The sequence below is a fragment of the Aquarana catesbeiana genome, linkage group LG12 (genome assembly GCF_042186555.1).
Source record: "Aquarana catesbeiana isolate 2022-GZ linkage group LG12, ASM4218655v1, whole genome shotgun sequence".
In the NCBI taxonomy this organism is placed as follows: Eukaryota; Metazoa; Chordata; class Amphibia; order Anura; family Ranidae; genus Aquarana; species Aquarana catesbeiana.
This window is the reverse complement of record NC_133335.1, coordinates 106,190,617-107,274,180: the sequence shown is the minus strand read 5'-3', so window position 1 is coordinate 107,274,180 and position 1,083,564 is coordinate 106,190,617. Positions and strand designations below refer to the sequence as shown.

Sequence of the window (1,083,564 nt, the reverse complement as noted above, 5' to 3'; positions counted from 1 at the left end):
GGCACTCGCTCCCACTTCTGTGTAAGGGCACCGCTGCAACATTTACAGCCCCTCCTCCTTCCCCCTGCTGCCTTCTGGTAGACACACACAGGTCCCAGAAGACAGCAGGGACCATTCAGAAAGTGCAGAGCAACTCGCGAATGCGCAGTAGGAAACAGGCTGTGAAGTAGAGTTGTCACCTCATCCCTCGAAGACATATGAATTACACACGTTCTGAAGGCTAATTTATTGCAGATAAGGCAACAAGTGAGTTTAATTACCACCTTAATCAGCCTCAGAACCTGAGTAATTTATATGTGTTTGGGTTTAAAGGGATGAGGTGGCAACCCTACTGTGAAGCCGCAAGGCTTCACTTCCTGTTTCCCTTAGGATGTCGGCGCCTGCACCTGAAGCCGAGGGACGGGTCGGCTTCAGGTGCCGACATCATGGACTCCCTGGACAGGTAAGTGTCCTTAAATTAAGCCTAGTTTCACATTGGTACGATTTGGAATGCGATTTGTCAAATCGAATGCCAAATTGGTGTCTATTGCTGGCAATGACACGGTCCGAATTGGTGCAGCGCCACACCGATTCCCAAAAGTAGTTCCTGTACTACTTTTGGGGACCTCAGCGGATGGTTTGTATAGACATCTGTGCAGGAACCCGCACAGATGTCTCTGAAGTTGGACTGCATTGCCAGGTTGAAATCGTTTGGGTTCAGCTGAACTCACACAATTTCTAACCCATGGCAAGGTGAACCTAGGCTAAAAGTCAGCAGCTACAGTAATTTGTAGCTGTTGACTTTAAATTTTTTTAATACAGGCTGGAACTCTGCTTTAAAGTGGTTGTAAAGGCACTTTATCATTTTTCTGGTAATCCCCTGTGTTAGACCCCTTTCACACTGAGGCAGTTTTCAGGCATTTTAGCGCTAGAAATAGCCTCTGAAAACTGCCTCCCATTCAATTGCATGAGTGCTTTCACACTCCAGGAGTGCGCTTGCGGGACGTTAGAAAAAGTCCTGCAAGCAGCATCTTTGGGGTGAAATGAATAGGCAGCGCTTCCGAATCGCCTTAAAAGCGATTATAAAGCGCCACAAAACGAGTGTTTTTTGGATTCTTTTAAGGTCACGTCACGTGACCTTAAAAAAAGCACCCGAAAAGCGCAGCTAAAACGCTTCAGTGTGAAGGGGGTCTTAGATAAGGCAATGTCTCCAGTGCCTGTGCTTTATTAAAAAAATGCCCATGTATACCTTATTTCATAGCGCCGTTCATGTGACTGCCCGTCGTGCCCTCTCCCGCTCTAACAGCTACAGCTGAGAATCCCCCGCTGACGTTAGTCGGGAGGAGGAGAGAGGTGGCCGGTCACGTAAGTGGTGCTCAGAAATAAGGTATACGGGGGCATTTTTTTAATGAAGTACAGACACTGGAGAGATTGCATTATCTAACACAGGGGATTGCCAGAAAATTATAAAGTTATGATAGCAGCAGGAGGGGAGGGGCGGGCACTATCACGAGTTGACAGGGAGAGAGGGGGAGAGGACAGTGGAGAGCTGCGGATGACGGAGGCATGTAAACTGACTTTGGTGTCAAGACTCAGCAGCCATGATATACCGTGGTCAGTTTACAGGGGGGAGGGCAGAAACAGGCAGGATCAGTATTTTAGTTGATAAAGGGGGGCAAATTACACAGCACAAGCACTGTGCTGTTATTCATTTAAAGGATCATTTTTTTTTTTTTTTTTTATAGGTAACAAACGATTTAACCACATCCTGAAACAGATCGCAAAACAAAATTAGCAGAATCGCATCCCATGGTTGTGAACACCCATGCGATTCAGGTGTGTGGGTAAAAAAGGGTTTTTGGTGTGGATGCGATTTCAGCCATACAAAATATATGGCTGAAATCGCACCTCACAGACATCTCTTTTGATGTGCACAGGAATGTGGTGCGATTCCTGTGCAAATCACATGCGGTGTCTGCATCGCATAAGTGTGAACCCAGGCTGAAAGCTCCAAAATGTTGGAGGAGAAAAAAATTATTCTCTATGAAGTTGGTTCACATCTCCACTCCAACTCGCCTGAAGCTCCAAAAAGTTCTGGAGCTTTTTTTGTAGCTCAAATTTGGCAGATTTGCGCGTATTTGGTGTGTTTTTATTCCCATAGAAATGAATGGAAATGTGCCATTTGCGTGTTTTTGTGCGCATTAACGTATTTTGTCATGCGTTTTTGCATGATTTTCTGCTCAAATGAAAATATTTTCTTTATTAATCATAATAATATATGAATAAAAAAATGTAAAATAAATACACAAATAATTAAAATTCTTCATAAATATATAAATAAAATAAATTAGATAATAGAAAATGGTGTTACCAGTTCTAGGGACAGCTACTACATCCACATCCTGAACTGTAAAATGTGTGTATTGGGGAAACCCCATAAAATAGGACTTTCAAGGATGTAGAGCTGACACTGAGGTGAGCACATACTATTGGATAAAAATAATTTATTGAATAGAAACTGTAAAATCACATCTCATGATATAATGATTAGCATAGCATGATATACCAATAGTGATACGTGTTCCACATGCTTGAAGACAGTTCATATAAGTAGAATCAGCCAATACGTTTTGTAAAAATATATCCCTGCTTCTTCAGGGAATTTCACATTATATCTAATTATCATTAAAGCAGAGTTCCACCCAAAAATGGAACTTCCACTTTTCGGAATCCTCCCCCCCCTCTGGTGTCACATTTGGCACCTCTCAGGGGGGAGCAAATACCTGTCTAATACAGGTATTTTGATCCCACTGCCGGGCATAGATACCCGAGCCACCCGTGGGTATCTACGCCACTTCCCGCCCCAACCCCCCCCCCCCGCTGTCTTCTGGGAGACACATGGCTCCCAGGAGACAGCAGGGACCAGTGGGAACGCGCAGCACGAGTCGCGCAGACTTCACTTCCTGATTCCCATACCGAAGATGGAGGCGGCAGCACCTGAGAGCTGAGGGACAGATCAGCTTCGGGTGCCGACATGGTGGGTGCCCTAGTCAGGTAAGTGTCCATATTTTAAAAGTCAGCCGCTGCAGTATTTGTAGCTGCTGAATTTAAAAAAAATAAAAACGGCCGAACTCCGCTTTAAATTGAAAGGGATACCATTATTATCACGTTGTGCTAACACAATACATCCATAAAAACATTAATTTATTAATATACTATATTACTCATATTACAAACGTGCTCACCAAAAACATCGATATGCAGAGAACATGTGCTCCCGTAGGCTCAACATACAGAGAGACACCACATACATACTTAGGCAGTAGGAAGTAAGTATGTATGTGGCGTGTTGTGCCTGCAACGCGTCATAGCTGTAAAGTGCAATAGTGATAGAATACACATACTCTTTCTCCTTCACAGTACTTCATACTGGATATCCTTTCCGCCATATCTATCATTACATGATCCAGTATCCGCCTGATAAGGTCCTGATTCATTATCAAGGAGCCTTGGTTGGAGGGCAGTCTCTCTGTATGTTGAGCCTATGGGAGCGCATGTTCTCTGCATATCGATGTTTTTGGTGAGCACGTTTGTAATATGAGTTGTATAGTAAAAATAGTATAGTATAAATGAATGTTTCCCCCCTCACCTTCCAGGACAGCTACTTGAGAGATGATCGGCTCCGCCCTCTACAGGAAACACAAATCAGATAGAATTTAAAAGGACCCTCCCTTTCCTCTGACCCTCAGTTGTTTTGTCTTTCCAGTCCCTCCAGGAGCACCGACACGTTTGTTCTTTTCTTATGGTCTGGTAACTGTGGTTGGTGGACCCCCCTTCTCTGGTTTCATCCAGGACTAGTTGTGGCCAAGTCCTGGATGATGGTCTGTACCAGAAGGGTTTCCTATTTCTAAGGGTTACTTGCCTTTGTAAAATGGTGGCAACTCCCTTCCTTTCCCCAGCGCTGCTGTGTGGAACTGTGTCCTCCTAATTGCTTCATTCCGGTGTACCAAGATGGCGTCAGGAGGACTTCCAGTGATGCAGCAAGATGGCACCGGAACCGGAAGTCACATGACGCACTTCCGGATGCCGAGTTTTTATAAGGAGCATGGTGTGGAGACACTGAGGACATGCTGCAGGGGAATGGCCTGCTAAAAACGCCATTCTAGGCGCAGTTTTTGCAGTACAGCAGCAGTCTTCTCTACGACCATTCTCTGCTTGCTTCATGGAGCCTGAGGACAGGTCTGAGGATGGAACGTCCGCTCGTATTGAACCAGCGGCAGCATCCAGGTCCCATACTGCCACCAAGGTAAGCCCTGGTCTGTAGATAGCTACAGCAAGGAACTTCTTTTGTATGGATCCTTTTTATTCATGGCCCTTGTTTCTGCTGTCTTCTAGGCCAAACCGGTGAAGAAGAAATGTGGGAACTGTAGAGCCAGGCTCTCTGATAGTTATAAAAAGCTATTTTGTGTGGATTGTATCCCACCCAGAGCTAGTTCAGAGTCTTCCTCCTTTAAGGAGTTAATGACGTCTATGAAGGAAGTAGTGGATTCTTTTCAGTCACTGAATGACAGGGTTACTAGTTTAGGCCCTCCCTCTTCCATACCCATAGCTCAAGATCCTTCAACCTCTGCCAAGTGCCTTCCCTTATTAGTATCTGAGATTATTAGTTCACGGAATACCTCTGATGTGGAGGAGGGTGAGAATTCAGTCTCTTCATCTGATGAAAAGTCTGCATCAGAGGAGGATACAGGTAGCTCATCCAAGTATCTCTTTCCAGTTGAGGATATTGATGAACTATTAAAAGCAATTTATACCTCAGAGCAGATTGAGATGCCACAGCATGCTCAATCTGTACAGGATAAAATGTATAGGGGCCTTCAGGGATGGAAATCTAGAACCTTTCCGATACATCAGTCTCTTAGAGACATGATTCTATCTGAATGGAAAGAACCTGAAAAAAGGTTGTTCCAATCCAGAGGACACAAAAGATTTCCTTTTCAGCCTGACTTTGAGGAGGTTTCTTTAAGTGTCCTAGATTAGATGCCCCTATGTCGCAGGTGTCCAAAAGATCAGATCTTTCTTTTTGAGGATTCTGGGGTCCTTAAGGATCAAATGGATAGGAAGGCCAACTCATTGCTGCATAGGGCCTGGGATGCTTCAGCTTTTTCTTTAGGCCCAGCGGTAGCATCTACCTGTGTGGCTAGAAATTTAGACGTATGGGTTCAGCGTCTAGATGATCTTCTGACAATCTGACACCCCCAAGGAAGAGATTAGAGAATCCCTCCCACTCATTGCCAAGTCAGTCGCCTTCTTAGCTGATGCAGCAGCAGGTTCAGTGAAATCCGCAGCTAGGGCTTCTGCTCTCATTAATTCAGCTAGGCGAGCTATCTGGTTTAAATCTTGGGATGGTGACCTTATCTCCAAAAATAAGCTCTGTGGCATTCCTTTCGAAGGCAAACTGTTGTTTGGTTCTTCCTTAGAAGAAGTCTTATCTCGTTCCTCTGAGAAAGGTAGTCGATTCCCTTCTTCCCAAAGGAATAAGCCCCAGAATAAGTGGCCTTTTCGTGGCTTCCAAAACAAGGGTTAAAGCCAACAGGCTAAAAAGAAATGGTCCTTTAACAAAGACAAACTCAAAGGAGGAACTCCCTTTGCTCCTTCAGCCCCTTCCAAGAATACCCAGTGACGCCAGGTTAGGGGTAGGGGGAAGATTGTGCCATTTCATCAAGGAATGGGCAGAGATTTCCACTAATTCCTTCATCCTTCAAACTCTGGTAAAGGGTTACAGATTGGAGTTCAAAAATCTCCCCCCCCAGAGGTTTTTTCTTACCCACCTGCCGAGAGACCAAGAGAGAAAGCAAGCCATGTTAAAATTGATCTCTGTGTGAGAAACAGAGGGAGTTATTCTCCTGTCCCAGAACATCAGAAATTCCGGGGATTTTATTCTCACATCTTTCTGGTCAAGAAAGCTTCCGGCGGCTTTCGTATGGTCATAAATTTAAGCGTCCTGAACCAATACATAGTTTACAGACGTTTCCGTATGGAGAACATTTATTCAGTAAGAAATCTGTTGTTACCAGAGGTCTTCATGGTGACCCTGGACCTTCAGGACACTTATCTTCATGTACCAATCTGCCAGAGCCACCGAAGGTTCCTCAGGTTTGCAGTGCTCGTGGTAAACGAGCCATCTCATTGACAGTTCAATGCCCTTCTTTTTGGTCTCTCGGCAGCACCAAGGATTTTCACAAAAATCATGGCCGAAGTCATGGCTTTTTTCGAACTCAAGGTGTATCAATCGTCCCATATCTAGACGATTTTTTTTTATTTTTTTTTTCTCAGGGCAAGGAGTCCCGTATTCAAGACCTACAGTTGGTTTTGCGGACCTTTCAAAAATTATGGTGGAAGGTCAACCAACAGAAGTCTTGCCTAGTACTCTCACAGAGCATACTTTTTCTGGGTTATCTAATAGAATCTGTTGCCCTAAAGATTTTTCTTCCCAAAGAGAAAATTGTGAAAATTCTTCTCTCTGTACAGACCTTCAAACTGCTCCCTCAGTAATGACTGCAGCCATTCCAGGGGTGCCTTGGGCTCAATTGCATTCCAGACCCCTTCAGGCTTTTCTTTTGCTCCATTGGGATCGCAGGTAAAATTCTCTGGATCAGCTGGTAAAACTACCAGAAGGGAATTTTCTAGATCTCACCTGGTGGGAGCAGTGAGAACATCTGCAGAGGGGGAAGGATTGGGCACAACATTGCCCGATCAAGATTACCACAGATGCCAGTCTGTGGGGTTGGGGTGCTCACTCACAGGGTTGGCAGGCTCAAGGAGCCGGGTTGCCAGAGGAAGCAGGTCGCTCCTCGAATTTCAGAAAACTTCTGGCTGTGAGGAAAGCACTTATGTCTCTGGGAGAGAGGGTCTATTCAAAGGACCTTTTAATATTTTCAGACAATGCCACAACAGTGGCGTACTTGAACAAGCAAGGGGGCACTTGCTCAGAATCACTTCTGTCATTAACGCAGCAAATACTGTCCTGGGCAGAGATCTATGTCTCTTCAGTAAGGACAGTTTACATCAAGGAGTCAGAAAATGTACTGGCGGACTTTCTGAGCAGAGTGAGCATCAGTTCAAGTGGTTGGGAACTACATCAAGGCACGTTCCAGGAGGTGGTGCTAAGATGGGGTCTCCCCGCAGTGGATCTTTTTGCCTCCAGTCTCAACAAGAAACTACCGGCGTTCTTCTCTCTGGAGAGAGAAACAGAGTCCTTGGGGACGGATGCACTGTCCTTCCCTTGGGACTTCAGCCTGGCCTATACCTTCCCTCCTTTTCCCCTTTTGCCCCTAGTGGTTCGGAAAATTATTCAGGACAGAGCAGAAGTCATTCTGATTGCCCCCTGGTGGCCCAGGAGGAGTTGGTTCTCCTCTCTGAAGGCCCTATCTGTGTATCCTCCCTGGCCCCTTCCAGTTCGAGAGGATCTACTCCATCAGGGACCGGTATTGCATCCAAACCCTCAGAACTTCCATTTGACGGCCTGGAGGCTGAGCGGCGCATCCTACAGTTAAATGGATGTTCAGAGAGGGTTATTCATACTGTCCTGGACAGCCGTAAATTGGTCACAAGAAGAATCTATGGGAAAGTTTGGAAAACTTTTATTTCTTGGCAAAGGAAATCTGGTTTAGATTCTTTTTCCACTCCCTGCACTTTAGATTTTCTGCAGGAGGGAGTGAAAAAAGGGCTCTCTGTCAACACCCTTAGGGTTCAGGTTGCTGCCCCATCTTTATTTTCAGAGAGAAGACTAGCGGTAGATCCCTTAGTCAGGAGGTTCCTTTTAGCCAGATCTAGGCATACTCCCAGGATCCTCAAACATGTTCCTCCCTGGGATCTGTCGTTGGTATTAAATGCACTAATAAGGGCTCCTTTTGAGCCTTTGCATGAGGTTTCCCTGGAAATGATTTCTTTGAAATTGTCCTTCCTTTTGGCTATTACATCAGGGCGAAGGATTCCGGATCTAGAGTCTCTTTACTGTAAAGATCCCTTCCTGAGGATTTTAGAGGAGAGGGTGGTGATTAAACCCGATCCACTCTATTTACCCAAGTTTCTTCCAACTTTCATAGGTCCCAGGAGGTAGTTCTCCCTAGTTTCTGCACCTCTCCCAAAAATGCGGAAGAGGAAAGGTTTTTTCTTTTAGCCGTTAAGAGGTGTCTTCTACTTTATCTAGAAAAGACCAGTGGGTTTAGGAGTTTCTCCCAACTGTTAGTTTTGTTCAGTGGCCCCAAGAAGGGGGCCAATGCATCTAAAAGTTCTATTGCTAGGTGGATTAGGGGAGCTATCTGTGAGGCATATAAAGCGTCAGGTCGCACCCCTCCTTCTAGAATTAGGGCCCATTCAACGAGATCCATGGCCACATCATGGGCAGAAAGAGCGGGAGCTTCATGGGAAGATATCTCTAAAGCTGCCGTCTGGTCCTCCTCTCATGCATTTGTCAAGCATTATAGAGTTCAGATGCTTTCCAGCCAGGACCTTTCCTTTGGTAGGAAAGTGCTTCAGGCTGTCGTCCCTCCCTAAGGTATAATATCTTGCTTATCCTCTCAAGTAGCTGTCCTGGAAAGTGAGGGGGGAAAACCCCCGTTAGACTTACCGGTAATGGTATTTCCAGGAACCTTCCAGGACAGCGTCTATATTCCCACCCTATTCTATTTTTTCACTGGTCAACCATGTTTTCCTGATGTTGGTGTGTTTTATGTTTTCTATTTTTTTCCTCTGCTGAGTGCACCTTCGGTGGAGGTTACTTGATCTTCTAAACAACTGAGGGTCAGAGGAAAGGGAGGGTCCTTTTAAATTCTGATTTGTGTTTCCTGTAGAGGGCGAAGCCGATCATCTCTCAAGTAGCTGTCCTGGAAATACCGTTACCGATAAGTCTAACGGGGGTTTTTATGGATGTGTTGTGTAATTAGCATAACGTGATAATAATGGTATCTCTTTCAATTTAATGATAATTAGATATAATGTGAAATTCCCTGAAGAAGTTGAGATATTACTTTGCGAAATGCATTGGCTGATTCTACTTATATGAACTGTCTTCAAGCATGTGGAACACGTATCACTATTTGTATATCATGCTATTCATTATCTCATGAGATATGATAATCTTTGTATGTGATTTTACAATTTCTATTCAATAAATTATTTTTATCCAATATTGTGTGCTCACCTCAGTGTCAGCTCTACATATATATATTTTTTTAAAGATTAGGGGTTAATTATTTTTTTACTATTACATAGTATTCGTTTATTGTATTTTTTTTATGATTTTTTTTTTATTTATTTGCGTGTTTATTTTACATTTTTGTATTCATTTATTATTAATATTATTAGCAGTAGTAGTGGTATTAACACCCTAACCCAAACAAAAATAAATTAATAACCTTAACCCAAACCCCAATCCTAATGCCTAAGCCTATTTCTGACATTTGTTGCTTATGAGTTAAATCTGTAATTTTTGCTAGAAAATTACTTAGAACCCCCAAACATTATATATATTTTTTTTAGCAGAGACCCTAGAGAATAAACTGGTGATCTTTGCAATATTTTATGTCACACAGTATTTGCTCAGCGGTCTTTTAAACTCACTTTTTTTTGGGAAAAAAAGACATTTTCATGAATTAAATAAACTAAACAGCAAAGTTAGCCCAATTATTTTGTAGAATGTTACAGATGATGTTACGCTGAGTAAATAGATACCTAATATGTCATGTTGAAATTGAAACTGCGCACACTCATGGAATGGCGACAAACTACAGTACCTAAAAATCGCCATAGACGATGCTTTAAAAAAATTTAACGGTCACCAGGTTAGACTTACAGAGGAGGTCTTTTGCTAGAATTATTGCTCTCGCTCCCAAGCCCTGTACACATGATCGGACATTCCGACAACAAAATCCTGGATTTATTTCCGATGGATGTTGGCTCAAACTTGTCTTGCATACACACGGTCGCACAAATGTTATCGGAAATTCCAAACATCAAGAACGCGGTGATGTACAACACGTACGACGAGCCAAGAAAAATGAAGTTCAATAGCCAGTGCGGCTCTTCTGCTTGATTCCGAGCATGCATAGAATTTTGTGCGTTGGAATGGTGTACACACGAACGGAATTTCCGACAACAGATTTTGTTGTCGGAAAAATTGAGAACCAGCTCTCAAATTTTTGTTGTCGAAAATTCCGACAACAAATGTCCGATGGAGCTCACATCGCACATTTGTTGTCGGAAATTCCGACCGTGTGTACGCGGCATTACAATCGCGGCAATACCTCACATGTGTGATTTGAACACCGTTTACATTTGCAGGCGTAATTTACGCATGCGTTTTCTTTTCTGCGCAAGCTCACGGGGACGCTTTAAAAAAAAAATTCTTTTTTCTTATTTATTTATTTTTTACATCTTTTTTTTTTAATCAAAACTTTTTTTATTGACAAGAATAATGGGTAATAATATAATGGGTAACTGTGTTACAACAAGAGGGTAAACATATACCTCCACAACTGAATTGTACGCAGATTAAACATACATGTACATATATTGCAGGAATATATCAACTTGTTTTTTGTAGAACTTGGAACAAACAAACAAAAAAAAAACAAGAAAAATAAAATAAAGTAAAATAAAATAATATAATACAAAATAGAAAAAATGAAAAAATACCTTAGGAGTGAAATAAAGAAAGAATTAGAGAAAAGAAAGGGCTCCTTCCTCCAGGCTTGTCCATAGGCCTATTTACCACATGAGTTTTCATCTACACAGCACGTGCCTTGTAGGAGAGCCCTCAAGCTCAGGAGGAAATCCTATCAACAGTATAAGGCCCCTTTCATAAGGGGCTGTCCGTTTTCACTACTCCGCTTGCTCAGCGGGGATCGCGCCGTTGATCCTCGCTGAGCCGGCGGATGACAAGTCCTTAAGCACTCTGTGCAGGGACGGACCTGTCAGAAAGTCCGCTCTCCCTTATCAGGGGATCGGATGATTACAGACAGCCTGTCCGTTTTCATCCGATCCGCCAGACGGATGGAAAATAGGACATCCATCCATCTGAAATTTGCGGAGTGGATCAGATCGGGGCGGATCAGATGTCAGCGGACATGTCACTGCTGACATCCGACGCTCCATAGAGCTGTATGGAGCGACCGTTCAGATCCGCCTGAAAAAACTGACAGGCGGATCTGAATGGTGCGCATGTGTGAAAGGGGCCTAAAGATCTATACCCGTAGCAGTCTATCCATTATTAGCTGAGGGGGAGCAAGGTTGGGCTTATCCAACCAATTCTGCCATATAAGGTTGAATTTTTTGGATGCATTTTGATGTCGGTATGCCAACTGTTCCCTAAGGAGGAGAGAATTCACATATGCAATCCACTGGGCCTTTGTAGGTGCATTGGACGCCAGCCAGTAGCGTGCTATAAGTTTCCTAGCCAGATATAGTAGTCTAGTTACCATTATATAGACGCCTTTTGAGTACATTTGAGAATCAACTGATTCCAGGAGGCACACCAGTGGCGTACATGGTATGGGTGTTTGTGCCACAGCGGATACAGTCTGTGTGACCTCCGTCCAATATCTGGTAAGCTTCGGGCAGTGCCATATCATGTGTATAAAGTCTCCCCTGTGGATGGTATATTTAGGGCATATGGGAGAGTCTCTTCTCCCCCATTCATGTAATTGTATTGGTGTACGATAGGACCTATGTAGTATGAATAATTGTGAGAGTTTATGAGATGCTGAGACTGACACCACCGGAATTGATTCGAGGGCCATATCCCACTGGTCCCCGTCTATGCCTCCCACTTCCGTGTACCAGTGCGTTCTACATTTAAGTAGGGCAGGGTTCTGGATTGTAGATACTAATGTAGAATAAGTTTGTGATATGAGAGCCTTGCGGTTGTTTGCCTGTAGGACCTCCTGTATCAGGAAAGATTTAGTGATATTTAGACTAACAGTCCGTGTCTGGGTTTGTAGCGCATGCCTGAGTTGGAGGTATTGGTAGAATTGTTTCCGTGTTAGAGAGAATTTCCTGCATAAATTTTCAAATGATTTAAGTACATTACCATCATATAATTGTGTGAAGAACCATATCCCTATTCTTGACTACGGATGAGCCAAACACCCGCCGGGTTCGGTTCGCGGCAGAACATGCGAACAGGCAAAAAATTTGTGCGAACACTGTTAAAGTCTATGGGACTCGAACAGGAAAAATCTAAAGTGCTAATTATAAAGGCTAATATGCAAGTTATTGTCATAAAAAGTGTTTGGGGACCCGGGTCCTGCCCCAGGGGACATGTATCAATGCAAAAAAAAGTTTTAAAAACGGCCGTTTTTTTGGGAGCAGTGATTTTAATACTGCTTAAAGTGAAACCATAAAAGTGAAGTATTCCTTTAAATATCATGCCTGGGGGGTGACTATAGTATGCCTGTAAAGTGGGGCATTTTTCCAGTGTTTAGAACAGTCCCTGCACAAAATGACATTTCTAAAGGGATAAAAGTAATTTAAAACTGCTTGCGGCTGTAATGTAATGTTGCCCCCCCCCCAGCCCATTACCAGGCCCTTTGGGTCTGGTATGGATCAGGGGTGGATCCAGGGGGGGCAACGGGGCAATTGCCTCCTCTGAGAAATTAGTGCGATGAACAGGCCAGTCAGGGCCCAGGGACGAGTGTGCGGGCGGGCCTGTCAGCGGGAGTTGGCAGGTGAGTGAGCTCCTAGTGTGGGGGGTGCCGTGGCCCCGGGCGTGACATTTAGGGGGGGGGCGCCAGTATGTGTCACTGGCTGCCTCCTCCTAATTTTATCTTCCTGTGTCCCCGGGCTCCGGCCGCCATGTTCAGTGTCCGGCGCCCTGTGATTGGGCGTGTGGGGGTCACATGAGGCGTAGAGCTGGCCTGTCCGTGATTGCTCCTGAAGTCCCGCCTCCGCACATGACCCCCATACGCCCTATCACAGAGCGCTGCACCGGACACTGAACATGGCAGCTACAGCGCGGGGGAGAGAAGCAATGTGAGCCGCCGCTGTCTTCTTCTCCTCCGGACTGATGCAGGCCAGCCAGACATGAAGGTGAGTGAGACTCCCTTGTGACAGTACTGTTACTGGCCCGGGGGGGGGGGGGGGGGAGAGAGGATCAGTTAGTGTAGTATGGTGGTCTGTCAGTGTAGTATAATGGTCAGTTAAATATAGTATGGTTGTCAGTTAGTGTAGTATGGGGGTCAGTTAGTGTAGTGTATGGTCAGTTAGTGTAGTATGGTGGTCAGTTAGTGTAGTATGGTGGTCAGTGTAGTATAATGGTCAGTTAGTATAGTATAGTGGTCAGTTAGTGTAGTATGGCGGTCAGTTAGTGTAGTATGGCGGTCAGTTAGTGTAGTATGGCGGTCAGTTAGTGTAGCATGGGGGTCAGTTAGTGTAGCATGGTGGTCAGTTAGTGTAGCATGGTGGTCAGTTAGTGTAGCATGGTGGTCAGTTAGTGTAGCATGGGGGTCAGTTAGTGTAGCATGGGGGTCAGTTAGTGTAGCATGGGGGTCAGTTAGTGTAGCATGGGGGTCAGTTAGTGTAGCATGGGGGTCAGTTAGTGTAGCATGGGGGTCAGTTAGTGTAGCATGGTGGTCAGTTAGTGTAGCATGGTGGTCAGTTAGTGTAGCATGGGGGTCAGTTAGCGTAGCATGGGGGTCAGTTAGCGTAGCATGGGGGTCAGTTAGCGTAGCATGGGGGTCAGTTAGCGTAGCATGGGGGTCAGTTAGCGTAGCATGGTGGTCAGTTAGCGTAGCATGTTGGTCAGTTAGCGTAGCATGTTGGTCAGTTAGCGTAGCATGTTGGTCAGTTAGCGTAGCATGGGGGTCAGTTAGCGTAGCATGGGGGTCAGTTAGCGTAGCATGGGGGTCAGTTAGCGTAGCATGGGGGTCAGTTAGCGTAGCATGGGGGTCAGTTAGCGTAGCATGGGGGTCAGTTAGCGTAGCATGGGGGTCAGTTAGCGTAGCATGGGGGTCAGTTAGTGTAGCAGGGGGTCAGTTAGTGTAGTATGGGGGTCAGTTAGTGTATTTTCTGCCAGTGCCCCTCCCGAGACAAGGCTCTGGATCCGCCCCTGGTATGGATATTAAGGGGAACCCTGCACCCAAATTTAAAAAAAAAAGGCATAGGACTCTATATACTCTGAACAGCAGCAGTATACAGGCGGTCCCCGGGTTACAAACAAGACAGGGACTGTAGGTTTGTTCTTAAGTTGAATCTGTTTGTAATTTGGAACAGGTACCTTTTGTAAGTGTAGCTCCAGCCAAAAAATCTATTGGATAACATAGGGAAGAGTTATCATCACCCCTGTAACATTTGTTTTGCTGTCTGTGCCCCTGTTCAGAAGATTTCATCTCACTTTCTGTCACAATGACAATTGGATTTAGAAAATTTGGGGTTATTAGAGAAACAAGGATTGGTGATAAAGCATCAGTGGAGGAGAGAATTTCCCTTCCTAGGGGTAGATTTCCTCTCACTTCCTGTTGTCTCTCTCCGTTTGTAAGTAGGAGCCGTTTGTAAGTCGGATGTTTGAAAATAGGGGACCGCCTGTATATACTATACAGCCTGCCCTATACACTCTGCGGAATATTGGGCCTTGGGTGTTGGTGGTACACTGTAAGCCCTCACAGTTACTCTTGGTGGGCACAGGAATGGGTCCTGCTGTGAAATATTATATCAAGAATTGTAATTAGAAAAATTGGGCCTTAGGCGGTGGTGGTGGTGGTGGCACAACACTGTAAAGCCTCACAGATACTTTTGTTGAGCGCAGAAACAGGCCCTGCTGTGAAATATTAGATCAAAAATTGTAATTACGCGCCTCTGTTAAACAGGGGCATAAAAATTGGGTCTTAGGTGGTCGTGGTGGTGGCACAACACTGTTGAAAGGGGTTTTAAAAAAATTACAATTTGATATGGGGAAGCAAATTAGGCTATGGTAGGACGTTGCCTCTTTTGAAATGTATATAGGCCAGAACCTAATCCCAAGGAGACCAATGATGGGGTTGAAGATTTACAACTGTTGGATGGATGTACCAGTTCTTTAATGCCTGCAAGCAAAAGCTGATGCAAATCATGATCAGAAGACGTAAGGCCAAATCTGCGATTTTGGAGTCCAAGATCGCAGATTTAACCACTTGCCGAGCGCCTAACGCAGATATACTGCGGCAGAATGGCACGGGCAGGCAAAATCATGTACCTGGTACGTGATCTGCCTCCCACGGGCGGGGGGCGCACTGCGCCGGCTTCGTTAGGGGAGAGATCCGAGGTGAGGGGGAGGCCACTCATTCGTGGCCACCCCCTCGTGATCGCTCCCAACGAATGACAATCTTCCTCTGCTGCTGTAATGTAAACAGCGGCAGAGGAAGTGATGTCATCTCTCCTCGAGTTGGTCTTTTCGTTCCGGCGCCGAGGAGAGAAGACATCAATGTGAGTTGCACCAACACTACACTAACAGTAGAACACTCTAGGCACACTTTTCACCCCCCGATCACCCCCTGTACCCCCTGTCACAGTGACACCAATAGCAGTTTTTTTTTTCCTGATTATTGCATTGGTGTCAGTTTGTGACAGTTATAAGTGGTAGAGCAGTTAGTGGTAGCCCCCTTTAGGTCTAGGGTACCCCCCTAACCCCCCCTAATAAAGTTTTAACCCCTTGATCACCCCCGTCGCCAGTGTCACTAAGCGATCGTTTTTCTGATCGCTGTATTAGTGTCACAGGTGACGCTAGTTAGGGAGGTAAGTATATAGGTTCGCCATCAGCGTTTTATAGCGTCAGGGACCCCCATATACTACCTAATAAAGGTTTTAACCCCCTGATTGCCCCCTAGTTAACCCTTTCACCAGTGATCACCGTATAACTGTTACGGGTGACGCTGGTTAGTTAGTTTGTTTTTTATAGTTTCCTGGTATAGTTACCTGGTCAGATAAGGTCTGGGTCACCCCAGGCAGTGCCAGGTTAGCGCCAGTACCTCTAACACCCACGCACGCAGCATACACCTCTCTTAGTGATATAGTATCTGAACGGATCAATATCTGATCAGATCTAAAATAGTGTCCCCAGCAGTTTAGGGTTCCCAAAAACCCAGTGTTAGCGGGATCAGCCCAGATACCTGCTAGCACCTGCGTTTTGCCCCTCGGCCCAGCCCTGCCCAGCCCACCCAAGTGCAGTATCGATCGATCACTGTCACTTACAAAACACAAAACACACATAACTGCAGCGTTCGCAGAGTCAGGCCTGATCCCTGCGATCGCCAACAGTTTTTTTGCTAGCGTTTTGATACAGTCGCTAACAGTCAGGAGCTTTTTTACCTGTGAATCTCACTAGTGTACCACTAAATTTAGAGCCCAAAATGGCAAATCGAAGGTACACTAGTAAAGAGGCCTACACGTTTCTGAGCATGACAGATAGTGAAGAGGAAGTCACTCATCTGTCAGATTCAGGCTCAGAATACGATCCTGTAGACGACAGTGGCTCCATGACAGATAGCTGTGACGACGGAGTTGTGGTCCCTGCCAAGGTCAGGCGTACCAGACCCCAAACTTCTTCTTCTGTCGTTGATGTGCAAGAACCGCAGGTCCCTCATATGGAGCAGAGCAGTACTAGCGCCGCTATTCCTTCTGGTGAACTGGGAAGCACCAGCGGCCTAGTACACCCTGGTCCTATATCCAGCACTGCAGTATCACGTGGTGACGTGGCGAGTTCCATAAGTGTAGTTCAAGCTGGCGAGGTGGCAAGCACAAGTAGTGTCCCGCTGTCACCAAGAAGACGAACACAGGCCCGTCGTGCCCATAGTGCCCTTCCTGCTGCATTCGCCAATCCTAATTGGGAACCCACCACTTCCGCAGCACCCGTACTTCCCCCATTCACTGGCCAACCCGGCATTCAGGTGGAAACAGTTGATTTTACGTCACTTGATTTTTATTCGCTGTTTTTCATCGAAGATCTATTGTGGACCAAAGCAATTTGTACGAAGGTCAACACATCGCCACTATTCCCCAGTCCTCCCTTGCCAGAGATTGGAGACCAATTACGGTCTCCGAATTTAAGCTCTTTCTGGGCCTTTCCCTCAACATGGGCATAACCAAAAAGAGTGAGTTGTGGTCATATTGGTCCACTGACCCAATTTACCATATGCCCTTGTTCTCTGCCTCCATGACCAGGGCACGATACGAGCAGATCTTGCGGTTCATGCACTTCAATGACAATGAACTCTGTTGTCCTCGTGGAGACCCTGGATACGATTGGCTCTACAAAATTCGGGCCCTCGTAAACCTCTTCAACCAACGTTTTGCAGACTTGTTTACTCCCCATCAAGTTGTCTGCGTTGATGAGTCCCTGATTAAGTTTTCTGGCCGCTTGTCATTCAAACAGTACCTTCCCAGCAAGTGTGCCAGATATGGGGTCAAGATGTATAAGCTCTGTGACAGGGCCACAGGCTATACATGTAGTTTTATGGTTTACGAGGGAAAAGATAGCCACGTAGAGCTGACAAACTTCCCTGACTATATAGGAAGCGCTGGCAAGATTGTGTGGGACTTGGTGTCACCCTAATTCGGAAAGGGGTACCACTTGTACGTGGACAATTATTACACGAGCGTGCCACTTTTTAGTCACTTGTTTGATCAGCAGATTGGAGCATGTGGCGCCGTGCGACCTAATCGCCGGGGCTTTCCCCAGCGGCTTGTAGATTGCCGTCTTAGGCTGGGGGAGAGAGCCTGCTTGCAGTGTAATAATTTGCTCGCTATGAAGTGGAGGGATAATAAGAATGTTTTCGTTCTTACCTCCCTTCATGCAGACACGATGGTCCAAATTACTACGGCGACTGGTGTTGTGGAGAAACCCCTCTGTGTCCATGAATATAACCAAAATATGGGAGGGGTGGACCTCAATGACCAGTTGTTGGCGCCGTACCTAGTTGCCCGTAGGGCCAGACGCTGGTACAAAAAAGTGTCTGTTTATTTCAATTGGCTTTGCTGAACGCTTATGTGCTATACAGAGCTTCAGGACAGACTGGATCCTTCCTTAAATTCCAGGAAGAGAGCGTCAGAGCCCTTCTGTTTCCAGACGGTGCTCCACCTCACCTTCCCCAACCAAATGCAGTAATCCGGCTGCATGAGAGGCATTTTCTTTATGTCCTCCCGAGTACCCCTACCCAACGAGCCCCCGAAAAAAGATGTCATGTCTGCAGCAAGCGCGGATATAGGCGTGACACCCGCTATTATTGTCCTCCTGTCCTGACAATCCTGGTCTTTGCATTGGTGAATGTTTTGAACGCTACCATACATTAGTTGAGTATTAGCGTAGGGTACAGCACTGCACAGACTAGGCACACTTTCACAGGGTCTCCCAAGATGCCATCGCATTTTGACAGACCCGAACCTGGAACCGGTTACAGTTACAAAAGTTACAGTTACAAAAAAAAGTGTAAAAAAAAAAAATATATATATATATATATATATATTATCATAAAAAAAAAAAAAATAGTTGTCGTTTTATTGTTCTCTCTCTATTCTCTCTCTATTGTTCTGCTCTTTTTTACTGTATTCTATTCTGCAATGTTTTATTGTTATTATGTTTTATCATGTTTGCTTTATAGGTATGCAATTTTTTTTTATACTTTACTGTTTACTGTGTTTTATTGTTAACCATTTTTTTGTTTTCAGGTACGCCATTCAGCTGCAGAACGGATTTGCTTATCTTGACAGCAACAGCGTTTGCTCCCACGATACATAAAGCCGTGACTCTAGCGTTGTCGGAGGTGATTTCACCACCACAGTTACATACTTCAGCATATATGCTGAAGCATGGGGGCAGCAGGGGCGGAGGAGCGATTTGCTCCTACCTTTTACGGGAGGATGCCCCCATGCTTCGGCATATATAAACGGTGCATGTATATATATATATATATATATATATATATATATATATATATATATATATATATATATTTAGGCACAGGTTGCGTTAAATGTTTTATTTTTTACTATGTTTATTTTGTATTTGCTTTGCAGGTATGGTAAGTATTACTGTTATACTGTAATGTTACTTTGTTTTATTGTTAACCATCATTTGCTTAGCAGGTACGCCATTCAGTTGCAGCGCGGATTTATTTATCTTGACAGCAACAGCATTTGCTCCTACAATACATAAAGCCGTGACTCCAGCGCTGTAGGAGGTGATTTCACCACTACAGTTAAAAAAAGAGCATATATGCCAAAGCATGGGGGCAGCAGGGGCGGAGGAGCGATTTGCTCCTACCTATTGGGGCGGATGCCCCCATGCTTCGGCATATATAAATGGTGCATGCATGCCCATCATTAGAAGTGGGTGGATGAAGGGAGGTATTCTAATGGTGGGCATACCCACCGATCAATCTCTTTTTTTCACGCAGCCCACAGGCTGCGTGAAAAAAAAGTTTACAATATATGCCCAACAAGGACCAGCAACATACTGGTATGTTGCTGGACTTTGAGTGGTTATACCAGAATGATGCCTGCAGGTTTAGGTATCATCTTGGTATCATTCTTTTCAGCCAGCGGTCGTCTTTCATGTAAAAGCAATCCTAGTGGCTAATTAGCCTCTAGACTGCTTTTACAAGCAGTGGGAGGGAATGCCCCCCCACCATCTTCCATGTTTTTCTCTGGCTCTCTTGTCCCAACAGGGAACCTGAGAATGCAGCCGGTGATTCAGCCAGCTGACCATAGAGCTGATCAGAGACCAGAATGGCTCCAAACATCTCTATGGCCTAAGAAACCAGAAGCTACGAGCATTTCATGACTTAGATTTCGCCGGATGTAAACAGCGCCATTGGGAAATTGGGAAAGCATTTTATCACACCGATCTTGGTGTGGTCAGAAGCTTTGAGGGCAGAGGAGAGATCTAGGGTCTAATAGACCCCAATTTTTTCAAAAAAGAGTACCTGTCACTACCTATTGCTATCATAGGGGATATTTACATTCCCTGAGATAACAATAAAAATTATTTAAAAAAAAATGAAAGGAATAGTCTAAAAATAAGATAAAAAAGCAAAAAAAAAAAAAAAAAAAAGCACCCCTGTCCCCCCCTTGCTCTCGCGCAAAGGTGAGCACAAGCGTCGGTCTGGCGTCAAATGTAAACAGCAATTGCACCATGCATGTGAGGTATCACTGCGAAGGTCAGATCGAGGGCAGTAATTTTTGCAGTAGACCTCCTGTAAATCTAAAGTGGTAACCTGTAAAGGCTTTTAAAGGCTTTTAAAAATGTATGTAGTTTGAAGCCACTGCACGTTTGTACGCAATTTTAAAGCATGTCATGTTTGGTATCCATGTACTCGGCCTAAGATCATCTTTTTTATTCCATCAAACATTTTGGCAATATAGTGTGTTGTAGTGCATTAAAAATTAAAAAAAGTGTGTTTTTTCCCAAAAAAATGCGATTGAAAAATCGCTGAGCAAATACTGTGTAAAAAAAAAAAAAAAAATGAAACCCCCACCATTTTAATCTGTAGGGCATTTGCTTTAAAAAATATATAATGTTTGGGGGTTCAAAGTAATTTTCTTGCAAAAAAAAATAATTTTTTCATGTAAACAAAAAGTGTCAGAAAGAGCTTTGTCTTCAAGTGGTTAGAAGAGTGAGTGATGTGTGACATAAGCTTCTAAATGTTACGCATAAAATGCCAGGACAGTTCAAACCCCCCCCAAATGACCCCATTTTGGAAAGTAGACACCCCAAGCTATTTGCTGAGAGGCATGTCGAGTCCATTGAATATTTTATATTGTGACACAAGTTGCGGGAAAAAGACACATTTTTTTTTTTTTTGCACAAAGTTGTCAATATTGCTCAAACATGCCATGGGAATATGTGAAATGACACCCCAAAATACATTCTGTTGCTTCTCCTGAGTACGGGGATACCACATGTGTGAGACTTTTTGGGAGCCTAGCCACGTACGGGCCCCCGAAAACCAAGCACCGCCTTCAGGCTTTCTAAGGGCATAAATTTTTGATTTCACTCTTCACTGCCTATCACAGTTTCGGAGGCCATGGAATGCCCAGGTGGCACAAACCCCCCCAAATTACCCCATTTTGGAAAGTAGACACCCCAAACTATTTGCTGAGAGGTATAGTGAGTATTTTGCAGACCTCACTTTTTGTCACAAAGTTTTGGAAATTGAAAAAAGAAAAAAAAATGTTTTTCTTGTCTTTCTTCATTTTCAAAAACAAATGAGAGCTGCAAAATACTCACCATGCCTCTCAGCAAATAGCTTGGGGTGTCTTGGCATTTTATGGCCTTCGAAACTGTAAAAGGTAGTGAGGAGTGAATCAAAAATTTACGCCCTTAGAAATCCTGAAGGCGGTGATTGGACTTCGGGGCCCCCGTATGCAGCTAGGCTCCCAAAAAGTTCCACACATGTGGTATCCCCGTACTCAGGAGAAGCAGCTAAATGTATTGTGGGGTGAAATTCCGCATATGCCCATGGCCTGTGTGAGCAATATATCATTTAGTGACATCTTTGTGCAAAAAAAAAAAAAAATTTGTCACTTTCCCGCAACTTGTGTGAAAATATTAAATATTCCATGGACTCAACATGCCTCTCAGAAAATAGCTTGGGGTGTCTACTTTCCGAAATGGGGTCATTTGGGGGGGGGGTTTGTGCCATCTTGGCATTTTATGGCTTTCAAAACTGTGATAGGTAGTGAGGAGTGAAATCAAAAACGTATGCCCTTAGAAATCCTGAAGGCGGTGCTTGGTTTTCGGTACCCCCGTATGCAGCTAGGCTCCCAAAAAGTCCCACACATGTGGTATCCCCGTACTCGGGAGAAGCAGCAGAATGTATTTTGGGGTGTAATTCCACATATGCCCATGGCATGTTTGAGCAATATATCATTTAGTGACAACTTTGTGCAGAAAAAAAAAATGTGTCACTTTCCCGCAACTTGTGTCAAAATATAAAACATTCCATGGACTCAACATGCCTCTCAGCAAATATCTTGGGGCGTCTACTTTCCAAAATGGGGTCATTTAGGGGGGTTTTGTGCCATCTGGGCATTTTATGGCCTTCAAAACTGTGATAGGTAGTGAGGAGTGAAATCAAAACTTTACGCCCTTAGAAATCATGAAGGCGGTGCTTGGTTTTCAGGGCCCCGTACGCGGATAGGCTCCCAAAAAGTACCATACATGTGGTATCCCCATACTCAGGAGAATAAGCAAAATGTATTTTGGGGTGCAATTCCACATATGCCCATGGCCTGTGTGAGCAATATATCATTTAGTGACAACTTTGTGCAAAAAAAAAAAGTTTGTCATTTTCCTGCAACTTGTGGCAAAATATAAAATATTCCATGGACTCAACATGCCTCTCAGCAAATATCTTGGGGCATCTACTTTCCAAAATGGGGTCATTTGGGGGGGGGGGGGGGTTGTGTCATCTTGGCATTTCATGGCCTTCAAACTGTGATAGGTAGTGAGGAGTGAAATCAAAAATTTACGCCCTTAGAAATCCTGAAGGCGGTGCTTGGTTTCGGGGCCCCGTACGCAGCTAGGCTCCCAAAAAGTCCCACACATGTGGTATCCCCATACTCAGGAGAAGCAGCTAAATGTATTGTGGGGTGCAATTCCGCATATGCCCATGGCCTGTGTGAGCAATATATCATTTAGTGACATCTTTGTGCAAAAAAAAAAAAAAATTGTCACTTTCCCGCAACTTGTGTCAAAATATTAAATATTCCATGGACTCAACATGCCTCTCAGAAAATAGCTTGGGGTGTCTACTTTCCGAAATGGGGTAATTTGGGGGGGTTGTGCCATCTTGGCATTTTATGGCTTTCAAAACTGTGATAGGTAGTGAGGAGTGAAATTAAAAACTTATGCCCTTAGAAATCCTGAAGGTGGTGCTTGGTTTTCGGGGCCCCGTACGCAGCTTGGCTCCCAAAAAGTCCTACACATGTGGTATCCCCATACTCAGGAGAAGCAGCTAAATGTATTTTGGGGTGCAATTCCACATATGGCCATGGCCTGTGTGAGCAATATATCATTTAGTGACAACTTTTTGTAATTTTTTTTTTTTTGTCATTATTCAGTCACTTGGGACAAAAAGAATTAACATTCAATGGGCTCAACATGCCTCTCAGCAATTTCTTTGGGGTGTCTACTTTCCAAAATGGGGTCATTTGGGGGGGTTTTGTACTGCCCTGCCATTTTAGCACCTCAAGAAATGACATAGGCAGTCATAAACTAAAAGCTGTGTAAATTCCAGAAAATGTACCCTAGTTTGTAGATGCTATAACTTTTGCGCAAACCAATAAATATACGCTTATTGACATTTTTTTTTACCAAAGACATGTGGCCGAATACATTTTGGCCTAAATGTATGACTAAAATTGAGTTTATTGAAATTTTTTTTTCAAACAAAAAGTAGAAAGAAATCTCTATTTGTGGAAAGAAAAGCACACAAATTTCGTTTGGGTACAGCATTGCATGACCGCGCAATTAGCAGTTAAAGCGACGCAGTGCCAAATTGTAAAAAGTGCTCTGGTCAGGAAGGGGGTAAATCCTTCCGGGGCTGAAGTGGTTAAAGGAAAAAAAGGAATCATTCAAAACCAGCAGTGAATTTACAGAGAGAGCAAAAACTTTCCAAACCCATTTATCTAAATGATGGTGAAATTAAAAATTAAACATTAAAAAAATATCAAAGGGACACTAAGGATTTTGAATAAAATAAAGTGTATAAATAACAAGAAACTTTACTTTCCACCTCTTCACCAGAAACATCAGTAGAAAGGGACATTTAAGTCTATAATGTAGTAGCACAAACAGCCAAGACACGAAAAAATTCCAGTACCCCTAAAAAAACTACTAAACCTCCCATGAGCCAAAAAAATCACCCTCCACCTAATCCCTATCCTTATCCACTGCCCTATCCAGTGCACACCTATAATAGGTTTGCACCTTTGGATAATAGATCTCCAGATTACAATTACTATAACCAGAATCGTAATCAGTAGGGATGGGCCGATCACCCCCCTGTTCGGTTCGCATCCAGAACATGCGAACAGGCAAAAAATTTGTTCAAACACGCGAACATCGTTAAAGTCTATGGGACACGAACATGAAAAATCAAAAGTGCTCATTTTAAAGGTTAATATGCAAGTCATTGTCATAAAAAGTGCTTGGGGACCCAGGTCCTGCCCCAGGGGTTATGTATCAATGCAAAAAAAAGTTTTAAAAATGGCTAACAAGAATACAAGGACTAATGCGCAAAACCACAACCTCATATATAAAATAAACAACCTAAGCATTAAAATATGGTACCAGATAAAAAGCTGCCAACATAGATGGGTGCACTCAACACCCCAGTGAATAAGTAATAAACTCAGATAGTATGTGGCGCTGCTCTACCCTCCCGTACCAAACTGCAGAAACCAAGATCACCACTGCTGTATCAATCAGTATAGATACAGTCCTCCTACTAGAAATACAGGTGTGTGTGGCAGTACACCTTACAACCACTCAAAAAAATCCAGGATAAACTCAGGTTTCTATCTCAATAGTATAGAACTTCCTAAATAATAAGTGCACCGTGCTTAAATCTTATAATAATTCCAATAAATACCCTGCATAACAAATATGGACTGGTGAATCTACATAATAAATATGCATAAATAAATAAATAAAGTGGCTTGTGCAAAATGCAATCCCTGATACGATAACCAAACCACTAATGATGAGTGACACTGTGTACCCAATAATCAAAAATGACATAATATGTGACTGTAAATCCAGCCCAAAAAGCTTACTAAAGTGTAAAGAACGAATACAAGTGCAAAAGATTATTCAAATTCTTCGTGCTGTAACATAAGGAATGTATACTTGTTTTCTCTAAAATATAACAATTATAATGACCCAATGTGCAACAAAATTCATAAAATGTAAACTGCAACTCAGGATGCGAAAAAACACCGCAACAACATATAAATACTATTAAGCAAAAAGTGACATTTGTGCAGTAATATTATACACGCATCCCTTCAGTGTGAGATGCAATCAAACACCCAACATCCAAAATAAAATAATATAGACCAAAAAAGTAACAATACTGCAATACAGTCCACACCAAATGCTATTGTCATGCAAAAATGTGTCTTCTGGTGTCCACACAAAAAAGTCTATTAAGAAGTGCACATAGCAGTGACTTGTGCTGTTCTACTTTACTTCTGGTGCACACACCAATTGTTCCCCCAGCCTCTCACCTCCAGTAGCTGCCCCCAATGGGCCGAATCAAGCAGATGGATGATGCTATGGTAGAGGGGATGGGTTTCCTGCAGCAATTCACCTTCCCTGAGGGATGTCCGTGGATATGGCTCTCCGTCTCACCTCCCGCCACTCACAGCAGTCCCAGAGTAGTAATCAGGAAGAAAGGAATAGCTCCCATAGTGTAGTCATTAAAAATCAAATTTATTGTAACAAATGTAGTAACTTACATTAAGGTACAAAACGAGCAGTAAAAACAGTGTTAGGCTTCCGGGTTCGGTCGTCCCCGGGAAGTGTCGGCACCTGGCTCCTCCTACCCTGACGCGTTGCGTCACACCACATGACTTTCTCAAAGGGATGAGGAGTCTGGTGCCCACTAGCCAGTTTAAATAGACGCCGCTGTCATAGCAACGACTTATACAGACATTAAAAACGATCCTCCGTACATAATAAATACGCTTGGTGGAAGGTATAGGCAATTCATTAATACAAACTTCTTCTTACATGATCAGTAAACCTTATTTCCTCTCCGTGAGTAAAACAATAAAAAGCAAAACAAATGAAAATAAATAATCTAATGTCCAATTACCATCTATGTTTCCTGCAACTAATACACCACCTACGCCATCTGGTGGTGGCTGAAATAACTCCCATAATAATATGTTATAAACATAGCCAGGGAGAAAAGCAGGAAAAGGAGGACAAAAAAGGGGGAGGGAAGAAATCTATCTAATCTGGAACAACATTGGTCCACTTCCCAGGACCTAGCGACACTAATGATATGCTCATATGCTCAATCAAGAAACATAAAAATTAAGAACCAAGTTATTCATGTAGACAAGATCTTTCAAAAAAGCTCTCCTCTAAACTACTAAAAGTGGAACTAACTTCACACAATAATAAAATAATAAAATCACAATAATACCTGAACATAAGGTACCATAGTGGGAAATGTTGAAACAAGGCAGAGGGCACAATCTACCTATTAATATCTGGTCTGGGAATTGCAATGTATATGGGATTAGAAGTATTTAAAAAAAAGTTTATTAAAAAATCTGGGTACAAATAAAATATGTATAATATATTACCATTAAAAATTAGAGATAAAACAGTTCAAATCAAATTCCACGTTATGTCCTGAAGGCGATAAAGTTCGTAATTCGTTGATCCATCTGGACTCTGCCTGACTAATTCTAATAATTTTATTATTGCCCCTCCAGTGGGGTTTGTACTTTTCTATTCCACATACTCTCAGTGATGAAGGGTCACTGTTATGGTACTCTGCATAGTGTTTAGATTATGCATAGTGTTTAGACTATGCATATCAAAGCTCTTTTTAATATTACGTACATGCTCTTTTAGGCTCATCCACAATGCCCTCTTGGTTCTGCCGACATATTGGATACGGCAGGGACACTCCAAAAGGTAGACGACTCCTTCACTCCTGCACGAGATAAAGTCCTCTATCTCATAATTTTGTGCCGTGACAGTGGACGTGAAGCTTCATTTTTTCTTCTTGAAACAAAAAAATACTAAATAATTGCGCTTCAAATTCTACAAAATAAGTGACATAAAGCTGCGATGTCCTGGATTGTGACACAAACACAACAAAAGTGAAAGAGAAAAAATATTGACTCGCGCTTAGCAAACTAGTGAATATGTGGCTAAAGAGTGCCACACCAAAGAAAGTACAATATATACATGAATTAAATGTTGTACCAAACTGTACCACGCACAATGTAAGAAAGTATAAGGAAATACATAAGCCCCTCTGGTGAGCAGTGCGGTAATATAACACAAACAGTGCAATCAAACTTCAAAATGAGTCCATGTGTGATGAATGTAAACCAGGGAGTAGGTCATGAAGGTCTATATGGGAGGAAACCCAAAAGACTATAGACAGTCCCAGGTGATTCAGAGTATGTAAGGTCATAAATGTGTGGGTCCACCACCAAAAGAAGGAGCCTGGCCGCTTACCAGAACCTCATGACCCCCCGTTACAGAGGGTCTAGATGGGCATTGAGATCCTGCTAGTCCGGAACTTCCAGGGATGAGGGTAAAGACTGGAAGGACGTCAAGGACTGTGATGGAAATGGATGGATCCCCAAGGAGGCTCAGCTCTTAGCATAGTGTAGTCATCATGGGAAAAAAGAAAGGGAGGGCTCTCGGTTTTGTGGGTGTCGATGGTGTGGAAAAGATCGCTCAGCTCCTCTGCACTTAGGATTCCATCAGCAAAGTAAGCCTTGAATTCTTCAAAGGATAGTTTTCCATCATCATTTTTGTCTGCTCGTTTCAGGATCTGGTCAAAGCCTCAGAGCCCAGAGCACCGCCCTGAGATCCAATCTTTCCCACTATGGAAAGCACAGCCGCGGCTTTTATAGACCCTATACACTGCTTTTACTTTGTGATCACTTTTTATATGTATTGTGGCTTTTTATGAATAAAAACACCCAGAGTTACACTATGTGGAAGCATTCCTTCCTTTTTCCACATATCCTGGAGAACTAAGAAACCACTTTGCTTTTTGGAACCCATTTTGGCTCTGCTTCGGTGGACAAAGAAGGGACGTTCCGGCCCTGTAGAGGCTCTACCCTTGCCTCCAACACTTCACTACTTTGCCCAGGGTGGCATCAAGCTCCATTGATTCTATGCTCATGGCAGTAGAATCCAACCTCTCTGGTAAGCATATTCCATCTATTCGCTAAAGTTGATGATATACAAGTTGATGGTTGGGAAGCAGACAGGATTATTTTTTCTCACTGCGGACTGTTGTTCCTTTTGGATTATATATTTCCTTTTTTTCTTGGGACATTACGTCTACATGCACTTTGAACTTTATTCACTATTAATATATGTGTGTTTTAGCGCTACAATTTATTCTATAACTTTATTTATTTATTTATGCATATTTATTATGTAGATTCACCAGTCCATATTTGTTACGCAGGGTACTTATTGGAATTATTATAAGATTTAAGCACGGTGCACTTATTATTTAGGAAGTTCTATACTATTGAGATAGAAACCTGAGTTTATCCTGGATTTTTTTGAGTGGTTGTAAGGTGTACTGCCACACACCTGTATTTCTAGTAGGAGGACTGCATCTATACTGATTGATACAGCAGTGGTGATCTTGGTTTCTGCAGTTTGGTACGGGAGGGTAGAGCAGCGCCACATACTATCTAAGTTTAAAAACAGCTGTTTTTTCGGGAGCAGTGATTTTAATAATGCTTAAAGTGAAACAATAAAAGTGAAATATTCCTTTAAATTTCGTACCTGGGGGGTGTCTATAGTATGCCTATAAAGTAGCGCATGTTTCCCGTGTTTATAACAGTCCGAGAGCAAAATGACATTTCTAAAGGAAAAAAAAGTTATTTAAAAGTACTAGCGCTAGTGCCGGCTATTAATGAATTGTCGGTCCCGACAATACACATAAAAGTCATTGAAAAATAAAAAAAAGAATGCGTGGGGGTCCCCCAAAATTCCATTACCAGGCCCTTTAGGTCTGGTATGGATATTAAGGGAAATTCCTCGCCAAAAATTTTTTAAAAATGGCGTGGGGTTCCCCCAAAAATCCACACCAGACCCTTATCTGAGCACGCAATCTGGCAGGCCGCAGGAAAAGAGGGGGGGGGGGGGGACGAGAGAGCGCTCCCCCCTCCTGAGGCCCTTGTCCCCATCAACATGGAGACATCCTCCCCATGTTGAGGGCATGTGGCCTGGTAGGGTTCAGGAGGGGGGGGCGTATTGATAATTCCAATGTGCTGGTAAGTGAGGAATGAACTTATTGCGTATAATTATTGGGTTTATACCACCACCTAGAGGCTATTGATGGACATACGTGGTTTTTAAATGTATTTGTATCAGTGATGATTTTTATATAATTCTGAAGTAACAAATTCATTTAATTTTATGTTTTGTGCTGTATGGGATTATATGTTGATATTATGCAGCTGCATGTTGGTTGCCCATCGAACCGGCACTGAGGCTGCGCACAAAAACTACCACTATTAACTAAAATCTAGATTATAAATACTGACCATTAGTGACCAAGTACGCTTCCTGAAGACGTAAATCACGAAACGTACGCCGAGGTGGTACCTGGTCACGTTATTCTACGCTACTTCCGGTCTCTCTGGTTGTCGTTTGGAGCCGGTGGAACGTGTTAGGCGCCCGTCTTCTCCTTGTGGCCTAGGCTCTTGGGGATGTGGCTCAGTGGAGGTCCTCGCCGGCGGTTAATCAAAGACACATACACACATAGGTATGCTGAAAATGATTACAAGTCTTTATTTTTAGATTCGCTTTTTTATGCTGTCTTTACAAGACTCTGCCCACAATTTGGGGGCCAATCAAAATGATAATACATATTAGCATATTCGGTAATTTCCAAACATATCCCAATCTTGTGATTTTCTAAACATTAATAATGTCTACATCTTGTGATATCAAAAAGGGTGACCCCTGTAGTTCAAGTTAATAGGTCAAAACATTCCTCATCCTCTGTCACTTGTCTGCTGGACAACCGCAGCTTCTTTAAAAATTACAGAGACAAAACCACAAGCAGATGTTTCCTCAAATAAACACAGAAAAAGAGGAAAAGACATATATGAGATATTTCAGTAAATCATAAGACAGTCTGATCTTAATCAAAAATATACTAAGATATGTTTCTGATTGTTAAAGCAAAATAAGCAATGTGAAATCATGAACAGAGTGAAATCAACAATTAATCAATTAATCAATAATGTAATGTAATATGGAATCTCCTTACAATCCTCCCTTTGACCATTCGATATCATCGAAATGGTCATTCTACCTATTCGTCACGCCTCAAGGAGTCATATTCCTCGGCTACCTTTTCATCATGCCTTAAGGAGTCGTATTCCTCGGCCTCATTTCCCTGGTTCTCGTACCATACCGTGGGATCTCTGGTAATGGAAGTCAGCTTCATGGTTTCGGAAGGTGCTTTGCTACCCTTTTTGTAGAGGCATTTAAGTAACATGAAGCATGCATACAAGAACAATATAAAAAGCAGTATGGTAAAAATTGTCATTGCAGTGTTCTTTAACCATGAAGTGAGACCTCCCAAACTGAACCCGGTAGAGAAAGGGTCCCATGTTTTCCCAATATCCCTTGCATCCTGTTGTAGCTTGTTTACCTCTTTTCTGTGTTGTGCAATAATGTCATAGTAATCAGGGATCTCGATACTCGTGTTGTGTATCCAAGTGCAGCATTCATAGTCCTCAGTAATCTCACAGAGGCCAGTGAGGGCTGCACTCATGCTTTCTATGGCCAGGTCATGTAACCCTAGTTGTTTTCTGATTGCTCTGGTCTCTAGGTTTAATTTTGAGATGTCATCAGAGTCTTTTTCCAAGATCTCATCAATGATCGAGGTGTAGTTATTTAGTTTCTTCATCAGATCTATTCCCCAACCTGTCCAGGAAGGAAACCAAGCCCAGGTCATATCTTTTTCTAGGAACATTTCTCTCTTTCCAAGATGTTTTAGAGGGTATCGTGGGTGGGTGCTAGCTTTAAGTAGGTGTCCTTGCCCATTATCCCCGACTACTCCCATTACAGGAACTATTTTAGCAAGGTAACACCATCCCTGGGGTTCTTCAGGAATCCATGGGTAACAGAGCTTGCCACAACAGATGTAGGTTGTGTTACCTAGTGCCAAGGGTCGTTGACTAACAACGGTCCTTGCACCCTTTGAATGACCAGATGCCATCAGCAGAGCTAGCAACTGTGCGACCGTGGAGTGGGAACTAGAATTAAAAAGGTCATAGATGGTAGCATTTATCACAGGGTCTGAGGTGCGAAAAAGTGAGTTATTGGTGAGGGAAGCCATGGAGACATTAAGTTTTGACCTTTTGCATACCTCAGCTCCCCTGGAAATGTTTCCCAGTATGAAACACCAATCTGGAGCATGGCTTCTACCCACGATTTGAAAACTGAGGGGCTTGTTGGGACTTTTTCTTATGACATTGGCAAGAACTATGGGGGGAGTTCCATTCAAAAAAGGAGTGATGTTTAAGGGAATGGCCATCAATGGGATTCTGGCTGTACTGGGGTGGAGTTTGCTACATATCCAACATTTCTCAAAACCAGACTTCTGTGCATAACTGTACTTAAACTTCAACAACAACATCTTGTCAGTGAAACCTGAAGGGGGTTCAGTGGGGGATATACTTCTTTTATATTTTATACTAGATGTATTGGCTGTCTGTGCATTTCCACATATCCCTTCTAGTGACCCTAAATCTTCTGGATGGTACACACAATTTGTTATTAACCAAGTAGGTATGAATACTATCAGAATCAGACATGTCCAGAAGCATAATGTTTTTCCTGACACAAAGGTGGAAATCATTTTGTCAGGTACTGTATACAAAGTTCTGTTTCTTGTTTCTTCCTGTTGGTGGGGGATTCGTCTCGTTGGTCCGAGAGATTTGTTTTATGCCTTCTTGAATGTCCTTCAAATCTGGTCGCTGTTCCTGGTCAGAGGAGTCTTGGGGTGCTGGAGGAGGGTCAGGGGTCTGGGGTTGCTGTGGACACTTCTTTAACCGGCTGGCGTGGATCCAGGTGTTTCCCAGATCGGTCAGTACAGCAGTTCTGGAAACCTTCTCTATTCTCCAAGGTCCAGAGAAAATGGGTCCAACCTTCTTTTTGTGTGCCAGTTGTTTCACCAGTACTTTGTCTCCTGGGATGAAGGGATGAGTAGGTTCTGTTGAAAGAGGAGAAAAGGTGACAGAAACTTGTTCGTTCATATCCTGTAGCATACTTACCAGATTTTTCACGTACATTTCCTGTTGAGAATAGATGTTAATGTCAGTGTTTTGATCTAAGAGGGGCAGCTCTATGTTTGCAGGAACTCCCATTAAGATCTCAAAGGGCGAGAGTTTTGTTCTAGCATGTGGTGTTGTTCTGATCTGAAATAGGACAGAAGGAAGGTAATCCAACCATCCTTTCATGGTGCCCCCCGTGGCTTTTTTTAACTTGTCTTTAATGTTCCTATTCATTCTCTCCACTACTCCTGCACTTTGTGGGTGGTAAGGGATGTGCAGTTTCCACTGTAAGCCTAGTAGCTTAGCTAAAGTCTGTGTAACAGAGGAGCTGAAGGCAGGCCCTCTGTCTGACCATATGGCCGTTGGTATTCCGAACCTACAAACCCAATGGTTCAGTATGCATTTGGCAGCAATTTTGGCAGTCTCACCTGTACATGGAATTCCTTCAATCCAGCCTGACCATTTGCATACGATTACGCAAAGGCATTTCAAATTACCTCTTTGTTTGGGCATGTGTGTGAAGTCTATTTGCAAATCTGTTAGGGGACCCAGGGGTGAGGGCAGGTGGCCATGTAATCCATGATTTTTCCCTTGGACATTGTTTTGTGCACAGGTTAGACAACTGCTGGTGAGGAGTTTTGCCTGTTTACTTAAGTTGTTCGTGCAGAAAGACTTTGTGTATATGTTTGTTAGGGCGGTGGTACCTATATGTCCTGGACCATGGAGATAGGAAAGTATGAGAACACTGCTTGATTCTGGTATGCCCAATATCTTCCCCTCTTTTGACCAAAGACCTTCTTGGTCCTTGGTCAAGCCATCCTTGACCCAAAAAGAAACATCCTCTTCTGTAGCTAATCCCTGTATTTGTGCCACAACGGTTTTGAAGTTGGATGATGTAAAATGTTCTTTGAAGAACATTGTTGTGGGAGCTGGCTGACCAATGTATAGGGCAGCGGCTTTTTTCGCTTCTCTGTCTGCCAGAGCGTTTCCTTTGGAAACTCTGCTGTTATCCGATGAATGTGCTTTTACTTTGATGACCGCTATCCTCTTTGGGAGAAGAATCGCTTGCAGGAGTGCTTTAATTTGTGTAGAGTTAGCGATTGGCTTGTTGTCAGCGGTTTTAAATCCTCTATTCGCCCAGATTACGCCATAGTCGTGCGTTACGCCAAAAGCGTACCTACTATCTGTGTAGATGTTTACCTCCTCATCAGAGAAAAGTATGCAAGCTCTTGTGAGCGCCTCCAGTTCTGCTACCTGTGCTGAGGAGGGTGGTAAGGCTTTTGCTTCCAACACCACATCAGGTAGTTGGACAATGGCATACCCTGTCAGGAATGTTGCATCAGAGGGGCGAGTACAACTGCCGTCTATGAAGACGTCCTGTACTCCTGGTAGGGGAATGTCAGTGAGATCTGGGCGAGGGCTGGTTATTGCTGCAACCTGTTCAACACAATTGTGCTTCTGATCAGGGTCTCGCGGTAACCTGAGCAAAGAGTGCAAAAGACGGACAGTGGGATTACTTGGTGGTGCGTGTTTGAGAGTGAGGTTATCAGTATTCAGAAGTGTGATCTCATACCCACTAAGCCTCTGTGCTGTCATATGCTGCGTGTTCATGTTTTGCAGGAGGTGAGTTACTGAATGAGTAGTGTAGAGAGTCAGTTCATGGCCTAATACTGATTTGTTAGCCTCTTGAACTGCCATAGCACAAGCAGCAAGGTTTTGTAGACAAGATGGCATCCCTTGTACTTGGGTAGGCAACTTTTTTGAGAGATAGGAGACTGGTCGGTACCCGGTTCCATGTTGCTGTGTCAAAACCGCAGCAAAAGAATTTCCTGATACCACACAGTATAATTGAAAGGGTTTGCCATATTCTATCAATCCCAGGGCGGGGGCCTGAGTCAGACTTTTTAACAAGGCCTGAAAAGCACAGAGCCTTTCTGTTGTCCAATCTACTGTCTTTGGGGCGGTGGACAAGGTAGCCTCCCTCAGAATGCCATCATAATATGAACAATCTGGGATCCATTGGCGGCAATATACGATTGCGCCCAAGAATGAGAGCAAAGTTGCTTTGTCTCTTGGAGGACTGAGAGCCTGCAGGGCTGCGGCACGTTTGGGGGATACCAGTCTGGTTCCCTCCTTCAGAATGCATCCCAGGTATTCTACCTGACTTTGACACCATTGTATCTTCTTCCGCGATGCTAGGTGGCCAGACCTGGCCAGGTGATGTAACAGAGATGTGGAATCGACCGCACAATCTTCAGCAGATCGACTGCACAGGAGCAAGTCGTCCACATACTGTATTAGTACCGACCCGCGCTCAGCAGTCCATGACTTAATTGTCTCATTAAGGACCATGGAGAAGGCTGCTGGACTGTCCACATACCCCTGAGGTAATCTTGACCAGGTCAACTGCTTTCCCCTCCCCCATGAGAATGAAAACATGGGCAATACCCCTTCATCGATCGGGATGCTAAAAAATGCATTCGCCAGGTCTACTACTGTGTAGCAAAGGGAATCAGCAGGTATTTTCAAAAAGATGAAAGAAATATCTGCCACCAAAGGTGGCAGAGGTATAACCTGCTTGTTCACGGCCCTTAGGTCCTGTACAAGCCTCCACTCCCCATTTGCCTTTTTCACAGGGTAGATTGGTGTATTCCAGGGGCTTATGATGTGTTTCAGAATCCCTTTTGCTATGTAATCATTGATTAATGGTGTGATGCCTTCAATTTTTTCAAGTGGCAGGGGGTATTGCTTGTGATATTGTACTTCAGCGTCTGGACGCATTTGTGGTGTGTAGGGTGTACAGTTGATAAAACCCACACTCCCTTTGTTGTCTGCCCATATAGCATGTGTTTCTAGAGTGGGTGGCAATGATGCAAAGAGTCCCCTGAAAGTGTGTCTCTTTGGAGCATGTAAATCACAGAACGGTGAGCTGGCAGTGAGGGAGCCCCCTCTGTCAAATTTAATGGTGATATTCAGTTTTGAGAGTAGGTCCCTCCCCATTAAAGATACTGGACAATCCACAAGGACAGCAAAACTCTGGGTACACAGTTCCTGCCCTTCTGGAGTAGCCACGGGCAATGGTGGAGTGATGGGGTGGGTAATTGATGTCCCATTTATACCAATAGAGTTTCCCTCAGTGCAGTGCGGTGTGTCATATATGGCATCATTCAAACTACTGAATGTAGCCCCTGAATCCAACAATAGACATATCAGGTGATTGTCTACCCGCAATAGTACCTGCGGAAGACTTTTCCACGATGGATTGTAACACACAAGGCTGAGGGACGGGACATACTCTTGGCATCCCTATTGTGGTGTCCGCCGAGCGGATGGCCACTGCATCGGAATGCGTGGGGGTGGTCTGTTAGGCTGAGGCTGGTATTGGGGTTGTGGTTGGGGTGGTTGGGGTTGTGGTGGGTGAGGATACCTGATATCCTGAAGGCGACGGGGGGTGGTGTTAAGATTCCTACCCCTTCCTCTTTGGGCGTTTGTTCTAATTCTGTAGGGACATTGGGACTTCCAGTGCCCCAGTTCCCCACAGTTAAAGCACCCCTGGTCTGGTGGGTAACCCTGATTTGGGGGATAAGATTGCATTGGTGGATAAGGTTGCATTGTCATTATGTGGGTGGGCGGAGTCCCACCAGTTGGCAGAGTCTGGGTTGGTGTTAGGGAGGGAAAAATGCCACCCTTCTGTTCAAATACCCCTGATGTTTCTCGTGACCTAGCATCTTTCATAAATTCATCTGGGGGTTGTTCTGCCCACTTTGGATTAGTGAATTTAAGCAACTGTGTCACCTTCGTATCTCCACCAGCCATAATGGTGGTGGTGAACAACTGGGGGTTGGCGTTATCTACTGCTTTCCACAGACCATATACCCGGGTACAAAATTCATAGAACTTTTCCTTCGGTCCCTGTTTTGCTAGGACAAGTTCCTGAAGTGCAGATGAACCCTTGTATATAGTAGACCAATGATTCCCCATACCTTTCCAAAAAGATACCCAATCTTTATCTTCTTCTATGTGGGCTGTCCATAAGGCATCTACAGGATGCCCTTCTGGGCTGTCAGGGTCAACTATACTAAGGATCCCTGCTATATCTTCTTTATCCAGGCTTGTCCCTGCACTGTATTTTGCAAGGAAAGCTCCAGCCTCCCTAGGGCTTTTCTTTGGGCTGGGGCATAACTCCTTTATTTTTGACAGTGTGCCTAGGGGTAGGGGAATATGCACTACCGTCTCCCCTATATGCATAAGTGGTGCTTTAAAGGCGGCACCTAGACTTTCCTGTTCCATGTCTATTTCTCTTTCCTCAGTAGAGGATTCACCCTGCTCCCTTTCCTCCTGTGGGGGTTTCTGGCTTATGGCCGGTTTTGTTTGGCTTCTGAGTGTGGTGGATGGCTGTGAAATTATCTTTTCCTTGGCCTCCTTAATCCTTCTTGCTTCTTTCTCTAGTTTCCTCTCATATGCCTCTAAATCTTCCCTTTTCCTTTGTATCCTTTCTTCCTCTTCCTGCTGTCTTTTATTAAATTCTTTCTGTTTCTCCTCCCATTCCTTTTCCTTCGGATCCAACCTCCTAATCCTCTCTTCTTCCCTCCTACGTATACCTTCTACCCGGACTTCCTCTTCCCTGTTTCTACTTTCATTTTCCCATCGTGTAACCTGTGCCTGATCAGCTGCACTATATATCATGGTAGCTAATACTGCTGGATCCAGAGATGGATACAGCTGAAGACATGGACCCAATGTTCCATCCTCCTGTTTAACCATCACATAAGGGGGGGGTGCTTCGGGTGATAGGGCGGGTGAGTTTACAGATTTTGGTGTGGGGGCTTTAGTTACATACTTTGTTTTATATTTGGTCTAGTGGTAAGCAGGATCCATGTCCTGTCAACACTAAGGAACAGTAAACCAAAGGTGCAATGTGGGCAGGCGGGCGCTATCTCACTACAGTCAGGCTCCTGTCTTAGGTCGTTCATTTAGTACATATATGTGTAATACAATATCCTAACAAAAAAATCCTCTAAATTAATACAGTACTTTACATTCAGTTGTCATACACATATATCATCATACACTTATCTCTAATTCTCTAATTCTCTATACACTCTAAATACTTACGGTGTTACCTAAAAGCAAAACAAGCAAGAAAACAAGCAAAATCTTATATATACAGTGGCAAGATAAAGTTACATTATATGAACATGTTATAATAAGTATAATAAGTGCACTTTTCAATATTTTCCCCAAAAATTGGGCGTCCACTTAGCCACTCCTTATACTACGGGCGTATTCTATACTTCCCGAGTTTTAAACACACATATATATACTCAACACAGCAGTCAGACCAACCTAGTCAGACTATAAAAAACCAAAAAACCTCTGCGAGCCCTTTAACCCTCCAAGGGGCTACAGCCCTAGCCCGTTGCGAAGGCACAGTTATGTAAGTGGGTGGATATACAAGGTTATTTGAACAAGGCAAGCATCAACACCAGTTACCTAAAATAGGTAAAAAAGGAGCAGAATGTCTTACCTGTTCAAAACACCCCACTTCTGGTACCAAAACTGTTAGGCGCCCGTCTTCTCCTTGTGGCCTAGGCTCTTGGGGATGTGGCTCAGTGGAGGTCCTCGCCGGCGGTTAATCAAAGACACATACACACATAGGTATGCTGAAAATGATTACAAGTCTTTATTTTTAGATTCGCTTTTTTATGCTGTCTTTACAAGACTCTGCCCACAATTTGGGGGCCAATCAAAATGATAATACATATTAGCATATTCGGTAATTTCCAAACATATCCCAATCTTGTGATTTTCTAAACATTAATAATGTCTACATCTTGTGATATCAAAAAGGGTGACCCCTGTAGTTCAAGTTAATAGGTCAAAACATTCCTCATCCTCTGTCACTTGTCTGCTGGACAACCGCAGCTTCTTTAAAAATTACAGAGACAAAACCACAAGCAGATGTTTCCTCAAATAAACACAGAAAAAGAGGAAAAGACATATATGAGATATTTCAGTAAATCATAAGACAGTCTGATCTTAATCAAAAATATACTAAGATATGTTTCTGATTGTTAAAGCAAAATAAGCAATGTGAAATCATGAACAGAGTGAAATCAACAATTAATCAATTAATCAATAATGTAATGTAATATGGAATCTCCTTACAGAACGCACACCATCCACAGAGGGGGACGCGGGGTTGTTACAACACACCACTCTATATGACAAGCCAGGAGCCCCAGTGAAGGGACAGGCACTTTTAAATGTAAGGAGCCATTTGGCTACATTTTTATAAATTATTCTTAATAAACGTTATTACGCTATGGATGTTCTCCATTCTCTTTGTATATCCTGCATATATCCTTGAGGAGGAAGGTTCTCACATATCTCCAATCCAATTTATGTGAGCAGGCACTATCCTGCATAAGCGTTGTTTGACTATCTTTTTAATTAAAGAAATCAAAATTTTCTGGTAAGCAGATTACATATCCATTCACTTTGGGTGCTGATTTCCTAGGTTGGTGAAGGATCCCTTATTCATTTGTTGGAAGCTATCATCACAGTTGGAAGTATTTCGTTGCTGGACTCACATGATCTTTTATTACTATCTTCAACTTGTTGGGACTCTATTAATAATATTTTAATATATATTTTTTTACAATTGGTGTTGAGATGGACAATTGAATATTTTACTATATATTAATTATTGTCTATTAATTATAATTTTGTAGTGTGAACATTTTAGTTATTTAAACTTATATAATATATATAAATATTATATAAAGTCCCAAATTTTCCCATTTCCCCCTCCCTTATTTTTTTCTCTCAACTAATATGGAATGGAGACCAATGCACGGTATGTCATGGCCTCATATAAAGTTCCAACATTTTTTCTCTTTTTTCTTATATATTAACCTTACACTATAGCGCCCCCTATCTCACTTTATATAACACTGTAAAGCCTCACAGATACTTTTGTTGAGCGCAGGAACAGGCCCTGCTGTGAAATATTAGATTAAAAATTGTAATTACGCGCCCCTGTTAAACAGGGGCATAAAAATTGGGCCTTAGGCAGTGGTGGTGGTGGTGGCACAACACTGTAAAGCCTCACAGATACTTTTGTTGAGTGCAGGAACAGGCCCTGCTGTGAAATATTAGATCAAAAATTGTAATTACACGCCCCTGTTAAACAGGGGCAGAAAAAATGGGCCTTAGGCAGTGGTGGTGGTGTCCTGAACTGAAAATATTCTTAGAAGCTATCATCATTAGGGATGAGCTTCGTGTTCGAATCAAACGCATGTTCGACTCGAACATTGCCTGTTCGGTCGTTCGCCGAATTCAGAACGATATGGGCCGTTCGCACCAAATTCATGTGGCGCGTCACAGCCCATAATTCACTGAGGCATCGCAGTGCATTGCTGGCTGATGATTGGCCAAGCATGCACTATGACCCGCATGTTTGGCCAATCACAGCACCGGCTGTACAGAGAGCCGTAATTGGCCAAAGCCAGGGTGGCTTTGGCCAATTATGGCTCAGCGGTTTTAGTACACGCCCCACACTATATAAGGCCGCCTGCACAGCGGCCCTGTGTAGTGTGTTCCGGCGTTGAGAGAGAGATAGATAGGCAGATAGACAGTGTCATTTGATTTAAGTTAGAGTAGGCAGGAGAGTCAGTTAGCTGCACTTACAGTGTATTGTGTATATACATACATCCTAGGTGTTGTGTGTGTGTGTGTGTGTATATGTATATGTATATATATGTATATGTATATGTGTGTGTATATATATATATATATATATATATATATATATATATATATATATATATATATATACACTGTATTCAGTTTAGCCTGTTATTCTCTTCCTACTACTGACAGGCAGGTGTTTTTACAGTATTTACAGCTACCTGAAGAAAATTGCTGGTGTTCTTATGATCCTATTAGTCCTATTAGCTACAGTATTTACAGTTAGTGTAGTGCGTCCTCTGCACAGTGTGCACCTAAAGCTACCTGAAGAAAATTAGTGTTCTTATGATCCTATTAGTACAGTACCGCAGGCAGCTACAGTATTTACAAGTTACTGTAGTGCGTCCTCTGCACGTTGTGCACCTAAAGCTACCTAAATAAAATTAGTGCTGTTCTTCTGATCCTATTAGTACAGTACCACAGGCAGCTGTATTATTTACAAGTTAGTGTAGTACGTCCTCTGCACATTGTGCACCTAAAGCTACCTGAAGAAAATTAGTGGTGTTCTTCTGATCCTATTAGTACAGTACCACAGTAGTGCGTCCTCTGCACAGTGTGCACCTAAAGCTACCCGAAGAAAATTAGTGTTCTTCTGATCCTATTAGTACAGTACCGCAGGCAGCTACAGTATTTACAAGTTAGTGTAGTGCGTCCTCTGCACGGTGTGCACCTAAAGCTACCTGAAGAAAATGAGTGGTGTTCTTCTGATCCTATTAATACCACAGGCAGGCAGCTACAGTATTTACAGTTAGTGTAGTGCGTCCTCTGCACAGTGTGCACCTAAAACTACCTGGAGACAATTGCTGTTGTTCTGCTCCTATTAATACTACAGGCAGGCAGCTACAGTATTTACAGTTAGTGCACTGTGTCCTCTGCACAGTGTGCACCTAAAGCTACCTGAAGAAAATTAGTGGTGTTCTTCTGATCCTATTAATACCACAGGCAGGCAGCTACAGTATTTACAGTTAGTGTAGTGCGTCCTCTGCACAGTGTGCACCTAAAGCTACCTGGAGACAATTGCTGTTGTTCTGCTCCTATTAATACCACAGGCAGGCAGCTATAGTATTTACAAGTTAGTGTAGTGCATCCTCTGCACAGCGTGCACCTAAAGCTACCTGAAGAAAAATAGTGGTGTTCTTCTGATCCTATTAGTACAGTACCGCAGGCAGCTGCAGTATTTACAATTTAGTGTAGTGCTGTCAAGTTCTCACGTACCTGACTGATGAGCCTGAGTGCAGTGCAGAGGAAGGCCTGGATCAGCAGACAGGTGAGCAGACTGGATGGATCAGCAGGCAGGTGAGCAGACTGGATGGATCAGCAGGCAGGTGAGCAGACTGGATGGATCAGCAGACAGGTGAGCAGACTGGATGGATCAGCAGACAGGTAAGCAGACTGGGACTGAAGCTGGATGGCTGCAGTAGGTAAGTATAGCAGACTGGAGGAGAGTCTTGGAACGTCAGGAAGGCCGGGTCGATAATCAGGCTGGCAACAAAGGTACAAGAGGAGCAGGCAGAAGGAATCGTCAAACAAGACAAGGGTCAGGTGCAGGAGGATAACAGGAACCGTCTCAAAACAAGCCGGGTCAAACAGGAGCAGATATCAGATCTTCAGGAAACACATACACAGAGCTGCAGATCAAAGAGCAAGGACACAGAGCTGCTGAGGTGTTTAAATAAGGCAGCCTGTTGCCAATCACTGAAATCAGCCTGGACTAAGTTAACCCTTAGGTGGCAGATCCATAACATTGCCCCCTCCTAAAGGGCAGCCTCCGGATGCCCAATTGAGCCAACTTCACATCATGGGATCTCTTGAAGGATTGCATTAGTTCTTTAGTGAATATTGCTTTCAGGTTCCCAAGAGTTATTTTCCAGCCCATACCCCTTCCATCTAATTAAGATACTGAACCTGATTGTACCTCCTTCTACAATCCAAGATTGCCTCCACCCCAAACTCAAATTCCTCCTCTCCATTGACTATTACAGGCTCCGGTGGACCAGTACTTCATTCAGGGAAGGGATTCGGAACAACAGGTTTCAAGAGTCACATGGAAGACGGGGGGAACTTTAAGTGAATCGGGTAATTCCAGCTCATAAGCTACGTCATTGATCTTTCTCTTTAGGAAGGGGCCCATAAACTTAGGGCCCAATTTTTTTGAGGGGCAAGCCATTTTCAAGTTCACTGTAGACAACCATATCTGGTTGCCGGGTTCCAGAATTAGTTCTCGTTTTTTCCTGTCAAAGATCTTTTTATTGTACTCTTGTGTTTTGGCCATGGTCTCTTGTAATAGTTTGTTGTTTTTAGAGAAGAAATCTATCGTTTCAGAGACTGCAGGGATTGAGCATGCAGGTATTGTACTAGGCAGGAAGGACGGGTGATAGCCGTAATTAGCAAAAAATGGAGTTTGTTTGATGGCAGAATGGGAAGAGTTATTATAAGCGAACTCGGCAATGGGGAGTAAAGCGACCCAGTCATCTTGTGAGAACGGAGAAAAGTAACGGAGGTACTGCTCCAGGGTCTGATTGGTTCTTTCCGTTTGCCCGTTCGTCTGAGGGTGGTATGCGGAGGAGAAGGCCAATTCGATTTCAAGGGACCCACACAGAGCTTTCCAAAACTTGGTGGTGAACTGGACACCCCGGTCAGACACAATGTTGGCTGGGACTCCATGGAGCCTTACAATTTCTTTGATGAATATTTTTGCAGTTTCCACAGCCGAGGGTGTTCCTTTCATGGGCAAAAAATGGGCCATTTTGGACAGCCTGTCCACCACCACGAAGATGGTAGAAAAAACCTCTGCCGGAGGGAGTTCCACAATGAAGTCCTCTGGAACGGGCAATGGCTTCAGTAAACCCCAGGCTTTTACCTTGCTGTTCTTGCTTCGGGAGCAAGTAGTACAAGACTCCACATATCTCTTACAGTCATCTACCACCTGAGGCCACCAGAATGTGCGTTGTACCAGTTCGGCCGTCTTCAGGGCACCGAAGTGCCCAGCCAGCTTGTGGTCATGACAGAGCTCCAATACTGCCACCCTTAAGTCCTTAGGTACAACAATTTTACCTTCATGCCACAGTAGGCCATCATGTGCCTGTAAGCTGGTTTCAGAAGACGAAGCAACCTCAGCAGAAGCCTGTTTGATTCTGGATAGCAGATTCTCCTGTAGTATGAGAAAGTTTCCTGAGGGAAGGATGGTGTCTGGAAGTGTGGACCTCTCAGAGTCGTTGAACATACGTGAGAGTGCATCTGGTTTTGTATTCTTCGACCCTGGCCTGTACATTATATGGAATGAAAATCTAGAGAAAAAAAGTGCCCACCTTGCCTGCCGTGGTTTTAATCTCTTTGCTGTTCTCAGATATTCTAAATTCTTGTGGACCGTATAGACCAGAATGGGATTTGCTGCACCTTCAAGTAAGTAACGCCATTCTTCTAATGCGGCCTTGATGGCCAAAAGCTCACTGTCTCCCATATCATAATTTCTTTCCGCTGTAGATAATTTGCGGGAAAAGAAAGTAACTGGGTAAAGTAGGGCTTTAGCTCCTTGCTGTTGAGACAGCACAGCCCCTACTGCAACTTCCGAGGCGTCAACTTCAAGAACAAACGGTAAGGCAGGGTCAGGGTGCTTCAAGATGGAGGCTGAAGTGAACAGTTTTTTGAGGGCTTCAAATGCTGATTGCACTTTGGGAGACCAGAGGAATCGGGTTCCTTGTTTAGTTAGTTCGGTAATGGGGGCAATAATAGCAGAGAACCCCCTAATAAACTTCCGGTATAAGTTGGCAAACCCAATGAAGCGCTGAACCCCCTTCTTGTCCACAGGAGCTGGCCAATCTAAGATGGCGGTGACTTTCTGGGGTTCCATCTTGATGCCTTCAACAGAGATTATCAGGCCTAAGAACTGGATACACTGAAGTTCAAATTCGCACTTCTCCGGTTTGGCGTAGAGGCCATGCTGCCGGAGACGGGTTAGAACATTTCGGACATGCCTACGGTGGTCATCTACTGTGGAGGAGAAAATCAGGATGTCATCCAGGTACACAATGACGTACAAGTCCAGATAGTCACGAAAAATGTCATTGACAAAGTGCTGAAAGGTGGCTGGCGCGTTGCATAACCCAAAAGGCATGACTAGGTATTCGAAGTGCCCGAATTGGGTACGAAAAGCCATCTTCCACTCATCTCCTCAAATACGGATTAGGTTGTATGCTCCCCGGAGATCCAGTTTAGTGAAGATGACTGCGGTTCCCAGTCTCTGAAACAGTTCGGGCACAAGAGGCAGTGGGTAACGGTTTTTGACAGTAATCTTGTTTAATTCTCGATAGTCTACGCAGGGGTGTAGTGAATGGTCCTTCTTTTCAACAAAGAAGATGCCTGCGCCAGCCGGAGAAGTAGATGGGCGAATAAATCCTTTCTTAAGGTTGTCATCAATATAGTCCTTCAGCGTGCCCAACTCAAGCTCGGTTAAAGGGAAAATCCTTCCGAAGGGGACCTCAGCCCCTGGTAACAGTTCAATAGGGCAGTCGTAGGATCTATGGGGAGGAAGGGTCTCTGCACCCTTCTTACTGAACATGTTCAGAAAATCGTGGTATGCCACTGGGATTGATTGGCGTAATTCAGGATCTGTGTCAAGGCAGAGTAAGGGTGAAGGGTTGACTGAGGCCTCTTGCAGGCAATGTTGCTGGCAATAACTTGAAGGAAATTTGATTTCTCCAGTGGCCCAGTTGATGTGGGGATTATGGGCCCGCAGCCAGGGCATACCTAAGATGATGGGGAACAGAGGTGATGAAATGGCATCCAGGCGTAAAAACTCTTGGTGATGGGAAGCAATGATAGCCAGCAAAGGGACAGTCTCGTGTGTGACCAGACCAGATTTAATGACAGAGCCATCAGCAAGATGTACGGCTAGTCTCCGGGTCTTTGGTTGAAGTGGAATGAGGTGTTTGGCTGCAAACGTCAAGTCTATGAAACAGCTGCAGGCTCCGGAATCAATTATGACAGGTATCTGGATACTCTTTCCTGGGAGCTGTAACATGATGGGGAGAGCAAAGTAAGAGGCTTGGTTAGGTAAGACAGGAACATGCATTGAAGAGATTGAAAGGCACTTACGCATCTTTGCAGGACAAGACCTCACATAATGCCCGGGTCCCCCACAGTACATACAGAGGTTATTGATTCGCCTGCACTGTCGTTCCTCCGTGGTGAGAGAGGGACAAAGCAAACCCAACTGCATAGGCTCGGAGGAATCCGGAGCCGGAGCAACTGGAGCAGAAGGAGTCTGGCTGGAGAAACGAGGAACTTTAGGTAGCATCCAAGTTGGCCGATATTGACCTATGGATCTTTCGGAGCGACGTTCCCTTATGCCGCGTACACACGAGCAGACTTTACGGCAGACTTTGCTCGGCAGACTTTTCGCCGGACTTTGTCGGCTCCTTGCGCCGGACTTAAAAAGGGACGGACTTGGCCACACACGATCATTGCAAAAGTCCGCTGGTTTTGAACGTGGTGACGTATAGCACGTACGGCGGGACTATAAAAAGGAAGTTCAAGCCCCACTACGGCACCCTTTGGGCTCCTTCTGCTAATCTCGTGTTTATCTCGTGTTAGTAAAAGTTTGGTTAGAGACGATTCACGCTTTTCACAGTTCAGCTTATTTCGATCGTTTTCTGCGGTTCAGTTTGTGCTTGTGAGGTTTGTATCTGCTTTTCAGTGCGTGTTGGTCAGTTCGTAACCTGCCTTGCAGGCCGTTCTGGGCCGCTCATTCCTGATTTTCAGGTCATTCTTCATAGGCCTTGCTGTTCTTCAGTGTGTTTGTTATAAGTTTGTTTGTTTGACCAGCCGACCGTTTTGAAGCCATGTCGCGTGGATGTACTCGTTCTCGAGTTCGTGCTGCGTGGGGACTTGGTGTTGGGGTTAATACTTTGACCCGAGTCCAGTCCATGAACAGGGCGAGGAGGAGTTCATGGATGAAGAATTGGTTTGCACCAGCATGACCAATTCTCTCATATGCCTTTGCTCCGTGAGCTCCATGAGAAAAATCCTGAGGATTTCAGGAATTATTTCCGGATGACGGACCCCGTCTTTGAGCGTCTGCTGGCTATGCTGACCCCCTATATCAGCAGGCAGGATACCTGCATGAGGCAAGCCATCAGTGCGGAGCAGAGGCTAGTTGCCACGTTACGTTACTTGGCGACAGGGAGAAGTCTTCAGGACTTGAAGTTCTCGACAGGCATCCCCCCCCAGGCTGTGGGGATAATAATCCCAGAGACTTGTTCTGCCATCATTCAGGTCCTGCAGAAGGACTATATGAAGGTAAGTTTTATCCTTTAACATTACATGATATGTATTAAATGTTTTTTAAGGTATTCTATAAATGTCCTCCTTACCTAATTGCCATGCTTTCAATATGCTGCGAATGTCCCCTTTATCTTCATGCATGCCTGTTTTTGGACATTAATCATTTATTGCCCTACATGCATATTTACCTTCAATAACCTCCCCACCATGCAATCCTTGGTCCATTTATATCTCTAGCCTATAGTCCCTTGAACAATGTATATTGTCTGCTCCATTGTCTTGTTTGACCCTCCCCCACCCCCCAAATGTTTAAAACAGTCAGGTGTGTTTTTGACCCTAATTAGAACCCCTCCCCCACCCCCCAAATGTTTAAAACAGTCAGGTGTGTTTGTTCACCTAATGAGAACCCCTCCCCACCCCACAAATGTTTAAAACAGCCAGGTGTGTTTTTGACCCTAATTAGAACCCCTCCCTCACCCCCCAAATGTTTAAAACAGTCAGGTGTGTTTTTGTCCCTAATTAGAACCCCTCCCCCCACCCCACAAATGTTTAAAACAGTCAGGTGTGTTTTTGACCCTAATTAGAACCCCTCCCCCCACATTCAAATGGATGAATGGGCCATCAGAGGGGGTGATTAATCTTATAAGTGGGCCTTATGTTTTTTACAATTTAAATTACAAACACACATATTAATAATGTTTGACTGCTGTTGTTCACTAATGTTTTTGTGTAATCTGATATACAAGTTATGTTTAAAAGTCCTTATCTTAATGTTTTTTTTATTTTTTCACTCCACAGTTTCCTTCCGGTACACAGGAATGGCAGACTGTGGTCTCCCAGTTCGCTGACCGTTGGGACTTTCCCAACTGTGTCGGGGCGATTGACGGGAAGCATGTCCGGATTGTGCCACCACCGCATTCGGGGTCTTATTTCTATAACTACAAGGGGTTCCATAGTGTAGTTTTGATGGCGGTGGTCTCGGCACATTTGGACTTTCTGTTTGTGGATGTGGGGAAGAATGGCCAGATGTCTCATGGAGGAGTCTTTGCACAGACCGAGCTGTGCCAGCGTCTCCAGACTGGTGGCCTGGGATTGCCACCTGATGACCAGAATGTTGATGGACTCCCATCAGTTTTTATCGCTGATGAAGCGTTTGCTCTCGGTGAGCACTTGATGAGGCCGTTCCCCCAAAGGACACTCACCCCCGAGAGGAGGGTATTTAATTACCAGCTGGCCAGAGCAAGAAGAGTTGTGGAGAATGCCTTTGGTATTCTGGCCAGCCGCTTCCGTTTGTTCCTTTCAGCAATTAATCTGGCGGACTATAAACTAAATTACGTCATACTTGCTTGCTGCATCCTACATAACTTTTTAAGGAGACATTCAGCTACATATATTTCTTCTGTTGAGCCTGAGGCTGGACTGGAACAAGATACAACAATGACAGGCCTACAAATTGGCCGTATTGGCTTGGCCTCCCAAACCGCACGTCAAGTGCGTGAGCGTTATGTTAATTATTTTAATGGTCGGGGGGCCATTGCTATTCAGCAACAGCTTTAATTTTACCAAAAAATACAATAAAAAAAAATTAACAAAAATATCTTGTTTTTATCCTTGTTTGCATTTAGTTTTGTCTGTCTCCTAGTGCACTTGTAGTAGTGGCAAGTGCATTTACCTTTAGTTAATCAGGCCCTTTGTCACTGTAACCACCCAAAAAAAGATAAAAGTTTCTTTCTGAAATAATCAGCCACAGTAAAAACTTTTTACTGTGTGCTCATCGAAAACTGTATTTTTTTTTTTCTTTTTTTTTTTTCATTTTTTTTTTGGTGTAAAATTTTTTTTTTTAACGTTATTAAAGGCATATTTTTGCAAAAATGGACCTTGATAAAAATATTTACTTTCACAACAGTGTTTTAAAAAACATACCAAAACATTAAAGAACTTACAAAGTTCAACATTTAAAGAATGGTGCATGTGATGTCACCCTTGGAAATCGTTCATTTTGAATATGCTCAAAATTGAGCATTACAAAAGGGTCAAGTCAACATGTGCTATCTCCCATCATGGGTGAGTAATGTACGTGTTTTGTGTGTGCAATCCCTTTTTGTTCCTATCACCACAAAATTATTTGGAGGATGAAGGGGTTGCAAACACAAAACAAGTACATTGATAACCCATGATGGAAGATAGCACATGATGACACACCGTGTGCATCATAATGTAAATTTGGGTAGCACCAAAAAAATTATAAAACATTTTCAAGAGAATACAAACTTCACAAGGAAATGAAGAACATGATTGATGTTTTTAGGAAAAACTTTATTATATTCTGCCCAAAACATCAATCTTGTTCTTCATTTCCTGTTGCATGGAGTCCAGGCAAAGTTGCATGCTGTGAATTTGGTCACGCATTTTATCTATTTGGGCATTCCACAGCATTATCTGGCCAATCAGTCTTTGGGCACTGTCTGTGGTGAATGGCTCTGCCGCTTGGGCTTCCACAATCAGAAACTCACCTAAAATGAGTGAATAAAAACAAGGGTTACAATATGCACGCCAAAAAACATTAACTTAAGCTGGGGTGTCAGTCACTCACTTGGTGGGCTTGAAACCTCGCACACTTCCTCCACCTCTCCTTCCTCCAGGTCGTCGGGTGGGCGTGGTCTTGGGCTTGGGGTATCTTCTGGCTCAGGCTGGTGACTTGGGGGGGTCCTGGGATCCTTGGACTATTGTCTGAGTCTTTTCTCCCCTATGATAATTGAACAAAAGGTATAGTTAAAACACAGTGATATTTCAGATTTTATAAAATACTCTGAAACGTTGGTTAGGAGTTGTGGCCAATTGCCTTTTTTGGTCCTCAAAAATTTAGAAGACAGGATGAACATTCCCTCTGAACAACAATTATAAACAATGCACATTTTCTGGCAAGTTTCACAGATGCAGGCACCTCAATGATCTCCTATGTGTATTACCCCTCTAAAATGTATTTATGGTCACATAGTACACTATAGTGCTTGTGAGTCCAGATGTGTAAACAGCTGCTGTGTCCTGTCCTTACATTACACTGAATCATTTTTGAAGAAGCATTATATTTTCAAACACATCTACAGCACATCAACAAATTGTGGGAATTGGACAAATTATCAAGACATAAATGTATGTTCAACCCTGTCCCATCGTATTTGGCAAAAAAATAACGTTTTTTTCTAAAGTATCATATGTATTTTACAAAGAACGGTCTTTACGAACGATGCCGTATAAAGTCAAAAAATATGGATCAGCATGCAAGTTAAGTATCTCAATAGGAAAACACAAGTAGTACTTACTTTTTTTAATCAGCTTCTTTATTCGCCAATATTGTTCTGGCTCACGACTTTTGATGTCAGACCACCGCTTCCTCAATTGTTCTTTCGACCGTTTAGTGCCAAATTTTGCTTCTAGAGCGGTGACAATTGAGGACATTATTTTGTCCTTATGCATAATCGGGCATGCGTACGGTCCTTTTTTCCCATCGTAGTCCTCCCTTCTCAATATGGACACTATCTCCACCATCTCTTCAAAAGCCATGTTGGTTGCCTTATATCTCCTCCAGAATGTGGATGGTTGTGGCTCCGGGCTTTCCTCCGCGCTACTTCCACTGATTCTCTCCGCCATCTTTAGCTATCTACTCCCACTGTGCAACGAAGAGTGAAGGGGCGGGGACAAATCGTACTAAAGAACGTCAGGGGCGGGCGACGCAGGCGGAGCATGACACATGCGCAGTGTATATAAAGCTATTACGATGGCCTACGTATGTCCGTGCAGACGTAGCGAGCGTCAGAAACGAAGGTAAGATTAAAGTGGGGGTGTGCGTGGTGTGTGTGTGTGTGTGTATGTATGTGTCCCCTAGGTTACAAACCCAAATAATCCTGTGATTTGTGACTGACATTAGTTTTGATCTGGTGTCTTGTCTTTCAGAAACAATGAATCCCTTTAAAGAGGAAGAATTTTTGTCCCAATTTATTGAGCTCTATCAGGAAAAGAAAAACCTGTGGGAGGTCAAACACCCACTATATTATAATAGGGATGTAAGGAAGGCAACACTGGGCACACTTTTAGAATTTGTGAAGACTCAAGTCCCCCAGGCAGACCTCAAGTTTATGGACAAGAAAATTGGTATCTTGCGAAACATGTATAAGCGGGAACACAATAAAATCCAGAAGTCGCTCAGATCCGGTGCAGCAGCTGACCAAGTATATGTACCCAAGTTGTGGTACTACCACAAAATGTGATTCCTGGGTGACCAGACCGAAGCCAGGCAATCACTTTCGACCCTTCCCCCCACCCTTCCCTCCAGCCTTCCCTCCACTCTTCCCTCCAGCCTTCCATCCACCTCCACCCCAGCTGAGGAGTCCCAGGAAGAACTGGGCCTTTTCAGCATTGATGAAGTTGATGCGCCCAGCTTCAGCCAGGTATCCTTTTTTGTGTAATTTGTGATTGTGTAAATGTTATTAATGATGTTAACGTGTTAATTTTTTAAGTGCTTCCTAAAAAATGACTTCAGCACAAATATTAATATGTAGACATATCACTAGACAGTAGTGGCCAAAAATATACTTCTGCATAGGTGTGCGCAGCCTCTTGCATTAGGGTGTGCACCCCAAAGCTAAAATACATATGCATGTGTATATGTACTGATGGTGTCAGTAGGGCAGTGGACAGTGTCATTTTGTTAATTTTCTTTGCCCAAAATTTATGGGCTTGTGTAACATTTTTGGGGGGGGGATGAAATATCAGTGGTCTAAACAGGGGGGAATATGCAGCACACAAGGCAAATAGGGTGTGCGCACACCTATGTACTTCAGATATTGTTGATCACCTGAAATAATGGTGGTGTCAAATAGATAGCCTTTACTATTTGTTGCTAATTATATTTGCAAGTCATGAGCTGAAAATTGTGTGTGATTGCATAACACAAAATTACAACTATGTCCCTTTTTTTGACACAGGATGACCTCAGCCAGGAGGAGGCCTTGCCCAGTGGGAGAGAGGAGGAGGCCTTGACCAGTGGGAGAGAGGAGGAGGCTGTGGCTGGGCCAAATCGAAGCCGCACGGAGTGTCAGGTGCCTCCCCTCCGCATTCTCCACCAAAGGCCCAGGAGAATGACACAAACTGAGCAGGAATCCCTAGCCCTCATACGGGAAGCAAGCCAGATCCTGAGCAAACCACCCAATGCAGAGGAGGCGTATGGCACCTATATAGCCAGCAGATTGCTGGAGTTGGAAAAGGGCCAACGCCTCCTCTGTGAGGGTCTGAATTTTAAGGCATTTCAGAAGGGCTTGAGAGGGGAGCTTACTGCTACCACATATCTGGCAGATGAAGCCTCTCCTCCTCCTCCTCCTCCTGCCCCAAGTACACCACCAGAGGCACAACCTCCGAGGAAGGCTGCAGAGAAGCGCGGAGGGAAGGCTGCAGAGAAGCGTGCAGGGAAGGCTCCACGGAAGACTCGAAAGTGATTGCCTGGTTTCTGTCTGGTCTGACTGTGCTCCCTGTGCTCCCTAGTCGCAAGATACCAATTTTCTTGTCCTCAAACTTGATATGTGTCCTGGGGGACGAAAGGCTTCACAGATTCTAAAAGTGTCTCCAGTGTTGCCTTCCTAATTTTTTTTGGAACACAATAAATGGATTTTTTTGTTACCTTACATTATTGACTATGTGTTTTTATTCAAAAACGCCATTTTGTTTGGGAGTAGGCAGGTACAGGTCAAAAAGACTATGGGGTTGATTTAAGAAAAGCAAATAGACTGTGCACTTTGCAGAGGGCAGTTGCCCTCTGCAAGTGCAATTGCTCCAGAGCTTCAGAAATGAAGTAAGGCTTGACTTTGCAAAGAGGACCCAATCCTGTGCAAGGAAAATTTGCAAAACAGCATTTTTGCTTGCACATGATTGGATGATGGAAGTCAGCAGAGCTTCTGCTCATTTACTAAGCTCTGGAGCAACTGCTCTTGCAGAGGCCAACTGCACTTTGCAAAGTGCACAGTCTTTTTCCCTTTAGTAATTCAACCCCTATGTGTGTTTTTGACAAAAGGCTAAATTATTTATAATATCAAGTCAAAAGTGCTATTGAAAAGTTCACTTTAGAAATTGCACAGCAAGTGCACTTGTTGGAAGTGCAGTCCCTGTAAATCTGAGGGGAAGAGCTGAAATGAAATGAAGCTCTGCTGATTTTAACATACAAACATGTGCAATCAATTTTATTTTTTTTTGGGGGGTTTCCTTGCATGTGCCCCTCGGATCCACACGGATCCACAGCAAAGGCACTTCAAAATGCTCTTTCTGTGCAATTCCAAGTAGAATTTGCACTTGTAGTGAAAAATGAATTTGCCTTTGTAAAATACACCCCCCTATGTCTAATGAACAAGGGACAACAACCTCATTAAGGTTCATTAAAACAACACAAAATATTTTAAGGTTATTGTGGTAACTTGAAAATCCACACACAAAAAAAAAAAAATGTGGGTATAATTTAGCACACATTGTAAAAGAGATAAGTGTTGTAATCAATAAAAAAAATAAAGATGAGTCCAAAATCTAATTTAAAAGTTTTTATTTATGGAGATCTGGCTTTTTACAAATATCATATTAGTCATGGCATGAGGATAAATCATGAAGAAAGTAGTTTGTGAGAACTCTGTGTGAATATAAAGCAGAAAAACAACTTCATTCCTCTCGCATTATATATAAAAAAAAGCGCTGTATTAAAAGATCACAGAAGAGGAATGTGCTAGCTTCAATACGAAGGCTAGTTTTACCAGACTGAGTGCTTCCGTCTTTTAATTGCTTCTGAGCATGCGTCAGTTTGAGTTAACTAGCACACAGACGACCGGTTTGTCCGCTAGAAAGAAGAGTCCGTCGGATAGATTTAAAACTTGTTTTAAATCTAAGTCCGTCCAACTTTTGAGCAAACAAAGTCCGCTGGAGCCCACACACGATTGAATTGTCCGACGAAATCCAGTACGCCGGACAAAGTTTGCCGTAAAGTCCGCTCGTGTGTACGCGGCATTAGACGTCGGTCAATCTGAATTGACAAAATAATAAGTTCGTCCAGAGATTGGGGTATCCCTACTCGTGCCAGTTCATCCTTTGGAGGATCAGATAGTCCCATCCGAAATTGGTAACGAAGGGCCACATCGTTCCAATTGGTATCAGAACTCCAACGCCTGAACTCGGCCACGTAGTCCTCTGCAGCTCTGCGGCCTTGCTGAAGTGCATGTAATGCAGCCTCAGCAGTGGCAGTCTGCTGGGGGTCCTCATAAAGTTGTGACATAGCGACAAAGAATGTGGTGAGGTTGTTTAACGATTCAGCCTTTTGTTCCAGCAGGGGATGTGCCCAGACTTGGGGTTCACTGGTCAACAGGGAGATAACGAAACCCACTTTAGTTGCTTCCAGAGAAAAGGTGCGGGGTTGTACGGCAAAAGTATTATGAAAGGCTCTGTATTTGCTACGTTCACCCGCAAATCTTTCGGGCGTGGGCACCCTTGGTTCTGGTGGTAACATCACTACTGAAGGTGCGGATGAGATACCAGCTGAGGTAGCGCTTTGAGGGTTGGCGGGAGATGACAGAATTTGAACTCGTTCTTCCAGACGAGTATATCCCTCTTGTAGATCTTTAAGAGCTTGTGTCAAACCGCCAGGTGTCGGCACAGTTCTTCCATGGGGGAGGTTCCTCGCTCGGGCTCAGACATGGCTGTTTGATACTGTTAAGTTCTCACGTACCTAACTGATGAGCCCGAGTGCAGTGCAGAGAAAGCCCTCACTTACGTATCTGACTCGCGGCCCCTGGTAGAGCAGACAGGTGGCACGGGAGTGCAGAATGGTATGAGTGCCTGGCAGGATCAACAGCAGATCAGCAGACAGGTGAGCAAACTGGATGGATCAGCAGACAGGTGAGCAGACTGAATGGATCAGCAGGCAGGTGAGCAGACTGGATGGATCAGCAGACAGGTGAGCAGACTGGATAGATCAGCAGACTGGATGGATCAGCAGACAGGTAAGCAGACTGGGACTGAAGCTGGATGGCTGCAGTAGGTAAGTATAGCAGACTGGAGGAGAGTCTTGGAATGTCAGGTAGGCCGGGTCGATAATCAGGCTGGCAACAAAGGTACAAGAGGAGCAGGCAGAAGGAATCTCAAACAAACCAAGGGTCAGGTGCAGGAGGATAACAGGAACAGTCTCAAAACAAGCCGGGTCAAACAGGAGCAGATATCAGATCTTCAGGAAACACATACACAGAGCTGCAGATCAAAAAGCAAGGACACAGAGCTGCTGAGGTATTTAAATAAGGCAGCCTGTTGCCAATCACTGAAATCAGCCTGGACTAAGTTAACCCTTAGGTGGCAGATCCATGACAAGTGCGTCCCCTGCACAGTGTGCACCTAACGCTACCTGAAGAAAATTAGTGGTGTTCTTCTGATTCTATTAATACCACAGGCAGGCCGCTACAATATTTACAGTTAGTGTAGTGCGTCCTCTGCACAGTGAGCACCTAAAGCTACCTGAAGACAATTGCTGTTGTTCTGCTCCTATTAATACCACAGGCAGGCAGCTACAGTATTTACAGTTAGTGTAATGTGTCCTCTGCACAGTGTGCACCTAAAGCTACCTGAAGAAAATTAGTGGTGTTCTTTTGATCCTATTAATACCACAGGCAGGCAACTACAGCATTTACAGTTAGTGTAGTGCGTCCTCTGCACAGTGTGCTCCTAAAGCTACCTGGAGACAATTGCTGTTGTTCAGCTCCTATTAATACCACAGGCAGGCAGCTACAGTATTTACAGTTAGTGTACTGTGTCCTCTGCACAGTGTGCACCTAAAGCTACCTGGAGTCAATTGCTGTTGTTCAGCTCCTATTAATACCACAGCCAGGCAGCTACAGTATTTACAGTTAGTGCACTGTGTCCTCTGCACAGTGTGCACCTAAAGTTACCTAAACAAAATGAGTGGTGTTCTTCTGATCCTATTAGTACAGTACCGCAGGCAGCTGTAGTATTTACAATTTAGTGTAGTGCGTCCCCTGCACAGTGTGCACCTAAAGCTACCTGAAGAAAATGAGTGGTGTTCTTCTGATCCTATTAGTACAGTACCACAGGCAGCTGTAGTATTTACAATTTAGTGTAGTGCGTCCCCTGCACAGTGTGCACCTAAAGCTACCTGAAGAAAATTAGTGGTGTTCTTCTGATCCTATTAATACCACAGGCAGACAGCTACAGTATTTACAGTTAGTGTAGTGCGTCCTCCGCACAGTGTGCACCTAAAGCTACCTGGAGACAATTGCTGTTGTTCTGCTCCTATTAATACCACAGGCAGGCAGCTACAGTATTTACAGTTAGTGTACTGTGTCCTCTGCACAGTGTGCACCTAAAGCTACCTGAAGAAAATGAGTGGTGTTCTTCTGATCCTATTAATACCACAGGCAGGCAGCTACAGCATTTACAGTTAGTGTAGTGCGTCCTCTGCACGGTGTGCACCTAAAGCTACCTGGAGACAATTGCTGTTGTTCTGCTCCTATTAATACCACAGGCAGCTACAGTATTTACAGTTAGTGCACTGTGTCCTCTTCACAGTGTGCAGCTAAAGCTACCTAAACAAAATTAGTGGTGTTCTTCTGATCCTATTAGTACAGTACCGCAGGCAGTTGCAGTATTTACAAGTTAGTATAATGCGTCCTCTGCGCAGTGTGCACCTAAAGCTACCTGAAGAAAATTAGTGGTGTTCTTCTGATCCTATTAGTACAGTACCGCAGGCAGCTGCAGTATTTACAATTCAGTGTAGTGCGTCCCCTGCACAGTGTGCATGTAAAGCTACCTGATAATTAGTGATGTTCTTCTGATCCTATTAATACCACAGGCAGGCAGCTACAGTATTTACAGTTAGTGTAGTGCTTCCTCTGCACAGTGTGCACCTAAAGCTGCCTCGAGACAATTGCTGTTGTTCAGCTCCTATTAATACCACAGGCAGGCAGCTACAGTATTTACAGTTAGTGCACTGTGTCCTCTGCACAGTGTGCACCTAAAGCTACCTGAAGAAGATTAGTGGTGTTCTTCTGATCCTATTAATACCACAGGCAGGCAGCTACAGCATCTACAGTTAGTGTAGTGCATCTTTTACACAGTGTGCACCTAAAGCTACCTGGAGACAATTGCAGTTGTTCTGCTCCTATTAATACCACAGGCAGGCAGCTACAGTATTTACAGTTAGTGCACTGTGTCCTCTGCATAGTGTGCACCTAAAGCTACCTGAAGAAAATTAGTGGTGTTCTTCTGATCCTATTAATACCACAGGTAGGCAGCTACAGTATTTACAGTTAGTGTAGTGTGTCCTCTGCACAGTGTGCACCTAAAGCTACCTGAAGAAAATGAGTGGTGTTCTTTTGATCCTATTAGTACAGTACCGCAGGCAGTTGCAGTATTTACAAGTTAGTGTAGTGCGTCCTCTGCACAGTGTGCACCTAAAGCTACCTGAAGAAAATTAGTGGTGTTCTTCTGATCCTATTAGTACAGTACTGCAGGCAGCTGCAGTATTTACAATTTAGTGTAGTGCATCCCCTACACAGTGTGCACGTAAAGCTACCTGATAATTAGTGGTGTTCTTCTGATCCTATTAATACCACAGGCAGACAGCTACAGTATTTACAGTTAGTGTAGTGCATCCTCTTCACAGTGTCCACCTAAAGCTGTCTGGAGACAATTGCTGTTGTTCAGCTCCTATTAATACCACAGGCAGGCAGCTAAAGTATTTACAGTTAGTGCACTGTGTCCTCTGCACAGCGTGCACCTAAAGCTACCTGAAGAAAATTAATGGTGTTCTTCTGATACTATTAATACCACAGGCAGGCAGCTACAGCAGCTACAGTTAGTGTAGTGCATCCTTTGCACAGTGTGCACCTAAAGCTACCTGGAGACAATTGCAGTTGTTCTGCTCCTATTAATACCACAGGCAGGCAGCTACAGTATTTTCAGTTAGTGTACGGTGTCCTCTGCACAGTGTGCACCTAAAGCTACCTGAAGAAAAATAGTGGTGTTCTTCTGATCCTATTAGTACAGTACCGCAGGCAGCTGTATTATTTACAAGATAGTGTAGTGCGTCCTCTGCACAGTGTGCACCTAAAGCTACCTGGAGACAATTGCTGTTGTTCTGCTCCTATTAATACCACAGGCAGCTTCAGTATTTACAGTTAGTGCACTGTGTCCTCTTCACAGTGTGCAGCTAAAGCTACCTAAACAAAATTAGTGGTGTTCTTCTGATCCTATTAGTACAGTACCGCAGGCAGTTGCAGTATTTTTTTACGAATTGTATTTATTTATTCAAAGGGAGAGGTCCATGGACCCAGAATACATCTACAAACATATGTTCAGCATAAGTCAAATAAAGATAAATGTTGTACCAGTATGTAGCAATCTGTCAGACATCACAGAGGAGTACAATGTCTAGTTAAATAAGCCATATAGACATCCCTTATCATTTATTTTAGTCAAAAAGGACCCCTGTCACTGTGTATACACAGCACAGGGTAGAAAAAGAAGGAACTAGTATAGAAAGAAAGTGGAGAACAAAACACAAACAGTAGAATACATAAGTGGGTAATAGTGGGGAAGAGGGAAGAATTAGGGAGGGGGGGGGGTGGAGGTTGATGTGACATCCCAACCTATCTCTTCTGGCTTACTAATGGGAGTATATATATTATACCTCTGGGGAGGGAGCCTGTACTTCTTTTAGGCTCTTACCTCTCTTAACCTTGATCTACATCTGGGGAGCTGAGTAAGGTCTGGCCTTCATCTGAGTATACAAACGTGTTCCAAAGTGACCACGTCTTAGAGTACTTCTCTTGTTGGTTCCTAGCCGAAAGTATAAGGTCTTCAAACTTATTGATTTCTTTTACCTTTCTAAGCCACATCCCAACCGTCGGAGATTGTGTGGATTTCCACATAAGCAGCATGCAGGATTTGGCGGCGTGAAGGAGATGACGAATAATGGACTTTTTATAGGCTTTCACCGACCTATCTGAAACATGAAGGAGAAAAAAGGCCGGGTCGTCTGATATTTGCTGTTCTGTAAATTTCTGTGTAATGTTTTTGACTCCTAGCCAGAATCGTTTAATTCTCGGGCATGACCAGAACACATGAAGTAATGTACCTCATTCCTCCTGGCATCTCCAGCATCTATCTGATGATGCAGGAAATATTTTGTGTAATTTCTCAGGCGTCCTGTACCACCTGGTCAAGATTTTAAAATTAGTTCCTTGTGTTTTCGTGCAGATAGAGGATTTGTATGTAAATTGAATAATACGTTGTTTCTGTTGTGGACTAAAGGTGTAATTCAGGTCTCGTTCTCAGTCAGCGATGTGTTTTAGTGAGTAGGTGTCTGGGGGAGTAATTAAAAGATTGTACATGCATGAGAGTGTATGAGCCAATGTTCCTTCTGTGGAGCAGATTTCTTCCAAGGTTGTAAGGGGTCGGGCGAATTTGTTCGGTGGAGGGAGGGACCTAAAGAAATGTGTGATTTGCATGGCATTCCAGAATTTTAGTCTAAATGTACCCGTCGGGTTTGTAAGTTCTTGTAATAATGGCCATCTTTCCTGTATAAGAAAATGTGAAGCCTGGATACAGCCCGTAGATATTAGTTGTTTGAATTGATCTTCTTGATATCCTGGAGTGAAACTGGGATTTCCCAAAATTGGGAAGAGTGGCGAGTTTCCGGATGAAATGGACCCTTTTTTGACCAAGAGAGAGCATACCTTCGTCGTATGACCGATGATGGGGTGGGATTTCAAATCTTTAGGTAAGGAGTCATAACACCAAGGTGCTCTAGCCAAAGGCATGGGGCTTAGATTCTGCTCATTCTGAGTCCATAGTTTTAGAGCTCCATTTCTATTCCAGTCCACCAATCTACCAAGATGGACTGCTTGATAGTATTTATGAACGTCTGGGACTGCCAGACCTCCATATTGTTTAGGCAGAGTGAGTTGTGATCTCTTCAAACGGGGGGGTTTGTGAGCCCATATAAATTCAAAAAACGCTTGACGTATGTGTCGAAAATATGTGGAGGGGATATGTATAGGTAGAGCCTGTAAAAGATACATAAATTTGGGCAGTACACTCATTTTCAGTATATTGCAGCGGCCGAACCACGAATGTAAGCCTGATGACCAATTTTTTAGTAATGTCCTCACCCAAGAGAGGAGTGGGGGAAAGTTTAGCTCGTATACCTTAGATATGTGAGTCGGGATAATAGTACCCAGATATGTCAAAGCCGTGTCGTTCCATTTTAGTTTAAAATTTGTCTGCAGTTGCACCTTAAGCGACTGTGAAAGATTAATGCCCATCGCCTCTGATTTTTGGAAGTTGATTTTAAGGTTAGAGAGGGTTCCGTATTTATTGATTTCTTTAAATAGGTTTGGGAGCGATATCACAGGATTGGTAATGGAAAATAACATATCGTCGGCATAAGCCGATATTTTATGTTGAGTATTCCCAATTGTTATGCCAACAATATCTGGGTTCTTGCGCACAGCACAAAGAAAGGGTTCCAATGACAGGGCGAAGAGGAGAGGAGACAACGGGCATCCCTGTCGTGTCCCGTTTGAAATTTGAAAGGGATCTGACAAGACCCCATTTGCTCGGACACGAGCTGAGGGTTTAGAGTCGATCGATGATATCCATTGGATCATATGGTCTCCAACTCCAATGTATCTAAGTACTGCGAGCATAAAGTTCCAATTCACCCTGTCAAAGGCCTTCTCCGCGTCCGTTAGTATAATGCGTCCTCTGCGCAGTGTGCACCTAAAGCTACCTGAAGAAAATTAGTGGTGTTCTTCTGATCCTATTAGTACAGTACCGCAGGCAGCTGCAGTATTTACAATTCAGTGTAGTGCGTCCCCTGCACAGTGTGCACGTAAAGCTACCTGATAATTAGTGGTGTTCTTTTGATCCTATTAATACCACAAGCAGGCAGCTACAGTATTTACAGTTAGTGTAGTGAGTCCTCTGCACAGTGTGCACCTAAAGCTGCCTGGAGACAATTGCTGTTGTTCAGCTCCTATTAATACCACAGGCAGGCAGCTACAGTATTTACAGTTAGTGCACTGTGTCCTCTGCACAGTGTGCACCTAAAGCTACCTGAAGAAGATTAGTGGTGTTCTTCTGATCCTATTAATACCACAGGCAGGCAGCTACAGCATCTACAGTTAGTGTAGTGCATCTTTTACACAGTGTGCACCTAAAGCTACCTGGAGACAATTGCAGTTGTTCTGCTCCTATTAATACCACAGGCAGGCAGCTACAGTATTTACAGTTAGTGCACTGTGTCCTCTGCATAGTGTGCACCTAAAGCTACCTGAAGAAAATTAGTGGTGTTCTTCTGATCCTATTAATACCACAGGCAGGCAGCTACAGTATTTACAGTTAGTGTAGTGTGTCCTGTGCACAGTGCACCTAAAGCTACCTGAAGAAAATGAGTGGTGTTCTTTTGATCCTATTAGTACAGTACCGCAGGCAGCTGTATTATTTACAAGTTAGTGTAGTGCGTCCTCTGCACAGTGTGCAAAATAAAGCTACCTGAAGAAAATTAGCGGTGTTCTTCTGATCCTATTAGTACAGTACCGCAGGCAGCTGCAGTATTTACAATTCAGTGTAGTACATCCCCTGCACAGTGTGCACGTAAAGCTACCTGATAATTAGTGGTGTTCTTCTGATCCTATTAATACCACAGGCAGGCAGCTACAGTATTTACAGTTAGTGTAGTGCGTCCTCTTCACAGTGTCCACCTAAAGCTGTCTGGAGACAATTGCTGTTGTTCAGCTCCTATTAATACCACAGGCAGGCAGCTACAGTATTTACAGTTAGTGCACTGTGTCTTCTACACAGTGTGCACCTAAAGCTACCTGAAGAAAATTAGTGGCGTTCTTCTGATACTATTAATACCACAGGCAGGCAGCTACAGCATCTACAGTTAGTGTAGTGCATCCTTTGCACAGTGTGCACCTAAAGCTACCTGGAGACAATTGCAGTTGTTCTGCTCCTATTAATACCACAGGCAGGCAGCTACAGTATTTACAGTTAGTGTACTGTGTCCTCTGCACAGTGTGCACCTAAAGCTACCTGAAGAAAAATAGTGGTGTTCTTCTGATCCTATTAGTAGAGTACCGCAGGCAGATGTATTATTTACAAGTTAGTGTAGTGCGTCCTCTGCACAGTGTGCACCTAAAGCTACCTGAAGAAAATGAGTGGTGTTCTTCTGATCCTATTAATACCACAGGCAGGCAGCTACAGCATTTACAGTTAGTGTAGTGCGTCCTCTGCACAGTGTGCTCCTAAAGCTACCTGGAGACAATTGCTGTTGTTCTGCTCCTATTAATACCACAGGCAGGCAGCTACAGTATTTACAGTTAGTGCACTGTGTCTTCTGCACAGTGTGCACCTAAAGCTACCTGAAGAAAATTAGTGGTGTTCTTCTGATACTATTAATACCACAGGCAGGCAGCTACAGCATCTACAGTTAGTGTAGTGCATCCTTTGCACAGTGTGCACCTAAAGCTACCTGTTGTTCTGCTCCTATTAATACCACAGGCAGCTACAGTATTTACAGTTAGTGCACTGTGTCCTCTTCACAGTGTGCAGCTAAAGCTACCTAAACAAAATTAGTGGTGTTCTTCTGATCCTATTAGTACAGTACCGCAGGCAGTTGCAGTATTTACAAGTTAGTATAATGCGTCCTCTGCGCAGTGTGCACCTAAAGCTACCTGAAGAAAATTAGTGGTGTTCTTCTGATCCTATTAGTACAGTACCGCAGGCAGCTGCAGTATTTACAATTCAGTGTAGTGCGTCCCCTGCACAGTGTGCACGTAAAGCTACCTGATAATTAGTGGTGTTCTTCTGATCCTATTAATACCACAGGCAGGCAGCTACAGTATTTACAGTTAGTGTAGTGTGTCCTCTGCACCTAAAGCTGCCTGGAGACAATTGCTGTTGTTCAGCTCCTATTAATACCACAGGCAGGCAGCTACCGTATTTACAATTAGTGCACTGCGTCCTCTGCACAGTGTGCACCTAAAGCTACCTGAAGAAAATTAGTGGTGTTCTTCTGATACTATTAATACCACAGGCAGGCAGCTACAGCATCTACAGTTAGTGTAGTGCATCCTTTGCACAGTGTGCACCTAAAGCTACCTGGAGACAATTGCAGTTGTTCTGCTCCTATTAATACCACAGGCAGGCAGCTACCGTATTTACAATTAGTGCACTGCGTCCTCTGCACAGTGTGCACCTAAAGCTACCTGAAGAAAATTAGTGATGTTCTTCTGATCCTATTAATAACACAGGCAGGCAGCTACAGTATTTACAGTTAGTGTAGTGCGTCCTCTGCACAGTGTGCACCTAAAGCTACCTGTTGTTCTGCTCCTATTAATACCACAGGCAGCTACAGTATTTACAGTTAGTGCACTGTGTCCTCTTCACAGTGTGCAGCTAAAGCTACCTAAACAAAATTAGTGGTGTTCTTCTGATCCTATTAGTACAGTACCGCAGGCAGTTGCAGTATTTACAAGTTAGTATAATGCGTCCTCTGCGCAGTGTGCACCTAAAGCTACCTGAAGAAAATTAGTGGTGTTCTTCTGATCCTATTAGTACAGTACCGCAGGCAGCTGCAGTATTTACAATTCAGTGTAGTGCGTCCCCTGCACAGTGTGCACGTAAAGCTACCTGATAATTAGTGGTGTTCTTCTGATCCTATTAATACCACAGGCAGGCAGCTACAGTATTTACAGTTAGTGTAGTGCGTCCTCTGCACAGTGTGCACCTAAAGCTGCCTGGAGACAATTGCTGTTGTTCAGCTCCTATTAATACCACAGGCAGGCAGCTACAGTATTTACAGTTAGTGCACTGTGTCCTCTGCACAGTGTGCACCTAAAGCTACCTGAATAAAATTGGTGGTGTTCTTCTGATCCTATTAATACCACAGGCAGGCAGCTACAGTATTTACAGTTAGTGTAGTGTGTCCTCTGCACAGTGTGCACCTAAAGCTACCTGGAGACAATTGCTGTTGTTCAGCTCCTATTAATACCACAGCCAGGCAGCTACAGTTTTTACAGTTAGTGCACTGTATCCTCTGCACAGTGTGCACCTAAAGCTACCTAAACAAAATTAGTGGTGTTCTTCTGATCCTATTAGTACAGTACCGCAGGCAGCTGCAGTATTTACAAGTTAGTGTAGTGCGTCCTCCGCACAGTGTGCACCTAAAGCTACCTGAAGAAAATGAGTGCTGTTCTTCTGATCCTATTAGTACAGTACCGCAGGCAGCTGTATTATTTACAAGTTAGTGTAGTGCGTCCTCTGCACAGTGTGCGCCTAAAGCTACTTGAAGAAAATTAGTTGTGTTCTTCTGATCCTATTAATACCACAGGCAGGCAGCTACAGTATTTACAGTTAGTGTAGTGCATCCTCTGCACAGTGTGCACCTAAAGCTAGCTAGAGACAATTGCTGTTGTTCTGCTCCTATTAATACCACAGGCAGGCAGCTACAGTATTTACAGTTAGTGCAATGTGTCCTCTGCACAGTGCACACCTAAAGCTACCTGAAGAAAATTAGTGGTGTTCTTCTGATCCTATTAATACCGCAGGCAGGCAGCTACAGTATTTACAGTTAGTGTAGTGCGTCCTCTGCACAGTGTGCACCTAAAGCTACCTGGAGACAATTGCTGTTGTTCTGCTCCTATTAATACCACAGGCAGGCAGCTACAGTATTTACAGTTAGCGTACTGTGTCCTCTGCACAGTGTGCACCTAAAGCTACCTGAATAAAATTGGCGGTGTTCTTCTGATCCTATATTAATACCACAGGCAGGCAGCTACAGTATTTACAGTTAGTGTACTGTGTCCTCAGCACAGTGTGCACCTAAAGCTACCTGAATAAAATTGGTGGTGTTCTATTAATACCACAGGCAGGCAGCTATAGTATTTACAGTTAGTGTACTGTGTCCTCTGCACAGTGTGCACCTAAAGCTACCTGAATAAAATTGGTGGTGTTCTTCTGATCCTATTAGTACAGTACCGCAGCCAGTTGCAGTATTTACAAGTTAGTATAATGCGTCCTCTGCGCAGTGTGCACCTAAAGCTACCTGAAGAAAATTAGTGGTGTTCTTCTGATCCTATTAGTACAGTACCGCAGGCAGCTGCAGTATTTACAATTCAGTGTAGTGCGTCCCCTGCACAGTGTGCACGTAAAGCTATCTGATAATTAGTGGTGTTCTTCTGATCCTATTAATACCACAGGCAGGCAGCTACAGTATTTACAGTTAGTGTAGTGCGTCCTCTGCACCTAAAGCTGCCTGGAGACAATTGCTGTTGTTCAGCTCCTATTAATACCACAGGCAGGCAGCTACCGTATTTACAATTAGTGCACTGCGTCCTCTGCACAGTGTGCACCTAAAGCTACCTGAAGAAAATTAGTGGTGTTCTTCTGATACTATTAATACCACAGGCAGGCAGCTACAGCATCTACAGTTAGTGTAGTGCATCCTTTGCACAGTGTGCACCTAAAGCTACCTGGAGACAATTGCAGTTGTTCTGCTCCTATTAATACCACAGGCAGGCAGCTACCGTATTTACAATTAGTGCACTGCGTCCTCTGCACAGTGTGCACCTAAAGCTACCTGAAGAAAATTAGTGATGTTCTTCTGATCCTATTAATAACACAGGCAGGCAGCTACAGTATTTACAGTTAGTGTAGTGCGTCCTCTGCACAGTGTGCACCTAAAGCTACCTGTTGTTCTGCTCCTATTAATACCACAGGCAGCTACAGTATTTACAGTTAGTGCACTGTGTCCTCTTCACAGTGTGCAGCTAAAGCTACCTAAACAAAATTAGTGGTGTTCTTCTGATCCTATTAGTACAGTACCGCAGCCAGTTGCAGTATTTACAAGTTAGTATAATGCGTCCTCTGCGCAGTGTGCACCTAAAGCTACCTGAAGAAAATTAGTGGTGTTCTTCTGATCCTATTAGTACAGTACCGCAGGCAGCTGCAGTATTTACAATTCAGTGTAGTGCGTCCCCTGCACAGTGTGCACGTAAAGCTACCTGATAATTAGTGGTGTTCTTCTGATCCTATTAATACCACAGGCAGGCAGCTACAGTATTTACAGTTAGTGTAGTGCGTCCTCTGCACAGTGTGCACCTAAAGCTGCCTGGAGACAATTGCTGTTGTTCAGCTCCTATTAATACCACAGGCAGGCAGCTACAGTATTTACAGTTAGTGCACTGTGTCCTCTGCACAGTGTGCACCTAAAGCTACCTGAATAAAATTGGTGGTGTTCTTCTGATCCTATTAATACCACAGGCAGGCAGCTACAGTATTTACAGTTAGTGTAGTGTGTCCTCTGCACAGTGTGCACCTAAAGCTACCTGGAGACAATTGCTGTTGTTCAGCTCCTATTAATACCACAGCCAGGCAGCTACAGTTTTTACAGTTAGTGCACTGTATCCTCTGCACAGTGTGCACCTAAAGCTACCTAAACAAAATTAGTGGTGTTCTTCTGATCCTATTAGTACAGTACCGCAGGCAGCTGCAGTATTTACAAGTTAGTGTAGTGCGTCCTCCGCACAGTGTGCACCTAAAGCTACCTGAAGAAAATGAGTGCTGTTCTTCTGATCCTATTAGTACAGTACCGCAGGCAGCTGTATTATTTACAAGTTAGTGTAGTGCATCCTCTGCACAGTGTGCGCCTAAAGCTACTTGAAGAAAATTAGTTGTGTTCTTCTGATCCTATTAATACCACAGGCAGGCAGCTACAGTATTTACAGTTAGTGTAGTGCATCCTCTGCACAGTGTGCACCTAAAGCTAGCTAGAGACAATTGCTGTTGTTCTGCTCCTATTAATACCACAGGCAGGCAGCTACAGTATTTACAGTTAGTGCAATGTGTCCTCTGCACAGTGCACACCTAAAGCTACCTGAAGAAAATTAGTGGTGTTCTTCTGATCCTATTAATACCGCAGGCAGGCAGCTACAGTATTTACAGTTAGTGTAGTGCGTCCTCTGCACAGTGTGCACCTAAAGCTACCTGGAGACAATTGCTGTTGTTCTGCTCCTATTAATACCACAGGCAGGCAGCTACAGTATTTACAGTTAGCGTACTGTGTCCTCTGCACAGTGTGCACCTAAAGCTACCTGAATAAAATTGGCGGTGTTCTTCTGATCCTATATTAATACCACAGGCAGGCAGCTACAGTATTTACAGTTAGTGTACTGTGTCCTCAGCACAGTGTGCACCTAAAGCTACCTGAATAAAATTGGTGGTGTTCTATTAATACCACAGGCAGGCAGCTATAGTATTTACAGTTAGTGTACTGTGTCCTCTGCACAGTGTGCACCTAAAGCTACCTGAATAAAATTGGTGGTGTTCTTCTGATCCTATTAGTACAGTACCGCAGGCAATTGCAGTATTTACAAGTTAGTATAATGCGTCCTCTGCGCAGTGTGCACCTAAAGCTACCTGAAGAAAATTAGTGGTGTTCTTCTGATCCTATTAGTACAGTACCGCAGGCAGCTGCAGTATTTACAATTCAGTGTAGTGCGTCCCCTGCACAGTGTGCACGTAAAGCTATCTGATAATTAGTGGTGTTCTTCTGATCCTATTAATACCACAGGCAGGCAGCTACAGTATTTACAGTTAGTGTAGTGCGTCCTCTGCACCTAAAGCTGCCTGGAGACAATTGCTGTTGTTCAGCTCCTATTAATACCACAGGCAGGCAGCTACCGTATTTACAATTAGTGCACTGCGTCCTCTGCACAGTGTGCACCTAAAGCTACCTGAATAAAATTGGTGGTGTTCTTCTGATCCTATTAATACCACAGGCAGGCAGCTACAGTATTTACAGTTAGTGTAGTGTGTCCTCTGCACAGTGTGCACCTAAAGCTACCTGGAGACAATTGCTGTTGTTCAGCTCCTATTAATACCACAGCCAGGCAGCTACAGTTTTTACAGTTAGTGCACTGTATCCTCTGCACAGTGTGCACCTAAAGCTACCTAAACAAAATTAGTGGTGTTCTTCTGATCCTATTAGTACAGTACCGCAGGCAGCTGCAGTATTTACAAGTTAGTGTAGTGCGTCCTCCGCACAGTGTGCACCTAAAGCTACCTGAAGAAAATGAGTGCTGTTCTTCTGATCCTATTAGTACAGTACCGCAGGCAGCTGTATTATTTACAAGTTAGTGTAGTGCGTCCTCTGCACAGTGTGCGCCTAAAGCTACTTGAAGAAAATTAGTTGTGTTCTTCTGATCCTATTAATACCACAGGCAGGCAGCTACAGTATTTACAGTTAGTGTAGTGCATCCTCTGCACAGTGTGCACCTAAAGCTAGCTAGAGACAATTGCTGTTGTTCTGCTCCTATTAATACCACAGGCAGGCAGCTACAGTATTTACAGTTAGTGCAATGTGTCCTCTGCACAGTGCACACCTAAAGCTACCTGAAGAAAATTAGTGGTGTTCTTCTGATCCTATTAATACCGCAGGCAGGCAGCTACAGTATTTACAGTTAGTGTAGTGCGTCCTCTGCACAGTGTGCACCTAAAGCTACCTGGAGACAATTGCTGTTGTTCTGCTCCTATTAATACCACAGGCAGGCAGCTACAGTATTTACAGTTAGCGTACTGTGTCCTCTGCACAGTGTGCACCTAAAGCTACCTGAATAAAATTGGCGGTGTTCTTCTGATCCTATATTAATACCACAGGCAGGCAGCTACAGTATTTACAGTTAGTGTACTGTGTCCTCAGCACAGTGTGCACCTAAAGCTACCTGAATAAAATTGGTGGTGTTCTATTAATACCACAGGCAGGCAGCTATAGTATTTACAGTTAGTGTACTGTGTCCTCTGCACAGTGTGCACCTAAAGCTACCTGAATAAAATTGGTGGTGTTCTTCTGATCCTATTAGTACAGTACCGCAGGCAATTGCAGTATTTACAAGTTAGTATAATGCGTCCTCTGCGCAGTGTGCACCTAAAGCTACCTGAAGAAAATTAGTGGTGTTCTTCTGATCCTATTAGTACAGTACCGCAGGCAGCTGCAGTATTTACAATTCAGTGTAGTGCGTCCCCTGCACAGTGTGCACGTAAAGCTATCTGATAATTAGTGGTGTTCTTCTGATCCTATTAATACCACAGGCAGGCAGCTACAGTATTTACAGTTAGTGTAGTGCGTCCTCTGCACCTAAAGCTGCCTGGAGACAATTGCTGTTGTTCAGCTCCTATTAATACCACAGGCAGGCAGCTACCGTATTTACAATTAGTGCACTGCGTCCTCTGCACAGTGTGCACCTAAAGCTACCTGAATAAAATTGGTGGTGTTCTTCTGATCCTATTAATACCACAGGCAGGCAGCTACAGTATTTACAGTTAGTGTAGTGTGTCCTCTGCACAGTGTGCACCTAAAGCTACCTGGAGACAATTGCTGTTGTTCAGCTCCTATTAATACCACAGCCAGGCAGCTACAGTTTTTACAGTTAGTGCACTGTATCCTCTGCACAGTGTGCACCTAAAGCTACCTAAACAAAATTAGTGGTGTTCTTCTGATCCTATTAGTACAGTACCGCAGGCAGCTGCAGTATTTACAAGTTAGTGTAGTGCGTCCTCCGCACAGTGTGCACCTAAAGCTACCTGAAGAAAATGAGTGCTGTTCTTCTGATCCTATTAGTACAGTACCGCAGGCAGCTGTATTATTTACAAGTTAGTGTAGTGCGTCCTCTGCACAGTGTGCGCCTAAAGCTACTTGAAGAAAATTAGTTGTGTTCTTCTGATCCTATTAATACCACAGGCAGGCAGCTACAGTATTTACAGTTAGTGTAGTGCATCCTCTGCACAGTGTGCACCTAAAGCTAGCTAGAGACAATTGCTGTTGTTCTGCTCCTATTAATACCACAGGCAGGCAGCTACAGTATTTACAGTTAGTGCAATGTGTCCTCTGCACAGTGCACACCTAAAGCTACCTGAAGAAAATTAGTGGTGTTCTTCTGATCCTATTAATACCGCAGGCAGGCAGCTACAGTATTTACAGTTAGTGTAGTGCGTCCTCTGCACAGTGTGCACCTAAAGCTACCTGGAGACAATTGCTGTTGTTCTGCTCCTATTAATACCACAGGCAGGCAGCTACAGTATTTACAGTTAGCGTACTGTGTCCTCTGCACAGTGTGCACCTAAAGCTACCTGAATAAAATTGGCGGTGTTCTTCTGATCCTATATTAATACCACAGGCAGGCAGCTACAGTATTTACAGTTAGTGTACTGTGTCCTCAGCACAGTGTGCACCTAAAGCTACCTGAATAAAATTGGTGGTGTTCTATTAATACCACAGGCAGGCAGCTATAGTATTTACAGTTAGTGTACTGTGTCCTCTGCACAGTGTGCACCTAAAGCTACCTGAATAAAATTGGTGGTGTTCTTCTGATCCTATTAGTACAGTACCGCAGGCAGTTGCAGTATTTACAAGTTAGTATAATGCGTCCTCTGCGCAGTGTGCACCTAAAGCTACCTGAAGAAAATTAGTGGTGTTCTTCTGATCCTATTAGTACAGTACCGCAGGCAGCTGCAGTATTTACAATTCAGTGTAGTGCGTCCCCTGCACAGTGTGCACGTAAAGCTATCTGATAATTAGTGGTGTTCTTCTGATCCTATTAATACCACAGGCAGGCAGCTACAGTATTTACAGTTAGTGTAGTGCGTCCTCTGCACCTAAAGCTGCCTGGAGACAATTGCTGTTGTTCAGCTCCTATTAATACCACAGGCAGGCAGCTACCGTATTTACAATTAGTGCACTGCGTCCTCTGCACAGTGTGCACCTAAAGCTACCTGAAGAAAATTAGTGGTGTTCTTCTGATACTATTAATACCACAGGCAGGCAGCTACAGCATCTACAGTTAGTGTAGTGCATCCTTTGCACAGTGTGCACCTAAAGCTACCTGGAGACAATTGCAGTTGTTCTGCTCCTATTAATACCACAGGCAGGCAGCTACCGTATTTACAATTAGTGCACTGCGTCCTCTGCACAGTGTGCACCTAAAGCTACCTGAAGAAAATTAGTGATGTTCTTCTGATCCTATTAATAACACAGGCAGGCAGCTACAGTATTTACAGTTAGTGTAGTGCGTCCTCTGCACAGTGTGCACCTAAAGCTACCTGTTGTTCTGCTCCTATTAATACCACAGGCAGCTACAGTATTTACAGTTAGTGCACTGTGTCCTCTTCACAGTGTGCAGCTAAAGCTACCTAAACAAAATTAGTGGTGTTCTTCTGATCCTATTAGTACAGTACCGCAGGCAGTTGCAGTATTTACAAGTTAGTATAATGCGTCCTCTGCGCAGTGTGCACCTAAAGCTACCTGAAGAAAATTAGTGGTGTTCTTCTGATCCTATTAGTACAGTACCGCAGGCAGCTGCAGTATTTACAATTCAGTGTAGTGCGTCCCCTGCACAGTGTGCACGTAAAGCTACCTGATAATTAGTGGTGTTCTTCTGATCCTATTAATACCACAGGCAGGCAGCTACAGTATTTACAGTTAGTGTAGTGCGTCCTCTGCACAGTGTGCACCTAAAGCTGCCTGGAGACAATTGCTGTTATTCAGCTCCTATTAATACCACAGGCAGGCAGCTACAGTATTTACAGTTAGTGCACTGTGTCCTCTGCACAGTGTGCACCTAAAGCTACCTGAATAAAATTGGTGGTGTTCTTCTGATCCTATTAATACCACAGGCAGGCAGCTACAGTATTTACAGTTAGTGTAGTGTGTCCTCTGCACAGTGTGCACCTAAAGCTACCTGGAGACAATTGCTGTTGTTCAGCTCCTATTAATACCACAGCCAGGCAGCTACAGTTTTTACAGTTAGTGCACTGTATCCTCTGCACAGTGTGCACCTAAAGCTACCTAAACAAAATTAGTGGTGTTCTTCTGATCCTATTAGTACAGTACCGCAGGCAGCTGCAGTATTTACAAGTTAGTGTAGTGCGTCCTCCGCACAGTGTGCACCTAAAGCTACCTGAAGAAAATGAGTGCTGTTCTTCTGATCCTATTAGTACAGTACCGCAGGCAGCTGTATTATTTACAAGTTAGTGTAGTGCGTCCTCTGCACAGTGTGCGCCTAAAGCTACTTGAAGAAAATTAGTTGTGTTCTTCTGATCCTATTAATACCACAGGCAGGCAGCTACAGTATTTACAGTTAGTGTAGTGCATCCTCTGCACAGTGTGCACCTAAAGCTAGCTAGAGACAATTGCTGTTGTTCTGCTCCTATTAATACCACAGGCAGGCAGCTACAGTATTTACAGTTAGTACAATGTGTCCTCTGCACAGTGCACACCTAAAGCTACCTGAAGAAAATTAGTGGTGTTCTTCTGATCCTATTAATACCGCAGGCAGGCAGCTACAGTATTTACAGTTAGTGTAGTGCGTCCTCTGCACAGTGTGCACCTAAAGCTACCTGGAGACAATTGCTGTTGTTCTGCTCCTATTAATACCACAGGCAGGCAGCTACAGTATTTACAGTTAGCGTACTGTGTCCTCTGCACAGTGTGCACCTAAAGCTACCTGAATAAAATTGGCGGTGTTCTTCTGATCCTATATTAATACCACAGGCAGGCAGCTACAGTATTTACAGTTAGTGTACTGTGTCCTCAGCACAGTGTGCACCTAAAGCTACCTGAATAAAATTGGTGGTGTTCTATTAATACCACAGGCAGGCAGCAATAGTATTTACAGTTAGTGTACTGTGTCCTCTGCACAGTGTGCACCTAAAGCTACCTGAATAAAATTGGTGGTGTTCTTCTGATCCTATTAGTACAGTACCGCAGGCAGTTGCAGTATTTACAAGTTAGTATAATGCGTCCTCTGCGCAGTGTGCACCTAAAGCTACCTGAAGAAAATTAGTGGTGTTCTTCTGATCCTATTAGTACAGTACCGCAGGCAGCTGCAGTATTTACAATTCAGTGTAGTGCGTCCCCTGCACAGTGTGCACGTAAAGCTATCTGATAATTAGTGGTGTTCTTCTGATCCTATTAATACCACAGGCAGGCAGCTACAGTATTTACAGTTAGTGTAGTGCGTCCTCTGCACCTAAAGCTGCCTGGAGACAATTGCTGTTGTTCAGCTCCTATTAATACCACAGGCAGGCAGCTACCGTATTTACAATTAGTGCACTGCGTCCTCTGCACAGTGTGCACCTAAAGCTACCTGAAGAAAATTAGTGGTGTTCTTCTGATACTATTAATACCACAGGCAGGCAGCTACAGCATCTACAGTTAGTGTAGTGCATCCTTTGCACAGTGTGCACCTAAAGCTACCTGGAGACAATTGCAGTTGTTCTGCTCCTATTAATACCACAGGCAGGCAGCTACCGTATTTACAATTAGTGCACTACGTCCTCTGCACAGTGTGCACCTAAAGCTACCTGAAGAAAATTAGTGATGTTCTTCTGATCCTATTAATAAAACAGGCAGGCAGCTACAGTATTTACAGTTAGTGTAGTGCGTCCTCTGCACAGTGTACACCTAAAGCTACCTGTTGTTCTGCTCCTATTAATACCACAGGCAGCTACAGTATTTACAGTTAGTGCACTGTGTCCTCTTCACAGTGTGCAGCTAAAGCTACCTAAACAAAATTAGTGGTGTTCTTCTGATCCTATTAGTACAGTACCGCAGGCAGTTGCAGTATTTACAAGTTAGTATAATGCGTCCTCTGCGCAGTGTGCACCTAAAGCTACCTGAAGAAAATTAGTGGTGTTCTTCTGATCCTATTAGTACAGTACCGCAGGCAGCTGCAGTATTTACAATTCAGTGTAGTGCGTCCCCTGCACAGTGTGCACGTAAAGCTACCTGATAATTAGTGGTGTTCTTCTGATCCTATTAATACCACAGGCAGGCAGCTACAGTATTTACAGTTAGTGTAGTGCGTCCTCTGCACAGTGTGCACCTAAAGCTGCCTGGAGACAATTGCTGTTGTTCAGCTCCTATTAATACCACAAGCAGGCAGCTACAGTATTTACAGTTAGTGCACTGTGTCCTCTGCACAGTATGCACCTAAAGCTACCTGAATAAAATTGGTGGTGTTCTTCTGATCCTATTAATACCACAGGCAGGCAGCTACAGTATTTACAGTTAGTGTAGTGCATCCTCTGCACAGTGTGCACCTAAAGCTAGCTAGAGACAATTGCTGTTGTTCTGCTCCTATTAATACCACAGGCAGGCAGCTACAGTTTTTACAGTTAGTACAATGTGTCCTCTGCACAGTGCACACCTAAAGCTACCTGAAGAAAATTAGTGGTGTTCTTCTGATCCTATTAATTCCGCAGGCAGGCAGCTACAGTATTTACAGTTAGTGTAGTGCGTCCTCTGCACAGTGTGCACCTAAAGCTACCTGGAGACAATTGCTGTTGTTCTGCTCCTATTAATACCACAGGCAGGCAGCTACAGTATTTACAGTTAGCGTACTGTGTCCTCTGCACAGTGTGCACCTAAAGCTACCTGAATAAAATTGGCGGTGTTCTTCTGATCCTATATTAATACCACAGGCAGGCAGCTACAGTATTTACAGTTAGTGTACTGTGTCCTCAGCACAGTGTGCACCTAAAGCTACCTGAATAAAATTGGTGGTGTTCTATTAATACCACAGGCAGGCAGCAATAGTATTTACAGTTAGTGTACTGTGTCCTCTGCACAGTGTGCACCTAAAGCTACCTGAATAAAATTGGTGGTGTTCTTCTGATCCTATTAGTACAGTACCGCAGGCAGTTGCAGTATTTACAAGTTAGTATAATGCGTCCTCTGCGCAGTGTGCACCTAAAGCTACCTGAAGAAAATTAGTGGTGTTCTTCTGATCCTATTAGTACAGTACCGCAGGCAGCTGCAGTATTTACAATTCAGTGTAGTGCGTCCCCTGCACAGTGTGCACGTAAAGCTATCTGATAATTAGTGGTGTTCTTCTGATCCTATTAATACCACAGGCAGGCAGCTACAGTATTTACAGTTAGTGTAGTGCGTCCTCTGCACAGTGTGCACCTAAAGCTGCCTGGAGACAATTGCTGTTGTTCAGCTCCTATTAATACCACAGGCAGGCAGTTACAGTATTTACAGTTAGTGCACTGTGTCCTCTGCACAGTGTGCACCTAAAGCTACCTGAATAAAATTGGTGGTGTTCTTCTGATCCTATTAATACCACAGGCAGGCAGCTACAGTATTTACAGTTAGTGTAGTGTGTCCTCTGCACAGTGTGCACCTAAAGCTACCTGGAGACAATTGCTGTTGTTCAGCTCCTATTAATACCACAGCCAGGCAGCTACAGTTTTTACAGTTAGTGCACTGTATCCTCTGCACAGTGTGCACCTAAAGCTACCTAAACAAAATTAGTGGTGTTCTTCTGATCCTATTAGTACAGTACCGCAGGCAGCTGCAGTATTTACAAGTTAGTGTAGTGCGTCCTCCGCACAGTGTGCACCTAAAGCTACCTGAAGAAAATGAGTGCTGTTCTTCTGATCCTATTAGTACAGTACCGCAGGCAGCTGTATTATTTACAAGTTAGTGTAGTGCGTCCTCTGCACAGTGTGCACCTAAAGCTACTTGAAGAAAATTAGTTGTGTTCTTCTGATCCTATTAATACCACAGGCAGGCAGCTACAGTATTTACAGTTAGTGTACTGCATCCTCTGCACAGTGTGCACCTAAAGCTAGCTAGAGACAATTGCTGTTGTTCTGCTCCTATTAATACCACAGGCAGGCAGCTACAGTATTTACAGTTAGTGCAATGTGTCCTCTGCACAGTGCACACCTAAAGCTACCTGAAGAAAATTAGTGGTGTTCTTCTGATCCTATTAATACCACAGGCAGGCAGCTACAGTATTTACAGTTAGTGTAGTGCGTCCTCTGCACAGTGTGCACCTAAAGCTACCTGGAGACAATTGCTGTTGTTCTGCTCCTATTAATACCACAGGCAGGCAGCTACAGTATTTACAGTTAGCGTACTGTGTCCTCTGCACAGTGTGCACCTAAAGCTACCTGAATAAAATTGGCGGTGTTCTTCTGATCCTATATTAATACCACAGGCAGGCAGCTACAGTATTTACAGTTAGTGTACTGTGTCCTCAGCACAATGTGCACCTAAAGTTACCTGAATAAAATTGGTGGTGTTCTATTAATACCACAGGCAGTCAGCTATAGTATTTACAGTTAGTGTACTGTGTCCTCTGCACAGTGTGCACCTAAAGCCACCTGAATAAAATTGGTGGTGTTCTTCTGATCCTAGTAATACCATAAACAGGCAGCTACAGTATTTACGGTTAGTGTACTGCATCCTCTGCACAGTGTGCACCTAAAGCTACCTGAAGAAAATTGATGTTGTTCTGCTCCTATTAATACCACAGGCAAGAAGCTACAGTATTTACAGTTAGTGTACTTTGTCCTCTGCACAGTGTGCACCTAAAGCTACCTGAAGACAATTGGTGGTGTTCTTCTGATCCTATGAATACCACAGGCAGGCAGCTACAGTATTTACAGGTAGTGTACTGCATCCTCTCCACAGTGTGCACCTAAAGCTACCTGAAGACAATTGCTGTTGTTCTACTCCTATTAATACCACAGGCAGGCAGTTACAGTATTTACAGTTAGTGTACTGCGTCCTCTGCACAGTGTGCACCTAAAGCTACCTGAAGACAATTGCTGGTGTTCTCATACTAATAATACTACAGGCAGGCAGTTGATTCTGCTAGCTGCAGTATCAGTATATATATATATATATATATATATATATATATATATATATATATACATCCCAGCTTTGTGCAGCTACATCTCACTGCAGGCCATTAGTATGTCTGGAAGGCCAACAAGGAGAGGCAGACAGTCACAAGCCAATAAAAGAGGGCAATCAGGCTCTGTGTCTAGAGGCAACAAGGCTGGTCGTGGAGATGGTGCATCCTCATCAGCACGTGGCCGTCGGACACGCTTGTCCTTTTTTCGGCAGCTGGCCGTGTTGAGCCGCAACATGCGGAAGACTTGGTAGAGTGGATGACCAAGCCGTCCTCATCCTCCTCATCCTCTCTCACCCAGGCTCAGGGTACTTTGTCTGGCAAAGCAGCTGCCAATGCGGCCTCTTCCCTCGGCTCAGTGGCATCAGTCACTCCTTCCCTAGCCCCACCATGTCCTCCTGAGGAGTCCCCCAAACTGTTTTACCACAGTATTGGGTACATGTTCCAGGAGGATGCCCAGCGTTTTGAAGGCTCCGATGATGGTACCCAGCTAGAGGAAGGCAGTAACATGAGCCCACAGAGAGGGGGTGCCCAAGAAGGACAGCAATCTGGCAGTCATGTTCCCCCAGCTGCAGCATACTGCCAGCTTTGCTCCAGTGATGAGGAGGGAGGGGATGATGAGGTCACTGACTCTACGTGGGTGCCTGATAGGAGAGAGGAGGAGGAGGAGGCACATCACCAAGGAGGCAGGATGCCCTCCAGGGGCCAGCCTAAGGGCAGCACACCGACTGCATCAAACCGCAGAGCTCCACATGTGCAGGACGCTGCTGTCTCTGCACGCTATTCCAAAAGTTCTTTGGTGTGGGCCTTTTTTGAGACGAGTGCATCAGATCCCACCGCTGCTATTTGCAACATATGTCTCAAGCGTATCTCTCATGGCCAAAACATCTCCCGCTTGGGCACCACATGCTTTACCAGACATATGTTGACCTGCCATGCAGTTCATTGGCAAGCGTACCTAAAAGACCCACACCAAAGAACAAAGAGGACCTCTCCTTGCTCCTTATCAGCTGAGATCTCCAACCCCACTATACCTTCAGTCCTCTCTGAGACCTGCACTGAGAGGAATGAAGGTGTAGAATTAGGTGTGTCACAGCCAAGTACTTGGGGGAAATCTGCTATCGGTACACCAACGTCAGATTGTACCAGGCTAATTTCCCCGCCCCAGCTGCTGCACCGCCGAAAGAAGTTCGCTCCCAGCCATCCACATGCCCAGCGGTTGAATGCTAGCTTGGCTAAATTGCTAGCACTTCAACTGCTGCCTTTTCATTTGGTAGACTCTGCCCCCTTCCGTGAGTTTGTGGAATGTGCGGTTCCTCAGTGGCAGGTTCCCAAACACCACTTTTTCTCACAGAAGGCGATTCCGGCTCTCTACCAGTCTATTTGATATTCCAATCGCACACATTCCCGGTCAAACGGCACATAAATAATGGGTGCTGCAGCGATTACCAGTTGGGTTCTGGAAACATCAGACAAGCCTACATCTTCGCCAGCACACCATGGATCAGCAAAAAGTTGTCCAAGAAGGTTTTTTAATGGAAAGAAGTTACATCACAAAAGAGGTGCTTGTCATTTTGCCCTACCAATAGACTGAATCTGTTTGACTTTGAGATTGTAATGTTCAAATTTGAGCGTACATTAAAAATAAAACAATTTTTTCACACACAACCTGGGACACCCGCTATGACCACATCGAAGAAGATCACACCAATCCCGTTCAGATTGAGAAGCAAGTTTATACCACCTGGAAAATTTCACTCTATCGAGAACTACATCAGAATGATTAAATATGATGTGTCCCACAAAGCTACAAACAGAACATACACTAATTTGAACCCAGAGGATTTTGCTGCACTTAGATCACTCAAAGATGATAAGAACATCATCATTAAACCCGCCGACAAAGGCGGGGGCATTGTGATCATGGACTATAGTGAGTACAGGGATGGTATGCTCTCCTTGTTGGCCGACTCTACTAGCTACAGGACACTGAATAGGGATCCATCACAAGGCACCAAGAATATTTTATCTCACTCAATTAATATGGGACGATCGGGGCTTTTGGCTGACCGATGAAGTAGCCAATTTTCTACACAATGACCATCCTCGCATGCCTGTCATCTATGGATTACCTAAAATCTATAAGGGCACTACACCACTTAAGCTCTGACCCATAGTCTCTGGTACAGGTGCTGTCACTCAACCATTGGCCCAGGTTATTGATTTTAATTTACAGCCCCTCGTAAAGGATCTACCTGCCTATACACATGATACGAGTGATTTTCTTGAGAAACTAAGGCCCTTCCAGACACTTCAGAATGACTGGAAATTTGCCACAATGGACATATAATCCTTATACACTTGCATACCAAACTCTGCCGGCCTGCGGGCTGTTGGATCATTTTTGTACTAAACAAGACTTTTCTGGGGTACCTTGTGAGTATATTCTTGAATGTCTTGAGTTTATCCTCACTAACAACCATTTCATGTTTGAGGGAAAGACATACACACAAATACGTGGCACAGCCATGGGGAGCTCAGCAGCACCCTCGTTTGCCAACTTATTTGTTGGCTATCTTGAAGAACAACATATTTACCCATCTGCTTTATTCCATAAGTATGTTGTAAAATGGATGAGGTACATTGATGACATTTTCCTCATTTGGTCAGGTAGCGAGGATGATTTCAGTATGTTTGTTGGCTTTTTGAACAATATTTTTCCAGGAATAGTGTTCAATCCTGAATTCTCTTGTGATCATATTTCATTCCTTGATCTGCTCATCATCAATAACCAGGGCACCATCACAACATCCCTATACACTAAACCCACTGACAGAAACACCTTGCTCCATTTTCAGAGTGCACATCCTGAGCATCTACTCAGAAACCTGCCTATTTCACAATTCGCTAGGGTACTACGCATTTATTCTGATGAAAATGATAAAAAGAAGCAACTAGAAATTATGTACAACAAATTCTTGGAGCACGGGTATCCCACAGAGGTACTTGACCAAGCTCTTGACAAAGCCCAGAATAGACGTACCAGAACCCCCAGCCCTATCACTTGCCCATTGTTTGTACACACGTTCAATCAGGAATCGGGTGCGATTAGACATGCTATTGAACGAAACCGGAATATTTTACTATCTGACAGAACCCTGGGACCCACCACAAGGGCCAGACCCATCATACAAATGGGGGAGGACGCTGCGTGACCATCTAATACAAGCAGATCCTAGACACAAGTACATCAAAACGGTACCCAAAATATCACAGAAAACAGGTTTCTACAGATGCTATAATTGTAACATATGTAGTTCACTTATTTGTGGCAGGCATTTTACACACCCACGCATGGGTAATCGTTACACAATACATGAGTATTTTAATTGCAACACCGATTACTGCGTATACGTGTTGAAATGCCCCTGTACATTGACTCATGTGGGTAAAACCATCGGTCCGTTTAAGAAACGATTCCAAAAACACAGAAGTGACATTAGGGTTGCCCTGGCCAAGACTGAAAAGGGTGAACAGGCTAACCCAACAAACCTGTAGCCATGCACTTTGTAACAGCCAAACACTAGACCCATGAACTTCATGGGATGGTGATTGAGCACATCAAGCCACCCCATAGAGGTGGGGATAATGATCGGTTACTTCTCCGCCGTGAAGCCTACTGGATACATGCCCTAGGCACAGTACACCCTGGGGGGCTCAATACTAATTTATCTTTCACGTGCTTTATTGATGATAGATGATAATTTCCTGTGAATGTTTTCTTTTCCATCTATGGCTTGGTTTTCATTATGATGTATAACATTTTGATTATTGTTTACGCATTATCTGGGTGATGCCTCATCGGATATATATCATATCTTGTACTTATTACTCTTCTTTCCCTCTATGGGCCTTTATTCTCTTCTGTTCTTTTTCCACATTTGGTACCTACCTGTAATACCCACGTAGCGGGCACATTAATTATAACCATATATTTGCACTAATAGTTCTTCGCGTATAAAGACATATCTTTATGTCCTGCTTTCATTTGATGGTTTGTCTTATACAGCCCCTGGGCTTCCGCTGCGGTGTACATGGTATCCCCAGATTTTCCTTTCACCCTTCCTCTCCCCCTCCTCCCCCCTCCTTCCTCCCCTCCTTCCTCCCCTCCTCCTCCCTGCTCTTTAACCCCCCTCTTCTCTATTTCCTTCTCCTGAGTCTTCCACTTTGATTCACTCATACTTTTCCCTTTCAACATTTTACTTATTAACACCTTTTCCTTTTTCTCTCCTCTTTTTCTTTCTGCTGAGACAGATGTTTCTTTAACCTCTGTTCCAGTTTCCCTTCCTTTGTCTATTCTCTATTTATCTCCCCCCTTCTTTTCTCTCTTCTGTTGTTTCTCCTTTTACTCTTTTCTTCTCTTTTCTCTTTTGCACCACGGTTTTCTTCACCCTTTTTCACTTCTCTGTCGCCTTTCATTTCCCTGCTCTCCTTACGCACACACCCCTCCTTGGATACCTGACGTGGCACCGGCCACACGTCACGGGTTGCAGTGATCACGGTGGCCCCATTGCCAGGCGTCCTTCCTGTTTGATGTGCTCCCACGGAGGTGGGCGCATGCGCAACATACGTGGCGCTATGCGATAGGCTCCCAGAACCTCCAGCTGACGAGCAGTCGCTGGGTCCTAGTAAACACTGTGCCCTGAGCGGGCACATTCGGTGTCTAGAGCCGATCGGGTACCATTAGGCATCTACTGAAATGGCGCTCTGCGATTTTTTACATGCCAGTACTCTTAACCATTCATGTTACCTTTACATATAACAGTTTTTAACACTTTACGGCGGGATTTTGACGTCAATCTGTCTCAGAGGGAGGGGGAGTGTGTATTTTTTTCATTCTCTTCATTCTGCGCATGTTTTCCCTAATTGGTGACCACTGTATAAATATATTGTGTCTGACACTATGCACCCCATCACTTGCCTGACGAAGGGGTCCTGCGTGGCCCCGAAACTTTGCGCCTCTTTTGTGATGTAACTTCTTTCCATTAAAAAACCTTCTTGGACAACTTTTTGCTGATCCATGGTGTGCTGGCGAAGATGTATGCTTGTCCGGCTCTCTACCGGCATGTGGAAGGCAATGTTTTGGCCTCGCTGGACAGGGCGGTCAGTGGTAAGGTGCATATTACCGCTGACTCATGGTCCAGCAGGCATGGACAGGGACGTTACCTATTATTCACCGTGCACTGGGTGACTCTTCTGGCAGCTGGGAAGGATGCAGGACAGGGTGCAGTAGTGTTGGAGGTTGTTCTGCCACCACGCCTCCAAAATACTACTAGTGGTGATTCTTTCACACCTCTCTCCTCCACCCCCTCCTCTTCTTCTTCCCCCATGGCCTCTTCCTGTGCTGATTTGACCTCGGAACCAGCGGTGCTCCGTAAGCATTTAAGGGGCTACGCAAGCACACAGGCCAAAAGATGCCATGCAGTGCTTGAGCTGGTGTGCTTGGGGGACAGGAGCCACACTGGGGCAGAGATTCTGTCAGCTCTGCAGGGGCAAGTTCAGAGGTGGTTGACGCCACGCCAGCTTAAGGCAGGTATGGTGGTTTGCAACAATGGCACCAACCTCCTCTCTGCCCTCCGACAGGGACAACTGACCCATGTGCCCTATTTGGCTCATGTCCTTAGCTTGGTGGTGCAGCGGTTCTTGGGCTGGTACCCGGGCTTACAGGATGTCCTGAGGCAGGCCAGGAAAGTCTGTGTGCATTTCCACAGGTCATATAAAGTCAGTGCTCGGCTGGATGACCTCCAAAAGGAATTTAACCTGCCCAAGAACCGCCTAATCTGTGACATGCCCACCAGGTGGAACTCAACGTTGGCCATGCTACAGCAGCTGCACACGCAGCAGAGGGCCATCAATGAGTACCTGTGTGACTATGGCACCAGGACAGGGACAGGGGAGCTTGTTTTTTTTTCCCTACGCCAGTGGACCATGATCAGGGATGCATGCACTGTCCTGTCACCATTTGAGGAGGCCACGAGGATGGTGAGCAGTGACAGTGCATGCATCAGTGACACTGTCCCCCTTGTCCACCTGTTGGAGCACATGCTGCGCGGAATAATGGACAGGGCACTTGAGGTAGAACAGAGGCAGGAAGAGGAGGACTTTCTTAGCTCTCAAGGCCCCCTTTATCCAGACAGTGTTCCTGCGTGCCCGCCGATCACACAGGAAGAGAACAAGGAGGAGGAGGAAGAGGAGGATTGTGTCAGCATGGAGGTGGAGCCTGGCACTCAGCATCAGCAGCAGTCTTTAAGGGATCATTTACAGTCCCAAGAAACCTGTCAGAGAGCTCACCTTGCTGGTCATGGTATTGGCCGCCTTGGGGTGCGCCTGTGAGCGTTGGCGTGCACGTGGGTGCCGTTTGGCGCCAAGCCGGCCTATTTAGGTTTGTCAGGCACTCTGTTCAGTGCTGCCTGATCATCAGCTTCCTGTGCCATAGTTCCTGTTTCCTGTCTTGTCTTCCTGTTTACCTGATCTCCTGACTACCCGGATTGCCCTTGGATTCTCCTGTTTGCTGCCTGTACCTGACCTTGGCCTGTTTGACTCCGCTTCTGGCTGTTCCTATTGTACCTTGCTGCCAGTCTGTTGCCGAACCCTGCTTGTGTCCCAATCTGCCTGTCTTGCTCCTGCTCAGCACCTGTTACCAGTGTTACTACTGACCTGTTGTCTGAAGATCATCTCTCATCCTGTACCTGGATCTCTTCAGCAGGCTCTCATACCATTCCGCACTCTCGTGCCTCCTGCCTGCTCTACCAGGGGCCGTGAGTCAGATAAGTAAGGGAGTCTACCCTCTGCCCAAGCAGACTCATCAGTCTGGTAAGTAAAAGTCTGACAGTATCAGGCAGCCATGACTGAGTCCGGGCAGGGGGCCTCCCCCATGGATGAACTATGTAGACACCTGGCAGGACTTATCCAGGCCGTGAAAAGCCTTCAGGAAGGTTACTCAAGATTGGAGGAACAAGTCCAGGCCTTATTTTCCTCTTCCAACCCCCAGGGGGCATCTTCTGCTGGATTCCAATTTGCACCCTCCATAGTAATGCTTCCTCCAGAGCCCAGAGTACCCACTCCCGAGAAGTTTGCCGGTGAACGCAGCAAGTATTGTGCCTTCCGCAATTCCTGCGAACTCTACTTTGCTCTGCAACCCCGCACGTTTTCACTGGAAGCAACCAAAGTAGGCTTTGTTATTTCTCTGCTGACAGGTGAGCCACAAACCTGGGCTCACTGCCTTCTGGAGCAAAAATCTATCTCCCTAGATAGCCTAGACGATTTCTTCAGGGCCATGTCCCAATTATATGAAGATCCTCAACTGACAGCGACTGCTGAAGCTGCACTGCACTCTCTGCAACAGGGTCGCAGAGCGGCCGAAGATTATGCAGTCGACTTCAGACGTTGGAGCTCCGATACGGACTGGAACGACGCTGCCCTGCGTCATCAGTTCAGAATAGGGCTATCTGACCCACTCAAGGATGAGTTGGCTCGAGTGGGGGTACCTCAGTCTCTGAAAGACCTCATCGATCTCTCCATCCAGATTGACCGTCGCCTAAGAGAGTGTCGGTCAGAAAGGTCTACCAGCCACCTTCGTCCCACCTGGATGTTACCCAAGGTTCCCGGTCTGGTCAGTCAGTTTCCTCCGGCTTCATCTGTCCCGACTCCAGAACCCCCTGAACCCATTCAACTCGGTCTGCTCCGGCCTACGCTTACTCCAGAGGAAAAGATGCGCAGACGAACCCACAACCTGTGCCTATACTGCTGTGAATCCGGGCACTATGTGAGAGCCTGCCCCAACAAGATGCGTAAGTGTCGTTCTGCCTCTTCAATGTGTGCATCTGTGTTACCTAAACTTGGTTCTCATCTCGCCCTTTCCTTCACTCTGCAGCTTCCAGGAGGGAGTATTCCAGTGTCAGTAATTATAGATTCCGGCGCATGCAGCTGTTTCATCGATTTGACCTTTGCTGCCAACCATCGTATTCCGCTTCAACCTAAGGCTCAGGGGCTTGCTGTCCATCTAGCAGATGGATCCATCCTTAGTTCTGGCCCGGTCACTCAAGAGACCGTCCCCTTGCTGGCCACCATGGGTACCCACAATCAGGAGCTTCTGCGTCTGGACGCCATCTCTTCTCCTCTCTTCCCTATTATCCTAGGGATGCCCTGGCTGCAGGCCCACAATCCCAGTATCAACTGGGCCACAGGAGAAGTCAAATTTCTCTCTGAGTATTGCCAACAGCATTGTTTACAGCAATCTTCTGACATGACCTCCCAACTCCTGTGCTTGGACTCAGATGCTGAACTACGTCAGTCCGTCCCTGAAGCTTATCTGGACTTCCTGAATGTATTTAGTAAAAAAGGAGCAGAAACCTTGCCCCCTCATAGGCCGTATGACTGTCCTATAGAACTGTTACCTGGTACTGAAGTTCCATTTGGGAGAATCTTCCCGTTAACTGAGCAGGAGTTAGACACATTTAAAGACTTACATAGATGAAAACTTGGAAAAAGGGTTCATTCGTCTTTCTACCTCCCCAGCTGGTGCCGGCATCTTCTTTGTCGAGAAGAAGGACCACTCGTTACGTCCCTGCATCGATTACCGGGAGTTGAATAAGATCACCATTAAGAATCGTTATCCCTTGCCTTTAGTACCTGAACTTTTTCAAAGATTAGGAACCGCAGTCAAATTCACAAAACTAGATCTCCGCGGAGCTTATAACTTGATCCGTATCAGAAAAGGGGACGAATGGAAGACGGCCTTCCGTACTCGATTCGGGCAATTTGAGTACCTTGTCATGCCATTTGGATTATGCAACGCTCCCGCAACCTTCCAACATTTCGTCAACGATATTTTCCGTGATTACCTGGATCTGTATGTAATAGTATACCTTGACGACATCTTGATCTTCTCCTCTTCACTAACCGATCACCGTAGACATGTCTGCAATGTCCTAACCCGGCTTAGGCAACACGGCCTCTATGCAAAACTCGAGAAATGCAAATTTTTGAACGTCAATGTATTCAGTTCTTGGGCCTAGTCATCTCAGTGGAGGGTATCAAGATGGACCCCCAAAAGGTGTCTGCTATTCTGGATTGGCCCGCTCCGATAGATAAAAAAGGGGTACAACGCTTTATTGGCTTTGCCAATTTTTACTGGAAGTTTATTAAAGGTTTTTCTGCAATCATCGCTCCAATCACCGAATTGACCAAACAGGGAACCCGATTCTCTTGGACTGACAAAGCCCAGTTGGCTTTCGAAAGACTCAAAAAGCTATTTACTTCAGCCACCATTTTGAAACACCCTAACCCTGTCCTACCATTTGTCTTGGAGGTCGACGCTTCAGAGATCACAGTGGGAGCGGTGCTCTCTCAACGTCAGGGCGCCAAGGCCCTCCTCTATTCAGTAGCGTTCTTTTCACGCAAACTTTCAATTTCGGAAAGAAATTATGATGTGGGGGATCGAGAACTTCTGGCCATCAAGGCGGCTCTGGAGGAATGGCGTTACCTATTGGAGGGTGCTGCACATCCTATTCTGGTCTACACCGACCACAAGAATCTGGAATACCTGAGAACAGCCAAAAGATTAAGACCTCGTCAGGCCAGATGGGCAATTTTTTTCTCACGATTCCAGTTTCACATAACTTACAGGCCCGGTTCCAAGAATATAAAGTCAGATGCTCTTTCCCGCATGTTTTACGATTCAGAGAAGACCGTGTCTCCCGATACGATTCTTCCTTCAGGGAACTTCCTGCTCCTCCAAGGGGACCTTGTTTCCCGGATAAGACAGGCCTCGGTGGGAATGTTTCCGTACCCTGAAACCGATTGGAGAGAGGGCCTGTTTTGGCGAAGACACAAGATCGTGGTTCCCGAGAAGCTAAGGGTAACTGTGATGGAACTATGTCATGATCATAAGTTGGCCGGACATTTCGGTGTCCTGAAAACTACTGAGCTGGTACAGCGCACCTTCTGGTGGCCTCAATTAGCCCGTGACTGTAAAAATTTTGGATTCATGCAACACTTGTGCTCGGAGTAAGAACACCAGGACAAAGGCCTGGGGATTATTAAAACCCTTACCTGTTCCAGAGAGGCCATGGAAGATGATATCAATAGACTTCATCGTGGAATTGCCCCCCTCCGAGGGTTTCTCTACTATTTTACTTGTGGTAGACAGGCTATCGAAGATGGCACATTTCCTCCCCATGAAGGGTACACCTTCGGCTATGGATACGGCAAAGATTTTTGTCAAAGAAGTGGTTGGGCTACACGGAGTCCCAGCAAGCATTGTGTCCGATCGGGGTGTTCAATTCACTTCAAGGTTCTGGAAGGCCCTCTGTGGTTCCCTCGAAATTGAATTGGCCTTTTCATCCGCCTATCATCCCCAGACGAACGGGCAAACTGAGAGATCCAACGAGACCTTGGAGCAATACCTCAGGTGCTTCTCTGCCTTCTCTCAGAATGACTGGGTTTCCTTATTACCTGTTGCAGAATTCTCCTATAACAACTCCTTGCACTCTGCCATCAATCAAACACCATTTTTCGCTAATTACAGGTTCCATCCATCTTTTCTACCAATCTCAGTACCTGAATGCTCCGTTCCGGCTGTCTCAGAGACTATGAATTTCTTTTCCACCAACAACAAGATCCTACAAGAGACTATGGCCAAATCCCAGGATTACAATAAAAAAATGTTTGATAAGAAGAGGCGTGGAGAATTGATCTTGGAGCCCAGCAACCAAGTGTGGTTGTCCACAACTAACCTGAAAATGTCTTGTCCCTCTAGGAAATTAGGCCCTAAGTTTATGGGTCCGTTCCCAGTGCAGAGGAAAATAAATGATGTGACCTATGAACTTGATTTGCCAGACTCTCTAAAAGTACACCCGGTCTTCCATGTGATGCTGCTGAAACCTGCTACCTCTAATCCTTTTGATGGTCGCACTGTCGGCCCACCCAAACCTGTCATAATTGACAACGAAGAGGAATTCGAGGTAGAGGCAATCCTTGACTGTAGGAAAAGGAGGAATGGAATCCAGTATCCATATTAAATGGAAGGGGTATGGTCCGGAGGACAATTCCTGGGAACCAGAAAACAATTTACATGCCCCGGAACTTTTACAGACTTTCAGAAATGTTCATGCCTATAAGTTGGCCCGGCTGGGCATCCGGAGGCGGCTTTTAGGGAGGGGGCACTGTCAGAGAGCTCACCTTGCTGGTCATGGTATTGGCCGCCTTGGGGCGCGCCTGTGAGCGTCGGCGTGCGCGTGGGCGCCGTTTGGCGCCAAGCCGGCCTATTTAGGTTTGTCAGGCACTCTGTTCAGTGCTGCCTGATCATCAGCTTCCTGTGCCATAGTTCCTGTTTCCTGTCTTGTCTTCCTGTTTACCTGATCTCCTGACGGATTGCCCTTGGATTCTCCTGTTTGCTGCCTGTACCTGACCTTGGCCTGTTTGACTCCGCTTCTGCCTGCTCCTATTGTACCTTGCTGCCAGTCTGTTGCCGAACCCTGCTTGTGTCCCGATCTGCCTGTCTTGCTCCTGCTCAGCACCTGTTACCAGTGTTACGGACTACTGACCTGTTGTCTGAAGATCATCTCTCATCCTGTACCTGGATCTCTTCAGCAGGCTCTCATACCATTCCGCACTCTCGTGCCTCCTGTCTGCTCTACCAGCGGCCGTGAGTCAGATAAGTAAGGGAGTCTACCCTCTGCCCAAGCAGACTCATCAGTCTGGTAAGTAAAAGTCTGACAAAACCCATGGACTTGTACGTGGCTGGGAGGAGGTGGCTGCGGATCATGTCATCCTTAGTGACACAGAGGACTCCGGACCGAATGCCTCAGCAAACCTACGCTGCATGGCCTCCCTGATCCTGCAAAGCCTGCGGAAGGATCCTCGTATTCGTGGTATCAAGGAGAGGGATCAATACTGGCTGGCAACCCTCCTTGATCCACTTTACATGGGTAAGGTTACAGACCTTATCTTGCCGTCGCAGAGGGAGTAGAGGATGAAACATCTTCGGGAGACCTTGCAGAAAGGTCTGTGCAATGCGTTCCCAGAGACTGGGAGGTTACAAACTCCTGTTCCTGGACAACGTGTTGCTGAGGCTTTGGTCAGTCAAAGAAGCAGCGGTGGAGAAGGTGGCTGTCTGACAGATGCGTTCAGACAATTTTTTAGTCAGCAGCCCCAAGGTATGATCAGTTCCAGCAACCATCGCCAGCGTCTGTTTTACATGGTGCAGGAATACCTAGGGGCAAGATCTGACTTGGACACCTTTCTCACTGAAAATCCTCTGGGTTACTGGGTCTTGAGGATGGATCACTGGCCAGAGCTTGCACAGTATGCAATTGAGCTACTGGCCTGTCCTGCATCCAGCATTCTTTCGGAACGCACATTCAGTGCTGCTGGAGGTTTTGTAACCGATCACAGGGTGCGCCTGTCCACCGACTCGGTCGATCGACTGACCTTCATAAAAATGAATCAGTCTTGGATCACCACCAGCTACCAAGCATCTGATGCTGATGTAACCGGATAATTTTTTTTTAAATGTCAGATCCCTTCAAGACTGTCTATGCTGATGCTGAGTGACTATCCTGTTATGCTGAGTGACTATCCTCTTCCTCCTCAATGATCATGCTGATAGCTTGTAAGAATATTCTTGGTTCTGGGCGCCGCCACCAGTGGCTAAGGCCTAATTTTTCAGCCCCTGTTTGACAGGGGCGTGTAATTACAATTTTTGATGCAATATTTTGCAAGGAGGGTTCGTTGCTGCACTCAACTAGAGTATTTGTGAGGGGTTGCAGTGTTGTGGCACCAGCACCAGTGCCTAAGGCCCAATTTTTCAGCCCCTGTTTAACAGGGGCGTGTAATTACAATTTTTGATGCAATACTTTGCAGCAGGGCTCGTTCCTGCGCTCCAACTAGAGTATCTGTGTGGGGTTGCAGTGTAGTGGCACCAGCACCAGTGCCTAAGGCCCGATTTTTCAGCCCCTGTTTAATAGGGGCGTGTAATTACAATTTTTGATGCAATACTTTGCAGCAGGGCTCGTTCCTGCGCTCCAACTAGAGTATCTGTGTGGGGTTGCAGTGTAGTGGCACCAGCACCAGTGCCTAAGGCCCAATTTTTCAGCCCCTGTTTAATAGGGGTGTGTAATTACAATTTTTGATGCAATATTTTGCAGGAGGGCTCATTCCTGCGCTCCAAATAGAGTATCTGTGAGGGGTTGCAGTGTTGTGGCACCAGTGCCTAAGGCCCAATTTTTCTGCCCCTGTTCAACAGGGACATGTAATTATAATTCTTGATCTAATATTTCACAGCAGGGCCCGTTTCTGCACCCACCAAGAGTAACTGTGAGGACTTACAGTGTTGTGGCACCAGCACCACCACCACCAAAGGCCCAATTTTTCTGCCCCTGTTCAACGGGTGCATGTAATTACAATTCTTGATCTAATATTTCACAGCAGGGCCCGTTTCTGCGCCCACCAAGAGTAACTGTGAGGACTTACAGTGTTGTGGCACCAGCACCACCACCACCAAAGGCCCAATTTTTCTGACCCTGTTCAACAGGGGCATGTAATTACAATTCTTGATCTAATATTTCACAGCAGAGCCCTTTCCTGCGCCCACCAAGAGTTGGTGTTGGCAACACCAACACCTAAGGCCCCAATTTCTGCAGAGTATATAGGGCAGGCCCCTACTTTCAAACATCCAACTTACAAATGACTCCTACTTGCAAACGGAAGGAGACAACAGGAAGTGAGATGAAATCTACCCCTAGGAAGGGAAATTCTCTCCTGTAAGAGTTAATATGGGAAAAACGTGTCTCCTTTCCACTGATGCTTTATCACCAATCCTTGTTTCACTAAAAACCCCAAATTTTCAAAAAACATTTGTCATTGGGACAGAAAGTGAGGTAAAATCTTCTGAAGAGGTGCACAGACAGAAAAACAAATGTCACAGGGGTGATAACCCTTCCCTATGTTTTCCAAAAAGCTTAAAAATAGATTTTTTGACTGGAGCTACACTTTAAAAATGTACCAGTTCAAAATTACAAACAGATTCTACTTAACAACAAACGTACAGTCCCTGTCTTGTTTGCACCGCCTGTATAGTGCTGTTCAGAGGGCCTGGGGCCCCACGCCTTTCCTTTTTTTAATTTGGGTGCGGGGTTCCCCTTAATATCCCCATACAAGACCCAAAGGGCCTGGTAATGGACTGGGGGGGTACCCATGCCGTTTGTCTCACTGATTTTCATCCATATTACCGGGACCGGACATTACATTAAAGCCGTAAACAGTTTTAAATGACTTTTATTACTTTAAAAATGTCATTTTGTGCAGGGACTGTTCTAAGCACTGGAAACATGCGCCACTTTACAGGCATACTATAGACACCCCCCAGGTACGATATTTAAAGGAATATTTAACTTTTTTTTTCCACTTTAAGCATCATTAAAATCACTGCTCCCGGAAAAAGGGCCGTTTTTAAAACTTTTTTTTGCATTGATACATGTCCCCTGGGGCAGGGTCCCCAAACCCTTTTTAGGACAATACCATGCAAATTAGCCTTTAAAATTAGCACTTTTGATTTTGAACGTTTGAGTCCCATAGACTTTAATGGGGTTCTAACGTTCGTGCAAATTTTCAGTCCGTTCGCAGGTTCTGGTGAGAACCGAACCGGGGGGTGTTCGGCTCATCCCTAGTGTAAAGTCAATCTGCAGATGTGTAAAAGGAGTTGTTGGATATGTCAGGTGTTCATGTTTTGCTTTGTGTGGGTTGTTTGGATTGTTCCTGATACATGTGACACATCTGGCTACAAAATCTTTGGTCAACCAAGGGAGTCCTGTAATATAAAAATCTTTTTCCAATAGTTAACATGTGGTTTTCCAACCTCTGTGTCCTATTCCATGATATTGGGAAATAAAAAGTGATGCACTAGCTTCTGGTATACACAGTTTCCCCTCTTTGCAGAGAAGTCCAGTTTTTGGATCTTTCTGCACTCCTACCCTGTCCCAGTCCCTAAGGTCACTTTCCTCAGCAAAACCCTGTAGATCTGAGAGAATTTGGTCGGGGGGGGGGCATTTCTGGGGTCATCATGGGCATTTGGACTAGTGCAGTTTGTGAGGTAGCCGCTTGTTTAGCAGCTGTATCAGCTAGAGCATTGATCCTGGCTATGTCTGTTTGTTGGCCTGTGTGTGCTATTCAGTGTGCTATGGCCAATTTCCTAGGTAATTGAATGGCTTTCAGTAAGGAGCTTACCAGGGAAGAGTGTGAAATATTCTTGCCATCTGTTGCTATGAAGCCCCGCCTACTCCATATGACACCGAAGTCATGTACCACTCCATACCCGTATTTTGAGTCAGTGTAAATATTTACATCTTGACCTTCAAAAAGCTGGCATGCTCTAGTGAGTGCAATCAGTTCTGCAGCTTGTGCTGATTGATATGGAATAGGTTCAGCCTCAAGTATGACATCTGGAAGTTGCACAACTGCATACCCTGCATGGTATGTGTGATCATTTGGTCTGGAGCAGGAACCATCTAAAAAAACATTTTGTGTATCTGGTAAAGCTGTGGAAGATAAATCAGACCTGGTTGATGTGTCTTGGTGTATAAGGTGTACACAATCATGTTGTGGCACAACCTCATCCTGCTCTCCTTTTAATCCTAAAAGGGCGTTTAAAATTGGTGCTGGTCCTGCATTGGGAGAAACATATTTAATCTGTAGTTTTGGGTTTGACAGTAATATTACTTCATAGCCACTCAACCTCTGAGCAGACATACGCTGAGTGTGTATATTTTTTAGCAGGATAGACACATTGTGAGTAGTATGTAGAGTAGTATCATGACCCAGAGTAAATGATGTTGACATTTCCACCACCATTGCACAGGATGCTAGAGCTCTGAGACACGCAGGTATGCCTTGAACCTGCACCCGAACCATCTATGAGAAAAAAGCAATAGGGCGCAGTTTGCCCCCATGCCCCTGAGCGAGGATACCTGCCATCGTTGTACAGTTGTCCCTGGCAAACAAATGAAACATCTTGCCATATTCGGGGAGGCCTAGACCCGGAGCCGTTACCATTGCATTTTTCAAATACACAAAAGCATTGCACATTTCATCTGACCATTTTATGCAGTCTGGCATATCTGTACCCGTCTCAGGAGTAGGGATGAGCTTCGAGTTCGAGTCGAACTCATGTTCGACTCGAACATCGGCTGTTCGCAAGTTCGCCGAACAGTGAACAATTTGGGGTGTTCGTGGCAAATTCGAAAGCCGCGGAACACCCTTTAAAAGTCTATGGGAGAAATCAAAAGTGCTAATTTTAAAGGCTTATATGCATGGTATTGTCTTGGTAAGTGTTTGGGGACCTGGGTCCTGCCCCAGGGGACATTGATCAATACAAAAAAAAGTTTTAAAAACGTCAGTTTTTTCGGGAGCAGTGATTTTAATAATGCTTAAAGTGAAACAATAAAAGTGTAATATTCCTTTAAATTTCATACCTGGGGGGTGTCTATAGTATGCCTGTAAAGGGGCGCATGTTTCCCGTGTTTAGAACAGTCTGACAGCAAAATGACATTTCAAAGGAAAAAAAGTCATTTAAAAGTACTCGCGGCTATATGAATTGTCGGTCCGACAATACACATATAAGTTAATTGATAAAAACAGCATGGGATTTCCCCACAGGGAAACCCTGAACCAAAATTTTAAAAAAAATTGGCGTGGGGGTCCCCCTAAATTCCATACCAGGCCCTTCAGGTCTGCTATGGATATTAAGGGAACCCCGCGCCAAAATTTAAAAAAAAAAAGGCGTGGGGGTCCCTCTCAAAATCCATACTTGAACCTTCAGGTCTGGTATGCATTTTAAAGGGAACCCCGCGCCACAATGTTTTAAAAAAATGGCGTGGGGTCCCCCCAAAAATCCATACCAGACCCTTATCCGAGCACGCAACCTGACAGGCCGCAGGAAAAGAGGGGGGGATGAGCGCCCCCCCTCCTGAACCGTATCAGGCCACATGCCCTCAACATTGGGAGGGTGCTTTGGGGTCCCCCCCAAAGCACCTTGTCCCCATGTTGATGAGGACAAGGGCCTCATCCCCACAACCCTTGCCCGGTGGTTGTGGGGGTCTGCGGGCGGGGGACTTATCGGAATCTGGAAGCCCCCTTTAACAAGGGGACCCCCAGATCCCGGCCCCCCCTGCGTGAAATGGTAAGGGGGTACAAAAGTACCCCTACCATTTCACAAAAAAAGTGTCAAAAATGTTAAAAATAACAAGAGACAGTTTTTGAGAATTCCTTTATTTAAATGCTTCTTCTTTCCATCTTCTTTCTTCTATCTTCTTTCTTCTATCTTCCTTCGGTTTCTTCCTCCATCTTCTTCTTCTTCTGGTTCTTCCTCCGGTGTTCTTGTCCAGCATCTTCCTCCGTGGCATCTTCTTCCCTTCTTTGTTCTCGGGCCGCTCTGCATCCATGATGGGAGGCTCCCACTGTGTGATGCTTCTCGTCTTCTGAGGGTTCTCAAATAGCGGAGGGTGGGGCCACCCGGTGACCCCGCCCCCCTCTGACGCCCCCTCTAACGTCACGGGGAAAGCCTCAGGGAAGTCCCTGTCAAGTCCCTGTGCGTCAGAGGGGGACGGAGTCACCGTTATTTAAGAGAAGCGTCACACAGCGGTAGCCTCCCATCATGGATTGCGGAGCAGCCCGAGAATGAAGAAGGGAAGAAGACGCAGCGAAGGAAGATGCCAGACGAGAACACCGGGGGAAGAACCAGAAGAAGAAGATGGAGGAAGAAACTGAAGGACGATAGAAGAAAGAAGATAGAAGAAAGAACATGGAAAGAAGAAGCATTTAAATAAAGGAATTGTCAAAAACTGTCTCTTGTCATTTTTAACATTTTTTACACTTTTTTTGTGAAATGGTAGGGGTAATTTTATACCCCCTTACCATTTCACACAGGGGGGCGGGATCTGGGGGTCCCCTTGTTAAAGGGGGCTTCCAGATTCCGATAAGCCTCCCGCCCGCAGACCCCCACAACCACCGGGCAAGGGTTGTGGGGATGAGGCCCTTGTCCTCATCAACATGGGGACAAGGTGCTTTGGGGGGGACCCCAAAGCACCCTCCCAATGTTGAGGGCATGTGGCCTGGTACGGTTCAGGAGGGGGGGCGCTCTCTCGTCCCCCCCTCTTTTCCTGAGGCCTGCCAGGTTGCGTGCTCAGATAAGGGTCTGGTATGGATTTTTGGGGGGACCCCACGCCATTTGTTTTGTAATTTTGGCGTGGGATTCCCCTTAAAATCCATACCAGACCTGAAGGGCCTGGTATGGAATTTAGGGGGACCCCCACGCCATTTTTTTTTTTAAATTTTGGTTCAGGGTTCCCCTGTGAGGAAATCCCATGCCGTTTTTATCAATGAACCTATATGTGTATTGTCAGACCGACAATTCATATAGCCGCGAGTACTTTTAAATGACTTTTTTTCCATTGAAATGTCATTTTGCTGTCAGACTGTTCTAAACATGGGAAACATACGCCCCTTTACAGGCATACTATAGACACCCCCCAGGTACGAAATTTAAAGGAATATTACACTTTTATTGTTTCACTTTAAGCATTATTAAAATCACTGCCCCCGAAAAAACGGCCGCTTTTAAAACTTTTTTTTGCATTAATCTATGTCCCCTGGGGCAGGACCCAGGTCCCCAAACACTTTTTATGACAATAACTTGCATATAAGCCTTTAAAATTAGCACTTTTGATTATTCATGTTTGAATCCCATAGACTTTAACGGTGTTCGCGCGTTCAAACTAATTTTTTGCCTGTTCGCATGTTCTGGTGCGAACCGAAAAGGGGGGTGTTTGGCTCATCCCTACTTAGGAGATGATCATAGTAGGAACAGTCAGGTATCCATTGGCAGCAGTAACCAATCATACCAAGAAAGGTGAGCATGTCTTTCTTAGTAAGTGGGTGGAGCAGACCCACAAGAGCAGCAGCTCTTTTGTGACTGACTTTCCTTTCTCCTTTTGAGAGTACAAAACCAAGGTATTCAACTGTTTCCTGACACCATTGCAACTTTTTCTTTGAAACTTTATGACCACTTTCAAAAAGACATTTCAAAAGATCCCTCCCATCCTCCTGGGCAGCCACCCGATTAGAGCTACAGAGGAGGAGATCATCCACATACTGTAGCAGGACTGAACAATGTCTAGGTATCCAAGCTCTGAGAGTAGTTTGGAGAACAATTGAATAGACTGCAGGGGAGTCTATGCAGCCGTGAGGCATTCTACACCATGTTAGTTGGCGATTTTTAAAACAGAAAGCAAAGATTGGCTTTGTCTCTTCTTCCACAGGGACGATAAAAAAATGCGTTACTTAAATCAATAACCGAAAAATATTCTGCATCGGATGGAATGGAGGTGAGAAGTGATGGCACATCAGGCACTATTGGAGCATTTGGTACCACTAGGTTGTTTATGGCCCTGGGATCCTGTACAAATCTATAACTGCCATCTGGCTTTTTTACTGGGTTGATAGGTGTGTTATAAGGAGAGATAATTTCTCTCAGAATCCCCTTATTTAGGAAATCCTCCACTACAGGCTCCAGAGAGAGAGATATCATTTTGCCCCTGTTCAAATCATTAGTAAGACCTCATCTGGAATATGCAGTTCAGTTTTGGACACCAGTTCTCAAAAAGGATATCGGGGAACTGGAGAAAGTGCAGAGAAGGGCAACCAAACTGATAAGAGGCATGGGGGAGCTCAGCTATGAGGAAAGATTAGAGGAACTGAATTTGTTCACTCTTGAGAAGAGGAGAATAAGGGGGGATATGATCAACATGTTTAAATATATAAGGGGTCCATATAGTGAACTTGGTGTTGAGTTATTCACTTTACGGTCAACACAGAGGACAAGGGGGCACTCTTTACGACTGGAGGAAAAGAGATTTCATCTTCAAATACGGAAAGGTTTCTTCACAGTAAGAGCTGTGAAAATGTGGAATAGACTCCCTCCAGAGGTGGTTCTGGCCAGCTCAGTAGATTGCTTTAAGAAAGGCCTGGATACTTTCCTAAATGTACATAATATAACTGGGTACTGACATTTATAGGTAAAGTTGATCCAGGGAAAATCCGATTGCCTCTCTGGGATCAGGAAGGAATTTTTTCCCCTGCTGTAGCAAATTGGAGCATGCTCTGCTGGGGTTTTTTGCCTTCCTCTGGATCAACTGTGGGTATAGTATTGGGTATATTGGATTGTACGTTTTTTTTTTTTTTTTTTTTTTTTTTTTTATGGTTGGACTGGGTGGACTTGTGTCTTTTTTCAACCTGACTAACTATGTAACTATGTAACCCATCGTCTTTTTCTTTGGCTATTGGGTATTGTTTGTGATATACAGGTTGGGCACCTGGTTTTAAGGTGGCTTTGTAAGGTGTACAAGGGATAAATCCCACATCCAGTGAATTTTCTGCCCAAACTGCCTCCTCTACTCCCTCCTCCATCCCACCCTCCTGAGCGAGAATGGAAGGGAAAAGGGTGAGAATGTTTATCTTATCAGATTCCACATGTAATCCTCCTTGCTTTGTGACTTTTATCATAATTCCCAGCTTTTCTAGCAAATCTCTGCCCAAGAGACTCACCGGACAGCCAGGTATTGTTCTGAAACAATGTTGAATCACTGATCCCGCTCCAGTCGGGTCAATAATTGAAAGAGGTGGTGTTTTAAAAGTTTTGGTCAGTATCCCATTTATTCCCATTGAAGGCTCAGCATTTGTGACCTCTCCTCTATAAAAATCTTTGCTAATTGTACTGCATGTGGCTCCACTGTCAAGTACTACCCATGGCTTCTGTCCACCCTGCCAAATTGTCTACCCAAAGGTTAATATACACATAATCAGTCCCACATACACGAGCAAAATAACATTTACAAGTCTCCCCTACTACTGGTGGCGGCACAGGCTTTCCATTAATCTTTCCCACTGCAATACAGTGGACGGTGTTGCCTTACCTTGCAACTCCTGACAAATTGCACACAAACAAATTGTCTTATATCTCTACGCGACAGAAAGATAAGCAAAAGAGATCGGGTTTGTCCGGCACACTTTATCAGACTTCGTATAATTACAGTACTGTATAAATATATCTTAAGGACTTTTCAGAGCCCGGAACTCCCCCAGAGTTCCTCCTTTACTGTTTCTCAGAACAGTTTCATTTATTGTGGTTTAATATAACTATCACACAAATTACTGGTCCCTTAAGGGGATTGGTCTCTAATAGAGGTTGCGGCAAGAGAAAATAAATATATAATTCCCTTACCGAACGTAAATGACCGATACCAGACAAGCCCCCAAAGTTCTGTTAGGGTTCAGGTGGTCTAGGGGTAGGTAGACCCTCAATACATCTGCATAAAGTACCCTTCAAACCCGGCAGGATTCCTGGAGACCACCCTTAAGAAACTTAGACACGCACACAAGGTACAGTTTCTCAGAGTGATCTGACGTTTAATCTTTCTGTGTGACTATATACAGGCACTTCCCAGAATACATGGGGAAAGATAACAGGTCTTAGCAAACTTAGCAAAAATAATGTGTTGCATCATTTACAAGAAATCACATGATTTACAGGAAATCAAAACTAACTAGCAGAATGTAATACGTGTGCATAGCTATTAATGAAATGGATGATAGATATATACAAAGTGGATGCGAGCAAAGCTTAATATTCCTCCACCTGGAGTCCATCTTGTTCTGATGGTTTGAGTCTGGACAGCCTCAGATGACTGGTACTGATGAGTGCTGGAGAAAGGAAGGTGTTGTGCTATGGGAAAAGGCAACAATGCTGACAAGGGGTCGTGTCTAATGGATGCCGGGATAGTGTCCCAACTGGTCCTAAACAAAGTTAAAAATACTTGAGACCTGAGACCAGGGTACTGGTGCTGGTATCATATGTCTAATGATGCACTGTTTTCAGCATCAGGTTAAATTGTTCTCAGCAGGGTACACTACCTCGGGGAAGTGTATTGTACATCTCCTCTTGCCCTTGGCATGGATATAGCAGGAACACCGGGTTGTACCGTGATCACCCCTAAAGAAAGGTTTTATAGCACACCGGCAGGAGCTGGCTGGACATATTGGGATGAGGAGTTCCAGAGGTTCTGGAGTGGTCCTGATGTTGAGCATAGGAGGAGGTAACAAGGGAGCTGGGAATAAGGGTGTCTTAGGAGGAGCGGAGTGGATGATTTGGGTGATCTCAAGGTCAAAAGAGGTTAATCTAAATATCTCAAAGTAAGGTTTCTTAATGGGAAAAGTTCATTCAGGTACAGTCAAGGGCCACAGCTTTAGTAAACTCTACCTTGTTGCTGTCCCGATGTGGGTAACTATTAAGAGACCAAGGTAGAGTATTGTGCGCATTTAAAAGAGGACCCTAGAACTATATTTTTCTTTTTTTGTTGTTTTGGTGAGAAGCCTATAACAATTTGAGTAATAACATGCAGTCAGGTTTACCTAAATTCTAAAAGTTTCAATAATTTTTTTCTCTCTCTTTGTTAATATCTGTGTACCTGACCTGCAAATATACTGCTAATGGGAGAGGGGTTGCCCTTTTTGTTAAAGAAATATATATTTTTTTTGTTTTTGTTTTTTTGTTTTTAGCAGTCAGCAATAGTTTTTAGGGCAACTAATGTATTTTATTTTAATACAGATTTAATGCTCTTTAACAGTCTAAAATAGAATCTAAACTAAAAATCTTGGTTGGAGCAGCATGAAATCTGTATCTTTTTTTGTTTTTTTCATTATTATTTTTACTAGTTTTCTTGTTCATTTTCATTACTCACCTCTCTTCTATTCCTTTTCCTTCTCTAATATTATGCTCTCTAAGTTTTTTTTTGTTTCTATCGTCTATCTCCTCAAAATAATGTAACTAAGACATCAGTCATATAATTTTTGTTTTTGCAAGTTAGGAGGCGTGAGCATTCCTGCCTGCCAGTATCCCTGGACATAGAAAAAATACCGCGCTACCAAATCCCTACCAGCAGCAGTTAAATTGTGAGATATACACAAAAAAAACAACAATAAAACAGGAAAAAACTGCGCTAATGATTGTGTAAAAAACCTTGGTGAAAACAATGTTTGAATGAATAAAAATCAATAAGTGTTTTGGAATGAACAAAAGTCAATGAGTGAATAAAGGTATGTGACCATGAAATCATCCATAGAGACAGAAAAGTCCAAACACAAAAAACACGAATCCCTCAGTTATTTCCAGTGAAGGCTGTGTAGAAAACATGGGATAAAAAACACCACTCGTTGTGATCCACCACCACATAGATTAGGCGCTTACCAGAAGGCAAGCTTCATAAGCCTGTGTGTAAATTGGAGATCCGGACGCCAAACCAATGGTGCTACTTCTCTGTGCTCAACGTGAACTTGGAAGTGCAGCAGATGACGGACCATACATCAACTCTGGCTCAGGATCATGGAGGTAAAAGAAAACTAGCCATAGTGTGAATCCGCTTGACAGGTTTAATAAATAAAAGAAATTGCACTTACAAGAATATGCAGTAAAAACCATTCATTAGAAGGTCGCGATGATGTCAGCGCGTCAACCTCCCGACGTATGTTTCGTCTATAACTGACGTTGTCTGGGGAGCCGTCTTTAGTATGTAATTCTACCTCCCAAATGTAATTCTGTCTACTGCTTTAACCTGAGTCCCGTGAGTAGGTGTAGTGAACCCAGAAACCTGGCAATAGCAGGCAGTGTTGACAATTCTTACCATTGAGGGCCATGGATGATACTGGCTGTTGCTCGGACTCTGTACCCTGTGGGCATCCCACTTTACTCATCCACATTACACCCCTTATAAGCATTTAGTCTTAATGGCCAACCCTCTGCTCCTGTCCGGCATTCCTCCAATACCTGTACACTGACATTCTCCTTTTTTTTTTGTATTCATGCACGACTGTCCAGAGGCCCGCCTGACCACCACCCGAAGAAGCAACGACAACCAAGTCATTTCTTGAGACAAATATGCAACGAATAAGACTCTCCTGAATGTCACTAGCGCTTGTGCAGGGTTGTGCCTGCTCACATGGATGGCCGGGCTGTGGTTGGTATTATAGGCATGGATCATTCCCGTCAAAAAAAGCCTTTCATGTCTCCTACACGCTGGCGTGCGTTCCAGCTTACACAGGGGGGCAGCCAAAGGATCCGGATGTTGTTGGATGATAGGACATGTGACCACGTACCGCTCCGACGTACGTTTCGTAGTGAACGTCTTCCTATCATCCAACAACATCCGGATCCTTTGGCTGCCCCCCCGTGTAAGCTGGAACGCACGCCAGCGTGTAGGAGACATGAAAGGCTTTTTTTGACTGCGAAGTCACCTTGACATGCAAGCAGCCCCAGTGCCGGGTAGGCACCTACCAATGTAAGCGGCCATTTGGCTTTTTAATTTGTTTACTTTTTTAATAAATGGTTTTACGCTATGGAGACTGTTTTTGTTTCCTATGTATCCTTATCCTATCTTGAATGAGCCTGACGGGAATGATCCATGCCTATAATACCAACCACAGCCCGGCCATCCATGTGAGCAGGCACAACCCTGCACAAGCGCTAGTGACTCTCTTTTTAACTAAAGGAGTCATTGGTATCTGGTAAGCAGATATCTACTACTTCGAGGTGTTTTCCTTTTCTTTTGTTTCTTTGGTGATGGAAAACCTTTTGTTTACAGCAACAAGATTGGGATAATATTGAAAGATATCACTTCAACTACTTCAATCACTTTTTTATGTGGACAATCAATCACTATATATGTTTTCACTAATGTGGGCACTTCAATGTGTAATCTAACTATGATTTGTCAATATTATGATTTTCATTTTTTTTGGTAACACAGGAGATATATTTATTTAGAGCACTTGAATAGTATGGTATCTAGCGCCCCCTAGCTTTCTTACATTTCCATTTTTTTGGTAATGCAGGAGATATATATTTTTTTTTGGGCACTTGAATATTATGGTATCTAGCGCCCCCTATCTTTCTTACATTCCTTTTTTTGATTATCTATTTTTTTGATTATTCAAAAATTGGGGAGCAGCTTACACTGATTGTTTATTTATTTCCACAATTTTTTTATTGTTGGGAATGTTTTCTTACTAGATGTACCACCAGTATATGTAATTCATATATATTATCTGCTATCGACACCACTGGCGCGAAGGTTTCTATTATTTTCTACTGATTCTTATATAGACAAACGTTTTTATCACTTATGTTATGTATCGTATAAGCGTATAAGTGAGGTAGGTAAACATCGCCATATCACCTTCTACACACCAAGGCCCCCTGCAAGCCTGCCCTAACCAGGAGAAGATCCCAGGCGCCTTCCCTGGAGCAGTCACGTGAGTCCTGAGCAAGCTGACATTGTGTGTATCTCCCCCTGATCACCCCAACCTTTGTTGCCAACCTGACCAATGGCACACTGCCTGCCAGTTGCAGACATTTGGTGGTGGGGCCACCATCTGGGGACCACCCCCCTCAACATCCCAATCCTGCTCCTGCCCCCAGGTTCACTTTCTCTCCAGGCTTGCAGGGTGATCTAACCCCCCCGGATTGAGGATCCCTCTCTGTACCATACATGGGTGACCACAGCAAGATGACCTGAACACCACTCCCTCTCTTGACTGCCTGCTGACCCTCAGGGGTATACCCACTTCCACTGAAGAAAGATCTATTGAGGGGCTTGGTTCACTAATGTTTCACCCCTGCTATTGATGAAGCGATACTTCCTTCCTTGCATGCTGTAGGGGTCCCGGACTTGCAAGCTCTACCTGCTCCGCAGTACATTGAAGGCTCTCTATGCTGTGCTAGTGCCGCTTTCTGTATGTATAGTATTATGCATATTCTTTTTATGAAGGACTACGTGCCTTAATGTTTGATCTCTCCTGCGGAGTATATAAAATGTACATAGAATGTTGGCAAAGGGAAATTATATGTATAGGAGTCTTGTTATTTTAGTTTTTACGCAGGGCCCTGTCTGCCTGCTCCTGGCCCTTTAGGGGAGAATTGACTTAACCACTTGCCGCCCGCCATATAGCAAAATGACGGGCGGCGGCAAAGTGGTTTCAATATCCTGACTGGCGTGCCCCACCTGGTTTCATCATAAGACTGGGGTATTGGAGAATGGGAAAGCTTCCATATAGTTAGCATGGGGTGGGGTCGTCAAGAATCTTGATGGGCGCAATACCTGTGGATAACATGACTCACCTGTAGCTGAGGTCACCCCTATGTGGGGGTATTCATTTAGTCTTTTCTACATGCAGAAAGATCTGCCTAACTGGGACGGCCCACAATGGGAGAGCAGACCCTTAATAAATGCGAGATGGGCGGGGAACCGCCTTATATATTATCTTGCGGTAGATGTGTCTCTCCCACTGCATGTGAAAGGAGCCCTATGCATACTGCATGGGGCTGGTGCCACCCTCGGGGGGGGGGGGGGTATTCAGAAACTGCTACAGTGGTGCCTTCATTGATCCTCAGGGGGATTCACATTCACATTCACAATCATACTTCATAGTACTTCTCTTTGTTCCTAATTTTTGTTTAGTTCTCACTTCATATTACCACACATTTTGATATAGATATTGATTGAATACTGTTAAGTTGTGATAAATATTGACCATTGCTGGGGTGGGTGGGGCGGTTCGGGGGCTCTCCTCCCGGCTCTGTCTAACCACTCTACTAAATAGGATTACGCTCAATTCCCAGTCGTTTACTGGCAAGTGTCTTAGCAAGGCTTTGCTACAAGTGTTAGTTTAGACGGAGGCTGTTATCTCTTATTGCGGCCTCCCACTTCTTTGATCTACCTGATCTTCTATACTACCCTACTGCTTTTGCTCTTCCTCAGCTCTCCCTCTTTTACTTACCTACCCCCATCTCCCTACACTACCCTTGACCGTCCCTCCCCCCCAGGTGTTTTTCCCTCCCCCCCGTTACACTCCACAATTATGGACATACTCAGAGTAATCTCACTTAATGCGAAAGGACTTAACGTCCCTGAAAAAAGACAGATGTTCTTACAAGACATGCACCGCCTTAAAGCGGACATCGTCTTAGTCCAGGAAACACATTTTAGAGATGACAAACTGCCTATACTCAGGAATAAGTTCTTCCCCACAACATACCACTCTACATACCTGGTGGCAAAAGTTAGGGGAGTCTCCATCCTACTGTCAGCATGGGTGCCCTGGACACACCTTGATATAATGACAGACCCCGAAGGTCGTTTCCTATTCCTAAAAGGCATGATTGGCAGCGTCAAGGTAACATTAGAGAATTTCTATATCCCTAATAGTCAACAGGACCTCTTACTATGTGGGCACCTGGAAAACTTCCTTGAGTTTGCAGAGGGCCAACTAATTATTGGGGGGGATTTTAATATCCCTCTGATCCCCGCAGAAGATACCTCATCTGGGACTTCCTCAGTCCCTCCTGGTACCCGCAAGAGTATTGCAAAATCCCTCTACGATGCACAATTAGTAGATGTTTGGCGTCTTTTTCACCCCGGTGACAAAGACTATATATTTTACTCTCCACCACATAAAGTATATTCACGTATAGACTACTTTCTGATCCCACATACCTAGCTACATGCGGTCCGTGACACCTCTGTAGGATCCATTACATGGTCGGACCACGCTCCTGTGGTCCTGTTCTATGCTCTCTCTGACAATTTCATGGCTCAGAACAGGTCATTGAGGCTGAATGAGAGCCTTCTACAGGACCAGGACATGCTGGCCGATATCATCAAAGAAATAGGACATTATTTCCACACCAACGACACGTTCGACACGGGCATTGTTTGGGAAGCCTACAAAGTGGTAATACGTGGGGTGCTTATTAAACACGGGGCTAGGATCAAAAGGCAAGGTACAATACAATTGACCTCCCTTCTGCGTGATTTGCAGGCCATAGAAGCTCGTCACAAATATACCCTGTCACAACCTTTGGAAAGAGAACTTATAACTATCCGTAAACAAATCACTGATCTGCTGCATTTTAAAGCCTAGGCGGCACTCCAGGTCTGTCGCAAACTGTCGTACGAGTCGGGCAATTAATGTGGTAGTCTATTGGCACAGCCCCTCGGTCGCAGAAACTAGCATCTTACATACCACATATCATGTCCTCCACTGGTCATAAAATCACCCTACCTAATCATATGACACAGGAATTTAAACTTTTCTATAAGTCTCTCTATAATCTATGTGTAGCAACCCCCTTCCAAAGGCAAATATCAGATTACATATCCTCTTCCCAGATGCCTTCCTTACCTGATGATGTAGATAAAGTCCTTGAAAACCCCATTACACTATCTGAACGCCAACTGGCTATAGGGAAAACTAAACCAAGGAAAGCACCAGGATGGCTTCGCGATTCAATATTACAAAACCTTGCTCCCCTCTCTTGGTAACTACATGGTTAAACTATATAATGATCTGGGCATGGGGAAATCTCTCCATGAGTCTACCCTTTAAGACTAAATTTCGGTGATTCCAAAAGAAGGCAAGGATCCCACCCTGAGTTACCGACCCATATTCCTACTGAATACCGACCTCAAAATATTCACCAAAATTATTGCAACTAGTCTACAGCAACACCTACCTGACTTGATTCACCTGGACCACGTAGGCTTTGTCCAATCCAGAGAAGCCAAAGACAATACAACCAAAGTCCTCAACCTACTGCATATAGCCAATACCACTAATACTCCATGTGTTTTCCTGAGGATGGATGCGGAAAAGGCCTTTGATCGTGTGCACTGGCCTTTTATGTTCTCGGTCCTACGAGACGCGGGATTGGGAAGCAACATGCTTAACTGTATTTCTTCCATTTATTCTGGCCCGACAGCTAGGGTCAGGGCTAATGGAGTACTATCTGACCCCTTTTTGATCACTAACAGGACTAGACAGGGATGTCCTCTGTCACCTCTCCATTTTGCCCTGTCCCTGGAACCTTTTCTGTGTCATGTGCGGCTGAATCCTGATGTCACTGCAATTGAGGTTGGAAACTCGCAAAAAAAAAATATCGGTGTATGCAGATGATATGATGTTTTCACTTTTGAAACCCGTTATCTCTCTCCCAAATCTGCTACGCGAATTGAAATCGATGGTGCGCTATCCAATCTAAAAATACATTTTACCAAATCTGAACTGATGGGGGTAGGTATACCGCAGCCCTATTTCTCACATCTCCAAGCGAGCTTTAAATTGAAATGGACGGGGACCACTCTGAAATATTTGGGCACTTTCATCCCCCTAAAGATTTCAAAACTTTTCGACCTGAACTTCCACTTCTGAAAGCAGTCAGGACTCTTCTTAATAAATGGCACAATGGACTCCATTCGTGGTTAGTAATAAACTAAAAATGAGCATTCTCCCTAAATTTTTATACCTCCTTCAGGCTTTATCTATCTATATCACCGCAAGTAATTTCAAACTGGCGCACTCAGTGTTCATAGAATTCATTTGGGCCCACAAACAACCGCGTCTAAGCAGGAAACTACTTACCCTGCCCAAAAAACACAGAGGCTTGGCAATGCCAGATATACGCACATACTACTACTTACCCTGCCCAAAAAACACGGAGGCTTGGCAATGCCAGATATACGCACATACTACATGCAACACATTTGGGTAGGCTTATAGACTGGTGCCGCCACCGTGGCACCAAGCTGTGGCCTTGATTGGAACAAGCCCAAAGTGTCATACCCCTCAACAGGGCACCTTGGTGCTATGCATTGCTGCCCACCAATATTAAACGACACCCCCATTTTGGCCCCACTACGCGCACGTGCGCCCTTCTCTTCACGCAAACTTCTCTTTCATCCTGGAACTCGCCCTTATTCCCCATATTGGGAAACCCACTGTTCACGCCGGGACTCCGTGATGCAGGGACTCCGTAATGCAATCTCTTAGAACTTGATCAGTTAAGGCCATTTACAGGCCTCTCATTTCTGGACCGCATGAAGATGGTTGTCCATGTCAGAGCTCACGGATCCCGTGGGCCCTTTGCGGTTGGATTTATTGAGAGCACTTCAGCTTCTCTATTTCTTAAAGTCCATACCACCTCCCAGGGACCCTGACCATCCTCTTACAGCCTTTGAGGAGTACTGTTCAAACACTGGAGTTCTACCACACACATGCTCTCCCTCATCTACAATAGGGATGGTCCCGATGTTCGAGTCGAACGTAAGCCGAATAGCGAACAATTTGGGGTGTTCGCGGCAAATTCAGAAGCCGCGGAACACCCTTTAAAAGTCTATGGGAGAAATCAAAAGTGCTAATTTTAAAGGCTTATATGCATCGTATTATCATAAAAAGTGTTTGGGGACCTGGGTCCTGCCCCAGGGGATATGTATCAATGCAAAAAAAAGTTTTAAAAACAGAAATTTTTTCGGGAGCAGTGATTTTAATAATGCTTAAAGTGAAACTACTTGACAGAACATCGGAAAACATCCGAAAATTACGTCTTTGTCGTTCTGCCCATGCGCTTCCGACTTACGAACATTTCTGACTTAAGAACAAACCGGCAGTCCCTAACCTGTTCATAACTCGGGGACTGCCTGTACACGCCTTGGGACAAGACCTTTATTAAAAAAATAAAACTGTCCCACGGAGTCTTCTTCTTCTTCTTCTCACGCTCCAACAGACTGAAAAAGAAAAAAAAAAAGCTGCACGCCGTCTACGATCTGCCTCCATGGGAGGCACCCACCGTAATGACCGGCTGCTCTCAGGTGACAGCTCTTTTATAACTGAGGGCGGGACCACACAATGACATCGCCAGGTGACCCCGCCCCCTCTGACGCACAGGGACATCCCTATGGCTTCCCCGTAGTGTCAGAGGGGGCGGGGTCACTCGGTTACATAACCGGGTGGCCCCGCCCCTCTAATGCTACTGGGAAGCCATAGGGATGTCCCCGTGTGTCAGAGGGGGGCGGACCAGGTGGCCCCACCCCCTCTGACACTACGGGAAAGCCATAGGGATGTCCCTGTGCATCTGAGAGGGGCGGAGTCACCCGGCGATGTTATCGTGTGGCCCCGCCCTCAGTTATAAAACAGCTGTCATATGAGAGTGGCCAGTCATGGAGGCAGATCATAGGCGGCGTGCGGCTTTTTTTTTTTTTTCTCTTTTTTGGTCCGTTGGAGCACGAGAAGAAGAAGAAGAAGACTCCGTGGGACAGTTTTATTTTTTATTTTTTTAATAAAGGACTTGTCCCAAGGCGTGTATTGTGTTTTTTTTTTACCATTTTCACACATTTTTTGTGAAATGGTAGGGGCACGTACCCTGTTACCATTTCACACGGGGGGTGGGATCTGGGGGTCCCCTTGTTAAAAGGGGCTTCCAGATTCTGATAAGCCCCCGACCCGCAGACCCCCACAACCACCAGGCAAGGGTTGCGGGGATGAGGCCCTTCTCCCCATGAACATGGGGACAAGGTGCTTTGGGGGGCTACCCCAAAGCACCCTCCCAATGTTGAGGGCATGCGGCCTGGTACGGTTCAGGAGGGGGGGCGGTCTCGTCCCCCCTCTTTTCCTGCAGCCTGCCAAGTTGCGTGCTTGGATAAGGGTCTGGTATGGATTTTTGGGGGGACCCCATGCCATTTTTTTTTAAATTTGGGCGCGGGGTTCCCCTTAAAATCCATACCAGACCTGAAGAGTCTGGTATGGATTTTGAGGGGGACCCCCACGACATTTTTTTTTTAATTTTAGCGCGGAGTTCCCCTTAATATCCATACCAGACCTGAAGGGCCTGATATGGAATTTGGGGGGACCCCTACACATTTTTTTTTTAAAGCTTGGTTCGGGGTTCCCCTGTGGGGGAATCCCATGCCGTTTTTATCAATGAACTTTTATGTGTATTGCCGAGAGTCGGGACTGACTTTCATTATAGCCGCAAGTACTTTTAAATTACTTTTTTTCCTTTAGAAATTTCATTTTGCTTTTGGACTGTTGTAAACACGGGAAACATGCGCCACTTTATAGGCATACTATAGACACCCCCCAGGTACGAAATTGAAAGGAATATTACACTTTTATCGTTTCACTTTAAGCATTATTAAAACCACTGCTCCTGAAAAAACTTCAGTTTTTGAAACTTTTTTTGCATTGATATATGTCCCCTGGGGCAGGTCTCGGGTCCCCAAACACTTTTTAAAACAATACCATGCATATAAGCCTTTAAAATTAGCACTTTTGATTTTTCATGTTCGTGGCCCATAGACTTTAACAGTGTTCGCGTGTTCGAACTAACTTTTTGCCTGTTCACATGTTCTGGTGCGAACTGAACCAGGGGTGTTCGGCCCATCCCTAATCTACAACCTACTGATTGCGCCCCCAGAAGACTACCAACCCCCAGATTTGACCGGGTGGGAACGGGATCTATACCAACAATTCAAACCAACGACGCCATATCCTTTGATTCATACACAAATCCTCCATTTGTACGAAAATACAGGAGACTTTAAAATTATGTCAAGGTGGTATAGAACCCCAACACAATTACATAAATTCTTTCCCTCAACATCTGACCTATGCTGGCGGTGCCAGAGAGATTGGGGAACTTTCCTTCACGTTTTCTGGTCATGCCCTAAAATCGCAGACTTTTGGAAAATGGTCCGTCAAATCATACAGAAATTCACGGAACGCCCTATCACAGACGACCCAGCCTTCTTTCTCCTCCATGCAGTCGTGATTCTGGAGAAAATCTATAAGAAGTCCGTGATCCGCCACCTTCTTGATGCTGCCAAAGCATGTATCCCCCTTCGTTGGAAATCCCCACATCCACCGACCATTGACCTATGGCTTAGAAAAGTTGAGGACATAAACAAAATGGAAGACTTTATGCTCACATCCAGGTGCCGACAGGACCAATACTCCAAAACTTGGACTCTATGGAACTTATTTGTGTTCTCTGATGAGGGCCAGGCCCTCCTGACAAACGACACTGCTGACTAAATCTTTTTTTGCATCTCTACTATGTGACAATTTAACTGAACATGATATCACTTAGTTACTCTGTGGATCCATGTTCACTGACCCCCCTTCCCCCCTCCTTTTCCTTCTTTCGCCACCCCGCTCCATTCCCATCTCGTTCCCAATACCCTCTTCTCTCCACCTCTAATTTTCTCTTTCTCTATTTCTTTTCGCCTACTGCTAGGGCGACCTCTTTCTGTTCTTACTGCTTAAGAAATAAAGAAAACTGTAAGAGACGAGACTCATGAAATAGTGCTTTATTCTAACATCACGTATACAGGCATGCTCTCATAGAGAAGTAGAGTATAGGGTATGTCTAGTAGAATTATAAATCAAGACTGTACAGTGTGACATAGACTCTGGAGATACATGTAATCTCTGTCATCAGTCTCTCTTCTCCTGTAATACTACATACTGTTGTACTGTGTTGTACCATGTTTTTATATAATATGCTTTGATATTTTCCTTGCGTTGGCCCTGCGGGTTTTGTCTTTTTGACTAAATAAAAATCTTTCAAAATAAAAAAATAAAAATTTGTCATAAATTTAGGCCCAAATGTATTCTGCTACATGTCTTTGATGAAAAATCCCAATAAGTGTATATTAATTGGTTTGTGTGAAAGTTATAGCATCTACAAAGTATGGTGTATATACATTTGAAAATTTATCAATTTTGATGTACTGATGACTTATCTTATTTCTTGAGGCTCTAAAATACTTGGACAGTACAAATACCCCCCAAATAACCCCTTTTTGGAAAGAAGACAGTCTTTGATATTTGATATTTTCCTTGCGTTGGCCCTGCGGGTTTTGTCTTTTTGACTAAATAAAAATCTTTCAAAATAAAAAAATAAAAATTTGTCATAAATTTAGGCCCAAATGTATTCTGCTACATGTCTTTGATGAAAAATCCCAATAAGTGTATATTAATTGGTTTGTGTGAAAGTTATAGCATCTACAAAGTATGGTGTATATACATTTGAAAATTTATCAATTTTGATGTACTGATGACTTATCTTATTTCTTGAGGCTCTAAAATACTTGGACAGTACAAATACCCCCCAAATAACCCCTTTTTGGAAAGAAGACAGTCTGAGGCCTTTAGTAAGAGGCATGGTGAGCTTTTTTAAGATGTAATTTTTTTTTGTCACAATTTGACATGTTTTGGTTTTGACAGGTCCTCAGCTTTTACTTCCACTCAGACCTCCTTGGCAACTCCTCCTCTCCCCCAGGCGGTCCTCCCTGCAATCTTCAGGGACACGTCACAGGTCCCAGAAGATTGCACGGCCATTCATGACACGCAAAGCAACTCGCACATGCGCAGTGTGCACCCGGCTGTGAAGCCGCAAGCTGTCACAGTTGGGTGCCCACAGTACTAATGCCGGCGCCACGGACAGGTGGGGGAGAGGAGCGAGGCTTCGAGCGCCCGCATCGCTGGACCGTGGGACAGGTGAGTGTGTGTTTATTAAAAGTCAGCATCTAGACTTTATGTAGCTGCTGACTTTTGATTCAATCATTTTTATTGAACAATTGTAAGGATGAGTTACATTCGGTTTCATAGTCAATAATGCTGTTATGATAAAGATATGATTTAGACTTCAACATCATATAACTACAAAGTATAAGGCACATTCCAATACTTTACTTTAGGACAGTACTCTTTGAAGATAATGAAGCGTTATGGCTAAAGGAGCCATAAAGAGAGGGGGATCTCCCTCCGGGCACCCACATGGGATCAAGCTGTGCCCCAAGAGGGGTAAACTCCCCCTGCCCCGTTGCTCCTACAACACTGATACTGAGCATCATCTTTTAAGAAAACATCATAAAATGAATACCTGTAGTTTGAAACAACATGCAAGAAAGAAAATTATATATATAGATATATATAGATCTATATATAGATCTATATATATATCTATATATAGATATATATATAGATAATTAAGGTGTGGGAGACAGGGTTTTCCAATGAGACCAGTTGGACTCATATTTAGAAGTGTTGCCATCTCTGTGTGCCATTATTCTTTCGAATTCAGCTATTATGTTTATTTTGGCAGTTACATCCCTAATGCTAGGGACATCCTTAGACTTCCATCTGTACATTATTGCAGAGAGTGCTGCTAGCAAGATATGTGTGGCTATAGATCTAACTGCGATTGGGTAAATTGACATATTTATGCTGAGTATGGCCTGTTCAATGTTCGGTTTTGCAAAGGCTCCCATCACCTTCGAAATCAGATTGAAAATTTCTGACCAGAAACTGCGAAGATTGAGGCAGGACCATACCATATGTGTCAGGGTGCCCACCTGCCCGCATCCCCTCCAGCAAAGGTTTGAGTTATCCTTTGAGAACTTAGCGACTATATAAGGAGTAAAGTACCACCTCAACAGAAGTTTTTGAGTAAGTTCTTTGTAGTTTGAATACATAGAGAACTGATGGTTACATTTGATTGCATTTTTCCATTGGAGATCCGAAAATTCTTTTCCCAGTTCTTTTTCCCATTTTAGTGAAAGGATTGTACTTGGTAAATGCATCTTTTGAGTTTAGTGAGTTGTAAATTAGAGTAATGCCTTTCAGTTTGGGGTTACAGGAATGGATATATTTCCATACTTTTTCTATGATCGGTATATGGGTGGCCTTTGTGCTTTGATAAAAGGAGGATATCTGGGTATATGTCAAGAATTCTGTGTTTGGAATTTTGTATTTGTGTTGGATAGCTGTAAAGGGCATTAGTTTGTCCCCATGACAATGTCTGCTAGGTTTAGTATATTGTTCCCTATCCATTTGCTTAACTGTAGGTTGGGGATTAGGGATGAGCTTTGTGTTCGAGTCGAACATCGTCTGTTCACCCGTTCGCCGAATTGCGAACAATATGGGCCGTTCGCGCCAAATTCGCGTGGCGCGTCACGGCCCATAATTCACTGCGTTATCGCAGTGCATTGCTGGCTGATGATTGGCCAAACATGCACTATGACCCGCATGCTTGGCCAATCACAGCGCCGTCAGTAGAGAGAGCTGTAATTGGCCAAAGCCAGGGTGGCTTTGGCCAATTATGGCTCAGGGGGTTTAGAACACACCCCACACTATATAAGGCCACCTGCACGACGGCCCTGTGTAGTGTGTTCCGGTGTGCTTAGAGAGAGAGCGAGAGACAGTGTCATTTCATTTGAGTTAGCTAGATTAGGCAGGACAGTCAATGAGTTAGCTGCACTTACAGTGTATTGTGTATATATATATATATATATATGCATTCCAGGTGTTGTATATATATATATATATATATATATATATATATATATATATATACACACTGTATTCAGTTTAGCTAGATCCGTTCCTGTTATCTTCCTACTGACAGGCAGGCTTGTCTTGTTACAGTATTTACAGCTACCTGAAGAAAATTGCTGGTGTTCTTTTGATCATATTAGTACCACTGTCAGGCAGCTAGACTATTTACAGTTAGTGTAGTGCGTCCTCCTCACAGTGTTCAGTTAAAGCTACAAGTTAGTTTAGTGTGACCTCTGCACAGTGTTCAGCTAAAGCTACAAGTTAGGGTAGTGCGTCCTCCTCACAGAGTTCAGCTAAAGCTACAAGTTAGTTTAGTGTGACCTCTGCACAGTGTTCAGCTAAAGCTACAATTTAGGGTAGTGCGTCCTCCTCACAGTGTTCAGCTAAAGCTACAAGTTAGTGTAGTGCGTCCTCCTCACAGTGTTCAGCTAAAGCTACAAGTTAGTGTAGTGCGACCTCTGCACAGTGTTCAGCTAAAGCTACAAGTTAGTGTAGTACGTCCTCTGAACAGTGTTCAGCTAAAACTACAAGTTAGTGTAGTGCGAGCTCTGCACAGTGTTCAGCTAAAACTACAAGTTAGTGTAGTGCGTCCTCCTCACAGTGTTCAGCTAAAACTACAAGTTAGTGTAGTGCGACCTCTGCACAGTGTTTAGCTAAAGCTACAAATTAGTGTAGTGCGTCCTCCTCACAGTGTTCAGCTAAAGCTACAAGTTAGTTTAGTGTGACCTCTGCACAGTGTTCAGCTTAAGCTACAAGTTAGGGTAGTGCGTCCTCCTCACAGTGTTCAGCTAAAGCTACAAGTTAGTGTGTAGTGCGTCCTCCTCACAGTGTTCAGCTAAAACTACAAGTTAGTGTAGTGCGACATCTGCACAGTGTTCAGCTAAAGCTACAAGTTAGTGTAGTGTGTTCTCTGAACAGTGTTTAGCTAAAACTACAAGTTAGTGTAGTGCGACCTCTGCACAGTGTTCAGCTAAAGCTACAAGTTAGTGTAGTGCGTCCTCTGAACAGTGTTCAGCTAAAACTACAAGTTAGTGTAGTGCGACCTCTGCACAGTGTTCAGCTAAAGGTACAAGTTAGTGTAGTGCGTCCTCCTCACAGTGTTCAGCTAAAGCTACAAGTTAGTTGAGTGTGACCTCTGCACAGTGTTCAGCTAAAGCTACAAGTTAGGGCAGTGCGTCCTCCTCACAGTGTTCAGCTAAAGCTACAAGTTAGTTTAGTGTGACCTCTGCACAGTGTTCAGCTTAAGCTACAAGTTAGGGTAGTGCGTACTCCTCACAGTGTACAGCTAAAGCTACAAGTTAGTGTAGTGCGTCCTCTGAACAGTGTTCAGCTAAAGCTACAAGTTAGTGTAGTGCGACCTCTGCACAGTGTTCAGCTAAAGCTACAAGTTAGTGTAGTACGTCCTCTGAACAGTGTTCAGCTAAAACTACAAATTAGTGTAGTGCGACCTCTGCACAGTGTTCAGCTAAAGCTACAAGTTAGTGTAGTGCGTCCTCTGAATAGTGTTCAGCTAAAACTACAAGTTAGTGTAGTGTGACCTCTGCACAGTGTTCAGCTAAAGCTACAAGTTAGTGTAGTGCGACCTCTGCACAGTGTTCAGCTAAAGCTACAAGTTAGTGTAGTGCGTCCTCCTCACAGTGTTCAGCTAAAACTACAAGTTAGTGTAGTGCGACATCTGCACAGTGTTCAGCTAAAGCTACAAGTTAGTGTAGTGCGTCCTCCTCACAGTGTTCAGCTAAAGCTACAAGTTAGTTTAGTGTGACCTCTGCACAGTGTTCAGCTTAAGCTGCAAGTTAGGGTAGTGCGTCCTCCTCACAGTGTTCAGCTAAAGCTACAAGTTAGTGTAGTGCGGCCTCCTCACAGTGTTCAGCTAAAGCTACAAGTTAGTGTAGTGCGACATCTGCACAGTGTTCAGCTAAAGCTACACGTTAGTGTAGTGCGTTCTCTGAACAGTGTTCAGCTAAAACTACAAGTTAGCGTAGTGCGACCTCTGAACAGTGTTCAGCTAAAGCTACAAGTTAGTGTAGTGCATCCTCTGAACAGTGTTCAGCTAAAACTACAAGTTAGTGTAGTGCGACCTCTGCACAGTGTTCAGCTAAAGGTACAAGTTAGTGTAGTGTGTCCTCCTCACAGTGTTCAGCTAAAGCTACAAGTTAGTTTAGTGTGACCTCTGCACAGTTTTTAGCTAAAGCTACAAGTTAGGGTAGTGCGTCCTCCTCACAGTGTTCAGCTAAAACTACAAGTTAGTTTAGTGTAACCTCTGCACAGTGTTCAGCTAAAGCTACAAGTTAGGGTAGTGCATCCTCCTCACAGTGTTCAGCTAAAGCTACAAGTTAGTTTAGTGTGACCTCTGCACAGTGTTCAGCTAAAGCTACAAGTTAGGGTAGTGCATCCTCCTCACAGTGTTCAGCTAAAGCTACAAGTTAGTGTAGTGCGTCCTCTGAACAGTGTTCAGCTAAAGCTACAAGTTAGTGTAGTGCGACCTCTGCACAGTGTTCAGCTAAAGCTACAAGTTAGTGTAGTACGTCCTCTGAACAGTGTTCAGCTAAAACTACAAATTAGTGTAGTGCGACCTCTGCACAGTGTTCAGCTAAAGCTACAAGTTAGTGTAGTGCGTCCTCTGAACAATGTTCAGCTAAAACTACAAGTTAGTGTAGTGTGACCTCTGCACAGTGTTCAGCTAAAGCTACAAGTTAGTGTAGTGCGACCTCTGCACAATGTTCAGCTAAAGCTACAAGTTAGTGTAGTGCGTCCTCCTCACAGTGTTCAGCTAAAACTACAAGTTAGTGTAGTGCGACCTCTGCACAGTGTTCAGCTAAAGCTACAAGTTAGTGTAGTGCGTCCTCCTCACAGTGTTCAGCTAAAGCTACAAGTTAGTTTAGTGTGACCTCTGCACAGTGTTCAGCTTAAGTTAGGGTAGTGTGTCCTCCTCACAGTGTTCAGCTAAAGCTACAAGTTAGGGTAGTGCGTCCTCCTCACAGTGTTCAGCTAAAACTACAAGTTAGTTTAGTGTGACCTCTGCACAGTGTTCAGCTAAAGCTACAAGTTAGGGTAGTGCGTCCTCCTCACGGTGTTCAGCTAAAACTACAAGTTAGTGTCGTGCGACCTCTGCACAGTGTTCAGCTAAAGCTACAAGTTAGGGTAGTGCGTCCTCCTCACAGTGTTCAGCTAAAGCTACAAGTTAGTTTAGTGTGACCTCTGCACAGTGTTCAGCTAAAGCTACAAGTTAGGGTAGTGCGTCCTCCTCACAGTGTTCAGCTAAAGCTACAAGTTAGTGTAGTGCGTCCTCTGAACAGTGTTCAGCTAAAGCTACAAGTTAGTGTAGTGCGACCTCTGCACAGTGTTCAGCTAAAGCTACAAGTTAGTGTAGTACGTCCTCTGAACAGTGTTCAGCTAAAACTACAAATTAGTGTAGTGCGACCTCTGCACAGTGTTCAGCTAAAGCTACAAGTTAGTGTAGTGCGTCCTCTGAATAGTGTTCAGCTAAAACTACAAGTTAGTGTAGTGTGACCTCTGCACAGTGTTCAGCTAAAGCTACAAGTTAGTGTAGTGCGACCTCTGCACAGTGTTCAGCTAAAGGTACAAGTTAGTGTAGTGCGACCTCTGCACAGTGCTCAGCTTAAGCTAAAAGTTAGTGTAGTACATCCTCTGAACAGTGTTCAGCTAAAACTACAAATTAGTGTAGTGCGACCTCTGCACAGTGTTCAGCTAAAGCTACAAGTTAGTGTAGTGTGACCTCTGCACAGTGTTCAGCTAAAGCTACAAGTTAGTGTAGTGCGACCTCTGCACAGTGTTCAGCTAAAGCTACAAGTTAGTGTAGTGCGTCCTCCTCACAGTGTTCAGCTAAAGCTACAAGTTAGTTTAGTGTGACCTCTGCACTGTGTTCAGCTTAAGCTACAAGTTAGGGTAGTGCGTCCTCCTCACAGTGTTCAGCTAAAGATACAAGTTAGTTTAGTGTGACCTCTGCACAGTGTTCAGCTTAAGCTACAAGTTAGGGTAGTGCGTCCTCCTCACAGTGGTCAGCTAAAGCTACAAGTTAGTGTAGTGCGGCCTCCTCACAGTGTTCAGCTAAAGCTACAAGTTAGTGTAGTGCGACATCTGCACAGTGTTCAGCTAAAGCTATAAAGTTAGTGTAGTGCATTCTCTGAACAGTGTTCAGCTAAAACTACAAGTTAGCGTAGTGCGACCTCTGCACAGTGTTCAGCTAAAGCTACAAGTTAGTGTAGTGCATCCTCTGAACAGTGTTCAGCTAAAACTACAAGTTAGTGTAGTGCGACCTCTGCACAGTGTTCAGCTAAAGGTACAAGTTAGAGTAGTGTGTCCTCCTCACAGTGTTCAGCTAAAGCTACAAGTTAGTTTAATGTGACCTCTGCACAGTTTTTAGCTAAAGCTACAAGTTAGGGTAGTGCGTCCTCCTCACAGTGTTCAGCTAAAACTACAAGTTAGTTTAGTGTGACCTCTGCACAGTGTTCAGCTAAAGCTACAAGTTAGGGTAGTGCGTCCTCCTCACCGTGTTCAGCTAAGGCTACAAGTTAGTGTAGTGCGTCCCCCTCACAGTGTTCAGCTAAAACTACAAGTTAGTGTAGTGCGACCTCTGCACAGTGTTCAGCTAAAGCTACAAGTTAGTGTAGTGCGTCCTCCTCACAGTGTTCAGCTAAAGCTACAAGTTAGTTTAGTGTGACCTCTGCACAGTGTTCAGCTAAAGCTACAAGTTAGTGTAGTGCATTCTCTGAACAGTGTTCAGCTAAAACTACAAGTTAGTGTAGTGCGACCTCTGCACAGTGTTCAGCTAAATCTACAAGTTAGTGTAGTGCGTCCTCTGAACAGTGTTCAGCTAAAACTACAAGTTAGTGTAGTGCGACCTCTGCACAGTGTTCAGCTAAAGGTAAAAGTTAGTGTAGTGCGTCCTCCTCACAGTGTTCAGCTAAAGCTACAAGTTAGTTTAGCGTGACCTCTGCACAGTTTTTAACTAAAGCTACAAGTTCGGGTAGTGCGTCCTCCTCACAGTGTTCAGCTAAAGCTACAAGTTAGTGTAGTGCGTCGTCCTCACAGTGTTCAGCTAAAACTACAAGTTAGTGTAGTGTGTCCTCCTCACAGTGTTCAGCTAAAGCTACAAGTTAGTTTAGTGTGACCTCTGCACAGTTTTTAGCTAAAGCTACAAGTTAGGGTAGTGCGTCCTCCTCACTGTGTTCAGCCAAAACTACAAGTTAGTTTAGTGTGACCTCTGCACAGTGTTCAGCTAAAGCTACAAGTTAGGGTAGTGCGTCCTCCTCACGGTGTTCAGCTAAAACTACAAGTTAGTGTAGTGCGACCTCTGCACAGTGTTCAGCTAAAGCTACAAGTTAGGGAAGTGCGTCCTCCTCACAGTGTTCAGCTAAAGCTACAAGTTAGTTTAGTGTGACCTCTGCACAGTGTTCAGCTAAAGCTACAAGTTAGGGTAGTGCGTCCTCCTCACAGTGTTCAGCTAAAGCTACAAGTTAGTGTAGTGCGTCCTCTGAACAGTGTTCAGCTAAAGCTACAAGTTAGTGTAGTGCGACCTCTGCACAGTGTTCAGCTAAAGCTACAAGTTAGTGTAGTACGTCCTCTGAACAGTGTTCAGCTAAAACTACAAATTAGTGTAGTGCGACCTCTGCACAGTGTTCAGCTAAAGCTACAAGTTAGTGTAGTGCGTCCTCTGAACAATGTTCAGCTAAAACTACAAGTTAGTGTAGTGTGACCTCTGCACAGTGTTCAGCTAAAGCTACAAGTTAGTGTAGTGCGACCTCTGCACAGTGTTCAGCTAAAGCTACAAGTTAGTGTAGTGCGTCCTCCTCACAGTGTTCAGCTAAAACTACAAGTTAGTGTAGTGCGACCTCTGCACAGTGTTCAGCTAAAGCTACAAGTTAGTGTAGTGCGTCCTCCTCACAGTGTTCAGCTAAAGCTACAAGTTAGTTTAGTGTGACCTCTGCACAGTGTTCAGCTTAAGTTAGGGTAGTGTGTCCTCCTCACAGTGTTCAGCTAAAGCTACAAGTTAGGGTAGTGCGTCCTCCTCACAGTGTTCAGCTAAAACTACAAGTTAGTTTAGTGTGACCTCTGCACAGTGTTCAGCTAAAGCTACAAGTTAGGGTAGTGCGTCCTCCTCACGGTGTTCAGCTAAAACTACAAGTTAGTGTCGTGCGACCTCTGCACATTGTTCAGCTAAAGCTACAAGTTAGGGTAGTGCGTCCTCCTCACAGTGTTCAGCTAAAGCTACAAGTTAGTTTAGTGTGACCTCTGCACAGTGTTCAGCTAAAGCTACAAGTTAGGGTAGTGCGTCCTCCTCACAGTGTTCAGCTAAAGCTACAAGTTAGTGTAGTGCGTCCTCTGAACAGTGTTCAGCTAAAGCTACAAGTTAGTGTAGTGCGACCTCTGCACAGTGTTCAGCTAAAGCTACAAGTTAGTGTAGTACGTCCTCTGAACAGTGTTCAGCTAAAACTACAAATTAGTGTAGTGTGACCTCTGCACAGTGTTCAGCTAAAGCTACAAGTTAGTGTAGTGCGTCCTCTGAATAGTGTTCAGCTAAAACTACAAGTTAGTGTAGTTTGACCTCTGCACAGTGTTCAGCTAAAGCTACAAGTTAGTGTAGTGCGACCTCTGCACAGTGTTCAGCTAAAACTACAAGTTAGTGTAGTGTGACCTCTGCACAGTGTTCAGCTAAAGCTACAAGTTAGGGTAGTGCGTCCTCCTCACAGTGTTCAGCTAAAGCTACAAGTTAGTGTAGTGCGTCCTCTGAACAGTGTTCAGCTAAAGCTACAAGTTAGTGTAGTGCGACCTCTGCACAGTGTTCAGCTAAAGCTACAAGTTAGTGTAGTACGTCCTCTGAACAGTGTTCAGCTAAAACTACAAATTAGTGTAGTGCGACCTCTGCACAGTGTTCAGCTAAAGTTACAAGTTAGTGTAGTGCGTCCTCTGAATAGTGTTCAGCTAAAACTACAAGTTAGTGTAGTGTGACCTCTGCACAGTGTTCAGCTAAAGCTACAAGTTAGTGTAGTGCGACCTCTGCACAGTGTTCAGCTAAAGGTACAAGTTAGTGTAGTGCGACCTCTGCACAGTGCTCAGCTTAAGCTAAAAGTTAGTGTAGTACATCCTCTGAACAGTGTTCAGCTAAAACTACAAATTAGTGTAGTGCGACCTCTGCACAGTGTTCAGCTAAAGCTACAAGTTAGTGTAGTGTGACCTCTGCACAGTGTTCAGCTAAAGCTACAAGTTAGTGTAGTGCGACCTCTGCACAGTGTTCAGCTAAAGCTACAAGTTAGTGTAGTGCGTCCTCCTCACAGTGTTCAGCTAAAGCTACAAGTTAGTTTAGTGTGACCTCTGCACTGTGTTCAGCTTAAGCTACAAGTTAGGGTAGTGCGTCCTCCTCACAGTGTTCAGCTAAAACTACAAGTTAGTGTAGTGCGACCTCTGCACAGTGTTCAGCTAAAGCTACAAGTTAGTGTAGTGCGTCCTCCTCACAGTGTTCAGCTAAAGATACAAGTTAGTTTAGTGTGACCTCTGCACAGTGTTCAGCTTAAGCTACAAGTTAGGGTAGTGCGTCCTCCTCACAGTGGTCAGCTAAAGCTACAAGTTAGTGTAGTGCGGCCTCCTCACAGTGTTCAGCTAAAGCTACAAGTTAGTGTAGTGCGACATCTGCACAGTGTTCAGCTAAAGCTATAAAGTTAGTGTAGTGCATTCTCTGAACAGTGTTCAGCTAAAACTACAAGTTAGCGTAGTGCGACCTCTGCACAGTGTTCAGCTAAAGCTACAAGTTAGTGTAGTGCATCCTCTGAACAGTGTTCAGCTAAAACTACAAGTTAGTGTAGTGCGACCTCTGCACAGTGTTCAGCTAAAGGTACAAGTTAGTGTAGTGTGTCCTCCTCACAGTGTTCAGCTAAAGCTACAAGTTAGTTTAATGTGACCTCTGCACAGTTTTTAGCTAAAGCTACAAGTTAGGGTAGTGCGTCCTCCTCACAGTGTTCAGCTAAAACTACAAGTTAGTTTAGTGTGACCTCTGCACAGTGTTCAGCTAAAGCTACAAGTTAGGGTAGTGCGTCCTCCTCACCGTGTTCAGCTAAGGCTACAAGTTAGTGTAGTGCGTCCCCCTCACAGTGTTCAGCTAAAACTACAAGTCAGTGTAGTGCGACCTCTGCACAGTGTTCAGCTAAAGCTACAAGTTAGTGTAGTGCGTCCTCCTCACAGTGTTCAGCTAAAGCTACAAGTTAGTTTAGTGTGACCTCTGCACAGTGTTCAGCTAAAGCTACAAGTTAGTGTAGTGCATTCTCTGAACAGTGTTCAGCTAAAACTACAAGTTAGTGTAGTGCGACCTCTGCACAGTGTTCAGCTAAAGCTACAAGTTAGTGTAGTGCGTCCTCCTCACAGTGTTCAGCTAAAGATACAAGTTAGTTTAGTGTGACCTCTGCACAGTGTTCAGCTTAAGCTACAAGTTAGGGTAGTGCGTCCTCCTCACAGTGGTCAGCTAAAGCTACAAGTTAGTGTAGTGCGGCCTCCTCACAGTGTTCAGCTAAAGCTACAAGTTAGTGTAGTGCGACATCTGCACAGTGTTCAGCTAAAGCTATAAAGTTAGTGTAGTGCATTCTCTGAACAGTGTTCAGCTAAAACTACAAGTTAGCGTAGTGCGACCTCTGCACAGTGTTCAGCTAAAGCTACAAGTTAGTGTAGTGCATCCTCTGAACAGTGTTCAGCTAAAACTACAAGTTAGTGTAGTGCGACCTCTGCACAGTGTTCAGCTAAAGGTACAAGTTAGTGTAGTGTGTCCTCCTCACAGTGTTCAGCTAAAGCTACAAGTTAGTTTAATGTGACCTCTGCACAGTTTTTAGCTAAAGCTACAAGTTAGGGTAGTGCGTCCTCCTCACAGTGTTCAGCTAAAACTACAAGTTAGTTTAGTGTGACCTCTGCACAGTGTTCAGCTAAAGCTACAAGTTAGGGTAGTGCGTCCTCCTCACCGTGTTCAGCTAAGGCTACAAGTTAGTGTAGTGCGTCCCCCTCACAGTGTTCAGCTAAAACTACAAGTTAGTGTAGTGCGACCTCTGCACAGTGTTCAGCTAAAGCTACAAGTTAGTGTAGTGCGTCCTCCTCACAGTGTTCAGCTAAAGCTACAAGTTAGTTTAGTGTGACCTCTGCACAGTGTTCAGCTAAAGCTACAAGTTAGTGTAGTGCATTCTCTGAACAGTGTTCAGCTAAAACTACAAGTTAGTGTAGTGCGACCTCTGCACAGTGTTCAGCTAAATCTACAAGTTAGTGTAGTGCGTCCTCTGAACAGTGTTCAGCTAAAACTACAAGTTAGTGTAGTGCGACCTCTGCACAGTGTTCAGCTAAAGGTAAAAGTTAGTGTAGTGCGTCCTCCTCACAGTGTTCAGCTAAAGCTACAAGTTAGTTTAGCGTGACCTCTGCACAGTTTTTAACTAAAGCTACAAGTTCGGGTAGTGCGTCCTCCTCACAGTGTTCAGCTAAAGCTACAAGTTAGTGTAGTGCGTCGTCCTCACAGTGTTCAGCTAAAACTACAAGTTAGTGTAGTGTGTCCTCCTCACAGTGTTCAGCTAAAGCTACAAGTTAGTTTAGTGTGACCTCTGCACAGTTTTTAGCTAAAGCTACAAGTTAGGGTAGTGCGTCCTCCTCACTGTGTTCAGCCAAAACTACAAGTTAGTTTAGTGTGACCTCTGCACAGTGTTCAGCTAAAGCTACAAGTTAGGGTAGTGCGTCCTCCTCACGGTGTTCAGCTAAAACTACAAGTTAGTGTAGTGCGACCTCTGCACAGTGTTCAGCTAAAGCTACAAGTTAGGGTAGTGCGTCCTCCTCACAGTGTTCAGCTAAAGCTACAAGTTAGTTTAGTGTGACCTCTGCACAGTGTTCAGCTAAAGCTACAAGTTAGGGTAGTGCGTCCTCCTCACAGTGTTCAGCTAAAGCTACAAGTTAGTGTAGTGCGTCCTCTGAACAGTGTTCAGCTAAAGCTACAAGTTAGTGTAGTGCGACCTCTGCACAGTGTTCAGCTAAAGCTACAAGTTAGTGTAGTACGTCCTCTGAACAGTGTTCAGCTAAAACTACAAATTAGTGTAGTGCGACCTCTGCACAGTGTTCAGCTAAAGCTACAAGTTAGTGTAGTGCGTCCTCTGAACAATGTTCAGCTAAAACTACAAGTTAGTGTAGTGTGACCTCTGCACAGTGTTCAGCTAAAGCTACAAGTTAGTGTAGTGCGACCTCTGCACAGTGTTCAGCTAAAGCTACAAGTTAGTGTAGTGCGTCCTCCTCACAGTGTTCAGCTAAAACTACAAGTTAGTGTAGTGCGACCTCTGCACAGTGTTCAGCTAAAGCTACAAGTTAGTGTAGTGCGTCCTCCTCACAGTGTTCAGCTAAAGCTACAAGTTAGTTTAGTGTGACCTCTGCACAGTGTTCAGCTTAAGTTAGGGTAGTGTGTCCTCCTCACAGTGTTCAGCTAAAGCTACAAGTTAGGGTAGTGCGTCCTCCTCACAGTGTTCAGCTAAAACTACAAGTTAGTTTAGTGTGACCTCTGCACAGTGTTCAGCTAAAGCTACAAGTTAGGGTAGTGCGTCCTCCTCACGGTGTTCAGCTAAAACTACAAGTTAGTGTCGTGCGACCTCTGCACAGTGTTCAGCTAAAGCTACAAGTTAGGGTAGTGCGTCCTCCTCACAGTGTTCAGCTAAAGCTACAAGTTAGTTTAGTGTGACCTCTGCACAGTGTTCAGCTAAAGCTACAAGTTAGGGTAGTGCGTCCTCCTCACAGTGTTCAGCTAAAGCTACAAGTTAGTGTAGTGCGTCCTCTGAACAGTGTTCAGCTAAAGCTACAAGTTAGTGTAGTGCGACCTCTGCACAGTGTTCAGCTAAAGCTACAAGTTAGTGTAGTACGTCCTCTGAACAGTGTTCAGCTAAAACTACAAATTAGTGTAGTGCGACCTCTGCACAGTGTTCAGCTAAAGCTACAAGTTAGTGTAGTGCGTCCTCTGAATAGTGTTCAGCTAAAACTACAAGTTAGTGTAGTTTGACCTCTGCACAGTGTTCAGCTAAAGCTACAAGTTAGTGTAGTGCGACCTCTGCACAGTGTTCAGCTAAAGCTACAAGTTAGTGTAGTGCGACCTCTGCACAGTGCTCAGCTTAAGCTAAAAGTTAGTGTAGTACATCCTCTGAACAGTGTTCAGCTAAAAGTACAAATTAGTGTAGTGCGACCTCTGCACAGTGTTCAGCTAAAGCTACAAGTTAGTGTAGTGTGACCTCTGCACAGTGTTCAGCTAAAGCTACAAGTTAGTGTAGTGCGACCTCTGCACAGTGTTCAGCTAAAGCTACAAGTTAGTGTAGTGCGTCCTCCTCACAGTGTTCAGCTAAAGCTACAAGTTAGTTTAGTGTGACCTCTGCACTGTGTTCAGCTTAAGCTACAAGTTAGGGTAGTGCGTCCTCCTCACAGTGTTCAGCTAAAACTACAAGTTAGTGTAGTGCGACCTCTGCACAGTGTTCAGCTAAAGCTACAAGTTAGTGTAGTGCGTCCTCCTCACAGTGTTCAGCTAAAGATACAAGTTAGTTTAGTGTGACCTCTGCACAGTGTTCAGCTTAAGCTACAAGTTAGGGTAGTGCGTCCTCCTCACAGTGGTCAGCTAAAGCTACAAGTTAGTGTAGTGCGGCCTCCTCACAGTGTTCAGCTAAAGCTACAAGTTAGTGTAGTGCGACATCTGCACAGTGTTCAGCTAAAGCTATAAAGTTAGTGTAGTGCATTCTCTGAACAGTGTTCAGCTAAAACTACAAGTTAGCGTAGTGCGACCTCTGCACAGTGTTCAGCTAAAGCTACAAGTTAGTGTAGTGCATCCTCTGAACAGTGTTCAGCTAAAACTACAAGTTAGTGTAGTGCGACCTCTGCACAGTGTTCAGCTAAAGGTACAAGTTAGTGTAGTGTGTCCTCCTCACAGTGTTCAGCTAAAACTACAAGTTAGTGTAGTGCGACCTCTGCACAGTGTTCAGCTAAAGCTACAAGTTAGTGTAGTGCGTCCTCCTCACAGTGTTCAGCTAAAGCTACAAGTTAGTTTAGTGTGACCTCTGCACAGTGTTCAGCTAAAGCTACAAGTTAGTGTAGTGCATTCTCTGAACAGTGTTCAGCTAAAACTACAAGTTAGTGTAGTGCGACCTCTGCACAGTGTTCAGCTAAATCTACAAGTTAGTGTAGTGCGTCCTCTGAACAGTGTTCAGCTAAAACTACAAGTTAGTGTAGTGCGACCTCTGCACAGTGTTCAGCTAAAGGTAAAAGTTAGTGTAGTGCGTCCTCCTCACAGTGTTCAGCTAAAGCTACAAGTTAGTTTAGCGTGACCTCTGCACAGTTTTTAACTAAAGCTACAAGTTCGGGTAGTGCGTCCTCCTCACAGTGTTCAGCTAAAGCTACAAGTTAGTGTAGTGCGTCGTCCTCACAGTGTTCAGCTAAAACTACAAGTTAGTGTAGTGTGTCCTCCTCACAGTGTTCAGCTAAAGCTACAAGTTAGTTTAGTGTGACCTCTGCACAGTTTTTAGCTAAAGCTACAAGTTAGGGTAGTGCGTCCTCCTCACTGTGTTCAGCCAAAACTACAAGTTAGTTTAGTGTGACCTCTGCACAGTGTTCAGCTAAAGCTACAAGTTAGGGTAGTGCGTCCTCCTCACGGTGTTCAGCTAAAACTACAAGTTAGTGTAGTGCGACCTCTGCACAGTGTTCAGCTAAAGCTACAAGTTAGGGTAGTGCGTCCTCCTCACAGTGTTCAGCTAAAGCTACAAGTTAGTTTAGTGTGACCTCTGCACAGTGTTCAGCTAAAGCTACAAGTTAGGGTAGTGCGTCCTCCTCACAGTGTTCAGCTAAAGCTACAAGTTAGTGTAGTGCGTCCTCTGAACAGTGTTCAGCTAAAGCTACAAGTTAGTGTAGTGCGACCTCTGCACAGTGTTCAGCTAAAGCTACAAGTTAGTGTAGTACGTCCTCTGAACAGTGTTCAGCTAAAACTACAAATTAGTGTAGTGCGACCTCTGCACAGTGTTCAGCTAAAGCTACAAGTTAGTGTAGTGCGTCCTCTGAACAATGTTCAGCTAAAACTACAAGTTAGTGTAGTGTGACCTCTGCACAGTGTTCAGCTAAAGCTACAAGTTAGTGTAGTGCGACCTCTGCACAGTGTTCAGCTAAAGCTACAAGTTAGTGTAGTGCGTCCTCCTCACAGTGTTCAGCTAAAACTACAAGTTAGTGTAGTGCGACCTCTGCACAGTGTTCAGCTAAAGCTACAAGTTAGTGTAGTGCGTCCTCCTCACAGTGTTCAGCTAAAGCTACAAGTTAGTTTAGTGTGACCTCTGCACAGTGTTCAGCTTAAGTTAGGGTAGTGTGTCCTCCTCACAGTGTTCAGCTAAAGCTACAAGTTAGGGTAGTGCGTCCTCCTCACAGTGTTCAGCTAAAACTACAAGTTAGTTTAGTGTGACCTCTGCACAGTGTTCAGCTAAAGCTACAAGTTAGGGTAGTGCGTCCTCCTCACGGTGTTCAGCTAAAACTACAAGTTAGTGTCGTGCGACCTCTGCACAGTGTTCAGCTAAAGCTACAAGTTAGGGTAGTGCGTCCTCCTCACAGTGTTCAGCTAAAGCTACAAGTTAGTTTAGTGTGACCTCTGCACAGTGTTCAGCTAAAGCTACAAGTTAGGGTAGTGCGTCCTCCTCACAGTGTTCAGCTAAAGCTACAAGTTAGTGTAGTGCGTCCTCTGAACAGTGTTCAGCTAAAGCTACAAGTTAGTGTAGTGCGACCTCTGCACAGTGTTCAGCTAAAGCTACAAGTTAGTGTAGTACGTCCTCTGAACAGTGTTCAGCTAAAACTACAAATTAGTGTAGTGCGACCTCTGCACAGTGTTCAGCTAAAGCTACAAGTTAGTGTAGTGCGTCCTCTGAATAGTGTTCAGCTAAAACTACAAGTTAGTGTAGTTTGACCTCTGCACAGTGTTCAGCTAAAGCTACAAGTTAGTGTAGTGCGACCTCTGCACAGTGTTCAGCTAAAGCTACAAGTTAGTGTAGTGCGACCTCTGCACAGTGCTCAGCTTAAGCTAAAAGTTAGTGTAGTACATCCTCTGAACAGTGTTCAGCTAAAAGTACAAATTAGTGTAGTGCGACCTCTGCACAGTGTTCAGCTAAAGCTACAAGTTAGTGTAGTGTGACCTCTGCACAGTGTTCAGCTAAAGCTACAAGTTAGTGTAGTGCGACCTCTGCACAGTGTTCAGCTAAAGCTACAAGTTAGTGTAGTGCGTCCTCCTCACAGTGTTCAGCTAAAGCTACAAGTTAGTTTAGTGTGACCTCTGCACTGTGTTCAGCTTAAGCTACAAGTTAGGGTAGTGCGTCCTCCTCACAGTGTTCAGCTAAAACTACAAGTTAGTGTAGTGCGACCTCTGCACAGTGTTCAGCTAAAGCTACAAGTTAGTGTAGTGCGTCCTCCTCACAGTGTTCAGCTAAAGATACAAGTTAGTTTAGTGTGACCTCTGCACAGTGTTCAGCTTAAGCTACAAGTTAGGGTAGTGCGTCCTCCTCACAGTGGTCAGCTAAAGCTACAAGTTAGTGTAGTGCGGCCTCCTCACAGTGTTCAGCTAAAGCTACAAGTTAGTGTAGTGCGACATCTGCACAGTGTTCAGCTAAAGCTATAAAGTTAGTGTAGTGCATTCTCTGAACAGTGTTCAGCTAAAACTACAAGTTAGCGTAGTGCGACCTCTGCACAGTGTTCAGCTAAAGCTACAAGTTAGTGTAGTGCATCCTCTGAACAGTGTTCAGCTAAAACTACAAGTTAGTGTAGTGCGACCTCTGCACAGTGTTCAGCTAAAGGTACAAGTTAGAGTAGTGTGTCCTCCTCACAGTGTTCAGCTAAAGCTACAAGTTAGTTTAATGTGACCTCTGCACAGTTTTTAGCTAAAGCTACAAGTTAGGGTAGTGCGTCCTCCTCACAGTGTTCAGCTAAAACTACAAGTTAGTTTAGTGTGACCTCTGCACAGTGTTCAGCTAAAGCTACAAGTTAGGGTAGTGCGTCCTCCTCACCGTGTTCAGCTAAGGCTACAAGTTAGTGTAGTGCGTCCCCCTCACAGTGTTCAGCTAAAACTACAAGTTAGTGTAGTGCGACCTCTGCACAGTGTTCAGCTAAAGCTACAAGTTAGTGTAGTGCGTCCTCCTCACAGTGTTCAGCTAAAGCTACAAGTTAGTTTAGTGTGACCTCTGCACAGTGTTCAGCTAAAGCTACAAGTTAGTGTAGTGCATTCTCTGAACAGTGTTCAGCTAAAACTACAAGTTAGTGTAGTGCGACCTCTGCACAGTGTTCAGCTAAATCTACAAGTTAGTGTAGTGCGTCCTCTGAACAGTGTTCAGCTAAAACTACAAGTTAGTGTAGTGCGACCTCTGCACAGTGTTCAGCTAAAGGTAAAAGTTAGTGTAGTGCGTCCTCCTCACAGTGTTCAGCTAAAGCTACAAGTTAGTTTAGCGTGACCTCTGCACAGTTTTTAACTAAAGCTACAAGTTCGGGTAGTGCGTCCTCCTCACAGTGTTCAGCTAAAGCTACAAGTTAGTGTAGTGCGTCGTCCTCACAGTGTTCAGCTAAAACTACAAGTTAGTGTAGTGTGTCCTCCTCACAGTGTTCAGCTAAAGCTACAAGTTAGTTTAGTGTGACCTCTGCACAGTTTTTAGCTAAAGCTACAAGTTAGGGTAGTGCGTCCTCCTCACTGTGTTCAGCCAAAACTACAAGTTAGTTTAGTGTGACCTCTGCACAGTGTTCAGCTAAAGCTACAAGTTAGGGTAGTGCGTCCTCCTCACGGTGTTCAGCTAAAACTACAAGTTAGTGTAGTGCGACCTCTGCACAGTGTTCAGCTAAAGCTACAAGTTAGGGAAGTGCGTCCTCCTCACAGTGTTCAGCTAAAGCTACAAGTTAGTTTAGTGTGACCTCTGCACAGTGTTCAGCTAAAGCTACAAGTTAGGGTAGTGCGTCCTCCTTTCAGTGTTCAGCTAAAGCTACAAGTTAGTGTAGTGCGTCCTCTGAACAGTGTTCAGCTAAAGCTACAAGTTAGTGTAGTGCGACCTCTGCACAGTGTTCAGCTAAAGCTACAAGTTAGTGTAGTACGTCCTCTGAACAGTGTTCAGCTAAAACTACAAATTAGTGTAGTGCGACCTCTGCACAGTGTTCAGCTAAAGCTACAAGTTAGTGTAGTGCGTCCTCTGAACAATGTTCAGCTAAAACTACAAGTTAGTGTAGTGTGACCTCTGCACAGTGTTCAGCTAAAGCTACAAGTTAGTGTAGTGCGACCTCTGCACAGTGTTCAGCTAAAGCTACAAGTTAGTGTAGTGCGTCCTCCTCACAGTGTTCAGCTAAAACTACAAGTTAGTGTAGTGCGACCTCTGCACAGTGTTCAGCTAAAGCTACAAGTTAGTGTAGTGCGTCCTCCTCACAGTGTTCAGCTAAAGCTACAAGTTAGTTTAGTGTGACCTCTGCACAGTGTTCAGCTTAAGTTAGGGTAGTGTGTCCTCCTCACAGTGTTCAGCTAAAGCTACAAGTTAGGGTAGTGCGTCCTCCTCACAGTGTTCAGCTAAAACTACAAGTTAGTTTAGTGTGACCTCTGCACAGTGTTCAGCTAAAGCTACAAGTTAGGGTAGTGCGTCCTCCTCACGGTGTTCAGCTAAAACTACAAGTTAGTGTCGTGCGACCTCTGCACATTGTTCAGCTAAAGCTACAAGTTAGGGTAGTGCGTCCTCCTCACAGTGTTCAGCTAAAGCTACAAGTTAGTTTAGTGTGACCTCTGCACAGTGTTCAGCTAAAGCTACAAGTTAGGGTAGTGCGTCCTCCTCACAGTGTTCAGCTAAAGCTACAAGTTAGTGTAGTGCGTCCTCTGAACAGTGTTCAGCTAAAGCTACAAGTTAGTGTAGTGCGACCTCTGCACAGTGTTCAGCTAAAGCTACAAGTTAGTGTAGTACGTCCTCTGAACAGTGTTCAGCTAAAACTACAAATTAGTGTAGTGTGACCTCTGCACAGTGTTCAGCTAAAGCTACAAGTTAGTGTAGTGCGTCCTCTGAATAGTGTTCAGCTAAAACTACAAGTTAGTGTAGTTTGACCTCTGCACAGTGTTCAGCTAAAGCTACAAGTTAGTGTAGTGCGACCTCTGCACAGTGTTCAGCTAAAACTACAAGTTAGTGTAGTGTGACCTCTGCACAGTGTTCAGCTAAAGCTACAAGTTAGGGTAGTGCGTCCTCCTCACAGTGTTCAGCTAAAGCTACAAGTTAGTGTAGTGCGTCCTCTGAACAGTGTTCAGCTAAAGCTACAAGTTAGTGTAGTGCGACCTCTGCACAGTGTTCAGCTAAAGCTACAAGTTAGTGTAGTACGTCCTCTGAACAGTGTTCAGCTAAAACTACAAATTAGTGTAGTGCGACCTCTGCACAGTGTTCAGCTAAAGTTACAAGTTAGTGTAGTGCGTCCTCTGAATAGTGTTCAGCTAAAACTACAAGTTAGTGTAGTGTGACCTCTGCACAGTGTTCAGCTAAAGCTACAAGTTAGTGTAGTGCGACCTCTGCACAGTGTTCAGCTAAAGGTACAAGTTAGTGTAGTGCGACCTCTGCACAGTGCTCAGCTTAAGCTAAAAGTTAGTGTAGTACATCCTCTGAACAGTGTTCAGCTAAAACTACAAATTAGTGTAGTGCGACCTCTGCACAGTGTTCAGCTAAAGCTACAAGTTAGTGTAGTGTGACCTCTGCACAGTGTTCAGCTAAAGCTACAAGTTAGTGTAGTGCGACCTCTGCACAGTGTTCAGCTAAAGCTACAAGTTAGTGTAGTGCGTCCTCCTCACAGTGTTCAGCTAAAGCTACAAGTTAGTTTAGTGTGACCTCTGCACTGTGTTCAGCTTAAGCTACAAGTTAGGGTAGTGCGTCCTCCTCACAGTGTTCAGCTAAAACTACAAGTTAGTGTAGTGCGACCTCTGCACAGTGTTCAGCTAAAGCTACAAGTTAGTGTAGTGCGTCCTCCTCACAGTGTTCAGCTAAAGATACAAGTTAGTTTAGTGTGACCTCTGCACAGTGTTCAGCTTAAGCTACAAGTTAGGGTAGTGCGTCCTCCTCACAGTGGTCAGCTAAAGCTACAAGTTAGTGTAGTGCGGCCTCCTCACAGTGTTCAGCTAAAGCTACAAGTTAGTGTAGTGCGACATCTGCACAGTGTTCAGCTAAAGCTATAAAGTTAGTGTAGTGCATTCTCTGAACAGTGTTCAGCTAAAACTACAAGTTAGCGTAGTGCGACCTCTGCACAGTGTTCAGCTAAAGCTACAAGTTAGTGTAGTGCATCCTCTGAACAGTGTTCAGCTAAAACTACAAGTTAGTGTAGTGCGACCTCTGCACAGTGTTCAGCTAAAGGTACAAGTTAGTGTAGTGTGTCCTCCTCACAGTGTTCAGCTAAAGCTACAAGTTAGTTTAATGTGACCTCTGCACAGTTTTTAGCTAAAGCTACAAGTTAGGGTAGTGCGTCCTCCTCACAGTGTTCAGCTAAAACTACAAGTTAGTTTAGTGTGACCTCTGCACAGTGTTCAGCTAAAGCTACAAGTTAGGGTAGTGCGTCCTCCTCACCGTGTTCAGCTAAGGCTACAAGTTAGTGTAGTGCGTCCCCCTCACAGTGTTCAGCTAAAACTACAAGTCAGTGTAGTGCGACCTCTGCACAGTGTTCAGCTAAAGCTACAAGTTAGTGTAGTGCGTCCTCCTCACAGTGTTCAGCTAAAGCTACAAGTTAGTTTAGTGTGACCTCTGCACAGTGTTCAGCTAAAGCTACAAGTTAGTGTAGTGCATTCTCTGAACAGTGTTCAGCTAAAACTACAAGTTAGTGTAGTGCGACCTCTGCACAGTGTTCAGCTAAAGCTACAAGTTAGTGTAGTGCGTCCTCCTCACAGTGTTCAGCTAAAGATACAAGTTAGTTTAGTGTGACCTCTGCACAGTGTTCAGCTTAAGCTACAAGTTAGGGTAGTGCGTCCTCTTCACAGTGGTCAGCTAAAGCTACAAGTTAGTGTAGTGCGGCCTCCTCACAGTGTTCAGCTAAAGCTACAAGTTAGTGTAGTGCGACATCTGCACAGTGTTCAGCTAAAGCTATAAAGTTAGTGTAGTGCATTCTCTGAACAGTGTTCAGCTAAAACTACAAGTTAGCGTAGTGCGACCTCTGCACAGTGTTCAGCTAAAGCTACAAGTTAGTGTAGTGCATCCTCTGAACAGTGTTCAGCTAAAACTACAAGTTAGTGTAGTGCGACCTCTGCACAGTGTTCAGCTAAAGGTACAAGTTAGTGTAGTGTGTCCTCCTCACAGTGTTCAGCTAAAGCTACAAGTTAGTTTAATGTGACCTCTGCACAGTTTTTAGCTAAAGCTACAAGTTAGGGTAGTGCGTCCTCCTCACAGTGTTCAGCTAAAACTACAAGTTAGTTTAGTGTGACCTCTGCACAGTGTTCAGCTAAAGCTACAAGTTAGGGTAGTGCGTCCTCCTCACCGTGTTCAGCTAAGGCTACAAGTTAGTGTAGTGCGTCCCCCTCACAGTGTTCAGCTAAAACTACAAGTTAGTGTAGTGCGACCTCTGCACAGTGTTCAGCTAAAGCTACAAGTTAGTGTAGTGCGTCCTCCTCACAGTGTTCAGCTAAAGCTACAAGTTAGTTTAGTGTGACCTCTGCACAGTGTTCAGCTAAAGCTACAAGTTAGTGTAGTGCATTCTCTGAACAGTGTTCAGCTAAAACTACAAGTTAGTGTAGTGCGACCTCTGCACAGTGTTCAGCTAAATCTACAAGTTAGTGTAGTGCGTCCTCTGAACAGTGTTCAGCTAAAACTACAAGTTAGTGTAGTGCGACCTCTGCACAGTGTTCAGCTAAAGGTAAAAGTTAGTGTAGTGCGTCCTCCTCACAGTGTTCAGCTAAAGCTACAAGTTAGTTTAGCGTGACCTCTGCACAGTTTTTAACTAAAGCTACAAGTTCGGGTAGTGCGTCCTCCTCACAGTGTTCAGCTAAAGCTACAAGTTAGTGTAGTGCGTCGTCCTCACAGTGTTCAGCTAAAACTACAAGTTAGTGTAGTGTGTCCTCCTCACAGTGTTCAGCTAAAGCTACAAGTTAGTTTAGTGTGACCTCTGCACAGTTTTTAGCTAAAGCTACAAGTTAGGGTAGTGCGTCCTCCTCACTGTGTTCAGCCAAAACTACAAGTTAGTTTAGTGTGACCTCTGCACAGTGTTCAGCTAAAGCTACAAGTTAGGGTAGTGCGTCCTCCTCACGGTGTTCAGCTAAAACTACAAGTTAGTGTAGTGCGACCTCTGCACAGTGTTCAGCTAAAGCTACAAGTTAGGGTAGTGCGTCCTCCTCACAGTGTTCAGCTAAAGCTACAAGTTAGTTTAGTGTGACCTCTGCACAGTGTTCAGCTAAAGCTACAAGTTAGGGTAGTGCGTCCTCCTCACAGTGTTCAGCTAAAGCTACAAGTTAGTGTAGTGCGTCCTCTGAACAGTGTTCAGCTAAAGCTACAAGTTAGTGTAGTGCGACCTCTGCACAGTGTTCAGCTAAAGCTACAAGTTAGTGTAGTACGTCCTCTGAACAGTGTTCAGCTAAAACTACAAATTAGTGTAGTGCGACCTCTGCACAGTGTTCAGCTAAAGCTACAAGTTAGTGTAGTGCGTCCTCTGAACAATGTTCAGCTAAAACTACAAGTTAGTGTAGTGTGACCTCTGCACAGTGTTCAGCTAAAGCTACAAGTTAGTGTAGTGCGACCTCTGCACAGTGTTCAGCTAAAGCTACAAGTTAGTGTAGTGCGTCCTCCTCACAGTGTTCAGCTAAAACTACAAGTTAGTGTAGTGCGACCTCTGCACAGTGTTCAGCTAAAGCTACAAGTTAGTGTAGTGCGTCCTCCTCACAGTGTTCAGCTAAAGCTACAAGTTAGTTTAGTGTGACCTCTGCACAGTGTTCAGCTTAAGTTAGGGTAGTGTGTCCTCCTCACAGTGTTCAGCTAAAGCTACAAGTTAGGGTAGTGCGTCCTCCTCACAGTGTTCAGCTAAAACTACAAGTTAGTTTAGTGTGACCTCTGCACAGTGTTCAGCTAAAGCTACAAGTTAGGGTAGTGCGTCCTCCTCACGGTGTTCAGCTAAAACTACAAGTTAGTGTCGTGCGACCTCTGCACAGTGTTCAGCTAAAGCTACAAGTTAGGGTAGTGCGTCCTCCTCACAGTGTTCAGCTAAAGCTACAAGTTAGTTTAGTGTGACCTCTGCACAGTGTTCAGCTAAAGCTACAAGTTAGGGTAGTGCGTCCTCCTCACAGTGTTCAGCTAAAGCTACAAGTTAGTGTAGTGCGTCCTCTGAACAGTGTTCAGCTAAAGCTACAAGTTAGTGTAGTGCGACCTCTGCACAGTGTTCAGCTAAAGCTACAAGTTAGTGTAGTACGTCCTCTGAACAGTGTTCAGCTAAAACTACAAATTAGTGTAGTGCGACCTCTGCACAGTGTTCAGCTAAAGCTACAAGTTAGTGTAGTGCGTCCTCTGAATAGTGTTCAGCTAAAACTACAAGTTAGTGTAGTTTGACCTCTGCACAGTGTTCAGCTAAAGCTACAAGTTAGTGTAGTGCGACCTCTGCACAGTGTTCAGCTAAAGCTACAAGTTAGTGTAGTGCGACCTCTGCACAGTGCTCAGCTTAAGCTAAAAGTTAGTGTAGTACATCCTCTGAACAGTGTTCAGCTAAAAGTACAAATTAGTGTAGTGCGACCTCTGCACAGTGTTCAGCTAAAGCTACAAGTTAGTGTAGTGTGACCTCTGCACAGTGTTCAGCTAAAGCTACAAGTTAGTGTAGTGCGACCTCTGCACAGTGTTCAGCTAAAGCTACAAGTTAGTGTAGTGCGTCCTCCTCACAGTGTTCAGCTAAAGCTACAAGTTAGTTTAGTGTGACCTCTGCACTGTGTTCAGCTTAAGCTACAAGTTAGGGTAGTGCGTCCTCCTCACAGTGTTCAGCTAAAACTACAAGTTAGTGTAGTGCGACCTCTGCACAGTGTTCAGCTAAAGCTACAAGTTAGTGTAGTGCGTCCTCCTCACAGTGTTCAGCTAAAGATACAAGTTAGTTTAGTGTGACCTCTGCACAGTGTTCAGCTTAAGCTACAAGTTAGGGTAGTGCGTCCTCCTCACAGTGGTCAGCTAAAGCTACAAGTTAGTGTAGTGCGGCCTCCTCACAGTGTTCAGCTAAAGCTACAAGTTAGTGTAGTGCGACATCTGCACAGTGTTCAGCTAAAGCTATAAAGTTAGTGTAGTGCATTCTCTGAACAGTGTTCAGCTAAAACTACAAGTTAGCGTAGTGCGACCTCTGCACAGTGTTCAGCTAAAGCTACAAGTTAGTGTAGTGCATCCTCTGAACAGTGTTCAGCTAAAACTACAAGTTAGTGTAGTGCGACCTCTGCACAGTGTTCAGCTAAAGGTACAAGTTAGTGTAGTGTGTCCTCCTCACAGTGTTCAGCTAAAACTACAAGTTAGTGTAGTGCGACCTCTGCACAGTGTTCAGCTAAAGCTACAAGTTAGTGTAGTGCGTCCTCCTCACAGTGTTCAGCTAAAGCTACAAGTTAGTTTAGTGTGACCTCTGCACAGTGTTCAGCTAAAGCTACAAGTTAGTGTAGTGCATTCTCTGAACAGTGTTCAGCTAAAACTACAAGTTAGTGTAGTGCGACCTCTGCACAGTGTTCAGCTAAATCTACAAGTTAGTGTAGTGCGTCCTCTGAACAGTGTTCAGCTAAAACTACAAGTTAGTGTAGTGCGACCTCTGCACAGTGTTCAGCTAAAGGTAAAAGTTAGTGTAGTGCGTCCTCCTCACAGTGTTCAGCTAAAGCTACAAGTTAGTTTAGCGTGACCTCTGCACAGTTTTTAACTAAAGCTACAAGTTCGGGTAGTGCGTCCTCCTCACAGTGTTCAGCTAAAGCTACAAGTTAGTGTAGTGCGTCGTCCTCACAGTGTTCAGCTAAAACTACAAGTTAGTGTAGTGTGTCCTCCTCACAGTGTTCAGCTAAAGCTACAAGTTAGTTTAGTGTGACCTCTGCACAGTTTTTAGCTAAAGCTACAAGTTAGGGTAGTGCGTCCTCCTCACTGTGTTCAGCCAAAACTACAAGTTAGTTTAGTGTGACCTCTGCACAGTGTTCAGCTAAAGCTACAAGTTAGGGTAGTGCGTCCTCCTCACGGTGTTCAGCTAAAACTACAAGTTAGTGTAGTGCGACCTCTGCACAGTGTTCAGCTAAAGCTACAAGTTAGGGTAGTGCGTCCTCCTCACAGTGTTCAGCTAAAGCTACAAGTTAGTTTAGTGTGACCTCTGCACAGTGTTCAGCTAAAGCTACAAGTTAGGGTAGTGCGTCCTCCTCACAGTGTTCAGCTAAAGCTACAAGTTAGTGTAGTGCGTCCTCTGAACAGTGTTCAGCTAAAGCTACAAGTTAGTGTAGTGCGACCTCTGCACAGTGTTCAGCTAAAGCTACAAGTTAGTGTAGTACGTCCTCTGAACAGTGTTCAGCTAAAACTACAAATTAGTGTAGTGCGACCTCTGCACAGTGTTCAGCTAAAGCTACAAGTTAGTGTAGTGCGTCCTCTGAACAATGTTCAGCTAAAACTACAAGTTAGTGTAGTGTGACCTCTGCACAGTGTTCAGCTAAAGCTACAAGTTAGTGTAGTGCGACCTCTGCACAGTGTTCAGCTAAAGCTACAAGTTAGTGTAGTGCGTCCTCCTCACAGTGTTCAGCTAAAACTACAAGTTAGTGTAGTGCGACCTCTGCACAGTGTTCAGCTAAAGCTACAAGTTAGTGTAGTGCGTCCTCCTCACAGTGTTCAGCTAAAGCTACAAGTTAGTTTAGTGTGACCTCTGCACAGTGTTCAGCTTAAGTTAGGGTAGTGTGTCCTCCTCACAGTGTTCAGCTAAAGCTACAAGTTAGGGTAGTGCGTCCTCCTCACAGTGTTCAGCTAAAACTACAAGTTAGTTTAGTGTGACCTCTGCACAGTGTTCAGCTAAAGCTACAAGTTAGGGTAGTGCGTCCTCCTCACGGTGTTCAGCTAAAACTACAAGTTAGTGTCGTGCGACCTCTGCACAGTGTTCAGCTAAAGCTACAAGTTAGGGTAGTGCGTCCTCCTCACAGTGTTCAGCTAAAGCTACAAGTTAGTTTAGTGTGACCTCTGCACAGTGTTCAGCTAAAGCTACAAGTTAGGGTAGTGCGTCCTCCTCACAGTGTTCAGCTAAAGCTACAAGTTAGTGTAGTGCGTCCTCTGAACAGTGTTCAGCTAAAGCTACAAGTTAGTGTAGTGCGACCTCTGCACAGTGTTCAGCTAAAGCTACAAGTTAGTGTAGTACGTCCTCTGAACAGTGTTCAGCTAAAACTACAAATTAGTGTAGTGCGACCTCTGCACAGTGTTCAGCTAAAGCTACAAGTTAGTGTAGTGCGTCCTCTGAATAGTGTTCAGCTAAAACTACAAGTTAGTGTAGTTTGACCTCTGCACAGTGTTCAGCTAAAGCTACAAGTTAGTGTAGTGCGACCTCTGCACAGTGTTCAGCTAAAGCTACAAGTTAGTGTAGTGCGACCTCTGCACAGTGCTCAGCTTAAGCTAAAAGTTAGTGTAGTACATCCTCTGAACAGTGTTCAGCTAAAAGTACAAATTAGTGTAGTGCGACCTCTGCACAGTGTTCAGCTAAAGCTACAAGTTAGTGTAGTGTGACCTCTGCACAGTGTTCAGCTAAAGCTACAAGTTAGTGTAGTGCGACCTCTGCACAGTGTTCAGCTAAAGCTACAAGTTAGTGTAGTGCGTCCTCCTCACAGTGTTCAGCTAAAGCTACAAGTTAGTTTAGTGTGACCTCTGCACTGTGTTCAGCTTAAGCTACAAGTTAGGGTAGTGCGTCCTCCTCACAGTGTTCAGCTAAAACTACAAGTTAGTTTAGTGTGACCTCTGCACAGTGTTCAGCTAAAGCTACAAATTAGGGTAGTGCGTCCTCCTCACAGTGTTCAGCTAAAGCTACAAGTTAGTGTAGTGCGTCCCCCTCACAGTGTTCAGCTAAAACTACAAGTTAGTGTAGTGCGACCTCTGCACAGTGTTCAGCTAAAGCTACAAGTTAGTGTAGTGCGTCCTCCTCACAGTGTTCAGCTAAAGCTACAAGTTAGTTTAGTGTGACCTCTGCACAGTGTTCAGCTAAAGCTACAAGTTAGTGTAGTGCATTCTCTGAACAGTGTTCAGCTAAAACTACAAGTTAGTGTAGTGCGACCTCTGCACAGTGTTCAGCTAAATCTACAAGTTAGTGTAGTGCGTCCTCTGAACAGTGTTCAGCTAAAACTACAAGCTAGCGTAGTGCAACCTCTGCACAGTGTTCAGCTAAAGCTACAAGTTAGTGTAGTGCATCCTCTGAACAGTGTTCAGCAAAAACTACAAGTTAGTGTAGTGCGACCTCCTCACAGTGTTCAGCTAAAACTACAAGTTAGTTTAGTGTGACCTCTGCACAGTGTTCAGCTAAAGCTACAAGTTAGGGTAGTGCGTCCTCCTCACAGTGTTCAGCTAAAGCTACAAGTTAGTGTAGTGCGTCCTCCTCACAGTGTTCAGCTAAAACTACAAGTTAGTGTAGTGCGACCTCTGCACAGTGTTCAGCTAAAGTTACAAGTTAGTGTAGTACGTCCTCTGAACAGTATTCAGCTAAAACTACAAGTTAGTGTAGTGCGACCTCTGCACAGTGTTCAGCTAAAGCTACAAGTTAATGTAGTGCATCCTCTGAACAGTGTTCAGCTAAAGCTACAAGTTAGTGTAGTGCAACCTCTGCACAGTGTTCAGCTAAGGCTACAAGTTAGTGTAGTGCGTCCGCCTCACAGTGTTCAGCTAAAGCTACAAGTTAGTTTAGTGTGACCTCTGCACAGTGTTCAGCTAAAGCTACAAGTTAGTGTAGTGCATCCTCTGAACAGTGTTCAGCTAAAACTACAAGTTAGTGTAGTGCGACCTCTGCACAGTGTTCAGCTAAAGCTACAAGTTAGTGTAGTGCGACCTCTGCACAGTGTTCAGCTAAAGCTACAAGTTAGTGTAGTGCGTCCTCCTCACAGTGTTCAGCTAAAGCTACAAGTTAGTTTACTGTGACCTCTGCACAGTGTTCAGCTTAAGCTAAAAGTTAGGGTAGTGCGTCCTCCTCACAGTGTTCAGGTAAAGCTACAAGTTAGTGTAGTGCGCCCTCCTCACAGTGTTCAGCTAAAACTACAAGTTAGTGTATTGTGACATCTGCACAGTGTTCAGCTAAAGCTACAAGTTAGTGTAGTGCATTCTCTGAACAGTGTTCAGCTAAAACTACAAGTTAGTGTAGTGCGACCTCTGCACAGTGTTCAGCTAAAGCTACAAGTTAGTGTAGTGCGTCCTCTGAACAGTGTTCAGCTAAAACTGCAAGTTAGCGTAGTGCGACCTCTGCACAGTGTTCAGCTAAAGCTACAAGTTAGTGTAGTGCATCCTCTGAACAGTGTTCAGCAAAAACTACAAGTTAGTGTAGTGCGACCTCTGCACAGTGTTCAGCTAAAGGTACAAGTTAGTGTAGTGCGTCCTCCTCACAGTGTTCAGCTAAAACTACAAGTTAGTTTAGTGTGACCTCTGCACAGTGTTCAGGTAATGCTACAAGTTAGGGTAGTGCGTCCTCCTCACAGTGTTCAGCTAAAACTACAAGTTAGTGTAGTGTGACCTCTGCACAGTGTTCAGCTAAAGCTACAAGTTAGTGTAGTGCGTCCTCTGAACAGTGTTCAGCTAAAGCTACAAGTTAGTTTAGTGTGACCTCTGCACAGTGTTCAGCTTAAGCTAAAAGTTAGGGTAGTGCGTCCTCCTCACAGTGTTCAGCTAAAGCTACAAGTTAGTGTAGTGCACCCTCCTCACAGTGTTCAGCTAAAACTACAAGTTAGTGTAGTGCGACATCTGCACAGTGTTCAGCTAAAGCTACAAGTTAGTGTAGTGCATTCTCTGAACAGTGTTCAGCTAAAACTACAAGTTAGTGTAGTGCGACCTCTGCACAGTGTTCAGCTAAAGCTACAAGTTAGTGTAGTGCATCCTCTGAACAGTGTTCAGCTAAAACTACAAGTTAGTGTAGTGCGACCTCTGCACAGTGTTCAGCTAAAGGTACAAGTTAGTGTAGTGCGTCCTCCTCACAGTGTTCAGCTAAAGCTATAATTAGTTTAGTGTGACCTCTGCACAGTTTTTAACTAAAGCTACAACTTAGGGTAGTGCGTCCTCCTCACAGTGTTCAGCTAAAGCTACAAGTTAGTGTAGTGCGTCGTCCTCACAGTGTTCAGCTAAAACTACAAGTTAGTGTAGTGTGTCCTCCTCACAGTGTTCAGCTAAAGCTAAAAGATAGCTTAGTGTGACCTCTGCACAGTTTTTAGCTAAAGCTACAAGTTAGGGTAGTGCGTCCTCCTCACAGTGTTCAGCTAAAACTACAAGTTAGTTTAGTGTGACCTCTGCACAGTGTTCAGCTAAAGCTACAAGTTAGGGTAGTGCGTCCTCCTCACGGTGTTCAGCTAAAGCTACAAGTTAGTGTAGTGCGGCCTCCTCACAGTGTTCAGCTAAAACTACAAGTTAGTGTAGTGTGTCCTCCTCACAGTGTTCAGCTAAAGCTACAAGTTAGTGTAGTGCATTCTCTGAACAGTGTTCAGCTAAAACTACAAGTTAGCATAGTGCGACCTCTGCACAGTGTTCAGCTAAAGCTACAAGTTAGTGTAGTGCATCCTCTGAACAGTGTTCAGCTAAAACTACAATTTAGTGTAGTGCGACCTCTGCACAGTGTTCAGCTAAAGGAACAAGTTAGTGTAGTGTGTCCTCCTCACAGTGTTCAGCTAAAGCTACAAGTTAGTTTAGTGTGACCTCTGCACAGTTTTTAGCTAAAGCTACAAGTTAGGGTAGTGCGTCCTCCTCACAGTGTTCAGCTAAAGCTACAAGTTAGTTTACTTTGACCTCTGCACAGTGTTCAGCTTAAGCTAAAAGTTAGGGTAGTGCGTCCTCCTCACAGTGTTCAGGTAAAGCTACAAGTTAGTGTAGTGCGCCCTCCTCACAGTGTTCAGCTAAAACTACAAGTTAGTGTATTGTGACATCTGCACAGTGTTCAGCTAAAGCTACAAGTTAGTGTAGTGCATTCTCTGAACAGTGTTCAGCTAAAACTACAAGTTAGTGTAGTGCGACCTCTGCACAGTGTTCAGCTAAATCTACAAGTTAGTGTAGTGCGTCCTCTGAACAGTGTTCAGCTAAAACTACAAGTTAGCGTAGTGCGACCTCTGCACAGTGTTCAGCTAAAGCTACAAGTTAGTGTAGTGCATCCTCTGAACAGTGTTCAGCAAAAACTACAAGTTAGTGTAGTGTGACCTCTGCACAGTGTTCAGCTAAAACTACAAGTTAGCGTAGTGCAACCTCTGCACAGTGTTCAGCTAAAGCTACAAGTTAGTGTAGTGCATCCTCTGAACAGTGTTCAGCAAAAACTACAAGTTAGTGTAGTGTGACCTCTGCACAGTGTTCAGCTAAAACTACAAGTTAGCGTAGTGCAACCTCTGCACAGTGTTCAGCTAAAGCTACAAGTTAGTGTAGTGCATCCTCTGAACAGTGTTCAGCAAAAACTACAAGTTAGTGTAGTGCGACCTCCTCACAGTGTTCAGCTAAAACTACAAGTTAGTTTAGTGTGACCTCTGCACAGTGTTCAGCTAAAGCTACAAGTTAGGGTAGTGCGTCCTCCTCACAGTGTTCAGCTAAAGCTACAAGTTAGTGTAGTGCGTCCTCCTCACAGTGTTCAGCTAAAACTACAAGTTAGTGTAGTGCGACCTCTGCACAGTGTTCAGCTAAAGTTACAAGTTAGTGTAGTACGTCCTCTGAACAGTATTCAGCTAAAACTACAAGTTAGTGTAGTGCGACCTCTGCACAGTGTTCAGCTAAAGCTACAAGTTAATGTAGTGCATCCTCTGAACAGTGTTCAGCTAAAGCTACAAGTTAGTGTAGTGCAACCTCTGCACAGTGTTCAGCTAAGGCTACAAGTTAGTGTAGTGCGTCCGCCTCACAGTGTTCAGCTAAAGCTACAAGTTAGTTTAGTGTGACCTCTGCACAGTGTTCAGCTAAAGCTACAAGTTAGTGTAGTGCATCCTCTGAACAGTGTTCAGCTAAAACTACAAGTTAGTGTAGTGCGACCTCTGCACAGTGTTCAGCTAAAGCTACAAGTTAGTGTAGTGCGACCTCTGCACAGTGTTCAGCTAAAGCTACAAGTTAGTGTAGTGCGTCCTCCTCACAGTGTTCAGCTAAAGCTACAAGTTAGTTTACTGTGACCTCTGCACAGTGTTCAGCTTAAGCTAAAAGTTAGGGTAGTGCGTCCTCCTCACAGTGTTCAGGTAAAGCTACAAGTTAGTGTAGTGCGCCCTCCTCACAGTGTTCAGCTAAAACTACAAGTTAGTGTATTGTGACATCTGCACAGTGTTCAGCTAAAGCTACAAGTTAGTGTAGTGCATTCTCTGAACAGTGTTCAGCTAAAACTACAAGTTAGTGTAGTGCGACCTCTGCACAGTGTTCAGCTAAAGCTACAAGTTAGTGTAGTGCGTCCTCTGAACAGTGTTCAGCTAAAACTGCAAGTTAGCGTAGTGCGACCTCTGCACAGTGTTCAGCTAAAGCTACAAGTTAGTGTAGTGCATCCTCTGAACAGTGTTCAGCAAAAACTACAAGTTAGTGTAGTGCGACCTCTGCACAGTGTTCAGCTAAAGGTACAAGTTAGTGTAGTGCGTCCTCCTCACAGTGTTCAGCTAAAACTACAAGTTAGTTTAGTGTGACCTCTGCACAGTGTTCAGGTAAAGCTACAAGTTAGGGTAGTGCGTCCTCCTCACAGTGTTCAGCTAAAACTACAAGTTATTGTAGTGTGACCTCTGCACAGTGTTCAGCTAAAGCTACAAGTTAGTGTAGTGCGTCCTCTGAACAGTGTTCAGCTAAAGCTACAAGTTATTTTAGTGTGACCTCTGCACAGTGTTCAGCTTAAGCTAAAAGTTAGGGTAGTGCGTCCTCCTCACAGTGTTCAGCTAAAGCTACAAGTTAGTGTAGTGCACCCTCCTCACAGTGTTCAGCTAAAACTACAAGTTAGTGTAGTGCGACATCTGCACAGTGTTCAGCTAAAGCTACAAGTTAGTGTAGTGCATTCTCTGAACAGTGTTCAGCTAAAACTACAAGTTAGTGTAGTGCGACCTCTGCACAGTGTTCAGCTAAAGCTACAAGTTAGTGTAGTGCATCCTCTGAACAGTGTTCAGCTAAAACTACAAGTTAGTGTAGTGCGACCTCTGCACAATGTTCAGCTAAAGGTACAAGTTAGTGTAGTGCGTCCTCCTCACAGTGTTCAGCTAAAGCTACAATTAGTTTAGTGTGACCTCTGCACAGTTTTTAACTAAAGCTACAACTTAGGGTAGTGCGTCCTCCTCACAGTGTTCAGCTAAAGCTACAAGTTAGTGTAGTGCGTCGTCCTCACAGTGTTCAGCTAAAACTACAAGTTAGTGTAGTGTGTCCTCCTCACAGTGTTCAGCTAAAGCTACAAGATAGCTTAGTGTGACCTCTGCACAGTTTTTAGCTAAAGCTACAAGTTAGGGTAGTGCGTCCTCCTCACAGTGTTCAGCTAAAACTACAAGTTAGTTTAGTGTGACCTCTGCACAGTGTTCAGCTAAAGCTACAAGTTAGGGTAGTGCGTCCTCCTCACGGTGTTCAGCTAAAGCTACAAGTTAGTGTAGTGCGGCCTCCTCACAGTGTTCAGCTAAAACTACAAGTTAGTGTAGTGTGTCCTCCTCACAGTGTTCAGCTAAAGCTACAAGTTAGTGTAGTGCATTCTCTGAACAGTGTTCAGCTAAAACTACAAGTTAGCATAGTGCGACCTCTGCACAGTGTTCAGCTAAAGCTACAAGTTAGTGTAGTGCATCCTCTGAACAGTGTTCAGCTAAAACTACAATTTAGTGTAGTGCGACCTCTGCACAGTGTTCAGCTAAAGGAACAAGTTAGTGTAGTGTGTCCTCCTCACAGTGTTCAGCTAAAGCTACAAGTTAGTTTAGTGTGACCTCTGCACAGTTTTTAGCTAAAGCTACAAGTTAGGGTAGTGCGTCCTCCTCACAGTGTTCAGCTAAAGCTACAAGTTAGTTTACTTTGACCTCTGCACAGTGTTCAGCTTAAGCTAAAAGTTAGGGTAGTGCGCCCTCCTCACAGTGTTCAGCTAAAACTACAAGTTAGTGTATTGTGACATCTGCACAGTGTTCAGCTAAAGCTACAAGTTAGTGTAGTGCATTCTCTGAACAGTGTTCAGCTAAAACTACAAGTTAGTGTAGTGCGACCTCTGCACAGTGTTCAGCTAAAGCTACAAGTTAGTGTAGTGCGTCCTCTGAACAGTGTTCAGCTAAAACTACAAGTTAGCGTAGTGCGACCTCTGCACAGTGTTCAGCTAAAGCTACAAGTTAGTGTAGTGCATCCTCTGAACAGTGTTCAGCAAAAACTACAAGTTAGTGTAGTGTGACCTCTGCACAGTGTTCAGCTAAAACTACAAGTTAGCGTAGTGCAACCTCTGCACAGTGTTCAGCTAAAGCTACAAGTTAGTGTAGTGCATCCTCTGAACAGTGTTCAGCAAAAACTACAAGTTAGTGTAGTGTGACCTCTGCACAGTGTTCAGCTAAAACTACAAGTTAGCGTAGTGCAACCTCTGCACAGTGTTCAGCTAAAGCTACAAGTTAGTGTAGTGCATCCTCTGAACAGTGTTCAGCAAAAACTACAAGTTAGTGTAGTGCGACCTCCTCACAGTGTTCAGCTAAAACTACAAGTTAGTTTAGTGTGACCTCTGCACAGTGTTCAGCTAAAGCTACAAGTTAGGGTAGTGCGTCCTCCTCACAGTGTTCAGCTAAAGCTACAAGTTAGTGTAGTGCGTCCTCCTCACAGTGTTCAGCTAAAACTACAAGTTAGTGTAGTGCGACCTCTGCACAGTGTTCAGCTAAAGTTACAAGTTAGTGTAGTACGTCCTCTGAACAGTATTCAGCTAAAACTACAAGTTAGTGTAGTGCGACCTCTGCACAGTGTTCAGCTAAAGCTACAAGTTAATGTAGTGCATCCTCTGAACAGTGTTCAGCTAAAGCTACAAGTTAGTGTAGTGCAACCTCTGCACAGTGTTCAGCTAAGGCTACAAGTTAGTGTAGTGCGTCCGCCTCACAGTGTTCAGCTAAAGCTACAAGTTAGTTTAGTGTGACCTCTGCACAGTGTTCAGCTAAAGCTACAAGTTAGTGTAGTGCATCCTCTGAACAGTGTTCAGCTAAAACTACAAGTTAGTGTAGTGCGACCTCTGCACAGTGTTCAGCTAAAGCTACAAGTTAGTGTAGTGCGACCTCTGCACAGTGTTCAGCTAAAGCTACAAGTTAGTGTAGTGCGTCCTCCTCACAGTGTTCAGCTAAAGCTACAAGTTAGTTTACTGTGACCTCTGCACAGTGTTCAGCTTAAGCTAAAAGTTAGGGTAGTGCGTCCTCCTCACAGTGTTCAGGTAAAGCTACAAGTTAGTGTAGTGCGCCCTCCTCACAGTGTTCAGCTAAAACTACAAGTTAGTGTATTGTGACATCTGCACAGTGTTCAGCTAAAGCTACAAGTTAGTGTAGTGCATTCTCTGAACAGTGTTCAGCTAAAACTACAAGTTAGTGTAGTGCGACCTCTGCACAGTGTTCAGCTAAAGCTACAAGTTAGTGTAGTGCGTCCTCTGAACAGTGTTCAGCTAAAACTGCAAGTTAGCGTAGTGCGACCTCTGCACAGTGTTCAGCTAAAGCTACAAGTTAGTGTAGTGCATCCTCTGAACAGTGTTCAGCAAAAACTACAAGTTAGTGTAGTGCGACCTCTGCACAGTGTTCAGCTAAAGGTACAAGTTAGTGTAGTGCGTCCTCCTCACAGTGTTCAGCTAAAACTACAAGTTAGTTTAGTGTGACCTCTGCACAGTGTTCAGGTAAAGCTACAAGTTAGGGTAGTGCGTCCTCCTCACAGTGTTCAGCTAAAACTACAAGTTAGTGTAGTGTGACCTCTGCACAGTGTTCAGCTAAAGCTACAAGTTAGTGTAGTGCGTCCTCTGAACAGTGTTCAGCTAAAGCTACAAGTTAGTTTAGTGTGACCTCTGCACAGTGTTCAGCTTAAGCTAAAAGTTAGGGTAGTGCGTCCTCCTCACAGTGTTCAGCTAAAGCTACAAGTTAGTGTAGTGCACCCTCCTCACAGTGTTCAGCTAAAACTACAAGTTAGTGTAGTGCGACATCTGCACAGTGTTCAGCTAAAGCTACAAGTTAGTGTAGTGCATTCTCTGAACAGTGTTCAGCTAAAACTACAAGTTAGTGTAGTGCGACCTCTGCACAGTGTTCAGCTAAAGCTACAAGTTAGTGTAGTGCATCCTCTGAACAGTGTTCAGCTAAAACTACAAGTTAGTGTAGTGCGACCTCTGCACAGTGTTCAGCTAAAGGTACAAGTTAGTGTAGTGCGTCCTCCTCACAGTGTTCAGCTAAAGCTACAATTAGTTTAGTGTGACCTCTGCACAGTTTTTAACTAAAGCTACAACTTAGGGTAGTGCGTCCTCCTCACAGTGTTCAGCTAAAGCTACAAGTTAGTGTAGTGCGTCATCCTCACAGTGTTCAGCTAAAACTACAAGTTAGTGTAGTGTGTCCTCCTCACAGTGTTCAGCTAAAGCTACAAGATAGCTTAGTGTGACCTCTGCACAGTTTTTAGCTAAAGCAACAAGTTAGGGTAGTGCGTCCTCCTCACAGTGTTCAGCTAAAACTACAAGTTAGTTTAGTGTGACCTCTGCACAGTGTTCAGCTAAAGCTACAAGTTAGGGTAGTGCGTCCTCCTCACGGTGTTCAGCTAAAGCTACAAGTTAGTGTAGTGCGGCCTCCTCACAGTGTTCAGCTAAAACTACAAGTTAGTGTAGTGTGTCCTCCTCACAGTGTTCAGCTAAAGCTACAAGTTAGTGTAGTGCATTCTCTGAACAGTGTTCAGCTAAAACTACAAGTTAGCATAGTGCGACCTCTGCACAGTGTTCAGCTAAAGCTACAAGTTAGTGTAGTGCATCCTCTGAACAGTGTTCAGCTAAAACTACAATTTAGTGTAGTGCGACCTCTGCACAGTGTTCAGCTAAAGGAACAAGTTAGTGTAGTGTGTCCTCCTCACAGTGTTCAGCTAAAGCTACAAGTTAGTTTAGTGTGACCTCTGCACAGTTTTTAGCTAAAGCTACAAGTTAGGGTAGTGCGTCCTCCTCACAGTGTTCAGCTAAAGCTACAAGTTAGTTTACTTTGACCTCTGCACAGTGTTCAGCTTAAGCTAAAAGTTAGGGTAGTGCGTCCTCCTCACAGTGTTCAGGTAAAGCTACAAGTTAGTGTAGTGCGCCCTCCTCACAGTGTTCAGCTAAAACTACAAGTTAGTGTATTGTGACATCTGCACAGTGTTCAGCTAAAGCTACAAGTTAGTGTAGTGCATTCTCTGAACAGTGTTCAGCTAAAACTACAAGTTAGTGTAGTGCGACCTCTGCACAGTGTTCAGCTAAAGCTACAAGTTAGTGTAGTGCGTCCTCTGAACAGTGTTCAGCTAAAACTACAAGTTAGCGTAGTGCGACCTCTGCACAGTGTTCAGCTAAAGCTACAAGTTAGTGTAGTGCATCCTCTGAACAGTGTTCAGCAAAAACTACAAGTTAGTGTAGTGTGACCTCTGCACAGTGTTCAGCTAAAACTACAAGTTAGCGTAGTGCAACCTCTGCACAGTGTTCAGCTAAAGCTACAAGTTAGTGTAGTGCATCCTCTGAACAGTGTTCAGCAAAAACTACAAGTTAGTGTAGTGTGACCTCTGCACAGTGTTCAGCTAAAACTACAAGTTAGCGTAGTGCAACCTCTGCACAGTGTTCAGCTAAAGCTACAAGTTAGTGTAGTGCATCCTCTGAACAGTGTTCAGCAAAAACTACAAGTTAGTGTAGTGCGACCTCCTCACAGTGTTCAGCTAAAACTACAAGTTAGTTTAGTGTGACCTCTGCACAGTGTTCAGCTAAAGCTACAAGTTAGGGTAGTGCGTCCTCCTCACAGTGTTCAGCTAAAGCTACAAGTTAGTGTAGTGCGTCCTCCTCACAGTGTTCAGCTAAAACTACAAGTTAGTGTAGTGCGACCTCTGCACAGTGTTCAGCTAAAGTTACAAGTTAGTGTAGTACGTCCTCTGAACAGTATTCAGCTAAAACTACAAGTTAGTGTAGTGCGACCTCTGCACAGTGTTCAGCTAAAGCTACAAGTTAATGTAGTGCATCCTCTGAACAGTGTTCAGCTAAAGCTACAAGTTAGTGTAGTGCAACCTCTGCACAGTGTTCAGCTAAGGCTACAAGTTAGTGTAGTGCGTCCGCCTCACAGTGTTCAGCTAAAGCTACAAGTTAGTTTAGTGTGACCTCTGCACAGTGTTCAGCTAAAGCTACAAGTTAGTGTAGTGCATCCTCTGAACAGTGTTCAGCTAAAACTACAAGTTAGTGTAGTGCGACCTCTGCACAGTGTTCAGCTAAAGCTACAAGTTAGTGTAGTGCGACCTCTGCACAGTGTTCAGCTAAAGCTACAAGTTAGTGTAGTGCGTCCTCCTCACAGTGTTCAGCTAAAGCTACAAGTTAGTTTACTGTGACCTCTGCACAGTGTTCAGCTTAAGCTAAAAGTTAGGGTAGTGCGTCCTCCTCACAGTGTTCAGGTAAAGCTACAAGTTAGTGTAGTGCGCCCTCCTCACAGTGTTCAGCTAAAACTACAAGTTAGTGTATTGTGACATCTGCACAGTGTTCAGCTAAAGCTACAAGTTAGTGTAGTGCATTCTCTGAACAGTGTTCAGCTAAAACTACAAGTTAGTGTAGTGCGACCTCTGCACAGTGTTCAGCTAAAGCTACAAGTTAGTGTAGTGCGTCCTCTGAACAGTGTTCAGCTAAAACTGCAAGTTAGCGTAGTGCGACCTCTGCACAGTGTTCAGCTAAAGCTACAAGTTAGTGTAGTGCATCCTCTGAACAGTGTTCAGCAAAAACTACAAGTTAGTGTAGTGCGACCTCTGCACAGTGTTCAGCTAAAGGTACAAGTTAGTGTAGTGCGTCCTCCTCACAGTGTTCAGCTAAAACTACAAGTTAGTTTAGTGTGACCTCTGCACAGTGTTCAGGTAAAGCTACAAGTTAGGGTAGTGCGTCCTCCTCACAGTGTTCAGCTAAAACTAAAAGTTAGTGTAGTGTGACCTCTGCACAGTGTTCAGCTAAAGCTACAAGTTAGTGTAGTGCGTCCTCTGAACAGTGTTCAGCTAAAGCTACAAGTTAGTTTAGTGTGACCTCTGCACAGTGTTCAGCTTAAGCTAAAAGTTAGGGTAGTGCGTCCTCCTCACAGTGTTCAGCTAAAGCTACAAGTTAGTGTAGTGCACCCTCCTCACAGTGTTCAGCTAAAACTACAAGTTAGTTTAGTGTGACCTCTGCACAGTGTTCAGGTAAAGCTACAAGTTAGGGTAGTGCGTCCTCCTCACAGTGTTCAGCTAAAACTACAAGTTAGTTTAGTGTGACCTCTGCACAGTGTTCAGCTAAAGCTACAAGTTAGGGTAGTGCGTCCTCCTCACAGTGTTCAGCTAAAACTACAAGTTAGTGTAGTGCGACCTCTGCACAGTGTTCAGCTAAAGCTACAAGTTAGTGTAGTGCGACCTCTGCACAGTGTTCAGCTAAAGCTACAAGTTAGTGTAGTGCGTCCTCCTCACAGTGTTCAGCTAAAACTACAAGTTAGTGTAGTGCGACCTCTGCACAGTGTTCAGCTAAAGCTACAAGTTAGTGTAGTGCGTCCTCCTCACAGTGTTCAGCTAAAGCTACCAGATAGTTTACTGTGACCTCTGCACAGTGTTCAGCTTAAGCTAAAGGTTAGGGTAGTGCATCCTCCTCACAGTGTTCAGCTAAAGCTACAAGTTAGTGTAGTGCATTCTCTGAACAGTGTTCAGCTAAAACTACAAGTTAGTGTAGTGCGACCTCTGCACAGTGTTCAGCTAAAGCTACAAGTTAGTGTAGTGCGTCCTCTGAACAGTGTTCAGCTAAAACTACAAGTTAGCGTAGTGCAACCTCTGCACAGTGTTCAGCTAAAGCTACAAGTTAGTGTAGTGCATCCTCTGAACAGTGTTCAGCAAAAACTACAAAGTAGTGTAGTGCGACCTCCTCACAGTGTTCAGCTAAAGTTACAAGTTAGTGTAGTACGTCCTCTGAACAGTATTCAGCTAAAACTACAATTAGTGTAGTGCGACTTCTGCACAGTGTTCAGCTAAAGCTACAAGTTAATGTAGTGCATCCTCTGAACAGTGTTCAGCTAAAGCTACAAGTTAGTTTAGTGTGACCTCTGCACAGTGTTCAGCTAAAGCTACAAGTTAGGGTAGTGCGTCCTTCTCACAGTGTTCAGCTAAAGCTACAAGTTAGTGTAGTGCGTCCTCTGAACAGTGTTCAGCTAAAACTAAAGTTAGCGTAGTGCAACCTCTGCACAGTGTTCAGCTAAAGCTACAAGTTAGTGTAGTGCATCCTCTGAACAGTGTTCAGCAAAAACTACAAGTTAGTGTAGTGCGACCTCCTCACAGTGTTCAGCTAAAGTTACAAGTTAGTGTAGTACGTCCTCTGAACAGTATTCAGCTAAAACTACAATTAGTGTAGTGCGACCTCTGCACAGTGTTCAGCTAAAGCTACAAGTTAATGTAGTGCATCCTCTGAACAGTGTTCAGCTAAAGCTACAAGTTAGTTTAGTGTGACCTATGCACAGTGTTCAGCTAAAGCTACAAGTTAGGGTAGTGCGTCCTTTTCACAGTGTTCAGCTAAAGCTACAAGTTAGTGTAGTGCGTCCTCCTCACAGTGTTCAGCTAAAACTACAAGTTAGTGTAGTGCGACCTCTGCACAGTGTTCAGCTAAAGTTACAAGTTAGTGTAGTACGTCCTCTGAACAGTATTCAGCTAAAACTACAAGTTAGTGTAGTGCGACCTCTGCACAGTGTTCAGCTAAAGCTACAAGTTAATGTAGTGCATCCTCTGAACAGTGTTCAGCTAAAGCTACAAGTTAGTGTAGTGCAACCTCTGCACAGTGTTCAGCTAAAGCTACAAGTTAGTGTAGTGCGTCCGCCTCACAGTGTTCAGCTAAAGCTACAAGTTAGTTTAGTGTGACCTCTGCACAGTGTTCAGCTAAAGCTACAAGTTAGTGTAGTGCGTCCTCTGAACAGTGTTCAGCTAAAACTACAAGTTAGTGTAGTGCGACTTCTGCACAGTGTTCAGCTAAAGCTACAAGTTAGTGTAGTGCGACCTCTGCACAGTGTTCAGCTAAAGCTACAAGTTAGTGTAGTGCATCCTCCTCACAGTGTTCAGCTAAAGCTACAAGTTAGTTTACTGTGACCTCTGCACAGTGTTCAGCTTAAGCTAAAAGTTAGGGTAGTGCGTCCTCCTCACAGTGTTCAGGTAAAGCTACAAGTTAGTGTAGTGCGCCCTCCTCACAGTTTTCAGCTAAAACTACAAGTTAGTGTATTGTGACATCTGCACAGTGTTCAGCTAAAGCTACAAGTTAGTGTAGTGCATTCTCTGAACAGTGTTCAGCTAAAACTACAAGTTAGTGTAGTGCGACCTCTGCACAGTGTTCAGCTAAAGCTACAAGTTAGTGTAGTGCCTCCTCTGAACAGTGTTCAGCTAAAACTACAAGTTAGCGTAGTGCGACCTCAGCACAGTGTTCAGCTAAAGCTACAAGTTAGTGTAGTGCATCCTCTGAACAGTGTTCAGCTAAAACTACAAGTTAGCGTAGTGCGACCTCAGCACAGTGTTCAGCTAAAGCTACAAGTTAGTGTAGAGCATCCTCTGAACAGTGTTCAGCAAAAACTACAAGTTAGTGTAGTGCGACCTCTGCACAGTGTTCAGCTAAAGATAGAAGTTAGTGTAGTGCGTCCTCCTCACAGTGTTCAGCTAAAACTACAAGTTAGTTTAGTGTGACCTCTGCACAGTGTTCAGCTAAAGCTACAAGTTAGTGTAGTGCGTCCTCCTCACAGTGTTCAGCTAAAACTACAAGTTAGTGTAGTGCGACCTCTGCACAGTGTTCAGCTAAAGTTACAAGTTAGTGTAGTACGTCCTCTGAACAGTATTCAGCTAAAACTACAAGTTAGTGTAGTGCGACCTCTGCACAGTGTTCAGCTAAAGCTACAAGTTAATGTAGTGCATCCTCTGAACAGTGTTCAGCTAAAGCTACAAGTTAGTTTAGTGTGACCTCTGCACAGTGTTCAGCTAAAGCTACAAGTTAGGGTAGTGCGTCCTCCTCACAGTGTTCAGCTAAAACTACAAGTTAGTGTAGTGCGACCTCTGCACAGTGTTCAGCTAAAGCTACAAGTTAGTGTAGTGCGACCTCTGCACAGTGTTCAGCTAAAGCTACAAGTTAGTGTAGTGCGTCCTCCTCACAGTGTTCAGCTAAAACTACAAGTTAGTGTGGTGCGACCTCTGCACAGTGTTCAGCTAAAGCTACAAGTTAGTGTAGTGCGTCCTCCTCACAGTGTTCAGCTAAAGCTACAAGTTAGTTTACTGTGACCTCTGCACAGTGTTCAGCTTAAGCTAAAGGTTAGGGTAGTGCGTCTTCCTCACAGTGTTCAGCTAAAGCTACAAGTTAGTGTAGTGCGCCCTCCTCACAGTGTTCAGCTAAAAGTACAAGTTAGTGTAGTGTGACATCTGCACAGTGTTCAGCTAAAGCTACAAGTTAGTGTAGTGCATTCTCTGAACAGTGTTCAGCTAAAACTACAAGTTAGTGTAGTGCGACCTCTGCACAGTGTTCAGCTAAAGCTACAAGTTAGTGTAGTGCGTCCTCTGAACAGTGTTCAGCTAAAACTACAAGTTAGCGTAGTGCAACCTCTGCTCAGTGTTCAGCTAAAGCTACAAGTTAGTGTAGTGCATCCTCTGAACAGTGTTCAGCAAAAACTACAAGTTAGTGTAGTGCAACCTCCTCACAGTGTTCAGCTAAAACTACAAGTTAGTTTAGTGTGACCTCTGCACAGTGTTCAGCTAAAGCTACAAGTTAGGGTAGTGCGTCCTCCTCACAGTGTTCAGCTAAAGCTACAAGTTAGTGTAGTGCGTCCTCCTCACAGTGTTCAGCTAAAACTACAAGTTAGTGTAGTGCGACCTCTGCACAGTGTTCAGCTAAAGTTACAAGTTAGTGTAGTACGTCCTCTGAACAGTATTCAGCTAAAACTACAAGTTAGTGTAGTGCGACCTCTGCACAGTGTTCAGCTAAAGCTACAAGTTAATGTAGTGCATCCTCTGAACAGTGTTCAGCTAAAGCTACAAGTTAGTGTAGTGCCTCCTCTGAACAGTGTTCAGCTAAAGCTACAAGTTAGTGTAGTGTGTCCGCCTCACAGTGTTCAGCTAAAGCTACAAGTTAGTTTAGTGTGACCTCTGCACAGTGTTCAGCTAAAGCTACAAGTTAGTGTAGTGCGTCCTCTGAACAGTGTTCAGCTAAAACTACAAGTTAGTGTAGTGCGACCTCTGCACAGTGTTCAGCTAAAGCTACAAGTTAGTGTAGTGCGACCTCTGCACAGTGTTCAGCTAAAGCTACAAGTTAGTGTAGTGCGTCCTCCTCACAGTGTTCAGCTAAAGCTACAAGTTAGTTTACTGTGACCTCTGCACAGTGTTCAGCTTAAGCTAAAAGTTAGGGTAGTGCTTCCTCCTCACAGTGTTCAGGTAAAGCTACAAGTTAGTGTAGTGCGCCCTCCTCAAAGTGTTCAGCTAAAACTACAAGTTAGTGTATTGTGACATCTGCACAGTGTTCAGCTAAAGCTACAAGTTAGTGTAGTGCATTCTCTGAACAGTGTTCAGCTAAAACTACAAGTTAGTGTAGTGCGACCTCTGCACAGTGTTCAGCTAAAGCTACAAGTTAGTGTAGTGCCTCCTCTGAACAGTGTTCAGCTAAAACTACAAGTTAGCGTAGTGCAACCTCTGCACAGTGTTCAGCTAAAGCTACAAGTTAGTGTAGTGCATCCTCTGAACAGTGTTCAGCTAAAACTACAAGTTAGTTTAGTGTGACCTCTGCACAGTGTTCAGGTAAAGCTACAAGTTAGGGTAGTGCATCCTCCTCACAGTGTTCAGCTAAAACTACAAGTTAGTGTAGTGCGTCCTCTGAACAGTGTTCAGCTAAAGCTACAAGTTAGTTTAGTGTGACCTCTGCACAGTGTTCAGCTTAAGCTAAAAGTTAGGGTAGTGCGTCCTCCTCACAGTGTTCAGCTAAAGCTACAAGTTAGTGTAGTGCATTCTCTGAACAGTGTTCAGCTAAAACTACAAGTTAGTTTAGTGCGACCTCTGCACAGTGTTCAGCTAAAGCTACAAGTTAGTGTAGTGCGTCCTCCTCACAGTGTTCAGCTAAAACTACAAGTTAGTGTAGTGCGACCTCTGCACAGTGTTCAGCTAAAGCTACAAGTTAGTGCAGTGCGTCCTCCTCACAGTGTTCAGCTAAAGCTACAAGTTAGTTTACTGTGACCTCTGCACAGTGTTCAGCTTAAGCTAAAGGTTAGGGTAGTGCGTCCTCCTCACAGTGTTCAGCTAAAGCTACAAGTTAGTGTAGTGCGCCCTCCTCACAGTGTTCAGCTAAAAGTACAAGTTAGTGTAGTGTGACATCTGCACAGTGTTCAGCTAAAGCTACAAGTTAGTGTAGTGCATTCTCTGAACAGTGTTCAGCTAAAACTACAAGTTAGTGTAGTGCGACCTCTGCACAGTGTTCAGCTAAAGCTACAAGTTAGTGTAGTGCGTCCTCTGAACAGTGTTCAGCTAAAACTACAAGTTAGCGTAGTGCAACCTCTGCACAGTGTTCAGCTAAAGCTACAAGTTAGTGTAGTGCATCCTCTGAACAGTGTTCAGCAAAAACTACAAGTTAGTGTAGTGCAACCTCCTCACAGTGTTCAGCTAAAACTACAAGTTAGTTTAGTGTGACCTCTGCACAGTGTTCAGCTAAAGCTACAAGTTAGGGTAGTGCGTCCTCCTCACAGTGTTCAGCTAAAGCTACAAGTTAGTGTAGTGCGTCCTCCTCACAGTGTTCAGCTAAAACTACAAGTTAGTGTAGTGCGACCTCTGCACAGTGTTCAGCTAAAGTTACAAGTTAGTGTAGTACATCCTCTGAACAGTATTCAGCTAAAACTACAAGTTAGTGTAGTGCGACCTCTGCACAGTGTTCAGCTAAAGCTACAAGTTAATGTAGTGCATCCTCTGAACAGTGTTCAGCTAAAGCTACAAGTTAGTGTAGTGCAACCTCTGCACAGTGTTCAGCTAAAGCTACAAGTTAGTGTAGTGTGTCCGCCTCACAGTGTTCAGCTAAAGCTACAAGTTAGTTTAGTGTGACCTCTGCACAGTGTTCAGCTAAAGCTACAAGTTAGTGTAGTGCGTCCTCTGAACAGTGTTCAGCTAAAACTACAAGTTAGTGTAGTGCGACCTCTGCACAGTGTTTAGCTAAAGCTACAAGTTAGTGTAGTGCGACCTCTGCACAGTGTTCAGCTAAAGCTACAAGTTAGTGTAGTGCGTCCTCCTCACAGTGTTCAGCTAAAGCTACAAGTTAGTTTACTGTGACCTCTGCACAGTGTTCAGCTTAAGCTAAAAGTTAGGGTAGTGCGTCCTCCTCACAGTGTTCAGGTAAAGCTACAAGTTAGTGTAGTGCGCCCTCCTCACAGTGTTCAGCTAAAACTACAAGTTAGTGTATTGTGACATCTGCACAGTGTTCAGCTAAAGCTACAAGTTAGTGTAGTGCATTCTCTGAACAGTGTTCAGCTAAAACTACAAGTTAGTGTAGTGCGACCTCTGCACAGTGTTCAGCTAAAGCTACAAGTTAGTGTAGTGCCTCCTCTGAACAGTGTTCAGCTAAAACAACAAGTTAGCGTAGTGCAACCTCTGAGCAGTGTTCAGCTAAAGCTACAAGTTAGTGTAGTGCATCCTCTGAACAGTGTTCAGCTAAAACTACAAGTTAGTTTAGTGTGACCTCTGCACAGTGTTCAGGTAAAGCTACAAGTTAGGGTAGTGCATCCTCCTCACAGTGTTCAGCTAAAACTACAAGTTAGTGTAGTGCATCCTCTGAACAGTGTTCAGCTAAAGCTACAAGTTAGTTTAGTGTGACCTCTGCACAGTGTTCAGCTTAAGCTAAAAGTTAGGGTAGTGCGTCCTCCTCACAGTGTTCAGCTAAAGCTACAAGTTAGTGTAGTGCATTCTCTGAACAGTGTTCAGCTAAAACTACAAGTTAGTGTAGTGCGACCTCTGCACAGTGTTCAGCTAAAGCTACAAGTTAGTGTATTGCGTCCTCTGAACAGTGTTCAGCTAAAACTACAAGTTAGTGTAGTGCGACCTCTGCACAGTGTTCAGCTAAAGGTACAAGTTAGTGTAGTGCATTCTCCTCACAGTGTTCAGCTAAAGCTACAAGTTAGTTTAGTGTGACCTCTGCACAGTTTTTAACTAAAGCTACAAGTTAGGGTAGTGCGTCCTCCTCACAGTGTTCAGCTAAAGCTACAAGTTAGTGTAGTGCGTCGTCCTCATAGTGTTCAGCTAAAACTACAAGTTAGGGTAGTGCGTCCTCCTCACAGTGTTCAGCTAAAACTACAAGTTAGTTTAATGTGACCTCTGCACAGTGTTCAGCTAAAGCTACAAGTTAGGGTAGTGCGTCCTCCTCACGGTGTTCAGCTAAAACTACAAGTTAGTGTAGTGCGACCTCTGCACAGTGTACAGCTAAAGCTACAAGTTAGAGTAGTGCGTCCTCCTCAAAGTGTTCAGCTAAAGCTAGAAATTAGTTTAGTGTGACCTCTGCACAGTGTTCAGCTAAAGCTAAAAGTTAGGGTAGTGCGTCCTCCTCACAGTGTTCAGCTAAAGCTACAAGTTAGTGTAGTGCACCCTCTGAACAGTGTTCAGCTAAAGCTACAAGTTAGTGTAGTGCGTCCTCCTCACAGTGTTCAGCTAAAAATACAAGTTAGTGTAGTGCGACCTCTGAACAGTGTTCAGCTAAAGCTACAAGTTAGTGTAGTGCATCCTCTGAACAGTGTTCAGCTAAAACTACAAGTTAGTGTAGTGCGACCTCTGCACAGTGTTCACCTAAAGGTACAAGTTAGTGTAGTGTGTCCTCCTCACAGTATTCAGCTAAAGCTACAAGTTAGTTTAGTGTGACCTCTGCACAGTTTTTAGCTAAAGCTACAAGTTAGGGTAGTGCGTCCTCTGAACAGTGTTCAGCTAAAACTACAAGTTAGTTTAGTGTGACCTCTGCACAGTGTTCAGCTAAAGCTACAAGTTAGGGTAGTGTGTCCTCCTCACGGTGTTCAGCTAAAACTACAAGTTAATGTAGTGCGACCTCTGCACAGTGTGCAGCTAAAGCTACAAGTTAGGGTAGTGCGTCCTCCTCACAGTGTTCAGCTAAAGCTACAAGTTAGTTTAGTGTGACCTCTGCACAGTGTTCAGCTAAAGCTACAAGTTAGGGTAGTGCGTCCTCTGAACAGTGTTCAGCTAAAGCTACAAGTTAGTGTAGTGCGTCCTCTGAACAGTGTTCAGCTAAAGCTACAAGTTAGTGTAGTGCGACCTCTGCACAGTGTTCAGCTAAAGCTACAAGTTAGTGTAGTACGTCCACTGAACAGTGTTCAGCTAAAACAACAAATTAGTGTAGTGCAACCTCTGCACAGTGTTCAGCTAAAGCTACAAGTTAGTGTAGTGCGTCCTCTGAACAGTGTTCAGCTAAAACTACAAGTTAGTGTAGTGCGACCTCTGCACAGTGTTCAGCTAAAGGTACAAGTTAGTGTAGTGCATCCTCCTCACAGTGTTCAGCTAAAGCTACAAGTTAGTTTAGTGTGACCTCTGCACAGTTTTTAACTAAAGCTACAAGTTAGGGTAGTGCGTCCTCCTCACAGTGTTCAGCTAAAGCTACAAGTTAGTGTAGTGCGTCGTCCTCACAGTGTTCAGCTAAAACTACAAGTTAGTGTAGTGTGTCCTCCTCACAGTGTTCAGCTAAAGCTACAAGTTAGTTTAGTGTGACCTCTGCACAGTTTTTAGCTAAAGCTACAAGTTAGGGTAGTGCGTCCTCCTCACAGTGTTCAGCTAAAACTACAAGTTAGTTTAATGTGACCTCTGCACAGTGTTCAGCTAAAGCTACAAGTTAGGGTAGTGCGTCCTCCTCACGGTGTTCAGCTAAAACTACAAGTTAGTGTAGTGCGACCTCTGCACAGTGTACAGCTAAAGCTACAAGTTAGGGTAGTGCGTCCTCCTCACAGTGTTCAGCTAAAGCTAGAAATTAGTTTAGTGTGACCTCTGCACTGTGTTCAGCTAAAGCTAAAATTTAGGGTAGTGCGTCCTCCTCACAGTGTTCAGCTAAAGCTACAAGTTAGTGTAGTGCACCCTCTGAACAGTGTTCAGCTAAAGCTACAAGTTAGTGTAGTGCGACCTCTGCACAGTGTTCAGCTAAAGCTACAAGTTAGTGTAGTACGTCCTCTGAACAGTGTTCAGCTAAAACTACAAATTAGTGTAGTGCGACCTCTGCACAGTGTTCAGCTAGAGCTACAAGTTAGTGTAGTGCGTCCTCTGAACAGTGTTCAGCTAAAACTACAAGTTAGTGTAGTGTGACCTCTGCACAGTTTTCAGCTAAAGCTACATGTTAGTGTAGTGCGACCTCTGCACAGTGTTCAGCTAAAGCTACAAGTTAGTGTAGTGCGTCCTCCTCACAGTGTTCAGCTAAAACTAAAAGTTAGTGTAGTGCGACCTCTGCACAGTGTTCAGCTAAAGCTACAAGTTAGTGTAGTGCGTTCTCCTCACAGTGTTCAGCTAAAGCTACAAGTTAGTTTAGTGTGACCTCTGCACAGTGTTAAGCTTAAGCTACAAGTTAGGGTAGTGCGTCCTCCTCACAGTGTTCAGCTAAAGCTACAAGTTAGTGTAGTGCGGCCTCCTCACAGTGTTCAGCTAAAGCTACAAGTTAGTGTAGTGCGACATCTGCACAGTGTTCAGCTAAAGCTACAAGTTAGTGTAGTGCGTTCTCTGAACAGTGTTCAGCTAAAACTACAAGTTAGCGTACTGCGACCTCTGCACAGTGTTCAGCTAAAGCTACAAGTTAGTGTACTGCATCCTCTGAACAGTGTTCAGCTAAAGCTACAAGTTAGTGTAGTGCAACCTATGCACAGTGTTCAGCTAAAGCTACAAGTTAGTGTAGTGCGTCCTCCTCACAGTGTTCAGCTAAAGCTACAAGTTAGTTTAGTGTGACCTCTGCACAGTGTTCAGCTAAAGCTACAAGTTAGTGTAGTGCGTCCTCTGAACAGTGTTCAGCTAAAACTACAAGTTAGTGTAGTGCGACCTCTGCACAGTGTTCAGCTAAAGCTACAAGTTAGTGTAGTGCGACCTCTGCACAGTGTTCAGCTAAAGCTACAAGTTAGTGTAGTGCGTCCTCCTCACAGTGTTCAGCTAAAACTACAAGTTAGTGTAGTGCGACCTCTGCTGTCAGAGACTATACTCACCGAGGCCGAGATGCCGAGAGCGGCTCGCCCTTACGACCACGCGCACCCGACCCCTGGAGGTGATACAGGGAGTTGGGGGCACGCGGAGGCACGGGCTTCTGGTGGTGGCTGGATTTCTGAAGGAAGTCCGTGTGGCCGCTGGGTACTGGAGAGGCTGCAAAACAAGTGGTTAAATGGACCAGGGTATCAGCTCGGGCAAGTCCGTTATTCAGGCAAGGACCAGGGGTCTCAGACATGCAGAGAGAGAGTAAACGTGGAACAAGCAGGGATCCGGGGTATCAGGCAGGCAAGAATAGTCCGTTATAAACAAGCAGAGGTCTGGGGTATCAGGCAGGCAAAAGAGTAGTCCGTTTATACAAGCAGTGGTCTGGGGTATCAGGCAGGCAAAGGGTAGTCCGTATACAAGCAGAGGTCTGGGTATCAGGCAAGCAAGGAGTAGTCCGTTAATACAGGCAGGGGTCAGTATTGGTAACACTCTGGAAACAGGAAAATGACAGGCACAGGGAACAGGGTACAGCTGACGACAAACCAGCAACCCGACTGGGTGCTGGAGCCGTCAGAAGTAGCCCTGCGGCGAGCGCGTCACCGTGACGCGCCGCCGTGCACCCGCACGGTCACGGCGCGCACACGGGGACCGCCGTGCACCCGCGCGCGCCGCACCATTGGGCCGCGAACGGGTGTACGGCGCAGCGTGAGTCCTCCGCGCATGCGCCGTGGAGCCTGGCGGACGGAGGCGGCTTGTGCCTCCTGACAGTGCCCCCCTCCTAAGGGCGGACACTGGACGCCCAGACTGGACATCACCTCCGGGTGGTCTCGGTGAAAGGCTTGAATTAAGCGTGGTGCATGTAGATTCTTCGCGGGTTCCCAAGAGTTGTCCTCAGGTGGATAACCCTTCCACTGGATCAGATACTGCAGTTGTCTGCCCTTCTTCCTACAGTTAAGGATGGACTCCACCTCAAACTCATTTTCACCATCCACCCTAACTGGTGGCGGAGGAGGCTCCCCTCTTTCCGGGAAAGTGCTGTCCACTACGGGCTTCAGTAAAGACACGTGGAAAACAGGATGGATCTTGTACGTCTTTGGTAGTGCTAGCTCCATGGCCACAGGATTGATAATTCTTTTGATGGGGAAAGGACCTATGAACTTGGGTCCCAATTTCCGCGAAGGCACAGATAGTTTAAGATTGGTAGTGGATAGCCAGACCTCTTCTCCTAGTTTAAAGGTAGGATTTTCTCTCCTGCCCCGATCATACTGTTCCTTGTAATCCATTTGAGCCCTTTGTAACATATCTTGAATCCTCTGGAAATTTGTTTGTAAAGAGGCTATTCTGTCCTGCACTGCAGGGACTGATATCTCAGGAGCATCGTTGGTCAGAAAGGTGGGATGGAATCCACAATTCGCCCAGAAGGGCGTTTGGTTAGTAGCAGCGTGAACAGAATTGTTATACGCGAACTCTGCGTAAGGGAGAAGACTTGCCCAATCATCTTGAGATCCCGAGCAAAAACACCGCAGGTATTGCTCTAGAGTCTGGTTCGTCCTTTCCGTTTGGCCGTTACTCTGGGGGTGATAGGCTGATGAGAGGCAGACTTGGATATTTAAGGCTTTGCAGAGCTCCCTCCAAAATTTGGACGTAAATTGTACACCCCTGTCCGATACGATGTTCTTTGGTACTCCATGGAGCCTGATGATCTCCTTCAAAAAAATATTGGCAGTCTCTAAGGCCGAGGGGGTGCCCTTCATGGGCAAAAAATGGGCCATCTTGGAGAGACGGTCAACCACGACAAAAATAGTGGTAAAACCCCCCGAGGCTGGCAGGTCCACTATAAAATCCATAGAGACGTCAGACCATGGTCGTTCGGGGATAGGTAGAGGTCTTAGTAAGCCCCAAGACTTGGCGTTTCGACCCTTGTTCCTCTGACACAAAGGGCAGGATGCCACGTATTCTTTGCAATCCCGTCTCCACCCAGGCCACCAAAAGGAACGAGAGACTAGTTCGGACGTTTTCCTTATTCCAAAATGCCCTGCGAGCTTATGGTCATGGCACATCTTGAGGGTTAGCGACCGTGTCTCCTGTGGCACAAAGATTCTTCCCCGGACCCAAAAGAAATTACCGTTTCTTTTCAAGGATTGCACCTCTGGTTCCATGCAAGAGTTGGACGCTGTTTTAATGGATGACATCAGATCCACTTGTGTTATCCCAAGGAAGTTTTGGGACGAGAGGATTGTTCCAGGTTCTGAAGCTTGGGACTCTGCTGAGAACATCCGTGAGAGTGCGTCTGCCTTTCCGTTCTTTGAGCCAGGTCTATAGGATATGTGGAAGTTGAAGCGAGAGAAAAAGAGAGCCCAGCGGGCTTGTCTAGGTCTTAGTCGTTTTGCCGTCCGTAAATATTCGAGGTTTTTATGATCTGTAAAGATCATCACCGGATGTAATGCGCCCTCGAGCAGATACCTCCATTCTTCTAAGGCAAACTTTATGGCCAGCAGCTCTCTGTCACCCACGTCGTAGTTTAACTCTGGCGGGCTAAGTTTCCGAGAAGCGAAAGCAACGGGGTGAAGGATGGCTTTGGGCCCTTGTCTCTGAGAGAGAATGGCCCCTGTGGCAATTTCCGAGGCATCCACCTCCAGAACATATGGCTGAGAAGGATCGGGGTGGCGAAGAATTGGAGCCGAACTAAACAGATCCTTTAATTTTAGAAAGGCCTCTTGTGCGGCCTCACTCCACCGGAAAGGGTTGTGTTGACGAGTTAGCTGGGTGATAGGTGCTACAATGGTCGAGAATCCGATAATGAACTTCCGATAAAAATTAGCAAATCCTATGAATCGTTGGACCCCTTTTTTATCAGATGGAGCTGGCCAATCTTGGATAGCTTGTATCTTTTGGGGATCCATTGCGATCCCGCCGGCCGATATGATGAACCCCAGAAATTGGACCACTGACCTCTCGAATTCACACTTCTCCACTTTCAGATAAAGCTTATGTTGTCTTAATATAGAGAGGACTCTTTTGACATGCTCCTTGTGTAGTTCCATCGTGGGAGAAAAAATGAGTATGTCATCTAGGTAGACGACAAGGAAGTCATCCAGGTATTCTCGGAAGATGTCATTAACTAGGTGTTGGAAAGTAGCTGGAGCATTGCATAGCCCGAATGGCATCACCAGGTACTCGAAGTGCCCAAATCTGGACCTGAACGCTGTTTTCCATTCATCTCCAGCTCTGATTCTAATAAGGTTATAGGCACCCCGCAGGTCAAGTTTGGAAAAGACCTTGGCAGATCGGAATCGTTGAAATAACTCCGGAATGAGTGGTAGTGGGTACCTGTTTTTAATAGTAATATTGTTGAGCTGCCGGTAGTCCACACAAAGTCTAAGGGACCCGTCTTTCTTCCCAACAAAGAATATCCCTGCTCCCGCAGGTGAGGACGAAGGACGGATAAACCCCTTTTCCAGGTTCTCATCGATGTATTGTCTGAGCGCCTCCAGTTCGGTCTCGGAGAGAGGGAATATACGACCGAACGGGATCACTGATCCTGGCAACAGGTCGATCGGACAGTCATAAGGCCGATGAGGTGGTAGGCGATCAGCCATTTGTTTATTAAAGACCTCCTGGAACTCCAGATATTCAAAGGGAATCTGCGGCAGTTCGTCGGACGAGGTAGTAACTGTAGCACAAACCTTCGAGGTTAAAGGGAGGCAATGCTCCGAGCAGTATGGAGAGGAGAAGGACACCTCCTTGGTGCTCCATTGGATTTGCGGATCATGAGCTTGTAACCAGGGCAGGCCGAGGATGACTGGGAAGATGGGAGACTGGATGAGGTCGAGCCGTAGTAGTTCTTGATGCCCGGAGTCGGTGGTTACTAGGATGGGCTGGGTCTCTTGGGTGATTGGACCGGACCTCGGAAGAGACCCATCAGCTAGATGCACCTGTAACCCTTGGGTCTTGGTTTGCAAGGGAATACGGAGGCTGTGGGCCAAGGCTGCATCCATGAAGCAGCTACAGGCCCCCGAATCAATGATGGCGGGTAGGCGAGACTCCCCTTCCGGTAGCTGCAAGGAAACAGACAACATCACATAAGACTTTGGAGCATCATTATCCTGGTAATTCATCAATCTAGGCTGAAAGGACTTACTGGGCCTTATTGGACAACCGCGCAGGAAGTGTCCCGCTCCCCCACAGTACAGACACAAATTGGATTGCCGTCTGCGTTGTCTCTCCTCTGATGTTAGCGGGGCCCGAACCAGGCCTAGCTGCATGGGTTCAGCTTCAGGAGGTGTGATGGAGGAGGTTGACGGCATGGATGGGGCTCTGAATGGCGTCCACGAAGGGCGTGGACCCTGAAACCGCTCGGAGCGGCGTTCTCGCAAGCGCCTGTCTAACTGCGTGGCTGCCTGAATGAGTTCTTCCAAAGTCTCTGGGGTCTCCATCCTGGCTAGCTCATCCTTAAGGAGTTCAGACAAGCCTTGACGATACTGGTAGCGAAGAGCCGGCTCGTTCCAGTTCGTGTCGGCTGCCCGTTTACGGAACTCGACCGTGTAATCTTCAATGGGCCTCCTTCCCTGGGACAAGTGGTGTAGAGTGGCTTCAGCGGTAGCCTTCCGTTGGGGGTCATCATAAAGTTTGGACATACCTTCAAAGAAGGTGTCTATGGAATTTAACACAGGACTTCCCTGTTCCATTAAGCCGTGGGCCCAAGCCTGAGGTTCCTCTGACAGCAATGAGATAGCGAACCCCACCTTGACGATCTCTGATGCAAATGTCCGGGGCTGGAGGGCAAAGTAAAGAGAACATGCGTTCTTAAAAGCTCTGAATCTTTTACGGTCCCCCGAAAACCGTTCGGGCGTAGGGACCCTAGGCTCGGGAAGCGCCATGACGACCGTAGGGCTGGCGGAGGCCTGGGGAAGCGGACCTTCATTGCCGGGTGCCGGAGCTGCAGCGGCGGAGGGAAGTATTCCAGCAATCTGTTGGAGGCGATTGTCAACCTGAGCGTACCCCTCTTGTAACTTCTGGACTGAGTCGGCCAAAGTGGAGACCTGTTGACATAGGATCTCCAGAGGAGAGCGCGCTCTGTCGGCCTCGGACATCTGGCTGGTTTGTACTGTCAGAGACTATACTCACCGAGGCCGAGATGCCGAGAGCGGCTCGCCCTTACGACCACGCGCACCCGACCCCTGGAGGTGATACAGGGAGTTGGGGGCACGCGGAGGCACGGGCTTCCGGTGGTGGCTGGATTTCTGAAGGAAGTCCGTGTGGCCGCTGGGTACTGGAGAGGCTGCAAAACAAGTGGTTAAATGGACCAGGGTATCAGCTCGGGCAAGTCCGTTATTCAGGCAAGGACCAGGGGTCTCAGACAGGCAGAGAGAGAGTAAACGTGGAACAAGCAGGGATCCGGGGTATCAGGCAGGCAAGAATAGTCCGTTATAAACAAGCAGAGGTCTGGGGTATCAGGCAGGCAAAAGAGTAGTCCGTTTATACAAGCAGTGGTCTGGGGTATCAGGCAGGCAAAGGGTAGTCCGTATACAAGCAGAGGTCCGGGTATCAGGCAAGCAAGGAGTAGTCCGTTAATACAGGCAGGGGTCAGTATTGGTAACACTCTGGAAACAGGAAAATGACAGGCACAGGGAACAGGGTACAGCTGACGACAAACCAGCAACCCGACTGGGTGCTGGAGCCGTCAGAAGTAGCCCTGCGGCGAGTGCGTCACCGTGACGCGCCGCCGTGCACCCGCACGGTCACGGCGCGCACACGGGGACCGCCGTGCACCCGCGCGCGCCGCACCATTGGGCCGCGAACGGGTGTACGGCGCAGCGTGAGTCCTCCGCGCATGCGCCGTGGAGCCCGGCGGACGGAGGCGGCTTGTGCCTCCTGACATCTGCACAGTGTTCAGCTAAAGCTACAAGTTAGTGTAGTGTGAAATCTGCACAGTGTTCAGGTAAAGCTACAAGTTAGGGTAGTGCGTCCTCCTCACAGTGTTCAGCTAAAGCTACAAGTTAGTGTAGTGCGTCCTCTGAACAGTGTTCAGCTAAAGCTACAAGTTAGTGTAGTGCGACCTCTGCACAGTGTTCAGCTAAAGCTACAAGTTAGTGTAGTACGTCCTCTGAACAGTGTTCAGCTAAAACTACAAATTAGTGTAGTGCGACCTCTGCACAGTGTTCAGCTAAAGCTACAAGTTAGTGTAGTGCGTCCTCTGAACAGTGTTCAGCTAAAACTACAAGTTAGTGTAGTGTGACCTCTGCACAGTGTTCAGCTAAAGCTACAAGTTAGTGTAGTGCGACCTCTGCACAGTGTTCAGCTAAAGCTACAAGTCAATGTAGTGCGTCCTCCTCACAGTGTTCAGCTAAAACTACAAGTTAGTGTAGTGCGACCTCTGCACAGTGTTCAGCTAAAGCTACAAGTTAGTGTAGTGCGTCCTCCTCACAGTGTTCAGCTAAAGCTACAAGTTAGTTTAGTGTGACCTCTGCACAGTGTTCAGCTTAAGCTACAAGTTAGGGTAGTGCGTCCTCCTCACAGTGTTCAGCTAAAACTACAAGTTAGTTTAGTGTGACCTCTGCACAGTGTTCAGCTAAAGCTACAAGTTAGGGTAGTGCGTCCTCCTCACAGTGTTCAGCTAAAACTACAAGTTAGTGTAGTGCGACCTCTGCACAGTGTTCAGCTAAAGCTACAAGTTAGTGTAGTGCGTCCTCCTCACAGTGTTCAGCTAAAACTACAAGTTAGTGTAGTGCGACCTCTGCACAGTGTTCAGCTAAAGCTACAAGTTAGTGTCGTGCGTCCTCCTCACAGTGTTCAGCTAAAACTACAAGTTAGTGTAGTGCGACCTCTGCACAGTGTTCAGCTAAAGCTACAAGTTAGTGTAGTGCGTCCTCCTCACAGTGTTCAGCTAAAGCTACAAGTTAGTTTAGTGTGACCTCTGCACAGTGTTCAGCTTAAGCTACAAGTTAGGGTAGTGCGTCCTCCTCACAGTGTTCAGCTAAAGCTACAAGTTAGTGTAGTGCGGCCTCCTCACAGTGTTCAGCTAAAGCTACAAGTTAGTGTAGTGCGACATCTGCACAGTGTTCAGCTAAAGCTACAAGTTAGTGTAGTGCGTTCTCTGAACAGTGTTCAGCTAAAACTACAAGTTAGCGTAGTGCGACCTCTGAACAGTGTTCAGCTAAAGCTACAAGTTAGTGTAGTGCATCCTCTGAACAGTGTTCAGCTAAAACTACAAGTTAGTGTAGTGCGACCTCTGCACAGTGTTCACCTAAAGGTACAAGTTAGTGTAGTGTGTCCTCCTCACAGTATTCAGCTAAAGCTACAAGTTAGTTTAGTGTGACCTCTGCACAGTTTTTAGCTAAAGCTACAAGTTAGGGTAGTGCGTCCTCCTCACAGTGTTCAGCTAAAACTACAAGTTAGTTTAGTGTGACCTCTGCACAGTGTTCAGCTAAAGCTACAAGTTAGGGTAGTGCGTCCTCCTCACGGTGTTCAGCTAAAACTACAAGTTAGTGTAGTGCGACCTCTGCACAGTGTGCAGCTAAAGCTACAAGTTAGGGTAGTGCGTCCTCCTCACAGTGTTCAGCTAAAGCTACAAGTTAGTTTAGTGTGACCTCTGCACAGTGTTCAGCTAAAGCTACAAGTTAGTGTAGTGCGTCCTCTGAACAGTGTTCAGCTAAAGCTACAAGTTAGGGTAGTGCGTCCTCCTCACAGTGTTCAGCTAAAGCTACAAGTTAGTTTAGTGCGTCCTCTGAACAGTGTTCAGCTAAAGCTACAAGTTAGTGTAGTGCGTCCTCTGAACAGTGTTCAGCTAAAGCTACAAGTTAGTGTAGTGCGACCTCTGCACAGTGTTCAGCTAAAGCTACAAGTTAGTGTAGTACGTCCACTGAACAGTGTTCAGCTAAAACAACAAATTAGTGTAGTGCAACCTCTGCACAGTGTTCAGCTAAAGCTACAAGTTAGTGTAGTGCGTCCTCTGAACAGTGTTCAGCTAAAACTAAAAGTTAGTGTAGTGTGACCTCTGCACAGTGTTCAGCTAAAGCTACAAGTTAGTGTAGTGCGACCTCTGCACAGTGTTCAGCTAAAGCTACAAGTTAGTGTCGTGCGTCCTCCTCACAGTGTTCAGCTAAAACTACAAGTTAGTGTAGTGCGACCTCTGCACAGTGTTCAGCTAAAGCTACAAGTTAGTGTAGTGCGTCCTCCTCACAGTGTTCAGCTAAAGCTACAAGTTAGTTTAGTGTGACCTCTGCACAGTGTTCAGCTTAAGCTACAAGTTAGGGTAGTGCGTCCTCCTCACAGTGTTCAGCTAAAGCTACAAGTTAGTGTAGTGCGACATCTGTACAGTGTTCAGCTAAAGCTACAAGTTAGTGTAGTGCGTTCTCTGAACAGTGTTCAGCTAAAACTACAAGTTAGCGTAGTGCGACCTCTGCACAGTGTTCAGCTAAAGCTACAAGTTAGTGTAGTGCATCCTCTGAACAGAGTTCAGCTAAAACTACAAGTTAGTGTAGTGCGACCTCTGCACAGTGTTCAGCTAAAGGTAACAGTTAGTGTAGGGTGTCCTCCTCACAGTGTTCAGCTAAAGCTACAAGTTAGTTTAGTGTGACCTCTGCACAGTTTTTAGCTAAAGCTACAAGTTAGGGTAGTGCGTCCTCCTCACAGTGTTCAGCTAAAACTACAAGTTAGTTTAGTGTGACCTCTGCACAGTGTTCAGCTAAAGCTACAAGTTAGGGTAGTGCGTCTTCCTCACAGTGTTCAGCTAAAGCTACAAGTTAGTGTAGTGCATCCTCCTCACAGTGTTCAGCTAAAACTACAAGTTAGTGTAGTGCGACCTCCTCACAGTGTTTAGCTAAAACTACAAGTTAGTGTAGTGCGACCTCTGCACAGTGTTCAGCTAAAGCTACAAGTTAGTTTAGTGCGTCCTCCTCACAGTGTTCAGCTAAAGCTACAAGTTAGTTTAGTGTGACCTCTGCACAGTGTTCAGCTTAAGCTACAAGTTAGGGTAGTGCGTCCTCCTCACAGTGTTCAGCTAAAGCTACAAGTTAGTGTAGTGCGGCCTCCTCACAGTGTTCAGCTAAAGCTACAAGTTAGTGTAGTGCGACATCTGCACAGTGTTCAGCTAAAGCTACAAGTTAGTGTAGTGCATTCAATGAACAGTATTCAGCTAAAACTACAAGTTAGCGTAGTGCGACCTCTGCACAGTGTTCAGCTAAAGCTACAAGTTAGTGCAGTGCATCCTCTGAACAGTGTTCAGCTAAAACTACAAGTTAGTGTAGTGCGACCTCTGCACAGTGTTCAGCTAAAGGTACAAGTTAGTGTAGTGTGTCCTCCTCACAGTGTTCAGCTAAAGCTAAAAGTTAGTTTAGTGTGACCTCTGCACAGTTTTTAGCTAAAGCTACAAGTTAGGGTAGTGCGTCCTCCTCACAGTGTTCAGCTAAAACTACAAGTTAGTTTAGTGTGACCTCTGCACAGTGTTCAGCTAAAGCTACAAGTTAGGGTAGTGCGTCCTCCTCACAGTGTTCAGCTAAAGCTACAAGTTAGTGTAGTGGGTCCTCCTCACAGTGTTCAGCTAAAACTACAAGTTAGTGTAGTGCGACCTCTGCACAGTGTTCAGCTAAAGTTACAAGTTAGTGTAGTACGTCCTCTGAACAGTATTCAGCTAAAACTACAAGTTAGTGTAGTGCGACCTCTGCACAGTGTTCAGCTAAAGCTACAAGTTAATGTAGTGCAATCTCTGAACAGTGTTCAGCTAAAGCTACAAGTTAGTGTAGTGCAACCTCTTCACAGTGTTCAGCTAAAGCTACAAGTTAGTGTAGTGCATCCTCCTCACAGTGTTCAGCTAAAGCTACAAGTTAGTTTAGTGTGACCTCTGCACAGTGTTCGGCTAAAGCTACAAGTTAGTGTAGTGCGTCCTCTGAACAGTGTTCAGCTAAAACTACAAGTTAGTGTAGTGCGACCTTTGCACAGTGTTCAGCTACAGCTACAAGTTAGTGTAGTGCGACCTCTGCACAGTGTTCAGCTAAAGCTACAAGTTAGTGTAGTGCGTCCTCCTCACAGTGTTCAGCTAAAACTACAAGTTAGTGTAGTGCGACCTCTGCACAGTGTTCAGCTAAAGCTACAAGTTAGTGTAGTGCGTCCTCCTCACAGTGTTCAGCTAAAGCTACAAGTTAGTTTACTGTGACCTCTGCACAGTGTTCAGCTTAAGCTAAAAGTTAGGGTAGTGCGTCCTCCTCACAGTGTTCAGCTAAAGCTACAAGTTAGTGTAGTGTGCCCTCCTCACAGTGTTCAGCTAAAACTACAAGTTAGTGTAGTGTGACATCTGCACAGTGTTCAGCTAAAGCTACAAGTTAGTGTAGTGCATTCTCTGAACAGTGTTCAGCTAAAACTACAAGTTAGTGTAGTGCGACCTCTGCACAGTGTTCAGCTAAAGCTACAAGTTAGTGTAGTGCGTCCTCTGAACAGTGTTCAGCTAAAACTACAAGTTAGCGTAGTGCAACCTCTGCACAGTGTTCAGCTAAAGCTACAAGTTAGTGTAGTGCATCCTCTAAACAGTGTTCAGCAAAAACTACAAGTTAGTGTAGTGCGACCTCCTCACAGTGTTCAGCTAAAGTTACAAGTTAGTGTAGTACGTCCTCTGAACAGTATTCAGCTAAAACTACAAGTTAGTGTAGTGCGACCTCTGCACAGTGTTCAGCTAAAGCTACAAGTTAATGTAGTGCATGCTCTGAACAGTGTTCAGCTAAAGCTACAAGTTAGTTTAGTGTGACCTCTGCACAGTGTTCAGCTAAAGCTACAAGTTAGTGTCGTGCGTCCTCCTCACAGTGTTCAGCTAAAGCTACAAGTTAGTGTAGTGCGTCCTCCTCACAGTGTTCAGCTAAAACTACAAGTTAGTGTAGTGCGACCTCTGCACAGTGTTCAGCTAAAGTTACAAGTTAGTGTAGTACGTCCTCTGAACAGTATTCAGCTAAAACTACAAGTTAGTGTAGTGCGACCTCTGCACAGTGTTCAGCTAAAGCTACAAGTTAATGTAGTGCATCCTCTGAACAGTGTTCAGCTAAAGCTACAAGTTAGTGTAGTGCAACCTCTGCACAGTGTTCAGCTAAAGCTACAAGTTAGTGTAGTGCGTCCGCCTCACAGTGTTCAGCTAAAGCTACAAGTTAGTTTAGTGTGACCTCTGCACAGTGTTCAGCTAAAGCTACAAGTTAATGTAGTGCAATCTCTGAACAGTGTTCAGCTAAAGCTACAAGTTAGTGTAGTGCAACCTCTTCACAGTGTTCAGCTAAAGCTACAAGTTAGTGTAGTGCATCCTCCTCACAGTGTTCAGCTAAAGCTACAAGTTAGTTTAGTGTGACCTCTGCACAGTGTTCGGCTAAAGCTACAAGTTAGTGTAGTGCGTCCTCTGAACAGTGTTCAGCTAAAACTACAAGTTAGTGTAGTGCGACCTTTGCACAGTGTTCAGCTACAGCTACAAGTTAGTGTAGTGCGACCTCTGCACAGTGTTCAGCTAAAGCTACAAGTTAGTGTAGTGCGTCCTCCTCACAGTGTTCAGCTAAAACTACAAGTTAGTGTAGTGCGACCTCTGCACAGTGTTCAGCTAAAGCTACAAGTTAGTGTAGTGCGTCCTCCTCACAGTGTTCAGCTAAAGCTACAAGTTAGTTTACTGTGACCTCTGCACAGTGTTCAGCTTAAGCTAAAAGTTAGGGTAGTGCGTCCTCCTCACAGTGTTCAGCTAAAGCTACAAGTTAGTGTAGTGCGCCCTCCTCACAGTGTTCAGCTAAAACTACAAGTTAGTGTAGTGTGACATCTGCACAGTGTTCAGCTAAAGCTACAAGTTAGTGTAGTGCATTCTCTGAACAGTGTTCAGCTAAAACTACAAGTTAGTGTAGTGCGACCTCTGCACAGTGTTCAGCTAAAGCTACAAGTTAGTGTAGTGCGTCCTCTGAACAGTGTTCAGCTAAAACTACAAGTTAGCGTAGTGCAACCTCTGCACAGTGTTCAGCTAAAGCTACAAGTTAGTGTAGTGCATCCTCTAAACAGTGTTCAGCAAAAACTACAAGTTAGTGTAGTGCGACCTCCTCACAGTGTTCAGCTAAAGTTACAAGTTAGTGTAGTACGTCCTCTGAACAGTATTCAGCTAAAACTACAAGTTAGTGTAGTGCGACCTCTGCACAGTGTTCAGCTAAAGCTACAAGTTAATGTAGTGCATGCTCTGAACAGTGTTCAGCTAAAGCTACAAGTTAGTTTAGTGTGACCTCTGCACAGTGTTCAGCTAAAGCTACAAGTTAGTGTCGTGCGTCCTCCTCACAGTGTTCAGCTAAAGCTACAAGTTAGTGTAGTGCGTCCTCCTCACAGTGTTCAGCTAAAACTACAAGTTAGTGTAGTGCGACCTCTGCACAGTGTTCAGCTAAAGTTACAAGTTAGTGTAGTACGTCCTCTGAACAGTATTCAGCTAAAACTACAAGTTAGTGTAGTGCGACCTCTGCACAGTGTTCAGCTAAAGCTACAAGTTAATGTAGTGCATCCTCTGAACAGTGTTCAGCTAAAGCTACAAGTTAGTGTAGTGCAACCTCTGCACAGTGTTCAGCTAAAGCTACAAGTTAGTGTAGTGCGTCCGCCTCACAGTGTTCAGCTAAAGCTACAAGTTAGTTTAGTGTGACCTCTGCACAGTGTTCAGCTAAAGCTACAAGTTAGTGTAGTGCGTCCTCTGAACAGTGTTCAGCTAAAACTACAAGTTAGTGTAGTGCGACCTCTGCACAGTGTTCAGCTAAAGCTAAAAGTTAGTGTAGTGCGACCTCTGCACAGTGTTCAGCTAAAGCTACAAGTTAGTGTAGTGCGTCCTCATCTCAGTGTTCAGCTAAAGCTACAAGTTAGTTTACTGTGACCTCTGCACAGTGTTCAGCTTAAGCTAAAAGTTAGGGTAGTGCGTCCTCCTCACAGTGTTCAGGTAAAGCTACAAGTTAGTGTAGTGCGCCCTCCTCACAGTGTTCAGCTAAAACTACAAGTTAGTGTATTGTGACATCTGCACAGTGTTCAGCTAAAGCTACAAGTTAGTGTAGTGCATTCTCTGAACAGTGTTCAGCTAAAACTACAAGTTAGTGTAGTGCGACCTCTGCACAGTGTTCAGCTAAAGCTACAAGTTAGTGTAGTGCGTCCTCTGAACAGTGTTCAGCTAAAACTACAAGTTAGCGTAGTGCGACCTTAGCACAGTGTTCAGCTAAAGCTACAAGTTAGTGTAGTGCATCCTCTGAACAGTGTTCAGCAAAAACTACAAGTTAGTGTAGTGCGACCTCTGCACAGTGTTCAGCTAAAGGTACAAGTTAGTGTAGTGCGTCCTCCTCACAGTGTTCAGCTAAAACTATAAGTTAGTTTAGTGTGACCTCTGCATAGTGTTCAGCTAAAGCTACAAGTTAGGGTAGTGCGTCCTCCTCACAGTGTTCAGCTAAAACTACAAGTTAGTGTAGTGCGACCTCTGCACAGTGTTCAGCTAAAGCTACAAGTTAGTGTAGTGCGACCTCTGCACAGTGTTCAGCTAAAGCTACAAGTTAGTGTAGTGCGTCCTCCTCACAGTGTTCAGCTAAAACTACAAGTTAGTGTAGTGCGACCTCTGCACAGTGTTCAGCTAAAGCTACAAGTTAGTGTCGTGCGTCCTCCTCACAGTGTTCAGCTAAAACTACAAGTTAGTGTAGTGCGACCTCTGCACAGTGTTCAGCTAAAGCTACAAGTTAGTGTAGTGCGTCCTCTGCACAGTGTTCAGCTAAAGCTACAAGTTAGTTTAGTGTGACCTCTGCACAGTGTTCAGCTTAAGCTACAAGTTAGGGTAGTGCGTCCTCCTCACAGTGTTCAGCTAAAGCTACAAGTTAGTGTAGTGCGACATCTGTACAGTGTTCAGCTAAAGCTACAAGTTAGTGTAGTGCGTTCTCTGAACAGTGTTCAGCTAAAACTACAAGTTAGCGTAGTGCGACCTCTGCACAGTGTTCAGCTAAAGCTACAAGTTAGTGTAGTGCATCCTCTGAACAGTGTTCAGCTAAAACTACAAGTTAGTGTAGTGCGACCTCTGCACAGTGTTCAGCTAAAGGTAAAAGTTAGTGTAGGGTGTCCTCCTCACAGTGTTCAGCTAAAGCTACAAGTTAGTTTAGTGTGACCTCTGCACAGTTTTTAGCTAAAGCTACAAGTTAGGGTAGTGCGTCCTCCTCACAGTGTTCAGCTAAAACTACAAGTTAGTTTAGTGTGACCTCTGCACAGTGTTCAGCTAAAGCTACAAGTTAGGGTAGTGCGTCTTCCTCACAGTGTTCAGCTAAAGCTACAAGTTAGTGTAGTGCATCCTCCTCACAGTGTTCAGCTAAAACTACAAGTTAGTGTAGTGCGACCTCCTCACAGTGTTTAGCTAAAACTACAAGTTAGTGTAGTGTGACCTCTGCACAGTGTTCAGCTAAAGCTACAAGTTAGTTTAGTGCGTCCTCCTCACAGTGTTCAGCTAAAGCTACAAGTTAGTTTAGTGTGACCTCTGCACAGTGTTCAGCTTAAGCTACAAGTTAGGGTAGTGCGTCCTCCTCACAGTGTTCAGCTAAAGCTACAAGTTAGTGTAGTGCGGTCTCCTCACAGTGTTCAGCTAAAGCTACAAGTTAGTGTAGTGCGACATCTGCACAGTGTTCAGCTAAAGCTACAAGTTAGTGTAGTGCATTCAATGAACAGTATTCAGCTAAAACTACAAGTTAGCGTAGTGCGACCTCTGCACAGTGTTCAGCTAAAGCTACAAGTTAGTGCAGTGCATCCTCTGAACAGTGTTCAGCTAAAACTACAAGTTAGTGTAGTGCGACCTCTGCACAGTGTTCAACTAAAGGTACAAGTTAGTATAGTGTGTCCTCCTCACAGTGTTCAGCTAAAGCTACAAGTTAGTTTAGTGTGACCTTTGCACAGTTTTTAGCTAAAGCTACAAGTTAGGGTAGTGTGTCCTCCTCACAGTGTTCAGCTAAAACTACAAGTTAGTTTAGTGTGACCTCTGCACAGTGTTCAGCTAAAGCTACAAGTTAGGGTAGTGCGTCCTCCTCACAGTGTTCAGCTAAAGCTACAAGTTAGTGTAGTGGGTCCTCCTCACAGTGTTCAGCTAAAACTACAAGTTAGTGTAGTGCGACCTCTGCACAGTGTTCAGCTAAAGTTACAAGTTAGTGTAGTACGTCCTCTGAACAGTATTCAGCTAAAACTACAAGTTGGTGTAGTGCGACCTCTGCACAGTGTTCAGCTAAAGCTTCAAGTTAATGTAGTGCATCCTCTGAACAGTGTTCAGCTAAAGCTACAAGTTAGTGTAGTGCAACCTCTGCACAGTGTTCAGCTAAAGCTACAAGTTAGTGTAGTGCGTCCTCCTCACAGTGTTCAGCTAAAGCTACAAGTTAGTTTAGTGTGACCTCTGCACAGTGTTCGGCTAAAGCTACAAGTTAGTGTAGTGCGTCCTCTGAACAGTGTTCAGCTAAAACTACAAGTTAGTGTAGTGCGACCTTTGCACAGTGTTCAGCTAAAGCTACAAGTTAGTGTAGTGCGACCTCTGCACAGTGTTCAGCTAAAGCTACAAGTTAGTGTAGTGCGTCCTCCTCACAGTGTTCAGCTAAAACTACAAGTTAGTGTAGTGCGACCTCTGCACAGTGTTCAGCTAAAGCTACAAGTTAGTGTAGTGCGTCCTCCTCACAGTGTTCAGCTAAAGCTACAAGTTAGTTTACTGTGACCTCTGCACAGTGTTCAGCTTAAGCTAAAAGTTAGGGTAGTGCGTCCTCCTCACAGTGTTCAGCTAAAGCTACAAGTTAGTGTAGTGCGCCCTCCTCACAGTGTTCAGCTAAAACTACAAGTTAGTGTAGTGTGACATCTGCACAGTGTTCAGCTAAAGCTACAAGTTAGTGTAGTGCATTCTCTGAACAGTGTTCAGCTAAAACTACAAGTTAGTGTAGTGCGACCTCTGCACAGTGTTCAGCTAAAGCTACAAGTTAGTGTAGTGCGTCCTCTGAACAGTGTTCAGCTAAAACTACAAGTTAGCGTAGTGCAACCTCTGCACAGTGTTCAGCTAAAGCTACAAGTTAGTGTAGTGCATCCTCTGAACAGTGTTCAGCAAAAACTACAAGTTAGTGTAGTGCGACCTCCTCACAGTGTTCAGCTAAAGTTACAAGTTAGTGTAGTACGTCCTCTGAACAGTATTCAGCTAAAACTACAAGTTAGTGTAGTGCGACCTCTGCACAGTGTTCAGCTAAAGCTACAAGTTAATGTAGTGCATCCTCTGAACAGTGTTCAGCTAAAGCTACAAGTTAGTTTAGTGTGACCTCTGCACAGTGTTCAGCTAAAGCTACAAGTTAGTGTCGTGCGTCCTCCTCACAGTGTTCAGCTAAAGCTACAAGTTAGTGTAGTGCGTCCTCCTCACAGTGTTCAGCTAAAACTACAAGTTAGTGTAGTGCGACCTCTGCACAGTGTTCAGCTAAAGTTACAAGTTAGTGTAGTACGTCCTCTGAACAGTATTCAGCTAAAACTACAAGTTAGTGTAGTGCGACCTCTGCACAGTGTTCAGCTAAAGCTACAAGTTAATGTAGTGCATCCTCTGAACAGTGTTCAGCTAAAGCTACAAGTTAGTGTAGTGCAACCTCTGCACAGTGTTCAGCTAAAGCTACAAGTTAGTGTAGTGCGTCCGCCTCACAGTGTTCAGCTAAAGCTACAAGTTAGTTTAGTGTGACCTCTGCACAGTGTTCAGCTAAAGCTACAAGTTAGTGTAGTGCGTCCTCTGAACAGTGTTCAGCTAAAACTACAAGTTAGTGTAGTGCGACCTCTGCACAGTGTTCAGCTAAAGCTACAAGTTAGTGTAGTGCGACCTCTGCACAGTGTTCAGCTAAAGCTACAAGTTAGTGTAGTGCGTCCTCCTCACAGTGTTCAGCTAAAGCTACAAGTTAGTTTACTGTGACCTCTGCACAGTGTTCAGCTTAAGCTAAAAGTTAGGGTAGTGCGTCCTCCTCACAGTGTTCAGGTAAAGCTACAAGTTAGTGTAGTGCGCCCTCCTCACAGTGTTCAGCTAAAACTACAAGTTAGTGTATTGTGACATCTGCACAGTGTTCAGCTAAAGCTACAAGTTAGTGTAGTGCATTCTCTGAACAGTGTTCAGCTAAAACTACAAGTTAGTGTAGTGCGACCTCTGCACAGTGTTCAGTTAAAGCTACAAGTTAGTGTAGTGCGTCCTCTGAACAGTGTTCAGCTAAAACTACAAGTTAGCGTAGTGCGACCTCAGCACAGTGTTCAGCTAAAGCTACAAGTTAGTGTAGTGCATCCTCTGAACAGTGTTCAGAAAAAACTACAAGTTAGTGTAGTGCGACCTCTGCACAGTGTTCAGCTAAAGGTACAAGTTAGTGTAGTGCGTCCTCCTCACAGTGTTCAGCTAAAACTACAAGTTAGTTTAGTGTGACCTCTGCACAGTGTTCAGCTAAAGCTACAAGTTAGGGTAGTGCGTCCTCCTCACAGTGTTCAGCTAAAACTACAAGTTAGTGTAGTGTGACCTCTGCACAGTGTTCAGCTAAAGCTAAAAGTTAGTGTAGTGCGACCTCTGCACAGTGTTCAGCTAAAGCTACAAGTTAGTGTAGTGCGTCCTCCTCACAGTGTTCAGCTAAAACTACAAGTTAGTGTAGTGCGACCTCTGCACAGTGTTCAGCTAAAGCTACAAGTTAGTGTCGTGCGTCCTCCTCACAGTGTTCAGCTAAAACTACAAGTTAGTGTAGTGCGACCTCTGCACAGTGTTCAGCTAAAGCTACAAGTTAGTGTAGTGCGTCCTCCTCACAGTGTTCAGCTAAAGCTACAAGTTAGTTTAGTGTGACCTCTGCACAGTGTTCAGCTTAAGCTACAAGTTAGGGTAGTGCGTCCTCCTCACAGTGTTCAGCTAAAGCTACAAGTTAGTGTAGTGCGACATCTGCACAGTGTTCAGCTAAAGCTACAAGTTAGTGTAGTGCGTTCTCTGAACAGTGTTCAGCTAAAACTACAAGTTAGCGTAGTGCGACCTCTGCACAGTGTTCAGCTAAAGCTACAAGTTAGTGTAGTGCATCCTCTGAACAGTGTTCAGCTAAAACTACAAGTTAGTGTAGTGCGACCTCTGCACAGTGTTCAGCTAAAGGTAAAAGTTAGTGTAGGGTGTCCTCCTCACAGTGTTCAGCTAAAGCTACAAGTTAGTTTAGTGTGACCTCTGCACAGTTTTTAGCTAAAGCTACAAGTTAGGGTAGTGCGTCCTCCTCACAGTGTTCAACTAAAACTACAAGTTAGTTTAGTGTGACCTCTGCACAGTGTTCAGCTAAAGCTACAAGTTAGGGTAGTGCGTCTTCCTCACAGTGTTCAGCTAAAGCTACAAGTTAGTGTAGTGCGTCCTCCTCACAGTGTTCAGCTAAAACTACAAGTTAGTGTAGTGCGACCTCCTCACAGTGTTTAGCTAAAACTACAAGTTAGTGTAGTGCGACCTCTGCACAGTGTTCAGCTAAAGCTACAAGTTAGTTTAGTGCGTCCTCCTCACAGTGTTCAGCTAAAGCTACAAGTTAGTTTAGTGTGACCTCTGCACAGTGTTCAGCTTAAGCTACAAGTTAGGGTAGTGCGTCCTCCTCACAGTGTTCAGCTAAAGCTACAAGTTAGTGTAGTGCGGCCTCCTCACAGTGTTCAGCTAAAGCTACAAGTTAGTGTAGTGCGACATCTGCACAGTGTTCAGCTAAATCTGCAAGTTAGTGTAGTGCATTCAATGAACAGTATTCAGCTAAAACTACAAGTTAGCGTAGTGCGACCTCTGCACAGTGTTCAGCTAAAGCTACAAGTTAGTGCAGTGCATCCTCTGAACAGTGTTCAGCTAAAACTACAAGTTAGTGTAGTGCGACCTCTGCACAGTGTTCAGCTAAAGGTACAAGTTAGTGTAGTGTGTCCTCCTCACAGTGTTCAGCTAAAGCTACAAGTTAGTTTAGTGTGACCTCTGCACAGTTTTTAGCTAAAGCTACAAGTTAGGGTAGTGCGTCCTTCTCACAGTGTTCAGCTAAAACTACAAGTTAGTTTAGTGTGACCTCTGCACAGTGTTCAGCTAAAGCTACAAGTTAGGGTAGTGCGTCCTCCTCACAGTGTTCAGCTAAAGCTACAAGTTAGTGTAGTTGGTCCTCCTCACAGTGTTCAGCTAAAACTACAAGTTAGTGTAGTGCGACCTCTGCACAGTGTTCAGCTAAAGTTACAAGTTAGTGTAGTACGTCCTCTGAACAGTATTCAGCTAAAACTACAAGTTAGTGTAGTGCGACCTCTGCACAGTGTTCAGCTAAAGCTACAAGTTAATGTAGTGCATCCTCTGAACAGTGTTCAGCTAAAGCTACAAGTTAGTGTAGTGCAACCTCTGCACAGTGTTCAGCTAAAGCTACAAGTTAGTGTAGTGCGTCCTCCTCACAGTGTTCAGCTAAAGCTACAAGTTAGTTTAGTGTGACCTCTGCACAGTGTTCGGCTAAAGCTACAAGTTAGTGTAGTGCGTCCTCTGAACAGTGTTCAGCTAAAACTACAAGTTAGTGTAGTGCGACCTTTGCACAGTGTTCAGCTAAAGCTACAAGTTAGTGTAGTGCGACCTCTGCACAGTGTTCAGCTAAAGCTACAAGTTAGTGTAGTGCGTCCTCCTCACAGTGTTCAGCTAAAACTACAAGTTAGTGTAGTGCGACCTCTGCACAGTGTTCAGCTAAAGCTACAAGTTAGTGTAGTGCGTCCTCCTCACAGTGTTCAGCTAAAGCTACAAGTTAGTTTACCTGTGACCTCTGCACAGTGTTCAGCTTAAGCTAAAAGTTAGGGTAGTGCGTCCTCCTCACAGTGTTCAGCTAAAGCTACAAGTTAGTGTAGTGCGCCCTCCTCACAGTGTTCAGCTAAAACTACAAGTTAGTGTAGTGTGACATCTGCACAGTGTTCAGCTAAAGCTACAAGTTAGTGTAGTGCATTCTCTGAACAGTGTTCAGCTAAAACTACAAGTTAGTGTAGTGCGACCTCTGCACAGTGTTCAGCTAAAGCTACAAGTTAGTGTAGTGCGTCCTCTGAACAGTTTTCAGCTAAAACTACAAGTTAGCGTAGTGCAACCTCTGCACAGTGTTCAGCTAAAGCTACAAGTTAGTGTAGTGCATCCTCTGAACAGTGTTCAGCAAAAACTACAAGTTAGTGTAGTGCGACCTCCTCACAGTGTTCAGCTAAAGTTACAAGTTAGTGTAGTACGTCCTCTGAACAGTATTCAGCTAAAACTACAAGTTAGTGTAGTGCGACCTCTGCACAGTGTTCAGCTAAAGCTACAAGTTAATGTAGTGCATCCTCTGAACAGTGTTCAGCTAAAGCTACAAGTTAGTTTAGTGTGACCTCTGCACAGTGTTCAGCTAAAGCTACAAGTTAGTGTCGTGCGTCCTCCTCACAGTGTTCAGCTAAAGCTTCAAGTTAGTGTAGTGCGTCCTCCTCACAGTGTTCAGCTAAAACTACAAGTTAGTGTAGTGCGACCTCTGCACAGTGTTCAGCTAAAGTTACAAGTTAGTGTAGTACGTCCTCTGAACAGTATTCAGCTAAAACTACAAGTTAGTGTAGTGCGACCTCTGCACAGTGTTCAGCTAAAGCTACAAGTTAATGTAGTGCATCCTCTGAACAGTGTTCAGCTAAAGCTACAAGTTAGTGTAGTGCAACCTCTGCACAGTGTTCAGCTAAAGCTACAAGTTAGTGTAGTGCGTCCGCCTCACAGTGTTCAGCTAAAGCTACAAGTTAGTTTAGTGTGACCTCTGCACAGTGTTCAGCTAAAGCTACAAGTTAGTGTAGTGCGTCCTCTGAACAGTGTTCAGCTAAAACTACAAGTTAGTGTAGTGCGACCTCTGCACAGTGTTCAGCTAAAGCTACAAGTTAGTGTAGTGCGACCTCTGCACAGTGTTCAGCTAAAGCTACAAGTTAGTGTAGTGCGTCCTCCTCACAGTGTTCAGCTAAAGCTACAAGTTAGTTTACTGTGACCTCTGCACAGTGTTTAGCTTAAGCTAAAAGTTAGGGTAGTGCGTCCTCCTCACAGTGTTCAGGTAAAGCTACAAGTTAGTGTAGTGCGCCCTCCTCACAGTGTTCAGCTAAAACTACAAGTTAGTGTATTGTGACATCTGCACAGTGTTCAGCTAAAGCTACAAGTTAGTGTAGTGCATTCTCTGAACAGTGTTCAGCTAAAACTACAAGTTAGTGTAGTGCGACCTCTGCACAGTGTTCAGTTAAAGCTACAAGTTAGTGTAGTGCGTCCTCTGAACAGTGTTCAGCTAAAACTACAAGTTAGCGTAGTGCGACCTCAGCACAGTGTTCAGCTAAAGCTACAAGTTAGTGTAGTGCATCCTCTGAACAGTGTTCAGCAAAAACTACAAGTTAGTGTAGTGCGACCTCTGCACAGTATTCAGCTAAAGGTACAAGTTAGTGTAGTGCGTCCTCCTCACAGTGTTCAGCTAAAACTATAAGTTAGTTTAGTGTGACCTCTGCACAGTGTTCAGCTAAAGCTACAAGTTAGGGTAGTGCGTCCTCCTCACAGTGTTCAGCTAAAACTACAAGTTAGTGTAGTGCGACCTCTGCACAGTGTTCAGCTAAAGCTACAAGTTAGTGTAGTGCGACCTCTGCACAGTGTTCAGCTAAAGCTACAAGTTAGTGTAGTGCGTCCTCCTCACAGTGTTCAGCTAAAACTACAAGTTAGTGTAGTGCGACCTCTGCACAGTGTTCAGCTAAAGCTACAAGTTAGTGTCGTGCGTCCTCCTCACAGTGTTCAGCTAAAACTACAAGTTAGTGTAGTGCGACCTCTGCACAGTGTTCAGCTAAAGCTACAAGTTAGTGTAGTGCGTCCTCCTCACAGTGTTCAGCTAAAGCTACAAGTTAGTTTAGTGTGACCTCTGCACAGTGTTCAGCTTAAGCTACAAGTTAGGGTAGTGCGTCCTCCTCACAGTGTTCAGCTAAAGCTACAAGTTAGTGTAGTGCGACATCTGCACAGTGTTCAGCTAAAGCTACAAGTTAGTGTAGTGCGTTCTCTGAACAGTGTTCAGCTAAAACTACAAGTTAGCGTAGTGCGACCTCTGCACAGTGTTCAGCTAAAGCTACAAGTTAGTGTAGTGCGACCTCTGCACAGTGTTCAGCTAAAGCTACAAGTTAGTGTAGTGCGACCTCTGCACAGTGTTCAGCTAAAGGTAAAAGTTAGGGTAGTGCGTCCTCCTCACAGTGTTCAACTAAAACTACAAGTTAGTTTAGTGTGACCTCTGCACAGTGTTCAGCTAAAGCTACAAGTTAGGGTAGTGCGTCTTCCTCACAGTGTTCAGCTAAAGCTACAAGTTAGTGTAGTGCGTCCTCCTCACAGTGTTCAGCTAAAACTACAAGTTAGTGTAGTGCGACCTCCTCACAGTGTTTAGCTAAAACTACAAGTTAGTGTAGTGCGACCTCTGCACAGTGTTCAGCTAAAGCTACAAGTTAGTTTAGTGCGTCCTCCTCACAGTGTTCAGCTAAAGCTACAAGTTAGTTTAGTGTGACCTCTGCACAGTGTTCAGCTTAAGCTACAAGTTAGGGTAGTGCGTCCTCCTCACAGTGTTCAGCTAAAACTACAAGTTAGTGTAGTGCGGCCTCCTCACAGTGTTCAGCTAAAGCTACAAGTTAGTGTAGTGCGACATCTGCACAGTGTTCAGCTAAAGCTACAAGTTAGTGTAGTGCATTCAATGAACAGTATTCAGCTAAAACTACAAGTTAGCGTAGTGCGACCTCTGCACAGTGTTCAGCTAAAGCTACAAGTTAGTGCAGTGCATCCTCTGAACAGTGTTCAGCTAAAACTACAAGTTAGTGTAGTGCGACCTCTGCACAGTGTTCAGCTAAAGGTACAAGTTAGTGTAGTGTGTCCTCCTCACAGTGTTCAGCTAAAGCTACAAGTTAGTTTAGTGTGACCTCTGCACAGTTTTTAGCTAAAGCTACAAGTTAGGGTAGTGCGTCCTCCTCACAGTGTTCAGCTAAAACTACAAGTTAGTTTAGTGTGACCTCTGCACAGTGTTCAGCTAAAGCTACAAGTTAGGGTAGTGCGTCCTCCTCACAGTGTTCAGCTAAAGCTACAAGTTAGTGTAATGGGTCCTCCTCACAGTGTTCAGCTAAAACTACAAGTTAGTGTAGTGCGACCTCTGCACAGTGTTCAGCGAAAGTTACAAGTTAGTGTAGTACGTCCTCTGAACAGTATTCAGCTAAAACTACAAGTTAGTGTAGTGCGACCTCTGCACAGTGTTCAGCTAAAGCTACAAGTTAATGTAGTGCATCCTCTGAACAGTGTTCAGCTAAAGCTACAAGTTACTGTAGTGCAACCTCTTCACAGTGTTCAGCTAAAGCTACAAGTTAGTGTAGTGCGTCCTCCTCACAGTGTTCAGCTAAAGCTACAAGTTAGTTTAGTGTGACCTCTGCACAGTGTTCGGCTAAAGCTACAAGTTAGTGTAGTGCGACCTCTGCACAGTGTTCAGCTAAAGCTACAAGTTAGTGTAGTGCGTCCTCCTCACAGTGTTCAGCTAAAACTACAAGTTAGTGTAGTGCGACCTCTGCACAGTGTTCAGCTAAAGCTACAAGTTAGTGTAGTGCGTCCTCCTCACAGTGTTCAGCTAAAGCTACAAGTTAGTTTACTGTGACCTCTGCACAGTGTTCAGCTTAAGCTAAAAGTTAGGGTAGTGCGTCCTCCTCACAGTGTTCAGCTAAAGCTACAAGTTAGTGTAGTGCCCCCTCCTCACAGTGTTCAGCTAAAACTACAAGTTAACGTAGTGCGACCTCTGCACAGTGTTCAGCTAAAGCTACAAGTTAGTGTAGTGCATCCTCTGAACAGTTTTCAGCAAAAACTACAAGTTAGTGTAGTGCGACCTCTGAACAGTGTTCAGCTAAAGGTACAAGTTAGTGTAGTGCGTCCTCCTCACAGTGTTCAGCTAAAACTACAAGTTAGTTTAGTGTGACCTCTGCACAGTGTTCAGGTAAAGCTACAAGTTAGGGTAGTGCGTCCTCCTCACAGTGTTCAGCTAAAACTACAAGTTAGTGTAGTGCGACCTCTGCACAGTGTTTAGCTAAAGCTACAAGTTAGTGTAGTGCGTCCTCTGAACAGTGTTCAGCTAAAACTACAAGTTAGTTTAGTGTGACCTCTGCACAGTGTTCAGCTTAAGCTAAAAGTTAGGGTAGTGCGTCCTCCTCACAGTGTTCAGGTAAAGCTACAAGTTAGTGTAGTGCGCCCTCCTCACATTGTTCAGCTAAAACTACAAGTTAGTGTATTGTGACATCTGCACAGTGTTCAGCTAAAGCTACAAGTTAGTGTAGTGCATCCTCTGAACAGTTTTCAGCAAAAACTACAAGTTAGTGTAGTGCGACCTCTGCACAGTGTTCAGCTAAAGCTACAAGTTAGGGTAGTGCGTCCTCCTCACAGTGTTCAGCTAAAACTACAAGTTAGTGTAGTGCAACATCTGCACAGTGTTCAGCTAAAGCTTCAAGTTAATGTAGTGCATTCTCTGAACAGTGTTCAGCTAAAACTACAAGTTAGTGTAGTGCGACCTCTGCACAGTGTTCAGCTAAAGCTACAAGTTAGTGTAGTGCGTCCTCTGAACTGTGTTCAGCTAAAACTACAAGTTAGTGTAGTGCGTCCTCCTCACAGTGTTCAGCTAAAGCTACAAGTTAGTTTACTGTGACCTCTGCACAGTGTTCAGCTTAAGCTAAAAGTTAGGGTAGTGCGTCCTCCTCACAGTGTTCAGGTAAAGCTACAAGTTAGTGTAGTGCGCCCTCCTCACAGTGTTCAGCTAAAACTACAAGTTAGTGTATTGTGACATCTGCACAGTGTTCAGCTAAAGCTACAAGTTAGTGTAGTGCATTCTCTGAACAGTGTTCAGCTAAAACTACAAGTTAGTGTAGTGCGACCTCTGCACAGTGTTCAGCTAAAGCTACAAGTTAGTGTAGTGCCTCCTCTGAACAGTGTTCAGCTAAAACTACAAGTTAGCGTAGTGCGACCTCTGCACAGTGTTCAGCTAAAGCTACAAGTTAGTGTAGTGCATCCTCTGAACAGTGTTCAGCAAAAACTACAAGTTAGTGTAGTGCGACCTCTGCACAGTGTTCAGCTAAAGGTACAAGTTAGTGTAGTGCGTCCTCCTCACAGTGTTCAGCTAAAACTACAAGTTAGTGTAGTGCGACCTCTGCACAGTGTTCTGCTAAAGCTACAAGTTAGTGTAGTGCGTCCTCTGAACAGTGTTCAGCTAAAAGTACAAGTTAGTTTAGTGTGACCTCTGCACAGTGTTCAGCTTAAGCTAAAAGTTAGGGTAGTGCGTCCTCCTCACAGTGTTCAGCTAAAGCTATAAGTTAGTGTAGTGCGCCCTCCTCACAGTGTTCAGCTAAAACTACAAGTTAGTGTAGTGCGACATCTGCACAGTGTTCAGCTAAAGCTACATGTTAATGTAGTGCATTCTCTGAACAGTGTTCAGCTAAAACTACAAGTTAGTGTAGTGCGACCTCTGCACAGTGTTCAGCTAAAGCTACAAGTTAGTGTAGAGCGTCCTCTGAACAGTGTTCAGCTAAAACTACAAGTTAGTGTAGTGCGACCTCTGCACAGTGTTCAGCTAAAGGTACAAGTTAGTGTAGTGCATCCTCCTCACAGTGTTCAGCTAAAGCTACAAGTTAGTTTAGTGTGATCTCTGCACAGTTTTTAGCTAAAGCTACAAATTAGGGTAGTGCGTCCTCCTCACAGTGTTCAGCTAAAACTACAAGTTAGTTTAATGTGACCTCTGCACAGTGTTCAGCTAAAGCTACAAGTTAGGGTAGTGCGTCCTCCTCACGGTGTTCAGCTAAAACTACAAGTTAGTGTAGTGCGACCTCTGCACAGTGTACAGCTAAAGCTACAAGTTAGGGTAGTGCGTCCTCCTCACAGTGTTCAGCTAAAGCTAGAAATTAGTTTAGTGTGACCTCTGCACTGTGTTCAGCTAAAGCTAAAATTTGGGGTAGTGCGTCCTCCTCACAGTGTTCAGCTAAAGCTACAAGTTAGTGTAGTGCACCCTCTGAACAGTGTTCAGCTAAAGCTACAAGTTAGTGTAGTGCGACCTCTGCACAGTGTTCAGCTAAAGCTACAAGTTAGTGTAGTACGTCCTCTGAACAGTGTTCAGCTAAAACTACAAATTAGTGTAGTGCGACCTCTGCACAGTGTTCAGCTAGAGCTACAAGTTAGTGTAGTGCGTCCTCTGAACAGTGTTCAGCTAAAACTACAAGTTAGTGTAGTGTGACCTCTGCACAGTTTTCAGCTAAAGCTACATGTTAGTGTAGTGCGACCTCTGCACAGTGTTCAGCTAAAGCTACAAGTTAGTGTAGTGCGTCCTCCTCACAGTGTTCAGCTAAAACTAAAAGGTAGTGTAGTGCGACCTCTGCACAGTTTTCAGCTAAAGCTACAAGTTAGTGTAGTGCGTTCTCCTCACAGTGTTCAGCTAAAGCTACAAGTTAGTTTAGTGTGACCTCTGCACAGTGTTCAGCTTAAGCTACAAGTTAGGGTAGTGCGTCCTCCTCACAGTGTTCAGCTAAAGCTACAAGTTAGTGTAGTGCGGCCTCCTCACTGTGTTCAGCTAAAGCTACAAGTTAGTGTAGTGCGACATCTGCACAGTGTTCAGCTAAAGCTACAAGTTAGTGTAGTGCGTTCTCTGAACAGTGTTCAGCTAAAACTACAAGTTAGCGTAATGCGACCTCTGCACAGTGTTCAGCTAAAGCTACAAGTTAGTGTACTGCATCCTCTGAACAGTATTCAGCTAAAGCTACAAGTTAGTGTAGTGCAACCTCTGCACAGTGTTCAGCTAAAGCTACAAGTTAGTGTAGTGCGTCCTCCTCACAGTGTTCAGCTAAAGCTACAAGTTAGTTTAGTGTGACCTCTGCACAGTGTTCAGCTAAAGCTACAAGTTAGTGTAGTGCGTCCTCTGAACAGTGTTCAGCTAAAACTACAAGTTAGTGTAGTGAGACCTCTGCACAGTGTTCAGCTAAAGCTACAAGTTAGTGTAGTGCGACCTCTGCACAGTGTTCAGCTAAAGCTACAAGTTAGTGTAGTGCGTCCTCCTCACAGTGTTCAGCTAAAACTACAAGTTAGTGTAGTGCGACCTCTGCACAGTGTTCAGCTAAAACTACAAGTTAGCGTAGTGCGACCTCTGCACAGTGTTCAGCTAAAGCTACAAGTTAGTGTAGTGCATCCTCTGAACAGTGTTCAGCAAAAACTACAAGTTAGTGTAGTCCGACCTCTGCACAGTGTTCAGCTAAAGGTACAAGTTAGTGTAGTGCGTCCTCCTCACAGTGTTCAGCTAAAACTACAAGTTAGTTTAGTGTGACCTCTGCACAGTGTTCAGCTAAAGCTACAAGTTAGGGTAGTGCGTCCTCCTCACAGTGTTCAGCTAAAACTACAAGTTAGTTTAGTGTGACCTCTGCACAGTGTTCAGCTAAAGCTACAAGTTAGTGTAGTGCGTCCTCCTCACAGTGTTCAGCTAAAGTTACAAGTTAGTGTAGTACGTCCTCTGAACAGTATTCAGCTAAAACTACAAGTTAGTGTAGTGCGACCTCTGCACAGTGTTCAGCTAAAGCTACAAGTTAATGTAGTGCATCCTCTGAACAGTGTTCAGCTAAAGCTACAGGTTAGTGTAGTGCAACCTCTGCACAATGTTAGCTAAAACTACAAGTTAGTGTAGTGCGTCCTCCTCACAGTGTTCAGCTAAAGCTACAAGTTAGTTTAGTGTGACCTCTGCACAGTGTTCAGCTAAAGCTACAAGTTAGTGTAGTGTGTCCTCCTCACAGTGTTCAGCTAAAACTAAAAGTTAGTGTAGTGCGACCTCTGCACAGTGTTCAGCTAAAGCTACAAGTTAGGGTAGTGCATTCTCCTCTCAGTGTTCAGCTAAAGCTACAAGTTAGTTTAGTGTGACCTCTGCACAGTGTTCAGCTTAAGCTAAAAGTTAGGGTAGTGCGTCCTCCTCACATTCTTCAGCTAAAGCTACAAGTTAGTGTAGTGCGCCCTCCTCACAGTGTTCAGCTAAAACGACAAGTTAGTGTAGTGTGACATCTGCACAGTGTTCAGCTAAAGCTACAAGTTAGTGTAGTGCATTCTCTGAACAGTGTTCAGCTAAAACTACAAGTTAGTGTAGTGCGACCTCTACACAGTGTTCAGCTAAAGCTACAAGTTAGTGTAGTGCGTCCTCTGAACAGTGTTCAGCTAAAACTACAAGTTAGTGTAGTGCGACCTCTGCACAGTGTTCAGCTAAAGGTACAAGTTAGTGTAGTGTGTCCTCCTCACAGTGTTCAGCTAAAGCTACAAGTTAGTTTAGTGTGACCTCTGCACAGTTTTTAACTAAAGCTACAAGTTAGGGTAGTGCGTCCTCCTCACAGTGTTCAGCTAAGGCTAGAAGTTAGTGTAGTGCGTCGTCCTCACAGTGTTCAGCTAAAACTACAACTTAGTGTAGTGTGTCCTCCTCACAGTGTTCAGCTAAAGCTACAAGTTAGTTTAGTGTGACCTCTGCACAGTTTTTAGCTAAAGCTACAAGTTAGGGTAGTGCGTCCTCCTCACAGTGTTCAGCTAAAACTACAAGTTAGTTTAGTGTGACCTCTGCACAGTGTTCAGCTAAAGCTACAAGTTAGGGTAGTGCGTCCTCCTCACGGTGTTCAGCTAAAACTACAAGTTAGTGTAGTGCGATCTCTGCACAGTGTACAGCTAAAGCTACAAGTTAGGGTAGTGCGTCCTCCTCACAGTGTTCAGCTAAAGCTACAAGTTAGTTTAGTGTGACCTCTGCACAGTGTTCAGCTAAAGCTAAAAGTTAGGGTAGTGCGTCCTCCTCACAGTGTTCAGCTAAAGCTACAAGTTAGTGTAGTGCGTCCTCCTCACAGTGTTCAGCTAAAACTACAAGTTAGTGTAGTGCGACCTCTACACAGTGTTCAGCTAAAGCTACAAGTTAGTGTAGTGCGTCCTCCTCACAGTGTTCAGCTAAAGCTAAAAGTTAGTGTAGTGCGGCCTCCTCACAGTGTTCAGCTAAAGCTACAAGTTAGTGTAGTGCGACATCTGCACAGTGTTCAGCTAAAGCTACAAGTTAGTGTAGTGCGTTCTCTGAACAGTGTTCAGCTAAAACTACAAGTTAGCGTAGTGCGACCTCTGCACAGTGTTCAGCTAAAGCTACAAGTTAGTGTAGTGCATCCTCTGAACAGTGTTCAGCTAAAGCTACAAGTTATTGTTGTGCAACCTCTGCACAGTGTTCAGCTAAAGCTACAAGTTAGTGTAGTGCGTCCTCCTCACAGTGTTCAGCTAAAGCTACAAGTTAGTTTAGTGTGACCTCTGCAACGTGTTCAGCTAAAGCTACAAGTTAGTGTAGTGCGTCCTCTAAACAGTGTTCAGCTAAAACTACAAGTTAGTGTAGTGCGACCTCTGCACAGTGTTCAGCTAAAGCTACAAGTTAGTGTAGTGCGACCTCTGCACAATGTTCAGCTAATGCTACAAGTTAGTGTAGTGCGTCCTCCTCACAGTGTTCAGCTAAAACTACAAGTTAGTGTAGTGCGACCTCTGCACAGTGTTCAGCTAAAGCTACAAGTTAGTGTAGTGCGTCCTCCTCACAGTGTTCAGCTAAAGCTACAAGTTAGTTTACTGTGACCTCTGCACAGTGTTCAGCTTAAGCTAAAAGTGAGGGTAGTGCGTCCTCTTTACAATGTTCAGCTAAAGCTACAAGTTAGTGTAGTGCGCCCTCCTCATAGTGTTTAGCTAAAACTACAAGCTAGTGTAGTGTGACACCTGCACAGTGTTCAGCTAAAGCTACAAGTTAGTGTAGTGCATTCTCTGAACAATGTTAAGCTAAAACTACAAGTTAGTGTCGTGCGACCTCTGCACAGTGTTCAGCTAAAGCAACAAGTTGGTGTAGTGCGTCCTCTGAACAGTGTTCAGGTAAAACTACAAGTTAGCGTAGTGCGACCTCTGCACAGTGTTCAGCTAAAGCTACAAGTTAGTGTAGTGCATCCTCTGAACAGTGTTCAGCAAAATCTACAAGTTAGTGTAGTGCGACCTCTGCACAGTGTTCAGCTAAAGGTTCAAGTTAGTGTATTGCGTCCTCCTCACAGTGTTCAGCTAAAACTACAAGTTAGTTTAGTGTGACCTCCTCACAGTGTTCAGCTAAAGCTACAAGTTAGTGTGGTGCGTCCTTCTCACAGTGTTCAGCTAAAATTACAAGTTAGTGTAGTACGACCTCTGCACAGTGTTCAGCTAAAGTTACAAGTTAGTGTAGTACGTCCTCTGAAAAGTATTCAGCTAAAACTACAATTTAGTGTAGTGCGACCTCTGCACAGTGTTCAGCTAAAGCTACACATTAATGTAGTGCATCCTCTGAACAGTGTTCAGCTAAAGCCACAAGTTAGTGTAGTGCAACCTCAGCACAGTGTTCAGCTAAAGCTACAAGTTAGTGTAGTGCGTCCTCCTCACAGTGTTCAGCTAAAGCTACAAGTTAATTTAGTGTGACCTCTGCACAGTGTTCAGCTAAAGCTACAAGTTAGTGTAATGCGTCCTCCTCACAGTGTTCAGCTAAAACTACAAGTTAGTGTAGTGCGACCTCTGCACAGTGTTCAGCTAAAGTTACATGTTAGTGTAGTACGTCCTCTGAACAGTATTCAGCTAAAACTACAAGTTAGTGTAGTGCGACCTCTGCACAGTGTTCAGCTAAAGCTACAAGTTAATGTAGTGCATCCTCTGAACAGTGTTCAGCTAAAGCTACAAGTTAGTGTAGTGCAACCTCTGCACAGTGTTCAGCTAAAGCTACACGTTAGTGTAGTGCGTCCTCCTCACAGTGTTCAGCTAAAGCTACAAGTTAGTTTAGTGTGACCTCGGCACAGTGTTCAGCTAAAGCTACAAGTTAGTTTAGTGCGACCTCTGAACAGTGTTCAGCTAAAACTACAAGTTAGTGTAGTGCGACCTCTGCACAGTGTTCAGCTAAAGCTATAAGTTAGTGTAGTGCGACCTCTGCACAGTGTTCAGCTAAAGCTACAAGTTAGTGTAGTGCGTCCTCCTCACAGTGTTCAGCTAAAACTACAAGTTAGTGTAGTGCGTCCTCCTCACAGTGTTCAGCTAAAGCTACAAGTTAGTTTAGTGTGACCTCTGCACAGTGTTTAGCTTAAGCTACAAGTTAGTGTAGTGCGTCCTCCTCACAGTGTTCAGCTAAAGCTACAAGTTAGTGTAGTGCGCCCTCCTCACAGTGTTCAGCTAAAACTACAAGTTAGTGTACTGCGACATCTGCACAGTGTTCAGCTAAAGCTACAAGTTAGTGTAGTGCATTCTCTGAACAGTGTTCAGCTAAAACTACAAGTTAGTGTAGTGCGACCTCTGCACAGTGTTCAGCTAAAGCTACAAGTTAGTGTAGTGCGTCCTCCTCACAGTGTTCAGCTAAAACTACAAGTTAGTGTAGTGCGACCTCTGCACAGTGTTCAGCTAAAGGTACAAGTTAGTGTAGTGCGTCCTCCTCACAGTGTTCAGCTAAAGCTACAAGTTAGTTTAGTGTGACCTCTGCACAGTTTTTAACTAAAGCTACAAGTTAGGGTAGTGCGTCCTCCTCACAGTGTTCAGCTAAAGCTACAAGTTAGTGTAGTGCGTCGTCCTCACAGTGTTCAGCTAAAACTACCCCCCACCACCCCCTTCCCCCCCCCTCCCCTCCCCCTTCACCTCCCCTCTCCTTTTCTCCCTCCTTCCCCCCTCCCCCCCCTCCCCCCCCTTTTTTTTTTTTTTTTCCCACTCCCCCTTATTCCTCCCCCCCTTCTTTTACCCCCATCGTGGCCCCCTAGGGCCAAGTATCAATGTATTGACCATGTCTGCCTGAGTTTCATTCTCTAAAGCTATGGGTGGCTGACACTCCATTTAACTTCACACAACTTTTGTATTTATATCCATTTTATTTTTTATTTCATTATGCTGTACCATGCTGTTTTACTGTGTTGCTGTACAAGGTCAGGCTCCCTTCCCCGTCATCAGACTCTGTTGGTATGTCTTGCCCCGACCCTCCTCCTGTGCGACGGACACATGCTCGCCCTGGCAGTCTTGTGACTGCTTGTGTCTCCTTGTTTGGGAACTAGATTCCCTTTGTCAGGAGCGCGCGCTTGCGCAGTAGCACTTACAGTGCACCTGCGCAGTGCGGGCGAGCTGACCCGGTGACGTCAGGGACCGCCTTCTTCTTGCCGTCCCTGACTTCCGGGTTGGGGTGCTTTTATAGCGGCCGGACACGGCCGCTGTACAGGCCTACAGTCCTCTGACGTGGCGCTCAACGAGGAGCAGCATCTGGGTAAGTTTTACCTTCTCCCCCCTCCCTCCCTGCTCCCCTTTCCGTCCCTTCCCTGTTATTTCTTTCCTGGTGGCTGACCTCTCTCCTCGGTTTCTCTTCTCACCCATTCTGGACCTGGTGAATCATTGCCTTTCCACACACAGCGGCTGCTCCCAGCACCTATATGTGTCTCCATACTGATATGCTACCATCTTAGTGTTAGTGTAGTGCATCCTCTGAACAGTGTTCAGCTAAAACTACAAGTTAGTGTAGTGTGACCTCTGCACAGTGTTCAGCTAAAGGAACAAGTTAGTGTAGTGCATCCTCCACACAGTGTTCAGCTAAAACTACAAGTTAGTTTAGTGTGACCTCTGCACAGTGTTCAGCTAAAGCTACAAGTTAGGGTAGTGCGTCCTCCTCACAGTGTTCAGCTAAAGCTACAAGTTAGTGTAGTGCGTCCTCCTCACAGTGTTCAGCTAAAACTACAAGTTAGTGTAGTGCGACCTCTGCACAGTGTTCAGCTAAAGTTACAAGTTAGTGTAGTACATCCTCTGAACAGTATTCAGCTAAAACTACCAGTTAGTGTAGTGCGACCTCTGCACAGTGTTCAGCTAAAGCTACAAGTTAATGTAGTGCATCCTCTGAACAGTGTTCAGCTAAAGCTACAAGTTAGTGTAGTGCAACCTCTGCACAGTGTTCAGCTAAAGCTACAAGTTAGTGTAGTGCGTCCTCCTCACAGTGTTCAGCTAAAGCTACAAGTTAGTTTAGTGTGACCTCTGCACAGTGTTCAGCAAAAGCTACAAGTTAGTGTAGTGCATCCTCCTCACAGTGTTCAGCTAAAACTACAAGTTAGTGTAGTGCGTCCTCCTCACAGTGTTCAGCTAAAGCTACAAGTTAGTTTAGTGTGACCTCTGCACAGTGTTCAGCTTAAGCTAAAAGTTAGGGTAGTGCGTCCTCCTCACAGTGTTTAGCTAAAGCTACAAGTTAGTGTAGTGCACCCTCCTCACAGTGTTCAGCTAAAACTACAAGTTAGTGTAGTACGACATCTGCACAGTGTTCAGCTAAAGCTACAAGTTAGTGTAGTGCATTCTCTGAACAGTGTTCAGCTAAAACTACAAGTTAGTGTAGTGCGACCTCTGCACAGTGTTCAGCTAAAGCTACAAGTTAGTGTAGTGCGTCCTCTGAACAGTGTTCAGCTAAAACTACAAGTTAGTGTAGTGCGAACTCTGCACAGTGTTCAGCTAAAGGTACAAGTTAGTGTAGTGCGTCCTCCTCACAGTGTTCAGCTAAAGCTACAAGTTAGTTTAGTGTGACCTCTGCACAGTTTTTAACTAAAGCTACAAGTTAGGGTAGTGCGTCCTCCTCACAGTGTTCAGCTAAAGCTACAAGTTAGGGTAGTGCGTCGTCCTCACAGTGTTCAGTTAAAACAACAAGTTAGTGTAGTGTGTCCTCCTCACAGTGTTCAGCTAAAGCTACAAGTTAGTTTAGTGTGACCTCTGCACAGTTTTTAGCTAAAGCTACAAGTTAGGGTAGTGCGTCCTCCTCACAGTGTTCAGCTAAAACTACAAGTTAGTTTAGTGTGACCTCTGCACAGTGTTCAGCTAAAGCTACAAGTTAGGGTAGTGCGTCCTCCTCACGGTGTTCAGCTAAAACTACAAGTTAGTGTAGTGCGACCTCTGCACAGTGTTCAGCTAAAGCTACAAGTTAGTGTAGTGCTTCCTCCTCACAGTGTTCAGCTAAAGCTACAAGTTAGTTTAGTGTGACCTCTGCACAGTGTTCAGCTTAAGCTAAAAGTTAGGGTAGTGCGTCCTCCTCACAGTGTTTAGCTAAAGCTACAAGTTAGTGTAGTGCACCCTCCTCACAGTGTTCAGCTAAAACTACAAGTTAGTGTAGTACGACATCTGCACAGTGTTCAGCTAAAGCTACAAGTTAGTGTAGTGCATTCTCTGAACAGTGTTCAGCTAAAACTACAAGTTAGTGTAGTGCGACCTCTGCACAGTGTTCAGCTAAAGCTACAAGTTAGTGTAGTGCGTCCTCTGAACAGTGTTCAGCTAAAACTACAAGTTAGTGTAGTGCGAACTCTGCACAGTGTTCAGCTAAAGGTACAAGTTAGTGTAGTGCGTCCTCCTCACAGTGTTCAGCTAAAGCTACAAGTTAGTTTAGTGTGACCTCTGCACAGTTTTTAACTAAAGCTACAAGTTAGGGTAGTGCGTCCTCCTCACAGTGTTCAGCTAAAGCTACAAGTTAGGGTAGTGCGTCGTCCTCACAGTGTTCAGTTAAAACTACAAGTTAGTGTAGTGTGTCCTCCTCACAGTGTTCAGCTAAAGCTACAAGTTAGTTTAGTGTGACCTCTGCACAGTTTTTAGCTAAAGCTACAAGTTAGGGTAGTGCGTCCTCCTCACAGTGTTCAGCTAAAACTACAAGTTAGTTTAGTGTGACCTCTGCACAGTGTTCAGCTAAAGCTACAAGTTAGGGTAGTGCGTCCTCCTCACGGTGTTCAGCTAAAACTACAAGTTAGTGTAGTGCGACCTCTGCACAGTGTTCAGCTAAAGCTACAAGTTAGTGTAGTGCGTCCTCCTCACAGTGTTCAGCTAAAGCTACAAGTTAGTTTAGTGTGACCTCTGCACAGTGTTCAGCTTAAGCTACAAGTTAGGGTAGTGCGTCCTCCTCACAGTGTTCAGCTAAAGCTACAAGTTAGTGTAGTGCGTCCTCCTCACAGTGTTCAGCTAAAACTACAAGTTAGTGTAGTGTGACATCTGCACAGTTTTCAGCTAAAGCTACAAGTTAGTGTAGTGCATTCTCTGAACAGTGTTCAGCTAAAACTACAAGTTAGTGTAGTGCGACCTCTGCACAGTGTTCAGCTAAAGCTACAAGTTAGTGTAGTGCATCCTCTGAACAGTATTCAGCTAAAACTACAAGTTAGCGTAGTGCGACCTCTGCACAGTGTTCAGCTAAAGCTACAAGTTAGTGTAGTGCATCCTCTGAACAGTGTTCAGCAAAAACTACAAGTTAGTGTAGTGCGACCTCTGCACAGTGTTCAGCTAAAGGTACAAGTTAGGGTAGTGCGTCCTCCTCACAGTGTTCAGCAAAAGCTACAAGTTAGTGTAGTGCGTCCTCCTCACAGTGTTCAGCTAAAACTACAAGTTAGTGTAGTGCGACCTCTGCACAGTGTTCAGCTAAAGTTACAAGTTAGTGTAGTACGTCCTCTGAACAGTATTCAGCTAAAACTACAAGTTAGTGTAGTGCGACCTCTGCACAGTGTTCAGCTAAAGATAAAAGTTAATGTAGTGCATCCTCTGAACAGTGTTCAGCTAAAGCTACAAGTTAGTGTAGTGCAACCTCTGCACAGTGTTCAGCTAAAGCTACAAGTTAGTGTAGTGCGTCCTCCTCACAGTGTTCAGCTAAAGCTACAAGTTAGTTTAGTGTGACATTTGCACAGTGTTCAGCTAAAGCTACAAGTTAGTGTAGTGCATCCTCCTCACAGTGTTCAGCTAAAACTACAAGTTAGTGTAGTGCGACCTCTGCACAGTGTTCAGCTAAAGCTACAAGTTAGTGTAGTGCGTCCTCCTCACAGTGTTCAGCTAAAGCTACAAGTTAGCTTAGTGTGACCTCTGCACAGTGTTCAGCTTAAGCTAAAAGTTAGGGTAGTGCGTCCTCCTCACAGTGTTTAGCTAAAGCTACAAGTTAGTGTAGTGCGCCCTCCTCACAGTGTTCAGCTAAAACTACAAGTTAGTGTAGTGCGACATCTGCACAGTGTTCAGCTAAAGCTACAAGTTAGTGTAGTGCATTCTCTGAACAGTGTTCAGCTAAAACTACAAGTTAGTGTAGTGCGACCTCTGCACAGTGTTCAGCTAAAGCTACAAGTTAGTGTAGTGCGTCCTCTGAACAGTGTTCAGCTAAAACTACAAGTTAGTGTAGTGCGAACTCTGCACAGTGTTCAGCTAAAGGTACAAGTTAGTGTAGTGCGTCCTCCTCACAGTGTACAGCTAAAGCTACAAGTTAGTTTAGTGTGACCTCTGCACAGTTTTTAACTAAAGCTACAAGTTAGGGTAGTGCGTCCTCCTCACAGTGTTCAGCAAAAGCTACAAGTTAGGGTAGTGCGTCGTCCTCACAGTGTTCAGTTAAAACTACAAGTTAGTGTAGTGCGCCCTCCTCACAGTGTTCAGCTAAAACTACAAGTTAGTGTAGTGTGACATCTGCACAGTTTTCAGCTAAAGCTACAAGTTAGTGTAGTGCATTCTCTGAACAGTGTTCAGCTAAAACTACAAGTTAGTGTAGTGCGACCTCTGCACAGTGTTCAGCTAAAGCTACAAGTTAGTGTAGTGCGTCCTCCTCACAGTGTTCAGCTAAAGCTACAAGTTAGTTTAGTGTGACCTCTGCACAGTGTTCAGCTTAAGCTAAAAGTTAGGGTAGTGCGTCCTCCTCACAGTGTTTAGCTAAAGCTACAAGTTAGTGTAGTGCGCCCTCCTCACAGTGTTCAGCTAAAACTACAAGTTAGTGTAGTGCGACATCTGCACGGTGTTCAGCTAAAGCTACAAGTTAGTGTAGTGCATTCTCTGAACAGTGTTCAGCTAAAACTACAAGTTAGTGTAGTGCGACCTCTGCACAGTGTTCAGCTAAAGTTACAAGTTAGTGTAATGCGTCCTCTGAACAGTGTTCAGCTAAAACTACAAGTTAGTGTAGTGCGAACTCTGCACAGTGTTCAGCTAAAGGTACAAGTTAGTGTAGTGCGTCCTCCTCACAGTGTTCAGCTAAAGCTACAAGTTAGTTTAGTGTGACCTCTGCACAGTTTTTAACTAAAGCTACAAGTTAGGGTAGTGCGTCCTCCTCACAGTGTTCAGCAAAAGCTACAAGTTAGGGTAGTGCGTCGTCCTCACAGTGTTCAGTTAAAACTACAAGTTAGTGTAGTGCGCCCTCCTCACAGTGTTCAGCTAAAACTACAAGTTAGTGTAGTGTGACATCTGCACAGTTTTCAGCTAAAGCTACAAGTTAGTGTAGTGCATTTTCTGAACAGTGTTCAGCTAAAACTACAAGTTAGTGTAGTGCGACCTCTGCACAGTGTTCAGCTAAAGCTACAAGTTAGTGTAGTGCATCCTCTGAACAGTGTTCAGCTAAAACTACAAGTTAGCGTAGTGCGACCTCTGCACAGTGTTCAGCTAAAGCTACAAGTTAGTGTAGTGCATCCTCTGAACAGTGTTCAGCAAAAACTACAAGTTAGTGTAGTGCGACCTCTGCACAGTGTTCAGCTAAAGGTACAAGTTAGGGTAGTGCGTCCTCCTCACAGTGTTCAGCTAAAGCTACAAGTTAGTGTAGTGCGTCCTCCTCACAGTGTTCAGCTAAAACTACAAGTTAGTGTAGTGCAACCTCTGCACAGTGTTCAGCTAAAGTTACAAGTTAGTGTAGTACGTCCTCTGAACAGTATTCAGCTAAAACTACAAGTTAGTGTAGTGCGACTTCTGCACAGTGTTCAGCTAAAGCTACAAGTTAATGTAGTGCAAATTCTGAACAGTGTTCAGCTAAAGCTACAAGTTAGTGTAGTGCAACCTCTGCACAGTGTTCATCTAAAGCTACAAGTTAGTGTAGTGCGTCCTCCTCACAGTGTTCAGCTAAAGCTACAAGTTAGTTTAGTGTGACCTCTGCACAGTGTTCAGCTAAAGCTACAAGTTAGTGTAGTGCATCCTCCTCACAGTGTTCAGCTAAAACTACAAGTTAGTGTAGTGCGACCTCTGCACAGTGTTCAGCTAAAGCTACAAGTTAGTGTAGTGCGTCCTCCTCACAGTGTTCAGCTAAAGCTACAAGTTAGTTTAGTGTGACCTCTGCACAGTGTTCAGCTTAAGCTAAAAGTTAGGGTAGTGCGTCCTCCTCACAGTGTTTAGCTAAAGCTACAAGTTAGTGTAGTGCGCCCTCCTCACAGTGTTCAGCTAAAACTACAAGTTAGTGTAGTGCGACATCTGCACAGTGTTCAGCTAAAGCTACAAGTTAGTGTAGTGCATTCTCTGAACAGTGTTCAGCTAAAACTACAAGTTAGTGTAGTGCGACCTCTGCACAGTGTTCAGCTAAAGCTACAAGTTAGTGTAGTGCGTCCTCTGAACAGTGTTCAGCTAAAACTACAAGTTAGTGTAGTGCGAACTCTGCACAGTGTTCAGCTAAAGGTACAAGTTAGTGTAGTGCGTCCTCCTCACGGTGTTCAGCTAAAGCTACAAGTTAGTTTAGTGTGACCTCTGCACAGTTTTTAACTAAAGCTACAAGTTAGGGTAGTGCGTCCTCCTCACAGTGTTCAGCTAAAGCTACAAGTTAGGGTAGTGCGTCGTCCTCACAGTGTTCAGTTAAAACTACAAGTTAGTTTAGTGTGACCTCTGCACAGTTTTTAGCTAAAGGTACAAGTTAGGGTAGTGCGTCCTCCTCACAGTGTTCAGCTAAAACTACAAGTTAGTTTAGTGTGACCTCTGCACAGTGTTCAGCTAAAGCTACAATTATGGTAGTGCGTCCTCCTCACGGTGTTCAGCTAAAACTACAAGTTAGTGTAGTGCGACCTCTGCACAGTGTTCAGCTAAAGCTACAAGTTAGTGTAGTGCGTCCTCCTCACAGTGTTCAGCTAAAGCGACAAGTTAGTGTAGTGCGTCCTCCTCACATTTTTCAGCTAAAACTACAAGTTAGTGTAGTACGACCTCTGCACAGTGTTCAGCTAAAGTTACAAGTTAGTGTAGTACGTCCTCTGAACAGTATTCAGCTAAAACTACAAGTTAGTGTAGTGCGACCTCTGCACAGTGTTCAGCTAAAGCTACAAGTTAATGTAGTGCATCCTCCTCACAGTGTTCAGCTAAAGCGACAAGTTAGTGTAGTGCGTCCTCCTCACAGTGTTCAGCTAAAACTACAAGTTATTGTAGTACGACCTCTGCACAGTGTTCAGCTAAAGTTACAAGCTAGTGTAGTACGTCCTCTGAACAGTATTCAGCTAAAACTACAAGTTAGTGTAGTGCGACCTCTGCACAGTGTTCAGCTAAAGCTACAAGTTAATGTAGTGCATCCTCTGAACAGTGTTCAGCTAAAGCTACAAGTTAGTGTAGTGCAACCTCTGCACAGTGTTCAGCTAAAGCTACAAGTTAGTGTAGTGCGTCCTCCTCACAGTGTTCAGCTAAAGCTACAAGTTAGTTTAGTGTGACCTCTGCACAGTGTTCAGCTAAAGCTACAAGTTAGTGTAGTGCATCCTCCTCACAGTGTTCAGCTAAAACTACAAGTTAGTGTAGTGCGACCTCTGCACAGTGTTCAGCTAAAGCTACAAGTTAGTGTAGTGCGTCCTCCTCACAGTGTTCAGCTAAAGCTACAAGTTAGTTTAGTGTGACCTCTGCACAGTGTTCAGCTTAAGCTAAAAGTTAGGGTAGTGCGTCCTCCTCACAGTGTTTAGCTAAAGCTACAAGTTAGTGTAGTGCGCCCTCCTCACAGTGTTCAGCTAAAACTACAAGTTAGTGTAGTGCGACATCTGCACAGTGTTCAGCTAAAGCTACAAGTTAGTGTAGTGCATTCACTGAACAGTGTTCAGCTAAAACTACAAGTTAGTGTAGTGCGACCTCTGCACAGTGTTCAGCTAAAGCTACAAGTTAGTGTAGTGCGTCCTCTGAACAGTGTTCAGCTAAAACTACAAGTTAGTGTAGTGCGACCTCTGCACAGTGTTCAGCTAAAGGTACAAGTTAGTGTAGTGCGTCCTCCTCACAGTGTTCAGCTAAAGCTACAAGTTAGTTTAGTGTGACCTCTGCACAGTTTTTAACTAAAGCTACAAGTTAGGGTAGTGCGTCCTCCTCACAGTGTTCAGCTAAAGCTACAAGTTAGGGTAGTGCGTCGTCCTCACAGTGTTCAGCTAAAACTACAAGTTAGTGTAGTGTGTCCTCCTCACAGTGTTCAGCTAAAGCTACAAGTTAGTTTAGTGTGACCTCTGCACAGTTTTTAGCTAAAGCTACAAGTTAGGGTAGTGCGTCCTCCTCACAGTGTTCAGCTAAAACTACAAGTTAGTTTAGTGTGACCTTTGCACAGTGTTCAGCTAAAGCTACAAGTTAGGGTAGTGCGTCCTCCTCACGGTGTTCAGCTAAAACTACAAGTTAGTGTAGTGCGACCTCTGCACAGTGTTCAGCTAAAGCTACAAGTTAGTGTAGTGCGTCCTCCTCACAGTGTTCAGCTAAAGCTACAAGTTAGTTTAGTGTGACCTCTGCACAGTGTTCAGCTTAAGCTACAAGTTAGGGTAGTGCGTCCTCCTCACAGTGTTCAGCTAAAGCTACAAGTTAGTGTAGTGTGGCCTCCTCACAGTGTTCAGCTAAAGCTACAAGTTAGTGTAGTGCGACATCTACACAGTGTTCAGCTAAAGCTACAAGTTAGTGTAGTGCATTCTCTGAACATTGTTCAGCTAAAACTACAAGTTAGCGTAGTGCAACCTCTGCACAGTGTTCAGCTAAAGCTACAAGTTAGTGTAGTGCATCCTCTGAACAGTGTTCAGCCAAAACTAAAAGTTAGTATAGTGCGACCTCTGCACAGTGTTCAGCTAAAGGAACAAGTTAGTGTAGTGCGTTCTCCTCACAGTGTTTAGCTAAAACTACAAGTTAGTTTAGTGTGACCTCTGCACAGTGTTCAGCTAAAGCTACAAGTTAGGGTAGTGCGTCCTCCTCACAGTGTTCAGCTAAAGCTACAAGTTAGTGTAGTGCGTCCTCCTCACATTGTTCGGCTAAAACTACAAGTTAGTGTAGTGCGACCTCTGCACAGTATTCAGCTAAAGTTACAAGTTAGTGTAGTACGTCCTCTGAACAGTATTCAGCTAAAACTACAAGTTAGTGTAGTGCAACCTCTGCACAGTGTTCAGCTAAAGCTACAAGTTAGTGTAGTGCGTCCTCCTCACAGTGTTCAGCTAAAGCTACAAGTTAGTTTAGTGTGACCTCTGCACAGTGTTCAGCTAAAGCTACAAGTTAGTGTAGTGCGTCCTCCTCACAGTGTTCAGCTAAAACTACAAGTTAGTGTAGTGCGACCTCTACACAGTGTTCAGCTAAAGCTACAAGTTACTGTAGTGCGTCCTCCTCACAGTGTTCAGCTAAAGCTACAAGTTAGTTTAGTGTGACCTCTGCACAGTGTTCAGCTAAAGCTACAAGTTAGTGTAGTGCGTCCTCTGAACAGTGTTCAGCTAAAACTACAAGTTAATGTAGTGCGACCTCTGCACAGTGTTCAGCTAAATCTACAAGTTAGTGTAGTGCGACCTCTGCACAGTGTTCAGCTAAAGCTACAAGTTAGTGTAGTGCGTCCTCCTCACAGTGTTCAGCTAAAACTACAAGTTAGTGTAGTGCGACCTCTGCACAGTGTTCAGCTAAAGCTACAAGTTAGTGTAGTGCGTCCTCCTCACAGTGTTCAGCTAAAGCTACAAGTTAGTTTACTGTGACCTCTGCACAGTGTTCAGCTTAAGCTAAAAGTTAGGGTAGTGCGTCCTCCTCACACTGTTCAGCTAAAGCTACAAGTTAGTGTAGTGCGCCCTCCTCACAGTGTTCAGCTAAAACTACAAGTTAGTGTAGTGTGACATCTGCACAATGTTCAGCTAAAGCTACAAGTTAGTGTAGTGCATTCTCTGAACAGTGTTCAGCTAAAACTACAAGTTAGTGTAGTGCGACCTCTGCACAGTGTTCAGCTAAAGCTACAAGTTAGTGTAGTGCATCCTCTAAACAATGTTCAGCTAAAACTACAAGTTAGCGTAGTGCGACCTCTGCACAGTGTTCAGCTAAAGCTACAAGTTAGTGTAGTGCATCCTCTGAACAGTGTTCAGCTAAAACTACAAGTTAGTGTAGTGCGACCTCTGCACAGTGTTCAGCTAAAGGTACAAGTTAGTGTAGTGCGTCCTCCTCACAGTGTTCAGGTAAAACTACAAGTTAGTTTAGTGTGACCTCTGCACAGTGTTCAGCTAAAGCTACAAGTTAGGGTAGTGCGTCCTCCTCACAGTGTTCAGCTAAAACTACAAGTTAGTGTATTGCGACCTCTGCACAGTGTTCAGCTAAAGCTACAAGTTAGTGTAGTGCGTCCTCCTCACAGTGTTCAGCTAAAGCTACAAGTTAGTTTAGTGTGACCTCTGCACGGTGTTCAGCTTAAGCTACAAGTTAGGGTAGTGCGTCCTCCTCACAGTGTTCAGCTAAAGCTACAAGTTAGTGTAGTACGGCCTCCTCACAGTGTTCAGCTAAAGCTACAAGTTACTGTAGTGCGACATCTGCACAGTGTTTAGCTAAAGCTACAAGTTAATGTAGTGCGCTCTCTGAACAGTGTTCAGCTAAAACTACAAGTTAGCGTAGTGCGACCTCTGCACCGTGTTCAGCTAAAGCTACAAGTTAGTGTAGTGCATCCTCTGAACAGTTTTCAGCTAAAGGTACAAGTTAGTGTAGTGTGTCCTCCTCACAGTGTTCAGCTAAAGCTACAAGTTAGTTTAGTGTGACCTCTGCACAGTTTTTAGCTAAAGCTACAAGTTAGGGTAGTGCGTCCTCCTCACAGTGTTCAGCTAAAACTACAAGTTTGTTTAGTGTGACCTCTGCACAGTGTTCAGCTAAAGCTACAAGTTAGGGTAGTGCGTCCTCCTCACAGTGTTCAGCTAAAGCTACAAGTTAGTGTAGTGCGTCCTCCTCACAGTGTTCAGCTAAAACTACAAGTTAGTGTAGTGCGACTTCTGCACAGTGTTCAGCTAAAGTTACAAGTTAGTGTAGTACGTCCTGTGAACAGTATTCAGCTAAAACTACAAGTTAGTGTAGTGCGACCTCTGCACGGTGTTCCGCTAAAGCTGCAAGTTAATGTAGTTCATCCTCTGAACAGTGTTCAGCTAAAGCTACATGTTAGTGTAGTGCAACCTCTGCACAGTGTTCAGCTAAAGCTACAAGTTAGTGTAGTGCGTCCTCCTCACAGTGTTCAGCTAAAGCTACAAGTTAGTTTAGTGTGACCTCTGCACAGTGTTCAGCTAAAGCTACAAGTTAGTGTAGTGCGTCCTCTGAACAGTGTTCACCTAAAACTACAAGTAAGTGTAGTGCGACCTCTGCACAGTGTTCAGCTAAAGCTACAAGTTAGTGTAGTGCGTCCTCTGAACAGTGTTCAGCTAAAACTACAAGTTAGCGTAGTGCGATCTCTGCACAGTGTTCAGCTTAAGCTAAAAGTTAGGGTAGTGGGTCCTCCTCACAGTGTTCAGCTAAAGCTACAAGTTAGTGTAGTGCATTCTCTGAACAGTGTTCAGCTAAAACTACAAGTTAGTGTAGTGCGACCTCTGCACAGTGTTCAGCTAAAGCTACAAGTTAGTGTAGTGCATCCTCTGAACAGTGTTCAGCTAAAACTACAAGTTAGTGTAGTGCGACCTCTGCACAGTGTTCAGCTAAAGTTACAAGTTAGTGTGGTACGTCCTCTGAACAATATTCAGCTAAAACTACAAGTTAGTGTAGTGCGACCTCTGCACAGTGTTCAGCTAAAGCTACAAGTTAATGTAGTGCATCCTCTGAACAGTGTTCAGCTAAAGCTACAAGTTAGTGTAGTGCAACCTCTGTACAGTGTTCAGCTAAAGCTACAAGTTAGTGTAGTGCGTCCTCCTCACAGTGTTCAGCTAAAGCTACAAGTTAGCTTAGTGTGACCTCTGCACAGTGTTCAGCTAAAGCTACAAGTTAGTGTAGTGCGTCCTCTGAACAGTGTTCAGCTAAAACTACAAGTTAGTGTAGTGCGACCTCTGCACAGTGTTCAGCTAAAGCTACAAGTTGATGTAGTGCGACCTCTGCACAGTGTTCAGCTAAAGCTATAAGTTAGTGTAGTGCGTTCTCCTCACAGTGTTCAGCTAAAACTACAAGTTAGTGTAGTGCGACATCTGCACAGTGTTCAGCTAAAGCTACAAGTTAGTGTAGTGCGACCTCTGCACAGTGTTCAGCTAAAGCTACAAGTTGGTGTAGTGCGACCTCTGCACAGTGTTCAGCTAAAGCTACAAGTTAGTGTAGTGCGTCCTCCTCACAGTGTTCAGCTAAAACTACAAGTTAGTGTAGTGCGACCTCTGCACAGTGTTCAGCTAAAGCTACAAGTTAGTGTAGTGCGTCCTCCTCACAGTGTTCAGCTAAAGCTACAAGTTAGTTTAGTGTGACCTCTGCACAGTGTTCAGCTTAAGCTAAAAGTTAGGGTAGTGCACCCTCCTCACAGTGTTCAGCTAAAACTACAAGTTAGTGTAGTGCGACATCTGCACAGTGTTCAGCTAAAGCTACAAGTTAGTGTAGTGCATTCTCTGAACAGTGTTCAGCTAAAACTACAAGTTAGTGTAGTGCGACCTCTGCACAGTGTTCAGCTAAAGCTACAAGTTAGTGTAGTGCGTCCTCTGAACAGTGTTCAGCTAAAACTACAAGTTAGTGTAGTGCGACCTCTGCACAGTGTTCAGCTAAAGGTACAAGTTAGTGTAGTGCGTCCTCCTCACAGTGTTCAGCTAAAGCTACAAGTTAGTTTAGTGTGACCTCTGCACAGTTTTTAACTAAAGCTACAAGTTAGGGTAGTGCGTCCTCCTCACAGTGTTCAGCTAAAGCTACAAGTTAGTGTAGTGTGTCCTCCTCACAGTGTTCAGCTAAAGCTACAAGTTAGTTTAGTGTGACCTCTGCACAGTTTTTAGCTAAAGCTACAAGTTAGGGTAGTGCGTCCTCCTCACAGTGTTCAGCTAAAACTACAAGTTAGTTTAGTGTGACCTCTGCACAGTGTTCAGCTAAAGCTACAAGTTAGGGTAGTGCGTCCTCCTCACGGTGTTCAGCTAAAACTACCAGTTAGTGTAGTGCGACCTCTGCACAGTGTTCAGCTAAACTACAAGTTAGGGTAGTGCGTCCTCCTCACAGTGTTCAGCTAAAGCTACAAGTTGGTTTAGTGTGACCTCTGCACAGTGTTCAGCTAAATCTACAAGTTAGGGTAGTGCGTCCTCCTCACAGTTTTCAGCTAAAGCTACAAGTTAGTGTAGTGCGTCCTCTAAACAGTGTTCAGCTAAAGCTACAAGTTAGTGTAGTGCGACCTCTGCACAGTGTTCAGCTAAAGCTACAAGTTAGTGTAGTACGTCCTCTGAACAGTGTTCAGCTAAAACTACAAATTAGTGTAGTGCGACCTCTGCACAGTGTTCAGCTAAAGCTACAAGTTAGTGTAGTGTGTCCTCTGAACAGTGTTCAGCTAAAACTACAAGTTAGTGTAGTGTTACCTCTGCACAGTGTTCAGCTAAAGCTACAAGTTAGTGTAGTGCGACCTCTGCACAGTGTTCAGCTAAAGCTACAAGTTAGTGTAGTGCGTCCTCCTCACAGTGTTCAGCTAAAACTACAAGTTAGTGTAGTGCGACCTCTGCACAGTGTTCAGCTAAAGCTACAAGTTAGTGTAGTGCGTCCTCCTCACAGTGTTCAGCTAAAGCTACAAGTTAGTTTAGTGTGACCTCTACACAGTGTTCAGCTTAAGCTAAAAGTTAGGGTAGTGCGTCCTCCTATCAGTGTTCAGCTAAAGCTACAAGTTAGTGTAGTGCACCCTCCTCACTGTGTTCAGCTAAAACTACAAGTTAGTGTAGTGTGACATCTGCACAGTGTTCAGCTAAAGCTACAAGTTAGTGTAGTGCATTCTCTGAACAGTGTTCAGCTAAAACTACAAGTTAGTGTAGTGCGACCTCTGCACATTGTTCAGCTAAAACTACAAGTTAGTGTAGTGCGACCTCTGCACAGTGTTCAGCTAAAGGTACAAGTTAGTGTAGTGCGTCCTCCTCACAGTGTTCAGCTAAAGCTACAAGTTAGTTTAGTGTGACCTCTGCACAGTTTTTAACTAAAGCTACAAGTTAGGGTAGTGCGTCCTCCTCACAGTGTTCAGCTAAAGCTTCAAGTTAGTGTAGTGTGTCCTCCTCACAGTGTTCAGCTAAAGCTACAAGTTAGTTTAGTGTGACCTCTGCACAGTTTTTAGCTAAAGCTACAAGTTAGGGTAGTGCGTCCTCCTCACAGTGTTCAGCTAAAACTACAAGTTAGTTTAGTGTGACCTCTGCACAGTGTTCAGCTAAAGCTACAAGTTAGGGTAGTGCGTCCTCCTCACGGTGTTCAGCTAAAACTACAAGTTAGTGTAGTGCGACCTCTGCACAGTGTTCAGCTAAAGCTACAAGTTAGGGTAGTGCGTCCTCCTCACAGTGTTCAGCTAAAGCTACAAGTTAGTTTAGTGTGACCTCTGCACAGTGTTCAGCTAAAGCTACAAGTTAGGGTAGTGCGTCCTCCTCACAGTTTTCAGCTAAAGCTACAAGTTAGTGTAGTGCGTCCTCTGAACAGTGTTCAGCTAAAGCTACAAGTTAGTGTAGTGCGACCTCTGCACAGTGTTCAGCTAAAGCTACAAGTTAGTGTAGTACGTCTTCTGAACAGTGTTCAGCTAAAACTACAAATTAGTGTAGTGCGACCTCTGCACAGTGTTCAGCTAAAGCTACAAGTTAGTGTAGTGGGTCCTCTGAACAGTGTTCAGCTAAAACTACAAGTTAGTGTAGTGTGACCTCTGCACAGTGTTCAGCTAAAGCTACAAGTTAGTGTAGTGCGACCTCTGCACAGTGTTCAGCTAAAGCTACAAGTTAGTGTAGTGCGTCCTCCTCACAGTGTTCAGCTAAAACAACAGGTTAGTGTAGTGCGACCTCTGCACAGTGTTCAGCTAAAGCTACAAGTTAGTGTAGTGCGTCCTCTTCAAAGTGTTCAGCTAAAGCTACAAGTTAGTTTAGTGTGACCTCTGCACAGTGTTCAGCTTAAGCTACAAGTTAGGGTAGTGCGTCCTCCTCACAGTGTTCAGCTAAAGCTACAAGTTAGTGTAGTGCGGCCTCCTCACAGTGTTCAGCTAAAGCTACAAGTTAGTGTAGTGCGACATCTGCACAGTGTTCAGCTAAAGCTACAAGTTAGTGTAGTGCGTTCTCTGAACAGTGTTCAGCTAAAACTACAAGTTAGCGTAGTGCGACCTCTGCACAGTGTTCAGCTAAAGCTACAAGTTAGTGTATTGCATCCTCTGAACAGTGTTCAGCTAAAGGTACAAGTTAGTGTAGTGTGTCCTCCTCACAGTGTTCAGCTAAATCTACAAGTTAGTTTAGTGTGAACTCTGCACAGTTTTTAGCTAAAGCTACAAGTTAGGGTAGTGCGTCCTCCTCACAGTGTTCAGCTAAAACTACAAGTTAGTTTAGTGTGACCTCTGCACAGTGTTCAGCTAAAGCTACAAGTTAGGGTAGTGCGTCCTCCACACAGTGTTCAGCTAAAGCTACAAGTTAGTGTAGTGCGTCCTCCTCACAGTGTTCAGCTAAAACTACAAGTTAGTGTAGTGCGACCTCTGCACAGTGTTCAGCTAAAGTTACAAGTTAGTGTAGTACGTCCTCTTAACAGTATTCAGCAAAAACTACAAGTTAGTGTAGTGCGACCTCTGTACAGTGTTCAGCTAAAGCTACAAGTTAGTGTAGTGCAACCTCTGCACAGTGTTCAGCTAAAGCTACAAGTTAGTGTAGTGCGTCCTCCTCACAGTGTTCAGCTAAAGCTACAAGTTAGTGTAGTGCGTCCTCTGAACAGTGTTCAGCTAAAGCTACAAGTTAGTGTAGTGCGACCTCTGCACAGTGTTCAGCTAAAGCTACAAGTTAGTGTAGTACGTCCTCTGAACAGTGTTCAGCTAAAACTACAAATTAGTGTAGTGCGACCTCTGCACAGTGTTCAGCTAAAGCTACAAGTTAGTGTAGTGTGTCCTCTGAACAGTGTTCAGCTAAAACTACAAGTTAGTGTAGTGTGACCTCTGCACAGTGTTCAGCTAAAGCAACAAGTTAGTGTAGTGCGACCTCTGCACAGTGTTCAGCTAAAGCTTCAAGTTAGTGTAGTGCGTCCTCCTCACAGTGTTCAGCTAAAACTACAGGTTAGTGTAGTGCGACCTCTGCACAGTGTTCAGCTAAAGCTACAAGTTAGTGTAGTGCGTCCTCTTCACAGTGTTCAGCTAAAGCTACAAGTTAGTTTAGTGTGACCTCTGCACAGTGTTCAGCTTAAGCTAAAAGTTAGGGTAGTGCGTCCTCCTCACAGTGTTCAGCCAAAGCTACAAGTTAGTGTAGTGCGGCCTCCTCACAGTGTTCAGCTAAAGCTACAAGTTAGTGTAGTGCGACATCTGCACAGTGTTCAGCTAAAGCTACAAGTTAGTGTAGTGCGTTCTCTGAACAGTGTTCAGCTAAAACTACAAGTTAGCGTAGTGCGACCTCTGCACAGTGTTCAGCTAAAGCTACAAGTTAGTGTAGTGCATCCTCTGAACAGTGTTCAGCTAAAGGTACAAGTTAGTGTAGTGTGTCCTCCTCACAGTGTTCAGCTAAATCTACAGGTTAGTTTAGTGTGACCTCTGCACAGTTTTTAGCTAAAGCTACAAGTTAGGGTAGTGCGTCCTCCTCACCGTGTTCAGCTAAAACTACAAGTTAGTTTAGTGTGACCTCTGCACAGTGTTCAGCTAAAGCTACAAGTTAGGGTAGTGCGTCCTCCACACAGTGTTCAGCTAAAGCTACAAGTTAGTGTAGTGCGTCCTCCTCACAGTGTTCAGCTAAAACTACAAGTTAGTGTAGTGCGACCTCTGCACAGTGTTCAGCTAAAGTTACAAGTTAGTGTAGTACGTCCTCTGAACAGTATTCAGCAAAAACTACAAGTTAGTGTAGTGCGACCTCTGTACAGTGTCCAGCTAAAGCTACAAGTTAATGTAGTGCATCCTCTGAACAGTGTTCAGCTAAAGCTACAAGTTAGTGTAGTGCAACCTCTGCACAGTGTTCAGCTAAAGCTACAAGTTAGTGTAGTGCGTCCTCCTCACAGTGTTCAGCTAAAGCTACAAGTTAGTTTAATGTGACCTCTGCACAGTGTTCAGCTAAAGCTACAAGTTAGTTTAGTGTGACCTCTGCACAGTGTTCAGCTTAAGCTAAAAGTTAGGGTAGTGCGTCCTCCTCACAGTGTTCAGCTAAAGCTACAAGTTAGTGTAGTGCGCCCTCCTCACAGTGTTCAGCTAAAACTACAAGTTAGTGTAGTGTGACATCTGCACAGTGTTCAGCTAAAGCTACAAGTTAGTGTAGTGCATTCTCTGAACAGTGTTCAGCTAAAACTACAAGTTAGTGTAGTGCGACCTCTGCACAGTGTTCAGCTAAAGCTACAAGTTAGTGTAGTGCGTCCTCTGAACAGTGTTCAGCTAAAACTACAAGTTAGCATAGTGCGACCTCTGCACAGTGTTCAGCTAAAGCTACAAGTTAGTGTAGTGCATCCTCTGAACAGTGTTCAGCTAAAACTACAAGTTAGTGTAGTGCGACCTCTGCAAAGTGTTCAGCTAAAGGTACAAGTTAGTGTAGTGCGTCCTCCTCACAGTGTTCAGCTAAAACTACAAGTTAGTTTAGTGTGACCTCTGCACAGTGTTCAACTAAAGCTACAAGTTAGGGTAGTGCGTCCTCCTCATAGTGTTCAGCTAAAGCTACAAGTTAGTGTAGTGCGTCCTCCTCACAGTGTTCAGCTAAAACTACAAGTTAGTGTAGTGCGACCTCTGCACAGTGTTCTGCTAAAGTTACAAGTTAGTGTAGTACGTCCTCTGAACAGTATTCAGCTAAAACTACAAGTTAGTGTAGTGCGACCTCTGCACAGTGTTCAGCTAAAGCTACAATTTAATGTAGTGCATCCTCTGAACAGTGTTCAGCTAAAGCTACAAGTTAGTGTAGTGCAACCTCTGCACAGTGTTCAGCTAAAGCTACAAGTTAGTGTAGTGCGTCTTCCTCACAGTGTTCAGCTAAAGCTACAAGTTAGTTTAGTGTGACCTCTGCACGGTGTTCAGCTAAAGCTACAAGTTAGTGTAGTGCGTCCTCTGAACAGTGTTCAGCTAAAACTACAAGTTAGTGTAGTGCGACCTCTGCACAGTGTTCAGCTAAAGCTACAAGTTAGTGTAGTGCGACCTCTGCACAGTGTTCAGCTAAAGCTACAGTTAGTGTAGTGCGTCCTCCTCACAGTGTTCAGCTAAAGCTACAAGTTAGTTTAGTGTGACCTCTGCACGGTGTTCAGCTAAAGCTACAAGTTAGTGTAGTGCGTCCTCTGAACAGTGTTCAGCTAAAGCTACAAGTTAGTGTAGTGCGACCTCTGCACAGTGTTCAGCTAAAGCTACAAGTTAGTGTAGTGCGTCCTCCTCACAGTGTTCAGCTAAAACTACAAGTTAGTGTAGTGCGACCTCTGCACAGTGTTCAGCTAAAGCTACAAGTTAGTGTAGTGCGTCCTCCTCACAGTGTTCAGCTAAAGCTACAAGTTAGTTTAGTGTGACCTCTGCACAGTGTTCAGCTTAAGCTAAAAGTTAGGGTAGTGCTCAGCTAAAACTACAAGTTAGTGTAGTGCGACCTCTGCACAGTTTTCAGCTAAAGCTACAAGTTAATGTAGTGCAACCTCTGCACAGTGTTCAGCTAAAGCTACAAGTTAGTGTAGTGCGTCCTCCTCACAGTGTTCAGCTAAAACTAAAAGTTAGTGTAGTGCGTCCTCCTCACAGTGTTCAGCTAAAGCTACAATTTAGTTTAGTGCAACCTCTGCACAGTGTTCAGCTAAAGCTACAAGTTAGTGTAGTGCGTCCTCCTCACAGTGTTCAGCTAAAGCTACAAGTTAGTGTAGTGCGTCCTCCTCACAGTGTTCAGCTAAAACTACAAGTTATTTTTTTGCGAGCTCTGCACAGTGTTCAGCTAAAGCTACCTGTAGATTGTTGGTGGTGTTTTCCTGATCCTGGCACTACCGCAGGCAGCTAAATAAGCTACAAGTTAGTTTTTTGCGAGCTCTGCACAGTGTTCACCTAAAGTTACCTGTCGAAGGTTGGTGGTGTTTTCCTGATCCTATCACTACCGCAGGCAGCTAAATAAGCTACAAGTTATTTTTTTGCGAGCTCTGCACAGTGTTCACCTTAAGCTACCTGTAGAAGATTGGTGGTGTTTTCCTGATCCTATCACTATCGCAAGCAGCTAAATAAGCTACAAGTTAGTTTTTTGCGAGCTCTGCACAGTGTTCACCTAAAGCTACCTGTAGAAGGTTGGTGGTGTTTTCCTGATCCTATCACTACCGCAGGCAGCTAAATAAGCTACAAGTTAGTTTTTTGCGAGCTCTGCACAGTGTTCACCTAAAGCTACCTGTAGAAGGTTGGTGGTGTTTTCCTGATCCTATCACTACCGCAGGCAGCTAAATAAGCTACAAGTTATTTTTTTGCGAGCTCTGCACAGTGTTCACCTAAAGCTACCTGTAGAAGGTTGGTGGTGTTTTCCTTATCCTATCAATACCGCAGACAGCTAAATAAGCTACAAGTTAGTTTTTTGCGAGCTCTGCACAGTGTTCAGCTAAAACTACAAGTTAGTGTTGTGCGAGCTCTGCACAGTGTTCAGCTAAAGCTACCTGTAGAAGGTTGGTGGTGTTTTCCTGATCCTATCACTACCGCAGGCAGCTAAATAAGCTACAAATTAGTTTTTTGCGAGCTCTGCACAGTGTCCAGCTAAAGCTACCTGTAGAAGGTTGGTGGTGTTCTCATACTACAGGTAGGCAGTTGATTTTGCTGGCTGCAGTATCAGTATATAAATATATATACCAGCTTAATGCAGCTACAGGCCATTAGTATGTCTGGAAGGCCAACAAGGAGAGGCAGACAGTCACAAACCAATAAAAGAGGGCAAGCAGGCTCTGTGTCTAGAGGCAACAGTGCTGGTCATGCAGACAGTGCATCCTCATCAGCACGTGGCCATGGGACATGCTTGGCCTTTTTTTCGGCAGCTGGCCGTGTTGAGCCGCAACATGCGGAAGGCTTGGTCATGTGGATGACGAAGCCGTCCTCATCCTCCTCATCCTCTCTCACCCATGCTCAGGGTACTTTGTCTGCCAAAGCAGCTGCCAACGCGGCCTCTTCCCTTGGCTCAATGGCATCAGTCACTCCTTCCCTAGCCCCACCATGTCCTCCTGAGGAGTCCCCCGAACTGTTTGACCACAGTGTTGGGTACATGCTCCAGGAGGATACCCAGTGTTTTGAGGGCTCCGATGATGGTACCCAGCTAGAGGAAGGCAGTAACGTGAGCCCAGAGAGAGGGGGTGCCCAAGAAGGACAGCAATCTGGCAGTCATGTTCCCCCTGTTGCAGCATACTGCCAGGTTTGCTCCAGTGATGAGGAGGGAGGGGATGATGAGGTCACTGACTCAATGTGGGTGCCTGATAGGAGAGAGGAGGAGGAGTAGGCACATCACCAAGGAGGCAGGATGCCCTCCAGGGGCCAGCCTAAGGGCAGCACACTGACTGCATCACACCCCAAAGCTCCGCATGTGCAGGGCGCTGCTGTCTCTGTGCGTTATTCCAAAAGTTCTTTGGTGTGGGCCTTTTTTGAGACGTGTGCATCAGATCGCACCGCTGCTATTTGCAACATATGTCTCAAGCGTATCTCGCATGGCCAAAACATCTCCCACTTGGGCACTACATGCTTGACCAGACATATGTTGACCTGCCATGCAGTTCGTTGGCAAGCGTATCTAAAAGACCCACACCAAAGAACAAAGAGGACCTCTCCTTGCTCCTCATCAGCTGAGATCTCCAACCCCACTATACGTTCAGTCCTCTCTGAGACCTGCACTGAGAGGAATGAAGGTGTAGAATTAGGTGTGTCACAGCCAAGTACTTGTGGGCAATCTGCTTTCGGTACACCGACATCAGATTGTACCAGGCAAATTTCCCTGCCCCAGCTGCTGCACCGCCGAAAGAAGTTCACTCCCAGCCATCCACATGCCCAGTGGTTGAATGCTAGCTTGGCAAAATTGCTAGCACTTCAACTGCTGCCTTTTCGGTTGGTAGACTCTGCCCCCTTCCGTGAATTTGTGGAATGTGCAGTTGCTCAGTGGCAGGTACCCAAACGTCACTTTTTCTCACGGAAGGTGATTCCGGCTCTCTACCGGCATGTGGAAGGCAATGTCCATGCCTCGCTGGACAGGGCTGTCAGCGGTAAGGTGCATATTACCGCTGACTCATGGTCCAGCAGGCATGGACAGGGACGTTAAGTTTCACCACGCATTGGGTGACTCTGTTGGCAGCTGGGAAGGATGCAGGACAAGGTGCAGTAGTGTTGGAGTTTGTTCCACCACTATGCCTCCAAAATGCCACTACTAATGATTGTGACACACCTCTCTCCTCCACCCCCTCCTCTTCTTCTGCCTCCATGGCCTCTTCCTGTGCTTTGTCCTCCGAACCAGCGGTGCTCCGTAGCCATTCAAGGGGCTACGCAAGTATGCAGGCCAAAAGATGCCATGCTGTGCTTGTGCTGGTGTGTTTGGGGGACGGGAGCCACACTGGGGCAGAGGTTCTGTCAGCTCTGCAGGGGCAGGTTCAGAGGTGGTTAAGGCAGGAATGGTGGTTTGCGACAATGGCACCAACTTAAGGCAGGAATGGTGGTTTGCAACAATGGCACCAACCTCCTCTCTGCCCTCCGACAGGGACAAATGACCCATGTGCCCTGTTTGGCTCACGTCCTTAACTTGGCGGTGCAGCGGTTCTTGGGCAGGTACCCGGGCTTACAGGATGTCCTGAGGCAGGTCAGGAAAGTCTGTGTGCATTTCCGTCGGTCATATAATGCCAGTGCTCGGCTGGCAGACCTCCAAAAGGAGTTTAACCTGCCCAAGAATCGCCTAATCTGTGACATGCCCACCAGGTGGAACTCAACGTTGGCCATGCTGCAGCGGCTGCACACGCAGCAGAGGGCCATTTTTTCCCCACGTCATTGGGCCATGATCAGGGATACATGCACTGTCCTGTCACTATTTGAGGAGGCCACGAGGTGGTAAGCAGTGGCAGTGCATACATCAGTGACACTGTCCCCCTTGTCCACCTGTTGGAGCACACGCTGCGTGGAATAATGGACAGGGCACTTGAGGCAGAACAGAGGCAGGAAGAGGAGGACTCCCTTAGCTCTCAAGGCCCCCTTTATCCAGACAGTGTTCCTGCGTGCCCGCCGATCACACAGGAAGAGGATGAGGAGGAGGATTGTGTCAGTATGGAGGTGGAGCCTGGCACTCAGCATCAGCAGCAGTCTTTAAGGGATCAGTCCCAAGAAACACATGGACTTGTACGTGGCTGGGAGGAGGTGGCTGTGGACCATGTCGTCCTTAGTGACCCAGAGGACTCCGGACCGAATGCCTCAGCAAACCTAGACTGCATGGCCTCCCTGATCCTGCAAAGCCTGCGTAAGGATCCTCGTATTCGTGGTATCAAGGAGAAGGACCAATACTGGCTGGCAACCCTCCTTGATCCATGTTACAAGGGTAAGGTTGCGGACCTTATCTTGCCGTCGCACAGGGAGCTGAGGATGAAACATCTTCGGGAGGCCTTGCAGAAAGGTCTGTGTAATGCGTTCCCAGAGACTGGGAGGTTACAAACTCCTGTTTCTGGACAACGTGTTGCTGAGGCTTCGGTCAGTCAAAGAAGGAGTGGTGGAGAAGGTGGCCGTCTGACCGTTGCGTTCAGACAATTTTTTAGTCCGCAGCCCCAAGGTATGATAGGTTCCAGCAACCATCGCCAGCGTCTGTTTTACATGGTGCAGGAATACCTAGGGGCAAGATCTGACTTGGACACCTTTCCCACCGAAAATCCCCTGGGTTACTGGGTCTTGAGGATGGATCACTGGCCAGAGTTACTGGCCTGTCCTGCATCCAGCATTCTTTTGGAACGCACATTCAGTGCTGCTGGAGGCTTTGTAACTGATCACAGGGTGCGTCTGTCCACCGACTCGGTCGATCAACTGACCTTCATAAAAATGAATCAGTCTTGGATCACCACCAGCTACCAAGCACCTGATGCTGAGGTAACCGAATAATTTTTTTTTAAATCTCAGATCCCTTCAAAGACTGCCTATGCTGATGCTGAGTGACTATCCTGAGTAATTATCCTCTTCCTCCTCAATGATCACGCTGATAGCTTGTAAGAACATTTTTGGTTCTGGGCACCGCCACCAGTGCCTAAGGCCCAATTTTTCAGCCCCTGTTTAACAGGGGCTTGTAATTACAATTTTTGATGCAATACTTTGCAGCAGGGCTCGTTCCTGCGTTCCAACTAGAGTATTTGTGAGGGGTTGCAGTGTTGTGGCACCAGCACCAGTGCCTAAGGCCTAATTTTTCAGCCCCTGTTTAACAGGGTCGTGTAATTCCAATTTTTGATGCAATACTTTGCAGCAGGGCTCGTTTATCCGTTCCAACTAGAGTATCTGTGAGGGGTTGCAGTGTTGTGGCACCAGCACCAGTGCCTAAGGCCCAATTTTTCAGCCCCATTTTAACAGGGGCGTGTAATTACAATTTTTGATGCAATACTTTGCAGCAGGGCTTGTTCCTGCGTTCCAGCTAGAGTATCTGTGAGGGGTTGCAGTGTTGTGGCACCAGCACCAGTGCCTAAGGCCTAATTTTTCAGCCCCTGTATAACAGGGGCATGTAATTACAATTTTTGATGCAATACTTTGCAGCAGGGCTCGTTCCTGCATTCCAGCTATAGTATCTGTGAGGGGTTGCAGTGTTGTGGCACCAGCACCAGTGCCTAAGGCCCAATTTTTCAGCCCCTGTCTAACAGGGACGTGTAATTACAATTTTTGATGCAATACTTTGCAGCAGGGCTCGTTCCTGCGTTCCAACTAGAGTATCTGTGAGGGGTTGCAGTGTTGTGGCACCAGCACCAGTGCCTAAGGCCCAATTTTTCAGCCCCTGTTCAACAGGGGCATGTAATTACAATTCTTGATCTAATATTTCACAGCAGGGTCCGTTTCTGCACCCACCAAGAGCGAGTGAGGACTTACAGTGTTGTGGCACCAGCACCACCACCACCACCACCACCAAAGGCCCAATTTTTCTGCCCCTGTTCAACAGGGACATGTAATTACAATTCTTGATCTAATATTTCACAGCAGGGCCCTGTGAGGGCTTACAGTGTTGTGGCCACAACAACACCTAAGGCCCAAATTTCTGCTGAGTATATAGGGCAGGCCCCTACTTTCAAACATCCAACTTACAAATGACTCCTACTTGCAAACGGAAGGAAACAACAGGAAGTGAGATTAAATCTACCCCTAGAAAGGAAAATTCTCTCCTGTAAGAGTTAATATGGGAAAGACATTTCTCCTTTCCACTGATGCTTTATCACCAATCCTTGTTTCACAAAAAACCCCAAATTTTCAAAAAACATTTGTCATTGGGACAAAAAGTGAGGTGAAGTCTTCTGAAGAGGAGCACAGACAGCAAAACAAATGTCACAGGGGTGATAACTCTTCCCTATGTTTTCCAAAAAGCTTAAAATAGATTTTTTGGCTGGAGCTAAACACGTTAAAAATGTACCAATTCAAAATTACAAACAGATTCTACTTAACAACAAACTTACAGTCCCTGTCTTGTTTGCACCACCGGTATACTTCTGTTCAGAGTACAGAGCCTGTATACTGCTGTTTCCTTTTTTAATTTGGGTGTGGGGTTCCCCTTAATATCCATACAAGACCCAAAGGGCCTGGTAATGAACTGGGGGGTACCCATGCCATTTGTCTCACTGATTTTCATCCATATTGCCAGGACCCGACATTACATTAAAGCCGCAAGCAGTTTTAAATGAATTTTTTTCCTTTAAAAATGACATTTTGTGCAGGGACTGTTCTAAGCACGGGAAACACGCGCCACTTTACAGGCATACTATAGACACCCCCCAGGTACAATATTTAAAGGAGTATTTCACTTTTTTTTTTTTTACTTTAAGCATCATTAAAATCACTGCTCCCGAAAAAACAGCCATTTTTAAGTTTTTTTGCATTGATACATGTCCCCTGGGGCAGGACCCGGGTCCCCAAACCCTTTTTAGGACAATACCATGCAAATTACCCTTTAAAATGAACACTTTTGATTCGAACGTTCGAGTCCCATAGATGTCAATGAGGTTCTAACATTCGTGCAAATTTTCGGTCCGTTCGCAGGTTCTGGTGCAAACCGAACCGGGGGGGGGGGTGTTCGGCTCATCCCTATTAGGGATTATCCACTGGAGGGTGTCTAGAGGGATGGGGACATTGGTTGTCGGGTAGAATGCGGGTACCTTCGTGTTTAGCTCAGACCAGGCTGGAATAGTTGCTTGAATTGTAACTGTCTTTAGGTGGATTGGAAGTGATAAGAAGTGAAAGTGGAGGCTTTTTATTTAACCATGCAAGTTCTAATTGACACCAGCTGGGTTTAATGATGGGTTTGGTGAACCAGTTCTTAAGATGGTCTAAAACAGCTGCTGTAAAGTAATCTTTCAACACTGGTAAGCTCCTACCTCCCACAGATTTGTGCCTACTCTGTATGTGAGGAGAACATCTAGCTCTACTCCCCACCCACACAAATTTCGATAGCTGTTTTTGCATAGTTGTGAAAAAGGAGGTGGGTAATGGAATTGGCAATGCTCTGAAGTAGTAAATTAATTTCGGTAGTATTAACATTTTATACGCTGCTAAGCGACCAGACCAGGTTAGGAAGAACTTTTGGATTTTAGAGAGTTGTTATTGCAATGCGCTAGTTAGTAAAGTGTAGTTGATATGGTATAGGTTTGCGAGGGGAGTGGTGAGTTTAATTCTTAAGTACGTGATTGATTCTTTGGTCCAAGGGTATGGGAGAGTTCATTAATGGAATAGTTACAGGTTTTTAGCTATGTGTATTCCCAATATGTTTAATTTGGTGGCATTGACCTTGTAATAGGACACCTTGCTGAACAGTTGCAATTCATCATGGGCAGGAGGTAGTGACATGGCCGGGTTTGATAAAGAAAGAATGATGTCATCCACAAACAGTGATATTGTGTGTTGGTGTTTGTGAGCTGAGATGCCCTGAATACTCGGGTCTGACCTTATTTTCTCCGCTAGGGGTTCCATAATTAAGGCAAAAATTAAAGGGGATTTGGAATGTTTTGGAAAACATTCCTTCTGCATAAACAAATGCTGAGGGAGAGGAGTATAATGCTAATATTGCATTTTGTATTGGGCTGGACATTCCAAATTTCTCCAAAACTTTGCCAAGTTACCCCCAATGTACTCTGCCAAATGCCTTCTCTGAGTCCAAAGTTAGAAGCAGAGAAGGCTCCCATTTTTTCCCATAGCTGCTGACTTTTAATAAATACAGAACTGGGTGGAACTCCGCTTTAACATTGTTTTTTACATTTTTACTATTTTTTTTTTACATACTTTCATCCAAGTAGTTCAGTGTCGCCATAGTAACACTGTAGTACTATCTGGGGTGGTCATGTGTTTTTTTTTTTACACTGTTGTTACAATGAAGATCATTGTAACAGCAACGTTTTCAACTGTCATGAATGGGACGGGTTAACCATTCATGACATCTGTGATCACTAATGATCTGTGATTGGCTACAGCTAATCACATGGTACTGGGTGTTGTGATTGGCCCAGGTACCATGTGATAGCTGTGGGTCAAGCACAGCATAGGCAACACAGCTGTTATGAATTACTTCATTCATAACAGCTTAAATACCGGGATGCAGACACAACGGTCACTCCTAAACCCAGTGCAAGCACGTGATGTACATGTACGTATTTTTGCCTACACGTACCGCCCAGTTGCAGTATATATACTGTAGCAGGTTGGCAAAAGGTTAAAAACCCCTACAGGTCGTTAGTTTAGAGATAAACATAAATAATGGGCCTAGAATTATTGATCTCACTCTAGCATGTTCTACATATAGTTACATAATTACATAGTCAGTAAAAAAAAGACAATAGTCCATCCAATTCAACCTGTGTAGGTGCATGTATCGGTGTCTATGCTGATTTCCTATATCCCTGTATGTTGTGTCCTTTATGTGTTTATATGTATATCTAAGAGTCTTTTAAAGATATCCATACTCCCTGCATCCACCACCAATTGTGGGGAGAGAGTTCCACATCCTTATTGACCTAACAGTGAAGAACCCCCTACGCAGTTTAAGGTTAAACCGCTTCTCCTTCAGTCTCATTGTTTGGCTCCATGTCCTTTTACACTCCCCAGGACTGAATAGTTTATTTCCTATGCTGAATTTCCCATTGAGATATTTGTAGATCGCTAACATGTCCCCTCTCAAGCGTCTTTTCTCCAAAGAGAATAAATTTAGTGTTTGCAGCCGTTCCTCATAATTAAGGTCCTCCAGTCCCCTTATGAGTTTCGTTGCCCTTCTTTGGACTCTCTCTAGCTCCAGCACATACCTATGGAGGACTGGTGACCAGAACTGAACGGAAAACTCCAGATGAGGTCTGACCAGAGCTTTATAGAGTGGCAGAATTATAATTTTGTTCCTGGAGTATATCCCCTTTTTTATACATGCTAATATTCTGCCTGCTTTGGTAGCTGCAGCTTGGCACTGCATGCTGTTGCTCAATCTATCATCTATTGGTATCCCTATATCCTTCTCCATCCTTGATTCTGAGACTGAAGTATTTATCCCATACGCTATATCATTTGTGAATACGTTGAATAGAACTGGTCCCAAGACAGATCCTTGGGGTACCCCACTCACCACTCCAGACCAGTCTGAGTACATGTTATTCGCCACAACCCTTTGGACCCGTCCCTGTAAAATGTTTTTTACCCAAGCACAACCCTGGACCTCAACTTGTAAATTAAGAGTTTATAGGGGACTGTATCAAATGCTTTTGCAAAGTCCAGATACACCACATCCACAGGCCTCCCCATATCTAGATGGCTGCTCACTTCCTCATAAAATGTTAGCAGTTTGGTCTGGCAGGAACGTCCTCTCATAAACCCATACTGATTATCACTAATGATATTCTTCTCCTCAGTAAAGCTTCGGACATAATCCCTTATTATCCCCTCCAATAATTTACCCACTATTGAAGCTGACTGGCCTATAATTCCCAGGAATACATATCTGCCCTTTTTTGAATATTGGTATCACGTTGGCTTTTCTCCAATCAGCTATTACCAATCCAGTCAGTATGCTGTCCACAAAGATTAGGATGGCCTGGCTATAACTTGACTGAGTTCTGAGGACTCGCAGGTGTAAGCCATCTGGTCCTGGTGATTTATTTGTGTTAAGCTTATTGAGTCTTTTGTTAACTCCGGCCTCTGTTAGCCACGTGGTTATGTCACGTGTTATGTCACTAACACTACAGGCGCTGTCAGTAAACCCTCCTTTTTCCTAAAAACTGTAAAAGCTGTAAAACTGTGGAGAAGAAGGCATTTAGTACAGTTGCCTTCTTTGTGTCATCTGTAACTAACCTCATCTTTTAAGTGTGCAATGTGCTCTGATTTTGTCTTTTTACTGTTAATATATCTAAAAAAAATGTTTGGGTTATTTTTACTTTCTTCTATGTGTCTCTTGTAATCTTTTTTAGCTGCCCTGATTGCGATTTTACGTTTCTTATTGCATTCCTCGTAGTGCAGGAATGCTGGTGGTAACCCATACTTTTTTCCTTGATGAGGCTACTCACATTACGGTTTACCCACCCAGGTCTAATTTTCGCTTTACTATATTTATTTTGCAATGGAATGAACTGTTTAATACCTTTTTCTAATAGGTCCCTAAAGTATTCCCATTTCTCTTCTGTGTTCAATGATTCCAGAATTTGGTCCCAATTAATGTCATGTAGCAATGACCGTAGCTCAGGAAAATTGGCTAGTTTGAAATTTAGTGTTTTTGTACTACCCATATGCTTCCTTTTCCTGTGATTTATGGTAAATGCGATCATCCTATGATTGCTAGATCCCAAGTTATCACGTATCTCGACATCTGAGATCAGACTTGGATTGTTTGTAATTAATAGATCTAACAGGGCATTCTTTCAAGTTGGGGAATCCACCATTTGGGACATGAAGTTGTCCTGTAAAACATTCATGAAGTGATGACCTTTAGTGAGTGAGCTGTTCCCTTTGCCCAGTCGATATCGGGATAATTCCCGAAATTCCCCCATTATAATTACATTACCCTGTTTCCCTGCCATTTCAAACTAAGATAGTAATTCCAGCTTCTCTTCCTCCTTCATGCTGGGTGACCTATAGCATACCCCCACTATTAATTTCCCACTCACCTCCTCTCTTTGAAGTTCTACCCATACTGATTCCACCTCCCCCCTGGTCCCATACATAATGTTGCTCCTCTTTACCACCTTTACATCACGTTTGACATATCAGACATCTCAAGTCTCCAGGAAGGTGCGGGAGCCTCCCGCATTTCGGGGGCGGCTCCCGGGCACCGCAAGTACTGCCCGATATCCCGGCTGCGGGGCTGATTCTTGATTGTCCCCTGGTTCACAGTTGGGAATGATCAGTGCAGCAGGAGAGACAGCTGTAAACACCGATCTCCCTGTATAACTGACATCCGCTTCTCCTTCTCTCCCTCCCGCGACTGACGGCTAAAAAGATATACAGGGAGATCGGTGATCACAGGTGTCCCTCCTGCTGCACTGATCATCCCCGACTGTTCCCTGTATCCTCCTCGTCCAGCTCCCCTCCGTGTCCTTCACCCTCCCTCTGTTCTTCTCCGGCTCCCTGTCCTCCTCCTCCGCCCCCCCTTGTCCCCCGAAGCCGGCTTCCCTCCTCTCCTCTCCCGCCAGCTGTGGGGATTTGTCAGGATGGCGAGCAGAGGAAAGGACCAGTCAATTACCGGCCCCTGCCTTTTCTGAATTGGACACAGTAAGCGAGAACGCTCCTGTGTCCTGTGAAAACTGAGCAGAGTAACCTGTGTGTTACTCTGCTCAGTTTATGAATAGACAGAAGCCTCTGTCTCCTGTCCATTCTTCAATGCTGAGAAAGGGACTGGGGAATCTCTGTCATCAGCCTCTTTCTCTGTCTCAAAGGGGAGATGTCAGGGTTCTATTTAGACCGCTGATATCTTACCAAAGCCCCCCCCCCCCAAAACAAATAATGCAAAAAATATAAAAAAATGAAATTGTAAACATAAATTATAAAAAATGAAATGATAAAAAAAATTATAAAATAAAAAACTACTGACACCACCCCCCTGCCTTACCAACACTGTGCACTGCCCCTCCCCCCTCCCACCAAAAAGATTTACAAAAAAGAGAATTAAATTGTAAAAAAAAAAAATATGTAAAAATAAAAACTACCGACATCATCCACTGCCCTACTGACACCTTCACCGCCACATACTCCCCACCCTTTCCCCAGAAGCAATGTGAAAAAAATATTAAAAAAAAAATATTTAAAGAAAATAATAAACAACAAAAATGTAAAAATAATAGAGAAAATAATAACAACAAAAAACTACTGACACACTGCTCTACTGACACTGTCCACTACCCCCACCCCCCAATCACTGTAAAAAACAAGAAATAAAAAAATAAATTGTAAAAAATAAAATTGTAAAAAAAAAAAATAATAATAAAAATGAAGAACTACTGACACTGTCCACTGCCCTACTGACACCATCCTGCACATACTACTCACCGCTGTACACTCCACACTCCTCACATGCACATTATACCCACCTACATACACTCCGCACTCCTCTCCTGCACATACTATCCACCGCCATACACTCTGCACTGTACATTCCCTCTTTAACATTACGACATTCCGCCCTATTTAAGTCATCTCAGACTCTATAAAACCATACCCCATTTAAGCCACGCTCAATATGTATCACGGTTTAAGTCACGCCTACCTCCCTGAAATAAGTTTGCCACCTCCCTGAAATGATTTTTTACAGGTTGGAATGTCTGACATACAGTGGGAAAGGAAAGTATTCAGACCCCCTTAAATTTTTCACTCTTTGTTATATTGCAGCCATTTGCTAAAATCACATAAGTTCATTTTTTTCCTCATTAATGTACACACAGCACCCCATATTGACAGAAAAACACAGAATTGTTGACATTTTTGCAGATTTATTAAAAAAGAAAAACTGAAGGATCACATGGTCCTAAGTATTCAGACCCTTTGCTCAGTATTTAGCAGAAGCACACTTTTGATCTAATACAGCCATGAGTCTTTTTGGGAAAGATGCAACAAGTTTTTCACACCTGGATTTGGGGATCCTCTGCCATTCCTCCTTGCAGATCCTCTCCAGTTCTGTCAGGTTGGATGGTAAACGTTGGTGGACAGCCATTTTTAGGTCTCGCCAGAGATGCCCAATTGGGTTTAAGTCAGGGCTCTGGCTGGGCCATTCAAGAACAGTCACAGAGTTGTTGTGAAGCCACTCCTTAGTTAGTTTAGCTGTGTGCTTAGGGTCATTGTCTTGTTGGAAGGTAAACCTTCGGCCCAATCTGAGGTCCTGAGCACTCTGGAGAAGGTTTTCGTCCAGGATATCCCTGTACTTGGCCGCATTCATCTTTCCCTCGATTGCAACCAGTCGTCCTGTCCCTGCAGCTGAAAAACACCCCCACAGCATGATGCTGCCACCACCATGCTTCACTGTATTGGACAGGTGATGAGCAGTGCCTGGTTTTCTCCACACATACCGCTTAGAATTAAGGCCAAAAAGTTTTATCTTGGTCTCATCAGACCAAAGAATCTTATTTCTCACCATCTTGGAGTCCTCCAGGTGTTTTTTTTTAGGAAATTCCATGCGGGCTTTCATGTGTGTTGCACTGAGAAGAGGCTTCCGTCGGGCCACTCTGCCATAAAGCCCTGACAAAGGGCTGCAGTGATGGTTGACTTTCTACAACTTTCTCCCATCTTCCGACTGCATCTCTGGAGCTCAGCCACGGTGATATTTGGGTTCTTCTTTACCTCTCTCACCAAGGCTCTTTTCCCCTGATAGCTCAGTTTGACTGGACGGCCAGTTCTAGCAAGGGTTTTGGTCATCCCAAACATCTTCCATTTAAGGATTATGGAGGCCACTGTGCTCTTAGGAACCTTAAGTGCAGCAGAAATTGTTTTGTAACCTTGGCCAGATATGTGCCTTGCCACAATTCTGTCTCTGAGCTCTTCAGGCAGTTCCTTTGACCTCATGATTCTCATTTGCTCTGACATGCACTGTGAGCTCTAAGGTCTTATATAGACAGGTGTGTGGCTTTCCTAACCAAGTCCAATCAGTATAATCAAACACAGTTGGACTCAAATAAAGGTGTAGAACCATCTCAAGGATGATCAGAAGAAATGGACAGCACCTGAGTTAAATATATGAGTGTCACAGCAAAGGGTCTGAATACTTAGGACCATGTGATATTTCAGTTTTTCTTTTTTAATAAATCTGCAAAAATGTCAACAATTCTGTGTTTTTCTGTCAATATGGGGTGCTGTGTGTACATTAATGAGGAAAAAAATGAACTTAAATGATCTTAGCAAATGGCTGCAATATAACAAAGAGTGAAAAATTTAAGGGGGTCTGAATCCTTTCCGTCCCCACTGTATAAACACACCCCTCCCCCTCGTCTACCTTCCCTGTCCTTTCATTACAAGGAATACCCCTGTATGTTGGCCAGCCAATCGTGTGAGCTGTCAAACCAAGTCTCGGTTATTCCTTCAAAGTCTAAGTCCTCGTGTAATAGCAACTCCATATCCACTATTTTGTTAGCTAGACTCCTAGCATTTGTGTATACTCCTCTTATTGTTGTATAAGTGTATAAGGTTTTCCCCCTTTGTTTCTCCTGGCATTGTTTTTGAATTTGAATTGCCCTCTCCCTTCCTCTGTGATTAGTTGTTATGGTTGTAATTTCACTGCTATTGATACTGCTGACACTCCTGTCACCCTCTGTCATCTGCTCCCTGTCAGCTATCGCTTTCGCTGGTCCCTCCCCCCCAACACCTAGTTTAAAAGCCCCTCCAGCTTTGTGGCCAGCTTACTTCCCGGTAGAGCTGTACTATCCCCATTAAGGTGCAGCTTATCTTTACTAAAGAGCCGGTAACCGACTGAGAAGTCAACACCGTTCTCCAGGAATCCAAATCCCTCTTTCCTGCACCAGTTCCTCAGCCACTTGTTTAGTTCCCTAAGCTCCTGCTGCCTATTTAACTTGTACAGCAAGCAATCAACATTTTAATGCTTCGGCTACCCTAACATGTGCATTTACATTTGTACTTGGGGGTGGGGGGGCTAACATTTTTTTTTGGGGGGGGGGGTGTAAGTTCATGGGTGTAATTAATTTTTTTTACACTTTAACTTTTTTTTTCTTTACCTAAACTTTTTTTTATCACACAGGGGGCCAAAAGTCCCCTATGTGATGCACTTTTGGTGACAGGTTCTCTTAAATGAGTCATGATGTCTCACTTGTCCTTTAGTGAATCTAACAGAGCGCAGCTCACACGCCATTAGCTTCTACTCCAGCCATACTGGCTGGCAACAGTGCAACCAGGATTCAAGCGTGACATTTTATACATCACTTCTGACTCATTAGCAAGAAGGGGAGATCAGTGAACAGATATTCGCTTATCTTTCTCCCCTCTACCTGGCAGCACCTATCATAGTGGTCCAGGGTCTGCCAATGGGCGTGCAGAGCCCAGATAACATGACAGAGGTGTTTGTGCGGGAAGGGGGTGTTGTATATGTTGTAATATGTTCACCGATTTATGTGGGACATTATATTATTATATGTATGTACACATACAGTCAATATTGACCAGGCCAGAATTCAATTGACAATGGTTGATTTGTCCGAGCCAACTGAATTTTAACATAGCAAGGGGACAACTGAAGACTCTTTGATGTGTTAATCTTATGCAAGTCTATTTGAACAGTTCAAAGGGTGTTCAGGTGGTATCTGTTAATCTAATCTAATTACACATATCTAAGGGGACTTGTTGATGTTGATATGCGGGAGTGCAAATCGGGGCGGTTTATGACTACAGCTGTTCACGGCTGGGGGTTGTTGTCTTTCTGAAAGACTAAAGCAAATCAAAGTCCTGAATTGAAACGGCCAATCAAATTGCTCAGCCATTCAATGTCTAGTGAATATAACATGACGTTTAGTCTATAGTTAATATAGGCTTGTCTGTGTATGAAGGCACAGACCTAGGAACATGGGACTCTGAATGATATACTCTGCTGGATATTTTTGTCATCTGTGAACTTTGGACTTTGTTCTGTGTTGGAAGTCAATAAAGTGCATCTCTCTGGAAGAATTGGGTTGCTGCGGAAGAGTACTTACTAATTAATTATCATACCCACGATACTACTATACTACTACTACATATTATTATATCACTACATTGGGGCCGTGACCCGTTCTTTGAAGGATATATCACTACAGAGGGCAGCTCTTTTAGGGGTGTGTGGAGGCAATCTGGCAGCTGCACAGCCAGTGGATCACTTCCATCTGATAGCTGATGTCAGTTTACACACACTCCCAGCTGCCAGGAGTTAACCACTTCAGCCCCAGAAGATTTTCCCCCTTAACCTGTTCCCGACCAGCCGCCGCAGTTGTACTGAGCAGAATGACACGGGCAGGTGTATCGCCGTTATTTTACGGTGACTGCGACGGTTGGATTAGATCCAGAACCGATCAATCCCCAGGCCCAGGCCAATAAAATCTGGCCTGGACCTGGTGATCGCTCCTGGCGAATTAGATCCTTCCCCTGCATGTGTAAGTTTAAACACAGCAGGGGAAGTGATGTCATCTCTCCTTGTGTCGGTCTTTTCCGTTCCAGACCGAGGAAAGAGAGCATCTGGGAGTAAGTGCACCAACACTACACTGACACCAATTCACCAACACTACACTGACACCAGTTCACGTAGGCACACATTTCACCCCCCGATCACCTCCCCAGTTAACCCCTTCACCCCCTGTCACTGTGTCACCCAGTGCAGCATTCAGATTATTTTTTGATCACTGTATTGGTTTCATTAGTGACACCAGATAGATCTAGGGATCCCACCTATCCCTCCCTAATAAAGGTTTAATCCCTTGATCACCCCCTGTCACCAATGATCACTGTATAAGTGTCACAGGTAATGCAGGTTAGCTAGATTTTTTTTTATAGCATCAGGGCACCCGTCGTATTCTACCCAATAAAGGTTTAACCCCATGATCACCCAGCGAGTGATCAAAGTTAGGTTTTAGCGTCAGTTAGGGTCTGCGTCAATATCTGATCTGATCAGAACTATATTAGCGTCCCCAGCAGTTTAGGGTTCCCAAAAACGCAGTGTTAGCGGGATCAGCCCAGATACCTGCTAGCACCTGCGTTTAGCCCCTCCGCCCAGCCCAGCCCACCCAAGTGCAGTATCAATCGATCACTGTCACTTACAAAAACACAACACACATAACTGCAGCGTTTGCAGAGTCAGGCCCGAACGCTAACAGTTTTTTTGGTAGTGTCTGAATCAGTCGCTGACAGTCAGGTGCTTTTTTTCTTGTGAGTCTTACTACTGTACCAGTAAATTTAGAGACCAAAATGTCAAATCGAAGGTACAGTAGTGAAGAGGCCACTCATCTGTCAGATTCAGGCTCAGAATACAAACCTGTAGACAGCAGTGGCACCCTGACAGATAGCTCTGACGACGGAGTTGTGGTCCCTGCCAAAGTCAGGCGTACCAGACCCCGTTCTTCTGCTGTCGTTGAGGTGCAAGAACCGCAGGTCCCTCGTATGGAGCAGAGAGCCAGTACTAGTGCCGCTCATCCTTCTGGTGAACTGGCAAGCACCAGCGGCCTAGTACAGCCCGGTCATACATCCAGCACTGCAGTATCACGTGGTGACGTGGTGAGTTCCATAAGTGCAGTTCAAGCTGGCGAGGTGGCTAGCACCAGTAGTGTCCCGTTGTCACCAAGAAGAAGACAAAGACAGGCCCGTCGAGCTCATAGTGCCCTTCCTGCTGCATTTGCCAATCCTAATTGGGAGCCCACCACTTCTGCAGCACCACTACTTCTCCCATTCACTGGCCAACCCGGAATTTAGGTGGAAACAGTTGATTTTACGTCACTTGATTTTTATTTTATTATAAGATCTCTATAGATCTATTGTGGACCAAAGCAATTTATATGCTGGTCAATTCATCGCCGCTAATCCCCAGCTGACCCTTGCCAGAGAATGGAAACAAATTACGGTTTCCGAATTTAAGACCTTCCTGGGCCTATCCCTCCTCATGGGCAAAACTAAAAAGAGTGAGTTGCGGTCCTTTTGGTCCACTGATCCAAGTCGCCATATGCCCGTGTTCTCTGCCTCCATGACCAGGACACGATACGAGCAGATCTTGCAGTTCGTGCACTTCAACAATAATGAACTCTGTCGTCCTCGAGGTGACCCTGAATTTGATCGGCTCTACAAAATTCGGCCCCTCGTAAACCACTTCATCCAATGCTTTGCAGCTTTGTTTACTCCCCATCAAGTTGTCTGCATTGATGAGTCTCTGATTAAGTTTTCTGGCCGCTTGTCATTCACTCAGTACCTTCCCAGCAAGAGTGCCAGATATGGGGTCAAGATGTATAAGCTCTGTAACAGGGCCACAGGCTATACATATAGTTTTATGGTTTACGAGGGAAGAGATAGTTACGTAGAGCCAGGAGAACTGCCCAGACTACAGAGCACTGGTAAGATTGTGTGGGACTTGGTGTCACCCTTATTCAGAAAGGGGTACCACTTGTATGTGGACAATTATTACACAAGCGTGCCACTTTTTAGTCACTTGTTTGATCACCAAATTGGTGCATGTGGCACCGTGCGATCTAATCGCCAGGGCTTTCCCCAGCGGCTTGTAGATTCCCATCTTAGGCTGGAGGAGAGAGCCTGCTTGAGATGTAATAATTTGCTCGCTGTGAAGTGGAGGGATAATAAGAATGTTTTTATTCTGTCCTCCCTTCACGCAGACACGATGGTCCAAATTCCTACGGGGACTGGTGTTGTGGAGAAACCTCTCTGTGTCCACGAATATAACCTTGATATGGGAGGGGTGGACCTCAATGACCAGTTGTTGGTGCCATACCTAATTGCTCGTAAGGCCAGACGCTGGTACAAAAAAGTGTCTGTATACTTATTTCAATTGGCTCTGCTGAATGCTTTTGTGCTATACAAAGCTTCAGGATGAACTGGATCCTTCCTTAAATTCCAGGAAGAGATCATCACAGCCCTTCTGTTTCCAGACAGTGCTGTGGCCCAACTTCCCAATCCAAATGCAGTAAGCCGGCTGCATGAGAGGCATTTTCCGCATATCATCTCTGGTACCCCTACTCAAAGAAACGCCCAAAGAAGATGTCCTGTCTGTAGAAAGCTCAGATATAGGCATGACACCCGCTTTTATTGTCCCCCCTGTCCTGACCAACCTGGTCTTTGCATTGGTGACTGTTTCGAACGCTACCACACACTAGTTGAGTATTAGCGTAGGGTACAGCACTACACAGTCCTAGGCACACGTACACAGGGTCTCTAAAGATGTGATGGCCATCACATTTTGAGAGACCCTAATCTGCAACGTTCAGTTTACAGTTTTTTTACAGTTTTCTTACAGTTTTTATAAAAGTGAAAAAAATGAAAAAAATAAAAAAATAAAAACACACACAAAAACACAAAAAAAAAAAAATAAAAAAGCCAAAACTAGTTATGGTTTTATTTTTCTTCTCTCTATTGTTCTCTCTCTTATGTTCGCTCTCTACTGTCCGCTCTACTGTTCGCTCATATTGAGGGCAGTAATTTTAGAAGTAGACCTCCTCTGTGAATCTAAAATAGTAACCTGTAAAGGCTTTTAAAAATGTATCAGTGAAACAAAGTGTAGCGCTATGAAGTGAGTACTGAAGAATATAAAATGAATTAGATGAGTGAAAAAAACATTAATCTTAACGTGTCTATGTTAACAAAAAAAGTCCTTTGTCCCTGTTTTGCTTGTGCACTATCTAGCCGTATTCTGGGATATGTGACCAACCATATGGAGAGGATACTTCTATGAAAACAGTTGAGACTTCCACCACTCCAGGTTGCCAAGATCCCTCCCATTGCCGGTGGGCAATACAAGCCGGTTTGACCCTTACAGTATACGCTGTCTTGGGTTCAAACCCTCCGGTAAGCCTCCTAAACTACTGGTTGTGGGAACTTTACACGTTTTCATAGAGGACACCGAGGTGGATTCTGCTTATTACTGAGAGGAACCCCGAGGACTTCTGTCCCTAATAGATTGATGAACAATCATCACCATACCACTTCCATTTGTGTTATTTTGGAACACAGGACAATTCACAATCCTTTCACTTATTATAGTGACGGCACTTTTCACCTCATGGTTTACGACCATTATGGTCTTATTCACTTAGAGACTATAACTACGGACTTTTTTTGTTAACATAGACACATTAAGATTAATGTTTTTTTCACTCATCTAATTCATTTTATATTCTTCAGTACTCACTTCATAGCGCTACACTTTGTTTCACTGGTTCACTTAACAAATATTCTTTTTGTTGTGTTAGCTGCTCACTCAGAGTAAGTGCAAAATACTTTACTGCTTTTTCTTTTAAAAATGTATGCAGTTTGTCGCTGCTGCACGTTTGTGCGCAATTTTAAAGCATGTCGTGTTTGGTATCCATGTACTCGGCATAAGATCATCTTTTTTATTATACCAAACATTTGGCCAATATAGTGTTTTTTAGTGCATTAAAATTAAAAAAAGTGTGTTTTTTCCAAAAAAATTGCGTTTGAAAAATCGCTGCGCAAATACTGTGTGAAAAAAATTGCAACACCCACCATTTTAATCTGTAGGGCCTTTGCTTTAAAAAAAATTATAATGTTTGGGGGTTCAAAGTAATTTTCTTGCAAAAAGATAATATTTAATATTATTTATTGTAAACAAAAAGTGTCAGAAAGGGCTTTGTCTTCAAGTGGTTAGAAGAGTAGGTGATTTGTGACATAAGCTTCTAAATGTTGTGCATAAAATGCCAGGACAGTTTAAACCCCCCCCCCCAAATGACCCCTTTTTGGAAAATAGACACCCCAAGCTATTTGCTGATAGGCATGTTGAGTTCTTGGAATATTTTATATTTTGCCACAAGTTTCGGTAAAATTAAACTTTTCTTCTTTTTTTTTTGCACAAATGTGTCACTAAATGATATATTGTTCAAACATGGCGTGGTTATATGTGGAAATACACCCCAAAATACATTCTGCTGCTTCTGAGTACGGGGATACCTCATGTGTGAGACTTTTTGGGAGCCTAGCCGTGTACAGGACCCCGAAAACCAATCACCGCCTTTAGGATTTCTAAGGGTATAAATTTTTGATTTTACTCCTCGCTCCCTGGCACAGTTTTGAAGGCCATAAAATGCCAAGATAGCACAAGACCCCCCCCCCCCAAATCACCCCATTTTGGAAAGTAGACACCCCAAGCTATTTGATGAGAGGCATGTTGAGTCCATGGAATATTTTATATTTTGCCACAAGTTGCGGGAAAATGAAACATTTTTTTGAATAAAGTTGTCACTAAATGATCTATTGCTCAAACATGCCATTGGCATGTGAAATTACACCTCAAAATACACTTAGCTGCTTCTCCTGAGTACGGGGATACCACATGTATGAGACTTTTTGGGAGCCTTGCCGCGTACAGGACCCTGAAAACCAATCACCGCCTTCAGGCTTTCTAAGGGCGTAAAATGGTGATTTCACTTCCTCACTACCTATCACAGTTTCAGAGGCCCTGAAATGTCAAGATAGCACAAAACCCCCGCAAATGACCCCTTTTTGGAAAGAAGACACTTCAAGCTTTTTGCTAAGAGGCATGTTGTGTCCATGGAATGTTTAATATTTTGCCACAAGTTTCGGGAAAATTTAAATTTTTTTTTTTACACAAAGTTGTCACTAAATTATATATTGTTCAAACATGGCATGGTTATATGTAGAATTACACCCCAAAATACATTCTGCTGCTTCTCCTGTGTGTGAGGATACCACATGTGTGAGACTTTTTGGCAGCCTACTGCGTACAGGACCCCAAAAACCAAGCATCGCCTTCAGGCTTTCTAATGGCGTAAAATTGTGATTTTACTCCTCACTGCCTATCACAGTTAAGGAGGCCCTGAAATATCCAGGTAGCACAAAACCCACCCAAATGACCCCATTTTGGAAATTAGACACCCCAAGGTATTTGCTAAGAGGCATGGTGAGTATTTTGCATTTATTTTTGAAAATGAAGAAAGAAAATAATTTTTTTTTCTTTTTTCAATTTTAAAAACGTTGTGACAAAAAAGCGAGATCTGCAAAATACTCAACATGCCTCTCATCAAATAGCTTGGGGTGTCTACTTTCCCAAATGCGGTCATTTGGGGGGTTTTTGTGCTATCTGGGCATTTCATGGCCTCCGAAACTGTGATAGGCAGTGAAGAGTGAAATCAAAAATTTACGCCCTTAGAAAGCCTCAAGGCGGTGATTGGTTTTCGGTGTCCTGTACGCGGTTAGACTGCCAAAAAGTCCCACACATGTGGTATCCCCATACTCAGGAGAAGCAGCACAATGTATTTTGTTTGTAATTCCACATATAACCATGCTATGTTTGAACAATATATCATTTAGTGACAACGTTGTGTAAAAAAAAAAAATCGAAATTTTCCTGAAACTTGTGGCAAAATATAAAATATTCCACTCAACATGCCTCTCAGCAAATAGCTTGAAGTGTCTTCTTTCCAAAATGGGGTCATTTGGGGGGAGGTTTGTGCTGCCTTTTATTTCATGGCCTCCGAAACTGTGATAGGTAGTGAGGAAGTGAAATCACCATTTTACGCCCTTAGAAAGCCTGAAGACGCTGCTTGGTTATGGGGGTCCTGTACGTGGCTAGGCTCCCAAAAAGTCTCACACATGAGGTATCCCCGTACTCAGGAGAAGCAGCATAATGTATTTTGGGGTGTAATTTCACATATGTCCATGGCATGTTTGAGCAATAGATCATTTAGTGACAACTTTGTGCAAAAAAAAAAAAAAAATAATTTTTCAGCAACTTGTGGCAAAATATAAAATATTTCATGGACTCAACATGCCTATCAGCAAATAGCTTGGGATGTCTACTTCCCAAAATGGGGTCATTTGGGGGAGGGGGTTGTGCTATCTTGGCATTTTATGGCCTTCATAACTGTGATAGGTAATGAGGAGTGAAATCAAAAATTTACACCCTTAGAAATCCTGAAGGTGGTGCTTGGTTTTCGGAGTCCTGTACGCAGCTAGGCTCCCAAAAAGTGTCACACATGAGGTATCCCCATACTCGTGAGAAGCAGCAGAATGTATTATGGGGTGTAATTCCACATATAACCATGGCATGTGTGAGCAATATATAATTTAGTGACAACTTTGTGTAATTTTTTTTTTGCCATTTTTCAATCACTTGTGACAAAAAAAAAAAAATATTCAATGGGCTCAACATGCCTCTCAGCAAATAGCTTGAAGTGTCTTCTTTCCAAAATGGGGTCATTTGGGGGGAGGTTTGTGCTGCCTTTCATTTCATGGCCTCCGAAACTGTGATAGGTAGTGGGAAAGTGAAATCACCATTTTACGCCCTTAGAAATCCTGAAGGCGGTGCTTGGTTTTCGGAGTCCTGTACGCAGCTAGGCTGCCAAAAAGTGTCACACATGAGGTATCCCCATACTCGTGAGAAGCATCAGAATGTATTTTGGGGTGTAATTCCACATATAACAATGGCATGTGTGAGCAATATATAATTTAGTGACAACTTTGTGTAATTTTTTTTTTGGCATTTTTCAATCACTTCCGACAAAAAAATAAAATATTCAATGGGCTCAACATGCCTCTCAGCAATTTCCTTGGGGTGTCTGCTTTCCAAAATGGGGTCATTGGGGGGGGGGTTGTACTGCCCTGCCATTTTAGCACCCCTAGAAATTAGTCATAAACTAAAAGCTTTGTAAATTCCAGAAAATGTACCCTAGTTTGTAGATGCTATAACTTTTGCGCAAACCAATAAATATACGCTTATTGACATTTTTTTTACCAAATACATGTGGCTGAATACATGTTGGCCTAAATGTATGACTAATATTGAGTTTATTAAATTTTTTTCATAACAAAAACTAGAAAATATTTTTTTTTTCCAAATTTTCGGTCTTTTTCCATTTATATCGCAAAAAATAAAAATCGTAGAGGCAATCAAATACCATCAAAAGAAAGCTCTATTTGTGGAAAAAAAACCCCGCAAATTTTGTGTGGGTACAGCATTGCATGACCGCGCAATTACCAGTTAAAGCAGCGCAGTGCCAAACTGTAAAAAGTGCTCCGGTCATTGAGCAGCCAAAACCTCCGGGGCAGAAGTGATTAATGACTAGGCAATTTTTTGCGATACGGCACTGCGTCAATTTAACTGACAATTGCGCGGTCATGCGATGCTATACCTAAACAAAATTGACGCCCTTTTTTTCTCACAAATAGAGCTTTTTTTGGTGGTATTTGATCACCTTTGCGGTGTTTATTTTTTTGCGCTATAAACAAAAAAAGAGCGACAATTTAGCAACAATTTTTTTTACTGTTTGCTATAATAAATATCCCCCAAAAATTTTTGAAAAAAAACGTTATAGCGTCTACAAAATAGGGGATAAATTTATGTCATTTTTATTTATTTATTCTTTTTACTAGTAATGGAGGCAATCTTAGATTTTTAGCGGGACTGCGACATTGCGGCAGACAGATCGGACACTTTTGATATATTTTGACACATTTTTGGGACCACTGACATTTATACAGCGATCAGTGCTATAAAAATACACTGAATACTGTGTAAATGTCACTGGCAGGGAAGGGTTAACACTAGGGAGTGATCAAGGGGTTAAATGTGTTCCCTCATGTGTGTTTCTAACTGTGGGGGGGATAGGACTGACTAGAGGAGGAGACAGATCTCTGTTTCTAATTACTAGGAACAGACTATCTGTTTCCCCTCTCCTGTCAGTTCTGGCTCTTGTGCCCGCAATCGCGGGTGGCAGGCGGACATTGCGGCCACCGGCCACGTGCATCGAGTTCCCCGCCATGCAGCGGGTGCGTGCCTGCTATGGCTCTTAAGGGAGCCGATGTACAGTTATGGCAATTTGCGGGAATGAGCCGACCTGCTGTCGTATAATGACGGCGGCTGCTCGGCAAGTGGTTAGACACCCCGCAACCACTGATGTACTATATACAGTGCCTTGAAAAAGTCTTCATACCCCTTACAATTTTTCCAATGGCTTTCTTCTTGCTACTCTTCCATAAAGGCCAGATTTGTGGAGTGCATGACTAATAGTTGTCCTGTGGACAGATTCTCCCACCTGAGCTGTGGATCTCTGAGAGTTACAATAAGACTCTTGGCTGCTTCTCTGATTAATGCTCTTCTTGCCCGGCCTGTCAGTTCAGGTGGACGGCCATGTCTTGATAGGTTTGCAGTTGTGCCATACTCTTTCCATTTTTGGATTGATGGATTGAACAGTGCTCCGTGAGATGTTCAAAGCTTGGGAGATTTTTTTATAATTTAACGCTGCTTTAAACTCCCCCACAACTTTATCCATGACCTGTCTGGTGTGTTCCTTGGCCTTGGTGATGCTATTTGTTCACTAAGGTTCTCTAAAAAACCTCTGAGAGCTTCACAGAACATCTGTATTTATCCTGAGATTAAATTACACACTGGTGGATTCTATTTACTAATTAGGTGACTTCTGAAGGCAATTGGTTCCACTAGATTTTAGGTATGGGAATCAGAGTAAAGTGGGCTGAATACAAATGCACGCCACATTTTTCAGATATTTATTTGTAAAATATTTTGAAAACCATTTATCATTTTCCTTCCACTTCACAATTATGTGCCACTTCGTGTTGGTTTATCTACCATATGCAGAGGGCACAATGGAGCGGGAGTCATGGGAGCACAAGTGGCGCCCATATCCGTGATGGGTTTGCCACATTCTTCATAACCACTGGACAGCTTCCATGGCAACTGGAAGACATTGAAAATAGCTAAAATGATAATTTGATATAAATTTGAAAATAAGGACTTCCCATACTGTTTTTCTGTATTGCTGTGCATAATAAAGTTTTTTCAATTGACTTCTGTGTAATGTGCTTTTTTATGTCAGCTAATTTTAGTCAGCTAGCATTATCTATCAGTCTTTTGATTACCAAGCTTGCAGTATGCTAAATTCAAACAGTGGGGTACTAATGCTACCGTGCCTGCGTTTCTGCAAAAAAAAGTGCATGCACCCTTTCAAAAACATAGCCCTGTGGGCTCCGCACCCGCACTGCAAATTTACATGCATGGGGGTGCTATTCAGATTCCGCAGGGCAGTGCATTTTCATTGCGTGTGGGTGCGGGAATTGCTGCAATTCCTGCACCCGCAGCCACACACAGAAGTGTGAACGGAGGGTTAGAAGTTAATGGAGTGTGCAAATTCTGGTGCAGCTCTGCACAGAAACCAATCAGCTTCCAGCTATGATGCTAGGTTCACACCTTATGCCGCGTACACATGATCGGAATTTTCGTCAGAAGAACCTTGGATGGTTTTTCCGACGGAATTCCGCTCAAGCTTGGCTTGCATACACACGGTCACACAAAAGTTCTTTGAACTTTCGACCATCAAGATCGCGGTGACGTACAACACGTACGACGGCACTAGAAAAGGGAAGTTCCATACGAAGCGCGCCACCCTTTTGGCTCCTTCTGCTAATCTCATGTTTATCTCGTGTTAGTAGAAGTTTGGTGAGAGACGATTCGCGCTTTTCAGCCTCGTGCTTTTCAGATCGTTACTACTCTTCAGTTTGTGCTTGTGGGTTCGTATTTGTTTTTCAGTGCGTGTAGTCAGTTTGCATCTGGGTTTCAGTGCGTATTATTATTATTATTATAGTAAATATTTGTTTTACAGTGCTTTCTTGTCTGCTCGTTTCTGATTTTCAGCTCGCTCTTCTCAGGCCTTTCTGTTTTTCAGTGCTTTCTGTTTGTTCTGACTAGCCGACCGTTTTGAAGCCATGTTGCGGTTACATAGTCGTTGTCGAGTTCGTGCTATGTGGGGCTTGGTGTTGGGGTTCTTACTTTGACCCAAGCCCAGTCCATGAACAGGATGGAGAGGAGTTCATGGACCAAGAATTGGTTGCTCCAGCGTGACCAATTCTGTCATATGCCTTTGTTGCGGGAGATCTAGGAGAATAATCCTGAAGATTTCAGGAATTTTCTCCGGATGACGGACCCCGTTTTCCACCGTCTGTTGGCTTTGCTGTCCCCTTATATTACAAAGCAGGACACCTGCATACGGAAAGCCATCACTCCCAAGCAGAGGCTAGTCGCAACGTTGCAGTACTTGGCGACAGGGAGAAGTCTGCAGGACCTCAAGTTCTCAACAGGAATCCCCTCCCCCCCCAGGCTCTGGGGATCATTATTCCAGAGACCTGTTCTACCATTATACAGGTCCTGCAGAAGGACTATATTAGGGTAAGTTTTCTCCTTTAACATCACATTCTGTGTATTTAATGTTTGCTAATGTATTGTATTTCTTTCATCATTCCCTAATTACTATGATTGTAATATGCTGTGAATGTCCCCTTTGTCCTCCTGCATACTGGGAGTTTTTAATGCTCCTTTTTTGTCCTTCATGCATATTATTAACCTTCATTAACCTACCCAGCATGCTATCTTGGGCTCATACACACCTAGCCTAGTCACTTAACAATGTATTTTGTCAGCTTCATAGTAGTGCTTTACCCTAAACACCCCCAAAAATGTGTACAAATGGTATTGTTGTCCTTAAATTGAGGCAGAGTGCCAGAGGCTTTTTTTGGGGTTCCAAACTCATCTAAACCCCCCTAAAATTTTTACAATGGGCCATCAGAGGGGGTGAGGAATCTGATAAGTGTACCTTATCTTTTTGCCTCGAAATACTCCTTAATCAGCTGCCGACCGCCTAACGCAGGTATACTGTGGCAGAATGTCACGGACAGGCAAAATCACGTACCTGGTACGTGATCTGCCTCCCGCGGGCTGGGGGCGCATCGCGCCCCCCCGGTGCCCGAGGCGGTCGGCATCAGTGGGGAAGTGATACAGGCTGAGGGGGAGGCCACTCATTCGTGGCCAGCCCCTCGCGATCGCTCCCCACGAATGAAATTCTTTCTCTGCTGCTGTAATGTAAACAGCGGCAGAGGAAGTGATGTCATCTCTCCTCGAGCCGGTCTTTTCATTCCGGCGCCGAGGAGAGAAGACATCAAGTAAGTCTGCACCAACACTACACTTTCAGTAGAACACACTAGGCACACTTTTCACCCCCCATCACCCTCCGATCACCCCCTGATCACCCCCCTGTACCCCCTGTCACAGTGACACCAATAGCATTTTTTTTTTTTGCATTGGTGTCAGTTTGTGACAGTTATAAGTGGTAGGGCAATTAGGGTTAGCCCCCTTTAGGTCTAGGGTACCCCCCTTTAGGTCTAGGGTACCCCCCTAACCCCCCAATAAAGTTTTAACCCCTTGATCACCCCCCGTCGCCAGTGTCACTAACCGATCATTTTTCTGATCGCTGTATTAGTGACACAGGTGACGCTAGTTAGGGAGGTAAGTATATAGGTTCGCCGTCAGCGTTTTATAGCGATAGGGACCCCCATATACTACCTAATAAAGGTTTTAACCCCCTGATTGCCCCCTAGTTAACCCTTTCACCAGTGATCACCGTATAACTGTTACGGGTGACGCTGGTTAGTTAGTTTGTTTTTTATAGTTTATTATAGTCTCAGGGCACCCGCTGTTTATTACCTTATAAAGGTTTAACCTCCTAATCGCCCGGCGGTGATATAAGTTAAGTTTTTAGGGTCAGATAAGGTCTGCGTCGCCCCAGGCAGCGTCAGGTTAGTGCCAGTACCGCTAACACCCAGGCACGCAGCATACACCTCCCTTAGTGCTATAGTATCTGAACGGATCAATATCTGATCCGATCAGATCTATACTAGCGTCCCCAGCAGTTTAGGGTTCCCAAAAACGCAGTGTTAGCGGGATCAGCCCAGATACCTGCTAGCACCTGCGTTTTGCCCCTCGGCCCAGCCCTGCCCAGCCCACCCAAGTGCAGTATCGAACGATCACTGACACTTACAAAACACTAAGCACACATAACTGCAGCGTTCGCAGAGTCAGGCCTGATCCCTGCGATCGCTAACAGTTTTTTGGTAGCATTTTGATACAGTCGCTGACAGTCAGGAGCTTTTTTGCCTGTGAGTCTCACTAGTGTACCCCTAAATTTAGAGCCCAAAATGGCAAATCGAAGGTACACTAGTGAAGAAGCCTACACGTTTCTGAGCATGATAGATAGTGAAGAGTAAGTCACTCATCTGTCAGATTCAGGCTCAGAATACGATCCTGTAGACGACAGCGGCTCCGTGACAGATAGCTCTGATGACGGAGTTGTGGTCCCTGCCAAGGTCAGGCTACCAGACCCCAATCTTCTTCTTCTGTCCTTGAAGTGCAAGAATCGCAGGTCCCTCATATAGAGCAGAGAAGGACTAGCGCCGCTATTCCTTCTGGTGAACTGGCAAGCAGCAGCGGCCTAGTACACCCTGGTCCTATATCCAGCACTGCAGTAACACTTGGTGACGTGGCGAGTCGCATAAGTGCAGTTCAAGCTGGCGAGGTGGCAAGCACAAGTAGTGTCCCGCCGCCACCAAGAAGAAGACGAACACAGGCCCATCGTGCCCATAGTGCCCTTCCTGCTGCATTCGCCAATCCAAATTGGGAACCCACCACTTCTGCAGCACCCGTTCACTGGCCAACCCGGCATTCAGGTGGAAACAGTTGATTTACGTCACTGGATTTTTATTCACTGTTTTTCACCGAAGATCTATTGTGGACCAAAGCAATTTGTACGCTGGTCAACACATCGCCACTATTCCCCAGTCCTCCCTTGACAGAGATTGGAAACCAATTAAGGTTTCCAAATTTAAGATCTTTCTGGGCCTTTCCCTCAACATGGGCATAAATAAAAAGAGTGAGTTGCGGTCATATTGGTCCACTGACCCAATTTACCATGTGCCTGTGTTCTCTGCCTCCATGGCCAGGGCACGATACGAGCAGATTTTGCGGTTCATGCACTTCAACAACAATGAACTCTGTCGTCCTCGTGGAGACCCTGGATACGATCGGCTCTACAAAATTCGGCCCCTCGTAAACCACTTCAACCAACGTTTTGCAGACATGTTTACTCCCCATCAAGTTGTCTGCGTTGATAAGTCCCTGATTAAGTTTTCTGGCCGCTTGTCATTCAAACAGTACCTTCCCAGCAAGCGTGCCAGATACGGGGTCAAGATGTATAAGCTCTGTGACAGGGCCACAGGCTATACATGTAGTTTTATGGTTTACGAGGGCAAAGATAGTCACGTAGAGCCGACAAACTACCCTGACTACGTAGGAAGTGCTGGCAAGATAGTGTGGGACTTGGTGTCACCCTTATTCGGAAAGGGGTACCATTTGTACGTGGACAATTATTACACGAGCGTGCCACTTTTTAGTCACCTTTTTGATCATCAGATTGGAGCATGTGGCACCGTGCGACCTAATCGCTGGGGCTTTCCCCAGCGGCTTGTAGATTCCCGTCTTAGGCTGGGGGAGAGAGCCTGCTTGCAGTGTAATAATTTGCTTGCTATGAAGTGGAGGGATAATAAGAATGTTTTCGTTCTTATCTCCCTTCATGCAGACACGACGGTCCAAATTACTATGGCGACTGGTGTTGTGGAGAAACCCCTCTGTGTCCACGAATATAACCAAAATATGGGAGGGGTGGACCTCAATGACCAGTTGTTGGCGCCGTACATAGTTGCCTGTAAGGCCAGACACTGGTACAAAAAAGTGTCTGTTTATTTATTTCAATTGGCTTTGCTGAACGCTTATGTGCTATACAGAGCTTCAGGACAGACTGGATCCTTCCTTAAATTCCAGGAAGAGATCGTCAGAGCCCTTCTGTTTCCAGACGGTGCTCCACCTCACCTTTCCCAACCAAATGCAGTAAGCCGGCTGCATGAGAGGCATTTTCTTTATGTCCTCCCGAGTACCCCTACCCAACGAGCCCCCCAAAAAAGATGTTGTGTCTGCAGCAAGCGCGGATACATACCATACACTAGTTGAGTATTAGCGTAGGGTACAGCACTGCACAGACTAGGACACACTTTCACAGGGTCTCCCAAGATGCCATCGCATTTTGAGAGACCCAAACCTGGTACCAGTTACAAAAGTTAAAGTTACAAAAAAAAGTGTAAAAAAACAAAAAAAAAAAAAAAAGTAAAAAAAAAAAAAAAAAAACCTCAAAAAAATATAAAATAATAAAAACCAAAAATAGTTGTCGTTTTATTGTTCTCTCTCTCTATTCCCTCTCTATTGTTCCGCTCTTTTTTACTGTATTCTATTCTGCAATGTTTTATTGTTGTTATGTTTTTTTATCATGTTTGGTAACCATTTTTTTGTTTTCAGGTAAGCCATTCAGCTGCAGAGCGGATTTATTTATCTTGACAGCAACAGCGTTTGCTCCCACGATACATAAAGACGTGACTCCAGCGCTGTCGGAGGTGATTTCACCACCACAGTTACATACTTCAGCATATATTTGCCGAAGCATGGGGGCAGCAGTGGGTGGAGGAGCGTTTTGCTCCTGCCTTTTGCAGGAGCATGCCCCCATGCTTCGGCATATATATATTTTAGGCACAGGTTGCGTTTAAATGTTTTATTTTTTACTATGTTTTTTTTGTATTTGCTTTGCAGGTATGGTAAGTCTTATTGTTATACTGTAATGTTACTTTGTTTTATTGTTAACCATCATTTGCTTAGCAGGTACGCCATTCAGTTGCAGCGCGGATTTATTCATCTTGACAGCAACAGCGTTTGCTCCCACGATACATAAAGCCGTGACTCCAGCGCTGTGGGAGGTGATTTTACCACCACAGTTACATATTTCAGCATATATGCCGAACCGTGGGGGCAGCAGTGGGTGGAGGAGCGATTTGCTCCTACCTTTTGCGGGAGGATGCCCCCATGCTTCGGCATATATAAATGGTGCATGTATGCCCATTATTAGAAGTGGGTGGATGAAGGGAGGTATTCTAATGGTGGGCATACCCACCGATCAATATCTTTTTTTCGTTCAGCCCACAGGCTGCATGAAAAAAAAGTTTACAATATATGCCCAACAAGGACCAGCAACATACTGGTATGTTGCTGGACTTTGAGTGGTTATACCAGAATGATGCCTGCAGGTTTAGGTATCATCATGGTATCATTCTTTTCAGCCAGCGGTTGGCTTTCATGTAAAAGCAATCCTAGCGGCTAATTAGCCTCTAGACTGCTTTTACAAGCAGTGGGAGGGAATGCCCCCCCCCACCATCTTCCATGTTTTTCTCTGGCTCTCCTGTCCCAACAGGGAACCCAAGAATGCAGCCGGTGATTCGGCCATCTGACCATAGAGCTGATCAGAGACCAGAATGACTCCAATCATCTCTATGGCCTAAGAAACCGGAAACTACGAGCATTTTATGACTTAGATTTCGCCATTGGGAAATTGGGAAAGCATTTTATCACACCGGTGTGGTCAGATGCTTTAAAGGCAGAGGAGAGATCTAGGTTCTAATAGACCCCAATTTTTTCAAAAAAGAGTACCTGTCACTACCTATTGCTATCACAGGGGATATTTACATTCCCTGAGATAACAAAAAAAATGATTAAAAAAATGAAAGGAACAGTTTAAAAATAAGCAAAAAAAAAAAAAAGCAGTTTAAAAAAAGCAAAAAAAAAAAAAAGCAAAAAAAAAAAAGCACCCCTGTCCCCCCCTGCTCTCACGCAAAGGCGAACGCAAGCGTCGGTCTGGCGTCAAATGTAAACAGCAATTGCACCATGCATGTGAGATATCACCGCAAAGGTCAGATCGAGGGCAGTAATTTTAGCAGTAGACCTCCTCTGTAAATCTAAAGTGGTAACCTGTAAAGGCTTTAAAAGGCTTTTAAAAATGTATTTAGTTTGTCGCCACTGCACGTTTTCAATTTTAAAGCATGTCATTTTTGGTATTCATGTACTCAGCCTAAGATCATCTTTTTTATTTCATCAAACATTTGGGCAATATAGTGTGTTTTAGTGCATTAAAATTTAAAAAAGCGTGTTTTTCCAAAAAAAATGCGTTTGAAAAATCGCTGCGCAAATACTGTGTGAAAAAGAAAAATTAAACGGTCACCATTTTAATCTGTAGGGCATTTGCTTTAAAAAAATATATAATGTTTGGGGGTTAAAAGTAATTTTCTTGCAAAAAAAATAATTTTTTCATGTAAACAAAAAGTGTCAGAAAGGGCTTTGTCTTCAATTGGTTAGAAGAGTGGGTGATGTGTGACATAAGCTTCTAAATGTTGTGCATAAAATGCCAGGACAGTTCAAACCCCCCCAAATGACCCCATTTTGGAAAGTAGACACCCCAAGCTATTTGCTGAGAGGCATGTTGAGTCCATGGTATATTTTATATTGTGACACAAGTTGCAGGAAAAAGACAAATTTTTTTTTTTTGCACAAAGTTGTCACTAAATGATATATTGCACAAATGTGCCATGGGAATATGTGAAATTACACCCCAAAATACATTCTGTTGCTTCTCCTGAGTACGGGGATACCACATGTGTGAGACTTTTTGGGAGCCTAGCCGCGTACGGGACCCCGAAAACCAAGCACCGCCTTCAGGCTTTCTAAGGGCGTAAATTTTTGATTTCACTCTTCACTGCCTATCACAGTTTCGGAGGCCATGGAATGCCCAGGTGGCACAACCCCCCCCCCCCCCAAATGACCCTATTTTGGAAAGTAGACACCCCAAGCTATTTGCTGAGAGGTATAGTGAGTATTTTGCAGACCTCACTTTTTTTCACAAAGTTTTGAAAATTGAAAAAAGAAAAAAAAAATGTTTTCTTGTCTTTCTTCATTTTCAAAAACAAATGAGAGCTGCATAATACTCACCATGCCTCTCAGAAAATAGCTTGGGGTGTTCACTTTCCAAAATGGGGTCATTTCGAAACTGTGATAGGTAGTGAGGAGTCAAATCAAAACTTTACGCCCTTAGAAATCCTGAAGGCGGTGCTTGGTTTTCGGGGCCCCGTGCACGGCTAGGCTCCCAAAAAGTCCCACACATGTGGTATCCCCGTACTCAGGAGAATAAGCAGAATGCATTTTGGGGTGCAATTCCACATATGCCCATGGCCTGTGTGAGCAATATATCATTTAGTGACAACTTTGTGCAAAAAAAAAAGTTTGTCATTTTCCTGCAACTTGTGGCAAAGTATAAAATATTCCATGGACTCGACATGCCTCCCAGCAAATAGCTTGGGGCGTCTATTTTCCAAAATGGGGTCATTTGGGGGGGTTTTGTGCCATCTTGGCATTTTATGGCCTTCAAAACTGTGATAGGTAGTGAAGAGTGAAATCAAAAATGTATGCCCTTAGAAATCCTGAAGGCAGTGCTTGGTTTTCGGGGCCCCGTACGCGGCTAGGCTCCCAAAAAGTCCCACACATGTGGTATCCCCATACTCAGGAGAAGCAGCTAAATGTATTTTGGGGTGCAATTCCACATATGCCCATGGTCTGTGTGAGCAATATATCATTTAGTGACAACTTTTTGTAATTTTTTTTTTGTCATTATTCAATCACTTGGGACACAAAAAATGAATATTCGATAGGCTCAACATGCATCTCAGCAATTTCCTTGGGGTGTCTACTTTCCAAAATGGGGTCATTTGGGGGGGTTGTACTGCCCTGCCATTTTAGCACCTCAAAAAATGAGATAGGCAGTCATAAACTAAAAGCTGTGTAAATTCCAGAAAATGTACCCTTGTTTGTAGACGCTATAACTTTTGCGCAAACCAATAAATATACGCTTATTGACATTTTTTTTACCAAAGACATGTGGCCGAATACATTTTGACCTAAATGTATGATTAAAATTGAGTTTATTGGATTTTTTTTATAACAAAAAGTAGAAAACATCATTTTTTTTTTCAACATTTTCGGTCTTTTTCCATTTATAACGCAAAAAATAAAAAGGGCAGAGGTGATCAAATACCATCAAAAGAAAGCTCTATTTGTGTGAAGAAAAGGACGCAAATTTCGTTTGGGTACAGCATTGCATGACTGCGCAATTAGCAGTTAAAGCGACGCAGTGCCAAATTGTAAAAAGTGCTCTGGTCAGGAAGGGGGTAAATCCTTCCGGGGCTGAAGTGGTTAAAATAAATGTTATACTGATGTTGGCCAAGAATGTTTGTGTCTAATCTGCTTGCAATGTTATGTGCAAAAGTACTATTTTTTTTTCTGGTTTGACTCCACAGTTTCCTTCAACGCCACAGCAATGGCAGACTGTGGCCTCCCAGTTTGCCAAATGGTGGGACTTTCCCAACTGCGGAGGGGCAATCGATGGGAAACATGTCCACGTCATCCCACCACCCCACTCGGGGTCATACTGTTTTGACTATAGGAGGTTTCATAGTATCATGTTGATGGCGGTGTTGTCGGCGACATATGAGTTTTTATATGTGGACGTGGGGAGGAATGGTTGGATGTCGGATGGTGAAGTCTTTGCCCAGAACGAGTTCTACCGACGTCTCCAGAGTGGTGGCTTGGGATTGCCACCTGCTGAAGAGAAAGTGGAAGGACTCCCATTTGTGTTTGTCGCAGATGAAGCATTTGGTCTGGGTGAACATCTGATGAGGCCATTCCCCCAGAGGACCCTCACCCCGGAGAAGAGGGTTTTAAATTACCGGCTGGCCAGAGCCAGAAGAGTGGTGGAGAATGCGTTTGGTATAATGGCCAGTCGGTTCTGCCTATTCCTTATGGCAATCAACATGGCGGAGTATAAACTGAATCACATAGTGCTAGCATGCTGTATTCTACATAATTATTTAAGGAGAAATGCTCCAAATTATGTGGCCTCAATTCAGGACATAAATACAATGATGGCCCTGGAAGCTGGCCGTCCAGGCTTGCCCCCCCCAAAGCGCCCGTGATGTGCGGCAAAAGTATCTGGACTATTTTACGGGTAAGGGGGCCATTGCTATGCTAGCAAATTTTTGATCCTTTTATAAAATTAAAAATTATTTTGATCTGAAATCATCTTGAATTTGATTTACTGCTTGTGTTTCTTTTAGCTGTCTCCTAGGTTCTCCTAGTGCACTTGTAGTGCCAAATGGATTTTGCTTTATTAAGTAACCCCCAATGTCACTGTAAAAACCAACTTAATACAAAAACTGGTATTGAGCATTGAAAGAGAATGCCAGTATGTTGAGTATAAAAACTTTTACGCCGTGCACATTCACATGTGCGTTATAAAACATTTTTTCACCAAAAATACATCTTTGTTTAATTAAGTTTTACATTTTTAGTTTTATAATTTGCTTTAACAGGCAGGTTTCAAACCATAACATAAGCAACTCTGGAACTTACAAAGTTCAAAGTACAAAAAGTGAAGGCAATATCAGACATTAGTATGTCAAAACTGTGTTGATATTGCCTTCATCAGGTGGGGTGATGTCACTCCTGTAAAAGCCAAATTTTGAAGATGCACAAAAACTGGGATTCAAATGGGGATTTCCCTCCTGATCCTATGCCTAATGTCAACATGTGCTTTGATGGGGGATCAAAGGATGTGTTTTGGGGGTGCAACCCCTTCCTCTCACCTACTTGAGTTGCGAGGAAGAGGTTGCACCCACAAAACACGTACATTGATATCCCATGATGACAGATAGCACATGTTGACACACTGTGTGCATCTTCAAAATTTGGCTTTTAAAATGTATTAAAACTTTACGAAATTTCTCCAAAAAATCATAAAATGGTGTCATTTTGTTGTTATTTTGATTCTCCCTAATACATCAATCATGTTCTTCAGTTTTTGTTCAACATCATTGGTTTTTTGCTTTATGATGTCTAAATCCCGACTACACACCATTGTGTCCTGGATTAGCATTTGTGCACTTTCACTGGTGAAATGAGGAGATTGTTCTTCCACAACATGCACATCACCTAAAATCAAAAAACACCATGTATTATAAATATGCAGGCATACATCTATTACCTGAACTTGTGGTCTCAGACACTCACCTGTTGTGGTCACTATTTCAGCCATGTCATCCACCTCTCCTTCCTCCACATCCTCAGGTTGTAGTGTGCTGAGTTCCCCTTCTTTCGGAGGTGGGGGGTCCTTGGTGTCCTCAGACGTCCCAAGTCTTTTCTCCCTTATGAGAATTAAACAAAAGGTATACTTAGAACACAGATGTTTGAGGCCAGAAATAGGAATATGAAACATTGTTTGGAAGTGTGCTACAATTGTCTGTTTTGGCACAGTTCCAAGCTGAATACATGATTTTTTCCCTTACCAAAGCTGGAATACTTAACTTTTTTGGACAATATTCACACATGGAGACACCCCTAGTATCCCCTGGAGCACCTGTGTGGGACACCCTAAAAAGTTTGTTCTGGTGTCCCACACTATTGCTCCTGCATCCAGATGTTTAAACAGCTGCTGAGTGTCCTCTCCTTACATTACACTGAATCAAGTTTGCATTTCATTCTAGTTACAAACACATCTAGACAACAATGTACTAAAATTATTTTAATACAAATAGGCATGACCAAATGTAGTTAGCCCTGTATCTGCAAAAAACATTGTATTATTAGTGGGCGAACGAACGATGTTTACTATGACTGATTACTGTGCCCACGAGCCTGAAAGGCCTGCGATTTTAAACTGTACAACAGTAAAGGACAATTGAGGAAAGAGGGGGGATTTAGGGACTTTTAGGAAGCCATGATCTGGTGAGATCATGTATTTCCATCCCTAGGGACTTTATATGATATCATGACCTGGTAGGGACATAGATATCCTATGTGACCTATGTTTAGTCTCCCCTGATTCATCTGTTTACTCTTTTAACCATTTCAATTGTCATGATGAATTTTATTTTTTATTTTTCTATCTTTTACTGTTCCAACCGTCTAGCCAGCTCAGTTTTGGTACTGTTGATGGGGGGTGTGCTGGGCCGTCCTGTGGTCTGGTTTCTCTCTCATTCTGGGGGCTGCAACACGCCTTGTGGATGTCCCCCCTCCCCCATCGCCCTTCACGGCCTGGGGGGGCGGATGTGCTGTCAATGCGTGTCGGTGTCACGCTTCCTATGCTGTGCGCGGGGCGCCGCTCTGATGCCGTCGCGCACAGGCTGTGTTCACCACACTCGTGGGCTCTGGGGGAGCTTGCTGCGTGCCGTTGGCCGGAAGCAGCCGCCTGGCGCTCCTCCCCCCGCCCCACGGCGTGACATTGGTGGGCATCCCTGTGGCGGGTGTATTTAGGGGCGCTCCTCAGCTGGTCACGGCACTCGGGGCTCTCCACACACCATCCATCACACGGATTGTCTTTTCACTGGTCATCCTGGTTCCCTTCACTGGGTTCCTCTTTTACACAAGGTAAATTGGCACCTCCCAATGTTTCCTTTCCACTACATTTATCTGGCCTCACTTGTACCTATTCACCCACCCAACATTACCCCCTCCTGCCCATTCACCTCCCTCCCTGTCCCCACATCCTCACCTCTTCCCTTCCCTCCTCCCCCCCCCCCCCCTTTTTTTTTCCCTCTCCCTTCCCCCATTTGCCATGTTTTCCCCCCCTTTTTTCCCTTCTTTCCTTTCTCTGGAGGTCTTCTTTTCTCCCCCTTTCTTTTTGTCCTCCTCCCCCTCCTCCCCTTTTCCCCCTCTTCCCTTGTTTCCTTCATCTTTTTCCCTCCCTGTTTTCCTCCCCTTTTCTCCTTCCTACCCCCCCCCTTTCTCTCTCCCCCCTTTTTGCTTTCCTTTTCCCCCCCTTTCCCCCTCCCCTCTCCTTCCTCCCCCCCCCGTGTCCTTCACAGTTCTGTGTTCACCATTGTCCTTTTACTCCCAGTATGTCCTCGGTTGCCGTGCCTGCCGTGAGTGTCGCCCCTCCCAGATCCGTGGGGCTGCCCACCTCAGCTCCCGGTGTGGGGTTGTTTCCCGGACTGTCTGTGGGGCCTTGCCATTGCACCTTCAACATGCCCAACCTGAGTAAGTTAGTCTTGGTTACGGTGGTTCCATATTTTACCCCTAACCTTGTTCTTGTATTTTTATTGGTTTTTCATTTTTTCATTTTTTCAATCTTATAGAAATTACACGTGCCTGCTCCTGACAAGTGGCTTAAGCCACGAAACGCGTAGAGCTCTTGATGTGCCGTGTCTCCATTAGTGTAAGAAAAACTTCAAGTCATGATGTGCTGTGTACTCTCACAGGCCAATGAGGCCATAGGTCCTGCAGGTTATATCCTTTCCAATCAATAGTATACACCTTTATTCTGTGGTGAACCTGGGAATTTTAAATATTTCTATCAAAAATATTTTTACCATATGATATGATCATTTTATTATCAATTTAGAGTCATTAGTGTGATTCATGCATACTTTCACTGTTACCAGCATATATACTAGGAACTGTGTTCAATAGTCTTATTACCTATGTATGTTAAACTACCTTTGTTACTTTGATTATGTATGTATAATGCAATGTGTAATAAAATTCCTTCATATTCACCCTATCATTCTTTGGGCTATCATATGCTTCACACAAAGTCCCACACCCCTGGTATATGGTTATATACTTTTCTCTTCAAATATAAATGGGATGGATATCTATGTCCCTACCAGGTCATGATATCATATAAAGTCCCTAGGGATGGAAATACATGATCTCACCAGATCATGGCTTCCTAAAAGTCCCTAAATCCCCCCTCTTTCCCCAATTGTCTTTTCTACAAATAGGGATGGAAGCATTTGATGTAGCTCTACCAGTTTAGATATACTAATCTTTCTGCCATCAATGACCTATGTTTAGTCTCCCCTGATTCATCTGTTTACTCTTGTAACCATTTCAATTGTCATGATGAATTTTATTTTTTATTTTTCTATCTTTTACTGTTCCAACCGTCTAGCCAGCTCAGTTTTGGTACTGTTGATGGGGGGTGTGCTGGGCCGTCCTGCGGTCTGGTTTCTCTCTCATTCCGGGAGCTGCAACACGCCTTGCGGACGTCCCCTCTCCCCCATCGCCCTTCACGGCCTGGGGGGGCGGATGTGCTGTCAATGCGTGTCGGTGTCACGCTTCCTATGCTGTGCGCGGGGCGCCGCTCTGACGCTGTCGAGCACAGGCTGTGTTCACCACACTCGTGGGCTCTGGGGGAGCCTGCTGCGTGCCGTTGGCCGGAAGCGGCCGCCTGGCGCCTGGCGCTCCTCCCCCCACCCCACGGCGTGACATTGGTGGGCATCCCCGCGGCGGGTGTATTTAGGGGCGCTCCTCAGCTGGTCACGGCACTCGGGGCTCTCCACACACCATCCATCACACGGATTGTCTTTTCACTGGTCATCCTGTTCCCTTCACTGGGTTCCTCTTTTACACAAAGTAAATTGGCACCTCCCAATGTTTCCTTTCCACTACATTTATCTGGCCTCACTTGTACCTATTCACCCACCCAACATTACCCCCTCCTGCCCATTCACCTCCCTCCCTGTCCCCACATCCTCACCTCTTCCCTTCCCCCCCCCCTTTTTTTTTCCCCTCTCCCTTCCCCCTTTTGCCATGTTTTCCCCTCCTTTTTTCCCTTCTTTCCTTTCTCTGGAGGTCTTCTTTTCTCCCCCTTTCTTTTTGTCCTCCTCCCCCTTCTCCCCTTTTCCCCCTCTTCCCTTGTTTCCTTCATCTTTTTCCCTCCCTGTTTTCCTCCCCTTTTCTCTTTCCTACCCCTCTCCCCTCCCCCCCCTTCTCTCTCCCCCTTTTTGCTTTCCTTCCCCCCCCTTTCCCCCTCCCCTCTCCTTCCTCCCCCCTCAGTGTCCTTCACAGTTCTGTGTTCACCATTTTCCCTTTACTCCCAATATGTCCTCGGTTGCCGTGCCTGCCGTGAATGTTGCCCCTCCCAGATCCGCGGGGCTGCCCACCTCAGCTCCCGGTGTGGGGTTGTTTCCCGGACTGTCTGTGGGGTCTTGCCATTGCACCTTCAACATGCCCAACCTGAGTAAGTTAGTCTTGGTTACGGTGGTTCCATATTTTAGCCCTAACCTTGTTCTTGTATTTTTATTGGTTTTTCATTTTTTCAATCTTATAGAAATTACACGTGCCTGCTCCTGACGAGTGGCTTAAGCCACGAAATGCGTAGAGCTCTTGATGTGCCGTGTCTCCACTAGTGTAAGAAGAACTTCAAGTCATGATGTGCTCTGTACTCTCACAGGCCAATGAGGCCATAGGTCCTGCAGGTTATATCCTTTCCAATCAATAGTATACACCTTTATTCTGTGGTGAACCTGGGAATTTTAAATATTTCTATCAAAAATATTTTTACCATATGATCATTTTATTATCAATTTAGAGTCATTAGTGTGATTCATGCATACTTTCACTGTTACCAGCATATATACTATGAACTGTGTTCAACAGTCTTATTACCTATGTATGTTAAACTACCTTTGTTACTTTGATTATGTATGTATAATGCAATGTGTAATAAAATTCCTTCATATTCACCCTATCATTCTTTGGGCTGTCATATGCTTCACACAAAGTCCCACACCCCTGGTATATGGTTATATACTTTTCTCTTCAAATATAAATGGGATGGATATCTATGTCCCTACCAGGTCATGATATCATATAAAGTCCCTAGGGATGGAAATACATGATCTCACCAGATCATGGCTTCCTAAAAGTCCCTAAATCCCCCCTCTTTCCCCAATTGTCTTTTATACAAATAGGGATGGAAGCATTTGATGTAGCTCTACCAGTTTAGATATACTAATCTTTCTGCCATCAATGACCTATGTTTAGTCTCCCCTGATTCATCTGTTTACTCTTGTAACCATTTCAATTGTCATGATGAATTTTATTTTTTATTTTTCTATCTTTTACTGTTCCAACCGTCTAGCCAGCTCAGTTTTGGTACTGTTGATGGTGGGTGTGCTGGGCCGTCCTGCGGTCTGGTTTCTCTCTCATTCCGGGTGCTGCAACACGCCTTGCGGACGTCCCCCCTCCCCCATCGCCCTTCACGGCCTGGGGGGGCGGATGTGCTGTCAATGCGTGTCGGTGTCACGCTTCCTATGCTGTGGGCGGGGCGCCGCTCTGATGCCGTCGTGCACAGGCTGTGTTCACCACACTCGTGGGCTCTGGGGGAGCTTGCTGCGTGCCGTTGGCCGGAAGCGGCCGCCTGGCGCCTGGCGCTCCTCCCCCCGCCCCACGGCGTGACATTGGTGGGCATCCCCGCGGCGGGTGTATTTAGGGGCGCTCCTCGGCTGGTCACGGCACTCGGGGCTCTCCACACATCATCCATCACACGGATTGTCTTTTCACTGGTCATCCTGGTTCCCTTCACTGGGTTCCTCTTTTACACAAGGTAAATTAGCACCTCCCAATGTTTCCTTTCCACTACATTTATTTGGCCTCACTTGTACCTATTCACCCACCCAACATTACCCCCTCCTGCCCATTCACCTCCCTCCCTGTCCCCACATCCTCACCTCTTCCCTTCCCTCCTCCTCCCCCCCCCTCCCCCCCTTTTTTTTCCCCTCTCCCTTCCCCCATTTGCCATGTTTTCCCCCCTTTTTTCCCTTCTTTCCTTTCTCTGGAGGTCTTCTTTTCTCCCCCTTTCTTTTTGTCCTCCTCCCCCTTCTCCCCTTTTCCTCCTCTTCCCTTGTTTCCTTCATCTTTTTCCCTCCCTATTTTCCTCCCCTTTTCTCCTTCCTACCCCTCCCCCCCTTTTCTCTCTCCTCCCCTTTTTGCTTTCCTTTTCCCCCCCTTTCCCCCTCCCTTCTCCTTCCCCCCCCAGTGTCCTTCACAGTTCTGTGTTCACCATTGTCCCTTTACTCCCAGTATGTCCTTGGTTGCCGTGCCTGCCGTGAGTGTCGCCCCTCCCAGATCCGCGGGGCTGCCCACCTCAGCTCCCGGTGTGGTGTTGTTTCCCGGACTGTCTGTGGGGCCTTGCCATTGCACCTCCAACATGCCCAACCTGAGTAAGTTAGTCTTGGTTACGGTGGTTCCATATTTTACCCCTAACCTTGTTCTTGTATTTTTATTGGTTTTTCATTTTTTCTATCTTATAGAAATTACACGTGCCTGCTCCTGACGAGTGGCTTAAGCCACGAAACGCGTAGAGCTCTTGATGTGCCGTGTCTCCACTAGTGTAAGAAGAACTTCAAGTCATGATGTGCTCTGTACTCTCACAGGCCAATGAGGCCATAGGTCCTGCAGGTTATATCCTCTCCAATCAATAGTATACACCTTTATTCTGTGGTGAACCTGGGAATTTTAAATATTTCTATCAAAAATATTTTTACCATATGATATGATCATTTTATTATCAATTTAGAGTCATTAGTGTGATTCATGCATACTTTCACTGTTACCAGCATATATACTAGGAACTGTGTTCAATAGTCTTATTACCTATGTATGTTAAACTACCTTTGTTACTTTGATTATGTATGTATAATGCAATGTGTAATAAAATTCCTTCATATTCACCCTATAATTCTTTGGGCTGTCATATGCTTCACACAAAGTCCCACACCCCTGGTATATGGTTATATACTTTTCTCTTCAAATATAAATGGGATGGATATCTATGTCCCTACCAGGTCATGATATCATATAAAGTCCCTAGGGATGGAAATACATGATCTCAACAGATCATGGCTTCCTAAAAGTCCCTAAATCCCCCCTCTTTCCCCAATTGTCTTTTATACAAATAGGGATGGAAGCATTTGATGTAGCTCTACCAGTTTAGATATACTAATCTTTCTGCCATCAATGACCTATGTTTAGTCTATCCTGATTCATCTGTTTACTCTTGTAACCATTTCAATTGTCATGATGAATTTTATTTTTTATTTTTCTATCTTTTACTGTTCCAACCGTGTAGCCAGCTAAGTTTTGGTACTGTTGATGGGGGGTGTGCTGGGCCGTCCTGCGGTCTGGTTTCTCTCTCATTCCGGGGGCTGCAACACGCCTTGCGGACGTCCCCCCTCCCCCATCGCCCTTCACGGCCTGGGGGGCTGGATGTGCTGTCAATGCGTGTCGGTGTCACGCTTCCTATGCTGTGGGCGGGGCGCCGCTCTGACGCCGTCGCGCACAGGCTGTGTTCACCACACTTGTGGGTTCGGGGGGAGCTTGCTGCGTGCCGTTGGCCGGAAGCAGGCGCCTGGCGCTTCTCCCCCCGCCCCACGGCGTGACATTTTTGGGCATCCCCGCGGCGGGTGTATTTAGGGGCGCTCCTCGGCTGGTCACGGAACTCGGGGCTCTCCACACACCATCCATCACACGGATTGTCTTTTCACTGGTCATCCTGTTCCCTTCACTGGGTTCCTCTTTTACACAAGATAAATTGGCACCTCCCAATGTTTCCTTTCCACTACATTTATCTGGCCTCACTTGTACCTATTCACCCACCCAACATTACCCCCTCCTGCCCATTCACCTCCCTCCCTGTCCCCACATCCTCACCTCTTCCCTTCCCTCCCCCCCCCTTTTTTTTTTCCCTCTCCCTTCCCCCATTTGCCATGTTTTCCCCCCCTTTTTTCCCTTCTTTCCTTTCTCTGAAGGTCTTCTTTTCTCCCCCTTTCTTTTTGTCCTCCTCCCCCTTCTCCCCTTTTCCTCCTCTTCCCTTGTTTCCTTCATCTTTTTCCCTCCCTGTTTTCCTCCCCTTTTCTCCTTCCTACCCCTCTCCCCTCCCCCCCTTTCTCTCTCCCCCCCTTTTTGCTTTCCTTTCCCCCGCCTTTCCCCCTCCCCTCTCCTTCCTTCCCGCCCCCAGTGTCCTTCACAGTTCTGTGTTCACCATTGTCCCTTTACTCCCAGTATGTCCTCGGTTGCCGTGCCTGCCGTGAGTGTCGCCCCTCCCAGATCCACGGGGCTGCCCACCTCACCTCCCGGTGTGGGGTTGTTTCCCGGACTGTCTGTGGGGCCTTGCCATTGCACCTTCAACATGCCCAACCTGATTAAGTTAGTCTTGGTTACGGTGGTTCCATATTTTACCCCTAACCTTGTTCTTGTATTTTTATTGGTTTTTCATTTTTTCAATCTTATAGAAATTACACGTGCCTGCTCCTGACAAGTGGCTTAAGCCACGAAACGTGTAGAGCTCTTGATGTGCCGTGTCTCCACTAGTGTAAGAAGAACTTCAAGTCATGATGTGCTCTGTACTCTCACAGGCCAATGAGGCCATAGGTCCTGCAGGTTATATCATTTCCAATCAATAGTATACACCTTTATTCTGTGGTGAACCTGGGAATTTTAAATATTTCTATCAAAAATATTTTTACCATATGATATGATCATTTTATTATCAATTTAGAGTCATTAGTGTGATTCATGCATACTTTCCCTGTTACCAGCATATATACTATGAACTGTATTCAATAGTCTTATTACCTATGTATGTTAAACTACCTTTGTTACTTTGATTATGTATGTATAATGCAATGTGTAATAAAATTCCTTCATATTCACCCTATCATTCTTTGGGCTGTCATATGCTTCACACAAAGTCCCACACCCCTGGTATATGGTTATATACTTTTCTCTTCAAATATAAATGGGATGGATATCTATGTCCCTACCAGGTCATGATATCATATAAAGTCCCTAGGGATGGAAATACATGATCTCACCAGATCATGGCTTCCTAAAAGTCCCTAAATCCCCCCTCGTTCCCCAATTGTCTTTTATACAAATAGGGATGGAAGCATTTGATGTAGCTCTACCAGTTTAGATATACTAATCTTTCTGCCATCAATGACCTATGTTTAGTCTCCCCTGATTCATCTGTTTACTCTTGTAACCATTTCAATTGTCATGACGAATTTTATTTTTTATTTTTCTATCTTTTACTGTTCCAACCGTCTAGCCAGCTCAGTTTTGGTACTGTTGATGGGGGGTGTGCTGGGCCGTCCTGCGGTCTGGTTTCTCTCTCATTCCGGGAGCTGCAACACGCCTTGTGGACGTCCCCTCTCCCCCATCGCCCTCCACGGCCTGGGGGGGCGGATGTGCTGTCAATGCGTGTCGGTGTCACGCTTCCAATGCTGTGCGCGGGGCGCCGCTCTGATGCCGTCGCGCACAGGCTGTGTTCACCACACTCGTGGGCTCTGGGGGAGCTTGCTTGCTGCGAAGCGGCCACCTGGCGCTCCTCCCCCCGCCCCACGGCGTGACATTGGTGGGCATCCCCACGGCGGGTGTATTTAGGGGCGCTCCTCGGCTGGTCACGGCACTCGGGGCTCTCCACACACCATCCATCACACGGATTGTCTTTTCACTGGTCATCCTGGTTCCCTTCACTGGGTTCCTCTTTTACACAAGGTAAATTGGCACCTCCCAATGTTTCCTTTCCACTACATTTATCTGGCCTCACTTGTACCTATTCACCCACCCAACATTACCCCCTCCTGCCCATTCACCTCCCTCCTTGTCCCCACATCCTCACCTCTTCCCTTCCCTCCTCCTTCCCCCCCCTCCCCCCCCTTTTTTTTCCCTTCTCCCTTCCCCCATTTGCCATGTTTTCCCCCCTTTTTTCCCTTCTTTCCTTTCTCTGGAGGTCTTCTTTTCTCCCCATTTCTTTTTGTCCTCCTCCCCTTTTCCCCCTCTTCCCTTGTTTCCTTCATCTTTTTCCCTCCCTGTTTTCTTCCCCTTTTCTCCTTCCTACCCCTCTCCCCTTCCCCCCCTTTCTCTCTCCCCCCTTTTTGCTTTCCTTTCCCCCCCTTTCCCCTCCCCTCTCCTTCCTCCCCCCCCAGTGTCCTTCACAGTTCTGTGTTCACCATTGTCCCTTTACTCCCAGTATGTCCTCGGTTGCCATGCCTGCCGTGAGTGTCGCTCCTCCCAGATCCACGGGGCTGCCCACCTCAGCTCCCGGTGTGGGGTTGTTTCCCGGACTGTCTGTGGGGCCTTGCCATTGCACCTTCAACATGCCCAACCTGAGTAAGTTAGCCTTGGTTACGGTGGTTCCATATTTTACCCCTAACCTTGTTCTTGTATTTTTATTGGTTTTTCATTTTTTCATTTTTTCAATCTTATAGAAATTACACGTACCTGCTCCTGACGAGTGGCTTAAGCCACGAAACGTGTAGAGCTCTTGATGTGCCGTGTCTCCACTAGTGTAAGAAGAACTTCAAGTCATGATGTGCTCTGTACTCGCACAGGCCAATGAGGCCATAGGTCCTGCAGGTTATATCCTTTCCATTCAATAGTATACACCTTTATTCTGTGGTGAACCTGGGAATTTTAAATATTTCTATCAAAAATATTTTTACCATATGATATGATCATTCTATTATCAATTTAGAGTCATTAGTGTGATTCATGCATACTTTCACTGTTACCAGCATATATACTATGAACTGTGTTCAATAGTCTTATTACCTATGTATGTTAAACTACCTTTGTTACTTTGATTATGTATGTATAATGCAATGTGTAATAAAATTCCTTCATATTCACCCTATCATTCTTTGGGCTGTCATATGCTTCACACAAAGTCCCACACCCCTGGTATATGGTTATGTACAACAGTAAAGAAAAGCACATGGAGCAGCATACAAGTAATAATAATAAGAACACAGGACAAATACTTGGAAGCAGTTTCTTGATTCTTCTGTACTGATCATGCTCCCTCAATTTCAGGTCTGACCAGCATTTGCTCAATTGCTCCTTGGATCGCTGTACCCCAAAATTCCTGTGCAGACTTCTCACAACTTTAGACACAATCTTGGCCTTTCTCACATTTGGTTTTAGGTAAGGTCCATACTTCCCATCATAGTTGGCCCTCTTCAAGATGTCCACCATCTCTACAAAGACCATATTTACATAAGGTGGAGGCTCCTTAAGAATCAATTTAAAGAACTAGGCTGCAAGTTGAAGGGAAGGACCTCCAAGGTGATATTCTCTGAAATATTGCCTGTGCCATGCGCAACACAGGAAAGGCAGTGGGTGATTAGAGAGCTGAATGCATGGCTCAAGACCTGGTGTAGGGAGGAGGGATTTGGGTTTCTAGAGCACTGGGCTGACTTTTCATTGGGGTGCAACCTATATGCTAAAGACGGTTTGCACTTGAATGGAAGGGGGTCTGCTGTGCTGGGGGAGAGGTTTATAGGAAGGCTGGAGGAGTATTTAAACTAGGATTGAGGGGGGAGGGTGAACTAGAATTACATCAAGAAGACAGGTCAGTTAGGGGTCAGACATTAATGGAGGGTGGAATGGGGACAGATGGGGGGAGGGTTATGGCAGGTGTCAAGAAATTTCCCATGTTGCAAACAGCCATTGGAAACTGTAGTGCCATTTGTACTACTAAAAAATATATGAAAAACACCAGACCAAAATGTAATAATGCATTAAAGTGTTTGTTCACCAATGCCAGAAGTCTGCCAAGCAAAATAGGTGAGTTGGAAGCTCTAGTGCATGAAGTGAACTATGATGTAATCGGTATTGCTGAAACTTGGCTTCAATCCTCACATGACTGGGCTATTAATATTCCTGGCTATGCACTCTTTCGGAGAGACAGGGTAAAAAGGAAAGGTGGCGGGGTCTGTCTCTATGTGAGAAGTGATCTCAAAGCAAGTGTGAAAGAGGACCTGATTGATGGAGAGTGTGATGAGTCTGAAGCATTATGGGTGGAACTGCATATAGATGGGCGTAGTTCAAAGTTAATCATTGGAGTTTGTTATAGACCACCCAATGTTAACGAGGAGGTGGAGACTCAGCTCCTTGCACAGATGGAAAGGGCTGCAAGGGCTGGGACAGTGATAATAATGGGAGATTTTAACTACCCAGAAATTGACTGGAGTAATGGCACTGCTGGGACAGTTAAAGGGCAAAAATTTATAAACCTAGTACAGGACAATTTTATGGTCCAGTTTATTGAGGCCCCAACTAGGAATGAAGCTCTGTCGGACCTGGTAATCTCAAACCATGCAGAGCTTATTACTAATGTGCAGATAAAGGAACACCTGGGTAGCAGTGACCATAACATGATTTCATTTGATGTTAGCTGTAAACAAGAAATACATAAGGGAAAGATAAAAACACTTAACTTCAAGAGAGCAAATTTTCCAAGGATGAGGGCTGCTCTCGAGGACTTAGACTGGGAGGGAATATTGGCAGCGATAAACACAGAACAGAAATGGGAATTCTTCAAAAAGACTGTTTGGGACCTCACTGCAAAGTATATTCCCATGGGCAATAAGTTTAAAAGGCTAAAAAGAAAACCTATGTGGCTCACGGTCAAAGTTAGAAAAGCTATAAACAATAAGAAAAGAGCTTTTAAAAAATATAAAAATGAAGGAACACTAGTGTCATTTAAATGCTACAAAGAATTTAACAGAATATGTAAAAAGGAAATCAAGGGTGCAAAAATTCAAAACGAACGACAGATCGCAAAAAATAGTAGGACAAACCCCAAAAAATTCTTCAAATATATTAATAGTAAAAAGGTCAGGTCTGAGCATGTAGGCCCTTTACAAAATAATCTAGAGTGGGTGACTGGGGACAAGGAGAAGGCTAATTTATTAAATACTTTCTTCAGCTCTGTGTATACAAAAGAGCATGGGGAAGTTCATGTGCATAATGTGGGTGGTATTGACACAGCCCCCAATGATCCACAATGGCTCAAAAGGGATATGGTCCAGAAATATTTAGACAGAATAAAGGTGGATAAAGCACCTGGACCTGATGGCATCCACCCACGGATCCTAAAAGAATTGAGCTCTGTAATTTCAAAGCCATTGTATCTAATTTTTAGGGACTCATTAATGACGGGAATAGTACCGCTGGATTGGCGCAGGGCGAACGTGGTGCCTATATTTAAAAAGGGATCAAAGTCTTTACCAAGTAACTATAGACCTGTTAGTTTAACTTCTATAGTCGGGAAGATACTGGAGCGTTTAATAAAAGACCACATAGACGAGTTCTTGCTGGAAAAAAACATTTTAAGCAACAGACAGCATGGGTTCATGAAAGACAGAAGTTGTCAGACAAACCTGATTTCTTTTTATGAAGAGGTAAGTAAAACCTTGGACAGAGGGGTGGCTGTGGACGTGGTTTATTTGGATTTTGCAAAAGCGTTTGATACAGTTCCGCACACACGGCTCATGTGTAAGTTAAAGTCTACAGGCTTGGAAATATCAGTTTGTAAATGGATAGAAAACTGGCTAAAAGACAGAATTCAGAGAGTAGTGGTTAATGATTCTTACTCTGACTGGTCTAAGGTTATCAGTGGTGTACCCCAAGGTTCAGTGCTGGGATCCTTACTCTTTAATATCTTTATAAATGATATTGGGTCTGGGATCAAAAGTAACATTTCTGTCTTTGCAGATGACACCAAGCTATGCAGTGGAATAACGTCCTTACAGGATGTCTCCAATTTACAAGCCGACCTCAATGCACTGTCTAATTGGGCGACTATGTGGCAGATGAGGTTTAATGTTGAGAAATGTAAAGTTATGCACTTGGGGGCTAAGAATATGCATGCATCATACATGCTAGGGGGAGTACAACTGGGGGAATCTGTAGTGGAGAAGGATCTGGGGGTTTTGGTAGATCATAAGCTCAATAATAGCATGCAATGCCAAGCTGCGGTTTCCAAAGCGAGCAAAGTTCTTTCTTGTATTAAGAGAGGTATGGACTCCAGAGAGAGAGATATCATTTTGCCCCTGTTCAAATCATTAGTAAGACCTCATCTGGAATATGCAGTTCAGTTTTGGACACCAGTTCTCAAAAAGGATATCGGGGAACTGGAGAAAGTGCAGAGAAGGGCAACCAAACTGATAAGAGGCATTGGGGAGCTCAGCTATGAGGAAAGATTAGAGGAACTGAATTTGTTCACTCTTGAGAAGAGGAGAATAAGGGGGGATATGATCAACATGTTTAAATATATAAGGGGTCCATATAGTGAACTTGGTGTTGAGTTATTCACTTTACGGTCAACACAGAGGACAAGGGGGCACTCTTTACGACTGGAGGAAAAGAGATTTCATCTTCAAATACGGAAAGGTTTCTTCACAGTAAGAGCTGTGAAAATGTGGAATAGACTCCCTCCAGAGGTGGTTCTGGCCAGCTCAGTAGATTGCTTTAAGAAAGGCCTGGATACTTTCCTAAATGTACATAATATAACTGGGTACTGACATTTATAGGTAAAGTTGATCCAGGGAAAATCCGATTGCCTCTCTGGGATCAGGAAGGAATTTTTTCCCCTGCTGTAGCAAATTGGAGCATGCTCTGCTGGGGTTTTTTGCCTTCCTCTGGATCAACTGTGGGTATAGTATTGGGTATATTGGATTGTGCGTTTTTTTTTTTTTTTTTTTTATGGTTGGACTGGATGGACTTGTGTCTTTTTTCAACCTGACTAACTATGTAACTATGTAACTAACTATGTAACTATATTTGAGGCCTTATATCTCCTCCCGGATCGGGATGTTTTTGGCTCCGGGCTTTCCTCGTCGTTACTGGAATTATGCACCTGTTGTGTCTCCGCCATGTCCTCTCCCACTGCACCGAAAGAGAAGGGGCGGGGAAAATTCTAGAAAGAACATCAGGGGCAGGCGACGCGGGCAGAGTTTCACACATGCGCAGTGTAAATAAAGCGTAACGCGCGTGCGTCGGACGTACAACCTGTGAGTGGAGGAAGTGCCGATCGTGAGAACGAAGGTAACATTTTAACTTGGGGCATCAGTGGCCTATACTGCTTCTAGATTGAGGCCTATATTGTGATAAGATTATTAGAGTTTAGCCTGACATTAGGGTTTTTCTCTTGTTTTTTTGTCTTGCAGAAATAATGAATCCTTCAAAAAGCCTGAGTTTATGAGCCAGTTTATTGATAGGTACAGGGAGCTGCCCAGTTTGTGGCAAGTCAAACATAATTTATATCATAACAGACCAGCTAGGAAGGCAGCGCTGGAGAAACTGTTGGAATGTGTGCAGACGGAGGTCCCCAACGCAGACAGCGATTTTTTTGGACAGGAACATTGGTAGCTTAAGGAGCACATACAAGAAGAAGCGTAATAAGGTCCTGGCATCCCAGAGGTCAGGAGCAGCAGCAGAGGACCTGTATGTACCCAGTCTGTGGTACTACAACAAAATGCGTTTTCTGGAAGACCAGACTGAAGTGAGGTCATCACTTTCCACACTTCCTTTCCCCCCAGCTGAGGCTTCTGAGGACCAACCTGGGCCTTCCATCCAGGAAGAAGTGGAGGAGCCCAGCTTGAGGCAGGTATAGTATTTTTCTACATATTTCTTGTCCTAAAATTAATGATGTTAACTAGATGTTATTATTGATGAGAAATTAATGATTGAACAAAAAGTGTTTTACATATCAATAGACAGTAGTGGCCAAAAATGCTTGGGACAAGAATGAAAAATGCTGGGGCCAGAATGATAGTCTTTTCTATTTATTAACATTCAATTTGCAACAGTCATGAGCTGAAAATTGTGTGTGATTGATGAAGCAAAAGCTAAAACTATGTCCCTTTTTTATACACAGGAAAGCCTCAGCCAGGATGAGGGTCTGGAATGTGGCAGCCAGGACGTGGCAGGGGGAAGAGGCAGCCAGGAGGTGGCAGGGGGAAGTGGCATCCAGGAGGTGGCTGGGCCCAGTGGACTGACCCAATCCCAGGTCCCTCCCCTCTGCCTTCCACCCAAAAGGCCCAGGAAGGGGAGGAACGTGGATGAGGCAGCACTTGTCCTCATTCGGGATGCTCATGCGACCCTGAGAGACCCCCCCAGCATTCAAGAGGGCTATGGCTGCATAGTAGCAGTGAAAATGCCGGAAATGGAGGAGGGCCAATGCCTCTTATGTGAGAACATCATTTTACAGACCCTAAATAAGGGGTTGAGTGGCCAAATGACAGAAAATACACACCTTTCTGAGTTCGTCCATCCTCCTCCTCCTCCTCATAGACCTCCTCCTGCCACAACTTGACAAACAAAGCCACAGCGTGCAGGGAAGCGTGGAAGGAAGACAAGAGAGTGATGGCCTGGGTTCAGTCTGGTCTGACAGAAGACACAGGCTGTTCTAGTACCACAGCCTGGGAACATATATGTGATCTGCTGCTGTTCCTGATCTCTCAGAGTCCAGGACCAGATTGTGCTCCGTATTGTATGGACTCCTCAGGCTACCAATTTTCTTTTTCAAATAATTGATGTCTGCCCTGGGGTACAAAGTCTTCGCAAATTTATGCAGTTTCTCCAGCGTTGCCTTCCCAGAAGTGTGAACCGAGGGTTATTATCTAAGCTGATTGACTTCCATGCACAGCATCACCAATTTCTGAGTACTGTAGTGAAGTTATCTCCCCCCACATGTCCCACTAGCTGCAGTAGCACTGTGATATGACTGCAGCTGCAGATATTGGGATAACTTTGCAAAAAAAAAAGAAAAAAAAAACAGTACAGTACAGGCAGCATAGCAACAAGAAATACATGTGGGAGATATTGCATGGCTGGCTCAGATGCATGCAACAATTGCAGTTGCAATGATGCAGACATGTGAGCAGACAACAAGGCAAACATGGCTGCATATAACATAGCAAACTTACCTTTCTCGTGCTTCTGGGTTTTATCCAAACTGGAGCACCCTGCAATGACTTTGGCTGTGATTTCCTTCCAGGCTCCGGTCTTCCGGCCACGGTTCTTGTAATGTGGATCCTTTGGATTATATACGCAAGGATGTGTCCGCACCAAAGTTATGAAGCTTTCAGCTTCCAAAAGGAGACTGCTGTCCTCCATCTTGATGAGCATGTGGTTTAACAAGGGGTGTAACAAGAGGTGGAGAGCACCTGTTTGTCTGATAATCACGCAACAAAACACTCATAAAACACTTTTCTGGCATTTCCATTAATTTCTATGGGAACAAAAACACCCGTTTTCTGCCAAAAAGTGTACGTTTTTGAGCAACAGGCGTTTTGCTTCAGGTGACAGAACGCTCATATGTGAACAGGGGCCATTGAAATTAATGGAATTTGGCTTGCTGGGCGTTTTTAGAGCTTCAGCTTCGCTCAGGTGTGAACGGGGCCTTATAGGAGGAGGATTTTACCTAAAAGGCATCAGCACAAGGGACACATCCTACTGAGTGAAATTATGTCCCTTGTTCTAATTTTTCATTTTTTCTTTATTTTGCCTCCACTTTGACTTTAAAATACCCTCATTTGATTAATTCAAGTGCAAAAATACTAAAACAGTAGTAGGGACATATGTTGCCTTTAAATGGGACAGCCTTTTAAAAACCACAGTAATGCAGATTCACCTCATAATTTGAGGACATGAAGCAAAAAGATTAATCTAGAGCTGGAAAAGGTTAAAGTGATTGTAAAGTCTCATTTTTTCTTTAAAAATATCAAACATGTTATAGTTGCCTGCCCTGTGCAGTGGTTTTGCACAGAGCAGCCTCGATCCTCCTCTTCTCGGGTCCCTCTTCAGTGCTCCTGTCCCCTCCCTCCTGTCGAGTGCCCCCACAGCTAGCAGGTTGCTTTGTGGGTACCCGAACTGAGCTGCAGCTCCGTGTGTCCATTCAGACATGGAAGGCCCCGCCCCTCTCTCTCCTGATTGGCTGACTGACTTTAATTGATAGCAGCTGGAGCCAATGGCGCCGCTGCTGTGTCTCGACCAACCATGACGGCTGAGGCGTCCTGCATATTGCTGCATAGAGATGGGGCTCAGGTAAGCATTAGGGGGGCTGAGGGGGGCTGATGCACACTGAAGGTACCTTCTGCCTTTACAATCACTTTAAGAACAAAAAAAAAACCCACATTGATATGTACTATAGTGGGGCACAAATTAATGGATGTTTTCTGGTTCACAATTTCTTCTTTAGTTAAACACTTGTTTGCTTTGCTGTTGGGCAGTAGATATTTTAATAGCACTAGCTGCTTTACAACATAAAAAAAAAGAAAGTGAGTCCACACAGAAATTAGAGACCAGTCTATTTTGGAGATATGCATCGCATACTAGCACATCATGTGACACTTACCTGCAAACAAAGCCCGCACCATCCCCACTGCAGGCCGCATCCATATTTGCACCTCTTCCTTCCAGGGCCACGAACTCCAGTTCTGTGACTGGCCGGAGCTGTGTGACGGAACTTGCTATTGAAGAAACGGCAAAGGTACCCTTTTCTTCAGAGCGCATGCGCATCATCATGACATTTAGCACGTTTAGGAGATATTTACAGTACCTATAGGTAAGCCTTATTCTAGGCTTACCTATAGGTACAAAGTGTAAAGGGAGGTTTAAACCTTTTTAAAGGCAACCCTAAATTTAAGCCTGGATTGATTTTGAGAATTTTTCCAAGACTTTGTTATTAGTTATTTATCTATTTCAAGAAAATACAGTCTGATTTTGCTAACTTGGAAATCTTTTTTATCCATACAAAAGCGGGCATACCTTTTTTCAATTAATTTACATAGGCTGTTTCAAATGCTGGTAGAGTAACTCTTCCTCTTCTTCCTATTCATTGCAGGTAAATAACAGAATTCAAGCAGATGCAATATGCCGCCATAGAGTTCTTGACGAAAAAGGGGTGCAGGCTGTCCGACATCCACAGAAGGCTACAGAATGTTTACAGAGATGACACAATTGACAAGAGTCAACAATGACAAGACAATGAAAGCACATTGCTTCTGCTTGGAATCCATTTTTTACCCGCAATTAAAAATATTACCAAGAGTTACTACAGAGGAAGAAATATTCTACCAACCTGTGAAATGTGAAAGATGTAAGTTAATAAAAATAATCCTGCCCACATTTGCCTTACATTTGGTACAGCCCTTGTATTAATAAGTGTTAAATAAAATTTTGTAAAAAATGCATGCAGTAGTTCGTATTTTTTCCTGTTAGACCAGATTCAAATATTTGCAGTGCGCTACTGCATGATACTTTGCCTGTTAACATAAACATTGGTAAGACAGCTCATTCATTTTGAATAGGCTGCTAACTTACCAGAATGCAAGAAAACAGACATACACATTATCCTTCCAGTGCAGTGCAGTACAACCTACAGATGGTTGACATGGTGAATTCGATGGTGTGGTGTGCTGGCAAGGTACATTTGAGGTGCCATTCAAAAAATGCATGGTAGTGCAATGCACCACGCATTGTGCATCACCATACTTTGTGGTTTAAAGTGTGTTTTATCATTAACCAAAGCTCTAAAGCAGCCTTGAAGATATTTTATGAAAATATATTTAATGTCTATGACTAACAATTGGAAGAATTGCAATGATTCGGGGGCTGCACACCTATGACGCAACCTCTAGATACAACTTTTTTTTAGCCACAAACAGCAAGCAGCTGTTCCCTGTCCAGGAACCACCCCTTCTGATGCATTTCACCTCAGGCGTGGAGGTCTGTACAATTACTGCCCATTGGGGTAAAACATGTTCCAGAGGAAACTTATAACAGCCAATGTACAGTGTATATGTCACAGAGAAGCAACATGAGCACTGTGAAAAGAACCCCTTTGCACTACAGAACAGAAGAAGGAATTCCTGGACACGTGACTGCATGTTTAATTAAAAAATCAAGGCTTTCAGTAGTTATCTTTTTAAAATAATACTATAAAATATTATACAATGTATCTATGTTACTAAAGTGAATCTAAACCCATGAACAAAAATGTAATATATTGTAGCTACCCAGTCCTTAGATCAGGGGTAGGCAACCTTTTGAGTACAGTGTGCCGAAAAATGTTTTCAAAGAAATTGAGCGTGTGCCGATTTTATAACAAAAAAATGTAAAATTCACACTCTCAATCACGAAAAGGCTTTTTTATAAAGTAAATGCTGTAAACTACTTTTGTAGTGAAAAATGAACATCCTGCACTCTCATGTCTCAGATCATGATAAACGAATGAATGCGGCGCTAGCAACTAAATCACACTTGGATAATAAGTGTATATCTGTAGAAGGAAATAAATATATATAGAATGTGATAATATAAACAATCAAAAGAGAAAATTACAACTGCTGCATAAAGTGCTGGACTAGAACATGTGACATAAACAGCGCTATCAACTAGAATGATATAGGAAGACATAGCACCAGTAATAGCACAAAGTGGCCGTGACTATTAAAAAAAAATATATATATATATTAAAGTGACATAAAAGACTCAAATAGATGTATAGATTCCCTAGGAGAAATCCCCACTGGTCAGCGATGGCAGACTTTCAACCTTTCAGCCTATATGGAACACACTCAGTCACCTGGAATGTTGCAGTTTCTACAGGCAAATCGGATGGGAACTGGATCGTTTGCCAATGAGATGGGTACTTGGGGATAAAGGACATCACATTCCACCCAAAAAGTAAAAGGAAGAAAACATGGTGAAGTACCGTAGAGTAAATGGTCAGGCATAGCAGCGCTACTTACAAGACAAAAGCTGCAAACAGGCATTCAGAATACTTCCGCAATCGCCGCTCTGATGGCGTACGTTCCACAGAAGGCAGGAAATAGCGTCACTGGTTAGGTTGTGAGCCGAATATTGCGTTGATGCGTTTCACCCCTCCTCCAGTCCAATAAGTCTATAAATGACAGGAAGTTGTGGAAGAATCCAGCACCATGTCTGGTTCCTCCAATTTGGAACCTGAACATGTTTTGGACACCATTAAAACCCCGGTTCATAAATATGATGGTTCATACAAAGATTTTGAAAGAGGTAACCATCAGGGTAGTGGGCATTATGATCCACCAGCACCCGCATATGGTGTGCCCACCTATAATCGGTTTGAACCTCTAAGTTATGAGCATCCTTATCCATCCAACAGAGGATCTTACAACCAAAGAGGTTATGATCACAGAGGAGGTGGTTATGGTGGACAGTCTTGGCTTTCCAATTACCCCAGTTATCATCCCACACCCAATAGGGGTCGTGGCTGGTACCCCAACAACCAAAGAGGGGATTTTCAGAGAAGAGGCTCAGGGGGACCCCCCATGACGAGGGGGAGAGGACGGGGGAAGGATCAGAATCCACCAGAGGAATGGTGACCAAGGTACCCCACGACATCCCAATTGGGTGGAGATGGAGAAAGAAAAGAAGAACATGAGGCTGCAGAGGAGGGAAGAGGAAAACGAAAAAGAGAAACTTAATGGAAGGAATTTTTAATCTCAGTGATGCCATTTTTTCGCAAGATGAATTAAAGATTTTAGATTTAGGTTTCAAGTTTTCTTTGGATAGGAATTTGAATAAATTTGATGTTTTTATCGATTTCCAGAAATTTATCAGGAAAATTAATATTAAAAAGTTTTATTCTAAAAATAACCCTTCAGCAAATCCTCCTGCAGAGGAGTATCTACATACATCCTTAAAAAGCAATTCCATTTTTAACCCCAAGATTGGCAACAATCATTTTGTTGAGGTTTTTAAATCATTGGTCGAGCAAGATCTGGATAGACTTGCTATACAACCGAAGAGACGCAAGAGAGATTTAGAGAAAGGTTTGGAGTTACTGGAGAAGAATAAGAATGTGGTCATCAGATCAGCTGATAAGGGGGGGGGGGGGTAGTGATACTCAATAAAACTGACTATCTAGAAGAGATGAACAGACTGGTTAGCGACCAGGAGACATATGAAAAACTAAAAGGTAATCCCACCAAGAAATTCAAAGCCAAGTTAAAGTCTAATAAAAACAGCAATGGTTGATGGGATTTTGAAGAAGAAGGAAGCAAGATATCTCATCCCTGACGCACCACAAGTACCCGTGATCTATCAGCTACCAAAAATACATAAAAATCCTTCTAAACCCCCGGGCCGACCTATTGTCAGTGAAATTGAATCTTTGTTCTCTAGGCTTGGAGAATATTTAGATTATTTTCTGCAACCACTCACCAAAAAATGTCCTGCCTATCTCAAAGATAGCAAAGATCTAATTGAATTAATTAGCTCAATGACAGTAGATGATGACTGTATACTACCAAGTACTGATGTTAACTCCTTATATACGAATATCCAGCAGCAGCATGCTCTTCAAGCTGTTAAATGTGCATTGGGGAGTACTAACATGAAATCCAAACAGAAAGAATTCCTTCTGAAGGCTCTTGATTTGGCGATGAGCCATAATTTCTTCTGGCATGAAAAAGAATATTACAGGCAAATAAAAGGTGTTGCTATGGGGGCCAAGTATGCACCATCAGTGGCCAACCTTTTTATGAGTTTTTGGGAGAATGAAGCCATCTATCAAACCAACATACCAGAACTTAGACTCTATAAAAGTTATATAGACAATATTTTGATTATTTGGGCAGGATCACTGGATTCTTTTCTTAGATTTCTAACCAAAATTGGTACCAATCTATTTGGTATCTCTTTTTCTGAGAGTTTCAGCCATCAGGAAATCAATTTCCTGGATCTGACACTATTCAAGGAAGGCGACAAATTGTATGCACGCACCTTTTTTAAAGATGTTGACAGGAATGGTTATATTCCGTTAAAAAGTTGCCACCACCCTAGATGGCTGGGGGGTATCCCTAAAAGCCTAATGCTTAGGATCAGAAGAAATTGCAGCAAAAAAGATGATTACAATTCCCAAGCCAATGTGATCCTGGAACGATTTCATACCAAGGGATACAATCTGGAAGATCTTAAACGGACCAAGGAAATTATCAGTGAGATGGATAGGAGTGATTTGTTCAAACCGAAAGCATCAAAAGAACACAATTATGGTGTAGCATTTATGACTGGCTTTAATCGGCAGTATCGAGATTTTGAGAAAATCATTAAAGAACATTGGCCGTTACTATTGGAACATAGCGATCTGAAGAAGATCCTACCAACTCAGCCTAAATTTATCTATACCAAGCCACCCACGCTTAGGCTCCAACTGGAACATAATGTTGTGAACCCCCCGAAGAAATTATTTACTTTTCTGGATAGAACTGGGTTTTACAGTTGTGGTAGATGTATGATGTGTAGGACCTCCAGATTTCGTAAGAGAAAAATTACACATTTTAGTTCTTTCTCCAAAGGGAGATCTTTCGAGATCAAAACGTTTATTACATGCAGTACATGTCACATACCTTCTATCTTGTCCATGTAATCTGCAGTATGTAGGGAGGACCACTAGACAGCTAGGGGTTAGACTTAGAGGACATGTCAACAGGCTTAGGAAAGGTTATAAACATCATGGTCTTTCCAACTATTTCAGGCTGTTTCATAATAGGGATCCAAGTGTGCTCACGTTCTGCAGAATTGACAGGGTTGAGGAACACTGGCGAGGCTCTCCAAAGAGCCATTTCCCATAACGAGACCCAATGGATCCATAGGCTCCGCACTTTGAGCCCTCATGGCCTCAATATTGAGTTAGATCTCAATTGTTTTTTATCTAATTGGTAACTCATCCATTCTCTTTTACTAATATTCTTTAATTTTATTTTTCTTTACTTTTTATTTATTTTTTTTTCACATTTTTATTTTTATATATTTTTTCCCAATTTGTTATATTTTTATTTATTATTTTTCATTTTTTCCATTTTTTTATTTTATTTTATTTTTGTTTCTCACTATATTGTTTTCTTTGTTCAATTATCGTTTTTTAGAGACCTAATCTAAATCTGTTAAATAAGTTTATATATGTTTTTTATTTTAACTCATATGTTTTTAAATGTTTTATTGTATTTACGACAAGAATGTTGTGTTCTTGTTGTGTTGTTAATAAAGTTTATTGTAGTTGCAACAGGATATGATGAATCAGGAGGAAGTGGGAGACTTACAAACATTGGCCTTAATTGGCCGACACCTTTTTCTCCTTGGGAGGAGTCTATTTGACGTTGCATATAAATTTGATCATCTGTGGGCTGGATGTTATGTCTTTGATGTCTTTGATGATGCCCTGGAGGAGGGGTGAAACGCGTTGATGCAATATCCGGCTCACGACCTAACCAGTGACGCTATTTCCTGCCTTCTGTGGAACGCACGCCATCAGAGCGGCGATTGCGGAAGTATTCTGAATGCCTGTTTGCAGCTTTTGTCTTGTAAGTAGCGCTGCTATGCGCGCCTGACCATTTACTCTATGGTACTTCACCATGTTTTCTTCCTTTTACTTTTTGGGTGGAATGTGATGTCCTTTATCCCCAAGTACCCATTTCATTGGCAAACGATCCAGGTCTCATCCGATTTGCCTGTAGAAACTGCAACATTCCAGTACCCATCTTATTGGCAAACGATCCAGTTTTCATCCGATTTGCCTGTAGAAACTGCAACATTCCAGGTGACTGAGTGTGTTCCATATAGGCTGAAAGGTTGAAAGTCTGCCATCGCTGACCAGTGGGGATTTCTCCTAGGGAATCTATACATCTATTTGTGTCTTTTATGTCACTTTAATATATATATATATATATATATATATATATATATATATATATATATATATATATATATATATATATATTTTTTTTTTTTTTTTAATAGTCACAGTCACTTTGTGCTATCACTGGCGCTATGTCTTCCTAGATCATTCTAGTTGATAGCGCTGTTTATGTCACATGTTCTAGTCCAGCACTTTATGCAGCAGTTGTAATTTTCTCTTTTGATTGTTTATATTATCACATTCTATATATATTTATTTCCTTCTACAGATATACACTTATTATCCAAGTGTGATTTAGTTGCTAGCGCCGCATTCATTCGTTTATCATATGTGAAGTTTTAGCACTTTTCATACAGCAGCTGCAACAGTTTTTCAATTACTACTAATTGTTTATCTGCACCTATTTATATACACATTGATTTTTAGTGTGTTTAGTTGCCAGCGCTGTATTCATCTATTTATTACATGTCTCAGATCAGCCCCAATTCCTGCAACTCCACACCTCAGATGAGCCCCAATTCATGCACTTCACACCTCAGATCACTGTCCCCCTGCAAATCTGTTTCACCACTGTAACCCCCTGCTCATCTGCTCCACCACTGTAATCCCCTGCACATCTGCCCCACCACTGTAACCCCCTGCAAATCTGCCTAACCACTGTAACCCCCTGCACATCTGCCTCACCACTGTACCCCCTGCTCATCTGCCCCACCACTGTACTCTCCTGCTCATGTGCTCCACCACTGTAACCCCTTGCTCATCTGCCCCACCACTGTAACCCCCTGTATATCTGCCCCACCACTGTACCACCCTGCTCACCTGCCCCACCAATGTACCCCCTTTCTCATCTGCCCCACCAATGTACCACACTGTTCATCTGCCCCACCACTGTAACCCCCTGCACATCTGCCCCACCACTGTAACTCCCTGTACATCTGCCCCACCACTGTACTACCCTGTACATCTGTCCCACCTCTGTACCCCTCTGCTCATCTGCCCCACCACTGTAACCCCCTGTACATCTGGACCACCAATGTTCCCCCTTTCTCATCTGCCCCACCACTGTGCCTCCATGCACATCTGCTCCACCACTGAACTATCTTCTCATCTGTCCTAACACTGAACTTATCTGCTCATCTGCCCCACCACTAAAACCCCCTTTCTCATCTGCCCCATGACTGTACCTCCTGCACATCTGTCCCACTTCTGTTCCCTCTGCTCTTCTGCCCCACCACTGTAACCCCCTGCTCATGTGTTCCACCGATGTACCTCCTTTCTCCTCTGCGCCCCTCTGCATGTCTGCCCCACCTCTGTACCCACTGCTCCTATGCCCCACCTGCTCATCTGTTCCACAAATGTACCTCCTTTCTCCTCTGCCCCAACACTGAACCCACTGCTCATCTTTCCCACCACTGTAACCCCCTGCTCATCTGCCCATCACTGTAGCCCCCTGCTTTTGTCCCACTGCTGAACACCCTTCTCATCCCTCCCACCACTGTACCTCCTGCACATCTGCCCCACCACTGTAACCCCTTGCTCTTATGTCCCACCACTTTAACCCCCCTGCACATCTGCCCCATCAATGTACCCTTTTCTCATCTGCCTCACTGAATCGCCTTCTCATCTGTCCTAATATGGAACCCATCTGCTCATCTGCCGCATCACTGTAACCCGTTTTCTCATCTGCCCCACCAATGCACCTCCTGCACATCTGTCTCACCTCTGTACCCCCCTGCTCTTCTGCCTCACCACTGTTCCTTGTGCTCTCCTGCCCCACCATTGTAACCCCCTGCACATCTGTCCCACCAATACACCTCCTTTTACATCTGCCCCACTGCTCTACCCTCCTGCTTTTCTGCCCCAATACTGAACCTACCTGCTCATCTGGCCCAACACTGAACCCCCCTCCTCTTCTGTGCCACTGCTAAACCCCCTTCTCATATCTTCCACCACTGTACCTTCCTGCACATCTGCCCCACTGCTGTACATTCCTGCTCTTCTGTTCCACCTCTGAACCTCTCCTGCTCATTTTCCCCACTGCTGTACCCTCCTGCTCATCTGCTCCACCACTGTACCCTCTTCTCATCTATGATTTGCGTGATATGCAGAGTGGTGAAAGGAAGCAGAGATGAGACACATCTACCTGTCCTGGCACCTCATCCTGCTGATCCACCTCTCGCATCCAGCCCACGTGCTTGTATGTGATGTCACATACAAGCATATGGAATGGATTCGCAATGATGAGCTCAGGTCAGGGGCATTTTCTGAAAGCAGTGGGCTTGGGGGCAGGATTATAAGTTGGGCCCCCGCAGCTGAGAAAAAGTGGTTGGGTGTGATTTTCATGGTGCTGAATACTGGCTAAGCCTTCGGTCCCAGCTGCTGCCTCTTATGGGGAAACGCGTCGGCTGGAGCTTAGAGGAACTGAATCTATTCCCTCTAGAGAAGAGAATTAAAAAAGAACAAACAAGTAAAACGTATTCATTCATTTATTATTCATTGATTCATAACACCGATTTCTTTTTGGCCCACAAATATTTGCAAAATATACAATTTCAATACCCCTGGTCTAAAGTGTTAAAGCAAATATCTCAGTATAAAAATATGAAGGCTGTAATTACTGCCTAGTTCTGTACTACCAAACTTCACAACTTTCTTTTCTTTTATTTATTTATGTATTGCTTCTGATAGCAGATCTGGAATAACCATGTGTCCTAATGAAATCCAGGGCCAGCTTTCAGGCTAGGTCACACGGCCATGGCATTGGTAAAGGTCTGGCCATCCTTTGACACATTGACATAGGGAGCAGTCACTGCTGCTAATCTTACATTTTTGTTGCAACCCACTGGCAGAGCTTTCTTGGTTCCTCTTCCAAGTTTTAGGTCCAGATAAGGAACTGCAGCCATCTGATTACTAAAAACAAAAATCCAGGCACACAGCTTAGAGGCCAAGTGAAAAGTCTAAAAGAAAAATTAAATGTAGCTGTGGCTGCTGCTGTCCAAAACTCATAGACAAATGAGGACAGAAGATATAATCAAAGAGGTGAACAGCGCTGATCAGCAGAGATAAATAGGACCCTCAGAGGCAAAGTAAAAACTTTTTATTATTGTTAAAAAAATAATAAAATGTTCACCAAGGCATACAGCAGTCAATTGATGGTCATGCAGAGACTTGGATTAAAAAAGTACTGTCAGTTTTTTAATCCAAATCTCTGCATGACCATCAATTGACTGCTGTATGCCTTGGTGAACATTTTATTATTTTTTTAACAATAATAAAAAGTTTACTTTGCCTCTGAGGGTCCTATTTATGTCTGCTGATCAGCGCTATTCACCCCTTTGATTATAGCAATCTGATTACAGCTTTTGAGCTTCAGCTGATTTATAAGCATTGAGCTGCAGCAGTTCACAGAACTAAATACTGTGAAAATTGTGACAAATAATTTACCACTGACAGGAGTGCCTTCAATGGGCAGCTTTTATTTATTTATTTAAAAGCTTTATCCAAAAAGATAAGCTTGTAAAGTATTAACTGGAGCTTGTCTTCAATGTGTTAGTATAGCCAAATCTTCTAGTACATCTAACACTCCCCTCCCACCAGACTGACAATCCTGCTGTCCAAAGGTGCTCCCTGTGCTCCTTCATCCAGAGAGGGGGCACTCCAATACAGAATAGAGTAGGTGCGTTACTGGCCAGATCACCGTATAAAAACAGAGGGGGAAAAGCCTAAAAAAAGAAAACAAATGCAGCCACTACATCTAATGATTGCTAAGTTGCGATAGATTATATTTTTGGGACTGGATTTAATACTGCTTTAAGTCCCAACCTGCATCAACTTTACCTGTACACTTCTTGGAAGTGGCACAGCTAGTGAGCTCCTTATTCTTTCTCTGCTCTTGTGGATAAGGAAGGAAGAAGACTAGAGTAGAAACTAAGTCCAGGAAGCAGTAAGTACCCAGTCACGTAGAGGGAAGTTACAAAGCAGGTAGAAGTTTCACCAGTGCCCTGCTTCATTTTAAATCAAATGCCCTTCGGTTCTCCAGGCCAGTGGTTCTCAACCCTGTCCTCAAGTACCCCCAACAGGCCATGTTTTGGGAATTTCTCTTTGATAAAATAACTGTCCAAAATTCCAAGCCATTGATTCTGATTTAAAGCACCTGTGCAAGATAAAGAAAACCTGCAAACATGGCCTGTTCGGGGTACCTGAGGACAGGGTTGAGAACCACTGCTCTAGGCAACCGTGGAATTAATGAGGGTTTGAGAAAGGAGGGGGTGACTGTGTGCAGTAGATGTAAATTACCTTTAGAAGTATCATTATTGATAAAATATTTTAGAAATGATGAAATGAAACCCCTCCAGATTCTACTCTATAGTCTCTAGCAAAATTTTTAGTTTGCATCAGTACAGTACCAATTGTGTTTGCAGACAAGCTTCTGAGTGTAGTGGTAAGGTACTGATTGTGTGTGTAGACATGTTTCTGGTTGTGTCAGTACAGTATGGATTGTGTTGGCGGACATGCTTCTCGTTATGTCAGTACAGTATGAATTGTGTGTGTACACATGTTTCTGGTTGTGTCAGTACGGTTTAGATTGTGTCTGCAGTCCCTGTCCCTCTGTCAGTGAAGCACTGATTGTGTCTCTGGACATGTTTTAGGTCATGTCAGTGTGGTACATCTGGTGTCTGCAGACCTGTTTCTGGTTGTGTCAGTACAGGACTGACTGAGTCTCTGTCGTGTTTTAAGTTATGCCTGTATGGTACTGATTGCATCTGCAGAAAAATATTAAACCTAATGATTAGGTTTTATTTAAAAAAAAAGTTTTTCATTTTTCAGTTAGGTATGTATATGAAACATTGAATATCAATATTCTGTAGTCTTCTTTCCAGCTTTCACTTGGAGCTCTAGACTCTTTTTTACATGGTTCGTTTAAAAAAAAGAATATAAAGGCATCCCTACAAAAAAAAACCCCAAAAAACAAAAACAGTTAATCACTTGACCGGCTGTCGTGCCACTAAACTCCACCACTTGGAAGATCCAAGCTTGATAAAACTCAAAAGCTGTAATCAGTTAACGGTAGTTCCTTTTCTGGTCTTGAACCTGAGAATGAGAGCCAAGAAAGCTCTGCGAGTAAGCTGCAGCAAGAATGTGTTTGGCATTATCAGAAGTAGTGTCCATTCTTCCTAACAATGCTCAAATTCACATGTCAATGATAGCAAGATTTTAAAGTGACCTGGGCAGTCAAGTGCCACCTGTGGCAGCCTTGCCACCTAAAGCCGCAGCCTATATGGCCTATACTGAAATCCAGCCCTGCATTTAGGCCTGTTTTACATGGTCTTCAGCTAGTATAGGAGCAGTGTGAACAGTAAGCTTTTAATAAACTTTTAGCAAGAATTTGCAAGCTTTTGGCAAGCTTCGAGTAGCTGTCTTTAAGCCTTTCAAGCACACTTCAGCTCCTGTTTGGAAACGTTGTACACAAATCTTAATGGAAGTGCTGAATGTCACTTTAGCAGGCTTTCAACAAACTTTAAGTAGTGCTGAGGCCTGCTAGCAGCTTGTTTAAGCTGGTGATCAGCGCTCCAATTAGGATATGTGTTTAATATTTACAAACTAGAGCCAAAGGCTGCTTTAGAAGCTTCAGCAAAGCTTCATGAAAGCTCTGCAAAAGCTTGCTGTTCACACTGCTCTTATACAAGCTGAAGCCCGTGTTAACAAACAAGCTTTACATATTAGTTAGGACACTCATTTGTTCTAGGTTTTGCTGAAGAATTTTCAGCAATTGACACTTACAGGAGTGTCAGATGCTGCCATGCCTGCTGCACTTTGTAGTCTCCTCTGATGGCTACTACAGGTATATCACTTCAGGAAACAGTAGTGATGTAGGGGTAAGAGGAATTAACCACAGATCCCAACTGTGGACTAGCACTCAATGCACATGGAGGTGTGACTTTCCAAAGGGGCCACTCCTTTCATCACATTTCATAACCATATCCAGTGTTTCTGGCTAAGGGGGAGCATGTGACCTCCTCCTATGTGACATTGCCCAGGTCAGCAGTCATTGGCTATGCCCAAGCACTATTACATTACAGAAGGATTAATGTCACTGCTTCCTCTAGCAAACGACACCTGCCAAGATCAGGAGTTTTAGTGCCAGCTGCAACAGAAGAAGTGGCAAGAGAACAATGGCAAGGTGAGTATTGGTGGGTTTAAGCAGCCCCGTTTATAAAGACAATGCCACCATGATATGAATGAGCAAAGGGACAGTGTCTCTTTAAGGAACATTGTGGAATAATTTGTATGGTTTTCTGAGGTGCAAAACAAACAACGATGCAGTTAAAGAATCTTTCTATTATTGCCATGATGATAAATGTTCATGAGATGAGATATTTAGGGTTACTATATTTACTTATCTTTTGATTGCAAGCTAAATATGAATTTTTAAAAATAAAATTAAAAGAACAAAATAAAAAATTGAAATAGTGCTTGATTTCAACCACAGTAACAGTAATCTGTGTACTGAATTCCTATTATTAATCTTATATAATTGGCACTCTGCATTTCCTCATCTTTGCTGATAAACTGGGAATACCCCTACAGAGATTCACAAATGCATAGTTTTTCTTTTAACAATGGGGTTTGTTTTTTTTTTTTTTTAAATAACAAACATATCATACTTACCTCCACTGTGCAGCTTGTTTTGCACAGAGTGGCCCTGAACCTACTTTTCTGGGGTTCCCCGGCGGCTCTCACGGCTACTCCTCACATCAGATAACCCCCTAGGAGAAGCTCTGTCCCGGGGGATTACCTTGCGGGCATGCTCCCGAGCCCAGCTTCTGGCGTCCATAGCCGCCGAATGCTGGACTCGGCCCCACCCCCCAGGTGCCCGCGTCATTGGATTTGATTGACAGCAGTGGGAGCCAATGGATGCACTGCTATTAATCTATCCAATCAAGAGTCCGGACCTCGTGGAGAGAGGGAGAACGCATCACAGCCAACAGAATTACGGGGCTCAGGTAAGTAAAACGGGGGGGGGGGGCTGGGGGGCGTAGGATGCATTAAGGTGCATTACAATGAATAAGGGAGCCTGGTCACATGACTGGTTTTCCTCCAATCACAGTGCTCTCTCTGCTGTGTTAAGCAGAAAAAACTCCATCAAGTTCCAAAGGCTCAATACCAGCAAAAAAGAGGACACGGTATCATACCTCCCAACTTTTTGAAATGGGAATGACAGCAACCTATCAGCAAAAGTATGCAGGCATAGGACACACCCCTTGTCACGCCCCCTTAAAGGAGAATTAAAAAAAAAAAAACAAGTTTGGTTAAACCCTTAAGTGCTTTTTTTACCACTACTATTCCTTTATATTGGCTTTTGAAATTTACAAATGCAGCAATTTAGAAATCAGATGTAAGATTTAGCGCTGGGAAACACTTTGTGATAGATAAAAAGCGTATTTTATATACATCTATATAGATCAGACCAAAATGAGGGACAAATGAGGAGGAATGAGGGACAGAGGGACATTGCTCCAAATTAGGGTCAGTCCCTCCAAATCATGGACAGTTGGGAGCTATGCGGTATTAAAGTCTATTGTGGGGTATAACAGAGAGTAGATATCCACTCTCCAATATACAACCAGATTATGCAATCTCTTTTAGATTTACTAAAACTATGTAGTATGAGAATAATTATAAAGAAAAACTCATTATATTTGTAGCAAATCAGGCAGGCCCTTAAAGTACATAGTTGATGGAAGATCCAAAGTAGATTGTTCAATCAAATTGTATAGTGTATGGTAAGCTTTAGAGTCACAGAATGGGTCATATTTTCATCATAAACTAATTTTTGTTGCAGAGAAAAAACAGTTAATGCAGTTGATATTTGAAGTTCTGCTGCAGCTTTTGTGCAACAGCCACAATACAAGTACAACAAGGGATGGGGGTAGCTGGAAAGGCTGATACTTTAATGGAAATGAGACTTTGAAACATATCACGTGTGCTGGGGGGGGGTCTACCTCCATAAAGTAGCTGTGGAATAGTGCTCACATGAATGACATTTCCTAGGACACTTCCTATATATGTGTGGAAGCAATAGTATTGAATATTGAATATTACAGATTTAATTCATTCATACACAATATGTAAACCATGGGGACAGCATAGAAAGGGAGTACTTTTTTTATCAGATTTGGAATCAAAGTATCTCATTTACCATTGATTTTTGTTTTAATCATGGAAGAGTGAAGTCAATGTGAAGAGAATTTAAAGTAAACTTTAAAAGCCTGCGATAATATATCTTCTTCATTATCAGTCATTAACTTTCACTCCATTTAAACAGTTTGTCTCTTCCACTCAATGTTATTGAAGGTCTCATCGAAAGACTTAAATTTTGCCGGTTTTGACCTGGGTATCTTGCATATCTAGAGGTTCTGTCTGCGCTTCCCATGGGCACAGCTCTGCAAATTTGTTTGAGTTTTCAACCCCCGAGGCCTCCATGTTGTGTCTGTTTGCATTCTGTGTTGGTTCAGTGCTACTTTCCTTTTGGTCCACACACCTCTTGGTTTTCTCAACAAGAGAATGGTGACAACGCCTATTATCATGCTTTATTGTAGGTTCTGAGGTGTACAGACCGCCCTCACTCTTGCTTATGATTTTAGTTAGTGGTCGAGTATCTTCACTTGTCCAGCTGCACAAGGAATCCTGCTTACTTTGTGATTTGTACAACTGCCACCCAGACGAGTTTGCTGGGTTAGATGACTCCAATGTTGTGGTCTCTTCTGCCCCCTTAGTAGGCTCCCAGTTGTGACTCTGAGACTGGCTCATGGTGGCTGGAGTTCCTTCAGAGTCCAAACTCTCCCAAGGACAGATCTCGCCTCTTCGAGATTCCAAATCCAAGCTGTCAGAAGTTTTGGACTGAATATGGCATGTGTCAAATATCTTGCTCTGTGATTGGCTAAGAGTGCCAGGAGAGCCTCCAGACTCCTCACTCTCCCACGGGCACACTGCATCTCTCTGTCTGCCTAGTGCTTCAAGTTTCATAGTTAAGTTACGTCCACTCAGGCCTCTCATTTTCATTTCTTCTACTTCACCTGTTTCCCATGGACAAATCTCTTTTCTTTTATCCACACTTGCCCATACATGATCATTTTCACTCTTCTTTCCATCTGCTGGGGGACTTTGAAAGGATAGGCAACTCCCTGACTGACTTAAGGGACCACCTGGGCCTTCACTGTCTGTGCTTTCCCATGGACATATTTCACTTCTTTTGCTCTCCACACTGTTTGACTTGAAAGGAACATTTTTAATACCCTCCATGCTCTCCCAAGGGCATACTGCCTCCCTTAGGTCACTCATTTTCTCTAATCTGACTGGAGAAGTATGCTTGTAAGTTTTGGAAGTGGACTGTTTATCTTCATTTTCCTTTATGTTAAATGTGTGCTGTTCTAACTGAGATGTAGAAATCGGTGCCATATTATCTGTTAAATTCAGTGAAGTAGGCTTTTGTCTCTTGTCCTCGATCATCTCAGTTTCTACCTCCCAAGGGCAAATTGTTTCAAGCAGCTGTTTTTTGGCATCCTCTGTTTCCTCCACAGTAGATTTTGTTTCCTTGTTTTCTTTCCCCCCAGCTGTTCCTTTAAATGCTCTGACTGCTAGAACCAAACTTTTCAGTGTACTTTTATATGGTGACCTTGTGAATTCTATGGACTCTGGTTTCTTTATTGTTGTACCTGTCATGTCCAAACCTGTCCCGTTCGACACAAAGTTCTCTGTGTTTTGTATAGTTACATGACTACCCGTGAGAGGCGGTGAGCCCCAATTTTCATTCCTTGGTTGCTCTGATCGCTGATGTACCTCATTTTGACTTATGGGCTCATCACTGCTGCCCACACTATGGTGCTTTACTCCTATTTCCCCTTTTCTTCCACATGAACCGTGTTGCTTTCCTGATGCATGAGAACTATCTAGACTACTACATTTTGCAGGTGCATAACTAACATGTTTTTGAGATTGGTTTTCAGATGGTAATGGGAGCTCTTGCAGCTCCCAAGGACATACTACCGCTTTGTCAAAACTTCCTCCTAATAATAGGTTACGACTCCCCTCCCTTGACCTCTCTGTAGTAGTGTCTGTTAGTGGGCCCTTTCCTCTTGAGCTTCCTATCATGCTATGTGACTTCTGTAGCGTTCCAGCAGGTACAGCTAACGGTTTCTTATCTGCTAACAGGTTATGGGCACTAAGAGATTTACAGACCAGGGTGGCCTGACGAAGAGAATCTCCACAAGAGCGTAGTGACACATTCCTGGCAAGATTTCGCCTCATTAGAGAGTCACGCAAGGATGCATCTCGGGATGAGCTCTCCAGACGTGGGGACGTAGCTCCAGTATCCTTGGATTCTTGCATGTGGTCATAAGTGCTGTGTGACTTGCGTAAAGATAGAACTCTCTGTCTTAAAGACTCCTCACGTAGTTTAATGCTTCCACTGTCCTGTAGCCTTCGCCTTTGCCCACTAGCTGAGCCAGGTGATCCCTCATGCTCTTCACGTCCACATTGCTTTGAAACTGAATCTGGGATCTCTGTGATTCTCCTAATAATAGATCGTCCAAGTCCCCGACGTGAACTGCGCTTCTTTTGCAGGTGAGGGTTGTTTAAGGTCATCTTCTTAGTTTTGTGGACTTCCAATTGTGCATAAAGCTTCTTCAGCTCATCCTATAGATAGAAATGCAAAAGTTGTTTAATAAATATAATTATATACTGTGTGTATAGATATATATAACTGAAATATATATATATATTCTAATTTTGGCCCCAACTCACACCACATACCCAGGCTTCTAGGTTGCAGTGCTTGTGTTAGCTGCAGCAGAAGCCTGGGTATGTGGTGTGAGTTGGGGCCACAATTAGAAGGCCATGTCCATTTGCAACACACTCACCTTATGCAGGGACCTCTCTAGATGTGCTGGGATGGCTATTGTGAATGGCACTGATCTACATTTTTAATGTGGATGCTACTGCGCAAATGTAGTAGCGACACAATGTTTTTACCTTCCTGCCACTACAGCACATGTGCAAAGTATTGTTGACATTTTGATATAGCCTAAAGACTTTATGCTACCCAAAGATTCTAAAGACTGGACCTGGCATTTAGTAACAGTACTGCTGATCACTTTTAATTTGCAGCTATCTTTGCAGATACCAGAAATTAGCTCCTAGCACAGGAAGTCTCCTGTCATGACTCACTAATAACTTTTTTGTAACTCCTACATGATCTACAAAAGAGAGCCACAAATAAGGTTTTAGCAGTAGGAGACTACCTGTGCTGGTAGCTGCTGATATGTGTGCAGATTGCTAGAGGTTAGAGAAGACCCATAGCACTGTCACCAAATCCTGGGTCTGGGTCCCGGTTGCATGAGTGCTCAGTAGAACCCAATAGATGTCTATGGTGTCAGGAGACAGTTTAGTCTCATGGCCTCTTAGAAACCAATGAGTGTGCACAACTTTTGGAACGTTCAACAGGAATTGCTCTGCTGAAAGTCCCATAATGAATTGCCAAAGCCATCATTGGGCAAAGTCTTGAATCTGAACTCTGCGCAGATGCAAGACTTTGGCCAATGATGGTATTTACCTAAGCTGCAGCACACACGCCATAAAAGGCTGCTTTCCCAGCAGTCCTTTGTCAGTGTGTTGGTAGTTTAGCAAGAGTGAGGGACACATATTGAGGTGCTGTTTGGTCTGCCAAAGCATCACAGATTACAGTGCACCCACACACCACAGTTTACAGTGCACCTAAGCACCACAGTTTACAGTGCACCTAATACTATTTCCCCTCATTTATATCTTCCAATAGCTTTAAATAAAAGTAGGGAATAAGCCCCACATTATCAGCATCATGTTTGGCAGGCCTACAGGGAGAAGCAGAAGTTCCTGTGCAGTGTGTCGCTGTGTGCAGGGGGTGAGAAGCCTCTGTGTTCACAGGCCAAATCAGTGATCAAGGTGCATCAACTGCAGACAGAGCACATTTGTGTTTTTTTGGGGCACTGTGCTTACTATACAGTTACAGCATACACAGGAGGTGGTTAACTACAGTAAGAATTTACTGTCCTTCAGCTCGGGCACCCAGAGGCAGACTAGCTCACAGTCCATCGCAGCTACCAAAGCACCCTATTCTGCCTCCCCATGCACAGCTGCTCCTGCCATTGCCCCACCAACAGTCATCTAGGTGTCTGCTGAATTATTTGAGCACAGTGGCAAGAGGATATGCAGCAATTAGGTTGTTTTGGGGTTGAGAAGGAGAGTAAAGGGAGCTTAGAGGAAAGGGACACCAGGCAGGGAAAACCAATTGGCAGTGATGTTCCCCCAGCCACAACATACTGCTAAGTTGGCTTTGGTGATGGGGAGAGGGGAGGGTGGTAAAGTCTCTGACCATACCTGAGTGCCCTATACAGCAGATGAAGCTGCTGTAAACAGATGTCATTCAGGGGCAGCTCGCAAAAAAGTGGAAAGAGCAGCAGCTCTGTTCCACTGGAAGGTGCAGAGTAGGGGCAAGCATAGGCTGCAAACTTACTTTTACTCTGTTGACCACACCCTACCAGTTGTAGCATTGAGCTGGCAAGTTTCCCTGCCCCAGCTGCTAAAACAAAAAAAATACACCACCAGTCACTATCATGCCCAATGCCTAAATGCCAGCACGTCCACATTTTTGACTTTACAACTCCACTGCTTTTCCAACTGGTGCCCCTTTTCGGGAATTTGTGGTCTTTGCTGTACCACAGTGGCATGCTCCTGGCCTCCATTTCTTTGTATGTAAACACCATCCCTGCCCTTCACCATCATGTGAAAGGACCACATGTTAAGCATCAAGAGCCATGTGACCACAGACATCTGGTTCAGCAAGTATGGGCAGGGTTTCATAGCCCACTGGGTGACTCTGCTGGCAGTCAAGAAGAATGCAGGACAGGGCACACAGCTTAAAGCTGGTTGTGACAGTGCCAGAGCTGTCCCCTCCATCTCCTCCTAGTCCTCCTCTTCAATATCCTCTGCCCTGAATCATCCTCTGATCCATCAGTCTCATTTAAAGTGGAGTTCCAACCAAAAGTGGAAGTTCCTATTTAAGCACTCCTTACCCCCTTACATGCCACATTTGGCATGTCATTTTGGGGGGGGGAGCAGGTTTTGAGCGGTACCTGCTCCCACTTCTGCTTGGGCCACCTAGGCGGTCGAACGCAAGTTCTCTTCTCCCCCTCCCTCCCTGAAATCTTCTGGGACACGTCACAGGTCCCAGAAGACTGCCCGGCCATTGAGGAGGTGCAGTGCGACTTGCGCATGCGCAGTGCACACCCGGCTGTGAAGCCTCAAGCTGTCACAGCTGGGTGCCCACACTTGCAATGCCGGCACCGGGAGAGACGAGAGAGCGAGCCGGGGGATCAGGCGGTCGCATCGCTGAATCATGGGATACGTTTTGTAGCTGCTGACTTTTAATAAACACAAAAACGACTGGAACTTCGCTTTAAGCATTCACGAGACTTTGCAATGGCTCAGGCAAACAAATGAGTGGCAAATGCAAAGTTTATTTCAGCTCAGTAGGGCAGGCCCAGAGGGGGTTAACCTTGTTCCAGGAATAGTAGCATACGACAATGGTGCCTACATTCCTACATTCTGGTCTTCAGCAGGTAAAGTCAACACATGTGCCTTACCTGGCACATGTCCTCAATCTAGTGGTACAGTAGTGCAGCAGGCCAGAAGAATCTGTAGCTATTTAAGGTTGTCCTACCCTACTAGTGTTTATCTGGGTGAAATTCAGCAGGAATTCCATCTGCCCACAAAATACCTGATCAGTGACCTGTAAACCAAATGGAACTCAACTTTAGCCATGCAACAGTGACTGCACATGCAGCATAGGACCGCCAACAAGTACCTGTGCGGGTATGGCACAATAACAGTCGCACAGGCACGTGATCTGTATTGTCTCCATTTGGGAAGGCAAAAAGAATGGTGAGCAGTGACAATAGATGCATCAGCGACACTGTAACGGCCACCTTCCTGCTGGAGCACACACTGTGTGGCATCATGGAAAAAGCACTTTAGACAGAGCAGCAAGTGGAAAGTGGAGGACTTCCTTGCAAATTCCTTGCATCTCAGAGCTCTCTCTATCAAGACTCCAACCTGGTGAAGTCACAGCAGGCACAGGAGGAGCATTATCATTGCAAATGGAGCATTGAGGCTAAAGAAGGTTGCTCAGGACAATGTTTTTCCCCATTGGCTACAAGAACTTATGTTCCTCCACTAATTAGTGATGCATTGGCTTCCTCATGCTCTAAAGCCTGCAAAAGGACCCAAGGATTCATGGCATTAAAGTGAGAGACCAATACTGGCAGGAAACCCTCCTGAATCCACATTACATTGGGAAAAGTGCAGAGCTCCTCCTGCCCGCTCAGAGGATGAAACGTTACATAGTTACATAGTAGGTGAGGTTGAAAAAAGGCCATCAAGTCCAACCTAAGTGTAGGATATGCTACACAGAAACCTATGTCACTCATTTCCGGAGGCTGGCAAGATAATGCCTCATGAAAAAGTTGTGTTGTGGGGGGGACAAGGTTTGTAGGGCTCCTGTCTGTAACATTTGGAGCAGTGGTGGGAGTAGCTGCATGAGAGAAGCCTTTAACCACTTGCAGACTGCCTCATGCAGGAGTATGGCAGCAGAGCGTCTCTCCTGTGCTGAATCATGTATCTAATACGTGATCAACTCTTTTGGGTAGGGAGTACTCCACGTGCCCATTGCCCCGGCTGTGCTGTGATTAGGCACAGCGCAAGCCGATCAGCAGGTCCTGGCCAATTATTGCCGACCAGGACTCGCTGATCTGCGGAGAGGAAGACATGACAGACAGTGGCAGAATTATAGGGGTCGCTGAGGTTGCCATGGCGACCGGGCCCCTTGCTGCAGGGGCCCTTGAGGGCCCCCTGTATACAGTACTTTGATAGGAGGAGCGGAGACAAGCTCCCCGATCCTAAGCCGAACTGTATTCGGCACTGTGCAGGGAGCTGGTCACATTGAGTACAAAGTGAAAGCACAGTGCTGTGCTCTTTGTCTCCCCCTACAGTGCAGTACCCGGCAGAAAGAGCTAAGGTAAAGGTCTGCCGTTTTTTATCTACTGTATGTGTGTTTATATGTATGTGCATGTATGTATGTGTGTGTGTATGTGAATGTGTGTGTGTATGTGCATGTGTGTGTGTGTGTGAGCATGTATGTATATGTGCATGTGTGTGTGCATGTATGTATATGTGTGTAGGTATGTGTTTATATCAGTGGCGGTGCGTCCATAGGGGCGCATGGGTGCTGCCCCCTCTCTCCAGGCACCCATCTATCAGAAATAGACAGATTCATGCATAGCGTGAATCTATCTATGGCCGCCACTGCCCCCCCTATTCAGACGCCTGGCCCCTTTTTGGACGCCGGCACCTGAATTACACCAGCGGGGGTGTTTTTAAAGCACTAATAGGCTTCAAAATAGGTGAACTGTGAGTGCCATGCTTGGCGCTCACAGTCCACCCAGGTGTGTTAGAAAAGCTAATAAATATTCGCTTTCCTAACACTGAACCGCCTCTCCACCAATCAGGTGTTCGGGTCTGTTACCTGTCACCTGATTGGCTGAAACGACAGGCGCCTCTATTGGATGCCTATCTAGAGGAGAGGATGGGAGGAGACGCATGGAGGACCGCGCTCGTCGACATCACTCGCTGCCCCACCGAGACAGGGTAAGTGCCGGGCAGACTGCGAGCGGGCAGGGGGGTCACAGTGGCAGCATTTAATGACACAGTGGCTGCGTTTCAGGGCACAGTGGCTGTGTTTGATGGGTACAGTGGCTGCGTTTCATAGGCACAGTGGTGGCAATTGATGGGCACAGTGGCTGCGTTTGATGGGCACAGTGACTGCGTTTGAGGGCACAGGGGTGACAATTGGTGGGCACAGTGGCTGCGTTTGATGGGCACAGTGACTGCGTTTGAGGGCACAGAGGTGACAATTGGTGGGCACAGTGGCTGCGTTTGATGGGCACAGTGACTGCGTTTGAGGGCACAGGGGTGGCAATTGATGGGCACAGTAGCTGCGTTTGATGGGCACAGTGACTGCGTTTGAGGTCACAGGGGTGACAATTGGTGGGCACAGTGGCTGCGTTTGATGGGCACAGTGACTGCGTTTGAGGGCACAGGGGTGGCAATTGATGGGCACAGTGGCTGCGTTTGATAGGCACAGTGACTCGGTTTGATGGGCACAGTGACTGCGTTTGATGGGCACAGTGGCTGCATATGATGGGCACAGTGGTGGCAATTGATGTGCCCAGTGGCTGTGTTTGATGAGCACAGTGAGGCTGCAATTGATGCATTTTTTTTAAAAGAATTTTTCAGTTTGCTTGCGCCCCCCAAACAATTTTGAGCACCATCTGCCACTGGTTTATGTGTGTGTGCATTTGTGCATATATATATATATATATATATATATATATATATATACATATACATATATATATATATATATATATATACATATACATATATATATATATATATATATATATATATATACATATATATATATATATATATATATATACACACACACATATATATATATATATATATATATATATATATATACACACACACACATATATATATATATATATATATATATATATGTGTGTGTGTGTGTGTGTGTGTATGTATGTGTGTTTACATGTATATATGCACATTTTATGTATGCGCTTTTAATCCTGACCCCCTATATGTGTCCCATTAGAACCGATTTTTTTTTTTTTTTGCTAGTTCATAGTACCAGCAAAAAATAATGCTGTTCCTCTGAAAAGTGATCCATGCTCAGATCGCTTTTCAGAGGCATTTGACAGCCGGTAAAGAGGGAATATGTTGCCTCCTGACCGCCTGTTTTAACCCCTTAAATGCATCATCACTATGCTGCAACTGCATGCAATGCACACAGTTGCAGGGTGGTTGCAGTGCAGCCACTTCAAAGGTGCCTTGACTGGAAAAAGATTGAGAAACACCGACATAGAGGAACCTATCTCTCCATTTTCCTCCTGCAGCCCCTGAATGCCTGTGGAAGGGAGAGGAGGAGAAGCGGGGGGGGGAGAAATCGATTCCTTTACATGCAGCCACCCACTTGCGACCGGGCCCTGGTGTTCCGCCATCGGGCTCGGAGAAAAGAGCCCTGTCCAGGGGTCAGGGGGGCCCTTCATGGTTTCTTGCATCAGGGCCCTGAAGATTCTAGTTACGCCTCTGAGGACAGAGCTCTGTGAATGTAAACAACAAGGCAGGGAACAAACACAAGCACATGCCTTAGTAAAACCAGCACACAGTGAATGCACCAAGCACTGTTAGGCACAGAGGTAACCCGTTGATTGCCCATAGATGTCAACCTCTTCCCAGCCAGTGTTATTAGTACAGCATCAGTGTATATTATTAGCACTGTTCACTGTTTCCCACAAAGTGTCAAAAGTGTAATTTTGTGTCACAGTCCCGCTTTACGTCCCACTATAAGTTGCTGATCACTGCCATTACTAGTATAAAAATAAATAAATAAAAATTCCAGTATATATCAGTTTGTAGACCCTATAACTTTCACACAAACCAATAAATATACACTTCATGGGATTTTTTTTAACCAAAAATATGTTTATAGGATACATTTTGGCCTAAATTTATGAAGAAATTAGATTTTTTTATTTTATTATATATGTTTTTTTTTCAAAATGTATTTATTTGTTTAAAAAAAAAATTATATACATTTCATTTGGGTACAGCTTTGCATGACTCTGCAATCGCCAGGTAAAGTAGTGCAGTGCCGAATACCAAAAAATAGCCTGGTCATGAAGGGGGTAAAACCTTACAGAGCTGAAGTGGTTAAAAATTCCTATTGGCAGTGGCTGCATCACCAATTTTTTGGGGCAAGTGCGTATGTGAAGACCCTCTGAATGGATGACCCCCTCAACTACTGGGTCACGAGGACTACCCACTGCCCAGAGTTTGTCCAATATAGAACTGAGCTGCTAGGTTTCCCTGACCATGCATTCAGCGCTGCGCAGGGACTTTGTGACAGACAAAAGAGCAAAGACGCTGTTGACTGGCTGATTTGTTCTTGGCAATGGCAATTTTAATTTGAAACCACAAATTTTTAGTAGCTGTTTCACAGTTGCAAATACTGTGAATTAAGTTTTTAAAGGGCCAATCCTGTGCTCTGAAGGATTTTATCTGTGGGGTTATGGTGTTTGGGCAACACCAACACCCAACATTTTTGGAACAGCTGTGTGATAGTTGCAGATACAGTGAATGTATGTTAAAGCAGAGTTCATCCTGTGTTCTATAGTATTTTACCAGTGTGGTTACAGTGTTACAGCGAGCACCACTAACACCTAAAATTAACTTTTAACATTAATTTTTGTGCTGCATGACAGTAGCACAAAATAAACATTTTTTGGCCAAGGTCAATCCTTCTCTGCTATTCTCCTCCATTCGTCTTGGCCTACAGTTTTGAGATACAGTAAATACTGCATTCAGTTTTTTTGGTTGAATTGCACAGCATCATCATTAAAAATGGACAAACTCATTCCTCATGCTGCTCCTCAGTTGTGAAATTTGGAATACACAAACAGTGGCCAAACAGTAATTCCTTACACAATAACCACCCAGTCTCACTCCTTACTTCTGAAATTCTGGCGTATAAAACATGCATTGAAATATGTGCAGATAATTCACTTAAACATTTTTCCCTTTTGTCCCAAAAAGAATAAAATGTAATGTTTGGATTTTCAGATGGAGCACAAGGGGAAAGGCGCCTTTGGGTGTAGATGTGAAAATCAATTTATTAAAATCTTATGTACAAGCAACTCACATTTATGTAGTCATCAATAGGCATGTAGTAAGGTTAAGGTTAAAATGTATTCATCGTGGGAATAATCATAAGATCGGTCAGGATGTCTCTTCCTGCTTGCCGGGCGCATGGGTGTGTATGCTGGACACCGCTGGATGGTAAAGCCAGCCGCGGTGAAGAAACTCAAAGCGAGGCCTGAAGCGCAGATGGAGGGCAGGCGAGGAGAGATTACGTCACTGGCAAGCGATGCGTTTCATAAGTGTACGGGCTGCAATGACGTGGCAGCTGCGCTCCTTCGTCAAGCTACAGATGGATGGTAGTGCTAACATTTAAAGGCTGGGAGAAGGGGAGTGACCGAGGGAAAGGCACTATCATAGGTCAGGCTACATATGAGAGCCTATAAGGCATTAGGGTGAAACAATTGTATATTCTGTGACTTTTAAAAACCAGCAACGATGCATCAAAAGTCATAGCACAAGGCACACAGCTCAACAAGAGAAACAATAAACAATGTGCAAATGACAATGGGGGAACGATGATGAAAAACACATGTAGCTCAGCAATATACAGTGGGGACGGAAAGTATTCAGACCCCCTTAAATTTTTCACTCTTTGTTATATTTTAATTAAAATATAAATTAAACATTTGATAAAATCAGCTGCTTTTTTGAGCTTTTTTTTTCAGCTTAAAAAGGCCTGTCTATGTTAGTCTATGGCTTCATGCCCACCTAGGCGTTTTTGAGCTGCAAATGGCATAGGCGTTTTTAAGCTGTAAAAAGAACCCAGGACCAGTGGGTTCTGAGAGACGTTTTTCAGCTGTAAAAATGCTCTAACGTTGATAAACACTCAAAAACGCTCAAAAACGTCATTCACCAACGTTTGTTAACGTTTTCGATCCATTGAAAAAAAAAAAAAAAACGCTAAAAAATGCTAACGCGGAAAAACGCTCAGAAACGCTCAGAAACTCTTGCAAAAACATTGAAAAATGCTGAAAAAAGTTTAAAAAAATCACTGCAAAGATACTGGCATTTTTATAACGTTATTTTAACAGCCTGTGTGCATGAGGCCTTAGTATTCAGACCCTTTGTTGTGACACTCATATATTTAACTCAGGTGCTGTCCATTTCTTCTGATCATCCTTGAGATGGTTCTACAGCTTCATTTGAGTCCAGCTGTGTTTGATTATACTGATTGGACTTGATTAGGAAAGGCACACACCTGTCTATATAAGATCTTACAGCTCACAGTGCATGTCAGAGCAAATGAGAATCATGAGGTCAAAGAAACTGCCTGAAGAGCTCAGAGACAGAATTGTGGCAAGGCACAGATCTGGCCAAGGTTACAAAAAAATGTCTGCTGCACTTAAGGATCCTAAGAGCACAGTGGCCTCCATAATCCTTAAATGGAAGACAATTGGGATGACCAGAACCCTTCCTAGAGCTCCAGCCAAACTGAGCTATAGGGGAAGAAGAGCCTTGGTGAGAGAGGTAAAGAAGAACCCAGAGATCACTGTGGTTTAGCTCCAGAGATGCAGTTGGGAGATGGGAGAAAGTTGCAGAAAGTCAACCATCACTGCAGCCCTCCACCAGTCAGGGCTTCATGGCAGAGTGGCCCGACGGAAGCCTCTCCTCAGTGCAAGACACATGAAAGCCTGCCTGTAGTTTGCTAAAAAACACCTGAAGGACTCCAAGATGGTGAGAAATAAGATTCTCTGGTCTGATGAGACCAAGATAGAACTTTTTGGCCTTAATTCTAAGTGGTATGTGTGGAGAAAGCCAGGCACTGCTCATCACCTGTCCAATACAGTCTCAACAGTGAAGCATGGTGGTGGCAGCATCATGCTGTGGGAGTGTTTTTCAGCTGCAGGGACAGGACGACTGGTTGCAATCAAGGGAAAGATGAATGCGGCCAAGTACAGGGATATCCTGGGCGAAAACCTACTCCGGAGTGCTCAGGACCTCAGACTGGGCTAAAGGTTTACCTTCCAACAAGACACTGACCCTAAGCACACAGCTAAAATAATGGAGGAGTGGCTTCACAACAACTCCGTGACTGTTCTTGAATGGCCCAGCCAGAGCCCTAACTTAAACCCAATTGAGCATTTCTGGAGAGACCTAAAAATGGCTGTCCACCAACGTTTACCATCCAATCTGACAGAACTGGAGAGGATCTGCAAGGAGGAATGGCAGAGGATCCCCAAATCCAGGTGTGAAAAACTTGTTGCATCTTTCCCAAAAAGACTCATGGTTGTATTAGATCAAAAGGGTGCTTCTACTAAATACTGAGAAAAGGGTCTGAATACTTAGGACCATGTGATATTTCGGTTTTTCTTTTTTAATAAATCTGCAAAAATGTCAACAATTCTGTGTTTTTCTGTCAATATGGGGTGCTGTGTGTACATTAATGAGGAAAAAAATGGACTTAAATGATTTTAGCAAATGGCTGCAATATAACAAAGAGTGAAAAATTTAAGGGGGTCTGAATACTTTCCGTCCCCACTGTAAAAGATACATATATACATACACATCTGCACACATATATAGAAAAATGCATGTGTGCACAAGTACATAAATGCACATGCATGTAAAAACATACATGTACGCATGCTTAATGCATGATAAACGTATCAATGGACATGCGTAAAATATAACATACTAGCAGAATAAATATAAAAGCTATACAGAGCAATATTATGTCTATACTTTTGGGATACTATGAGGGTCTGTGCCCCCCTCAATAAGCCTTCTGTGCTCGCCAAAGCTTTGTCTTAGGGCCCTAATTGTCCGGCCTACATAGATCAGGCCACAGGGACAACTTAGGCCATAGACAACAAAGTCAGACGAGCAATTAAAAAATTCTTTCAACATGTATGTCTTCCCCTTAGTGGTAAAAGATTTTTGTCCATGTTGGACAAATTTACAAGTTTTGCATAAAGCCTTTCGGCATTGATACATACCTACCAAAGGAATCAGTATGGGTACAGGTGGTGGAACTGAGAGGGATTTGAATTTGCTAGTAGCAATTTTATTCTTCAAGTTGGGAGCCCTACGATACGTGACTTTGGGCCGAGCAGGAAGTTGCGTTTTTAAATGAGGATCTTGCTGTAAGATACCCCAATGTTTGTATAATATCCTCTCCATATTTTTGTATCTGTTGTGAAAAGTGGTTATGAACCTACTGGAACAGTGCTGCGGGGGTTGGCTCGTTTTTGGGGGTTTTACATGCAGGTAGTGTTTGTAGGCTTCTTCAACTAAAGTTTCTAGGTACTTTTTTCGAGAAACTTTCTTTTCAGGGTTGTACTGAGTTTGACATAATCAGAGTCTTTGGTACAATTCTGTTGAAGACGACAGAATTGTCCTTTAGGAATATTAGTAATCCAAAGTGGCAACTCTCAAAATGTAAGAATTACCTGCTGTGGGCTTGGTATAGTTTTTTGAGGTGATAGTTTGATCGTCATCTCCCAACTCCAGATCCAAAAAGGCCATAGTGGCTGGGTCAGTGACTGACATAAATGATAGCCCATAGGGGTTATCGTTGCAGTGTTGGACAAAGGGGGTGATCAAATCAATGGCACCATCCCAAATGATGATCAAATCATCAATATACCTCCCAAAAATAATTATATTGGCCGCAAAAGGATTGTTATTGTAGATATAGTTGGTTTCCCATAGGCCCATAGCCAAATTAGCATACGAGGGGGCAAAATTGGCCCCCATTGCTGTGCCCTGTATTTGTTGATAGTATTCATCATTAAAGGTAAAGTAATTATGCGTCAGCCAGAATTCCGTGTCCTCTACAATGAACCTTGCCTGGCGCATATTATTTAGAGGGTCTGTAGAAAGAAATTGTTCCAATGCCATAAGTCCAAAAGTGCGTGGAATGGAGGTATATAACGAGCATACATCAATTGAGAGCCAAACATAAGTGGGCTCCCATCTGTAAGGTGACAATAATTCTAAGAGATGTGTACTATCACGGATATATGACTGCAGTTGGGAGACTATTGGTTGTAGGAACTGATCTATATACAAACTAAAACTAGTAGTGACACTGTCCATCGCTGCTACGATTGGTCTGCCCGGGGATCCTGTAAGCTTTTGTGGATCTTCGGGAAATGATAAAAATAAGGTATTTGATAGAAAGTCTTTCGCAAAAAAGACTTCTTGAAGGGCAGTAAAGATCAGTGCATCAGCCTCTTTGGCATAATCGGCTGTGGGGTTCCTGGTGAGTTTTACATATGTCATTTTATCAGAAAGGAGTCTGTATGACTCTCTTAGATAGGACCCATTTTGGAGTACTATACAGCCTCCTTTATCTGCTGATTTTATCACCAAATCTTCGGCTTGTATAAGGTGATCAAGTGCCTTAATTTCAGAAGGTGATAAATTGTTAGATTTGGAAGCAGAGGTGGAATCACACAGTTTTAGTAGAGCTGCATAAACAACTCTGTAGAAACTTTCTATGAATGGGCCCTTAGACTGTGTGGGAAAAAAGCTTGATTTGGGTTTTAATGTAGGGTGGACACTGTGGAGAATAGGGGGGGATGATGTAAGATGCTGTGTAAGTATTCACAGTGTCACATTGTCACTGTTTGATACATTGAGATCATCAATATCGAAAAAGGACTTTGGGTTCGGGTGAAGCTGTTATGGGATCGGTGGAGGAAATGGCATTGGAATTGCTAGAGGTATTTTTTTCTTTCTCCAGTTTGATATGAAAATGTCTCTTAACAGTAAGATTACGTATATATAGCTGTTGAGGTCTTTGAAAAGAACAAAGGGATTGGGTTTATTGGTGGGAGCAAAATTAAGTCCATGGCTGAGAAGGGACATATCTGCATGGGATAAGGTATGTGAAGACAAATTAAATATTTTTATAGTTTTGGGTGTTTCAACACATTTTTGTTAATTTCTGGCTCATTCTCCTCTGCAACCTCTTCTCTGAGCTTTCTTTTTCAGGAGATCGGTGCCAGAGGAGGACTGAGCACTAATAAAGAGGAAGGAAATGTGGAACAACCTGCTAGGGATGGTATGTTGCTGGGAGAAATGGTCGGTAGTGAAGCACAAAGGGGCAAAGTGATCTGGGCTGAGCGTTCCATAGGTTTAGAGGGTGTAGGCTCACTGGTGGTAGGTTGATCAGCTCGATTAGGATTACTGAAGGGAGCAGTGGCAGTGATGGAGACATTGCTGGAAAGATCTAAAGCTGGAAGGCCTTGAGCTGAAAGAGTAGATCGCACAATTTGTGATGAACTAGATGGTCTGTTGTAAAACTGATGAAGGGCACGGATGAGTTCATCATTTTTACTGCTGGTGAGGGTTTTGTTACTCTTATAATAGTGTCTGGAAGTAGTGGTTTCTCGAGGGGTGTGGGGAAGACAGATGGGGAACATTAGGAATATAATTGTCCTGCTGGTGACTGATAGGGACAATATAGCTATATGGTTGAATGTTCATGAAAGGAACAGGAAGATGAACCGGAGGTGCAGGGTCGCATCTTCTGTAGTAGGGATGGCGAGAAGCTGGGGGTGTGGACAGTGTATGGAGAGAGTATGGAGTATTCTTTTTGTTCCATGAAAAAACTCTATTTAAATTGTAATCATTAAGATCACGTTTAAATTTTCCAATTTTTTTGTTGATGAGGTCATCCTCATCCTTTTTTGTGTTTTTCTTTAATATTTCTAGCCATGATAGTGGAATATGAACTGAAAACCTCGAAATCTCTTCTATGATGGTATTAACCAGCTGGCTAAGTTTATTAAATCTATTCATTCTGTGGGAGATGAGTGTTCCCATCCATTTTGTTGTGCAAAATTCTACAATACTGGCCCAATTTTTTTTACCCTCCTCATCCAAAAAGGGGGGGCAATCTTTCATTAGTTGTAAGCCTCTGGGTGAGACTTTAAGGTCAATATATTGTTGTAGAAAGAATTTGTCCCACCACTGAGAGTTGGTGGCGTGAATCATTCTTTCTAATTGTTTAAATTTGCCACAAAGACTCTGGCGTATTTTACCCTGAAGTTTGGCTTTATCAGAAAAGCAAATAACAGGGGATAGTGTGGCATATAGTTGGTCAAGGGTCATATACCTGTGACTCACTATAGTGGAAAGGATATCCATGGTAAGTAAATTGATGTGGAGGAAACAGCATAACATAGAATAAAGGGAGAGATAATCAGGTCTATACTGAGTAAAAAACATGCTATCTAAAAACAATAAAATGCAAAGGTGTTGGTGGTGTGAATCATTCTTGTGTTTTAACACAAACCAGTATGCAGCACAAATAATTTCAAAAGAATCACAGTATACAAGTGAAGGCGCAAAATCTGGAGAAATATAAAAACACCATAATGTGCAAACAGTATGTATAAACACGTGTATATGTAGATTTAACAACACTGTTTAAGGAAAGGGGGAATTAGTCCATAGTCCATGAAGGTCCATAATTAAAACAGGGGGAAAAGGGATGATGGTAGGAAATCCACACACAGGGTTGCCTTCAAGGAGAACTGAAACCAGGTTCCAAAAAATCAAAGAAAAAGCACAAGGGGAAAGCCGGCCGCGGTGGAGATGAGACTCAAAGCGAAGCCTGAAGCGCAGATGGAGGGCAGGCGAGGAGAGATGATGTCAAGCGACGCGTTTCATGAACCTACGGGCTGCAATGACGTGGCAGCGGTGCTCCTTCGTCAAGCTACAGATGTATGGTGGTGCTAACATTAAAAGGCATTTTAATTGCTCGTCTGACTTTGTTGTCTATGGCCTAAGTTGTCCTTGTGGCCTGATCTATGTAGGCCGGACAATTAGGGCCCTAAGACAAAGGTTTGGCGAGCTCAGAAGGCTTATTGAGGGGGGCACAGACCCTCATAGTATCTCAAAACACTTCGCTATGGCCCACCATAGTTCTACGGTGGGTCTTAGGGTCTGGGTCATCGAACAGATCCCTAAGTCCCTACCTGCGGCTGAGAGATTCAAGAAGCTCTGCGTCCGCGAGACTTATTGGATCTATACCCTGGATGTACTCTCGCCAGGAGGTATTAATGAGAGTATTGAGATTGCCACCATTTTATAAATATATCATCTTGTGTTGTTTTTGTATATAGACCCCTTTCCCCCAGCCTTCGCTCTAATTTAATTTCAACCATTTACATCTGTATCCGCAGGTTGGTTTTCTCTTGATTTCTTTTCTCATGGGGGTGGCAGGCTGTTGTAAGTATAGACATAATATTGCTCTGTATAGCTTTTATATTTATTCTGCTATTTTTATTTTTATTTCTAGCCATATGAAAATAATTTCTTTATTCCAACAATTCTTTTCACCCAATATTTGATATTTGATATTTTATTTATTATTTTTTATTTATCTTATCTTTTCACCCATCTCCCATATACTCTACTATTCTTACATGACAAAGGTATGTTATATTTTACGCATGACCATTGATACGTTTATAATACATTAAGCATGCGTACATGTATGTTTTTACATGCATGTGCGTTTATGTACTTGTGCGCACATGCATTTTTCTATATATGTGTTCAGGTGTGTATGTATATATGTATCTTTTATATTGCTGAGCTACATGTGTTTTTCATCATCGTTCACCCATTGTCATTTGCACATTGTTTATTGTTTCTCTTGCTGAGCTGTGTGCCTCGTGCTATGACTTTTGATGCATCGTTGCTGGTTTTTAAAAGTCACCGAATACACGATTGTTTCACCCTAATGCCTCTTATAGGCTCTCATATGTGGCCTGACCTATGATAGTGCCTTTCCCTTGGCCACTCCCCTTCTCCCAGCCTTTTAATGTTAGCACTACCATCCATCTGTAGCTTGATGAGGGAGCGTGGCTGCCACGTCATTGCAGCCCGTACACTCATAAAACGCGTCGCTTGCCAGTGACGTCATCTTTCCTCGCCTGCCCTCCATCTGCGCTTCGGGCTTCGCTTTGAGTTTCATCTCCACCGCGGCTGGCTTTACCATCCAGCGGTGTCCAACATACACAACCACGCGCCCAGGGCCAAGCAGGAAGTGACATCCTGACCGATCTGATGATTACTCCCACGATGGATACATTTTAACCTTAACCTTACTACATGCCTAGTGATGACTACATAAATGTGAGTTGCTTGTACATAAGATTTTAATAAATTGCTTTTCACATCTACACCCAGAGGCACCTTTCCCCTTGTGCTTTTTCTTAGATTTTTTGGACCCTGGTTTCAGTTCTCCTTGAAGGCAACCCTGTATGTGGATTTCCTACCATCATCCCTTTTCCCCCTGTTTTAATTATGGACCTTCATGGACTATGGACTAATTCCCCCTTTCCTTAAACAGTGTTGTTAAATCTACACATACAAGTGTTTATACATACTGTTTGCACATTATGGTGTTTTTATATTTCTCCAGATTTTGCGCCTTCACTTGTATACTGTGATTCTTTTGAAACTATTTGTGCTGCATACTGGTTTATGTTAAAACACCCTTTGCATTTTATTGTTTTTAGATAGCATGTTTTTTTACTCAGTATAGACCTGATTATCTCTCCCTTTATGCTGTGTTATACTGTTTCCTCCACATTAATTTACTTACCATGGATATCATTTCCACTATAGCGAGTCACAGGTATGTGACCCTTGACCAACTATATGCCACGCTATCCCCTGTTATTTGCTTTTCTGATAAAGCCAAACTTCAGGGTAAAATACGTCAGAGTCTTTGTGGCAAATTTAAACAATTAGAAAGAATGATTCACACCACCAACTCTCAGTGGTGGGACAAATTCTTTCTACAACAATATATTGACCTTAAAGTCTCACCCAGAGGCTTACAAGTAATGAAAGATTGCCACCCCTTTTTGGATGAGGAGGGTAAAAAAGAATGGGCCAGCACTGTAGATATTTGCACAACAAAATGGATGGGAACACTCATCTCCCACAGAATGATTAGATTTAATAAACTTAGCCTGCAAGTTAATACCATCATAGAAGAGATTTCCAGGTTTTCAGTTCATATTCCACTATCATGGCTAGAAATATTAAAGAAAAATACAAAAAAGGATGAGGATGACCTCTTTAACAAAAAATGGGAAAATTTAAATGTGATCTTGATGATTACAATTTAAATAGAGTTTTTTCATGGAACAAAAAGAATACTCCACACTCTCTCCATACACTGTCCACACCCCCAGCTTCTCGCCATCCCTACTACAGAAGATGCGACCCTGCACCTCCTGGTCATCCTCCTGTTCCTCTCATGAATATTCAACCATATAGCAATATTGTCCCTATCAGTCATCAGCAGGACAATTCTATTCCTAATGTTTCCCATCTATCTTCCCCACACCCCTCGAGAAACCATACTACTTCCAGACACTATTATAAGAGTAACAAAACCCCCACCAGCAGTAAAAATGATGAACTTATTCATGCCCTTCATCAGTTTTACAACAGACCATCTAGTTCATCACAAATTATGCGATCTACTCTTTCAGCTCAAGGCCTTCCAGCTTTAGATCTTTCCAGCAATATCTCCATCACTGCCACTGCTCCCTTCAGTAATCCTAATCGAGCTGATCAACCTACCACCAGTGAGCCTATACCCTCTAAACCTATGGAACTCTCAGCCCAGATCACTTTGCCCCTTTGTGCTTCACTACTGACCATTTCTCCCAGCAACATACCATCCCTAGCAGGTTGTTCCACATTTCCTTCCTCTTTTTTAGTGCTCAGTCCTTCTCTGGCCCTGATCCCCCGAAAAAGAAAGCTCACAGAAGAGGTTGCAGAGGAGGATGAGTGTCAAGAAAAGCTTGCTGGGGGCGGTGGTTCTGTGCGCGCACGGCCATTGGCGCCAGAAACGCTATTTAAACCCTGTCATTACAGAGGAATCTTGCTGCCAGATCTACAGCGTTCCCTGAGAGTTTCCTGTGTTCCTGATCAGTTTCTGTGACTACCTGCTTGTCTTGTGACTATCCTTGCCTTTCGCCTGCACCTGACCCTGGCCTGTCTACTATCCTGCCTGATCCTTTGGCTTATCCGTACCAGTTTGTTGCCGACCCGGCTTGCCTAGTGACCTTCCTTCAAGCCTTCTGCATCTGTTCCAGTACTGCTCTCCAGTGTATGACCCGGCCTGCCTGACCCTCCTGTGTTTCTATTCTTGCGACCATCCACCTGAATCCTGTGAGTGCCTGCTCTCCTGCTTCAGCTTCCTGTCTGCTGCATTCCACCTGCTGCACCTGCTGTCCAGCTTCGTCCGGAGCATCAGATCTGCGTTCCAGCTGTTGATCCTGCCAGGCACTCGTGCTGTCCTGTACTCCTGTGCCTCCTGTCAGCTTTATCAGGGGCCTCGAGTCAGGACTGTAAGGGAGGCCTCCCTCTGCATATCGGGCTCAATAACCAGGTATGTGACAATGAGCCAGAAAACAACAAAAATGTGTTGAAACACTCAAAACTATAAAAATATTTAATTTGTCTTCCCATACCTTATCCCATGCAGATATGTCCCTTCTCAGCCATGGACTTAATTTTGCTCCCACCAATAAACCCAATCCCTTTGTTCTTTTCAAAGACCTCAACAGCTACTCTTACTCTTAAGGGGCATTTTCATATCAAACTGGAGAAAGAAAAAAATACCTCTAGCAATTCCAATGCCATTTCCTCCACCGTTCCCATAACAGCTTCACCCGAACCCAATTCTGAGTCCTTTTTCGATATTGATGATCTCGATGTATCAAACAGTGAGGACGTGACACTGCGAATACTTACACAGCATCTCACATCATCCCCCCATTGTCCACACTACATTAAAACCCAAATCAATCTTTTTTCCCACACAGTCTAAGGGCCCATTCATAGAAAGTTTCTACAGAGTTGTTTATGCAGATCTACTAAAACTGTGTGATTCCACCTCTGCTTCCAAATCTAACAATTTATCACCTCTGAAATTAAGACACCTGATCACCTTATACATGCCGAAGATTTGGTAAATAAAATTAGCAGATAAAGGAGTCGGTATAGTACTCCAAAATGTGTCCGACTATCTGAGAGAGTCATACAGACTACTTTCTGATAAAACGACATATGTAGAACTCACCAGGGACCCCACAGCCGATTATGCCAAAGAGGCTGATGCACTGATCTCTACTGCCCTTCAAGAAGGTATCATTACCAAAACAGAGAGTTCTTTTTTGCGAAACACTTTCTATCAAATACCTTATTTTTATCATTTGCTGAAGATACACAAAAGCTTACAGGATCCCCCGGGCAGACCAATCGTAGCGGCTATGGACAGTGTCACTACTGGTTTTAGTTTGTATATAGATCAGTTCCTACAACCAATAGTTTCCCAACTGCAGTCATATATCCGTGATGGTACACATCTCTTAGAATTATTGTCACCTTACAGATGGGAGCCCACTTATGTTTGGCTCTCATTTGATGTGTGCTCATTATATACCTCCATTCCACACACTTTCGGACTTATGGCATTGGAACAATTTCTTTCTACAGACCCTCTGATTAATATGCACCAGGCAAAGTTCATTGTAGAGGCCACGAGATTCTGCCTGACGCATAATTACTTTACCTTTAATGATGAATACTATCAACAAATACAGGGCACAGCAATGGGGGCCAATTTTGCCCCCTCGTATGCTAATTTGGCTATGGGCCTCTGGGAAACCAACTATATCTACAATAACAATCCTTTTCGGGCCAATATAATTTTTTTCGGAGGTATATTGATGATTTGATCATCAGTTGGGATGGTGCCATTGATTTGATCACCCCCTTTGTCCAACACTGCAACGATAACCCCTACGGGCTATCATTTACGTCAGTCACTGACCCAGCCACTATGGCCTTTTTGGATCTGGAGTTGGGACATGACGATCAAACTATCACCTCAAAAAACTATACCAAGCCCACAGCAGGTAATTCTTACTTACATTTTGAGAGTTTCCACTTTCCTAAGTGGATTACTAATATTCCTAAAGGAAAATTCTGTCGTTTTCGACAGAATTGTACCAATGACTCTGATTATGTCGAACTTAGTACAACCCTGAAAAGAAAGTTTCTCAAAAAAAAGTACCCAGAAACTTTAGTTGAAGAAGCCTACAAGCACTACCTTCATGAAAAACCCCCAAAAACGAGCCAACCCCCACAGGACTGTTCCTCTAGGTTCATAACCACTTTTCACAACAGATACAAAAATATGGTAAGGATATTATACAAACATTGGGGTATCTTACAGCAAGATCCTCATTTAAAAACGCAACTTCCTGCTCGGCCCAAAGTCACGTATCGTAGGGCTCCCAAATTGAAAAATAAAATTGCCACTAGCAAATTCAAATCCCTCTCAGTTCCACTACCTGTACCCATACTGATTCCTTTGGTAGGTATGTATCAATGCCGAAAGGCTTTATGCAAAACTTGTAAATTTGTCCAACATGGACAAAAATCTTTTACCACTAAGGGGAAGACATACATGTTGAAAGAATTTTTTAATTGCTCGTCTGACTTTGTTGTCTATGGCCTAAGTTGTCCTTGTGGCCTGATCTATGACAATTAGGGCCCTAAGACAAAGGTTTGGCGAGCACAGAAGGCTTATTGAGGGGGGCATAGACCCTCATAGTGTCCCAAAATACGTTGCTATGGCCCACCATAGTTCTACGGTCTTAGGGTCTGGGTCATCGAACAGATCCCTAAGTCCCTACCTGCGGCTGAGAGATTCAAGAAGCTCTGCGCCTGCGAGACTTATTGGTTCTATACCCTGGATGTACCCTCGCCAGGAGGTATTAATGAGAGTATTGAGATTGCCACCATTTTATAAATATATCATCTTGTGTTGTTTTTGTATATGGACCCCTTTCCCCCAGCCTTCGCTCTAATTTAATTTCAACCATTTACATCTGTATCCGCAGGTTGGATTTCTCTTGATTTCTTTTCTCATGGGGGTGGCTGTTGTAAGTATGTACATATTATTGCTCTGTATAGCTTTTATATGTATTCTGCTATTTTTATTTCTAGCCATATGAAAATAATTTCTTTATTCCAACAATTTTTTTCACCCAATATTTTATATTTTATATTTTATTTATTATTTTTTATTTATCTTATCCTTTCACCCATCTCCCATATACTGTGCTATTCTTACATGACAAAGGAGGTATGTTATATTTTACGCATGACCATTGATACGTTTATCATACATTAAGCATGCGTACATGTATGTTTTTACATGCATGTGCATTTATGTACTTGTGCGCACATGCATTTTTCTATATATGTGTGCAGGTGTGTATGTATATATGTATCTTTTATATTGCTGAGCTACATGTGTTTTTCATCATCGTTCCCCCATTGTCATTTGCACATTGTTTATTGTTTCTCTTGCTGAGCTGTGTGCCTCGTGCTATGACTTTTGATGCATCGTTGCTGGTTTTTAAAAGTCACCGAATACACGATTGTTTCACCCTAATGCCTCTTATAGGCTCTCATATGTGGCCTGACCTATGATAGTGCCTTTCCCATGGCCACTCCCCTTCTCCTAGCCTTTTAATGTTAGCACTACCATCCATCTGTAGCTTGACGAAGGAGCGCGGCTGCCACGTCATTGACCCTATTTATGTTTTGTGTTTAAAAAGATTTCTAGATTGCATCAGAAAAATTGTGTAGTAAAAATTCCACAAGCTATACAGGATTTATAGAACATCTCCACAAATATAATTTAAACATAAGTTGGCCACATATGGTTCGAATCTCGGCTGAGGGACCGGCTGAGATTTAAACCATATATGGGCAGGCTGATTGTACCCAAGTCGATCCATCGATCCACTTGGGTACAACCAGCATGCCATATTTCTACAAGCATATATTGCTAGCGGCTATAGCTGCTAGCAAAAAATCACTGTGTTCTCCTGGCTCCCCATGCCTCCATTCGCCAGGAAAACACAATAGCTTAGTGGGAGGGATTCCCCCATCAACACAGCCAGTATTGATTGGGAAATCCCTCCCATAAAGCTATTTTCCCACAAGCGATTTTCTTTCCTGCAGGAAAGAGAATCATATCATCAATGGCTGACTTTAGTTCTGCCTGCTTTGCAACTCAGAAATAGCAGCCTCTCCAAAACATGTATAAAAACCGTGCTTTCATTTTCCGTCTTCTGTATAGGAAAAAAAATTGTAAGGTGCAATCTCTCTCTCTCTCTCTCTCTCTCTCTCTCTCTCTCTCTCTCTATCTTTTAAATAGTAGACAGTCAGAGAAGGTTTAAGATATTCTGTAAAAATTGTCCTTCCTCAATCTATGAAAAAGGAAGCCCATTGTTTTGAACAAATTACAGTCTGGTTACTCTCTCCCTCATAAATCATGGCCTTGAAAATCAAGGCTTCAAAGTTGTGTTGCAAAGATGTATGCCGTTTCCAACATCAGTGTCCAAACCAAAGACATTGATATGCAATTTCCTTGTGTAAAATGCCTTCCTGCTCTTTCTCCCCAGAACTGCAGTGCACACTGGTTTGTTGTGTTGCTAACCTGTATACATTTTCCATTCTTGGTATAAAAAAAAGCACTGTGTATTCTCTGATGCTAAATGCCTGCTCAGTCGCTCAGGAATTGCAGCCTATCCAAAAAAGCTATCTGGCTTTGGTCCACACCTGTATGCTATTTCCATCTTCAGTGTTCAAAAAAAAAAGAGACTTTTTATTTTAAAGATGCTAAATGCTTGTCTCTCAGAAATTGTGACCTGTTCAAAAAGCCTTTTTAGCTGCGGTGCAATCCTGTGTGCTATTTCATTGTCAAACAAAAAACTTTTTTACATTTGCTAAATGCCTGTTCAGTCCCTCATAAATTGTGGCCTGGCTGTGCAGGTTTATTAACTATGCTGCAAAACTGTCAATCTCTATGCCCTGTACACACGTTCGGAAATTCCGCCAGCAAAAGGTGGATGTGAGCTTTTGGTCAGAAATTCCGACCGTGTGTATGCTCCATCGTACTTTTGCTGGTGAAATTCCCGCCAGCAAAAGATTGAGAGCAGGTTCTCTATTTTCCCGTCAGAAAAAGTTCCTATCGGAAATTCTGTTCATCGCTCAGTGCTCGGTCTGGTAAAACTAGCGTTGATTTATAATCGTCTCCTAAGAAAAACATGGGTAATGGATACAATCCTAAGAAAAAAGACAAGTGTAAACACATAAATGAGTGAAAAAAAGATCAACAGAAAAGTCCACAACAAAACATATATATGAAGAAGCTCCAATCTTCCAAATATAGCAGTGTCTTCCAACAAAGATTTGAAATCCTTCACCAAGCTTTTAGGGAAAATTGGACACCAATAAGTGAATAGATAAGTGATCTGTTTACCAGACCAATTTGACTTCTTTCCTAGGAAAGATAGTGAAACTGCGCTTATGCAGGAGAAGTGCCTGCTCACATATGATGGGATGGATACGATATGGACCTTCCTCCTCAATGGCAAAGGCAGGATATATAGAAAAAGCAAGAAAACATCCATAGCATAATTTAGTTTTTTAATATTAAAATCAAGGTAAAAAAAGTGGCCAAATGGCTCCTTACATTTAAAAGATAAAGAACTGGAAGTACTCAACCAAGGACTTAAATTTGCTCCCAACAAAAATTTGAATAAGTTTGATATTTATTGACATTGAAAAATATACTAGAATGTTAAAAATTAAAAAACACTTTGCCAAATCTACTATCAACCCACAAACGATAAATAACGAGGATGCCTACACACACGCAGTGGTTTGAAAAATAATTCTGTTTTTAATCCCAAAAAAGGGACAAACCACTATGTAGAAGTGTTCAAACACATGGTACAAGATGAGGTTAGGGACATACAAATTAAAAAACACACTTCTAAGGAACTAATCTGGGAAGGAATAAAATCAATAGAAGAAAACAAACAAATAGTGGTGAGACCAGCAGACGGGGGGGGGGGGGGGGGGGCTAGTGGTACTCTCTAGAGAGTACTACTATCAAGAAATTGAAAGGCTACTTAATGATCATACCACGTACCAAAAATTAAAGGGGGATCCTACCGCACGATTAAAAATTGAGTTGACAAATTGGATATCAGAGGGATTGCACAAAAAAATTCTTAAACAAAAAGAAGCAGATTATTTAACCCTACATGCCCCAAAAACTCCAGTAATGTATATAGTGCCCAAAATACATAAGAATAAAGAATTCCCTCCAGGCCGACCCATAATTAGTGGGATTGATTCCCTTTTTTTCTAGGCTTGGAGAATACCTTGATGGAGTTTTCAAGCCCTTAGTACCCCAAAGCCCGTCATACCTAAAAGACAGCAGGGATTTAATTGTGGTAGATACTGTAACAGAATTTCGCGCAATATTCTAGTGAATAGTGAAAAAAGGATTAAATAAAGTGCATCAAAGTGGACACCATCTAATAATATTGGAAAAAATATTGAAAAGATATAAAATAATAATTAATAATAAATAATGATTATAGTGGCATATACAGCCTTCACTGCAAGGACCAATTGTCTGTAAACTACAGTTGTTGCTGCAGCCACTAACACCTGATTAATACTACGTGTGCAAATCGTGCAATGGAAAGAATCATGTGACAAAACCACAATATAGTGAAAGAAATGAACTATAATAAATAATGCACACTTGTGCTAAAAACACGGTGAAAAACTTTCAATGTGATAAAGTCCACTGAGAAAATGTGAAAGGAAAAAATAAAAATAAAGATAAAAATATGAGGAATATGGTAAATAAAGACCCTCTGATCTTCTGATCAATAACTGGCTGATGTTCAATGTAGTGTGATGACCTAGTGACCCTCCTGGTGGTGTCTTCTGTGTGTGGTCTCACAAAACTCTCACCTTCAAGCTGTGGTAAAAAGGCATTAAGGGGTTGTAGATCGGATGTTGTGATTTCTGATAAAAGCACTATCAGTGCGATCCATACATCTTTCCCTTGTGTTCCTCCATCGATATTCCTACAAAACCCCAATCTTGTCACCTCGGTGGTAGGGTAGAACAAGGGGGGGGGGGGGAGAAAAAAGGCTCCACTAGTGTGATAACGTTTAAAAAAGGGGGGGATATTTATTAGGTGTCTAGGTAATGCTCTTACATTGTGAAAGATAAAAATCGGCAAAATAGTAAAAATGACAGTCTGGCATTCTCAGCGCCCTCTCACTTATATTCCTGGTGTGTGTGTGTCGCTCCGGCCAAACCCTACGCGTTATGACACCGTCACGTGTCTTCATCTGGGGAACCGGATTGGCTATTCAATGCTGATTTAAATAATGAGAGACCGGAAAATTCTCGAGCCGCCATCTTACTTGTGGTCAGTGTTTACTTGATGTCGCGGCCATTTTGCCTTAGGCTAAGGGAATTAAAAATTCTCCATTTTGTTGTGGATATGTGTTGTTATTACTCTGTTTTATGTAAATCAATAGGCGCGGCCATTTTTTTGGTGGCACCGTTCTTTATATAACATAGCACTGTTTATCAATAGTCTATTTGTAAATAGGACATTATAAAACCATGATGAATTAAATGAGATAATATATTAACTCTATAAGGCTAATTTAGAAACTTTATTAATAACTTTATTAAAATTCCAATAGTAATTAAAAAATGGGCAATATTTCATAAAATTATGGGCATAGTTAAGTACCGCAATGTTCTAGTATTTAGCGTGGCTATTTAGGAATGGGCATTCTATATGTGTGTTGATATGTACATAAGGAACAGGTATGAGAGTGCACTGACAATCTACTAATATTCAGCTAGTGCATGATACACAGAAAAAATATATAGAAAAAATAGTGGCTGCAGCAACAACTGTAGTTTACAGACATTTGGTCCTTGCAGTGAGGGCTGTAAATGCAACTATAATCATTATTTATTATTAATTATTATTTTATATCTTTTCAATATTTTTTCCAATATTATTAGATGGTGTCCACTTTGATGCACTTTATTTAATCCTTTTTTCACTATTCACTAGAATATTGCACAAAATTCTGTTACAGTATCTACCTTATTAAGTGTTGGTGTGAACACCCTCATTTTGCTGCAATATAATTTGTATATTTATATGTGACTTTTACACTTTTACCATTTAATATTCTTGCGATTTTACACATTTTTACTTTACCATCCGACGAGTGCGAAGGACACTCTTTATCGATTTTTAGTATTCACATATTTTACCTTCGCTGCTAATATGGATGTGTTCACATTCATTGAAAATAGAAAAGTTAATTTAGATGAGGTATTTAACCCACATAATAAAACACGTAACACAGACCTAGAAAGCATGACTAGGAAACTAGGACACCACATGGAGAAAAAAATCAATCTCTGGTGGGACACTAACACCTTTGAAAGATATATTAGAGAAAACATTGTCCCCAGAAGGTTAAGGTGGGAATTACCACCGAATGATGGTTTGACAGACAAGGAATCAATGGAAGAATGGTTCGTATTCTTTAACAATTAGAGTATAGATGGTTTGAAATTTTTACTAGAACGAAAATGAAAGAAAACCAGACTGCTAGAACAACAAATAGAAGAAATTAAACAAAAATTGGAACCATATAAAGAATCCACAGAGTTTAAAAAACTGGCAACACAACTCAATAAAGATTTAATCGCTAAAGACCTATGCCGCGTACACACGGTCGGACTTTCCGGCATACTTGGTCCGGCGGACCAGAGTGTGCCGGACAATCCGCCCGTGTGTAGGCACCGGCGGACTTTTCCGGCGGACTTTTTCCCAAAAGCCCGCCGGACCTAGATTTGAAGAAAGTTCTAAATCTTTCCGCCGGACTCAGTTTCGGGCGGAAAGTCCGCTCGTGTGTGTGCTGGTCCGACGGAAAGCCCGCTCGTGTGTAGGCTGGTCCGACGGACCAGATACAACACGAGGGCAGGGTATTGCATCTCACGCTCGCTGCAATAGGAAAAACACATTTTCCTATTGCGGCGAGCGCGGGGCATACCAGGCCCTTAGGTCTGGTATGGATTATAAAGGGGAACCCCGCTACGCCGAAAAAACGGCGTGGGGTCCCCCTAAAATCCATACCAGACCCCGATCCGAGCACGCAGCCTGGCCGGTCAGGAAAGGGGGTGGGGACGAGCGAGCGCCCCCCCCCCTCCTGAACCGTACCAGGCCGCATGCCCTCAACATGGGGGTGGGTGCTTTGGGGGAGGGGGGCGCCCTGCGCCCCCCCCCCAAAGCACCTTGTCCCCATGTTGATGAGGACAAGGGCCTCTTCCCGACAACCCTGGCCGTTGGTTGTCGGGGTCTGCGGGCGGGGGCTTATCGGAATCTGGGAGCCCCCTTTAATAAGGGGGCCCCCAGATCCCGGCCCCCCACCCTATGTAAATGAGTATGGGGTACATGGTACCCCTACCCATTTACCTAGGAAAAAAGTGTAAGTAATAAAACACACTACACAGGTTTTTAAAATATTTTATTAAACAGCTCCGGGGGGGGGATCTTCCTCCGGCTTCGGGGGTCTTCTTCCGGCTTCGGGGGTCCCTCCGCTTCATCTTCTCCCGGCGTCCGGTTGGTTCTTCTCCGCTCTCTTCTCCCGGTGTTCCTGTTCTTCGGCCGGCTCCTCTGCTGTCTTCAAGTAGCTCTCTTGCCAGCAGAGGTCCGGACTTCTGGGCTTCTGGGCTTCTGGGCTTCTGGGCTTCTCTTCCCCAGATGTTGACACGACGCTCTCTCCTGCTGGACTGCTCTCCGAGGGCTGCGTTGTGACTTATATAGGTGGAGACCCCGCCCCCTTTTGATGTCACAGTCCCTGGGCATGCTGGGACTGTGACGTTTTAGGGGGCGTGGTCAACATCACCCAGTGACCACGCCCCCTAAAACGTCACAGTCCCAGCATGCCCAGGGACTGTGACATCAAAAGGGGGCGGGGTCTCCACCTATATAAGTCACAACGCAGCCCTCGGAGAGCAGTCCAGCAGGAGAGAGCGTCGTGTCAACATCTGGGGAAGAGAAGCCCAGAAGCCCAGAAGCCCAGAAGCCCAGAAGTCCGGACCTCTGCTGGCAAGAGAGCTACTTGAAGACAGCAGAGGAGCCGGCCGAAGAACAGGAACACCGGGAGAAGAGAGCGGAGAAGAACCAACCGGACGCCGGGAGAAGATGAAGCGGAGGGACCCCCGAAGCCGGAAGAAGACCCCCGAAGCCGGAGGAAGATCCCCCCCCCGGAGCTGTTTAATAAAATATTTTAAAAACCTGTGTAGTGTGTTTTATTACTTACACTTTTTTCCTAGGTAAATGGGTAGGGGTACCATGTACCCCATACTCATTTACATAGGGTGGGGGGCCGGGATCTGGGGGCCCCCTTATTAAAGGGGGCTCCCAGATTCCGATAAGCCCCCGCCCGCAGACCCCGACAACCAACGGCCAGGGTTGTCGGGAAGAGGCCCTTGTCCTCATCAACATGGGGACAAGGTGCTTTGGGGGGGGGGCGCAGGGCGCCCCCCTCCCCCAAAGCACCCACCCCCATGTTGAGGGCATGCGGCCTGGTACGGTTCAGGAGGGGGGGGGGGCGCTCGCTCGTCCCCACCCCCTTTCCTGACCGGCCAGGCTGCGTGCTCGGATCGGGGTCTGGTATGGATTTTAGGGGGACCCCACACCGTTTTTTCGGCGTAGCGGGGTTCCCCTTTATAATCCATACCAGACCTAAGGGCCTGGTATGCCCCGCGACGGGGCTAGTAAGGTGTCAATCTCGCCGATAAAAGCGGCAAGATTGACATCCTTTTCTAGTCCCGTCGCACCTGAGTCACGTTCAAAATGAACGGACTTGTCCGTGTGTGGGCAAGTCCGTTCATTCTGAAAGTCCGCCGGAACTCCGGCGAAAGTCCGTCGGAAAGACGGGCGGACTTAGCCCGCCGGAAAGTCCCGGCGTGTGTGGGCAAGTCCGTCCGTTTTAAAGTCCGGCGCACCTGGCGGACAAAGTCCGTCGGAAAGTGTGCCGGACCAAGTAGGATAGAAAGTCCGCTCGTGTGTACGCGGCACTAGAAGTACAAAATTGGAAAAAGAAGACATACCAAAGGGATATTACAGACTATAAGAAGGATCAAGTTTTTAAATGGCAAAATAAAATTGAACAAGCCCCACCTGCATCCACATACTCAACACCGGAAAGGGAAGTTAGGATCCAAGATCCCACAATATCACATGTACATAACCCACCAAGATGGGAGGATAGAGAAAGACAAATGGAAACACCACGTTCGTATGGAGACCGACCAAATCCAAATGGCCATAATCCATTAAGACGAGAAGATAGAGATACATACGTAGGAACACCAAGGACCAATTATGACCAAAGAAATAGTTATGGGTATGGGCAATACACCCCAAAAAAAGTAGGGAAGAAACCCTTCAAGAAACATTTTAAAAATAAAAATTGACAACAAAATGAAAGAAACCCAATGGACAACAGAGCACCACCCTATCAACAAGAATACTATGGAGGATATGGAAGGACTCCCATTCCCACTTACAATAGATTTGATCCTATTAGGGACTATCAAGATCACTATTACGATAATTCACATTATTATGCTACTCAACAAAATTATAACACACAAAGACCTTTTTTAGAGAGAGAGAGGGGAGATTACTCTCCTCGGAGACCACCACAGGATGTACACCATTCACCCAGGAGACGACCTCAAGAAGATCGAACAAGAAATACTCCAGAATGAAGAGAGGACGGAGAGCAGGGAAGAGACTCCAAAAGAAAAAGAGAGTAGTTGGAGAAAATGTGGTGAATCTAAGTGGAAGACCCATCACGACAGAGGAGCTAGCAGTGTTAGACAAAGGTCTCAAACATGCACCTGTAAAAAACCTCAATAAATTCAATACATATATAGGGACACAAAAATACATTAGAAAAATTAACATAGAATAATCCTTGGAAGCCACGAAATACAATGACAGAAACTTCCCAGCCACGAGTACATAGTACACTACGTAATGCTTCCTTATACAACCCGCAAATGTCCAATAACCAAAATGTGGAAGTCTTCAAAAATCTGGTTTTACAAGATCTAGAATCTCTAAAACTCAGAAAAGCCACAGACCCTATACATATCAAAAAAGGCATAAAACTTTTGACGGAGAGGAATGATATCATAATTAGGCCAGCAGATAAGGGAGGTGCAATAGTTTTACAATCGAAAGAACAATATCTTAATGAACTAAACAGACAGCTACATGATGAAACAACTTATACTAAACTACTTGGGAATCCAACTACCAAATACAAGAAAGAATTGGAAGCTTTAGTGAACCTGGGGGTTAGGAATGATATACCTAACCCAAAAGAATCAAAATACTTGGTACCAGAGGCTTGTAAAATCCCGATCATTTACACAGTGCCCAAAATTCATAAAAGTAAAGAAAACCCACCTGGAAGATGGAATCGATTCTCTGACATCACGAATGGGTCAGTACATTGACTATTTTATATAACCAGCAGTCCAACAAACCCAAGCACATTTAAAAGATACCAAACATGTATTACAACTTTTAAATACAGTGACAGTACTGGAAGGAAGGACCCTACTGGCTACTGCGGACGTCACATCACTCTACACAATAGTTCAACACCATGATGCATGCTCAGCCACTAAATGGCTTTTAAGAAAACATAGTACTTTAATATGCAAACAAAGAAAATATCTGATTAAATGCCTCAAATTTTGCCTCAAGTGCAACTATTTCTAGCACAACCAAACCTACTACAAACAGACAGTAGGGATAGCCATGGGTGCTAAATTTGCACCAGGGGTGGCAAATGCATTTATGGCACAGTGGGAGGAGATGGCAGTATATACAGACACCCTTGCCGAGATCTCCCTATACAAAAGATATATAGACTACGTGGTTATAGCCTGGAACCGGGACAGGAGTTCCCTGGAAATGTTCCTCAACAGACTAAATGAAAATAATAAAAACATCAGCTTGGTATGGAAAATAGATGAAAAAGAAATAGACTTCCTAGATTTGAACATCAGTCTAGAGGGACAGAAAATAGTGACAAAAACCTACTTCAAAAATGTAGATGCCAACAGCTATCTTTCAATAGATAGCTGTCACTACAACCCTTGGCTATACAACATTCCAAAAGGACAGCTTACAAGAATTAAAAGAAATTGCACTAAAGAAGATGATTACAGAAACCAAGCAAATGTGATTGGAGAAAGGTTCAAGATGAAGGGATATGATGACCATTGGATAAAAAAACAAATTGAACATGTAAACGAAATGGATAGGACGGCAATGCTTGAAGACCATCCTAAGAAGAGATTCCAACAAGAAGCACCTAGTATAATATTAGATTTTAACATACAACATAAGGATGTAGCAAGGGTTATTCAGAAACATTGGCACATCCTCAAGAACGATAAGGACCTTAAGAAAATTTTACCAGAAAGGCCGAATATAGTCTACAAAAGAGCACCTACCATTAGAGATTTAATTGTGAAATCGGTAGTTAAACCTCCCCCTATACCTACATATCCATTTTTTTTCAGGGACGAATGCATGCCGTCATGCGAAAAAATTCCAGGGAAAAAGTAAAGAATTTATAGCCACCAGTACAGGACAAACCTATAATATCAGGGACTTTATAGGATGTCACACAGAGGGAGTAGTTTACTTTCTACAGTGTAACTGCAACCTCCAATATGTAGGCCATACAAAAAGAGCACTCAAAACAAGAATACAAGAACACGTTCAAAATATCAAATCTGGCTTCCCTAAACATAATGTGTCGAGACATTTTTCACAGGTTCACAATAAAGATCCCACACATCTCCAGTTTTGGGGAATAGAAAAGCATAAAAAACCATGGAGAGGAAGCCATATGATTAGAGATATCAGTCAAAAAGAATCCAAGTGGATCCATAAGTTACGGACTCTTGTACCTGGAGGCCTCAACGTAGAGTTCGATTTGAACAGTTTTTTAAGTAATTTTAAATACATACACTAACCTCTTCTGGAATGACATATGCCTCCCTTAGATTAATACATAGAATTTCCATTATTTATATTTTAAGAAGTTTTTTATTTGTGACTCCTAGCTTATTATATAATAATTTTTTACAATGTACTTTATTATATTTGTACGATTTTATCACATTTTTGTTTTTTATTATTAATATTTTTTTCTATATATTTTTCTGTGTATCATGCACTAGCTGAATATTGGTAGATTGTCAGTGCACTCTCATACCTGTTCCTTATGTGCATATCAACACACATATAGAATGCCCATTCCTAAATAGCCACGCTGAATACTAGATCATTGCGGTACTTAACTATGCCCATAATTTTATGAAATATTGCCCATTTTTTAATTACTATCGGAAATTTTAATAAAGTTATTAATAAAGTTTCTCAATTAGCCTTATACAGTTAATATATTATCTGATTTAATTCATCATGGTTTTATAATGTTTTATAATTTTATAAAGTGTAAATTCTCACTATCCCTACTTTTATTTGCCTTACTTACTTACTTGCCCAATCCATTCGCTCTGATCCTTCAATTAGAGGTCTTGAGTTAGCTGGACAATATCACAAAATTTGTCTCTTTGCAGACATTTAATCTTTATGTCCTCCCCACATATCTCAGCCCTTTATCTTATTTGAAAACTCGATCATTTCGCTCATATTTCTGGTCTAGTCATTAATCCCCAAAAATCTATGGCACTAAATATTTTATATACTTTTCTCTCCTTCAGCTATACAACAGGCACAAGCATCTCTCCCTTTCTCATGGTCTACCACCCATCTTTCATACTTAGGAATCAATCTTACGCCTAATCTCTCAGAACTCTTTGTTAACTCAGTGGTCTTCTCTTCCCATATCTTGGATAGGTAAAATCAACATTATTAAGATGGCTATATTACCTAAAATTCTTTATCTCTTCAGGGTTTTACCCATCTCGGTCCCAACGTACTTTTTAAGAATATTGCAACATAAACTAACAACTTTTGTTTGGGGGTTCTTCAGAACCCCGTTTGCCTAAACATACATTATACCTTCTGAAACTTAAAGTTGGTCTCGGATTTCCTAATTTATCTACTTATTATACTGCGGCTCATTTGGCACAAAAACCTAAATACCATGCAACCAATAAAATCCAACTCTGGGTAGCTCTGGAATCTATAGAGTGTGACCCATTTTCAATATATAAACTCTTATAGTTACAACCCTCTGATCGGAAAAAACTTACAAATCCGATTACTAAACATTCCCTTGTAATTTGGGACAGATCTAAATCGGTATGTGGCCTACATTCTCCCCATATTCCAGTCTTATCGTTTCTTACGAATCCTCTTTTTTACCCCGCTTGGAAATTTCCTAAATTGTTTAAAACATGGACTACCTCTAAATTAACCCAACTACATGATCTTATATCCTCAAATTCCTTTAAAACATTCCCTGATTATGTTAAAGTCATGGACTTCCATAAACTTCCAAACTCAGAAGTTTTCCGATATATGCAGATTAAAAAAAATTCTATGTCCAATATCCACAGAGGACTTGCACTTGATAAATTATCATATTTGGAGAACATATGTAAACATGACCGCCATGCAAAAGGACTTATTTCGAACCTTTACACCCAACTCATTTCTAAACCTTATTCTAGTCCGCCCTCATATGTAGCTAAGTGGGAATCTGATCTTGGATTTTCGTTGGAAACAGCAGTATGGGATACAATTTGGATTACTACAAAATGTTCCTCTCAAAATATAGCTGCTTTAGAAAGCAATTACAAAGTACTTACACGTTGGTACTTAGTCCCTACCAGAATTGCAAAATTTCCCCCAATTGCTCCTCATCTTGCTTTCGAGGCTGTACTGAACCTGGATCACATCTTCATATCTGGTCGACTTGCCCAATTGTTAAAAGATTTTGGAAAGATATATTCCACATGATTTCGACATTATTTGCAGTGTCCATTTTTCCTGATCCTTTGATAGCACTTTTGAATTTAAAACCAACAACTCTGAGGACGTGACGTAGGACGTCTGTGAGGGGGAGGGGCTGATGTTGGCGCCTGTGTGAGGATCTGAGGCGAGCGGCTCCGGGCGGGAGAGAGTTGCGAACGGGGCGAGATACTGCAGCGGTCTCGGTGTAAGTACTCCACCGAGACGTCCTGGCTCCCGTGACGGGCCCCCCCCCCTCCTCGTTCCCCGCTCCCGCGGACGGCGACACCTTCAAGGACACGACCCAGCCGGCCGGCTGGGACGTGACAGATCTAAAAACGAGCAGACAAACAGCTGTTTATCAGCTGGGGAGAAGCCCAGAGAGCGGGTGGAAGAGTAGCGAAGCCGTTTGAACAGCGTGCTGTCTGCGTGAACTTTACCCGACGCACTGGACATCTGACGACCCCCCCCTGGTGTTTCCTCACCCCCCCCTGCTTCTCACCCAGGACCAGGACTGCGACCCTACGTTGAAGGAGGGCTATTGCCGAGTGACAGTGACAGAAGAAAAGGTAGGAATCTTTCCCTACCCTTATGTGAAGTAACTGGAAGGCATAGCGGTATATGGACGGTTAACAACCTGTAGAATCAGTGTCTGAGCAGTGTTTGAGTGCAGGGAATTCTGTGCTTTCCCCTCCTGGACCTGGCTGCGAATTTGTGAACAAACTTTGGGTACTGGGTCTGTGGTCTGGCCACCCTCTCACGCCTGAGAACTGGCTCATATACTCCACAGTCCACCCCCCTGGGTCCTTGCCCTGCTTCTGAGACATAAGGAGGGGGACCGATAAGGTCACTCATTCAGGTCCCGTCATTTGGAAACCTCCCATAATTTAAGGAAATATCCAGCATCAATGTAAGGACTCTTTCCAAGGCGGGTGATAAGGATAGCAACAGGCGAAGAGGGCTAGGAGGGCTCTCCCTGGGACCTTGTGTGCATCGGAACATAATTTTGCCTCTTTTGGTCCTTTTCTCTTTCCCTTTATTTTTCTTTTGTGCATGCGGTGGGGAGGCACCACCAGGAGGGACCGAGTAACACGCCCTGGGGATAGGTTTGACACCCTAAAAGCTGATACCCGGTGGAAGTATGAGAGGGCGGTCCCAAAAAACAGCAGAACCTAAAAATTCAAGAGAGAGCCTTAATAACAGCACCATACAAAAATATCTTACAGAACCAAACCCAAAGAGTCCAGGGCAGGATATGAAACACTCAGGAACAAACGAAAAGAAAAAAGAACAACAGAAGCAGAAGGGGGGACAGGGGGCTAGGCCTAAGGAGGGCTTGGGTCTGGAGGGGGGAGTGCTGAGTGACACCCCGGAAGAACAAAGAAATATGGACCGTGGCATGAATAGAACAGAAATGCTGGAAATGTTCGCTAAACTGGAAGGAGTGATAAAATCGGAAATCATGAATGTACGTTCAGACATGGGCCACTTACTCCATAGGGTGGAAGAAGTCGAAGAGGTATCAGCAAAGCAAGCAAAGACGATCTCTGACCTCCAAGATCAAATCGTCAAGATTCAGAGTGAAAATCGCATGTTGTCCTACAAAATGGAAGAGCAGGAGAACCAGAGCAGGCGACAAAATCTGCGAATCAGATCCATCCCGGAACAACTGAATGAAGATCTGGGGGAGAAAGTGAGAAAAATATTCAACCCCATTCTGGGTAGAAAGGAGGAGGAGGCCCTCAAGATCGACCGGGCCCATAGGGTAAGGAAACCCCCTAATCTCAATCAAGATATTCCCAGGGATGTTATCGTGAAGTTCCACTCGTACGAAGACAAGGAAAAAATATGGAGGAATCTCAGGGGTGCTCCCCCAATCTGCTTCGAAAATAAAAACCTACAGATTTTCGCGGACATATCGGCTGGAACCCTAGCACGAAGAAGACAGATGAGACCCTTATTAGATCAACTTCGAAGGGCCAACTTGAAGTATAGCTGGGGGTTCCCAACATCCCTGTTAGTAGTCAAAGATGGGAGAACACATAGGATGAGGTTTCCAGAAGAGACTCAGGATTTTTGCGCAAGTGTGGGGATCACGATGCCAGAAGAACTGAGATAAGAACCATAATGATCATCCCACTAAGCTCATTTGAGTATGAGGGGGACTCAGATCCCCTTTTTTTTTTTTTTTTTTTTTTTTCTTCCTCGGTGATCTCCCTCTCAATCGGGGGACTGTTGAGTTCAACAAAGTTACGGGACTTGGGACTTTGGGCATTCTATAGTGCAATAAGGTGTTTGCTGGGCTGGGGTGGGGGGTGGGGGGGGGTGCGGGTCCTAGTAGGAGCGCTGGCCTTTTGTCCTCTTAACCTCCCTCCGTGCGGGGGGGGGTGGGGGGGAGAGTTGGGGTTTTTTTTTTTTTTTTTTTTTTTTTTCTTTCCTCTCTCTCCTCCCTACCTTCCCTCGCGTAGCGGGGGGGCGGCACGGGTTGCCGGCATGTCGGCACCACCCCTCGAAGTAGTGCGCGCTGTATGGGATCTAGAACATCCCCTATAAGCGGGCCTTGGGCTGGGTGGCAGCCGGGGGAATGGGGGGAGGGGTTGGGGCGGGGGGAGTTTGGGGGCGGGGTAGAAGGGGGGGTGGGTGTTCCTGCGAGGGGGATCTTAGAAGGGCAGAGAGGAGCGGCCAGGGCCGTGAGCCTAAGTAATGCCTGACCTCAAGTTTCTCTCATACAACGTAAAGGGCCTTAACTCTCCTGTAAAAAGACATAAAATTCTGAAGGAATTGCAATATTATGGGGCTGACATAGTCTTTCTCCAAGAGACTCATCTGGTGCTGGAGTCTAGGATCAGGCTCTTCTCTCCGGGCTTGCCGCAATGGTTCTACAGCGACTCCCCCATCAGAAGAGCAAAGGGGGTGGCAATTGGTTTCTCAAAGTCTTCAAACTTCTCATTAATAGATAGACTGTCAGACCCGGATGGCCGGTACATTTTCTTGAAAGGTAGCATCGGAAATAAAATACTCACTCTGGCGAATATATATTGCCCTAATAAGAAACCAATTGCATTTTTCGGTCAGGTGTTGACAAGGCTGATGAGCTTTAGAGAGGGAGAGGTGGTACTGGCGGGAGATCTTAACTGTTACCTGGACACTGTTCTCGATACTACGTCCCGGGCACGGGGGACGAGCAGGGCCTCTACCTTCGCAATCGGGCGGCGGCTATACAACTGCCGCCTTGTAGACGCTTGGCGGACGCAACACGCCAAGGATAGGGACTTTACCTTCTTCTCCCCTGTGCACGGGACGTATTCGAGACTAGACTACATCTTTGTTGACCATGGCCTCTTGGAGCAAGTAGAAGAAACTAAAATTGAGATTATTTCACTTTCAGACCACGCACCGGTCACTTTAACGATGAGACTCCCTGACAGGGTCGAGAGGACTTATGCGTGGAAACTGAATGAATCTCTGCTCAAAGACCCAAAAGTGCTGGAGAAGATACAGGAAGAGGTGGACTTTTACTTTAAAGCGAATGATACAGGAGAGGTTTCATATTCCACTCTATGGGAAGCGCATAAAGCGTTTACCAGGGGGGTCCTTATCTCCATGGGAGCGGGAATTAAAAAAAAGAGAAGGGAGGAAAGGGAGATGCTGCTCGCTGAAATTTTTACCTTGGAGCAGAAACACAAGGAGAGAAGGGGATTTAGTCAGGAAATCTTCCACCGACTAGTCAATAAAAGGGAGGAGTTGAGGGATATTATAGATCAGGAAACTAAGAGATCCCTTAATAAACTAACAAAAGAAAATTACCTGTGGGCAAATAAGTCGAGCAAGCACCTGGCCAGAATGATCAGAAAGAAAAAAGACAGGAATTTCATAGGCAAAATACAGAACAAAAAAGGAGAGCTTATCAGCACTAGTACAGGTATAGCAGAGGAGTTTAAAAAGTTTTACGGGGCGCTCTACTCCATTGGCCTAAATAGAACGGTCAGCCCTACGCAGGGGAAGAGGGTCGAGGAGTTCCTAAGGGAGGCAGGAGTGTCGGAGCTCACAAAGGAAGAGAGAGAGGCTCTGGATAGACCGATCGGAGAGGAAGAGATCATGGTTGCCCTCAAATCCTCCCCGAAAGGCAAGAGCCCTGGCCCTGACGGCTTCACCACATTATATTTGGAGAAGTTGAAACACATTTTAGTCCCTAGACTGTGCCAATATTGGAACGATCTGGGTAATAACTGTGAGATGGGGAGAGAGGCGTTGTTAGCTTCAATTACTTTAATTTTAAAGGAGGGGAAAAACGATAGGCTATGCTCCAGCTATAGGCCCATCTCGTTGTTGAACGCAGACGTGAAGCTTTTTGCAAAGGTTTTGGCTGGGAGACTGAAGGAGAGAATGGCATCCCTGGTGCATGCAGATCAAGCGGGTTTCATACCCGGGAGACAGAGCAGAGATAACGGCTTAAGAGCAGCGCTCCTTATGGAGTTAGGTAGACGCAAGGGACCCCCAGTTCTATTCCTGTCAGTTGACGCAGAAAAAGCGTTTGACAGGGTAGACTGGGGGTTCATGTGGAAAACGTTGGAAGTCATGGGGGTGGGGCAGAGGTACATCTCCTGGGTGAGGTCCCTCTATAGTCACCCTATGGCTACAGTTAGGGTTAATGGGGTATTATCAGAACCTCTGGAGATGAAAAACGGTACTAGGCAGGGGTGCCCGTTGTCCCCTCTATTGTTTGTTCTGTCCCTTGAGCCTCTCCTCGCTATCATTCGCAACGACCCAGATTGCAACGGGGTGGGAGCGGGAGGGGAGGAGCATAAACTCGCGGCGTTTGCCGACGATATATTGTTTTTTATTACCAACCCTAGAATTACCCTCCCGAACCTGCTCCGAGTAATCAGAGGGTACGGGGAACTATCAAATTTCAAAGTTAATTTGAAGAAGTCGGAGATCCTAAATATTAGCGTGGGCAAGGACGAGGCCTCCCATCTTGCTCAGGTATTCCCATTTCCCTGGAAAGAGGAAATTAAATATCTAGGGGTAAAACTTTCCAACTCCATAAATGGAATGTACCATAAAAATTTCTTACCACTGCTGGATGAGATTAGGCAGGAAACTAGAAGGTTAGCTACGAGACCGCTCTCGTGGCTCGGCCGCGTGAATGCGGTTAAGATGATACTGACCCCTAAGATACTTTTTAAATTCCAGATGCTCCCCATCCCACTTCCTCTGTATTATTTTGGAGCCTTAAAGCGATTGGTGGCGAGGTTTGTCTGGGGGGGAAAAAAACCACGTATCTCTTACGTGGTTTTGAGTAGGGGAAAAAAAAAAGGGGGGGTTGGCCCTACCGGATTTTTATAGATATTACATAGCAATCACAATATCACGGGTTATTGAATGGTCCAAAAAGGATACTGAAAAAAGATGGGTCGGATTAGAACACTACATGAGTAACACTGATTTACGTAGGATTGTATGGAATCCACCAAAATACCGAGCACTGGGCACTAACACAGCGGTTATGACACAAAACACTCTTAAATGTTGGGATTTGGTACACACACAGAATAAGTGGACATTTAACTCACCTTTAATTTACATGAAAGACAATTCTTTTTTTGAGCCAGGGATGAGGGAGGTGGGAGGGAATTGGTTAAAAGACGAGGGTATCCAACTTAAAAACTTCCTTAGTAATAATGGAAGTTTACGCACATTTTCTGAGTTAAAGGCAGACCCGGGGATTGGGGCTTTGGATGTGTGGAGGTACCTTCAGCTCTCGCACTTCATTGAAAAGCTTCCAAAGCCACTTCGGGGGGAAGGGGAATACAGACCACTCGAGCAGCTCTGTGGGAGGGAGCAGCCGAGTGGGACTATCTCACAAATCTATAGGATTTTGGGCATGAGGCTGGAGCTGGAGGTTCCCCCGTACATCCAAAAGTGGGAACGGGAATTAGGATCACAATGTGGGGAAGTCACCCTAGAGAAGATTTTGAAACTGGTACATCTGGCAGCACAGGATTCCAGGAGAATGGAAACTCACTATAAATGCTTGGCAAGATGGTACGCCACCCCAGACAGACTCGCTAAAATGGACAACACCAAATCCAACTTATGTTGGAGGGGTTGTACCTCTATAGGTTCGATGGCCCACATGTGGTGGGAATGCCACGTTATAAAAACTTTTTGGGGAAAAATCATAAGTCTGATCAAGGTAATTACAGGAGAGGTTATCCCGATAGACCCATGGGTGTGCCTATTTCATGGCACGTCTAAGACGGTGAGGAGTTATCGCTCCTCTATGGTATCCATATTGCTGGACGCAGCTAAAAAACAGATAGCAACAAAATGGCTAGACCCGGCTGCACCAAATATTCGGGACTGGCTCCTCAGCGTCAATGAGGTGTACAACGTTGAAATTATGGATAGCAGAGGAATCGATCCTGGGGAGGGGGGGGCAGGAGATGGTAAATGGGAGGGATGGCAACGGTATAAAATGACTTGGAGTTATGCCGAGCAATTTATAGATAGTACTTAGGGGGTCGGCGAAGTGGACATGGATACGAGTCCATAAATTCACTAGCGGCTCCCCTCTAGATCCTCCTGCAGGAACAGGGGTGGGTGGGATCTGGGGTTTTTGGGGGGGTTAGGATGAACTCTGTCAATGAATCTGTATCATTTTCTTTTGTATTGTGATGAGTTCGGTTTTGTATGGAAAAACAGTAAATAAATTATTTAAAAAAAAAAAAAAAAAAAAAAAAAAAAACCAACAACTCTCTCCAGTGATCAGTTCAAACTCTTACTACAGATCACTACAGCCATGAAACAAACAGTCACTAAAGCCTGGAAATCCATTACCCTGGTATTAATTGAAAGAACAAATCATGTAGTCTCTCCAAGCAGAGAAAACATCAACTTTGAATACACCTCTTTTTACAGTTAGGAAAAAGACCATAAAATGGCAACCAATGACATACCATATGGTACATGATTTGAGAGCTCTTAACATAAACATTGCAACAGACAAAACCATTGTACCAAATCCACACATTTTACTGTGAGGAATACTGGCAACTGCTATGTGTTTTACAGTGTTTGATTTGCCTAACGCTTTCTTCTCTGTTCCTCTACATCCAGATTACTGATATTTGCTTTTGTGGCCTCGGTTGCTGCTGTGTTTCCTTCTCTTCTTATTAAAGTGGTAAGCTCAAGGATATTTTGGATCAGTTAGCTCTTCAACATGACCACAAGGTGTTGTTACAAAATGGAAATTAATTATTTCTATGTCCTGACACCAAAGAAGGTTTGTCAAAACCAACAATAGAGCAACTAAAGAAAAATTACAATGTTGTCAGGATAATTTTGCTGAGGATATATTTAAGAACTACCCATCAGGCATTTAGCATCAGGATACAAGCAATCGCTACAGCCTCTGTGCTGACCCTATCAGACTACAGTAAACTCTTTCCTGTTGTCATGAATTTCAAGAACATGTGACATGTGAGCAGTAGCTGCATGCAAGGTGAACCTTGACAAATTTGCAGACATTGTTTTGAACCATAATTTAAAGGAATTGTAAAGTCAGAAGGTTTTTTTATCTTAGTGCATTCTATGCATTAAGATAAAAAGCCTTCTGTGTGCAGCAGCCCCCCTCAGCCCCCCTAATACTTAGCCAAGGTCTCTCTCTGTCCAGCAATATCCACGAGTGTCTCAGTCATCTGAGATTCTCCCTCCTGATTGGCTGAGACACAGCAGTGGTGCCATTGTCTCCCACGGCTGTCAATCAAAGTCAGCTAACCAATCAGGGGAGAGCAGGGCCAGGTCGGTGCTCTGTGTCTGAATGGACACAGGGAGCTGTGACTCAACTCGGGTTCCCCCATAGCAAGCTTCTTGGTGTGGGGGCACTCCACAGGAGGGAGGGGCCAGGAACACAGAAGAGAAACCCAAGAAGAGGAGGATCCGGGCTGCTCTGTGCAAATCCACTTCAACATAACATGTTTGTTATTTTTATAGGAAAAAAAACAAGACTTTGCAATAACTTTAACCTTATTAATTCCACATTCTGTGCAGGAATTACTACAGAGAGCCCAAACAATACATTTGTCTATTGCAAGGCTCACATAATATGAAGTGTCACTGTTATCACCTACAAATCTAACAATAAAAAATAGAGCCATTCTATTATCTGTACTGGAGGAGGGTGAAGGCAAAAGAGAGCCACATGACTATGTCGAATTGTGGATGCAAAAATCAACTGTTATAAGCACTGTGCAAGGGCACTCCTCTGAAAACCTAGATCTTTGTCTATCCACAAGGACAATCTGTATTAAAAGTTGTTAGATCCTTCTGCCTCAGCCCAAGAAGCGGAACTCCACACATTTTAGAAAAATTCTGTGAGTTATCAAAAGGAAAAAGAGTAAACATGTACACAAATAGCAGATATGCTTTTGGGGTGGCATAATTTTGGCCCCATTTGGAAGCAGTGGTGGCTGGTGAAGTTTTAGCATGGGGGGTGCCAGACCCCACCCTTCCTTTTGACCCCTCCAACTTTGCATAAGCCCCACACCTTATAGAATCCACCCACTCCGTCCCCTCTATTCCACTTGCTTCCACCCATAGTGTCAGGAGTATACAGCTCAGCATCACAGGACAGAGTATACAGCTCAGCATCACAGGACTGAGTATATCGCTCAGCCTCACAGATCAGGGTATATAGCTCAGCCTCACAGATCAGGGTATATAGCTCAGCCTCACAGATCAGGGTAGGTAGCTCGGCATGGCAAAGATCAGGGTATATAGCTCAGCCTCACAGATCAGGGTATATAGTTCAGCCCCACAGATCAGGGTAGGTAGCGCGGCATGACAAAGATCAGGGTTTATAGCATTACAGATCAGGGTATACAGCTCAGCCTCACAGATCAGGGTATATAGCATTGCAGATCAGGGTATACAGCTCAGACCTCACAGATCAGGGTATATAGCATTGCAGATCAGGGTATACAGCTCAGCCTCACAGATCAGGGTATATAGCATTAATGATCAGGGTATACAGCTCAGCCTCACAGGGCAGGGTATATAGCCTCACAGATCAGGGTATATAGCATCACAGATCAGGGTAGCTCAGCCACACAGACCGGCATTGTCAGCATCTCCCCTCTGAGTCCTCCTGTATCAGACTCCTACTTACCAGACCGGTGAGTCCGCTTGGGCAGAGAGTAGGCTCCCTTACGCGTCCGACTCGTGGCCCCTGGTAAGGTAACAGGAAGCACAGGAGTGCGGAGTGGTATGAGAGCCTGTGAACTAGAGTCCAGATGCTGGTGGAATAGCAGTCTATGAACAGCAGGTGCAGGCTGGAACACAGGCGATGAGACTGAGCAGGATGGTCAGGAGACAGGCTGGGTTCGGCAACAGACGGGCAACAAGGTACAATAGGAGCAGGCAGAAGCGGAGTCAAACAGGCCAAGGTCGGGTACAGGCAGCAAGAAGGGGAATCCAAGGGCAATCCGGGTCGTCAGGAGATCAGGTAAACAGGAAGACAAGACAGGAAACAGGAACTACGGCACAGGAAGCTGATGATCAGGCAGCACTGAACAGAGTGCCTGACAAACTTAAATAGGCCGGCTTGCTCACAGGCACTCCCTCTGGTGGCCAATCCCATGACCAGCAAGGTGAGCTCTCTGACAGTGCCCCCTCCCCAAGGGCAGCCTCCGGATGCCCAGCCGGGCCAACCTGGAGGCATGAACATTTCTGAAAGTCTGCAAAAGTTCCGGGGCATGCAAATTGTTTTCTGGTTCCCAGGAATTGTCCTCCGGACCATACCCCTTCCATTTGATAAGATACTGTATTTGATTGCGCCTTTTCCTACAGTCCAGGATAGCCTCGATTTCAAACTCCTCCTCGTTATTGATCATAACAGGCTTAGGAGGACTGGTACTACGGTTGGGGAAAGGATCAGGAGCGACCGGTTTCAGTAAGGACACATGGAAAACCGGGTGTATTTTGAAGGAGTCCGGCAGACTGAGCTCGTACGCTACGTTGTTTATTTTTCTTCTCACCGAGAAGGGTCCCATGAATTTAGGCCCTAGTTTCCTAGAAGGGCAAGCCATTTTTAAGTTAGTTGTGGACAGCCATACTTGATTGCCAGGTTCCAGGATAAGCTGCCCGCGCCTCTTCTTGTCGAACGTCTTTTTATAAGAAGCCTGGGATTGGGCCATTGTTTCCTGCAGAAGTTTGTTGTTGGTAGAGAAGAATTCCAATGTCTCAGTCACTGCAGGGAGGGAACATTCAGGTATTGAGCTGGGTAGAAAGGAGGGATGAAATCCATAATTGGCAAAAAATGGCGTCTGGTTGATGGCTGAGTGCAGGGAGTTATTGTATGAAAACTCCGCAACTGGTAGCAGAGAAACCCAGTCATCCTGGGAAAAGGCAGAGAAACAACGGAGGTATTGCTCCAAGGTTTGGTTGGTTCTCTCCGTCTGGCCGTTTGTCTGAGGGTGATAGGCTGAAGAGAACGCTAACTCAATTTCGAGGGAACCACACAATGCCTTCCAGAACCTGGAGGTGAATTGGACACCCCGGTCCGAGACGATATTAGAGGGAACCCCATGTAATCTCACAATTTCTTTAATGAAGATCTTCGCCGTTTCCACGGCTGAGGGTGTGCCTTTCATAGGCAAGAAGTGAGCCATTTTTGACAATCTATCAATTATGACAAAGATGGTAGAGAAGCCTTCGGATGGGGGCAGTTCCACAATGAAATCCATCGCGATCATTTTCCAAGGTCTGTCAGGGATGGGCAAGGGTTTCAGTAAGCCCCAGGCCTTCGTCCGAATATTCTTGCTTTGGGCACATGTGTGGAAGGAACTGACGTAATTCCTACAGTCCTCGGCCAACTGTGGCCACCAAAAGGTGCGCTGCACCAGTTCGGTTGTCTTCTGAGCCCCGAAGTGCCCAGCCAACTTGTGGTCATGGCAAAGCTCTAGTACTGGTACCCTAAGGCTCTCAGGAACCATGATCTTCTCCTTATGCCAGAGTAAACCATCTCTTAGGCTGGTCTCAGTGGGTTGGGGTATAGTTGTGGAAGCTTGCCTTATTCTGGAGATTAAATCCCCCTGAAGTAATAAAAAATTTCCTGCAGGCAGGATAGTGTCCGGAGGGACGGTTTCTTTGGAGTCATGGAACATTCGTGAGAGAGCGTCTGGTTTGATGTTTTTGGAGCCGGGTCTGTAGGTAATATGAAATTGAAAGCGAGAGAAGAAGAGCGCCCATCTGGCTTGTCGCGGTTTTAGTCTCTTGGCAGATCTCAAATATTCCAAGTTCTTGTGGTCCGTGTAGATTAGAATAGGATGTACAGCACCCTCCAAAAGATAGCGCCACTCCTCCAGAGCCGTCTTGATGGCCAGAAGCTCCCGGTCTCCTACATCGTAGTTTCTTTCAGATAATTTGCGAGAAAAAAAAGCTATTGGAAACAGAAGGGCCTTGGGGCCCTGACGTTGGGAGAGTACAGCTCCTACTGCGACCTCTGAGGCGTCAACCTCCAACACGAATGGCAAGGCAGAGTTAGGGTGTTTGAGGATGGAGGCCGACGTGAATAATCCTTTTAATTTTTCAAAGGCCAATTGAGCCCTAGGGGTCCAGCAGAATCGGGTTCCTTGTCTTGTTAATTCAGTAATGGGGGCGATGATCTTGGAAAAGTCTCTGATGAATTTCCTATAGAAATTGGAAAATCCAACGAAGCGTTGGACCCCCTTCTTGTCCGTAGGTGCGGGCCAGTCCAGGATGGCGGACACCTTTTGAGGGTCCATTTTAATACCTTCCACTGAAATGATGAGCCCCAGGAATTGGATGCATTGGAGTTCAAATTCACATTTATCGAGTTTAGCATACAGCCCGTGTTGCCTGAGCCGGGCGAGGACATTCCGGTGCGATGATCAGTCAGTGATGATGAGAAAATGAGAATGTCATCGAGGTAGACGATGACGTAGAGATCCAAAAATTCCCGGAAGATGTCGTTCACAAAATGTTGGAATGTGGCTGGGGCATTGCATAGACCGAAGGGCATAACGCAATACTCGAAATGCCCAAAACGAGTGCGAAAAGCGGTTTTCCACTCGTCCCCCTCCCGGATACGGATTAAATTATAGGCTCCGCGAAGATCCAGTTTTGTGAAGACGGTTGCCGTTCCTAGCCTCTGGAATAATTCAGGCACCAGAGGTAAGGGGTAGCGATTCTTGATCGTTATCCGATTTAATTCCCGGTAGTCGATACATGGCCGAAGGGAATGATCTTTTTTTTCCACAAAGAATATGCCTGCGCCGGCCGGAGATGTGGACGGGCGGATGAACTTTTTCTTTAAATTCTCATCAAGGTATTGTTTTAGTGTATCCAATTCCTGCTCAGTCAATGGAAAGATCCTACCGAAGGGTACTTCGGTTCCAGGTAGCAGCTCTATAGGGCAATCATAGGGCCTGTGTGGCGGTAGAGTCTCAGCACCTTTCTTGCTGAATACATCAGAGAAATCTCGGTAGGGTTCTGGGATGGCTTGGTGTGAGTTGGTTTCAGGGTGTAGGCCGAGGAGTTGAGGTATCTCATAGGCCATTCTTGGCAGGCAATGTTGTTGGCAATAATCAGACAGAAACTCCACTTTCCCAGAAACCCAGTTGATATGGGGGTTATGGCCCAGCAACCACGGCATGCCCAGGATGACAGGGAACAGAGGAGAGGAAATGACATCTAAACGGAGGAATTCCTGGTGTTGAGAGTTTATAGTAGCTATTATAGGGATAGTCTCTTGAATGACAGGACCGGAACGGAGGGCGGAACCGTCTGCAAGATGAACAGCCAGGCTCTGGGTCTTGAGTCGGAGTGGGATATCATGCTGAGCTGCAAAGGCCTGGTCCATGAAGCAGCTGCATGCTCCGGAATCAACGATGACTGGAACTTGGATAGCCTTTCCGGGAAGCTGCAAAGTGACAGAGATGGTAAGGTGAGTACTAGGTTTTGGCATGATAGTAGCACATATACGAGCAGAAGAACGACACTTACGCGTCTTGTTGGGGCAGACGCTGGCGTAGTGCCCAGGTTCCCCACAGTAGAGGCATAGGTTAAGGTTACGTCTTCGTAACTTCTCTTCGGGAGTCAAGGAAGGACGGAGCAGACCAAGCTGCATAGGCTCTGATGTGTCGAAAACTGGAGAGGTTGGAGGAGCCAAAGGCCTACTAGGAGGACTGGGAACCTGTGGAAGCATCCAAGTGGGTCGATAGGCACTGGTAGACCTTTCGGTGCGTCGTTCTCTCAGACGACGGTCAATTTGGATTGAGAGGTTAATTAATTCTTCCAGGGTCTGAGGTATCCCAACCCGTGCTAACTCGTCCTTGAGTGGATCGGACAAACCCATTCTAAAGTGATGACGCAGAGCCGCGTCATTCCATGCCGTATCGGAACTCCAGCGCCTAAATTCAACGGCATAGTCCTCCGCTGCCCTGCGGCCTTGCCGAAGGGAGTGCAGGGAAGCTTCAGCAGAAGCAGTTAGTTGAGGATCCTCATAAAGTTGAGACATCGCCAAGAAGAAGGCGTCCAGACTTTCCAGGGCATCCGACTTTTGTTCCAGAAGGTGATGGGCCCAGGTTTGAGGCTCACCGGACAACAGGGAAATAACAAAGCCCACTTTGGTAGCTTCTAGGGAGAAGGTCCGAGGCTGCAGAGCAAAATAGAGACTACATGCATTCCGGAATGCACGGTATTTACTACGGTCTCCAAAAAATCTCTCCGGTATAGGTACTTTGGGCTCTGGAGGGAGCATGACTACGGAGGGTGCCCCGGTTGCAGACGAAGTCCCCTGAGGATTGGTAGGTGCAGACAGGGCCTGAACATGTTCCTCTAGTCGGGTATAGCCATCCTGTAAACTTTTGACTGCTTGGGTTAATCCTGCCAAGTGTCTGCAAAGTTCGTCCATAGGGGAGGCCCCCTGCCCGGACTCGGTCATGGCTGCCTGATACTATCAGACTCCTACTTACCAGACCGGTGAGTCCGCTTGGGCAGAGAGTAGGAGATCAGGTAAACAGGAAGACAAGACAGGAAACAGGAACTACGGCATTGACGGAACTGACATCCTGACTGTCTCCTTGAAGTCCAGCGTGTGTCTCCTCTGCTCGTGCCTCCTCTTCCTAAGCACCAGGCATCCAATAGGATCACCTGGCGCTTTGGCCAATCGGGAAACAGGTCTGACGACCTGTCTGCTGATTAGCGGGGAGGAAAATGCGAAAAATAGGGAAAATTAATTTCCTATCATCACACAATTGGATGGGATTGGGGCGCACTCTCTGCGCCCAAGCCCACCCTATTTTGAAGCCTATTAGAGCCTCTGGCTCTAATCAAGTGCTTAAAAAAAAACACCCCAGCCATAAGGAATCCATGCGCCTGGCATCCTGAAAGTTTGTTGGTCATCTGTTTCTAGTCTTGCAGCTCTCTGCTGAGGTAGCCATAATGTAAGTTAAATCCCACAATCCAAAGGTCCAGGGAAATTATAAAGCAGACCAAGTTTTAAGAGACATTATTTTGCCCCTGTACAAATCATAAGCAAGACCTCATCTAGAATATGCCATTAAGTTTTGGGCATAATGTGACAAAAATTATATGGGAGAACTATGGGGACAGATTAGCTGAACTGTATTTATTCTCTCTTGAGAAGAGGAAATTAAGAGGGGATATGATCAGCATGTATAAATACATAAGTGGTCCATATGTGAATTTGGTGTAGAGTCATTCACTTTCAAGTCATTACAGAAGACAAGGGGGCACTCTTTATTTCTGGAGGAAAGGAGATTTAACCCACAAATATGGAAGGACTTCTTCACAAGAGCTGTGAAAATGTGGTACAGACTCCTTTAAGAACTAATTCTGGACAGCTCAGTAGATTGCTTTAAAGAAGAGCTGGATGCATTTCTAAATGCACAAAATATATCTGGATACTAATTTTTAGAGGTAAAAATGGCAGGGGTAGTTGATCCAGGGTTTATCCGATTGCCTTCTGGGTAATCAGGAAGGATTTATTTTCCCCCACTGGAGTGAATTGGATCATGCTTTTCTGGGTTTTTTTGCCTTCCTTTTGGTTTAACTAGATGGACTAGTGTCCTTTTTCAACCTGACTAACTATGTAATTATGTAAGTGGCCCAGAATGCTGCAGCCATCCCTAGTTCTGTGCCAGTAGAGCTGTAAACAATAATTCAACTCAGAGAACAAGTACTCCATAAGAAGAACAGGTGGTTCAGGAGCAGGTCCAAATGAAACAGGACTTTAGAAAAATTGTAAACTTTTATGTCTGCCAGACACACTTTTCCCCATGTGGGCCAGCTTGATGCATGATGCATGGACTGTGTTATCAATCAAAAGCAGGTATGGCTGCCTTGTTTAAAAATATACAACTTACCTGTGCCTTTAGTAATTCAGGGATTGTATCCAGATGCCCAAGTCAGGGTCCTATAAGAATATGCTTGTTTGGCTGGCTTGAGTCATGGCCAGTAGTGATGAGCTGAACATAGCTGGGTTCGGTTTGGCAAATATTTGGTGAACATTACCAACATTTGTACCTGGAATCTGAAAACCACTGAGATCAGTGGGAGACAAATGTTTAGATCGAACCACAACCAAAAAGTCTGTTTGAACAGAACACAATTTCTGAGGGACTGAATAATAGCATCCACCATCCACCATGCACCACAGCTAAAATGCCTATTTGGACAGGCTGCAATTTCTGAGCACTTGAGATGGCATTTGGTATTGAAAAAATGCCTTTTTTTGGACACTGAAGATGGAAATAGAATACAGGTTTGCACAATCAGCTAACAAGCTTGTGTGGACAGGCTACAATTTTTGAGCAACGAAAGCAGGCATTTAGAATCAGTAATAAAAAAAATGAGTGTGTATTTTTTGGACACTGACAACAGAAATAGCATACAGATTTGCACCACAGCTAGAAAATCAGTTTGGACAGGCTTCAATTTCTGAGCAACCAAGCAGCCATTTAGCATCAGTTAATAAAATTATTGTCTGTTTCAGACACTGATGATGAAAATAGCATACAGGTTTGTACCACAGCTAGCAAGCCAGTGTGGACAGGCCACAATTTCTGAGAGATTGAGAAGGCATTTGGAATCAGAAAAAATGGATGATGGAAATGGCATACAGTTTAGCACTGCAACTAGAAAGCTAGTTTGAACACGCAGCAATTTATGAGCGACTAAGGAGGCATTTAGCAACCGAAAAAATGTTGTGTCTTTTATGTACATTGATGATGGAAAAGGCAAAATCAATTTAAACCTTGTGGTGGAATAATCATAGAAATGTAAATAATAATTATATCCTAAGAACATCATCCCAAAGAATATAATTAACAATAGCAAACAGTCATATGGGAATCTAATTATATTTCCCAATAATACATAAAAAAGTATGAGCAAAGTTCCATAAAAATGTGCAATTTTATTTTATTTATTTTAGTACAGAGAATTCTTTTTTAAAATTGCTGAAAGAATATACTTGCAGAAAACAGTTAAAATCATCAGGATACTGTAATTGGAATATTGTAACAGCATGCATCCTGACATTAGATTGTGACATTGATCTATGTGTTTCCTTAAATGCACTGTACATAACTTCAATATCAGAAATGTTTACTCCATAAAAATAGTGTCACAGTCAGGGGTCAGGCTCAGGGACCAGTAGAAATAGCATTAGAAAGACTCCCACTGACCAGCAGGATAGATATACAAGTAGGTCACCCTGGTGGTTGACACAGGCTCACTCGAGGTGCGGGGTCCAAATACTAACCAGTATTCACCAGAGATCCTGGATATGGAGATGTGTTTTGCTGCATGTTAATACCAATTCACAATCCTCAAGATTACCCCATCAGGAGTTGAGAAAGCCGGGGGGCCAGTAGCAGATATAGCAGGTAGGAATCAAGCAGAAGTATAGTCATTAAACAAACAAAAGTGGTAACAGGTAGTTGCAGGTTGCAATCAAGCAGTAGCTTAGTCAAGGAACAAAGGTTGGTAATGAGCGGTAGTTAAGATACAGACTGCAGCAGGAGTGACAAGAGCGAGATACTGGTTGGAGAGAGCACAAAAATCTGGCAAACAGGAAGTGCAAAGGCATGGCTTAAGTAGGAAGTTTCATGGGAGGAGCAAAGAGTTCAAGGTTCATGAGAAACAAGGTAAAGGCAAGATTATCTGAGAGATTGGCCAATGAGCTGTCCTTTATCCCAGGTAGCTCAGCATTAAGAGACATCGCCAGACAAAGCAGAGGTTGCAGGTTCAGACCCTGGCGCACTGACAGTACTCCCTTTCTCCCAGGATATCCCCTGACTTAGGGCCAGCTTTGTGAGGGAACCTCTGGTGGAATTCTCTTGTTATTCTAGGGAGATTAATGTTCTCCTCAGTTTCCCAAGAATTTTTCTCTGGTTCATAGCCTTCACATTGAATCGGATATTGTCATTTGTTCTTAAAGATCGTGGAATCAAGAATTCTTTCAACCACAAATTCTTCTTCACTATGTACATCAACCGGTGGAGGAGGTGGAAGAATTCTTCTAGAAAAAGGATTTTCATGAAATGGTTTGAGTAGTGATACATGACAAACAGGGTGAATCTTCATACTGTCAGGAAATTTTGAGCAAAAGGTGACAGCGTTAATTTGAACAGAAATATGGAAAAGTTCCACAAAGTTTTGACCCAATTTAGCAGATGGAACATAAACCTTAACATTTTTGGTAGATAACCAAACTTTGTCACCCACATGAAATGTAAGATAGGACCCATGAAGTCTGTCAGTAGCCTCTTAGTAACATTCCTGTGCCTCCTTCAAAGTATCAATCAATTTCTCCTAAATATCCTGTAATGTAGTTAATCTGTTGGTAACAGCAGGAATTGGAGTTGAGATAGGGAAATCATGAATAAAAACTGTAAAAGTGAAGAGTGATAAAAGTTCTTAGAAACCCCAAAATGTCCAGCAAGTTTGGAATCGTGAACCAACCTGAGGGTTTCAACCTGACTAGATTCAGGTACATAGAGATGATGTACTTGAGTTCAAAAGACATTCTTGTACTCAAGGTTAATGATAATTGAGGAGGAGACTCAAGAATGTCTTGGAACCTGTGGCCCCTAGGGAGTTCTTTTGAGGCAGGATTGTACATTCAGAGTAGCCTTCCTGGAGAGTTTCAGACAACATTCTTGACATCAGCCTTACCATTCCTTGACCCAGGTCAATATGGAATAATAAAACTGAACCCTGAAAAGAATATAAACCAACATTCCTGTCTAGAAGACAATCTCTTGGCAAAACAAATTAATTCCAATTTTTAATAGTGAGAATAGTTACAGGATGAGTAGCCTCCTCTAGCAGAAGCCTCCATTCGGTAGAAGCTTCCTTAATTGCCAGCAAGTCTTTATTTCCAATGTCTTAATTCCTTTTTGGCTGAAGACATTAACTGAGAAAAATAAGCACAAGGATGAAGCTGCATCTTTTCTCCTCGCCGCTGAGAAAGGATAAGCACCCACAACAAGGTCTGAAGTATCCACTTACACGTTAAAAGGTAGTTCAGGATTGGGATGTACCAGTATTGGTACAGAAGTGAAAAGAGTCTTTAGACCACACAAAGAGCATCTGTTTCTTTGTCAGCTGTGTAATTGGTGCTATTACTTTAGAGAAGTTTCTTAGGCATTTTCTGTAGAAGTTGGCAAATCCAACAGATCGTTGTACTTCCTTAACGTTTCTAGGGGCAGGCCAATCCACTACTGCTATGATCTTCTCGGGATCCATGCTCACTCCTTCTGGAGGAATATTATATCCCAAGAACTGGTTCTGGGTTTGCTCAAACTCACATTTCTCCAGTTTGATGTAGGGTCGATTCTTCTTTAATCTTTCAAAGACAGTGCAAACAAGCTTGCAAAACTACTCCAGGTTATCAGAAAAGATGATCCAGATAAGCAATCACAAACTATCCAACAGGTCTTGAAAAACATCACTGATGAAGTGTTGAAAAGTTGCAGAAGCGTTGTAAAAAAGACCAAAAGGCATAACTAAGGACCGGAAATGCCCATATCTGGTTCTAAAGGCGGGTTTCTTTTCAACTCCTTGACAAATGCAGACAAGGTTATATGTCTCATGTAAGTCTAGTTTTGTAAAGACTTTGGCAGAACAGAGTCTTTCCAAAATTTCAAAGATTAAGGGGAGTGGATAATGGTTTGTAATAGTGAGTTTATTCAAATTCTTGTAATCGATGCATGGGCGCAAGGTGAAGTCCTTTTTTCAACAAAGATCGGGGCTGCTTCTGCAGTGACTAAGCTCTTCTCTAAATTCTCCTGTATTGGAAGACAGTTACTGAAGAGCAGGAAGATCAATAAACTCACCAGAGCCCCCACAGTTAATTGAGTACTACAAGCCATCTGCTGCAATGGCAAACTGTAGTTGTAGTTCATTCATTCACAGAACTCTGTGAATGAAAGACATGGCTTTGTGGATGGCTGTTTTTAAATTGTGACAGGGGGTACAGGGAGAAGGACCCCCCACCCTCTGTTATGGGGGAGATGAGGGGGGGCTGCTGGAAAATGTTACAGGTTACACCCTTAATATGAGTGTAACCTGTAACATGTTCCCAAAGGTGAACTTATCGTACAAAAAAACAGTATCTTTTTTTGGACATGGATGATGAAAATAGCATACAGGTTTGCACCACAGCTATAAAGCTTGTATAAACAGGCCACAATTTATGAGAAAATGAGAGGGAATTTGGCATGGGGAAAAAAATTGTGTCTTTTTTTTGTAGACCCTGATGATGAGAGACTGAGCAGGCATTTAACACCCATTAACCACTTGCTGACCAGACGCCATCATTATACGGCGGCAGGTCGGCTCATTCCCACGAATCGCCGTACTGGTCTGTCGGCTCCTTTAAGAGCCATAGCAGGCACACTGCATGGGCTGCATGGCGGGGGACGTGATGCACATTGCCCGCGGCCACAATGTCTGCCTGTCACCCGTGATCATGGGCACGAGAGCCAGAACGGGGATTTGCGTATGTAAGCACATAAATGCCCATTCTGACAGGGGAGGAGAGACAGATCTGCTGTTCCTAGTAATTAGGGACAGCGATCTATCTCCTCCTCCTGTCAGTCACATCCCCCCACAGTTAGAAACACACACGAGGGAACACATTTAACCCCTTGATCGCCCCCTAATGTTAACCCCTTCCCTGCCAGTGACATTTACACAGTAATCCATTTTTATAGCACTGATCGCTGTATAAATTTCAACGGTCCCAAAAAAGTGTCAAAAGTGTCTAATCTGTCCGCCGCAATGTCGCAGTCCCGCTAAATATCGCAGACCGCCGCTATTAAAAGTAAAAAATAATAATAATAGAAGTGCCATAAATCTATCCCCTATTTTGTAGATGCTATAACTTTTGCGTAAACCAATCAATATACACTTATTGCATTTTTTTTACCAAAAATATGTAGAAGAATACATATTGGCCTAAACTGATGAAGAAATGTGTGTTTTTTTTATTTTTTGGGGGATATTTATTATAGCAAAAAGTTAAAAATATTGTTTTTTTTTTCAAAATTTATGCTCTTTATTTCTTTATAGCGCAAAAAATAAAATCCACAGAGGTGATCAAATACCACCAAAAGAAAGCTCTATTTGTGGGAAAAAATGGACGTTGATTTTGTTTGGGTACAGCATCGCACGACCGCGCAATTGTCAGTTAAAGCGACGCAGTGCCGTATCACAAAAAATGGCCTGGTCATTAAGGGGGGAAATCTTCTGGGGCTGAAGTGGTTAAAAAAAAAAGAAAAAATGACCCGAATTAAGTAGGGGAGAAAGCTGGGATAATATGAAGGAGGCAGTGCAGGAGGCGGAAGTGGTTGCTGCAGGCGATATCGTTGAGCATTTATTCGCCGTGGCATCAAATGGGAATTACAGACCAGTTAGCCTAACATCAATAGTATGTAAACTCTTGGAGGGGATGATAAGGGACTATATACAAGATTTTAGTAATAAGAATGATATCATTAGCAGTAATCAGCATGGATTCATGAAGAATCGTTCTTGCCAAACCAATCTATTAACCTTCTATGAGGAGGTGAGTTGCCATCTAGATAAAGGAAGGCCCGTAGACGTGGTGTATCTGGATTTTGCAAAAGCATTTGACACAGTTCCCCATAAACGTTTACTGTACAAAATAAAGTGCGTTGGCATGGACCATAGGGTGAGTACATGGATTGAAAACTGGCTACAAGGGCGTGTTCAGAGGGTGGTGATAAATGGGGAGTACTCAGAATGGTCAGGGTTGGGTAGTGGGGTCCCCCAGGGTTCTGTGCTGGGACCAATCCTATTTAATTTGTTCATAAACAACCTGGAGGATGGGATAAACAGTTCCATCTCTGTATTTGCAGACGATACTAAGCTAAGCAGGGCAATAACTTCTCCGCAGGATGTGGAAATCTTGCAAAAAGACCTGAACAAATTAATGGGGTGGGCGACTACATGGCAAATGAGGTTCAATGTAGAAAAATGTAAAATAATGCATTTGGGTGGCAAAAATATGAATGCAATCTATACACTGGGGGGAGAACCTCTGGGGGAATCTAGGATGGAAAAGGACTTGGGGGTCCTAGTGGATGATAGGCTCAGCAATGGCATGCAATGCCAAGCTGCTGCTAATAAAGCAAACAGAATATTGGCATGCATTAAAAGGGGGATCAACTGCAGAGATAAAACAATAATTCTCCCGCTCTACAAGACTCTGGTCCGGCCGCACCTGGAGTATGCTGTCCAGTTCTGGGCACCAGTCCTCAGGAGGGACGTACTGGAAATGGAGTGAGTACAAAGAAGGGCAACAAAGCTAATAAAGGGTCTGGAGGATCTTAGTTATGAGGAAAGGTTGCGAGCACTGAACTTATTCTCTCTGGAGAAGAGACGCTTGAGAGGGGATATGATTTCAATTTACAAATACTGTACTGGTGACCCCACAATAGGGATAAAACTTTTTCGCAGAAGAGAGTTTAATAAGACTCGTGGCCACTCATTACAATTAGAAGAAAAGAGGTTTAACCTTAAACTACGTAGAGGGTTCTTTACTGGAAGAGCGGCAAGGATGTGGAATTCCCTTCCACAGGCGGTGGTCTCAGCGGGGAGCATTGATAGCTTCAAGAAACTATTAGATAATCACCTGAATGACCGCAATATACAGGGATATGTAATGTAATACTGACACATAATCACACACATAGGTTGGACTTGATGGACTTGTGTCTTTTTTCAACCTCACCTACTATGTAACTATGTAAAATAGCGCACAGGGTTTACAGCACAGCTATAAATCCTGTTTGGACAGTCTGTAATTTCTGAGCAATTGAGCGGGCATTTAGCGTCAGAAAATAAACAGTTATGCCGCTTACACATGTTTTTTTTCTGACGGATGTTGGCTCAAACTTGTCTTGCATACACACGGTCACACAAAGTTGGTCGGAAATTGCGAACATCAAGAACACGGTGACGTACAACACGTACGACGGCACTATAAAAGGGAAGTTTCAAATCAAGTGTGCCACCCTTTGGGCTCCTTCTAATCTAGTGTTAGTAGAAGTTTGGTGAGAGATGATTCGCGCTTTTCAACCTCGTGCTTTTCAGATCGTTACTGCTCTTCAGTTTGTGCTTGTGGGTTCGTATCTGTTCTTCAGTGCGTGTAGTCAGTTCGCATTTGTTTGTCAGTGCGTATTATTATTATAGTACGTATTTGATCCTCAGTGCGTTCTTGTCCGCTCGTTTCTGATTTTCAGCTCGCTCTTCTCAGGCCTTTCTGTTTTTCAATGCTTTCTGTTAGTTCGTTCTGACCAGCTGACCATTTTGAAGCCATGTTGCGGTTACGTAGTCATCGTAGAGTTTGTGCTGTGCGAGGGCTTGATGTTGGCGTTCTTGCTTTGACCCAAGCCCAGTCCATGAACAGGGTGGGGAGGAGTTCATGGATAAAGAATTGGTTGCTCCAGCGTGACCAATTCTCTCATATGCCTTTGTTGCGGGAGATCCGTGAAAATAATCCTGACGATTTCAGGAAATACCTCTGGGTGACGGACCCCGTTTTTCACTGTCTGTTGGCTTTGCTGTCCCCTTATATTAGCAGGCAGGACACCTGCATGTGGCAAGCCATCACTCCGCAACAAAGGCTAGTCGCCACGTTGCAGTACTTGGCAACAGGGAGAAGTCTGCAGGACACCTGCATGTAGCAAGCCATCACTCCGGAACAAAGGCTAGTCACCATGTTGTAGTACTTGGCGACAGGGAGAAGTCTGCAGGACATCAAGTTCTCGGCATCACCCCACAGGCTCTGGGGATCATTATTCCAGAGACCTGTTCTGCCATCATTCAGGTCCTGCAGAAGGACTATATTAAGGTAAGATTTCTTCTTTAACATCACATTATATGTATTTAATGTTTGCTAATGTATTGTATTTCTTTCATCATTCCCTAATTACCATGATTGTAATATGCTGTGAATGTCCCCTTTGTTCTCATGCATGCTTGAAGCTTTAAAACTTCTTTTTTTGTCCTTCATGCATATTTGCCTTCACTAACCTCCCCAGCATGCTATCCTGGGCCCATACACACCTAGTCTAATCACTTAACAATGTATTTTATCAGCTCCATAGTAGTGCTTTACCATAAACACCCCCTTAATGTGTACAAATGTTATTTGTGTCCTTAAATTCATGCAGAGTGAGTGCCAGAGGCTTTTTTTTGGGGTCCCAAGATCATTTTGAACCCTCCCTCCTCCCCTACTGCTAAGTCAACTGTTACCATTCCTCTATCTGCTGACTTTGCAAAACCCATACACACTATACCCACCTCTTTTGTGGTCAGATTTCTGTATGAATTCCCCAAAGCATGTAGTGAAAGGGCCTGCCTGAATACATTCTAATGTTACTGTTTAAAGTTTGGTTCTCCTATTATCTTGATAGGTAATTGCAGAATGTAAAAAATTGCTTCAATTTGTACAGTGTGTATTTATATTTTTGTATTATGACACTTCTTACCTGTCCAGTGGGCTGCCAATAGTGTAAGTAAAGAGGGGCTGGCCAAAGTAACACACATTATGTATGCATTCAGCTCTCAATGAAGTGGAGAAGGTTACCTGTCCAAAACATCTCCCTCCCCTAAAATTTTTACAATGGGCTATCAGAGGGGGTGAGGAATCTAATAAGTGGACCTTCTCTTTTTGTCTTTAAATACTCCTTTAAATAAATGTTAATACTGATTTTGGCCAAGAATGTTTGTGTCTAATCTACTTGCAATGTTTATGTGCAAAATTACTAATTTTTTTTCGTTTGACTCCACAGTTTCCTTCAACACCACAGGAATGGCAGACTGTGGCTTCCCAGTTTACAGACGGCTCCAGAATGGTGGCTTGGGATTGTCACCTGCTGAAGAGAACGTTTGTCTTTGTGGCTGATGAAGCATTTGGTCTGGGTGAACACCTGATGCGGCTGTTCTCGATGAGGACCTTCACCCCGGAGCAAAGGGTTTTTAACTACCGGCTGGCCAGAGCCAGAAGAGTGGTGGAAAATGCCTTTGGAATAATATCCAGCCAGTTCCGCCTATTCCTCACTGCAATAAACACGGCGGAATATAAAATCAATCATATCGATATGGCATGCTGCATATTGCATAACTTTTTAAGAAAAAATGCATCGAACTACATGGCCTCAGTTGGGACTAAGGCCGGCTTATTACCTGACGGCACTTGAATCTGGCCGTCCTGGCTTGCCCCCCCCAAAGCACCCATGAAGTTAATTTTTTTATTTAAATGGAACTAATATTTACTTTGATTTACTGCTTGTGTATCTTTTAGCTGGCTCCTAGGTTATCCAATGGGCTTTTCTTTTTTCCCTTTTTGTTCAATATTGCAAACGTAATTTTTTGGATACATGAGGTGACAATCTCTTCTTCAGTGAACTATTATGTTGTGGGTCTGCTACATACACACCTTGTTTTTGTTGTTAATGTATGTAATGCATTACTGATAAAAATATTCATAATTTTCAGCACCATGACTGAAATTTGTGGAGTCACGATTATGGCCTGATTGTGGCAAATTATAAAGCACTGTGGGAGTTATATACTAAAGGAAATTCCACTCTTCACTCCAAGTGCACTGCAAAAGTGCACTTGAAACTGCACTAAAAGTGCACTTGTAATGCAAAGTAGATTTGCCTTTAGTAAATAACCCCCATTGTCACTGTAAACACCAACTTATTACAAAAACTGCTTTTGAGCATTGAAATAAAAAGCCACACATTGTTGAGTATAAAACATTTTACTCAAAGCACATTCACATGTGCGTTAGAAAAGGGTTTTTGAACAAACCAACATCTTTCTTGTATAACATTTTTTTTGGTCACATTAGAAATAGCCTTTTTTGGTTAAACAGGCATGTTTCAAAATATAACATACACAACTCAGGAACTTACAAAGTTCAACTTTGATAAAGTGAAGGCAATATCAGACATTAGTATGTCCAAACTGAGTTGATCTTGCCATCATCAGATGGGGTGATGTCACCCCTGTAAAAGCCAAATTTTGAAGATGCATTCAAATTGGGATTCAAAGTGTGGATTTCCCTCCTGATCCCATGCCTAATGTCAACATGTGCTAACTCCCATCATGGGGGATCAATGGACGTGTTTTGGGGGTGCAACCCCTTCCTCTCACCTACTTGAGTTGCGAGGAAGGGGTTGCACCCACAAAACGCCTACCTTGATATCCGTGATGGCAGATAGCACATGTTGACACACCATGTGTATCTTCAAAATTTGGCATTTAAAATACTTTAAAACTTGTTTTTAAAAGTAAAAATACACGATAAAATGGTACAATTTTTGTGTGTTTTATATTCTGCCTAAAACATCTATGATGTTCTTCATTTTTTGTTGAACATCATTGATGTTTTCCTTTATATTTTCTAAATCATGATTGCACCCCATTATCTCCCCGATGAGGATCTGGCCACTTTCACTTGTGAAATGAGATTCTTCTTCCACAACATCCACATCACCTAAAAATAAATTAAATAAACACACCATGTATTATAAATATGCAGGCATCCATCTATTACCTGTTGTGGTGACTATTTCACCCACTTCATAAACCTCTCCTTCCTCCTCACCCTCCACTTGTGGTTTTGTGATTTCCCCTTCTTTAGGGGTTGGGGGTCCCTGGTGTCCTCAGATGTCCTGAGTCATTTCTCCCCTATGTGAATAAAAAAGGTAATCTTAGCACACAGATATTTGATGGCAGAAATAAGAATATGAAACATTGCTTGGAAGTGTCGTCCAATTGTCTGTTTTGGCAGACTTCCAAGCTGAAGAAATTTTTAGTTCTTTTCTAAAGCTGGAATACTTCCCTTTTTTTTGTACAAGTTTCACACATGGCGACACCCCTAGTATCCACTGTAGCACCTGTGTGGGACACCCTAAAAAGTTTGTTCTGGTGTCCCACACTAGTGCTCCTGCGTCCAGATGTGTAAACAGCTGCTGAGTGTCCTCTCCTTACACTGAATCAATTTTACATTTCATTCTAGTTACAAACCCATCTAGACAACAAACTTCTTTTAATACAAATAGGCCTGAACAAATGTAGTTTTTTTTTTTTTCCACTTCAGTGTTTACCTTTGAGAGACTTATTTCAACTTAACGTTCAAAACCTGTCCCTTCTCGAGTTCACATCATTGTGGAAACATTATACTTAGGAAAAAAGAAAAAAAAACACAAAGGGAAGGGAAAAACACAAAAACAAAAAGTTCCTTTCTTTTATTTATACAAAAGACTTAAAACATTTTTCCCAATCTACGCCATTCCCTACGACCTTCCCTCTCTAATTTCTACCCCCCCCCCCCCGCCTCACCCTTGAAACTTTTCCTTCCTTTACCAGATGTTATTTCTCCTTAAGATCTTATACCTTCCAACACATTCTGCCAATAGCTGTCCGAGGTTTTATATCTTTCCCACCCGTTCCAGACGGAGATGCATTTATCTAGTTGCCCTTTATCTTTACAACAAAGTAATTCCATTTTATGATAGTGCTCCACTTGATTGAACCATTCTCTTAAATCTGGGCTTTCACTCTTTAACCAATTTTTTGGGATCAGTCCCTTTGCAGCATTTAGTAGTTTTGATGTTACTTTTTTCATGTATTGCTTTTTGGGAAGTTTGGCGTCGTGGAACAGACAAGTCAGTCTATTGTTTTCTATCTTCTCTACCGTAATCTCCTTTACACATGTAATTACTTCCTGCCAGAATACGCTGATTTTTGGGCAATCCCACCATATGTGTATCATCGTGGCTTTTTTTCCACAATTTCTCCAACATAATGGTGATTTTTCTTGGTTAATTCTATGGAGTCTCTCCGGGGTCATATACCACCTAACCAGGAATTTATAGTTCATCTCAATGGTGTTTACATCCCATGCTTGATTGTATCCTCCTGTAATCATTTTCTCGATTTGATGCTCTTCCAAATTTGTTTCTAATTCTTTTTCCCACTTTTCTATGAAGGAAGGCCTTTTTTGACCTTCAAGATCCGATAGGAACTCGTAAAATTTTGAGATCCCTCCCTTCAATGGCATTGGTGTCGTACAGAGCTTTTCCAACCAGTTTAAATCTTCTCCATCTCTAAACGGGTGTGGTGATGTAGTGACTAAGTGGTTTAATTGAAAATATTCCCATTCACGCAATTTCCCACCAAATTTAATCTCCAATTCTTGTGCAGATTCCATTTTCCCTTTCCTAGTGATATCTTTGATTTGTGAATTCTTTATTCTAAGTCTTCGGAATATATCCTCACCCGGTATAAAAAAATGTGTTCCCATAAGGGCAATTAACAGTGAATTGTGTACCCATTTTTGCTTCTGGTATAGTGCATCCCAAGTTCTGAATACATTTTTTGTCAAATCATGTGAGTTAGAGTCTAATGTTCTATATTTATTTGAAATCCAAATATTTTTGTGAAGCGTGGTTTTGCTTAGAGTGTTTTCTATCTCTATCCATTTTTTTTCTTTGTTTTCTTTTGTCCACTCAATCATACATGCTAGGATTACTGCTTTGTAATACCTAAAAATATCAGGTGCTGCTAAACCCCCGTGCTGTCTTTTCCTGGAAATTAATGCAAATTTTAGTCTTGGTTTTTTATTTTGCATGATAAATTTTGTCAATATTTTTTGTATAGTTTTGAAGAAGCTCTGTGGGATCCCTATAGGTAACATTTGGAATTTGTACAATATTTTTGGTAATATTACCATTTTAAGTGTGTTGACTCTTCCAATCCAAGATATTGATTGTATGTTTATCTTCTTAACTTCTGCCCTGATCTCGTTTAATAATGGAATGTAATTTGCAGGATAGATTTTCTCAAGTGATGATGTTAATTTAATCCCAAGATAGGATAGCTCTCCTTTTACCCACGGAAATGGGAATTCTTTTTGAAGGGCCAGGATATCTTTTTTCCTAATCCGAGGTTCAATATTTCTGTCTTTATGGGGTTTATTTTGAAATTTGAAAGTTCACCGTACTTATCCACTTCCGTCAGGATATTTAACAGAGTTTCTCTAGGCTTAGTCACGTACACAAGGATATCGTAGGCGTAGGCCACGATTTTATGTTCTTTTTCCTCTACTCTCACCCCCTCTATCCCAGGGTTGTTTTGCAGGGTCGCCAGGACAATACATATAGAAGAGGCGAGAGCGGGCATCCCTGCCGCGTTCCGTTGAACATTTCGAACTCTGGCGACATCTTACCATTTAACATTTAACCTTACTTTTGCCGTAGGCCCTTTATAAAGATTGTTTATCCACTTCATTATTTTAGGCCCCAATCCAAGCTGATGTAACGTAGTCATCATAAATCCCCAGTCTACCCTGTCAAATGCTTTTTCTGCATCGATTGACAGGAGTAGATCTGGGGAAATGTTGATGTTCTTTCTTCTCAGCATCAAGATTGTTTTTATGCTGTTGTCCCTTCCTTCTCTACCCGGAACGAACCCAGTCTGGTCCGGGTTTATCCAGAGTGGCATCAAACTTTTTATTCTAGTGGCTAATATTTTGGCATAGTGCTTCGTATCCGTATTAAATAAAGCAATGGGCCTATAGCTTGAGCAGTTGACTTTATCTTTTCCTTCTTTAGGTATTATGGTAATGTGTGCCAAGAGTGACTCTTTTCTGATGTCTTCCTCTTCTCCTATTTTGTTTAGATATTCGCACAACTTTGGAATCAATTGATCTTGAAATTTTTTATAGTATCTAATCGTAAATCCGTCTGGCCCGGGACTTTTACCAGTAGAGGTGCCGTCTTGATCTCTTCTTGTGTTATCTCTTTTTCTAGGTCCGTTAAAAGGTCAGGTTTAATTTTTGATAGATTAGCTTTTTCGAAATAGATTTGAATCATCTTCTTCTTTCTTTCTGCTTGTTGGCTTGTTTCTTGCTTTTTTATTGCGTACAAAGAGCTGTAATATTGTGCAAAAGCTTGTGCTATATCCGTAGTTTTGTTTTTTAATTCTCCCTTTTCATTTTTTATCTTCTCTATATAGTTTAAGGTCTTCTTTTTTCTTAGGATGTTCGCGAGATGTTTTCCTGCTTTATTACCCATCCTAAATCTCTCACTTACTACCCTATTAATTTCCTTTCTGTCTTCTTTTTCCAGCAGTTCTTTTAGTTGTTCTCTTTTTAGGATCAGGGACCGATATATTTCCTTTTTAACTTCCTTTTAATGTCTTTGTTCCAGTTTATGGATTTCGTTTTGGAGTTTCAGCAAATTCCTTCCCTTTTCCTTCTTCTTTCTTGTTCCTATAGATATTAATTTTTCCCTAATAACAGATTTATGCGCCTCCCACAGGGTTGCTCTTGACAGGTCAGGGGTGTAGTTTTCCCGAAAATATTTTTCAATCTCGTCTTTTATAATTTTTACAGTATCTCTGTCTACCAATAATTCTTCATTTAATCAACCAATAAGTCTGAAATCATAAACAACGCACCAAGTCTCTGATTTGTTATGCTTATTGAAGCAGCGCTCAGTGTCCGATGTTGTAAAACACTTTATATAGAACAGATGTTGGAGAGACAGGAAAGTTCAAAATAAAGTTCAAAATAAAGCTGTGGTCTGTGGATATGAAGATATATGTAGAGATCCTTCCACCAATAATGATCACCGCGTGAGGGGGTCACCCCCCGTGAGATTGCACTCACCACAATTTCAATAACCACAAGCCTTTGGGTAATGATCTTTGAAAACTCTCCGTCTCCTTAGTTCAACCACCAGGTGGTGCAAAACCCTCTCGGTAAATGTAACATGGGGAGAAAATGAAATGCCATATAGCGTAATATTGCTTGAGAACGTTTATTGAATAATTCAAAACAACACACTCCCCCCGTTTAAAATATGCGTACCAGATAAAAAAGTATAATAGAGCATTGAAAAGTGCACTGTGCATGTATTATTCGTCCTCCGGGAGGAATTCCGGGATGCGCGCTGTATGCAGCTAGTCTTATCGCTTCCTGGTTCCCTTCCGTGGAGCGCACACGTCACTTCCGGTAGATTACGACCCTGACGCGTTTCGTCACTTCCGGACGTCGTCTGAGGGCGTAATCTACCAATCGTGAGGCCGGCTTTAAATAACAGTGAAAGGTTTAAGCAGCGAATGAGGGAGGTGGATCTGCCAGCCACTCCCACTTCATAATCAATGCTCCCAGAGCTGTCAGCAAAGGAAGACTTTGACTCAATACGCTGAAACTGTTTTAAACCCTGCCGACTTCGCTGGGAAAATTGTGACTCATATGTCTTGCTTAAGGATATCTCTTATAAACTTTTTACTTTACATACTTATATCATATATAGCGTTTCTATACATTTTCAACGCATGCATGAGGTACAATAAAGAATATAAAAAATAAATAATAAAAATACCCGACATATGTATATTCTTAATGGTGAGAATAAAATAAGAAAATAAAATAAGAAGCATCCTCCCTTGTATTTACCCTATACCATTACAATCTGCTGTCACCCATCAAGGGTGCGAGCCCTCAACCTGAATATGCATGGATATGAGTAATTTAGAAGAGTAATGATAAATTCAATGCATTGATAGATCCAATTTTAAAATGAATTGAATATGATTACACTATGCATGGAGGATGCGTTAAAATGGCTTTACATTCATTTGTAAGAATCAGACTTAAATCATTACACCTACTATTCAAAGACCGAATAAAATCTAATAAAATTGTAAAAATGTGTATATATATATATATACAAATTTATATATAAAATAATTATGTGGTAATAGATGTCCAAAAAATAGGAATCATTTTTTATCATATTAATTTTTTATCATATAAATTATAAATACCATATCAATAATGAATTTAGAAATTTTAAAATTCCCTAGAACCAATATTATTCCTATTTTTTGGACATCTATTACCACATAATTATTTTATATATAAATTTGTATATATATATATATATATATATATATATATACACATTTTTACAATTTTATTAGATTTTATTCAGTCTTTGAATAGTAGGTGTAATGATTTAAGTCTGATTCTTACAAATGAATGTAAAGCCATTTTAACGCATCCTCCATGCATAGTGTAATCATATTCAATTCATTTTAAAATTGGATCTATCAATGCATTGAATTTATCATTACTCTTCTAAATTACTCATATCCATGCATATTCAGGTTGAGGGCTCGCACCCTTGATGGGTGACAGCAGATTGTAATGGTATAGGGTAAATACAAGGGAGGATGCTTCTTATTTTATTTTCTTATTTTATTCTCACCATTAAGAATATACATATGTCGGGTATTTTTATTATTTATTTTTTATATTCTTTATTGTACCTCATGCATGCATTGAAAATGTATAGAAACGCTATATATGATATAAGTATGTAAAGTAAAAAGTTTATAAGAGATATCCTTAAGCAAGACATATGAGTCACAATTTTCCCAGCGAAGTCGGCAGGGTTTAAAACAGTTTCAGCGTATTGAGTCAAAGTCTTCCTTTGCTGACAGCTCTGGGAGCATTGATTATGAAGTGGGAGTGGCTGGCAGATCCGCCTCCCTCATTCGCTGCTTAAACCTTTCACTGTTATTTAAAGCCGGCCTCACGATTGGTAGATTACGCCCTCAGACGACGTCCGGAAGTGACGAAACGCGTCAGGGTCGTAATCTACCGGAAGTGACGTGTGCGCTCCACGGAAGGGAACCAGGAAGCGATAAGACTAGCTGCATACAGCACGCATCCCGGAATTCCTCCCGGAGGACGAATAATACAGGCACAGTGCACTTTTCAATGCTCTATTATACTTTTTTATCTGGTACGCATATTTTAAACGGGGGGAGTGTGTTGTTTTGAATTATTCAATAAACATTCTCAAGCAATATTACGCTATATGGCATTTCATTTTCTCCCCATGTTACATTTACCGAGAGGGTTTTGCACCACCTGGTGGTTGAACTAAGGAGACGGAGAGTTTTCAAAGATCATTACCCAAAGGCTTGTGGTTATTGAAATTGTGGTGAGTGCAATCTCACGGGGGGTGACCCCCTCACGCGGTGATCATTATTGGTGGAAGGATCTCTACATATATCTTCATATCCACAGACCACAGCTTTATTTTGAACTTTATTTTGAACTTTCCTGTCTCTCCAACATCTGTTCTATATAAAGTGTTTTACAACATCGGACACTGAGCGCTGCTTCAATAAGCATAACAAATCAGAGACTTGGCGTTGTTTATGATTTCAGACTTATTGGTCGATTACATGTTCATTATTTAAAGTAGCTGCTTTAGTCTGCTGCAGCAGATTACAGAGTAATTTCTAGGCGCGGATTAATGTGAGGCAGAGGCGGTTTAAATTGTCCACACATTTTACAATAATTCTTCATTGATTCGCCATGTACCTCTTCCCCTAGACTCTCCCCGAAGGTTTATCTGCATAGAAACTGGGGAGTGGTCTGAGAATACTGAAGTTTCAATTTCTGTCTCAAGTACTTCCTCCAGTAGTCTATGTTCCAACATAATGTAGTCCAGTCTAGTATGGATTTTGTGTACTGTTGAGAAATATGTGTAATCTTTTATACCTGGATGCTGTATTCGCCAAACATCCACTAATTGCAATTCATGTAATTTTTTTTTAATCCTCCTTAGTTGTTTTCTTTCTCTATCTGGTACGGTAGATGTAGAGTCTAGATTGTGATCCATGATGAAATTAAAGTCACCCGCTATTATTAATTTGCCCTGTTTGAATTCACATAGATCTGTCAGTTTCTCTGCTAGAAATTTTTTAGGGTTTTTATTGGGGCAGTAAATATTTGCTAATGCATACTTTGTGTCCTGTATTGTCCCTGTGAGGAAGAGAAAACGTCCTTTTGGGTCAGCTTTCATCTTTTCGATAACAAAGCCTCTATTTTTTCCGAACCCGATTGCGACACCTTTTGATCCTCTGCTTGGTGAATCTCCATAGTACCAGATTGGGATTTTTTTTGAGTATATTTTAACTTTTGAGTCCTGCGTTATATGTGTCTCCTGTAGGAAAATTATATCCGCCTTAAGTCGTTCCAATTCTCGCAGGATTGCACACCTTTTTTGGGGTGAGTTCAGCCCTCGGACATTGTATGTCAGAATTTTGACTTTATTTATTTCTTCCATCTACGGCTCTAGTTACTAGCCATTGCCCCCCCAAAGGAGGGCCCCCTATGCCCCAATAAGGGGCACAGGGGGAGGGCCCTCGTCCAAGGGTCAACACCCGGGCAAGCCCCACCGTCCAAACGGTCGGGCAACACAATTTTCTTGGTGAGACAATCCAAAGCCCTCCCCTATCCTCCCTCCCATCCAGTTTCCCAATTCCTTTCCCCCTATCCACCCCTCCCATTCCCCCCCTCCCCCCCCCCCGAGGCCCCGAACCCTTGCGCATTTGACCGCAAGGTCATGAGTAGGTACCAAGGGTTTCTTTATCCCTACTCCTTTACCTGAGGTGGAAATCTGTTTGGCCCCTTGAACCACCCTCTCCCTACTTGCTAGGATGATATCGGTAAAGAGCGCTCTTTCCTCCAGGTCCCCTCCCCGCACCCCCTGATGCCTCTTTCTTTTATTCTTTTGTTTTAACCTTCCACCTAATCCCCACAGCCCCTCACCCCCTCTTCCTTTACCTCTTAAACTATTTATTGTAAACTAGCTGCCAATGTGCTTCATCCCCAGTCTGCTTATCTAATTTTTTAGCTGTTTCAACCAAGTCTTTTGGTAGGGGAATTTCCAAGGTCTTACAGAAGTCTGGGATTTCTTCCGGGAATCTCAGTTTTGTAGTTCTTCCATTACTTTTAACAATTAAGCATGCTGGGAAGCCCCAGTTATATTGAAGGCCATTTTCTTGCAATGTTTTTAATAACGGTTTAAGTGTCCTCCTTCTTCTCAGAGTATCTTGGGATAGATCCTGAAAAATCTGAATTTCCTTTCCCTCATATAGAATTGGTGGTTTCCCCTTTAAACTTTTCCATACTTGATTCTTTCCTTCCAAGCTACAGAAACAGACTACAATGTCTCTCGGGGTCTCATTCGGGAGACCCAGTGGCCTTCTTGTTCTGTGAGCTCCTTCGATCTTTAATTCATTTATTGCTTCATTAGTGCTTGTTGGGTTGAGAACTTGCCCAATTACTTCTATTAGATTTTCTGTTTGGGGCGATTCTGGGAATCCGCGGATTCTTAGATTTTTCCTCCTCTCCTTATTTTCCTGATCCTCTAATCTATACGCCTGTTCCTGTTGTTCTTGTTTTAAAATTTTAATTTCTCCTTTTAACTCTTTTATTCTTCTTGCATGTGTGTCCGCTTTTTTTTCCATTTCCTCAACTCTAGTGAGCATGTGTCCCATATCTTTATGGAGTTTTGTCATTTCTGATTTTAGTGAATTTTCCAGCACTGCAAACATCCTTTCCATGTCTGTCATTGTTGGTAATTGGACTGTTTTCTGATCACCTGTTGTTCTGGGGAGGGTCTCAGTTTCAGTTTCTTGCTCTGTTCTGTTATCTGGAGTTATACTGTTGTCCATGATTGTTTTTATCTGACTCTTTTTATCTTTTTTTTCCTTAGTTTCCACCAGTCTTCCTTTAATATTTAGCTGCCTTTCCCCAGCAATAGCTGCCCCTTCCTCCTCTCCCCCTGGGTTACATATCTATGCATTGGGCCAGAAGTGGGACTTGTACTGGGGCGTGGGGATTTTGCCACCACCCCTCCACCCCTTCCCACTTTTGCCCCTCATGAGAATGGGGGGAAAAAAGGAAAAACACGCAACCGGGATTTAAGCTTCAGACAATTTTCCCTACCAGTTTCTTTACCCAAAACAGTCCCCTTTAATTCCTTTGTTGTAGAATTTTGTAGGATATAGAAAAGTCTCTATCCAGCTTTCAATACAGTACTTGACTTAAGTGGCAGCTGTTGTTTATTCATTCTTATCTTTATTGGCAATCATATCCTTAAAATTTATCACGTCCAAAACAATGTTCGGAGTCAGTGGTGCCTCTATTTCTTTTCTTATTAGCTGGTATATGTACAATCGAGTGCTATTCACAGCTTATTACTTATTACTTTATCTAGGGGTGGATAGTAATGCATTTCTGTTTTACTTATAAGCGTCCAGGGCTGCAATCAATAAAGGGAGAACACCAGAGTCCCCCTTCACAACATCTAACTCTCACATTGTCCCGTACATATCCATCTAGAAAAAACAAACATTTATCAAGTTAGGATCGTCCTCCTTTTCCTCCTTTTCCAGCGTAGTTTTCTCTTCTTTTTTTTTTTCTTCTATTGTGTTCTTGAGTGATCTCCCAGCTAAATCCCTGGGTCAGATCACACTCTATGCCGGAGACATGCCACTCAGCGGTGCGGCCAGGGGACAGGTGCAGGAGAGGAAAGGAAGAGGGGGACCTCACAGCACTCTCGATGCTCCGATCCGACTTTCACCTCCCTCACCCCGCCTCTCGTCTTACACCTCCCGGCTGGCTCCGAGCGTGCAGTCACAGCTTCCTTTCCCAAGAGTCCGGAGGAGAGTGGGGGAAGGTGAAGCCGCACCGGCCGCTCACGCCACCACCTGGATCCACCACTGAATCTCCGGGTCTCAGCTTCAATCACCCACTCCACTCCCCACCTCTGACACCACAGCAGAGCCTCCTACCTTACCTCCCATGTAAGTCTAGCATGGGGGGGGTCGATGTCGAACTGCTGGGAGGCCGGGCTGGCTGGGCTGGCTGAAAACCTGCATCTGCCCAAAACATCTTATAAGTGGGCGAACAAACAATGTTTCCTACGACCGATTACTGTGCCCATGAACATGAAATTTGCCATTTTAAACAGTAAAGAAAAGCACATGGAGCAGCATGCAAATAATAATAATAATATGAACACACAACAACTACTTACTTTTTCAAAGCAGTTTGTTGATCTTTCTGTACTGATCATGCTCCCTCAGTTTCAGGTCTGACCAGCGTTTCCTTAGTTGATCCTTGGATCGTTGTACCCCAAAATTCCTGTGCAGACTATTCACAACTTTAGTCATGATCTTGGCCTTTCTCACTTTTGGGTTTAGGTAAGGTCCATACTTCCCATCATAGTCGGCCCTCTTCAAGATGTCCACCATCTCTACAAAGGACATATTTGAGGCCTTAAATCTCCTCCGCGATCAGGACGTGGCTGCGGGCTTTCGTCATTGCTCCTCTCCTCTGCATGCACCTGCTGTGTCTCCGCCATGTTCTCTACCCACTGCACCGAAAGAGAAAGGGTGGGGAATATACTAGAAAGAACGTCAGGGGTGGGTGGAGTTTCACGCATGCGCAGTGTATATAAAGCGTAACACGTGCAACGTATGTAAGATTTGTGAGCGGAGGACGGAGTAGCAGAAGCGTCGATCGTTATAACAAAGGTACAATTTTAAGTTGGTGCATCAGTGGCCTATACTGCTTATAGATTGAGGCCTATATTGGGTCAAGATTAGGAGAGTTTCGCCTGACATTAGGGTTTGTCTTGTGTTATGTCTTGCAGAGAAAATGGATGGGTTCAAAGACCACAGTTTCCTCCCAGTTTCATTAATAAATACAGGGAGCTGCCCTGTCTGTGGCAGGTGAAACACCCACATTATATTAACAAAATAAAGAGGCAGGCTGTGATGGAGAAACTGCTGGAGTCGGTGAAACCGCAGGTCCCCACGGCAGACATCCCCTACTAAAAAAAAATAATGGTGGCCTGAGGAGCACATATAATCGTGAGCGTACCGGGGTGGACTTATCATTCGGGCACTGACCGAGGGCCCCATGCCACTAGGGGGCCGCATCAGGGTTGCCAGCCTCAGTAAAACCAGGGACAGATGGTAAAAATCTGAGTATTTTTACATCTGTCCCTGAAATGTCTGACACTGACATCATTTTGATGTAAAATTTCGGAGGATATAGCTGCTCCTCCCCTCCACTACCTCCTCAGCCAATGGGAACACAGTGTACACGCCCCCTGCCCCCGCGCGGCTTCTTTGAATACCAAGCAGGATATGCCAACAGCTGGAGGAGAGGGAGGCGGGGACGCAGCCTGCAGCGTGGGACGGGCTGCAGGCTGATACAAGGTAAGCTGACTAACTTGGCTGAGTTAAATGTCGTTTTATCAGTGCTTTCTCTGGTGAGCAGGAGGAGGAAGCTGTGTTTCTTCTAGCAGAGCTCTTGTCTCTGAGGCTGTTAGGTCATTTTTCTGTGTGTGAAAAGTGCACTTCTCCTGGGGGAAGGATATTCTGAACTTCTCCCCCAATCTCTGCTACATCTCCCTACTGATTACCTGCCCACCAGTACACAGGCACATCATCCTCCTCTCCTGTATTACCACCGAATGTGTCTGTGAGCTGCTAGGGCACTACAAGTTCAGCATGTCAGGAGATGGGGCAGCAGCAGTGTGTTAGGCTGATGTCTAGATGAAAAGTGCTGGTGTGTGTATACTGTGTGTGTGTATGTATATGCTTAATGTGTGTGTGTGTGTATGTAGTCTGTGTGTTTACTGTCTGTGTATATACTGTGTCTGTATATGTGTGTATACTGTGTGTGTGTGTGTATACTGTGTCTGTATACTGTGCGTGTGTCTGTGTGTATACTGTGTGTGTGTCTGTGTGTATACTGTGTCTGTATACTGTGCATGTCTGTGTGTGTATACTGTGTCTGTATACTGTGTGTGTCTGTATACTGTGTGTGTGTCTGTGCGTATACTGTGTCTGTATACTGTGTGTGTGTCTGTATACTGTGTGTGTGTCTGTGTGTACATTGTGTCTGTATACTGTTTGTGTGTCCATATACTTTGTGTGTGTCTGTGTGTATACTGTGTGTATACTGTGTCTGTATACTGTGTGTGTGTGTCTGTGTGTATACTGTGTCTGTATAATGTGTGTGTGTGTGTATACTGTGTCGGTATACTGTGTGTGTGTCTGTTTGTGTATACTGTGTCTGTATACTGTGTGTGTGTGTCTGTGTGTATACTGTGTCTATATACTGTGTGTGTGTCTGTATACTGTGTCTGTATACTGTGTGTGTGTCTGTGTGTATACTGTGTGTGTGTGTCCGTGTCTGTATACTGTGTGTGTCCGTGTTTGTATATTGTGTCTGTATACTGTGTGTGTGTGTGTCTGTGTGTATACTGTGTCTGTATACTGTGTGTGTGTCCGTGTCTGTATGTATAATGTGTGTGTGTCTGTATACTGCATCTGTATTCTGTGTGTATACCGTGTGTGTGTCTGTGTCTGTATGCTGTGTGTATACTGTGTCTGTATACTGTGTGTGTGTCTGTGTGTATACTGTGTGTGTGTGTCTGTATACTGAATCTGTATACTGTGTGTATACTGTGTCTGTATACTGTGTGCATGTCTGTGTGTATACTGTGTGTGTGTCTGTGTGTATACTGTGTCTGTATACTGTGTGCGTTTCTGTGTGTATACTGTGTGTGTGTATACTGTGTCTGTATACTGTGTGCATGTCTGTGTGTATACTGTGTGTGTGTGTCTGTGTGTATACTGTGTCTGTATACTGTATGTGTGTCTGTGTGTATACTGTGTGTGTAAATAAACAGAAAAGGGCGCATCAATAGTGCAATAATAAATAGATTGATATTTATCGTATTGACTCAATCATATATTAAGGTGCAACAGTGCATACACAATAAATTAAATCATGTATTGCAAATAAAGTAAATATAGTACAAAAAAATTCAAATTCTCCTCTTATTAGTATGAAACAAAAACATAATCTTCTTAGTAGATCCAATCACCACATGATAGTAAAATGCAAATGCTATCTTATTCGCGCTTCACCTGAAGTGGTATATCAAAGCGCTCACCAGACAGTAGTGGCCACAGAGTGACCCTCAGGCATGGAAAAGATCGAATAATGCAATTCATCAAAGGTAACTTTCTGGGTATCCTGGCATAAACAAAATCAATGCAGAAGGACTCCAATCACCGGACAACAGGATTCTATATATATATATATATATATATATATATATATATATATATATATATATGTAACTTCTTGTACCTGAGCCTCAGTGCATCAATTCACCAACCAAATCTGTAAAGAGTGGCTCCCCATGAAAGCCATAAAAGCTTGGATAGTGTAAAAACGTCTTTAATCCAGATAAAACTGTACAGCCTGAAGACGCCCGTACAGCGTGAAATATATTGAAAGGGAGGCTTGACACGCAGCGAGTCCTCCGTTCTTGAATCAGCTGGAGTGCACGCTGTGACGCTATCGAGTACCCACAGAATCGTAAGGTACCGCTTGGTCTCTGCTTCTCCTCCTTAGCTGCAGTCCAGTCTGTTTCTCGTCCTGTACCTTGCATACCCGTTTGGCTGTACAGTTTTATCTGGATTAAAGACGTTTTTACACTATCCAAGCTTTTATGGCTTTCATGGGGAGCCACTCTTTACAGATTTGGTTGGTGAATTGATGCACTGAGGCTCAGGTACAAGAAGTTACATATATATATATATATATATATATATATATATATATATATATATAATCCTGTTGTCCGGTGATTGGAGTCCTTCTGCACTGATTTAGTTTATGCCAGGATACCCGAAAAGTTACCTTTGATGAATTGCATTATTCGATCTTTTCCATGTCTGAGGGTCACTCTGTGGCCACTACTGTCTGGTGAGCGCTTTGATATACCATTTCAGGTGAAGCACGAATAAGATAGCATTTGCACTGTACTATCATGTGGTGATTGGATCTATTAAGAAGATTATGTTTTTGTTTCATACTAATAAGAGGAGAATTTGAATTTTTTTTGCACTATATTCACTTTATTTGCAATACATGATTTAATTTATTGTATATGCACTGTTGCACCTTAATATATGATTGCGTCAATACGATAAATATCCATCTATTTATTATTGCACTATTGATGCGCCCTTTTCTGTTTATTCATTATTTATTAGTAATTTACTAGTTTTAGGAGCAGCATCAGTCTGTAAGAGTGCATGTTTATCATCTGGCGCCGTACCCATTATTTTTTACTATACTGTGTGTGATTCTGTGTGTGTGTGTCTGTGTGTATACTGTGTCTGTATACTGTGTGTGTGTCTGTGTGTATACTGTGTGTGTATACTGTATGATCCATGTGTGCCCACTGCTGCTCAACAGAAATCACTCTAATAATCCTGCGCCCATGAAAAATGCACTTGTTGCCATTTGGAGCCATCTGATTGGTGAACTGCTGAGCTCAGCCTCGGATCCGGAGCAGGTCTGGGTACACACCTGTGCAGTGACATCATGGCACACATCAAGCATGGCTTTTATTCACATGCCTCAATGCCCAATCTGTGGCCAACCACAGCAGTTCCCTATTCAGCTGTCTCCACGACTCACTTGCGCAGTTCAGAGCCTGCAACAAGTGGATTTTTTTTTTAAAGCCAGCTGCCTACCCCACCAAGCACTAAGGTGCTAAGGTGTGTGTAAAGGGACATTAATAAAAGGTGACACTCTGGGGGTTCTGCCGTAAGGTACTACTCTGGGGGCTCTGCTGTAAGGTACTACTCTTGGGGCTCTGCCATAGGGTGCCACTGTGGGGGCTCTGTCGTAAGGAGAGATTCTGATGTAAGGGGGGACTGACTCTGTGGACTGTGATGTATAGGGAGAATGTTGGGACTTTGGTGTAAGGGAGGACTCTGATGTGAGCGTGGCGCTCATCCCGACTGCTGTACTCTATACGTTGATTTGTCTGACCCACGCACTCTGTACATTATACTGTACATAGACCTGACCAAGGTGTTTTCTCAACAGTTGCTGGTTTTAATTAAAGGGATTGTAAAGTCTTGTTTTTTTATTTATTTTTAAATAACAAGCATGTCATACTTACCTCCTCTGTGCAGTTGGTTTCACACAGAGCAGCCCAGATCCTTCTCTTCTCGGGTCCCTCTTCGCTGCTCCTGGCCCCTTCCTCTTATGGAGTGCCACCACAGCATGCAGCTTGCTGGGGGGCCCCAAAATCTCCTATTGCCCGGGGGCCCCATGAGTTGTCAGTCTGCCCCTGGCGCATACTAAGGTCCAGAAATCCATGAGATCAGGAGCAGCAGCAGATGACATTTATGTACCCAGGCTGTGGTACTAGGAGAGACTTCATTTTCTGGCAGACCAGACTAAAGTCAGGGAATCCCTATCAACCCTACCTTCCATGCTTCCTTCCACCCCAGCTGAGGCTTCCAACGCCCACCCTGGGCCTTCCAGCCAGGAAGAAGTGGAGGAGCCCAGCTTGAGCCAGGTAAAGCATTGTTCAACATATTTCTTGTCGTAAAATAAATGATGTGAAATAGATGTTATTATTGATCACTAATTGCTGATTTAATAAAGTGTTTTATACTGTATATCAATAGACAGTAGCGGCCAAAAATGTAAGGGACAAGAATGAAAAATGCTGGGGTCAGAATGATAGTCTTTTCTATTTATTAACATTAAATTTGTAACAGTCACGAGCTGAAAATTGTGTGTGATTGATGAACAATAAACTAAAACTATGTCCCTTTTTCAGACACAGGAAAGCCTCAGCCAGGAGGAGGCTGTGGCATGTGGCAGCCAGGAGGAGGCTGGGGAATGTGGCAGCCAGGAGGTGGCGGGGGTAAGTGGCAGCCAGGAGGTGGCCGGGCCCAGGTGGAGCCTCACAGAATCACAGGTCCCTCCCCTCCGCCTTCCAACCAAAAGGGCCAGGAAGGGGAGTAACATGGAGGAGGCATCGCTCAGGCTGATTAGGGAGTCTAATGAGGCCCTCAAAGCCAACCCCACTCTCCAAGAGGCCTTTGCATGTATGACTGCATACAAAATGCAGCAAATGGAGGAGGGCCAATGCCTCTTGTGTGAGGAACTTATGGTGATCACCCAAGATAAGGGGTTGAGGGGCCAACTCACAACAAAAACACACCTGTGAGAGTTGGACCATCTCTCTCTTCCTCCACCTCCTGCCACACCTCCAACACCACAGCCACAGCCTGGAAGGAAGCGTGTAAGGAAGACAAAAAAGTGATGGCCTGGGTTCAGTTTCGTCTTGCAAAAGATGCAGGCTGTGGTATGACCACAGCCTGGGGACATAGATGTCATCTACTGCTGTTCCTGATCTCTTGGAGTCCTGGACCGGATTGTGCTCACTTTTATATGGACTCCTCAGGCCACCAATTTTGGCTGGCAAATAATTGATGTGTGCCCTGGGGTACAAAGGCTTCGCCAATTTCAGCAGTTTCTCCAGAGTTACCTTTCTCTTTATTTTGTTATGACCCAGAATAAATGGCTATTTTATTTTCAGAAATACTTGCCTATGTGTTTTACTTCAAAAAGGACAGTTTGTTTGTGAATAGGCAGGTACATTTCCAAAATACAATGTCAAATTAACAAGGGACACCAACACCAACCTCCTTGAGATTAAAAAATACAAGATCATAATGGTATTATATATTATATATTATTATTATTATATATTATATATATATATATATATATATATATATATATATATATATATATATATATACAAAAATTAGAAACATTATTATGGAGATCTGACGAAAAAAATAAGTAATATTATGCAGGAGATCACGAGAAATCAGTTTGTCAGAACTCTGTGTGAATATGAGCAGCAAAACAACTTCATTGTTCTAGCATTATAAAGAAGAAGAGAATGCACTGCATTAAACTATTTTAAAAATTGCAGCGTGACAAATGTGCTATCTCCATTACGAACGATAGTTTTACCAGACCGAGCGATTCTGTCTCGTAATTTATTCTAAGCATGCGTGGCACTTTGTGCGTCGGAATTGTCTACACACGATCGGAATTTACGAGAATGGATTTTGTAATCCAGATCTCAAATTTTGTGTGTTGGAAATTCCGATGGAAAAAGTCCGATGGAGCCTACATACTAAGGATAGAAAAAGCATACAGCTTAGCAACACAGCTAGCAAGCTGGTGTGCACTTTTGGAGGGATAGTGCAGGCAGGCATTCTACATCAGTAAATTATATATCAGTGCCTTTGGTTTGGACACTGATGATTGAAACTGCATACAATTTTGGAAAACAAGCCTTCATTTTCAAGGCCACAATTTCTGAGGGAGAAAGTATCCAGATTTTTAGGACACACTATATTACAATTTCACAGATTTGATACACATTAAAGTGGTGGTAACTACACACTTGGTAATTCTCAGGCAATCCCCTGTGCTCAATAATACTAAGTGCCCATGTGTATGTGCTTTATTAAAAAAATGCTGTACTATACCTTATTTCAGAGCGCTGCTTGGCACTCATGTGGCCGTCCACTGTTCCCTCTCCCGATCTGACAGCTACAGTGGGAGGGTCTGAGAATCACCCGCTGACATCAGTGGGGAGGAGGAGAGGAGGAGAGAGGCGGGCGGTCACGTGAGCCCGAGCGGCGCTCTGAAATAAGGAATAGAACATCATTTTTTTAAATAAAGCACATACACAGGGGCACATAGCATTATCTAACACTGGGGATTGCCTAAAACTTTCACAGTCGTTTCAGCAGCAGGAGGGGGGGTCGGGCCCTGACACAGCTGACAGGCAGGGAGAGAGGGGGAGAGGAGGACTGAGGAGAGACAGCAGAGAGCTGTGGATGAGGGAGCCATGTAAACTGACCACGGTGTCAGGGCTCAGCAGCCATTATAAACCGTGGTCAGTATACGGGGGAAGGGCTGAACCAGGCAGGATCAACCAATTATTACAGGTGATACAGGTGGTCAAATTACACAGCACAAGCACTGTGCTGTATAACATGCTTTAAAGGTACAGGATCCATTTTTTTTAGGGTAACAAACACTTTATGTTTCTTTTTTTAGAGAAAATTATTTATTACTCAATGCAGATGTTATATTTCATGCAGCAATATTCAATCAGACGTTAGTTTTCTGACACATAATCTAGAAATCCTACAGATTATATGCACAGAATGTAAATACATATTTTCAGATGCATTTTGAAAGAGAGAGTGGGTATTTAGGGTATTTTTATATAAGGAATCACTGTTAGACCACACTACTTAAAAAAAATGTGTATTCCAAATTTCACAAATGAGAAGCAGCATGAGGAAGCAAAAATTGTTGTCCAATTCACGAAAAAAAAAAAAAAATGGCCAATGCAGTAAACAAACAGACACATACAGTGCCTTGAGAAAGTATTCAAACCCCTTCAAACCCCTTGAGAAAATATCTCAAGCTCTGTCAGATTGGATGGAGAGCGTCTGTGAACAGTAATTTTCAAGTCTTGCCACAAATTCTCAATTGGATTTATTTCTGGACTTTAACTGGCCAACTCTAACGCATGATCTAAACCATTCCATTGTAGTTCTGACTGTCTGTTTAGGGTGGAAGGTGAACCTCTGCCTCAGTGGCAAGTCTTTTGCAGAGTCTAACAGGTTTTCTTTCAAGATTGCCCTGTATTTGGCTCCATCCATCTTTCCATCAACTCTGACCAGCTTCCCTGTCCCTGCTGAAGAAAAGCATTCCCAAAACACGATGTTGCCACCACCATGTTTCACAGAGGGAATGGTGTGTTCAGGGAGATGTGCAGTGTTAGTCTTCTGCCACCCACAGCGTTTTGCTTTTAGGCCAAAATGTTAAATTTTGGTCTCATCTGACCAGAGCACCTTCTTCCACATGTTTGCTGTGTCTCCCACATGGCTTCCCACAAACTGCAAACGGGACTTCTTATGGCTTTCTTTCAACAATGACTTTCTTCTTGCCACTCTTCCATAAAGGCCAGATTTGTAGAGTGCAAGACTAATAGTTGTCCTGTGGACAGATTCTCCCACCTAAACTGTGGCTCTCTGCAGCTCCTCCAGAATTACCATGGTCCTCTTGGCTGCTTCTCTGAATAATGCTCTCCTTGCCCGGCCTGGCAGTTTAGGTGGATGGCCATGTCTTGTAGGTTTGCAGTTGTGCCATACTCTTTCCATTTTTGGATGATGGATTGAACAGTGCTCCATGAGATGTTCAAAGCTTGCAATATTTTTTTATAACCTAACCCTACTTTAATCTTCTCCACAACCTTATCCCTGACCTATCTGGTGTGTTCCTTAACGTCCATGATGCTGTTTGTTCACAAAGGTTCACAAAGGTTCTCTAACAAACCTCTGAGGGCTTCACAGAACAACTGTATTTATACTGAGATTAAATTACACACAGGTGGACTATATTTACTAATTAGGTGAATTCTGAAGATTTTACTACTTTTAATCTACTAGATTTTAGTTAGGGGTATCAGAGTAAGGGGGCTGAATATAAATGCACGCCACACTTTTCAGATAATTATTTGTAAAACATTTTGAAAACCATTTATCATTTTCCTTGCACTTCACAATTATGTGCCACTTTGTGTTGGTCTATCATATAAACTCCCAATAAAATACATTTACATTTTTGGTTGTAACATGACAACATGTGGAAAAATTCAGTTGGTATGAATACTTTTTCAAGGCACTGTATACACATACCCGTACACACACGCACACACATACACAAACACAGGATGAACTGGATGGACTAGTGTCTTTATTCAAACTTACCAACTACAGTAGGTAATTATTGAACTATTCACCCAGCTGAAGAAATGTAACAAAATCTGTCCTGCAATCAGCAGCATCTGCAGCAGGGGCTTACTTCTGGTGATCTAGGATTGGTTCATTTTCACAAATGTCGGCAGAAGGCAGGATGAGCTCTGTGACTTTCCTTTTTATAACATGGCTCAAGGAGGGTTGCTAATTAATAATCACTTCTGTCTTTGATGCTACAAATCCTTGGATCCTTTTGTAGGCTCTGAAGCGTGAGAAGTGGAGGAACCAAAGTTCTCAGGGTTGCTGAGAACATCATTGCCCTGAGCCACCACCCCCCAGCCATGTACTACTCTCAGGATTTGGAAGGCGTGATTCCCACCCCAGGATAACTGCCCGATGTCATCTTTAGCCTCAATATCTCAATTACAACCCTACTCCTTCTGCTTCTATATCTCCTGTTGTTCCAATGGCCTCACAGGGATGGTGTCTGAATAAAGCAGCCCCATAGATGCAAGAAAGTCCTCCTCTCCCTCCTGTTGCCGTGCCCTAAATGCTGTGTTCATAATGCCACACACTGTGTGCTCCAGCAGAAACACAACTGGTATGCCCCGTACACACGGTCGGACATTGATCGGACATTCCGACAACAAAATCCTCGGATTTTTTCCTACGGATGTTGGCTCAAACTTGTTTTGCCTACACACGGTCGCACAAAGTTGTCAGAATTTCCGATCGCCAAGAACGCGGTGACGTCAAGCACGTACGACGAGACTAGAAAAGGCCGGTTCAGAACCAAGCGCAGCACCCTTTGGGCTCCTTTTGCTAATCTCGTGTTAGTAAAAGTTTGGTGAGAGACGATTCGCGCTTTTTCAGACTCGTGGCTTTCAGATCGTTTTCTGCCGTTCAGTTTGTGCTTGTGGGTTTGTATCTGCTCTTCAGTGCGTGCAAGCAAGTTCCGCGTGACTTTAGTCACTGTATTCTTGTTCGTTCGTTACTGGTTTTCAGGTCGCTCTTCACAGGCCTTGCTGTTCTTCAGTGCGTTCTGTTACTTCGTTCTAAGCAGCCGACCGTTTTCTAGCCATGTTTCGTATGCGTACTCCTCGTAGAGTTCGTGCTGTGCGGGGGCTTGGTGTTGGGGTCCTGACCTTGACACAAGTCCAGTCCATGAACAGGGTGGGGAGGAGTTCATGGACCAAGAATTGGTTGCTTCAGCGTGACCAGTTCTCTCATATGCCTTTGCTCCGTGAGATCCGTGAGAATAATCCTGATAATTTCAGGAATTTTCTCAGGATGACGGACCCCGTGTTTCACCGTCTGTTGGCTTCGCTGACCCCCTATATCAGCAGGCAGGATACCTGCATGAGGCAAGCCATCACTCCGGAGCAGAGGTTGGTCGCTACCTTGCGGTATTTGGCCACAGGGAGAAGCCTGCAGGACCTCAAGTTCTCGACAGGCATCTCCCCCCAGGCTCTGGGGATTATTATCCCAGAGACCTGTTCTGCCATCATCCAGGTCCTACAGAAGGAGTATATGAAGGTAAGATTTTTATCCTTTTATATCACATTTTATTGTATTGAATGTTTGATAATATATTGTATTTCTTTCCTCATTCCCTAATTACCATGATTGGAATATGCTGTGAATGTCCCCTTTGTCCTCATGCATGCTGGATTTTTATGTAATTATTATTTTATGTCCTTCATACATATTTGCCCTTCAATAACCTCCCCAGCATGGTGTCTCCTGCCCTATATTCACCTCATGTAGTCACTTAACAATGTATTTTATCAGCTCCATAGTAGTGCTTTACCCCAAACACCCCCTACAATGTTTGGAAATGTTATTTTGGATTTAAATTCAGGCAGAGGGCCAGAGGCTTTTTTTTGTGGTGTCCCCAAATTTTTTGTAACCCTCCCTCCCCCAACTGCTAAGTCAGCTGATTCCAAGTCTCTATCCTCAATCATCTATCTGCTGACTTTGCCAAACCCATACACACTATACCCACCCCTTTAGTGCTCAGATTTATGGATGAATTCCTCAAAGCATGTAGTGCAAGGGCCTGCCTGTATACTTTACAATGGTACTGTTTAAAGTTCTTGTATCCTATTATTATCTTGATAGGTAATAGCAGAATGTCCAAATGTGCTCAAATGTGTACAGTGTGTATTTATATCTTTGTATTATGACACTTCTTACCTGTCCAGTGGGCTGCCAATAGTGTAACTAAGGAGGGGCTGTTCCAAGTAATACCCTGTATTTAGGCATTCATCTCTCAATGAAGTGAAGAGGGTTACCTGTCCAAGAGTTCCTCCCCCCTATAATGTTAGAAATGGCCCATGAGAGGGGGGGGGGAATATGATAGGTGTACCTTATACTTTGTTGTTGTTAAATTCCCCTTAATAAATGCTATCTGGAGGTTGACCCATAATGTTTGTGTCTAATCTGCTTGCCAGGTTTCTGTGAAAAAATAGTAATGTTTATTGTTTTTTCCTCAACAGTTTCCTTCAACGCCACAGGAATGGCAGACTGTGGCCTCCCACTTTGCCCAGCGGTGGGACTTTCCTAACTGCGGAGGGGCAATTGATGGGAAACACGTCCACATCGTCCCACCACCCAACTCGGGGTCGTACTATTATAATTACAAGGGGTTTAATAGTATAGTGATGTTGGCGGTGGTGTCGGCTAATTACGACTTCTTGTATGTGGACGTGGGGAAGAATGGCCGGATGTCCGATGGTGGAGTGATCGCCCAGACGGAGTTCTACAGGCGTCTCCAGAATGGCAGCTTGGACTTGCCACCTCCAGAGGACAATGTTGAAGGTCTCCCATTTGTGTTCGTTGCTGATGAAGCATTTGCGCTGGGGGACCACCTGATGCGGCCATTCCCGATGAGGACCCTCACCCCGGAACAGAGGGTTTTTAATTACCGGCTGGCCAGAGCCCGAAGAGTGGTGGAGAACACATTTGGAATCCTGGCCAGCCGGTTCCGACTATTTCTGACACCCATCCATATGGCGGAGTATAAACTGAACCATATTATACTGGCGTGCTGTGTTCTCCATAATTTTTTAAGAAAAAATTCAGCCAACTATGCTGGCTCAGTTGGGCCTGAGGCCGGAATACCAAATACATCAACAATGACGGCACTTGAAAGTGGCCGTCCTGGCTTGCCCTCCCTGAGTGCCCGTGATGTCCAGTTACGATACCTGGAGTTCTTTGCGGGTAGGGGGGCTATCAATATGCCAGACAATCTGTGACACCTTTTTCAAATAAAAAACAACCAAAAGCAATTCTTGGTGGACATTTACTGCTTGTGTTTGTTTGAGCTGACCCTGACAGAAATGTGTTGAGTGCAGAAAATGTCGTGATTGGGTAACCTTATAAAGAATAGTGTTGGCTGGTACTTCCTAAATGCAAAAACACATTTCACTACAAGTGCACTTGCAACTGCACTGAACCTGCACTTGTAGTGCAAAGTGTATTTGCCCTTAGGAAATAACCCCCATTTGTGCATAAAACAGCAATTACATCACCCCAAAAGTGTTGTAGTGTTGAGACAATAATCCACACATTCTTGAGTAAGGCACTTTTTTATACCTGCACAATCACATGTGCATTTACCAAAGGTTTTTTAAAACAAACCAACATGTTTGTTGTATAAAATGTTTGCAGTAGCATTATGAAAAATCAAAATATCCATTTCAGATAAAACAGGCCTGTGTAAAACCAACAAGAAAGCCAAAAAACTAGAACTTACAAAGTTCACATTAGGTAAAACCTGAAGGCTATATCAGACATCAGTATTTAGGAACTGGGTTTGATCTAGCGTTCAGATGGGGGGAAATCACCCCTGGAAAAGCCAAATTTGGAAGATGCACACCAATTTACGAATGGCAACATGTGCTATCTGCCATCAGGGGGGATCAAAGGACGTGTTTTGGGGGAGCAAGCCCTTCCTCAATGCGACTTTATAATTGAGGAAGGGGTTGCCCCCCCAAAACGCGTCCATTGATCTCCCGTGATGGCAGATAGCACATGTTGGCACACTGTGTGCATCCTCCAAATTTGGCTTTTCGAAACATTGTAAAAATTTAATTAACATAAAACAGGTGATTTTGTGGGGTTTAAATTCGCCCCAAACATCAATGATGTTATTATTTTTTTTAATAACATCAGTGATTTGTTGCTGGATGTTTTGCAATTGGAGATTACATCCCATGATCTCCCCTATCAGTATCTGGGCACTTTCTGATGTAAAGCGTTCTGGATCCCGATCACCTAAAAAGATATAAAGAACAAAAAAAACAGGTCTCAAAAATCTGCCACCATCCATCTCTTTTACCTGAGCCTGTGGTCGCAGACACTCACCTGTTGTGGTGCCAATCTCCACCACGTCTTCTTCTTCCTCCTGCTCTTCTTCTTGTGTTTGGGGTATTTCCCCTTCTTCCAGAGGGGGGGGGGCTCTGGTCTCCTGGGATGAGGGGTGTCCGAGTCTTTTCTCCCCTATGTAAAACAAAAATGGTATACTTAGCACACAGATATTTGATGGCAGAACTCTAGAAATAGGAAACATTGCTTGGAAGTGGGGTACAATTTTCTATGTTAGCCGAGTTCAAAGATGTATTTTTTTTATTGCCCTTTGTCAAGCTGCAATACTTTACCTGTTTGGTACAAGCTTCACAGATGGAGACCCCCCCTATAGTATACACTGGAGCACCTGTGTGCCCCCCCTAATAAAAATGGTGTTCTTGTGTCCCACACTAGTGCTCCAGTGTCCAGATGTGAAAACAGCTGCTCAGTGTCCTCTCCTTACACACAATCTAGTTTGCATTTCATTCTAGTAACAAATCCATCTACACAAACAAATATTTGGCATCCAAGTAGGCCCAAAAAAAATGTGTGAAAATGCATATGGCCTAAACAATGGTGTTCTAGAGGCCGAAAGAAAAAATGTTTGATACGAACGAATAATGGGCCCATGAACATTAAAGTTGACCTTTTAAACGTTACAATTACTAAAAGCATATGGAGCAGAACGAACGGAATAAAGACAGAAAGAATATGAACACAGCACAACTACTTACTTTTTTGCAGCACTCTCCGGATCTTTCGGTACTGCTCCGGCTCTCTCAACTTCAGGTCCGACCACCGCTTCCTGAGCTGATCTTTAGACCTTCGTACCCCGAAATTCCTCTCCAGACTCCGGACCACTTTACCAATGATTTTTGCCTTTCGGATGTTGGGGTTGGGGTAAGGCCCATATTTTCCGTCATAGTCGGACTTCTTCATGATGTCGACCATCTCCAACATCTCCCCAAACGACATATTTGTGGCCTTAAAACGTCTCCTTCTGGATCGGGACGTGCCTGGATCCGGGCTTTCCTCCTCCTCCTCGTTGTTCGAATTATCACGCACCTGGTGTAACTCCGCCATCATGCTCTTCCCCCACTGCGCCGAACGAAAAGGGGCGGGGAATAGAATAGAAAGAACGTCAGGGGCGGGCGGAGTTACACACATGCGCAGTGTGTATAAAGCGTAACACGCGTGCGTATTACGTACGATCTGTGAGCGGAGGAAGGAGCATTGGACGCGCCGATCGTAAGAACGAAGGTAAGAGACAAACTTGGGCCTATACTGCTTCTAGATTGAGGCCTATATTGTAACAAGATTAGGAGAGTTTTGTCTGACATTAGGCTTTGTCTTGTGTTGTGTCTTGCAGTGAACATGGATATCTTAATGAGAGATACTGACTTCATGTCACTATTCATTGATATGCTAAGGGAGCTGCCCTGTCTGTGGGAGATTACCCACCCCCATTTCAAGAACCAAGCAAAGAGGAAGGCAGCACTGGAGCAATTGTGTGAAATTGTGAAGCAGGTGATCCCCACGGCAGACATCACCTATTTAAAGATATTAATTGGTTGCCTGAGGAGCACATATCTAAGGGAGCGCAACAAAGTCCTGGATTCACAGAGATCCGGAGCAGCAGATGACATCTATGTCCCCAGGATGTTGTACTATGACAGGCTGCATTTTCTGGCAGGCCAGACTGAACCCAGGCCATCCCTCTCCAGTCTTCCTTCCACGCTTCCTTCCCCCCCGGCTGAGGCTTCTGATGCCCAACCTGGGCCTTCCAGGCCATATGTGGAGGAGCCCAGATTGAGCCAGGTATAGCATTCCTCTAAATATTTCTGCTTGTCCAATCAATGATGTTAACTAGATGTTAGTTTGGAGTACTAATTTAGGATTGTGATTGATGATGCAAAAACTAAAACTATGTCCCTTTTTCATACACAGGGAAGTCTCAGCCAGGAGGTGGCTGATCTGCAGGTCCCTCCACCCCCCCTGAAAACAGAAAGTGGCAGCAGGAGGAGTAGCCTAGAGGAGGCGGCTATCAGATTTTTTTGGAGGGCTACAGAGGTCCTGGGAGCACCACACACCAGGGAAGAGAACATTGCTGCATTCATTGCCTATAAAATGCAGAGGATGGAGGAGGGCCAACAAGCCATGTGTCAGGCCCTCATATCAGAGGCTCTGGCGAAAGGTGTGAGGGGCCAACTTACACCTCACACACAGCTTTGGGATGGTCCTCCTCCTCCTCCTGCAGGTCCTCCTCCTCCACCTCCCTCTCCTCCAGGGCCTCCCAGTCCTCCTCCAGGTCCTCCCAGTCCTCCTCCTCCTCCAGGTCCTACTCCTCCTCCTGCCACATCTCCAACTGCACAGCCACAGCCCGGAAGGAAGTGTGAAAGGAAGACCAGAGAGTGATTGCCCTGGATCCAGTCTGGTCGGCCAAAAGATGCAGCCTCTTGTGGTACCACAGCCTGGGGACACAGATGTCATCTGCTGCTATCCGAGTCTCTGTGAATCCCGGACCAGACTGCCCTCCCTTACATATGGACTCCTCAGGCCACCAATTTTGAGGTTTAAGAATTGATGTCTGCCGTGGGGGTCCCAGGCTTCACTAATTTCTCCTGTTGATCCAGTGTTGCCTTCCTCTTTGTTTGGTTCTGAGCCCTTAATAAAGGATTTTTGTTTTGAATTATACTCTCCTCTATGTGTTTTACTTCAAAAATGACAGTTTGTTTGTGAGGATTCAGGTACATTTCAAATATACAATGTGAAATGAACAAGGGACACCAACAACAAAAAATCTCATGGAGATTAAATAATAAAAGATATCAATGGTGTTGTGGTAACTTGCCACACAAAACACACACAAAAATATTCTGGAGTAAAAATAAAAATAACATTGAACAAAGATCAGCCTTGGAAAAAATCCAAACATTAAAGAAAAAAAAAGGCTTAAAAAGAAAAAAATAAAAACATAAAAAATATAAAACTGTCAGATGTGACAACTAATAACAATATATTGAGGGAATCCCACTAAAAAAACACAAATAAAACTTTGTGAGAAGTGTGTGTGAATATGAGCAGCAAAACGACTTAATTCTTGTCACATTATAAAGAAGAAGAGAGTGCGCTGTATTAAACCATTTTTAACATTGCAGCGTGATGAAAGTGCTGTATCCATTGCAAACGCTAAGTTTACCAGAACGAGCTGTCCCGTGTCGGAATTTCTTCTGAGCATGCGTGGCACTTTGTGCGTCGGAACAGGCCACACACGGTCGGAATTGACGCGATCGGATTTTGTTGTCGGAAAATTTTATCTCCTGCTGTCCAACTTTGTGTGTCGGAAAATCCGATGGAAAATGTCCGATGGAGCCCACACACGGTCGGAATTTCCGACAACACGCTCCGATCGGACATTTTCCATCGGAAAATCCGACCGTGTGTACGGGGCAGTAGAGTTATCACAACTGGTATGCATTGTCACAGCTCACCATTTTCAGCTGTATCAGCAACCACTGGCATGGGAAAATAAAGCATGGCTCCCCTGAGCCTGTCTTTGTGCCATACTCGCAGAGGTACTTGTTGATGGCCCTCTATCACATTTGCTAAAGCATGGCCAAAGCCAAGACATGTCATAGATTAGGTAGTTTGGGGGCAGATGGAATTCCCATTAAATTTGACCCAGCCAAACACTGACTGGATAGGACCACCTGAAATGGCTACAAACACTTCTGACCTGCCTCAATCTTGTAACCCAGGGTACCTTTCCAGGAATCTCTGCATCACCAGGATGAGGATGTGTGCTGTGCAAGACACATGTGTTAACTTTCCCTGCCAGAGGGCAGACAGCAGGTTTGTGCCATTGTTGAATGCCACCATTCCTGGCACAAGTTGTCAAAGGGGTAACAGCCTCAGGACCTGCCCCTGCAGAGCTGAAAAAGTCTCTGCCCTCTTCTGGCAACATCTCCACCAATTGTAGGGACATGGGGGGCTGAAAAAGCTCCAGCAGTGTGTCCTGTCCTGCATCTTTCTGGGCTGCTAGCAGACTCGCTCAGTGGGCCTTGGATCACATGTCTGTTGTGTGACTGATGGCATGGTCCTGTGACGTAGAAACATTGCCTTCCACATGATTCTGTAGGGCAAGAATGTTTTTTGGGGAAAAGAAATGGCAGTCAGGAGCCTATCACCGCAGTACAGCACAGGCTGCAAATTTCTGAAAGGGGGCAGAATCCACCAGCTAGAAAGGCAGAAGTTAGAAGCTAAGCTGGTATTGGGGCACTGGGCCTGGGAGTGGTTTGGGTTGTATTTTTGTTTACACCATAGCAGCTGTAGCAGAAAAATGTGCCTGCTCAGTGCCACAGCTGGAGGAGTGGGGTTGGCACAATAAGAGCAAAGTTACAGTCCATAGCTGCCCCTACTCTGCATGGCCCCATGCAGACCCTCTTCCCCACTGGAGGAGCCATAAGGTAGGCCTGGTCGAATAGGGTGGCTGCTCCCAGATGACATCACTTGTGTTGTGCCTCTCCCTCACTTTCCTTCTCTGCTCTATTAGGTACCCAGGTATGGTCAGAAACCTCATTATCATCATCCTTCCTATTCATTGCTAGGGCATACTTGGCAGTATGTTGCAGCTGAGGAACTGTCACTGCCAATTGGTTCTCCCTGCCTGGTGTTCCATTTCTCTAGGCTCTTATCACTAGGGATGAGCTTTCTGTTCGAGTCGAACATGAGTTTGACTCGAACATCGGCTGTTCGATTGGACGAAGATCGAACATTATGGGGCGTTCGTGCCAAATTCGAGCAGCGTGTCACGCCCCATAATGCACTGCATCATCGCAGTGCATTGCTGGCTGATGATTGGCCAAGCATGCACTATTACCCGCATGCCTGGGCAGGGTGCCTTTGGCCAATTATGGCTCAAGGGGTTAAGTCCACACCCCACACTATATAAGGCCGTCTGCACGTCGGCCCTGTGTAGTGTGTTGCTGGCGTTAGATTGAGCAGGCAGTTAGCTGCAGTGTATTTAATATATATATATACAGTCAGACTGGTATATATATATATATCCACTGTATCCAGTTTAGCTAGATCTCACTGCAGTCCGTTCCTGGTGTACTGTTTCTAATCTACTTCAAGCAGGCAGGTGATTCAGTTAGCTGCAGTGTATTTAATATATATATATATATATATATATATATATATATATATATGTATCCACTGTATCCAGTTTAGCTAGATCTGGTTCCTGGTTCCTGTGTACTGTTTCTAATATACTTCAGGCAGGCAGTTGATTCAGTTAGCTGCAGTGTATTTAGTATATATACATCCCGGCTTTGTATATATATATATATATCCACTGTATCCAGTTTAGCTAGATTTCACTGCAGACCGTTCCTGGTGTACTGTTTCTAATATATATATATATATATATATATATATATATATATATATATATATATATATATATACACTGTATCCCGTGTAGCTAGATCTGACTGCAGGCCATTCCCGATGTACGTATTCAAATACACTTTCAGGCAAGCAGGCCAGGCAGGTTATTCAGTAATCTACAGTGCATAAAATATATATATACACTGTCTCCTACATATATATCCACTGCATTCTAGTCTATCCAAGCCTATATCTGACTGCAGGCCATTGCTGATGTAAGTTTTCAAATACACTTTCAGGCAGGCAAGCAGGCAGGCAGGCAAGTGATTCAGTGACCTGCAGTGCATTAAATATATATACAGTCTCCAACATATATATATCCACTGCATTCTAGTCTAACCACTTCAGCCCCGGAAGAATTTACCCCTTCCTGACCAGAGCACTTTTTGCAATTCGGTACTGCATCGCTTTAACTGACAATTGCGCGGTCGTGCGACGTGGCTTCCAAACAATATTGACGTCCTTTTTTTCCCACAAATAGAGCTTTCTTTTGGTGGTATTTGATCACCTCTGCGTTTTTTTTTTTTTGCGCTATAAACAAAAAAATAGCGACAACTTTGAAAAAATTATTTCTTACTTTTTGCTATAATAAATATCCCCCAAAAATATATAAAAGAACCTTTTTTTTCCTCAGTTTAGGCCGATACGTATTCTTCGACATATTTTTGCTTGAAAAAAATCGCAATAAGCGTTTATTGATTGATTTGTGCAAAAGTTATAGCGTCTGCGAAATAGGGGATAGTTTTATGGCACTTTTATTAATCTTTTTTTTTACTAGTAATGGCGGCGATCAGCGATTTTTATCGTGACTGTGACATTATTGCGGACACATCGGACAATTTTGACACATTTTTGGGACCATTGGCATTAATACAGCGATCAATGCTATAAAATTGCATTGATTACTGTAAAAATGTCACTGGCAGTGAAGGGGTTAACCACTAGGGGGCGGGGAGGGTTTAGGGCAGTGATTGTAACTGTGGGGGGGATGGGCTAGCAGTGACATGACACTGATCGCTGCTCCCGATGACAGGGAGCAGACGATCGGTGTCCTGTCACTAGGCAGAACGGGGAGATGCTGTTTACATCGGCATATCCCCGTTCTATAGCTCCGTGACACGATCGCGGGTATCCCAGCGGTGATCGAGTCTGCGGGTCCCGCGGGCACGGTCACAGAGCTCACGGCAGGCGTGCATGTGTGCACGGCGGGAAATGCAGAGTAACGTACAGGTATGTTACTTTGCACAGCCGTGCCATTCTGCCGACGTATATGTGCTGACAGCGGTCAGCAAGTGGCTAGCCAGGCCTATATCTGACTGCAGGCCATTGCTGGTGTACGTTTTCAAATACACTTTCAGGCAGGCAGGCAAGTGATTCAGTGATCTGCAGTGCATTAAATATACCATATTTATTGGCGTATAACACGCACTTGTTTTCCCTTAAAATCAGGGGAAAATCGTGGGTGCGTGTTACATGCCGATCCCCACTATCTGTGATCTATCGGAGCGATCGACGCGATCGCAGCCGACATTCACATAGCATGTAGTTTTAAATATGGCGCCGCGGAGTTTGGAGGGACTCAGCGGAGCTGAACGAGCGCCGCCGAGATACACAATCAAGTGTTCTCGGCTCTTTCCGGCGCCGCTCACAGTCATGCCCAGTCCAGGCGGGACTGTGAGCGGCGCCGGAAAGAGCCGAGTACACTCGACTATGAGTATCTCGGCGGCGCTCGTTCAGCCCCGCCGAGTCCCTCCGAACTCTGCGGCGCCATATTTAAAACTACATGCTGAGGGGCGTGGCTTAGCAATGGCCGAGTGAGGACGCACTTCTGGCTTTGCCCCTCTCTAACCTGTAATCTGAGGGTAACTACATAGTGGATACAAGGCATGCTATCGACCAAAAGGTACAGGACTCGTTCATCAACCAGCGGATCCAGGTCTTTAACACCCTGGGGTGGCATCAAGCGATATTTCAAAGACTCACAGCAGATTTCTCCAGGCGCCATTGCGACGGCACCTTGTGTGCACCCGAGGACAGAGGCTGACGCGCTGGACTCACTAACTTCTCCATCCACGTCTATAACTCAGGAATCGCTGTCAGCAATACCAACGGCACTCCGAGTAGACATGGCAGGATCGTCCCAACGTCTGAGTGGTATCCCGGACGACCTCCGGAGTATACTACAGGCCCTACCTACTAAGGCCGACATCGAGGCCTTGCCCTCGCGGTCGGACATGGAGTCCCTTATCCTGCGGGTGGAGGAGGCACACACTCGGGACATTCAAGAACTGCGAATGGGGATCCAAGACCTCACAGAAAGAGTGGATAATGGCGATCAGACAATTTCATCACTTACACAGCGGGTCCTAGCCCTGGAACGTTTACAGGAGTCACAGGCCGCACAGACCACCGAGGTGCAGCTACACATGGAGGACCTGGAAGACCGCAGCCGCCGGAATAATTTGCGGCTGCGGGGCATTCCAGAAGCCACAGGGTCGGAGGACTTGGCGGCCTCGGTCACAGCCATTTTCCACAAAGTCCTTGGTACCACTCCACCACAACTGGAGATGGATAGGGTACATAGAACTCTTGGGCCCAGGTCGCAGGACCCAGAAAGGCAGCGGGACATTCTTTGTAGGATACATAGATACACACAGAAAGAGCTCATCCTTCGCAAGGCATGGGAGCAAGGCGAGGTAGAATTTGATGGTGCCATAGTTAAAATATTACCAGATCTATCGAGAGCCACGCTGCAAAGGAGAGCCTTACTAAGACCAGCACTAGAACTGGCAAAACAACAGGGATGTACGTACCGCTGGGGATACCCTTTGGCGGTAACATTCCGAAATGGAACCTCCTCGTTCACCAAGCGCTCTCCTGCGGACTTACCTGCCTTCTTTGAGTTCTTAGACACAGAACCGATTCAAGTACCGGATTGGCTAGCTTTTATTCCCAGGATGTCGACCCGATCAGGATCCAACACTCAAAGGAATCGCCAACTTCCCCGCCAGCAGAGATCCCGCCGGAGAACCCGTACAGTGTCGGCTGAAGATTCAAGGGAAGTGTGACCATGCAGTGTACCAAATGATCAGGCAGTAGTATATGTTTAATTTTCCCTTTTTTACGTTATTCTGGTTGCTTTTTATCCCTGCACTGTTGACTGAGCCCTTCAAGCCAATAATAATAGCTCTGCAATATATAGTTCTCTATAGACTGCATAGAAGTAGTTGGATGGAATGATTTGCGGCACGGGATCTCCCTCTCCCTCTTATGCATTACTACCGCTGAGCGCGCTCTGTCTCACACTGTGGCGAACACAGCGTCCTCAGCCCAAGGACTCTCTCTTCTGGCAAGCTCAACAGATGCTGCAAATTAACAGAAAACTGGAGGTAACGTGACGTGGGATCACAAACGCATATACCCTGGGACGGTACTGCATCTCACCTCACGCTGCGGATCATGACCCCGGCAACAAGGAGACATGAAGATAAAATAGATCACATGCAGCGGTAAAGAACTCTGTCACTAACAATACCAATGACACCAAGGACAGGGGGGACCCTGATACCGAACTATGTCATAAAATACGGGGCCCTGAGACAATAACACTACTCCTGGGAATGGCTATAGGTGGTTACACACCTTCACTTCTGACTCCAAAATGATCCCAAAGCCCGTATTGGAGGGTGTTGGTGAGTTGTGGGGAGCGGGGAGAATACCTCTTGATGGTTTACACTGGACTTAGGCATGGGACAGAGAACGAGCATCGGAGAGGTATAGGTTCATTACCTATAGAGGGTTGGATGGGAGCCATCCATATGTTTTATACAATGTTCAGGTGAGCAGAGAAGGGAGGGCACTAGGACAAATGGGAAAACATAAGACTAGATAGAGACTCTGCAATCCTCCCCGTATATCTCAAGCCCTCATGCAGATCTTCCTTCCTCTATTCTTTTAGTGTACAGATGGTATCTCTGCAGATAACAGAATTAAGTGGGCTCACAGGTTTAAGTTTATACTTAGTAAATGTGCAGGGATAGAAATTTTACGGTTGTTATTATGCTTTTGCCTGACCTTAGGATAAATGTCTAGAGACAATATGCACACAATATCTGTCGTTCTACTTACTATATAGTATATCTTACACTTGAATTTGTACCTTGCGTACATAAAAACTATTTTTTGCCTTATAATACATTGTACCAAACCCGTCATCACAATCACTGAGTTGTATGTAGTCATGAACAGGGATGGAGAGGGGTGACAGGTACACTCCTTACTGGTTATTGCTTTACATAACCCCATTTAGGCCAACGCTCAATTACCAGAACTGTACTGGTGAGCGTCATAGCACTATTGAGCGTACTTATTAGAACAATCATTTGTACTTAGCTAAGTACATCTTAGATTCTATCTTTTTCTTTCTCTCAACTACTCTTTCCTCTTCATACTTTTCCTCACCTATTCCCCCCTTTATCCCCTAATTTTCCTCACCCCCCCCCTTTTTCTCAAACTCAGGGAAACATGGAGGCGGTGACTGTATTTTCCCTAAACACAAATGGCTTAAATGTACCGGAAAAGAGATGAATGCTGCTACAAGATCTAAAACGTAACAGAGCAGACTTGGCCCTACTCCAAGAAACACATTTTAAAAATGGTAACCTCCCTATATTGAAAAATAAATTCTACCCAACGGCTTATCACTCCACCAATGGGTCTACTAAGACCCGTGGAGTGTCCATACTCATCACCAGCAAAGTACCCTGGAGATGTGCAGAAACATTATCAGACCCAGAGGGAAGATATTTGTTCCTCAGAGGTGAAATTGGAGGGGCCCAGGTAACCCTTGCGAACATATACGCACCTAATAGCCACCAAGACCGTTTTATTGTTAAGACCCTAGAGGCCCTGCTGGAGTTCTCTAGAGGCCATCTTATCATTGGAGGCGACTTCAACGTCCCTCTAATCCCCTCTGAGGATACTTCCTCAGGAACCTCTTCTATCACCCCAGTTGCTAGGAAACGAATAGCCAGGGCAATACATAAGACACAATTGATCGACGCATGGCGACTACTCCACTCAACCGAACGAGATTACACCTTTTACTCCAGCGGAATTTACAAACAATACTCCAGGATTGATTATTTTCTACTTCCCCATGCCCAACTACATGCTCTTAGGGACTCCAAAATAGGTTCCATCACGTGGTCAGATCATGCCCCTGTTCTGCTGACCTATGCCCTGACTGACCACCCTACAGATAGACAGAGGACTTGGAGACTGAACGAAAGTCTAATGCACGACGAGGAGGTACTTACAGATGTCAGGAAGGAATTAGATTTTTACTTCCAAACTAACTATACCCCTGACAGTGATCCTGGAATTGTCTGGGAGGCACACAAAGCGGTGATCCGCGGAGTTCTGATAAAGCACGGAGCACGCATTAAACGACTACGATCTGCTCAGATGACAACCCTTCTACATGACTTACATCTAGCAGAGGCAAGACACAAACATGCACAGACAACGGCGGGGGAAATGGAAATTACGCTGCTACGCAACAAAATCACTGACCTAATGCAGTATCGGGCAAAGGCGGCGTTACAAATCTGCAGACGTGTGACGTACGAATCCGGGAATAAGTGCGGTAAGATACTAGCCAAATCACTAAGAGAACAAGTCTTAGCGAATTACATCCCCCAAATTGTGTCGTCTTCTGGTCAGAAAATCACATTACCCAAGGCGATAGCAGTGGAATTTAGGGAATTTTATTCCTCTCTCTATAACTTAAAACAGCAATCAGTATCGCAAACACATATAGATGACTATATAGCTAAATCTAAAATGCCTAAATTACCAGCTGAGTTCAGTGAGTTACTGGAGGAACCTATTACCATGGAGGAGATTCAGAAAGCAGTTGCTTCCATGAAATTAGGGAAAGCACCGGGGCCAGATGGCTTTACGGCTCTATATTACAAAACTTTGCTACCATCCTTAGGAGAACACATGCACAAATTCTTTAACTCACTGGACTCTAGCACTCACTTCCCCAGAGAAACATTAACAGCACACATTGCAGTACTACCCAAGGAAGGGAAGGATGCGACGTTATGTGGGAGTTATAGGCCAATTTCGCTTCTCAATATCGATCTTAAAACCTTTACGAAAATAATATCAACTAGACTCCAAACATACGTTCCGTCCCTAATTCATCTAGACCAAGTCGGATTTGTCCCGTCTAGAGAAGCCAGGGACAATACAATCAAAGCCCTCAACATCTTACATGTGGTTAATCATAATAAGACCCCCTACATATTCCTAAGTACGGACGCGGAAAAGGCCTTTGACAGGGTGAATTGGCGTTTCATGACATCGGTTTTAAGACATGTGGGCTTGGGGACCAGGATGTTAGACTGGATTACCTCAGTCTACACCAACCCCACAGTGCGAATTCGGGCAAATGGGACTCTGTCTACCCCCTTTGAGATCGAGAATGGAACCCGCCAGGGATGCCCGCTATTCCCACTCCTTTTCCCCTGTCACTGGAACCCTTCTTGCGAACAATCCGGGCCCATCCAGATATCTCTGGAGTAACCATAGGAGAGATGCAACAGAAAATTGCCGCTTACGCGGACAACATGTTGTTCACCCTCACAAACCCAATAATTTCTCTTCCCAATTTGCTCCGGGAATTCAAGACATATGGGGATATTTCTAATCTGAAGATAAATTTTAACAAATCGGAAGCCATGGGTATTGGACTCCCCCCACGCCTCCTCACCACATTGCAGGACAGTTTTAAATTTAAATGGACCACCACTGCATTGAAATATCTAGGCACTTATATTCCTCCCAAATTATCCCAAACATTTGCCCTAAACTTTCCCCCATTATTGTCCACGGTCAGAATTCTACTTAAGTAATGGAACACAGGGCTACACTCCTGGTTTGGCAGGTGCAACATCCTCAAGATGTGCATCCTGCCAAAGTTTTTATATCTCATACAAGCCCTACCGATTCAAATACCCGCCCATTACTTTGACCAGACCAACGCCATGTTCCTAGACTTTATATGGGCAAATAAGAGACCTAGGATTAACAGACGACAGCTCACTTTACCCAAATTATATGGAGGACTGGCAGTCCCAGATCTTCGTAAATATCAACAAGCAGCCCACTTGACCAGACTTATAGACTGGAACCGCCATAATACTACTAAGCTATGGACCCAGTTAGAACAAGCCCAATGTAAGAGAGCACCTTGGTGCCATGATTTATTACCTGGAAAGATAAAAAAACATCCTCTGATAGGAATAACCACACGAATCTGCTCATCTCTTTTTGCTAGATTACATCTTACATCCCTTAGCTCCCCCTTACGTCTGATTCTGGGAACCCCAGAATTCAGTCCAGGATGTACGGATCCAGTATTTCGCTCCCTACGGAACGCAGGGTACTCCCAAGCATCCCATTACATCACAAATAGACAGTGGCCCTCCATAGAAGGGCTGATGAGTTCAGAGGGGCTGTTGGATCTAGATTTTTGGAGAGCTCTACAGCTTAGTCATTTCCTCAAGATGTTACCACCTCCTGGAAACCTTGACCGGACCTTGACCACATATGAAACATACTGCTCAAGAGAGGGTGCCCTACCTCACACACTATCAGCCACCTACCAACTGTTGATTACACCACAAGAAAATTACCAAATGCCCACCCTCAGGACATGGGAGAGAGATATGCAGTGTAGCTTCACATCACGGCAAAAACAAAACATACTCTATTTTACATTCAAATCCTCAATATGCACGAAAATGCAGGAAACTAATTATAAATTAGTAACCAGATGGTACAACACTCCAGACAAACTGCGGAAATTCTTCCCATCGTCCTCAGGTATGTGTTGGAGATGTGGGGAGGAACAGGGTACGATACTACATGTCTTTTGGTCCTGTCGGAGATTGGAGCAGTTTTGGAAGTCCATACAGCAGACGATACAAAAATTTACGGAACGCACTATTGTGGCGAACCCTAGCCTTTTCCTACTACATGCTTCTACTATGTCCAAAAAAAATATAAAAAATCACTGACCAGACATCTCCTTGATGCGGCCAAAGCCTGTATCCCTTTGCTATGGAAGACTACCAGACCTCCAACTGTGGGTATGTGACTAAAAAAAGTAGAGGAAATCAGGAAGATGGAGGATCTTATCCTCACAGCCCGTAACCAAACCGAACAATACACTAAAACATGGTCGCAATGGCTTATATACATATTTTCCACTGAGGGACAAAACCTACTAGCAAACTCATGAACTGACACAGATAATGGAAGCCATATGGCAGCAGCTCCATGCATGACATGCCTGTACCAAGCAATGGATGGGCGCCGCCTCCGTGTTCCCCCCCCCTTACCCCGACCCGTGTACCATACCCCTACCCCTTTCACTCTTTGAACCTATCATTACTCTGACTTCTATCTCGTTCTTTTCTCTCTTCTTTCAATTTACTATAACTATTCTTTTGGAAAAAGGAAAATTGGCAGGTGGGATAAGGCCAAACAGATATGCTTGAACTCTAAAGTTGGGTTGAACTTATTGTATAGAGTATAATAACATGTGTATGACCCTGTAATGAGAAACAATACTGTCTTGCCCTAATTATGTGGATGTAAGAGGCTGCGTCCTCAAACCCGGTTTATGTTGTTACGGGGGACCCTTAGCCCCTCCTGCTTTTTTTTTGAATAAACTTATATTAAAACTACATGCTATGTGTATGTTGGCGGCGATCTTTCAAGCGATCTGTGCAAGGCTGCACTGACCACTGGGGCAAGGCTGCACTGACCACTGGGGCAAGGCTGCACTGACCACTGGGGCAAAGCTGCACTGACATGGCTGCACTGACAAGGCTGCACTGGGGCAAAGCTGCACTGACAAGGCTGCAATGGACACTGGGCAAGGCTGCAGATGGACACTGATGAGGCTGCATTGATGGGCATTTTAATGTAAGTTTTTTTTCCTTAAGCTTCCCTCCTAAAAGTTTTTTTCCTTAAAATTCCCTCCTAAACTTGAGGTGCGTGTTATACGTCGGCGCGTATTATACGCCGATAAATACGGTATATATCTATATCTATCTATATATATAGAGATATAGATAGATATAGATATACGGTATATATATCTAGATATATATCTAGATATATAGATAGATATATATATATATATATCTATCTATATATATATATATATATCTATCTATATATATATATATATATATATATATATATATATATCTAGATATATATATATATATAGATAGATATATCTATATATATATATAGATATATCTATCTATATATACAGGCCATTGCTTGTGTATGTTTTCAAATACTCTTTCAGGCAGGCAGGCAGGCAAGTGATTCAGTGATCTGCAGTGCATTAAATAATTAAATATATACACAGGCTCCAACATAAATATATCCACTGCATTCTAGTCTAGCCAAGCCTATATCTGGCTGCAGGCCATTGCTGCTGTACGTTTTCAAATACATTTTCAGGCAGGCAGGCAGGTGATTCAGTGATCTGCAGTGCATAAATATATATATACAGTCTCCTACATATATATCCACTGCATTATAGTCTAGCCAAGCCTATACCTGACTACAGGCCATTCCTGGTGTCATTTTTCTAATAAACGTCAGGCGGTGTTTTCCTAATCCAATTTTACAGCATGTCTGGAAGGCCACCAAGGAAAGGCAGATGCTCTCAGGCCACTAAAAGAGGGCAAGCTGGCTCTGTGTCTACAGCCAACAGTGCTGGTCGTGGACACGGTACATCCTCAGCACGTGGCCGCGGGGCACGCTTGTCCTTTTATTTGACAGCTGGCCATGTTGAGCCACAACATGCAGAAGAGTTGGTAGAGTGGATCACAAAGCCGTCCTCGTCCTCCCCATCCTCTGTCACCCAAGCTAAGAGAAGTCAGCTGCCAAAGCGGCCTATTCCATCGGCTCAATGGCATCAGTCACTCCTTCCCTAGCCCCACCATCATGTCCTGAGGAGTCCCCCGAACTGTTTGACCACAGTGTCGGGTATATGCTGCAGGAGGATGCACAGCATTTTGAAGGCTCCAATGATGGTACCCAGGTTGAGGATGAATGCAGTAACGTGAGCCCAGAGAGAGGGGGTGCCCAAGAAGGACAAGAAACTGGCAGTCATGTTCCCCCAGCTGCAGCATACTGCCAGGTTTGCTCCAGTGGCGAGGAGGGAGGGGATGATGAGGTCACTGACTCTACGTGGGTGGCTGATAGAAGAGAGGAGGAGGAGGCACATCTCCAACGAGGCAGGATGCCCTCCAGGGGCCAGCTTAAGGACAGCCAACTGACTGCATCACACTGCAGAGCTCCGCATGTACAGGGCGCTGCTGACTCCGTGCGTTTTTTCAAAAGTTCTTTGGTGTGGGCCTTTTTTGAGACGTGTGCAGCAGATTGCACTGTTGCTGTTTGCAACATATGTCTGAAGCGTATCAAGCATGGCCAAAACAGTAGCTGCTTGTGTACCACATGCTTAACCAGACAAATGTCGAGCTCCCATGCAGTCCGTTGGCGACAGTACTTAAAAGACCCACACCAAAGAACAAGGTGGACCTCTCCTTGCCCCTTATTAGCTGGGATCTCCAACCCTACTATACCTTCAGTCCTCTCAGAGACTTGCACTGAGAGGAATGAAGGTGTAGAATTAGGTGTCCCAAGCACTTGTGGGCAATCTGCTAGCGTTACACCTAAATCCAATTGTAGCAGCCAAATTTCCCTACCCCAGTTGTTAAGCCGTCAAAAGAAATTCGGTCACAGCCATCCACATGCTCAGTGGCTGAATGCTAGTTTGGCTAAATTGCTAGCACTCCAACTGCTGCCTTTTCAGCTGGTAAACTCTGCCCCCCTTCGAGAATTTGTGGAATGTGCGGTACCTCAGTGGCAGGTTCCCAAGCTCCATTTTTTTTCTTGGAAGGCCATTCCGGCTCTCTACCGGCATGTGGAAGGCAATGTCTTCACCTTGTTGGACAGGGCGGTCAGCGGTAAGGTGCATATTACCGCTGACTCATGGTCCAGCTGGCATAATTACAATTTTTGCTGTAATATTTCGCAGCAGGGCCCGTTCCTGCGCTCAACAAAAGTATCTGTGTTGTGTCACCACCACCACTGCTGTCTAAGGCCCAATTTTTCTGCCCCTGTTTAACAGGGGCGCGTAATTACAATTTTTGATCTAATATTTCACAGCAGGGCTCGTTCCTGCACTCAACAACAGAATCTGTGAGGGGTTACAGTGCTGTGGCACCACCACCACTGCCTAAGACCCAATTTTTCTGCCCCTGTTGAACAGGGGCGTGTAATTATAATTTTTGATCCCATATCTCACAGCAGGGCCCGTTCCTGCTCCCACCAAGAGTAACTGTGAGGGCTTACAGTATTGTGGCAACACCACCACACCACCACCAAAGGCCCAATTTTTCTGCCTCAGTTCAACAGGGGCATGTAATTACAAATCTTGATATAATATTTCACAGCAGGGCCCGTTCCAGCGCCCACCAAGAGTAACTGTGAGGGCTTACAGTATTGTGGCACCACCACCACCAAAGGCCCAATTTTTCTGCCCCTGTTCAACAGGGGCATGTAATTACAATTCTTGATATTATATTTCAGAGCAGAGCCCATTCCAGCGCCCACCGAGAGTAACTGTGAGGGCTCACAGTGTTCTGGTACCACCAACACCTAAGGCCCAAATTTAATATATAAAAGTATATAGGGCAGGCCGTATAGTATATACAGGCGGTCCCCTACTTTCAAACATCCGACTTACAAACAACTCCTACTTACAAATGAAGGGAGACAACAGGAAGGGAGAGGAAATCTACGCCTAGGAAGGGAAATTCTCTCCTGTAAGAGTTAATATGGGAAAAAGGTGTCTCCACTGATGCTTTATCACCAATCCTTGTTTTCCTAAAAACCCCAAATTTTCTAAATCCAATTGTCATTGGGACAGAAAGTGAGGTGAAATCTTCTGAACGGGCACAGACAGCAAAACAAATGTTACAGGGGTGATGATAACCCTTCCCTATGTTATCCAAAAAGCTTAAAAATAGATTTTTTGGCTGGAGCTACACTTAAAAAATGTACCTGTTCCAAATTACAAACAGATTCAACTTAAGAACAAACCTACAGTTTCTATCTTGTTTGTAACCTGGGATCCGCCTGTATATAGTATATAGGGCCTGGGGGCCCTGCGCTTTTTCTTTTTTTAATTTGGGTGCGGGGTTCCCCTTAATATCCATACAAGACCCAAATGGCCTGGTAATGGGCTGGGGGGTTACCCATGCCGTTTTTCTCAATAATTTTCATCCATATTGCCGGGACCCGACATTACATTACAACCGCAAGCAGTTTTAAATGACTTTTATTCCTTTAGAAATGTCATTTTGTGCAGGGACTGTTCTAAACATGGAAACACGTGCCACTTTACAGGCATACTATAGGCAACTACCAGGTATAATATTTAAAGGAATGTTTCACTTTTATTTTTTCACTTTAAGCATCATTAAAATCACTGCTCCCCAAAAAACGTCCGTTTTTAAAACTTTCTTTTGCATTGATACATGTCCCCTGAGGCAGGACCCGGGTCCCCAAACCCTTTCTAGGACAATAACTTGCATATTAGCCTTTAAAATTCGCACTTTTGATTTCTCACGTTCGAGTCCCATAGACTTTAACGGTGTTCAAATGTTTGCGCAGACTTTCGGTCCGTTCACATGTTCTGGATGCGAACCGAACCGGGGGGTGTTCAGCTCATCCCTACTTATCACTATCCTTCTCAACCTCGGAGCCAAAAAATTAACATGAATCCTCTTACAGCCACTTGTGCTGTGCTAAAAAAATTCAACTGACTTCTTAATGACAGTTGGCAAGGCAGAGGCAGGAGTAGTTTTGAATGCAGAGGCAGGGGTGGTATGGCAACTGCAGTGGAGTGTGAACTAGTCTGTGCCTGGGTGACAGAGGAGGAGGGCTATGAAGGCTTGGGTAGGCACTCCGCCACCTCCTCTGCATGCTCTGGTTGTATAGCCTGCCCAGTTTATGTTTATTTGTAGCTATTGGAAAAGCTGTATCGGAAGAAGTGGTGCTAGGGCACACTGTAAGGCTCCATGCACACTGGAGCTGATAAACTGCAGTTTATTGGAGTTTGGGCGTTTTTTTTAAAAGCCCAAAAAATCCAGTCTATGTTATCCTATGTGTCCATGCACACATGGACGTTTTTTAGCTTTAATGAGCAGTGGAGTTTATGGGCTTTTTTCTGAATGGCAGAAATTTGTGTTCAAAGTGTCGTTTTTCACCTCCAAAAAAAGCCAAAAAAAGGCCAAACGCTGAAAAACGCTCATAACTGCTCATTAACGCTCATAAACGCGCGTTAATTAGCGTTCGGCATTCAATTTTTTCAATGCATTTTGGGAGTTTGGAATGCATTGTAGGATTTTTGTAGTTTCCTCTGTGTATTTTTATTAAAAAGTCCCATAAACGCTAACACTAAAAAACGCTCATAAACGCTAGTACAAAACATTGTTAAAAGCACGTTTTCAACCAGAGTTTTCTGCCAGAAATCTGGCATCCAGAAAAAGCTTTTTTGAGCTTTTTTGTGCATGGAGCCTAAAACTGTGGTGATTATGTGATGCACTGTAAACTTTGATACTTTGGTGGAATAAACAGCACCTCAATGATCTGCAGTTCTCCTCTGCAAATAACAGGGCAGCTGACCCCATAAAAACCCCTTTAAATATAATCAAACAAAAGACTGTAACAAAATAAAACTTCAAAAAAATAAAGTTTAAACACAAAAAAAAAGTCAAACAAAGAAATGTAGCTCTTAAGCACCCACTGAAACCATTACATGCACCAGACCTGCCTGGCATGCATGCTTGGATCTGGTATAGATTTTAGGGGGACCCCACTCCATTTAAAAAAAAAAATGGCATGGGGTTCCCCTTAAAATCCATACAAGACCCAAAAGGCCTGGTATGGATTGGAGGGACCACACGCCTTTTCTTTGCCAATGTTTTTATTGCTGGCAATGCTTGTTTTTACATTCAGCTGTCAGTGGGGAAGCCGGCTTCCCAGCCCGCTCCTTAACAACCAGCTATACACAGTGTGTTATGGGTAGAAAAAGACCCCCGCAAAACGCATGTAAAAACGCTTAAAAAACACAGCACTTGCGTTTTTGGTGTGGGTCTATTAAAGTCTATTACACGCAAAACACAATTTGCTGAAGGACAAACACACACCAGCTGAAAATTACCATAGGAAACCATGTTAAATGGACTGTAGTGCGTTTCTGCAAACGGCAAAATGCACTAGAAAATGCATAAGTATGAACCTAGGGATATTGTGTGGGCTGCAACATTGGCCAAAGTTTTACACAAGACTAGAGGTCAGGTGCATGATATTAGTAAATGATGGCTCTAACAATACATTATGGAATCTTCCACACAGTCATTTCCGAAAGCTCAGATGAGATTTGAACTCCCGAACAGAGATTGTTTGGTCTAAACTTACTTTAAGCTCATCCCTAATGGCCATTGGCAAATGTTACTGCAAAGGCCACAGCAAATTATTAGAAGTAGATTGCAGGTAAAAGAAAAAAAGGAAAAGATCTTACAAGAAGCTTTAAAGGAAAACTAAACCCTAATGTAGCACAGGGGCTAAAACAGGGGCTTAACCGTTTGCCCACCAGCCGCCGTCATTATACTGCGGCAGGTCAACACGTTCCCGCGAACCATCGTAGCTGTACGTTAGCCCTTTAAACGGTGCCCACTGCACTGCCATTACTAGTAATAATTAAAAATAATAATAAAAATGCCATAAATCTTTCCCCTATTTTGTAGACGCTATAACTTTTGCGCAAACCAATCAATATATGCTTATTGCGATTTTTATTACCAAAAATATGTAGAAGAATACATATCGGCCTAAACTGAAGAAAAATTAGCTTTTTTTAAAACAAATTGGGGATATTTATTAAAGCAAAAAGTACAAAATACTGTGTTTTTTTTCAAAATTGTCACTCTCTTATTGTTTATAGCGCAAAAAATAAAAACAGCAGAGATGATCAAATACCACCAAAAGAAAGCTCTATTCGTGGGAAAAAAAGAACGTCAATTTTGTTTAGGTACAGTGTCACACAACCGCACAATTGTCAGTTAAAACGACGCAGTGCCGTATTGCAAAAAATGGCCTGGTCATTGAGCAGCCAAATCTTCTGGGACTGAAGTGGTTAAACAGGGGCTAACAGAAAATTTAGCTGGGTTAGGTTGCAGTTAACCTGATTAATTTGTAGTCCTTATGATCATTTGGGTTTTCGCCTAAGCCTGGTGTAGCTGCGGTTCCTCCCTTTTGTCAGTAGGTGGCACTATTACCTCTGGCATTAGTATGATGAGCTACAGTGAAGCTAGGTTATAAATATGCATATTTTACCAATCAGTAGGAGTTTTCTCTGGCTGCTGAGCATGCTGGGAGAGAATACATATTTGAAGGAAGTCCGGCGATCAGGGTCCTCCCACCCAGACCACGGTCTGGTGTGGATGTGTGAGGAACAGCTGCTGCTGGGTAGCCCTGAAGCCTAAGGCCTAGCCATGTGCTCGAGGCTTGGCAAGGGAGAGCCTTCCCACTACCTGGAATCATGAAGGAAAGGATGGAGACCTGAGATGAAGTACCAGAAGTTACTTGGCCAGTGACTGGGGAACTGTGGAGAGCCAGGGAAAACGTCAAGACGGAATCATCCAGAGAATTCCTGCCCCTCTTTGTGAGTTCTTTTTCAGTTGCTATAGGAGACAGTTGTTTCTACAAAAGTACAGATTGCTGGTTGCAGCTTAAAGGCTCTTTTTTTGTACTGCTGTCTACCTTTCTACTTTTTGTCTAAGGAGTCTGCAGGTCTGCTAGTTTGTTGCTTTATTTGACTAAGGGTGTCCTGTGCCTTACCCCTCTCTCCCTGAATTGTTTGCTGTTCTGAGCAATAAACTCCTTTTTGTTCAAGCATATAAGTGACTGGTACCCATCTTTTTTACCTTGTACACCACCCACCAAGCCTAGCAACCTGCACCCTGAGGTGAAATGTCAGCCCTCCCTGTCACTGGGGGGTCGCCACCACGCCTCTGGAGGTACATGTTTGGCGCCCAAGGTGGGGCTCGACTTTATTTTTGCCGTGGTCGACCCTAGTAACTACACAGAAATTTTGTTTGGCTTCATGGGAAAGTGGCAAGTAACATCTTTCGGCCTCAGAGACTGAACCACTTTTGAACCACGTAGGGAAGAACCAGATTGTATTTTTCTTTTTGCAGCGTGTCAGCCCGGTCTTTTGTCACTTTATGCCAGTGCTGATGGAGTTAAAGCAGCTTCCAGAAGAGTTTTGGAGTGCTGCTGGAAGAAAGAAGCGGGCACTGAAGTTTCTAGAGGGCAGCCCGACCAATCCCTTGGCAGAAAGGTGCTGCCACTCTACTGTGGAGAAGAAGGAGTTGCAGCCATGTGTACAGCCATCTTTGATCCACAATCTGCGAGACTGCTACAGAGAGAGAAGCATGGCACATCTCAAAGTTACCACTTCTGACTAGAAAGTCTTTGCTCTGGGCATTATTCCTGGCCCTGTAGGGCTGAGAGAAGTCATCACCGACACCAGAGTGCCCTACATGTCTAAAGGCAACCTGACACTCTTCACGACGGGAGGGTACAAAGCGATCGGACTACTGTGTCCAAAATGTTCAGGACTGGCCACCAACATCCAGCCCTGGATCACCTGCGGGCACTGTGGGGAATCACTACTGGAAGTAGTCTCACCAGCCTTACCACCATGGGTGCTACAAGTGGACTGGGTCAAGTGTGTCACTATCGCTGCTCCAGAACCAGCTTCAGTGATCACTGCCATCGATACTCTGTCTGCTGGTGTAGCAGCTGCTTCAACAACTGTGACTGCTTCAAAGCCAAGTGCATCAGTGACCTCCTGCAGTCGATGTCACCTAGGTTCCTTACTGGTGGAAACCCCTGGGGAGAAGACCACCGAGCTGGGTAAGCCTGATGTGAATAAGGGCATTGTGCCTGTTGGGAAAGTAAAGCCTGTAGCCAATGGGGAAGTAGAGCTAGGAAAGTCTGCTGTTACACTTTCAAAGCCTATCTTGCTCCCAGCTGAAGAATTTTCTATAATCAGATTCTGATATTTTGTCTGACTGAATTTCTGAAATGTTTTCTGACACTGCGTCCTTTGGTGAGAGATGATCTGATAGTGATGCTGAGCAACAGTTTGAGCCCGTAGAGGAGGACGTTCCTTCACCTGCCCATACCTACTGCACTAAGCCTGAGATGTCTGCATCCACATCTCCTGTTCCATGTCCTGCAAAGTCTTTTGAAGACAGAGGAGCGGTGGGGTCACTGCATTAAAACTGCTAGAGCTGCTGTGCAATTGTCATCTCCATCTGCTAGCACTTCTCAAAAGCCAGATAAAATGGCAGGTCATACTGTCAAGTGTGCTCCAGATACTCCAGTGCTACCTGGCTGTGGAAAAACCTAAACTTCTACCAAAATTGTCTAATGCCGCGTACACACGATCGGATTTTCCGCCAGCAAAAGTCCGATGAGAGCTCTTGGTTGGAATATCTGACCGTGTGTATGCTCCATCGGACTTTTGCTGGCAGAGTTCCCACCAGCAAAAGATTGAGAGCAGGTTCTCAATTTTTCAGTCGGAAAAAGTTCCAATCGGAAATTCCGATCGTCTGTACCAATTCCGACGCACAAAATTCCTACTCATGCTCAGAAACAATTCGACGCATGCTCTAAAGCATTGAACTTCATTTGCTCGGCTCGTCGTAGTGTTGCGGTCTTGACGATTGAAAGTTCAGAGAACTTTTGTGTTACCGTGTGTATGCAAGCCAAGCTTGAGCGGAAAATCCGATCATGTGTACGCGGCATTAGTTGTAATAAGTTATTTTGAAAAAGGTGACTGAGGAATATGGATACTTATACTCATATGTGCCAAAGGCTCTGGTGGAAGAAATCCAGTGCAGACAAGTGCAGTGGATGGATGCCGCCATCAGAGATTATCTAAAAATTCCTGCTCACCGTGATGTGAAAAAATTGTCACATAGGCACACAGAAAGGGGGGCTGCTGCACACAGAAAGTTTTTTAACTTATTGTATAGCATGCATTAAGATAAAAAACCTTCTGCCTTTGGAACCACGTTAAGTCTTTAGCCCCTGGGATCAGTGACTAAGGGAAACAAGTTGTTGCACCATTGGAGGTCAGTGTTACGTTACTCCCATTCTATACTATACTGGAACTCTATGTTGTTGAAAGTTGAAAAGCATCTGCTGGACTGGTGTAACAGAGCCAGCAATATCAAGGAACGTACCTGTTGGACTTTGACGTGACAGAGCCAGCAAGAAAAAATTGTGTACTCTAATGCCCTGTACACACGGTCGGATATTGATCAGACATTCCGACAACAAAATCCATGAATTTTTTCCGACGGATGTTGGCTCAAACTTGTCTTGCATACACACAGTCACATAAAGTTGTCGGAAAATCGTTCTGAACGCGGTGACGTAAAACACGTACGTCTGGACTATAAATGGGGCAGTAGCCAATAGCTTTCGTCTCTTAATTTATTCTGAGCATTTGTGGCACTTTGTGCGTCGGATTTGTGTACACACGATCGGAATTTCCGACAACGGATTTTGTTGTCGGAAAATTTTATAGCAAGCTCTCAAACTTTGTGTGTCGGAAATTCCGATGAAAAATGTGTGATGGAGTTCACACACAGTCGGAATTTCTGACAACAAGGTCCTATCACATATTTTCCGTCGGAAAATCCGAACGTGTGTACAGGGCATAAGTCTGTATCTACTGGACGCTGGGGATACAGAGACAGTAAGAAAGTCTTTGCAAGTCAAGCAAATTTCTTTGTTGGTTGGGGTCCAACAAATTTAAGCATGTGCCCATTGAACTCTGGGGTTACAAAGACAATGTGATGTTCTAGTTAGGTAATCAGGTAGGCTGTGCTTTTGGCTCTTGGGGCAAATCTTTCACCTGAAACCTACAGCATACTTTATGGACTAAAAGGTGTCTGCATGCAAATGTTTTTTTTCTCTGTTTTGCTGTCACCAGATGGTATGAGCGTGCCAATCTGAGTGAGCAGTAAGTTCTTTATCTCAATAGTAGTATGTTTAGTAAATTTAATGCTTTATGTTTGTTGATATATACTTTCACTCTTTAGGGAGTGGGGCCTTCTTTCTGGTGTTGTAAAATTTCTATCGTACAGTTATTGTTACAGTATAACAGTAAAATATGCTAATATATATTTACACTATACATTTTGCCTTCGGGTGAGGGTGGACAATGCCTTAAACTTGCGTGATAATATTTTCTATATATTTCTGGCTAGTATAATATTAATCAGATAGGTATTAATGCTGTTATTTGCTGAAATTTTAATTTGATCTTGTGTGGAATGCCGCATGTAATTGTAAATAAAGTTTAATCCTCATCTGTTTTTGTGTGGAATGTCACACATATTTGTAATTAAAAGTTTATCTTTTCCCTTTATCCTTCCTATCCACATTTTGCCAGGACATCTGCTCCCAGGCTTGAGAGCATGTTTTTTTTTGCAGTTCCGAGGACATCCTCTCCTTGGCAAGGGGAGAGTGTAGCACCCTTGTCTTAAACACAGGATACCAGTAAATTTAGCTGGGCTAGGTTGCAGTTAGCCTGGTTAATTTGTAGTGTTTATGATTATTTGGGTTTTCTCCTAAGCTTGGTGTAGCTGTGATTACCTCCCTTTAGTCAGTAGGTAGCACTGTTACCTTTGGCATTAGTAAGTGAATCTAGGTTGTGAATATGCATACTTTTCTCAGCCAATCAGTAGTGATGGGCTGAACACCCCCCCCCCCCCCCCACCCCACCCCGGTTCGGTTCGCACCAGAACTCCCGAACATGGAAAAAGTTTGCACCCGAACTGCAAACTCTATTAAAGTCTATGGGACCCAAACTCGAAAAATCAAAAGTCCTCATTTTGAAGGCTTATATGCAAGTTATTGGTACTGTCCTGGGGGACATGTATCAATGCAAATTAGTTTTTTTAAAAGATCATTTTTACAGAAGCAGTGATTTTAATGATGCTTAAAGTAAAACAATAACAATTAAAAATTCCTTTAAATATAGTACATGGCGGTCCCCTTAGTCTGCCTGTAAAGTGGCGCATCTGTACCATGTATAGAACCTGCTGCAGCAAAACTGATGTAGAGCTGACAATATTTGTTTCTAGTTATATGTAATGCTGTAAGGTTAATAAGTTGGTATATGGCACCATCTAGCGGCCAAATATATATAATTGCAGCACCTTTATATTTCATTACTTGGGGAAGTGATATGGAAGTGTTTTATTGTTTACTTCTGGACATTAACTTGACCTACCCATGATGCCCGTAAACTCCCATAAAACATTGGGAGAACTGAACTGCATCGTGGGAAGACTATAAAAAGGCTGAGAGCGGCCATCTTAGGTCTCTTGTTCCTGGGACGCGTGGCCTGCCAGAGGGCTCTGTGGGTGTGTGTGTGTCCCACAGAGTTGCGGCCCACCCTGTGCAGATCGGAACAGCAGCCAGTGATCCTGCCTTAGATCACAGTGTGCTGGAGCAGCAAAGTGATCGTTCCGGAGACCCGTGAAGGAGTTAACCAAGGACTCCTGGTCGTTAGTGAACGGAACGGCGTAGCAGCGCAGCTGTGACTTCAGATAGACTGAGGACTTGCGGAACAGAGGCATCCATTCGTCTGAATTCAGTGTGGTGAGAGGGCTAACGCCCAGAAGTTTGTGTCACACTACACACATTTATTTTGATTGCAAAGTGTTGCTGGGACTGATAGTCCCACGGAACAAATTCAGTTGCCATTACTACAGTGCATCATTCTTCAGCATCCTATTGGTCACAAGCCTTGTGGATTACAATTATTGGTTTTATAGCTAGCAGAAGACTGAAGATAATAGGACTATTTTTATCAACGCAAGGCCTTGCATTTAGTCGAAAATAGAGTGACTGCACTGTCTAAGCAGGGGGAGCTCCCTAGTGGATTAAAACTGTGGGGTGTTAATCCTCCTGTGTTTTTGTGTTTGCTACAGTGTGCTGGAGGTGGGAAGGTGTCCAGAGTTAAAGTGTTGCCACTTTGAACACTGGTCCCACCTGGGGACACACTAATAAGGGATCTATTCAAGAAAACCATATATATAGATGTATATTTATGTACTAAGATTGTTGTAAATATTCACTGTGCTTTCATGCTACGTTTGTGTGACAGCATAGTTGTTGTAATTACTTTTAGTATCAGTTCAGTAAAAAAAGTAATTCTGGTTAACCACAAATTCTTGTGTGCAGTGTTGTTTTTCTCCTGCAGGTGGAGCAATAAACACCCAGGTAAAGATGTATATAATTGTAGTATATATATTTTGAACTATAATTTGTATCAGTATCATTAAAACACTGCACTACAGCTGTATTAAGGGGATTGAAACAGATTTAGAAGGGGTGTAAAAGATCAGAGAACAGGCTTGATCAATATCAGCAGCTCCTTCGGGGGTCCTTGCTACATGACATATATAAAGAAAAAAAATTATATGTAAATTGATTTTCCCAGCTGCAAGCCATTTCCGGCAATACAAAAATGCTAAAAGATTACGGCGTGGGGGTCCACCCCAATCCATACCAGGCTCTTTGGGTCTGGTATGGATTTTAAGGGGAACCTCACGCCAAAATAAAAAAAAAACAGCATGGGGCCCCCCAAAATCCATACCAGACCCTTATAAGACCTTTCCCCACCTCCTGAAACATACCAGACCACATGCCCTCAACATGGGGAGGGGGGTGCTTTGGGGTGGAGAGGGCTCCAGATCCCAGCCCCCCGCCCTCTATGTGAACGAGTATGGGGAACATAGTACCCCTACCCATTAATCAAAAAAGTGTCAAAAAGAAATAAAAACACACGCACAGTTTGACATTTTCATAAAAAATAAAAATAAAACTATGTGCCCAGGTGTAGATCCATCATCAATCACGACGCCCGCTGTACTGCTGTACCCGAAAAAAGAAAAAAAAGCTCTGCCCGCGACAAAGGCTTAACTCCTTCTGCCTGCTCCACCATCTGACAGTTCTTAAATAGGTAAGGGGCGGAGGCACATGTTGACATCACCTGGTGGCACCACCACTTGTGACATCACCAATCAGTGCATGGTGTGTCAGTGATGTCACCTGGTGGCAGTGCCACCAGGTGACATCGCCAGGTGGCTCTGCCCTTTACCTATTTAGGAAACTGAAGGAGGCAGTCGGAAGTTAGCCTTTGTTGAGGGGCAGAGTTTTTTTTTTCTTTTTTCGGGCTTCGGTTGTGCAGGGGGTGTCGTAATTGATGATGGATCTACACTGCATTTTTTAATAAAGGAAATGACAGATTCCAATAAGCCCCCTGCTCACAGACCCCAACAACCACAGCCCAGGGTTGTGGGGAAGAGGCCCTTGTTCCCATCAACATGGGGACAAGGTGCTTCCCCAAAGCACCCTGCCATGTTGAAGGCATATGACCTGGTATGGTTAAGGGGGGGGGGGGACTCGCTCACCCCCCCCCCCTTTCCTGGTCTGCCAAAATGCATGCTTGGATATAGGGTCTGTTATAGAGTTTGTGAGGGACCCACAACATTAAAAAAAAAATAATTGGTATGGGGTGCCCCTTAAAATACACACCAGACTCAAAGAGCCTGGTATGGCCTTTTTTCACATTTTTCTATTGCTGGCAATGTTGACAGCTGATGACTCATCTGTTGTTAAGGGCGCAGCGGCTTGCTTCCTGGCCCGCTCCTTAACAATCAGCTATTCACTGTGCCCTGAATGAGCAAAGCCTTGCACCTGACCAGCGGTCAGGTGCATTGCTTCAGCTAATCAGAGCATAGAATGCACTGTGCAGTGCACAGTACATTGTGGAGTGCTTGGCAGGTAAACATCCCACCGAGAGCCCCCGAAAATTCGGGTGTTCGGCGATCGGGCCAAACTTATGCTTGATGCGAACTGCTCGTCCAACACTACCAATCAGTAGGAGTTTTCTCTGGCCACTGAGCATGTTGGAAGAGAGTACATATTTAGAGGAAGTGAGGTGATCGGGGGCCTCCCACCCAGACCATGGTCTGGTGTGGATGTGTGAGGAACAGCTGTTGTTCTGGGTAGGCCTGAAGCCTAAGGCCTAGCCATGTGCTCGAGGCTCTGCAAGGAAGAGCCTGCTAACTACCTGTAGTCACGAAGTAAAGGATGGATAGACCTGAGATGAAGTACCAGAAGTTACTCTGCCATGGACTGGGGAAGTATGGAGAGCCTGGGAAAGCGTTAAGACGGAAGAATTACAATCCAGAGAATTCCTGCCCTTCTTTGTGAGTTCTTTTCCAGTTGCTATAGGAGAGAGCTGTTGCTACAATAGTACAGATTGCTGGTTACAGCTTAAAGGAAATGTAAAGGCAGAAGGTTTTTTTATTTTAATGCATTCTATGCATTAAGATAAAGTGCCTTCTGTGTGCAGCAGCCTCCCCAGCACCTCCTAATACTTACCTGAGCCCCATCTCTCTCCAGCAATGTCCACGAGTCCCTCGGCCACCTGAGACTCTCCCTCCTGATTGGCTGAGACACCGCAGCGGTGCCATTGGCTCCCACGGCTGTCAATCAAAGTCAGTTAGCCAATCAGGAGAGGGGGCGGGGCCAAACTTCAGCTCCATGTGGATGGACACATGGAGCTGCAGCTCGGCTCGAGTGCCCCCATAGCAAGCTGCTTGCTGTGGGGGCAATCGACAGGAGGAAGGGGCCAAGAGCAGCAAAGAGGGACCCCAAGAAGAGGAGGATTCAGGCTGCTCTGTGCAAATCCACTGCAACAGAGCAGGTAAGTATAACATGTTTGTAATTAAAAAACAAAACAAAAAAACAAGACTTTCCAATCACTTTAAAGGCTCTTTTTCTGTACTGCCGTCTACCTTTCTAGTTTTTGTCTAAGAGTCTGCTAGTCTGCTGCTTTTTTTGACTAAGGGTGTCCTATGCCCTACACCTCTCTCCCTGAATTGTTTGCTGTTCTGAGCAATAAACTCCTTTTTGTTCAAGCATAAAAGCGACTGGGGCCCATCTTTTCTACCTTGTACACCACTCACCATGCCTAGCAACCTGCACCCCGAGGTGAAATGTCAGCCCTCCCTGTCTCTGGGGGTTGCCACCACACCTCTGGAGGTCAGGGGGATGCTACACAAGAAAAGTTGTTGAAAAGAATGCGCAGAGCGGTAAATCTGAAGAAAGATAACGTGGTCTCTCATTTCCGGAGGATTGTGCAGCGCAGGAAAAGACAAGTGACATTGGACAGATTTTTCACCAAAATTGAGCCTGCGGCCAAGAGACAAAGAACAGAGGAAACCCCAGAAGGAGATCTCCCCAATGTCCTTATGGAGGGGGACTCTCCCTCCGAACAATAACCGCCTCCCACCTGTCTTCCTCCACACCAGAAGTCGTCTCAAGCAAGGTTAGTGTTCTCTCTCGTCATACTATACTGTACTTTGTTTCATATTTTTGTGGTTGTGGTTTGGGTTTAGTATGGATTCAGAGGGAACCCCCCACGCCAAAATTTTTAAAAAATGGTGTGGGGACCCCCCAAAATCCATACTAGACCCTTATCCGAGCATGCAGCCCGGCAGGTCAGGAAAGGGAGGGGACGAGCGAGCGCCCCCCCTGAACCATACCAGGCAGGCCGCATGCCCTCAACATGGGGGGCGCAGAGCCCCCCACCCCAAAGCACCTTGCCGCCCTGTTGATGGGGACAAGGGCCTCTTTCCGACAACCCTTGCCCGGTGGTTGTCGGGGTCTGCAGGCGGGGGGCTTATTGAAACCTGGAAGCCCCCTTTATCAAGGGGGCCCTCAGACCCCAGCCGCCACCCTATGTGAATGAGTATGGGGTAGATTGTACTCCTACCCATTTACCAAAAAAAAGTAGTGTAGTGTGAAAAAATAAAGTAGACAGTTTTTGACAAGTCTTTTATTATTGTGACATCACCGTCCAGGGCATTAATGGTCCGTGACATCACAATGAGGCAGGGCCTCCGGATGACATCATCCGATGGCCACGCTCCCATCGTTATTTAAGAAATGCTTGACATCTGCGCAGACAGATCAGCAGGACGCAGCATCGGAGGAGGGTCGTAGGCGGGAGCTGCAGCAGAGGAAGAAGAACACCGGACAAAGAAGACAGGAGAAAAGAAGAGCGGAAGAAAAAGCGGGAGAAGGAGAAGCCCAGAGGAGGAAGATGTGGGAGATGATGGAGGAAGACCGAAGGAAGAAGAGGGGAAGAAGATATTTTTTATAAAAGACTTGTCAAAAACTGTCTACTGTATTTTTTCACACTACACTACTTTTTTTGTGGTGAATGGGTAGGGGTACAATGTACCCTATACTCATTGACATAGAGAAGGAGGCCGGGATCTGGGGGCCCCCTTGTTAATGGGGGCTTCCAGATTCTGATAAGCCCCCTGACAACCACCGGGTAAGGGTTGTCGGGAAGAGGCCCTTGTCCCCATTAACATGGGGGAAAGGTGCTTTGGGGTGGGGGAAGCAGAGCCCCCCTGCCCCAAAGCACCCACCCCCCATGTTGAGGGCATGTGGCCAGGTATAGTTCAGCAAGGGGGGTGCTCGTTCGTCCCCTCCCTTTCCTGACCTACCAGGCTGCATGCTCGGATAAAGGTCTGGTATGGATTTTATATACAGTTATATACAGTGAATGTACAGCTAAAAAAAAAAACGCAAATCGTGGCAAAATCGCGATAAAACTTGCGTTTTGGATGCGGGTCCATTGAAGTCTATTACATGCAAAATGCTGCATTTTTGCAGGGAAAAAGTCCCCGACCTTTTCCAAAAACACAGAGGCACAAAAAATGCATTGATGTGAACATGTTCCATAGGAACCTAGGTTAAAAAATGTCCCTGCATTTCTGCAAAATGCAAAATGCACTAAAAAAATGCATTAGTGTAAATAGAGCCTAATGGCTGGTTCACACCAGATGCAGTCCAGAGCATTTTTATTCTGCTTCAAAAATGCATGAACAGTGATTAACATTGATTTCAATAGCCTACTTCACAGCATGCAGTGTGTTCTAGTGCAATCAACAAAACCAAAACATGTTGCATTTTTTTTCTGTATAAAACGCATCTGAAATGTGGCAAAATGCATAGAGAACACACTGGAACGCATTAAAAATGCACATGCATTAACACATCCAGAAATTGTAGAGACTTGTAGAGAATCGATACCAGTGCAGGTTTCACCTGTCGACCAGCTGTAGTGAAGGGTTAGTGTGTGGGTGTGGCGCTGTCCTAATTCATAGAAATACTTGGTAAATCGTGTGTAGCAAAATCCCATATGTAAAGTCGCATATAAAGTATAGACCAAAATTGCAAATAAAAAATTCAACGAAAATAAAACCAAACATAAAACGGCAAAGTGACTCCCTTTGGAGTGTGTAGGTGTAACGTTGTCCTAGTTTAAAAAATACTTTGTAAGTCGTGTGTAGCCAAATCCCACATGTAAAGTCGCATATAAATTATAAACAAAATATGAACAAAATCGCATATAGCAAATTTAACGGCTAGGTTCACCCCCTTTGAATTGGGGGAGGGGGGAAAGGGGACAGGGGATGAAATCAAAAAATGACTTTAGCCAAAACTATTCCATCCACATAAAAACCCCATATAGTGATTGATTTAAAAGTCTTTGACAAACATAACATTGGTGAATAATTACATAGGTTAAATCGTGACTAGTGCTCAGTGCAACTTAAGTGAAAAACTTGACATCTTTGTAAAACAAGGCAGGTATTTGTATTAATCTTGGTGACCAGGTGCTCGTGTCTTGTGATCATGCGGACACTCGCCAGCTTCTTTAACCCCTGCGGGGGTAATGTGCAGTCACAGTGTATGCCACTGTGCGGCAATCCACAGGCTGTTTCTGGGTCACGGTGATGTTTTAGGCAGCTTCTTTAACCCCTGCGGGGGTAATGCGCAGTCACAGTGTATGCCACTGTGCGGCTATCCACAGGCTGTTTCTGGGTCACGGTGACATTTTAGGCATAAGAGAAGAAAGAGGAGATTCCATAGCGTAAAACCATAAAACACTCTTTATTGAACGCAGATGACAGAATGGTACTCACATTTAAGCAGTTTATAATAGGCAACCATGTGTCATCAAAACAGAAGAGCGTCAGATATAAGTTGGTGATCCTCTGGGAGATGATGCAAAAGCGTCAAAATAGGCCGCGCCCTACGCGTTTCATCATAGGGACGTCAACTGGAGCGTCTTACTTACCTTCTGTTTTTTCCACCTTGGTGGAAATCACATCTGTGGAGGCAGCAGTCCTTTATGCGATTTCTTCCATTGTTTCCATTTTTTTCCATTTTCTCCACTTTTTTCTCCACTAGGACAACATTACACCTACGCACTCCAAAGGGCGTCACTTTGCTGTTTTATGTTTGGTTTTATTTTCGTTTAATTTTTTATTTGCAATTTTGGTTTACACTTTATATGCGACTTTACATATGGGATTTGGCTACACACGATTTACCAAGTATTTCTATGAATTAGGACAGCGCCACACCCACACATTAACCCTTCACTGACCAGCTGTAGTGTTAACTTTTCTAAAGTATTTAGAAATGGCTTTAAATTTAAGAGTGGAAGCTGCAAGATTTGGCACAGTACTGAAGGAGTAAAACCTGGTGGCTGACTTTTGGCAGAGGCTTTGAAAGACCTAGTACAACTGCTGGGGCATTCAGTCACAGCCAAGAAAACTTCATTGTTGTGTCACTGGAGGGCGGATGGAGATTCCACACAAGCCTTCATTAACATTCCCTATAATGGGGGGGGGGGGTTATTTTTGAAAACGCTGGAGAACGCAATTAGGCAAGTGACAGGAGGAAAAGTCTGGACTGTGGCCACAGTCTAATAAGAGGAAGCAGTTATCTTTTTCTCAAGTCAATTGATCTTCAGAAGGGTTCAGGAAGGCCAAATCTTATAGGCCAAGCTGCTAATTTAACAGATCACAGTGGACAAGGCTCAATTACATGGATTCAAATCCAGAGCAAGTTGCTAAGATTGCTGGAAAGTCTTTTAAAGCTGAGCCCAACTAGTCTCTTCCGGTGGGGGCCAAGATAGCGGTGGGTCCGGAAGACAGTTAGGTGGGAGTACAATGGAGAATTCCAAAGTCATCCACTGAATCATTTAATTCATGACCAACTGGTCAAGAACATCTCAAGAAGTGACACCAGAAGAACAGAGGTTTTTCTCCCCATTTTTGTTTCTAGTACCCAAGGCATCAGGGGACTCCCTGCCAGTCAGGGTTTGAAGAAATTGAATGGGTACATACACATCAATAGGTTCAAGATGGAATCCTAGCAGAGAGTCAGCGGGAAAACTGTTTGACGCATACTTCCATGTACCGATCAATACGGAGCACCAGAGACATCTGAGGTTTGCGATGGCCGGATGTCCATGATGGAGAAACGCGTTGGGTGGAGTAACTGATTCTGACGTCATCACATTTTTCGTTCAGCTACTTGGTTTGATCCTTGGCTGTTTTTTCAGTAGTTTTAACCATTTTTTGTTCCTGGTTTTTTTTTAACGATTGTCATGCTTGCTGTGAAGTTTTAGTGAAATAAACCCTTTTGAAGTTCATCTGCACTATGAAGCCTTCCTTTTTTATCCCCTGTTGAGTGGTAAACCTCTGGGACCATCACTACAGAAAGACCCTGGTTAAGGGTGGTTTATTTTTCTGGATTGTGGTATTCAAGAGAAGAGAGGAGTTACCTCTGATCGTTGGGGCTGACTGAGAGCGCATTCCCTGGACTAAAGGACAGGTGAAGGTTATCGATGCCGGCAGGCTGATGCAACAGGCTCCTATGATCTCTATAATCTGAGGTCCTACTGATCTGGTAAGTGGCATTAATATTATATGATTTTGGCTGCAGGAACATCCTACCTCTCTTAAATATTGAAAACTTCCATATCCATATTATCACTTATATGGACTTTGTTTGTATTATAGCACTATTGGTTATAGAATTTCGAGGATTTCCATACTCACATCATCACTTATATGGACTCTGCATTATAGCACTATTGTTATAGATCCTTTGAAATAGGTTCCACGGTGTATACCACTGTTCATATGGACATTTTTGGTTGAGTTTTTTTAATATGTAGGTTTTTATTCACTGGCATATATTGCTGTTTTTATACAGTTGTATATAGCAACACATGTTATATGTTTTATGGTCATATTTGGTTAAGTTCACTGTTTGATAATTAACTAGTGGATGCGCGCTTGTTTTCCTTTTGGATCACATGTTTTTTGTATTTAGGCTAACACAAGCAGCTGCACCATTTCCATATATAGTTAGCACAGAAATCTCTTTTCTTCTTAGCTGACACAGGTTTGAGACACCTGTTCACACCAGTATGCTGTGTGATTCACGGCTATCACCCTGTTTGCATTATCTGAGATCTCAGCAGGACTTGTCTGTACAGTGAAGTAGAGGAATCACAAGACAGCAATTACAGGATAGTGAGTATATTACAGCCTGCACACTGGTCACATCGGCTTCACCACGTGAGTACCCAGTCAGTTTGGACCCAGTGACAGAACTGGCCAGACCATATGCAATAGGAGAGACTTCTCTGTCATCATTTGTACTGGTGTAGCGCTGACAACTTTTCTTTCTAGTTATATTTGTGTTGTAAAGGTAAAAAGTTGATATAGCACCATCTAGTGGCCAACTATAGCGATACAAGACTTTTATTTTGATCACTTTTGAGAAGTGACATGGAAGTGATTGATTGTTTACTTCTGGACATTAACTATGACCTACCCACAATGCTCATGGACCAGAGGAGAACTGAACTGCATTGTGGGAGGATATAAAAGGGCTGGGAGCGGCCATCTTAAGTCTCTTGTTCCTGGGACGCGTGGCCTGCCAGCAGAACTCTGTGGGTGTGAGTGTCCCACAGGGTTGTGGCCTACCTTGTGAAGGAGCGGAACAGCAGCAAGGATCCTGCCATTGATCACAGTGTGCTGGAGCAGCAGAAGTGATCGTTCCGGAGGCCCGTGGAGGAGGTAACCGAGGACTCCTGGTCGTTAGTAAACGGAACAGTGTGACAGTGTGGTTGTGGCTTCATACAGACTGAGAACTGCTGAAACGGAGACACCCATCTGTCCGGATCCGGTGCGGTGAGAGGGTTAACACCCAGAAAGTTTGTTCAACTCTACACACATTTAGAGCTGTTACAGAGTGTTGCTGGGATTGATAGTCCCACGGAACAATTGAGTTGGAAAGCATTACAATTACACAGACTTCAATATCCAGAGACTGATACTAGATGTCTGTCTCCTTCAAGTAAGAACACTTAATCAATTTGCCTGATGATAATTACTTTTGTGTATCAACTTGCACTGCGCAACACTTCAGAAGAACTCTCTTGTGGATTACAAATGCTAATTTGTAGCTAGCTGAAGATTGAAGACTACAGGACTATCTCTTTTATTGCAGGGCCCTGCATTTAGTCATAAAGTATAGTGACTTTACTGTTTAAAGCAGGGGGAGCTCCCTAGTACCTAAATTGTGGGATATTCACATTCCTGTGTCTTTGCGCTTGCTACAGTGTGCTGGAGGTGGGAAGGTATCCAGAGTTAAGACGATTTCACTTTGAACACTGGTCCCACCTGGAGACTCACTAATAAGGGATTTTTTCAGGAAGGTTCTGTGTGCGTGCGTCACAAGCACCCAGGTAGAGGTATATATATATATATATATATATATATATATATATATATATATATATATATATATATATATATATATATATATATATATATATATATATATATATATATATATAAGTGTTAGATATATATGTATGTATATATTGTGGGCTATAATTGGTATTAGTGTCACTACAACACTGCACTACAGTTGTGTCAAGGGGATTGAACAAATTGAGAGGGGTGAAGAGATCAGAGAACAGGCTCGATCTAAATCAGCAGCTCCACCGTGAGTTATTGCTACATGTGGGTGCTCGTCCAGGATAACTGTTGCTCTGAAGTCAAGCACCCCCTTAAGAACCATAGAATGGATCCCCCCACTGTGGCACAGTGGTGTGAGGTGGAAGGCACCCGCTCAGAAGCGAGCGTGGCCATGGAACTCTGGGGAGATGTCTGGGAGAAAGGACACATTAATAGAGTGGTAAAAACGCTGTTCCCAGAACAAAAAGCCAAGGGGGTCGCAGTCAGACCCAATCATGAGACATTCCGCACTTATGCATTATTAGAATGGAGGAAGGGAGTTCTGGAAAATTTCAAGGGTACAAGTGTTGAACTTGCCGATAAGACCAAATTTTATCTGACCCACCCAGGAGAACAAGGGGAGAATCTTACCAACCTCCCACAGATGAGATCAGCGGAAATCATGGTTCCATCACAGTCAGTCCCGACTGCAATTGAACCAGAACTTCTCACAGACCTGGGCAACTTTGTGTCCCAATGTCAAAAAGGAAACCCAACATACTCAGGGACTGGGTATCGAAAACTGGGCATTTTCTCGGGCCGGCGGCCTGTACCCAAAGAGGAAGACACCTTTGAATAGTGGTTGGACCTGGCCACGCAAGCTTTGGATGAGTGGGACATCCCTGTAACGCAAAAAAAACAGCGGATTACTGAGAGTTTGAAAGGGCCTGCTTCCGTGGCTATCCAAAATTTGAAGCTCAGCAAACAGAACTGTGTAGCCCAAGACTACTTATCCTGCAAGATGTGTTTGGACGTACTGAAAAGGTTTCCGACCTGATTTATCAACTGGAACACACCTATCAAGAAGCAGGGGAGAAACTGTTAGAATATATGAGACGGTTGGACAAGGTCATTCACCAGATCTTGTTGAAGAAGGGGCTAGATCCTCGTGAGGTGGATGAGATTCGAGCCAAACAAGTTTTAAGAGGTGCCCAGCCTTTGGACCCCATCACGCTCCAGTTGAGAACTCGTCAAGATGGAGGCATATTGAAGTAGACCGACCTGATTCCGATTGTACGGGAAGAAGAAGCTATCCTGGAGAGGAAGAAGGAAAAAAATCAAGAACCAAAACACGCTGTTGGAATCAGGACAGTTAGTGTGATGCATGATGATCCTCAGATTGAGCTCCTTAAGACTCAGTTGGCACAGTTAATGGAGATGATGGCTCTGTTGACCGCAAAATCCCCTATTCCACCCGACGGAGGAACAGATAAAACTGAAAAGGTGTCAGACTTCACCCTTAGAAGGAAGTCTGGGCTCTGTTTCAACTGTGGAGGGACTGGACACTATGGGAAAGTGTGCCCAAGCCCAAGGGCAGCAGTACAACGCCAACAGCCGGCAGAAAACTTCCAAAGGCCCCAGTGAAGGAGTCAACTGGGTGCCCTGTAACAGCCGCCAACTCCAACAAAACCCAGACATGGCAAGTTCTGAGGATAAGAGAGAGAACGAAGTTGGGCAAGTGCCCATGGAAACGAGGAATCAAGATACGCACTAGCAAGAACATTAAGCCAAACACCCATGGTGGATTCCCTCCCAAGCTAGTAGGACCCTCTCCGATCATCCCAATTCAGGTGGAAGGAATCTACGCCAAAGCACTGCTGGATACCGGAGCCCAAGTGACTTTATTATACAAGGATTTCTATGAGAAGCATCTCAAACATCTGCCCCTGCAAAAGTTGGAAGAATTAGTGATATGGGGCCTGGGTACCCAGAACTTCCCTTACGAGGGGTATATCCCTATCAAACTCACCTTTGACCCGAGTGTGGCTGGACAGGCAGAGACTTTTGACATCTTGGCAGTAGTGTGTCCTCGCCCCCCTGGGGCTCACAGAAGTTCCCTTATCATTGGGACGAATACTGATCTGGTCAGAAGACTCCTGACACCGCTTGTACAGAAGGAAAGTGCCCCGGCCATGAAGGTACACCCTATGCTAACCCAAGTGTACAAGGATATACTCCACCACAGAAGGCCCCACTAGAAGGGGTGGGAAAAGTTTGGCCTTTAGACCGAGGTGAAGAACTGCTACAACCGGGCGAAGTGATGTGCATGAGGGCCTCTGTCAAGTTGAGTTGGAGACAACCTGGTCCTTTCATTGTCTTGGAGACGGAAACACGCGAGAAGAAGATGTGGGTCTGGAGATAATCCCAAAAGTGTTATCAACCAAGGCACTTAAGAGAAGCAGAGGGAGAGTCTCAGTCAGTGTTCGAAACACGACAGTGTTTCCTGTGAAGATACCAGCAAGGATGCTGCTCGGACAGGCAAATCAAGCGACCCCGGTCTCGCCATGTGAGGTCAAAAGAGGACCAGAGGGGGAGATTCCCATAGAAGACTTCTATCCGAAGAACACCTCCCTGACGCCTGCTTGGACGGAGAGGGCCAAAACCCAGCTCATGAGATGGAGAGAGGTTTTTTCAAGGAATGAGTTTGATGTGGGGTATGCCAAGAGTGCTGAGCACAGGATCCGGCTGGAGGAAGACAAACCTTTTCGAGAAAGGTCTGGAGGATCCCATTGGGAGATCTTGAGGACCTCCAAGAACAGCTGGCTGAGCTGAAAAGGACTGGGATTATCAAGGAGTCCAGGAGTCCATACACCTCCCCGATAGTGGTCGTGAGGAAAAAGAATGGGTCGATACGGCTGTGTATCAATTATAGGACCCTGAACCGACGGACCATTCCCGATCAGTACACTACTCTTTGTATAGAAGATGCCTTGCAGAGCCTGTCAGAGGCGAAGTGGTTTAGTGTATTAGACTTGAAGAGTGGTTACTACCAGATCCCCATGAGTCTGGAAGATAGGGAAAAGACTGCCTTCATCACCCCCATGGGTTTCTATGAATTTAACCAGATGCCACAAGGTCTGTCTAGGGCTCCGGCAACTTTTCAGTGGCTCATGGAAAAGACGGTAGGCGACATGAACTTGAGTGAGGTCCTAGTATACTTAAACGATATCATAGTGTTTGGCCGAACTCTTGAAGAGCATGAAGAGTGACTGGAAAAGGTCCTGAAGAGATTACATGATGAGGGCTTGAAACTTTCAATGGAGAAGTGTCAGTTCTATCAATCTTCGGTGAACTATTTGGGGCACGTGTCTGAAAAAGTGGTAGCAACAGACCCCGAGAAGTTGGAAGCTGTTACCCCTTGGCCCAAGCCCACGAATGTGACTGAGCTCAGGTCATTTCTGGGATTCTGCTCATACTATCGGAGGTTTGTGGAGGGGTTTGAAAAGATAGCTCACCCACTCACGGAACTATTGAAGAATCAAGAAGAGGCTGATGTGGATTCAGAGAAACCTGGGAGGCAGAAAGAAGGGCCCAGAAAGAAGAAGGAGTCTATTCAGGATCAGTGGACTCCGCAATGTGAGGAGACATTCAGACAATTGAAGTGGAGCCTTACTACTGCTCCAGTGTTAGCTTATGCGGATCCTACCAAGCCCTATGAGCTGCACGTGGATGCCAGCCGAGATGGGCTCGGTGGAGTGCTCTACCAAGATCATAATGGATAATTAAGGCCCATTGCCTATGTGAGCCGAAGTCTATCCCCTGCTGAGAAGAACTACCCCACTAATAAACTTGAGTTTCTGGCCTTGAAGTGGGTCGTGGTGGACAAGTTGAGAGATTACCTGTATGGTGCAGAATTTGTGGTCAAAACAGACAACAACCCCCTCACCACCACGAAGTTGGATGCCACAGGCCATAGGTGGTTGGCTGCTCTTTCAACATTTTCCTTCAGCCTGAAATACAGACCAGGAGACCAGGAGTGGGTAACAGAGATGCAGATGCGCTGTCGAGAAGACCCCGCAGTCCCCTGAGCTCCCAGGAGGATTGGACTCAGCTTGCCCCCGAAGGGGTAAGAGCCCTTTGTGAAGGAGCAGAAAAGCAGGAGAAAGCTGGAGCCAGAGCTGAAGAGGTCGGAGTGACCAAAGCAGGGGTGCCCAGGTATTACTGTAATGTCTCTCAGATTGCAGCAGAAGATCTACCTAAGTTATTGAGAAAAGACCTTAGGAGAGACCAACAGGAAGATCCACTCTGTAGCTTGATACTGGAGGCTTTGGAGAGTCAGCACCCCGATTTACTTCTGAAAAGTGCCCTGATGTTGCATAAAGAGTGGAGTCGGTTGCAGTTGCAACAAGGGGTGGTCTACCGAAGGGGCCCCTCTGAAGATATGGAGAAGTGGCAACTGTTTCTGCCAGAGAAACACAGGGAGAAAGTGTTATTCGCCCTGCATGATTGTCATGGCCATCTGGGGTCAGAAAGAACTCTTCAACTGATAAGGGATAGATTCTATTGGCCTTACATGAGGAAAGAAGTGGAGAGTTACTGTCACTCCTGTCATAGTTGTATCCAGAGAAAGACTTTGCCACAACAAGCCGACCCAATGAGTCATTTATCAAGCCAAGGTCCCATGGATTTAGTTTGCATAGATTTCCTGTGCTTAGAATCCGACTTGAGTGGACAGGGAAACATCTTGGTAGTTACTGATCATTTTACCAGGTGTGCTCAAGCTTTCTCCACTAAAGATCAGAAAGCAGTCACAGTGGCGAAGACGATAGTGGAAAAGTTTTTCGCCCATTATGGCTTACCACAGAGGATTCACTCAGATCAGGGGAGGGAATTTGAGAGTACGCTCATCAGGAGATTGTTGGCTCTATTGGGGATCCAGAAGTCTAGAACTACACCTTATCACCCACAAGGAGATCCCCCTTCTTAATATGTTGGGGACATTGACCTCTGAGCAAAAGCCCAATTGGAGTAAGCATGTCACTGCTTTGGTACATGTGTATAACAGCACCAAGAGTGACGTCACAGGATATTCACCTTATCGGTTGATGTTTGGGCGAGAAGCTAGATTACCAGTGGACCTGGCTTTCGGAACTTCTCTGGATCACACCTCAGAGACCTCTCATCAAGGATATACAAATAGGCTGCGGAAGAGTCTAAAAATTGCTTATGAGAAGGCTAGGGCTATGTCAAACAACAGAGGGAGTAGAAATAAGAGAAACTTTGATCTCAAAGTAAGGATACAAGATCTACAACCTGGTGACCGAGTTCTATTAAGAAATTTGGGTATTCCTGGGAAGCACAAGCTGGCTAATCGCTGGAAGTCACAGCCATACATTGTATGTAAACAGCTTCCAGGGCTTCCAGTATTTGAAATTAGACCAGAAGGAAGTGCTGGACCAATTAAGACTTGGCATCGGAATCACCTTTTACCCCTCACTGATGCAGTCAGGATAATCCCAGAGGAGGAGTTATCATCTACATCAGATGTTGCACGTCGGCCTGTAACTAGGTCTCAGTCTGGGTCTTTAACAACTGAAGATAATGAGGAGAGAGACATGGACATCAGCTGGTTGTGGTCATCTGATACACCCGAAGCTGAAAGGAGTGTTTCATTCCCGACAACCAGAGAGGATAGTGAGGCCCTCAGGCCAGAAGCTCCAGAGTTTGTACCACTGTCTGAACAGTCTAAAGAGTGTTCGTCTCCTACTGAATTGGAGGAACCAAGATCTGTAATAGAAGAAAACAGTGTTTAGCCAGAAATAGAGGACACCACAAGAGAACAAAGAGGAAAGAGGAGCATTCGCCCACCCAAAAGACTAACATATGATACACTGGGCGAGTGTTCTGAAGCAGCAAAGGTTACCAGTAAAAGGAATGTCGATGAGCCTAGTTCCTCCTCTGTCAATCTGGAGAAGGAGAAACCTGTTTCACCCCTTGACACATCTGTATCTGATACCAAGGTGACAGTTGTGGGTACACAGAATAGTTTCCTAACACCTGAAAATTGGAGGGAGGCTCCTCTGTCGGTCCTGTGCACTTGTCTAGAGGCCAAAATGAGTAGCAGAAACAAGATCTTGCATCATATCTTTGGGGACCAAAGATTTAAAGCAGGGGGAGTATGTAGCGCTGACAACTTTTGTTTCTAGTTATATGTGTGTTGTAAAGGTAAAAAGTTGATATAGCACCATCTAGTGGCCAACTATAGCGATACAAGACTTTTATTTTTCATCATTTTGAGAAGTGACAAGGAAGTGATTGATTGTTTACTTCTGGACATTAACTATGACCTACCCACAATGCTCATGGACCAGAGGAGAACTGAACTGCATTGTGGGGAGGATATAAAAGGGCTGGGAGCGGCCATCTTAAGTCTCTTGTTCCTGGGACACGTGGCCTGCCAGCAAAACTCTGTGGGTGTGTGTGTCCCACAGGGTTGCGGCCTACCTTGTGAAGGAACGGAGCAGCAGCAAGGATCCTGCCATTGATCACAGTGTGCTGGAGCAGCAGAAGTGATCGTTCTGGAGGCCCGTGGAGGAAGTAACCGAGGACTCCTGGTCGTTAGTAAACGGAACAGCGTGACAGTGTGGTTGTGGCTTCATACAGACTGAGAACTGCTGAAACGGAGACACCCATCTGTCCGGATCCGGTGCGGTGAGAGGGTTAACACCAAGAAAGTTTGTTCAACACTACACAAATTTAGAGCTGTTACAGAGTGTTGCTGGGATATATTTGTGTATGTGTACAAAGACTGTTGTAAATATTTACTGTACTGTCACACTACGTTGGTGTGATAGTATATTCACTGTAATAACTTTTATATAAACATATTTTCTAATTTTCTAGTAAAAGAACTTTGGTTATCACAGAAGTTTATGTGCAGTGTTGTTTTTCTCCTGCAGGTGGAGTCACAAGCACCCAGGTAGATATATATATATATATATATATATATATATATATATATATATATATATATATATATATATGTGTTAGATATATGTATGTATATATTGTGGGCTATAATTGGTATTAGTGTCACTACAACACTGCACTACTACTCAAGGGGATTGAACAAATTAAGGTGAAGAGATCAGAGAACAGGCCCGATCTAAATCAACAGCTCCACCGTGAGTTATTGCTACACTGGTTTTCATAGATCCTGTCTGCGAGTCTTCACCTCACCCTTGCTGTATCTCTTGGACAATTTCCAGTGTGGAGCAAAAAGCAGTACACACAGCCCATGGAGTAGTTTACTCACTTACATGCAGTAGTAGAACAGCAGCTTGATGGACTTTTCCTGCATTTGCTAGCGAGAGCCTCATTTGACAACCATTTTAACCCACGTTCATGGACTGTCATCCACTCACCGCAAGCTCGCTATTACTGACCCAGCTGTTTAGCAGTGTTCTGGATACCAGCCCTCAGGACTCCTGTTTTTTGGTTCCACTGCATTCGCCCATTGTAGCCTTGAGGTGCAGTGTCACCACATTCAGGACTATGTGTTACCAGTATTTCTATTCAAGGACCATGGTCCAATCAGCATGCAGGTGCTGTTGTTATAGGGCAGGGGTCCTCAAACTTTTTAAACAGGGGGCCAGTTCACTGTCCCTCAGACTGTTAGAGGGCCGGTCTATAGTTTAAAAAAAAAAAAAAAACTATGAACAAATTCCTATACACATTGATAGTGTCGACGCAAATTGTATTCTTTGAACACAGACACTATATTCTGGCATATGAGACACACAGCTTTTTCCGTGTACTGCATGAAAAAGTAATCATAAGTCCACTGTTCTTTGTATATCCTACACTCCGAGGTCAATTTGTCAATTTTTCTTTTTCTTGACATTATTGTTTCCAAGGGGATCCAAATTGCTATTAGTAAAATACCAATATATACATATATACACAGCGCTACAAAAACAATATACCAGCAATAACTTTGCCCACACAGAGACATACAGACTGCACTGCTCATCAATGCTCGCCAACGCAGCCCAATCAGTGCCCGCCTCACCATCAGTGCAAGCCCCCCCCCCCCATCATTGCAAGCCCCCCTCACAGCCAAATGCCCTGTACACACGATCGGACATTCCGACAACAAAATCCATGGATTTTTTCCGACGGATGTTGGCTCAAACTTGTCTTGCATACACACGGTCACACAAAGTTGTCGGAAAATCCGATCGTTCTAAACGCGGTGACATAAAACACGTACGTCGGGACTATAAACGGGTCAGTGGCCAATAGCTTTCGTCTCTTTATTTATTCTGAGCATGCGTGGCACTTTGTGCGTTGGATTTGTGTACACACCATCGGAAATTCCGACAACGGATATTGTTGTCAGAAAATTTTATATCCTGCTCTGAAACTTTGTGTGTCGGAAAATCCGATGGAAAATGTGTGATGGAGCCCACACACGGTCGGAATTTCTGACAACAAGGTCCTATCACACATTACTGTGCCAAACAATGTCTCACCAGTCAGTGTGTGTGCACATCGGGCATCTCCTGCTGCTGTGTCACGGCTCACTGTGAAAAGTTCGGGTGCGCTGTGATAAAAGTCCCGCCCTCCTCCTACCTAGACCAGCTCATGTGATAGACAGAACACTGCCTCTATCACACGAGCTGGTCTAGGAGGAGGGCAGGACTTTTATCACAGCGCACCCGAACTTTTAACAGTGAGCTCCGTGACACAGCAGACTCCCGCTGTGTTACAACTGTCCCACCCCGAGGCCTGACCTGTCGGGAATCCGGCCCTGGGTGGGGTGGGCCGGATAAATGTCCTCGGCGGGCCGCATGTGGCCCGCGGGCCGTAGTTTGAGGACCCCTGTTATAGGGGATCTAACTTTTAGGGGGGTTGTGGTCACACTGTCCTAGCTCTCCTGGAGGGCTGCTCTGGGTTTCTTTAGGGGAGTCAGTGTTGGGGAACCATATTTTTAGGGAAGGGTGTGGGTATGTGGGTGGGAAGTGTGTGGGTTTTCTGAGGGGGGGGGGGCGGTGTTTTTGTAGGGTATAGCAACCTCTGTTTTATGCTGTGATCTTTTTCATTCAATAAACATACATTTTTGAGGAGATGGCCTTTGGGTGTTTGTATCAATTTTTTTGTTTTCTGCAATTTTCAAAGTCGGCAGTCTTCCTTATGATTGTTTAACCTACTGAACCTAACTAAGAGACCATTTAAGGGCTCAGGAAACCATTAGAGGTGTTTTGAGTTAATTAGCTCATCAGAGTGCGGGGAGAAAGACGAGAATGAAATTAGTGCGGGGAATGTGCCCCCCCTCCGCGCGAGATGGACAGCCATCCATGGTCACAGCTGGTCGGTCGGCCTTCTCCTCTGGTCCTGCTCTTCTCTCACCTCCTCCTAGGCATCCAATAGGACCGCCTGCCGTTTTGGCCAATCGGGAAATGGGTCTCATGACCCGCTTCTTGATTGGCGGGGAGGCAAATCAGTGTGAAAACAACAAATATTCATTCGCTATTGTCACACAACTGGGTGGGCATGGAGCGCAGTGCTCTGCGTCCTGAGACCACCCTTTTTTGAAGCCTATTAGAGCCTCTGGCCCTAACCACGTGCTTAAACCCCCCCCCCTTGAAATCCATGCATCCGGCGCTCTGTATGTAGATTAGGGGGCCGGACGCATGGATGGGGGGGGGGGCAGCGCCCATGCGCCCCTAATGGATGGGCCGCCGCTGACCATAAGTCTACAATATTGAACTTTTCACAATATTTTAATTTTCTGAGATACTCAATTTGGGGTTTTCACTAGCTGTAAGGCATAATCATCAAAATCAAAAGAAATAAATGCTTGAAATATATCACTCTGTGTGTAATAAAGCTATATAATATATGAGTTTCACTTTGGAATTGAATTACTGAAATAAATTAAACTTTCGATAATATTCAAATTTTTTGAGATGCACCTGTATGTTGAGATTTCTGAGAGTGCAGCACTAATTGATACACAATAACTTTCATCACACACACTGCATGTGCTTGCAGCTAATATAATTATTGTGGCACAAACTAATCTTCACTTAATATTGAAGCTTACAGTCTTTAGATGTGATAGTTACTTTAGTTTTATTCTTTTCAAGCTAAGAACATTTTCACCATCTAGAAAAAATACCTGTTGAACATGTCCCTTCATGTGAGCTGCACAGAAGAATATCGTCTTTCATAGCTATTGTATCTTCTGTAATCCATCAATTGCCTTGCTCCCCATGTAATGGAGGTGAAGAAATGTTTTTAGTCCATATCAGAAGAACAGATTAGGATGACAATCATGGCTCCCTTCATGGATACATTGAAGAAGTGATATGGCCATTCAGAGACAGGAAATGTGCTATTTGCAGGATTACCAGGTATAAATAAAGCAACAGAAGCTTGGGGAAAAAAATAAATGCAGCCCCTACACCAAGGACTATTAGGCTGCAATATATTACATTTTTGGTTTTGGGTTAGCTACACTTTAAGAGTATAAAGAGAATAAAACAGACCTTTCATACCCCCAACCATACACAAAGCTGCAGGAGAGACCTAATATAATTCAGAAAAACAGAGTAGCCAAGCTGATGTCAGAGACTAAAAGAAACATGGCCTGAATATCTTAGCTGTCTATTCAGTCAGAATGGTACCTAAAAGAAATGCTGGACTCTCTCTACATGAGATTTTGTTGGAGTGTACCACACATGGGGTCAATTCACCACTGTGTGCAATAATGCAGTCTTGTTACTCATTTGCATAAATTATTGCATGCGGTAAACTAAGTCCAATTCATAAAACAATAACGATTATGCGGTATTTACTGCAAAAAAAAAAATTTAAAAACTTTTAAGTCCAATTCACAAACGATATTTACCACCAGGGTTTTGCGGGCAGTATCAAATGCGGTATTTGTCAAACCACACCGTGGGGGTCGAAGGGACCCCCACGCAGTTTTTTTGACAAATAGCTGGTTGCTAAGAAGCGGGCTGGGAAGCTGGACGCTGCATGCTTAACAACGGATGACAGATTAGCTGTCAGCTGAAAAAAAACAGAGTTGGGCCCCCCCCATGCATACCAGAACCCCACACAAAAATGTAAAAAGGCCCTTGTCCGAGCATGCAGCCCGGCAGGTCAGTAAAGGGGGGGATAAGCGAGTGCCCCCCCCGAACCATTCCAGGCCACATGCCTTCAACATGTGGGGGTGGGTGCTTTGGGGTGGGGGGCTCAGCCCCCCACCCCAAAGCACCTAGTCCCCACGTTGGTGGGGACAAAGGCCTCATCCCCAGAACCATATCCGGTGCCTGTGGGGGTCTGTGGGAAGGGGGCTTTATCGGAATCTAGAAGCCCCCTTTAGGAAGGGGGCCCCCATATCCTGGCCCCCCCATGTGAATGAGTATGGGATACATAGTACCCTTACCCATTCACCAAAAAGTAAAAAGTCTCAAAAAGTAATAAAAACACAGATACAGTTTTTGACAATTCCTTTATTCAAAAAAAAAAAAACAGTGTCTCCTGATGTAAATCTATCGTCAATCATGCGGCCCAAGCACCGTTGTCCATAAAGGCTGGCCACCTACTGCAGGCTCCAGAGCCACCTGGCTACGTCACCTGGTGGTCCGCCCCCTTGTGATATCACCGACCCAGCATGCACCAGCCTTCATGGACGACAGGAGTGTTTTTTTCCTTTTCTTTTTCGGGTCGGCAGTACGTGGGCGGCATGATTGTTGATGGATTTACATCGGGGGACATCAATTTTTTATTTTTTAACAAAGGAATTGTCAAAAACCCTCTCTTTTTTTTTTCACTTTTTGTTACTTTTTTGGTGAATGGGTAGGGGTACTATGTACCCCATACTCATTCACATGGGGGGGTGGGATCTGGGGAATCTTCCAGATTCCGATAAGCCCCCTGTCCGCTGACCCCCACAACCACCAGCCACGGTTGTTGGGATGAGGCCCTTGTCCACATCGACATGGGGACAAGGTGCTTTGAGGTGGGGGACAGAGTTCCCCAGCCCCAAAGCACCCACCCCCCAATGTTGAAGGCATATGGCCTGGTATGATTCAGGAGGGGAGCGCTCGGTTGCCCCCGCCCATCCTGACCTCCCAGGCTGCATGCTCGAAAAAGGGCCTGGTATGCATTGGAGGGGGGAGTCCACGCCGTTGTTTTTCATAATTTTTATTTGTCTGCATTTTTTTTTACATTCAGCTGTCAGCAGGGAACCCTCTGACAGCTGATGAGTCATCTGTTGTTAAGGACTCGGACACCGCATCTGGTATTTCATCAAAAATTCTTAATGAATTGAACACTTGCACAATTGTTACCACATGCTGTATTTTACAGTATTTTATTAGCCATTGTTTAACTCTTGTGAATTGACCCCACTGACTTTTATTTTCCCCAGCAGCTGCTGACTCTGCATTTAAATCTCACAGTATACTCTACAGAGCTGCCCAAAAAAGGGCTTTTAACTAAAATTAATTTGCGTGTATTCTCTTCATTTCCAGATCCAAATGGTTTATAAGGGTAGGTACTAGGTGGTAACAAGGAAACACATTCACTAGGCTCTTGAACCAAAATTTAACAGACCTTACCCTGTTCAACTGACTACCTCCAGTCATACATGCCAGTCATTGCTAAAAGCTATTGAAATGAAAACTGTATTTCTTTGTGTTGTTGCCCTTTGTTTTACAGGGCATATTAAGTGGAAAGGCAACCCTTTTATTTGAAAACTTAGAGGCTAAGTTCACCTTTTCGGGCAGAATTTCACTTTTCATAATAAATAGTATCCTTTTGTAATATAATTTCTGGCCCAGCAATACCAGTGTTCTTATCTCTCATTTGTTTCATCCACAAAAAGTTTGAAATTTCATGTTTCTGTCTAAGTTTTAAAACATTCTTTCTGCTTGCATCACTTCCTGTAGGTCAGCTCCTATCATTCTCTGTATTTTTGCATCACAGAAAAGGGTGTGATAGGGCGTGTATTACCTGTCTGGACCACACTTCCCTCATTACTATACCACCACTTACTTCTTCCTTTAAGGTGACCATATACATTACAATTTGATTGAACAATCTCTTTTAGATCTACCATCAGCTATGTAGTGCAAGGGCCTGCCTGATTTGATACAAATTAAATGGATTGGTCAGGTGGGCCATCCTATTCCATAGTTCTGGTAAATCTAAAGGAAATTCAAGATTGCATAGCATTTGGGCATCATTATACAAGTACATAGGAGAGAGTGAATGGAGACACTCAGCTGTCAGGCTCCGTTCACATTTTCACATAGTGGGAACTCAATTTTCCATGTACGTTTTTTTTTTTTTTTGGGGGGTGGGTGGGGGGCATTTTGGAGCATTTCCACTCATCATGCATAGGACAGCCCAATCACATGGAGCGTGGTGCACTTTTTACCATGCTTTTGGTGCATTTTTAGCATCTTTCTGAAACACACAGCAAAGCATGCATTTTCTGTGCAGTTTGCAATGCATTTGGAAACACACAGTTGTGAATGGAGCCTTGTCGTTCTTGTGTAAAGTCACCGATTTTACTTTTAAGCCCTATTCACACCTAGAGTAGTGGGAGCGCATGTTTTTTGGCTTCTTTTTCCATTGACACACATAGGGAAGCCCATTTATTTTAATGGGCTGCGCTACATGTGGCAAAGTAGCTCATGGAACATTTTGGCATGGTGCGAGCTGCACGTTTTTTCTCTATTTAGAGATTTTGCACTCTCTAGTTTTAGTAAACCTTCCCCCATGTTTTCAGTTTTGCAGTCAAAATTCAGAAAAGCCCACTATATGTTTGTTATGTGTTCTTATTTACACAGCATACCTAAAAAAAAAAAATTATTGATCAATCAACTTGGGTATAACCAACCTGCCAGATTTTACATTCAATTATTGCTAGCGTTCACAATGGCTTCCCAGAAGAGATCATAATACCATTCACAATAACAAACACATTGGCTTCCCTGAAGGGATCGCCCCATCAACACTGTTTTTTTCACAGCATTTTTCACAGAGAGTACAAATGAATTTGTTTTTGCAAGGGTTATTATTATTATTATACAGAATTTATATAGCGCCAGCAGTTTGCGCAGCACTTTACAACATGAGGGCAGACAGTACACTTACAATACAAATCAATACAGGAGGGATCAGAGGGCCCTGCTCGTTAGCGCTTACAATCTAGAAGGGAGGGTCAAGTGGAAACAAAGGGTAGCAAACTGGGGGGTGAGCTGATGGAGAAAATGAAAAAACAGTTGTTGTTAGGTGTGGGTAGGGTAGACTTTTCTGAAGAGAAGGGTTTTCAGGGATTGTCTAAAAGCTAATAGAGTAGGAGATAAGCAGACAGATTGGGGTAGGGCATTCCATAGGATTGGAGAGGCTTTGGAAAAGTCCTGGAGGCGAGCATGGGAGGAGGTGATGAGGGAGCTAGAGAGCAGAAGGTCTTGAGAGGAATGAAGAGAACGAGTAGGTTGGTATTTAGAGACTAGTGATATAGCTGGGGGCTAAGTTGTGGATAGCTTTGTATGTAGTTGTTAGTATTTTGAATTTAATTCTTTGGCTGAGCGGAAGCCAGTGGAGGGATTGACAGAGAGGAGTAGCAGAGACAGAGCGTTTGGTAAGGTGGATAAGTCTGGCAGCAGCATTCATGATGGATTGAAGAGGTGATAGACTATGTATAGGTAAGCCAATGAGAAGGGAGTTGCAGTAGTCGAGGCGAGAGATGACCAACGAGTGAATTAAGAGCTTTGTTGTGTCATTGGTTAGAAAGGGGTGTATTTTGGAGATGTTGCGGAGGTTGAGGCGGCAGGATTTGGACAGTGATTGAACATGGTGCTTAAAGGAGAGCTCAGAGTCCAGGACTACACCTAGAACCTTGGCATGTGGGGATGGGCTTATAGTTGTGCCATCGATTTTGACAGAGAGATCAGGGGAAGGGGCATACAGGGGAGGAAAAATTATAAGTTCGGATTTGGATAGATTGAGTTTGAGGAAGTGGTGTGACATCCAGACTGGTATATCTGATAGTAAATTAGTGATACGTGAGGAGACAGAGGGAGTGAGCTGAGGGGTAGAGAAATAGTTTTGGGTGTCGTCAGCGTAGAGGTGATATTGGAAGCCATGGGAGGCTATCAGCTGACCCAGGGAGGAGGTATAGATTGAGAATAGGAGAGGTCCAAGAACAAAACCTTGGGGGTTCCCTGAGGCCTGAACATTTTTGTAAAGGGTTCCTCTGCGGTGAAAACATTATAAAAGGCTGCTTTAAATAGCATGCTGATAAAAAAATATTGCCTCTGACTACCGGGGGTGTTCACATTTGAAGTCTAACACTGTAGTCATACCAATGATAGTGGTTCCTCTACCTCTCTCTGATTTTGTCCAAACTCTTGTGTATGGAGGAATGAATGCACCCATGTTAAATAGAAACTGTATGAATTCTTTATTGGTTCATGAACAAGAAGCAACTCCTCAAATATGTAATAACCTTACACCGGTTGTCGTTAGAAAATAGGATAGATCCATGGGTATAGCAAATTGTACAGGATCAACAATAATTATCAGTATAAAATCTGATGTTACCCATAATTACTTAAATCAGGAGGTAAATGACACAGTGACCCGAGCCAACTGAAAAAGCATCCTTATATTAATCAATACTGCAATTTTGAAATATATTTAACTGTTTCAGCACTGGGGAATTTTGATACTATGACCCAGTAGCTTTTTTTAGCGTGGAGTCTGTTTATTTTATATGGTAAAAAGCTTATGCTTGGCTTCTTGCTAATGACACAGGAATATATGTTATATTTAAAGGTTAGCCCTTGCCCTTTCAATTTGTAATGACAGCATACAAGCCAAACACCCCTTGCTCTCCCTTAAGGCTGGGTTCACACCTATGCAAATTCAATGCAGATTTCTCTGCATCCAATTCGCATGACAGAAAATTGTGACTAGCTCTCTATGGAGCCTGTTCACATATCTCCGGTGCGGCTGTGGAGTGGCTTGCACAGGAACGCTGTGCGTCTTTGGCTCCGTTTCAGGGCCGAATTCAGGAAAAAATTTGGCCCTGATTTGTCCCTCAAATGGAGAACAGGGACACACCGGACCCCTGCTGTGACCCGCATCCGTCGGAGGTGTGAACCCAGCCTCAAGTGGCTCTAAACCCTTCAAGGGGTTGCAAAGGTAATACATATGCATTAAGATAAAAAGCCTTCTGTGTGCAGCGGCCATCCTAAAACTTACCTGAGGTCCCTCTCTGTCCAGCGATGTCCACGAGTGTCTAGGCCATCCGATATTCTCCTTCCAGATTGGCTGAGAAACAGCAGCAAATCAGGGGAGAGAGGGGGTGGGGCCAGGCTGGTGATCTGAATGGACACAGGAAGCTGTGACTCCATAGCAAGCTGCTTACTGTGGGGGCACTGAACAGGAAGGAGGGGTCAGGAGCACAGAAGAGGGACCCGAGAAGAGGAGGATTCAGCCTGCTCTGTACAAATCCACTGCAACAGAGCAGGTAAGTATAACATGTTTTTCGTTTTTATAAGAAAAAATAAGATATAAAGCCTTCTGTGCTGCAGCTGCCCCCCCAGACCCACACTTTTCCTTACCTGAGCCTATCCCGATCCAGCTATGTGCATGAGCACAGCGGCTCCCATCGCTGTCTCTAACCTCATTGGACAGATTGATAGCAGTGGGAGCTATTGACTCCCGCTGCTGTCAATTAAATCCGGTGACACGGGAACGGGGGGCGGGGCTGAGTCCCGCTGTCTGTGTCAACTGACGAAGCAGCAGGACTTGGAAGCTAGCACGCATTGGGGGCCCCCAGTGAAAGCCACTCGATGAAGTAGAGGGGCCTGGAGTGCCGGCGAAGGACCACAGAAGAAGACCGGGGCACTGCAAAACCATTGCACAAAGCAGGTAATTATAGGCATGTTTGTTATTTTTATATATAAAAAACAAAGCTTTACCACCACTTTAAGCTTAAAAGGAAATTGTTTAAGCAACGGGATATGGTTTGGGCATTGTTCTCCTGCTAGGCAGGATAGGTATCGAAGCTCTAAAAAGAATAAATAATTATACTAATATTTTGGATGAAATTTTGAACCTCACAACTACTGACATTACTACTGACAGCAGGAGGTTTCAGAAATGTCCTTTTTATATAGGGTCATAGTAACAAAAAGTAGGTGTATATATTGTAATGTTTGTAATAATTACTGATTTATTTAGTTGTGAGAGTATATGTATATGCTATATAAGAAAAGCCATAAAGCAACACTCATGAAAACAATGATAACTTTTTTCAAGCCTCCTAACGGTAAACAAGTCACTCCCAACAATGAAGATTCTAAATTGCTAAGACAACTAGGTGTAAACTTCCTACCTATAGCATTATGTGTTAATCAGGTGCTGATTAGTGATGGGTTGAACACAGTTCAACAAATGGCATGAGAGGCTGGGCACTGCCATGGATAACATGTACCAAGCCAAAAAAAAAGTATATATAAAATAATATGCAAAGTGTTTGGAAGGAAGTTTCAGAATGGCAAAGATATTTTTATTACAAATTATGTGAGCAGACTGCAGTTCCTCTTTAACGTAAAACATTAAAAATGTTTGGGGGATGCCCTGACCCTACAAAACAAAGGCTGTGAAGGCTAGTTATAGGTGGGGGCAGTGGACATTTGATTGTTACGGATGTTATACTGGTGAGGGGACACACTAAACACCTTTGCTGCCATTGTGCTATGTGTCCAGTGTGCCCCTGTGCCTTTAAGGAGGGGTGGGCTACCTCCAGCTCACCTGTCCTTCATCTATCCATTAGAATGCATGTGCTTCCACTGTGAAGACTCTCATAAATTTACAAGAGTTAGGACTGCAGAAATATCGGGGTGCCTTGGAGTGGCTCTGAAAATGTGTGCTAACTAAACCCCTGTTTTTAACGCAAACTGTTTGACAGGATCATGCAGTTGATAGTAGACTGGTTGGCAAGTTGAGCTGGGAACTTTCTCTGGTTTTGTTTTGTATGCGTTGCCCTTCCATGTGCTCCTTGCTGTGAAGGCCAGCTATAGGTGGATGCTCTGACCCTGCCTGTAAAGCAGTGCATTTGTGAGATGTATACAACCTACTACAGCAGCACAGTAAGGCCCGAAGTGAGGGAAATAGAATGAAAAGATAGTGTAGGGCCAGTATGACAGGGTGAGAAGGGGAGCAACTATGGGGTTAAGAATTGTAGGTGGAGAATAGGGGAGAGGTAGGATTGGTTGGAGCAACAGGATGAGGAGGGGTCTTTGGAGTTTATTTAAGGGGGAGGCCAGGTCTTTTGGGCAGCAGTGGAGGGACAGATGACAAGCAGACAGTTTAGTCTACGCTGCTGCTTGTCACAACTGAAACATGGCCAATGTGGATAGGATCCTGGCCCAGCTGCAGGCTGCGGCAGCTTCCAAGGGTCCGAAGTGGCTGCAAAGCCAGGTGTCAGCCCAGCTAGAGGACCAGGCATCCGGATTGGCAGAAGGGGGGGACATCCCACGCGCTCAGCGGTCTCGGCTGCTGGAGAGCTTTATTCCCCGGGTCCCCCACTGAGCTTTGCGCCAGTGCAGAAGCCCCGCCCGGGACCCTTCAGGATCACCGGCTAAGCAACCATCGGCTTCCACGTGTGGTGGGCCTGGATAGAATCCTTGTCGTAGGCGGAGCTCGGTGGGTGGGGCGTCAGGACGAGTGCGTACACCTCCCCCGCCCGCGCAATGTCACTGTCTGGAGCGAGCGGACTCCTCCCCCTCTGAAGCTTTGGGTAGGGGGGAGTCTTGGTGTGGGAGGAGCAATGTTGCGGCTGCTGCGGCCGGTGGCTCCAGTGTGTCGACCCCTGCCAATAGAGAGAGGGGTGGGAAGGGCAACGGAAAGGGGGAGACTGCGGCCGGGGTCCTGGACGTCCTGGCGGTCTGAACAGCACATCGATGGGCGGATCCAGTGCGGGGAGGAGGAGCCAACTATGGCACAGATCCACGGCATCCAGGCCTTCTTCGTCTGGGATGCTTCAAGGAGTGAAACAACAGATCCCAGAAGTGCGGTCTGAGCTTTCCTGCTCTGAAGAAGAGGAATCGCAGGGACATCCGGCATCGGAGGATTCTGGAGCGGCGGCTGTTGGGGGCCCCCATGGTCAGCCTGGTAAGTCTGGTAAGTTACTTAACAGCTCTGTTAGTAATGTATTGGGTAGCTTGTTGGGGGTAGCTGATGGGAGTGTGGTAGTCCCTAATGGTGCCACGTCGATGGTAGTGATGGGCTTTGCACCCGGCCCACAGGTGTCGGGTGTTCCACCTGCCGTGTCTGAGATGGATGTGCAGTAACAAGATTTATTAGGGGGGCTGCGGGATTTGGTGGCGCCGTGGGTCCAGCCAGGTGGTGGAGTAGTTGCGGACGGGATGGGGACAGGGCCCGGTGGGGTCCCCTCCCCCTGGTTAAGGCGGTAGCTCCCTCTCCCACAGGGGCCATTGTATCTCCCCCAGATCAGGTGACTGCAATTGCAGCTGTAGGGGAGAAAGCCGGAACATCGCAGGAGGTCCCGGGAAAGGTGGGCGCTGTGCGGATTGCCGGCGGAGCAAAGTGCATGGTTTATGTGTGCTTTGAGGAGCTCTTAGGGGCACAATTGAAACAGGATGTCCGGGATAAGATTTGCAAGGGTGAGTACATAGAGATCTTCTCCCTGCTACCTCTTGAGAAGTTTAACCTGTATAGGGTTAAGCCCGATGACTCGAAGAAGGAGGAAGAGGAAAGGTGGCGGTACAGACTGATTCCGAGGACTTTCACCAATTGGCTACAGGCGTTTGCCATTATGGTGAGTGTCATAGGGGAGAAGAACCCAGAGCACTGTTCAGAGCTCTTTTGTTATATGGAATCGATCGGCGAGGCCCATAGAGTACACGGGGATCTGCTTGGCTGCGGTGCAATGAACAGGGCCGTCCGTCCTCCCCTTCGGTGGGATCACAAGGACATCAGCCTCTGGATTCGGCTCATGTCCTCAGCGTGGGCTCTGAACCAGTTTTTTCCAGGAGGGGCCGGTGGTGCAGCTTCCCCTGAACAACCGGGCACTAAGAAGTGGGGTTTCTGTTGGCAGTACAATGAGGGCTCTTGCAAGTTTGGGTGCTCCGGGTGTGGAGGTTCACATCCCGTGTCCTGTTGTTTTAAAAAGGCAGGGGCCTTGCCGGAGAGTCTGCAAACAAGAGGGAGGACGCCAGTGAGGGGGGAAAGGATTCAACCTTCCCCCCCTTTCCTATCCGGTTTTAGGATTCCATGTTCCTTGAGTGCGGTTCCACCTATGGCGTGGAATTTGCATTCCGCTTTACAACATCCTGTGGTAGTCTCTGAAAAACTGGGTAAAGAAATAGCACTGGGTCGCATGGACAGGTCATTCGCGGTTAAGGAGTTGCCGGATTTGGTGATTTCGCCACTGGGGGTGGTGCCTAAGAACGAACCGCACAAGTTTCACCTTATCCATCACCTATCCTTTCCAAAAGGAGGTTCGGTCAACGACACCATTTGTTTCGGAGGCATGTACGGTTTCGTACACTTCTTTTGATGCGGCGGTTGGCTGAGTTTGCTGCTACGGTAAAGGGGCTCTGATGGCAAAAGCAGACATTGAATCCGCCTATCCATCCGGACAGTTTCCGCCCGCTGGGGTGCTGTTGGCAGGACAAATTTTACGTGGATCATTGCTTACCTATGGGCTTTTCAGTTTCCTGCGCTCTGTTGGAGATGTTCAGTTCCTTTGTTGAATGGGTGGTCCGTGATGTACCGGGGGTGAATTCCGTCATCCATTATTATTTTCCTTAGCGTGGGTCCTCCTTCTTCTAAGGTGTGTGCGATACTTTTGTCTACATTACAATACATTGCGGGTAGATTCGGTATTCCCTTGGCTGAGGATAAGACGGAGGGCCTAACTACCATGCTCAGTTTTACACTTTTTTTTCACACTTTATCTCACTCGGGAACATCGGGAGGACTTGAGGGTGTGGCACACGTTTCTGGAAGAATATATTGGGAGATCGGTTTGGATGGCTGGGCTGGTGAGCAACTTCGACTTGCAGCTTTTTTTGAACGCAGCAGGGTCGTCAGGTTATGGGGCCTTCTACCAGGGTCATTGGAGTGCGGAACCTCGGCCGCGTTCCTGGTTAGACACGGGTTTTCTCTGTAACATGGTGCTCCTGGAGCTGCCCATGGAAATCTGGTGCGAGTCGTTTCGAAACATGAAAATTTGGTTGAATTGCGACAACATGGGAGTGGTTTAAGTCATTAACCGCATCTCAGCATTGTCACAACCTGTCATACGGCTGTTGCGCTGCATGGTGCTACACTGCCTTCAATTGAACATTTGTTTGTATGCTGTTCACCTCCCGAGGGTAGACAATACTCTAGCTGACTCCTTGTCTCGGTTTCAGTGGGAAAGGTTCTGAGAGCTGACACCGGGTGGCTGTGGGAAATTGCCTTGGAGCCGTCGCTGGATGGATCAGAAGGTAGGTGAGTGTGGCTACGTGGATGGCCTACACCAAGGTATGGTGGGAGTGGTTGGAGATGTTGCGGCTAGCTGGGGTGGATCAGGGTGATTCGGAGGTAAGGCTGATGGTCCTTTACTTTGTCTCTAGGAACATGGAGCAGGGTGCGCCGGTGTCCGCCATACAGAAGAAACTGGCGGGCTTGGCTTTTTTCTTTAAGTTGCAGGGCTGGGTGGATGTTCCAAAAGGTTTTTGGGTTCGACAGGCAGTAAAAGGATATTCGGAAGTCACATAAATGCAAGGATGCGAGGCGGCCTGGGTCCTTTGCTAATTTACAGGCCATTTTTGTGCGGCTGGGATCTTTATGTTCATCCAGCTACGAAGTTGCTTTATTCAAGGCGGCTTTTTCCCTGGCCTTTTTTGGGACATTTCGGATTAGCGAGCTGGTCAGTCCGTCTTGGAAGTTTCCGGGGGAATTTTGGTACAGGATGTGATTTGTAGTAGGGACAGGTTGCGATCTATCTGGTAAGTTCATTACCTTAGGGGATTTCTCACATGCGGTGTGGTGACGGGATTCAGCTGGATTCAAACCCTATATGAACGCTAATGTTATAGCTTCACTGTAGCATACTTTTGAGATTATCTGTTTATATTTATAGTGGCTGCTTATGTTGTTATTTCATGAGTGCTGGGGGGGGGGGGTACCATTCATTTATTCTTGATTATCTCTCATTGATTAGGTTGCAAGTATTGCCAGGTCCAAGACAGACCAGGCGGGCAGGGGTGCATGGGTACAACTGTTCACCTTCCAGGTTCCCTGGTGTCTGGTGAGAGTGGTAAGGGAGTTTTTAGAGGTTTACCCAGTTGTGGAAGGGCCATTTCTGTTGCATTGGGATGTGTCTCCATTGTCCAAGTTTCAGTTTATAGCCATTTTCAGGAAGGGTCTACAGGTGGCAGGTTTGGAGGACAAACAGTATGCCTCACACTGCTTCCGTATTGGGGTGGCCACAGAGGCCGCTGGGTATGGGTTGGATGAGGCAGCTGTCAAGCGGATTGGGAGATGAGGCAGCTGTCAAGCAGATTGGGAGATTCGCCCACATTTATTGGCTGAATAATTGTTGAAAAAAGGTGGGGGGAGACTCATTTCAGGCAGGTGTTTATTGTGTTGCTTTATCATGCTGGGTGAGTATTCATGGTGGTGTGGGTGTTATCCAGTGGTTTTGTTATTTTCTTTAAGATGGAGTGCAGCTACGCCTCGTCTGGATCTTGGGCCACTCATATGTTTTTTGGGGGGTCAGGCGAACTGACGTTAGGCCAGATGGCAGGCAGCTAGGTATTTCCAGGAGGGAGGTGTGTGTCCACTGGTTGGGGGTACCGGGGATGATGTGGAGCAGGGTCGCGCCCCAGGTGCATCATTTTGCACGCCTTGACAGGCCAACGGACATTCTAGTACTCCATGTTGGTAGGAACGGTCTGGGGGTTCGTTCCAGTAGGGAGCCCATTATGGAGGTTAAATTTGATTTCCTGCAGCTCCGTACAGCCTTCCCTGATATGCTGGTCTTGTGGTCTGACATGGTGGCTCAGACAGCTTGGCGTATGGCACGGTCGGTTGCTAGGATCAACAAAACTTGGATAAAAGTCAATAAAGTGATGGGTCGATTTTTTATTTGGAATTGGGGCATGGTCATCTACCATTTAGAATTGGAGTCGGATACCGGGCTGTACCTAAGGGGGATGGGGTTCATTTATCTGCGGTGGGTATAGATTTATGGTCCCTGGGGTTACAGGATGGAGTTGCACAACGTGCATTGTGGTTGTGGAGGGGCCCTCAAGGGTAAGGTGTCACTCTTGTGGGCGATGGCGGTGGTTGGTCTTTCGACGGTGGAAGAAAATACGCTAGAGATGGAAGTGTTGGGGACTCATTGGTAGTATGTGCCCCTCTGGTGTATTCCAGTTAACTAAGGTTAGCTGGAAAATGGTAATGGTTGCACTGCAGGTGTGGGTTGTCTCCGAGCTGGTGTGTCACGGCTGGAGGCCTATTATGGTAAAAGGTCCCGCAGTGTTACAAGTTTAACATTTTTGAATTCTGGGTGCAGTCAAAGACCAACAGGCCGAGGACTGTTAGTTGTGTTTCAGATGTTGATGTAAAAATAATGTTAATTTTTAATAAGTTGTTTTTTGTTAATAAAAGGCTGCTATGGACATTTGTACTGCAGTTCATGTGTGGTCTCCTTAATTCGGGTAATATTAGGGGTAGGGGGAGTACTGATGGTCGGGGCAGACATCAAAGAAGGTAGGACATCTGATCTACACTGGTCATGACATTTACAAAGGAAAAGTGTTTAAATTGCTGGCAAAATGACAGCTCCCAGACACTTAGCTCAGTTTGTAGACATAGTGGCCGGGGATTTCATTCACCTACACCAGACTCTTATCCTAGATGAGGGTCTGCTATACAGTGGGGACGGAAAGTATTCAGACCCCCTTAAATTTTTCACTCTTTGTTATATTGCAGCCATTTGCTAAAATCATTTAAGTTCATTTTTTTTCCTCATTAATGTACACACAGCACCCCATATTGACAAAAAACACAGAATTGTTGACATTTTTGCAGATTTATTAAAAAAGAAAAACTGAAATATCACATGGTCCTAAGTATTCAGACCCTTTGCTGTGACACTCATATATTTAACTCAGGTGCTGTCCATTTCTTCTGATCATCCTTAAGATGGTTCTACACCTTCATTTGAGTCCAGCTGTGTTTGATTATACTGATTGGACTTGATTAGGAAAGCCACACACCTGTCTATATAAAACCTTACAGCACACAGTGCATGTCAGAGCAAATGAGAATCATGAGGTCAAAGGAACTCCCTGAAGAGCTCAGAGACAGAATTGTGGCAAGGCACAGATCTGGCCAAGGTTACAAAAAAATTCTGCTGCACTTAAGGTTCCTAAGAGCACAGTGGCCTCCATAATCCTTAAATGGAAGATGTTTGGGACAACCAGAACCCTTCCTAGAGCTGGCCGTCTGGCCAAACTGAGCTATCGAGGGAGAAGAGCCTTGGTGAGAGAGGTAAAGATGACCCCAAAGATCACTGTGGCTGAGCTCCAGAGATGCAGTTGGGAGATGGGAGAAAGTTGTAGAAAGTCAACCATCACTGCAGCCCTTCACCAGTCAGGGCTTTATGGCAGAGTGGCCTGGCGGAAGCCTCTCCTCAGTGCAAGACACATGAAAGCCAACATGGAGTTTGCTAAAAAACACCTGAAGGACTCCAAGATGGTGAGAAATAAGATTATCTAGTCTGATGAGACCAAGATAGAAGTTTTTGGCCTTAATTCTATGCGGTATGTGTGGAGAAAACCAGGCACTGCTCATCACCTGTCCAACACAGTCCCAACAGTGAAGCATGGTGGTGGCAGCATCATGCTGTGGGGGTTTTTTTCAGCTGCAGGGACAGGACGACTGGTTGCAATCGAGAGAAAGATGAATGAGGCCAAGTACAGGGATATCCTGGACGAAAACCTTCTCCAGAGTGCTCAGGACCTCAGACTGGGCCGAAGGTTTACCTTCCAACAAGACAATGACCCTAAGCACACAGCTAAAATAACGAAGGAGTGGCTTCAAAACAACTCTGTGACTGTTCTTGAATAGCCCAGCCAGAGCCCTGACTTAAACCCAATTGAGCATCTCTAGAGAGACCTAAAAATGGCTGTCCACCAACGTTTACCATCTAACCTGACAGAACTGGAGAGGATCTGCAAGGAGGAATGGCAGAAGATCCCCACATCCAGGTGTGAAAAACTTGTTGCATCTTTCCCAAAAAGACTCATGGCTGTATTAGATCAAAAGTGTGCTTATACTAAATACTGAGCAAAGGGTCTAAATACTTAGGACCATGTGATATTTCAGTTTTTCTTTTTTAATAAATCTGCAAAAATGTCAACAATTCTGTGTTTTTCTGTCAATATGGGGTGCTGTGTATACATTAATGAGGAAAAAAATGAACTCAAATGATTTTAGCAAATGGCTGCAATATAACAAAGAGTGAAAAATTGAAGGGGGTCTGAATACTTTCCATCCCCACTGTAGATGTTAATGCAAAATGACATGAGGTTCACTCCCAATAACACCAGGCTCTTCAAGTCTAGCATGCATTTTAAGGGGAACCTCACAAAAAAAGGTTGGCGCCCCCCTCAGAAATCCATAACCAAACTGTTATCCCTTTACTGTTAATCCAATAAGCCCCCAGGCCAGGGTTGTGGGGAAGCAGTCTTTGTCCTCATCAATATGGGGACAAGGTCCTTAGTCAAGGTGTTCTTGCTCGTCTCCCCCCTTTCCTGGTCTGCCAGGCTGCATACTCAGATATAGGTCTGATATGGATTTTTGGGGGGACCCCACACTTTTTGTATTGCTTTTTCATGGGGTGACATCCTGTGCATGTGTGATAGTGATCATTCTGTATTGCTATTATGTGGCTCATGTGGGATCTTGCTCAAATATTTCTGACATTACAATATGGCCATGAGTGGTAGTACAGACTGGAATTTCAATGCCATATTGATGAGAGACTTGAAATTCCATCCTGTATTTAAACTCTAGACAATGCACATGGTGTCTGGCTAAACAGTAAGGGGACAATATGATGTTGTTACTGTGCATGCATGGCTGCCATATTTCTAGAAATAATACAGGAGTGACCAGGACTTATTGAAAAATGAACTCTGCCGGGGGCAGGAGGCGGAGCCTAGCGGAGCAGACATGCATTGTTAGAGCTCCACACCGCTGAGGAGAGAAGAGAAGGACAAAGTGGAGCCTGCAGGCTCAAAAGGTATCCATTTGAACCTTTTTGCCCCAGGGAACAAACTGTGAAAGTTTGGGCAGGAAATATGGTACTGGGAGGAAACCGTGGCAGAAATAAAAATCACCTCACAAAGAGCTCACAGGCACTCACTGCAGCTGAAGCAGCTCCAGTCACCTCACAAGATACAGCATCAGGGTGCTCTCACAGACAGAAAATGTCACAGCAAGACTCTCCATTTGAGTCAGATACAGAACAAATCCTCTCACAAACTTCTCCACAAGCCTCCTCAGTATCCCCAGTAATATTATTACAATTTGAAAAGATGCTTCATAAGGCTTTAAAACAAACCTCAGACCAAATAACAAAAAGCCTAACCAAAGAAATAAGAGAGCTGGGAAACCGCACCGCAGCCCTAGAAATAAAAATGGATGAAATTGAAATTACAACCCAAGTAAATATAACAGAATTGGAACAATTAAAAGAAGAGAATTTAATACTTCAAACTAAGCTCGAAGATTACGAAAATAGAGCCAGACGTTCAAACTTGCGCATAAGGGGAATACCTGAAACTGTGACAGACCTGCAATCTACTATTACTGCTCTATTACAAGAACTAAAGCCAGATATCCCTATTGAACGTTTAGAACTGGACAGAGTACACAGAGCCCTCACAGCCAAAAAGAAAGATGGACCCCCACGTGATATAATCACAAAATTTCATTATTACAGAACGAAAGAACAAATACTAATTGCTGCAAGAGAAAAAAAGGAACTTAATTTTCAAGGACATAATTATCAAATTTTTGCTGACCTATCCCAACTTACTATTACTAAAAGACGATCCATGAAACCCCAACTAATGGAACTGCAACGCCACAACATTATGTATCAATGGGGCTTCCCCTTTTCAGTCAGATTTAACTACCAAGGTACAATTTACAGAAGCAGATCAGCAGATGAACTACAACAAACCCTTTTAAAATTAAATCTGACAGAACCCACAAGCAGCAACTCTCCCACACGCAGAAGAATGGCATCATCTTCACCTTCAGGCAGCACCCAGAAAATTTCAGAACAAAATGGGAATCATCATTCTCACAAAAGAGGCCGTTATGCCACATCATCCATGGACCAAGAAGATTCAATGGACTGACATCCTAATTCCTAATATCTCTTCATTTATTATACTAAGAGATGGTTCTCTATAAAAAAACCTATATTTATAACTGAATGTAACTGCATTCTGATAGTCACACACTGTGTGGGATCATGTTACATTACATATTTCTTATTACTTCTGATTCATATAGCCTTAGAATATATAAGTGAAATAAGGAAATTCATGTTCAGTTATATATTATCAGGTAATAACAATAGATTTATTACTTTTTAGGACAAATATGTTCAATAATCCAGAAGTAATGGAAGCTTTTTCTTTCTTTTCTTAAAACAAATATATTATTACCTAACTAGTTCCTAGAATTATATTTTTGTCTATTCTAATCTGAAGCAATACAACCTCAATTTTATGAGTTAATATATCTAAACAGTTACATATGAATAAAATATGTAATTGTTTACTCTAAAAGGGTTAAAATCCCAAAATAATTCAAACTATCTTCATCAATACCAAAGTTATTAACAGAACCTTTCTAACTGAATTATTTAGCCTAGGGCAAGACTAACCATATACAACCACCCTGGAATAAATAATTTCAACAAAAACTATATTCTGCACTCCAATTAATGAAACATCATTTTGATGTCTTTTGACATAGCACTTCTCTCCTGTAAGCGGAAGATCCGTGTACCCCCATTAGCCCTCCTCATTCTCCCAACCATTATGTGGGAGTGTGACGAAGGCACTTATTCCCCTGAGAGAGATATTTATTCTCTTTCACGGGTAAATTGTGATTACTTGCAAAAAATAATTTATACAATGTATCATCTAATCTCATATGTTTTTTGTTTACTCTTTACTCCAGAATTCACTGGTTTCTTTTCTATCTATTCATCTCTTCAGTCCACACAGGTTGATCTGCGCAGTCAGCTCTGCATAACAAAAAGTAAGTCAAAACTATTTGATCTATTGCCATGGCACCACTGAATATACTTTCCCTGAATGTTCAGGGAATAAATGTCCCTCAAAAAAGGACCAAAGCCTTCCGTACTTTCCATAACAAGAAGGCTCACATAGTATGCCTCCAAGAAACACACTTCACCATAGATTCTACTCCAAAATATATTTCTCCTTTTTATCAACAAATTTACACGGCTTCTGCCTGTACCAAGCAAAGGGGAACTCTAATTGCATTTCACCGATCCACACCATTCACCTTATCATCAGAAATTAAAGACCCAGAAGGTAGATACCTGATACTCATGGGTTATATAATGGATACAGCAATCACGGTGATTTCCTACTGCGCTCCTAACAAACAACCTACACCATTCCTCTCACATATATTACAAGTGATTAATACACACAAAATAGGAACAGTGATAATGTGTGGGGATTCGAACCAGGTCCTCCTCCCATTTCTAGATAAATCACCTTTTACACCATCCAAAATAACCTCTAGATTACCTTTTTCTCAACTTCTTTCCAAATACAATCTGGTAGATTCATGGAGAGAAAGTAACCCAATGAAAAAGAAATTCACTTAACACCCACTACATCAGATGACCATTGAACATGCTTTAAAGGAATACATATCAATTAATAATACAACAGACATCTCCCCAATAACACTGTGGGAAGCTCATAAGCCTGTCCTGCGTGGTACAATATAAAGACAAATGGCACTATTTAAACGGTAACGCAAAAATCTAGCAAAAAACTAGAACTCAATTTTAATGCAGCCTACATATCATTTCAAGATAATCCATCTCAGAGTACAAAATCTCATCTGGAAAAATCTAGATTGGAATACGATCTATTTCTCACTGAGTCAGTTCATAAATCCCTCAAACGCTCCAAAAACAATTTCTACATGAATACAAACAAACCAGGTACATATTTGGCTCGGGCATTAAATTCAACTAACAAATCTTTCAAACCAATACGTTTGAAATTATCAAAAAATGTTTACACTTGTAATCCAGTTAAAATAGTCCATAAATTTCACTCACATCTCGCAACTTTATACAAGACAAACAATGAATTTAATCCTACAGAGGCTGAATCCTTCTTCTCAAAAATAACCTTACCTGAGTTATCTCAGAATCAAAAAAGCAGTTTGGATGAGCCTATAACTATAGATGAAGTTGCTAACGCCATAAAAGACCTAAAACTTAACAAAAGACCAGGCCCAGACGGCTACTCGGCTTTATACTATAAAACATTCTCAGAAATACTCTCTCCCATTCTCACTGAAACTTTTAACAAACTTCTAGATGGACATTCTTTTCGGCAAGAAACACTAATGGCAATTGTTTGTATGATCCCAAAACCCCTTTCTGATGATACTTCCTGTGTGAATTATCGGCCTATCTCTCTGTTAAACCTCAATATTAAATTATTAGCAAAAATAATAGCAAAACGCCTCAATAGCATTATAGGAAAATTAATACATAGAGATCAAGTAGGCTTCATGCCAAATAGATAGGCAGGCGATAATATACGCAGGGCAGTGTTATTGGCATATATTGCTAAAAAACAGAAAATCCCTTTATGTTTTCTATCTCTCGATATTAAGAGGGCATTTGACACAGTATCCTGGCAATATATGCAGTATTCATTACAAAAATGGGGTTTTGGACCCCACTTTTTAACATGGATCAAAGCATTATATAATAAACCCAAAGCCTATATAAAATATGCTGGATACAAATCTGAAGCCTTTAATATCGAAAGAGGTACCCGACAGGGTTGCCCATTATCTCCCTTATTATTTGCCCTTATACTCGAACCCATGGCCCAATACATCAGAACAAACCAAACTATAACTGGCATTGAAGTAGGAGGTATTACACACAAATTATGTATATTTGCAGACGATATATTACTTTTTCTATCATCACCACAGGTCTCTGGTCCTAACCTAATACCAGCTCTTGATGGATTTGCAGCCCTATCCGGCCTTATGATTAATCCTAAGAAATGCCTAGTGCTTAATATTTCACTCACAAACATGGAATTGATCCCGGCTAGGGCTGCACTCCCATTCACATGGGCAGAAAAATCAATCCCATATCTTGGAATTCATTTAACAGCATCTCATTCTGACTTATTCTCAACCAATTATCCTCCTGTATTAAGACAGATCACAAATCTAATAAAACAATGGTCGCAACTTCCTTTATCCTGGATAGGGAAGATTAATGCAATCAAAATGACTATTCTACCCAAATTGCTTTATCTATTCAGAGTCCTCCCTATTCCAATTCCTTCCTATTTTTTGAGAATAGTACAAAAAAGAGCAACTTCGTTTATATGGGGCTCTTCTAAACCACGTATACCTATACACACACTACATCTTCCCAAAAATAAAGGAGGCCTGGGATACCCTAATTTTACTAACTACTACAGAGCAGCACATTTGGCCAGTCTGTCCAAATACCATGCAAAACAGGAAATCCCATTATGGGTATTTATAGAGGCTTCAGAAAATGACCCTCTATTAATATCAAATTTATTATGGCTTGATCCTAAAGACCGCTTTAAAATTCATAATCCCATAACTAAACACTTCTTATCTCTCTGGGATAAACTAAAAACCAAATATCAGTTACAATCTCCACACAATCCTCTCCTTTCTTGGACAACATCAGGCATTCAGACACTAAATGACTTCATAGCATCTAAATCATTCCTTTCATTCCCATCGCTTAGAGAAAAATATGATCTACCAAACTCTGAGATATTTAGATATCTCCAAATCAAAAATTTCTATACACCATTCCTAAAGGGGGATACACCATTATCCCAATTATCCATTTTTGAATCAATCTGTACAAAAGATCCATTTGCTAAAGGTACAATTTCATCACTTTATAATCAATTATATGGAGTAGCAAATCTTAATAGACCCTCTTACGTTCAGAGGTGGGAGGAGGACCTGGGACGAACTTTAGAAGACACGGACTGGTCTAACATATGGCTCACATCTAAGTCATCTTCACCCAACATCTTAGCACTGGAGACAAATTATAAAGTCCTAACTCGCTGGTACCTTGTACCCGCTAGAGTGGCAAAATATTCACCTAATACCTCAGCTCTTTGTTTTCGAGGATGCCCAGAAATAGGCACATATTTACACATATGGTGGACGTGCCCAGTAATCCAAACCTTCTGGAAGGAAGTCTTCGTGATTGCATCTAAAATATTTAAAAAAATAATACAACCAGATCCATATTTAACTTTACTTAATCTAAAACCGGAATGGTTAACACTCTCTCAATTCAAACTTATGATCCAACTAATAACGGCTGCAAAACAAACAGTGGCCAAGGCATGGAAATCTCCTACATTGGTACTAGCAGAAACAATTCACAGAATGAATAATACAATGTCCCATGCTAAGATGGTAGCCATCGATCAAAATCAAATTCCAAAATTTGAAAAACTTTGGCATCCTTGGATAAAACAACAGTTCCTGTCAAACTTCAATGACTCTGTCCTGTTGCCATGGTAACAGATTAAATGACTTACAGAGACACCCATTCTAAGGCTTCAAAGAGAACTAAAAAGAATAATAAACTGACGAGCGGGACAACCTTGTGGACCATACCTCTACCTTTCAACCCTTTTTCTTCTTTCTCTTTCCTTTTCTCCACCTTACGATTAAAGCTCATTATCAGAATTTATTTGACCTATATACACTCTACTTGTAAACAATATGTATAGTAGGTATAAATCATTTAAATACCTACAAAAGTAACTAAGGAAATGATATATATCTTTAATTTAGGTTTACGTGAACCCAATGTTTAATATTTGAAATTTCATGATATTTACCTATATAAACCCTACTGTAAAACAATGAGCTTACTTTATAGATCCTTGTAAACTTACTTAATGTATCTTTATAACATTGTATACTCAATAAACTTTTTTTGACAAGGAAAAATGAACTCTGCCTGTCTTAGCTCTTCTTAATGACACAACCACCCTTCATTTGAGATGGGATCCTGTTCCAAGTACAATTTTTGAATTGAGCTACACAAATATTATTTACATCTACAAAAATAATCAAATACTTATATTTTGAACCTGATTTTTATTCTTTTTATGCATTCTGTAGGTTTTTATTTGTTAAATAAAGAGTATTCATTACACTCTTTTTGAAAGCATACAGTACTCACTTTACAGCATTTGTCACAAATGCCTATGACTTTTGCAAAGTACTGTGTATATAACTCCAATAATGCATACCCTTTTTCTTTTTCTTGTAAAAATGTTATTGTCCTGTTAACCCACAGCTGATCCTGATAGAACAGTAAATCGGGAGTTAATTCTGGTTAAATTCTGGGATCCAACAAAAAGCTCTGTACTGTTTTTCTTCCCAAACCTAAATATATTTTTAAGTGACTATAGCATTATCCCCACTATCCCCAATAAGCTGGCACACAGGCATGTCAGCTTATTCAGTTGAATGGGCAGCTGGGCCTACATTTTCTGCAGGGAAAAGGTCCCTGAACCGTTTGTAAAACACAGCCACATGCAAATTGTTTTTCAGTGTGTGGGGGTGCCATTAAGAGCTAATGGCACCTCTGTGCGTTTTCTGTTCAGCACCGCGTTTTGTGTGCGGTTGCATGAAGGTTCGAGTATGCATGCAATTTGCACGCATTCCCACACCCGCATATTCGTGAACCTAGCTTTCGAGTACTTGTTTACATGACTAGTGTGGCCGAATGTTTTTGCAAACTTCATTTGGCAATAACTGATAACCATGGTTCAGTGGCCTTTGTAAAACAGTTAGCAGCAGTCAGGAGATGTAATTTGGCACAAATAAGCCACAGTAGCAAATTGTGTCAGTAGGTGGCAAGCCAAAGGATGTGACTGATGACGGAGTACATTGTGGGACTTTCTTGGGTTTTTTTTTTTTATGAAAGTGTGGTGTTATTAATTTACTGTGCACATTTACCATGTAACTCTTACTCCTTCACATGAGGAAGCTAGTATTCGTGGACCCCTTTAAAGGGGACTTTCATATTCTGATAAGCCCCCTGCCCTCAGACCTCCAGGACTTTTAGGCCAGTTTTTTGGGGAAGAGGCAGTGGCGGCCCATCCATAGGGGGCACACGGGCACCGCCGCCCCCCCCCCAAACTTTTGACAAAAAAAAATAAAGTGGTCACTTTAAGAGTGTCCGGGCGCCGGACACACAGCAGTCTATGGGAAGCTCCCCAGCTTACAAGCTGGGAAGCTGATTTGCCCATTTTCAGGGAGTGTTCAGGGCGCAAGCGGTGCACTCGCAAACACTCCCACTCTCCAGTGATTTGTCCGGCCGCACCTAGAGTATGCTGTCCAGTTCTGGGCACCAGTCCTCAGGAAGGATGTACTGGAAATGGAGCGAGTACAAAGAAGGGCAACAAAGCCAATCAATGGTCTGGAGGATATAAGTTACGAGGAAAGGTTGCGAGCACTGAACTTATTCTCTTTGGGGAAGAGAGGCTTGAGAGGGGATATGATTTTGATATACAAATACCAGACTGGCGACCCCACAATAGGGATAAAACTTTTTTGCAGAAGGGAGTTTAACAAGACTCGTGGCCACTCATTAAAATTAGAAGAAAAGAGGTTTAACCCTAAACTACGTAGAGGGTTCTTTACTGTAAGAGCGGCAAGGATGTGGAATTCCCTTCCACAGGCGGTGGTCTCAGCGGAGAGCATCGATAGTTTCAAGAAACTATTAGATAAGCACCTGAACGCCCACAACATACAGGGATATACAAGGTAATAATGACATATAATCACACACATGGGTTGGACTTGATGGACGTGTGTCTTTTTTCAACCTCGCCTACTATGTCTGTGGCTCTTGTCCTTTTTTTTCATTGCCAGGGACCAGAGGGCAACTGGGCTGTGCTTTTTCAGCACCACAGCGTCACTTCCAGTTTCCCTTGAGTTGGAGTGGAGTGCAGAGATTTGACTGTGACCAGGACCCTGTGATGTGAGTTGGGGAGCGAATCACAGATGTGGTGGGTGGGTACAGAGCTGGCAGTGCTGAGCCCGGGCGCAGTGTACCAGAGCCAGAAGGTGAGTGCAGGGATTGGAGGTGATCTCTCTCACTGTGTCACTGTGAATGGCGGAGAGGATTGCAACAGCTAAAAAACAGAGTGTACCTGCTGCAGTTCTCTGTTTTTGCTGTTGGCAATGGCATGTCTCTCTCTCTCTCTCTCTCTCCCGGCAACATGCTTCCCCCTCCTCTGACTCCTCTGCAGGGCGGCTACCTAGTGACTGCTCCACCCGTTGAGTACTGTGTCCTGCCGGGAGCCTGGCTCCCCCTCCCCCACCTCTGATCACTTTTCTCAACTGCTGTAGAGCTTCATGGAGGGGGGAGGGTGGGGCTGCTGAGTGTTGTGGTGCAGGGCAGTGACTGCTAGCTGTGGGGTTACCAAACCCCAAATCCCTCCCCCTCCCTTCCTGCTTTTCCCCTCCCTGCCCCACCACCCTAAATCAAACCCCCCTTCCTGCCACACCACCCTAAAACGACCCCCCTCCCTGCCTCTCCACCCTAAACAAACCCCCCTCCCTTAAAGTTGGGAGGTATGTTCTCTGTCCTGTGATGCTGAGCTGTATACTCTGTCCTGTGGTGCTGGGACTGTATACCCTGTCCTGCAGTGCTGGGACTGTATACTCTGTCCTGCAGTGCTGGGGCTGTATACTCTGTCCTGCAGTGCTGGGGCTGTATACTCTGTCCTGCAGTGCTGGGGCTGTATACTCTGTCCCACGTTGCTGGGGCGGTATACTCTGTCCCACGGTGCTGGGACTGTATACTCTGTCTTGTGGTGCTAGGGCTGTATACTCTGTCCTGCGGTGCTGGGGCTGTATACTCTGTCCTGCGGTGCTGGGGCTGTATACTATGTCCTGCAGTGCTGGGGCTGTATACTCTGCCCTGCGGTGATGGGGCTGTATACTCTGTCCTGTGGTGCTGGAGCTGTACACTCTGTCCTGTGATGCTGAGCTGTATACTCCTGACACTATGGGTGTAAGCTAGTGGAATACAGGGGACGGAGTGGGTGGATTATATAAGGGTTGGGGCTTATGAGACGTGGGAGGGATCAAAAAAGGAAGGGCAGGGTCTGGCCCCCCATTCTAAAACTTCACCAGCCGCCACTGGGAAGAGGCCCTTGTCTTCATCAACATGAGGCAAAATTGCTTTGCAAGGGGTTCCCCCTGTCACGTTGAGGGCATGTGGCCTGGTATGGTCCGGGGCCCATGTTCTATCTTTTTTGTAGAATCTAGGATAAGGCCCTGATAAAGATGAAGGGAATCCCTGACCAATGTGTATACAATCAGAAGTAAATGACCAAAGCTGTCACTTACAGGAAATTAAAAATGCATTTGTTTATTTTGTAAGTTATGCTGTAGTAGGTTATATACAGATACACCAGTTCACAGGCAGGTTAGGAGTATGATATTCAAAGGGATTTAGTATTTTAATGTTTCTCTTAAAGAATAGGTAAAATAGATGCTCCACACTAAACAAAATGTAAAACATTTTTTTTTTGCTTTGCTACAATGTTCCTCAAGGCTATGCCCTACCCTCATGTTATTTGTTTGGCAATCCCTTGCCTAGAAAATTGCCATTATTGTTTTTTAACATTCGACTCCAGTAGGGTGTGGATCCAGCACCCGAACCTCAGAATTGTTTGCAAAGAAAAAGCGAACCAGCTCATTCCTAATTGGCAGTGTATGAACACCTTGTATATGCATAGCATTGCCGTGGTATTATGTTTACAGTTACAATATCATGTGCTTCACATTTCAGTCCTTACTCTGATATCATCAGGGTCCAGACTGTGCTCACTCCAGGCAGAGGTGATACTGCTATTTAGATTGGATCGAGAACGCCTCAGGTCCAGCTCATCTTCATACACTTCAGCTGCAATCTCTTCCTGTAGAGGACCTCCTGCATGCAAAAACTAACAAAGATGTTTACAGTAGAACCTGGTGGGAAAATCTTTCCTACAGAAGTTTATGAACTTATATAAGCATGTATGAATTACCTTGGGCACAAACAGTAAAGTAAGTGTCATTGTGACTGTCCCATGTGTGTGAATGAAGAACAGAAGAAGTGTCCAATCCGGTTGAAGTGATGGAACCATAACAAACCTAAAGTGAAGAACACAGTGTAACATACACTCACAAAGGTGACTTGTGCACAAATTCTGTGCTTGGGGAAGTGGTGCTGTGCTGATGATTGATGCCATGTACAAAGACCAGGGAGTAATGATATTTTCCTTTCTCATCTTTAAGACTCCATTCACACTTGTGCAACTTAAAAATTGTGCAATTTCCATTGCGATTTTACCGTGCGACTTGATGCGACGTTGGTGCGACGTTGATGAAATTTTGATGTTTGTACTCTACAAAGTCACTAGACATATGCATAACATAAAAATTAATTTAGTTTAGTTTGGTTTCTTTATTTTTGAACAAATTCCAAATTTTCAGAACAATTCAAATTCGGATTGGTCGAAAATTGATCAACTGATTAAAATTCTGTGTGAAGAATAGCTGCTTGTCAACAAGTGGACCAGGAAACCAGCTGCCACGTTCTTAACAACCGATGACTCAATAGTTGTCAGGGGGCTTCTTCACTGACAGCCAAATGTAAGCAAAAGAATGCCTGCAATTGAAAAAAAATGAAAAAACAGCGTGCCCCCCCTCCTGATTCACCATACCAGGCCTCATGCCCACAGACGCTTAGGGTCTGGTATGGGTTTTAAGGGGAACTGCAAACCAAAATAAACAAATAAATAGCGTGGGGTCCCCCCCAAAATCCATGCCAGACCCTTACTTAAGCATGCAGCCCGGCAGATCAGTAAAGGAGGAGGGATGAGCGAGCGCACCCCCCCCGAACCATACAAGGCCACATGCCCTCAACATGGGGGGGGTGCTTTGATGAGGACAAGCGCCTCCTGGCCAGTGGTTGTGGGGGTCTGCGGGAACATACCTCTACTCATTTACCAAAAAAGTGTAAATTGTAAATAAAAAAAACAACAATTTTGACAATTCCTTTATTAAGAAATAAAAAAATAAAAAAATGTCCCCTGGTGTAGATCCATTGTCAATCACAGCGCCACCTCTGACCAAAAAAGAGAAAAAACCCTCTGGTTCCGATGTAGACTCCTGCCAGCTCTGCATTAACTAAGGGGTGGGGCTACCCAATGATGTCAGCAGGTGGCCCCACCCCTTAGTTATTTAGAAGCTGGCAGATGGCACAAGTCTTCTTTGGGACTGGAGGTTTTTTTTTCCGGATCGGCAGTGGCAGGAGGCGTGATTGACCATGGATCTACCCCAGGGGGGAGGGGGGTTTAAATAAAGGAATTGTCAAAACTGCCTATTGTCATTTTTTACACTACAGTTTTTTTGGTACCCCATACTCATTCACATGGGGGGCGGGATCTGGGACCCCCTTGTTAAAAGGGGCTTCCATATTCCGATAATCCCCCCTGCCCACAGACCCCCACAACCACCGGCCAGGGTTGTGGGGAAAAGGCCCTTGCCCCCATCAACAGCAAAGCCCCCCTGCCCCAAATACCCCCCCATGTTGAGGGCATCACTCGCCCCCCCCTTTTCGAACCTTTCGGGCTGCATGCTCGGACAAGGGTCTAGTATGAATATTTTGAAAATTTCCATGAAGGGCCTGGTATGGATGGGGGACCCTACGCTGTTTTTTTTCATTTATTTTTCATTGTCGGCATTCTTTTCACAAGTCGCATGTATATCATGCAGGTGCAACTTTCATGCAACTTTTGAGGGTTTACATTGAAGTCTCTGGTGCACAAGTCGCATGAAAGTTGACCCAAAGCAGTACAGGAACTACTTTATGTCACACAGATGTGAATGGTGCTCATCTGGAAAAATGGGGTGTGACTTGTCATGAGACTTTGGGGTTCAAAGTCACATAACAAGTCGCACAAGTGTGAATGGGGCATAAAAGTTTCGGAAATCATTTTGAGTTGTTTTTTTTTAAGAAAGGAAGGAATATTTTCCTTACCTGGTGTATATTCTTGACACAAGCAAGGAGCCTTCAATCTGTAAAAAATTTACAAGGAAAGATATATATGCATGCTGTTGCATTCTGACCTCACCTGAGTATATGGAATGCAGCAGATATAAGGATCTCATTGTGTATTGCCAGTCCCATGTAACGTGGCTCATGGAAAGCAGAGGGCACAGTACGAGCTCCATAACACAGGTAACTGCCCCAGCACAAAAATAAGAGCTCACCTAGGGAGAAGGCACAGAGCATGGTTGAGTCAGACCCATACATATAGTAAGAGATCTATTATTATAAATTATTATACAGGATTTATATAGCAATACAAAATATCAATCGCATCAAGTGTGACTAATCCCAGCGCTGCAAGGATTTAAAGTCGGGCACTATAGCAGCTATTATAAAAATACAGAATATTAAAAGATAGCTAGAAATATTCAGTGCAATAAAATAACATTCAGTGGGCTATACACACCGCACACACAAAAAGTGAGCCACGTCAAAGTCCATGCAAAAGTCCTTAAATCAGTGTACGGTGCCGTATCCCATCAGACATTTAAACAGGAAACATTCCTTTCCTGAATACCATCACCAATCCACCTCGTGAACACCCTTTTGGTGATGCACTCACCGCAATTAAGTATTAGATAAGCCTTATATCTCCCCAAGGGTATTGGAAAAATTGGACACTCTCCCAAGGTTACCAAAGATCCCTCCTGGAACGACTCAGCTGAGCAGGTGCAACATAGAAAAACACAAGGGAATGCTCTGCATAGCGTAATACTGTAATTTATTATGAACACACAACCCCCGCATACATAATGTGCTTACAGGGTGAATCAATAAAAACAACGTGTCAAAGTTTAGCCTGTGCAATACAGCGTAACATCTTCTCACCACCTCCTGGAATTCCTAGAATTACTGGCCGCGATGAGACCCGGGATGACGTACTCTGTGATTGACGAGGGAGCCGCGTGGTCACGCTCTAACGCGTTTCATCATCACGTCTTCATCAGAGGGCGTGACCACGTGGCACGGCTCGTCCATTAAATACCATAAGAGGGCAGGTAATTAACCCTGCAAGCAACGAGGCACATAATTAGCGTCACCACTGCCAGCAATGACCAAAATGGATCACAATGCATATGATATATCGCACACAGCCTGATTACTATAACATAAACACAGGTCATACCTCGTATATCATGCTAAGCCCTAACTTGAAGCAAAAACCATAGGACATAAACAGCTATGTATAATATTATAACTACTACAAATAAAGCAAATGCTATAAGATGGAAAAAGCACCTACTAACATATCATAATATGCACATATAAGACATATCACAATATTAACACTATGTTAACATTAATATCATATCGATACTGTATCAATGTTAATTAATAGCCTATCAATATGTACATAAAACACACAAAAATATAAAAATATATAAATATAAAAATACTGCAATATAAACCCAGAAATGTCTGCAAATGCAACCATCTCAAGGTCATAATGTATAATATACACAAACTGCTATAAGTAAAAACATAAAAAAATATATTTAAATACAGCTAAATCAATTTCAATGTGTTCATGAGTGAATGGGAGGACAAGTGGATTTTTTGGGAATAAGAGGAAGGAACTCATCTTTTACCAGCAGTACATAGATGATTTGTTCTTTATCTGGCAGGAATCTTCATTGATTGAGTTCTCAGATTGGTTGAATACCAACACTAACAATATCCGATTGGAATTTAGCTGGAATAGTGAGCAGATCAATTATTTGGACGTTACTGTTATGAAAAGTGAAAATCTTTTGCTTACCAAGGCTTTCTTTAAAGCAACTGATCGGAACAGCTATATCCCTGTGCATAGTGGTCACCACTGTGGTTACGGAACATTCCAAAGGGTCAGTTCATGCAGATTCGCCGGAACTGCTCTTTGGATGCTGATTATGCCGCTCAAGCACAACAGATAAAGAGTCGGTTTGTAGAAAAGGGATGGCCCCACAGGAATCATGTTTGCTGCCTAGAGAAAGGTATCAGGATGAGAAACATGAATGGGGCTTTATAAGCAACTTCCATGAACAATATAGGAATATTGAATCCATTTTTAGGAGACATTGGGATATTCTCAAAATGGATAAGATTTTAGGTAAAGTTCTTCCAGAAGTCCCTCCCTTCATTTATAGAAGGACAGCTTTTTTCGATGATAAGGTGGTAAAAAAAGGTTCTGGATCCCCCAACCAGGCCCCAAATGTTTTGGGAAAGAGCTGGCTTTTTCGCCTACAGGAAGTGCAAGGCGTGCCAACAAGTCAACACCCACATCAGGGGGTTGTGTAGATTTAGATCTACTGCCAATGGTGTGGAATTTGAAATTAAGGAATTTATTTCCTGTTTATCCATTCATGTTGTGTATGCCTTGGAGTGCCCCTGCAGCCTAATGTACATTGGCAGGACCAAAAGAACATTGGGCAAGAGGGTCTCTGAGCACATATACAACATTTTGATTGGATATAAATATCATAGTGTCTCTTTACATTTTAGACAAAAACATGACAGGAATCCGGCACAACTGAAGTTTTGGGGGATAGATAAGATACACCCCATGTGGAGAGGTGCTAACCCTGTCCATGAGTTGTCCAAACATGAAACTCAATGGATTTTTTTGACTAACACACTCAGCCTGAACGGAATGAATATCGATTTAGATCAAAACTGTTTTTATCAGTAACTACTAGACTTATGTGGTAGGAATGAGAAGGTTGGGGTACAGGCCTGTCTTTAATGATGAGCCCATATCTGCCATTCAGTCTAGGTCTTTCTGTTAGCTGGCTTTGAATCTGAATTTTTGAATTCTATTTTTTAAATTAGAAATTGAGATTAGATTTTGAAATTTAGAGTTTAAATTTTGATGCATGCACCATTTCATAATTTGCCACGTCACGAATGTTAATTCTCCATTACAAATGCTAGTTTACAAGACCGACTGATTCTGCTTCCGAGCATGCGTGTTTGTACTTTGGACTTTTGTCTGATGGACATGTGTACACATGATCAGAAAATCCAACAACACACATTTGTTGGTGGAAAATTTAAAAAACACGCTAGCCAATATTTGTTGGAGGAAAGTCCGACAACAATTGTCCGATGGAGCATACACACGGTCGGATTTTCCGCCAACAGCCTGACAGCCAACATTTCCCGTCGGGAAATCAGATCGTGTGTACGGGGCTTTGGTGAAAACTGAATGTGACTTCTAAAGTGCAACAGTGAAGTACTCAAAATGAAAACAAGATGGCAGGCAAAACTCCAAAGTCCACTGCACACCTTAAAGTGCAATAGTAAAATACACGTCCAGTACAAATAAGTAAAGAAAGCAAGACTATAAAATCACAAAGTGCTTAATGGATACATAAAGTGCAATAGTGATAATCTCTAAATTCAATAGTAGTGAAAACGTGATTGTCCCATTCTTGATAGTGCAAACAACACAGGTGTGGTGGGTATCGCTTCTTTCTATGCAGTGAAACCTCTAGAAGGGGTAGCCTCTTACCTCACAGCTGTAAGGTAACAGCATGGAAGTATAGTGATGGTTTGGTATTCTCAGTGGGTCCTTTCATGGGTGTCTGGTCGATCAAGTAGCCTGGGGGGGGGATTTCCTCCTTGTATAGATCCAACAATCAATAATAGTAGCTGATGTTTCCGCTATACTCCGTTTCCACATACACCCCAAACGAGTCTGGGGGGGAGGGGGAGAAATATGCCCAAATAGTGTAGTATGTTTTTAAAATTTTATTTCATAAAAACTGTAAAAAGTAAAACTCTCATTAAGCAATGGTAAAGAAAGTAAATCTCCACGAGAGCCGAGCTCGTCACCTGCGTCACTTTCTGGTTGTTCCTGTCAGCCAATCCCGACGCGTATCGTCACTGGTCATCTTGATCGACCAGATACCCGGGAAAGGAGGAAAGGACCCGACCCATATTGTCCTGGGTCATCTTGATTGACCAGACACCCAGGAAAGGACCCGACGCATATCGTCCCGGGTCATCTTGATTGACCAGACACCCAGAAAAGGACCCGCAGAGGATACCAGACCATCACTATATTTCCATGCTGTTACCTTACAGCTGTGAGGTAAGAGGCTACCCCTTCTAGAGGTGTCTGCATAGAAAGAAGCGCTACCCACCGCACCTGTGTTATTGCACGATCAAGATTGGGACAATCACGTTTTCACTACTATTGAATTTAGAGATCATTATTATTGCACTTTATGTATCCATCAAGCACTTTGTGATTTTATAGTCTTGCTTACTTTACTTATTTGCACTGGACGTGTATTGCACTATTGCACTTTAACCACTTCAGCCCCGGAAGGGATTTACCCCCTTCCTGACCAGAGCACTTTTTGCGATACGGCACTGCGTCACATTAACTGACAATTGGGCGGTCCTCGACGTTGCACCCAAACTAAATTGATGTCCTTTTTTTCTTTTGGTGGTATTTGATCACCTCTACGGTTTTTATTTTTTGCGCTATAAACAAAAAAAAGAGTGACAATTTTGAAAAAAATCAATATATTTTTTTTTATTCCTTTGCTATAATTAATATCCTAAAAAATATATAAAAAAAAGTTTAGGCCAATATGTATTCTTCTACATATTTTTGGTAAAAAAGAAAAATCACAATAAGCGTATATTGATTGGTTTGCGCAAAAGTTATAGCGTCTACAAAATAGGGGATAGATTTATGGCATTTTTATTATTAATTTTTTTTGTTAGTAACGACGCTGATCTGTGATTTTTATCGTGACTGCGACATTATGGCGGACACATCAGATACTTTTGACACTATTTTAGGACCATTGTCATTTATACAGCGATCAGTGCTATAAAAATGCACTGATTACTGTGTAAATGACGCTGGCGGGGAAGGGGTTAAACACTAGGGGGCGATCAAGGGGTTAAGTGTGTCCTAGGGATTGATTCTAACTCTAGGGGGATTGTCTCACTAGAACATGAGAGAGATCACTGCTCCCGATGACAGGGAGCAGTAGATCTCTCTCATGTTGCTAGGCAGGAAAGGGAAATGCCTTGTCTACATAGGCATCTCCCCATTCTGCTCCTCCATGACACGATCACGGGCCCCCGGTGCACATAGAGTCCACTGGACCCACGGGCACACTCACGGAGTACGCGGGGGGCGCACGCATTCCTGATATGCTGATGATTTAAAGGGGACATACCTGTACACCCATTTGCCCAGCCATGCCATTGTGCCGACGTATATCGTCGTGCGCTGGTCGGCAAGGGGTTAAGGAGTTATATGCAGTGGACCTTGGATTTCTGACTGCCATCTTGTGTTCATTTTGAGTACTTCACTGTTGCACTTTAGAAGTCACATTCACTTTACAACAAGAGTTGGATTTCTATCGTATGTTTGAATTTTTATCATTTTATGTATATTGTGCAGTCTATTTGTAACGGCGCAGCACCATTCATTAGCACTGTATAATTTTTGGTTCCCGAGTCACCTTATCGGTGCTTGCAGCAGTAACACTTCTATCTATATATATTCACCTTCACCTATAGTGATAGCGCGGGAGTACCCCTCTTTTTTCTAATTCCACATTCTTACTGCTCTTACAGTAAAGAACCCTCTACGCAGTTTAAGGTGGTTAAACGGCTTCTCTTCTAATTTTAGTGAATATCCACGTGTCTTTTTAAATTCCCTTTCACGGAAGAGTTTTATCACTATTGTGGGGTCACCAGTACGGTATTTGTACATTGAAATCATATCCCCTCTCAAGCGTCTCTTCTCCAGAGAAAGTAAGTTCGGTGCTTGCAGTCTTTCCCCGTAGCTGAGATCCTCCAGTCCCTTAATTAGCTTTGTTGCCCTTCTCTGGATTCTCTCCAGTTCCAGCACATCCTTCCTGAGGACTGGTGCCCAGAACTGGACGGCATACTCCAGGTGCGGCCGGACCAGAGTCTTGTAGAGTGGGAGAGTTATCGTTTTATCGTTAATCCCCTGCGACGTTGTGCCCAAATTAATTTTTTTCCCACAAATAGAGCCTTCTTTTGGTTGTATTTATTCACCTCTGCAGAGTTTTTTTTTTTGCGCTATAAACAAAAAAAGACCGACAATTTTGAAAAAAACTATATTTTTTACTTTTTGCTATAATAAATATCCCAATTTAAAAAAAATGTATTCTTCTACATATTTTTGGTAAAAAAATAAAAAAAAACTGCAATAAGGGTATACTGATTGGATTGCGCAAAAATTATAGCGCCCACAAAATAGGTAATTGATTTATGGCCTTTATTATTATTATTATTATTTTTTTTTTTTTTACTAGTAATGGCAGCGATCTGCGATTTTTATTGGGAGTGCGACATTGCGGCGGACACATCAGACACTTTTCACACAATTTTGGGACTATTGACAATCATACAGTAATCAGTGCTATAAATATGCACTGATTACTGTATAAATGTCACTGGCAGGGGAGGTGTTAACACTAGGGGGCGATGAAGGGGTTAAATGTGTTACCTAGGAAGTGATTCTAACTGTGGGGGGATGGGACTGACTAGGGAAGGAGACCTATTGCTGCTATATACTAGGAACACACGATCGGTCTCCTCTCCCCTGACAGGACGTGGATCTGTGTGTTTACACACACAGATCCATGTTCCTGCTCTGTGACGAGCAATCGTGGGAGCCCAGTGGACATAGCGGCTGCCGGGCAGGTGCATCGGCTCCTGAGTGACGTGGTGGGCGCGTGCGCCCCCTACAGTGCCGAGTAGCTGAGACCGTCATATGATGCCCACCCAGGATGGGAGAGATACTCTGTGGGCATCATATAACAATAGCTGGGATGGGAAGTGGTTAATGCATGCTAATATTCTGTTAGCTTTGCTTGCAGCAGTTTGGCATTGCATGCCATTGCTGAGCCTGTCATCTACTAGGACCACCAGATCCTTTTGCATCCTAGATTCCCCCAGAGGTTCTCCCCCTAGTGAGTAAATTGCAATTATATTTTTGCCACCCATATGCATTATTTTACATTTTTCTACATTGAACCTCATTTGCCATGTAGTTGCCCACCCAATTAATTTGTTCAGATCTTCTTGCAAGTTTTCCATTCCTGCGGAGAAATTATTGCCCTGCTTAGCTTAGTATCGTCCGCAAATACTGAGATTGAGCTGTTTATCCCATCCTCCAGATCGTTTATGAATAAATTAAATGGGATTAGTCACAGGGCAAAACCCCGGGGGACCCCACTTTCCACACCGGACCAATCTGAGTACTCCCCATTTATCACCACCCTCTGATTTCGCCCCTGTTGCCAGTTTTCAATCCATGTACTCACCCTTTGGTCCATGCTGACAGACCTTAGTTTGTACAGTAAATGTTTATGGGGAACTGTATCAAATGCCTTTGCAAAATTCCAGATACACCACGTCTATGGGCCTTCCTTTATCTAGATGGCAGCTCACCTCCTCATAAAAGGTTAATAGACTGGTTTGGCAAGAACGATTCTTCATGAATCCATGCTGATTACTGCTAGTGATACTGTTTTCAACAGTAAAATCTTGTATATAGTCCATTATCATTCCCTCTAAGAGCTTATTGATCTGGATGGAGAAGTTGGGGGGGGGGCCACGGGCTGGATGAAAGATTGAGTTTGAGGAAGTGGTGTGACATTCATGTTGATATATCAGTTAGTAGTGCAAGAGGAGACTGCAGGAGTAAGGTGTGGAGTAGAGTGATAGATTTGTGTGTCGTCAGCATAGAGGTGGTACTGGAAGCCATGGGAGTTTATTAACAGACCAAGGGAGGAGGTGTAAATGAAGAAGAGAAGGGGTCCGAGGACAGAACCTTGAGGTACCCCTACGGAAAGAGGAAAAGGAGAGGAGGAAACAGAGTTATAGGTCACACTGAAGGAGTGCTGTGATAGGTAGGAGGTGAGCCAGGAGAGAGCAGAGTCTTGAAGGCCAAAAGAGTGGAGTTTTTTGAGGAGGAGGGGATGGTCAACAGTATCAAAGGCTTTGGAGAGATCGAGTTGTATGAGTATGGAGTAGTTGCCATTGGTTTTAGCAGTTAGTAGGTCATTAGTGAATTTCAGTAGGGCAATTTTCAGTGGAGTGTAGCAAGCTAAACCCAGACTATAAGGGGTCAAGAAGGTTGTTGTCAGTGAGGTAGGAGCAAAGATGGTTGTAGACTAAGAGTTCTAAAAGTTTAGATGCAAACGGGAACAAGGAGATGGGTCTTAAGTTGTTCAGGCTTGTTCAGGCTGGTGGGATCCAGTGAGGGCTTTTTAAGTATGGGGGTGAACAGAGCATGTTTTGGGTGGGGGAAGTGCCAGGAGAGAGGGAGAGATTGAAGATGTGATTTAGGGAGCATGAGATAGAAGAAGAGGGACACCGTAGCAGATGTGGGGAAACAGGATCCATGGGACAGGTGGTAAGGCGGCCTTCTGGGAAATCTTTAGAGACCTCTTCGGTAGTAGCAAGGTCAAAAGAGGAGAGTGTTGAGAGTGGATTTTTACAGGGTATGTTAAGTGGGTTAGACGTCTGTGTAGTGGAGATGTCCCCACGCATTTCATCAATCTTGTTTTTGAAGTGATTGGCAATCTCATGAGCAGTGAGCGAGTTACTGGGTGGAGAAAGTAGAGAGCTAAAAGTAGAAAAGAGACGACGAGGACTGGAGGACAGAGTATTAATGAGGGTGACAAAGTAGGTTTGTTTGGCAGCATGGAGGGAGGAATTGTATTTTATATTGGGTGAATGCATGCTGGGAGTTGATTTTATGCCACATTCGCTCCAGTACTATGTCTCTTGAGGTTTCTGTTGTCGGTCTGCCGAGGTTGTAATAGTCAGGGCCTGACATTTTGTGTAGTGAGAGGAGCAAGAGAGTCCAGTGAGGGTGAAAGTGAACTGTTGTAGATAGAGGTGGCTAGATCGGGGTAAGACAGGGGTGAGATTTAACCAAATAGAATAAAATTAACAGCAAGCTAAACTTACCCAAAGCCATCATATAATCCCAGCGGTCATAATCACACATGTAAAACATAAGCCCTTCTTGCGTTTGTGAGTGGACAACCACAGGCACTCCTCTTTGCAAATTCTCCATTGTTCCCACTGTCCATCCCAAAAGGAACCAAAGACACACCATCACCATAACGCCTAACATGCGTATTAGACGCATACTGGTCATGTAGGGAATACGCTGAGCAGTCCTCGAAAGGAAAATTTTCATGACTCTGTCATTAAAAATGTAAAAATTATGTGTTTAGCATTTTCATTTATCAACATTTTAAAGTCTGACATTTTAAAGGCCTACCCTAAATTTAAATAAAAGTTAAAATAAGTATATTTCAAAGTCCTAAAAAAACTTAACAGTTAAGGTCTTTTTTGATATACGGTATGTATCAAGCCTTGACTTTATAAACTAGCTTGTATTCCTAGAAGGGGCATCCTGCCATCCTATCAAATACTAAGTCTTGAATATGGTAGATATGGTAGAGCTGCTACAGATTAATGTCACAATACTGCTTCTAGTAATAAATACGCATGTAATTGTAGTAAGTGAGCAAGCCATATAATGGATTGAATAGAGAATCTAATTTCTATCAATTGTCGAAGACAGACTTACAGTCAGGTACATAAATATTGGGACATCGACACAATTCTAATCTTTTTGGCTCTATACAGCACCACAGTGGATTTGAAATGAAATGAACAAAATGTGCTTTAACTGCAGAATTTCAGCTTTAATTTGAGGGTATTTACATCCAAATCAGGTAAACGGTGTAGGAATTACAACAGTTTGTATAAGTGCCTCCCACTTTTTAAGGCACCAAAAGCAATGGGACAGATTAACAATCATCCATCAAACTTTCACTTTTTAATACTTGGTTGCAAATCCTTTGCAGTCAATTACAGCCTGAAGTCTGGAACGCATAGACATCACCGGACGCTGGGTTTCATCCCTGCTCTGCCAGGCCTCTACTGCAACTGTCTTCAGTTCCTGCTTGTTCTTGGGGCATTTTCCCTTCAGTTTTGTCTTTAGCAAGTGAAATGCATGCTCAATCGGATTCAGGTCAGGTACTTGACTTGGCCATTGCATAACATTCCACTTCTTTCCCTTAAAAAACTCTTTGGTTGCTTTCGCAGTATGCTTCGGGTCATTGTCCATTTGCACTGTAAAGCGCCGTCCAATGAGTTCTAAAGCATTTTGCTGAATATGAGCAGATAATATTGCCCGAAACACTTCAGAATTCATCCTGCTGCTTTTGTCAGCAGTCACATCATCAATAAATACAATTGAACCAGTTCCATTGGCAGCCATACATGCCCACGCCATGGCACTACCACCACCATGCTTCACTGATGAGGTGGTATGCTTTGGATCATGAGCAGGTTTTTCCTTCTCCATACTCTTCTCTTCCCATCACTCTGGTACAAGTTGATCTTGGTCTCATCTGTCCATAGGATGTTGTTCCAGAACTGTGAAGGCTTTTTTAGATGTTGCTTGGCAAACTCTAATCTGGCCTTCCTGTTTTTGAGGCTCACCAATGGTTTACATCTTGTGGTGAACCGTCTGTATTCACTTCGGTGAAGTCTTCTCTTGATTGTTGACTTTGACACACATACACCTACCTCCTGGAGAGTGTTCTTGATCTGGCCAACTGTTGTGAAGGGTGTTTTCACCAGGGAAAGAATTCTTTGGTCATCCACCATAGTTGTTTTCCGTTGTCTTCAGGGTCTTTTGGTGTTGCTGAGCTCACCGATGCATTCTTTCTTTTTCAGGATGTTCCAAACAGTGGATTTGGACACCCCTAATGTTTTTGCTATCTCTCTGATGGATTTGTTTTATTTTTTCAGCCTAATGATGGCTTGCTTCACTGATAGTGACAGCTCTTTGGATCTCATATTGAGAATTGACAGCAACAGATTCCAAATGCAAATAGCACACTTGAAATTAACTCTGGACCTTTTATCTGCATCTCGTAAATGGGATGATGAGGGAATAACACACACCTGACCATGGAACAGCTGAGCAGCCAATTGTCCCATTACTTTTGGTCCCTTAAGAAGTTGGAGGTACATATACAAACTGTTGTAATTCCTACACCGTTCACCTGATTTGGATGTAAATACCCTCAAATTAAAGCTGAAAGTCTGCAGTTAAAGCGCATCTTGTTTGTTTCATTACAAATCCATTGTGGTGGTGTATAGAGCCAAAAAGATTAGAATTGTGTCGATGTCCCAATATTTATGGACCTGAATGTAGTTTCTACACATATTTTAAGAAAGCATTGTGTTTGTTGGACATACTGTATAAACTCATTAGATTCTCTTATTCATTCTTTTATTCATTAACCTATGACATAAATCATTTGATTGGTAATAGTAAGTAGCACAAATAGTTCTTTAGATACTTCTCATCATGCAACCTATGATAATGGACTTGTCTTTGTGAAACTTAAAGTGATTTTAAATGATCACATTATAAAACAATCCATTCAGTTTAAAATATGAATGAAAGGGAAAACATTTTTGTATAAATATAAAAATAACATTATAAATACCTTTTTTCCCTTTATTATAAGTGACCACATTCCCTCTGTTCTCAGCTGCATAGGAGCTGGGGGGAGGAGGAGAAGCAGCAGCACACTGATCTTCACAGTAAATGGCTGTGCAGGAGAGGCGTGTCAGGACAAGTCTGATCACTGGAGATCACAGAGAGTTCACAGCACAGCTAGAGAACTGACCACGGTGTGCTCTCCTGCATAGTGTGGTCAGTTTCTAACCAGAAAGCAGAGGGACTGGCAGGCACACCACAGATTTCACACAAAGGAAGCAATGCAAAGAGAACAGGATACTTTCTCATAAAAGTACATGGTACTGCAACCACATATCAGGAATATGAAGTGTTGGGGTAACAAACGCTTTAAAACTTATCACTTATCACGTACATTCAACATTGCTCACCTGTAAAGTTTAAGAACAATGGTTCCATATACTATGCAGAAGCCAAGAACTCTAACCCAACGAAGGGCGATACAGCGAAAAACACCAGGTTTAAAATACACAATGAATACCTGAAACAAACAAAAATATCTTAGAACACTATTGTGCAACATTTGTACTATACAAGGGAAAACAAATACCTCTGATTTCACTCACTGGAAAGTAGAGCAGCAGTGACCCGAAGAGGATTGTCTCCAGGAGAATAAGACCTGAGGCCCGGATCCTCTAAATAGGAAGAGACAAGTTACAGGTGTTACAGGTGTTACCATTCAACAACAGGCAATCTTTAGCAATCCAGCTGTTGATAAAATTAGGATTAGATATCATGGTGAGTAAATTAAAATGAAGAGACCTTCGGAAAGCATTACGCTCAACATTATCCCTTGGCAGTGGCTCGCTTGAGGTAATCAAGGAATTGACTATTATTCAAATTGCAAACCATGTAACAAATACTACGTGTAAGAAAGCATTTATTAGCCCTTTGACATTATTTAGATTTCTGCATGAATGGTTCTTAAAATGTGACCTGATTTTCACTTAAATAATAAAAAATAATAATAAAAAAACAAACACACATAATAGGGTTACTGAGGGTTGGTAATTCAGTCAGTAAAATGAGAGCAGTGGTTTGAAGGTACTCCATTCCTTAAGGAAGTAAGAGAAAATCCATCTTGCACCCATCCCTCAAGGCTGGTCTACAAGCTGTTCGTCTTTTCTGAACTAACTCCCCTATGGAAAATGCCACTAAATTTATCATTAAGGGAGTGGAAATTGTTTTGCACATCACTTTTTTTTTTCGATTTGATGATACGTTGTCTGTCAGAGGGACTGCTATATGCAGCTCTGCTGCACCCTCTATTGCGAGACTTCTTGAACAAAATTTTATATATAGGAGTCCCTTATTCCTGAAAATATAGAGATATGATTTTAATACTTTATATTCCTGATTGTGAAAAGTAGCATTGAAAAATGTGAAGAAAGTATGTATTTTATTGCTTCAGTTTTTCTTTTCATCCATTTCAGTTCCACCATATCTGTTTCCTATATCGTATTTCTTGATGTGGCCATTGTGGAAGATAAATCTGTAAGATTGTCTAATAAACTGTACTCTTAACACATTTAAGGAGGATCCTGTTCATACAATCCTTTAATCACTTGTCTGAAGGTATTTACAAAATTACTAGAAGACAATGCATGTTTTTGAGTGTGACAGTGTCTTCGAAAAAGGCAGAAGCTTGAGGGATCTTTGGTTTGTGCTGACCCTCACAACAAATACAATAAAAACAGGCAACTTCCTATCAAATAGTTATCATAATTTTCCTTTCCTTATGGACTCCATGGTAGCGTATGTTTGGGTAGCTCCACCCTCGCTCCTACCCCAGAATCCTACTCCCATACATTTTGAGGCTGAGCCAGCAGCTGCGTTCCGTAACTCGCCTACTCATGACACTGGGAGGGGACTCATGCTGTCATGGATTAGAGCTGAGATTGCGAGCCAGCCCTTCTCATCCAACATCAGTGCCTGACCTCTCAAATGCGCTTCTGGAAGAATAGTCAAACATTCCCATCAACACACTCCTAAACCTTGTGGACAGCCTTTCCAGAAGAGTTGAAGCTGTTATAGCTGCAAAGGGTAGGCCAACTCAATATTAAACCCTAGGTCTAGGTCTGCGAGTCCATTAAAGTGTGGACAGGTGTCACAATACTTTTGATAATATTGTGTATATATATATATATATATATATATATATATATATATATATATTATATATACATTATATATTTTTTTTTCTTAACAGATTTTTTATCATATTATTCTCCATAGTCCAATTGTTAAACATATTTATGATAAGTTTAGATATTTTTGTAAATTTTGGGGGGTTTTTCCTACACAAGCAGGTTTCCTTTTGATTTTTTCCTATTGTCCTCTTTCTGCTCTTACTCTCCGACACAGTATGTAACTGTTTTTGTAAGAAATAATTGTTTTTGTAAGAAATTTTTATTTATACTATTAATAATTAATTGTGTACGTAGGATTACTTACTGCAGGGCTTGACAAATTTGCTTAGAATCTAAGAGCCAGCTAACAAAGTTAGGAGCCAGTTTTTTAACCACTTGCTTACTGGGCACTTAAACCCCCCTCCTATCCAGACCAATTTTCAGCTTTCAGCGCTGACGCACTTTGAATGACAATTGCGCGGACATACAACACTGTACCCAAATGAAATTTTTATCATTTGTTTCCCACAAATAGAGCTTTATTTTGGTGGAATTTGATCACCTTTGCGACTTAAATTTTTTGTTAAAAAAAATGTAAAATGACCGAATTTAAAAAATTTTTTTTTTTATATTTTGTTATAAAATTTTAAAAAAGGTAATTTTTCTCCTTCATTGATGTATGCTGATGAGGCGGCACTGATGGGCACCAATTGGTGGCAGTGATGGGTTGCAGTGATGGGCACTGATGGGTGGCAATAATGGGCACTGATCGGTTACACTGATAGGCAGCACTGCTAGGTGGCACTGATTGGCACCACTGGTGGGCATTGATAGGTGGCACTTGTGGGCATTGATAGGTGGCACTTGTAGGCATTGATAGGTGGCACTCATGGGCATTGATAGGTGGCACTGGTGGGCACTGTGGGCACTGTCAGGTGGCAATGACAGGTGGCACTGGCAGGGGGTACTGGTGGCACATATGAGGCAGAATTGTTTTTGTTTTGATCATGTGATCAGCTGTCATTGGCTAACGGCTGATCACATGGTACGGAGCCGCGACCGGCCCCTTACTTGGATCGGTGATCACCCGAGTCTTAGTGCCTCGGTGAGCACAGGGCGCGTGCACAGGTCCGAATGACGGCTACAGCGCGGATATCAAGTGGTTAAATCAGCTGCCCTGTGCTAAGAGCTGCATGTCTGGGGCGTCGGGCAGTAGGAATTGCTCACACCTAGTGCCAAGCGAAAAAAGACTGAAAATTTTAAAAAAATGACTGTTTATGTTTGTTATAAGATTTAGCAAGTAAGTAATTTTTCTCCTTCACTGATGTGCGCTAATGAGGCTGCACTTATGGTCAATGACAGGTTACACTAATGGCCACTGACCAGGCAACACTGATGGGCATTGATGAGGTGGTACTAATTCATTTTATTCTTATTTTTATTTTTGAATTGTCCTAAGAATTTGAGAACAGTGCTGATGTCACAGTCTGCGCCATTTACTTCCTGCTGACTCCTGGGGGTGACCTATGATGCACTTCCTGGGGACAGGACATTATTGGAATTTGAATTACCGTTCTCTAAAACGGTAAGATTTGGCAAGCAGAACTTGTCTATTGTTGCTGGAGCAAAGGATTCCTCCTGGCACAGTCAGAGGCTTTAAGGTGATCGATTGTCCAAACATTAGACATGTGCAATTCGTTTGTCGACGACATTCGACAAATTCGTTAATTCAGAAATATTCAAATTAACCTAAACCCTTTTAGGGGATTTTTCCAAAAATTCATAAATTCAAAAATTTGGAAATTAGTAAATTCGAAAATAAGAATGAAAATCCGAAGATTCAAAAGAACGAAAATCCGAAAATGAGAACAAAAATCCGAAAACTAATAATAATAACTATTGCTAACTATTACATTATAGGTATTGAAATTTCCTTTCAAATTTGGCTGTTTATAAACGTAACCAATACTAATTTATCCAAAGTTACAAATTATCTGAAATAACAAATGCTGCATCTAAATGTATGGGATGTAACAATTTGATAATATTAAATAACAATAATAATAATAAAAACGTATTGTTATTATTTATTGTTATTAAATCATTAGGTTCCATTCATCTAGATGCGGCATTCGTTATTTCGGATAATTCGTAAGTTTGGATAAATTCGTATTCTTTACATTCATAGACAGCCAAATTTGAAAGGAAATTCCAATACCTATAATTTAATAGTTAGTTATTATAAGTTATTATTTAGGATTTTCAAATTTTCGGAATTTCCGAATTTGACTTTTCGGATTTTCGAATTTCCGAATGTATTCATTTTCTAATTTGCGAGTACCGCATCTAAACGAATGGAACATAACAAATTAGAATTTCTCAGAAGTTACAAATTTATTCAAAATAACGAATTTCGATCATTACGAATGACTTGAAAAAAAAGAGAAACGAATGAAACGAAAACAAACACATTTTTCGGCAGTGCACATGTCTACCAAACATGACCTGAAGTGCTTGTCTTGAGGGTCCAAGCGTCTGAGACCAAAACTGTTCCCTTTAATCTGAAGAGGAGAAACCAGGTACCCTTAAGATATGTACAAACTGAAAAAGACCAGTAAGCATTCTCTCTACTGGAAGTAAAAAAAAGAAAAAAAGGCGCCTCTAAGTGCAGAAAACTTTTAATATCCCCAAACAAGATTAAAAACACTTACACTTACAGCATAACATGGATGTATGAAGCAGGTGATCCGGCATCAGGAGGTCCCAGTGTATCACAGCTCTCCAGGGATAACGATATGCAGCAGCAGAAGGTCCCAGGATAACCAGCAGGTGAACACCCTAGGCTCTGGGAACACTGGTGAAGCAATTGCGTCGTCTGAGTCAGCATGGAGCATGAATCCCGGAAATGACATCAGCGGGAGGGGACAACAACCAGCATGGACCGCAAATAGGAAATATGTCATCAAAATGGCGACACTGACTCTGCAAGTGACAATTTCTTGGAAAAGTAGCCACAAGGATGCATAGCGCTCTCAGGAGGTAGGACGTTGAGACAGAAGGGCGCCAACACCAGTCTCAGAAGCATCAACTTCAAGGATAAAAGGTAACGTAGGATCAGGATGTGCCAACACAGGAGCAGAAACAAAGGCAGCCTTAAGACTCTCAAGGGCCTTAATGGACTCTGGAGACCAACTCTGTGGGTTACCGTCCTTTCTGGTCATATCAGTCAGGGGCTTGACCAGAGACGAGAAGTTATGAATAAACTTCCGATAATAGTTGGCAAAGCCCAGGAAATGCTGCAGAGGACGTAAACCCATGGGTCGGGGCCACTGTAGGACTGAGGAAAGTTTCTCTGGGTCCATCGAAAAACCAGCAGTGGAAATAACATAGCCCAGGAATGTAACCTGTTCACGATGGAACTAGCACTTCTCCAGTTTACAATAGAGATTGTTCTCTCTTAGTTTCTGAGGCACACGACAGACATCTGTGTGGTGGCTCTCCAGGGACTTAGAAAATATGAGGATATCATCGAGATAAACCACCACACATAACTGCAACAAATCTCGGAGGACATCGTTAATAAATTCATGGAAAACTGCCGGGGCGTTACAAAGGCCAAAAGGCATTACGAGGTACTTATAATGGCCTGTTCTGGTATTAAATGCAGTTTTCCACTCGTCGCCTCCTTAATCCTCACAAGATTGTATGCCCCTCTTAAATCAAGCTTCATGAAAACCGTTGCTCCCTTGAGGCGGTCAAATAACTCTGTAATCAACGGAATCAGATAGGCATTCTTAATAGTGAAGCGATTGAGACCCCTATAATCAATACAAGGTCTCAGTTCACCGCTCTTCTTCTTCACAAAAAAGAAACCAGCACCAGCTGGAGATGAGGATTTGCGGATGAAACCTCGAGAAAGTGCGTCTGCAACATACTCCTCCATGGCCTTATCCTCCAAGACCGACAAAGGGTAAACACGGCCATGAGGGGGTATGGCACCAGGTTGAAGGTCAAATTGTGCAATCATATGACCAATGTGGAGGCAAATTACCAGCTTGACCTTTGACAAAGACATCGCTAAAATTGCGTACTCCTCCGGCAGGGAGGAGAGTGAAGAGGTGCACAGGACCTTGGCTACCTTCTGGAAGCATGTCTCACTGCATTGTGGTGACTAGGAGATAAACTCAGCACAGAGCCAATCAAAAGGGGGGTTGTGCCTCTGTAACCAAGGATAATCAATAACCAGCGGAAACTTAGGTGAGGAAATAACTTGGAATTGGATTATCTCATGGTGAAGAGCCCCTATGGCCATGGACAATGGAACCGTCTCATGAGTTACATGGGCAGGCTGTAGAGGTCTCCCGTCAAGAGCCTCAATGGAAAATGGAGTGTCACACAGCTGCAGCGGAATTGAGTGCTTCAATACAAAGGCAGCATCAATGAACAGGCCTGCAGCCCCAGAGTCGATTAGAGCCTGGACTACTCAGCCCAAGAAAGAGTAACAGAAACCAGGGGTTGATCCTTCTGGATAACTGACAGGACCTCAAGGACAGGACCCGTGACAGGACCTCAAGGTTCGGGCATTCCCTGGACGGGTAGAACAAGACTTCAAAAAGTGACCTGCCTGGTCACAAAAGGCACAATCTTTCTCTCCTCCTAAAGGTTCTCTCATCCGCAGAGAGACGCATGAAGCCCAAGTGCATGGGTTCATCTTCACTGACCGACTCGGTACCAGGAGGCATGGGAGGTGAGGGAGGCACGGATGGGACTGCAAAGCTCAGAGGCAAACATACAGGAGGCTTCCGCAAGCGCTCCTTAAAAGAGAGTCTGGGTCTGGAGTTAATGAGGATGGCAAATGTGGTCAAGTTCTACAGCTCAGTGGGTATATCTCGGGCTGCTATCTCATCCATGATGGAATCCGAGAGACCATGAAAAAAAGCAGCCACGAGGGCCTCATTGTTCCAAGCAACCTCTGCTGCCAGAGTACGGAATTCAATGGCGTAGTCGGCAACAGTTCTCGTACTCTGATGGATATGAAGTACTTGGCAGCAGAAGCGGAGCATGCGGAAACATCAAATACCCTTTTAAAGGAGACCACAAACTCAGGGTAACTCAAGACAACAAGCTTTTGCATCTCCCATAGAGGGTTTGCCCAGGCCAAGGCTCTCTCAGAAAGCAAAGATATCACGAAACCTACTTTGCTTCTGTCCGTGGGAAACGCCTGGGACAGTATCTCAAAGTATATCTCATCCTGGTTGAGAAACACTCTGCATTGAACTGGATCGCCCCCCAAATCACTGGGGAAGATGAGCAGAACCAGACATACCTCTTATAGAGGTAATACTCGAGGCAGGTGCCTGCACAGAGACTGGAGTAGCAGCAGGGATGGCCTGCAACTCAAGTTGTACTGGAGCAGCCACAGTGGGAGATTCCAGGTGAGATGTGCGACTCAGGAGCGTTTGTAACCCTATGGCAAACTGATCCATTTAGTGATCTTGCTCATCCAATCTGGAAAAAATATTACCAACAAGTGGATTGACAATATCTTCTGAATTCATGGCCTTCGCCTACTGTCAGAAACCATGAAATCAGACCAAAATAGAAGTACAGTTAAATCACACTTGTTTAATAATAAAAGTAAAAAGAACAAACGTAGTCAAAACGTTTCCAAAATTCAGTAACCAGAACGGATAGTCAGCCTAGCAGAAGTCAGGGATAAAAGTAGTGGAACAGCAAGAGGATCTGGAGCCAGAAGGGATGTCAGCAAAGCCAGTCTTTTAACAGCTTGCCGCCCGCCGTCCGTCATATGATGGCCAGGTGGCGCGGCTCTCGTTCTGGGAGGGCGTCATATGATGCCCTGCCCTTTAAAAAGGAATGCGATCGTGTGCACGCATCCCTGTATCCTTGGTGGCGGTGTGTCACGGAGACACCACTCGCCACCGAGGAGGGTAAACAGCCATTGGGCATGGCTGTTTACCACGTGATCGGCCGTGATAAAGTCACGGCCGATGACAGATAGTACCGCCCCCACTGTGCACAGCACATACGCACGTCGGTGGCAGCCTGTTCAGGGGAACACTGCTCGTCACCGATGATGGTAAACAGCCATTGGCTGGTGGCTGTTTACCACGTAATCGGCTGTGATCCTTTCACAGCCAATCACTAAATGTAAACACAGAGTGGTAGCTAGCTGTTACCAGCTCTTCTCTCCTCACACACCGTTTCTAGTGTGAGGAGAGAAGAGCCAGGTGCAGTGAGTTACCGATCTGTGTCTGTATTGTACTGCACCAAGCACAACACTTGTCCCATCGCCCCCCCATTGTCATCTGTCACCCAACAGTCACCCCATAAAGTGCATCTGTCACATAAGACTGCCATCAGTGACCGTCAGCGCTGCACCTGTCAGCCATCACCCGTCACCCATCAGTGACCGTCACCTGTCAGCCATCACCCGTCACCCATCAGTGACCATCAGCCATCACCCGTCACCCATCAGTGATGTCAGCCATTACCCATCACCCATCAGTGACCGTCAGCCATTACAAGTCACCCATCAGTGACTGTCAGCCGTCACCCGTCAGCCATCAGTGACTGTCAGCCGTCACCCGTCAGCCATCACCCGTCACCCATTAGTGACCATCAGCCATCACCCTTCACCCATCATTGACGTCAGCCATTACCCATCACCCATCAGTGACCGTCAGCCATTACCCGTCACCCATCTGTGACGTCAGCCGTCACCCGTTAGCCATCACCAGTCACCCATCAGTGGCCATCAGCCATCACCCGTCACACATCAGTGACGTCAGCGATTACCCGTCACCCATCAGTGACCGTCAGCCATTACCCATCACCCATCAGTGACCGTCAGCAGTGCACCCATCACCCATCAGTGACCGTGGCCTGTCACCCGTCTGTTACCATCACCCGTCAGTGACCATCACCCGTCACCATCCGTGGCCTGTCACCCATCAGTGACCATCGCCTGTCACACCGTCATCACCCATCAGTGACCATCACCCATCAATGTCCATGGCCTGTCACACCGTCATCACCTATCAGTGAACGTCACCTGCCACCCATCTCACAGTCCATCAGTGACCGTCACCTGCCATCTGTCACACAGCCATCAGAGTCATGTCCAAAAGATTATACACCAGTAAGGAGGTGTTCCAGATCCTCTCCATGACTGATGAGAGCAACGGGGAGTTCTCATCAAAATCCAATTGTGATTCCGAATCAAATTCGGCATTTGAACCAAATAGTGAATCGGCAAATGATTCGGAGGAAGAATGGGTCCCTCCTAAAAGGGCTCGGCACTCTGGGAACCAGGATTATATTCCAAGGCCCAGTACCAGCGCTGCCTCCAGCAATAGGCCCCAAGAACAAATTCCCAGGCCCAGTACCAGCGCTGCCGCCATCGATAGGCCCAGGGATCAAATGCCCAGTACCAGCGATGCCTCCAGCAATAGGCCCCAGAAACAAATGCCCAGACCCAGTACCAGTGCTGCCACATCACGCCTGAGTACCAGCACAGGAAATTCAAATCCCCCAACTACTGGAGTGTCACGTCCCCCAAGAGCCAGGGCCTCTACATATATGCCAGATGGTCTTGCCAACCCAACATGGCTGCCATCGGACTCGGGATCACCAATTATTCCCCCTTTCACAGCACAGCCAGGTGTGCAGGCCAACACACAAAATTTCACAGCGATTGATTTTTTTTATCTGTTTTTGCCCGACACTTTGCTGCAATTCATTGTGGACCAGACAAATTTATATGCCCAGCAGTATATTGCCAACAACCCCCAATCATCCTATGCCCGTCTGTTTGAGTGGAGAGATCTGAATTTGGAGGAGTTCAAATTGTTTATGGGCTTCAACCTAAACATGGGGCTTACAAAAAAAAATGAAGGACATGCCTATTAGTCTACCAACCCCATCCACAACATGCCCATTTATTCTGCCGTAATGGCCAGGTCCCGATACAAAATGATAATGCGCTTTCTTCATTTTAGCGACAACACCCAGTGCCCTCCCCGCAATCATCCAAATTGCAACAAATTATATATACTTCGCCCACTGATAAATTTCTTTTCCCAACAATTTGCAGAACGTCCCCGATCACAATATATGTGTCGATGAGTCCCTTGTACCCTTTTCAGGCCGGCTAGGAATAAAGCAATATATTCCTTGCAAAAGGGCCAGATACGGAGTAAAATTATACAAGCTCTGTGAGAGAGCCACAGGATATTTGTTTGCTTTCCACATATATGAAGGAAAAGATTCCCAGCTCCAGCCCCCTGAGTGCCCGGCCTACATGGGCACAACTGGAAAGATTGTATGGGACTTGGCATACCCACCTTGACAATTTCTACACTGGCCTGCCCCTTTTCAAACACCTATACACTGCAAAAACCCTGGCCTGCGGAAACTCCAGAAAAAATAGGAAGGGCTTCCTATAAACTCTAGCAAACAAAAAGCTGTGAAGGGGGGAAAGAGCAGCATTGAGATGCATCGAAGTGCTGGCCTTGAGGTGGAAGGATAAAAGGGATGTGCACATGATGTCCACCATTCATGACGACACTACAATTGAGGTTCAAAGAAGAAGAGGTCCCATTGAAAAGCCAGTATGTGTCCAAGATTATAATCTCTACATGTGGGGGGTGGATTTCAATGATCAAATGATTCAGCCCTATTTGTCGATAAGGAGGTCCCGATTCTGGTACAAGAAGGTAGCAATTTATCTCATCCATTTGGCCGTTTATAATTCCTACGTAGTCTACACCAAATCCACGGAAAGCCCTGCCCCCTTCCTACAATTCATAGAAGAAGTTGTTACGTCCCTCATCTATCACCAAAGACACCCCCCCAGAAGACCTACGCTCTGAGGCTGTTTGCCGACTTCATGAGTGCCACTTCCCCTTCAACATTCCACCATCTGAAGCAGGCCGAAGACGGCAAAAAAAATGTTGCGTGTGCACCAAAAGAGGATCTCGAAAAGATACCAGCTACCATTGTCCCCTGTGTCCCTCCCAACCTGGCCTTTGCATTGGTGAATGCTTCCAACTTTATTATACATCCCTAAAATATTAGCCCATATTTTTAACCATTTCTCCATTTTCATCATCTGTGCTGACCATTTTCCGTGCTTCCCCAAATAACCATGCCATTGCCTTCCACGTTAACTGACCCTGGCCTGTTTTTTGACTATACCTCTGCCTACTGTTTGGACTTCTTCCACCTGAACTGACCCTGGCCTGTTTTTTTACTATGCCTCTGCCTACCATTTGGACTGCTTTCACGTGAACTGACCCTGGCCTGTTTTGTGACTATGCCTCTGCCTACCATTTGGACTGCCTCCACGTGAACTGACCCTGGCCTGTTTTATCAACTACGCTACTGTCCACCGCTTGGACTGCTTGCACGTGAACTGACCCTGGCCTGTTTTATGGACTATGCTATTGCCTACCGCTTGGACTGATCCGTTGCCCTGCTACTGTAGTACACAGGGGTCTCACATATGTGAGGGGCTCCAGAATTGTTTTTCCGGATGGAGAAAACTATTTTTTTCGTTTTCTCTGGGTTTCGGAATTTACGGATTAGGGTCTGGAGTCTGGAGGCTTCATAGAGATTTGGGTGGGTCGAAGCCTCTACCCCTGTGCACAGGTCTTACCTGATTGCGGCCCTCAGCCTGCTGCTGACTTACTGCCATCATGCCTCTGCCTGCTGCATGAACGGACCACACCGCTACCTGGACTATGTAAATAATTAGCTGTAGCAAGAGGCAGTATGTTTATGAAGTGCTGGAGAGTGGTACAATGAGTATCTGCAGGTAACAGTGTACCAGGACCAATATTATGGCTGTGCTGGCTGTCTCTGCCTGGACAATTTCTATGGACTGTGCTGTGCTGACAATATCCCTGTGCTGACTATAGACAATATTCCTGCCTGCTGCCTGGATAATTACTATTGCTGTTGCTAAGCACATCCCTGCCTGCTGCCTGGACCAGTGCTCTCCTCTGTGGATACTACTAAAAGCACCATACTCAGGAGGAGTAGCAGAATGTATTTTGAGGTGTCATCTTTGCTATGTACATACTATGTGTTGAAAATATCGTAGAAATGGTCAACTTTCTGTAAAAAAAAATGGGTTTTAATTTTTTTTCTACATTTTCCAAAAACTTCTGGAAAAAACCGAACCTTTCAAAAGACTCATTATGCCTCATAGATTATACGTTGGGGGGTTTGCTTTCCAAAATGGGGTCATTTGGGGGGCAATTCCATTGTCCTGATGCTCCAGGGCCTTCAAAAGTGTAATAGGTGGTTGAGAAATGAGATGTGTCATTTATGCTCGTAGAATGCCTGAAGATGCTACTTCAGTGTTGGGCCTTTGTATGTGGCCAGGCTGTGTAAAAGTTTCACACATGTGGTATCGCCATACTCGGGAAGAGTAGCAGAATGTATTTTGGGGTGTAATTTGTTGTATGCATATGCTCTGTGAGAGAAATAACCTGTTAATATGACAATTTTGTAAAAAAAAAATAAAAATCTTAATTTTGCAAAGAATTGTGGGAAAAAATTACAACTTAAAAAAACTCACCATGCTACTTACTTAATACCTTGGAATGTCTACTTTCTAAAAAGGGGTCATTTGGGGGGTATTTGTACTTTCCTGACTTGTTAGTGTCTCAAAAAATGGGATAGGCCTTCAGTACATCAGGTGTGATCAGATGTGATCAATTTTCAGTGATTGGCACCATAGTTTGTAGACTCTATAACTTTCACAAAGACCAAATAATTTACACTTATTTGGGTTATTTTTACTGAAGATATTTAACAGTATAAATTTGGGCCAAAATTTATGAAGAAAAATGACTAATTTGCAAAATTTAGATAGAAACAAAGAAAAAGGCATTTTTTTCACAAAATTTACGGACTTTTTTATTTATAGCACAAAAAATAAAAAACCCACTAGTGATTAAATGCCACCAAAAGAAATCTCTATTTGTGTGAAAAAAAGGACGCAAATTTCATATGGGTACAGTGTTGCATGACTGAGTAATTGTCATTCAAAGTGTGAGAGCGCTGAAAGCTGAAAATTGGTCTGGGCAGGAAGGGGGTGTAAGTGCACTGTATTGGGGTGGTTAAACAGGAAAGCAGGAGATAGTTTCTTGTGATGTGACCAAGGCGAAGGCAGAGCTCCTCTGGACGGCTTAAGTAGGCAGGACTGACAAGCAGGATCATCAACAGCTGGGTAACTGTGGAGAAAGATGGGAGCTGGCAATTAGCTGACTGCTGAGCGGCCAGCTCAGAGAAGGAAGGGCTGAGCCCAGCCCTGACACATCGACTAAATTAACACTATTTTAGTTGACTAAAATATGACTAAAATAATTCAGATGACTAAAATACGACTAAAACTAAAATGGCATTTTAGTCATAAGTCTAAAATACGACTAAAACTAAAATGGCATTTTAGTAAAAAGACTAGAACTAAAACTAAATCAAAAATTGACATAAAAATTAACACTACTCAGCTGGCCATTTCTAAATCAGCAACACATTTCCATCCAGAGCCTATAATAATAGCACATTAAAGTTTAAGTATGTATTGCACTACCGCATAAAGATAAGTAAGGGGCAGGGCTGGCCCTACCATGGGACCTGATGGTACCATTGTCCCAGGTGGCACTTTTAGGGGGGCGGCAAATTGCCGAACACCAGCCAGCTCGTTCCGCCCGCTCCACTGCGGATCCCACTGAGAGGGGCCCGGTGTTGTGCCGAGAAAGGTCCCCTGTCGGATAATACCCGCCCTGTACTGCGTAGGCGCAGCGCTTGCGCAGTATGGAGCTCAACGGAGCCGCCGAAAATCTCCGAACATGAATAGCTGTTGATCAGCCGTACACGGCACCTGCGCAATCAAGACACACGCTGCCGCACGCTCCCGATGCTCATGCAACTCTGCAAGGGGCGGATGCATACAAATTGCCTGTGTTCAGTAGTTAAAGGTCCTGCCAACCCACCAATCAACATTGCAAAACCCACCCTACAGTTGTGCGATAGGGGACCTTTCTCATCAGAACACCGGCGCCGAGCTGAAAGGAGTGTGCGGGCAGAACAGGGGAATAGTCGGCAGGTGAGCAGGCTTGCTGGCCAATCAGCGGGCCGGCGGACGGGGGAGCAGAGTGATGACATCATCTCTTACCGCCCGCCCTGCATCACTGCAGTTCCGCCCTCACTGTGCAGCCGCGGGCAGAAGAGAGATTACATCATCTCTCTGCTGCCTGCCTTTGCTCTGGGACACAGCAAGTGCCAATCCGCTACATGTGGCAGGTGACGTCGTGGCAAGTGACAATCTGCAATGTGTGGCAGGTGGCGTCAGCCCCACTGGGATAGTGGAGTTTGGGTGGAAGCTGGAGATGGAGTGTTAGGCTGTCGTGGCCCTTGAGAGTAGCCCCCTAGTCTGGGGGGTGACCTTGGGCCTGGGCTCCGGTGTAGAAGGGATCCTCCTCACAACATACAGAGGTATACTGACTGGAGGCACAGAGCAGAAGGAGGACAGCAGGAGACCACTGCTGGGCAAATCTCCAGGGAGGAAGACAGCCAGGTGGGCTGGTGAGTGATACAGTTGGAGAAGACTGAGAGGCATGCCTGAGAAGACTGGGAGAGAGCATCCTGGAATGGATGCAGAGTCAGTCTGGGAGGACTGTGGAGTCTTAGCTAGGAAGGCTAGAGAAAGGGGCAGCTGCAGCAGGCAGTGCCTGAAGAGGTGGTGCTGGGATCAGTAGCCACAGGAGGAAGACAGCTGGGATCTAGGACTTTGCTACACAAACAGGGGGCCTGCAGTCCCTGCTTGTAAAGGGCATTTGCTACTTGTCTGACTGAGCCTTTGTCAGATCATCCAAACAGTGCTAACTGGTCCTGGGAGTTGCATCCCCTGTAGAAGCCCCTGGTGAATAGGGATCCCCCACCTTGCACAGCCAAGAACATCTAATTTCACAGGCTCGCTTGAGACAGGAAACATTCCAGCAACTTTTTTTTTTTTTTTTTTTAATTTAGAGGTTAATAAACTTGGATGGGGATAGGGGTATTTTTTTAATATATTCTTTATTTTATTTTACAGTAATACAAAAATACATATTTCCCTACAAGGGGAATTCTCAGCACATTACAAACCTTAAAAATAATACACACATTTATCCTTCCCACCTACATCCCTCAATCTCCCTCTCCCTTTCCTAATACGTCAGCTGCCTCTATGTCTCCATCAATAATAGACTCTTCTCCGTTTTCCTAAATTCGAGCCATTTCTGCCATATCTTAAGATATTTCTCCCGTGAACCTTCTATTAGATGTATTGACTCCTCCAAAGATCTCACCCACTCCACCCTTATTATCCAGTCTTTCACACTTGGAGCTTACGAGACTTTCCAGAAGCATGGTATTAGAGCTTTAGCAGCATTCAGAAGAAACGGAACTGATGACCTACTATATTGGGGTACTTTCATATCTGTATCATGAAACAAACACGTCCATGGACTTTTTTTAATCCGCTCTCCCGTAATTTGTATAATTATTCCTATAATTTCTCCCCAAAAGATATAAATTTTGGGGCAGTCCCTCCATACATGCGCAAACGTTTCCAAGACCCCGCATCCCCTCCAACAGGTTGGGAGGTTCTCTGTCCTATATTCATGCGCCCTTTGGGGGGTCACGTACCACCTTGCTATTAATTTATAACTCATTTAGTGCATCTGGGTATCTCTTGCCGATAAGTAAACCATTTTTAATATCTTAAGCCTATGTTCCTCGTCTCTCAGGGGCCCTATTTCTCTTTTCCACTTATACTTATCCAAGTGGGCATCCCATTGTTTGCTTCATCCCTAAGTATTTTGTAGATTTTAGATATACTACCAGTTGTACTCAAGGGGGAGCTTAGAAATTTTTCTATTGCTCTAAGTTGGCCTTTTTCCCTCAGTGGTTGTGGAAGAGAGTGTATAAAGTGCTGTATCTGAGCATACCTCCATTTATCCAGTGGTTTGTTTCCCCATTCCCTCATGATTTCTGTATATGTGTAAAATCTATTACCCCTCATCACATCCTGCAATTGTATTACATCTTTTTTTGCCCACCTTGTAAAGTATAAGTGTTCCTGCTTTCCTGGTTTAAAGTAATTAGTGTTAATAAGTGATATAAGTGGTGAATTGTAATCCCATTGGAATCTCTTACTTAATCTATCTCAAATCCTAAATGTGTTCCTCGTCAAAAAATGAGTGTTGTGTCCTAACTCGTGAAATTGTGGCGGAATCCATATCATTTTTTTCTAAATCTACCCCACTTTGTGCTATTTCTATATTCACCCAACTTTTTTCTATTTTATTGTGCAGCCAATTTACAATTCTAGAAATAGAAATTGCTTCATAGTACTTTTTAAAGTCTGGAGCTCCCAATCCTCCCTGTCTTTTTTCCCTAGTCATAATATCGTACGCTATCCTAGGGCGTTTACATGCCCAAATATACCTCAATACCATAGATTGTAATTTTCTAAAGAAGTCAGGAGGGAGTGCGGTTGGGATCATTGAAAAAGTATAAGTCAGCATTGGCAGGACAAACATTTTAACAGCGTTTATCCTGCCAATCCATGACAAAGATCGATAGTCCATCAAGTTCAATCGATCTATAATCTTAATAAGCAGAGGAATATAATTAGCTTTAAACAAGTCATTCAGGTTTGATGTCAATGTTATGCCCAAATATCTCAACTCCTTCCTGCGCCAAGTAAAGGGGAACTTGGGTTGGATTGCCCTCTGCTCTCCCATCTGGAGTGTTATATTTAAAAGTTCAGATTTAACCATATTTATTTTGAAATCTGTAAGTTCCCCATATCGCTTGAACTCCTTGCACAATGGGGATTGTTGTTCTGGGGCTAGAGATGTAGCAAAGCAGATCATCTGCAAATGCTGCTACCTTATATTCCCTTTCTCCCGCCCAAATTCCCTTAATATCTGGGTTCTTGTGGATCGCTGTCAGTAGGGGTTCTAAAGTTATTATAAATAAGATTGGGGACAGGGGGCAACCCTGTCTTGTCCCGTTAAATAATTCAAGGGGAGAAGACAGGGCTCCATTCACTCTAATTCTGGCTCTTGGATGATAATATAGAGAAGCAATCCACCTCATCATCCTCTCACCAACTCCCAAATATTTCAAACATGAACCCCCAGTCAACTCTATCAAAAGCCTTTTCGGCATCGTAACAGGTGACCCCACCCCCTCTGACGTCACGGGGAATACCACAGGGAAATCCCCGTCAAGTCCCCGTGCATCAGAGGGGGGCGGGGTCACCGGATGGCCCCACCCTCCGTTATTTAAGAACCGAGAAACGAGAACACTGGAGGAAGAACCAGAAGAACCAGAAGAAGAACATGGAGGAAGAAACCGAAGGAAGATAGAAGAAAGAAGATAGAAGAAGCATTTAAATAAAGTAATTGTCAAAAACTGTCTCTTGTCATTTTTAACATTTTTGACACTTTTTTTTGTGAAATGGTAGGGGTACTTTTGTACCCCCTTACCATTTCACACAGGGGGGAGGGCCGGGATCTGGGGGTCCCCTTGTTAAAGGGGGCTTCCAGATTCCGATAAGCCCCCCGCCTGCAGACCCCCACAACCACCGGGCAAGGGTTGTGGGGAAGAGGCCCTTGTCCCCATCAACATGGGGACAAGGTGTTTTGGGGGGCTACCCCAAAGCACCCTCCCAATGTTCAGGTCATGTGGCCTGGTACGGTTCAGGAGGGGGGGTGCTCTCTTGTCCCCCCCTCTTTTCCTGCAGCCTGCCAGGTTGCGCGCTTGGATAAGGGTCTGGTATGGATTTTTGGGGGGACCCCACGCCATTTTTGTTTTAAATTTTGGTGCGGGGTTCCCCTTGAAATCCATACCAGACCTGAAGGGCCTGGTATGGAATTTAGCGGGACCCCCACATCATTTTTTTTTTAATTTTGGTTCGGGGTTCCCCTGTGGGGAAATCCCATGCCGTTTTTATCAATGAACTTGTATGTGTATTGTTGGACCAGCAATTCATTAATAACCGCGAGTAGTTTTAAGTGACTTTTTTTCCTTTGAAATGTCATTTTGCTGTTAGATTGTTCTAAACACAGGAAACATGCGCCCCTTTACAGGCATACAATAGACACCCCCAGGTACGAAATTTAAAGGAATATTATACTTTTACTGTTTCACTTTAAGCATTATTAAAATAACTGCTCCCGAAAAAACGGCCGTTTTTAAAACTTTTTTTTGCATTGATCCATGTCCCCTGGGGCAGGACCTAGGTCCCCAAACACTTTTTATGACAATAACTTGCATATAAGCCTTTAAAATTAGCACTTTTGATTATTCATGTTTGTCTCCCATAGACTTTAACGGTGTTTGCGTGTTCAAACAAATTTTTTTGCCTGTACGCATGTTCTGGTGCGAACCGAACAGGGGGGTGTTCGGCTCATCCCTACCCCTTAGATTATACGTGACCAAATTTACAACTCCCATATATCATTCAAGTAGAAGCGTCCGGCGAATCCAGCTAGACACTCTGAAACATGGAGAGAGAGAGATAAAAAAAAGCAAACCCCCACCTCAAACCCCTCCCCTTCCCTCCCTTACCCCCCTCCCTTACCCACCCAAACCCCCCCTCCCTGTCTCCCCTCTTGTCTGGAACAAATTGCCTGGTGGTCTGGGCAGACCCCTTGTTTGTTCAGTATATGGACCATGGGGGCACCCACCTGGTGTCTCCCCATTGCCATACTCCCTAATGGGCTCACGTCAACCACCCCTCCAAGCACCCCCCATCCCCCCTCGCCCTCCCCTTCCACCCCGCACTTACTAATGCCATCCCCCTGCCTCGAGCACCGACTCATTCCGCTAGCTAGAGCCCCCTCCCCCCTACCTCCCCTGTACCATCTCAGCATCTTTTGGGGGTGTACTGCTCCCTCCTCCTCTCCCCAGCCAGGGAGAGAGGAGGAGGTGAAATATCCAATTTACTTCAAAAGTCCCCTAAATCTTCCGGAAATCTTAATACTGCACTTCGACCATTTTTTCTTCCAATCAGACAAGCCGAGAACCCCCATTGATAGGTTATCCCAGATGACCTCATACGCTCAGTAAGGGGTTTTAGGAGTCTCTGCAGATAGATCTGCATAAACTTGTAATTCTACTCCTTCATAGCGTACTCCTGGGGAATTCTGCAGTTTTTCCATAATTTTTTATTTTTATTCTGCATAATGGAACCGCGCTATAACATCTCTTGGGCTCTCAGATCTGTGTGTAGTATACCGTGCAATCCTGTGGACTCTGTCTAGTTTCAAAGGCTCTAACAGTTCTTTTTCCAAAAGGGGTTTGAATAACTGTTGTAATATTGCCGTCAATTCCTCGTTCCTATACTTCTCAGGGAGCCCTTTAATTCGCAAATTTTACGTCGACTGCGATTCTCATAATCTTCTCATTTATAGAGGAGACCCCTGTTTGCACTTTGAAGGTAATTTAGTTGTTTGCAAATATCCTCTAAACGTTGCTCATGGTCGTCTAATCTGCCCTCCGTCTCTTCCACCCTTCCAAGTATCTGCCCAATGTCCATTCTTACTGCAGCTATGTCTACTTTCAGTGATGCCTCCATTTTGGACAGCATCTCTGCCAGCATCTCTTTGATTTGTATGCCTTCCTCCTGCGTTGTTAGTTGGGGGGGTCTTTTCCCTGTTGGATCATCCTCCCCACCACTTTTTCCTCTGTGTCCCCTCTTGGGTCTTAACGCTAACTTGGGGGTGTCTCCCGTTACTTTTTGGTCTTGTTGTTTTACCTTCTTGCACTTTCCCTGTTTTATTCTCCTCTTCTACCAGTTTTTGTTTGTTTATCCCTGGACGCATTGGGGCTCCCATCCTGAGGCTACTTTGCGCTTCTTCCGAGATGCTAGAGTCTGCAGACATATAGTGTTGTAAACCCCCAGGGCTTAACACTGCCTTGGCCCCTTTATTTGCTTTAGTTGACTCCCCCTTATTTCTCTGACTTATACCTCAACTGATATAGCCTGGGGTCTTGGTACAGTCTTGATTAAAGAGTGGTTTATGCGCAAGTATCTTCTAAAAATGGACTCATATGCCCCAGACGGAAAATGTGCGATCAGAGCGTGTTGTCGGAAATTCCGACCGTGTGTGGGCTCCATCAGACATTTTCCATCTGATTTTCCGCCACACAAAGTTTGAGAGCAGGCTATAAAATTTTCCGACAACAAAATCCAATCGCGTCAATTCCGACCGTGTGTGGACAATTCCGACGCACAAAGTGCCACGCATGCTCAGAAGAAATTCTGAGACGGAACAGCTCGTTCTGGTAAAATTAGCGTTCGGAATGGATAGAGCACTTTCATCACGCTGCAATGTAAAAAATGGTTTAATACAGCGCACTCTCTTCTTCTTTATAATGTGAGAAGAATGAAGTAGTTTTGCTGCTCATATTCACACAGACTTCTCACAAACTTCTTTCTTTATTATTTATTGTGATTCCCTCAATATATTTTGATTTGTCACATCTGACCAAATTTCTTTTTTGTTGTTTTATTTATTTATTTTTTCAAGGCTGTTTTTTGGGTTTGTATTTTTTTCAAGGCTGATCTTTGTTTTATTTTATTTTTAGTTTTACTCCATAATATTTTGGTGTGTGTTTTGTGTGTCAAGTTACCACAACACCATTGATATCTTGTATTATTTAATCTCAAGGAGATTGTTTGGTGTTGGTGTCCCTTGTTAATTTCACATTGTACTTTAGAAATGTACCTGAATCCTCACAAACAAACTGTCCTTTTTGAAGGAAAACACACATAGGTGAGTATAATTGAAACAAAAATTCCTTTATTAAGGGCTCAGAACCAAACAAAGAGGGAGGCAACGCTGGAGAAACCTCATCAATTGGCGAAGCCTTGGACCCCCAGGGCAGACATCAATTCTTTTACTGCAAAATTGGTGGCCTGAGGAGTCCATATCTAAGGGAGTGCAATCTGGTCCAGAAGTCCCAGAGATCATGAAATCAGCAGATGACATCTATGTCCCCAGGCTGTGGTACTACAAGAGGCTGCATCTTTTGCCAGACCAGACTGAACCCAGGGTCATCACTCTCTGGTCTTCTTTCCACGCTTCCTTCCCGGCTGTGGCTCTGGTGTTGGAGATGTGGCAGGAGGAGGAGTAGGACCTGGAGGAGGAGGAGGACTATGTGTGAGGTTACAAATGTGGGTAGCACATGTTATTTGGCCCCTCAACCCCTTATTGAGAGCTTCCAAAATTAAGGACTCACACAGGAGTCATTGGCCCTCCTCCATCTGCATCATTTTGCAGGCAGTTATGCCAGCAAAGTCCTCCTCCACACTGTGGGGGCTTCTCAGGGCCTCTGTAGCCTTCCAAAAGAGGCCTATGGCAGCCTCCTCCAGGTTACTCCTCTTCCTGCCACTTTGTCTTTGAAGGTGTAAGGGAGGGACCTGGGTATCAGGCAGCCTGCTTGGCCCGGCCACCTCCTGGCTGAGACTTCCCTGTGTATGAAAAAGGGACATGGTTTTAGTTTTTGCATCATCAATCACAATCATAAATTAGTACTCAAACTAACATCTAGTTAACATCATTGATTGGACAACCATGAAGATTTAGAGGAATGCTCTACCTGGCTCAAGCTGGGCTCCTCCACATGTTGCTGCCTGGAAGGCCCAGGCTGGGCTTCAGAAGCTTCAGCTGGGGGGGAAGGAAGCGTGGAAGGAAGATTGGATAGTGCTGGCCTGGGTTCAGTTTGACCTGCCAGAAAATGCAGTCTGTCATAGTACCACAGCCTGGGGACATTACATTAGTTACATAGTTACATAATTACATAAACGTCATCTGCAGCTCCTGATCTCTGGGAATCCTGGACCTTTTGTGCTCCCTTAGATAAGTGCTCCTCAGGCCACCAATTAGGATCTTCAAATAGGTGATGTCTGCCGTGGGGATCGCCGTCTTCACAAATTCCAACAAATTATCCAGCGCTGCCTTCCTCTTTGTTTGGTTCTTATATTCAGGGTGGTTTATCTGTCACAGACAGGGCAGCTCCCTGAACATATCAATGAAGATTGGCATAAAGTTCTTATCTTTCAAGATATCAATTTTCACTGCAAGACACAACACAAGACAAACCTTAATGTCAGCCTAAAGTCTTCTAAACTTGTGCCTCAATCTAGAAGCAGTATAGGCCCAATGTTAAATCTTACCTTCGCAATCATGATCGGCGCCTCCGTTACTCCTTCCTCCGCTCACAGATCGTACGTACTACGCACGCATGTTACGCTTTATAGACACTGCGCATGCGTGAAACTCCGCCCGCCCCTGACGTTCTTTCTAGTCTATTCCCCGCCCCTTCTCATCCGTCGCAGTGGGGAAGAGCACATGGCGGAGTCAGAGCAGGTGTCTGATAATTACACCAACGAGGAGGAAGAAAGCCCGGAGCCTGAAACGTCCCGATCTAGAAGGAGACGATTTAAGGCATCAAATATGTCCTTTGGGGAGATGTTGGACATCCTGAAGAAGGACGACTATGATGGGAAGTATGGACCTTACCCCGACCCCAATGTCCGAAAGGCCAAGATCATGGCGAAAGTGGTCAAAAGTCTGCACCGGAATTTCGGGGTACGTCGATCAAAAGATCAGCTCAGGAAGCAGTGGTCGGACCTAAAATTAAGAGAGCACGAGCAGTACAGAAAGATCCGGAGAGTGCTGCAAAAAAGTAAGTAGTTGTGCTGTGTTCCTATTCTTTTTATGTTTATTACGTTCGTGCTGCTCCGTGTGCTTTTCTTAACTGTTATCCAGTTTAAAATGGCAACTTTCATGTTCATGGGCACATTATTCGTTCGTATAAAACATTTTTCTTTCAGTCTATAAAACACCATTGTTTTGGCCATATGCATTTGGCCACATTTTTTAGGGTCTACTTGTGTGAAACTAATTTGGTTGTATAGATGGGTTTGTAACTAGAATGAAATGCAAACTAGATTCTGTGTAAGGAGAGGACACTCAGCAGCTGTTTACACATCTGGACGCTGGAGCACTAGTGTGGGACCCCAGAACACCCTTTTTATTAGGGGGCCCACACAGGTGCTCCAGTGTATACTATAGGGGTGTCTCCATCTGTGAAGCTTGTACAAAACAGGTAAGTATTGAAGCTTCACAAAGGACAAGAAAAATGCAACATCTTGGAACTCTGCCAAAACAGACAATTGTACCCCACTTCCAAGCAATGTTTCATATTTATAGTTCTGCCATCAAATATCTGTGTGCTAAGTAGACCTATTTTTTTTTTACATAGGGGAGAAAAGACTCGGAGGACACCCCTCGTCCGAGGAGACCACAGACCCCCCACCTCTGGAAGATGGGGAAATCCACCCAGAACAAGCAGAGCAGGAGGAGGAAGACGTGGTGGAAATTGGCACCACAACAGGTGAGTGTCTGCAACCACAGGCTCAGGTAAGAGATGGACACCGGCATATTTATAATACATGGTGTTTTTTGGTTTCTATCTTTTTAGGTGATCGTGATGTTGTGGATCCAGATCCTTTCACCTCGGAAAGTGCACAGATCCTGATCGGGGAGATCATGGGGTGTAATAGGGACTTGGAAAACATCAAAAAAAACATCAATGATGTTCTTCAAAAAATGAAGAACATCATTGATGTTTTAGGGAGAGTTTAAAACCCCTCAAAATCCCTTTGTTTTTTTGTGTGCTACAAATTTTTGACATTTTTTTGACAAATTTGAGAAAAGCCAAATTTTGAAGATGCACACAGTGTGTCAACATGTGCTATCTCCCATCACGGGAGATCAATGGACACTTTTGGGGGTGCAACCCTTTCCTCAATAATAAAGTAGCTGTGAGGAAGGGGTTGCACCCCCAAAACACGTCCCTTGATCCCCCGTGATGGCAGGTAGCACATGTTGATAGTCGGAAATTTGTGTGCTTCTTCAAAATTTGTCTTTTCCTGGGGTGACTTCACCCCATCTGAACGCAATATCAAACGCAGTTTGTAAATACTCATGTCTGATATTGCCTTCAAGTTCTACCAAATGTGAACTTTGTAAGTTCAAGATTTGTGTCTTTCTTGTTGGTTTTAAACATGCCTGTTTTATCTTGAATGGACATTTCTATTTTTTCTAATGTGACCCCAAAAATTGTTATACAACAAACATGTTGGTTTGTTTTAAAAAAAAACTTTTCTAAATGCACATGTGATTGTGCTGGTATTAAAAAGATTGATAATCAAGAATGTGTGGATTATTGTTTCAACGCTCCAACACTTTTGTGGTGCTCTAATTGGTGTTTTCTGTGACAATGGGTGCTATATCCTAAGGGCAAATCCACTTTGCACTACAAGTGCAGTTTCAAGTGCACTTGTAGTGCAAAGTGTCTTTGCCTTTAGTAAATAACACCCACCAGTGCTTTGTAAGGTTACACAATCACGCCATTTTCAGGACTCATCACATTTCTGTCAGGGTCAGCTAAAACAAACACAAGCAGTAAATGTCACCAAAGATTTGAGTAGTTATTTGTTTTTTTTATTTGAAAAAGGTTTCAGACATTGTCTGGCATATTGATGGCCCCCCTACCCGCAAAGTATTCAAGGTATCTTAGACGGACATCACGGGCACTCGGGGGGGGGGGCAAGCCAGGACAGCTACTTTCAAGCGCCGTCAGGGTTGTTTCATTTTGAAGTCCAGCCTCAGGCCCAACTGAGCCAGCATAGTTGGCAGAATGTTGCCGTAAAAAGTTGTGTAGAACACAGCACGCCAGGATAATATGATTCAGTTTGTACTCCGCCATGTGTATGGGTGTAAGAAATAGGCGGAACCGGCTGGCCATGATTCCAAACGTGTTCTCCACCACTCTTCTGGCTCTGGCCAGCCGGTAATTAAAAACCCTCTGGCTCGGGGTGAGGGTCCTCATCGGGAATGGCCGCATAAGATGGTCCCCCAGCGCAAACGCTTCATCCTCAACGAAGACAAATGGGAGTCCTTCCACATTGTCTTCTGGAGGTGGCAAGTCCAAGCTGCCATTCTGGAGACGCCTGTAGAACTCCGTCTGGGCGATGACTCCACCATCGGACATCCGGCCATTCTTCCCCACGTCCACATACAGGAACTCATAAGTAGCCGACACCACCGCCAACATCACAATACTATTGAACCCCTTATAATTATAATAGTACGACCCTGAGTTGGGGGGTGGGATGATGTGGATGTGTTTCCCATCAATTGCCCCTCCGCAGTTAGGAAAGTCCCACTGCTGGGCAAAGTGGGAGGCCACAGTCTGTGGCGTGGAAGGAAACTGTGGAGTCAAACAAAAAAAAATTATTTTGCACATAAACAGGGAAAGCTGATTAGACACAAACATTCTTGGCCAACATCAAGATAACATTTATTTGAGGGAGTTTTTAAAGACCAAAGTATAAGGTACACCTATCAGATCCCCTCCCCCTCTCATGGGCCATTTCTAACATTATAGGGGGGGAACTCTTGGACAGGTAACCCTCTCCACTTCATTGAAAGATGAATGCCTAAATAATGTGTATTACTTTGAACAGCCCCTCCTTAGTTACACTATTGACAGCCCACTGGACAGGTAAGAAGTATCATAATACAAAGATATAAATACACATTGTACACATTTGAGCACATTTGGACATTCTGCTATTAGCTATCAAGATAATAATAGTATATAGAAACTTGAAACAGTACCATTTGAAAGTATACAGGCAGGCCTTTGCACTACATGCTTTGGGGAATTCATCCATAAATCTGACCACCAAAGAGATGGGTATAGTGTGTATGGGTTTGACAAAGTCAGCAGATAGATGATTGAGGATAGATAGAGAATTGTTATCAGCTGACTTAGCAGTTGGGGGGAGGGAGGGTTAAAAATTATTTGGGGACCCCCAAAAAAAGTCTCTGGCACTCTGCCTGAATTTAAAGCACAAATTACATTTAAAAACATTTTAGGGGGTGTTTGGGGTAAAGCACTACTATGGAGCTGATAAAATACATTGTTAAGTGACTACATGAAGTGAATATAGGGCCAGGAGAGCATGCTGGGGAGGTTAGTGAAGGCAAATATGTATGGAGGACAAAAAATAAATAAAAATCCAGCATGCATGAGAACAAAGGGGACATTCACAGCATATTGCAATCATGGTAATTAGGGAATGAGGAAAGAAATACAATATATTAGCAAATATTAAATACAATAAAATGTGATATTAAAGGATAAAAATGTTACCTTAATATACTCCTTCTGCAGGACCTGGATGATGGCAGAACAGGTCTCTGGGATAATGATCCCCAGAGCCTGGGGGGAGATGCCTGTCGAGAACTTGAGGTCCTGCAGCTCTGCTCCGGAGTGATGGCTTGCCTCTAATATAAGGGGTCAGCAAAGCCAACAAATGGTAAAATACGGGGTCCGTCATCCGGAGAAAGTTCCTGAAATCATCAGGATTATTCTCACGGATCTCACGGAGGAAAGGCATATGACAGAACTGGTCACACTGAAGCAACCAATTCTTGGTCCATGAACTCCTCCCCACCCTGTTCATGGACTGGACTTGTGTCAAGGTAAGGACCCCAACACCAAGCCCCCGCACAGCACGAACTCTACGAGGAGTACGTATATGCAACATGGCTAGAAAATGGTCGGCTGCTCAGAACGAAGTAACAGAACGCACTGAAGAACAGCAAGGCCTGTGAAGAGCGACCTGAAAAACAGTAACGAACGAACAAGAACACAATGACAAAGTCACGCGTAGCTTGCTGCACGCACTGAAGAGCAGATACAAACCCACAAGCAAAAACTGAACAGCAGTCTGAAAAAGCGCGAATCGTATCTCACCAAACTTTTACTAACACGAGATTAGCAAAAGGAGCCCAAAGGGTGCCGCGCTTGGTTCTGAAATGGCCTTTTCTAGTCTCGTTGTACGTGGTGTACGTCACCGCGTTCTTGGCGATCGGAAATTCCGACAACTTTGTGCGACCGCGTGTACGCAAAACAAGTTTGAGTCAACATCCGTCGGAAAAAATCCATGGATTTTGTTGTCGGAATGTCCGATCAATGTCCAATCGTGTGTACGGGGCAATACAGTTCATAACTTGCAAAACAAAACAAAGAAGGAAGGGGAAAGGGGAACATCCCAAACCCTCCTCTGATCTATTGTAAAAAAAAAAAAAAAAAAATATATATATATATATATATATATATATATATATATATATATATATATGACACACACATATATATATATATATATATATATACACCTCTACCTGGGTGCTTGTGGCTCCACCTGCAGGAGAAAAACAACACTGCACACAAACTTCTGTGATAACCAAAGTGACTTCTTTTACTGAAATTATATGTATATATAAAAGTTATTACAGTGACTACACTATCACACCAACGTAGTGTGACAGTACAGTAAATATTCACAACAGTCTTTGTACACATATACATAGATATATCCACACACACAGAGCTTTCCTGAAAAGTCCCCTTATTGGTGCGTCTCCAGGTGGGACCAGTGTTCAAAGTGAAATCGTCTTAACTCTGGACACTTTCCCACCTCCAGCACACTGTAGCAAGCGCAAAGACACAGGAATGTAAATATCCCACAATATAGATACTAGGGAGCTCCCCCTGCTTTAAACAGTAAAGTCACTATCCTTTATGACTAAATGCTGGGCCCTGCAATAGAAGAGATAGTCCTGTTGTCTTCAGTCTTCGGCTAGCTATAGTTAGTATTTGTAATCTACAAGAGAGTTCTTCTGAAGTATTGCGCAGTGCAAGGTGATGTACAACAGTAATTATAATCAGGCAAATTGATTGAGTGTTCTTACTTGAACGAGACAGACATCTAGTAACAATCCCTGGATATTGAAGTCTGTGTAAATGTAATGCTTTCCAACTAAATTGTTCCGTGGGACTATCAGTCCCAGCAACACTCTGTAACAGCTCTAAATGTGTGTAGTGTTGAATAAACTTCTGGGCGTTAACCCTCTCACTGCACCGGATCCGGACAGATGGATGTCTCGTTGCAGCAGTTCTCAGTCCGTATGGAGCCACAACCACGCTATCACGCTGTTCCGTTTACTAACGACCAGGAGTCCTCGGTTACCTCCTCCACGGGTCTCCGGAACAATCACTTCTGCTGCTCCAGCACACTGTGATCAATGGCAGGATCCTTGCTGCTGTTCCGCTCCTTTACAAGGTAGGCCACAACCCTGTGGGACGCACACATCCACAGAGTTCTGCTGGCAGGCCATGCGTCCCAGAAACAAGAGACTTAAGATGGCGGCTCCCAGCCCTTTTATATCCTCCCCACAATGCAGTTCAGTTCTCTTCTGGTCCATGAGCATTGTGGGTAGGTCATAGTTAATGTCCAGGAGTAAACAATCAATCACTTCCATGTCACTTCTCATAATGATGAAAAATAAAAGTATTGTACCCTTATAGTTGGCCACTAGATGGTGCTATATCAACTTATTACCTTTACAACAACACATATGACTAGAAACAAAAGTCAGCGCTACATACTCCCTCTGCTTTAAATCTTTGGTCCCCAAAGATATACAAGACCCTGTTTCTGCTACACATTTTGGCCTCTAGACGAGTGCACAGGACCGACAGAGGAGCCTCCCACCAATTCTCAGGTCTTGGGAAACTATTCTGTGTACCCACAGCTGTCACCTTGGTATCAGATACAGATGTGTCAAGGGGTGAAACAGGGCTCTCCTTTTCCAGATTGACAGAGGAGGAGCTAGGCTCATCGACATTCCTTTTACTGGTAACCTTAGCTACTTCAGAACACTCGCCCAGTGTATCATATGTTAGCCTTTTGGGTGGGCGAATGCTCTTCTTTCCTCTTTGTTCTCTTGGTGTGTACTCTATTTCTGGGTAAACACTGTTTTCTTCTATTACAGACCCTATTACAGACCTTGGTTCCTCCAAGTCAGTGAGAGATGAACACTCTTCAGACCGTTCAGACAGTGGTACAAACTCTGGAGCTTCTGGCCTTAGGGCCTCACTATCTTCTCTGGTTGTCTGGAATGAAGCACTCCTTTCAGCTTCGGGTGTATCAGACAACCACAACCAGCTGATGTCCATGTCTCTCTCCTCATTATCTTCAGTTGTTAAAGACCCAGACTGAGACCTAGTTACAGGCCGACGTGCAACATCTGATGTAGATGATAACTCCTCCTCAGGGATTATCCTGACTGCATCAGTGAGGGGTAAAAGGTGATTCCGATGCCAAGTCTTGATTGGTCCAGCACTTCCTTCTGGTCTAATTTCAAATACTGGAAGCCCTGGAAGCTGTCTACATACAATGTATGGCTGTGACTTCCAGCGATTAGCCAGCTTGTGTTTCCCAGGAATACCCAAATTTCTTAATAGAACTCGGTCACCAGGTTGTAGATCTTGAATCCTTACTTTGAGATCAAAGTTCCTCTTATTTCTACTCCCTCTGTTGTTTGACATAGCCTGAGCCTTCTCATAAGCAATTTTCAGATTCTTCCGTAGCCTATTTGTATATCCTCGATGAGAGGCCACTGAGGTGTGGTCCAGAGAATTTCCGAAAGCCGGGTCAACTGGTAAGCTAGCCTCTCGCCCAAACATCAACCGATAAGGTTAATATCCTGTGACATCACTCTTGGTGCTATTATACGCATGTACCAAAGCAGTGATATGCTTACTCCAATTGGGCTTTTGCTCAGAGGTCAGTGTCCCCAACATATTAAGAAGGGTTCTATTAAACCTCTCCGGCTGAGCATCTCCTTTTGGGTGATAAGGTGTAGTCCTAGACTGAATTCCCAATAGATCCAACAATCTCCTGATGAGCGTACTTTCAAAGTCCCTCCCCTGATCTGAGTGAATCCTCTGTGGTAAGCCATAATGGACGAAAAACTTTTCCTCTAGCGTCTTCGCCACTGTGACTGCTTTCTGATCTTTACTGGAGAAGGCCTGAGCATACCTGGTAAAATGGTCGGTGACTACCAAGATATTTCCTTGTCCACTCAAGTCGGATTCTAAACACAGGAAATCTATGCAAACTAAATCCATGGGACCTTGGCTTGATAAATGACCCATTGGGGCGGCTCGTTGCGGCAAAGTCTTTCTCTGGATACACCTATGGCAGGAGTGACAGTAACTCTCCACTTCTTTCCTCATGTAAGGCCAATAGAATCTATCCCTTATCAGTTGAAGAGTTCTTTCTGACCCCAGATGGCCATGATAATCATGCAGGGCGATTAACACTTTCTCCCTGTGTTTCTCTGGCAGAAACAGTTGCCACTTCTCCTCCAGATCTTCAGAGGGGCCCCTTCGGTAGACCACCCCTTGTTGCAACTGCAACTGACTCCACTCTTTATGCAACAACTAAGCTTCCCTCCGAGCACTTTTCAGAAGTAAATCGGGGTGCTGACTCTCCAAAGCCTCCAGTATCAAGCTACAGAGTGGATCTTCCTGTTGATCTCTCCTAAGGTCTTTTCTCGATAACTTAGGTAGACCTTCTGCTGCAATCTGAGAGACATTACAGTAATACCTAGGCACCCCTGCTGTAGTCACTCCGACCTCTTCAGCTCTGGCTCCACCTTTCTCCTGTCGCTCTTCTCCTTCACAAAGGGCTCTTACCCCTTCGGGGGCAAGCTGAGTCCAATCCTCTTGGGAGCTCAGGGGACTGTGGGGTCTTCTCGACAGCGCATCTGCATCTCTGTTACCCACTCCTGGTCTGTATTTCAGGCTGAATGAAAATGCTGAGAGAGCAGCCAACCACTTATGGCCTGTGGCATCCAATTTCGCGGTGGTGAGCAAGTATGTGAGGGGGTTGTTGTCTGTTTTGACCACAAATTACGCACCATACAGGTAATCTCTCAACTTGTCCATCACGACCCACTTCAAGGCCAGAAACTCAAGTTTATGAGTGGGGTAGTTCTTCTCAGCAGGGGATAGTCTTCGGCTCACATAGGCAATGGGCCTTAATTGTCCATTATGATCTTGGTAGAGCACTCCACCGAGCCCATCTCAGCTGGCATCCACGTGCAGTTCATAGGGCTTGGTAGGATCCACATAAGCTAACACTGGAGCAGTAGTAAGGCTCCACTTCAACTGCCTGAATGTCTCATCACATTGCGGAGTCCACTGATCCTGAATAGACTCCTTCTTTCTGGGCCCTTCTTTCCGCTGCCCAGGTTTATCTGAATTCACATAAGCCTCTTCTTGATTCTTCATTAGTTCTGTGAGTGGGTGAGCTATCTTTGCAAACCCCTCCACAAACCTCCGATAGTATGAGCAGAATCCCAGAAATGACCTGAGCTTAGTCACATTCGTGGGCTTGGGCCAAGAGGTAACAGCTTCCAACTTTTCGGGGTCTGTTGCTACCCCTTCTTCAGACAAAATGTGCCCCAAATAGTTCACCGAAGGTTGATAGAACTGACCCTTCTCGATTGAAAGTTTCAAGCTCTCATCATGTAATCTCTTCAGGACCTTTTCCAATCGCTCTTCATGCTCTTCGAGAGTTCGGCCAAATACTATGTTATCGTCTAAGTATACTAGGACCTCAATCAATTTCATGTCGCCTACCGTCTTTTCCATGAGCCACTGAAAAGTTGCCAGAGCCCCAGACAGACCTTGTGGCATCTGGTTAAATTCATAGAATCCCACGGGGGTGATGAAGGCAGTCTTTTCCCTATCTAGAGGACTCATGGGGATCTGGTAATAACCACTCTTTAAGTCTAATACACTGAACCACTTTGCCCCTGACAGGCTCTGTAAGGCATCTTCTATACGAGGGGTAGTGTATTGACCGGGAATGGTCCATCAGTTCAGGGTGCTATAGTCGATACACAGCCGTATCGACCCATTCTTTTTCCTCACTACCACTATCGGGAGGCGTATAGACTCCTGGACTCCCTGATAATCCCAGTCCTTTTCAGCTAAGCCAGCTGTTCTCGGAAGTCCTCAAGATCTCCCAATGGGATCCTCCTGACCCTTTCTCAAAAAGGTTTGTCTTCCTCCAGCCGGATCTTGTGCTCAGCACTCTTGGCATACCCCACATCAAACTCACTCCTTGAAAAAGCCTCTCTCCATCTCATGAGCTGGGTTTTGGCCCTCTCCATCTAAAAAGGCGTAAGGGAGGTGTTCTTCGGGTAGAAGTCTTCTATGGGAATCTCCCCCTCTGGTCCTTTTTTGACATCACATGGCGAGACCGGGGTCGCTTGATTTGCCTGTCCAAGCAGCATCCTTGCTGGTATCTTCACAGGCAAAGCTGTCGTGTTTCGAACACTGACTGAGACTCTCCCTCTGCTTCTCTTAAGTGCCTTGGTTGATAACACTTTTGGGATTATCTCCAGACCCACATCTTCTTCTCGAGTGTCCGTCTCCAAGACAATAAAAGGACCAGGTTGTCTCCAACTCAACTTGACAGAGGCCCTCATGCATATCACTTCACCCGGTTGTAGCAGTTCTTCACCCCGATCTAAACACCAAATTTTTCCCACCCCTTCGAGTGGGGCCTTCTATTCGTGTACTATATCCTTGTACACTTGGGTTAGCATGGGGTGTACCTTCATGGCCGGGGCACTTTCCTTTTGTACAAGCGGTGTCAGGAGTCTTCTGACCAGATCAAAATTCGTCCCGATGATAAGTGGACTTCTGTGAGCCCCAGGGGGCCGAGGACACACTACTGCCAAGGTGTCAAAAGTCTCCGCCTTTCCAGCCACACTTGGGTCAAAGGTGAGTTTGATAGGGATACACCCCTCGTAAGGGAAGTTCTGGGTACCCAGGCCCCATATCTCGAATTCTTCCAACTTCTGCAGGGGCAGATGTTTGAGGTGCTTCGCATAGAAATATTTGTATAATAAAGTCACTTGGGCTCTGGTATCCAGCAGTGCTTTGGTGTAGATTCCTTCTACCTGGATTGGGATGATCGGAGAGGGTCCTACTAGCTTGGTAGGGAATCCACGAGTGTTTAGCTTAATTTGCTTGCTAATGCGCATGTTGACTCCTCGTTTCCATGGGCGCTTACTCAACTTCGTTCCCTCTCTTACCCTCAGAACTTTGTGGGCCTGGGTTTTGTTGGAGTTGGCGGCTGTTACAGGGCACCCAGTTGACTCCTTCACTGGGGCCTTTTGAAGTTTTCCGACGGCTTTGGCATTGTACTGCTGCCCTTGGGCTTGGGCACACTTTTCCATAATGTGGAAAAGAGCCCAGACTTTCTTCTAAGGGTGAAGTCCGACACCTTTTCAGTTTTTTTAGTTCTTCTGTCAGGTGGAATAGGGGATTTTGCGGTCAGCAGAGCCATCATCTCCATTAACTGTGCCACCTGAGTCTTAAGGAGCTCAATCTGAGGATCATCATCCATCACACTAACTGTCCTGACTCCAACAGCGTGTTTCAGTTCTTGAATTTTTTCCTTCTTCCTCTCAAGGATAGCTTCTTCTTCACGTTCAATCTGAATCAGGTTGGGATACTTCAATATGCCTCCGTCTTGACGAGTTCTTAACTGGAGCGTGATGGGGTCCAAAGGCTGGGCACCTCTTAAAACTTGTTTGGCTCGAATCTCATCCACCTCACGAGGATCTAGCCCCTTCTTCAACAAGATCTGGTGAATGACCTTGTCCAACCGTCTCATATATTCTGACAGTTTCTCCCCTGCTTCTTGATAGGTGTGTTCCAGTTGATAAATCAGGTCGGAAACCTTTTCAGTACGTCCAAACACATCTTGCAGGATATCTAAGTAGTCTTGGGCTACACAGTTCTGCTTGCTGAGCTTCAAATTTCGGATAGCCTCAGAAGCTGGCCCTTTCAAACTCTCAGTAATGCGCTGTTTTTTGTGCGTTTCAGGGATGTCCCACTCATCCAAAGCTTGCGTGGCCTGTTCCAACCACTCTTCAAAGGTGTCTTCCTCTTTGGGTACAGGCCGTCGGCCCGAGAAAATGCCCAGTTTTCGATACCCAGTCCCTGAGTATGTTGGGTTTCCTTTTTGACATTGGGACATAAAGTTCCCCAGGGCTGTGAAGAGTTCTGGTTCAATTGCAGCCGGAACTGACTGTGAAGGAACCTTGACTTCCGCTGATCTCATCTGTGGGAGGGTGGTAAGATGCTCCCCTTGTTCCCCTGGGTGGGTCAGATAAAATTTGGTCTTATCAGCAAGTTCAACACTTGTACCCTTGAAATTTTCCGGAACTCCCTTCCTCCATTCTAATAATGCGTAAGTGCGGAATGTCTCATGATTGGGTCTGACTGCGACCACCTTAGCTCTTTGTTCTGGGGACAGCGTTTTTACCACTCGATGAATGTGTTCTTTCTCACAGACATCTCCCCAGAGTTCCATTGCCACGCTCGCTTCTGAGCGGGTGCCTTCTGCTTCACAACACTGTGCCACAGTGGGGGGATCCATTCTAGGGTTCTTAAGGGGGTGCTTGACTTCAGAGAGACAGTTAATCCCGGACGAGCCCCTACATGTAGCAATAACTCCTTTAGGAGCTGCTGATTTTGATCGGGCCTGTTCTCTGATATCTTCACCCCTCTTTAACTTGTTCAATCCCCTTGACACAACTGCAGTGCAGTGTTCTATATATATATATGACACTTATATATATACCTCTACCTGGGTGCTTGTGGCTCCACCTGCAGGAGAAAAACAACACTGCACACAAACTTCTGTGATAAGCAAAGTGACTTCTTTTACTGAAATGATATGTATATATAAAAGTTATTACAGTGACTACACTATCACACCAACGTAGTGTGACAGTACAGTAAATATTCACAACAGTCTTTGTACACATACACAGATATACATAGATATATCCACACACACAGAGCATTCCTGAAAAGTCCCCTTATTGGTGCGTCTCCAGGTCGGACCAGTGTTCAAAGTGAAATCGTCTTAACTCTGAACACTTTCCCACCTCCAGCACACTGTAGCAATTATAATTAGGCAAAATTGATTGCGTGTTCTTACTTGAAGGAGACAGACATCTAGTATCAATCCCTGGATATTGAAGTCTGTGTAAATGTAATGCTTTCCAACTAAATTGTTCCGTGGGACTATCAGTCTCAGCAACACTCTGTAACAGCTCTAAACGTGTGTAGTGTTGAATAAACTTCTGGGCGTTAACCCTCTCATCGCACTGGATCCGGACAGATGGATGTCTCCGTTTCAGCAGTTCTCAGTCTGTACGGAGCCACAACCATGCTATCACGCTGTTCCATTTACTAATGACCAGGAGTCCTCCGTTACCTCCTCCACGGGTCTCCGGAACGATCACTTCTGCTGCTCCAGCACACTGTGATCAATGGCAGGATCCTTGCTGCTGTTCTGCTCCTTCACAAGGTAGGCCGCAACCCTGTGGGACACACACACCCACAGAGTTCTGCTGGCAGGCCACGCGTCCCAGGAACAAGAGCCCTAAGATGGCCGCTCCCAGCCCTTTTATATCCTCCCCACAATGCAGTTCAGTTCTCCTATGGGCCATGAGCATTGTGGGTAGGTCATAGTTAATGTAACCAATCAATCACTTCCATGTCACTTCTCAAAATGCTATATCAACGTATTACCTTTACAACGGCTTCAGTGGTGCTTTCTCCAGCTGACGTTATGGCTAGGGTGGGTAGTGGGGTAGTGGTAGGGAGCGGACGTGGTCACCCAATACCAGCAGAGAGATAGTGGCAACTCATCGGGCAAGGACCGGCTCTATCTCTCCTTGCTCTTGGCTTCTCGCCATTCCAGCTACAAACAGAGCGGGTGTGCAGGAGGGCCGAGGATCTGGGACGTGCTCGAGGCGCCCCTACGTGCTGACGCTCTGCCCCATCAGTCCTCAACATCGGGGATAGGGGTATTAAGGGATGCCCAATCAAGTTATTAGAAAATAACTCTTCAGGGACATTTTAACTATATACACTCTCTGTATACATTTCTCTTTCTCTAGCACATCACTTGCTTGCAGAAACAACTTAGACCCAGCTGGAACACTGTTTGGTAAATCTGGCAGGGCACTCAGCCAGATTAAGCAAAAGCCCTTTACAGGCAGGGACCGCGGGCCCCTTTAGTGTATAGAAAAAAAGTTCAGTGTCCAGCTACATTCCTGTGGCTACTGATCCCAGAACCACCTCTTCAGGCACTGCCAGCCCACCTGGCTGCAGCTGCCCCTTTCACTAACCTTCTACTTTCCATAGTCCTCCCAGACTGTCTCACTCACCAGCCACCAGCCTCCTTGGTGACCTCCCTGACGTGCTCGCTGGCTCCTGTTGTCCTCACTCTTGCTCCTGTGTCTCTGGACAGGACTCCTCCATGTGTTTTGAGAGGATCCCTCCAGCACCCGAGCCCCAGGCCCAAGGTCACCCCCCCAGACTAGGGGGCCACCCTTAAGGGCTTCCGACAGCCTCCTTAGCACTCCATCTCCAGCTTCCACCCAATTTCCACACTGCCTATGCTGGCCTGACTGAGTATTTCTGAGGGCCTACCCCCTGCCAGCCCATTTTGCTGAGGATTGGCTGAGGCCCTCCTCAATACTCCAGGAAACTCCTCTTAACCTCCCTCCTATTCTTCTGGAAACTTCTCCAAGGTTCCAGCAAGTAGGGGGAGGTATCAGAGGTTCTGCCTGATGATGTCTATAGTTACCTGCTCTATGCAACCTCAGAAGAAGAGGAACAAGCCTCTTCTTCTAGGGTGCCCCGCCGGTGCTCCAGGCCCCTCCTCTTCATCTGGTGCCCCCACGGGAAGCTGCTTTCCACGGGGGCACCCATGAGGACTCGCTCCCGAGTTCCGATACTGCGTCCATTGACAGAGAGCGGGACTCAGCCCCGCCCCCACGTCACAGCTTTTGATTGACAGCAGTGGGGGCCAATGGCTCCTGCTGCTATCAATCTGTCCAATGAGGAGTGCAACAGCGGCTGGAGCCGGTGTGCTCGTGCACATCACTGGATTACATCGGGCTCAGGTTAAAAGAAAAGGGGGGGGGGGGGCAGGGGGGAAGCTGCAGCACAGAAAGTTTATCATCATAATGCATAGAATGCATTAAGGTTAAAAACCATGAGACTTTACTACCACTTTAAACACAGACTTGGCTGCCAGCCAAGCCTAACAATTTTCCCACTCTATCAAAAACCCATGTGCAACCTATTCTAGCACACTAGAAGGGGCTACATAAACAATAAAGAAAAAAAAAAAAGAAAAAAAAAGATAAGATATTTAAAATATTGAAGAAATAAATGGTGGATAGAAATCAGCCACTCTGGGGCCACCCAGGCAAGAAACCTTCTGCTAGATTATATAGGAGGTGTTTCAGTGCAAAGAGCTTAGAAAAAGTGGCCTTCAGATCTAGTGAAACATTTTTTTAACTCCAGATGGCAGCTAATGCCTGCTGACACTGTGATGTGCCTCTGCTCAGCATGTTGTCACTCTTCCACTTCTGCCTCTCTCTGAGAAATGACCTGCTCTCCTCTTCTTGGCACCCAAGTGCAGTCTGACACATCATTATCATACTGCTCACTAAGACCTAGCTTACAGAAAGCACCAGCTGTTTAAAAGGATGGTGCTATTGCATGGCTGCTGTCCCCTGACATCTTTCCTCAAGGGCAATGACAGGCTATACCCTCACATTTTCTTGCTCCCTGCTCTTCCTTGCAGGTGCTGCACACTGACACAGGGAATGATGTAACCAGATGGGAATAGACTAAGAAAAAGTAAGTATACACATTTTTTTTACACAGATTAAGCAGCTTAGGTAGCATGAGGGGGTGGGAACAGTTTTAAACATAGTAAGTGTTTGGCAGGAATTCCACTTTAAGTTAAAGTGGTGGCCACAAGCGAATGAGAGATGATTTTGTTATATTCCATACATATGTAGTAAAACCTTATCTTTCCCCATGACAAACCCTGCTGTCACTTTGCTGGATGCTGTGCAGCTGTTCTGTCTGGTTCACTGGCATATTTGTTATCTTGTTAAGAACAGAAGATTGCAAATACAGAATAACCTAATTTGAAGTAAACCAGTTTTTATTTCCATCACAAAAAGAGCTAGAGCTTTTTTGGTCAGACTTCGCATTTGGGTTACAGAAGAGCACTTATTTATGCTCTACTGTGATCCAGAATTAGCAGGCAGCTGTGTAAACTCACTCCAGACTCTGGATTGCAACAATAAAATCAGGATCCACCCAGATGCAGTGCCGGATGTATAAGGGGGCAAAAGTAAAAATTGCCCCAGGCCCCCATGCCAGAAGGGGCCCTGGACTTCCTTTATTTAAAAAAAATGTAGTAATTATAAAATTAGTTTAATTATTAAAAAAGTTTAAGTTTGTGTGGCTGTCAGGGCATGGAACAGTTAAGCCTGACTTCAGAGACAAAGAAAGGGATGAGAGCTTCTGGTAGATGTTTTACATTTGAACTTCACATATTATTTTATGAAATGAAATGTTTGTTTTAACATGACTGTGTTGTGGAATGTATTGCCTTGTTTATTAGAGACAAGTGGGTGGGACAAGGGAAAAGTTTGAAAAATGTTGGAAAGTGCAACAGCCCCGACCCAATTGTGTGCAAATGAAGTGAATGACCAGCATCAAATTATCGCAGTAGGAAACATGAAAGAGAAGCTCACTCCTCTGACCTTGATTGGGTCAAGGGGTGAATCTGACACTCCGCAATCTCGAATAGGTTAAAACTTTGTTAGCAACTTTTACCTAAAATTACAAGATTGTTTGAATTTAGGACAGGGGTGGCCCTGGATCAAAATTCAGCCAGAATGATATAGCAGAGTGTCGGACGAAATTGGAAGAGAGTAAAGACCTTCTTCCGTGTCTTGACAAGAACCTAACTTAAATTTTCTTAGAACAAACGTGGTTTATTATTTCAGTTCAATCTTTATTTGTCATAGAATTTAATTTCTATGTTGAGGTGCCTCCCAAACTTGAAGTGCTCCTGGCCCTTCAAGGTCTAAATCCAGCACTGCCTGGATGCCTTACAGGCAGCTAGAACAGCCTCTCAGGATGCTGAGCCAGCCACTCCTGCCCCCTCTCCTGTCCAGTGCTCCAGTCAGCACTGAAGGAGTAGAGCAGAGTTGGTGACTAACAGTTACCTCTCTCTCCGCTTAGTGAAAACTGAGAACTGAGCAATCAGCAGTTATGTGAGCCCACAGTTCTTGAACCTAGAGCTGGCCAGGGACAGTATGCAGCATCGGACCAATTTTTTTAAATTCTCACACTTCTTCTTTGATATACATTCTAGTCACAAAGGATTTTCTTTAAGTATGCAGTTAGAGAATGGCCAATTTAATTATTTTAAGTTGTTTACCACTGTATTTTTGGAGGATTTCTCCATTTCAGTTTAGCTTCTCTAGTTTCTATGTTTTACTTTGTGCACTGTAGGGATTGATCTTCATTGTGCTATTTTTTTAGTCCTCTAACATGTACTCAGTAGCAGCAGAAGGAAGTGGATGTAGTGGACCTATTGATATCTGCAATATAGGGCCAATTGGGGGTCTGGTATGAGTTTAAAGAATGAACGCCAAGCAAAAAAACAAGAAAAAAGTATGGGTTCCCTCCCAAAAACCATACCAAACCCTTATTCGAGCATGCAGCCTGACTAGCCAGGAAAAGGGGGAATGAGCAGGAGTCCTCCACCTGTTTCAAACCAGGCCAAATCACCTCAATGTGGGAAGGGTACCTTGTCAGGGGGACCCCACTGGCAAAGCATCTTGTACCCATGATGATGGGAACAAGGGTCTCTTGCCCGCAACCGTGGCAAGGTGTTATAGGGGTCTGCAGGTGGGGGGTTAATAATAATAATAATAGTAAAAGGTGAACAGAGCAACATAGTCAAATCATAGCCAGAGTTTGGTAATGGGAACGGATAGTCCGACAAGCCAGGACGTCGGGGAGCCAGAGATCAGCATACTTCAGGACAGGCCAGGAAATCAGGAAACCGGAGAATCAGCATAGTGGAACAGCAAGCGGGATCAGGAACCAGAAGGGACGTCAGTCATGCAACTCTTCAACAGGTACACAGGAGAGAGTCTCTGGATGTGTTGACCAAGGCGAAGGCAGAAAGGAACTGAACTGAACAGCTTAAGTAACCAGCAGGACTAACGAACAGGATATCATCATCAGGTGAGTCACTGTGGAAAAGATTGGAGCTGGCAATTAACCGACAGCTGAGCAGCCTGCACTAAGATGGAAGGGCTGAGCCCAGCCCTGACAGTACCCCCTCCACCCGCCCCCTCGGAGGACCACCAGGTTTGAGGGGGAAACATCTATGGAAAGCACGGAGTAGGACAGGGGCATGTACGTCTGAGGATGAGACCCAAGAGCGTTTCTCCAGACTGTAGCCTTTCCAATGCACCACGGAACCTACGGGAGTCAACAATGGACTGTACTTCATGCTCCTCAACCTGTACTGGGTGAGGAAGTGGCAGAAGGTGGTAAAGCGGTTGCAGACCAAAGGCTTTAATAAGGAGACATGGAATACATTTGAGATACACATATTAGAAGGAAGGTCTAAAGTGTAAGCCACTGGGTTAATCCTGCGGAGAATACGGAAAGGCCCAATAAACCCGAGGTGCCAACTTCAGTGAGGGAACATGGAGTCGGAAGTTGCGAGATGACAGCCAGTCCCTGTCCTCAACCTGGTAGGAAGGCACAGACAGGTGTCTGCGGTCAGCATGAAGTCTGTACCTATCATTGGCATGTCGCAGAGCCTCCTGGACTTGTGCCCAAGTGAAACGAAGACCACAGAGATGCTCCTCTAAACGTAAGTATGCTTTGCGGAACAAATGAGTCAGGAAACATGGAAGGTTGGAAACCATAGTTTACCATAAACGGGGACAATCGGGAAGCTGAAATCAAGGCACTATTGTGAGCAAACTTCGCCCAAGGTAAGAGGTCTGACCAGTTGTTATGATGGTCAGAAATATAGCAACGTAGAAACTGCTCCAAGGACTGGTTGGCTTGTTCTATGGCCCCATTAGACTGTTTCTCCTTTCTTTCAGAGGAGAAAGAAAGCTGAATTCCCAACTGTGCACAAAAGGCTCACCAGAACAGGGACACAAACTGACTACCCCTGTCCAAGATGATTACCTTGGGTAGCCCATGTAAGCGAAAGATCTCCCAAGCAAAAATGGAAGCCAATTCCTTAGATGTGGGCAACTTCTTAAGTGGAATACAATGAAATATCTTCGAGAACCAATCAACCACCATAAGGATAACAGTTGCCCTGAAAGTTGGGTAACTCCACAATGAAATCCATAGACAGGTGGGTCCAGGGCATATCAACATTAGATATGGGTTGTAGGAGGCCCACTGGAAAGTGTCATGGTGTCTAGCTCTGAGCACACACAGGAACAAGCAGCTACAAAGGCGGCTACATCAGCACGTACACTGGGCCACCAGAATTGTTGGAAATGGCCCAAAAGAGTTGATTCTATCCAGGGTGGCCAGCAGCCTTGGTAAGTCTGGAGTATGGCAGTATGGAGACTCTCAGGGACAAGCAGCGGTCACAAGGTTTCTCAGGAGGAGCAAGGACCTGAGCAGCAAGAATTTTGTCACCCAAAGGAGAAGCGAGACTGGTGCGATCCATAGCCAGAATACGATCAGGAGGAATCACAGGAACAGGAAACGATTCCATCTTGGAAGTGGAGGAAAATTGTTGCGACAAAGTGTCAGCCCTTACATTCTTAGTACCGGGTAAGAATGAGACAATGTAATTGAAACTTGTAAAGAAAAGAGCCCATCGCGCCCTTCTAGTAGAGAGGCATTTAGCCTCAGACAAGAATGTGAGATTCTTATGATCAGTAAGAATGAGAACCGCCAAGGTGGTACCTTCGAGGAGATGACTCCATTCTTTAGGGGCTAAATTGATCGCTAACAACTCCCTGTCCCCAATTTAGTAATTGCATTCCGCAGCTGACAATTTCTTGGAAAAGTAGCCACAAGGATGCATAGCGCTCTTAGGAGGTAGGACGTTGAGACAGAAAGGCGCCAACTCCAGTCTCAGAAGCATAAACCTCAAGGATAAAGGGTAACGTAGGATGTGCCAGCACAGGAGCAGAAACAAAGGCAGCCTTGAGACTCTCAAAGGCCTTAATGGACTCCGGAGACCAACTCTGTGGGTTACTATCCTTTCTGGTCATATCAGGCAGGGGCTTGACCAGAGACGAGAAGTTACGTATAAACTTTCGATAATAATTGGCAAAGTCAAGAAAACGTTGCAGAGGATGTATACCCATGGGTAGGACTGCTGAAAGTTTCTCTGGGTCCCTCGAAAAACCGGCAGTGGAAATGACATAACCCAGGAATTTAACCTGTAGAACTCGCACTTCTCCAATTCACAATAGAGATTGTTCTCTCTCAGCTTCTGAAGCACACGACAGACATCTGTGGCTTTCTAGGGACTTGGAAAAAATGAGGATCTCGTCGAGATAAACCAACACACATAGCTGCAACAAATCTCGGAGGACATCGTTGATAAATTTCTGGAAAACTGCCAGAGCGTTGCAAAGGCCAAATGGTATTACGAGGTATTCATAATGGACTGTTCTGGTATTAAAGCGGGGTTCCACTATCTCCGAGATTTTTTTTTTTTTTGGCAAAATGACAAAGATTATGATCTATGAATATAGAACTCACTTGTTCCGTTTTTAAGGATCAGTGCTGTCCGTTTTCTCCTAATAAAGAAAGTTATAAATTCTGATACAGATGGTTGTCATCTTGCCTGTGGGCATGTGAAGCCCATAGGCATCCTCTTCTGGGATACAGTGCTGCTGATCGACCAGCATGCACCGCCCGTTCTATTCCCAATCTCGCGCATGCACAGTAGCCTGACATCGGAGCGCCGTCAACAGCTCCGGTTGCCATCACAACGAGCGGTGTCGTAGGAAGTCCCGCCCCTTTGTGATGGCAACGGAGATAAGCTTCCAGGATTGAAATCTCGAGATAACTCGCGGCAGGCCGCCGCACTGACTCCTGGGAACAATGACACAAGCTCCCAGGAGCCAGTGCGGCTAATAGGAAGTGACGATTTAGCCGCAGTAAACACGCCCATATCTGCAGGCTGTACATTCTGGAAGACAAAAAGATAATAACAACAACAAAGGTACAGTGGAAAAAAAAAAAAGTGCCGTTTTGTCATTAGGACATTGCGGTAATCCTCTTCAGCTATTGTTTTAAAATCGGGTGGGGATCCACTTTAAATGCAGTTTTCCATTAGTCGGCCTCCTTGATCCTCATGAGATTGTATGCTCCTCTCAAATCCAGCTTTGTGAAAACCATTGCTCCCTTGAAAAGCTCCATAATCAACGTAATTGGATAAGCATTCTTAATAGTGAAACAATTGAGACCCCTATAACCAATACAAGTTCTCAGTTCACCACTCTTCTTCTTCACAAAGAAGGAACAAGCACCAGCAGGAGACGAGGACTTGCGGATGAATCCTCGACAAAGTGCGTCTGCAACATACTCCTTCATGGCCTTATCCTCTGAGACTGACAAAGGGTAAACCCGGCCACGAGGGGGTATGGCACCAGGCTGAAGGTCAATTGTGCAATCATATGAGCGGTGTGGAGGTAAACTACTGGCTTGACCTTTGTCAAAGGCATCGCTAAAATCACTGTACCCCTCCGGCAGGGAGGAGAGTGAAGAGGTGCATAGGACCTTAGCCACATTCTGGAAACATATCTTGCTGCATTGTGGCGACCAGGAGAAAACCTCAGCACAAAGCCAATCAAAAGAGGGGTTGTGCCTCTGTAACCAAGGATAACCAATAACCAGCGGAAACTTAGGTGAGGAAATAACTTGGAATTGGATTATCTCATGGTGAAGAGCCCCTACGGCCATGGACAATGGAACAGTCTCATGAGTCACATGGGCAGGCTGTAAAGGTCTCTCGTCAAGAGCCTCAATGGCAAGTGGAGTGGCACGAAGCTGCAGCGGAATCAAGTGCTTCGATACAAAGGCAGCATCAATGAACAGGCCTGCAGCCCCAGAGTTGATTAGAACCTGTATCTCGGTGGATGACTCAGACCAAGAAAAGATAACGAGACAGAAGTGCAGTTAAAATCACACTTGTTTAATAATAATAATAATAATAGTAAAAGGTAAACAGAGCATTGTAGTCAAATCATAGCCAGAGTTCGGTAACCGGAACGGATAGTCAGAACAGGATATCATCATCAGGTGAGTCACTGTGGAAAAGATTTGAGCTACCAATTAACCGACAGCTGAGTGGCCTGCTCTGAGAAGTAAATAGCTAATAAAAATGCCAAAAATGTCCTAAAATATAAATCTACCATCAATTATCTTGTCCAGTGATGCAGATCCTCATAAATCATGATGAACAACACCTGCCAAAGGAAAAAACCTGCCGACATATCCAATCATATTGCTCAATCACCGCGAATGACAGCCCTTGGGCCTGCTGCTAAATATAAACAAAGAATTGGGCTTTGCTGGCTGAAGTAATTGGCCAAATATGAACATGACTATATTTTGTCAAGGACATCACAGAGGATGCAGTAAGATGTGTCCTTATGGAAGCTAATTCTTTACAGTAAAAATAGATTTATTTAATTGCTGATGCTATTTTATTTATCATCAAAGTTACTTCTGCGTAGGTAGTGACTTCTTTTTACTTCTAAGGGCATAGCATTGGGAATGAGATTTGTCCTAAACTTCACTAACCTCTACATGGCTTTTATAGGTGGAAGTGAAACAAGTAGAACACTTATCAAGGTAAGAAAGTGAAAATAAAAAGGTCAATGCTGAAGAAAATGGACTGGATTTAGTAATTATAATGAAATATAATGCTCAGGCCCCTGCTAAGAGGAGTATTATTTCCAAATATTGTGATATTCTGAAAAAAAAGATAAAATACTTGCTTCAAAACTTCCACAGAAACCTAAATTCATTTTAAGACAAGCCAAATCATTAGAAATAGAAACAACACCAACTGTTCGAAAAATAAATCACACCAGAGAATTAATCACCCAGAATATTTAAAAGGCTTTAGCAGATGTAATAATCATATATCTCTTATAATTGTGCTGCCCTTTACAATTTTGCAAATAATAATATATCCCCTATAATTGTGTAGAGAAGCCAGGGGAAGAAGGTAATATATGGTTTCAACCTTATAAACATCTGCTATTGTTTATTTAGTTTCTAATGATTGGCTAGCAACTTTTTTTCTGGATTATGTACTGCCACATTCCAGCCTTACCTCAAGTTTACGATCTGATGATTCACAATCATTTGTAAATAACACACCTCTTACCTCCAGACCTTTAAAAAAACTTTCACAATTATTAAACAATCAGAACAGCTATTTTGAGCATAGGATTGTGTGTCTGTGTAAGGCTGGGTTCACACTGCTGCGGTGCGGGAACGCAGCGAATTTACTGCGGGTTCCTGCATCGCACCAACTCTCACGGCAGTTCACACTGCCATATGCGAACTGCTGGGGAGTGTCATACAATGTTAATGACACCCCAAGTTCAGCCCGCATATCGCACTGCAAACTGACAATTCGGACATGTATCGGATCGCATAGGTGTGAACACCCATGCGATCCGATTCTGGTCCGAACAAAAAAAAGGGTCCTGTGCGAGTTTGGACCGAATGCGGTGCGATATCAGCCATACTATCTGTATGGCTGATATCGCACAGCACAGACATCGCATGTGATGTGAACAGCAGTGCGCTGCGAATCACATACGATGTCTGCCACCGCAGCAGTGTGAACCCAGCCTGAATCTGTTCTCTTGCACTTTGGGGTGTATTTAACAAAAAAATCTCAAATCTATTCATACTGTAAAACTGAATGTACATTAGTTATGTGTAGATGCCTGCAAATTCAAAAAGAAAAGAAAAGAGTGAATCAGACAAAACACAGCATGTGGCCACTAGATTGAGATGATGATCATCGAAAATAAATACTTATGATCGCCAGCTCCATCACTAGATAGCCCACTAGACTATAATGCTGTATTTCACGATATTCTTATGAAGGAAGAACATCTACCCTGAAGGGAAAATTAGCATTTAATAATTATATACATGCTGTTTTGCAGAATAAATACCTTTGAAAAAGTTTTTAATAAATATACCCAACTGTGTTTCCAATTTGATTCTAATGGTTAAGGCTATTTAATTCCACAACAGACTGAAGATTATTTTTATATTTTTACTATTTGAATAATGTATTATTGTGACCATACATCTATTGCAAGAAAATATAACAAGAAATAAATAAATAAAATACTTTTAAAACCAAGAATGACAATAATAAGAAATTATTGACGATGCTTTTAACACAAAGAGCCAGCAGGGGGCTTCAGAGTACACATCAATAAATAAACAGTTGAAAGGCTATGTAACAATATTAAATAAAAATGCAAAGCAAAATCTAATATGAACATACATTGGGGGTTATTCATAGTTGCCAACAATCCCGATTTTCCCAGGACAATCCCGATTTTGGGACCCTCGTCCCGATCGGAGGCCATCCCGATTCGGGATTTTGCCTTTTTTGGCCAGGGAAATCGGGAATGTTTGCTTTTGCACTTTTGCAGCAGCTGGCTTCAACAAAATGGATAAACAGGCAGCTCTCAATGGGGGCCAGTAATAAGAGATTGTTATAAGGAGTGTAAACAATCAAGTTAATTTATTGGACGCATATAAAAGTGAAAAGTCTGACATTGTAGACAAACATTGAAATTAAAATCAACCTTGGTTAAAAGTCAATGTACAAAATCAAAATCAAGAATGAAGTACTCTGAAATGGTAGTGACAGCGATCCACCATGACTCCAGTAAGCAAGGGGTTAATGTCAGCAAGTAGTTGTGTGTGCCTCAAACTTCAACAGCAGACTCTGTGGCTATGATGCAAGTGAATGATGGGATAAGAGGGTGACAGTTTGCTGGAATGCAATGGAGGGGGCAGCTAGGACTGCCAGACTCACTGTGACCAGAGGTGTAGTGTGGGCTGCATTGAAAGATGATACTTGTCACGCTGGCTGGCCGAACACGCTGGGACCTGGCTTGTAAACAGCGCTTGAGCTCATATGCTTGTATCCAAGGACCGGGAAAGCCGGAGTAAAGCCGACCAGAGCCGATGATTACCGGAAGGGAGGGGAAACCAATGCTGTATGGAGACGAGTGCTGGGCGGATCGCAAGCTCCGTTAGGTTGCCATAACGACCGTGACTGACATGTTTTGCGCGCCTGCGCTTTGTCAAAGTCCCTTCAATAAAATGGCCGCCGGCGCCGCTGCTAGATCGTTTCCCTTGTGTTCAGTAGAGAGGGGAAGGGGGCTCGATCCGTTCAGCCAATGAATCGACTTCTCTCTTCACAATACTGAAGCCAGGGTTAGCTGCATGGATTGGCCCCTCCCCTCTCCACTAAACACACGGCGCCAGCCACTCAAGTGGAGTTCCTTCTGCTGTTGCACCTCTCTCTTAGTGTATAGCCCAGGCAGCGATGTAACTGTAATGTAATTAACTATATACAGGAGGGAGGGTTAACTATATACAGGAGGGGGGTTAACTATATACAGGAGGGGGGTTAACTATATACAGGAGGGGGGGTAACTGTATACAGGAGAGGGGTTAACTATATACAGGAGGGGGGTTAACTATATACAGGAGAGGGGGTTGACTATATACAGGAGGGGGGTTAACTATATACAGGAGGGGGGTTAACTATATACAGGAGAGGGGGTTAACTATATACAGGAGGGGGGTTAACTATATACAGGAGGGGGGGTTAACTATATACAGGAAAGGGGGTTAACTATATACAGGAGGGGGGTTAACTATATACAGGAGGGGGGTTAACTATATACAGGAGGTGGGGTTTAACTATATAACTATATACAGGAGGGGGGTTAACTATATAAAGGAGGGGGGTTAACTATATACAGGAGGGGGGGTTTAACTGTATACAGAAGGGGGGTTAACTTTATACAGGAGGGGGTTTAACTATATACAGGAGGGGGGTTTAACTATATACAGGAGGGGGGTTAACTATATACAGGAGGGGGGTTAACTATATACAGGGGGGTTAACTATGTACAGGAGGGGGGTTAACTATATACAGGAGGGGGGTAACTATGTACAGGAGGGGGGTTAACTATGTACAGGAGGGGGGTTAACTATGTACAAGAGGGGGTTAACTATGTACAGGAGGGGGGTTAACTATGTACAGGAGGGGGGGTTAACTATGTACAGGGGGTTACTATGCACAGAGGGGGGGTTAACTGTGCACAGGGGGGATACTATGTACGGGAGAGTTACTATGTACAGGGGGGGGTAAATGTACAGGGGGTAACTAGGGGGAGAGGGGTAACTATGTACAGGGGGAAGGGGTAACTATGTACAGGGGGATAACTATGGCTCTGCCTGGTACACTGATGTAAGGACTGAGGCTGGGAACACTGGTGTAAGGATTGACTCTGCTGGGGGCACCTGATGCAAGGAGGGACCCTGCTGGGGGCACCTGATGCAAGGACGGACTCTGCTGGGGACACCTGATGTAAGGACAGACTCTGCTGGGAGCACCTGATGCAAGGACGGACTCTGCTGTGGGCACCTGATGTAAGGACGGACTCTGCTGGGGGCCCCTGATGCAAGGACGAACTCTGCTGGGGATACCTGATGCAAGGATGGACTCTGCTGGGGGCACCTGATGCAAGGACGGACTCTGTTGGGGCACCTGATGCAAGGACAGACTCTGCTGGGGGCACCTGATGCAAGGACGGACTCTGCTGGGGACACCTGATGAAAGGAAGGACTCTGCTGGGGGCACCTGATGCAAGGACGGACTCTGCTGGGGGCACCTGATGTAAGGACGGACTCTGTTGCGGGCACCTGATGCAAGGACGGACTCTGCTGGGGGCACCTGATGCAAGGGCGGACTCTGCTGGGGGCACCTGATGCAAGGACAGACTCTGCTGGGGACACTTGATGCAAGGACGGACTCTGCTGGTGGCACCTGATGCAAGGACAGACTGCTGGTGGCAGGCGACGTGGCAGGTGACATGCTCAGGGATCCCACTGATTCGGCATTATGGCGAATTGAATGATTTCATTTTATATTACAATGTAATAATAGAAATAATGCACTTCAATCATCCTGACACCATAACAACCATGGTGCCGGTATGATTGAAGTGCTAACACCAGGTGTTTGGAGTATCTTTATGTGATGATTGTTAAACTATCTAGAATACACATATTTCTATTGTTGTGTAGGATCTGGGGCTGCTGTCCCTCCATCTCTCTCTCCCCCTTTCCCCCTTTCCCTCTCCATCCCTCATTCATCTCAGACACTAACCACACACCCTTTGAGCCACGCCCATTTAAGCCACGCCTGCTATTTCACGTAAACCATGCCCATTTTTGCAGCGGCACGCTTAGGGCTGCACATTTTTATTTTTCCTATGCCACTCCTACAAACACATGCCCCGCCCCCTAATTATAATATGACTCCGCCTACAGCCAAAAAATTGTCCCGAAATTTATTTTTTACAATGTTGGCAACTATGGTTATTTACTAAAGGCAACTCCACTTTGCACTACAAGTGCACTTGGAAGTGCAGTCGTTGTTGGGGACAAATAAGGAAAATAAAAAACAGCACTTTTGCTTACACACGATTGAATGATAAAATCAGCAGAGCTTCCCCTCATTTCAGAGCTTCCCCTCAGATCTGCAGCGATCTACAGCGACTGCACCTTCAAGTGCAAAGTGGATTTGCCTATAGTAAATAAATCCCATTGTGTTACATAAATTAGAATGATCTCATCTATCACCTCAGATATGAAAATGTACACACAAAATCAGTACAAAGTGTGTGTGTGTTTACTGTGTATGTGTATAGATATACTGTATATACAGTATCTCACAAAAGTGAGTACACCCCTTGCAAAATCCAAGTAAACTATGCCACTCCTCTATCCAAGGTTTTACTTACCTCCTCATAAAAAGAAATCAGGTTTGTTTGACAACTTCTGTCATGAATCCATGCTGTCATCTATGTGGTCTTTAATTAAACTCTCCAGTATTGTCTCGACTATAGAAGTTAAACTAACAGGTCTATAGTTATTTGATAAAGACTTTGATCCCTTTTTAAATATAGGCACCACATTTTAAAAGTTTAGGAAATACATTTTAAAATTTTGTTTAAGTTTATTTGTAAGGGTGCGTGTGTGTGTATGTGTGTATATACAGTATCTCACAAAAGTGAGTACACACCTCACATTTTTGTACATACTTTATTACTGTATATCTTTTCATGTGACAAAACTGAAGAAATGACACTTTGCTACAATGTAAAGTAGTGAGTGTACATCTTGTATAACAGTGTAAATTTGCTGTCCCCTCAAAATAACTCAACACACAGCCATTAATGTCTAAACAGCTGGCAACAAAAATGAGTACACCTCTAAGTGAAAAAATGTCCAAATTGGGCCAAAAGTATCAATATTTTGTGTGGCCACCATTATTTTGTTCACCAGAGCTTCACAGGTTGCTACTGGAGTCCACTTCCACTCCTCCTTGACGACATCACGGAGCTGGTGGATGTTAGAGACCTTGCGCTCCTCCACCTTTTGTTTGAGGATGCCCCACAGATGCTCAATAGGGTTTAGGTCTGGAGACATGCTTGGCCAATCCATCACCTTTACCCTCAGCTTCTTTAGCAAAGCAGTGGTCGTCTTGGAGGTGTGTTTGGGGTCATTATCATGTTGGAATGCCCCGAGGCCCAGTCTCAGAAGGGAGGGAATCATGCTCTGCTTCATTATTGCACAGTACATGTTGGCATTCATGGTTCCCTCAATGAACAGTAGTTCCCCAGTGTCGGCAGCACTCATGCAGTCCCAGACCATGACAATCCTACAACCATGCTTAACTGTAGGCAAGTCACACTTGTCTTTGTACTCCTCACCTGGTTGCTGCCACACATGTGTAGCGCTGGTAGATTTTTCAATCTACCGCTTGTAGGTAAATTTAGTGGGTCATCTGTTCTGTACATAGTTCAGATTTAGTTTATTGTCAGATTTAGCCTCTGTTCCAGTTTGGCTGTGTAGTTTCACACTGTGCCTGTATGTGTCATTGTCACCATGGGTCGGTGTTGTAAAAGCAACAAGCTGAAGTGTATGAGTGCTCTTCTGTCCTGGAGATAACTTGGCGGAGGTGGTCCTCCGTGTTGCATTCTGGGAGAGGATATTTATGGGAGAGACGCCATGTTTTGGGAAGCTTTTCGCCTCCTGGCCCTCCTGGCCTAGAGGCATGTGTTAGTGAGTTCTACTTTGCGGCCCTCCGGCCTGGAGGGTTGCGTTGCGGCAGCCGAGCAGATAGACCCAGAAGCCTGTCTGGGGCCTGCTCTTGCTGGGATGGTCCTGTGCTGTCTGTCCTGCGGGAAGAAGCCAGACAATTGAGAAGATCCAGGGGAGGACCCATCTTGGAAGGGACCATGCAGAAGGCTGGTGTCTTAAGAAGGGCCTGGTGACTCGATCAGAGGACGCATCCTAAACTACCTTACCGCACAAGTACTGCCAGGTCAGCTTAAAGGTTCTGGTACTGTGTTTGCTGTTCATCAAAACGAATACATCCTGTGGCAGAGGATCGTATGGGTTTTACTTCACTCAAGTCTGTGGCAGAGACTTTTTGTTCGTGCTGCGTACCGGCTGCTAGGTTAGTGAGAGAGACCTATCCGGGCGGGCAAAGATTAAATCCTGAGCTGAGGATACATTCATCTCAAAGATTTCAATTCCTTAGTGCTACACCAAGGTATTTGAACTTCCCTGCAACTCTTCTTCTACCTCTTTCCTGCTACTTCTTCCAGTTATCTCCCATTAAACCATTGGAAAAGTACTCAAGTGACTGGTGCCTACATTGTCTGATGATAAGCTCAACGGGACCCTAGACCCGGTACTGGTGAAATTACAGGTAAAAAGGTGACGGTAACAGCCCGCTTTAAATCAGCAGCTCCACCGTGAGTTAGTGCTACACATGCTTGACACCATCTGAACTAAATACGTTTATCTTGGTCTCATCAGACCACAGGACATGGTTCCAGTAATCCATGTCCTTAGTCTGCTTGTCTTCAGCAAACTGTTTGCAGTCTTTCTTGTGCATCATCTGTAGAAGAGGCTTCCTTCTGGGACGACAGCCATGCAGACCAATTTGATGCAGTGTGTGGCGTATGGTCTCAGCACTGACAGGCTGGCCCCCCACCCCTTCAACCACTGCAGTAATGCTGGCAGCACTTATACGTCTATTTCCCAAAGACAACCTCTGGATGTGATGCTGAACACATGCAATTCACTTTTGTGAGATACTGTATGTATAATAATTAAAACAAGGCTTGATATTTGCATATAAGTTATATGCTAAGATTTGATATGCGTAGGTATTCAACTCTTCACTTTGCATCCACTAGAATCTTCCATGAGAAATCTAGTGTAGAGTAGGGCATACAATATGTAGATAGCAGCTGGACTTCTGGATGTGGATGCAGTTCACAAAGCCTAAAGATGACTGGTGATCATATGTAATAAATGTATGTTCAGTGTTCAGCTGTGGATTGTGTGTATTCATTCTGAATTTCCTTAAAGCCTTAAAGCGGAGCTTCAGGTTCCTTCAGAAAAAAAATAAAAGTCAATAGCTACAAATACTGTAGCTGCTGACTTTTAATATTAGGACACTTACCTGTCCACTAATCCATCAGTGTTTTCACTAGAGCTGATTTTTCAATCTGCTCTCGGGTGTTGCAGTCGATATCTCATCTAAGGGAAAGCGGCAGCAAAGCCTTGAGGTTTCAGAGCCTGTTCCCTACTGCACATGGGCAAAGCACCCTGTGCTTTGTGAATGGCCCTGCGGCAGGGTAAGGAGGAGGGGTCCGAACTTCCGGTTGAGTTGGCCACAGCGAGCTCTGACGGAAGTTGGAGCGGGTACCTGTCACCTTTTGGGTGAAGCTCTATTTTAATATGTGATAGTGAAAACATCTGTCATTGCACACCATATGATCAGCAGTACATGGGAGACATGGCAGACAGTATAAAGTATCGCTATCAATAAACTTAAAAAACAGCATCTGCCAAAAGGTGTCTCCAAAAGGTGTGGGTGCACTTGGTAAATACAGGTATTCAAGCATAACCCAGAGGCTACAGATAAAGGAACTGGTATCACCTGTCCAATCATTCTGGTATTCCATTAAACAGTTGTGTAGTATTCCATTCAGAATCAGTCAAACAAGATGGCCACACATGTGGCCCGAAAAGCAGATGGCGAGCTGACAGGCAGGACTCACAACATGGATTGAGATTTTTCAAGTAAGCTTGAAACTATTGTTTTATTACTATTACAATGCTGACGTTATTAAATGAAAGTGTACGCTGTGACTATAGAACTATTTAATTCCAAAAGCCCTCTGCCTATCACTGGCATCCTACCTATGGGGACCTCTAGTGGCTGGTCAGGAGGAAGAGAGGAGAGGATCTTGGGACATGTAGTCCCGAGGACATGCAACCCCACTGTGGGGGTAGACTCCTGCTCCCAGCATGACCGACTAGACAAGGGGGAATTATGTTACCCGGGAGCCTGGGAGAAGGGAGAGCAGGAGAGAGAGTGATGGACAGGAAAGAGGAATTATGAGGCGACAGAAATAGAGGGCCCTGCTTGTCCTAAGCTATACGGGGAGAGTGCCCTCTGAGAGAGAGGACCACAAGACCAGAAAGCAGGAGAAGGAGTGCTTCCCCTTTCCTGCTGAGTGAGACATTGGGGTTTGAGCAAGGTAGTGACCCTTCCAGCAGCCAGCTCCACAGTCGGATGTAGGTCCGCTACCGCAGACTTCACTGTGATGCAGAGCCATTGGGTTGCTGGTCGGGCATCCAGTATCAACAGACCCTTCAAGAGCCTGTTTCAGGATATCCAGTTCCTTTGGGCCTTGGTGTTGCCAGGATTGGTGAGCAGGTGGAAGCCCACCTTGTGCACACAATAAAGGGACACTGCATGCAGACATCTTCATCCCCTCTTCTTACATGAGAGCTTTCAGAGTAAACACTTTGCATAAGTTATCCCTTTCCGGGGATCATTGCACAGAAAATCCTTTGGGCCCTTGTTGAGCCCTTGCTGAAGACGCCAGACATCTACACTGCAAGGATGTCAGGGCTGGGCTCAGCCCTTCCTTCTCAAAGCTGGCTGCTCAGCTGTTGGCTAATTGCCAGCTCCTATCTCTCCACAGTGACTCACCTGTTGATGATATCCTGCTCATCAGTCCTGCTTACTTAAGCTGTCCAGTCCAGATGATCTCTGCCTTCGCCTTGGTCGCATCTCTAGAGACGCTCTCCTGTGTTCCTGTTAAAGATTTGCTTGGCTGACATTCCTTCTGGCTCCAGATCCTGCTTGCTGTTCTACTACGCTCATCTCTGGATCCCTGATGTTTTGGCTTGTCTGACTATCCGTTCAGGTTCCTGAACTCTGGCTATGTTTTGACTACATTTACTGTTTACCTTTTTTTATTATTATTAAACAAGTGTGATTTAACTGTACTTCTGTCTCAGTCTGATTCATGGTTTATGACAAAGAACTCCCTCATCTTTCCCTCACAACTAAAAAATATTAGTACTCATTAAGGGGGAACTCTTACTTAAAAGTATAAGTTGCTTTCTTTGCATATTGTTTACGACATTGTGCCGCTTATGTTCTGAACCTGTAGTCTCAGAATTTTAAGGAAGTAGATTGACATAAAGGAAGTCATTCTTTCTCTTTCATACCTGAGGTCATAGTCTCTCTCTCTCTCTCTCTCTCTCTCTGGGCTTACTGGTCACTACTGGTTGATTCAATTGTGAATTACGTTTTGTGCTTAGTACCAAATATTAGAGTTAAACACAGGTAACCACCTGGCTTAGTCATTACTGTCTTGTTTGTTGCTAAAACTCTTAGTAAACCACTCTCTTGATCTGTTACAGTCTGGTGTCCTTTACATTGTGTCTGCAGTGATTTGTTTAACCAGGTGTGCCAGAGGGTGGAGGTTGTTCTTGGAGTTGAGGCACACAACAGAGAACCCAAAATTACTAAGTGGCTCCTTCAGGGGTGGATACATTTGCAGATAAAATCTCTCTCATCTTTCCCTTTTAAACTACTGCTATTATGAAAAAAGAAGCCTGCAAGCTATAATATCAATGTTTTTCCATTGGTCATGTTTAAACAAGTTGAGCCCTTTAGCTTAAAAGTTATAAGATGTTACTACTTCCAAAGGCCAGTTCATGCTTAATTTAGGTTAATGAAAAAACAATTGTCCCAGCTAAAACTATCTGAAAATACCCCTTTTTTCAAACTTAACTGATCAATTTATGCTGGCAGTGTAAGCTGTTGCTGTGCAAGAAAATTGTACCATTTTGTATTCTGTATCCACAAGTATTTTATTTATAGGATTTGTGTGGTGGCGCTACAGCTTTCCGTTCTGCCTGCAATAGTACACATTGCTGCAGAGAGAAGGAGAGAGCGGTATGGGATGTGCTTTCTCTCTCTCCTTGCAGAGTTGCACTGCATGGGAGTTAACACACACACACAGCCCACACACTGCATGGGAGTTAAGCACAGTTTACATTTGTGCTAGGAGGGGGGATTGGGGGGGGGGATTTGAGAGGATTGTGCTGGGAGAGAGAATGGGGGGGTTAGAGTGGGGTTTGTGCTAGGAGTGGGTATTTGGGAACAGGAGGGTTTGTGCTGGGAAGGGGCTGTGCTAGGAGGGGGGATTTGGGGGAGTTTGTGCTGGGTGAAGGAATAGGGGGGAGGGGGTGTTTGTGCTAGGAGGGGGGATTTGAGGGAGTTTGTGCTAGGTGTGGGGATTTGGGAACAGGAGGGTTTGTGCTGGGAAGGGGAATTGGGGGGGGGGGGTTGCCAGGATGAGGAATTTGGGGGGGTGTTATGTTAGGAGAGGGAATTTGGTGGGGGGGTTGTGCTAGGAGGGGGAATTGGAGTGGGGTTTGTGCTAAGTAGGGATGAGCTTCGAGTTCGAGTTGAACTCATGTTCGACTCGAACATCGGCTGTTTGCAAGTTCGCCGAACAGCGAACAATTTGGGGTGTTCACGGCAAATTCGAATGCCGCGGAACACCCTTTAAAAGTCTATGGGAGAAATCGAAAGTGCTAATTTAAAGGCTTATATTCATGGTATTGTCATAAAAAATGTTTGGGGACCTGGGTCCTACCCCAGGGGACATGGATCAATGCAAAAAAACATTTTAAAAACAGCCGTTTTTTCGGGAGCAGTGTTTTTAATAATGCTTAAAGTGAAACAATAAACGTGTAATATCCCTTTAAATTTTGTACCTGGGGGGTGTCTATAGTATGCCTGTAAAGAGGCGCATGTTTCCCGTGTTTAGAACAGTCTGACAGCAAAATGACATTTCAAAGGAAAAAAAGTCATTTAAAACTACTCGCGGCTATTAATGAATTGCCGGTCCGACAATACACATAAAAGTTCATTGATAAAAACGGCATGGGAATTCCCCACAGGGAACCAAAATTAAAAAAAAAAAATGACATGGGGGGTCCCCCCTAAATTCCATACCAGGCCCTTCAGGTCTGGTATGGATATTAAGGAGAACCCCGGCCAAAATTTAAAAAAAAATGGAGTGGGGTCCCCCTCAAAATCTATACCAGACCCTCCAGGTCTGGTATGGATTTTAAGGGGAACCCCGCGCCAAAATAAAAAAAAACGGCGTGGGGTCCCCCCAAAAATCCATACCAGACCCTTATCCGAGCACGCAACCTGGCAGGCCGCAGGAAAAGAGGGGGGGACAAGAGAGCGCCCCCCTCCTGAACCGTACCAGGCCACATGCCCTCAACATTGGGAGGGTGCTTTGGGGTAGCCCCCCAAAACACCTTGTCCCCATGTTGATGAGGACAAGGGCCTCATCCCCACAACCCTGGCCGGTGTTTGTGGGGGTCTGTGTCAAAAATGTTAAAAATGACAAGAGACAGTTTTTGACAATTCCTTTATTTAAATGCTTCTTCTTTCTTCTATCTTCTATCTTCCTTCGGTTTCTTCCTCCATCTTCTTCTTCTGGTTCTTCTGGTTCTTCTGGTTCTTCCTCCGGTGTTCTCGTCCGGTATCTTCCTCCGCGGTGTCGGTGTCTTCTTCCCTTCTTCTCTGGGCTGCTCCGCATCCATGATGGCATGGAGGGAGGCTCCCGCTGTGTGACGCTTCTCTCTTCATCTTCTCTTCATCTTCTTCTCTTCATCTTCTTCTCTTCATCTTCTTTTCAGGCCGCTCCGCATCCATGATGACATGGAGGGAGGCTCCTGCTGTGTGAGGCTTCTCCTCTTCTGACGGCTCTTAAATAACGGGGGGCGGGGCCACCCAGTGACCCCGCCCCCCTCTGACGCACGGGGACTTGACAGGACTTCCCTGTGGCATTCCCCGTGACGCCACAGGGAAGTCCCGTCAAGTCACCGTGCGTCAGAGGGGGCGGGGTCACCGGGTGGCCCCGCCCCCGTTATTTAAGAACCGTCAGAAGAGGAGAAGCGTCACACAGCGGGAGCCTCCCTCCATGCCATCATGGATGCGGAGTGGCCCGAAAAGAAGATGAAGACAAGAAGATGAAGAGAAGAAGATGAAGAGAAGAAGATGAAGAGAAGAGCGGGAGCCTCCCTCCATGTCATCATGGATGCGGAGTGGCCCGAGGAGAAGAAGGGAAGAAGACGCCGACGCTGCGGAGGAAGATGCCGGACGAGAACACCGGAGGAAGAACCAGAAGAACCAGAAGAAGAAGAAGATGGAGGAAGAAACCGAAGGAAGAAAGAAGAAGCATTTAAATAAAGGAATTGTTAATAACTGTCTCTTGTCATTTTTAACATTTTTGACACTTTTTTAGTGAAATGGTAGGGGTACAAGTACCCCCTTACCATTTCACACAGGGGGGAGGGCCGGGATTTGGGAGTCCCCTTGTTAAAGGGGGCTTCCAGATTCCGATAAGCCCCCCACCCGCAGACCCCCACAACCACCGGCCAGGGTTGTGGGGATGAGGCCCTTGTCCTCATCAACATTGGGACAAGGTGTTTTGGGGGGCTACCCCAAAGCACCCTCCCAATGTTGAGGGCATGTGGCCTGGTACGGTTCAGGAGGGGGGGGCGCTCTCTTGCCCCCCCTCTTTTCCTGCGGCCTGCCAGATTGCGTGCTCGGATAAGGGTCTGGTATGGATTCTTAGTGGGACCCCACGCCATTTTTTTCAAAAATTTTGGCGCGGGGTTCCCCTGTGGGGAATTCCCATGCCATTTTTATCAATGAACTTTTATGTGTATTGTCGGACCGGCAATTCATTAATAGCCACGAGTAGTTTAAATGACTTTTTTTCCTTTGAAATGTAATTTTGCTGTCAGACTGTTCTAAACACGGGAAACATGTGCCCCTTTACAGACACCCCCCAGGTACGAAATTTAAAGGGATATTACACTTTTATTGTTTCACTTTAAGCATTATTAAAATCACTGCTCCCGAAAAAACGGCCGTTTTTAAAACTTTTTTTTGCATTGATCCATGTCCCCTGGGGCAGGACCCAGGTCCACAAACACTTTTTTGATAATAACTTGCATATAAGCCTTTAAAATGAGCACTTTTGATTTTTCATGTTCGTGTCCCATAGACTTTAACAGTGTTCGCGTGTTCAAATGAATTTTTTGCCTGTTTGCAAATTCTGGTGCGAACCGAACAGGGGGGGTGTTCGGCTCATCCCTAGTGCTAAGAGTGGGGATTTGGAAACAGGGGGGTTTGTGCTGGGAGGGGGAATGGGGGGGAAGGATTGTGCTTAGAGGAGAAATTTGTTGGGGGGTTGTGCGACGAGGGGGGATTTGGTGGGGGATTTGTGCTGCCTTTTGCAGGCACCACGACCTAGCAAATGTGTGTATGTTTGCGCCCATTAAAAAATGTGGCGTGCGCGAACACGCAGAAAACACGCATGCTCAGACACACCTTCTGGTGTAAACGAGCCCTTAGAATGGTCTGCCTTGTGCACAGTTCTAAAGGGTGCCTTGTCTAAAAAAAGTGCCCAAAACAGGCAAATAGGAGACTGAGGGATTCAAACTGTTTCTGTAATTGGCCTAAAAAAACTATTTTTGCTCAGGTGCAGTTTGGCAAGCAAAGAAAGAGCTTGTTGGACTTCTTTGTTAAAGCCCAACTACAGACAAAATGAAATGCATTGTGTATCAATTACTGTAGGACTCATGCACACTGGGCATTTGCCCAGCTTTTCTGAATGCCTTTTCCCTGGCAGGAGAAAAGCAGCATTAAAAAGGAGCCTAAATCCACATTTTGTAAATGCGTTTAGGCACATTCAGGGGTGTCAGACATTGGGAATTCAATCATTTCATTGACCAAAATATTAATTTATTCTGGCCATTACATAGTTACATACATAGTAGGTGAGGTTGAAAAAAGACACAAGTCCATCAAGTCCAACCTATGTGTGTGATTATGTGTCAGTATTACATTGTATATCCCTGTATGTTGCGGTCATTCAGGTGATTATCTAATAGTTTCTTGAAGCTACCAATGCTCCCCGCTGAGACCACTGCCTGTGGAAGGGAATTCCACATCCTTGCCGCTCTTACAGTAAAGAACCCTCTACGTAGTTTAAGGTTAAACCTCTTTTCTTCTAATTGTAATGAGTGGCCACGAGTCTTATTAAACTCTCTTCTGCAAAAAAGTTTTATCCCTATTGTGGGGTCACCAGTACAGTATTTGTAAATTGAAATCATATCCCCTCTCAAGCGTCTCTTCTCCAGAGAGAATAAGTTCAGTGCTTGTAACCTTTCCTCATAACTAAGATCCTCCAGACCCTTTATTAGCTTTGTTGCCCTTCTTTGTACTCGCTCCATTTCCAGTATATCCTTCCTGACTACTGGTGTCCAGAACTGGACAGCATACTCCAGGTGCGGCCGGACCAGAGACTTGTAGAGTGGGAGAATTATCGTTTTTTTCTCTTGCGTTGATCCCCCTTTTAATGCATGCCAATATTCTGTTTGCTTTATTAGCAGCAGCTTGGCATTGCATGCCATTGCTGAGCCTATCATCTACTAGGACCCCCAGGTCCTTTTCAATCCTAGATTCCCCCAGAGGTTCTCCCCCCAGTGTATAGATTGCATTCATATTTTTTCCACCCAAATGCATTATTTTACATTTTTCTACATTGAACCTCATTTGCCATGTAGTCGCCCACCCCATTAATTTGTTCAGGTCTTTTTGCAAGGTTTCCACATCCTGCGGAGAAGTTATTGCCCTGCTTAGCTTAGTATCATCTGCAAATACAGAGATTGAACTGTTTATCCCATCCTCCAGGTCGTTTATAAACAAATTAAATAGGATTGGTCCCAGCACACAACCCTGGGGAACCCCACTACCCACCCCTGACCATTCTGAGTACTCCCCATTTATCACCACCCTCTGAACTCGCCCTTGTAGCCAGTTTTCAATCCATGTACTCACCCTATGGTCCATGCCAACGGACCTTATTTTGTACAGTAAACGTTTATGGGGAACTGTGTCAAATGCTTTTGCAAAATCCAGATACACCACGACTACGGGCCTTCCTTTATCTAGATGGCAACTCACCTCCTCATAGAAGGTTAATAGATTGGTTTGGCAAGAACGATTCTTCATGAATCCATGCTGATTACTGCTAATGATATCGTTCTTATTACTAAAATCTTGTATATAGTCCCTTATTATCCCCTCCAAGAGTTTACATACTATTGATGTTAGGCTAACTGGTCTGTAATTCCCAGGGATGTATTTTGGGCCCTTTTTAAATATTGGTGCTACATTGGCTTTTCTCCAATCAGCTGGTACCATTCCAGTCAATAGACTGTCTGTAAAAAATAGGAACAACGATCTGGCAATCACTTGACCGAGTTCCCTAAGTACCCTCGGATGCAAGCCATCTGGTCCCGGTGATTTATTAATGTTAAGTTTCTCAAGTCTAATTTTAATTCTGTCCTCTGTTAACCATGGAGGTGCTTCCTGTGTTGTGTCATGAGGATAAACACTGCAGTTTTGGTTACTGAAGCCCCCGATTCACTCGTGAAGACTGAGGAGAAGAATAAATTCAATACCTTCGCCTTCTCCCCATCCTTTGTAACCAGATGTCCTTCCTCATTCTTTATGGGGCCAATATGGTCTGTCCTCCCTTTTTTACTGTTTACATACTTAAAGAATTTCTTGGGATTTTTTTTTGCTCTCCTCCGCTATGTGTCTTTCATGTTCTATCTTAGCTGTCCTAATTGCACCCTTACATTTCTTGTTGCATTCTTTATAAAGTCTGAATGCGGAGGATGATCCCTCAACCTTGTATTTTTTGAAGGCCTTCTCCTTTGCTTTTATATGCATTTTTACATTGGAGTTAAGCCATCCAGGATTTTTGTTCGCTCTTTTAAATTTATTACCCAATGGGATACATTGGCTAATGCCCTTATTTAATATGCTCTTAAAGCAAACCCATCTCTCTCCGTATTCTTTGTTCCTAATATTTTATCCCAATTTATGCCTTTTAGCAAGGTTTGTAGTTTAGGGAAGTTGGCTCTTTTGAAATTCAGTGTCTTTGTGTTCCCTTCATGTTTCCTATTTGTGTGATTTATACTGAAACTAATTGACCTGTGATCGCTGTTACCTAAATTGCCCCGTATTTCCACATCCGTGATCAGGTCTGTATTGTTGGTAATCAGTAGATCCAGTAATGTTTTATTTCTAGTTGGTGCGTCTACCATCTGACCCATAAAATTGTCCTGCAAGACATTAAGGAACTGGCGAGCCTTAAATGAATGCGCGGTTCCCTCCACCCAGTCTATGTCTGGATAATTAAAATCCCCCATTATGATAACACTTCCCATCCTTGCTACTAATCCAATTTGTGATAAGAGATCCGTCTCCACTTCCTCCCTCAGGTTAGGGGGCCTATAGCATACTCCCAGTATTATTTTCCCCTTAGGTTCATCCCTTTGGAGCTCTACCCATAAGGATTCCACCTCCTCTCTAGCTCCCTCAGTGATGTCATCTCTCACATTCGCTTGTACATTATTCTTGATAGGCATACCCCTCCCCCTTTTTTACCCTCTCTATCCTTGCGGTATAGGGTATACCCTTGAATGTTTGCCAGCCAATCATGAGAGCTGTTGAACCAGGTCTCTGAAATTCCCACAAAATCCAAATCCTCCTTGTACAACAGTATCTCTAGTTCACCCATCTTGTCCGCCATGCTCCTGGCATTGGTGAACATGCCACATAGTTTAGACCGGTCGCATATTGTCCTCGTATTGGGTGTTTCGAGATTGCAACTAGGACTTGCTACTATACTCACCTTGTGTTTTTGTGCTTTGGTTAACCTACCACTAATGCCCCCAATACTACCCTCTGGAATATCTTCCACGCTGGCTATCTCTGTCTCTGGTCCCTCCCCTCCATCGCCTAGTTTAAAAACCCCTCTAACTTTTTGGCCATCTTCATTCCCAGCAGATCTGCACCCTCCTCATTTAGGTGCAGTCCGTCCCTTCTATAGTACCGGTTACCGACTGAGAAGTCGGCCCAGTCCTCCAGGAACCCAAACCCCTCCTTACTACACCAGCTCTTCAGCCACTTGTTTACTTCCCTAATCTCCCTCTGCCTTTCTGGTGTGGCTCGATGTACCGGTAGTATTCCTGAGAATACTACCTTAGAGGTCCTTTTCCTCAATTTAGCTCCTAAGTCCCTAAAATTGTTCTTTAGGTCACTCCATCTGCCTCTGACTTTGTCATTGGTGCCAACGTGCACCATGACAGCCGGGTCTTCCCCAGCCCCTCCCAGTAATCTGTCCACAAGATCCGTGATGTGCCGAACCCGAGCGCCCGGTAGACAACATACTGTTCGGCGCTTCAGGTCTTGGTTACAGATTGCCCTCTCTGTCCTTCTAAGAACTGAGTCCCATACCACCAGAATCTGTCTTTCCTTTCCCTTTGCTGCCCCCCCACCCTCACTGGAGGAGTTCTTCCCCTGGCAGCTAGGAGAGTCCCTGAGCTTCAGCAGTGCTGGTCCCTGACTGGTTTCACCAATGTCACTCAATGGAGCGTACTTATTGGGATGCTCCAGTCCTGGATCGGCCTCCCTGGCACTTTGAATAAACATTCAAGTGCCAAATGCGCCTAGTGATTAAGCACTTTTAGATGCATTTACACATGTTTATGGGTGTTCTGCGTTTTTTCTACCAAAACATGCCTCTACTGAACGTGCTGGCACTGGATTTTTTTTCTGCCTGTAAACACTCCTGTCTTCAAATGCCTGTAAACACCTATGTGTGCAGGGACACACAGGCTAACATTGATGGATGTATAGAGGCAGAAAAAAAACATCAAACACCCTTGAAAGTGGCACAAGACCTTACTCCTTGTCTTAAGTACAAACACTTCTTCCTAAGCCATCCTGCAGTATACTTAAAGGGGTCTAAAGGGAAGGGGGTTGCTAATATCCTGGAATTGGGCTTTAATTTACTGTCAAATTAGGTATTGTCTATGTTGTTTGAGGAAAGTTTTGTCTTTTTTTTAACAAACTGCATTTGTACTGTTTTCAATCTGGAATCCTTGCTAAGGGAACACAACCTGGTTATACTGTTTATATTACACCAATACAGACTCTATCTTCTAGCTTTGGTTGCAACATGGAGAGCTTGAGCTCCTCCACCTCTCCTCCAATTTGCAGATTCCTAGCACATTGGAGGTGGAAGTGTGAAGGTGCCTGGGTGCCAGCGCAGCATGCAAGAAGTAACATTGCTTTTGTTGATTTTTTTCCTGCACAGAGCTTTAATAAACTTTGAGAGTCCAAAAACCATTGTGTTTTCCTTGACTTTCTGTTATAGACTGCTGACAACCCTAATGCCGCATACACACACGCGGAATTTCTGACAGAAAGAGTCCGATGGGAGCTTTTCATCGTATATATTCCGACCTCGTGTATGCCCCATCTGACTTTTTCTGTCGAAAATTCAGATGGACTAAGATAGAGAACATGTTCTATATTTTTCCGACGGAACAAATTACTATCGGAAAAAACGCTCTTCTGTATGCTGTTCCGACGCACCAAAAACGACGCATGCTCTGAAGCAAGTACGAGACGGAAGCTATTGGCTACTGGCTATTGAACTTCCATTTTCTAGTCCCGTCGTACGTGTTGTATGTCACAGATGCAGAAATCTTGTTGCAAGCCATGAAATCATTAAGCGTTCCACCTGGAATCACAAACAGGTGCTCCGATTTCCTAAAGCCAGAAGATGCCTTGATGTAACATTTTAAAGTTTGGCCCACATCCCATGAGCTAACTACTTGGGTACTCCCCAAAAGGGACATAGGAAGAACAACCTCTTGTGTGATATGGACTCTGAAGGTCACTTAGGCATGTTCTCGAGCATCGGCATGGATGTGAGAAAGGGTTCTTTAACCCTAAGGCTGATAATACCGACTCTCTTCTGGTTGATGTAATTGCCCCCAGGAAAGCAGTTACCAGTGAGAGATACCACAGGGGGCAGCTTTGATTGAAGGCATCTGATGCAAAAACATCCAACACCAATGGGAGATCCCATTTCAGGAACAACCATCCCTTAGGGAGGTTTCAACCAAATTGCAGCTTGAAAACCATATAATTAAGTGTTGGATGCCCACTGTATGCTGGTGAAAGCAGAGATAGCGCAAATGTGGGCCTATAGCCAGGGGCGGACTGACAACTCATGGGGCCCCCGGGCAATAGGAGATCCTGGGGCCCCCTGTCCCCGCTCATGTGTTCCCACCCACACTCAAGCCACACCCACACAAATCCCCACCTACATTTTGCACTGCCCACACTACATGCGTTTGTCACAGAATTACATTAAAGAAAGTGCAACAACAGGTACCTTTCCAAAATTAAAGTGATTGTAAAGGCTCGTTTTTTGTTTTTTTAAATAACAAACATATCATACTTACCTTCACTGTGCAGCTCGTTTTGCACAGAGTGGCCCCAAACCTCGACATCTGGGGGTGGCTCTCGCGGCTCCTCCCCACATCAGATAACTCCCTAGGAGAAGCGCTCTCCCGGGGGGGGGTTACCTTGCAGGTGGGCTCCCGTGTCCAGCATTTGCGTCTATAGACACATGTTTACATACATTTGCTCATCCTACATAAAGCTTTTTATATAGAGCATGTGCTGGGATCATGGGGGTGCTTTACATTTTTTTTTTTATTATTTTTATTAACTTTATATAATTTTCACTGATCACCAATGTAAGGAGCATTCTTCTCACTGATCACCAATGTAAGGAACATTCTTCTCACTGACCACCAATGTAAGGAACATTCTACTCACTGACCACCAATGTAAGGAACATTCTTCTCACTGACCACCAATGTAAGGAACATTCTTCTCACTGACCACCAATGTAAGGAACATTCTTCTCACTGACCACCAATGTAAGGAGCATTCTTCTCACTGATCACCAATGTAAGGAACATTCTTCTCACTGACCACCAATGTAAGGAACATTCTTCTCACTGACCACCAATGTAAGGAACATTCTTCCCACTGACCACCAATGTAAGGAACATTCTTCTCACTGATCACCAATGTAAGGAACATTCTTCTCACTGACCACCAATGTAAGGAACATTCTTCCCACTGATTACCAATGTAAGGAACATTCTTCTCACTGACCACCAATGTAAGGAACATTCTTCCCACTGACCACCAATGTAAGGAACATTCTTCCCACTATTTATTGAATCCATATTGAGCACTATATTTGATTGGCTGTTTGCTTCGGCTTAGGCCTGGCACACACGCACAATCACAATCACGCACATGATGATGAAGTCATCATCATGTGCGATTGTGCGTGTTTGCCAGGCCTAAGCAGAAGCAAACAGCCAATCAAATATAGTGCTCAATATGGATTCAATAAATATGCATAGCCATAGATATCATAAATGACTACAGGAAGTAACCAGAGACTGCGAATGCAACTACAGGAGATAACCAGAGACTGGGGATGCAACTACAGGAAATAACCAGACTGCAAATGCGACTACAGGAAATAACCAGAGACTGGGGATGCGACTACAGGAGATAACCAGACTGCAAATGCGACTATAGGAGATAACCAGACTGCAAATGCAACTACAGGAGATAACCAGAGACTGGGGATGCGACTACAGGAGATAACCAGACTGCAAATGCGACTATAGGAGATAACCAGACTGCGAATGCGACTACAGGAGATAACCAGAGGCTGCAAATGCGACTACTGGAAATAACCAGACTGCGAATGCAACTACAGGAAATAACCAGACTGCAAATGCGACTACAGGAGATGACCAGAGACTGGGGATGCGACTACAGGAGATAACCAGACTGCGAATGTGACTACAGGAGATGACCAGACTGGGGATGCAACTACAGGAGATAACCAGAGGCTGCAAATGCGACTACCGGAAATAACCAAACTGCGAATGCGACTACAGGAAATAATCAGAGGCTGCGAATGCGACTACAGGAAATAACCAGAGACTGGGGATGCGACTACAGGAGATAACCAGACTGCAAATGCGACTACAGGAAATAAAAAGACTGCGAATGCGACTACAGGAGATAACCAGAGACTGCGAATGCAACTACAGGAAGTAACCAGAGACTGCGAATGCGACTACAGGAGATGACCAGACTGCGAATGCGACTACAGGAGATGACCAGACTGCGAATGCGACTACAGGAGATGACCAGACTGTGAATGCGACTATAGGAGATGACCAGACTGCGAATGCAACTATAGGAGATAACCAGACTGCGAATGCGACTACAGGAAATAACCAGAGACTGCGAATGCTACTACAGGAAATAATCAGACTGCGAATGCGACTACAGGAGATGACCAGACTGCGAATGCGACTATAGGAGATGACCAGACTGCGAATGCGACTACAGGAGATGACCAGACTGCGAATGCAACTATAGGAGATAACCAGACTGTGAATGCGACTACAGGAGATGACCAGACTGCGAATGCGACTATAGGAGATGACCAGACTGCGAATGCGACTACAGGAGATGACCAGACTGCGAATGCAACTATAGGAGATAACCAGACTGTGAATGCGACTATAGGAGATAACCAGACTGCGAATGCGACTACAGGAAATAGCCAGACTGCGAATGCGACTACAGGAAATAACCAGACTGCGAATGCGACTACAGGAGACGACCAGACTGCGAATGCGACTACAGGAGATGACCAGGTAGTAGCCAGTTTTAAAATGTAAACTTTCAGCAATGCACAGCTATACAGGGGGGTAAACAACATTTCCAGGGATGGTTTAGCAAAAAAAAAAGGGGTCTACAGGCCGTTTATATAATGTAGGCAGAAGGACCTACCTGACCATTCGGGCTCACCTCCCGCTCTCAGAGGTCCGGGGGCGGAGTTTTCGTCGGTAGGGGGTGGAGCTTTCGTCGGTAAGGGGCGGAGCTTTCGTCGGTATGGGGCGGGGCTTTTGTTGATAGGGGCGGAGCTTTCGTCTGTAGGGGCGGGGATTTTTGTGGTCCAGAGCGGAGCTCTCAGAAGTGCAGGAGAGACACTCAGACTCAGACTACATGAGGAGGGGCGGGGCAGGGCAGGGTCAGAGCGTCAGTGGAGCTCCCTGCCCCGCCCCTCCCTGCTGACAGAGCCTCTCTCAGCCTAAGCCGAGGTCTGCTCGGGCAGCGGGCTGGCCGCGGTGCTGGGAGCTGTAAAAATCCGGGAGGACGGGGTTTTCATGCGGTGCGGCGGGCGGCTTTTTTCCGCTGCTGACTGAGCCGCTCATGGGGCCCCTCCTGACGTCGGGCCCTCGGTCGGCGACCGAGTGACCGAATGGTCAGTCCGCCCCTGCCTATAGCATACTTACGCATAGCCTTAAATCAAGCCCTGCCTGCAGAAACTTCAGAGCGTGACAGACTTCTGAAGAGCCCAGTGTAAAACCTTGATCAGCAGTAATCCTGTGAATTTATGTATATTCTACTATAGGCAATGTTAGCGCTGTCCTTTCTTGCTTTTGTAAGAGTATTCACAACCTTTACAGAGCATTCAAGATCTATTAGCCTCTGCCTCTCAAGACCCAAGTCATCAGCTTGAGCCTGTCGGGTGCTGGACGAATGGGCCTTTGGAGAAGATTCGATCTTACTGGCTGTCAGAAACCATTAAATCAGACCAAGACAGAAGTACAGTTAAATCACACCTGTTTAATAATAAAAGTAAAAACAACAAACGAATTCCAAACATAGCCAAAGTTCAGTAACCGGAACAGATCGTCAGCCAAGCCAGGGGACAGGAATCAAAGTAGTGGAACAGCAAGCAGGATCTGTAGCCTGAAGGGATGTCAGCAAAGCCAGTCTTTAAAACAGGAACGCAGGAGAGTTTCTTGTGATGTGACCAAGGCGAAGGCAGAGCTCCTCTGGACTGGACGGCTTAAGTAGGCAGGACTGACGAGCAGGATCAACAACAGCTGGGTAACTGTGGAGAGAGATGGGAGCTGGCAATTAGCCGACAGCTGAGCAGCCAGCTCAGAGAAGGAAGGGCTGAGCCTAGCCCTGACACCGGCATAGGGAATCAATCTTTGACACTCATTAGGAGAAGCAGAGGGTACCAAGGCCCCTTCGGCCAACCTGGGATCATCACCAGAACTGTCACCTTCCCCCGCCACAGGTTCAGTAAGAAGCTGAGAATCAGAGAAAGCAGCAGAAAGGCATAAACTGTCTTGGAGATCCACTTTGTGATCAGCACCTCCACCCCAATTGACTGTGGATTCTGGACCCTGGAACAGAACTTGGGCAACTTGGTGTTGACTAGGGATGTGGACAGGTCTACCTCAGGAAGAAATTACAAAGCTCTGTTAGTTCACGAAAGACTTGCAGCAATCTGGACCATTCCTTGTCATCCAGAAATGTCCAGGACAAATAGTTTGCCTGGAGATTTTTCTGACCAGGCACATAGACCGCAGATAGCTGCAGAAGATTGACTTGGACCGACTCTAGAATTGGAGACACCTCCTTCAGGAGGGAGAGACTGAGTGCCCCCTTGTTTCCAGATGTAGGCCACAGTCGTAGTCCTGTCTAACTTCCCCAGGACAGGTCCACCCCGGATGAGGTGACTGAAGGCTAGGAGAGCCTGAAATGCTGCTCTCAACTCCAGGATGTTGGACATCATCTTGGACCCTTGAAAAAGGTCATTGCCCCTGAGCCTATTGCTCTTGAAGTAGGGCTCCCCAACTACTTTGCTGGTATCTGACGGCATCACCAGCCACCAGGTTGTCAGAAGGGATTGACATTTCAGAAGCTTTTGCTTCTTCTACCACAAGTTTAGGCCACTGGTCCAGAAACCTGACTTGAAAGGCGGCGAGAGTTCAACTGAGCCTACCTGACCTGCTGAAGCGAGGAGATTTCTGCGGCTCAATCTGAGACATTAAGGATGAAAGATATCCAAATATGGCCTGAAATGCTTGCCTTATGGGACCACGTGTCCATCATTAAAGCTGTACCTATGTCCAAAGAAGAGCCACAAAGAAAGCAGAAAGCATCCTGATATGGAGCTTTTTACTGACTTCTTGGATTATGTGCTGGCTTACCAATTTTTCCTGGACTCCCAGCCAGAAATGCACAAGCTAACCTCTCTGGAGTGAGCATGGAAACAGGTGTTCATCTTGGGGCAGGAAGCCAAACTGACCACTGAAAATGTAGGCTTCACCTTCTAAGATCAATAACAATGCAGTGATTGAGTATGTACTTAAAGGCAACAGCATCTTCTGATGGTAAGGTCAAAGTCATGTGCCTGGCCAATCCCTCAAGGGACACACCAATCAAAGGGGTGATTTCCAACCCTGGGCACCTTCCTGTTCAAAAGTCCATAACTTTGACATCCTGCTGTGACAACTTGCTTTAATGTTGTAGAACGAGCACTTGATTCAGTCACCATAAGGGGATTGTCAAGCTGTCCTCTGGAGGCACTTAAAATATGTCCACAGCTTTGCTTCTATTTAAAGGCATTTCCCCAATTGTAGAAAATGAGGAATACAAAATCTGGACAAAGGTCATCCTCCTTTTCCTGTTCAGAAGAGACTGAAGAGGATTGATTGTCTTGAGAAGGTTCTGAGATCAATTTTAATGCCCCTGAAAGGAAGACTGGACATTGCCAGAATAGATGGCCCTTGAAAAAGGTGAATTCAGCTATTCCTTTTAGAGTGCCTTGACCACATGCTTTTTTAATTGTGACAACTTGGTCACCATCATCTTAATCACTGTCTGCTTGAACAAAGTAGGAATCATATAGTCATGTTCATCCACATCTTCTTGAAAAGAATCTGACAAGGGATGATTTGCCTGAGAAGGTTCTGAGACTGCTCATTGGCACAATATATAATCCCTTCATAGCATGTGTGGAAGCAACTCCTTTAGAATATATGGAATATATGGACTACATGCACAATGAATGTGACAACCTGTTAGGTGTCGACATCTTTATCCCTGGCTGCTTGAACCAGCAGGGCTTATACAGTCATGCTCGTCTGTATCTTCTTTTTGGAAGCATCTAAGGAAGATGTTCATCCGCATCGCACTCTGAAAAGGGCTGTTTTGCCTGGTATGGCTAGACGGCGTCTCAATGCCAGAGCAAATAACCCTTTCAAAGGGTGAGCGGAAACCACTCCTTTCAAGTGTATTGACAACATGCTTATTGAATGTGACATCCTGTTAGGTGTCATCATCTCTATCCCTGGCTGCTTGAACCAGCAGGATACATACAGTCATGCTAATCTGCATCTTCCTCTTTATATAGTCTGAAGAAGGCTGTTTTGCCTGGAAAGGCTATGAGACTGCTCATTGCCAGAACATAGTTACATAGTAGGTGAGGTTGAAAAAAGACCCAAGTCCATCAAGTCCAAGCTATGTGTGTGATTATATGTCAGTATTACATTGCATACCCCTGTATGTTGCGGTTGTTCAGGTGCTTATCTAATAATTTTTGAAAACTACTGATGCCCCCTGCTGAGACCACGCCTGTGGAAGGGAATTCCACATCCTTGCCGCTCTTACAGTAAAGAACCCTCTACATAGTTTAAGGTTAAACCTCTTTTCTTCTAATCTTAATTAGTGGCCACGTGTCTTGTTAAACTCCCTTCCGCAAAAAAGTTTTATCCCTATTGTAGGGTCATCAGTATGGTATTTGTAAATTGAAATCATATCTGCTCTCAAGCGTCTCTTCTTCACAAAGTAAGTGTAAATAACTCCTTTTGAGTGTATTGGCCACTTGTTTAATTAATGTGACAATCGGTTAGGTGCCATAACCTTCATCTCTGGTTGCTTGAACAAAGCAAGATTCACAGTCATGTTCATCCACATATTCCCTTTTGGAGAGTCTAAAGGACATGTTTTGCCTAGTAAGGCTATGTGACTGCTCATTGCTAGAACATATAACCTCATCACAGGGTGGGTGGAAACACTCTTTTTGAGTGTATAGGCCACTTGTTTAATGAATAGGCAACCTGTTCGGTATCATCATCCTCATCTCTGGTTGCTTGAATAAAGCAAGATTCATACAGTCATGTTCAACTCCATCTTATTTTTTGAAGATCATGAAGAGGGCTGTTTTGTTTGGGAAAGCTTTGAAACTGCTCATTCCCAGAATAGAGAACCCTTACATACGGTTTTGCAAGCCGCTTAACAAAGCAGCCCACAAAAATAATTCAATGCAGTAGAAAATAGCTTGCTTAGTAACAAACCCTAAAGCGTTAACTACTGCTAAAGGGAGAATGAAGTTTCCATCCACAGCCCTGATTCACCAGGTGGTTAACTGCTTCAGCCCCGGAAGATTTTACCCCCTTCCTGACCAGAGCATATTTTACAATTTGGCACTGCGTCGTTCGACACTGTACCCAAACTAAATTTGCGTCCATTTTTTCCCACAAATAGAGATTTCTTTTGGTGGTATTTGATAACCTCTGCGGTTTTTATTATTTGCACTATAAACAAAAAAAGAACGTCAATTTTGAAAAAAAAAAAAAATTATAATATTTTTTCCTTTTTGCTATAATAAATATCCCCAAAAGTTTTTTGAAAAACAAAATTTCTTCATCAGTTTAGGCCAATATATATTCTTACATATTTTTTGAAAAAAAAAAAAAAATGCAATAAGCATATATTGATTGGTTTGCGCAAAAGTTATAGCGTCTGCAAACTATGGGAAGGATTTATGACATTTTTATGGCATTTTTATGGCATTTTTATGGCATTTTTATTATTTATTTTTTTTTACTAGTAATGGCGGTGATCTGCGATTTGTATACGACCTGTGGGTCGTCAGTCCTATCAAAAAGTTAAGAGAGAATATTGGACAAAATGAGAATAAGAAAGCTAAAGAAGATAGAAGAGAAGGGAAAGAAAAATAATGAGAGGGGAAAAATGGGGGGAAAGGGAAGGGTTAGGGAGGAAGGGGCTGAGGAGGGGGAGGGGGCCCTTCCTCCAGCCACTCCATCGCTTTCTCAGTGTCCATCTCAGATTTCCTAATCACTAGATACTTATGCCATCAGCCTTGCATACTCCTCAGAATAGAAAAATTTGAGCCAATAGAACCACTTCTTGAGGAACTGTTCTCTGAGTCCCCTGTCGGTTGCTACAAGGTCCTCCATTTTATGTATATCAGCTATCCTCCGCAACCACACTGCCACTGGGGGCTCCGTTCGCTTCCAAAACAGGGGGATACAACTTTTCGCTGCCGTGACCAGCAGGGGCAGGATTGATTTCCTGTATGCCTTGCTCGGTATTTCATGGTGGTGTATTAAAAAGAACTTGGGACTTCTGGGCAGCTCTCGGTCTGTGAACTTCTGTGTGATGCGATGGACTTCTCTCAAAAAGGAAGTCAGGAGCCTACAAGACCAGAAGATATGAAGAAGAGTGCCCATCTCCTCTCCATATCTCCAACAGAGGTCTGAACTCCGAGGGAACATCCGGTGCAACCTAACTGGGGTATAGTACCATTGTGACAACACTTTAAACCCTGCCTCCTGCTGGTTGGCACATATCGATGTTTTATACGTGAAGAGAATTATTCTCTCCACCTGTCTCTCGGATAGCAGTATTCCCAGGTCCCGTTCCCACTTGGCTATATAAGGAGGTCTGTACCCCTTGGGGGGTGTGATCAGTAGTTGATATGATAATGAGATGGTATAACGCATTGGCTCTTGCACTGAGCAGAGAAGCTCAAAAGATGTCAAGGCTCTTAAGAGGGCGCCGGAGGGGGCTGCGATCTAATAAAGTGAGCTAATTGTAGCTTTTGCCAAAAGGAGAGGCTCACTAAGAGAGGATCATCCATGATGTTTTCCCTGGGCATCCACTTTCCATTCCTGGTGAAGTGGTGGAGTTGACATCTGTCACTCTCTTTCAGCTCTTGAAATCTGGGATCACTCAATCCCGGGCTAAAATCAGGATTCCCAATTACCGGGGTAAGTGGTGAGGGGGTGGGCACGATCAAGTGTTTGCGAAAGGTTTTTTGGGCCATTCGCCACGTCTCTCCTACTGTGGGGTGGTCTATTACATGGTCTGGTAAGTTCTTCTGACACCAAGGCAGTTCTTCTAAATCCACCCCCGACAGAAGCCGCTCTATTTGGATCCATTGTTTTAGTGTCCCATGGCGACACCAATCAATGATTCTTGTCAAGTGACATGCCGCGTGGTACAGGGTCACATCTGGGAGAGTCATTCCTCCTAGTGGTTTAGGTAAACGTAAAATTGACTGAGCCAGCCACGGGGGTTTCTGAGCCCAGATGAACATGACCAATGCTCGGTTCACTGCTCTAAGAAAAGCACTCGGGATCCTAACGGGGATGGTCTGAAAGTTGTATAATAGTCGGGGCATAATGTTCATTTTTATTATGCTACACCGTCCAAACCAGGAGAACATGCCGTCTGCCACTTCTGTAAGTCTTTTTTGATGTCCGTCAGAAGGGGGGGAAGTTGATCGAAAAGATATCCTCCGCTTTACTAGGCAGGCGAAAGCCCAAATATTTAATGTAGGAACCCGCCCATTTAAAGGGGAAGTCTGCTCATAGCAGGTTGTTCAATGAGGCCGGCATGGATACATTTAAAGCTTCTGATTTCTGGAAATTAACTTTGAAGAAAGACAGTGTTCCGTATTTCTGCAATTCCAACATCAGGTTTGGTATGGAAACCAGGGGGTTAGATAGAAAAAAAGTAAGTCATCAGCAAAAGCTGCTATTTTAGGGGACAGGGAGTCACTTAAATGGATTCCCGTTATGTTAGGGTTGTCTCTCACCGTACGGAGGAAGGGTTCCAGGGACAAGATGAATATCAGTGGGGATAGGGGGCAACCCTGCCTCATCCCGTTGGTGATACCAAAGGGGGAGGAGAGCTGGCCATTTACTTTTACTTGGGCTGTGGGCCTGGAATAGATGGCTTGTATCCAGTTCATCATCCGCTCACCCAAGCCTACATGATGGAGGGTCTCAACAAGAAAGGGCCAGTTCACCCTAACGAACGCCTTTTCAGCGTCGGTCGAGAGAAGCAACATTGGGGTTCCCCGTGTTTTGGCAGCATGGATAAGGTTAATTGTCTTTGTGGTGTTGTCCCTCGCCTCCATCGAGGGCACAAAACCAAACTGGTCTGAATGGACCAGCGATGGAATCCACTCCGACAACCGCATTGAGTGGACCTTGGTAAAGATCTTTAGGTCAACGTTGAGGAGAGATATTGGCCTGTAGTTTTGACAGAGTAAGGGGTCCCTGTCCTCCTTGGGAATCATTGAGATAAAGGCTAGTAGTGAGTCCTCTGGGGGAATTGCCCCCTCTCCAGCGTCGTTATAGGATGCTAGGAAGTGTGGCATCAAAAGATCACCAAAAATCTTGTAATATGCTAACGAGTACCCATCGGGGCTCGGGGCTTTGCCATTTTGCATATGAGCTATGGCTAGCGTCACCTCCTCTCCCTATAACGGCTCTTCCAAAACCTTCAAAGCCTCGTCTGGCAGCCGAGGAAGTCCAGATTTTTGAATATAATCCCGTATAGCTTCCTGTTCTAGGGACTTCTCTCTTCCTGATAATGGAAGCGGAAGATTGTACAATGAGGTATAGTACTTGCGGAACTGGTCCGCAATCTCCTCAGTGGTATGCACCTTTGAGCCACCTTCCCCCATAAGCTCAGGAGTGGGGGGGAGGGTAAAGAGGAGAAGAGGAGGAAAGTGAAAAAAGATGCAGAAAGAAGGTAGAAGGGGAATTCGAGAGAATAGGGTGGAAAATAAGACAGCGGGTCACTGATATGTCAGTAAACCCGTATAGCTAAAACGCCTAAGGCGTTTGAGAGACTTGGTCTCAATACACCCTTAGGACTCCAACACTGAGCCCCAGGGGGGTGTTATCCTATGTGGGGTAGTGGCTAGACACAACGGGGTCAGGAGCTCCCTATCCGGACCCAAGCCTTTAAAATAAAAGCAGAAGCAACCAATACATAAACCAAAACAACAGTAAGGCAAATCAGTAATTGTGTAATAAGAAATTCGGGAAGGACCCACTTCCCCCACCAGACACAACATTCCGCGTACGGATGATCACGACCCAGGGTCCAATGGGAGTCCCCAGTGTCTGTCTAAAAAGTGGGTGTGTAGCAGGGGGAGCAGAATCCCTTTTGAGCGATGGTGGAGCAAAACACTGCAGCAGCAAGCATAACTACGGGCATTTATTTGCATTAGGGACCAGAGAATTAATTCAGCAACAACCTTACCCGCCCTCCAGAACTCCATCTTCTTATAACATTTTTGGGGGGATGATGTCCTGCCGTACAGCCCAGCACTGGCTACCCCCGACGCGCTCCACCTCTCTGGGTGAGTTCCCGCTGGGGGGCCCGTCTACAATATCAGTGGGGACGCGGAGACCACCCCGATTACAGGATGGCCCCCCGAGCCCCATCTACAGTGCTCTGGGAGCCACAGTGACGGGCCACACAGCCATAATATAAGAACACGTGTTAGTCCCATCACCCTCACATGCCCTACCATCCCCCGCTCCCAGCCCACATCCCACCCGCAGCCCCTCCAAGACACAATGTGCTAACAACATGCTGTATATATAGACCTATATTCCCAGACTAGACTAGACCCATCCAAAAGTGCTGGATTGTAGTCCGTGGATGGGTTCCTTGTAGCGTGTATTGTGGAGTCCAGGTCAATTACGAGAGTTCAGTTTTCATGCTAGCTGAAGACAGTTAGACCACTATAGGTGTTAACCATCCAGTCTCTCCTGGGGTCTCCTTACCATGGGGTGGCATAATAGTTAAACACCTGGGGGTACTCCCGTTGACATATCTTGGGACAGAGGGAATTCAACCAAGGCATTGTGTCTTACTCCGGGGGTGGGGGAAGCCCCTTGTGATTTGCGCTCTATACTATCAGACTGCGATGTGGAGGGCAGCGGGGGGAGAGGGAGAAGAACCTCAGGGTTCCGAAAAGGACTCAGAGGAGATCAGGCAGCTGGAGGAGGGGGGGGACATGGTTGACAACTCTGAGCCTTCTGGTGGGCATAAAACAGTCACGATCCCGCAGCGCAGTCAACCCAAGCTGTTCATCACTTACGTGTGTGTGGCTTTAGGTCTCACAGCTCCGGATCTCCCCTTCCCAATGGAGTGGGTTCTCTCTGTCTGCGGCTGGAGGATCAACGAGGAAGACCCAACGGGGCGCTCTGGGGAGCTGAACGAAGATCTCTGATCGGTAGAGGACTCAGCCAGTCCCTCAGCAGAAACGGTTCCATACCCAGGAAGGCAAATAGGTCTGGGAGCTAGGCATGACGCCGTAAAGTCAAGGAGGCACTCCCTTTCCGAATAGTCAGCTGGATAGGAAATCCCCATCGGTATGTTAGATCAGCTCGACAAAGTCTCTCCAGCAAGGGTTTTAGCATTGCTCTCCTCAGAAGGGTCGCTCGGGACACATACTGAAATTTGTGCCCTGTCGAAGTCCACAGGGCCCTTGAGCCGTGCCGCACGCATGATCTGCTTCTTGTGGCTATAATGGTGTAGGCGACAGAGAACATCTTGGGGTCGGTCCACATCTGCATGTTTGGGGCCGAGCGCCCTGTGCACCCTGTTGAACTCCAGAGAAGCAGGAAGGTCTCCATCTAGTATTGTTTGCATAATTGCCCGCACCGTTGCTGGTAAATTCTCCTGACCAGTCGCTTCGGGAATTCCTTGGAACCGTAGATTTTGGCGACGGCTCTGTTTTTCCAAATCCTCGGCGTGCAGTTGCACCTCTGCCAGCCAGGGCCAGATTAAGAATATCATGGGCTTGGTGCTGAGGATTATGGTAGGGCTTTTAATTAAAAAAAATAAAATAAAAATAATTACACATGCAAAAAATTTTTTTTGTTATAACAAACTAAATTAAATAGAGAGAGGAAGGATGAGAGAGAGAGTAAGTGGATGAGAGAGGGGTAAGGGGTAAGGGAGGGAGGATGAGAAAGAGAGGGAGGATGCGAATGAGCATGCGTGGAAGTGACAGCAACACAGCCCGGCCAAGGCAAGTGACCAAAGGCACAGAACCCGGAAGGAAGACAGGGTGAAGATGGAACAAAAGTCGGCCCATTCAATAGCTGGTAACATTGAGGATATTTAATATCATTTTAAAAAACTATTTTTGTGTGTAAGAGGCATAGGGGAGGAATATGGATGGTATAAAATTGGGAAGTATGTGCAGGTGAGGGAGAGGAATGTGGAGGGTATAACACTGGGCACTATGTACAGGAGAGGAGTGTGGAGGGTATGCCAGTGGGCAGTATGTACAGGAGAGGAGTGTGGAGGGTATGATGGGGGCAGTATATACAGGAGAGGATTGTGGAGGGTATGAAAGGGGCAGTATGTACAGGAGAGGAGTGTGGAAGGTATTATAAGGGTGGTATGTACAGGAGAGGAGTGTGAAGAGAAAGATAGTTGGCAGTATGTACAGGAGAGGAGTGTGGAGGGTATGACAGTTGGCAGTATGTACAGGAGAGGAGTGTGGAGGGTATCACAGTGGGCAGTATGTACAGGAGAGGGGTGTGGAGGGTATAATTGTGGGCACTATGTATAGGAGAGGAGTGTGGAGGGTATGACAGTGGGCACTATGTACAGGCGAGAAGGATATAGGAATCTGGGAAAGAAAAATGTAAAGGTTTGTGGAAGGATGTTTAGGGACTGCTTAGTGGTTAAGCGGGCCATACATGAATTGAAATTAAGATAATTAGGCAGAGACCAGCTATAGTCAATCTATGTATGGGCAAGCTGAATCGACTTGAGTACAACCAGCCTGTCACGTTTTTCCCAAAAACAGTCAATGCTGCCAGCTATAGTTAGCAACACTGATCATTGTGTTGTGTGGGTAGGGAAGATTCCCCACTGGCAGAACACAATAACACTGTAGGAGTGATTCCCCCATCCACAGGTCAGCAGGTGAGAAGGTGTGTGGGGACAGGCTGGGGAGAGAGGTTTGTCAGCAGGGGGGTGTGAGGTGGTCATAGAGGGATATCAATCAGTGGGTGGGGGAAGTAACTGGAAGTGATATCTTTTGGAGTAGGGTCTGTCATCTGCAGGTTGGGAAATGGTCACCTGTGATATAAGTTGAAGGGAGATGGCTAACATGGAAAGTGGCTGGGGAGTGACCTGGTAGTTTCTTTCACATTTGCAGTAATGCTTACTGCCCTCTGAAAAGTGATCTGTGGTGTATTGCTTTTCAACAAGTGGTATAGCAGCAGCTGGCGTTCATGAGGTGCTACTGCCTCCTCCTTTTTTTTTTTTTTTTTTTACATTGCTGAATGGCAGTTTTACATTGCTGAACTATGCTGCTACTGCGAGCGAGTTTGACAGGCGGTGCTGCCTGTCAAACTCTGCAGGCTCCAAGCTATCCATTGACCTTAGTGTCTCTGACAAGAAGTGAGGAGAGGCACTGTGAGCTCATCCTCTCAGTCTGCTGCAAACAGAGTGTGCCAGCTTGTATTTAAACTGGCCACTCCGTATGTAGCTTCTGACAGGCTCCGCAAGGAGCCCTGTATCTCCAGGACCATAGGTGATAGGAGCCCCAAATTTTGACCAGTAGTGGGGTAGACCTTCAGCTACCTACCCCCTAAATTTGGGCTCTATGTGACCCCTGGTCGCCGAGCCACGACCCTTGAAGTCAATCTTTTTTGTTGTTGTTTTTTTTTTTTTGTGATAGGCCTATCTTAAGGTAAGGGGCCTGGAGCTGCAGCTCCAATAGCCCCTATGTTAATCTGGTCCTGCTGCCAGCTGGTCCTGATGCCTCTGCTGCGCTCTCTCCAGCTGTGCTACTCGGGTCCCCAGAGCTCCCACTGAGGCCTCCTCTCTGGTCAGCCGCTCATCTATCTCATGGACCTCCAAGCGGATCTCCTGGAGGTCACGGCGGTGCTGCTCCTCCACTCTTAGTACTAGTGCCTCCATGTCCCCCTTGGTGGGGAGAGCTTCCATATCTGCTTTGGTGGGGAGAGCCCTCAGCAATGCTCGTATGTCCGAGTCTTCTCCCGCTGCATGGAGAGACCGGTTCCCGACTGGCTGCATAGTGAGGGGTTTAACAGAGCCGGGATCCTCATCAGAGGTTGCGAGCTCGCATGCTGTGAGGACGCCATACCTCCTGGGGAAGAAGATGATGGCTGGGTCTTGCCACGTGGTGTCTCGGTGCGGGCCTCCGGGCCAGACCTGGGCTTTTCCTTGAGGTATCGGTCGATCTGGGTAGCCAGAGTCGTCTTAGCAGATCCCTAGTATTTGACTCTCTTTCGATAGCTAATGGCCGGATAGCAAGAGGCTGAATAAATAGCATAACAGTCACAATCAGTGGGTCTGGAGTCGAGAGCTAGAGCACCAAGCGACTTCACTCCGCCATGTCCAGGCCACGCCCCCCGTAACTGTTTTTTAAATTGTTAAATGGATGGGTTTACTTCTGCTTCAAGGTCCTGAAAGCATATAGGGCGGGGCCTATACCCAGCTGTGCTGACATGGAGCCATCAGGAAAAAGTGTTGCATTCACATTTAGAAAAATAAAAATGATCACATCAACAAGAGATGAGGGAGCCAGGTGTAGCTGCCTGTTCCTCTGCCTCCAGCAGGTTGTTTTCTCACACAAATGGACAATGGCACTGTGAAGGAAGCCAAGAAAGTCATATGCAGCTAAAGCAGGAGCTCGGCTGGAGTGGATTATGCAGCACTCACTATATGTAAAGCCCTGCTATAGGGTTCACAGGCAAGCTGTGTAGAAACTGAGAACTGGAGGCACTAGTGGCTAACGGCTCCCCGCTCCTGCATGTGGGGAACAGGGGAGTCAGCCGCCACAGGGAAACATCTTTAGCTGCAGTGTTACCATGACAACGTGTTTCAGGGGTGTGCCCCCCTTTATTAAGTCTTCTCTCTGTTAGTTGCTAGTGCAGCCAGTTCTCAGCTTACCTGTGATCCCTTAGCGTGGCTTCATATATAGTGAGCACTGCATAACCCACTGCAGCCAAGCTTCTGATTTAGCTGCATTTGACAGGCATGGGAGCACTCTTGGCTTCCTTCTCAGTGCTATTGTTTATTTGTGTCAGAATGAACCTTCTGGAAACACAGAACATGCAGATACACATGGCTCCATCTCTTGTTGATGTGATTGTTTTTATTCATCTAAATGTGAGTGAAACACTTTGTTTTATTGGAACTGAATTAAAGGCTTTAGGGCCCATTCACGCCAGATGCAGTGGGATGCATTTTTGACTGCACCCAAACTGCATAGACATTTTAAAATACAGGTTATTCTATGGGCATAGTTCACACTATTGCAGTGCAAAAAAGTACAGCCTGCTGCATTTTTCTGCACTGCAAATGCACAGAAATACAGGCAAATGTACTGCAATGCAGTGTATAGCAGTGCACATAAAAGCCCAAAGAAAAAAGAAGACAGAAGTGACCCCAAAATAAAATGCAAGCTTAGGAAAAAATGCACCTAAATGCATGCAAATGCACATAAAAATGTACGTTAAATGTACTTCAGTGCGTATGCAAATATGCACAGTAAACGCAGAGTTTCTAGTGTGAATGGAAACAGCAGGCTGTACTGTGCTATGACCTGTGCTTTTTTATGTTTTTTTAAAATATTCGTAATACCACGGAATTTGTGCTCAGAAGAATTTCATGAACAGTGAAACACGTAAAATAGTCAGTGAAACAATCAATAAATAATCATTTGTCCAAAAGTTTTCAATCCACCAGTGATATTCAATCAAAGTAAGAAACTGATCTTGTTATGTAAAAATCTTCACTTGTATCCCATCACCAAATGAGTGAATTACATACTCATCAGAAGATGAACCTCACAAATAGAGGTGTAATCACTTTGTGAAGTCAATATCTCCACCTCAGCCACTGCAAGAGATCATACACCAGGAACTCCACAGAACTCCACAGAAGACAGCCATTCCAATCCAAGGTCGGAATCTCACCCAGGGACTTGATCCTGCACATATGGAGGGAATGCTCTCTACCAACCTCAAATAAGACAAGGGGAGCCGACTCTTAGGGCTGGTTCACACCACAATTTCTGCATTTGTGTTTTTGATGCATTGCGGCATGTTTTTGATGCTTTCCAGTGCGTTTTTTTTCCCTTTTATATCCTTCATCTCAATTGGGGACAATTGAGAAAATGTGCATTCCAGTGCATTTTTAATGGGTTTTTCTGCGTTCCAGATGTGTTCCATACAGAATAATTGCAACATATTTTACTTTCGTTGACTGCACTTGAACGTACTGCACTGGTGTGAACTAGGGCCTTTGGAATCCATGTTAGGCATGTCCATTCATTTTTGATGCAGAATAAAAACACACCGGACTGCATCTGGTGTGAACCAGCCCTTAGTGAAGTAAAATATATTAAAGAAGAAATTTACATCAAATCAGTTAAAGCGGAGCTCCAGACGTTGTTGTGTTTATTCAAAGTCAGCAGCTACAAAAAGTGTAGCTGCTGTCTTTTAACAAACACACACTCAACTGTCCCACGATCCAGCGATGCGGCCACCCGAATCTTCGCTTCTCTACCTCGCCTCTCCCCGGCACTGGGATTACAAATGTGCACATGTGCGAGTGGCGCTGCGCCTCCTCAATGGTCGGGCAAACTTCTGGGACCAGTGACACATCATAGAAGAAGATTGCAGGGAGGGAGGGGGAGAGGTGAACTTCCACTCGAGTCGCCCAGGCAGCCCGAGTAGAAGTGGGAGCAGGGAGCTGTCAAAACTAGGTACCTGCTCAAACAGGTTAGCTGAGTCAAACAACATGGTAGTAATAAACATTTTTACAGCACTCTTGCAAACACCAATTTACATGGCATAACCAATCTGGTGAAGATTTGGCCAACGTGGACCACATCCTGATCAGCTCCCAGCTTAGTTCAAAGATGAAAGTGCAATGCCAAGACCCAACTGGGAATCTGACCACTACCTCACCCATGCCTACGTACAGCTGAAATTACAATAGGCAAAGCACAAGGCCCCTTTACTAGGCAAATTGAACTGGGCATGTCTAAGGGACCTGAGGCTCAAACAAGAATAACAAACTGCTCAATCAATACAACAATTTTTAGCACTTGATCAATTGAATGATTTTGATTCAAAAGAAAAATAGATATCAGAATGTGCCACCCCTCTGTGTCTACCCATTCTCCATTGGATACAGTCACGGGGGTACAGCCCATATACTAGTAAGAGGCCCGAGCGTCTAGAAGGGCCCGGCTGTCTGGCAGGGATGGGAGAAGGCAGGGGCGGGTGCAGGGGAGCTTTGTGGCTGCACTGGCTTTTGGAATGTGTGTGAGTGTGAGTGTCATTGAGCTCACATCGGGCTCTTTGCTGCCACCTCTGGCAAATTACTGCATGTGCACCCCTTGTGTGTGCTGCACAAGAGCTGGGACCAGGAACACCACCTAACAAGTAAGGGCTGTTCTACAAGTGAGGGGGGAAGTTGTGTGTGTGTCTGTGTACATGTGTGTGTATGTGTGTGTGTGCGCCTGTGTACATGTGTGTGTGTTTGTGCCTGTGTACACATGTGTGTGTATGTGTGCCTGTGTACACATGTGTGTGTATGTGTGCCTGTGTACATATGTGTGTGTGTGTGCCTGTGTACATATGCGTGTTTGTGCCTGTGTACATATATGTATGTATGTATGTGTGTTTGTGCCTGTGTACATATATGTATGTGTGTTTGTGCCTGAGTACATATAAGTATGTGTGTGCCTGTGTACATATGTGTGTGTGCCTATGTACATGTGTGTGTGTGCCTGTGTACATATGTGTGTGTGTTTGTGTACATATGTGTGTGCCTGTTTACATATGTGTGTGTGCCTGTGTACATATGTGTGTGTGAATGTGTGCACAAGATCAATATGTAACAAGAAGCCTACTGGAATAGTGTGGCAACCAACCTTACTGCTAATCACTTTGCATGCTAAATTGTGTTGTTATCATTGTTAATCCATTTTATGCTTGCCCAGTTACCAATCCTTATGGGTGACAATATATTAATGTAGCACCCTCTAGTGTAGAGCGCTAGGTTGTACATAGGTTTTTTTTCTGTACTGTAGGTAAATTGTTTGGGTTGGCTGGCAGCCAAGTCTGTGTTTTGAATCTGGGTCAGGGTGAGTGACTCAGGGAGGCTGGATGACTCATCAGGCAACACCTCTGGTACTTCTCCCTACTTGTGGAACCTTGGAGAAGCTTCCAGAACAACCAGAGGGAGGTTAAAAGGAGCTGCTTGGAGTAGTGAGGAGGGAATCAGCCAAGTGGGCTGGCAGGGAGTAGGCCCCTCTTAAAAACTCAGAGTCAGGCCAGCAGGGGCAATATGGAGTTCGGGTGGAAGCTGGAAATGGAGTGCTGAGGAGGCTGTCGGAGGCCCTTGAGGGTAGCCCCCTAGTCTGAGGGGGTGACTTCGGGCCTGGGGCTCAGGTGCTGGGGGGGATCCTCTCAAAACACATGGATGCATGGGAGCAAAAGTGAGGACAGCAGGAGCCAGCGAGCATGTCCAGGGAGAAGACAGCTGGGTGGCTGGTGAGTGAGGCAGTCTGGGAGGACTGTGGGAAATAGCCAGGAGGGCTAGTGAAAGGGGTAGCTCCAGCCAGGTGGGCTGGCAGTACCTGAAGTGGTGGTGCTGGAATCAGTAGCCACAAGAATGTAGCTGGACACTGGACTTTACACCAAAGGGGCCCATGTAAAGGGCTGTTGCTTGATCTGGCTGAGTGCCTAGCCAGATCCCTTAAACAGTGTTCCAGCTGGGTCTGAGTTGTTTCTGCAAGCAAGTGATGTGCTGGAGAAAAAGGAGTGTACACAGAGAGTATATATTGTTTGAGTGTCCCTGAAGAGACTTTGTTCCAACCAAGTGGGCATCCCATGATACCCCTAACCCCATCCAAGTTTATTATCCCCTAAATAAAAAAACAAAACAAAGTTGCTGGACTGTTTCCTGTCTCAGGTGAGCCCATAGAAATTTGGTGTGCCTGGCAGGGTGCAGGGTGGGGGATCCATTTTTACCCGCGGCTCCTACAGGGGATGCCCTACATTAAGGTTTCTCTTACTCATGGTTTGGTGCCTGTTTTCTATTGGGTACTAAGTATTACTTTTGGTAATTTTCTGTTATATTGTATGCTTGCACACTCAACCTAGTGTGTCAGAGGGGCTGAGGTTCTTCAGAAGGTCAAAGCAAAGAACAGAGGACCCATCCTATCCAGCAGCTCAATATGCACAATCAAATATTTCTTCACTTTATATATTTCTGCCTCAATTTTGAGTTTGACTGGGGTTCCAAAGGTCTTGGGTCATAAAGCACAGTTCTGCTGGGGACAAAAAAATAGTTTCTTTCTAGCATTTACTTACTTTGCTTTCTCGGAAGTTGTAGGAGACCAGCATGCTCAAGAAGACTCCCAGCATCCCAGCTGCTTGCAATGATAACACAGTAACACGAAGGGCCCAGTCCTCTTCCGCCACACAAGGAGAGTCATCCACACAAGTGGTACATCCCTTACTACAGCGCAGGCAGGCAGTGACACCTGGATAGGAATTGTCTAATCCTGCAAGGTGTATAGAGATTAATGTAGAGGCACGCATCATGCGTTAGTGTATTTAAACATGCACATCTACAGCTATACTTATGCATGCACATTCATACACAAAAATATATAACACAATCCAATATTTACATATAGATTATTATATACACATAGTACACAGCTAGGTACATATACACAGATATTTGCGTACAGTGTTACATTACCCTCAGTCTGTGTCCTGTAATAGCCAGGCTGGCACACGCATCTGTACCTGCCCAAGATGGAGCCGTCTCTTTCATCCGATATGCACTATGGAGGGATACGCAGCTCAGAACATGACAACCACATGCTAGTGCCAATACAGGACATGTCTACAAAACATCCTAGTCAATAGATACTTCAAGTAATTTGTCGATTTCTCCTTTCTGAAATGTTTTTGGTAAATGCACGCAGTGTCAAACTGACCACTATGTTAAAATAATTATATAAAGTAGAACTCCAGCCAAAACTTTTTTAGGTTTGGATAGGGAGCTAAAGGGAACCCTTAGCCATGTTTCATTGTTGTTCCTATTAAGGAAATGTATTGCAAAAACATCCTACCCCTTCCTGTCCCGGGGACAAAAATAAAAAACTGGGGAAATCTATTCCCTTTGGAGACAGACAACAGCACAAACCTAACTGGCACTCACATTTTCCTCATTCCCCTAATAAAAGTTCTTTATGGCTGTCTATGTCCTCACACTAATGTTTCTCCTTGCTTCTTGTCCTCATCTGTGTCCTGGCTGGTTTCTTTATCACTTCCTTTTAGACAAATAATAATAATAAATAATAATAATAAATCAAGGAAGTGTTAAAATTTCTAACAGTTATTTTAATGTTTTCATAGCCTCCTACCGCACCATACATTTTTTATAATTATATTAAGTTTCATAAGGACAGGAATTGAAGAAATATTTCCCCACTGGGTTCATAGATAGAAATAAAAGTCATACAGGAATGTTAGTCTCACTTTATCCAAAACTGAAACATTTGGCTGGAGTTAGGCTTAAAGCTAAAAATCTCACAATAAGGGGTGTCCCTGTAAAGAGAAGAAATAATCATTATCTGTCCCACAGCCATACCACCTGATCTTCACTCTCTAAGAAAGAGGTCTCAAACTGGCGGCCCTCCAGCTGTTGCGAAGTCCCATCATGCCTCTGCCTGTGGGAGTCATGCTTGTAACTGTCAGCCTTGCAATGCCTCATGGGACTTGTAGTTTCGTAACAGCGGGACCGCCAGTTTGAGACCTCTGCTCCAAGAGCTACAGTGGGAGCATTTTCAGCATCAAGCACAATTCAGGGTTGGGTACATGCCTGGTCTGCTACTGAACATTGAGGTTTGATTTGTTAGCTCCCTACATGACTTAGGGGCCAGCCAATCAAGACACGCAGCGTAGAGTGGGTGACTAGGCAGAACAGCCCACATAGCTGCTATGGGGCACAGGGGTTTCGATGAGTTTGTCTGATGATTCAGGCCTGGTTCACACTGATGCGGTGTGGGAAGCCCATTAATTCCTGTGTGTTTCTCGCACCACATAGCAACCGCACTCACTGTGTTCGTGTGATCTGCTGAGGGTGTCATTTAAAAGGTAACAACACCCTAAAAGCAGGTTGCAAACCCATACCTCCCAACTTTTTGATATGAGAATGAGGGACACCTACAGTATTAGCAAAAGTATGTATGCATAGGACAGGGCTACGCTTCCTTAAGGGAGAATTGTACAAACAAAAAGATTAGTTAAACCCACAAGTGCTTTTTTTTACCACTACTATTCCTTTATATTGACTTTTGACATTTTCAAATGCAGCAATTTAGAAATTGGATGAAAGATTTAGCACTGGGAAATACTTTTGGAAAGATAAAAAATGCGTTTTATATACAACTATATAGATCAGACCAAAATGAGGGACAAATGAGGAGAAAAGAGGGACAGAGGAACTTTGTTCCAAATCAGTGACAGTCTCTTGAAATCAGGGACAGTTGGGAGCTATGCAAATCCAGTGTATTTGCCTGAACTGGGTCACATGGGTGTAAACACCCATGTGACCCGGTTCCAGTGCGAACAAAAAAAAGCTGGTCGCACCTTTTTTATGTAGATGAAGTGCGATTTGAGCCATCCAAAATGAATGGGCTCAAATTGCACCGCACAGATTCACATGTGATTTGCACAGGAATGCGGCGCGATTCCTGTGCGAATCACATGTGGTGTGAAGTGTGAACCAGAGCTCAATTCTAGGAGAACTGATGTTCAATGCATAGGATCATGCTTTGGAATCATGGTGTTTGCAGATCTCCTTTGCATTCCACCTATTTAATAAGTTTATTGCCCTTAGAGCTTCTGGTCATTCTGGCCAACACTTTAAAAGTAATCCCGTATTATGCCTAAAACAGTATACCTGGGGCTGAAAAATCTCTGAGTTTCTATTCAACTAAAAAGTGATAAGAAATTTGAGGTTTGTAATTCTAAAAAAGTCACAGTTTGCATTATGATTATAGCGTTAATGTACATGGGATCTTTAATAATTGTGTAAAAGTATAGAATTTATATAAATTTCTTGTTTTCCAAATTACTAAACCACAATGTTCAGCACTTTCTGGCTGGGCTGGTACAAGTGGTGTGGGGGCTTTAAGTTTACATCAAACTTTAGTTTATACCTGACAAAGATGAAAAAATACTGGTGATCTATTTAGCAGCTAGCTAAGAGTTCAAGTATACAGTATGTGAACCCTCACCCTGTAAAAAAACAACCCATTCAGTTTAAAATAGAAATGCAAGGCAAAACATTTGTGTGTGTATATACGGTATATATATATATATATATATATATATATATATATATATATATATGGAACTCAGTTCCACCACCTCCAGCTCAGGCCCTCTGCTCCCCACTATCGCTCTGTGGCAGCCAAGCTGTCACTTGTAGACACAGAAGCTGGACTTCTATGTTTACAAGTGATAGTTTGGCTCCCTCAGATCTGATCTCCTGAGTGGCTCCCACTGAGTGCAGGATGGGGAGAAGGGGGATGCAGGTGCCCGGGGTGTGTGCAGGGCATGGTTGAGTTTCTGCACCTATTATCTGAGAAAAAAAGCCATATATATATATATATATATATATATATATATATATATATATATATCGATCATCTAACATTATGACCACTGACAGGTAAAGTAAACATTTATTATCTCATTTCAATGACATCAAAAAGTTGGTGGGATATATAAGGCAGCGAGTAAGCATGTTGTTCCATCTAAAAGTTGATATGTTGAAAGCAGAAAAAAAAATGGGGAAGCATAAAGATTTGAGTGACTTTGACAAGGGCCAAATTGTAATCGCTAGTTGACTGGATCAGAGCAACTCCAAAACTGCAGCTCTTGTGGGACGTTCCTGTTCTGCAGTGATCATGACTTACCAAAAGTGGTCCAAGAAAGGAAAACTGGCAAAGCTACAACAGGGTTATGGACGGCTACGGCTCAAAGATACAATTGGGGGAGTCAGGGGTGCAAGGCTAGCCCATGTAGTCCAATCCAATAGAAGAGCTACTCTAGCTCAAATTACTGAAAAAGTTACTACTGGTTCCAATATAATGGTGTCAGAACACAAAGTGCATTGCAGTACATAGTTTGTTGCATATGGGCCTGTGTAGCTGCAGACCAGTCTGGGTGTCCATGCTGACTATTGTTTACAGCCAAAGTGCCAAAGTTGGACCCATGGAGGTCCCACCTCACGACTTACAGGACTTGAAGAATCTGCGACTGACAGCTTGGTGCCAGATAACCACAGAATGCGTTCAGAGCTCTAGTGGAGTCCATGCCCCAACAGGTTATAGTGGAGGTTATAATGTTATGGTTTACCGGTGTGTAGATATATATATATATGTGTAGATAGATAGATAGATAGATATCAGTATATACAGTATCTCACAAAACTGAGTACACCCCTCACATTTTTGTAAATATTTTATTACATCTTTTCATGTGACAACACTGAAGAACTTACACTTTGCTACAATGTAAAGCAGTGAGTGTACAGCTTGTATAACAGTGTAAATTTGCTGTCCCCTCAAAATAACTCAACACACTGCCATTAATGTCTAAACCGCTGGCAACAAAAGTGAGTACACCCCTAAGTGAAAATGTCCAAATTGGGCCCAATTAGCCATTTTCCCTCCCCGGTGTCACGTGACTCGTTAGTGTTACAAGGTCTCAGGTGTGAATGGGGAACAGGTGTGTTAAATTTGGTGTTATCACTCTCACTCTCTCATACTGGTCATTGGAAGTTTAACATGGCACCTCATGGCAAAGAACTCTCTGAGGATCTGAAAAAAAAAAGAATTGTTGCTCTACATAAAGATGGCCTAGGCTATAAGAAGATGCTAAGACACTAAAACTGAGCTGCAGCATGGTGGCCAAGACCATAGAGTGGTTTAACAGGACAGGCTCCACTCAGAACCAGCCTCTCCATGGTGGCCTAAAGAAGTTGAGTGCACGTGCTCAGCGTCAAATCCAGAGGTTGTATTTGGGAAATAGATGTATGAGTGCTGCCAGCATTGCTGCAGAGGTTTAAGGGGTGGGGGGTCAGACTGTCAGTGCTCAGACCATATGCCACACACTGCATCAAATTGGTCTGCATGGTTGTCGTCCCAGAAGGAAGCCTCTTCTACAGATGATGCACAAGAAAAGTCTGCAAACAGTTTGCTGAAGACAAGCAGACTAAGGACATGGATTACTGGAACTATGTCCTGTGGTCTGATGAGACCAAGATAAACTTATTTGGTGTCAAGACAAGTTGTGTCAAGCATGGTGGTGGGAGTGTCATGGTCTGGGGCTGCATGAGTGCTGTTGGCACTGGGGAGCTACAGTTCATTGAGGGAACCATGAATGCCAACATGTACTGTGACATACTGAAGCAGAGCATGACCGCCTCCTTTCTGAGACTGCTGCAGGGCAGTATTCCAACATGATAGCGATCTCAAACACAACTCCAAGACAACCACTGCCTTGCTAAAGAAGCGGAGGGTAAAGGTGATGGACTGGCCAAGCATGTCTCCAGACCTAAACCCTATTGAGCATCTGTGGGGCATTCTCAAACAGAAGGTAGAGGAGCGCAAGGTCTCTAACATCCACCAGCTCTGTGATGTCATCATGGAGGAGTGGAAGAGGACTCCAGTGGCAACCTGTGAAGCTCTGGTAAACTCCATGCCCAAGAGGGTTAAGGCAGTGCTGGAAAATAATGGTGGCCATACAAAATATTGACACTTTGGAACCAATTTGGACATTTTCAGTTAGGGGTGCACTCACTTTTGTTGCCAGCAGTTTAGATATTAATGGCTGTGTGTTGAGTTATTTTGAGGGGACAGCAAATTTACACTGTTATACAAGCTGTACACTCAATACTTTACATTGTAGCAAAGTGTAATTTCTTCAGTGTTGTCACATGAAAAGATATAAAATATTTACAAACATGTGAGGGGTGTACTCACTTTTGTGAGATACTGTATACAAACCTATAAATACCTTATAAGTGGTCACATGACCCCTGTTCTCTTGGCCATTGGAAGATAGGCATGCTGTGCATCTAACACAGGTATTTCACACAAATTCAAAATAAAGAAAACAGGATGTTATATAAAAAACTGCGCTAGAAATTAGAGTCCATAATGAATGACATCAAGGAAAAAATAAGTCAAGAAAAAAGTGTCCATTAAGAACATGAAACACCACCACCGTGCGCCTATAGATAAATGTGCTCATCCACCGTAGCTGTTGATTCAGCTTACCAGACGGCAAGCTTAAAAAGGCAAGTGGCGAGGGCAGGAGGCGGAGCCTAGCGGAGCAGACATGCATTGTTAGAGCTCCACACCGCTGAGGAGAGAAGAGAAGGACAAAGCGGAGCCTGCAGGCTCAAAAGGTATCCATTTGAACCTTTTTGCCCCAGGGAACAAACTGTGAAAGTTTGGGCAGGAAATATGGTACTGGGAGGAAACCGTGGCAGAAATAAAAATCACCTCAAAAAGAGCTCACAGGCACTCACTGCAGCTGAAGCAGCTCCAGTCACCTCACAATATACAGCATCAGGGCGCTCTCACAGACAGAAAATGTCACAGCAAGACTCTCCATTTGAGTCAGATACAGAACAAATCCTCTCACAAACTTCTCCACAAGCCTCCTCAGCATCCCCAGGAATATTATTACAATTTGAAAAGATGCTTCATAAGGCTTTAAAACAAACCTCAGACCAAATAACAAACAGCCTAACCAAACAAATAAGAGAGCTGGGAAACCGCACCGCAGCCTTAGAAATAAAAAAGGGTTAAATTGAAATTACAACCCAAGAAAATATAACAGAATTGGAACAATTAAAAAAAGAGAATTTAATACTTCAAACTAAGCTCGAAGATTACGAAAATAGAGCCAGACGTTCAAACTTAACGCATAAGGGGAATACCTGAAACTGTGACAGACCTGCAATCTACTATTACTGCTCTATTACAAGAACTAAAGCCAGTAATCCCTATTGAACGTTTAGAACTGGACAGAGTACACAGAGCCCTCACAGCCAAAAAGAAAGATGTACCCCCACGTGATATAATCACAAAATTTCATTATTACAGAACGAAAGAACAAATACTAATTGCTGCAAGAGAAAAAAAGGAACTTAATTTTCAAGGACACAATTATCACATTTTTGCTGACCTATCCCAACTTACTATTACTAAAAGACGATCCATGAAACCCCAACTAATGGAACTGCAACGCCACAACATTATGTATCAATGGGGCTTCCCCTTTTCAGTCAGATTTAACTAGGTACAATTTACAGAAGCAGATCAGCAGATGAACTACAACAAACCCTTTTAAAATTAAATCTGACAGAACCCACAAGCAGCAACACTCCCACACGCAGAAGAATGGCATCATCTTCACCTTCAGGCAGCACCCAGAAAATTTCAGAACAAAATGGGAATCATCATTCTCACAAAAGAGGCCGTTATGCCACATCATCCATGGACCAAGAAGATTCAATGGACTGACATCCTAATTCCTGATATCTCTTCATTTATTATACTAAGAGATGGTTCTCTATAAAAAACCTGTATTTATAACTGAATGTAACTGCATTCTGATAGTCACACACTGTGTGGGATCATGTTACATTCCAGTTATATTTCTTATTACTTCTGATTCATATAGCCTTAGAATATATAAGTGAAATAAGGAAATTCTTGTTCAGTTATATATTATCAGGTAATAACAATAGATTTATTACTTTTTAGGACAAATATGTTCAATAATCCAGAAGTAATGGAAGCTTTTTCTTTCTTTTCTTAAAACAAATATATTATTACCTAATTAGTTCCTAGAATTATGTTTTTGTTTATTCTAATCTGAAGCAATACAACCTCAATTTTATGAGTTAACATATCTAAACGGTTACATATGAATAAAATATGTAATTGTTTACTCTAAAAGGGTTAAAATCCCAAAATAATTCAAACTATCTTCATCAATACCAAAGTTATTAACAGTACCTTTCTAACTGAATTATTTAGCCTAGGGCAAGACTAACCATATACAACCATCCTGGAATAAATAATTTCAACAAAAACTATATTCTGCACTCCAATTAATGAAACATCATTTTGATGTCTTTTGACATAGCACTTCTTTCCTGTGTACCCCCATTAGCCCTCCTCATTCTCCCAACCATATTATGTGGGAGTGTGACGAAGGCACTTATTCCCCTGAGAGAGATATTTATTCTCTTTCACGGGTAAATTGTGATTACTTGCAAAAAATAATTTATACAATGTATCATCTAATCTCATATGTTTTTTGTTTACTCTTTACTCCAGAATTCACTGGTTTCTTTTCTATCTATTCATCTCTTCAGTCCACACAGGTTGATCTGCGCAGTCAGCTCTGCATAACAAAAAGTAAGTCAAAACTATTTGATCTATTGCCATGGCACCACTGAATATACTTTCCCTGAATGTTCAGGGAATAAATGTCCCTCAAAAAAGGACCAAAGCCTTCCGTACTTTCCATAACAAGAAGGCTCACATAGTATGCCTCCAAGAAACACACTTCACCATAGATTCTACTCCAAAATATATTTCTCCTTTTTATCAACAAATTTACACGGCTTCTGCCTGTACCAAGCAAAGGGGAACTCTAATTGCATTTCACCGATCCACACCTTTCACCTTATCATCAGAAATTAAAGACCCAGAAGGTAGATACCTGATACTCATGGGTTATATAATGGATACAGCAATCACGGTGATTTCCTACTACGCTCCTAACAAACAACCTACACCATTCCTCTCACATATATTACAAGTGATTAATACACACAAAATAGGAACAGTGATAATGTGTGGGGATTCGAACCAGGTCCTCCTCCCATTTCTAGATAAATCACCTTTTACACCATCCAAAATAACCTCTAGATTACCTTTTTCTCAACTTCTTTCCAAATACAATCTGGTAGATTCATGGAGAGAAAGTAACCCAATGAAAAAGAAATTCACTTATTTCTCACACCCTCATCAAACCTTCACCAGAATAGATCATATTTTTCTAACAATAGGAATGATACCAGAAATTATTGCATCAGATATAATTCCGATTCCGTGGTCTGACCATAATGCAGTATACACTACTATAGCCTCAGCCATACCAAAAGCGCATGACCCAACGTGGTACTTACTGGACATAATGCTCAAACACCCACTACATCAGATGGCCATTGAACAAGCTTTAAGGGAATACATATCAATTAATAATACAACAGACATCTCCCCAATAACACTGTGGGAAGCTCATAAGCCTGTCTTGCTTGGTACAATACAAAGACAAATGGCACTATTTAAACGGGAACGCAAAAATCTAGCAAAAAAACTAGAACTCAATTTTAATGCAGCCTACATATCATTTCAAGATAATCCATCTCAGAGTACAAAATCTCATCTGGAAAAATCTAGATTGGAATACGATCTATTTCTCACTGAGTCAGTTGATAAATCCCTCAAACGCTCCAAACACAATTTCTACATGAATACAAACAAACCAGGTACATATTTGGCTCGGGCATTAAATTCAACTAACAAATCTTTCAAACCAATACGTTTGAAATTATCAAAAAATGTTTACACTTGTAATCCAGTTAAAATAGTCCATAAATTTCACTCACATCTCGCAACTTTATACAAGACAAACAATGAATTTAATCCTACAGAAGCTGAATCCTTCTTCTCAAAAATAACCTTACCTGAGTTATCTCAGAATCAAAAAAGCAGTTTGGATGAGCCTATAACTATAGATGAAGTTGCTAACGCCATAAAAGACCTAAAACTTAACAAAAGACCAGGCCCAGACGGCTACTCGGCTTTATACTATAAAACATTCTCAGAAATACTCTCTCCCATTCTCACTGAAACTTTTAACAAACTTCTAGATGGACATTCTTTTCGGCAAGAAACACTAATGGCAATTGTTTGTATGATCCCAAAACCCCTTTCTGATGATACTTCCTGTGTGAATTATCGGCCTATCTCTCTGTTAAACCTCGATATTAAATTATTAGCAAAAATAATAGCAAAACGCCTCAATAGCATTATAGGAAAATTAATACATAGAGATCAAGTAGGCTTCATGCCAAATAGACAGGCAGGCGATAATATACGCAGGGCAGTGTTATTGGCACATATTGCTAAAAAACGGAAAATCCCTTTATGTTTTCTATCTCTCGATATTAAGAGGGCATTTGACACAGTATCCTGGCAATATATGCAATATTCATTACAAAAATGGGGTTTTGGACCCCACTTTTTAACATGGATCAAAGCATTATATAATAAACCCAAAGCCTATATAAAATATGCTGGATACAAATCTGAAGCCTTTAATATCGAAAGAGGTACCCGACAGGGTTGCCCATTATCTCCCTTATTATTTGCCCTTATACTCGAACCCATGGCCCAATACATCAGAACAAACCAAACTATAACTGGCATTGAAGTAGGAGGTATTACACACAAATTATGTATATTTGCAGATGATATATTACTTTTTCTATCATCACCACAGGTCTCTGGTCCTAACTTAATACCAGCTCTTGATGGATTTGCAGCCCTATCCGGCCTTATGATTAATCCTAAGAAACGCCTAGTGCTTAATATTTCACTCACAAACATGGAATTGATCCCGGCTAGGGCTGCACTCCCATTCACATGGGCAGAAAAATCAATCCCATATCTTGGAATTCATTTAACAGCATCTCATTCTGACTTATTCTCAACCAATTATCCTCCTGTATTAAGACAGATCACAAATCTAATAAAACAATGGTCGCAACTTCCTTTATCCTGGATAGGGAAGATTAATGCAATCAAAATGACTATTCTACCCAAATTGCTTTATCTATTCAGAGTCCTCCCTATTCCAATTCCTTCCTATTTTTTGAGAATAGTACAAAAAAGAGCAACTTCGTTTATATGGGGCTCTTCTAAACCATGTATACCTATACACACACTACATCTTCCCAAAAATAAAGGAGGCCTGGGATACCCTAATTTTACTAACTACTACAGAGCAGCACATTTGGCCAGTCTGTCCAAATACCATGCAAAACAGGAAATCCCATTATGGGTATTTATAGAGGCTTCAGAAAATGACCCTCTATTAATATCAAATTTATTATGGCTTGATCCTAAAGACCGCTTTAAAATTCATAATCCCATAACTAAACACTTCTTATCTCTCTGGGATAAACTAAAAACCAAATATCAGTTACAATCTCCACACAATCCTCTCCTTTCTTTTATCAGAAATCCGGCCTTTTATCCGGCATGGATCTACCCAAATTCTTTTAAAGCTTGGACAACATCAGGCATTCAGACACTAAATGACTTCATAGCATCTAAATCATTCCTTTCATTCCCATCGCTTAGAGAAAAATATGATCTACCAAACTCTGAGATATTTAGATATCTCCAAATCAAAAATTTCTATACACCATTCCTAAAGGGGGATACACCATTATCCCAATTATCCATTTTTGAATCAATCTGTACAAAAGATCCATTTGCTAAAGGTACAATTTCATCACTTTATAATCAATTATATGGAGTAGCAAATCTTAATAGACCCTCTTACGTTCAGAGGTGGGAGGAGGACCTGGGACGAACTTTAGAAGACACGGACTGGTCTAACATATGGCTCACATCTAAGTCATCTTCACCCAACATCTTAGCACTGGAGACAAATTATAAAGTCCTAACTCGCTGGTACCTTGTACCCGCTAGAGTGGCAAAATATTCACCTAATACCTCAGCTCTTTGTTTTCGAGGATGCCCAGAAATAGGCACATATTTACACATATGGTGGACGTGCCCAGTAATCCAAACCTTCTGGAAGGAAGTCTTCGTGATTGCATCTAAAATATTTAAAAAAATAATACAACCAGATCCATATTTAACTTTACTTAATCTAAAACCGGAATGGTTAACACTCTCTCAATTCAAACTTATGATCCAACTAATAACGGCTGCAAAACAAACAGTGGCCAAGGCATGGAAATCTCCTACATTGGTACTAGCAGAAACAATTCACAGAATGAATAATACAATGTCCCATGCTAAGATGGTAGCCATCGATCAAAATCAAATTCCAAAATTTGAAAAACTTTGGCATCCTTGGATAAAACAACAGTTCCTGTCAACCTTCAATGACTCTGTCCTGTTGCCATGGTAACAGATTAAATGACTTACAGAGCCACCCATTCTAAGACTTCAAAGAGAACTAAAGCTTGCCGTCTGGTAAGCTGTATCAACAGCTACGGTGGATGAGCACATTTATCTATAGGCGCACGGTGGTGGTGTTTCATGTTCTTAATGGACACTTTTTTCTTGAATTATTTTTTCCTTGATGTCATTCATTATGGACTTTAATTTCTAGCGCAGTTTTTTATATAACGTTTTGAATTTTGGTGTGATCGCACTGTATACTGCTGCTTGTTGCTACGTTTTTGTTGTATTCTTGTTGTATTTGCGGTATTCTTACTATTTTATAAAGAAAACAGGATACTTTTTAATACAAGTACATGGAACAACATACACAGGGCCAGATTAACATAGGGGCTATTGGAGCTGCAGCTCCAGGCCCCTTACCTTAAGATAGGCCTATCACAAAAAAAAAAAACAACAACAAAAAAGATTGACTTCAAGGGTCGGCGACCAGGGGTCAAATAGAGCCCAAATTTAGGGGGTAGGTAGCTGAAGGTCTACCCCACTACTGGTCAAAATTTGGGGCTCCTATCACCTATGGTCCTGGAGATACAGGGCTCCTTGCGGAGCCTGTCAGAAGCTACATACGGAGTGGCCAGGTTAAATACAAGCTGGCACACTCTGTTTGCAGCAGACTGAGAAGATGAGCTCACTGTGCCTCTCCTCACTTCTTGTCAGAGACACTGAGGTCAATGGATAGCTTGGAGCCTGCAGAGTTTGACAGGCAGCACCGCCTGTCAAACTCGCTCGCAGTAGCAGCATAGTCCAGCAATGTAAAACTGCCATTCAGCCATGTAAAAAAAAAAAAAGAGGAGGCAGTAGCACCTCATGAACGCCAGCTGCTGCTATACCACTTGTTGAAAAGCAATACATCACAGATCACTTTTCAGAGGGCAGTAAGCATTACTGCAAATGTGAAAGAAACTTGAAACACATCATTCATTTCACACTCACCACCAACCAGGTCACTCCCCAGCCACTTTCCATGTTAGCCATCTCCCTTCAACTTATATCACAGGTGACCATTTCCCAACCTGCAGATGACAGACCCTACTCCAAAAGATATCACTCCCAGTTACTTCCCCCACCCACTGATTGATATCCCTCTATGACCACCTCACACCCCCCTGCTGACAAACCTCTCTCCCCAGCCTGTCCCCACACACCTTCTCACCTGCTGACCTGTGGATGGGGGAATCACTCCTGCAGTGTTATTGTGTTCTGCCAGTGGGGAACCTTCCCTACCCACACAATACAATGATCAGTGTTGCTAACTATAGCTGGCAGCATTGACTGTTTTTGGGAAAAAAGTGACAGGCTGGTTGTACTCAAGTCGATTAATAGATTGACTTGTGTACAACCAGCTTGCCCATACATAGATTGACTATAGCTGGTCTCTGCCTAATTATCTTAATTTCAATTCATGTATGGCCTGCTTAACCACTATGCAGTCCCTAAACATCCTTCCACAAACCTTTACATTTTTCCTTCCCAGATTCCTATATCCTTCTCGCCTGTACATAGTGCCCACTGTCATACCCTCCACACTCCTCTCCTATACATAGTGCCCACAATTATACTCTCCACACTCCTCTCCTGTACATACTGCCCACTGTGATACCCTCCACACTCCTCTCCTGTACATACTGCCAACTGTCATACCCTCCACACTCCTCTCCTGTACATACTGCCACCTATCTTTCTCTTCACACTCCTCTCCTGTACATACCACCCTTATAATACCTTCCACACTCCTCTCCTGTACATACTGCCCCTTTCATACCCTCCACAATCCTCTCCTGTATATACTGCCCCCATCATACCCTCCACACTCCTCTCCTGTACATACTGCCCACTGGCATACCCTCCACACTCCTCTCCTGTACATAGTGCCCAGTGTTATACCCTCCACATTCCTCTCCCTCACCTGCACATACTTCCCACTTTTATACCATTCATACTCCTCCCCTATGCCTCTTACACACAAAAATAGTTTTTTTTAAATTATATTGAATATCCTCAATGTTACCAGCTATTTAATGGGCACACTTTTGTTCCATCTTCACCCTGTCTTCCTTCCGGGTTCTGTGCCTTTGGTCACTTGCCTTGGCCGGGCTGTGTTGCTGTCACTTCCACGCATGCTCATTCGCATCCTCCCTCTCTCTCTCATCCTCCCTCCCTTACCCCTTACCCCTCTCTCATCCACTTACTCTCTCTCTCATCCTCCCTCTCTCTATTTAATTTAATTGTTATAAAAAAAAAATTTGTTATAGAGCTAGTTCATTGCTATTTCCTGCATTCCAACTAGAGCATCTGTGAGGGGTTGCAGTGTTGCGGCACCAGTGCCTAAGGCCAAATTTTTCAGCCCCTGTTCAACAGGGACATGTAATTACTATACTTGATATAATATTTCACAGCAGGGCCCGTTCCAGCGCCCACCAAGAGTAACTGTGAGGACTTACAGTGTTGTGGCACCAGCACCACCACCATCACCAAAGGCACAATTTTTCTGCCCCTGTTCAACAGGGGCATGTAATTACAATTCTTGATCTAATATTTCACAGCAGGGCTCTGTGAGGGCTTACAGTGTTGTGGCAACACCAACACCTAAGGCCACAATTTCTAAAGAGTATATAGGGCAGGCCCCTTCTTTCAAACATCCAACTTACAAACAACTCCTACTTGCAAATAGGGATGAGCCGAACACCCCCCTGTTCGGTTCGCACCAGAACATGCGAACAGGAAAAAAGTTCGCTCGAACACACGAACACCGTTAAAGTCTATGGGACACGAACATGAATAATCAAAAGTGCTAATTTTAAAGGCTTATATGCAAGTTATTGTCATAAAAAGTGTTTGGGGACCTGGGTCCTGCCCCAGGGGACATGGATCAATGCAAAAAAAAGTTTTAAAAACGGCCGTTTTTTCAGGAGCAGTGATTTTAATAATGCTTAAAGTCAAACAATAAAAGTGTAATATCCCTTTAAATTTCGTACCTGGGGGGTGTCTATAGTATGCCTGTAAAGGGGCGCATGTTTCCTGTGTTTAGAACAGTCTGACAGCAAAATGACATTTGGAAGGAAAAAACACATTTAAAACTACTCGCGGCTATTGCATTGCCGACAATACACATAGAAGTTCATTGATAAAAACGGCATGGGAATTCCCCCCAGGGAAACCCCGAACCAAAATTAAAAAAAAAAAAAATGACGTGGGGGGGTCCCCCTAAATTCCATACCAGGCCCTTCAGGTCTGGTATGGATATTAAGGGGAACCCCGGCCAAAATTTAAAAAAAAAATGACGTGGGGTTCCCCCTAAATTCCATACCAGACCCTTCAGGTCTGGTATGGATTTTAAGGGGAACCCCGCGCCAAAAAAAAAAAAAAAACGGCGTGGGGTTCCCCCAAAAATCCATACCAGACCATTATCCGAGCACGCAACCTGGCAGGCTGCAGGAAAAGAGGGGGGGACGAGAGTGCGGCCCCCCCCCCTCCTGAACCGTACCAGGCCACATGCCCTCAACATTGGGAGGGTGCTTTGGGGTAGCCCCCCAAAACACCTTGTCCCCATGTTGATGAGGACAAGGGCCTCATCCCCACAACCGTGGCCGGTGGTTGTGGGGGTCTGCGGGCGGGGGGCTTATCGGAATCTGGAAGCCCCCTTTAACAAGGGGACCCCCAGATCCCGGCCCCCCCCCTGTGTGAAATGGTAAGGGGGTACTTACCCCTACCATTTCACTAAAAAACTGTCAAAATAGTTAAAATGACAAGAGACAGTTTTTGACAATTCCTTTATTTAAATGCTTCTTCTATCTTCCTTCATCTTCTTCTTCTTCTGGTTCTTCTGACTCTTCTGGTTCTTCCTCCGGCGTTCTCGTCCAGCATCTTCTCCGCGGCGTCTTCTATCTTCTTCTCCTCGGGCCGCTCCGCACCCATGGCATGAGGGAAGGCTCCCGCTCTTCTCTTCATCTTCTTCTTCATCCTCTTCTCTTCTTCATCTTCTTCATCTTCATCTTCTCTTCTTTTCTTCTGCGGGCCGCTCCGCATCCATGCATGGAGGGAGGCTCCCGCTGTGTGACGGCGTCTCCTCGTCTGACGGTTCTTAAATAACGGGGGGCGGGGCCACCCGGTGACCCCGCCCCCCTCTGACGCACGGTGACTTGACGGGACTTCCCTGTGACGTCACGGGGAATGCCACAGGGAAGTCCCGTCATGTCCCGTGCGTCAGAGGGGGGCGGGGTCACCGGGTGGCCCCGCCCCCCGTTATTTAAGAACCGTCAGACGAGGAGACGCCGTCACACAGCAGGAGCCTCCCTCCATGCATGGATGCGGAGCGGCCGCAGAAGAAAAGAAGAGAAGATGAAGATGAAGAAGATGAAGAAGAGAAGAAGATGAAGAAGATGAAGAGAAGAGCGGGAGCCTCCCCTCATGCCATGGGTGCGGAGCGGCCCGAGGAGAAGAAGATAGAAGACGCCGCGGAGAAGATGCTGGACGAGAACGCCGGAGGAAGAACCAGAAGAGCCAGAAGAACCAGAAGAACCAGAAGATGAAGGAAGATAGAAGATAGAAGAAGCATTTAAATAAAGGAATTGTCAAAAACTGTCTCTTGTCATTTTTAACTATTTTGACAGTTTTTTAGTGAAATGGTAGGGGTAAGTACCCCCTTACCATTTCACACAGGGGGGGGGGGCCGGGATCTGGGGGTCCCCTTGTTAAAGGGGGCTTCCAGATTCCGATAAGCCCCCCGCCCGCAGACCCCCACAACCACCGGCCACGGTTGTGGGGATGAGGCCCTTGTCCTCATCAACATGGGGACAAGGTGTTTTGGGGGGCTACCCCAAAGCACCCTCCCAATGTTGAGGGCATGTGGCCTGGTACGGTTCAGGAGGGGGGGGGGCGCACTCTCGTCCCCCCCTCTTTTCCTGCGGCCTGCCAGGTTGCGTGCTCGGATAAGGGTCTGGTATGGATTTTTGGGGGAACCCCACGCCGTTTTTTTTTTTTTTTTTTGGCGCGGGGTTCCCCTTAAAATCCATACCAGACCTGAAGGGTCTGGTATGGAATTTAGGGGGAACCCCACGTCATTTTTTTTTTTTAATTTTGGCCGGGGTTCCCCTTAATATCCATACCAGACCTGAAGGGCCTGGTATGGAATTTAGGGGGACCCCCCCACGTCATTTTTTTTTTTTTTTTAATTTTGGTTCGGGGTTTCCCTGGGGGGAATTCCCATGCCGTTTTTATCAATGAACTTCTATGTGTATTGTCGGCAATGCAATAGCCGCGGGTAGTTTTAAATGTGTTTTTTCCTTCCAAATGTCATTTTGCTGTCAGACTGTTCTAAACACGGGAAACATGCGCCCCTTTACAGGCATACTATAGACACCCCCCAGGTACGAAATTTAAAGGGATATTACACTTTTATTGTTTGACTTTAAGCATTATTAAAATCACTGCTCCTGAAAAAACGTCCGTTTTTAAAACTTTTTTTTGCATTGATACATGTCCCCTGGGGCAGGACCCGGGTCCCCAAACACTTTTTATGACAATAACTTGCATATAAGCCTTTAAAATTAGCACTTTTGATTTCTCCCATAGACTTTTAAAGGGTGTTCCGCGGCATTCGAATTTGCCGCGAACACCCCAAATTGTTCGGTGTTCGGCGAACTTGCGAACAGCTAATGTTCGAGTCGAACATGAGTTCGACTCGAACTCGAAGCTCATCCCTACTTGCAAACAGAAGAAGACAACAGGAAGTGAGATGAAATCTACCCCTAGGAAGGGAAATTCTCTCCTGTAATGCCCCGTGCACACGGTCGGACATTGATCGGACATTCCGACAACGAAATCCATGGATTTTTTCCGACGGATGTTGGCTCCAACTTGTCTTGCATACACATGGTCACACAAAGTTGTCGGAAAATCCGATCATTCTGAACGCGGTGATGTAAAACACGTACGTCGGGACTATAAACACACATGGGTTGGACTTGATGGACTTGTGTCTTTTTTCAACCTCACCTACTATGTAACTATGTAAACGGGGCAGTAGCCAATAGCTTTCATCTCTTTATTTATTCTGAGCATGCGTGGCACTTTGTGCGTCGGATTTGTGTACACACGATCGGAAATTTCCGACAATGGATTTTGTTGTTGGAAAATTTTATAGCCTGCTCTCAAACTTTGTGTGTCGGAAAATCCGATGGAAAATGTGTGATGGAGCCTACACACGGTCGGAATTTCCGACAACAAGGTCCTATCACACATTTTCCGTCGGAAAATCCGACCATGTGTACGGGGCATTAGAGTCAATATGGGAAAAACGTTTCTCCTTTCCACTGATGCTTTATCACCAATCCTTGTTTCAGTAAAAACCCCAAATTTTCAAAAAACAGATTTTTTGGCTGGAGCTACACTTTAAAAATGTACCAGTTCAAAATTACAAACAGATTCTACTTAACAACAAACCTACAGTCCCTGTCTTGTTTGCACCGCCTGTATACTGCTGTTCAGAGTATATAGGCCCTGGGGGCCCCACGCCTTTCATTTTTTTAATTTGGGTGCAGGGTTCCCCTTATTACCCAAAGGGCCTGGTAATGGACTGGGTGGGGGAGGTGGGGGGAGGGGGTACCCATGCTGTTTGTCTCACTGATTTTCATCCATTTTGTCGGGACCCGACATTACATTAAAGCCGCAAGCAATTTTAAATGACTTTTATTCCTTTAAAAATGTCATTTTGTGCAGGGACTGTTCTAAGCACGGGAAGCACGCGCCACTTTACAGGCCTACTATAGACACTCCACAGGTATGATATTTAAAGGAATATTTCACTCTTTTTTTCACTTTAAGCATCATTAAAATCACTGCTCCCGAAAAAACGGCCGTTTTTAAAACTTTTTTTTGCATTGATACATGTCCCCTGGGGCAGGACCCGGGTCCCCAAACCCTTTTAAGGACAATACCATGCAAATTAGCCTTTAAAATTAGCACTTTTGATTTCGAACGTTCAAGTCCCATAGACTTCAATGGGGTTCTAACGTTCGTGCAAATTTTCGGTCCGTTCGCAGGTTCTGGTGCAAACCGGGGGATGTTCGGCTCATCCCTACCTGGGACAAAGAACACGAAACCGGACGCCTTGTCCCGTATGTTCAACGACCCCAAAGTACCTATTTCTCCAGATACTATCCTGCCAGCTGAAAACTTTCTCTTATTACATGAAGATCTTTTAGGCCGGATTAAGCAAGCTTCCGTTGGAAGCCCCCCTCCTGCAGAAGCAGGGTTGCTAGCGAAAGACGGTCTGTTTTGGCTCAATGACAAAATCTTCGATTCAGAAAGTCTCCGGGTCACCATACTTGAGCTCTGCCACGATCATGTACTAGCCGAGCACTTCGGCGCATCCAGAACTTCTGATCTTGTGCAAAGCTCATTCTAGTGGCCGCAAGTTGCAAAGGACTGCAAGAGACACGTGGAGTCTTGTACCATTTGTACACGCAACAAGAGTAATAGAACCAGGGCTTGGGGTTGCTCAAACCTTTGCCTGCCCCAGAGAGACCTTGGAAATCAATCTCCATGGACTTTATTGTTGAACTTCCCCCCTTGGAAGGCCATACTTCCATCTTCGTAGTAGTGGATCGGTTGTCCAAGATGGCACATTTCATGCCCTTGAAAGGAACACCCTCGCCACCTAAAACTGCACAAGTCTTTATCAGGGAAATTCTCAGACTTCATGGAGTACCAGCCAAGATCATTTTGGATAGGGGGGTTCAATTTACCTCTCGGTTCTGGAGAGCCCTATGCAGTTCTCTTGGTATCAAGTTATCCTTTTCTTCTGCTTACCACCCTCAGACGAATGGGCAAACAGAGAGGACTAACCAGACTCTCGAGCAGTACCTCCGCTGTTTTCCTCCTTCTCTCAGGACGACTGGTCCTCTCTGTTGCCATTGGCCGAGTTCGCCTATAACAATTCCACCCACTCTACCACTAAGCAGACCCCGTTCTTCGCCAACTATGGTTATCACCCATCATTCCTGCCCAACTCTGTTCCCGAATGTTCTGTACCAGCTGTTACCAAGACTGTGGATTTTTTCAGCACGAATAATAAATTGTTGCAAGAGACTGACCCGAGCACAAAGGCTTAACAAAGAGACTTTTGATAAGAAGAGACGGGGGAATTGATTCTGGAACCGGGAGACCAGGTATGGTTGTCTACAATTAATCTTCGACTTGCTTGCCCTTCAAAGAAATTTTGCCCTAAATTTTTGGGTCCCTTCCCAGTAAAAAGAAAAATCAATGAGGTGGCCTACGAGCTGGAACTGCCAGAATCACTTTGTGTACACCCCATTTTTCATGTTTCTCTCCTAAAGCCTGCTGTTTCCAATCCCTTCCCAGGACGAGCCACAGGTCCCCCCACTCCTATAGTAGTTGATGGTGAGGAAGAGTTTGAAGTAGAGGCAATAATGGATTTCAGGAAGAGAAATAACCATGTTCAGTACCTCATTAAGTGGAAGGGGTAGAGTCCCGAGGAAAACTTGTGGGAGCCTGAAGGTAACATCCATGCCCGGAAACTGATCCTGTCCTTCAACAAGTCCCATCCTGAAAAGATGGCCTGGTTGGGCATCCGGAGGTTGCCCCTTGGGGGGGGGGGCAATGTCAGGAAAGACTGGCTGGGAACAGTGGTCCCTCACCTGCTTGTGCGCACCTGCGGGCGTCTGGGCGCACGCGTGTGCATGGGAGCAGGCTATTTAAACACAGCTCTTCCCTCAGACAAGTGCTGCCTGATCTACAGCGTTCCTGTGCCTTACTTGTTTGACCTGATCTGATCCAGTGTTTACCCAGCTTGACCTGTGACCTTCCCTGCCTGCTGTCTGCCTCTGACCCCCGGCTTGTCTACGACTCTGCTTCTGCCTTATCCTCTGGTCCATCCATGCCTGCCTGTTACCGACCTGGCCTGCCCTGTGACTCCGTCCCTGTCTGCTGCATCTGTACTTGCACCGTCTGTCTGGTTTGACCCGGCTTGCCTGACTCTCCTGTGCACCGCCTCCAGTGCTACTTACCTGCTCCTGGAGTTTCATGGTTCCAGCTGGTTCCTGTCTCCTGCTGCCAAGATCTGCTGAACCAGTTACAGTTCCTTGAAGGCTTCCTGATCCATCCACCGGCTGTTGATCCTGCCAAGCACTCGTGCTCCCTTGACTCCCGTGCTTCCTGTTCCCTTTATCAGGGACCGCGAGTCAGGGATGCAAGAGAGGTCTCCTTCTGCATTCTGGGCTCATCACTAGGTACGTGACAGTTACAGTGTAGCATGACCACGCAATTCAAAGTGTGACAGCGTTGAAAGCTGAAAATAAATAAATATATATATATATATATATACACAGTTCATTCAGTGTAGACTATATATATATATATATATATATATATATATATATATATTGCATTCAGTGTACACTATATATACCGTGCAGGCAGTCTGGTATATATACAGTGCTGTCAGTGTACAGTATATAATACAGTGCATTGAAGTGGTTAAGGGGAACCCTATGACAGAATTAAGAAAAAAACGCCATGGGTGGGGTCCCCCCAAAATCCATACCAGACCCTTTGAGTCTGGTATGGATTTTAAGGGCAACACAACGCCATTTAAAAAAAAAAAACAGTGTGGGGTCCCACCCAAAATCCATACCAGATCCGAAAAAAGCAGCCTGGCAGGTCAGGAAAGGGGTGGATGAGCGAGCACCCCCCCACTCCTGAACCATACCAGACCGTCAACATGAGGAGGGTGCTTTGGGGTCCCCCTCAAAGCACCTTGTACCCATGTTGATGGGGACAAGAGCCTCTTCTTGAAACCCTGGCCATTGGTTGTCGGGGTCTGCGAAGGGGGCCCCCAGATCCTGGCCCCCCTATGTGAATGGGTATCGGGTACATTGAACCCCTACTCATTCACCAAGCTCAGCCTCGATGGGAGGCCTTCCGGCGACTGCTGTCTTTTGGCTGTGACAGCTGTTATATAGGCAAGGGTGGGGCCACCCGGTGATGTAACTGAGTGACCCCGCCCTTTCTGACATCATATGCGTCATGTGATGTCAGAGGGGGCAGGGTCATCTGGTTACGTCAGCAGGTGGCTCCGCCCTTGCTTATATATCAGCTGTCAAAGCCAAAAGACAACAGTCGCCGGGAATCCTCCCACGGATCTGTCGGGCGTCGTGATTGAAGATAGAAGGACATCGCGGGACACTTTTTTTTCTTTTTTAATAAAGGAATTGTCAAAAACTGTCTATTGTGGTTTTCACTTTTTGACACTTTTTTGGTGAACGGGTAGGGGGTACAATGTACCTGATACCCATTCACATGGGGGGAGGCTGGGATCTGGGGGTCCCCTTGTTAAGATTCCACATTCCAATAAGCCCCCCACCCGCAGTCCCCGACAACCAATGGCCAGGCCAAAGCACCCTCCCCATGTTGAGGGCATGTGGCCTAGTATGGTTCAGGGAGGCGAGCCTATCCTGTCCTCCAGGCTGTATGCTCAGATAAGGGTCTGGTATGGATTTTGGGAGGAACCCCATGCCAATTTTTTTTATTTTGGTGTAAAGTTCCCCTAAAATCCATACCAGACCTGAAGGGCCTGGTATGGATTGCGGGGGGAACCCATATCGATTTTTTCCTTGATTTTTATCTATATTGCTGGGAACCGGAAATACATTACAGCCGGGAGCAAGTTTAAATTAAATTTTTTTCCTTTAGAAATTGATGTTCAAGTTGAACATGGGCGTATGTGGGAAATTCGAGTGCCCGCGGAACGCCCCATAATGCACTATGAGATCGCAGTGCATTGCTGTATGATGATTGGCCTAAGCATGCACCTGACCTGCATGCTTTGTGGTGTGGTGTACACAGCACACAATACAGTGCAACCATAGTGCAGTTGCTACTACTTTTCTGGTGGTGTACACAGCACGCCATACAGTGTAACTGTAGTGCAGTTGCTACTACTTTTCTGGTAGTGTACACAGTACACAATACAGTGCAGTGTGGTGTTGCCAAACAAAATATACATCATGTCCGGAAGGCCACCAAGGAGAGGCAGACGCTCATAGGCCACTAAAAGAAGGCAAGCAGGCTCTGTGTTTACAGTCAACAGTGCTGGTCGTGGACATGGTGCATCCTCTACAGGTGGCCATGAGGCACGCTTGTCCTTTTTTTTTTGCTGTTGGCCGAGTTATTGAGCCAGAACATGCAGAAGAGTTGGTGGAGTGGATAACAAAGCCGTCCTCATTCTCCTCATCCTCTGTCACCCAGGCTCAGATTAGTTTTTGTTCCAATGCAGCTGCCAAAGCTGCCTATTCCTCCGACTCCTTGTCTACAGTCACTCCTTCCGTAGCCCCCATCATGCACGGATGAGTCCACTGAACTATTCGACCACAGTGTTGGGTACATGCTGATGGAGGATGCACAGCAATTAGAAGGCTGCAATGTTGATTCCCAGGTTGAGGAAGGGAGAAATGTGAGCCTAGAGAGAGGGGTACCCAAGAAGGACAAGAATTTGGCAGCATACTGCCAAGTTTGCTCCAGTGATGAGGAGGGAGGGGATGATGAGGTCACTGACTTTACTTGGGTGCCTGATAGAAGAGAGAAGGAGGAGGCAAAACTCCAATGAGGCAGGATGTCCTCTAGGGGGCAGCTTAAGGGCAGCCACCCTACTGCATGACACCGCAGAGCTCTGCAGGTGCAGGGCGCTGCTGTATCCCTGCTGATTTTCAAAAGTTCCTTGGTGTGGGCCTTTTTTGACACGTGTGCAGCAGATCACACCATTGTTGTTTGCAACCTATATCTGAAGCAGATTATGAATGGCCAGAACAGCAGCCACTTGGGCACCACATGCTTGACCAGACATATGACGACCTCCCATGCAGTCTGTTGGCAACAGCACTTGAAAGACCCACATAAAAAAAAAGGCGGACTTTTCCTTGCTCCTCATCTGGGATCTCCAACCCCACTATACCTCCAGTCCTCCCAAAAACCTGCACTGAGAGGAATGAAGGTATAGCAATAGGGGTCCCAAGTACTTGCAGCCAATCTGCTATCAGTACACCTCCATTTGATTTTAGCAGGCAAATTTCCGTACCCCAGTTGCTAAACCGTAAAAAGAAATTCGGTCCCAGCCATCCACATGCTCAGCGTCTGATTGCTAGCTTGGCCAAATTGCCAGCACTGCAACTGCTGCCTTTTCAGCTGGTAGACTCTGCCCCCTTTCATAAATTTGTGGAATGTGCTGTATCTCAGTGGCAGGTTCCAAAATGCCATTTCTTTTCACAGAAGGCCATTCCGGCTCTCTACCGGCATGTGGAAGGCAATGTTTTGGCCTCATTGGACAGGGCAGTCAGCAGTAAGGTGCATATTACCGCTGACTCATGGTCTAGCAGGCATGGGCAGGGACGTTACCTTTCCTTCACGGTGCACTGGGTAACTCTGCTGGCAGCTGGGAAGGATGCAGGACAGGGTTCAGTATTGTTGGAGCTTGTTCCGCCACCACGCCTCCAAAATGCTAGTGGTCATTCTGCCACAGCTTTCTCCTCCACCCCCTCCTCTTCTTCTTCCTCTATGGCCTCTTCTTCAGATTTCTCCTCTGAACCAGCAGTGCTCCGTAAGCGGTCAAGGGCCTACGCAAGCACTCAGGCAAGAATATGCCATGTGGTGCTTGAGTTGGTCTGCTTAAGGGACAGGAGCCACACTGGGGCAGAGATTCTGTCAGCTCTGCAGGGGCAGGCTCAGAGGTGGTTGACGCCACACCAGCTTCAGCCAGGAATGGTTGCATGTGACAATGGCACCAACCTTCTCTCCGCCCTTCGACAGGGACACTGGACCCATGTCCCATGTTTGGCACACATCCTGAATTTGGTGGTGCAGCGGTTCTTGAGCAGGTACCCAGGCTTACAGGATCTCCTGAGGCAGGCCAGAATAGTCTGTGGTCATTTCCACCGGTCATACAAGGCCAGTGCTCAGCTGGCTGACATTCAAAGGGAATGCAACCTGCCCACCAACCGCCTCATTTGTGACATGCCCACCAGGTGGAACTCAACATTGGCAATGCTGCAGCTGCTGCACTTGCAGCAGAAGGCCATCAATGAGTACCTGTGTGAGTATGGCACCAGGACAAGGTCAGGGGAGCTTGGCTTTTTTTCGTCACATCAGTGGCTACTGATCAAGGATGCATGCACTTTCCTGTCACCATTTGAAGAGGCCACGAGGATGGTGAGCAGCGACAATGCATGCATCAGTGATACTGTCCCTCTTGTCTTCCTGTTGGAGCACACGCTTTGTGGAATAATGGACAGGGCATTTGAGGCAGAACAGCGGGAGGAAGAGGAGGACTTCCTTGCCTCTCAAGGCCCCCTTTATCCAAATAGCATTCCTGTGGGCCCGCCAAACACACAGGAAGAAGAGGAGGAGGATTGTGTCAGCATGGATGTAGAGGATAACACTCAGCAGCAGTCTTCAAGGGATGGTTTTCAGTACCCAGAACCCAAGGAGTTGTACCTGGTTGGGAGGAGGTAGTTCCTGACAACGTCATCCTCAGTGACCTAGAGGACTCAAAATCAAATGCGTCTGAAAACTTACGTTGCATGGCCTCCCTGATTCTGCAAAGCCCGCGAAAGGACCCTAGGATTCGTGGTATCAAGGAGAGGGATCATTACTGGCTGGCAACCCTTCTTGATCTACGTTACAAGGGTAGGGTTTCAGAATTCATCCTGCCTTCGCAGAGGGAGTAGAGGATAAAATATCTTCAGGAGGCCATGAAGAAAGGTTTGTGCAATGCGTTTCCAGACCCTGGGAGGTTACAATTTCCTGGCGCTGGACAACGTGTTGCTGAGGCTTTGTTCAGTCAGAGAAAGAGCGGTGGAGAAGGTGGCTGGCTGACACAATGCCTTTAGACAATTTTTCAGTCCTCAACGCCAAGGTCGGATCAGTTCAAGCAACCATCGCCAGCGTCTGCATTACATGGTGCAGGAATATCTTGGGGAAAGAGCAGACTTGGAGACCTTTCCAACAGACCATCCACTGGGTTACTGGGTCTTGAGGATAGACCACTGGCCAGAACTTGCTCAATATGCAATTGAGCTACTAGCCTGTCCTGCATCCAGCATTCCTTCTGAATGCACGTTCAGTGCTGCTGGAGGGTTTGTAACGGATCATAGAGTGTGCCTATCAACAGACTCCATTGATAGGCTTACATTCATAAAAATAATCAGTCTTGGATCAGCAGCAGCTATCAAGCACTTGATGCTGATGTAACGGATTGATTTTTCTATAGATGTGGGATCCCTTGAAGACTGCCTATGCTGAGTGACTATCCTATTCCTCCACAATCTTGATAAAGCTAGCTTCCAACAATATTTTTGGTTTAGGGCACCACCACCACTGCCTAAGGCCCAATTTTTCTGCCTCTGTTTAACAGGGGCATGTAATTACAATTTTTGATCAAATATTTCACAGCAGGGCCTGTTCCTGCACCCAACAAGCATAACTGTGAGGGGTTACAGTGTTGTGGCACCACCACCACCACTGCCTAAGGCCCAATTTTTCTGCCCCTGTTTTACAGGGGCATGTAATTACAATTTTTGATCAAATATTTCACAGCAGGGCCCGTTCCTGCGCCCAACAAGAGTATCTGTGAGGGGTTACAGTGTTGTGGCACCACCACCACTGCCTAAGGCCCAATTTTTCTGCCCCTGTTTAACAGGGGCATGCAATTACAATTCTTGATATAATATTTCATAGCAGGGCCTGTTCCTGCGCCCAACAAGCGTAACTGTGAGGGGTTACAGTGTTGTGGCACCACCACCACCACTGCCTAAGGCCCAATTTTTCTGCATGTAATTACAATTTTTGATCAAATATTTCACAGCAGGGCCTGTTCCTGAGCCCAACAAGAGTAACTGTGAGGGGTTACAGTGTAGTGGCACCACCACCACCACTGCCTAAGACCCAATTTTTCTGCCCCTGTTTAACGGGGGCATGTAATTACAATTCTTGATATAATATTCAACAGCAGGGCCTGTTCCTGGCACCACCAACACTTAAGGCCAAATTTTATGCAGAGTATTTAGGGCAGGCCGTATACTATATATATACTTTTGTTCAGAGTATATAGTGCCTGGGGGACCCCACGCCATTTTTTTTTTAATTTTGGGGTTCCCCTTAATATCCATACCAGACCCAAAGAGCCTTGTAATGGGCTGGAGGGAGGGGGATCCATGCCGTTTTTCTTAACGATTTTCGTGTATATTGTGGGGACCCGACAATACATTACAAGCAGTTCTAAATGACTTTTTTTTCCTTTAGAAATGTAATTTTGCTGTGGTATTGTTCTAAACATGGGAAAACAGGCTTACTATAGACACCCCCCAGGCACGATATTTAAAGGAATATTTCATTTTTATTGTTTCACTTTAAGCATTATTAAAATCACTGATCCTGAAAAAACTGTTGTTTTAAAAACTTTTTTTGCATTACCACATGTCCCCTGGGGCAGTACCCGGGTCCCCATGCACTTTTTATGGCAATAACTTGCATATAAGCCTTTAATATTAGCACTTTTGATTTCTCGTGTCCATGTCCAATAGACTTTAACTTTTTGCACGTTCTGATGTGAACTGAACTGGGGGACATTAGGCCCATCCCTAGCTATTAGGCATTAACCTATTTTCAGCATATGCTGCTGATTAAAGTGTGAGCTTTAAGTAGGTGATACCATGTGTGGGATGTGAATCCATGACTTAGAGTCTTTTAAGGCGGGAGTGCAGACCACTAGGCTACTGAGCTGAACATAAGCATGCTTAGAAAATACATTTACAAGTTTGATTCTTTTAATTCTATACAATAATGTTTTGCATTTGAGGAATTAATGTTATGGAAACAACCATACCCATGCTGATGTGGCATTCGCCTATTGCAGGAAAAAGAAAAGTTCTAGCGAAGATGCGAACGCCATTAAAGTCTATGGGACACGAACATGAAAAATCCAAAGTCCTCATTTTAAAGGCTTAAATGCAAGTTATTGCCATAAAAAGTGTACGGGGACCTGGGTACTGCCCTAGGGGACATGTATCAATGCATAAAAATCGTTTTTAAAGGAGCAGTGATTTTAATGATGCTTAAAGTGAAACAAAAAAATGAAATATTGCTTTAACCGGTTCAATACAGGGCATTTTCACCCCCTTCCTTCCCAGACCAGTTTTTAGTTTTCAGCGCTGTCGCACTTTAAACGACAATTGTGCAGTCGTGGGATGCTGTACCGAAACAAAATTGACGTCCTTGTTTCCCCACAAATAGAGCTTTCTTTTGGTGGTATTTGATCACCTCTGCGGTTTTTATTTTTTGCGCTATAAACAAAAGAAGAGCGACAATTTTGAAAAAAACACAATATTTTATACTTTTTACTATAATAAATATCCCCATTTTTTAGGCCGATACATATTCTTCTACATATGTTTGGTAAAAAAAAAAAAAATCGCAATAAGCGTATACTGATTGGTTTGCGCAAAAGTTATAGCGTCTACAAAATACGGGATAGATTTATTGCATTTTTTAAAAAAGTTTTATTTATTTATTTTTTTTACTAGTACGGGCAGCGATCTGCGATTTTTTTCGTGACTGCGACATTATGGCGGACACATCGGACACTTTTGACACATTTTTGGGACCATTCACATTTATACAGCGATCAATGCTATAAAATTGCATTGATTACTGTATAAATGTGACAGGCAGGGAAGGGGTTAACCACTAGGGGGACACGAGGGGTTAAATGTGTTTCCTAAGGGAGTGATTCTAATTGTAGGGGGTGGGGATTCACAAGGGGAGGAGACCGATCGGTGTTCCTCTGTACTGGGAACACAGATCGGTCTCCTCTCAACTGACAGGACGTGGATCTGTGTGTTTAGACACACAGATACACTGTCCTGCTCGGTTAACGGGCAATCGCGGGTGCCCGGCAGACATCTCGGCCGCCGGGCACACGCACCGGGTCCCGAGCAACGTGGCGGCGCGCGCACCCCCTAGACGACCGGGAAGCCCAGGATGTCATATGACGGCCACCCAGGATGGGAGATCCCATCTGCGGCCATCATTTGACAATATGCCGGTATTGAAGTGGTTAAATATTGTGCCTGGGGGGGTCCCCTTAGTCTGCCTGTAAAGTGGCGCATCTGTGCGATGTATAGAACATGCCGCAGCAATAATGACATTTCTAAAGGAAACATTTTAATTTCTCACGGCTTTAATGTATTGCCGGCAATATAGAAGAACATTTTTTTTTTAAAAGGCGTAGGGTCCCCCCCAGTCCATACCAGGCCCATCAGGTCTGGTATGGATTTTAAGGGGAACTCCACGCCAACATTTTTTAAAAATTGGCGTGGGGTCCCCCCAAAATCCATTCCAGACCCTTATCTGAGCATGCAGCCTGGCAGGATAGGGGGGTGAGCGAGCCCCCCTCCTAAACCGTACCAGGTCACATGTCCTCAACTTGGGGGGGTGGGTGCTTTGGGGCAGGGGGGCTCTGCCGGTGTTTTCACCGGATGACCCCGCCCCCCTCTGATGTTACATGACCGCGCATGATGTCAGAAGGGGCAGGGGTCACCCGGTTACATCACTGGGTGGCCCCGCCCTTGCTTATATAACAGCTGTCAAAGCGAAGAGACAGCAGTCGGCGGGAGGCCTCCCATCGAGGCTGAACTTGGTTCGTTTTTTCTATTTTTCAAGGTCCATCGGGCCTGATGGACAGTGGATGTACATCGTGGGACACTTTTTTTCTATTTTAATAAAATAATTGTCAAAAACTGTCTCTTGTGGTTTTTACATTTTGACACTTTTTTGGTGGATGGGTAGGGATACCCATTTACATGGGGGGGCTTCCAGGTTCCACTAAGCCTCCCGCCCGCAGACCCTGACAACCACAGCCCAGGGTTGTCGGGAGAGGCCCTTATCCCCATCAACATGAGGACAAGTTTTTTTTATAGGTTGTTTAATTTTATTTGGCGCTTAGAGAGCATTCACATTTAGTTGACATATTTCATGGTTTACCTAGTCCACAAAAGAATTAATAGAGTCCTGAAATTCAGCATTGGAGCAGGGATTTTTTGGGGTGTTTTTCTTCCCCCTCCCCCATTACACTTTCTACTCAATGACTTGCATGTGTGCACAACCAAATACATTTGCATGCAACTAGATTTAAAGAGGAGTTCCACCCAGGGGGGCCGTCAAAAAAAAAAAAATTAAAAGTCAGCAGCTACAAATACTGCAGCTGCTGACTTTTAATTGGACACTTACCTGTTCCTGGGTCCAGCGATGCGGGGGATCGAAGCCCCGCTCGTCCCCCCCCTCCGCTCGTCGGCGCCGGCATTTCAACTGTGGGCGCCGGGCTGTGGCTTCACAGCCTGGCACCCACTGCGCATGCGCGAGCGGTGCCGAGCGCCGTGATTGGCCGCTCAATCACCTGGGACCTGTAATGGGTCCCACATGATTGACAGGAGGGAGGGAGCAGAGCGGAGCCCTTCCTGTGCCGAGGGGGAAGTGATGTCACCAGCCCAGGCAAAGGAACAGGCAGACTACGAGGGACCACCTAGCAACAGGCATTTAGAGGTAATTAAAAAAAAAAAAATATCCAAATTTTTTTGGGGTTTTTTTTTAGAATTTTTCCAGGTATTTTTGTTTTTTGGGTGGAACCCCACTTTAATACAGATTTGAAGGGGTATGAATAGTTTGCACTTATAAAATATGTATTTATAGTCTGCAAAAGTCAAACATAAAGCAAAAAAGAATAAAAGGCATGAAAATGATGCTCCAGCATTTAACAATATAGTTAGAAGGGCCCTGCTCAAAAGAGCTTGCAAACTTTTTTGGTGGTCAGAACTCCTCGCCCCAAACCCCTTAAAAGATAAATTGCAGGATTTTCATATGCAAAAAACAGACAAAATTAATACAAAATCATCAAACCACAGCCTTAGTGAGTCGGGCATTTTGTACACCCCCCCAAAAAAAAAATGTCCAAGGCTCTGGCCATGATCCGTGATACCAAAAAAATCTAAAAATTAAACTTGTACGTTGTTGGGCAGGTGAAGGGTACAAAACAGGGAATTACAACTTTGTGAGGGCTGCTTCACACAAATTGTTGACAAAGCACATTCTTCATTCATCATCAGTATACAACATTAAAACATCTGGCCCAAAACACACAGTTATAGATTTGGTGCAAACCCACACTTGCTTGATTTATAAAGTCATTTCTTGGGTTTCCATTATGTGAAACCCATCAAAAATGTAATCACTTTAAAACCATAACAAAGGAAGAACATACAAACCTCTAGCTAGGTAGCATCTTATTTGTGATTCAAACAATCTACTCAAGTGCTGCTAAGCAGAAGTTCTAACCAGTTAGCCACTGTACTGCCACATGGATGAAGGCTGCATCTCTGTGGTGTTAAACAGTCCTATACCCTGGGGGTGAAATAATTTAATCAATGCAAATGTACTGTGGAAGGCAGGAGAACCATTGAGGAACCTGTTTCAGGCATATGCCATCTGTTTTGAAGGCTGGGTATGGCTGATTACTGTCAGCATGTTTGCTTGGTAAGTGGCTGCAGTTGGTGCTGGTGGGGAATTCTTAAGGCTCCTTGCCCATGGAAAACATATGGCACGATTTGCAATGGTGGTGGAACCCTCCTACACATAAATACGCAAATACTGCATTTCTTTGAACATATACCTATAGGTGGTGGAATGGCATTAGTCAGGAGTTATGCTTCTTGATTTATTCTGTGATATTTGATGGTTCTTGATGTGTGAGTATAGAATAGTGATATTACCCTTTGAATTTTGGAAATTACATTTTGATTTCTGATGTTGATACACATATCACATTTTTTGGTTTCAAATTATGGTCATTTGGAAATACAACACACAAAATTGTGACTCATTTAAAATTTGCATCAGCAATGGTATTGTTTGTGGTTTGTAAAGACACCTGTGGGAGTTTCGGATTAGATTTTTGTGAGATGGAGACAGAGTAAAATATATTTTACCAAAACTTGAAAACATTACAAAAAAAGATATATGAAGAAGCAACATAAAAACCCAGCAAGGACAATTTATTTTAGAGAAATAAACAGTTCATCTCAAAATTAGAATGTATTTTTTTGTGGAAGTAAAAATTGTACAATTATAAGCAATGGTTGAAACTTGCAATTGGCTATATATAAAACACTCTTTTTCACGATCGCAAACGCTTTTTAGCAATGCACGAATTTACTAAAGGCGTTCTGTAAAAAATGAATGGGAGTTAAATTGTGACTATTTTGCATGTCTGAGCATGCGCACTTGTGCTGGTACATAGTTGTAGAAAGAGGGGGAATTTACCTCTTCTCAGACTTTCAATGATATTTCAGTTTATAAATCAATTTTTTCAGCACTTTAAAAGCAGATTATCTTTAAAAAATATACCACATATTTAAAAACCATTTAGGCTATCCTATCATTCTCTAAACAATATTTCCACATGCGATTCCCATGTTTCGATCATGACTACTGATTTAGGCAGTCTCTGTTTTCTGTAACCTATAGTGAATTTGATTTTGTAGCTATTTTTTCCAGAGCACTACAGTGAATCCATTTTCACGCTAATTTGCTCGGTTTTAGCCATTTTGCAACCATTTATTCACGCATTCGCAAATTTGCGCTATAGTACATAAACCTCTGTCTGGCATCTTCAATACGTGGGGTAATGTATTGGTCAGGGATGGTCCTTCTATTTAGAGTCCGGTAGTCAATACACATCCGCAATGTCCCAGTCTTCGTTTGCACCACCACAATAGGGGTGATGTAGGGGCTTCCAGACTTTCACATGACCCCCGACCTCTTCCGCTCAGCCAGCTGCTCCCTGAAATCTTCTAGGTCACTGAGGGGTACACGCTGAGCCCTTTCTCCAAATGGTTTGTCTTTCTGTAGCCAAATCCAATGCTGGGCACTCTTGGCGCACCCATGTAAAAGTCATTTTGGGAAAAAACCTCTCCCATTTGGACAACTGAAGGTGGCATCTTCTCTGCTATTCAGGAGGCAGCGTTCAAGAGTAGGAGAGAAACTCACTCAACTTGTGGTTGCCTTCCCCTCCAGCTGCTTCAATCAGGGCCAATGCACTCACCCGCCCCATCAGCATGTGGTAACCTAAAGTGATCGGATGATCCCTAATATATTGGACACTGATTAGCACTTTCCCTCCATTCCGGGACAAGGCTTTCACAGAGACTATTTCTAGGACCAATTCCACCCTGGTGGCTCCTACTTGAGCATCTGTCTCCAGCACAACAAAAGGGCACGGTTGGCTCCAGGTCAGCTTGACAGTGGCCTTCATGCTAGGTTGCAACACCTTCTCCTTGGCTCCCAATCTTCACAGCCTTCCCACCCCCTCTGCTTGAACACTCTGCTTCTGCGCTACCCATTTGAAAGCCTGATGCAGCTGAGGGTGTATCCCATTAGGCACTGAGTCTTCTTTCTCTATCAATGGTACTAATAATCTTCTCACCAGGTCGGTGTTAGTTCCAATCAGCATAGAGTTCTATTTAGGACACACTACAGCCCAGGTGTCAAATGTTTCTATCTTCCTAGACACTGCTGGCCTGAATGTGATCTTGATCGGAACGTATCCATTATAGGGAAGCATCTCAGTCCCAATTCCCAAAAACTCAAACTCTTCCAGCTTGCACAGGTGAATGTGTTTCAAGTGTCTATCATTGACGTCCCTATACAGACGTGTGACCTGTGCTCCAGTGTCCAATAATGTCTTAATGTAGACGCCTTCCACTTGCACGGACACAATGGTAGGGGGCCCTACCAGTCTTTCTGGTGGATCATCTGGCTTCTTTGAGTTGGTCAAATTTTGTTTTTGTCTTGTTAGTTGCTGGGAGGACCAAATAACGGCCTTGGGGGGTGGAGAAACATTGACTCTCTGTGCCTGTTTCCCCAACATAGGTGGTGAATTACTCAGCTTGAGTGAGGGTGGGATTACCCGCCTTGAAGCCTTCCTCCGGCGTTTTGACTTAGTCTTCTCACTCTTCCCTTTTTTGGAGCTTTTAAATTCATTGGGGTTCTCAGCTGGCTCCCTCACTGAGACCCCTTGAAGTTTCCTGCCTTCTGGGTTAGGAGAAATTTCTGCAATGCCTTCAGTACTTCAGCCATAATGTCTGGTTCATTCTTCTGTGGGTACAGTGCTTTGAAATGCCCAGGTTCTCCACATTTGAAACACTTCCTGGAGTCAGGATTTGCCAAATGCATTTGATTTTGAGCTTCGTTTAAATGGAAAATGGTGCACTACCATATATGAGTGTAAAAGTAGATTATACCCAATTCACCGCATCCCAATAATACATTGCAACAAATAATCGAAAAAAGGGGGAACCCTGGGATGGTACGGGTGAAGGGGAAGGGAGTAAACAAAGGGTAAATCCGAGTAAAGAGGGAAGAAGTACACTAAATAATGTAAATTGGTATGAGGAATGCCCAGAAATAGTAAAAGAAAAACACTTTATTAGAATATACAAAAATGGTTAAAAAATGGTGAACAATACATACAAGATACCTAAATCTCACAAATGTGCATACTGGCGGGAGGAAGCATACACATGTGTGGTATATAGGAGCCCAACATGTTTCGGATAGGAATAAAAATTCAGTTCCTTCTTCAGGGGTTTCCTGTAAGGATTTTTTGTATGATCTGGGGAGAGTATATTAGTAAAACATACCAATCATTAGTATATGTATATATATACATATAATATGTACATACATATCATGAGTATATCTCATAGGCATAAAGGGTATGAAAAGCAGAGTTTGTTGGAGACAAAGAAGGAACATATATGTGGTAGGAAAAGAAAGATGATAAAGATGTGAGAGGATGGATAGCAATACTAATAGAAGCTCAAAATGTACCAAAAATTCAAAACAGTATATAGCATTACGGGGACTTACTAGTTCAACCAATTAACTGCATACAGAGCAACAGGTTATGGTCTGACAGTCTGCTGACAGGTACTTCAGGTTAACATCACCATGGTTCATTGCAAATTCAGATAAGAGAGGCCATATGTGGATAGTTATATATCGTAGTAAAAAATCGCCTCTTGGATAGAAGCTATAGTCACAAGAGCCTAAAACGAGCCTTTAACAAAGCTAATAGTCGGGACAGACAGGAATTAATACAACCACGCAACAGAGCCAACCGTGATAACAATCCTTATACCAGGATAATTACTACATTTTCCAATGAACATACAGAGATAAGGCAGATTTTTGCTAAATACTGGCATGTACTAACCAATGACCCCTTGGTGGGTCCTTTTGTTTCCCCTAACCCCTTAATTACTTTCAGACGCAACACCTCGGTCGGAGATCGCCTGGTTAAGAGCGAGTTTAAGGGACGTACCCGTGGCGACCCGTGCAATACACTTGGCACCTTTCCATGTGGGTCATGCGGCTACTGCAAGTATATCAATACCACTATAAATCCACGCCTCCCTAATGGGTGGACATTCTTCCCTAGGCATTATGTTAATTGCCAGACCACACTCGTAGTGTATTTAATACAGTGCGAGTGTGGTTGTTTCTATGTTGGCAAAACTATCCAGAAACTTTGCAAGCGCCTATATCGACACATAGCGGCAATGAAATCGAAAGACCCTGATTCTCCACGGGGCCGACACGTAAAGTTACTCCACTCCAAACGCTTCCCCAGAATCTCAGTTATAGCCTTGGACCGTATCCACCAGACGAGTAGAGGGGGAGACCTCAATAAACTGCTTCTCCAACGAGAGATGAGATGGATTGCAAATTTAAATGCCACCTCACCCCCAGGCCTTAATGAAATATTGAGTTTTAAACCATTTTTTACAAGGCTTTATGTCAGGGGGCTATGAGAGGGATCTATAGCCACGGAATCCGATTCTATTAGCAGGCCATTTAGCAAAAGTCTGCCTATCACACCCAATCATACAGTACTTTATATATGTATGTGTAGATTATTTTAAAATTTGATTCATTTTTGTCTTTCTCTGTCATTCATAACGATGTTACACGATGTATGCGTCTCATTTGTTTTATGAGACATAATGCTACATAGATATCTGTAACTTTATCGGTATTCGTATAATATGCCTTTGACAATCTAATGCATGACTGTATATTGTGACTGTTTTACATATTGCATATACATTGTACATGGTATGTAGTTGATTGTATATATTGTTTATACATGATTGTACATTGCGCTTGATCTGACACTCTGCTGCCCCTCCCTTTGGTCTTACAGGATCACCTACCATATATCGTACTAATCTCTCAGATTTTAATGGTCTGCCTTAGTTTAGTTTATTGCCGCAGGATCGGCTGTGACGCGCCTATCACCAGCACTATGTCCCCCGGCACAGGTAGGCTCCACATCCTGTGATAGTGGAGCCTTATCTAGGACTCTCGGCCGCCCATTGGTTCACCGTTTGCGCAAGCGCACGGCGGTTGCCATCCGGGGCGGCCCCATCGAGTCCTCTCATCCTGTGTCGGCGGTGCTGCGATGTCTGACGTCGCCGCGCCCTTCGACACGGTGTACGCCGGACACTCCGGTGCCGGAGGAGCAACTTCCCGGCGCACATCACCTCCTCTGCTGACACTGTTCAGCGGAGGGGTAGTGACGTCGGGTTTTACCTATACCCAGCCTTACTATCCATTATCTTCAGTTGTCATTCACATATACTCTCCGCCCAACACAGGTGTAATCACTCTCTCCTCATCTGATCTCTGCTTTAAATAAACCTCCAAATGCAAACACATTTGTGCTGCATACCCAGGTTGGACTCCTGGGTGGAGGTTCCTATTCCATACACTCTGCAATTTGTAAGTAAGCTTTTTTGTTTCCAACATTTTTGAATACACCAAACTAATCATGTTGTTATCCCTTTGCATATGTCATGATTGCATAGAGTCATGTATATTGGGCATACCTTCATCTAACCTATTTTACTTATATTAAAAGCTTTGACTGAATGCTGCATACTATAGGACATGTCTGTCGGGGGTTAGTGCGCCTACATCTGCCCTAGACACTCACGTTTCCTATATGCTTTTTCAGGCACCACATATTATATCAATATATATATGCAACTTACCATGACCAAAGGGCCCAGATGGTTACAATCATACTAGTTACATCCATTGCACATCTAACACTTATTTTTGTATGGATCGGTATCTTATTTATGGATCCTTGACATCTATACTTTAATATTATTATTTTATTCTTTATATGTAGGGAGGTACATTCCCCTCTTTGCTTTGGTTGTTCCTCGTGGACGCTGGTGGTTTGATTTGCCTCACCGTACCTAATTGGCATCATTGACCTCCCCCTGACATACACCAGAAAGTCTCCATACCACCTTTGAGTTCAGACCTCTACGATATATAACTATCCACATATGGCCTCTCTTATCTGAATTTGCAATGAACCATGATGATGTTAACCTGAAGTACCTGTCAGCAGACTGTCAGACCATAACCTGTTGCTCTGTATGCAGTTAATTGGTTGAACTACTAAGTCCCCGTAATGCTATATACTGTTTTGAATTTTTGGTACATTTTGAGCTTCTATTAGTATTGCTATCCATCCTCTCACATCTTTATCATCTTTCTTTTCCTACCACATATATGTTCCTTCTTTGTCTCCAACAAACTCTGCTTTTCATACCCTTTATGCCTATGAGATATACTCATGATATGTATGTACATATTATATGTATATATATACATATACTAATGATTGGTATGTTTTACTAATATACTCTCCCCAGATCATACAAAAAATCCTTACAGGAAACCCCTGAAGAAGGAACTGAATTTTTATTCCTATCCGAAACATGTTGGGCTCCTATATACCACACATGTGTATGCTTCCTCCCGCCAGTATGCACATTTGTGAGATTTAGGTATCTTGTATGTATTGTTCACCATTTTTTAACCATTTTTGTATATTCTAATGAAGTGTTTTTCTTTTACTATTTCTGGGCATTCCTCATACCAATTTACATTATTTAGTGTACTTCTTCCCTCTTTACTCGGATTTACCCTTTGTTTACTCCCTTCCCCTTCATCCGTACCATCCCAGGGTTCCCCCTTTTTTTGATTATTTGATTTTGAGCTTCCATCACTTGCAGCAAAGTCTGTTGCAACTTGTCTTGAACTTGGACAACCTGTGTGAGCAACTCAGGGGGGGCCGCTTCAGTGACAGACTGTTCAATGGAGGGGCCAATGCTCTCCTCTGATTCTGACTCTTTTTAGCTGTCCTCAAGAGCACTCTTCTCTATTGAGTCACATGAGCTGACACCTTCTCTGCCTAAAGTTTGCTTTCATCGTTTCCCTGGACCCTTGATTCTTCTCGTCCGGCAGAGTTTCTTCCTCTCTTACCATTTTCATCAGTTCAGGGTAAGTAGGGACAACCTGTGTTGCTTTAAGTAGCAAGTGCAACATAGTTGGCTGGTTGGGCCTGGTCCCCTGCAGATTTTTTTCTAGCCTAACTTTATCAGCATCCCGGGGGTCGATCCCTTTCTTTAAAATGATCTGGTGTAAGATCCGATCCACTCTGATGACATTATCAGACAGTCTTTCTCCCTTATAATAGTGAGTGTGTTCAAACTTGTAAGTCTGGAAGTTTCTCCACTCTACCATAGATGGCACACCAGGCTTTAATGTAAGCCATCGCCACAAAATCTGCCTTCCCCCTCCTTAGGCTCCGTATGACATCTGTCACAGGACTTCAGAGACTACCACTTATTCTCTGTCTCTTCACCACTTTGGGGACACCCCACTCTTCCACTGCTTGTATGGCCTGATCCATCCAGCTTTCAAACCCTTTCTCCCCTCCATGGGTGGGGATGCGCCCCGAGAAAAACTGAAGCTTTCTGTACCCTTGATGGACTGAAATGGTACTATTCTTTACCTGACTCTCGACTAGCTTGTCAGCATAGAAAGAGGCAGGCAGATGGGACTTCTTCTGATGCTGGGCTTACTAATCCAAACTGTCAGCAATCTTTATCCATGTCTTCTGCTGACAGTAATGGTATCACTTGAGCATCCGGCCCTTCAGCTAAGCTCACAATATCCTTCCTAAAGCCAACTGATATGTTCACCTTCTATTCCAACAGAGGTTTGTTGCAGTCTAAGTCATAAGTTTTCATATCTGCGAGGTGAGCCCATTGCTCTGATACAGCTCTCCTCACCAACTGGTGCTGTCAGGGAAGAAACCAGAGAAGAACTGGCAGATATGCCAATATCCATTATGGGCGCGCGAGTCCGCGCACGCGCATTAGAAATCGACACGTAACAGCGAATGCATGTTAGCAACGGCTAACGTGCGTATGCAAAAACTTGCTAATTACCAGTCTTTTGCTGGCCTATATAAGGACTCCAGTTTCTCTCATAAATCGCTGGATTATCAGCAGCTCTGTTCCTGTGTGTCAGTACTAGGATCCCTTTAGGACCCAGCACAACTCACCTGACACAGCCTTTACCTGGGAAACAACAATGATTGGCCAGCTCACCTTTAAATAACTTGCATCAGCATTCAATCATTGCTCGTGTTAGAGTTTACCTTGTGTTTGATCCAGTTGATATCTGCTCTGTGTATTTCGTGTATGACCCGGCTCGTTTGACCCTGTTTGCTTGCTTCTGATTCGGTACCGTTTGGACTCTGATCTTCCTGTGTATGACCCAGCTTGCCTAGACTACGTTTTTGCCTGATACCACTAGTACCTTCATCTGCAGCGGTGAACTACAAGCACCAGACATCTATCCTCCACCTGTAGCGGTGAACTACAAACACCAAACACCATCAATCCTCATCTGCAGCGGTGAACTACAAGGTCCAGCAAACATCTACCTACATCTACAGCGGTGAACTACAAGTCCCAGCTAACCTGCTCTGCTCAGACCTGCTCATGGTATGTGCTCTTGTTCTTTGAACTCTTTGCATAATCAGAACACCTGAACTGTTACCTGTTATATGCTCTAGCCTGACATTAACACGAGCCATACATAATAAAGGAAACCTATCATGGATCCTGAGCAGGCTCAGTTGTTTGCACAGGAACTTTGCCGCTTATCCCATCAAGTTCAGGAAATGGCCACAGAGCTCACCAAGGTGCAATCTCCTTCTATTACCACTGCTACAAAAACTCCATCTGAACCAAAAATTCCTTTGCCTGACCGGTTTTCTGGTGACCGTAAAGGGTTTTGCAACTTTAAAAACAGCTGCAAATTATATTTCAAGTTAAGGCCATCCTCGTCTGGCCCTGAAACTCAGAGGGTTCAAATCATTATCTCTCTACTACAGGGTGACCCCCAGGCTTGGGCCTTTAACCTGGAACCAGACCATCCAGCCTTGCTAACAGTAGATGCCTTCTTTGAAGCCCTAGGGTTGCTTTATGATGATCCAGATCGTGCTGCTACTGCAGAATCAACCCTGCGTAACTTAAAGCAAGGAACTACCACAGCTGAAATGTATTGCTCAGAGTTTCGCAGGTGGGCCCTGGCTGGAATGATGCAGCACTCCGCAGCCAGTTTAGAATGGGCCTTTCAGATGCAATTAAGGATGCTCTGGTCAACTTCTCCTACCCAGCCTCACTGGAGGAGGCTATGAGTCTAGCCATTAGAATTGACCGCCGCCAGCGAGAGAGGAGACGAGAACAAACTACAGCTGTGGCAAACTATATACCTCCCTTGCCGCCTGACTATTCCACCTCCAGTGCCAAATCTGAGGAAGAACCCATGCAGTTAGGCTCCACCCGGTTATCTGCCCAGGAACACACGCGCCGGTGTAACATGGGACTCTGCTTGTATTGTGGCCTCAAGGGTCATATGCTCCGTTCGTGCCCTACACGTCCGGGAAACTCCAGGACCTAGGTAATTGCGGGGAGGTTACCTTAGGTCTGCTCTCATCTCCCCAGGGGGACAATCGTATTCTTTTACCCGCTGTCATTCACTTTGGGACAGGGGCTCATGAACTGCTGGCCTTGGTAGATTCTGGAGCCGCTGAGAATTTTATTGATAAGACTCTGATTACCTCTTTGTCCTTGGAAACTCATGCTCTAGATTGCCCAGTCCGCCTGATTTCCGTAGATAATCGTCCTCTCTCACAAGATCTAGTGCTCCAAGCCACCAAGCCTTTCCAGTTACAATTGGGGGGCTTTGCATTGGGAGAAGACTTCATGTCTTGTCATTGACTCTCCATCCACTCCTTTGATCCTAGGCCTTCCTTGGCTTCAGAAGCACAATCCTGTAATTGACTGGCGAACAGGAAATATTCTGGCTTGGTCCAATCAGTGTAAAAAGAACTGCATCCAGCACCCTGTTCGACTGGCTACCTGTCAAGTGGGAATGGAACAGATTCCACTTTGTTATGAGGACTTTTGGGATGTGTTTTCTAAAGGGATTGCTGACACTTTACCACCTCATCGCAGTTATGATTGTCCCATTGACCTCTTGCCTGACACTACACCTCCTCGAGGGAGAGTCTTTCCACTGTCTGAGCCAGAGAATCTTGCCTTGCAAGAATACATCCAGGAAAACCTAGCTAAGGGTTTCATCCGTCCCTCCACTTCTCCCGCAGGAGCAGGATGCTTCTTTGTCCCAAAGAAGGATGGGGGACTGAGACTTTGTGTTGATTACAGAGGTCTAAATAAAATAACTGTTCCCAATCGGTATCCTCTTCCTCTCATCACAGAATTGTTCTCTCAAATCCAGGGAGCCAAAATCTTCTCCAAACTGGACTTAAGGGGAGCCTATAATCTGGTGCGCATACGTGCAGGCGACGAGTGGAAGACAGCCTTTAACACCAAGGATGGTCATTATGAATGTCTTGTCATGCCTTTGGGTCTCAGAAATGCACCAGCTTTCTTTCAGAACTTTATGAATGACATTTTCCGTGACATGTTGGGTCGCTTCATGCTTGTATATTTAGACGACATTTTGATATATTCTCCCAATCTTGAAACACATCAGAAACATGTCTGCTCAGTATTGGCCCGATTAAAGACTCACTCCCTTTTTGTAAAGCCTGAGAAATGTTCATTCCATGTTAAACAAGTACCTTTCCTAGGCTACCTAATTTCTGACACAGGCCTCACCATGGATCCAGCCAAGATTCAAGCCATTTTAGACTGGGCACCACCTTCAGACCTGAAGGCAGTTCAGCGCTTCCTGGGCTTTGCAAATTTCTATCGAAAATTCATTAAGAACTTTGCCACCCTTGCACATCCCATCACCTCTCTCACCAGGAAGACTCCAACTACCTTTAAATGGACTACTGAAGCCCAGGCAGCCTTCACTCAGTTAAAGAAAGCCTTTACCTCTGCACCAATCCTACGCCATCCTGTTCCTGAGCTACCTTTTATTGTGGAGGTAGATGCATCTGAAGTAGGGGTGGGGGCGCTTTTGTCACAAAAGGATCCTGTAAATGCTGCCATCCACCCCTGTGCCTTCTTGTCTCGGAAATATTCCCCAGCAGAGCGCAATTATGATATAGGCAACAGAGAACTTCTAGCCATAAAGCTCGCTTTGGAGGAATGGAGACATTGGCTGGAGGGAGCTCGCTATCCATTCATAGTTCTGACTGACCACAAAAACCTTGAATACATCCGTTCTGCTAAAAGATTGAACTCACGTCAAGCCAGGTGGTCATTGTTCTTCTCCAGATTTGACTTCACAATTTCATATTTACCAGGACCAAGAAACATTAAGGCTGACGCCTTGTCTCGCAGCTTTCTTTCAGAGTCTCCTCCTCCGCTTCCTCCACAACCCATTATCTCTGAGGATAGGATTTTGGCTTTTACCCAGACTGACATCTCTGAGGCCTTGTTACCTGCACAGGCTGAAGCCCCTCCCTCCACTCCCTCCGGTATGCTTTTTGTGCCCCTGGCTCTTCGTTTGCAGGTATTGCAGCAGGTACATGCATCAAAACCTGCAGCACATCCGGGGTTTAGACAAACTTTTGAGATTATCTCTCGCAACCTCTGGTGGCCATCGATTAGGCAGGATGTGTTAGCCTTCGTCCAGGCCTGTGAAGTTTGTGCCAGAAGCAAGAGCAGTACCTCTAAGCCGCCTGGTCTCCTACGTCCTCTACCAATACCTACCTGTCCCTGGACCCATTTATCTATGTACTTTATCACTGACTTGCCTCCGTCCCAGGGATGTTCCACGATCTGGGTGGTGGTAGACAGGTTCAGTAAAATGGCCCACTTTGTTCCGCTTCCGAAACTTCCATCTGCTAAAGAACTGGCATCTTTATTCATTAAACATGTTTTCAGGCTCCATGGGGCACCAATCAACATTGTCTCAGACCGTGGCTCGCAGTTTATAGCCCAGTTTTGGAAGGCCCTTTGCTCTCAGCTGGGGATTAAGTTATCATATTCTTCAGCATATCATCCTGAGACAAACGGCCAAACAGAAAGGACTAATCAGACTCTAGAGAAGATGGTACGTTGTCTGATGGCCAATGATGAGGTGGAGTGGGTCAACGTCCTGCCATGGGCAGAGTTTGCCTTTAATAACTGTGCCAGCACATCTACAGGGACCTCTCCTTTTTTCTGTGTTTACGGGTTGCATCCTCGTGTGTGCTCCTTTGATCTTCCACCCTCTGATGTGCCAGATGCCAACACCACAATAGAAAATTTCTCCAAAATCTGGTCCGATGTTAATCATGCTATTTCTCGCTCTGTGCTGGCTTTTAAGAAAATGGCGGACAAGAGGCGCTCAAAGGCACCAGGATATAAAGTTGGTGACAAAGTGTGGCTATCATCCAGGAATCTGTCCCTGCATGTTCCATCTAAAAAACTTGGCCCAAAATTCATCGGGCCCTATGAAATTTCGGAGATTGTTAATCCTGTATCCTATAGATTAAAACTCCCCCCATCCATGCGCATTCCAAATGTCTTTCATGTTTCATTGTTGAAACCTGTTCATTCCAGCCTCCAAGTAAATGAACCAGAACCTGTGGATGTGTTGGACAGTCAGGAATATGAAGTGGCATTTATTCTTGATTCCAGACGAGTGCGCAATTTCTTACAATATCTCGTTCATTGGAAAGGTTTCGGCCCAGAGGATCGATCTTGGGTCCCAGCTCGTGATCTTTATGCTGACCGACTTAAGAAGAAGTTTCATCTTCGTTATCCAAGTAAGCCTGGGGGTGCAGGAGCAACCCCTCGAGAAAGGGGGGGTACTGTCAGTACTAGGATCCCTTTAGGACCCAGCACAACTCACCTGACACAGCCTTTACCTGGGAAACAACAATAATTGGCCAGCTCACCTTTAAATAACTTGCATCAGCATTCAATCATTGCTCGTGTTAGAGTTTACCTTGTGTTTGATCCAGTTGATATCTGCTCTGTGTATTTCGTGTATGACCCGGCTCATTTGACCCTGTTTGCTTGCTTCTGATTCGGTACCGTGTGGACTCTGATCTTCCTGTGTATGACCCAGCTTGCCTAGACTACGTTTTTGCCTGATACCACTAGTATCTTCATCTGCAGCGGTGAACTACAAGCACCAGACATCTATCCTCCACCTGTAGCGGTGAACTACAAACACCAGACACCATCAATCCTCAGCTGCAGCGGTGAACTACAAGGTCCAGCAAACATCTACCTACATCTACAGCGGTGAACTACAAGTCCCAGCTGACCTGCTCTGCTCAGACCTGCTCATGGTATGTGCTCTTGTTCTTTGAACTCTTTGCATAATCAGAACACCTGAACTGTTACCTGTTATATGCTCTAGCCTGACACTGTGTTCCTGTGTTTCTTGCTTGATTACCTGTTACCGACCCGGCTTACCCTGACCTGCCCTTGCTTCTCTCTGGGCTCTGAACCCGGCTTGTTACATGGACCTGCTTTTGTCTGCTCCAGATTGACTGTGTTCGACCCCGGCTTGATCACAACTACACCTCCTGCCTCTGCTTCTGACTGACTTCCTGTGTTTGACCCTCGGCCTGGCTTCTGGCGACGTCTCTGCTTTTTCTCCTGTTAAGATCCGCCAGTACCTCCAGGGACTCATTGGCTGTGACCACTTCTCTGCTCCTGGGTGTCCGCTCCTGGAACCATCAAACAGCTTCACCGGCAGGCAACCCGTGCATCTCTGGGCATTGCACCCTCTGTCTCTAACTCCAGGGGTACTCTGCACTCAGCCGCAAGGGGAGCCCTCTCGTCACCTCAGCCTCCAGCCTGGTATGTGACAGTTGCACCTCCCTCTCAATCCACTCGACTGAAGGTATTTCCACCATAGCCCCAATTGACTGCCTTGCTCCTGGCCCTAGCTGCAGCTGAGTCCATCCTCTCTTTGGCTCCTGACTCGTCACTTGACTCGCTTGAGCAACTCATGAGGGGTATCCCGGACAAGCCCCCAAACGCAGTGCTACTCCCGTGAGGGCCACTCAATGATACATTAGAAATAGGTTTTTTTCGGAGCACTTGGTGCCCAACTGGGAAAGTCTGGGTGGATGTGTAGTAAAAATCATATATGGGTATATCTGGGCATAATATGCCAAAAACAAATAAAGCCCCAGAGGAGTCTTTAAGAGCAAAAGTGCATGCACTGTAGATACTGGCAGCCAGCTTTCAGTCTGATGAAGGAGTATGCATGCTCCAAACGTGAGCTCAGCCATGCCCTCTGCCTGTCACAGCCGATGCACGAATGATGCCTTAACCACCCGCCCAGCTGATCCTCTCCAGTCTTGGAGCCTCGGATACCACCAGAGCATTTGTAATCAAAATTTTTATTTCATTTATATATAAATACAACAATTATATAACACACTATACCCCTTCGGTCCACCCATAAAAAGACATAGACACAAACTACATTACATCATTCCATAATTACCCCTCCCTGTCCCAGAAAAAAAAAAAAAAGTTTAAGGGAATTTTTCCCTTCTCTCTCCCTCCCTCCCTCTCCCCTCCACCCTCTCCCCTCCACCCCTTCCTCTCCCCCCCCCCCATGATCTCTCTCTCTCCCCTTTCCCTAATCAGTGATCTATCCCTACCTCAGTGCTCACTCTTTCCATAAAGTGATTAATAAAGTTCATAAATGATGAATGCAAAGTGCACAAATACAGTGTCCATCCACAGTGATATCCATCATGCTCATCCAAGAAGTGTAAAAAATATCATGCTCCAGTGCTCTCCGGTGATCCCCAAAGGCATATGCGCTCACCTCAAAGCGTGTGACACAGTAACCAAACTATGTCAAATCACGCTTGGGAGCCACTCCTGGGCTCTAAATGGTATGCAGGTGCTGACCTCCAACTTGCTCAGTTAATAGCGTTCCAATTCATAAATAAAAGAGAGGAAACTCGTGTTCGACACAGGGATCACGTGTCTTCACGTGTCTTCAGGGCAGATACACCTGATGAAGACACGTGATCCCTGTGTCGAACATGCGTAGGGGAGGGGCCAGGACGGAGCTGTCAGCACGGAGGAAGAGACGAGACGAGTACACCATACCTCACGCCATACCAGCGATTTGTTTTCTCTTATGTGAAGCCTTGAATAGGATGGTGCACTCACGCACCCATACAATGTGACTACCCCTAGGAGGGAAGTGTTTGTTTTTAGAATAAATTCCTTTACAATGTTACACTATGGAGTTTCCTCTCTTTTATTTATGAATTGGAACGCTATTAACTGAGCAAGTTGGAGGTCAGCACCTGCATACCATTTAGAGCCCAGGAGTGGCTCCCAAGCGTGATTTGACATAGTTTGGTTACTGTGTCACACGCTTTGAGGTAAGCGCATATGCTTTTGGGGATCACCGGAGAGCACTGGAGCATGAAATTTTTACACTTCTTGGATGAGCATGATGGATATCACTGTTGATGGACACTGTATTTGTGCACTTTGCATTCATCATTTATGAACTTTATTAATCACTTTATGGAAAGAGTGAGCACTTTTTTAAACCTGAGTTTGCACTTGGAATTTTAATATTTTATATGCACGTTGCACTTTGTTTACTTTATCACTAATTAATTTATCACAGATTGATATTTACGAAATATTGTTTTAGATATATTGGGATATCATTTTTATTTTTTCCATACACTGAATTTTACTTTTATTATTATAATTTCTCTAGCGCAAACGCATTTATTTTATTTAAAAAAAAAAAAAGGGAAGACACTTTCCTCTTCCCTTCTTAATTCATAAAACTCGTGAAATAAAATATTGATTAATCAATTATTAAATAGTGCATTTTATTAGCCGATGTCAACCCCCCCCCATTATCTCCTCTCTCATACTTTGGGGGGGGTGTCCCCCCTCACTTATGTATTGCAACCCACCTACCCAGTGCAAAAATAAAGGAATAGGAGAGGGAGAGAAGAAAAAAAAAAAACACCACCCAAACCCTCCCCCCAGCAAAGGTGCACATATTAATTTACCCGCCCACCCTCTTTACACAGATTTAGCATAAGAGAAAACATGTCAGTATATAAACTTTCTTTCCAGGGTCAATCTTTCTTACTATACTTATTCCTAATGACTATACCATATCTTCCTCCCCTATTCATTAGTATTTCTCTCTTCTATTATCTCCTTAGCACACTGCTCCCATTTCGCCCAGGTCTTTTCAAATTTCCCTTTTTGGTTCTTCACTACATGGACCCACCTCTCCGCTTCCTTTATTAAATTGACTTTGTTTCTCCATTCTATTACTGTCGGGCCCCGGGTTTGCCTCCAGTACTTCGGAATTAGTTTTTTCGCTGCATTTAATAGATGCGGGGTTATACTTTCCCTGTAGATTTTGATAGGTCTGGGCTTCCCATGAAATAGGTACTGTATAGGCTTAAACTCCAGGGGATCCACTGTTAGTTTCTCAATCCATGGGGCCACTGATTCCCAAAACAGTTTTACTGTTTTACTGGGCATGTCCACCACAGATGGAGAAAGGTACCCCTCTGTCCACATCCTCTCCAGCACCTATCACTTGTTGTGGGGGAGATTTGTGCTAATTTAACTGGGGTCCTGTACCACCTTGCCAAAAACTTATATGCCATTTCTTGCACCTTTGAACTTATGGATGTGGTAAACGTTAACAAAATCATTTTTTTAATTTGTTTATTTGTCCATACCTGATCCAATTCCTTCTCCCATTCTCTTACAAAGTATGGGGTTGTCTCTTCCTGTCCACTTAGAATCACTCTATACATCTGTGATGATACATGTCTAGATTCTGGCATCTGTACACATTGCTTTTCAAATGCAGTAAGTGAGTTCATGGGTCTTATTAAAGGTTTTATTTTATTGAAGAAACTCTTCACTTGCCACATTTGGTGTCCCCATCTTGACCCCAGGCCCCCAGATACCCCATCTCCACCAGAGCATTTGGAACTGGTGGTCACCTGCGCCTGCCTGCACAGATGGAAGAGATTCACATGGACCCTCTGTACTATATGCCTGTACATCTCCAACCCCATGTGAGTTTATTAAGACATAATAAACTTGTTTTTAACTCTATGCTGCACTTAGATCGGTGCTGCTCTCTCCTTCCTTTCTCAAACATATATTACCCCAATGGTTGCCCTGACTTTGCAAGTCTCTGGGTTCAGACATTTCAGCAGTAATAAACAGGAAATATGGATGTAGACACAGAATAGTTAACAGTAAACCAACTGAATTTTACTTAACATTTTGCAGTAAGTCGAATCAACAGACAACGGATCAAATAAGAGAAACAAGGTTATTGTTTGTCAGAAACCATGAACTAGACCGAGACAGTAAAATCACACTTGTTTATTAATAAAAATAAAAAGGTAAATAGAGTAAGCATAGTCAAAGCATAGCCAGAGTCCAATAACCGGATCAGGTAGTCAGCCAAGCCAGATTTCAGTAACCAGATCGGGTAATCAGCCAAGCCAGAGTTCAGTAACCAGATCGGGTAATCAGCCAGGCCAGAAGTCAGGGATCCAAGTAGAGGAACAGCAAGCAGGATAATGAGCCAAAAGGGATGTCAGCCAAGCCAGTCTTTAAACAGGAACGCAAGAGATGGTTTCTTGTGATTTGACCAAGACAAAGGCAGGAATGAAGTGAGCTGGAGATCTTTAAGTAGGCGGGACTGACGAGCAGATCCACAACAGCTGGTTAACTGTGGAGAGAGATGAGAGCTGGCAATTAGCTGACAGCTGAGCAGCCAGCTCAGAGAAGGAAGGGCTGAGCCAGCCCTGACAGTACCCCCCTCCTCACCTCCCCCTCCCCCTCGGAGGACCACCGTGCTTGAGGGGAAAACATCTATGGAAATCACTGAGGAGGGAAGGAGCATGTACATCTGAGGATGAGACCCAGGAACGTTCCTCTGGACCGTACCCCTTCCAATGCACCAGGTACTGTATTGTACTGTATTCCCCCACAGAACCTACGGGAGTCAACAATGGTTTGTACCTCATATTCCTCATGGTTCTCAACCTGTATAGGGTGAGGACGTGGAACCGAGGTGGTAAAGCGGTTGCAGACCAATGGTTTCAATAAGGAGACATGAAACACATTTGAGATGCGCATACTAGGAGGAAGGTCCAACGCGTAAGCCACTGGGTTAATCCTGCGAAGGATACGGAAAGGCCCAATAAACCGAGGTACGAACTTCAGTGAGGGAACACGAAGTCGGAGGTTGCAAGATGACAGCCAGACCCTGTCTCCAACCTGGTGGGAAGGTGCAGGCAGGCATCTGCGGTCAGCATGGAGTCTGTACCTATCATTAGCATGACGCAAAGCCTCCTGCACTTGTGCCCAAGTGGAACAAAGACCACGGAGATGCTCCTCTAGCGCAGGAATACTCTGCGGAACAAACGAGTCAGGCAACATGGAAGGTTGGAAAACATAATTCGCTATAAATGGAGACAATCGGGAAGCAGAATTCAAAGCACTATTGTGAGCAAACTCTGCCCATGGTAATAGGTCTGACCAGTTGTTGTGATGGTCAGAAATATAGCAATGTAGGAATTGCTCCAAGGACTGATTGGCTCGTTCTGAGGCCCCATTAGACTGCGGGTGATACGCAAAGGAGAAAGCAAGCTGAATTCCCAGCTGTGCACAAAAGTCTCGCCAGAACCGGGACACAAACTGACTACTCCTGTCCGAGACAATCACCTTGGGTAGCTCATGTAAGCGAAAGATCTCCTGAGCAAAAATGGAAGGCAGTTCCTTAGAAGTGGGCAACTTCTTAAGTGGAATACAATGACACATCTTTGAGAACCGTTCAACCACCATAAGCATAACTGTGTTGCCTTGGGAATTGGGCAACTCCACAATGAAATCCATAGACAGGTGGGTCCGGGGCCTCTCTCCATTGGGTATGGGTTGTAGGAGGCCCACTGGAAGGTGTTGTGGAGTCTTACTCTGGGCACACACGGAACAGGCAGCTACGAAGGCAGTTACATCAGCACGTAGACTAGGCCACCAGAATTGTTTGGAAATGGCCCAAGCGAGTTGATTCTTACCAGGGTGGCCAGCTGCCTTGAGAGAATGGTAAGTCTGGAGCACGGCAGTACGGAGACACTCTGGGACAAAGCAGCGGTCACAAGGTTTCTCAGGAGGAGCATCGACCTGAGCAGCAAGAATTTTGTCACCCAAAGGAGAAGTAAGACTGGTGCGAACCGTAGCCAGAATACGATCAGGAGGAATCATAGGAACCAGAACCGACTCCAACTTGGAAGTGGAGGAAAATTGTTGTGACAAGGCGTCAGCCCTTACATTCTTAGTAGGTAAGAATGAGACAATGTAATTGAAACTTGACAAGAAAAGAGCCCATCACGCCCTTCTGGGAGAGAGGCGTTTAGCCTCAGACAAGAATGTGAGATTCTTATGGTCAGTAAGAATGAGAACCGGCACAGTGGCACCTTCGAGGAGATGTCTCCATTCTTTCAGGGCTAAAATGATTGCCAACAGCTCTCTGTCACCAATCTGGTAACTGCACTCGGCAGGTGACAATTTCTTGGAAAAGTAGCCACAAGGATGCATAGCATTCTCAGAGGTAGGACGTTGAGACAGAAGGGCGCCAACACCAGTCTCAGAAGCATCAACCTCAAGGATAAAAGGTAACATAGGATCAGGATGTGCCAACACAGGAGCAGAAACAAAGGCAGCCTTGAGACTTTCAAAGGCCTTAATGGACTCCGGAGACCAACTCTGTGGGTTACCGATCTTTCTGGTCATATCGGTCAGGGGCTTGACCAGAGACGAGAAGTTACAAATAAACTTCTGATAATAGTTGGCAAAACCCAGGAAACGCTGCAGAGGACGTAACCCCACGGGTCCAGGCCACTGTAGGACTGCCGAAAGTTTGTCTGGGTCCATCGAAAAACCAGCAGTGGAAATGACATAGCCCAGGAATTTAACCTGTTCATGATGGAACTCGCACTTCTCCAGTTTACAATAGAGATTGTTCTCTCTTAATTTCTGAAGCACATGACAGACATCTGTGTGATGGCTCTCCAGGGACTTGGAAAATATGAGGATATAATCGAGATAAACCACCACACGTAACTGCAACAAATCTCGGAGGACATCGTTAATAAATTCTTGGAAAACTGCCGGGGCATTACAAAGGACAAAAGGCATTACGAGATACTCATAATGGCCTGTTCTGGTATTAAATGCAGTTTTACACTCGTCACCCTCCTTAATCCTCACGAGATTGTAAGCCCCTCTCAGATCAAGCTTAGTGAAAACCTTTGCTCCCTTGAGGTAGTCAAATAACTCTGTAATCAACAGGATCAGGTAGGCATTCTTAATCGTGAATCGATTGAGACCCCTATAATCAATACAAGGTCTCAGTTCACCGCTCCTCTTCTTCACAAAGAAGAAACCAGCAGGAGACAAGGATTTGCAGATGAAACCCCGAGAAAGTGTGTCTGCAACATACTCCTCCATGGCTTTATCCTTCAAGACCGACAAAGGGTAAACCCGGCCAGGTTGAAGGTCAATTGCGCAATCATACGGCCGGTGTGGAGGCAAACTACCGGCTTGACCTTTGTCAAAGACATCGCTAAAATCACGGTACTCCTCTGGCAGGGAGGAGAGTGAAGAGGTACACAGAACCTTGGCTACCTTCCGGAAGCATGTTTCACTGCATTGTGGTGACCAGGAGAGAATCTCAGCACGGAGCCAATCAAAAGAGGGGTTGTGCCTATGTAACCAAGGATAACCAATAACCAGCGAAAACTTAGGAGAGGAAATCACTTGGAATTGGATTATCTCATGGTGAAGAGCCCCTACGGCCATGGACAACGGAACCGTCTCATGAGTCACGTGGGCAGGCTGTAGAGGTCAGAGTCGATTAGAGCCTGTATCTCGATAGACGACTTAGCCCAAGAAAGGGTGACCAAAACCAGGGGCTTATCCTTCTGAATAACTGGGGATTACACAACACCACCTAAGGTCTGTCTATGACAGGACCTCAAGGTTCAAGTGTTCCCAGGACGGGTAAGACAAGACTTCAAAAAGTGACCTGCCTGGCCACAATAAAGGTACAATCTCTCCCTCCTCCTAAAGGCTCTCTCATCCGCAGAGAGACGCGTGAAGCCCAAGTGCATAGGTTCATCTTCACTGACTGACTCTGTACCAGGAGGCATGGGAGGTGAGGGAGGCATGGGTGGGACTGCAAAGCTCGGAGGCAAAGCGCAAGCACTCCTTAAAAGAAAGTCTTTCTCTGAGTCTGGAGTCAATGAGGATGGCAAACGAGATCAAGCTCTCCAGCTCAGTGGGCTGCTATCTCATCCTTGATGGAATCTGAGACACCATGAGAAAAAGCAGCCACGAGGACCTCATTGTTCCAAGCAACCTCTGCTGCCAGAGTACGGAACTCAATGGCGTAGTCGGCAACAGTTCTTGTACTCTATTTGATGGACATGAGGCAGCAGAAGCAAAGTGTGCGGGAACGTCACTCAAGACAACAGGTTTTTGCGTCTCCCATAGAGGGTTAACCCAGGCCAAAGCAGAAAGCAAAGATATCACGAATCCTATTTTGCTTCTGTCTGTGGGAAACACCTGGAGCAGCATCTCAAAGTATATTTCAACTTGTTTGAGAAACCCTCTGCATTGAACTGGATTGCCCCCAAATCGTTGGGGAAGCGGGGTGGAACCAGACATACCTCTTATAGAGGTAATACTCAAGGCGGGTGCCTGTGGACTGGCACAGCAACAGGGATGGCCTGCAACTCACGTTGTACCGGAGCAGCCACAGTGGGGAATTCCAGGTGAGCCGTGCAGCTCAGGAGCGTTTGTAACGCCATGGCAAACTGATCCATGCGGTGATCTTGCTCATCCAATCTGGAAAAAATATTACCAACAAGTGGATTGACTGTATCTTCTGAATTCATTGCCCTAGCCTACTATCAGAAACCATGAACCAGAACCAGAAACAGAAGTACAGTAAAATCACACTTGTTTATTAATAAAAATAAAAAGGTAAATAGAGTAAGCGTATTCAAATCATAGCCAGAGTCCAGTAACCGGATCAGGTAGTCAGCCAAGCCAGAGTTCGGTAACCAGATCGGGTAATCAGCCAAGCCAGAGTTCAGTAACCAGATCGGGTAATCGGCCAGGCCAGAAGTCAGGGATCCAAGTAGAGGAACAGCAAGCAGGATAAGGAGCCAGAAGGGATGTCAGCCAAGCCAGTCTTTAAACAGGAATGCAAGAGATGGTTTCTTGTGATGTGACCAAGGCGAAGGCAGGAATGAAGTGAGCTGGAGATCTTTAAGTAGGCGGGACTGATGAGCAGATCCACAACAGCTGGTTAACTGTGAAGAGAGACGAGAGCTGGCAATTATCTGGCAGCTGAGCGGCCAGCTCAGAGAAGTAAGGGCTGAGCCAGCCCTGACATTGTTATACTGTTTATATGAACAAGCAAATTAAATGTCAACAGATATCCCCTGGGGAACAATAAATCAGCAAGATTAACCAGTCAAGGTCTATGGCCGCAGGTCAGAAAAGGGTAGAAGAATGACTAGTCTGGATTCACACTACTCCCTTTAACCTCCTGATGCCACAGCCCCCTTTAACACAAATACTTAACACAGCTTGGCAAGTTGTATCTGGAATCTATGACCTTGGTCTCTAAGTAAAAGAGAGTTCCTGGACACCCAATGTTCCTGTCCCTTGTGGAGGGGTGAGGGGTAGATACAATAATCCTATGATGCAGAAGTCTTGTGTCTTCAGCTAGCTCAATTGACTGGGCCCAGTGTGATTTAATGAGTTTAATGAGTATGGCATTCAATCAGTGCAATAGTGAATGTGAGTGTCTCTTGGTAGAACTTTAAAGAAGGGAACAAAGCAATGGTGTCTGCATGCAGTGTCCTTAGTTGTAAGGGGAATGGACATGCGCCCGCTAACCAATCCAAGCGATCCCAAGCTCAGCAGGGATGGTGTGGAGAACCTGCAGCAGGCCTTTGCAGATATTGTGCTCAAGCTGACGGTACTCGACCCCACTCCACAGCCCAGCTGGAACTGTGATGCAGGTGAAGAGGGTGACCTCCTGGGAGTGTGAGTAGGAGGTAGATTATATAGAGCAGAATAATACTGAAGAAATTGGGTCTCTATTTTATTGCTGAGTAGGGATGAGCCCAATGTTCAAGTCAAACATAAGTTCGACTCGAACATCGGGGGGTTCGCCGAATTTAGAACATTATGGGGCGTTTGCATGAAATTCGAGCACCTGCGGAACGCCTCATTATGCACTGCGAAACTGTGATCTCGCAGTGCATTGACAGCTGCTGATTGGCCAAAGCATGCACCTGACCTGGCCAATCAGAGTGCGCTCTGCTGTGAGAGCCATGATTGGCCAAAGGGAGGGTGCCTTTGGCCAATTATGGCTCAGGGGGCTAAGTCCACGCCCCACACTATGTAAGGCTGCTTACATAATGGGCGTACATAGTGTAATGAATGAGAGCAGCAAACATTTCTAAAGGAAAAAAATGTAATCTAAAACTGCTGGTGGCTGTAATGTATTGCCGTATTCCGGCAATATAAATACAACTCATTGAAAAAAAATGGCGTGAGTTCCCCCCAGTCCATTACCAGGCCCTTAGGGTCTGGTATGGATATTAATGGGAACCCTGTGCCAAAATTTAAAAAAATGGCGTGGGGGGCCCCCCAAAATGCATACCAGGCCCTCTTCAATCACAGCGCCGATGGTCCCAAAAAAGAAAGAAAAGAAAAACAGAAAAACTCCACCTCCATTGGAGAGGTCCCGCTGACTACAGCCTTTTCACAGTGACAGCTGTTATATAGCTGAGGGCGGGGCCACCCGGTGTCTCCCCCCGACGTCATGTGATGTCAGAAGGTCGAGTGGCCCCGCCCTTGCCTATACAACAACTGTCAAAGCAAAAACATGGCAGTTGTGGGGACGCGGAGTTTTTCAGTTTTTTGCTTTTTTTCTCGGGACCATCGGACGCTGTGATTGAAGATGAATGGACATCGTGGGACACTTTTTTCTTTAGTAAAGGAATTGTCCAAAACCGTCTCCTGTCATTTTTACTTTTCTGACACTTTTTTTGGTAAATGAGTATGTACAATGTACCCGATACCCATTCAAATGGGGGGCAGGGATCTGGGGGCCTCTTTGTTAAAGAGGGCTTCCAGATTCCGATAAGACCACCACAACCACCGGGCAAGGGTTGTGGGGAAGAGGCCCTTATCAACATGAGGACAAGGTGTTTTTTTCAATGATTTGTATGTATATTGCTGGGATCCGTCAATGCATTACAGCCGCAAGCAGTTTTGAATGACATTTTTTCCTTTAGAAATGTAATTTTGCTGTGGTACTGTTATGAACATGGGAAATATGCGCTATTTTACAGGCAGACTAAGGAGAAACCCCAAGCAAGATATTTAAAGGAATATTTCATTTTTATTGTTTTACTTTAACCATTATTAAAATCACTGCTCCTGAAAAAACGTCAGTTTTTAAAACATTTTTTTGCATTGATACATGTCCCCTGGGGCAGGACTCAGGTCCCCAAACACTTTTTATGGCAATAACTTGCAAATAAGCCTTTAAATTTAGCACTTTTGATTTTTCACGTTCGTGTCCCATAGACTTTAACAGTGTTCGCACAAATTTTTTGCCTGTTTGCATGTTCTGCTGCGAACCGAACCAGGGGTTATTCGGCTCATCCCTATTGCTGAGGCACACAGTCTCTCCTGAGAAGTTTTTAAAGATATGTATATAGGCAGATGCTTTTGCATCATTCACGGGCATTGCAAGAAATGTATTGCTTTTATCTTCATATTTATAGTATAATACAGTACAATTTGATTTGATCTCAAGGACATTTTGGATTTGCTTACATGCTAGGAAAACCGGCCACAGGCGGATCAAAATTCGGCTAGTTCAGTACAACCAGCCTGTTAGGTATTTTTGGTCGATCATTGCCAGCGGCTATAGCCACAAGCAGTGATTATTGTATTCTGATGACTGGGAAACTGTCCGCTGTCAGAATACAGTGGTTCTGTGGAAGAATGGGGGAATCTAACAAATTTCTTTCCTTCAACCTCACTAAAGATGGCAGTGGAAGTCAACCAGTTTTGACAGCTGCTCCCCTGATGACACCTATGGAGGCTATAGAGGAACAAAGCTCCTTGCAACCTTCGTTCCCTCTTTACAGCGGCCAGCTAAACAGCGGCACCTATAGAGGGGAGGATAAAAAGCACCTGCCTACAGGTCCCTTGTAGAAATGTTATTTGTGCTCTAGATTTCTTAACCACTTCATTACCTCGCCATTATCATATGACGTCCGCAGATGGGATCTCCCATCCCCCGGGGGCCGGAGTGTCCTTCGGGACACAGCCGTTCCCTGATGAGGGTAATGAGCAGGTGGTGGAGCCTAGAAAGCAGCGTGACCGGCTGTTTCCAATCACAGCCGGTCACTATGCAGAGCGGTGTGCACGCCGCTTGTGCGCACCCCTGGCGATCGGGGATGAGGCTTTTCCCTCGGACAAAGCCCAGCCCAATCAGGGTAAAGAGCCAATGAAATGGCTCTTTACCAGTGACCGGCTGTGTCCAATCACGGCCGGCCACATATGTAAACAAACCACAGTGTAATGGCTGTTGCTGGGCTCTCCTCCTCTTACACCGAACCAGTGTGAGGAGGAGAGCGAGCTAACAGTGAGTTACAGATTTACTGTGATTTTACTGTGCCCAGATTGCCCCCCCCCCCCCTGAATAAAGAGTACCTGCCACCAGAACCCATCAGAGTACCTGCCATCAGTACCCATCAGAGTACCTGCGATCAGTACCTGTCAGAGTACATGTCATCAGTACCTGTCAGAGTGGCTGCCATTAGTACCCATCAGAGTACCTGCCATCAGTACCCGTCAGAGTACCTGTCATCAGTACCCGTCAGAGTACCTGTCATCAGTACCTGCCATCAGTACCCATCAGAGTACTTGTCATCAGTACCCGTCAGAGTACCTGCCATCAGTACCCATCAGAGTACTTGTCATCAGTACCCGTCCGAGTACCTGCCATCAGTACCTGCCATCAGTACCCATCAGAGTACTTGCCATCAGTACCTGCCATTAGTAGCCGTCAGAGTACCTGCCATCAGTACCTGCCATCAGTACCTGTCAGAGTACCTGTCATCAGTACCAGTCAGAGTAACTGCCATCAGTAGCCGTCAGGGTACCTGTCATCAGTACCCGTCAGAGTACCTGTCATCAGTACCCGTCAGAGTACCTGTCATCAGTACCTGCCATGAGTACCCGTCACAGTAACTGTCATCAGTACCTGTCAGAGTATCTGTCATCAGTGTGTTCGGTCGTTCGCAGAATTACGAACGTTATGGGCCGTTCGCGCCAAATTCGAGTGGTGTGTCATGGCCCATAATTCGGTGTGGCATCGCAGTGCATTGCTGGTTGATGATTGGCCAAGCATGCACTATGACCCGCATGCTTGGCCAATCACAGCACAGTCTACACAGAGAGCTGTAATTGGCCAAAGCTAGGGAGGCTTTGGCCAATTATGGGTCAGGGGGTTTAGTACATGCCCCACACTATATAAGGCCGCCTGCGTGGCGGCCTTGTGTAGTGTGTTGCGGCGGAGAGAGTTAGATAGACAGAGAGACAGTGTCATTTGATTTCAGTTAGATAGAGTAGGCAGGTCAAGTCAGTTAGCTGCACTTACAGTGTATTGTGAATATTTATACATCCCAGGTGTTGTGTGTGTGTGTGTGTGTGTGTATATATATATATATATATATATATATATATATATATATATATATATATATATATATACTGTATTCAGTTTAGCTAGATCCGTTCCTCTTATTCTCTTCCTAATATAATGACAGGCAGGCAGGTGTTTTTACAGTATTTCCAGTTAGTGTACTGTGTAACCCTGCACAGTTGCACCTACAGTATAGCTACCTGAAGCCAAGTGCTTGTGTGCTTCTTCTGATCCTATTAATAGCACAGGCAGGCTCTTGAAGTATTTCCAGTTAGTGTACTGTGTAACCCTGCTCAGTTGCATCTACAGTATAGCTTCCTGAAGCCAAGTGCTTGTGTGCTTCGTCTGATCCTATTAATAGCACAGGCAGGCTCTTGAAATATTTACAGTTAGTGTACTGTGTAACCTTGCACAGTTGCACCTACAGTATAGCTACCTGTAGCCAGGTGCTTGTGTGCTTCTTCTGATCCTATTAATAGCACAGGCAGGCTCTTGAAGTATTTCCAGTTAGTGTACTGTGTATAGTTACATAGTTACATAGTTAGTCAGGTTGAAAAAAGACACAAGTCCATCCAGTCCAACCACAAAAAAAAAAAAAACAAAAAAAAACGTACAATCCAATATACCCAATACTATACCCACAGTTGATCCAGAGGAAGGCAAAAAACCCCAGCAGAGCATGCTCCAATTTGCTACAGCAGGGGAAAAAATTCCTTCCTGATCCCAGAGAGGCAATCGGATTTTCCCTGGATCAACTTTACCTATAAATGTCAGTACCCAGTTATATTATGTACATTTAGGAAAGTATCCAGGCCTTTCTTAAAGCAATCTACTGAGCTGGCCAGAACCACCTCTGGAGGGAGTCTATTCCACATTTTCACAGCTCTTACTGTGAAGAAACCTTTCCGTATTTGGAGATTAAATCTCTTTTCCTCCAGTCGTAAAGAGTGCCCCCTTGTCCTCTGTGTTGACCGTAAAGTGAATAACTCAACACCAAGTTCACTATATGGACCCCTTATATATTTAAACATGTTGATCATATCCCCCCTTATTCTCCTCTTCTCAAGAGTGAACAAATTCAGTTCCTCTAATCTTTCCTCATAGCTGAGCTCCCCCATGCCTCTTATCAGTTTGGTTGCCCTTCTCTGCACTTTCTCCAGTTCCATGATATCCTTTTTGAGAACTGGTGTCCAAAACTGAACTGCATATTCCAGATGAGGTCTTACTAATGATTTGAACAGGGGCAAAATGATATCTCTCTCTCTGGAGTCCATACCTCTCTTAATACAAGAAAGAACTTTGCTCGCTTTGGAAACCGCAGCTTGGCATTGCATGCTATTATTGAGCTTATGATCTACCAAAACCCCCAGATCCTTCTCCACTACAGATTCCCCCAGTTGTACTCCCCCTAGCATGTATGATGCATGCATATTCTTAGCCCCCAAGTGCATAACTTTACATTTCTCAACATTAAACCTCATCTGCCACATAGTCGCCCAATTAGACAGTGCATTGAGGTCGGCTTGTAAATTGGAGACATCCTGTAAGGACGTTATTCCACTGCATAGCTTGGTGTCATCTGCAAAGACAGAAATGTTACTTTTGATCCCAGACCCAATATCATTTATAAAGATATTAAAGAGTAAGGGTCCCAGCACTGAACCTTGGGGTACACCACTGATAACCTTAGACCATTCAGAGTAAGAATCATTAACCACTACTCTCTGAATTCTGTCTTTTAGCCAGTTTTCTATCCATTTACAAACTGATATTTCCAAGCCTGTAGACTTTAACTTACACATGAGCCGTGTGTGCGGAACTGTATCAAACGCTTTTGCAAAATCCAAATAAACCACGTCCACAGCCACCCCTCTGTCCAAGGTTTTACTTACCTCTTCATAAAAAGAAATCAGGTTTGTCTGACAACTTCTGTCTTTCATGAACCCATGCTGTCTGTTGCTTAAAATGTTTTTTTCCAGCAAGAACTCGTCTATGTGGTCTTTTATTAAACGCTCCAGTATCTTCCCGACTATAGAAGTTAAACTAACAGGTCTATAGTTACTTGGTAAAGACTTTGATCCCTTTTTAAATATAGGCACCACGTTCGCCCTGCGCCAATCCAGTGGTACTATTCCCGTCATTAATGAGTCCCTAAAAATTAGATACAATGGCTTTGAAATTACAGAGCTCAATTCTTTTAGGATCCGTGGGTGGATGCCATCAGGTCCAGGTGCTTTATCCACCTTTATTCTGTCTAAATATTTCTGGACCATATCCCTTTTGAGCCATTGTGGATCATTGGGGGCTGTGTCAATACCACCCCCATTATGGACATGAACTTCCCCATGCTCTTTTGTATACACAGAGCTGAAGAAAGTATTTAATAAATTAGCCTTCTCCTTGTCCCCAGTCACCCACTCTAGATTATTTTGTAAAGGGCCTACATGCTCAGATCTGACCTTTTTACTATTAATATATTTGAAGAATTTTTTGGGGTTTGTCCTACTATTTTTTGCGATCTGTCGTTCATTTTGAATTTTTGCACCCTTGATTTCCTTTTTACATATTCTGTTAAATTCTTTGTAGCATTTAAATGACACTAGTGTTCCTTCATTTTTATATTTTTTAAAAGCTCTTTTCTTATTGTTTATAGCTTTTCTAACTTTGACCGTGAGCCACATAGGTTTTCTTTTTAGCCTTTTAAACTTATTGCCCATGGGAATATACTTTGCAGTGAGGTCCCAAACAGTCTTTTTGAAGAATTCCCATTTCTGTTCTGTGTTTATCGCTGCCAATATTCCCTCCCAGTCTAAGTCCTCGAGAGCAGCCCTCATCCTTGGAAAATTTGCTCTTTTGAAGTTAAGTGTTTTTATCTTTCCCTTATGTATTTCTTGTTTACAGCTAACATCAAATGAAATCATGTTATGGTCACTGCTACCCAGGTGTTCCTTTATCTGCACATTAGTAATAAGCTCTGCATGGCTTGAGATTACCAGGTCCAACAGAGCTTCATTCCTAGTTGGGGCCTCAATAAACTGGACCATAAAATTGTCCTGTACTAGGTTTATAAATTTTTGCCCTTTAACTGTCCCAGCAGTGCCATTACTCCAGTCAATTTCTGGGTAGTTAAAATCTCCCATTATTATCACTGTCCCAGCCCTTGCAGCCCTTTCCATCTGTGCAAGGAGCTGAGTCTCCACCTCCTCGTTAACATTGGGTGGTCTATAACAAACTCCAATGATTAACTTTGAACTACGCCCATCTATATGCAGTTCCACCCATAATGCTTCAGACTCATCACACTCTCCATCAATCAGGTCCTCTTTCACACTTGCTTTGAGATCACTTCTCACATAGAGACAGACCCCGCAACCTTTCCTTTTTACCCTGTCTCTCCGAAAGAGTGCATAGCCAGGAATATTAATAGCCCAGTCATGTGAGGATTGAAGCCAAGTTTCAGCAATACCGATTACATCATAGTTCACTTCATGCACCAGAGCTTCCAACTCACCTATTTGCTTGGCAGACTTCTGGCATTGGTGAACAAACACTTTAATGCATTAATACATTTTGGTCTGGTGTTTTTCATATATTTTTTAGTAGTACAAATGGCACTACAGTTTCCAATGGCTGTTTGCAACATGGGAAATTTCTTGACACCTGCCATAACCCTCCCCCCATCTGTCCCCATTCCACCCTCCATTAATGTCTGACCCCTAACTGACCTGTCTTCTTGATGTAATTCTAGTTCACCCTCCCCCCTCAATCCTAGTTTAAATACTCCTCCAGCCTTCCTATAAACCTCTCCCCCAGCACAGCAGACCCCCTTCCATTCAAGTGCAAACCGTCTTTAGCATATAGGTTGCACCCCAATGAAAAGTCAGTCCAGTGCTCTAGAAACCCAAATCCCTCCTCCCTACACCAGGTCTTGAGCCATGCATTCAGCTCTCTAATCACCCACTGCCTTTCCTGTGTACCCTGCACAGTTGCACCTACAGTATAGCTACCTGAAGCCAGGTGCCTGTGTGCTTCTTATAATCCTATTAATAGCACAGTCAGGCTCTTGAAGTATTTACAGTTAGCGTACTGTGTAACCCTGCACAGTTGCACCTACAGTATAGCTACCTGAAGCCAGGTGCTTGTGTGCTTCTTCTGATCCTATTAATAGCACAGGCAGGCTCTTGAAGTATTTCCAGTTAGTGTACTGTGAACCCTGAACAGTTGCACCTACAGTATAGCTACCTGAAGACAGGTGCATGTGTGCTTCTTCTGATCCTATTAATAGCACAGGCAGGCTCTTGAAGTATTTACAGTTAGTGTACTGTGTACCCTGCACAGTTACACCTACAGTATAGCTACCTGAAGCCAGGTGCTTGTGTGCTTCTTCTGATCTTATTAATAGCACAGGCAGGCTCCTGAAGTATTTACAGATAGTGTACTGTGTAACCCTGCAGAGTTGCACCTACAGTATAGCTACCTGAAGCCAAGTGCTTGTGTGCTTCTTCTGATCCTATGAATAGCACATGCAGGCTCTTGAAGTATTTCTAGTTAGTGTACTGTGCACCCTACACAGTTGCACCTACAGTATACCTACCTGAAGACAAGTGCAGATGTTCTCATACTAATAATACTACAGGCAGGCAGTTGATTCTGCTAGCTGCAGTATAATCGGTATATATATATATATATATATACATCCCACTTTTGTGCAGCTACATCTCACTGCAGGCCATTAGTATGTCTGGAAGGCCAACAAGGAGAGGCAGACAGTCACAAGCCAATAAAAGAGGGCAAGCAGGCTCTGTGTCTAGAGGCAACAGTACTGGTCGAGCATCCTCATCAGCACGTGGCCATGGGACACTCTTGGCCTTTTTTTCGGCAGCTGGCCGTGTTGAACCGCAACATGCGGAAGACTTGGTCTAGTGGATAACCAAGCCGTCCTCATACTCCTCATCCTCTCTCACCCAGGCTCAGGGTACTTTTTCTGGCAAAGCAGCTGCCAACACGGCCTCTTCCCTCGGCTTAATGGCATCAATCACTTCTTCCCTAGCCTCACCATGTCCTCCTGAGGAGTTTGACCACAGTGTTGGGTACATGCTCCAGGAGGATGCCCAGCGTTTTGAAGGCTCCATTGATGGTACTCAGCTAGAGGAAGGCAGTAACCTGAGCCCAGACAGAGGGGGTGCCCAAGAAGGACAGCAATCTGGCAGTCATGTTCCCCCTGCTGCAGCATACTGCCAGGTTTGCTCCAGTGATAAGGAGGGAGGGGATGATGAGGTCACTGACTCAACGCGGGTGCCTGATAGGAGACAGGAGGAGGAGGAAGAGGAGGCACATCACCAACGAGACCGGATGCCCTCCAGGGCCAGCTGAAGGGCAGCACACTGACTGCATCACGCTGCAGAGCTCCGCATGTGCAGGGCGCTGCTGTCTCTGTGCGTTATTCCAAAAGTTCTTTGGTGTGGGCCTTTTTTGAGACGAGTGCTTCAGATCGCACCGCTGCTCAAGCGTATCTCGAGTGGCCAAAACATCTCCCGCTTGGGCACCACATGCTTGACCAGACATATGTTGACCTGCCATGCAGTTCGTTGGCAAGTGTACCTAAAAGACCCACACCAAAGAACAAAGAGGACCTCTCCTTGCTCTTCATCAGCTGGGATCTCCAACCCCACTATATCTTCAGTCTTCTCTGAGACCTGCACTGAGAGGAATGAAGGTGTAGAATTAGGTGTGTCATAGCCAAGTACTTGCGGGCAATCTGCTATCGGTACACCGACGTCAAATTGTACCAGGCAAATTTCCCTGCCCTAGCTGCTGCACCGCAGAAAGAAGTTCGCTCCCAGCCATCCACACGCCCAGCGGTTGAATGTTAGCTTGGCAAAATTGCTAGCATTTCAACTGCTACCTTTTCAGTTGGTAGATTCTGCCCCCTTCCGTGAGTTTGTGGAATGTGCAGATTCTCAGTGGCAGGTTCCCAAACGCCACTTTTTCTCACGGAAGGCGATTCCGGCTCTCTACCGGCATGTGGAAGGCAATGTCTTGGCCTTGCTGGACAGGGTGGTCAGCGGTAAGGTGCATATTACCGCTGACTCATGGTCCAGCAGGCATGGACAGGGACATTACCTAAGTTTCATGGTGCATTGGGTGACTCTGCTGGCAGCTGGGAAGGATGCAGGACAAGGTGCAGTAGTGTTGGAGGTTGTTCCGCCACCACGCCTCCAAAAGGCTACTACTGGTGATTCTGACACACCTCTCTCTTCCACCCCCTCCTCTTCTTCTTCCTCCATGGCCTCTTCCTGTGCTTTGTCCTCGGAACCAGTGGTGCTCCGTAGGCGTTCAAGGGGCTACGCAAGTACGCAGGCCAAAAGATGCCATGCGGTGCTTGAGCTGGTGTGCTTGGGGGACAGGAGCCACACTGGGGCAGAGATTCTGTCAGCTCTGCAGGGGCAGGTTCAGAGGTGGTTGATGCCACACCAGCTTAAGCCAGGAATGGTGGTTTGCGACAATGGCACCAACCTCCTCTCCACCCTCCGACAGGAACAACTGACCCATGTGCCCTGTTTGGCTCACATCCTTAACTTGGTGGTGCAGCAGTTCTTGGGCAGGTACCCGGGCTTACAGGATGTCCTGAGGCAGGCCATTAAAGTCTGTGTACATTTCTGCCAGTCGTATAATGCCAGTGCTCAGATGGCTGACCTCCAAAAGGAATTTAACCTGCCCAAGAACCGCCTAATCTGTGACATGCCCACCAGGTGGAACTCAACGTTGGCCATGCTGCAGTGGCTTCACACGCAGCAGAGGGCCATTAATGAGTACCTGTGCGACTATGACACCAGGACAGGGTCAGGGGAGCTTGTTTTTTTTTCCCCACGCCAGTAGGCCATGATCAGGGATGCATGCACTGTCCTGTCACCATTTGAGGAGGCCACGAGGATGGTGTGCAGTGACAGTGCATGCATCAGTGACACTGTCCCCCTTGTCCACCTGTTGGAGCACACGCTACGTGGAATAATGGACAGGGCACTTGAGGCAGAACAGAGGCAGGAAGAGGAGGACTTCCTTAGCTCTCAAGGCCCCCTTTATCCAGACAGTGTTCCTGCGTGCCTGCCGATCACACAGGAAGAGGAGGAGGAGGAGGAGGATTATGTCAGCAGAGAGTGTAATTACAATTTTTGATGCAATACTTTGCAGCAGGGCTCGTTCCTGTGCTCCAACTAGAGTATCTGTGAGGGGTTGCAGTGTTGTGGCACCAGCACCAGTGCCTAAGGCCCAATTTTTCAGCCCCTGTTTAACAGGGGTGTGTAATTACAATTTTTGATGCAATACTTTGCAGCAGGGCTCGTTTCTGCACTCCAACTGGAGTATTTGTGAGGGGTTGCAGTGTTGTGGCACCAGTGCCTAAGGCCCAATTTTTCTGCCCCTGTTCAACAGGGACATGTAATTACAATTTTTGATCTAATGTTTCACAGCAGGGCCCGTTTCTGCGCCCACCAAGAACAACTGTGAGGACTTACAGTGTTGGGGCACCAGCACCACCACCACCAAAGGCCCAATGTTTCTGCCCCTGTTCAAAAGGTGCATGTAATTACAATTCTTGATCTAATATTTCACTGCAGGGCCCGTTCCAGCGCCCACCAAGAGTAACTGTGAGGACTTACAGTGTTGTGGCAACAGTACCACCACCATCACCAGAGTCAGGTGAAATCTTCTGAAGAGGAGCACGGACAGCAAAACAAATGTCACAGGGGTGATAACCCTTCCCTATGTTTTCGAAAAAGCTTAAAATAGATTTTTTGGCTGGAGCTAAACACTTTAAAAATGTACCAGTTCAAAACTACAAACAGATTCTACTGTCCCTGTCTTGTTTGCACCGCCTGTATACTGCTGTTCAGAGGGCCTGGGGCCCCACGCCTTTCCTTTTTTGAATTTGGGTGTGGGGTTCCCCTTAATACCCATACAAGACCCAAAGGGCCTGATAATGGACTGGGGGAGGGGTACTTTTAATTTCGAACATTCGAGTCCCATAGACTTCAATGAGGTTCTAACGTTCGTGCAAAGTTTCGGTCCGTTCGCAGGTTCTAATGCGAACCGAACTGGGGGATGTTCGGCTCATCCCTAGTCATCAGTACCCATCGGAGTACCTGCCATCAGTACCCGTCAGAGTACCTGTCACCAGTACTTGTCTGAGCTCATCAGAGTACCTGTCCATCCATCCCGTCAGAGTACCTGTCATCCCATCAGAGTACCTGTCCCGTGATCCCATCAGAGTACCTGTCCCGTGATCCCATCAGAGTACTTATCCCGTGAGCCCATCAGAGTACTTATCCCGTGAGCCCATCAGAGTACTTATCCCGTGAGCCCATCAGAGTACTTATCCCGTGAGCCCATCAGAGTACTTATCCCGTGAGCCCATCAGAGTGCCTGTCTGCAGCCAATTACTACTAAGGTGCAGCCCATTATTCCCTGACGTTCAGCCCATTAGTCCCTGACGTTCAGCCCATTAGTCCCTGATGTGCAGCCCATCAGTGTCACCCATCATACAGCCACTATGTCCAGAAAGGTATACACATCAGAAGAGGCATACCAAATACTGAGTCTGACCGATGAGAGCAACGGGGAGCTCTCATCGCCCAGTTACAGTTCTGATTCCGATTCTGGTTCAGAATATGAGCCCGTCGAAGGCAGCACAGCAGGATCCGAACCAGAGGAGGAAGTAGTCCATCCAAAAAGAAGATGGTCTGAACACCAGGCAGCTACCAGCGGTGCCAATGGTGCTAGACCCCAGGAGGTGAGACCCAGTACAAGCGCTGCTAGACCCCAGGAGGAAAGGCCCAGTACAAGTGCGGGAATTGCCCACCAAAGAATTAGAGGCCCAAACCCAGCTACCAGATGCCTTGGCAAACCCATTGTGGTTGCCTTCTAGCACAGGGTCAGCCACAATCCCCCCTTTCACAGCACAGCCAAGTGTGGAGGTCCGCACTGAAGGTTTTTCCGAAATTTTTTTTTTTTAATTTATTTTTCCCTGACGAATTAATTCAAAGCATGGACCAAACCAATCTTTTTGCCCAACAATTTATTGAAAACAACCCCAGCTCAAGCTATGCCCGCCCTTTTGAATGGAGACCCCTAACAGTGGCGGAGCTTAAATTGTTTTTAGGCCTAACGCTCAATATGGGGGCTTACAAAAAAAATGAAGTGCATGCGTATTGGTCTATCAACCCTATCCACCACATGCCAATTTTTTCCTCTGTCATGCCCAGGTCCCGATATGAAATTATAATGCGCTTCCTGCATTTCAGTGATAACTCACAATGCCCCCCCCCCCCGAAATCACCCAAACTTTGATAAATTATATAAAATTCGCCCCCTAATTGATTTTTTCTCCAAGAGGTTTGCCGAACTTTATATCTCTGACAAGAACATCTCTGTGGACGTATCCCTGGTCCATTTCACAGGCCAGCTGGGAATCAAGCAATATATCCCCAGTATGAGGGCGAGGTACGGGTTGAAGCCCAACCAAGCTCTATGAAAGCTCCATCGGATATGTGCACTCATTCTGCGTGTACGAAGGCAAAGACTCCCAGCTCCAGCCCCCTGAGTGTCCATCGTACATGGGAACAAGCGCAAAATTTGTCTGGGAGTTGGCATTCCCACTCCTCCAAAAGGGGTATCACATTTACATGGACAACTACCAGTGGTGTATTTAGGTTTTGTGCTGCCCTAGGCCTGACTTAACTCACGCCCCCTCATTTAAATATGACCCACCCCTTTCTGTCAAGGCCACACCCCTTCCTATTTAAGACACGCCCTGTAAACCACACCCCTTCCTCTTTCAATTGATGGTCACAGTGGTTGTGTTTGATGGGCACAGTGGCGGCATTTGATGGGAACAGTGGCGGCATTTGATAGCACATTGGCGGCAATTGATGGGCACAGTGGCTGCGTTTGATGTGCACAGTGGCTGCGTTTGATGTGCACAGTGGCAGCAATTAATGGGCACAGTGGTGGCAATTGATGGGCACAGTGGCTGCGTTTGATGGGCACAGTGGCTGCGTTTGATGGCACAGTGGTGGTAATTGATGGTCACAGTGGCCGCGTTTGATGGCACAGTGGTGACAATTGATGGGCACAGTGGCTGCGTTTGATGGGCACAATGGCTACGTTTGATGTGCACAGTGGTGCATTTGATGGGCACAGTGGCTGCATTTGATGGGCACAGTGGCTGCATTTGATGGCACAGTGGTGGCAATTGATGGGCATAGTGGTGCGTTTGATGTGCACAGTGGCAGCTATTGATGGGCATAGTGGCTGTGTTTGGGGGCACAGTGGCTGCGTTTGGGGGCACAGTAGCTGCATTTGGGGGCACAGTAGCTGCGTTTGGGGGCACAGTGGCTGCGTTTGGGGGCACAGTGGTGACAATTGATGGGCATAGTGGTGTGTTTGATGTGCACAGTGGCAGCTATTGATGGGCACAGTGGCTGTGTTTGGGGGCACAGTGGCTGTGTTTGGGGGCACAGCTGCGTTTGGGGGCACAGTGGTGACAATTGATGGGCATAGTGGTGTGTTTGATGGGCACAGTGGCTGTGTTTGGGGGCACAGTGGCTGTGTTTGGGGGCACAGCTGCGTTTGAGGGCACAGTGGCTGCAATTGGGGGCACAGTGGCAGGGTTTGATGGGCACAGTATCTGCGTTTGGGGGGCACAGTGGCTGCATTTGAGGGCACAGTGGCTGCGTTTGGGGGCACAGTGGCTGCGTTTGGGGGCACAGTGGATGCGTTTGGGGGCACAGTGGATGCGTTTGGGGGCACAGTGGCTGCGTTTGAGGGCACAGTGGTGGCAATTGATGGGCACAGTGCTGCGTTTGATGGCACAGTGGTGGCAATTGATGGGCACAGTGCTGCGTTTGATGGCACAGTGATAGCACAGTGGTGACAATTGATGGGCACAGTGCTGCGTTTGATGGCACAATGGTGGCAATTGATGGGCACAGTGCTGCGTTTGATGGCACAGTGGTGGCAATTGATGGGCACAGTGCTGCGTTTGATGGCACAGTGGTGGCAATTGATAGGCACAGTGGCTGCATTTGATAGCACAGTGGTGGCAATTGATGGGCACAGTGCTGCGTTTGGCACAGTGGTGGCAATTGATGGGCACAGTGCTGCGTTTGATGGCACAGTGGTGGCAATTGATGGGCACAGTGCTGCGTTTGATGGCACAGTGATAGCACAGTGGTGGCAATTGATGGGCACAGTGCTGCGTTTGATGGCACAATGGTGGCAATTGATGGGCACAGTGCTGCATTTGGTGGCAATTGATGGGCACAGTGCTGTGTTTGATGGCACAGTGGTGGTAATTGATGGGCACAGTGCTGCGTTTGATAGCACAGTGGTGGCAATTGATAGGCACACAGTGGCTGCGTTTGATAGCACAGTGGTGGCAATTGATGGGCACAGTGCTGCGTTTGGCACAGTGGTGGCAATTGATGGGCACACAGTGGCTGCGTTTGATGGCACAATGGTGGCAATTGATGGGCACAGTGACTGCCTGCATTACTAAAGCTGACTGGGTATACAAGATAAATTTGACTCCTGACACACACTCAATTCTTTTATATATATCCAGGACCTGGGCCGGGGATAATTCACTCGTCCTTACCTGAGCCGTTCCCGCCACTGTCCTCCTCTCTCTCGCTCCTCCTCCTCTGGGCTCTCTGGCAGTGATTACAGAGAGCCCCATCCGTCTCCCGAGAACGTGTAATGCCGCGCGGAGGTGGGTAGGCGGAGCATTAGGCTCCGCCTCGCCTTCTGTGATTTCAGCTAAAAGTAAGTGGCAGTGCATTGTGCACCACAGGTATTGGCCAGCCAGTGACACTGACGGTCACTCACGGTCCGGTGTATGGGGGCGGCAGTCGCTCCCCCCCCCCCGTCAAGTACACGCCCGGCAAGTGCACAACTGCACATGACATAGCAAGGCAAACTGCGGGACGGGAGGCTGTATATGTGCGGGAGCCGGCTGTGGTAGGCTGTATATGTGCGGGACTTAAGGAGTACGGGTGGGGGGGTTTCGTGCGGGGGGGGCGGCATAAAGCCGCCGCCCCCCCGCAAAGTGCCGCCCTAGGCCTAGGGCTTGTTGGCCTAGGCCAAGACACAGCTCTGACAACTACTATACCAGTTTGCCCCTTTTCTGCCACCTATACCTAAAAAAGCTTTGGCCTGCGGTACAGCAAGGAAAAACAGAAAGGGCTTTCCACAGAGTCTAGTCACCACAAGGCTACAAAGGGGGGAATAGACAAGCTCGAGGAACGAGGAAGTGTTGGCTGTGAAGTGGAGGGATAGGAAAGATGTGTACATCATGTCCACCATCCATGATGACACCTCGGTGGAACTTCGCAGAAGACGCGGTCCCGTTCGAAAGCCTTTCTGTATCCTTGAGTACAAAAAAAATTATGGGGGGGGTGGATTTAAATGATCAAATGTTGCAGCCCTATCTATCAACACGAAAATCCCTCTTCTGGTACAAAAAAGTCGCAATTTACTTTTTTAATCTGGCCATGTTTAATTCTTTCATAATCTACCAAAAATCGACAGAAAAACCCAACACCTTCCTAAAGTTTATTGAAGCCATTGTCACTGCCCTGATCTATCAACAAGTATTCCCCTCAGAAAGCATTCGCTCCGATTGTGTCAGCAGAATACATGAGCGCCATTTTCCTGACCATATTCCGCCATCAGGATCTGGAAGACGACGGCAACCGACCACATTATTGTCTTCCATGTGAACTGACCCTGGCCTGTTTCTCGACTATGCCTCTGCCTGCCATCTGCATTGTTTATCCGCCATGTTTCTGCCTTTCATGCGAACTGACCCTGGACTGTATCGACTATGCCTCTGCCTACTGTCTATTTCTGCCTTTGCCTATTGACCATGTTTTTGCATGCCCCTTGGACTGATCTTTCACCCTGCTACACAGGTATCTCACATACTGTATGTGAGGGGCTCCAGAATAGTATTCTGAGTTGAGAAAACCAGTTTTTGGTTTTCTGTGTTTCCAGAACAGGGTCTGGTTGTCCGGAGGCTTCAAAGCGATTTGGGTGGGAGAAGCCTCTACCCCTGTCCCCATTCTTTCCTGACCAATGCCCTAAGCTTGATGGTCCTGCCTGCTCCCTGGACAAATACTTTGGCTGTACTGACCATATCTCTGCCTGCTGCATGTACTAACTATTGACAGTATTCCTGCCTGCTGCATGGACGATCCTTTTGCTGCTGCTGACCACATCCCTGCCTGCTATCTGGACCAATGCTTTGGCTGTGCTGACAACATCTCTACCTGTACTGACTGATCCTCCCTGCTGCCTGTTTTGCTGTCGCTGTCCACGTTCCTGCCTGCTGCCTGGACCGATGCTCTCCTCTGTGGACCACTGCACTACTAAAACCGCAGGTAATCTTTTCTTTACCCTTTGCTCAGCAGAATGTATTTTAGTTTGTAATTGGTATGTACAGTACATGCTATGTGTTGGAAATATGAAGGGCCTTCAACAATGTGATAGGTTGGCAGGAATTTATGTGTGTAATTTATGCTCCTAGAACGCCTGACGGTGCTACTTCAATGTTGGGCCTCTGTATGTGGCCAGGCCGTGTAAAAGTCTCCCACATGTGGTATCACCATACTCAGGACGAGTAGCAGAATGTATTTTGGGGTGTCATTTTTGCTATGTACATGCTGTGTGTTGGAAACATCTCATAAATGGACAACTTTGTGTAAAAAAATGCGTTTTCATTTTTTTTCCACATTTTCCAAAAACTTCTGGAAAAAAATGAACCGTTCAAAAGACTCATTATGCCTCATAGATTATACGTTGGGGTGTTAGCTTTCAAAAATTGGGTAATTTTGTGGGCATTTCCATTGTCCTGGTGCTCCAGGGTCTTCAAAAGTGTATTAGGTGGTTGAGAAATGAGATGTGTAATTTATGCTTGTAGAACACCTGAAGGTGCTACTTCAATGTTGGGCCTCTGTATGTGGCCAGGCTGTGTAAAAGTCTCACACATGTGGCATCGCCATACTCAGGAGGAATAGCAGAATGTATTTTGGGGTGCCATTTTTGCTATGTACATGTTATGTGTTGGAAATATCTTATAAATTGACAACTTTGTATAAAAAAATGCATTTTCATTTTTCTACATTTTCCAAAAACTTCTGGAAAAAAAAAGAACCGTTCAAAGGACTCATTATGCCTCATAGATTATACATTGGGGTGTTAGCTTTCCAAAATGGGGTCATTTCGTGGGTATTTTCATTGACCTGGTGCTCTAGGGCCTTCAAAAGTGTGATAGGTTGTCATCAAATGAGATGTGCAATTTATGTTCGTAGAACGCCTGGAGGTGCTACTTGCATGTTGGAACTCTGTATGTGGCCATGTTGTGTAAAAGTCTCACACATGTGGTATCGCTATACTCAGGAAGATAGCAGAATGTATTTTGGGGTGTCATTGCAAGTATGCATGTGCTGTGTGAGAGAAATAACTTGTTTTTATGACAATTTTGTGTAAAAAAAAAAAATCTTAATTTTCCCAAGAATTGTGGGAAAAAATTACAACTTCAAAAAACTCACCATGCCTCTTACTAAATACCTTGGAATGTCTTCTTTCCAAAAAAGGGGTCATTTGGGGGGTATTTGAACTTTCCTGGCTTGTTAGGGTCTCAAGAAATGAGATAGGCCGTCAGTACATTGGGTGTGATCAATTTTCAATGATTTGCACCATAGCTTGTAGACTATATAACTTTCACAGAGACCAAACAATATACACTAATTTGGGTTATTTTTACTAAACATATGTAGCAGTATACATTTTGGCCCAAATTTATGAAGAAAAATTACTTATTTGCAAAATGTTTTCCTTTCAAAATGTTCTCTATTTTTTTGTTTATATTGCAAAAGATAAAAAACCCAGCAGTGATTAAATACCACCAAAAGGGGGGCGTGGCCAAGATGGCAACCTAGGAGGACGTGTGTTCCAGAGCTCTGCTGGAAGACTCCATAAGATCCTGTTTCCTGGCTCTTGTTCTGGGAAGAGATTTATCCCAAATAGCCTGAATGCCATACAGAACACGGCAGCGGGCCAAAAAGCTACGTTTCCCGCAGAACCTGGACGCTACAGCCCCGTGTGTGAACCACCGCGTGGCTGATTCTTCCCGGCGGTCATCCAATATGGCGTTGCAGACTGAGGCCGCGGACCCGGCCGAGACACCACAGATTGGTTTCCCGGAGGTAATGGCTGCGATCGCCTCCTGTCAGGCTGCCCTGACCAGCAAGATTGAATCTGTGCAGCTCGATGTTAGCCTAATTCGGCAGGACCAGGACAAGCTCCGATCGAGGGTGACTGAAGTGGAGGAGCGAGTGGGCCTCGCGGAGGATGCGGTTACAGACCATGCTGCATCTATCCGCACATTGCAGACTAAAGTTCGCGCCTTGGAATATAAGGTGGATGACTCCGAGAATCGGAACCGAAGAAACAATCTTCGGATCATAGGCCTGCCAGAGGGGGCTGAGGGAAAGAACCCTACGGTTTTTGTGGAGGAGCTACTGAAAGCCTTGCTCCCTGCAGCGCAGTTCTCCCCCTTCTACACTGTGGAACGCGCGCATCGGATTCCTCCTGTTCCCGGTCCACCTGGCTCGCACCCTCGCACCCTAATCTTCCGAATGCTTAACTTCAGGGACCGGGATGCTGTTCTGAGGGAAGCGCGCAGGGCTGGCGAGGTAAAATTCCAAAATGCTAACCTACTCTTTTTCCCGGATTATTCTGTGGAGACACAGAAACTACGCAGGTCATTCGACCAAGTTAAAGCGTCACTTCGGGCGCGGAATATTAAGTACAGTATACTTTTCCCGGCCAGATTGCGGGTCCAAGATGGGGAGTCAGTGAAGTTCTTTACATCCCCCCGTGAGGCTGCCACTTGGCTGGAGACCTTGCCACAGCTTCGATAAATCCGTAGATTCTTGTATCTCTCTCTGGATCAGCTTGGAGACTGCCTGTCTGTATATATGGTCTCATATTCGCTAAAGCTACCACCTCTTTCTTGCAGCGACATAATAGAGACTTTGGTGCAAGTTCTTGTAGCTATACAACTATAATCTATTGAATGCTCTTGCGGATAAAAACTTTTCCTGTACACCTGGGACAGTGGAGGATCAACCTGCTGGCTCTTCCAAATTGCAGTAGACCCTCTACACTTCACTAACTCACACCTGCTGCTGCTCTGCCAGCTATACTTGATAAGGATTTCCATCGAACGAATGTTCTTTAATGCCAGTCTCCGAGTCAAGGCTTAAAGAACAGAGCTCGTCAGAGCTTTACCTAAGATATATACCCCTGTGATATTCCAGGAGAAATGTTTGCTTTAACTTACTTCTCTAGGCTGGGTATTGAGCTATGAGTGAATGAGCCTAGTGCCTCAGCACTGCAACCATGATATGTGCACCTGCAACACTCCAGGAGAAGTGATTTATTTAACTTATATTATTATTTTTACTAATGTTGGGTTAAAAGTGAGGGAGTCCAGAGCCTCAGTTTGTAACTAAGAAACGTGCCCCTGCAATAGCTCAGGAGAAATGATTATTATAACCTCTTCTATTTTTGATACTGTATGGGTTAAAAATGTGAGAGCATAGAGTCTCAGTTGTTTAACTAAGAAAGGAGCCCCTGTAGCTGCACAGGAGAAAGGATTTCTATAACCTATATTGTTTTTGCTAGCGTTTGGATTAATGGTGAATAAGATTAGAACCTCAGTTTTGTAACTAAGAAATGTGCCCCTGCAATAGCTCAGGAGAAATGATTTTTATAAACCCAGGAGATATTTTTTGTTGGTAACTGGTTAGGAGTGAGGGAGCCCAGTACCTTCATACTGTAACTAAGTCATGTGCCCCTGCAATAGTTCAGGAGAATTGAATTCTATACGTCAAATTGTCTTCCAGCATCTCTGTTGTCTGGCTAGACAACTTCATCGTAGCTAAGTTCACGCCCCTTTCACGGTTGTAATAGTTGGGATTTATGGGGATCTACACATCACCAGTTTCAAGGGGGTGTGGGGGAGGGAGGGGAGTTTTCTGCCGTTGCAGACACAGGGGAATCAGATGTGCTAGTTTACTAGAAAAAGGAGTTGCTTTTGACACAAGTGGGTTTTTATGCTCTTCATCACTATACCAAATGATTGTTGAAATGCAGTTGGATTTACTACTATATGGAGTTCATGATTTCAAGACGCTAGACAGAGCAGAAGTATTGATGTTTAAGCAAACCAGGGGATGGGTGGGACTTGTGGATCCGACACGCTATACTTTTGGGATTGGTTAGATGACTGACATCTCTATTTCGTGGAATGTCAGGGGATTAAACTCAGCCATAAAAAGATCTCTTGTCTTTAAATATATACAAAAGTACGTACCTCACATATGTATACTGCAAGAGACGCATCTAGTGGGCTCCAAAATTCTTGGGGTTAAAAAGGCCTGGGTGGGGACGCATTACCACTCTACTTATTCCGGTTATGCCAGGGGAGTGAGCGTGTTGATCCGCAGATCCCTCCCATCTCAGATCCTTGATGTTAAAACTGACACTGAAGGTAGATATGTGATAATACATATGTCTGTTCACTCCAAACGGATGGTATTGGTGGGTTTGTATCTCCCCCCTCCTGCAAGGGCTCAACTTCTATACGATATTATGCAGCATGTCATGGGATATCATACTCAAGAAGTCTTTATTTTTGGAGATTTTAACTTAGTACCCTCTCAGGAGGCGGATAGACTCAACCCTGGGGCCCGCACCTCATCGGAGCTGCAGAGCTGGGCGACTACCTTTGCTCTGACAGATGCATGGCGACATTTCCATCCCAGGGATCGAGAATTTACTTGCCATTCAGCCTCACACAGAGCTCTATCCCGAATAGATCTAGCGTATCTGTCTGGAGATGCACTCTGCTGGGTGAGAGAGGTCAAACACCTGCCACGGGGTATATCAGACCACGCTCCCCTTAATCTTGTCATCTCCCTGGGTGGTTCATCGGCCCCAGGGCTATGGCGTCTATCCAGATTCTGGGCACTAGATGAAAAGATTCAGGAGGTAATGCCGGAAGCTATTTGTAATTTTTGGTTGAGAAACAGGGAGTCGGCGGGCCCACAGACCCTCTGGGATACTTTCAAGGCATGGGTTAGGGGGGAATACATATCCCATATATCTTCAATGCAGAGGGAGGCTGCTCGGTCCCTTGAGCGGCTGGAGGAGGTGGCGGGGGAGCGAGAAGCAGCTTATGTAAGGTCCCCCACTGAACCAAACTACTACACATGGCAGGGAGCCTTGAGGGAACTCTCCTTATTTAATGTAGAACAAACCAAGAAATCTATGCTACACTCCACACAGAGGATATTTGAATACGGCAATAAAAATGGAAGATTGTTAGCCTGGCTAGCACGTGGACAATTGGGTATTACACATATAGCAGGGGTACGGAGTGATAGTGGGGAATTGCTGACCTTACCGGAGGACATTAATGATAGATTTTCCTGCTACTTCAGGGATCTATACGCTTCTAGAGCTGGTGATAACCCTTTGTCATTGCAGGAGTACTTAAACAGGGTCCCATTTCCTACGCTGTCTGACGAACATAGGGCAATGTTGGATAAAGATATCTCCCTAGAGGAGGTCCAGACTGCTATCGGGGGTCTACAGATAGGAAAGACACCTGGGGCGGATGGACTCCCTACGGAGTTCTACTCACAAAATATGGAGCTCCTTGCACCCAAACTCACATCCCTCTTCGCTGGGCTGGTCGGTGGAGGTGCTCTGCCGGAGTCCATGGAGGAGGCGATCATTGTTTTGATCCATAAACAGGGTAAGGACCCCCAAGAATGCGCGTCATACAGGCCCATCTCATTACTTAATGTGGATATGAAAGTCTTGGCCAAGATCCTTGCCACTTGCCTGTCATCAGTTAAATCGACATTAGTTCATGTTGATCAGACCGGCTTTATGCCGGGTAAGGGGACAGATATTAATATTAGACGCCTCTTCCTCAATTTGTCCATCACTCATAAAAACTGTGGGAGTAGGGTGATCGCCTCCTTGGATGCTGAAAAGGCGTTTGACTCTATGGAGTGGGATTATCTTTGGGAAGTGCTAGGGCGATTTGGTTTTGGCCCTGGCTTTCTCCGTTGGATCCAGTTGCTTTACCGAGCGCCGAGAGCTAGGGTGCGCACCAACAATAGAGTCTCTGATCCCTTCCCACTCCACAGAGGCACTCGCCAGGGGTGCCCGCTGTCGCCTAGTTTATTCGCTCTCGCCTTGGAGCCCTTAGCGATATTAGTGAGAGAATCTTCAGAGGTCAGGGGGCTGCAGATTGGTAGATTGGAAGAGAAAATCTCTCTATATGCGGACGATGCATTGCTCTATTTGAACGATGCGGGACCATCTTTGATGGCTGCCTTGGACATTTTCGACAGATTTGGTGCTGCATCAGGGATTCGAATAAATTGGTCTAAGTCAGTCCTGTTCCCTCTGGATGGCGGGATCCCTGGTGCGACGGGTGGTACGCTCCTACAGTGGGTCTCAGAGTTCAAGTACCTTGGGGTCCGGGTATCCAGGGACATTGCCCAATACTATAATCTAAATATGATGCCTCTGCTCCGTCTCCTTAAAGAAAGATGTCGCGCATGGTCTGAACTGCCACTTAACTTACTAGGACGTATAAATATCCTAAAGATGATGCTTCTACCCAAGTTTACCTATCTTTTTAGGAATAGCCCAATTTGGCTACCAGCATCCTTCTTTCAGGAAATAGACAAACAAATTATCTCCTTTATTTGGAACGGAGCCATTCCAAGATTAGCCAAATCCACCCTACAACTGCCGACCCAGTTGGGGGGACTTGCCCTTCCTAATTTCAAACTGTATTGTTGGGCGGCGATGCTGGTGACGGCGTACTGGTGGTTTGAGGGGAAACGCTCCAACGCCGCGGTCTGTGTGGAGGCGGCACATTTAGGATCTATACAAGATCTGCAAAATCTGGTTTATAGGGGGGTAAAGGCATATGAGATGCTTCCTGCTCCGTCCAGGGCAACACTTCAAGTGTGGAGGATGGCTAGAAGGAGGTTCTCTCTTGTGGGGCGATGGGCGCTTGTCCAGCCTCTCTGGGGAAACCCTCAGTTGCCCCATTTCCGCACAATACCTGATCCTCAGCTCTGGGCGGGATTCGGAATCAAAACCCTCAGAGACATTATGCCCAATGGGGAACTGATGTCTTTTGCCCTTATGTCAAGGACGTATGGATTCCCGGGATGGATGTTTTTCCGATACGCACAGTTACGCCACGCGACTAGGGCACAATTTCCCACTCCTCCTCTCCTACAATTAGACCCGTTGGAGGATCTGCTTTCCAGCAGTGACCTAAAAAAGCCCCTGTCAGTTATATATACTACACTGCTCCCTAGGGAGATACCCAAGATGGACAGGCTATGGGATACCTGGAAATCGGATATTCCCACTTTGGAGAGGGAGGACTGGGAAACTTGTCTGGAACAAGGCCCCAAACTGGTAATATCAGCTGGAGATAAACTCACACAAACTAAATTTTTACACAGGGTCTATTTTACGCCGGCGAGACTATCCAAGATATACCCTGATAGGGATCCACATTGCCCTAGATGTCGAACTCAGATTGGCACGTTTATACACATGTTTTGGGACTGTCCTGCATTGTCAAAGTTTTGGTTGGGAGTGTATGATCATTTGAATGTTAGAATGGATCTATCTGTTCCAAAAACACCTGAGATAGCCCTCTTGGGAATACACGAGGATGAACACAGGTCACATCATAGTAAAATTCTAATATCACGCCTCTTCTATTATGCTAAAAAGGAGATTCTCGTTGGCTGGACCTCGGCTAACCCTCCGACCCTTTCATCCTGGGAAAAGAGAGTAAACACTGCTTTGCCCCTCTACAGGCTGACATATATTAGTCGGGGATGCCCCTGGAAGTTCGACAAGGTCCGGCTGCCATGGATTGGTGGATGACAGTGCCCTTGGTTCTTTCAGTGGATGTCGGGTCACTGGGTTATGGGTGGGAGGGGTTGGATGACCCTGTGGTCATGCTGCTTCAAGGATGTAACTAACCTATTCACGCTTCCTTTTCTGGTTTAGTAGACGCCTCTCATGACTCCTTTATCTATTGATGTAACGACAAGCCTGATAGGCTTACCAAGCATGATAAACAATCCACTACCAAATGTGTGTATATAGCTGCATTGGATACAGTATGTTAACTCTCATGTGAGTAAGAGTCTACCTATAGTCGGTTATACGATCCGTTTTTCCATGTACCTGCCTATACATGTCCTGTTTTATTTACCTTCTTTTTTTCTGTACTGCATTTTATACTTTTCAATAAAGCACTCCTGATTGTTAAAAAAAAAAAAATACCACCAAAAGAAAGCTCTGTTTGTGAGGAAAAAAATGATAAAAATGTTGTTTGGGTACAGTGTAGCATGACTGAGTAATTGTCATTCAAAATGTGAGAGTGCTAAAAGCTAAAAATTGGTCTGGGCAGGAAGGGTGTATAAATGTCCTGTATTGAAGTGGTTAAAAAGCTGTTCCGACCCACCCAAAAAAAATTTAAAGTCAGCAGCTGATGTTTACTATTAGGGTTTTTACCTGTCCAGGCATCCAGCTGTGCCCTCACCCAAGCCGATTCTTGAATGGGCTCTCGGGTGCTGCTGCCGCCATCTTGGCTAAGAGAAACTCCTACTGCGCACTTTCTCAAGGGGCCGGCTCCTGGGGGAGGAGGAGGGGCCGAAATTCTGTCTCACTTCGACATGGCGCAGGTACCTGTCAAAACCAGGTACCCACTTCCCCCTCCCCCATAAAAGGTGCCAAATGTGGCAGCAGAGGGGGGGGAGGAGGCAGACAAGCAGAGCGTCTGTTTTTGTGTGGAGCTTCGCTTTAAGACCTAGTAAAGCAGAGAACCTTTTGAGGGGACATTAAAGGCTGGTACACATGGGCTGAATATCAGCCGGTATTGGCCAGTTCAACAGAAACTGGCTGACATTTGGCAATTGTGTACAGCAGCCTGTTTGACAGAAGCTGGCCTAACATCTGGCTTCTGTCGAATGGGCATACTGGAAAACCAGAAGCCGATTGCCATTCAATCAGCATTCTCAGCCAATGGCTACAAGCACTAACTAGTGTGTTCTGCTGGGGAATAGCTCAGCGGGTAGATCGCAGTACTAACATCTCATAATTAATACAGCGAGCTCCTCCATTTTTTTCGTTCAGCCTACTAGGTTGAACAAAAAAAAAAAAGAAAAAAACTACCTGTGTGTACCAGGCTTAATTCCTTTAGCATTGTGGGAAATAATGATAGGTGTGTGACCACCAATGGTTGGTGGAATTTGGTGGGATATGTATCAAAAAAACTGAATTTAGACGCAAAAGAGAATTTGAAATGTGGAATTTCGTACTCTCTACCCACTTGCTCAGGTAAAAAAGGGGGAAGGGGTATGAAAATGACAAAAAAAGGAGGAGTGTAAGATTGGTGGTAGAGGGGGTAGAAAGAAAGAAGCATAGGAAAGGCACACAGCAGAAAAATCTTGATGTGAAAGGGAAATGCTATACTGGCAGTGCCTGATGTTTTTCATTCTACACACCTTGGTTAAACCCAATTACAACTTTTTCCTTAATAGTTCCCCTTCCCCCTTTTCACATATAGTGACAGTAGGCTTTGTACCCACCTGGCACTAAACTTCTATATCTTTAGGGATTGATACTAAACTATAAGAAGTTTAGATACTGCTGCTAGGGAGCATAGAAAGGTTTATGTAAACGTTGAATTTAGGGGAGTAAGTATAGGAATACATGTCAAATACTCTCCCTTAAGACATAAACTGTAACATTTGTATATGACACAGTAGACTCTGTTCAATCATCTAAATATAATATTTTGAGGCCTCTAGAAGCCCACCTAAATCTCGTCTGGTATAGTTATCTCAATTTTGGGACGGGTATAACAGATCATATTTTCCCATAATGACAATCTAGATGGTTTCAAAGCAATTGTTCTGGGTGAATATCTATCTGTCTCTGGGGCAGGTTTTTTTTTTAATTCTGGTAATGTAACAAAAGGTATGGCTAGGTTAGAACAGGAAGTAAGTAGATAATCGGGTGTTCTTAAAATATGTTGTTTGTCACTATGAGTAACAATTAAAGCAATGGGAAATCTAAATTGTAATTCTGTACCCTTTGGGACATTCAGCAGCAGCTTTAATGCCCTCCCATTGCGTAGGGTAATGGGGGATAGATTCTAAAATAAAAGAATGGTGGAGCCTTTGAAAGGTATACATTAGGTTGATTTTGTCTGGAGCAGGCTAGGGCTTCCTCCTTAAGTGGGAAATTTTGAATGTGACAAATAGTGTCCCTTGGTGGGGATCCCTCTAAACCTCTAGTTCTGACCAACGTGTATACCTGAACAAATTCAGTGGGAAATTCTGCTGGACTCTCCAATAGAATGTTAAATAAGTATAGCAAAGCTAATGTTAGTTGGTTGGGGGGAATAGTTTCAGTAACTCCTCTAATACAAATGTTATGGTGCCTTCCCTGGTTATCAAGGTTTCATTCCATCAAGATTAGATACAGAGGCGGCTGGTGTTTTTTTTTGGGGAGGGTGCGGCAAACAATCCCGGCTTTCCTTATTTTTACTCCCTCTTCCATTGTCGCACCTTGCATCTGTGCGCCTACACCCACTTACCTAATTGTTCATAAAAGAGGAAAATTTGAGCAGGAAAGGTATCTGCATTGACAATGTTTTAAAGATGTCTTCTATAAACTCAAATAGTCTACTAATGTTTGCTTTTCAGAGAGGTACCTACAATTTATCTGTTCTCAGATCATGTCATACTTAAATGATTTGAAACCCAGATGTGTACATTACATTTTATCTTTGTCCTTAATCTAAAAGCGCTACGTAAACTGTTGGCGCTATATAAATCCTGTATAATAATAATAATAATCTATTGTGTAACATGCCCATTTGACGCTATGTGATGTGATATAATTCCTGTCCTTATTATAATCTACCACTGCCGATTGGACTCAGAGGGGCCTTGCTCCAGGCCAGAGGTTTGGGGACTAACAGAGGAAAGTACATTTTTGACTGGAAGTCCACTTTAACCACTTCAGCCTCAGAAGATTTGGCTGCTCAATGACCAGGCCATTTTTTGCGATTCGGCACTTCATCGCTTTAACTGACAATAGCGCGGTCGTGTGACACTGTACCCAAACAAAGTTGACGTCCTTTTTTTCCCAGAAATAGGGCTTTCTTTTGGTGGCATTTGATCACCTCTGCGTTTTTATTATTTGCGCTATAAACAAAAGAAGAGTGTCAGTTTTGGAAAAAAAAACAATATCTTTTACTTTTTGCTATAATAAATATCCCAATTTAAAAAAAAAAAAAAATGTCCTCAGTTTAGGCCGATAAGGGGTTAACTGTGTTCCCTCACTGTGTTCAAACTGTGGGGGGATGGGACTGACTAGGAGAGATGACAGATCGGTGTTCATGATCACTATGAACAGATGTTCAGTCTCTTCTCCCCTGAGAGAACCGGGATCTGTGTGTTTACACACAGATCCCGGTTCTCACTCTGTCACGAATGATCGCGGATGCCCGGCGGTCATCGCGCCCACCGGGCACTCGCATCTGTGGCGAGCCGCGGGCGCCTCCGGCATCGCACTTCTGCTAGTGGCCAAAAGGCGTTTTACCCAGGGGATCCAACCTGCCGCAGTAAAACTGCGGCGGCTGGTCTGGATACGGTTAAAGTATTACTAAAGTCTCGTTTTTTTTTCCTTTAAAAATAACAAACATGTTATACTTACCTGCTCTGTGCAGTGGTTTTGCACAGAGCACCCCAGATCCTCCTCTTCCAGGTCACTCGTTGGCGCTCCTGGCCCCTCACTCCTGTTGAGTGCCCCCACAGCAAGCAGCTTGCTATGGGGGCACCCGAGCCGAGCCGCAGCTCTGTGTGTCCATTCAGACACAGAGCTGTAGTTCAGACCCACCCCCCCCTCTCCTCATTGGCTAACTGACTTTGATTGACAGCAACAGGAGCCAATGGCACTGCTGCTGTGTCTCAGACAATCACGATGGAAAGTCCCGGACGGGCGAGGCACTCGCGCAATATCGTTGGATCAAGATGGGGCTTAGGTAAGTATCAGGGGGGCTGCTGCACACAGAAGGCTTTTATCTTAATGCATAGAATGCATTAAGATAAAAAGCTTCTACCTTTACAACCACTTTAACATTCAGCATATTTAGTAAAGCGAACCAAATGGGGGAGGGGAATTGGGACTTTAAATGAAATGGCGCCGGGTAAGGTCGCACGTTTCCATCCCTATGACTACGATACATGAAACCCACAGGCTGCAGCCCGCTGGAGCTCCTCCCACCTCCGGCCCGGCGTGCGTGACGTTGGCGGGCTTCCCCGCGGCGGCGCCTATTTATGGGCACTCTTGGTCACCTGGGGCGGTGCGATGCTCGAGGCACACTACAGTGTGGCCGGTGGCTCTCTACCCACACCTTCTTCACCTATGTCACACAGGTAATACCCCTTTCACCCCACTCTTATTTTCCTTTCTCTTCCCCCTGATGTGCCTTTCACCAGCGGGTTGTCCCAGCCTCATTCACTTTTCACCTTGTCCTCACTTCACATCCCCACTCCCGGACTATCATACCACCCTCACCTATCTACCTCCCCCACACCCTCCCTTCTTCTTTTTTTACCCCCCATTGTCACCCTTATCTTCTTCTCTTCTCTCTTGCACTCACTCCCCCCTTGCACCTTGACTCATCTGCCACTTTTATCTTTAGGGTGCCTCGTGGCTTCTCATCGCCTCCCGGGGGGGTGCCTGTTTTTGGTCGCCGCGGCGGGGATGCCTGCCTCAGCTCCCGGTTGGCATTAGTTCTGGACGGCTTGCCGTACCTGGCCACTCACCGTCAACCCATGCCTATTGTGAGTACCTCTACTGTTTGGGGGATTATCAGCCCTCATGTATCCACCTTTTGACTCATGATATCACTTTAAATTCCAGAAATATGACATGTCTGCTCCTGATGAGTGGTCGCGAACCACGAAATGCGTCGAGCTACCAGTTCCCCTTCATTGTCTCAACCCATGTTATACAGGCTATTACCTTTTAACAGGAATTCGAGGCCAGGTATCAGGCAGACATTACCTTGTTTTAAGTATCTATTTTTCCTGACACCTGGTGATCCCTGTTTTTATCTAGTAATATGGCTCATACTAATGTTATCACTTCTGTTACCAGTTATACCTTTGATAACAATGCTAATGATCCTTACGTTGATCTGTGGTTATCAATGCTAACATTTTACCAAATGTTTATTTTGACATTGTTTTGATACCATTGTGTGTATGAATATGAAATAAAATTTATTTGATTCACCGTTATGTGTCGGTTTGCAAACCATTGGCTTCATTCAAAGTCCCAAACCCCCCCTTTTTCCTCACTCGCTCGCTGCAGCCTGTGGGTTTCATATATTTAGTAAAGCGTAAAAAAAAAAAGCAGCTGACAATTTGTTACAACTTGTTACCTGCATAGTAAATGCCTGCTGAATCTAGTGGCCTGTAGATTCGTGAAAAACAAGGTCCAGCAATGTATAAACAGAGCTATGGTCTTTGTCACTTTGTTTTAATTCTTCTGTCACCTAATCTCCCATAACATTTTACAGATGGATGGGAAATATGGCACTGTACAGGTCAGAGAAACCCCGATGATAAAATATTATCAGTGTTTACCTTCTTTCTCTGTAGCAATATGCCTGCAATATATGTCATTAAAAAAAAAATAGAAACCAGGAAACGTAAATTTGTCCATGCAAAATCAATAACCCCCAACAGGATCAATAAGCTGATGTATCCGTTCAAACCTGTATCTTCACTGCATCCCTGGCATGTGCTGTTATGAGAAAGGGTCTGAGGCAGGTTAGTTTTTAAATATCTTGTCAATGTGTTCATATACATTAACCACATTTACAGTACATAGTAAATCCTGCTAATTCTGCAAGAATGCTACTCTTCACAGCTCTTTTAATGGTATACCCCCCATTACCTGAGTACTGTTCTTGTTGCATTTGTGAGTGTTAGCAAACCAGACGGAACCCTGGGCACACTGGTCTATTCCCAGACTCAACAAACGCACATCCACATGCAAGGTTCCCCTATAATACAAGAAAAAGAAATATTCAATCAAAATACATTCCAAACAACATCTTTTTTTAGAACTTACAGTTTTCTTATCCTTTGAATATGCATACAAGCTTTTTTCCTAACCTGGACACCCAGAATTATTTCATGTCTTTCCTTTCTCTATTTAATAATACTGGGAGTCAATGGGAGTTACAAAACATAGTTGGTAAAGTTGAATGAAGACATCAGTCCATCCAGTTCAACCTGTTTAGGTGTGTGTCAATGCATTTATGTCTCTAACACTTCCAATATCCCAGTATATTGTTTACGCTAAGATGCCTATTTAGGAGTTTTTTGAAAGTGTTAACATTTCCCGCTGACATCACCAATTGTGGAAGGGAATTCTATATCTGTACTGTTCTAACAGTAGAAAAACTCTTATTCAATTTAAGGCTAAAGCGCTTCCTGTCCAAGTTTATTGAGTAGCCACAGTTTTCACCCTATGCTAGAATCACCATTTAAATATTGCAATCACATCCACTATTAGATAGCAGAACAATTGTCTCCATGGCAAGATTTTCCCTCTATTTCTGTTTCGGTGCAAACCTAAAATTTGGATTTTCCCTCACTTTCTGTACTAATGAAAATTACCACCAGGGCATACAGAGATAGTAAACCTCCCAAATGGGGACATAGACTGCAGTAGTGGTTTAAACTACTCACCACTCAATCCAAAGGGAAGCGAAAAAGGTTTTTGCTTTAGATACACTATAAGATATGTTCAAGAGGATTTTTTGTAAATAGGTGCAGGAAACAGTGGTTTTAGTAAAGCAAAAATATGCTTAAAAGCTAGGTTCACATCTATGCGTTATGCAGTGCGTTTGCAGATTTGCCATTTAGCATTAGTCCTTATGGGTCACGTTCACATCTATGCAGTTCATAGGTGTGAGCAGCCTATTGCATTAGGGTGTGCACCCCAAAGCTCAAACACATATGTGTGTATGTATGTGAATATATACAGTATCTCACAAAAGTGAGGACATCCCTCACATTTTTAAAAATATTTTATTATATCTTTTCATGTTACAACTTTGCCACAGTGTAAAGTAGTGAGTGTACAGCATCTTTAACGGTGTAAATTTGCTGTCCACTCAAAATAACTCAACACACAACCTTTAATGTCTAAACCGCTGACAACAAAAGTAAGTATACCCCTAAGGGAAAATGTCAGAATTGGGCCCAAGGCTTTAAGAAGATTGCCAAGACCCTGAAACTGAGCTGCAGCACGGTGGCTAAGACCATACAGCAGTTTAACAGGACAGGTTCCACTCAGAACAGGCCTCACCATGGTCAACCAAAGAAGTTGAGTGCACGTGCTCATCGTCATATCCAGAGGTTGTCTTTGGGAAATAGATGGATGAGTGCTGCCAGCATTGCTGCAGAGGTTGAAGGGGTGGGGGGTCAGCCTGTCAGTGCTCATACCATACACTGCACACTGCAAAAAAAATGGTCTGCATGGCTGTTGTCCCAGAAGGAAGCCTCTTCTAAAGATGATGCACAAGAAAGCTTGCAAACAGTTTGCTGAAGATAAGCTGGCTAAGGACATGGATTACTGGAACCATGTCCCGTGGTCTGATGAGACCAAGATAAGCTTATTTGGTTCAGATGGTGTCAAGCGTGTGTGGCGGCAACCAGGTGAAGAGTACAAAGACAAGTGTGTCTTGACTACAGTCAAGCATGGTGGTGGGAGTGTCATGGTCTGGGGCTGCATGAGTGCTGCCGACACCAGGGAGCTACAGTTCTTTGAGGGAATAATGAATGCCAACATGTACTGTGACATACTGAAGCAGAGCATGATCCCCTCCCTTCGGAGACTGGGCCGCAGGGCAGTATTCCAACATGATAACAACCCCAAAAACACCTCCAAGACGACCACTGCCTTGCTAAAGAAGCTAAGGGTAAAGATAATGGACTGGCAAAGCATGTCTCCAAACCTAAACCCTATGGAGCATCTGTGGGGCATCCTCAAATGGAAGGTGGAGGAGCGCAAGGTCTCTAACATCCACCAGCTCTGTGATGTTGTCATGGAGGAGTGGAAGATGACTCCAGTGGCAACCTGTGAATCTCTGGTGAACTCCATGCCCAAGAGGCAGTGCTGGAAAATAATGGTGGCCACACAAAATATTTACACTTTGGGCCCAATTTGGACATTTTCACTTAGGGGTGTACTCATTTTGTTGCCAGCGGTTTAGACATTAATGGCTGTGTGTTGAGTTATTTTGAGGGGACAGAAAATTTACACGGTTATACAAGCTGTACACTCGCTACTTTACATTGTAGCAAAGTGACATTTCTTCAGTGTTGTCACATGAAAAGATATAATAAAGGATTTACAAAAATGTGAGGAGTGTACTCACTTTTGTGAGATACTGTATACACACATACACACACACACGCACCCTTATAAATAAACTTAAACAAAATTTTAAAATGCATTTCCTATACTTTTAAAATGTGGTGCCTATATTTAAAAAGGAATCAAAGTCTTTATCAAATAACTATAGACCTGTTAGTTTAATTTCTATAGTCAAGAAGATACTGGAGAGCTTAATTAAAGACCACATATATGAGTTCTTGCTGGGAAAAAATATTTTAAACAACATACAGCATGGATTCATGAAAGGCAGAAGTTGTGTCAAGTGTTTTTATTTTTTGCGCTATAAACAAAAAAGAGCAACAATTTTGAAAAAAAAACACAATATTTTTTACTTTTTGCTATAATAAATATCCGGATTTCTTTTTATGAGGAGGTAAGTAAAACCTTGGACAGAGGGGTGGCTGTGGACATAGTATACTTGGATTTTGCAAAAGCGTTTGACACAGTTCCGCACACACGGCTAATGTGCAAGGTAAAGTCTACAGCAGGGATCCTCAAACTAGGGCCCTCCAGCTGTTTCAGAACTACATGTCCCATGAGGCATTGTAAAACTCTGACATTCACAGACATGACTAGGCATGATGGGAATTGTAGTTCCTGAACAACTGGAGGGCCATAGTTTGAAGACCCCTGGTCTACAGGCTTGGAAAGATCAGTTTGTAAATGGATAGAAAACTGGCTAAAAGATAGAATTCAGAGAGAAGTGGTTAATGATTCTTACTCTGAATAGTCTAAGGTTATTAGTGGTGTACCTCAAGGTTCTGTGTTGAGACCCTTACTGTTTAATATCTTTACAAATGATATAGGGTCTGGGATTAAAAGTCAAATTTCAGTCTTTGCATATGACACCAAGCTATGCAGTGGAACGCCCTTACAAGATGTCTCCAACTTACAAGCCAACCTCAATGCACTGTTTAATTGGGTAACTATGTTGCAAAATAATTTACTCCTTCCTGACTGGACCATTTTGCTTTACTGCATTACCTTAACTGACAATCGTGCGACGTTGTACCCAAACAAAATTGATGTCCTTTTTTCCCACAAATAGAGCTTTCTTTTGGTGGTATTTGATCACCTCTGCGTTTTTTATTTTTTGTGCTATAAACAAAAAAAGAGCATCAATTTTGAAAAAAAACACAATATTTTTTACTTTTTGCTATAATAAATATTGCATTTTTTTTAAAGAATTTTTTCCTCAGTTTAGGCCGAAATGTATTTTTCTGCATATTTTTGTTTAAAAAATCGCAATAAGCGTATATTGATTGGTTTGCGCAAAAGTTATAGGGCCAACAAAATAGGTTATTGATCTATGGCATTTTAATTTTTTTAAATTTTTTACTAGTATGGCGGTGATCTGTGATTTTTATCGGGACTGTGACATTGCAGCGGACAGATTGGACACTTTTTTGAAACCATTGACATTTATACAATGATCAGTGCTATAAATAGCCACTGATTACTGTATAAATGTCATAGGCAGGAAAGGGGTTAACACTAGGGGACGATCAAGGGTTAAATGTGAAAAACAAGATATTTGGGGGGCACACCCTAAAAGATGCATTAAAGATGGTGCAGCCATAAGACCATACAACAGAACAAAATATTACAGCGCACACATGCAAAAAAGACATTTACCTCCAGCAAGGCTTATTAACCACTTCAGCCCCGGAAGGTTTTACCCCCTTCCTGACCAGAGCACTTTTTACAATTCGGCACTGCGTCGCTTTAACTGCTAATTGCGCTGTCATGCAATGCTGTACCCAAACAAAATTTACGTCCTTTTCTTCCCACAAATAGAGCTTTCTTTTGATGGTATTTGATCACCTCTGCCGTTTTTATTTTTTGCGCTATACACGGAAAAAGACCGAAAATTTTGAAAAAAAATGATATTTTCTACTTTTTGTTCTAAAAAAAATCCAATAAACTCAATTTTAGTCATACATTTAGGCCAAAATGTATTCGGCCACATGTCTTTGGTAGAAAAAATGTCAATAAGTGTATATTTATTGGTTTGCGCAAAAGTTATAGCGCCTACAAACTAGGGTACATTTTCTGGAATTTACACAGCCTTTAATTTATGACTGCCTATGTCGTTTCTTGAGGTGCTAAAATGGCAGGGCAGTACAAAACCCCCACAAATGACCCCATTTTGGAAAGTAGACACCCCAAGGAATTTGCTGAGAGGCATGTTGAGCCCATTGAATATTCATTTTTTTTGTCCCAAGTGATTGAATAATGACAAAAAAATAAAAAAATTACAAAAAGTTGTCACTAAATGATATATTGCTCACACAGGCCATGGGCATATGTGGAATTGCACCCCAAAATACATTTAGCTGCTTCTCCTGAGTATGGGGATACCACATGTGTGGGACTTTTTGGGAGCCTAGCCGCGTACGGGGCCCCGAAAACCAATCACTGCCTTCAGGATTTCTAATGGCGTACATTTTTGATTTTACTCCTCACTACCTATCACAGTTTTGAAGGCCATAAAATGCCCAGATGGCATAAAACCCCCCCAAATGACCCCATTTTGGAAAGTAAACACCCCAAGCTATTTGCTTTGAGGCATGTTGAGTCCATGGAATGTTTTATATTTTGACACAAGTTGCGGGAAAGTGACAATTTTTTTTTTTTGCACAAAGTTGTCACTAAATGATATATTGCTCACACAGGCCATGGGCATATGTGGAATTGCACCCCAAAATACATTTAGCTGCTTCTCCTGAGTACGGGGATACCACATGTGTGGGACTTTTTGAGAGCCTAGCCGCGTACGGGGCCCCGAAAACCAATCACTGCCTTCAGGATTTCTAAGGGCGTACATTTTTGATTTTACTCCTCACTACCTATCACAGTTTCGGAGGCCATGGAATGCCCAGGTGGCACAAACCCCCCCCAAATGACCCCATTTTGGAAAGTAGACACCCCAAGCTATTTGCTGAGAGGCACGGTGAGTATTTTGCAGCTCTCATTTGTTTTTGAAAATAAAGACGAGAAAAAAAAAATTTTTTTTTTCTTTTTTCAATTTTCAAAACTTTGTGACAAAAAGTGAGGTCTGCAAAATACTCACTATACCTCTCATCAAATAGCTTGGGGTGTCTACTTTCCGAAATGGGGTCATTTGGGGGGGTTTTTTGCCACCTGGGCATTCCATGGCCTCCGAAACTGTGATAGGCAGTGAAGAGTGAAATCAAAAATTTACGGCCTTAGAAAGCCTGAAGGCGGTGCTTGGTTTTCGGGGTCCCGTGCGCAGCTAGGCTCCCAAAAAGTCTCACACATGTGGTATCCCCGTACTCAGGAGAAGCAACAGAATGTATTTTGGGGTGTAATTTCACATATTCCCATGGCATGTTTGAGCAATATATCATTTAGTGACAACTTTGCGCAAAAAAAAATAAAAAAAATAAAAAATTGTCTCTTTCCCGCAACTTGTGTCACAATATAAAATATTCCATGGACTCGACATGCCTCTCAGCAAATAGCTTGGGGTGTCTACTTTCCAAAATGGGGTCATTTGGGGGGGTTTTGAACTGTCCTGGCATTTTATGCACAACATCTAGAAGCTTATGTCACACATCACCCACTCTTCTAACCACTTGAAGACAAAGCCCTTTCTGACACTTTTTGATTACATAAAAAAATAATTTTTTTTTGCAAGAAAATTACTTTGAACCCCCAAACATTATATATTTTTTTAAAGCAAATGCCCTACAGATTAAAATGGTGGGTGTTTCATTTTTTTTTTTTCACACAGTATTTGCGCAGCGATTTTTCAAACGCATTTTTTGGGGAAAAAACACACTTTTTTAAATTTTAATGCACTAAAACACACTATATTGCCCAAATGTTTGATGAAATAAAAAAGATGATCTTAGGCCGAGTACATGGATACCAAACATGACATGCTTTAAAATTGCGCACAAACGTGCAGTGGCGACAAACTGAATACATTTTTAAAAGCCTTTAAAAGCCTTTACAGGTTACCACTTTAGATTTACAGAGGAGGTCTACTGCTAAAATTACTGCCCTCGATCTGACGTTCGCGGTGATACCTCACATGCATGGTGCAATTGCTGTTTACATTTGACGCCAGACTGACGCTTGCGTTCGCCTTAGCGCGAGAGCAGGGGGGACAGGGGTGCTTTTTTTTTTTTTTTTTTTTTTTTTTCTTTATTATTATTATTTTTTTATCTTATTTTTAAACTGTTCCTTTCATTTTTTTTTTTTTAAATCATTTTTATTGTTATCTCAGGGAATGTAAATATCCCCTATCATAGCAATAGGTAGTGACAGGTACTCTTTTTTGCAAAAATTGGGGTCTACTAGATTTCTCCTCTGCCCTCAAAGCATCTGACCACACCAAGATCGGTGTGATAAAATGCTTTCCCAATTTCCCAATGGCGCTGTTTACATCCGGCGAAATCTAAGTCATAAAATGCTCGTAGCTTCCGGTTTCTTAGGCCATAGAGATGTTTGGAGCCACTCTGGTCTCTGATCAGCTCTATGGTCAGCTGGCTGAATCACCGGCTGCATTCTCAGGTTCCCTGTTGAGACAGGAGAGCCAGAGAAAAACACGGAAGACGTTGGGGGGGGGGGCATTCCCTCCCACTGCTTGTAAAAGCAGTCTAGAGGCTAATTAGCTGCTAGGATTGCTTTTACATGAAAGCCGATCGCTGGCTGAAAAGAATGATACCAAGATGATACCTAAACCTGCAGGCATCATTCTGGTATAACCACTCAAAGTCGTGAATGGCGTACCTGAAGACAAAAAAATGGTTAACAATAAAGCACAGTAAACGGTAAGGTATAAAAAATTGCATACCTGAAAAACAAACATGATAAAACATAATAACAATAAAACATTGCAGAATAGAATACAGTAAAAAAGAGCAGAACAAGAGAGAGAGAATAGAGAGAGAGAGAACAATAAAACGACAACTATTTTTTTTTTATTTTATATTTTTGTATGTGTTTTTTTTTTTTTACACTTTTTTTTGTAACTAACTTTTATAACTGTAACCGGTTCCAGGTTCGGGTCTCTCAAAATGCGATGGCATCTTGGGAGACCCTGTGAAAGTGTGCCTAGTCTGTGCAATGCTGTACCCTACGCTAATACTCAACTAGTGAATGGTAGCGTTCAAAACATTCACCAATGCAAAGACCAGGATTGTCAGGACAGGAGGGACAATAATAGCGGGTGTCACGCCTATATCCGCGCTTGCTGCAGACACGACATCTTTTTTGGGGGTTCGTTGGGTAGGGGTACTCGGGAGGACATAAAGAAAATGCCTCTCATGCAGCCGACTGCATTTGGTTGGGGATGTGAATGGGGGAAGTACGGGCGCTGCAGAAGCGGTGGGTTCCCAATTAGGATTGGCGAATGCAGCAGGAAGGGCACTATGGGCACGACGGGCCTGTGTTTGTCTTTTTGGTGGCAGCGGGACACTACTTGTGCTTGCCACCTCACCAGCTTGAACTGCACTTATGGGACTCGCCACGTCACCAAGTGTTACTGCAGTGCTGGTTTGACTACGACCGGGGTGTACTAGGCCGCTGGTGCTTGCCAGTTCACCAAAACGCTACAAAAAAAACTGTTAGCGATCGCAGGGATCAGGCCTGACTCTGCGAACGCTGCAGTTATGCGTTTAGTGTTTTGTAAGTGTCAGTGATCGATCGATACTGCACTTGGGTGGGCTGGGCTGGGCCGGGCGGAGGGGCAAAACGCAGGTGCTAGCAGGTATCTGGGCTGATCCCGCTAACACTGCGTTTATGGTAACCCTAAACTGCTGGGGACGCTAGTATAGATCTGATCAGATCAGATATTGATCCGATCAGATACTATACCACTAAGGGAGGTGTACGGTGCGTGCGTGGGTGTTAGCGGTACTGGCGCTAACCTGACGCTGCCTGGGGCTGGTGCTTGCCAGTTCACCAAAACGCTACCAAAAAAACTGTTAGCGATCGCAGGGATCAGGCCTGACTCTGCGAACGCTGCAGTTATGCATTTAGTGTTTTGTAAGTGACAGTGATCGATCGATACTGCACTTGGGTGGGCTGGGCCGGGCGGAGGGGCAAAATGCAGGTGCTAGCAGGTATCTGGGCTGATCCCGCTAACACTGCGTGTTTGGGAACCCTAAACTGCTGGGGACGCTAGTATAGATCTGATCGGATCAGATATTGATCCGTTCAGATACTATACCACTAAGGGAGGTGTACGCTGCGTGCGTGGGTGTTAGCGGTACTGGCGCTAACCTGACGCTGCCTGGGGCTGGTGCTTGCCAGTTCACCAAAACGCTACCAAGAAAACTGTTAGTGATCGCAGGGATCAGGCCTGACTCTGTGAACGCTGCAGTTATGCGTTTAGTGTTTTGTAAGTGACAGTGATCGATCGATACTGCACTTGGGTGGGCTGGGCCGGGCAGAGGGGAAAAACGCAGGTGCTAGCGGGTATCTGGGCTGATCCCGCTAACACTGCGTTTTTGGGAACCCTAAACTGCTGGGGATACTAGTATAGATCTGATCGGATCAGATATTGATCCGTACAGATACTATACCACTAAGGGAGGCGTATGCTGCGTGCGTGGGTGTTAGCGGTACTGGCGCTAATCTGACGCTGCCTGGGGCGACGCATATCACCGCCGGGCGATCAGGGGGCTAAACCTTTATTCGGTAATAAACGGCGGGTGCCCTGACACTATAAAAAATAAACGAACTAACCAGCGTCACCCGTAACGGTTATACGGTGATCAGTGGTGAAAGGGTTAACTAGGGGGCAATCAAGGGGTTAAAACATTTATTAGATAGTATATGGGGGTCCCTGTCGCTATAAAACGCTGACGGCGAACCTAAATATTTACCTCCCTAACTAGCGTCACCAGCGACACTAATACAGCGATCAGAAAAATGATCGCTTAGTGACACTGATGACAGGGGGTGATCAAGGGGTTAAAACTTTATTAGGGGGGGTTAGGGGGGTATCCTAGACCTAAAGGGGGGTAATACTCACTGCCCTAACACTGTAACTGTCACAAACTGACACCATGCAGTAATCAGAAAAAAAAAAAAAAAAAAAATACTGCTTGCTGTCAGTTTGTGACAGGGGGGGGTGATTGGGGGGGATCGGGGGGCGATCGGGGGGGGGATCGGGGGTGTAAAGTATGCCTGGCATGTTCTACTGTGTGTGTGTGTTGTGCACTTACATGTCTTCTCTCCTCGGCGCTGGAACGGAAACTGCCGAGCCGAGGAGAGATGACATCACATCCTCTGCCTGTGTGAAACTACACACAGGCAGGGGAGGATTCCGATTGGCTGGGAGCGATCGCGAGGGGGGGGCCACGATCGGATGGTCTCCCCCTTGCCTCCCGACGCTCCCAGTCAAATGCCGACCGCCGCTGGCACCGGGGGGGGTCCGATCGGACCCCCCGCCCGCGGGAGGCAGATCACGTACGGGTACGTGATTCTGCCTGCCCGTGCCATTCTGCCGCCGTATATGTGCGTTAGGCGGTCGGCAAGTGGTTAAAAACACCTAGACACTTTCAAAAAACATTATCAAAAAATATGGGGATTTGGTCACACCATATTGCTATATGGTGTTTAAGCCCATTCAGAGAAGCAGGATCTCCCAATCTTTGGATAGTGTAGGACCCACTAATCATGGGGTACTTTGGGGTGTGCCCCCCAAATATCTTGTTTGTCTATTGTATGGATTCTGACCAAATCCTTTTGGGTGCGGAGCACCCCACACCCTCATTAAGTACCTCTCATTAGTGTCCACTTGTGTCATGGGTGGAGACCTCAAAGTTCTCCCATATAGAAGAGTGTATTGCTCTCATGGTTCAGAGAAGCAGGATCTCCCAATCTATGGATTGTGTAGGACCCACTAATCATGGGGTACTTTGTCGCAGTAAGTGGGCTTAAGCACCATATAGCAATATGGTGTGACCAAATCCCCATATTTTTCGATAATGTTTTTTGAAAGTGTCTAGGTGTTTTTAATAAGCCTTGCTGGAGGTAAATGTCTTTTTTGTATGTGTGCTCTGTAATATTTTGTTCTGTTGTATGGTCTTATGGCTGCACCATCTTTAATGCATCTTTTAGGATGTGCCCCCCAAATATCTTGTTTGTCTATTGTATGGATTCTAACCAAATCCTTTTGGGTGAGGAGCACCCCACTCCTTCATTAAGTACCTCTCTTTAGTGTCCACTTGTGTCATGGGTGGAGGCCTCAAAGTTCTCCCATATAGAAGAGTGTATTGCTCTCATGGTTCAGAGAAGCAAGATCTCCCAATCTATGGATAGTGTAGGACCCACTAATCATGGGGTACTTTGTCGCAGTAAGTGGGCTTAAGCACCATATAGTAATGTGGTGTGACCAAATCCCCATATTTTTGCTGGAGGTAAATGTCTTTTTTGCATGTGTGCGCTGTAATATTTTGTTCAAGGGTTAAATGTATTCCCTCACTGTGTGTTCTAACTGTGGGGGGATGGGACTGACGGGGGGAGGAGACAGATCGGTATTCCTATATACTAGGAACACACGATCTGTCTCCTCTCCCCTGACAGAACATGAATGTGTGTGTTTACACACACACATCCACGTTCCTGCTCTATCAGGGGCGATCGCAGGTGCCCGGTGAACATCGCGGCCACCGGGCATGCGCATTGGCTCCTCAGTGACATGAGGAAGACATTAAGGTATTGGATTTATGGTCAAAGTATGCACCAGACAAAGATCTAGATAAATTCTAGGTCTATATAGACCTGCAATGGTTCATAAGAAAATTAAGTATTAAAAAGTTCTTTGCTTCAAAAAAGGGAGAGCAAAAAGAACAGAACAAATGCAATATAAACACTCAGAATTAAGAAACAACTCTATTTTTAATCCAAAGATGCAAAATAATATAAGTCTAGAAGTTTTTAAAAGGGTGGTAGAGGAAGACATCAAGAAACTAAAGGTGAAAAAACTCACACGAATGAAAATATGGAAAACAATCAATGAAATAGAAAAGAGAAAAGAAGTAATTATCCACCCAGCGGATAAGAGAGGGGGATTGGTCATCCTCACTAAGAGGAATAAGAGGGATTATGAAACAGAAATGAATAAATTACTGAGTGTCGAAGACAAGAGAAAGGAATTCTGACAAAAAAGGAGGCAAGATATTTAACTCCAGATCAGCAAAAACACTGGTAATTCATTATGTACCGAAAATTCATAAAAATCAAGAAAATCCTCCAGGGAGGCCCATAATTATTGGGATAGACTGGACAAATATTTGCAACCTCTAGTAGCAAAAGGAAAATCCTACTTGAAAGATAGCAGGCAATTGATCTTAGAATTGAGGAATTTTAAGGCAGAAGAAGAAGACATCCTTGTCACAATAGATATAAACTCCTTATACACAAATATCATACAAGAAGATAGCGTTAGCAGTGTGGAATGGGCATTGCAGAGCCAAACTGACCTACAACAAGACCAAATAAATCATATATTAGAAGGGCTGAGGATGGCGATGAGCCACGATTATTTTTGGCATAAAGGAGGATACTACACTCAAACAAAGGGAGTGACGATGGGAGCAAAATACGCCCCCAGTGTAGCAAATTTATTTGTAAACAGATGGGAAGAGGAGCAAGTATACAGTGTAAGAAGACCAAACTTGAAACTGTACCGAAGATATAGCTATGGAGGCTGGAGCAAACACAGTATCGAGTATCTGGATTTACAAATTTTTAAGAAAAGTGGGAAGCTAGGTACCAAAACGTTTTTCAAAAAAATGGACAGAAATGGGTACATACCCACTAATGGTTGCCACCATCCAAAATGGATTGGGAACATACCCAAAGGATAACTCATGCATCTATATAGAAACGGTAGCAACCAGAAAGTTTATGAAGACCAATCTAACACACTGATAAGTACATAGTTACATAGTAGGCGAGGTTGAAAAAAGACACAAGTCCATCAAGTCCAACCTGTGTGTGTGCTTTTATGTCAGTATTTCATTGTATAGCCCTGTATCTTGTGGTCGTTCAAGTGCCTATCTAATAGTTTTTTAAATTATCGATGCTCCCTGCTGAAACCACTGCCTGTGGAAGAGAATTCCACATCCTTACCGCTCTTACAGTAACCCTCTGCGCAGTTTAAGGTTAAACCGTTTCTCTTCTAATTTTAGTGAATGGCCGTGTGTATTTTTAAATTCACTTTCACTGAAAAGTTTTATCCCTATTGTGGGGTCACCAGTACGGCATTTGTAAATTGAAATCATATCCCCTCTCAAGCGTCTCTTCACCAGAGAGAATAAGTTCAGTGCTCGTAACCTTTCCTCATAACTAGGGATGAGCCAAACACCCCCCGGTTCGGTTTGCACCAGAACCTGCGAACGGACCGAAAATTTGCACGAACGTTAGAACCCCATTGACATCTAAGGGACTCGAACGTTCAAAATCAAAAGTGCTAATTTTAAAGGCTAATTTGCATGGTATTGTCCTAAAAAGGGTTTGGGGACCCGGGTCCTGCTCCAGGGAACATATATCAATGCAAAAAAAGTTTTGAAAACGGCCGTTTTTTCGGGAGCAGTAATTTTAATGATGCTTAAAGTGAAAAAAAAGTGAAATATTCCTTTAATTATCCTACCTGGGGAGTGTCTATAGTATGCCTGTAAAGTGGCGCGTGTTTCCCGTGCTTAGAACAGTCCCTGCACAAAATGACATTTTTAAAGGAATAAAAGTAATTTAAAACTGCTTGCGGCTTTAATGTAATGTCAGGTCCCGGCAATATGGATGAAAATCAGTGAGAAAAACGGCATGGGTACAAGCCAGTCCATTACCAGGCCCTTTGGGTCTTGTATGGATATTAAGGGGGAACCCCGCACCCAAATTAAAAAAAGGAAAGGTGTGGGACCACCAGGCCCTATATACTCTGAACAGCAGTATACAGGCGGTGCAAACAAGACAGGGACTGTAGGTTTGTTGTTAAGTAGAATCTGTTTGTAATTTTGAACTGGTACATTTTTAACGTGTTTAGCTCCAGCAAAAAAATCTATTTTAAGCTTTTTGAAAACATAGGGAAGAGTTATCACCCCTGTGACATTTGTTTTGCTGTCTGTGCTCCTCTTCAGAAGATTTCACCTCACTTTTTGTCCCAATGACAAATGTTTTTTGAAAATTTGGGGTTTTTAGTGAAACAAGGATTGGTGATAAAGCATCAGTGGAAAGGAGAAACATTTTTCCCATATTAACTCTTACAGGAGAGAATTTCCCTTCCTAGGGGTAGATTTCATCTCACTTCCTGTTGTCTCCTTCCGTTTGCAAGTAGGAGTCATTTGTAAGTTGGATGTTTGAAAGTAGGGGCTTTCCCTATATACTCAGCAGAAATTTGGGTCTTAGATGTTGGTGTTGCCACAACACTGTAAGCCCTCACAGGGCCCTGCTGTGAAATATTAGATCAAGAATGGTAATTACATGCCCCTGTTGAACAGGGTCAGAAAAATTGGGCCTTTGGTGATGGTGGTGGTGGTACTGGTGCCACAACACTGTAAGTCCTCACAGTTACCCTTGGTGGGCGCTGGAACGGGCCCTGCTGTGAAATACTATATCAAGAATTGTAATTACATGCCCCTGTTGATTAGGGGCAGAAAAATTGGGCCTTTGGTGGTGGTGGTGCTGGTGCCACAACACTGTAAGTCCTCACAGTTACTCTTGGTGGGCGCAGAAACGGGCCCTGCTGTGAAATATTAGATCAAGAATTCTAATTACATATCCCTGTTGAACAGGGGCTAAAAAATTGGGCCTTAGGCACTGGTGCTGGTGCCACAACACTGCAACCCCTCACAGATACTCTAGTTGGAGCGCAGGAACTAGCCCTGCTGCAAAGAATTGCATCAAAAATTGTAATTACACGCCCCTGTTAAACAGGGGCTGAAGAATTGGGCCTTAGGCAATGGTGGCGGCGCCCAGAACCAAAAATATTCTTACAAGCTATCAGCATGATCATTGAGGAGGAAGAGGATAATTACTCAGTATAACAGGATAGTCACTCAGCATCAGCATAGGCAGTCTTTGAAGGGATCTGACATTTCAAAAAAAATTATTCAGTTACATTAGCATCAGGTGCTTGGTAGCTGGTGGTGATCCAAGACTGATTAATTTTTATGAAGGTCAGTCGATCGACCGAGTCGGTGGACAGACGCACCCTGTGATCGGTTACAAAGCCTCCAGCAGCACTGAATGTGCGTTCCGAAAGAACGCTGGATGCAGGACAGGCCAGTAGCTCAATTGCATACTGTGCAAGCTCTGGCCAGTGATCCATCCTCAAGACCCAGTAACCCAGAGGATTTTTGGTGGGAAAGGTGTCCAAGTCAGTTCTTGCCCCTAGGTATTCCTGCACCGTGTAGAACAGACGCTGGCGATGGTTGCTGGAACCGCTCATACCTTGGCTGCGGACTAAAAAATTGTCTGAACGCATCGGTCAGACGGCCACCTTCTCCACCGCTCCTTCTTTGACTGACCGAAGCCTCAGCAACAGGTTGTCCAGGAACAGGAGTTTGTAACCTCCCAGTCTCTGGGAACGCATTGCACAGATGTTTCATCCTCTACTCCCTCCTTACCCTTGTAACGTGGATAAAGGAGGGTTGCCAGCCAGAATTGATCCCTCTCCTTGATACCACGAATATGAGGATCCTTCTGCAGGCTTTGCAGGATCAGGGAGGCCATGCAGCATAGGTTTGCTGAGGCATTCGGTCCGGAGTCCTCTGGGTCACTAAGGATGACATGATCCGCAGCCACCTCCTCCCAGCCACATACAAGTTCATGGGTTTCTTGGGACTGTAAATGATCCCTTAAAGGCTGCTGCTGATGCTGAGTGCCAGTCTCCACCTCCATGCTGACACAATCCTCCTCCTCCTCCTCGTCCTCTTCCTGTGTGATCAGTGGGCATGCAGGAACACTGTCTGGATAAAGGGGGCCTTGAGAGCTAAGGAAGTCCTCCTCTTCCTACCTCTGTTCTGCCTCAATTGCCCTGTCCATTATTCCGCGCAGCGTGTGCTCCAACAGGTGGACAAGGGGAACAGTGTCACTGATGCATGCACTGTCACTGCTCACCATCCTCGTGGCCTCCTCAAATGGTGACATGACAGTGCATGCATCCCTGATCATGGCCCACTGGCGTGGGGAAAAAAAACCAAGCTCCCCTGACCCTGTCCTGGTGCCATAGGTACTCATTGATGGCCCTCTGCTGTGTGTGCAGCCGCTGCAGCATGGCCAACGTTGAGTTCCCATGGTGGGCATGTCACAGATTAGGCGGTTCTTGGGCAGGTTAAATTCCTTTTGGAGGTCTGCCAGCCAAGCACTGGCATTATATGACCGGCGGAAATGCACACAGACTTTCCTGGCCTGCCTCAAGACATCCTGTAAGCCCGGGTACCTGCCCAAGAACTGCTGCACCACCAAGTTAAGGATGTGAGCCAAACAGGGCACATGGGTCAGTTGTCTGTCGGAGGGCGGAGAGGAGGTTGGTGCCATTGTCGCAAACCACCATTCCTGGCTTAAGTTGGCGTGGCGTCAACCATCTCTGAACCTGCCCCTGCAGAGCTGACCGAACCTCTGCCCCAGTGTGGCTCCTGTCCCCCAAGCACACCAGCTCAAGCACCGCATGGCAACTTTTGGCCTGCGTACTTGCGTAGCCCCTTGAACGCCTACAGAGCTCCGCTGGTTCCGAGGACAAAGTACAGGCCATGGAGGAAGAAGAAGAGGAGGGGATGGAGGAGAGAGGTGTGTCAGAATCACCAGTAGTGGCATTTTGTAGGCGTGGTGGCGGAACAACCTCCAACACTACTGCACCTTGTCCTGCATCCTTCCCAGCTGCCAGCAGAGTCACCCAATGCGCCGTGAAACTTGGGTAACGTCCCTGTCCATGCCTGCTGGACCATGAGTCAGCGGTAATATACACCTTACCACTGACCGCCCTGTCCAGCGAGGCCAAGACATTGCCTTCCACATGCCAGTAGAGAGCCGGAATCACATTCCGTGAGAAAAAGTGGCGTTTGGGAACCTGCCACTGAGGAACCGCACATTCCACAAACTCACGGAAGGGGGCAGAGTCTACCAACTGAAAAGGTAGCAGTTGAAGTGATAGCAATTTTGCCAAGCTAGCATTCAACTGCTGGGCATGTGGATGGCTATGAGTGAACATCTTTCTGCGGTGCAGCATCTGGGGCAGGGAAATTTGCCTGGAACAATCTGACGTCGGTGTACTGATAGCAGATTGCCCGCAAGTACTTGGCGGTGACACACCTAATTCTACACCTTCTTTCCTCTCACTGCAGGTCTCAGAGAGGACTGAAGGTATAGTGGGGTTGGAGATCCCAGCTGATGAGGAGCAAGGAGAGGTCCTCTTTGTTCTTTGGTGTGGGTCTTTTAGGTACGCTTGCCAACGAACTGCATGGCAGGTCAACATATGTCTGGTCAAGCATGTGGTGCCCAAGCGGGAGATGTTTTGGCCACGCGAGATACGCTTGAGACATATGTTGCAAATAGCAGCGGTGCGATCTGATGCACTCATCTCAAAAAAGGCCCACACCAAAGAACTTTTTGGAATAACGCGCAGAGACAGCAGCGCCCTGCACATGCGAAGCTCTGCGGTGTGATGCAGTCAGTGTGCTGCCCTTTATAAATTTTTAGGACCTCTAAGGGGATTTTTAAGGCAATGAAATGTAGATTGAAAATTAGATTTAAAAAAATCAATTTATTGATATAAGTCAAAATTAAAGAAATACAAAATCATTACTAAATCAAAATTAGAGAAATACAAAATCATTACAGTATAAACACATAAATGAATAATGACAATAAGATTATCAAATTTGCAAATTGTATGTGACAAATAGCAATATATCAAAAGTATGAATAAACGATACTGATATATTTGAATTTAAATTTAATTTTAATTTTAAATTTTTAATTTTTAATTTTTTAAATTTTTAATTTTAAAACCTCCCAGGGTAAAACAATCTCGATCTTTTGCCTAGGTAAGTATAAGGGGTGAATACAGGATTCCCCACGGGGAGAATGAGATGAATCCCGCCCATGGTGTTGCAAGATGGAATAGTGTATCTAACCAAGGGAGTGAAGGGAGTACCTAGTTAGTTTTCCCGGATCCAAAGCCCTCCAAAAAGGGCCTGAAACTCTCTACTTCATTTAAACCAGGGAGGGTGGTGGTCCTAAGACGCCTGATCCAACGCATTTCGCGCTGGAGCAGGATCTTGTTCCAGTCTCCCCCCCTGGTGGGTATATGAAGTCTGTCTAACACCATGAAGTTGACCTTTGGCATTCTATAATTATGTTGTTTGGCTACATGCCTGCCTAATGGTAAATATAAATTGCCAATTCCCATACTATGTATATGTTTTTCCACTCTCTTGGTAAATTCCTGTCGGGTCTTCCCAACATAGAAGGCTCCACATTGGCATTGCATTAAATAGACGACTCCCCGTGTTCTGCGATTTGCAAAGTGTCGAAGCTGAAAGTCTTCACCACTGGGTAAGGTAATTCTGGTTCTCCTGCCTATGACTCCACACTGTGAACATGTTCCACATGGATATGTGCCCCAGGTCTTACAGGGGTCTCCTCTTGTACTGCCTTTATACTCACTTTGCATGAGCATATTCCCTATGGCGCCCGATTTTTTGTAAGTAATTTGGGGTCTAGGGGTAACTAGACTCCCTAAAATCGGATCTTCCGTGAGGATTGACCAGTGTTTGGAGATGATCTTTCTTATTTCTTGATGTTCGTTTGAGTATGATTCTGGTCGTGTTGTCTTCTTTGTTTGCTTTCTTCTTGAAGATTATTTTCTGTCTATCCATGTTTTTTACGCGATTGAACGCTTTTTTGAGGGTTTTTTTGGTGTATCCTCTTTCCATCAGTCTGGCTGTCAGTTCGTTGGATTCCTGTTGGAAGTCCTCGTGCGTACTGCAATTCCTTTTAAGTATTAGAAATTGACTGAAGGGGATGGATTTTTTTAGGGGGTCCGGATGAAAACTGTCTGCATGTAGCAGAGTATTCCCCGCTGTCTCTTTCCTGTAAAGTTTACTCGAGAGTCCTCCAGTCCGATTTTTAAGAATGGTGATATCCAAGAAATTGACCTCCTTAGGGTCATAGGTCATGGTAAAGAAAAGATTAAAGCTGTTTCGGTTCATAACACTCAGGCAGTCTCTGAGTGCATCAGCAGGACCGTCCCAGACAATAAAAACATCGTCTATGTACCTCTGCCACATGCAGATGTGGTCAGAGTACACAGACGATCCCTCTCCCAGTAGGAAGTCCTTCTCCCACTCCCCCAGGTACAGGTTGGCGTATGAGGGTGCGCAGCACGTCCCCATAGCCACACCCTGCACCTGGAGGTAGTGGGAGCCTTTGAACATGAAGGTGTTGTGCTTCAAGATAAATTCCAGCATTTGGAGTATAAAGGCATTGAGCTTCCAGTCAGTGGTTGCTCGTTGCCTCAGCACCCGTTCAACTGCTGCTACTCCTGCATCGTGTGGTATGCTGTTATAAAGAGACTCCACATCGATGGTGACCAACAAAGCGGAGTCGGGGATAACCAGGTTGTCTAAGATCTGCAGTAGATGGATCGTGTCTCTGGTATAGGAAGGCAAATCCATAACGTGGGGTCTAAGATGTAATCTATTATTTGGCTAATGCCTTCCGTGATGGAGCCATTACCAGAGATGATTGGCCTGCCTGGTGGATGATCTAGTCTCTTGTGTACCTTTGGCAGGGCATAAAATGTGGGTGAGCGGGGGTGCTTCGTTCGAATAAATTCCCACATTTCCCTGTCGATGGCACCTTTATTGAGCGATACATCCACCAGGTAAAAAAATTCCTGATTAAATCTCTCCACCACTGCCGGAGAGATTTTTTTGTAACATTTGGTGTTATTCAGAATGTGAAGGCACTTTTTTTCATAATCCTCATTGTCCATGAGGACAATGTTACCCCCTTTGTCTGATGCCTTTATTGTGATACTCATGTCATTCTTAAGGGTGTTGGGAGCATGTCGGAGTTCTGGACTGAGGTTATTTTTAGTTGTTTTCATACCTAGTTTTTCAATTTCTTTGGTTGTCTGCTTTACAAATAGTGCTATTGCTGGATTGAGGTTTAACGGTGGAAATTTATGTGATTTCTTTTTGAATTGTTTTGTGTATGGTTTCGGTGGAGTGTTGTCTTCCTCAAATTCCTCCTCATCGCTTTCCCCACTTCCTAGTTCTTCCTCCCACAGATCCTCACTGATGTTATTCTCCTGTAATAGAAGATTCAAGTCCCTCAAGGCTTTAGAGTCCGCAGTTTTAAGATTCGGTGCTACTTCCGGTTCAGTACTTTTTTGTTTCGTATATAAACTCTTCAGTAGCAATTTTCTAGCAAAGAGGTGGATGTCCTTGGTCATCTCAAAGCCATCCGTACCTCAATTGGGGCAGAAGGAAAGCCCCAGAGATAGTGCTCTTTGTTCATCTTCGGTTAATTGATGTGAGAAAAGATTAATCACGTTTAGTTCTCCTTTTGACTTAGAGGTGTCGTGGGTATCGTTGTCAATTGCGTGGGAGGTAACAGGTTGGGTGACATTATGGTGTTTTTGTCTAAAAAACCGTCAAGTTGTGTTTGTTGGGTCTTTGGATAAGCCCCCTGATCTTTTCGAATTCCTCTTCCTAAGTTTGAAGGGGGATTTTTTGTATTCCCCTGAGTTGTATTTTTGCTCGTATTGGATTTGGTAGTCCGCTGTGGTGCCATTGTTTCATAATCTGTAGTGCGTTTTTTGTTGGTTTGTTTTATTTCTCCCTGTTTCCTGCTGTCTTCCCAGCAGCCCTTTTCTTTTCCCCCGAAATTGGCCGGTGTGTGAGGATGCTGATGAGGAGGAATTAGATGGCGTGTCCGAGGAATAATCGTTTGATCCATTTGCACTCTCATGATGAGGAATTCTTGGATTTCTTTTTTTGGTTTTTCTATTATTATTTATGTTCCATTTGTAGGCTCTGCCTTCCCTGAAGGCATTTTTATCTCTCCAATATTTCTTCTCCTTTTTAATAAGGATGGTTTTGCCAAAGGTCTCCAAGTGATCTTTAAGTTTCTTCTCATAATTCGCATATTTTTCATGTGTCTTTAACGGGGAGAGTCGATCATAGAGCGCTTTGATTTCTGTGTTCATGTTGTCCAATTGCTGTTTGTACTCATTCTGAAGCCTGCTGCCCTTAGGCTGGCCCCTGGTGGGCATTCGGTCTCATTGGTGATGTGCCTCCTCCTCCTCCTCTCTCCTATCAGGCACCCACGTTGAGTCAGTGACCTCATCATCCCCTCCCTCCTCATCACTGGAGCAAACCTGGCAGTATGCTGCAGCAGGGGGAACATGACTGCCAGATTGCTGTCCTTCTTGGGCATCCTCTCTGTCCGTGCTCATGTTACTGCCTTCATCTAGCTCATTAACATCATCAGAGCCTTCAAAACGCTGGGCATCCTCCTGGAGCATGCACCCAACACTGTGGTCAAACAGTTCGAGGGACTCCTCAGGAAGACATGGTGGGGCTAGGGAAGGAGTCACTGATGCCATTGAGCCGAGGGAAGAGGCCGCCTTGGCAGCTGCCTTGCCAGACAAAGTACCCTGAGCCTGGGTGAGAGAGGATGAGGAGGATGAGGACAGCTTGGTCATCCACTCGACCAAGTCTTTCGCATGTTGCGGCTCGACACGGCCAGCTGCCGAAAAAAAAGGCCAAGCGTGTCCCATGGCCACGTGCTGATGAGGATGCACCGTGTCCACGACCAGCACTGTTGCCTCTAGACACAGAGCCTGCTTGCCCTCTTTTATTGGCTTGTGACTGTCTGCCTCTCCTTGTTGGACTTCCAGACATATTATTTGCCTGCAGTGAGCTGCACAAAACTGGGATATATATATATTATACTGCAGCTAGCAGAATCAACTGCCTGCCTATAGTATTATTAGTATGATAACACCTGCACCTCACTTCAGGTAGCTATACTGTAGGTGCAACTGTGCAGGGTACACAGTACAGTAACTGGAAATATGTCAAGAGCCTACACAATCACCTGGCTGTAAAGAGGTATACTGTAGGTGAGACTATGCGGGGTACACAGTACAGTAACTGGAAATACTTCAATAAGCCTACACAAGCACCTGGCTGCAGGTAGCTTTACTGTAGGTGAGACTGTGCAGGGTACACAGTACAGTAGCTGGAAATACTTCAATGAGCCTACACAAGCACCTGGCTGCAGGTAGCTATACTGTAGGTGAGACTGTGCAGGGTACACAGTACAGTAGCTGGAAATACTTCAATGAGCCTACACAAGCACCTGGCTGCAGGTTGCTATATTGTAGGTGAGACTGTGCAGGGTACACAGTACAGTAGCTGGAAATACTTCAATGAGCCTACACAAGCACCTGGCTGCAGGTTGCTATACTGTAGGTGAGACTGTGCAGGGTACACAGTACAGTAGCTGGAAATAAATCAATGAGCCTACACAAGCACCTGGCTGCAGGTTGCTATACTGTAGGTGAGACTATGCAGGGTACACAGTACAGTAGCTGGAAATACTTCAATAAGCCTACACAAGCACCTGCCTACTCTATCGAACTTAAATGAACTGACACTGTCTGTCTCTCTCTCTCTATCTCTCTATCTGAACGCCGGAACACACTACACAGGGCCGCCGTGCAGGTAGCCTTATATAGTGTGGGGCATGTACTAAACCCCCTGAGCCATAATTAGCCAAAGCCTCCTTGGCTTTGGCCAATTACAGCTCTCTGTTCAGACGGCGCTGTGATTGGCCAAGCATGCGGATCATAGTGCATGCTTGGCCAATCATCAACCAGCAATGCACTGCGATGCTGCAGTGAATTATGGGCCGTGACGCGCCACTCGAATTTGGCGCGAACGGCCCATATCGTTCGTAATTCAGCGAACAGCCGAACACACGATGTTCGAGTCGAACATGGGTTTCGACTCAAACACGAAGCTCATCCCTACTCATAACTAAGGTCCTCCAGACCCTTTATTAGCTGTATTGCCCTTCTCTGGACTTTCTCCAGTTCCAGCACATCCTTTCTGAAGACTGCTGTGCAAAACTGGATGGCATACTCTAGGTGCAGCCAGACCAGAGTCTTGTAAATTCGGAGAATTATCGTTTTATCTCTGGAGATAATCCCCTTTTTAATGCATGCCAATATTCTGTTTGCTTTGCTTGCAGCAGCTTGGCATTGCATGCCATTGCTGAGCCTGCCATCTACTAGGACCCCCAGGTCCTTTTCCATACTAGATTCTCCCATAGTTTCTCCCCCTAGTGAGTAGATTGCATTCATATTTTTGCCTCCCAAATGCATTATTTTAAATTTTTCTACATTAAACCTCATTTGCCATGTAGTTGCCCACCACACTAATTTGTTCAGATCTTCTTGCAAGTTTTCCACATCCTGTGGAGAAATTATTGCCCTGCTTAGCTAAGTATCATCCGCAAATACTGAGATTGAGCTGTTTATCCCATCCTCCAGGTCGTTTATGAATAAATTAAATAGGATTGGTCCCAGGACAGAACCCTGGGGGACCCGCTTTCTATACCAGACCATTCCGAGTACTCCCCATTTATTACTACCCTCTGAACCTCGCCCATGTAGCCAGTTTTCAATCCATGTACTCACCCTATGGTCCATGCCAACAGACCATAGTTTGTACAGTAAATGTTTATGGGGAACTGTATCAAATGCCTTCGCAAAATCCAGATAACCCATGTCTATGGACCTTCCTTTATCTAGATGGCAGCTCACCTCCTCATAGAAGGTTAATAGGTTGGTTTGGCTAGAACAATTCTTCATGAATCCATGCTGATTACTGCTAATGATACCGTTTTCATGACTAAAATTCTGTATATAGTTCCTTATCATCCCCTTCAAGAGCTTGCATACTATTGATGTTAGGCTAACTGATCCGTAATTCCCAGGGATGTATCTTGGCCCTTTTTTAGTTATTGGAGCTACATTGGCTTCTCTCCAATCTGCTGGTACCATTCAAGTCAGTAGACTGTTCGAAAAAATTAGGAACAATGGTCTGGCAATTACTTGACTGAGTTCCTTAAGGACCCTCGGGTGCAAGCCATCTGGTCCCGGTGACTTATTAATGTTACGTTTTTTAAAGTCTATTTCTAATTCTATCCTCTGTTAGCCATGAGGGTGCTTCCTGTGATGTGTCATGAGTATAAACATTGCAGTTTTGGTTACTGAAGCCCCCCGTTTCCCTCGTAAAGGCTGAGGAGAAGAATATATTCAATACCTTTGCCATCTCGCCATCTTTAGTAACCAGATTCCCTTCATCATTCTTTATGGGACCAACATGATCTGACCTCCCTTTCTTACTATTTACAGTCAGGTCCATAAATATTGGGACATTGAAACAATTCTCATCTTTTTGGCTCTATACACCACCACAATGGATTTGAAATTAAACGAACAAGATGTGCTTTAACTGCAGACTTTCAGATATAATTTGAGGGTATTTACATCCAAATCAGGTGAATGGTGTAGGAATTACAGCAGTTTGTATATGTGCCTCCCACTTATTAAGGGACCAAAAGTAATGGGACAGATTAACAATCATCCATCAAACTTTAACTTTTTAATACTTGGTTGCAAATCCTTTGCAGTCAATTACAGCCTGAAGTCTGGAATGCATAGACATCACCAGATGCTGAGTTTCATCCCTGGTGATGCTCTGCCAGGCCTCTACTGCAACTGTCTTCAGTTCCTGCTTGTTCTTGGGGCATTTTCCCTTCAGTTTTGTCTTCAGCAAGTGAAATGCATGCTCAATTGGATTCAGGTCAGGTGATTGACTTGGCCATTGCATAACATTCCACTTCTTTGCCTTAAAAAACTCTATGGTTGCTTTCGCAGTATGTTTCGGGTCATTGTCCTACTGCACTGTGAAGCGCTGTCCAATGAGTTCTGAAGCATTTTGCTGAATATGAGCAGATAATATTGCCCAAAACACTTCAGAATTCATCCTGCTGCTTTTGTCAGCAGTCACATCATCAATAAATACAAGAGAACCAGTTCCATTGGCAGCCATACATGCCCACGCCATGGCACTACCACCACCATGCTTCACTGATGAAGTGGTATGCTTTGGATCATGAGCAGTTTCTTTCCTTCTCCATACTCTTCTCTTCTTCACTCTGGTACAAGTAGATCTCGGTCTCATCTGTCCATAGGATGTTGTTTCAGAACTGTGAAGTCTTTTTTAGATGTTGTTTGGCAAACTCTAATCTGGCCTTGCTGTTTTTGAGGCTCACCAATGGTTTAAATCTTGTGGTGAACCCTCTGTATTCACTCTGGTGAAGTCTTCTCTTGATTGTTGACTTTGACACACATACACCTACCTCCTGGAGAGTGTTCTTGATCTGACCAACTGTTGTGAAAGGTGTTTTCTTCACCAGGGAAAGAAATCTTCGGTCATCCACCACAGTTGTTTTCCGTGGTCTTCCAGGTCTTTTGGTGTTGCTGAGCTCATCGGTGCGTTTTTTCTTTTTAAGAATATTCCAAACAGTTGATTTGGCCACACCTAATGTTTTTGCTATCTCTCTGATGGGTTTTTTTTTGTTTTTTCAGCCTAATGATGGCTTGCTTCACTGATAGTGACAGTTCTTTGGATCTCATATTGAGAGTTGACAGCAACAGATTCCAAATGCAAATAGCACACTTGAAATGAACTCTGGACCTTTTATCTGCTCCTTGTAAATGGGATAATGACGGAATAACACACACCTGGCCATGGAACAGCTGAGCAGCCAATTGTCCCATTACTTTTGGTCCCTTAAAAAGTGGGAGGCACATATACAAACTGTTGTAATTCCTACACCGTTTACCTGATTTGGATGTAAATACCCTCAAATTAAAGCTGAAAGTCTGCAATTAAAGCACACCTTGTTAGTTTAATTTCAAATCCATTGTGGTGGTGTATAGAGCCGAAAAGATTACAATTCTGTCGATGTCCCAATATTTATGGACCTGACTGTATATACTTAAATAATTTCTTGGGATTTTTTTTACTCTCCTCCGCTATGTACCTTTCATGTTCTATCTTAGCCACCCTGATTGTACCCTTACATTTCTTGTTGCATTCTTTGTAAAGTTGGAATGCTGGTGATGGTCCCTTAGCCATGTATTTTTTGAAGGCCTCCTCCTTTGCTCTTATATGCATTTTTACGTTGGAGTTAAGCCACTCAGGACTTTTATTAGCTCTTTTAAATTTATTTTCGATATGTATATGCATATGATTGATTAAGTAATTGTAATGAAAGCACCAGTCACTTTATTAATTTACAATTGCACTTATGTCACATTAAGCATATGATTTCTTAATTTGCTAGAGTACTAGCCGTATTCCAAGCATCAGTCACTTTATGTTTTGTAACGAGCCCCTTGCTCGCTCGGTTCCACTCTCCCGACACTCCTCTGCAGCTATAGAATCAGATTGCAGATCTGATTGTTCGTCATCCAATGTTCCGGGATTAGAACTACAGCTATGTGCCGTTCTAACCCAGTTGTGATAGCTCAGAACAAACACCAGGCAGGCTGTATGTAAGTTCAAACAGGAATCTCTATTTATTGACAGGAATACAGTCTTATTTATACAATAAAAGAGGAGGTGCAGACCTCCTGCTCATATTACTCTAACAATACAGCTGTAACCTAATTAACCTAATTAACATGAGCTAATTAACTAATCCCTTTAGACAGCCTAGATGACTCAAACATGACCTTTAGGCCAGACTGGCCGTCTTGTAGTTCAGAAAATCCAATCAACATTATCACAATAGCAGAGTTAATTAAACACAAACAACAATGGGGATCCAACGACTCCTAGATCCCACACTAGAGACCCATCTACAATACACATTCCAGCAGACAACAGACAGGTAGCTGGAATTGATGACATTAGCATTCAACAGCAGGAGTCCCAACGGTATGAATCAGTCACTATTCCAATATGGCAAATCCAGGGTCCCCAGAGTCTGTGTGTCCTGGGGGACCAGGACCCGAATCCACAGTAATACCACCTCAAGGGTCCCCAGGCATACAGCTCACAAAGAGCACCGTTCCCCCAAATGCAAGGGCCCACGATCGATCGGCAAGAGGCTAGCATACAGTCCCCTCCAAAAGTCTCTCTCCCGGCTAGGTCTGTCACATGTTTATATACCTTTTTTGCACTAAGGATTGTTCATTCACTAATCAACAACAGGCTAGAATGCAACATTGGAGCAATCAGACTCCTGGTATCATTCAAGAACAGCGCCACACCTACTGCTTAATTTACCACATATGTATGCGTCATACATACTAGGGGGAAAGACAAGAAAAACAGAAATGGAAGGCATGCACACCTAGTGCATTACCAAAGATAATTCAAAAATAAAAATGTTTTATATAAAAGTACTCACTCACTAGGCCTAGCTCTGAGGAAAGGGGTGCGCCCCCGAAACGCATTAGCTGTACCCCGTGTTCTGTGCATGTCCATGCATTGTTTTTATGGCCTTTTGTCAGTTGCATTTTGTGAGTACCCAATTTTATATAAAATATTTTTATTATTAAATTATCTTTGGTAATGCACTAGGTGTGCGCCTTCCATTTCTGTTTTTCTTGTAGTTCCTTTCAGATTACCCCATCTGAGGAAGGCAGCATCCACTCAGTTTTGGATACCATATATACCATTCACACCACCATTTTATTTGACATCTGTTACTCCCCACCTTGGAAGACCTATTAGCGCTGGAAGTGACTGTCTTCTTTGTATACATACTAGGGGGAGTACAACTGGGGGAATCCATAGTGGAGAAGGATTTGGGGGTTTTGGTAGATCATAAGCTTAATAATGGCATGCAATGCCACGCTGTGGTTTCCAAAGCGAGCAAAGTCCTTTCTTGTATTAAGACTGGTATGGACTTCAGAGATAGAGATGTAATTTTGCCCCTGTATAAATCATTAATGTAGCGCTACCCCCGGAGGAGCCACTTGAGTATTTTTGGTAATGTACTCTGCCTCTCAATCGCAAGAACAGTCCCAGCCACTCTGGCACACCTAAGAATGTTAGTGCGACAACACTGATGAAAGACACACGTTATGATAAAACACAGAAATTGTCTTTACTGTGAAGGAAAAGGAAAAATAGCCTTTTTAACTGTGTTGCAGGTATGGCAGAGAAATCCACCTCAGATGGAAATAAGCCATTGAATAGTTCTGTCCTGGAACTAGAACTGCATGGCAACATGGTGGAGTGCTCTGTGCTGATTACCATTTGGCTTGTCACCAGGTTGTTCTGGACTGTTCAACCAATGTGCATAGTCACGTGAGTAGTCATTGTACATTCAGGAGGATCATATTCAGCAAAAGATAAAGATAGTATTTGGCATGTAACAAACCTTTTGTGCAACCGCTCCGACAGCCTAAAACAAATAAGAACAAGAAAACACACTAGAGCGTGCCAGGGGACTGTGCACCATATTCCAGCAGGGTAGGAGAATAGAGGAGCCACCATCAAAAGGGGGCCACCCAGGTCCATCGTCAGACGGCCATCCAACCGAAGACCCCACAAACGGTGCTAGGGGTAAGAAACAGGTAGAGAATCCCCACATGAACAGGGTGTTCCTTAACCACTTCCATACCCAGCCATTGTCATATGACATCCGCAGATGGGATCTCCGATCCTGGGCGGACGTCATATGACGTCCTCGGCTTTCCACTGTTCCCCAATGAGGGTAATGAGTGGGCGGCGGAGTCTAGAAAGCATCGTGACCGGCTATATCCAATCACAGCCGGTCACTATGCAGAGCGGCGTGCACGCCGCTCATGTGTATGCCTGGGGGCACGCAGCGCGTCAATCGGGCTTGAGTCTTGTCCCTCGGACAAAGCCCAGCCCCGATCAAGGTAAAGAGCCAATGAAATGTAGGGGCGTGGCCTGGACGGGAATGAGATAGGACGTGAGTGACCAGAGCTCCGCTTGTGGCAGATCCTTTACCTGATATCCTGAGACCCCGAGATAGCCATTTCTCCCGCACTCCCGCGAGTCTGAAGCTGGGTACAGTCTGGATCATGTCTCCGCCAAAGAGGAACACAGTCGCCTCCTCGTCCCTGGACAGGTATCGCAGAACGGAACGCGACCATGAATGGCAAGATGGCGCCTCCCCACCAGAGCACGCGGCTCCCCAAGCTGACCAGGGGACTGCTGATACAGCCAAAGTGCTCGAGGCGATATCCCTATGCCAATCCACCCTCACAACGAAGTTGGAAGAGGTTAAAGTGGACATATCTTTAATTAGGCAGGACATGACCAAGCTCAGGGAAAGAGTCACTGAGACAGAGACCAGAATCAGCCGCGCGGAAGACACACTCTACCCCCTGCAACATTCTCAGGAGGATTTAAGGCGCCAAATTCAGCAGCTGGCACAGAAGCATGACGACTTAGAAAATCGCGCCCGTAGATCCAACCTATGCTTTATTGGTCTCCCGGAGGGCTCAGAGGGACCGGATCCAGCTACCTTCCTAGAAAAGCTCCTAATCTCCGCATATGGCAGAGAGGCCTTCTCTGAGACCTTCGTAGTTGAGCGGGCTCACCGTATGCCGGCACGCCGCCCACCTGAAGGGGCCCCGCCGCGCACGTTTATAGCGAAGCTATTAAACTTCAAAGACCGCGATGCTGTACTACGCCTTGCCAGGCTGAAGGGTAACTTCCCATTCCAATCAGGACATGTGTCAGCCTTCCCGGACTTCTCCGCCGAAGTACAGAAACAGAGGGCCCGGTTCATGGAGGTAAAAAGACGCCTTAGGGCCCACCATTTGAAGTACGCTATGCTTTTTCCCGCCCGGCTCCGCGTGGCTGGGGACGATCGTGCCTATTTCTTTGAGGACCCAGTGCAGGCATCGGAGTGGCTGGACCATCGTGATGCTGAGCGGAACCGTCCGGCCCAAGACTGATCTTCAAGCAACGGTATGTAAAGATGGGACTTTGTGATAGTTTCCAGACTACTGCACTCATATGCATTTTCCCTCACCTAAATCTCTGCAATATGTGATGGCTTGGCAATGTCAGACGCTGCAACCTCACCCTTGGAATAACTCTTTGCCCCAAGCTATGTTGGCACTCAGGGAACTACCCGTTACACACTCCAGCGCCTGGATTTACACCCATGTTTCAGCTATGCACAAGCCATAACCGGCCACATCCATCATACAGAACACGGGGCCTAAATTAGAGCTCTGCTGGGCCTTGAACTTTCTCACTTTGAAGATGTGCACCCGCACTGATGAACTACCATCATGTGGCCCTCTCTCACATTCCATAGGAACTCACGCTAACCCATCACCCAAGAAATAAGCAAAGAGAAGATCAAAAGTTACAACACGATGTCCAGGGGATAAGTAGCTCTTAACCCATGCAATATTTCGGGTTGATTATAATTTCTATATGCCACAACCGGAAGAGAGAATGTCTCTCATTCCCGGTTTTAACCCAGTGTTTATTTGCCCTTACTAAAAGATTTAACCCTCTACCAAGAGTGTAGCCGGACAGGCCTGCATTACGGATGTTAGGGTTGTTGTGCACTACCTTGGTTCATACAGTTTGTATTATGTTCATAGGTAGTGGCACTGGTTATGGGTTTGATGTCCCAGCTAAGTTGGGGTGGCTGAGGGCTGGGAGGGGGGTAGGGGTTATGTTTCAGTTATTATTATTTTTAAAGAACATGGACTTTATTTTAATGCAACATAAGAAGCGTGAACACAGAATGCACTTAACACTAATACGATGCCATAACTTAAGACCTATTGTATTGAATGTACATGGACTTGCCCTGGGAGGTGGTCTCGAGCCGATCCCACACAAATGTATGTCTGCTGGAGGATGACTGACATCAAATTCTTGACTTGGAATGTCAGAGGAATCCGAGACAAGGTTAAGCGCACCGCAATTTTCGGATGCCTCAAGTCTTATCGAGCAGACATAACAGTACTGGTTGAAACGCATATCACAGGCCAACTCCAATTGGCAATGAGGCGCCCATGGATAGGTTGGGCGTATCATACCACCCACTCTCCTTACTCCAGAGGAGTATCCATACTTATTGCCAAATCAGTTTTGTTTGGACTTGTGTCGGTGCGGACGGACCCCCAGGGCAGGTTCATTTTTCTGCAGTGTACAATTTGTGGCTCACAATACCTACTCATGGCCTTCTATATTCCTCCACCATATAATTCTAGCCTTATTACTGAGGGCTTATCGTACATGGCACAGTACCCTACAACACCTGCTATTTGGTTGGGTGACTTTAATGAGGTAGTGAACCCCTCTTTGGACAGACTACGCATACAACAAGGCGGCCTAGTCCCGGATACCACTAGATTTGGGCGTCTGCTGCGTGACTTCTCTCTAACTGATGCGTGGCACTGCAGACATCCACATACTCAAGCCTACTCATGCTTTTCGTCGACACATTCCTCTATGTCCCGAATAGACCTAATATTAATCTCAGACACACTTGTACCATCCCTTACGGAATCTGGGTACCACACTAGATCCCTCTCAGACCATGCCCCTTGTTGGGCCACCCTGCGCATTGCTCCCCCCACGGGGCCCCGCAACTGGCGCTTACATCCCTTCTGGCTTTCAGTACTTGACGACCAGGAGGACATTAGCTCGGAATGGCAATTCTATTTCAATACAAATCGGGACACCGCCCCTATAGGTATGATATGGGAATCATTCAAACTACATGTCCGTACAATTATCTCCCATCGTATAAACAGACTGAAAACCGCATCCAAACTCAAATTGACTCAGGCTACCGAACAATTAGACACAGACACCAGAGAATTCAGCTTAGACCCAACACCTGCCAAAGCATCCCTGCTTAAACTACAAACGAGAGTGCTAGACCAACTCCTTTTTGAAAAAGCTAACCAGAAACTTCTCTTTTCTAAACAACGGGTGTTTGAGCAGGGGGAACGGGCGGGCAAGCTCCTGGCATATCTAGCAAGACAGGACATGAGCCCCCCGGTGGTGGTCTCTTTGAAGGACCCTCAGGGCACAATAACATCGGACCCAGAAACGGTAACAAACATTTTCCGTAGATATTATGCTGATCTATACTCTTCCAAGGTGGGGGCTGCTGCACAGGAGACCCAGGCTTTTCTTCAGAACATACCCCTTCCTAAATTATCAGAGTCCCAGATGCAAGAAATGGAGGCCCCAATCTCAACTGACGAGATAGCGGCCGCGATAGCTTCATTGGCCCCAGCTAAGGCCCCTGGGTGAGATGGTATTCCTCTAGATTTCTACGCCACCTATTCCGAAATCTTAGTTCCTGAATTGTTAAAACTATACCAACATATCTTTGAGACTGGGTCTCTTCCACAGTCCCTTAGACAAGCAGTAATTGTAGTGATCCCCAAACCAGGCAAAGACCCCCACTATCCAGAGTCCTACCGCCCAATCTCGCTCCTTCAGGCAGATATCAAGATTTTAGCCAAAATATTAGCTCTCCGCCTTAATCGTAATATCCTATCCATAATCCATCCCAATCAAACAGGGTTCATGCCTGGGAAAAATACAGCTATGAACCTGCGTAGGCTCTATATTAACATACAAGCAATACACGACACCGTTGGGGACAGAGCAGTGGTGGCGCTAGACGCCGCCAAGGCTTTCGACTCCGTGGAGTGGGAGTACCTGTGGGAGTGCCTCAGGGGGTTCGGTTTCGGTCCTAACTTTGTCAAGTGGGTACAATTATTATACTTCTCACCGGAGGCTAGTGTACTTGTGAATGGGAGGACCTCGACACCTTTCCCACTGCAACGGGGAACCAGACAGGGGTGCCCGCTCTCCCCACTCCTTTACGCCCTGGCGGCTGAACCTTTGGCTATATCCCTCAGGGTACACCCAGACATTCAGGGTCTTAGGCTGGGGAACCTGGTGGAGACGGTGAGTCTATATGCAGACGATATGCTGCTATACCTGCAGGATACCGGCCCTTCCCTCCAGGCTGCCCTACAGACTATTGAGGACTTTGGTAGACATTCAGGTTTAAGTATAAACTGGACCAAATCACAGATCATGCCACTGGACCCAACGGCACCCACACACCCCTCCGCATCCCTCCCTCTACAAAGAGTAGCATCTTTTAAATACCTAGGTATACAGATCACCAAGGAGCCTTCAGAATTTCTCCCCAACAATATTGAGCCATTATTTGCATACTTAAAACAGCGTACACAATCGTGGGCAAGACTCCCATTGGGAATAATGGGCAGGATTAATCTATTCAAAATGGTACTTCTCCCAAAATTCTTGTATATAATGTGGAACTCGCCAGTTCTTATCCCTCTTAAAACCTTTAAAGCAATAGATCATATTCTTAACTCATTTATATGGGGAACCAGCCGGCATAAGTTGGCGTGGCACACTTTGAAAAACCCGACCTCTTCAGGAGGCACGGCTCTCCCAGACCTACATGCATATTATATATCGGCACAACTTTCACACTTATATCACCTCCACAAAACTGACACCATTAGATACCAATCCTTGACTTGTAAGAAACCAAACTCAGCGGCCCACTCCCCTCTCCAGGTGATCTTTAGAGGCAGAGGCAGCAGGAGGGGCTGGGCTGTTCAGAACCCCCTGCTGCACCAACACAAGAGCGTCTGGGAGAGTGCACTTAAACTCGTCGGGGCGGATTTTTTCCACTCACACACACCATTATGGCACAATCCACAACTACCAGAACTAAAGCAAATGTCGGGAGCGACTACATGGGCGACAAAGGGTTTAGTGTACCTGTTTCAGGTGATCTCCCCTCTGGGTGTGAGAAGCTTTCAATCACTACAAGACGAGTTGGAATTACCCTTACACATGAAATTTAGATATATCCAATTAAGGCACGCGCTGAGAACCCAATTTGCGACAGGATTTCCCAACATACAAATGCTCCCTATGGTTGATGTAATCATGGGAGAGGACCCTGAGAAATTAATCTCCACCCTATACACCATTATACGCACACGCACAGTAGCGAGGGTTGTTGACACAGCCAAGCTCAGATGGGAGGTGGATATTGGCCCAATAGACGACTCGGATTGGGATGAGATATTGGAAAATGTTAAACAAGCGTCACCTAAACTTTCTGACCGCCTAACCCAACTATACATTGTCCACAGGTCTTACCTTACTCCGGCCAGACTAACAAAATTTCGCCCCGACCAGAGCCCTGACTGCCCAAGGTGTGCAGACAGCCCATGCTCTTTCTTCCACCTGCTCTGGTCCTGCCCACATATCCAGAGTTACTGGGCACAAATCATCAAATTTCTACACGACCAAATGGGCTCTCCAGTACAGGTGGATCCTAAGTTATGCCTTATGGGACTGCTCCCAGATATCACAATCGAAAAATACCAAGCCACATTCTTACAAGAAACTCTTTTCTGTGCCAGAAAAGTAATTGCCAAATACTGGATGCGGCCTCATTCTCCCTCAATCCAAAATTGGATCGCTGAGACCAATAAATCACTGCCCAACAAAAAAATGCTATACAAACATAGGGGATGCCCGAACAAGTACAATAGAGTATGGGATAAATGGCTTGAAGCTAGTGAGACTTGTACGGAATAGCTTGATGTGGTCATGGTATAGGGGTGTAATGCAATTGTGATAAGCTATACAGTTTGTAATACTTTCAGATTCCACTGTACACTATGATAACGAAACAGGATCAATAGAAGAAACTAATGCTTTTATGTTATGATATTGTATGGAATACAAGAGGTTTACAACAAACCCGAGACACAATGTGAACACATTTTTGTTTGATGTGCAATACATTTCACGCCTGTAACTATATGTTGTATACGATATCTATGTATGTCATGAACACGAATAAACATGTTCTTTTCAAAAAAAAAAAAAAAAAGAGCCAATGAAATGTGTCCAATCACAGCCGGTCACAAATGTAAACAAACGCTAACAGTGAGTTACACTTTTACTGTGATTTTACTGTGCCCAGATTGCCCCCCCAATAAAGAGTACCTGCCATCAGTACCCATCAGATTACCTGCCATCAGTACCCATCAGAGTACCTGCCATCAGTACCCATCAGAGTACCTGCCATCAGTACCCATCAGAGTACTTGTCATTAGTACCCATCAGAGTACCTGCCATCAGTACCCATCAGAGTACTTGTCATCAGTACCCATCAGAGTTCCTGCCATCAGTACCCGTCAGAGTACCTGTCATCAGTACCCATCAGAGTACTTGTCATTAGTACCCATCAGAGTACCTGCCCTCAGTACCCATCAGAGTACTTGTCATCAGTACCCATCAGAGTTCCTGCCATCAGTACCCATCAGAGTACCTGTCATCAGTACCTGTCAGAGTACCTGTCATCAGTACCTGCCATCAGTACCCGTCACAATACCTGTCATCAATACCTGCCATCAGTACTCATCAAAGTACCTGCCATCAGTACCTCTCAGAGTACCTGCCATCAGTACCCATCAGAGTACTTGTCATCAGTACCCATCAGAGTACCTGTCATCAGTACCTGCCATCAGTACCCGTCAGAGTACCTGTCATCAGTACCTGTCAGAGTACCTGTCATCAGTACCTGCAATCAGTACCCATCAGAGTACCTGCTATCAGTACCTGTCAGAGTACCTGCCATCAGTACCTGTCAGAGTACCTGTCATCAGTACCTGTCAGAGTACCTGTCATCAGTACCCGTCAGAGTACCTGCCATCAGTACCCGTCAGAGTACCTGTCATCAGTACCCGTCAGAGTACCTGTCATTAGTACCCGTAAGAGTACCTGACATCAGTACCTGTCAGAGTACCTGTCATCAGTACCTGCAATCAGTACCCATCAGAATACCTGCCATCAGTACCTGTCAGAGTACCTGTCATCAGTACCTGTCAGAGTACCTGTCATCAGTACCCGTCAGAGTACCTGTCATCAGTACCCGTCAGAGTACCTGTCATTAGTACCCGTCAGAGTACCTGCCATCAGTACCTGTCATCAGTACCTGCAATCAGTACCCATCAGAGTACCTGCTTCAGTACCCGTCAGAGTACCTGCCATCAGTACCCGTCAGAGTACCTGTCATCAGTACCCATCAGAGTACTTGTCATTAGTACCCATCAGAGTACCTGCCCTCAGTACCCATCAGAGTACTTGTCATCAGTACCCATCAGAGTTCCTGCCATCAGTACCCGTCAGAGTACCTGTCATCAGTACCTGTCAGAGTACCTGTCATCAGTACCTGCCATCAGTACCCGTCACAATACCTGTCATCAATACCTGCCATCAGTACTCATCAAAGTCCCTGCCATCAGTACCTCTCAGAGTACCTGCCATCAGTACCCATCAGAGTACTTGTCATCAGTACCCATCAGAGTACCTGTCATCAGTACCTGCCATCAGTACCCGTCAGAGTACCTGTCAGAGTACCTGTCATCAGTACCTGCAATCAGTACCCATCAGAGTACCTGCTATCAGTACCTGTCAGAGTACCTGCCATCAGTACCTGTCAGAGTACCTGTCATCAGTACCTGTCAGAGTACCTGTCATCAGTACCCGTCAGAGTACCTGTCATCAGTACCCGTCAGAGTACCTGTCATTAGTACCCGTAAGAGTACCTGACATCAGTACCTGTCAGAGTACCTGTCATCAGTACCTGCAATCAGTACCCATCAGAATACCTGCTATCAGTACCTGTCAGAGTACCTGCCATCAGTACCCGTTAGAGTACCTGCCATCAGTACCCGTCAGAGTACCTGTCATTAGTACCCGTCAGAGTACCTGCCATCAGTACCTGTCATCAGTACCTGCAATCAGTACCCATCAGAGTACCTGCTATCAGTACCCGTCAGAGTACCTGCCATCAGTACCCGTCAGAATACCTGTCATCAGTACCCGTCAGAGTACCTGTCATCAGTACCCGTCAGAGTACCTGTCATCAGTACCTGCCATCAGTACCCATCAGAGTACCTGCCATCAGTACCTGTCAGAGTACCTGCAATCAGTACCTGCCATCAGTACCCGTCAGAGTACCTGCCATCAGTACCTGTCTGAGCTCATCAGAGTACCTGTCCATCCATCCCGTCAGAGTACCTGTCATCCCATCTGAGTACTTGTCCTGTGAGCCCATCAGAGTACCTGCCTGCAGCCAATTACTACCAAGGTGCAGCCTATTAGTCCCTGATGTTCAGCCCATTAGTCCCTGACATTCAGCCCATTAGTCCCTGATGTGCATCCCATCAGTGTCACCCGTCATACAGCCATGTCCAGAAAGGTATACACGCCAGAAGAGGCATACCAAATACTGAGTCTGACCGATGAGAGCAACGGGGAGCTCTCACCACCCATTTACATTTCTGATTCCGATTCTGGTTCAGAATATGAATCCGTCGAAAGCAGCACATCAGGATCTGAATCAGAGGAGGAAGCAGTCCGTCCAAAAAGACGACGGTCTGAACACCAGGCAGCTACCAGCAGTGCCAATGGCGCTAGACCCCAGGAGGAGAGGCCCAGTACAAGCGCTGCTAGACCCCAGAATGAAAGTTCCAGAATTGCACGCCAAAGAATTAGGGCCCAAACCCAGCTACCAGATGCCTTGGCAAACCCATTGTGGCTGCCTTCTAGCACAGGGTCAGCAACGATCCCCATTTTCACCGCACCGCCAGGTGTGCAGGTCCACACTGAAGGTTTTTCCCAAATTGATTTTTTACATTTATTTTTCCCTGTCGAATTAGTTCAAGGCATCGTGGACCAAACCAATCTTTTTGCCCAACAATTTATTGAAAACAACCCCAGCTCAAGCTATGCCCACCCTTTGAATGGAGACCCCTAACAGTGGCGGAGCTTAAATTGGTTTTTAGGCCTAACGCTCAATATGGGGCTTACAAAAAAAAATGAATTGCATAAATATTGGTCGACCAACCCTATCCACCACATGCCAATTATTTCCTCTGTTATGTCCAGGTCCCGATATGAAATTATAATGCGCTTCTTGCATTTCAGCGATGACTCACTGTGCCCCCCTCGAAATACCCCAAACTTTGATAAATTATATAAAATGCGCCCGCCCCCTGATTGATTTTTTCTCCAAGAGATTTGCTCTACTTTATATCCCTGACAAGAACATCTCTGTGGACGAATCCCTGGTCCATTTCACAGGCCGGCTGGGAATCAAGCAATATATCCCCAGTAGGAGGGCGAGGTACGGGTTGAAGCTCAACAAGCTCTGTGAAAGCTCCACCGGATACATGCACTCATTCTGCGTGTATGAAGGCAAAGACTCCTAGCTCCAGCCCCCTGAGTGTCCATCGTACATGGGAATAAGCGGGAAAATTGTTTGGGAGTTGGCATTCCCACTCCTCCAAAAGGGGTACCACATATACATGGACAACTACTATACCAGTTTGCCCCTTTTCCGCCAACCTATACCTAAAAAAACTTTGGCCTGCAGTACAGCAAGGGAAAACAGAAAGGGCTTCCTACAGAGTCTAGTCACCCTAGAGCTACAAAGGGAGGAATCGGCAAGCTTGAGGAATGAGGAAGTGTTGGCTGTGAAGTGGAGGGATAGGAAAGATGTGTACATCATGTCCACCATCCATGATGACACCTCGGTGGAACTTCGCAGAAGACGCGGTCCCGTTCGAAAGTCTTCCTGTATCCTTGAGTACAATCAATTTATGGGGGGGGGGTGGATTTAAATGTTGCAGCCCTATCTATCAACCTGAAAATCTTCTTGTACAAAAAAGGTGCAATTTACTTTTTTTCCATTTGGCCATGTATAATTCTTTCATAATCTACCAAAAATCGACGGAAACACCCACCACCTTCATAAAAGTTATTGAAGACATTGTCACTGCCCTGATCTATCAGCAAGTATCCCCCCCAGAAAGCATTTGCTCCGATTGTGTCAGCAGACACCATCAGGATCCGGAAGACGACGCCAAAAAAATTGTCGGGTGTACACCAAAAGAGGAATTAGGAAAGACACCAGTTTCCATTGTCCCCAATCTCCCTCCCAAACTCGCCTTTGCATCTGAGAATGCTTCAAACACTATCTGTCACGTACCTGGTTGGAGGCCGAAATGCCGAGAGGGCTCCCCTTAAGGTTGAGTGCAGTACACTCCTGAAGTTGGGTACAGAGGGTGTAGTGCCAAGAGAAGCACAGGTTACCAGATGGATTCCGGAGAGAAGAGCTGATGGGCACCTGAAGGACACCGGGTAGTACAGGAAACAGCTGGGCTAAAGTCTATAAGAATCCTCGGTAATACTTGGCAAGGTGTGCACATGGAACAGTAGTGAAAGCCAGGCCAGGGGTCAAACACAGTAGATCCGGCAAAAGGAGGAGGCAGGTTGCAGAAACAGGGACAAGCCAAAGGTCTGGTATCAGGAAGCAGGCAGGAACAGGTAACTGTAGCAAAGTCCGTTATACAAGCCGGGATCAGGTACAGGAGAAGACAAGTCAGTAAAGCAAGCCAGGGGGTCAAACCAGGAGAGCAGATCGGACAGGTCAGGAACAAGCCGGGTCACAACAGGAATCCAAACAGTAATTTGCTCAGAGGCTCAGGAACACAGGAAGACTGACAAACCAGCAACTGCAGACACTAGCAGACTTCCTTATATAGGCCCATGCAGGCCCGGACTGGCCATAGGGCACACCGGCATTTGTCCGGTGGATCAACCTCGGGGCCGCAGTCCAATACGTGTTGATGACCGGGCCGCACAGGGGGAGGTAAGCGGTGACCACGGCCTAGAGAGGGTTAACACAGGCCGTGGTCACCACTCACCTCCTGCTGTGTGGCTGTGCCTGTGTCTCCTCTCCAGGCTCTCCTGCCCTGCCGACAATGTCATCTATCAGCAGAGCAGGGGCGGGAGGAGCCGGAGACACTGAACAGCGCGAGTGCAGGGATCCGTGGTTGCTAGGCAGCAGGTCGGATCCAATCAAAACAGCGATTGCTGTCCGCGCGCGCACGCACGCTGCTTCCGGCAATAGCTAGGCAATGGGGACGCTGCCAGGACTGGGGCCGCTGATGTCATGGAAACGTATGATGTCTGGAGACCCCGCCCACCCAGGCAGATTACGTCCATTCAAAAAACCAACAGGAGTGAAGAAGACACTAAACGTGAGAAGTCTAAGTGCATAAAGAGAAGTGAAGCCATCAGATCGGGAGACAAGGAAAGGAGACACAGAAGGAAAACAGTTAAACGAGAAAAGGAGTAATGGAAGACACAGGAAAGTGTAAATAGATAAAGATGAATGGCGGCAAAAAGGAGATAAGAAAGGGGGAAGGAAGGAAGAAGAACAGATAGAAAAAAAGGGGGGATATAGAAAGAGAAAAACAAGGAAAAAAGAAACAGAAAAAGGAGAAAAAGGAGAGGAAAATAAGAGAAAAATACGAGTGAAAAATAAAAAAGGATAAAGACGATAGAGAAAGGAGAATAGGAAAAAAGGAAGAAATGAGTGGGAAAAGGAGACAAATTAAGAGGATAAGGTGCAACTGATAAAAATGAATGAAAAAAAAAAAACAAGTAAAGAAAAATTACCTAAGTAATAAAAAATAAATAAATAAATAAAGAGTGAAAAAATAATAATAAATATAAAACTAATAAAACATAAATATAAAAATAAATATAAATAATAATAAAAAGAAAAGGGAAAAAAAGGAGAAATAAAAAATAATAATAAAGGATAAAAATGAAAGAACACAAAGAGTAATAAACTGGAAAGAGGAAAAAAAGAAAAATGGAAAATGGGAAAACCTAAAATATTATAGGTGAAAAAAGAAGAGAACAAAGCCTGGGTGCAGAAGATGCTACTTCAATGTTGGGCCTCTGTATGTGGCCAGGCTGTGTAAAAGTCTCACACATGTGGTATGGCCATACTCGGCAGGAGTAGCAGAATGTATTTTTGGGTGTCAGTTTTGCTATGTACATGCTATGTGTTGGAAATATCTTATAAATGGGCAACTTTGTATAAAAAAAATGCGTTTTCATTTTTTTCCCACATATTCCAAAAACTTCTGGAAAAAAAAAAATAATTCAAAAGACTCATTATGCCTCATAAATTATACGTTGGGGTGTTATCTTTCCAAAATGGGGTAATTTTGTTGGCGTTTCCATTGTCCTGGTGCTCCAGGGTCTTCAAAAGTGTAATCGGTGGTTGAGAAATGAGATGTGTAATTTATGCTTGTAGAACGCCTGACGGTGCTACTTCAATGTTGGGCCTTTGTATGTGGCCAGGCTGTGTAAAAGTCTCACACATGTGGCATCGCCATACTCGGGAGGAGTAGTTGAATGTATTTTGGGGTGTCAGTTTTGCTATGTACATACTATGTGTAGGAAATATCTTATAAATGGACAACTTTGTATAAAAAAAATGTGTTTTCATTTTTTTTCCACATATTCCAAAAACTTCTGGAAAAAATGAACCTTGCAAAAGACTCATTATGCCTCATAGATTATACGTTGGGGTGTCATCTTTCCAAAATGGGGTCATTTTGTGAGCGTTTCCATTGACCTGGTGCTCCAGGGCCTTCAAAAGTGTGATAGGTTGTAATCAAATGAGATGTGCAAATTATTTTTTTTTTGTTTCAGAAAATTTTTATTGAAGAAGATTAAGTTGTACAAGTGATAAAACAGTACAGAGTGGTATTCATCACAAAAAAACATCTTTAAATTGTAAATTAAGCAATGAAACATATCACTGTTAGGATTAGTACTATCCAAATTTGCACATAGATAAACAATGGAAAAAATGTAAAGTTTATTTGAACCTTAGAAGAATATCTCCTAATGAGCACTTAGAGAGTCTAGCAACCTCCAATTAACCCGAGATATTCTCGATAAAGTAGGAGGCGTTTGATGTGACTGCACGCCATCATGTGATAACCTTCCAAGGGTGTACTCAGTGTTCAGTGCCGCCAGGTGGACCGGGGGAAACCCTCTCCCTGCCCAAGCACCCCTAACAGGAACAAACTGTGTGGGGGGGGAGGTGGTGGTTGCCAGTTGTGAGGTAATGTCGGTGTTGGTCCATCAGGCGGTCCCGAGAACCCTCCAGAATCTTGTTCTATAATTTTTATTTCCATGGCTGTAAGATGTATGGATATTAACTGGGAGGGGGAAAGCTAGAAGTGTAGACGGTTGCAGTCTAAGTCGTGAAGGAATTTCTAATGTTGGGTGGAAGAGGGGCGCAAACCTCATCTGCCTTGTAGGGTGGGAGCTTGAAGAGGAGTAGGACGAGGGATGATATGCACCAAGTGGGGGAGGAAAAAACAAAGTGAGTGGATCTGAATGAACACACGCATGAATAGGGTGGACATGGCAGACACTTGAACTGTATCCTAAGTCAGCTCTTCTATGGGTTGGGACCGTTAGATCCCAGTGGGGGTGTGGGGTGCGGGTCAAGAAAAAGTGTCTGAAACTCCTGAGAGTCTCAAAAGTGTATCCAACAGGCCCATGTTTTGCAAAATTTTGTGGGGTTGTCTTTAGCTTGGTGTATTAAATCTTCCATCCCTGCTATCTTGTCAACACGTTTCAGCCAGTCAGACATTTTGGGCAGGGCCATGTTTCTCCAAAACAGTGGGATACATTGTTTAGCTGCATTGATGAGGTGAAGCATTAGAGATTTCCTGTATGTGGATTGTGGTAGTGACGTGTGGTGTAATAAAAACTGAGCAGCAGTCAGGTCTAGTGTGTAAGTGGTTATGCGGGCTATCATGCTGTGTACCTTTTCCCAGAATGGTTTAATATGAATGCAGTCCCACCGGATATGCAGAATAGAGCCTTCTTCAGAGTTACATCTCCAGCACAATGGTGATATATATGGCTGGAAGATATGAATTCTTTCAGGGGTGCAGTACCATCTTGAGTACAGTTTGTAATTGTTTTCTTGTGCTGAGATATTGATAGAACCTTTGTGGGTATGCTCATATATATTTTCCCATTCTTCTGGGGAGAGGTCTATGTGAAGCTCTCCCTCCCATTTCTGGTTGGTCGGGTTAGATTTGTGGTTGATTTCCCCGAAAAGCATAGACAGTTGAAATTAGATGACTTTGGGGGCTTGTCATGGAGCACAATGATTCAATAAGGTGAAGTTCTCTAAACCATTGAGAGATGGGTTTGATACTACTCAGAAAATGTCTTATTTGTAGGAAGTGGAAAAATGAGATGTTGTTATCCGGGCAGATTGAGGACAGAGCAGCGAATGAGATGATATGACCGTGGTCAAAGAGGTGATGTGCTCTCATTGAGCATTCCGTGTCAGCGTTCGTTACATTGTTTCTCAAGCAACCAGGCAGAAAGTCAGGATTGCCAGTCAGAGGAGTCATTGGTCCCGGTGAGGGTGTTATTTTGAGGGAGTGACATGTGTTTCTGAAGCTATTTAGTGTAGGTCCATGGAACGTGGGATAGAGGGATATTGGTACAAGAGACTTCAAGAGCGATCCAATCTTTAGTGTGAGTATGTATGTGTCAGTCTATTAGTCTGGTGATATGGCATGCCGTATAGTACCTATGGATATCAGGTAAGCCTAGTCCACCTTTAAGTTTCGGTAGGATCATTCTATTCCAGCTGATTCTTGGAGGTTCATGGGCCCAGATAAAGTTTCTGCAGAGTCTTTTATAAGTTTTAAATGTTGGTGGTAGATTGATTGGGACTGTTTGTAAAATGTACAATATACGGGGTAGTATATTCATTTTTAAGATGGCAATTCGCCCAAACCAAGAGAATTGCCCCAAAGACCATTTGTTAAGATCGTTTCTTATAGTTTGGAGCATTGGAGAGTAGTTTTTATCATATAAATTAGATAGCTTGGATGGAATTTGAATGCCTAGGTATGTAAGGGAGTGAGGGGCCCAGCAGAAGGGGAAATTAACTTGGCATTGAGAGACTATCACTGGTGGTAGAGAGATATTGAGTGCTTTGAATTTTGAAACATTTATTTTCAAATTGGACAGTTTGTGAAAAAGGGTAAAGTCCGTCAGTAAGTTAGGTATCGTGATTAAAGGATTGGAGAGAAAAAGGAGAATGTCGTCGGCATAGGCCGCTAGTTTGTATTGTTTGTTTCTGATTTCGATGCCATTTATATTTGGGTTGGTCCTAATTTTGTGTAATAGAGGTTCCAAAGAGAGTACAAAGATGATGGGGGATAGTGGACAGCCCTGCCTAGTGCCATTTGAGATGAAGACGGCGTCCGACAGGTGACCGTTGACTCTAATTCTGGCAGTGGGTGAGGCATATAGTGTTACAATCATTTGGAGGAAATGTGCCGGAAATCCCATAACCTGTATTACTGCAATCATGTAGTCCCAAGCCACCCTGTCAAACGCCTTCTCCGCATCAAGGGATAGGAAGAAGCCTTGTTTGGAGGATGTTGATAGCCAATGGTGAACGTCGATAGCTTTTATAGTGTTATCCCTAGCCTCCCTGCCAGGGATAAACCCGACCTGGTCTAGGGAAATCAGATTGGGAAGGAGCGGGAAAATTCGGTTGGCAAGTATTTTGGCATAAATTTTCATATCGACATTGAGGAGAGAGATAGGTCTGTAGTTGGATACCAATGTCTCATCTTTGCCTGGTTTCGGTATGAGTGTGATGTGTGCTTCTAGTAAGTCTTTATTCACTTGTGAGGAAGAGGATATATAATTGAAAGTCTTGGCAAGGTGAGGGGTCAGTATTTCTTGGAAAGTTTTATAATAACTCACAGTCAGACCGTCTGGACCTGGGCTTTTGCCTGGATTAAGTTGTTTTAGTACTGCTGTGATTTCCTCTGTGCTAATGAGGCAGTCTAGGCGCTCTACGTCTGCTAGAGTAATAGAAGCTGGGCAGTATTGGGATAGAAAATCTCTTATTGCTATCTGTTTTTCTGTATTAGGACCTGTCTCCCTAGAGGAGGGTAGGTTATATAAATCCGAAAAATAACGGACAAATTGGTTGGCAATATCTGCTGGAGCTGCGAAAAGTGCACCTGAGGAATTTCTAATTGTGTGTATGTTATTCGATGCTTTCTTAGATTGTAGTGCTCTAGCCAAAAATTTTCCAGATTTATTTCCGAATTCATAAAACAGTTTTTGTGTTACATAGTTACATAGTAGGTGAGGTTGAAAAAAGACACAAGTCCATCAAGTCCAACCTATGTGTGTGATTATGTGTCAGTATTACATTACATATCCCTGTATATTGCGGTCATTCAGGTGATTATCTAATAGTTTCTTGAAGCTATCAATGCTCCCCGCTGAGACCACCGCCTGTGGAAGGGAATTCCACATCCTTGCCGCTCTTACAGTAAAGAACCCTCTACGTAGTTTAAGGTTAAACCTCTTTTCTTCTAATTGTAATGAGTGGCCACGAGTCTTATTAAACTCTCTTCTGCAAAAAAGTTTTATCCCTATTGTGGGGTCACCAGTACAGTATTTGTAAATTGAAATCATATCCCCTCTCAAGCGTCTCTTCTCCAGAGAGAATAAGTTCAGTGCTCGCAACCTTTCCTCATAACTAAGATCCTCCAGACCCTTTATTAGCTTTGTTGCCCTTCTTTGTACTCGCTCCATTTCCAGTACGTCCCTCCTGAGGACTGGTGCCCAGAACTGGACAGCATACTCCAGGTGCGGCCGGACCAGAGTCTTGTAGAGCGGGAGAATTATCGTTTTATCTCTGCAGTTGATCCCCCTTTTAATGCATGCCAATATTCTGTTTGCTTTATTAGCAGCAGCTTGGCATTGCATGCCATTGCTGAGCCTATCATCCACTAGGACCCCCAGGTCCTTTTCCATCCTAGATTCCCCCAGAGGTTCTCCCCCCAGTGTATAGATTGCATTCATATTTTTGCCACCCAAATGCATTATTTTACATTTTTCTACATTGAACCTCATTTGCCATGTAGTCGCCCACCCCATTAATTTGTTCAGGTCTTTTTGCAAGATTTCCACATCCTGCGGAGAAGTTATTGCCCTGCTTAGCTTAGTATCGTCTGCAAATACAGAGATTGAACTGTTTATCCCATCCTCCAGGTCGTTTATGAACAAATTAAATAGGATTGGTCCCAGCACAGAACCCTGGGGAACCCCACTACCCGCCCCTGACCATTCTGAGTACTCCCCATTTATCACCACCCTCTGAACACGCCCTTGTAGCCAGTTTTCAATCCATGTACTCACCCTATGGTCCATGCCAACGCACCTTATTTTGTACAGTAAACGTTTATGGGGAACTGTGTCAAATGCTTTTGCAAAATCCAGATACACCACGTCTACGGGCCTTCCTTTATCTAGATGGCAACTCACCTCATCATAGAAGGTTAATAGATTGGTTTGGCAAGAACGATTCTTCATGAATCCATGCTGATTACTGCTAATGATATCATTCTTATTACTAAAATCTTGTATATAGTCCCTTATCATCCCCTCCAAGAGTTTACATACTATTGATGTTAGGCTAACTGGTCTGTAATTCCCAGGGATGTTTTTTGGGCCCTTTTTAAATATTGGTGCTACATTGGCTTTTCTCCAATCAGCTGGTACCATTCCAGTCAATAGACTGTCTGTAAAAATTAGGAACAACGGTCTGGCAATCACCTGACTGAGTTCCCTAAGTACCCTCGGATGCAAGCCATCTGGTCCCGGTGATCCGGTGATTTATTAATGTTAAGTTTCTCAAGTCTAATTTTAATTCCGTCCTCTGTTAACCATGTAGGTGCTTCCTGCGTTGTGTCATGAGGATAAACACTGCAGTTTTGGTTACTGAAGCCCCCCGATTCACTCGTGAAGACTGAGGAGAAGAATAAATTCAATACCTTTGCCATCTCCCCATCCTTTGTAACCAGATGTCCTTCCTCATTCTTTATGGGGCCAATATGGTCTGTCCTCCCTTTTTTACTGTTTACATACTTAAAGAATTTCTTGGGATTTTTTTTGCTCTCCCCCGCTATGTGTCTTTCATGTTCTATCTTAGCCATCCTAATTGCACCCTTACATTTCTTATTGCATTCTTTATAAATTCTGAATGCTGTGGATGATCCCTCAACCTTGTATTTTTTGAAGGCCTTCTCCTTTGCTTTTATATGCATTTTTACATTGGAGTTAAGCCATCCAGGATGTTTGTTCTCTCTTTTAAATTTATTACCCAATGGGATACATTGGCTAATGCCCTTATTTAATATGCTCTTAAATCAAACCCATCTCTCCTCCGTATTCTTTGTTCCTAATATTTTATCCCAATTTATGCCTTTTAGCAAGGTTTGTAGTTTAGGGAAGTTGGCTCTTTTGAAATTCAGTGTCTTTGTGTTCCCTTCATGTCTCCTATTTGTGTGATTTATACTGAAACTAATTGACCTGTGATCGCTGTTACCTAAATTGCCCCGTATTTCCACATCTGTTATCAGGTCTGTATTGTTGGTAATCAGTAGATCTAGTAATGTTTTATTTCTAGTTGGTGCGTCTACCATCTGACCCATAAAATTGTCCTGCAAGACACTAAGGAACTGGCGAGCCTTAAATGAATGCGCGGTTCCCTCCGCCCAGTCTATGTCTGGATAATTAAAATCCCCCATTATGATAACACTTCCCATCCTTGCTGCTAATCCAATTTGTGATAGGAGATCCGTCTCCACTTCCTCCCTCAGGTTAGGGGGCCTATAGCATACTCCCAGTATTATTTTCCCCTTAGCTTCATCCCTTTGGAGCTCTACCCATAAAGATTCCACCTCCTCCCTAGCCCCCTCAGTGATGTCATCTCTCACATTCACTTGTACATTATTCTTGATATATAGGCATACCCCTCCCCCTTTTTTACCCTCTCTATCCTTGCGGTATAGGGTATACCCTTGAATGTTTGCCAGCCAATCATGAGAGCTGTTGAACCAGGTCTCTGAAATTCCCACAAAATCCAAATCCTCCTTGTACAACAGTATCTCTAGTTCACCCATCTTGTCCGCCAGGCTCCTGGCATTGGTGAACATGCCACATAGTTTAGACCGGTCGCATATTGTCCTCGTATTGGGTGTTTCAAGATTGCAACTTGGACTTGCTACTATACTCACCTTGTGTTTTTGTGCTTTGGTTAACCTACCACTAATGCCCCCAATACTACCCTCTGGAATATCTTCCGCGCTGGCTATCACTGTCTCTGGACCCTCCCCCCCATCGCCTAGTTTAAAAACCCCTCTAACTTTTTGGCCATCTTCATTCCCAGCAGATCTGCACCCTCCTCTTTTAGGTGCAGTCCGTCCCTTCTATAGTACCGGTTACCGACTGAGAAGTCGGCCCAGTCCTCCAGGAACCCAAACCCCTCCTTACTACACCAGCTCTTCAGCCACTTGTTTACTTCCCTAATCTCCCTCTGCCTTTCTGGTGTGGCTCGATGTACCGGTAGTATTCCTGAGAACACTACCTTGGAGGTCCTTTTCCTCAATTTAGCTCCTAAGTCCCTAAAATCGTTCTTTAGGACACTCCATATTTGCGTTTCAAGGATTTACCTAATTCTTCCAGGAGCTCCTCTCTAGCTTTTATTAAGTCGATTAGTGATTTGGTAGCTAGTGAAAGTTTATGAGCTCTTTCCGGAGTAAGTATCTTTGCATATAGGGCTTTAAAGCGATCCCGTTTGAGTTTGTATTTGTTAGTATTCAGAGAAAAAATTTCTCCACGGATCACGCATTTATGTGCAGCCCATATGCTGGATTGTTTTGATTCCCCAGGGACATTTTCCGCAAAATATTGTGTAAGGCATGTGTTAAGTTTTTGAGTAATTTCAATGTCTGTTAGGGTTGAGTTGTCTAGGCGCCAAATTCTGTTTCTAGTTCGTGCTGTCGGAATGTCTAGGGTAATGGACACTGGGCTATGATCAGAGAAAACCATCGGATCAATGGAGGCCTTTGATAGGAGTGATAGGTCAGTCTGGGATATGAAGAAATTATCAATTCTTGTATATTTGTTGTGCGGTGAGGAGTAGAATGTAAAGTCCCTCTCGTTTGGGTGTAGTGTTCTCCAGGCGTCATGTAAGGTCAGTTCCTGCAGGTGTTTTTTGATGGACTTAAGGGCTCTATAAGGCATGGAGGACGTCCCTGTGGACGAGCCCTGGGAAGGAGAGAGTGCCACGTTGAAACCCCCTCCAACAATGAGCATGCCAGAACAGAATTCGGTTAGTAAATGAAGGGTTTCACGGAAAAATAGAACCTGATTTTTGTTGGGTACGTATACGTTTGCCAAGGTAATGGGTTTGTTATGAAGGGTTCCCTTGAGGAATAGATATCTGCCGCAAGCGTCCCTTTTAACCTCTGATACTTGTAGGGGGCAGTTTTTTGCTATCAAAATCGAGACACCTTTTGTTTTAGCTTCTTTATTGGAAGTATGGTAAACAGTAGGGTAATGATGGTTGGAGGTGCAATTTATGCTTGTAGAACGCCTGACGGTGCTACTTGGATGTTGGACCTCTGTATGTGGCCAGGCTGTGTAAAAGTCTCACACATGTGGTATCACTATACTCAGGAGGAGTAGCAGAATGTATTTTGGGGTGTCATTGCAATTATGCATGTGCTGTGTGAGAGAAATAACTTGTTATTATGACAATTAAAAAATAATAATAATAATATTCCCAAGAATTGTGGGAAAATACAACTTCAAAAAACTCGCCATGCCTCTTACTAAATACCTTGGAATGTCTGCTTTCCAAAAAGGGGTAATTTGGGGGGTATTTGTACTTTACTGGCTTGTTAGGGTCTCAAGAAATGAGATAGGTCTTCAGTACATCAGGTGTGATAATTTTTCAATGGTTTGCACTATAGCTTGTAGACTCTATAACTTTCACAGAGACCAAATAATATCCATTAATTTGGGTTATTTTTACTAAAGATATGTAACAGTATACATTTTGGCCCAAAATTATGAAGAAAAATGACTTATTTGCACAATTTTACAATAGAAACTAAATTTCTCTCTTTTTTCGTTTATATTGCAAAAAATAAAAAACCCAGCAGTGATTAAATACCACCAAAAGAAAGCTCTCTTTATGAGAAAAAAAATGATACAAATTTTGTTTGGGTACAGTGTAGCATGACAGTACAGTGTAGTAATTGTCATTCAAAGTGTGAGAGCGATGAAAGCTAAAAATTGGTCTGGGAAGGAAGGGTGTAAAAAAGTCCTGTATTGAAGTGGTTAAACAGAGCGTCTGCGCTGCAGGCAAAGCCAATCGTTAGGGATAAACCTTCTCACTTAACTTTTTTTTTAAAAATACAGAAGCCAAAGAAATATCTATATAAAACTTTTAAACTAAGGAACAACTTTTACAAATAATTTCCAATACATCAGGAAACTGGACCAGTTCCAGAAGATCTATCTCCACTGACATGAGCATTAGGGCATCAAGCAGTTCTTGTCCCATTGTGGCTCGAAGTCGGTTCTTAATGATTTTCAACTTACTGAATGCTCTCTCACATGATAATTGTGTAAAAGAAAGGGTCAACGGGTACTCATAGGTGATTGAAATATTTTCATAAGCTGTAAAATATAGGTTGTATTTTAGCAACAACCTGTGACAGCAACAAAAAGCACTGCTTGCAAGAACCACACTTTGATTCCTTTTGTACCCCAACTAGCTTGTCGGTAGGGTAAATCCTGTCATCGTCATCATCTTCCTCCTCATCATCATCAAGAATTATTTCCACATTCTGTGTCTCATCTTCAGAAAGATATCCTGTAAAACTAGGAAATAGGTTGGCAAAACTAAAAAATTCAGTTTTGAGAGCACATTCATTTACTCTGGCTGACTTAGAAATTCACTCTAGTGCCCCTCCATCTAGCATTTTGGGATCTGTCCTAATTTTCAGAAAAGTGCGAGGATCCAAGCATTGGGAATCCATGATCAATTGCTTATTTTCTGAAAACCTCTCTGTTATTCATCATGTAAAGATTCTCCAGCCAAGCGTTTTTTTCGTGACACTCTTTGAACTGGAAGCATACTCTCAACTTCCAAGGAGCTGAGAACGTCACTTTCATCCATCAACTCATTTGTTTTTATAGCAAAGTGTTCTGCCTTTTGTTTTAGATAGCTGAAATCAATTTTTTTCAGTTGCTCAACTGCACTTTCGATCATTTGCAATGCTACCATGAAATCAAGGCCACTGGTTTGTAGATATTTTGACACTGGACCTATAACATCAAAAACCTGCAAAAATATGTTTGCTGTTAAGATAGTCCTAAACTGACAAAGATTGTGAAAAAGGGATGAGGCGTCAGAAGTGGTTTTTGAATCAAACAAGTTGCTCTGGGAAATGACATATAAAACTTCAAGGGTGTCTAAATAAAGAGAATGTCTCTCACCAAAAATCCAGTTAAGGGCCTTTTCTTTTGCCCACCATCTTGTCTCTCCAAGTTTTTGTAATTTTAAAAGTTTTTCCTGTCCATGTATTTTATCCAGTTGATTTTTCCAGATATTCATTCTCTTGTGGGAGTCTCCAATAAAGGTTGCCAAGTGATTTAGGGGACCAAAAAAATGTTTTGCTTCCAATACTTGACAGCAATCTGAGACACACAGGTTAAGGATTTGACAATAGCACCAAATATAGACTGAATCTGGCACTACCTTTGCGATCTGTGCACGTAGTCCCACATACTCACTCCTCATATTTGCTGCACCATCAAATGATTCACCAGCAATTTTTTGCAAATATAAACCAAGTACATCAAAACAGGACATTAGAAGTTCATAAAATCCTTTTCCAGTAGCATCTTTAACAGGGAGAATCGCCACATCGCCGTTCTTTAATTTTTTCACCTTTTACATATCTCACAACCACTGTTGCTTGATCTACGATTCCATCATCCTGTGTGGAGTCCACCTGTATACTGAAACGTTTCTCTCCTATTTCAGACACAATTAAGTTTTTCATGCATCAAACTATTGCTGAAAATACTTTTTTTACTGTCTTATGCCCTGTACACATGGGCGGACTTTTCGGCAACAAAGGTCCGACAGTCTTTCCGATGGACTTTCGACAGACTTTTGACGGACTTCCGACGGACTTTCGAACGAACGGACTTGCCTACACACGATCACACCAAAGTCTGACGGATTCATACGTGATGACGTATGACCAGACTAAAATAAGGAAGTTCATAGCCAGTAGCCAATAGTTGCCCTAGCGTCGGTTTTCGTCCGTCAGTCTAGCATACAGACGAGAAGATTTTTCGATAGGAACTGTGTCCGGCGAAGTTAAGATTTGAAACATGTTCCAAATCTAAAGTCCATCATATTTTCGACAGAAACAGTCCGCTGAAGGTCCGATGAAGCCCACACACAATCGGATTATCCACCGGATTTGGTCCATCGGACCAGTCCTGGTGAAAAGTCTGCTCGTGTGTACAGGGCATCCACGTCCAGATGTCTGTTTTCCTGATGTTTTTCTGTCTTTCAATTGCTGTTTTCTTTTTTCACTGTCCTGAAAGCATTTATCAAGGTGATTTTTTAGAGGAACATCATACTGCGATAGAAGTAGGACAATTTTCAGAAAGTTCCCATAGTTTATTTAACTGTTATTAAAATTGTACAGTGATTCATTAGTGCCATGGCCACGAAATGGCAAACCCTGTTTTCCAAGCAGTTTTACTATATCAAACATACGGATTAATACCTCAATATTTTGAAGTATCTCCTTCTTCTTCCTTTTGCAGGCATGAGCCTAAATTATTAATGTGTCAATGCTTCTATTCTTTTTCATGGTGAAATAAGCACTAACAGCATCACAATGGCTTTTAGAAGATTCATGCTTATTTGCTGCCTGATAGCAATGGCGAAAATTATTACAACCACTAGCGAACGAGGAATAGGAATCAGAAAAGGCAATGCATATACTGCAAAAAAATGCTTCTAACTTTCGATTCTTTATGTTACAACTTAGCCATGAACACTTCGTACGATCCCCATTAGGCTTTTTGTGGTAATAAAAGTCCACTTCTTGAAAAGGACGATCTTTGCATTCAATCCTGGTTGGCTGGAAAGGGTGTTTTTCAACAAAATTGATTTTTTTCTCCTATGGAACATGCAGGAGGAAGACTAAAAGGTATTTCTGATGGATCACTTCTGATGGATCACAGTCTCTGATATGTCTTCTTCTGGTGTGATACATTCTAATTCAGGAAGGTCTTCAAAAACATCTGAGTCATTCATATGTGCTTGCTCTCTGCGCTCTGACACCAGCTCCTCCTCATCCACCCGTATTTCTGCTTGTGCGCTCACATCCTCTTCACCAGATACAATTGGCATGCTTGAAGAACTACTTGGTCCGGCAAAAACCTCATCAACAGAAGTTCTTTCATGGATACCACCAGTCTAAAATGAATTTTTTTGTCAACCTACTTTAAACTTCTAAAAAAGTTCTAGATGTAACAAAGAAACTCAATGCATGGTAACACAATAAAAAAAAAAAAAACAAACAAAAAAACAACCATGGAAACAAATGATATAATTCATACTTACCTTATATGTAAGATTTTATGAGATTTATAATAATTAAAAATGTATATTAATGATGGGACTGTGACGTCATAAGGGGCGGGGTCACCGTGTGACATCACCCGATGACCACGCCCCATGCCTATATAAGTCGTTGCGCACCGCGCACACAGCATTACAGTGGCAGAGAGTGTCGTGTCAACATCGGAAGAAGAGAAGAGGGAAGAAGACGATGGAGAAGACCAGGCCAACGCTAGCAAAAGAGCAGCAAAAAAGCAGAAGATAGCGGAGGAGCCCAGCAGAAGAACCGGAGAGCGGGAGAAGAACCGGAGACCGGGAGAAGAGGCCGGTGAGCGGGAGAAGAGGCCGGAGAGAGCGGAGGAGTCAGAAGAGACCCCCGAAGTCGGAAGAAGACCCCCGGTGCTGCCTAATAAATTACTTTAAAAACCTGTCTAGTGTGTTTTTATTGACACTTTTTTCCCCAGGTGAATGGGTAGGGGTACGATATACCCCCATACTCATTCACATAGGGTGGGGGGCTGGAATCTGGGGGCCCCCTTATTAAAGAGGGCTCCTGGATTCCGATAAGCCCCTCTGCCCGCAGACCCTGACTACCAACAGTCTGGGTTGTCGGGAAGAGGCCCTTGTCCTCATCAACATGGGGACAAGGTGCTTTGGGGTGGGGGGGCTGCGGGGCACCCCCCTTCCCCAAAGCACCCACCCCCCATGTTGAGGACATGCGGCCTGGTACGGTACAGGAGGGGGGTCACTCGCTCGTCCCCACCCCCTTTCCTGACCGGCAGGGCTGCGTGCTCGGATAAGGGTCTGGTATGGATTTTGGATTTGGATTTAAGGGGTTCTCCCATACCAGACATAAGGGCCTGGTATGCTCTTGGAAGGGAACCCATGCCGGTTTTTTATTTCAAATTTGGCGTGCAGATTCCCCTCATGATTCATACCAAACACCTGTCAGCAATGCTTGTCGCTCATCAGGAAAGGAAAAAACACATTATTCCTCTCCCAATGAGCGAGCCAGCTCGATGCTGGCTCCCGCGACGGGGCTTGCAGGTTTCAATCTCGCCAATAACAGCGGCGAGATTGACACAATATCGCGGTCACCTACCGTATAAAAAAAACTTTACTGTTTAATTTTTTTTTCTAATTCATCAAAGTGTATTTTTTCCCAAAAAAATCACGTTTAAAAGACTGCTGCGCAAATACAGTGTGACATAAAATATTGTAACAACTACCATTTTATTTTCTAGGGTCTCTGCTAAAAAAATATATATATATATATATATATATATATATATATATATATATATATATATATAATTTTCTAGCAAAATATACTGATTTTAACTTGTAAACAACAAGTGTCAGAAAAAGGTTTAGTCTTTAAGTGGTTAAACTGACCTAATTTACAGACCAAGGTTCATTCCTTTGATCTAATAAACTACATGTTAAAAGGTTTCTTTTTATCTCTGTTGTGATCAACTTGGCAGGCTTCCTGGATTTTCTTTTTTTGGCAGCTGTCAGAAGTGAGCAGAGAACTCTCTGCACTTGTTACATAGAATCAGGAAATGCAGTTTTAAGATCGTGAGGAGAGTTGAATTGCAATTTTGATTCTTTAACGATTAATCATGCAGCTCTGCGAGGGGGGTAGAATTGCGATCTTGATTCTTTAGCGATTAATCGTGCAACTCTAATGCACATACAAACAGACTAGGTATGTTCACTCTTGTTATCAAAGAGTGAATATACATTTCTGTAACCTAAAACGTAAGAACCAGCCTTAACTTTTGAACTTTTCACATACCACCGAAAAAGAGAGTTTCATTTGTTTAGGATCCTTTCCTGCTAACTCAAGTTCTTTGGACTGTTTTTCTTGTACTGAGCACCACACTTCTCTTTAGATTTTGTTGTTTTACTCTCCATATTAATCAATATGAAACTGTAAAATGTATTAAATACCAAAATATGACAATGAGTTACATAAATCCAGCAAACATTACTAATTCTGCATCTCACGAACAAGTACATACATGAAATCCAATACATCACAAGAAAACTAGTCCAACAGAAAAGAAAAATATGTTGTTAATATTATAGGAAAAAAAAAACAAAGCAAAACACATCTAATGTACGACACTTCTGCACACTTTAGAAGCAAACGCATGTGTAGTATGAAGAATCTGCCTGAAACACTAGGCCACAAAATAACAGTAACAGACACATGGCATGTGTCAGCAGATAAGAACCATTCGGCCCATCTAGACTGCCCAATATCTGCCTCATAAAAATTGAATACTTCCATTAGCCCCTGGCCTCATCATATCTAGAATAGCCTTATGCCTATCTTATGCATGCTTAAACTCCTTCACTGTATTACCTTCTACCACTTCTGCAGGAAGACTATTCCATGCATCCACCATCCTCTCACCAACCTAATACTTCCTGATATTGCCTAAACACAACAATATCATAATGAAAATATACTGCTAAATAGTATCCAATACCATGTATTATATTACAGTAACACGAATATGTAAAGTGCTGCTTAATAGTGACTTTTACATAAAAGGAAAAACCACACAAAGAGCAAAGTGGAAGTATAGAGAATTGTATGGATATACATATCAAACAAATGATTAAAGGTATACAGTTATTTGGATATCACCAAAACAACTTTGTTGGCAGAGGTTAAAACCTACAAAGCAGCACCTGTCGGTAAAAGCCAAATTACTCATCTTTATATGGACACAAAAACAAAAATATAATTTTACCTGGGATTTGACCCTTAAAACTCAGGAAGTCTTTACAGTGGAACCTTGGTTTACGAATAACGCGGTTAACGAGCGTTTTGAAAGACGAGCAACCTTTTTTTTAATTCTGACTCGGTTTGCGAGATTTGTCTCCCAAAACGAGCAGAATTCAAGCTAATGGGGTGTGCAGTACCACATTTGGCCAGAGGTGCGGGGGCGCCGGGGACACTCGGAACGGTTCGGAGCCGTTCGGAAATACTTGGAAACACTCAGAAATATTCAGTTCCTGAGTGTTTCCGAGCCTTTCCAAGGCTTTCCAAGTTCAGCCAAGCTGTCCTCGAGTATTTCCGAGGCTCTCCGGCGCCCCCCCCACCTCTGGCCACATGCAGTATTGCATGTAATAGAAGTCAATGCGGAACGAATTATCTTTGTTTCCATTGACTTCTATGGGGAAACTCGCTTTGATATGCGAGTGCTTTGGATTACAAGCATTCTCCTGGAACGGATTATGCTTGTAATCCAAGGTTCCACTGTACCTGCATTAGATCATAAAGTACAAAATAAAGAGGCCTACAGCAATATTAAAGGAGCTGCAGGAATATCGGGTAAGTACTGGCTGTGGGGTACATGTGACAACAATCTCCTGTATTCTTCATGTGCCTGGGCTATGGGGTAGAGTGACAAGATGGAAGCCTTACCAAGAAAAACATCCAACCCTGGCAAAACTTTGCAAAAACACATCAGAAGTCTCCCAAAAGCATGTGAGAAAATGTGTTATGGTCTGATGAAACTAAGGTTGAACTTTTTGGCCATAATTCCAAAAGATATTATTGGCACAAAAAGATCACTGCACATCACCAAAAGAACACCATACCCACCATGAAGCATCGTGGTGGCAACATTGTGCTTTGGGGCTGTTTTTCTTCAGGTGGAACAGGGGCTCTAGTCTAGGCTTCTGCTAGAAAGCTGAACACGACCCAAAGCATGACAACAACCCAAAGCATACATTCGAATTAACAAAGGAATGGCTTCACCAGAAGAAGATTAAAGTTTTGGAATGGCCCAGCCAGAGCCCAGACCTGAATCTGTGGGGTGATCTGAAGAGGGCTGTGCACAGGAGATGACCTCACAATCTGACACATTTGGAGTGTTTTTACAAAGAAGAGTGGGCAAATATGCCAAGTCAAGATGTGCCATGCTGATAGACTCATACCCAAAAAGACTTGTTGTTCAACTGAGTTGTACAGTTTATAGGTCACATAAGGCCTCATGCAAACTGGACGTTGAAATAACGTTCTAAAAACGCCAGTAGCTTTGCAGTCAGTTTTGCAACGTTTTTTAACATTTTTCGCAATAGCATTTTTAGCGTTTCTCTGCTTTAGCGGTTTTTTTTTTTTTTTGTTTTTTTTTCAATGGATCCAAAACGTCAAAAAAATGCTGGTGAGATGTGTTTTTGAGTGTTTATCATCATCTATCAGCATTTTTTGACGTTAGAGCATTTTTACAGCTGAAAAAACTCCTCTCAGAACCCACTAGTTTTGGTTTTTTTTTAAAGCCAAAAAACTCCCCAGCCAAAAACTGCTGATTACAGCCTGTGTGTGCATGAACACATAGGATAACATGATGGGGAGTTTACTGACTGTATAAAAAAAGTCTGAAGCCAAAAACAGCCGCTGTAAAAACGTCCAGTGAGGCCTAAAGGTGGAAAAAGTTCTGAAATTATTTATCTTTGTCTCATTTGTTTACATCACAGAAACCTGATATTTTAACAGGGGTGTGTAGATTTTTTATATCCGCTGTATATTGTATCAGCATCTAAAGTCCATCTAAAGTCCAGGGATCTCCAAACTACGGCTCTCCAGCTGTTGTGGAACTACCCATCCCATGAGGCATTGTAAAACTCTGACATTCACAGACTTTACTAGGCATGATGGGAATTGTAGTTCCTGAACAACTGGAGGGCCAAAGTTTGGAGACCCCTGAAACCACAGAATTCCCATTAACACAAACACTGAACAATAATGCTGTACAGTATGGGCTCGTTCACACTGCTGTGATGTCAGACATCGCATGTGATTCACATCACACTGCTGTGCAGATCACATGCGATGTCTGTGTGATGCGAATTCAGATTTTATGGTTGAATTCGCATTGCATTCGGACCAAACACGTACAGAACCTTTTTTGGTCCGCACCAGAATCGCATTGCATGGGTGAATTGACAGTTCGCACTACGATATGCAAACTGATCTGGGGGTGTCATTAACTTTGTATTGACACTCCCAGCGGATCGCATAGGACAGTGACAGCGAGTCAGGTGCAATGCGGGAAGCCACAGTGGATTCGCAGGGTTCCCGCATCGCACCAATGAGAACCGAGCCTATAGGTGGAAAATATTCTGCTACAACATGCCTACTTCCCAGATACATCACTGGTATACAAGTCTAGCTTCAAAACATACAAGAGCATGCACAGCTCTCAAAACACCCATCAATGCAGCATCATCAGTGCCCATCAGTGCAGCCTGATTAGTGCAGCCTCACCAGTGTAGACAGTGCCCATCAGTGCAGCCTTATCAGTGCCTATCAATGCAGCCTCATGGTCACCAATGTAGACAGTGCCCATCAGGGCAGCCTGATTAGTGCTCATCAGTGCAGCCTCACTAGTGCAGACAGTGCCCATCAGTGCAGCCTGATCAGTGCCCATCAATGCAGCCTTAAGATCACCAGTGTCTATCAGTGCAGTCTGATCAGTGCTCATCAGTGCAGACTCACCAGTGCAGTGCCCATAAGTGCAGCCTGATCAGTGCCCATTAATGCAGCCTCACCAGTGCAGAAAGTGCCCATCAGCGCAGCCTGATCAGTGCCCATGGGATGTGGGGGTCAGTTGGTCACAGTTCTATGTAGTATATATGCAGTAGATAGATTCATGCTCATATATGCAGTGGATAGATTCATGCATAGCATGAATCTATCCACTGCTGCCCCCTATTCATGTGTCCAGCCCCTTTCGGGTCACCGGGCACATGAATTACAGCAACAGGGGGGTTTTCTTGAAGCCCCTGATTAGAGCCATAGGCTCTAATAGGCTTCAAAATAGGGTGGGCTCGAGACGCTGAGGATACGTCCGGAGCCCACCCAGATGTGTTGTGAATGAATATTCGCTGTTGCAGCACTGATCCCCCTCCTGGTCAATCGGGTAGCGGGTCTGGTACCCGTCACTGGATTGACTGATGGTACAGGCGATCCTATTGGACACCTTGCAAGGAAGAGAGAAGAGACGCACGGCGTCGCTATGAGAGGAAACAGAGCAGCTCCTGGGACACATCTTGCTCCAATTCACCCGCTGCCTGACCGCCACCAAGATGGGGTAAGTGCCGGGCATGCAGCGGGCGGGTGTCCTTCTGGATCAGTTCACTCCGCTGACCGGGGGGGGGGTCGGGGTGGCTGTGTGCATCTGTGCTGCTGTCCGGCATGCGAGGGGATTGGTTGGATTAGTCTGCTGGTGGGGGGGAGGGTTGCTGGATGAGTCTGCTGGCGGAGGGAGAGGGTTGCTGGATGAGTCCACTGGCGGGGGGAGGGCTGCTGGATGAGTCCGCTGGCGGGGGGAGGGTTGCTGGATGAGTCCTCTGGTGGGGGGGAGGGTTGCTTGATGAGTCTGCTGGCGGGGGGGTTGCTGGATGAGTCCTCTGGTGGGGGGAGGGTTGCTGGATGAGTCCACTGGCCGGGGGGAGGGTTGCTGAATTAATCCATTGGCAGGGGGAGGGTTGCTGGATGAGTCCGCTAGCGGGGGGGTTTCTGGATGAGTCCGCTGGCAGGGGGAGGGTTGCTGGATGAGTCCGCTGGCGGAGGGGAGGGTTGTTGGATGAGTCTGCTGGCGGGGGGAGGGTTGTTGAATGAGTCCGCTGGCGGGGGGAGGGTGCTAGACGCTGGTGGGGGGGAGGGTGCTAGATGAGGGGTTGTTGAATGAGTCCGCTGGCGGGGGGGAGGGTGCTAGATGAGTCCTCTGGTGGGGGGAGGGTGCTGGATTAGTCCACTGGCGGGGGGTTGATTGCTGCCCGCCCTCCCCCAAAAAAAACCCGAGCCGCCACTGCAAAAATGTAAAATTGTCTTGATGACTATGCTATGCACCATTTCTTAAATTTACTACTGAAGGGGATTTTCTACAATAATTCATTTGGTGAATGTTATCGCAGGAGTCATCAGTCATCACACCTTACTTCAGGCTGGGGAGAGCTGTGTTTCAGAGAGGAGACACTGAGCCAGGTCCTTGCCACTCTTCGGGGTGGGGTGATGATTCTGAAACACGTCTTCTTCTCTGCAGACTGCAGCCACTCAAGTCAGCGCCCGCAAGCTCAGCAATAGGGATGAGCTTCGTGTTCGAGTCAAACCCATGTTCGACTTGAACACCGTCTGTTCGATCGTTCGTCGAATTGTGAACGATATGGGCCAAATTCGTGTGGCGCGTCACGGCCCATAATTCACTGCGGCATTGCAGTGCATTGCTGGCTGATGATTGGCCAAGCATGCACTATGACCCGCATGCTTGGCCAATCACAGAGCCATCAGTAGAGAGAGCTGTATTTGGCCAATTATGGCTCAGGGGGTTTAGAAAATGCCCCACACTATATAAGGCCGCCTGCACAGTGGCCCTGTGTAGTGTGTTCCGGCGTGCTGAGAAAGAGAGAGACAGTGTCATTTCATTTGAGTTAGATATATTAGGCAGGACAGTCAGTCAGTTAGCTGCACTTACAGTGTATTGTGTATATATATGCATCCCAGGTGTTGTATATATATATATATATATACACACACTGTATTCAGTTTAGCTAGATCCGTTCCTGTTATCTTCCCACTGACAGGCAGGCTTGTCTTGTTACATTATTTACAGCTACCTGAAGAAAATTGCTGGTGTTCTTTTGATCCTATTAGTACCACAGTCAGGCAGCTAGACTATTTACAGTTAGTGTAATGCGTCCTCCTCACACTGTTCAGCTAAAGATACAAGTTAGTTTAGTGTGACTTCTGCACAGTGTTCAGCTAAAGCTACAAGTTAGTGTAGTGCGTCCTCCTCACAGTGTTCAGCTAAAGCTTCAGGTTAGTTTAGTGTGACCTCTGCACAGTGTTCATCTAAAGCTACAAGTTAGTGTAGTGTGTCCTCCTCACAGTGTTCAGCTAAAGCTACAAGTTAGTGTAGTGCGTCCTCCTCACAGTGTTCAGCTAAAACTACAAGTTAGTGTAGTGCGTGCTCTGAACAGTGTTCAGCTAAAACTACAAGTTAGTGTAGTGCGACCTCTGCACAGTGTTCAGCTAAAGCTACAAGTTAGTGTAATACGTCCTCTGAACAGTGTTCATCTAAAGCTACAAGTTAGTGTAGTTCGTTCTCCTCACAGTGTTCAGCTAAAGGTACAAGTTAGTGTAGTACGTCCTCCTCACAGTGTTCCGCTAAAGCTACAATTTAGTGTAGTGCGTCCTCTGAACAGTGTTCATCTAAAGCTACAAGTTAGTATAGTGCATCCTCCTCACAGTGTTCAGCTAAAGCTACAAGTTAGTGTAGTGTGTCCTCCTCACAGTGTTCAGCTAAAGCTACAGGTTAGTTTAGTGTGACCTCTGCACAGTGTTCAGCTAAAGCTACAAGTTAGTGTATTGCGTCCTCCTCACAGTGTTCAGCTAAAGCTACAAGTTATTTAAGTGCGACCTCTGCACGGTGTTCAGCTAAAGCTACAAGTCAGTGTAGTGCGTGCTCTGAACAGTGTTCAGCTAAAACTACAAGTTAGTGTAGTGCGACCTCTGCATAGTGTTCAGCTAAAGCTACAAGTTAGTGTAGTGCGTCCTCTGAACAGTGTTCATCTAAAGCTACAAGTTAGTGTAGTGCGTCCTCTGAACAGTGTTCATTTAAAGCTACAAGTTAGTGTAGTGCGTCCTCCTCACAGTGTTCAGCTAAAGCTACAGGTTAGTGTGACCTCTGCACAGTGTTCAGCTAAAGCTACAAGTTAGTGTAGTGCGTCCTCCTCACAGTGTCCAGCTAAAACACAGCTAAAAGTTAGTGTAGTGTTCAGCTAAAACACAGCTAAAAGTTAGTGTAGTGCGACCTCTGCACAGTGTTCAGCTAAAGCTACAAGCTAGTGTAGTGCGTCCTCTGAAGAGTGTTAATCTAAAGCTACAAGTTAGTGTAGTGCGTCCTCCTCACAGTGTTCAGCTAAAGCTACAAGTTAGTGTAGTGCGACCTCTGCACAGTGTTCAGCTAAAGCTACAATTAATGTAGTGCGTCCTCTGAACAGTGTTCAGCTAAAGCTACAAGTTAGTGTAGTGCAACCTTTGCACAGTGTTCAGCTAAAGCTACCTGTAGAAGGTTGGTGGTGATTTCCTGATCCTATCACTACCGCAGGCAGCTAAAGTATTTACATGTTAGTTTAGTGCGACCTCTGCACAGTGTTCAGCTAAAGCTACCTGTAGAAGGTTGGTGGTGTTTTCCTGATCTTATCACTACCGCAGGCAGCTAAATTATTTACATGTTGTACCTGTAGAACATTGGTGGTGTTCTCATACTGTAGGCAGGCAGTTGATTTTGCTAGCTTCAGTATATATATATATATCCCAGCTTAGTGCAGCTACAGGCCATTAGTATGTCTGGAAGGCCAACAAGGAGAGAGAGACAGTCACAAGCCAATAAAAGAGGGCAAGCAGGCTCTGTGTCTAGAGGCAACGGTGCTGGTCGTGGAGACGGTGCATCCTCATCAGCACATGGCCGTGGGACACGCTTGGCCTTTTTTTCGGCAGCTGGCCGTGTTGAGCCGCAACATGTGGAAGACTTGGTCGAGTGGATGACCAAGCCGTCCTCATCTTCCTCATTCTCCCTCACCCATGCTCAGGGTACTTTGTCTGGCAAAGCAGCTGCCAAGTCGGCCTCTTCCCTCGGCTCAATGGCATCAGTGACTCCTTCCCTAGCCCCATCATGTCCTCCTGAGGAGTCCCTTGAACTGTTTGACCACAGTGTTGAGTACATGCTCCAGGAGGATACCCAGCGTTTAGAAGGCTCTGATGATGATACTGAGCTAGATGAAGGCATTAACATGAGCACGGACAGAGGGGGTGCCCAAGAAGGACAGCAATCTGGCAGTCATGCTCCCCCTGCTTCAGCATACTGCCAGGTTTGCTCCAGTGATGAGGAGGGAGGGGATGATGAGGTCACTGACTCAACATGGGTGCCTGATAGGAGAGAGGAAGAGGAGGAGGAGGCACGTCACCAACGAGGCAGGATGCCCTCCAGGGGCCAGCCTAAGCACACTGACTGCATCACACCGCAAAGCTCCGCATGTGCAGGGCGCTGCTGTCTCTGTGCGTTATTCCAAAAGTTCTTTGGTGTGGGCCTTTTTTGAGACGAGTGCATCAGATCGCACCGCTGCTATTTGCAACATATGTCTCAAGCGTATCTCGCGTGGCCAAAACTCCCGCTTGGGCACCACATGCTTGACCAGACATATGTTGACCTGCCATGCAGTTCGTTGGCAAGCATAGCTAAAAGACCCACACCAAAGAACAAAGAGGACCTCTCCTTGCTCCTCATCAGCTGAGATCTCCAACCCCACTATACCTTCAGTCCTCTCTGAGACCTGCACTGAGAGGAATGAAGGTGTAGAATTAGGTGTGTCACAGCCAAGTACTTGTGGGCAATCTGCTTTCGGTACACCAAAGTCAGATTGTACCAGGCAAATTTCCCTGCCCCAGCTGCTGCACCGCTGAAAGAAGTTCGCTCCCAGCCATCCACATGCCCAGCGGTTGAATGCTAGCTTGGCAAAATTGCTAGCACTTCAACTGCTACCTTTTCAGTTGGTAGACTCTGCCCCCTTCCGTGAGTTTGTGGAATGTGCGGTTCCTCAGTGGCATGTACCCAAACGCCACTTTTTTCACGGAAGGCGATTCCGGCTCTCTACCGGCATGTGGAAGGCAATGTCTTGGCCTCGCTGGACAGGGCGGTCAGCGGTAAGGTGCATATTACCGCTGACTCATGGTCCAGCAGGCATGGACAGGGACATTACCTAGGTTTCACGGTGCATTGGGTCACTCTGCTGGCAGCTGGGAAGGATGCAGGACAAGGTGCAGTAGTGTTGGCGGTTCTTCCCCCACCACGCCTGTTCCCCTTGTCCACCTGTTGGAGCACACGCTGCATGGAATAATGGACAGGGCACTTGAGGCAGAACAGAGGCAGGAAGAGGAGGACTTCCTTACCTCTCAAGGCCCCCTTTATCCAAACAGTGTTCCTGCATGCCCATCGATCACACAGGAAGAGGACAAGGAGGAGGAGGTGGAAGAGGAGGAGGATTGTGTCAGTATGGAGGTGGAGCCTGGTTCTCAGCATCAGCAGCAGTCTTTAAGGGATCAGTCCCAAGAAACACATGGACTTGTACGTGGCTGGGAGGAGGTGGCTGCGGACCATGTCGTCCTTAGTGACCCAGAGGACTCCGGACTGAATGCCTCAGCAAACCTACGCTGCATGGCCTCCCTGATCCTGCAAAGCCTGCGTAAGGATCCTCGTATTCGTGGTATCAAGGAGAAGGACCAATACTGTCTGGCAACCCTCTTGATCCACGTTACAAGGGTAAGGTTGCGGACCTTATCTTGCCCTCACAGAGGGAGCAGAGGATGAAACATCTTCGGGAGGCCTTGCAGAAAGGTCTGTGTAACGCGTTCCCAGAGACTGGGAGGTTACAAACTCCTGTTTCTGGACAACGTGTTGCTGAGGCTTCGGTCAGTCAAAGAAGGAGCGGTGGAGAAGGTGGCTGTCTGACCGATGTGTTCAGACAATTTTTTAGTCCGCAGCCCTAAGGTATGATCGGTTCCAGCAACCATCGCCAGCGTCTGTTTTACATGGTGCAGGAATACCTAGGGGCAAGATCTGACTTGGACACCTTTCCCACCGAAAATCCTCTGGGTTACTGGGTCTTGAGGATGATCACTGGCCAGAGCTTGCACAGTATGCAATTGAGCTACTGGCCTGTCCTGCATCCAGCGTTCTTTCGGAATACACATTCAGTGCTGCTGGAGGCTTTGTAACCGATCACAGGGTGCGTCTGTCCACCGACTCGGTCGATCGACTGACCTTCATAAAAATGAATCAGTCTTGGATCACCACCAGCTACCAAGCACCTGATGCTGATGTAACCGAATAATTTTTTTTGAAATGTCAGATCCCTTCAAAGACTACCTATGCTGATGCTGAGTGACTATCCTGTTATACTGAGTAATTATCCTCTTCCTCCTCAATGATCATGCTGATAGCTTGTAAGAACATTTTTGGTTCTGGGCGCTGCTACCAGTGCCTAAGGCCCAATTTTTAAGCCCCTGTTTAACAAGGGCATGTAATTACAATTTTTGATGCAATTCTTTGCAGCAGGGCTAGTTCCTGTGCTCCAACTAGAGTATCTGTGAGGGGTTGCAGTGTTGTGGCACCAGCACCAGTGACTAAAGCCCAATTTTTCAGCCCCTGTTTAACAGGGGCGTGTAATTACAATTTTTGATGCAATACTTTGCAGCAGGGCTTGTTCCTGCGTTCCAACTAGAGTATCTGTGAGGGGTTGCAGTGTTGTGGCACCAGTACCAGTGACTAAGGCCCAATTTTTCAGCCCCTGTTCAACAGGGGCATGTAATTACAATTCTTGATCTAATATTTCACAGCAGGGCCCGTTTCAGCGCCCACTAAGAGTAACTGTGAGGACTTACAGTGTTGTGGCACCAACACCACCATCACCAAAGGCCCAATTTTTCTGGCCCTGTTCAACAGGGGCATGTAATTGTAATTCTTGATCTAATATTTCACAGCAGGGCACTGTGAGGGCTTACAGTGTTGAGGCCACAACAACACCTAAATTTCTGCTGAGTATATAGGGCAGGCCCCTACTTTCAAACATCCAACTTACAAACGACTCCTACTTGCAAACGGAAGGAGACAACAGGAAGTGAGATAAATCTACCCCATAGGAAGGGAAATTCTCTCCCGAGTTAATATGGGAAAAACTTTTCTCCTTTCCACTGATGCTTTATCACCAATCCTTGTTTCACTAAAAACCCCAAATTTTCAAAAAACATTTGTCATTGGGACAAAAAGTGAGGTGAAATCTTCTGAAGAGGAGCACAGACAGCAAAACAAATGTCACAGGGATGATAACCCTTCCCTATGTTTTCCAAAAAGCTTAAAAACAGAGTTTTTGGCTGGAGCTACACTTTAAAAATGTACCAGTTCAAAATTACAAACAGATTCTACTTAACAACAAACCTACAGTCCCTGTCTTGTTTGCACCGCCTGTATACTGCTGTTCAGAGTATAAAGGGCCCCACGCCTTTCCTTTTTTTAATTTGGGTGCAGGGTTCCCCTTAATATCCATACAGGACCCAAAGGGCCTGGTAATGGACTGGAGGGTACCCATGCCGTTTGTCTCACTGATTTTCATCCATATTGCCAGGACCCGACATTACATTAAAGCCGCAAGCAGTTTTAAATGACTTTTTTTCCTTTAAAAATGTCATTTTGTGCAGGGACTGTTCTAAGCACGGGAAACACGCGCCACTTTACAGGCATACCATAGACACCCCCCAGGTATGATATTTAAAGGAATATTTCACTTTTTTTTTTACTTTAAGCATCATTAAAATCACTGCTCCCGAAAAAACGTAAGTTTTTTTTGCATTGATACATGTCCCCTGGGGCAGGACCCGGGTCCCCAAACCCTTTCAGGACAATACCATGCAAATTAGCCTTTAAAATTAGCACTTTTGATTTTGAACGTTCGAGTCCCATAGACGTCAATGGGGTTCTAACGTTCGTGCGAATTTTTGATCCGTTTGCAGGTTCTGGTGCGAACCAAACCGGGGGGTGTTCGGCTCATCCTTACTCAACAAGTCACGTGTGACATGATGTTCGTGATGCCGGGCATCCCCTCCCCTGGCATGCCACCTGACCTGCCTCTAAGACTCCTGGGAGGTGGAAGTTGTAGTTTGCTGTGCTTACACCGCCAGGAACTTTAGCGCGGCCGGACTACAACTCCCACAATGCAGCAAAGGCTGAGCAGCAGCATCGAGCTAGCCAATCGGTGGCCGCCGTAGCCGACTCCTATTAGCACTATGTAACCCAGGCCGCCCGTCACAGCCTGTGAAAAAAAGAAAATTAACAAACAGCCAGCGGCCCTTTTAAAGATAATGTAAGCCTGCCGGGGGGGAAATTTCCACCCTGCAACCCCACCCCAGCCCACCCCTGACTGTACAGTGACCCTGATCAGATGCTTGCTGATTTTTTATTTTTTTTGCAAAATCTTTTTTTATTGAATTTTTCATTAGCATACAAAATTAGCCCACGCAGGGGCCAAACCTTTGCCCACGCAAGGGCGGTTGATGCTTGCTGATTTTAAACAGACAAAGCATAAAGAGGGAGAAGATGTTTTTGTGTTTGTGAGGACTGAGGAGGCTAGAAGTGCTTCTAGGGAAATTGCTCGCTGACAAGGTAATCTCTCCTACAGATGTTGACAAATTAAGGACTAAAATAATAAAATAAAACCAAATAATAAAGGGGCTACTGGCACATCAGCCAACAATGTCACCTTTACTAAAACTATGACTGAAGTAAAGAAATAGGAGTCTGATATCCTTTTTACTACCCCTTTTAAGAGCAAAGCTAAACAGAGTTATTTGGTTGAGCACAGAAATGAGACTGTTGCTAAAAACAACGAAGTGGGTAGACTCCCACAGCCTAGAGCAGGGGTCTTCAAACTACGGCCCTCCGTAGGCCGTAGTTTGAGGATCCCTGGCCTAGAGCTCTATCTGCTGATAAAACCTACAGTGATAAGCCTCTCTTCCACATTAAATGTTTCCACTGTGGACAAGCAGGCCACACAGTTCATCAGTATCCAATCCTGGCTGAAAACAGGGAAAATCAAGAAAACAAAGATTTACCAAGCTACCTGGGATAGGCCGCAGATGTACTTTCAATTTGTTTGTTAATGGTATACCCAGTTTTTGTTATTTGTTTGATACTGGTTCTCAGCTGACTATCATATACAGGCCCTACTATCAGCAACACTTACACCACCTCTCTTTGCAACCTGTGGACGCTATGCCTGTTTATGGTGTGGTAGAAAATCCTGTTATTATGGATGGTTGTCTAGAAGTTGAGCTTCGCATTCCTGGTGTGATAGCTGATAAGGATCCCCCACTTAAAGTCATTCCTTATGTGAGCCCTCCACCTGGGGGTAATGAGTATGCTCCTATGATTGTGGATTCCAATGTTGAAGCTGTTGAGGCTGCAATTCATACGGTATCTTCAGCCCCAGCAGGGAACTCCTCTTCCTTCACTGCCTGTTTCTCCAGTGCTTCAAAATATCTGCCAAACCTTTGCTGGAGGGTGTGTGGGAAATCCATGGGATTCCATAAAGCTTCCAATTGGGGGGGTGAGAGTGTTGTGGGTTTATGTGGAAATTTCACTAAGTGCAAATGGTAGCTTTTTCCTGCTAGAGACTGATACAAAAGAGGCTGCAAAGAATGGTTGGAAGATACAGTGGGGACAGAAAGTATTCAGACCCCCTTAAATGTTTCACTCTTTGTTATATTGCAACCATTTGCCAAAATCATTTCAGTTCATTTTTTTTCCTCATTAATGTACACACAGCACCCCATATTGACAGACAATACACACTGCATTGTTGACATTTTTGCAGATTCATTAAAAAAGAAAAACTGAAATATCACATGGTCCTAAGTATTCAAACCCTTTTCTCAGTATTTAGTAGAAGAACCCTTTTGATCGAATACAGCCATGAGTCTTTTTGGGAAAGATGCAACAAGTTTTTCACACCTGGATTTGGGGATCCTCTGCCATTCCTCCTTGCAGATCCTCTCCTGTTCTGTCTGGTTGGATAGTAAACGTTGGTGGACAGCCATTTTTAGGCCTCTCCAGAGATGCTCAATTGGGTTTAAGTTAGGGCTCTGGCTGGGCCATTCAAGAACAGTCACAGAGTTGTTGTGAAGCCACTCCTTCATTATTTTAGCTGTGTACTTAGGGTCATTGTCTTGTTGGAAGGTAAACCTTCGGCCCAGTCTGAGGTCCTGAGCACTCTGGAGAAGGTTTTCATCCAGGATATCCCTGTACTTGGCCGCATGCATCTTTCCCTCGATTGCAACCAGTCGTCCTGTCTCTGCAGCTGAAAAACACCCCCACAGAATGATGCTGCCACCATGCTTCACTGTTGGGACTGTATTGGACAGGTGATGAGCAGTGCCTGGTTTTCCCCACACATACCGCTTAGAATTAAGGCCAAAAAATTCTATCTGGGTCTCATCAGGCCAAAGAATCTTATTTCTCACCATCTTGGAGTCCTTCAGATGTTTTTTTAGCCAACTCCCTGCGGGCTTTCATGTGTCTTGCACTGAGGAGAGGCTTCCGTCGGGCCACTCTGCCATAAAGCCCCAACTGGTGGAGGGCTGCAGTGATGGTTGACTTTCTAAAACTTTCTCCCATCTCCCGACTGCATCTCTGGAGCTCAGCCACAGTGATCTTTGGGTTCTTCTTTACCTCTCTCTCACTCTTTTCGTCCTCAATGTAGTACCATAAAAGAAGGACTATCGTTTAAAATGTCCAAGAATGGATGTTGTTACTGTTCGGAACATTACTACATACCCAGTTATAATACCAGCCTGGGAAGAGGTAGCCTATTGTTACCCAGTGGAAACCATTAGCTCCTACCCTGCCCAGGTAGAGGAGAAAAAAAACAAATTAGAGTTTCACATGAATGATGCTGATAATCATGCAGAGCACAAGCAAGCACTAGGAGAGCAGCTACTGGAATACGATTATGTTTTCTCTACTGATGATATGGATGTTGGGTGTGCTAAAAGTATTCAGCACAGTATTCGTCTAACAGATAGCACCCCATTTAAAGAAAGAGCCAGGGGCATACTTCTTAAAGATCTGGATGATGTTAGAGTGCTTGCACAAAATAAAAGATCAAAACATCATTGTTGAGTCTAAAAGCCTGTATGCAACCCTAATCGTGGTGGTCAGAAAGAAAAATGGTGGAGTACGAATATGTGTTGATTATAGGATTCTAAATCAGCGAACGGTCCCAGATCAATACACACTACCTCGCATTGAGGAAGCTCTTGATGCCCTGCAAGGCAGCAAATGATTCACAGTAATGGACTTAAAGCGGAGGTTCACACAAAAATGAAACCTCCGCTTTTCAGAACCCACCCCCCCTCCGGTGTCACATTTGGCACCTTTCAGGGGGGAGGGTGGTTCAGATACCCATCTAAGATAGGTATTTGCACCCACTTGCCAGCATAGACTCCCACAGGAGTCTATGCCTCTTCCCGTCCCACCGCGCTGTCTGCTGGGACACACATGGGTCCCAGGAGATAGCGGCGACCAGTTAGGACACGCAGTGCGACTCACGCATGCGCAGTAGGGAATCAGGAAGTGAAGCCACAAAGCTTCACTTCCTGATTCCCACACAGAGAATGGCAGTGGCAGCTGCCGAGGACCGAGGGACGGTTCGCCCTTGAGTGCCAACACTGCTGGATTCGGGGACAGGTGAATGTCCTTATTTTAAAAGTCAGCAGCTGCAGACTTTTAAAAAAAAATTTGCGGGACTCCCTCTTTAAGATCTAGTTATTACCAAGTACCAATGAGTGAGGACAATTGAGAAAAGACAGCTTTTATTTGCCCCCTGGGGTTTCTCCAGTTTGCTCGCATGCCTCATGGCATTAACCTCCCTGGCGGTATTCCCGAGTCTGGCTCGGGTTGGATTTTTTATACCAAAAGCGGTATCCCCGAGCCAGACTCGGGCTTGCATCGCAGGATCCAGGAAGAGCATACTTACCTTGTCCCCTGGATCCTGCGATGTCTCCCCGCTGTGATCGGCGAGCCGCTGTGTCTCGCTCGATTCACAGTGCCGAGCTCCGTTCCCTGCGAGCGTTGCGACGCACGGGGACGGAGTTCGGCGGTAAATTCAAAAGTGAAACACACAGTATAGATACAGCATACTGTAATCTTACAGATTACAGTACTGTATCAAATAATTACACATCCCCTTTGTCCCTAGTGGTCTGCCCAGTGTCCTGCATGCAGTTTTATATATATAAAACTGTTCTTTCTGCCACGAAACTGGAGATTGTCCATAGCAACCAAAACTGTCTCTTTACATCAAAAGTGGTTTTAGAGCAGCTAGAAAACAGCGATAATAAATTAGAATCACTTGCAGAATTGAGCGATAGTGATTTGTGGGGAGATCCGTCATCAAACACTAAAAGTAACGAAAGCTAAAATTCTGCAACTGAGCAAATTTCAGTGTTTTTGTTTTGATTACATTATTATATATTTTTTATTATTATTATATTATTATTTGTTATAATTATTTATAGTTATTTATTATATTATAATTTTTTATTTCGTTTTTCAAACTTTATCATACCCGGGATGTCTACTAGACTCTTGTTTGGACAGATTTAAGTGAACTATTCCTAAGAATTACAGGCCTACAATATAAAACGCCAAATTTCTGTGCAAAATAATTGTACCGCTTTCAGCACCTAAAATCAGAAATAATCATACCGCCAGGGAGGTTAATGGTGATCCAGCGTCTAATGGATCAGACACTGGGAGACCTTTGTCCCTCTCAATGTATTATATACCTAGATGACATAATTGTTTTTGGCTCCACTCTGGAGGAGCACAATCAGAGACTGTTTAAAGTGCTAGATCATTTGAGGAAAGAAGATCTGAAGCACTCCCTGGACAAATGTAAGTTTGCTCGCTCTTCAGTAAATTTTGTGGGTCACATCGTATCTGCAGAAGGGGTAGCAACTGATCCTGCTAAAGTGGAGCCTGCAGTAAACTGGCCCTGTCCCACAAAGCTGACAAAACTGAGGTCCTTCTTGGGGTTTTGTGGATATTATCCCCACTTCATTAGAGGCTATTCCAAGACCGCTTGGCCTCTTAATGACTTGCTCAAAGAAACCCCTGGCATTGACACAACCAGCAAAACTCCTTTCAGTGAGAGGTGGATTTCTGCTTATGAGGATGCTTTTCTACAGCTTAAGAAAAGTTTTACAGAAGCACCAGTGTTGGCTTATGCAGACCCACAAAAGCCATACATTCTGCATGTAGATGCCAGCTATGATGGATTAGGAGGAGTCCTACATCAAGGCCTGTTGCATATATTAGTCGCAGTCTAAGCCCAGCAGAAAAGAATTTCCTGTTCACAAACTGGAATTTCTTGCCCTGAAGTGGGCTATTGTTGAAAGCTGCATGATTACTTGTATGGCGCTCAGTTTGAGGTGAGAACTGACAACAACCCCCTCACTTATGTTTTGACTACAGCTAAGCTGGATGCCAGAGGTCATAGGTGGCTTGCTGCCGTGTCTAATCACCCATTCACTCTCAAGTACAAGCCAGGGCCCAAAAATATTGGGGCTGATGCTCTCTCTAGGCATCCTGGGTTGCCAGTGAACTTAGAAGAAAGTGAATGGGAGGAAATACCTGGGTCTTTTGTGTCTGCCTACTGTGCTACAACTGCTGCACAAAAAGACAATATTATTTTCTCTGACTTACGAGTTATTGACTCCTTCGGAGCTGGTGAAGAGTGTATCCCAAACATGTATTGCTTCCCCACCGCTTTAGGGGTACCAGAAAACATCCAGCTGCAAGAGAAATATATGATCCTTCTACAAAAGAGGGCTCCAGTAATCAGACATGTTAGAGAATCTGTTTCCTGCAAAGATCGTAATTACATGAGAAAAACCTTACCTGAGCAGAGTACCTACTATCTTAAAGAATGGGATAAACTCAAAATAATTGATGGACTTTTATACAGGGTACGTTTGTTCCATAAACATCCTGGAAGGAGACAGCTAGTGCTCCCTCAAGTCTACCGAAAATCTGTTTTGAGAAGTTTGCATGACCAACATGAACATCTAGGAGTTGAAAAAACCTATGGACTAGTCCAAGACCATTTCTTTTGGCCACGAATGAGGGAATCTGATGTGGACTATTGCTGCTGTTGTGTGAGATGTCTGCAATGGAAAACTCTGCCTACTCGAGCTGCTTCTATGGAACATTTGAAAAGTTCTGGTCCAATGGATTTAATGTGTTTGGACTTTTTGTGTTTTGACAATGACAGCAGTGGTGTGGGAAATATTTTGATTGTGACTGATCACTATACTCGGTATGCTCAAGCCTATCCCACCAAAGATCAAAAAGCAGTAACTGTAGCTAAAGTGTTGAGGGAGAAGTTTTTTTTTCCATTATGAATTCCCAAATTGACTTCACTCTGACCAGGGGTGGGACTTTGAAAGTTGCCTACTTAAAAAGAGAGCTGTTAACATCGCCTAACATCGACAAGAGCCGCACCACACCTTATCATCCAGAGGGTGATGCTCTCCCTAAACGTTTCAAGCGCACCTTGTTGAACATGTTGGGTATAGAGTTGCCACGTCATCCCTTTAATCCAGGACACACATTAATTACACAGGTTCTGTGGCTGATTAAGATGGTAATAAACTCTATTGGTGCCTTATCTGCATTAAATCAGCTTCAGAACCTGTGTAATTAATATGTGTCCTGGATTAAAGGGATGGTGTGGCAACCCTAGTTGGGTACCCTCCCTAATGGTTAACAACAAAGTTAACTTTTGCTATGTTTTGTTGTTATTTTATGTGTATATCCTTGCTGGGGTCGGAAGGACTTTCAGTAGGGGGAGAATGTAGTGATGTCATGATTTATTTTCCCTTTTCCAATATGGCTGCTATGCTTTCTCTCTCTGCATTGAGGATGATGTCATCAAGAAGAGCAGAGGCAAGGCAAGGATTTATGGGTAAATTGGGGAAGGAGAGAACACATGTTGTAGAGAGCGCATGTTGGAGAGAGAACAGTGGATTCCTTCTGAGAGAGGACAGACTGTAAGTGCTGCAGTTTCACCTCACTGAGACATACATAGAGACTGTTAATGATTTCATGTTCCTGTTTGGAAAAATACCTTATGTTGGATGGTTCACCGAATGTTATTTCTTTAATACATGGGCTTTCAAATACAATACTGTGTGGAGTACTGTCTATGTGGATGATACATTTACTGACATATAATCACACACATAGGTTGGACTTGATGGACTTGGTGTCTTTTTTCAACCTCGCCTACTATGTAACTCTATGTAACATTTTTTAATTGGGATTTCACTTTCTATTCACATGCCCCAAATGAGTGGAGGCACTAGCGCTTGTTAGAGATCCTGTCCTGATCACACAGATTATAAAGACTTTGCTCCTAAATACTATACAGGTGCTGCCATCATACAGGTATCAAGCTCAGAGGTGGCAGCCCTAAATGTCACTGCTCCTCCTAACAGCTGGGAGAGCAGCCCATCTAGTAGGGGTGGTGAGGGGAGTGCAGGTAGGCCTAGACAGTTGGTGGTAATAGGGGGTTCTATAATCAGAAGGACTGATAGAATAATTTGTTGCCAGGATCGCCTCAAAAGAATGGTTAGCTGTCTCCCTAGTGCCAAGGTTCGGCATGTGGTGGACTGGGTTGATAAATTACTGGGAGGGGCTGGGCATGACCCAGCTGTCTTTGTCCATGTTAGAACCAATGATAGAATATATGGGAGGTCAAGGCTCCTTAAGAACCAATTTAAAGAATAGGGATGGTCCAATGCTCGAGTCAAACGTAAGTTCGACTTGAACAGTGGATGTTGGTTTTTGTTCACAGAACAAACGAACATATGGGGCATTTGTGGCAAATTTGAGCACAGTGGAGCACCTCATAATGCACTGCGAGATCGCAGTGCATTGATGGCTGCTGATTGGCCAAAGCATGCACCTTATCTGCATGCTTTGGCCAATCACAGCACGATGTGCTGGGAGAGCTATGATTGGCCAAAGGCAGGGTACCTTTGGCCAATCATGGCTCAAGGGCTAAGTCCACGCCCCACACTATATAAGGCTGCTTACACGGCGGCTGTATGTAGTGTGCTGTGGAGAACTTGAGATGGATTAGGCAGGTTAGTTAGTGAATAGAGCGTTTAGTCAATGTAGTATTATTTATTTATATATATATATCTATATATATATATATATATATATATATATATATTTATATTGTACAGGCAGGGTACAGTATATATTACAGTGCAGGCAGTGTACAGTATATAATACAGTGCAGACAGTGTACAGTATATAATACAGTGCAGTCGGTGTACAGTATATTACACAGTACAGGCAGTGTACAGTATATAATACAGTGCAGGCTGTTACAGTAAATACAGAGCAGGTGGTTTACACAGTATATCATACAGTGTGTACAGTATATAATACAGTGCAGTTGGTGTACAGTATATTACACAGTACAGGCAGTGTACAGTATATAATACAGCGCAGTCGGTGTACAGTATATAATACAGCGCAGTCGGTGTACAGTATGAAAATACAGTGCGGGCGGTGTACAGTATTGAATACAGTGTAGTTGGTTTACAATATATAATACACTTCAGGCGGTGTACAGTATATAAAACAGTGCAGTCGGTGCACAGTATATAATACAGTGCAGGCGGTGTACACCATATATAATACAGTGTGTATAGTATATAATACAGTGCAGGCGGTGTACAGTATATAATACAGTGCAGGCGGTGTACACAGTATACAATACAATGTGTACAGTATATAATACATTGCAGTCAATGTACAGTATAGAATACAGTGCAGTCAGTGTACAGTATATAATACAGTGCAGTCGGTGTACAGTATATAATACACTTCAGGCGGTGTACAATATATAATGCAGTGCAGGCGCTGTACAGTATATAATACACTTCAGGCGGTGTACACAGTATATAATACAGTGCAGTCGGTGTACAGTATATAACACAGTGCAGGCAGTGTACAGTATATAATACAGTGCAGGCAGTGTACACAGTATATAATACAGTGTGTACAGTATATAATACATTTCAGTGAGTGTACAGTATATAATACAGTGCAGTCGGTGTACAGTATATAATACAGTGCAGGCGGTGTATCCCCACCATGTATGGAAGGCCACCATGGAGAGACAGATGCTCACAGGCCACTAAAAGAGGGCAAGCAGCTTCTGTGTCTACAGTGAAAAGTGGTGGTCGCGGGGCATGCTATAGGCAGGGCATGGTTGTCCCTTTTTTCTGCTGCTGGCCGTGTTATTGAGCCACAACAAAGAGTTGGTGGAATGAATAACTAAGCCATCCTCATTCTCCTCATCCTCTGTCACCCAGACTCATACTAGTTTGCCTTCCAATGCAGCTGCCAAAGCAGACAAAGCAGACCCCAGCTCTTTGTCCACAGTTACTCCTTCCGTAGCCCCACCATCATGCACGGAGGAGTTGCCCGAATCATACGACCATAGTGTTGGTCACATGCTGCTGGAGGATGCGCTGCAATTTGAATGCTCCGATGTTGGTTCCCAGGCTGAGGAAGGGAGCAACGTGAGCCTAGAGAGAGGGGGTGCCACAGAAGGACAAGAAACTAGCAGCCATGTTCCCCCAGCTGCACCATACTGCCAAGTTTGCTCCAGTGACGAGGAGGGAGGGGATGATGAGGTCACTGACTGTACTTGGGTGCCTGAGAGGAGGAAATTGAGGAGGAGGAGACACAACTCCAACGAGGCAGGATGTCCTCCAGGGGCCAGCTTAAGGGCAGCCACCCTATTGCATCACACCAAGGAGCTCCACAGGTGCAGGGCGCTACTGACTCCCCACTGACTTCTGAAAGTTAATTGGTGTGGGCTATTTTCCACACATGTGCATTAGATTGCACCATTGCTGTTTGCAATCTCTGTCTGAAGCGGATCAAGCGTGGCCAGAACACCATCCACTTGGGCACAACATGCTTGACAAGACATATGACGACCTGCCATGCAGTTGTTTGGCAACAGCACCTGAAAGACACGACCCACATTATCAAAAAAAACACATAAAAAAAAGCGGACTTCTCCTTGCTCTTCATCTGGGATCTCAACCCCTACTATACCTCAAGTCCTCGCAAAAACCTGCACTGAGAGGAGTGAAGGTATAGCAATAGGTGCCACAAGTACTTGCAGCCAATCTGCTAGCAGTACACCACCTGTTGATTTCAGCCGGGAAATTTCACTACCCCAGTTGCTGAACTGTAAAAAAATATACTGTCCCAGCCATCCACATGCTCAGTGTCTAAATGCTAGCGTGCCCAAATTGCTAGCAGTACAACTGCTGCCTTTTCATCTGGTAGACTCTGCCCCCTTTCATGAATTTGTGGAATGTGCTGTACCACAGTGGCAGGTTCCAAAAATAAATTTATTTTCAGGTAAGTCCATTCCAGCTCTCTACCGTCATGTGGAAGGCAATGTTTTGGCCTCGTTGGACAGGACGGACAGCAGCAAGGTTCATATTACCACTGACTCATGGTCCAGCAGGCTTGGTCAGATAGGTTACATTTCCTTCACGGTGCACTGGGTAACTCTGCTGGCAGCTGGGAAGGATGCAGGACAGGGTTCAGTGTTGGAGCTTGTTCTGCCACCAAGCCTCCAAAAAGCTGGTGGTGATTCTGCCATATGTGTCTGCTCCACCCAATCTTCTTCTTCTTCCTCTATGGCCTCTACAGCTGAATTGTCCTCTGAACCAGCAGTGCTTCCTAAGCGTTCAAGGGGGCTACGCAAGCAGTCAGGCTAAAAGATGCCATGCGGTGCTTCAGTTGGTCTATCTAGGGGACAGAAGCCACACTGGGGCAGAGAATCTGTCCAGAGAATTCTGCAGGGGCAGGCTCAGAGGTGCTTGACGCCAGGGCAGCTTGAGACAGGAATGGTTGTATGCGACAATGGCGCCAACCTTCTCTCTGCCCTCTGACAGGAACACTTGACACATGTTCCATGCTTGGCACACGTCCTGAATTTAGTGGTGCAGCATTTCTTGAACAGGTACCCAGGCTTGCACGATCTTCTGAGGCGGGCCGGAAAAGCCTGTAGGCATTTCCGGCAGTCATACAATGCCAGTGCTCGGCTGGCTGACATTATACGGGAATTCATCCTGCCCACCAACTGCCTCATTTGTGACATGCCCACCAGGTGGAACTCAACATTGGCAATGCTGCAGCAGCTGCACACACAGCAGAGGACCATCAATAAGTACCTGTGTGAGTATGGCACCAGGACAGGTTCAGGGGAGCTTGGCTTTTTTTCGCCACACTTGGCGACTGATGAAGGGTGCATGCACTGTCCTGTCACCATTTGAGGAGGCCACAAGGATGGTGAGCAGCGACAATCCATGCATCAGTGACACTGTCCCTGTAGTCTTCCTGCTGGAGCACATGCTTCGTGGAATCATGGAGAGGGCACTTGAGGCAAAACAGCAGGAGGAAGAGGAGGACTTCCTTTCCTCTCAAGGCCCCCTTTATGCAAATTCTCTTCCTGCGGGGGCGTCAAACACACAGGAGGAAGAGAAGGAGGATGGTGTCAGCATGGATGTAGAGGATAACATGCAGCAGTCTTCAAGGGATGGTTTTCAGTCCCCAGAAACCCAAGGAGTTGTACATGGCTGGGAGGAGGTAGTTCCTGACAATGTCATCCTTAGTGACTCAGAGGAGCCAGAATCTCATGCCTCTTCAAACTTACGCTGCATGGGCTCCCTGATTCTGCAAAGCCTGCGAAAGGACCTGAAGATTCATGGTATCAAGGAGAGGGATCATTACTTGCTGCCAACCCTTCTTCATCCACGTTACAAGGGTAAAGTTGCAGATCTCATCCTGCCTTCGCAGAGGGAGCAGAGGATGAAACATCTTCAGGACGCCTTGAAGAAAACTTTGTGTAATGCCTTTCCAGACCCTGGGAGGGTACCATTTCCTGGTCCTGGACAACATGTTTATGAGACTTTGTTTAGTCAGAGGAAGAACGGTGGAGAAGGTGGCTGGCTGACTGATGCTTTTAAACTATTCTTTTTTCCTCAGCGCCCAGGGCTGTTAGGTTGAAGCAATCATCGTCAGTGTCTGCATAATATGGTGCAAAATATCTAGGGGCAAGAGCAGACTTGGAGACCTTTCCAACTGAGCATCTTATTAATGACGGGCATAGCACCACTGGATTGGCGCAGGGCGAACGTGGTGCCTATATTTAAAAAGGGATTAAAGTCTTTACCAAATAACTATAGACCTGTTAGTTCAACTTCTATAGTCGGGAAGATACTGGAGCATTTAATAAAAGACCACATAGACGAGTTCTTGCTGGAAAAAAACATTTTAAGCAACAGACACCATGGATTCATGAAAGACAGAAGTTGTCAGACAAACCTAATTTCTTTTTATGAAGAGGTAAGTAAAACCTTGGACAGAGGGGTGGCTGTGGACGTGGCATACTTGGATTTTACAAAAGTGTTCGACACAGTTCCCCACACGCGGCTCATGTGTAAGGTAAAGTCTACAGGCTTGGAAATATCAGTTTGTAAATGGATAGAAAACTGGCTAAAAGACAGAATTCAGAGAGTAGTGGTTAATGATTCCTACTCTGAATGGTCTAAGGTCAACAGTGGTGTACCCCAAGGTTCAGTGCTGGGACCCTTACTTTTTAATATCTTTATAAATGATATTAGGTTTGGGATCGAAAGTAACATTTCTGTCTTTGCAGATGACACCAAGCTATGCAATGGAATAATGTTCTTACAGGATGTCTCTAATTTACAAGCTGACCTCAATGCACTGTCTAATTGGGTGACTATGTGGCAGATGAGGTTTAATGTTGAGAAATGTAAAGTTATGCACTTGGGGGCTAAGAATATGCATGCATCATACATGCTAGGGGGAGTACAACTGGGGGAATCTGTGGTGGAGAAGGATCTGGGGGTTTTGGTAGATCATAAGCTCAATAATAGCATGCAATGCCAAGCTGTGGTTTCCAAAGCAAGCAAAGTCCTTTCTTATATTAAGAGAGGTATGGACTCCAGAGAGAGAGATATAATTTTGCCCCTGTTCAAATCATTAGTAAGACCTCATCTGGAATATGCAGTTCAGTTTTGGGCACCAGTTCTCAAAAAGGATATCGGGGAACTGGAGAAAGTGCAGAGAAGGGCAACCAAACCGATAAGAGGCATGGAGGAACTCAGCTATAGGGAAAGATTAGAGGAACTGAATTTATGCACTCTTGAGAAGAGGAGAATAAGGGGAGATATGACCAACATGTTCCAATATATAAGGGGTCCATATAGTGAACTTGGTGTTGAGTTATTCTCTTTACGGTCAACCCAGAGGACACAGGGGCACTCTTTACGTCTAGAGGAAAAGAGATTTCATCTCCAAATACGCAGTAAGAGCTGTGAAAATGTGGAATAGACTCCCGCCAGAGGTGGTTCTGGCCAGCTCAGTAGATGCTTTAAGAAAGGCCTGGATACTTTCCTAAATGTACATGATATAACTGGGTACTAACATTTATAGGTAAAGTTGATCCAGGGAAAATCCGAGTGCCTCTTGGGGGATCAGGAAGGAATTTTTTTCCCTGCTGTAGCAAATTGGAGCATGCTCTGCTGGGGTTTTTTGCCTTCCTCTGGATCAACTGAGGGTATAAAATTGGGTATATTGGATTGTACAATATTTTTTATCTTATTTATTTATTGTTTTTAAGGTTGAACTGGATGGACTTGTGTCTTTTTTCAACCTGACTAACTATGATTGAATTTTGCTAGGGATCTGGGATCCCTTGAAAACTGCCTATGCTTCCTATCTTATTCCTGAATCTTGATTATTGTACTTCCAACAATATTTTTGGCTTAGGGCACCACCAACACCTAAGGCCCAATTTTTCTGCACCTGTTTAACAGGTGCATGCAATTTCAATTTTTTAAATAATTTTTACCAGCAGGGCCCGTTCCTGCGCCCAACAAGAGTAACTATGTGAGGGGTTACGGTGTTAAGGCACCGCCAACACCCAAGCCCCAATTTTTCTGCACATGTTTGACAGGGGCGTGTAATTTCAATGTTTTCACAAATTTTTAACAGCAGTGCCTGTTCCTGCGGCCAACAAGAGTAAATGTGAGGGGTTACAGTGTTAAAGCACCACCAACACCCAAGGCCCACTTTTTCTGCACCCGTTTAACAGGGGCATGTCATTTCAAATTTTTTAAAAATTTTTAACAGCGTGGCCCGTTCCTGCGCCCAACAAGAGTAACTGTGAGGGGTTACAGTGTTCTTGGTGTGCCTGGGCTCTGGTGCGGAGCGGACCCTTGTACAAACCACAGGGGTGTCCTGGACAGGAGATACAGGAGGAGCAAAAGAGGACAGCAGGAGAGAGCACTGCCAGGCAAGTCTCCAGGGAGAGGAACAACTGGTCGCAGCCAGGAGAGCTGGTGAGCGACATGCACAGACCTGAGAGAACTGGGGAGGCACCCCTGAGAGGGCTGGGAGGATGCAATCTGGGATGTGTGCAGAGCCAGAGGAATGGACTGTGGTGTATGGGCAGTGGGGAAGGGCAGCTGCAGCCAAGAGGGCTGGCAGGGCCTGAAGATGGCTGACTGGGCTCAGTAGCCTCATGTGGGACAGCTAGCACCAGAGACTTTTTATCTTGCTACACTATAGGGGCCCGTGGTCCCTGCCTGTAAAGGGCAATTGTTAAGGCCTGGCTGAGCCAGTGTTAGACCTAACCATGGGGTGCTAGCTGTGCCTGAAGCTCATGCAAGTAGAGTACTGGAAGAGCTGAGGAGTAATAGTCTGTAGTAGGAGTTGTGCTGGAGGAAGAGAGGCCTGTATATACCTGAGAGTATATAAGTTGTCCCAAATGATTGTTCTAAAATTCACCAATTGATTGTTTTAAAATACACTGGGCATCCCATACTTCCAATACCCTAGCCAAGTTCAATCCCCTCAATAAAAATAAAAACAAAGCTAATGGACTGTTCATTGCCTTGGAGTGACTGAGGATTGAATGCTGGGCAGGGTGACAGGTGGGCCACAACACTCAGAAGCCCCTACGGGTATATTATATATATAGTATATATATATATATGCTGGTAGGTTAATTAGATCCTGTCTAAATTGTCCCTAGTATGTATGAATGTGAGTTAGGGACCTTAGATTGTAAGCTCCTTGAGGGTAGGGACTGATGTGAATGTACAATGTATATGTAAAGCGCTGCGTAAATTGACGGCGCTATATAAGTACCTGAAATAAATAAATAAATAATAAATAAATAAATAGTGGTGACGGAAAGTATTCAGACCCCCTTAAAATTTTCACTCTTTGTTATATTGCAGCCATTTGCTAAAATCATTTCAGTTCATTTTTTTCCTCATTAATGTACACACAGCACCCCATATTGAAAGAAAAACACAAAATTGTTGACATTTTTGCAAATTTATTTAAAAAGAAAAACTGAAATATCACATGGTCCTAAGTATTCAGACCCTTTGCTGTGACACTCATATATTTAACTCAGGTGCTGTCCATTTCTTCTGATCATCTTTGAGATGGTTCTACACCTTCATTTGAGTCCAGCTGTGTTTGATTATACTGATTGGACTTGATTAGGAAAGCTACACACCTGTCTATATAAGACCTTACAGCTCACAGTGCATGTCAGAGCAAATGAGAATCATGAGGTCAAAGGAACTGCCTGAAGAGCTCAGAGACAGAATTGTGGCAAGGCACAGAACTGGCCAAGGTTACAAAAAAATTCTACTGCACTTAAGGTTCCTAAGAGCACAGTGGCCTCCATAATCCTTAAATGGAAGATGTTTGGGATGACCAGAACCCTTCCTAGAGCTGGCCGTCCAGCCAAACTGAGCTATCGGGGGAGAAGAACCTTGGTGAGAGAGGTAAAGAAGAACCCAAAGATCACTGTGGCTGAGCTCCAGAGATGCAGTCGGGAGATGGGAGAAAGTTTTAGAAAGTCAACCATCACTGCAGCCCTCCACCAGTCGGGGCTTTATGGCAGAGTGGCCTGATGGAAGCCTCTCCTCAGTGCAAGACACATGAAAGCCCGCATGGAGTTTGCTAAAAAACACCTGAAGCACTCCAAGATGGTGAGAAATAAGATTCTTTGGTCTGATGAGACCAAGATAAAACTTTTGGCCTTAATTCTAAGCGGTATGTGTGGAGAAAACCAGGCACTGCTCATCACCTGTCCAATACAGTCCGAACAGTGAAGCATGGTGGTGGCAGAATCATTCTGTAGGGGTGTTTTTCAGCTGCAGGGACAGCACGACTGGTTGCAATCGAGGGAAAGATTAATGCTACCAAGTACAGGGATATCCTGGACGAAAGCCTTCTCCAGAGTGCTCAGGACCTCAGACTGGGTTGAAGGTTTACCATCCTACAAGACAATGACCCTAAGCACACAGCTAAAATAACAAAGGAGTGGCTTCACAACAACTCCGTGACTGTTCTTGAATGACCTAAAAATGGTTGTCCACCAACGTTTACCATCCAACCTGACAGAACTGGAGAGGATCTGCAAGGAGGAATGACAGAGGATCCCCAAATCCAGGTGTGAAAAACTTGTTGCATCTTTCCAAAAAAGACTCATGGCTGTATAAAAGGGTGCTTCTACTAAATACAGAGCAAAAGGTCTGAATACTTAGGACCATGTGATATTTCAGTTTTTCTTTTTTAATAAATCTGCAAAAATGTCAACAATTCTGTGTTTTTCTGTCAATATGGGTTGCTGTGTGTACATTAATGAGGAAAAAAATGAACTTAAATGATTTTTGCAAATGGCTGCAACATAACAAAGAGTGAAAAATGTAAGGGGGTCTGAATACTTTCTGTCCCCACTGTATATATATATATATATATATATATATATATATATATATATATATATATATATATTACAGTGGAGAGTATATAGTGCCATCAGTATATAGAATACATTGCAGAGTATATAGTGCAGTCAGTCTAGTATATATAATACAGTGCAGGGTATATAGAGCAGTGCAGAGTATATAACACAGTGTATTGAAGTGGTTAAGGGGAACCCTATGACAGAATTAAGAAAAAAAAAACAGCGTGAGGTCCCCCCCAAAATCCATACCAAGCCCTTTGGTTCTGGCATAGATTTTAAGGAGAACTCCATGCCAAAATGTAAAAAAAAAATCGTTGTGGGTCCCCCCCAAAATCCATACCAGTCCCTTATCCAAGCAAGCATCCTGGCAGGCCAGAAAAGGGGGGGGATGAGCGAGCACCCCCCTCCTGACCATACCAGCCTGCTTGCCCTCAACATGGGGAGGGTGCTTCAGGGTGCCCCCCAAAGCACCTAGTTCCTATGTTGATGGGGAGCCTCTTCCCGACAACTCTGACCATTGGTTGTCGGGGTCCGCAGGCGGGGGGCTTATTGAAATCTGGAAGCCCCCTTTAACCACTTTCCGACTGCCTAACGCAGATATACTGCAGCAGAATGGCACGGGCAGGCAAAATCACGTACCTGGTACCTGAGGCGGTCAGTTTCGTTAGGGGAGCGATCCAGGCTGAGGGGGAGGCCACTCATTCGTGGCCACCCCCTCGCGATCACTCCCAACGAATGACAATCTTCCTCTGCTGCTGTAATGTAAACAGCAGCAGAGGAAGTGATGTCATCTCTCCTCGAGTCGGTCTTTTCGTTCCGGCGCCAAGAAGATAAGACATCGATGTGAGTTGCACCAACACTACACTAACAGTAGAACACTCTAGGCACACTTTTCACCCCCCGATCACCCCCCCATCACCCCCCTGTACACCCTGTCACAGTGACACCAATAGCAGTTTTTTTTTTGCATTGGTGTCAGTTTGTGACAGTTATAAGTGGTTAGTGGTAGCCCCCTTTAGGTCTAGGATACCCCCTAACCCCCCCTAATAAAGTTTTAACCCCTTGATCACCCCCCATCGCCAGTGTCACTAAGCGATCGTTTTTCTGATCGCTGTATTAGTGTCACAGGTGACGCTAGTTAGGGAGGTAAGTATATAGGTTCGCCGTCAGTGTTTTATAGCGTCAGGGACCCCCATATACTACCTAATAAAGGTTTTAACCCCCTGATTGCCCCTTAGTTAACCCTTTCACCAGTGATCACTGTATAACTGTTACGGGTGACGCTGGTTAGTTTGTTTGTTTTTTACAGTTTCAGGGCATGCGCCATTTATTACCTAATAAAGGTTTAACCCCCTAATCGCCCGGCGGTGATATAAGTTAAGTTTTATGGTCAGATAAGGTCTGCGTCGCCCCAGGCAGCTTCAGGTTAGCGACAGTACCGCTAACACCCACGCACGCAGCATACACCTCCCTTAGTGGTATAGTATCTGAACGGATCAATATCTGAACCGATCAGATCTATACTAGCGTCCCCAGCAGTTTAGGGTTCCCAAAAATGCAGTGTTAGCAGGATCAGCCCAGATACCTGCTAGCACCTGCGTTTTCCCCCTCGGCCCAGCACCCGTACTTCCCCCATTCACTGGCCAACCCGGCATTCAGGTGGAAACAGTTGATTTTACATCACTTGATTTTTATTCGCTGTTTTTCACCGAAGATCTCTATAGATCTATTGTGGACCAAAGCAATTTGTACGCTGGTCAACACATCGCCACTATTTCCCAGTCCTCCCTTGCCAGAGATTGGAGACCAATTACGGTCTCCGAATTTAAGCTCTTTCTGGGCCTTTCCCTCAACATGGGCATAACCAAAAAGAGTGAGTTGTGGTCATATTGGTCCACCGACCCAATTCACCATATGCCCTTGTTCTCTGCCTCCATGACCAGGGCACGATACGAGCAGATTTTGCGGTTCATGCACTTCAATGACAATGAACTCTGTCGTCCTCATGGAGACCCTGGATACGATCGGCTCTACAAAATTCGGCCCCTCGTAAACCACTTCAACCAATGTTTTGCAGACTTGTTTACTCCCCATCAAGTTGTCTGTGTTGATGAGTCCCTGATTAAGTTTTCTGGCCACTTGTCATTCAAACAGTACCTTCCCAGCAAGCGTGCCAGATACGGGGTCAAGATGTATAAGCTCTGTGACAGGGCTACAGGCTATACATGTAGTTTTATAGTTTACGAGGGAAAAGATAGTCACGTAGAGCCAACAAACTGCCCTGACTACATAGGAAGCGCTGGCAAGATTGTGTGGGACTTGGTGTCACCCTTATTGGGAAAGGGGTACCACTTGTACGTGGACAATTATTACACGAGCGTGCCACTTTTTAGTCACTTGTTTGATCAGCAGATTGGAGCATGTGGCACCGTGCGACCTAATCGCCGGGGCTTTCCCCAGCGGCTTGTAGATTCCCGTCTTAGGCTGGGGGAGAGAGCCTGCTTGCAGTGTAATAATTTGCTCGCTATGAAGTGGATGGATAATAAGAATATTTTCATTCTTACCTCTCTACATGCAGACACGACGGACCAAATTACTACGGCGACTGGTGTTGTGGAGAAACCCCTCTGTGTCCACGAATATAACCAAAATATGGGAGGGGTGGACCTCAGTGACCAGTTGTTGGCGCCGTACCTAGTTGCCCGTAAGGCCAGATGCTGGTACAAAAAAGTGTCTGTTTATTTATTTCAAAAAAATTCCAGGAAGAGATCGTCAGAGCCCTTCTATTTCCAGACGGTGCTCCACCTCACCTTCCTCAACCAAATGCAGTAAGCTGGCTGCAAGAGAGGCATTTTCTTTATGTCCTCCCGAGTACCCCTACCCAACGAGCCCCCCCAAAAAGATCTTGTGTCTGCAGCAAGCACGGATATAGGTGTGACACCCGCTATTATTGTCCCTCCTGTCCTGACAATCCTGGTTTTTGCATTGGTGAATGTTTTGAACGCTACCATACACTAGTTGAGTATTAGCGTAGGGTACAGCACTGCACAGACTAGGACACACTTTCACAGGGTCTCCCAAGATGCTATCGCATTTTGAGAGACCCGAACCTGGAAACGGTTACAGTTACAAAAGTTACAGTTACAAAAAAAAGTGTAAAAAAAAAAAAAAAAAAAAAAAACACACAAAAAATATATAAAATAAAAAAAACAAAAATAGTTGGTGTTTTATTGTTCTCTCTCTATTCTCTCTCTATTGTTCTGCTCTTTTTTACTGTATTCTATTCTGCAATGTTTTATTGTTATTATGTTTTATCATGTTTGCTTTATAGGTATGCAATTTTTTTATACTTTACTGTTTACTGTGTTTTATTATTAACCATTTTTTTGTTTTCAGGTACGCCATTCAGCTGCAGAGCGGATTTATTTATCTTGACAGCAACAGCGTTTGCTCCCACGATACATAAAGCCGTGACTCCAGCGCTGTCGGAGGTGATTTCACCACCACAGTTACATACTTCAGCATATATGCCGAAGCATGGGGGCAGCAGGGGCGGAGGAGCGATTTGCTCCTACCTTTTGCGGGAGGATGCCCCCATGCTTCGGCATATATATATTTTAGGCACAGATTGCGTTAAAGGTTTTATTTTTTACTATGTTATTTTTTTATTTGCTTTGCAGGTATGGCAAGTCTTACTGTTATACTCCAATGTTACTTTGTTTTGTTGTTAACCATCATTTGCTTAGCAGGTACGCCATTCAGTTGCAGCGCGGATTTATGTATCTTGACAGCAACAGCGTTTGCTCCCACGATACATAAAGCCATGACTCCAGCGCTGTAGGAAGTGATTTCACCACCACAGTTAAAAAAAAGAGCATATATAACAAAGCATGGGGGCAGCAGGGGCGGAGGAGCGATTTGCGCCTACCTTTTGGGGTGGATGCCCCCATGCTTCAGCATATATAAACGATGCATGTATGCCCATCATTAGAAGTGGGTGGATGAAGGGAGGTATTCTAATGGTGGGCATACCCACCGATCAATCACTTTTTTTCGTTCAGCCCACAGGCTGCATGAAAAAGTTTACAATATATGCCCAACAAGGACCAGCAACGTACTGGTATGTTGCTGGACTTTGAGTGGTTATACCAGAATGATGCCTGCAGGTTTAGGTATCATCTTGGTATCATTCTTTTCAGCCAGCGGTTGGCTTTCCTGTAAAAGCAATCCTAGTGGCTAATTAGCCTCTAGATTGCTTTTACAAGCAGTGGGAGGGAATGCCCCCCGCCACCGTCTTCCATGTTTTTCTCTGGCTCTCCTGTCCCAACTGGAAACCTGAGAATGCAGCCGGTGATTCAGCCAGCTGACCATAGAGCTGATCAGAGACCAGAATGGCTCCAAACATCTCTATGGCCTAAGAAACCGGAACCTACGAGCATTTCATGACTTTGCCGGATGCAAACAGCGCCATTGGGAAATTGGGAAAGCATTTTATCACACCGATCTTGGTGTGGTCAGATGCTTTAAGGGCAGAGGAGAGATCTAGGGTCTAATAGACCCCATTTTTTTTTAAAAAAGAGTACCTCTCACTACCTATTGCTATGATTAAAAAAAATGTAAACAGCAATTGCACCATGCATGTGAGGTATCACCGCGAAGGTCAGATCAAGGGCAGTAATTTTAGCAGTAGACCTCCTCTGTAAATCTAAAGTGGTAACTTGTAAAGGCTTTTAAAGGCTTTTAAAAATGTATTTAGTTTGTCGCCACTGCACGTTTGTGCGCAATTTTAAAGCATGTCGTGCTTGGTATCCATGTACTCGGCCTAAGATCATCTTTTTTATTTCATCAAACATTTGGGCAATATAGTGTGTTTTAGTGCATTAAAATTTAAAAAAGTGTGTTTTTTCACAAAAAAATGTGTTTGAAAAATCGCTGCACAAATACTGTGTGAAAAAAAAATGAAACACCCACCATTTTAATCTGTAGGGCATTTGCTTTAAAAATATATATAATGTTTGGGGGTTCAAAGTAATTTTCTTGCAAAAAAAAAAAAAAAATTTTCATGTAAACAAAAAGTGTCAGAAAGGGCTTTGTCTTCAAGTGGTTAGAAGAGTGGGAGATGTGTGACATAAGCTTTTAATGTTGTGCATAAAATGCCAGGACAGTTCAACCCCCCCCAAATTACCCCATTTTGGAAAGTAGACACCCCAAGCTATTTGCTGAGAGGAATGTCGAGTCCATGGATTATTTTATAATGTAACACAAGTTGCGGGAAAAAGACAATTTTTTTTTTTTTTTTTGCACAAAGTTGTCACTAAATGATATATTGCTCAAACATGCCATGGGAATATGTGAAATTACACCCCAAAATACATTCGGTTGCTTCTCCTGAGTACGGGGATACCACATGTGTGAGACTTTTTGGGATCATAGCCGAAAACCAAACACCGCCTTCAGACTTTCTAAGGGCGTAAATTTTTGATTTCACGCTTCACTGCCTATCACAGTTTCGGAGGCCATGGAATGCCCAGTTGCGCAAACCCCCCCAATGACCTCATTTTGAAAAGTAGACACCCCAAGCTATTTGCTGAGAGGTATAGTGAGTATTTTGCAGACCTCACTTTTTGTCACAAAGTTTTGAAAATTGAAAAAAGAAAAAAAAAAAATGTTTTTTTCTTGTCTTTCATCATTTTCAAAAACAAATGAGAGCTGCAAAATACTCACCATGCCTCTCAGCAAATAGCTTGGGGTGTCTACTTTCCAAAATGGGGTCATTTGGGGGGGGGGGGGGTGTTGTGCTATCTTGGCATTTTATGGCCTTCGAAACTGTGATAGGTAGTGAGGAGTGAAATCAAAAATTTACGCCCTTAGAAATCCTGAAGGCGGTGATTGGTTTTCGGGGCCTTGTACGCGGCCAGGCTCCCAAAAAGTCCCACACATGTGGTATCCCCATACTCAGGAAAAACAGCTAAATGTATTTTGGGGTGCAATTCCACATATGCCCATGGCCTGTGTGAGCAATATATCATTTAGTGACAACTTTTTGTAATTTTTTTTTTTTTTTGTCATTATTCAATCACTTGGGACAAAAAAAATTAATATTCAATGGGCTCAACATGCCTCTCAGCAATTTCCTTGGGGTGTCTACTTTCCAAAATGGGGTAATTTGGGGGGGGGTTTGTACTGCTCTGCCATTTTAGCACCTCAAGAAATGACATAGGCAGTCATAAACTAAAAGCTGTGTAAATTCTAGAAAATGTACCCTAGTTTGTAGACGCTATAACTTTTGCGCAAACCAATAAATATACGCTTATTGACATTTTTTTTTTACCAAAGACATGTGGCCGAATACATTTTGGCCTAAATGTATGACTAAAATTGAGTTTATTGGATTTTTTTATAACAAAAAGTAGAAGATATCATTTTTTTTCAAAATTTTCGGTCTTTTTCCGTTTATAGCGCAAAAAAATAAAAACCGCAGAGTTGATCAAATACCATCAAAAGAAAGCTCTATTTATGGGAAGAAAAGGACGCAAATTTCATTTGGGTACAGCATTGCATGACCGCGCAATTAGCATTTAAAGCGACGCAGTGCCAAATTGTAAAAAGTGCTCTGGTCAGGAAGGGGGTAAATCCTTCCGGGGCTGAAGTGGTTAACAAGGGGACCCACAGATCCCACCCCCCCTATGTGAATGGGTATCGGGTACATTGTACCTCTACCCATTCACCAAAAAAAGTGTCAAAAAGTAAAACCACAATGGACAGTTTTTGACAATTCCTTTATTAAAAAAATAAGTAAATAAAATTGTCACACGCTTTCCATCCATCTTCAATTACGCTGCCCGATGGATCCGAAAAATAGAAAAAAAAAAGTTCTGCCTCAATAGGAGGTCTTCCGGCGACTGCTGTCTCTTGGCTTTGACAGCTGTTATATAGGCAAGGGCGGGGCCACCTGGTGACGTAACCGAGTGACCCACCCCCTTCTGACTACATGTGATGTCAGAGGGGGTGGGGCCATCTGGTTACATCAGTGGTTGACCCCGCCCTTGCCTATATAAGAGCTGTCAAAGGGAAAAGACAGCAGTCACCGGGAGGCCTCTCATTGAGGCGAAGCTTTTTATTTTTTTATTTTTATTTTTCGGGTCCGTCAGGTGGCGTGATTGAAGAAGGAGTCAAGATAGGGGTATTTGGGACTTTAAATGAGGCACAATGTTTGTGCCTCCATCCCGAGTTCAAGTACATATAAAAAAGGGAAATGTGGGACTTTAAATGAGGCAAATGACTTGTGGAGGTAGAGCATATAGTAATCATTTTTTATTTGTAACAATAGTAAAAAAGTATTTTTATATGTATACATGCACAATGGCATAAACATAATAGATACATATACATTAGCTAGGCAGCACATAAAAGATAGTAAATGTTAAATATAATACAAGGTGTTTCATATTAGCAGGCATTAGTACATCATATGCAAAAGAGCTGCTATAAGATAGGTACACATACACATTGATAATTGCATAGTACTCAATGGATCTTAGATATATAAAAAATATATATGGGTCAGTGAATAAGTAATGAGCCGGACTTGTCTAAGCACCCCATGGAAACTTGACGCGTTTCATGACTATTTGCCATTCATTAGGAGTTGGGTGCAGAAGTAAACTGTAAATATAAATAAATATGTAATATTAGTAAATATGTTCTACCCCTTTAAAGGGAAAAGAGACCTCATGGGGAGAAAGATCTGTACTCACAGGTCGGCTATAGCACTGTGCTTAGCTAGCATCAAGGAGGATGGGACCCCAAATGATTGTCTGTTCCGGAGCTGAGGCAAGGAACCCCACCCCAGCCAAGAAAACCACCACATAGCATGCCCGATTGCTGCAACACATTCCACATGTGTGGGGATGATTAAAAGTGTGGTGTTCTGAAAGAAAATGTATGAAAATGAGAAAAATCTGTGTAAAAACAGTGAAAAAAGTAAAAAAGTGAGAAAATGTGAAAAGTGAAAAAACATGATGAGTGTTTGAAAGAAAAAAAAATTATATGTGTATATTATAATGAGTGTTGTGTATGTATAAAAAAAATACACACATACACCATGGTGAGTGGGTATATTGCATGAATCAAAAGAAAAAAAAGAGAAAAAAAAAGGAAAAAAAAAAAAAAAGGGGAAAGGGCTGAAAAAAGGAGAAAATGTGCATAACTTACAAGTGTCTGTATCCAGTGAATAGGCTGTGTGTGTTACCTCCTTGGTGTCAAACACACAGTGAAATGGTAGGCAATCAAGCTCAACTGCTTAAGTAATCCAGGTGTGGGGCGGGTCCCCGACCAACGTCGTGGACACCATCGAATGAGAGTAGCACTTGCCAGTGAAATCCACCACAGGCACAGGTGCCAAAGTGGTGCCATGCCAAACCCCATCTTCAACGTGAGATGGACCAAGAACGTCCCTGTATTGCTGTGTCAAAAGATGCCACAAACAGGTCGTAACATGATGCTGATGCGCAGGAGGGCCCCCCCACCAATATCTCAAAGGAGACTCAAGAGGGAAGCACTGCTGCGCATCGCAGCTCTGGAATCAAGACAAGAAAAGGAGGCCCCCATCCCCGATCCAAGCCAGCATCAGTGTGAATGGAGTCATATAGAACAACAGAGGACCAGTAGAAAAACATTTTTGTAATTGTAAAAATTGGGCATGGTATTAAGTAATATATCTAATACAGATATTGCATATGTCATGATTTTGTATAAGTTTAATTAATCAAATGCATATATACTTATAGTACAGTGTCAAGTATACCGCCAGGTGCCATAGCATTGTAGATGTCTCGAGTGTGTGGACCCTAAATGAGGTGCACTAACAACCAAGACAGACCTCACACATGGATGGCAGGGGAACACTGCCAATCCAAAGAATCAATTGCCTGCATCCCTATTGCATATAGCCAAGAGGGGGGATTTGGGACTTTAAATGAGGCACAATGTTTGTGCCTCCATCCCGGGTTCAAGTACATATAAAAAAGGGGAATGTAGGACTTTAAATGAGGCAATTGACTTGTGGAGGTAGAGTATATAGTAATAATTTTTTATTTGTAACAATAGTAAAAAAGTATTTTCATATGTATACATGCACAATGGCATAAACATAATAGATACATATACATTATATACATACATTAGATACATCTAAGATCCATTGAGTACTATACAATTATCAATGTGTATGTGTACCTATCTTATAGCAGCTCTTTTGCATATGATGTACTAATGCCTGCTAATATGAAAGCAAATAAAAAATGATTACTATATACTCTACCTCCACAAGTCAATTGCCTCATTTAAAGTCCCACATTCCCCTTTTTTATATGATTGAAATGGATGGGCATCGCGGGACACTTTTTTTCTTTTTTAACCTCCTTGGTTGTATTCCCAAGTGGGGCTTGGGGTAAAATTTCAGTACCATTAGTGGTAACCCCAAGCCACACTCGGGATTGCATCGCTGGATCCTGGAAGAGGCAACTTACCTTGTCCCCACAATCCCGCAATGTACCCCCGCTGTGTCCAGCGGCCGGATCTGCTGCCCGATGCTCTATGTGTCTTGGCTTCCGTTTCCTGCAAGCTTCGCGATGCAGGGGGATGGAACCGGCGCCAATTTCAAAATGTATAAATCACAACACATACATAATACATTGTAATGTTATTGGATTACATTACTGTATCAAATCATTTGACCTCAGTTTGCACCCCAGTGCTTTGTCCAGTGCCCTGCCTGCAGTTTTACAGTTCTTATCACCTGGAAACTGGAGAATGACCATGGCATCCAAAAAGCGTGCCTCTACATTAAAAACGGTTTATGACCTGCTTGAAAACAGAGATAGTGATACAGAATCACTTGCAAAATTGAGTGATAGCGATTCGTGGGGAAATCCGTCATCAGACACAGAAAGTGATTTCAGCGACAATCCTGCGACTGAGCTCAGTAATGTGCGAACTTGGTGCTCTATTGACTGCGGTACAGATCACGCAGCGCCCCCAAGGTTCCCATTTACTGGAGCACCTGGAATGAAAGTGGACGTTGAAGATGACAACCCCTTGGCATACCTACAACTATTTCTGACCGATGAGGTTACTGAAAAAATAATTACGGAGACAAATTGGTACCAAGAGCAACAAGCTAGTTTTCTAGAAGTAGAAAGTGGGAACCAGTGACCAAAGATGACATTTGGAAATTTCTGGGCCTAATAATACTTCAGGGAGTGGTGGGGAAACCCCTGCAGAAGTGGTATTGGACAACGAATAAATTACTTGCCACTCCATTCTTTGGCACAGTCGTGTCAGAGTACAAATTTTCCCTGATAAAGAAGTATTTGCACTTCCAAAACAATGAAGAATTTGATGAAACTACTTATCCAGCACCAAAACTCGAGAAAATTTGGGAAGTATATCAAATGATTCTGAAGAATTTCTAACAGAGCTATGTGCCAGAAAGAGACATTAGCATAGATGAAAGTCTAATGCCCTACAAGGGAAGGCTCAGCTGGATCCAATGCATGGCGTCAAAGAGAGCATGATTTGGCATGAAATCCTTCATGCTATGCGAATTATCAACTGGTTACATTTGGAATTCTGTCCTATACACTAGGAAAGAAACACAATTCAACACAAAATACAGCAACTATAGCATGGCAACATCTTCCATTCTTTCACTGATTGAGACATTGCTAAATCAGGGCTATTGCATAACTATCGACATTCACATAGAGGGAGGGCCGGGATCTGGGGTCCTCCAGATTCCAATAAGCCTCCCACCAGCAGACCCCGACAACCAATGACCATAGTTGTCAGGAAGAGGCTCTTGTCCCCATCAACATGGGGACAAGGTGCTTTGGGGGGCACCCTAAAGCATCCTCCCCATGTTGAGGGTATGTGGCCTGGAACAGTTCAGGAGGGGGGGCACTTGCTGGTCCCCCCCCTCCTGACCTCCAGGCTACATGCTCAGATAAGGTTTGGTATGGCTTTTGGGGGAGGACCCCCACGCCAATTTTTTTTTTAATTTTGGCGTGGCGTTCCCCTTAAAATCCATACCAGACCCAAAGGGCCTGGTATGGACTGGGGGGGGGACCTATGCTGTTTTTTTCCTTAATTTTTCATCGATATTGCCAGGAGTCGGCAATACATAACAGCCACTAACAAGTTTGGATGACATTTTTTCCTTTAGAAATGTAATTTTGCTACAGCACTGTTCTACACATCACACAGATGCACCACTTTACAGGCAGACTAAGGAGACCCCCTCATTTTTATTGTTTCACTTTAAGCATTATCAAGCATTATTAAAATCACTGCTCCTGAAAAAACGCAGTACCCGGGTCCCCATACACTTTGTATGGCAATAACTTGCATATAAGCCTTTAAAATAAACACTTTTGATTTTTTATGTTTGTGTCCCATAGACTTTAATAGGGTTTGCATGTTCGCTAGAACTTTTTGCCTGTTTGCGGTGTTCTGGTGCGAACTGAACCGGCTGTAGGCTGTAAGTTGAAGGGAAGGATCTCCAAGGTGATATTCTCTGAAATATTGCCTGTGCCATGCACAACACAGGAAAGCCAGGAGGGTGATTAGAGAGCTGAATGCATGGCTAAAGACCTGGTGTAAGGAGGAGGGATTTGGATTTTTAGAGCACTGGGCTGACTTTTCATTGGGGTGCAACCTATATGCTAAAGATGGTTTGCACCTAAATGGAAGGGGGTCTACTGTGCTGGAGGAGAGGTTTATGGGGAGGCTGGAGGAGTATTTAAACTAAAATTGTGGGGGGAGAGTAAATTAGATTATAAATGGGCAGACAGGTCAGACAGGGGTCAGCCCCTATTGATGGGTGGAAAGGGGAAAGATAGGCGGAGGCCTATGACAGATGATTTGAAGGTTCCTATGTTACAATCAACCATGGGAAATGGTAATATTTGTACAAAAATAAAAAAATATGCAACATATGTGACAATGAATTAAAGTGTTTGTTCACCAATGCCAGAAGTCTGCCAAGCAAAATAGGTGAGTTGTAAGCTCTGGTGGACACGGAGAACAATGATTTAATTGGTATTGCTAAATCTTGGCTTCATTCTTCTCATGACTGGGCTATTAATATTCCTGGCTATGCTCTCTTTCGGAAAGACAGGGTAAAACGGAGGGGTGGTGGTGTCTGTCTCTATGTGAGAAGTTATCTCAAAGCGAGTGTGAAAGAGGACCTAGTTGATGGGAGAGTGTGATGAGTCTAAAGCATTATGGGTAGAACTGTACATGGGTGTGCGTACTACAAACGTTATCATTGGAGTTTGTTATAAACCTCCCAGTGTTAGTGAGGAGGTGGAGACTCAGCCCCTTGCACAGATGGAAAGGGCTGCAAGGGCTGGGACAGTGATAATAATGGGGGTTTTTAACTATCTGGAAATTGACTGGAGTAATGGCACTGCTGGGACAGTTAAAGGGCAAAAATTTCAAACGTAATACAAGACAATTTTATGGTCCAGTTTATTGAGGCTAGACTAGGAATGACGCACTGCTAGACCTGGTAATCTCAAACCATGCAGAGCTTATTACCAATATTCATATAAAAGAACATCTGGGTAGCAGTCACAATAACATGATTTCATTTAAAGCAGAACACCAGCCAAAAAATGTCTTCCATGTCCTTGTTGCTGATCTCTTACATTCACCCATGTTGCCATCCATGTTCTTCTGAGCTCTATAGTTCCTCTGTAATTTGCTGCTGAACTTGCTGAAAAACTGTTATTGCCTGGGATTTCTTGTTTGTAAGACCGCTGGCTGCTATCCCTCTCTTTAGCTCAGCCAGCTAAAAATGTCCCAAAATGTTATATAACTGAGGGCAGGGCCACCCGGGTGACCCCACCCCCTCTGACACCACGGGGACTTCCCCATGGCTTCCCAGTGGCATCAGAGGGGGCGGGGTCACCAGGTGGCCCCACCCTCAGTTATATAAGAGCTGTCAAAGCGAATATGCATCAGACGGCGGGAGCCGCCCATGGAGGTGGGTCGGTCGCAGCTTTTTTTTTTTCCTTTTTCGGTCTGTCGGGCGGCATGAACTTACTTCGTGGGACATTTTTTTTTTTTTTTTTTAATAAAGGACTTGCCCCAAGCTGTGTCTTGTCTTTTTTACCATTTTGACACTTTTTTTGTGAAATGGTAGGGGTACATTTGTACCCCATTACCAATTGACACAGTGGGAGGCCGGGATCTGGGGGTCCCCTTGTTAAAGGGGGCTTCCAGATTCTTATAAGCCCCCCCGCCCGCAGACATCCACAACCACCGGCAAGGGTTGTGGGGATGAGGCCCTTGGCTACCCCAAAACACCCTCCCTATGTTGAGGGCATGTGGCCTGGTACGGTTCAGGAGGGGGGCTGCTCTCTCGTCCCCCCTCTTTTCCTGTGGCCTGCCAGGTTGCATGCTCGGATAAGGGTCTGGTATGGATTTTGGGGGACCCCTACGCCATTTTATTTTTAATCTTGGTGCAGGGTTCCCCTTAAAATACATACCAGACCTGAAGGGTCTAGTATGTATTTTGGGGGACCCCTACGCCATTTTTTTTTAAATTTGGCGCAGGGTTCCTCTTAATTTCCTTATCAGACCCGAAGGGCCTGGTATGGATTTTAGGGGGACCCCCAAACAATTTTTTTTTTAATTTTGATTCGGGCTACCCCTTAATATTCATACAGGACCAAAAGGGCCTAGTAATGGAGGGGGGGGATCCCATGCTCTTTTTTTCTTATCTGTATCTATATTGCCAAGACCCGACAATTCATTACAGCCGCAATCAGTTTTAAATGACAATTTTTTCTTTAGAAATGTCGTTTTGCTGTGGTACTGTTCTAAACATGGCAAAAATATGCCACTTTACAGGCATACTAAGGACACCCCCCAGGCACGATATTTAAAGGAATATTTCATTTTTATTGTTTCACTTTAAGCATTAAAAAAAAAATCACTGCTCCCGAACAAACGGCCATCTTTAAAAAAGTTTTGCATTGATACATGTCCCCTGGGGCAGGACCCGGGTCCCCAAACACTTTTTATGACAATAACTTGCATATAAGCCTTTAAAATTAGCACTTTCGATTATTCATGTTCGTGTCCCATAGACTTTAACAGTGTTCGTGTGTTCTGCCAAATTTTTTGCCTGTTCACATGTTCTGTTGTGAACCGAACAGGAGAGTGTTCGGCTCATCCCTACCCTTAATATTCATACCAGACCCAAAGGGCCTGGTAATGGACTGGGGGGGGACCCATGCCGTCTTTTTCAATGAGTTTTATCTATATTGCCGAGACCCGACAATTCATTACAGCCGCGATCAGTTTTAAATGACTTTTTTCCTTTAGAAATGTCATTTTGATGTGGTACTGTTCTAAACACGGGAAAACTGCGCCACTTTACAGGCATGCTATAGACACCCCCAGGCACGATAATTAAAGGAATATTTCATTTTTATTGTTTTATTTTAAGCATTATTAAAATCACTACTCCCGAAAAAACTGCCATTTTTAAAACTTTTTTTTGCATTGATACATGTCCCCTGGGGCAGGACCTGAGTACCCAAACACTTTTTATGGCAATACCTTGCATATAAGCTTTAAAAATGAGCACTTTTGATTTTTCATGTTCGTGTCTGTTGGAAGGCAACATGTTTTAGTTCATCATACAAGAGGTGTTTGAAATGTGAACGATGGCAGGCAGGAGGCGGAGCCTAGCAGAGCAGACATGCATTGTTAGAGCTCCACACCGCTGAGGAGAGAAGAGAAGGACAAAGCGGAGCCTGCAGGCTCAAAAGGTATCCATTTGAACCTTTTTGCCTCAGGGAACAAACTGTGAAAGTTTGGGCAGGAAATATGGTACTGGGAGGAAACCGTGGCAGAAATAAAAATCACCTCACAAAGAGCTCACAGGCACTCACTGCAGCTGAAGCAGCTCCAGTCACCTCACAAGATACAGCATCAGGGCGCTCTCACAGACAGAAAATGTCACAGCAAGACTCTCCATTTGAGTCAGATACAGAACAAATCCTCTCACAAACTTCTCCACAAGCCTCCTCAGTATCCCCAGTAATATTATTACAATTTGAAAAGATGCTTCATAAGGCTTTAAAACAAACCTCAGACCAAATAACAAAAAGCCTAACCAAAGAAATAAGAGAGCTTGGAAACCGCACCGCAGCCTTAGAAATAAAAATGGATGAAATTGAAATTACAACCCAAGAAAATATAACAGAATTGGAACAATTAAAAAAAGAGAATTTAATACTTCAAACTAAGCTCGAAGATTACGAAAATAGAGCCAGACGTTCAAACTTGCGCATAAGGGGAATACCTGAAACTGTTACAGACCTGCAATCTACTATTACTGCTCTATTACAAGAACTAAAGCCAGATATCCCTATTGAACGTTTAGAACTGGACAGAGTACACAGAGCCCTCACAGCCAAAAAGAAAGATGGACCCCCACGTGATATAATCACAAAATTTCATTATTACAGAACGAAAGAACAAATACTAATTGCTGCAAGAGAAAAAAAGGAACTTAATTTTCAAGGACACAATTATCAAATTTTTGCTGACCTATCCCAACTTACTATTACTAAAAGACGATCCATGAAACCCCAACTAATGGAACTGCAACGCCACAACATTATGTATCAATGGGGCTTCCCCTTTTCAGTCAGATTTAACTACCAAGGTACAATTTACAGAAGCAGATCAGCAGATGAACTACAACAAACCCTTTTAAAATTAAATCTGACAGAACCCACAAGCAGCAACACTCCAACACGCAGAAGAATGGCGTCATCTTCACCTTCAGGCAGCACCCAGAAAATTTCAGAACAAAATGGGAATCATCATTCTCACAAAAGAGGCCGTTATGCCACATCATCCATGGACCAAGAAGATTCAATGGACTGACATCCTAATTCCTGATATCTCTTCATTTATTATACTAAGAGATGGTTCTCTATAAAAAAAACTATATTTATAACTGAATGTAACTGCATTCTGTGTGGGATCATGTTACATTCCAGTTATATTTCTTATTACTTCTGATTCATATAGCCTTAGAATATATAAGTGAAATAAGGAAATTCTTGTTCAGTTATATATTATCAGGTAATAACAATAGATTTATTACTTTTTAGGACAAATATGTTCAATAATCCAGAAGTAATGGTAAAAGTATATTATTACCTAACTAATTCCTAGAATTATGTTTTTGTTTATTCTAATCTGAAGCAATACAACCTCAATTTTATGAGTTAACATATCTAAACAGTTGCATATGAATAAAATATGTAATTGTTTACTCTAAAAGGGTTAAAATCCCAAAATAATTCAAACTATCTTCATCAATACCAAAGTTATTAACAGTACCTTTCTAACTGAATTATTTAGCCTAGGGCAAGACTAACCATATACAACCACCCTGGAATAAATAATTTCAACAAAAACTATATTCTGCACTCCAATTAATGAAACATCATTTTGATGTCTTTTGACATAGCACTTCTCTCCTGTAAGCGGAAGATCCGTGTACCCCCATTAGCCCTCCTCATTCTCCCAACCATATTATGTGGGAGTGTGACAAAGGCACTTATTCCCCTGAGAGAGATATTTATTCTCTTTCACGGGTAAATTGTGATTACTTGCAAAAAATAATTTATACAATGTATCATCTAATCTCATATGTTTTTTGTTTACTCTTTACTCCAGAATTCACTGGTTTCTTTTCTATATATTCATCTCTTCAGTCCACACAGGTTGATCTGCGCAGTCAGCTCTGCATAACAAAAAGTAAGTCAAAACTATTTGATCTATTGCCATGGCACCACTGAATATACTTTCCCTGAATGTTCAGGGAATAAATGTCCCTCAAAAAAGGACCAAAGCCTTCCGTACTTTCCATAACAAGAAGGCTCACATAGTATGCCTCCAAGAAACACACTTCACCAAAGATTCTACTCCAAAATATATTTCTCCTTTTTATCAACAAATTTACACGGCTTCTGCCTGTACCAAGCAAAGGGGAACTCTAATTGCATTTCACCGATCCACACCATTCACCTTATCATCAGAAATTAAAGACCCAGAAGGTAGATACCTGATATTCATGGGTTATATAATGGATACAGCAATCACGGTGATTTCCTACTACGCTCCTAACAAACAACCTACACCATTCCTCTCACATATATTACAAGTGATTAATACACACAAAATAGGAACAGTGATAATGTGTGGGGATTCGAATCAGGTCCTCCTCCCATTTCTAGATAAATCACCTTTTACACCATCCAAAATAACCTCTAGATTACCTTTTTCTCAACTTCTTTCCAAATACAATCTGGTAGATTCATGGAGAGAAAGTAACCCAATGAAAAAGAAATTCACTTATTTCTCGCACCCTCATCAAACCTTCACCAGAATAGATCATATTTTTCTAACAATAGGAATGATACCAGAAATTATTGCATCAGATATAATTCCGATTCCGTGGTCTGACCATAATGCAGTATACACTACTATAGCCTCAGCCATACCAAAAGCGCATGACCCAACGTGGTACTTACCGGACATAATGCTCAAACACCCACTACATCAGATGGCCATTGAACAAGCTTTAAAGGAATACATATCAATTAATAATACAACAGACATCTCCCCAATAACACTGTGGGAAGCTCATAAGCCTGTCTTGCATGGTACAATACAAAGACAAATGGCACTATTTAAACGGGAACGCAAAAATCTAGCAAAAAAACTAGAACTCAATTTTAATGCAGCCTACATATCATTTCAAGATAATCCATCTCAGAGTACAAAATCTCATCTGGAAAAATCTAGATTGGAATACGATCTATTTCTCACTGAGTCAGTTGATAAATCCCTCAAACGCTCCAAACACAATTTCTACATGAATACAAACAAACCAGGTACATATTTGGCTCGGGCATTAAATTCAACTAACAAATCTTTCAAACCAATACGTTTGAAATTATCAAAAAATGTTTACACTTGTAATCCAGTTAAAATAGTCCATAAATTTCACTCACATCTCGCAACTTTATACAAGACAAACAATGAATTTAATCCTACAGAAGCTGAATCCTTCTTCTCAAAAATAACCTTACCTGAGTTATCTCAGAATCAAAAAAGCAGTTTAGATGAGCCTATAACTTTAGATGAAGTTGCTAACGCCATAAAAGACCTAAAACTTAACAAAAGACCAGGCCCAGACGGCTACTCGGCTTTATACTATAAAACATACTCAGAAATACTCTCTCCCATTCTCACTGAAACTTTTAACAAACTTCTAGATGGACATTCGTTTCGGCAAGAAACACTAATGGCAATTGTTTGTATGATCCCAAAATCCCTTTCTGATGATACTTCCTGTGTGAATTATCGGCCTATCTCTCTGTTAAACCTCGATATTAAATTATTAGCAAAAATAATAGCAAAACGCCTCAATAGCATTATAGGAAAATTAATACATAGAGATCAAGTAGGCTTCATGCCAAATAGACAGGCAGGCGATAATATACGCAGGGCAGTGTTATTGGCACATATTGCTAAAAAACGGAAAATCCCTTTATGTTTTCTATCTCTCGATATTAAGAGGGCATTTGACACAGTATCCTGGCAATATATGCAATATTCATTACAAAAATGGGGTTTTGGACCCCACTTTTTAACATGGATCAAAGCATTATATAATAAACCCAAAGCCTATATAAAATATGCTGGATACAAATCTGAAGCCTTTAATATCGAAAGAGGTACCCGACAGGGTTGCCCATTATCTCCCTTATTATTTGCCCTTATACTCGAACCCATGGCCCAATACATCAGAACAAACCAAACCATAACTGGCATTGAAGTAGGAGGTATTACACACAAATTATGTATATTTGCAGACGATATATTACTTTTTCTATCATCACCACAGGTATCTGGTCCTAACTTAATACCAGCTCTTGATGGATTTGCAGCCCTATCCGGCCTTATGATTAATCCTAAGAAATGCCTAGTGCTTAATATTTCACTCACAAACATGGAATTGATCCCGGCTAGGGCTGCACTCCCATTCACATGGGCAGAAAAATCAATCCCATATCTTGGAATTCATTTAACAGCATCTCATTCTGACTTATTCTCAACCAATTATCCTCCTGTATTAAGACAGATCACAAATCTAATAAAACAATGGTCGCAACTTCCTTTATCCTGGATAGGGAAGATTAATGCAATCAAAATGACTATTCTACCCAAATTGCTTTATCTATTCAGAGTCCTCCCTATTCCAATTCCTTCCTATCTTTTGAGAATAGTACAAAAAAGAGCATCTTCGTTTATATGGGGCTCTTCTAAACCGCGTATACCTATACACACACTACATCTTCCCAAAAATAAAGGAGGCCTGGGATACCCTAATTTTACTAACTACTACAGAGCAGCACATTTGGCCAGTCTGTCCAAATACCATGCAAAACAGGAAATCCCATTATGGGTATTTATAGAGGCTTCAGAAAATGACCCTCTATTAATATCAAATTTATTATGGCTTGATCCAAAAGACCGCTTTAAAATTCATAATCCCATAACTAAACACTTCTTATCTCTCTGGGATAAACTAAAAACCAAATATCAGTTACAATCTCCACACAATCCTCTCCTTTCTTTTATCAGAAATCCGGCCTTTTATCCGGCATGGATCTACCCAAATTCTTTTAAAGCTTGGACAACATCAGGCATTCAGACACTAAATGACTTCATAGCATCTAAATCATTCCTTTCATTCCCATCGCTTAGAGAAAAATATGATCTACCAAACTCTGAGATATTTAGATATCTCCAAATCAAAAATTTCTATACACCATTCCTAAAGGGGGATACACCATTATCCCAATTATCCATTTTTGAATCAATCTGTACAAAAGATCCATTTGCTAAAGGTACAATTTCATCACTTTATAATCAATTATATGGAGTAGCAAATCTTAATAGACCCTCTTACGTTCAGAGGTGGGAGGAGGACCTGGGACGAACTTTAGAAGACACGGACTGGTCTAACATATGGCTCACATCTAAGTCATCTTCACCCGACATCTTAGCACTGGAGACAAATTATAAAGTCCTAACTCGCTGGTACCTTGTACCCGCTAGAGTGGCAAAATATTCACCTAATACCTCAACTCTTTGTTTTCGAGGATGCCCAGAAATAGGCACATATTTACACATATGGTGGACGTGCCCAGTAATCCAAACCTTCTGGAAGGAAGTCTTCGTGATTGCATCTAAAATATTTAAAAAAATAATACAACCAGATCCATATTTAACTTTACTTAATCTAAAACCGGAATGGTTAACACTCTCTCAATTCAAACTTATGATCCAACTAATAACGGCTGCAAAACAAACAGTGGCCAAGGCATGGAAATCTCCTACATTGGTACTAGCAGAAACAATTCACAGAATGAATAATACAATATCCCATGCTAAGATGGTAGCCATCGATCAAAATCAAATTCCAAAATTTGAAAAACTTTGGCATCCTTGGATAAAACAACAGTTCCTGTCAAACTTCAATGACTCTGTCCTGTTGCCATGGTAACAGATTAAATGACTTACAGAGACACCCATTCTAAGGCTTCAAAGAGAACTAAAAAGAATAATAAACTGACGACGGACAACCTTGTGGACCATACCTCTACCTTTCAACCCTTTTTCTTCTTTCTCTTTCCTTTTCTCCACCTTACGATTAAAGCTCATTATCAGAATTTATTTGACCTATATACACTCTACTTGTAAACAATATGTATAGTAGGTATAAATCATTTAAATACCTACAAAAGTAACTAAGGTAATGATATATATCTTTAATTTAGGTTTACGTGAACCCAATGTTTAATATTTGAAATTCCATGATATTTACCTATATAAACCCTACTGTAAAACAATGAGCTTACTTTACAGATCCTTGTAAACTTACTTTATGTATCTTTATAACATTGTATACTCAATAAACTTCTTTTGACAAGGAAATGTGAACGATGGCTATACCAGACCTTCGCATCCTTGGGGGCTGTTTGGAATGTAACATGCTACAAAGCTTTGATGTGCAACTTATCAAACTATTCATCTGAGAGAAGCAAGGCTGAACAAAGCTTGGCTCCTGGCCATCTGATGTGATAACATGGAAATCCTTGATTAGCCCTCTGCAAGCAAGCTTGAAGAGAACCATAGCTGGCAAGATGATTGATGAATGTCCTGCTACAGAAGATCAAACGGCCAGCTAAGATAGAAGATTGACCAGGGATACAGAGACATGATATATGGACAATGCTGCCCCTAGAGGCCAATACAGCAGGACGGACAGAAATATGATATATTAAAAGGATTACCTCTTGGCAATATCTCGTTGGGCAGGAAGCTAGTGGGGGTGGTTACGAATGGGTATGAATGAATGTGTAAAAAGTGCACACAGGAGGGAATTCATCCCTTTTTCCCCTTTTTCACTCTTGGCTCGTGCCTCAGCCTCATGGCTCTCTGTTACCATCATTTTGAGCCCAGCCGAGGAGACAATATCCAGAGGAGAGCCTTTGCGATAAGTATATGTGATGTTCTGTTATATGCTTTGTAATATCTTATTTAGTATTTTCATGTTAGCATTTTACTATTTTCTTGGGAAATAAATAAGACATTGTTTTATTAAGCAGTGTGCTTGTTTTCATAGCTAACCTTGTATTATTGTTATATCAAAGGTCACGTGTGATCAGACTTTTAATAGACTAGCTAACTATAGGAATAGACAAGGTAATAAATATTGTATATGGAATAAATAGAGGAAATCCATACCCACCTTCGGATAATAATATTTAGTTTAAAAGTTCTCAATTCCAACTTATTTCAATTTATTTCAGTGTCCCATAGACTTTAACAGTGTTCGTGTGTTCGTCCAAATTTTTTGCCTGTTCGCAAGTTCTGGTGCGAACCGAACTGGGGGGGGGGGGGTGTTCGGCATATCCTTACCAAATATGATCGGAAGTTTATTCGTAACTTCTTATCTCTGGTCAAGCCCCTGACTGATGACCAGAAAGGGCGGTAACTCACAGTGTTGGTCTCCGGAGTTCATTAAGGCTTTTGAGAGTCTCAAGGCTGCCTTTGTTTCTGCTCCTGTGTTGGCACCTTCTGATCCTAAGTTACCTTTTATCCTTGAGGTTGATGCTTCCGAGACTGGAGTTGGCGTCCTTCTGTCTCAACATCCTACCTCTGAGAGCGCTAGGCATCCTTGTGGCTTCTTTTCCAAGAAATTGTCACCTGCGGAATGCAATTACGAGATTGGTGACAGAGAGCTGTTAGCGATCATTTTAGCCCTGAAAGAATGGAGACATCTCCTCGAAGGTACCACTGTGCCGGTTCTCATTCTTACTGACTATAAGAATCTCACATTCTTGTCTGAGGCTAAACGTCTCTCTCCCAGAAGGGCGCGATGGGCTCTTTTCTTGTCTAGTTTTAATTACATTGTCTCATTCTTATCCGGTACTAAGAATGTAAGGGCTGACGCTTTGTCGCCACAATTTTCCTTCACTTCCAAGATGGAGTCGGTTCCGGTTCCTGTGATTCCTCCTGATCGTATTCTGGCTACGGTTCACACCAGTCTCACCTTGTGACAAAATTCTTGCTGCTCAGGTTCATGCACCTCCTGAGAAACCTTGTGACCACTGCTTTGTCCCAGAGAGTCTCCGTACTGCCGTGCTCCAGACTTATCATTCTCCCAAGGCTGCTGGTCACCCTGGGAAGAATCAACTCTTTTGAGCCATTTCCCCAAAATTTTGGTGGGCTAGTCTACGTGCTGATGTAACTGCCTTCGTAGCTTCCTGTTCCGTGTGTGCTCCACAACACCTTCCAGTGGGCCTCCTACAACCCATACCCAATGGAGAGAGGCCCTGGACCCACCTGTCTAAGGATTTCATTGTGAAGTTACCCAACTCCCAGGGCAATGGTGTTTGACTGGTTCTCGAAAATGTCTCATTGTATTCCACTTAAGAAGTTGCCCACTTCTAAGGAACTGCTTCCATTTTTGCTCAGAGGATCTTTCGCTTACATTGACCACCCAAGGTGATTGTCTCGGACAGGGGTAGTCAGTTTGTGTCCCAGTTCTGGCAAGCCTTTTGTGCACAGTTGGAAATTCAGCTTGCCTTCTCCTCTGCATATCACCCGCAGTCTAATGGGGCCACAGAATGAGCCAATCAGTCCTTGGAGCAATTCCTACGTTGCTATATTTCTGACCATCATAACAACTGGTCAGACCTCTTACCATGGGTGGAGTTTGCTCACAATAGTGCCTTGAATTCTGCTTCCCGATTGTCCCCATTTATGGTGAACTATGGTTTCCAACCTTCCATGTTGCCTGACTCATTTGTTCTGCAGAGAATTCCTGCATTAGAGGAGCATCTCCGTGGTCTTCGTTCCACTTGGGCACAACTCCAGGAGGCTTTGCGACATATTAATGATAGGTACAGACTCCATGCTGATCGCAGACACCTGCCTGCGCCTTCCTACCAGGTTGGGGACAGGGTCTGGCTGTCATCTCGTAACCTCCGACTTTATGTTCCCTCTCTGAAGTTCACACCTCGGTTTAATGGGCCTTTCCATATTCTTTGCAGGATTAACCCAGTGGCTTACACATTAGACTTTCCTTCTAATACTGGGCTAAGTGGTGAGTTAAAAAAACAGAGTTAAAAACAAGAGGTTGTTAAAGGGATCAAGTACCTGTGTAGGGTGAGTGTGTACCTGTGTATTGTAAGTACATGAGTGCTGCGAGTGCAAAGTGGGCTGTATTGAGTATTAGTGTCAGGTAGTACCTGTGCACTGTGAGTACCGGAGTGTTGTCTGAGTAGTGTGTGTGGATCATTAGTACTTGTGTATTGTGTGTGTGTGTGTGTGTGCACATGGGTCTGTGAGTGCACATTGGTCAGCGAGTACCTGTGTATTGTCTTGTTGAGTACCTGTGTATTGTCTTGCAGAGTATCTGTGTATTGTCTTGTTGAGTATTAGTGTCAGGAAGCCAGTTGTTAGGTAATTTGGACAGGGTATAATCCCCAATCCTCATTAAATTAGTAGGTACGATGCCCAGTGGGTGTGGAGATGCGAATCGGTGTACATCTTGCGGCATGTATGCATTCCTTGATCATCCCATCAAGGGCGAATACTGTAGTGCAAAATGTAAGCACATTGTTTCCCTGGAAGCCCAGGTTCTAAATCTGGGGAAGCAGCTGTCAGCACTGAGAAGTCCCTCCATACTAAAGGAGAGCCAGGAACGTACATGGCAGGTGGCGGCAGGGGCCAGCACAGAGGCGGGTGGAGACAAAGAGGTGCAGGCCCTAGGAAAGAATAGATGCGTGACAGTCAGGAAGGGGGAAGTGCCAGGGAGGCCAATCCAGGGCTGGAGCATCCCAATAAGTAAGCTCCATTGATTGACATTGGTGAAACCAATCAGGGACCAGCACTGCTGGAGCTGAAGGACTCTCCTAGCTGCCGGGGGAAGAACTCCTCCAGTGAGAGTGGGGGGGGAGCGAAGAGAAAGGAAAGACAAATTCTGGTGGTATGGGACTCAATTCTTAGAAGGAGACAAAGACTTGAAGCGCCGAACTGTATGTTGTCTACTGGGCGCTCGGGTTCGGCACATCACAGATTTGGTGGAGAGATTACTGGGAGGGGCTGGGGAAGACCCAGCTGTCATGGAGCACGTTGGCACCAATGACAAAGTCAGAGGCAGATGGAATGTCCTAAAGAACGATTTTAGGGACTTGGGAGCTAAATTGAGGAAAAGGACCTCCAAGGTAGTATTCTCAGGAATACCATCGGTACATCGAGCCACACCAGAAAGGCAGAGGGAGATTAGGGAAGTAAACAAGTGGCTGAAGAGCTGGTGTAGTAAGGAGGGGTTTGGGTTCCTGGAGGACTGGGCTGACTTCTCTGTCAATCACCAGTACTATAGAAGGGACAGACTGCACCTAAATGAGGAGGGTGCAGATCAGCTGGGAGTAAAGATGGTCAAAAAGTTAGAGGGGTTTTTAAACTCGGCGATGGGGGGAGGGCCCAGATGTCAGCGAGGAACATATTCCAGAGGGTAGTATTGGGGGCATTAGTGGTAGGTTGACTTAAGCACAGAAACCCAAGGCAAGTATACTAACAAGTCCTAGTTGCAATCTCGGGACACCCAATAAGAGGATAGTATGCGACTGGTCTAAACTACATGGCATGTTCACCAATGCCAGGAGCCTGGCAGACAAGATGGGTGAACCAGAGATACTGCTGTACAAGGAGGATTTGGATTTTGTGGGAATTTCAGAGACCTGGTTCAACAGCTCTCATAATTGGGTGGCAACCATTCAAGGGTATACCCTTTATCACAGGGATAGAGAGGATAAAAAAGGGGGAGGGGTATGCCTATATATCAAGAATAATGTACAAGTGAATGTGAGAGATGACCTCACTAAGGGAGCTAGAGAGGAGGTGGAATCCTTATGGGTAGAGCTCCAAAGAAATGAAGCTAAGGGGAAAACAATACTGGGAGTATGCTATAGGCCCCCTAACGTGAAGGAGGAGGGGGAGACAGATCTCCTATCACAAGTTGGATTAGCAGCAAGGATGGGAAGTGTTATCATAAAGGGTGATTTTAATTATCCAGACATAGACTGGATGGAGGGAAGCACACTTTCGTCTCAGGCTCGCCAGTTCCTAAATGTCATGCGGGACAATTTCATGGTTCAGATGGTAGACGCACCAACTAGAAATAAAGCACTACTGTATCTACAGACCTGATCACGGATGCGGAAATACGAGGCAATTTAGGAAACAGCGATCACAGGTCAATTGGATTCAGTATAAATCACACAAATAGTAAACATAAGGGGAATACAAAGACACTGAAATTCAAAAGAGCCAACTTCCCTAAACTATGAACCTTGTTAGAAGGCATGAATTGGGATAAAATCTTAGGAACAAAGAACACGAAGGAGAGATGGGTTTGCTTTAAGAGCATATTAAATAAGGGCATTAGCCAATGCATCCCATTGGGTAATAAATTTAAAAGAGCAAACAAAAGTCCTGGATGCCTTAACTCCAATGTAAAAATGCATATAAAAGCAAAGGAGAAGGCCTTCAAAAAATTCAGGGTTGAGGGATCATCATCAGCATTCAGACTTTATAAAGAATGCAACAAGAAATGTAAGGGTGCAATTAGGGCGTCTAAAATAGAACACGAAAGACACATAGCAGAGGAGAGCACAAAAATAATCCCAAGAAATTCTTTTAATATGTAAACAGTAAAAAACGAGGACAGACCATATTGTCCACATAAAGAATGAGGAAGGACATCTGGTTACAAAGGATGGGGAGATGGCGAAGGTATTGAATTTATTCTTCTCCTCAGTCTTCACGAGGGAATCGGAGGGCTTCAGTAACCAAAACTGCAGTGTTTATCCTTATGACACATCACAGGAAGCACCTCTATGGTTAACAGAGGACAGAATTAAAGTTAGACTTGGGAAACTTAACATTAAAGAGGAAGTAGACTCTCCCACTCTGATGTTTCTTTTCATTTAGTCCATTATAATAAGTAACTATCAAACTATAGCCACTGTAATTCAGCCCAAATCGCAAATTACTTACTGTTTAAAGGAACTTTAACCACTTACGCATTGGGCACTTAAACCCCCTTCCTAGCCAGACCAATTTTCAGCTTTCGGTGCTCTCACACTTTGAATGACAATTACGCAGCCATGCAACACTGTACCCATTTGAAATGTTTGTCCTTTGTTTACACAATTAGAGCTTTCTTTTGGTGGTATTTAATCACCGCTGTGTTTTTTATTTTTTGTGCTATAAATCAAAAAAGACTGAAAATTCGGTAAAAAAAAAAAAAAAAAAAATTCTTTGTTTCTGTTAAAATTTATTGCAGAATATTGGCGAGTATTGGCAGAGTATTGTGAGGACGATTCTGTGAGGACGTCCATGGACGCCCACCCAGAATAAGCCGACCGTGCTGTAACCATCTTTTGGCTATGGCCCGGTCGGCATGTGGTTAAAAAACTTGTTTCCAGGGGTAAGGCAGCGCCATCTTAAGTATTGTTCTCGGAGTCCACAGTAGAGTGTATTTCTGCCCTTACATTGAGCACTTCCTGTACTGTTAACCAAGCCTCCTTCTCAATCCAACTATTAGGGTAATAGCCGCAGGACGGGTAATTCCGCCAGTATCCATCATGGTGGTGCCAGGCAAATCTCTGTGCACATGCGCGCATGTAGGCGCACTACGACGGGCGCACACAGGTGCGCAACAGCGGAAGCGAGCAGACGCGTGCGCATCGCGGTAATCATTGGCGCCCTTTTGCCTATTTAAGCCTGCTGCTGGTACACGCTGGTTGCTGGATTATCATCAGCTTCCTGTGTTCCTTGTGCCTGTTATACCTGCTTCCTGTTACTACTCGGTTTGCCTGACTACTCCTATGTTCCGCCTGCATTGACCCCGGCTTGGATCTGACTATTCTTCTGCTCCGCATCTGTACCTTGATCGTCCTCCTGTGTTTGACCCCTGGCTCGGCTACCTTTTCCGTTCCTGATTATCCTGCTGTACTTTACCTCGGACTGATTCCTGTGCTGTATGACCATTGGCCTGGCTCTGACTCCGCTCCTGGTTGCTCCATAGCTCCATACCTGGAATCTCTCCTTGCACGGTTGCCCTTCAACCTTACCAGTGCACCCCAGCAGCTCCCTGCTATCAGCTACTCAGCAACAGTGCTCTGGCAACCCGTGCACCTTTGGGCACCATACTCCCTGTCTCATTCGCAGGGTTACGCTGCACTTAGCCGCAAGGGACGCCCCCTCTGCAATCCGGCCTCACATCCAGGACTCTGACAGTATAATCCAGCCATGACTGAGGCCGGCGGAGGTGCATCCCCAATAGAGACTTTGTGCCAACAGGCTACTACCCTTACACGAGTGGTCCAAAGTCTTCAGGAAGGATACCTCCAATTAGAAAGAAAACTCCAACATCTTATGCTACCATCTGCCTTTTTGGATCCTGGTCCTTCCTCCACTAATCTCCCCGCTACGGCCTCTTCAGTACTGACTTTGCCCCCAGAACCATGGGTACCTACCCCTGAACGTTTCTCCGGAGGCTGGCAGAAATTCAGATCTTTCAAAAACACCTGCTTGTTATATCTGGCTCTGCAACCCCTGGACCCTTTCCAGTGAGACTGTCAAAGTTGGCTTCCTCATCTCCCTGCTGACCAATGAACCCCAGGCATGGGCCCACAGGTTATGGGAACAGAAGGACCCAGCTACTAGTTCAGCGGAAACGTTCTTTACGGCTATGTCGCAACTTTATGAAGACCCCCAGGGCACAGCCACCACTGAGGCCGCTCTGCATTCTCTTCAGTAGAAACGGCGCCCGGTGGAAGACTATACTGTGGACTTCCGCCGGTGGTCTGCAGATACAGACTGGAATGAGGCTGCATTGAAATACCAGTTTTGCCTGGGGCTTTCTGAATCCCTCAAGGACGAGTTGGCCAGGATCGGCATCCCTACTACCCTCGAGGGGCTCATTCAACTATCCATCCATTTGGATAGACGCCTTCGGGAGTGCCAGGCTGAACGTTCTCAGACTTCCAAGATGTTGGTACCGGAGATAGGCGCTATACCCGTTGGTTTGGTGCGACCTGCACTGACTCCTGAGGAAAAACAGCATCGGCGTCAAGCCAATCTCTGTCTCTAATGTGGCCAAAATGACACTTCCTGAGCAACTACCCCATAAGGCCCAGCAAGTTACCCAAAAACTCTCCAGCATACTTCCAGATGTCCGGAACTTCCTCTTCCCACCTTACCCTTTCCATCACGTTACAGTTGTCCGGCAAGGGGGTTCAGCTGCAGGCCATAGTCGACTCCAGGGCATGCAGCTGTTTCTTGGACTTGGACTTAGCAGTAAAGCTTGGCCTGCCTCTGCTCCCCAAGAAACGTAGATTGGAAGTTCTCCTGGCTGATGACACCCTGCCTAGTTACGGTCCTGTGACACAAGAGACTGTTCCTCTTTTTGTAACTACTCCTGATAGCCATCAGGAATTTATACGTTTCAACATCCTAAGCTCACCTATGTTCCCCATCATCTTGGGTACCCCGTGGCTCCAAGCCCACAACCCCCAGATCAACTGGATCAAGAAAGAAATTTCATTTACTTCACCTTATTGCCTACAGCACTGTCTTGCCCCTGAAACTAGCAATGTAGCCAGTTGCCTGTCTGTTCAACCTGTACCTGTCAACAACCAAAATATTCCACCGGCCTACCAGGAGTTTTCAGACGTCTTTGACAATAAAAAGGCTGATGTCCTGCCACCACACCGGTCATACGATTGTCCAATCGAATTACTCCCAGGAGCCGAAATCCCATTTGGTCCATATTTCCCCTCTTGGAGATGGAACTAGGAACGTTGCGACAATACATTGATGAAAACCTGGAGAAAGGCTTCATCTGTCCCTCCTCTTCTCCTGCTGGAGCTGTAATCTTTTTTGTCAAAAAAAGGGACAAATCCCTAAGACCATGTGTGGATTACAGGGAGCTCAATAAAATCACTATAAAAAACCATTACCCTCTCCCTCTAGTTCCAGAACTTTTCCAGAGACTCCGTACTGCCCGAATATTTACTAAGCTTGACCTTCGGGGAGCCTACAATCTCGTTCGCATCCGAGAGGGTGACGAATAGAAAACAGCATTTAGAACTCGCTTTGGACATTTAGAGTACTTAGTGATGCCATTTGGATTGTGCAACACCCCGGCCACATTCCAACATTTCGTAAATTAAATTTTTCGTGAATTTCTAGATTACTTCGTCATCATCTACCTGGATGATATCCTGATATTTTCAACTACCCTGGAGCTCCATTGTACACACGTAAAGACAGTTCTGCACACATTACGGAAGCACAAACTTTATGTAAAAGCAGAAAAGTGTGATTTCGAAAAGGAGTCAATACAATTCCTTGGGGTAATTATCTCCACTGGTGGTGTTGCTATGGACCCGCAAAAGATGCAGGCAATCTTGGACTGGCAAACTCCATCAGATAAAAAGGGAGTACAAAGATTTATGTGGTTCGCAAACTTTTATAGGAGGTTTATAAAGAACTTTTCCTCCATCATCTCACCAATGACCCAAGTTACCCATTTACATACTCGGTTCCTGTGGTCTCCAGAAGCCCAATTAGCTTTTGATAAGCTCAAATCTCTCTTTACCTCCGCACACATCCTGCAACATCTTGATCCAGTCTTGCCTTACATCTTAGAGGTTGACGCCTCTGAAGTTGCCACGGGGCAGTCTTATCCCAACATCAGGGTCCTAAGTCGTTACTCCATCCTGTGGCCTTCTCCTCGCGGAAGATGAGTCCGTCTGAAAGGAATTATGATGTGGGTGATCGAGGGCTCTTGGCTATTAAAACTGCCCTGGAGGAATGGTGGTATCTTCTTGAAGGTGCTCAGCATCCCATCATGATATTCACGGATCACAGAAACCTAGAGTATCTTTACACTGCTGAACGCTCAAGACCCCGACAAGCTCAATGGGCCTTGTTTTTTACCAGATTCAATTTTCATATCTCCTTCCGCCCTGGGTCCAAGAACGGGAAGGCCGATGCCTTATCCCGGATGTTTCCTGACACTTCCCAATAAATCACTCCCAGCACTATATTGTCTCCACATAATTTCCTCATGATTCAAACCGACCTGAGTTCCTTACTGAAACAAGCTTCTTCACAATGCTCTGAACCAGAGGCACTGTCCTTAAGAAACCAGGAAGGGTTTCTTTGGTATCAAAACAAAATTTTTGTTCCACAGCAAGCCAGAGCCCAGGTCCTAAAGACTTTACATCACAACCAACTTTGCAAAAGGGGATGACAATCAGCGCAAACAAATAAACAAACACAGTCACAAATAAAATATGCAAGCTGAACACTACAGGTAATCACATATGCCTGGAAAGTATACAACAATGAAGGGTAAGTGCAGCGCAATAAGTAAAATTGAATGAATGATCAAAAGATGGATGGATAAAAATCACAAATGTCCATCAGGATGAATCCATATTAAGTAAACTTCAAACGACATGAATCGGTCTTGTGTAACATCTTCACCCAAAAACTCAAAATGCTCTTACCAGATTCAGTGGACCTCTGCAAAGCAGGGGTCAAACTCACATGTATCCCCACGGGGATGATGGTAATTCCTGGTGATGTCTCTGGAGGATATCACTGATGCCTAAAGGTCCGGACATCCAGGGGAATAAACCAGCTATCCAGCAGGGAGATGTCAAAGATATAAGCCGCCAGGTAAAAGAATGTAGGAAAGACCGCTACAAAGTGTCAATAAAAAAAATATAAGGGATACCATCTAAGAGTAATCCGTATGGTTTATTGAAAAATTCACTTATTAAACAGTAAAAAGCAAGTGCTCATGAGCGCAATATTAAAAATGATCAGCACAGTACAGCACAGTGTCGTGCCGACAAACACAGTGTGGCAGCGGGTGATGTCTGTAACGAAGCTCCCGCCCCCGCTGACGAAGTCCAATCAGGACGTAACGCTGCGTACGGGGGAGGAGCTTCGTTATGGACGTCACCCGCTGCCACACTGTGTTTGTCAGCACTACACTGTGCTGTAGTATGATCATTTTTAATATTGCGCTCATGAGCACTTGTTTTTTATTGTTTAATAAGCTTTGTAATCCCTCCTATAAACTATTACGATAGGCGCATCTGTGTGTGAGGGGCGGCACCGACATGGCTGCTTCCCTAATAAGTGACGTGGTGCGTGGCGTGTGGGTACCGTCGCTGAGGACGTCTATGACGAAACGCGTACAACGGCGCCACGCACGCTACGTCACTTCCGCAAAATTAGACCGCTGGAACGCAGGTGGAGCGCAAACGTCCGGGTTACCTCCACTTAGCGGTACGAGTGTTCCCAATCCACTTGAGCGGTTTATGGATAGGTATATCTAGTCCACTTAGCGGTGCTCTGGATATATGCTTGCTGTAACACATTGTTTGCTGCTGCAATACCATAGCCAGCTGTGCTGGTCTGTGGTATTTTTATTGGAGACTTTTATCTGAGGAAAAACTATTATTTTTTGTTGGAATCAACTTTATTTTTGTTGGAATAAATTTTATTTTTAATGTACTACACTATGGGAGTCCACCATTCCTTTTTTTCACATGAGTAACAAAGTTCCATGCTTCTGTGTATGCTGAGGACCACCTCGTGAACCCATCCTTTACGCTGACGAGGAGATCGTAGAGGCAACATTTGCATGCGAATTACTCCTTTGGGGTGAATGGATCTGGTGAGTGGGGATCCTTGAGGGGGAGCACCAAGTCACCAAGACGTTGAATGCACTCAAGTCACGTGTTTGAGCTTAATGTCTATTTTCATTTTATATTTTTTATTTATTTTTCACCACGGTGAAGATTTTTTCACAACTATGGACTGCCTACTAATCATGCAATGATAAAAACACTTTACAAAATAGATCAAGATTTAAAATTAATTCAAAATGTCTGTTCACTGACACGTTATGGTCACTTATATGCTTATTGTAATTGTTGATATTTTGATATATATATTAGTCACAGGATTATTAATATATACCACTTAAATGGGTGTACGGTTATACAATAACATTATTATGGTTTCATACACATTGAATGTATGTAAACTCACCTTTGATGTACATTCCCCATAGGGAGTGTCGCTTGCATACCACTGTCAGGTATCTTTTACTTCGGGGGGCAACCTGGCCTGGAGCCAGGGTGCCGTCCTTATAATTTAGTCATTTTTTTTCTCATCATTGTTTTCTTCACATTTTTTTCTCATCCGCCAGAACTAGCCTTAGGGAGCGCAATTACCCCCTTTTTTATATATACACTTAGTCTGAAGCACCTTCGGGGTGTCTCCTCAGGGGGGGCTGCATACCTATATATTGTCCTAAGCGCAGTAATTACACATTACTCCATTACCTAGTCAACACCTTAGGGTGAGACATTAGACCGCAGCTATGGACATTTTTGGCTATATGGGGAATAGGAATATTGACCTAGGAGATGTCTTTAGTCAAGAGACAGTCAACAACACACAAGATATGCACAGTCTGATGAGAAAATTGAAACATACGTTGGAAAAACAATTAAGGGTCTGGTGGGATATAGCTAGTTTGGAAACCTACATCAAAGCTAAAATGACACCGAGGAGACTAAGGTGGGAATTAGACCCTAACGACGGTATCACTGACCCTGAATTAATGGAGGAGCGGTATTCATTTTTCAACGGTTGTGAGAACGAACTGTTGCATAAAATGATGAAAAGGAGAAGATTTAAATTAAAGGGGATTGAAGCTAGTATTTCAGAAATTAAAAATCAGTTGATACTTTTTGCCAACCAGACTGAGTACAAAAATAAAGAAAAAGAACTCCAGGAGAGTATTAAAAAATATGATACCCAAATACAGATTAAAAAACAGAAGAAATATAAAAGGGACACACTGGACTATCAAGGCATGAATGTATATAAATGGCAGAATGCCAGTGTAGACCCAGAATTCATAATAGAAGATGACATGGGAACTGATGACAGTCCAGATACCTCTATGGAGATGGAAATGGAGGAACAGATGAACAACACCCCTCAACAAACGATCAGAACAAATGGTGGAGTCCCATATAGACAGCAACCAGATACACCATACAGAAATAGAAGCGGTCACTATCAGGACCAACCTGGGCACAGAACTCCCCAGACACCCAGATACAATGTACCCATTGGAAATAGGTTTTCACCACTTAGGAACAATAGGCGGGTCCGATACGGGAGTAACCATGTGGAACCCCCTTATACAGATTATCGGAATGACCCCAGACCCCCTAGGGATTTTCCCAAGCGATGGGCCAGAGACAGACCACCGGGGAGATGGAAGACCCGGCCTCCTTACAGGAACACTGGGTGGAGAGGAACGATTATGGACAGAAGAGAAAATCGAGGAGAGCAACACAGGACTCCGGAAAGAGCATACCAGCCATATATGGAACGGAGATACCCCAGGGAAGATCAGGACAGGAACTACGTAAGAGAAATGGGACACGCACAAAAACCCAAAGAAAGAAGAAGACGACCAGAGGAAGTAGAGGAGGGAAGAAGAAAGCGAAGACGAGAACATTAGGAAAGGGTATTATCAACCTCAGTGATGTATTATTCACAGGGGATGAAATGAAAATTCTGGATTTGGGACTTAAGTTTGCACCGGAGAAGACCCTAGACAAGTTTGAGACGTACATTGATTTAAGAAAATTTATGCGGAAATTGAACCTTAAGAAACATTTTTTCAAGAATAAAGACACAAGAACTAGAAAGGAGCCATTGTATGTACATACTGGATTGAAAAACAACTCTATCTTCAACCCGACAACACCAGGGAACCAATGTATGGGAGCCTTCCAAAAAATGGTGGAGGACGACCTAAGGAAATTGGATAAGCGTAGGAATCATAAGACCAGACATGTCTGGAAAACCATAAAGGTCTTGGGAGAAAGAAAGGAAGTGGTCATACGACCCGCAGATAAAGGGGGAGGACTGGTGATACTAAACAAGAGGGACTATGAGGAAGAGATGGAGAACCTGCTCCGAGTTGAAGACACCTACAAGAAACTCAGCCAGAACCCTAAGCGGAGCTATGAAAAGAAATTGAGAGCCTATGTCAAAAAGGGGAAGGACATGGGTATCCTCAATAATAAAGAAGCGGAGCACCTGATCTCTAGTTCCACCAAAACCCCTGTTATCTATTATACACCCAAGATACATAAGAGATTACATAAGCCACCCGGGAGACCTATTATCAGTGGCATTAACTCTGTGTTCTCTAGGTTAGGTGAATATTTGGATACATTCTTGAAACCGCTGGTAAAAATGGGTAAATCATACCTACGAGATAGCGTCCAACTTTTGGAGGAATTACAACACATAAATGGGACCAAGGATTGGCTATTAGCCACCATTGATGTGAACTCTTTGTACACGAGTATTGTACAACAAGATGGGATTATGGGGGTAGAAAAAGCCCTCCATGAGCTAACCCCTCTGAAACAAGCACAAATCGATTTCATACTTGAAGGCCTACAGCTAGCCATGTCATGTAATGACTTCTGGTACAATCAAGACTACTACGTCCAAACTAAAGGAGTAGCTATGGGCGCACGTTATGCTCCGAGTGTAGCGAACCTCCTGATGAACATGTGGGAAGAAGAATACATCTATGCCAAAGGGATCCCCCAGTTGAAGCTGTACTGTAGGTATATAGATGATCTAATCATTCTCTGGGAAGGAACAGCAGATACCTTTGAAAGCTTCCTACAGAATCTAAATACCAACAGGTATGGTTTGACCTTTACAGGAAAATGGGATAATTATAAGATCGAGTATCTTGACCTTGAAATCTTTAAAAGGGACGATAGCCTACATACTAAAACCTTCTTTAAAGGTACGGACAGAAACGGGTATATCCCTATCACCAGCTGTCACCATCCCAGATGGAAAGGGAATATCCCTAAAGGTCAACTCATAAGATTGAGGAGAAATTGTGTCACCATAGAAGATTATTTACAACAAGCTAACATCTTGATTGAGAGATTCCAGGAGAAAGGATATAAGTTAGACATGCTGTGCAAGATGAAGAATGACATAGCAAAGATGGACCAGAAAAAGCTGTTCAATAAGTCCAAAAAAGGGAAAAACAACACAGACCTGGTGTTTGTCACAGGGTTCAATACCCAATACAAAGAGTTTGAACATATTCTATCGAAGTACTGGCCAATCCTAAAAGAGGATAGAATTCTAGCAAATATATTACCTAATAAACCTAAGGTGGTATATAGAAGGGCTCCCACACTTAGAGACTACCTAGTGCATAATGTCATCAATCCTCCAAAGTTGACCCAAATATTTCCAGAGATGAGGGGCTTTTATAAATGCCAAAAATGTTTACCATGCAGGGTCAGCAAAAAGCAACCCCGCAAAAGGGAAACTTTTCGATCTAGGATGGATCATAAAGAATATCGCATTAGGAAACTCATCACCTGCCAGAGCACTCATGTGACCTATGTCATTGAGTGCCCATGCCAATTGCAGTACGTGGGTAGGACCACCCGGCCTTTGTATGTACATATACGGGAACATATTAAAAATATCAAGAAAGGGTTCCCTAAACACTATCTTTCCCGCCACTTTGACGCATTCCATAACCGGGATCCCACAGGATTGATCTTCTATGGGATTGATTGTGTCAGGGATCACTGGCGAGGTGGCAAGAAAACTACGCTTGTGTCACAAAATGAAACCAGCTGAATATATAGGTTGGGGTCCCTTGCTCCGGGGGGCCTCAACCTAGATATTGATTTAAATTGTTTCATAGCCAACCCGTAGAACCCCCCCTCCCCCATTTTTCTAACCAAACATTGGGAATTATAGGCCTGTTACCCCGAGAGAAAGAATTTATTTTTGGGGGGTGCGGGCAAGCTAATTGGTTTAGCAGTGGGTATGAATCTGGGTTGGGATTCAGTTTTTAGTGAGTACGCCTTTATGTGCAAGGCAGTGGGTTCTCACTAGTGTTGCACTTAGAATTGCATCAGGATGCATATATCACTCCCATACTGACCCACAGTTGCTATTACTTTGATCCTAACACTGTTGGGGCTTTTCCTATTAGATGTCTTATTACCAGTCACCTTCAATATGTTTTATACCTAAGAACAGTTTACGCCTATTACGTCTAGCTGTTCTGCCCTCCCCCACTCAATAGTTAATCAGTAATCCTACTGTCTTCCCTATCCCCACACCACTATGGACCCATTCATTACTTAGAGAGTCTATTCATTGTGGTCCCTGGCATATAGGTGGGTGTTTGTTATAGCCATCATGCCCTTGGATTCTGACTTACTTTAGATTAAGTGTGATGTACATGTCTGCTTCCCCTTGGGAGCTGGAGGATATGTTCACACACTTAGAATCTGAGGATATGTTGATAAAACCGTACCACTAGAGGATACTATTTAACTCCCTTCATTTCATACTTAATATTGTGTAAATTGTCTGACATGCCCCGTTAGTGACCTCTCTGTAGGAAACCAGCCATAATACTGGATGCCACACACCTATTAGAACAATGCATATTAGCCATCTAAGTTTAACCATCATTGCATACAGTTCTGTAAACGAGAGGCGTGCACTAAGCTTTGTAATCCCTCCTATAAACTATTACGATAGGCGCATCTGTGTGTGAGGGGCGGCACCGACATGGCTGCTTCCCTAATAAGTGACGTGGTGCGTGGCGTGCGGGTACCGTCGCTGAGGACGTCTATGACAAAACGCGTACGACGGCGCCACGCACGCTACGTCACTTCCGCAAAATTAGGCCGCTGGAACGCAGGTGGAGCGCAAACGTCTGGGTTACCTCCACTTAGCGGTACGAGCGTTCCCAATCCACTTGAGCGGTTTATGGATAGGTATATCTAGTCCACTTAGCGGTGCTCTGGATATATGCTTGCTGTAACACATTGTTTTCTGCTGCAATACCATAGCCAGCTGTGCTAGTCTGTGGTATTTTTATTGGAGACTTTTATCTGAGGAAAAACTATTATTTTTTGTTGGAATCAACTTTATTTTTGTTGGAATAAATTTTATTTTTAATGTACTACACTATGGGAGTCCACCATTCCTTTTTTTCACATGAGTAACAAAGTTCCATGCTTCTGTGTATGCTGAGGACCACCTCGTGAACCCATCCTTTACGCTGACGAGGAGATCGTAGAGGCCACATTTGCATGCGAATTACCCCTTTGGGGTGAATGGATCTGGTGAGTGGGGATCCTTGAGGGGGAGCACCAAGTCACCAAGTCACCAAGACGTTGAATGCACTCAAGTCACGTGTTTGAGCTTAATGTCTATTTTCATTTTATATTTTTTATTTATTTTTCACCACGGTGAAGATTTTTTCACAACTATGGACTGCCTACTAATCATGCAATGATAAAAACACTTTACAAAATAGATCAAGATTTAAAATTAATTCAAAATGTCTGTTCACTGACACGTTATGGTCACTTATATGCTTATTGTAGTTGATATTTTGATATTTATTAGTCACAGGATTATTAATATTTACCACTTAAGTGGGTGTACGTTTATGCAATAACATTATTATGGTTTCATACACATTGAATGTATGTAAACTCACCTTTGATGTACATTCCCCATAGGGAGTGTCGCTTGCATACCACTGTCAGGTATCTTTTACTTCGGGGGGCAACCTGGCCTGGAGCCAGGGTGCCGTCCTTATAATTTAGTCATTTTTTTTCTCATCATTGTTTTCTTCACATTTTTTTCTTATCCGCCAGAACTAGCCTTAGGGAGCGCCATTACCCCCTTTTTTATATATACACTTAGTCTGAAGCACCTTCGGGGTGTCTCCTCAGGGGGGGCTGCATACCTATATATTGTCCTAAGCGCAGTCATTACACATTACTCCATTACTCAGCAACAGCGCTCTGGCAACCTGTGCACCTTTGGGCACCCTACTCCCTGTCTCATTCCCAGGGTTACGCTGCACTTAGCCGCAAGGGACACCCCCTCTGCAATCCGGCCTCACATCCAGGACTCTGACACCAACGTTTCTATGGCAACCCTGCTTCGCTGCTCATAGCTGACTTGTTTTATTTCATAGTATTTACTTGAGCCGATTATCTAGTGTTTGCCTATGTCTGTCTTATCAGCTTCAGCTGATAAGACTGCAGTAATGCTGCCGGTGCCTTTTTTTCCACTCCATGTGATGTCACATGGTCACATGGGGTGTAGGAGGATGCTCTGAGTGATTATATAGACAAGCACACAGAGTGTGCCTTAAATCATGGGAGATATGGGCATGCTCAGTGACGTCATTCTAAAGAACAAAAAGGATTACAACAATACTATGCAAGTAAGGAGATATCTACAAGCAGTGTTCATTAGGGGTTTTTTTTTGCTGATTCACATGGGACAAAGTTGTGGGGGAGAGTTTACAACCACTTTAATAAATCACTGGGACCAGGTGGCTTGTATCCTTGGGTACTTAGGGAACCCAGTCAAGTAATTGCCAGACGATTGTTCCTAATTTTTACTGACAGTCTACTGACTGGAATGGTACTAGGTGATTGGAGAAAAGCCAATGTAGCACCAATATTTAAAAAGGGCCCAAAATACATCCCTGGGAATTACAGACCAGTTAGCCTAGCATCAATAGTATGCAAGCTCTTGGAGGGGATGGTAAGGGACTATATATAAGATTTTAGTATCGAGAACGGTATCATTAGCAGTAATCAGCATTGATTCATGAAGAATCATTCTTGCCAAACCAAACTATTAACCTTCTATGAGAAGGTAAGTTGCCATATAGATAAAGGAAGGCCCGTAGACGTGGTGTATCTGGATTTTGCAAAAGCATTTGACACAGTTCCCCATAAACGTTTACTGTACAAATAAGGTCCTTTGGCATGGACCATAGGGTGAGTACATGGATTGAAAACTGGCTACAAGGGTGAGTTCAGAGGGTGGTGATAAGTGGGGAGTACTTGGAATGTTCACAGGTGGGTAGTGGGGTCCCCCCGGGTTCTGTGCTGGGACCAATCCTATTTATTTTGTACATAAACGACCTGCAGGATGGGGTAAACAGTTCAATCTCTGTACTTGCGGACAATACTAAGCTAAGCAGGACAATAACTTCTCCGCAGGATGTGGAAGCCTTACAAAAAGATCTGAACAAATTAATGGGGTGGGCAACTACATGGCAAATGAGGTTTAATTTAGAAAAATGTAAAATAATGCATTTGGGTGGCAAAAATATGAATGCAATCTATACACTAGGGGGAGAACCTCTGGGTGAATCTAGGATAGAAAAGGACCAGGGGGTCCTAGTAGATGATAGGCTCAGCAATGGCATGCAATGCCAAGCTGCTGCTAACAAAGCAAACAGAATATTGGCATGCATTAAAAAGCGGATCAACTCCAGAGATAAAACGATAATTCTCCCGCTCTACAAGACTCTGGTCCGGCCGCACCTAGAGTATGCTGTCCAGTTCTGGGCACCAGTCCTCAGGAAGGATGTACTGAAAATGGATCGAGTACAAAGAAGGTCAACTAAGCCAATAAGGGTCTAGAGGATATTAGTTATGAGGAAAGGTTGCGAGCACTGAACTTATTCTCTCTGAAGAGACGCTTGAGAGGGGATATGATTTCAATTTATAAATACCATACTAGTGACCCCACAATAGGGATAAAACTTTTTCACGGAAGGGAGTTTAATAAGACACATGGCCACTCATTAAAATTAGAAGAAAAGAGGTTTAACCTTAAACTACATAGAGGTTTCTTTACTGTAAGAGCGGCAAGGATGTGGAATTCCCTTCCACAGGCGGTGGTCTCTGCGGGGAGCATCGATAGTTTAAAAAACTATTAGATAAGCACCTAAACGACCGCAACATACAGGGATATACAATGTAATACTGACATATAATCAAACACACATAGGTTGGGCTTGATGGACTTGTGTCTCTTTTCAACCTCACTATGTGACTATGTAATATGCGTATCTCAAATGTATTTCATATCTCCTTATTAAAACCTGTGGTCTGCAACTACTTTACCACCTCAGTGCCTCGTCCTCACCCTGTACAGGTTGATAACCATGAGGAACATAAAGTACAGTCCATTGTTGTCTCCCGTAGGCGCATACAGTACCTGGTGCATTGAAAAGGGTACGGTCCGGAGGAAGGCTCTTGGGTCTCATCCTCAGACGTTCATGCTCCTGTCCTCCTCCATGATTTACATAGATGTTTTCCTCTCAAGCCTGGTGGTCCTCTGAGGGGGAGGGGTCATTGAGGAAGGGGTACTATCAGGGCTGGACTCAGCCTCTCCTTCTCTGAGATGGCCGCTCAGCTGTCGGCTAATTGCCAGCTCCTATCTCTCCACAGTGACTCACCTGTTGATGATATCCTGCTTGTCAGTCCTGCCTACTTAAGCCGTCCAGCCCGGATGTTCTCTGCCTTTGCCTTGTTCACATCTATAGAACGCTCTCCTGTGTTCCTGTTAAAGATTTGCTTGGCTGACTGTTTTGGCTTCGTTTCCGGTTCCTGTTTTAACTACGTTTACTCTGTTTACCTTTTTTTTTTATTTTCAAACAAGTGAGATTTAACTGTACAGTACTTCTGACTCAGTCTGATTCATGGTTTCTGACACATCTGTTGAGCATGGATAGCCACACACTGTTCGAAAGTCCACCAGTTCCTGCTGAATAGTCCAAATTTCGATGTGTGGCCAGCTTTAGAAATATTGCCTCCTCACTCAACATTTTTCTTCCTGTGCATCCCACCTGTGCAGTGTTGTATTGACAACAAATTTTAACATAATTAGAATAGACATCTCGAGGAGAAGTAAAGCACGTTGCTTAACAAATACGTGAAACTTGACCATAAAGTGGATATGGCTGATGGAATGGATGTTGCTTCACAGCAAACATAAAAACCTCAAGCAAATTTTTTAATAAAACTCTTCCAAACATATGTTTTTCTGTGCTTCAGAAGAGAGCTAACACTTTGTCAGGGCCTGCCTTAAAAAAAGGACCTCATTAAAATAGTTGGAGTCCACCTAGTAAACTGCAATTGTTGAGACAATAAATATTTTGGTCAGAATTGTAAAATGTATACAATGTAGAAGTAAGCAATACACAATAAATAGTGCTGCACTGTTATGTAAAATAAATAACCAAAATAAATTACTAAAATTAAATATTACTATGTGCTACATAATTGGACGAAAAGCATTCATAGTGAAAGTAAACCATTCATAATGTGCCAAGTGCTAGAGGTAACAGTGTGCATGTGATACAATTCACATAGGTAAATTTAAATAATAGTCTTAAAGGTGTATAGTGGAGGGGCATTGAAGCCAAGTCCTAGATTCCCTCCACAGTTGGAAGTTTAATATATAAAGTGACTTGTCCTCTTCCGTACAAAAACGTGCAAGTAAACACAATGTGCCAGGTGACTTTTCTTCTATGCAGAAAAGTTATGCAAATAGACACAAAGTGCAAAGTGACTTACCCTCTTCTGTACGACACACTACAATGTAAGGTGGCCTCTAACCTTACAGTAGGGATGAGCCGAACACCCCCCGGTTTGGTTCGCACCAGAACCTGCGAACGGACCGAAAGTTTGTGCGAACTTTAAAAACCCATTAAAGTCTACGGGACTCAAACGTTCTAAATCAAAAGTGCTAATTTTAAAGGTTAATATGCAAGTTATTGTCCTAAAAAGGGTTTGGGGACCCGGGTCCTGCCCCAGGGGACATGTATCAATGCAAAAAAGTTTTAAAAACGGACATTTTTTCGGGAGCAGTGATGTTAATGATTTTAATGCTTAAAGTGAAAAAAAAAGTGAAATATTCCTTTGAATATTGTACCTGGGGGGTGTCTATAGTATGCCTGTAAAGTGGCGCTTGTTTCCCGTGCTTAGAACAGTCCCTGCACAAAGTGACATTTGTAATGGAATAAAAGTCATTTAAAACTGCTTGCAACTTTAATGTAATGTCGGGTCCCGGCAATATGGATGAAAATCAGTAAACAAACGGCATAGGTACCCCCCCAGTCCATTACCAGGCACTTTGGGTGTTGTATGGATATTAAGGGGAACCCTGCACCCAAATTAAAAAAAGGAAAGGTGTGGGGCCCCCAGGCCCTATATACTCTGAACAGCAGTATACAGGCGGTGCAAACAAGATAGGGACTGTAGGTTTGTTGTTAAGTAGCATCTGTTTGTAATTTTGAACTGGTACATTTTTTAAGTGAAGCTCCAGCCAAAAAATCTATTTTTAAGCCTTTTGGAAAACATAGGGAAGGGTTACCTCCCCGTAACATTGTCTTGCTGTCTGTGCACCTCTTCAGAAGATTTCACCTCACTTTTTGTCCCAATGACAAATGTTTTTTGAAAATCTAGGGTTTTTAGTGTTAACAAGGATTGGTGATAAAGCATCAGTGGAGAGGAGACATGTTTTTCCCATATTAACTCTTACAGGAGAGAATTTCCCTTCCTAGGGGTAGATTTCATCTCACTTCCTGTTGTCTCCTTCCGTTTGCAAGTAGGAGTCATTTGTAAGTTGGATGTTTGAAAGTAGGGGCCTGCCCTATATACTCTGCAGAAATTGGGGCCTTAGGTGTTGGTGTTGCCACAACACTGTAAGCCCTCACAGTTACTCTTGGTGGGTGCAGGAATGGGCCCTGCTGTGAAATATTAGATCAAGAATTGTAATTACATGCACCTGTTGAACAGGGGCAGAAAATTTGGGTCTTTGGTGGTGGTGGTGCTGGTGCCGCAACATTGCAACCCCTCACAGATACTCTAGTTGGAGCGCAGGAATGAGCCCTGCTGCAAAGTATTGCATCAAAAATTGTAATTACACGCCCCTATTAAACAGGGGCAGAAAAATTGGGCCTTAGCCACTGGTGGCGGTGCCCAGAACCAAAAATGTTCTTACAAGCTATCAGCATGAAAATTGAGGAGGAAGGGGATTGTCACTCAGCATAACAGGATAGTCACTCAGCATCAGCATAGGCAGTCTTGAAGGGATCTCACATAAAAAAAAAATTATTCGGTTACATCAGCATCAGGTGCTTGGTAGCTGGTGATCCAAGACTGATTTATTTTTATCAAGGTCAGCCAATCGACCGATTCGGTAGACAGGCGCACCCTGTGATCGGTTACAAAGCCTCCAGCAACACTGAATGTGCGTTCCGAAAGAACGCTGGATGCAGGACAGGCCAGTAGCTCAATTGCATACTGTACAAGCTCTGGCCAGTGATCCATCCTCAAGACTCAGTAACCCAGAGGATTTTTGGTGGGAAAGGTGTCCAAGTGTGATCTTGTCCCTAGGTATTCCTGCACCATGTGAATCAGATGCTGGCGATGGTTGCTGGAACTGATCATACCTTGGGGCTGCGGACTAAAAAATTGTCTGAACGCATCGTCAGACGGCCACCTTCTCCACCGCTCCGTCTGTGACTGACCGAAGCCTCAGCAACACATTGTCCAGGAGGACCAGGAAATTGTAACCTCCCAGGCTCTGGAAACGCGTTGCACAAACCTTTCTGCAAAGCCTCCCGAAGATGTTTCATCCTCTACTCCCTCTGCGACGGCAAGATAAGGTCCGCAAACTTACCCTTGTAATGTGGATCAAGGAGGGTTGCCAGCCAGTAATGATCCCTCCCCTTGATACCACGAATACGAGGATCCTTCCGCAGGCTTTGCAGGATCAGGAAGGCCATGCAGCCTAGGTTTGCCGAGGCATTCGGTCCAGAGTCCTCTGGGTCACTAAGGGCGACATGATCCGCAGCCACCTCCTCCCAGCCGCATACAAGTCCATGGGTTTTTTCGGACTGTAAATGATCCCTTGAAGACTGCTGCTGATGCTGAGTGCGAGGCTCCACCTCCATGCTGACACAATCCTCCTCCTCCTCTTCTTGTGTGATCAGCGGGCACGCAGGAACACTGTCTGGATAAAGGGGGCCTTGAGAGGTAAGGAAGTCCTTCCTCCCTCTGTTCTGCCTCAAGTGCCCTGTCCATTATTCCACGCAGCGTGTGCTCCAACAGGTGGACAAGGGGGACAGTGTCACTGATGCATGCACTGTCACTGCTCACCATCCTCGTGGCCTCCTCAAATGGTGACAGGACAGTGCATGCATCCCTGATCATGGCCCACTGGCGTGGGGAAAAAAAACAAGCTCCCCTGACCCTGTCCTGGTGCCATAGTCGCATAGGTACTCATTGATGGCCCTCTGCTGCATGTGCAGCCGCTGCAGCATGGCCAATGTTGAGTTCCACCTGGTGGGCATGTCACAGATTAGGCGGTTCTTGGGCAGGTTAAATTCCTTTTGGAGGTCAGCCAGCCGAGCAATGGCATTATATGACCTGCGGAAATGCACACAGACTTTCCTTAACTTTCCCTCAGGACATCCTGTAAGCCCGGGTACCTGCCCAAGAACCACTGCACCACTAAGTTAAGGACATGAGCCAAACAGGGCACATGGGTCAGGTGTCTGTCAGAGGGCGGAGAGGAGGTTGGTGCCATTGTCGCAAACCACCATTCCTGGCTTAAGCTGGCGTGGCGTCAACCACCTCTGAACCTGCCCCTGCAGAGCTGACAGAATCTCTGCCCCAGTGTGGCTACTGTCCCCCAAGTACACCAGCTCAAGCAACGCATGGCATCTTTTTGCCTGTGTGCTTGCGTAACCCATTGAACGCCTATGGAGCACTGCTGGTTCTGAGGACAAATCAGCACAGGAAGAGGCCATGGACGAAGAAGAGGAGGGGGTGCAGGAGAGAGGTGTGGCAGAATCACCACTAGTAGAATTTTGGAGGCGTGGTGGCGGAACAGCCTCCAACACTACTGCACCCTGTCCTGCATCCTTCCCAGCTGCCAGAAGAGTCACCCAGTGCGTGGTGAAAGATAGGTAATGTCCCTGTTCATGCCTGCTGAACCATGAGTCAGCAGTAATATGCACCTTACCACTGACTGCCCTGTCCAGCGAGGCCAAGACATTGCCTTCCACATGCCGGTAGAGAGCTGGAATCGCCTTCCGTGAGAAAAAGTGGTGTTTGGGAACCTGCCACTGAGGAACCGCACATTCCACAAACTCACAGAAGGGGGGAGAGTCTACCAACTGAAAAGGTAGCAGTTGAAGTCCTAGCAATTTTGCCAAGCTAGCATTCAACCGCTGGGCATGTGGATGGCTGGGAGCGAACTTCTTTCTGTGGTGCAGCAGCTGGGGCAGGGAAATTTGCCTGGTACAATCTGATGTCGGTGTACCGATAGCAGATTGCCCGCAAGTACTTGGCTGTGACACACCTAATTCTACACCTTCATTCCTCTCAGTGCAGGTCTCAGAGAGGACGCTTGCCAACGAACTGCATGGCAGGTCGACATATGTCTGGTCAAGCATGTGGTGCCCAAGTGGGTGATGTTTTGGCCATGCGAAATACGCTTGAGACATATGTTGCAAATAGCAGCAGTACGATCTGATGCACTCGTCTCAAAAAAGGCCCACACCAAAGAACTTTTGGAATAACGTGCAGAGACAGAAGTGCCCTGCACATGCGGAGCTCTGTGGTGTGATGCAGTCAGTGTGCTGCCCTTAAGCTGGCCCCTGGTGGGCATCCTGCCTCATTGGAGATGTTGCCACAGCTGTAGTTTGTTCTCGTCTCCTCTCTCGCTGGCATCAGTCAATTCTAATGGCTAGACTCATAGCCTCCTCCAGTGAGGCTGGGTAGGAGAAATTGACCAGAGCATCCTTAAATTGCATCTAAAAGGCCCATTCTAAACTGGCTGCGGAGAGCTGCATCATTGCAGCCAGATTCCGGGGCCCACCTGCGATACTCTGAGCAATACATTTCAGCTGTGGTAGTTCCTTGCTTTAAGTTACGCAGGGTTGATTCTGCAGTAGCAGCACGATCTGGATCATCATATAGCAACCCTAGGGCTTCAAAGAAGGCATCTATTGTTAGCAAGGCTGGATGGTTTGGTTCCAGGTTAAAGGCCCAAGCCTGGGGGTCACCCTGTAGTAGAGAGATAATGATTTGAACCCTCTGAGTTTCAGGGCCAGATGAGGATGGCCTTAACTTGAAATATAATTTGCAGCTGTTTTTAAAGTTGCAAAACCCTTTAGGGTCACCAGAAAACCAGTCAGGCAAAGGAATTTTTGGTTCAGATGGAGTTTTTGTAGCGGTGGTAGTAGAAGAAGATTGCACCTTGTTGAGCTCTGTGGCCATTTCCTGAACTTGATGGGATAAGCGGCAAAGTTCCTGTGCAAACAACTGAGCCTGCTCAGGATCCATGATAGGTTTCCCTTATTATGTATGGCTCGTGTTAATGTCAGGCTAGGAGTTTATAACAGGTAACAGTTCAGGTGTTCTGATTATGCAAAGAGTTCAAAGAACAGGAGCACATACCATGAGCAGGTCTGAGCAGAGCAGGTCAGCTGGGACTTGTAGTTTACCGCTGTAGATGAAGGTAGATGTTTGCTGGACCTTGTAGTTCACCGCTGCAGATGAGGATAGATGTTAACTAGTGCTTGTAGTTCACCGCTGCAGATGAAGGTACTACAGTAGAATCAGGCAAAGCATAGTCTAGGCAAGCTGGGTCATACACAGGAAGATCAGAGTCCAAACGGTACAGAATCAGAAGCAAGCAAACAGGGTCAAACGAGCCGGGTCATACACGAAATACACAGAGCAGATATCAGCTGGATCAAACACAAGGTAAACTCTAACACGAGCACTGACTGAATGCTGATACAGGTGTTTTAAAGGTGAGCTGGCCAATCACTGTTGTTTCCCAGGCAAAGGCTGTGTCAGGTGAGTTGTGCTGGGCCCTAAAGGGATCCTAGTACTGACACCTACCGGTGGTATTAATAGGATCAGAAGAACACCAGCAATTGTCTTCAGGTAGCTTTAGGTGCACACTGTGCAGAGGACACAGTACACTAACTGTAAATACTGCAGCTGCCTGCCTGTGGTATTAATAGGATCAGGTGAACACTAGCAATTGTCTTCAGGTAGCTTTAGGTGCACACTGTGCAAAGGACACAGTACACTAACTGTAAATACTGTAAATACATCTGCCTGCCTGTCAGTATATTAGGAATAACAGGAACGGATCTAGCTAAACTGAATACAGTGTATATATATATATATATATATATATATATATATATATATATATATATATATATATATATATATATATATATATACACAACACCTAGGATGCATATATATACACAATACACTGTAAGTGCAGCTAACCGACTCACCTGCCTACTCTATCTAACTAAAATCAAATGACATTGTCTCTCTGTCTATCTCTCTCCGCCGCCGCAACACACTACACAAGGCCGCCACGCAGGCGGCCTTATATAGTGTGGGACATGTACTAAACCCCCTGAGCCATAATTAATAATCTATACACAAATGTTTTGCCTTTCAGTTATATTTTAAACTGAATGGGTTGTTTTACCGGGTGATCCTTTACAATCACTTATTGAAGCACATAGGGGTGCATGGTGGTACATGGCATATCAGATGAACAGGGCCTGTAAAACACACACTGGGTACAAGAGGAAGGCCACCTGAAAGGTTAATGGCAGGAGAGTCAGAGCAGGAGAATGGTTGCAACAGGAATTGGTGAGAGTGGATAGCAGCCAGCCAGCGAGGAGCGGTACCAGGCTCGGGTAACAAGTCCTCCGGTAGCAACAGGGTCGGTATTCTGGCAGTATCCCTCCTAACTGCAACATTAATCAGGAGGTGTGTAGTGACATGGGACCCATCACACCCACATACTAAGTAAAGAAGTCATGCATAAATAGCATATTATCTTGTGGGTGAAATACATTTGGTTCCACAGCCTTACAGTGAACATATACATTAAGCCACCAAATCCAAACCCCATTGAAGTCGATAGGAACCAAATCTGTCAAATCAAGTATCACTAATTTAAAGGCTAATATGCAAGATATTGGCAAAAAAGGTCATGGGCAGGGGGGGTGGGCAGTGGAAAAAAACAAGTCTAAAAAATAATGTTTTGCAAGGAACAGTAAATTTAATCACTTGCCGCCCGCCATATAGCAGAATGACGACGGCAAAGTGGTTTCAATACCCTGACTGGATGTCATATGACGTGATAAGGATATTAAGCCGTTGCGTGCCCCCGGGGGCGCGCATCGCGGCGACCGTTGTTGCGGTGTGTCACTCTGACACACTGCAACTCCATCTAGGTAAAGAGTCTCTGACGGAGACTCTTTACTACGTGATCAACCGTGTCCAATCACGGCTGATCACGATGTAAATAGGAAGAGCCGGTGATCGGCTTTTCCTCACTCGCGTCTGACGGACGTGAGTAGAGGAGAGCCGACCGGCTGCTCTCCTGACAGGGGGGGTCTGTGCTGATTGTTTATCAGCACAGCCCCCCCTCGGATCCCGCCCAGGACCACCATCATGCCGCCCAGGACCACCAGGATGGCCATCCACACTGGACCACCAGGTATGCCCCCCTAGACCCCCAGGGAAATACTAATTTGTGCCCAGGTAGCTGCCAATCAATGCCCAGGCAGCTGCCAATCAGTGTCCACTCACAATGCCTACCACTGCCAGTGCCACCAGGGATGCCTATCAGTGCCTCATATCAGTGCTGTGTATCAGTGCCCATCAGTGCCATGTATCAATGCCCATTAGTGCTCAGCAGTGCCGCCTATCAGTGCCCATCGGTGCCCAGCAATGTCGCCTATCAGTGCCCAGCTGTGCCGCCTATCAGTGCCACCCATAAGAACCCATCTTTGCAGCCTTTCAGTGCCCATCACTGTCGCCAATCAGTGCCCACCAGTGCCACCCATGAGTGCTCATTAGTGCCGCCTATCAATGCCCATCAGTGCTGCATATCAGTGCCACCCATCAGTGCCGCCTACCAGTGCCCATCAGGGCCACATATCAGTGCCCATCGTCAGTGCCCGTCAGTGCCTGTTCATTGGTGCCACCTCATTGGTGCCGCCTTATCAGTGCCCGTCAGTGCCACCTCATCAGTACCCATCAGTGAAAGAGAAAACTTACCTATTTACAAAATTTTATAACAGAAACAAAAGCAAAACTTTTATTTTTTTTTTAATTTTCGGTCTTTTTTATTTGTTTAGCAAAAAATAAAAACCGCAGAGGTGATCAAATACCACCAAAAGAAAGCTCTATTTGTGGAAACAAAATGATAAAAATTTAGTTTGGGTACAGTGATGGATGACCGCGCAATTGTCATTCAAACTGCGACAGCACTGAAAGCTGAAAATTGGTCTGGGCAGGAAGATGTATAAGTGCCCTGTATTGAAGTGGTTAATATGCAGCAAAGCATGCTTGTGTAGCACCCTCTAGTGTGTGTAGGTTAGGTTTTGTAGCCTGGGTTAGTTAGCATATGTAAGTTTAGTTAGCTCCTAGATATGGGCCGAACACATCATTATCAGGGGCTTGATAGCTGCTGCTAATCCAGGACTGATTCATTTTGATAAATGTCAGCCGGTCAACAGAGTCTGTGAACAGACACGCTCTGTCATAAAACCTCCGGCAGCACTGAATGTCTGTTCGGAAAGCGTGCTGGATGCAGGGCAGCCCAGCAGCTCAATTGCTAAAGTTCTGGACAGTGGTCTATTCTCATGGCCCAGTAACCCAGTGGATCGTCAACTGGAAAGCTCTCCATGTCTGTTTTTGCCCCTAGATAATCTCCCACCATAGGATGCAGACGCTGCCAATGGGATGTGGAAGCTGACAGCCCTGGGTGCAAGAACTAAAAAATTTTTAAAATGCATAAATGCAGCCCCCTTCTCCAATGCTCCTCTCTTGACCAACAGAAGCCTCAAAACTACCTTTTCCATGAGACTGTAACTTAGCAGAGTCTGGAAAGACATTGCATAAACTCCTCTTTAAGGTGTCCTCAAGATATTTCATCCTCTGCTCCCTCTATGAGGACGGGATGAGTTCTGAGACTTTCCCCTTGTAACGGTGGTTAAGGAGGGTTGCCAACCAATAGTGATCCTCTCCTTAATACCACAAATTCTCAGGTACTTTCGCAGGCTTTGAGGAATGAGGGAGCCCATGCACCGCAAGTTTGCGGAGGAATGAGAAGCAGAGTCCTCAGGGTCACTGAGAATTACAGTATCTTGTACTGCCTCCTCCCAGCCCTGTAATACTCTCAAGGGTTCTGGGGACGGAAAACCACCTCTTAAGGTTTGACATATGTCTTCCTCTGCATTAATGCCTCCAAAACGGACAGAATCCTCCTCCTCTTGTGTGTTCTGTGGCGTCGCAAGAATGGTGTCTGGATAAAGTGGGCCTTGAGAGGAAAGGAAGACCTCCTCTTCCTCCCACTGCTCTGCCGCGAGTGCCCTGACCATAATGCTACACAGAGTCTGCTCCAGCAGGTACACAACAGGGATTGTATCACTGATGCATGCATTGTCACAGCTCACCATCCTTGTCGCTTCCTCAAATGATGACAATACAGTGCATGCATCCTTTATCAGCATCCATTGGTGTGGGGAGCCGTTAGCCTGTAGCTGTGCCACACTCACACAGGTACTTGTTGACATCCCTCTGCTGCATGTGTAGCCACTGCAGCATTTCCAAAGTTGAGTTCCACCTGGTAGGCATGTCACAAATCTAGCACCAGACCTCCTTCGTAATGCTAAACCGATGACTTATAAGGGGCTTTTAAAGCATCGCCTATTAAAAATATAGGATACTGAAGTTTGATGCAATTTCACGGGTGCGTGAAACTTTAAGGTTTGACATGTTGGGTATCTATTTATTAGGTGCAACCTCTCCTTTTATATTTTACCCAAAAATGTGGTAATTTATTGCATTTTTTGTGCCCCCTAAAATTAACTTTAATGTGTTTTTTACTGCCATTTTTTGTTTCCTAGACCTTTGCGCTAATATCGTGTGACATTTTTCGTGTGTCACTATTTTATTCTCTACAGTGTCTGCTTTCGGAAAATATATGATATTTTGGGGTTTTATGTAATCTTCAGGCCTAAAAGGATTTTTTAACCACTTATGGACCGCCACATGCCGATATACGTCCTAACTTTGAAGAGGAATATCGTTGTTATGGCAGCAGCTATCTCCCATAACCCCGGTATCCTCTTCTTCAGCCGGCGGTCTGCTTTCCAATAAGAGTGGTCTCTGCGGCAGATTCGCCACGAGATCACCTTTATCGGCGGCGGGAGAGGGGCCCCCCTCCCACTGCGCTCCGGTGCCCTCCTCCGCTTACCAGAGCCGTCGGCAGCGGCGGAGGTGATCGGATGTACAAATACCCTCCAAATGACCCCTTTTTGAAAAGTAGACAGTCAAATGTATTTAGTAAGAGACATGGTGAGTTTTTTGAAGTTGTAATTTTTTCCCACAATTCTTGGGAAAATTACAAATTTTTTTTTCACAAAATTATCATAATAACAAGTTATTTCTCACACACAGCATATGCATACTTCCAATTACACCCCAAAATACATTCTGCTTTTCCTCCCGAGTATGGCGATACCACATGTGTGTGACTTTTACACAGCCTGGACACACAGAGAGGTCCAACATGCAGGGAGCACCATCAGGGGTTCTAGGAGCAAAAATTACACATCTAATTTCCTAACGACCTATTACAGGCCCTGGAGCACCAGGACAGTGGAATTACCCACAAAATGACCCCATTTTGGAAAGTAAACACCCCAACATCTATTCTATGAGGCATAATGAGAAATTGGGTCTTAGGCAGTGGTGAGGGTGCCACAACACTGTAACCCCTCTCAGATTCTGTTGTAGAGCGCAGGAACAAGTCCTGCTGTGAAATATTAGATCAAAAATTGTAATTGCGTGCCCCTCTTAAACAGAGGCAGAAAAATTGGGCCTTAGGCGGCGGTGGAGGTGGTGGTGGTGACACAACACTGTAAAGCCTCACAGATACTCTTGTTGAGCACAGGAACGGGCCCTGCTACAAAATATTACAGCAAAAATTGTAATTACACACCCCTGTTAAACAGGGACAGAAAAATTGGGCCTTAGGCACTGGTGCTGGTGCCACAACACTTCAACCCCTCATAGATACTCTAGTTGAGCGCAGGAAGGAGCCCTGCTGCAATATATTACAGAAAAATTGTAATTACATGCCCCTGTTAAACAGGGGCGGAAAAATTGGGCTTAAGGCACTGGTGCTGGTGCCCAGAACCAAAAATGTTCTCAAAAGCTATCAACATGAACATTGAGGAGGAATAGGATAGTCACTCAGCATAATAGGATAGTCACTCAGCATCAACATAGGCAGTCTTCAAGGGATCTCATATTCATAAAAAAATTAATCGGTTAGATCAGCATCAGGTGCTTGGTAGCTGGTGATCCAAGACTGATTCATGATTCAAGGTGAGCCGATCAACCGAGTCTGTGGACATCGCACTCTGTGATTGGTTACAGGGCTTCCAGCAGCACTGAATGTGCATTCAGATAGAATTCTGGATGCAGGACAGGCCAGTAGCTCAACTGAATACTGTGCAAGCTCTGGCCAGTGATCCATCCTCAAGACCCAATAACCCAGTGGATTTTCGGTTGGAAAGGTCTCCAAGTCTGATCTTGCCCCTAGGTATTCCTGCACCATGTAAATCACAAGCTGGCGATGGTTGCTGGAACCGATCAGACCTCGGGGCTGCGGACTAAAAAATTGTCTGAATGCATCGGTCAGACGGCCACCTTCTCCACCGCTCCTTCTGTGACTGACCGAAGCCTCAGCAACACGTTGTCCAGGAGGACCAGAAAAAAATTGAAACTTCCCAGGCTCTGGAAACGCATTGCACAAACCTTTATGCAAGGCCTCCCAAAGATGTTTCATCCTCTGCTCCCTCTGCAAAGGCTGGATAAGTTCCGCAACCTTACCCTTGTAACGTGGATCAAGAAGGGTTGCCAGCCAGTACTGATCCCTCTCCTTGATACCACGAATCCAAGGGTCCTTTTGCAGGCTTTGCAGGATCAGGGAGGCCATGCAGCATAGGTTTGCTGAGGCATTTGGTCCAGAGTCCTCTGGGTCACTAAGGACGACATGATCCGCAGCCACCTCCTCCCAATCACATACAAGTCCATGGGTTTCTGGGGACTGAAAACGATCTCTTGAAGACTGCTGCTGATGCTGAATGCTAGGCTCCACCTCCATGCTGACACAATCCTCCTCCTCCTCCTCTTCCTCTTCCTGTGTGATAGGCGGGCCTGCAGGAATACAGTCTGGATAAAGGGGGCCTTGAGAGGAAAGGAAATCCTCCTCTTCATCCCTCTGTTCTGCCTCAAGTGCCCTGTCCATTATTCTACGCAGCGTGGGCTCCAACAGGAAGACAAGAGGGACAGTATCACTAATGCATGTACTATCACTGCTCACCATCCTCGTGGCCTCCTTAAATGTTGACAGAAGAGTGCATACACCCTTGATCATTAGCCACTAGCGTGGCGAAAAGTAGTCAAGCTCCCTGACCCTGTCCTGGTGCCATACTCGCACAGGTACTCATTGATGGCCCTCAGCTGCGTTTGCAGCCGCTGCAGCATTGCCAAGGTTGAGTTCCACCTGTAGGCATGTCACAGATGAGGCCGTTCTTGGGAAGGTTGCATTCCTTTTGAAGGTCAGCCAGCCGAGCGCTGGCATTATATGACCGGCGGAAATGCCCACAGACTTTCCTGGCCTGCCTCAGGAGATCCTGTAAGCCCGGGTACCTGCACAAGAACCCCTGCACCACCAAATTAAGGACATGAGCCAAACAGGGAACATGGGTCAAGTGTCCCTGTCAGAGGGCAGAGGAGGTTGGTGCCATTGTCGCAAACCACCATTCCTGGCTTAAGCTGGCATGGCGTCAACCACCTCTGAACCTGCCCCTGCAGAGCTGACAGAATCTCTGCCCCAGTGTGGCTCCTGTCCCCTAAGCAGATCAACTCAAGCACCGCATGGCATCTTTTTGCTTGAGTGCTTGTGTAGCCCCTAGAACGCCTACGGAGAACCGCTGGTTCTGAGGACAAATCTGCACAGGAAGAGGCCATAGAGGAAGAAGAAAAGGAGGGGTAGAGGAGGGAGGTGTGGCAGAATCACCACTACCAGCATTTTGGAGGTGTGGTGGCAGAAAAAGCTCCAACATTACTGCACCCTGTCCTGCATCCTTCCCAGCTGCCAGCAGAGTTACCCAGTGCACCATGAAAGAAAGGTAAAGTCCCTGTACATGCCTGCTGGACCATGAGTCAGCGGTAATATGCACCTTACAGCTGACAGCCCTGTCCAACGAGGCCAAGACATTGCCTTCCACATGCCGGTAGAGAGACAAAATTTTTTTTTTTTTTAAATGGCGTTTGGGAACCTGCCACTGAGGTACCACACATTCCCCAAATTTTCGAAAGGGGGCAGAGTTTACCAGCTGAAAAGGCAGCAGTTGGAGTGCTAGTAATTTAGCCAAACTAGCATTCAGCCGCTGAGCATGGGAATGGCTGTGACCGAATTTCTTTCAACGGTTTAGCAACTGGGGTAGGGAAATTTGCCTGCTACAATCGGATTTAGGTGTACCGCTAGCAGATTGCCCGCAAGTGCTTGGGACACCTAATTCTACACCTTCATTCCTCTCAGTGCAGGTCTCTGAGAGGACTGAAGGTATAGTGGGGTTGGAGATCCCAGCTGATGAGGAGCAAGGATAGGTCCGCCTTGTTCTTTGGTGTGGGTCTTTTAGGTACTCTTGAGAACGCACTGCATGGGAGCTCGACATATGTCTGGTCAAGAAAGCGGCTGCTGTTTTGGCCACGCTTGATACGCTTCAGACATATGTTGCAAACAGCAATGATGCGATCTGCTGCACACGTCTCAAAAAAGGACCACACCAAAAAACTTTTGAAAAAGTAGTCAGCAGCGCACTGCACATGCGGAGCTCTGTGGTGTGATGCAGTTGGTTGGCTGTCCTTAAGATGGCCCCTGGAGGGCATCCTGCCTCCTCCTCCCCCTCTCATCTATCAGGCACCCATGTAGTCAGTGACCTCATCATCCCCTCCCTCCTCGCCTCTGGAGCAAACCTGGCAGTATGCTGCAGCTAGGGGAACATGACTGCCAGTTTCTTGTCCTTCTTGGGCACCCCCTCTCTCTGGGCTCACGTTACTGCCTTCATCCTCAACCTGGGTACCATCATCGGAGCCTTCAAAATGCTGCGCATCCTCCTGCAGCATGTACCCGACACTGTGGCCGAACAGTTCGGGGGACTCCTCAGGACATGATGGTGGGGCTGGGGAATGAGTGGCTAATGCCATTGAGCCGATGGAATAGGCCGCTTTGGCAGCTGCATTGGCAGCCAAACTTCTCTTAGCCTGGGTGACAGAGGATGAGGAGGATGAGGACAGCTTTGTGATCCACTCTACCAACACTTCTGCATGTTCTCTTTCTGTCAAACGTTTCCTTGTTATGATCTTGGGTCTTTGCCATCGTCTCTTGAAGTAGCTTGTTGTTTGTGCTGAAGAAGTTCAAGGTTTTTTGAGCCACCGGTACTGTACATTCTGGAATGTTATTGGAAAGAAACAAGGAATGGAACCCATAGTTCGCAAAAAATGGAGACTGGTTGGTTGCAGAATGAACAGAATTATTGTAGGCGAACCCAGCAAGCGGTAGCAGAGGCACCCAGTCATCTTGAGAAAAACAAGAGTAGCATCGCAAATACTGTTCAAGGGTCTGATTAGTTTTCAGTTTGACCATTCGTCTGGGGATGGTAGGCAGAAGAGAAGGAGAGGTCAATCTTCAGAGCTCCACACAGGGCTTTCCAGTATTTGGAAGTAAATTGTACCCCCCGATCAGATACAATATTAGCAGGTATACCATGGAGCCTTACAATGTCTTTAATGAAAATCTTCGCAGTTTCGGAGGCAGATGGGGTACCCTTCATAGGCAGGAAGTGAGCCATTTTCGAAAGTCTGTCGACCACTACGAAAATAGTGGTGAAATCTTCTGAAGGTGGTAATTCCACAATGAAATCCATGGAGATCATCCTCCATGGTCTTTCTGGTACGGGTAGAGGCCTCAACAGTCCCCAAGCCTTGGTCTTGCTGCCCTTGTTCTGGATGCAGGTAGTACATGCTTCAATATAACGTCTGCAATCTTTTCATAGCTTAGGCCACCAGAACATGCGCTGCAGGAGTTCAGAAGTCTTGTGTACCCCGAAGTGGCCAGCTAGTTCGTGGTCATGGCAAGACTTGAGGATGGCAACCCGTGTCTGTTGTGGCACAAAAATGTTGTCCTTGTACCAAAGTAAATCATCTTTCCACTGTAAAGAGACATCTGTTGGATGGGGAGCCAATGAGGAAGCTTGTTTCATTTGAGAGAGCAGATCTCCTTGAAGCATGAGAAAATTTCCAGGAGCAAGGATGGTATCAGGAGGACAAGGAACTTCAGGTTCGCTGAACATCCGGGAAAGCGCATCTGGTTTAGTATTCTTAGATCCTGGCCTGTAAGTGATGTGAAAGGCGAATCTAGTGAAGAAGAGTGCCCATCTGGCCTGTTGTGGTTTCAATCTTTTGGCAACTTTCAGGTAATCTAAGTTCTTGTGATCAGTGTACACCAGAATAGGATGGGCCGCTCCTTCCAAGAGGTAGCGCCATTCTTCTAGCGCAGCCTTGATTGCAAGTAGCTCCCTATCCCCAACATCGTAATTTCTTTCAGCCTCGGTTAGCCTGCGAGAGAAGAACGCCACTGGGTGTAACAGAGCCTTGGATCCTTGTCTCTGTGAAAGAAATGCCCCTACTGCAATCTCGGAAGCGTCCACTTCCAGTATGTAAGGTAAGGCTGGGTCAGGATGTTTTAAGACGGAGGCTGATACGAACTGTTTCAAGGAAGTAAAGGCTGCTTGAGCTTCAGGAGACCATTGGAAACTGGTGCCTTGCCGAGTAAGACTTGTGATGGGGGAAATGATAGAAGAAAATCCCTTGATGAACTTGCGATAAAAATTCGCAAACCCCACAAATCGCTGGACTCCCCTCTTATCAGTCGGGGCTGGCCAATCCAGGATGGCAGAGACCTTCTGTGGATCCATCTTGATACCATCAATAGAAATGATTAGGCCCAGAAACTGGATGCTTTGGCGTTCAAACTCGCACTTCTCAGGTTTCGCATACAAGCCGTGCTGGCGAAAGGCGGATTAGAACTTTTCCAACGTGCTCCCGATGAGTAGCCAGTGAGGAGGAAAAGATCAGGATATCATCCAGGTATACTATGATGAACAAGTCAAGGTAGTCTCTAAAAATATCATTAACAAAATGCTGGAAGGTGGCAGGAGCATTACATAAGCCGAAGGGCATGACAAGATACTCAAAATGTTCGAAGCGTGTGCGGAAGGCCGTTTTCCATTCATCACCACTTCGGATCCGGTCTAGGTTGGAGGCTCCGCGAAGGTCCAATTTGGTAAAGATGGATGCAGTTCCGAGTCGCTGGAAAAGTTCAGGTACCAAGGGTAGAGGATACCGATTTTTAATTGTGATCTTGTTAAGGTCCCGATAATCTACGCAGGGGCATAGAGAGTGGTCTTTCTTTTCTACGAAGAAAATTACTGCTCCTGCTGGAGAGGTAGAAGGGCGTATGAACCCTTTTTTCAGATTGTCATCTATGTATTCTTTAGGATTTCCAAGCTCTAGTTCGGTTAAGGGAAAAATTCTCCCAAAGGGAATTTCTGCTCCGGGGAGCAGCTCAATCGGGCAGTCGTAAGGTCTATGGGGTGGCAGAGTCTCTGCCCCTTTCTTGCTAAACACATCCAGAAAGTTATGGTAAGCCCTAGGAACTGCTTGGCAGGCTTCAGCATCGGTCTCCAGACACAGCAAAGAAGACGGAACGTTGGTAGTTTCCTGTAAACAATGTTGATGGCAATAGGAGGAATGAAAACTGATTTTTCCAGTAGACCAGTCAATTTGTGGATTATGTGCCTTGAGCCAGGGCATTCCCAGTATGATGGGAAACAAGGGAGATTCAATGATGTCAAGACAGAGTAGTTCCTGGTGGTTGCCGGAAATGGTGGTCTTCAGAGGAACTGTTTCTTGTGTTACGGGCCCAGATTTTATAGCCGATCCGTCGGCCAGATGTACAGACAGTCCCTGTGCTCTGGGTCGTAGAGGATTGCGGAGTTTGCGGGCAAAAGACAAGTCCATGAACCCGCTACAGGCTCCGGAGTCAATGATGGCGGTTGCTTGCGTATTCCCTTCTGGAAGCTGTAGAGAGATGGGGATAGCCAAATGAGTAGCATTATCAAACACAGCAGGTGAAGAGGTAGAGGAGAGAGTAAAGTGCTTACGGGTCTTTGCGGGACAAGTCCTCACATAGTGTCCAGATTCTCCGCAGTAAAGGCAAATGTTATTGGCCCACCGGCGTTGACGTTCCTCCGGAGTCAGAGAGGGACGGATCAGGCCTAGCTGCATTGGCTCAGTGGAATCAGCAGGAACGTGGACAGAAGCCTGTGGTACACGTGGAAGCATCCAGACTGAGCGAGCGGACCCAGCAGTCCGTTCAGCTCTTCGCTCTCTTAGACGTCTGTCTATCTGGATGGCGAGGTTGATAAGAGCTTCAAGTGTCGCCGGGATGCCAACCCGGGCCAACTCATCCTTTAGTGGCTCGGAGAGCCCCATGCGGAACTGGTGACGTAGGGCGGCGTCGTTCCAGTTTGTGTCGGAACTCCAATGCCTGAACTCAGATGCATAGTCCTCCGCCGCCCTACGGCCTTGCTGGAGAGAGAACAGAGCTGCTTCTGCGGTAGCTACTTGTTGCAGGTCCTCATAGAGAAGGGCCATGGCTTGGAAGAAGGTGTTCAGTTGGTTAAGGCAGTCGTTCCCCCAGCAGGAGGGAAATGACGAACCCCACCTTAGTAGTTTCTAATGAAAACGTTCTAGGTTGCCGTGCAAAGAAAAGTTCCCAGGCATTACGGAATGCTCTAAACTTGCTGCGGTCCCCGGAGAATCTTTCTGGTGTGGCAACCTTAGGTTCTGGAGGCAACATTACTACTGAAGGACTCGAAGAGGGAACTGAAGCTGAAGTAGAGAGCACTTGAACACGTCCTACCAGACGTTTGTAACCATCTTGCAGGTCTTTAACAGCCTGTGTAAGTCCAGCCAGATGATGGCATAAGTCCTCCATAGGCGACGTTCCCTGCGTGGGCTCGGACATGGCTGTCCGGTACTGTCACGTACCTGGTAGGTGGAGCCCGGAATGCAGAGAACGGCCTCTCGTATACCTCTGACTCAGGAACCCCTGGAAGTGGGAACAGGGGCCCAGGAGTACAAAGGGGCACAAGTGCCTGACTGGAACACTGGAGTAGAAGGCTGGATCCTGTAGTCAGCAGGGAGGTGCACTGTAGTCCCGTAGCAGGATGCAGACAGCAGGGAGGTGCACTGTAGTCCCGTAGCAGGATGCAGACAAAAGGGAGGTGCACTGTAGTCCTGCAGCAGGGTGCAGACAGCAGGGAGGTGCACTGTAGTCCCGTAGCAGGATGCAGACAGCAGGGAGGTGCACTGTAGTCCCGTAGCAGGATGCAGACAGCAGGGAGGTGCACTGTAGTCCCGTAACAGGATGCAGACAGCAGGGAGGTGCACTGTAGTCCCATAGCAGGATGCAGACAACAGGGAGGTGCACTGTAGTCCTGTAGCAGGGTGCAGACAGCAGGGAGGTGCACTGTAGTCCCGTATCAGGATGCAGACAGCAGGGAGGTGCACTGTAGTCCCGTAACAGGATGCAGACAGCAGGGAGGTGCACTGTAGTCCCGTAACAGGATGCAGACAGCAGGGAGGTGCACTATAGTCCCGTAACAGGATGCAGACAGCAGGGAGGTGCACTGTAGTCCCGTAGTAGGATGCAGACAACAGGGAGGTGCACTGTAGTCCCGTAGCAGGATGCAGACAGCAGGGAGGTGCAGACAAGCCGGGTCAAAGTACTGGCGGGCAGATCAGGTACAGGAGGGCAAACCAAGAGAGTAGTCAGAGTCCAAGCAGAGATCGGGGCAGGCAGCAAACAGGTAAGTCAGGAACAAGCCAAGTAAGTACTGGATACAGGAAAACTGGTAACAAGGCAGCAGAGGTCTCAGGAAACGCTGTAGACCGGACAGCAAGGAGGCAAGTCATCAGTCCCTTTAAATAGCCCCCTGTTGGCGCCAAGCGCTGTCACAAGGGGCGCGCGCGCGCTCCCGCGCGTGCCTGTGCGCCGCTATTCGCGCTACTGCGCATGCGCGGGCGCCGGACGGCTCTCCTATGCACAGGAATCTTCCTGGTAACAGAATATCTGTTGAGAAGGTTTTCCTGACACCTGCCTGGCCTGCCTGCGTGAAAGTGTCTTTGAATACGTACACCAGGAATGGCCTATAGTCAGGTATAGGCTTGGCTAGACTAGAATGCAGTGGATATTTATGTAGGAGACAGTATATACAGTATATATATATTATGCACTGCAGATCACTGAATCACCTGCCTGCCCTCCTGAAAGTGTATTTGAAAACGTACACCAGCAATGGCCTGCAGTCAGATATAGGCTTGGCTAGACTGAAATGCAGTGGATATACATATGTTGGAGACTGTATATATATTTAATGCACTGCAGATCACTGAATCACTTGCCTGCCTGCCTGAAAGTGTATTTGAAAAGTACACCAGCAATGGCCTGCAGTCAGATATAGGCTTGGCTAGACTAGAATGCAGTGGATATATATATGTTGGAGACTGTATATATATTCAATGCACTGCAGATCACTGAATCACTTGCCTGCCTGCCTGAAAGTGTATTTGAAAACATACACCAGCAATGGCCTGCAGTCAGATATAGGCTTGGCTAGACTAGAATGCAGTGGATATATATATGTTGGAGACTGTATATATATTCAATGCACTGCAGATCACTGAATCACTTGCCTGCCTGCCTGAAAGTGTATTTGAAAACATACACCAGCAATGGCCTGCAGTCAGATATAGGCTTGGCTAGACTAGAATGCAGTGGATATATATATGTTGGAGACTGTATATATATATTTAATGCACTGCAGATCACTGAATCACTTGCCTGCCTGCTTGCCTGAAAGTGTATTTGAAAATGTACACCAGCAATGGCCTGCAGTCAGATATAGGCTTGGCTAGACTGGAATGCAGTGGATATATATATATATATGTTGGAGACTGTATATATATTTAATGCACTGCAGATCACTGAATCACTTGTCTGCCTGCCTGCCTGCCTGAAAGTGTATTTGAAAACGTACACCAGCAATGGCCTGCAGTCAGATATAGGCTTGGCTAGACTAGAATGAAGTGGATATATATATGTTGGAGACTAGGGATGGGCCGAACACCCCCCGGTTCGATTCGCATACAGAACCTGCGAACAGACCGAAAGTTTGCACGAACATCTGAATACCGTTAAAGACTATGGGACTTGAACGTGAGAAATCAAAAGTGCGAATTTTAAAGACTAATATGCAAGTTATTGTCCTAAAAAGGGTTTGGGGACCCGGGTCCTGCCTCAGGGGACATGTGTCAATGCAAAAGAAAGTTTTAAAAACAGCCATTTTTCCAGGAGCAGTGATTTTAATGATGCTTAAAGTGAAAAAATAAAAGTGAAATATTCCTTTAAATATCCTACCTGGGGAGTGTTTATAGTATGCCTGTAAAGTGGCGCGTGTTTCCCGTGCTTAGAACAGTCCCTGCCCAAAATGACATTTTTAAAGGAATAAAAGTCATTTAAAACTGCTTTCGGCTTTAATGTAATTTCGGATCCAGGCAATATGGATGAAAATCAGTGAGACAAATGGCATGGGTACCTCCCCCAGTCCATTACCAGGCCCTTTGGGTCTTGTATGGATATTAATGGACTGTTGGATTAACAATATTATTACTTTGTGTCAGAGGAATTGCACTATATATTTTTATTAATTTTTCCTAATTTATCAACATGTATTTCTCATCAAAGTAATAGCTTATGAGTGCTGACAGTTGCACACGTACATTATACACATATTGGTTTAGTTTTAGTGTGGTTTATTACATGCAATTTTATGCATTTTTCATGCATTTATGTGCTGGTGGCTTTATCTATTGAATTTTTATAATTCACGCACACCTATATACACATCATTAGTGTGTTTATCACAGGAAATTTATGCAACTTTTATGCAATTTTATGTACGTTTATGTCCTGTTGGCTATACACTTTTTTTTAACTTATTTTATTTATTTGAAGTGAGCTGTGCACTGATTGATATTTAATTAGAGCGCATCAATATTATATATATTTTATAGGGTGCCTGAACACTTATGATTGATAGCAGCTTAATTTTTATTTTCAATCACTTTTTTATTTGTACTTTTACTCTTATCATATATTTCATTTCAGCGCTTTAGTTTTTCACATTTCAGCTACCGGTAAATTGTACATTTACGGTCGAATGTTCCGCCTACAAGCTATAGTAGAATTCTAATGTTGTATGACACTAGTAATAATTATAATTATTAATTATTATTACTAGTCAACCAACATTATAATTCTTCTATAGCCTATGGGCGGAGCATTTGACCATAAATGTCGAATCTTTTCTCTCTATGTCGAATAATCTTGGACTAATAGAGTTAGGTTAGGCACATTCAAACTTTTTTGCTATTGTCTCTATAATGTTGAATCTCTTCTCTCTATGTCAAATCTTTTCTCTCTATGTAGAATAATCTTGGACTAATAGAGCCAAGGTTAGGCACATTCGACCACAGATTAGATGGATACAGATCGCTATTGTCAGCGTCATGTCGAATCTCCTATCTATATCGAACTGTTGACGAAAACTAAAATAAAGCATTTGTTTATGTCGGATCTTTTGGTTTTCGGAATCTGCATGTTCGTTATCGTTTGTTAAAACGATAACGAAAATACCCAAAGTTCGGCCGAAAATGCATTCGGACGAAAACGGACGCACATGTCTAGAAAGTGTCTTTGAACACTCAAGGAATGGCCTACAGTCAGGTATAGGCTTGGCTGGAGTACAATGCAGTGGATATATATTTTATGAACTGCAGCTCAGTGAGTCACCTGCCTGGCTGAAATTGTCTTTGAACATGCACTCAGGCAATGGCCTAGTCAGGTATAGGCTTGGCTAGACTATATATATTACAAGCCTGTGTATGTATATATATATATATATATATATATATATATATATATATATATATATATATTAAATGAACTGCAGCTCAGTGAGTCACCTACCTGGCTGAAGGTGTCTTTGAACACGCACTCAGGCAATGGCCTAGTCAGGTATAGGCTTGGCTAGACTATATATATTACAAGCCTGTATATATATATTAAATGAACTGCAGCTCAGTGAGTCACCTGCCTGGCTGAAAGTGTCTTTGAACACGCACTCGGGCAATGGCCTACTCAGGTATAGGCTTGGATAGACTGTATATATATATATATATATACAAGCCTATATATATATAAATGCACTGCAGCTCAGTGAGTCACCTGCCTGGCTGAAGTATATTAGAAACAATACACCAGGAATGGTCTGCAGTGAGATGAAGCTAAACTGTATACAGTGTATATATATATATATATATATATATATATATATATATATATATATATTATATTAGCAACAGTACACCAGGAATTGCCTGCCTGCTCAAACTAAATGAAGTGACACTCTCTCTGTTTCTCTCTGAACAAATGCCACCAACACACTACACGAGGCCGACGTGCGGGCGGCCTTATATGGTGTGGGGCATGTACTTAACCCCCTGAGCCATAATTGGCCACAGGCACCCTGCCTGTGGCCAATTATGGCTCTCTTTGCTGATGGCGCTGTGATTGGCCAAAGCATGCGGGTCATAGTGCATGCTTGGCCAATCATCAGCCAGCAATGCACTGCGATGACGCAGTGCATTATGGGCCGTGACGTGCCGCTCGAATTTGGGGCGAACGGCCCATAATGTTCGAAATTCGGCGAACAAGCAAACGGCCGATGTTCGAGTCGAACTCATGTTCGACTTGAACAGACAGCCCATCCCTATTGGAGACTGTATATATATTCAATGCGCTGCAGATCACTGAGTCACTTGCCTGCTTGCCTGAAAGTGTATTTGAAAACGTACACCAGCAATGGCCTGCAGTCAGATATAGGCTTGGCTAGACTGGAATGCAGTGGATATATATATGTTGGAGACTGTATATATATTTAATGCACTGCAGATCACTGAATCACTTGCCTGCTTGCCTGCCTGAAAGTGTATTTGAAAACGTACACCAGCAATGACCTGCAGTCAGATGTAGGCTTGGCTAGACTAGAATGCAGTGGATATATATATATGTTGGAGACTGTATATATATATATATATATATATATATATATATATATATATATATATTTAATGCACTGCAGATCACTGAATCACTTGCCTGCCTGCCTGAAAGTGTATTTGAAAACGGGAAAGAACCCGATCGAGACACACTCCCATCCAGCTGATTCCATTCAGGAATCAGCTGATATCTGTCTCAGCTGGGGTTTATATTAGTCAGCTCATTTAGTATTTGACCAGGTTAGGATTAGGATGCCCTGGTTCACACTAACCTACGTGACTGTCAAAGTAAGTTAAGTTCTTATATGCTATTCCTTGTACTCCTGTGACTTGTTTATTTTTATTTTTTATTTTTTAATTATGGGTACTAATTTGTGGCTCTTGTTTTGCCTCTCTTTTCCTCTATATTTCATGCCTACCTTTATCTCAGTTACTCTACTACTGCAGCAGTCTTGGGTTTGAATTCAATCCACCAGTGTGTTTTACCTACCTGATCACCTACCGGTATACATCTGTACCTTCACGTTTAGGTAGGTTATTTTTCACCCAGCAATTCTACTCTATTATGAATGCACCTCAATCTCATTTACTAGTCCCCCCCTCTGTTCGTGTGCTTTTCTGATCTCAGGTCTCTTACCTTCCGGAACCCAGCACACACATAGGAGCTGCACCTGGGTCCAGGGTGCGGCGGTTTTCTACACAGATCACTGAATCACTTGCCTGCCTGCCTGAAAGTGTATTTGAAAACGTACACCAGCAATAACCTGCAGTCAGATATAGGCTTGGCTAGACTAGAATGCAGTGGATATATATATGTTGGAGCCTGTAGGTAGGTTATTTTTCACCCAGCATTTCTACTCTATTATGAATGCACCTCAATCTCATTTACTAGTCCCCCCTCCTCTTCGTGTGTTTTTCTGATCTCAGGTCTCTTAGCTTCCGGACCCCAGCACACACATAGGCGCTGCACCTGGGTCTAGGGTGCGGCGGTTTTCTACGCAGATCACTGAATCACTTGCCTGCCTGCCTAAAAGTGTATTTGAAAACGTTCGGGTCATCTCCCCCTTGGCATTTCTTCGATATAGCCTTGGGGGTTCTATTTAGGCTCTTGAGTGGATGCTTGTGGGGAGCCAGTCGTGAAGCTGTTTTTAACTATATGGATACTCATATATTGTCAATGAATTATAAGTAAGTGACCTTTACTCATGGCTTTCCCTAAGGGTGGAAATATTTATTATTGACCACTTTTTTCATTCTGTAATCCCTCAGATGAAAAATTCTCTCTGTATGAACCCTGATGAAGGAAAGAGTTTCTGAAATGCGTCAGTTCAGCGAGATTTACTTACCTTCATTGATGGTCTTTTTTATTTTATTGTATCCATATTTATATTTATGTCTAATTTGCTACATGTCATTTTTTTTTTATTTGTATTTTTTTGTAATAAAATATATTTCCTGACAGGCTCCATGGCAGCATACGTGTGGGTAGGCTCCTCCTCCATAACTACCCAATAGGACCCCCTCTCCCATAAATCTTTGCTCTAGGCTGCTATCCATGTTCCTTTTTTGTCCTCCTCCATAGGACCAGGTGTTGGTTCTCCTACCTGAAGATAAACCTCCCTACGATCGATGATGCCGAGTGCCAAAGATTCCTCCGATAGGCCCTGACTGTTAAGCAGGGTATGGAGTGTATAGCAGAGTAGCGCTGAAGATTGGATCGGTTCATCTATGTGCGCACGGTCTGTTTGCCTAATGTTTCAGGCGACCATTATCTGCTGCCAAGTCCGGTGTGTGTGTGTATGGATGGCGTTCCTCGGCCCAGGTGATCGTAGGTGGAGGGGTAAGTTTTTACATTCATTCACATATGGCAGCAGTGTTTATGTGTTTTCATACCTCTGTGTGTTTTTTTTTTCTGCTTCCTGGTGTCCTAGATTGGCGCTGACGCTCTCTGCGCTCCAGCAGCCGCTCTCTCTGTGACTTCCGGGTACCGGCGTGCGCTCTGCGCATGCGCGGACCCAATACGAAGTCGAGGCTTGGTTGCACGCGAGCGTCTCGCATCTGACGTCAGCGATGACGTCACGGGCGCCACTTTTAAAAGCTGTGGAAAGCTTTCAGAGCCCTGGGAATGATCGTGGGGGATACGGCGACTTCCCGGGGCTACTATCTTGGCGGTTCAAGGTAAGACAATCTCTATTGTCTGGGGGGGGAGGTCTGTTGTCAGTCAGCTGAATCTGTGAATCTGTCTCTGCAGCTTCCTATTGTATTGACACTATGGACTCCTCACTGCCCCCTAGTGGCCAGCCCGCTTGTAGCAGGTATGTTTGCAGTTTTGCTTTTCTGCCTGTACAAGGATTGAGAGTAGAATTTTAGGATACCAGTGTTTCTTTCCTCACAGCCCTACTAGGTCTGATCCACACCGTAGTTCCCATAAAGGAAGTGGATCATCAAAATCACACCACCGGCAATCTTCCTCCAGGTCTAGCCATCATAAATCTCCTTCCAGATCTGCACAGCGCAATAAAAATCCTTCTCACCCCCCCCTTCATCTCACTCTAGAAAGAGTTCAGGAAAATCATGCTGGGGATGCAGGATGCCTGTTCCAACAGACAAATCTCTCTGTGATCACTGCTTCTCTAAAGCTGCAGATGAGAGGGATGGTGCAGACCAGCGTTTGGAATCTATGGTGAGGCGGGTTGTGAAAGAATCTCTACAGGAGAGAGAGGCCCAGCAGCCCCGTGATTCCCCACTAGACCCATTATGCCCTCCAGTGGGTGAAGGTTCTGTGCATGAGACATGGGAATCTTCCCAGCCAAGTCACCCTTCTGCTCCTGTTTCAGACAGCGAATCGGATCTGGAAGATCCTGGCGTGGGGTTTGAGTATGCTTTAGTTCCTTCTTTGGTGAAGGCAGTTAAAGAGGCCCTGAAGTGGGAAGATCCAGTTACTTCCCCCCCAAAACAAAGGAAGTTTTTCAAGCAGCTCAATAAGGAGCGACAGTATTTTCCTTTTCTCGCTGAGCTGGGTGAGGTCATTTCTGAGGAATGGAGCAAAATGGACAAGAAAAGTTCCATGCAGTCAAAGGTCTTGAAACTATATCCTTTTAAGGAAGAGGAAGTAAAGCACCTTAAATCAGCCCCATTAGTGGATGCAGCTTTAATGAGACTAGCAAGATATGTAACGCTTCCCTTGGAAGACACTGTATCTTTTAAAGATCCTTTGGAAAGGCAAATTGATTCGGATTTAAAGAGGATCTACCTGACGTCAGGAATGGTATGTAAGCCAGTACTTGCGATAGCTGCAGTCTCCAAAGCTTTGGAATCTTGGTCTGATAATGTGGATGAGTTCTTAAGAGGTATCTCTACTGAAACAGCTAAGGATTCTCCTATCCAAGAGATCAGGCTGGCATCAGCCTTTCTTGGGGAGGCATCTATTGATGTCATCCGCCTGATGTCCCGGGTTATGTTGGCAGCTGTTTCAGCTCGTCGTGCCTTATGGCTCCGTCCGTGGTTGGCGGATCCAGCTTCCAAGCAAGCTTGGTGCCGAATTCCGTTTGAAGGTTCTTCATTGTTCGGCAATAGGCTCGATAGTGCCATAACCCGGGCCACAGGTGGGAAGTCTGGTTTCCTCCCTCAAGACAGACGCCTACAAAATCAGAGACGCAGTTTTCCTAGAAAACAAAACTCTGATCGCGCTAGGGATGCGCGCAGCTACAGACCTGGTCGGGAGTTCTCAAGATCCTGGAAATCCAGGCAGTCTTCTTTCAAGAAACCCGCAAAAGGGGGTTCCTCTGGCAACCAGGACGCCACAAAGTCCTTTTGAGATTGGGCCCGCTTAGGCATGCCAGGTGGGGGCTCGTCTTCGCCACTTTGGGCATGTCTGGGCGGCCTCAATCCGAGATTACTGGACCAACAAGACGGTCTCCTCCGGTCACAAGTGGGTCTTCAACAATACCCCAAGACTCAGATTTGTTCCCACATGTCTTCCAGGTTCAGAAGAGAAAAAGCAGGTCCTATTAACCTACGTGAGCTGTTTATTGGATCAAGGAGCAGCCATCCCTGTTCCAGAAAACGAACAAGGCAAAGGCATGTATTCTCCTCTGTTCATGATACAGAAGAAAAACGGTACATGGAGGCCAGTAATAGATTTAACACATCTCAATTCCTTTATCCGAAAAGAAAAGTTCAAAATGGAGTCTTTAGTTACGATCCAACAATCAATACATCTGGGAGATTGGATGATTTCAATCGATCTGAAAGATGCATACTTTCACGTGCCAGTGGCAACAGAGTTTCAACAATTCCTCCGCTTTGCGGTAGGCAATCAGCATCTGCAGTTCACATGTCTACCCTTCGGCCTAACAATGTCACCTCGGGTCTTCTCAAAGGTCCTGTTGTCTGTTGTGGCTCTGCTTCGTATCAAGGGGGTTCGTCTACACCACTATTTAGACGACCTACTTCTCCTAGCTCAGAACAAAGATCAACTGTTAGAGCACAAGAGCTTAGTCATCTCCACACTGCAGGAATTCGGGTGGCTTCTGAATCTAGAGAAGAGCCATCTAGAGCCAACACAATCTCTGGTGTTTCTAGGGGCTCACTTCAACACATTGGAAGGCACCATCTCCCTTCCAGAGGAGAAGATTGGAGTGATTCGAGACAGAATACACGCAGCCCTTGCGTCGTCTCACCTCTCCGCTCTCCAATGCCTGAAAGTAATTGGCACAATGACAGCTACCATTCCTATGGTGAAGTGGGCCCAATGGCATACACGACCCTTCCAGAAAGGGTTCCTTCAACAATGGGATTCTTCCAGCCAAGTCCAGCGCATACACCTTACGTCATCCATGAGGACGTCTCTCCTTTGGTGGCTTCAAGGGAAGAATCTGTGCAATCACCATTCAATCATGCCCATCTCATGGGTCACGTTAACTTCGGATGCCAGCAATCGAGGTTGGGGCGCTCACTGCCTTTCAGAAGTGGTGCAAGGCCAATGGATTTTCCCAGCTCGAGGGATTGTATCCAACATTCTGGAGCTGAGGGCCGCCTTTCAGGCACTCCTGTCATTTCGCCATCTAATAATAGGATCATCTGTGATGCTAAGGTTGGACAATACAACCGCGGTGGCTTACATAAAGAAGCAAGGTGGAACTCGCAGCTGGTCTCTGCTACAGGAAGTGGAGCCAATAATGAGCTGGGCTCAGAAGTATTTGTCCAACATCTCGGCAGTTTACATTCCGGGGATTCAGAATGTACAGGCGGACTTCCTCTCGAGAGTGCAAATGGACAACAACGAGTGGTCTCTCCACAGAGAGGTGTTCGAGTGGCTTTTGACCCTGGGAGTACTTCCAGAAGTCGATCTATTTGCTTCTCCATGCAATCACAAAATGCCCAGATATTATTCGAGGTTCAGAGACCCTCAGGCTTACGGGATAGACGCTCTCTCAGATCAATGGAAGTTTCAGAAGGCTTATGCCTTCCCTCCGGTACCGGTGATTCTTCAATTCCTCCGGAGGCTCAGAACAGAGAAGGTAGAGATCATTGCAGTGATTCCTTTCTGGCCCAACAGGCCGTGGTTTCCTCTGTTATCGCTCCTGAGTTATCAAGACCCAGTTTCCCTTCCTCTCAGGCCGGATCTACTGTTGCAAGGTTCGACGTTACACCCATGCCCATCTTGCCTACACCTCAGGGTGTGGTTCTTCAAAGGGAAAGGCTTGAATCTCTAGGTTGTCCGGAAGAAGCTATTCCAACTCTTCTTAGTGCCCGGAGGGGAAGTACGAACAGAGTATACGAACGGATATGGTCTAAATTCTCTGATCATATGTCTTCCCGGTCAAATCCGTGTAATTCTCCAACAGTACAGGATATTCTACGTTTTCTCCAATCAGGACTGGACCTATCCTTAGCAGTCAGCTCACTAAGAGTTCAAGTTTCAGCCATCTCGCCCTTCACAGGAGTATCTTGGGCTAATCACACATTAGTCCGTCAATTCTTTAAAGGAGCTATCAGGCTTAAACCTCAAAGAAGACCTAGGTTTCCCAAATGGGACCTTCCTATTGTCTTGGATTTTCTCTCTAATTTAGGATCAGATCCTGACAACCCTCTTTCCATGAGAGATCTCACGCTCAAGACCACCTTCTTAGTAGCTGTGACAAAGAGTGTCAGAGATTAGAAGTCTAGGATCAGAAGAACCTTTCCTAACCTTCTTTCCAGACAGGGTAGTGTTGATTCCCATGCTTGGGTCAAACCCTAAAGTGACCTCAGTCTTTCATGAAAATCAAGAGATTGTACTTCCTACTTTCAGAACATCGGATGATCAGGATGTCCATCCACTTGACGTAGGCCACACTCTAAAGCAATATCTGGAGGTCACGGCTCCATTCAGACAAACGGAATTCCTTTGCGTTCTTCTCCATGGTAAAAACAAGGGAATGCGAGCTTCGGTCAGATCAATTTCTTCTTGGATTGTGCAGACCATTCAGAGGGCATACAAGGCAAAGGGCTTGGCTCCTCCAGAGGCAGTGACAGCTCATTCGACCAGGAGTATCTCGACCTCGTGGGCAGCTTCCCGGCATGTCGCGCCTGAAATCATTTGTAGAGCGGCTTCCTGGTCTTCTATTAACACATTTGTTTCTCATTATTGTGTTGAGCCTGCTGCTCTGTCATCTATTAATTTTGGTTTACAAGTATTGTCAGTTGACAATGTAAAATAAATTTGGTTTCTTTGCTCAAACATTTTTGCCCGCCCGTGTGTATTTTTGGGCGAGTTATTTCCCACACGTATGCTGCCATGGAGCCTGTCAGGAAAACGGAAAATTTATATCAAATACTTACCGTAATTTTCCTTTCCTGATAGGCTCCATGGCAGCAGGAGTCCCTCCCAAAATGTATGGAGTAGGCTAGTTACGGAACATGGATAGCAGCCTAGAGCAAAGATTTATGGGAGAGGGGGTCCTATTGGGTAGTTATGGAGGTGGAGCCTACCCACACGTATGCTGCCATGGAGCCTATCAGGAAAGGAAAATTACGGTAAGTATTTGATATAAATTTTCCATTTTCTCTTCACATTGTAATATTTATGTGTTAGTGCCTTTAAAATCCCACTTATGGGGAACTCTCCTTTTTTTCTTTCGTGTATTTGAAAACGTACACCAGCAATGGTAGATATATCAATAAGTCGCGCTACAAAATGACAACTGGCAAATGCCTAAAAAAGCCTCATAAAAATACGGGGATAAATGATAATAACTGAATAAATGAATATTATAAATGAATATTATAAGAGTGCTGAGCAATACAAATAGACACTTTGAGGTTAAACCAAACTACATGCTATTAGTTAGGTGGGACACAGAAAGCAATGACTATGTCCATGTGAAAAAACGCAATATTAAAAACCAAATCAATAACAAGTGAATATCTCCAATAACTTGGAAGAAAAATATTGTGACAAATCTATAAAAAAAAAAAAAAAAAAAAAAAAAAAAAGGTATAGCGTGATACGTAAGGAAAAAAATAATAATAACAATATTCCCAAAAAAAAGTCCGTGGCTCAGCAATAATGTTAAAAGTCCATCCGTGTTAAATTAAATTACACAAAAATGGCTTGTCTCCAAGTGCTCTGTGAATAATAAAACAGAATCTTGCTGTGGTGAAAAGTAGAGTGCGTAGAAAGACCTCCACCTCTTGAAAAAAATGTCTGCCTCTTACCAGATGGAGATGGTCTCTTAATTACAGGAGACCCAGGGGGCGGATGGCTGCAACCCCAGCCAGGGATCTTTAAGGTAGGCACTCAGCGTCCAGGGACTCTCTCCCACCAGCCTCCGCAAATAAGGAAATATCACCATGCAAAAAACAAAGTGCTCCACATAGTATAAAACCACAATGGCCTGCAGTCAGATATCTGCAGGTGAGATCTAGCTAAACTGGATACAGTGGATATATATACTGTATATACAAAGCCAGGATGTATATATATATATACTAAATACACTGCAGCTAACTGAATCAACTGCCTGCCTGAAGTATATTAGAAACAGTACACCAGGAATGGTCTGCAGTGAGATCTAGCTAAACTGGATACAGTGTATATATATATATTTATATATATATATATATATATATAGACAAAGCCGGGATGTATATATATACTAAATACACTGCAGCTAACTAAATAAACTGCCTGCCTGAAGTATATTAGAAACAGTACACCAGGAACGGTCTGCAGTGAGATCTAGCTAAACTGGACACAGTGGATATATATATCCCCTTCCCGCCGAGCGTACGCAGATGTGCGTACTCAGCTTTCGGGGGTTATACCGGGATGATGCCCGCAGCTGCAGGCATCATCCTGGTACTGTTTTTTAGAGCCGGCGATCGGCTTTCCAGGTATAACAACCGATGCGGCTAAAAGCTGCTCGGCTGTTATACCGGAGGAACTGGAGGGGACGTCCCCCCTCCCGCCGCCTCACGCCGCTCTTACCGGGCCACCCCCGGCGGCTAGTGACAGTCTGCTAATTGTAAACACGGAAGCAACGTCACTTCCTGTTTACTCGGCTGCCAATGGCGCCGGTTTAAAAAAAATATACAGTATTCAGAATCGCCAAAAACGGCGATCTGAATACTTTGAAGTACAAAGGAGGGATCGGGGGTCTTTTAGACCCTCGATCCCTCCATAAAGAGTACCTGTCACCACCTATTACTGTCACAAGGGATGTTTACATTCAAAATTTTTTTTTTAAACACATTTTATAAATTTAAAAATAAATAAAATAAATTAGAAAAACATTTTTTTAAAGCGCCCCCATCCCCGCGAGCTCGCGCAGCAAAGAAAACGCATACAGAAGTCGCGCCGGCATATGTTAATGGTGTTCAAATCACACATGTGAGGTATCGCTGCGATCATCAGAGCGAGAGCAATAATTCTAGCACTAGACCTCCTCTGTAACTCTAACCTGGTAACCGTAAAAAAAAAAATTTTAAGCGTCGCCTATGGAGGTTTTTAGGTACTGTAGTTTGTCGCCATTCCACGAGTGCGTGCAATTATAAGGCGTGACATGTTTGGTATCTATTTACTCGGCATAACATCATCTGTCACATTATACAAAAAAATTGGGCTAACTTTACTGTTTGTTTTTTTTTAAATTCATGAAAGTGTCCCTTTTCCCAAAAAGTTGCGTTTAAAACACCCCTGCACAAATACCGTGTGATATAAAATATTGCAATAATCGCCATTTTATTCTCTAGATTCTCTGCTAATATATATATATATATATATATATATATATATATATATATATATATATATAATGTTTGGGGGCTCTAAGTAATTTTCTAGCAAAAAATATGGATTTTAACTTGTAAACACCAAATGTCAAAAATAGGCTTAGTCATGAAAGGGATATATACCAATCTGACTGTATATATATATATTAAATACACTGCAGCTAACTGAATCACCTGCCTGCCTGAAGATTAGAAACAGTACACCAGGAAAGGACTGCAGTGATATCTATACAGTGGATATATATATATATATATATATATATATATATATACCAGTCTAACTGTATATATATATATATATATATATATATATATATATATATTAACCACTTCCCGCCCGGCCTATAGCAGAATGACGGCCTGGCAGTGGTTCAGTTATCCTAACTGGGCGTCATATGATGCCCTGCAGGATAACAGCTACCGCACACCCGTGGGGGTGTGCATCACGGCGATCGGTGGTGCGGTGTGTAAGTCTGACACACCGCACCACCGATCTCGGTAAAGAGCCTCCGGCGGAAACTCTTTACCACGTGATCAGCCGTGTCCAATCACGGCTGATCACGATGTAAACAGGAAAAGCCGTTGATTGGCTTTTCCTCACTCGCGTCTGAAAGAGGAGAGGAGAGCCGATCGGCGGCTCTCCTGACAGGGGGGGTCTGCGCTGATTGTTTATCCCCCCCCCCCCGGATGCCCACACTGGACTACCACCACTGGAAGTTTCTAACATGTGGATGGCTAGGTACACCCCTCATGGCCATCCACATGTAAAAATTAATTATCCACATATGCCAATCAGTGCCCACTGACTGGCACATCTATGGCACACTAAAAATTAGTGATGCCCAGCAATGCCACCTATCAGTGTTCATCAGTGCCACCTATCAGTGCCCATCCGTGCCCATCAGTGCCCACCTATCAGTGCCTATCAGTGCCCATCCGTGCCACCTATCAGTGCCACCCATAGGCACCCATCAGTGCCACCCATAAGTACCCATCAGTGCCACCCATAAGTACCCATCAGTGCTGCCTATGAGTGCCCATCAGTGCCACCTAGGAGTTCCAATCAGTGCCGCCTAGGAGTGCCCATCAGTGCCACATACCAGTGCCACCCATCAGTGCCGCATACCAGTGCCACCTATCAGTGCCACCTATCAGTGCCACCTCATCAGTACCACCTCATTGGTGCCACCTCATCGGTGCCCATCAGTGCCGCCTTATCAGTGCCCATCAGTGCAGTCATATCAGTGCACGTCATTGAAGAAGAAAACGTAGTTATTTACAAAAAAATTTAACAGAAACAAAAATTTTCGGTCTTTTTTTATTTGTTGCGCAAAAAATAAAAATTGCAGAGGTGATCAAATGCCACCAAAAGAAAGCTCTATTTGTGGGAACAAAATGATAAAAAAAATTGTTTTGGTACAGTGTAGCATGACTGCGCAATTGTCATTCAATTTGTGACAGCGCTGAAAGCTGAAAATTGGCTTGGGCAGGAAGGTGTATAAGTGCCTGGTATTGAAGTGGTTAAATACACTGCAGCTAACTGAAGCACCAGCAACACACTACACAGGGTCGACGTGCAGGTGGCCTTATATAGTGTGGGGCATGGCTTTTGGCCAATTATGGCTCTCTTTGCTGACGGCGCTGTGATTGGCCAAAGCATGCGGGTCATAGTGCATGCTTGGCCAATCATCAGCCAGCAATGCACTGCGACGACGCAGTGCATTATGGGGAATGATGCGCCGCTCAAATTTGGCGCGAACGGCCCCATAATGCTCAATCTTCGTCAAACAATCGAACAGCCGATGTTTGAGTCGAACTCATGTCGAACAGAAAGCTCATCCCTACCTATCACACTTTTGAAGGTCCTTGAGCACCAGGACAGTGGAATTACCCACAAAATGACCCCATTTTGGAAAGCAAATACTCCAATGTATATTTTATGAGGCATGGGCTGCAGATAGGTACTCAGGTACTCTGATGGGCTGGAGACAGGTACTCGGTTACTCTGATGGGCTGGTGACAGGTACTTGGGTACTCTGATGGCCTGGTGACAGGTACTCCGGTACTCTGATGGCCTGGTGACAGGTACTCCGGTACTCTGATGGCCTGGTGACTGGTACTTGGGTACTCTGATGGGTGGTAACAGGTACTTAGATAGGCAGTGACAGGTACTCAGATGGGCTGTGATAGGTACTCAGATGAACTGTAAAAGATACTCAGATGAACTATGACAGGTACTCGGGTACTCAGATGGTCTGTGACAGGTACTCAGGTACTTGGGTACTCAGATGAACTGTGACAGGTACTCAGATGGACTGTGACAGGTTCTTGGGTACTCAGATGGACTGTGACGGGTACTCGGATACTCAGATGAACTGTGACAGGTACTCAGATGAACTGTGACAGGTACTCAGGTACTCAGATGGACTTTGACGGGTACTCGGGTACTCAGATGAATTGTGACAGGTACTCAGATGCTCAGATGGACTGTGACAGGTACTCAGGTACTCAGAAGGACTGTGACGGGTACTCAGATGAACTGTGACAGGTACTCGGGTACTCAGATGGGCTGTGACAGGTACTCGGGTACTCAGATGTACTGTGACAGGTACTCGGGTACTCAGCTACTCAGATGAACTGTGACAGGTACTCAGGTACTCAGATATACTGTGACAGGTACTCAGGTACTCGGATATACTGTGACAGGTACTCAGGTACTCGGATACTCAGATGGCCTGTGACAGGTACTCAGGTACTCGTGTACACAGATGAACTGTGACAGGTACTCAGGTACTCGGGTACTCAGATGGACTGTGACAGGTACTCAGATGAACTGTGACAGGTACTCAGGTACTCAGGTACTCAGATGGACTGTGACAGGTACTCAGGTACTCGGGTGCTCAGATGGGCTGTGACAGGTACTCAGATGGGCTGTGACAGGTACTCAGGTACTCAGATGGGCTGTCACAGGTACTCAGGTACTCTGATGGGCTGTCACAGGTACTCAGGTACTCGGGAACTCAGATAGGCTGTGACAGGTACTTTGATGGGTGGTGACAGGTAGGGATGAGCTTTCTGTTCGGGTCGAACATGAATTAAACTCGAACATTGGCTGTTCGCCCATTCGTCGAAAACCGAACATTATGGGCCATTAGCGCCAAATTCAAGTGGAGCGTAATGGCCCATAATGCACTGCGGGAACGCAGTGCATTGTTGTATGATGATTGGCCAGAGTATGCACCATGACCTGCATGCTTTGCCAATCACAGCGCCCTCAGCTAATAGAGCCATAATTGGCCAAAGGCAGGGTGCCTTTCGCCAATCATGGCTCAGGGGGACTAAGTCCATGCCCACACTATATAAGGCTGACTGCACGTCGGCCCCGTGTAGTGTGTCGTTGCTGGCGTGGATGGAGAGAGAGTGTCATTTAGATTGAGCAGGCAGGCAGGCAGATTAGCTGCAGTGTATTTCATATATATACACAGTCAGTCCAGTATATATGTAAATTCACTGTATCCAGTTTAGCTAGATCTCACTGCAGTCCGTTCCTGGTGGTGTACTGTTTCTACCATACTTCTGGCAGGCAGGTGATTCAGTTAGCTGCAGTGTATTTCATATATATATATATATATATATATATATATATATATATATATATATATATATACACAGTCAGTCTAGTATATATATATATATATATATCCACTACATACAGTTTAGCTAGATCTCACTGCGGTCCATTCCTGGTGTACTGTTTCTACTATACTTCTGGCAGGCAGGTGATTCAGTTAGCTGCAGTGTATTTCATATATAAATATATACAGTCAGTCTAGCATATATATATATATATATATATATATATATATATATATATATATATATATATATTTTTATATATATATACACTGCATACAGTTTAGCTAGATCTCACTGCGGTACGTTCCTGGTGGTGTACCATTTCTACTATATTTCTTGCAGGCAGGTGATTCAGTTAGCTGCAGTGTATTTCATATATATATATATATATATATATACAGTCAGTCTAGTATATATATATATATATATATATATATATATATATATCCACTGCATACAGTTTAGCTAGAGCTCACTGCAGTCCGTTCCTGGTGTACTGTTTCTAATATACTTCAGGCAGGTGATTCAGTGATCTTCAGTGCATAAAATATATATACAGTCTCCTACATATATATATATCCACTGCATTCTAGTCTAGTCAAGCCTATATCTGACTGTAGGCCATTCCTGGTGTACGTTTTCAAATACACTTTCAGGCAGGCAGGCAGGTGATTCAGTGATCTGCAGTGCATAAAATATATATACAGTCTCCTACATATATATATCCACTGCATTCTAGTCTAGCCAAGCCTATATCTGACTGCAGGTTGTTCCTGGTGTATGTTTTCAAATACACTTTCAGGCAGGCAGGCAGGTGATTCAGTGATCTGCAGTGCATAAAATATATATACAGTCTCCTACATATATATATCTACTGCAGTCTAGTCTAGCCAAGCCTATATCTGACATTCCTGGTGTACTTTTTCTAGTAAACTTCAGGCTGTGTTTTGCTAATAAAATTTTACAGCATGTCTGGAAGGCCACCAAGGAGGCAGACGCTCACAGGCCACTAAAAGATGGCAAGCAGGCTCTGTGTCTACAGCCAACAGTGCTGGTCGTGGACACGGTGCATCCTCAGCACGTGGCCGTGGGGCACACTTGTCCTTTTTTTCGGCAGCTGGCCGTGTTGATCCACAACATGCAAAAGAGTTGGCAGATAACTAAGCCGTCCTCATCCTCTGTCACCCAGGTTCAGAGCAGTTTGCCTGCCAATGCAGCTGCCAAAGCGGCCTATTCCATCGGCTCAATGGCATCAGTCACTCCTTCCCTAGCCCCACAATCATGCACGGAGGAGTCCCCCAAACTGTTCGACCACAGTGTCGGGTACATGCTGAAGGCAGATGCGCAGCGTTTTGAAGGCTCCGATGATGGTACCCAGGTTGAGGAAGGCAGTAACGTGAGCCCAGAGAGAGGGGGTGCCCAAGAAGGACAAGAAACTGGCAGTCATGTTCCCCCAGCTGCAGCATACTGCCAGGTTTGCTCCAGTGATGAAGAGGGAGGGGATGATGAGGTCACTGACTCTACATGGGTGCCTGATAGAAGAGAGGAGGAGGAGGCACATTTCCAATGAGGCAGGATGCCCTCCAGGGGCCAGCTTAAGGGCAGCCACCCGACTGCATCACACCGCTGAGCTCCGCATGTGCAGGGTGCTGCTGACTCCCCGCGTATTTTGAAAAGTTCTTTGGTGTGGGCCTTTTTTGAGACGTGTGCAGCAGATCGCACTGTTGCTGTTTGCAACATATGTCTGAAGCGTATCAAGTGTGGCCAAAACAGCAGCCACTTGGGCACCACATGCTTGACCAGACATATGACGACCTCCCATGCAGTCCGTTGGCAAGTGTACGTAAAGACCCACACCAAAGAACAAGGCGGACCTCTCCTTGATCCTCATCAGCTGGGATCCCCAACCCCACTATACCTTCAGTCCTCTCAGAAACCTGCACTGAGAGGAATGAAGCTGTATAATTAGGTGTGCCAAGTACTTGCGGGCAATCTTTTATCGCTACACCAACTTCCGATTGTAGCAGGCAAATTTCCCTACCCCAGTTGCTAAACCATTGAAAGAAATTTGGTCCCAGCCATCCACATGCTCAGCGGCTGAATGCTAGCTTGGCTAAATTGCTAGCACTCCAACTGTTGCCTTTTCAGCTGGTAGACTCTGCCCCCTTTCGTGAATTTGTGGAATGTGCGGTACCTCAGTGGCAGGTTCCCAAATGCCATTTCTTTTCACGGAAGGGCATTCTAGCTCTCTACCAGCATGTGGAAGGCAATGTCTTGGCCTCGTTGGACAGGGCGGTCAGTGGTAAGGTGCATATTACCGCTGACTCATGGTCCAGCAGGCATGGACAGGGACGTTACCTTTCTTTCATGGCGCACTGGATAAGTCTGCTGGCAGCTGGGAAGGATGCAGGACAAGGTGCAGTAGTGTTGGAGCTTGTTCCGCCACCACTCCTCCAAAATGCTAGTAGTGGTGATTCTGCCACACCTCTCTCCTCCACCCCCTCCTCTTCTTCTTCCTCTACGGCCTCTTCTTCTGCAGATTTCTCCTCTGAATCAGTGGTGCTCCGTAGGCATTCAAGGGGCTACGCAAGAACTCAGGCAAAAAGATGCCATGCGGTGCTTGAGTTGGTCTGCTTAGGGGACAGGAGCCACACTGGGGCAGAGATTCTGTCAGACTCAGAGGTGGTTGACGCCATGCCAGCTTCAGGCAGGAATGGTGGTTTGCGAAAATGTCACCAACCTCCTCTCCGCCCTCCGACAGGGACACTTGACCCATGTTCCCTGTTTGGCTCACATGCTTAATTTGGTGGTGCAGTGGTTCTTGTGCAGGTACCCGAGCTTACAGGATCTCCTGAGGCAGGCTAGGAAAGTCTGTGGGCATTTCCGACGGTCATATAATGCCAATGCTGGGCTGACTGACATTCAAAAGGAATGCAACCTGCCCAAGAACCGCCTCATTTGTGACATGCCCACCAGGTGGAACTCAACGTTGGCAATGCTGCAGCTGCTGCACATGCAGCAGAGGGCCATCAATGAGTACCTGTGTGAGTATGGCACCGGGACAGGGTCAGGGGAGCTTGGCTTTTTTTTGCCATACCAGTGGCCACTGATCAAGGATGCATGCACTGTCCTGTCACCATTTGAGGAGGTCACGAGGATGGTGAGCAGTGACAGTGCATGCATCAGTGATACTGTCCCTCGTGTCTTCCTGTTGGAGCACATGCTTTGTGGAATAATGGACAGGGCACTTGAGGCAGAACAGAGAGAGGAAGAGGAGGACTTCCTTACCTCTCAAGGCCCCCTTTAACCAGACAGTATTCCTGCAGGCCCGCCTATCACACAGGAAGAGGAGAAGGAGGAGGAGGAGGATTGTGTCAGCATGAAGGTGGAGTCTGGCACTTAGCATCAGCAGCAGGCTTCAAGGGATCGTTTTCAGTCCCCAGAAACCCATGGACTTGTACGTGGCTGGGAGGAGGTGGCTGTGGATCATGTCATCCTTAGTGACCTAGAGGACTCCGGATCGAATGCCTCAGCAAACCTTCGCTGCATGGCCTCCCTGATCCTGCAAAGCCTGCGAAAGGACCCTCAGATTCGTGGTATCAAGGAGGGGAATCATTACTGGCTGGCAACCCTTCTTGATCCATGTTACAAGGGTAAGGTTGCGGAACTTATCCAGCCTTTGCAGAGGGAGCAGAGGATGAAACATCTTAGGTTTGTGAAAGGTTTGAGCAATGCTTTTCCAGAGCCTGGGAGGTTACAATTTCCTGGTCCTCCTGGAGAACGTGTTGCTGAGGCTTCGGTCACTCACAGAAGGAGCAGTGGAGAAGGTGGCCGTCTGACCGATGCGTTCAGACAATTCTTTAGTCCGCAGCCCCAAGGTCTGATCGGTTCCAGCAACAATCACCAGCGTCTGATTTACATGGTGCAGGAATACCTTAAGGCAAGATCAGACTTGGAGACTTTTCCAACCAAAAATCCACTGGGTTACTGGGTGTTGAGGATGGATCACTGGCCAGAGCTTGCTCAATATGCAATTGAGCTACTGGTCTGTCCTGCATCCAGCGTTCTGAAGTGCTGCTGGAAGCTTTGTAACAGATAACAGAGTGCGCCTGTCCACAGACTCAGTTGATCGGCTTACCTTCATAAAAATGAATCAGTCTTGGATCGCCAGCTACCAAGCACCAGATGCTGATGTAAACGATTAATTTTTCTATGAATGTGAGATCCCTTGAAGACTGCCTATGCTGAGTGATTATCCTGTTATGCTGAGTGACTATCCTATTCCTCCTCAATGTTCATGTTGATAGCTTCTAAGAACATTTTTGTTTCAGGGCACCACCACCAGTGCCTAAGGCCCAATTTTTCTGCCACTGTAAAACAGGAGCGTATAATTATAATTTTTGCTTTAATATTTCGCAGCAGGGATCATTCTTGCGCTCAACTAGAGTATCTGTGAGGGGTTGCAGTGTTGTGGCACCACCACTAGTGCCTAAGGCCCAATTTTTCTGCCCCTGTCCAACAGGGGCATGTAATTACAATATTTGCTCTAATATTTCACAGCAGGGCCCATTCCTGCACTCAACAAGAGTATCTGTGAGGGTTTGCAGTATTGTGGCACCACCACTAGTGCCTAAGGCCCAATTTTTTTGCCCCTGTTTAACAGGGGCGTGTAATTACAATTTTTTGCTGTAATATTTCCAAGCAGGGCTTGTTCCTGCGCTCAGCTAGAGTATCTGTGAGGGGTTGCAGTGTTGTGGCACCACCACCAGTGCCTAAGACCCAATTTTTCTGCCCCTGTCCATCAGGGGCATGTAATTACAATATTTGCTCTAATATTTCACAGCAGGGCCCGTTCCTGCACTCAACAAGAGTATCTGTGAGGGATTGCAGTGTTGTGGCACCACCATCAGTGCCTAAGGCCCAATTTTTCTGCCCCTGTTTAACAGGGGTGTGTAATTACAATTTTTGCTGTAAAATTTCACAGCAGGGCTTGTTCCTGCGCTCAACTAGTATCTGTGAGGGGTTGCAGTGTTGTGGCACCACCACCAGTGCCTAAGGTGATAAAGCACTGATGCTTTATCACTAATCCTTGTTTCTACAACAACCCAACATTTTCAAAATCCAATTCTCATTGGGACAGAAAGTGAGGTGAAATCTTCCGAACAGCGGCACAGACAGCAAAACAAATGTTACTGGGGTGATGATAACCCTTCCCTATGTTATCCAAAAAGCTTTTAAATAGATTGTTTGGCTGGAGCTACACTTAGAAAATGTACCTGTTCCAAATTACAAACAGACTTAACTTAAGAACAAACCTACAGTCCCTAACTTGTTTGTAACTCGGGGACCGCCTGTATACTGCTGCTGTTCAGAGTATATAGGGCCTGGGGGCCCCACGCCTTTTTTCTTAAATTTGGGTGTGGGGTTCAACTTAATATCCATAGCAGCCCCAAAGGGCCCATTAATGGGCTGGGGGGGGGGGGGCAACATTACATTACAGCCGCAAGCAGTTTTAAATGACTTTTTTCCCTTAGATATGTCATTTTGTGCAGGGACTGATCTAAACATGGGAAACATGGGAAACACGCACTACTTTACAGGCAAGGAATATTTCACTTTTATTTTTTCACTTTAAGCATTATTAAAATGACTGCTCCCGAAAAAATCGTCCGTTTTTAAAACTTTTTTTTGCATTGATACATGTCCCCTGGGGCAGGACCCAGGTCCCCAAATACTTTTTAGGACAATAATTTGCATATTAGCCTTTAAAATTTGCACTTTTGATTTTTCACGTTCGAGTCCCATAGACTTTAATGGGGTTTGCGTGTTCGCACAAATTTTTGGTCTGTTCGCATGTTCTGCCGTGAACCGAACCGGGGGGTGTTCGGCTCATCCCTAGTGACAGGTACTTTTATGGCTGGTGACAGGTACTTTGATGGCTGGTGACAGGTCGTCTTTATTAGGGGGGGCAATCAGTGTGGTTGATGTACACTGTGAGCTCACAGTGTACAGTGTACAATCCGATAACATCTCGTTAGTCCCGTCCCGTCAGTTTGTTGACATTCTGTTGACATTCTGTGACCGGCTGTGATTGGACTGCCCACATGCATGGCATCGCAGTAAAGAGCCAATTTCATTGGCTCTTTACTGCGATCGGGGTTGGGCTGTGTCAGGGTGACAAGCCTCGTCCCTGATTGCCAATTTGTGCACGCCCTAGGGGCGTGCACGAGCGCCATGCATGTGGGCAGTACATGTGACCGGCTGTGATTGGACACAGCCAGTCACGTGGTAAAGAGCCATTTTTGATGTCATATGACTATAGCCAGGTATTGAAGTGGTTAAAGGGCCATTTATTTATTTTTAAATGACATTTCTTTTATTGCATTTTAGTGTAGAGTCTTTTTGATCCCAGATCTCATATTTAAGAGGTCCTGTCATGCTTTTTTTCTATTACAAGGGATGTTTACATTCCTTGTAATGGGAATAAAAGTGACACAATTTTTAAAAAAAAAAAAGAACAGTGTAAAAATAAAAACGGTAAAATAAATAAGGAAAAAAAAAAAATTGAAACGTTCCCCGTCCCGCCGAGCTTGCGTGCAGAAGCCAACGCATAAGTGAGTAGTGCCCGAATATGAAAACAGTGTTCAAACCACACATGTGAGGTATTGCCGTGATCCGTAGAGTGAGAGCAATAGTTCTAGCCCTAGACCACCTCTGTAACTCAAAACATGCAACCTGTAGAATTTTTTAAACATCGCCTATTGAGATTTTAAGGGTAAAAGTTTGTTGCCATTCCACTAGCGGGCACAATTTTGAAGCGTGACATGTTGGGTATCAATTTACTCGGCATAACATTATCTTTCACAAAATAAAAAAAAATGGGCTAACTTTACTGTTGTCTTATTTCTTAATTCAAAAAAAGTGTATTTTTTTTTTAAAAAGTGCGCTTGTAAGACCGCTGCGCAAATATGGTGTGACAGAAAGTATTGCAATGACCAACATTTTATTCTCTAGGGTGTTAGAAAAAAACGTATAATTTTCGGGGGTTCTAAGTAATTTTCTAGCAAAAAACTTGTTTTTAGCTTGTAAACAACAAATCTCAAAAAAAGGCTCGGCCCTTTAGTGGTTAAACATGTGCAAAAACAGCTCTGGCAGCGAAAGGGTTAAAGGATAAGTTTACCTTCGGGAACATGTTACATGTTCTAACCGTAAGCTTTGTTATTTAAAAAAAAACTGGCTCCTAGCTTTTAACAGGCTCCTAGATTCAAAGCAAATTTGTCAAACCCTGCTTTAAACACTTCAAGACTGGACACTTTCAACCCCTTCCAGTCCCTGCCATTTTTCAACTTTCAGCGCTGTTATACGTAAATGATAATTACTCAGTCATGCAAATTTGTACCCAAATAAAATTTGTATAATTTATTTTGGACAGATAGAGCTTTCTTATGGCGGTATTTAATCAACACTGAGTTTTTCCATTTTTTTAGATATATAAATGAAAAAATACTGACATTTTTGAAGATTTTTTTTTTTTAGTTTCTGTTAAAAAAAAATTTGCAAACAAATGATCTTGTTTTCATAAATTTGGGCCAAAATCTGCTTCATTTCTTTGGTAAAAAGTCAGTGTATATTATTTAGTCTGTGTTAAAATCATAGAGTCTACAAACTATGGCATATAAAGTATAGGTACAGTATATAGATTTGAAAATTGATCAGTCCTGATATAATGACTGACTGCCCATCTCATTTCTTGAGGCCCTAAAATGCCAGGACAGTAAAAATACCCCCAAATGACCCCTTTTGGGAAAGTAGGCAGTCCAAGGTATTTAACCACTTCAGCCCTGGAAGAATTTACCCCCTTCCTGACCAGACCACTTTTTGCGATATTGCACTGCGTCGCTTTAACTGACAATTGCGTGGTAGTTCGACGTTGCACCCAAACAAAATTGACGTCCTTTTTTTCACACAAATAGAGCTTTCTTTTGGTGGTATTTGATCACCTCTGGGTTTTTTTTGCGCTATAAACAAAAAAAGAGCGACTTTGAAAAAGAAGCAATATTTTTTACTTTTTGCTATAATAAATATCCCCAAAAAATATATAAAAAAACTAATGTTTTCCTCAGTTTAGGCCAATATGTATTCTTCTACATATTTTTGGTAAAAAAAAAATTTTCAATAAGCGTATATTGATTGGTTTGCGCAAAAGTTATAGCGTCTACAAAATAGAGGATAGATTTATGGCATTTTTATTATTCATTTTTTTTATTAGTAATGGCAGTGATCTGCAATTTTTATCATGACTACAACATTATGGCGGACACATCAGATGCTTTTGACACTATTTTGGGACCATTGTCATTTATACAGCGATCAGTGCTATAAAAATGCACTGATTACTGTGTAAATGACACTGGCAGGGAAGGGGTTAAACACTAGGGGGCGATCAAGGGGTTAAGTGTGTCCTAGGGAGTGATTCTAACTGTGGGGGGGATTGTCTCACTAGAACATGACAGAGATCACTGCTCCCAATGACAGGGAGCAGTAGATTCCTGTCATGTTGCTAGGCAGAAAAGGAAAATGCCTTGTTTACATAGGCATCTCCCCATTCTGCCGCTCCGTGACATGATCACGGGATACCGGCGGACATCGTGTCTGCAGCTCCCGCGGGCACGGTCAAGGAGCATGCGGCAGGCGCGCACCCACAATGCTGCTTCTTAAAGGGGACCTACCTGTATGCCCATTTGCGCAGCCGTGCCATTGTGCAAGCGGTTAATAAGAGTCATAATGGGTTTTTTGAAGTTGTAATTTTTTTGTCATAATTTTGGGGGAAAATGAAGAAATTACATTTTTTTTCACAAAGTTGCCATTTTAACCATTTATTTCTCACATACAGTTGGAAGAGATCAGGAAGTCTGTTGGGGGATTAGATAGAGGTCAATTATTAAAAGGGGTCAGTAGAAAATCTTATAATTTTGATCTAGCATTTGTTACTATAATATAAAAGTGGATTGCGCTAACTTCTGTGTATGATACCACTGCTGAAATATGCAAAAATAGGATATCTATCCTATGTAGCCTGCTTTTCTATCAATTAATATTGTGTCAAAAATATATAGTGTTTACTAGTGACAAAATAATATTCCAAAAAACTGTTTAAAGTGCTAGTGCTAAAAAAAATAAAATATGACAAATATTAAAAAATGTGCAATGTGCCAATATTACTTAGTGACCATCAAATATCACATATCACCATGCATATATACTACATGCTGCAAAAAATGTCCTCAACATGTGCATAAACGCTACAGCCCACTAGATGTCCTCAGTGGGTGATTACTTCTGTGCAATGACGTTAGGTGCTACCAAAAGCTATTTAAAAAAATATTAATACTAAACAATGTGCCAATATTACTAACAAAATATCACATATCAACATACATATGTACTACATAGTGCAAAAAAAAAAAATAAATGTCCTTGACATTTGCAGAAACACCACAGTACACTGGATGTCTTCAGTGAGTGATCACTTCTGTGCAATGACGTTCCTATTCAGAATATTGTGCTCCTAATTCACCACTTATGGTGACTTCACCACCACCTCATGCAATGGCCACTCACCAGAGCAAGAGCACTGAACAGAGCAAGAGATACTAATACATTGCTTGGAAAGTGAGGCCTGGAATGGAAAAGACAGAAAGAAAAAGTAGTGCAGGGCCGGGCATGACAGTGTGTTTAGGGGAGACAACGCATGGGTTAATATTGAAGAGCTAGAGGGGAGGGGACAGTGAATAAAGTCCAGGGGGGAGTGGTAATATATAAGGAGGAGGAGAGACTGGGATGGGGAACAGAAACTTGTGAAGAAGGAAAGGAGGAGGCAGTTTTTTCTCTCACCATGGGACAATCGGCGACTTTGCGGCAGCAGCGGCGAACAGAGGATCTGGGGTAAAGGCGAGGGTCGCTGTCCAGGCAGAGGTCGCGGCCTTAGGCACTCGGTTACCAGGGCTCTCATGCGATGCAGTGTGCCAGGTGTGGGGCCCTCTGGGGGTGTACATCTCTCCCAGCAAGGAAGAAGCCGGCAGTCCGTCTGAGCAGGGCTAGGGCGGACTCCACGCCGCCAACCCAGCTCGGTGGGCGGGGTCACGGGCCATTATGGCGCCGCTTCCCTGCCCGAGAATCGTGGGAAAAGAGGAGTCATCTGTGGGGTACAATCCGGTCCCCCAGATGGTGTAAAGCCTGCAGTTGGCCTGAGCAGGGCCCAGGCGGATTACACGCCGCTGGCCAGCTCGGTGGGCCATTATGGCGCCGCTTCCCCGCCCGAGAATCATGGGACTAGAGGAGGCCTCTGCTGGTTACAATCTGGCCCCCCAGCTGAAGAGATACCTGCGGTTGGCCTGAGCAGGGCCCGGGCGGACTACACACCGCCGGCCAGCTCGGTGGGCGGGGCCACGGGCCGTTATGGTGCCGCTTCCCCCCCCCGAGAATCACGGGACTAGATGAGGCCTCTGGGGGGGTACAATCCAGCCCCCCCAGCTGAAGAGATACCTGCGTTTGGCCTGAGCAGGGCCCGGGCGGACTACATGCCGCCTGCCCAGATCGGTGGGCGGGGCTACGGGCCGTTATGGCGCCGCTCTCCCCACCCGCGAATAATGGGACTAAGGGAGGCCTCTGGGGGGTCCAATCTGATCCCCCAGCTGTAGAAGCCCGCAATTTGCCTGAGCAGGGCCCGGACGGACTCCACGCTGCCGACACAGCTCGGTGGGCGTGGCCACCGGACGTTATGGCGCTGCTTCTACGCCTACGAATCACGTAAATGTGCAAGAAGACTCGGCGAGGGAGAATTACGAGCATAGCCGTCGGGCTGCTATACTATATAAAAAAAAGCAGAGAAGGCGGAGCCCCTTGGCAAGATGGCGGATGGCAGGATGTGTGGACATAGGGAACCGTGGCAGGGGGCGGAGCTTCGGGGCGAGAGTGGCCCTGCAACTGAGGGATTCCACGGCCCCCAGGACCTCTTTGCCTGGGGGGCTGAGGACATCACCGGTCCTGGCCTAGGATGACGGGTCAGAAACTGAGCTGTCGGTGTGCGAGGAGAAGGAGCTGCAGGGATGCGAGCCAGCGATGGAGGCAAGCGAAGCAGCTGTTGGGGTTCCAGTCAGCCCGGTAAGTCCAAGTAATGTTTAAAGTTTTGTTGTAAGCTGCGGGGCGGGATTTTGTTAGGGGGTTAGAAAGATGCAATGTCGGCGGTGGTTGCTCTGCCGGGAACAGAGGGGTGTACGCTGGCCTACAAGTGGCGGGTGGTGCGCCCGCCAGTTCGGGGACAGTGGCACAGCGGGGGGGGGGTTGTCAGGTAATGGTTGGATGGAGATGGTAAGGATTGCAGACGCAAAAAAAAAACAGAACATGGGAGAGGTACGGATGCGTTGAGGGTCCCCTGGGGAACACAATTATAGGGGAGGTCCGGGATATGATTTGGAAAGGGATGGAGATTGCTGACGGCGTTCACCATTATGCTGTTGTCATTGGGGGGAAGAACCTGGTAATGGTTCGGCGTTGTTCTGTTATATGTAGGTCATTGGTAGGTGCACAGGTTGAAAGGGGGATATGTTCGGCTACGGGATGACGAGCGGTTTAGACTGTGCAGGTCGGTATGGCTGTCTCTTCGTGGGGGATTAAAAGATAGCGGCCTCTAGATGCGGTTTCTGTAGTAGTAGAGGCCTCCGAAGCAGTAACTTCGGGGATGGGGGCTATACCCCCCCTCTGTACTGTCAGCCATGAAGAAAGGGGGGTGGTTTGTCAGTGCACTGAGAGCCTGTCAGTTCAGGGGTTTGCAACGTTACACTTGAGTGTTAAGGGGGTGGGGGGACCCGTCCATGTATCGTGGCGTCATGTGAGGACAATGGACAGGCGAGCTTAGTCACAAATGGGATGACTTTGGGAAGGGGGGGAAAGGGTTGCAGCCTTTCCTAAGTAGCTTCTCGGATACGGAAATGGTGAGGCTGCTTGCCTCAGGGGTTTGTTAATGGTGTCGCCAGCGGGGGTGGCGCATGAGAAGGAACTGAACAAGTTTCGCCGCGCTCCCCACTCATCTGTCCTAAAAAAAGGGGGATTTTGTCATAACCCGATGCGGTGCAACGTGTCCGATACGCGGGTACGCAGCTATACGGTGGGTTAGGTGTGCCAGGAGAGGGGCGCTAATTCAGTTCAGTCGGAGAGCTTTGGCTGCTGGATAGATGCTGGCAGAAGGAGTTTTTATTTAGTTCGCTGCCTGCCAATAGGTTGCTCAAGTTAGTGGGCCAGGGTTGGATGTTTAGTTGCTTACCGGAGTGGGGGGTTGGTGACATGTTGGTCCCTGATTCAATCATATATGGCTTGGATGTTTTTTATGTGTTAGGCTGCCTTCCTCCGATGTGTGTGCGATTATACTTTATGCGTTGCAGCACATTGTAGGTGGGTTCATATTGCCATTGGCTAACAAACGCAAGGGGGCCCGATGAGGGTATTATAATATTTTGTTTTGGGCATTGTGATGGTTTTAGGGGTTTCGGAGGGTCTGTCAGCGACCAAGTGAAGGAACTGTAGAAAAGGGTTTAGGAGGCCTAGGGACGGCGCTAGGTACAGTTGAGGACTTTGCATTTCGTGGCAGGGTAAGTCAATTTCGCCTGCCGGTTTGCTTTCCGATGAGTGGGTTTGGGCTGACGGCTGCAGTCTGCTACAGTGGGGGTTATAACTTCAATTTCAACAGCTGAATGCGGTACATAGGGAGGGTTCGATGGTCTGGTATGAGTTATTGGCCGCATACAACGGACGATTGGGCAGATGCCGGATCGGTGAGTAAGGTCGATGGACAAAAAGGGGTCATGAGCACGGCGGGGTCAACGGGTGTCTGGGGGTTCTATTTTCAGGGCAATGGAGTGTGGAACTTTGGCCCCAATTTTGTTGGGTGGAAGTGGGGTGTTCATTCATAAACGGGTACTATGGGTATTTTCCAGTGGTTCTAGCTATGGAGCTGGAGTAAGGGTCAGGCAGGAACCTGACACAGAGCTGAATTGTGATTATGGGGTGTGGTTTCTGTGGTCAACCACATGTCCGCATTGGCACAACGGGTCACATGGCGGCTACGCAGTTTTTGTGTTTCATTGGGTGCAGTTGAACAGTTTCCATATGCTATTCATCTTAAGGGCATTGGTGACACGTGAGGCTTATTCCTTTCATCGTGTGTTAGCCGGCCACAGAGGGAGAGGAGTTCCATACTCGGGCTGGATATGGGAGATGGCATTGGAGTCACTACGGGAGGTACCGGGCAGTCAGCTAGTGAGTCCACATGGGCGGCTTACAAGAAGGTATGAACGGAAGTGTGGGTTGTTCTGTGTAAGTTTTGAGGTCAAATATGGCTGTGTGGGGGATAAGGTTGATGGTGGTATGGTGGTTCCAGGAACTTTGAAAATGGGGGTCGGTGTCTTCCGTTGAGCAGAAACTCGGGGGTTTTGGTTTTTTGTTTAACTTGCTGTACAGGGTGGATTATAAAAAAAAAAGAGTTTGGGTTGACAGTTTAAAAAAAAAAAAAAAAAAATTGGCTAAAAATGCTGCTGGGGAAGCGAGGTTGGATGGTGCAGAATACGCTTCACACTCCTTCCGCATCAGGGCGGCTGTGGAAGCTGCCGGATGTTGGTTGGATGAGGCGGCAGTGCGGAGGATTAATAGGTGGGAAGCGATGGAATGCACCTCTCGGTAGTGGGGATTGTTTTCTGGGCGCTGGGGCTGCAAGAGGGGATCCAGCGGGCCCTGTGGGTGTGGGGAGCCCTTAAGGATAAGGTGTCATCCTTGTGGGCTGTGACGGTGTTTTGTTGGTCTCTGACGGTGGCAGTAAACATATGTTATGGAAAAGCGGGGGGGCCCTTCGGTAGTATGTGCCCCTCCGATGTATTCCAGCGAAAGGTTAGCTGGAATACTGTAATGGTTGCACTGCGGCAAGGGGGTTGTCTCCAAGCTGATTATCCGCTGGAGGCCTATCATGTGAAAAAAGGTCCCGCAGTGTATTGGTGGAATATGTGTTGGAGTTCGGGGGTGCCATCAAAGACCAACAGACTGGAATTAAAACAAGTTGTTACGGATGTGATATTTTGGTATATATATTTTATATTGTAGTTATTTATGGTGTGAATAATAAATAGGCTGCTATGGCCTTTTATACTCCAAAATTAAGGTGTGGTCTCTTCATTTTAGAAGGATAAGAAATGGGGGTGTTGGAGTACAAGTGGTATAGCGGTAAGAAGCAGGTTGGGTACCTCTGAACTACACTGGTCAAGTGAGGCCCGGAACGGAAAAGACAGAAAGAAAAAGTAGTGCAGGGCCAGGCACGACAGTGTGTTTAGGGGAGACAACGCATGGGTTAATATTGAAGAGCTAGAGGGGAGGGGACAGTGAGTAAAGTCCAGTGGGGAGTGGTAATATAAGGAGGAGGAGGGACTGGGCTGGGGAACAGAAACTTGTGAAGAAGGAAAGGAGGAGGCAGTTTTTCCCACCTGCCCTCCCTATATGTTGTCTATGTTTATTGGTTTATGTGTTTTTTTTCTTTCAGGAATATGGCAGATGGTCGTCATGGCAGCTGTGGATTGGCGGTGTTTTGTTAGTCTTTGATGGTGGCAGTAAACATATGTGATGGAAAAGGGGTGGGGGGCTCAATCGGTAGTATGTGCCACTTCGGTGTATTCCAGCGAAAGGTTAGCTGGAATACTGTAATGGTTGCACTGCGGGAAGGGGGTTGTCTGCCAGCTGATTATCCGCTGGAGGCCTATCATGTGGAAAAAAGTCCCGCAGTGTATTGGTGGAATATGTTTTGGAGTTCGGGGGTGCAAAGACCAACAGACTGGAGTTAAATCAAGGCTGCTATTGGACCCATCACAAACAGATTGGTTATCCTTAAAGTGGGGTTCCCATTTAAAAAAAAAAAATTAAAAGTCAGCAGCTACTGCAGCTGCTGACTTTTAATTGGACACTTACCTGTCCCAGGGTCCAGCGATGCGGGGGAACGAAGCCCCGCTCGTCCTCCCCTCCACTCGGCGGCGCCGCCATTCTAACTGTGGGCGCCCGGATGTGGCTTCACAGCCGGGCACCACTGCGCATGCGTGAGCCACGCCGCGCGCTGTCACTGGCCCCGCAATCATCTGGGACCGGTCACGTGTCCCAGATGATTGACAAGAGGGATGGGAGAGAGGCGATCTCCCTTCCTGCACCGAGGGAAGTGATGTCACCAGCCCAGGCACAGAAAGAGGCAGACTACGAGGGACCCCCTAGCAGCAGGCATTTAGAGGTGAGTAAAAAAATAAATTTTCTCCAAATGTTTTATTTTTATTTTTTTTAAACACATTACTAATTTTTTTTTTTTTGAGCTTGGAACTCCACTTTAATGAACCAAAGGCGTTTATTCTTATTACATCTGGTGAGTGGCCATTGCATGAGGTGGTGGTAAAGTCACGATAAGTGGTGAATTAGGACCACAATATACTGAATAGGAATGTCATTGCACAGAAGTGATCACTCACTGAAGACATCCAGTGTACTGTGGTGTTTCTGCAAATGTCAAGGACATTTATTTATTTTTTTGCACTATGTAGTACATATGCATGTTGATATGTGATATTTTGTTTGTAATATTGGCACATTGTTTAGTATTAATATTTTTTTAAATAGCTTTTGGTAGCGCCTAACGTAATTGCACAGAAGTAATTACCCACTGAGGACATCTAGTGGGCTGTAGTGTTTATGCACATGTTGAGGACATTTTTTGCAGCATGCAGTATATATGCATGGTGATATGTGATATTTGATGGTCACTAAGTAATATTGGCACATTGCACATTTTTTAATATTTGTCATATTTTACATTTTTTTAGCACTAGCACTTTAAACAGTTTTTTGGAATATTATTTTGTCACTAGTAAACACTATGTGGACAGTATATTTTTGACATAATATTAATTGATACAGAAAAGCATGCTACATAGGATAGATATCCTATTTTTGCATATTTCAGCAGTGGTACTTTCCATCACATTTACATGTTTCCCCTATAAACCACTCAAGTGTTGCTTTAGCAGTGTGTTCGGGGTCATTGTACTGCTGGAAGGTGAACCTCTGTCCTAGCCTCAAATCACACACAGAGTGGTACAGGTTTTACTCAAGAATATTCCTGTATTTAGCACCATGCATCTTTCCCTCAACTCTGACCAGTTTCCCAGTCCCGACTGCTGAAAAACATCCCCACAGCATGATGCTGCCACCACCATGTTTCACTGTGGGGATGTTCTTTGGGTGATGTGATGTGTTGGGTTTGCGCCAGACATAGCGTTTTCTTTCATGGCCAAAAAATTCAATTTTAGTCTTATCAGACCAGAGCACCTTCTTCCATACATTTTGGGAGTCTCCCACATGCCTTCTCACAAACTCAAAACATGCCATTTTGTTTTTTACTGAAAGTAATGGCTTTCTTCTGGCCACTCTGTCATAAAGGTGCAAAAAATGTAGCGCTAACTAAGTATATGTACCAATAAAAAGTGCATAAAAAGTTCAAAAGTCAAACATGTTGAAATGGACAAATGTATATAGAATGAAAAATGTTTATAAAATCTCATAACTTGAATCCAAAGAAATTAGGTGAAAATCCAATAACGAAGTGATAATCTTCAGACGTGCAGAGTACAGTGTGGAGCATCAACAATAGGTGAATCCAACAAATGAATAAGATAGGATACCCTTACCAGAGCAGTTGGACCCGGATGTCAGTGACACCGAATCATAAAGGCTTGGATACACGGATTTATGATTCTTTTGGATGGGTACAGGAACCCGAAGTCTCCAGGGATGTTTTCCTACAACACCTCCGGGATCTCGACCAACCTGGAAAGGTAGTTCATCCAAAACGCACACCACAACCACTCTCATCCAAATAGATGTATATAAAAAATGAGAGAGAGGGGGGCTCCAAATGGTGCAGGTCGGTTTATTAAAACCAACATACAAAATAGAATGAAATAAAACAAAAGTGATCACAATTGATAAAAGCAATGTGGGGAGCGATGAACCTTGCCCGACGCATTTCATCCGAATGGGACATCTACAGGGGCATCTACAGGGACATCTACAGGGGGATGAGATGCCCCTGTAGATGTCCCATTAGGACGAAACACGTTGGTCAAGGTTCATCGCTCCCCACATTGCTTTTATCAATTGTGATCACTTTTGTTTTATTTCATTCTATTTTGTATGTTGGTTTTAATAAACCCACCTTTTTGACCTGCACCATTTGGAGCCCCCCTCTCTCCTTTTTATATACATCTACTTGGATGAGAGTGGTCCTGGTGTGCGTTTTGGATGAACTACCTTTCCAGGTTGGTCGAGATCCCAGAGGTCGTAGGAAGACATCCCTGGAGACTTCAGGTTCCTGTACCAATTCCGAAAGAACCATCCATTCGTGTATCCAAGCCTTTATGATTCGGTGTCGCTGACATCCGGGTTCAACTGCTCTGGTAAGGGTATCCTATCTTATTCATTTGTTGGATTCACCTATTGTTGATGCTCCACACTGCACTCCGCACGTTTGAAGATTATTTCATTTCATTATTTCGAATTTTTGTCACATTCTTGTGAAGCTGCTGTTTATTCAGTCACATTTATTTTAATTATTTTCTGACATTTTGCACAGTATCAGTTTATTTCACACTCCGCCATAAAGCTCAACTCTATGGAGCATACGGCTTAATGTCGTCCTATGTACAGATACTCCAGTCTCTGCTGTGGAACTCTGCAGCTCCTCCAGGGTTACCTTGGGTCTCTTTGCTGCCTCTATGATTAATGCCCTCCTTGAGTTTTGGTGTGCGGCCGTCTCTTGGCAGGTTTTCTGTTGTTCCATGTTCTTTACATTTGGTTATGATAGATTTGATGGTGCTCCTAGGGATCATCAAAGATGTGGATATTTTTTTTATAACGTAACCCTGACTTGTACTTTCTCAACAACATTGTCCCTTACTTGTTTGGAGAGTTACTTGGTCTTCATGGCAATGTTTGGTTAGTGGTGCCTCTTGCTTAGGTGTTGCAGCCTCTGGGGCCTTTCAAAAAGGTGTGTATATGTAATGACAGATCATGTGACACTTAGATTGCACATATGTGGACATCATTTCACTAATTATGTGACTTCTGAAGGTAATTGGTTGCACCAGAGCATTTTATGGGCTTCATAACAAAGGGGTGAATACATACGCACATGCCAATTATCTGTTTTTTTATTTCTGAAAAATAGTTTTATGTATATATTTTTCTAATTTTACTTCACCAACTTAGACTATTGTGTTCTGATCCATCACATATAATTTAGATTAAAAAAACATTGAAATAAAAGTTGTAATGTAACAAAATAGGTAAAAAGCCAAGGGGGTGAATACTTTTGCAAGGCACTGTATTTAGCTCCTTGATTAACTAACTGTATTCAAGTGACTTCTTTCAAATGTACTTTATTGATTCCTCTATTGGTGTTCTATATGTTGCTATGGTCATATCAACAGCTGACCTAGGAGAGAGAGGTGGGAGCCAGTGTAGCACGAGGCTACTTAATGTATGCATGGAGGTGCTGAGCGTCCAGTCTGTGGGAGACAGACCAAGGCCCTAAAGTATAAGGCCTGAGCTGGAGAGCTGCTTTTGCAAGCCAGGAGGGCTGAAAAATGTCTATTTTGGTAGCAGGAATGAAATACTGAATACCCCTGCGAGGGAAATCTTCTGTGTTTGTTTTGAACTTTCTTTTAAATAAAAGTGGGCAAAACCAGCCCTGAAATGGATAAAAGCAAGTGGGGGTGTCCTTAAAGTGCTACACTTGGAGTGAACCCCTGACAGTTGGTGGAGAATCCAAGATCCCTGCAATCAAGTAAGTTCATCTGTTTATATGAACTGTGTGTGTTAGTGCTTAAGACTGCACAATCTGTGTGAACCTGCAAGAGAAAAGCAACGTGCTTTAAAGAGACAGTGCTATAATTTTTATTTTGCTGGACTGTGCAAAGTTGGTCTGGAGTGGCTGTGAATATGGGGCGGTCAAAGCTCCTAAAAGAAGCAAGGAGTGATCCTGTTGAGAGTCATGGTTGGTGGGCTCAAGAGGAACCGTTACAGCCAAGCGGAGAGTGCTGGAAAAGTTCAGCTGGGAGAGTGCGGTCTCCCATGGCAACCAGAGATGAAGTGTCGTCTGGATGGTGGGGCTGCTATGAGGAGGTTGCTCACTATTCCCACAAAGAGGGCTTGGATACCCGAGAATCTGTGATGCCTAGGAAGTTTGCTGTTGCCCCTAGCAATGCTGATGCAAGGAGACCAGTTACTGAGGTGCAGAGGCCTAAAAGTGGATTCAGTGTAAGAAGCCCTGACAAGGCATGGAGCCAAGTGTGCTGTCTGCGGTGCAGTGAGTGGGGGCATGTTGTTTCCAAGTGCCCGCTGTCAATGCAAAGGGATGTGACCAGCCAAAGGTCAGTTTCTGCAGTTTGAAAGCCTGATCTCAGTGTCTGGAAGGAGCGACAGACTGACTATGTGACTGCACACACAGGAGTGGAAGTGACACCAAATGGGAGATCCATTGGTTGTTCTAAAAATGACTTGCCTTGCTGCAGTGCCCTGTTCATTAGGGAGGCAAGTGTTACATTTAAAACTGATAATGTGTTGCTTATTGAAGGATTAAAAATGATGTGTTAAATAAGGGGTTAATACGACCTGCTGAAACAGCAGGATCATATAAAGCTAATGAATCATTGTCAGTGCACAGTGGTGAAAGTGTGGTATTGCAGTCAGCTAGGACAGGGGTGACCACTGAGAGATGGATGCCATTGCCCCTAGCAACTGTGGAAGTCAGGAATGCTAATGAGCAATGTATTTCTGATAATGTTGTTGAGAAGTATAGTACTGACAAGAAAAGTCTTTCAGATGCTGCTGAGCCACTCTGTCCTGTGTCTCCTGGGGCAGTTGAGTTGGAGTGGTACTGCATAGTACCTCTGCTGGGAGCACAGAGAAAGTAGAATGGGACAGATGCGCAACAAGCTTGTTGGCTTTAATAAAAGAGATCTCGGTTTGTAACTTTAGAGCAGACACAATTTCTGCTGTGCTAAATGGAGGGACTGCAGAGCAGTTTTTGGACAAGGGTTCGCTTGCTGCTGTTGCAGATGGTATCCCGCATAAGATTGAAGGGCCAAGTGAGCACACAGCAGAGGTTGTACCCACAACTAGGGATGAGCCGAACACCCCCCTTGTTCGGTTCGCACCAGAACATGCGAACAGGCAAAAAGTGTTTGTACACGCGAACACCGTTAAAGTCTATGGGACACAAACATGAATAATCAAAAGTGCTAATTTTAAAGGCTTATATGCAAGTAATTGTCATAAAAAGTGTTTGGGGACCTGGGTCCTGCCCCAGGGGACATGGATCAATGCAAAAAAAGTTTTAAAAACGGCCGTTTTTTCGGGAGCAGTGATTTTAATAATGCTTAAAGTGAAACAATAAAAGTGTAATATTCCTTTTGGAAGCACACCCGTAAAAAGTCACGGGGTGTCTTTGTAGTACCCAAGTCAGTGTAGCAGGGGGACACAGAGAAGGTCACCGGATAAGGCTGGGTTTGGCCCTTGTGGGTAAGAGCTGGCACAGAGGTGCCAAGTGGAAGAGAATGGGTTGGTGTGTTATGCCCCCTCCAGGGTCGAAACAGGGGGGCTACTTGCTGTACGCATGGAGGTGCTGAGCGTCCGGTCTGTGGGAGACAGACCAAGGCCCTAAAGTATAAGGCCTGAGCTGGAAAGCTGCGTTAACAAGCCAGGAGGGCTGAAAATCGTTTACTTTGGTAGCAGGACTGAAATACTGAATACCCCTGCAAGGGAAATTTTCTGCGTTTGTTTTGAACTTTCTTTTAAATAAAAGTGGGCAAAACCAGCCCTGAAATGGATAAAAGCGAGTGGTGGTGTGTTTGAAACGCTACACTTGGAGTGAAACCTTTACAGTGGGTAGAACTACTAGAAAGCTTAGAGTCAGAATCAATGAACATATTAACAACATAAAAAGAGGCTACCCAAAACATAGTGTCTCTAGACATTTCCAACAGTTCCATTATAGAAACTCAAGTTTACTCACATTCTATGAGATTGATAAAGCCACTAAATATTGGAGAGGATCAAATTTAAGGAAGGTGGTATCGCAAAAAAGAAATTAAGTGGATCCATGAACTTAACACATTAACCCCCTATGGCATGAACACTGATTTCGATTTAAATTGTTTCATTACAGATTAATAATTTTGCAGGGATCTATTAAAATTATTTATGTAATTTTTTTCTTTATTTTTATTTTGTTTTTTCAGATTTATTCTAATCATATAGAATTAATATGTATTTTAATGAAATGTGTTTAGACATTAGATGTTATTAATATATTTCACCACAAGATGGCAATAAACATTTAGCTCTGGTTGTAATGGGGATATCCCTTTGTAAGAATCATCTTGCGACAAACCCAAACAAGAATAATTGGTTTTCATAGACATCCAATGATGTCCAATCAGAGTGTACATTAAAGTATTTAGTGAGCGGAAAATACGTGGTCACGCCTCCTAATGACATCCTGGTGACAAAATGCACAGGGGCGTAGATGTTTGGCACTACATCATTTCTGCTTGGTGGAGCACACACTGGCTCCCACGTGCATTGGAGCAATGAAGCAGTGGCATCCTAATATTTTGACTAAACATCTCCCCTGGCATCATTCTGAGTGCCAGGGGAGACACCAAACATTGTAAGTGTCACGGTCCCTACCGTGCCATGCAGACGGCCAGGCGTGGTCATGCCCCAAGTGGCTCAAAGAGGTATTGAACCGTTGACTGCCTGTTTAGTGCTCCTGTTACTTTGCCTCTGAGCCACACCTCAGTTCCTTCCAGCCAGCTTTCCAGCTTTCCAGCTTTGCCTAGTTCTGCATGAAATACTAGGGCCATACTCTGGATCTTGTTGCAATTAATACCTGTAACTCCTGGTTCAGCTGAGGCAGTTTATCCAATCAGCTGGATATAAAACACTGCCTCACTCTGAGGGCTTTGTCAGTTCATTGTTTCCTGTTTTGCCTAAGGTTCCAGTATTCCTGTGTTCCAGTATTCCTGTGTTCCAGTATTCCTGTGTTCCAGTTACAGCCTTCCAAGACTGACTTCAGCTTCTGACCCTGACTCTGCTTATCGTTTATTCTGTCTTCTGGAATCCCTGACTACGGCTTTACCTTGACTATCCTTTGGCAAATTCCTGTCAAGCCCCCGTGCATAGATTCACAGCCCAGGTAGCTTATTTCCCTGTTACCGTGGGCTGTGTGTATTTGCAAGGGTGAGCGTACATCTCTGCGCCATGGACTCCAACCTAGGTAAGCCCTTACAGTAAGTGCATAGAGTATTTTTATGATTATGTGGGGAATTTTATTAATAAACAGCATTGCACAATGAGATCTTTTTGTTCCTTTCCCTTGTGTGTGGAAAATTTCAGGGATGTGGATGTTGATTTACCTCAAGAGGCTGACCAGATATATTAAGGGTAATTTGACCTACCTCAGTATATACTCAGGAGGTCAACAACTTGCGGTGAGTTCGGTCTGTTAGCACTTTAATGTTGTAGTTTATGAATTGTGGCACTGTATATGTAGCACCCTCTAGCTTAGTGTGCTAGCTGTGTATAGTTTTTTGATAGTGTAGGTAAATTTAGGCTTGGCTGGCAGCCAAGCCTGTGTTGAATATGGGTCAGGCTGGGTGACTCATCAGGCAGCACATCTGGTACCTCCCCCTACTTTCTGGAACCTTAGAGAATCTTCCCAAAAAATGGGAGGAAAGTTAGGAGGAGCTGCCTGAATTATTGATGAGGGCCCCAGCCAAGCCCCAGAAAGTGGGTGGCAGGGGACAGGCACCTCTTAAATACTCTTGGGTCATGCCAGCAGGAGCAGTCAGGTGAAAGCTGGAGATGGAGTGTTGAGAAGGCTTTCGGTGGCCCTTAAGGGTAGCCCCCTAGTCTGGGGGGTTGACTTCGGGCCTGGGCTTGGGTGCTGGAGGGATCCTCTTACAACACACGGAGGAGTCCTGTCCTGGATGCATGGGAGACGGCGTGAGGACAGAAGGAGACAGAGTCAGCATGACCAGGAGATCTCCAGAAGAAGTCAGTGGGGTGGCTGGTGAGTGTGACAGTCTGGGAGGACTGTGGGAAGTAGCCAGGTAGGCTAGTGAAAGGGGAAGCTGCAGCCAGGTGGCCTGGCGATGCCTGAAGCTGTGGTGCTGGGATCAATAGCCAAGGGGATGGAAGCTGGACATTTACTTTTTGCCATACAACCCAAGAGGCCCGGGGTCCATGCCTGTAAAGGGCTTTTGCTACAAGATTTACCATTGCCTCTTTTGTCAGATTTACTAAAAGTGTCCAGCTAAGTCTGCATTCTTTTTCTGAAAGCAAGTGAGTGATAGAGGAAGAGAGAGGAATGTATATAGACTGTATATAGAGAAGTTGTCCCTGAAGACATTGTTCCAAGTCAAGTGGGCATCCTATAATTTCCTTATCCCCTTAATAAAACATAAAAATAAGCACTGGACTGCTTCTTGACTCTGGGATACTGTAAAGGTTTGGTGTGTCTGGCTGTGCAGAGTAGGGGAATCCTATTCACCAGCGGCTCCTACGTGGGGTGCTCTACATATATATTGTATAGGGTATAGAGTGTAGGGGGCAGCGCAGCTATCTTTATTGGTGATTTCATACAAGCAAGTCGCCCTGGCGGATGACACAGGCTCACCCAAGGTGCAGAGTCTAAGCACTAACTGGTGTTCCCCAGAGCTCCTAAAGGTGGAGATGGGTTTTGCTGCATTTTAGTACCAGCTCACAGTGCTCAGGATTCCCCCACGGAAGCCGGGGTCCAGTAGCAGATATAGCAGGTAAGGATACATCAGCAGCATAGTCAAGAAACAAGCCAAAGGTTTATTAACAAGTGGTTGCAGGTTGAGATCAAGCAGAAGAAAATGGGGATTGAAGATCACCAAGAAAAACCTTATTAAGGAACACTCTAGGCTTAGAAAACAACTTTATTGAAAATGATTAAATGAATTGATGCAAAAAAAAAATTGGTGCAAACATTAAAAAAATGACAACATTGTCAAACAACTCAGAGACCTGCCAGCAGCACAGCTTATACACCACACTGCAATAAGTCTATGGGGATACATGGGCTCTTCCACAGACAGTGGGATAAAATGGATGAGATTATTCCAATAGTAAATCACTATCCACAGAGACCAACCCTAGAAATTCTCTAATCGAAGGGTATAACAATCCACATAGAATGCAGCTGAAGCTGAGTGTTCAATAGAACCACCGTGAGGGTATTTCAGGTTGGATGGGGAGATAAGTGAGGGATGGAAATGGGAGTAGCTGGCTATACCATGAATGAGGTCTATGGATAAACAGCAGAACCAGTCACAAAAGTTGGTGTAAGGAGACTCACAGCATACTTGCCAACTGTCCTGATTTTCCTGGGACATTCCCGGGATTTGGACCTTTTTCCCGATTTTAGCATTTCCCAGGAAATGTCCCAGGAAATTCTTTTTTTCCCAAGTTTCCACGGCTCCCCACCGCCTCTGCTAGAGGTCCGCGGCCGGCGGAGACCATGTCAAGATAGAGGCGGACCAGGCCGAAAATGTCTAAACCAGCCGCCATTTTACTGAAGACCAAGAACAAGAGGCAGAGAAATAGAAAGGAATTAAGATTGAGGCGGAGCCGGCCAAGTGGCTTCAATAGAAATTGAGCTGTGGCACCGCCCTTCCCCCGCCCCGCAGCTCAATTTCTATTGAAACCACTTGGCTGGCTCCGCCTCTATCTTGATTACCTCAGCCTGTTACTAATAATATACTGTAATGGCGGCGGAAACTCCGCTGCAGGCACACCGGATGTGCCTGCAGGGTAAGGAGAGGCACCGCTGGGGACACCATATGTAAGGAGGGGCTCCGCTGGGGACAACAGATGTAAGGAGGGGCTCCGCTGGGTACACCTGATGTATGGAGGGGCTCCGCTGAGGACACAGATGTATGGAGGGGCTCTGCTGGGGACACCAGATGTAAGGAGGGACTCTGCTGGGGACACCTGATGTATGGAGGGGCTCTGCTGAGGGCACCAGATGTATGGAGGGGCTCCGCTGGGGACACCTGATGTATGGAGGGGCTCCACAGGGGACACAGATGTAAGGAGGAGCTCCCCTGGGGACACCAGATGTAAGGAGGGGCTCCGCTGGGGACACCTGATGTATGAAGGGGCTCCGCTGGGGACACCAGATATAAGGAGGGGCTCCGCTGGGGTCACCTGATGTAAGGAGGGGCTCCGCTGGGGACACCAGATGTAAGGAGGGGCTCCGCTGGGGACATCAGATGTAAGGAGGGGCTCCGCTGGGGACACCAGATGTAAGGAGGGGCTCCGCTGGGGACACCTGATGTATGGAGGAGCTCTGCTGGGGACACCAGATGTAAGGAGGGGCTCCGCTGGGGACACCTGATGTATGGAGGGGCTTCACTGGGGACACCTGATGTAAGGCGGGGCTCCGCTGCCAGGGACACAGATCTGTAAGGAGGGCCTCTGATTCTGGGGGCACCTGATGTAAGGACGGACTCTGTTGGGGGCACCTGATGTAAGGACGGACTCTGCTGGGGGCACCTGATGTAAGGACAGACTCTGCTGGGGGTACCTGATGCAAGGACGTACTCTGCTGGGGGCACCTTGTGGCATCTGGTGGCCGGTGACGTGGCAGGTGACACGCTCAGGGGTCCTACTGATTCTGCATTACGGTGAGTTGAATGATTGAATGATTTCATTCTATATTACAATGTAATAATGGTAATAATGCGCTTCAATCATCCTGACACCACAACCATGGTGCCAGGATGATTGAGGCGCTAGCACAAGGTGTTTGGAGTATCTTTATGTGCTGATTTATTAAACTCTGGAATACACATTTCTATTGTGGTGTAGGATCTGGGCCTGCTGTCCTTCCATCCCTCTTTCCTTCCTTCTCTCTCCTTCCCTCCTTCTTTCCTTCTTTCTCTCTCTCCCTCCCTCTTTTCCCCTTTCTTTCTCCATCTCTCATTCATCTCAGACTCTAACCACACCCCCATTTGAACCACACCCATATAAGCCACGCCCACTATCCACGCCAATTTTTCTGCCGCAGCGCACACATTTTTCTTTTTTGCTATATCATGCCTACAAATGCATGCCCTGCCCCTAATTATAATAGGACTCCGCCTACAGCCAAAAAAGTGTCCCTATAAATGTTTTTACAATGTTGGCAACTATGTCACAGTCACATGTCGCTGGGTGAATAAAGACTGGTGAGGATACAACACATAAATCCCATATAGCAATCACTGGATAGCACGTAGCAGCTATTCATCAGTATGCTCACCACCTCTTGTCTCACAGAAGGGGGGGTTGTAGCAAATCCTCATGCTGTGTGTAGTCCATGCTTGCCAGTTCCAGTTACATAGTCCAATAGCCTGGGAGGATTGAAGTCCTGAAAATAGTTGGGCGGGCTGGAAGGGTGGGTCAGGCAGGATCACCTGAGTTGCATGGTGACATCATGCTGACCGGTTTCATTCACCTATCAGCGAACTTCTTCAGAGCAAGGAGGGACCAGTGGGTCGGGTCTTAAATATCCCACCATGAACTGACATATTCATTTACAGCCACCAGGTGTCCTCAGTGTACACTTCCCTCACAGATGCTCACCACCATTCACATACAAAGTGCATATGAACAGCGATCCCCACGATCTCACTTAATTATAAAGACACATGAATACGAAAATTGGATGGGAGACTTTTATCAGTCTAATTACACTATCTAAGCAGCCTTAATAAATTTAAAGTTAAATGTCACTCAACAAAAGGAAATAACAAGGAGATCAAAGAAAAGTAAATGGGGCATACAGAAAAGGAAGAAACAGAAAAATGACAGAAATTACAGAAAATAGCAAAAACAGCATAAATATCAAGAAGTTCAGACAAGATAACAAAATAGCAACAGGGATGGGCCCATCATGCAAAGTCCATGCCAGTGGTGATCACCGACAGAGATTTTACGCTTCTAAAAAAATAGAAAATTTTAAAACCACTTGGATTCCCATTATGAAAGTGTTTGAAATGTGCTGCCAAGGGGGTTCATCCTCTTTTTTATTATCTTTTTTTTTATGCAGTATTTACATCAGAAAGCAAAAACTCTAGGTAAATACCACATAAAACAACATTAAAGTCAATTCAGTAAAGGAAATAAATAAAAGAATGTGGTAAATAAATAATGGTCCAGGAATGCGATAAGTCCCCCCCAAGCCCCCACAACCACTGGGCCAAGGTTGTGGAGAAGAGGCCCTTAACCTCATCAACACAGGAACAAGGTGCTTCGGGGGGGGAAAGTCTCCCGTCCCCCAAAGTACCCCCACCACGTTGAGGGCATGTGGCCCGGTTTTGGGGAGGGGATCCCATGCAATTTCTTTTTTTACATTTTGGCGTAGGGTTCCCCTCAAAATCCATACTAGACACGAAGGGCCTGGTATGAATTGGGGACCCCCACGCTAATATAACATTTTTTATTAATGCCAGCATTTCTTTTGTTTACATTATGCTGTCAGCGGGGAACCCCGCTGACAGCAGATGAGTAAGGGTTGTTAAGGATGCGATGGGTGCCCGCTCCATAACCAGCTATTTACTAGTTAAGGACACGGCGGCCCCCCTGCTCCTTAACAACCAGCTACTCACTGATTGTTAAGGACATCAGCAAGTGCCGGCGTTAAAATAAGGCCAGCTTTCACTACTAAAATACCACATTACTTCATAAAATAGCTCACGCGGTATTTTAGCAGCGTTTTTTACTGAATTTCTTTTTTTTTTTTAAACGCTAAGAGATATTTTACTGTGGTTCTAAAATCAGTAGATACCACTTCGTGAATGGAGCCCATAATGAATAGTGTGGCAGTGATCAGGGACACTGTGACAGGTGTGGCGGTGATAAGGGACACTGACTACTGACAGTATTTAAAAAATAAAGATAAAATGTTTAATTTTTTTATACTTTTCTTTTACCGTAGTGACACTGTAGTGCATTGGGAGGTGCACTACTGTGGTGCTGTGATTGGTCACAGCTACCACATGGTACAGGGCCCTGGCACAATGTGATTGCTGTGACCAGTCACAGAGATCACACAGTAGTAAACAATGACAGCCTTGTTTACCACTATAACTGTGATCGCTGTGATTGGGTACAGCAATAACAAGGTACCAGGGCCACTCACAGCAGCCCAGTAAAACAATCAGCAATCACAGATCCCGCTGCTGCCCATTCTAGAAAGCATGCACGAGTGGCAGACACGAGGACGTACAGGTATGTTCATCTGCATCAGCCCTGCTCCTGTTGGGCCGTATATATATATACATGCCATATGGAAGGCGGTTAAATAACATGCCTGAGGGTGCCCTTAACCAGTCTGTGACATGGCACATCTGTACAATGTACACAACCTACTACAGCAAAACTGACATTTACTAAGAAAAAAATGCTGTTTTAATTGCTAGTAATTTACTTCTCCCAGAAAACCTTTATTTTGGAAGCTTTCAAGGACCTGACTCATCAAATACACAGACACACTTTGACAAATACCTAAAAAAAATATAGAAACGTCCCACAATGTAAATCCATCTTCATTCACGTTGTCCAGTGATGCAATTTGTGATCAGGCCCAATCCCTGCCGACATTGTGTTCTCCTGATGACTGACAGCTGGCAAACATAAGGTCTGGCTGAGACAACATATTTACTCATAACCTGAATTCACTGTAATCCATCATCCTAATGCCAAAGGCAACAGTGCCACCTATTGACAGAAGAGAGAGACTACAAATTAGCCAGGCTAGTTACCACCTAGCACAACTAAATTTACTAGCAGCCCTGTTTAGGATAAGGGTGCTACAATCTCCCCCTGCCAAGGAACAAAAAAATATATACTCTCAATCCTGAGAGTGTTTGTCCTGGCAAAAGGGGATAGGAAGGCATACCGGGGAAAGAGTACTGTAATAACAAATAAGTGTGGTATTCCACATGAAAATAGGTGAAAATAACTTATGTACAATTACAAATGGCATTTCACACAATGACAGATAAATATGAGACATTATTTACAATTACACTCCCGTGAGAGTGGCACGGTTTTCCAAAGCATTTTTAGCATATCTGAAAAATTAAACTCACTAAGCAACCTATATTTAGCTACTTGAAGAACTTATGATTCACTCAGAGTGGCACGCTCCCGCCATCTAGTGGCCAGTAAAGAGAGAACAGTCTATAGGTGAACATTTGAGTCCATGAGATCCAGATTGGAGGTAAAGACAGCCTATCTTACTAACTATCTAAATATCAAATTGTTCTTGGAGCCCCAAAGTCGAAAAAGGACTTTCCTTGTAGTTGCAACAAACATAGTCAGCAATCTTCCAGTAAGTTTCCCCTTGTTTTAATTTGGAACAAACACTGGACTGTGTGCATGGCTACTTTCAAACAAGCACTTTAGCCACACAAGCATTCAAGGGACTGTATCCATGAAGAACTTTTCCATCTTGCGGAGCAACAGTCCCCTTGCACTTAGAACATATTTTAGCATTTCTTTATCACAGCCGGGACTAAGATCACTTTTCCTCACATGTGAAGAACAAGACAAGCTGACAATCAAGGGCAGCCGATCGGCATATCACTTTGCAGAGTGAGGCATACTTGCAATTCCAGGGCACAGGCCATGTCACTTTAAGGGCACCTCCTGCAGCTGCTGGTATCAGGAGCACAGTCCAGCAGCATACAGCACAGGCAGGAGTGTCTCCACGTCAACATTTTTCAAATGCAGAGCAGCTTCCTGTGGAACTAACACAGCCAAACTGAGCACATCGCTGTGTTCCACACTAATTTGACACAAACTTTTAATGATTGAAGGGCGTTACCAATAGTAACGAGGATCAGGTAGTTGAACAGGCTTTCCAGATGACCCAAAAGTGGTAATGTAGTGTTGCACATCCGCTGGTTTGGGCCTGCGAATGATGACACAGTTTGGGTAGATATGGCGACCATAGTCCCAGGTTTGCAGAACATTTGTATACTTCCCAGCATGCCGGGGTGCCAACTTTCTTATATCACAGTGAGCAGGAATTTTCAGATACTCTCGAATAGCAGCATCAACCCACTGTGTCTGCTTACATTGTATTTCAGCTTCTAGACTTTCTGGCACATATGGGTACAAGTAGCCATACCCCTCAGCCACTTTCCTCACAAACAATTCTTTGCAGCTTGGACAACCTTGGCAGCAACTTTGGATCCCCACATTTGGGCAACACTTGAATATCTACAGCACATGTAACACAGTCACCTGCAATTTTTTCCGGCTTTTGCGATAGACTTGTGGATGGTGAAGATACTGGCCCCACAGCATCAGGGGCTTTTATGTGACAGCCCACTGCTCCTCTTCCAGAGAGCTTGCAGGACAAAGAACAGGAGAGGTAGGTGTAAACAACTGAGGCTTAAGGCTGGAGGTTTGGGTAGTAAAGAAGGCTTCCTCCTCTACAGGCTCAAACTGTTGCTCAGCATGACTTTCAGACCACCTCTCAGGCCAAGACACATTATCAGACAGCAATTCAGAGATTCAATCCGACAGAATATTTGACATTGATTCGGTAGAAAACTCTTCAGCCAGGAGCAGATCACACCTTACATATGCAGCAGTAGACCTTCTGAACTCTGCTCCTTTATAGCTACAGGTTTTACAGTCCCCACAGGCACACTGCCTCACTCACATCAGACTCAGCTGTCTTCTCCCTGGGAGCTTCCATCATCAGAGAATGCAGGTGGGCCCGACCATGGCCCTGGAAGGTCACTGGGATGCCTGGCTTTGGAGCGATTATGATAGCTGAAGCAGTGTTCACAGGAACTGGTTCTGGAATGGCAACACACTTCTCCCAATTCACTTGTAGCACCCGTAGTGCTGGTCAAACTACCTATAGTAGTGTTTCCCCGCAGTGCTCACAGGTAATCCAAGGCCGAACATTTGTAGCTAGGCCGGAACACTTGGAACACAACAGCCCAATTGCTTCATAGCCTCCCACTGTATAAAGCACCAGGCAACCTTTCGGTACATACCGCACTCCGGTATCAGTAAGGACGTTTATCAGCCCGCCCGGGCCAGGACCAATGCCTAGTACATAGACTTTCCAATCCGACATTGAGACTCTGAACTGCTCCATACTTTCCACTGGCTAGCAGTATCTCAACACGAGTTCTGGTAATGGCGGTGCGCACAGCCTTGTCTCCTTCTCCTCCTCTGCAGAGAGACAACTCCTCCCCCTGCTAAGAGATTGGTGCACATGCTTTTCAGGGACTAAAGCGCCCGCCTCTTTTCTCCAGCAGCGCACCAAAACTGTTGTGGAGTTTGCCTTAACCCCTTCAGCACTGGCATAAAGTAACAAACACTCTCCCAAGATCAAAAAGACACATTGGTTCTTCCCCACATGGTTCAAGAGGATAATAACACAGTCTCTGAGGAATAAAGATGTTACTTTCCCACTGAGCCAGACAAAACTTATGTGTAGTTACAGTTTGTTGCCAGGGGTGACCACAGCAAAAATGCCATTATGCCCCACGTTGAGCGCCAAAATGTAGCGGTCTCCCCAACCTCTAAAGGCCTGATGGTGATCCCCAGTGTCAGGGAGAGATGATATTCCTCCTCAGGATGCAGGTTACTAGGCATGGTGGGTGTAATGCAAGATGGAAAGATGGTCGCCAGTCACTTTTAAAAATGAACAAAGAGAGGTTTTATTTCTCTTAACAGGAACAGGAGAAAGAGGGTTAGGGCACAGGGCACCCTTAGGCAAATGCAATAGCAGCTTGGCAGACTCCGCAGACAAAAATAGAACTAGGCAGACAGCAATACAGAAAAGGGCCTTTAAGCTGAATGCAGCAATCTGTAGCTTGCAGCACCTGCTGTCTCCTATAGCAACAACTTTTCTCACAGTAGATCCTCAAGCTTAGCTCCCAGCTTCCTGCTGGACTTTTCAAGTTTCACTCACAGCTACCCACTGTATTCTTCAAGCTTAGCTCGCAGTATCCCACTGTACTTGGACTCTCAACTACCTGCCAGATCCCTCAAGCTCAACTCACAGCTACCCGCTGTACTCTTCAAGCTTCACTTCACCCGTCCGCTGGACTCCTTGACTTACAGCTACCCGCTGGGCCCCTAAGGCTTGACTCACAGCTACTCGCTGTACTAATCTTCAAGCGTTACTTACAGCTACCCACTGTAATCCCTCAAGCTTTGCTCACAGCTACCCACTGTATTCCTGGATGAGTCTCTACTGAAGCTTTCCCACTTACTTCACCATCCCAGGCTAGTGAAGCGTCTGCTCTGGTACTCCTTCAGAACTCCATCCCTTCTAAACTTGTCTCCGGCAACAGGAGTGGTCGTCTCTCTGGCAACTGCTTCTCCTTTACCTCCGGCAATGATCAGGATCCCCTTGGGCTAAGCCTCTACACATGTGGTTAGGCTCAGGCTTCAGGCCTAACCCTCTGCTGCTGCTCCACACACACACCCACCCAGGCCGCAGCCTAGGTGGAGAGAACCCTGATCACCCGACTTCTTCCAAATAAATAGCTTATCCCAGCATGCAAAGAGGCCAAAGGAAACTCCTGCCAATCCCAGCATGCAAATAAGCCAAAGGAAACTCCTGCTTGCTAACAATATGGACATGACGAATATGGGAATATGGACATGACGACTTTTGGCCAATAGTATCAGCACTAGATCTCGCCCCTTTGTTAACATTGGTCTGTAATTGCTGAACTTGACAATTGCTGGTTGTATGGAAGTTTTGAACACTAATTCAAAAACTGGCTTCCAAAATTTCTGGGCTATTGGACAGTCCCACCATATATGGATTCGTGTGCCAGGATCTGAAGAGCCACAAACACAAGCTGCAGGGTAATCGGGAGCATATTTTGCTATCCTAGCAGGAACTAAATACCAATGAGAATGCACCTTATAATTTGTTTCCACAGCAACAACATTAGAGGAAAAAGATTTAGTGGCTAACCATATACTGGACCATTCAATATCATCGAATGAACGGTTTAGATCTTGTTCCAATTTAGAAACATAAGGGGGAGGCTAGTATCAAAACTAACTAGCTAGAATTTGTTTACAAAGGATTGAAACACGCCCTCTGATATGTGGGACATAATTACATATCTGTTCAAAACGTGATATCTGGGAAAACAGAGGGCGTGATTGTAGGTATGGTTGGAAAATAAATTTAATCTGTAAATAACTGAATAATTCAGATAGGGGAAGTCCATAAGTTTAGCATAGAGTAGGAAAGGAGTGTAAAGAATGCGGATACAAATTTATATAATATAAATAGATTGTCTGCACTCTATGCATTAAAGGAATTAGGGGAAATCCAGGCAGGATAATGACAGGGTTTTTAATAAAAGAAAGAAGTGGTATATGGAGCGATTGAAGGGCGAGAGTGGTTTTGAATCTATCCCAGATGGATAAAGAGTGTCTCGTAATAGGATTGCGGATACAGGTACGATCAACTGGACGTAACCATAACATATTAGCTACTGAGATAGGGTCACAGTCGTCAGACTCAATTGCTACCCATAGCGGAACTTCCTTTACTGCATGGTATTTAGGTAAATGTGCAAGGTGAGCTGCATGATAAAAGGCAGAAATATTGGGGAGACCTAAGCCTCCACGTTGTTGTGCAGACAAAGAGTAGATTTAGAGGTACGAGGTTTAGCTGTGCCCCAGATAAAGGAGATAGTTCTACGGTGAATAAGTCGTAAGAAATAGGATGGTACTGAAATGAGCAGGACTCTAAAAAGATATAAGACTTTGGGTAAAATAGCCATCTTGATTACATTAATTTTGCCTATGAAGGATAAGGAGATAGAGGACCATTGTGTTAACAATTCGGTAACCTATTTCCGTAACGGAGGGAAGTTAGCTGAATATAAATCGGCTCTTTATTCATTTTTAAAAGTGACTGGTGCCCAGCTTTCCATCTTGGACTACACCCACCATGCCGGGTAACTTGCACCCTGAGGAGGAATGTCAGCTCTCCCTGATTCTGGGGGTCACCATCAGGCCCTTAGAGGTCGGGGAGACTGCTACAAATGCTCTAAGAGGAAAGTTCTAGGTCTTAGTGATTAGACCGAAGAAGAAGAAAGGCGCAGGAATCTGATCAACAAGCTTGGTAGATTTGCTTTTTCCTGCAGCACAATCGACACATCTCCCGAGGAGTGGCCGGGATTGATAATCTAATCCTCATTAATATAGGAGCATTGGCGGCCTCAGGCAAGCTACAGAATCTGAGTAAAGAAGTTGTCAGTCTCACCCTCAGCCACTATTACCTCAGAGAGAGGATGGCCTGAGCTATAAGAAGATTACCAAGACCCTGAAACTGAGCTGCAGCAAATTTACACTGTTATACAAGCTGTACACTCACTACTTTACATAGCAAAGTGTAACAAAGTGCAATTTCTTCAGTGTTGTCACATGAAAAGATATAATAAAATATTTACAAAAATGTGAGTGGTGTACTCATTTTTGTGAGATACTGTATATCTATCAAAGCCATGCAGGCAACTTGGGTTTAGTAGGCCCATCCCTGAGTCTCTTTGGACTCTTGTGTTCCTGTTACAGGTCAAGTTATAAATTGGTGGAATCTGGGCCCAATCACAATTAGTAAAAAAATATCCATAAATCTCCAGGCTGTTTTGTGACTGCATTGCATTTTAGTAAATTATTACAAGGTTGTGATTATAGTTGTATAACCTTGTCTTTGTTGACTCACTTATCTTCTATATACTCAAAGTAATTTTCAACTGGTGTGGTTTATTAGTGTAAAAAGTGTGTCAGAGTGGTCCAGGTATTACTCCACTCACTTCAGTGAAAGAAGAATAACCCCAGAGGGATTACCAAACTAGCTGTTTCTGCGGGGGGTGCGCTACACATGCTTCATCATTTACTTTACTTAACATATTTGCTTGGTTTACATATAGCAGCAACAATCTACTATGACTGATTTTGTTAGGTAGTATTTGCTAAAACAACAGATTTTTTGTGAAGAAGTAAAAAACAATAATTGAACAGCTGAAGCTGCAGAGACAAAACAGCATTTAACTACTGTAAGTTATATACTAATAAAAAAAAGCTATCAACGTCATACAAAGTGCCAAACAGTGCAAAACAAACCACAGAGCTTGATGTGATGTTCTATTACATATCATACTGTATGGTGCACAAGATTTTAAAAAAAAGTCAACCCATAGTGCAGCAAAACACCTCCAAATGAAAAACCTGAGGCATTTTCTGTTTCAATGGTTTTTATTAATCGTTTTCATAAATGATTAAAGAAACGTTAGCGGAGCAGGGAACAGTCCTCACTTGCTCCACTTGTATGGAAAGAAAAATAAATTCTGATGAACATGAAAAACAAACCTCCAAACATGGAAACAGTACAACCATCCAACAATACCATCCAGGTATATTACAGACAAATATGGACTTGACTCGTAGGTTAGGTACTTTTTTTTATGGCCTCCCCGACATAAAATAACTAGTTCTGGAGGCAGGACAATGTCTGGTGCCAAAATATTGGAGTAGCACGGAATCCATCTGTACTCTGTAGTGGAGTCATTCTATTAGCCATCCCGTATGTTGTATGTTTATAGGACAACCAGGGGCGGACTGACCATTGAGCCACTCGGGCACTGCCCGAGGGCCCTGGGCCACTAGGGGGCCCCATCAGGGTTGCCAGCCTCAGTAAAACCAGGGACAGTATATAAAAATCTGTGTTTTTTTTACATCTGTCTCTGAAATGTCCCTTGCCTACATCCTTTTGGTATAAAAATCCTGAGATTATAGCTGCCCCACCTCTCCAGTACCTTCTCAGCCAATAGAAACATGTCTGTGTATACTGTGTGTACATGTATGTGTATACTGTGTGATTGTATACTGTGTGTGTGTATACTGTGTGATTGTATACTGTGTGTGTGTACTGTGTGGCACCATAATCTCTGATTGCCTGGGGGCTCCATAATCTCCTATTGCCCGGGGGCCCCATGAGTTGTCAGTCCGCCCCTGAGGACAACTTAGTCTCTGTGAAACTTCCCAGCTAGAGCATCATCACAGCCAAATAGTCTGGGTGGTTTGATACCGTAGCGGGCAATCATTCAATAATTGTTTAGACCTAAATGTCCCCTTTAGGAGAACCTATGATCAACAATATTCCTAGGCGCGCCTAGGTTAACCGGAAATAAGGCAAACTGGAGCTTCGTGGAGGCGTAATGCCAGAGGTAAGCAGGAGAGAAAGCTATAGTAGAAGAGAAATAGGGAGAGAAAAGAGAAAGGTGGGTCCATCCGGGGATCCGTGGTCGGCCATCTGAGTGGATAACTTTATGTCTCAGGAGCCTGTAGGTAAGTGAGCCATGGAGACCATATTTTCTCGAAGAGGGGTTGTTTGTCATTTAGTATGCTCACTATTTTCTCGTTTAACATGATCCAGCCTAATTTGCGTTTCATCAATGCTATGTCAACAATGGGGCTTTTCCAAGCTGACGCTATGGCTATTTTGGCCGCTAAGAATATGTAGTATATTAAAGTCTGTGTGTGTCTGGGGATATTGTCTACTGGTTTATTTAGGAGGGAAACTGAGGCGTCTTTAATGATATTCACCATTGTGATCGATAGTATAAGTGAGTGGACCCTGATCCAGAAGCGACGTACCTTACGGCACGTCCACCATATATGGAGTGGGGAACCCACCTGTCCACAACCCCTAAAGTAGAAGGCCGAGGCTCCTGGATGTATTTTGGAGAGGATGCCTTTGTGGACTCTCAAGCTCCATTTACTCCAGTCCTCTGCCTCAGGGCTAATTTCCAGATCCCTCTCCCACGCCTCCTGATGTGAAAGCCTGGTGGGAGGGGCAGTGAACTGTTTATAGAGCACAGAGATGCCTCCCCGAGGAGCCGAATCTAGCGTGCACCTCTTCTCGAAGATGGTACGTGTTGTCAGGTCGGAACCATTTTTCCGTAAAGATTGGAGGAAATGCTGAATTTGTTTCAGGTGGTAGCTCTCCGCGGGAGGCATCTTCAAGCTGCCTGCGTAATATGAGGAATGACAACCTGAGGCATTTTTTATGTTGACCAAAAAAAAAAATCATAGTGCCATGTTTCAGAGACATAAGCTAACATATTTAAACATTATCTGGAGAGCATGCATACTGATAAAAATTATTCTGTTGGTTTGTAATATTAACATAAAAAATGTATAATTCAACATAAAAATAAATGTTAATTATTTTACTTTGATATTTTAACCACTTTTTGCGATACGGCACTGCGTCGCTTTAACTGACAATTGCGCCATTGTGCGACGCTGTACCCAAACAAAATTGACGTCCTTTTTTTCTCACAAATAGAGCTTTCTTTTGGTGGTATTTGATCATCTGTGCAGTTTTTTTTTGTGCTATAAACAAAAAAGAGCGACAATTTTGAAAAAAAAAAACAATATTTTGTACTTTTTGCTATAATAAATATCCCCAATTAAAAAAAAAAAATTCTCAGTTTAGGCTATGTATTCTTCTACATATTTTTGGTAATAAAAATCACAATAAGCGTATATTGATTGGTTTGCGCAAAAGTTATAGCATCAACAAAATAGGGGATAGATTTATGGCATTTTGATTATTTTTTTTTTTTTTTTACTAGTAATTGCGGCGATCTGCGATTTTTATCATGAATGCGACATTATGGCAGACACATCGGACACTTTTGACACATTTTTGGGATGATTGACAATTATACAGCGATCAGTTCTATAAAAATGCACTGATTACTGTATAAATGTCACTGGCAGGGAAGGGATTAACACTAAGGGACGATCAAGGGGTTAACGATGTTCCCTGACTGTGTGTTCTAACTGTAGGGGGAGGGGACTGACTATAGGAGATGACAGATCATGGTTTCGAGCTATTAGGAACTCACGATCTTCATCTCCTCTCAGAACAGAACAGGGATTTGTGTGTTTACACACACACGTCCCTGTTCTGCCTCTTATGCCCACGATCGCTAGTGGCCGGCGGTCAATATTTTATTTGAAAATTAATATATTTATAATAAATGGACATACGTCCGTTGTATACACCTATTGAGACAACTCACTTGTATGCAGGCAAAGTTTGCGTTTACTGCTTGCGGCAGAACACAACCAAGATGCAGGGTGAGGGACCGCCAGCTGTTAAGCTTAAAAACTATTTTGTGCCTTATTCTCCCCTACGCATTCTTTATTAATATTGTAATATTATCATCTGGTTAACATGTACGAAGACACCGGCTCATTGTTCTACGTAGTCATTGTCTCTCATGCCATGTTTGTCATTATCTATCTACCTAAAATAAATAAAATATTGAACAAAAAAAACTATTTTGTGCCACAAAAATCAATGTTTCAGCTCATTCAGTTTTTGAGATATTGGAATTCAAATTCAGATTATGTAACATCAAGCCCCACCCACTTTGCACCCAATGTTATTAACATTTAAAAACAAAGATAGCATTCGTTTGCACTGCATCTGTGACGATTTCTGCTACAAAAATGAACGTATGTGCTGGTTTGGTTTCAGAGATATTGCGCATTATAGTTGATGAAACCTCTCCCACTTTGCTCCACATGTTATTACATTTTAAAAACAATTATACAATTTATTTGTGCTGTATTTGTGCTGATTTGTACCACAAAAGCAAAATTTGTTTGCTCGGTTTTTAAGATATTGGACATTCAACGTTAGATTATGTAACCTAAACCCCCGCCCACTTTGCACTATGTTATTACATTTCAAAAACAAATATACCATATTTTTGCTGCATTGGCAGGAAAAACAAGCATATTTTTATAGTGTATTTTTTCCTTGTCAAAAGAAGTTTATTGAGTATACAATGTTATAAAGATACATAAAGATACATAAAGTAAGTTTACAAGGATCTATAAAGTAAGCTCATTGTTTTACAGTAGGGTTTATATAGGTAAATATCATGAGATTTCAAATATTAAACATTGGGTTCACGTAAACCTAAATTAAAGATATATATCATTTCCTTAGTTACTTTTGTAGGTATTTAAATGATTTATAAATACTATACATATTGTTTACAAGTAGAGTGTATATAGGTCAAATAAATTCTGATAATGAGCTTTAATCGTAAGGTGGAGAAAAGGAAAGAGAAAGAAGAAAAAGGGTTGAAAGGTAGAGGTATGGTCCACAAGGTTGTCCCGCTCGTCAGTTTATTATTCTTTTTAGTTCTCTTTGAAGCCTTAGAATAGGTGTCTCTGTAAGTCATTTAATCTGTTACCATGGCAACAGGACAGAGTCATTGAAATTTGACTGGAACTGTTGTTTTATCCAAGGATGCCAAAGTTTTTCAAATTTTGGAATTTGATTTTGATCGATGGCTACCATCTTAGCATGGGACATTGTATTATTCATTCTGTGAATTGTTTCTGCTAGTACCAATGTAGGAGATTTCCATGCCTTGGCCACTGTTTGTTTTGCAGCCGTTATTAGTTGGATCATAAGTTTGAATTGAGAGAGTGTTAACCATTCCGGTTTTAGATTAAGTAAAGTTAAATATGGATCTGGTTGTATTATTTTTTTAAATATTTTAGATGCAATCACGAAGACTTCCTTCCAGAAGGTTTGGATTACTGGGCACGTCCACCATATGTGTAAATATGTGCCTATTTCTGGGCATCCTCGAAAACAAAGAGCTGAGGTATTAGGTGAATATTTTGCCACTCTAGCGGGTACAAGATACCAGCGAGTTAGGACTTTATAATTTGTCTCCAGTGCCAAGATGTTGGGTGAAGATGACTTAGATGTGAGCCATATATTAGACCAGTCCGTGTTCGTCCCAGGTCCTCCTCCCACCTCTGAAAGTAAGAGGGTCTATTAAGATTTGCTACTCCATATAATTGATTATAAAGTGATGAAATTGTACCTTTAGCAAATGGATCTTTTATACAGATTGATTCAAAAATGGATAATTGGGATAATGGTGTATCCCCCTTTAGGAATGGTGTATAGAAATTTTTGATTTGGAGATATCTAAATATCTCAGAGTTTGGTAGATCATATTTTTCTCTAAGCGATGGGAATGAAAGGAATGATTTAGATGCTATGAAGTCATTTAGTGTCTGAATGCCTGATGTTGTCCAAGCTTTAAAAGAATTTGGGTAGATCCATGCCGGATAAAAGGCCGGATTTCTGATAAAAGAAAGGAGAGGATTGTGTGGAGATTGTAACTGATATTTGGTTTTTAGTTTATCCCAGAGAGATAAGAAGTGTTTAGTTATGGGATTATGAATTTTAAAGCGGTCTTTAGGATCAAGCCATAATAAATTTGATATTAATAGAGGGTCATTTTCTGAAGCCTCTATAAATACCCATAATGGGATTTCCTGTTTTGCATGGTATTTGGACAGACTGGCCAAATGTGCTGCTCTGTAGTAGTTAGTAAAATTAGGGTATCCCAGGCCTCCTTTATTTTTGGGAAGATGTAGTGTGTGTATAGGTATACGTGGTTTAGAAGATCCCCATATAAACGAAGTTGCTCTTTTTTGTACTATTCTCAAAAAATAGGAAGGAATTGGAATAGGGAGGACTCTGAATAGATAAAGCAATTTGGGTAGAATAGTCATTTTGATTGCATTAATCTTCCCTATCCAGGATAAAGGAAGTTGCGACCATTGTTTTATTAGATTTGTGATCTGTCTTAATACAGGAGGATAATTGGTTGAGAATAAGTCAGAATGAGATGCTGTTAAATGAATTCCAAGATATGGGATTGATTTTTCTGCCCATGTGAATGGGAGTGCAGCCCTAGCCGGGATCAATTCCATGTTTGTGAGTGAAATATTAAGCACTAGGCATTTCTTAGGATTAATCATAAGGCCGGACAGGGCTGCAAATCCATTAAGAGCTGGTATTAAGTTAGGACCAGAGACCTGTGGTGATGATAGAAAAAGTAATATATCGTCTGCAAATATACATAATTTGTGTGTAATACCTCCTACTTCAATGCCAGTTATAGTTTGGTTTGTTCTGATGTATTGGGCCATGGGTTCGAGTATAAGGGCAAATAATAAGGGAGATAATGGGCAACCCTGTCGGGTACCTCTTTCGATATTAAAGGCTTCAGATTTGTATCCAGCATATTTTATATAGGCTTTGGGTTTATTATATAATGCTTTGATCCATGTTAAAAAGTGGGGTCCAAAACCCCATTTTTGTAATGAATATTGCATATATTGCCAGGATACTGTGTCAAATGCCCTCTTAATATCGAGAGATAGAAAACATAAAGGGATTTTCCGTTTTTTAGCAATATGTGCCAATAACACTGCCCTGCGTATATTATCGCCTGCCTGTCTATTTGGCATGAAGCCTACTTGATCTCTATGTATTAATTTTCCTATAATGCTATTGAGGCGTTTTGCTATTATTTTTGCTAATAATTTAATATCGAGGTTTAACAGAGAGATAGGCCGATAATTCACACAGGAAGTATCATCAGAAAGGGGTTTTGGGATCATACAAACAATTGCCATTAGTGTTTCTTGCCGAAAAGAATGTCCATCTAGAAGTTTGTTAAAAGTTTCAGTGAGAATGGGAGAGAGTATTTCTGAGAATGTTTTATAGTATAAAGCCGAGTAGCCGTCTGGGCCTGGTCTTTTGTTAAGTTTTAGGTCTTTTATGGCGTTAGCAACTTCATCTATAGTTATAGGCTCATCCAAACTGCTTTTTTGATTCTGAGATAACTCAGGTAAGGTTATTTTTGAGAAGAAGGATTCAGCTTCTGTAGGATTAAATTCATTGTTTGTCTTGTATAAAGTTGCGAGATGTGAGTGAAATTTATGGACTATTTTAACTGGATTACAAGTGTAAACATTTTTTGATAATTTCAAACGTATTGGTTTGAAAGATTTGTTAGTTGAATTTAATGCCCGAGCCAAATATGTACCTGGTTTGTTTGTATTCATGTAGAAATTGTGTTTGGAGCGTTTGAGGGATTTATCAACTGACTCAGTGAGAAATAGATCGTATTCCAATCTAGATTTTTCCAGATGAGATTTTGTACTCTGAGATGGATTATCTTGAAATGATATGTAGGCTGCATTAAAATTGAGCTCTAGTTTTTTTGCTAGATTTTTGCGTTCCCGTTTAAATAGTGCCATTTGTCTTTGTATTGTACCACGCAAGACAGGCTTATGAGCTTCCCACAGTGTTATTGGGGAAATGTCTGTTGTATTATTAATTGATATGTATTCCTTTAAAGCTTGTTCAATGGCCATCTGATGTAGTGGGTGTTTGAGCATTATGTCCGGTAAGTACCACGTTGGGTCATGCGCTTTTGGTATGGCTGAGGCTATAGTAGTGTATACTGCATTATGGTCAGACCACGGAATCGGAATTATATCTGATGCAATAATTTCTGGTATCATTCCTATTGTTAGAAAAATATGATCTATTCTGGTGAAGGTTTGATGAGGGTGCGAGAAATAAGTGAATTTCTTTTTCATTGGGTTACTTTCTCTCCATGAATCTACCAGATTGTATTTGGAAAGAAGTTGAGAAAAAGGTAATCTAGAGGTTATTTTGGATGGTGTAAAAGGTGATTTATCTAGAAATGGGAGGAGGACCTGGTTCGAATCCCCACACATTATCACTGTTCCTATTTTGTGTGTATTAATCACTTGTAATATATGTGAGAGGAATGGTGTAGGTTGTTTGTTAGGAGCGTAGTAGGAAATCACTGTGATTGCTGTATCCATTATATAACCCATGAGTATCAGGTATCTACCTTCTGGGTCTTTAATTTCTGATGATAAGGTGAATGGTGTGGATCGGTGAAATGCAATTAGAGTTCCCCTTTGCTTGGTACAGGCAGAAGCCGTGTAAATTTGTTGATAAAAAGGAGAAATATATTTTGGAGTAGAATCTTTGGTGAAGTGTGTTTCTTGGAGGCATACTATGTGAGCCTTCTTGTTATGGAAAGTACGGAAGGCTTTGGTCCTTTTTTGAGGGACATTTATTCCCTGAACATTCAGGGAAAGTATATTCAGTGGTGCCATGGCAATAGATCAAATAGTTTTGACTTACTTTTTGTTATGCAGAGCTGACTGCGCAGATCAACCTGTGTGGACTGAAGAGATGAATAGATAGAAAAGAAACCAGTGAATTCTGGAGTAAAGAGTAAACAAAAAACATATGAGATTAGATGATACATTGTATAAATTATTTTTTGCAAGTAATCACAATTTACCCGTGAAAGAGAATAAATATCTCTCTCAGGGGAATAAGTGCCTTCGTCACACTCCCACATAATATGGTTGGGAGAATGAGGAGGGCTAATGGGGGTACACGGATCTTCCGCTTACAGGAGAGAAGTGCTATGTCAAAAGACATCAAAATGATGTTTCATTAATTGGAGTGCAGAATATAGTTTTTGTTGAAATTATTTATTCCAGGGTGGTTGTATATGGTTAGTCTTACCCTAGGCTAAATAATTCAGTTAGAAAGGTACTGTTAATAACTTTGGTATTGATGAAGATAGTTTGAATTATTTTGGGATTTTAACCCTTTTAGAGTAAACAATTACATATTTTATTCATATGTAACTGTTTAGATATGTTAATTCATAAAATTGAGGTTGTATTGCTTCAGATTAGAATAAACAAAAACATAATTCTAGGAACTAGTTAGGTAATAATATATTTGTTTTAAGAAAAGAAAGAAAAAGCTTCCATTACTTCTGGATTATTGAACATATTTGTCCTAAAAAGTAATAAATCTATTGTTATTACCTGATAATATATAACTGAACAAGAATTTCCTTATTTCTCTTATATATTCTAAGGCTATATGAATCAGAAGTAATAAGAAATATAACTGGAATGTAACATGATCCCACACAGTGTGTGACTATCAGAATGCAGTTACATTCAGTTATAAATATAGGTTTTTTATAGAGAACCATCTCTTAGTATAATATATGAAGAGATATCAGGAATTAGGATGTCAGTCCATTGAATCTTCTTGGTCCATGGATGATGTGGCATAACGGCCTCTTTTGTGAGAATGATGATTCCCATTTTGTTCTGAAATTTTCTGGGTGCTGCCTGAAGGTGAAGATGACGCCATTCTTCTACGTGTGGGAGTGTTGCTGCTTGTGGGTTCTGTCAGATTTAATTTTAAAAGGGTTTGTTGTAGTTCATCTGCTGATCTGCTTCTGTAAATTGTACCTTGGTAGCTAAATCTGACTGAAAAGGGGAAGCCCCATTGATACATAATGTTGTGGCGTTGCAGTTCCATTAGTTGGGGTTTCATGGATCGTCTTTTAGTAATAGTAAGTTGGGATAGGTCAGCAAAAATTTGATAATTGTGTCCTTGAAAATTAAGTTCCTTTTTTTCTCTTGCAGCAATTAGTATTTGTTCTTTCGTTCTGTAATAATGAAATTTTGTGATTATATCACGTGGGGGTCCATCTTTCTTTTTGGCTGTGAGGGCTCTGTGTACTCTGTCCAGTTCTAAACGTTCAATAGGGATATCTGGCTTTAGTTCTTGTAATAGAGCAGTAATAGTAGATTGCAGGTCTGTCACAGTTTCAGGTATTCCCCTTATGCGCAAGTTTGAACGTCTGGCTCTATTTTCGTAATCTTCGAGCTTAGTTTGAAGTATTAAATTTTCTTTTTTTAATTGTTCCAATTCTGTTATATTTTCTTGGGTTGTAATTTCAATTTCATCCATTTTTATTTCTAAGGCTGCGGTGCGGTTTCCCAGCTCTCTTATTTCTTTGGTTAGGCTTTTTGTTATTTGGTCTGAGGTTTGTTTTAAAGCCTTATGAAGCATCTTTTCAAATTGTAATAATATTACTGGGGATACTGAGGAGGCTTGTGGAGAAGTTTGTGAGAGGATTTGTTCTGTATCTGACTCAAATGGAGAGTCTTGCTGTGACATTTTCTGCCTGTAAGAGCGCCCTGATGCTGTATCTTGTGAGGTGACTGGAGCTGCTTCAGCTGCAGTGAGAGCTCTTTGTGAGGTGATTTTTATTTCTGCCACGGTTTCCTCCCAGTACCATATTTCCTGCCCAAACTTTCACAGTTTGTTCCCTGGGGCAAAAAGGTTCAAATGGATACCTTTTGAGCCTGCAGGCTCCGCTTTGTCCTTCTCTTCTCTCCTCAGCGGTGTGGAGCTCTAACAATGCATGTCTGCTCTGCTAGGCTCCGCCTCCTGCCCTTCTATAGTGTATTTTTTCATCTAGCACTCTCATTTTGTATCAGAAAGAATGATAATGGGACTCATTTATGCTTTTAGCCTTGAGCTACCCTGAAAACCTAAAATATACCTTTGAAGTTTTTCAGAAGATCTTTTTAGAGCTAGATGTGGGGAATCTATCTTCAAAACTTCACACTTTAACCGCTTGCTGACCAGCCACTGTCACTACTGCAGCAGGACGGCTCTCCCGTAGGTATACGTCGATTTCTGCACAGGAGGTAGCAGACGTGCGTACCCACCACCTGCCGTGTGAGTGTGCCCGTGGGTCCGGCGGACTCGATGCCATCCCTGTCATGTCCCTGGGAGGCCATCCCCCCTACAGTTAGAACACACCTAGGAAACACACTTAACCCCTTGATCGCCCCCTAGTGTTAACCCCTTCCCGGCCAGTGTTATTTATACATTGATCAGTGTATTTTTATAGCAATGATTTATGATCAATGTAATAATGTCACTGGTCCCCAAAAAGTTTTTGGGGTCAGATTTGTCCACCGCAATGTTGAAGTCCTGCTAAAAAATTCCAGATTACCATTACCAGTAAAAACAAAAAAAATAATATAAGTCCCTAAATCTATCCCATAGTTTGTAGGCGCGGTCACTTTTGCACAAACCAATCAATATACTCCTATTGCGATTTTTTTTACCAAAAATATTTAGAAGAATATATATCGGCCTAAACTGATTAATAAATTTGTTTTTTATACTTTTCTGGATATGTATTATTGCAAAAAGTAAACAAAAATTTTTTTTGTTCAAAATTGTCGGTCTTTTTTTGTTTGTAGAGCAAAAAATAAAAACGCAGAGGTGATCAAATACCACCAAAAGAAAGCTCTATTTGTGGGAAAAAAAGACGTCAATTTTGTTTGGGTACAGCTTCGCACGACTGCGCAATTGTCAGTTAAAATGACGCAGTGCCGTATCGCAAAAAAATGGCCTAGTCAATAGGGGGGCAAATCCTTCCGGGGCTGAAGTGGTTAAAGTGCAAATTACTTTCCTAAAAAGCTTAAAAAAAGTTAATACATTCTGTATACTATGTTCTTTACAGATATACTGTATATACATGTGTGTGTTTCATTTGTTGCTGCTTTAATAATATTACATTTGTAGCACTTTATAAATAATAAATGTTAATTTGTTTTAAAAGCCTGTTTCATGAGACTATTCCTTTTTTTTAAAAAACATATTATTGTATTATTTTTATATGAAAACCTTCAAACATATAGCAAATACATTTGGAAAATAAGTTTTAGTAACTTAAAAAAAATTTAGTAACTGTGTAATAGGGCAGAACAGTGGTGTAGTGGTTAGCACTTTGGCCTAGCAGCAAAAGGATGCTGGTTTGAATCCCGACCACAACACATGTTTTACCCTGTGCCTGTGTAGGTTTCTTCCCACATGCCAAAGACATTCTAGTAGGGAAATTGGCCCTAGCATGTGTACGTGAGTTAGGGATCTTAGATTGAAAGCTCCTTGAGGGAAGGGACTGATGTGAATGTACAATGTATATGTAAAGCGCTCCGTAAATTGACAGTGCTATATATAAATGTATGTGTGTGTTAATGTATGTGTTCCTAACTTAAACTTTTATAGAAACTGGAAAAACTGAGTTGGCTTTACTTAAACCTATGGTCTATAAACTGGAAAAATGTAGTTGGGTTTACTTAAACCTATGGTCTATAAACTGGAAAAATTTAGTTGGCTTTACATAAAACTATAGTTCCACACAAGTTAAGGTATGTATTCCTTTTGAATTGAGTTGGCTTTACTTAAAACAACAAAGTTGAAAACATGGAAAGTCTAATGAGTCAGACAAAAACAAGTTTAGTTGACAGAACTTAAAAAGCTGATGCAAATAGTTGCCTCAATTTTTGTTGAGTAGACCCAGCACAATATTTTTTACAATACAAGGATTTCTCGGGTCCAAGGTAGTCATTTCTTGGGTCCAAGGTAGTCATTTTTTAAAAAGACAATACAGTTACGACTCGTTTACACTTGCTTCACAACATGGCATTGGTGTAGTGGTTAGCACTTTGGCCTAGCATCCTTTTGCTGCTAGGCCAAAGTGCTAACCACTACACCACTGTTCTGCCCTATTACACAGTTACTAAATTTTTTTTAAGTTACTAAAACTTATTTTCCAAATGTATTTGCTAAACTTTTTTAAAGCACTCTGAATGCCAATCAAAGCACATGTCACTAAATAAAATGGTTAGCTTACAGTCCTGTTTACACATTGCTTTTGCTTTGCTTCAAAAATTATACCCCATGTAGCTTTAGTGGTGCTTCAAAGTGTCTTCAAAGCCTCCATAAACATTTTATGACAAAGCTCATTTGAAGCACACGCATCTTTAAAAAGTCTTTTATTCAGCTTTAGCTTCGCTTTGTTTTAGAGGTATTGCAGGTATGAGATATTCACACGGGGCATATGCCAAGCTTCAGTAAGGGTTCAAAAAAGCACCCCTGAAGCATCATCGAAGCACCACCGAAGCATCACAGAAGCATCGCAAAAGAATCAAATACACATCAAAAAAGCATGTTGAAGTGGTAGGCACTTTAATGTGTGTTGAAGTCTAATTAAGTGTAAATGAGCCCGGAGTATGGTATTCCAAACAGCGATCCTAAATATTGCTAGGACTCATTAAGCAATTATTTTAGCCTGGCCACAACGTAAGAGGGGGGGCATATTTCATTTTTCCAAAAAAATAAAATAAAATCAGTTATTATGTCACACTCAAGAGCCAGAAATACTGCACAGACATGCAGCACACAGTGTAAGTGTTTTTACTAGGCAACAATTCAAGAGAAGAGAGACTTGGCAGGCTTGACTTGATCATAACAAATAATTAAAAGTGTGTTTTTTCAAGCCAGAAAAATTCAACTGAATTGTTGAACATTATGTTCTCCTAAGAATTTAAGAATGTCAGAAGGGAATCTGGCAAACATAATTTGGAGTAAAAAAAAATCACTATGGATTTTACTCTCAGAAAGTAGATCTAAACAATTATACAAATTTGATTCAGACTTCTTGAGGTTTTTTTCATATCCCACTATTCCAGAGGGGGAGACTACACATGAAAAAGAAAATCAGAGCTATTTTCTAAGTTAGAAGATTGAAAAATGTAACAGTTTTGAAGGGAACCTTTTAGTACTTTATCGGATAGTTTGCACATTTTCGAGGTAGAGAAATAGATAATAGCATCAAGAAATAAAAAAAAGTGTGTCTTTTTTACAATTGTGATGGAAATACTGTTTGAACAGGCTGCAATTTTAGAGAGTTAGAACAGGCATTTAATACCTGAAAATAAAATTCATGTTTTTTTGGACACTTTTGATGGAAATAATACAAATTTGTGTACCACAGCTAGGAAGCCTGTTTGAACAGACTGAAATTTCAGAGAGTTAAGGCCCATACACACGATACTAAAATCGGAAGTAAAATTTTGTCTGACGAACTGACGATTTTCGGATCATTAGTATAGTGTTTTTCGTCAGACAAAAGCTGGATGTGCAGACTATAAAATTTTTGTCGTCCGTGAACTCAATGTCTGATTTTCGTTTAATTTGAACGAAAAAATCATAAGAGCAAGACTGCGCATGCTCAGAAACAAAAAAGAACACATACAAAACCAGTCAACACATACAAAACCAGTCAACACTTTCGACATGAGACTAACATGCAACATAAAATGTACGTACGATCATCTGAAAATCCGATCGTGTGTACGAGGCTTTAGAGCAGGTATTTATTATCTGAGAAAAAATACCTCTGTTCTTTTTAGACGCCTTCCACATGGGGCGGGCTACATTGGAGTAAACCTGCTCAGTGGGGAATCTGTCCGCTGAGCTGGCGGAAGGCTGGTCTATGTCTGCTCTGCTTATGCAGAACAGACACAACCCGCTCTCCTCTATGGGTGGTCAGATGTAAACAGACTGCCTGTCTGTTTACACCCGACTGCCATCAGATCCGATCCGCCAGGTAGATAGGGAATGGATCCCTATCCATCTGTTGTTAGGGGATCGGATCAGATGTCGACAGGTGTCAATGGACACGTCCTTTGACACCCGCCGCTCTATAGAGGAGACTAAAGGGCCAGATCGAGTCCGCCTGAAAAACTGACAGGTGGACCTGATGAGTCTGCTAGTGTGAAAGGGGCCTAATAGAAATACTGTAAAAAAATTTTACCACAGCTACTTGTTTGAATAAACTACAGATTCAAAGAGTTAGAATAGGCATTTAATTCCTTGCCGGGAGGTGGGGCAAGGTCTATGATCATGAGACCGCTGTGATTGGCTGTCACAGCGGTCACACCACGGCTAGTAAGCTTGTTTTAACAGGCCATAATTTCGAGGACTGAGGCTGAAAACCACTGCTCAAAAAGAAAATTGAATACTTACCACTCTGAAATGTTACTTTCCTGGTCACTATCCATGGCAGCATATGCACAATCCATGCATGTGCTACCATGAAGGCACCAGGAAAGTAACTTAAAACTAAAAAAAAAAATTAATAAAAAAGGGGATTTGTCTGAGACATGCCAACCAGCCTAGTTAAGCTGCAGTTGGGAAATCCGTTGCATGAAAAGAACACACATAAAACATAAAAAATTTTAAACAATTTTATTGGTCCAAAAAAAAAAAACAGGACTTGGAAAAGAAGCAAGGAAAGCAAAATACACATATATGTTAACTTGAGACGCTAACAGAATATGTTTGAGGTTTGACCCTTTTGCAGTGTAAATTAACAGGAGTTAAAAGGAGTGTACCCACAAATGGACATCTACTAAGGATTAAAACAACATTAGGCACAACATCTTGAGAAAGAAGATGGCTCGCTCATTGGGAAAGGAAAAAATGTTTTTTCCTTTCCCGATGAGCGACAAGCACAGGGGTCCGACTTGGATCCCCACCAATGCCAGGCACTGTTTGGTATAAATCTTGAGGGAGAACTCCACACAAAATTTTACATAAAAAAACCAGCATGGGTTCCCCTCCAAAAGCATACCAGGCCCTTCGGTCTGGTATGGATTTTAAGGGGAACCCCCTACGCCAAAAAAACGGCGTGGGGGTCCCCCCAAAATCCATACCAGACCCTTATCCGAGCACGCAGCCCGGCCGGTCAGGAAAGGGGGTGGGGACGAGCGAGCGCCCCCCTCCTAAACCGTACCAGGCCGCATGCCCTCAACATGGGGGATGCGCTGCGGCCCCCCCACCCCAAAGCACCTTGTCCCTAGTATGATGCTTTCAACAGTCAATTCCGATTTTTTGCATGACAAAAGCTGGATGTGCAGACTATAACATTTTTGTCGGATGTGAACACAACATCTGATTTTCATTTAATTAGTTATGTTTTCGTCCGGAAAAAAATCGTAAGAGCAAGACTACGCATGCTCAGAAACGAAAGAATACATACAAAACTATTCAACACATTGGGGGTCATTTACTAAGGTGAATGCACTGCGCTGGTTCAGACCTTAATTGGTGCGTTGGATAAATCCTTAATTGAGCGTGTGAACCAGTGCACACACAGCAGTACCTACAGGCGAGAACGTTTCCAGCGCAATGCCATCACACTGGTTCTCGGCGAGGTACATCTCGCGCTCGCTGCAATAGGAAAGACACATCTTCCTATTAAAGCAGCGCGAGAAAAACCGTCATGGGTTCCCCCTCCGGGGGCATATCAGGCCCTTCGGTCTGGTTTGGTTTTTAAAGGGAACCCCCTATGCCGAAAAAACGGCGTGGGGGGTCCCCCCCAAAATCCATACCAGACTCTTATCCGAGCACGCAGCCCGGCCGGTCAGGAAAGGGGGTGGGGACGAGCGCCCTCCCTCCTGCACCATACCAGGCTGCATGCCCTCAATGGTTGTCGGGGTCTGCGGGCGGGGGGCTTATAATCCGGGAGCCCCCTTTAATAAGCGGGCCCCCAGATCCCAGCCCCCCACCCTATGTGAATGAGTATGGGGTACATGGTACCCCTACCCATTCACCTGGGGGAAAAAAGTGTCAAGAAAAAAACACACTAGACAGGTTTTTAAAGTAATTTATTAGGCAGCTCCGGGGTCTTTTCTGACTTCGGGGGTCTCTTCCGCGCTCTCTGGCCTCTTCTCCGCATCTTCTCCCAGTGTCCGGTTCTTCTCTGCACTGTCCGGCCTCAATTAAGCGCACCAATTAAGGTCTGAACCAGCGCAGTGCATTCATCTTAGTAAATGACCCCCAAAAGTGTTGAATAGTTTTGTATGTATTCTTTAGTTTCTGAGCATGCGTAGTGTTGCTCTTACGATTTTTTTTCCAGACGAAAACAGTACTAATTAAACGAAAATCGGATGTTGTGTTCACATCCGACAAAAATGTTATAGTCTGCACATCCAGCTTTTGTCGTGCAAAAAATCGGAATTGACTGTTGAAAGCATCATACTAACGATCCAAAAATTGGCAGATCATTCGTCGTACGAAATGTTACTTACAATTTTTGTATTGTGTCTATGAGGCTTTAGAGAAGGCATTTATTATCTGAAAAAAATAAATTCTTGTTGGAAGCATTATAACATTTTGCACCACAGCCAGCAAGCCTGTTTGAACAATTTGCAATATCATGGAATTACAGCAGGTATTGAATATCTGTAAAAATGTATTTGTGATAACATTCGCTGCATTATCCATCTGACATGTGGCACCCTAACTTGCAATTTTCCTACCTTCTTGCTAGACCTCAGATCTTTGCTATGGTATATACCTTTTTCATCTCCTGTTTAGGTGTGGTTTTGGAACCCATTTCTGTAAATGGGTGTCACTGTATGACTCTCCCTGTGCCTTTGTTAAATATTCAGACTTTAAAGCGGGGTTCCACCCAAATTTTGAACATTATCTCTATGCATTCTCTTCCTTGCCTAGATGCTGACATGCTGTGTAAAAAAATTTAAATCGCCGTAATTACCTTTTTTTTCTAATCTTCTTAGCACTTCCTGGTTTTCCTCCCATGGGAGTAGGCGTGTTTCTAGCCTCTCCCAGACCTCCCACAGTGCCCTGGGAGCTAGTCTCAGGCTTCCCAGCATGCATTGTGCAACAGCATCATCACAACATCTCGGTGAATGCTGGGAACACAGCATTCACTGCATCCAGGAAATACATGCTTGTGGGCTTCAAATGCCCACAATGAAGATGGAAACCGCCTTCAGTGAATTTTATAAGTTATTCTTTACAACAAAATCGGACACAGGCGGACTTATTACACAGAACATGTGAGTAGATAATCATGAGAAGAAAAGTTTGTGAATGAACTCCAAAAAAAAAAAAACGATAGATAGGTGGACCCCCGCTTTAAGTCTCCTTTATTTCCTGTTTCAATAGGAATATGCCAGGGATGCCCCTATCTACCCTACTGTTCACAGTAGCAATAGAAGCCCTAGCCATTACGATTGGATGCAACCCTAATATCCTGGCCATTTCAATAGCAGGCACCAGACACAAACTTCACAGTCAAAGTCATTTTGTATGTGACTGACCTGCACACCTCCCTACCTAATTTCTGGTCCGTTCTGTCCACTTTTGCTACAGTGCCAGGATTTCAAGTCAACAAACATAAATCCAAGGCACTCAATATATATATATATATTGAGACTGTCAGATGTCCTCAGCCTCCCCCAAAAGTATTTTCAGGCAGCACAACTAGCTCAAGTTCCCAGTTTCCATGCTTGATTTGAAGCCCCTATCTAGGTCTCCCTGGAGGCCCTAGATTGCTACCCCCTTTAAAGTCAACAACCTGTTTTGGCTTAATTCTTCTCACAGACGTCATCTTACAAGCCCCACCATGAAGCTGAAGTTGTAAATCTGGGACGTAGTTAAATATTCAGATAATCTCCAGTCCCCACATAAGCCCCTCATGTCCTATATGTATAAACTCACATTCCCATTGGGCCTCCCCCACCCCAGTGGCCTTCAAAGAGTGGACTATTAAAAACTCCTGCAACAGGAGAAATAAACACCTGCATTGATAGCTTTTCCGCTATGTATATTAAACATTTCTTGCGTGCAAATCTCCACTTCCCTGATGGGCCTAGAATGCTCTTTGCATCTAAATATGACTCCTATCCTCATGTGCCAAGCCTAATTTCACTTCTGTATTCTTTCCTAATAGCCCCCTCTTCTCAGCACCTTCCCACCTACACTCATAAATGATCATTGAATCTGGGAGTAGAGCTAAACGACCAGGAGTGGTCTCCAAAATAGAAACACTAAAGCTTGCTCTGCTCATTTTCTAGCAGTAGAGACAAATTACAAGGTGATTACTAGGTGGTATCTGGCGCCCTCTAGATTTGCTCACTACATCCCGGGTACTTTGCTCTGTGTTTTGAAGGCTGTGGCCAGGTGCGCACCTTTTTCATACGTGGTGGACCTGTCCTGGTATACGTAAATTTTGGACCGAAGTATTTCAGATAATTTCTGAAATTTTCGAATCCCCAGTCCCATTTTTGGCCCAATAAATTCTAAAAAAAATCTAAATCTTAAACCACTTGGCATTCCTAAGAGGTGTTTTAAATTACTTGTACACATCCTTACAGCAGCAAAGCACATCGTTGCTAAGCCTTGGAAGCCGCCTAAATTTTCTTGCTGGATATGACATCCAGGATTAGTTCTGCTCTGCATGAATAAATAAAGGCAAAGTTCAAGGACAAGCTATAAAAATTTCAGACTGCCTGGCTACCTTGGACATCCTGTTTCCTTTCATCAGGTTTTAACCATGGCGTCCTGTCCCTATGAACTGGTGAGTGGTTCTGTCTGTTACTTATTCATTTGTTTATTTTTTACCTTCCTCTCTATACCTCCATATTTTTGTTTTACGTTCTGTTTCCCCTTACTATTGACTCTCCCATTGAGGTTTTGCTCAAACACCCTACTTTACCTACTCTTATTTGTTATTAGTGACTCTACTGCATTAAAGTGTCACTCTGTTATCATTGTTCCTATTTGTTTATTTGCCAACGTATATATTTGATTAGATTTGATTTAATAATGTATATACAGGAGAGTGGATTGTTATAGGATATTACAAGATGTCATTATATGATTTCTGGCAGAATACCATGCACAGTGAATTGGGGGAGGCGAACCTCCTGTCACAATTTGGATTAGCAGCAAGGATGGGAAGTGTTATCATTATTATTATTAATATTATACAGGGTTTATATAGCGCCAACAGTTTACGCAGAGATTTACAACATTAGGGCAGACAGTACAATTACAATACAATTCAATACAGGAGGAATCAGAGAGCCCTGCTCGTTAGAGCTTACAATCTAGGAGGGAGGGTCAAGTTATACAAAAGGGTAATAGCTGTGGGGGATGAGCTAATGGAAAAAATAGTGCAGTTGTTAGATGGAGGCAAGATAGGCTTCTCTGAAGAGGAAAGTTTTCAGGGATCACCTAAAAGTGAATACATTTGGAGACAGTCTGACAGATTGGGGTAGCGAATCATAATGGGGGATTTTAATTATCCAGACATAGACTGGGCGGAGGGAACCACGCATTCGTCTAAGGCTCGCCAGTTCCTAAATGTCTGATCATGGTTCAGGTAGACGCACCAACTAGAAATAAAGCATTACTAGATCTACTGATTACCAACATAACAGACCTGATCACGGATGTGGAAATACGGGGAGATTTAGGAAACAGTGATCACAGGTCAATTGGCTTCAGTATAAATCACACAAATAGGAAACATAAGGGAAATACAAAGACACTGAATTTCAAAAGAGCCAACTTCCCTAAACTACGAACCTTGCCAGAAGATATAAATTGGGATAAAATCTTAGGAACAAAAAACATGGAGGAGAGATTGGGTTTGCTTTAAGAGCATTAGCCAGTGCATCCCATTGGGCAATACATTTAAAAGAACGAACAAAAGTCCTGGATGGCTTAACGCCAATGTAAAAATGCATATAAAAGCAAAAGAGAAGGTCTTCAAAAAATACTTGGTTGAGGGATCATCATCAGCATTCAAACTTTTTAAAGATAGCAACAAGAAATGTAAGGGTGCAATTAGGGCGTCTAAGATAGAACAGGAAAGACACATAGCGGAGGAGAGCAAAAAAAATCCTAAGAAATTCTTTAGGTATGTAAACAGTAAAAAAGGGAGGACAGACCAAATTGGCCCCATAAAGAATGAGGAAGGACATCTGGTTACAAAGGATGGGGAGATGGCGAAGGTATTGAATTTATTCTTCTCCTCAGTCTTCACAAGGGAATCGGTGGGCTTCAGTAATCAAAACTGCAGTGTTTATCTTTGTGACACATCACAGGAAGCACCCTCATGGCTAACAGAGGAAAGAATTAGAACTAGACTTGGGAAACCTAACATTAATAAATCACTGGGACTGGATGGCTTGCACCCAATGGTACATAGGGAACTCAGTCAAGTAATTGCCAGACCATTGTTCCTAATTTTTACTGACAGTCTACTGACTGGAATGGTACCAGCAGATTGGAGAAAAGCCAATGTAGCACAAATATTTAAAAAGGGCCCAAAATACATCCCTGGGAATTACAGACCAGTTAGCCCAACATAAATAGTATGCAAGTTCTTTTTAGAACAATATGTATTCTTCTACATATTTTTGTTAAAAAAAATCACAATAGGCTTATATTGATTGGTTTGCGCAAAAGTTATAGTTTCTACAAACTGTGGGATAGATTTCGGGACTTTTTTTGTATTATTGTTTTTACTGGTAATGGTGGCGATTTTTAGAGGGACTGCGACATTGCGGCGGAAAAAATCTGACCCCAAATGACAATTTTTGGGGACCAGTGACATTATTACATTGATCAGTGCTCTAAAAATGCACTGATCAATGTATAAATGACACTGGCAGGGAAGGGGTTAACAATAGGGGGCGATCAAGGGGTTAAATGTGTTCCCTCAGCGTGTTCTAACTGTAGGGGAGATGGGCTGCATGAGACATGACAGAGATAGCTGTTCCCGATCACTGGGAACAGCAGATCTCTGAAATGTCTCCTGTCAGATTGGGGATCCGCCTGGCAGATCCCCGTTCTGCCTCTGTAAACCCATGATCGCAGGCGGCCGGTGGACATCAAGTCAGCCAGACCCGCGAGCGTGCACTCTCGGCGCACGACGGCAGGCGCGCGCCTGCAATCTCACATGCACAGAGCGACATATGGGTACGTCGGTTCATGCAGGAGAGCCGACTTGCTGCAGTATAAGTATGGCGGCTGGTCAGCAAGTGGCTAAGGTGTCGTCAGGAGATTTCATCTTCTGCACTCTCTGTGGGGACGAGATGAGTTCTGAGACTTTCCCCTTGTAACGGTGGTCAAGGAGGGTTGCCAACCAATAGTAATCCTCTCCTTTATGCCACGTATTCTTGGGACCTTTCGCAGGCTTTGAAGCATGAGGGAGCCCATGCACTGCAAATTTGTGAAGGCATGGGAAGCAGACTCCTCAGCCACGTACTGCTCCCAAGGGTTCTGGGGATGGGAAACCATCTCTTACTGTTTGTCGTATGTCTTCCTCTGCTTCAATGCCTCCAAAACTGCCAGTATCCTCCTCCTCCCTCTCATCTTGTGTGCTCTTTGGAGTAGGAACAATGGTGTCTGCATAAAGTGGGCCTTAAGAGGAAAGGAAGTCCTCCTCTTCCTTCCACTTCTCTGACTTGAGTGCCCTGTCCACAATGCCATGCAGAGTCTGCTCCAGCAGGAACATAACAGGAATTGTTGATGGCCCTCTGCTGCATGTGCAGCAGCTGCAGCATTGCCAAAGTCGAGTTCCATCTGGTGGACATGTCACAAATCAGGCGGTTTAAGGGCAGGTGGAATTCCCACTGAATTTGTGAGTATAGGGGATTGTATGATATTTTTTATTTATTTATTTATTTTTATGGTTGAGCTAGATGGACTTGACTATATATGTAACTATTTAACTATTTCAGACAACCGAGCACTGGCTGCGTATGACTGCCTGAAATGGCTACAGACTCTTCTGGCCTGCTTTAGCAGATCTTCAGACCCTGGGTACTTATTTAACCACTTCTGGACCAGCCGCCACAGTTTTACTGTGGCAGGTTGGCTTGGCTGGGTAAATCGTCGTTACCTTACGTCACTTCGCCTTTTGGCCACTAGGGGCACGCGTGCGCCTGCAGCATGTGCCTGGAGTCGATGCGAGTTCCCAGCGGGCGCGATGACCGCCAGGCACGCGCGATCGCTTGTGACAGAGCGAGAACCGGAATCTGTGTGTGTAAACACACAGATCCCAGTTGTTTCAGGGGAGTAGAGACAGATCATGTGTTCATACGAAGTATGAACACGGATCTCTCTCCTCCTAGACAATCCCACCCCCCCCATTTAGAACACACACTAGGGAACACAGTTAACCCCTTGATCGCCCCCTGGTGTTAACCCCTTCCCTGCCAGTGACATTTATACAGTAATCAGTGCATTTTTTAGCACTGATCGCTGTATGATTGTCAATGGTCCCAAAAATGTGTCAAAAGTGTCCAATTTTTCCGCCACGATATCGCAGTCCCAATAAAAATCGCAGATCTCAGTCATTATTAGTATAAAAAAAAAAATAATAAAAATGCCATAAATCTATCCCCTATTTTGTAGACGCTATAACTTTTGCGCAAACAAATCAATATACGCTTATTGCGATCTTTTTACCAAAAATATATAGAAGAATACATATTGGCCTAAACTGAGGAAAAAAATATTTTTTTCGAAAAAAAACGTGGGATGTTTATTATAGCAAAAAGTAAAAGATTTGGGGGGTGATTTACTAAGATGAATGCGCTGCACCAGTTCACACCTTAATTGGTTCGCCAGAAACATCATTGATTGAACGTCCGAACCGGCACACAGACGATAATAAATACGCAAACTGCAGCTGGTGCTAGGATAACTGCAGTTTTCTCATTGATAATAGCGCACTCCCAATCCAATTGGTTAATTTTGTGTCGTTGGATGTGTCTTGTTAGATAATTAGTAGGTGTTCTCAGTGAATTAACCCTTTCGATGCTAATCTGATTCCTATTACTTCTAATATATTTTTGAAATGTGTTTTTTTTCTATTTGTACCCACATCTTTCAATGCATTTGAAATAACAGAGAAGTGTTTCTAAACCCAATGAATTAAGATTTTCAGATTTTGATCTTTAAAGGTGACCATACACTGCAATCAGTTAGATTTAGTGCAAGAGCCTGTTTGCTTTCCTATAATTTGAATTAATTGTGCAAGTGTATCTCCTTTTACCCATTTTGCCTAAATATCGAGTTGTACAGAGATTGGCCAATCAGATTGCATAGTCCATGACCATCTTAAGTGCCAAATTTGGAATGTAGATGTGCCATGACCCACTTGTATTTTTCTATTGATATTTCTTGGGCATTATACAAGGCACATGAGAACCCACCTCTTTTTAAGACATGCTAGAGTGATCAGGAATCTTCAAACTATGGCTCTCCAGCTGTTGCGGAACTACACATCCCAAGAGGCATTGTAAAATTCTGACATTCACAGACATGACTAGGCATGATGGGAATTGTTCCTGAACAACTGGAGGGCTGAAGTTAGAAGACCCCTGTGCTACACCATTATTATGCCTCCAGAATTGGGAGTGTGGCATCTACCCGACTTCTCTCTGCTGTTGGACACAAGAATCTACATCTATAGATATATATTTGTGCAGCACAGTGATGTAGTGGTTAGCACTTTCACCTAGCAGCAAAAGAGGTTGCTGGTTCGAATCCCATGACACCATCTGCCTGGAATTTGCATGTCCCTATGTTAAAAAAAAAAAAAAAATTTTAATTTGCAAATAAGAATCATCTCTTCCTTAGAGAACAGTGAGCGGGCATGGTGGTGGGAAGAAATTAGCAGCAGTACAAGCAACTTCCTGTAGGGGCGTGATGTCATTCCTGTGAGTAGGGATGAGCTTCGAGTTTGAGTCGAACTCATGTTCGACTCGAACATTGGCTGTTCGCAAGTTCGCCGAACAGCGACAATTTGGGGTGTTCGCGGCAAATTCGAATGCCGCGGAACACCCTTTAAAAGTCTATGGGAGAAATCAAAACTGCTCATTTTAAAGGCTTATATGCAAGTTATTGTCATAAAAAGTGTTTGGGGACCCGGGTCCTGCCCCAGGGGACATGGATCAATGCAAAAAAAGTTTTAAAAACGGCCGTTTTTTCAGGAGCAGTGATTTTAATAATGCTTAAAATCAAACAATAAAAGTGTAATATCCCTTTAAATTTCATAGCTGGGGGTCGTCTATAGTATGCCTGTAAAGGGGCGCATGTTTCCCGTGTTTAGAACAGTCTGACAGCAAAATGACATTTCGAAGGAAAAAACCCATTTAAAACTACTCGCGGCTATTGCATTGCCGACAATACACATAGAAGTTCATTGATAAAAACGGCATGGGAATTCCCCACAGGGGAACCCCGAACCAAAATTTAAAAAAAAAATGACGTGGGAGTCCCCCTAAATTCCATACCAGGCCCTTCAGGTCTGGTATGGATATTAAGGGGAACCCTGGCCAAAATGAAAAAAAAAAAATGACGTGGGGTTCCCCCTAAATTCCATACCAGACCCTTCAGGTCTGGTATGGATTTTAAGGGGAACCCCGCGCCAAAAAAAAAAAAAAAAAAACGGCGTGGGGTCCCCCCAAAAATCCATACCAGACCCTTATCCGAGCACACAACCTGGCAGGCCGCAGGAAAAGAGGGGGGGACGAAAGTGCGGCCCCCCCTCCTGAACCGTACCAGGCCACATGCCCTCAACATTGGGAGGGTGCTTTGGGGTAGCCCGCCAAAACACCTTGTCCCCATGTTGATGAGGACAAGGGCCTCATCCCCACAACCCTGGCCAGTGGTTGTGGGGGTCTGCGGGTGGGGGGCTTATCGGAATCTGGAAGCCCCCTTTAACAAGGGGACCCCCAGATCCCGGCCCTCCCCCTGTGTGAAATGGTAAGGGGGTACTTACCCCTACCATTTCACTAAAAAACTGTCAAAAATGTTAAAAATGACAAGAGACAGTTTTTGACAATTCCTTTATTTAAATGCTTCTTCTTTCTTCTATCTTCCTTCATCTTCTTCTTCTTCTGGTTCTTCCTCCGGCGTTCTCGTCCAGCATCTCCTCCGCGGCGTCTTCTATCTTCTTCTCCTCGGGCCGCTCTGCACCCATGGCATGGGGGGAGGCTCCGCTCTTCTCTTCATCTTCTTCTTCATCTTCTTCTCTTCTTCCTTCTTCTCCTCTTCTCTTCTCTTCTTCATTTTCTTCTCCGGGGCGCTCCGCATCCATGCTGGCATGGAGGGAGGCTCCCGCTGTGTGACGGCGTCTCCTCGTCTGATGGTTCTTAAATAACAGGGGGCGGGGCCACCCGGTGACCCCGCCCCCCTCTGACGCACGGGACATGACGGGACTTCCCTGTGGCCCCGCCCCCCGTTATTTAAGAACCGTCAGACGAGGAGACGCCGTCACACAGCGGGAGCCTCCCTCCATGCCAGCATGGATGCGGAGCGGCCCGGAGAAGAAAATGAAGAAGAGAAGAGAAGAAGAGAAGAAGAGGAGAAGAAGATGAAGAAGATGAAGAGAAGAGCTGGAGCCTCCCCCCCCATGCCATGGGTGCGGAGCGGCCCGAGGAGAAGAAGATAGAAGATGCCGCGGAGGAGATGCTGGACGAGAACGCCGGAGGAAGAACCAGAAGAGCCAGAATAACCAGAAGAAGAAGATGAAGGAAGATAGAAGAAAGAAGAAGCATTTAAATAAAGGAATTGTCAAAAACTGTCTCTTGTCATTTTTAACATTTTTGACAGTTTTTTAGTGAAATGGTAGGGATAAGTACCCCCTTACCATTTCACACGGGGGGGCGGGATCTGGGGGTCCCCTTGTTAAAGGAGGCTTCCAGATTCCGATAAGCCCTCCGCCCGCAGACCCCCACAACCACCGGCCAGGGTTGTGGGGATGAGGCCCTTGTCCTCATCAACATGGGGACAAGGTGTTTTGGGGGGCTACCCCAAAGCACCCTCCCAATGTTGAGGGCATGTGGCCTGGTACGGTTCAGGAGGGGGGGGCGCACTCTCGTCCCCCCCTCTTTTCCTGTGGCCTGCCAGGTTGCGTGCTCGGATAAGGGTCTGGTATGGATTTTTGGGGGGACCCCACGCCGTTTTTTTTTTTTTTTTTTTTTTTTGGCGTGGGGTTCCCCTTAAAATCCATACCAGACCTGAAGGGTCTGGTATGAAATTTAGGGGGAACCCCACGTCATTTTTTTTTAAATTTTGGCCGGGGTTCCCCTTAATATCCATACCAGACCTGAAGGGCGTGGTATGGAATTTAGGGGGACCCCCACATCATTTTTTTTTTAATTTTGGTTCGGGGTACCCCTGTGGGGAATTCCCATGCCGTTTTTATCAATGAACTTCTATGTGTATTGTCGGCAATGCAATAGCCGCGAGTAGTTTTAAATGGGTTTTTTCCTTCGAAATGTCATTTTGCTGTCAGACTGTTCTAAATACGGGAAACATGCGCCCCTTTACAGGCATACTATAGACACCCCCCCAGCTACGAAATTTAAAGGGATATTACACTTTTATTGTTTGACTTTAAGCTTTATTAAAATCACTGCTCCTGAAAAAATGGCGGGTTTTAAAACTTTTTTTTGCATTGATCCATGTCCCCTGGGGCAGGACCCGGGTCCCCAAACACTTTTTATGACAATAACTTGCATATAAGCCTTTAAAATTAGCACTTTTGATTATTCATGTTCGTGTCCCATAGACTTTAACGGTGTTCGCGTGTTCGAACGAACTTTTTTCCTGTTCGCATGTTCTGGTGCGAACCGAACAGGGGGGTGTTCGGCTCATCCCTACCTGTGAGCTGTCTGCTGCTTCCGGTAAACAGATATGCGCACACAGCATTTGCGCATCTAGATGCATTAATACATATTTGGATGTAAATTAATAGTAAAGTAGATGCAGATTTCCAGGACTGGACTAACAAATGTTTATAGTGAAAGGCAACAGGCAACCCTGATAGGGTGAAGACACCTCCCAAATTCAAATTTATTCACTTCCTGTCACATAGCCAAACAGGAAGTGAGGGTAAAACCCTACCAATGTCTTTCCCTGGGGATACAGGTCAATCTAAATAGTTTTCCCATTAGGTAATTTGCACTCTAGCATTTTGCTCTGCATACCCCCAATTATTAGGTATCTTGGACTTTGGGGTTTATTTACTAAAGGCAATTCCACTTTGCACTACAAGTGCAGTTGGTGGAGATCACCAGTGCTTCCCCTCAGATTTTCAGTGACTACACTTGTATTGCAGAGTGGATTTGCTTAATAAATCCAAAAATACCTAAGAATTTGGGGTGTACACAACAAAGTGCTAGAGTGCAATTTGCCTAATGGGGACACTAGTTAGATTGACCCGTGTGTCCCCAAGGAAAGGCATTGGTAGGGTTTTACCCTTACTTCCTGTTTGGCTATGTGACAGGAAGTGAAGACAATTTTAAGAAAAATGACACAAAGCACAACCTAAAAAAGACAAGCAGGGGTTCTAACACTCAGTTTCCCTCAAATGCCCACAATTAGAATAGGATTGTCTTGAGTTAGATTTTAACGCAGTGCTCTAACCAGTGCTTTTCAACCCTGTACTCAAGTACGTGGGTTGGAGCTCCAGATGACGTCAGAGTGACGAAACCTGCAGGGTCGGAGTCAACATACGTCCTTGCATCATTTCCTGTCACAGGTACTGGTGTCAGCAATATATGCCTTTGTTAATTCTACCATATGTGAGTACCTTTTCATGCGTTTGTTAATAAACAGTTTGATAAACAGTTTGATACAGTATTACGCTATTTGGGCTCCCTCTCTCTCTTTTATGACGCTCAATACATAATGGAATCTCCTCATAGCCAGCACTAAGGACGGTCTTTATCCTACATTGCTACACAGTGGCACATACTGTGGATGCTTTTAACCCCAGGAGGGGGAGAAGGTTCTGGTGAGTGCAGCCGTAATAGGAGCACGAACTAAGACATGCATGGTGTGTTCACTCACTGAAAAGTCCATCAGATTAGAAAGCGGATTTCCTTACTGGCACAAGAGCACTTTATTATTTAGTATTTATAATTTATAGATATTAAAAAAAGGAAAGGCGTGGGGCCCCAGGCCCTCTGAACAGCAGTATACAGGCGGTGCAAACAAGACAGGGACTGTAGGTTTGTTGTTAGGTAGCATCTGTTTGTAATTTTGAACTGGTACATTTTTAAAGTGTTTAGCTCCAGCCAAGAAATCTATTTTAAGCTTTTTGGAAAACATAGGGAAGGGTTATCACCCCTGTGACATTTGTTTTGCTGTCTGTGCTCCTCTTCAGAAGATTTCACCTCACTTTCTGTCCCAATGACAAATATTTTTAGAACATTTGGGGTTTTTAGTGAAACAAGGATTGGTGATAAAGCATCAGTGGAAAGGAGAAACGTTTTTCCCATATTAACTCTTACAGGAGAGAATTTCCCTTCCTAGGGGTAGATTTCATCTCACTTCCTGTTATCTCCTTCCATTTGCAAGTAGGAGTCATTTGTAAGTTGGATGTTTGAAAGTAGGGGCCTGCCCTATATACTCTGCAGAAATTGTGGCCTTAGGTGTTGGTGTTGCCACAACACTGTAAGCCCTCACAGGGCCCTGCTGTGAAATATTAGATCAAGAATTGTAATTACATGCCCCTGTTCAACAGGGGCAGAAAAATTGGGCCTTAGGCACTGGTGCTGGTGCCACAGCGCTGCAAACCCTCACAGATACTCTAGTTGGAGCGCAGGAACTAGCCCTGCTGCAAATAATTGCATAAAAAATTGTAATTACATGCCCCTGCTAAACAGGGGCTGAAAAATTGGGCCTTAGCCACTGTTGGCGGCGCCCAGAAACAAAAATATTCTTCCAAGCTATCAGCATAATCATTGAGGAGGAAGAGGATAGTCACTCAGCATAACAGGATAGTCACTCAGCATCAACATAGGCAGTCTTGAAGGGATCTGACATTTCAAAAAAATTTATTCGGTTACATCAGCATCAGGTGCTTGGTATCTGGTGGTGATCCAAGACTGATTCATTTTTATGAAGGTCAGTCGATCGACCGAGTCGGTGAATAGGCGCACCCTGTGATCGGTTACAAAGCCTCCAGCAGCACTGAATGTGCGTTCCGAAAGAACGCTGGATGCAGGACAGGCCAGTAGCTCAATTGCATACTGTGCAAGCTCTGGCCAGTGATCCATCCTCTAGACCCACTAAACCCAGAGGATTTTCGGTAGGAAAGATGTCCAAGTCAGATCTTGCCCCTAGGTATTCCTGCACCATGTAAAACAGACGCTGGCGATGGTTGCTGGAACCGATCATACCTTGGGGCTGCGCATTAAAAAATTGTCTGAACGCATCGGTCAGGCGTCCACCGCTCCTTCTTTGACTGACCGAAGCCTCAGCAACACGTTGTCCAGGAACGGGAGTTTGTAACCTCCCAGTCTCTGGGAACGCGTTGCACAGACCTTTCTGCAAGGCCTTCCGAAGATGTTTCATCCTCTGCTCCCTCTGTGATGGCAAGATAAGGTCCGCAACCTTACCCTTTGTAACGTGGATCAAGGAGGGTTGCCAGCCAGTAACGATCCTCCTCCTTGATACCACGAATACAAGGATCCTTACGCAGGCTTTGCAGGATCAGGGAGGCCATGCAGCGTAGGTTTGCTGAGGCATTCGGTCCGGAGTCCTCTGGGTCACTAAGGACGACATGATCAGCAGCCACCTCCTCCCAGCCACGTACAAGTCCATGGATTTCTTGGGACTGTAAATGATCCCTTAAAGACTGCTGCTGATGCTGAGTGCCAGGCTCCACCTCCATGCTGACACAATCCTCCTCCTCCTCCTCGTCCTCTTCCTGTGTGATCGGCGGGCACGCAGGAACACTGTCTGGATAAAGGGGGCCTTGAGAGCTAAGGAAGTCCTCCTCTTCCTGCCTCTGTTCTGCCTCAAGTGCCCTGTCCATTATTCCATGCAGCGTGTGCTCCAACAGGTGGACAAGGGGGACAGTGTCACTGATGCATGCACTGTCACTGCTCACCATCCTCGTGGCCTCCTCAAATGGTGACAGGACAGTGCATATATCCCTGATCATGGCCCCCTGGCGTGGGGAAAAAAAAACAAGCTCCCCTGACCCTGTCCTGGTGCCATAGTCACACAGGTACTAATTGATGGCTCTCTGCTGCGTGTGCAGCCGCTGCAGCATGGCCAACGTTGAGTTCCACCTGGTGGGCATGTCACAGATTAGGCGGTTCTTGGGCAGGTTAAATTCCTTTTGGATGTCTGCCAGCCGAGCACTGGCATTATATGACCGGCGGAAATGCACACAGACTTTAATGGCCTGCCTCAGGACATCCTGTAAGCCCGGGTACCTGCCCAAGAACCGCTGCACCACCAAGTTAAAGACGTGAGCCAAATAGGGCACATGGGTCAGTTGTCCGTGTCAGAGGGCAGAGAGGAGGTTGGTGCCATTGTCGCAAACCACCATTCCTGCCTTAAGTTGGCGTGGCGTCAACCACCTCTGAACCTGCCCCTGCAGAGCTGACAGGATCTCTGCCCCAGTGTGGCTCCTGTCCCCCAAGCATACCAGCTCAAGCACCACATGGCAAATTTTGGCCTGTGTACTTGCGTAGCCCCTTGAACGCCTACGGAGCACCGCTGGTTCCGAGAACAAATCACAGGAAGAGGCCATGGAGGAAGAAGAAGAGTAGGGGGTGGAGGAGAGAGGTGTGTCAAAAATCACCAGTAGTGGCATTTTGGAGGCGTGTTGGCAGAACAACCTCCAACACTACTGCACCTTGTCCTGCATCCTTCCCAGCTGCCAGCAGAGTCACCCAATGCGCGGTAAACTTAGGTAATGTCCCTGTCCATGCCTGCTGGACCATGAGTCAGCGGAAATATGCACCTTACCACTGACCGCCCTGTCCAGCGAGGCCAAGACATTGCCTTCCACATGCCAGTAGAAAGCCGGAATCGCCTTCCATGAGAAAAAGTGGCGTTTGGGAACCTGCCACTGAGGAACCGCACATTCCACAAACTCACGGAAGGGGGCAAAGTCTACCAACTGAAAAGACAGCAGTTGAAGTTCTAGCAATTTAGCCAAGCTAGCATTCAACCGCTGGGCATGTGGATGGCTGGGAGCGAACTTCTTTCTGCAGTGCAGCAGCTGGGGCAGGGAAATTTGCCTGGTACAATCTGACGTCAGTGTACCGATAGCAGATTGCCCGCAGGTACTTGGCTGTGACACACCTAATTCTACACCTTCATTCCTTTCAATGCAGGTCTCAGAGAGGACTGAAGGTATAGTGGGGTTGGAGATCCCAGCTGATGAGGAGCAAGGAGAAATCCTCTTTGTTCTTTGGTGTGGGTCTTTTAGGTACGCCTGCCAACGAACTGCATGGCAGGTCAACATATGTCTGGTCAAGCATGTGGTGCCCAAGCGGGAGATGTTTTGGCCACATGAGATATGCTTGAGACATATGTTGCAAATAGCAGCGGTGCAATCTGATGCACTTGTGTCAAAAAAGGCCCACACCAAAGAACTTTTGGAATAACGCGCAGAGACAGCAGTGCCCTGCACATGCGGAGCTCTGCGGCGTGATGCAGTCAGTGTGCTGCCCTTAGGCTGGCGCCTGGAGGGCATTCTGCCTCATTGGTGATGTGCCTCCTCCTCCTCCTCTCTCCTATCAGGCACCCACGTGGAGTCAGTGACCTCATCATCCCCTTCCTCCTCATCACTGGAGCAAACCTTGCAGTATGCTGCAGCAGGGGGAACATGACTGGCAGATTGCTGTCCTTCTTGGGCACCCCCTCTGTCTGGGCTCACGTTACTGCCTTCTCTAGCTGAGTACCATCATCAGAGCCTTCAAAACGCTGGGCATCCTCCTGGAGCATGTACCCAACACTGTGGTCAAACAGTTCGGGGGACTCCTCAGGAGGACATGGTGGGGCTAGGGAAGGAGTCACTGATGCCATTGAGCCGAGGGAAGAGGCCGCGTTGGCAGCTGCTTTGCCAGACAAAGTACCCTGAGCCTGGGTGAGAGAGGATGAGGAGGATGAGGACATGATGCATGCTTGGCCAATCATCAGCCAGCAATGCACTGCGATGCCACAGTAAATTATGGGCTGTGATGCGCCACTCGAATTTGGCGCAACAGTCGCAATTCGGCAAACGACCGAACACACGATGTTCGAGTCGAACATGGGTCCCACTCGAACCTGAAGCTCATCCTTATTCAACACGTCCTTATTTAAGGTTAAGAAAAAAGAAGGTGGAAAAAAGTACTGGACTGCATCAAAAACGCACCAAAAACGTATCATAAACGCACTGGATCGCTTCAAAAACGCACATGCAGAAAAGCATCTGGAACCCATCTGGACTGCTTTTCTATGGAGTGAACCAACCTTAAAGCTAGTAACTTTGGGGGGGGGTTACTCTGCCTGTAACGTGGTGCATCTGTAGCATGTATCCAAAATGCTGCTTCAAAGATGTACAGATTTAGAGAAAACATACAAATCGACATTGCAGCTGCAAGTATTTAGCACAAAACAAAAAATAGACTGCCCCCCCCAATACATACAAGGCCATTTGGGGCTGTAAAGGCTTAAAATGAGAACCCCCACGTGAAAAATACCACCCCAAACTAAAAAAATATTGTGCCCCTCCCACACACTAACAAAGCCCTAGCCAAACACACAGCAAGCCAGCCCATGAAAGGGCGGTGTATGCTTAGGGGCAGGAGGGGCTCGGGCACCCCAAAAGTCAACCACCTTGTTCCCATATTCAGGGGGACAAGGGCCTCTTCCACACAACCCTAGGCTGGGGTTGTGGGGGACTGCAGACAGAGGGCTTTACAGAATGTGGAAAGCTCATTTAAACTAGTTGGTACAAGGTGGTTTGTGGTTGGAATTGGGCTGAGCCCAACATGCCCCAAAGGCAACCAGCTATGTTGAGTGCATGTGGCCTTGTATAGTTCAGGAGGGGGTTGGGTGATCGCTCTTCTTGCACCTTTCCTAGCTGGCCCTGTTTTATGCCCTGAAAAAGGATTTGGTTTGGATTGGTGAAGGCAGCTCACAGCCTTTTGAGAATGGAGTGGAGTGTGGAGTTCCCATTTAAAAGCAAAAGTTAGCCGATGGAAATCCAAGTAGTTAGAAGGGGGAGACAAGAGCATTGGAGAATGGAGTGTGGAGTTCCCCTTTAAAAGCAAAAGCTAGCCCAAGGAAATCATATGCATTAGAAGGGGGAGACAAGCAGGCTTGCTCAGAAAAAGTTACTTTCTCATTCTATTTTGGGCATATTTGTTATTTGGGCAGTTGTTACTAAACTTCCTCACATCATCCCACATCACCCCATAATATTGGCACCTACATCTTCTGTTAATATTGAATTGAAGATGCCGTGCGCCATGTCATAGTGGCACTCAGATTTCATTCTCCCGTGCGCCAAGATCACTATAGTAAATGGGGATTAGCGCTCTGTTACCGGCACAAACGTTTCGTAAGATGAAATTGTGCATTGCGCCTCGACGTGCGCCTCCATTGATGGCCCAAATGTTTCGTAAATCAGCCCAATTGTGTTTTTTTCAAAATTGTCGCTCTTCGTTTGTTTATAGCGCAAAAAATAAAAACTGCACAGGTGATCAAATACCACCAAAAGAAGGCTCTATTTGTGGGAAAAAAAAGGAGTGAATTTTGTTTGGGTGCAGCGTCACACGACTGCGCGATTGTCAGTTAAAGCTACGCAGAGCCTTATCGCAAAAAATGGCCAGGTCATTGAGCAGCCAAACCTTCCGCGACTGAAGTGGTTAAGAAACACTGCACCACCAAATTGAGGACATGTGCCAGGCATGGCACAAGTGTCAACTTTCCCTGTCTGAGGGCAGATAGGAGGTGTGTGCCATTATCGCACACTACCATTCCTGACTCCATCTGGCGTGGCGTGGCGTGGCGTGAACCACCTCTGTGCCTGCCCCTGCAGAGCTGCAAGAATTTCTGCTCAAGTGTGGTTCCTGTCCCCTAAATACACCAGCTGAAGCACTGCATGGCACCTTTTAGCCTGACTCATTAAATAGCCCCTTGAATGCTTGGGAGGTACTTGTGCTTCATAGGACAATTCAGCAGAGGAGGGCATGGAGGAGGAGGGGATAGAGCTGACAAATCTCACATCATCACCACTAGCTGTATGGAGACATGGCGGCGCGACAAGCTCCAGCACTGAGCCCTGTCCTGCATCCTTCCGAGTTGCAAGCACAGTTACCCAGTGTGCTGTGAATTAAATATATCATCTCTGACCATGCTTGCTGGACCACGTGTCAGCAGTAACGTGGACTTTGGAGCTGACTGCCTTGATCAACAATGCAACAACATTTGACAAGCTTGCATTTAGATGCTGGGCATGTGGGTGGCAGTGACCATTTTTTTTTCCGCTGCAGCAGATGGGGCAGAGAAATTTGCCAGCTATAGTCTACAGCTGGTGCAGTGCTACTGGCAGATGTGCTGCAAGAAACTGGGACACCCTGCGCTATACCATCATCCCTGTCAGTGGAGGCTGAAGTTGGGGCTGAAAATTTGAAGTCCAGTAGCCTCAGATACATCTGGAAGAGGTGCTAACTGCCAAGGGGTGAGTGAGCTCACCATCCATCCCTGTCTGTGACTGAAGTCTACCCCCTTCTCTCTTCTGCCTCTGAGTGAGTACACTAAGGTAAATCAGGCTTCTCAGAGCACCCCTCAGCCTTCATCAGAGTTCCCCTTTACACCAGAGGCCTCAGTGTTCTCCCTTACATCAAAGTCCTCTCCGTGCATCAGAGTTCTCAGTGTTCCCCCTTAAATCAGGGTTCCCAGAGCAGCCCTTATGTTAGAGTCCCCAGAGTTCTCCCTTACATCAGGGCCCCCCCCTTACAGTGAAAGGGAACTCTGCGAGTTCAGATTTCAAAGGGGAACTCTGTGGATTCAGATGTAAAAGGGGAACTCTGTGGACTCTGATGTAAAGGGGGACTCTTGTTATTAACGCCATATGATTAGAAATGTTATTTAATAGCAAAATATATGTATGGTTTATACTATAAGAAAAATTGCTGTGCGCCGCTAAAGTGTTCGGGTTTGACTTGAAGAAAAGGTGGCAACCCTAGGAGCAAGTGGCTGACGCTGTGTTCAAATAACTCAGCTGACTCCTCCATGCCTGATCCTGGGGCTATGGCAGGAATAGCTGTGGACAAGGAGGCAGGTTTAGCCACTCTGGCAGCTGCTGTGGACTGCGCACTAGTCTTTGCTTGGGTGACAGAGGATGAGGAGGATGAGGAGACTGAGAATGGTTTAGTAAGCCAGCCCACCACCTCCTCTGCATGCTGTGGCTGTAAAGCACGGGCAACATCACTAAACAGGAAATGATGCCCTGCCTGAGGACTGACCACGTCCACCTTTGCCTGTGGACACATACGCTGCTGGCCCCCTCACAAGTGCCATGGGAACGTCTGCCTCTCTTGCTTCTTGTTGTCCACCCAGGCATAATGGGTGGGGGGGGGGGTGCTTATTACAAAAAAATTTACAAAGATGTGGAAATGTGTACGTAATGAAATATACTGCGTTAAATGTGCACTAACGCACAGAAATATACTACCTTAAACGACACGTAAGCACTGAAATATACGGCGTTAAACTTGCAGTAATGCACTGAGATACACTGCGATAAAAGTGCACTAACGCACTGAACTATACTGCAGTAAACCTGCCCTGACAAAATAAACTGACACTAATGTAAAAATGAATGGTCACTACACTCACACTGACTGAACTATCACTAAATTCACACTAAAGTGACACTAAAGTAAAAATGAATGGTCACTCACTACACTTGCACTGACTGAGCTATCACTAGATTCACACTAAACTGATATTCTACACTGACAATAGAATCACAATAGCACACTATAGCACACTAACTTTCTAGAACAGTGGTTCTCAACCTAGGGGTCGGGACCCCCTCGGGGGTCGAATGACGATTTGCCAGGGATCACCGAATCCTGGGCTGTTCCTGAAGCCCGCCACGCTCTCCCAGCCTTTTCACATCCGCCCAGCTGGGCGGTTTTTGGAGCCTGCGGCCGCCCATTCAGCCTCTTCGCAGCTGCCCATTCAGTTCATGGCATGGCTGGGAGGCAGAGACTAGAGGTCAGCTGACTGGTGAGGAATGTGAAGTGGGAGGGGCTGAATGAGACCCTATCTCCTGATTTGGGCATAGGTGGCACTGCTGCGAGACACCACAAAGTCAGAGCCACAGTGAAGCCGGAGACACAGCGAGTAACGCTACCTGTGATTATAGTTGCCATTAAAAGTCCCCACTACAGTTCTCAGATCAGCAGATGACCTTGATCAAGAGCACCTAAGTTGGCTGATCAGAACTCCCCCCAGCACTGCCACTGATCCCAACTCCCCGCCAGCACTGCCACTCATCCCATTCCCCCCACCCCCACCAAGGAGTAAGAGAATGAATAAAAATAAAGAATACATGGAAGTGAGAGGAAAAGAGGGGTAGGAACAAAGAATAAGGGAGAGAAAGAATAAGAGAAAGAACAAGAAAGACGGCTAGAGAGAGGGATAGGGATAAAAAACAAGAAATTAGAGAGAGAGGGCGAAAAGGGAAAGAAAGGAGAACAAAGAGAAGGAGTGGTACATCCTAAAATGTACCAAAAGGGGTTTTAATACTGTATGAATGAAAAGGACTCAGGGAGTGCTAAATGTCCATGGGTTAGGAGCGCAAAGTACTTGTCTTGCCTTGGGTGCTGACAACCCATGCTACGAAAATAAATTTACTGTTAGGGGTTCCCACAACTTGGGAAATTTTATTATGGGGTCACGGCACTAGAAAGGTTGAGAACCACTGCTCTAGAAGCACTGAACAGAGCCCTGTTCTATCTCTCTCCACGCCAAATTAACACTAAAAATGGCTGCTATTGAAAGAATACTTTTATAGAGTAGGCCAGGAGTAAGAGCAATAAGCCATGATTGGATAGAGTCATCATAAGTGTGCCCAATCGTGGCTCTGACAGTGCTCTGTGCCCTGATTGTGCAAAGTGCATTGTGGTCATTTAAGCAGGCCAAACAAACGGTCGAACGCCCCAAAAATTTGGCTGTTCGTCGAACGGGCGAACAGCCAATTTTCAGCCGGAACACATGCTCAGGTTAAACCGTTTACCCATCCCTAGTCACCACACACACTGACCATTTTACTGGAATTTCCTATGTTTCATTCATGAACTGTGCTGTTAACCTAGATTATTATGAGAGTATTTTACCTTTTCTTTAATAAAGGCTTTTCAGGTGGTTTTACACTATTGGGAGTGCTTCCCTAGTTTGTTCTCCATGTATAACACTTGCCTCACCACTGAGAAGAGCCTGAAGGTGTATGCTTTCAGCTGGGTGGAGTTTATTAACACAGCATTTGTGTATTGACATATGTTACACATGTTGTTTATCTTAGTGATGTCGTATAACTTTTATTAATATGTGCTACTATGAGTGTTTGCACTTATGTGACTCATATTGTGCACGTTGCTATAAGACTCCTTTCACACTGCCAGCGGGTCCTGTTAGCGGTAAAGCCCTGCTAGTTTTAGCGGCGATTTACCGTTGTTTTAGCGGGGCGCATTTAACCCTGGCTAGAGGCCGAAGAAAGGGTTAAATATGCCCGAAAAGCACCGCTGCCAAAGTGCTTTGCATTTCAATAGGCAGGGGCGGTGGAGGAGCAGGGTATACACCGTTTCTAAACCACTCAAAAGATGCTGCTTGCAAGACTTTTACTAACGTCCTGCAAGTGCACCACTCCAGTGTGAAAGCACTCAGGCTTACACACTGGGGCTGCAGGGGAGGCGTTCTTCAGGCGTTTTACAGGCGCTATTTTTAGCCCTGAAAAATGCCTCAGTGTGAAAGGGGTCCAAGTGATTTGCAGTTTTATCTGATAACACAGTGTTGCTATTGTACAGTGGCACAAGTTTATGGTGTTTATGTAATGTACTTTTGCACTTTGAGGATTTGCTTTAACTGATTCTAATTTTACAACTTCACTATTTTTTTCTAATAGGTCACAATTTCAGCCAGTTGGAACAGGCATTTAATATTTGAAAAAACAAATAATTGTATATTTTTTGGACATTTTTGATGGAAGCGCCACAAAGGATCACATTACAGTCAGCAAGACTTAACAGGCTTGGAGAGCTAAATTCATTATCTGAAAATAAATATTTGTGTTTTTTTTTTTTTTTTTTACTTTTTGATGGAAATACATACAAACTTGCACCACAGCTAGCAAGTCTGTTTGAATAGGTCGTAATTTCATAAATTTACAGCAGGTATTTAATATCTGGAAAAATGCCATAAAGTTTTTTACCACAGCTAGAAAGCGTTGTTGAACAAGTCATGATTTTAAAGAGCCACAGCAGGCTCTTTTGGACCCTTTTATGGAAATACCATACATTTAGTACCACAGCTAGCAAGATTGTTTGCAGTTTCAGAGCATTTTAGCAAATATTTAATATCTGAAAAATATATATTAAGCCTCTTGCTTTGTGCACTGGTCTAATTCATTCGGTGGAGGGGGGATTATGGTTTGTTTTTTGTTTTTTACAGGGGTTGGGCTTGGTCCCTTGGTTCCAGTGAAGGCAACTCTCAAGGCATACCAAGATATTTTGGACAATTTCATGCTCCCTACTTTGTGGGAACAATTTGGGGATTGCCCCTTCCTGTTCCAACATGACTGCGCATCAATGACAAAGCAAGGTTCATAAAGACATGGATGAGTGAGTTTGGGGTGGAGGAACTTGAATGGCCTGCACACTTATGGGGCGTACACACGGTCGGACTTTTCAGCTACAAAAGTCCGACAGCCTGTCCGACAGACTTTCGACGGACTTTCGACGGACTTTCGACGGACTTGCGGCGGACTTTCTAACGAACAGACTTGCCTACACACGATCACACAAAAGTCCGTCGAATTCTTACGTGATGACGTACACCGGACTAAAATAAGGAAGTTGATAGCCAGTAGCCAATAGCTGCCCTAGCGTGGGTTTTTGTCCGTCAGACTAGCATACAGACGAGCGGATTTTTCGACCGGACTCGAGTCCGTCGGAAAGATTTGAAGCATGTTTCAAATCTAAAGTCCGTCGGATTTGAGGCTGAAAAAGTCAGTTGAAAGTCCGGAGAAGCCCACACACGATTGGATTACCAGCCAGCTTTAGTCCGTCAGCGTCCGTTGGACTTTTGTAGACGAAAAGTCCGACCGTGTGTACGCGGCATAAGGTGTTTTACCTGTTATTTTTCTCCTTCCTTTATCACACCAAGCTTTGTAGCAAAAGTGTATGATAGAGGGTTGAAACAAACCATTTAACACTAACAGAGATGCTTACAATGGTCAACTCTTTTCTTTTTTTTCCAGTTAAAACATTCATCTCGAAAGGAGAAAAACGGTTTCAGTAACTTTTTAAAAAGTGTTAGCTGGAGTTGGGCCAAAATTTGCTAGTCAATTATGTAAAGTGCATCTAAAATCTACAAGTTCATTTAACACTACCCTCTCCAGACAGTACCGCTGTAGAATGGTGACTCCTCCATGGGATTGCTCCTCCATACATAAAGGAGTCACCCCAAGACAAGAAGCATGTTATTGGCTGGATCAACAGGTAAAAATAAAGGAACAAAATCCTAAAAAAAAGAAAAGTAATGCAGCCACCACATTTAAAGATTGGCAAACTGCAATAATATTAATGTCATACAGCATATACAGGTGCAGTAACAAAATAAATGGTGACTGCATGCAGTAATACATGAAAACGAATACAGAGATAATTGTCTTGGGATGCCTGATGGTGGGACACACTTTTGTTTTTCCCACAGATACCATTGGGGCCATGCTGGTCCCCTTCTATGGCACTGTTCCCTCCAGTGTGTGTGTGTGGTTGCTACATGTGCAGGTATTCTCCAGTCAGCTTGCTGGAACATGTGGTGTATTTGTTCCCCTATGATGCTTTCTGCTGGATTGGCCTGCTGGGGGCACAATACACTGGTTTGGCTACAACTCTTGTCAGGTGTGGTCAGTCTGCCAGGATTTGTGGCGCAACTGTTGGCTCACTCGATTCATGGATAGTGGATAGTTACGTACAGTGTATTACTATGCAGATGGGTGCTATGTACAGTATATGGTTGTTTCACGTTCAGTTTGCAGGGACTTATGGTGCATCGTCTGCCTGCTTCTCCTTTCACTGAGTTGGCCTGCTGAAATGTGTAGTGTACCTGTTTTGCTATGTCTTTGTCTAATGAGAATGAGTGTGCTGGATTGCTGGGATTTCTGGTGTATCCTCTGACTCATTTAGTCCATGGATTTCTGAGTTTAGTATATTGTCATGCAGGTGGCTGCTTATATAGATGGCTAATTGGGTTGGCTACCTGGAGAGCATGATGCACTTGTTTGCCTGCTGAGGTGAAGCATGCTAGGACTGTGTGTCGAATTGCTACTATATATTTGCCTGCTGCAATTAAGCTGTTGGGACCAGTGGCGGCTGGTGCTCAAATTTTTTTTCTGAGAGGGGGGGCGCAAACAAACTGAAAAATTCAGAGAAAAAAAAAAAAACATCAATTGCAGCCTCACTGTGGCCACTGTGCCATCAATTGCAGCCACTGTGCCCATCATATGCAGCCACTTGTGCCTGTCATATGCAGCCACTTGTGCCCATCATATGCAGCCACTTGAGCCCAAATACAGCCACTTGTACCCATCATATGCAGGCAATTGTGCCCATCATATGCAGCCACTTGTGCCCATCGTATGTAGCCACTTGTGCCCATCGTATGCAGCCACTTGTGCCCATCAAATGCAGCCAATTGTGCCCGTCAAATGCAGCCAGTTGTGCCCACTGTCTGCTCGGCACTTACCCCATCTTAGTGGCAGGTCAGGCAGCGGGTGATGGCAGCGAGCTGTGGGACAGCTCTTGTGTCCTCCATGCTTCCCCTCCTCTCTTCTTCGGTCTGCTGGGCTTCCCATCGGGGTGCCCGTGCCTTCAGCCAGGTGACGGGTATTAGACACGCGCTACCTGATTGGCGGAGAGGAGGTTCAGTGTTAGAAAAGCAAATATTCATTTGCTTTTCTAACACATTTGGGTAAACTGTGGGCACAATGCTTTGCGCTCCAAGTCCACCTTTTTTGAAGCCTATTAGAGCCTATGGCTCTAATCAGGTGCTTCAGAAAAACACCTCGCCTTTGGAATTCAGGCGCCCGGCATCTGAAAAGGGGCCGGACGCCTGAATAGGGGGTGGCAGCAGCGGCTATGCATGAATCTATCCATTAGTCATAGAGGGGGTGGCTGGAGAGAGGGGGCAGCGCCCCTGCCCCTTTAGTGGATGGGTCATCCCGGACAGAATATATTGGTTTACTAAGACTTGTGATACAGCTGCTGGTTCATATTCTTAATAGTACATCATTTTGTTGGAACTTCCCCTACACTTCTCTAGCGACAGATTAGAATTGCTTCAACCAGTTGCACACCATTGCTGACACACAATATTATCAGCAGCTTGTTGTTGCTTCAACATATGTATGTGTTTTTGACACATAAATACATTTATGGGCACATCTTTTAACCATTATGCCTCTGAAATACAAAATGTGTCCCCATACAATCTGGGACCAATATTATAAGTATATACCATAATCAGTTGATATCATTACAAGTTATGTACCTGTATAACTTCCAGTAGCTACCATTAAATGTTATCTCTTTGTCCAAAAATTTCCAATGTATTGCTATATTTTATCAGCAGCTGGATTGTTAATTTAAATAATTAATTGATTAACTTTAGAGTTATAGAATTACAATAATCAATTACCAGTGTTGCTATTGGATGCTGTGATTGCTATTGGATGGTGTAACATTATCTCTATACATGGACACTATTTTGACATAATATATAGTCCTTTTTATATGTAGGTTCTTCGGATATACTGGTTTTCAGTATAGGCTCATGTGACTTTATATATTTAATATAGTTATATTAACTAGTTTATCTGTGTATAATATTATGTTTTAGGGGCTGTCTGGGTTGGTGTGGCAGCTGCATGAATTGCTATTATGTCGGTTTTATCCTAAAGTTTTCTCTCAATTTATAGGTTTTTATACTGTATAAGTAATTTAAAAAACCTGTATAATGTTTTAATAACTTTAGGTGGAAAACTTATCATAAGGGTATGGAGAACATCATTTGTTATTGAGACCTTCTCATGAGTGCACACAGGGTATGATGGTGATCACATGGGCAGCAGTATATGGGCTTATTATGAATAGGGTAAGATGGCCAGACAGTGGTGTGCATAGGTAGCTAGAAACTGGCATTCTAGGGCCATCTGTTATATGAAAGCTAGAGGATAGGAGATTTGCAGCTTAACAGCTGCTCAGTTTGAGGACTGATGTGAGTGATACAGAATTCAGTATGTGTGAGAGACTAATCTTAGGGGGAGGGTAAAATGATGGACAGGTGGGGGACATGATGGACACACAGCAATCACTATACAGAACGAGATGGTAAACAGAAATATGCATGCATAACCAGAATATTACCACATGACCCAGTTAATATCATTCTCCTGACTGTATTAATCACACTGTATTATCAACAGAGATATTTGTTCACAGTCAGACAGACAATCTTCCTCCTCCCATCCTGTTCCTTTCCCTCCCCCCATGTTACATGATTTTCAAAGACTCCATCTGTCCCCTTCCCACACATGAATATCAAGGCCCACTTACTTAAACTCTGGACTCAGATCAGGTTTTAGCCCATAGAATGCTGTCGAAAGTGAGATCATCCATCTTTGTGAAAAGCGACTCCCCTCACATTCTAGAAAAGGCTTTGACCATTGAACTTGGTTTGGGTCCACAATGTAGCTGTCTCCACGGCTCCACTTAGGTGTCTCCAAACTTTGCAGGTCATTTACTAGAATGGCTTTGGTAAGAGAGAGGTTGGTTTGAAAGCTGTTCCATATACCATAATTTTTCATATGTCTTACACGGTGTAGGATTGAGGAGAGGTCTTGAAGAAGAATTTCATGACCTTCCTTTGTTGCCTGAAGAAGTAGCTGGGGCTTAGAGGACAGAGGTTGGGCAGTAAAGGACAGCGCTGCCCGACGAATCTGTGGATCTCCCCCAGCAAGACTGCGAACCAAAGCATGATACCATTCCATATCTTCTTTTATGCTGGATTCTCGCATGTCACTGGCTTGAAATATCATATTAAGGAAGTTGGTGGCATGTAGAAGATAGTCAATTGGTCTTCTGACATGATGGAGAAGGGATTCAGGTGGCGATCCCTGCAGGTCATTTATCTCATACCTCCTGGTGCAGTTCACTTCTGACAGAGATAGAAGATCCCCTGAGTGCAGAAAATGTAGAGCTGCTTTTTTGCCTTCTTCATCTGGCTGGTCTGGTTCAGGAGTAGATGGCTGTGGAGTAGTTGTAGGACTGGTGGTTGTAGCATCTAGTGAAAATAAAGATGGGGTCAAAATTGAAAAAGTGGGAGAAGAGTCTTGCAAAGAGGGTAGTGATGAAAGATCTGAAGGAGTAGGCAGGGGTGGCAAGGATGTTGGAGTTGAAGGAGTTTGTTTTGGGGTTAATTCATTAATGTCATTCTTCCAAGAAGGGCTCTGAAAATCCTGGTTGGCATGAAGAAAAAGCTGGGCATGATGGCACCACAGCAATGCCCACCACATCACCTCCATCTCACCAGAAGTAAGATATCATGCCAGAGATGCCCTTCCTTCCAGACGTCCTGGCTCCGTTCCTTGTTTATACAGAAATTTCATTGCACAGCAGGACCAAATGCCTACCAAGGCATGAATCCCCATGATCTCATTCCATCTACAGAGAAATCCCCAAAAGTAGATCTCAGCTACAGTCTCACGTGGGTGCTGTGGATGTATCTGTTCTCCTCTAACAAACTAATATTCCCATGCTTCCTTCCCACTTCTTCCTGCCTCCACCTCCCTCTCTACATCTGTATTATTTGACTTCTCTTCTCCTTCTCTCTCTCTGTTTCTCTCCGTGTTTTCCTTTCTATCTTAAATTACTTTTTCCATTTATATCCCTCTTGTTGTATCCCCTTTTCTGTCTCTATTCATCTCTCTGCCTCATCCGCTCCTGCAGCCCCTCCCTCTCCAACCAGTTCTAGTTTTATGAACGTCACTTGGTCCATCAGTCTGTGCCTGGCACTGCCCCATGCCCTATGCCTACTTCCCATGACATGGCTGCCTAATCCTATGCTGATAAAGCAAGCATTGCTGGAGAAAAGATGAAAAATCCAAAAGGAGCAAGAGAGTCTAAAAAAATACAGAATGCTAGGGAAATCTGATAACAAATCAGGGCGTCAGTTACTACCCAGGGATAATGCTAAATAACGAGCGTGTGAATGCAGGGCTATGCTTGCATGTGATGATGAGTTCTGAAAAGAAAAAACCTGCTATAGGTTAATCTATATGAGAAACCATTATAGTATTAACAGCTGACGCTGAGTACTGTAGTCTTTTATATGAAGATGCTCATCAAAGGGGGCATTGGCCATATGGTGGGGGTGCAGCAATGTTAGGATTTACTGCAGTGTGTCCAAAAAATGTGAAAACAAGCAGAGACATGGCTGGATACTGCCAGCTTTGTAAATGTACCAAACATTGATGGATGCAACTAGATGTGTAACGCAGAGCTTCAGACAAGGGCAAGCACCAAGTCATGGGTCAAAGTGAAGTATGGTGTAAAATATGTAAAGTAAACATGTGATGAGGTGGGGGCTATGTGGGATGCAGACAGATTGTGTGGTGTTACAGATGGGGGGGGCTATTCTGTCTTTTTTTCCTAAGCTAGAAGATGCCGGTTATGTCGTCACACCCTGGATGAAATTCCATGGCAACTGAGGCTGAGTTGTTCCCCCTCCATCAGCAGCAACAGACAGTCTGCTCAGCAAAAGGAGTTAGCGGAGATACACAAAGCTTTGCTATTTATGCAGACATAAAAAAGGTAGGGAGAAACAGATTGGAAGCGAATGTGACAGATAGATAGTTATCAGATTGCTAAATATGTTTTCACCTTTTTTCAACCTTTTTTGCATCTCAGTGCTGCTGATCTCCTGCAGCCTCTTTGCATTCCAGTAATGGCTGCATTTCTCAGGGTGGGTTTTTTGAACAGTGAATCAAGCCTGCATATTGTGCATCATATTGTGCAGTAATCTCCATCAGTAGCCTGTGTGACAATGCAGGAACACAATTATCTGAGACCAGGACATAGCACTATCACCCTATACCAGGGAGTACCTGATAAAAGACTGCTGTGGCCTGGCTACAAAGTATTTTAACCACTTGCTGCCCTGAGCAACTTTTAAACTTTTCACACAAATATTAAAATCATTATTTTTTGCAAGAAAATTACTTAAAACAGCAAAACATTGATGTAGCACCCTGATGTTTAGGCAGGGTTGCTAATAAATTTACCTGCCAGGTATAGTCGCCTTGGCCAATTGATAGGGGATCAATTGATTCCACCCTAATTCTGGAATTGCTGCACTTCCCTCTTCTGTCACTAGATGGCCGGGTATCTGGTTGCATTAGATAAGACAAGTGCATTGCAAGGACAGATAAGGAATAGATGGGGTTTCTCAGCCAATGGGCAGGGATCTTCTTTGGTCCCTTGGCCTGCTGGGAGAGCCTATTTATTCGGGTGAAGTCAAGTGATCTCAGTCCAGCCATGGGGCTCAGCAATTATTAAAGTGGAGTTCCACCCACTTTTACAACTCTTCAGCATCCTTCACTAAACTGTGCACTGTAAACAAATTGGATATTTTTAAATTTTTTTTCTCAGCACTTACTGTTTATCTGCTGTATTCATTTTTCACTTCCTCCTCCCTGGCCGCGGCCCATCGCATCATTTCCTGTTTGCGATGCCTTCTGGGAAAGGGCGGCAACTTCCTCTGACACTGCCGTTGCTATGGAAACCTGATCTGAAACCTATTACACTGCTTGTGCTGCACTGAGCATGTGCAAGATCTGCAAGGATGAGATCCAGGAAGAAATACAGTCTGGCTTCAGATGCCCAGACTTAAGATGGCCACGGCCTGCTGCAAGTTTATAAAATAACAAACTACTGCTATAAACTAACAAAACAGACCTTAGTTTACAGACTAACTTTACTAGTATACATTAAGCTTGTGTATTATAGGGGTATTTTTATTTAAAAAGTATAATTTCGGCCGGAACACCACTTTAACTGCTCTTTGTGAAGCTATCCTGGGACTACACCTTGTGAAGTGCTTCAAGTTGTTGCTAACTAGTTGTCCATGAAGGAGGTTGGTGTTTTTCTCAGCAGTGTCTTCCGGAGAACACCCTCTGTGATCTACATCTTTCTACTAAGCCTGTTTTGACCCCCCTGAATAAGGGCGGTCGCAGGCTTTCCGGTAAGCCTCCATTACTTCTTCACCAGGTGGTGGGCAGCACTAGTGGTGGAATATTGACCCTGGGTCTTGCATTGAATACCAAACATATCAAAATTTTTGGACTTTATTTCACTTTCACTTTGATCAAATCTACCTTGCATTACACCCACCGTGCCTCATAACCCACTCTACGTAGAAGGATGTCAGCTATCCCTAACTCTGGAGGTTCTTATTAGACAAAGGGGAACCGGGACCTGTCTGGTTATGGGACAGGTAGTAAAGGTAAATCTTCCCAATGGGACAAAGATGGCAAAAATAAACATAATAGGGGTAATAAAAAGTTTTGCATATGGTTCTACTAATTACTAGGTGTAATTTCTGTTTATTTCTTCATTCCTCTGCTATAAACATAAATCACATCTGACAAGTTTTCCTGACACCAAGATAAAAAGTGACAGGGAAGGGACCTCCCTTGACAATCTCAGCTCCTTAACCACTTCAGCCCCAGACCATTTGGCTGACCAAAGACCAGAGCACTTTTTGCGATTCAACACTGCGTCACTTTAACTGTCAATTGCGCGGTCGTGCGACGTGGCTCCCAAACAAAAACAACGTCCTTTTTTCCCCACAAATAGAACTTTCTTTTGGTGGTATTTGATCACCTCTGTGGTTTTTTTTTTTTTGCGCTATAAACAAAAAGTGCGACAATTTTGAAAAAAATGCATAATTTTTTACTTTTTGCTATAATAAATATCCCCAAAAAATATTTAAAAAAAACATATTTTTTTCCTCAGTTTAGGCCGATACATATTCTTCTACTTATTTTTGTTAAAAAAATCGCAATAAGCGTATATTGATTGGTTTGCGCAAAAGTTATAGCATCTACAAAATAGGGGGATAGTTTTATGGCATTTTTATTAATAATTTTTTTTTTACTAGTAATGGCGGTGATCAGCGATTTTTATCGTGACTGTGACATTATGGCAGACACGTTGGACAATTTTGACACATTTTTGGGACCATTGGCATTAATACAGCGATCAGTGCGATTAAAAATGCATTGATTACTGTAAAAATGTCACTGGCAGTGAAGGGGTTAACACTAGGGGGCAGTAAAGGGGTTAATGTGTGTCCTAGGAAGTGTTCTAACTGAAGGGGGATGTGGACAGTGCAGGGAAACGAATGCCGCATACACACGAGCGGAATCTCTGACAGAAAAAGTCAGACGGAAGCTTTTCATTGTATATTCCGATCGTGTGTATGCCTCATTGGACTTTTCTTTTAGAAAATTCTGACGGACCTAGAAATAGAAGATGCTCTAAATATTTCCGACGAAACCAATTCCTATCGGGAAAACCACTCGTCTGTATGCTGTTACGACGGACCAAAAACGACGCATGCTCTGAAGCAAGTAAGGAAGACGGAAGCTATTGGCTACTGGCTATTGAACTTCCTTTTTCTAATCCCGACGTACGTGTTGTACGTGACCGCGTTCTGGATGGTCGGACTTTGGTGTGATCGTGTGTACGCAAGACAGTTTTAGTGGAATTCTGTCGGAACTCCGTCAGAAAAACCTTCAGAGTTTATTCCGACGAGAAAACTGGTCGTGTGTATGTGGCATAACAGATCCTCTGTTCATACTCTATATGAACAGAGGATCTGCCAGTTCTCCCCTCAGAGAACCCAGAAACTGTGTGGTAACACACACAGTTCAGGGTTCTCCGTGTGCCCCGAGCGATCGCGGGAGCCCGGCGCTGATCGAGACCGCCGGGCACTCGCATCAGCTCGGGGGGGGCGAGCGGGGGCCATCAATGGTATCGACGTACCATGATGGCAATTCGCGCAGCTGAGCCATGTTGCCGCAGTATAACTGAGGCGGCTGGTTGGCACGTGGTTAAGAAGGCTTTAGGTCTCATGCACACTGCTGCTGTTAAACTCACGTTTTTGTAAGTTTAGGCAAATTTGTTTTTTTTCTGCCCTTGAACTCCCCTAATGTTATCCTATGTGTCCAAGCACACATGGACGTTTTCAGCAGTTTAGTAGCAGGGGAGTTTAGAGGACGTTTTCTGAACGCCCTAAAATTGTATTCAGGAGAGGGAATTTTGACCACAAAAAACGCTAAATGCCGTTAAACATGTATAAATGCTGTTATACGTGCCTAAACGCTAGGCACATTTAGCACTTCAGAGTTTATGTATTTCAATGGCCAGAATAAATTAAAATTCTGGCCAATAAAGTAAATAAATGCCCAAACTCTAGACACTGCTAAACCCTGCTAAACTCACCCTAACTGGTTTGAAAAAAATGCAGCTTATCTCTTCCATCCCGGATCCCGTGGATCAAAGGAACATCTTGCCCCAGCACATCAATTGTTGTGACTCTGGGGGTCGGGGGCCACCTGTACAGCGGTGGATGGTGGACTGGAGATCCCCAAAACCAGCTCCGGTACCCTCCGGCCGGACGCCATCTTGCGGCCTGCGGACTCGGCCTGTCTCATCCTCTGGGCACAGTGAGTAGTTGGGCAGTCGCCTATCCTTCCCATACTGGGTACCCCCTTAAAGAGACTGTGCACTGCTGTGTTGCTGGGGGTCGGTCCGCCATCCTTAGACGCGCCGTGAGGGAGCTTTGTTACCCTGATCAGAATCCACAGCCATCCTGCTCCGGGGCTATCGGATTCCGCCACCAAACCCTCCATCCAGGTCCCTGGGCACCCCCTGAACATTCCCCTGGCTGTCTGGAGAATCCCGGCCATCCACTCGCCCCTCTATCCGGCCTACGGCCGGCTCCATTACTTGGGGACTGGCCCCCATCTTGAGAAGCGCTGTGAGGGAGCTGTGCTGTCCTGGACAGAATCCATTGCCATCCTACCCCGGTGTTTGCTGGATCCCCCACTGGGTCCTCCATCCAGGTTCCTGGGCATCCCCTGAACGGACCTCTGCCTACCTGGAGAGTCCCAGCCGTCCATTAGCCCTACCAGTCTCACTGCCGGCTCCATCTGGCTTCTTGGGGCCTGTGGGACCTGCAGATCCTCCACACTCGGCTACCGCCCACAGCGGAACAGACGGCAGCACCTTCCGTACATACCCGTGGTGGCTCTGTGGACCGAGAGGCGGGATCTTGTGAGAACTGGATACCGCCAGAAATACCCTGCATGGGACTACACTCTGGGGACAGAGGTGAGGAATGGCCATCCTGCTGCACCGTGGGCCCACCAGTAGCTCCCTCGTCCCTCCCGGACCGGGTCCAGACCCCAAGTTATTACAAAATCACCCCGCTCACAGGGGTGTGGTCCCACCATCTCATAGCCTGATTCTTCAAAAGTCCTGGGTGTTTGATCTTTACCCCCACAAAGCTCCGAGTACACCTCTTCGGGCAACATGTAGCCCCACAACAAATTTGGAACAAGCTATTGCCCTTGGACAGGGGTGATAAGATGAACTAAAGTCATAATCATAACTAAGTGGGGGCGCATGCGAGACGCGATGCAGTTCACCATTTGTAATTGAGAATTTCATCTATTCAGCGAGGATTTAACACACACTGCAAGGATCAATTACCTTAAATAATCATATTTTTTATAAACATCCCTGCAGTTCATACTAGTGCATGCCGTCGGGCAAGAAGGCGTACAATCGCCGTGCGCAACAGCACTCTTTAATCACATACCCTCTGCGCAATAAGAAGCAGAATAAAATGGCGCATAAAGGTGCTAGTTCGTCGCTGGTACAGTCCCCTACAACTGCCAGTAGCCCTTCGCACAAGTCCTCTCCAACACAGAACAGTGACCTCCCCTCTCAGATAACAAAAGCAGATTTGGACTCCAGCTTAACCAAGATCTATGAAAAACTTGTTGACAAAATACAGTGTGAACTCCAAAAAACAACAAACACACTCACACAAGAAATAGCAACCCTGGGAGGACGAACAGATGTTCTGGAAACCAAGCATGATGAGCTATCACTTGCACACAACGATCTTAGAAGGGACTTTGAACTGTTAGCTGAAAACCACTCATACTTACAATCTCAAGTGGAAGATTTGGACAATCGAAACCGTAGGAACAACCTGAGGATTCGTGGTATTCCAGAATCGGTCACCGAACTGATGCCAGCGGTGTCCAAACTCTTCCACAATCTCCTTCCGGATCTACCTCCATCCTCATTTGTATGTGACAGAATCCATAGGGCCTTGCGTCCTAAGCCACCCCCAGACAAACCTTCACGTGACATTATACTATGCATGAAAGACTTTATCACAAAAGAAAGCATACTAAGAGCATCCAGGAATATGCATAACATTGAATTGGATGGAACAAAAATTCAAATATTTCCTGATATTTCACAAGCTACCCTGGAAAGGAGACGCAAAATGAAAGAGATAACTTCAGTATTACAATCAGCTCACATCAGATACCGCTGGGGCTTTCCATTTAAATTAACAGTGCCACACAATGGCACCACTTATACAGTTTTCAACATCGCGGAAGGTAAAGATCTCCTGGTAAAGTTGGGTCTTTTAGACCCAGGGGCGGTGGCAAGACCTCCTGCCACCCCTCATACCTCACCGATCTGGGCCACCCCAGCCACGCGTCGTGGACAAGGAAGATGGCGTCCATCACTCAGAAATCTGGATGCTTGAAGTTAAAGTTTTTGCATACCTACGGCTGAAAATTCACACTTCCTGTGGGGGGGAGGAGGGAGAGAGGGAAGGGAAGGAGAAAAGGACTTTTTTTTTTTTTTTTTTTTTTTTCTGTCTCCTTTTCCCTCGCAGGGTTCATAGAACAATTTTTACAGTTCCAAAAATTTAAAAATTTTGAAGTTTGATTTACTGTGTTTAGTAAAGTAGTTCTACCCTTTTAAAAGGTATTGGGTAGGTATTTCACAGTTCCTACCATGCAATCTTATGCGATCATATGCATTTAACCCCCTTTTTTTTTCCTTCAATCTATGAGGTTTTTCTCCGCTAAATTTTTTCAACATACGTCACGGCATGCTCTTATATTTTTGTCTATAGAATCCTCGCTGAGGCTGTTCTGCTCCGCCTCAGCTAGTTTGTCCCCCTACTCACAATGGACTCCAAAAGCATGGTTCAAATAGTGGATACATTTCTACGACTGACCCTGCTATCCATTGTTTTAATGATGGATGCTCCACTTGTGAGTAATGGACAATATTGTCCACAACAATATTATTTTCGGTCAGGCAGTGCTTCTCACACTGACCCCCAAGCTATAAATAATTTTTCTCATAATTATACTAAAATATTCTATTTTTACAAAATTTTGAAAAGGTTGAACAAATTCTCTGTATTTTACTTAAGATGTTATGATGGTGCAATGTTGCGCAAGGTAGCACTGTTATTATCTAAGAGTTTATTTTTTCTAGGGTTCTACGGTTCAGGTACCCAATTCTTCAGTCTACACATATATAAGTATAATATATTATTTGATATAGAAAGGTTAACAAAAAAACACTTATGCAAAATTTTGAGGTATATTCCGATATATCGTATATATGAAGATATAGATGGTAACACAGTGATCTCCAGATTTTTCTCTATCTCAGGTAATTCTTCCTTATTGACATTATCATTATTATCCAATTTACTATCACCACACCAACTTTGCCAAATGCTTTGCCCTGGGCCATGTGATCCATTGCCACTACCTTATAATTATCATCGCTTTCTAACACCGATACAATGGGGCTTAGGGTGATTTCTCACAATGCCCGGGGCATTAATTCACCTCACAAGAGAAAGAAAGCTTTTCGCCACTATAAAAGATTAGGAGCTGATATAATATTAATGCAAGAAACTCACTTCGCAACAGACAAACACCCTAAATTCATTGACAAAAGTTTCAGCCAATTTTATTGCACTACTTACAACACAAAATCTAGGGGTGCTGCCATATTTATTAGGAACTCGGTGGTTTTTGAGGTTCAGAATGTCTTTAAGGACCCAGAAAGTCGTTATTTGATTTTGAAAGGCTCAATTAAAGGACGTTCGGTTACCATTGCCTCAGTATATGCTCCTAACGAGGCCCACTCAAACTTTTTTAACAAATTTTTTGAGACTTTGGATAATTATCATTCCGCACATCTAATAGTGGGTGGGGACTTCAATTTAGCAGCTCACTCGGTTCTGGACAGAAGCAGAGTTGTCCCTTCCTCTAAAGCTTTCCCTAAATCGCTGAACAGATCATTATATAATCATCAATTAGTAGATACTTGGAGAGCCCACAACATAGGTATCAAATCCTACACATTCTATTCGCACCCACATAACAGCTTTGCACGACTTGATTATATCTTCTGCACCCCAATCCTACTGGCCAATTCCTCTAAAGCAGATATACATGCATGTCCTTGGTCGGATCACCATATAATCTCCTTTAACACTTCACGCATAGGTCTAGCCAACACAACACACTCATGGCGAATTAACGATTCCTTGCTCACAGATCCATCAAGCAACCAACAAATTCTATCTCACCTAGAGCAATACTTTGCACACAACGTAACATCTGATATGTCTCCTACAAATATCTGGATGGCACATAAAGCGGTAATGAGAGGCCATCTGATAAATATTGCCTCAATTAAAAACAAATCCAAACTTGCAGATATTAGATTCCTTACAAACGATCTAGATAATTTATATCACAGACACAACCAAAACCCATCTAGTGACCTTTTTAATCAGATTCAAGAGAAACGCACTACCTTAGACACATTATTAGCATCGGACACCGAAAAGGCCCTCAGGTGGTCTAAAGCCAGATTCTTACTCAATAGTAATTCATATTCCACCATGTTCGCTAGAAAACTTAATCAATCTACAAAACCACCCCACACATACAAATTAAGGAACCCATCTGGAAATATGGTGTCCCATCCCAAAGAAGTCATGAAACTGTTCTTAGACTTCTATAAAAATCTTCTTTCCACATCACAATCAGCCCCCAAACAGTCTTCCCTTGACTGGCTTAACAACATTACATTGCCCACGCTTTCTAAGGACCAAATAGAATCTCTCAATGCCCCTTGTACAGACATAGAAGTTTGCAGAATCATTAGAACTTTAAAGATATCCACTGCCCCAGGCCCAGATGGCTATTCCTCGTCCTACTATAAAAAGTTTGCCCCTACCATTACCCCACACCTTACTAAACTATATAATAGTATTTTACAAGGTGGCCAATTCCCATCTGAAATGCTATTAGCCAACATGTCTCTTCTTCCCAAACCAAATAAAGACCACTCCACCCCTCAAAACTACCGCCCAATATCAGTTATTGATAATGACCTAAAAATATTTGGCCGAATTTTGGCAGACAGATTATCGGCTGTTATCTCCCCACTAGTTGATCCTGATCAAACGGGTTTCATTCCTAACAGACAAATAACAGACAATATACGACTGACCACAAATATCATTCAAGACTCCAACACAAATTCCAAATCCACACTACTACTCAGTCTCGAAATATATAAAGCGTTTGACAGTGTTTCCTGGTCATATCTTGACACTCTACTCCCCAAATATGGCATCAACAATGAATTCTTACATGGTTTTAAGGCTCTCTATCACAACCCACAAACACGTATCAAACTCCCAGGCAACAACTCAGACTTTTTCCCCCTAACCAAAGGTACCAGACAGGGTTGCCCCCTCTCCCCTCTACTTTTCGCCCTCGCGATAGAACCCCTTGCCTGCGCGATTAGAAATAACATAGACATTAAAAGATACTCCAAGGGATCCAAGGAATACAAACTAAGCCTCTACGCAGATGACGTGCTTCTATTTATAAGCGACCCTCTTATCTCCCTACCCAACCTAACTAAAACCCTTGCCATCTTCCACGACCTGACAGGCCTGAGCGTAAATCTATCTAAATGCTCAGCTTTACCAATCAATATTCCTCCAGCCTTAATAGCTTCACTTAAGGACAAATTCTCATTTAACTGGAATATGGATTCATTTAGATATCTAGGCATCCAAATTACTTCTTCCTATAAAACGTTTTACCAAGCAAACTATCCTCCTTTATTTAATAGTATTAAAAACTTACTTAAACTTTGGTCATCATACCAGATTTCATTCACGGGTAGAATAGTGGCTGTAAAAATGATGATACTACCCAAGCTTTTATTTTTTTCAGAGCCCTTCCTATTATTCTATATAAAAAAACATTAGATTCCTTACAGAGAGAGATCAACAAATTCATATGGCTAAACAAGAAACCCAGATTTAGCTATTCCCTTATGTTTAGACCCCAAGGAAAAGGAGGCCTCAGCATTCCTAATCTTTGGCGTTATTATCTATCGGCCAGATTTACCCAATTAGCCCAATGGTATGCCCCCTCACTTCAAATCCCTTGGCTCCGGTTTGAGGAAGAATCCGTCCTACCCTACAATCTACAAGGACTTCTCTGGTCCAAGACTATCCCACCACAAAAAATTAGACCCCTAAATCTCATCGTCACTCACACCCTTCAACTATGGAACAGACAAGCCTCTAAATTCAAATTATCCTCTGACATTCCCATCTTGGCCTCCTTTCTAGGTGACCCTCGTTTCCCCCTCCCAGACAGAGCTCAAGATCAAAACTCTCTAACGAACTGGAAGTCACATAACCTAACACATTTAAAATCGCTCTCCCACAACAATTCATTCCTCACTTTCTCCAGTCTACAAATAAAATATGACTTTCCACCTTCTGAACTAGAGAACTATACAAATATAAGACAATTCTATCAAAAATATCATTCACTTACACTTCATCCCCCCTATACACAATTTGAGCAAATTTGTATCTCTTTCCCCCGTGATAGAGGTTTAATCTCCAGATTATATAAAAGTTTAAATGAGACCAACATGCCTGAGAAGTCACATCCCATGCTACAATGGGAATCAGATCTAAATACCTCATTTACTCCTGATCAATGGGATACTATTTTTACAAATCTCCATAAATGTTCCAAAACAACCTCGATCAGAGAATCATCCATCAAATTGCTCTATAGATGGTATCTTACCCCCGCTAAACTTAACTCATTCTATCCCTCACTATCCCCACTCTGCTTTAGGGGTTGCCCCTCTCAGGGTACACTTTTACATATCTTTTGGGATTGTCCCCATATAAAAAACACCTGGCATAAGGCTAGCATAATCATTGAAAAAATATCCGGTAGGAAGTTTTCTCTTACACCCCAAATATGTCTTCTATTCTCCCCTATACAGGATATTCCAATGACTAGCACAAGGCTAATCCACACATTTCTCAGCTCCATTCATTGGGCTATAGCCTTCAATTGGCGCTCCACTACGTTACCTTGGTCACAAATTCTCAACCGCATGTCGAACATCAGACCTTCTGAAAAAATTCACCACACGTTATATGACTCTTTGCCTCTTTATCAAAAAAAGTGGACCCTCTGGGACTCCACCTCTCTGATTTAGAAAAATTTCCACTTTATTTTCCCCACCTCCTCTCCTTAACACATACGTAATTGCCCTTCCTTCTTCCCTCCATGATAACTGGCATATTTATGACACTGTGCATTATCTCATCTGACTAACCATTACCCTTTTTTATTTCCTGTACAACATTCACTGTTAAAGATATTTGTATGTATACCTGTACCATCATTGTAATTGTTTTATACCTTGACCTTTTACATAATAAAAATCGTTTGTAAACAAAAGAAAAAAATGCAGCTTAGGTGAGTTTATAACACTGATTTTCTCATGTCAGGATAAACAGCATTTACAAGAAACTAGTGTGCATGAGGCAGTAGACAGGTAAATTTCCCATATATATGTATATATATATATATATATATATATATATATATATATATATATATATATATATATATATATATTTATTTTATTTTTTTTTAGAAAGAATAAAAAAGCAATCATTGCAATATTTTATGTCACACTGTATTTGCGCAGTGGTCTTTCAAATGCATTTTTTTGGGAAGAAATACACTTTCATGAATTAAAAAAAACAAAACAAATCATATAAAGTTAGCCCAATTTTTTTGTATAATGTGAATGATGATGTTACGCCAAGTAAATAGGTACCTAACATGTCATGCTATATAATTGCACACACTCGTGGAATGGCGACAAACTACAGTACTTAAAAATCTCCATAGGCAACACTTTAAAAATGTCTACAGGCTATCAGTTTAGAGGTACAGAGGAGGTCTAGTACTAGAATTATTGCTCTCGCAATAACGATCCTGATACCTCACATGTGTGGTTTGAACACTGTTTACATTTGCGGGAGTGACTTATGTATGAGTTTGCTTCTGCGTGCGAGCACGGAGGGATGGGGCAATTTACATTTTTTTTTCTTATTTATTTATTTTTTTTTTTTTTTACACTGTCCTTTTAAAAAAAAAATCTCATCACTTTTATTGCTGTCACAAGGAATGTGAACAACCCTTGTGACAGTAATAGGCAGTGACAGGTACTCTTTATGGAGGGATCTGGGGTCTATAAGACCCCAAGTCCCTCCTTTGCACTTAAAAGCATTCAAAATGCCAGGTTTGACTGTTTTGAATCCTGTCATTTTTTAAAATTTGGCAACTTTAAGTCTTCCGTAAACTGAAAGTGATGTCATGACATTGCTTCCAGGTTACTAGATCTGAGACCCGATCAAAGCCGATTCCAGCTTTGTTTGGGTCTCCGGGCAGCCGGCGCATGTGCCAGTTGGTTACTCGGGCCTCCCGGTGGGGGAGGCATCAATTGCTATCATAAGAAAGCCAACCGTCAGCTCTAAAAATGGTACCGGGGCGATGCATGCAGCTGCATGCATCACCCCAGTACAGCCGCTTTAAGCCAAAGGCCTCATATTTGCATACGGTCAGCGTGAAGGGGTTAAAGTGAAAAACCTTCTGTGCTGCAGCTCCCCACCCGACCCCCCCCCTTTTTCTTACCTGAGCCTGATCCGATCCAGCGATATGCTCCAGCTGCTGTTGCTCTCCTCATTGAACAGATTGATAGCAGCAGGAGCCATTGGCTCCCGTTGCTGTCACTCAAAAGTGCAGCAGTGGGACTCGGGAGTGAGCCCACATGGGTTCCCCCATGGAAAGCGACTTCCCATGGGGGCACCTGATGAAGAGGAGAGGCCTGGAGTGCCAGTGGGGCACCCCAGAGGAAGAGTTGTACAGAGCAGGTAAGTATAGGCATGTTTGTTATATTTATATAAAAAAAAAAATCATAGGTTTAGTATCACTAAGTATCACTTCGTATCACGAAACTTTGCACTAATAAAAAAAACTGACAACTTGGCACAGTGTAAAGAATAAGGAGCTGTGACAACCTGTCTCTGCCCTGCTCTGATATGCGGTGTGATATAGTGGATATGTAGGCAGATAAAAACTAATACAAAAACAAAACTCATGTCTTTTTTTTTCTCTCACAGGCAGTGAACATAATGGAGTTTCTGCCTGTGTCACTTTGTATTAGTCTTACATGAGTCAAGGAAGCAGAAGGACAGATGGCTAGAATAAACATGGGGATCCAGGGTTATGTCACAGATGTGTAAAGAAAGTGTCAACATACACTAAACCCCCTCTGTAAGGCAATTTTTAAAATCTGAATATACAAATTAAAGTAGAACTCCATTCGTCAAATATTTCATATGCCGTTCCAGGCGAGATTAGGCTCCAAGTTCTAGACATGTGCGCCGTCAATAAATTTATTTCGTTTTGTTACGTTCTGTTTCGTATTAGGATTAATTCGTATTTCATAATTCGTGTCCGAAATTTCATACGAAATACGAATTTTCGTTAGGTTTGTTAACTTTTCGTAACAATTACGAATGTTCATTATGATGAATTTATCCTTATGAGGGGCTCCCACCATCCCTGTGCTGTGCTGACTTCCTAGGTTTTTAACTTTTAGGTTTGTTAACTTTTCGTAACAATTACGAATGTTCGTTATGATGAATTTATCATTATGAGGGGCTCCCACCATCCCTGTGCTGTGCTGACTTCCTGGGTTTTTAACTTTTAGGTTCGTTAACTTTTCGTAACAATTACGAAGGTTCGTTATGATGAATTTATCATTATGAGGGGCTCCCACCATCCCTGTGCTGTGCTGACTTCCTGGGTTTTTAACTTTTAGGTTTGTTAACTTTTCGTAACATTTACGAATGTTCATTAGGAATTTGGATCCGAAATTCGTAACCGAAATTTCGTATTTCGTACAAAATTCGGAAGCATAGCAATTCATATTTCGGATCCTCCCGAATGTACGAATTTACATAAATTCGTACACATTTTCGATTCGTACGAAACTAATCGTACATGTCTACCAAGTTCATCTCAGGTGCTGGCACACCCCATCTTCACCAAGGCAACCAGGCATTCGGACATGTTTCGCACTAGGCACATCACTAAAATGACAAAGCCACTACCCATACACCATTATATAGAAAAGCTGATTAATCCCACATGATCATTAATCTCTTCGTTAGCTAAGCACATTTAATTCCATTTTGCAATACAAATATTTTTTTTTTCCAACATAAATAATCATCACAGCATTTGCATCGAAATGAATAGTGTGCTACATCTCAAAAAATATAATAATTGCAGAAATAAAAAGTAGTAATAAAAGAAAGGGAATACAGTTAACAAATGCAATCTGCTCATTTTCACATCATGCCATCTCATGGCAGAACTGCTAAAATACAGCTTGCTATAATAAACAAAACTCCTCAACTGCTTGACAAAATGAATACAAATGAATAGGGATGAGCCGAATACCTCTCTGTTCGGTTAGCAGCAGAATATGTGAACAGGCAAAACATTTGTGCGAACACGCGAACACCTTTAAAGTCTATGGCACGCGAACGTGAAAAATCAAAAGTGCTCATTTTAAAGGCTTATATGCAAGTTATTGCCATAAAAAGTGTTCGGCCCCCCCAGGGAACATGTATCAATGCGAAAGTTTTAAAAACTGACGTTTTTTCAGGAATGGTGATTTTAATATTGCTTAAAGTGAAACAATAAAAATTAAAATATTCCTTTAACCACTTCAATACCAGGCACTTAGACACTTTCCCGCCAAGGCCAATTTTCAGCTTTCAGCGCTGTCGCAATTTGAATGACAATTGCGCGGTCATGCTACACTGTACCCAAACAAATTTTTTATCATTTTGTTCCCACAAATAGAGCTTTCTTTTGGTGGTATTTGATGACCTCTACAGTTTTTATTTTTTGCGCAACAAATAAAAAAGACAGAAAATTTCGAAAAAAAACAAATTTTTCTTTGTTTCTGTTAAAATTTTTTGTAAATAAGTATGTTTTCTTCTTCTAATATGGCTGCACTGACGGGCACTGATACGGCGGCACTGATGGGCACTGATGAGGTGGCACCAATGAGGTGGCACTGATGAGGTGGCACTGACGGGCACTGATGATGGGCACTGATAGGTGGCACTGAGGGGCACTGATAGGTGGCAATGATGGGCACTGATAGGTGTCACTGGTATGCGGCACTGATGGGCACTCATAGGTGGCACCAATGGGCACTCATAGGCGGCACTGATGGGCACTCGTAGGTGGCATTGATTGGTACATATGGGTGGCACTGATGGGTACTTATGGGTGGCACTGATGGGCACTGATAGGTGGGCACTGGTGGGCACAGATGGGCACTGACAGGTGGCACCGATGGGCAATGACAGGTGGCACTGAACACACTGATTGGTGGCACTGATAAAACATATTGGGGCATTGCTGGGCAGATCTGGAACATTATGGTGCCAATCAGTGCCCATTTGTGGGCACTGATTGGCACAGATTGGGCACATGTGGATGGCCATGGGGTACATACCTGGCCATCCACATGTTGCCCCTTCCCTGGTGGTCCTAGTGGTGATCCCTGGTGGTCCAGTGTGGTGATCTGAGGGGTGGCTGCGCTGATAAACAATCAGCGCAGACCCCCCCCCGTCAGGAGAGCAGCCAATCGGCTCTCATCTACTCGCGTCTGTCAGACACGAGTGAGGAAAAGCCGATCAACGGCTCTTCCTATTGACAGCGTGATCAGCCGTGATTGGACATGGCTAATCACGTGGTAAAGAGCCTCCGCCGGAGGCTCTTTACCAAGATCGGTGGAGCGGTGTGTCAGACTGACACACCGCTCCACCGATCGCCGCGATGCGCGCCCCCGTGGGCGCGCAGCGGCATGTTATCCTGCTGGACGTCATATGACGCCCAGTCAGGATAACGGAACCACCGCCCGGCCGTCATCTGCTATGGGCCAGGGCGGGAAGTGGTTAAATATCGTGCCTGGGGGGTCTCCTTAGTCTGCCTGTAAAGTAGTGTAATCTTCCCATGTTTATGAATGTACCACAGCAAAATTACATTTCTAAAGGATAAAATGTCATTTAAAATTGTTGGCGGCTGTAATGTTTTGTCGGATTCCGGCAATATAGATAAAAATCATTGAAAAAAATGGCGTGAGTTTCCCCCCAGTCCATTACCAAAATGACGTGGATGTTCCCCAGGCACTATATACTCTGAACAGCAGTATATATACTATATGGCCTGTCCTATATACTCTGCAGAAAAATTGGGCCTTTGGTTTTGGTGGCGCCAGAACACTGTAACCCCTCACAGTTACTCTTGTTGGGCGCAGGAACGGGCCCTGCTATGAAATAATATATCAAGAATTGCAATTACATGCCCCTGTTAAACAGGGGCAGAAAAATTGGGCCTTGGGTGGTGGTGCCCTAAACCAAAAATGTTGTTGGAAGCTAGTATCATCAAGATTGAGGAGGAATAGAATAGTCAGCATAGGCAGTCTTCAAGGGATCCCAGTTCCATAGCAAATGCAATCAGTTACATCAACATCAGGTCCTTGATAGCTGCTGATCCAAGACTGATTCATTTTTATGAATGTGAGCCTATCAACTGAGTATGTGGACAGGCACACTCTTTGATCCATTACAAACCCTCCAGCAGCACTGAATGTGCGTTCAGAAAGCACGCTGGATGCAGGACAGGCCAGTAGCTCAATTGCATATTGATCAAGTTCTGGCCAGTGGTCCATCTTCAAGCCCCAGTAACCCAGTGGATGCTCTGTTGTAAAGGTCTCCAAGTTTTCTCTTGCCCCTAGATATTCCTACACCATATAATTCAGATGCTGGCGATGGTTGCTTGAACCAATCAGAACTTGGTGCCGAGGACTGAAAAATTGTTTAAAGGCATCGGTCAGCCGGCCACCTTCTCCACCGCTCTTCCTCTGACTGAATGAAGCCTCGGCGACATGTTGTCCAGCACCAGGAAATGGTAACCTCCCAAGGTCTGGAAATGCATCACACAAACCTTTCTTCAAGGTCTCCTGAAGATGTTTCATCCTCTGCTCCCTCTGCGAAGGCAGGATGAGTTCTGCAACCCTTGTAACGTGGATCAAGAAGGTTTGCCAGCCAGTAATGATCCCTCTCCTTGATACCATGAATCCTAGGGTCCTTTCACAGGCTTTGCAGAACCAGGGAAGCCATACAACGTAAGTTTGCTGAGGCATTTAATTCTGAGTCCCCTGGGTCACTAAGGATGACATTATCCGTAACTACCTCCTCCCAGCCACACACAACTCCTTGGGTTTTTGGGGACAGAAAACCATCCCTTGAAGACTGCTGCTGAGCATTATCCTCTACATCAGTGTTTCTCAAGTCCAGTCCTCAAGGCACCCCAACAGGTCATGTTTCCAGGATTTCCCTCAGATGAAATGGCTATGGTAATTACTAAGGCAGTGAAACTGATCAAATCACCTATGCAAAATAATGGGACCTGTTGGGGCGCCTTGAGGACTGGAGTTGAGAAACCCTGATATACATCCATGCTGACACAATCCTCCTCCTCCTCCTCTTCTTCCTGTGTGTTTGGTGTGCCCGCAGGAATGCTATCTGGATAAAGGGGGCCTTGAGAGGAAAGGAAGTCCTCCTCTTCCTCCAGCTGTTCTGCTTCAAGTGCCCCGTCCATGATTCCATGAAGCGTGTGCTCCAGCAGGAAGACTAGAAGGACAGTGTCACTGATGCATGAATTTTCGCTGCTCACCATCCTTGTGGCCTCCTCAAATGGTGACAGGACAGTGCATGCATCCTTGATCAGTAGCCACTGGCGTGGTGAAAAGAAGCCAAGCTCCCCTGACCTTGTCCTGGTGCCATAATCGCACAGGTACTCATTGATGGCCCTCTGCTGTGTGTGCAACCGCTGCAGCATTGCCAACGTTAAGTTCCATCTGGTGGGCATGTCACAAATAAGGCTGTTGGTGGGCAGGTTTCATTCCCTTTGAATGTCAGCCAGCCAAGCACTGGCATTCTATGAATGGCGGAAATGACCACAGACTTTTCTGGCCTGCCTCAGGAGATCTTGTAAGCTTGGGTACCTGGTCAAGAACCGCTGCACCACCAAATTCAGGATGTGTGCCAAACATGGAACATGGGTCAAGTGTCCCTGTTGGAGGGCGGCGAGAAGGTCGGTGCCATTGTCACATACAACCATTACTGCTTCAAGCTGCCATGGCGTCAACCACCTCTGTCCTGCCCCTGCAGAGCTGACAGAATCTCTGCCCCAGTGTGGTTCCTGTCCCCTAGGCAGACCAACTCAAGCACCGCATGGCATCTTTTAGCCTGACTGCTTGCTTAGCCCCTTGAACGCTTACGGAGCACTGCTGGTTCAGAGGACAAATCTGTAGAAGAGACCACAGAGGAAGAAGAAGAGGAGGGGTGGAGCAGAGAGCTGTGGCAGAATCTGCACTAGCATTTTGGAGGTGTGGTAGTGGAACAAGCTCCAACAACACCCTGTCCTGCATCCTTCTCAGCTGTCAGCAGAGTTACCCAGTGTGCCGTGAAGGAAGGGTAACGTCCCTGCCTATGCCTGCTGGACCATGAATTAGCGGTAATATGAACCTTACTGCTGACCGCCCTGTCCAATGAGGCCAAAACATTGTCTCCAACATGCCGGTAGAGAGCCAGAATGGCCTTTGTGAAAAGAAATGGCGTTTTGGAACCTGCCACTGAGGTACAGCAAATTCTACAAATTCATGAAAGGGGGCAGAGTCTACCAGCCGAAAAGGCTGCAGTTGCAGTGCTAGCAATTTGGCCAAGCTAGCATTTAGACGCTGAGCATGTGGATGGCTGGGACGGAATTTCTTTTTACGTTTCAGCAACTGGGGTAGGGAAATTTAAGGAAGAAAAATCCTGAGAGCCACAATGATCTTATGCCAAAAGACTATCACTACTTAGCTGCATGCGTAGATCACGTCTCATATATCGTGCAAATAATCCAAAAGAAAGAATACGCTGCGCTAGAGTGTAATGTATTAATCAGTATATAAATATAGGATCTACTCAAATACAAACATAAAAATTATGTGCAAAAACACTTATAACATATATGTAACGAATAACCCCTCTGGGTGAATCAAAAAGTGATAAATCCAAATGATAAATCCAAAATATATAAATATGTAAATACGTGAACATAAAAAATTATAAATATATCAATAGAATATAGAAAAAAGTCCACTGTGGATCTGTGTGTTTACACACACAGATCCACGTCTCAGCGATGATGTAGAGGCCTTTCTCACTACCTTTGAGAGGGTAGCAGAGAGAGAGGGGTGGCCCCGTGACCAATGGGCTGGCATTATCTCCCCTTTCCTTACCGGTGACCCGCAAAAGGCCTACTTTGACCTCCCAACTGAGCACATCAGCGACTATGAGTGTCTAAAGGCAGAGATCCTGGCCTGCCTGGGAGTGACCACAGCCGTCCGGGCTCAGAGGGTGCACTACTGGAGGTACAAACCTGACCGACCACCCAGGTCCCAAATGCACAAACTGGTGCAGCTGATCAAAAAATGGCTGCAACCAGAAAAGTTAACAGGCCCGCAATTGGTGGAACGGGTGGTGATGGACCGATACCTGCGGTTCCTGCCAGATGACCTACAGTGCTGGGTGGGCCATGGATACCCTGCAACTGCTGACCAGCTGGTAGAGTTGGTCGAAAGATACACCGTGGTGGAGGACATGCTCTGGCCTATCAAGCATCGGAAACCCACACCAAGGGCAACCAGGCCAGCCACAGCACCTAGGAGAGAAGCCCTGCCAGACGTTGGAACTCACAAACCTGCATCATTTTCCACAGAACCACGGAGGTTGGTTCCTGTCCCAAGGATGGGGGACATACAGTGTTAGCGATGTTGGTCCTCTTGGGAAGCAGCTACTTTCACCTTCCTCCATCTACCTTTCAGCACTCACACATGTTTTTATGTCTCCTGTTATAATATTTTAGTTATCCTTGTTCTCCTTTATCGGGCTATTCTAGGCTATACTTGGTGCTTATATCTTTATTTCACATATGGTAGACAACAATCATTTGTCACCATTCCTATGCACCCTACTTTATGTACTTAGCCTATTATTTCTGACATCCCTTTGGGCTCTTGGTTCTATCACATTCCCATTTCACTTTTCACCAGTCTTTTTATTTTTCCATTTTTGGATTCACCCCATTTTTATTATTTATCCTTTACTTCTCTTGGCATTTCAGGTCCCTTTCACATTTGCTTGCCCATTGTTGTATGTGCTAATCCTACTGCCGGACCATTACCTCAGCTCCCGTTTGGATGCCTCCGCCTTGTTCTCGGCTCCATGCTCATGGTCTGGCATACAGGGTGGTTTTGCCAGGTACAGTGGTGATGCATTTATTGTGGTTTTGCCCCTTTTCTATACATTTAATACCTTTCCAATCAACCCATCTCTCCCCCCCACTTAAGGCTTAGTTTTCTGGTTATGTATTTTCCAGATGCAACTAGACGTACATCGCATTGCTCCTGATGAGTGGAGGGTTCCATGAAACGCGTAGAGCTTCTTAGATGCGACGTCATCATACTGATACCACCTGAATACCCATTGGGGTCTCTTTAGGATCATGAATGATTTTATATCTTTTTTATATATTGCCCATGTGGAATAAGGGAGGATTAACTGTGTCAATGGAAATTATTAAATGTACAATTATGTATGATTATGGTATGGTACATATTCATTATCTGTTTTATATGAATATATTTGTATATACCTATTTATTAAACATTATTGTTATCCATTCTATCTGGTTGTCAGCCAATGCCTCATTCAAAGTCCCGACTCCCCCTCTTTGACCATTACGCTTAGGGATGGAGGTACCTGATGGTAATTTAGTCATGACCTCATTTAAAGTCCCGCCCTTCCTTTTGTTAGTTTAATCTAATTAGGGATGGAGGCATTTGGCTATATATTTCCGGTCCCCCTAGTTTTTGTATATGCATGAGCTGTCATTTACATGTCTCATTCTATCTTCTAGGGGGCTGTGTCACCCCCGAGGCTTGCACAGTTCTGCACCTATCCGCTGTGCGCTGGTCGGATTGCCCCTGCCCCCTGGGTTTGGGGATCCGATTGCTTGGTTGTTCCGTCCTTGCCGGGAGCTGCGATGCGTACTCGGGGCCCTCCCCTTCCCCCCTATTGGGTGGTGGGGGCGGACACCTGATGCGCATCGACATCACGCCATGCGTGCCGTGCGCGTGACGTCATATAGGCGCCGCGCACTGACACGTGCTTTCTTCATTCCGTGTTGGCATTGAGGACTTGGACACCTGATCCGGAGCGGTTCAGCTCGGTTTGGCGCCCAGTGCTACCTCTGCACACTTTGCGTGATGTTGGTGTGGAATACCGGCGGGGTACATACATCTTGGGAAGCAGCTACTTTCACCTTCCTCCATCTACCTTTCAGCACTCACACATGTTTTTATGTCTCCTGTTATAATATTTTAGTTATCCTTGTTCTCCTTTATCGGGCTATTCTAGGCTATACTTGGTGCTTATATCTTTATTTCACATATGGTAGACAACAATCATTTGTCACCATTCCTATGCACCCTACTTTATGTACTTAGCCTATTATTTCTGACATCCCTTTGGGCTCTTGGTTCTATCACATTCCCATTTCACTTTTCACCAGTCTTTTTATTTTTCCATTTTTGGATTCACCCCATTTTTATTATTTATCCTTTACTTCTCTTGGCATTTCAGGTCCCTTTCACATTTGCTTGCCCATTGTTGTATGTGCTAATCCTACTGCCGGACCATTACCTCAGCTCCCGTTTGGATGCCTCCGCCTTGTTCTCGGCTCCATGCTCATGGTCTGGCATACAGGGTGGTTTTGCCAGGTACAGTGGTGATGCATTTATTGTGGTTTTGCCCCTTTTCTATACATTTTATTACCTTTCCAATCAACCCATCTCTCCCCCCCACTTAAGACTTAGTTTTCTGGTTATGTATTTTCCAGATGCAACTAGACGTACATCGCATTGCTCCTGATGAGTGGAGGGTTCCACGAAACGCGTAGAGCTTCTTAGATGCGACGTCATCATACTGATACCACCTGAATACCCATTGGGGTCTCTTTAGGATCATGAATGATTTTATATCTTTTTTATATATTGCCCATATGGAATAAGGGAGGATTAACTGTGTCAATGGAAATTATTAAATGTACAATTATGTATGATTATGGTATGGTACATATTCATTATCTGTTTTATATGAATATATTTGTATATACCTATTTATTAAACATTATTGTTATCCATTCTATCTGGTTGTCAGCCAATGCCTCATTCAAAGTCCCGACTCCCCCTCTTTGACCAGCACCTAGGAGAGAAGCCCTGCCAGACGTTGGAACTCACAAACCTGCATCATTTTCCACAGAACCACGGAGGTTGGTTCCTGTCCCAAGGATGGGGGACATACAGTGTTAGCGATGTTGGTCCTGGGGGCATACCCGGGCACAATGCCCACTTCAGGAGGAGTGTCAGAGAACTCACACAGCAAGCACTGTCTCTGTGCAGCAGCTGCCAACCCTCGTTCCGCTAATGTGCATGCACGAAACCGTAGCCAGAGACAAATGAGATCCAGAGTGAGCATGCACAATGGCACCTCCATGCAAACACGGGCGTGCACTAACGCACACCCGCGAGTGCCAACGCTCTAAGACGCTAATGCGCTAACACGCATGTGTGCATTTGCGCACGCACATGCGTTGCCACAAATCCTGGCACACAGCACCCTTAATAAACAGAGAGTCTGCCTAGCATCAGTGGTGGATCGTCTTCAGCTTGTCCCTGCCTCTACATGCAATACTGACCTTGGCTTGGACTTATGATTACGGCTCTGCCTTCTGATACTGTATCCCGCTGCCAGTCTGTTGCCAACCTCTGCCTGTTCCTGACTATGGTTTTGCCTTCTGATTCGGTACCCCGCTGCCAGCCTGTCGCCGACTCCTGCCTGTTCCTGACTCTGCAGTTGATCCTGATCTGGCTCCCGCTGAACAAGTCTGGTGATCAGTTTCCACATCTCCTCAGCAGAGGTTCCTGTATCTCCAAGTTCCAGCCTCCTGCCTGCAGGCACCTGCACCCTTTCATTGCCCTCACACTCCCTGTACCCACCAGGGGTGCTTGGACCGTAAACCATGCAAGAGGCTACCCTCATCATTTCGGGCTCCGCTGTAAGGTACGTGACAAGGAGCCTATGGCTTGTGGGACTGGTCGGAAAAAGCTCCTTCTATGTCCAAAGAGCTTGTGCCACTCATCTTGATCTGGCTGCAGGACGGTTTAAGTGTGAAGTATGGGTGAATCACCTTCCTGCCAGGGCTCTAATGGACTCCGGTAGCATGGTGACGCTGGTACATGCCAGGGTGATCGGGAGACTCAGCCCGGTAAGTAAGACTCTACGGGTAGTGTGTATACATGGGGACACCAGGGAGTACCCAGTGGTTCCAGTGACTGTTTCTTATGGCGGTACCTCAGCGACACAAGAGGTTGGGGTGGTAAGAAGTCTGATACATGACATCATAGTAGGGTGTGACTGCACATTGTTTATTGAACTGTGGAACCAGGTACAAACGGGGCTGCCAGGACTGCCAGGAGAACTGGGGACACTGGGCCTTTTGGGGCCAAACCTTGAGGGGTCTGGTCCAGAACCACCCGCAACACACACCCATAATGTTGAGATACCTGTCACTGATAATGAAAAATTTCAGAAAATAAGAATATAGTTGATAATGCTCATCTTTCAGGTCTCAAGACCGAGTTGACCACTGAGGGGAGGGGGGAATCTCTCCACTACAGGTCATGTTGGGGGAGGACAAAGATGAATCTTCCCCATAGCAGATCTTGATTGAGGAGGATGAGGGGGAAACTTCCTCTAGGCTAGTGCACCCAGATTTGGGGGTGTCCAGGGGTGTGTTTGGCACCACGCAGCTACAGGACCCCACTTTGGTCAATGCTCTCGAGCAGGTATCAGTTATTAATGAAGTCCCACAAGTGCCCAGTGCCGAACAAAGGTTTCCTCACTTTGCATTGAACGGGGACTTGCTTTATAGAGTAGCTGAAAGCCGAGGGGAAACTGTGGAGCAGTTGCTGGTTCCCCAGTCGTATCGGCAGATGCTCCTTGATTTAGCCCACAACAATGCACTGGGGGGACACCTGGGGGCTGAAAAAACGGAAGCCAGGATAATGGCTTGAATGGATTGCTATGGATCTGGTGGAGCCCTTAGTAAAGTCAGCCCGGGGACACCAATATATATTAGTAGTCCTGGATTACGCAACTAGGTATCCTGAAGTGGTCCCTTTAAGGAAAGCTTCCTCTAAAGCCATTTCCTGGGAGTTGTTTCAAATGATTTCACAAACTGGGTTCCCTAAGGAGATACTGATGGACCAGGGCACCCCTTTCATGTCAAAGGTGATGGCGGACTTGTGCAAACTGTTTCAGATCAAGGAGTTGCGGACGTCCGTCTGTCACCCTCAGACAGATGGCCTCGTTGAGAGGTTTAATAAGACCCTAAAGTCACTGTTAAAAAAAGAGTCTTCCAAAAGGACGGAAAGGACTGGGACATGTTGTCCCTGCCCTGTTATTTGCCACCCGAGAAGTTCCACAGGCATCCACAGGCTTCTCGCCATTTGAACTGGTATACGGGCGAAGACTCCGTGGACTGCTTTATCTAGTGAAGGAAACCTGGGAAAGTGAGTCCTCACCACATAAAACGGTGGTAGAACATATCACTCAAATGCAGGAGAGGGTGGTTAGAGTGATGCCATTAGTGAGGGAGCATCTCCAGAAGGCCCAGGATGCCCAGAGGAGAGTGTACAACTGGTCCGCTAATATCAGGCAATGGGGGACCGGGTGGCTGTTCTGATTCCCACAGTAGAGAGCAAATTTTTAGCCAAATGGCAGGGTCCCTTTGAGGTGGTGGAAAAAGTGGGTGAGCTGAACTACAGGGTGCACCAACCTAGTAAAAGGAAACCATACCGAATTTATCACCTCAATTTGTTAAAACCCTGGAGAGATTGAGAACAGGTGTCCGCTGTGGTAGGTGTCAATGCAGGAGACCCTGCCGGAATTGACCTGGTGCAGGTTGCTGCTACCCTCTCTAAGCCTCAAACTCAACAAACGAAGGAGTTTCTGCAGAGAAACAGAGCAATGTTTTCAGGGTTACCTGGTCTCGCCAATGTCATTGAACATGACATTATAACAGAACCTAATGTAAGAGTCTGATTAAAACCATATCAATTCCCAGAAGCTCATAGGAAGGCAGTATCCGAAGAGGTGAGAAGGATGCTTGAACTTGACGTCACTGAAGAATCGCAGAGTGAATGGTCGAGTCCAATAGTTTTTGGTACCAAAACCCAACGGCACCCTGTGTTTCTGTAATGACTTTAGGAAACTTAATGAAGTGTCCAAGTTTGATGCCTATCCATTGCCCCGGGTACATCACCACATTGGACCTCTGCCAGAATCTGCCAGAATCCAAAAGGATACTGGCAGATTCTTCTCACCAAAGAAGCCAGAGAGAAAACTGCTTTTTCCACTCCCGAAGGCCACTTCCAGTATAAGAGAATGCCATTTGGTTTACACTCGCCCCCTGCCAGGTTCCAAAGGTCAATGGACAAAATGTTACGCCCCCATCAACAATAAACCTCTGTATTCCTGGATGATATTGTTATTTTTAGCACTGATTGGGAGTCCCATCTTCCCCGGGTTCAGGCAGTCAAAGACTCTCTGAAGAAAGCAGGGTTCACAAATTAATGCTGAGAAATGTGCGGTTGGGATGGAGGAGACCAAGTACCTAGGGTACATTGTGGGTAGGGGGCTAGTGAAACTAGCCCCCTACCCACAGTTGAATAATGTAGAAGCCATACATAACTGGCCCTGTCCCCTAACCAAAAATCAGGTCAGAGCATTTCTGTGCATAGTTGGTTACTACCGAAGGTTCGTCCCCAACTTTGCCACCATCGCTGCACCATTGACTGACTTAACAAAAGGCAGGAAGTCAGTAATGATCAAATGGAATATGGATGATGAAGAAGCCTTTCAGAAGCTTAAGGTGGCATTGTGCCAGCATCCGGTGCTTGTGGCTCCTGATTTTGCGAAAGAGTTTGTGGTGCAGACGCCTCAAGTGAGGACTTAGGAGCAGTATTGTCTCAAGAGGTCAATGGGGAAGAGCACCCCATAGTTTTTCTGAGTAGGAAGCTGACGACAGTGGAGAAAAACTACGCTGTGGTAGAGAGGGAGTGTCTTGCCATCAAGTGGGCTCTGGACTCCCTACGATATTTTCTCCTAGGTAGGAGGTTTCGCCTTGTGTCAGACCATGCTCCATTGACCTGGATGAGACAAAACAAGCACACCAATGACAGGGTGACAAGGTGGTTTCTTTCTCTCCAGGAGTTTAATTCCAGGGTAGAGCACAGACCCGGGAGACAACATTAGAATGCTGATGCCCTCTCCCAAGGCCATTGTATGGTGTCTAATGGTGCCTCCAACACCTCCGCATTGAGGCAGAGGGGGGGATATGTACAGGATGCCAAGGTTGGGTCCATGGGTGCTATATAGCACCAATATTTGCTTTATGGTGCCTTTAAGGGAAGTGTGGTAGTATGCAGGGGGTCACCCAGGAGGGGTGATGAATTCCCGGGAATAGCTTGAATAAGGAGAGGACTGACTCGCAGTTACATAGTTACATAGTAGGTGAGGTTGAAAAAAGACACAAGTCCATCAAGTCCAACCTATGTGTTATTATGTGTCAGTATTACATTGTATATCGCTGTATGTTGTGGTCATTCAGGTGCTTATCTAATAGTTTCTTGAAGCTATCGATGCTCCCCGCTGAGACCACCGCCTGTGGAAGGGAATTCCACATCCTTGCTGCTCTTACAGTAAAGAACCCTCTATGTAGTTTAAAGTTAAACCTCTTTTCTTCTAATTTTAATGAGTGGCCACGAGTCTTGTTAAACTCTCTTCTGCGAAAAAGTTTTATTCCTATTGTGGGGTCACCAGTACAGTATTTTGTATATTGAAATCATATCCCCTCTCAAGCGTCTCTTCTCCAGAGAGAATAAGTTCAGTGCTCGCAACCTTTCCTCATAACTAAGATTCTCCAGACCCTTTATTAGCTTTGTTGCCCTTCTTTGTACTCGCTCCATTTCCAGTACATCCTTCCTGAGGACTGGTGCCCAGAACTGGATAGCATACTCCAGATGCGGCCGGACCAGAGTCTTGTAGAGCGGGAGAATTATCATTTTATCTCTGGAGTTGATCCCCTTTTTAATGCATGCCAATATTCTGTTTGCTTTGTTAGCAGCAGCTTGGCATTGCATGCCATTGCTGAGCCTATCATCTACTAGGACCCCCAGGTCCTCTTCCATCCTAGATTCCTCCAGAGGTTCTCCCCCCAGTGTAAAGATTGCATTCATATTTTTGCCACCCAAATGCATTATTTTACATTTTTGTACATTGAACCTCATTTGCCATGTAGTTGCCCACCCCATTAATTTGTTCAGATCTTTTTGCAAGGTTTCCACATCCTGCGGAGAAGTTATTGCCCTGCTTAGCTTAGTATCATCTGCAAATACAGAGATTGAACTGTTTATCCCATCCTCCAGGTCGTTTAAGAAAAATTAAATAGGATTGGTCCCAGCACAGAACCCTGGGGGACCCCACTACCCACGCCTGACCATTCCGAGTACTCCCCATTTATCACCACCCTCTGTACTCGCTCTTGTAGCCAGTTTTCAATCCATGTACTCACCCTATGGTCCATGCCAATGGACCTTATTTTGTACAGTAAACGTTTATGGGGAACTGTGTCAAATGCTTTTGCAAAATCCAGATACACCACGTCTACGGGCCTTCCTTTATCTAGCTGGCAACTCACCTCCTCATAGAAGGTTAGTAGATTGGTTTGGCAAGAACGATTCTTCATGAATCCATGAGTTTACATACTATTGATGTTAGTCTAACTGGTCTGTAATTCCCTGGGATGTATTTTGGGCCCTTTTTAAATATTGGTGCTACTTTGGCTTTTCTCCAATCAGCTGGTACCATTCCAATCAGTAGACTGTCTGTAAAAATTAGGAACAACAGTCTGGCAATCACTTGACTGAGTTCCCTAAGTACCCTCGGATGCAAGCCATCTGGTCCCGGTGATTTATTAATGTTAAGTTTCTCAAGTCTAATTTTAATTCTGTCCTCTGTTAACCATGGAGGTGCTTCCTGTGATGTGTCATGAGGATAAACACTGCAGTTTTGGTTACTGAAGCCCCCCGATTCCCTCGTGAAGACTGAGGAGAAGAATAAATTCAATACCTTCGCCATCTCCCCATCCTTTGTGTCCTTCCTCATTCTTTATGGGGCCAATATGGTCTGTCCTCCCTTTTTTACTGTTTACATACTTAAAGAATTTCTTGGGATTTTATTTGCTCTTCTCCGCTGTGTCTTTCATGTTCTATCTTAGCCGTCCTAATTGCACCCTTACGTTTCTTGTTGCATTCTTTATAAAGTCTGAATGCTGATGATGATCCCTCAACCTTGTATTTTTTGAAGGCCTTTTCCTTTGCTTTTATATGCATTTTTACATTGGAGTTAAGCCATCCAGGACTTTTGTTTGCTCTTTTAAATTTATTACCCAATGGGATGCATTGGCTAATGCCCTTATTTAATATGCTCTTAAAGCAAACCCATCTCTCCTCCGTGTTCTTTGTTCCCAATATTTTATCCCAATTTATGCCTTTTAGCAAGGTGTCACGTACCTGGTTGGAGACTGAAATGACGAGGTCGGCCTCTCTTGTATCTCCATTCCAGGTCCCGCTGGTAGTGGAACAGCGGGAGCCGAGGACCAGGAGGGACACGAGTGCCTGCAGCTGCGGACCCGGAGACTTGTGGCTGAGGATGCGATCTTGGGTGAGTAGATAAACCGTCAGATCAGGACAAGCGGTGCTGCACCAAGGATCAGCTGGGCTTAAGGAGGCACTCCGCAGGAACTGTGGTGCTGGAACGTCAGGTGAAGTAAAGTCCCTGGAATACTTGCAGCAGGAAGTCACAGGACTGTGATTGCAGGCACTTGCAGGATAACAAGGAGAAATGCTAGAGGCAGGAGCAGGGTCTCGAGGGTAGCCAGGTTCGGTAACAGGCGGTCAGCGGGGTACAAGGCAGCAGGCAGAAGCGAAGTCACATGGATAGCCGGGTCTGGTAACAGGCGAGCAGTGCAGTGCAAGGCAGCAGGCATAAACAGAGTCCAATGGGAAGCCAGGATCAGAAACCAGTAGTCAGAGCAGAAACAGGATCCAGAAGCAGAGTCAAGGCAAGCCAGGTTCATCAATAGGTAACAAGCAGGTAGTCCGGCTGGTGCCAACTGGCGTTATGGGCGCACTCCTGCGCGTGCACGCCATCCGTCGAGCACGCGCATGCGCATCGGCATCTGCAGCCGTCCGTGTGCGCGCACATGTGCGCGAGTGCGCACTGGACAGGAACTAATAGTTCTCTTACATTGCCCCCCCTTACGGGCAGCCTCCGGATGCCCACTAGGGATCTCTTTTCCGGGTGAAGCTGAAGATAAGCCTGGATCAATTGAGGAGCATGTACATTAGAAGAGGGTTCCCACAAATTATCTTCAGGACCATAGCCCTTCCATTTAATTAAAAACTGGGTCTGGCCCCTTCTCTTCCTGCAGTCCATAACAGCCTCAACCTCAAACTCTTTATAACCTTCAACAAGCAAGGGTGGAGGAATCTCAGGTTCTCGATCAGGGAAGTGACCAGCCACGCATCGTTTTAAGAGTGAAATACTGGGTGAATCTTCAAATTTGCCAGCAGGTTAAGCTCGAAGGCAACAGCATTAATCCTCTTCTTTACTGAGAATGGGCCAATATACCTTGGTCCAAGTTTTTTAGAGGGACAAGCCAACTTTAGGTTCGTGGTGGAAAGCCATACCTTATCCCCTGGTTTAAGGTCCAGGTTACCCCTTCTCTTCCTGTCATAGAACCTCTTATTATTTTCCTGGGACTTGGTGATGGTTTCTTGTAGGAGTTGGTTGTTGGACCTCCAGAACTCTAAACGATCTTGTACTGCCGGAACGGAAGATTCCTGGGGAACATCAGGCAAAAAAGATGGGTGAAATCCATAGTTTGCAAAAAAGGAGTTTGTTTGATTGCAGAGTGTATAGAGTTATTGTATGCAAACTCCACTAATGGCAACAGAGAGACCCAGTCGTCTTGTGCAAATGAAGAAAAGCAACGTAAATACTGCTCCAGGGTCTGGTTTGTCCTCTCTGTTTGATCGTTAGTCTGTGGATGGTATGCAGATGACAAACAGTGTTTAATGCCCAAAGCTTCACTTAAGGATTTCCAAAATCGGGAAGTGAATTGTACCCCACGGTCAGAGGTAATGTTAGCAGGAATACCGTGAAGGCGTACAACTTCCTTGATGAAAGAAGAGGCAGTCTCTGCAGCAGAAGGGGTACCTTTCAGGGGCAAAAAGTGGGCCATTTTGGACAATCGATCCACGATCACAAAAATGGTGGTGAAGCCTTCTGATGGGGGTACTTCGACAATAAAGTCCATGGCAATCATGGTCCATAATTTATCAGGGACAGGAAGGGGTTCCAAAAGACCCCAATTTTTGGCTCTATCAGTCTTGTTCCGAAGACACGTTGTGCAGGATTTAATATAATCCCTGCAATCTTGCACCAGGTTTGGCCACCAGAAGGAGCGAAGGACGAGATTTGATGTCTTATGTGCTCCGAAATGACCTGCCAGGGGATGGTCGTGACACATGTAAAGCACTGCTGACCGTAACTGCTCAGGAACGAAGATCTGTTTGTCATGAAAGTAGAGACCTTCTTTCAGCTGAAGGTGGAGATCTTGAGGTGGAGAATGGTTTTGAACTGTTGACTTAATTTGAGGAATGAGGTCGATCTGTAACAGAAGAAAATTTTTCGCTGGTAGAATGGTGTCAGGCTCAGAGGGAACCTCAGTGTCTTGGAACATACGAGAAAGGGCGTCAGGCTTCCCATTCTTGGATCCAGGCCGATAGGTAATATGGAAGCAGAACCTTGCAAAAAGAGGGCCCATCTGGCCTGGCGGGGTCTTAATCTCTTGGCTGCTTTTAAATATTCAAGGTTCTTGTGGTCGGTGAACACAAGAATGGGATGTGCTGCTCCTTCAAGAAGATAGCGCCATTCTTCCAAGGCAGATTTGATAGCCAGTAACTCCCGATCACCCACGTTACAGTTCCTTTCTGAGGCACTTCGTTTTCTGGAAAAGAAGGCGACAGGGTGAAGTAATGATTTTATGGCTCCCACAGCAATCTCGGAGGCATCAACCTCAAGAACATAAGGCAAAGTAGGGTCAGGGTGTCTAAAAATGGGTGCAGATGTGAAAAGGCTCTTTAACCTCTCAAAAGCAGCTTGAGCTTCTACAGTCCATGTGAAAGTTGTGCATGATCTGGTTAATTGTGTAATAGAGGATATGATACCTGAGAAGTTCTTGATAAATTTCCTGTAGAAATTAGAAAATCCCACAAATCGCTGCACGGACTTTTTATCAGTGGGAGCCGGCCAGTCGAGTACTGCAGATACTTTCTGTGGATCCATGGCAATCCCATCTGCGGAAATAATGAGGCCCAGGAACTGGATAGTAAGTCTCTCGAACTCACACTTTTCAGCTTTGGCATAAAGGTGATGTTTCCTTAGTTTGTCTAATACCTTTTTGACATGGACTCGATGTGCTTCAAGGGAGGAGGAGAAGATTAGTATGTCATCCAGGTAGACAATAGTAAATACATCAAGGAAGTCCCGAAAAACATCATTCACAAAATGCTGGAAGGTAGCTGGTGCGTTACAGAGTCCGAAGGGCATCACTAAACATTCAAAGTGCCCAAAACGACACCTAAAGGCTGTCTCCCATTCATGTCCTTCCTTAATTCTGACCAGGTTATATGCTCCTCTTAGATCTAATTTAGAGAAAACACGTGCTTCTCGCAGTCTCTGAAACAGTTCAGAAACAGGGGTAAGGGGTAAGTGGCAGGGGGTATCGGTTTTTAATTGTTAATTTAATTAAGTCCCGGTAATCAACACAAGGCGGGAGTGTGTGATCCTTTTTTTCGACAAAGAAAATTCCCGCTCCAGCGGGGGAAGAGGAAGGCCGGATAAAGCCCTTATCAAGGTTTTCTTTAAAGTACTTTCGAAGTTCCTTCAGTTCAAGCTCAGAGAGAGGAAAAATTCTGCCAAAGGGAATTTCAGCACCCGGCAAAAGTTCAATAGGGCAATCATAAGGTCTGTGAGGGGGGGAGAGTGTCAGCATTCTTCTTGTTGAAAACATCCAGGTATTCATGATAAACGGATGGCACAAGTTTAACAGTCTCAGAATCTGCACTGATGCAGAGGAGTGGCTCTCCAGAACTGGGTATAGGAGGGAAGCAGTACTCCTTGCAATAGTCAGAGGGAAAAGACACTTAAAAAAAAAAGAAACAGGGGCGCACCAGCCATGTGCGTTAACCTTTAAAACATTTATTGAATAAAAATAGTAAAAAGAAACAACTCACAAGCAATTGGTGAAGGAGGCATAACATGAAAGTGCACCAACAAACAGCATGCGACTTAAGATGAGCAAAACCTTCCAAGGATCGTGGAGGCACGCACAGGCATCACAATCAGCTAACGCGTTTAGAAGGGTACGTCCCTTCTTCGTCAGAGCTATGCAGTGAAATCTCCTTCAGCAGTCCCCATTTATAAGTGCCTGAGTGTCAGTGAAACAAGGATGGGATATGGGGCTCCTCCCCCTCAGAGGATCCCTCCCTCCTGTGCCCTCCAATCATACGGGCAAAACTCCAATTAGTATACAGAGAATAATAATTTATGAAATAAATAATAAATATAATAAAATGATAAATATAGAAATAAAGCAGAGGCAGGCTGGGCCATTGGTAATGGATCGTGGCGCGCTGTGCACACAAAATGCAAAATGCAGAGACGACAATGGCATGAAGTGTATCAGACGTACTAGATGTAAACCATAGTGAGCAATAATAGCCATGGTGGATGGGAATCTCCCACTTTAAAAATCACCAGTCACATCAAAAAAAAAAAAAAAAAATATATATATATATGAGAATGAATAGTATAAATAAAAATGTGTTTAAAGATACCTGCATCTCAGGGGGTCAATGCACGTGGAGTGCCTCCACATCGAATACACAGCGGGCCGGTGGCTGCAGCATGTCGTGTATGCGTTCCAAGCTAGGGAAAGGGGGCAGGATCCACATCGCCCCTTCCGCATCCCGCACAGCCCACTGTAAACATGAGCGGCGGAAGACAGCCCAGTAACATGCAGCTGGGGGCGGGACCAGCATGTGGAAGGCCGTTCACTCACCAGAGCCGTCCTGATATCAGTCTAAGCTAGCAGCCGCCCCACAAGCAGCGGCCCACACAGACAGAAACACACCAAAAAGCCTCCAACAGGAGACCAAAGGGCCCCTAGAGACTAATAACATATAGACCAAGTGCTAAAGTAATAATAATAATGATGATATAAGTACCATTAAGTAATAAATAATGGCTGAGATATTAGCAGATATAAATGATGAAATAAATGGTGAAATCAATACTACTAATAATAATAAGGATAATGATACTATTAAACAAATCAAAAATAATAATAAATAATGATATGATGAATTATCTAACCGCCAGCACGAAATACGCGCTACATCTACAGCTCTGCACACGCATATAAGTGCCCACAGACTGGCACGCCACAACTGAACCACAGGTCAGCACTTATGAAAACTGTGTAGGTAGTAACCAACCCAATAGAACCAACCCAATTGGAATTGCACTAAAATGAAGATCATGCTGAGGGAGATGTACACATGCAGCAACATCCTGCGACTGGAGAAGCAATATCTAAAAACTGGTAATTTACAAAATACTAGACATACATAAATCCCATTGTAATAAAGCTACTGATAGTTCTTAGTAAATAAAATGAATAGTACACATGATATATATATATATATATATATATATATATATATATATATATATATATATATATAAAAGGAAGTACTCCCTCTCCAGTCGCTATGTGCAATAGATGGTTGTGAAAGTGGCTATAAAATCAATAACAAAACAATACGTATGTCTTACAAATAAATCAATTCATGGATGATGTCCCAGCTACAATATTATAAAATTGGTAATAATCATTAATAATCAACTATTTTCTAAAATAGGATAAAAACTACATCAAATTAAATGAGATGGATAATACACTGATCTGTTGCTGTATATCAAGGATAGTGTATGAACACACAGCCTGTCCACATGTAAAAAGGGGGAAGGGAAGGGGGGAGGGGGGGGGGATGGGCAGAATAGGGGAAAAATAGGGAAGGCAGGAGAGTAGCCAACGAACTCTACATAATCAGACAATTTTGTGAACCTCAGGATCCTCATTCAACCCCCCGGGGGTCATGCTACCTAAGGTGAAGATCCAATAGGCCTCGCGTTTGCAGGGCCTTTGGTGTCTTCTACCTCTATCAAGATCACCCCTGATGGATTCAATCCCAAATACTTTCATACCAGACGGATCTCCGTGGTGTACATCATGAAAGTGCCGAGGGACAGGGTATTTGACTCGTGTGTTGGTGATATCACATTTGTGCTCGCCAATGCGCACTCTCATGGGGCGAGAGGTGCGGCCAACATAAAGGCGCCCACACGGACAAATGATGCCATAAACCACGTGGTCCGTCCCACAGTTGATAAACTGCTTCAAATGGTGAACTCTACCATCACTACCAGTGACAGACTTTTTACAGGCTTTACAGGCTTTTAGTGATGTCATCTCTCACATTCATTTGTACATTATTCTTGATATATAGGCATACCCTCCCTCTTTTTTTACCCTCTCTATCCTTGAGGTAAAGGGTATACCCTTGAATGTTTGCCAGCCAATCAAGAGAGCTGTTGAACCAGGTCTCTGAAATTCCCACAAAATCCAAATCCTCCTCGTACAACAGTAGCTCTAGTTCACCCATCTTGTCCTCCAGGCTCCTGGCATTGCTGAACATACCACATAGTTTAGACTGGTTGCATATTGTCCTTGTATTTGGTGCTCCGAGATTGCAACTAGGACTTGCTACTATATTTGTGCTTTGGTCAACCTACCACTAATGCCCCCAATACTGCCCTCTGGAATATGTTCCGTGCTGACTATCTCTACCTCCCCCCATCACCTAGTTTGAAAACCCCTCTAACTTTTTAGCCATCTTCATTCCCAGCAGATCTGCATCCTCCTCATTTAGGTGCAGTCCGTCCCTTCTATAGTACCGGTTATCGACTGAGAAGTCGTCCCAGTCCTCCAGGAACCCAAACCCCTCCTTACTACACCAGCTCTTCAGCCACTTGTTTACTTCTCTAATCTCCCTCTGCATTTCTGGTGTGGCTCGATGTACCGGTAGTATTCCTGAGAATACTACCTTGGAGGTCCTTTTCCTCAATTTAGCTCCTAAGTCCCTAAAATCGTTCTTTAGGACACTCCATCTGCCTCTGACTTTGTCATTGGTGCCAACGTGCACCATGACAGCTGGGTCTTCCCCAGCCCCTCCCAGTAATCTGTCCACCAGATCCATGATGTGCCGAACCCGAGCACCCGGTAGACAACATACTGTTTGGCGCTTCCGGTCTTTGTTACAGATTGCCCTCTCTGTCCTTCTAAGAATTGAGTCCTCTACCACCAGAATCTGTCTTTCCTTTCCCTTCGCTTCCCCCCCACTCTCACTGGAGGAGTTCTTCCCCTGGTAGCTAGGAGAGTCCCTCAGCACCAATATCACTCAATGGAGCATACTTATTGGGATGCTCCAGCCCTGGATCGGCCTCCCTGGCACTTCCCCCTCTACCCTTCCTGACTGCCACCCATCTACTCTTTGCTAGTGCCTCCTTTAGTATGGAGGGACTTCTCAGTGCTGACAGTTGCTTCCCCAGATTTAGAACCTGGGCTTCCAGGGAAACAATGTGCTTACATTTTGCACAGCAGTATTCGCCCTCGATCGGATGATCAAGGAATGCATACATGCTGCAAGATGTACAAAGAGTCACCTCTCCACACCCGCCGGGCATTGCACCTGTTAAATTTAATGAGGATTGGGGATTATACCCTGTCCAAATTACCTAACAACTAGCTTCCTGACACTAATATTCAAGACAATACACAGGTACTTAACAAGACAATACACAGGTACTCACAAACATACGTGCACTCGCAGAACACTCGCAGACCTACGTGCACTCGCAGAACACTCGCAGAACTACGTGCACTCGCAGACTTACGTGCACTCGCAGAACAGTCGCAGAACTACATGCACTCGCAGACCTACGTGCACTCGCAGACCACTCGCAGACCTACGTGCACTTGCAGACCTACGTGCACTCGCAGAACACTCGCAGACCTACGTGCACTCGCAGACCTACGTGCACTCGCAGAACACTCGCAGACCTACGTGCACTCGCAGACCTATGTGCACTCGCAGAACAGTTTCTCTGTGTTAATAAAGAGATATTTGGGACCCGGAATTTCGGAGGCTCTGAAGTGATATTCGGGTGGGAAAGAGCCTCCATTCCTGAATACAGGGGTTCCAGCACACACGGGGTTAAGAGTCTCCAGGAAGCAGCTCTTAAAGACAGGAAGTAGTGCTAGGGGTGGTGAGGAGGAGTTGGAAAATACACCTGTCTTGAAGAGCTGTGAGTCTGCTGGAGGCTGCTAAAAAGATTCAAGAAGGACTGTTAAACCCTTGGAGTGAAGACCCATCCGTGAACTGTATGTGCCTTTTTACTTTGTGCTGAAGATAAGCAAACTTTATTTTGTATTTTTGTGCTTGTGTGCTGCTGGAAGCCTTATTCTGATTTGCTTGCTTATTAATTACTATATATTATATATTAATACACCGCCTGTAGTGTATTAGAAACAGTACACCACCGAATGCACTGTAGATATAGGCTACACTGGATGCATAGTGTATATATATATATATATATAGATAGATAGATACAGTATGTATATGATATATCACACTGCCTCTAACGGAATAACCTGCCTGCTTAATCTAACTCAAGCTATCTCTCTGTCCATGCCAACAACACTACACATGGCCGCTATGTAAGCAGCCTTATATAGTGTGGGGCGTGGGCTTAGTCCCCCTGAGCCATGATTGGCCAAAGGCACCCTGCCTTTAGCCAATTATGGCTCTCTCAGCAGAGCGCGCTGTGATTGGCCAAAGCATGCAGGTCAGGTGCAAGCTTTGGCCAATCATTATACAGCAATGCACTCTGATCTCGCAATGCATTATGGGGTGTTCCGCAGCACTTGAATTTCCGTGAACGCCCCATATGTTCGGTTTGTTTTTGAACAAATGAACACATGATGTTCGTGTCGAACTTACGTTCGACTCGAACTGCTGGCTCATCCCTACAAATGAATACAGGGGGACATGCTCTTTAATACCTTCTCGCAACATATACATACTGAAGTGGTTCTTCTGTGAGGCCGCATCATCTACATGTACATGTTTTTTGTGCTGGGAGCACACTGCACAGTGCGCCTCACCAAGAGTCCCACTTCACCTGATTGCTGTGATCACTGTACAGCCTAGGCCTATGGAAAAAGCTAGTGGAAAAAAATGTAAACAAAAACAAATGTTTAAAAAAATATGTAGATTAGGGTTTGATCTAGGTCAGTGTTAGGGTCCAGGTCAAAGGTCAGGGTCAGTGTAATTTTGCTAGGATTTAAAAAAAAAAGCAATTTTTAAAAATTTGTATCAGTGTCAGTATGTTTTAGATCTGATAAAAAAAACAAAGTGTGCACTATTGTTTTTTGAGCCCTACTACGAGTACAAAAACCATACACATACTCTGTAAAATTGCTGGGATCATCAGGAGCAGGAGAATTAATTTTGGGTTGTTCTTTGGTGGTAGGTTATGGCAAGAAATATACAACTATACTTAAAAATATATTTATATTTTTCTTGCTATTTTTGGCCGGTTTTCCTTTCATAATAAAAAAAACAAACAAAACAGGCAATATCTATTGTCATTTACCACCAACTGAACGTCCAATTTGTTCTGAAAAACAAGGCTTACTCCACGTGGATACAATAATATGTACAGTTTTACTAACACATGTAAGGTTGGAAAATAGTGTTTAGGCCTTTTACCTGTGTTCAGGATTTTTTTTACCCGTCATGATGGGGTTAAAGATACAAAAAGTATGGAAGTGATGAAGACCTGAAAAAGCACCATAAAAATGTAGCAGCACCCCCGTAGGAGACGCTGGGTAGGATGGGTTCTCTGTTCTTTGCCTCGACCTTCACAAGAGTCTCAGCTCCTCTGACACACCAGGTTGAATGTACAAACATACAATGGGCTCCATTCACAAAGCAGTATCTTACCGCATTAAATAAGTGGGAAGATACTGTACATTTTTCAAAAAGTTTTAATATTCACTAAAAATACTACTAGAATACTGCATGCGTTATTTTATGAAGTAATGCAGTATTTTAGTAATTTAAGCCTATGGCAATTAAGCTGGCATCCTTACCACAGGCTGTAAATAGCTGGTTGCCAAGGAGCAGGTAGCCGCCGGCGTCCTTAACCAGTAACTGTCATGGCTGTTAAGAAGCAGGCCACGTCCTCCAAAACCGATGAGTCATCAGCTGTCAGTGAAAAATTAAGAAAAACGGCATTGCCCCCCCAATCCATATCAGGCCCTTTGGGTCTGGTACAGATTTTGAGGGGAATCCCCACACCAAAATTTTTAAAAAATGGCGTGGGGTGCCCTCCAAAATCCATACCAGACCCTTGTCCAAGCATGCAGGCCAGGAAGGTGGGTGGGGCAAGCACCTCCCCCCCAAAGGACCTGGTATGGATTTGGAGGGGGGTCCACAATGTTTTTTTTTTTTCATTGCTTTTCAGGTTTTTTTTTTTATGTGGGTTTAGTTACACTTTAACATATTGTCAACCAATATGGTTGGTAACTAGGCAACCATAAAATGGATTAGCAATGGTAATAACAAAATTTGGCATAAAACATGATTACCAGTATGGACTAGGCAAAAAATTACATCTGAAATCCAGATAAGCATAAACAGTAGAAAGACCACCTCAAGTGCAGCAGTGAGCAGTAGCAAAGTTTATTCTACCGATTGCTGGAACTATACTACCAGAGCACATTTATGATGGCAATACTAGTTCTAGAATGACTGGGTTTGCACTGTCCAAAAAGAAGAGTAAAATAGTAGTGGAAGGGTGCTTACAAAATAATTATTACTGGAGGGGCAGTTCTTTGAGATGTTTTTTCTGACAGCTATCAATGGCGATCTTTAAGAGCTTCTTAGCACTTGGCACTAACGACAGTACCAGTTTACCTACACGCAGTATAGATACAGTATAGTCTCGGCACAGGTGCAAGGCAGAGGTTTTTCAGATGCAGAAAAAGTTTGAAATAATGTGGTATAAAGTTGGCATAGGTGCAGTTTAGGTTTGGAATAAGTGCAGTATAGAGTGCAAGTATGGGTGCGATTTGGATTGGGTAAACTTGGTGTCATGCCCTCAGTTGTTAAGTCTCTGTTAGCAGTGTCAATAATAGCCCTCAAGATGCTGCTGTTGGTGCTAGCTGTAGAAGGGGGGCCCCCTGACGTGGAACATATCTCTCATTTCTCGCTACACGTAATCCATGTCGACTGCGCTAAGGTCCTATTCACACCTGAGCATTTTGTAACTTGAAGCCTGAAGCTACAAAACGCTTGAGGGGAAAAAATCAATGATTTTCTATGGAGATGGTTCACATCTCCACTCCAAGTCGCCTGAAGCCGAACGCCTGAAGCTCAAACAAGTTCTGGTCCCTTTTTTGCCACTCAAATCGGGCAGATTTGAGCGTTTTTGGAGCGTTTGTATTCCCATAGAAAGTAATGGAAACGCTTGATTCAAGCATCTTAGCACGACATCGCACTTCTTTGAGCGTTTCTACGCGCGTTTTGACGCATTTATCTGCTCAAGTGAAATAGATTTACATAAAGGAAATTACATAAAAATAAACAGAAAGTGCACAGATCTCCATTTTTTTGGTTAGCAGACATGGAGGCAAGCAGTATGGAGGAGGAAGTGGATGAGGCAGTATCTCTTTTATATCCGAAGAGCTTTATGCGAATGGTAAAGCAGCACCCCTGTCTCTATGATTCCAGAAATCCATGCTACAAGCTTCGAGTGAGCAAGAGGAGGGCATGGAACCAGATTGCCAGCCAAGTGTTCACAAACTGGGCAGACCTAAATGCCCATGTGAAGGATGATAAAGGTAAGATAAACCCCTTTAAACTTAACCAACCACCAAACCGATCATAGGGAGATAATAGGATGATTGTTATTTAGTACATTATAAATAACAGAATATTAGCACCAGAAAAACAGTACTAGCTTATGCTTATATTCCTATGCATTGCTTACAAGATCATACATATGAGAAAACAGACAATAGATGTGCAATTGCAGTTCACTATGGCCACATATGTGTACACACAAATTGCGTGTGTGTAGGAATGTGGCTAGGATGAACTGGAATGGTACATCTATTGCCTCCTTCGTAAGTATATAAGTATAAGCAACTAAGCAATGTCACAAATACACAATGGCACATTCTGACCCCTAGTGGATATTGTATGGATGCTGCACACAAAGATAAACATATTTAAAAAAAAAAAAAAAAAAAAGATTTCTTATCAATAAATCAAGCATTTTTTTTAATTATTCAGTGCAGCTTAGTATATGGTTGTATTAACAAACAGATAAAGATTTAAAATTATTCAATTGCCTCAAGCTGCCATGGGACCTGTCCTGCTGGAGACATAAAGTAGGATGCAAATTGATCCCTGACTTGTGCACCTTGTCTGCTTCCATGAACACCAGTCCAATGAGCTCTTTCCATGTTCTGATGTAATGGGTCCTCAAACTCAAATCCATCCCGCTGCCTTACAAAGTTATGCAAGGCACATGCAACTTTAACAGCACAGACTGCATTTTGCATGTTTAGAACAATGGGAGTGTGCAGGACCCGCCATTTGTTTGCTAAAATGCCAAATGCACATTCGACAACTCAACGTGCTCTTGTTAGCCAAATATTGAACACACTCTTGTACAGTTAGATTGTGCCCCAAATAAGGCCATAGAAGATGCTCACTCAGAGCAAAGGCCTCATCTCCCACAAAAAACACTGGGTTGGGGAGGGCCATTTGTGCCTGGAAGGTCCAGACTATTGGTACACAGCAAGTGCCCAAAAGAAGAATTCCCAAAAATACTAGAGTCAGTGCTGCTGCCATATGACCCAGTATCTATACAACGGAAGCAATAATTAGCATCAGCCACTGCCATTAAAACAAACTAAAAATATTTCTTGTAGTTAAAATACTGGCTTCCGCTACCCATGGGCTTTATGATCCAAATATGTTTTCCATCGATCGCTCCAACGCAATTGGGGAAGTTGCAGCATTGCCAGAAAACTTCAGAGATCTGTGATCATTCTTCTGTTGTAGGTTTGTTAAACACAATATCTTTCAACACATCCCAAAAAGCAAATTAGGTGTCACAGACTATATAACTTGCTGTAGATTTTCCAACCCGAAAGGCATAATGTAGATTTGCTAATGATTGTCCGGTTGCTAGGTACCTACATAGAAATAAATATATATATTTTAATTTGTTTTTTAACAGTTAAACTTCTCAAAGGCAAGTGGAAGAGTATACGGGACACCTACACTTGACATCTACGACTGCTAAGAGAATTTAGGAGTGGATCTGCGGCGTGTGCTCCTGGAGATTATATGCATGCCAAAGAATTGGAGTTCCTTCGGCCATTGCTGGCTTTGAGGCGGTAAGCTATCATCTGTATGAATGTCATTAAACAAAATGTAAGGAGAAAGCTATAATAATTAATATTTTCAGTACGGAAAACTACTGGGAGGATAGTACTCCAAAAAACGTTTTGGACAAAATGCAAGCAGTCAGCAAGCAGGCCAAGCGTCAGTCAGTGAGCAAGCAGGCCAAGCATCAGTCAGTGATCAAGCAGGCCAAGAGCTTACGGAGAGCCAATTGTCGACTCCAGCACGTTCTACCTCTGCGACACCTGTGGGAGATGAGGAGTCCACACCACCCATTTGTGCTCGTGTACCTGCTAGAGCAAACATACATGCAACAAGAAGGAGGGCTCCTGAACCGGATTTTAACTGCATGTTGGACATTATGGCCAGTATGTTGGAAAGGATGAACAACAGGTCTCATGTGCAGGTTTCTGCAAGGTGTCTGGAAGGTCTGATGGTGAAGGTACCAGAACTCCAAGTAGACATGTTAGCAGGTACCATCCGATACATAGCCACATTTATTCCGCCAACCACCACATATAGATCCCCAGAACCTCCACCACCTTATGGTCCCTATGCAAGTCTCCCCCCGCCCCATCTGCCAGCACCACATTCTTTACCCCTTCCTCAGTTGTCATCACCACATTCTGCCACCCACCTTCCTCTGCCAACACCACCACCTTGTAATTGGCAGAATATTAATCAGAATCCCTCTACCTCCACCTGGTCACATTATGGCCATGCCATGAATGTGGTGATGTCACCTAATGAGGCAGTCAACTCCTCCCAAACCTTCCATCACCTCTAAATTTTTTGTTTTTGTTTCATGAGCTATGTTAGCTCTATTTCTTTTTTTTATATTGTTGAGCTTGTTGGAGCTTGTTTTGCCTTATTTGTTATTTATATGTTATCTTATCTAGATGTATATGTGAAGAACAAACAAACAAAAAAAGTTAAATTTCAAGAATATTTTTATATTTCTAAAAGAGTAGTTTTTTTTTTTTCTTTAAAAACGTGTGTTTGGTGTTTATTTTATGCATATGAATAAAATTTAATATTGGGTTCTTCATGTATCAGTCTTTAAAAAATTACAAAAATAAGAAAAAATTACCTCAGTGTGATGATTAGTCGTTCCACAGGGGGTATACTGTTACGGAAACGTGTCCATTCGTTGCAACCGACTACTGAGTAAACCCAGTAACTCATCAAAGCTGTGAGCAAAAATAACAAATGTGGGGTTTGGCCTCTCTTCTCGATCAGCAATTATGGGGTGGATCCAGTATCTGCGTGCCCTCTTCTTTCTCCTCTCTCTTTCATGTAGAAAATATGATATAACAGTGGCTGCTGCCACAAAGCACACCATCTCATTATCATTTATCTTTGCAGAGGACAACACAAACACATGGGGCAGGAAGCACAATGATGAACCGGAAGAAGAATATTCACCCAGGAAGCAGATGAAAAAATCAAAAAACATAGCAACAAATGATGCAACAAATGATCATTTTTCCTATTGGCTAAAAAAAAAAAATTCAAACGCCTGAAGATGCTGTAGTAGTTTCTTGAGTTGAAAAAGGCCATGGCCAGTCGATGCCCATATCTTGTTTAGATGGTAAACCCTGCGCCACTAGTAGTGAAAAAAATTGTGAATAAAAATATGTTGCTGTTCCCCTCAAAAAAGTGATGTGCTCCTGTTGATAAATAAAATATTAAATCCAGGGGGCGCTATTGTAAAAAATGCGTGCCAGCTGATCAATCTAGATGTACCAGCCCGCTATATTAATGTGTCTAAATAATTAACCCCCAAAAAAATTATTATAATGGAAAACACATAAATTGAGTGAAAAATTACAAGGAAAATTCACAGCAAAACATACGTGTAGAATAGCTATAGTCTTATGGTTGAAACACATTTTTAAACCAATGGTGAAGCAAATATCTATACATCAGATATAATAATTGTGAATATTAATTTCCAAATTTTGTGAACACATTAGTAGTGTAAATTGAGAACACAGATCAGGCCACAACACCATATAGATGTGAAAAACAATTCAGTCCTCCGATTAGATCAGTGTCTTCCAATAGAGATATTGAATCCTCCACCAAGCTACATTCACCGGGAGTGGAATAGATAAATGATCTGCTTGCGTTTGTGCAGGGTAATGCCTGCTCACATAGATGGAATGAATGTAATAGGGACCCTCTTCCTCAGTGGCACAGGCAGGATATGTAAGGAAAACAAGGGGACAACCATAGCATAATACTGTCTAGTTTATTGATAAAATCCAAGCTTAAAAAGGTGGCCAAATGGCCTCTTACATTTAAAAGTGCCTACCCGGCACTGGGGCTGCTGGCTTGTCAGAAATGTGCTGTGTGTAGTAGCCTCCATTCCACCTCCTTGGGCGCCGTGCGTTCCACCGGCTTAGAACGACAACCAGCCAGACCGGATATTGCGTAGGTAAAAGGAACGTGACCAGGTACCGCCTCGACGTACGTTTCGTTGTTTATGTCTTCAGGAAGTGTACCCGGTCACTAATGGGCACGTTCTTTTACAGTGGAAACAATTGTATATAGAGCTTAATGCACAGCCGCGCAGCCACAGTCTGGCAGATAAAAAAAAAACAGTGTATGTTGTTGGAAAAAAAAATATATCCTAAATATATATCCTTCTCCCACACATATAGCTATTACTTGAAATTGAACAATATATTAAAAACCTCCCCTATAATGAATTGAATAGACTATGCCCATATCTTCCTTATTGTCTTCGTCTGTACCTGGTACGGTGTCTTGACATCGAGTTAATGGATGAGGTCTGCAAGAAACCATCCTAGTAGGACTAGTATCTATTTGTGAAGACCTCTGAACTGCTTCCGCCATGGGCAAGAGCTGATTGCAATGCCAAAGCTTTAATGGGCCTGTTTTCCCTTCTGGGCAGTTGTTTGCACACTTTAAAGGTTTGAGACTGTCAGGGCTGAACCCTTCCTTCTCTGAGCTGGAGAAGTTGATCACGTTTGCCATCCTCATTGACTCCAGACTCCGAGAGAAACTCTCTTTTTTAAGGAGTGCTTGCGGAAGCCTCCTGTACATTTGTCTCTGAGCTTTGCAGTCCCACCCATGCCTCCCTCACCTCCCATGCCTCCTGGTACCGAGTCGGTCAGTGAAGTGAACCCATGCACTTGGGTTTCACACGTCTCTCTGCAGATGAGAGAACCTTTAGGAGGATGGAGAGATTGTGCCTTTTATTGTGGCCCGGCAGGTCACTTTTTGAAGTCTTGTCCTACCCATCCAGGGAACTCCCAAACCTTGAGGTCCTGTCACGGACAGACCTTAGGTGGCGTTGTTTCTGAACCTTATCCAGAAGGATAAGCCCCTGGTTTCGGTAACCCTTTCTTGGGCTGAGTCGTCCGTCAAGATACTGGCTCTAATCGACTCTGTGGCTGCAGACCTGTTCATTGATGCTGCCTTTGTATCGAAGCACTCAATTCCACTGCATCTGTGTGAGACTCCACTTGCCATTGAGGCTCTTGACGGGAGACCTCTACAGCCTGCCCATGTGACTCATGAGACGGTTCCGTTGTCCATGGCTATAGAGGCTCTTCAGCATGAGATAATCCAATTCCAAGTCATTTCCTCACCCTAGTTTATGCTGGTTATTGGTTATCCTTGGTTACAGAGGCACAACTCCAGCTGAGGTTCTCTCCTGGTCACCACAATGCAGTGAGACATGCTTCCAGAAGGTAGCCAAGGTCCTGTGCACCTCTTCACTTTCCTCCCTGCCGGAGGAGTACTGCGATTTTAGCAATGTCTTTGACAAAGGTCAAGCTGGTAGTTTGCCTCCACACTGGCCGTATGAGTGTGCAATTGACCTTCAACCTGGTGTCATACCCCCTCGTGGCCGGGTTTACCCTTTGTCGGTCTTGGAGGATAAGGCCATGGAGGAATATGTTGCAGACACACTTTCTCGAGGTTTCATCCACAAATCCTCGTCTCCTGCTGGTGCTGGTTTCTTCTTTGTGATGAAGAGTGGTGAACTGAGACCTTGTATTGATTATAGGGGTCTCAATCATTTCATGATTAAGAATGCCTATCCGATTTAGTTGATTATGGAGTTATTTGACCACCTCAAGGAAGCAATGGTTTTCACAGAGCTTGATTTTAGAGGGGCATACAATCTCATGAGGATTAAGGAGGGCAATGAGTGGAAAACTGCGTTTAATACCAGAACAGGCCATTATGAGTACCTTGTAATGCCTTTTGGCCTTTATAATGCCTGGCAGTTTTCCAGGAATTTATTAACAATGTCCTCCGAGATTTGTTGCAGTTATGTGTGGTGGTTTATCTCCCTGAAATCCTCATATTTTCCAAGTCCCTAGGGAACCACCACACAGATGTCTGTTGTGTGCTTCAGAAACTAAGAGAGAACAATCTCTATTGTAAACTGGAGAAGTGTGAGTTCCATCGTGAACAGGTTAAATTCCTGGGTTATGTCATTTCCACTGCTGGTTTTTCGATGGACCCAGAGAAACTTTCAGCAGTCCTACAGTGGCCTCGACCCGTGGGTTTGCGTCCTCTGCAGCGTTTCCGGGGCTTTGCCAACTATTATCTGAAGGTATTTTTTTTGTAACTTCTTGTCTCTGGTCAAGCCCCTGACTGATATGACCAGAAAGGATGGCAACCCACAGAGTTGGTCTCCGGAGTCCATTGAGGCCTTTGAGAGTCTCAAGGCTGCATTTCTTTCTGCTTCTGTGTTGGCACATCCTGACCCTACGTTACCTTTTTATCCTTGAGGTTGATGCTTCTGAGACTGGTGTTGGCGCCCTTCTGTCTCAACGTCCTACCTCCTGAGAGTGCTATGTATCCTTGTGGCTACTTTTCCAAAAAATTGTCACTTGCAGAGATCAATTACGAGATTGGTAATAGAGAGCTGTTGGCGATCATTTTAGCCCTGAAAGAATGGAGACATCTCCTCGAAGGTACCACTGTGCCAGTTCTCATTCTTACAGACCATACGAATCTCACATTCTTGTCTGAGGCTAAACGCCTCTCTCCCAGAAAGGCACGATGGGCTCTTTTCTTGTCTAGTTTCAATTACATTGTCTCATTCTTACCCGGTACTAAGAAAGTAAGGGCTGACGCCTTGTCACAACAATTTTCCTCCACTTCCAAGTTGGAATCGGTTCCGATTCCTGTGATTCCTCCTGATCGTATTCTGGCTACGGTTCACACCAGTCTCACTTCTCCTTTGGGTGACAAAATTCTTGCCGCTCAGGTCCATGGTCCTCCTGAGAAACCTTGTGACAGCTGCTTTGTCCCAGAGAGTCTCCGTACTACTGTGCTCCAGATTTATCATTCTCCCAAGGCTGCTGGCCACCCTAGGAAGAATTACCTCTTTTGGGCCATTTCCCAACCATTCTGGTGGCCCAGTCTACGTGCTGATGTAACTGCCTTCGTAGCTGCCTGTTCCGTGTGTGCTCAGATTCAGACTCCACGACTTCTTCCAGTGGGCCTCCTACAACCCATACCCAATAGAGAGAGGCCCTGGACCCACCTGTCTATGGATTTCATTGTGGAGCTACTCAACTCCCAGGGCAACACAATTATCCTTACCGTAGTTGACCGGTTCTCAAAAATATCTCATTGTATTCCACTTAAGAAGTTGCCCACTTCTAAGAAACTGGCTTCCATTTTTGCTCAGGAGATCTTTCGCTTGGGCTACCCAAGGTAATTGTCTCGGACAGGGGTAGTCAGTTTGTGTCCTGTTCTGGCGAGCCTTTTGTGCACAGTTGGGAATTCAGCTTACTTTCTCCTCTGCATGTCACCCACAGTCTAATGGGGCAGCAGAACAAGCATCAGTTCTTGGAGCAATTCCTATGTTGCTATATTTCTGAACAACTGGCCAGACCTATTACCATGGGCAGAGTTTGCTCACAACAGTGCCTTGAATTCTGCTTCCTGATTGTCCCCATTTATGGCAAACTATGGTTTCCAACCTTCCATGTTGTCTGACTCATTTGTTCCGCAGAGTATTCCTGCGTTAGAGGAGCATCTCTGTGGTCTTCGTTCAACTTGGGCACAAGTCCAGGAGGCTTTGCGACATGCTAACGATAGGTACAGACTCTATGCTGACCGCAGACGCCTGCCTGCGCCTTCCTAACAGGTTGGGGACAGAGTCTGGCTGTCATCTCGCAACCTCCGACTTCGTGTTCCTTCTTTGAAGTTCGCATCTCGGTTTATTGGGCTTTTCCGTATCCTTCGCAGGATTATCCCAGTGGCTTAGGCATTGGACCTTCCTCCTAGTATGCACATCTCTAATGTGTTTCATGTCTCCTTACTGAAACCTTTGGTCTGCAAGCGCTTTATCACCTTGGTGCCACATCCTCACCCTATACAGGTTGAGAACCATGAGGAGTATGAAGTACAATCCCTTGTTGACTCCCGTAGGCGCATACAGTACCTGGTGCATTGGAAGGGGTATGGTCCGGAGGAACGCTCTTGGGTCTCATCCTCAGACATACATGCCCCTGTCCTCCGTGATTTCCATAGACATTTTCCCCTCAAGCCTGGTGGTCCTCCGAGGGGGAGGGGTCGTTGAGGAGGGGGTACTGTCAGGGCTGGGCTCAGCCCTTCCTTCTCTGAGCTGGCCGCTCAGCTGTCAGCTAATTGCCAGCTTCTTTCTCTCCACAGTGACTCAGCTGTTGATGATCTGCTCATCAGTTCTGGCTTTTTAAAGCCATCCAGCTCACTTCATCTCTGCCTTCGCCTTTGGTCACATCTCAGAGAGTTCCTGTTGAAGACTTGCTCGGCTAACTTCCCTTCTGGCTCCTGATCCTGCTTGCTGTACTACTACGTTGATCTTTGGCTCTCTGACATTGGCATTGGCTGACTACCCGATCTGGTTATTGAACTCTGGCTATGTATTGCCTACACTTACTCTGTTTACCTTTTTTTTATTATTATTAAACAAGTGTGATTAACTGTACTTCTGTCTCCGTCTGATTCATGGTTTCTGACACTGATCAGCCGATAAAATTTCAACAGCATGGTCAGACTCCATGTCCAAAGTTCTCTTTTTGGGTTCTTGTTCTGGGGACCTTTTTCGTGTCGACAGTTTTAGGGTCCCTTGCCTGATGTTTCTTCCTTTGTTGTGGATTTGGAGAATGCCATTTGTAGAATCTCTGATGCTATGATGTACAGATGTCAGTGGTAAATATAAAATTTCTAGACTTACCTTCATTCTGGAACAAATATTTTTTATTGGTCTGTTTTTCCAATGTATTCATCTACATTTTGTATTTTTAAGAAATCCGTATCTTCCCCCCCGAAGAAGACCTTTATTTCATATGGTCGAAACACGTTGGGGTTCTACAGATAATGCATAATCTTTTAATGTTCATTGTACTGATGTAACATTACACTGATTTAACACTGCTAACAATGTATATTATGTATGTCTTCCAGTTTTTGACTGGCAAGCTCATGTCTTGACTGACAGTTGCAATTTTGTATAATTTTTTTGTAATAAACTATTTTTATAAACTACTTTGAATTGTCTGCTGCAATACAAAACCCCATAGGGAAATTCCTCATACTCTTTTCTATGTCTTCATCGGGGCGTGCAGCTAATTCTTGCTCATTTTTTTTGTATCACCTTTTCGTTTTTTGCAAATTGCTTTTGGGTGGTTAAACGCCCACTCCCTATCCTCGATACTCTGTGTGTCAAGACATGAGTTTTTTGTTATTTCTACATTCTAATATTGCTTAAGATATTTATAAATCATTTTTTGACGCATATTTAATGATACGCTTGTTGTTCTTTTGCACTATCAGTACCTTCCAAGGGGCAGATTCAGATAATCTCATGTCTGGTTACCAAACCGAATTTGGTAAAGGTGATCAACTTGAGACCCAAATCTCCTCGCTTTTTCAAAAACTTGGCCGAATCCTGGAAAAAAAGTCAGCCCTTTTTTGGCACACTAATGCCTCATACACAGGGTTGGATTTTCTGATGGAAAATGTTCGATGGGAGCCTTTTGATGAAAATTTTGACCGTGTGTAGGCTCCATCAGACAGTTTCCATCGGAATTTCCATCGCACAAAATCTGAGATCTGGTTCTCAAATTTTCCGACAACAAAATCCGTTTGCATAAATTCCGATCGTGTGTACACAATTCTGATGAACAAAGTTCCACGCATGCTCAGAATCAAGCAGAAGAGCCGCACTGGCTAATGAACTTCATTTTTCTCAGGTCGTACGTGTTGTACCTCACCGCGTTCTTGACGTTCGCAATTTCTGACCAACTTTGTGTGACCGTGTGTATGCAAGTTTGAGCCAACATCCATTGGAAAAAATACATGGATTTTGTTGTAGGAATGTCTGATAAATGTCCGATCGTGTGTACAGGGCATAAGTCTTTCGATAGGTATTTCAGGGAGCAAATCAATCCATTTGGGTTGCGAATACAAATTTTTCCAAACATTGAACAAATCAGCATTGATTGTAAAAAGGAGTGGGAGAAAAATTTGCAACAATGCTCGAGTGAAATGATGCTTATTCTCACTCGAGAATATAACAGACAAATCGATACCCTAAATGTGGAAATGAATACGTTAGAACAAGCTTTGGTTCCCTATAAAGATCATACTCTTTTTTCCAAATTACAAACGAAACTTGAGGATAATCTATCCATCCATAATAAAAACATTCTTCATAAAAAAGAGACCAAATTTTGGAGGGATCAGTCAGCCTTCTCCGAAGGGCGAGGCTACAAATGGCATTCTCCAAATCCACAACAAAGGAAGACACATCAGGCAAGGGACCCTAAAACTGTCAACCCGAAAAAGGTCCACACGATTGAACAAAGGGAACCCCATATATCTTCTAGTAATTGAAGTAGACAGAAAAGGAGTAGGACCCACAAAGGTTCCCCAGAACAAGAACCCAAAAAGAGAACTTTCGACATGGAGCCTGACCATGCTGATGAAATTTTATGGGCTGATCGGACCCCATCCGCAGGTATCTCTACTTTAAAAGATCAGACTGAGGTGGGAGAGCAGGACTCTTCCCCCCCCCCCCAGATGGACTAATACATGCCAGTAACTTGGCTGTAATTACAGAACCATCCAAACCTTCTAAGTCTTTAAACTTAATACGGGGAGCAAGTTCCTCCCCTCAGACATCCAGGGGGAAAGGGACTGGATCCGTATGTTATTCGGATGAAGCCCAATCCCCAAGTGTGATCAATCTTTCTGCTTATGAACTAACTGATGCTGAGATTCAATTGTTATCTCATGGTCTAACATTTTGTCCAGGGGCCAATTTCGATCTCTTTGAGGCCATTACCGATATACAACTTTTTGCACAAAAAATTCTGTTGAAAAGTTTTTATGCCAAGAACGAATCTGAGGTAGATACTACAGACTGGTCAGAACTCAGTATGAAGGAATTCAAAGCACTATGAGATCTTACTCTCTTATTTCAAGAAAATAATACTATTGATTTGATCAATCAAATTGATCTTCATCGGATTCTTGAGGAATCTGATACAACTGCCACTAATCCTACTTTAGCGTTTAAGAAATCTTCATATAAATTTCCCCCATCTAATAGTAATCTTAATGTATCCTTTTTTCTGAAACAAATGATTAGAGACCTATATAAGTTACCACTAAATAAGAACAAGCATTAGCAATTTTAAGCAAAAATAAGTCTATCATAATCAAGGCGTCAGACAAGGGGGGCAATGTTGTGCTGATGAACAGTTCTCACTACAAACGCATGTACCTTCGAATTCTTAACAACTCTATGTGGTACAAATATCTCTCCACTCTGCATTAACCAATTTAACAATGATTTTTACAGACCTGTGGATCAAGCACTTGATGTAGGTGACATCACTAAGGACCTTTGGGAGTTTATTAGAACAAAGCACCCTTGGGTTACTACGTTCTACAGCCTCCATAAGATTCACAAAAATCCTAAGGACCCTACTTGACCTCCTATCATCTCAGGGAATGGCAGTATATCCGAAAACCTCAGTAGAGGTATGGCTGTAACAATGCATCTATAAGTTCTTGCTCTATCCCCTTTTGTAAAAGATACTATTCAATCCTAGTAAAAAGTTGACCAAATGGCCCTGACATATGAGTCGATCTTGGTAGCCCTGGACATAGAAGCTTTGTATAGCTCAATCCTGAATTAGAAGGGTCTGACAGTCATATCCAAGGTCCTGACACATGGTTCTCATCATAATGGATCATTGAATACTTTTATTCTGAACAGTTTGAAGTATATACTAAACTATAACTTTTTTCTGTTCGACGGCTCCCACCACCTCCAGGTGCAGGGCGTAGCAATGGGCACATATTGTGCCCCATCCTACGCCAATCTGCACCTGGGGGAGTGGGAGCGGTTCCTCCTGGGCAATGTCGACCTCGTCGAATACACCAGCCATATCAAGGTATGGCTTAGGTACATCGATGATGTCTTCATCATCTGGGAGGGGACGGAGGCTATGTTAATGGAATTTTATCATCGCATCAACGTTAATAACTATAATCTCAAATTTACCATCTCTTTTGATACAAATACAATCACCTTTTTGGATGTTAGGTTTTTTTCTACTCCCGAGGGGAAATTATGTAGCGCTCTGTTCAGAAAGGAGACATCGGGGAACATCGTGCTACATGCTGAGAGTTCCCACCCGGTATTTCTTAAAAATTCGATACCTTTTGGTTAATATTTGCGCCTCCGTAGAAACTGCTCAAATGAAGGCCTGTTTAGAGTAGAAGCCGGCAAATTACAGGAGAGACTCCTTGAAAGGGGTTACAGTCGGTCCTGTCTACGGAAGGCCTTCAATAAAGTTATTATTTAACCTCGCCATGATCTTCTTTTCAGGAACCTAACAAAACGATCTCCTGTTTCTAATAATATAAGACTTATGCGCTTCTCCAAACAACATAAAAAAAATTAGAGAAATCATTCAACGGCATTGGCCAATTCTAACCGATGAACCAAGAATCCAAAAATTTGTTTCAGATGCTCCTTCCACCACCTTCCACCTTGTCAATCAAGGACAGATTAATGACCAGCGAATTTAAGGGCGAAACAATCAAAGAGCACTAGGTGGTCTTTGATTTGGTCTTTGATTTGACCCCCGCAAAGGGGTTTTTTCCTTGCGGTCACTGCTCCCAATGTCCCTTGATTAAAAAAGAGAGAACATTTCTTCTTCCTAATGGAGAAAAATTTGTACCCTCTCACTTTGCGAATTGTCGCACGCGTGGCTTAGTCTATGTTATGTTTTGCAAATGCAAACTAGGCAGGAATTCAAGTGTCGTATTGCCCAACATAAGTATAATATGCAAATTGGAAATCTACATCTACCTTTGGATAGACATATGGTGTTAACACACAAGTACATCATGCCCAAAGTATCCTTTGCCGCCCTTGACCGAATTCATATCGGTCAGGGGGGGGGCGATTGGAACCAATCTCTCCTAAAACGAGAGCAACGATGGATTTTTAGGTTGCAGGCAACACTATACCCTGGCCTCAATGAATCAATTACTTTTGCTCCCTTTTTTAAAGGGTTTTGTTTCAGGTAAAACACAATAACCTTTTTCTATGTTGGTGCCATATTGAGTCTATGGGCTGGCCTAACATTTATGTAAATCCTTATGTTTTTTATTTATGAGGTTTTTTTTTTTCTGAACGTAGAATTGACTTTATACTCATGTAATTTCTTATTGTCTAACATTTTACATTTGTATTTGTTTATTATTGCTAAAATGATGTATACTTGTATAATCCAGTCTTAATGCCCTCTATTTGTTCCCTTTTACAAAATCCAGCCACGCTGTGTGGGTTTCTGACATCTGCTCTCACTGGGGATTGTGCTCTCTTGGACCGTGAGTGAACCCCTGGCAGGCAGGGGGAAAAGGCAGCACTTTCTTGTTGCTGCATTCCTCATTTGTGCGGCGTCCACTGGGGCCTTTTTCTTTTTGGCCACTTGGGGCCGCACAAGTCTGCCGGTGGCGTCCTGTGAACTTTCCGGACGTCTAGCGGGCCACCGCGTATGCACAAGTTCCTTCAGAGGCATGCGCGGAGCGTCGGGATGTCATACGCGATTGCAGCGGAAGTGGCAATGGTTGCCGGGGGGATCCTCCCCTTCCGGGACGCCGGGGAGGCCGCATAGTGAGTTGTTATGGCGTCTCTCCATGTCGGGCTCCAGGGAGGTTTGTGTGTGGGTGGTGGGGTGGGGTGGGGGGGTGAGGAGTGGATGGGTGTAGGTGGAGTACTGTTTAGATCGCCGACCTATCAGGTCAATTGACCATCTATTTAGTCAGGCAGTATCTATGGTAGTCTTATCCCAGATAGCCTTTAGGCCGGATCAACTACATGTTTTACATCTATACCAGTAAGTAGTGGCTGCATACTCTCCTGTGCTTGCTGGACTGCTTTGCTTCCACATGATGATATTTTATTTAACTTATAATGTCTAATTCATAGGTGTATCACTTTCACTACTTTATATACTCCAAACTGAAAGATCTATAAGGGCTTGGCCCTCTCCCCTTGGAGAAATACTCCTTTTACGGATCTTAGGTAATTTCTAGACCTATCACTTTGTCTTACCAGTGTTTCACGCTCATCACTGTTCATGTCTGTTATTCCTTGTTCACTATGTTTTGTTACCTCACTCATTCATTCTAGGGGTCATTTCATAAGTTTCACTTCTTTTCCCCTTTCATTTGTGGTCTCACATCTCCATTGTCTAGTTTAGTTTAGCTTTTTGCACACTTTTTAGTTCATCACTCATTCAGTTGTCCATTCACTCACGATGGGCTCTTCCCTCATGTGTTCATCATTCTTTTTCTTCACATGCCCTATCATTCTTTACTTCTTCACATGCTCTTTGGCATCTTTAGCTTTTCCCACTCCTTGTCCCCCACATTATTTTGCTGTTCGCACTCACCATTCATGTCCCAGTTCATAGTTTATTTTTTTATATGGAAGGCTCATTCTGAGTCCAAACGTAATTTTTGCTCACTTATTGCCCTCTTTTCTTTTTTTCACCCCCTTTTTTCACTTCCTCGCGTTTTTCACTCAACTTCACACACTGGGTCCTTTCACTACTTGGCTTCCCAGCACTTTCTCACCCTTCGTACACTTCATCACTCACCTGCATGTTCTATACATTAGGTCTTTTTATTCATTTGTTCATTTATATATATATTTTTTTTCTGACACTAGGTTCCTAGTTCATAGGTCTTTTTCCTTTTATTATTGATAGAATTATTATTTTAATTTTTAACAGTGTTTTGGGATTGCGTCTGGGTCTGGCGACCTATTGGTGACGTCAGTCCGGCCCCTCTCCCCTTCACATTCGCCTCTTTCTTCTGCTATCCCCCCCCTTTTTGCCTCCTTCCCACCTGCCTCTTCGGTGTCTGAAACAAGTACGGCCTCTTGTAGGTTTCCAGTGTGACCTGGTTGGTATCCGTCCTCTTGTGGTGTGGGTGCCTCTGGCTCTGTGGCGTTGTCCGGATCATTGGGCACTAATCATGGGCATAATCTCTGGAAGCTATGATGTACAGATGTCAGTGGTAAATATAACATTTCTAGACTTATCTAAAATATTTTTTATCGGTCTGTTTTTCCAATGTATTCATCTACATATTGTATTTTTTAGAAATCTGTATTTTTCCACCCTGAAGAAGACCTTTATTTTATATGGTCAAAACGCGTTGTGGCTCTTCTTTCATGATGTTCTACAGATAATGTGTTATCTTTTAATGTTCATTGTACTGATGCAACATTACACTGATTTAATGCTGCTAAAAATGTATATTATATATGTCTTCCAGTTTTTGGCTGGCAAGCTCATGTCTTGACTGACAGTTGCAATTTTGTATAATAATTTTTTTGTAATAAACTATTTTTATAAACTACTTTGAATTGTCTGCTGCAATACAAAACCCCATAGGGAAATTCCTCATACTCTTTTCTATGTCTTCATCAGGGCGTGCAGCTAATTCTTGCTCATTTATTGTATCATCTTTTCGTTTTTTGCAAAATACATATGTCTGGAGGTGACCGTTTAACACCCACAATTCATTTTCTTTCCTTTCCATTATATAACCAGGATTGGCACTCCATTAAATACCTTATTTAAATTATATGGGTGAGTTTTTACTATATGTTTATGAATCTACCTCATTCTAGTGTACACCACATCATATTCTATTTTAGAGAACAAGGCAGCGGAAATCTTGAATTTTCTCAAAGATATAGAGTAATTCTCAGTATTTTAAAAATTGGTTACTTAAAGTGTCCTTTATTAAGCAAACAGTTGTATCCCAGTTTGGTTACAAACAGCCATGCTCCTAGTTGCCTCCTCACATGGATGCACACAGACTCTCTCTGAGAGCTAGGACCAGCTGCCTTAATCAAGAAAGCAGAAACCATCAAACTGCTGTCCCCGGAGAGGGGAGTCTGTCCCACCCAGAGCTTTATCAGACTCCCAGTAAAACCAGCCCCGGAACGGACTTTACTAGTACAGGGTAAAGAACTATATTTCTTTACTATTAAATCTTTGCTGGCATTACCTTAAATTTTAAATCTAAGAATCAGTGGAGGAACAAATATCCCATCAATCACTTTTCCTGCCACATAGTTTCACGTGGACCCCGCTACATATCCCCCCCCCCCTCTGCTCAAACTCGTTGGGTTGAGCACATTGGCAAACTTCAAACTCTGGAGAGGGCATCTGCGTTAGTTTGTTGGCTACCTGGTCTATGTTCTACTATAAATTTGTAATTCTGTAGAACCAAGAACCATCTGGTAACTCTTGCATTTTTCTCTATATTTTGAGCCATCCATTTGAGAGGGGTATGGTCAGTTAGGAGCGTATCTTTGTTCAGCAGGGGTCAGTTTTCTGCTTAGGAATGCTATGGAACAACACTGCACCTAATCCCACTTCCGATGCATCTGTGTGCACCACAAATTCCTGTGTAAAATCTTGGGTAATTAGGAAAGAAATATTGCAAAGGACTGTCATTAATTTCTATAAAGCTTTCTCAGCTTATGGAGTTACCACTGAGGAGCCCCCCCCCCCACCACCTTGGTAAGATCTGCAAGGGGAGCAGTCAATGTAGTACAATTGGGGACAGAGCGTCTATAATAGCCTATTAACCCCCAAAAGGCCCTCACCTGTTTTCTATTGAGGGGTCTTGGCCAACTTTGGATGGCATGTATGTTTGTGACCCGGGGTTTTACTATGCCCCTGTCAATAATGTACCCCACATATAGGGCCTCCCACATCACCACGGAGGGCAATAGTAACAGCCTGTACTTTAGGCAAGTGGCTATCCCAGTCTGTACTAAAAATGATCACGTCATCTAAATATGCGGATGCATAGGCTCGGTAGGGTTTAAGGACGTGATCCATCATCACTGAAAAGTTGCTGGTGCCCCATGTTGGCCAAATGGCATCCTTTGATACTGCCAGTGCCCCTCAGGAGTAGAAAAGGCTGTCTTCTCTAGCATTCCGTAAGTAGTATTTGCTAATACCCCTTCATAAGGTCCAGGGTGGTGATATACCGAGCATGTCCTAGGCGCTCAATTAGCTCATCTACCCTGGGCATTGGATAAGCGTCAGATTTTGACATCTCATTTAGATTTCAGAAATTGTGGCCCTGTACACACAATCGGACTTTCTGACGGAAAATGTGTGATTGGAGCTTGTTGTCGGAAATTCTGACCATGTGTAGGCTTCATCGGACTTTTTCCATCAGAATTTCCGACACACAAAGTTTGAGAGCTGGATCTAAAATTTTCCGACAACAAAATCTGTTTGCGTAAATTCCGATTGTGCGGAGAAAAATTCTGATGCACAAAGTGCCACGCATGCTCAGAATCAAGCAGAAGAGCCGCACTGGCTATTGAACTTCATTTTTCTCGGCTCATCGTACGTGTTGTATGTCACTGCGTTCTTGACGTTCGGAAATTCGGACTAACTTTGTGTGACCGTGTGTATGCAAGACAAGTTTGAGCCAACATCCGTCGGAAAAATTCCAATGGATTTTGTTGTTGGAATGTGCGATCGTGTGTACAGGGCATTGGACTACTTGGTGCTGAGCTTCTGGGATGCGATAGGGTTTTAAGTTGACTTTCACCCCTGGATCGGTTACAATATCATGCTTTATCATCAAAGTAAACCCTGGTAAATCAGAAAAGAGCTCCCTATTTCTTAGCAGAAATTCCTTGGTCTCTTGTTTTTGGCTTACTGAAAGTGCCTCCGTGATTTCTACCCCAGGCACCATAGAAGAACCTGTGGTAGTCATGGCCAAGAACTCTTGGACTATAAGGGATTTTCTGCCTTTCCAGGGCTTTAATAAATTGACATGGTAGATTTGGTATGGCTTCCTTTTGCCAGGCTGATGTACTCTACAGTTAACTTCCCGCACCTGTTCTACTACTTCGTATGGCCCTTGCCATTTCGTCAGAAATTTACTCTCAACTGTAGGTAACAGCACTAGTACTCTGTCACTGGGAATAAAGGTTTGGATCTTGGCCGAACGGTTATAAACTTTAGTCCGAGCCTGTTGCATGTGTGATTTAACAAAGTCCTTGGTTAAAGGTAAGTCCTTTATAAAGCAAATAATTGTATCCCAGTTCGGTTACAAACAGCCATGCTCCTAGTTGCCCCCTCACATGGAGATCTCTCTCTCTCTCTCTCTCTCTCTCTCTCTCTCTGTCTCTGTCTCTGTCTCTGTCTCTCTCTCTGTCTCTCTCTCTGTCTCTGTCTCTGTCTCTGTCTCTCTCTCTGTCTCTCTCTCTGTCTCTCTCTCTGTCTCTCTCTCTGTCTCTCTCTCTGTCTCTCTCTCTGTCTCTGTCTCTGTCTCTCTCTCTGTCTCTCTCTCTGTCTCTCTCTCTGTCTCTGTCTCTCTCTCTGTCTCTCTCTCTGTCTCTCTCTCTGTCTCTCTCTCTGTCTCTCTCTCTGTCTCTCTCTCTGTCTCTCTCTCTGTCTCTCTCTCTGTCTCTCTCTCTCTCTCTCCCTTTGCAGCTATAATAGCTGGGCCTGGTTCGCAGTCTCCACTCTAATTTATCCCAAAGGTATTTTTCGGGTGGAGGTCAGGACTATGTGCAGGCCAGTCAGGTTTCTACACCCCAAACTTGCTTATCCATATCTTTATGGACCTTGCTTTGTGCAATGATCCAAAACATTTGGCGGAGGGGGGATTATGGTGTGGGGTTGTTTTTCAGGGGTTGGGCATGGCCCCTTAGTTCAGAAATCAAAAATAATAGTGCGCCAACCAAAGAGCAAAGCAGCCAACACCACAATCAGACAAATTGTAGAAAGATATAAATAAAAATAAGTGTGGCGCTAAAAAACGTGTCCTTTATTGGGCAGAGCCAAACAGAATGGTGTCTGGAGGGCAATATGCACAACAAAGAATATTAATGAAAATCAGTCCTATGAGGACTACGCGTTTCGTCCGATGGGACTTCAACTGGGGTATATCACCAGTTGGGTATACCCCAGTTGAAGTCCCATCGGACGAAACGCGTAGGGTCTGTTATGCCTGTCTTGCCACCATTTGAATTTTAGCGCTACTTTCACTGTTTGTTTTTTGAAGAGCCAGAGTGTTTTTATTACTTCGTTTTAATAAAGCTGGTTCTTAGCCGACTTACACTATGGGGAAGCCTCTTTCTTTTCCCTTCATCTCTGAGGAGTGACATCCTTCCTATGAAGCTGGATCTATAACAAGCACCTACCACTGACACCCTCGAAGTGACAGGTCGGTGAGATCAGAGTGATTGAGTCGGTGAATATTGCCATTCCTCCATTGTCTTCAATCGCTGGGAACCAGGAGCTACTCCCCCTACTTCAATACAAGTTCGTTTGACTCCCAAGTCGCTGACTGGGAGTCCATCCTCTCTGGTAAGGGTATTTATGCCTACATCTTTCACACAGATGCCTATGATTGCAACTCGTGGATGCCATCCTTGGATCCATTGGTCCTCCCACACTGAGCTTGGTGGCTGCTGATCGCTTTTTATTGTATTATTCGGACTTTGAGTCATCACTTTATTTATATAAGTTCCGGATGGACTTTTTATTGTATTAGCAGCCTAGTACATCTAGTTATTGTTTCTCCCTACACAATTAATTTCACTTTTTGCGCAATACACTTGTGATGTGCACAACCCTCACATTTTCTCTACACAATTTATTTTATGTGCAATATACTTGTGATGTACACAATCCTCACATTTTTATAGTGCTTATGTATAGAACTACTTTTCCCTATTGCTGGGATTTGTGGTTCTTCCTACATCATTTTTCTCTTTTTTGATCATTTGCACATATATTGGTGTGTATATTGGTTCACTTTATGTACCACCATATTTTATTTAACCACTTCAGCCCCGGAAGGTTTTACCCCCTTCCTGACCAGAGCACTTTTTACAATTCGGCACTGCGTCGCTTTAACTGCTAATTGCGCGGTCATGCAATGCTGTACCCAAACGAAATTTGCGTCCTTTTCTTCCCACAAATAGAGCTTTCTTTTGATAGTATTTGATCACCTCTGCCGTTTTTATTTTTTGCGCTATACACGGAAAAAGACCGAAAATTTTGAAAAAAAATGATATTTTCTACTTTTTGTTCTAAAAAAAATCCAATAAACTCAATTTTAGTCATACATTTAGGCCAAAATGTATTCGGCCACATGTCTTTGGTAAAAAAAATGTCAATAAGTGTATATTTATTGGTTTGCGCAAAAGTTATAGCGTCTACAAACTAGGGTACATTTTCTGGAATTTACACAGCCTTTAATTTATGACTGCCTATGTCGTTTCTTGAGGTGCTAAAATGGCAGGGCAGTACAAAACCCCCCCAAATGACCCCATTTTGGAAAGTAGACACCCCAAGGAATTTGCTGAGAGGCATGTTGAGCCCATTGAATATTCATTTTTTTTGTCCCAAGTGATTGAACAATGACAAAAAAAAAAAAAAAAAAAAAAAATTACAAAAAGTTGTCACTAAATGATATATTGCTCACACAGGCCATGGGCATATGTGGAATTGCACCCCAAAATACATTTAGCTGCTTCTCCTGAGTATGGGGATACCACATGTGTGAGACTTTTTGGGAGCCTAGCCGCGTACGGGGCCCCGAAAACCAATCACTGCCTTCAGGATTTCTAAGGGCGTACATTTTTGATTTTACTCCTCACTACCTATCACAGTTTTGAAGGCCATAAAATGCCCAGATGACATAAAACCCCCCCAAATGACCCCATTTTGGAAAGTAGACACCCCAAGCTATTTGCTTTGAGGCATGTTGAGTCCATGGAATGTTTTATATTTTGACACAAGTTGCGGGAAAGTGACAAATTTTTTTTTTTTTTTTTTTTTTTTGCACAAAGTTGTCACTAAATGATATATTGCTCACACAGGCCATGGGCATATGTGGAATTGCACCCCAAAATACATTTAGCTGCTTCTCCTGAGTATGGGGATACCACATGTGTGGGACTTTTTGGGAGCCTAGCCGCGTACGGGGCCCCGAAAACCAAGCACCGCCTTCAGGATTTCTAAGGGCGTACATTTTTGATTTTACTCCTCACTGCCTATCACAGTTTCGGAGGCCATGGAATGCCCAGGTGGCACAAACCCCCCCCAAATGACCCCATTTTGGAAAGTAGACACCCCAAGCTATTTGCTGAGAGGCATGGTGAGTATTTTGCAGCTCTCATTTGTTTTTGAAAATAAAGAAAGACGAGAAAAAAAAATTTTTTTTTTTCTTTTTTCAATTTTCAAAACTTTGTGACAAAAAGTGAGGTCTGCAAAATACTCACTATACCGCTCATCAAATAGCTTGGGGTGTCTACTTTCCAAAATGGGGTCATTTGGGGGGTTTTTTTGCCACCTGGGCATTCCATGGCCTCCGAAACTGTGATAGGCAGTGAAGAGTGAAATCAAAAATTTACGGCCTTAGAAAGCCTGAAGGCGGTGCTTGGTTTTCGGGGTCCCGTACGCGGCTAGGCTCCCAAAAAGTCCCACACATGTGGTATCCCCGTACTCAGGAGAAGCAGCAGAATGTATTTTGGGGTGTAATTTCACATATTCCCATGGCATGTTTGAGCAATATATCATTTAGTGACAACTTTGCGCAAAAAAAAATAAAAAAAATAAAAAATTGTCTCTTTCCCGCAACTTGTGTCACAATATAAATTATTCCATGGACTCAACATGACTCTCAGCAAATAGCTTGGGGTGTCTACTTTCCAAAATGGGGTCATTTGGGGGGGTTTTGAACTGTCCTGGCATTTTATGCACAACATCTAGAAGCTTATGTCACACATCACCCACACTTCTAACCACTTGAAGACAAAGCCCTTTCTGACACTTATTGTTTACATAAAAAAATAATTTTTTTTTGCAAGAAAATTACTTTGAACCCCCAAACATTATATATTTTTTTTAAAGCAAATGCCCTACAGATTAAAATGGTGGGTGTTTCATTTTTTTTTTTCACACAGTATTTGCGCAGCGATTTTTCAAACGCATTTTTTGGGGAAAAAACACACTTTTTTACATTTTAATGCACTAAAACACACTATATTGCCCAAATGTTTGATGAAATAAAAAAGATGATCTTAGGCCGAGTACATGGATACCAAACATGACATGCTTTAAAATTGCGCACAAACGTGCAGTGGCGACAAATTAAATACATTTTTAAAAGCCTTTAAAAGCCTTTACAGGTTACCACTTTAGATTTACAGAGGAGGTCTACTGCTAAACTTACTGCCCTCGATCTGACCTTCGCGGCGATACCTCACATGCATGGTGCAATTGCTGTTTACATTTGACGCCAGACCGACGCTTGCGTTCGCCTTAGCGCGAGAGCAGGGGGGACAGGGGTGCTTTTTTTTTTTTTTTTTTTTTTTCTTTATTATTATTATTTTTTTATCTTATTTTTAAACTGTTCCTTTCATTTTTTTTTTTTTTTTAATCATTTTTATTGTTATCTCAGGGAATGTAAATATCCCCTATCATAGCAATAGGTAGTGACAGGTACTCTTTTTTGCAAAAATTGGGGTCTATTAGACCCTAGATTTCTCCTCTGCCCTCAAAGCATCTGACCACACCAAGATCGGTGTGATAAAATGCTTTCCCAATTTCCCAATGGCGCTGTTTACATCCGGCGAAATCTAAGTCATAAAATGCTCGTAGCTTCCGGTTTCTTAGGCCATAGAGATGTTTGGAGCCACTCTGGTCTCTGATCAGCTCTATGGTCAGCTGGCTGAATCACCGGCTGCATTTTCAGGTTCCCTGTTGAGACAGGAGAGCCAGAGAAAAACACGGAAGACGTTGGGGGGGGAGGGGCATTCCCTCCCACTGCTTGTAAAAGCAGTCTAGAGGCTAATTAGCCGCTAGGATTGCTTTTACATGAAAGCCGACCGCTGGCTGAAAAGAATGATACCAAGATGATACCTAAACCTGCAGGCATCATTCTGGTATAACCACTCAAAGTCGTGAATGGCGTACCTGAAGACAAAAAAATGGTTAACAATAAAGCACAGTAAACGGTAAGGTATAAAAAATTGCATACCTGAAAAGCAAACATGATAAAACATAATAACAATAACAATAAAACATTGCAGAATATAATACAGTAAAAAAGAACAGAACAATAGAGAGAGAGAATAGAGAGAGAAAGAACAATAAAACGACAACTATTTTTTTTTTTATTTTATATTTTTGTATGTGTTTTTTTTTTTTTTTACACTTTTTTTTGTAACTAACTTTTATAACTGTAACCGGTTCCAGGTTCGGGTCTCTCAAAATGCGATGGCATTTTGGGAGACCCTGTGAAAGTGTGCCTAGTCTGTGGAATGCTGTACCCTACGCTAATACTCAACTAGTGCATGGTAGCGTTCAAAATATTCACCAATGCAAAGACCAGGATTGTCAGGACAGGAGGGACAATAATAGCGGGTGTCACGTCTATATCCGCGCTTGCTGTAGACACGACATCTTTTTTGGGGGGTTCGTTGGGTAGGGGTACTCGGGAGGACATAAAGAAAATGCCTCTCATGCAGCCGACTGCATTTGGTTGGGGATGTGAATGGGGGAAGTACGGGCGCTGCAGAAGCGGTGGGTTCCCAATTAGGATTGGCGAATGCAGCAGGAAGGGCACTATGGACACGACGGGCCTGTGTTTGTCTTCTTGGTGGCAGTGGGACACTACTTGTGCTTGCCACCTCACCAGCTTGAACTGCACTTATGGGACTCGCCACGTCACCAAGTGTTACTGCAGTGCTGGTTTGACTACGACCGGGGTGTACTAGGCCGCTGGTGCTTGCCAGTTCACCAAAACGCTACCAAAAAAACTGTTAGCGATCGCAAGGATCAGGCCTGACTCTGCGAACGCTGCAGTTATGCGTTTAGTGTTTTGTAAGTGACAGTGATCGATCGATACTGCACTTGGGTGGGCTGGGCTGGGCCGGGCGGAGGGGCAAAACGCAGGTGCTAGCAGGTATCTGGGCTGATCCCGCTAACACTGCGTTTGTGGGAACCCTAAACTGCTGGGGACGCTAGTATAGATCTGATCGGATCAGATATTGATCCGATCAGATACTATACCACTAAGGGAGGCGTATGCTGCGTGCGTGGGTGTTAGCGGTACTGGCGCTAACCTGACGCTGCCTGGGGCTGGTGCTTGCCAGTTCACCAAAACGCTACCAGAAAAACTGTTAGCGATCGCAGGGATCAGGCCTGACTCTGCGAACGCTGCAGTTATGTGTTTAGTGTTTTGTAAGTGTCAGTGATCGATCGATACTGCACTTGGGTGGGCTGGGCTGGGCCGGGCGGAGGGGCAAAACGCAGGTGCTAGCAGGTATCTGGGCTGATCCCGCTAACACTGCGTTTGTGGGAACCCTAAACTGCTGGGGACGCTAGTATAGATCTGATCAGATCAGATATTGATCCGATCAGATACTATACCACTAAGGGAGGTGTACGGTGCGTGCGTGGGTGTTAGCGGTACTGGCGCTAATCTGACGCTGCCTGGGGCTGGTGCTTGCCAGTTCACCAAAACGCTACCAAAAAAACTGTTAGCGATCGCAGGGATCAGGCCTGACTATGCGAACGCTGCAGTTATGCGTTTAGTGTTTTGTAAGTGACAGTGATCGATCGATACTGCACTTGGGTGGGCCGGGCAGAGGGGCAAAACGCAGGTGCTAGCGGGTATCTGGGCTGATCCCGCTAACACTGCGTTTTCGGGAACCCTAAACTGCTGGGGACGCTAGTATAGATCTGATCGGATCAGATATTGATCCGTACAGATACTATACCACTAAGGGAGGCGCATGCTGCGTGCGTGGGTGTTAGCGGTACTGGCGCTAATCTGACGCTGCCTGGGGCGACGCATATCACCGCCGGGCGATCAGGGGGCTAAACCTTTATTAGGTAATAAACGGCGGGTGCCCTGACACTATAAAAAATAAACAAATTAACCAGCGTCACCCGTAACACTTATATGGTGATCAGTGGTGAAAGGGTTAACTAGGGGGCAATCAAGGGGTTAAAACATTTATTAGATAGTATATGGGGGTCCCTGTCGCTATAAAACGCTGACGGCGAACCTAAATATTTACGTCTCTAACTAGCGTCACCAGCGACACTAATACAGCGATCAGAAAAATGATCGCTTAGTGACACTGGTGACAGGGGGTGATCAAGGGGTTAAAACTTTATTAGGGGGGGTTAGGGGGGTATCCTAGACCTAAAGGGGGGTAATATTCACTGCTCTAACACTGTAACTGTCACAAACTGACATTATGCAGTAATCAGAAAAAAAAAAAAAAAAAAATACTGCTAATGTCAGTTTGTGACGGGGGGGGGGGTGATTGGGGGGGGATCGGGGGGCGATCGGGGGGGGATCGGGGGTGTAAGGTATGCCTGGCATGTTCTACTGTGTGTGTTTGTGTTGTGTGCACTTACATGTCTTCTCTCCTCGGCGCTGGGACGGAAACTGCCAGACCGAGGAGAGATGACATCACATCCTCTGCCTGTGTGAAACTACACACAGGCAGAGGAGGATTCCCATTGGCTGGGAGCGATCGCGAGGGGGGGGCCACGATCGGATGGTCTCCCCCTCGCCTCCCGACGCTCCCAGTCAGATGCCGACCGCCGATGGCACCGGGGGGGGGGTCCGATCGGACCCCCCGCCCGCGGGAGGCAGATCACGTACAGGTACGTGATTCTGCCTGCCCGTGCCATTCTGCCGACGTATATATACGTTAGGCGGTCGGCAAGTGGTTAAGATTCACCCATATATTTCATCCATTTATCTTGTGGTTCGATTTATTTGTTTTGTTGGTGTCAACCAACAGTCCTCATAGGACTGATTTTCATTAATATTCTTTGTTGTGCATATTGCCCTCCAGACACCATTCTGTTTGGCTCTGCCCAATAAAGGACACGTTTTTTAGCGCCACACTTATTTTTATTTATGGCCCCTTAGTTGCAGTGAGGGGAACTCTTATGCCCCGTACACACGGTCGGACTTTGTTCGGACATTCCGACAACAAAATCCTAGGTTTTTTTCCGACGGATGTTGGCTCAAACTTGTCTTGCATACACACGGTCACACAAAGTTGTCGGAAAATCCGATTGTTCTGAACGCGGTGACGTAAAACACGTACGTCGGGACTATAACCGGGGCAGTGGCCAATAGCTTTCATCTCTTTATTTATTCTGAGCATGCGTGGCACTTTGTCCGTCGGATTTGTGTACACACGATCGGAATTTCCGACAACGGATTTTGTTGTCGGAAAATTTTATCTCCTGCTCTCCAACTTTTGTGTGTCGGAAAATCCAATGGAAAATGTCCGATGGAGCCCACACACGGTCGGAATTTCCGACAACACGCTCCGATCGGACATTTTCCATCGGAAAATCCGACCGTGTGTACGGGGCATTAAGGCGTAAGCATATCAATACATTTTGGACAATTTTATGTTCCCAACTTTGTGGGAACAGTTTGGGGATGGACCCTTTCTATTTCAACATGACTGTGCACCAGCGCACAAAGCAAGGTACATAGAGACATGAATGAGCGAGTTTTTTATTCCTCGGAAACAAGTTTATTAAAGAACAAAGGTTACAATCATGTCATAGATTCCAGTTTCATCATATCACAGCTTACATGCATCATCTCTGCACCTCAGCCTAGAGCTTGGTATTTCCAGCGTGCATTTTTGTAACCTATCGAGTATGACGTCCACCAGGGATAAGCCCGGGGAACTCAGCCAGTGACCATTGTGCTTGTTAATCCACTCATTGAGCAAGGGGGGCTCGGTCGCCTTCCATCGCCTAAGGATGAGTAGACGTGCCTGAAATAGGGCTCTAGCAATGGGTGGTTTAAATGTTTCCTCCAGGGGGAGGTCGTCTAGAATGCCCAAGATGTTTGGGGTCAGTCGGGATAGTAACTGAGAAGGCTTTGTTGATGGTAGTCAGGACCCCTGTCCAATAAAGGTGTAACTTGGAACAACGCCACAGCATATTAATTAAATATCCATGGTCTCTCGCACGCCTTGGGCATTCGGAGTTTGGTCTCGCCCCATCCTGGCCAGACTGGCTGGTGTGTAATGCACTCTCAGTATAATATACAGCTGTGACAAGCGTTGAGCTACATTAAGGGAGGACATTTGTACCGCCTGAAGCGCCTCTTCCCACTGCTCCCCCTCTAGGGCACCCAAGTCATTCTCCCACTTGGTCACCGCCCTTAAGGGGAATCCCGTCAGGAATACCCCAAGTAGCAGCAAGTAGCAGTTAGAAATAAAGCCTGATCACCTCCTCCATATAGTGAAATATGGGGGTCAGGGAGAGAGTCCACAGAGTCCTACCGGATTGAGCCCTGATCGCATGTTGCAGTTGGAGATAGTAAAAATGCATCGTCTGTGGGAGCCCAAATTGCTCCCGCAGATCAGAAAAGGTGCTCAATTTACCTGCCACGAAAATGTGGTGTAGGTGTGTGACTCCGTGTCTCCTCTACCGGCCCCACGCGTCCGTCAGTGTCTGTAGTTCCGGGTAGTACCCATTGCTCCAGATTGGACTGTATTTGGTAAAGCCTTCTACTGTCTGTAACTGCCTGGTCTTGTTCCATATTTTCTGGACTAGGGCAAATGTGGGGAATCTCTTATTAGACTTTGCGTAGGCCAAAGCCTCTAACCCCTCCGCTACATCTGGTATTCCCATTTCATGGTACATAAGGGTTTTAATGGGGTCTGCCACTGGGTGGCCCTCCCCCTCCCCATCCAGCGGGGTAAGGGCTTGGGCCCCATGCTGCAGCTGGGAAGCGATATAGTAAAGCCACGGGTTGGGCAAGGCCAGACCTCCTTCATCCTTAGGTTTCTGCAGTTGTTCCAGCTTAACCCTGGGGGGCTTGTCCTGCCACAGGAATGACCTAAACATGGAGTTAATAATGCTAAATAGTTTAAGGGGGGTCACCATGGGGGTGTTATGTAGTATATAGAGGAGCCGGGGCATGAAAATCATTTTCATAAGGTTCACTCTTCCCACTAGGGACATTTTCAGTCTCGACCACACTTTTATTTGGGCACGGATACGTCCCAGCAGCGGTGACAGATTAGGGGGATATATTCTAGTATTTCAGGGGTGACCTGGATTCCTAAATATTTAAAGCTAGAGGTTACCGGTATTTGGAGTGCCGCGAGGTCCTGGGCATCAGGTTCTGCATCTAGTGCCATTAGTGATGATTTAGTCCAATTGATCAACAGGCCGGAGTATGTTCCAAATTGTATGATCTATGATCGACATCACTGCTCTCAGGGAGTCTGAAGTGTCTCCCAAGTCCAACAACAGCATAGTGTCATCCGCGTATAGCATAATCTTTTCTTGTAGCTCCCCATACCTGAATCCTTGGACCTGTGGATTAGACCTGATCAGGGCGGCCATTGGCTTAATCGCAACCGCGAACAATAGCGGTGACAAAGGGCAGTCCTGTCGTATTTTCCTATGGAGCCTAAAGGGTAGGGAGACGTGGCCAGCTTCTCTTATAACTGCCTGTGGGGAGCTATAAAGCAGTCTGACCCAGGACAGAAATATGTTACCGAATCCGAACTTGCCCATAACTGTCCAGAGGTAATGCCATTCTATGCTGTCAAAAGCCTTGTGGGCATCCAATGACAGCAGTGCCCTGTCCCCCTTATTATCTTGCTGGGTTTGGAGGTTAAGGAAAAGCCTGCGGGGGTTTATGGCTGTGGATTTTTGTGGGATGAATCCCGATTGGTCAGGGTGTATGCTGGAGGAGATAACCTAAGTCGAAGGGCCAGTACCTTGGCTAGGAGTTTAATATCGCTTTGCAGAAGGGATATTAGCCTATATGATCCCGGGTCCAATGTGTCCTTCCCTGGCTTCAATATAAGGACGATGTTTGCTCTGGTCATGGATTCTGGTAAGCTCTGACTGGTCCTAGCTGAGTTACACACACTAAGAAGATGGGGTAGGATGGAGTCGCCGTATTGTTTGTATATTTCAGACGGGAGTCTGTCATCCCCTGGGGCTTTAGAATTAGGGGAGAGGGCGATCGCCTCCTGCAGATCCTCTACAGTTATAGGGGCGTCTAGTAGTACCCTCTGGGACGCAGAGAGGCAAGTAAATATGTCCGCAACTCTGCCTTTGTGTATCCCGCTCTGGACCGGTAGAGATCTGTGTAATACTCCACCAGCTCCTGCATAATATGGGTAGGGGTGTTCACCAGCTTCCCCTGCTTGGTGCGAAGAGCGCCAATCGAGGGAGAAGTCTGGGAAGACTTCACAATCCTTGCCAGTAGGTGGCCTGTCTGTTCACTCTCCTCATAGAAAGCAAGTCTGTTTAAAAAACTCTTTTTTTGCCAGCTGCTGACCTGGTAATCTGATCAACCGCCTCCTGCGCTGCTAGCAAGGACTCCCTGTTTGCTTCACTGGGGTTATCAATAAACCTTGTCTCAAGCTGGCTTACTAATTGTTCCACCTGCTCTTTCTGTGCCCTTGTTTTGGATTTGATGTTCATAACTGCCCTAATGAGAGTGCCCCTCAGGGACGCCTTAAATGCATCCCAGGCGATATTAAGATCAGGGTGGTCCGCATGGCGCTCCCAGAATTCCCTAATTGCCTCTAATAAGCCATCATGGGAGTGGAGTAGATGTAACCAGAAGGCATTAAGTTTCCAGGGGGCCCTCAACAGGGTCGTGCCAGGTTTAGAAATCAGATGGATCAGGCGGGGGGAATGATCTGAAATGCCCCTGACAAGGTATTGGATGTCCTGTAGAAAGCGGGACATTTTGGCAGAGTATAGGCACAGATCTATTCTGGATAAAGATAGATGTGTGTTTGAGAAACAGAACTGTTTTTGCAGGGGGTTACGGTCCCGCCATGGGTCCAACCATCCCACTTCCCCAGTGAACTTCCGCAGTGCCGTTTGGGCAATTTTGTGGCCGCTCGCCGGGGGCTTGTGCTTGTCCAGGACGGGGTTCATATAACAATTGAAATCCCCCACTGCAATCAGTGGTAGGTCAGGGTGCCTTAATTGGAAGTCCAGGAGGCCTCTCAATGCCTCAGAGTTAAAGGGGGTGGGATATATAAAGCAGCTAAAATACATTTCAATTGACACACTTTACATAGTAGTATAACATATCTCCCTTCGGTATCAATCAATTGATCGTAAACTTGGAAGTCTACTGACCGGTGCACTAGTACGCCCACCCCCCCTGGAGTAGGAGGTGTGCGCAGAGTGGTACCCTCCTCCCACCCATGCAAAATTAACACAGGATACCGACTCTGGAACCAAGTGAGTCTCCTGGAGGCAATAAACATGACAGCGGATTGATTGGACTGTGAACTGGAGTAGTAAACAAAGGACTTTGGAGTCATCATCACATGCGTGATTGGACAAACCTTCGCCTGCCTGCGATTCCTGTTTCAATCGGGCGGCATGAACTGCATAGAAAAGTATGGAGTGAACCCAAACAACAAACTTAGGGTTTCACCAAGTGGCACAACCAGCACCACCCGTGGGGAACCAATCAGTGCTCTCCAAATAAAGTTGCATTGGTCACACGATTCACATTGCTTACAACGCTAGGAGGAAAAAAGGGTGTTGTGGCTCCTAGCTGAGTTTTAGGCTTCATGAGCAGGAAACAGTGTAAGGACGGTTATCATGTTGCTCACCTCTCTTCCAAGGGTCTTTTAGAGGCCTGTCAGTAGCCTTCCGCTGCGGCCCTCCTGGTCTGTTGGATGGCGCGTTCATTGGTATCTATCCATGAGGATGTGTCTGTCGCAGATTCGAAGAAGTGAGCTTGGCCTCTGGCTGTGATGCGAAGTCGTGGCGGAAACAGCATGGCGTATTTGGCTTGGAGCTGTTGAAGACACCTCTTAACATCTACGAATCTCGCTCTGCATCGCTGCACTTCAGCTGAGTAGTCAGGGTAAAAAGAGATGTGCACCCCGTTAAAAGTAATATTGCGTCTTTCTCTTGCTTGGCAGAGTATAACTTCCTTGTCCTTATAGTTAAGGAGTCTGGCCAGTAGTGTGCGAGGTGGGTGGCCTGGTGGAAGAGGTCTGAATGGCACTCTGTGGGCCCTCTCCACTGAGTATAGTGAGGTAAAAACATCTCTCCCAAAGACCTCCAGCAGCCATTTTTCTACGAATTCTGTGGGGTCCCTGCCCTCCATCTTCTCCGGTAACCCCACTATGCGCACATTTATTTCTCCTTATGCGATTTTCGAGAGAAGCTTCTCCCTACTGCCAGCCTTCTGGCTTACAATAACTTTTTTGAGTCTTCATACTTTTCACCAGCTCCTCCATCCACCTGAGCCTGAGTTACCCGTGACTCTTCACAAGAATTTGTGTTGTGACTGCTCAGAGATTATATGTAATCTGTGATGGAGTGAGCCCTCTGACCCTGTCAAGGACTCTGACAAGGGCATTTGAAGCTTTTGGTTTGAAGTTTTGGGTTCGTAACATGTTTCAGTTTAAGAAATATTACCCCCAGGACACTCTGGGAGACCCATTGATCTGCAGGGATTGTTTATCCTGATTCTTTGTCTCAATACCTAGACTCTCTGTGCACAGACTGCGTCGCTCTGGTGTTCCACTGTTCGCGTGCCTCATGGGCAGTTGTCACAATTTGTTATGGGGATCAGGCACCCCATAGTTTGGGTGGTGGTGCAGGGTGGGGGAAGGGGGGGAGTTTCGGAGTGACTGGATCTACTCCAAATTCTATTTCGTTTTTTTTCTTTTTTCTTTTCTGAATTTCTATGATGATTTGCTTGCTAAATGTAAGACATGTAATGTTGCTCTCTTGTCACTAGAGGGAGTAGTCTATCCAACAAAAGGTGCATGGATAGTTACATTCCCTATCAGATATGCTGGTGTACTGTGCGAATCCTATATAACTTTGAGGCTGTTCCAATCCTGTCAGACATTCACCATGATGCCCAAATGACCCCACTTAAAATCTTGTCCTGGAACGTGCAGGGCCTCAACTCCATGATAAAATGGTCCTTAGTATTCAACTGTATTAAAAAGTACACCCCCCATATCTGCATATTCCAGGAGTCACATTTAACTGGGAGCAGGACGTTGGCTCTAAAGAAGCCCTGGGTAGGATCCTATTATCACTCCACCCACTCTACCTACTCCAGAGGTGTCAGCATCCTGGTCCACAAATCATTACCCTTCACCCTCCTAGATCTTAATTTGGATCCCGAGGGGAAGTATGTTGCTATTCATACTAAGTGTGACAGGATGGAACTAGTTATAATTGGACTGTATAATCTGCCTCCGGCCTCCCTGGCTGTTCTCCATAAACTGACCTCTATACTGGCTCAGTATCCTGCTGCGGCTGTGTTGTTGGCGGGTGATTTTAATATGCCCCCCAACCCCAGTATGGATAAACTTGGCACTGATGTAACTCCTGACTCCCCACTGTCAAGATGGGCAGATGAATATGGCTTCAGTGATGTGTGGAGGTGGCGATATCCCAAAGACAGACAATACACCTGCTGGTGGCTCCTTATTCTCACCCAGGAGGTTACAATCCTTCCACGTGACATCTCAGACCACGCTCCCCTTTTTCTACAGCTCAGCACAGATTCACCGGCAGGCACCAGCCGAGCGTGTGGCTCCTGAGGTTGCGGGAGAGATGGACACTTACTGGGTACAGAATAGGGGAGAACGGCCCCCCTCCAATGCTTTGGGACGCCTATAAGGCATATACGTGGGGACAATACTCATAATTAACAAGGTCAGGAAAAGTAACAGGCTTGCTCTGGAGGAGGCGGAGAGTCAAGCTCTGAGTTTGGAGACAGAAATGCATAGACATACGCTGCACTTCAGACACTCCACCGTGAAATCTCGGTGCTGAGAGCTACTGCGACTCGGAAACTTCTGTTATCACAGTCACAGAGGATATTCTAACAGGGGGAGAGATCGGGCAGGCTGCTGGCATGGCTGGCCAAGGAGCGGTCCACTGTGGCACAAATTGCGAACATTAAAGATGACCAGGGACAAATACAGACTGACCTTGTCCACATAAATGCTAGATTTGCACAATATTATGAGCGTTTGTACACGTCCAGGGCAGAGTATACATCAGATTAGTTGCAGGACTTCCTGGCCCAGATAGAATTCCCTACCTTATCAGATGCTAACAATGCTAAACTTGATGCGCCAATTACCCTTGAAGTGCAACTGGCGATCTCATCGCTCCAACCTGCCAAAACTCCCGGCCCAGATGGTCTACCGGCCAAATTTTATAAGACTAATAGTGAAGCCCTAGCCCCACAGTTCCATGAGCTTCTACTACCCATGCTAGAAGATCAATGTCTTCCCTCATCTATGTCGGAAGCTGTAATTGTAGTGGTCCCTAAGCCACGTAAGGACCCTTAGCTCTGTGAGTCATACCGACCCATTTCGCTCCTTAACGTTGATGCTAAAATAGTTACTAAAATACTGGCTAATCGTCTCAATTCGGTCATCCTCTCCCTGGTTCATGGAGACCAAACGAGCTTCATGCCAGGAAAAGGTACAGACATTAACCTACGTCGATTGTATATGAACATATCCCACGTGATGGCCACGGAATCCCCTGGGGTGGTGGTCTCCCTCGATGCCGAGAAGGCTTTCGACTCGATCGAATGGGAATTCCTCTGGCGAGTATTGGAGAGGTTTAATTTCGGGCCCAAATTTACCTCATGGATAAAACTAATGTACGCAAATCCCACTGCTAGAGTCAGAACTAATGGCACACTCTCGCCCCCCTTTAATCTACACAGGGGAATTAGGCAGGGCTGTCCGCTGTCTCCGGGATTGTTTGCCCTGGCAGTCAAACCCCTGGCCATTCTCATTAGGTCATCTACAGCCACAAAGAGGATAGAGGTGGGCTCACTGAGAGAGCAGATCTACCTCTACGCAGATGACGCCCTCCTCTATTTCCCTGATGCTTCGGATTCCCTGGAAGAGGCCCTGCGGGTTGTTGACCTGCTTGGGTCCTTCTCTGGGATACGTATTGGACCAAATCTATACTTTTCCCACGCTGCCCCTCCTCACTCCTTCCCATATACCACTACAATCGGTCACTAAATTCAGATAGTTGGGTATTGAAATAAAGAGGGAGCCTTCTTGCTACCTAACAGATAATGTTTATCCTATTCTACATGAACTAACGCAACATTGCCTGACCTGGAAGTCCCTCCCATTAAAACCAGTAGGGAGGATTAACCTTCTCAAAATGACGTTTCTCCCCAAATTTCTCTATGTCTTCAGAAACACCCCAGTCCCCATCCCCAACTCCTTTTTCCAAAAACTAGACCAGGTGATTAACTCCTTCATTTGGGCCAGACTAACCCCTAGGGTGGCTAAAACTGTTTTACAGCTTCCCCTCTTCGCAGGCGGATTGGCACTGCCGTGCTTTAAACAATATTTCTGGTAACAGTACACTGGTGGTTCACCCAGTCACGAAATAACCCATCAGTTAACCTAGAGGCTTCCATCCTGGGGTCATACTCGGCCCTAAGTAACCTAGTGTTCAGGGGCCCGAGGGCACAGGCTGGGATGACCGTCCCCATGCGCATGACGACTAAAGTTTGGGCACAGCTGACAGCTAAACTTAACCCACCTAACACACTCTCTCCCTATACACCACTGTGGGGCAATCCTAAGCTACCACATCTCTTGTCTATCCCAGACCCGGCTATTTGGGCTAGGTACGAAATAAAAACTCTACAGCATATTATGCCAGCAGGCAAACTCCTATCATATGATGAACTAAAACACACCTTTCAACGTCCAGCGAAGATGTTTTTTCGCTACCTACAAGTGCGACATGCTATACAAGCCCAATTTCACACTGACATTCACTTGGAGTCACATGTGGTGGAGCGCTTTCTTATTTCAGCTAATGCGGACCGTATCCTCTCCGCCCTGTACCTTCGGATATCCTGTGGGACTGACGGCCAGGGGACTAAGCTCTTCAATAAATGGAAAGTGGTTGTGCCCTCTCTGACAGATGACGATTGGGAAGAAGGAATTCAACAATATATACCTTTAATGATATCTGCCAGGGATAGGTACATTCAGCTGAAATTCCTTCACAGGGCATACTATACCCCCCAGAGGCTTGCCAGGATATACCCCACCCACCCTGACAAATGTCCAAAATGCAATACTGAAATGGGAACATTCTTCCATGTGGTGTGGTCTTGTCCCCTTATTCAACAATTCTGGAGGGAGGTGGTGCAATATATCAATTGGGAATCTAGCCATAGGACTTGATCCTCGTGTCCTCTTACTTGGTGTCTGTGACACTCTTACCACAAATAATCACAAAAGGTTACTGATTTTTTTATACCGCATTCTGTGCCAGGAAGGCCATCCTAACTAAATGGAAGCAGCGGGAGCCCCCGACGGTTGGACAGTGGAGAACTCTTATTGATACTACCCTTCCACTCTATAAGCTTACATATATGATTTCTAAATGCCAGTAAAAATTTGAGAAGATTTGGGGGTGACTGGGCTGACAGTTAAAATTCTATTCAAAGGGGTGAGAAGTCCCCAATCTGTCTTAGTTTATACAGCTGGGCAGGTCATGCTCGAGACCTTCGGTGTCTTCCCCCACTCCTCTCACCCCCATAGGGTACCCCTTAAATTCCATGACTCTTACTATGGTTGATATAGGATAGGATTATTTGTACCTATGACATCTTATCCTTCGAATAATAAACAACCCTACCTCCTTTTGTACTATGAGTGTATTACAAATGTTATGCACTAAGAAGCACATGTAAATAACATGTTGGTTACTATGTCTTACACTCTGTCGTAATATTTGTCGATATGTCATCTGTTCGATTTTATTTCCTTTTTTCCTTTTCTTTTTATGTTTACTAATTGTTTTATGTAATGCAAATCCTCTCCCGCTGGAGATCAATAAAAACTTTTCTGTTAAAAAAAAAAAATGCTTCAATTTGGACAGTGTGTATTCATATTTTTGGATTATGACACTTCTTACCAGTCCAGTGGGCTGCCAATAGTGTAAGTAAGGAGAGGCTGGCCAAAGTAACACATTATTTATGCATTCAGCTCTCAAAGTGAGGAGGGTTACTGTCAGGGCTGGGCTCAGCTCCTCCTTCTCTGAGCTGGCCGCTCTACTGTCGGCTAATTGCCAGCTCCCATCTCTCTCTCCGCAGTTACTCAGCTGTTGTTGATATCCTGCTCGTCAGCCCTGCCTACTTAAGCCATCCAGTCTAGAGGAGTTCTGCCTTCGCCTTGGTCAACATCACAAGAAACATCTCCTGCATTCCTGTTTAAAGACCGGTTTTGCTGACATCCCTTCTGGCTCCAGATCCTGCTTGCTGCTGTTCCATTACTTTGATCCCCGACTTCTGGCTTAGCTCAGTAACTGGAACGGATAGTCAGCCATGTTTTGACTACGTTTGTTGTTTACTTTTATTATTAAACAAGTGTGATTTAACTGTACTTCCACCTCGACCTGATTTCATGTTTTCTGACAGTTACCTGTCCAAAACATCTACCAATCCCCCCCCACCATAGAATGTTTCCAATGAGCCACCAGAGGGGGTGAGAAATCTGATAAGTTGACCTTATATTTTTCTCTTTAAATACTCATTTCAATAAATGTTATACTTATGTTGGCCAAGAATGTTTGTGTCTAATCTGCTTGCAAAAGTACTAATTATTTTTTTCTTGTTTGACTCCACAGTTTCCTTCCAACCCACAGGAATGGCAGACTGTGGCTTCCCAGTTTCATCACCAGTGGGATTTTCCCAATTGTGGTGGTGCTATAGATGGGAAGCACGTAAGGATCATACCACCACCCAACTCGGGGTCTTACTACTACAGTTATAAGGGGTTTAGTAGTATTGTGATGGTGGTGGTGGTGTCGGCCAATTATGTGTTTCTCTACCTGGATGTTGGGAAGAATGGCAGGGACTCTGACGGAGAAGTGATCACCCAGACCAAGTTCTACAACCATCTTCAAAATGGCACATTGCAGTTGCCACCTCCGGAGGAGAATGTCGAGGGCCTCAATTTCATATTTGTCGCAGATGAGGCCTTTGCTCTGGGGGAACATCTCATGACATCTCATGACCCCAGAGCAGAGGGTTTTTAATTACCGGCTGTCATGTGCCAGAAAAGTGGTGGAGAATGCCTTTGGAATAATGGCAAGCTGGTTCAGGATCATCCTAACGTCCATAAATCTGGCCGAATATAAACTGAACCATGTTGCGTTGAGCTGCTGCATTCTACACAGATACCTAAGGAAGAATGCAGCCAGCTATCTGGCCTCAGTTTCGACCGAGGCCAACATTGCATCGGATAAGGCAGCGATGACGGCTATTGAAAGTGGCATCGCTTACCCCCCAAAGCACCCGCAAAGTCAGGAAAGAATATGTAGAGTACTTCGTGGGTAGAGGGGCAGTTGCTTTACAACAAAATGATGTGGATGTGCAATAATTATTATTTTTTAAATAAACTCATATTTCATTTGAATTACTGTTTTGAATTACTGTTTGTGTTTCTTATCTGTCTCCTAGGTTCCCAAATGTCCTTTTTAATTTTGTCGATTTTCTTCAATAGTGCAAATGTAACTTATTTGATACATGTGGTGACAATCTATTCTTCAGCTAACTATTATGTTGTGCTGTGGGTCTGCTACACACACACAATGTTATTGTTGTTAATGTATGTCATGCATTGATGATAAAAATATTCATCCTTTTCAACTCCTTGAATTAATTGCTTGGCGTACCTAAAATGGCATGATTTTGGCACATTGTCACTGTAACTACACCAACTTAACAAATACACTGATATTGAGCATTGAAATAAGAAGCCACATATTGTTGAGTATAAAACATTTTACTCCAAGCACATTCACATGTGCGTTATAAACGCTTTCGAACAAACCAACATCTTGGTGTATAACATCTATGTTTGACATTAATTTGCCTTTTTTGGGGGCTAAATAGGCATGTTTAAAAAAAATAACATACACATCCCCAACTCAGGAACTTACAAAGTTCGACTTTGCTAAATTGAAGGCCATATGAGACATTATTATGTCAAAACTGTGTTGATCTTGCCTTTATCAGATGGGGTGAGCTCACCCCTCTAAAAGCAAAATTTTGAAGATGCACACATGGGACTCCAAATTTGGATTTCCCTCATGATCCCATGCCTAAAATGTGTGTCTTTTCCCTACATCTATTTTGCTAAAGCCCCAAAACACACAGTGTGTCAACATGTGCTATCTCCTATCATGGGATATCAATGTACGCATTTTGTGGGTGCAACCCCTTCTTCCAAACTAAAGTAGGTAAGAGGAAGGGGTTGCACCCCCGAAACATGTCCATTGATCCCCCATGATGGGAGCTAGCATATGTTGACACACTGGGGCTTATTTCAGAAAGGCCAATCCACTTTGCCCTACAAGTGCACTTTCAAGTGCACTTGCATTGCACTTGTAGTGCAAAGTGGTTTTGCCTTTTATATATAATATATAATATAATATATATATATATATATATATATATATATATATATATATATATATATATATATATATATATATATATATATATATATATAAGGAATAACCCCATCGTGTAGTAATCCAACACAGTTTTATTAAAACACAACGTAGTAACTTACGTTAAAAAAACTGGATAAACAGCACTGGACAGAGTACTTCCGGTCTCGGCTGCGACCTGGAAGTGACAACACCTGACTCCTCCCTGACGTATTGGCGTCACTGCTCACGTGACTTCATCAAAGATTTTTCCTAAAATATCTATGATGCTGTTCAGTCTTTTTTGAACATCATGGATGTTTTGTTTCATTTGTTCTAAATCATGATTGCAAACCATGATCTCACTGATCAGGATTTGTGCACTTATGCTGAAGTGAGTTTCTTCTTCCACAACATCCACATCACCTAAAAATTAAAAAACACACCATGTATTAAAAATATGCAGGCATCCATCTATTACCTGAAGCTGTGGTCTCAGACACTGACCTGTGGTCGTCACCATTTCTCCAACTTCACCCATTACTTCAAGCACATCAACATCCACATCTTCAGGGTGTGTGGTGAGTTGCCTTTCTTCAGGATGTTCAGTAGGTGCTGGGTTACTGGTGTCCCCAGATGTCCCTCTTCTTTTCTCCCCTATGTGAATACAAAAAGGTATACTTAGCAGACAGATATGTTAGACTAGAAATAGTAATATGAAACATTGCTTGGAAGTGTCTTCCAATTGTCTGTTTTGGCAGAGTTCCAAGTTGAATACATGACTTGTTCCCTTTCAAAAGTTGGAATACTTACCTGTTTTGTGCAAGTTTCACAGATGGAGAGACCCTAGTATCCACTGGAGCACCTGCGCGGGACACCATTACAAGGGTGTTATGGTGTCCCACACTAGTGCTCCTGCATCCAGATGTGTAAACAGCTGCTGAGTGTCCTCTCCTGACTAAAGTTGACATTTCATTATAGTTTCAAACACATCTAGACAGCAATCTAATTTAACTTATTTTAATAGAAATAGGCCTGAACAAATGTAGTTAACCTGCATCTCCCAAAACGACATATTAGTCGAACGAACGATGTTTAATGTCCCACTTGGCCTTTTAAACTGTACAACAGTAAAGAAAAGAACATGGAGCAGCATGCAAGTAATAATAATAATAGGAACACAGGACAAATAATTACTTTTTTGCAGCACTTTCCTGATCTTTCTATACCGATCTTCCTCTCTCAATTTAAGATCTGACCAGCGTTTTCTCAACTGATCCTTGGATCATCATACCCCAAAATTCCTGTGCAGACTTCTCACAACTTTAGCCATGATCTTGGCCTTTCTGATATTTGGGTTTCTGTAAGGTCCATGCTTCCCATCATAGTCTGTCCTTTTTTAAGATGTCCACCATCTCCAGCATTCCTTCAAAAGATATATTTGAGGTCTAATATCTCCTCCTGGATCTGGAACTGCCTTGCTCTGGGCTTTACTCGTTGCTGCTAAGAGCACACACCTACTGTATCTCTGCCATGTGCTCTCCCGCTGCCCCAAAAGAGGAGAGGCACAGAATACACTAGAAAGAAGGACAGGGGTGGAGTTTCACGCATGCGCAGTGTATATAAAGCCATACCACGCGGGCGAAGTAGCGGACGCACATACGATCTGTGAGGGGAGGAACGTTATCGCGGATCATTCAAATGAAGGTACAATTGTAAATTGGGGCATCAGTGGTTAGTGGCCTATACTGTTTATAGATTGAGGCCTATATTGGGACAAGCTTATGAGAGTTTAGCCTGACATTTGGGTTTGTCTTGTGTTGTGTCTTGCAGACAAAATGGTTGATAAATTTACGGCCCCAGATTTCCTGCCAGAGTTTATAGAAAAATACAGGGAGCTGCCATGTCTCTGGCAAGTAAAATGCAGGGACTATTCAAATAAGATAAAGAGGAAGGCAGCAATGGAGAAACTGTTGGAATTAGTGAAGCCTGTGTATCCCACGGCAGACATCAACTATTTTAAGGCCAAAAATTGGTAGCCTGAGGAACCCATATAATATGGAGAGCAAGAAAGTCCAGGATTCCCAGAGATCCGGAGCATCAGCAGATGATGGTACTACAACAGCCTGCGTTTTTTGTCCGACCAGACGGAACCCAGGCCACCACTCAAAAACACTTCCTTCAACATCAGCTGAAGCTCCTGAGGTCCAACATGGGCCTTTCACCCAGGAAGAAAATGTGGAGGAGCCCAGCTTGACCCAGGTATAGCATTGTTGAACATATTTCTTGTCAAAAATTGCATGATGTTAACTAGATGTTATTGATCACAAATTTCCGATTTAACAAAGTGGTTTACATATCAATAGACAGTAGTGGCCAAAAATAATCGGAACAAGAATGAAAAATGTTGGGGTCAGAATGATAGTCTTTGCCATTTGTTAACATTCAATTTGCAACAGTCATGAGCTCAAAATTGTGTGTGATTGATGACCTAAAACCTAAAACTATGTACCATTTTCATACACAGGAAAGTCTCATCCTCAGCCAAGAGGAGGCCGTGGCAAGCAGCCTGATAGAATTGCAGGTTCCTCCCCTCCGCCCCTCAACAAAAAGGGCCAGGAAGTCCAGGAACCTGGACAGTGCCACAGCTGCTTTTCTTCGCAAAGCTACAGCTGCAATTAGCACAGCCCCTGAAGGCCAGGATGTGTTTGGATGCCTGACAGGCAATACCTTAAAACAGATGGAGGAGGACCAGCGCACTATGTGTGAGGAAATAATTCTTCAGGCACTAAACAAGGGGACGAGAGCTGAAATTACCTGTAAAACGCACCTCTGCGAGTTGGACCATGCTCCTCCACCACCTCCACACACAACACAGCCACCCCACCCACCACAGCAGCATGGAAGAAAGCCTGGAAGGAAGTGTTGAGAGTGATGGCCTGGGTTCGGTGTGGTCTGGCAAAAAACGCAGGCTGTTGGAAGACCACAGCCTCGGGATATATATGTCATCTGCTGCTGCTCCCGATCTCTCGGAGTCCTGGACCGTATTTTGCTCCCTATTAAATGGACTCCTCAGGTTACCAATTTGGACAGTCAAATAATTGATGTCTGCCCTGGGGTACAAAGGCTTCACCAATTCCAACTGTTTCTCCATTGTTGCCTTCCTCTTTATTTTGATATGACCTTGTGCTCCCTTTGTTTTGACAAATACTTGGCTATGTGTTTTACTTCAAAAATGACAGTTTTTTTTGTGAATAGGCAGGTACATTTCAAAAATACAATGTCAAATTAACAAGGGACACCAACATAGTTACAAAATACAAGATAATAATGCAAAAAAGGAGTTGGGGGGAGTTGAGTTTGAAGACCCAGGTCTGACCCAGACCCAGGTCTGAAGCAGCTCCGCATAAACACCCACCCCTATAGCCTCTGATTTACTGAAGTTAATACATAGGTTAGACAGTCGGCCATAGTTTTCAAATATGCGTATAAGGTTGGGACACTGAGGGGTTAGTGAGGGAGAAGAGCAGGTCGTCTGCATAGGCTGAAATTTTATGTTGCCCGACCCCTGTGATGTCTGGGTTCAGGCGGATCGTACAGAGAAAAGGTTCCAAAGACAGAGCAAAGAGCAGCGGGGACAGTGGACACCCTTGTCTCGTCCCATTTGTGATAGGAAAGGGGTCTGATAAAATCCCGTTGGCTTTAACTTGGACCGTCGGATGTGAGTAGATCTTAGAGATCCACTGCATCATGTTTTCCTCCAAGCTTATATGACGTAGGACCGCAAACATCAAACTCCAGTTTACGCGGTCAAATGCTTTTTCAGCATCTGTACCTATTATAACGCAGGGAGTACGCTTCTCTTGTGCAGTGTGGATAATGTTTAACACTTTAATTGTGTTGTCTCAGGCTTCTCTAGTTGGGATAAATCCTACTTGATCAGGATGGAACAGTGGTTGTAGATGTTGTACGATTCGAGTGGCAATGATCTTTGTAAATAATTTAAGGTCTCAGTTCAGGAGTGAAATAGGCCTGTAGCTGCTACAGCAAGTGGGATCTTTCCCTTCTTTAGGGATTAAACATGTGACATGTGCTTTTAAGGTGTCTCTAGGAAGAGTGTGTCGGGGCCTATTTTATTGAACAGTTCCACCACGTGAGGACCTAGAAGTGGGAGAAATCTCTTATAGTATTGCAGCGAAAAACCGTCAGCGCCTGGAGCATTGCCTATCTTAAGCCTCATACACACGATCGGACTTTGTACAAACTTTCCCATGGATTTCTGTACAAAGGGCGTTGTCCGCGAACTTGCATTGCATACACACGATCGGACTTTTAGGCAACAAACACGAACGTAGTGACGTTACAACGTACTGACGACACTTCAAAAGAGGACGTTCAATTCTCCGGCATCACTCTTCGGGCTCCTTCTGCTAATTTTGTGTTTAGTAGACGTTTGGTCAGTGCTGATTCTCGGTTTTTAGTTTCGTGCATTTCTTGTGCGTTTCTGACCGTTCGTTGGGCAACCAGCCAAGTTGTGCAATCCTAGGAGAGAGTGTGCTATTTATGGGCTTGGAGTTCTTGCTGTGACTCTAGCCCGGTCCAGGAATAATCGGAGTAGTAGGATGAGGAGTGTTTGGGCCAAAACTTGGCTACTTAATAGTGATCAATTTAGCCATATGCCCTTGCTGCGTGAGCTGCAGGAGAATAATCCAAATGATTATCGTAATTATCTCCGGATGACAGACTGCTGCTTTCAGCAACTATTGTCCTTGCTGTCCCCCTATATATCATAAACCAGGACACCTGCATGAGGGCTGCTATTGCAGCAGAGCATAGGCTCATAGACACCTTGCGTTATTTGGCGACAGGGAGGAGTCTCCAGGATATAAAGTTTACCACTGGTATCTCTCCCCAGGCTCTGGGAGTCATTATTTCTGAGACATGTAGTGCCATCATCCGAGTCCTACAGAAGGACTATATTCATGTAAGTTTTATGCTTTAATATCACCTTCGTGTTTTCTAATGTATTTTATAGTTTTTGTATTTCATCCTTCCCATTTTTGTAATATGCTGTGAATGAATGTCCTCTTTGTCCTCATGCATGCTGTAACCTTTCTCGTGGCCTACATGCATATTTTCCTTCACTAACCTCCCCAGCATGCTACCCTGGGCCCATACACACCTAGCCTAGTAACTTAACACTGTATTTTGTATGCTTAATTTTTATGTTTACCCTAAACACACCCTAAAATGTGTCCCAATCTTATTCCTGTCCTTAAATTCATGCAGAGTGCAAGAGTCCCTTTTTTGTGGTGCAAACACTTATTTTGAAAAAATAAAAAATGCAGAGTCAACCGATACAACTATTCTATCTGCTGATTTTGCTAAACACATACACAGTGGGGGCGTGGCTTGATGGTGGAGAGAGCGGCCGCATAGTTACACCGCTCCGGCTCTCAACTGCCATCCTTCAGGCATCCTGTGTCCTATCTCCTCACCGAAGGGCTCTAAACATTCCCCACGGCAGTGGGCACTCAGCAGGCTGGCTGACATGGTGAAATACGGGCCGGCTTGGCCCCCATCCATGTCAGACCAGCTGGCTGGGTTCCGGAGGCAAGATGACGCCGGGACATATGCACATCAGGCAGGCACGCTGCAGGCATCCTTCTCTGCTGACCGGAGCTCTGCTAGTGGGGTGAGTGCTTCAACTCCAGCTATATTCTGCACACAAACAGACTCCCATCTACCACAAGAATCCCAGCCATTACAGGACCCCCAGCAACTTGCTGAAAATGGCCAGGAAGAGGTTTCTCCCCCTAATGAACCTACAATGGCCACCATTATGCTGACTATACAAGATTGCAAGGCCTCGCTCACTAATCAAATAGCCTCTGTACGGATGGATTTCTCACTCCTGAAACAGGATGTTCAGAACCTCTGCGACAGGGCCGGGGACATGGAGGAATGCATTAGCTCCTTAGAGGACACTGTGCACCCCCTCTCTGTTAATGTGCGTGATAATACTGGGGAGCTGGTCGCCCTTCGCGCTAAAATTGATGATTTGGAGAATCGTTCACGCAGGAACAATCTCCGCTTTGTTGGGTTCCCTGAACGCGCAGAAGGCTCACACCCTGAAAAAATTCTCTACTCATGGTTGAGGGACATTTTTGGCACAGATGCACCCTCATTTTCTTTATATGATTGAAAGGGCACACCGCACCCCTCCATGTCCTCCCCCAGAGGGAGCACCTCCACGCTTCATTATAGCACGCTTTCTCAATTTCCAGGATAAGGTAGCCATCCCGCTAATAGCAAGAGAGAAAGGTCCGCTCAAGTATAATGGCAATAATATATCAATCTATCCTGATTTCTCAGCTGAAGTTCAGCGCTATCTCCTTCTCAGCAGTGAACAACCGCTTACGTGAAGAGGGACTGAAATACGCCATGCTTTTTCCCGCCAAACCTTGCATCATTGACGATGGTAAAGCTCACTTCTACACCAGTCCCAAGGAAGCCATGGCGTGGCTGAATGATCGCTACCGACCTGCATCCAGACGCAGAGGTAAATGATAGCAACACCTGTTCATTAAACCCCTTGCTGACTGCCTTCCTGCTGCAGTATTGAAGTCTTCTATCTACCCTGTGCTTGACCCCAATTGCTGATGTCAACCACATTTACTAGGTGGGCCACAAGATCCATAATAACTTTGCTTTTCCCCTGCGCACTAAGGGGCATAACTTACCTATACACCAGGCCCTTTCCATACGCCCGGAATTAATTATTATTATTCCTTAACTGGCCTACCATCTCTTTTACTTGCCATAAGGAAGGACTGATCGATTTCTGAACTTCTACACGATTGCAGAGGTTAAACATCCTGGATCAGGACATAATTTTATTCAGTTACCTTCAGCTGAGAACCACACTGGTCTCCACATTACCCCCTCACCGGTTAGTGGCGTGGCCACGGAATAGTTGGACCCTCACTAACATTCCCTTTTTTCTTTTTTCTCACGGGGTAAGAGGGGTTTTCCAGGTTTAGGGATCCAAGGCTCTCTAAGTTGGGGATGGCCGAGCGGGGTGGGGGGTACGGGTTTTTCAAAAAATGTTTATTTTTTACTCCCTTTTTTTTCATCTTTTTTCCTTTTTTCATTTTTTACACTTTTTAAGGTTGCTGCTCACAGCAGTTCATTGGTTTTCTCTGTCTTATCTATTAATGGCATGTATTTATGTAGAAACAGATATCTGCAACATACTATGGATGTAATTGAATGTATACTAGACCTTAAACAAAAGTGACTGTTACACGTTGCATTGAAATCATTTGAGCACGGTAACAAAGCTGGACGCCTCTTAGCATACCTGACCAGACCTGACCGCCCCCCTGTATCTATCCCACGTATCCTTACTCTACAAGGCCAAATTAGTGATGTTCCTGGGGATATCATGAAAACCTTTTTAAACTTCTACAAAGACCTATACACATCCAGGGCTGACTACACCGAACCCCAGCTAAATGACTACCTTGCTGACATATCTCTCCCCTTCCTTTCGATTGAAGGGAGAGATGAGTTAGAGGCACCCATCTCGGTTGAGGAGATTGCAGTGCATTTCACAAATGCCAGCCCATAAGATTCCGGGTCTGGATGCTTACCCTACTGAATGGTACACACAATTTAGGGATTTACTATGCCCACTTCTATTACGTACATATAACAGAGCTTTAGTTACTGGAGGCCCCCCCCCCACTATGCGAGAGGCCTTGATCATACTTTTACTGAAACCCCGCAAAGATCCACTTATATGCGAATCGTACCGCCCAATATCCCTCATAAATGTGGACGTTAAGATCCTGGCCAAAGTGCTTGCATATCATTTAAATGCTGTAGATACAACCTTGGTCAATAGTGATCAAGGGGGCTTTTTACCTGGAAGGTCCACTAGAATGAATGGCATGGCCTGTAAGGTATTAGATATAAGTGTATTTACATTTCTCTGTGATTATGGTATAATGTCTACTTTAAAATGACAAGGCCCCTAAAGATAGTGTCATGGAACACTAGAGGTATGAATGCACCCCAGAAGAGGTCCTTAGTTTTTTCAGTCCTAAAAAAATGCCGTCCCCATATTATATGCCTCAAAGAAACTCACCTCACTGATACTGAGGCGTCCATGGCTGGCTCGGTATTATCATGCTACCCACACAAACTACTCCAGGGGAGTCTCTATTTTACTGGCTAATTCCCTTCCAACTGAAACTATACAAGTCAAAACAGACCCAGATGGGAGATTTGTTATACTTACCCTACAAATTTCATCTGTGATGCTTACTCTTGTAAACATTTACATTCCTCCCCCATTTTCGGTGGAGGTGTTGTCCAAATTGTCACTTCAATTTTTTAGAGTCACCCATCTCGGTTGAAGAGATTGCAGTGGCCATTTCACAAATGCCAGCCCATAAGACTCCGGGTCTGGACGCTTACCCTACCGAATGGTACACACAATTTAGGGATTTACTATGCCCACTTCTATTACGTACATATAACAGAGCTTTAGTTACTGGAGGCCTCCCCTCCACAATGCGAGAGGCCTTGATCATACTTTTACTGCAAACCCTGCAAAGATCCACTTATATGCGAATCATACCTCCCAATATCCCTCATAAATGTGGACGTTAAGATCCTGGCCAAAGTGCTTGCATATCATTTAAATGCTGTAGTTACAACCTTGGTCAATAGTGATCAAGGGGGCTTTATACTTGGAAGGTCTACTAGAATGAATATTCGTAGATTGTTTCACAACTTGCAGTACCCACATGATTGCCCTCCTACACGGGCCATTGTATCCCTGGACACTTGTAAAGCATTCGATAGTGTGGAATGGCCGTATCTTTTTCGGGTGTTACAGCTGTATGGTTTTGGTCCTCGAGTGGTGGCATGGATAAGGCTTCTTTATGCTTCCCCCCGGGCCGGGTTCGGGTTAACTCCTCGGTCACCGAGTCATTCTTAATTACTTGGGGCACAAGGCAGGGGTGCCCGTTGTCCCCACTGCTATTTGCCCTGGCCATGGAGCCGTTAGCACTATGCATTCGTTCCTCCCCATCCATTAACCACTAGCCTACCGCCCATGGTCATATGACGGCGGGACGGCAAGGCTCTAGTTCTGGGCGGACGTCATATAACGTGAGCCCGTTTAAACAGGGCATGCGTGCGATCGTGTGCGCGCAGCCCTGTACTGTCGGTGGCGGCGTGTCACCGAGACACCGCTCGTCACTGACAGGGGTGAATAGCCACTGGGCATGGCTGTTTACCACGTGATCGGCCGTGATGAAGTCACGGCTGATCACGAATGGTAACTCCCGCATTGCACAGCACATGCGCGTGATTGTGAGCGCGCTCCGCGTGCACGTCGGTGGCGGCGTGTTCCCGGGAACACTGCTCGTCACCAACGATAGTACACAGCCATTGGCCAGGGCTGTGTACCACGTGATCGGCTGTGATCCATTCACAGCCGATCACTAAATGTAAACTTAGAGCTGTTACTAGCTGTTACCAGCTCTTCTCTCCTCACACACCGTTTCCAGTGTGAGGAGAGAAGAGCCAGGAACAGTGAGTTACAGATCTATGTTTAGTAGTGTCTGCACCAACACCACACCTGTCCCATCGCCCCCCCAATTGTCATCTGTCACCCAACAGTCACCCCATAAAAGTGCACCTGTCACATAAGAGACTGCCATCAGTGACCATCAGCGGTGCAACCGTCACCCATCAGTGACCGTGTCCTGTCACCCGTCACCCATCAGTGACCGTGTCCTGTCACACATCACCCGTCACCCACCAGTGACCGTGCCCTGTCACCCATCAGTGACCGTGCTCTATCACCCATCACCCATCAGTGACCATCAGCGGTGCACCCGTCACCCATCAGTGACCGTGGCCTGTCACCCATCACCCGTCACCCATCAGTGACCGTCGCCTGTCAACCATCTGTGACCATCGCCTGTCACCCGTCACCCATCATTGACCATGCCCTGTCACCCGTCACCCATCAGTGACCGTGCCCTGTCACCCGTCACCCATCAGTGACCATCAGCGGGGCACCCCTCACCCATCAGTGATGGTGCCCTGTCACCCATCAGTGACCGTCGCCTGTCAACCATCTGTGGCCATCACCCGTCACAGTCCGTGGCATGTCACCCATCAGTGACCATTGCCTGTCACCCATCAGTGACCATCACCCATCACACCATCATCACCTCTCAGTGAACGTCACCTGCCACCCATCGCACAGCCCATCAGTGACCGTCACCTGCCACCCATCTGTCACCCGTCACACAGCTACCCGCCACACAGCCATGTCTAAAAGAGTATATACTAGTGAGGAGGCGTTCCAGATCCTCTCCATGACTGATGAGAGCACCGGGGAGTTCTCATCACATTCCAATTCTGATTCCGAATCAAATTCTGCATTTGAACCAATCGAGAGTAGTAACGATTCGGATGAAGAATGGGTCCCTCCTAAAAGGGCATGACACTCTGGAAACCAGGCAGCCGCCAGCAATCAGGATTATATTCCCAGGCCCAGTACCAGCGCTGCCGCCAGCAATAGGCCCCAGGAACAAAGGCCCAGTATCAGCGCTGCCGCCAGCAATAGGCCCCAGGAACAAAGGCCCAGTACCAGTGCTGCCGCCAGCGATAGGCCCCGCGCACAAATGCTCAGGCCCAGTACCAGTGCTGCCACATCACACTTGAGTCCCAGCACAGGAAATTCAACTCCCCCAACTACTGGAGTGTCACGTCCCCCAAGAGCCAGGGCTGCTACATGCATGCCAGATGGTCTTGCCAACCCAACATGGCTGCCTTCCAACTCGGGATCACCAATTATTCCCCCTTTCACAGCACAGCCAGGTGTGCAGGCCAACACCCAAAATTTCACAGAGATCGATTGTTTTCACCTGTTTTTGCCCGACACTATGCTGCAATTTATTGTGGACCAGACAAATTTGAATTTGAGATCTCAATTTGGAGGAGTTCAAATTGTTTTTGGGCCTCACCCTAAACATGGTGCTTACAAAAAAAAATGAAGGACATGCCTATTGGTCCACCAACCCCATCCACCAAATGCCCATGTTTTCTGCCGCAATGCCCAGGTCCCGATATGAGATGATTATGAGATTCTTTCATTTTAACGACAACACCCAGTGCCCTCTCCACAATCATCCAAATTCCAATAAGTTATATAAGATTCGCCCGCTGATAAATTTATTTTCCCAACGATTTGCAGAACTCTATGTCCCCGAGAAGAATTTATGTGTGGATGAGTCCCTGGTACCATTTTCAGGCCGGCTAGGAATAAAACAATATATTCCTAGAAAAAAGGGCAAATATGGAGTAAAATTTTACAAGCTCTGTGAGAGAGCCACGGGATATCTGTATGCGTTCCGCATATATGAAGGAAGAGATTCCCAGCTCCAGCCCCCTGAGTGCCCGGCCTACATGAGCACAACTGGAAAAATCGTATGGGACCTGGTTTACCCACTTCTGAAAAAAAGGATATCATATTTACCTCGACAACTTTTATACCAGCCTGCCCCTTTTCAGACACCTATATATCAAAAAAACCCTAGCCTGCGGAACCTCAAGAAAAAATAGGAAGGGCTTCCCACAATCTATAGTAAGCAAAAACCTGCAAAGGGGGGAAGAGCAACACTGAGATGCAATGAAGTGCTGGCCTTGAGGTGGAAGGATAACAGGAACGTGCACATGATGTCCACCATTCACGATGACACTACAGTTGTAGTTCAGCGAAGAAGAGGTTCCATTGAAAAACGGACATGTGTCCAAGATTATAATCTCTACATGGGGGGGTGGATTTCAATGATCAAATGATTCAGCCCTATTTGTCAATAAGGAGGTCCCGATTCTGGTACAAGAAGGTAGCAATTTATCTCATCCATTTAGCCGTTTACAATTCCTACATAGTCTACACAAATCCACAGAAAGCCCCGCCCCTTCCTAAAATACATAGAAGTAGTAGTCACGTCCCTCATCTATCAACAAAGACCCCCCCAAAAAGACCTTCCCTCTGATGCTGTTAGCCGACTTCATGAACGCCACTTCCCGTACAACATTCCACCATCGGAAGCAGGCCGAAGACGACAAAAAAGATGTCACGTGTGCAGCAGAAGAGGGTTTTGAAAAAATACCAGCTTCCATTGTCCCCAGTGGCCCTCCCAACCTGGCCTTTGCATTGGTGAATGCTTCGAACTTTATCATACATCCCTAAAATATTAGCCCATATTTTCCCCATTTTCATCATCTGCGCTGACCATTTCCCATGCTTCCCCAAATGACCATGCCACTGCCTTCCACGTGAACTGACCCTGACCTGTTTTTTGACTATGCCTCTGCCTACCGTTTGGACTGTTTCCACATGAACTGACCCTGGCCTGTTTTGTAACTATGCTTCTGCCTACCGCTTGGAATGCTTGCACATGAACTGACCTTGGCCTGTTTTATGGACTATGCCTTTGCCTACCGCTTGGACTGATCTGTTGCCCTGCTACTGTAGTACACAGGGGTCTCACATATGTGAGGGGCTCCAGAGTAGTTTTTCCGGATGGAGAAAACAATTTTTTTGTTTTCTACGGGTTTTGTAATTCCCGGATTAGGGTCTGGAGTCCGGAGGCTTCATAGAGATTTGGGTGGGTCGAAGCCTCTACCCCTGTGCCCCTGTGCACAGACTTACCCGATTGTGGCCCTCAGCCTGCTGCTGACTTACTGCCATCATGCCTTTGCCTGCCGCATGAACAGACCACACCTCTGCCTGCTACCTGGACTATGCAAATAGCTGTAGCAAGAGGCAGTATGTTTATGAAGGGCTGGAGAGCAGTACAATAATGAGTGTCTGCAGGTAACAGTGTACCAGGACCAATATTATGGCTGTGCTGGCTGTCTCTGCCTGGACAATTTCTATGGACAAATGCTTTGGCTGTGCTGAAAATATCCTTGTGCTGACTATAGACAATATTCCTGCCTGCTGCCTGGATAATTACTATTGCTGTCACTAAGCACATCCCTGACTGCTGCTTGGACCAGTGCTCTCTTCTGTGGACACTACTAAAAGCACAGGTAATACTTTTTTTTTTTACCCTTACCGCAATAGAATTTATTTTGGATTGTAATTCTTGGTATGTATATGCTATGTGTTAGAAATATGAAGGGCCTTCAAAAATGATAGGTTGCCAGGAAATTATCTATGTAATGTATGCTCCTAGAACGCCTGATGGGGCCTCTGTATGTGGCCAAGCTGTGTAAAAGTCTCACACAAGTGGTATCCCCATACTCAGGAGGAGTAGCAGAATGTATTTTGGGGTATCATTTTTGCTATGTGTTGGAAATATCTTATGAATGGACAACTGTGTGTAAAAAAAAAAAAAAAAAATGCGTTTTTATTTTTTTTTCCACATTTTGCAAAAACTTCTGGAAAAAAAATAACCGTTCAAAAGACTCATTATGCCTCATAGATTATACATTGGGGTATTTGCTTTCCAAAATGGGGTCATTTTGTGGGCAATTCCATTGTCCTGGTGCTCCAGGGCCTTCAAAAGTGTAATAGGTGGTTGAGAAATGAGATGTGCAATTTATGCTCGTACATCGCCTGATGGTGCTACTTGGATGTTGGGTCTTTGTATGTGGCCAGGCTGTGTAAAAGTCCCACACATGTGGTATCACCATACTCAGGAGGAGTAGCAGAATGTATTTTGGGGTGTCATTTTTGCTATGTATTTGCTATGTGTTGGAAATATCTTATAATGGACAACTTTGTGTAAAAAAAAAAAAAAAGCGTTTTTATTTTTTTTCCACATTTTCCAAAAACTTCTGGAAAAAATTAGCTGTTCAAAAGACTCATTATGCCTCATAGATTATACGTTGGGGTGTTTGCTTTCCAAAATGGGGTCATTTTGTGGGCAATTCCATTGTCCTGGTGCTCCAGGGCCTTCAAAAGTGTAATAGGTGGTTGAGAAATGAGATGTGCAATTTATGCTCGTAGATCGCCTGATGGTGCTACTTCACTGTTGGGCCTTTTTATGTGGCCAGGCTGTGTAAAAGTCCCACACATGTGGTATCCCAATACTCAGGAGGAGTAGCAGAATGTATTTTGGGGTGTAATTTGTTGTATGCATATGCTCTGTGAGAGAAATAACCAGTTAATATGACAATTTTGTAAAAAAAATAAAAAAATAAAAAAAATCTTCCTTTTGCAAAGAATTGTGGGAAAAAATTACAACTTAAAAAAACTCACCATGCTACTTACTTAATACCTTGGAATGTCTACTTTCTAAAAAGGGGTCATTTGGGGGGTATTTGTACTTTTCTGACTTGTTAGTACCTCAAGAAATGAGATTCACCTGATGTAGGGAAGGCCTGATCAGATGTTTTCAGTTTTCAGTGATTGGCACCATAGTTTGTAGACTCTATAACTTTCACAAAGACCAAATAATATACACTAATTTGGGTTATTTTTACCAAAGATATATAGCAGTATCAATTTTGGCCAAAATTTATGAAGAAAAATTACTAATTTGCTAAATTTTATGACAAAAACAAAGAAAAAGGCAATTTTTCACAAAATTTACGGTCTTTTTCTATTTGTAGCACAAAAAATAAAAAACCCATTAGTGATTAAATACCACCAAAAGAAGGGGCGTGGCCTGGACTGGCATGGCGTAAGGAGTGAGACTCGGGAGCTCCGCTTGCCCATAATCCGCATCTATACATCCTAGCCTTCAAACTACCTTTTTTTCGGTTACCGCTGGATTCCGTTCAATCCCCTGCACTCAGGAATCATGTCGCCGCCGAAGCAGAAGACAGACCCTGCTGCCAAACTGGCAAAATACCGCAACACAGACAAGGAGCCCGGAGGAGAAAATGGCGCCGGATCCTTCTCTCATACAGAAGCGGCTGCAGAAGATACGGCACGTGTGCTTGAGGCCATAGCGGACTGCAAGAGCACACTTACAAGCAAAATCGAGGAGGTAAAGGTGGATGTCTCCTTAATCCGCCAGGATTTACAAAAACTACGAGATCGGGTCACTGAGACGGAAACCCGAATCAGTAATATGGAGGATGAGATACCGCCCCTACAAAACCACACTGAGCGCTTGCAACATCAGCTTTCCATGGTTCTTGCTAAGCAGGACGACATGGAGAACCGCTTACGCAGGTGCAACCTGCGGTTCATTGGTCTGCCAGAAGGGTCAGAGGGCCCTGATCCGCCTTCCTTCCTGGAAAACCTCCTAATCAACACCTTCGGGAGGACTGAGTTTTCTACTTCATTCGTGGTGGAGCGGGCACACAGACTGGCGGCGAAACCTCCTCCCCCAGGTGCACCACCGAGGACATTCATCGCCAAGCTGCTTAACTTTAGGGATCGGGACGCGGTCCTCAGGCTCACTAGGCTTAAAGGCAACATACCCTTCAAGAACACCGAGATCAAAGTATTCCCGGACTTCTCTGCAGATGTTCAGAAGAAGAGGGCACTGTTCACCGAAGCCAAGCGCCAACTCCGGCTTCGCCACTACACCTATGCGATGCTCTTTCCTGCGAGATTGCGAGTGGTCGGTGAAGATCGTGCTCACTTTTTTGATACACCAGACGCAGTGTTTGCCTGGCTGGAAGATAAGGCAGCGCCGGAGCGCGAGCCCGCCTGACCCCACTCAATCTATCTCAAACCCCTGCCTACGCCACCACATGCACGGAGGGACATCTGCCAGCTACAACACTTACAGCGTCACAGGAATTAACAGGAACAACTACCTCACTCAGGTACTGTAATATCAGCGTCAACCCCTACCTTGCTATTTTACCACCCGTGCATTAGTCTCCCTCCCCCTCAAGTCTCAGGGACCCTCCTGCTTTTTTGTCCCACCACCACTCTTTGCCTTAGAACTTATCCTTGCACCTCAATATTGGGTGCACACACACCCCCAGCCAGGAGTGCAATGTCTTCCCTTCATTCGGAAGAGATTCGATCAGATACCCAGCGTGTAAACAAGCAGCTGAACTCAAATATATCAATCCTTATGGCAAGGGTTAACCCGAGGTGACACTTACAAAAGAGGACTCTGGACACTAGGCTTTCTTTTCCAGTAGTCCCCCCCCTTGCTGCCACTGTTCGTTTTACAGCGAAGTTTCGCCCTACTAGATACGGGTTTCCACATGGAACCCGCTATTTTTCAATTTCAATGCAACGTTTATTTTTTTATGTTCACAAGTTGGTTTCCCTGGTCTGCCTGGTCTCGACAAACTGCATTTGTTATACACTGGATGCATTGTCTACCCAGGCACTCTGGCGCGTTTTTACAGTCCCAATCGAACTGTTCTGATTGGGTTGGTGTTTGTCCTATGAATCACTTACTGAAGAGTAACAGTGACAGGTGTTTATATGTACAAGGAATAATAATACAGCTAACTAGAGCTATATGCAACCTAGAAATTTGTCAAACCTGCATGGAGTTGGCTGTCCCGCCTCGCGGGGCCCACGGAAGTTGCTGGGAGACGCTGTGGACTCCCCCGATTTTGGGACGGTCTGCGGCGCCCTGGACAGCGAACTCCTGGTATAGGCTTCTACCAGGGTAAACATTATGTCGGAAATTAAATGCATCACTTGGAATGTGAGAGGTATTAGAGCTAAAGCTAAACGGACTGCAATCCTAGCTTTCCTCAAATCACAGTCGGCAGGCCTCATGGTACTGGTAGAAACTCACCTTACAGGCCAACTTCAGATGTCACTCAAGAAGCCCTGGGTGGGATGGTTGTATCAAGCTCCCTATACGGCTAACTCCAGAGGTATAGCAATATTGATAGCAAAAACAGTGCAATTTGTGTTGCTGACCCTCAGATCTGACCCCCAGGGCAGATTTTTATTTTTGCACGCCAAAATGAATGGGTTAGAAATACTTATACTGGCATTTTATGTACCCCCTCCCTTTCAATTCGGTGCAATACATGAAGGAATAGCGTTTATGTCCCAATTCCCTACCGTGCCTGCTGTGTGGCTTGGCGACTTTAATAATGTAATGAACAGGGAATTAGACCGTATCTCCACATCATCCCAAGTTGACCCCCCTCAGGCAGACACCAGATTTGGTAAAACCCTTACAGACCTGGCACTAGTGGATACATGGAGGCATCGTAACCCGCTCACTAGGATATATTCATGCTTCTCTGCATCACATAATGCCATGTCCCGTATAGATTTGATTTTGATATCTCGCACTATCTTACCCTTACTGGGAGAGGTGGGTTTCAGTCCCCGTATTTTATCAGACCATGCCCCCTACTGGATTAAACTCAACATTGACTCACCCCCATCAACATACAACTGGCGATTGAATCCCTTCTGGTTGACGGCAATCCCAGACTTAGAAGAGGCTGTTGATGAGTGGGAGTTTTATTTCCAGACGAATAGGGGTACAGTACCCTTTGGCACAGTATGGGATTCTTTTAAATCCCACGCCCGCCTGGTCCTTTCCCACCGCATCTCACGTCACCGCAAGGCGTCTTCCCGAATCCTCCAACAAGCAGAACAATCTTTAATCGAAGCTGAAAAGAACTTCACAGATAACCCCTCACCGCTCACGGCAGATCTAATGAAACTGCAGGCTAGGGTAGTTAACAACCTGCACTTTGAAAAGGCTGATAGGAAAATCTATTATAGCAAACAAAGACACTATGAATGCGGGGAAAGGGCGGGCCGCCTGTTGGCGTATCTAGCACATCTAGATCATAGACCCCCTACGGTAGTTTCACTTCGGACCACTGATGGCAATCTGGTGACCGACCCTGGGCTGGTATCTGAAGAATTTCGGCTATTCTTTGAGTCTTTATATTCATCTACCGTGAATAACCCCACAGAGGAAATTATCTCATTACTGTCAGATATAGAATTACCTACCCTAACCCCAGCCCAGGTGGAGACATTAGAGGCTCCCCTTACTGAAATTGAAATAACCAAGGCGATCTCTCTGCTCAGTCCATCCAAAGCTCCTGGTGCAGATGGGTTGCCCTTGGAATTTTATACGGCCTATAGTGAATGTTTAACTCCCAAACTTCATGAACTGTTCCAACACATATTTGATTCCGAGAGTTTACCCCCTTCCATGTCAGAAGCAAATATTGTACTAATCCCTAAACCGGGCAAGAACCTAGAATACCCAGAGTCCTATCGCCCGATTTCTCTTCTTCAATTGGACATCAAAATTTTGGCCAAGGCCCTGGCGCTCCGTCTGAATAACGTGATCCATACATTGATCCATCCAGATCAAACTGGGTTCATGCCAGCTAAGAACACGGCGTACAACTTACGCAGACTTCACATGAATATCCAGGCCAACCATGATTCTCTAGGCTCCAGAGTCGTGGTGTCTCTTGACGCCGCAAAGGCGTTCGACTCTGTTGAATGGATATACCTTTGGGAATGCCTTGCCAAATTTGGTTTTGGGCCTAGGTTCATTAAATGGATCAGGTTGTTGTACCAGAACCCACGCGCCAGGGTCTTGGTTAATGGCAAAACCTCCACTTTTTTCCCTCTATCCAGGGGAACGAGGCAGGGATGCCCACTCTCTCCCCTGCTATACGCACTTGCGGTGGAACCCCTTGCCTCCTCCCTTAGGACCCACCCAGGTATTCGGGGACTGAGCAGGGGAAACATACTGGAAAAAGTCAGTCTCTATGCGGACGACATGTTACTATACCTATCGGACGCCGGCCCCTCCTTACAGGTGGCTCTAGAGGTGATCAAAAAATTTGGTAAATACTCGGGCTTAAAAATAAACTGGGATAAATCCCAAATCCTCCCACTAGACATAAGTGCCCCCACTGAACTGCAGGCCAACTCCCCACTTGTCAGAGTCAGTACCATGACATACCTGGGAATCGTGGTGACCCGCTCCCCGGAAGACTTTATTCGCCTTAACATAGAACCCTTAATAACTACCTTGAAATCCAAAACTCAAAGTTGGGCTAAATTACCACTTGGGGTGATGGGTCGGGTGAATCTAATTAAGATGGTGCTTCTCCCCAAGTTCCTATACGTCCTTTGGCACACCCCACAGTATATCCCATTAAGGATATTTAAATCCATCGAGACCATCCTTAACTCCTTTGTTTGGGGATCGAGCCGCCACAAATTGTCCTGGCAAGCTCTGAAAAACCCCTCGGAGTTGGGGGGACTGGCATTACCTGACTTCAACTTATACTATTTAGCGGCACAGCTATCCCACTTCTTCCACTTGGATAAGCACGATAAGGAACGATACCTATCCCTTATGAACTCTCCCCTAGGACATAGATTCACACACCCCTTCCAGATCCTATTTCGAGGCACTAGTAAAATAGATAATAAGAAAGGGTTGCTGTATCACCATTGCAGAGTATGGGAAGTGATACAACGAAAACTCAAAATACCAGCTATACACTCTCATACCCCTCTATGGAATAACCCGAGCTTGGGGGAACTGCTGGAGGTGCCGGGTCACGAATTATGGTTGGACCATGGAGTGGGGTTCTTGTCAGATGTTTATGCTGACAATACACTAAAATCATTCCAACAACTTAAGGAGGAATTCAACCTCCCTAACAATATGCATTTTCGTTACCTGCAACTCCGGCACGCCCTAAGAGCGCAATTTGGCGATGGTCCCCCAACGTTGGAACAACTAGATGTGCTCTATATTATGCTAGATTCAGATCATCGTAAACTGATATCAGGATTTTACAATTCCTTATTAAGACCCACAGCGGTACACATTGCATATAGGCTAAAAATACCCTGGTCTGAAGATATAGGCGAGTTGGAGGATAATGAATGGGAAGATGCCTTGGATACTTGCAAAAAAGTCTCCACAAAGTTATCAGACCGCCTTACACAACTTTACATTATGCACAGGACATACATGACCCCCCTCCGTCTGGCTAAATTTAAACCCAACCAGAACCCGCGGTGTCCTAGGTGTGACGGCCCCTCTAGCACTTTCTTCCATCTTCTCTGGTCGTGTCCAGCAATACAGGATTATTGGTCTCAAATTGTGAAATTTATCCACGACGAAATGGGTTCCCCCCTCACACTATGCCCCAAACAATGTCTGCTGGGAATATTCCCAGATCCTGATTCAGATAAATTTCATAAGATCTTTCTCCAAGAAACACTTTTCACGGCCAGACTACTGATAGCCAGGAAATGGCTACAGCCCATATCCCCGACACTTCAGGAATGGATTTTAGCCATAAATAATGTCTTACCGTACAAGAAAGAAATATATGTTCATAGGGGTTGCCCTGCAAAATATGGTAAAATTTGGGACACCTGGATAGGTAACGCCTCAACATGTAATGCATTAGCTGAATGAATACCCAAAATATACAAATTGATGAACATTATGGATATAATGGTTAATGAATATGCAGTATTGACCTGTTGTACAACACATTGTTTTACTTAATACCACATACTATGCCTGTACACTTCCCCTGCTACCTCTTCCTATATATCGATGTCAAATGTATATTGATCAAACTGTTTAAATACCGCTGTCTAAATATGCACTGTATGCAACCTACTCTTCTAATAAAACACCATTTTGTTTTGGAAAAAAAAAAAAAAAAAAATACCACCAAAAGAAAGCTCTATTTGTGTGAAAAAAGGACACAAATTTCAATTGGGTACAGTGTTGCATGACTGAGTAATTGTCATTCAAATTGTGAGAGCACCGAAAGCTGAAAATTGGTCTGGGCAGGAAGGGGGTTTAAGTGCCCTTGAGGTGGTTAAAGGCCTTCCTATTGCTACTATAGAGGAACGAATCTCGCTCTATGTGGATGATACTCTGGTGTATCTGGCAGATACCAATGTGTCACTCCAGTCATTGTTGGCCGAGATCAATACATTCAGAGATTTCTCCGGATTCTGGGTGAATTGGGACAAATCTAGTCTTTTTCCCCTGGACTCTGCTGCAGTCTCCCAGATCCACTCGGACTCCAAGTTGCAGGTGGTGTCCCCTTTTCGATACCTCGGGGTTGTGGTACAGTCGCCTTTATCCACTTATATTACTAATAATTTAGATCCTCTACTAATTCGCCTACAGGAGCAAACTAAACAATGGATGGACCTACCTTTGGATCTTATGGGAAGGGCAAACTTACTCAAAATGGTTTACCTACTGAAATTACTATATATTCTGGCCAATTCCCCCTGTAAAATCCCTAAATCTGTCTTTAAACGTATAGATATAATCTGAACAACGTTCCTGTGGAGTGGCGGATCCCTTAGGGTGGCACTTGAGATGCAAAGGCTGCCGTCACACATGGCAGGCTTGGCGTTTCCAAATTTTTTTTCTATATTACCTAGCATCTCAGCTGGTACATATTCATGACTGGCTACACCCAGTCTCGGGAAATGCATGTACCACCACTGAAGGAGCCATTGCGGCTTCCATGGAAACCCTCCATAATATTATTTACAGGGAAAAAGTCCCAAATCGACCAGGTACCTCCATGCTTGCTACCTCCCTTTCAATTTTCCGATACATCACTACAAAAATTTCCCGACATACCTGGTTAGCATCCCCAAATAATCCTCTATGGTTTAACCCCACTCTGCAGGAACTATACTCTTTGCCCGACACCAAACACTGGTACTCCAAGGGGGTAAAGTATCTATGTCATCTATACAATAAACAAGGCTTCAAATCTTTTCACCAACTAAGACTTGACTTTGACTTACCACGCTCTAACTTGTTCTACTATTATCGGCTTAGACATGCTATCCAAGCTCAGTTTGGCTCCCTAAATGATCCTACTAACTTACCCCCACTGGAGAAGCTGCTGAGACAACCTGATCCCAACAAACTTATTTCTGTTTACTACGCTGCCCTAATGACCGATTTTAACACCAGATTTAGTAAGGCACAGGAAAAATGGGCATCCATGGACATTTCACTAACAGAGGATGACTGGACTGAGTTTAGTGACATGTACAAAAACACAGTTATTTCATCTAGGGACCGTGTTATACAGGTTAAGATTTTCCACCAATCTCACCTTACCCCGGCTAGACTGTACAAAATGGGGTTGAAGCCCTCGGCTGGTTGTTTCTGTGGCTGTGGCGGGGACGCTGATTTCATACACTGCTTCTGGACCTGTCCAGTGGTTCAGGACTTTTGGGTGGAGGTGGGTTCTTTCATTACTTCTGCTCTAGGCCTCCCTAACATTATTCATCCTAAGAACGGTTTACTAGGGGTCTTTGGTGACCTGCAGATATCATCACAGGCTAAGAGACTACTACGTATTTTTATGTCAGAAAGGCTATATTGTTATCATGGAAAGGTATACAGACGTCTCTGAAATCTCTTTGGCTAAAATTAATTAATGACGTTATACCACTATATAAGCTTACCTTTGAACTCAGGAAACGGAAAAAAACGTTCCACAAAATCTGGGACAGATGGCTGGCCAGACCCCTGACCCTCTCTTCATAATGTATGCATAATGTGGGTTACCTACAGGCCGTGCCAGGATACACTATATGCAAATTACTACTGTTGCTATACATTGATAGACTGCTTGTGCTATGTGCTTATATGACCAATATCGGACCGCTGTACCACTATTTGTCTTTTATTTACACATGAGCTATGTACTTGAAGATATATACCAATGATTAACCGAGTTTATTTAGTGGTTGTTGTGCTTGTTTTGTACAACTGGTTTGTATTAAAAATCAATGAAAATATCTTTAAAAAAAAAAAAACGCATACACAGTATACCTTATTTTTTGAGTTAAGATTGCTGCATAAATTCTCAAAAGCATGTAGTGCAAGGGCCTGCCTTATTACCTTCAAAATGTACAAATTATACGTTCGTTATGATGAATTTAGCATTTCTGAGGGCCTCCCACCATCCCTGTGCTGTGCTCATTATGAGGGGCTACCACCATCCCTGTGCTGTGCTCATTATGAGGGGCTACCACCATCCCTGTGCTGTGCTGACTTCCTGGGTTTTTAACTTCATCATAACGAATAATCATAATTAACGAACATTGTTATTACTTTGTCCGATGTATGTCAAAATGTGTGTAGATTTGGACAATGTGCATTCCTATTTTTGGATTATGCCACTTCTTACCTGTCCACTGGCCTACCAATCTTGTAAAGATGGATGGGCTGGCCAAATTAAACTTAATTTTTAATGCATTTAGCTCTCATGGAAGTGTAGAGGTTTACTTGTCCAAAACATCTACCCATTCATCTCCCCCCCCTAACATTTTTATAATGTGCCATCAGAGGGGGTGTCATAAACCAGATGTGACCAGAACTGTGTGACTGCGACAGAGTGAACCAGACATAAATAGGTGAAAGTAAGTTTATTAAGGAAATGCATATGTGAACACACCACCAATACAAAGTGAACAACCAAACAATCAGTGATATAAAACCAACCAGCATATGTAGCAAGAGGGAGTACCAGAATCGTAGTCAAGCCAGGCCGGGGTCATAAACACGGAATCAGTAGCTGGGAAGGGAGATAAACAGGACAAGAGAGGATGGATGGATCACAGGAGGGACGGGTCAGGTACAAGGCTCAGAGTCCAGAGTCCAGGGTTCAGGTAACGGACAGGAAACAGGATCAACAAGTTCCAGGTTCCAGGAATCAGGAATCATGCTTCAGGTTCAGGCTACAGGATCAGGAATCAGGGTAACAGGATGCAGATCAGGGCTCGAGGACAATACCAGGGCAACATAAGTGTGCAATTGCCAGGTATTTATACTGCAGCTCTGCTAATTAACGTCAGGTGACACCTGTCTGCAGAGGGGAATACCTGCTCCATACTGCCAGGATCCATCCGCTGGTGGACGCCAGTACTGCGGTCCAAAGATGACATAACATTAACAGGGAAAAGCTCTCCTGACAGTTCCAAATTGCCAGGAGACACCTGCTGGTGGACCTCAGTACTGCATGCCAAATAACAGATATTACCAGCGGATGGAACATTTCCTGACAGTACCCCCCCTCAAAGGAGCAGCCTCCGGACGCTCCAACTGGTTGTAATTGTCCATAGTCTATGGCATCAAGCAGAATAACAGATGGGGGTACGTCAGGCTGGGCCACAGGTACTTCAGGCTGGGCATCAGGCACCTCAGGGCAGACAGCGGGCACATCAGGGCAGACAGCGGGCTCCGGGTCCTCGAGCTGGGCAGCAGGCTCTGGGTCCTCAAGCTGGGCAGCAGGCTCATCAGACTGGACAGCGGGTACCGAGACATCAGACCAGGCAGCAGGTACTGGACCTTCAGACTGGGCAGCAGACACAGGCGCTGGCACATCAGGCAGAACAACAGGTGGTGGCACAACAGGCTGAACAACGGGTGCATCAAACTGGGCAGTAGTCACTGGAGCGTCAGACTGGAACATGGACACTGGGATGTCAGGCTGAGCAGCAGGCACTGGGACCTCAAACTGGACAGCGGGCACAGGCATTGGTACAACAGGCTGAGTAGCAGACAGGAGCACTTCAGGCTGGGCAGCGGACAGGAGCACATCAGGCTGGGCAGCGGACAGGAGCACATCAGGCTGGGCAGCGGACAGGAGCACATCAGGCTGGGCAGCGGACAGGAGCACATCAGGCTGGGCAGCAGACGGTGGCACATCAGGCTGGGCAGCAGATGGTGGCACATCAGGCTGGGCAGCAGAAGGTGGCACATCAGGCTGGGCAGCAGAAGGTGGCACATCAGGCTAGGCAACAGACGGTGGCACATCAGGCTGGGCAGCAGAAGGTGGCACATCAGGCTGGGCAGCAGAAGGTGGCACATCAGGCTGGGCAGCAGAAGGTGGCACATCAGGCTGGGCAGCAGAAGGTGGCACATCAGGCTGGGCAACAGACGGTGGCACATCAGGCTGGGCAGCAGAAGGTGGCACATCAGGCTGGGCAGCAGAAGGTGGCACATCAGGCTAGGCAACAGACGGTGGCACATCAGGCTGGGCAGCAGAAGGTGGCACATCAGGCTGGGCAGCAGAAGGTGGCACATCAGGCTGGGCAGCAGAAGGTGGCACATCAGGCTGGGCAGCAGAAGGTGGCACATCAGGCTGGGCAGAAGGTGGCACATCACGCTTGGCAGCAGACGGTGGCACATCAGGCTGGGCAGCAGATGGTAACACTTCAAGCTGGGCAGCAGGCATGGGCACTTAAAGCTGGGCAGCAGGCATGGGCACTTAAAGCTGGGCAGCAGGCATGGGCACTTCAAGCTGGGCAGCGGGCTCATCAAGCTGGGCAGCGGGCTCATCAGGCTGGAGAGCAGGCACTGGCACTTCTGGCTGGAACACTGGCACCGAGACATCAGGCTGGAAGGCAGGTACCGAGACATCAGGCTGGAAGGCAGGCACTGAGACATCAGGCGGGAAGTCAGGCACCAAGACATCAGGCTGGAAGGCAGGCACCGAGACATCAGGCTGGAAGGCAGGCACCGAGACATTTGGCTTAGCCACTGAAGCTCTGTAGGTGAGGGGTGCAGCAGACTGGAAAGGAGGATTGGGATATGGCAGAGAAGAGGTAACAGTAGCTGGGGGAAGATCTTGTGGGTTTGTAGGCAGCTGAGAAGAGGCAGGTGGGTTGAATGCAGGATAGGTACAGGGAGCAGAGACTGGATATGAGTATTTGGTTGGCAGCAGCGTATACTGAGCTGCAACTGCGGTTGACATGGGTGATGGGGAAACATACATTTAGGTAGGCTGGTGTTTGGTGGCAGAGGTGGTTTGTTTGGCTGGAGCTGCTTGCATCATGTCAGACCATGCTGAAAGTATAGGTTGTACAAACTGTGCTTTTAAATCTCCCTGTCTAACAAAAGACTGAGCAGACACAATGCACTCAGCAATCACCTGTGGGAAACAGGCTGAGTAGTGCTCACAAAAATCGGCTGGATCATCTTCAAAAAGCCACACTAGGGATACAACCTGATTCATATCAAAAGGAGGAGTGAAATCATCACGGCCCTCTGGAATACAGGGCAGGGCCAGCTCAGTACAGATCTTGATCAAAGGCTGCACCTCCCCAAACAATATATAACCCTGATCGACCAGTGAGTGAGCCAAACGTATAGTGGCAAACAACTGGTCACTAGACCATCCTTTCAAAGCCTGGCGGCAATAATCACCACTTTCAGATGCCAGCAGAGAAAAATAAATAACCTCAACGGCATTCATTTTTGCAACCAACTGAATCAAAATGGTTCCCCTGTGCAGCCACTTCCGGTCAGGCATGGCCCTGGTATTCTGTCATAAACCAGATGTGACCAGAACTGTGTGACTGCGACAGAGTGAACCAGACGTAAATAGGTGAAAGTAAGTTTATTAAGGAAAATGCATATGTGAACACACCACCAATACAAAGTGAACAACCAATCAGTGATATAAAACCAACCAGCATATGTAGCAAGAGGGAGTACCAGAATCATAGTCAAGCCAGGCCAGGGTCATAAACACGGAATCAGTAGCTGGGAAGGGAGATAAACAGGACAAGAGAGGATGGATGGATCACAGGAGGGACGGGTCAGGTACAAGGCTCAGAGTCCAGAGTCCAGGGTTCAGGGTTCAGGTAACGGACAGGAAACAGGATCAACAGGTTCCAGGTTCCAGGTTCCAGGTTCCAGGAATCAGGAATCACGCTTCAGGTTCAGGCTACAGGATCAGGAATCAGGGTAACAGGATGCAGATCAGGGCTCAAGGACAATACCAGGGCAACATAAGTGTGCAATTGCCGGGTATTTATACTGCAGCTCTGCTAATTAACGTCAGGTGACACCTGTCTGCAGAGGGGAATACCTGCTCCATACTGCCAGGATCCATCCGCTGGTGGACGCCAGTACTGCGGCCCAAAGATGACATAACATTAACAGGGAAAAGCTCTCCTGACAGATCCAAACTGCCAGGAGACACCTGCTGGTGGACCTCAGTACTGCATGCCAAATAACAGATATTACCAGCGGATTGAACATTTCCTGACAGGGGGTGAGGGAGCATATAATTATAACTTATCCTTTTTTTGTAAATACACGTTTAAATGTTTTGTAATATTATGTTGCCCCACAATGTTTGTTTCAAATATGGTTGCAATTTTATGTGCTCAAGTATTAATTTTTTTTTCATTGTTTGACGCCACAGTTTCCTTCAAACACCCAGCAATGGCAGGATGTGGCAGCCCAGTTTGCCATTTTATGGAATTTCCCCAACTGTGGAGGTGCCATTGATGCCAAGCATGTGAGGATAGTCCCACCACCAAACTCAGGATCATATTATTTTAATTATAAAGGGTTTTGCAGCATAGTTCTGCTTGCTGTGGTGTCAGCCAACTATGAGTTTATGTACGTTGATGTTGGTATGAATGGACGCCACTCTGATGGAGGTGTGATGATGCGTACAGAATTCTATGATCGGCTACAGAAAAGGACCTTACATTTGCCACATGCTCAGGACAATATTGAGGAACTAAATTTTGTGTTTGTGGCAGATGAGGCATTTTCTTTGGTGGAACATATTCTAAAACCCTTTCCAATGAGGAACTTCACCCCAGAACAACGAATTTTCAATTATCGCCTCTCTCGTGCCAGAAGGGTTGTGGAAAATGCATTTGGCATCCTTTCGAGTAGATTTAGGCTCTTTTTAATCGCCATAAACTTGGCAGAGTATAAAATTAACCATGTGGTGTTATGCTGCTGCATCCTCCATAATTTTTTAAGGAGGAATGCTTCCAGCTACATTGCCTCAGGGCAAACTGATGAGCCTTCTTTTTCCCGACCAGCTGAAGAGGCTGTGGTGCCAGCTCTTGAAAGTTCGCCTGCTGGTTTGGGCTCCCGGAATGCCCGTCTTGTCTGTGAACAATATATGGACTACTTTGTCGGTAGAGGGGCAGTGCCTTGGCAGCAAAATGTACTTGCTAATGATTAAATATTTGACTAAATATTTGATTATTCATAAAATTTCATTTGAACTACGGTTGTCTGTGTTTACTAGGTTTGCAAAAAGCCTTGATCTTTGTAATTTTTGCCACTAGTGCAAACCAACCTGATGTGCAACATAAGGTGACAATCTCGCTTTGAGCTAACTATTATGTTGTGCTGTGTCTCGGCTACAAACATTTTAGAGTACACTGTCAATGTAACTAAACCAACTTAACAAATATACTGGTATTGAGCATTGAAATAAGAAGCCACACGTTGTTTTTAGTTCAAAATTTTTAATCTGTGCACATTCACATGTGCGTTTATAAATTTTTTATTTATTTTTATTTTTTTAAGAAACGGGCATGTTTTAAAACTTAACTTACATAACTCAGGAACTTACACAGTTCAACATCTAAAAACTGTAGGCAAATATCACACATATATTTTTGGGGGGGTTTTTTGGTCATCAAAATATTATTTTTTTTTTACATCAAAATATGTATATCTTTTTTTTTTTTTTGAAAAATAGGCATGTTTAAAAACATAACATACACAACTATGGAACTTACAAAATTCAACGTATACACCTTGAAGGCAATATCAGACATTATAGTGTCAAAAATGTCTTGATATTGCCTTCATCAGATGGGGTGATGTCACCCCTGTAAAAGCCAAATTTTGAAGATGCACACAAATTGGGAGTCCAAATGGGTAATGTCAACATGTGCTATCTCCCATCATGAGGTATCAATGGATGTGTTTTGTGGGTGCAATCCCTTCCTCTCACCTACTAGCGTTATGAAGAAGGGGTTGCACCCACAAAATGCATACATTGAGATCCCATGATGACAGATAGCACATGTTGACACACCGTGTGCATCTTTAAAATTTGGCTTTAAAACTTGAAAAAAAGATTAAAATTGGAATGTGGACATCATCATGCAGCAGGAAATGAAGAACATGATAATTATTTTTTTTTACGGAACAAAGGATTAGATTCTCCCCAAAACATCGATCATGTTCTTCATTTCCTGCTGCATGATGTCCAGGTGATTACGCATGGCATCAATCTCCCCATTCCAGGCCATGATCTGGCCAATGAGCCTTTGGGCACTGTCCGTTCCGCTTCCTGTTCCACAACGAGCACATCGCCTAAAAATGGGTTAGAAAACATGTATTTAGATGAAGGATGCAGACGTGAACGTGAACGTCTGACGGGGGAGGGGCCGAAGGTGGCGCCGGAGCGGAGCACGGAGGCGGGCAGGACAGTGCGGGTTGGCGTGCAGAGGGAGAGAGGCGTGGAGTGAGACCGAAGCCGCTTTGTCCTGTGTACCTGTGAGGACGCAGCTGCCGCCCCTATTTGTTAGGTACCTGGTAGGAGAGCCTGACTGTAGGAGGAGACTTCTCATACAACGCTGGTTCAGGAGTCACTGGAGTTGGGGACAGTGGTCTCCTGAGCGCAGTGGGGTAGGAGTGCCTGTTGGAGTTGGCTCTGGTGTAGCGGCAGAGATCCCTCCAGGGATGGCAGGACTGTAGGTAAGTGGAGACTGGAACAGCAGCAGACTTGACACTCTGGAGGTGAAGCATCACAGGAGCTGAAGCTGGAGGTGCAACAGCAATTAAAGTGGCAGGCACAAGCAGGGTCAGACGGTCCGGGTCGGCAGGTAACTGGCAAGGGGATCACAGCAGGCAAGGCAGAGTCGGTGAGCAGGCAGGGTCGGCAACGGTGGCAGATACAGACAGCAGAGTGGTCAGGCAGGCCGGGTCGGGATTGGAGCAGGTCGGATGGTCAACAAGCCGGGTCAGATCAGATAGCAGGCAATCAGATACAAGTTCAGGTTCAATCACAAAGCTGAGACGAAGCAGCAATGTTCCCTGGAACAGGGGGACTTTTATATGCTAAATGGCGCCAAACCGGCGCTAACACGAACGCGCGTGCGCACACGCGCGCGCCCGAACGCCGCGCCGATGCCCAACAGCAGCAGCTTGCCGCTGTGTCTGAACAGGGGCGCGCCGGCGCATAGGCGCACGCAAGCGCCCAGGTCTGGTGCTGGGAGAACCCTGACACTATTGCTTTCAGTAAAGGGAGGAGGGATGGATTGGCGAGGTGAGGTATCACTGCCGCTCTGTGCCATCCACGCTTGAGAGGACGCGGCTGGCGTCCCTGTCACTCCAGCAACACGAGGAGGAATAGATCCCCACGTGGAGACCCCGGCCGAGGAGCAGAGCAATAAAGTGGAGGGAGGCTTAATAGACTCTCTCTGGGACGGACACATACAACAGAACCAGGGTCTAAAACGGGAATCAGCTGATGAACAGTGATATCCCCCCCTTCCTTGTCTCACACGGGATCTAGAGGAGACTGGATCACCTGGAATCAAACATTAATACAGCATTCTGCAAAAACAAGGAGCTGGTGAGTTTAAATCCAGAAGAAGACCTCCCCTCCAGGTATGACTATTTTTCTTTGATTTAATGACCCATGGAAGTATGAAATGATAATGGACATGTAATGGTAATGCTGGACGTGAAACTATAGGAGGAAGAAGGAAGGGAGTAAATAAGAGTGTGTCCATTTATCACTGCCCTCCTATCCTGGCTACTACCTGTTTAATTCCTAAAGGCATTGGGGGGAAGGAGGCATCGATAGGAAGAAGGGGGGAAGCCTGAAATTAAAGCCACAGATTTTGTGTCAGGTGTTTGCTCCCTGAGTACTTTATATAGCTTATCGTTGCCAATAGAAAAAGCCTTTTCGGAAAGGCTAAAACACCTGGTGAAACCCGGGTTTACGATTGTGTCCTGGGATTGTGCATATCTTATTTAAATCCGGTGAAGCATGAGAGGGCGCAACCAGAGAACAGCTGAACCTAAAACTCCTAGGGAAAGCCTTAACACAAGCACAATACAGAAATATCTTAAAAGCCCGGTTACCGATATGAAGCAATCAGGAACGAAAGATAAAAAAACTCAGTTGAAACAAAAGGGGGGACAGGGGGAGAAGCCCAGAGAAGAACTGGAGCAAGAGGGTGCGGCTGCTCTGAATGACTCCGAGGAGATAAGAAACACAATATCCACTATAAGTAAAGCTGAGATGACAGAAATGTTTATGAAGCTAGAAAATGTTATTAAAACAGAAATCTTAAGTGTGCGATCAGACATGAGCCATCTCCTACGTAGAGTGGAAGAAATTGAAGAAACAGCAGACGCGCATGCGAAAGAGATACAGGACCTAAAAGAGCAAATGAAGAAAGTGCAACTTGATAATCGTTTATTGATATATAAACTAGAAGAACAGGAAAACCAAAGCAGAAGACAGAATTTGCGTATAAGAGATCTCCCTGAACAACAAAACGAGGATTTGAGAACCAAGTTGCAGAAACTATTTAATCCTATCCTGGGAAGAAGAGAAGATGAGGTCCTGAGGATTGACAGGGTCCACAGAATCCAAAAACCCCCAAATATGAGGCAAGAAATCCCAAGAGACGTAATAGTCAAGTTTCATTCATATGAAGACAAGGAGAAGATATGGTCCAATCTCAGAGGGGCTCCCCCCCTCAGCTATGAAAATAAGGAGTTAAAAATTTTCTCAGACCTATCAGCAGGAACGCTAGCAAGAAGAAGGCAACTAAAACCCCTGTTGGAACAACTGAAAACGGCTAACCTGAAATATAGTTGGGGTTTCCAACATCCCTACTAGTGGTAAAAGAAGGAAGAACTTTCAAAATGAGGTATCCAGAGGAAATACAGGACTTCTGTGGAAATTTGGGTATTACACCACCAGATATGCCCATGTGAAGAAAATCGGATAGGAGATATGGGGATAAGGAGAAGAGGAAGAGAAGAATTGTGGACTTTTTTTTTTTTTCTCTCCTTCTTGTCCATTGCCCCACATGTCTTGGGTCAGGATGGAGAGATAGACCGGAAATGGTGACTTTGTGAATTTCTGTTTCCAGATGTGAGATGTGGTGGGGATGGGGTTTTAGGGATATGGGGATAAAAAAATATACAGGGCTGGAGTGACGGGGCTGTGATCTGCGACCCGACTGGAATGCACGCCAAGGCTCTGCTAGCCCACTCTCTCTACCGATCGAGGTGGCAGGGAGGCGGGCACCGGTGGCCATCGGAGGAGAGCCACCCCTGGGGAAGTGGCTTGGGTTATGGGACCTAGTTGGTCCTATTTGTTCAGGCCAATGGCCGATAGGGCCGAGGAGGGGAGGGGGGGTGGGTGAAGCGGGTAGGGGGAGGGAGGGGGGATGTATTTGCAGGGCAGGAGTATACAGAATCAGATAGAAGAAATGGGGCGAAGCACAGATATGGCTGAGTTAAATCTGCTGTCCTACAATGTCAAAGGGTTGAACACCCCAAGGAAAAAACATAAGATTCTCAGGGAGATACAGCATTATGAAGCGGATGTCGCATTCATATAGGAAACACACCTGATGCAGGGGTCAAATATCAAACTGTTTTCTTCAAGGATGCCTAAGTGGTTCTATAGCGACACACCAATAAGTAGATCCAAGGGGGTGGCAATAGGGCTGGCTGGATCCATGGAATTTTTAGAATTGGGGAGAATGATGGACCCAGAGGGCCGTTTTCTGTTTCTTAAGGGAATGTTTGATAAAAAAAAAGCTCACACTTGTGAACGTTTACTGCCCCAATAAAAACCCGACGGCATTCTTGAAGAAATTGCTCTCTAAGTTGGTGGAATTCAGGGAGGGTGAGGTGGTGATGGCGGGAGATTTTAATTTCGGTCTGGACCCCGAATATGATAGTATGTCCCGGGCACAGGGGACAAGTAAGGCCCAATTAAGTATGATTAAAAATAGGTTTAAGGAAAATCATTTAATGGACGTGTGGAGGATGCAGAATCCGAAAACCAAGGACTATACCTTTTTCTCCCCTGTGCACGGGACGTACTCGAGGCTAGATTATATAATGGTGGATCACAGTTTGATGGACTCTGTCAAGGAGTCTAGGATAGGGGTTATTTCCCTCTCAGACCATGCGCCAGTAACACTAAGGTTGAAGATCACAGAAACACAAAATCAGTCATACTCTTGGAAATTAAATGAAAACTTATTATCAGATTCTAAAGTAGTAGAAAAAATAAAGGAAGAATTAGAATTCTTTTTTAGAACTAATGACACAGAGGGGATCTCACCAGCGGTGCTGTGGGAGGCGCACAAAGCGTTTATAAGAGGGGTGTTTATTTCTATAGGCTCTGGGCTGAAAAGGAAAACAAGAGAGGAGAGGGAAAAACTCATGAGGGATACTCAGAAATTGGAACAGCATCATAAAAAATCAAAAGGCCAATGTCAGGATAGTTATCGACGGTTAGTTGCAAAAAGAGAAGAGTTGAGAGACAGCCTGGAACAGGATACAAATAGAGCCTTCAACAAATTATTAAAGGAGAGATATGTCTGGGGTAATAAAATAAGTAAACATCTAGCAAAGATACTGAGGAAGAAAAGAGAGAGGAACTATATTATGAAAATACAAAACAAAAAAGGAGAAATATTAGGCTCAAGTAGGGAAATAGCAGAAAAATTTAGAAAGTACTATAAGGACCTTTATTCCATCAAACAAAAAGGATCAGGAAAATGTAGTAAGGAAGAGAAGATGGAGGAATTCTTAAAGGGAGTAGAAGGGCTAAAGATATCTGAGGAGGAGAGAGACCTCCTGGATAGACCAATAGAAGAGGTAGAAATACTTGAGGCCCTTAAAAGTATTCCTAAGGGGAAAAGCCCAGGCCTGGACGGATTTACCTCATTATATCTGTCAAAATTTAAACAAATATTAATACCCAGATTAAAAAATTATTGGAATAAATTAGGCTCAGATTGTAAAATGGGAGGGGATGCGTTACTGGCAGCCATAACTCTAATCCACAAAGAAGGTAAAAATAGGGAGTTATGTTCGAGTTATAGACCCATCTCATTGCTAAATGCAGATGTAAAGTTATTTGCCAAAGTCCTGGCAGGGAGGTTAAGAAGCAAAATGACCGACCTGGTGCATTCAGATCAGGTGGGGTTTGTACCAGGAAGGCAGAGCAGAGACAACGGAGTAAGGTCTGTGCTCCTTGCAGAGTCCATCAAACGAGGTGGGCCCCCAGTTTTATTCCTGTCAACGGACGCAGAAAAAGCATTTGACAGGGTAGACTGGGGGTGGATGTTCAAAACCTTAGAAACAATGGGGATGGGCCAGAGATTCATCTCGTGGGTAAAAACACTATACTCCGACCCAAGGGAATTTGTGAAGATTAATGGGGTAACCTCTGGGTCTTTCCGGATGGATAATGGTACGAGGCAGGGATGCCCTCTTTCTCCCCTTCTATTCGTCCTAACCCTAGAACCTCTGCTATCGTCCATTCGGAGGGATCCAGACTGCAGTGGGGTGAAAATAGGACTGGAGGAACATAAATTAGCGGCCTTTGCAGATGACATACTGTTTTTTGTCACAAATCCTAGAATTACTCTCCCGAACATTCTGAAAAATCTGAAAAAATTTGGGGAGGTATCAAACTTTAAAATTAATCTTGGGAAGTCGGAGGTACTCAATATGAATGTGAGAAAGGAGGAGGAGAAGAGCCTTGTAGGGTCTTTCCCCTTCCCTTGGAGGAAAACGATTAACTACCTGGGGGTCAAGCTTTCGAATAACCTGAAGGATCTGTATTTAAATAACTATATCCCCCTGTTAGACGAAATTAGACGAGAGGTGGGAGGTTTGTCCTATCGCCCCCTCTCATGGTTTGGACGCATCAATGCGGTGAAAATGACCATAATGCCCAAAATTCTATACAAGGTCCAGATGCTTCCTATCCCTCTTCCCCAGGTGTATTTTAGGGCTTTAAAAGGCCTATTACTGAAGTTTGTCTGGGGTGGTAAAAAGCCCAGAATTGCTAGTTCGGTCCTGAGTAGGAGGAAAGAGAAAGGAGGACTGTCATTGCCAGACTTTTATAAATATTACAAAGCGGTGGTTTTGACACAAGTTATTGAATGGTCAAAGGGGGGATTAGAAAGGAGGTGGGTAAATATAGAACACAGTATGAGTAATAAGGATTTAAGTCACATAATATGGAATCCACCCAAATACAGATCACTAGACACGGAACGGTTGCCGACACTAACACATAACGCTTTGAAGTTATGGGATCAGGTACATATGCAAAATAAGTGGACTTACAACTCACCTTTGATATCACTTAAAGAAAATATTTTTTTTGCACCGGGGAAGAGGGAGGTGGGAGGGAATTGGATTAAAAGGAATAGTTTACAAATAAGAGATATTATTAGGGCGGGGAAAATATGCACGTATTCTGAATTAAAAGGGAAGCCTGAGGATTTGTCCATAGGTCCTTGGGGGTACCTGCAGCTGTCCGTGTTTATGGGAAAACTGCCAAAACCCCTTAGGGGGTTGAAGAATATAGACCACTAGAAAAGCTCTGTGAGGGGGAGCGTCAGAGGGGACTAGTATCACAAGTGTATAAAATTCTAAGCGAGAGAGAGGAGGTGGGGGTACCACATTATATTCAGGCTTGGGAAAGGGATTTAGGGACACGTTGCGATAAAAATATACTTTCAAAAATCTGGAAGTTGCTACATAAGACAGCAGTAGACAGTAAAAGGACCGAGATAAATTACAAATGCCTGACAAGGTGGTATGCCACTCCAGACAAACTTAAAAGATTCGATCCAGAGAAATCAGAGGAATGTTGGAGAAAGTGTGGAGCTGTCGGGACGATGGCGCACATTTTGTGGGATTGTGTGATCATTAAAACTTTCTGGAAAAAGATAATGGAATTGATAAAAAATTATTACGGGTAAAATTGTGGTAGAAGACCCATGGGTATGTTTATTCCATGGTACAGAGGAGCCAATTAAGCAATATCAAAATTCCACAGTTCCTATACTGCTGGATGCGGCCAAGAGACAGATTGCGATGAACTGGCTTTAACCAGAGAGTCCGAAGATTCGTGATTGGCTCTTCTGTATAAACGAGATATATAACATGGAGGGAGGAGATGGAGGGGGATTGGATTCTGAGGAGGGGGATACTCGGGGTAATAATTGGTCAGGATGGCGGATTTATAAAAACTCGTGGAGCTACTTGGAGGAGGTGACAAGATGTGACTGATTCTGAGGTATTATCTGACAAACCAGGTAGAACGGTTTTACTCTAAACCTGCAAAGGGGAGTGGGAGGGGGGGGGTTGAGGGCCGGGAAGGGGAGGGGGCTGAATTAGCTGGGGTTTAGGGGTGGGAATGTGGTTATTAAAAATGAAGGAAGAGAGTAATTTATGTTTGTAATTTTGTACTGAAAAATTTATATAAATAAATAATTAAAAAAAAAAAAAAAAGAAAACATGTATTTAGAAATATGCAGGCATACATAGATTTATTACCTGAAGCTGGGGTGTCAGACACTCACCTGGTGGGGTGCCCATGTCGCCCACTTCCTCCACCTCTCCTTCCTGCACATCCTCGCGGGGGCTGGGGCTTACTTGCCATTCAGGCTGACGAGGTCGTGGGTCCCTGGGATCCTGTTATCTGAGTCTTTTCTCCCCTATGAGAATGAAACAAAAGGTATACTTAGCACACAGATATTTGAGTCCAGAAATAGGAATATTAAACATTGCTTTGAAGTGGTGTACAATTGTCTGTTTAGGAAGAGATCCAAGTTGAAGACATGATTAAAATTCCCTTTTAACCAAACTTCAATACTTATCTTTTTTGGCCAAGTTTCTCTGGTGTCCCACACTAGTGCTCCTGAGTCCAGATGTGTAAACAGCTGCTGAGTGTCCTCTCCTTACATTCCACTGAATCTATTTAGCAATTAATTATAATTTCAAAGACATCTAAACAACAATATCTTAAACTTTGTTCAGTCAGACAAATTATCATGACCAAAACGTAGTCATAACCCTATATCAGCTAAAGACATCGTATTTATTGGCAAACGATCGATGTTCCCTACGAACGGTGTTTCTTACCTATGAACGCTTAAGTACAACAGTAAAGAAAAGCACATGGAGGAGCATGCAAGTTAATAATCATAATAGGAACACATGACTAGTAATTACTTTTTTTGAAGCACCTTCTTTATTTTGACATACTGATCCGGCTCCCTCAGTTTAATGTCGGACCAGCACTTCCTCAATTGGTCTTTGGGCCGTTGTACCCCAAACTTGTGCTCCAGAGTGCTCACAACTGTACTCAGTATTTGGTCCTTTATCAAATTTGGATGGGTGTATGGACCATGTTTCCCATCATAATCCTCCCTGCGCAAAATCTCCACCATCTCCACCATTTCATCAAAGGCCATGTTGGTGGCCTTAAATCTCCTCCTCCTGGATTGGGACGTTTGTGGCTCCGGCCTTTCCTCCCCACACATTGGCAAACATCTGTGTCTCCACCATGTTGCTCGTACTGTGCACCAAAGAGAGAAGGGGCGGGGAATATTAGAGAAGAAGAATGTCAGGAGCGGAGTTTTACGCATGTGCAGTCTAGCTAACACGCGGTCCGTACGTAGGCCCGATCGGAATATACGATGAAACCCATACATGATCCGAAACGTTAAACACTGCACTTGCCTTTTGCTAAATACATGTATGGAAAAATAACATAATTTAGACATGTGATAATTAAAAAAGTCCGGACCCGAATAAAGAAACCAATTAAAGTCAATGGGACCCGAACGTTAAATATCAAAGATGCATTGCAGAATCTGGAATCTAGTCACGGCCCAGCATCATGACGCTCGGAGAGTGGAGGTTTAACGCATACGCAGTGTATATCAGTCCAAAATGAACGTGTGATGTAATATAACATTCAAAAAAAGCGCAAAACGAACGCAAGCCAAAAGTAGCCACGAAAAGAAGGTACGTTTCTAAATTCTGTCACTATACCGCTAGTACATTTAAATGACTGTCTTTTGCTTTGGAAATTTAATTTTGCTCTCGGACTGTTTTTAAACACGGGAAACATGCGCAACTTTACAGGCATACTATAGACATCCACACCCACCCCACTCCCCCACCCAGGTACGAAATGTAAAGGAATATTTCACTTTTATTCTTTCACTTTTAAACATTATTAAAGTCCATGGTCCCGAAAAAACATCAGTTTTTTAAAACCTTCTTTTGCATTGATACATGTCCCCTGGGGCAGGACCCAGGTCCCCAAACACTTTTTATGGCAATAGCTTGTATATTATTCATTAAAATTATCACTTTTTAATTCTCCCATAGACTTTTATAGGGTGTTCTGCGGCTTTTGAATTTGCCGCAAACAACCTAAACGGTTTGCTATTCGGCGAACAGGCGAACAGCCAATGTTCAAGTCAAACTCACGTTCGACCCGAATTTACAGCCCATCCCTACTGCTTAAATAAAGGCCTATATTGTGACCAGATTATGAGCTATACGCCACCCATTATGGTTTGTCTTGAGTTCTGTTTTGCAGACATCTGATACTTGTCACCAAAATGATGAAGTCAGGTTTGAATTCACACAAATTTCTTTGCCAATTTATCGAAAAATACAGGGAGCTCACTTGTCTGTGGCAAGTCAAACATAAGGATTATTGCATTTAAACCAAGAGGATGGCAGCAATTGAGAAACTGGTGGAATTTGCGAAGACTGTGTACCCCAGTGCAACCTACAGTTTGATAAAGACCAAAATTGGGGGCCTCAGAAGCATGTATAACAGGGAACGAAAGAAGATTTATGAATCCAAAAAATCAGGAGCAGCAACTGAAAACGTCTAAGTTCCCAAGCTGTGGTATTTCAACAGCCTTCAATTTTTGTCTGATCAAACTATACCACGCAGGTCTCTCTCTACACTACCCTCTGCATCAGCTGAGGCCACCGATACTAAGCTTGATCCTACACAGGATGAAGAGGAGGAGGAGCTCAGCTTGACCCAGGTATAGCATTGTTTAAAAGCTTGGCTAAAAAATAAAAATTATGTTAATTAGATGGTAGTATGCATAATAATTTGCTGTCTTGGGGGCATGGTCTGGAGCCGTTCCAAGATTGACATGAAGTGCTGGAGCTCCAGTCCTTGAGGTCCAGCTACTTCAGCTTTTCAGCAACCTAAACAACCTCAGCATGGTAAGAACCTCCCTCTGCGCCTCAGCTACAAGATCCCGTTCCCCCGGGGACAGGAGACACAGCTCAGCAGGCAAATACCGGAGATCTTCCACTCGCGTCCCTCAGGCAGGATGCAGCCATCTCACGCAGCCACCTCAAGTGAGTCTCGCTCCCCGAGCGTCAGCCCCCACCGCTCCAGAGCTCGGAGCTCGGCCGGTCCACACACAGAGCAGAGACATTCCCCTGCTGTGAATCTTGAAGACCTCCGCAGTGTGGCAGCAGATATAAAAAACACACTTATGGCGGCCATCACTGACATGAGATCAGATATTCAAGCTATGGCACTCAGAGTGGAGGAGGTAGAAATAGTCCAAGCGTGCCAGGACTCATCAATAAGTCAGGTGCAACAGATAACAGAATCCAACGCAGCCCATCTCAGGAACATCAACCGGCACATGGAGGACCTCGACAACCACGGAAGGCGCCGCAATCTTCAAGCGAGGGGAGTACCGGAATCGATTGACCCCTCCCTATTCTCCCAAACGGTCACTACCGTGTTCAATGACATACTGGAAAGACCCACAGACACGCCGATTGCCTTAGAGAGGATCCACAGAGCACTACGCCCGAGGGGGAGAGACACTGACCCCCCCTAAGGACATAGTATAGTATGCTATGACTTTCAACTAAAAGAAGGAATCCTCCGTTCAGCCAGAAATCGCACCCAGCTGATTGTTCAAGGCTCTGCGGTGAAAATATACCAGGACCTGTCCAACATCACCCTGCAACGAAGGAGAGAACTGCGGCCCCTACTAGATGTCCTCAGAGCCAGATCCATAATATATAGATGGAAGTTCCCCTTCAGCCTTTCAGCCTCTCACCAAGGGCGCACAGCAACCCTCAGGGTTCCGGAAGATCTGGATCATTTTTGTTCCCAACTAGATATTCCACTAGTGGCTCTACCGGATTGGTACAGCGAATTCCGCCCTTCCTCTCTCAAACGAGCCACCTCCATGGATGGTGTTTCAGGAGCGGGCAATTTCAGTATCGGCCACCGCCGCCCTTACCCACTACCTCCTCGCTCCCCGCTGAGAGACCAAGGTGAGCCTCGAAATGGTAGTCCAAAAGCTTCTCCAGCGCACCGCAGGCCCCGCGTAGCCTAAACAGGTAACGGGACATCCTTCTATTCATATACACGGTATCCATGTTATGTATCCCACTCCAGTATTGCTGCCACTTATTTTACTCCTCTAATACCTGTCAGAAGCCACCCTTATTACTGCCACCCACACTGTTTGGGTCCCAAGTACCGGATCATTCCCATGGTAATCCAGACTGGCTACAGTACTGATCCGTTTCTCAACTAACCAATATGCCTCATACGCTCCAGGTAACTAGGCAACATCAGAATCCAAGAACTCCTGAATTACCTCCCTCACTATGGATGAAGCAACCATTCCCGCAGAGGTACCTATCTGTTTCTTTCTCCTCTTCCACATACATATCACTCTGCCTGAACATGCTTGCAAGATGACACATTGCTGGTCCTTTTTAAAACCCAGGACATACTCCTCAAATCTATTCATCAGATAAAAGCAACGACAGACAGCAGGATAGTTGGTGGTTTACAATTACCTCATGCACGCTGGACGAAGACTTGCACCCCGCAATGGATCTCCTGGGCATTAAAAGGACGCTCTAACCACGAATTGGACTAATGTCCTCAGCTATTATATGAGACATCCCATTCAAGACACCAAAAGATCCACTCCTACCCGATCCTGGCCCTTCATTTGGTCTAAGTACCACAAATTAATTGTGACCATTTCCACCCCTAACTAAAATTTGTGCCGAGTGATCTAACTTTCCTAAAAGCCCTTCCCCTCCCTCTCCCTTTCCCCCCTTTACCCTTCTCTGATCTTTCCAAATAACATCATACCTATTCCAACCCCACTCCTCCCTCTCTCCTCATCTTTTCTCCCCACCGCTCCTCTTTCAGGAAGAACTAACCTATTATGTATAGTTGTGGTATATTGATTTATATTTGTCTACCCAAGATAAACCTATTTCACAGAATCCTTAACCACTAAACATAGAAATGCCGCCTAGATCACGAGGGAGACATGCTCAAGTAAGAAGTCCACGTCTCCCCCTGCCATTACTAGAAGTGCCTCACATGGTGGAGCAAATCCAAACTCCTAGCTGCTACAAATTATACACCTCCTCACTAAACCAGTGGAGACACATATAATTAGTGGACCAAATCTGAGTATGTCTCCCTCAGACTAGGAAACAAGGGCCCGACAACAACCCACCGCTATACCCACAGGTATTCTTTATTCTATATAAATTGACACCCTCTAAAACTGCAGTAATGTTTATAAGCTCTATTTTTGACTTACGGACTTTTCTCACACCCCGTGCCATGAAGATAATGTTCCTATAGGAGTAACTTTCTAGTTGACTATCTTCGCCTAACGCCTTGAACTTAAATGTACATTTAATGTCCACTTACCAAACCACCCCATGATCACACCCTATTTCAGACTAGAGATGCCATCCATACATCGCTATAACTGCATTGCTTACCCCCCCTACACACAGCGCCAAAGTCATTTGCCTGATTCTCTCTCCTAAAGAAGCTAGGCACTCACCCTCCATAGCCTCACGTAAATTCTACACCATCTCAAGAATTCAATGAGAGTCCCACCTCTCCTAGATAGACCCTGAGAGAGCTATCCACCACTTCTCTACATGATCTGAATGACCTTACAGGGACGTGGTACTCCCTCCTCTGGACGAACGTCACCTACTACCCCCACCAACAGCAAACTCTGGTAGCTTTCGCTGACCTAAACCAGTTCCCCCCATTACACTAAGAGGAATCCCAGTTCCCTCTTCTGGGAGCTCCCACATCCATGTGGTACTCCCTCCTCTGGACGAACGTCACCTACTACCCCCACCAACAGCGAACTCTGGTAGCTTTCGCTGACCTAAACCAGTTCCCCCCGTTACACTAAGAGGAATCCCAGTTCCCTCTTCTGGGAGCTCCCACACCCCTCTCACCTGTACCTCGCTCATTCCCACACCCTCTCTAATCCTGCACCCCATCCATCCCTCTCCCTTCTACCCCTCTGAACCTGGTCCCACCCCCCCCTTCTCCATCTCTGGCTTCCCTTCCAACACATGACTCTGTGAGTGGCCAACCTGGCCAAACAATCGATATGGCCAAACAATCAATATGGCTCAACTCAAAACAAAATTCTCTGCTCTTTCACTGAAGGTAATCTCTCTCAACACCAGGGGTTTGAACACCTCAGGATTTCTCCAGGAAACCCATTTCTGTTCCAAAAATATACTGAAACTCAATAATCACTCTTTCCCCCACAGTTACCAAGCAACTTTCCCTATTTCAAAATCTAAAGGACGTTTCCATCCTCCTTTCCAAAAATACACCATTACAAATCACAGATACTTACCTTGACGAATAGGGAAGATTCATTTTTCTCAAGGTTACCTTCAAGAACAGACCGATCACGTTACCTAACGTTTATTGCCCCAGTACAGCCCAAGTCCCCTTTCTCCGAACAGTTACAAAACAATTGTCCTCCTTCCAAGAAGGTATATTAATACTTGGGGGAGACTTTAAGGTTCCCTTAGACCCTCTCCTAGACACTTCCTCAGGCAAAACCCACCTACCGTACAGGGCACTAAGACAAATCAAGCGCTGTCTTCAAGACCTGTCACTTCACGAGTCCTGGAGAACACTTCACCGAAATGACAAAGACTTTACCTATTTTTCTGCCCCCCATAACAAATATTCACGCATTGACTACCTTTTTATCTCTCAACAGGACCTTCCTTCCCTGAAGGCTGCGACTATAGACCCAATGATGCCCTCTGACTACCACCCTGTCTCAATGATCCTCACTTTCCCTGACAAAGTCAATCACACATACATATGGAAACTAGATCCCTCTATTTTGGCAGACGAGATAAACGAACAGGAGATTCGCAAATGCCTATCCGACTACTTCACTGAAAACGATACCCCAGACACATCGAAGCTGACACAGTGGGAAGTACATAAATGTGTTGTACGTGGTAAATTGATCTCTATAACAGCAGCACTAAAAAAAGCAAAGAAAGCAAAACTTGCAGACCTATTTACCAAACTAAAAAAACTAGAAATACTCCACAAGCGCAACTTAGCACAGAAAACACACTCCGAACTGATTGAAACCCGTACACTCATTCAAGATGAACTGAACCATAACATAACATAACCATAACAAGAAAAATTACATTCTCTTACAAAAACTCTTTTACAAGTTCGGAAAAAAGAGCAGCCATCTTCTTGTGCAGGCATTACGCAAGAAAAAATCTAACACCATCCATCAACTGCACTCTCCCACAGGAAAAAGTCTCTTAAACAATAACGACATAGCATCAGAATTTGAAAAATATTACTCTTCTCTATACGACCTTAACAAATCAGAACCCCCTACAACATCCCCAACTGCAAGATCCAAGGAACTTAATTCGTTCCTGGACCAGTTTACCCCAGGTATAATCCCCTCTGACATAGCGAACACTCTAGAATCCCCGATCACCATATCTGAATGGGAGCAAGCGATCAAACAATTAAAACCTGGGAAAAAGCTAGGGACCAGACAGCCTATCCTATAAGACATTCTCGAAAACCCTCCAAACCCCCTTTTTGAAAGCTTTCAACTCTTATCTCCCACAGCCCCTCTCAATTGGGGGATGTTGGAGGCCCACGTTGTGGTCATCCCCAAAGACGGGAAAGATCCCACCCAAAAAGGTAACTATAGGCCAATATCACTATTAAATTCAGACATTAAGTTATTATCCAAAATTCTAGCGAACAGACTGCTACCACTCCTCCCCTCCATAATCTCACAAGACCAAGTAGGATTTATCCCTGGACGCGAAGCCAGGGACAACACCATCAAAGCTATCAACCTACATCATCTGATCACCCAAACAAATCAGAAAGGCTTTTTCCTATCAGTAGATGTGGAGAAGGCATTTGACAGAGTGTCATGGGACTACATGGCGGCGGTTCTTCAGACCATAGGCTTGGGCCCCTTCATGATTGATCTGATCCTATCACTATACACCAACCCCTCAGTCAGGGTCCGGGTTAACAACACTCTGTCAAATGTCTTCCCCATCCACAAAGGGGTGAGGCAGGGATGTCCTCTGTCCCCTATCCTTTTCGTGCTAACATTCAAACCTTTCCTCCGCAAACTGAGATCCAAGACAGACATACAAGGAATCCAATCCCACAAAGGAATACAAGTACGCCACATTCGCGGATGACATATTGCTATTCCTTAAAAACCCACTGATAACCTTACCGATTATACTGTCTGAATTTAAACACTTCCAATCTATTTCCAATCTTAAAATTAATCAGTCAAAATCTTATGCCCTTAATATTTCTCTCCCACAAATCCTAGTAGACCACTGCAAAGAAAACTTTCCCTTCCAGTGGAAACACGAATCGATCACTTATTTGGGCATCCAAATTCCCTCCAAACTATCAGACCTCTACGCAAAACCCCTGTATTTTTTGAATATGTTCAGGTGTTTTTAACTAGCCCTGCAGGAAATGTCATTCTTGTATGTGTGCGCTGTAAAATATTTTGTACTGTTTGTAGGTCTTATAGCAGCACCATCTTGAATTTAAACGCATTGTATGGTGTGCCCCCCAAATATGTTCTTGTATATTGTAATAGGCCCTGACCAGGTCTTTTGGGCTGGAGCACCCCTCCCCCTCCTCATTATCTCTTAATTAGTGGCCACCAGTGTTAGGATGTATCCCCTTCAGTTCTCCCACATAGAGGAGTTCAGCTCCCATGGTTGAGACAAAGGATCTTCCATTCTATTACTAGAGTAGGACCCACTAATTCGGGGTACTTTGTCGCAGTAAGTGGGCTTAGCACTATATGACCATATAGTGTGACCAAACCCCCGTATTTTTTGAATATGTTCAGGTGTTTTTAACTAGCCCTTCAGGAAATGTCATTCTTGTATGTGTGCGCTGTAAAATATTTTGTACTGTTTGTAGGTCTTATAGCAGCACCATCTTGAATTTAAACGCATTGTATGGTGTGCCCCCCAAATATGTTCTTGTATATTGTAATAGGCCCTGACCAGGTCTTTTGGGCTGGAGCACCCCTCCCCCTCCTCATTACCTCTTAATTAGTGGCCACCAGTGTTAGGATGTATCCCCTTCAGTTCTCCCACATAGAGGAGTTCAGTTCCCATGGTTGAGACAAAGGATCTTCCATTCTATTACTAGAGTAGGACCCACTAATTCGGGGTACTTTGTCGCAGTAAGTGGGCTTAGCACTATATGACCATATAGTGTGACCAAACCCCCGCATTTTTTGAATATGTTCAGGTGTTTTTAACTAGCCCTGCAGGAAATGTCATTCTTGTATGTGTGCGCTGTAAAATATTTTGTACTGTTTGTTGGCCTTATAGCAGCACCATCTTGAATTTAAACGCATTGTATGGTGTGCCCCCCAAATATGTTCTTGTATATTGTAATAGGCCCTGACCAGGTCTTTTGGGCTGGAGCACCCCTCCCCCTCCTCATTACCTCTTAATTAGTGGCCACCAGTGTTAGGATGTATCCCCTTCAGTTCTCCCACATAGAGGAGTTCAGCTCCAATGGTTGAGACAAAGGATCTTCCATTCTATTACTAGAGTAGGACCCACTAATTCGGGGTACTTTGTCGCAGTAAGTGGGCTTAGCACTATATGACCATATAGTGTGACCAAACCCCCGTGTTTTTTGAATATGTTCAGATGTTTTTAACTAGCCCTGCAGGAAATGTCATTATTGTATGTGTGTGCTGTAAAATATTTTGTACTCTACGCAAAGAATCACCTTCACCTTCTAAACAAACTAACCACCGATCTTAAAAACTGGAACAAACCTTTGTTCTCCTGGTTCGGTAGAGCAGCCATCCTAAAAATGAATGTTCTACCAAGACTCCTATATCTACTCCAAACAATCCCCATTCATATCCCACCTTCCTTCTTTAAGGAATACAGGCAGCTTTGCTCCAAATTCCTCTCGAGTGACCGCACACACAGAATTAGCTACAACCAACTCACTCGCCCGAAAACACTTGGGAGGCATTGGCCTGCCAAACCTCCGAAACGACCAAATCACTACACATCTTACCAGGATAGTGGACTGGAATGTCCACATTTTCCAAAAGGATTGGGTTACTCTGAAAGCCTCCTTTACAAACCTATCTTTAAATACACTCCCGTGGATCTCACCTTGCCACGTCCCACCAGAGATACGCCTCCACCCACTAATAGGTCCCACCATACAATGTTTTCACCAGACATGTAAAAACACGGCCATCTCCTCCATCCCTGGCCCTTTGATTCCAATTAAACTGAACCCTGACTTCCCTCCAGGCCTGCATCATCTATTTCTAACTGACCATTGGCCATCAGACCACATTAGAGCCCACCAATTTTTCCACCAAGGTAAGCTACTTACTGCAGCACAGATTGCCATTAGACTAAAAAAGTGCCTATCCCCCCTGGACATATTTACTAATTGCCCACTACCTGAAGCCCTTGAACAAAACTTCCCACTACTCAAGGCAACTCTCCGCCTTTGAAATTCTTTGTACTAAGACAACACCCCAAACCCACCTCATTTCTTATATACACAATCTTCTCTTTGCTGACCTCAAGGCCAATGACAATTTAGCCTGTAAAAAATGGGAGAATGACCTCTCTATCTCACTCACAGAAGAGAATTGGGAGAACATATTTAAGACCATACACAAAGGGTCAACAAACGTAACCACCCAAGAAAATGGATTCAAAATCCAATCCAGGTGGTACCGCACCCCTGCTCTCCTACATAAATTCAAACCTGAAATCCCTGAGACTTGTTGGAGATGCCACCAAGAAAAAGGTACTCTACTTCACATTTGGTGGTCATGCTCTCCCCTACTACACTACTGGTCAGAAGTATGTCGCATCACCGCTAAAATTACCTCCTATAACTTAGATTTGAGCCCGGCCCAATTCCTTCTCCATCACTCGCCCTTGTCACATACTTCTTACCACAAATCTGTATCAGTGCATATAATCAACGCCGCTAAACAATGCATCCCGATTCACTGGTACTCAACGCAGATACCCACTTTCAAAGAATGGTTCACAAGGATTCATAAAGTAGCCGAAATTGAGAAACTCATCCACATCTCAAGGGTAGGGATGAGCCGAACACCGCCCTGTTCAGTTCGCACCAGAACATGCGAACAGGAAAAAAGTTTGTTCGAACATGCGAACACCGTTAAAGTCTATGGGACACGAACATGAATAATCAAAAGTGCTAATTTTTAAAGGCTTATATGAAAGTTATTGTCATAAAAAGTGTTTGGGGACCTGGGTTCTGCCCCAGGGGACATGGATCAATGCAAAAAAAAGTTTTAAAAACGGACGTTTTTTCAGGAGCAGTGATTTTAATAATGCTTAAAGTCAAACAATAAAAGTGTAATATCCCTTTAAATTTCGTAGCTGGGGGGTGTCTATAGTATGCCTGTAAAGGGGCGCATGTTTCCTGTGTTTAGAACAGTCTGACAGCAAAATGACATTTTGAAGGAAAAAACTCATTTAAAACTACTCGCGGCTATTGCATTGCCGACAATACACATAGAAGTTCATTGATAAAATCGGCATGGGAATTCCCCAAAGGGGAACCCCGAACCAAAATTAAAAAAAAAAAATGACGTGGGAGTCCTCCTAAATTCCATACCAGGCCCTTCAGGTCTGGTATGGATATTAAGGGGAACCCCGGCCAAAATTAAAAAAAAAAAATGACGTGGGGTTCCTCCTAAATTCCATACCAGACCCTTCAGGTCTGGTATGGATTTTAAGGGGAACCCCGCGCCAAAAAAAAAAAAAAAAACGGCGTGGGGTCCCCCCAAAAATCCATACCAGACCCTTATCCGAGCACGCAACCTGGCAGGCCGCAGGAAAAGAGGGGGGGACGAGAGTGCGGCCCCCCCTCCCTCCTGAACCGTACCAGGCCACATGCCCTCAACATTGGGAGGGTGCTTTGGGGTAGCCCCCCAAAACACCTTGTCCCCATGTTGATGAGGACAAGGGCCTCATCCCCACAACCCTGGCCGGTGGTTGTGGGGGTCTGCGGGCGGGGGGCTTATCGGAATCTGGAAGCCCCCTTTAACAAGGTGACCCCCAGATCCCGGCCCCCCCCTGTGTGAAATGGTAAGGGGGTACATAAGTACCCCTACCATTTCACGAAGAAAGTGTCAAAAATGTTAAAAATGACAAGAGACAGTTTTTGACAATTCCTTTATTTAAATGCTTCTTCTTTCTTCTATCTTCCTTCATCTTCTGGTTCTTCTGGCTCTTCTGGTTCTTCCTCCGGCATTCTCGTCCAGCATCTCCTCCGCGGCGTCTTCTGTCTTCTTCTCCTCGGGCCGCTCCGCACCCATGGCATGGGGGGGAGGCTCCCGCTCTTCTCTTCTTCTTTTCTTCTCTTCTTCTCTTCTTCATTTTCTTCTCCGGGCCGCTCCGCAATCCATGCTGGCATGGAGGGAGGCTCCCGCTGTGTGACGGCGCTCCTCGTCTGACAGTTCTTAAATAACGGGGGGCGGGGCCACCCGGTGACCCCGCCCCCCTCTGACGCACGGTGACTTGACGGGACTTCCCTGTGGCATTCCCCGTGACGTCACAGGGAAGTCCCGTCAAGTCACCGTGCGTCAGAAGGGGGCGGGTTCACCGGGTGGCCCCGCCCCCCCGTTATTTAAGAACTGTCAGACGAGGAGCGCCGTCACACAGCGGGAGCCTCCCTCCATGCCAGCATGGATTGCGGAGCGGCCCGGAGAAGAAAAGAAGAAAAGAAGAAGAGAAGAAGAGAAGAAAAGAAGAAGAGAAGAGCGGGAGCCTCCCCCCCATGCCATGGGTGCGGAGCGGCCCGAGGAGAAGAAGATAGAAGACGCCGCGGAGGAGATGCTGGACGAGAACGCCGGAGGAAGAACCAGAAGAGCCAGAAGAACCAGAAGAACCAGAAAATGAAGGAAGATAGAAGAAAGAAGAAGCATTTAAATAAAGGAATTGTCAAAAACTGTCTCTTGTCATTTTTAACATTTTTGACACTTTTTTCGTGAAATGGTAGGGGTACTTATGTACCCCCTTACCATTTCACACAGGGGGGGGGCCGGGATCTGGGGGTCACCTTGTTAAAGGGGGCTTCCAGATTCCGATAAGCCCTCCGCCCGCAGACCCCCACAACCACCGGCCAGGGTTGTGGGGATGAGGCCCTTGTCCTCATCAACATGGGGACAAGGTGTTTTGGGGGGCTACCCCAAAGCACCCTCCCAATGTTGAGGGCATGTGGCCTGGTACGGTTCAGGAGGGAGGGGGGGCCGCACTCTCGTCCCCCCCTCTTTTCCTGCGGCCTGCCAGGTTGCGTGCTCGGATAAGGGTCTGGTATGGATTTTTGGGGGGACCCCACGCCGTTTTTTTTTTTTTTTTTTTGGCGCGGGGTTCCCCTTAAAATCCATACCAGACCTGAAGGGTCTGGTATGGAATTTAGGGGGAACCCCACGTCATTTTTTTTTTTAAATTTTGGCCGGGGTTCCCCTTAATATCCATACCAGACCTGAAGGGCCTGGTATGGAATTTAGGGGGACTCCCACGTCATTTTTTTTTTTTAATTTTGGTTCGGGGTTCCCCTTTGGGGAATTCCCATGCCGTTTTTATCAACGAACTTCTATGTGTATTGTCGGCAATGCAATAGCCGCGAGTAGTTTTAAATGAGTTTTTTCCTTCAAAATGTCATTTTGCTGTCAGACTGTTCTAAACACAGGAAACATGCGCCCCTTTACAGGCACACTATAGACACCCCCCAGGTACGAAATTTAAAGGGATATTACACTTTTATTGATTGACTTTAAGCATTATTAAAATCACTGCTCCTGAAAAAACGGCCGTTTTTAAAACTTTTTTTTGCATTGATCCATGTCCCCTGGGGCAGGACCCAGGTCCCCAAACACTTTTTATGACAATAACTTGCATATTAGCCTTTAAAATTAGCACTTTTGATTTCTCCCATAGACTTTTAAAGGGTGTTCCGCGGCATTCGAATTTGCCGCGAACACCCCAAATTGTTCGCTGTTCGGTGAACTTGCGAACAGCCAATGTTCGAGTCGAACATGAGTTCGACTCGAACTCGAAGCTCATCCCTACTCAAGGGATACCCAGACAAAATTCAGCCAAAAATGGGCCTGCTGTCTACATTATCAGACGACACAAGAATACTCTAATATCATGAACCCACCTTCATAACTGGGTTTTCTAACCTTGACTGAACTCACACTACTATCTAAACATCACCTCACCTTTCCAAATCTGAAGGAAAATAACTAAGGGAAGCCAGAGACACCCATTCTACCCTTCCTACCCCCCCATCCCCTCCATCCCCCCCTTCCCCTCCTTCCCATACCCCACCCCTTCCCCCCTTCCCCTTAATACATCATACCCGCCTAACTGATTTTTATCCTCACTTCACAAGACCTTTAAACACCCGCCTCGGAATCCTATTACAAGTAGAATACAAGTCTACTTTTTATAAACACAAAATGCACCCAATTTCTACTTGCCCCTCTCGCTCACTACTCCCCTACTTAAAGTGGAGTTCCACCCAAAAGTGGAACTTCCACTCATCAGATTCCTCCCCCCCTCCGGTGACACAGTTGGCACCTTTCAGGGGGGAGGGGGGTACAGATACCTGTATATTACAGGTATCTGTTCCCACTTCCGGCATAGATAGCCGCAGAATCTGCGGTTATTTATGCCACTTCCTGCTCCCTCCCCGCTGCCTGCTGGGAAACACACGGGTCCCAGAGGCAGCAGGGACCATCCGTATTGCGCTGCGCGACTCGCGCATGCGCAGTAGGGAACCGGGAAGTGAAGCCGCACAGCTTCACTACCTGATTCCCTTACCGAAGATGGAGGCGGCAGCACCCGAGGACGGAGAGACGCTTCGGCCTCGGGTGCCGACATCGCGGGCGCCCTGGACAGGTAAGTGTCCATGTTTTAAAAGTCAGCAGCTGCAGTATTTGTAGCTGCTGACTTTTAAAAAAAAATTTTTCTGCGGTGCTCCGCTTTAACAATCTAAGCCCCTCAAAATATAAATCTCACCAACCCACACGGAAACCAATCACACATTAACCACACTTATACACTGACATGCTCTATCCCACCTAGCTCCAAATGAGTCTACAGGCTGGGTCATTTCTCTAACCACGATCGACTTAATGATCAAGTGATTGTCTCTCTGACGTACAACGGTACGCCAATACTCTGTAAATCTTTAATGCTTTACCAATGTTTTTGTTTTCTGTATTTGCTCACCTTTTTCTCAATGAAAGAAAATTACTTGAAAAAAAAAATAATAATAGTTTGTTGTCTTAAAAAAGTGAGTTCCATATCAATAGACAGTAGTGGCCAAAAAGGATTAGGACAAGAATGAGAAATGCTGGAGTCAGAATGATAGTTTTTCCTATTTGGACACATTCCAAATTAAAAAGTCATGAGCTGAAAAGTGTTTGTGATTGATGACCAAAAATTAAAATGATGTTGGTTTTACACACACAGGAACTTTGGAGCCAAGAAGAGGCTGGGCCTAGCAGCCAGACAACTGAGTGCAGAATCCCTCCCCTGCGTCCTCCCAAAAAAAGGGCCAGGAAGAGCCAACACCTGGATGAGGCCAAAGCTGACTTCCTAACTAGGGCTACATCTGTGATCACCACAGCACCCAATAGTGCTGAAGGGTTTGGCTGTTTTACAGCTAATAAGCTCAGTGAGATTGACGTAGATCAAAGGGAGCTATGTGAGGGTATAATCATCCAGCTCCTCAGTAAGGCCAGGAAACGAGAGCTAACCACAAAATCACATGTGTGTCATTTGAACCACACACTTCCACCTCCTCCACAACATGCCTACCCACCCCAGCAAACCTACCCATCCCAGCAAACCAACCCCCTCAGCAAACCTACCTACCTCAGCAAACCTACCCACCCCAGCAAGCCCACCCCCAGCAAGCCCACCCACCCCAGCAAGCCCACCCACCTCAGCAGCATGGTGGTCAGTGGCCAAATCAGCCCCAGGATCCACAACAAGGCCAGTGGTCTGGGGAGTTTAGGGGCTACCAATTTAGCATGTTGTATTTTTTGATTGGAGTGTGATTTAATAGGCTATATTTTTTAATTTTTCTGTGTATCATTTGCTCTTTTGGTTTATAATTTTGAATTTTGAATTGGGATGACAGAGAATATGTCTAATAATGTATTAATTTTATTTATGTTGTGAATGCACAATAAACAAAATGGCCAAAAAAAAGACAACATTTTTTTAGTGGTATCACTAGAACTCAAATTGTAAAATATGTAAAATATGTTTGTTACTACTCCGTCAGTATCACCAGCAAAGCAGATTTATTATTAAGCCATTAAAAAGAAGAAGAGAATGTGCGCTGCATTTAGAAATTTCATAATTTGACATGTCACGAATATGCTATCTCCATTATGAACTCTAGTTTTACAAGACCCATCGCTTCATGCTGATCCTTGCTTCCGAGCATGCATGTTTGTACTTTGGACTAAAGTCCGATTTTTTTTTTTTTTGTGTACACACGATCAGACTTTGCTCCATCGGACTTTTGTTGCCGTAAAAGTTTGTCCGTTCGCACAGCCAACAAAAGTCCGATGAAAACCGAAAAAGTTTGTCCGATGGAGTGTACACATGGTCTGATGTTGCCTTAAAACAGCTAATTTGCATGTTTGTTGTCAAAAAGTCAGATTGTATGTACGGCCTTTAGAAGCACTAAGTGATTCTTGAAGTTCGTATAATGTTATTAGTGTTTCTAAATCTTCTCGAACTTCTGGAGTTAGCTGGGGGGGTTGAGTGGAGGTGATATAGTCTTCTATTTGGGTCTGTGATGGGGACTTTTCTGATTTCTGGTTGTATAAGGAAGAATAAAAGTCTCTAAAACCCCACGCAATCTGTTTGGGGAGCACCATTTTTTGCCTTGAGGTGTAACAATTTGGGGGATATATGAAGCTAATTTTTTTTCTCTAATCGCGCGTGCTAAAAGTCTCCCGCATTTATCTCCCGACTCATACCTAAAGCCTCATACACATGATCGGACTTTGTACAAATTTTCCCGTGGATTTCTGTACAAAGGGCGTTGTCCGCGAACTTGTATTGCATACACACGATCGGACTTTTAGGCAACAAACACGAATGTAGTGACGTTACAACGTACTGACACTTCAAAAGAGGACGTTCAATTCTCCGGCGTCACCCTTCAGGCTCCTTCTGCCAATTTTGTGTTTAGTAGATGTTTGGTCAGTGCTGATTTTCGGTTTTCAGTTCCGTGCGTTTCTTGTGCGTTTCCGACCATTTGCTGGGCAACCAGCCATGTTGCGCAATCCTAGGAGAGAGCATGCTATTTATGGGCTTGGAGTTCTTGCTGTGACTCTAGCCCGGTCCAGGAATAATCGGAGTAAGAGGAGTGATGAGGATGAGGAGTGTTTGGGCCAAAACTTGGCTACTTAATCGTGACCAATTTAGCCATATGCCCTTGCTGTGTGAGCTGCAGGAGAATAATCCAAATGATTATCGTAATTATCTCCGGATGATGGACTCCTGCTTTTAGCAACTATTGTCCTTGCTGTCCCCCTATATCATGAAGCAGGATACCTGCATGAGGGCTGCTATTCCAGCAGAGCAAAGACTCATAGCCACCTTGCGTTATTTGGCTATAGGGAGGAGTCTCCAGGATATAAAGTTTACCACTGGTATCTCTCCCCAGGCTCTGGGAGTCATTATTCCTGAGACATGTAGTGCCATCATACAAGTCCTGCAGAAGGAATATATTCGTGTAAGTTTTTTGCTTTAATATCACCTTCATGTTTTCTAATGTATTTTATATTTTTTGTATTACATCCTTCCCATTTTTGTAATATGCTGTGAATTAATGTCCTCTTTGTCCTCATGCATGCTGTAACCTTTTTGTGGCCTATATGCACATTTTCCTTCACTAACCTCCCCAGCATGCTACCCTGGGCCCATACACACCTAGCCTAGTAACTTAACACTGTATTTTTTATGCTTCATTTTTATGTTTACCCTAAACACCCCCTAAAATGTGTCCCAATCTTATTCCAGTCCTTAAATTCATGCAGAGTGCAAGAGTCCCTTTTTTGTGGTGCAAACACTTATTTTGAACCCCCCCCCAAAAAAAAATAAAAAATAAAAAATGCAGAGTCAAGCGATACAACTACTCTATCTGCTGATTTTGCTAAACACATACACAGTATACCTTATTTTTTGAGTTAAGATTGCTGCATAAATTCTCAAAAGCATGTAATGCAAGGGCCTGCCTGATTACCTTCAAAATGTACAAATTATACGTTCGTTATGATGAATTTAGCATTATGAGGGGCTCCCACCATCCCTGTGCTGTGCTCATTATGAGGGGCTACCACCATCCCTGTGCTGTGCTCATTATGAGGGGCTACCACCATCCCTGTGCTGTGCTGACTTCCTGGGTTTTTAACTTCATCATAACGAATAATCATAATTAACGAACATTGTTATTACTTTGTCCGATGTATGTCAAAATGTGTATAGATTTGGACAATGTGCATTTTTATTTTTGGATTATGCCACTTCTTACCTGTCCACTCTTGTAAAGATGGATGGGCTGTCCAAATTAAACTTAATTTTTAATGCATTTAGCTCTCATGGAAGTGTAAAGGTTTACGTGTCCAAAACATCTACCCATTCAAACCCCCCCCTAACATTTTTATAATGTGCCACCAGAGGGGGTGAGGGAGCATATAATTATAACTTATCCTTTTTTTTGTAAATACACATTTAAATGTTATAATATTATGTTGCCCCACAATGTTTGTGTCAAATATGGTTGCAATTTTATGTGCTCAAGTATTCATTTTTTTCTTTGTTTGACTCCACGGTTTCCTTCAAACACCCAGCAATGGCAGGATGTGGCAGCCCAGTTTGCCATTTTATGGAATTTCCCCAACTGTGGAGGTGCCATTGATGCCAAGCATGTAAGGATAGTCCCACCACCAAACTCAGGATCATATTATTTTAATTATAAAGGGTTTTGCAGCATAGTTCTGCTTGCTATGGTGTCAGCCAACTATGAGTTTATGTACGTTGTTGTTGGTATGAATGGACGCCACTCTGATGGAGGTGTGATGATGCGTACAGAATTCTATGATCGGCTACAGAGAGGGACCTTACATTTTCCACATGCTCAGAACAATCTTGAGGGACTAAATTTTGTGCTTGTGGCAGACGAGGTCTTTTCTTTGGGGAAACATATTCTAAAACCCTTTCCAATGAGGAACCTCACCCCAGAACAACTCATTTTCAATTATCGCCTCTCTCGTGCCAGAAGGGTTGTGGAAAATGCATTTGGCATCCTTTCGAGTAGATTTAGGCTATTTTTAACCGCCATAAACTTGGCAGAGTATAAAATTAACCATGTGGTGTTATGCTGCTGCATCCTCCATAATTTTTTAAGGAGTAACTGACAAGCCTTCTTTTTCCCGACCAGCTGAAGAAGCTGTGATGCCAGCTCTCGAAAGTGCCCATGCTGGTTTGGGCTCCCAGAATGCCCGTCTTGTCTGTGAACAATATATGGACTACTTTGTCGGTAGAGGGGCAGTGCCTTGGCAGCAAAATGTACTTGCTAATGATTAAATATTTGACTTATTCATAAAATACTATTTCATTTGAACTACTGTTGTCTGTGTTTACTAGGTTTGCAAATAGCCTTGATCTTTGTCATTTTTGCCACTAGTGCAAACCAACCTGATGTGCAACATGAGGTGACAATCTCGCTTTGAGCTAACTATGATGTTGTGCTGTGTCTCGGCTACACACATTTTAGAGTAAACTATCAATGTAACTACACCAACTTAACAAATATACTGGTATTAAGCATTAAAATAAGAAGCCACACATTGTTTTTAGTTCAAAATTTTTAATCTGTGCACATTCACATGTGCATTTATAAAAAAAAAATTATTATTTTTTTTTTTTAAGAAACAGGCATGTTTTAAAACATAACTTACATAACTCTGGAACTTACAAAGTTCAACATCTAAAAACTGTAGGCAAATATCGCACATATATTTTTTTTTTTTTTTGGTCATATATACATTATATATACATTTATTTAAAAAAAATAGGCATGTTTAAAAACATAACATACACAACATACACAACTATGGAATTTACAAAGTTCAACGTATACATCTTGAAGGGAAGATGTATTTTTTTATGGAAAAAGGGATTAGATTCTCCCCAAAACATTGATCATGTTCTTCATTTCCTGCTGCATGATGTCCAGGCGATCACACATGGCATCAATCTCCCCATTCCAGGCCATGACCTGCCAATGAGCCTTTGGGCGCTGTCTGTAGTGAAAGGTTCCGCTTCCTGTTCCACAACCTGCACATCACCTAAAAATGGGTTAGAAAACATGTATTTAGAAATATGCAGGCATACATAGATTTATTACCTGAAGCTGGGGTGTCAGACACTCACCTGGTGGGGTGCCCATGTCACCTACTTCCTTCACCTCTCCTTCCTCCCCATCCTCGTGGGGGCTGGGGCTTACTTGCCATTCAGGCTGGCGAGGTTGGGAGTCCCTAGGATACTGTTGTCTGAGCCTTTTCTCCCCTATGAGAATGAAACAAAAGGTATACTTAGCACACAGATATTTGAGTCCAGAAATAGGAAAATGAAACATTGCTTTGAAGTGGTGTACAATTGTCTATTTGGGAAGAGATCCAAGTTGAAGACATGATTAAAATTCCCTTTTAACCAAATTGCAATACTTACCTTTTTTGGCCAAGTTTCTCTGGTGTCCCACACTAGTGCTCCTGAGTCCAGATGTGTAAACAGCTGCTGAGTGTCCTCTCCTTACATTCCACAGAATCTATTTTGCAATTAATTCTAATTTCAAAGACATCTAGACAAAAATGTCTTAAACTTCGTTCAATCAGACAAATTATCATGACCAAAACGTAGTCATAACCCTATATCAGCTAAAGACATCGTATTTACTGGCAAACGATCGATGTTCCCTGCGAACGGTGTTTCCTACCTACGAAAGCTTAAGTACAACAGTAAAGAAAAGCACATGGAGGAGCATGCAAGTTAATAATCATAGTAGGAAAAAATTGAGGAAAAGGACCTCCAAGGTAGTGTTCTCAGGAATACTACCGGTACATCGAGCCACACCAGAAAGGCAGAGGGAGATTAGGGAAGTAAACAAGTGGCTGAAGAGCTGGTGTAGTAAGGAGGGGTTTGGGTTCCTGGAGGACTGGGCCAACTTCTCAGTCGGTAACCGGTACTATAGAAGGGACGGACTGCACCTAAATGAGGAGGGTGCAGATCTGCTGGGAATGAAGATGGCCAAAAAGATAGAGGGGTTTTTAAACTAGGCGATGGGGGGGAGGGTCCAGAGACAGTGATAGCCAGCGCGGAAGATATTCCAGAGGGTAGTATTGGGGGCATTAGTGGTAGGTTAACCAAAGCACAAAAACACAAGGTGAGTATAGTAGCAAGTCCTAGTTGCAATCTTGAAACACCCAATACGAGGACAATATGCGACCGGTCTAAACTATGTGGCATGTTCACTAATGCCAGGAGCATGGCGGACAAGATGGGTGAACTAGAGATACTGTTGTACAAGGAGGATTTGGATTTTGTGGGAATTTCAGAGACCTGGTTCAACAGCTCTCATGATTGGCTGGCAAACATTCAAGGGTATACCCTATACCGCAAGGATAGAGAGGGTAAAAAAGGGGGAGGGGTATGCCTATATATCAAGAATAATGTACAAGTGAATGTGAGAGATGACATCACTGAGGGGGCTAGGGAGGAGGTGGAATCTTTATGGGTAGAGCTCCAAAGGGATGAAGCTAAGGGGAAAATAATACTGGGAGTATGCTATAGGCCCCCTAACCTGAGGGAGGAAGTGGAGACGGATCTCCTATCACAAATTGGATTAGCAGCAAGTATGGGAAGTGTTATCATAATGGGGGATTTTAATTATCCAGACATAGACTGGGCGGAGGGAACCTCGCATTCATTTAAGGCTCGCCAGTTCCTTAATGTCTTGCAGGACAATTTTATGGGTTAGATGGTAGACGCACCAACTAGAAATAAAACATTACTAGATCTACTGATTACCAACAATACAGACCTGATCACAGATGTGGAAATACGGGGCAATTTAGGTAACAGCGATCACAGGTCAATTAGTTTCAGTATAAATCACACAAATAGGAAACATGAAGGGAACACAAAGACACTGAATTTCAAAAGAGCCAACTTCCCTAAACTACAAACCTTGCTAAAAGGCATAAATTGGGATAAAATATTAGGAACAAAGAATACGGAGGAGAGATGGGTTTGCTTTAAGAGCATATTAAATAAGGGCATTAGCCAATGTATCCCATTGGGTAATAAATTTAAAAGAGCGAACAAACATCCTGGATGGCTTAACTCCAATGTAAAAATGCATATAAAAGCAAAGGAGAAGGCCTTCAAAAAATACAAGGTTGAGGGATCATCCTCAGCATTCAGAATTTATAAAGAATGCAATAAGAAATGTAAGGGTGCAATTAGGACGGCTAAGATAGAACATGAAAGACACATAGCGGAGGAGAGCAAAAATAATCCCAAAAAAATTCTTTAAGTATGTAAACAGTAAAAAAGGGAGGACAGACCATATTGGCCCCATAAAGAATGAGGAAGGACATCTGGTTACAAAGGATGGGGAAATGGCAAAGGTATTGAATTTATTCTTCTCCTCAGTTTTCACGAGTGAATCGGGGGGCTTCAGTAACCAAAACTGCAGTGTTTATCCTCATGACACAACACAGGAAGCACCTACATGGTTAACAGAGGACGGAATTAAAATTAGACTTGAGAAACTTAATATTAATAAATCACCGGGACCAGATGGCTTGCATCCGAGTGTACTTAGGGAACTCAGTCAGGTGATTGCCAGACCGTTGTTCCTAATTTTTACAGACAGTCTATTGACTGGAATGGTACCAGCTGATTGGAGAAAAGCCAATGTAGCACCAATATTTAAAAAGGGCCCAAAAAACATCCCTGGGAATTACAGACCAGTTAGCCTAACATCAATAGTATGTAAACTCTTGGAGGGGATGATAAGGGACTATATACAAGATTTTAGTAATAAGAATGATATAATTAGCAGTAATCAGCATGGATTCATGAAGAATCGTTCTTGCCAAACCAATCTATTAACCTTCTATGAGGAGGTGAGTTGCCATCTAGATAAAGGAAGGCCCGTAGACGTGGTGTATCTGGATTTTGCAAAAGCATTTGACACAGTTCCCCATAAACGTTTACTGTACAAAATAAGGTGCGTTGGCATGGACCATAGGGTGAGTACATGGATTGAAAACTGGCTACAAGGGCGTGTTCAGAGGGTGGTGATAAATGGGGAGTACTCAGAATGGTCAGGGGTGGGTAGTGGGGTTCCCCAGGGTTCTGTGCTGGGACCAATCCTATTTAATTTGTTCATAAACGACCTGGAGGATGGGATAAACAGTTCAATCTCTGTATTTGCAGACGATACTAAGCTAAGCAGGGCAATAACTTCTCCGCAGGATGTGGAAATCTTGCAAAAAGACCTGAACAAATTAATGGGGTGGGCGACTACATGGCAAATGAGGTTCAATGTAGAAAAATGTAAAATAATGCATTTGGGTGGCAAAAATATGAATGCAATCTATACACTGGGGGGAGAACCTCTGGGGGAATCTAGGATGGAAAAGGACCTGGGGGTCCTAGTAGATGATAGGCTCAGCAATGGCATGCAATGCCAAGCTGCTGCTAATAAAGCAAACAGAATATTGGCATGCATTAAAAGGGGGATCAACTCCAGAGATAAAACGATAATTCTCCCGCTCTACAAGACTCTGGTCCGGCCGCACCTGGAGTATGCTGTCCAGTTCTGGGCACCAGTCCTCAGGAGGGACGTACTGGAAATGGAGCGAGTACAAAGAAGGGCAACAAAGCTAATAAAGGGTCTGGAGGATCTTAGTTATGAGGAAAGGTTGCGAGCACTGAACTTATTCTCTCTGGAGAAGAGACGCTTGAGAGGGGATATGATTTCAATTTACAAATACTGTACTGGTGACCCCACAATAGGGATAAAACTTTTTCGCAGAAGAGAGTTTAATAAGACTCGTGGCCACTCATTACAATTAGAAGAAAAGAGGTTTAACCTTAAACTACGTAGAGGGTTCTTTACTGTAAGAGCGGCAAGGATGTGGAATTCCCTTCCACAGGCGGTGGTCTCAGCGGGGAGCATTGATAGCTTCAAGAAACTATTAGATAATCACCTGAATGACCGCAACATACAGGGATATGTAATGTAATACTGACACATATTCACACACATAGGTTGGACTTGATGGACTTGTGTCTTTTTTCAACCTCACCTACTACTATGTAACTATGGAACACATGACAAGTAATTACTTTTTCGAAGCACCTTCTTTATTTTGAGATACTGATCCGGCTCCCTCAGTTTAATGTCGGACCAGCGCTTCCTTAATTGGTCTTTGGACCGTCGTACCCCAAACTTGTACTCCAGAGTGCTCACAACTGTATTCAGGATTTGGTCATTTATCAAATTTGGATGGGTGTATGGACCATGTTTCCCATCATAATCCTCCCGGCGCAAAATCTCCACCATCTTCACCATTTCATCAAAGGCCATGTTGGTGGCCTTAAATCTCCGCCTCCTGGATTGGGACGTTTGTGGCTTTCCTCCCCACTAGATGACACATTGGCAAAAATCTGTGTCTCCGCCATGTTGCTCCCACTGTGCACCGAAGAGAGAAGGGGCAGGGAATAGTAATGAAAAAGAACGTCAGGGGCGGACGACGCAAGCGGAGTTTCACGCATGCGCAGTCTATGTCAAGCTAACACGCGGTCCGTACGTAGGCACGATCGGAATATATATGATAAAACCCATACACGATCGGAAACTTTAAACACTGCACTTGCCTTTTGCTAAACACAGTAGCTGACCGCGAGATTGTGTTTGCAGCACGATCCCATCGCGCTGGTTCTCGGAGACAGGGTACTGACAGGGTACTGTGCATCTTGCGCTGGCTCGCTCGTTCGGGAAAGGAAAACTTTTTTTCCTTTCGTGATGAGCGACAGGCATTGCTGACAGCTGTCTGGTATGAATCATGAGGGGGAACACCATGCCAAATTTTAAATAAAAACCGGCATGGGTTCCCCCCAAGGGGTATACCAGGCCCTTAGGTCTGGTATGGATTTTAAGGGGAACCCCCTACGCCAAAAAATCGGCGTGGGGGTCCCCCCACAATCCATACCAGACCCTTATCTGAACCCGCAGCCCGGCCGGTCAGGAAAGGAGGTGGGGACGAGCGAGCGCCCCCCCCTCCTGAACCGTACCAGGCCACATGCCCTCAACATGGGAGTGGGTACTTTAGGGCAGGGGAGCGCCCTGCGGGCCCCCCCACCCCAAAGCACCTTGTCCCCATGTTGATGAGGACAAGGGCCTTTTCCCAACAATCCTGGCCTTTGGTTGTCGGGGCTGCGGGCGGAGGGCTTATCGGAATCTGGGAGCCCCCTTTAATAAGGGGGCCCCCAGATCCTGGCCCCCCACCCTATGTGAATGAGTATGGGGTACATCGTACCCCTACCCATTCACCTGGGGGAAAAAGTGTCAATAAAAAAACACACTACACAGATTTTAAAAGTAATTTATTAGGCAGCTCCGGGGGTCTTCTACTGACTTCGGGGTCTTCTTCCCACTTCGGTGGTCTTCTTCCGACTTCTCCTCTCTCTGGCCTCTTTTCCCGGTGTCCGGTTCTTCTCCCGCTCTCCGGCCGCTATCTTGAGCGGCGGAGGAGCCGGCAGTGCTGACAGCTGTCTGGTATGAATCATGAGGGGGAACATCGTGACAAATTTTAAATAAAAAACTGGCGTGGGTTCCCCCCAGGGGCATACCAGGCCCTTAGGTCTGGTATGGATTTTAAGGGGAACCCACACGCCGAAAAATCGGCGTGGGGGTCTCCCCCAAAATCCATACAAGACCCTTATCCGAGCACGCAGCCCGACCGGTCAGGAAAGGGGGTGGGGATGAGAGCGCGCCCCCCCTCCTGAACCGTACCAGGCCGCATGCCCTCAACATGGGGGGGTGGGCGCTTTGGGGCAGGGGAGCACCCTGCAGGCCCCCCCACCCCAAAGCACCTTGTCCCTGTGTTGATGAGGACAAGGGCCTCTTCCTGACAACCCTGGCCGTTGGTTGTCGGGGGCTGCAGGCGGGGGGGCCCCCAGATCCTGGCCCCCCACCCTATGTGAATGAGTATGGGGTACATCGTACCCCTACCCATTCACCTGGGGGAAAAAGTGTCAATAAAAAAACACACTACACAGGTTTTAAAAGTAATTTATTAGGCAGCTCCGGGAGTCTTCTTCCGACTTCAGGGTCTTCTTCTGACTTCGGGGGTCTTCTTCCGACTTCTCCGCTCTCTCCAGCCTCTTTTCCCCGTGTCCGGTTCTTCTCCCGCTCTCCGGCCTCTTCTCCCGGTATCCGGTTCTTCTGCCGGGCTCCTCCGCTATCTTCTGCTCTAATTTTATAAGCTGTTAAAGCCGGTTTCGGTGGACACAGGTCAGGAGCTCGGACTATACACATCCACGTGCAGCCATGTCCAGACCACGCCCCCCTGAATTTATTCTTCTCAGTCTTTACGAGGGAAACGGGGGGCTTCAGTAACCAAAACTGCAAGGTTTATCCTCATGACACATCACAGGAAACACCCTTATGGCTAACAGAGGATAGAATTAGGAATAGACTTGAAAAACAAAACATTAATAAGTCACCGAGACCAGATGGCTTACACCCGAAGGTCCTTAAGGAACCCAGTCAAGTAATTGCCAGACCATTGTTCCTAAATTTTACAGTCTACTGACTGGAATGGTATCAGCTGATTAGAGAAACGCCAATGTATCACCAATATTTAAAAAAGGACCAAGATATATCCCTGGGAACTACAGACCAGTTAGCCTAGTGTCAATAGTTTGCAAGCTATTGGAGGGTATGATAAGGAACTATATACAAGATTTTAGTAATGAAAATAGTATCCTTACCAGTAATCAGCATGGATTAATGAAAAATTGTTCTTGCCAAACCAATCTATTAACCTTCTATGAGGAGGTGAGCTGCCATCTAGATAAATATGTGGTGTAAAGGCATTCGATACAGTACTCCATAAACATTTACTATAAAAATTAAGGTCTGTCAGCATGGACCATATGGTGAGTACATGGACTGAAAACTGGCTACAGGGGCTAGTTCAGAGGGTAGTGATAAATGGGGAGTACTCCGAATGGTCCGGTGTGGAAAGTGGGGTCCCCCAGGGTTCTGTCTTGGGACCAATCCTATTTAATTCATAAACAACCTGGAAGATGGGATAAACAGCTCAATCTCTGTATTTGCAGACGATATTAAGCTAAGCAGGGCAATAATTTCTCTGCAGGATGTGGGAACCTTGCAAGAAGATCTGAACTTTGGGTGGGGCAAATACATGGCAAATGAGATTTATTGTAGAAAAATGTAAAATAATGCACATGGGTGGCAAAAATATTAATGCAATCTACTCATTAGGGGAATAACCTCTGGGGGAATCTAGGACCTGGGGGTCCTAGTAGATGAAAGGCTCAGCAATAGCATGCAATGCCAAGCTGCTGCAAGCAAAGCCAACATAATATTGGCATGCGTTAGAAAGGGGATTAAATCCAGAGATAAAACGATAATGCTTCCACTCTACAAGACTCTGGTGCTGCTACACCCGGAGTATGTCATCCAGTTCTGGGCACCAGTCCTCAGAAGGGATGTGCTGGAACTGGGGAGAGTCCAGAGAAGGGCAACAAAGCTAATAAAGAGACTGGAGGACCTTAGTTATGAGGAAAGATTACGAGCATTGAACTTATTCTCTCTGGAGATGAGACGCTTGAGAGGGGATATGATTTCAATGTACAAATACCGTACTGGTAACCCCACAATAGGGATAAAACTTTTCCGCGAAAGGGAAATTAAAAAGACACACGGCCATTCACTAAAATTAGAAGAGAAGTGGTTTAATCTTAAACTGCGTCGAGGGTTCTTTATTGTAATGCCCCGTACACACGATCGGACATTCCGACAACAAAAGCCATGGATTTTTTCCGACGGATGTTGGCTCAAACTTGTCTTGTATACACACGGTCACACAAATCTTGTCGGAAATTCCGAACGTCAAGAACACGGTGACGTACAACACATATGACGAGCCAAGAAAAATGAAGTTCAATAGCCAGTGCGGCTCTTTTGCTTGATTCCGAGCATGCGTGGAACTTTGTGTGTCGGAATTGTGTACACACAATCGGAATTTACGACAACGGATTTTGTTGTCGGAAAATTTGAGATCCAGATCTCAAATTTTGTTTGACGGAAATTCCGATGGAAAATGTCCGATGGAGCCTATACACGGTCGGAATTTCCAACAACAAGCTCCCATCGAACATTTTCCGTCAGAAAATTCGACCGTGTGTACGGGGCATAAGAGTGGTAAGAATGTGGAATTCTTTTCCACAAGCAGTGGTTTCAACAAGGAGCCTAGATAATTTAAGAAAACTATTAGATGGGCACCTAAACTACCTTAACATACAGGGATATTCAATGTGATGCTGACATAAAAGCACACACAGGTTGGACTTGATGGACTTGTGTCTTTTTTCAACCTCATCAACTATGTAAGTACGCTAATTCAAGAAGCTAAGCAGCAAAAGTAGACAAATATGCATAAATGCATATCCCTTTTCTAAAAAAAAAAAAAAAACACAAAACAAAAATTGCAGTAATATGCGATAATATGTGAAACAGTGATAAAGTTCAACGTATTCAAGAATCTAAACAGCAAAAATAGACAAATATGCATAAATGACTATCCCTAATTTAAAAAAACAAAAAATACAATAATATGCGATAATATGTGAAAAGATGATAAAAGTTCTTGAATCAAAAGCAGATATGTTATTATTTTTTATGTAAAATCAGATGAATATCTGCTTTTTATTCGAGCACTTTTATCACTGTTTCACATATTATCGCATATTATTGTATTTTTTTGTTTTTTTAAATTAGTGATAGTCATTTATGCATATTTGTCTATTTTTGCTGTTTAGCTTCTTAAATTAGTGCACTTTATCGCATATTACTGCATTTTTTTAAAAAAATATTTGTTGAAATTGGGGATAGTCATTCATGCATATTTGTCTATTTTTGCCACATAGCTTCTTGAATTAGTGCACCATTTTTTATTATTATTACATATACACAAATACAAAGGGCATCCCATGATGGGAACCAAGCCCAATACAGCACAATAGAGAAACCAGTAGTGGGGGAACCCTCCACCCATCTGTCTGCTTTACTGTCAGGGATATAAGGCATGCCTAGACCAGAAAGGTCATGTGACCTGAGACCTCTGCAGAGTGAGGTGAGCCAGGTATAGATGGTGAAAAAAGTATCCACCTTTCCCTATTTCCCATAAAAGGGATCTCTCTGTATACAGCACAATGAATGGAGCTCCCTGTATACAGTACATGGATTTCTTTACACCACAGTCATCTCTCTATATACAATGCATGGTTCTCTATATACACCCCCTATAGCTGGTGGTATTCCGCATTGTTACTGTATTGCTTGGATTTTTACTCCTCTATACAATGGTGGAACTACAAGGTTTCTTGCACCAGGTCTTTTAGGTTTCTATTTCCACCTCTCGTTTAATACACACGTTTTCTGCTAAATCTCAGCATATAAACAGGGAAAAATAAAACATTCCAAATTGTGCTACACCAATGGGATATTAGGGTTAGTCACTCATTGATTTCTACCTCCCTGAACTCCATATCATATCTCATGGTTACCACTCACCTTTCTGCACACCACTCCCAAAGTGATTATTTGGCTGTCCAAGCACCAATAAACCGCTTGCTGACCAGCAGGTTGGCACGATCTCGCAAATCGCCATAGCTGTACGTCGGCTCGTGAACTCGCTTTTGTGGGCACACGCGAGCTCCCATTGGCCAGCGGGGGGAGCCAATCAGCAGGTCCGATGGACTCGATGTCCGCTGGTCAACCGCGATCATTTCCCACAGTGACAGAACGGAGATCTGCCTGTGTAAACAAGGCAGATCTCTGTTCTGACAGGGGAGATCACATAGATCCTGTCTTTCTGCTATGCAGGAAGACAGATCTGTGTGTTTCCCCAGTCACTCAGTGCCCCATACAGTTATAAAACACAAACAGGGAACATATTTAATCCCTTGATCGCCCCTAATGTTAACCCCTTAACCTGCCAGTGTCATATTTATAGCGCAAAAAAAAAACCCATAGAGGTGATTAAATACCCCCAAAAGAAAGTTCTATTTGTGGGAAAAAAAGAACAACAATTTTGTTTCGGTACAACCGCGCAATTGTCAGTTAAAGCGAGGTTTTTGCTGTAGACTTGCGGGGATCTTGCTGTAGACTTGCAGGGCTCTTGCTGTAGACTTGCAGGGCTCTTGCTGTAGAATTGTGCAGCTCTTGCTGTAGGCTTGTGCAGCTCTTGCTGTAGACTTGCGGGGCTCTTGCTGTAGACTTGTGGGGCTCTTGCTGCAGACTTGCAGAGCTCTTGCTGTACACTTGCGGAACTCTTGCTGTAGACTCACCACAGCAATTTCATGCTAGAGACTTGCCATGCAAATTTGCTACAAATTGGAAAAGTGTCAACTAGAACTTGTGCTTCAAGTGCTCTGCAAGTATACAACTTGCCAGGGAAGATGTGCAGCAAGTTAACAAGACTTACAATTCAATACTGCCACAAATGTGTGGCAAGTTATCCTTGCTATCTGAGGAGAAGACTTCACAAGAGCAAATACAGAGGTTTCACCACAAGTTGCAAACAATTTGCAAGTTGCCCCTGAAAATGGGGGGACTGTGTATAAGAATGCATTCAAAAAAGGAAAAATTGCAGTTGCAGTTCCTAAAATGTGTACTTGATATTTATGTTCAACTCCCTGAATTAAAACTGAAAGTCTGCACTTCAAATTCATTTGGATTGTTTCGTTTTAATTTTATTCTGGTGGCATACAGAGCCAAAGGTATGAAAAAGGTGCCTGTGTCCAAATATATTTGGACCTAACGGTGTGTGTGTGTGTGTGTGTGTGTATAGATAAAAAACAGACACTCACCTATCCAAGGATCCAGCGTTCTCCTCGCCCGGGCCACTTTTATCACTGATCTTCGGCATGTTGACTGCAGGCAGCCAGCTGTGACTCCTTGTGACTTCACATTTGGCTACCCACCGTGCATGCATGAGCCGCCCTGCACTTTGTGAATAGACCTGCAGCCTTCTGGGACTTGTGTTGTGTCCCACAAGGTTGTGGATGGGGGAGGAGTACTTCCAAATTCTAAAAAAAAAAACTTGCAAAACTCCTTTCATTTTCACTTTACAACATATTGTAAAGAAATACTGTATATAAATGTAAATCCCAAATATTAAAATTAATATTTAAAAATAAAATATTAATCAATAAAAATAAGTAATGAGCACAACAATACATTAAAAAAATCTAAAAAGAAAAGAGAGAGAGAAGAAAGTGGGCCTCATCCAGTTAACAATAACATTCCTTTAGTATGACATCAGCTAAGGTAAACGGTGTATTGGAAAAGTAAACAGCCATTTAAACAGTGCATTGAGGTTGGCTTTTAAGTTGAAGACATCCTGTAAGGACATTATTCCACTGCATAGCTTGGTGTCATCTGCAAAGACTGAAATGGTCATTTTAATCCCAGGCCCTATAGCATATATAAAGCTATTAAAAAGTAAAGGTCCCAGTACTAAACCTTGGGGTACACCACTAACAACTCTAGACCATTCAGAGTATGAATCATTAACCACAACTCTCTGAATTTTGACTTTTAGCCAGTTTTCTATCAATTTATAATCTGATTTTTAAAAATGACTTGTAAACCCATTCAGGTGTAGCTAATCAGCTTCTCAATAATTTTAATGTCTCTGTGAATCATGGAATTAAGACCCTGATTCCTCCCTCAGGTGCCACAATTGGCAACTTTCAGGGGGGAGGTGGGAGGGGGGAGCAGGTACCTGTTTATGACCAGTACCCTGTCTCCACTTGTGTTGGAGCTCACCGCTGCGAGGTACGTCAGAAGTCCACCCCCTCCTCCTTCCCCCCGCTGTTGGGCCAGTAAGAGTGTGCAGTGCACTTTGCGCATGCGCAAGGCAGCACCCGACAGCTGATGGAATCATCGGCTGCGGTGCCGACATTGCTGGACTCCAGTTCAGGTAAGTGTCCTATTATACAGTATGTGTAGCTGCTGACTTTTATTTTTGGAGAGCGGGGGCGGCACTCCGCTTTAATTATATTTTTCCCAGATAGCAAGTAATTGTGCTACAAGTTTGAAAATGACTTGCTAAGCTATTGCTAGGCTTGCCAAGTTTCACAAGTTTGTTGCACAATTGAAGCAAGTCTGATCAACTTTCCTTGCAGATCAATTTTATTTGCAAACATTCTGAAAGTCTGCTGCAAGTTCTGGTTCATTTATGTTGTGTAATTGTTATCCTATCACAGGGATCACTGTGGCTGAATTTTTATCATTGCTCCCTGCTGTGTGTAAGGTTTTTCTTTAATTGGTGCTGGGACAGCCATAGAATCACTTTGGGAGTGGTGTGCAGAGAGGTGAGTGGTAACCATGAGATCTGAAATGGAGTTCAGGGAGGTAGAAATCAAGGAGTGACTAACCCTAATATCCCATTGATGTAGCACAATTTGGAATGTTTTATTTTTCCTTGTTTATATGCTGAGATTTAGCAGAAAATGTGTGTATTTAACGAGAAGTGGAAATAGAAACCTCAAAGACCCGGTGCAAGAAACCTGGTCATTCCACCACTGTATAGAGAACTACAAATCCCAGCAATACAGTAACAATGCAAAATACCACCAGCTATAGGGGGTGTATAAAAAGAGACAGGCATTGTATATAGAGAGATGACTGTACTGTGTTGTAAAGAGATCCATGTACTGTACTGTATACAGGGAGATCCATTCATTGCGCTGTATACAGAGAGACCCATGCATTGTGCTATATACAGTGATCCCTTTCATGGGAAATAGGAAAAGGTGGATACCTTTGCTCACCATGAGGGGAGCCTGGTGGCTCACCTCACTCTACAGAGGTCTCAGGCCACATGACCTTTCTGGTTTAGGCATGCCTTATATCCCTGACAGTAAAGCAGACAGAGTGGAGGGTTCCCCCACTACTGGTTTCTCTATTGTGATGTATTGGGCTTGGTCTATAAATGGATAGATTTGTCTCCTAAATAGTGTGAAATGTCTACCATTTCCCTCTTACATTCTGTTGACGTCTTCTGTAGCTTTATTCCTGGCTGGCTATTCTCTCCAAACTCTGTATTTATGCATCTGTTGCCCCTCGATCTGAAAACACAACGATTCCCATCATGGGATGCCCTGTGTATTTGTGTATATGTAATAATAAAAAATGGTGCGCTAATTCAAGAAGCTATGCAGCAAAAATAAACAAACATGCATGAATGACTAGCCCTAATTAAAAAAAAAATGCTGTAATATGCGATAATGTTGTGACACAATGATAAAGTGCACTAATTCAAGAAGCTATGCAGCATAATATGTGGTAATAAGTGAAACTGTGTACCTGTGTAATGTGAGTATTGTGAGTACCTGTGTATTGTGAGTACCTTTGTATTGTGAGTACCTTTGTTTTGAGAGTACCTGTGTATTGAGAGTACCTGTTTATTGGGAGTACCTGTGTATTGAGAGTATTGTGAGTACCTGTGTAATGTGAGTGCATGTGTGCTGTGAGTACCCGAGTGCTGTGAGTGCACATGTGCTGTGAGTATCCGTGTGCTGTGAGTGCACATTTGCTGTGAGTGCCCGAGTGCTGTGAGTACCCGAGTGCTGTGAGTACCTGAGTGTTGAGCACCCGAGTGCTGTGAGTACCCAGGTGATGTGAGTACCCAAGTGCTGTGAGTGCCCGTGTGCTAAAAGTACCTGTGTATTGTATTGTTGAGTAGCTGTGTAGTTCACGTATTCTGTGAGTACCCGAGTGCTGGGAGTGCAGTGTGCTGTGAGTACCCGAGTGCCGTGAGTGCACGTGTGCTGTGAGTACCCGTGTGCTGTGAGTGCACATGTGCTGTGAGTACCCAAGTGCTGTGAGTACCCAAGTGCTGTGAGTACCTGAGTGCTGTGAGTACCCAGGTAATGTGAGTACCCGAGTGCTGTGAGTGCCCGTGTGCTAAGAGTACCTGTGTATTGTATTGTTGAGTAGCTGTGTACTGTTGGGTATTAGTGTCAGGAAGCTAGTTGTTAGTTAATTTGGACAGAGTATAATTCCCAATCCCCATTAAATTAGTTGGTACGATGTCCAGCGTGGTGTACATCTTGAGGCATGTATGCATTCTTGATCATGCGATCGAGAGTGAATACTGCTGTGCAAAATGTAAGCACGTTGTTTTCCTGGAAGCCCAGGTTCTGAATCTAGGGAAACAACTGTCAACACTGAGAAGACTCTCGATACTAAAGGATAGTTGGGATATTACCCAGCAGGTGTCGGCAGAAGCCAGCACAGAGGCGGGTGGAGATGAAGTGGGGCAGACACCAGAGCAGAGTAGATGAGTGACAGTCAGGAAGGGTAGAGGAGAAAGGGTCAGGGAGGCCGGTCCTGGGCTGGAACATCCCAATAAGTATGCCTGTTGCGTGATATTGGTGAAATCAGTCAAGGACCAGCATTTCTGGAGCAGAGTGACGCCCCTAGCTGCCAGGGGAATAACTCCTCCAGTGAAGGCAGGGGTAAAGCCAAGGGAAAGGAAGGACAGATTGCCAAACCAATCTATTAACCTTCTATGAGGAGGAGAGTTGCCATCTAGATAAAGGTGTCAGGTCTTTCACTTACCAGACCGGAGAGTCCACTTGGGCAGAGGGTAGGCTCCCTTACGTATCCGACTCGCGGCCCCTGGTAGAGCAGACAGGAGGCCCACGAGTGCGGAGTGGTATGAGAGCCTGTGCAGGAGTCCGTGTTCCGGAAGCAGTCTTCAAACAGCTGATGATAATCAGTGGCACAGACAACAGATGCTGAGCAGGAGCTGGAGACAGGTTAGTACACAGGCTGGGTTTGGCAACAGGCGGGCGGCAGAGGTACAGAAGGAGTAGGCAGAAGCAAAGTCAAAACAGGCCGGGGTCAAATGCAGGCGGAGGTCAGGAGAGTCCAAAAGGCAAGCCGGGGCATCAACAGATCAGGAACACAGGAATCACAGGAACTAGGAACAGGAAACAGGAACTAGTCACAGAGCTGTTGATCAGGCAGCACTGATCAGAGGGAGAAGCAAACCTAAATAGGCTGATTGGCGCCAAACCCACGCTCGTGCGTGCGCCGTTACACACAGGCGCCCGCGCACCCGCACGCGCCCGAGCGCGCCCCCCGACAGCGGGATGCACACCAGTGCCACCAGGCGAACGCATAGCAGCGCCCATAGGCGAACGCGCGCTAACGCGTACGCGCCCGAGCACCACCGCATCCGCCACGGCCAGCCGGCATGCCAACACCAGTGCCCATAGAAGCAGGCGCCTGAGCACCCGCAGGGAAGCGCGTACCAATGCGCCCCGGCGCACGACGATGCCCAATTAGGTAAGTTCTCTGAGAGTGCCCCCTCCTCAAGGGCAGACACCGGATGCCCAATTGGGCCAACTTGGAGGCATGTGAGTCCTTGAAAGCTTGCAGGAGTTCCCCGGCATGCAAATTGTCTTCTGGTTCCCATGACTTGTCCTCAGGACCATATCCCTTCCACTTTATGAGGTATTGGGTTTGATTTAGTCTAATATTGCCTCTACTTCAAATTCCTCCTTGTTGTCTACAAGGATGGGTTTGGGTGGACCGACAGTACGGCCAACAAAAGGATTGGGGATAACCGGCTTTAAGAGAGATACATGGAAGACCGGGTGCACCTTCAGGGAATTCGGCAGATCAGGCTCGTAGGCGACATCATTAATTTTCCTCCTTACCAGGAAGGGACTGGGAACTTAGGGCCTAGTTTTTTGGATGGACATGCCAGTTTCAGATTGGTGGTAGATAACCATACCGGGTTACCAGGTTCCAACACAAGTTCTCCACACCTCTTCTTGTCAAACACCTTCTTATAACCTTCTTGGGCTTTGGCCATGGTATCTTGTAACAGCTTATTGTTCACCGAGAAGAAATTCAGGGTCTCAGATACTGCAGGAACAGAACATTCAGGTATTGATCCAGGTAAAAAGGTTGGATGAAAGCCATAGTTGGCATAGAATGGAGTCTGGTTGGTGGCTGAATGCAAGGAATTATTATAGGAGAACTTCGCAATAGGGAGTAGGGGGGCCCAATCGTCCTGGGAGAATGCGGAGAAGCAGCGGAGGTACTGCTCCAGCGTCTGATTCGTCCTCTCAGTTTGCCCATTGGACTGGGGATGGTAGGCCGAGGAGAATGCCAACTCAATTTCCAAGGAGCCACAGAGGGCCTTCCAGAATCTGGAGGTGAATTGGACACCACGGTCAGAAACTATATTCTTCGGAACTCCATGTAGCCTAACAATTTCTTTAATAAACATATCAGCTGTCCCCGTGGCCGATGGGGTACCCTTCATTGGGAGAAAATTAGCCATTTTAGACAATCTGTCTACCACGACAAAGATGGAGGACAAGCCTTCTGATGGGGGGAGTTCAACAACAAAATCCATTGAGATCATGCTCCATGGTCTCTCTGGGACTGGAAGAGGTTTTAACAGTCCCCAAGCTCTGGCCCGGCTGGTTTTGCTTCTAGCACAAGTGTTGCAGGACCCAATGAACCTTCTACAATCCCTGATGAGATGAGGCCACCAGAAGGTACGTAGTACCAGATCACTCATTTTTCGTGAGCCGAAATGTCCAGCTAATTTGTGATTGTGACACAGTTCTAATACCTGTACCCTTAGTTCTTCGGGGACCACAATCTTGTTTTCATGCCAAAATAGGCCATCCTTGGTACAGGCCCCAGCGGGTGGCGTTGCCCCCATAGAAGCCCGTCTGATTCGAGAGATTAGATCTTCTTGAAGAAGCAAGAAATTCCCAGGGGGAAGGATGGTATCTGGAGGTGCGGTTTCTTCCGAATCATGGAACATTCGTGAGAGTGCGTCAGATTTAATATTTTTGGAACCGGGTCTGAAGGTGACATGGAACTGGAATCGAGAAAAAAAAAGTGCCCATCTGGCCTGCCGGGGTCTTAACCTCTTAGCCGTTCTCAGGTATTCCAGGTTTTTATGGTCCGTGTAGACCAGTATGGGATAAGCAGCACCCTCCAGAAGGTAATGCCATTCCTCTAAAGCCGCCTTAATAGCTAGGAGTTCACGGTCACCCACATCGTAGTTTCTCTCGGAAGGTGAGAGTTTTCGTGAGAAAAACCCCACAGGGTACAGAAGAGCTTTGGTGCCTTGTCGTTGTGAGAGTACAGCCCCTACCGCAATTTCGGAAGCGTCAACTTCTAACACAAGTGGTAGAGCTGGGTTGGGGTGTTTTAAAATGGTGGCTGAGGTAAATATAGCCTTGAGTTCCTCGAAGGCCGACTGTGCCTTAGGAGTCCAGCAAAACTGACTTCCTTGTTTGGTAAGTTCAGTAATAGGAGCGATTATCAAGGAGAACCCTTTTATGAATTTTCTATAGAAGTTGGCAAAGCCAATAAAACGTTGTACCCCTTTCTTATCAATAGGTGCAGGCCAGTCCAGGATAGCAGATACCTTTTGGGGATCCATCTTGATGCCCTCAGGGGAGATGATCAAGCCCAGAAACTGAGTGCATTGAAGCTCAAACTCACATTTCTCAAGTTTTGCATAGAGCCCATGTTGCCTAAGTCGGGTGAGAACATTTCGCACATGCCTGCAGTGGTCGGTCAGAGAGGCGGAGAAAATCAAAATAACATCCAGATAGACTATGACATAGAGGTCTAGGAAGTCATGGAATACGTTGTTGACAAAGTGTTGGAAGGTGGCTGGTGCGTTGCACAGGCCAAAGGGCATGACAAGGTACTCGTAGTGCCCGAATCGAGTACGAAAAGTTGTTTTCCACTCATCCCCTTCTCTTATGCAAATTAAGTTGTATGCCCCGCGGAGATCCAGCTTGGTGAAAACTCTTGCGGTTCCCAGTCTCTGAAATAACTCGGGTACTAAAGGTAACGGGTATCTGTTCTTTACAGTAATTTTGTTTAATTCCCGGTAGTCGATACAGGGACGTAGGGTGTGGTCCTTCTTCTCCACGAAGAAAATGCCTGCACCGGCTGGAAACGTGGAAGGGCAGATAAACCCTTTCTTTAAGTTCTCGTCAATGTAATTTTTTAAGGTGCCCAGCTCCTGCTCAGTTAGTGGAAAAATCCTCCCAAAGGGAACTTTGGTTCCAGGAAAAAGTTCTATTGGGCAGTCATAAGGCCTGTGAACTGGAAGAGTCTCTGCCCCCTTCTTACTGAAGACATCCTGGAAGTCCCGATAGGCCTCGGGAAGAGATGGGCAAAGCTTGGTATCCGAATCCAAACAAAGACATTGAGTCGGTGTTACGGGGGTCCCACGTAAGCAATGTTGCCTGCAGTAGTCAGATGAGAATTGGATTTTTCCTGTGGACCAGTCAATGCTGGGGTTATGTGCCTGTAGCCAGGGCATTCCGAGAATTATTGGGAAGAGAGGGGAGGAGATGACATCAAAACGTAAGAGTTCCTGATGTTCCGGGCCTATGGTGGCCAGTAGTGGAACAGTCTAACAGGTGACTGGACCAGAACTAAGGGTTGAGCCATCAGCTAGGAATACTGCAGGTTAGGTTGAAGAGGAATGCCATGATTATTGACAAAGGTTTGATCGATGAAGCCACTGCATGCTCCAGAGTCAATAATGACCGACACCGGGATGTTCTTTCCGGGGAGCTGTAATACAACAGAGATAGTCAAATGGTTACCAGGTTTGGGCAAAACAGATGCACAAGCGGAAGAAGACATCAGACACTTACATATCTTGTTAGGGCAGGTCCTCACAAAATGTCCTTGTTCCCCGCAGTACAGGCATAGGTTATGAGTACGTCTGCGCACCTTCTCTTCCAGGGATGGCCGGTGCAGACCAAGCTGCATGGGTTCGGGTGCTTCCGTGGTTGAAGTAGAGGAGAGAGGCAATTGGGTGGGGGAACTGGGAACTCTAGGGAGCATCGAGGGTGACCAGAGGACCTCTCAGAGCGTCTTTCTCTCAGACGACGGTCAATTTGAATAGATAGGTTTATAAGTTCGTCCAGAGTCTGGGGTATCCCAACACGTGCCAGTTCATCCTTAAGGGGATCAGATAACCCCATCCGAAATTGATGACGCAAGGCAGCATCGTTCCACTCTGTATCAGAGCTCCAACGACGAAACTCAACTGCGTAGTCTTTGGCCGCTCTGCGGCCTTGCTGCAGGGAATGCAGGGCTGCCTCAGCAGTAGTAGTAAGTTGGGGGTCCTCGTACAACTGGGACATTGCCAGGAAAAAAGCGTCCAGGGTATCCAAGATCTGGACTTCTGTTCCAGTAAATGATGAGCCCAAGTCTGGGGCTAGCCGGACAGCAGTGCAATGACAAATCCCACTTTAGTGGCGTCCAGAGAGAACGTGCGAGGCTGTAGCGGTATGAGAGCCTGTGCAGGAGTCCGTGTTCCGGAAGCTAGCAGTCTTCAAACAGCAGATGATAATTAGGGGCACAGACAACAGATGCTGAGCAGGAGCTGGAGACAGGTAAGTACACAGGCTGGGTTTGGCAACAGGCGGGCAGCAGAGGTACAGAAGGAGCAGGCAGAAGCGAAGTCAAAACAGGCCGGGGTCAAATGCAGGCGGAGGTCAGGAGAGTCCAAAAGGCAAGCCGGGTCGTCAACAGATCAGGAACACAGGAATCACAGGAACTAGGAACAGGAAACAGGAAACAGGAACTAGGCACGGAGCTGTTGATCAGGCAGCACTGATCAGAGGGAGAAGCAAGCCTAAATAGGCTGATTGGCGCCAAATACCGCGCTCGTGCGCGCGCCATTACGCACAGGCGCCCGCGCACCCGCACGTGCCCGAGCGCGCCCCCGGACAGCAGCATGCACACCAGTGCCACCAGGCAAACGCATAGCAACGCCCATAGGCGAATGCGCACTAACGCGAACGCGCCCGAGCACCACAGCGTCTGCCACGGCCAGCCAGCATGCCAACACCAGTGCCCATAGAAGCAGGCGCACGAGCACCCACAGGAAAGCGCACACCAACGCGCCCCGGCGCGCGACGATGCCCAATCAGGTAAGCTCTCTGACAAAAGGATAGCCCGTAGATGTGGTGTATCTGGATTTTGCAAAAGCATTTGACAGTTCCCCAAAAACGTTTACTGTACAAAATAAGGTCCATTGGCATGGACCATAGGAAGAGTACATGGACTGAAAACTGGCCACAGGGGCGAGTTCAGATGGTGGTGATAAATGGGGAATACTCGGAATGGTCAGGGGTGGGTAGTAGGGTCCCAAAGGGTTCTGTGCTGGGACCAATCCTATTTAATTTGCTCATAAACGACCTGGAGGATAGGGTAAACAGTTCAATCACTGTATTTGTGGACAATACTAAGCTAAGCAGGGCAATAACTTCTCCGCAGGATGTGAAAACCTTGCAAGAAGATCTGAACAAATTAATGGGGTGGCCAACTACATGGAAAATGAAGTTTAATGTAGAAAAATGTAAAATCATGCATGTGGGTGGTACACATATGAATGCAATCTATACACTAGAGGGGGAACCTCTGGGGGGGGGGGAATCTAGGATGGAAAAGGACCTGGGGGTCCCAGTAGATGATAGGCTCAGCAATGGCATGCAATGGCAAGCTGCTGCTAACAAAGCAAACAGAATATTGGCATGCGTTAAAAAAGGGATTATCTCCAGGGATAAAGTGATAATTCTCCCACTCTACAAGACTCTGGTCCGGCCATACCTGGAGTATGCTGTCCAGTTCTGGGCACCAGTCCTCAGGAAGGATGTACCGGAAATAGAGCGAGTACAAAGAAGGGCAACAAAGCTAATAATGGGTCTGGAGGACATTAGTTATGAAGAAAGGTTGCGAGCACTGAACTTATTCTCTTTGGAGAAGAGATGCTTGAGAGGAGATATGATTTCAATTTACAAATACCATACTGGTGACCCCACAATAGGGATAAAACTTTTTGCGGAAGGGAGTTTAACAAGACACGTTAAAATTAGAAGAAAAGAGTTTTTAACCTTAAACTACATAGAGGGTTCTTTACTGTAAGAGCGGCAAGGATGTGGAATTGCCTTCCACAGGCGATGGTCACAGCGGGGGGCATCGATAGTTTCAAAAAACTATTAGATAAGCACCTGAACAACCACAACATACAGGGATATGCAATGTAATACTGACATATAATCACACACATAGGTTGGACTTGATGGACTTGTGTCTTTTTTCAACCTCACCTACTATGTAACTATGTAAGATTCTTCTCAGAAGAACAGAGAGGGCAATCTGTCACAAACACTTGAAGCCCTGAACTGTATGTTGTCTACCGGGCGCTCGGGGATCTGGTGGACAGATTACTGGGAGGGGCTGGGGAAGACCCGGCTTTCATGGTGCACGTTGGTACCAATGATAAAGTCAGAGGAAGATGGAGTGTCCAAAAAAATGATTGAAGAATAGGACCTCCAAGGTAGTATTCTCAGAAATACTACCGGTACCTCAAGCCACACCAGAGAGGCAGCGGGAGTTTAGGGAAGTAAACAAGTGGCTGAGAAGCTGGTGTAGAAAGGAGGGGTTTGGGTTCCTGGAGAACTGTGCTGACTTCCCAGTAGGTTACCAGCTCTTTAGCAGGGACGGACCTACTGAACCAACAATACAGACTTGATCTCAGATGTGAAAATACGGGGCAATTTAGCAAACAGCGATCACAGGTCAATTTGTTTCAGTATAAATCACACAGAAAGGAAACATAAGGGGAATAGAAAGACACTAAATTTCAAAAGAGCCAACCTCCCTAAACTACGCTCCTTGCTAGAAGATATTAAATGGCATAAAATTCTAGGAACAAATGGGTGTGGTTTAAGAGCATATTAAATAAGGGTATTAGCCAGTGCATCCCATTGGGAAATACATTTAAAAGAGCTAATAAAAGTCCTGGGTGGCTTAACTCCAATGTAAAAATGCATATAAAAGCAAAGGAGAAGGCCTTAAAAGATATAAGGCTGAGGGTTCATCATCAGCATTCCTAGTTTACAAAGTATGCAATAAGAAATGTAAGGGTGCAATCAGGGCGACTAGGATAAAACACGAAAAGGTACATAGCGGAGGAGAGTAAAAAAAAAAACAAGAAATTCTTTAAGTATATAAATAGTAAAAGAGGGAGGTCAGATAATATTGGCCCCACAAAGAATGATTGTCAAAGACTATACTCACCGAGGCCGAGATGCCGAGAGCGGCTCGCCCTTACGACCACGTGCACCCGACCCCTGGAGGTGATACAGGGAGTTGGGGGCACGCGGAGGCACGGGCTTCCGGTGGTGGCTGGATTTCTGAAGGAAGTCCGTGTGGCCGCTGGGTACTGGAGAGGCTGCAAAACAAGTGGTTAAATGGACCAGGGTATCAGCTCGGGCAAGTCCGTTATTCAGGCAAGGACCAGGGGTCTCAGACAGGCAGAGAGAGAGTAAACGTGGAACAAGCAGGGATCCGGGGTATCAGGCAGGCAAGAATAGTCCGTTATAAACAAGCAGAGGTCTGGGGTATCAAGCAGGCAAAAGAGTAGTCCGTTTATACAAGCAGTGGTCTGGGGTATCAGGCAGGCAAAGGGTAGTCCGTATACAAGCAGAGGTCCGGGTATCAGGCAAGCAAGGAGTAGTCCGTTAATACAGGCAGGGGTCAGTATTGATAACACTCTGGAAACAGGAAAATGACGGGCACAGGGAACAGGGTACAGCTGACGACAAACCAGCAACCCGACTGGGTGCTGGAGCCGTCAGAAGTAGCCCTGCAGCGAGCGCGTCACCGTGACGCGCCGCCGTGCACCCGCACGGTCACGGCGCGCACACGGGGACCGCCGTGCACCCGCGTGCGCCGCACCATTGGGCCGCGAACGGGTGTACGGCGCAGCGTGAGTCCTCCGCGCATGCGCCGTGGAGCCCGGCGGACGGAGGCAGCTTGTGCCTCCTGACAGTGCCCCCCTCCTAAGGGCGGACACTGGACGCCCAGACTGGACATCACCTCCGGGTGGTCTCGGTGAAAGGCTTGAATTAAGCGTGGTGCATGTAGATTCTTCGCGGGTTCCCAAGAGTTGTCCTCAGGTGGATAACCCTTCCACTGGATCAGATACTGCAGTTGTCTGCCCTTCTTCCTACAGTTAAGGATGGACTCCACCTCAAACTCATTTTCACCATCCACCCTAACTGGTGGCGGAGGAGGCTCCCCTCTTTCCGGGAAAGTGCTGTCCACTACGGGCTTCAGTAAAGACACGTGGAAAACAGGATGGATCTTGTACGTCTTTGGTAGTGCTAGCTCCATAGCCACAGGATTGATAATTCTTTTGATGGGGAAAGGACCTATGAACTTGGGTCCCAATTTCCGCGAAGGCACAGATAGTTTAAGATTGGTAGTGGATAGCCAGACCTCTTCTCCTAGTTTAAAGGTAGGATTTTCTCTCCTGCCCCGATCATACTGTTCCTTGTAATCCATTTGAGCCCTTTGTAACATATCTTGAATCCTCTGGAAATTTGTTTGTAAAGAGGCTATTCTGTCCTGCACTGCAGGGACTGATATCTCAGGAGCATCGTTGGTCAGAAAGGTGGGATGGAATCCACAATTCGCCCAGAAGGGCTTTGGTTAGTAGCAGCGTGAACAGAATTGTTATACGCGAACTCTGCGTAAGGGAGAAGACTTGCCCAATCATCTTGAGATCCCGAGCAAAAACACCGCAGGTATTGCTCTAGAGTCTGGTTCGTCCTTTCCGTTTGGCCGTTACTCTGGGGGTGATAGGCTGATGAGAGGCAGACTTGGATATTTAAGGCTTTGCAGAGCTCCCTCCAAAATTTGGACGTAAATTGTACACCCCTGTCCGATACGATGTTCTTTGGTACTCCATGGAGCCTGATAATCTCCTTCAAAAAAAATATTGGCAGTCTCTAAGGCCGAGGGGGTGCCCTTCATGGGCAAAAAATGGGCCATCTTGGAGAGACGGTCAACCACGACAAAAATAGTGGTAAAACCCCCCGAGGCTGGCAGGTCCACTATAAAATCCATAGAGACGTCAGACCATGGTCGTTCGGGGATAGGTAGAGCTCTTAGTAAGCCCCAAGACTTGGCGTTTCGACCCTTGTTCCTCTGACACAAAGGGCAGGATGCCACGTATTCTTTGCAATCCCGTCTCCACCCAGGCCACCAAAAGGAACGAGAGACTAGTTCGGACGTTTTCCTTATTCCAAAATGCCCTGCGAGCTTATGGTCATGGCACATCTTGAGGGTTAGCGACCGTGTCTCCTGTGGCACAAAGATTCTTCCCCGGATCCAAAAGAAATTACCGTTTCTTTTCAAGGATTGCACCTCTGGTTCCATGCAAGAGTTGGACGCTGTTTTAATGGATGACATCAGATCCACTTGTGTTATCCCAAGGAAGTTTTGGGACGAGAGGATTGTTCCAGGTTCTGAAGCTTGGGACTCTGCTGAGAACATCCGTGAGAGTGCGTCTACCTTTCCGTTCTTTGAGCCAGGTCTATAGGATATGTGGAAGTTGAAGCGAGAGAAAAAGAGAGCCCAGCGGGCTTGTCTAGGTCTTAGTCGTTTTGCCGTCCGTAAATATTCGAGGTTTTTATGATCTGTAAAGATCATCACCGGATGTAATGCGCCCTCGAGCAGATACCTCCATTCTTCTAAGGCAAACTTTATGGCCAGCAGCTCTCTGTCACCCACGTCGTAGTTTAACTCTGGCGGGCTAAGTTTCCGAGAAGCGAAAGCAACGGGGTGAAGGATGGCTTTGGGCCCTTGTCTCTGAGAGAGAATGGCCCCTGTGGCAATTTCCGAGGCATCCACCTCCAGAACATATGGCTGAGAAGGATCGGGGTGGCGAAGAATTGGAGCCGAACTAAACAGATCCTTTAATTTTAGAAAGGCCTCTTGTGCGGCCTCACTCCACCGGAAAGGGTTGTGTTGACGAGTTAGCTGGGTGATAGGTGCTACAATGGTCGAGAATCCGATAATGAACTTCCGATAAAAATTAGCAAATCCTATGAATCGTTGGACCCCTTTTTTATCAGATGGAGCTGGCCAATCTTGGATAGCTTGTATCTTTTGGGGATCCATTGCGATCCCGCCGGCCGATATGATGAACCCCAGAAATTGGACCACTGACCTCTCGAATTCACACTTCTCCACTTTCAGATAAAGCTTATGTTGTCTTAATATAGAGAGGACTCTTTTGACATGCTCCTTGTGTAGTTCCATCGTGGGAGAAAAAAATGAGTATGTCATCTAGGTAGACAACAAGGAAGTCATCCAGGTATTCTCGGAAGATGTCATTAACTAGGTGTTGGAAAGTAGCTGGAGCATTGCATAGCCCGAATGGCATCACCAGGTACTCGAAGTGCCCAAATCTGGACCTGAACGCTGTTTTCCATTCATCTCCAGCTCTGATTCTAATAAGGTTATAGGCACCCCGCAGGTCAAGTTTGGAAAAGACCTTGGCAGATCGGAATCGTTGAAATAACTCCGGAATGAGTGGTAGTGGGTACCTGTTTTTAATAGTAATATTGTTGAGCTGCCGGTAGTCCACACAAGGTCTAAGGGACCCGTCTTTCTTCCCAACAAAGAATATCCCTGCTCCCGCAGGTGAGGACGAAGGACGGATAAACCCCTTTTCCAGGTTCTCATCGATGTATTGTCTGAGCGCCTCCAGTTCGGTCTCGGAGAGAGGGAATATACGACCGAACGGGATCACTGATCCTGGCAACAGGTCGATCGGACAGTCATAAGGCCGATGAGGTGGTAGGCGATCAGCCATTTGTTTATTAAAGACCTCCTGGAACTCCAGATATTCAAAGGGAATCTGCGGCAGTTCGTCGGACGAGGTAGTAACTGTAGCACAAACCTTCGAGGTTAAAGGGAGGCAATGCTCCGAGCAGTATGGAGAGGAGAAGGACACCTCCTTGGTGCTCCATTGGATTTGCGGATCATGAGCTTGTAACCAGGGCAGGCCGAGGATGACTGGGAAGATGGGAGACTGGATGAGGTCGAGCCGTAGTAGTTCTTGATGCCCGGAGTCGGTGGTTACTAGGATGGGCTGGGTCTCTTGGGTGATTGGACCGGACCTCGGAAGAGACCCATCAGCTAGATGCACCTGTAACCCTTGGGTCTTGGTTTGCAAGGGAATACGGAGGCTGTGGGCCAAGGCTGTATCCATGAAACAGCTACAGGCCCCCGAATCAATGATGGCGGGTAGGCGAGACTCCCCTTCCGGTAGCTGCAAGGAAACAGACAACATCACATAAGACTTTGGAGCATCATTATCCTGGTAATTCATCAATCTAGGCTGAAAGGACTTACTGGGCCTTATTGGACAACCGCGCAGGAAGTGTCCCGCTCCCCCGCAGTACAGACACAAATTGGATTGCCGTCTGCGTTGTCTCTCCTCTGATGTTAGCGGGGCCCGAACCAGGCCTAGCTGCATGGGTTCAGCTTCAGGAGGTGTGATGGAGGAGGTTGACGGCATGGATGGGGCTCTGAATGGCGTCCACGACGGGCGTGGACCCTGAAACCGCTCGGAGCGGCGTTCTCGCAAGCGCCTGTCTAACTGCGTGGCTGCCTGAATGAGTTCTTCCAAAGTCTCTGGGGTCTCCATCCTGGCTAGCTCATCCTTAAGGAGTTCAGACAAGCCTTGACGATACTGGTAGCGAAGAGCCGGCTCGTTCCAGTTCGTGTCGGCTGCCCATTTACGGAACTCGACCGTGTAATCTTCAATGGGCCTCCTTCCCTGGGACAAGTGGTGTAGAGTGGCTTCAGCGGTAGCCTTCCGTTGGGGGTCATCATAAAGTTTGGACATACCTTCAAAGAAGGTGTCTATGGAATTTAACACAGGACTTCCCTGTTCCATTAAGCCGTGGGCCCAAGCCTGAGGTTCCTCTGACAGCAATGAGATAGCGAACCCCACCTTGACGATCTCTGATGCAAATGTCCGGGGCTGGAGGGCAAAGTAAAGAGAACATGCGTTCTTAAAAGCTCTGAATCTTTTACGGTCCCCTGAAAACCGTTCGGGCGTAGGGACCCTAGGCTCGGGAAGCGCCATGACGACCGTAGGGCTGGCGGAGGCCTGGGGAAACGGACCTTCATTGCCGGGTGCCGGAGCTGCAGCGGCGGAGGGAAGTATTCCAGCAATCTGTTGGAGGCGATTGTCAACCTGAGCGTACCCCTCTTGTAACTTCTGGACTGAGTCGGCCAAAGTGGAGACCTGTTGACATAGGATCTCCAGAGGAGAGCGCGCTCTGTCGGCCTCGGACATCTGGCTGGTTTGTACTGTCAAAGACTATACTCACCGAGGCCGAGATGCCGAGAGCGGCTCGCCCTTACGACCACGCGCACCCGACCCCTGGAGGTGATACAGGGAGTTGGGGGCACGCGGAGGCACGGGCTTCCGGTGGTGGCTGGATTTCTGAAGGAAGTCCATGTGGCCGCTGGGTACTGGAGAGGCTGCAAAACAAGTGGTTAAATGGACCAGGGTATCAGCTCGGGCAAGTCCGTTATTCAGGCAAGGACCAGGGGTCTCAGACAGGCAGAGAGAGAGTAAACGTGGAACAAGCAGGGATCCGGGGTATCAGGCAGGCAAGAATAGTCCGTTATAAACAAGCAGAGGTCTGGGGTATCAAGCAGGCAAAAGAGTAGTCTGTTTATACAAGCAGTGGTCTGGGGTATCAGGCAGGCAAAGGGTAGTCCGTATACAAGCAGAGGTCCGGGTATCAGGCAAGCAAGGAGTAGTCCGTTAATACAGGCAGGGGTCAGTATTGATAACACTCTGGAAACAGGAAAATGACGGGCACAGGGAACAGGGTACAGCTGACGACAAACCAGCAACCCGACTGGGTGCTGGAGCCGTCAGAAGTAGCCCTGCAGCGAGCGCGTCACCGTGACGCGCCGCCGTGCACCCGCACGGTCACGGCGCGCACACGGGGACCGCCGTGCACCCGCGCGCGCCGCACCATTGGGCCGCGAACGGGTGTACGGCGCAGCGTGAGTCCTCCGCGCATGCGCCGTGGAGCCCGGCGGACGGAGGCGGCTTGTGCCTCCTGACAATGATAAAGGAAATCTCGTTATAAATGGTGGAGAGATAGCGAAAGTATTGAATTTATCCTTCTCCTCAGTCTTCACGAAGGAGACGGGGGGGCTTCAGTAACCAAAACTGCAAGGTTTATTCTCATGACATGTCACAGGAAGCTCCCTCATGGCCAACAGAGGATGGAATTAGGAATAAACTTGAAACTTAACATTAATTAGTAACCGGGACCAGATGGCTTACACCCGAGGGTCCTTAAGGAACTCAGTCAAGTAATTGCCAGACCAGTGTTCCTAATTTTTACAAACAGTCTACTGACTGGAATGGTACCAGCTGATTGGAGAAAAGCCAATGTAGCACCAATATTTAAAAAAAGGCCAAGGTATATCCCTGAGAACTACAGACCAGTTAGCCTAACGTCAATAGTTTGCAAGCTTTTGGAGGGGATGATAAGGGACTATATACAAGATTTTAGTAATGAAAATGGTATCATTGGCAGTTATCAGCATGGATTTATGAAAAATTGTTCTTGCCAAACCAATCTATTAACCTTCTATGAGGAGGTGAGTTGCGATCTAGATAAATGAAGGCCTGTAGACGTGATGTATCTGGATTTTGCAAAGGCATTTGATACAGTTCCCCATAAACGTTTACTTAACAAATTAAGGTTTGTCGGCATGGACCATAGGGTGAGTACATGGATTGAAAACTGGCTACAGGGGCGAGTTCAGAGGGTAGTGATAAATTGGGAGTACTCCGAATAGTCTGGTGTGGAAAGTGGGGTCCCTCAGGGTTCAGTACTGGGACAAATCCTATTTAATAGGAGGATGGGATAAACAGCTCAATCTCTGTATTTGCAGATGATACTAAGCTAAGCAGGGCAAAAATTTCTCTGCAGGATGTAGGGACCTTGCAAGAAGATCTGAACAAATTAATGAGGTGGGCAAATGCATGGCAAATTAGATTTAATGTAGAAAAAATGTAAAATAATGCATATGGGTGGCAAAAATATGAATGCAATCTACTCATTAGGGGGAGAACCTCTGGGGGAATCGAGGATGGAAAAGGACCTGGGGGTCCTACTAGATGACAGGCTCAGCAATGGCATGCAATACCAAGCTGCTGCAAGCAAAGCCAATGAATGCTTGTGTTGAAGTTTAGACAGTGGGGATGGAAAGTATTCAGACCACCTTAAACTTTTCAGTCTTTGTTATATTGCAGCCATTTGCTAAAATCATTTCAGTTGATTTTTTTTCCTCATTAATGTACACACAGCACCCCATATTGACAGAAAAACACAGAATTGTTGACACAGAATTGTTGACATTTTTGCAGATTTATTAAAAATGAAAAACTGAAATATCACATGGTGCTAAGTATTCAGACCCTTTGCTCAGTATTTAGTAGAAGCACCCTTTTGATCTAATACAGTCATGAGTCTTTTTGGGAAAGATGCAACAAGTTTTCACACCTGGATTTGGGGATCCTCTACCATTCCTCCTTGCAGATCCTCTTCTGTTCTGTCAGGTTGGATGGTAAACGTTGGTGGACAGCCATTTTTAGGTCTCTCCAGAGATGCTCAATTGGGTTTAAGTCACGGCTCTGGCTGGGCCATTCAAGAACAGTCACAGAGTTGTTGTGAAGCCACTCCTTCATTATTTTAGCTGTGTGCTTAGGGTCAATGTCTTGTTGGAAGGTAAACCTTCGGCCCAGTCTGAGGTCCTGAGCACTCTGGAGAAGGTTTTCGTCCAGGATATCCCTGAACTTGGCCGCATTCATCTTTCCCTTGATTGCAACCAGTCGTCCTGTCCCTGCAGTTTAAAAACACCCCCACAGCATGATGTTGCCACCACCATGCTTCCCTGTTGGGACTGTATTGGACAGGTGATGAGCAGTGCCTGGTTTTCTCCACACATACTGCTTAGAATTAAGGCCAAAAAGTTCTATCTCATCAGACCAAAGAATCTTATTTCTCACCATCCTTCAGCAAACTGCATGCGGGCTTTCATGTGTCTTGCACTGAGGAGAGGCTTCCGTCGGGCTACTCTACCATAAAGCCCCGATTGGTGGAGGGCTGCAGTGATGGTTGACTTTCTACAACTTTCTCCCATCTCCCGACTGCATCTCTGGAGCTTGGGTTCTACTTTACCTCTCTCACCAAGGCTCTTCTCCCCCGATAGCTCAGTTTGGCCGGACGGCCAGCTCTAGGAAGGGTTCTGGTCGTCCCAAACGTTTTCTATTTAAGGATTATGGAGGCCACTGTGCTCTTAGGAACCTTAAGTGCAGCAGAAATTTTTTTGTAACCTTGGCCAGATCTGTGCCTTGCCACAATTCTGTCTCTGAGCCCTTCAGGCAGTTCCTTTGACCTCATGATTCTCATTTGCTTTGACATGCACTGTGAGCTGTAAGGTCTTATATAGACAGGTGTGTGTGGCTTTCCTAATCAAGTCCAATCAGTATAATCAAACACAGCTGGATTCAAATGAAGGTGTAGAACCATCTCAAGGATGATCAGAAGAAATGAACAGCACCTGAGCTAAATATATGAAAGGTTTTGAATACTTAGGACCATGTGATATTTCAGTTTTTCTTTTTTAATAAATCTGTAAAAATGTCAACAATTCTGTGTTTTTCTGTCAATATGGGGTGCTGTGTGTACATTAATGAGGAAAATTATCTTAAATGATTTTAACAAATGGCTGCAATATAACAAAGAGTGAATAAATAAGACCCCACATCTCACCTCTAGGCTGGGAAGCCTGAAATAAAAAAAATAAATAAACAATCTCGGCTTCTCAGCCGAGGCGGCGCCATTTGTTTGAATGCAGAGGTCGGGCGCCGGCCTCCGAACGATCATAGAGACTTTGGCGACCATCTGGTCTGCCAGAAATCTCTATGGTAATCATCTGGGGCCGGCGGATCTGTTCTCGGACTCACCAATGGAAGCGGTGAGTCGATAGAAGCATCGGAGGGCGGCGGGAGGGGGGGGACGCCAGTAAGAACGATCAAGCGGCGGAACAGCTGCTATGATCATTCTTATGGTGTAGGGAATTGCCGGCTGAAAAAGACAATATCTGAATGATGTCTGTAGCAGCAGGCATCATTCAGATATACCCGCTCAAAGTCAAGGACATCATATGACGTACCTTGGGTGGGCAGAGGTTAAAATTGTAGGGTTTACACTGCACAGGTACATATGCTTAGAAAACTGTTGCTTTGTTTATGTGCATGCAAATGGACTTCGATATTTGGCCTGTAGTTGGAGATTTGATGCACATAGCCAAGAGCTAACACAGTTGTAAATAGTATTATGTGTTCCTGCTCATCAGGTACAATCACATTAGACATACAGTACATGAAGAGACAGATTGAAAGATACTGGTGGGCATGTGTCAGTGTGCTAACAACACAACCTAACTTATATAAAGGACTGCAGTAGTGGGGGGTTGTTTGGCCTGAGAATAGGCCAGGTGTTTTGCTGTGATATGTGGGGGAGAAGGAATGATATCGTGCATAATAACAAACGCCCCACTAGGGCTGTTTGCTGAAATTCTTGTGCATTCCATCAAAAATGGGTTTATGTGGCCATGCTGTCAATGTTGTGTGTGTATTATTCCTGTCTGACCATGCATTCATGGTTGGGGAGCATGTGCTGACCTTCTACTCTTTGATCTCATTGCTTAACCACTTGCTGCCTGCCCACCGTCAAATGACATTCTGGGTGGACGTCATATGATGGCGCCCAGAACATCCGCTCTTGTGTGCCCCCGGGGGCGCGTAGTGCGTTGATCGCAGCTACGCCATTGTTGCTAGGACACGCCGCGACCCCAATCTCTGTGTCCAATCACAGCCGGTCACATGTAAACACGCAGATGGCGGTAATTGGCTCTCCTCGCCTCACACTGACAGAGTGTGAGGAGAGGAGAGCTGATCAGCGGCATCTCCTCACAGAGGACATCTGGGCACTTAATCAGGGCACTGATAATCAGTGAAATTTGGTTTCTGCTGGCAAAATAAAAGAACATTATTAAGCTTGTTTGTTGTTTTTTTTCTATCTACTTTTGAATTAGTTTTGGGGGTGGTGGTTTTGGGAAAGTGTAATATCTTATACCAATAGAAATTATCAGATATAATTGCGCATCAAAAAACCTAAGCTCTTCAGCACACCTGCAAGTAAATGATAAAGGTGTTTAGGTGGAGTCTTTGTATATAACAGCTGTGGAGAATTGCAGGTAATGAATTCAGCTGGTGAATAAGCAGTGTTGTATGTGTCAGTCCTGGTACACATTGGTGCAATTTGACATGTTAAATTGCATGCCAAATCGGCAGCAATTGCTCTGTCCTAATCAGTGTGGAGCCGCAATTTCCAAAAGTAGTTTCTGTACTACTATTGGCAACTTTGGGGTGCGCGTCTGCAGAAACTCGCATATAAATGAGAGCTCCTTTTTATTAATATATATATATGACTTGTTTCACACTTGGGTGACTTTTCCAGCAAATTTGGACCTCCGAGTTGCATGACAAGTTGTACCCCATGATTCTCAATGATAACCATTCATATCTGTGCTACTTTAAGTTGCAACAACTTCAAAAGTAGTCCCTGTACTACTTTGGTGTGACTTAATATTACACAGGCATTCCCAGAAGATGGGGCCAAGTTGCAGCAGCAAAGTGGCAGCAAAATAGTGTGACTTTCAGGTTGCAGCAGTGTGAATGAGATTCATGGATAATACCTTTGAATTAGGCCCTATTCTCACTTGTGCATCCTGAAAGTGGGTCAAAATCGTCCCTGCACTACTTTGGTTTGACTTTGAGGCAACTTGAGGTCCATACACCACAAGATTACATAGGCATTGGTCACACAAGTGCAAATGGGGCCTAATTCAAAGGTGTTATCAATGAATCTCATTAGGTTCCTTTGAAACTTGGCCGACAATTTATGCAACTTGAGGTCCATAAGGCCCCTTTCACACTTGTGCGACCTGAAAGTTCAGTGATTTTGCAGCACTTTTTGCTGCAAATTTTATGAGATTATAAGCAATGCCCGTGCAATCTTGAGGTCTATGGACGCAGGAGTCACAGGACGAGTAGCATAAGTGTGAAAGTGGCCTTAGGGCCGGTTCACAATTCAATTCTGTGCTGTCACATGGCTGAATTTGCATCGCATTCGGACCAAACTCGCACATAGAGATGAGCCCAATGTTCAAGTCGAGTCGAACGTAAGTCCGACTTGAACATCTGATGTTCGACCGTTTGCAGAATTTAGAACATTATGGGGCATTCACGGGAAATTTGAGCGCCTGCAGAACGCCCCATAATGCACTGCGAGATCGTCAATGCACTGTGAGATCACAGTGCATTGACGGCTGCTGATTGGCCAAAGCATGCACCTGACCTGCCTGCTTTGGCCAATCACACTGTGCTCTGCTGTGAGAGCCATGATTGGCCAGAGGCAGGGTGCCTTTGGCTAATCATGGCTCAGGGGGCTAAGTCCACGCCCCACACTATGTAAGACTGCTTACATAGTGGCCGTACATAGTTTAATGAATGAGAGCAGCAAAATTGCATTTCTAAAGGAAAAAATGTCATTTAAAATTGCTTGCGGCTGTAATGTATTGCCAGATCCCTGCAATATACATAAAAATCATTGAAAAAAACTGGACGAGTCCCCCCCAGTACATAACCTGGCCCTTCAGGTCTGGTATGGATATTTCATTTAAAAATGGGGTGGGGTCCCCCCCAAAATCCATACCAGGCTTGGCATGGTTTTTAAGGGGAACCCCGTGCCAACATTTTTTTAAAAATGGCGTGGAGGACCCCCCAAAATCCATACCAGACCATTAGCTGGTTTTTGACAATTCCTTTATTAAAAACATCTTCTTCTTCCTCACGGACCCATCATGCCCCGGACGGTGAAGTCACAAGGGGTGGAATTACATTATCCACCCCATCGCAGCATCGGAGGAAGTTTGTTTTTTGAAACTACAGCGGGAGCGGTGGAGGTGGAGAAAGAAGACCGGAGGACGAAGCGGGGGAAGAAGAAGCCGGAGGAAGGCTGGAGAAGACTGAAGTAAGATGGAGGCAGAAGTGGGGAAGAAGAAGCTAGAGGAAGGAGAAGACCGAAGGAAGATGGAGGAAGAAGTGGGGTGAAGAAGAAGATATTTTTAATAAAGGAATTGTCAAAAAACAGCTATTGTCTTTTGTCACATTTCACTACTTTTTTTGGTGAATGAGTAGGGCTACAATGTACCCGATACCCATTCACATAGGGGGGGCCGGGATCTGGGGACCCCCTTGTTAAAGCTGACTTCCAGATTATAATAAGCCCCCCGCCTGCAGACCCCCACAACCACCGGACAGGAGTTTTGTGGGGCCCCAAAGCACCCTCCTCATGTTGAGGGCAAGCGGCCTGGTATGGTTGGGGGGATGCTCGCTCCTCGCCCCCTCTTTCCTGGCCTGCCATGGCTGCTTGCTCAGATAAGGGTCTGGTATGGATTTTGGGGGGGACCCCACGCCATTTTTTCCATTTGCATGTACGACCAGTTTCTGAGAGTCCTAATTGGCCTTAATTGGGCACTATTATCCTCTATGCTGTGGGTGTTTCTTTTCTGCAATTTTGGTTTTCTGACGCATCATGGCAGCACACACTGGGGTTGTGACTCCGCCCCCACAACCTGACAGGATTGGTTAACTATAAATTTGAAAGAGAGACACCCCGCTTCATTCTCTTTTTTTATCCTCACCTGACAAGATTGGATGGATATTGCACCACTTACCGCATTCGCCCCACTAGGTTAAGCTTCTCCTGGATGGAAGTCTCTCTTGTTCAGTCTCTAAAAGAGCTTTTATGGAGAGATCCCCAATCTGGTGGTCTCAGGGGCACATTTTTCTGGCATGTACAAGCTTTAAAGAAGCTTACATACTTGCAGTGGCCTCCTACCTTTTTTCCAGCACAAAGATTTTATAAACTTCCCTTTTTTTTCCTTGTCGACTGGCCATTCTGGGCCCTGTAGTCCCTCAGGCAGCAAAGATCTTTCCAACATGGCGGCAGCCTCCTCCGGCGTGTTCTACGCATGCACTGGAGGAAGTGAGGTAGCCAGGCAGGTCTTCCTGCCCTTTTCCAAGATGGTGCGGGTGCCGATGGACCACTTCCTCGTCGGGAAGAAGTAGAGAGGAGACATTGCTGGAAGAGGCAACAGAGGAGGGATTCATTCACGCAATACCCCACCCTTCCGGGATCTGCAGGACCATCTATATCCGCGAGATTGCCTACACCCTTCAGGACCCGGGTGCCACTTGGAGGGATACAGTAATCCGTGAGATCACTTATTAATATCATTTCTTTGGGCCAAGCACAGCCACTCACCACCCAAGCCTTATCCGACCCAACTTGGCATATGCCCCTTTGGGTCCATCTCATCCGGTAAGCCTTTTCATCTCTCGGTGGGAGTGAGCTTGTCTGCATTTTGGATGCTGGAATTTTCTGTTTAAAATTTTTTCATGAGGACTACCCATTTTTATTGTTTATTTCCTAGATACGGTTGATTCCTTTCACTGTATATTGACTGGCCAATTGGCGTTCATGTTGGACATTGTATAGCGCTACACTTTTTCTCTGCTTTCCCCATTTATACTTTGTTGGTCGTGTTAGCTGCTTTCGTTTCCTTTCCTTTTTGGGTAGCGCAGAATCATTTTGTATATATTCTTTCAAAGATACCTTAGTGTCTCAGTCAACCACCAGCATTTTCAGTTTCAGCGCCTACCGTTCATCTCTTCTGCCCCGAGGACCTTTACCAAGATTCTACTTCCCGTCATTTAATTTCTAAGGGAAAAAGGTCTGAGGTTGCATCGTTATCTGGACGACATTCTGCTTTTAGCAGACAGCCGAAAAGGGTTTATTCATAATCGGTGTATATTACTCACGACACTCCAGAGCTTCAGTTGGTTAATCAACTGGGAAAAGAGCAACCTTCAGCCCACACAAAACATGATCTTTCTGGGGGCGGAACTAAATACCCAGTCAAACAAGGTACAGATCCCTCAGTAAAAGGTAATTCCCCTAATCCAGAAGATTTATAACAGCAAAGTTCCTTCCAGCCAGAGCTTGTCTGAGCATCCTGGGCTCCATATCTGCCACTTAATCAATGATCCAACGGGTGCAATGGCACATGAGAATGCTACAAACCTCATTTCTCAGTCAGTGGAATGGAGTATCAATGCAATGTATCAGACAATTTCGACTCACAGGAATGTGAAACAGACAATATGGTGGTGGATGCATGCCTGCAACCTCAGGAACCACAGACCTATAGTCCCTCCAGAACCGGAGGTAATCATATCAGATGCCAGCCAGGAGGGGTGGGGGTCCCACTACAAAGATCAAGTAGCTCAGGGACAGTGGCAGTTCTGCACGCAGAGCATAGTGTCGGATATTCTCGAGCTCAGAGCAGCTTTTCAAGCCCTCCTAGCCTTTGGATCATCCTTGAAGGGGAAAAGCGTCTTAATTTGAATGGACAACAAAGTGGCATTGGCGTACATTCAAAGACAGGGAGATACCAGAAGCAATACATTACTAGAGGAAGTTCGCCCTATCTTGAAATGGGCCCAATTGTACCTGACGGATCTGAGAGCTGTGTACGTTCCGGCAGCACAGAACTTGCTGGCCGACTGTTTGAGCAGGGAGTTCCTGTCAAACAACGAATGGTCTCTGAACCACAAAGCCTTCAGTCTGCTGACCAAAACTTGGGGAATTCCAGATATCGATCTGACAGTGACACCTACGAATGCCAAGTGCCAGAGGTTTCTGTTGAGAGCAGCAAACCCATCAGCCAAGGGAGTAGACTTGCTTCTCCACCCGTGGAACTTTCGACTAGGATACATATTTCCACTGAAACCACTTATTGCGAGGTTCCTCTCCAGGCTCAGGAGGTCATCAGCTTCAGTAATAGCAGTAATCCCTTTTTGGACAAGGAGACCCTGGTTCACGACCCTATTGCAACTCCACTACCTCTCCCGGTGACTCAGGATCTACTTTATCAAGGGCAGTTTCTTCATCTGGCTCCAGAGAAACTGCACCTGATGGCATGGAGATTGAGAGGAATAGGTTCCTAGAACAAGGTTTTTCTCAGTAGGTAGTATCAACATTACTTCAGGCTAGGAAATGTACAACTAACACCACCTATGGTAGGATATGGGAAAGATTCTCATCTGTGGCTCAGCAGAATAACTGGAACCCACTATCGCCAGAGGCGCCACAAATTCTGGAATTTCTCCAAGCAGGCCTAGCTAAGGGTCTAAGCTCAGGTACCCTAAAGGTGCAAATTTCAGCATTATCTGCAAAAACGGGCTTCAGATGGGCCTCAATTCCTCTTCTGATTCAATTTATGAGGGCGTGCTTAAAGATCAGGCCTCCAAGAAGGCCAACGTTTCCAGCATGGGATTTGTCAGTAGTCCTTAACGCACTTTCAAATCCCCCTTTTCAATCCGGCTGACTCTATCTCACTGTGGGACTTAACACTAAGGACAAGTGTAGGCGCAACAAAACAGAGATCATGTACATCCCAATATAAATCTACTAATAGTAAATATATAGAATAGGACTGAGGATGACAATGTAGTCCATATGACATACACAGGCAAAACTACTATGTAGAGAAAACAAACGTCCAAGGGGAGCACACAGGGCTGTCATCAAGTTAGGAAAGAAACCATATTCCTGGAAGCTGAAAAAAAGCACAAGTGGAGAGGCGCCTCTGGGTGCAGTCGTTTTCATAAAATCAATTTAATAAATGAAGTAAGATCAACTCACAACACGTCCATTGTTTGATGACGCCATCCCCCTGCTGCCAGCCATTTACTGTGTTCCAAGGCTCGTTCTGAGGTTGCTCTTCCGGAGCCGGCATTCACATCACTCGGAAGATCCCTGGTCATTATACACAGCACGGATCGTGTTACAGGATGTGGGAACGTCACGTTTGACTAACTGATACCACGCTTTTTTATTCTCATATCATATGTGAGTTGATCTTACTTCATTTATTAACTTGATTTTATCAAAACGACTGCACCCAGAGGCGCCTCTCCACTTGGACTTAACACTAAAGACAACCTTCCTCATCGCCATTACCTCAGCCAAAAGAGTTTCGGAAATGCAAGCATCAATGATAACAGAACCCTACATGGTCTTTTACCCAGACAGGGTGGTACTGAGACCTTCAGACCGCTTTATTCCAAAGGTGGCAACGTCTTTTCATTACAATCAGGACATCAATCTTCCGATCTTTACCAATGATCAGGGGGAACTATATGCCTTAGATATAGAATCTGCTATTAGCAGTTACCTGATGGCTACAGCCTCCTTTAAAAAAACGGACAATCTATTGGTAATTCCTTATGGGAACACAAAAGGACACATGGCATCACCTCACGCTATCACATCATGGCTAGTCAAGTCCATCAGGAAGACCTATGCCATTCAACAACTTCCGGTACCCAAAGGCATTAAAGCTCACTTTACCAGGGCAGTAGCAACTTCATGGGCAGCGTATTGCAGGGTTTCGCCGAAGACAATCTGCAAGGCAGCGACCCGGTCATCCAGACATACATTCATGTTCCACTATAGAGTGGATTTGGCCCGATTATCAACGGTAGATTTTGAAAGATCCATTATTCTTCAGCTACATGTTAAATAAATACTACTTTTTTTGCACCCACTGGCGAGTTATTTCCCAGTGTGTACTGCCATGATGCGTCAGGAAAACTGAAAATTGTATACTCACCTTTCCGTAATTTTCCTTTCCTGACTTCATGGCAGCACACAGCATCCCGCCTTTTTAGATGATAGATACAGAGAATGAAGGCGGGTGTCTCTCTTTCAATTTTATAGGTAACGAATCCTGTCAGGTTGTGGGGGCAGAGTCAAAACCCCAGTGTGTGCTGCCATGGAGATGCGTCAGAAAATTACGGAAAGGTGAGTATACAATTTTCAGTTTTTCTCCCTCTTATTCCCTTCTCTTTCTCTGTTTCAACCTCCTTATTTACCCTTTCAGTCAGTCTGGAATCTTTTCCATGCAGTTTTTTGCTGCTATTATGTATCTGATTATATTGTTACATTTCATGTTTTTGCTGGGATACACTAGCCACCGGGGGTTCCTACCACTGGACTTGGCCGCAGGGCAGTATTCCAACATGATAACGACCCCAAACACACCTTCAAGACGACCACTGCCTTGCAAAAGAAGCTGAGGATAAAGGGGGCCATGCATGTCTCCAGACCTAAACCCTATTGAGCATCTGTGGGGCATCCTCAAATGGAAGGTGGAGGAGCGCAAGGTCTCTAACATCCACCAGCTCCATGATGTCGTCTTGGAGGAGTGGAAGGGGACTCCAGTGGCAACCTGTGAAGCTCTGGTGAACTCCATGCCCAAGAGAGTTAAGGCAGTGCTGGAAAATAATGGTGGACACAAAAAATATTGACACTTTGGGCCCAATTTGGACATTTTGACTTATGGGTGTACTCACTTTTGTTAACAGCGGTTTAGACATTAATGGCTGTGTGTTATTTTGAGAGGACAGCAAATTTACACTGTTATACAAGCTGTACAATTACTACTTTACATGTAGCAAAGTGTAATTTCTTCATTGTTGTCACATGAAAATATATAATAAAATATTTACAAAAATGTGAGGGGTGTACTTACTTTCGTGAGATACTGTATATATATTGGGAACCTTGGAGATGTTTAGGGTTTTTTTTTTTTCTTCTTCACTGCGTTTTCTCTGATATATTCCCATCCGCCCAATTTAGACTTCATTCTTGTACATGCTCCATTTTGTCAAGCTACTGGTGTAGCTCTGGTGCTGGGTATGTTACCAGCATAACTATGTAATTGTATTTTTGCAATACTCTTGGTTTGGTATGTATAATGCAACTTATGGTTCAATAAAGGAATTACAAATATATATATATATATATATATATATATATATATATATATATATATATATATAACTTATGGTTCAATAAAGGAATTACAAATATATATATATATATATATATATATATATATATATATAGGAAGGCCTGTTTACTGGCCTGAAATTATGGGAGGAGCCCGGAGGGTATTTAACCAGACAACCCACGATGGTCTGTGTCGGTTCTAGTGCGCGGCACCCACGTCATCAGGCCGACTTTCCTAAAATCACAGAACGTTTGTGAGTTTCTACACTCGAGTTCCAGCGCGTCGCTGTTCCCTGTTCGCAGTTCCCGAATTTCGATCGTTGCACTCGCTGTCACAGGTAGGAGCTACTGTTACCGTCTATAGAATCGTATTGTTATGTTATCCGTACAGAGTCACTTACGGATCAAGTCGCATTAGCGGCACACGGTCCCAAAACCTTGTTCCACACATCACACCCCACCCCCCCTTTTACTAACCATACACCTTCTACGAAAACCCCCACTGTCATCCAAAACTAACTCTCTACACCAGCACTCACCAACAGTGTGCTACTTTCATCCGACCGATCCGAGTCCAGTCGCATACCAGCTCAATGATTCAGGATCCTCGGCATTACAAACCCCACCATCCAATCCGTGTCCAGTTGTAGCACCGGCTCAACGATTCAGATCCTCGCCAATCCAACTTTCACCGACCGATCCGAGTCCAGTCGCATACCGGCTCAATGATTCAGGATCCTCTGCATTTCAACTCATAAACCAATCCCAGTCCAGTCGTAGCACCGGCTCAATGATTCGGATCCTTGCCAAACCAACTTTCACCGACCGATCCGAGTCCAGTCACTTACAGGCTCAATGATTCAGGATCCTTGGCATTTCAACCCCACCAACCAATCCGAGTCCAGTCGTAGTACCGGCTCAACGATTCGGACCCTTGCTAATTCAACTTTCACCGACCGATCCGAGTCCAGTCGCAAACCAGCTCAATGATTCGGATCCTCGGCATTTCAACCCCACCAACCAATCTGAATCCAGTCGTGTCACCAGCTCAACGATTCGGATCCCTCACAAACAATACCATAAACACACAACTCACACCATCTATTTTTGTACCAATGCTGCGCATGGTTATTCCTACATAATCAAATTTCCGCAAAAACTTTCTTTCGCCTTTGAAAAGCTGCTTATTTACTATCGCTGCAAACATTTACGAAATGGCTCCATACAGCCACTCATCTCCAGTAACAACACGGCTACTCATCGATTTCTCTATCCCTTTCCCCTTTTCAAGTCAGTAGAGTTCGCCAGTTGGTCCATCCTGCACCAGGTGTGGACAGTAACCTCCTCAGGTTAAAAAAAAAAAAAAATTGTCGAGGGCTTGCATCTCTTCACCAGGGGGCCAACTTCTGCCCCAAACAGCTTTTTAGCACTCCCTCTCAAAAAAAAAAAAAATCTTCCTATGTCACCTCTACTACAGGTTCCCGGTCGACCCAAGTCTCGACCCCAAACCAAGACTACTAGGGCTTCAAGGCAGGTGCGTAATTCAAAGGGCTCCCCCCACCTTTTGCTTTTCAAAAACACACTTTTCACAACATTTTTTACTTCACATACACAATTTGATCCATTTCCGAGGCGTTAGCAACTGTCACATACGTCTGTGCACTTCACTCTGTTTTCGAAGAGCGATCCAAGATCCTTCACCACGCAGACAAGGTCGCCTAACGTCCAGCTTGCTGGCAGTGCAAGCGTTAGCAGACCGAATATACGTCAATTAACTACAGATCGCAACATTCCTACTTAGAACACCAGACTTCAAAATACTCATCCCAGTCCGCCCTGGGGGCTCTGGTTCATTAGTCTGTGCCGAGCACAGGCGACACCCGAGCTATCGGTTACCTATCCAGTCACCTCCTGGCTCACCTCGGTTGTCACTCATTCTTTCGAGTTTTCTAAAATCACACTCAACAGCGCTTGTACGCAAACTAGCTGTCACTACAGCTGTCGCTCCTTCTCCTATCCTTAATTTTTCTTCTACCTTCCGTCTCATCTACCTGAGAATCTATCCCCTCCTACCTTTTAAGCTTGTCTAAAACATATGCATTTCCCCCCCTATCTTAGCGGACGCCATGTCGCAGGCCGACAGCGAGGACTTCGCCTCCACCCCATCGTCACCTGGGGCAGGCTCAGCAAACGACAGCTTACAGTCTCTTAGAGCTTGGACCATCCCCAAGCTTATAGCTGAACTACGGCACAGGAGTATTCCCTACCCTGCGACTGCTAGGAAAGCTGAGCTCTTTAGGTTGCTGTTTCCCCCACCAGCGGCAGCCCAACCAGGCACCCAGGCGTCACTACAGTCAATCTCTTCAGCAATCACTCAGCTGCACTCCTTGGGGACCACGCTGTCGGCAGCAGTCACTGACGTGCAGACAAGAGTGGGAACCTTGGAGGTACATCAAGCGGCACCCCCACCATCTACAGTAACCACCGCCACCCCCATGCCTCTCCTTACGTACGCCCGACATCTGTACCTACATCTTCCCCGCACATCTCATCCCAGCAGGCATCAGGAAGGACATTAACTTAGCATCCCTCCTCATCGCAGTACATGACCTGGCTGAAAACAAGTCCTATTCATGGGGAGACGTTTCCATCGTCCTGAAGGTTAAAGAACATAGGCTTACCCGCAAACTTAATATTGCAGAGTTTGTGCTAGCATTTGGCATGTTCAGAGATGTACTATGCACGGTCAACCCCAAAAGGAGGGAAGAGCTGGATCTATACTTACACGCAGTAGTAGATCTAGGTTATAAATATGGGGGATGCTCATTTTATGACTATCACAGGTCATTTTCAGCAAAAGCAGCAGCCAGACTTTCCCAGTTCCAGGCAACTACCAACTGGAGTACCATCGATACAGAGCTGTTCTGTCGCCATTTCGCTGGCCTACGTTCCCCACTCTGTACTAACTGCCAGTCGTCTACCCATATGGCTAACTGGTGCTCCGAGTCAGGTGGCAGACCCCCCCAACTTTCCCTCCTTCTCTAGTGCCACTCACAACTCAACGGCATTTACTCAGCCGGCCCAGGCAGACAGATTAGGACGACCTGTCCTTGCACTAGGGGGAGCAACCATATGCATTAATTTCAACTTCGGGTGTTGTAACTTCCCCCATTGCAAACTCCTTCATATCTGTCTCACATGCCACAAAGCTCACCCCAGGTACTCCTGCGCTGTCAAACAGCTTAAACCCGCATGACTAAGCCGAGTGCACGTCGGATGGCTCAGGTTTTACCTCTCCTCACACCCAACACCTTCACTGGCAGCCTTCCTCATCCAGGGATTCACGATTCACGACAGGCTTTCACACCGGACTTATCACACTCCCCAACACAACTCACGAGTGCAAAAACCTGCTTTCAGCCACTACCGATGAGGAAGCCATCACCACCCTGCTGCAGACAGAACTAGACCGGGGGGTACATGATCGGTTCCTTTACACAATCACCTTTCTCTGTATGGAGAGTCAGCCCTATCGGGCTTGTCAAGGGCAAGTTTTCAAAAAAACTCAGTTTAGTCTATGATTTGTCCGCGCCTCATTGTTCCCATATACCCAGTTTAAATTCCCTAATACCTTCAGAAGAGTTTTCACTTAAATATTCATCTGTAGACTCAGCTATTCAATCTATAATTTTTGCAGGAGTAGGCGCCTGGTTGTCTAAAGCAGACATCTCGGACGCATTCAAGTTGTTACCAATTGATCCATACCTATGGCGATGGCACGGAGTCAAATGGAAAGGCCTATACTATTTCGCCACCAAATTAACTTTCTGCTCCAAAAGCAGCCCGTGGCTATTTGACACTTTTGCTCAGTCCCTTTCCTGGATTCTGTCACAACACGCGTCCTGTCAGAAAGTGATTCACTACTTAGACGACTTCCTACTCATAGAGAAACCTAACAAGCCCCCAGTTGATCTAAATAGCCTAAGAGAAATCTTCCACAATCTTAACATGCCTTTAGCAGATAAGAAGGTGGAAGGCCCAGCACAGATCGTCACTTTCTTGGGTATCATACTCAACACTCGCACCATGCAGGCTAGCCTACCTTCGGACAAATTGACCCGCATCAGGACAGTCATCCACATGTTTACTAATACTCAAGGCTGCACGAAAAAGCAACTACAATCCCTCCTTGGCATGCTTAACTTTGCCATAAGGATCATCCCTCAAGGGCGATCCTTTGTCTCACGCCTCCTGGTGTTCCTCTCCCAGGTACAAGACCCTGACCAAATATTTAAACTAGACGAGGCAGCCGTAGCTGACCTGGCCATGTGAGACGATTTTCTAACAAATTAGAACAGCATTTCGATGTTTATTCCATCAGCATCTCCCACTTCACCTCAAATAATCACGGACGCCGCAGCCTCCACAGGCTTTGCAGCTATTTTTGGCCATCACTGGTTTGCAGCACCAGAAATACTATCGATCCCCAGGTTCAGTCAATCCTCCTCATTGTTTGAGATCTACCCCATTGTTGCAGCAGCCCAGGTCTGGGGCAACAACTGGGTAGGACAAACAGTGATATTTTCCACAGATAATCAAGCCACAGCCTGTATTATAAATAAAGGTCGGTCCAAGTCCTTTGCCATCATGTCCTTCCTATGCAGGCTGGTGCAACTCTCACTACAGCACCAATTTAACGTCCTCTGTGTCCACATCCCAGGCAAACGTAACACCTCGGCCGACGCTCTATCTCGTCTTAACTTCGCAACGTTCTTTTCACAGGAACCTGGAGCCGACCATGTCTGCTATCCCACATTAGTCGCAGCTAACCCTGGATTGAAGCGACATCTTCATGACACCACTAGTCTGATTAACCAGTCACTATCTCACAATACCCTGAAAGCATACCATACTGCCTGGAAGATCTATCACAGGTTTCTAGCCGCTAACCTCGGGGCAACACCAGGAGATCTCCATCACATCCTGGCCTTCATATCGTACTGCCACACTCAGCTGGCGTTATCCTACAATACCATTAGACTCTACCTAGCTGGCATCCAGCATTTCACCTCCTTGCAAGATCCTACCAAACCATCTTTGTTCGCTACCCATGCGGTCAAGGCCATCCTGTGAGGTATCCACAAGCAACAGCCCCAAGTCAGCGGTAAATGCTTACCGGTCACCGGTGCCATGTTTCGAGACATGTCCACTATCCTTTCACATTCCCCTTTCGGCTTATTGCCCAGCTTGGTCATCCAAGCAGCCATCTACCTGGCATCTTACGGCTTTCTACGACCCAGCGAATTCACAGTCAGCGGCCCCAGTCATAGGATGTTACATAGACGCCACCTCATGCATCACCACAGTCATTTCACATTGCACTTCGAGGTGTCCAAAACGCAACAGTCCGGTCTGGGGGTTGACATCAAGCTCTTCAGAACGCACAACGCCTGGTGCCCCGTAGCCATCCTTGATCAGCTGTTAGCCCATCTGTCTGATCCCTCGCAGGACAGCCCATTGCTACCATTCCCGATCAGCCCACTTAGTACCAACCAGTTCACTACTCACGTCAGGATCCTTCTGCGTAACGTAAGCCTTGACCCCAACCGTTATTCTGGACATTCTTTCTGCATTGGAGCAGCATCAGCAGCCTCACGAAATGGGGTCCCGGACCACGTGATCAGGAAAATGGGTAGGTGGAAATCCACCTGCTTCGCTCGCTACATTCCCAATCCACAGGTAGAAATGTCACGAGCCTTTGGCAAGCTTGCCCTGTAATATGTCCATAAACTTAAATAAATCATTACCCCCCCTAACCAAGTCTTTTTGCGCCCTTCTCAGGCATACCGCCCAGCAGATCTAGGTTTACCATACAGCAGGCAAGGGCACACTTCAGGTCTATTTTATGTTGTTAGTCTTGTAACGTGTTTATGTGCTTCATATTTCTCAGGACGGAGGGCTCCGACCATAAATAGGAAGGCCTGTTTACTGGCCTGAAATTATGGGAGGAGCTCGGAGGGTATTTAACCAGACAACCCACGATGGTCTGTGTCAGTTTCAGTGCGTGGTACCCACAAACAATTTCTCTACAGAAACATCTATTACTTTCTTAAGGTATGCGCCCTTCTCTGGCATACCGCCCAGCAGATCTGGGTTTACCATACAGCAGGCCAGGGCACACTTCAGGTCTATTTTATGTTGTTAGTCTTGTAACGTGTTTATGTGCTTCATATCTCTCAGGACGGAGGGCTCCGACCATAAATATATATATATATATATATATACAGTGGGGACGGAAAGTATTCAGACCCCCTTACATTTTTCACTCTTTGTTATATTGCAGCCATTTGCTAAAATCATTTAAGTTAATTTTTTCCCTCATTAATGTATACACAGCACCCCATATTGACAGAAAAACACAGAATTGTTGACATTTTTGCAGATTTATTAAAAAAGAAAAACTGAAATTTCACATGGTCCTAAGTATTCAGACCCTTTGCTCAGTATTTAGTAGAAGCACCCTTTTGATCTAATATAGTCAGGAGTCTTTTTGGGAAAGATGCAACAAGTTTTTCACACCTGGATTTGGGGATCCTCTGCCATTCCTCCTTGCAGATCCTCTCCAGTTCTGTCAGGTTGGATGGTAAACGTTGGTGGACAGCCATTTTTAGGTCTCTCCAGAGATGCTCAATTGGGTTTAAGTCAGGGCTCTGGCTGGGCCATTCAAAACCAGTCATGGAGTTGTTGTGAAGCCACTCCTCCGTTATTTTAGCTGTGTGTTTAGGGTCATTGTCTTGTTGGAAGGTAAACCTTCGGCCCAGTCTGAGGTCCTGAGCACTCTGGAGAAGTTTTTCTGTCCAGGATATCCCTGTACTTGGCCGCATTCATCTTTCTCTCGATTGCAACCAGTCGTCCTGTCCCTGCAGCTAAAAACACCCCCACAGCATGATGCTGCCACCACCATGCTTCACTGTTGGGACTGTATTGGACAGGTGATGAGCAGTGCCTGGTTTTCTCCACACATACCGCTTAAAATATCTTGGTCTCATCAGACCAAAGAATCTTATTTCTCACCATCTTGGAGTCCTTCAGGTGTTTTTTAGCAAACTCTATGTGGGCTTTCATGTGTCTTGCACTGAGGAGAGGCATCCGTCGGGCCACTCTGCCATAAAGCCCCGACTGGTGGAGGACTGCAGTGAGAGTTGACTTTCTACAACTTTCTCCCATCTCCCGACTGCATCTCTGGAGCTCAGCCACAGTGATCTTTGGGTTCTTCTTTACCTCTCTCACCAAGACTCTTCTTCCCCGATAGCTCAGTTTGGCCGAACGGCCAGCTCTAGGAAGGGTTCTGGTCATCCCAAATATCTTCCATTTGAGGATTATGGAGGCCACTGTGCTCTTAGGAACCTTAAGTGCAGCAGAAATTTTTTTGTAATCTTGGCCAGATTTGTGCCTTGCCACAATTCTGTCTCTGAGCTCTTCAGGCAGTTCCTTTGACCTCATGATTCTCATTTGCTCTGACATGCACTGTGAGCTGTAAGGTCTTATATAGACAGGTGTGTGCCTTTCCTAATCAAGTCAAATCAGTATAACCAAACACAGCTGGACTCAAATGAAGGTGTAGAACCATCTCAAGGCTGATCAGAAGAAATGGACAGCACCTGAGTTAAATATATGAGTGTCACAGCAAAGGGTCTGAATACTTAGGACCATGTGATATTTCAGTTTTTCTTTTTTAATAAATCTGCAAAAATGTCAACAATTCTGTGTTTTTCTGTCAATATGGGGTGCTGAGTGTACATGAATGAGGAAAAAAAATGAACTTAAATGATTTTAGCAAATGGCTGCAATATAACAAAGAGTGAAAAATGTAAGGGGGTCTGAATACTTTCTGTCCCCACTGTATATATATATATATATATATATATATATATATATATATATATATATAAAATCTGTTAACTCTTCCGAAGCTTCAGGGCATAACTGGGCTACAAGATTATGAACTTTACTATAAAGCTGCTCTTACAGCACGCACTCTTGAATGGTTCCCCTGTCCTTTCCAAAAGGCTTCGGTAATGGTTGAAAAAGACCTAGCTCCTGTTGATCTAAGAGCATTCCTTTGGGGCTACAATCAAGCCCTTTCCCACTTGATCTCTGCCTCACCACTGATGATAGCTGTTCTTAAACTATGGTATAGGAGAGGTTTATGCTCCATTCTCTCCTCAGACCCTTCCCCTTGAACATCCTTATGTGACAGTCCTGCTCTCCCTCAGGGTGTAGGGGTTCCTACCTTAGGCTCCTTTCAACGCTCTGCCTGGCCTTAGGCCCGTACATTTATTCAACCCCGTCTGGGGACCCCTGCTGTCCCTGTGGGCACTCGCGACTGGCTAACCTCACTACATTTATCTTCTTTTACTTAACAACTGTTCCTTTCTTCTCAAATACATCCTCCACCCACAGAATTTGAAAGACTTTGCTCCCTGCAGGATTTGCCCAGACATCTACTCTCCTCCCTATACGGTTTGATTCAAGCCCTTACACATCTTGACTTACCTACATACACTAGGAAGTGGTCTGCAGATCTGGGACAGGACATTTTGAGGGCGGAATGGCAAACCTAATTTAATTTTACTCACAAATCTACCATCTCTTGCTATTCACAAGAAAATATTTTTTAAACTTTAGGCCATTGGTACCAAGATCCATCAACATTGCACAAAATACTTCCGTCCACCCCTGCCTCCTGTAGGAGTTGTGGTTAAGCTTCTGGCACCTACCTCCATGTTTGGTGGGAATATGAGAGAATATGTCCCTTCTGGAATCAGGTGTTTTATGTTTATAGTACTAACTATGAAGAACCTCTGATGACAACCCCAGCTATTGCTCTTCTCCCTATCCTCCCCGGCTCTATAGCGTCACAAAAAAGAAGCCTTGAGAAAAAGGTTGGGACTTTATATGAGGTTTGCATGAGAGGACTCAATGATAAGACAGTGTAATATAGATGTGTTTATTTGTCTAAAACAAAATTAGTTGTACTCATGATTCAATTTAGATTGGAGCCCCCGTTCTCACCTGCTATTTGGAAACATACCTATCTGGGAAATACACCTATGTTTTCTGTTCTCCTACTGGCCCCACCTCAGCTCCCGGTTGTAGACAACCACAGGGACCCATGCGCCCCAGCTTACACACCCTTACAGGCTGTAAATGAGTACGTTATTTAGAGATGGATATCCTCATCTCTATTTTACTGTCTCCCATTTTTGGGTTTCATGCTAAAATACCTATGTCCTTTTGCAGATTTAATCTATTATTCATGAAGATTGGCAACCATGCCATTAAATGTGTCGGACTTACACAGATGCAATATGTTTCATTCTCAGGACCAAACATTGGGTTTAATGATTCCATTTGTGAGAGGATTTTCTAACAATACCATGAATAGTCGTTATACAATGTTTATGTTTTTTTGCATCATGCTTTTTATATGTTTACTATTTTGTATGTACTTTACATTGCATGCTCTGCTGTGTGTTTTAGACAAATAAACACATCCATATTACACTTATCTTATCAATGAGTCCTCTCATGAATACCTCAAATAAAGTCCCAACATTTTTCTCAAAGTACCCAAATAGGAATGGAGATGTATGTTCACATACTTCTCATTTAAACTCCCGAAAAAACCCTTTTTTTCAAAAAAGAAGCCTTCTCCGTTTCTTTCTATCCGCAGCATGGCAGCTCATCCCATTACATTGGAAAACTGCCACTACCCCACCGTTGCCACTATGGGTTTCCACTGTGAATAACATTATGAGAATGGAGGAAATGTTGGCACTTGATAATAATAGAAAAGAATTAAGGTAATAGTGCACTCTGTGGGGACAACCCAATCTATACACCAGGTCCACTCACAGGTGTTCAGGCTCGATGTATCCCAACATACTCCAATGCAACAATAGTAAGAAGAGTCGGCAAGACTGCAATCCTTGAAGTGTCGTTTATTGGTACATTAGAGTGACAATAAAACAATAATGCTGACGTGTTTCGGCAATAGCCTTAGTTGTAGCTAGTTTGAAACAGATATGGCAAGATATATATATACTCACATACACATATACAAGCTCTACCTCTACATAATGGGCCTATCAGGTTAGTGCCACAGAAAATTAGCATATTTAATTGGTACCAACAATCAGCCAGTAAGAGAAGGGAAAGAGGAAAGGAAAACAATATAAAAATTGCTGAGCCTAAAGAGAAGTGTGTAAAAATGCTACATGAGATGTTAGGACCTTATTATTCCAAGGGAAAAATGTATTGCTTAGAAAAAAGTCAAAGTGTAGACTAATATTTAAGTAAAATACTTTGTGGTAGTAACACAATGTAAAGTCAAGCTTTATGGCAGGATCAAATTTATATATATATATATTCCATGTTACCTTCATGTATAAATTTGAAGTGTTTTGATACATTGGACAACCTTTTCTCATTACTATATGCTGCTCCGTTATAATATTCGCTAATCCTCATGCGAAGGGGCCTGGTGGTGCATCCTACATATTGTAATTTACAAACATCACATTCTAGCACGTAGACTACATATTCAGTACTATTCAGTACTACAATTTATAAAGTCCTTAATAGGGAATACCTTATTGTTATGGTACGAGGTGATAGACTTGTGATTCTTGTTATGTTTGTTACAATACCTATAAGTATTCAAACCACAACTATGCAAGCCATTAACACTGAGCCACGTTTTGGGAATGGTGGTGGTTTGATGTAAACTGGGCAACAAAGAGTTACCTAAAGTTCAGGCACGAACACAAGAAAAATTGAACCCTTTGGAAAGCACATCTATTAGGTCCTTGTCACCATAGAGGATGGGAAGATGTTTGTTAACAATCTGTTTTATCTGATTAAACTCTCTGGAAAAAGTGGTGACAAAGGTAAGGGAACCTTTGTCCTTGTTCTTTTGATTTATATGTTTTGTATGTTTTAAAGAGTAAGGCCCCTTTCACACTTATACAACTTGTCCCACGATTTTGTACTGCAAGATTGTATGACAAGTCATTCTCCATGATTTTCAATGACTACCATTCATATTGGCACGACTTTAACTCGTGCCGACTTGAAAGTAGTCCCTGCACTACTTTGGTCCAACTTCTATGCAAGTTGTACTCCATAGACCTCAATGTTAAACCCTTAAGTAGCATGCAAATCGTGCCTGAATAATATCGACACGATTTCGACTTTGTAAGCACAAGCCTGGCTCGCTGATCGGGAAAGGAAAACTTTTTCTTCCTTTTGCGATGAGCGACAGGCAGTGCTGACAGCTGTCTGGTATGAATCCTGAGGGGGAACGCCGCACCAAGTTTTAAATGAAAAAACTGGCGTGGGTTCCCCCCAGGGGCATACCAGGCCCTTAGGTCTGGTATTGATCTAAGGGGAACCCCCTACGCCGAAAAATCGGCGTGGGGTCCCCCCCAAATCCATACCAGACCCTTATCCGAGCACGCAGCCTGGCCGGTCAGGAAAGGGGGTGGGGATGAGCGAGCGCCCCCCCCCTTCCTCCTGGACCGTACCAGGCCGCATGCCCTCAACATGGGGGGTGGGTGCTTTGGGGCATGGGGGGCACCCTGCGGGGCCCCCCCACCCCAAAGCACCTTGTCCCCATGTTGATGAGGACAAGGGCCTCTTCCCGACAACCTTGGCCGTTGGTTGTCGGGGTCTATGGGCGGGGGGCTTATCGGAATCCGGGAGCCCCCTTTAATAAGGGGGCCCCCAGATCCCGGCCCCCCACCCTATGTGAATGAGTATGGGGTACATCGTACCCCTACCCATTCACCTAGGGAAAAAAGTGTCAATAAAAAACACACTACACAGGTTTTTAAAGTAATTTATTAGGCAGCTCCGCAGTCTTCTTCCGACTTCGGGGGTCTTCTTCTGACTTTGGGGGTCCTCTTCCGACTTCGGGGGTCCTCTTCCGACTTCGGGGGTCTCTCCGGCGTCTCCTCCCGGTGTTCTGATCTTCTGCAGGCTCCTCCGCTATCTTCTGAGCTCTCCGCAATGGACTTATATAGGCGGGGACCCCGCCCCCTTATGAGGTAACTGTCCCGGGTCATGCTGGGACTGTGCTGTCATAAGGGGGCGTGGTCATCACCCGGTGACCACGCCCCCCCAAAACGTCACAGTCCCAGCATGCCCAGGGACTGTGACGGCATAAGGGGGCGGGGTCACCGCCTATATAAGTCCGTTGTGGAGAGCTCAGAGACCATTGCAGCTGGAGAGAGCGTCGTGTCAACATCTCTGGAAGAGAAGAGGGAAGAAGACGATCCAGAAGTCAGGGCCACCGCTGGCAAAAGAGCGACAGAAGATAGCGGTGGAGCCAGCAGAAGATGCGGACACCGGGAGAAGACGCCGGAGAGACCCCCGAAGTCAGAAGAGGACCCCCAAAGTTGGAATAAGACCCCGGAGCTGCCTAATAAATTACTTTAAAAACCTGTGTAGTGTGTTTTTTATTGACACTTTTTTCCCTAGGTGAATGGGTAGGGGTACGATGTACCCCATACTCATTCACATAGGGTGGGGGGCCGGGATATGGGGGGCCCCCTTATTAAAGGGGGCTCCCGGATTCCGATAAGCCCCCCGCCCACAGACCCCGACAACCAACGGCCAGGGTTGTCGGGAAGAGGCCCTTGTCCTCATCAACATGGGGACAAGGTGCTTTGGGGTGGGGGGGCCCGCAGGGCGCCCCCCATGCCCCAAAGCACCCACCCCCCATGTTGAGGGAATGCGGCCTGGTACGGTCCAGGAGGGGGGGGCTCGCTCCTCCCCGCCCCTATTCCTGACCGGCCGGGCTGCGTGCTCAGATAAGGGTCTGATATGGATTTTGGGGGGACCCTACGCCGATATTTTGGCGTAGGGGGTTCCCCTTAGATCCGTACCAGACCAAAGGGCCTGGTATGCCCCTGGGGGGGAACCCACACCAGTTTTTTTATTTAAAACTTAGCGTGGAGTTCCCCCTTATGATTCATACCAACTACTGTATGTTTTCATTTGTTAATGCCAAAAATGTGGCAAAGTCGTACAAAGTAGTACTGCTCCCAAATCACGGTAAAATCGCGGCAAATCATGGCAAAATCTCGGCCGCGAAATTGCGGTAAAATCGTGCGACTTTGAAGTCATATAAGTGTGAAAGGGGCCTAAGGGGATTTCTCTTTGTTATATATTAGATTGTTCCTGTCCTTCCCTGAGGCTATAGAAATGGCTCCATTTACAGTATCTCACAAAAGTGAGTACACCCCTCACTTTTTTGTAAATATTTTATTATATCTTTTCATGTGACAACACTGAAGAAATTAAACTTTGCTACAATGTAAAGTAGTGAGTGTACAGCTTGTATAACAATGTAAATTTGCTGTCCCTTCAAAATAACTCAACACACAGCCATTAATGTCTAAACCACTGGCAACAAAAGTGAGTACACCCCTAAATGAAAATGACCAAATTGGGCCCAATTAGCCATTTTTCCTCCCCGGTGTCATGTGACTCATTAGTGTTGCAAGGTCTCAGGTGTGAATGGGGAGCAGGTGTGTTAAATTTGGTGTTATCGCTCTCACTCTCTCATACTGGTCACTGGAAGTTCAACATAGCACCTCATGGCAAAGAACTCTCTGAGGATCTGAAAAAAAAACAATTGTTGCTCTACATAAAGATGGCCTAGGCCAGTGTTTCTCAACTCCAGCCCTCAAGGCGCCCCAACAGGTCATGTTTTCAGGCTCTCCATTATTTTGCACAGGTGATTTGATCAGTTTCACTGCCTTAGTAATTACCACAGCTGTTTCTGAGGGAAATCCTGAAAACATGACCTGTTGGTGCGCCTCGAGGACTGGAGTTGAGAAACACTGGCCTAGGCTATAAGAAGATTGCCAAGACCCTGAAACCAAAGAAATTGAGTGCACGTGCTCAGCGTCATATCCAGAGGTTGTCTTTGAGAAATAGACGTATGAGTGCTGCGAACATTGCTGCAGAGGTTGAAGGTGTGGGGGGTCAGCCTGTCAGTGCTCAGACCATATGCCACACACTGCATAAAATTGGTCTGCATGGCTGTCATCCCAGAAGGAAGCCTCTTCTAAAGATGATGCACAAGAAAGCCAGCAAACAGTGTGCTGAAGACAAGTAGACTAAGGACATGGATTACTGGAACCATGTCCTGTGATCTGATGAGATCAAGATAAACTTATTTGGTTCAGATGGTGTCAAGCGTGTGTGGCGGCAACCAGGTGAGGAGTATAAAGACAAGTGTGTCTTGCCTACAGTCAAGCATGGTGGTGGGAGTGTCATGGTCTGGGGCTGCATGAGTGCTGCCGACACTGGAGATTTACAGTTCATTGAGGGAACCATGAATGCCAACATGTACTGTGACATACTGAAGCAGAGCATGATCCCCTAGCTTCAGAGACTGGTCTGCAGGGCAGTATTCTGACATAATGACCCAAAACACACGTCCAAGACCACCACTGCCTTGCTAAAGAAGCTGAGGGTAAAGGTGATGGACTGACCAAGCATGTCTCCAGACCTAAATCCTATTGAACATCTGCAGGGCATCCTCAAACAGAAGGTGGAGAAGCGCAAGGTCTCTAACATCCACCAGCTCCGTGATGTTGTCACAGAAGAGTGGAAGAGGACTCCAGTGGCAACCTGTGAAGCTCTGGTGAACTCCATGCACAAGAGGGTTAAGGCAGTGCTGGAAAATAATGGTGACCACAAAAAATATTGACACTTTGGGCCCAATTTGGACATTTTCACTCAGGGGTGTACTCACTTTTGTTGCCACTGGTTTAGACTTTAATGGCTGTGTGTTGAGTTATTTTGAGGGGACAGCAAATTTACACTGTCATACAAGCTGTACACTCACTACATTGTACCAAAGGGTCATTTCTTCAGCGTTGTCACATGAAAAGATATAATAAAATATTTTTAAAAATGTGAGGAGTGTACTCACTTTTGTGAGATACTGTATATGTCACTTCAGCCTCTATCATTTAATCGTTTTGAGATGTTCGAACATTCTAGCTGAAAACTTTCTGGGGTAGAGCAGTTGCGCTTGGCTCTAATGAACTCACGATAGAACGAATAGTATGGGGTGGATGGCAGCTAGAGGCCAGAAGTGAGGAATTTCCAGCAGTGGGTTTGCGGAAGGTTCCAGTATTTATAAGGCCAGTGCTGGAGTCACCCCTGAATGTGATATCTAGAAAGTCAATCATGGTCAATCGTGGTCTTATTGTTCACATAAGAGAATTCGAGATTGAGGCTGTTGTTGTTATGAGACAAAAGAAGTTAAAGAGGAATCAGTATGGTCCCAGATTAAAATCAGGTTGTCTATGTCCCATACCAATAGATGTGGGTGCATAAAGATTGAGATGTGAAGAAAGAAAACATTCTTCCCACCATCCCATGTACAAATTAGCTAAGGATGGAGAAAATTTAGCTCCTATGGAGGCTCCACAGCATTGTACATAGAAGGAATCATGAAAGAAGAAATAATTGTGTTGTAATAGAAAAGTGACAGCCATGATGATTGTGTGTGTGTCTTCCTCAATATGTTGTGACTGATATTTAAATCCTTAATAGATGTCCGTTTGTGGGTGCACTCCTGTTAATTTCCTCTGCAAAATGGCCAGACCTCAAAACCTTATTCTGTTAGTGTCTCAAATTAACATACATGTGTTTTTTGCTTTCTTTGCTCTTTTCCAAGTCCTGTTTTGTTGACCAATAAAATGTATTGCCAATTTTTATGTGTTTTTGTTAATTTTCATGCAACAGATTTCCCAGCTGCAGCTTAACTAAGCTGATTGGCATGGCAAAACAAATAAAGGTGTGATTTGTCTACAAGCTACTTTCTTGGTGCCTTCTTGGTAGCATATGCATGGATTGTGCATATGCTGCCATGGATAGTCACAAGGAAAGGAAAATTACAGAGCGGTAAGTATTATATTTTCCATTTTAGCACAGTGGTTCTCAGCCTCAGTCCTCAAGTACCCCTGACAGAACATGTTTTGGGAATTTATCTTAGCTAAAACATCTGTCCAAAATACAAAGCCCTTGCCTGTGATTTAAAGCACCTGGGCAAGATGAAGGAAAACCTGCAATCGTGGCTTGTTGGGGGTACTTGAGGATAGGGTTGAGAACCACAGATTTAGAGCACTGAGCTAAAAATCGGGCTCCAGATAATCCAATTCTAATTGTGGGCATTTGAGGGAAACCAAGTGAGTGGTGTCCCTTTTCTTAAAATTGGCTTCACTTCCTGTCACATAAACAAACAGGAAGTGAGGGTAAAACCCTACCAATGTCTTTCCTTGGGGACACACAGGTCAATCTAACTAGTGTCCTCATTAGGCAGATTGCACTCTAGCACTTTGTTGTGTACACCCTACATTATTAGGTAATTTGGGGTTTAGTAAAGGCAAATCTACTCTACAAGTGTACTCACTGTAAATCTGAGGGAAAGCACTGGTGATTTTATCATCCAATCATGTAGAAGCAAAGATGTATTTTTTTTTCTTGCATGTCCCCTCCGATCTCCAACAACTGCACTTCCAAGCGCACTTGTAGTGCAAAGTGGATTTGCCTTTAGGAAATAAACCCCAAAGTCCAAGATACCTAATAATTTGCGGTGTACACAGCAGAATGCTAGAGTCCAATTTACCTAATGGGGACACTAGCTAGACTGACCTGTGTGTCCCCAAGGAAAGACATTGGTAGGATTTTACCCTCACTTCCTGTTTGGCTATGTGACAGGAAGTGAATACATTTGAAGGAGAAAGTGGCAAAATTTGGGAGGTGTCTTCACCCTATCAGGGGTGCAGATATCTCCAAAAACTGACAAGACTTCTAATCCACTCTATCCCCAAGCAAAAATAAGAAACGATTTCATTTACTTTATCTTTGCAAAGACACATTCCTAAGTTCAACCGTGATGAATGTCAATGGCCCATTTAGACCTTGTTTAATAGAAAACATCAGTTGCCTTTCACTATAAACATTTGTTAGTCCAGTCCTGGAAATTTGCATCTGCTTCACTATTAATTTCCCTAAAAATTGGGTTTCTGCAGCTAGATGCGCGACTGCTGTGTATGTGAGATGCACAACTGCTGTGTGTGCGGAGGTATATGCCCATGGCGCATATCTGGTTCCTGGAAGTGGTGGCCAGCATACAGGAATGACATCAAGCCCCTCCAGGAAGTTGCTTGTACTACTGCTAATTTTTTCCCACCACCATGCCCTGCTCACTGTTGTCTGAGAAAGAAATGATCCTTATTTGCAAAGAAGAATTTTAATTTTTTATTTTTTTTAAACATGGGGTGGTGTTTGTGTGGGTCCCTAATGTACATTCATACACATTAGGGCCAATTTACCTACCAGCATGTTTATATTGTGTGGGAGGAAACCAGAGTACCTGAAAGAAACCCACACAGGCACAGGGAGAACATGCAAACTCCAGGTAGATGGTGTCATGGGTGGGATTTGAACCAACAACCCTTTATGCTGTTAGGTGAAGGTGCTAACCACTACACCACTGTGCTGCCCAAACATATATCTATAGATGTAGGTTCTTGTTTCCACCAGAAGAGAGAAGTTGGGTAGATGCCACACTCCCAATTCTGGAGGCATAATAATGGTCTAGCACAGGGGTCTTCAAAGTACGGCCCTCCAGTTGTTAAGGAACTACAATTCCCATCGTGCCTAGTCATGTCTGTGAATGTCAGAGTTTTACGATTGCCTCATGGGATGTGTAGGTTCGCAACAGCTGGAGAGCCGTAGTTTGAAGATTCCTGATCACTCTAGCCTGTCTTGAAAAAAGGTGGTTTCTCATGTGCCTTGTATAATGCCCAATAAATATTGTTAGGAAAATACAAGTGGGTCATGGCACATCTACATTCCAAATTTGGCACTTAAGATGGTCATGCACTATGCAATCCGATTGGCCAATCTCTGTACAACTCGATATTTCACAAAATAGGTAATAGGAAGACCCACTTGAACAATTAATTCAAATTATAGGAAATCAAACAGGCTCTTGCACTAAATCTAATTTATTTAAGATCTAACTGATTGCAGTGTATGGTCACCTTTAAAGATCAAGATCTGAAAATATACATTTATTGGGTTTAGAAACACTTCTCTGTTCTTTGTAATGTATTGAAAGATTTGGGTAAAAATAGAAAAAAAGCACATTTCAAAGATATATTAGAAGTGATAGGAATGAGATTAACATCAAAAAGGTTAATCAATAGACATGTGCATTCGTTTTCGTCCGAATGCATTTTCGTCCGAATTTCAGGTATTTTTGTTATCGTTTTAACAAACGATAACGAAAGTGCAGAATCCGAAAAACGAAAGATCCGACACAAACAAATGCTTTATTTTCGTTTTCGTTGCTACAACAATTCGATATAGATAGGAGATTGGACATGATGATGACAATAACAATCTGTGTCCATCAAACCTGTGGTCGAATGTGCCTAACCTTAGCTCTATTAGTCCAAGATTATTCTACACAGAGAGAAAAGATTCGACATAGAGAGAAAAGATTTGACGTAGGGGAGAAAAGATTCGACGTAGGGGAGAAAAGATAGATAAAAATAATGATGATGATGATGAATGTTATTGGCTGATTGTAACCAAAGAGGAGGAGCAGTAAAATAGCTAAAACTAAGTACTCACGTACTTTGGCTTATGGTGTCTGTTGAAAGTTCTAAGAAGATTCGACGGAGCAGGTAAACTATATGGCGTCGTACAGTTTAGCTGCTCTGTCGAATCTTCTTTGAACATTCGACAGACACCATAAGCCTTCAATGACAGATTCGACCTTAATTTGGATTTTCGGACTAATGCAATTTTTAACGAAAACGAAATAAATAAAAACAAATTTCGGGAGTAACTAAATAAATTTATTTTTTGGACGAAAACGAAATTCCGAAAATAAATATTTCAGTGTGCACATGTCTATTAATTAACTGAAAACACCTACTAATTGCCTAACAAGACACATCCAATGAGATTAAATCAACCATTTGTATTGGGCGTGCGCTATTATCAATGAGAAAACCGCAGTTACCCTAGCACCAGTTGCAGTTTACATATTTATTATTGTGTTGAGCGTCTGCGTGCGCCGGTTTGCACGTTCAATCAATGATTTTTCCAGCGCACCAATTAAGGTGTGAACTGGCGCAGCGCATTCAACCCCTAAGGCTCATTGGCTCAAGTGAGCATTTGGAAAGAATCGCTTTCCACTCTGTGAGAAAAGATTCTGAATATAATGTGGAGGGGATTTTTTGATTCTCAACCCTCTGGGGATCATTGATTCATTGATGTATTGTTGTAAACCAGTAAGGTCCCACCATATTCTGATTTCCTTGCTGGATAAGGTCTTTAATTTGTCAAAGGTAGCAGCACACATAGGGGGTCATTTACTATAGCGCCGCAGCGCTAATTAGCGCTAATTGTCATGAATTAGCGCTAATCACGATAATTAGCGCTAATTAGCACTAAAACAGTATTCACTATAGCGCTGGTGAACAAATACTCCCAAAATCGAATTTACTATAGTTCCCTGAAACCAAATAGCGCCCAAACCCTTACTCTGCTAAAACCTGGCGGATTGCACAGGGAAATATTGTTTAGAGCATGATATAATTGCCTAAATAGTACTGAAATATGCAGTATATTATTTGAAGATAATCTGCTTTTAAACTGTGTGAAAAGGTGATTTCTACACTGAAATATCTTTAAAAGTCTAAGAAGAGATAAATTCCCAGTCTCTGTACAACTAGGTGCCAACACAACTGAGCATGCTCAGACCTACAAATAGCTCTCATTTTAGCTCCAGTGTCTTTTTTACAAGGCGCTATAGTAAATACGAAAATAAGCGCTGAGTAAAAGAGCATTTTTTGGAAGTGAAAATCTGCACTATTATAGTCCAATGCAAGTTTTAGCCATTGATTCTGGAACAATTGTAACTTTCACAAATAAATCCTTGTAATGTTGAGATTCTGAAATGTATCTTTCTCTGAAATAAATTTTCCTTTGCAGCATTGTTGCTTCTACTTCAAATATTTTGTTTTTAAGAATGCTAGAATGTGAAATGTTTTGATGTTTTGGTAAAATATATTTTTCTCTGTCACTTTCACTTGTTACTCTCCATCTCACAACAATCTTTACCCAAACTCACACATGTGTCTTTACAAAGCACAAACAATACCATTGCTGATGCAAATTTAAAATGAGTCACTTTTTTGTGCTTTTTATTATTTTCAAATAATCGTAATTTGAGCCCAAAAATGTGATATGTGTACCAACATCAGAAATCAAAATGTAATTCCCAAAAATGTTGAGGTAATATCACTATTCTACACTGACCCACAAAAAAAAACACCAAATATCACAAAATAAATCAAGAAGAATAACTCTTGTATAATGTAATTCCATCACCTGCATGTCCTAAGAAATGCAGTATTTATGAGTATTTATGTGTAGGTGGTTTTCACATGTGTCAGCTCTGTGGCTTAGAGGTTAGAACTTCTACTTAGCATCCCTGAGTGTCTGGGTTCAATTCCCAAGCATGCTGCTTCATGTAGAGAAGTTGTCTCATCTTCCAGGTCTGAAAACTAAATGTACTATTTATGTGTAGGAGGGTTCCACCACCATTGTAATTCTTGCCAGATACACTATACAATCAAAAAAAAAAAAGGAGGAAGATTAGGAGAGAGACACTGCTCCCTCAAAAATAATGGGATTTTAATTAGAGATCTAAGCATCTGTTACCAAGGTAAGCACATATACACCAAAATATGGTTTAAGAAAGTATTACATTTATTTATAACAAAGCAGATAAAAAATCATCACATAGTCATGAACCATTTAGACCATGAATGGATACTTAGTATATGAAATAAAATGCTTGGATATGCAATGGAGCCGACATGTTTCGCAGATTCCTGCTTCTTTAAGGCACTGTATGCATCTCTAGTTTCATCTGGGTTACATAAAACATGTAATTAATACCATAACAATTATCAATATTAGGTTTTACACAATAGAAAAATGCATAGCATAATAATGTTAATAGCACATACTCACCTAGCTTGTAGTTTTAAAAGATTTACAGAACGATTTAGGCATCTCATTGTGCAAAAAATCTGCCATCGGAAGCACCACCCACAGCAAATTCCTGGTGGAAGCCAGATCCTACGGTCAGTGAGGATATTGGATCGTGGTAATTGCCAGGGATTGAGAAGTGAAAGTGGTCTACGGATTAAAGATATAGATATATATATATATATATATATATATATATATATATATATACTCACAGTAAATGCTTTATATTTAACTAATGAATCATTGTTAAATTCTATTAGAGAATAGGGAACCTAAATGGCTCAATATGTACCCTGTATAGATCTCAATAAAAAAAGGGAAGGATATTAGCTTTTTGGACATGACCATCTAGATACCCATGATATTAAATTATGCCATCATATCATGATGATAAAAACTTCCATAAATGCAATTATGATATATACTTTGGGAATAGTGAGGCTTAGCTTTAAAACATTTTTATATATATGTATATTTTTACATTAATGGGCAGGTTTATTTTATTTTATTTGTCATTTGTTAAAAGGTGGACAGCAGTCCAGAGGGGGATTAAACGCCTAATACTACCATATAAGGTTTACAATAGTTCTTGAATTTAAATTTAATTTATACTGGTGTGAATAGATTAGATAATAGTAGTCACTACAGGTATTCAAGACTGGATATAAATTTATTAAGCCGGTTATTGCCTACAGCTGTTAACATGATAGATCTATGTAAAACAAAAGTAAACCCAGAGTTGCACTAATATTATATTAGCATGGCTCAGAGATAGATAGAACAGGGTCCATATTCTTTGATCAGGTATAGTCCATCAAAAAGCAAATAATGCTCCTATTGCTAAAAGGTGCTCATTACTGCTGCAGCTAAAGTCCTGCAGATGAAATCCCATCAAGATTAGTGATCCTTACCTGTCCGGAAAACGGTTGGAATGTGAAGCACCTCAGGGTCCCGATCAATGCACAGGTGCCTAAAACATGCACCATGCTTAATAACAGTAAGATGTATGTGTCAGAAATTCAGCCGGCATCGCCATCTTAAATATGCACGATCCCACCGGAAGTTATGGGTCAGACTTGACCCCTGACATCACGTCCGGTGAGGACACCCCTGGAGACGAGCGTGTGCACCAGGACAGAAGGCCCGGCTATGGATGTGCAAGTGCGCTGTCTCGCACGCTGAGAATGACGTGCGGGAGGAGTGGATAAGGAGAATAAGTCCATCCCCTCTATCAGGGGCGCCCAAATAGCCTCACTCGTAACTAAGGATGAGCCAACACCCCCCGGTTCGGTTCGCACCAGAACCTGCGAACGGACCGAAAATTCGCACAAACTTTAGAACCCCATCGAAGTCTATGGGACTCGAACGTTCAAAATCAAAAGTGCAAAATTTAAAGGCTAATTTGCATGGTATTGTCCTAAAAAGGGTTTGGGGACCCGGGTCCTGCCCCAGGGGACATGTATCAATGCAAAAAAAAGTTTTAAAAATGGCTGTTTTTTCGGGAGCAGTGATTTTAATGATGCTTAAAGTGAAAAAAAAGTGAAATATTCCTTTAAATATTATACCTGGGGGGTGTCTATAGTATGCCTGTAAAGTGGCACGTGTTTCCCGTGCTTAGAACAGTCCCTGCACAAAATTACATTTTTAAAGGAATAAAAGTAATTTAAAACTGCTTGCGGCTTTAATGTAATGTCGGTTCCCAGGAATAAGGATGAAAATCAGTGAGACAAACGGCATGGGTCCCCCCCCCAGTCCATTACCAGGCCCTTTGGGTCTTGTATGGATATTAAGGGGAACCCTGCACCCAAATTAAAAAAAGGAAAGGCGTGGGGCCCCCAGGCTCTATATACTCTGAACAGCAGTATACAGGCGGTGCAAACAAGACAGGGACTGTAGGTTTGTTGTTAAGTAGAATCTTTTGTAATTTTGAACTGGTACATTTTTAAAGTGTACCTCCAGCCAAAAAATCTATTTTTAAGTGTAGCACTCACCCCCGAAGGAGCTGCTGATTTATTTGGGCCTGTACTCTGCTTTGTTTCCCCTTTGACTATCTCAGTCCCCCTGACACAGCTGTGGTGCAATAGTGTGCAGTCAAAACTAAATCATAAAGGCAAGTTCACAATACTCAATATAATATACCTGTCTGTAGTTACCTTACCCTCCACTTGGCTGGTGATGAAGAGGAAATCAACACTCACACAGTTATACTTGAATAATAACCTTATTTACTGTAATTGTTTTAGAAGATTTAAACTACAATACAACATAGTCTGACAGTCAACTGAACTTTATTTTACAAAGATACAATACAGGTATAAAATGTCTGAAATAACATATGAGTGGTGTAGCAAAGTAAATAGGATAACCGTCAGACTGAATTTATCTCACTATGAGCACTATGCTATTTCCTGCGCGCTTTATTACTATACTAAATCAAAGACTAACTTGATAAAGTGTAGTATAACAATTAGAGAGCTCCCTCATTTAGTATCACACTACCCCAATATAGTAAAGGGACACAAGGCCTTGTGTTTTACTAAACAGTCCTTCTTTTCTTCTTTTCTTCTGCTAGCAAAAACAAAGTAGATTTGTAATCCAAAGGGTTAATGACTCCTGATCAAAGTAGACTGAAATGTAGAAGCAAAGTCCTGGTGCAATAGCACTATAACTATCTTTGGTGCCAGTGACTCAGTACTAAACTCTCAATGAGGTGCAGGCCCAAAGCCTAATATTAACTCAGTCTAATCCTCCTGACTTAGCTTGTGGAACTATGGGTCCCAGCAGCTCTGTCTTGTGCAGAGGGATGTGTAAAAGTGCATCAAGAAGCTTTTGGGCAACAGCCCTCTCACCCAACCAGAACAGTGTTGTCAGAAGACTCCGTTCTGATGTACAGGGTTCTGTCTCCGTTCCACAAGTTCTCAGTCTGTTCACTGTGGCCAAGCCGTCATGCTGTACCACTTCACAGACGACCAGAAGTCCTCGGTTACCTCCTTCAAGGGTCTCTGGAACAATCACACTGCTACTCCAGCATGCTGTGATGTAAGGCCGAATCAAAGACTGCTCACAGACGACCGGGAGTCCTCGGTTACCTCCTTCAAGGGTCTCTGGAATGATCACTCTGCTGCTCCAGCATGCTGTGATGTAAGGCAGGATCGCTGGCTGCTGTTCCGCTCTGCACAGGGTAGGCCGCAGCTCTGTGGGACACACACACCCACAGAGTCCTGCTGGCAGGCCATGCATCCCAGGAACAAGAGACCTAAGATGGCCGCTCCCAGCCCTTTTATAGTCTTCCCACAATGCAGTTCTGTTCCCTGAGGTTTGTGGGAGTTACTGAGCATTGTGGGTAGGTCAAGTTAATGTCTAAATGTAAACAAACAGAACACTTCCATGTCAACTTGAATAATAAAAGAAATAAAGATGCAGTCCTTTTATATTTTGGCTGCTAGATGGCGCCAGATGATAAGATATAACATAACACCAAGTTACATCAAAAATGTGTCCCGCTACATACTTCCCCTGCTTGAACTCTTTGGTCCCCAAAGAGATGCAAAATTTTGTTTCTGTATCACATTTTTGATTCTACACGGTTACATAAAACTGACAAAGGAGCCTCCCACCAATTCTCAGGTGATGGGGAGCTGTTCTGTGTACCCACAGCTGACACCTTGGTGTCTGATACAGATGTGTCAAGGGGTGAGTTAGGGCAACCTTTCACCAAATCTGTTGTGAGAAGATCAGGCTCTCTTGACAACCCTTGAGGGGTGAGAACAACTTCTGTGGAACTCTCACCCAACACATCACAGGTTGGTCTCTTGAGTTTGGAAATGACTCTTCGTTTCCTCTGATTCACTAGTTCACACACAACAGGCTCACTAGCCCTCTCCTTCATTTCAACTACTTCTGCCTCCTGCAGGTAGGTTTCTTCCACTTCTGTTTTGGGTATTTCTTCATCCATTGTGGGAGAAGGAACCACTTCCAACACTTCTTCTGGCAACAAAGGAAGAGGGTCACATCTGGGAACAACAGGGGCTAACATCCGCTTCACCAAATCGGTGTTGGTTCCAACGATTAACAAACTTCTTGAGGACTCTGGCAACCAAGAACAGACAATGGCCAATGTCTCAAAATTTTGGAACTTCCCAGTCTTCAATGGATCACACGACAACTTGATCCGCAGACATCCATCACAAGAGTACTCTTCCGCTTGAACATCCTGAACCTTTAAATCTTCCAACTTTTCCAAAGGAAGGTATGACAAGTACCTCTTGTAAAAGTCTCTGGTCATGAGGCTAACCTGGGCACCTGTATCAAGGATGGCCCTGGTATAGATTCCTTCAATCAGAACAGGCACTACAGGCAAAGGGCCTACTAACTGGGTAGGAGGCCTGGTAGAAACATCTGTAACCACAGATTGGTATAATTGGACTCATGCTCTCTTCAGCCTTCACCGCCGGGAACACCGCTTCCGTCGTCGGTTTAGAGACTGAAAGGCATTTCCCACCGAAACAGAATAAACAGCAGGTGTTCTCTATTGCTCCCTTACAGACTCAGGATAAATTCTTTTCGAAGGCCCGGATCTTCTCTTCATCCTTGGGTCACTTCTCTGAGGTCTCCGACAGTCTTCTGTCTCCATTCGTGGACTTGGACATACTTGTTGGTAGTGACCTATACCTCCACAGTTTTGACAGACGTCTTGCTTCGTGGGCTTCTGGCCAGACAACTCAGTACGTTCGGCCATCAGTTTGTCCATCCTCTCTGTCATCTGGGACACTTGCATCTTTAAGGTGTCTAACTCATACATGAGATTCGATGACCAAAACAGATGAACAAACAGAACACTTCCATGTCAACTTGAATAATAAAAGAAATAAAGATGCAGTCCTTTTAAATTTTGGCCACTAGATGGCGCCAGATGATAAGATATAACATAACACCAAGTTACATCAAAAATGTGTCCCGCTACATAAGCTTTTTGGAAAATATAGGGAAGGGTTATCACCCCTGTGACATTTGTTTTGCTGTCTGTGCACTTCTTCAGAAGATTTTACCTCACTTTCTGTCCCAATGACAAATGTTTTTTGACAATTTGGGGTTTTTAGTGAAACAAGGATTGGTGATAAAGCATCAGTGGAGAGGAGACACGTTTTTCCCCAGGAGAGAATTTCCCTTCCTAGGGGTAGATTCCATTTCACTTCCTGTTGTTTCCTTCCGTTTGCAAGTAGGAGTCATTTGTAAGTTGAATGCCGCTGCCTCGTTACTGTTCCAGCCATCGGCCTTACACTAGCCGGCTGAACAGGTTCATCTGTTAGTCACTGTTTTTAACTATTCTTTGTAAGTGGACTGAACAACTAAAAGTCAACTTGGGTTTACACTATGAGGCTCCTCTCTTCCCCATACATATGGACATGATCTGGTGGACTTTTTTGGAGGACCATTGACAGACCATTGACAGCCCAACCAGGAAGAAGATCACGGAAACACAGAGGGGAATATCGATCGATTTCCTGCTGGTGGATTTACTTTCATTTGCCCATTACCCCTGCAGGGGTTGGGCTTTCCGGTGAGTGGGGACACAATTGGGGGTTCTAGAGAATGAGATTACACAACGATCAATTATTTACACGGGATTCGTTTGGAAGCAAAGTCACTTCTCACAGAGTTTTTTCCTTTTTATTTTTATATATATAGAACTTTAAATCTGCTTGGACATTAATATCTTTTGGATGGTGATTTTTTTTCTGTTACATCACTACACTATTTATCATACTATTGTTCATATCTGCACATATTTTGGATATATAATTTTTTTTTTTGTTTTTGCGATTTTGCAGATCAGTACCATTATTTTTGCTGTCCTTTTTTGAGTGCACATATATTTTTTTTTCTAGGATTATTCACACCGCATTTGCACTTGATTTTTCAATCATATGTTTTATTATATGTTGTTTGACACCTGTGACACTTTCACCTGATATGTTATTTGTTCATGATTTTTTCACAGGATTCTTTATATACTACCACCACTTTGTAGGATATTAGTATCCTATTATATATATTTTTGAACAGCGCCACATTCCCCACCAGAGATTTCTTAATTTTTTGGATTCCACCTCGGTGGCTTTTTCCATTTATTTTGGGGGGGCTGCAGTTCTCCTTTAAAACATTGTCCTAAGCGCAGGAAATTTTGAGTTTGCAATTGCATACTGTGCAAGCTCTGGCCAGTGATCCATCCTCAAGACCCAGTAACCCAGAGGATTTTCGGTGGGAAAGGTGTCCAAGTTAGATCTTGCCCCTAGGAATTCCTGCACCATTTAAAACAGACGCTGGCGATGGTTGCTGGAACCGATCATACCTTGGGGCTGTGGACTAAAAAATTGTCTGAATGCATCGGTCAGATAGCCACCTTCTCCACCGCTCCTTCTTTGACTGAACACGTTGTCCAGGAACAGGAGTTTGTAACCTCCCAGTCTCTGGGAACGCGTTGCACAGACCTTTCTGCAAGGCCTCCCGAAGATGTTTCATCCTCTGCTCCTTCTGCGACGGCAAGATAAGGTCCGCAACCTTACCCTTGTAATATGGATCAAGGAGAGTTGCCAGCCAGTATTGATCCCTCTCATTGATACCACGAATACGAGGATTCTTCTGCAGGCTTTGCAGGATCAGGGAGGCCATGCAGCATAGGTTTGCTGAGGCATTCGGTCCAGAGTCCTCTGGGTCACCAAGGACGACATGATCCGCAGCCACCTCCTCCCAGCCACGAACAAGTCCATGGGTTTCTTGGGACTGTAAATGATCCCTTAAAGACTGCTGCTGATGCTGAGTGCCAGGCTCCACCTCCATGCTGACACAATCCTCCTCTTCCTCCTCCTCCTCCTCGTCCTCTTCATGTGTGATCGGCGGGCACACAGGAACACTGTCTGGATAAAGTGGGCATTGAAAGCTAAGGAAGTCCTCCTCTTCCTGCCTGTGTTCTGCCTCAAGTGCCCTGTCCATTATTCCACACAGCGTGTGCTCAAACAGGTGGACAAGGGGGACAGTGTCACTGATGCATGCACTGTCACTGCTCACCATCCTCGTGGCCTCCTCAAATGGTGACAGGACAGTGCATGCATCCTTGATCATGGCCCACTGGCGTGGGGAAAAAAAACAAGCTCCCCTGACCCTGTCCTGGTGCCATAGTCGCACAGGTACTCATTGATGGCCCTCTGCTGCGTGTGCAGCCGCTGCAGCTGGTGGGCATGTCACAGATTAGGCGGTTCTTGGGCAGGTTAACCTTTTGGAGGTCAGCCAGCCTTGCACTGGCATTATATGTCCTGCGGAAAGGCACACAGACTTTCCTGGCCTGCCACAGGACATCTTGTAAGCCCGGGTACCTGCCAAAGAACCGCTGCACCACCAAGTTAAGGACGTGAGCCAAACAGGGCACATGGGTCATTTGTCCCTGTCGGAGGGTGGAGAGGAGATTGGTGCCATTGTCGCAAACCACCATACTGTCATGGTTATGCAATAGAGTTTTGTTTCTCAGCTTACCTGTCTCCATGTGTTCATCTCTAAAGGCCAGCTGTCTCTCACCTGACTGCTTTTATTAACTCTCCTCTAGCATGGCTCCACCCCAGCTCCTATCAGAGAACTCTATATTAACCTCTGCACTGCAGGCCAGCCCTGCTGATCAACCTTTGTGTGTTTTGGTTTCCTGTTCCTGCCTGCCGTGTGCTCTACGTTTGTTTCTGTTACCGAACTTGGCGTGTTCTCTACTATTCCTGTCTGCTCGTGACCCTGACCTTTGGCGTGTCCCCGACTATTCCTGTTTGCCTGTGACCCTGAACCTTGGCGTGTACTCTGTTGTCCTTGTCTGCTTGTGGCCCTGACTTTGGCTTATTCCTTTACTATCCCTATCCTCCTGTTGCCTACTGTGGGTGTGAGCTGGGGGACCCTGGGGGTTGCGACCTGGAGCCAGTTGCAGCCCAGTCCATCCTCACCACTAGAGGCTCTGGTGAACACCTGCTGGCTCTTAGACTCCGCGCCCCAGGGAATCCTATGCTCTAACCCCGGTGGGTTTCGTGTTGGTGTTCCAGCGCCCGTGCCTTCCTTACACCCGGACTCCCATCCGCAGCAGTCAGCCGTAGGGTCCACTGCCTTGCGGTGCACTCCTGATCCCAACGGTGTGCATCTGTCACCTAGCCTCAAGGTGACCTGACAGTTTGATCAGCCATGGACCCGGCTGACGTGCCGTTTCCTGCATCCATTGCAGGGCATAGTCCGCAGACTCGAGACCCAGGAATCTAATCAGACTCAGGTGATGCGATTCCTTAAGAATCTGGCTTCCCGCTTCAAGCAGCTCCAGGCCTCCTTGGGGAACCCGAACCTGCAGCCTCAAGTACAATCAGCAGCTGCACCTATCGCACCAGTCGCAGCCACACATTCATATTTACTGCCAGCTCTGTCCCGTTTCTCTGGGGACTCCAAGGCCTGCAGGGGCTTCCTCAGCCAATGCACCATTCATTTTGAGCTCCAGCATCAAAACTTTCTGTCTGATCGGGCTAAGGTAGCCTATATGATTTCCTTCCTCTCTGGTGAAGCTTTAGCTTGGGCTGCCCCCCTGTGAGAGAAGGATGACCCGGTGGTTTCCAGCCTGTCCGACTTCTTGAAGCTTTTTCGTAATATCTTCGAGGAGCCAGCTCGGGTTTCTTCAGCGGCTAGTGCCCTTTTACGCCTTCGCCAAGAGTCTTGTTCAGTGGGACAATATGCGCTTCAGTTCCGTATCCTCACAGCTGAATTGAGCTGGAACAATGAGGCCCTGGCCGCAACCTTTTTACATGGCCTCTCTGACCGAGTGAAGGACGAATTGGCAGGAAGAGCCATTCCCACCGTTCTTGACGATGTAATTTCCTTGTGCAATCAGATTGACATTTGTTTCCAGGAGAGGGCCCTAGAAAAAAGACGCCAGCACCCCCTAGGTGCTAGTCAGCCAGAACTCTTCCCCCGTCGCTCTATGGAGCATCCTCTGCCTGCTGAGGAACCTATGCAGCTGGGCCAGACCAGACTAACCTCTGAAGAACGTGCTAGACGCAGAACTCTGGGCTTGTGTCTTTATTGTGGGGGCAAGGGTCATTTTCGTGACTCCTGCTCGCTGCGTCCGGGAAATGCTCTGGTCTAATACATTTGGAAGGATGAGTATTGGACCCAGAAACATCACCTTCTCGTCTTCTTCTTCCGGTGTTCCTCCATGTAGGCCCTTCTACCCAATCGGTCCTAGCATATCTGGACTCCGGGGCTGCCGGCAATTTTATGGACTGGAGAACTGCTTCTTCTATGAAGCTTACCCTTTCTCCCCTCGCTACACCACTGGTAGCCTCGGCAATTGATGGCACTGTGCTCCCAGGGGGCCCTATACGTTTCCAGACGCTACCTATTAGGATGTCGGTAGGGATACTCCACCAGGAGTGGATTTCCTTCCTCATTCTACCCAAAGCCTCTACCCCCATTGTATTGGGCCTTCCTTGGCTACAGCTCCACTCTCCACATGTGGACTGGGTCTCTGGGCAGATCCTGGCTTGAGGTCCTTCGTGTTTCTCATCCTGTCTTCTCAAGGTGGTCCCCAAGGAGAGACTTCCCATTGCTACCACATCCGTATCTTCTGATCTTCCCGCGGCATACAGCGATTACCGGGATGTGTTCTGTAAGAAGTCTGCTGAGGTGCTTCCTCCCCACAGATCTTTTGACTGTGCCATTGACCTTGTCCCTGGAGCAACTCTGCTCAGGGGTCGTACCTACCCTCTGTCCATTCCAGAGACTCAGGCCATGTCTGAGTATGTCGCAGAGAATCTGGAGAGAGGTTTAATCCGGAAATCCTCATCGCCTGCAGGAGCAGGGTTCTTTTTCGTTGCTAAAAAGGATGGTACCCTCAGACCCTGCACCGACTATCGAGGGTTAAACGCAGTGACTATCAAAAACCGATACCCCTTACCTCTAATATCTGAGCTATTCGACAGGTTGAAGGGGGCTTCCATTTTCACCAAGTTGGATCTCAGAGGTGCATACAATCTCATTAGAATACGGGAAGGGGACGAATGGAAGACTGCGTTTAACACTAGGGACAGGCATTACAAATACCTGGTTATGCCTTTTGGTTTGTGTAATGCTCCAGCTGTGTTCCAGAACTTTGTCAATGAAATCTTCAGGGATCTACTGTACCAGTTTGTTGTCATCTATCTGGATGACATTCTCATCTTTTCCGAAAATCTGCTTGCTCACAGAAACCATGTCCGCACCGTACTTCAGCGCCTTAGAGAGAATAATCTCTATGCCAAGCTGGAGAAATGTTCCTTTGAATGTCCTGAGGTCCTGTTTCTGGGATGTTTTGTTTCTAGTTTGGGTCTTCGCATGGATCCCGGAAAGGTCTCGGCCATTACCAACTGGCCCCTTCCTGCTAGCCTCAAGGCCACACAGTGCTTTCTTGGCCTCACAAATTATTATAGGCAGTTCATAAGGAAATACTCTTTCATTGCCGTGCCTATTATCACTTTAACCAAGAAGGGTGCGAATGCCAAAGACTGGCCTCCCGAGGCTGTCTCTGCGTTTCACGATCTGAAACAGGCCTTTGTTTCTGGACCTCTCTTGAGGAGACAAAATCCTGGGGATCCATTTTTTATTGAAGTAAACACTTCTTCGATGGGGGTGGGAGCTGTGCTTCTTCAGTTCTTTGAGAAGAGACGTCAACCATGTGTGTTCTTCTCCAAAAAATTTTCTCAGGCAGCGATAAATTATGCCATTGGTGATCGGGAACTTCTCGCAATTAAATTGGCGTTGGAAGAGTGGCGTCATCTCTTGGAGGGTTCCCCTCACTCCATTACGATCTTTACTGATCACAAGAATCTACAATACCTAGTTACATAGTTACATAGTTAGTCAGGCTGAAAAAAGACACAAGTCCATCCAGTTCAACGATAAAAAAAAAAAAAACTAAACAAAAACTAAAAAAATATCGTACAATGCAATAAACCCAATTCTATACCCACAGTTGATCAAGAGGAAGGCAAAAAACAACAGCAGAGCATGCTCCAATTTGCTACAGCAGGGGAAAAAATTCCTTCCTGATCCCCTAAGAGGCAATCGGATTTTTCCTGGATCAACTTTACCTATAAATGCTAGTACCCAATTATATTATGTACATTTAGGAAAGTATCCAGGCCTTTCTTAAAGCAATCTACTGATCTTGCCAGAACCACCTCTGGCGGGAGTCTATTCCACATTTTCACAGCTCTTACTGTGAAGAAACCTTTCCGTATTTGGAGATGAAATCTCTTTTCCTCCAGTCGTAAAGAGTGCCCCCTTGTCCTCTGTGTTGACCGTAAAGTGAATAACTCAACACCAAGTTCACTATATGGACCCCTTATATATTTGAACATGTTGATCATATCCCCCCTTATTCTCCTCTTCTCAAGAGTGAATAAATTCAGTTCCTCTAATCTTTCCTCATAGCTGAGCTCCTCCATGCCTCTTATCAGTTTGGTTGCCCTTCTCTGCACTTTCTCCAGTTCCCCGATATCCTTTTTGAGAACTGGTGCCCAAAACTGAACTGCATATTCCAGATGAGGTCTTACTAATGATTTGAACAGGGGCAAAATGATATCTCTCTCTCTAGAGTCCATACCTCTCTTAATACAAGAAAGGACTTTGCTCGCTTTGGAAACCGCAGCTTGGCATTACATGCTATTATTGAGCTACCAAAACCCCCAGATCCTTCTCCACTACGGATTCCCCCAGTTGTACTCCCCCTAGTATGTATGATGCATGCATATTCTTAGCCCCCAAGTGCATAACTTTACATTTCTCAACATTAAACCTCATCTGCCACATAGACGCCCAATCAGACAGTGCATTGAGGTCAGCTTGTAAATTGAAGACATCCTGTAAGGACGTTATTCCACTGCATAGCTTGGTGTCATCTGCAAAGACAGAAATGTTACTTTTGATCCCAGACCCAATATCATTTATAAAGATATTAAAGAGTAAGGGTCCCAGCACTGAACCTTGGGGTACACCAATGATAACCTTAGACCATTCAGAGTAAGAATCATTAATCACTACTCTCTAAATTCTGTCTTTTAGCCAGTTTTCTATCCATTTACAAACTGATATTTCAAAGCTTTTGCAAAATCCAAGTATACCACGTCCTCAGCCCCCCCTCTGTCCAAGGTTTTACTTACCTCTTCATAAAAAGAAATCAGGTTTGTCTGACAACTTCTGTCTTTCATGAATCCATGCTGTCTGTTGCCTGTTACCTACAGAATGCTAAACGTCTGAACTCCAGACAGGCCAGGTGGAGTCTCTTCTTTTCTCGTTTTAAATTCACGATTACGTACAAACCTGGTTCCTGCAACGGTCGGGCTGATGCGCTCTCTAGGTCATTTGACACTTTGGACGAGGAGTCCACCCCTGATCCTGAGCGGATCATTCCGACCTCATGCATTGTTGCCCATTCTACCACCCTGGAATCAAAAATTCCTCCTGGCAAGACCTTTGTTCCCACAGGGCTAAGAGCTAAGATCCTTCATTGGGGACATGATTCCAAAGTGGCAGGTCATGCTGGGTTCCTCCGATCCTTCCTGCTCATCAGTCGTCTCTACTGGTGGCCTAACCTCCGCTCGAATGTTAAAGATTACGTTAAGGCTTGTCATGTCTGTGCTCAGTCTAAATCTTCCACACAAGCCCCTGCTGGTCTTCTCATGCCCTTGCCCATTCCTAAGGAGCCCTGGTCTCACATCGCCATGGATTTTATCACCGATATTCCACTGTCGGAGAATAATACAGCCATTTGGGTGGTAATCGATCGGTTCTCCAAGATGGCTCATTTTGTTCCTCTTCCTGGTCTCCCTTCTGCCTCTGCCTCTGCCTTGGTTCCCATTTTTGTACGAGAGATTTTCTGCCTTCATGGTGTTCCTTCCCATGTCGTTTCGGACAGGGGTGTCCAGTTTACGTCCCGTTTTTGGAGAGCCTTTTGCAAATCCCTCAACATTACCTTGGATTTTACCTCTTCTTACCATCCCCAATCCAATGGCCAGACTGAGAGGGTTAATCAGGAGTTGGAGGTCTTTCTCCATACCTTGGTCCCGGCTCATCACGATGATTGGGCATCACAACTCCCGTGGGCAGAGTTCTCCCACAATAATCATGTCAACGTCAGTTCTCAGAAAACACCCTTTATCACTGTTTATGGAAGACATCCTCAACTCCCTCTTCCTATGACCTGTTCTTCCGACATTCCAGCCTTGGCTAATGTTCAGGAATCATTCAATTCCATGTGGGCTGACGCTCATGATTCCCTCCAGAAAGCTGCCAACAAATTCAAGAGTTTTGCTGACCGTCGCAGGCGTAAGCCACCTTCTCTTCAGCCAGGACACAAAGTCTGGCTCTCCACCAGGAACATCAAACTCCGGGTTCCTTCTCTAAAATTTGCCCCAAGATTCATTGGTCCGTACACCATAACTTCTAAACTGAATCCGGTTTGTTTCAAGCTCCAGATTCCCAAAAGCCTCAAAATCTCTAACTCCTTCCATGTTGCCCTTCTGAAGCCTTTAGTCCTCAATAAGTTCTCTCGTCCTCTTTCTACTGCAGCGCCGGTCTCTGAGGATAATCAGGAGTACGAGGTTAGCCAAATTTTGGATTCCCGACTCTGTAGAGGTATTCTCCAGTACCTCGTGCATTGGAAGGGGTTTGGTCCTGAGGAGAGGTCGTGGATCAAGGCTTCTGAGGTCTTTGCACCTCGTCTGTTGAAGAAGTTTAATTTGAAGTTCCCCTCTAAACCTGGTCACAGGCGGGGAAGGGGGAGGCCTCGTAAGAGGGGGGGTACTGTCATGGTTATGCAATAGAGTTTTGTTTCTCAGCTTACCTGTCTCCATGTGTTCATCTCTAAAGACCAGCTGTCTCTCACCTGACTGCTTTTATTAACTCTCCTCTAGCATGGCTCCACCCCAGCTCCTATCAGAGAACTCTATATTAACCTCTGCACTGCAGGCCAGCCCTGCTGATCAACCCTTGTGTGTTTTGGCTTCCTGTTCCTGCCTGCCGTGTGCTCTACGTTTGTTTCTGTTACCGACCTTGGCGTGTTCTCTACTATTCCTGTCTGCTCGTGACCCTGACCTTTGGCATGTCCCGACTATTCCTGTTTGCCTGTGACCCTGAACCTTGGCGTGTACTCTGTTGTCCTTGTCTGCTTGTGGCCCTGACCTTGGCTTATTCCTTTACTATCCCTATCCTCCTGTTGCCTACTGTGGGTGTGAGCTGGGGGACCCTGGAGGTCGCAACCTGGAGCCAGTTGCAGCCCAGTCCATCCTCACCACTAGAGGCTCTGGTGAACACCTGTTGGCTCTTAGACTCCGCGCCAGGGAATCCTATGCTCTAACCCCGGTGGGATCCGTGTTGGTTTTCCAGCGCCCCTGCCTTCCTTACACCCGGACTCCCATCTGCAGCAGTCAGCCGTAGGGTCCATTGCCTTGCGGTGCACTCCTGATCCCAACGGTGTGCATCCATTCACCACCTCTGAACCTGCCCCTGCAGAGCTGACAGAATCTCTGCCCCAGTGTGGCTCCTGTCCCCCAAGCACACCAGCTCAAGCACCGCATGGCATCTTTTGGCCTGCGTGCTTGCGTAGCCCCTTGAACGCCTACGGAGCACCGCTGGTTCCAAAAAGACAAATCAGCACAGAAAGAGGCCATGGAGGAAGAAGAAGAGGAGGGGCTGGAGGAGAGAGGTGTTGCAGAATCACCACTAGTAGTATTTTGGAGGCGCGGTGGCGGAACAACCTCCAACACTACTGCACCCTGTCCTGCATCCTTCCCAGCTGCCAGAAGAGTCACCCAGTGCACGGTGAAAGATAGGTAACGTCCCTGTCCATGCCTGCTGGACCATGAGTCAGTGGTAATATGCACCTTACCGCTAACCGCCCTTTCCAGCGAGGCCAAGACATTGCCTTCCACATGCCGGTAGAGAGCCGGAATTGCCTTCCGTGAGAAAAAGTGGCATTTGGGAACCTGACACTGAGGAACCACATATTCCACAAACTCACGGAAGGGGGCAGAGTCTACCAACTGAAAAGGCAGCAGTTGAAGTGCTAGCAATTTAGCCAAGCTAGCATTCAACCGCTGGGCATGTGGATGGCAGGGAGCGAACTTCTTTCGGCGGTGCAACAGCTGGGGCAGGGAAATTTGCCTGGTACAATCTGACTTCGGTGTACCGATAGCAGATTGCCCCCAAGTACTTGGCTGTGACACACCTAATTCTACACCTTTATTCCTCTCAGTGCAGGTCTCAGAGAGGACTGAAGGTATAGTGGGGTTGGAGATCCCAGCTGATGAGGAGCAAGGAGAGGTCCTCTGTGTTCTTTGGTGTGGGTCTTTTAGGTACGCTTGGCAATGAACTGCATGGCAGGTTAACATATGTCTGGTCAAGGATGTGGTGCCCAAGCGGGAGATGTTTTGGCCACGCGAGATACGCTTGAGACATATGTTGCAAATAGCAGCGGTGGGATCTGATGCACTCATCTCAGAAAAGGCCCACACCAAAGAACTTTTGGAATAACGCGCAGAGACAGCAGCGCCCTGCACATGCGGAGCTCTGCGGTGTGATGCAGTCAGTGTGCTGTCCTTAAGCTGGCCCCTGGAGGGCATCCTGCCTCGTTGGTGATGTGCCTCCTCCTCCTCCTCTCTCCTATCAGGCACCCACGTGGAGTCAGTGACCTCATCATCCCCTCCCTCCTCATCACTGGAGCAAAGCTGGCAGTATGCTGCAGCTGGGGGAACATGACTGCCAGATTTCTGTCCTTCTTGGGCACCCCCTCTCTCTGGGCTCACGTTACTGCCTTCCTCTAGCTGGGTATCATCATCAGAGCCTTCAAAACGCTGGGCATCCTCCTGGAGCATGTACCCAACACTGTGGTTAAACAGTTCTCCTCAGGAGGACATGGTGGTACTAGGGAAACAGTGACTGAGGCCATTGAGCTGAGGGAAGAGGCCACGTTGGCAGCTGCTTTGCCAGACAAAGTACCCTGAGCCTGGGTGAGAGAGTATGAGGAGGATGAGGACGGCTTGGTTTGTGACTGACTGCCTCTCCTTGTTGGCCTTCCAGACATATTAATGGCCTGCATTGAGATGTAGCTTCACAAAGCTGGGATGTATATATATACTGATACTGCAGCTAGCAGAATCAACTGCCTGCCTGTAGTATTATTAGCATGAGAACACCAGCAATTGTCTTCAGGTAGCTTTAGGTGCACATTGTGCAGAGGACGCAGTACACTAACTGTAAATACTGTAGCTGCCTGCCTGTGGTATTAATATAGGATCAGAAGAACACCACCAATTTTATTCAGGTAGCTTTAGGTGCACACTGTGCAGAGGACACAGTACACTAACTGTAAATACTGTAGCTGCCTGCCTGTGGTATTAATAGGAGCAGAACAACAGCAATTTTATTCAGGCAGCTTTAGGTGCACACTGTGCAGAGGACACAGTACACTAACTGTAAATACTGTAGCTGCCTGCCTGTGGTATTAATAGGAGAGGAACAACAGCAATTGTCTTCAGGTAGCTTTAGGTGCACACTGTGCAGAGGACGCACTACACTAACTGTAAATACTGTAGCTGCCTGCCTGTGGTATTAATAGGATCAGAAGAACACCACCAGTTTTCTTCAGGTAGCTTTAGGTGCACACTGTGCAGAGGACGCACTACACTAATTTGTAAATACTGCAGCTGCCTGCGGTACTGTACTAATAGGATCAGAAGAACACCACTAATTTTCTTCAGGTAGCTTTAGGTGCACACTGTGCAGAGGGCGCACAACACTAACTTGTAAATACTGCAGCTGCCTGTGGTACTGTACTAATAGGCTCAGAAGAACACCACCAATTTTCTTCAGGTAGCTTTAGGTGCACACTGTGCACAGGACGCATTACACTAACTTGTAAATACTGCAGCTGCCTGCGATATTAATAGGATCAGAAGAACACCACCAATTTTCTTCAGGTAGCTTTAGGTGCACACTGTGCAGAGGACGCACTACTCTAACTTGTAAATACTGCAGCTGCCTGTGGTACTCCACTAATAGGATCAGAAGAACACCACTAATTTTCTTCAGGTAGCTTTAGGTGCACACTGTGCACAGGACGCATTACACTAACTTGTAAATACTGCAGCTGCCTGCGATATTAATAGGATCAGAAGAACACCACCAATTTTCTTCAGGTAGCTTTAGGTGCACACTGTGCAGAGGACGCACTACACTAACTTGTAAATACTGCAGCTGCCTGCGGTACTGTACTAATAGGATCAGAAGAACACCACTAATTTTCTTCAGGTAGCTTTAGGTGCACACTGTGCAGAGAACGCACTACACTAACTTGTAAATACTGCAAGGTAAAGAAAAACCTTGCAAGCCACAATGATATGTTGCCTCGAAAATAAAGAGACACCTAGCTGCCTGCGTAGAACACGTCTCATATAACGTGCACCACTATAGAGAACATTAAATATGCTGCGATAAAGGTGTAAATACAATCATGTTAATAGTGTACATAAATAATGATCCAAACAAAATAAGAATATTAACGTGGTGTGACGTAGTACTATCACTACGTACTTATACTACTAACGTGGTATGCTAAAAGTGTACTGTACCACTGTAACATCAGTGCAAAATATATAAATCAACAAATGTCAATATACATAATAAACTTAATCAATAGACATAAAGTGCCATGTGCAGTTAATCTACAGCAGTAGATATAATATGTGCAATATTAAAAAAAAAGTGCCAAGTGCCACACAATGGTGAAATATACAATATCAAAAGTTATGCTGAGTGATCCATGTTCAATAATATGGGTGTATGAAAAATGTCCATAAAAAATCCAGCATGCTCCAAATATTTTTGTGCTTAAAAGACCATGCTCCAGTGTACATCCAGTGACCCCCCAGGGAAAGCCGCTCACCTGAGAGCGTGTGACTCAGCTGTCAAACTAAGTCAAAACACGCTTTGGAGCCATCCCATGGCTCAGTGATGGTATCCAGGTGCACAGCATAGGCAGTAGTTCCACAAATATAGGAGAATGAGAAGAGAAGACTGGATGGTGTAATAACGTTTTAAAAGTTTTATTGAAATAAAAACATTCCCCACGATGGGGTACTCACAAGTTCAGGGTGCGTAAGTGCACCAACCTAGCAATAGCCTTCAAGTATCGAGTGTCAGATGAGATAAAGTGTGCGTCGCATCACAATGAGAGAGATAGCTCCGTGCTCTGTCCTGGCCCCTCCCCTACGCGTGTTCGACACAGGGTCACGTGTCTTCATCAGGGGAGAAATGATTGGACGGGCGCTCAGTCACTTAAATATACTCCTCGCGGCCATATTGTCATAGACCGCGGACACTCTAGTGTTAGGCTCCATATACTAAACAACACTGCATGAAACAGCAGCCTTTTGGAGAACTGATAGGAAATAGCTTTTCATCCAACAAAAAGGCAGTTTAAACATGATTTCTAAAATCACCATGAGATGAGAATAATAATAAAAATGTCCAGAAACAATTTTAATCAGGACGGAGACCGATGTTCAGCACACCTTACCGCAAATATATATACAATAATTTATTACAGTATAAACAACGAATTTTGATTAACTAATAGAAATACAATAAAATATTCTAATGATTAACTTCAGAATAATTAATTCAAAATAGGACATTCATTAATTCAGAATAGGACATTTCTGTATACCACTTGATATCATAACAGTCACGTACGGTAGTGTATAGAAATTATAATAAGCCCTACAGATATACAATCAAATAAATATGTCCTACATAAATAATGGTAGTGCAATCCAAGAGGAACACCCCATATTGAAAGACCCCTAGTGAGCTCTATAGTGGTGCATGGTATATGAGACGTGTTCTACGCAGGCAGCTAGGTGTCTCTTTATTCTTGAGGCAACATATATTGGTAAATAGAATACACCAAAAATTGCAAAAAAAATATATATATATATAAATAAAGTGAAGAAACCTTATTATAATGGGGAAACCTTAATAAGTGGGTTCATGATGGTAAACCCTCCTACACGAATAAGTATCAATAGGACCCCAAATGTATAAACAGCAGGACTATTACAAAAATAGCATATAATAAAATCATATCCCAGCTTTAGAATTAAAAAAAAAAAAAAAACTCAATGGAGGCCAGATGTAAATATGAGTAAAAACCATTGAGCGTAGGGGAAATGTATATACATACCCCATGCTTCCATATAACAACCAGGGAAGTGGAAAAAAAGGGAGCGGAAAAAACAAAGAAGGGGGAAGAGTCCCCCAGGCAAAAATATGTTATCCAGGGGTTAATAATTACTTAAGAAGCATCTGAGGTCGAACTCTTGTTCAATCCTCCAGGTGCCAGTGAACCCAGCTGACCAAGATACACGTTTGCTTATATCTCTAACATAATTTGAACCCCTCCAGTGGCGCTTAGGGGCCTCTATACCCCAAAACCGCATTCCAGCTGTGCTCTGATTGTGCACATCTCTAAAGTGTACAGACAAATGATGCTTATCAAAGCCTTTACGGATATTTCTGACATGTTCCTCCATCCGATCTTTTAAAGCACTAATAGTGCGACCAACATAGAAAAAAGAGACAGGGACACTTAATCATATATACGACCCCTATATTATCGCACAAGATAAAATCCCTAATAGTGTATGATTGACTGGTGTGGGGGTTACAAAATTCCTTCTCTTTTCTAATGTTAGATGGGACTCTTACGCAACTATAACATCTCCCGCATCCATGGAAACCTTTCATGTCCCAAAACATTCTGGGCGTAGGAGGAGGAGGTTCCACAACATTATGCACTAATAGGTCACGTAGATTTGGTGCTCTCTTATAGATAATTTTAGGTGTGTCAGATAGATGGCCCTTGAGGTGGATGTCCTGTTTCAACACATTCCAATAGGGCTGAAACAACTAATCGATTAATCGACAACTAATCGATTATGAAATTAATCGATTACTATTTTCATAATCGATTAATCGGCCAGTAACATAATGGGGTTAAAAATAATAAAATTAGCCCTTTATAGTACAAAAAGAGCAAATAATCGCTACTGTAAATATTACTTTCACAGTTCTACAGTAAAAAAATCAACCCCTTACAGTAGTGATCATTTGCTTTTTTTGTACTATAAAGGGCTCATTTTAGTTTTTTTTAACCCCATTATGTTACTAAACATTTTAGACCTGGTTTACATCTTTGTGTTTTTTGGTGCTTTTTGCAGAAACACACTACAGTTCATTTAACATGGTTTTCTATGGGACACGTTCACAACTATACTTTTTTTCAGCCGCTGCGTATTTGGAAAGGGTCAGGGACTTTTTTTTTTTTTTTTAACGCAAAACGGTGCTTTTTTGGTTCAATATACTTCAATGGAGAAGCTGCAGAAAAGCATGTAATTCGTTTTTGCAGCAATTTGTATTTTTTAATCTGCCCAACAACAAATTGGCCAAAAAACTGTATTTCTCTTCTAATAGTGTATATATAGTATATCTCTTCTGTCTGTTATTCTCAGAGTGGATTTAATATTTTGCTCCCTAACCATATAGTTGGTTGTTTATATTTACCACTGCATAGAGATATTTAAGAATACATTGTTTTTTTTTAAAAAACTTTACATACTAACTAAATTACACACCACACTTTTTTTTAAGGTTATTAACCGATTAATCGAAACAATAATCGACCAACTAATCGATTATGAAAATAATCGTTAGTTGCAGCCCTACATTCCAATATTTCCTAATAATCCTCTCCACCTCTCGGCTTTGTAAGTTATAGTCAAGCACTATGCATGTGCCCATATCTACATTCGTTCTTCTGTTGTTGTCTCTTTTCATCAACAAACTTTCCCTATTTTGATCCCTAACCTTAGTTCTTTCTTTCTCAAGGAAAACCTCTTCATACCTCTTATCCTTAAACATCTTGCTAAGCATATCAGATTGGGCCTCAAAATCTCCATCCAGTGTACAATTTTTTCGCATTCTCATAAATTGACCTCGAGGGATGTTATCCAACCAAGGTCTGAAGTGGCAGCTGGTGGTGGGAATGTATGAGTTGCGATCAGTTGTCTTGAAAAAAGACTTAGTTTCAAAACCCCTTACGGTATTGCATATTTCCAGATCTAAGAAATGTATACTATCCCTACTGACATTCCAAGTGAGGGAGATGTTACGATTATTCTCGTTCATAGACTGCAATACTTCCATCCAGGATTCCATACTAATCCTCCAAATGATCAATACATCGTCTATGAACCTTTTGTACAACATGATATTCGCATACCCCTCACCCAGCACTCCTTCAGCCTCCCACTTAGCCATATAGAGATTCGCCACACTAGGGGGCGAATTTAGTGCCCATAGTGACGCCCTTTGCTTGTAAGTAAAACTTATTGTTATACCAAAAAAAATTATGCTGTAAGCAATATTCCAAACATTTAAGGATGAAATCCCATAAATTCGCCTCCATCGAATTATCACCATTGTCTAGAGCCCACCTTACAGCGTCCAGGGCCCCATCATGATCAATATTAGTGTAGAGAGAAGCTACATCACCCATGGCCATGACCACATTAGTATCCGTCACACATTCATTCAGCAGTTGTAGAGTGTGCTTGGTGTCTTTAAGAAAAGCTTGCATGTTTTTTACCAAGGGTTGTAAGTGGAGATCTATGTATTCGCCCAATCTAGATGTTAAAGATTCAATCCCACGTATTATGGGTCTTCCGGGGGGATTGCTGCTATTTTTATGAATCTTCGGTAAATAATATATCACCGGAATCTTACTGGCTGTTGGGATCAAATATTTGGCTTCCTGCTTACTAAGAAGCTTATGATCTGCACCATGTTTTATGATACATTCCAATTTTTTCCTAAATATCCTTGAGGGTTAGGACTCAATAATTGGTATGTGTCCCCATCGCTCAATAGTCTGTTCATTTCGTCTTTGTATTGTTCTAATGACAATATCACTATGCCCCCCCTTTATCCGCTGGGCGAATCACTATATCAGTTCTCTTGCCCAACAATTCGATGCCTTTCTTTAGGTCCCTTTGTTCATATACCTTCTTAATGGGTAGTTGTTCTAATTCAGTGGTGATCAATCTTTTAAATAAATCCACATACATTGTTGTTGGCTATATGGGGATTGAACACAGAATTATTTTTCAAACCAGTGGTGTTGTGCTCCATAGCTGTTCTTTCAATATGATTAAGAGCATAGTATTTTTTAACATTTAATTTTCTAATGGAC

The 1,083,564-nt window shown here is 44.5% G+C and overlaps 1 protein-coding gene and 1 long non-coding RNA gene across 2 annotated transcripts; one reads left to right on the top strand and one right to left on the bottom strand.

Annotated features, from left to right (window-relative positions):
• Window positions 1–278,087: 278,087 nt before the first annotated feature.
• On the bottom strand, window positions 278,088–863,923 carry GPR179 (G protein-coupled receptor 179). Its single transcript, XM_073608265.1, has 11 exons — window positions 862,346–863,923; window positions 622,404–622,512; window positions 537,353–537,437; window positions 536,956–537,149; window positions 452,401–452,469; window positions 452,206–452,315; window positions 449,233–449,471; window positions 440,297–440,435; window positions 438,206–438,311; window positions 437,975–438,121; window positions 278,088–280,697 (listed from the first exon to the last, which is right to left on the bottom strand). The coding sequence occupies exons 1-11, from the start codon at window positions 863,311–863,313 to the stop codon at window positions 278,373–278,375; spliced, it is 4,491 nt and encodes a 1,496-aa protein (XP_073464366.1). The 5' UTR covers window positions 863,314–863,923; the 3' UTR covers window positions 278,088–278,372.
• On the top strand, window positions 296,743–475,450 carry LOC141114526 (uncharacterized). The gene is made up of 3 exons (XR_012236917.1): window positions 296,743–296,978; window positions 301,778–301,819; window positions 475,321–475,450. It is a non-coding gene; the product is annotated as an uncharacterized lncRNA (long non-coding RNA).
• Window positions 863,924–1,083,564: the final 219,641 nt, after the last annotated feature.

What these genes read in the sequence shown, in the direction of transcription:
- GPR179 (XM_073608265.1), bottom strand. Translation starts at nt 863,313, where the DNA reads ATGGAGGTGATGTGGTGGGCATTGCTGTGGTGCCATCATGCCCAGCTT. An exon ending in GCAACAAGAACAGTACTCAG is followed by an intron (nt 537,438 to 622,403) that starts GTAATGGGGGGT and finishes ATCCCTCCATAG; the next exon opens with TGCATATCGGATGAAAGAGA. An exon ending in ACAACTTCCGAGAAAGCAAA is followed by an intron (nt 452,470 to 536,955) that starts GTAAGTAAATGC and finishes CTTCCTATTTAG; the next exon opens with AGGATCCGGGCCTCAGGTCT.